Raw genomic sequence first — 966,980 nt, forward strand, 5'->3', positions numbered from 1 at the left:
GGTGGGCACAGTGGGAACCTGTGCCGTGGGCACTGAGCTGGGCTGAGCCATGCTGGGTTGAACCCAACCAAACCGAACGGTGCCATGCTGAGCTGAACCGAGCCAACTTGAACGAAGCGAATGGAACCAAACAGAACTGAACTGAGCTGAACTGACCAAACGGAGCAGAACCGAACCGAACCGTCTTGGAGCGAGCTGGAGTGCGTTGAACCGAACTGATCCGTGCCGAGCTGAACTGAGCTGAGCCCCGCGCGGTGCCGAACCGAGCTGAGCCGCTCCTACCCGCGCCGAACCCAACTGTGCCAAACTGAGCAGAACCGAACCGAGCCGTGCCGAGCCCGCTCCTCCCTCGCCGCCCCTCCCTCCGCTCCCCCCATTGGCCACCCCCCGCCCCTCCCTCCCCTCTCCTCCCGCCTCCCCCCGCTATAAGCTCCCCGCGGTGGCACCACGCGGCCGGTGCGGCGGGGCCGGGCCGGCGCGGAACGTCCCATCCCATCCTTTCCCATCGCATCACATGGAGCGAGCGGAGCGGTGGGCGTACGGAGCGCTGTGGGCGGCGCTGGGGGGCGGCTTAGCGCTGCGGGCGGCGCGGGGAGACGTGGTGCTGGGCCGGGCGCTGGCCGTGCCGCTGGCTTTGCTGGCCGCTGTGCAGAGCCTGTGCCGAGCCTGCCTGCCGCTGCCCCTCGGGCTCGCCCTGGCCGCCGCGTCCGCCTGCCTGCTGCTCCGCTGGGCGCCCGGCAGGAGGCTGCTGCCGGTGGAGGGCAGGGCGGTGCTGGTCACAGGTGAGCGCGGTGCGGTGCCGGGGTGCTCCGGGTGGTGCCGGGGATGCGCTCCGGGGATGCGCTGCTCGCCGGGGAGACGCGCGCGGACGTCGCCGGGGTCGCTCCTCTCGGAGCGGGGCTGCGCTTCCGTGGGGTGTCCCGGTGTGTGCGGGCGTCCCGCAGCCCGGGGTGGGTTCACAGAATCGTTTGGGTTGGAAGGGACCCGAAAGGCCGAACGGTCCCGCGGTGAGCAGGGACGCCCACAGCTCCATCAGTGCTCACAGCCCCGTTCCGTCACCTTGGCTGTGTGCAGGGATGGGGCACCACCAGCTCTCTGTGCAGCCTGTGCCACTGCCTCACCGCCCTGACTGCAAAGAACTTCTTCCTTAGCTCCAGTCTATATCTGCCCTCTTTTGGTTTGAATCTATTCCCCCTCGTCCTATCACAGCAGACCCTGCTAAAGAGTCTGTCCCCTTCTCTCTCGCAGCCCTGCGGAGGTACCTAGGGTTGCTGAGCTCTGGAGAAGGGCATCCCCAAGGAGGAGGGAATGGTTCGACCCTATGGTGGGGGCCGTGGGGCAGCCCAGTGCTACGGGGGTCACCCCATACGGCGCTGATATCGGCCATGCACAGGTGTGTACAGGTGCCTTCCTCCTGGCCATGGGGCTGCAGGGAGGGAGCTGTGGGCACCACTTGGTGCTGTCCTGAGGTCCCGTTGGGCTCTGGAGAGCTGATCCAAGGAATCACAGACTCATTAAAGCTGGAGAAGACCTCTCAGATCCCCAAGTCCAAACCCACTCTCACCACATCCCTCAGTGCCATATCTCTGCTGTTCTTGAACACCTCCAGGGACAGTGACTCCCCCACCTCCCTGTGCAGAAGCCTCACTGCTCCTTCAGTTTCTCCTAACATCCTACCAGCTCCAAAGAGAAGGGCAAGGCTGAGCCCAGCCATGGGGCAGGATGGTGCCATGGGGCAGGATGGTGCCACGGGGCTCAGCCAGCGTGGGGTTGGCATCAGCCACACGACGGTGACTCAGTGCTGGAACACGGTGTTCTCACCCCGTAGCACAGTGACACCTGCGGCCCCGCCGTGTTTGCTCTCGGCAGTAAATGCTTTGTGGTTGGGCAGGTTCAATTTGCGGGTGCTGAGGTGAAGCACCTCTGGGGGAGAAATGCAGTGCTGGAGGTGCCGGGCTGCACGTTTTGGTGCTTCGCATCAATTTAAGAGCACAGAGGGACGTTGCTGGGCCTCACGGTCCCCGTTTAGGGCCTGAAATGGGTCAGAGCTTAACACCATGCTCAAGGTTAGCAGCGGTTGTGCAGCCCCATCCTGTAGCCTTGCCAGATGTTGGAGCAGCTGCTGGCTGCGGGAGGCAGTGATTCCATCCAGATGTTGGGGCTGTGGAGGTGCAAATGCTTCCCTGTGAGCACAGCAGCATCATTTCTGTCCCAGCCTCGGGGCTCTGGTGCTGCCCCACACCTGATTGCTCAGTTTTGAGAGGTTTAGAGTGAGGATTTGGAGCCACTCAGTGATTTTTGCTTATGAATAACTGCTGGAGCTGGGCACGGTGGGGATTGTGTTCACTGGGTATCCAGGCTTGTGGGTTCTTCTTCCTCTGGAGCCACACCACAGAATGGTTTGGGTTGGAAGAGCCCCTAATAATGCCATCCTAAGGCCACTGTGACCTTTGGCTGCTCCCTTCCCTGTCTCTACTTCCAGGCTTGGTTGGGTGTCACACCTCTTCCCACACCAGCTGTGCCTGTCCTATGCAGGAGGTTGTGCGTAGGAGTTGGGCCCCATGACCATTATGGGTGCCCTCCAACTGTGATATGATGCTGCCCTACCGTTGTCCTTCAGTTCAGTGGGGCTACGTCCAACTGCTCTTGTGTGTTTCAGGGGCAGGTACCCCAAGATGGCCTTGTGAGTCACACAGCCCTGCACAGATTCAGCTGCACACAGTGTTGGCTTGGGGTGGCCATGAGGGGTGGCTCAAAGCCCACGGGTCCCAACAGCCCATGCTGTTCCAGAAGCTGGGCTTCCAAAAACACCTGAACTTCCCATGTTCTGCAAGAGAAAATGGGGTCAGCCTGATGGCAGCGTGAGGATGGGCAGGACATGTGATGGGCATTTGGTGTCACTCTCATGCCAATGGGACAAATGGGATGGTCCCTTATGCCCCATGTAGAATTTCACCACCAAGTTACCCCAGTGGGAAGGACCTTACAGCCCACCCGATCCCTCCATGGCGGGGGCACTTCCATAGACCTCAGCCCCATCCTGCCTGGCCCTGAGCATCTGTAGGGATGGGGCACCCACACTTCTCCAGCCAGCTGTGTTGGGGCCTCACTGCCCTCATAGTGAAGGATTCCTTCTGGCATCTAGCATCAGTCTCTCCCTTTTAGTTTGGAGTTTAGGTTTGCCATAGCCATGGCTTCCCTGGGGCCGCGTGTCCTTCCAGCGACAGCTCCTGCTGATGGATCACCATCGTGTTCCCGGCTCACCGTGTTCCCTCTGCCGGCCATTATTCACCCACTTATCGCCAAGGCTCTTCACAACAACTTCCTCTTTTGGGGGGACATAAATCCCACATTAGCTCTGATGAAAGGTACAGGCTGTGCCATTGCCCTCAGATCCTTGTCACTGCTTTGTCCCTGCCCCGAGCATCCCATCGCCGCCTCCAGCAGCAGCACGTGGGCACCGAGTACAGAAGATGCTCAGATGTCCCTTTTGGGAGCGTGACACCCCATGCAGAAAGCTCTGCTCCAGCACTGAAGTGCTGCTTCTAGGAAATTCCCTGTATGCTCTTTCTGCGAAGTGCTGACTTCGTAACAGCTCTGGCTTAGGGGAGCTGCTTCCTCCCCTGCGGTTGTTTCTGAGCCTCCCCGTGGCCCCAGTGGGACTCGCTCAGTGCTGTGTGTCCTGCTGCTCCCCTGCATGCCTGGGTGTCCTCAGCCCACAGTGTGTCCCATTGGGTTGGGACAAGTCTTGAAATGCCCTCAGCCCATCGTGTGATCAATTGGGTTGGGCAAACTCTTGAAATGCCTTTAACCCACAGTGTGCCCCATTGGGTTGGGCCAACTCTTGGGATGCCCGGCACCCCTCACTGCTGGCCCCATTGGAGCAGGGGTTGCTCCAATTGGAGGCTCTCAGTAGGCTGATGGTGACCTTGTCCTCAAGCATGGCATCAGCACTGCTTGGGCTCATGCGTGTCCTGGCTGCATGAAAGTAATTGCATTACCCCATAACTCCATTAGTGACCCCATTAGCAACCCACGGTGACTCAGCCATGCGTGTTGGGGTGCAGGAAGGCAGCTGGGTGGCCTTGGTGACAGTGACCAGCACACTGTGTCCCCACTGCTCTGGCAATGTTGGGGCCCCGATGCTGACGTACCACAGCCAGCACCTGCTCCTGCCAAATGGGCCTTAATTTGGGAGCCCTGCTCACATCCTCAGGGCTCTTCTCCGTCTTCGCTGCTGCCTCTGGTTGTCAAGGCAGGAAATCAGATTTTCCCCCGCTTCTCTCAGGTTTGTTAAGTGAAACATATCCTCCCAGGCAGAGGTTATGGCACATAATGCTCCGTAAGCGCTCGACTGATCCGTTGTAATTCATCCCATCTGGCTGCCACAGCCGGCCACCTCTTTCCCTGGCTCCTACTCAGGGATCGGGTCCCAAAGAGTCCCTGTAGGGTTTTGGTTCTTTCTCTTGTGGCTTTCTGGGCATGGGGTGACGTGCAGATGGTGCATCCTATGGACGATGTGTCTCATAGCCGGTGTATCCTGTGCTGTGCGCTCCGTGGATGGAGCATCCCACAGCTGGTGTGATCCATGTGTGGTGTGTCCCATGGGTGCTGAGTCCTGTGGGTTGTCTGTCCCATGGATGGTGCACTCCATGGTTGGTGCATCTCATGGTTGCCATAACTCACTGCTGGTGTGTGCTGTACGTGGTGCGCCCCATAGTATGCCATAACCCGTGGTTGGTGCATTCCCATGGTTGATGTATCCCATGAATACTAAGAGCAGCCAACCAACAACATCCTTATCTTATAAGAGCTGGGACCGGCTCAAATGTGAGCCAGGGCCCGATTTCACATTAATCCTATTAAAAACCAGACATTTAACAAAAAGGAGCTGTGTGACCAAGCCTTAAAACCAACCGAGGGATGGGCTGCGCCTCCTGCCACCCGTGGGCACAGGGCAGCTCCCGGGGCGTGGGGAAGGGGACGGAGAGGCTGGGGCGGCTCAGCTGCTGTGGGCACAGGTGCCGTGCTGTCCCCTCCCTCGCCGCAGCCCTGCCAAGAATGTGTTCCCTCGGCGTGGGCTGACATCACCCGCAGAGCAGAGCGCTGCTCTCTCCAAGCGCGCCCGGCATCCGGGAGGTGTTGGCTGCGGGGCTGTGCTGTGCTCCACACACACACACACAGCCTTTTGTTCTGTGCCTCCTCCTGCCCACCCCATGCCTTTGGGGTGGTCCCCAGAAGGGCTGCGCAGATCCAACTTTGGCTCTGGCTTTGCCCCGTTTGGTGGCTCTTCCCCATCCTTTGGGGTCTGCTCTGTGCCTTAGTGTCCCCATATCCATTCAGGTGATGCACGCCAAACCCTTCCATCCCCACCGATGTCTGTGCTCTGCATCCTTCCAGCATCCCCTCCTGCTGTGCTCCCCTTATCTATGAGGTTTTTGGGGTGGCGCTGCTTGTGACTTCCTTCTGTCCCCATGAGTCCCTGCCTGGCCCTGGCAGAAGGGCTCATCTCAGAGCCAACCTCCGCCTGTTTGCCTTGGCATCCCGGGCAGGATTTGCACGTGAGCCCCTGGAGACAACAAGCAGCTCAGCTCTAATCCTCTTGGCTGCAGCGCCCGGCTCCCCTCGGGCTCACGGCCTTGGGGCTCACACCGTGCACGCTCTGTGGCTGCAGTGCTGGAGCTGCTGCTCTGCACTCCCCGGGTTGTTTCCAGCTTAGAGGAGCTCTGGGTGTTGCACGTCCTTGAGTGACTCCCAGAAACATGCTGGGAGAAAAGTAGGTGAGTGGTGATGGGTGTGCAAGAGGATGCGTGTGCCATGCAGCGAGTGGGCAAGGTGAGGAGTGCACAAGGTGATTGACCGTGCAATGCATTGCATGTGCAAAGTGATTGTGCAGTGCAACAGGCATGCAAGGTGGTGAGAGTGCAATGTAGTATGGGGATGCAAAACAATCGATGAGCATGCAGTGCGGTGAGCATGCAAGGTGAGGAGCAAGTGACCATGCAAAGGGACGGACACACAAGGTGATAAGCATGTAAAAAGATGACCATGCATTGTGGTGAATGTACCAGGTGGGCCTGCAGCGTGCTCAGCATGCCATGAAATGAGCATGCAACACCGTGAGCGTGTGACACTCATTTGCCTCGAGGTCTTTGCCGGCCCCAAAGCTGCTGCTTTGCTCCCTGTGCCCCACTGAACTTCAGGAGCCCTGCATGATGTGTGGGGCAGGCAGTCAGCCCCACTTTGCAGCCTGGTTTTGCAGGACAGGGTTTGAGGCTCCTGTTGGGTTTCGTAGGTGCTGCTGTGGTTTGAGGCTGGGACAGATTCTGTGCCCCAGTGCCCGCTCACGCTTTGTTTGCCAGCATTATCTTTATTGTGGTTTTCTCTTGCCCTATTGGGTAATGGGGTGACGCACCCCATCTTCTTTATGGCTTTATGGCACTGCAGTGAAGGACGTGGGGGCACGGCACTTATCGAGCTGTGGGCCCCAGGCACAGCATGTGGCCCTTTATGGGTCCGTGCTTTGGGTTTCTATGACTGAAAAGGGGAGCTGGGTGGGCTAACCCTACGTGGTTCACCCTGTGCAGAGTCCCCATGTCCTGCGTGGTGCGGCTGTCCCCAGGAGCACCCGTGGTGCCCAGGTAGGGTGCAGCTGGGGCCAACCCAGCAGCGTTCCCTGTTAATGGTTAATGGGGCCGCGCTATCGGCACTGCCATCAGCTGGGAACGCGCTGTTCCACACCGCCTGTTTGCTCTCAGCCCCATCTCCCGCAGGGCTCTCCCTTGGGCACAGGGCTGGCTTGGGTGCTGCCATGTGGGACATCCCTTGGGGTGCCCTGGGGCCTGGAAGGCAACAGGAGCACATGCAGTCCCCCTTTTTCCCCCCGTTATTCCCAACCCCCTGGGTAGTTTTGGCCATCTAACATCTCCCTGGCCTTGCAGTGGTGGAGGTGGGGACGCTGTGGGTCTCTGTGTGTCAGCGCAGGGCTCGGAGCCCATCCTGCCGTCGCCTCGTGGGTGCCCCCCTGCGCTCAGCCTTTTATCAGCTGTCAGCATCAGCAGGGCGATGGGTTTGCCGATAAGGAGTGTTTTCTTCCTCCTGTGTGAGAGAGGAAAAACAGCAGCGCCGTGACCTGCGGGTGCCCTGGGACAAGGTCATGTCCCCGTGGGGTCCCTGCGTGGCCATACCCGGCTCCTCACAGTGCAACCATTGGCTCTTGCAGGCTGCGACTCGGGCTTTGGGCAGGCGACAGCGCGGCACTTGGACTCCTTGGGCTTCCGTGTCTTCGCCAGCGTGCTGGATCCACGCGGCCCTGGAGCCCAGGAGCTGCAGAGGAGCTGCTCAGCCCGGCTCACGCTGCTGCGCATGGACCTCACCAAGCCCGAGGACATCCAGAGCGTCCTGCAGCACATCCAGGCCCACACCAATGGCACAGGTGGGAGCTCACAGCATCTACATACAGCTCCCCCGCTCCCCTATCCATGGATGCATCATGGAAAGCCCCTATAGTCCCACCCCCAGGACCTCCATTTGTGTCCCCATCCATGGATGCATCATGGAAACCCCATACGACACCCCAGGATCCTCACTTGTGTCCCCATCCACGGGTGCACAGTAGAAACACCATACAACCCCCCAGGACCCCCACTGGTGTCCCTATTCTTGGATTCATTTTGGAAACCCCATATACCACCCGCAGGATTCCCACTTGTATCCCTATCCATGGATGCATTGTGGAAACACCATTCAGCCCCCCCAGAACTCACACTCGTGTCCCCATCCAGGGATACATCCCTATGAGCCATCAAGTTGGCTACAGACGTGCCAAAGTTTGTCCCAACGCTATATAGGGCTGCCATGGTGGGGGAGCAGCTAGGGCCCCCCAGTATCTCCACTTGTGTGTCCCTATCCATGGTTACACCCCAGGAACTCCATGCAACCCCCAGGACCCCCCATCCATGGATGCATCCTGGGAACCCCATACAACCATCACATGTAGGTCCTCCACTTGTGTCCCAATTCATGGGTACCTTGCTATGGGCCACCATCTTGGCCAAAGGGTTTGTTTCAATGCTCCCTATATTGGGCTCCCATGAATGGGGGAACCATCTAAGCCCCCCAGCATGGTGCTATCCCATTTTTCAGAGCAGCCCCTCTCCCACAGGTCTCTGGGGCTTGGTGAACAACGCTGGCTTCAATGACATCATCGCCGACGCTGAGCTCTCGCCATTGGGCAACTTCCGCACCTGCATGGAGGTCAACTTCTTTGGCTCACTGGAGCTCACCAAGGGGCTGCTGCCCCTACTGCGCTCCGCTGGCGGCCGCATCGTCACCGTCAGCAGCCCAGCAGGTGAGCAGCCCTGTCGGACACAGGGATGTGGGGTTGGGAGCCCCACAGGGATGCGTGGCGGATTCAGGTGCACGGTGAGCATCGCTGCGTGGGTTTTTGGTACCTGTAGGCGTTGTGCAAAGAGTAGAGTTCAGCCATGAGGGTGTTTGCTGCACACGGGGCTGTGTGAGAGCTGTGGGCTTGTGCTTCTCCCCACAGGTGACCTGCCCTTCCCCTGCCTGGCAGCCTATGGGGCATCAAAGGCTGCACTCAGCCTGCTCATGGACACGTTCCGCAGTGAGCTGCAGCCCTGGGGTGTCAAAGTCAGCCTCATCCTGCCTGGGTACTTCAAAACAGGTGAGAGAGGCGGCCCCAGCCACTGCCCTGGGACTGTGGCTGGAATCACAGCATTATGGTTGGGAAAGAGCGCAGAGTCCAACCATCGACCCATCCCCACCACGTTTGGGCTCTCCCTTTTACAACAGCCGCTATCGCTCCCACCTCACAGTCAGTCTCCACTGGGGTTTTAGAGGGACCACCCCCACCACGTGCTCCCTTCTCTCCCCATGGGCATCCCTATGAGCGTGGGCCACCCAGGATGGGGTTTCTGGACCACGCGTGTCTCATGGGGTCCCCCCTTTGCAGCCACCTGCGACCCAGACTTCTGGAAGCTGCGGAAGGAGCAGCTGGTGGCCCGTCTGCCCCAGGAGCTGCTGCAGGCTTACGGCGAGGACTACGTGGAGGAGATCAACCGGCAGTTCATCCAGTTCATGAAGGTGGCTGTGGAGGACCTCAGTGCGGTGGTGAACAGCATCACGGACGGGCTGCTGGCCGCCAACCCCGCTGTGCGCTACTACCCAGGGCAGGGCCTTGGGCTCATGTATTTCATCCACCGCTACCTGCCCTACTTTGTCCGAGACTTGTTCCTCAAAGGATTATTCATCAACCCCAAGCTGCCCCGAGCGCTGCGGCCGGAACACAAGGACGCCAAGAAGCCCTGACCTTGGCCGCACGCGGGGCAGCCGTCAGCACTAGACCTCAAACCAAATTGCTTTTACCCAAAATCAGGCAGATGCAGATCTATTTTCTATCGTGCGAGAATCAACGTTTTTCTAGAGACTTTGGGTGTTTTTTTGTTTTGTATTATTATTATTATTGTATTATTATTATTTTTTCTAACCCCGCGTTCCCCCCCCCCCCCCCCCCCCACGCCTGACTCCGCGCGCTGGGCCGCACCTCGGGCATTTCTCAGCCAAGTGGCAGCTTGTTGAGCACTGCCAGAGCCCTGCAGCCAGGCCAGGCCAGCCCCTGCCTCCCCACCCCTCCCCATGCTCTTTGTGCCCCCGGCGCAGGCTGGGGCTGAGGCTGGGCTGTGGGTGCCGCAGAGCTCCGCACAGGATGAAATACGTGATTGTCACTTTTTCAATAAATCTGTTCTTGATAAGCCACTGGGCTCCGTGGGTCTCATTGGGTGATGTCCTGCCCTGGACCGAGGTACAGAAGCAGCCCCAGGGCAGCAGGCCGTGCAATAGGCAGATATTTATTGGTGTCGAGGTGGGAGGAGGGTCACAGAACAGACACTCAGAGGTGACCGCAGCACAAAGTCAGGATGGAGCTGCTGCTGCTGGGAGCGCCGGGCACATGTTCCCCACCAACACACACCCCCCGCCCAATGGGGTGAATAGGGCTCCAGCTCTGCCTTGGGACCTGGGCCGTAGGGCGATGCAGTGCACAGCACCATCCCAACAGCTGGGGAGCACAGGGAGCTCCAAGCCACAATGGAGGGAGAAAGGAGCTCAGCTGGCTTCCAGAGCCCTTCCAAGCTCCAGCAGCTGATAGAGGAGCTTTTGAGGACACCAGCACTGGTGTGAACACTGCTGGAGCTGGATGAGCGCTGCACACATGCTCTGGCTCTGCCCTGGTGTTCCCACAGGCTCCGTCCCAGCTCTGGCTGGGGCTGCTCGGTCTCTCCCACAACAGGGTTTGTTACAAGGGGATGCGAGGATTACACAGCAGCACTGGCTACGCTACAAGTCACATTCAAACTAAATCTCACAGGGACAACACGGAGGAGGAAGCGTGCTCAGAGCCCTGACAGCGAGGACTGCTGGCCATGGCAGAGCTGCTGTGCTCCTTGCACTGCTGGGAGGCAGTGAGCCCCTGGCTCTGCGAGGGGAAGTGCATACAGCAGATGAGTACAGTAACACGGGTACTATGGGTACACAACAGGAGGCGTCCCTCCCGCTGCACAGGGCCAAGCCTGTGCCACCGGCCCCTCTGGACCCCTCACTGCACACACAATCTAACTTCGGCTTGAGAATAATTTAACTAGCAACTGTACAGTTCCTTCCCCTGAGCCAGTTCAACACCCCTGGAGTCTGGGCAAGGGGTAACTCAGGGAGCACATGGAAAAGAGACAAGGGTCCCTCCCAGCTCCAGGGGTCGGACAGGAGCAGAGCAGGTTTAGAAGATGGGAATGTAGTTGTCAATCTTGGTCCTGTGCCTCTGGGCGATGCACTCCGCGATCCACACGATGTTGCGGCACTCCTGCTCCTTCAGCTTCACAAAGGCGTAGAAGACTCCGAAGTGGAATTGATTGAGGAATGCCAGCTTGTTCAGCTTCACCTGGGGAGGACACAGCACCTGTCCACCTCTGCTGGACCGTCCTCCGCCAGGAGCCAGCCCAGGGAAGGATGGAGCAGCACTGAGCTCCGGCGACTTCCCTAGAAGGCTCAGGGCTCAGACAGGAGGGGTCTGGCACTCAGAAGAGGAATTTACACCCTCACATGCTGTGAGAACCCTCCTTTCCCACATAATTACTCTCTGCTTTCACTCCTAGTGGACCTAACAGCAGCCCCAAATCTAACTCCCACACTGCCCTAAGCTTCTGAGTGACAATGGGGACTAAGCCCCATTCCCTCCTTGGAGCACCTCACTAGCATCCTCTTCTTTCCTCCAAACTCTATTCCTGCACAGCATTGACATTCTGGAGCTCTACCAACAGGGCAGCAGCCAAACCTGCTGCTTCCTCGAGCTTCTCAAAGGGCACAGGCAGACACACTTGCTGAGAAGTGTCTCGGGGCTCACTCACCTCATGCTCAAAGAACCTGTCTTCAAGGGTCTTGTCTCCAGGGTTGCTGCCAGCCCCTTCAAACAGCAGCTTGTACTCCTGAGGGAAGAAGATATACACACACTCTGGTACCCCCAAGCTCAGCAGCACTCCTGGGCTCTATGCACCACAGAAACAGTATCTACACCAGTTCAGCAAAGCGCCTGTCCTGTGCACACACACGAGCACTGGCACGTGCTGCTTTGGCACAGGGATGCTGAGCTCACTGACTCCAAGCAGCATAAGACAGGCAGTCCCCTCCCCATGCTGCCTATCCACGAGCTCCCCCAGCCCTGACACACATTGGATCCTGGCACCCCCCTCATGCCCTCACCCCAGAGCACTCACAGGGTAGTAGTCAGCGACATTTTTGACTTGTTCGTAGTCATCTGCTCTGGCCAACTGCGCCAGCCCCTCGGGGTAGAGCTTGCCACAGTGTGGGAACAGCTTTGCTCGGTCCTCCTTGGACAGCTCAGTGCCAAAGGAATTGATGGTGATGATGAAGGCCCTCCGGTCAGCTTCAAACTGTGGGAGAACAAGAGTTTCACCTCGGACTGCAGTGAGGTCAGCAGACACCGGTGTTGCTCTGAACAGAGCCACATCAGAGGGCAGCATGAGCAAGCCTGGCTCACTGCCTGGGATGCACAGCTCTACGTGTGTGGGCTCCTTGTATATCCACCAGCTGATGCCTGGGGACTGCTGGGCTGAGGAAATCCCTACCTCAGGAACAAGCCAAAGCACAGAGTGGAGCTCCAGGAGTGATTTTCTCCCAGCTATTGCACTCGGGCCCAGCACACCCACCAGCTGGCCTTGGGCACGCTGACCAGCCATGTGCAGATCAGTGCTGGTTGTTCTCCTGCTTGTTGGATGGAGGTTGCCATGATGGGTCAGCACATGGCCAAGATCAGGCAACCAAGCCTGCCCGAAGTCACGTGCAGACAACGTTCTCCTAGGTCAGGCTGCACTGGGATGCTGACGAGGATTGCCCTCAGTGCTGGCAGACAGGCTAAGCACAGCGTGATAGGTGACCCCGTGAGGGCTTCCAGACCTACCTCCAGGATGGGGCACATGGCATCTGCTGTGGTACCTCCCAGCGCCTTGCAGAACTTGTAGAAGGACTCCAGGTATGCCTGGAAGAGAGAGGAATGAGCACGTTTCCACACCGCTTCGTTTACCACTCACAGGGCCGTTCAGACAGCAAGCAGGGACACTCCCAGACACTTTATAACACAGCATAGGCATTCTCACCCCAAGTGAACTTGGATGCCAAGCCCACACAAGGGACAGTGCTTCCCCAGGAGCCAGAGACATGAAGAGCTGTGGTTTGCTTGGTTCAAGTGACTGGATGAGCTTACAGCAGGCAGAACACCAGGCACCAACATTCGAGCCTATTTTGCTCCTTCGAGTGGTCTAACTCCAAAGCATCCGCTCAAGTCTCACATGGTTTCCTGACCCCGCTCTGGCCTCTACAAACATGCCAAGCCACACAACCATAGCTGCAAGACCCAAGCTCAGAAAGGAGCGCTGTGTAAGCAGAGTTGAGAGATGAGACGGGACATCTGTGAAGGAAACCAGCCGTCCTCTGTAATTCTCTTCTCACACTGCAGCCGCCGGGTCTCCATCCCAACTGCAGCACTGCAGAAAGAATCAAGCTAGGCACAGCCATGCTGCCTCCAGGAAACGTAATCCTTTGTGGAGAGGTACCAGAATCCAGCTGGAGGATGACTGCATCTCCCAAGGGGAGCCGTGGATGCAGTGCAAGGCTAAAAGTGCTGTTCAGCAAAAAACTTGCTCAGAGGAAACCATCATGTGATAAAGAGCCTCCCCAGACACAGCGCTGCAGACAGAACAGTGTAAAAGGGATGGAAAAATAACGATGCTGAGACACCACAAATCTCTGCCTTGTCACAAGATGGACCACATCCTCGGCCTCTGCTCTAAGAAAGCACCTGGATGACTGCGTTCTGTAAGTACAGTGCAAAAGGACACTGCTGGGCCAGCACTGTGCATCAAAGAGACACCGTTGCCAGCAGGCCGGAAATCCTCTTTGCCACTGCTGAAGCACAGAGAAGTGCAGAGCATTGGCCTGAAAGAAAGAAAGGCACAGATATCAAACTCTGCTTGAGGCCGGGTGAGAGGCTCACTCACCAGTTCTGCCCTTCTCAGAGCTCACACACAAACCTCAGGCCCTGCAAATAGCGGAGGTGAGCTGAGATATCCAGCACTGAGTGAGGATCCAGCATCACGGACACAACACAGACTGCAGGACAGCCCTGCTGGGTGCCCTCCCCAGGGCCCCTCACAGATGACAGCAATTTACAGGAAGCTCTCCAGAGTCCCGAACCCTGTATCCCTGAAATGGTGGTGTGCTCACATTTAATAGTCCTTAATGGACTTTCACTTCCATGACGCAATTCAATTACCCTCTGCCTTCTGCTAGTCTTGTTTGTGTTTCACATCCAGGCTGATCCGTGGCCTGTCCATCCTTATTGTCTCGTTCAACATTACCATCACAATTCACTCCTCTTCCAGCTGAGGAATCCCAAGCCTTCTTTGTAGCTTCACACATGGAAGTACCCAAACCTTTACAGTGTCCTTCTCAGCAGCTTCTCCTGTTCTGCTGTTTGCATTCTGAGATGAGAGAGAGGAACTGGACCATGAAAAGGTGCAGTGTGCAGCACAAACACACTGCAGATGTAGGCAGCAGCACAGCCACGTTTGTGCAGTTCTCACTGTTAAGAATCAACTGCTCAGGTCGATCACAACCCAAGATTAATGTAGCAGTAGCAGCAGGGAACAAGGAGACCCTCATAAGGTCACCTCCTCGTGCCTCCCATGCATCACTCCCCATTTATCCACAGCAATTCCTCTGCTGTATTTTAGTGTCCAGCCACAAAGTTCCTCCAGCAGGTTCCTATAGGCAGACTGCCAGCAAAAGCCAGCAGCCAGCCAGCTGCATTCCAGCACATCCACTTAAAGATGGGAAAACATGGAAGTAGTAGTGAAGATGACGATGCCAGCATGCCCCAGCTTCTGACCTCTCCCTGCTCTAAGAGCTGACCATTAAACTTTCAACTTCTGCTCTCTGTCTTTAGGATATTTCCATTCAAGAACCTCCCGAGGGGTTGAATATCAGTGAGAGCCAGTCCCAGCACACTGAGATGCAGACATTCAGTTTGGGGGCAGCAAAAACAGAACGCAAAGGAGCAGCCAGCCTCAGCAAGGAAATGGGAAAGGTTATGGCAGCTGGGACCCAGGGTGAAGGCGCCCACCGAGCTGCCTGCTGCATGCTCACTCTGCTCCCTGCCTTCGCCCAGCTCCATACAGCGAGCTGCAAGATGCAAGGTGCAGGTATTTATGCGTGCCAGCATACCTCCCTCCATTACAACAAAAGATCAGTACATGCCAGAGGCCACACGCAGCTGGGCATGACTGCCGACGTGCAGCACCTTCTCCCCTCCCTTTGCCTTCTTCCCTTCATGCCTGACCTGCTCTCCACCTCTCCCAACGGGACAAGGCTTCCTTGGGAAGCAGAGGTCACACTGCCTGCTAGCTGGCCGTGACCAGTGTAAACAAGGCTGGCAGATACAATCTGCATCCCACCCTTAATCCAGAGAGCTGAGATGGAGCGATAGCCACAGCCTGCACATAAACACACGCTTTTATGCTGCCAGCTCAAACCAGACGGGGCCAGAAGAGGAGCCGACAGCTTCCCATGCAGGCCTGGGACAAGGAGCAGATTTATTTTTGTATCTACTCTAAGGGGGAAATACCTTCTTCCCTTTATTTGAAGAAAGGCAGCCTCTCGGTTGGAGCTCTTGGCCAGACAGAGCTGTAGGCACACTAGGAATGAATAGGGAAGTGAGCATCTCTTCCCCTTCCCAGAGTCTCGTTACCTTATACAGCGTGTTTCGAATGATTTCAATGTTCATTTCATCGAGGTCCTGTTCAGATATGCAGTCTTGGAAGAAAGCAGCTGAAAGAGAACCACAGACAGAATTGGCGCTGCCCTGACCAGACCCACATCCAGCACATCCCAGAGCAGGGCGAGCCCTTGACAACAGCAAGCAGAAGCACAGGTTGTGCTGAGCTGCTCTTGTCTTCAGTGCCTCCAAGCTGCCATAACTCAGGCTTCACCACGGCTCTCCAGGCCACAGCCTGGAGGCTGCATTGACCTCTCAAGTCCTGCCATGTTGGCAACAGCTCATTCTCAGCAGAAGTTCTCATCTCCAGCCCCCACCATCAGTGCCAGAGCAGCCCACATTTAAAAAAAGAAAAAACAGCAAACAAACCAACCCCAAACTGTTCCCAGATGCAGGCTCTCAGAATTGACAAGGTAGCTTCCAAATTGCCTGCTACAGCATGGCAGCAGCGAGACAGCAGTCCTGGTGTGCTTCTCCTTCCTCCTCCTGCACCTTATGTGGGTTAAAGAGATGTGGGGATCGACAGCTCCTACATCCTGCAAGCTTGGAGGGGGTTGAGTCCTGAGCAAAGGATGATTCCCACAAAGGCCTCTTTGCTGTGCCACAGCAGCATCAGAGGGCAATGCCACGTAGCTAGAGGAACGCTGCTCACCATGGCTGACAGAAATGAAACCAGAGTGTGCCAGGACTGGTTTTCACTGCAGGGCTCGCTGGCTAGCCTGAGAGCAGTGGCTACTTCAGAGTAGCAGAGGAATGAGAACACAGCTATTTCAGTTCTTGGCCCTCCAATATCCCAAATTAGGCTAACAGCAAGACTTATTTTGCCCTGCTAACCTATGAAATCCATTTGGGGTTAGGCATTCCTACCAAGCCACGTAGCTGCTCAGGCACTGTTAGGAGATAGAGCTGCTGTTTCTTCACGTGTGGTCACTGGAAGGAGCGCAAGTTAAACAACTGGAGCCTGCGTGCTTGCTTGTTTAGGCAACACTGCTACTCCCCACGTCCTCCTGCTGAAGAAATGCCACACTAGATGGTACACAGGCTCAAGGGCACAGCCAGGGCAAAGGTCTGAAGGACCTGGACCAGCCAGGAGGAGCGGGCAAAGCTCACAAGTGCATGAAGGCAAGAGGCAGAGACCCTCCTCTGCAACCACCTCACCAGTGAAACAACACAAAGCTTTTAGGTCTCTGGGAGCTAATAATACCTTTGAAACACTTGGTTCTATCTTATTCTTGAAGTGGGAAGGTTCACGCTTACACTTGAGGAGGATGCTCTTCCCACACACCACCCTTACAGCGGACTCGGCTCAGCTGCAGGCAGTCTCCTACCTGGCAAGCCAAGCACACCATGCTCAGCTGTACTGGCGCTGGCCTTACTGCAGCAGCTCCATCCTTCTCTGGACACTCAGAGGTGGCCAGACCCCTTTAGACACGTTCTTCCTTCTCTGTTGGGCTCTACGTGGCAAATCATTTTCCCATGACAACAACCTGATTCACCTCATTACTACAGCAAGCATTTCAGTTCCAAAAATGACGACTACCATCAAAGACAAAACGATGATTTAAGTGTTTTGTTCTTTCTAGCAACTCCAAAGAGTGATTAATCACTGACTCAGGCACAGCTCATTACCTTTGCCCACAGATACTAACTTAGAAGGTCTCCTGTGACTACCTCTCCTACTACCGCAGAGGCTCCCGTGTTTTCTCCACAATCACTTCCTACACCTTTTATCTTTAAAGACCAGATCTGCCTGCCTGGCTGTTCATAGAACTGTTTTTACAATGTCACATGCCTCCCGGTCAAGGCTTGTAGCCCTGTGACGGTGCCTTGGTGCAGGATCCTGCTATCCAAACAGCTCACAAAGCTTTGGGATGGGTTTTTTGTTGTTGTTGCTGCCTGCTTTTGGGAAGTTAACATACAGATGGTTATAGTTAGATAGTAGAGATAGTAGCTTAGGTAGTGCTACTAGTTAGTCAGATAGTATAGATAGTAGTACAGATAGATCAAAGCTTGATACAGAGCTAATTTTATCCGTCTCAGAATAAGATGGTTCACACGTCAATCTCTAACAGTTATCTCCAAATATTGCCTTCAAGAAATTGCCCAGTGGTCCAACTAATAGTGCTAGAAAAATTGGTACAGGACAGGCACAGACGTGAGCTCAAGCCCAGCCACCACAGGCAACACAGCCACAGCTGGGCATTACCCACTGCATGGTCCTCCAGGGAAAAGGGACTTGTGCTCACCCAGGGGAGTGTCCACCAGGATGGCATTGTAGAGCTCTGCCGGTGTCTGCGCAATGTTCACGGCTTCCATCTGCTCAAAACTTCCCAGCGGGTGGCACTTGGGCACCAGTTCAGAGATGGAACGCTGGTGCAGAGTGCCAGTGATCAGCAGGATGACGTTGTCAATCATGTAGCTGTACCTGCAGGGGTGAAAGAGGAAGCCTGTCACAACTAACACAACAGCAGCAACCAGCACCAGACCCTGTGAACATCTCCAGGAAGACGTACCCCTCCCATAAAGAACAAGTGAGACACTTCCTTAATGCATCTTACAGCCTCTCTGGGGTACTGCTCCATTGTGTCCAACCACGCTCACTACAAGAAGTCATTGCTTTTTATGATGGTATAAAGCATCAGTGGACAAGAGAAGAGTCACTGATGTCATCTATCTGGACTTCAGTAAGGCCTTAGGCATGATCCTTTTCTCCAGAGTGGAAAAATATGGTGAATGAGAAACTCTCACACCCGGAGAGCAGGCAACGTCCAGATGGAGATCAGTGCTGAGTGGTGTCCCTCAGGGGTCACATCTTCATCAATGACATCAACAGTGGAATCAAGTGCACCCTCAGCAAGTTTGTGGATGACCTCAAGCTGTGTGTCCAGAACTTCAGCAGATCCAACAGAGCCAAGTGCACAGCCTGCACCAGGGTCACAGCAACCTCTCCTATCAGTGCAAGCTGCGGGATGTAAGCATGGAGCACAGACCTGTTGAAAAGGACATGGGGGACTGGTGGGTGGCAGATGGACATCCAAAGCAGCACAGCCAGCAAGTCAGGGAGGGGATCTGCCCCTCTGCTCTGCACTGTGAGAGCTCACCTGGAGCGCTGCATTCAGATGTGGGGTCCTCAGTACAGGAGAGACACGGACACTGAAGGGGGCAGAGCTGCTCCTAGAGGGAAAGCTGTTCCCATTGCTCTCCCAGTATCACCTGCTCTGCAGAGATCAGGTCACCAAAGTGGCAAAGAACGAGAGCAAAGAAAGAGGAATCTGCTGATAACCTGCCTTGAGCTCAGCTTTGGTGCCAACAGCACTGCTCTAACTTCACCAAGACCACGGCTCACATTCCTGCAGTTCCACTCCCTTCTAAAAACAATGGGGCCGGCAGCTTTGGCACAACCTTTATTTATACCCTCCTAGAACTATACACAACTATTTCCACTCCTCAGCAGCAGAGTAGGGGCAAAGATGCTAAGAGAGCAGGTCATCTGGGGCTTCACGCTCCTGTGCTTGGACTCCTTGAACTCTAAAAGCTCAGCAGGAAGCAGGTGGGAAAAGTGCTGAAGAAGATTGCTCTGAAACGGAGAGGACTGGGCCTCAATTCCAATGTCAGAAGGGAGTGAGCGAGTTTGAAGCAGGTGGGTGCTGAAGCATCACAGCCAGTGGGGCAAGGCTGGCAGGACAGCGACACAGTCAGACATCACAGGGATGCTGCTGCTGCTTGTTGCATCTCTTAGCTAACAGCACACAGCTGCTTCCCTTGGAAGCCCAGGAAGGACAGGGGAGCAGAGCCATACAAAGGCAGATGGCCACAGTTTTACCAGACAGGCTTACAAGCTCTCAGATGCACGCCAGGGGAAGGCCCATGAACAAATCCACACCTTCCTTCCTCAAACAGGTGCTGCCCTTTTCTCCAGGTAGCAGGTAACACTCCTCCACCCACCAGCTCTGCAGAGCACCCTTCTGAGTGCAGGGATGTTCAGCCTGGAACTACAGCAACCACACAGCTGGCAGGGCATTGGGAAACCTCCTGCTGCCCTTCAGTCTGCTGGGTCATTACCTGCCCTTCTGTTTGTGCAGCTCTCACCATGGTTGCAATCTTCTGGCAGCAAGAAGGGCTCGTTGGTTCCCTGCAGCCCTCAGGCAAACACGAGCATCTTATTGTCTCATTGGATTCAGACTGGATTCAGAGAAGGAATCCCCTCTGCAAGAGACTCACCATGAGGGAAATTTCACTTTCCAGTTTCCACTGTGGCGGTGTTGCAAGAGCTGGAGCAGGACAAAGATCTCCCAGCGGCTGCAAGGGCAGGCAGACAGCAGCACACCCACATCACCCTTCCTGATAGAGATCTAAGGGTGAATCCCATTTCCTTCAAGAAAGCCCAGACCACACTTACTCAAATGCGGCCTCTGGTTCATCTCAGCCATTCTGGCTTAGTCAGTCACGGCGATGAGGCAAATCCTCCGGTGCCAGGGCAGCTGGAAAAGCCTCTCCCCATTTCTGGAAGGGGTAACACTTGCCAGTTTCCCAACAAAAACGCATCTGCTTTCAGTAGCACAGCTGTACTAAAACCAGAGGAGAGGTCCTGGCTACTCCAGCATTTCCGCCCAGGCCCAGAGGATTAGATTGATTACGGTGGCAGCAGTTTTCCTAGAACCTCCTCCAACTCCTTGTTTAATAGAGCAGCCTTTGTCATCGTTCTCCCCATCTCCTATCAGGTTCTTACCAGCTTCATTACGTTCCTGCCACGAGCTGTTATCTGCATCTACAAAGGCTGGACGATCAGCCAGAGCTCCACGTGTAGTCACATCCTGCCTCGCTCTGCCCTCCTCTCACTACACCGAGGTGTGGTGTTACACCAGAAACTCACATTCACAGAAACGCAGCGCTGGCCGATTCCTAGAAGCAGCGCTCGCATCTCACGCTACAGCAGAGTTTCTTATTTGGGGACAGGAAGGAGTCATCAAGTTCAGAAGTATTGCTCTCAGCAGGAGATGTTGGCTTGCAGCTTGGATGAGCTGCTAGTAGGACTGAGGAGGGCAGCACCCATATAGCTGCACACAGGGAACGTAACGATGCGTGCTGTCCTCCTTTTGGACTTCTTTCAGTACGATCACAGATTAGCAAGAGATACAGGAAAGACTGCGATGGCTTTCCACCAAAGGAGCACATAAAATATATGAAAGCTCCTCACGTGGGACACTGACAGCCTGAAGGCAGCAGGGCATGGCCCTGCAAGGCAGCAACCCCAAGGCACAGCTTTGCCCTCCCCCACTTCCTAATCTAATCATAAAGAGTCATTGTCCTACAGCAGATAGGTTGGTTTTTTATTGCTTTCTGCTCCAGGATACCAAAGAAGCCGTAAACAATACTGCAAGTGGTCACAAAGCATGACTAATGAACCCAACACTGCATGACCTGCGTTTCTCAGGGATCCTCCAAGAGCCCTGCCAAGCTGTGGTTTAACAGCTGCTCACCAAGGGGTCATGAGGACAGCCCTCCAGCACAGGAGGCAGCGGGCTGATAGTGGGGCAGGGCAGCTGGGGGGCTCTGCTCACACCAGTGTCCCCTGCCAGACCTCCTCCTCAAAGGAAGATCACAGAACCACAGAATGGCCTGGGTTGAAAAGGACCCCAGTGCTCATCTGCTTTCAACCCCCCTGCTGTGTGCAGGGTCACCAACCAGCAGCCCAGGCTGCCCAGAGCCACATCCTGCCTGGCCTTGAATGCCTGCAGGGATGGGGCATCCACAGCCTCCTTGGGCAACCTGTTCCAGTGCGTCACCACCCTCTGGGGGAAAAACTTTCTCCTAATACCCAACCTAAACCTCCCCTGTCTCGGTTTAAAACCTTTTCTCCTTGTCTTATCACTCTCCACCCTCATTAACAGACATACCCCCTCCTGTTTATACACTCCCTTCAAGTATCTGGAGGCCACAATGAGGTATCCCTGGAGCCTTCTCTTCTGGGAGAGATGTTGGGGATGCTGACCACAGACCTCATGAGCTCTCCCATATTCAGTAATCTGTGGCTGCAGATGCCGAGTGTTTGTTTTGAGATAAAAGTGGAAACTCCAGCAGGATCAGAGGTGTGCTCTGAGCCCCGTACAAATTCCAGAGACAGCCTTAAATGACAAATGAAGTGGCATTGGCTGTGGTCACTCTCATGCTTAGAGCGGCTCACCCAGCTCAGGCACTTAAGGCTGAAGATGTGAGCGAGGTGCTGGCATGTAGAGTACGGGGTTACCACTCTCTGAGCTCTGAAGGTGAGGAAAGGAATGCCTAGAGGAGCAGTAGCTGACATAGAGCAGTTGACAGCTGAGAGGCTGGCACCTGGAGCACATTGCTGCGATCTAACTGCCCTGCTGCAGAAAGGAAAAGGGACCTCACAAAGACCTCAGTGCCTCGCTGAGGCTCTACTGGACTAATAGACAGCAAATGAACAGAATTATATCCTCAGGTCCCATTTTCAGCTCAAAGACAAACCAGCCTGTGGGGCTGGAAGCGTTACCTGACGTGCTGCTGAACTCAGTGGGCAGTGCAGGGAGCAGGCAGTGTGCACACGAGCACTGCCTGAAGCATGCTGACCTCTCCCTGTCTTCCCTACCATCACACCAACAAAACCACACATAAGTGGTCGCTTCTCAGACCTGCCAAAGAGAAAGCTGAGAATATCATGGATGCCACCACAAAGAGGTAGCTCAGCCAGACAGTGGGATCTCTGCTAACATTAGATCAACGGGACCGTTTCACAGCAAAGAGGTATAACTTCACAGCACTACAGAGCCTTTCACATCCAAGCATCCAGGAATGCTCTCAGCATTAGTCTATATTTAGCTCCATGTGATCATTACCATCTCTTGGGACACTGAGTTCAGTTTCCTAGCGGTATCATGCAGCAACCTGTAAGCAATCATACAGCATAAGCCGCATTAAAGCCTAATGAGCAAAGAAAAAAACCCACCCCTTCAGAAGCACTCCAGTGTGGAGGTTTTACAAACGCACGTCGCACTCTAGATGAGTGCCACCCCCTTGAGACATCATGGATGTTTTGAATGCCAAGCAGCCTCATGCAAGCGGCTCTGGTTTCCTAAGTCTGATGCCTTAAGCTTGACCTCAGAACTTGAGAAACAACACTAGGCTGGTCTGCTGGGCTGAGCCCTGGCACCGCGCTGCGCTGAGGAGACTTTAGCACTAATTACAGTCTAAGTGTTGACCAGGGACATCTGATCATGCTGCTCACACATAAACTTTGCTAAAGCCAAACGGAAAACAAAGGCTGCTAACAGTGGAAGACCTTGAGACTGGTTTCAATGAAGGAGCAAAGCACATCACATGGATTCAGGAGCGCCCAGTGAACACTCATCCAATTAAAAGCACTGCACACATGCAAGCTGCCTTATGGAACAGCCACAGCCATGCCTAAATCCACCAGGGGAGCATGGGTAAGTGTAACATACTCCTTCCCCGCTCTGTTTTAATGCCCCTAGCAGACACGCTGCGCAGCTGCAGAGGGAGGGGTGGTGAGATGGAACACAAGGCAAGCACAAGAACAACCAGAGGGATTCAGCTGTAAGCCAAGCCAGTGAAGACAGTGCTAAGTCCATGCCTGCCCCTGGATGAAACAAACCAGTGTGGATGCAGTCACCCAGGCACAGCATGTTCCCCCCAATCAGCTCCAGTCTGCCTGCGAGGGCCATCCTCAGGGCCACAGAGCTTCAATAGGAAGAAACGTCCTTAATTACAACTGGAACTTAACACTACATTTTGCTGCCTCTGATGAGAACGCCTTGCTAGCATGTCGGATCAGAGGCGTGACTCAGCGTGCTTGCCTGGCACCGTGCAGACGCTTCCCAAGCCAAGAAGAGCACTGGTCAGTCGAAGCAGGGTTCCAGCTTAAAGGAACTGGTGAAAGGAAGCAGGGAATAAAGCACAGCGTGATGTGCAGCAAAATCGGCCTTCCAGGGAGTGCGCTGCCCTTCCCAAAGGGGACACCCGCGGTCACGCTGCTTTGAAAGATGACTCCTGCAGCCACCACCGAGGCACAGAACCCAGTTATCTTTGCAGACATTAGTTCTGGGAAACAGGCACGAGCTCCATATCCTTTGAGTAAGCATGGGAACAGATGCAGTTCCAGTGCCACCATCCAGAGGCCGCGAGCTTGTGATCATTTCCAGACCATTAGCTCCATGCCCTCTCATTTTGAATGTTGCACAATCCCTCCAAGAACTTGGCTTATCAGTTCAACTTTGCACTCTCTGCAAACAGGGAAGCTGTTTGTCAGGAACCTGAGCTTCTCTGCCAAAACCATCTCTGCCAGAAGAGGCTCATAAACCTTTTATTGCAGGATCTCCAGCTGCTACGGTAATTTTTGCTTCCCGATCTCACCATCACGAAGGTCTCAACAAATAAATAGCATCGTGCAGTTCTAACCACAGGAGCGCTGGGAAGAGAAGCTTCAGATTGCTGCATGCACCCCAACGGGCTGTCAGCACCTAATGTAAAGCTCCTGGAGTTCTTTCTTCTGTAAGAAAGGGCTTTGAAAGGACGTAGTCATATTTTGTAACCTCACACAACTATGCCAGGATGCACACTGTAGTGCATTTAGAACAAAGACAGGCAGCTTCCTACTCCAGAGGAGAGTAGGAAGACTTGAGTCTTCAGCTCAAGTAGCAAATGAAAGAGTTTGGCTCTAGAAAAGCGCTGCTGTTAAGATTAAGTTTCAACTTAAAGTTATGCAGCAGAAACTAGATCTATCCAGTGCAGGGAGAGGCAGAGCAGGAAAGGGTCACAGAGAAGGTACTAGAGGGAAGTGTCAGCTACAAAAAGGCATGTGCAAGTGGAAAAGGTACACGAAGCCTCGTCAAAAACAGGTCCTGTGACCGCAAAAACATACCGACAGCCAAGTTCCCAGGGACATCCTCAGGGCAACCATGTTCCCAAGGTCTAGCAGACTGGGGAGGTAAAGACAAATGATGTCTGAGTCCATCCTCTGCAGACAGGTGTGATCATAGACCCGGAAGACGTGTTCAGACCCAGCTCCACCCTGGGCCTCGCGCCTACGTGGGCTCAAAGCTGGCCACGAGGCAGAGCCCATCCCTGCCCAGCAGCTGCCAGAGCCCTCAGGTGAGGCTGCTGTGAAATCAGGCTTTCCCAAGCAGGGAAAAGACTGCAGTAGTAAGGGGGGAAAAAAGAAAACACTCCTCCCAACCCCACTGGGAAAACCCTACAGCTGACAATCCAATCAGGCTACAGCTGGCTAGAGCTCAGAGTAATAGCACAAAGGACAGACAGGAGTCCTATCTAAACTACATTAAGAAGCACTGGGAAGAAAGACAGCCAGGACATGGCACATGGCAGGCTGGCACAAAGAACAAAGTCTTTACAGAAAGGCAGGGCAGCACATCACTGAGAAGAACCTAAAACCCACTTCCATCCCACAAGTCAATATGTGCTTGTTGAAATCAGGAAGTGGGTTTTGCTGTTTCAAGTACACTTAATACCTGTTTGTTGCTGCCCTACAGCATGTCGCTCCGTTCCCTTGGCCAAACAGACAATTATTTGTGCTGGAGCAAAGAAACCAGCAGCCAGCTTGTGCCCATCAGTCAGACCTACTGCGGTCAGCTGAACAGCACAGGGAAGCAGCAGCTAGGAGTTGCACAGCAAGGCGTAGAGCTAGCAGGTGTTTCACAGGGACTGGGGCAGGCTCTGATTTCCCTCACCGTGATACACAGCGGCATGGGACGCTACCACTTGAACAAACAAAAGGGAAATCAGCCAAGTGACAATGTACCACTTGCCACAGAAGAGATCCTGGAGAGGAATGGAGCCAGGAAAGAGTCACAGTGGTGCCAGGAGAGGAGCACACCAAGACAGAAACCAGCAACGGCGAGCAGCCCCGTGAACGACGACCTTGCACTGCGGTTGCTGAGTAGCTGCGTTCTTGGCTCAGTGTGCTTTTAAACACTCTCACTTCCCCTAAGCTTTGCAGGGAGGTCAACTCTACCCACCCTGAGAGGCACCCCTTCTCAGCCCTGGCACTGCTGCAGGGGGCACAGGCAGCACAGGGCTGGAGTGCCACCTCCCGGCGAGCTGAAGGCAGCGTTTTCTATCCCAGTTCAGCCCGAGAGGTTTTAGCACACAGTCACATGAATTACACTGACTCCTCGCCCTGACCACCTCTTATCTTGCTGGCTCTGAGCTGTCTAGCAGGACCAGTCTCTGTCCAACACTTATTACCTACCCAGGAAAAAAGGAATGAGAAATAGTCCTGTTTAAAAGGCAAAAGATAAATCACCTTATTGTGTGCACCTGTGTGGTCAGCCGAAGCAGACTGAGTGACACTGGCTTGTCCTGGGGTCACCCAGGTCAGGTGGTGACAGAGCATCCCTGCCACATGCACGGGCACAATGTTCCCAGCACTGCCAACATCTGGCTCCATATTTTTATGATGTTACCCCCATAAACAAAGCAGTGTGAGAAAGAAAACAGTGGCATAAGGAGGCACTGCCTGCCTCTGAACCGAGTTCTGTGCTAACAGTGCTACAGCTCTGAAATTCCTGCCCCCTGCCTCAAAGCAACACTGTTTTACTCACTGAATATATCAGGATTATCAACAGAAGCTTGAAGACCTGCTGGGCAAAAACAGTAGCACAGAGTTTCCCTGTCCTCGTTCATCTATGGTTAGCTGTCTGCAGCATCGCTAGAAGCCACTGCAGTTCTGAGTATCTAATGGAGCTGTAAGAAGGGAGGGGACAAACTCTTTAGCACAGGACGTTCTGACAAGATAAGGGGAAATGGATTCAAACTGAAAGGGAGATTTAAATTGGAGCTAAGATAGAAGTTCTTTACACTCAGAGCAGTGAGGCAGTGGCACGGGCTGTACAGAGAGCTGGTGGTGCCCCATCCCTGCACACAGCCAAGGTGAGGGAATGGGGCTATGAGCACTGATGGAGCTGTGGGAGTCCCTGCTCAGTGCAGAGAGGCAAGCAGACGGCCTTTAGGATCCCTTCCAACTCAAACCTTTCTATGATTCTACAATTACTAGAGATTCTAAGAGACAGACAACCATGTTGGAGCAGCTGAAGCTGTCAGCGCTGCAGACCCACAGGAGCTCTCTCCATCATGGCGCACCAGAAATGTAACTGAGCGTTCAGGCTCCGAGCACAGAATGCACCCCAAGAGGGTGGAGATGCTTCCTGTAGGGAAAGGGCTGCATTCTGCTTCCCCCAGGCAGGGCTGAAGACAATGCCATTAAAATAAAAATTAAATAAATAAATAAATCTGTGAGTAAAAATGAGATGAGAGCGAAGACAATCTGAGGAAAAAACATTCTGTACCAAACGGGAGCAACGCATTTAAGAGGAGATTATGCAGTAGGTGAGACACATAGATATCATCTACACGGAGCTGTGTTTTGCTTTAGACAGCTCATCAAAACTGGGGAGACAGAAGCAGAACAAGATCAAACGTAAATCAAGCTGAGTGTGAACACCAGTTTTAAAGCTAAGTCATTAAAATGCTGCTAAGAACCAGCCCGTCACATTACACGTGGTGACCTACATAGTGCTTCCACCACTGCCAGTGATACTGCAAGGTGGGGCCTTCGCCATGTCTTGCTGATGTGCTGCTCTGTATCTGGAGCCAGTTTTAGAGCCAGGTGTGTAAGAAAAAGCTACATCTTAGAAACCACACGAGGCTTTAAAAGATGGGCAGCTTCAGCACAGTGACCCAGAAAATTACAGCCATGAGGCACTGGGTTAGACAAACGAGATAGTGGTACTGTCCAGCCATGGCAAGGATACAAGATTTACAAGGATGCTTTGCTGTTTTAAGCCTTTCCATCAGCTGACACAGCTGTGGGACCGCACACACAAGAGCCCACTGTCTTCTCATGTACCTACAAATGCTGCTGCAGCCCTGCTGCATGCTCCAGGCCCTCCCTTTCCTTAGTGACTGGATCCCACTGAGCTAACTGAGGAAACAGATCAGTAAAAGATTAACCCTAAATGAGAAAAATTGTTCCACTTTGGTCAGCTCATCTCCCTGAATCAGTTTCTGATGGCATCAGGCACAGGATTACGGCCAGCAGGGTGGGATGGCAGGATCCCTGCACCCTGATGAAGAGTTAGAACTAGCACACAGCTGCTGTCATGCATAGGCTGATGTTTTTGAAGAGAGTCGCATTGAAAATCCAGGAAAAATCAGCACTGGGGACAAGAGTAAACAGCAGAGCCACAGCCAGCTCAGCAGCAAAGGCAGGTAAACGTGCAGAAAGTAAGGCTGAGAGCTCCCAAGCTTGGAAGGACAAGGTTTTAAGCACTGCTCATGAACAGCTGTACTCACGTGATGAAGTCCAGGAAGCTTGCCAGGGGCTCATACGCGTGGTTCCTCATGTGACGGAACTCCACCACCATCTTCTCCTTCAGCTTGTCATCGATGACAGAGACAGTGAGAGGGGAGGCTTCGTTGGCCAGGAAGTTCCCATAGTCTGTGCTCTGAAGGTGCAGCTTCAAGTCTGGAAAAGAAAGCACAGTTCTACTCCAGAGGGTTTGTACTGGGGGCTCGTGGGCTTTGATGAGTGTACCTAAGGAAGATGACATTCAGTGCTTCTGTAGCCAAGAAGCCACCTGCACCAAACAAGCAGGGCTCCTCTGTTAAGCTGAATGGGAGGCAGGAGGCATCTGGAATGCTTTCAGAGCCAAAAAGAAGCAGGCAAAAACCTTGAGATCATAAAGCAGCCAGGTCACTGCATCATCAAGTGGATCTTACTAATTGCATGGGTGAAGATAAGTCAGGCATTAAGAGGTAGAGAGGGGCTGAAGATGAATCCCATTTAAACACACCCCATACAGCAGACACTCCCTGCCATGGATGGAGGGACAAGGCTAGGAACCTTCCCCTCCCTTTACAAGCTGAAGAAAGCCTTGTTCCCCCTGGTGCCCTCACTATAGGTCAGGTGCCCAACCATGCTGTGGTTCTGGACAAGCAACTACAACTTGCTGGGCTCTTTCAAGACAAAAAGCCATGTTTAGTTGCACTTGGCTCAACTAATCTCTGTGGAAAAACTGAATCCAGAGCTGAGGAACGTCTCACAATCCCATCTCTCACAGCATTACTAGCTGTGCTGGTACATGATGTTCATCTCCCTTCAGCTTCACCCCCAAGGGCCAACTAGGCAAAGCATCCTCCCTGTGTCTTGAGGCCTTTATGGGGAAAAGAGAAGAGCTGGAAGAGTTTAGCCAAATCAGATGTGAACGCACCGTCCAGAGAAAACAAACAGCAATCAGCAAGAAAAATAAATATAAATAAACCAAGGCACTTCTCCCTGCTTTCTCTGGTGCGAGTCCTCGGCACTGCATGGTGAGCAGGACACACCTTACATATGTGGCACACGCTAAAAGCTACGTACACATGATATGAGTCAAGCCTAGCTGGAGGACTCTGCTCTTTTGACACCACATCCAGCTACAGGCAGAAGTTGGACAGCATTCTGGGTGCTGAGCTCCAAGCTGAGCTGTACTGCACAGCGTGACACCGGCCTCATCCAGAGGGGCAGCAGGGTCAGACAGCCTTCAGGCAGCATTCCAATTCTTCGGGGTATTTCCAATGGGATCTAGCAAGACATTTCTGACCCAGTGCTTTTCAGCTAGGAGGACGTTATCACTGCTGAGTCTCACAGGAAACAGACTGTGGTTTATAGAGGGGGGGAAAGAAAGGCCAGGCACTTAATAGCACTCCGTCCTGTTGTGTTTCTCAGCCGTTTCCAGGAGAGTTTTGTACTCCATTTACTTTTAATAAGGAATCCTGGATGCAGCAGAGAGCTCCTTGCCCAACAACACGCACCACGGTTGAAGCAAAGCAGAAACTTCACCCAGGTCTCTGCTCTCCAGACACAGTTAACAGCTGTGCTTTATTCTACCAGACACTGAATTTCTGAGATGGGGAAAAACATGGTCTGCATAACTGTAACAGTGGAGTTTTCAATATGATCCCCATCGCAGAGTCAAACACCCTAAAACTGGATTCCACCCAAACTCAGAACGCCCTTCAGCTCAGTTTGGCACACGTGGAGCTGTTATTGATGATGATCAGTGGCACTTTAAGCTCCATCATTGCTCAGAGCCCCCATGAAAGCAGAGTCTGTGCAAATATCACGTGACTTTGTGTTGCATCTATTGGGGCACTTGGAGAGAAGGCAGCTACTACACATCCTATCAGTTCTTCATTCAGTGGAGACTCTTCCAAAGCGCTCAGCTCTGACATGCAGTGCCACCACCCACTGCAGCTCAGTTCCTACCTTCCACACTGCAAGAATCCACCTTGCTGTCTGCTTACCTGATTCCAGAGAGCCACCACCAGGGACTAATGGACTGAAAAGGGCAGCTTGATGCACACCAGGCTCTGCTTGGACAGCGCCACCACCCGCAGCTCAGAGCAGGCCCCCACCAACTGCTTTCTGTCTGCTCAGCAAGGGGCTGCCCCCACGCCACAGCACAAGAGCCAGCACGAAGCAATGTAACTGGAACAGGGGCCACGTTTATATAACACTTGGAAACAGCTCCTACAGAGAAGGCCAGCCACAAGCTACAGGAACTGACCTCCTCTGCATCTCTCAGCATCCAAGCGGACAGGACTCGTTTTCCAAAAACTGGACTGGATTTACAGACCCTGACTCAAAGCATCCCCCAGCACAAGGTTCAGCTCTCCCAAAGCTCAGCCCCCAGCACAGCTCAGACCTGGCAGCAGCAGCAGTAATTGCCTGAGATCCCCTCTGCTGTGTGTCGGCAGCCCAGGGCTTGCTGCCGTGAGGTATGTATGCCTGTTCCAGCATTTCTCCCAGTGGTTCATGCACTTTGAGAACAGACTGAACCAGCATTTGGCAAGAGAGCTCCTGAATTACCACGCTGCTTTTGTTCTCTCCCCCACCAGGCCGGGTAAACTATGGCCAGGTCACAGCTCCCAGAAAGCTGCTTCATGCAGCAGCACAATAGAACCTCATCCTCTTCTTGCTGAGCATTCATCGCAGTAGCGCTCAAGATGGCCATGCTGTGTAACTCCAGCAACCACCTCTCAGCTCAGGCACTCCCAAATTGATGCTGCATATATAGAAATTAAAACTTGCTTTGCCACCTCCCAGTCCTGAGGCAGCAAAGTAACAGACGGAGGGATTGTGCAGCAGGCTGCAGTGCAGTTCATCACCCACATCTCCTTCAGAAGGCCGCAGTTCTTGCTGTTCCCTTTGTTGCCTCCGTTTATAACCACCTCAGATGCTTCGGAAATGGATCCTCTGAAATCCGACTCAAGGAATGCCCAAAGACCATTCATTTCCTGCAGAATTTAAGACCTCTACTGTGGTTGCACCACACTGGTAGCAGTGAGGTGCCAACTCTCCTCAGCTGCCAGCCAGCAAATTATACCACACCAAAACTGGACGCAGGGCAGTGATTTCTGCAGCCCTTTCCCCACCGCTGCTCTATCTCTGTCTCTTCAGCTTCTGATGGAAAGGCCACCAGCACCAATGGACAGCTGGCACAGGCTGCACAGAGAGCCGGTGGTGCCCCATCCCTGCAGTCAGCCAAGGTCAGGCTGGATGGGGCTCTGAGCACTGACAGAGCTGTGTGCATCCCTGCTCAGTGCAGGGGGGTGGGACTAGATGACCTCTAAGGGTCCCTCCTGACTCAAATGACTCTGTGATTCCTACAGAGGCACGGCTGTCAAATGCTATCAACAAGTTTAATATTCTGCAAAGCACATACCAGACCTCTAAGAGGTTATGGCAGCTTCCAGCAGCTGGATTCAGCACAGTACCCTTCTGACTGCAGGAATCTAGGTGAGTCATAAGCTTGGTTAGCCAAGGCAAATTCTGCACCGCAGATCTGTGCTTGCACAAGGGAGGCAGAGGGAAACAGCTCTTAAGTCCTTCACTGACACCTTGTGTCAGAAGCAGGAACTGGCTGCAGCAAGCTCCAAGCATACCCAGCAGAGGTACCCAGCGCATAGAGACCTGTCTGAGGAACCACCAAAGCATCAAGGGCTTCTGCTGCTGAAAGAAAGGATTACACATACTCTTGATTTCCAGAGAAAGCTTAAGTCAAAACAGCTGCTATGCCCTCCCCTCTGATTCCAGTCGTGTCTCCCAGCTCAGGAGCCAGACTGATCACACTGAGCTATATGGCTCCCTCAGGCAGCAGCAAGCTGTCTCAGCAGGAAGCAAGAGTTTTAATCAGCTTACTTTGCTATTGGACAGGGAGAGCTACAAAGGATCAAGCAGAAAAGCATGATCTCTATCCAGCAGCATCAAGCTGTCAGCTTGAGTCCTAACACAGAGGAGTTGATCCTTCTCTAAGCAAGCACCAAGACAGCCTCAGCTCTTTAGGATTCCCCCACAGCAGAGCTGACCATTTGCTCCAGGGCTGGGAGGACAGTCTGCAGAGCTGGTGTCACACCAAGAGGCAGCAAAGGTAGAACAGGAAAGCAGATGAGAGTGCAGGAGTATTTTGTGCCTAACTACACATTTTGGCTACCAATAACCCGTCACTACATAGATTCAGTGCAGACAGAGAGAAATCACATTAAAACCTTCAGAACACAGAAAACTGGTAGTAAGACAGCAAAATCAGAACCACAGGGACAGAGGAGCTCTGTCTGACCACAGACCTACACGAGGGATCACGAGCAACATTCCTTGAAGGAAAAGCTCTCAGCAGGAACAGATCAGGAAGGAATACAGAAAGCAAAGCAGAAGAGGAGCAGGAAGAGCAGAGAGCTCAGAACAGCCCTTACGGTCTGTGCACAGCAGCAGCCATTACAGAGTCATCTGGAGGAGACAGTAGTGAAACCAGAGCAAATATGGGAAGGCCAAAATGACTCATTTCAAATGCAGAAAACAGCACTCCAAGGGAGAGCCGGGTTTGCACAACTTTGCAAAAAAGGGGGAAGGGGAATAAAGATAAAGAAGCTGTAAGCACAGAAAAAAAGACTCCAAAGAGGAAGAAGCCTGCAGTGATAAAGGTCAGGGTTTGCCAAGCCTGCTGATGAGCAGGACAGCAGGAACACCTCCCAGAACCCTCTTTCAGGCCCTGGGCAACCTGATCTGGTGGGGCAGGCAGCCCACAGTGGGGGCAGATTCTGATTATACTTCTATTGACCAAAAAGAAACACACACGTTCCAACCTTTCTCCACAACGAGCCGTTTTTGGCCCTCATGCTTTAGAAGTGGGTTGCTGACACCTATGAGTGACTAACATGAAATGGAGCAGCGGCACAGAGGAGCTGCTTGGCACAGACTGGTCAGGATGAGCCGACCAAGGGTGACAAGCAACACAAAACCACCCCAGCTTCGTACACACTGTTTCCTCTCCGAGTTTATCAGACTCTGCTGGTTTGCTTTGAACACAAGAAATGCCCCCTAAGCTGCCTGCTCCTGCCCGGAGCTCATTGCAGGCTTCAGGTACGGACCAGGCTGTGCCCGACACCTCATTTCTGGCCGCAAAGCGGTTCCTGGTCTGGGAACACACAGCAATGCCCCACACAACCCTACGGCCCCCTCGGCCCCCTCCCTCAGAGCAGGCCCTCCCCTCAGCCCTCGGCCGTGAAGGGGCTCCCCGCTCACCCTCGAGGCTCTCGCACTGCACCAGGTTGACGTAGTCGCCCTGCCGCAGCACGCCCGCCTTGAAGCCGCGCACCAAGCCCTCCAGGTAGCCGTTGTCCACATTGAAGTAGAGCTCCGGGAAGCACGACATGATGGCGGCGGCGGCTGCGGGACCGGCGACAGCGGCGGCGCCTCACGTGACGCGGCGCTCACGTGACGCAGCTGTCAGTGTCCCGCTTCCGCTTCCGGCGGGCTCTGCGAGGGCGGGAAGGCGTGAGGCGGAGCGTCGCCATCACCCCTCAGCGCGGGGTTGGCGCTATGGACGCCCCTCTCTGAGCCCCCAGCCGGGACTTTAAGGCTTTTCACGCTGTCGTGGCCCCCTCCCCAGCTGTGTTCGCTGCCATCTCGGAGTGTTTGAGCCGTTTGGGTGGGGTAATACACTATGGTGATGATGGGGAAAGGGCTACAGAGGAGGCCGCAAGGCCCAGAGGGCTGGAGCTGTGGAGAAAGACTGAGGGAGCTGGGCTTGTTCAGCCTGCGGAGGAGAAGGCCGTGAGGACACCACTGCGGCTCTCTGGTACTTGAGGGAGCTTAGAAGCAGGAGTGGGGCTGACTTCTATCAGTTCAATAGTGACAGGACAAGGGAAAATGGCTTTAAACTAATGGGGGAACTGTGAGGTGTGAGGGCGAAATCCTTCCCTCAGAGGGCAGTGAGGTGCTGCCACTGCTGCTGTGGGTGCCCCATCCCTGGGGGTGCCCCAGGCCACGGATGGGCCCTGAGCAGCCTGAGCTGTGGGGCAGGCAGCCCATGGCAGGGCTTGGGGCTGGGTGGGCTTTGAGGTCACTTCCAACCCAGCCATGCTGTGATTCTATGATGTGCTGAGCACAGCTCTAGGTGGCCCTGCGGAAGCCTGGTGGCACTCAGTGACCCCCATAGACCCAACCACACCGTGCTGTGTTCCCAAGAGCCCAGCGCCCAGCACAGCCCGCATCCCACGCTCAGCAACAGCAGTGCTATCTATCTGCTGCTTTATTGGAGCCGCAGAGGGAGAGACAGTGGGGACGAGCGGGCAGCCCTGCGGCACAGGCACTAGTTCTTGCCGCATGGGAAGGTGGTGCTGATCTTCCTGCAATAGCAGAAGGCGTTGAAGAACCGGCAGTAGCAGGTGGCACAGGGGTCACAGCAGGGGATCTGGTGGCCCAAGCAGGACTCCAGGAGGCGGACGCAGCGGCGTGGGGAGCTCCGCTCCTCCCTGCCTGCAGCTTGCAGGGCCGTGGACAGTGCCTACAGGGGAGAGGAGAGGAGGCTCATGATCCACCCTGCTGCCCAGGAACTGTGTTAGAGAGCCCAGAGCCTGAGGCACCTCCATCTCAAAGAGGAGGCTGAGATATCCAGAATTCAGCTTGCTCCTAGAAGATACTTGGGGCTTGGTGCTGGACCCTGCTGATGCCAGCTCCTCTTCATGCTTTGCTCGCTGAGCCCTGAGCACAGGGGACCTATGGCATCATCTGTGAAAGACCTGCTTGGGATTCTCAACCCTGACCTCTCCAGTCTCTCATCGTGGGATATTCCCCATGCCCTGCATCACTTCGGTGGCTCATCCATCCAACCCCTCGGGTCTCCATCTGCCCCTGGAGGTGGAAGTCTGGTCCTTTGCAGGGACAGCAGGAGCGGGTTGCTTACACCCTGTAAGAGGAAGGGAGGTCGGTGTTTCCTCCCAGAGGACCCTGCAACCCTTGATTCACTGTTCCTATTCCCTTTGGCTGGAAGTTTCCTCAAGGTCTCCTCTGATTTCTAACCAAACAATTGGTCTGGCTGGAGCAATCTCGAAAGAGGATGTTTCACACCCACTTGTCATTATGGAAACGTGCGGTGGGAAGGTTGGGTTCCCACAGGAAATGAAGCAGGGAAACCTTGCCTGCCTCCATCCCGCTCACTTCCCAGCCCCTGCAGCAGCGTCCCTGAAGGCCAACCCCAAACAGAGGGGCTTTCTTGACTCCCAGCACATCCACCCCTCTCAGCAGGCAGTGATGGGACGCTCCATTCCTGTACAGCATCCCATGAAGTGTTTGCTCCAAAGCACCCCGGGGCACAGAGAAGCCCGACGTGGCTCAAAGCAGCCCCGTTTGGGGTGTTCTTAGGAACACACCAGCTCTCGGCGTGTTACCTGTGGTTCCAGCACACCGCTTTTCTGCAGGTTACCGTCACCTTCTTGCACCTCCAGGGCCATCTGATCCAAACCTGGCCTGGAAAGAGCTGTGAAACAGAGAGAAGGTGGGCACTGCGGGCTGAGCAGGAGCTGCCTGCTTCAGCTGTGGGGAGCTGGCTGTGCCTGCAGGGCTGAGGGCCGCGGGACTCACCAGCAAGCTCTGCTGACACCTCCTTGGCCTTGCGCAGCAGGCTGGGGTAGCGGGCTCTGTCTGCCTCCTCCAGCCCAGTGCTCATCTTCTGCAGGGGGCTGTGGCTGAGGTCTGAGGTGAGGATGGCCTGGATGCCCTGCAGCAGCCCGTAGCACAGCAGCAGCGCGTTCAGCATGGTCCTGGGGCAACGTGCACAGGGGGCAAGTGGCCAGAGTCAGCCCGGCCCCTCTGCCAGCAGTGCCGCCAGCTCGGTGCCTTCCTGCACCCCAACTCTGGGCTGTCTTCTCCGCGGTGCTCCCTAGAGCTGTTTGGGAACCCGGAGCTTCTTGACCCCACAGTTCCACCCCACTCCATGCCATGGACACCCAGTGGGGTACCCCGAACGCTCCCCACACCCATCCCCGCTCCGCAGCCCCTTCCCTGCAGCCCCACTGACCTGTGGCTGGTGTAGGGCTGCAGGCACTGCTCTGCAGGGCTCGCTCAGAGTCGCTCTGCCTCGATGTCCTCCCTCCCCACATCTCGCCGGGAACTTATATCGGCTTCTGGTTAATGAAGTGCTTCGGCCACATGACCCTGCTAAGCGGCAGGTAGGTGGGCTCTGCTGCAGACGGGGCTTTGTCTGGATGGCGTGGGTGGGATGGAGTGCTGCCGTGCGGGGCTGCAGCCAGGAGCTGGTGCTCACTGGTCCCAAAATCCAAGCAAGCCTACGCAGCGATGCTGTCCCTGTGTTGGTACCCGGTGATGGACACACAGCTTCCTCCCGCGTCCTCCCACACCAGCGATGCATCATCGCCCGCTTCTGGCCCAACATCAGCCCCCATCCCCTTCCTCCACCTGCACAGCCCCTGCCCTGCGGCTTTGGGAAGCCTGCCCTGAGCACCCCGTGTGTCTGCAGCCTTCAGGAGCCAGCAAGGCCGCGACAAGGAGCAGCTCTGATGCCAAAGGAGCCTCCGAGTGCACCCAGCCGCACTCCCTCATCCCTCTCCATGCTTTGGAGAAAGCCCTGTCGCTCCTGACACCCACCCAGCCGCAGCACAGAGCCCATCACAGCCTCTGCTCCCACCGCTGCCCCACATCCTCCCGGTGCTGACTGTGCCTTCTTCACTCCTCCTTTCCAGTTCCTGCAGCCTCAGAGCGCTCAGCATCCCGGCCTCAGCTGCGCCCCAGCAGGAAGGATGAGCGCTGCGCCCCGCAGCTGCACGCAGATGTGGTTCCTTCGGCTACTCGGTGCTCCAGCATCACACCTAAACCCAAAGGACGCTGCAGTGAGCCTCACTGCCACGGGACCAGGTAGGGATGGAGGAGGCACCTCTGCATCCACCCTGCTCGCATCGGTCCTGCAGCCCCACACCCAGCTGTGATGCCCACACCTTGCAGCCATTGGGGATCCCCACGTTTAAACCCACATCGCTGCACCCAGCTGGGATCTCCGTCCCTCACACCCAGCTGGGCTGCCCGCATCACACCCCACTTGGGCTGCCCGTACCTCACACCCACTTGGGGTGCCCACCCCTTACAACCAGCTGGGTCCCCATGCACGACACCCAGTGGGGACCCCCAGCACAGCACCCTGCTGCCGCAGCAGCACGCAGACCCCATTCCTATGCCCCCAGCCCGCAGCAGTGACGCCAGCCCGGAGCGGGGCTCATTACGGACTGCGGGGCTTCTGGGAAGGCATTAACATCGCCGAGGCGGCCGAGCGCTGAGAGCTTTTTAATCTGCGGGAGCATCGCGTGCTCGGTGAGCGGCCCCGGGCAGGTAACGAGCTAAATGAGCAGCCCGCATCGCTTCCAGGAAAAGAGCGGCCGCAGCGAGACCATCCCGCACGTGTCCGCAGCCCCGCGGCCTCCATCAGCCTCACGTGGGATTCACCCCGGCGGGCGGCAGCGAGCTGGAGGCCGAGCTGGGTGCGATGAGCTGCGCCCGGCCTCAGCCCGGCTGCGGGGTGGGGGTGCGGGAGGGGACCGGGGCCCTTTAAGGCTGCGGCCCGGAGCACACTGACGTCAGCGGGGCGGGCGCACCGGGACGCCGCAGCCCCGCGGCCCCCAGCTCCGCCGTGCGGTGAGTGCGGGACCCCCGGGGGTACCTCGGGGGGGGCTGAGGGTTGGGGGGTGGGATGTGGGGGGAGTTGGGAGCGGGTGGGGGTATTTGGGGGTTTGGGGTGCGGGGGGGGAGGATGGGGTGCGTGGGGGGGTGGTGGGGTGGGAGGTTGGAGAGGTGCGGTGGTTGTGTTGGGGTGCTGGGAGTTGGGGTGCGCTGGGGATGCGGAGGTGGGGGGGGTTGGGACGCTGGGTGCTGTAGGTTGGGATCGCTGGGGTTGTTGTGGGGTGCTGGGAAGAGGAGGGTGATGTTTTGGGGTGCTGGATGGGGTTGGAGATTGGGGTGCTGGAGGGGGGGATAGCGGGGTGCCGGGGATCGAGGTTGGGGTATCGGAGCGCTGCTGGGGAGCTCAGGGTTGGTGGGTGCTGAGGACTGGAAGCGGGGCTGTAGGGGAGCTGAAGACCACAGCACTGTAGTGCCTGGGCTCGTGGGGTGCTGAGCTGCCCAGGATGCTGAGGACCCGGGGGGGGGATATCGGGGTCTGTTTGGGCCGCCGTGCAGCGGGACGATGGGCGCTGTGGTGCTCGGAGTCGGGGCACCCTCGGTCAGCACCCTGCGCCCCGCAGCGCCCGATGCCCGTCCCCAGCCGGCACCATGGCCGAGGGCAAGATCGCGGGGCTGTACGACCTGGAGCGCACGCTGGGCAAGGGCCACTTTGCCGTGGTGAAGCTGGCGAGGCACGTGTTCACCGGGCAGCGCGTGGCCGTCAAGGTGATCGACAAGAGCAAGCTGGCCGGCGAGGCGGCGGGGCAGCTGCTGCAGGAGGTGCGCTGCATGAAGCTGGTGCAGCACCCCAACGTGGTGCGTCTCTACGAGGTCATCGACACCCACGCCAAGCTCTACCTCATCCTGGAGCTGGGTGACGGCGGCGATATGTTCGACCACATCATGAGGCACGAGGGCGGCCTGGCCGAGCCCCGCGCCAAGCATTACTTCGCCCAGATCGTCCACGCCATCTCCTACTGCCACAAGCTGCACGTGGTGCACCGCGACCTCAAGCCCGAGAACGTGGTCTTCTTCCAGGAGCAGGGGCTGGTCAAGCTGACGGACTTTGGCTTCAGCAACCGCTTCCAGCCCGGCAAGATGCTGACCACCAGCTGTGGCTCGCTGGCCTACTCGGCACCAGAGATCCTGCTCGGGGATGAGTACGATGCTCCGGCCGTGGGTAAGGGCCTGCAGGTCTCCCATTGCGCTCCCGTTGATCACATTGGGATCCCGTTGGTGTGAACGCGGGTTTCTGTTTGGGTTTCCCGTGGTGTTCCGGGCATCCTCAGAGCCCTGTGGGACAAACCCTGCCCTGGGGATGCTCGGCTGAGCGCAGCCCGGCCCTGGTAGCAATTGGAGGTGGGAAGGAAACCCGCTTAGGGTGCAGCCGCCTCCAGCTCTCCGAGTTTCCTCCGGGCGCTTCCTGCCGCTGCTTTGAGCCACGGGAGGAAAAGGAGGGCTGGGAGCACAGCCAGCCCTGTGGGGAGCTGCAGCAGGAGGCTGGGCAGAGCACAGTGCTGGACTTAACGGCCCGCCTTCAACACGGGGTGAGGGGAAGGACTTGAAGCTGAGAGCTGCCAGGGCTCGGGGGGGTGTTGGGAACACAGATACGTGGCTCTGCAAGAGCAACTCAAGCAAGGAAACTGGCACGGATGAGAGATGTTAAAATGCGCAGGCACTTAAAAGGAGCTGAAGGTGTTCAGGGAGAGCCTGTGCTCAGCATCCTAAATGGAAGCGGTTCCGCAATAGGAACAAAATCAGTCTCTGGGCTGCCAGGCGGGGCGGGAGCTGCACGCGGGGCCGGCTCTGTGCTCACAAGGAGGCACGTGAAGATGAGTGCTGCTGCAGCGGGCACAGGGCTGGCCATATCGGGGGGTGCTTACACAGCCTGGGGCGGGGGGAGCTCTGGGGACCCCTTCCAGAGGGGCTGGCACTGAGCTGAGGGCTGCGGGTGCTTGCTGAGCCTCATCTCTATGGCACTCGGGCTCCAGATTTGGGGGCTCCCAGTGTGTGTGTGCAGCCATCGCTGTCTGTGCTGGGGAGGAGGCTGAAGCGCCGTGAGGGGCCACGTCCCATAGAGGGGCCCCGATCCCTGACAGCTGGGATCCTTCCCAACGGGGTGGCAGCATGTGACTGCAGCGCTCACGGTTTGGCTTCCTCAGGGACAAACTGAATCACGTCTTCCTCTTCCTCCTGCAGACATCTGGAGCCTGGGGGTCATCCTCTACATGCTGGTGTGCGGGCAGCCCCCCTTCCAGGAAGCCAACGACAGCGAGACGCTCACCATGATCATGGACTGCCGCTACACCGTGCCACCGCACGTCTCCGCACAGTGCGCAGAGTAGGCAGCTCTGTGTGCTGTGCCCGAACCCGTGGGAGCCCTGTGGGAGCCGGGGGGCTGCGGTTGGGGTTGGGGTTGGGGCTGGGGCTGGGGTTGCAGTTGGGGCTTGGGGAAGGTTCTGGCCGTGCTCATCCCAGTGTCCCTCTCTTCCCTGGGCAGCCTCATCTCCAGGATGCTGCAGCGGGACCCCCGTCAGAGAGCGTCCCTGGAGCAGATCGAGGGCCACGCGTGGCTGCAGGGGGTGGATCCGTCCCCCGCCAGCCGCTGCCTGCTGCCCCTCACCTCACACAAGCGAGTGTCCCAGGAGGAGCACGAGATCATCATCCAGGCCATGACCTGCGGCCACATCGCCGACCGCGACACCATCCAGGAGTGAGCAGCGGCCGGGAGGGGGGGGAGGGGTTGAGGGGCTGGCGGTGCCGATGGGAGCGCGGCCGTCGGGTGCTGATGCTGCCCGTCCTGCAGGGCGCTGGAGGCCGACCGCTACAACCACATCACGGCCACCTACTTCCTGCTGGCCGAGAGGATGCTGCGGGAGAAGCAGGAGGAGCAGAGCCGCCGCCAGAGCCTCCTCTACGACCTGGCCAAGCAGATGCAGAGCAGGTGAGCTCCGGCCGCCGCCCCCGGCCCCACGCCGCCCCTCGCAGCCGGGTGCTGACGCCTCTGCCCTTCCCCGCGGCACAGGACCGACCTCTCGGACGCGTTTGGCCCCGGGGGCGGCCCTGGGGGCTGTCAGCCCGCAGCCGAGGCTCCCGGCGGCTCCCAGCTCGGCGGCGGGGACGGCGGCCGCGTCCGTCAGAGCCCGCGGGTGCTGCTGAAGGCCCCCACCATCGATACGGCCATCACCAAGAGCACCCCGGCCCTGCAGCAGATCTGCGAGGAGGAGGAGGAGGAGGAAGAGGAGGAGTGCCGGCCCGGCGCCATGGAGAGGAAGAGCAGCTCCCTGAACCAGGAGCAGATGCGGGATTTCCTCCGCGCCGGGGCCCGCCGGCCGCCGTACCGCGGGGAGGTGCTGGGCTGGGGGGCCGAGCCGGGCGGCCGGGCGGGGGGGCGAAGTGCCGGCGGAGCCCGAGGAGCCCCGGAGCCGCGCGGGGACGGGAGGGGCGGAGCGGGGCCACCCGAGGGCAGGGAGAGCGCGGGGCGACCCGGGGAACGGGAAACAGACCCCGCGGCGTCCCCGGACCGAGGGGAGAAAAGGCCGGGAGCGACCAGCGGGAGGAGCGGGGGGGGGGCGGGGGGCGGCGAGGGGGAGGCGGAGAACGTGATAAAGCTGGACCCGGGTAAGGGCAAGAGCGGCGGCCTGAGGGAGCGGCTGATGCAGATCCCGCTGTGCGAGAAAGCGTTGGCGTTCAAGATCCACCCCGGCCCCAAGGAGAGCCTGCTGTCCATCGGGCAGTTCAACTGCTGCCACGTCATTTAGCCGGACGGGACGGTGTTTTTTAGCGACCAGAAAGGAGTTTTTTAAATAGTCTATTTTAATGTACCGACACGCGGACGGGCCGCAGCCCCCGCCCGAGCCGCGGCCACGCGTCCCCAGCCTGCACTGTAACCCGCCCCTGTGTCCCCCCGCGCGCTTCCTATTTATTACCTCTTTGTTTTCTTGCTGGCAAGAAATGAAGGCACGAGGCGGGGCCGCCCCGCACGGAGTGGACGGGAACCGCCGGGAAGGCGAAGTTGGTGGGTGCAATAAAAACGCGCTTTGGTTTGACGGCTCCGGCTGCGGCTGATCCGGGGCTGCGGGAGGGATGGGGGGCGGGACGGGGAACGGCGCCGGGCCGGGAAGGATAAAGGATAAAGGATAAGGATAGAGGATAAAGGAGCGCCTGAACAGGGGCTCGAACCCTGGACCCTCAGATTAAAAGTCTGATGCTCTCCCATCTGAGCTATCCAGGCTCTCGGGGCGGGGGGCGCCGCCGGCCGCCGCTCGTGGGTCCGTCCCGCCGCGGCCACCGTCCGCCGAGGGGGCGGGGCTTAGCGCCGTCCGGAAGTGCGCGCGGCCCACGTGCGGCCATGGCGGCCCCGGCCAAGCGGCGCAGGGCGGCAGGGCCGGACCCCACGGCGGCCTTCGTGGCGTGGTGCGAGGCGGCGGGCGTGGAGCTCAGCGCCAAGGTGAGCGGCCTCGGGCAGCGGGACCGAGCGGCCCCTCGGCGGGCGCGCGGCCGCGGTGCTGAGCGGGGTGCCGTCCCCGCAGGTGTCCATCAGCCGGCGGGGCACCGTGTCGGGATACGGGCTGCTGGCCGCCGCCGACCTGGAGCCGGGCGAGCTGCTGTTCTCCGTGCCGCGCGGCGCGCTGCTGTCCCAGCACACGTGCGCCATCCGAGCGCTGCTGCACGACGGTGAGCGCACAGCGCGGCCTCCGCCGCTCCGTTGCGTCTTGTGAGCGGGGTCGGGTGACCGCGCTGCATCCGGGTTCAATGCTTTGTATGTGAGCGGGGCTGCGGCAAAGGGCACGACCTGTGGTCCTGCCGGCCCGGGGCTCGTTTTAGTGCCGGGATGCAGCGGTTCAATACAGCCGTTCATACAGCCGTGCACGCAGCCGTGCATACGGCCGTTCATACAGCCGTGCATACAGCTCAGGTCAGCCTCGTGTGTGTGTTGATGTTTTCTGCCACCTCTAATTGTGCAGCCCAGGAGTCCCTGCAGAGCCAGTCCGGCTGGGTGCCGCTCCTGCTGGCCCTGCTGCACGAATACACGACGAGCACCTCCCGCTGGCGGCCCTACTTCTCCCTCTGGCAGGACTTCAGCGGCCTGGATCACCCCATGTTCTGGTAAGGTGAAAGCCAGCAGCTCTGCGGGGCGCTTCAGGGATGTGCTGGGTGACTGCAGCTGCTCTAAGCCCCGTGCTGTGAGGGGCAGCAGCCCGAGATCCCTGTGAGGCACCGCATGCAGTTGCAACTCACTGCAATAGAAAACGGAGCTCCACGGAGCACCAAGAAGCTGCAGGTTTGAAGGAGTTCAGACCCTTCTTCCCGGGGCGGATGGAGATGGAGCTGCTGGTTCTGTTTGCAACAGGTCAGAAGAAGAGCGAACGAGGCTCCTGCAGGGCACCGGCATCCCCGAGGCGGTGGACAAGGACCTGGCTAACATCCAGCTGGAGTACAGCTCCATCATCCTGCCCTTCATGAAGTCCCACCCCGACATCTTCGACCCTAAGCTGCACACGCTGGAGCTGTACAAGCAGCTGGTGGCGTTTGTCATGGCTTACAGGTGAGCAGCGAGGGTTTGCTCTGATGGAGGGGAGGGATGATGAGCAAAGGGAGAAGAGAGTGGTGAGGCTGCATGATTTAAGAGTGCAAGAATAAGGTGAAGCTCGCCCTGTATTGCAAGGTATAAAACAATATCGTCTTCACGTCCCTTGTTGTAGCTTTCAGGAGCCTTTGGAGGAGGAAGATGAAGACGAGAAGGGCCCCAATCCTCCCATGATGGTGCCTGTAGCTGATATTTTGAATCACGTGGCCAACCACAACGCCAGCCTGGAATACGCTCCCGTGAGTGCCGAGGTCCTGTGCCCCTTCCCTGCCTCTCTGAGGCCAGAGCAGCACTGCCAACCAACTGGGCCTGGATCTTAGTCACAGGAAGCTGTTCTGTGTGACACCCACAGCTCTCGGATCCTCTCCTCTCTCTGCTTGCAGAAGTGTTTACGGATGGTTACAACGCAGCCCATCAGCAAAGGGCAGGAGATCTTCAACACCTACGGGCAGATGGCCAACTGGCAGCTCCTGCACATGTACGGCTTTGCAGAGCCATATCCGGGCAACACCAACGACACGGCCGACATCCAGATGGTGACGGTGCGGAAGGCAGCGCTGCAGCGTGAGTGCCGTGCTGGGAAAGGATGGGGCAGGGGTGGCTCCTGTTAACAGCGATGTAATGAAATGGGGCTCAGGGTGAAGTGAGGCTGCTCCGTTGCGCTTTAAATGCTGGGGCTGTGCTACGGCTTTCTGCTTCCTGTTTCCCCTTCTGCCATCTGCAAACTGAGCTGGGTTTGCAGCTCTGCTGTCTTCAAAACAGGTGCCAAAAGCAAAGCGCAGCAGCAGCTGGTGGCAGAGCAGTGGGACTTCTTGTGCCAGCTGGAGATGGTGGGGGAGGAAGGTGCCTTCGTGCTGGGCTGGGATGAAGTGCTGACAGAGGAGGAGCTGTCTGTGACCCTGAAGGTGAGCAGTGCAAGTGGTGAGCTGCTGGTTAAAGAGCTGCTGGTTAAAGAGCTGCACAAAGGGCACAGGCCATACTGCAGCTGTTGGAACCATGCACAACAGTGAGACAGAGGCAGACAAGCACATGAACTCTTGGTGTGAGAAGTGCTCAGTGTGACCGCCCTCCTCTCCTGGCCTAACCCTTCTCCTACCCCTATTGCTAAGTTCTGTGGATGAGGTTTACTGTTAGGATGCTCTCCCACATCCCTTGGTATCCCTCTCTCACTGAGGCATAACTCACCTTCCCCATGCAGCCCAAAGGTTGTGCTGCTCTAGGGAAGGAAGCCCGAGGTCTCAGGCTGCCCCTGAGCTGTGTCTGGTTGGCTCGTTGCAGGTGCTGTGCATGTCAGAAGAAGAGTTCAAGGAGTACAAGGAACAAGACGGCTGGGAGGACGACAGTGAGGAAGAGGAAAGCTCAACCCTTTCTAATGCAGCTCTCTCCAGGCTGAAAGCCCCTTGTAAGATGCTCCTTTATGACAGCGTGCTGCTGACCTTGGAGTCGTACGGGTCAGACCTGAAAGCGGAGCAGGACTTGCTCAATAAGGAGGTTTATGAGAAACTGAGTCGAAGGGAGCAGCAAGCTTTGCACGTGCGCTACGGACAGAAAAGGATCCTGCATCAGCTGCTGCAGTTGGTACAATAAAAGCCTCACTGCCCCTGGAAACCAGCTGCCCAGAACCGTGCTCAGACAGGTCAGCCTTCAGCCGTCTCTTCTGCAGCAGCAGAGATGGGAGGCAGGATGGTCCCAGATGGCTGCTGGCTTCTCGGTTAGCTCTGCATAAAGAACAACTCTGCAGAGTACAGGAGTACTTCTAGGTGGCCTTACAGTAAGGGGGCTGGAGCACAACCGTCCCTTACACCTCGAGGACCTGGTCAAACCCAGGTTTCATCACAGTTGTTTAGGGAAGACCAACACACACCATCATCATATCAGAAGCAGGTTCCCTTGCTCAGCATCAGAGAAACTCAGGCACTACTACTGTCCATCACATAGAGCCTTATTTGTCCCTTGGCAGCTTTGTAAGGTAACAAGCTGCAGGTTTGCAGGCCAAGCTGTGTCAAATAAAGATGGAGTTTCTTACCCAGCCAAACGCCGTCTTACTTCAGCAGGATGCAAAACCCCCTCCAGAAGATCCCTGCAATAATTTAAGCTGCAGCAACAGCAAACATGAAGGTCAGCTGCAGCCCTTTGTGCACCGCTGGGGTCCGGAGTGGTTTAACATCACCTCAGCAATGCAGTGATGCAGTGGCTGTTCAGAGCCCAGTCTGCCTTCCTGGCTTGGCTCTACAGCAGGCTACATTTCCAACTAGGCACACAGCAGTGAATGGAAAGGTTATTCCTTCAACCAGAGGGCATTACACCCAGGGCCCCCTGCTGGCAAAGGATCCCCACAGAGGTGGCACCAGCACTGGTCTGACAGTGCCAGCTGTGGGTTCTTTCCCTCATTAGGAAGAAACACACCTGTACCCTCCTATCAGCCCATTAACTTCATGTAACACAGGCTGGGATTCTGGCAGAGTCCCCCCCTGACCTCTCACCCCCTCTTACAGCAGCATGACAGCTCCTAAGGCCTAAAGGGAACCAGATGTGTACAGCAGTATTAGTACAGAACCACAGAGACCTTTGAGCTTTAGCAGAGACAGCATTGGGAGCCAGTAGGTCAAGCCCACAAGCTCACATGCAGAGCTTGGCCTGCTCAAGTTAAATGGCAGAAAAACCCCTCCCAAATCTGGACTGGATGAAGCTAAGAGCTGTTTGTTAGTTCTTTGTATGCACTAGTGGAGGGAAGAGCAAGCTGGAGTTTCAGCTCCACAGCCAAAATGTTCCAACTTGCAGTGAATCCCATTTCCTATCACTTCTATGTTGTAAGGCTAGAGGAGCTTGCAGTGTTTATCCTACAGGTTAACCTAGGTAAACCAGCAAGCTCGTACAGACACTTGATGAAGAGAGTGTTATATCAGGGGTGTCATTAGAAATAAACCTGGTCTGCTGCCTGTGCTGTGTCCCTCCACTGCAGCCTCCTTTCTAGCACTCTGCTTGCCAACTAACAGCACTTCCATCTGCACGGAACTATTCTGTTGTTCCTCCTGGCACTAAGAATCGAGGCTCCATCTATCTGTGACAGGTCTTCCCTCTCAGCTCAGTGCTGGAAGCAAGCAACCTCATTAAGCAGCGGCCAAAATACACCAGAGAACTGCCAGTTTTGGGTGGCTGAAAAGAGATACTGAAAGACAGTGACTGGCCAGGTAGGATGGAACTGGAGAGAAGAAGCACAGTGGCACGGCTGCATGTCATGACTTTAATGTGTAACTACAGTATGCATACATACAAGAAGTGGGAGAACTAAAGCCCAAGGAACTAGAAAGGCTACAAAATACAACACGCGGACCAATACTTTTACAAAACATTCAAAATCCTTTTACAAAATGGGCTGTATTGGTCCTTATTTTTTTTTTTAATATATTTTTTTTGTTTTCTTTTCTTTTTTGTTGGTTTTTGTTGTGTTTTTTTTTTACAAACTTATACTGTCCCGGGGTAGGGAAAGGTCTGCATTCAGTCCCCCTCCCTCCCCCCCCCTTCTCCAAAATGTACACGTGTCAGGAGAGCTAACAGAAAGGAAAGGCCTGGTCTCTGGTTTCTTTACTAAAAACAGCTGACCCTCTCCCAAAGGGCCTGAGGTGTGTCTTCTCCTCCCAGCAGAAAGGAGGCGTTCTGACGGCCACACATGGCTGTCAGCACTGGGAGGAAAGGGGAAAACAACGCTGAATCTCAAAGCCTTCCCTCACCCCCCATCCCCAACCTCCCTCCATAGTATTCCCATATTCCAAACGTATCCACCTTCTTTTTCTGTAAAACAACTGAGTGATTTCAAGGTCCCCCATCCACATAAAGAAAAAAAAAAAAATAAGTTACATAATAATATAACTGGCTTTTTCAATATTCTTTGGGAGTCTGGCAATGTCAGGACAAGGAGGTCTGCCCCAGACAAGCACTTGGCATCAGCAGCTGCCCCTTTATTACAAGCTGGACAGGCACCAGTTACCCATTTGCCTTTTACACACTTTGCACAAACCCAGAAGTCCAGACAAACGTTTCTGTTCCTTGTATTTACACTAGTTCAAAATGATATTCACAGCATCTTCTGAATTTTGGCCAAAAGTCACAAATTCGTTGCAAACTTTGGAACGTGCCCATAGACTTTCACCCCAGGTCGGTTGCATGTACCCAATCGAGGGAGCTGGGAAGGTCAGGAGGAGCCTTACAGATTCTTCTGTCGGTCGATGGGACAGGGGCCTCCAGGCTGGCACATTTAGAACACAAGATGCAGCTCATCTAACTGGCACCAGTCCCCTCCATTACTTGCTGGGCTTGCTTCTGCCCCATGCAGCACTGTGCAACTGACTGGAACAACCTGAACACAGAAGCAGAGCAGTATTAGTTGTTAACTGTGCTCCCCACCTGGAACCCAATACGATGCATGATACCACAGGTGCAACCACTCCCAACTGCATGTGCATTAGCAAACGTGTGGGCAAAGGAGCCAGGTTCTGGTGGTCTGCAGTGCTACTACAACACAGAAATGCAGTATGCTCAGCTCAGTCCCCATAAGAACATAGAGCAGTGTTTGAACAGCACATGCACAGCGTAGCAGGCTGCTTTGAGCCCCCTGTACTGCACTGTACTCTCCGACGAAGAAAGGGTGAGGGAACTGGGCTTGCTTAGCTTGGAGAAAAGAAGGCTCCAGGGAGACTGCACTGTGGCCTTCCAGTACTTGAAGGGAGCATTTAAACAAGAGGAGGAACAGCTGTTTGTGAGTGGACAGCAATAGGACAAGGGGGGTGGCTTCAAACTGAGCCAGGGAAGGTTTAGGTTGGATATTAGGAGGAAGTTTTTCACCCAGAGGGTGCTGACGCACTGGAACAGGTTGCCCAAGGAGGCTGTGGATGCCCCATCCCTGCAGGCATTCAGGGCCAGGCTGGATGTGGCTCTGGGCAGCTGGTTGGTGACCCTGCACACAGCAGGGGTTGGAGCTGGATGAGCACTGCGGGCATTTGCAACCCAGGCCATTCTGTGATTCAATGATACTGATGGCAGCTCTGTTTCCAGCTCCACTACCTTTTTAGAAGATCTCCAGGATCTCCTCTGCAATGTGATGTGTGAAGAGGGCAGGGAAAAAGAAATAATCAGCATCTCTCATAGCAGCTTGCTATGATTTCCAGTAACCACTTTGCATTCTGCTCTCAGGTTTTGTTTCCTCCTCTTATGGCAGGAAATGCTGCTTCTGCTGTGAAACACCAACAGCTCAAGGTGTAACTCAGCACCAGCTTTAGTGATTCTGTTACTAAGTTATACTCACTTCTCAATTTCTGGAGCGCAGTGAACAAATTCGTGGTTCCAGAACTTAAATGCTGGGTTTTTTATCAGCTCGATGAAAGTAATGAGGAGACCCCAGGGATGAGGCCTATTTACAATCAGTCGTTCCAAGAGAACCCTGCAGTCCAAGAACAAGACAGTTAGAACAGAAAGGTCTGGAAAAGAAAACAAGGAAGGAAAGCAAGAAGCTGAATGCAGGCAAGTTAAATGTGTTCCCTCTCACCTCGTGATCTGCTCCTGGATAGCCTCAGTGTTGGCCTCTGCAAACAGGTAAAGCATGGTGCAGCTGAAGTAGTGGGTGTGACTGTTGGGGTATCGCAGCTGATTGGCAATTGCATTCAAGAAGAGGTACCGACCTGCAGAAGAAAAGTTGTGAGCACATATGGTGACCCCTGGTGCAAATGCAAGAGGGAAAAGGAACAAACAGTACTGCCAAAGTTAAGGTTTTTAAGTGCACCCCCATCCAGGTACAGGAAACAAAAACTGAAGCTCCAACTCTGGCTGGTGGGGCAGTAGTAATTCTTCTTTATTAAACCAATTTCCCATTCCCTTGAGCATTTGGTTTCAATATTGCTCCTATACTGAACGTAGCACTACTTGCAGTGAATTCACTAGCAGATCTGCATTTCTTGTAGCTCAATCTGCTCTAAGTTAGGTATGACAAACCAGCTCACCTTCGGTGTCCAGGTCCACTGCCAAATTCTGGAAGATGTCCATGTGTGCTGAGTGGGTAATGGTGCTCATGGAGGGTGTGCTGCCTTTGTTGTGGATGTGCGCAATAGCCTGAGTACCTACGTAGAGCACCAGGGCATTAATCAGCTGGATGTTGTAGCGGTTGCCAGGTTCATTTGATACCTAATAGGAAAGATATAAAAAGCATTAACGTTCTATGTTCCTTCAGTAATTTCAGGGACAGCATGTACAACAACAGCATCCAGATCTCCTTGTTTATACAGAAGGCAACATACTTAATGTCCACAAATGCTATTTGGCATTTACCCATTCATAATGCAATGGTTGCCCCATCCCTGGCGGTACTCAGGTCCAGGTTGGATGGGGCTATGGGCACCTGCTATGGTGGGAGATGTCCCTGTCATGGCAGGAGATGGAACCAGATGGTCCTTAAGGTCCCTTCCAATTCAAAGCATTCTGTATTCTACATAGCACCAGTAAAGTGCTGACAGACAAGAAGTACAACTATTGTACTCCCTGCTTGGAAGAAGAAAAGATCAGGTAAAGGCAATCCTTTGCACCAGCTGTGCCATGGGCTGCCTGAAGCAGCCAGCACTCGTGTGAAGGCTTATGTTGGAGCAATTCCCAGATGAAGGCCACTTTCAGTCCTGAATCCTGCTGTAAGCTCTACCATGTGATGTGCTCAATGAGTAGAGCTGGCTAACGGCTCAGAACTGGGCTTTGGGCTAATTGCCCTCCCCTCCCTGTGCACTTGTATAACATGCAGATCCACAGACTTCAAGAACTGCCAACTATAGACTCACTTGCAGTCAAAGTTTAGATTCTAAAAAACAAAAAAAACCACCTGCAATCAAGTTCAATCAACTTGAACTGATACTCAAAATGCTGAATATCAGAACAATGGCCTGGGCAAACAGTGCTGGAATCACATGATGGAAACCACAGAACTCTTTTATCTGGTAGGGGACAACAGTGAGCTTGACACCAGTCAGCTCTGATGACATTCTTTCTCTGTGGTCTAAAACAATGCACTAGAGACACACAAGCAGAAATGGCCGTGGTTTAGATACCCTTACTTCTCACTTAAAGCATCTGTCAGCTCAGGTAGATAAAATCAGCTGCTTTTAGATTAGATCAGCTCACAGTTGCTAAAAAAAACCTAGAAACCAACCAACCAACATTTCTGTTTCCATCTAAGTTCCTTCTTGATGGAAGTACAGGGGCTTTTCTACTGCCAGGAACACACAGTTGCTACACACAGAGATAATTCCTGCTAGGAAGGAAGGTAACTCAGCCAACAAGATCATTTGTCTCATAACACTTCTTAAATCCAACATCCTCAGAAACCACTCACTTGTAAGTTGCTGCGCAAGTCAGACAAAAAAGTGACTGGAGAACGGGTTTTGAGATAGGAATCCAAGTCTTTCTTGAACTGAGGTGGCATCACTCCAGTGAAGTTGGTGAGGATTCGCGGAGCAATGTTTATTTCACTCAACATGTCCACCTATTAAGAGAAAGCCCAGTCAGCTAAATCATAAGCAACTGGTCAAGGAACAAATCACAAAAGCAGATCAGTGTCACAGCAGTGTGAGAAAGTTCGTGCAGCCACAATCTTTCCATGGTTAGGAGACCAGTGTATGCCCAAGTATCTAATTAGATCACTAATTAGATCAACTCTTCTCAACATCTGTCCTCATTATGCAAGAGGCTGGCTTCAGAATGCTAATTTATCTCATTATGTTAAGAAAGGACAGTGTCCGTTTCTCATTAAGAACAATAACTGATTTAGGGCTTGGACATGCCAGCTCTGACAATTACATAACTGAACTCAAGGCCTCATGCATCCTGCAGAGCATGAAATGCTTGTACAGCTCAACATGTGCTGAACAAAATTCTAACACTTCTTAGCTGAACTTTCAAACAAAGCCACAAAAACTACTTCAGTATTCTGGCAGTGAGCTGTTAGTGCAGTGACAAAGATGTCCTTGCTCCTACACCATGGATCAGTTCTGCGACACCACAACATCAGTTTCCCTTCAGAAAAGCCCTCTGGCTTTCTATTCTAAAGGCAGGCTTTCACTGATGCAGTTCTCAAGTAATAAAAGTCTCAACATCTTGTCCTTACAGGTTGAATCTGCATCTGTTTTGCAGGCAAGGTAAAGATTTGTTGCTAGCAAAGCCAATCCAGAACACAGGTAAGTTTTGTGCTTTCAGCAGCAACAAGTCCTACCTTTAGATTGGGGGTGAAAGGGTCTGGAAGCCTCATGTTCCGTGGGAAGGCACTCAGGATCAGATTCCTTAGCTGAATACAGTTAGGTGGGATGACATCACAGAACCCATAATGGTAGTCACAAAGAAATTCTGGGAAATCATGCAACAAGACCAGCAACACACGCAGAGTGCCCTGCAAAACAAAACACGGCAGCTTTAGTATCAATATAAGAGGTCCCAAATAGCTGAAACTCCCCAAGAGTTGACAAAACCATCCTTCTACATCACTGTGGTTATTATTTATTAGCAGAAAGAAATCAATCTAGGAAGGTAGCCTCACCTGGTACGCGTCTAACTAAAAAACAAACCCTGACAGAACAGTAAATACCGTTTCCCTACCAGAATATATTTTTCTGCTCCAATTCTACTTTCAGAAGATTCTGGTTGGAAGCACCTATTGTGTATCTACACATATTTACCTTGTAAAGAATTTGCATAGGTTTGGTGAGTTCCACATTTCTGAGAAAAGGAGCCAAGTACTTGAAAAGATCGATCAGCAGCTGGGCATACATAGGCCAACCCTGCCAAGGAGAGAAACAGCAAGTGATAAGTGTCCAGTGAAGAGAGGCAAGCTTCAGTTCAAAGCCATAATTAGGTAGAACATTCATATAAACCTGGATCCCAACTTAAGTCCTCCTGCTAGCTCTAGCAGTGACAGCAGCACAGCTCATTTCAAGGAGCTTAGCCATGCATTGCAAATTATGGGTTTTTCCCTGAACACCCAATGCACCCTACTGAGATGACAGCGTTCAGTCTAAGCTACAGCTCTTCCAGACTTTGGCAGAGACGAGTTTGTTAAATTCCAACCACCCTATATTCAATAGCTTATCGACATCAAGCTTTTCCTCCATGCAGTTGTTACTGCAAATACAGAAGACAAAAACAGGACAGCCATGCTACTAGAGCACTTCAGGAGACGTGAAAGCATCACACCAGGCATCCTTCTGGGTGAGCTTTTTATTTCAGAGAAGATGAACTGCAGCCACACCTTCTGCTGTGGTGTATGTGCCAGCATTCTTGCAATAAATATCCGATGGGAGATCAGTTCCAGCCAGGCATAAACAAAACCTGGAGCTTTTGTAGGCCTCAGGATGTGAAATGTGTTACTGAAAGAAAAGTTAGAGCAGGTTAGAAGTGCACAGCAATAAGACTGCTTTTCATAACATTGAGCAAAAACATACACAGCCCTAAAAAGCAAGGTATTTCAGCTTCATTTTACCAGTGACCTTCCTTACAACAAGCAAGTGGACAGCCTAAGGAGAACCAGTTATTCTGAATGTGATTAAGCCACCACAAAGAACAGTCACATAAGCCTTTAGATGAAAAAAGATCTTAATCCTACAGGAAAGGATGAATACTGGGATCAAATACATACCAGAAAGCTGTGAGTGTCTGGAAGTTGATGGTCTCCAACACGTGCTCAGGAGCATTCAATTCCAACAGCAACATGATGAAAATGCGATGGTAAGGAAGCTGCTGAAACTCGCCCTGCCGAACCTCATGGTCTTGCAGAAGAACTCCCACCACAATACCAAGAACCTGAAGAGAGCAATGTAATTCAGTGATGACAGCAAGAATAACTGTGCAGGTCAGATAGAAATCTTTGAGAGAAAGCCACTTGGCATCCTGATATTCCACTCAATTTCTTGGTTCAGTGACCAACACCGTCAAATCCCCATCTGACAGTTTAGCAGTAACCCACATTAAGCTCAATGACTCTATGCCAGCCAAAGCACACACCATTATTCACGTTAGGTGCAAGGGCTACAAAGTCAGTTCACAACCTTGTTCAGAAGGTTGATCTTCGTAACGGTGTTGGTTGCTTCTCCAGAGTGCTTCACCAGCAGTGCAATAAGCCGCACGAAGGCATCCAGGTTGTGGTAGCACTTGGCTCGGATCATCGTGGGGTTGGCAGCAGGGTTGTGCTGTTGCTCAGCCTGAGCACGATAGCTGATTTCAACACACATTTCAGTGCAAAGCCGGAAAAAGCGGGTAATCAGGTCATCTGTTTTCAGGATCCCTTGCTGGTGCATCTGTCAGGGAAAGGAAAAACCCTCAGAGCTCCAAACACAAGAAATTCATCCGACAACTTATTTCAAACACTTTTAACAAGCATATTCTTTCCCAAGGTGAACGCTTTCAATGCACCTTGATGGTGGGACCATATTTTATCAAGGTCATTTGCTCCCAAATAGTCTTTGATCTTAAAAACATTTCAATCATCAGCAGAGCCGAGAAGCCTGTTTAGTATCAGTTCTGCTACCAGCACTCAACTTTACATCAAGGGCAGTAAAGGCAGCAGCAGTTTGGTCTGTTGGGTCATCATGAGCCCACATAGGGCAGCACAAGCTGTGGGAAGGGCAGAATTCAGCCACCAGCTCAGGAACCATCACTACTTTGTGGCAAAGCCCCGTACAGACAAACTGCATGTGCATAGTAAGCTTTCCTTACGGGAACACAGCATGCAGAGATAGGCTGGGTGTGAGTTTTTTCCCTCCTTTTGGGGAAATTATTTAATAACACACATATCAAGGGACCTCTTTGTTACCCACAGCATTATAGAAATCGAATTTAAACCAATGTTTAAGGGAATTTCTATGTTTACTTGAAAGCATCTTCTGAACTCCTGCTGCACAAAAAGAAAGCTATAAAAACAGCACAATCACAAACAGAACTGCTAATACTTCTGGAAAAGTTGTGGGGCTTTTTAAATAGAAAGTCACATCAAGTCATATCTGCCTTCACAGATGTACACTTCTTGCCTAATGCAAAGGAAGCCTCATCTCTCCAAGTAACCAGATGAAGGTAATTTAAATTAAACTTTGTTTAATACATTTATTACAAAATGCTTCTTTTAAAACCACAGCTGATGCCTGAAAGGAAAAAAATTAGGCATGAATATTCCAGTTCCACATATTTAAGTTGCTGTTTAATATCTGATCAAATACTGAAGAGGTAAGCGAACAAGAGTGGTCAAACAGTGAAGAATGGCAGAAGTGCACTGAGTATTAGGAGTATACTTATACACTATACAGTGTACTGTTATGGCATAAAATAGGGTCACATGAGATGGAGCTAAGAGGTAAAATCTCTTTAAAGAAGGCAGTTTAGCACAAAACACTCAGAGAAGGTGTTCTGCAGTATGAAACCAGAGTAACAAAGGCAGCTACAAGCCACGTAAGGCAACTAAGAAACGCTGCAGCAATAAAGGTCTTCATGCATGTTTCCAAGCTTGAAGTGCTAAAACTGGCAGCAAAAACTCATTTCTTTAATATTAGCACTGAATTTTAAAAATAAAATAATACCAACAAAACAAATCAGGGGCTTCCCTGCAGCTGCACTCATGCAATGACTAGGAATACAGTTTTAGGACAACAACTGCAGGTACACAGGGAGCTGCAGCCCCACATTTTGGTTTACTGAGTGCATCCTCTCTCAGTCATAACTGAATGGCAGATGCACAGCTCATCCTACCTGTCAGCATTTCCCCAGAGTGACCTGCTGGAGGGGCTGCATGTTTAGATTTAGATTCCACCTTAACTAATGAAGTTTCAAGTTTCTCCTCCCTAAGAATTCCAGTTAGAAAAGATGCCCTTGTTCACATGATCTGAAACAATTCAGCTGCATCTCTAAAGCAACCTAACCAAAACCCTGAGCCTGAGTGGACAGCTTAGCACTAGAATATCTAAATAACACCACCAGCCAAAGGGCAGAGATTTCTACTAAACTTCAAAGGAAGGCAGAACTTTGACAGTCAACTGTCATACACCTGCAAGTTTCAAAGAAGACGTCTAACATTAGTTATAACTGCTTTAAATTGCAGGGAATCACACCCTACTTATGTTGAATAAAAAGCACCTTTCTTTCCAAAAGCTCTACCTGTCCAACAAACGCAGAGAACGCTTTGGTACTGTCGCGGCCTGCTGCAGCCGAATGGTAGAGGTTCACCCACTCCCTCAGCAGGTATTCTGCCTTCTCCCTCAGACCTGGTGGATCATCATACTCAGAAGCTTGGGAAATTCCAGAATGCATCATGAAATTGGGACCTCCGTGAGCACGGTCAATCATTGCTTCGTAGTTTGATCGCACCACTTCCATCAGCTGAGGTAACCTAATGCGACAGATCAGAGCAAGAGCAGGGTTAGAATTCTTTTCCCCCCCATCCCAAGAAGGTATGCAAACTGGAAGCTCCACCAAATACAGATAAAGCAAAATCCACAGGCATATAACCCTTTTGTCTTCTTCACTAGCAGCACTAAGTCCTGAAAGCAGATGCATTTATGAGGAAAGGCAAAAAGCAAACTACAAGACTGACATCATGCAAGCTCTGAGGTTACACCAATCCATGAAATGATGTACTGCAGGGAAGCATCGCATGCAGTACAAACAGCTTCACTTTTGGGGACTTGGAAAGCCCTAAAGGGCTGAGATTCTGATATGCCAATGCTAAAGGGCCTGACTGGAGCACTGGAGTTAGTACAATTTGATTATTATCTCATGGTTAATACATAAGAATAAAATTCAAGGGCAACAACACTGCCTAGATTTGAGAAAGTAGGAATTTCAGGGGGTATCTCACAAGTCCCTTGGTACTTAGTAAGTAACAAAACATTTTAAACCAACATGGGATCACAGCCACAAAAGAAGTTTAAAGCTCTATGATTTACTGACACCAACTATGTGATATTTCCAATCATAAATGAGCACAACAGAAATAATGTATTGCATGGTATTTCAGGCTCACCCTTCTGGGGCATTCCCTCTGGAGTGAGCATTAATCCTCATGAGTGTCTCGATGGTGTGGAACAAATCTGCCTCCGTTACATGGGCGACACTTCTCTCATCCACAAGAAGGATCTTTACCAACTGCATGGCAAATGCCACAGCCATGTAGTTCAAGCCGTTCTCCATTGACTGCCAAAATGAAAAAGGCATTAGGATCATGAAGTTCAACCATTCACCTTATGGCTGACCACTGCTCTTAAGACTGACTTGTAAGGTTTCCCCTCCAAAAAAGCAGGCTCCCTTTACCTGTGCCAGGTGAAGATCGTACTGCTGCATGTTCACCAGGTGATTGCGGATTAGCAGCTCCACAGCTTCCACGTTGTACTTGTACTCATCTCTACATTCAATCAGGCACCTAAAAGAATTCCATTTCTTTTCGCAAGTGTACTTAAACTACATAATTTAAATGAAGCAAATCAAGTCTAACAAATATTTGAGAGTCTCTGCAACCCACTGCAACTCATCACTTGCTCCAGAAATCTCTTCTGGAGCATTCTGTGCTTTGGGTCAAGCATTTGTTGCCCTGCACTACTGGCCACAACAGCCCAGCAAGAGCTTCAGCTTATTCAACACGAAAAGCCCCTCTTGTGGGCACAAAGTGGCATAGCTGTTCAGCTGAAGCGCAAGTGCTTCTGCTGCAGGCATATGCTATGTCACATCATTTGTGACAGCATGTGGAGAATCTCCATGAGATGGGAAAAAGCAGAGCACCTCAAATGCTTCAATCCATGACTGATTTCTATTGCATTATAGGATGAATCTGTATTAATAGAAGCTCTAGTTACTTTTAACATTAAAAAGACTACTTTGTGTGCCCAAATTGAGGTGAATGAAAGCATTAACAAGCAAGCAATTCAGAATAACACAGTACCTCCCAAAAGATAGGAAAGGCTACATCATAGCTCTGCTGTGTCACAACTGACCTAGTAATCTGCTTGTTACACCATGGAGATCCATATGCACGGCCGTCCTGCAGAGCTTTCAGCACCAGCAGGTGACACTCGCGGTACCGAAGCAGGAGGTCAGCATCTGCCCCACTGGTGGCATCCAGTAAGCCTTCTACAGCCTAGAATAGATGCAACCTGTTAGCAGAGGAAAAAAGAAGTCCTCTTCCAAACCTTACATAAACCACATCAGCTGCAGTTACCACTCAGCAGATTCAGCAGTCATGCAAATAACTACTTTAGTCATTGTCAGTTTCTGCTACAGCTTCTGCACAAGTCAAAGCCTCCTAAGAAGCAATTCAGTGTATGCCTTATGGGAAACCACGTGAAGGAACATGTACAGAGCCTGACAGAGAACACCTTCCAGATTCTTTAGACAAGGAGCTGCTGCACTCTGATGAGTCTGTAGTAATCTGTATGAAATGAAGTTACTACACAGGCACTGATGCCAGTTCACGTCACAGAGCTCACCACAACACTCCCCATCTGGTATAGCTCCCTAAGTCTGGCTGCAGTGGGGTTAATCCTCTTCATAGCAGTCCATGTGGTGCTAAGTTTAAGATTTGCTGCTGAAACAGTGTTGACAACAATATCTGGGCAGCTGCTGAACAGTCTGTCCAATGCGTTATGGTTTTCTCCATCCCATTCTGCCACCCCCACAGTGAGAAGGCTGGTAGTACACAACAGACTGGGAGGGTGCAGGGCCAGCACAGCTGGCACAAAGTGATCACAGGAATATTCCATGCTGTGTGACATCATGCTCTGTGCTAAAAGCTTAGGGAAAGGATGATTAGGGGAAGGCAGTCACTGTGATGTTTGTCTTCCCAAGCAGCTGTTATGCTCGCTGAGGCTGATTTCCAGGAAGCAGCTCACCATCTGCCTGCTGATGGGATGCACTTCTATTTAGTTTCAGTTTTTTTCATTTCTGCTTTGTTTGTGCACACAGCTTTTCCTTCCCCTGTTAAGTTGTCATCATCGCTCTGCACAAGTCATATTTGCCTTCTATCTTCCCCCGTCCCACAGGAGAGGGGAGCGAATGGGCAGATGAGGACATACTTATCAGTTACCACTAAAAATGAAGCAAATCTGTGCAGCTGTAAATTCAGCACAAAGCCCAGTGCTACCCACTTACAAGGGCAGTTCAAACATCTTACTAGCCTCCAAACCATCTTCAAATCAACAACTACTCCCAGTTGCAACAGCTCTCTACTTCTCTATCCACTTCTTCCTGCAGCAGCCCAGCTACAGCATGCATCATACCAAGTGAATGGAGCCCTTTTCCAGCATTATCTACTAAATCTCCAAAGACAGCATTCGTTCAGTATCATTCACCAAGCAAGCTCCACAGGACGCATGAAGATACAAAGTCACCACAAGACAACTGACAAGCCTATCAATGAACTCGAGGCCAGCTGGGGCAGAATTGTTAACACCTTCTGCAGCAGTCCAAGTGCAGCGATGGCATCACGGGAGTTCCGAGCGACCACCACAGCCTCCAGGAGGCTGCGTAATGCTTGAGCTTGAGGATTCATGGCCAGAGTATGTGGAATGGACTGCAGGTGCTGCTCCAGTTCTGTCATGCATTTGTCATAGATTTGTGCTACATCATCTGTGGCCCAAGCTTGCTGCTTAAGAGAAAGTGGGAATTAGTCATTTTTCACAAGGATCACATCTGTGACATTCATATCGACTGGTTCTTCTGCTTCAGAACTCAGCACCCAGAACACAGTCCTCTACAGTACTTTCCTTAGTTTTAACTGCATTTAAAACACATACAATAAGCTGCAGAAATAACTAGCAAACAATTTTAGCAGTCCTTAAGGTCAAGAACACATTCAATAACCTGTTTATTATCGCAAAATAAGTGCTTGCTATATACAACCTTCCCCAAAAGTAACCTTTTCACTGCCACTAAAACTACAAGTAGTAATCCTAACTTGGACATCTGGTTCCAATCCATGCTACAAAAACCTCAAACTGCTTTTAAGAATAGCTTCATGTTGCCATCAATTTAAGATGAACAAACCTTTCAATCAGTATTCCCAAACAATACAAACATCTAATTCTTACTAGCCTTCCACCAAAGGACACAAGCACTGCAACACTCATCAAAAGGGCTACTTAAGACAATTAGAAATCTCTACCTTCATAGGCTGAGCCAAGAATCCTGTAGGCTGAGTTAAGTCATTGGTAGGCAAGAAGCCAGGGACATTACGTGCAAACTCTTCATAAACAGCCAGCTGTTTTGGGTCCACACCTCCAACCTTTGCAATAAAGAAGAAAACACATTAACACCTTTGCTAAACACCATGGCAGTAAGGAACGAGGGCAGTCTGTGTGACAGGTAACTGCTCACTCGCTTTCGTACACAGAATGACCTAAGTAAGACTCTGCTGCTCTGTGCTGAGGCCGTATCCTTCCTGCCAGACCTTCTAACAAGGATTTTGCTGGATCGTGGCAACTTGCTCCCAGAAACACAAAGAATTGAATATTGGCCCTGTGCTTCTCAAGAGGCACAAGAGAATGCCTTTGAAAGGGATGAATGGGAAACAACACAACTTTTTCTTTTAGCGAAAGGAAGAGCAGAGGAGAACAAGAAAAAGAACATAGATTTCTCAAGCAACTGAGGAAAATGGCATGAATACATTCTGAAACAACCTATTAATGTGATTCCGTTGCCAATCAAGCTAATAGCAGCTTCAGTGTTAGACATGACTAACAACATGCAGAACTGCTTATTTGAAGCAGTGTGGTTCTCACTTCATTATCAGAAGGGGAAGCACAGCATCAGAAAATAGCTCACTTAATATCCTCACCTTTAACCTGATCTGTTCTGGCATGCGTTCAGCTTGGTAAGTTAACACAACAGGGTCACAGTACCGACGACCCTCTTGTCTAGCATGTTTTCTGAGCTCAAATTCCTGTGAAGAGAGCCAAATACGTTGCACTTTAGATGTCGAGTCTGGATGTATGCAAGAACACAAACCTTTGAAAAGGCAGCAGTCCCACACTTACAGTTGCCAGCCTCTTGTCCATTTCAGGGCCTGCTTTTTCCACAGCTGTCTTCTGGATAAAGCAGCATGCCAGCTCACAGTTATCCTGCGCTAGCTGGGCAGCTGCTTGCTCCATCATGTCCCTCTGTTGTGGGGAGGCTGCCTATTGAAAACCAGGACAATCCATGAAGGCATTTTCCTTGAATACTCTTAACATCTGCACTGCAGTACTCAACACCAGCAATAATAAAGGAACCTTGTTAGGAATGTGCTGTCTTTGCATGGAATACACCATAATACATTTACTTTTTGCATAGCTTTGAATAAAACATAAGCAAGAAGACAGTAAAGACTTTCAACAAGGAACAGAACAGCAGGAGGTTTCCCTCCTTCCCCCCCAGCTTATCTCTAGAGCACAACTGAACTCACAAAAGATGCTAATGAAGGAAAAGAAACCCGTCTGTCATGGCTGGAGGGTTTTTCCACCACCTAGGCTGCAATCAGAAACAAGTGCCTCACTCAATGCAAAGCTGAGGTGCTAAGCATTTCTGCACTGGATTCCCTTTCTCATACAGTTCTTTTTCCCTTCCCTTGAGAGTTTTAAGAGCAAACCAAACAGAGGGACTTATATGCCAGGGTGTAAAGCAGCCTATTCCACTGGAATACACATATAAATGCAAACAGTCCGATCTCCCTGGGCTTCTTTGCCCATTAACTTCTACTTCTACTGCTGCTTCTTTCAGACAAAACAAACTCTTGCCTTTTTAACCCACTTCATTAAGTAAGCCAGATTTTTGAAACATCTTATGCAGCACCTTCTCCTGCAGCACAACATCATGTGCAATTATGCCATCAAAAAGCTTCCCTGGATAACAAATGAATCTCCATCAATAAATTCATGACATTTTGCCAATACAGAATACATTAGCACTAAATCTCCCATAAAGCATGAACTACTTCCTCCCACACATGTAGGAATCTGGCAGATACTCACAGCTGTAACACCACCGGCTTCCATTCACCCTGCCTCACCTCTGCCATCTCTGCCACCCAAGAGATAAGAAGCATTCCATCAGTTGCTGCCCTGTCTGAACTGCAGTCACATCCAATGAGTCACAGCAGAACTATGTCTCTTTCTTGACAGAGGTTTAGTGGGTTTTTTTGTTTCTTTGCTTTTTTATGGTTACTACCTTGACACCCAAGCTCTGAGGAATAATAAGCAAAAGGTGCTAATAGCAATCACGGGCTAAGTTCCCATGTTAACAAAGTAGTACTGTTTACTCTTATCCTTAACTAAGATTGATGGCACAGGACTCATACGTTTCTGCTAAACCATCTGTAAGCCCAGACTTGCTACTGCAGAGAAAGCAAGCAGCTTCTGATCTTGGCAATCAGGTTACTTGAAGTTCTGAACAGAAAGTCAACATGGCTTGAGGCACATAGGTTACATCACAAATCACTGAGCACATACCTGGGCATGGGAGCCTTACTAAGGCTTTGTACTCCCTTCAGACCTTTACAATCAGCCCCCTTAAGCAGAGAGCAACTGCATTGCAAAAGGGCCTTCACAGTGCCACTCCCTACCAGATGGGCAATAGCAACACACCCTCCCTTAAGAGGTAGGTAGCCTTTCAACTTTGCTAACCTTCTAGGTAATAAAAGGTCTCAATCTTTCCAAGATCTGCGCCTGTTGTGACACCAATGGCAAGCACAGCAAGTCTTCTGGGTAGCAGCTGCTGCCCTGGCTAGCAGTTCATGAACTGTATTACATTTAGCCAAGAGGGAAAAAGTAGGACTTCAGCGCAAACTTAGCTTGTTAGAAAAAAAAGACTTTAAAATAGCTTCTAAAGAAGGCAGTGAGTGGAAAAGCTGTTCAGAAGTCTTAACTAATTATCTGCTAACAGCAGGACTGAATTAAATCCGCCCAAAGCTTACATGCATACCGTGATAATCTATCACCAGAAAATCCCAGAACCAATTCAATCCCAACCACCCTTGCTTATCTACCTGAAAAGCCACAGAAAGATAAGCACTCCAAAGCTTCCGTGATGTGATCAAACTCGATAGCACACAGGGACAAACAGCTCAGGAAGCTCGAGTGCAATGTAGCCACATCTACCTTACGGGTTTAAAACTATACAGTGTGAGCTGTTATTTCAGCACAGTTCATCTCCACGCTGGATAAGCTGAGTAACCTGTGCAATCTTAATAAGGTCTACCGTGTAGAGAACAGAGTTGCTAATGCTGGGTATCTCTGAAGTTGGAAAGAAGTTTCTGGTGATGCAACACTTACCCTCAGTGCAGTGGCAAAACTGTTCTTCAAGTTGGTAGCTATGCTCATGAGCAAAGGTTCCCTGCAGGTGATCATGGCCATCCCAGCAGTCAGGTTCCGCATCATGTGGTGCGCAGCCACACGCATTCGTGACTCCTCCGAATCCAGTGCAAAGTCCTTCCTGACTATCTGCTCACAAGTAGTCATGGCAATCTTAATGGACCGATCAACCACGGGATGGACGAGCTCCTGCACTGCTCGCTCTATAGCCTGCCGCACGCACTGCTTCAGCTGGGGGTGGGCCTGAAACAGGGGGATCTGGAGGAACATTAGGAAAGTTGTGTTAGTATTCTGGCTTACTACTGGGTCCATCTATCCCAGGCATTCACATTTTCCAAATGTTTTTTTAAGTGCGCCCTCACAGCTTGCATACAGTATTTCTCATGCAGGTATTACAGCATCTATTTGATCACTCTGAAACAGATGCACGTGACAGGTTTTCTTCCAAAGTTGCAGCTAATCACAGAGCAAAGACTGAACTAAGAGCTAAGACACTGACTGGTCAGGAGGAAGAAAGCCCTGGCAACCGTCCTAGCTGACACCTACTGCCTGAATTAATGCAGTTATTAATGCATATGCTACAATGAAAGTTCATTTGAGAGCCTGTTAGCTACTGTAATCATTAGTAACAACTAAATTCTCCCTCTGGCTATTTATTAGCACTCACCATCCATGTTATTTTTGAGAAGCAAATCTCCAATTCTAAAATGCCAAACCCACTAGCTAAGATCTGTAGCAATGTCAGCAGTAGGAACACTTTTAGTAAATCAAATCAGCACTTACCGTTGGATTTAAGGTAATATGTGGAGCCAACCCTCCTAACGAATACACATTGATGTCATGATAACTGTACTGGGGCTGTGGAGGAACCGTGGCTGTACAAGTGGTGCTGGTAGCTGGAGTTGTAGAAGCAGCTGTAAGAACATAAAAATGTTTATTTTAACCATTACGGAAAAGTGATTATAATGGAAGCATGCACATCATTGAAACCAGTAAGTGAAGAAGTTCTGACCATAATGCTTCCTACAGGTATCCGGCATTTTTTCCCCACCTCCAGTGTTGAGCACCAGGTTAACTTCAGAGCATTTTGGCAGTTGTTTGTTACAGCAGGGTTTGAACCCTGCTACAATCTCATTAGTCTGTCTCCTAGCTTCACTCTCTTCTAAAGAGCAGTTACAGCACATGCAGAATTAGTCCTCAGGATTGTTTCCATTCCTCTCCCATCTCCAAATCCTGTTAGCATCCTTCTATTACAAAACTACTCCAGTCATTCTAAGCTTTCGGTAATGTTACAGCAGTGCAGATGGTTTCACATTCTTCTCTGCAAGCCTGTCTTGCTAAACTTCATACAGCACTGTTTTGAGTTTGATCTGAGGCATACTTACTGGTGGTTGTGATGGGTGGCAGCTCTTCTGGCTGCTTCACATCTTTCTTAGGAGCAGACAGCTGCTCATCCAGATTTTTCAGACGATCCTTATCTTTCAGGAGACTTCCAGGTTTCAGTTCATTGATGTCCAGTGCAAGATTCTTGCAGAGCACTTCGATCTCAAACTTCAGATTCAACTGCACAACAATTTTAGTTTAGGTTATGTCATAAGGAAAAAATCCCAAACATTTACTGGCTGCTCTAAACCCAAGCTTCGTGTTCCAACTTATGTTTTCTCTTCTTTTGTATAAGCAAATGATGGTTAGACAAACAACCTGCATATTAACCTCACAGAAATCAAGATTCACCCACATTCTTACTAAGTTAGCAATGCCCAGTTCCTCACACATGAAGTGAGAAGTGAAATTTGGTCCTTCACAACATCTTTCTGACTGGTATGTCAAGAAAACCTCAAGCTCAATAAGTACAGCAAAGCAGAAGATTTACTTTTAGATCATGTTCTTGATGCAGCTCAGCTAAAACATTCATAATGGCCATTGTCCATGGGTTTGGAGGCCTGAAGACCTGCAAGAGAAAATGGAGAGCAGCATTACACAGTGGTCTGGAATGGTTTAGTTTGCTTAAGACTAATACGTTTTGAAACTGAAACATACGTACATACAGACAGGGGAAACTGAAGTTTGCACAGCTGCAGGCAAAGCTGCTTTTAGCACTGAGAAGCAGATGAACAAGCAAGCTGAACGATTAACTGGAAGCACAATGACTAGGCCCTTCTGAGGGACCAGTTGCTTAGCCAAGCAAAATTAAAGAGAGCTCAGAGACAAAAGAGACACGTTGGGGGTGGAAGGAAATAAATCCACCCAAATAAGGAATAGATCCTAGAACCACTTCAGACAAGTACTTTATCTCGAAATTGAACTTACTTGAAGCCCCGATATCCCTTAACACCCCCAACTACACATGAAATTAATCGGGTTTAATGAGAAGCACTACTTAATTTCTGCAGTGTTTGTGTTGCCACTTGAGTGATAACACCCCCAGCATAAAGTCACTTACCACACTCCTGACACTGGATTCTAAGACTTTGGCAACAAAAGGTACGACATAAAGCAATTCCTGCTGTCCCTTAACGTATGCTTCCAGTAGTAGTGACTTCACATCCAAATCCTGAAAAACACCATCAACAATTACAAAGGGTAGGAAGGCAGAGAGAAGAGAACAAGACCACTGCAGAAATTCCATTGACATGTTATTTTCTTATAGGATACAGTGGCAAAATTGAGTCAATACATTCCTTGAGTTTTACAGAATGTTGAAGAGTGATCTTTCATTTGAACAAAGATTCACAGATGGATATTTTGACATAATATTACCCCCTTCATTTTGGTGATAGCATTTCCAAAACAGCCTATGCTGCTGATTAACACCACAGTAGTTTGCATCAAGCAAGTCCGTGAAGACAGAAGCTTACCGTGTGCAAGATGGGCTTATTTTTAGCCAGTGTAATCATTCCCAGCCAGTGACCAAGGTTCTTTAACAAGGAACGGTCAGAGAAGTTGGCTGCAGCCTTATCTGATGTCAGTAGCACCTAATGGAAAAAAAAACAACTCAAGCAACAACTGGAAGATAATCAGACACAATGCCAAATCAAACAGCTGCTCTGACCTGAAGCAGAATGCCAAGTTCTGAGCTCCAGTCCCATTACAGAGACAGTCGAGAGAAGCCTTTACCTCTAGGTAGCATCCAACCAATCTGCCTTGTAATGACTTCAAAATTCCTTTACTTGAAGAGGATCAGAAAGGATTATGCCTTCCCAGAGCTTTCCAGTTACTGATAAGGCCACTAGACTACCCAGCAAAATGTAACTTGGGAAGACAATGCTTCTTAACCCTTCATTGCAGACCAGAAGGCATTTTCTGGGAAACGATTTAATTCTTACTTCAAGACCTAAAGCATGCTCTAGCATTCTACTATTAGCTTTGTCCCTTAGCTTCAGAGCAGCATCAGCCAAACAGAAGGCCAACCACACTCTAAAGAGCCAGGAGATTCTTTTGCACTACAGCGTAACCCACGGTGGCCAGGAAAATCCACCAACAGGTTTAAAAATAGTGCTTTCTTGACAAATTTGATTCACTCACTCACCTCATCAGGGCTATTTCTTCTTGGCCTCTTCAACATGCACGTTAATTTAGTCCTCTAATGATTTTTAGTTGTTACACTTCTCTTTTCTCTAGCTCTCTATCCTCTCTATTCTTTGGCTAAAACAGCAGAATGTGGTTCTCATCCTGATACTCTCCCACACTAACTAGACCACAAAAAAATTTTCCCTGCTGCAATTTGCAGGCCTCATACAAATATGGACTTAAATGCTCTTAAACCTTTCTGACTGAAAACAGAACAATGCCAGTATTCATACAGTAAGCTGTTAGCTTAAGCTGAAGTAGACTTTCCCAAGATACTCCATTTCTGAAGATAAGCAGCACAGGAAGCAAATGGCCTGAGAACAGCATACCTCTAAATGCTGAAACGTACCCAAGTATTAGAACTCATGCTACTCACCTTGATATTTCTGTAAGTCTCATTCAGAACCATTTTATTAAATTCTGGATTCTTAAGAGTGTCAAGGAAGTTTGAATATAAGCTGTGAAAATTTGGCTCAATACTGACTCTCTTCATCACAAGATACTGTGATACCCAAGGCATGAACTCTTCTTTTACTGTTTCCTTCAGTTCTTCAACCTATCTCCATAGCAGAGAAAAAGCACACCACAAAAAGAGAACATGAGACGACAACCACAAACACAACTGCTTTTAGCACTACGGTTGGTGCTTTTGTTTTTAAATGGCTCTGAAATTAGTGGATTTCTTTATCTAAAGATCTGGTCAGCCAGTAAGGATTTAAATTGGCAAATGAGCAAGGCACAGCATTTTCTCTCTCCTCCACTTCTAAGCTTTCTAACATGTACCATCAAAATACCCACCTTGCAGTAAAGCAGTACATCCACAAGACAGAAATCTGCTATTTCCTTGGGGTATGTTTTTCTCTCCCTGTTTTTTATTTTACAGGTTAGCACTGTTTGTAGATACACCATCACTTACTGACTTAGAATGCAGTTTTAGATAATTAAAAACGACTTTATGGTGTTCTTTCATACTTGCCTTCTGTGTCATGTTTGACTGTGACAGATTATTGAAGATGAAAGCAATTTTTTCCTGGACATTTTCTGGAGGTTCCACAATTCTCTCAGTTTGATCTGTTGCTACTAACAGCGTATCGATGTTGGTAGTATTAATGGAAGGCTGTAGGGAGACCAAGAAGTTAAGAATAGATAATATACCTAAGGCCAATAACCAAATAAAGCTTTGCTTATTTTGTCAAGCCAAAAAGAATTGAGCTTTATGAGATCACAACCACTACTTCTAATGCACTTCTACCAGTGCTCAAGGGAAGAGATTTTACACTATAAACAATGGTCAATACCGAACAAAAGAATCCCACTGTACAGAAACCAACCCCTCACATTTGCATTCATACATCCATTAACTAACAGCTAGTATACAGCATTAGCCTAAATAAAGTAACAGTGAACAGTCCTTGGTACAACAGAAGGTCTCCAAAAGCACCTCAACACTGAACTGGGAGAGAGTTCCACAGCTTCATCTGAGACAAAGCATGCCAACAGAATAAGCCAGTGAAATGTGACCTGTGCCCCTACAGCTGAAGGTCTGTATTTAAGGGCTTTAGCATCTGGTATGCTGCAAGTGAGTCTGCTACAGTAATCATAATTCAAGTTTAGAATCAGATAACATGAATACTTAATTCTGTAATCGTCTTGACATTTAAAACCTAAAAGAAAGGTCTACCTATAACACCACAGCTTCATAACAAAAAAATGCATCTCTATGAAAGCTTCAGTCCTATGGAATAGATAAAAACATGAAACAATTGGGTTAGAGCTGAAAAATGGCAGTACACAAATTTAACAGGCCTCTATCCTCATGTTCTCAATCCATATCCAGTTTAACTCCTTCCCTTCTCCAGCAAGGACCCTGGGGTCACAGGATGCTTACCGGCACATCCTTCTTGAAGCTGACTCCAGTTGGCCGAGTGATAGTGATGGTTTTTGCAACAGTGGTGGTGGTCGAGGTGGTTACTATAGTGCTGACTTGGCCAGCAAGAGGAGCTTTTGCTGGAACCTGGGCCTGGGCCTGAGCCTGGGCAAGTGCAATACTTCCAGGGGTGGTGATTGAACCCTGCATTTTCACAGGAGGATCTCTAGACTGCTGGCCGTATTCTATGTACTAGAACAGAGCAAACAAGCACATACAGAAATTCATAGAAAGCAATGAAACTAGGGAATGACTTTTAGCACAAGCAGTATGAACAGTTACTGAGAATCTTTAATTCTTAACAATAAAGCCCTTTAGGGGATCTGCAAAATACAACCAAATGGCTTATTAAGCATATACCTCATCATCACATACCTCCCATCTTTCCAGAGGAGAGCCACCAGCTCTACCCCTAACCTCACAAGAAAATATTTAGTATCAACAGATTCAACATCTGTAAGAAGCTTTGCAGAGCCAGGAATTCCCATCCCTGTAGGTTGGGGTTAGCAGATCAAAAAAGGGGAGGGGGAAACACTGAAAAGCTTGCTCCAAAGCAGGGAAGAAGACCTACCCCCTAACCCCCCAAGGACTCCTACAGCTAAAAAACAGTGAAGTCTAAAGGACACAATGAATAAGCAAAAATCACAGTTTTGAAGTGTCCAGTTTTACATTTTTTACAACCTCTAAGGTAATATTGCAGGAGAACTTCTCATTTTAATACACTTAACCTAGATATTTTAACACCGGACAATGCACAGTCATTTAAGAGACAAAAAGTGAAATGCATCAGTGAATTAAGGCTGTGATTGGACTTCACAGCTCTGGGTAGATGAATTCTCAGTGCTAGAGCTGAATATTTTGCCTTATTCAGATTATGCTCTCAAGCTCTGCCACAGGGATCAACTTCTCTCCCCTACCAGCCTTTGAGACAGACACCTTATGATCAGCACTGCTTAACTACAGGGTATTTCCACCTTCAGGAAATAAGTTTTTCCTCACCTTTTTCTGGACTATGTTACTAAGTCTGAATATGCTACTCTATATACACAGCTGGACATCCTGTTCCCCAGTGAATGCCCAAATCCTTAAAAGACTGAAGTGTGATTCCTTGGGAGCACTTAAAAACCCACATGCATGGCTGTGTGCCCTGGTTGATCATGCAGGCAGCTACTTCACTGTGAGCAACCCAAACAGGTGTACAGGAACAGATTACCAACCACCTACATCCATTAGCTTTGTAAAACATCTAAGAAAGTACAAATCCAGGAAACCAAATGCTCTGGCTAAACATGAGACAGCTCAGACCATTTTCCCGGTAGAAAACAGCAAGCTGCTCAAAAGACTTTAAGAACCACAGAAAGCAAATGAACACACTCACCTCCTGCAAGTGATGAGGGAACTGTATAAAGTGACTAATAGAAGCCAAGTGCTGACAATACTGGGGATAGTCCTTCAATCTGTCAGGAAAAAAAAGCCAAAAACATGTTAGTCAGAAGCATAAGCCCAGATCAAAAACAGTATTAAAGAGCAATACAAATATAACACCAGTACGTCATCCACATACTACATCAGAATTACTGTCTTGCTCACAGCAGCTGTGCTGTCAACAAAACATTTTCTACAAAGCAGTTGTTGTAGTGAAAGCCATTCTAAATGAATTCATTCACGAGCAAAACACAAGGTTAATTCACAGCAACCCAGCTTATCGTAAATCTCTATACTTCTGACTGAACACACAGTCTCATTTCTATTCAGTGTTAACAATAAGATTATTGGAGAAGTGATTTGCAGAAGGGCACACCATCTTAAACAGCAAATCACAGTGCCCCTAATATTGAAAACACTACGGTAATATTCTTCATAACCATGCACAATGTTAAAGCAGAATATTCTGAGCAACAGGTGGTTCAGATACCATACTGGAGATTCAAATTCAAACCAAACTCATAGAACCTATGTTCCTGGCCAGGCTTTTATTACTGAGTAATGCAACTGGCACTTCAATAGAGTGCACATGATAAGGATAATTACATTCAGCACAAGAGGTTGACAACTTCAACCAACTCAACACTTCCCTGAATTATTTTTACACACAAAGGCCACCAAGTATTTTCAGCATCTCAGTTTGCCCCACATTTACAAAGGTACTGCAGTTCACACGTTGATTTCCCAAGTCACCCTTTTGCTAGAACATTAACACATCTTGTTTCAGTTCAGCATGCTTTAAAGTAACCCTAACACTGACATATGTAAATTTCTCACACATAAGTCATCATTTAACTGTGGAATTATAATTGCTTGAAGGTTAACAAGTCATTACATGCGCTGTTTATTACCAAAAAGACCACTCACCTATTTTTAAACCTATCTAGTGCGGCAATACCAAAATAGTACATTTTGGATGCAAAAGGCTTTCGTAAGGCTTCAAGAACGTAGCGAAGGGCCAGGCCCAAAGCCATGTAAGTAACCAGTCCTTTCTCTATTATCCCACCAAAGAGGCAGGCTGTTATGTGCAGCTCTTTGTCTGGGTACTGGGGAAAGAAACGGTATTCCTCAAATAAGTTCCTCAGCATACAGTTAAACACTTCTCGTTCCCGTTTAATGTTGGAGTCCTTAAACCTCTGCAGCATTTCCAAAACCTGCAAGCAAAGAAAGCAGAAACCTTTACCAACAGATGTTTATTCCAGCTCTTCTGCATCTATGAGTTTCAAGTACGCCTATAACTAAGGTAGGTGCCAGACTGCAGTCAGCATTTCCACAAAGGCACGTTTTAGCTAGTACACTACAACTAGCTTTCTATCTTCAGACTTGAATTCTCTCTCCTTTCTTTTAAGTAACAACCTTAATACTTCTTGCTACCTCCAAGCCCAGTGCTTCAAAACTACAAAAATTAATGCTCTGTGCCTCCCAGAGTTTATAAACACACAAATACATTAAACTAAATTAGTAGTACTTTGAAAAGCAAGTACATCACATACGTAGGATTACTCTGAATCTAACTAAAACAGGAGCATCAGTGCATACGTTTAGAAGTTGCAGTCATTTTCAGATACTCTAAAAACAAACGCATTCAAGATACAGTATAATTCAATAGATTGCTTGAAGGCACACTAGAACTTATTTTGAATATTCAGGCTTCTACTCCAGCTGAAGTCCTGCTGCTGTCTCTATCTCTAGGCAGGTAACAACTGTAACAGAAGGGAACTCACCTCATCTACAGACATGGTTGGATGTGGTGGATGGTTATAGATACGCTGGAAGTAGCTGTTTGCCTCATCATCTATTTCTTTGCTAAAGTTCTGATTAGCCTCTGGCCACACCTGAGATAAGTCAGCTGTTAAGAAAAGGTAAGAGGTTACCAGCAACTTCAGACAGTCAATATCTCTTCACCTCTTCAAAAATCTGTAAATAATCTGCTAGTTTATTTTAAAATAAATCAGGTTACTGAGTCTTCCCAGTAGCCAGGAATTCTTATTTAAACATATTTTCAATACATTTATACACAAGAACTGAATTCTAGGTAGGAATTAGTCTCTTAGTGCTTATATTCTTAGAACCCACTGCAACCCAAGCTAGCCTCAGGTGGCACCTAAACCAAATGAATGCAAACAAACTAGGATGAAGCATGCTACACAACACTAACATGCAGACAGACTTTCACACAGACTTTCAGGCCAGCCAGTGAGCTTCAAGCAGGTTTTTACTGAATGCTCAAGCCCCAAAAGAAAGAAAAACAAAACCAATGATCACTAAAGCTGCCTCTGCTGCCTACAGATACCTATAACCTTGATTTTTTACAGACAGGTAACAACAGTTACATGGAAGACTCAGTATATGAGCAGGCTTCCTAACAGCACTATTTGTTTGCTTAAACATGCGAGCCTACTTAGAGTTATAAAGGAACTGACAATAATGGCTCCATTTTGAGGACCAGATCATTATTTTGAGGGGAAAAAGAGCCCAGCACCTTCCCACCAACTCACATTAATTTGATTTCTTTTCCAGCACCGCAGGCTGCTTCACTGCTGTGCTGCAGCAGGACTTAACCAAGCTAGCTACGATTAGTCACCTTACAAACAAAACTACATCCCACCCTTTTACAATACAAACAACTCAATGAAGAGCAGGATAAGACTCCTGTTTAAAAGAGCACAATTAGAAATAAAGGACAGAGCATGCTGCTCATGCAGTTCCTTAATGGGTTGTATTTACTATTTTTTTTCCAATCCCACCCCCAGTTACTTGGCAAGCTGCTAGCATAGAAGTCGAAAAGCACCTTCTTCAGACTAACAGTATATTAGAAGAGCCACATTTCTATTACTTATCACCTCCAGAACAAAGCCATCCCTGAAGGAAATGCAGATTAACCACAGTCACACTTCACAGTCACAGACAACACTACCACTTACAAGGTTTCATCTTACTCTGCTGGAACGTAGGCTGGCTCAGTCCAGATGTGCTCAGCTTCCTTTGCACGAATGGGTCATTGTTCACTGCAGGAAGGCCCAGGGCTCCAGTACCTATGCCAGTCAGGCTACCCGTAGTAAGACCACCTACTGGAAAGTAAAGAAGGTATGTCATCTCAGCTGCACCCTTCATACTATGCATGCATCACTTGCACCACCTTACTGTTTCTAATAAATAATCAGAGCTACAGAGCTTCGTAACTTAGCAGTTCCTAATCCCTGTCCCAGCCTAAAATTATGCTGATTAAGTCTGTTAAAAACACTCAGCCTCTGGACTCTCACATGTCCTAACTACTACAGTTGCAAGATTTGAAAGCACTGTTATCAGCAGTGACCAAGGAACAAGGATAATTCCCTCCCACAACAGACAGCTATCTGCCCAGTGCTTCCGATCATGGTAAATAATGACAGTGTCTTAACTCTGATGCAACAAATATACAAAATTCTCCTGGCTAGATAGCAGTACCTGGAAGCTGTGAAGAGAGTCCTCCAATGCCACTGAAACCTGTTGTCTGGTTTTGGGTGGAAAGAGGGGGAAAAGCTTTTGCTGGTGACTGAGGAGTACTGAAGGCAGAGCCCAAGTTTGGAGGGAAGCCTTGCATGCTCTGGGTGTGAGGAGCAGCTGAGCCACCTAAACTCAGAGACGCCATTCCTGCAAGTGAGTCGATCTGAATGAAAAATAGAAGAAGATTATACACAGACAGCCACAGGTTGAAACCAAGCTCACTCTTGGTATGTTTCCTATGAAGACAGCTTCATACCAAAAAACATTCCTGAAAAGAGTCTGTCTGCATGGTCACTTTAAAGTCTGAAATCAGACTACCCCAAAAGAGCCATTTGCCTATAGAACGCTATGTTATCTACCCAAAAGATAACATGACTAAGGCTAATGTCAGCTGTTTCACTTCTTTACATCACTTATTTGCAGCAGGTTGCCATGGTATTTGGTACACAGGATAAACAACTTCAATAAAGTAACAATTTATAAGGACACTGAAAGTAACACTTTATAAGGACACTGCGCTCTGTGTTGAGTTTACATAGTTTGCTGATGCTTCAGACATTCTTCAGTGTTAAACTGCCACTATTTATGTGAAAAGGTTTTTACCATTTTAAAATCCACTGCTGAATGTAGTTGCTAGAAGCAAAGCATGTCTGCAATGCGTTGCTTCCAGAGGAGGAAGGGATGATGAGCAGCAGGGAGTAACTCAGATGTACCTTGTTTTTAAAAGAGCAGTTCAGTTGAGAGCTGAAGAGCCCCAGTTATAACAAGTCCTTATGCTCTAGCACTGCTGCTTGGCCCGTGAAGCTACAAACAAGACACACCAGGTTCAAAGGCAGTGCTTAGTTCTCAAGTGCTAAATAAAATTCACAGACATCTAAAAAACCCTCCATTATTTTAAACCAAACCAAACCTCTATCACTGTTTGGTATTCCCATCCTGCTACACTTTGGTTTCTTACAGACATCCATGAAGTGAGACAGTTCTGACCTACAACCCTCAACTTTCTTTTAACAGAAGAATGCCTATCTAGATATGCAAGAATAAAAACGAAAGGAGCCAGATGTTAATATATTTAGTCCCTCTGCAAAAGCTCAAGAAGCACACCAAAATTAATGCCAGCCAACTGCTTCCGAAGACGCAGCACCATCTTTACCTACCTGCACAGGAGAGATGGCATCCAAGCTGCTCGCACTGGGCGGGCGGCCTTTGGGCATGACTCCAGGTGGTGGCTGCCTGGCCTTGTTCATGACATTACTGCAGTTGGCTACCATGGTGAGGATGGTCTCCGACAGCTCCTGAGAAACACTCCTAGAGCAGAAGAGCATGACGGTGAGGCACGTAACAATCAGGAAATCCAGGCCTGTAACTGATGATTTCCCTTCAGAAGATGGGGCCACATTTCACACATATTAAGTGGCAAAACAAACCCAGGAGAAACTATATATGTATATTTTTTGAAGCAGTTGCATTAGGTTCCCCCCACCCCAACCCTCTTGAGAGAAATAGCTGTATATTAGATGAAGAATTTTAACTGCAGCTCTAAAAAATTCCACTTCCAATGCATTCCTCCATTTTTAAGAACTCAAATCCTGTGCTACGCAGTTTATCCCTGCAAGTAATGGCTTATGGAAAGACAGGATGTGTATCTGTCTGCGTGACTCCAACAGCCCTAAAAGCAGACAAAGAAGGCTGCAGATAAGGACTATGTACAGCATAGCTTCATGAATTCAGACAGCAGCTTATGCTGTAATCCCTTGGTCAAATCGGCTCCTAAGGGCTCCCCCCATCCTCAGGCTTTGTCACTCAATCATTGCCAGTTGAAATTTCTAAACAGAAGTGAACTCACCAACAGATACAACATGCCTAAAAAGGTTGGACTTAGAAACAAGCATACAGAAAGATGGAGTTAAGTAACCCCACACAATTCCCTTCTAATTTTTCAGTTTGTGAACTAACAGACAGGTTTCATTTAACCATTCATAAACGTTTAACACTGACAAGAACTCTCCAGCTATTCAAAGAACTTGTATCAAAACCCAACAGAAAACTCAAGCTTAGGCCTGAAGTCATTGCACAACCAAGGGCAGTCAGCTCCTTCTTCAAAGTATTCCAGGGTCTGGCTGCCAGGTTTCCAAAGACACACCTAACCACAAGCATGCTCGCACAACTCCAACATCTCACTCCAGAACACACAACCAACTATTTATGGCTTTCCTGACCTTTACTTCGACCTTTATATAGCATGTACAACTAAAGCAGCACATTCCTTCTTGCAATGATGCAACTATGTCAAATGCCTCCAGAGATTCCTTATTTTCAATAGATTTTCATGCAATTTCTACAGCGCAGATGTTGGGATGGGATTGTAAAGAATGAGGAACAACTGTGATAATAAGGCAGGAAAACAAAGTTTTAGTCTACTGAAGCCAGGCCAGCTTTCAGCTTTGTCAGCTGGCCCATTACAGACTAAGCAGGTCGTTCTCCAAAGCCAGTGCCCTACCGCAGCGTGGGGAAAATGCCATCCTGGCACAGATGGGATTTCTGTCCCTTTGTTTCGTTCAAGTGCAACCAGACCAGAAGGCAGAGCTCTGAGCACCGCATGGGCAGGCTCAGCACACATGGTATGAGTTTGCCTACCCCCCCAATTCCATAATACTACAAGTCTCTAAATTTACAGGCACTTACAACCAATTGAAGGTATTGAAGTAGAGTTTTCTTCATGCAGGGGATGTTTGTAGCCCTGTATGATCCTATTTAAGCAGGGAACAGGAGCAGGGCTGACAAGCTCAGGTCAACACAGTTACCACTCTCTGTTCTTTGCCCTGCTCTTTTTTATCATTTTTTGGCAGCAGCATGCCTGCAATGTTTCCACTTAAATATCACAGCGTGCTTTAGTAAAACAGATTCCAATCTGCTAGAGGCCACTGACCATATGGCAGCCCACAGTGCAGTTTAAGATGGGCTTACAATCCCAAGCTTGATTCCTATGGTGACCAGTTAAAGCCATTTGTGCCTTGGAACAAGTCACTAACTTCTTGTCCTGCAGAAGACTGCACAGACTGAAAATTAACACTTTTGAGTCAGATACCACTGCATATCAAGATAGATAACCACAATATCTTTTTTAATGGTACAAAACTGGGGATTTTCACAAAGCTGCATTTGAAGCAAGTTAATGTGAAGCAGTAAATAGGGAGACACGCTCCTCTATCAGAACAGATCCTAAAGTTCATGCTTTCAACCCTGCCCAAACCACTTGAGCTTCAATTGAAAATCAGTAAGTAATTAGTAGAAAAAAGCTATTTCCTTTTTGAAGCATCACTGCTACATGCCACAACAGCAGAGCTCAGAGTGACACAAGCTGCATAACAGAAAGGGTCTCAGATTAGTGGTTAAGAGAAGTATCTCCCCAGACAGAAAACCACAGAAGAGTTAACTACAGCTTAACTGATGAGACTGCTCCTAAATCAGTTACCCACAGTGGCAGACTTCAGGTGGCAAAGGGAATTGCCCTTCTGGACACATTTCATGTTTACTGTGATTTTAATACCCCAGTCTTTATGATGCTTGTTTCCATTTGTGATTGGAGAAATCAAAGCGATCCCTTCCTGAAAACAATCTTGGTGTTTTCTCTTTCACACTCAAAGAAAATAACTGAAGGAAAATGACTGCAAGTAGGTCACATTCCTGCATAGAAGGGAATGCAGGTTGCTATAAAAAGAAACCAAAAGCTGAGAGAATTGTGCCAGTAGAGAATGGGTAGCTTCTGGATTAACTGAATAAATAAAACTTGGTAACACATTAAAATTCAGGACACAGTGACATTAGATGCAAGTTAAATCTACAGTTAACTATTACATCCCTAGATCTGGACAGGGTAATAAGGCAAACGTTGGGCTGGAATGGAATATTACGGTCTTAAAAGATGATGCACCGAGTTGAGAAGTAACAGATATTCTTTCTGTCTAAAAGATGGACTAGAGATTAATGTTTCAGAAACAGCATATCAGTAGATTTTGAAGTTTAATTGCACAGGTCCCAACTGAAGACAGGAAAACCCTTTCTCCTGAGATTTTACCATGACCTCAGAAATCCCCTTGCAGTGCAAGCACTGACTGTGACAGTTCTGTGCTGGTATTTATTCCCTACTGTTTATTTGAGAGCTGGGAATGCTCTCTGACATCCATACAGATGTTTTCTGTATCTGTCAAGATAGCACCAGATGACAATACATCTACATCATGTAACAGACATCTGGTCATGCCAGCATCTTCAGATGTCAACATTTAACACCAAAGCCAGCTGCACTCCCAGTTTCCAGCCTTTCTGGCTCATGGGCCACAGGGGGCTACTCCTGGTTACCTGTGAAATACTGCTGCAGTCAAATACTACTCTAACCTGACAGTGTTAAGTGACCCCACCAATATTTTGTTATTTTTACCTAAAATTAACACAGTATTTAAAAGTTGTGCTCTCCTGTCCATTGTTTAATCTTTCTCAGCTCCAGGAGGGGTGTGTTACAACTCTCTAGGACCCACAGTTTCCTTCTACATTTTAGCTAAACTAACTCATGTGTAGAACAACTCAGCTATTTCCCATCCTTTGACTACTTCAGAGACAACAGAAGTTACATGTCAGGTTTCAGTTTTGTAACATTACAACCTCTATCCTTTATACTGTCATAGTTTTAAATGATGGTGCAACACTCTGCATTTATGATCCATGTTCTTCTGTCCAAATAACAGCACTGCATCTAGTCACTAACCCAGTACCTCACTAAGCAGCCACCCCACAATTACCAAGATCACCCACTGTCTGACTATGAGGACAAGATCAATTTCAGCTTCCTGTCGTGTAACCTACAAGGGAAGCTTCAGTGTCAGTGACAAACACACTACTGAAACTGGCCATACAACATTATACAGAGTTTCGAGAGGATGATGCATTCAGTGTAAGCAGTATAACCCTTACCCAGCACAAGCCTGCAGGCATGCCAACATAGTTGCCAAGGTTTCTGGAGGAAGCTGAGCACTTTTGGGTTGATCTTTTTCTGGAGCAAGGCCACCTAGGATAGATGGACATCTTCTCTTTAAGAAGGTCATGCAGGCTTGGATGAAGGGCTCCTGTGGAAAATAAAGTTATCTCAAACTCCCATCCACATCCAAGGCACTATTTCAAACTTGGCAATTGTATCATGGAAAGAATTACACAAAGTTATAAATTACAGCTCAATGAAAGCGTGGAACTATCAGACCACAGACACTTTCCCACAGCTTTAAATCTATTTATAAAGTGAAAGTGACTTAAGTTAGTCACTGATAGAATACAGAAACAAGAGAAGTCCTGCTTTACCCCATGCTCCCGAATTTTGTCTGTGAGCCATTTGTCAAGTTTGAGGTATTCTCGTCGAGAGGCAAGTGCAGCAAGGTCAATAACAAAGGCAAATGGAGTACCATTTAGCAGCATCGACAAGGCCTAGAGGGAAAAAAAATAAGACTAACAGTGAAGACATAAGGACACCCTTTCTCCTTTCTTTTCTTTCTAATCTCCACATACTTTGTAACAAAGTAATCTTCTTATCACAGGCTGCTGTGCTTTATTAGTCAACCATCTGCATCATATACATATTTTTGTGCTTGTGGCACAAATAAGCAAGAGCTCTTGAGAGTATGGTGCCACCTTCCTGAAGTGGCTTTCTGCTTTTTGAGTTAAATTCTTCTATATGAACCTCTACCAGTGGTCATCCCTGAACGCAAAAAGCAATAAAACAAAACTGACTTGAAGCTCTTGCACTTTGTGACACCCAATTATTTTGCACCTAGCTTTAGGAAGTGATAAAGGCCTTTAAGATATCAGGCAGCCTCCAGTCTTTCATGAACACGTAAACAGTAGCAAAGTAGTATTCTTAAAAAACCTCCATCCCATCAGTCTCAGAGGTGTCACCTTCAAACAAATGCCTGAAGGATATTTTCCACAATTCCCATTTCAGTGGTGTTCAAGGTTAAAACAGTTGAAGCTCTTCCTGGATTTACAGTACGTGCACGAAACAAGCAGCTCTATCATACTGCTTCTTAGCAATTTTTACTAAATGAGTCACATCTAAGTTAAGCTTAACCTTTGTTACAAGATGAGCAAGTCTGCATAAGACACCAGACAGAAAATAATGACGGTGCTTTGCAAAACTCACCTTCAAGTCTTGCGCCACATCAAGAATACGTGACAATTTTGCCTGGTCATACTGCTCCCCTCTCATGTACCATTCTGCCATTGCATGCATGATAAGCTGGCGAATCGAAGGAGACTGACCCTAAGAAGAATTAAATTAGGATTGTACTTCACGTCTGTAGGAAAAGGATCGACTATTTGAACATTTAGTAAGACACCTTACCTATAAAGCCTAACAAAAACACATTTACTACTCTGCTACAGATCATTCTTTCCTCAGCTGGACTCTTATCGTGAGGTAACAAAATTATCCAGGAGCTCAACTAAAAGATGTAGAATGGCTATGAATGATGAGAATGCACATCCTTTACAGGATTTGAGAAGCCTAATTCCCCCCACCCAGTTACACACATACAGCTTTTGGAATAGATAAACTGTTTATGAAAATGTTATGCCCAATGTTTTCCAAAGTGAAAAATGCAGTATACACCTGGACATGGAAAAATCAGTTTCTAGCTCTTGGCTCACACAGCAACAATCCTAAACTGCAACTCGTCCTGGCTTTTGCTGGCAGCGAGGGTTCTGCTTAAGGTCCCCTCATCTGTGGAAGACAAGTGTCCTAAAGCCGTGGAACAACACCCTGTCACAGGGCAGCTATCATTTTGTCCTTTATCCTGAAGCCTATCCTGTTGAAAAATTGCATCTTCCTGCTATTTAAGGACCATATACAAAAAGCATCACCTGTATCCTACTTCCTATTCTTCAATTCAAGGATATATACAAGAAAAAAATCCATTAAACATTCATGCTGCTGCAGGTAGGGAACAGTCCTGACTTTGCAGTGAATAGGGACTAAGACCACTAAGGTCAAGACTCTTATTGCTGACTACTATACTCTAAAGAATTAAACATTAAGACATAGGGACCTTCTGGGATGAGAGGAGAATCTGTTATTAAGTCCCTTCCTTTGATTTGCATTTACTAAGCTACCAGTAGGCACGGTAAGTAAACTCAAGATGAAAGGGAAATCCATAGAAAAAAGCTCATTCATTAGGAGCATGGAGTTTGTACGCATCTTTGCCCCCTCTCTGCATGGAAGTTCTCTTTGAAGGTCAGCCCTAACTTTCAGAAAACACTCTAAACATTCAACAGAAGTCACTGTCTATGCAGTTTCTTTCTACTTGGAATAGCCTCCACCTTTTACTCAAGCACACTGGTGGACACTATTTACTTTGAATTTCTTCCCCTTACTGCTTAGAATTTCTACATATTAAATGTGTGAGCTTCTCTCTCTCAAAAATAAATAAATCAAACTTGAGTTAAGATGTACAGATTTAGCAGCAGTGAAAGCACTTACCTGCCCATGCCATGCATAGTGCAAAATGATGGCAGAGTTGGGATGGTTGCCAAGGAAGATCGGCATGAGCGTGGAGATGAGTTCATGGCGCAAGGTATGCCAAGAAGTGTTGATCTGCAATAAGGCCAATACCAACATATCTGGGCAATGCTTGATGGGAAAACTGAAGAGCTGCTTAACCTGCTCATATTGTCCCACTTCTGCCAACCGTAACAGAGATTCAATCAAATCCAGGCTCTTCCTAACAAAAAGAAATAAAAGACAGACAAGCCCCCCACATAAGGTTACAAAGCAGTCTGCTTATAGTACCCTGCATTTAAGCTGTCTGTAGCATCAACTGCAAGACTACACCCAGTGCAAGCAACCTGAAACTGCAGCTCCTACTGAACATAATTAAGACTCCAGGAGCAGCCTTATCTATGAAAAACAGCAACAACAGACAAAATAAAGATAGATAAAAATAAACTGAAATGAACTTAAGAGCTCTTCTCAGCTAGATGTGGGTTACTGGAATGAGTGAACTTGGAATACACTTTCAGAAGTAAAATACACTTCTTTTGTGACACCTGAGATTCCACACGTGAAACCTATGGAAAACGTTTTACTTCTCTGTTTCACAGAGGAACTATATAGCCACCTTCTCTGACTTGAACCATCTTCCCCATCCTTCAGTTCCTTATTTCAGGCCACACATCAGAAATAGAAACAATCAGCACTGAAATCAGCCACACAGATATATTAAAAAAAAAATAGATCTGTAACTGTCAGCTCAGAGTCAAACAATTAAATTCTGTGCAAGAACTCAAGCCTAGAAACTCCAGTGGAGCTCTTGGAACAGCTCCAGAGGAGGCCACTAAGATGGTCAGAGGACTGGAGAACCTCTCCTATGAGGAAAGGTTGAGGGAACTGGGCTTGTTCAGCGTGGAAAAGAGAAGGCTCCAGGGAGACCTCACGGTGGCCTTCCAGCACTTGAAGGGAAGGTACAAACAGGAGGAGGAATGGCTTTTACAGGGGTGGACAGTGATAGGACAAGGGGGAATGGTTTGAAACTAAGCCAAGGGAGGTTTAGGTTGGATCTTAGGAGGAAGTTCTTCACCCAGAGGGTGGTGATGCTCTGGAACAGGTTGCCCAAGGAGGCTGTGGATGCCCCATCCCTGCAGGCATTCAAGGCCAGGCTGGATGTGGCTCTGGGCAGCCTGGTTGGCGACCCTGCACACAGCAGGGGGGTTGAAACCAGATGATCATTGTGGTCCTTTTCAATCCCATTCTATGATTCTATGAATAGCTCTCCAAATTAACTATTTAAATCCCAAGACCTATTTCAGGTGGAGCAAGCTTCTCCAATGTTATCTTATGAAAGGCAGATTTAAGATCCTAACTCCTCTATCACAACAACCTCCAGTCCTAAGATTCACCAAAATAAACTTGCAGGGATTCTCAAAACAATAAAAGCAACAACTACAATACATTCTCAGACGTTATGGAAATATACAGGAAGTTCAATACAAGGAACTTTTACCGATCAAACACAGGAAAATAGTCACAAGCTCATTTACTGGAATTTACACACAGCTATAGAGATATCATGCTGCATTAAGATTAAGTCAGATCTGAACAAGTCGTCTTACTCTAAATCTAGGTAAGAAAAGCAGTTTGGGGAGAGCAGGTTTACCATGTAGCAATTTCTCGGTTGTCATCTTCTGGTGGTGCTTTCAGGATGTCTGTAGTAACAGTATGACAAGGGTAGTCAGCAAAACAAAAGATGTCCGGGTTTATGAGGGAATGTTGGATGAAGGAGAGCTGGAAAGAGAAACCAAAAGCAGTTTAGGTTGCTGGAGTTGCATGTTCCTTCACAGCTTCATTTTGCAAAGCTCCAGCCTTTTTGTGCAACCAAGTAAACTAGGTGCTGGGCGCAGCTGCATGATGAGTCAGAACCCTGATAAAGACAAATGACATGACATGTGGAGCCAGTGACCATCTCCTTCCCTACAATGCAGACACAAGTTCTCAAACTTGACTTGTCTGAACATTCATATTACCAACCTACACCTGCCACTTGAGAAATTCAGAAGCTTCTTAAGTGATGTACATACAGACAAAATGTTGGTAAGCTTACCTGGCCCTCTGCATGCTTCCAAGGTCTGTATATGGCGTTAACTGGAAAAACTTCCATGCCTAGCCCTCTCTGGATGCCAAACACCACAATATGCAGGCCTTTGCTGTCACGAATCTGAAATCCTGGGTGGTCCAATTCATAGGTTACTACTTTGAAATCCAGGCTAGGATTCTGTATGCAAAAAACAGGAAAGCAGTCAGCCTTAAACATCACAGTCCTCACTGCTTGCTTCTAAGAACCCCACTCCCAGTTTGTGCTCTTTTAAAAACAAAGTTTAGATAGTTGTACAAACACGATGCAAGCCAGTGCTTAAAGCCAGTCCATGAGTTTGCACCTCCTCCAGCACTACAGCCAGTAGCTGACCTTCCTTCCAAAGATGAAATTAAAACCAAAACAACTAAAACAGCTCATTTCTTAGCACTCTAGCTCATTTCTTTTATAGACTTTCATACACTCTCCAGAAGGAGGCAGAAGGATCTGACCAGCTTCCGAGAGATTGAGATTCAAAGCCATTCAGGCTGCTAGGAGCTTGAAAAGCTTTGTATTCACAATGGGACATGCCCTTCTTTGAACTGCTCAGCAATGAAGATCAAGGCGCCCAGGAAAACTTACCAGCTCTTTAAGAACATCAATTAAGACCTCCACATTCCAGGTATGGGCTTGTGCTCCATCACTTTTATCTTTGCCATCACTCCAAATCCCACTGCCAGGAGCCGAAATAGACTGCAAGTTAAACATATCCAATCAAGTACTGGCTAGAAATAGAGAACTCTCTAAGCCTGCCAGCCACAGAACTTCTCACTACAAAGGAAAGCAGAGGTTCAGACCTGTAATAACACCACTTGCATGCTTCACTCAAGAAGGTATTACAGAGATTTATGACAGAACCTTTGGAAGTATAAATACTGACTAATAAAAGCTTACATTCTTAAGCTTTCATTTCCCAATTTCTGCTTATTAAAATACAAATAACCCATCCTGTACAGCACTCACTTGTAATGGAATACCATCCGTCAACCCCGAATGGGTTCGAGCCATCATCCCCAGAACCCTGGCAACCTGGGCAGCCGTCACCTCCCGAACTCCAAACTGCATGATTATGTTGCGACATTCTTCAACACTAAGGTGGAATAAAACAGACCTCAGTAATGCCCATCTTCCTTCAAACAACACAGGTTTAGTCCTCAATATGAGCCTAACCCAAAAGCAGCCACACATCTACAGGCTCCTGTTACCATGGTTAGGTATTACAAGCACTCTCCTTGAGCCCTAATAGCTGTACTATAATAATCCATTTATGGAAAGGTAACAGACACATAGCACAAAATAAACATAATATATTCAAAATAATTCCTCAGTAGAGGCATTCTAACTATCATCTAGTTTTTCTTCCTATATTTCTGGTAATTCTGACAATTCACACACATATATAAACAATCATTGGCGCACAGTATCTGTGCTAGGTGCAAAGATGTGTAGTCATGCTCACATCACTCTCAGCAAGCCTACACAGCTCTGTAAATGGCAGCCTGTTTCACACAGCACTAGCAACTCTAGCTAACAGAGATGCATATTTCGCATTTTAGAAAAGGGGAAGATAGCCAAGAGAATCTGGAACGCTCTGAATGAGAATGTGGGTTAAGTATGTACACAAATAAACTTGCCCTGGCTTTGTGAGTATAAGACAGCTGTATTTCTACCAAAATAAGCCTAAGCAGGCACAGGCTTTGAAGCAGCTGTCAAGACACTCTGTTTTATCACCAGCAATTCACTATCATAATTATATTCCACAGCTTCAAGTAATCTTAATTATGAAGTTTAAGCTTTGATAAGCGCGGTACAAACAAGAAGCTGCTATTGGGCAACTCCCTTGAAGAGACACAATTATCTTCAGCTCTTCTATAATTCACTTCATGTGGTCAGTGAGCTACCAGGAGTGCGCCATAAGAGCAGAATAGGATCTAGGTGGAACTCATGTTTACTAAACCATCTTGTTTTTAGGAATGTAACTATCCTCCTTGTTTGTAAAACCTTCCCAAGGAAGGCAAATATCTTTAGCTAACAGTTTTTACCATGATAACATCATAAACAGCTTCAACAGAAAAGCTACACACAACAGAAGAAAGCAAAGCAAAATAAGAATTAAACTATTACGAGTTTGTCTGTTTTAAGTTGTTCTTTTTCTTCACCTTGTGCATCTTGAGAAATGAAGAAAGCCACCAGCACCCAAAGTGCTTGATTCCATATAGAAAAAGTCTTTTCCTACAAACCTTGTACAAAAGCCATAGCCAACTTCTTGCATGAAGTCTGCCAGAGAACTCTCCATCATTGTTTTGGCTATCCCTCCAGAATCAGGCAGGATCCTGTCCATTAGAATGTCCCGTTTTTCAGGGTATAGAAGTGGTGCAAGCACCACAGGGCAACGCTCCTGGGGAAAATCTAAAGGCAAATGTAATGAAACAAAGTCATGTCAAAGACCCAGAACAATAGTTGTTATATGCAACTGGCTACTCAGAAACAGAATGCTGTACTAGAAATTTAGATGCTGCTCCAAGTATTCTTTCACCCCACCTAACAGTTCCCTGCTGGCTCTCGGATATTCTGAGCAAACAAGAATGTACAAGAGGCTACATCAACATTTTCACTGCAGCTGCCCAAGACGACTAGCAGCTGCAGTGGGAGCTTTGCAGCTACAGACTGCCACTAACAGCGGCCACCCAGAAAAAGCACAGAGCAAGAAGAAATAAAGCGGTAAAGAAGGCTCTCCCCATATTGGGAAGTATTAGGAAACAAAGGAGTTGCTATCAAGTCCTGCAGCCTAAGAAGACCATCTGTCAAACTGAGGCACTTGAGGATGGAAGGAAAATACTCTTCCTCTCAGGAAAATAAAGTTTAAGGAAGACACAGCACTGAGAAGATGAGAAGTATTGGTGCCAGTTCTATTTACAGCAAAATAGCAGAGTAAAGACAACTTACGGGCAGGCTTTCCTTACAAAGCACTGTCTTAAAGACAACACATAATACCTCCAATACCCTTTGGGGCCACTCAGAGAAGAGTTCTAAGTTTCCCAGATCAAAGTAAGGAAAATAACAGAAGCTAACACACTAATTAAAGCAAGCACGACCTAAGAAGTCACACCTAAACAAATGGTAGACACCTGCTCTCCTGTGCAAAGGATGCAATCCTCTGTATCTGCGTAGAACCAAGCAGTGGGTCGAGTTAAACACAGGTTTTGAGTCCAATTTCTCAACCTTCTCAGCACCCACTTTGGTTTTGGAAAGGGAAGGAATACTACTTCATATCTCACTGATATCATCCCCTGCCACCACACAAGGTGAATGGGAGATTCCAAGCATTTAATTAGTTTTACTTGAAACCACATCCCCACAGTCTGCTGGTATTTCATAGATCTGCACCCAATATAAAACACCCAGTGTTTACTTCTTCAAGTTAATGATTTTAAAGCTTTTCTTTTAAAAAAAAGCATGTTAAAGACTGTTCCTCACCCTATAGATGAGCTCAGGCTTTTCCAACTACAGTGCATTGTGATGTCTTAGTTAAAACTACGAGTGCCAACCCACACAAGCAAACAAGTGGACAAAAGTATCACCTTATTTACTTTGCTTATTTATCAGAAGTCTTTCAAGAAAAAATACACAACACCAAACAAAAGCCAAGCCTTGACATTGTCTCAAGCTATCGCATGCTGAAAGAGAAATACTATCCAGGCCAGAAGTCAGAGCAGTAGTACTTCTGTCAGTTCTGTTAGGAAAAATTACTGAGTGCTACCTCAGCCCCACCCCCATTCCAGCAGTCTGCACTGACAGCACATTTACAAATGCCCATCTCTAAATTTGCACTTAGTCTGCTCCCAGAAAAACACCACACTTACCTCTACGTAATGTTTTGAGGAAAGCGTCAATCTGTTCCTGTCCCACCCCAAAGGCTCCCTTCTGCCCAAAGAGGAGATGGGAGAGGAGAAGGTGCAGGACCTCTATTGCGATATCTTGGAAGCCACCTTCTTGATTTCCACTGACGTCCGCGTCAATGTAAGAGCGTAGAAGATCTGGGAGTTTCTGTTTGATAAACTGGGCAGCTGTTGAATGCAAAAGAGAACAGAGTCACAAGCTGAAATCTGTTTTCAATATAAGGATTTATTTTGCTTAAGTACCAATCTCTCACTCTGAGTTTGTTGAACACAAACTGCAACAGTTCAGATTTAAAGATAGACTTCATAATCCACACCTCTGAGCTTAACTCTTAGTGGACAACCAAAACAGTAAGACAGTACCTCAAGTTTGACTCATTACCTAGCAAGTCACTTATGGAAGGGACCTCTGACTTCACAGAAGACCAGGCAGCCTCGTTACCTCTTGCCCTCCCCAAAAAACGCTTTAAGACTTCAGCACCTTCACTGACTGCAATATCATACATGCAAATATCTACTTATTTAGAAAGCCCCCTGCTTTAATGGAAAACAATGTCTTTGCTGCAGCTTTTTGGAAGGTTCACTTACCAAAACCTCGTAGATCTGAGCTGAAAGAATTCAGTAAAGCGAGACCAAATATCACCTACAAACAAAGCCAAACACAGCAGTAAGGAGACATCGCCCTTTTCAACAAGCTCAGTCATAAAACACTAAAACAGTCTGAAAATAGAAGGTTCACCTACCTCTTGAACTTTACTTAATTTGATGACTTTACTCAATTGGGCAAATAAATGGGGTGAAGGCTTTAGACTCTGAAATTAGTGGGAAAAGAAAAGGTAAATGAAGCTTATTTTGTGATTAGTCTCACTTGTAACAGCAGGCAATTGAGATGCTTGTTTGCGTGTCTTGAATATTAGTTCTACCACAGGTTAACGCAGCTTACAGTGGAAAACTAAGAATCTCTAGAACTAATTTTGGATCTGTCTAAACCAAAAGTTTACTTTCTGTATCAATCTAACTTCACAATTAAATCCCCATCACGGCTTTTATACTGACAGAAACAGAAGCACTGATGATTTACTATGGTACCATCTGCCACACACAAGCCATTAGGTAACAGACATTAGATTAAGCTTTCATTTATTTCTTAAGAGTTATTCTCTGAGTAACTAGCTCAACAAAACACAACAGGCAAGTTCAACTTTACCACAACCAATTTTAGCCATTAAAAAAAAACCCCACAAAACAGGAAAAGCACAGAAAAAAAAAAACAGTAGGACCCTTTGCACAAACATACACACCTTCTGATAGTGCAATGGATTGTCAATGGCGTAGGACAGCGTCGAGATAAAGTTTGGTTTTGTAATCAACGACGCACACTCTTGGATCAGAAATTGAGTCTGGGAAGAGCAAAGCAACTTGAACATTCATATTGTTTTGACACAGGACAGTAAAACAAAGTTTCTACTTTTCACTACACACAGGAGAACTAAACATAAAGCACAGAAGTCTTACAAGTGCCTAAATTGTCATTTGCAGTCATTGAATTTGTTATTTTTTAGTCAAGTTTACTTCAAACTCTGTTTGGTTTTCCCTTTAAGAAAGAGAAAGTGACCAAACACTCTCCATTCAATGGTAAAGAAAACTTACTTGCAAATGTGAGATGCTTCCTTTTCTGTAAGCACCCTCACACACTGCAGTAGGCAATCTAAGAATAGTTAGTTCTTATTCGTGAGTTAACAAGTCTGCACTAACATTGCTGAAGGATGAAAAACATGAGCTAATACCAGAAGTGTCAGTGAACTGGGACAAAGCTTTTTGGGACAGAGGCTTTCAAGGAAAGCATTGTGTGTAGTGAAAAAAGCAATTGTACATAAGCTGTTTTCCCAGATCAAGGTACTTTAAGGGTCAGTTATCAGTAGTTCACAGTCTTCAGATTACAGGACAGTCAGAGAACGGCCCGGGTTGGAAGGGACCTCGAGGATCATGAAGCTCCAGTCCCCCTGCTGAATGCAGGGCCACCAACCTCCACATTGAATACCAGCCCAGGCTGCCCAGGGCTCCATCCAACCTGGCCCTGAACACATTCAGGGATGGACGGGTCATCCACAGCCTGTCTGGGCAGCTGTTCCAGCACCTCACCACTCTCATAGTAAAGAGCTTGACCCTGACATCCAACCTCAATCTTCCCACCTTCAACTTAAAACCACTTCCCCTTGTCCTGTTATTATCTACCCTTTCAGAGAGTTAAGAGTTGTCAAGAGATGTTTGCAATAGAAAAGCCACGTGCCATAGCAGTGGTTCACTTGCAGCTACCATCTTCAAACCCTGCATGCTCAGAAAGGATCACACCCTGTTACAGCTTTTGCACACGTAAACCCAACAAGCAACTGCCCGAGTGCAGACTTTACCTGATGGAAATCTTTGCCACTGCTTTTACCATCGCCACTGAAATCCACGTGCGAGAATAGACAGCGTAGTAAATGCCTGTCTGCCTCGGGACCGTGCCTGTTCACAATCTGGAAGAAAACATCCAAAATAGCATTGGTAGAAAACAGTAGTGATAAAGCATGATCCGGGACTAATGCCATGGACACAGCAGTACTTGTAGTGGTTCATTCACCTACAGCTTTAACACAAATGAGAACACTGTCCCTTTTAATCAGTAACCTAATCAGTAAGCTAAACAAAACCATGACAAAGACACGTCATTAAACCTATTTGTAGATTACAGATATAAAAGGTGACAGGAGAATCCAGACTCAAGTTATGGACACAAAAGCCATACACTTCACAAGTCTTATTGTTAAAGAAAAGGAAAGATAAGGGTGGGTTAAGTAATGAAAGAAAGACTTAAAGTTTCTCTGCCCTAAAGCAGCCCAGGACCCATGTGGTGCCACAGTCCCACTGCTCTGTATTTTTCTCCTACATTTTCTGCATCTCAGCCCAGAAGAGCACAGAGCCCTGGGACAGCATGCAGCTCTGCGAGACAAGGGATGCAGCCCAGACAGGCCACCGTACTGCAACTTCTACTTTGTCTCCTGCTCATGTCTGACTGCCATAATTACTTCAGGCTCTTTTAAAACATGAAGGGAACACTACACAGTGTTTTCTGCCTTCCAACTAAAAAAAACAAATAAACACAAACCATCTTTAACTTGCTCGCTGGCAAACTTTAAAAGCAAACAGCACATGCTGAACACCTGTGGCTGACTTCTCCCCTGTCATTAGAGCTCATTCAGCCCAATTCTATAGCTCAGCAATAAGTAGGTGATCCACATCTTTTCAGTGTTTACTCATTTCTTTAAATCTTTTCTAACTGCATGGCATCACTTGTTTTTTAATAGAATCCATACTGGCAGAGGCTTCCAGTTACTTAATCACCAGTAGCTTGCTTTATTTGTCCAAATAAAAGCAACAAACATCAAATCCAACCTTCATCTATCAGCGAGATGTTGCTATTGTTTCCACAAGACATGCAAGCATGCCCCAGCACCTCTGTCTGCACTCCAGCTCCTTCCATCAGGTTCAGTGCTTTGCCCTGCCACAAACCTCCCTGCTTGCTGATGGTTTCCTTGTGCAAAAAGACAAACGGCGCTGCTTCAGGCTGCAGCCACGTCAGCTCTGCTAACTGATGGCTTTCAGCTCAATTCCTCTATCGTTATCTGACCCTATGCTTCCCTCCCCTTTGCTTATCCCAGTGGCTGCCAAGCTTTGTTCTGCTGGAAAGGAACATCCGAGTCAGAACCAGACCTACATCCTGACTGGTGGTGAGAACATATGTGCCTGTGATACATCAGCCCAGAGCAGACAGCCCACTTCAACCATGCTAACAGTACTGCCTCCCAGGGCAGCCACCCGCTGTGACTTGTAGGAAGCTGCTCAGTCAACAAACTCTGAGTTAGTTCAGGCTTCAGAAAGGAGTCACAGTCAAATATGTAGGTTTAGACATGGCAACAAGGCTGGCATGAAGCTGGATCCACCTTCTACTGAGCTACAACCATGATCATAAAAGCAGATGGATGCTAAAGAGAACCATACACACTGAAGCTATTAGTACATCAAAATCAAAATTAGATTCCTTCCTTGTAACTTCAGAAGGTTATGCATTTGAAAACTAAACACGTGGTCGGGGGGAACAAAGGCTGGAAGTGCAGCACAGGCATTTCTCAGCTCTATTACACTGATATAGAAGTTTTTTTTCCTAGGAAATAGAGAAAGGGAGTTGCTAGCTTACCTGTATGAAACATGCCTGCTTCTAGCAGCCACTAAACTGAGCTTCCTTATAAGCTACAGATAGTAGAACTCCATGTATTTGGATTTATCACACAGACAAACTGGATTTTGCTCAGGCAAACACAGACTTAGCTCAGAAATAACTGCCTTCCAGCCCTGTCCATCAGAATGCAGAGAGCTCTGCCTTCGTAGAGGAGTCTGTTCTCAAAGCCCTTCTCTCCTCACCTCATTCAGGAAAAAGGAAACCACCAAACCCATTCTGAAGGAAGTCACTCCTGAATTCATCTTTCAGACAAAAATGCATAGAAGATATTTTTTCTTAAATATATGCTCAATTATTTTAAAGCAGTCTTAAAGCATCACCATCATTAGATGGTCACTGAAAGCACATTCAAGCAAAAAAATCAGCTCTGCCACCTTTACGTTCCCTAGTGATGCATTTAAAGTCTCTGGCATTTTGTTCAGAAGCGCAAAGTTGGAGAAAGCCAGCAGCTTAAGATCAGAGGCTATTTTCACTAATCATGTGTGAAAGGAACAGTTGCAAGTACGCTTTTCCACATACCCTGTATGCTTAGGCATGAGCTTGGTAAAACTGAGCTATGCCAAAAATTCACACCAAGCAGCATAAGCAAGGTGGAAACAGCTCAAGCATGCACATATCCCCTGTAACCACCTAAGGATAAACTGCATGAGATGACATAGAAGTAAAGTAATACCAGCAAGTTAAAGCAACAGGGGAGCGTGGAGATTTAAAGAACTGAGTATTGCATTCTGTGTTACAGCCACATATATTCAAATCAGCCATTTCCACTTGCAGTCTCTCAACACAAAAAAGGGGCCTGTGGTAAAGGATAAGGAAGAACCTGTTCCCATTTTAGAGATCTGTATTCCAGCTGAAAACTGATCACATATTCTCTCAAACCTCGACATTTATTACGCTGATGTCATTTTTCATGTTAAATCTGCAAGTCACACCTCAGTCACGCCTTGCTTCTGGAGCCACTCATCTGTTGAAACAGGCTGACTTAAGGACAGCAGGATTTCACACCCTTGCAAGTACTGAACTTGCAAAAACATGCAAACTTCACAGAAGTTCCAAAAGGAATGTTCCATTTCTCCAGTTTACGAGATGATTCTAAGCACCCAACATGGCAGAAGCTGCCCTCTGTCACCTCTGCAGAAGAAATGAGTGCACTTTTAAAGGAGCCCACCTTTACCCTTTGCCCTCATCATCAATGTGAGCACAAATGTTTAAATGGCCCAGCTATGTGCTGGAAACCCATTTAAACTAGTTTCCAAAACTCAGTAGCATTCACACTTAACTTTCCTCTGCTGACAGCTGTTTCCAGCCCATCATGCAAACAGCACTATATTTAAAAGGATCAGTCAAACCAGAATTGTTGCCCAGCCCTAAGGTTTTGCTGTTGTTTCAAGCTACAGCTACTCTGCCTATAAACCCAAGGCCACAGAAGCTCACTTGACTTACCAGCATGCTACACTCCATCAAATGAAACAAGGAACAAAATCCTTCCACCTGAAGTAGGTGAAGGTATTCAGATTAACCACATCTTCTCATTTTCAGTGGAACAGCTCTGACAAGGAAATACAGCTCCCTTCCTCTCCCACCTAATGCTCTTACAGAGCATCCAGAAGCTGAAGAAATGAACCTGAAAGAGTTTAGGCAAGCTCTGCATGCCATACTCCACCAACAGCAGCTGATCCTAATGCACAGCCACAGAGTCTCACTGCTTTCAGCTCTGAGGAGCAGCTGGTTGCTGTACTCCACCACCCAACAGATGAATCCAGCAGGAACACACGGGAGGCTGCAGCTCCCCATTCTGCTGCACAGAGCCGTGCACAGGAGAGCACTGTGGAGCGTAATTCAATCAAGGAGAGAAACTCCACCTGACACTCCCATTCCTTCTCTCCAAGACTTCCTCTGTCGCATTGCTGCTTTACTTACGTGCTGTATTTCCTGCTGGCTGGCTCGGTAGTTTTTCTTGGTTAAATTGTCCACCAGGTAGCTGATTTGAGACAAGGCCAGCGAGAGCGAGTCAAGATTCATTGCTGGTTGGGGCGGAAGCAGGCGGCCGAGCCCGGCGCAAAATCACCATTATTCCCCTTTAGTCACCTCAGAGACAGGTTAATTGTTTTTCCCCCAATTAGCCTGTATCTGGTTGTGTTACTTTCTTCAGCTCTTTCTCAGTTGCCTTCCTCTGTACAGAAACATGGCACCTGCAAGACAAAATTGCAGCAGGTTTGAGTTCCATAGCAACTTCACAGCTGTGTTCCAGGTACTGCTGTTACTGTAACTTGTAACATTCTATAACAAGTATTTTCCTGTTTGTTTGGATGAAAAACCTTAAAGTTGTTCATATAACATCAAAAGGTGGTTCCTCTGTACTTCACTCGCAACAGAACAGCCTCAGAGCTGCTTCTTTTTTCTTGCTCATAAGCTAAGCTGCAAACCAAGTCAAGTGAAGCTTAACAATGCTGATAGTATAGACACTTTTGAAGGCTTAACTTATGTAAAGCGTTTGATATTATGACATCCGCCAGGAAAGCAAAGCATTACGAAGTTTTTGCAACACAAGCTGAGTTGTTTTCACAGCACCCAACCATTTATTCCTTTCTGCACTTTGCCAGCTTGAAGGAGCCAGCAAACAGCTTGGCTGCAAGAATGACCTCCCTTTCAGCACTGTGAGAAAGAAGAAAACGAGATGCATAGTAAATGAGGCACCACACAGCAACAATCAGAGGTCACAATCACTCCAGGCATCAATCAGGAGATGACACGAGCTGTGCTCTTTGGCCATCCCTGTAACATTTTGCCTCACTGCTATCACATAGCATCGCGCTCCGGGCACGCAGCAAAACAAGTGGTTGTGAATGAGCAACACACACAAAGAGCTGCAATAAACTAACCCTAACATTTGGCTCCTAGAGAAACAGCTTTCCAGTGAGCGAGAACAGCAGAGCGTGCCAGCTTAATAGATTCCTATGACAACACAAATCTTGGCACTTGACATCTCATCTGTTAAATCACAGACTGCCAACACGATACGGTTGCATCCCAAAGCAAGTTCTGCACAACCAGCAGTCGCAGGAATCCTGGGGGAAGCGGCTCTGGGAAGCAGCCCTGTTGTTTCCTTTCCCAGGGGTGGAAGCACTGAAGCTGTAAGGAAAGGTGGGGGCACAGAGGTTATAGGGCTGCTCTGCAGCACGGTACCTGCCTGCCCTCTGTAAATGGTAACTGGATTTTAGATGGCATCAGCGGGCGCTGCAGGCACACACTTTTCAAGCAGTTCTCACCATGGCACACCAACCTAAAGATCTGGAAAAGTATTTGTGATCGACAGACCACTGTTGCCACAGTGATTATAGCTTGAAACCCCACAAGGGAACACCACTCCTGGTACAAACTCAGGAGCAGGACCCACAGCAGTACCCCGACCCCGTCATTCCTCAGCCAGTAAGTCACACTTCAGAGTTTCCCTCTCTGGCCGCTAGGAAGAGAAATGGCATTTCTTTGGATATCACTGCTCAGGCTGATACAAGCACAACAACACTCACCCCACTCCAAATCAGCCTCTGTATCCCAGGACTGCAGAGGTGGGCTGAGCCACAGGAGAGCACATGCCTACAACCTGACCCTCCATGCTGCTGCACTAAGCCCCGCAGAGCACAGACACAGCTCAGCTGCAGCATCACCGGAAAGCAGAGACCACCAACTCTGCGTGCACAACAACACAGCAGTCAAAGCAGGGCTTTCCTTTCCAAGGAAGCAGAACCAAAGCCTGATTCAAGGGCAGAACACAATAGCTGAAGGAAGCAGCTTCCTATCTACATTCTAAATATATGGCTGGTGTGGTATGTATCCTAGTACACAGCCACTTGCAGCTCCCACCAGCAGGAGACCGACACCACTTCAATAGCCCAACCAAACTGATTGCAGTACCCAAAATCCAGCACAGTCAGGAAAGCAGAAGGGCCCAGGTACCCCTCTGGCCATTGTATGCAAGACTGAACTTAATTTCTGCGGGACTGATTAAGGAAGCTATGAATGCTATGCAAGGCAGGCTTTATTTTTAGATGCGCATATTCTTAGTGGGAACCAATCTCCCCACCCTGGCCTCAAGAATTCAAGCAGCTTTAAGTCCCAAATCTGCCTCCTGGACAGGTTTGGAACAATCAGGCCTCGACCAGGAAGAGTTTACCAACACATTACATCTGTAACTGCTACTTGCAGTTACAGGGCCTACAATAGAGTAAGTGAACGAGCTCTCACAGGACTGGGCAGCTCATAGAGCACTGCCATTTTGGATCACGCAACAGGGCAAACTTTTAAGAGGCAGAAAACATTTGCTGAATCCAACAGCACTGTATTGCCTGAGCACTTCTTAAGGAAATGGAGGGGTCAGCAACCCAACATCTGGCAGGGGAGAAGCTTCAGCAAGATTTTCTTCAACAGCTGCAAAGTTCTGCTGGGTTACAATATAAGTGAGATACAATTGTAGGCTAGAATCCAAAGGCACAGGATAGAGAGGGCTAATATGTAACCAGTAGTCAGGTGTGGCCAAAACACTTCAACAAGTTCAAACACTCCCTACTAACCTGAAGCAGATGAGGAGGAGAAACAAACCCCAGTGCTGAGGATAACAAAAACAAATCCCAAGTACACATTTAGCAGCTACCTAACGAGAAAAATAACTCCAAAATGACTTTAAGCCAAACTTTGGGCTTTTGTTCTTAATATTTTTGTAGAGCTAAGGAACTACTCCCACCGAGTTTAAAGGGCTGCAAAGGCTTTAGGCCATGAGTACTGCACGTGGAGGATAAAACAGCTCAAGTGACAATACCAGCAGCACACAGTCACTGATGAGGTTCTCAACTCCTGCTAAAAAACACCATACAAATAAATCATACAAGTAAAACCAAGAGTGCTACATTAGATGGATAATCATGATGAGGTATTTCTCCAAAGAGGAGAGATATGGAGAAAGTGATTTTGTTGTGAGCCTGTCTTCAAGAAAGCAGGCCATCAGGATGAATGGCTAACACCAGAAAACAGCACACATAGGGAAGAACGCTCTAGAAAGAGTGTCACACAACACTACGTACTCACTACCAGCTAAGTGTGTTTCCTGTTTATGACAGTCACCTCACCCAGGCTTGACCCACCTATATATTTAGTCAGTGCCAATGTGGTTACCTTAGAAACAGGAAACACTCAAATGATGTGTGCTAGGAGTGACTTATCAGGGTCACACCTGTGTTGCTGCCTGCTTTAAAAGAGGGGAAAAAAAAGGCGAGTTCCATTGAGAGCAGATGGCACAGTTCCTTCTAAAAGGTCAGACCCACGAGCAGGTGTGAGTTGGAGATGTGTCTAAAAACTAATCACAGAACCACAAGGGATGGAATGGACCTCTGGGAATCCTCCAATCCAACCCTGTGTAAAGCAGCTTACACAGGAAAGTGGCCAGGGGGGTCTTGAGTAACTCCAGAGAAGGAGACTCCACAGCCTCCCTGGGCAACCTGCTCCAGAGCTCCATCGCTTTCAAGTGCCAGCCGTGTGTTGTTTCTTTTAGGGTTACCTCATTTCTGTTGTAAACACAGGCATAATTCAGCCCAAACAAGCCACTCGTGATCTGCTGATAGTCAGAAATCGGGCTGTTCAAAGAGGTCCGCTCAAAGACTCAGAACTATTCCAACCGGGACAGCACAGCCAACTGTTGCAGCCCCTCTGTCGGCAGCACAGCACCCTGCCCCGCGGCGGTGTGACCGCTCAGACTCTCTCCTTGTGCCCCCCGGGCCCACCGAGCCGGGCAGGAGCGCTTCCACAGCCAACCCCGCCGAGACGGGACGGCGCAGGGCACACGCGATGGGGCCTCTCCACAGGACCCCCCTTCGGCTCGGGGGGAGAGCGGGGAGGGGGAGGGGAAAGCAGCCCGAGTTCGGCCGGGCCGCCGCTCCGCTGTCTGAGCGCAGAACACCGCTGGGGGAGGCGGCAGGGCGCGCTAGGCCGCAGGCCCTCACGCAACGCCGCGGGCCCTCACAGGCCGCGCTGCTCCCGCCCGGCCCCGCACCTCCGCCGTACTCTTCACCCCCCTCCGACCGCTTCCCCCCCACCGCGGACGGCTCCGGTACCCCCAGCCCAGCCCGCAGCTTTCACCTCAGTGGCGGCGGGGCCGGAGCAAGGCGCCGGGCTGCGGCCGCTCGCTCTTTTCTCCTCTCGTCTCCGCCGTTGCGCTACAAAATGGCGGACAGGGTCGCGCGCTCACGTCGCGGCCTTTCCCCTCCCCCGTCCCCTCGCGGCACGCCAGCGGGGGGTGCAGGGGGAGGAACGCGCCGAGGGTCCCGCCCCTCTGCCCGGCTTTCCGCCAATCGGAGCGCACCGCTCCGTACAGCTCGACCAATCGGCGAGCCTCACCCTCGCAGAGCGTTCCGCCGTCCTCCCCCGGCCCTGAGCGCCGAGTGAGGAGAGATCGCTGATTGGTCGAAACAGGCCGGAATCCGTCCTAGAGCTCTGGCCAATGGGAGCCGGCGGGCGTCTGGGCCGGAGCATGCGCCTCGGCCATCAACAAGCGTTGGCCGCCCGGGAAGGCCAATCAGCGCGAGGCAGGAAGAGGAAGTAGCGGGGAGCGCCAAAGGGCGCCCGGAATCACGGGGAGGGGGGAGCAGCCCCCCGCCCAATGGTGCCCACTGCCTCCCCCTGCCCGCAGTGGTGTGGTCCTCCCAACCCCCCCCATTACACGCAGCGGTGGTACGGCCCGCACAACGCGCCCCCCAGCGTCGGACTGCGGTACTGCAGCGCCCCTTCCCCCCCCATCGCACGGCAGTGGTGCGGTCCGTGCCGTGCGCCCCCTCCCCCCGCAGCGGCGCAGTGGTGTGGCCCAGGGGGGCCGCCATTTTGTGCTGGCCCTGAGGTGACGGGCCGGGTGGGTTTGGGGGTCGGGGATGGCTTTCCTGACCTTAACGATGCCGTGATTCTGTGACATTAAGGCCCCCATCACCCTGGGCTGTGCCCCCACAGCCGGCCCTGATGGAGTTTTGAGGTCTTACCCACCATGAAGCAGCGCAGTCATGCAGAAACCACATTGGGCCTGCCTGAGGTAACGCACCACAACTTCACTTTTATTGAGTCAAGGTCATCCAGGGTTTTCGTTTTTTGGTTGGTTTTGTTTTGCACTTTAAAAAAAAAACAACATAATTACATAAAAAGTCTGTAAACAGCCACAGGAGTGATAAGGCAAACAGAGAAACAGCCCCATTGCCACATAACCCCACAGCCAGGGCACAGCCAGCCCCAGCTCCACACGCAGGGCCATAAGGAAGCTCAGCAGCCCCACAGTGCAGGGCTTCCATCCAGGCAGCAAAGTGAGCAGCATCTCTGGTTGCCTGCACTCCTGTGAGGACACAACACACATCCCACGGCCCGGCTCCAGTGCAGTCTTGGCTGAGCCTGGTTTGTACTCAAAAGACCCCACGAGTAACCTAGCTCTGCATGGCTGGGCTCTTCTTCCTGCTCAGAACCACGCTGCAGGTGCTGCAAACCCAGCGGTGATATCCAAGGTGCTTATCCGTGGATCTCTGCTTTTTTTTGGAAGGGGATGGGGAGAATGGAAAGGAAGGAGGGAAAGAAGGAAAGAAATGGGACAAAGCAAGCGAGCAGGATAGGGGAGAAGGGAGAGAGAAATGGAAGATCATGAAAGCAAGAAAGAAAAGGGGAAAAGAGAGAAGAAAGGAAGGGGGGGGGGACTTATAAAAGAGGGGAGATAGAGAAGGAGGGGGAAAAAGGGAAAGAAGGGAGAAAAAGGGAAAGGAGGAAAAGGGCAAGAAGGGATGGGAGGCAAAGAAAGAAAAAGGAAAATGTGATGTCCATGCTCCCACGTGCAACATGGGTGGACTGTGTTGAGACACAACGGCCATTAACCCCAGGCTCTGGCTCCTTCCATCTCTTGTGGGAAAGCACACTGTGTATGCAGGCACACACTGCATGCCCTGAAACACGGCCTGATTTCTGGAGAGCCCAGCACACTGACTGCACTCCTCTGTCCCCAGGTGATGCAAACAGGTTTGCTGGAGCCTTTTCATGTGAAAAGCAGAAGGCGCAGAGGCTGGAGCTACCCTGGAGGAGACTGGAGGGACACAACACTTCACAGAGTCCCCCAAAACAATTTATTTGGGATTTCCTGCTCATTCTCTGTCTGCATTTCCCCAGCTAACCTCAGAGAGATGGGGGGGGAGGTGGGGAGTATTCAAATGATAGAGCAGATTCTAGGAAGATATGTGCATTTTAGGTGAAAAGCCTTTTCCAGAGCTGTGCCAGCACTGCCTGGGAGCTGTGGTTTGTGATAGCCAGGCTGAAGCCACCCTTTGTCAGAGCACACCCATACAGCAGTGCAGGGAGAGGATGAATGCCACCAGCAAGCTGTACCTGCAGGCTGCCCTCCTACCCACTGCTGGTCGGTCACAGAAGGAAAGGAACGTGGCAAGGACTGCATCAACATGTCACTGTTCATCTTCCCACCGTCACAGGCTGGGCCACGTCCCATGTCTGCCAAGCACTGCGTCGAGACCAGACACAAACACCGATGTCTCCCTGCCAAGGGATTTAGAAGCCAAAGATCAAGGGACCTTAAAGTCTCAACAAGAGCGGTTGGCTGCTGGGATTTAAACGCCCCAAGCCTCACCTGCAGCTGTGGGAACCCCTATGCCCAAAGAAACAACCAAGAAACAGAAAAGAGACTATTGGGAAAGGCTAAGGAGGAACATCCAAGAGCAGCACCAGCCACAGCACAAATGAGCATGGGAACAATATGAATTGGGTTAATACTGACTGCTTTTATCCCCAGAGCATCCCTTAAAACCTACACCTGGCCCACTCCTCGGACACGCAGACCAGGAGACCAGGATTTGAAATTAAGAGCTTGGATCTAGCGTAGTGTTTCCAGTAGGCAGATGCAGTTCACAGCACCTTCTCCAGTGAGTCCACCAGCCCCAAGGCTGGGGCTGGCAATGTAAACATTGCTCCTGCGGTCCTCCCAGTCACCCTCCCTGACAAATGGCACATTAAAATTGGGCTCAGTGTTAAAATCAGGCTCAATGCAACATTCCCACTTCCTAACAGCAAGTGCAGCCTGGTCAGAGGAAAATGGAAGGGGAAACACCTGCTAGCACTGGGATAGGACAGCAGGCTGGCAGGATGAGCCACGGGAAAGCAAACTTAAAACCAAACACGGACAAAGAAGAGGACCATGGGGATGTCACTCTGTCTAAACTAATGAGTTCAAGGTGCTGGAGGAATTGCTGTGCTCATGCACAGTAAAACTCACTTTGAGGTGATGGGAATCAGCTGGGGCCCATTGCCCAGCGCTGCTCGGTGAGGCAGAGCTCCCTTTGCTTTCTCCCTTTCTACAGATGCACCATTTGTTTTATGTTCTGATCGCAGCACGCTCTCACCAACTATAAAGTAAAGCACGGTCCCTCGTTCCCTTTAAACAAGACACACTGCTTCCCTCCAATGCTGTGACTTTAAGCTGTGAAAGTGCTGGAAACAAGTTCCCCTGACACTGAGGGAAGCAGTGAGCTTTCCTGTGCAAACCCAGATGGGATCCCTTAGTGAAGCCTACCCCAGAGGGGCAGAAAGGATTTGACCTGGATGTCAGCACGGAGTGAGTGGGGTTCTCCTCCGTCACCAGGGAGTCAGGACTGAGAAGGCAAGCCTGACTGCCTGGTGTGTTAAGACAACAAGACACAAGTCCTTGCAGGGCTCTTCCAGCGAAGCCCTGCGTTTCAACACTCCTCTTGGACATTCCCAATACGCTAAAATGTTTTCTCCCCACCCCCCCTCAGTCTGATGGGAAATTACTTCCCCTCAGCAGCAGCAGGGTCCTGCCTGGAGGAGGGCTCAGGCTGCCAGATCCACGAAGATGGCATTGGCAGTGGTCTGTCCGAAGATGAAGGCTCCAAGGGTGACCATGAATACCCCGTAGCCAACCTGCGCCCACCAGCTGCGGATACACAAGGATGGGATGTGCTTAGAAGGGACCTTTATGCCCAAATCCCATAGGGAAAGCAGGGAGAGGGGAAGCATGTTACCTGACTGCTCTGGTTTCTTGGATCTCAGAGAGTTTGGCTTGTATCAGGCAGAGCCCTGAGAGGGACAGGAGGCACATTAAACCCAGAAAAGAACTGAACAGGCGCCCTGCAGACCAGGCAGCTGAACTGAGCTCCACTGAAGCAAGGGCAGGGTAGATGCATCCTCTCCTGTTTGTCTTTGCCCTCTTTCAGCCCACAGAGGATGAGCTACAGCCCAACCCCAACCACCTCCCAGCCTCCTCTGGGAAGGGGCAGAGCATGCTGCTGGTTGATGAGACAGTCTTCCTCCAGCCCGTTCTCACCTATCCCGCTGCTTCTCCAACACTCCCAGTTCTGGAGTAGAGACAGCAGTCAAAACCAGTTGGTCTTCCTTCTCTAAAGGTCTCCTAGCTCCTATGTCCCCATCACACCCCCTCCCTCTTTGCAATACAAGGCCAAGAGACCTCCCCCAACCACAGAGCATCCCAGGATGTACCTGGGAAGACAAAGATGAAGCAGGCGGCCAAGCCTCCAATGACAGAGATGACTTTGCCAATGTCAGGGATGAAGAGAGCCAGGAGGAGAGTCAGGAGGAACCAGCTAATGGTCTGCAGCAGGCGTCTCCTCCGCTCCCGAACCACGTCCTCCTCCACTGTCACTCCGGTGTAGCGGAGCCAGAGGCCTTCCAGAACAGCCCTGTGGGCACAGAGCCGTGGGAAGGAAGGAGGGTTCCCAGCAGTACCCCCCTGCCTGCGCCAGCCCCACTGCCCCTCCTCACTCACCGGCCGCAGAAGTGCAGGATGGGGTAGGACGTCAGCACGCACAGGATGATGAAAGCCCGAGCGAGGGCAACAGGGATGTCATTGGAGGGGTAGGAAAGCAACACATCCTGGTCCACACTGGCTCCAAAGGTCAGGAAGCCACAGACACCTGCCAGGGAACGGTGCATTCAGATGGGGCAGGGAAAGACCCTCCTGGATGTGTGTTCAAGTTACCTCTGCTGACCACAGCATCTGTCCCCAGGAGCTCACAGCTCCTCCAAGGACCACACAGGCCACCATGGGGTCCCCTCACTTACCAGTGCCAGTATAGACAAAGAGAGCGATCACCATGGCTGCTGTCACCACTGCTCCCCACGTCTTCACCTCTGGCTGCTTCATGCTGTTAAAGACGGGCACGCTGCTCACATGGCACTGCCAGAGACACAAAGAGAGTGAGGGGACACAATATGGGACGAGTCAGAGCAGCAGGGAGCTGCACGAGATCCCGTGTGCTGCATGAAGCTACCTGGAATCCAAAGCAGATGGTGGGCATGGCGTTGAACACGGCCATCCAGGTGGAGGGGCTGGGGAGAGAAACGGCCACCGATCAGAGCAGGGGCACATCCAAACTGTTTGGTCCTCTGCTGATCTGCCCCCAGCTCAGCCACCAGTTCCTCCCACCTGGACAGAGCTTTTGCATGGATAAAGGTTTTCCTTTGGGCAGTGACAAAAACTGGTCTTAACTCTGCTCTGCCCTAAAATTCCCTGACCACAGTGAGTCCAGAAAGTCCCACATGGTGAAGGAAAAGAAAGCCACAACAGCAAAGGAAATAACCAAAAATCACCCCAAAGGAGACCCCGACCTCTCCTTTCTGGGGTTTGATGCAGCTGTAGCAGAGCTAGAAGTGAATTGCTCTCCTCAAATCCCGTGCTGGAGCACTGGAAATCCAGATGAGACCATCAGCATTACGTCTCTTGCACGCACCTGGTAGGGATCTCCACAGGCACAAGCTCCTTGTCAGGCCAGATGTACTTGATGACGATGACTGCAGTGACGTACCACGTGCCAATCACACTCAGAGAGCTGCAGGAGGGGACAGCAAGCCGTCAGCATCCAGCTCCGAGGATGTCTGAGGGTCTCCCTGCCTGCACAGCCTGGGCCATCCCAACCTCCACAACCAGGATGATCCCTGCTCTTCTCTTCCCCCAAGGAAGACACCAGGTACTGTTGCTCCCTCTCCCCAGACCACCCCCCAGGCCTGCAGGGCTCTCCTTACCCACCTGGCGTATTTCTGGAAGCCAATCTCTTTGGGGATGGAGAGGGGGAGGATGAGGAGGAAGGCAGTGATGCTGATGGTGAACTTGCGGTCCGTGTACCAGCGGCTGCTCCCTGCTTCCTCAGGCTCTGTCACCAGAGCAGCAATGACTGTAGCAGAGATAGGTCAGAGAATCATTTAGGTTGGAAAAGACCACTAAGATCGCCGGGTCCAACCCCAATCCATTCCCCCCCCAAACTATATTGGTCAGCGCCACATCTACCCAAAGGGTCACATCCTTTCCCCCTTCCAGAGGGAGGGATGCAACCCAGCGCCCCTCGGGGCACTCACTCTTGTCTTCTTGGTCTCCGATGATGATGAGGAAAGCAATGCAGGTGCCAAAGGTGTACACGGCGATGGCCACCTCGCACAGCACACCTGGCACCTTCCCACACACCGCCCACACCACCTCTTGGTAGGTCCGTTCATTGCTGGCCTGCGAGCAGTACGCCAGGATGACCAGCCCTCCGATGATGAAGATCAGCATGCACTGTGAGAGGGAGAGACGGGGAGGGGACAAAGTGAGGCAGCAGCAACCAACAAAGCCACCCCAAAATGCAGACAGCATCACTACTGCCCCCCACAGGTCCCAACCTCTGCTTCACCCGGGGGGGATTCCACCCAACATCTCCTCCCCACAGCCCTGCAACCTCCCCAGCCCTGCAACCCCCCCAGTCCCTCCAGGCTCGGGACAAGGGCTGTCCCAGCCCAGCTCTCACCATCTGCAGGGCAATGCCCGCAGCCACGCCGCCAGCCATGTTGAAGGCAGCAGGGAAGTTGAGCAGCCCGGCCCCAAGAGCAGCATTCACCACGATGAACACCGCGCCCAGAGCCGACGTGGCCCCGGCGCCGTTCCCTTGGCTCTCCTCGCTCTTCGGCACCGCTTCCACGCTGGGGCTCTGCAGGAGCCTGGCTCGTTCCCCAGCATCGGCGCTCCACTCCCAGTCCCTGTAGTCAGTGTTGATGCTCCCAGCGGCCTGAGCCATCCTCCTGCCGGCAGCGCCCGCTCCTCCCAGCCGTGCGTCCCGCTAGCGCTCCTGCACCGGGGTCAGCAGAATGTTGTGGGGTAGCGTTGGCTCCATTGGGTTTGGCGACAGCAAACAGCCAGGCCGGCGCTGCTCTGCGACTCCTACGAAGGGCTGGAGGAGAACGCGAGGCTGCCGAGGATCCTCCAGTACCGCTACGGCCTCCGTTAGAGAGAGCCGGTGGGGAACGGCACAGGGACAGCGCCTGCCCCACGGATACTGCGGGGAAGCAGAGCTCACCTCCGCCTCGCCGGCCTCACGGGGACGCGCATTGCAGCGGGCACGAGCCCTGCTGGGCTTCGTCAATTCCGGCCCCAATTCCTGCAAGCTCTGCAGAAGCTGCTGCGCACGTGCTGCGGGGTAAAGGTCAGGGCCGGGCTCAGCGAGACCCGCAACGAGCACCGCAGCGCACGGCCGGCCCGGGGAACCCATCGCTGCGGGGAACAGCCGCGCCGTGCGCCGGGCAGCCGCCCCGTCCCCACGCACCGCCACGCAGCACGGAGGCCGGCGGGACTCGGGGTGGGGAGGAACCCGCACGGCCCAGCGGATCCTCCGTGCCTCCCGCCCGGGCCGCGTTCTGCCTTCGGGCTGTTTTTAACCCGGCGGCACGGCACGGCACGGCACGGCACGGCACGGCACGCGGCCCCCGCGCGCAGGCTGCACCCCGAGGGTACCCCCAGCCCCCCACGGGCCCAACGGGACCCCCCCGCTCACCCGGGCGGGGCGCCGTCTCTGCGGTCCGGAGCCGCCTCCCACCGCCGTGCCCACGCGCGTCCCTCCTCCCCGCCGGGGTCGCACCGCCCCGCACCGCCTTCTCCCCCTTCCCCCTTCCCGGCTCTCACCGCAACCGCGCCGGCGCCGCCCGCCCCCCGCCACGCCTCCCCGAGCGGCTGCGGTTGGGATTGGAGCTCGGAGCGGAGCAATGAGGGCTGCGAGCGCCGCTGGCCGAGCGTGGAGCCTGGACAGCCAGAGCTGAGGGCAGCCAGCCCGAGAGGATGGTTTTCGCACGGCCGACGCTCAGACCGCCCTTGGGATCCTTCCCTCCTGCATTTACCATCACCATTCCAAAGATGGAGTGGATGAGGAGGATGTCACAGCATCCCCGGGTCAGGTTGGCCACAGCCCAGCTCATCTGGGCTCCCAGGGCTGATGGGACGAGGCTGCAGGGGTTGGGGAGACACACAGAGCCACAGAGAGCAGTTGTCAGAGGAAGTTCTTATTGAGGGGCAAGAAATTGACCTCAGAGCATGGGAGCAGAGGTTGAGAGCAGTGACAGGAGCCTGCCACACACACACACCAATGCCACTGTGAATGACACCCGACAGAGTCCCAGATGGAAACAAAGCCCACAGCGGAGCACGTTTTAGTAGTGACAAGTCCTCAGAGCCTTTACAGTCCCTGTTGGATGGTAGCTTCAGCACTGCCCACCGCTGGGCTAAGCCAAGTCCAGCAGCAGAGGGTGGAGGAGCACAGAGCCTGCAGGCAGCAGGGACAGGCTGAGCCTGGCTCACCAGATGAACCCAAAGTACCCCCTCAGCCCACCCTGCTCCCTGCCTGCTGCTGTGAGGGTGAGCAGCCTGGTACAGCCCTCTCGTGGAGAAACAAGCACAGGGATGCCTTTGGTGTGTACGCCAGTAGGATGCAGAGCAGTAACCTCTTACTCCCTCCAGTGCAGATGGGTGTTGGGGATGATGGACAAGGGACAAGCAGCAGGAGAGAATGGCTATGGCGACAGGGAGCCAGCAATTATGTCCTTGCTCCACAACGCGGTGCAATTTGGACTAGAGGCTTCTACGACAACTCATCTACAAGATACATTCAGCAGCAGCATTAAGTGCTGTGGTTGGAAGTGTTCTCCTTCCTTCCTTTCCCTCCCCTTCTTTGACCCGTGGGGAAGGCCAGCAGCTCCAGAGCACGCCTTCGTCTTTACTTTGTGACTTGATGGATGGCGTGAGCCAGGTAGCCTACATTGCTGGATGCAACTCCTGCCACGGAGATTCGGCCATCCTTTGTCATGTAGATGGAGAACTCCTTCGTCAGCTGCTCCACCTGGGATGAAAGAGCAGAGATCAAATTGAAGCCCTCTATCTATTCTGTTGCTGGAGTGCAGATTGATACAGCCTGCTAGAACCAAACACAAGCTGGGTGCCAGCAGACACGTCATCCAACCACCTGCAGAGCTCTGGGAAAGCAAGAGCTGCTGCTCAGCTCTTGGGCAACATGCAAACCCTGCAGATGTTCAGCCAGGCGTCACCTCAGAGTGGCATTAAGTGACTGCCAGATAAGCAGGAGACATTTGCTTTCAACCTCCAGAAGAAGCTCAGGAAGCAGAGCAAGACATGGGTTGCCATGATACTCCAGTTCTGCAGGCTGGGAAGATATTCCTCCTTGAGAAGACCTGCCCCCCATGGGCTCATTCTGGCACCAGCACTCCGTATCTTTCTGACAAGTACCACAAACAACACCTCGAGACCAGAGGAACTGTGTTTACCTGCTCAGGCTTCAGCCCCGTGAAGCAAAACATGCCAATCTGGTCAGTGATGTGCTGCCAGTTGTGGGAAGATCCCTCTTTCTTGAGGTTGGACACCAGCTGATTCCTCATGCTGATGATCCGGTCGGCCATGCCCTTCACCTCCACCAGCCTGACAAGTCAACCCGGTTACTGCTCAGAGCTCAGCTGGCATGCACCAACACAACTCCCTTCCCAGCCACCCAGAAAGCAAACCACCTCCAACAGGGGAAGTTTTGCACCCCAAAAGCACCAAGTGTGCCATCAATCATAGACCACAGCCATCCCCATGGAACGGTCACACAACTGAGAGAAGCCCATGGACTGTGAAGCTGTTGCTTTGGCTGGACAACCTTAAATAAGCTGCTGCTTATTTGTTCCACTGCTGTTGGGCACTATTACCAGAGCCTCGACAGCTCTTGCTTCTTAAAGAGCTGGGGGTCATGGCAGCGCTGCCCAAGCCCACCATAAAATAGTACCTGAGGAACACAAAGGGCACCCCCAGTGCAGGCAGATGGCCTCTGATCCAAGGCAGCGCAGCCAGGAGACGTCTCTGCTGGATCATGCAAAGCATCAGCCTGCCAAAGCAGCGTGGCCACAACACACAGCCAGCCTTTGTTCTGCACAGCCAGCTGCTGGAGCAGCACAGGTTGGCACCAGAAAGCAGGCTTAGGGCACCAGGGTGACATTCCTGAGTTTTAATTCCCAAGGGGCTTAAGCTTCCACTTCCCCCTATGTGAAACACAGCCACGATGCCTCAGTTGGTTTTTTTGTACTCCCTAGACTAGCAGCTCCAGCAGCCTTCAGTCCTAGGGAAGCTTTACCTCCCCAGCCCCTCAAGTGTTTTCTGCTTCAGTAGTGCAAGGAAAACCCTTACATGCCAGGCCAGACTGATACTAGCTGATGCTAATCAGATCTGGGAGGGGATTTCCCTAGGGGAAAGCAGTAGCGTGCGGCTCTGGCTGTACCCTGAACTAAGAGCTGCTCACGATGCAGCAAGCACAACAAGGCTAAGACAGCCTCTGTGCCTTGCTGCTGTGAGCATTAGGAGTCCTCTCTTACCACTCCTTCCGTAGGTCAGGGGTGTTCAGGATGAGGGAGGCGATGCGGGCTCCGTTCATGGGTGGGTTGGAGTACATGGGACGGATGAGGATCTTCAGCTGCGACTCGACCCTCTTGGCCTCCTCTGCATCACGGCAGATCACCGTGAAGGCGCCCGCACGCTCTCCTGAAACGGAGACCATCAGGTCCCAGCCTCTGCCCAAGGATACCCAGGGCTGGGGCAGGACTCCTCCACGGAAAGACCTCCACCAGTTCCCAAGGGCTTCCTCCTGTGCTCTGTTCAATGCTACAGGCTGGGCACAGGCAGCAGTTGGAACTGGGAGGACGCACAGCATCTCCACCAGGACACCCACCGCTAATCCAGCCTGGATGAGATCTTCCACCCTACCCGCCCAACTCACCGTACAGCCCCATGTTCTTGGCATAGGACTGTGACAGCACGACGTCGATGCCCTGTTCGATGAAGTGCCGCAAAGCCCAGGCATCCCGGTTGATGTCCCCGCTGGCAAAGCCCTGGTAGGCCATGTCAAAGTATGCAAGGAGGTTCCGTTTCTGCCAGCAAAGAAGCAACAGTGTGACAGACAGCCCGATGAACTTTCTAGGGGACACCAGGCACGTGAAAGGGACACTCCCCTCAAACTCCAGCTTCTCATTCTCCCAGAGCTCCCTTCCCCACCTTCCCAAGAGGTGCCAGCAGAAAGCCTGCTGCTCAGACAGAAGCTTTATGGGTGCCTTTGTCTGGCTCCTACCCTTCAGCACAGCAGCTCCGGGGCAGGGAGCAGCCTATACCTTGCCAATGAGCAAATGTGACCCATGAAAGTACACAGCTGTGGATTTCCTATGAAACATACAGCATCCCTGGGACACCCTTGTACTCACCTTCACCACAGATGCCAACTCCTTCCATTGCTCCTGTCGAGGATCCACTCCAGTGGGGTTGTGAGCACACGCATGCAAGAGGATGATGCTCTTCTCTGGAATTTTCTAAGAAAGACATTATAATGAGCGATTAACAACATCTGAGCACTCTCCCCAGCTGCTGAGGTGAGACCATTGCCCCAGTATGGTTTAAATGAGCCCTGCAAAGCTTCTGGCCACAATTTGGTGTCATTGGGGCTCCTCACCACGTTTAGGTGAACATAAGAAGCTCACCCTTCTCCCCACATCACCTCCCTGCTTCCAGGCACGGAAAGCAACTCACAGAGATGTCCTCCATGGCACCGGTGAAGTCGAGGCTGCACGTTTTGGGGTCGTAGTAGCGGTAAGCCTGAAGCTGCAGGCCGGCATCGCGGAAGATGGGCGTGTGGTTGCCCCAGGATGGTTTGGGTAGATACACATCACGGCTGAACTTGAAGAACCGTTGCTGGTGAAGAAAAAGACACAGAGTTCAAACGGGCCGGACAGATTGAAGCAGACAGAGAAACCCAAAGATGAAGCTCTTGTCAAAGGACGTTCCTTTTTTCTCCACCCAGCCACTCACCAAAAAATTGGCTCCAATTCGCAGAGATCCAGTCCCAGAAATACCCTGCACGGTAACATACTGCAAGGGAAGAAGAATACAAGGCTCTGAGATGATGCAGTAAGGATCCAGGGAACAGCCCAACCATCACAGCAGCATTAGCAGCCACACACTCAAACAGGGACATGGGGCTGGAGGGGACAGGCATCAACAACTCCTTTTGCAGGGCAAGGAGTTGGACTCTTGGCAAGGTTCTGACCCCTCCTTGGGAAGAGCTGCTTGCTGAGGAGGCAGTTATCCTGGGGCGAGCCAGCCAGCAGCTCTGCTGGGATCCACACCAGCCCCTCTGCTCCTGCTGGGTGCCCCCACAGTGCACACACATCTCAGTGCTGCCCACCCACTGCTCCCCTGCCTGCTCCTCACCCGGCCGCTCTTGAAGGCCTCACTGTTTTCACCCAGTGCAAGTTCTGCTGATGCCCTGGTGAAATCCGCCAGCCCTGCAATGGGCAAGTACTCCTTGTCCATCTTCTTAGCTGCTATCATGGCCTCTGCCTGGAAAGGAGGACACACATTCAGCACAGGAAGCATTACCATGGTGAGGATGGTGGCCAGCTCCGTGTTGCTTCTCTTAACATTTGCTCACTCAAAAAGGAAAAAGCTTGGCTGACAGGAGCTTCCCTCCAGAAATCATAGCCCAGCAAAACCAGGGGGGCAGCAGCACACATCTGGTGACACTCAGCTTTCACCACAGGCACCAGATCCACAGGGGGTGTAAGCATCAGACTGGCAGAGCCAGGGAACTGGGTGCCACTTCTGGCCCACTGTGAGTTAATGCTGCTGCACAGGGACACGTGTTTCTTTGCCCAAGCTGGAATCATCCTGCCGGACTGGGAGACTCAAATATTATGGAGGAGCAGGAAAAAAATAGTCACGTCCATGTCTTCATAGGGAACCCTGCCTACACTTCTAGGGCAGCAGGACAGACACAGCAACAAAAAGCTCCTCCTGTGACACCACCCAGGCTGCCTGGCTGTGACACAGCTGCAGCATGTGCTGACCCAGGAAATGGAGGGCAAGGAATGGATTTGAATCTCAGGCCAAGAGAACCAAGGAAAACACATCCTCCCTATGCCAAGACCAGCCAGTCAATGCGCACTTCAGCTGGCAGCTATTTCTAACAGCCTCTTTCTACACATAGAGCCCTGAAGGGCTCCGTAATCCCCTCAAGGGCAGTGTGCACAGCCAGCTCCTTGGGCTGGAGTTCTAGGCTGGCTTAAGGACAAGCTGGCAACAAAGGCTCAGCAGAATTTTTAAGACTAATCCAGTAAGGGGACAACGTCAGCTCTTCCGTCCCATGGGGGCCAGCCCAGGGAACACCAGTTTATTCAAGAAACACCTTGAGAATCAGAGGACAGCTGGGTTCAAGGACTGTTGTCAGTCAGCAACAAGTTAGATATGGCGTTTATCCCCTACTGCTTCACAGCTGGCTGTATTGTGTCTCTAAAGCATTGCTAACAGAGATAGCCCTGCTCCGGGGCCAGGCTTACCTTGCGAACACAGTTCAGGACATACGGCTTCCCGTTGTCATCCCGGTACGCTCCCACACCCAGGTTCATCTTCTTGGAGTTGGTATCGCGCTTGAAAGCTTCGGTCACCCCCAGGATAGGGTCGGGGGGACCCATCTCCACGTGGGACCACCATGAGCTGGAGGGAAAGAAGTTCACAGTCAGGCTGGAGAAGTGGGGATGGTGCTGCACCCCGCGGCTCTCGGGTTTCTGGATCATTTGTGAAGGCGTGCATCACTATGGGGGCACAAGCAGGAGTGCTGTGGCTCTGGCCAGGCAGAGGGGACATGAGACCCATCCTCCCAGACGGACATGAAGAGCAACAACTTCATGTGCACCACAGCAGGACACGCAAATAGAGAGAAAGGGGAATCTCATCTTTAAGCCATGGCTTGTGAAGGATCATCCATATGAGCTGGCACTGCATTTCACGTGGCAGAATGGGCGAAGAGCCCCAGTACCCTGAGCCTGAAGACACCTGGCTGCCTCCAACCCAATCATAAGTAGGAGTTACCCTGCTTTCTCCATGTGCTGACAGCAGCATTGCAGCCCTAAACTGCTGCCAGCTTTTCACCACCCACAGGCTGCAGGTCAGTCCCACCCAGGGCACCTCAGCCAGATGCAGGTAATCACAGAATGGCCTGGGTTGAAAAGGCCCACAATGTTCATCTCGTTCCAACCCCCTGCTGTGTGCAGGTCACCAACCAGCAGCCCAGGCTGCCCAGAGCCACATCCAGCCTGGCCTTGAATGCCTGCAGGGATGGGGCATCCACAGCCTCCTTGGGCAACCTGTTCCAGTGCATCACTAATGGATATCTCCCTTCCCTGCCTCCCTTCAGGACAGCTGTTGGAGCCAAATGCTGTTTTCCTGCGAGTGGCACAGGATGCCATTTCCCCACACAAGGTCTAACAAGCTCCAATGCGAAGGTGTACTTCCTTGCAGCCAGACACAAGCCCTGCTTACGTCAGCAACAGTCCCATGAGCCACATGCCCTGCTGGCACAGCACCTTGAAGGCACAGAGCTTCTCTGAACATCAACAACAGCGCACCAGGCCGTGCTATAAAAAGAAATCTGTTACTTTTGGGCTGCGGTGTCTTCCCAGCCCCATGTTCACGCCTGTGCAGTGCACAAGGAGAGGTGGTTTTGCAGCAGTAAATGGGACTGCTAACTGTGGAATGCTTTGGGTTGGAAGGAAGGATGACTCCCTCCATGCAGCTCTGAGCCATCCTTACACACAGCATCATGCAGACTCTCTGCTTGGTGAGGCACACAGCACAGCTTGGCTTTTAGCTCTGCTAAAAGGCAGGATTCAGCCTTGAGAGCTAAAGGAGAAACACAGCAAGCCAGCTCCCATACCTAATAATGCCCCGTGACAGCTTCACAGAGCTTACCAGCCTGGAAAGGATAACGTTACATGGGAATGCTGCCCAGGTAGAAGCAGGCAGTTTGGGTGCCAGCGTGGCCAAAAGAACTCCCAAAGTCATTTCTTCCCCCACTCAGTCCATTTTAGGTCTGTCTGACCCAGTGCCATTACTACACCAACACGCTCACGCACACAGGCTGCTTCTCATCACAGCCCCAAAGCCCTGCCCTCCTCCTTCCCAGCATCACAGCACTTCCAAGCAAAACACCTCTGCTTCTATTCCTGACCAGCACTGTGGAGAAAAGGCAGTGAGCACATCCGAGGCAGAGACACCTCAGGAAGTTTAAAAATGGAAGATGCTAAGACAGCTAAGCAAAGAGGTAATTAAGACTCGTTAAGTACAGGAGGATGAGTCAGTGGTGCCACTGAGATGCTCGCCCTGCAGTGTGTGGTTGGGTATCAGGGCTGCCCTTCGGCCGGGCAGCTCACTGTGTTTGAGCTCCCAATCCTGCAAACACTTAAGCACGTCACTGGCTCCACCATGGACTGCTGCAATTACTGCTGATCCTGCTGGCATTTACCTAAGCTCCAGCACCCCAGAGTTAAGCGCTTTCATCCTGAGTCTTTCTATCAGCTTAAGGAAGGTTTAGGGCTGATTTTCCCCTTCTTGGCTTGAGGATTTTGGGGTGAAGGCAGCAAAATGGCTCCTCTGCTGCTTTTAGGCAGGGAAAAGGGGAAACAAGAGGAACAGCCCACACTGGGTTCTTCAAACACATCAGAACACTTAGGAGAGCAGAGCCAAAGCCTTCCCAAACCACAACACATCGCTACCACCATGTCCCCGTAACGTGCTGTCACTGCACTGCCTTGTACTCCATTTCTGGCAATTAAATGAGCCTGGTCTCAAATAAAGGTCAAAGTTATAAACTGCACAACCTTTGCTGCCCACACATCAGGACTGGAGGCACCTCAGTGCCGAAAGCCAAAGGAAAACAAGCTGAAACTGCAGCTTCACTACTCAAGGGGCATCCAATGTGAGCAAGGAGTGCGTCTCCATCCACCTCTGGACACAGGGGAGGCAGCGCTGGGATGCAAAGCTTCTCGTTCCAGAAGCCATCTGCTTCTTGGTTTGGTCAGGAACCTCATCGACCAGCAGCACCCATGAGGAGCGTGTGTGGAATGTGTGGCTCATGGGCTCAGGCAGGCACACAAAGCAGCTTTCCTCCGGGCAAGCAAGCACTCACAGGTTTCCTTCATTGGGGGCCCATCCCTACAGCAGATGGATCCCAAAGCATCAGCCAAATCCCTGCAGCAGCTCTGCAAGCCCAAGCAGGATGGAGAGGCCAAAGGCCAGAGCAAATATTTGCAAGGGAACAACACCTCCAGGCTGCAGCCCCAAAGGGCTTCTAGCTTAGAGGCATATCAAATAAAGGCATTTACAGCAGCCATCTGCTGGTCCAACAGAGCTGAGCATTACCCATCCCTGATGCACTTCCGTGTACCAAAGGAGTGCTTTAACTGCTTTGGATCTCACCTCCTCTGTCCTGATTTCAGGGTGCCTGCATCTGAGCACATTAAAGTGGAGTTAATGAAGATTAGCAATCAGAAAAGTGCTGATTATCCCTGTGCGCGACAAACATGGAACAGCTGGATCTGCACAACGGCTCCTCACCTACAGCAGAGCAGGCATAGCCTGCATTTGCTTTCAGGTGACCTAGATCCAATTTGCAGTTGTGTACTGAACCTGAGTGAAGGAAAGCTATGGCCAGGAGGCTGCTACACAGGATGGGCACAGGACCAAGGGGTCCAAGGGCACAACCCACCGACGCAATTGTAGGTTACTACAGAGCAAGCATGGGACCAAGAGGTCTAAGGGCACAACCCACAGATGCAATAGCTGCTGATAAGAGCCAGAATGCAGCGTCTGGAGCAGCTGGGATTGGAGGCATTCACCTCACCAGGCAGCAAGGAGCCGTGCTGGGCTGAATGGGGTAAATCAGCATCTAACTGTCTTCTGCATCTGCTGTAATGGGGAAACCTTGCTTTCTTTGGCTGGAAATGGCTCCCTGCAGCCCACCAAGGCCAGCACAGATCGGGAGGCTTTGTCCTGAACAGCAGCAAGGCTCAGATCCTCCAGCACATACTGCTTCTCAGCCACGGGACCAAGGGATCCAAGCACACAACCCATAGATGCAATACACACAGATGAAAGCCTGAGCACCACAGCAAGTGCAGCAGTGCATGCAGCTCCTCATAGGGCTCCAGCTGTGCCCTGCATCCTCGTGTCCACCCTCATCATGGTGTCCACCCCATGCCTGTGTCCATGTTCATCCCCAGCCTCTGGTCCCCATGTCCCTTGGCCCCATGTCCGTATATCAGGCCCCACGTCCCCAGCCTTGTGTTCCCATCCCAGTACCCATGTCCATATCCTAGTCCACGCCCCCTGTCCCGGTATCCATCCCTGTCCCTGTGCCCATCTCCCTGTCCCGGTGTCCCCAGCCCTCACACCCGTATCCGTGTCCCATCCCGGTGTCTCCATGCCTGCAGTCCGTTCCCATCCCACAACACAACCCAACCCAACACAACCACCCCCCTCGTTGCACGCCCCCCCCCACGCGCCCTCCACGGCGGCTCCTCAAGGGCAGCGGGGGGGGGGGGGAAGTGGTGGGGCGCCGGGCCGCAGCCAATCAGAACGCGTGCCCCCCGACTCGCTTCGCCCGCCCGCCAATCAGCGCGCCGTCTCCATGGCAACCCCTTTCCCGCCCCCGAGCCCCTCAGAAGCAGGACGGATCCCCCGGCCGCACGGACGCGCTTCCTCCCCCGGTAGGACCCTCTCGAGCCCCCCCTCCGTGCAGCCCGGCGGTGCGGAACGCGCTCCCGGGTCTCGAGCCGCCGTCAGCCTCACCTGGCGCGGGCGGTGGTGGCTGCGCGGCGCGGGGCGCAGAGAAGGAGGCGGCTCTGCAGCAGCGCCATGGCGGCAGCGTGCGGACGGCTCTGAGTGCGGCGCCGGCCTGGTTCGGCTCCGCCCCGCGCATGCGCCTCGCAGCTCGGTACGCCTGTGAGCGCCCCCTGGCGGCCGGGAGGGCTCCGTGCGTGGCGGCTCCCCGTGGGGAGGGGGCTGGGGGTGGGCGGGTATCTCGGGCTGTGCTGGGCTCTGTGCGCTGCCGTCGGCGTTGAGTTGCGTCGTGCCGGGCTGCACGAGATCGTACTGTGTCATACTGGGCCATGCTGGGATGGACTGGGCCATGCTGGGCTGTACAGGGACGTGCAGGGATGTATATGAATGCGCTGCAGCATACTGGGTTGTACTGGGCTGTATTCGTGTTATACTGGGCACGTGGGTTTGTGTTGCTCCATACGGGGTTATACTGGGCTGTACTGCACCATGGAGAGCAGTGGTCCGTGCAGGGTTGCACTAGTCCATATTGGGCTGTACTACACCATACTGAGCTGTACTGGTGCGTACAGGGCCATACTGGGCTGTACAGGGTTGTACTGGAACATACTGGTCTGTACTTGTCTCTACTGCCCTGTACAGGACTCTGCTGTGCTGTGCAGGACTGTGCGTACATGGGTTGTACCAGGCAGTACAGGGATATATGGGGTGTAAGGGGCTGAACTTCAGCACATTGGCCATATGGGGCTGCACTTGGGTTATACTGGGCCGTACGAGTTTGTACTACACCATAGAGGGCCATACTGGGCCATACTGGTCTCTACAGTGCCACGTACTGGGCCACGCAGAGCGCTGCTCCATGCAGGACCGCGTTGCTCCGTGTTGGGCTGTAGGGGGCTGCACTGCTCCATACAGAGCTGTACTGGAGTGCAGAGGGTCATACCGGGCAGTACAGGGCTGGCCTGGGTCGTACTGGTCTATTCTGGTCTGTACGGCACCATACAGGGCTCTACTGGTGAAAAACGCCCCGAGAACTGCCCTGCTGAGAAGGACCTGGGGGTGCTGCTGGGTGAGAAACAGAATGTGAGCCAGCAGTGTGCACTGCAGCCTGGAAGGCTGATGGCATCCTGGGCTACATCAACAGCGGGGTGATGGCAGGGGGAGGGAGGGGACTGTCCCCTTCTACTCTGCCCTCCCGAGGCCACATGTGGAGTATTGTGTCCAGGACAAATGGGAATGGCTTTGATCTAAGACATAGGTTAGATGTCAGGAGGAAATCCTTCCCTCTGAGGGCAGTGAGGTGCTGCCACTGCTGCCCGGAGCTGTGGGTGCCCCATCCCTGGAGATGCCCCAGGCCATGGATGGGCACTGGGCAGCCTGAGCTGTGGGGCACCAAGTCTATGGCAGGGATTGGGGCTGGGAGGGTTTTAAGGTCCATTCCAACCCAACCACACTGTGATTCCATGCTGCACTGCTCCACGTCGGGCTGCAGAGGGCTACGCTGTGCCATACAGGGCTGTACTGTGCCATACAGGGCTGTACTGTGCCATACAGGGCTATACTGTGCCATACAGGGCTGTAATGTACCATACAGGGCTGTAATGTGCCATACAGGGCTGTAATGTGCCATACAGGGCTATACTGTGCCATACAGGGCTATACTGTGCCATACAGGGCTGTAATGTACCATATAGGGCTGTAATGTGCCATACAGGGCTGTAATGTGCCATACAGGGCTATACTGTGCCATACAGGGCTATACTGTGCCATACAGGGCTGTAATGCACCATACAGGGCTGTAATGCACCATACAGGGCTATACTGTGCCATACAGGGCTGTAATGTACCATACAGGGCTATAATGTGCCATACAGGGCTGTAATGTACCATGCAGGGCTATACTGTGCCATACAGGGCTGTAATGTACCATACAGGGCTGTACTGTGCCATACAGGGCTGTACTGTGCCATACAGGGCTGTAATGTACCATGCAGGGCTATACTGTGCCATACAGGGCTATACTGTGCCATACAGGGCTATACTGTGCCATACAGGGCTGTAATGTACCATGCAGGGCTATACTGTGCCATATAGGGCTGTAATGTACCATACAGGGCTATACTGTGCCATACAGGGCTGTAATGTACCATACAGGGCTGTACTGTGCCATACAGGGCTGTACTGTGCCATACAGGCCTGTAATGTACCATGCAGGGCTATACTGTGCCATATAGGGCTGTAATGTACCATGCAGGGCTATACTGTGCCATACAGGGCCATGTAAGGCCATACAGGCCCATACTAACCCATACTGGTCTCCCCATAGGGTTGACATCCCGCCCTGCTCCAGCAGGCACAGAAACCCCCAACTTTCCCCCCCAAAAAAGCATCACAGAATAATAAAAACTAGAGACAGAAACGCCTCCAATGGTGCATCACCATATTTTTTCTCTTTTTTCCAACTTATTTTCCTTTTCTTTTTGCTCTAATTCTATTGGTTTTGCCCCACCGAGGCGGCCTGGCGGCTTTATTTGCAATTAACTCTTCTTTGGTAAAACGGATTAAAACCAAATAAATAGATAGAAGTCAATAACTCGAGAGCAAGAAAACCCACAAAGCGCTCCCAGCTCCAAATAAAGCCCGGATACCAGAAACAGAACCAACCAAAAACCAACCGGGCGGAGGGGATCGGAAAGAACAAACAAACATCACACCCAAAGCGGGGGTTTTAATGGGAAAACCGTGCCGTGGGGCCGGGCGAGGGGGGGGAAGCCTACAGGGGGGGTTCGCTGCACAGCACCACCTCCAGCTCCTTGCGGTACAGCTTGCCGCCGTCCGACAGGTTCATGATGCTCCGGCGGTAGTTGGTGAGCTGCTGGATGCTCATCTCCTGTGGGGAGAATTGGGGTGGTGGATGGGTTGTGGGGTGCCCCGGACCCCATAGGTTTGGTGCCGCCCCGCTCGTCCCTGCTTACTTTCTTGTTCTTCTCGTAGAGGTCTTTCAGCAAAGCGTCCAGTTCGTGCTCGTCGATGAAGCCGCTGCCGTCCTACCGGGGTGAGTGGGAATGGGGTGTGAGAATGGAACCTACCCGACGGCTCCCAAACCCATGGGGGGAACAGGAGGCGTCCCCAAGGAGGTGACAGCGTTCGCCATGACCTTCCCCCACAGAGATCCCAACCTTCACCTGATCCTTCCCAAGGGAGATCCCAAATCTTTCACCAGAACTTTCCCCAAACCTTCTCAACCCCATGGAGCGAGCACGGATCTCCCCAAGGAGACCCCATCCCAAAGCCTCTCGGCCCCATAGAGGAAACAAGAGATCTCCTCAAGGAGACCCCAACCTTTACCAGAACCTCCCATTCCCATGGAGGGAGCAGAGATGTCCCCTATGAGACTCCAAAGCCTTCACCAGAACCTTCCCCAAACCCATTTGGTCCCATGGATGGAGCAGAGATGTCCCCAAAGAGACACCAACCTTCACCCCAACCCTTCCCAAACCCTCCCAGCCCCAAGGAGGGAAGAGATCTCCCAATGGAGACACCACCCCAAACCCTCTCAACCCCATGCAGGGAGCAGAGATGTGCTCAGTGTGAACCCAGCCTTCACCCAGACCTCCCCAGAATCCCCCCCAGCCTCAGCCCAGTGACACAGGGCCGTCCCAAGCCGCCCTGTCCTCAGACCCCTACTCATATTGGGGTTCCCCATGTCCTCCTCTCCCACCAGCCCCCTACCTTGTCATAAAAAGCAAAAATGGCGTTGAACTCCTCCGAGGACAGCTTCATCCCCTGGGCAGCGAGAGATGGGGATGTGAAGAGGCACGTTGCAAGCAGGGGGTAGGAATAATAATTACAATAATAATAACTTGTTTTTACCTGAAACTTAAGAAGGAAATTTTCTTGCACAGGCAGCAGTCTGAAAAACAAGGGATGGATGGGGAGCAGTGAGCCGGGCTTCCCAAAAAACATCACATTGGCCAATGTGTGACCAATGCTGCCGGCCCACCCGCGTCTCTGTGCTAAGGAGGGACCCTGGTTTGGCCAAAATCACTCTTTTTCCCCCCCCACATTCTTTTCTTTTCCAGGGTTAGTTTGAACCTCAGGGCAGAGGGTGGGGGTCTCCAGGAATGGGAACCCAGAGGGGTCTGGGCAGAATGGATGGGAACCTGGAAGCAGCCTTTCTAGAATACAGATTTTGGGCTTTTTTCCTTAAAAAAAAACAAACAGGTTAGTGAGGCCAGACGGGTAGCAACCTGACCCTAAACACCTCCTGTGGGTGTCTTTGGGGTTTCCTCTTCCTCCCCACTGCTCGTAGCCTTACCGGGACATCTCGGAGAGGCCCAGTTTCCCGTCCCCGTTCATGTCAAACATCCGCAGCTGTTGGGACAAAAGTGGGACCGGGTCACCCCTCACCCCATCCCTCCCTCCTGCTGCCACTGTGGGACCATGGGAGTCCAGAAGGCCGTGTGGGGCCAAGCCCAATGTCCCCACTGGCTGCCACATACGATGGTCTGCGTGTACTCCTGCAGCTTGGCCTCGTCGTATGGCCGGTTCGCCTTCTTCAGCAGGTCCGACAAGAAACCCTACAGGACAGAGCCACAGCGTCCCTCCGGCTGTCACCTCAAGGGACAACAGGGATGACCCCGTGCAGGCAGCCCACCTTCAGCTCGTTGGCTTCGATGTAGCCACTGCGATCCGTGTCGTATCTCCTCCACGCCTGCGAAGGGGGACATCACCGTGAGTGGTGCCACATGGATCCCAATCCTGATGACGACTCCATAGCGTCCCAGTGGAGAGGGGACATCTCCCAACCGAATCATTATGGGGACACCCCACCCATGTCATCAGTCACCGCCTCATGCCAGCCGCTGTGCGCGGTCCTACTGTGGTGGGACACCCATGGGCTGGATGCTTCCCAACCCATCTTCAGATGCCACTGTCCTCACTACAACAGACCCTAAGTATTTAATTACCCTTCTCAACTAAACTCTGCTTCCAGATGTTGCCTCCAGCTTGGAGCCTGGGGTCAGCACCCAAGCAGAGCATCATGGCCACGCATCATCACTTCACGTCCCCAAATCCCAGCTGGCTTTTGGGTCCCCTACAGCAGCCCCAGCGCATCCCAGCACTCAGCATGGAGGCAGGGCGCTCAGTGTCCCCCAAACCCGCTGCCCGCCCTCCTCACCTCCATGAACTCTGAGCTGGAGCCCACATGCTGGCGGAAACACAGCAGGAAGTTCTCCTCCGTGGGCAGGATCTGGGCCAGCTGCAGGGACAGCCGTTTTCAGTGGGGCATTGCACACATCTCAGCTCTACCAGTCGTCATCCCCCACGACAGCGATGGCCCCACAGCCCCGTCCTCTTCCCGCATCCCTCACCTCTGCCATCTCGATTTTGCCGTCTGCATTTTTGTCGTACTTGTGCATGAATTCCTTCATCTTGTCTCCCAGGCTGTCCCTCTTGGAGTCCTGCCAGCAGCAAAAGGGGTCAGGAACATTTTCCCTATCCCATCCCATCCCATCCCAGTCCCTATTCCCATCTCTGTCCTCATCCCATCTTCATCATCATCCCCATCCAATCCCCACAACCATGCCCATCCCCACCTCCATCCCATCCCCGTTCTTGACCCCATCTCATCACCATCCCTGACCACATCCTCATCCACAGTCCCATCCTCATCCCCATCCCATCTCCATCCTACCCCACCCCATCCCAGTCCCTGTCCCATCCTCCATCCCCCTCTTCATCCTCATCCCATCTCCATTTTATCCCACCCCCACCTCATCCCTGTCCCATCCCAACCCCATCCCCATCCCATCCCCACCCCCATTCATGTCACCCTATAACATCCCATCCCCATGTTCCAGGACAGGGGACGCAGGACACATAGCCTTGCTGAGGTGGCACCAAACAGCCCAGGTGCCACAGCCACCACATCCCAGCATGACATCGGGATCTGATGGACGACCCGTGCCTCAGTTCCTGCCCCCAGCCCCTCTTCCAGAAGCCCCGCTGCTCCTCCATTGCTTTTAATTAGAGCTTCCTCATTAAGGCTGGACACCATCAGTGCAGCAGCACACGCATCCCACCCCAGTGTTCCCCCCCACCCGTGGGGCCGTATGGTGACCTTACCACCCCGGCGCCCTTCCTGGCACTTTCCAGCTCCTGGAAGAAGTTTTCCAGCTCCTTGCCTTCAATGTAGCCATTCCCTGGGGAGGGGGGAGAAAGGCAATGAACCCCCCGGGGGTTACAGAGCAGGGCTGGGACGGGGCGGGGGTGTCCGACGGCACCGGAGCCGCACGGCTGGGAGCTCAGCACAGCCCGTCCCCATCCCCAACCAGAACAGAGGGTCTCCCCAGAGCCCTACAGCCCAGGGGGGGGCACAGAGCCCCGGGGGGGGGCTGCAGGGTGCTGGGCAGGGCTGCGTTTCGCTCTGTCTGCATCCGTCGCTTTTTAGTTTTGCCTAACGTTATATCGTTGCTTCTCTTTCCCTTTTTATTTCTTCTTTCTTTTGCTTTGTTTTCCTTCTCTCCCTCTTTCACTTTGCTTTGCTTTTACCTTCACTCCCCTTTTCCCCCTTTTCTCCTTCTTTTTCCCCGTTCCCATCCCGCTCCGTCCCGCCGCACGGATCGCCCCGTTCCCGTCCCGGCTGTGCGCTCCGCTCCCATCGGCGGATCACAGCAGTGCCGCCTCCACGCCATCCACACGGCGGGACTTTCGGGACCCTCACCGAGCCCCTCGACGCCCCCCGGCTCTCCCCATTCCCGCACCGCTTGGAGCTCCCCCTCATCCCTGCCCTCCACTGACCGTCGGCGTCGAAGTGCCGCCACACGTCGAGGAACTGCGATGCGCTGAGCTCCGCCAGGTGCAGGTGCGGGGCGCGCTGCCCCGCCATCTCCCCGCCGCTGCCCGCCGCCCGCCGCCGCCCCCCGCTTATATACCTGGCCCGACCCGCGGCCGCCAGGGGGAGCGCGGCACCGCACCGCACCGCACCGCACCGCACCGCCGCCGGCCGGGAGGGATGCGCCGCGTCATTGCCCGGCTCCCGAGCCGCCCCTGCCCCGCGCCCACCGTCACCTCCCCCGCCCCGTGCTGAGGACTCTCACCCAGCGCCACCTGCCCGAGTCACCTTCCCTTGCCCCGCGTCACCTGCTCAATGCCGCCGACCCGTCCCGATTCCTAACCCGACCCCATCACCTGCCCCGCGGCACCTCTCCCTTCTCAGTGACATCTGCCCTTGTCCCGATGTCGACTCTTGTCCTCTGTCTCTCTCCCCCGTCCCGTGTCACCTACCCCCATCCTATACCAGCTGCTCCTATCCAGTGTCCTCTATCCCACACCGCTTACCCCTGCCCTCTGTCGCCTCTCTCTTTGACCCCTGCCATACACCCCACATCCCCCCGTCCTCCCATCCCTTTGTCCCTTCCTTGTATCACTGCATCCCTCCAGGCATTGTCACCCCTTGCCCATATCACTGTCCTGGTTCTGGGCCACCTTCCCCCCCCCAGGAGGACAATTTCTGCTCCCTCCCCCCAGCCTGCACAGGGACCATTCCCACGGCCCAGCACACAGCAGCCCAGGGCTTCGGGCACAGCTGTCCGGTGGGAAGCGTTGCTATGGCTACAGGGGTGGAAAAGGATAATTCACATCCAGAGCTCTCAGCTGATGGATGTGATTAATTAATGATGGGAACACAGGGACGCTCGGCACGGGGCAGGGATGCAGCCCTGGTGCTCATAGGATGCAAAGGAGAGTGAGGGGTTGAGGCTTTGGGGAGTGAGTCTGGGGGCTCAGAGGGATGGTTTGGCCCCATTGCTTTTCCTTCCCTCTCCCTTCAAAGTCTCATCCCTGACAGATGTGGCCAAGAGCAACAAATCCTCACAGTGCAGACCTGAAGCTCATGGGGAAAACCCAGAAAGCCCTGATTCAAAGGCAGAGATTTGGGATGAGCTCAGATAAATGGAGGGCAAAGCACAGGCTTTTTTGGCACCTGCCCATCCCAAAACAGACCCCATTCAGGCCCTGCTGGGTTCCTCGCTGACCCCCAGCATCAGAACAGCAAAGACAAAAACCCCATTTTCAGGACTGCGGCTTTATTTCCCCCCCCCTGGTGCCACCGTGCCTTTGGAAACCCATCAGCAGTAGAGCTGGTTGGGTTGAAAGCAGCCCAAAACCAGATGGACAGTACAGGTCAATGGGCAGAGACACAGCCACCTTTGGAGCCCACCACCTGCCCCTCAGGGAGGGCTGATGGTGCTGGAGGAACCCAGGCCCCCATCTCTCCAAGATGGGCTGTTTGGAGGCACACTGTAGCCCAGCCTGATGCTGCTTCATTAACGAGGCCACCTGAAATCCCAGCCTTAGCTACGGCCAACCGCACAGCTGCCTTCTGCGCGCACTCAAGAGGCTTTGTATTTACCAAGTATTAATTAGATGAATGTGAAGCACCATTTTCCAGGCAGGGGGATATTAGACGACCTCCCTCTGCCCTGTAGCAAAACAAGCACAGACTGGGATGGGGCTGAGAAGGGAGGAGAGAGAAAAGTTGGCTGCTCAGAGAGCTGGTGGTGCCCCATCCCTGCAGGCAGCCAAGGTCGGGGAATGGAGCTCTGAGCACTGATGGAGCCATGGGACTCCCTGCTCAGTGCAAGGAGGGCAAGCAGACGGCCTTTAACCCAACTCAAACCACCCTATGATGCTGCTGCTGTCAGCATCTGCATCACTCCCAACACAGCATCGTCCCTTGGCACCAACACAGAGGGGCTCCAAATTCCCACCCAGACAAACCCATTGAGCCACAGCAGCCTTCCACAGCCCAAGCCAAAGGATGTCACAGTGGGATGAAGCCCACACAGCGAGCTGGCACACAATTGATCCACTCAATTTAGGAAGGCAGATTGGAAGCTTTCTGTGAAGAGCTGGGTTCAGCCTGTGTCACTGGAGAGCACTCAGCTCTGACAGCAGTGGGTTCAATGGAGAGCTCCGAGATAAATGGATGTAAAAAGTCACCTGGTAATTACAGCTCCTGCTTCACACTCAGCCGCAGCCCGACCTTTGGGGAATAATGAATAATGCATTGATACAGGGAGTGGTTGCCCTTCGCTCGTAGCCCGTCAGCATGCTGGTAAAGAGAGCATGGTGGCTCCTGATGTGTCTTAGGCTCCATTTCTTCATGGAAAGCTCCATAGAAAGCTCAGTCTTTCCACAGGCCAGCTGAAGGCTTTCCTAGGCCTACAAGGGAGCTGGCTGCCAAAAAGGGGATCATTGTGACAAGATTCAAAGCAAACCTCAGCATCCACCTAGCTAAAGCACAGAGACAAAGCTCAACCATCTCCTCCCAGCTGGGACATCAGAGTGGGACCATTTCCAACCAGAAAGAGACACCAACAATCTGTTCCAAACCGGAACGCCAGAATGGGACCTTCTCAGCAAGGGCTCTCCCTTGACACACGTTAGCATCCACGTGCTGAGATCTGGATGTTAAATGGTTGAGGTCAGGGGGAGTTGGGGCCAAGCTTGCCGATGAGGTGCACAACCAACTTCTGCAGGGCTTTGGCCTGGCACGCTGAGACACGCAGTACGTCCTCATGGCTGGCCTTCTCCTGGCTGCCATAGCTCATCACTGCCGTGTTGGTGATGAGGGACAGCCCAAGGACACACAGGCCACAGTGCCGGGCCACGATCACTTCTGGCACGGTGCTCATGCCTGGGGGGGGGGAAGAGGAGCAGGATGAGTGGAGTTGGTCTGGATTCACAGCAAAAAGGCTCTCTGAAAAGAGGTTGTTCCAGGTGAGGTTGGATATTAGGAATGATTGCTCACAAAGACCTCACAAAGTGCCCCAGAGAGAAAAGGGAGTCACTGCGCATGGGGGTGTCCCATAGCTGTGGGGATGTGGCACTGAAGGACGTGGGCTGTGTTGGACTTTGGGATCTGAGAGGTACTGCAGTTGCCATCCCTAAACAGCCCGAACTCTTGTGGAGGTGTGCTTTGTAGGGGAGGGCACAGCAAAAAGAGCTCCAGAATGTTAAAGAGCCCTGAAAAGCACCATTACTTTCGATCAGGTCCCATTGAAGTGGAGCCACCTGGGCATGGGAAATGCTTGGCTCCTCATTCTTAGACAGCCAAAAGCACACAGACCCATTCTGCAGATCCATCCTAGAAGCCCAACAAGCTCAGCCTTGTGCAGGATGAGTTGTTTAACCCTCTGCTAAGCACCCAGTTAAACCCCACTAGCCTGGTCCGTGCAGCTCACCCACAGCATCCGCTCCCAGGGCCTGCAGCAGGCGGCACTCAGCAATGGTCTCGTAGCAGGGACCCCCCATCATGCAGTACACCCCATCTCGGGTGAAGCCCAGGAAGCCCAGCTCCTGTGCACTCTCCTTCGTCAGGCTGAGCAGATCTTGGTCATAGGCATCAGACATGCATGGGAACCTCACACCAAACCTGCAAGGCACAGAAAGGCACAGCCATGTTGACATTGCAGCGGCTGCTTCCATCAGAGCCCTGCAATGCTCAGCCTCTGGAGAAAGGGGGAATGGTGGGGATGCCAGGCTCTTCAGCACAAGCTTCTGTCCTGTCCTGCTAGACTGAATCCCTCAAAACCTTCTGCACAGAGAGATGACATCTGTCTGAAGGTTTAGCTCCTGTATTTGGTGTTATGGATGCGTTGTGCTTCAGGGCTGGGTCTCTTGCTTGTTTTGGGTCTTAAGACTCCAACCCAGTCCTGCTCCTGACTGAGCAAATCCTTCTACTGGCTCAAGGACAGCAGAAGGAGACTCCCCAGCTCAGCTCAGCGTGCTGGGCCAGGTCTCTCATTCAGGCTCTTAAAGCTCCTGAATGGCTTTCATGTTCCTCCTATTGAATGTTCAGAGCAGGAGCAGCTTAGTTTATGTTCATAAGCACTAAAACGTTACAAACAACTTCCCAGTCTGGTCTGAGGGAATAAGTATTCATCAGCACGAAAAATCACTTCTTTCCTGAAGGATGCCCAGCAACGCGTTCAGGCCAATCTCTAATTTATTAAATCAAATCTGCAGATTCTTGCCTATATTCCTTTTCCACATCACTTCACTGCCTCCAGATTTTAGACAAATCCTTCCCAGTGGCTGAGCGGGACTGGCTGTTAGAAAGAGTTTGCTCAGCTGAAACTCATATGAATCAGCATGCAAAGTCTTGTCAGACCTTCTGCCCACTTTCCTAAGTGATTCTGCAGGTCCAAAGAGCTTCTAACACTCCTCCGTGTGGCTTCTTTGCTTTTGGACCTCCTTTTCCAGCCACACCAGTACCCATGAAGGTTTGAAAGGCATCATCGACTAGAAGCCAGGCACACCATCATGCTTTCTGCCAGAGCTTTCTTTTTGGAAGGATCCCAAGTGTCTGCCCTGCAAATGTGTCCCTTTCAGCAAGCTGAAGGCCCCAAGCCACTAATACATTCAACACCCGTTAACTAAGCTTATGAGAGAGTTACCACCACCTTCACCACCTCCATTCCATCCTCTGTCCGTAGACCTCTGCCTGTCATCCAGCTTCTCTCCTGCCTGCTTGGTTAGGAGATCCTTCTTGTTGCTGTTATCTCCTTTTTGTCACAATCCGCCTTTCCCCTTCCTGCTCTGGACCTCTCCTACCTATTTTTGACTTCACTGACATCTCATGTTCCCTTCTGTGCTCAGCCCAAGTCCTCCATGGATGTGTCCATTGCAGCACTCCTGGATTCATAGAATCATTAAGATTGGAAAAGACCTCCCAGATCCCCAAGTCTGACCCAAGGCCAGGCTGGACAGAGCTCTGGGCAGCCTTTAAGTGGTTGGTAACCCTGCCCATGGCAGGGGATTGGATCTGGATGGATGATAGTTGAGGTTCCATCCAACACAAGCCATTCTACAGAGCTGTTTTAAGGCAGTAATAGTAAATCTGCATCAACCAACCATTCTTTTTAATGATTAATTTTTACACTGCCCATGGTAGGAAGGAGAAGCTGCCTTACCTTTCGTCATTGGGTCCACGCAGCGGGTTCTGCCCTCCCATGCCAAACATGCTGATGTGATCTCGAATGAGCATGATGTCCCCCACCTGGAAGTGGGGGTTCAGCCCCCCAGCAGCATTGGTGACAATCAAGATCTCCACCCCCAGGAGAAAGAAGACCCTGATGGGAAAGGTGACCTGCAGAAACCAAAGAGACACAACCAATGAGTGCCACAATCTCAGCTTAGATGTTGGGTGTTCCAGGCACGTCGTCTTGGCATAGGTGGTAAATTAAGATGCAAGAATGGAAAGAAAGACGAGATCACAGTGCACCAGCAGTGCAAACAGAGCTGAAGGAGGCATTACGTAGCTGGTCAATTGTCCCTGTTCAATTAAATATAACAGCAGCAGAAAAAAGATGTGATGACTGTGACTGAGAGCACTGGGAGTGCATGAAGGATGGGCAGCCAGCACAGAGGGTTTGGAGCAGCCTGCAGCAGCCTTCCTGGGGAGAAGGGGAGATCGTGGGCAGCTCGTGCTATGCACAGAAAGGCCTTTGGGAGCCTGCAAGCAGACAACACAACCTTTTTTCCCCCCCAATGTTGAATTCCTCATTTAAATAATTCCAATGTTTTTAAGCGTATTAAAAAAAAAAAAACACCCTAATTTTGAAAAGAGTTCCATTAAAATTCAAGCCCACATTTATTACGGTTGCACTAAGGTTAAGTAAATGCAGCACAAACAGAATATGCAGATCATTTTTTCTCCTCTCTGCCAAGGCCTTGCAGGGATGAAAGCACTGCGATGATTGGAGGGACTCCTTATGCACACAGACCTGGAGTTTAATTGAACCACGAGCTTCTTACAGCAACGATGCGTCCTGCAGAAGCACAGAGATTGCTTTCCTCATTTCAGTTCATTCGCATCAGTTTGGTTCAGCAACCTTGTCTGAAGTCAAGGAATTGGTGGGAACGGGGGAAGTAAAATGGAGAAAGCTCAACTTCTAGGAGTCAGGAAGGAAGTAGGATGGTAGATGGTACTCCTACAACACTGAACAGTGTAATCACTTGTATTTTCACATATGTGAGCTGGGAAAGTACATCAACTTATTCCAGCCATTGGAAAAAAAACACCCCGAAACTATACAAATACAAAAGAAGATTAAAATAGATTATTTCTATCACTCGTACTTTTGTGGTTGCAGATTCAAACCGTGATTAAAATGACTGAGCTAAACCATGAAAATAATCTGCCTTAGACAATATATGACTCTGCCCCAGGAGCGTGGCAGAGCTATCCACAAACTGACTGACTGCCTTTCCCTTTGCATTCCTAATTCTAATTCACTCTGGGGCAGGGAGGGGGATGAGGAGAAACCTATTTGTATGCTCAGTGCCACAGCTCAGGTGCCAAAGCACACGTTGCTTTCATCTCTTGGTAGAGACCTCTTTGGTGTGTGAGTGATCTTCAGAACTCACCGTGCTGATGGAGTATCCCTCGTAGAAGTGGAAGCGTCCCTGCATGCAGACACACGGCCGCCCGCTCAGCTCCCCAAACACCAGCCTGCCCACGTGCCCTGACACTGTAAGGGAACAGCAGCATCATCTGGGGCTCATTCATTTTAGAGGGATTTCCCAGCTGGCTGTACATCACACCTGAAATGTGCATTTCTGCTCACTGTCGGGTGGACCAAGAACACAGAGTTCCTCATTAGACCCTGAAGGGTCATGAGATGTGAAGAACAAGCAGCCAGAGATGAATTTGCACTGACAGCCTGCAGGGGAACATCAGTTCAGGATGTTACGATTTCTTGAGTTTCCTTCTGTCTAAGGCAGCTTTTCTTTTGTTTATAGAATCATCTAGGTTGGAAAGGGCCATCAAGATCACAAGCCCAACCATCCAGCAACCCAATCTGCAGGCCCCATCACTTAGCTGCATCCCTCAGTGCTACAACCACACCTCAGGGATGGGGAATCCACTACCCTCAGCAATCTGCTCCCCATGAACAAGTTCTCCCTAATGTCCCAAACCTCACCTGGCTCAGGGTGATGATGAATTCAACCTTATTGAGACATCAAGGCTTTAAGAGAAAGGAATGGAGCTGTGAGGGGTCTGAGCACAGTGCTGTGAGAGCGGCTGGGGGAACAGGGTGGGTCAGTGTGGAGGAGCTCATGGCTCTGCAACCCCTGAAAGAAGGTTGTGGGGAGGGGATATCAGCCTCTGCTGTCAGGTAACAGCAATAGGATGAGAGTGATAACCTCACCTGGAGGTTCAGGTTGGGTATTGGGAACAATTTCTTCCTCACAAGAGCGGTGATGCAGTGGTACAGCTGCCCAAGGACAGGGAGAAGCCCCCATCCCTGGAGGTGCCCCAGAGCCGTGGGGATGTGGCACTGAGGCACGCAGGCAGTGGGCACAGTGGGGTGAGCTGGGGTAGGATTTGGGGTTCTGAGGTCTTTCCAACCTTTATGATTCTGCAATGAATTCAAACTCTTCCCTGGTAACAGCAGAGTTGTTAGGTTACAGCTACCACACGGGTAGCACAATGTGTGGCGTGGATCTAAGCCCCATGGATGTCACTGAGATGCAGCCTTGTGAATGCACATTTTGCCATTGAAGGACCCTGTGCCCAAAGCCAGGGCAATCTTGGTGGGTGTTACACACATCCCTATCACTGCTGTGCTAACCTGTGCTCCGTGGGAAGTGGGGGATCTCCTCATAGGGAAGGACCGTCTTGTGCTCCAGCATATCTGCCAGGTCTCCCAGCCCAGATCCGCAGATGATGGCAATTTTTGGGCACTGAGCAGTGCGGGCACGCAACCAGTCCGCTGTTTCCTTGTACACCTCATAGCTGTTTCTGCAGGAGGAGAAGAGGTCAGTGAACCTGTAACCCCATCCAAAGAATAAACATCACAAGAGAACAGTCCTGAAAAGGCGCAGAGGAAAAAAGAAAGATTTATTAAGACTAAAACGGTAGGAACTTCACTGCTATTACAGAAGATGTTTCTCTATAGCAATCACTTCTAATCTCATTTTACCCCTGGCCACAGGCAAGTTATTTGAATCCTCTCTGCCAGACTTATTTTATAGTGGAAACTGGCTAATGATACCTATATCACCCAGATGTCACAAGGCATAACAGTTCATGCTTCTGATGTGCATGAGATGCGAAGGGATGGAAAAGCACAGTCAGTCTGAAAAACTGCAAGCCGTGTGTGTGAGGATATCAACCCGGGTTGGGGAAGAACAAAGGAGAAAGGTGCAGGGGCAAGCAGCATCAGCAGAGATGGGGAACCCAGCCTCATCAGCTCCCAGGGCTTCCTTCCAGAACCAGGAGCACCCCGCAGACATCCACACCTTGTGGTTTCGGTAGGGATGCTAAATGCGGATGCCTTGCTCTTCCTCTCCTCCCACACGTGGTGGGTAAGTGGGGTTACACTCACAGTCCAGTCCTGGGCAAGAGGTTCAATAACACTTCTATATGAAACTAGAAATTAAACCCGTGACTTTAGTTCCTTTTCTTTCTGTTTTAAACAGGTACGTTCTCTTACTCTGCCAAAAATAGATCTTATCCAATGCCCATATTACTTTGCCTGCTTTGAACTTGTCTTTTCAGAAGAGAGACAACTTCAACACTCAGGTCTGACAGTCCGGTATTCTTCAAACACGTTAATCACAGTTTTGAAACTCGATCAATAGAAGAAGAATCCCATAATCCTTCTTCCAATAGGACAACAGAGATGCTTTCTGAAAGTCAATACCAAGGTTGATTGGAGAGTCCCTTCAAACGCAAGGTTGCTGCTAGCATTTCCTGATAGCTATTTGGTCATTGCCACCAATGAGTGGGCAGTGCTGGCTGTGTACTTGGAGCTGGCATGAACCAACACGGCTGCGAGCAGCAGGCTGTGCACATAGAAAGCTGCTCTGTCTAGCAAGGGGAACGGGATCAGAAACACCCCAGTGTGTTACAGGTTTGTGACCCTATGGGAAGAAATGCCTTCCGCAGTCCAGAGTTCAAGTCATTTAGCTGAGACACTTTTCAAAGGAGAAGTCTGCAAACAAGACAGACTTCATTCACCATAACATGTTGAATTTTCCAAGCGCACCATAAACTGTTGAAATAAGCAGAAGGTTTGAAAATGAGGTTACTGAAGCCTACGCTTGACTGACAGTATTATTATCCCTTGCCCAACAACAGCTGTCCCAGGCAAAAAATCAAGAGTACTTTGCACATAAAATCCCCAAATATTCCTCTGTTGGGTAACTGAAACACTTAGCAAAACTGCTGAATAATTGAAAGCCTTATTTAGAGGGAACAAAGAGAACTTAAACACGACACCCAAATGGATGATGTACCTGCGGCAGGCATGAGAAAAAATAACGAGGTCACCAGCATCTGCTCTTTCATTCCACAGCCAGCCCAAATCCAAAGAAAATAACATTAAAATTCAGGCATTACCCCCTTAGGCTCCAGAAATTTGGGGATGGATTGAATCCAATTCATTGACTGCTGAAGACAGTGGGACTGACTAAACCATACAGAGTTTCAGAGGGACCTTTCCAAGCAGAGTGTTAGAACATTTCCTATCCATAGTGTTCTGAAGATGCAAAGCACCACGATACTCAGATTCATTTGCTGTGCCCACTGCAAGCTTCTACACAGTCCCCATCAATGTGACCCAGCAAACGCAGCCCTGGATGTGCATGAGATCTGGGCAAGCTCCTTGACAGCCTGAACTAGCACAAGCCCCCTATAGCTATTCCTTCTCACACAATGCCTGCCTAATAATAGTACTGGGTAGCATCGCTTTGGATTAAATCACAGGATCAGCTGAAAGCACAATCCCCTTCATTGTGAGGGCTGTCATCCACTAGAGGAACGCATCTGCTGCAGAGCGCAGGACTGACACTGATGACATCTTTTGTGGCATGAAAAGAGGTCCTCGTTCTACTTCTGGCCTGGTTGAAAGCAAATCCACATGAAACACGGACTTCTCACAACAAATAGATGGATTATGTTTCAGAGGGTCACACGTGTGTGTGCAGCTTACATCCATCTCCTGGCCCACAGCCTCCCCAAGGTCAGCTGCTTACTGCTGTATTTCAAAATAGCAGCACCTGATGCGGGCAGATGGCCAGGCCCCTCTTCACTAATAAGACATTTACTTGTGAGCAGCCTCTGCCTGACATTTATTGAGTACCCAGTAAAAGACAAGAAGAAAACACTGCACTGCATTTCCCCATTCCCTTCCATCTCTAACATTGGTTGTATTCCCTATTGCAAGCGCCTTACCTGTCCTCTTCTGCATAGGCCATCCTTCTCCTGCTCAGCCCAAGAAGGGGACGGCAGCTGGAAGTGGAGCCACAGGTCTTTTGGCCAGCCCAGGAGCAGAACCCAAGAGCAGGTAGGTGCCCACAGAGCTGCCGCCGGCCCCGGCTGGGCTCTGCTGTCCCTAATCCCTGGAGAGCAGGGGCACGTCGGGACAGCAGCTTTTCTGTTCTCACTCCACGACAAGGCAGCTCCAGAGCTGGGCGGAAAGCCCCACACATGCTTTTATCATGCAGATGGAGCCTATGGAAAGTTCACGTGTGACTTTTCAACAACCTCTCAGAGCAGCTGACAGCAAAGCTGCATCAACCAACATGCACGCGCTTGCGTCAACCTGCAGAGTCTGCAGGCCAACCCGTGCCACCCAGCCCTGCAACGAGATGCTTCCACGTCTCACGTCATCTTCCCATTCATTCATGCTTGCCCTGCTAGCTCCCTGCAGTTCTCCATTCATTTAATTGCTACCCTATACCGTGCCCAGAGAGGCCCTGAACCACTCACCATGCAGAATGGTGAGCCTGTATGCCCTGGTCACTGCCACCTGCCTGAAGCCTGCAGCCTCCTCCCTCTGATCTCAGTGCCCCCCGGAGCCCATGCTCCTCTCAGTGGCACTCAGCACATCCCTGAAAGCAGTTCTCTCTTCCTGCTAAACTAACAAGTAGAGCAAATCCGGGCCCTCAGCATTCGTTTTCCATACAGTTCTTCAGTATCAGAGTTGTGATGCCCCCCAGATACGTTCCCTTGTTTAGCCTTAATCTGATTACATTCATTAATCTGATCTTTTTGCAAAGCAGACAAGAGATCAGGCGGCCCGAAAGCTCTTCCCAATTTGTTCTTGTCTAGGACAATCTCCTCCCTAGTTCAGATTTACATGGAAAACAGGATTACCAGCCGGGACCATTTTATCTATCTTTCTGCAGCACCTGTTAGTTAATAAAAACGACTGAGGTTCACGTTGCAGTGGTGCATGGATTGGACAACTACAAGATAAAGGCTCGCCCTGCTAGAAAGGATTCATTTCAGCACTGAGGGCGTTCATTCCAGTAACACCCCAGAGAGGAATAAAACTAATTAAACTTGTGCTCCTATACAAATACTCCAAAGAAGATCCATCTGAAGTTAGTGAATAGCTTGTGTAGTTCTTAAGGAAGAGTATTTAAAGTCTTTCTTTCTGAATCTCAGCCCTCCATCACTCTATGTGTGTGTCTACAGAAAATCATATCTGCAATCCAGATCTGATTGACTTGGGTGCTATTCAAGCCTCATTTCTCTGCAGGCAGAGCTTCCACAGCTCCAGGATGCAGATACAATCACCTGCAATAACTTCCTAACAACGCTCTGCCTTCCTGCAGCAAATTTCTATCTGGAGAAGCGTTGTGAAGTGTTTCTCCAAGTGTTTCATCACAACATTTAATTAATGCTTTAGGGTACGTCTCCCACTTCCCCGCGCTACCACAGCATCACATTATCGTGCAGTCTTCTCACATGAGCTGCACATCGTGCTCCTGGGGAAAAGCTGAGCTGCACAGCCTGCAAACTCAGCTCAAGGATCAGTTAAGTGCCCTCCAAGAACTAACCAGGATTTTCACAGTAATTTGTCAACTCATTGCTTAGGAAACTCAGCTGTTTGTATGCTTGGCTATCCCAGATGGCCAGAAGGAAGGTAAACACAAGCAAATTATTTAGCAGGAAAGTTATTCCCCTTGAGATGGCTTTAATCTCTTGGAAGAGCCAGAACAGTGCATGTGCTCCTATCATATACCTATAGGAAGGAGATGATGGCAACTGATTACAAGAAAGGGGTGGCCAAGGGAACACGATACCAAGGAGCTAACAGAGCTCGTCACGGTTAGCTGAGCAAAACACAAACTGAGCAATGCCCTGATGGCAGCATGAAGATGTTGTCATGGAGGCAGGGGAGAGAAACTTCAGGCAGGCACCAGAGCACAGGGGAGACGTGTGTGCAATTGAGCTAGGCACTAGGAGGAAAAAAAGCTTCTAGGTACCCAAAACATGCAGCTCCAAGCAACCCCACTGCAAGGGCAGAGAAGGTAGAGAGAATCGTTAAGGTTAGAAAGGACCACTAAAATCATCTGGTCTAACTGTCAGTGCATCCCACTGTGCACACTAAGCCATGTCCCTCAGGAAGGTTTGTGTAAAGGCTTGCACAAGCTGCAATGCAGGCACACTATTCATGAACCACGTTAGTTCTAAGATGTCACCTCTTCTTCTTTTTGGAATTTAATAAGATTTTAGAGCTTGTCCCAAACTGTGAATAAAGTTCTTATCCTGGCATCACAGCCAGCTGTTGGCTCTGGGCACACTTCTCCGTGTTAAGAAAATGACTTCTCCACAGGTAAAACAAGGACACTTTTTCCTTTCATCATAACAGCAGTCTGACCAAAACTCATTTGACAAAGGAAGCAAAATGCAAACCTGCCTGGCTTCAGACTGTGAATCAGAAGAAGAACCTTTAAAGACCTGGCATCAAAGTCATAAGAAAGCACTGTGTTAAGGACAACCAGCCTTCCTAGCCAGCATGAACATGGTTCCATGCAGATCAGCTCAGCAATCACCCAGCACAGCATCATGGCCAACACCAGTGAAAGTCACAGCCGAGCACACCCAAAGCTCCCATGGTGGCTATATTCCACAAACAAGATAAAGATCATTATTTGCCAGCCTTCAAGAAAGCCACACTGCCTCCCCAAATGGTGAGCACCTTGCACATGCAAAGCGATAGCAAGACACATCGATCCACAAATACACATTCTGGGGTCTGACCTGATAGTTCTGCAGATGCAGGGCTGGCCCAGAACAAAAGTCCTGCATTCCTGCATGGAGCTTTTGACAAAAGAAGACTTCAAATAGTAAAAGAGAAGTGCTTACTTGAATTTCTACCTTAACTTGAAAGAATATAACAGGGCAAGCACAAAAAAAAACCCCAAACGCTTAAGATTGAGTTCACAGTGAAGTTGAGTTTACAGTGAGTTGTATTACTCACAACAGAGCTAACAGTTTAGTTACAGGGTCCAAAAAGCATCATACTTTTTTTTATTCATGCTACTCACCTGCACTGCCTTTAGCTAGATCTCAATGACACTGCATGCTTTGTCCCTTCCTGTAGAGCGAGACTTTCCCCTCCTCAGTTCAATAGATTACAGTACAAGTGTGCTACAAGCAGGGCAGAAGGGGTAGAAGTTCCCCTTCCACACAGAACCATATTCATTCTCTTTCTGGTATTTTCAGAACTTGAAAGTCAATACCATGTTAACAAAAGTAAGAAGTTAAGCATCTGAAGTAATGCCAACTCAAAAAAAATCAAGTGATATAAGAAACTAAACCACTACAACTCAATTAGAAAGGAAAAACAAAAGGAATACCAGAATACTACAGCATTGCCACGCTCGCATCAGAGAAAAAGTAGAAGTCAGAACATATCTTCAGTTCTTAACCATAAGCACAAAGAGAAAAAAAACAAAGCACTGGAAACTACAGCACACCTGCTGAGAGGCTCAGCAGCTCTAAGCTCTCTCAAATTAAAGCATGTTGTTACCGCCAGAGCATTCTCTACACAGCAAAACTTAACCAACTACAACAGGCCCTAAAGACCCAGCAACACCCCCTCCCTCACACCACTGTTCTGCCTTAACCTGCTTCTGCTTTCCCCTTCTTAAGTACCCAGACATGCTGCAGAGTGATTTTCAGCCAATTATACTGCCGTAGAGGCACTGCATCTGTGCACCTTCCATCCCCAGCTGTTGCTCTTTGTTACCTAAAGACCCCCCTCAAGAAGGCAGAAAACAGCCTATTTTTATTATGTGGCATTTACCACGTTGATTTTATCCACATGCATTAATTCCATCTGAAGAATGAATTCATTTCTAGGGATTTAAGAGAATGAAAAATTAAGGTGTGTTAATAAGTTGTATGTATATTTTTAATGCATACACTTACTGCTCTATTTCTCAGTAGCATTCCTTTGCTTTAGAAAGCAACTAGCTCTAAAGGGAGGTGGGAGGTTATATGTTTCATTGTGAGTTGAACTCGTAATTTCTCTGACTGCAATGCTTATAGTATATATTATTTATCACAGAGCAAGAGAAAAGATTAACCTGTATTTCACAGCTATATTCTTAACAACAACAAAGTGTTATTTATTTGTGGGTTTGCTGTTGCTGTTTTTGCCTAGTTTCTTTGCATTATACAAACTGTAGAATCCCTTGTACCTGTAGCACCGCCTTTTTGAGCTGAAGTGTGTTCTGGATTGGGGAGGATCCCACTTTATCAATGAGAAACACGTGAAAGCGGAGCAAACTTAACAGCAAAGCTTAAGAATTTTTGCTAACTCGCATTGTGCCATTGGCTGTTTGATCCCAAACCAACTAATAAGTGCTGCACTCCCTAACCTGTGTATAGCAGAGCTCCTTGCTATTTAACACACCGGGAGCAGCCTGCATGGAGTGCTCAGCACCTGAACTTTATAACTTTGATAAATACTTATCACTTCCTCCTATAACGAGATAGCCTTTGGAGCTGTGTTACAGCTGGGAGGTGGCTCTTCCCCTGAAGAAATGAGCCAGACATGAGTGAGGCTTTCTGCCCGAAAGCCTGCAGCCGCTCTCCCTACTCCGTGTGCTCGGCTCTCTCTCGCAATCCTCGCTAAAGATAAGGCGGAGAGGAGCCGCTCGGCTCAGCTGTGGGGCCGGGCGCTGGAGCGAGAGGGGCGGTGCGGTGCTCGCAGCCCGCCCAGCCGCCGGGCCTGCCTTCCTGCTGTGCCGCCGGGGTAAGAGCGGGGCCTGTGGTAGGCCGCGAGGAAGCCTCGGCCTCGCGTGGAGGCCTGCCCGCGCGGGATGCGACCTCGACGGGGGGTGCCTCTGCGAGAGGCCGGGGATGGGCGGGATGCGGCTAGGCCGCGCCGTGCGGGGGGAGGCGGTCCGTGAGCGAGCGGGGAGGGGAGAGCTGGCGTTCAGCTCTGGGATGTGGCTGCTTGGGAGAGGGAGGCTGCCCAAACGAGGAGCACCTGGATGCTGTCGCTGGGATGGGTGGCTTAGTGACTTTCCTAGCCCTGAGCTCTGCAGCAGGCTGGAATCAAGGCCAGGCTAGCTCAAGCAATGGCAGCTGGCCTCCTAGGGCCTTGCCAAGCTTGAGTTGGAATTTGATGGTTTCAGCCTTAATTAAAAGGTTATGACAACGTTTGTGGTAAAGATGGAGTGCAGCTAGTTTGGTGTGCAGTGCTTACCCATACTGAGGTCTGTAAAGCCTTCAGACTAGAAAGGATGAGATTTGAACTGGTTATAAGGAAAAAGCTTTTCACAATAAAGATGATGAAGCAGTGGCACAGCCTGTCCTGGGAGGTGGTGGTGCCCAGCCCCTGCAGGCACCCAAGGTTGGGCTGGATGATTCTCTGAGCACCTGGTGGTGCTGTAGGTGCCCCTGTTTGTTACAGGGAGTGGGGCCGGCTGGCCTTTAAGAGTGGTTTCTAACTCAGTTCCTTGATTCATATGACCTTTTCTCCCCAGCGTGCACTGTGGTGCTGCTGAAGATAAAACCAAAGCTTCATGAGCAAAAGTGAAACTAGGTGTGTTTTATGCCTATTGGAAAGCAACCGAGGTGGGGAAATGAGTGGAAACATTTCCTCAGTGCTTCACCACGTGCTGCCTATAGCAAGCTGATCATTATGATGTGCAGCTGGGTTGGCCTGTGGTGGTTATTTGGGTGGGAGTGGTTTTAGCTATTCTTCTTTCTGTTTGCTCTGTAAATTTGTTAGCCCTTTTAATTTTTATCTAGTATTTTTTCTTATTAAACTGTTTTGTGACTCTCTACCACTGTTTTTTGTTGTGTTTTGCTCCTGGGGTAATGAAGTGGATTTGAGGATGATTAAAATCATATGCTGTGGGATTTCCTGTGTCCTGTATTAATGCTGATTAATTGATGCTGCTTAAATGAGAAATCTTAGTTTTTAGACTGACTGGCTGATTTCTGGTTTATGAGCCCAAATTCTTCTTGCCTGCTTTGTTCTGTGTACTGGAGCAGATGGCAGAAGACTTGCTAGCTCTGTGCAAGTGTGCTCACGGAGCCTTGATCCATTTAGAGCACAACTTCGCACTGCTTTCTTCTTCAACATCAAGCACGAGTTAGCACTGACCACAGATGCAGGGGAATGTTTTCTCCCTTCAGATTGATCACACTCGTTCCAGTAGGGAAAGCACACTGTAAGAACTTGCAGGAGCCTGGTCAAAACAATGCAGGCTTGTAACAAAGAAAGTGCATTTCTCTTAGACCCTATTTGAGGGTTGACTGCTGCTGGGGAAGGGTCTCCTGGAGATCCTTCCCTGGTAGAGCAAACCTGGAATCTTCTGATATGGGTAAGCAATCTTTTTCCCTTCCTTTTGTAACACCTTTCTAATGTTCCAGTCCTTTGTCATAACACATCTGGTGAAACACCTTTTCCCATTACATTGTTCCATCCAATTGCTACTGTGGGTCCATCTGGTTAATTTGTATGGCTCTTGGCACGTTCTGTTTTGAGCCAGAGGTCTAAACTCTTAAATATAAATACCTGTGTAGTGAGTAGAGTATTCAGAGTTAGGTTAACCCACGACATCAGTGAAGAGCTCAAGTAGCAGCCAGCCCTTCTTCCTGTGTGAAGAGTAATGGAACTGATGAGCCTTTTCATTTACAGATGGCCTTATTCCGTATAGCCCTTGTTGGTTTTATTTTTCTCACTGATGTGTGCTTCTGTGAAGTATTTTCCTTTCCATTCCAGAATATTGAAGTCAAGCAAGAGTATCCTTTTTTTCCTAAAACAAACAAAAAACACTAAAAAAAACCCTTTGTTTATATGATTGGAATTGTTTCTCTTTTTCTGTCTTTCAGGTTGTCAATCAGTCCAAGAATGAGCACATGTAAGAAGCCTTATGCTGACCAGGCTGCAAATCTTGAGAAGTTCGACCCTGAAATTCTATCTGAAATTGAGAAGCTCTTTGCAAAGAAGTTTTCTTACACTAAGCCGCTTAATAATGAGTGGCAGCTCCCGGATCCCAGCGATGCCTTCACGTGTGACCACAAGGAATTCAACTCGCTCCTTGATCTGAAGAACTCGATGAACGAAGTGAAGAACCAGCTTAGTGATAAGAATCTTAGCGAATGGCATCAGCACACTTCGTTTACCAATAAAGCAGGGAAAATAATTCCTCATGTGAAGAGATCTGTGAATGCGGAGCTGTGCACCCAGGCTTGGTGCAAGTTTCATGAGATGCTGTGCAGTTTTCCTCTTCTCCCTGCAGAAGCTCTTCAGGAGGGACAGCTGAATTCTGTTCACCTCTGTGAAGCACCGGGAGCTTTTATAGCCAGCCTCAATCACTACTTGAAATCCCACCACATCCACTGTGACTGGAATTGGGTGGCTAATACTCTAAACCCATATCATGAAGCAAACGACACCCTGATGATGATTATGGATGATCGTCTTATAGCAAATACGCTGCCTTGGTGGCACTTTGGCCCAGACAATACCGGCGATGTGATGTCATTGAAACACCTGACAGGACTTAAGAGCTTTGTAAGTAATATGGCCACAGTTCACTTAGTAACTGCTGATGGCAGTTTTGATTGCCAAGGAAATCCAGGTGAACAGGAAGCTCTCGTCTCACCCCTCCATTACTGTGAAGCAGTCACTGCTTTAATGATCCTGGGTGTAGGAGGATCCTTTGTTTTGAAGATGTTTACCCTGTTTGAGCACTGTTCCACCAATCTTCTCTTTCTGCTCAACTGCTGTTTTGAGGAGGTCCATGTCTTCAAGCCAGCCACTAGCAAAGCTGGAAACTCAGAGGCCTATGTAATTTGTCTTCGTTACATGGGCAGAGAGAGCATTCATCTGCTGCTCTCTAAGATGATGCAGAACTTTGGGACAGATATGGTCAACAAAGCTCTTTTCCCCCAGCATGTGATCCCAGAATCTTTTCTTAAAGTACATGAAGAGTGTTGCATGTTCTTCCACAGGTGCCAGGTAGAGACTATCTGTGAGAACATCTATCTCTTTGAGCACATGCAGGAAGCGGAGCAGGTGAAACTGAACAAGTTAAGAGACTGTGCAGTGGAGTTCTTCATGCAAAGGTTTTGTATGAAACCCATTGCTAGAAATAGCTGGCTTGTCAAGAAGTCTCAGGCTGGTTGCAGCATGAATGCAAAGTGGTTTGGGCAAAGGAACAAATATTTTAGTACGTACAATGAAAGAAAGATGCTGGAAACCCTTACGTGGAATGATAAAGTGGCAAAGGGCTTTTTAGATCATGTGGCTGAAGAGCACAGTATAAATAACGCTGGCAAAACGTGTATTCTGGAAGGATTGTCTTCTAGCCTTAAGTGTAACTTGTGGTACGTTTTGGAAGGAAAGAGGCTACCAGCAGTGAAATGTTCTCCATTTTGTGATGCTCAAGTCTTGGAAAACCTTAATGAAGCTATGAATGAGCTGGTGGGGAGGCAAAAAAGCAAAGAGCTGCTGCAGCTTTGTCACTCCTGTGAGGTTCTTCCTGGGGAGCAGATACTGGCAGAAGTGTCTGATCTTTCCCAGTCTTATCGGGAGGTCCTGAATGGAAAATGTGGGGACAAATTCAAGTGCCTTGTGGTGGACTTCCCACCCCTTTATGATACTGAAAGCCAGCCCAGTATGGAAATAAAGTGCCTGAACTTGGCCACGCTGCTGACTTTTAGCTTCTCTTTGCTTTATGATGGAGAACCAAAATACCAACAGCAGCTTTTGGGGTGTGTTCTGCATTCCCTGGATCAGCTTACAATGGGAGATGCATTGATTCTGCCTATTCTTTCTTGTTTTACACGTTTCACAGCTGGCCTGGTGTTTGTACTGCACTGCTGTTTCAGGTGCATCACGTTTGCTTGTCCGACTTCCCACGAGCCTCTGAAGGCCTGTGCTGTTTTGCTGTGTGTTGGTTACCAGGGTGTCCCAAATCCTGTTATTGAGTACCTGCAGCATCTGCATAAGCTGATGAGTTCTTTGCTAGACTCGGATTCTCCCAAGCAAGTTTTGCAGTTTGTGCCTATGGAGAGTCTCCTCCAGGGCAAACTGTTGGAGTTCTTGTGGGATTTGAACACAGCCATTGCAAAGAGACAGCTCCACTTGCTCGTGCAAGCTAAGCAGCAGCAAATGACTGGCAATACTTCACTATAAAATAACCCTTGAATCGAGCAAATTGCTGCCATACCTTGTTTCTCAGGCAGGTAGAAGTTAAAAACGTTGTAATATTGATGCCATGCCTAAGTTTTACAGTCACAGCATCAGGAGGATGTTTTGAGCTGTCAACCCTAATTGTGGTGGACTGGCCTGTAGAAACCCCTGGCTTAATCTCAGCTGTGGGAAGCTGAGGCAGTGATTGGAGTGGACAAACTGTTTCTTCTGCCACAGTTATCTGCTCAGATTTCCTTGTGTACCACCTGGATCAGTGATGTTGCCTTCATGGTGATAGGTGGTGTGGTGCCTTACCTGTTTCTTTCAGCCAGACTGTGGTGGTCTTTGTTTTGTGACATTATCCTTCTTCTGCTGTGCTAAATGTAGGAGTTCTGACACCGCTGCCTTTTCTTATGGGGTTTGTGGGAGCCAAAAGTTGATGCTGGGGCCTGGCAGTATGCGAGCCTGGGATGCAACTGGAGGGATGAGTGTCTTGGGAATGGCCAACTGGCTTGCAGGGGCTGGGTTGAAAACAACTGCCTCTATGCAGTAGCAGAGGTGTCCTGGGAAAGATTCTCTTTAACTCAAAACGTGAATGCAAGGATCATGCTATATGACCTAGGACAGGTGATTGTATGGCTTTGTCTCCCTGTCCCATCAATGGATGGAGTGTTTTAACTTTATTGTTTTTTTTTTATGGGTATCTTCTCCTTAACCTGATTTGGGACTCCTTGATTGAATTGCTATTAAGGAGGAACTGCAAATATTCTTCAGGCTAAAAGCGTGGTCACGTAGGGCTCTGCGTTCCAAGAAGTGCTTAGGAGGAGTGCTAAGCAGAAGGAATGTGATACTTTCTTTGGGTTAAGATTTCATTTTCTTCTCCTCAGAGATAAAACCTGATGAAATTGCTGACTGACTGCTCCTTTAAGGGAGTCCAATTGTATTTTTCCATATTGCTCCTTTGAGAGCTGAATTTTTGAAGCCTAGCTCGTATATTAACATTTAGTTTTAAGTTTGTAGTTTACATGGGGAAAACTTGCTTGGAGGGAGAAATGATGTTTGGAAGGAAAAATGATTTACTGCTGATATGTGCAGGATCTCGTAGAAGAAAGTCGGAAATGTGGAGCCAGAAGGAAAATAGTCTCCTGATTAATTACCAGTCACCTTCTGGAAGCGCTTCTAATTATGTAATATAGGAGCTTGAAGGATAATTGATTACTGGTAAGGATTAAAAGTGCTGCTGAAAAACTGTTTTGTCTGGAGGTGTTGCACATTTAATAAGCTTTTTTTTTTTGCCGCGTTGATTGGGGCAGAATTTCATGCATTTACCAGTTCATTTTTTATTTAAGGGTTTGCCAGGTGAGTGAGTTGGTGGCTCAGCTCTGACGAACTGATAGCGTTTTCTAAAAGCCATGGGGTTCTTTTTTACAGCTGCATGTAGGTAGAAGCAGAGAAGCCATGCAAACAGAAGCTTCGGGGGTTGGTCATTGTCCCCTTTCATTTATTCAAATGAGCTTGCTCTGTCATGAGCTGAATCATTCTTCCTCCCTCGGACCAGGATTTGGGATCTCACTGAGAATGAGAGAGAAAAAAGCAGGAAAGAAACACTGTAGAAGAATGACTGACAAGATCCGCCTGTTACAGCCTCCCTTACCTGAGTCAAAGCAGAATAAAGGTATTGTCCACCAAAGACACCTTTGTGTCTCTGCTGCTGTTTCAGAGGTGATTTATGCATCTGAAACTTGCACTGAGCTGAAGCATATGAAAAGGTTTCTCTTAAAGCAGGGGCAAATGAGGTTTCGAGTGCACAGATGTTCTTGCATTGTGGTATTCTGCTGTGGAGGCCCAGGTAGAAGAAGCATCCCAACCAGCAGGTGAATTATGTGAGTTTTTCTCCTAACGTCAGTCTGATGTAAAGTAAAATCTGAGCTCTGCTTACGAGGTGTTTTTCAGGCTTGAAAATCCTTTCCTCATGGCATTCTGCCTCACGTCCTTCCTTAGTTTTTAAGACAAAGCATTTTGAATAACTACAGAATGAGAAGCCAGATCCCTAAAACGTAAGAAATCCAAATCATGCACATCCCAGTGCCCCATTTGCTCTGGACCTGTTCTGTTGGCAGCTGTCAGAAGGTGATGGGAGAAATCCTTTGGCAGCAGCTGCTCCTTCTGTTAAGGAAAAGATCTGATTTGGAAACTCTTCTTTTGTTGTTGTTGTCTCAATGGCAGCAGTTTCAAAGTTAGGAATGACGTTTGTCTTCTTAATTACGAGAGCCCCGCATTGTCCTGGCTGTCTCTAGACCAAAAATGTCTTTGAGAAGTGACACTTAATTTCACTTGTGACTTTTGGAACGTGTAAGAATGCATAGGAAGAATGCATTAACCTTTGAAGAGAGGGGCTGATGGCTTCCGCGTTGGTCAGTGCTGTCAGTCCCTTTGGCTGATTGGGTTTTGGGTGATGGCTGATGAAGCATCTCAATGTCCTGGCTGCCTTTATGCTGGCCTCTTTCTTTTTTAATTTGACCTGTTTGAGGATAAACTGGTTACCAGCTCTCTTCTGTAGGAGCCTCAATTTTCACACAGGGAAGATGGTGGGGGGAAGAAACATAGACTGGTAGATACGTAGAACGTAGATTCAATCAGTGCGCACAAAAACTTGAAGCAAGTTTAGTTTTGCAGCTCTGCTGCTGCTTGTTTCCAATGGAGACCCAATATCTATGTCCACTGATCAGCTGCGAGCTCCATTGTTTTGTTCTGAATGTCTGGATCTTCTGTTCTAAGCCAGCATTGCATGGAGGTTAAACAGATTGGATCCCTTACCAACCAAATGTGTTGGTTTTCCTTTTCAGTTGAGTTGCATTGAGGCTTGCCAGATATTTTCACTGATCTTATGTGGATTTATTTGGATGTGCACAGATTGTGTGTGTTTTTGCCACTGGCTTTCCAATTTAATTTCTGCAAAACGCAATGAGATTTATAGTATGAAATCCGATAGCTTATTAAAATGGTACTAATTGGTGTCTATTCATCTTAATTGAAGCTGATCTATCAAATTACTGCTGGTAAAAGTAGAATATTTAGCAGAATTATGGTTTATTAAAAGCACAACTTGGGATTTAACAAGGAGGGCTTCGTGTTCCTTATGTAGAAAGTGGGAAAAGTTAAGAAGAAACCCCACACCTTGATTTTGGAGCGCTGTAACTGGATGCTTTAGGATGCAATGAATGAAGGTTGACCAGCAAGCTGAAGCCTCAGAGCCTTACCGCCTCCTGTTACTGTTCCTAAAACCCATCTTTCAGCATGTTTAATTCACAGATGATTTTCAGCTGGTTAATTCTTAATGGTGAAGCGGAGGAAATCCTACGTTAACCTATCTTACCATTTTGGGTGGTATGAAATGCTTTTGTTTCTTAGTTTTAAGCAAGAGCTTCCATTTCAGCTGCAGCCTTTGAATATCTGTCTCTTATTTCTTTTAGTGCTTTGAAAACAGGGAGATTAAAATTTCCTCCCAGAAGCCTGGTAATGGTTTCTCCATCTCATTCGTGAAACCCTTTGCATGAATGCCATATGGATATCCTCAGCTCCAGTTGTTTGCCTTGCGTTCACCTGACAAAGATCAAGCGGGGCTGTTTATGCCAGCGATGCATTCAGCCTGTGGCTGCTCATTTCTTGCTCTTTGGGGAGTGATTTGGATTGCTGTTGAGCCCTCCTGTGCCGCTTGTGGGGGTCCAGAGCTGAATGCAAGTCTGAACAATGGAGTCTGCTGAAAGCATTAGCTGGTGGATATAGGGACTTAAATAAGAAGAACCTGCATGAGACATTTAAACGCAAGGCATTTTCCCCATCGGCAAGGAGAGGCCTTTCCTTGCTCTGAATTCTCTTTTAAAGAAGCTCTGAGGTGTAAGTATGTGTGCAAATAGGTTGCCAGTTGTGTGCTGCCTTTCTTGTACGCACACAGTACATTTTTGCTTGCGTGTATGCAAGCCCCCATGGTGATGATATGGCAAGGAAGATGTTTCTTTTGTTACTCATCAACGTGTGCTTTTGTTTTGAAGGGTGTGAATGTAAATGTAAATATTTTCTTCATGTACATTATGGGATATATTGGTTTATGTGGCTGTTGCATATTTGTTTGGCCCATGAATCTGTTGAAAGAGCTTATCTAAATGGAAGGAAAGCAAAATGTATGCGGAAAAAAAATAAACTATATTCTGTTTTAGTTCTTTCGCTGTTCGTTGCTCTACCTGAATGTGGAAGGCAATGACAAAGTGCAGGAGGGAGAACCTGCCTTGTGGACCTATCGTCAGTGAATGAAAGAGATGGAGGCCTGCTGAGCAAGGTGTGTCAGCTGCTCGCTTTCTTAACTCATTTCCTTTGCAGTTTGCTGTTTGAAAGAGACATCGGTGACAGAAGTTGTTTGTAGAGCTCCCTGGCCTTGTTGCCCATCTTGGCAGACAGGAACCTGCTTGCACAGCAAGGGCTGTCCAAAGGATCTTCAGTTCCTCCTGGCTGTGACAGCCCCTCCGGTAGGAAGCCACACTGCAGTTTAGACTGCAAAGTCTTTTATTAATCCTTATCCAAATGCTTTCATTCAAAGCGCTTGCCTTCAGTGACTGGTGTTATTAAACAAAGAAAAGCTGTGTGCCTTATTTCTCTGCTGCACTGACAAGGGTTCCAGCTGGTTGTCTTCAGCCTGGTTATCGGGTTTGTCGTGAGACTTTGTGCTAGCTGGTTCTGATTGCAGCTATGGATGCTGACGTTTCTCACTGCCTCCCTGCTTTGGAAGTAAGGGAGAACCCCAGGTGAGGGAGCTGGCCAATACTGCACCATATCCTAGAGGTAGGAGATGATACGAGATGTACTTCTCTGGTACCTTGATTTTCATACAGTTGGTAGATACTGGGGGACAGGGGCCATCTTTAAAGTAGAAATGCCTGCTGAAATGCAGGCCAGCATTGTCTCATTTGATTTGAGCTCTAGACTGAAGCGTTGGCTGCGAACATCAAGATGTGCTTCGGGAGATGTGAGTTTGGAAGCGAATGGCCATTAAAATGGGGGCTGCGTTGGAGGAGCCTGTCTGAAGGACTATGTCAGATTTGTTGGAGGCATGATTTAATGTGGCTGTACTGAATTACAGGGAAATGTAAATGCCTGTAATTGCATTTAAGCAGATCTTTGAAATATTTACTTTTCACAATATTGCAGTATAAAAACGTTGCTTGAAAGCACATGAGGTGGCAGATTAGAAATAGAAGGGAAAGCGTGGCTGCCCCTGTTTTCCTGTTGGAAACCTTAAGAACCGTGTGTGTGATTTCTTCAGTCTTTAAAGTCACTTTATACGCTCCATTATGTTGATTATAAATCTTATTTCAGTTTTGATGGATCTTATGCAAGCTTGCCTGCCAGCTCTGGAGTTCTAGGTGTTGTCAGAGCTGAGCTGAATCACTGAATGCAGAGCAGAGGAATGTTCTCGTTTAGGCTGAGCAGAGAGATGGAGCTAATTCTTCCACTGTGTTCTATCAGGTTCTTGGTATCTTCTGGCGAGGGGGGGGTTGTGGAATTTTACCTATAATACAATCCTATTTGAAGGCAACTGCTGCACCACACTTGGTGGTCCCTTTTAAAGGATGTTTTTTCTTCTGTAGGAAACCTGAACGCGTTTGTCAAAGTCATCTTCGGTGTTTTATTAAATGAAGATGACTGCTGCTTGTTAGCAAATTGATTTATCTAAATTGAGGGGGAGCAGGGAGAAGTGCCTGTCATTTGTTGGCAAATTGATTTATCTAAATTGGTGGGTACTGGGGGAGAAGTGAATCAATATTCCAAACTTATTTGTTGCTGAAGTCAGAGATCATTATCTGTACGGCTGAGAGATGCGGATGGATGAAGGCTGCCTGATACAAATGCAAGCTTGCGCTGCTGTACCCTGAGGTCTTAAGCTGTCAGGTACCTGTGCCTCAAAACAATGACCCGGTGGACAGGCAGTAATAAAACCTCAATTAGACAGAGGAACAAAGGGGCCGTGGTGGTGAAGTGTCTTAATTTAAGTCTCTAGAGGGTTAAGGTGATTAAATGCTTTCTTTATAATCAGTTGACTGCTCCGGGTTGCTGGCAGTGTACTCTATAGCTGTTGAGTTGAAATGTCATGAAGTCTATCTTGGGGTCACAATTAAACTTGGCTCTGAGGTGGCCTCCAATAATGATGCTCTTTAGCAGATGTGTTTGGTGGAGGAATGTGGGAGTGGGGCAGGAGCACTGCTACTGCTGGGGATGTCTGAATCAAAGGATCAATGTGGAAAGCTGGGTTCCCCGCCTTCCTTCCATACCACAGCTGTGCTGATGGAAGGTCCCAACTAACTACAGGAGCCTGAGAAATGCATGTTGCAAGGTGAGCTCAGAGCCCTACATGGAGTAGGTCCTGCTGGGAACAAGTCCCCCTGGGTTGGGATTCTTGCAGGATTCCTCCCAGGTAGCAATGCTGCTGCTCAGCACTGGGGGCTTGCTGTCACACAGCTCTTAGAGCTGGCTCTGAATGTGTTAGCGCAAGCTGGGAAGGGATCTGGGTTGGCTGATGCACAGAGTGTGAGAGAGCAGCTTGATCCCAGCCAGCTGGGAAGTTTGCCTAACCCTCAGTGACTGCAGACTCACACTTTCTGTGGAAGCGCTGGAGTAGCTGGGTGCTTAATAGCTGTCAGTGCTGTAACCTTAACTATAAATCACCGAGTAATTGATTTCAGGGTGTTAATGAAATGTAGATTTACAGAGAAGCACAATTGTGCCTAAGATGCACACTTAATAGCACTGGTGCTGAACAAGCCCTAAATTGGCTCTGTGCTTCCATTATGAAACAGGGTAGCGTAAGCCCATAAACTTCCGTAGATTGCTTTGCTCTTAATTACAGCACCAGCTTTACCGAAGTGAACGAGCCTGCATATTGAAATACAGGTTTTCAATCTGGAAACCTGCTCAGAGCTCTGGCTGTTGTCCAGCTGTTGTTCCCTCACCTCCTGCAGGGAGTGAGTGAGACCTCAGGCTGAAGGTGAGATATTTTATCTGATCCAGCCTCTATGGGAACTCTGCACAGGATTAGGTCCAAGTGTGAAGATTGGTCTGGCCAGTTTATCATTGGGTTACAGAGGGGATAGACCAGAAATGGTTCTTTAGGCTGGATGCTGGAGCTCAACCAGCATTCTATTGGCCTGTTTTCAGTCACCTTGTTACAGAGTCATTAAGGTTGGAATGACCTCTAGAATCATCTGGTCCAACCATCAACCAACCCATCATCACCAGTGTCATCCTCATAGTGTTTAGTGTGTGCAACCGCACGCAGGGCTGACCTGCACGTGGGGCTGGACCTGCACACATGCAGTGGTTGGGAACGCCTCCCTGCTTCTCACTACTTGAATCATCCCATCACTCTTAGCAGTTTGGAAGTGACCTGAACCATTTCCCAGAGGAAAAAGAGACAGCAGCGGTCTTGGGAGTGGAAGTAATGAAGCAGTAATTAGCAATTAATGAAATGTGGTGGAACTTACAGTTTTAATAACTGCGCTGGCCTAGAGGTTTGATGCTGAAATGTAGCAGTCTCTTGGAAATAAGCAACTCTGAAGCTTAATTATGATAATTTCCTTCAGACACCATCTGCTCTTAGAGCCAACTTGTGTGTTTATTCCTTCCCTTGAAGGCAGCTGAGGTTTTAAGGACTCCACTTCTGTGGCTTTTCACAGCAGAGAAGATTAGGAGAGCAGGGGTGGGTTTGGGCTGAGGTGCTCTTTGTGGCTTATCAGACAGAATCTAGGAAGGAAGGTTCTGTTACAGTAGGCAAAAAGGTGTTTGGATACGGAAGGAACTGGGGAAAATCATGGTCCAAAACCTCCTCTGTAGTTTGCAGAGAGTTCAGTCTTGTTTTCAGTGGGGGTACAGGTGGGCTGTGCTGCTTCTGTTCTCTTCTGAACCCCCTGAGCAATGTCTGGAAGACTGTAGTTCTTTACAAATGCTGTGATAGAATGAAAGGCAGTGATTGCAAGTCGCCCCTTACCTACAATTAGTATTGCAAACACCATGCAAACCCCAGGGCTGGGGCCAGTAACCCCATTCTGAGGAGGAGGAATGCAGTCCCATAGCAGTGGTGATGCATGTAGCAAAGCTGCTTGTGCCTCAAGTCAGTTGTCTTGCTTTGCTTTACCAGTCATATGCTGTTTTATGCCTTGCTGAGCGCTGTAAGGACAGCTGAGGTTAAAGCGACCTCGCTGCTCTTCTCTCTTAAGGGTGACCCTGGAAATTGGGCAGATCATGTAAAACAAGTCGCCAAACCTCCCTTGTCTTCCCCTGACTCCTCATGTAATCACCGATGGCAGGAGCGGAGTGAAGGGTTGGTCAGTCAGGAGCAGCGGATTGGGCTGAATCCTTCTTCCTTGTCTGCTGCAGAAATGCCTGGTGGACTTCAGCAGAGCAAAACACTTTTCAAGAAGCAAAGGTGAGAAAATGGCACATGGGGGAATTCTGAAAGATGCGAGTGCTGTTGTAGACGTCATCCCTTCCCACCGAAGGGCTGTGTTAAGGATTCAATTTTGTCTTGTGTAAATCAGTTTTAATTAATAGAGCAGATGTACCAACAATGCATCTGGAAATGAAATGGAGGGGAAAGAAAAGAGGCAGCTGGTGCTGGTAGATGTAAATATTTGCTGTTTTTGGAAGTGAAGCTCCTGCTTCTGAAACTTCAGAGACTCCATTTCGGTTTCAGGAGAATGCTTCTTTGCCTGTGCAGGTATATGGAGCAGAAAAAATCGGCTGAGCCGTAATGCTGTGTTTGATTCTCAGCGCGTGTGATGTAAGAAGCATAAGGCTTTGGAACAGGGCCAGCGCATGGAGTCTTGGTTCCTATTGAAATATTAAGGCTCAGCCCAATGTTGGTACAGGATGCAGTGATTTCAGAGGAGCTGGCTGGAACAAGAAGCTTTCCTCTGGCCTCTGTGTCACAGCCTGATAGTATAAAGCATGGACAAATGGAGATGCTGGCTTTGGCCCCCTGTTGCAGGGCAAGGGGCAATGGTGCAACTGAAAGAGGCAAGCCAAGTATGCTTGCATGTATCTGAAGGCCTCTGCTGGAGAGATCTGACAGGTATAGCTGTGGGCTCTGATCTTCACGTAGCATGGAGGGTTTCAGTAATAAAACAGGCAGTGTGTGAGTTAGGACTTGGCATGCTTTGGGGCCCTCTGCATTTCTGCTTGAGGTACTGAAGGGCCATGGCTGTTCAGGATGATTGCAAGGGTTTGTTATTGCCAGTGACTAAAAATTTGCAGACACAAGCCTGAAAGCAGAGAGTTCTGAAGCAAATAATGAATGGAAGCAGACAGAACCCCAAACAACTACAAAAACCCACAAAAAAGGGAGAAAGGGGAAATCAGTTTCACTCGTACCTGGAAAGCTGGAGGAGGCAGACAAGAAGGAAGGTTGACCTACAGCAAATATTTCTAGACCTGAAGTCACTTGCCCTGTGACTGTATTGTGTCTGCAATGTGAAACGCCTCATTATCTGTCATTTCTGTTTCTGCTGCCAGTTGTTTGATACCATACTCTGGTTGCTGTTGTCCTGTTTTCCATCCTTTGTTGATGCTGGGGAGCAGCAGGCATCCTGAAGGCGAGGGTGAGAGTGTAATGGATTGGAAGAGGCAGCAGGAGCACTTGCAGGGAGGGATTTCTCAGGTCCTCAGCACTGCAGGTGAAGCAGCTGAGATCTTTCACAATTACGATCTCCTCCAGGATGGCTCATGTAATTTCCAGGATGCTATGAAGCCTAATTCTACATTACGAATGGATCTGGAACTCTAATCCTCAGCAAGTAAGTAATTTCTTGCTGTTAGGACAAGTGCAGCCTCTGTTCTTCTGTTTGTCGTTACCATATGTTGGTTTGGCAGCAGCCAACCAGCAGCCTTACTTCTGATCCTGCATCCTCCAGGTCACGTATGCTATCCTGTGTGTTTAGGCTGTGTGTGTTTATGAACTTTCTGCACCCATTCTTCTTTGTCCCAGTAACTGATGTGGAAAACCTGAATTGCTAACAGTCAGTGTTTTCCAGATCACAACCTTAGCAGGTAACGGGATGTGCCTGAAACAGTAGCTCGATCGTATTGGGGAATTTCTGCAGAGCCACATCTTGAGGTTTAGAAGTCAGAACGTTTCAACAGCAGTGAGGTAGGAAAGCACAAAGAGGTTGCAGCTGCAGTCCTGTACATGCTGAGTGTGCACGTACTCCAATGCAGTGCTGTACTGCCCCAAACTGCAGCAGTGACTGTGAAGCAAAGCAGTGAAAGGCTGTGTCATTCTCTGAGGATTTCTGGAAACTAAATGAAAGCAGTGTTGTTGTTCCTGTCTTCTTATTCTCTCAGGTCCCAGTGTAGCCAGGCTCACTCTGTATCCTTAGGGTGTTCCTTTCTATTTCTGCTGTGCAAAGTTGGTCTGCTTGATGTTTGCGCTCCTTAATAAGATTATGGCAAAAACTAGGTGTCTGCATCCAAGATCACAAGGCTGTGCCTGAAGAAAGGAGCTCATGGCTTTCTTTTTAATGCAGTCCGGATCCTTTCTATTTAGCTTCAATGCACAAATGCCTAACCTAGCCAGATAACCACTCCTGGCCAAAAAACCTTGCTAGTTGTGTTCTTCCTCTTGAACACAATGGCATGGCGTGGCAGGTGAGTTCTGTGGTTGCAGGTTGTTCTTTGTCTTACCTGGGCTGGTACGTGTAAAATGCTGGGCAGCTTATCTTCAAACCTAACAAAGAACAGATTGTTTATGAAGAGCTTGAGCATTCAGCAGTGATGCTGAGCCCTTTGGAGAGGGGCCTGGTGTGCCTTCAATAAGTATCCTTCTTTTCAATAAGGGTAAATTGTCCAGGGTTTGCTCTGTACTTCAGCTGACTGTAAAGCAGCAGGCAAACCTGTTGTGTGATTCCTAAGTGCCTGGGCAGCCTGCCCTGCTTTATAGGGGAACTGGGAACCTTTGGGAGGCAGTTTGATAACAACCGCAGTGCTGTAAAGCAGTGAGAGGAAGCAGCTGGTTGAATTCTGCCATCAGACCCTGCAGGCCTTTGTTTGACAAAGGGGCTTGCAAGGATGCAGGGCAGAGGGCAAGAGAAGCTGTCCTAGGTGGACTGTTGGGGAAGAATGATGTTTTGTCAAGCCAGCTTCCTGCTGAGCTGTAAGATGCAGATCTCAAGGCTGGCTCAACTGAGATGGAGCTCTGCATCAGAGCTGCACTTCAGAACCTGATGGAGAAGGTCAGTGCAGGGGGGGGACTGTAATTGCCACATCTCGTGACCATAATGATATGGAGGAAAGAACAGGGGCAGCTGTAGGGAATAAAGTGAGGTGGTGTGTCTGATGACTCCTAGATCTGCCCAGGAAAGCAGGAGGAGGGAACCTGTGCACACCATCATTTCAGCCTGGCTCAGCACTTGTTAGAAAGCAGGATGGAGAAGGGAGGCCTTGGCTCTTAGCTAGCAGGGTGTAATTTCTGCTCTGGTTTTATAGAGGTAGAAGGTTGGGCTGGCTGAGCTTTGGGTGTAATTTCCTCTGTGGCTCTCCGGGCTGCTCTCCCCAGCTGCCCATCACCATTGCTCATGTTTTCACGTTTGCTCCAACAGTTGGGTTAAAGAAGGCCTTGGTTGTTTTCTTTCCTTTTCCCTCTTGGAGAAGTGTCTCATTTACTTTTTGCAGCTGTCCTGACTCTCTCCCACTATCATTACAGTGAAGCAATGTGGCAATTACAGGGCTGGCCACCCCCAGGGGGAGGGTGTGCTCCACTGGCAGCTCTGCACTTTGTGCTCATCTCCAAAGCTTTTCTCTTCTCCTGAAATGGGTTTTAATGCTCTGCCATTCCAAGCATGTGTGCAGACAGGAAATGTCTAGATAGTGGGTTGGCTTCAGGAATCTCCAATTCTTTAAGCCTCCTTTGGATGATACATTGCCCCACATACTTTCCCTTCCCTCTTCTTTCCCCTCAAAGGATGCTTTCTGAACTGAGCGTATCAGAGGTGGTGTGAAGGCATCGATTGCTTTGGCGTTGAAGTACTGAACAAAGACAGAGGAACAACTGGTGTTTTGTCTTGGAGATTTGACCCTATGGGGGGGGCTGCATCTTCAGTAGGCATGGTGGCATTGGGGTCTGAGTGCTGTCAGCCCTTGGTCACGTCCTGGGTTTGTCAGGCTGTGTCACAACTGACTTTCCTCCCTCCCAGCCAGACTCGAACTGGGTTGCTGCAGGACATCCAGCAGGGCCTGAGCTAACAAGGAACGAAGGGTTTGTGGTGCAGCTCTGATCCTGCTGAGGATGTTATGTTGCCAGTTCAAAACCCAACTCCAGTGCTGGGGCTGAATCAGACCTTCAGGCTTTCTCTGCAGAGAACGGGGTGTTTTACAAGCTAATGCCTAATCCTATGGGCAACCTCAGAGCCACTTCTTTGGTAACATGTAGGAAGTATTCTGTTTGGGGTTTTGTGTAAGGCAGGTCAAAGCAATCCTGTGCAGCTGGAGGCCGGAAGGAAAGGTGTTTGTGGGCTTTGAAGATCTCTGCTGCAGTGATGGCCGTCTTGCTGCCGTAGCAGTGGGTTCCATGTCTGCACTTTGTTTCAGAACACTTTAACAAAACCTCATATTTCCTTTCCTGGAAATGATCAGGGTGGAACCGAGGAGCATTTTCTCAGCCTTTTTCCCTGAACTGAATTGAGTGCAGCTTGAAGAACACGTGGCCCTGGGGGCACCAACACGGTGAGTCTGGGAGGAATCCTGGCACTGGGGCTGGGCTGCAATATGTACACTGAAGGGAGATGCTGTTTGTTGGGGTGGGCTGACCCCCTCCCCTTTTATTCCCCAATGGTTCTGTGCTCTGCATACCAACTAACGGGCTGTTTTCTGTTGGCGCAGCTGAGGACCCATCCAGCTGTGTTCTCAGATGAACCCATAGGAGCTCCTTGCTGTGGGCTGCACTGAGCTCTGCTGTATTTTGACAGCGTTTGACATTTCCCAGACAATTATTAAATCTGCCCATTGGCGATATTTAACGCTCTCCTTCCAGCAGTGCTGCCTAGAAACCTTGGTTTGCCCTTCAGAGAACTGTTAAGCTGAAGCTTCTGCATTTTGTCACTTGCCAAATGCCACCAGTGAAGCTCTGCTCTCGTTGCTTTGGGCATTTAATTAGGACATGTGTGCTTTCATGACCAGGGGCTGATTGGCAGCCAGGAGTCCAAGGTCCAGGAGAAAAGTAGATGCTGTACTGTATTATTTGTTATCATTGAAGGAATGGGGTTTGTTTTTAGCCCAACTGCCTTTTGGTACGCAGCCTTTGGGAGGGGAGGAAACAAGGCCTCGGAATCCAGCTTCCTTCACAGGTTTTTAATGCATGATCTCGTAAAGGTTAAAATACCTCTGGCGATATGGATCGATACGTGGGGATTTAAGAGTGCTCTAAATGAAGCAGACAAATGAGTTAAACTGCATTTATCTCATTCCCTGGCTGTGAATAACCCAGCCAATCCTGAGTCTCAGCTGGACGCATCTGAGGCTGTCTGGTATTTATAGCAGAGATCTCAGACTTCCTTGGATGTGGTTGGTTGGTGAGTGATGGCTTTACTGACCAGAAGGTAGGAGGCACTTTTAAGTGGCCTCTTTTAGTGCAGATCTGAGACTTTTGCTTTTGTCCTAGACTTCAGACAGTGGCTTTCACAGGGGTCCCATCTCAGGTCTGTTTTTTCTCCTTAGGGCACAGCTTTGTTTTGTCGAGGCTCTGTGAATTAGGACAGCCTCTAATGTAGATCTGTGGATGTATCCCTCTAGGAAGCTGTATTCTATGAGGATCCAGGGCAGCCTTAAAAATAGTTCAACCTCCCATTAATTACTCGGTAGGAAAGCAGCTGTGTGAATAGCTGAGCAGCAGCTCTGACTGGGTGCTGGCCCTGCAATGGATGCCTGTTGTTTAATCTGAGGGGCTGCTGTAGGGGAACCTCCCTGCAAGGAAAAATCTTCTGAGTGGCTGAGATCTACAGGTTCCTAATCAGAGGAAGGGCTGTCCCAGCCAAATCAGAGCTGGGCTCCTGATTGCATCCTGATAGGGAAGATTAGTCATCCAGTGCAAAAGAGCTACCACTTTATTGAGGGTTTTAGTATATGTTGGGTGAGCATCATGTGGCAATTAGTACTGCTTCAGTTCTGCTTTTCAGAGCCCATGTGGGCTGGGTTTGCCTGATTCCAAGGAACGTTACCTGCTTTCTAATGAGGCTGAACAAGGCCAAGTTCAATATAATCCCATGTATGTATACAGACTGATAGAGGAACTCACTGAGAACAGCCCTGTGGAGAAGCACTTGGGGTCCTGGTGGGTGAAAAGCTGGGCATGAGCCTGCAATGTGTGCTTGCAGCCTGGAAAGCCAACAGCATCGTGGACTACATCAGCAGGGGGGTGGCACTGGGCAGGGAGCAGACTGTCCCCTCTCACTCTGCCCTCACGAGACCCCCATCTGGAGTAGTATGTCCAAGCCTGGGACCTCCAGTGCAGGGGGGATGTGGAGCTGTTGGAGCAGGTCCAGAGAAGGCCACGCATAGGTTCATAGGGCTGGAGCACATCTCCTATGAAGAAAGGCTGAGGGGTTGGGCTTGTTTAGCTTGGAGAAGAGAAGGCTCTGGGAGACCTCACTGCTGCCTTCCTGTAGTTGATGGGAGCTTACAAGCAGAAGGGAGACTGACTTTTTACTCAGTCTAATAGTGATGGGACAAGGGGGAATGGCTTTAAACTAACAGGAGATTTAGGTTGGATGTCAGGAAGAAATCTTTTACTCTGAAAGCAGTGAGGCCCTGAAGCAACTGTCCAGAGAACTGGAGGTGCCCAAGGTTGTGGATGGGGCCATGGGCAGCTTGAGCTGGGGGGCATCCAGCCCATGGCAGGCGTTTGGAACTGGATTATCTTTAAGGTCCCCTCCAACCTAAGCCATTCTACGTTTTCTTCCCTTGTTTGGCTGAGGTGCTCCAGGAAGCCCTTACCTTTTTTCAGCCCTGTAAATACCTTCTGCTCCATCTCTGGGATGCTGTTCCATCCATGTCTGGGATACTGGCATCTATTGTTTCTTGGCTGAACCCCTCTGGTTTGTATCAGTAGCTGCCCTTTTGGATGCCCATCTCTCACTTTTCTGTTTGTTTCCTTATCTGTCAGCCGAACACAATTGGGGGGGGTGGGGGGACGCAGGAGGGATGTCAGTGCTACAGACAATCCCCTCCTGCCACTGCAAGGAGCAATGGGTGGTTTTGTGATGGTTGCTCTTCCATCCCAGCACCCAGCTTCTTTAACAGGTACATAACTGATGCCTTCTCTGCCCATCATCCAGCTGTGCTCTCTGAGGACAGACCTTAGTGCTGCTGGATTGCAAGGCTGTGAAGAAGAGGTACATATTCTATTCCATTGCAGGGCTGATGTAGCTTGCTCAGCAGTGGAGAAGCAATGAGAAAAATCCATTTGGACCATCCAGCCTTGGTCTGACTCACACCAGAGCTGCCCTGCATACTGTGGGCTTCAGATATTTACCTCCTGGCTGCAGGGCAGGATGTAGGTTCTCAAGCAGCTCCAGAAGGGCAGGGACAAAGCTGGTGCAGTACCCAGGGCTGGTGCTGCTGCCCCAGGTTTCAGCTGGTATCTGTGCTGTACCTGGAGTGAGACTCAGCCTCTGTGCTGCCCCAGCTTCCAAAAAGGCTCCTTTCCTCTTTCCTTGGGGCTATTGGTTCATTGCTCGCACACATGATGTGGATACCCTCAATGCCTTTCAGCTATGCATGGGCTTCCCTCTTCGGTATGAGGCAGCTGGCAATTTTGTCTTGGCTGATAGTTCAACAGATGGCTGCTTAAAAACAGAAAGCAATCAAAGCAGGAGACTCTTCTCTTCAGGGGCTGTGCTGAGGTCGGCTGCCACAACAATGCAGGACGTTTCAGCTATGGCACAGGGTCCCAAAGGACAAATGCATGTATCTGGGAATTTCAGAGGCAGATAGAGGCTTATGTGACCTGAAAGTTAGGGGAATTCCATCCTGGAAGATCTTTAAGGTCGTATGCAATCATGTCTGACTTTGAAATTGGCCCTTTTTCTTGTAGGGGATGGGTTGATTGAAAAGACCTCCTAAGTCCATCAACCTTAATGGTTCTCTTGAAGAGCAGCTGTTTCAGGCTCACCTGGATTATCACTGTAACAAGGGGGGGTTTCTTTTGGGAAAGCATCCCCAGGAGAGATTGCATTTGCTATCTGACCCTTGTTTGTGTTTTGTGCCAGCTGTTTGTGCCAGGAGCCTTGAAATCGTGCTGCGGGCTCAAAGGGACAGTTAAATCAAGGAGGGATGAGCATGGGATTAGTTCCCAGGGCGACAGGATGTGTGCAAGGATGTGTTATGTTCTCTCAGCTTTATTTCAGAAAACAAACGAGCTTTTTTGCGAGCCAAGAATAGCAGGGTGAGCGATGGATGCTTCTGGAAGGTGAGAGCCTTCAGAGCTCTCTGCAGATGCTGCCAGTTTGTCTCCTGCCTTGCAAACGCTGCTCGTTTGGAAGGAGCAATAGCGCTGTCCTGGAGGAATCCTCAGCACTGAGTGCCTTTCAGCTGGCTGTGCTGGTAGGGTAAAGGGGCAGCCCCAAGTGCAGGGTTTGTGGCTTGTAGGGAAGGGAAGCATGGTGTGGAAGGGCTGCTCTCTTCTGAGTTCAGGGCAGGGGTGGACAGTGTGTCCAATGAGGCAGAAAAGCTTCCTGTGCAGCGGAGAGGAGCAAAGCTCAGCCCAGGGACCACAGCTGCCATTCTAGATTGTGATGTCCTGTCTGCAAGGAGGCTTGTTATCTAATCCCTCTGTCTGGGAGGGAGGGCTTGCTTGCAGGCTAGTGGAGGAGGGAGCTAAGCTCTATGCACTGCTGGAGCCTTCCAGAGTCAGCCTGCAGAGCTGTCAGTGCTTCTGCTTGCAAGTGTTGCTTGCAGGCTGGCTCCTCGACCAGTCTCATCACTGTCCACATCTCCTGAAGGAGATCCATCAGCTATCCTTGTGAAGGTTTCATGTAACTAACTCGGTTAATTTCAGATGCCTCTTTAATGAGGTATTGTTAGTTAAAGGAGTTCTGATGAGACCAGCCAGCAAAAAGAAACATATGATTTCCAAACAGATTTAGAAGCTGCTTTCCGTAGGGGAATCAAACCATCTTTCTGTGAACAGCCCAGCAACGTGAACCTGGCTGGGAGACACTGGCGTCCAGATCCTAATTAAAGGGGCAACAGCAGCTGGGGATGGTTAGAGGAAGGCAGCTGTAGCACTCACACATAGTGAATGTGAGTTGTTCACTATCCCTTGTGACTTTGCCTTTTCTCTGATAACCGTTGCTGGGCTTGCCTCCGAAGGAAATTGAGTCCCTGTGAGATCAGTCAGGTTGCCTGGTCCCTGGCACAGCCATAATTAGATCAGAACAAGCTTCTGACATTTGCTGTCATCTTCGGTCCATCTTACACGCTGCACTGCCTTTGGCATGGGAGAGAGATTTTCTACTTGTAAAGAAAGCTTTTCCACTGAGTATGGAAATGGGTGTTTTTCCTGCTGTGGGAGTTAGGAGTGAAGACCCCCCTCCCCAGGTGAGGAGCTGCTGTTTGGGTTTGTTTTGGCTTTGTGCTGTGTGGGAGTGATTGGGATTCAACTTGTTACACCTGCTATAGGGCTGTTTAGTGCTGATGTGGTAGGCTTCCTAAAGGCCTTGCTGGAGTTCCCTGCTTGCACAGTGGGACTCTGCTCCTGGGTTTGCTGGTAGCTTGGAGGCAGAGGAGTGCTGGGAGGGCTTCAGGCATCACAGCTGTTTCAGCTGACCCTCTATTTCTTGTTGTTTGCAGGGGCAGAAACATTCTTGACTGTTCACAGTCCTCGTGCATCTTTCCTGATTGGAGATGAGTTTCTTCCTGACAAGAGGAGCTCTTATTTACCACGACTTCCTCTGCTCATTGCCCACCTGAAATCCTCTTTGTCTCCCGTTGTCCTTCGAGAGCAGGCAGTCACACTCCCACTGCAGCAGGAAGAGGGGCAGGGTCAGTGGCTAATAGCTGGCTGCTCCTTTTTGTGCTCCCATCTGTTCCCTCTTTTCCCTTCTAATGAGATCAGGTGCTGGAGCGCACTGGGAAGACTTTTCAGTGTGAGAGGAAGTCTCAAACGAGGTACTTAAGTCCTTGTTTTCATCTCTGCTGGTGTGAGAGGCTGCTCAAATCAAACCTGCATCCTCTTAAGCTGCTCCTAAAACAGATCCAGTAAAAAGAGAAGCAAAACCGTGTAGTGAGGCTGGCAGCCATGGATCAGGTAAGTTTGTATTGCAGTGCTGAGCCTCGTAGAGGTGCAAATCTGGCTGTTCTGAGACTTTAAAAATGATAACATTACTGCTTTATTTACATGGCTGCTGTTTTGTCTTCTGAAGACTCAGCTGATTCAAACAGTGTTATTCTCCACTCCTTGGGGTGCTGGTGCTTCCCATGTGGACCTATCAGCCTTACTTTTGTGTCAGGAGTGTGGCTCCACTCCTGTTTTGTTTTGAGGAGCTTTCCCCTCTGCTTTTGGGGACACGTGTTTGTGATGGTGCTGGTTTTCTATGCTTGGGAATGTTTCTGTCAAGGAGAAACTGGAGCAGCTGTTTGGGGCTGTCTTTGTTTTTTGGCTGCTTGATTTCATGGCTGTTTTGGGGGTAATGTTAAGGATGGGATGAGGCTCAGAGGAGAACTTTCTTAGTCAGTCTCTGGAGAGTGAAAGTTGCCCCTATGGCTCCCACTGCCAAAATGTACCCTCACAGTGTAGGGTAAAGGCTCTTTTTAGGGATGCAATAGCTGAATTACTCAAGAATTAGTAAGTGCTGGTTCAGATCCAGCCAAGAACAACCTCCCTGTAGCTGCTCATCAACAAAGCTCCCAGTTCATGTGGCAGAAGGCTGGCAGCTCTTGTGGTCAACGTGGTGCTTGCAGGCTGCCCCAGCATCTCTCAGCACTGAGCTGTGCTGCAGGGAGCTGCACCAGCTGGCCTGACAGCAGCGAGGAAACCAGCTCTTCCCTTCAGTGCTTCACAAGTGATAAGGAAAACAAGCTACTCCCTTCACAAGCATTGCTTCTGGTGCTTTGTAGCTGCTCTAATTGCTGTAATGGTGCCAGGTGCTCTTAAGGGCTCAGGATGGCTTTTGTCCTTTCCATGTGTCCCACTTATAACTGTTTGGTTTTCTTTCTCCTTGCTTCAAATAACAAAACCAGATGTTGGTGCTTGAAAATGCTCTGCAGCAGTGAGAGGAACCAGGCCTGGTGGTGAGAGATGACAGACTTGCTGCAGAGCCAAGGAGACCTTTTGCATGGACTTGGGACAAATCCTACCACAAATAGGGCTGCCAAGTGATGCTGGAAATGGCAAGTGCTGAGCAAGATGGTATAGACCAGGTTAGGCAAGGGATGGCTTCTTTCTTTGCTTGGTGAAGCTGGATGAAGGAGTGCTTGTGGCATCCAGTGTGGTCCTTGGAGCTGATGATGGGAGCATCCTAATGGGGGATGGGGGTGCCCAGGGTATTACTGTGGAGAGGATGCCAAGTTCCCAGTGGCCAGTTTCCATGTGGAGTTACTGCCTGCATCTCTTGATGCCCAATCCTTGTTTAAGGAACAGTGCTGCTTGAAGCATCTCCTCCAGCTGTGAGGACAGGGTCAGGGGACAGGGCTGATGTCCTCTTCCCATCCCTATGCCTGGTACTGCTGTTTCTACCCTCCAGCAGAGCAGTGCAGGACTGATGCTCTGTGCATCAGGGAGAAGACCTGGTACTCCCCAACCTGTAGTGTAGCACAGGATGGGGGTGAGGAACCTCCTGGCAAGGCCCTGTCAGCTGCTGGGAAGAGCCACACATGAGGGAGGTGAGGGGTCTCCTCAATGGCCAGAAAAGACCACTGATGCATCAGAAACTCCTCTTAAACAGTGAATAACTTACTAGGTAGTGTGTATATTTTCTTGTGCCTTTACCCACTGAGACAGCTGGCTGGATTAAGCGGTGCCACAGTATAAAAGCAAACCTTAGAGGATGCTGCACTTGCAGGGGCTGTGGTCTTTGCTTTGTTTTGAAGGGCTTTGCAGAGAAAACAATTTACTCTCTTCAAATTTGATGGCTGCACAGGCAATGTCAGGGTCTCCAAAGCGTATGTGTTTGAAATACTGCCTTGACTTCAGCAGACAGGGAGAAAAGAGTGCAGGGTTTGGAAATGAGATGGAAAAATAAGCAAAAAAGGGAGGAAAGGGATTGTTGATTGCTGTGATGGGAATCGGAGGGGAGAAAAAGCAAACCCAGGGCTGTGCGCCAAGGTATTTACTACCAATAAAATCAATGCTTTCTCCTGCAACGTGGGATTGCATTGCTCAGAGGAAAGCAGGGGGAAATGTGGTTGAAAGGAACCAAGTTAATTTCCCTTCTTTCTCTGAGGGGGGCGGGAGGGCAATATGAATCCTGCTTGATCTGAAGAGGATTATTTGTGACTTCATGAAGTTGCAGTTGGGTGAGTGATCACGGTGCAGTTATTATTCAGTAGGAAATGTTCTGGTGGCATGGGATGCTGCTGATGCTGTGGGTTTGGTGTGGTTAGTACAGGATTGATACCAGGGAAGGTGGGCTGGTTCTGAGATGCCTGGTGCAAACCTACCTGGAAACTGGTGGGCTCTTGAGAGCAGCGAGATGGGATGGTGGTGGAAGGTGGAGCAAGGAGGGTGTGCACAGCCAGCGTTTCTCCCTTGTCCCTGGCCTGCTCACCACTGTGATATTTGTCCCTGTTGCAGGTGGGTCCCACCCAGATCATTGCAGCCTCAGTGCACCACCTCTGAGCCCTCCCATGAACCAACTGTGAATGCAGGGGGGAAGATTTGTATCTCACGTGTTGAGGTCTTGGATCTGAAACTGGCTTGAGAAACTGCTTTGCTACCTTGAGCACTGAGCTTAGGAGCCTGGGGGTTGGGCTCAGCTCCTCCTAACTTGCTGTGTGCTCCCAAACAGCTCTTTGTCTGCTTTCACATCCGTATCTGGGCAGCACGATCTGAAGGGATGCTCTTAATTAAGACATAGAAGTTCCAAGCATGGCGAAGCCTGGGGCTCAGGGCAGAGAGGAGTGTCTGCAGAGTCCTTTGCATCCTACAGAGTGTCTTAAACCCGTGTGTGTTTGTGCAAAGTGTGGCTTTAATTTCAGGTTCACAGCAGGGTTTCCTGTCTGCAGAACCACGGCTGTGGTGAAGGAGCTACAGGAGGAGCTGGCTGTGGCCTCCCTTTGCTCTGCTGTGAAAGGCAGCCTTGCTGCTGGTGTGCAAGTATAGCGGCGCTTCCCTGCTGTCCACTGGGCTGTCTGTTGGGGATGCAGTGTATTCATTTCCTTCCAAGTCCCTGCTAGCTAGGAAAAGTAATAATCTGCAGTGTTTACCTTCCCTGTCCTCAGAAATTAAGCAGCTTTGGCAGAACACATGTGTTTTGCAAAACGCTGGAGCCCCCCGAGGGTTTTGTGTGCAAAAGCTGGGAGAGTTGAATAAAGCAGTGCTTTGCACAGGGAGCACACGCTCCTTCTGCTCCATCACCACGCTCCCTGCAGCAGCCCTGCTGCATCAGCTGTCCTGTTTCCTGCTAAGGTTCGGGGTGCTCCTCCTGTGCTGTTAATGCTGTTGACTCTTTGCAGATAACTTGTCTAGGAAGGAAAAACAACTGCTTCAGCTTTGTGCAACAAGCCTTAATCTAATATGGAGAAAAGGAAAAGTGAAATAACCAGACTATTGCAGAATGGTTTGAGTTAGAAAGGACCCTTAAAGGCCGTCTGCTCAAACTCCCTGCACTGAGCAGGGACACCCACAGCTCCATCAGTGCTTGGAGCCCCATCCAGCCTGACCTTGGCTGTGTGCAGGGATGGGGCAGCACCAGCTCTCTGTGCAGCTGTGGTATCCTTCGCACAGTGTCTGTCTGGATAAGTGTGCTGATGGTAAACAAACTAACCCTCACCTGCTGCCCTGAGATTAGAGGGGAAGCAGTGGCTGGGAAAAGCTGCAGATCACATCTTCCTTTGGTTCCCTGACCTCAGAACCCTGCTGTTCGCTGTCTGTTTATGCCTTGCTCATCCCTGTAGCAGTATGAGGGAAAGATGGGTCACCTGTAGTTAATGCTCTGTGGTCAGAGCATGGTGGGACAGTGTTTGCTTGTGATGTACTGCACAGCAGGGGTGATTATTGCAAGGATGTGAATCTTGGCACGATCCATTGAGGAGGCTTTACATGGAGAATGAGCTGTTCCACATATGTGGAGTTTATTAGTTATTACTGCACAGGTTTGTGCTCATCTGTGATGAGTTGCAACCTTCAGAAATGAAACCTCTGTGCCTTTGCATGAAGGAACCCTGTGAATTCACTGTACTCCCCCGTGCAGCCCCTGGGCTGTGATGCAGGAGCAGGATATGCACAGGCTCCCAGGTGAAATGCATTAATGGCTGCAGTTCCAGCTACTTAAGCAGAAGCGTTTTCATCTGAGAGTGTTTGGGGAAGATGAAGCGATGACATGCTATTTTAGGTAATTATTTCACACTTTTCCACACTCTGGCATTTGCCCAAGGCTCAGTCTGAGGTGTGGGGGACTGATTCTTAATGAAATAAGCTCACGCTCGCTACAAAGGACAAATTAATCTCTGGATGTCTGATATGGAGATGCTCTTATTTGCCATCTTGTGTGAGTTCGGTTTGCCACTGCGGTCTTGTCAGCCAGAGAATCAGTTCTGCTTCTTCAGTCGCAGAAGCATCTATGGCTTGAAATGAGGAATTCAAGCAAAATTTGGCAAGCTCTAAGCTCACTGGAGCCTTGTGTTTGAACCCTGTGCAAGCACATGGAGCAGAGGCACTCGGGTGAAGTGCATCTGTTAGAGTGGACTGTGGGGATATGGAGCTCAGAGCCACCTGGAGCTCCTCGGTGATGGCATCTGGGATCCTCTGGGTTCAGTGACACGTTGGCAGCTGTTAGGCTGTGCTGATGGGAGGGGGCTGTGTGGTAGCTGTGGAATATCCCCAGCTGGAAGGGACCTGTGGGGACCATCGAGTCTGACCCCTGGCTGTGTGTAGACCAGACCTGTGTACTGTCCAAAGCTGCTTCTCTTACATCTGGCCCAAGTGATGGAGCTGAGAGGAATACTTTGCATTCTGCCACGTGTTTCCCTAAGTGCAGCTCTGCCTTAGGATAAACCCAGGGGTGTGCTGTGTTGGGGGGGGGGGATGTTTCCCTGCCTGCTGCTTGCTGTGCTCGTGGTCTGCTTTCATTGAGCCTTTGCTATTACTTTGAGAGGTGCTGCTGCTCGGCAGCTGTCTCTACTGTCTGCGCCTTCATTTTGTTATGAATAAAATAGGAATAAAGGGGGAAGGGTTGTTGAGCAGTGGGATGGTGAGCCCTGAGCATCCCATGGCCGCTTCCTCCCTGGCAGCGTCCCCAGGGCAGTGACGTGGGCCCAGCTGGGCGGTCCCGTTGCTTTGGGAACAAGAATGGCAACAGCCCGGCAGTGCTGAGTTTGGGACTGGAGTGTGAGTGTATCCATGGGGTGAGGAAAGTGGTCCTGGGGGGCTGTGAGCACATTGCAGTGACCTCCATCCCCATAGAGGGGGGTGCTGGGTGAAATAGAGGACAGCTTTCGGTGCTGGGGGTTGAGGGGGATGGATCTCTGTGGGGAGGGAGGTTAACCCTGTGTGGCTGCCCAGATTGGTGCTTGGAGAGGAGTCTGGGCCACCAAACAGCTGAGAGATGAAGTTTAGTTGAATGGGAGGCAGAATAGCAGCCTGCTATTAATGATCTCGGTTGTGGTGGAGCTTTTGTGATACACTGAAGGGTGGCAGCACTTAAGTGATAAAATATGGAGGGAGTGGAATGTGAAGGTGGCAGGTGAGGCTTCCTGGGTAGTGTGACTTGATTTAGGAAGCACTCAGCCACTTAGCAATGGGCTGGAGGAGCAGGAGATTAGTCCTGGAAGCTCTGCTTCCCCTTTCTTGGCTTTCCTGAGGTGCTGTTTATATGGTAATTATGGCTAAGCAGGTGATTTCTAGGCAAGAAATGTGATCTTGCTACTTAAGCCTGAATGGGGCAAGGTGATTGAGGCGAACAAAATTGTTCAATAGCATCGGTTTTAACGGATCTCCTGTCTTGCTCTTCCAGCAAAGCATAATAGAAAGGCCAATTATCCAATTACTCCAGAGAGATGCTTTGTCTTTGCAGAAGGAAGGAGAAAGAAGATTTACAGTGCGGATACTGAAGGAGAATTCAGCCACAGATGGGTCTGTGCTACAAGAAGAGCTGGGTTCCACATAGCGCAGTGCAGAGTGTGCTGATGAGCAGGGAAGGGCAATTGGCTTGCAGTCACTGCATGGACAGACAGGAAGCTGCCTTCATCCCAACCCCTCTGTTTTTTCCTTAATGTCTAAGGAAATGTGGTATTTATTTCTCACTCGATTTGACTTCACATGCTGGACATGCAGCACCTACAGATCTGTGTGGTTAGTTTGGCTGTGTGACCCCAGCCTGGGTTATGAGCCAAGCACCGGTCAGGGGTTGACATTGGTGCTTTTATTGACCACTCATGCAGCTCGTGACCATGAAGGCTCACCTGGGAGCAGGGAGATGCTCTGCAGACCTTTCTTGCAAGCATTCACTGCAGCAGCTGTGAGCCCATGTCATGCAACAAACCCTTTTCCTTCCCTCTGAAGGTGATCCTGGTCTTTGATAGTGAGGAAATAGGCATCCAAGAAGAAAATTGTCTCCTGAATCCAGAGCTCAGCTCCTGGTTGATGCTCTGTACTTTTAATGAGGGCAGTTCTTTCTTTCTCTTTTCACACTGTGGCTGTTTCAGTGACCGTGTTTGCCATTGTCCAGAACTTGAGAGTGAAGAACCCCATGCAGTGCAGGGCTGTGTAGCAGCTGCTGGATGCTAACTCAAGCTCTTACCTGGCAGCTCTGAGGAATTCAGCTTCCTGGTGCAGCAGGAAGGTTTGGGCTGGAAAAGGAGAAACAGGTGGCGAGTTCAATAGCAGCAAAACCAAGCGTGGGGCTGGGTCACTGAGGTCAATGACAGCTGATGGAGCATGAAGGCTGGCTCCAGGTGTGCCATCTGCCTGCAATAGGCAGGAATCACATCTGTGCTGGGCAGGGGAGGCTCTAATGTTGCTTTGGGAGGTGCTTGGGAGTGCATCTCCGGCCAGCTGTGAGAGGTTTGATGGCTTCCACCGTGACATCTCTGACATCTCTTTAAGTTCTGCCTCCCGAGATGAAACCATAAGCATGGGTGGTGATCCCCCTGGCCTTACAGCACATCTGTTGGGGCCTTGAGCACATGAAGCTGTCACATCTGGGGCTCCTTTACCCTGGCTCTTGGATTCCTGCTTGGGTTTGTGGCTGGGCTCCCTGGAGCTGAGGTGCTCCTATAAGATGAGTGGTCTTGGCTGGTGCACCTGTAGCTGCTGTTAATTAGAACAAGCTCATCAGAGAGGTGTTCAGCAGCTGCAGCAGGAGAGGACAGAGCTTTGCCTTCCCTCTTAAAGAAATGATTCCCTTGTCTGTGGCATCCGAATTCATTTATCTGCTGTTCCAGCAGTGTTAACAAATGCTACTCGAAGGCGTGCTTTCTGACACTGCCACAATCATTCACTGCCGAGTGAGATGTCTAAGAAATAGATGGGCTGTGGTGATTTGCAAGGGCTGTAATTTTCATTTGGGTGACACTGCAAACCACGCAGCCCAAGTCACCCCATTGGGGACTCAGAGAAAATCCAAGGAGAAAGGCAATCTCTGCTCCAACCTGGAGCTGAAGCAATCCCAAAGCCATAGATGTTAAGCACACATTTGTGTTTGTGGGATGGGACTGGTGAAGGCAAAACCCCCTCTTGTTGTCTGGGGTTGCTGTGCCCTTCCTGGTATTTTACTCCTATGGTGCTGAGTGTGGTTTTGTTGCTATATGTCCTCATCCTTCGTGGTGTTTTCTGCTTTGGGGAGCTGGTGGAGCTCCCAGGAGGAGGGCTGGGTTGTAGCTGTGGGGAGGCAGCACCCAGGCAACCCAACGTCTAAGCCTTGTCAGTTGCCCTCTAGGTTCCGTTGGGCTCCCTGTTATCCCAACGGCTCTCTGCCCTGCTCCTGTCCTGCTGGCTCATCCAGAGCCTCTGGGGCTGTTTGTGCAGCAGTACTGGGTGCTGCACACAGTGAATCCTGCCAGAGGAGAACTAGTTACCTGTCCTAAGGTAAGGTCTGACTACAGGGTGGAGGTGAGGAGTTCTGTTGGCTGGAGGACTGACAGCTGTGTGATGCTCAGTAGGAGTGAACTGAGCTAGGAGCACATCAGGGGGAGATGGAAGGCTGTCCGGGAGTTATGAAGTTGCTGTGCAGCTTGCAGTGGTGGCAGAGACTTCTGGCCTGGCTGTGGGTTAAAAGAAACCAAGGGAGAAAGTGAAGGCTGTGTGTCCTTAGTGACCTTCAGTTTAGCTTTTTCTACACTGGTATATGGGATTTTGGGGGATGTGTCAGGAGCTTCCACCCAATACCTGCTCAGAGTTCTGGACTGATGCCTGGCTCAGGGGGCAGCTGCATTCAACCCAAAACTGAGGTGCTGGGAGCCAGAGGCATCACCATTAATAGCCCTGTGGTCCAACAGACCTGCAGCAGGGAAGGATTGCAGTCCTCATGTTTCTGGCTGCTTGCAGCCCCCAGCAAAGCTCAGTGGGGCCATAGCTTCTTTCTGTCCAGTGGAGCTGGCTTCTTTCATTCTGCTTGTCCCTTCCTAATGCTGGAGCTCAGCAAGACCCTGGGCTGCAGCTGTGCCCTGCTGGAGGTGGGGGTAATGGGATGGGGGATGGAAATAGACGTCGTGGGCATGATGAACAGGATTAATTTTGGGCAAAGTTAAATTACAGCTAGAAAATCGTAACAAATAATCCAGTTATTCTCAAGACCCGGTAATAAAGCGCAGAAATCCAGATTAATGTTATATCATCCCCATTACATTTCTCTTGGAAAAAAGAATAGTTATTTCCAGCTCAAAATCCCATCTCTCGCTGTAGCGTGTCTGCGTGACTGGGCTTTGCTCCCTTGTTTCTCCCATAAGAGCTGGGGGAAACAGCCACCATGTAAGCCTGTGTCTTTTGGGTTGAGGTCTCCCCTTTATTTCTGTGCTTGTCCTTTCCTAGCACTGCACGAAGAGTCAGATCCTACAGATGTGTGCAGCACGGCTTGGGGTGTGGAGGAATGAAGTGATGAACTTCCTGGGGATGCTTATGGGGGACTTGTCAGCGACCCTGCTTTCACGTGTTGTGTTTGCTTGTGTTCTTTAAAGGGTTCCATGCTCTCACTGCTGTTGCAGCCTCTATGATGCCTGAAGGGGGCTTTGAGTTTGGGTGTTAATAAAGGGAAATTAGGGCCCTTCTTCTCCACGGAGAGATGCTCCAGAGCACCAGGATAATTTCATGCCTGGAAGGAATCGTATTTGCTGGGTAATTTTTGTAACTTAAACCAACCAAATTAGCTTTGAGAAATGATAGCTCCTCATCAGAGTGTTGAACTCAGCGCTCTGTTCATTAGAAGGCTCCCAGCACAAAGGGTAGAGACTTGGCTGGCAAGGCAGGAAAGTGGTGTGCTGTTATTGATGCTCAGAGCATCATGAGCCCATGGGCTTTTGTTGGTAATGCTGTGAGCACAAAGTTGGCACAGGAAGAAGCAACACAGCAGTGCCAACCTGGTACAAGTGTATGGGTGTGCTCCTGTCCAGGCATCCAGCTATAGCCTGGGTGCCAATCCTGGTGTGTCAGTGCTGGCACTGAGACCTTACGGTTTGATTTCTCTTCTGGATTTTAAAAGTCCCATTGCTGCTTCTTGCAGGTCAGCTGAAACATGGCTACCAACAACCTCCACCAGTCAGTGGGATCCTCCAAAAGCTCCGATGGGTTCCAGAACGAAGTGGTGGCACCTTACAACCCAAAGCTGGTCACCGAGGAGGAGGAGCCTGTAACAGTAAGTACCAACTGTGGCCAGGTGGGAGCTGTTAAGGTGGGAAACTTTCTGGGTCCTTACTCTGTTTCTCCTCCTTGCTGCCATGCTTCTCTGTTGGAGATGGCTGTTGCGGTGCCTTGGGGACAGGCTGTGTGCTGCTTTAGGTGTAGTCCATGCTCTTCCCTGTGTGCACTGGAGCTGAACCTATGAGGTTCTGCACAAGGACAGCTGGAGCTCCAACACATGCTCTTTGCTGTTGTCCCCATGGTGTGAGGCAGGGACACCTCTAGCCACAGGCTGCGATGGTACCTGCGACTGCTGAACTGCAAACACTTTGCCTGAGGGCTTGGCAGGACATGGCCAAGAAAAAGCTCCAAAACAGTTCTCATCCTAGTTTTGAGCACACTACAATGGAGTGAGGCCAGTCTTTTCTTTCTCATCCCCAAATGTCCCCTCTGCTGACCGGAGCTGACCTGTTGTTGAGCCTCTTTTGAGGAGACATCTATGCAGACCTCTGCGTAGGGCCTGCAAGGTCAACCTGGAGAAAACAAGCAGTTAGAACAAGGTAAATGAGGGCTCAGACCCCAAACTTGGTCCTGGCACGGTGCTGTTCTCTTGTGACTTGCCCAGCAGTGACATCTCCATATGCAGACACATCATGTGGAGCTGGGGGCCTGGGACGGGCTCCTTCCTGCTCTTCTCAAAGGTCACCGGCTCCGTGCAGCAAAACTAGAGAGGAAACAAATGCCCAAAGAGCAGAAATCCCCAAACATGTCACTTCAAATCACGGAGGAGAGGCTAATGGGACAGAGCTGCTCTGTTGGAGCATGTGTATTCCGCTCTATATAATTAATTTACTGGCCATGAATATTTCAGCAGGTAACTTACGGGACTTCCAGGACTGTCCTAGTGGCTGCAGGCATAAAAGATTCATTGGTGGGGCTTGAACAAGAAAAGCCTTTCAGGAGGAAGGCCTTTCTGCAGCCCTGGCTGTGTTTTGCCTTGCAGCTGACTCCTTCTGCCTTCCTGAAGGAGATGTCCCTCACCACGGAGCAGAGGTTGGCCAGCACCCACAGCACTCGACGGCCCCGCATCGTTCAGCTCCTGGACATGAGTGACACCTCCCATCAAAAGGTACCGTTTTCCTGCCCTTTTCTTTGCTGTTTAATGTGACATTTCAGGAGCAGGTGTGTCAGGCTTGCCCCCAGCTTCTTTCAGTTGCAGGGTGAGAAGGTCCTGCTGCCCTCTGCAAGTGCTGATGGTGCTGGAGGAAGGGCAAAATGTTTTTGCATTGCTGGGATGTTTTTAATGCTGAAGCCAATGGAAATAAACTGCTGAAGTCAGTGCTGGAGTTCAGCTACCTTTGCTAAAGCACAGTACGGGGAAAGGATGGAACAGGGAAACAAGCTGCCCTCTTCCTTCCTTGCCCACTAATAAGGATTAAGGCCACAGCTCCATTGCTGGTGGCAGCGTGGGCCCTTGAAAGCTGGGTGCCCTACGGCACCATGGATTCATGCCTCCACATGAAGCTCATGGGAGGTGGAGATGCCAGGTCCAGTCTTGCTCAAGTTGTACAGTAACGCTTGGCAAGAGGTGAACTTTAGCACCATCCAGCGCTCACCCCACTTGCCTTTGTTCAACTGCATTGCTTTCTTTTTGGCCTTCCCTCCTTTGGCACCGCTCTGTGCTTGTTGGTTTCTATGCTCCATGTCCAAATGAGGTATCTGGGGACCTGTGGGACTCTGTCTCAGAGCAGAGCTCATCCCAAGAGCTCTTGGAACCTGACACAAACTCTTGAGCTTCAGCTCCTCCCTGAATGCTTATGGCTCTTTTGATGAGTCCTCTGGGACTGTGTGACCACATTGGCTTTTCTCACTGCTGTCTCATATCTCCAGTTCTCCTCAGTTGACCTGGATCAGACCTTGTTCCAGCCTTTCCCACCCGAGGTGGTGTTTCAGAGCTACGTCCCCTGCGAGGTCTATGAGGTCCCCCTGGTTCTGAGGAACAACGACAGGGTAAGTGCTGGGCTGTGTGGCTTTAACAGTGTGTTGGGAGAGGAGAGTGGTGTAGCGTGTGTGAAACGCAACGTGCCAAATCCAGAACGAAGTGTCTCACATTCTTCCTGTTACAAAGACGTGGAGATGTTCCTGTGATATGAGGGTTTTTATCACCAGTTTTGACCATGCTTGGGTGGTTTCTAACCAAAAGGAGCTTTTTGGGACAACATCCTCTTGAAAGCTCTGGACAGTTGGGCTTGTTGAGGGCTGTATGTTTCTTATCTTCTTCCTTGATTGTGCTTCACCTCCAGAGCTGCATTTTTTTAGGCTTAATTTAGCTTAATTTGGTTCTGCTCAGGCTTTTCTAAGATAATGTGGCTTTCTGCTTTCCCTTTGGAGAACCGCAGCACACCCGGAGTAATGGGCTTTTGAAGGTCTCTGCCTTTACTTGGAATAATCTCATGAGTGTTTTGAGATTTCACAAGCGAGTCGAGAAGGGAAAAAGCTGAAAAATGTCAGCAATTTTACTTCCACTTTAAAGAGGGAAAATTGAGACCTTTTCAGTTTCAGCAGGGGAAACGTTTGCTCAAATGAGGCATGTGCCAAAGTGCGAGCTGTTGGGAGCAGACAGGAGGGAGGAAAGGAGCTGAGCTGGGAAGTGCTCTGGGGGAGAGCATTGTGCATGCAGGGGTTTCTCTTGGCACATAGGAATAAGCATGTTTGGAAGCGGAGGAAGGTCAGGAAAAGACATGATCAGAGATACAGCACAGAGGCACGTAGAGTCATGGAAGGATTAAGGTTAGAAAAGACCTCTCGGATCCCCAAGTCCAACCCCAACCTGCTCCACCACATCCCTCAGTGCTCCATCCCAATGGTTCTTGACCACCTCGAGGGATCCCCCACCTCCCTATGCAGCCTGTGCCACTGCCTCACTGCTCTTTGGGGGAAGAGATTGTTCCTAACATCCAACCTTCCATGGCACATCTTGAGGCCATTCCCTCTCATCATATACAAGCAGCGGGATGTATGTATAGGGGGAGGAAAGCGGGTGTGTGGAGCCCTCTTTACCTGCTGGGTGTATGCAGGTGGACAAAAAGCTCTTGGAGTGTGTAGTAGGTGGAGGAGCAGCAAGAAGGAGCCAAGTATGTCCTGAGACAACAGGTTGGTAATGGAAGACCCTGTGTCAAGATGGATGTTGTGCAGTGTGTCAGTTATTCCTAGGGAGTTGTTTTCCTAGTCTAGCATTTAGCTTGGGAATATTAGAAAGAAGCAGCAGCAGCACCCAAGGAACGACACTTGTGCAGCCTGCATGGACCCTTTACTGTAAGAATTTCCTTTTCTGTTTAAGAGCTGCCTCAGTTTCTCTTCTGCTACAGCTTCCTTTCCATCAAGTCTTTTGGCTTCAGCTGCTCCGTTATCCACATGGCACTCCATCATGTTTGCCTTTGCCAGGTGCCAGCCAACAGGCAAGCAGTTCATTTGCTCTATTCACGCTTCCTCAAGTGGAAAAGAACATCTGCATCAACATCTCTGCTGTTCCCAGTAAAAAATAATAAACTTGTACAGCTGCACCCTGGGATTTGTATGCCCAACAAGGGGGAGGCAATGTGTGAATTGTTAGGGCTTTTTTTCCCCCTCCCCCCAAAATGAATTAGTTTTTGAAGCTAGTAAGACCTCAACTATTGGACAGCACTGATGTACAAGTAAGATCCACTCTGAGGAAAACCCTTGGCATATTTTAGTGTATGGAGATTACAATCCCAAGAGGGGTTGTTATATTCTAATTTAGTTGGCTTCTGGTTGTTTGCTCTCATAAAGTTTCCTCCCAGATCCCTCTGAATCATACTGACTTATATTGCACAGTAGCTTGAGGTTGTCTGCTCCATAAAATCCCATGAAGTATATTGCAGATAGAGGCTCTGTGATGATTCAGACACAGAAGGGCTTTGATGTACGTACTGCTCGTGTCTCTTGTGAAGTTGCTTTTCTGCCTTCAGGCTGCTCCCTTCTCCCCTCTGAGGTGTTGGGGGTGGCTTTTGCTGAAGGTGCTTGTCTTCAAGGGGACTCAGCAACCAAAGCAGCCATGTGCACGTGTTGGGTTCGTTGGCTGCTGAAATGGCCTGTTGGAGGCTTTCAGATGAGACTTGGAGCTCTGGGGTTGGTATCTGGGCACCTAGAAACACCAGCTTGCTTGTCTAGGGCTGAGACTGGCTTTTAATGACCAACCCACACAGCAGGTTAAGTGCTGGTCACCTATCTTAAGGCAGAAAATGCCTTTGAAGCCTGGAGTTGGTATGCACAGCCTATAGCCTAGGGGGTAGAAGGCAATGGTAGTGCAGCTCTTCATCATCTTGGCAAGTTGGCTGCTCTCATTTTCTAGACCAGCTTTCCCCCGTGCTCCCTTGCTTTTTCACAGCAACCCTTTATAACAGCTCTCAGCTGCATCCCTTTTCTCCCGTGGTTGTCTCTGTCTTCCTATGTTCCTCCCTTTGCTCTTGCTTGTACTCCCATTGCATTGTATGTGTGTATCTCCGGGGCTAAAAATGCTTTGCAAAGGCAGTTGAGGGAGGATGTAACCTGTGCAGGGTCATGTCTTTGCAACCTAGGTAGAAATAGAGGAAAAATCCAATACCTTCATGTCTTTCCTGCAGGTTCCTCGGCTGGTGAAGGTTGTCTTGGAGAGCTCGCCTTACTTCAAGCTGATCAGCCCTGGTGACGTGTGCCGTAAGGTAGCACCTGGCATGCCTTCCACTTTCCGCATCCTTTTCAGCCCTGAGGAGAACAAGGTGAGTCTGGAGGTGGCAGGAGGTTGGTCTTTGATTGGCCTCGAATTCCAGTCCCTCCAGCCCCCGAGAGTGAGCTGTGGCTTTTGGGGGAACAGCCCTGATTTCAGTAGGGTTGCTGAACTCTTCAGCCAGGGCAAAGATTGTGCCTTCATAGGCTGAGAGCTCTTGTTTCAGACTTGGATCCTTAACACACTTCCTAAAATCATCTGTCATAGAGGCACGTAGAATCATTAAGGTTGGAAAAGACATCTAAGATCCCCAAGTCCAGCTCCAGGCCACCCCCACCATTCTCACTGACCACACCAGTGTCACATCTCATGGATCCTTGAATACAACCAGGTATGCTGACACCACACCTACCCAGGCAGCCTGTGGCAGTGCCTCACCACTCCTTTGGAGAATAAATTGTTCCTGATATCCAACCTGGGTGTCTAACATAATGTCTGGTTGGGTTCAGGGGTGGGGAACTCCACTTTTTATGGTAGGGAGACCTCCTGGGGAAGATGCACGCAAGAGTAGGAAAACAAAGAAAATGGTAGGGGGGGGAGTGTTGATTAAGTCACTTTTCTCTCTTATGATAAGGGTTTAATATGGAAAAGGCTACAGGAATTAATAGATCCAGAAAGAATTCCTCTCTCTCATCTGGCAGCCACTTTCCTGCCTCACCCAGGGCTGGACTGAAGATGATGCTCATTCATCCCTTCTGCTACCCAGCCTTGCAGCTGTGCCATCCCCAGGGATGCTTGGCCACAGTCTGTGGCCTAGGTGGGAGGAATCTCTGCATGTGGCTGAGCCAGTCTGGCACAGGCTGTAGACATTCCTCACCCAGCAGGAGGTTGGTGTGATGCAAAGGACAAAGCGTGGGTAGGAATGAATAGGCAGACTCCATCTGCCCTGTTCTCCCATGTAGAGATGTCCCAAACTTGTGATCTTGGTGTGGTTGTGTCCTTGTGCACAGGGCTCCCATTCCATGTCACCGTGTGCATTTCTGCACCAGGGCAGAGGTACGGTATCTCTTTAGAAGTAGTCGTCTTCTTTTATTCACTTGATTCTGATTTACTGTCACGCTTGGTCCCTTTCTCTAACAGCAGGTAGAGGAAAAGTAAAGAGGAAATGCCCTGTGGTCCCCTTCCCAAGCCAGGAGAATAATCTGTTCCTTTGGAGTGTCTGAGAAATCATTTAACATCATTAATATTTAGGGTAAAAATTAGCTTGGCCTAGGGCAGTTTTCCAAACTACCCGAGAGCTTAATCTCAGTGACGTAAGCTTTGCAAAAGTGACTTTAAAATGTGATTTATCTTTACTAATTACTGAGCATCCATTTCTTGGTGGGGGGTTTGAAGAGGAAAACTGGTGCCCACAGAGAGCAGAGCACTGTTCTTCAAGCTTAGGGAGACAGCAGGACAATATGGGGCCATCACCAGAAGCAGAGGGAAAATTCAGAGAGCACAAAGGACCAACGCTTTGGGGATGCATCAGTAGTGTGGTGAGGAGGTCTTCCCTCTGGATGTGGCCCTACTGGAGAAGGGTGGCACTTGGTGACCCTAGGGGTGCCTAGCAATCGCAGGCACTCCAACTGTGTGCCTCTGCTGCCTCTCGAGTGCTCCATGACCCCATGGATGGTGCAGAGGATTGGGATGTGAGCACCAACACTGCTGACTGTAGGATCGGTTGAGGGTTTGCATTGCTAATTCATGGGAGTGAAGCACGGAGCTGGGCTGTGCTGAGCCCTCAATAACTGGAGCATGCAAGTGGTTTGTGGCCAGAATGCCACGTGCCTCGTAAGCCCTCTCTGGGAAATGAGCAGCTTCTCACTGCCTCGCAACCATCTGGTAGCGTGCCACATGGCTGGGCTGTCACAGCCAGCATGCAGCCGACACATCTTGTGTATTGGCACCCATGTTAGAAATACAAATGGATAATTCTTCTGTTGGGCAACATTTGCAATTAGTTACTCTCGCCGCCTCTGATTTCTGTATCTCTGCATTCTGGCTCCACAATGTGTCCTGCCAGTACGGGCTGCAGAGCAAACAAGCAGGGATATGCATCGTGTCCTTCAGCTTTTGTCATAGATGATCTGGAAGGAAGGAGGTGAGAAGTGCCCAGAAACACAGCACAGCTTAATCTGTTTTGCTTTTATTTTCCCTTGCTCTTTTTTTGCTGTAGCAATACAGCATTTGCAGGCAACGTGAGTCGAGTCTCGGGTTTGCAAGATTCATTCCTGATGCTCAGTGGAGACTGCGTTAATGCTCGCTGATCATATGAAATATGACAGGATGTTGAGTTATTGTGTTACTGGAATTAATTCTCTGTAAATTCAGGCCGGTTCTGCTAGAGGTGTTTTGGTGTTCTGCTGTTCCAAGTGCACTCCTGCGAAGGCTTGTAGGGTGGAGAGCAGGGGGCAGAAGATTGAGGCAGTGAACCTGGGACAGAAGGACCCCATGGGGGAGCATCCTGTGAGCTGGTGGCTGAGGAAAGGGAAGGGGAAGCCATCCTCATGTGGTGTTGTCATCACCCTTCAGCCTCTCATTTATGGTACCGTGGTTCCAGCAGGGAGCTTCTCCTTTAGACTTCCCATATAATCCCACCCTGCAGGACTTTTTGGCTCTCCAGTTGCCTGCTGCAAGGAATTCAGCAGCGTATTTACCAGTTATGCAGCTCAGCTGACACCTGAGTTTGCTGGTTTATCGGGCAGTTAATTACTGTCGTGCTGACATCAACTTTAATGTGAGTGTGAGTTTGCAGAGAGCCTGGAATGACAAGTCTGATACAAGCAGTCGCTTTAATTTCAGTGGGCACTAATGCAAATGCCAGCAGTCATATTTTAAAGGCTGGAGCTTGTAACTTATTGCTTGTCCAAGGTGAGTAAAGGAAGAGGCTGCATTGTGCAGTGATTTCTATTTTCCCTGGAACAGAGGAGTCATATAAAGGATGAGGTCATATTTTTGTGAAAATCTATAGCCTAAAGCTAACTCTAAACAACCTTCAAAGCATGTAAGCGATGCGAACCCTTCCTCTCCCAAGCATATTTGTTTAGGAGACTGCTTTTCAAACAGTCTGCTGGGGGTCTGCAGTTGCAAAGGTTGGTTTTGGCGATACCCCTTGGACTGTAACTGAGTGCGTAGCTGAGCTGCTGTCCTGGCAACACGGCAGAGGATTGCAGCTGTCATCTCCCTGTCTTTGCAGCAGACCCTGTGCTGTGTGAGCAGCCCCAGTGCTTGTGCACGGTACCCTGTGCTTGCTTTGGGATTTCAGCTGGGGCAGGTATTAATTTCTTGGCTGCTGATCTGCTCCCTCCTTCGCAGTAACGACTTGAAAATGAGTTCCCGTTATTTCCCTCCAGTAGCTCCAGTTGTTGAAGTTTCTTTCCTCCTTATCCTGCAGCTGATCTGAACTCACTGCGTCCTCCTCTGTCTACCTGGCATCTGCAGGGTGGAGATAAGGAAAGATGTCGTGCCAAGGCTTAAAGAGGCACGAGGCTTTCAGCCAGACTCACAATGCCCGCGCTACAGTAGGGTGGCCAAAACAACAACAACAAGAAGTAAATTGCTTTTTATTTCTCATTTCTGAATGTGGTTTCTGATGATCTGAATGGTCAGAACATGAAATACCCAGATAACAGGTGCTTTGAATTCACAGAAGCTGCCCTTCTCTTTTATTTTAGAGGACTTAGGCTGCGAGATTGAGACCCAAATTGCTAATTCAGAAAGACTCACCGAAGATGAAACTCTCTTGAAAGGCGATATTCAGTTCTATAGGCATTGCTGCAGTTTCCTTCCTGGCCTTTTACCTTCTAAAGATGAGAAACCAAAACCCTCCTGCGGTTTCCAATGCGAATTTGAGACGCATCTAGAAAACAAGACCTTTCTTTATTCTTTTTTTAAGTCTTGGATGCGATGGCATCTGTTACTGCAACCCTAACCGCAGTGGAGCAGGTGGTGAGCGTGCTGAGACAGTGGGTGCTGCTGGGACCTGGCCCAACACAGTCCTGGACCTGTGTGCCCTGTCAGGCTCAGGGCAGGCAAAGGAGCTTGGGCACAATGGGGTTTGGATGGGTTCTGGCTAAGGAAGCTGGATGCTAAGCTCAGCTCCTACTGCAGTTTTGTATTATTGTGCCCTTGGAGCAGCAAGAAAATGAGTTCAAAAGGAAAAGGACTGCAGCAGCAAAAGAGGGATGTGAGGCAAAGCTTTTATTGACCTGGCTGTAACCCATGGCTGGTTGCAGTGGGGCAAGGCAGTGCCTCCAGTTGCTGCTGTCATTGGTGCTGCCCTGCTGTGCTCATGGAGATCCATCTGCTCGGCCCTGTGACGATGTGGTTGGATTCTTCTTCCCACTACTGAATGGATGGCAGCTGGGAGGAGGACTCAGGCTTCCAATTGAACTGAAGGTTTGAGGTGCTGGCTTTAGTAGAGATGGGTGTTCACACTGCCACAGGTAGGCATGCCAAGAGGACACGGAGGCACTTATTCCAGAGGAGCTACATGAGGGATGTAATTGGGGCATCAGCCACACCAGAATATGCAGCAGAGAGGAAGCAGAGCTGTCTTTGCATCCTCTGAGGCTAGGATGAGATGCGAAGTGAAACAGAGATCAGACACGAAGAGAACTTTGTAAGGCTGGAATATGATGCAACCAGCGGGTTGCTGGGAGTGGGTGCGAATTGTTGGTGCTAAAAGTGCTGTCGTTCTCAGGGACAGTTTGGGTATAGGGCTGAGCCATGGGAAGATGGATGAGATGGGCTTTTAAGGGGGTGTCCCCAGCTTTGTCATTGGTAGCACTGTTAGGGTGGTGGTAGGGAACAAGCACCCCACTCACCAACCTGCCACTGATATAGGTGTTGTTGTGTCTTTCATTCCAATCTGGCTGTTAATTGTGTGTGTGACCAGGTCCTTTAGAAGATGCACCTGAGCAGCCCTTGCCAAGCCGCAAGGAGCCACATCACTGCATGGCTGGGCTTAGCAGCGTGTAATTGGGTTACCTGCTGTGCTTTGGTGCTCAGAGCGGGTTCTTGTTCGTGCTCTAATCCCTCCTGTGAAATCCTTGCATTGGTCATTCAGAACCCAGCTATCAGGTAGTTTTGTCCTCCTGTGGTATGGAGCTGGCTGTCAGCTCGCTGGGAAAGCACTTGAAGCAATGGAGCTGTTTCCTCTTGGCGAGCCAACAAGCCTCTACCAGTCATTCTACTGGAATTAAAAGTCATTAAATAACAAGTACTGCTGCATTATTGAATGAACGCATAGCAAACAGTGACCTTCCTTCTGCAATGGCACTAAATGCTTTCCTGATGATCCCACTTCCTTCCCACAGGACTACTTCCACCAACTCACCTGCATCACAGAGAGGGAGAAGTTTGTGGTACCCATCCGAGCCATAGGAGCCCGAGCTATCCTGGACTTCCCCGACCAGCTCAACTTCTCAGTCTGCCCAGTCAAACACAGCACCCAGAGAACTCTGCTGGTTTGCAACGTTGGCAACCGTGAGGCCCGTTACCACATCAGCACCCACAGGTAAAGGCTGCCAGGTTGTGCCTTCAAGGTGCTGGAGCCCTGAGAACAGCACTGTGTGCTGGCAAGCTTTGGGTTTAGTCTGACCCCCATGACCCAATGTTAGGTGGAACAAGCTCTGAAGTGGAGTTGAGCAGACCCTGACTTCAGAGCTCCTCTGTGGCTCCAACCAATGGTGATGGATGCCAGTGGGGGCAGGAGGTGCCCCAGTTAACCCAAGAGGAGCCCAATTTAACTCATAGGAGCCCAAGAGGAGCCCCTATGAAGCCTGGGGAGACCAGGTGAGCAGAGGTCTGGGATTTGCTTCTCCTCCTCTGCTGTCTTCCTAAGGATGGACCAGGAAGTAGAATGGGAAAGAGCATGACATCCTGCAAGGGGGAACGGGATACTTCCTACTAAAAATCCCCTTTGCTGAAGCTTTGCATCAGGGGGAAAAAAGGATGGAAATGCACAGACAGAGAAACCAATAAACAACTGAGTGAGTTCAAGGGTTGTGCTCTGCATTGAAGGAAGGAAGCCTTTACATTGTGGAAAATGCGTAGGTAGGAACTTCTAAGTCACTGCAGTTTTCCTCTGGGATTTCTAGGTCAAGCTGTCAGAATCTAAATAGGGACTGACTGAGTGTTTAGCATTTTTCAATACACTTATCAGTTGATAGAATAGTTGCTACAGCATATATTGAGTTCTGCTTGCTATGGATATTAAAAGTTGAAGTTTGGCAATCAAACCCTTCAGCCTCGATTTGCCATAAAGGGATGGGAAATGTTAGAAAAGCTTCATCTCAAACTGTACAAAAAAAGCAGAGCTCTGGATAACTGGATTGTGTGCATTAAATGATCAAAAGCTGATATGATTTCTCTTGCCCCATTGAGGGCGTCTGTCATCTCTTCCATTTCATTATGAACTTTTGAAGACCAGCTCGAAATTTCAAGCAGATGATTTAAATCTTTGAATATAGGAAGCATTTAATTCTAATTAAGAGTGGCACTTGCTTTCCTTCGGATTCTTTCTTAACTACTCAGAAATTTCTGTGTTCCCGTCTTCTTTCTTTTGTTGCTTTTTCTTCAGTGAAATGTCATAAGGAATACTTCAGTGGGATCCCCTCAAAAGGCTGAGTTCCTCTAATGCCTGTCTGTCTGCATCGTGCCCTTGCGTATATGCAGAGATGAATAGGAAAACTGAGAAGTTTGGGGAGTATGTGAAATGGAAATGGGATGGTTTCGAATCGTCATGTAGAATGACAAGAATTCAGGCTGGAAGGGACCTCTTGGAGATCAGCAAACACCTTGCTTGGAAGAAAACCAGCTCCAGAGTTTGATCAGGTCTGCAAGTAGCACTAAAGGCCTTTTTCTTGTAGAGCTTTGAATGCTTTCAACATTGAAGGTTCCATTAGCTTCCGTAGCTTCTTGTGCCCATGTGCTGGGCATGGTTAGCAGGAAAGCAACGGCCTCTGGGCTGACACACCAAGGAGATGTGAGAGTCGGCTGCTCTGCAGGCTAATAGATTGTTAGCTGACAATTGTCTTTGAACAAATATATTTACACAGCCTTTCACGGAAAGAGGCCATTCTCCTGCTAATGTTGGAGGATTAATTTCCCTGTTAGGGAGGGTAGAACAAAGGCTGCATCGTTATTAGAGAAGATTTAGTTGAATGTGTCGCTTGTTCTCCTGAATAACTTCCATAACAACTTGATGATTAATTATCATCGCAGAGCGTTTAGGGTTGTGCCAGGAGCTTTGGAAATGGATGACTTATGTTCCCTGTCCTGGAGAGCTCAGTATAAATGTAAGATGCAGTAATCAAGAGTTATGGTGTAGGTGCTCTGGGAGAGGAGTGCCAACCTTACCGGCTAAAATGCGGGGCAATTTCAGTCTGTTCTTATTTGGAGGAGAATTTAAGCTGCTTAAGTTGAACGTGTTTAATTCTTACTGAGTAAAGGAAGTGAATCTGTGGAGCTAATTCAGCATCCTTCAGCTGCTCCCTGCTCAGAGGTCTCTCTCTTTCTATGGCATCTATCAATACGGTCACATTTGGACCACTGGCGGACAAAGCACTCTCTTTGTGCTGGCTGGCGCTGTCTTGCCTGTGTTCCCTCTTCTTACAAAGCTTGATAATAAATAATAACAGTGTAAGTGTTGAAAGTTACCCTCTCCTCATCATTAAGGCACGATAATGAGTTTCTTCTCTGACACACAGGAATATAAATGTCGTTCCTCTACATTTGAGTTGAAAATGGTGCTTGGAAGCAGATTGTAGGCCATGCATGTATACATACGTGTATAGACGTATAGGATGGGCTATGAAGGCCATGAAAGGATGTGAACATGGAGGGCAGAAGCAGCGAAAGAGCAGAAAGATGGAGCTGTGAGCTGCTGAGCCTGCACAAGACTTCTCAGCACTGAGAAATTGTCTTTTCAAGCCTTGGATGCCTCCAAGATCCAACAGGCTCAGCTTGCTGGAACAGCTACAAGCTTGACTTTGGCTGCTGTACAATTACTAAAGTTGAGATGAGCCGATCTTTGTGTTTTTCTTGCAAAGGGTCTTAATGGGCAGATGAGGCAATTCAACCACCTGTAGATTTGACAGCAGCCAGCAGTCAAACAGAAGGCTGGAAATTGATAGGTTTTGTTTTTATCCTGTGTCTGATGGTTCTTAAAATTAAGGAAATCTTAAAAGAGGAAATCTGTTTGGTTGTAGGAGAGCTGTGTGCTGTGGGACTTGAAGAAGGAGCTCTTTGCACACTGCCTGATTGTAGGAGAAAAGGGGATGTGAAAACCTGAGGCACACAGCTGACAACAGCTTTTCTCTAGCATCAGTCCCTTTCCAAAGGGCAGTAATAGATGTAATAGAGCTGAGTGGATACCAGTGAGAAGGCCTCTTCCAAGTTGGTGTGGCTGAATAACGTGAGCTGGGGGATCTGGCTGTGCTTGCAAGGCACCATTGGGATATTAAAGAGCAGGACCTGCAGAAGTTTTGATGTTGTACACCAAAGCAAACATCCAAACGGGCATCGTTTTAAAAACCATGTCAGAGGGAAAGGAGCTATTATAAAAAGAAACCACAGAGCTTATCTTCTGAAAGATTTCCCGTCTTTTGGGAGCGGTGGTGATTCATTAGGAGGGCAGATCTAGCAGGGCCAGAATTATCTTTAAAGAACAGCTCACAATTAAATGACAATTAATGGATAAAAGGCCAAGGTTTAGGCTGCCAGCTTCCGTTCTTGGCAGTAGTTTTCACTTGGCTATTAGAATGCATCAGGGATGTCTCTTAGCATTTCTTATCTGGGGGCTGCAGAGAGTGGCTTAACTGCTTTGACAGAAGTTTGGGGGGAGCTGAGTTTAGCTGTAGGGCTTTTGCATCTTTGTGTCCTGACAAAGTGAGGGATGGTGGGAGGATTTGGGGTAGGATGTGGGAGGTGTGGGGTTGCTCCATCCCAGCCAATGGTGAAGAGGAGTGGGGAGATAGAGCAGGAACTGGTACTGAAATGTGGGGGATCCCCTTCATTAGCAGCCCTTCTGAGCTCCTTTTGCTACTCTAAATGTCACACCCAAGCACCAGTTCTGCCCCAGGCGGCCCAGAGGTTGTTTTGGACCCGTGGAGAAGTGGCACTGAGGGATGTGGGCATGGTGAATGTGGGCTGGGGTTGGACGTGGGGATCTGAAAGGTCCTTTCCAGCTTTAATGATCCTATAATTGTATGACTTCTCAGCCATGCTGGTCACTAAATCCCTTCCCTAGCAGGCAGCTGCCATTAACAGGGCTTGATGAATGTTCTCTGATGGGAGGAACAAACTGTGTCCTTGAGGAGCCCTTTGGTGTGGCTGGGAACACATTACTGGACATACGTGAGAACCCCCTGCTCAGCTGCAATGGAGCAAGCTCTGCCCTGGGAAGAGGCTGAGGTCTCCTCCTGTCAGTGTGCAAATGCTACAGGCTCACTGCTGCTCCTTCTAGAGCCAGCAGCAATGCTACAAGCATAATGGGAACAGGTCAGACCACTAATTGCTGCTATATCTCATTAATGAGCAAAAACTCCAGCAATTTTATCAGCTGTCGCTACTCAGATGAACAAAGTTCAGTTTGTGCGTGTCTCCAGTTCTCATTATTTTTGTGTGCATTGCCTTTCTCTAATCATGGTTAAAGCTCCACAGAGCAAGTTTTGGAGGTGAGAATTTGATGACCAGCAAAGTGCTGAACACAAAACTTCTGTCTTTTGAGCAAGAACTGCGAAGCCAAGTTGCCATGCTTCATCTGGCTTCTCCCTTAGTGTGAAGGTAGAGTTCTACAGCTGGCAGCCAAGGGAGGTGGGGAAGTCACCATCCCTGGAGATGGCCAAGAACCACGGCAGTGTGACACTGAGGGATGTGGTCAGTGGGCATGGGGAGGGTGGGTTGGTTCAGACTTGGTGATCCAAGAACTCTTTTCCAACCTTAATGATTCTGTGGATCTATGAATTTGTCTGGTGGGCCAAGCAAATGGTTATCAAGCTTGGATTGCAGCCCAGAGTCGCAGACTCTACATGGCTTTGTGAATGCATCAAATTAACCCCCTTTGTCATGCTGCTGTTAGTGATGCTTGGTGGGATCCTTCAGGCTGAAAATGGGACAATCCTTTTGCTGCTGTCTTGTTTCTGTGGCTTCGCTCTAATCTACGTTTGCGCACGTACTTTCCTGGTTGTTCCTTTTCTTAGAGCAGCTTTCATTGAGTGGCTGATATAATGTGCCCTTCCTTAGGTTAAAACAGGTTACTTTCAAAGTAAAAAGGCTGAATTCTGCAAATTAATACATAATTGTTCTCTGGTCTTCTAGGAAGACTTATTCCTCTGATTCTTGGCTGTAATCTCCTTGGCACAGGCCTTGCTTTGACATTTGCCTCTCTTGAGGTGAGGTTTGAAGGTGGCTGGGTAAGATAGACTTGAGGAAATTGGGGTCAGCTTTGCATGCAAATAGCAATTTTGGCCTCTGCTGTTCAAAAACAGTTCTCTGATTGAGTTGCTAGCAGTCTGACTCCTGAGATGCTGCATAGAGGAAGAGCTGGATGTATAATATGGGGGAGAAGAGGTTACTTTGCATCACGTGCTCTTCTGAGGGCTGAATCTCTTCAGAAGTGGGAGAAAGGAGCTGTGTGTCTGATCCTATGTCTTCTGTTCTTACTCTGCTGATGTGTTTTATCTGCTCAGTGTAGTGAAGTGGAATAGCCTCAGGCCCTGGAAGGGGTTATGATTTCCAAATCTCCTGTGATGCCTCTGATGCCTGTCTTTGCATTGCAGCCCTTTCTCTGTCGATCCCTCCGTTGGGACCCTTAAGATTGGTGACACCATGCAAGTAACAGTGGAGTTCCACCCACTGAAGACTGGAGACCACTGCGGGTCCCTGGTGGTTCACTATGACACAGGTGAGTGCTGGGCAACGTGCAGTGCACACCTTCTGCTGCCTTCCAAACAGAACGATGGGAAGTTTTCCCTGCAAGCAACTTCAGAGCCCTTTTCTCTGCAATATCTGGATGTTTCAGTTTCTGGAGATGTTCAAGGTCAGGCTGGACTGGGCTCTGGGTGCCTGATGGAGCTGTTGGTGTTTCTGTTTGTTGCAGAGCAGTTTGACTAGATGACGTTTACGAGTCCTTTCCAACTCACAATGATTTCATTCTATGAAGTAATGACATGGGCTGAGTCTGTCCTTCTGTGTGTCCGATGTCACTGTGTCCTGGTGCATCCATGGGAGACCCTGGTGTCAGCACGTTCCCTACATACCACAGTGATTCCATCATTCCTTTTCAGCCTAGCAGCTCACTTTCCTCTCCAGGTGGAGAGAAAGACAAAGATTTTCTTGGTCTGCTCTGAAAACCTGAGTTTTCTTCTTATGTTGGCCCTGAAGTGGTTGGGTTGACCTGTCCCAAAGTGTTTGACCTGTGTGTATCTGCTGCTGTGGGGTGGGTGACATTCCAGGGCCACATGCCACCTACCTGGGGATGAGCCCATGATCTCCCTCCTGCCTCTCAGCACGACTCTACAGTTATTTTTAAGTAAATTACAGATCGGGGAGGCAAGCAGAGGAATAATAAAGAGATTATCTGCCTAGCTTGGCAGCATACAAACAAGTAGAATGCTGCAGAGTTGAATTGTTGAAGTGAAACTGAAACGTTTAATCAGTCATTCTCCAAAGCTGCTTATTGCAGGGGTGGTGCAGAGCTCCAGCCTCGCGGTGGGGCTGGGTTGATTTGGCCAGCAGCAGGACCTGCATACAGAAAGCAGCCGTGCTGCTCCTGCAGAGCTGCCACCAGACTCAGTTATGAAACAAGCACTAAGAGCAAAATAGCAGCTTAGGATGCTGGGAGGCACTTTGCTGGTGTGGCTTTGTCTGTATTGACTTGCTGGCTTGTGACTGGCTGTGGTTCTCCGTGGGTCAGTTGGTTGATCTGTAGCACTGGGTGCCTGCTGTGTGGTTTTTGCAGAGCTTGGGTAATGATTTTATTGTAGGCTTTTCAGATGAGTGCAAAGGGAATGTATAGGAAGTGAAAACCTGGCCTTGATGCTCTGCATGTCTGTACTGCTCCATGTCCCCTGTGTATCTGTATGCACAGAGGTCCAGCCTGCCCTGAAACACCTTGAGGTGTTCTGGGCTGCAGCGTGTCCCTGTTTGTCACCTTGACAGCAGGTGGTGGTGTGAGAAAGAGCTTATGAACCCAGCCTGGTAAGCCTTCCTAATGGGAAAGGACCTGCATGTGGCACCACAAAACATCTGATTGGTGCCTTGGGTGCTCCTGGATGAGTCCCAGCCCACACCATGAGGAGATGGGCAAATTAAAATAGGTAGATTTGAAACCAGACACAACCAAGCTCTTATCTGTAAAGCTAAGCTATTCTTTTAGCTCTCGAGAAGTTCTCAAGTGAGATGCCCAGGATGCACATGAACAGCGTAGGGTAGGATCAGTGAGAGGATGCTCAGGCTATGGAGATGCACGATGGGTTCCCGGAGCTGTGACAGAGGTAGAAAACTGATTCACCAGTCCCATGGCACCAAGGAATGACGTCTGTGTCAGATGCTTTAATGCAGTGATCAGAGATGGGCTGGCTGTGGAAAGGAGGTGCTGGAGAAGCACTGGGAAGTGTGGAAGGATTCTCTGCTCCCTACAATCCTGCCTTCCCTTGGACTCCAAGAAGCAATGCATTATGATACAAGGGGCGATCTCTGAGCTGTGGGACCCCATTCAGGGCTTCTACACGGCTGCTTGTAGCACCTGTGGGCCTTTAGAGGACTTGTACAGCTCTCAAATGGCTCTGTGCAACTTTGTTTTAATTTTCCCATTGGCCACAGCATCCCTTGGGATCCTTTTGTCAGCGCAGGAAGCTTCAGTAATTAGCAAAGCCCCACTGAGCTTGTGCAGAGCTGACAGACACTACATACCGAGATGCTTTTATTGCTGCCAGTGATAAAAGTAATTTGCAGATCGTTTTTCCTTCCTCTGTGACTGCGATGCAGATGCAGAAGCCTGGGGGCAGGATGTTGGAGGGGAGAGATCAGAGGTGGTGAATTTTAGGAGATGTATCCAAGCAGAGCCAGCCCTCAAGCAAGAAACGTCTGCTCTGTTATTGTCCCTCCTGCTCTTGGTGCAGAGCTCCAGCAAGCAGCTCCCTGGGATGAGGTGCAGGCTGGCAGTCCCTGAACAAAGCCCCATCCTATAGCAAATCTCAGCTTGTTTGCTGCAGGCCAGACCCGGGCTCACCGTGCTCCTTGGGTTCTGTGTGCTCAGAGCAAGGAAGGGAGAGCTCAGCTCCTTGAGTAATTGCAACGAGGGCAGGTGGAAGGTGCCAGCAGCATCTGCCTGCAGCTCTGCAGTTGTCAACCAGATTGGGTGAGTTTTTGCTGTGTTGGGTTGTTGTAGCCTGTGGGTTTTCCCCATTGCAAGTGGATGAATTGGCACGTGGACGGGCCTCTGGAGCCCCACGTCCTAACTGCCAGCATGTGGAAAAATGGGCGTTTCATCTCAAATGGGAAAAATGGGGCATGAGATCAGAGGGAAACAAAAGGCACGTGTTTAACCATAACTAATTAAGGAGCTGACGTGGAGCTCTTCAGTCACTCATAGCAGCGAGTTGGGCACGGTGTGATGGAGACATTGGGGTCTGGTGGGGATGATGGGTGACTACAGAGAGCAGTGGCAGTGAGGAAGCAAAGTGTGCATCAGTGGTGTTGTGGAGGCCATGTCCCATCACTGATGGGCAAAGAGGAGCAGTCAGCTGCAGCTGTAATAGTTCTGCTCCTGGACAGGCAGGGTTTATGAGCCAGGAATGCCATCACGTTGGGAAGCTGAATCCCTTTGTCCAGTACCATTTTTACCTGTGCTGGTAAATGTACAGTGAGGCCATCCATGCAAGGGCTGGGTGGTGTGTTGGTGATGGCTGTACCTGTGCAGGAAACGCATTGAATCCCAGCATGCTTTCTTTTAATTGCTGCTTGAGGCTCAACAAAGGAATGGGTCTGCCAGCACCACCTGAATCACCACTGCCAACAAGGATAAAGCATCTGATAACAGCACTGCCCTGCTGTGATCTCCACCTGTGCTCATGTAGGCTTCGGAGGGATCAACTGCCTCTATACAGCTGTTTTCTTTCCTTAAGAACACTGTTTCCACCAAGGGTCTTGTCATCCACCTTGGAGTCACAATCAGTGGCTTCCTGGAACTTGTTTGAGAATGAAATGAAAATCCTATTGATTCAGTCTGTAGAGCAAACCTTTCCCTTTCTCTTTTTCTTCTCATCCTCTGATGGATGTGAACGGGCAGTAGGGTTTAGCTGGGGCTCAACCCTCACTGCGCTTCATGTTCCTGACATCACTCAAGGCAGAACACTCTCATTTGTCCTAACTGCAACCAGGCTGGAGCAGGATTGCTTCTTCCCTGCTCAAACTGCCTCTTGCAAGAGTTTATTTGTGGTCCCTTGAAAGGTTCCTTTGTCCTCAGAAGGGGTTGGGATCCATCCAGCATTGAGGTAGCCATAAAGATTCATGCAGACCATGAGTTGTGATCATCTTGGGTAACCCATCTGGGGACTGTTGGCTGCTGGGTGGAAAATGGTGGTGCATGGCGTGCTTTCCTTCCTCTGCCACCGAGCATTTCCAGCACCTTGCCTGGTTTCTGCCTGATTTATAGCCTTGCCTGCCTGCCTCACGGCGGCTGGGAGGTAGGTGAGCGGAGGGAGGCCAATTTTTGCAAGCAAATGAGGTGTGAAGTTAACGCAGCTCTGTGTTGATAGTGGCAGCGCTGCACCAAACTGAGGGCTGGTAACTAATACCCCATACAGCTGCACGGTTATAGGCTTTTATAGCCCAGATCAATGAGAGTGAGGGGATCTAATTGCTCCCCAGAGCTCTTATTTATGTTGAAACAGCTAGCAAGCAGTTCCTGCCGTCGTTCCCCTTTTCTAGAACTGCTCTCAGTAATGGCTTCTTTTATACTGATTCAGATAAGGGCATCCTACCTCTTGCAAACCTTTGCCCTTCTTGAGGGCCTTGTGAGTGGGGACAGATGGTCCCTCGCTTGGCAGGAGAAGGGCTGCTAACATTTATGCTGCATCTGTACTCAAACACCCCCTAACAAATCCCTGCTAGTGCAGCCACAGCATTGTTCAAGGCAAGCACAGATTCCATTCCTAGGCTTGGTGCAGGGAGCTGGTTTAGGATACGTCCTCAAGTTGCTCCAGAAGAGTTTCAGTTTGGATATCAGGAGCAATTTCTACTCCCAAAGAGCAGTGAGGCAGTGGTGCAGCTGCCCAGGGATGGCCAGGAGTCCCTGGAGGTGTCCCAGAGCTGTGGGGATGGCACTGAGGAATATGGGCATGGGGAGAGGGGCTGCTGGGGTTGGATTTGATGGTCTTAGAGGTCTTTTCTAACTCTGATGCAAGAAGAGCCTGTTTTGCTCAATGGAGAGGTCACAACCTGCCATGTTGACCATTGCCAAGCAGTCATAGCTGTCTGTCTGCCCCCTTTTCTGTCTCAGGGCTGCTTGCATTTGGGGCAGGACTCTCTTGTTGCCGTAGGCTGGCTGGAAGGAGCAGCAATATGCCGTCCATGTGACAGCAGCAGGAGAATTATTTATCCCAGCTCAATCCTGAGCTACCATAACACCTTCTGAGCAAAGAGCTCAGCTTTATTTTTCTTGTGTTCCCAGAGATATATTGGCAGGATCCGTCTCCTTGGCTGTGTTTATAGCAGAGATGAGAGCAAGACAACCTATCTGACAAGCTGAGTGAATGAAAATAAAGTTGCTTTCTGTGCTACCCAGATATTCCAGGGTTGGCTGCGGGCTCTCCTAGAAGAGGTGAGGAGACACAGCAGAATATTTGTCTTGTTTCCAGCTTCCTTAATAGAGTAGCGATCAATGAAGGGGAAAGTGCCAGCTGTTGATCGGTAGGAAAGCATTCTTCATAAGACCCTAGATTTGTTTTGAAGTCTTGTTTAAGAATTCCCTCGTCCATTCATTGAGATGTACTTCCAGGCTAAACAAAACTTGCCCTTCTATTTCAGAGCAATTTGTGCTTCTCTGGATGCTGTTCCCTGTGTTTCTGCTGTTTCAGAGTGCCCGTTTCAGCAGCGCACAACCCAAAGCATCTGCTGTAAGGGTGTATCAACTCTGCTCTCTATTTCCTTTTCAGGCATTGCTTTGTTGAGGTCGCTGGATGAGAGCTGTCTTGTTCTTTCTGTTGGGTGTATCCAAAGCATGCAAGGAGGAGGGAGCTGACAGCCTGGAATAAGGCAGTGTTCTGTAAATAATGGTAGGGCCAGTAAGTCTGGGTCCAGGGAATATTACAGTAGAGCAGGAGTGGCTTGTCCCCAAGAGCAGCAGCAGGGGATGCTGAGCAGAGCATGCAAGTGTACATATGCTATGTTTGTGTTCCCCCATGGGCCCTGGGGCTGGCAGTTCTCAGGCCTGGAGGCTTTGGTCTCATCTTTGTTTAATAGCTGCTGATGGTTTTGTCTCCTGAGGACGTGTCCAGGTGCTCTCTGCATGTGGAACTGTGAACCTCTGTCCTATGGCAACGTGTTCCAAGTGAATGAGCATTCCTTGAAGAGAGCACTGCTGTTTGTTCAGTGTAACTTCTGGGAACGTAATGGAAAATGGTACCATTCTATGATTCCTTGGCTCTGGGTCCCTCTGGTTGACTTTGTGCCATGTACTCATTGAAGAGGAAGGGCAATGAACACTGACTCTACCAGACTTTGTTTTTATGTGATAAACCATTCATTATAGAATCCCTTATACAAAAAGCATTGTTCCCTCCTTGGAAAAATTGCTGGTTCTCTTGCAATGTAAACTTGACTTGAACGCCCACCACTGTGACTCTCTTAAAGGACACGAAGGCTGAATTCCTCACGTGTGGGGAGGAATGGATGGAATGACTGCAGAGGTTTGCTATTCTAAGGATGAATCTGGCTTCATTCCCACAAAAGAAGGGGCAACCAATACCATTCTGCTGCATTGAGGCTGGATGTGTGGTGGGCAATTGCTGTTGTGGTAGGATTTAGCGAGGCCATCCAGCACGTGCCCGCTCTGTCCTTGTGTTGCTGCATGGCAGCCTTTAAGACGTCTTCACCAAACACGAGGGTGGGCTGTAGGCTGTCACTTCACTTGTTCCTCTGGCCATCCCCTTGGCCCCCATGCATCTTTCTTGTTAGCAAGAAGGGACCGAGAACTGTCAATCCAGTTTAAAAGCTGTCGCTAAGTGTTGTTAGCTGTGCTTTGCTCTGTTGCTTGTGCTTCCACCAGCAAATGAGCTGAGTGAAGGCTCTCTTTTTGCTTTACTCCAGGTGAAGATGTTCTCACAAGCCTGTATGGAGCGGCGGTGGATGTCAACATCAGGCTGGACAGGAACTCTTTGATGATTGCAAAGACTTACCTCACAATGGCAAACCACAGATCCGTAGTCATCCACAACCGGAGCGAGATCATAGCCCACTTCCAGTGGAAGGCTTTTGTTACTCAGGAAGAGGAGGATCAGCAGAAGCTGAGGTTGGTGTGATAGATTCATTTCAGGGTGATGCTCTGCCGGGGGTACAGCCTGTGTGTGGCTTCAAGTGGCACTAATGGTTTTGAACGTCCTAGCATGAGTTAAACCATCAAAAGCATCCAGATGTGTGAGCTTCAGGGTAATGCAGCAGCTCTGCTTTTCTTGTTCCATTTTTGCCTTTATTCCATCTGGAGAGGAAATATTGATCGCAGTGACTGCAGTTATTCACATTGCAGATCCATGGTCTATGGGAGCACAAACCTATGGGATCTCAGGATCCTGGGGATACAGAGGGTCCACAAGGCTGAGGACTGCACTGAGAAGCAGCATGCAGCAATGTTGTTGTAAACCCACTGCAGTGCCTTCACTACAGCTTTGATAGGGAGGTGTTGGAGAGCCCGGAAGGTTCCTGCTGTGGGGCATCATGTAGCTTTGCCCTTCCCAGGTTTCCAGCACAACAAGATTCTTCTGCCTGTCTTTAGAGGCTGGAGGGAGCTCAGGGGAGGAGGGAAGGTGGGGCTTGGAAGTGCCTTTGGGTTCAGGCTCTGTGTGTCTTTGTGGCAGTGTGAGGCAGGGCAGGTAGTGATGATGGTGCTGGAGGGGCCAAGGGTAGGACACCTCCTTCAAGGAGAGTCTTTGGTGAAGCTGTGAGATTTCAGTTTCAGGCAGCAAAGGAACACAGCCTGGGGGGCGGTGCACTGGAAATTACACTTAAAAGCTTGTGTGATTTAGGGAATGGTGTGACTTTTCAGACTTGGATGGCTGTAGGTATATCAGAGTTATTCTGAACCCGTAGCTGCTGATCAGGAAACTACCTTAAACTGGAGCACTTTTTAAGGGCTTCTGAGCAAATAAAGTTCAACATAATTAGGTCAGAAATGCCTTGAAGGCCAAAGCTAGTTTTCCACTGTTCTCTATTTTTAATTACACAGCGTGTGACTTCCATGCAAGCTCAATGTGTTAAAAGAAACCTCGTGACCTTCTCTTGGTGCTTCCCCGAACGATTCCTACAGCTTCTCTTCCCACCTGTCTGTCTCACATTGAACCCCGAGTCATCCAAAGCAACCAGGTTTCCTCACAGTTAACTTCCACCTCGTTCTTTTTTCCCCCCAGTTACATCTGTTGTCATGCCAGTTTGTGTTCTGGGCTTTGGCCAGAGCGTTCTGGTCTTCCTTGCTGCAGGCCTTAGGAAGCATTCTAGCTCCAGTGCTAGAGCCCTGCTGTCACCCTCCTGATGGACACAGTGCCATTATCTTCCTGCTTGCTGGGGCTGCCCATCCTGGGAGGTGAATCTGAACTCTCCATGATGCACAGAGCTCTGTACTTCTGTGCAGGAATTGGTCGCCTTCATCCACAAGGAGCATGCTTGGTTCCTTGGGGCAGCAGCATCTATGCAGAACTGTTGAGCTTTGCACAGGAAGCTCCAGAATTGAACCTGCAAATCCAGAGCACAACAGTGCTGGGTTTAGGGCTAGTGTGACCTTCTGTTCGAATGAGCTTGAAATGATGGGAAGCCAGTAACTCTGCTGCATCTTTGTGCCCTGTGTGCCCATATCTGCTGCTTTGCCTTGCAGCTAGCACAGGGTGGGGATCCTACAAAAGGTGCCTTCGTGGTCTCTGGGTAAATAGACAGATAAAGGAACCCCTGTAATAAACATGAATGCACTTGGATTGTGCATGCATGCTCGGATGACCCAAGATGTTCAATGTGGAGCCCACACTGGGTAAGTCTGTGTTTTGCACTGTTCCCCTGCAGTCAAGGAAGAGACAACCCAACGGAAGAGAAGCCTTTGATGTCTCAGAACAATTCTTCAAGGGGAAAAGCAGTGCAGGATCCCCTGCTTGAATGTGACCCTAAATGGTGTGGAGCATTAGGAATGTCAGGGTTCTGCTCTGTCCCCCTCTTGGAGAACTTCCCGGGATCCCGTGGTGGAGTCACTGCCCATGGATGGAGGCTGGATTCAGGCTTGCTCACCTCGGTGCCCTCTCCTAATCCACAGCTCTGTAGGTCAGCCATGGAGAAAGATTTCCTATTACACTATGGGGAGCTAGCCAAAGCAAGTATTTTTGGCACTGGTGACAGCATTTGCCCGAGGCTCTGTCTGTGTGCAGCTAGTAACGGCTTGTGACTGTATTTCCTTTCTAATTGCATTTGAATTTAGCTGTCTGATGACTGCTATCCTTTTTCTTCTACGTCACCTCGCTTTGCTGCATATGGAGCCTTCCACCCACTCCTCTGGAGCTGTCACTGGCTGGGTCTTTGTGGATGAGGACTGGAGTGTGAAGGGGGGACAGCAATACACCGAGCCACGGTGCTCTTTTCTCATCTCTTGGTTGTGATCTTTGAGCACTGGAATGATTTCTGCTGTGTCTACCGGTGTGGGGAGACAGAACTGGGTTGGGCTCTGCTGAAAGAGCCCAGGAGAAGGGAGAAAATGAGGCTGTTCAAGTAGACTCGAGGGTCTGAATTCAGAGGTACTGGTTCTGGCTTATTTATTGGGGACGCTCAATGAAGTCTCTCACACTCTGTTTTTGCGGGTATAAAACCTCCAGTTTCGCTGAGGTGATGTGATGTCTGAGTTTGAGTTTGCTTTTAAAGTGGAGAGGGACCTATCATGGAAGGACCTACAGGGAACAGAAACAGATAGAGAAAGAAAAAGGCTGACGCTGGGGAAACGCAGCTGAGATCCAACCTCTTCCCACTCCCCAGCCTTATCCAGAGGAAAGCACTGCAGTGGTTGCCCCTTGGTGTTTCTGTTCTCTGCCTCTCCTTGAGCAGCTCTGTGGGTAGGAGAAGCCATCTGAGGTGATGAGTGGATGCTCCATCAGTTGGCAGCTTTGGGCCGGGAGCTCTTTGAGGGGCGCTAGCTTTCAAAAACACATTGTTAGCTTGTAAGCAGGGAGCAAAGCACCCTGCCATGCTGGTGAATGGGTAGAGATGACATGATCCGTGTGGGACCCCAGGCTCAGGGCAAGCCCCTTGCTGTGCTGCAGCTGCTGCTCCTCGCTGTGCACGTTGCTGGCCCTCCTTTTACAAGGCAGCCTCTGCAAATGTGTTGCTTATCCAATTATCCGCTTGGTTTGTCTCTCCCCGTGGCTCCAGGCTGTGTCACAGGCTGCGGAGGCAGGAGGAGGATGAGATGGATCGCTTTATTGATGAGTGCATGGTGGACCCCTCTCTGCAGGAACGCCTCTCCATTCTCTCTCGTGTCTTCCAGAACCACCGTGCAAAAGTGCAAGGAGACTCCATGCTCTTCTCCGATGACATCTTCACCATCGAGCCAGTGGTAAGCAACAGCTGACACCTCCCTCCACCTCCTTCTCCAATTCAGGCTGCATTGCCCCATGGGCGCCACTTGGCTTTCCCTACTGGGAAATGGGGATGGGAGTGACCCCACTCAGCTCTGTGATGAGGACTCTCTGATAGCGTGTGGACCACATGTGATCAGCTGCTGTTTGCTGAGTGTGAGATCCTCTCCTCTGTGCACCTGTCTGAAACGTGCGTGGAGCTTGCAGTGCTCAGAGGTATCAGTTTGGGCACACCTTACATATATCGTGGGGGTTAAGAAAGGATGTTGGAGTGCTGTCAGTTCACGCATTAACCCTGCCTCCAAAGAAACAAAAGGAGGCCAAACTCAGGTTTAATCACAGATAACCCAATCCCTTCCTACAGCACCATGTCTGTCTCCTATGTGAAGTCACCTGTGAGCTGGACACAAGACTGGCAGGTTGAAATAGGCTTTTTATTGCACATAGGTACGGAAATACTTTTGCTTTGATAGATGCCCTTTGTGCTCTGTCATTGTAAATTCCACCCAAAGGTGGGACCTTGGTGCCTTGGCTGACCTTCTGGCCATCAATAGTGACTGCTCCCCTTCCTCCCAGACATCACCTGCGTGGTGGAAATGCTCTGACCTTTGTGGCAAGGGGCTGGTTGGTGGATGGATTTGTGTTCATCACCCTTGGACTGTCTGCAGAGGTCAGGAAGCTGTTGGTGCCATAGCAGCCTCATGAGCTTTCTGGGCAGGATGGCTTTGCAGACCTTGCTGCTTTCAGCTGTCAGTATTTTCAGGTATTGCAGCAGATCACTTCGGTCCACACAGGGTTAACTTGCTGATGAAAAATAATAACAGAAGAGAAAAGCAGTGATTTTGGAGCTGCCACGTGACCGTAAACATTTTGAGCAGCCGTCCAAGCCTGTGGGAAACAAGCTGTTATGCAACTCTGACTTTCTAAGCGCATCTCCAAGTCAGTTTAATTTATTTTTGCACATGCACAGGGTCTGTCAGCAGAAGCAGCTGTGCTGGAAGCCCAGGTGGCTACCACAGGACACAGCCCTTGCTTTTTGCTGCATCCTCTCCATCACAGCCGAGCTGTAAACACGTGGGAGCTGACTCTTTGGAAATGGAAACCGACGGACGGGGAGGCTGCAGATTTGTTACTGTCCCACTGCCCTTGACAAGTCATTCCTGTCCTGTCCTCGGGAGTGATCCTGTGGTGTTGCATGTGAGCTCTGAGATGTGTGAGATCCCCAGCTCACGGAGCTGTGGGTGTTGGGATCCTCCTGCAGCTGGGAATCATTCACAGCAGAACTCACTGCACAGCGCTCCAAGTTTTGGCAGAAGGCACCATCCCAGCTGGCAGCACCGGTCCATCCTGCAGCTCAGCATGGGTTTGGTTATTTATGGCCAGAGACAGATGTGAGTGATGGAACTGCTGCTCCTAACAGTGCCCTGAACGACCATGGGCATCGTTTCACTAGCAGTCCAGCAAGAGGTGACGGCCTTCAGTTGCACTGGGGGGGGATGGTCAGGTTGGATAATGGGAAAAATTTTTCTCTAGAAGAGCGGTGGGGCACCAACACTGTCCTTCAGAATGATCTAGAACCATAGGGAGGTGGCACTGAGGGACATAAAGCTCTCACAGACATGGGTGGATGTTTGGACCAGGTGGTCTTTCCAACCTCAACTATTCTATGATCCAGTGCCACTGTTTCCATGGTCTTTGGTTCAATGTCCATTGCATCTTTTGTGCTGTACCACCCCCCCCTCCTTGCAGCCTGTCCAGGGCTGACGTAATGCCAGCAGCGCTGCAGTATCACATTCCTAGCACCCTGTGTTGGGTTTCTATCCTGGAGAGCATCCATGGAAGTTCTCCCTGCCCTGTCTCAGTGGCTGCTCGCTGCTGGGGGCTCAAGTCTCACACACCAACCTCAAAGGGCAGGTAATGAAGCATATCCTTTTAACCAGCAGCCATTCTTCTCCTCTGGGGTAGCAGGAACGTGGTGAGGAACCTCTTCCACAGCCTACTTTAATTTCCCAGGAGAAATAACTCATAATATTTTCTAGCTTTATAGTCTGACATACAGCAGTAATGAAGGGAGAAATGACCAGAATTTCCCAGAATAGTTGTGCCTATCTTAAAGGGATTTGTTTTAGTCATGGAACAGCAGAGTAAAATGTAACTGGTAATTTCTTGCCCTCCAGTCTTTGAATCCAGCTGCCCAGTTGACAGGCTGCTGAAAGTTTTCCATCCACATGCATGGAATCCTGCAGAGGAGTGACTTCACATCAGCTCGGGAGACTGAACCTATTAACAGCTGCCCTACAGAAGCCCCACGTTGCTTCTAGGATGACTTTTAGGAAGTTCCCACTGTTGTAGATGCAATGGCTCCCAGCAGCAATGCAGGAGTAAGGGAGTTTCCTTCTCTGGCATGGCTCCTACCCACCCCACGAGGTGTATTCTTTCTTCCATTCAGGGCAAGAGAAAATGAGCCCTGAGAACCAAGTAAGTGTGGGCATTGATGCTTCAACTCCATGGGCAGGTCTGTCTGAAGTTGCAAAGATCCATAAAGATTCCTCTGAGGGGCACTGAGCTGAGTGTCTGCAGGGAGCACCTCTGTGAGCACACCTCATGGCTAAGGGATGCACCTGTGCTTTCTGGGGCCAGCACTCCTCTGGTGTATTGCAGGGACCTCAAAGTGAGGGAAGGGCTTAGTCCTTATTGTCTGCCTTCGTCACAAAAGTTAGTGTTAGTGGAGAGCACTGGATGGATGGTAGCCCGAAGATTCCTATAGGTTATTCTATGTTGTGTTTGGTGGGCATGGTGGATGGGCACTTCTGCATGCTGCAAAGCAGGGAGCTGGGATTTGCTGAAATACATCCATTACGAAGCTCTCCAAGCTCCCAGCACTGAGATTTGCCCAACTCCTGTTCCTACTTGCTGGCCCTGCACTCAGGTTCTCCTGCACTGCCATGCTCTCCCTGCTGCTGCCTCTGTGCGGTGTTGCTGGGGCCGTGCTCCAGCCTGGTGCCAGCTCTATTTCTATCACAGATGTACTCGCAGTAGAGTTCCTCAAATCCCAAAGTCAGCTAAACTTGCTCAGCTAGAAAACTGCACCGTTGGTAGCAGATACATATTCATCAGGCCAATGGCTTTTTAATTTTCTTCCTTTCCTGCTTAGGTTCATTTTTTTTGCTTATGAATTGTATTGTGCTTGCTTCCATTAACGGGAGATGTATTGCCTCTGTCAACCCTTGAGTAATAATCCAACTGCCCCCAGGTGTCCACAGGGCCAGTAAGTCTGGCTGTGGTACATAGAGCAGTCCGGTTAGTACCATCAAGAAGCCACCTGCTGCCTTATACTGGGAGAACCTTGGCTGGTCTGGGTGGAAGGAGAGATGCACTCTGACCTTCCCAGGCAGGGCTGGGCTCAGTGAGGGCTTGTTCTACCCAGCTGTAAGTAATACAACCAGTAAATGATGACAAACTTTGATGTCATTGGCTATCAAATCTTACTTGGCTTTTCCAAATATGTTTAATGCTGGGGAAGGCACTGTAGTAGAGTGGCTTGGCTGTCATCTTCATAGAATAGCTGGGGTTGGAAAGGACCATCCCCACAGCCATGGGGATGCGGCACCGAGGGATGCGATCTGGAGTGTCACAGGCAGGGGCTGATGGTTGGACTGGATGGTCGTAGTGGTCTTTCCAACCTTAATGATTCTAAGAGGTGGCACTTTGTTCTCATTCTTCAAGAAGACTCTACATCCTTCTCATCTTCCACTCTTTTCTCATGGTGATGGGGAGGACTTCTTGGTGTTGGAAGCGATCCCCTCTGCTCTGCTGTCCCTGGGCAGGCAGCGTGCAGAGGAGCTGCTCGGAGCTGCAGCCCAATAACTCACCACGTCTCCTTAATCTCCGTGGGATCTGTCCTCTGAGCTGTAAGCACCGAGCTGATGGGAAGTGTTACAGTCATTTAATATTTATGCCTTAGGAGCGCCGGAGGCTCCCATCAGTTTGAGGCTCGTCTGGACAAAGCACTGAGGATGCCCAGCAGCCAGCAGAATCACAGCCCCGCTTTGTTGATAGAAAATAACTCTGCTCTCCGTCTCCTTCTATAAAGCTGCGTTTGTCATTCCTTGCAGGGTATCACTACAGCTAACAAAACGCCTCTGTCAGGTGCCACTAAAGCTATGGGGCTGGGGACAGTTGGTTTTTTTTACAGCTGACCCCAAACTCTCATCAATCCTGTTGGTGAGTGTTCACTTTGCTCCCTGCTCTTTGCAGGTGCCCATGTACGGCTCACAGTGGTTGAAACCAGGTAACGTGGTGTTTGGAGGTAAACAGCTCACTGTCTGCTTCTGTTCTAGGAGGGAGACGTCTGGCCAAATTCTTCAGCTGAAATTAATGTGATCTTTAAACCCCGAGAAGCCAGGCTCTATCAGCAGACCGTCTACTGCAACATCTCAGGTGGGGCTCCCCGCCCCCAGTGTTGGGGGGGGCACCAGCACTCTGTGCCAACCTGCTTCTGGTGCTCTGGGAGGGTGATAATGATATCAAGCCATGGGTTTCCCCTGACGCTGTCCTTACAAGGACAAAGAACCAGGACAGCTTCAGGAGGCAGGCACTGTGAACGTCTAGGTGCTGGGAGCAGGTGTGCCCAGCCCAGCTCACCCTCCTTGCCCTTGCAGAGGTGGCAGCTTTGCTGTGCTAGCATAGGCAGGGAGTGCTTGCAGCAAGCTGCGTGGTTCAGGTTACCTTGCCCATCCTCCAGGGCTCTGCATGGTGGTGGTCAAGATGTTTTCCAAGAGCGAAAAGGGAACATTGGGTTTTTCTCCATCCAAGAGGAAGAGATGGGAGGTAATGGTCCTCCAGTTCTAGAGGATGCAGCCACCGGCACAGCTGCTTTATGCCTTTCCTCTCCTTGGCCCTCTGAGCTGGCAGATACAAATGTCATGAAGCAGATTTTATTTATACAGTAATTGCACAGGGTTTGCTTGGCAAATGCCACCTCCAGTAATTACACAGGGCTTGTGTTAACAAACCATCTTCCTGCCTGCCAGCTGTGGTTGTTAGAGATGTGGAAGGGAAGGATTTACTTATAACATTGCTCCCCAGGGATGCTTCTGGCTCTGGGATCGGTGCTCTGGTGTCCATTGCTTTGCTGCAGCATCCTCAGAGGGAAGTTCCCCCCAGGGGGGCTGATCTGTGGCTGAGAGGTGGGCAAGCTGCTTCTGTGTGCTCCTGGATCAAGCCAGGTGTTACGGGAACAGAGCTGGGCAGAGGGTTCTGCCCTTGGAACAAGGGTCTGGCTCCTTGGAGCCCCTGGAGGGCCCATGGGAGAGCTCAGCTCTTCCACTGGCTCCCTGAAGGAGGACCTGAGGGTCATTTAAATTATGTGCCTACACACCTTCCTCCTAAAACAGAGCACTGTCAAGACAAACTGGCAGAATCAAGGTCTCTTGCTGCAGAGGGAATCTGAAGAAGCAACAGCGATGCTCAATGGGGGAGTCGATTAATTTTGCTTCTTGTTTCCTCTAAGAAGCGTGACTGTTGTGTATGCATTTGCATGCCATCACAAGTCCCCTCGGAGCGTGGTGTGCAGGTGGTTGATGTGTCCTTTGCTGGGAATATCTGGGAGCTTGGCCCCATTGCAGCCCTATGCAAGGCACAGCTCAATCTCACGTGCCTCTGTGGGTTGTAGAGCAAGCAGCGGTGGGTCAGGAGATTTGCAGAACCCATCAGCACCACACAGCCTGCAAATCTGGCAGCATAGGAGTGGTTTGAAATTTGCTCTAGGCAAATATTTAAGCTGAGAATGAACTTTTAGTTGTTCGTGCAAATAAAACTGTGGCTCTGGAGCTGCTGGAAGGAAGCACACAGAAGGGGAGGTGGTGCTCGGACACACACGTTTTGGATTAATTTACACTCAGAAGCATATTGTGTTTCAACTGATTTGTGCCAAAAGCTCCAAGCCTTTCACAGACCCAGGCTGTGATAGTTGGAGGAGCCAAGTCCACAATGGTGGATGCTCCCTTGCCTTGTGGTGGAGCTGTCCTACTAAGATCTGGGCTCTCATTGCACAATATTGGGTATGGATTTGGGACTGAGGTCAGAAAGGAGGTGCAGCTTCTCCATGCTCTTGGTACCACCTGTGTGCTCCAGGACATGTTTTATGTGGTGGGGGAACCTCATGGCATATGTGGGCTGAGTGGAGCTAGAAAGGTTTCCATGAGCCTTCAGGAGAGGATGGGGGCAGTCTGCAGGAGGAGAAGGATCACCATTGCTTGCGGTGCCCGTGGGGTACATCTCTTGGGTGCATGAAGAGAAGCTTTACAGCTTCATGGATAAAAGCTCATTGCTTGAACATATTTGCTGTTTCCAAAGAGCTTTGGTGGGCTCAGATCTAGAGGTTTTAATGAAGGTGAAGCCACACATGATGCCAGATGGATAAATCTCTTGGCAGCAAACACCCAGTGCTGTGTCTTTCACAATGTCTGTGAAACAGGAATCCACAGCCCTCCAATTAACATCTGAGCTGCAAAACGTAGCTCTTGTCTCTACCATCAGCTGGCCTTTGGCTGTAGCCATTTGAAAGACATTGAATTCAACAAAGCTCCATAGCTCTTTGCTTTTACCCAGCATGCTCATCTCATGGCTGTGAGATCAGAAAGTCAGTTGTCACTCAAAATGCTGTTCCAGGAGAGTTTTCAACTTGCAGTGTAGTCACTGCGTTGTCACATCTGGGCTCATCTTTCCCACTGGAAATCAGCTAGCATGTTGTGAATAACTATATAAGTTGGTGAGGTGCTGGCACTGCTGCCCAGAGCTGTGTGTGCCCCAGGACATGGGTGGCCCTGAACTGGTGGGGGCAGCCAGCCCAGGGCAGGGGTTGGGGCTGGATGGGCTTTAAGGTCCATTCTAACCCAACCATCCTGTGACCCTATGACTGTGTGGTTGCACAAGGAACTTGAAGGAAAGGAATCCTTTAGTATGGACTTTCTCTTCCTCCTTGTGCACCTCACCATCCATACAGAGCAGAACGGGATGGCAGGGAGCCCCAAGCCAGCACGGGGATGGGGACTGGAATTGAGGTATTGGAGCAATAAAGGGAATCATTGCACTGAGATGGAAATTATTCCTCCTCCAGGCCGTGAGACCAGGCTGCCCCTGCGCATCAGAGGGGAAGGCGAAGGGCCACGGCTGCGCTTCAGCTTTGACCAGCTGGACATTGGGAAGGTGTTTGTGGGCTCGGCCCACAGCTACGAGGTGAGTGGGGGAAACCCACCTGAGATCCCTGCAGAGAAGCTGGGAATGCTTAGTGCTGCTCACCGTGCTTCGCTTGGTGCTCCGCTGGTTGCACAAACAGCAGAGCATTTCTGCAAATGAGGCCGAGGAACTTTTCCATGTATTTGGCATCCAGGCTCTTGCAAAAAAGAAATAAAGCAGAGCAACCAAAGGGAGGTAGTAAATGAGGCAATGCATCATGCCAGACGTTTTGAAAAGCGTCACTGTGGCAGGGAAGGACACACTGAGGTGTTTTCTTACCAAAATATTTTGCTCTCTGTGCATTTTTAATGCTGATACTTTATTGCTTCTTGCTATATTAATTTATAATTTCCATTACTTGAGAGGAGATGAATAAGTCAATGATGCTGTTAGTCAGCGCTGTCCTAAGCAGCTGGACTGAAGATAAAGCTCAGCTCAGGGCAGGCTTGCTAAGAGTTCAGTTTACCATTGTGCAATCTGAATACCTGAATATTTCCAGCAGCAGCTGCAAAATTAAATAGCAAAGGGCATTTCTGTCTCAGTTCTCCTGGCATATTTTGCAAGGGCAGGAGGTAGGGAAAATAAATGCAAAAGGCTTAGATAAGGCCCTGGAAATGGAGGGTTTCTCCCAGCAGCAATTGATAGCTTAATTTGCTGCAGGTGGGTTTGGTGGTGGAGCGCTGCAGCCCACAGGCGCACGTGGGCATTTTGTGACCGGCCGTAACAAAGCTGGGGCTCAACAGGCTTTTTAGTTATTGTTTTTTACCTTAATGGTAAGCTCTTAGATGGTGGCTGTGGCTGTTCGTAAAGAGGAATTCTTGAGAATGAGTGAAGTTGTTCCGCACCTCGCTCCCATCCCTTCCTGGCATTGCTGGCTGGGCCAAGCGCGAGGGACTGACAGGCTGAAAAAGAGATAAAGAGAGCGGTTCTGTGCTTCTCTATGGGACCATCACTGCTTTGCACGAGGAAACCCAAAGGTGCAATTTGTTGTGGTGTGTTTCCATAGGCTTCCACTGGGCAGCAGCACGCGGCATCTTCTGCCTCTTAGCGATGCTAATTGTTGAATTAGGAAACAAGTCGTCCTTTTGCAGGAAGATTCCTCATGCATTTCTTTTTTCCCTCTCTGCTGCAGGCGATCCTGTTTAACAAAGGAGCCATCGATGCTCTCTTCCACATGGTGCCTCCAAGCACAGCTCTGGGCTCCTGCTTTGCCTTTGTTCCCCGTGAGGGCCTGGTCCCACCGGGCGGCCTGCAGCACATCCGCATCTCCTTCTGCTCCACCATCCTGGGGCAGTTCACAGAGCAGTTTGGGGTCAACGTGCACGGCTGCCCTCAGCCCGTCACCTTGACTGTCAGGTGAGGTGGGGACTTGATGCCTTGGGGTGATCCCAGCGTTCCTGGAGGTGTTAAGGAACCTTGGTGTCGTGGTAGGTGGCTGGTTGGGCTGGATGATCCGAGAGGTCATTTCCAACCTTAAGTATTCTATGATTCTCAGAACCTGAGTGCTATATGAGCTTGTCCCAGGTGGTCCCTCCCATCGGCTGGTGGGATGTGGTGTTGCAGGCTGGATTGTTGATGCTTGCTGTTGAAGAGCTTTGGGTGGCTGTATCTCCTCAACAGCTCTTGGGAGGTACCATGCCAACCACTAGGCCAGGTAGTGAAGGGATGAAAGGAATCTGCAGCTGATTTATCAATAAGGTAGGGGGAAATTGATTAAAAAGGAAAAAAGAAGAGCAAGGTTATTACTTTGTGAGAGTGGTGAGTGGGTTCTGTTGACCTCCGGTAGGGAAACAATTACGTTGACTTTGTCTTTGGAGGGAAAGTGCTGCTTTTTTTGGAAATCAAGAGGGAACATTTTACAATCAAATAATTTATTCTCCTCTGTCCCTCCCCCCCCAGGATTGGTCATGGGATGTTGTTGCATAAGCAGTTTTCTCCTTGAGCAAGGGCAGGCTTTGCTTGGATAGATGTGCTTATCGCAGGTAGAATACAAGTTTATTGTCTCGTGCCCACTGCCCTGCCATGACCATGTTCCTCGAGAAGCTGTCCACGGGTTTCATTGCCTCCAACAGAAAGGCATTTCATTTCCCCAACCAGATGAAATGGTTCTGGATTCTCCGCTGGCACCCAGAACTTTACTCTCAGTGCAGCTCTTTGTGGTCCCTCCCTCATCTCAGTGCAGGTCTTGTTTCTCCATCAAACAGGGTCACTCTTCCTGTTTTTGATGCATCCCCATCCCTGAACTCTTGATTCCTGGATGACGGCTCCTTTGCAGCCCATCTGACCTTACATCCCTATCTGCTCTATAATTCCCAATGCAGTCTACTCCTTGGAGATGGCATTTGCCTCCTTGATTCCCTTTATTTCAGAGTTCCCTCTCCAGTCCTTATCTTTCATCCTCCAGTCTCCTTTGAGGTGCCAGCTCAAGGTGCACATCTGCTTCAGGGGGATTTGTGGCCTGGATTTAGTCCTCCGTGGAGAGAATTCTCAGTTCTTGGAGGAGATCTGCCTGGTGGGACACAGGGCTGCTAAGGAAGGAACAGGGATGAGAGCTCTTGCTCTGCAGTGACCCTGCTCTTCCTATGCACGTGCATTAAATAATGCTACTGTAAGACAAAATGTGGCCAAAACCACTGCCTCCCTCTATTTCCTGAAAGCCGTACTGTTATCAGCTGTTGCCCAAGTTGCTTGGGGTTGGCTGCTTGCCTGAGCCTTCCGGGCAGCTGCTCAGGTTTAGCTTGAGCACAGGCACAGCTCACTCAGCAGGAATGGAAGCCTGGCAAGGCTCAGTCCCTGGCAGCTCCCAGCATCATCCCCAGCTGTGCCTGGCTTGGAGGTAGTTTTCCATCGTCTCCTGGCATGGGCTGCGATGAGAAGCTTGTCTGTTCCAAGTAAGCTGGGCTGGCTTGAGAGGTTAGGGCTGATTATGTGAGGTACTTGGGGAGGGTTCTTCAGAAGCAGCAGGGGTTTGGACCTGGAATATTCTCAGGATCTAACTCATTTCCAAGAAATCAAGAGTTAGCCTTGGGTTGAAGTGCCTGAAAGTCCATTCTTTTTGATTACCTGATCAGAAGGTGCCAAAGCCACAGGAGACTCTTATTTGGATGCCAACCTGAACACTTGTTTCTTTGGTATTTAGAAAGGGTTGGGGAGAATGGGGGTCTGGGGATGGAGGCAGGTCCCTCCATTGGGCTCATGTGCAACAGAGGCACAATGGCAGTCCTGTGGATAAAACTAGAAGGCACCTTTCACTATGATTTCATTAAAAGACAGCAGGTATTGATTGGCTCCAGCCATGACAACGTAAATGAATGGATGTGGTGCAGCTCCAGATGCTGGTTTTGAGGAAAGGATGTTCATCTATCTAGTCCATGGAAACACCAGTTCCAGTGAGAAGTAGGAAGAAGGTGGGAAGTCAGGTTACAGTAGTGATTCCACGTCATTAGTGTGGACACCTCTGAGCTCTTGTGGTATGGATGGAGGAAACAGAGGCACAGAGCCATCACTTGTTCAGGGTCCTTACCAGGCCAGATGATGGCTCTTCTTTGGCTGCCTCCCATCCACCCAGGTCATGGAATCATAGAATGATTTGGGTTGGAAGGGACCCTTAAAGGCCATCTGGGCCCACTCCCTGCAGCAAACAGGGACACCCACAGCTCCACCAGCTGCTTGGAGCCCTGTCCAGCTTCACCTTGGGTGTCTGCGGGGATGGGGCTCCCACCACAGATGCCATACCAAACACAGGGGTGATGAGAACCAAACCCCTTGCCCTTCTCTTTAACCAACCAATGCTCTCTGCCTGTTCATCCCCACAGAGGCTGCGTCATCGGACCGACCTTCCACTTTGATGTACCTTCCCTCCATTTTGGTGACGTCCCCTTCGGTGAGTGCACCCTGGGTTTCGTTTGCCAGCCTGCATGTTGCAAGCTAACACAAGCGTTGTGCTGTTAATGTTACACACGTGGTCATTGGGAAAAGCTTCTGAGAGGAAGCATGGATGCACTGTTGTGTTTTAACCCAAAGCTCCCAGTCTTGAGCAGCAGAATGAACACAAAGGTCTGTGTGCTGGGATTACCCAGGACGTGGGAGCTGGGACCTTGTGACGGCTCTTCTCTGTCACTATCATGGGAGAAATCAGTGTGTTGTGGGGGCACCCCGCTGTCCTTGTGGTCCCACATCACCCAGCATTCCCACAGATGGGGCTCCTGCCTCTCTGCTGGCACAGCCCTGCCTGAGCATCCGCAGCTCCCATTGAAATGCAGATTCTGACTCTGCGGCTCAACCTCACAGAAGGCTTTTTACGGAGAGGATCTGAAGTTTAAATGTGAAATCAATTGTGCATTGATTGAAGGGCCATTATCATTCTGTGCCCAGGATGCCACTGTTTGGTTTTTTGGGTAGTTGTTTTATTTTTTTTCATGCACTCTTTAAGGAAACTCATTACGTTTTCTGAGCTGCTTCCTCCTCTCCCTACATCACCATCTCTCACTTTATTTCCTTTGGAGCAAATAAAGCAAGAAACGCACCCGGCAGAAATATGGTTATGTAATACAGGGTTCATCCTATGTAATCGGAGTTTATTAATGCGGTGTTTCCAGATGAAGAAGGCAGCATTTCTGTTCCTTGCTGCTTCTAACCGCACTGCGTCTAATGGCTTTGGGTCCTGGGCAGTCTGTGTTTGTCCCTTTTGCACCCCTCCTTGCTGGTGGAGGTGGGCAGTGCTGATGATAGGCACTCACTCTGCTCTCCCTCCTTTTGCTCTTTCTTCCCTGCCTGGACTCTGCTCCATTGTGGACAGGCAGCGCTAAGCTGCTGATGTAAACCTTCACAGGTTGCAATCAAAGCCTGCGTGGATGCCGTGTCCTCATTTGTTAGCTGAGACAAAACGAACTTCCTGCTCAGTCTTTAAGCATCAGGCTTGAAAGCAGGCTGAGAGTTGTCATGTGTTCATTCTGCTTGCCCCAAAATAGGAGGTGCTTTCATAGGAGCTCCTGCTCCAGATGCATGCAGGTGTCCTGGAAGACCTGCACTGCCTTTTCCAGCCCTGTATGAATGCAGCTCAGCCCAAAGTTGCTGCTGGCAGGTGCTGAACCTGCTCTCCGGGGGCTGATCTTAGTCCATATAGATAATCCAGTTGCAATGGGATCAGCAGTAGAAACAAAAGGTCTGATGATGCAGCTGAGCTAGCACGCCTAGCTGCTGTGCCAACTGCCACCAACCTCAGCTGCTAACAGAAAGGGAACACTGCAGGAGTGTTGGCATTTGCAGTGATTAGCTACAGGAACCTTGCTTCTGTCCTTGAGACTGCAGAGCGCAGCCCATGCACTGAGCGCATTATAAATGCAGGAGCTGCAATAGGTGGCAGTGTGACAGCACGGGCACAACCACGTGGAGGAAGGCATAGTTTGCAGTGGGAAGCTGGAATGCTGCTTTGCAGAGTGCTGTGGTTCCCAGTTTAATCCTTTATTTCCCTTTACATGTGTTTTCTTTATTCTTGCTGCGGATGCTCCTCAATGGCAGCGTTGCTGCTTTGATGGGTTGGAGGTGGTGGGGTGTTTGCATGGGTTGAAGGTAATGTTCAGCCTGAGATGTGGAATCTCATTGCTTGACTTTGCAGAATAAATAACTCGGTCTATGTGGATGCACACATAAATGAGAAGCAATGGGCACTGCTTAAGGGTAGGGGTAGGGCTCCTTGCTGTTAGAGAAGGAGAAGCCTGTGGTGATGGGCAGCGTGATTTCAAGCCCAGGCTTTTCTAACAGGAATCCCAGCAGGAATCGAGATGTAACTGAGCATAAATTCATACTTTCATAGGCTTTCCTCGCACCTTGTCGTGCCGCCTCAGTAACACCTCCTTGGTGCCCATGACGTTCAGCCTCCGTGTTCCTGGGGACGGCTCTGGAGCCCCCAGCGTGAGCAGCTCTACCCAGGTGTTGGACAACACTCTTCTCTCCTGGAGGATGGGGTTTCCAGCTCACCCCAAGCCCACTGAATTCACTGTGATGCCCTGCAGAGGGACCATCCGTGCCCAGGGGACGCAGGATGTGCAGGTGTGGAGCATGCTAGCATGAGAGGGTTTAGCACAGCTATTGGTAGAATTATGGGGTGGCCATGGTTGGAAGAGACCTCAAAGCCCACCCAGCTCAGGCTGCCCAGGGCCCCATCAGTGGCCTTGGGAAACCTCCAGGGATGGGGTACAGACAGCTCTCTGAGCTACCTGGAAGGCAACAGTGAGGTCTTCCTCTTCTCCAGACTCAACAAGCACAACTCCTTCGGCCTGTCTTCACTGCAGAAGTCCTCCAGCCTCTGAGCATTTCCTTAGCCATCATCAGGGCCCAGCCCAACAGCTCCTTCTTGAGAGCTCCTTAGGACCATTTCTTTGATTTACGCTGGCTGTTTACGATGGCTGTTAGAGAGATGTCATTGCATAAAAGTTTGCTGTTCTTCTTAGCGTTGTTTCTAATCCCCTGCCAAGCAGGAGCTGCACTGACTGCAGCGATCTCTAATGGGGACAGGAAGAGCTGGGGCAGCCACAGACTGTGCAGCACCTGCTGGGTCATACTTTGCCCTTGTAAAGCTGCACTCCCATCTGTTCAAGCCAGCAGATTTCCCCTGGATTTTTTTTCTATGGTAGACAAGGTTTAAAATTAAAGGTCTGATTTTTGTACAGTATTGTACTGGAAATAGTCCATTTGTGCTTTAACTTGGTTTGCACAAGCCTTGATAGCTTTGAGGTGCGTTTGACAACTTGGCCATCATCATCAGATTTGTGTTAGTCTTCTGTACGTGGATCAGCATAAAATTATGCCCAAATCCTCCCTTTCCTTACAATGGGATGGAGGACCCTGTGCCCAATGGCGTATCTCGCTCTCTGAGCCTGTCTGGGGTTAGTTGTCCTGTGTGTTATTCCTGACTGTCTCTCCTGACCTGTGGGTTGCTAAAACATGGGTCACCTTAAAGAGAATTCCTTGGGACTGGACCTTTGTTGTCCTCAGATTCTGGTCCCTTGCCCATTTGGTCCCCAGTGGGACATTCCTGGATAGGGAGCATCCACAGCTCCTTATGAGTTTTGACATCTGAGGCTGGCAGAGCATCCATCAGCAAGGTTCTGTCCCACCCATGGATCCCAGGTGGTACAGCTTGTATCACACACTGACAGTGGGAGTGATGAAGTGTTTGATGTTGTGAATGCTTTGTCCCTGGAGGTGTTCAAGACCAGGTTGGGTTGGATGGGGCCCTGGGCAGCCTGGTCTAGTGCCTGATCTGGAGGTGGGTGTTCCTGCCTCTGTAGCAAGGGGGCTGGAACTTGATGGTCCTTGGGGTCCTTTCCAACCCAAGCCGTGATATGATTCTGTGTTAATCCCTTCTGCCAGGTCACCCTGTGCTCCAACACGGTGAAACAGTACGAGATGGCGCTGGTGGTGGATGTGGACGGTGTTGGCACTGAGGTGCTGGCACTTCTCCTTACAGCCAGGTATCAGGACTTCCCTTGCAGCTCATCTTCTGTCCTGGGGTTTCTACTACCAGCGCACTGTTGGGTCGAGCTCCAAACAAGAAGCAAAAGTTAATGAGCTTGTTCTGCCCAGCTGGAGCTAAATCAGCTGTGAGAACAGCAGGCTTTCAAAGCATTTTGTATGGAAAAGCACCTGTGCTCAACAGACAGTGCCCTGAGTGTTTCTCTAAGGGAAACAGTAATTATAGTCATGATTGCCTTGGTCTGTGGCTCATTGAGGAGTGTTTCCAAAGAGTCATCTTCCTGCAAGGGGAGGGTGGGCTTGTGCTGAGTGGTGTCCTATAGGCATCGCTTGGGACCTGCTGGTGTCTGCTCCAGGTCACGAAGCTGGGGAAGGGCACAAAGTGGGATGGCTCCTGCCTTTGGTGGCCATGACAGGCAGACAAATTTGGGTTCAAGGGAGACCGTGGTATGGAAGGAGAGGGAGTTGTTTTTCACCCAAGTGCATGGGGGTGTTATGTGCCACACGTCATCGTCAGCCCCCTGAGCAGGGGGTGCCCCCAAGGACTCAGTGAATAAACCATTGTGTCCCTAACTCCCCTCTGTCCATCTCTGTCCTAGGTGTGTGGTTCCCCAGCTGCGGGTGCTGAACCCTGTGGTGCCCTTTGGGTACTGCTTTCTCCAGCACCCCTACCAGCGGGCACTGACCCTGGTGAACGACAGTGATGTTCCCGGCTGTTATGGGCTTCTGCCCCAGGTCTGTTTCTGCTCCTCCTTCCCAAACCTTCCTGAGGGGGCTCCAATCTCTTGCTTTGTCCCTTTCTGCTTTCTCCTTTGGGGGTTCTTTAAGCTCCTTGGCTCAATGACCCAAGCACGTCAGGGTGGAAGCTGGATGTGGCTCTGGGCAGCCTGGGCTGCTGGTTGGTGATCCTGCACATATCAGGGGGTTGGGACTGGGTGAGCATTGTGGGTTGAAATGGCCATTCTGTGGTTCTGTGACTCTATGAAATATCCCACCAAGATGGTTAGAATCCATTTGTCCCACCTTAGGAGCACCAGGAGGGTGCTGCCATGCAGTACTCCAGCCCTGCGCCGTGCGGGATCATCCAGCCCCACAGCTCAGTGGAGCTGCCAGTGACACTGCAGGCCCAGGTGACGGGCCAGCGGCTGACGGTGGCTTTGGTTGCGGTGTTTGGGAGAGCGGATTCCCCGCTGGTGAGTCCCAGAAGTTCCCTTTGCGTGGCTCACTTTGGTGGGGTGGGCTGAGGATTTCCATGAGTGAATGAGCGATGATGGCTGGGGTGACAAGGAGCCCAAATCTTGCTTCTCTGTGTGCTCGTTGGCTGCGTGCGGTGTTGAAATCAGCGCAGCAGTCTGGGATGGGGTGAGTGTGGGCATGGGCTGGATGCTGCCATATGTCTGGAAGTGTTTGTTTGTCCTGGGAGCTGTAGGAGGTGACAGGAGCTCCGCAGTGCACCACGCTGTGTCCCCAGAGATGGTGCATTTACTGGAAGCAATGCAGGAAAAGTGAGATGGATGTGCTTGTGTGCCTTCTGCTGTAGCTCAGGCCCAAAGGAGCACAGGAATGATGCAGCCAGTTTCCCAAGCAAAGGGACAGCATTGATGTGGTCCCAAGTGTTTCTGATGACCCTCCTCCACCTTTCCACCATGAAAGTTATTGCTCCAGACTCAAATGTGGGCAGGTTTTGCCACATAGAACTGATGGTGAGCATGGAATGAAGGGTTCATGGTATTGCTCATGGCATTAGCAATCCTCACACTGAGGGGCATTTTCCTACCAAGCTTGGGAATGGATGAGGCAAATTATTCCTGGACTAAAACCTCCTAAAATCTGTTGCTTGTATCCACATGTACACAAGAGCAGTAACAAAATACAGGCAAAAAAAAGCCTTGCATAGTGTCCTGGCTTCATCTAGCTGAGATCTAGAACAAATTTAGCTAATTAAACTTTAATTTAAAGCGATATTAACTTTGAAGCAGCTACGCTAAAATGTCTTGTCATCCCTCTGAGCATGAAGTAGGATGTCAGAGGGTTGCTGGGAACCTTAAGCTTTCTGTAACGTGAAGGAAGGTTGACATTTTGAAAGCTGTTCGAGGGATTTAAGCTCTCATTAAAATGAATGGAAGTGATGCTGCTAAATCCCCTGTATGCCACTGAGCGTCTCAACCCGGGCATTTGTGGCTCTGAGTGTAAACCAGTCAACAGGAAGGCCAGGCAGTGCAGGAAGGCAGGTTTTGCAGCGAAACCTGACATTTGGCAGAACGTTTTCTTGTAAATATAAGGCACTCTTCCCTAAAAGATGAGAGTTTCTCCCCGTTAGAACAGCCCGGTGGTTCCGCTGTTAGCTTGCTTTTTAACTGCGGTGTTCTTGCAGAGCTTTTACCCTCGGGTTAACAGTTTGTTTCAGCCCTTCATTGTTAAATCCCTTGTTTGGAGATGGATTTGTTGTTCTTTTGCCAAAACGGTGAGGATTTCAGCTGGAGAACCTTCACTGACCCTAAAGCAATGGTTGGCACAACTCTGAACTCGTGTGCCCATTACGTCAGTATTGTGCAGCATTTACACTCCAGTTGTTGAATAAGAGGTGGATTTCTTGCCATCAGGCTGGGTTCTCGCGTTTTCTGTTCGACTGCCCTACAGTGTGAGTGTTGATTCAACATTCCATACTGTGACTCGGGCTGGAAGGGATCTTGAAGATCACCAGGTTCCATTTCTCTGCATACGTGCTGCACTGGTGGCCTATCCCAGCCCATTGGACCGTATGATACAAGTCTGACCTCAGTAGAGCAACCGCCGCGTGCTCCCACAAAACCAAATAGGAACTTGCTGTTGTCATCTTGAGTCATGCCTTCTGCTGTTGGTATCAGGTCTTTATAGCCTTAAGAGGAACCTCAGGCAGCTCCCTCTGCTTGTGACATGGGTGCTTCCAACTCTACTGAACTGGGATTTTCTTGCCTCTTCCAAGAAGTCTATGGATGAAGGGGTTTATTAATGCTGAGCCTCCTGTTGGTGAGGATGTATCATGACTGCACACACTCTAATTGGAGCTAAACAGGTTTCCAGCTCCTCCTTCCTCAAGCAGCCCCTGGTTTTGAGGTGCAGCCTCCGTGCATGATTTCTGATTCTTATTGCACACAGTCACGTCCTATCAATAGGAGAGCACTGGCTGAGGTGCAGGAGTGGTTCTGACAGCTGTCAATGCCATTTTCCTCTGTCAGACATCATTAAAGGTTTTACGTTATGGGGTTTTTTATCTGTGGCTGAATTCCTCTGTGTGCCTTCTGGTGAATCACACAGCATCTTGTCAGAGTGGGAGCTTTGTGTGTTCGAGTCTTGTTGGGGTCTTTGGGATGGGTAAAAGTCAGCAAGACTGGGTAAATTCTCATTGTTTTAATGATGTGAGAAGGCAGACCGGTAAAGGGATCTGCAGCCTGTACCAGCTCTGCAAGAACAAAACTGTCAGGTGACAGACTGGCAAAGGAGAGAAATGCTGAATGATGTAACTGATAATTAACGGCTGCTATTCCCACAGCACCAGGAGTAAACATTAATACAGTTCAAAGGCCAGTGTGAACAAGTTGAGAGAAGCTGGGCTGCTTCTCCCCAGTAAAGGTCTCTTCTGTCTTTCAGTTGGGACCACCCCAAATCCTACACTTGCTCCAGGTCTTTTGTGTTGTTACTACACTAAAAGCTTCAAGCAGCCATAACACTCCCTCAGTCTAGGAGCACTCTAAGCACTGTCTCATCTTTTTAACCTTTCTTTCTCTGTTGGGGTCTTTTCTACATGCTTTCTGGAGCAGGAAATCCATTTAGAGAGCACTGGACAAGGCCCAGTTGTCTACGTGCAACCAAGTAAGCTAAATTTCGGTCGGATCCCAGTTCTGCAAGATGCTTCCCGAACTCTGCACCTCTACAACCAGGCTGTCATCCCTGCAGCATTCTGGACAGAGATGGTAAGTGTTTGCGGGGCTGTTTTCCAGCCTATCGTGACTGATCTATAGCAGCCTGGGACTTGGTCTTACATACGGTATTTCCATGTCATCATCTCAAAGAGCAAACGAAGCATTCTGTGACCTCAGATGGCTGGTGCTGCTTTATAAATGGTTTTTTGGAGGGTTTTGCCTGCTGTTTTGTTATAGCTTGCACCTGTGGCTGAGATCCCATTGCAATTCCTTCCTTCCTTGTGCAGCCGTACCCTGTGGGGTTTGCAGGGGGTATCAGGGGGTATTTCACATCAGTGTTACAGGACTGGCAGCTTAAGAAACAGTGAGATTAAATCAAGGGAAAGCAACAGGGAAGGCATAAGGCAAGTGTCTTGTTCAGAATAGAAGAGGGAAGTGCTGTAATGGAGATGGCCATGTTGCCCACTTGGTGGTACCCATTGTGTGCAAATCAGTGTTCCTGTCAAGTCATGCTTTCTTCTTGACTTATGGGTGAAAAGAGCAAAGCTGAGATGCAGATGAGCTACGTCCCTGCTTTGAGGTCTGCTTTGGAGTCAGCCAGGAGAGAGGCAAGCCAGGCTGGAACTGGAAGAAAGGTCTCCAAAGTTGTTCATCGAGGTGGAGAATTCTGTTGGCTTTCTATCTTAATTTCAGCAGGGATGGAGTTATTTTCTTGAGAGTGTTTGGTGTGATGCCGTGTTTTGGGTCTAGGGGAAGAACAATGTTGATAATACGATGTTGAATGTTTCTGGTTGCTGCTAAGCAGTGCTGTACAGAGCCAAGGCCGATCACAGCGAAGGGCCCAAGGAGCTCTGAGAGAGATAGGACAGTTGACTTAAACTGGCCAAAGGGATATTCCATACCATATGGCATTGTGCAGAAGGAGCTTTGAAGAGGGTGGGAGTTCATCTCTTTCTTTTGCTGCACAGGAGGCTTAGCTAGGCACTGGGGCTTGGATTTTGGCCTTAGCAAAGCTGGGGGGACCATCTCCATGTAACAGACTGTGCCTCAAAATGTGGCATCAGCCACAAACATGAGCTATGGCCAGGAATTTTCAGCCTTGTGCTGGCAGTGGGTTGCACCAAGGTCTCCTAAAGATGGCAGAAAAGCTGTGTCCTCCCCAGGGTGTGGGTTGCATGTGGCTTTGAGAGGGGGCAGGAGAGGTTTGGAGGAGACTTTGGGAAAGGCATCTGAAGCCTGGCCATAGGGAAGAGTGTTTACTGCATCAGTATCTTACACGAATTCATGCCCTCTCAAAATTGCTGTATTTCGGTAAACAAAGAAACTGCCGTTCTATTCATCTAGGGCAACTTAACTCACAGTATTCTGCTGCACTCATTGGCCAACCAAATTAAAGAAGTGGAGAAGTCTTCAAGGCAATTACTCTCCTGCAAGCAAGAGTGACTCAGCTGCATGATTTTCCCAGAGGACAATGAAAGGGGTTGGTTATTAAATGTTCTGCTTGGCAGCCAGCAGCCAGGCTGCGGCTGTGTCCTGCCTGGTGAGCCCCAAGGCTGAGTGCTGGTGGGGCGAGCTGGGACAGGGGAGGCAGATGGAGGCAGGCAGCTGAACCAACTGTGACAAATGAGGCTCCGTTGTCAGTGGCAGCGAGTCCCACACATCAGTTTTGATTACTCTTTTAAGTTTATTGTGGAATATCCCCTTGGTGCTGCATTGGGTCTGAAGCTGGACCCAAGCAGTCCCGCCTGCCATCTCTTTGCTGCCCTTTGTGGAGTTGGTGCAAAGCTAGAGGATTTCTGGCTGCTGAGGGTTTTTCCTGGTGCTTCTGCTGGGAAGGTGGTGTTGCTGTGGTGCCAGGAGCCTGGCTGTCCATGGGAATTGGCTGCCCCATCAGTTCCTGGACATCTCCAAGCAGTCAGAACCCACATAGAATCAGAGTCATAAGGCTGGAAAAGGCCACTCAGGCCACCAGGTCCAAGCCAAGCCCAGCCCACTCCCATCATGCCCACTAACCGTGACCCTCAGTGCCACATCTCTGTGGTTCTTGGGCACCTCCAGGGATGGGCACTCCACCACTTCCCTGTTCCAGTGCCTGACCAGATCTTTGCAGTCAACAGTGACTGTTCTGCAGCATCGCTACTCTGCCTGGCAGAGATCCCAGGTAAAAGCATCAGCCTGTCCCTGCTCATTTGATTTGCCTTAGAGAAATGCTGCTTGGGAAGGAGGTCAGCTGCATTCTGACTATTGAGTTCTGCTTCCCCTTGGACCTGTGCATGGCCAGAAGGACCAGAACCCTTAATTAACTGGCTGTGATTAGTGTGGTGGCTCCCCTGTTGTTCCTTGAGAGCTGCCATCCATCTCCCATACTTGCTGGTGCTCATTACAGACAGGTTTTGGCAGCTCTTACTCTCAATGGAAGTCTGTCCTGTGAGGAGCTAATGATCTCAATGCTAAGCTTCTTGATTAAATGATTGATCCCAACCCTTGCTTAGCATTCAGGAACTCTGATGTCCAATAATGCAAGCTCCTACAGGGACAAAAATAGCCACTGTCCTTGTCTATTCAGTGCATTACAGCAATTGCATCGTTTCCCAGAGCACTTAGGGAAAAGCAAGAAGCAGGGATGTTCTCAGAAGTCAGATCTTAAACTGGGGAGTTTGTATAGATGGAATAGATGGGATCACTCACTTCCAGCTCCTAGAGATTTAGAACTCCAAGGGATTCTGCTCCATGGGGGAAATTTGGATGGTGCAGGCAGGAGCTGTCCTACAAACCCGCATGGAGGTGTCCCAGCACAACCTGTTGGGCCTGGTGGGTCTCCTGCTGGGTGCTGCCCCTCACATCCAATCTCTAATGCAGGAACAAAGGCATCCTGCAAATCCTCCTCCCCCTGAGGAGCACAGTGGGTTTGCACTGGGAATTCGGAGCCTGTCTCCATCCAGGCAGCCGATCACTGTTTCTCAGCAAGAGTTTCTTGGGTGCAATTTGCTGCCCGACTTGCTGCCAGGCTTTGATGAATGAGCTTTGTCATGTAGCAAACTTGCAGATTCACCTCTGGAGCAGAGCTATCAGGTCTCCTTTTCAAGCTAGCTACCCTATGTCAGCACAAATCAGAGGAAAAGCTGTACTTTAATGTCAGTGAAAATCTCACACCCGCTGGTTGGTTTGGACGTGTTCTCTGGATGGTGGAAGCACAGTAGCAAGGGGGGTGGGGGCAGGAAGGGGGTTTGTGGTGTCACCCACATGAGGATGAAACAGGTTGCCCAGAGAAGCTATGGGTGCCCCATCCCTGGAGACATTCAAGGCCAGATTGTTTGGCATCCCTTGGATTGTTCATAACTGGGTCAATCAAGGGAATCCTCTACCAGAGAGGTAAAATACAAGTTGCACAAACCCCTGCATAATTGGTGTTTCTAGACAGCATAGCTTAGATTTTATGAAATTCACTGTGTCTTTTACCCCTGTACCTTCAGCCTTCCCTTTCCCTGCACTCACAAATCTCCGTTGCTCCCACCCTGAGCTGATCCTGCTCCTCTTGCAGGATGGCAAAGGTTCATGCTGGAGGGTTGAACCTGATCAAGGCATCATCCCCCCCGAGACCGAAGTGTCGCTGGCTGTCATAGCCAACCTGGATGACACCATGAAATTCCAGGACAATGTGAACCTCTTCATAGAGAACAGCAGCACCCACGTGATCCCCACCCAGGCTGTCGGCATCGGCACCACCATCGTCACCGATAAACCCTTTGCACCAGAGCTCAATCTGGGGCCACACTTCAGGTAGGGGCTCAGGGATGTGTTGTGGTACTTCAGGTCAGTCCTTCCTCTTAAGGTCCCAGCAATGTTACACTGATAGGAATTCCTTTAGAAATGCCTTTTAGTCATTTGAAAGGCATTAAGCACTCACCCTCAGAAGCAAACCAGTTGCTAACTTGTTGCTGAATTGCCCTTAGTTATACTGCATTTATTTCCTCACTTTGTCAAATAGAGATCTGGAGCAAAACAGCAGGTCCCGGAAGCCTCTGGCTGAAAAACGCTACATTACCAATATAAACATATTTCCCTTTGCAATAACGTTGCTTGCTTTTTCACTCGGTATGGAGTATTGGTTCACGACAGAGTAAAACCTGGTGGTAGCTTGTTAACAACTCCTTGATGAAATTAATGATGCTGTTTTATTTCTCCTCTGCCTGGTGGTACTGGAGGAGCAGTAGAATTTCTTTGCCCTTGATCAGCTCACTTGTCTTTCCCTGCTGAGCTTCTCATTATTAGGTGTAGTTTTCCCTTGTTTCTCCTGTCTGAATTTTTGTATTTGTTGTTATTTTTCCTGCCATCTTTTCCATCACAGCTGTGGAATCCCAGGGCGTGGGATGGTGGCTGGGGACAGGTATGTCCCATGGGCATGGGGGCCACATTCTATAAACAACCCTGAAAGTGAGAGGAGGAAAAGCCTGCTGATATTAGGCAGGATAAAATAATTGTTAATTGAGAGGGCTCGTCTCGAAGCAGGGGGGTTCCATGTCTTACGAGCAGGAGAGGAAGGCAGGTCCTTACAAAGAGCCCAGGCACCAGCTGAGCTTCTCAGGGCTGTGGTCCTGCATCTGGCATGGCTGCTCTAAGTTTTCCACGAGACACAGCGTCTCATGCTGAGTTCTTACACAGCAAACACTTCTACAGTCTGTTTCAAACACTCGTTGCTTCTGTGTTTGTATTTAGCTCCTTACGGTGGACACGTGCTTTGTGCTGGTTTTGAACTCTCCCTGGAACTGTTCATTCCCTGGGCAAAATGAGATTTATAATGGGTAAAATAAAGGGTAAAAGAGTTACTCCAGCCTTGCCCGAAGTTAGTATTTCTTTACATGAAAGAATCAATTTCCATTGAATGCTCTTTTAGGTTTATGTCTCGCTCTAGTTAGTTACCCCCTGCTGGTCCCCTCTGCAAACAGACTGGCTCTTGCTGCTGTCCTCATACCAGGAGAACTTCTATTGACCCCATGTACTCATGTCCCATTTATCATCCCAAAACACAGCACCAGGGCACAGGATGGTGATCTGCTGGGGGCAGCGAGGGTTGCTGGGGGAAGTACCTTGGAAAAATACAGTGAGTGTGGAGCCCCAAAATTAGTGGGCATGGTAGTGATGGGTCAGCAGTTGAACTGGATGAGCTTAGTGGTCTTTTCCTTAATTATTCCATGAAAACTATTCCTTTCACACAGACCAAATGTTGCACACTGTTAAATATGGGACAACCAGTAGAGTACTGAAGCTGGGTGGCTACTGGGCAATCCCAGCTTCCCTGGCACTTTTCCGTCTCTGTTTCTCTTCCAGCCGGAGTCCCTGCTTTTATCACTTCAATATCACAAACAAGGGAAGGCGCACCCACCAGCTCTTCTGGACCACAGAAGGCTTCGCCCCGTTCCGCCAGCGCGATCGCCTCCCAGCCCTGGGTAGCACCAAGGACAGCTCCCCCCAGGGCCCCGTGTTCAGACTTCGGCCGCTGAGGATGGAGCTGATACCGGGCAGTACGATGGAGATGATTCTGGAAGGCTTCTCCAGCACCCCAAGGGTGAGGTTGGGTTTGGGACTGAACCCTTCCCATCGGGTTACATTCCATGACCTCAGCACCCCTTGGCTCTTAGTGGAGAAAATGAGCATTTTTCTTCAAGAAGTGTTTAAATGCCACAAGTTACCATGGCAGCATCAGTTGCTTTCCTTGCTGGCCACCATCAGTTGCTAAGGCTTTTCTTGTTTCTATAGCTACCATAAAGCAATCTTGCTGATATCAAAATACGAGCTACTTTAGGGGGTAAATGGCAGGTGATAAGGTGATAAGCCATCCCATGCTGAGGCAGAAGGGAAGGGCAGAGAAAAGAAGTAAGCTCAGAGAGATTAGTAAGTAAGTAAATAATAATGAAACACAGAAAAGGCAAGGTGATACATCGGGGAGAAGCATCCCTGACACCTGCAGAGGGGGCAGTGTCTGGGAGCAGCAGCGTTTTTCCTCTGTGCACAAACACGGGCAGAGGGCTTGTCTGGCACCGAGCTGCAGAGGAGAAAAATGAACAAGGCGTGTGTCAGCCCTGGTGATCACAGGAGGACGTTCTCCACATGGGGAACTGCTCCCAGGGATCGTTACCATTGACAGCTGGGGCTTGTGTCAATATTTCCACACCAGCCCCGCTGTCCCTAGGGCAGTTGGTCTGCCAGTAGGGCTGTGCACCCGTGAGCTGCAGTTTGAGGTGTTAATGGGATCACTGCATGGGCCTCTTTTACAAGGGGAAGCCCAATTCAGAAGACTGCAGAATGGCTTGGGTTGGAAGGGAGTTGTGCGGGGAAGCAGCATCCAGTGGTGAATGCGCACCGTGCCCACAGTGACAGCGGTTTTGAAAGGTGTTTTGAGTGTAGTAGTGGAGGAAGATGTGGTAACTCACGTGGTAGGACTCTCCAGGCATATCGCTTTACAGTTCTGAACTGCTGGAGAGAGAGAGAAAAGAAAACAGAGAGGAGATACATAGACCAGGTCACTGGAGAAAGAGGGTGTTGTGCTGGTCCAATGGTTGGCAGCCCTGCAGGTGGCAGGGGGTTTGAAACTAGATGATTGTTATGGTCCTTCTCAACCCAGGCCACTTTATGATTCTTTGAAAGCTGAACAGGGATCCGTGAGTTGGCCGTGAGCAATACCACAAGAGGAACCAGAAGTTGGAGTGTAAGGGCACTTAGCTTGGGCAGAGGGCTGCAACCTGAGATGCCTTGTTACATGGGTTTCTCCTTCATATCCTTTCCTCTAAGCTTCCAAGGGAAGGCCTGTTGGTTTGGGGCCCTCTTCTCCCTTAGTGCAGTTATTTTTTGTAGTGATGTCCTACTGCTTTCTGTAAGGGTTATGGTCAGCAATGGGGCACATGGGGCACTGTGGCATTGCAGGTGGTGACAGAACGGCTGCTGTGCCACGCCATCATAGGCAGCAGGATGGTGAAGACTCAGATCATGCAGGTGGATGTCACGTGCGAGTTCATTGCCCCTGTCCTGCAGCTCTCCTCCAGGGAAATCACTTTCCGGGTGCTGAAGGTAAGTGTCTGGGTTGTGTCCTCATGCTCAATGGTAGGGCTGCTGACCTAAAGCCTTCAGAGTGTGTGAATATGTTAACATAAAGTTAAGTCTTCTCCAGGTCCATGGAGCTTTGGTTATTGATTTGAACAGGACCATCCCTTGCTTCCTCACCCACGTAATGCTGGGATTACAGCTCCCCAGCAGTGTCGTATTGGGGCTGCTTGTTGAGAGGCATTGTTGTTTCTGTACTCACTTTAAAGGAGGGTTCTGTAGATCCCTGTGGCACACCAAAGTCTGGACGCCGGTCCTGTAGGGTGGCTGAGAAAACTGAGAGTGCTGTCAGCAGCTCAGATTGACAAGGAAAAACTGTCATGGTCTCTTGTCTCTCTGCCACTCTCTCTGCTGTTGGTAGAGATGTTGGCTCTTTGCATTTCCCTCATTTTCCTTCAGAGAAGCCGCAGACGTCCCTCAGTTGCACTGACGATAACAGCAACACAAAGCAGGTGCCCTTTGGTCTCTTAACTCCTGCCTCCTGCATCATCCTTCCCTCTCCCACAAGGTGTCTGAAAAAGAGAAAATAGTTCATTATTTAGTGTCAGTGTTTCCAGGTCTCTGTTCCAGCTCCCTGGCTCTCAGTATAGCTCACAATCCTGCGGGCAGCTCAGATTTAATGAGAAGCTTTTCGCTCTTCCCTGGTGCCCACACTCTGTTCAATGTGTGCTCACCATTTACCGAGCACAATGGCATGGCAGATGGCTGAGAGCAATGCGTGTAGAGCTCATTTCCCAAACACTGACTTACACAAGTGGAAATGAGCCTTGCACCTCTCAGCCCAAAGCTGGAGTTGTATGATGTGGATTGGCTTTGTAGAAGCAGCTGCCTCCTCTTGGGTCCTGTTGCTTTCCTCTGTAAGAGACTGATGTCTCCAGTCCCCTGCAGGATGCTGTGGCTTCTGAAAAGGAAAAATGTTTGATAAACTTTGAGAAAATCTTTCCAAAAGAGTGAAAAGCAATTAGAGTGGTCAATAGAGAGACCTGCAATTCAGAGGTTGAAAAACGTGCGATGCAGCAGAAAGGGAAAGGGGCCCATGGCCACTCCTCCTCCATTTGTTGTCTCTGTAGCAACCCAGTGATGTCCTAACTACTCAGCACCAAACCCTGGACTTGAAGAACATCTCCTCCCTGCCGCTCAGTGTGGTGCTGCGCGTGGAGCAGCCCTTCTCGCTCTGCGATGCAGCACAGCAGCCTCTCTCTGTGGACTCCCAGGTGAGCAGCCTGGGCTTTGTGGTGCAGCTTCAGCAGTTGGAGATGTTTGGTCTTTGGGTCAGCAGCAGCCTGGCCTGAGCAAAACCGCATTTGAATTGAGCTGTTGAAAGAAACGTGCTGCCTTTCTTATGAGTAAATTTGGATTTTCCCTCACTGCTGCAAGCCTGAGGCTGCAGTGCCACTGCTTGTGTCCTGAGTATAAGGATGAAGGAGCACTTCAGGAGCCAGTAGTTACCATAGCGCCCATGTGGTTTTAGTTTTGGCGTGTAGCTTTCTCAAGTCCAGGGCTCAGCAGACCAGTACTCGCTTTTCTCTTGTGTAGAGCCAGAGGTGTAAGCCTGATGTGGTCCCATGTGGGTGTTTGGGGTGCTTGCGAGCAGACACACACCATATAGGAAATGAGGGATGAACTGAGAAGCTCACATTGGCATCCCACCTGGCACACTGTGCACTTACTTCATGCCACCAGATGTGGAACTTCATCACACTGCTGATTTACACAGAATCATAGAATGGCTTGGGTTGGAAGGGACCACAAAGACCACTTGGTTCCAACTCCTGCTGTGGGCAGGGTTGCTGACAGGATTAAGCGCTAGGTTGGGTTGGCCAAGGCCCCATTGAGCTTGGCCTTAATATCTCATCTCCTTGCAGCCACTAAAGCTGGAGACTGGGGAGAAACATCACCTCACCATCAGATTTAACCCCGCCTACGAAGAGGGTTTGAACATCCGGGTAGCAGAGCGGGTTCTGACTATACGATTTCTTGAGCACCCTCTTGAGGAGCACGTTGCCATTCGGGGGGAAGTCTACTTCCCAAACCTCCACATGGACACCACGACCGTGGACTTTGGCTGCATCTTGAACGACACCGAGGACGTGCGTTACGTTGAGATGACCAACTGCAGCCCGCTGTTCGTGCGGTACCGCTGGTCGTTCCTGACAGACAGCCATGTGAGCCAGATGAGGTACGTGCCTTGCCCTTTTCTCCTTACTCCTGTCCTGTCTGTAATTTGCAGAGCCCAAGTCTGTCTGCTTGCCATCTGATAAATTGCTTTCAGCTCTCCCGTCTGGAAATGTCACCTACTGGCTGCGGTCAGGGTGAGTGCTCAGGGAGGAGGTGACCTGCACCAGTCTGAGGCTGGGAGGGACATGACCTGTCCTACAGCAGCAACTGGAGACTGTAGGAGCCTACAATACTTCAACCTTAATCCACATCCCAGAATCTCACTTTCTTACCTCGTAAAGTCATTAAGGTTGGAAAAAGACCAACATCAAGTTGAACTGTTCTTCCAGGCTGGATGTGGCTCTGGGCAGCCTGGTCTGGTGGTTGTCGACCCTGCACATAGCAGGGGGGTAGGAACCAGATGATCATTATGTTCTTTTTCATCCCAGGCCATTTCATGATTCTATGACCTACCACCTATGTTGCCCACTGAACCAGTGTCCCCAGGGAGCAGGGCTGCCCTATGGATTCCCAGCCCAAGAGCCATCTTGCAGTCAGGCTGGAGCACATCTATAAGCACATTTCCAGCCGTTCTTCCTGCTGTGGCCTCTCCGTGTAGTACAAAAGTCTAGTCTGGATGGTTTTAATTACAGCAGCAAATGGTTTTTCCATAATGCCCTAGGAAAGTTAACCACTGTGCATTGAAGTGTTGCTCTTCTAAATAATACAGATCATCAATAAGCAGCTTTGTTTGGAGAATTGGATCTGGTTCACAGCAGGAGACCTGCTGGGGACTGGAAATGAGCTGTGGCTGTGTGGAGGGCTCAGGGGAGGATTTGGGCTCTGAGCAGCCTGTTCTCAGCTGGGTCTGACCAAGTAACATTAGACCTTGATGCATGGCACCTTTAGGAGTGAACCCTAAAGGTTTCCAGTCACACAGAGTGAGGTAGGCAGGCAGGAGGGGAGCGGGGCTGTAATCGTTGCTTGGAGGCCGCTGTCATCTCCTGGCAAATTAGATTAGGGTTTAATTACAAGCTAAAGGGAGAATCTAATTTTGATGATAGAACAATGCTTATATTTTATAATAACAGAGAAACAAGCACATTACACCAAAGCCTGTGTGGAATTAATTTCCTCTGGGGCCACTTGTTGGCCGGTTGCCTGTTTATCTTTACTCTTATTATTTAGAACCCCTTCGAGTTTTTGGAAATGTGAGAGCTGAGTTGTTTTTTTTTCTGGCTTTTAATCACCCTGTCCCCACCTAAATTGGCTTTGCTGGACCTGAGCCTGCGGGCAGTGGCTCTTGCAGGGGATGCTGAGTCACCCGGCTCCATTGGCCAAGCAGCATCAAGGAGTTCCAGCACTGGGCAGCATGGCAGCCCATGCTCCATTGGTCTCAGGCGTTAGACCCTTTGCTGTCTTGTTAGTGAGGAGGACGTTACGACAGCTCCCATTTCTGCTCTGCATCTTAATTAAGCATTAATATACTCTCCCTGGGTCCCTCAGCAGACACCATGTGATTCTCCGTGGCAGAGCTGGAAATGAAGACAGTCTCCAAGCTATTAACACCTCAAATTGCTCATTAAGAGCCCAGCAGAAGGGCAGCATGTCAGATATTATTTCTAGTCCATATTAAGCACCGTTGGTCTTCTAAATTATCAGATCAAACTAACTCAGCCTGGCATGAGGAGAATCAAACATCAGGTCCCATGATTGATGGAATTTAACCATCCATACATCTTACCTTGCTGGAGCCCATCGTCAGAGGCTCCCAGCATCAATCAGACACACATGCTTATTTTGACCAGGAGATAAAAATGTTGTTTCTCTGTCTGGACAAGACTGTGCCTAGATTATTATTTTTCTTCTAACTGTTGAAAGCATTATTGTTTTTCCTCCTCTGTACTCTTAAGTTCCTCAAGCGGAGCTATCTCATCACCCAGCCCAAGCATTGCTGTGGTTGGGTGTGCCCAGGTCATGCCAACCGTGCCTCTTTTCCAACACTGCTGAGCCATGAATCTCTCATGATTCCTCTTCCCCTACAGTACAGAGCAGGGACAGGCTGAGGTCACTTTCTCCCCTTCCCTTGCACCTTTGATAGCTCCAAGCTGAGTTAAGCACTGCACTGCTATGTTGTCTGCTGTTTTGGGATCAATTTCCACCCAGCAAGGGGCAGAGCCAAATTCAAGCACCTCATTTCTTATCTTTAAGGTTTCTTCCATGGGGACTGACTTGTGCTCCTTTCCAAGGGAAGTACATAGCTCCTCAGTCAAAAAGGAAAGCATTGCATCCATGGGTTGTGCAAGGCATCTGCAGTATAACCAGAGACATCCATGACCGATGCCTTCTAACTGCTACTGCCAAAGGCTCAGCACTATGCTCAGCTGTTGTCCAAAGTTTTCTTCTTTATGGGAGTAAGCAACAACGCATGGCTCCTTCTGAGCACTGCTGTTCCTGCACGACCCCTGTTTGAGACCCAGGGACACAAACCTTCCTGGGAAGCAGCTACACGCTCCATGTAGTCTGTGCTCCAGCACAAACCATCCGCACAGCTGTGGCACCTATCAGACCTGCTGTCTGCCTTGATCTGATGCCTCTGCAGTGGGAACATCGTGCCTACGAACCCAGAGCAATGCATTGCCAGCAAATCCTTTATGGCAAGGGTTTGTTGAGTTCGGAAGTGTCTCCCTCTTTTCTACCTAGGATTTTGTCTGCCAATTTACTTCGAACAAATGAGGAGCCTTTCTCCTCCCAAGTGGGTCTTCTGTGGCATTAATAATTTCTCGTTTCTCTGCCCTCCCTCCTGCCGTGTCCCCCCCAGCAGGCTGCACTGCAGGGACCCTGCCAGCCAGGTTCCTGCCTCGTTACTGACAAAAACAATCTCTTGTGCTTGATGGGGCCTTTGTTTGGTGGTGGTTTTATAACAAGGAAGAAATGGAAAATGGAGACAGTGAAAAACAGTGCAAGGCAAAAATCTGACAGCGGTGCTCTGTCAGCTGCCAGAGGAGAGAGGAAGCAAAAAGTTGTGTCTGAAATGCACGTGTTTGCCATGTCCTGGTGCTGGGGAGGCTCACATGAGCGTGTACCCCTTCCTCCCCAGTGTTGTCATGGGCCTGCTGTGTCTCAGAGAGATTAAAAGCTCCCCAGGGCAGCACATCTGGGGCTTTAGGAGCTCCAGAGGGATGAGGGGTAGAGGGATGTGGTCAGTGGACATGGGGTGGGCTGGGGTTGGGCTTTGGGATCTGAGGGGTCCTGCCCAACCTTAACGATTCTATGATTCCTTTACCCAAGGGTGACCAACCCAAGTGCTTCCATTCCCCATGATGGTCTGGAGAGCAGTGCCATGGCACTGGGGAACACACTGGGGTAGGGCAAGTGAAGGCTGTTTGCTCTGCCAGCAGTGCTCCATGTCACACAGGACTGTGCTCATGTGCACATTTCCTACATGTCTTTCTTGGCAGGACAGTGCAGGCACCTGGAACTGAAAGGGGAGCGGTGCTGTATGGGTTGAACTCCTCCAAAAACATCTTCCACATCTCTCTATGCCCGTGGGCAGGGTGAGAAGTGCAGGTGCCTTTGTTGGCTGGGGAGTTGCAGTGCCAGGTCCCATGGAAATGCTCTGAGAGAGGCGGAAGCTGCAGCAAGAGCAGCTTTGAAGATCCTCTGGTGATTTTTCTGATGGAAAGTGATGGGTCAGTCGAGGTTTCAAGTGATTGCATGTGCAGGAGGTGAACGTGGGAGCATCATCCTGCAGTCTCTGGGACTTGGGGTCTCCTGTCTTGCTGCTCCAGTGCCCTGTGAGGAGGAGGAATGCTCATTCTCAAAGCAGAGACTGCTTGCATCCAGCCAGCTGCAGTGGCAAGATGAAGTTTGAGTGACTGTCCTGGTGCTGATGGCTCTTGCTCAGCCTGCATCATCACATCAGGCTGGCAGCAGCAGTGTGATTTCTAGCTCCTCTATTTTGGGAGGAGGGTGTGGAAAGCGGTGTGAAGCTGTGTCCCCAGCAGGCTCACAGGCAGGCTTATTTCTGGCATCTCAGAGGCAGGGTCTCCTCCCTCCCTCCCCAGTGGCCATCCAACCACGCTCCCATCCCCACTCTTCACTCTGGGGAGGTCTGAGCTGCAACCTGTGCACACACGGAGACCCTGAATGGTGAAGGGCAACTGGGGATGGGGCAAGATGGACCCCGAGATCTCCTCCCCCTTCCTTCTGCTTTCCTGAGACCTCACCTTGGGAAGATTTCCTGTCCCAGCAAGCAGAAGCACAGCAGCTCTCACTGACCTGTTGGCTTGTTGCGATCCTTCCCTTTTGTCTTGTACTTACTGCTCCCATTTCCAGGCTTTCCCCCTGGAAGGTGGTCCCTGGCTGCTTTGCAGCTGTACTCAATGATCACATCACCTTCTGGAGTCCCAGAGAGCTTCTACTTCAGCATGAGAAATATTGCTGTTGTCGAGGCACTGCGGTGCCACGAAGTTGCCTCAAAGCATTCTGTAGAACCAGGGGTAGTTTAATAAATGGTTATGGATTTTCCATCTCAGGGCTTTACCTCTCCTCAGGAGTTATTAACCCCGTAGTATTTATCTCAAGCAGCTCCAAGCTGTGGTTATTCTCCCTCGCTAAAGTGGATGTTGGCTGGAGAGCTTGGTGAGCCATGAGTATCCACTGCAGAGTGTATTGTTAATGGAGGGTTCCAAATTCCCAGCTAGCAGTGAAGCACCCAAGGCTGCTGCAAAAGCCCGTGCTTGGCCCTTGGTTAAAAACAGCCAAGACCTCCTTCCCCCAAAGTACTTAGCACTGCTGTTTGGCTCCATCCTCGTTCCAGGCACAGAGATGAGCCTATCCCCAGTGGCTCCCATCAGCCTCATCCTGCTGAGGGACCACAGAGCTCATCCATCCCATGCAGGATTCCTGTTGCAGGTCCCTGTTCTGATGTATTCTCTGTTCTAGATTCAGTCCTCCAGTACCTAAATATTTCATCAAACCCCAACCAAAGAAAGAAGAGGGAGACCCGATGGAGTCCTTGGCATCAGCAGACAGCAGCAGCCATGATATGGATGTGAAGGAGCCAGCCCAAGTGGTGGGAGCAGCAGGAGAACCTGCCCCAGAGCCAGCAGATACAGATGGACCCCCGGAGACTCAGGTAGAATCTCCCATAGACTTCCTGCTTGGATGTTGCATTGGCAGCCACGGAGCAGATGGGTGCTTTCCCAAAACAAGAGGTGGCAGACAGTCTGCTGTCATCCGGCTTTGGGAATGGCTTTGCTGACTGTTGATGTGCTTTGGAGGCTGATCCCAGTGGTGGTGGGGTCAGGAAATGCCAAAATGAGTGTGAAGTTCAAGGAGAAGGGCTGTGCCTGCTTACATCCTAATAGCAGCTGTGTTAACATTGTGAGTCCACATGTTTTTCCTTAGCCAGAAGTAATGCTACCCTGTGGCTGCACAGAACAGCGTGGCTAAATGCCGAGTTAGAAGCATGCAGTCTTTTTGATTTCCAGCTTTGCTGTCACGTATTCACAAGAAAACCAGGGAAATCCAAGTGGATGTGCCTAAGCAGGATCCAAAACTGCCTCAGATCTGTACTGCAGTTTGATCTTCTGCTCGTCTTGCTGTATTTAGGCAATATCTGTATAGCCTTTCCGGGGAGAGGGGAGGTTGTAAGCTTAGAAGAGCCTGACTAACGTCTTTTGGAATGCATGGTGTTGAAACCAGGAGGTGTATGTGTAGTGCAGAAGGACTTTGATTGAGGATGGTGGGTTTGGAGAGGGGGGCTGGAAGGAAAGTAATCCCCTTGGAGCTCCTTCTGTAGGCTAGGAAGGAGGACGGGGAGCTGTGCTCAGAGTCCCGCATTGCTGAAGTGAGCAGCAGTGGTCGTTAGCTGAAAGATCTGCAACTGCTTGTTGACCAAAGAATAAGCTGCATGAGGGCAAAAAGCTTTTTTGCAGAGGGCTGAAGATGGCCAAGTTTTGCCATTTCTTCCTGAGAAGAAAAGGGAATGTGAGAACACTCAGCCCTCCTCTGTGTTTTATCTGTTGGGGGAGATGGAGCCTCTAATTGGGTCTAAGGATGTCCCCTAAATACTCTTGCAGCTTCTACTGAAGTCAAGACTGCAGCACAAAACACTTCTTCTAATTAAGAAGAAGTGCATATTCCTCAACTCCAAGACCAATTACAAAGCCTTTCTCTATAAACAGGGATCAGAACCCAAGGACAAGTTCTCTTTGTTTGAGGGCACTTTTGAGGTTCAGTACCACTGAAGCAGCATCTCAGCTGCCTCGGCCTGGAGGGGGCCATTCAAAAAGATCACCCCAGTGGAGATCTTCAGCTCTCTGGCACTGGGGAGCAGATGAGACGAAACCCAAGCAGCACCTGAAGGTCTGTCAGTGACTTCCCAAGGTCCTTATTTTTCAGTTTTTGATATTCTTTTCTTGCAGCTGGGTCCCTTTTTCAGTCACAGAGAACCTCACCTGTCCAGGTTTGGGGCATCAGTTGTGGATGGGCTCAGACCCAAACTGAGCTGACAGTAGGGACAGCCCATGTTTGATTGGTGCCTGGGTTCTGTCTCAGCTGTGTCTGGCTTGATTGAGGTTCTTCCTTATCCATTGAGATGATCATAGGAGGCTTTCATTGTTGGTTCATAGAATATCCCAGGTTGAAAGGGACCCAGAAGCATCATCGAGTCCAACTCCCGGCTCCATGATCTTTGTGGATCCCTTCCAACTCGGGATATTCTATGATTCTCCAAACCAATAGAGAAGAGCCCGCATAGATTGGATGAGAATGTGGATGTGGCAGCACACAGAATCATGGAGTAATAGAATATCCCAAGTTGGAAGGGACCCACAAGAATCATCAAGTCCAACTCCTGCAACTGGTCTCCCCCTGAGCAGCCAGCTCCTGCTGCAGCTCCTGGTGCTCTTTTTCCAGCTGCTACCACCTGCTGTCAAGGAGCTGCAGAGTGCTGCAGAGACTCAGAGCCTGGTGGAGGAACCAATGCAGTTTGTGGAGAACGAGCCCCTTGCTTTGGGTGTGGAGGAGGTAAGAGCTGTCTCCTTGGTCTGGCTTCCACGTTCCAGTGTGGCAAGCAGGCCTTGCATCCCTCTGAGCACAGCATCGTGCAGTGCTGATGAAGCAACCAGCCCTGGGAGAGGCCATGCAGGATGTGTTGTAGGGCTGAGCAAGGACCCCACCTGTGGGCATTAATTCACCTTGTTAGCATTAATCGAGTGGGTATCATTCATCCTCTTGGCATGAATCAAGTAGACTGTAGGAAGTTTTTGTGGTGAATTTTGCTGCAGCATTTTAAGAGGGGGCAGCGTGTTAGTGCCTAGGAGTGAAAAGGAGCCATGTGGGCTGAGCTGGATCCCTCCCCCAGCTGCAGGACTCTCATCTCCCAGTCTCACGGTTCTCCAAAGGCAGTTAAAGCTTCTAAAGGCATGATCTGCTGCGGAGAGAATGCATTGCTTCCAAGAGACCTCCCAAATTATGCTAATGGAATGTATTAATGAAAGCATTAATTAGTGAGCATGGGAGAAGATTTCCCTGTGGTCCCTCTGCTGAAAAGCGGGATGGCTGCAGAAGAGGTCAGGATGATGTTGTGTATCTGAGTGCACCTGCAATCATGTTCCTTCACCCCAAGCCAGAGCTCCAGCCTCACCCTGGGGCTTGGTGGCTCTTCTTCATTAACCTTGATGCTCCCTACCTCAACCTTCCCTTCCTCCAGGTTTTTGACATCTTGCCACTATATGGTGAGCTGCAGCCAGGCGAGAGCCAGCAGGTCACCTTCACCTTCTTTGGCCATGCCAACCTGGTGGTCCACATCACAGCTCTGTGTGAGGTGGAGGGGGGTCCGACCTACGAGGTGATGCTCAGCGGGGAGGCCTCAGTCATCAGCTACCGCCTCGATGTCACAGAGATCGACTGCGGGCTGCAGGTACCACAGCTCCTCTTGGGGCTGCTCCTCATCTTACAACAAGGCCTAAGGACTCTTCCCAGCAGCTGTGTTGGGTGGACAGCTTTCCCCACCCCTCTTCCAACATCTGTGTAACACATCTTGCATCCCGGCTGTTGTTCTTATGGCCATTCCAGTCTCCTGAGCTGGGAGTTCCTCCTCCTCAAGGTTTCTAGCATTGCTTCCCTGGGCAGAAAAGGGATGGTCTGCCGAGGAACATGTCCTTAGGACATCCAGCTCCTGCAGGCTGAGACCCAAGGAGATGCTCTTTACTACTGCTTTTGGTTAAGCCACAAAACAAACCAGGGGAGAAGCTGAATGGGGCTTCCCAGTCAGTAGGTGGAGAGTATTTCCCCATAATAATCCCTACTTTCCCTGTTCTCAACTAAAAGCCGTTCAGATATTTCTAACTGTGTACAGCACCATCGCCCTTTTTGCTTCTGGCTCCATCAGTGCTTGCAGACAGATGCCCATCCAGCTATTGCAATACGCATGCTGCTTTGCAAGGATAAATGATGAGTCGTGGGATGATGACCCAGAAGTGGCCTCTAGACTTTGACACTGCACAACAGGGCAGCTCTCCTGGTTTATCTTTGATTTTTGGTGGTTTTTGGACCTCTTTACATGGCTGGATTTGCACCTTTGCAAGCCAGCCCAGATACCTGTTCTTATGCCCTGCAGCTGTAGCTTCCCCACATTCACACCATCCCACCTTAGGAGGCTCAGTGCCCATCTTGTGTCCCTCCACAGCTGTTTAATGAATTTGCTGAAGCAGAGCTCACCCTACAGAACAGTGGCAAGGTGGGATTCCAGTACCGGGTGCTGAGCCCCAGCGACAGCTCTCTGCCCGGCGTGCTCCTGGTGCTGCCCAGCACGGTGAGTACAGGGAAGCATGAGCAATGTCTCTGGCCCTGTGGGGCAGAGAAGGGCTGCTCTTGCTTTCTAGCTAGGGCATGAAGCTCCTTTGCTAGAAGTGGGCAGCCCTTGCTCCTGAAGAGCTCTGTGGGGCAAGGAGGAAAGGAGTGCTGGGCATCCTACAAGGATGACACGCTGATGCCCTCTTGCTGTGAGCTTCCGAAGTCGCAGCTGAGACTTATAACAGCATCAGCCCTGGCACTTCTGCTTTCCCCTCTCTGCTCCTGTATGTCACTATCTGTCTTTGGTGCCTTCCCTGTTCCTTCTCCCACTCTCTGCAGGGTTATGTTGGACCTAGCCAGGAGCAGGTGATGAACGTCTCCTACTTACCAGGAGTGCCTGGAGCCTTCTGCAGGACTTTCCAGATCCAAGTGGGGCACCTGGAGCCAGAAACCATCACTCTGAAAGGGGAAGGGAGCTTTCCCAGGATCTGCTTGGATCTGCCCAGGAATATCAGAGGTGAGCTCTGTCTCTCTGTCCCCAGGAAGGTCCCCTGGTTTTCTCCTGTCTATACACCCACAGGGTGGCTGTCACCCACCCGGAGGCTCGAGGGCTGTCACACCCAAACACCCAGCCCTCCAGCAGCTTTTTGAGTCCCCAGTAAGGGAACCCATGTGGGCTTTGCCCCAGGAGAGGCTTGCCATTGCAGCTGGAATGATGATGGTCTACATGACCAGCAGGGCACTTGGCAAGGACAGATTTGCATCACGCTGCAGGAGATGAAGAGTTCCTCTGCATGGTGGAAGTGAGCATCCTGATTCAGAGGAAAAGCAGCACCTGTTGCCATAGACTGCCTGTAGAGTGTTGCTGGGAGAGGACGAGGTTGGGGGAGGGGGACTTCTCAGCTAACTTGGGATTGGTGCTGCGCTCCCACTTCTATGTTTGGATATTTTTCTTCCTCCAGGAAATGAAAAATATGAAAAGATCCTCCAGGAGGCAAGAGAGAAGGTGGAGAAAGAGAACCAGAGAGATGAGGCTGTTGTTCCTGGGGAGGTCACAGCCACTGAGACACCCGTGGATGACACGGATACAATGGTGAGAACGTGGTTCTGCATGTGCCACCCTACTGCAGTGGGGCTGGGTGTGCCATGCTGTCACTTGGGACCTCCTGCCTGTGATCATCCCTCCTCTCTGCATCATCTTTGAGTTTGTGGTACTTTGTGATGGAGATGCAGGGCATCACTGAGGTACTTGCTCACAAATTCTGCCATGTTTATGAAACTTAATAGCTGAACGTGGGTGCCCCATCCCTTGAGGTGCCCGAGGTTGGGTTGAATGGAGCCCTGGGCAACCTGATCTGTTAGATGGCAACCAGACCATTGACTTTGCTCTCCACAGTTGGACATTCGGCTGCAGATGCAAATGGAAGAGATGCTGGTAGAGGAACACGCTTTGGAGCAGCAGAAGCTCCTGGTCTCCTGTCCCCCAGAGGACTCTGTCTTTGACAAGCGAGCTCGTCAGAGGCTTCTCAGGTTGGTGGGGACTCCCTGCTTCCAGGTGCCCCAAGGATAACAGCCAGCACCGCTGCTCCTGAGAGCTCCTGCAGGGCTGGGCCTGGTCAGGGACTTGGGAAAGGACCTGATCCAGAGGGACATGCCATGCTGTCTGTGAGCAGTGGGATGCCCTCCTTTCTGCAGGGCCACCCACAAGCTTTGGGGGTGCCCATCTCCGCAGCTGCTCCATTCCAATGCAGACCACGACGCCCATCCATCACCATGGATCCCTTCTAACTAGCTCTGAAAGAGGCAACTCACAGCTGGCCTCTTTTGTTCCAACAAATGACTGAGGAAGAAGGCGACACTCTGCAAAATGCGTAGTTTGTGTTTTGCTGAGTGGGATTCCTGTGGAAAAAACCTTCCGTGAATCTCATGGGTGTTGGTTACTGCCTTTACTAGTGCTCTTTTGGGGCTGGATCAAGACCATTGGAGATCCAGTGGACTACAATGGCTTTTCATAGCAGGGGAGCTTGGATCCATGGACTCTACTATTCATGGACCAGTATCCATGCACTTACACCATTTAAAACTAACCCGCTTTTCATTAAGGTCTCACTGCTAGCTGAGAAATGCTTTAAAGACTCTCCTTATTCCCACTTTCAGGGTGCAGCTGCCTGAGTACATCCTGGACTTTGGCTATGTCATTCTTGGTAACATCCAAACACACATTGTAAAGATCACCAACACTGGGCAGCTGCCCGTGTCCTTCTGTGCAGATGGACGTGTCCTGCGTGACACAGGTAAGTGGGATGAAGGTGCATCTCACCATTTCTGTTGATGTGTGTCCCTGGACACGTGGAGGGCTTTGAGTGCTTTTTTTGTACTGTTTGCTCCTTCTCAGGACCCCCTACTCAGTGCTGTAGAGCCTGAGTTCTTCTGGACAGAGTCCTGGCCCCACTCGTGGCTGCCCAAATGCTTGGCTGCAGGGTTGAGCTGGTCCAGTCACCTGGGAGACCCCTCAGCATCTCCTGCTGAGGTTTTGTGCACTCTGTGGGCTTGCATTGCAAAAAGAGGGTACCATGTGTGGTTGAGGAGTGCTTTGGTTCAGAGTGTCATAACATTTCTGTTTGACCTTCGTGAGGAAAGAGCTTGTGAGGTCTTCCTTCGTATCAAAATAGGCTTTCAAAACAGGCTTTGAAATAAGGCTTGTCATCTCCCATGCTATGAGTTGCCATGTTGAGTCACCATGAGAGGGGTGGATGCCTCCTTCAAGTTCTTGTTCCTCTATTGAATAGGGGAGCTTTAGCTGGATGTCCCTTTTGGGGAGGTCCCCAACCATCCTTGGGGTGCCTGGCGAAGAATTCCTTCTAACACAGGACAGCAGGTCTTCTCTGGAGGTGAAAGGGACTCCTTCACATAGCAGCCACACCTGTATGACTGTTTGGTGTGTTGGTTGCTCATCTCAGCTGCTCTGTTGTCATCCTTGAAGGTTTCACTGTGGAACTGGACCGTGTGACAAACCTGCCATACTGTGAGACCCAGACCTTCGAGGTGCGCTTTGACCCGCAGGGTGCCAACATGCCACTGGGAGAAACAGATGTGCTGCTGCCCATCAAGGTACCACCTTTTGTCACCCGTGTCAGGCAGGACATAGAAGCAGGACCCATTTGTGCTCTCAGCTGAGCACTCTGCTCTTCACTAGGTCACAGGAGGCCCCACGTTTCACCTCTGCCTTCGTGCCTGGGTGACCATGCCGTCCCTCTGCATCTCCAGGGACAGCCTGGAGTTCTCCGCTGTCCAGTGTGGGCAATGTAAGGAGGAAACCATCCAGCTCTACAATCAGTTCCAGGTGCCCTGTAAATGGTTCGTTACCTTGAAGGAGCCTGTTAAGAAGGTAATGTTTAGTGGACATGGAGGGATGGGTTGATGGTTAGACTAGATGTTTGTGGAGGTCTTTTCCAAACTTAGTGATTCTATGGGTTAGTGGGCATGGTGGTGATGGGTTGATGGACTGGATGATCATAGAGGTCTTAATGATCCTATGAGTCAATGATTCTATAAAGCAAGGACAGCATGTAGCTTATCAGTTGGGTTTCCTTGGTCTCTTTTTTGCCCCTATCGGTGCCTGAGCACTTAGGCCACTAGTCATGAAGCCTTTGCAGGGTACAGGGCAAGGCTGGTTCATCTGGGCCTGTTTCCTATCTGGTGCTCCTCTTGTCTTCCATCTGCACCTGTGCCTCTCTCTATCCCCAGCACTGAGATCTGCAGGAACAGAGGGTCTATCATTGCAGGCCAGAGAAGTCTCACAGGTTGGTTTCTGTGCCCAGGTGGATAAATATTTGCCAGCAAGCGTGCGACGGAAGCTGCTGCAGGAGCTGAAGGCCAAGCCCTGTGTCTTCGAGGTGCTGCCCTTGGCTGGGGACCTCACCCCAGGGCAGCGATGCAACATGAGGGTCAGGTTTACACCCACTGAAGAGGTGAGATGGGTAGAGCTATAACAAGAGCACAGGGAGAAGGAATGCACTGCAGGCTGAGCCTTGGAAGGGCTGCTCTGGGCTGATCCTGCCAGTACAGCAGACTGAGCACTGGTCTGATGCATTCCTGGGCATGGCAGCACAGACACCCACACCACTGTGATGCCAGTGATCCCTGTCACGTGGCCCAGGCACACAGCCAGGAAACCTCCCCAAATCTTATGTTACGTCTCACTTGGAGCCTGCCAACATGTGGCAGTATGGGCACGGGTGATTATGTGCCTGGAGTGCTCCCAGCAATGTCTGAATTGCTAACTGAGATGTAACCATCTTGTCTGTGGCTTTGACCAGGGCAGAGATGTTTCTAACCAGTGAAAGCTTGTCTGCCTCTACCTGACTCTGCTGCTTGATACAGCAGTGCCAGGGCTGTGTCTGAGCAACATAACCCTCTTTTCAGACATCCTACAGATGCGAGCTGAAGATTAACATTTGCCAGAGCAGCCAACCCCTCCAGCTGCAAGTCTCAGGGCATGGGCTGGAGCCACAACTGGAGTTCGACCCCCCAGTGCTTGAGCTGGGACCTCTGCTGCCATACAGCGATGGGGCAGCAGGAACAGTGGTGGTGAAGAACCCATGCGAGTTCCCCATTGAGTTTTACTCGCTGGAGTTTGACCCTCAGTACCTTGCTGAGGAGCAGGTGAGGAGGTCTGGTCCCCATGCTGTGGCTTCATGGTACTTCAGCTCCCTGAGGAAATGTATGAAGTCCCCAAAGCAAGGTCTGGTGGCCTTTTGTGGTCAAGTCTTCTCTTCTTCACACGTTGCTTGGTTTCTCTTCCTTATGCATGCAGATCCTGCGGATGCTGAAGGACTACGATTGCCGCAATACCCTATTGCTGCCCCCACGTGCTCCAGGTGAGAACCTGCCCCCAGAGGTGCTGGAGTACTACCAGGACCACCAGAAGAGGCTGCAGGATGAGCAGACCAAGTCCAGGACTGGGGATCCAGCAGGCCAGGACAATGGTGAGGCTGTCCTCAGCGTGTCTCACCCACAAAGATTGAGTGAGCCCTTCAGTCAGTAGAACCAGGTCCACCATCACCAGTATTTTAAATTTTCTCCTTCCAAACAACAAAAGCGCAAACTTAAACTTCCCCCAAGGCAGAGACAGGTTTCTGAATGCCTTGGTTATCTTGCTTTATGGGGAGTTCTCCATCCTTTTTCATATGGCCACATAAAGTGGCAAATGGCAAAGAGCAGATTGCCTGGCCATGTTCATCATTATCAGCCCTCCCCTTGTCCTTCTTCCTCAGCAAGTGGTGAAGATGTCCAGTCTCTCTTGGATCAAGAAGGAGAGCACTCTGCTGGGATCAGTCACTCCCTCTCATCTCATTACTCAGTCATTCCCCTCTCCACTTCTGATGAAAGCCAGTCCAATAAGGTGGACACTAAATCTGAAAAGGGGGAAGAAGAGGAGGAGAATCTTGAGAAGAGACATGGAGCAGGTCAGAGCCTTATGATTATTGCCTCTTCTCTGTCCACTATGGCAGAAGGGCCTTTATGCATCACTGGGTGCCTGTGCTTTCCCCTTTCTGCCACTCCATCTGCTGAATGGGACCCATCAGCAGCAACTTAAGGCAGACCCTAAATGCAAGAAGAGCATGGGGAAGCCCCAGGTTTGATACTGGAGTCAGCAGGGTCTCCTCTCCTAGCATCTGAGGGGATGGGGAATAAGCTGAGTATCACTGGTGTGCAGGAGGCTGATATCTTTTGTACCATGTTCTGCCCAGCAGAGCATCAGCAGAGCACCAGTGGCAGCAAGGAGGATGCAGGAGAACTGGATGACAGCCCTGTCCTCAGAGCCATCGCCCGCCACCTGGGCATCGATATCTCTCCTGAAAGCCGTGCGGCCCAAAACCGCCGAGGGATCGCCATCATCATCCACGGGGCACCCCTGACGGGTTTGTGTGCCACACAGGGGACAGAGGAGCAGGGCAAGAGGCATCCTGGCGGGCCACCACCTGAAGTCAGGTGTCCATGGATCTGTGAGGCTGCACCAGGCCTTCCCCTAACTGGTGGAAGTGGCTCATCTTGTGTCTGTACAGATGGGCTTGTGTCGCACCAAACTAGGTGGACTTAGTCATGTTGCCTCATTGGAGCATGTTGGCTTGTGGGGGTCAGAAGGCCTGACCCCCACAAACATGCCTTAGTGTTACATGAAGGGCCCTCTGAGACAGTAATGGTGGTGGGACAGGGCTCAAGCATTGAGGCAACCACATGGGGCAAAGCCCTTGGGTGACAGTGAGCTGGAGATGGTCTCCTCCTCTCTAGAACGGCATCACCATGTAGGCCTTCCTCTCCCTCAAGGAAAGACATCGGCCGCGGTCGCCCTCTCCAGACACTACGGCACGGCCTGCTTGTCCATTGACTCGCTGGTGATGGAGGCCATCTCCGACAGGAGCAGCTCAGCTGGGCTCCAAGCACGGGAGCTGTGCCTCAGGGCTGCCATAGAGCAGAGCCACAAGGAGGCAGAGGATGCTGGTATGTCCAGACACGTGGCCAGAGCTATCCCAAGCACCGTGTCTACTTAATTTCTCCATGTTAGCTGCTGCCCAGAGAGTTAGGATGTGCCCATTGCCACAGATGGGGCTTTGGGCAGCCTGATGTACAGACTGGCAACCCTACCCCCTTTGGGTGGTTGGAACTAGGTGATCTCTCCAACCTAAGCCATTCTGCAGTTCTGTGGCTCTGTTAGTTGTCTGTCTGTAGTAGTGCAAAGCCAGCTCACCAGCCTTCGCCAGTTGTTTGAAATCTCTTCGTTTTTGAGGGCTCACACAGGGATGCTACCTGCTGCCTGCAGGCTGCTCAGCACATGTTCCTATTCCTGAGAGTGGTGAAGCACACCTGCCTATTTCTCGGGGTTTTTATTGTTTCCTCAAAGCTGAATTCAGCTAGCTCTCCGTGGCCATCAGGCAGAACTGCTGCCCGTTTCAATGAGGAGAAAGCCCTGTGAAGTGGCTCATTAAGCAGTAGGTGCCTGGCTTGGAGAGTGATTTCACAAACATGAGAGAAAGGGAAGAGCAGCCTCCCCGAGGAGCTTCAGATGAGAAACTGACTCTTTTCTCCAGAGAATTTTCCTATATATGCCATCAGGTCGCACAGCTCGTGGATGTTATTTTGTTCCCCACATGAGACCAGCAACTTTTCAGGTGTTTTGTTGGACAGCTGGTGCTCCTAGCAGTGCAGACATCACCTTTAAAGAGAACTTTTGCATTGCCAAGCCTTGAGTTGGGTTGGGTTGGGAGAAGATGGGGTGGGTTGGGATATCCAGCATGGAAAACGTAGCTCCAGTGGAGACTGATGATGGCAGCTGGGACAAGGCTGAGCATTAGAGCATCTGTAGGAGAATACAGGGTGTGGAAACAATGGTCCCAAAGAGTGAACCCTTGGCTTGATCTCTAGGGGATGTACCATGCAGCTTTTTTTTAGTGATAGTATTGCTGGTAGGTGGATGGTTGGACTTAGATGATCTTAAAGGTCTTTTCCAACCTTAATCTTATGATTTTATGACTAACTGGTGCTGCCCATGTGTTAGGAAGGACATGGTGTTGTATGTCAAATGGCTCAAAAACCCAATGCTCATCACCAGGCCCTGCTGAGCTTCTGCCCCCTCTGCAGGTCAAAGCACAGACCCGTCCGCCCCTCGGCTCAGCACTGAGCCCAGGCACAGCCTGGAAACAAACCAGTCCAACTCTGGGGACAAGACCAGCGTCCACTCCACCAGCTCCCGCAGCCGGGTGAGTGCAGGGATCAGCAGGAGGAAATCGGATATCCATGCATCTCAGTCCCACAAACTGCATCACACGGACCCGACAGGCTCACAGGTGAAGACTGATTGCACTGTGTGGTTCATGTGACCTTTCAAGTGTCTTTGTTCTGCCTCAGACCTTATCTCCAAGCGCTTGGAGTTGCCTGGAGTTCTTCCAAGGGGTTTAATTTGTCTCGTGGTGTCCAACTCTGCAGGGCTCCTCCAGTTCTCATCACCTTCCCTGCGTTCCTGCACAGCAGTGGCTGAGCATCGAGAGCAGTGCAGCGGGAGAGACAGGCTTGTTGAGCTGCATGCTGCCCGATGATGTGCTGGGAGCCATCCTCTCTGAGAGGCTGCAGGTATGGCACATCCTCTGCTTTGGGGGTCAGGAGGGTGGGAGGCACTGGGAGGTGTGAGGGGACAGCTGGAGGGAGTCCTGAACTGCCAGCATCTTGGTGAAGATGCAGATGCCATCAGTTGGCAGAGTGTAGGAGCTCATCTGGGCTGAAGTATCTTTGAAAGAGTAGAGAGGTGCTCACACAGCTGCCCAGGGAGATGGGAGAGTCACCATCCCTGGAGATGTTCAAGAAAAGGGTGGATGTGGCACAGAGGGACCTGGTCTAGAGCAGTTACAGGCATGGGAGGATGGCTGGACTAGGTGATCTTAGTAGTCTTTCCAACCTTTATGATCTGTGATTTGGATTACCAGCTCCAAGCTGATGGGCAGCAAGATGGCTCGTATCCTTGGGCATCTGCATTTATTGCCAAGCTCAGAGCCTAGTGTATGCTGTTGCTGACTCTCTCTCTTCCTTATTCCCAGCTGAGTGACTGCTACCAGGGAGTAGTGTTTGATGGCCTGGAGACTCTCTTTGCACGCAGCATGGCAACTGCTCTCCTCTGCCTGCTCAAAGCTTTCAACAACCGACCTTACATCTATTTTGTGAACCTGTTCCAGGACTTTGCCTCTTGGAGAGCCAAAGAGATGTCCGCAAAAGAGCAGGAAGGTGAGAATCATCTCTGTACCTCTCAAACGTCCTCTCAAGCTGTCAGCCTTACCATTGTGTCCATCTGGACATAACCAGCAGAACTTGGAAGAAATGGGGTATTTTTAATCCTTCCGCCTTAGTATCATAGAACCATAGAATCACTGATGTTGGAAAAGACCTCTAAGATCATCTAGTCCCAATCACCCACCTACCACCAACATTGCCCGCTGCCCACGTCCCTCAGTGCTACATCCCCATTGGCCCTTAAACACCCCCAGAGACGGTGACTCCCCCACCTCCCTGGGCAGTTGTGCCAGTGCCCAAATGCTCTTTCAGAGAAGTTTTTCCTAATATCCAACCTTCTGCCTCAGCGTAGCCAGCACTCACTTCACGGTTGCTTAAAGTATAGCTCCATGGTATGCAGAACACCTACCTTACAGTCTGTCTTTGAAGCTTAGACACAAGCAAGACTCTCATGGCATGGTACCTATCCTCCATGCTTCCTGCGTGGTGGGACATGGTTCTTGCAAAGCAGCACTTATGGGCATTATCAATTAGGGTTTGGGGTTGGGGCTCACCACTGTCAGCATATCCTGGAGGATCTGGGCAGGTTTGTGTGCTCACCCCCAGAAGCAAGCTCTGCATGTATCTGCTAATGATTTCTCATGTGTGCATGGGAAGAACGGGAGCAGGAAGAAGCTGCCAGGAGGGAGAAAGCACGCCTTCAGGAGATGGATGAGGAGGAGTACGATGCCCTCACTGAGGAGCAGAAAGCTCAATTTGATGACAGTATACTACAAATCCAGCGTGAGAGGAGGAGGTCTGTAAGCTTTGCATGGGCAGCTCTCCAGTATGACGTCCCCGAAGGGTTCCCCTGTTCCCATCTCCCATGGGGCTCCTGAGCACCCACCTGTTGCCCTCTTCCCTTCCCCATGCTGGGTGCAGGCAGGCTGCTGGAGATTTGGTTGAGTGACACCAGAGCAAGTCTCAGCACTTTGTTCTGTCAAGGCTGAAGCTTGTTTCCCCAGAGGGAGATGACTAGGGCTGCTTCAGATGGCTCTGATTTCCAGAACAGACAGCACAAGTTTCCTAGGGCAATAGCTAGGTAAAGTGTAGTTGCTCAGAGCCTGTTTTGCAGGAGGAGAATTACTGCAGCTTTTGCTTTCTGGTCTAATGGTTGTCCTGTTGCTAGGCACCACTGAAAAGAGCCCGGCCCCATCCAGCCGGAGCTCTCAGCTTTTCCTCATCCAGGCAATGCTCCAGAGCCCGACCATCTCTGCAGCCCTCTGCTGGGCTCTCTCCAGCAGTTCCTTGTCTGCCTTGAACTGGGCAGCCCAAAACTGGGCCCAGTGGCCCTATGGCTATGGCCCTGTCAGGGAGAGAGCACAGGGAAAGAGAACCTGTAGAGCTCCTTTCCAGGTGGGCCGCCTTATCAGAGGAGGTGCACAAATTAGAATCACAGAGTCATTAAAGTTGGAAAGGACCTCTCAGATCCCCAAGTCCAACCCCAACCCACCCCCACATCCATCAGTGCCACATCCCCATGGTTCTGGAATGTCTCCAGGGGTGGTGACAGCCTGTGCAAGTGCCCCACCAATCATTTGGAGAATGAATTCTTCCTAATACCCAACGTGAACCTCCCCTGGTGCAATTTGAGGCCACCACCTCTAATCCTACTGCTATTACCTGGGAGATGAGACCAATCACCAGCAGGTCCTGAGTTTGGCCATGGGCAGGCATGGTCCGTCTCATTCTGTGACGACTCTCAGGAATGTTTTCTGTCTGACTTGCTGAAGGAGGATGGAGCAGCTGGCTCGAGAGCTTGAGGAAAAGCAGAGGCAGGAACTAGAGCGCTTGAGGGAGGAAGAAGAGCTGAAGAAGAAGTCTAAGAGGGGAAGGAAAGAGCTTGGAAAAGAAAAAGACAGTGTCCTGGGGAAGAAAAGCCAGTCTGGAGTCAAACAGGTGGGTGGTTGTGCTATTGCAGTGATCATCAACATCCCACAAGAACCAGTTTGGTGCTTTGAAACACTCACTTCTTTTCCCCACTCCTGCCCAGAATGCCACCACGTCCGCCAGCAACACCAATGCGTCCACCGGCAATCGCTCAGACACCAGCGATGGGGTGGACAAAAAAGGGTCTACAAAGGAGCACTCAGACTCTGTTGTAGGTGACAAGGATGAGAAGAAAAAGAGCAGCAAGGTTCCCCCAGCAAATGCCAGCCCAGCTGTGCCCGTCCAACCCACCTCCACAGAGCAGGAGGAAGCCAAGGAGATAATATTGAGCGACAGCGAGAAGATGATGGCCATGAGGTTTAAGATCTATGAGGCATCACAGAAAGATATCGCCCATATTTTATCAAACTGGGACAGGGTTCAGGGCGTTCTGGTGTCCCCTTGGAGCCAGGAGGAGGCTTGGCAGAAGGCAGAAGAGCAGAACGCGCATGTATCCAGCCGCAAGAGCAGGAGGGACAGGGAGAAGGAGCGCCTGGAGAAGGAACGTCAGGAGAGGGAGAGGCAGGAAAAACTGAAGGCTCTCGAGGAATCCCAAGCACAGGCAGGGGAGGGTGCAGAAGGCCAGCTTGTCGGGGTGCCTTGCTTGGATATCCAGGTACTGGATGCAGAAGATGCTATTGGGAAGATCCTGGAGAGTGGCAAGCTGCCCCCAGCAGAGCAGGTAAAGCCCTGTGGGGCTCAAATGCTGAGGTCCAAGGCCTGATGCTTTGTGTCCTGACAAGTGACAGTGGCACAGAGCCTTGTCCCATGCTGTGCTGTTGTTCCACTGCAGCTCCATGGCAGCTATGGGGTTGGGAAGGTTCTTCTCATATGGTGGAAAGAGGGAGTGCCATTTTGGCACTGCTCTGGAGCCCATCCACCCCACTGAGCATAAAAAAGCACAGGACTCCATGTAAAAACATTGCCAAACTCAATGACTGGAAGAGTGTGAGGGCAAATGTGACTAAGAACTAATGGAGCTTTCTCTGATCTCTTAGATCCTGGATAGCCTTGGTCTGGGGCCCTCAGGGCCTCCCATTCCTCCTACTGCATTTTACTCTGTGATCCGCTACCCAGAGAAGCGAGTGGCCCCAACAGGAGAAGCCCTCGAGCACTTCGTCTTCATAATGCCAGACAGTGCAACAGCAGAAGAGAAGAAGGAATCCAAAAGCCTTGTGGATGCCCCCATCACGCCCACCACGAAGGTGCCAGAGCAAAGGGATGGGGTGGGGGAGATGGAAAAGAGCTGCTGTAGAAGAGCAGTGATGGGCCCCATTTCTGCAGGAGCCCACAGCCACATCCCTGGCCTGATTCAGCTGAACAAAAAACCCTGTTTGAGGGAAGGATGGAGGATTTAGTGTAATCAGATAAGAGGTTTCATGGGTAGAACAAAGCCCAGCAAAGGGGAGCAAGGCAGTGGGCAGATGTGAAACCATTAGAAACTGGACATTTATTTATTCTCTTGTGTGTCTGTCTACAAACCTGCAGCTTTCTTTCTGGGGCAGGGATGAATTAGGGCATGTCTCACCTTACTCTGCCTCTTCTTCTTCACCTGGTGCTCAGGTGTCAGAGGAGCAGCTCACCCCCCCCAAAGGGAAAGCGAGGAAGGAAAAAACTGAGGGCAGCAAGGAGGTCAAGAAAGAGAAGCGGAGCTCAGCCCGCAAGAAAAGTTTCCATGGGACAGGCATGGGAATATCAACACATCCTGCTGATGTGGAGCAAAGCAGTGTGGACGTGGCCCCCTCTCCAGGGAAGCCCATCAGGTGAGAGAGGAAGGGGAGCCATCTCACCAAATGGATGGCCATTCCCTTCCCTTGGGCTGCTGGGTGGTGAGTCCCCAGCTCTTCTCCTCCTCACCTCATTGGCATGTTCCCAGCATCTGAAGTGTCCTCTGTAACTGCCAGGCTGAGCAGCTACCGGTGGATCGTTCCTGCCCGTGGCCAGGTTGAGCTGAAGGTACAATTCACCTCCTCGGTGTTGGGCCAGTTTGACCAGACAATGAATTTTGAGGTGCTGGGGACAAAGCGACTGTACCAGCTGCACTGCAGGGGCATTTGTGTGTATCCCACCATCAGCCAGGACCCACGGTAAGGCTGCTCCATCGCTGCCTGCTGCTCTGCTTCCCTCTGTACTTGGAGCAGGGGCTGCCCATTGTACCCCGATGACTAATTCCCACCACCTTACATCACTTTTGACACGAGCCTACCTGAGCACTCCAGTGTCTTACCCATGCTTGGAGCTGGGAACCTCTGCTGCTGAGGGTTATGGCTTCCAGTCCAGGTTGGCGCATCTCATAGCTCCTCATTCCCCATTTTTCTCCCTCTTAGGGTGGTGTTTCCTCACCGAAGGAAGAGCAAAGCAGACAATGACATCGTCTTCAAGCAGTATGTCATGAGCACGGGTGTGTTCCACTTTGGGCCACTGCTCTGTGGGAAGTCCAGAGACTGGTATGTACTGGTGGGCAGCTGGCGCCATGGCTGCTCCTGGGTAGACATCCCAATGACCCGAGGTGACTTTGGGCAACTCATGTCCTCCGTCCACATACTGAATGTAATGGTGCTATTTTAAGTGCTTTGAGCTGCATGGGCAGACTGACCAAGCAATTATTCTGCCCGTGGCCTTATAAAATGTTGATTAATCTGTTCTATTAGGCAGACTTTATGATTTGGCCTGCCAGCATGTATGTGTGACCCACAGAGGAATAACAGTGGGATTTATGATCCTGACTACTGGGTGATGTCTGCCTTAGAAGCTGTCACTGTCACTGCTGCCATGGTTCTGTTTTTCACTTTGCTCTTTTTTTTCTTAATATAAGAAATGAAGCCCTTGCCTTCATGGGAGCCCTGGAGATCCGGTGATATTTTACAACCCTGGGAAACGAAATAAAAACCCTTTAAAAACAAAAGGGCGTTTTCAGACAGCCTGATGAATGGACTCGGGTCTTGGTTTCCTTTGTAACCTTCTCTTTGCAAAAGCCTTTCTTTACACCCTGCAGGGAAAGGACCAGAGATGCAGGAAGGACCTGCGTGCCAGATCACTTTTATTCTTGCAAGGACCCTTGATTTTTTTTGTATTGCAAAATGTTCCTTCTTTAAATGCTTGTGCCTTGTCATGCTGATGGGGCACCAGGTGAAGGCACAGATGTAGAGGTAAAGGAAGGCTGAACACACTTGTGTGTTGGTTCTCCTTTTTCCTGCCCTGCTTGTTAGACCATGGTGAGAGCAACCTCTTGCTGCCAGCATGCAGAGCTTGCCTCAATGGGTGAGAAACACAGCGGTCCCAGCATTGCTGAAGCCTTCTCTCTTTGTGGATAGGTACAAGGCGCTGCCCTTCCCCAGCAACTGTGAGAAGATAACCATCCTCAACATCACCCCCTTGGAAGCAGAGGTGCACTTCTTCTTTGAGCAAGATCTCAAAGCAGACACGTTCATTTTCAACCCTCCCAGCATGACGCTGAAACCCAATGAGAAGCAGGTAGGAGGCAGGTGTGCAGCAGAGCAGCACCCAGGAGCTGCTCTTCCTGCTCACCAAACCTCTTCTCTGTCTCTTTTTGGGGCTAGGAACTGAGCATTTGGGCATACCCCACCTCGGCTGGCCTCGTGGAAGACAAGCTTGTGTGCTGCATTAAGGACAACCCGGAGCCGGTGGTCTTTCACCTGTGCTGCCAAGGGGTGCGGGTGGAGCTGGGGGTCAGCTCCAAGCAAGTGCACTTTGGGAAGCTGCTGCTGCACAGGTCAGTCCCCAGCTGCTCTGCTGGCAGCAGGAGCCATCAGCCAGGTTCCCTTCAGCTTCTTTGGGTTATAGGGTCATAGATTCATTACGGTTGGAAGGACCTCTAAAATCATCACACCCAACCATCAACCCATCACCACCAATGTTCACTCAGAGTCATGCAGTCACAGAATCACTGAGATTGGAATACAATCTCAGATCCCCATGTCCAACCCCAGCCCACCTCTCCTGTGCCCACTGCCCACGTCCCTCAGTGCCACATCCCCACAGCTCTGGGACACCTCCAGGGACGGGGACTCCCTGGGCAGCCTGTGTCACTGCATCACCACTCTTCCAGAGATTTTTCCTAATACCCAACTCGACCCCCTTTGACCCAACTTAAGGCCGTTTCCTCTCGTCCTTTCATTCTTTACACATATAAGTTGTTCTCTGTAGTGAAGGAGACCAATCTTTCAAAGGGGCCGCTGGCCAGATGGGAAGGATAGGCTTGCTCCAATGTGCAAAGCTCACGCCAGTGCTGAGCATCTCGGTGTGCCTGCAGGAGGGAGAGCAAGCAGCTGGTGCTGCGCAACCCCACCTTGCTGCCTGCAGCCTGGAGGTTCAGTGGGCTGGAGAACCTCGGTGAGGATTTCTCCGTGTCGCAAAGTGAGGGCACAGTGGAACCCCGTGCAGAACTGGAGATCTATGTGTATTTCAAAGCCACGAAGGCTCTCAGCATTAAGAAGACCATCCGACTGGAGGTGAGGGGATGTTGCTGTCCTGGGTGGAGCAGGACAAGGCAACCAAGGGTCTTGGTGATGGAGGTTGTGTTGGAAGGGTTACCTGCAAGGAGGGCAGAGGGCTGAGTGTCTGTAAACTTCCTTTCTTCTTATGGACCCTTAGCAACAAGGAAGGATGGCTTTGTGGCTTCTGGGATTTAGTCCTCTGTGATTTAAATCACTGGTAGCCCACCAAGTAAGGGATGCCGTGGTGGAACCAGCCAGCTATCTTCATCCACCAATAGATTTGAGCAGAATTGTCCCTGCACTATTTATTTCTTGATGCCTCAGGTCTCAGATGCAGAAAACATCCTGGGGATTGTTCAGATAGAAAATATCCAGATCCAAGCAGAAGCCTATGATGTTTCTTTGAGCATCTCCATTTCCAAAGGTCAGTGGATGCTCCAAAACAAAGCAATCCAGATGCATTGCGATGTGTGCAACCAAAACACCTGGGAGGGGTCGGGGTGGAATCATAGACTCATTAAGGTTTGAAAAGACCTTTTTAGGGTCATCTAGTCCAATCATCCACCAATACTGCCTACCAACCACGTCCCTCAGTGCCATGGTTCTTGAACACCTCCAGGATGATGACTTCACCACCTCCTCAGGCACCTTGTTCTGATGCCTCACCACACTTTCAGATAACTTTTTCCTAGCCCAGGCATGTGATCGTGGCCATAAGGCACATGTCCTTCAAGCTGTGTGGCATGAAGCACCGTCAGGGCAGAGAGAGCCTTGAGCCTCTTGTGTCCCAGCTTTGAAGTGTGTCACTTCCCATGCAGATTGATTTGGGTTTGCTGAAATGACAGCAATGTGAAAAAAGCAGTTGGCAGCTCCTGAAGGCCCAGCAGAGCACATGGAGTAGTTGGATCTGTGCTTGGAAGCGAGGAGATGGAAACTGGGCTCCTTGTCTACTAAATCCTGCAAGAGAAAGGGCAGCAGAGCAGTTAAACTTCCAGGCTGGGAAGGGTGATAAGGATTTTGTGCCACTTGAGAGCCTGAGATAGGCATCTTATCCACTTGGAGTTGTCCACAGCAGCTCAGATATTGACCATCTCTTACCTCTCGTGGGATTACTGCAGGTATGGATGGCAACGTGGATTTTGGAGTCCTCAAAGTACAGGATGATGCAAAGCAAGTGTTAACCCTGAAGAACAAAGGGAAGTATGAGATTGCATATAGGTGAGTGACTGCTTCAGCCGCCTCACCTGTCCTTACTTTTAGGGTGTGTTCATTTCTCTTTATGAAACTCTTTAAATGAGGGAATGAGAAAACTTGTGTGGAATTGAGGTTGCAGCACTTTTGTCTTCAGTCTGTGCCAAAATGTGGAGATTCCCAAGCAGAGATGGACTCTCTCCCTCTCTATTTAAGGTCCTGGCTGTGTTGCTGCTACGCAGTACCTGTAACCACAGAGGTCTTTGTCTCTTCCCTTTGTCCCCAGCTTCACTTTGGAAAACGCAGATACCAACATTCCAAACTTGGCATCCCACTTTGCCATCCAGCCACAGATGGGAATGCTGGCTGCCTCTGAGCGCCCTGTGCACGTCCATCTGATCTTCCACCCCAGAGCAGAAATAGATATCCAGGAGAAACCCATCCTGAAGTGCCAGGTGAGCTGCCTCAGACAGGTGGGTATCACCCTGGGTGTTAGCAGGATGCGTGTCTTCTGGAAGGAGAGGTTTAGCTGGGAAATCCTCTCTTAGATATGTACAACAATCCTTTAGGAGGTGTTGGTGATGCTTTCCAAGCAAAGCTGAAAGTCTGGCTCTGGAGGAAGCATTGAGACAGGGCTAATAGGCTGAAGGTGATGTGAGATGACAGTAGGGAGACATGGAGCTCCTCTCTGTATTTCCAAACCCTCCTCTGGCTGCAGGTGATTGAGCCCAGCCTCTGCGAAGGAGGGGAGGCCATCGCCATCATCCCGATGAAGGTGTCTGCCAAGGCCTTGTACAGCAAATACAGCATCACCCCAGCCTCGCTCATTGACTTTGGGACTGTGGTGACTGGCACCAAGAAAACCTGCAGCTTCATCCTGGAGAACAGAGGCAGCCTTGACTTCAAATATGTGATCAGCAAAGCAGAGCAGGAGGCATCTGGGCCAAGAAGGAAAAGGTGGGTGAAGCTCTGCAGTGCCTGTCCTAGCCGTGAGAGTGTGGCTGGTGACCCAAGGGGACCCAAAAATGCCTCAGCTGCCCCATGAGTAAGACAAAGTTGGTGATAGAGCTGATCAGTCCATGACCGTCACCAGGCAACCTTTGTGGATCCATCAGGCAACCTTTGTGGATCCATCAGGAACATGAGTGTAGGAAGGATTCCCTCCATGGGGAGAAGGGTTCTGGCCTTGGAGGGTGGCAAGGAGTTCAGCACAATGGATAATTCTGCTTTCTCCTCTCAGTGTCAGTCACGAGATATCCGACCGCTCTCATGAGAGTGAAAGCATCGACAAAGTGCCCAACTCTGGGAAGCAAAACAAGCAGCCCCTGCAGAAGAACACAAGCCCCTTAATGCAGGTGTGTGGCCATAGGATGGGATACGGTCATGTAGTAGGGCTGACTCTGGGCCATGGGTCACCCCTCACTGACTGGAGGCCAGGGGGTGGCATTCTCCTTGCTGGGGACTGCCAAGGCAAGGCTGCGAGTCATCAGCCTCTATTGGGCTCTGTCTGCAGGCACGCTTCACACTCGGCATGTTCACGGTGTACCCTGGCTTTGGCTCCATCCATCCTGGGGACCAGCAGACCATCACGGTGGATTGCCAGGCAGAGCCAGTGGGGACCTGCGAGGAGCACCTATCAATCGATATCAGTGACAGAGACCCCGAGGACAATCCCCTTGGCATCCCCTATACCCTGCTGGCTGAGTCCTGCCTTCCAGGTATACACTACCTCCAGGTTGCTATAGCCAAGTCCAACAGTAGGAAGAAGGCAGGAGGGAATACGTGGAAGGGCAAGTAGAAAGTAATGTCCTTTAACAGTGATGGTGCCTGGGCTCCCAGGCTGAGTCCTACAGCCTTCTGGGTCCATATAACTTCAGCAGGAAGGTTTCTCAGCCCTCTTTTCTTCTCACAGCGTTTGTGGTTGACGACATAAATTCCATCTTTGAGGAGCATCGTATCTGCAGCAACGCCAACCTCTGCCAGATCCTGCAGACCATGCAGGACAAAGGTGTGTTCATCACAGATGAGAACAAGTTCATCTTCACCAATGTTCTGGTTGGGCACCGGGCCACAGCCCGCTTCAAGATCCGCAATGTGGGCAAAGTCCCCTGCGATGTGGTCCTCTCCATCAAGCCCATCTCCACTAAGGTAAGAAAAGGGTGAGGTGGTTGCTGCTCTTTTAAGGCAGGAGCCTGCCTTGCTCTCTAGATTCATCTTGACTGCTCTAGTCCAGCTCAGTGCAGGCAAAGTTACAGGGGAGAGCAGCAGCCCCTGGGTTGTGTTCAGCACATCTCAAGGTTTTGGCTCATTCCTCTGGGTCTGTGGAGGGAGAGCTGAACCCTTCTGGACCTCCCTCTGAGGCACATCAAAGGATCTTTTCTACTGGGGCCAAAGTGTCTGGGCTCCAAGGGGGCCATTTCATCAGGCTCCTTGTTTTTCTTCTCTTTAAAAGTCAATTCTATATTATTTGCAGGGTGTTCCATGCACTTCCTGCTCTCCTGGGCTTTGTGTCAGCTCCCTGCCTTTAAGGCCAGCATTACTTTGGTGTCTTCCCATGAGATGGAGGTGTCCTGTCCTCTGCTCCCGGATGCACGTGTGACTTGGGCTGCACTGCATGGAAGGTTTTATGTCCTAACACCAATCCGTGTGCTTCCCTCCAGCAGAACAGCCGCATCAGTGACATCTTTGAGGTGGATCCCACTCAGATGTGTGTGCCCAGCCACTCTCATGCCTTTGCTACAGTGACCTTCACTCCGCAAACAATGCAGAGCTACCAGTGCACTTTTGAGGCTTGCCTTGAAACCCAGGCAAGGTAACACACCCTGTGAGATGGTAGGGGAATGTCTGTGATAGCTGTGATCCTCTGGGAGGATGCAGACCTGTCATAGAACCACACAATGATTCAGGTTGGGAAGGACCTCTTAGATCACCAAGTCCAACCCCAGCCCATCCCCACCATGCCCACTAGTCTTGTCCCTAATGCAGAGATGTGCAGAAAACAAAGAGGCTGATGAAGTGGTTTCTGTGCCATGTTATTTCCTCCTGGATCCCGTGCTAAGGATGTGGGAGGAGAGGGACAAGGGGGCCATATGTTGGGGTGAGGAGTGTATGGGAATGTATGGGAGTGTACTGGGAATGCAGTGGGTAGCACCACTTCAGTGCTTAGCAAGTGGGAAATGAGTAAATACGAGGCAATGATTTCTCCTCTTCCCCTCCCGCAGCCCAGTGGCAATTAAAACACAAAGCCTGACATTTGATATCAGTGGGGAGGGGAACCTGCCTCGGGTGACGATCCTGCGCCCAGTGCTTCGCAACAAGAGGGGGAACCCTCTGCTCCTCTTCAAGAAACTACTGCTTGGTGATTCAGAAAAGCTCCCTCTGGTCCTTCAGAATGGTGGCATCATACCTGTCCAGGTGAGGGGCTGCTGGGGGGATGCATCAGCTACTCTGGGAGCAAGTTCTTGTCCCATGGAGGAGAAAGCACGGCACGGACTTGCTGCTACACTGTGCATCCCCTCTCCATTCTCCTCCTATCTCATATGTGGAAATGTATGACGTCCTACTTATGTTGTATTCTATTTGATCACATCTTACTGCAGTTGAATTGAACTTGACCGTAGTTTAATTCCAATCTGCTCATTATTTACCCTTTCCCAGAGGGGGCCCAGCAGCAGCTCAGTGTTGGTCCTTGGGCTGCCCTGCACCCTCACTGGTGTGGCAGTGCTCTGTGCTCCCTTTCCTCAGCTGCTGATAGATCTGTTGGATGAAGCAGGAGTTTTCTTCTTGAAAGCCAGGCCCACCACACATTGCATCTACCAGACTGCAGATACAAAGGAGAATTCTTCTGGAGAAGGTAAATGCATTGGCCATGAAGTGTGGGCATCCACACAGGTTGGATATTAGAGCAGTGGGCACACTGGGGGTGGGCTTGGGCTTGGGGATCTGAGAGGTCTTTTCCACCCAACTGTGATGATTTTGTTATTATAAGTGTGTGCCCTGCTCAAGGTTTGCCAAGCAGCAGCTGAGTGTTAGGCACTGACTGCAGTAGGTTTGGGAGCCAAGTGTTAACCAGAAGTTGAGACACTTAAAAGCTGTGTGTGCTGTTGTCATAGCCTTGTGAGCATAAAAGGAGCATGCAGAGCCATAGGTGGGAGCATCTGTGCTTAAAGACAGCTGGGTTTCAACCACTTCTTCCTATTATATCCCAAGGAAGAATTTCATCTGAACAGATCTATCACTGTCTCTAATTTCATTGGTGCAGGGAGAAAGCTCCACACTGCTTCCTTGGTCCTACATCATGGAGAATCAGCAGAGTTCGACGTGCTTTTCAAACCCAACCTGCCCCAGCGTGTGGAAGGGCAGATCCACCTGGCTGTGGTGGACAACCCCTATGAGGACACCTACGTCCAGCTGGTGGGTGAGGGCTACGAGGATGATTTCACACTAGATAACATCCACGGACTTGTGGCTGACAGCTTTGAGAACACTGAAGGCAATCTGGAGGAGGATGTCATTGAAGGTAAGAGAATTCAAGTGGAATTCTCTGGCAGGGCCACAAGAGGCATGTCTGCATGTGATACTCTATGGAGGTGAAGGCCATGTCCAAGCATATGTTCTCTATATAAGCAATCCTGGGCCGTCACCACCAGACCTGATGGTCTGTGAGCATACCTGCCGTGTATGTGCTGTAATACATGTCCACCTGTACCCAGACTGACACAGTTAGGGACTTGTCAGGGTGCATCTCTGAAGGACAGCAGTAGAATGGGGAATTGCATCTCCCAGAGGTAGGAAGGCTTGGAGCAAGGCGAGGAATCAGATGGGGTGGATGGACCTAACTGCACACTGACATCTCTTGCTCTCCTCCTTAACAGCTGCCAGAGTGGATCACATCCAGTTTGGGGACTGTCACGTTGGGAAGCCCTACCAGGTGACCTTCACAGTCACCAACCGCAGCCGGGCAGAGGCAATGCGGTTCGAGTGGCTGGTGGGCACCCCCTTCCACTTCTCACCCCAGGTGAGTGCTGGCAGCTCTGCCTTTCCCACTGCCCAAGTAGATTTCGGGGAGCTACCAGAGACTTTCCACCTACTGGTGCTGCTTTTCAGTGCCAGGAGGTGCAAGCCAGCACCGCTGAACACAAAGCTTAGTTGGGGCTCCTTGTTGTAGGAGATGATGTTTTCTCTTTGCATCCCAACCCCTTTGCTGATGGTCCTGTTCTTGCCACTGATTCCATTTGGGTCTTGGCTCCCATCCTCCCTAGGTGGGACACCTCCATGCTGGCTGTGCTAAGGACATCACAGTGACCTTGAAGTCGGATGTTGCAGTCACCTGCCAAGCACAGCCTGTGAAATGTAAGGTGGCCAGGATCTCCTTCCAGCTGCCAGCAGAGCAGGTCACCGACTGGGACGACCGCCTGCACACTGTCAAATGGGTGGATGCCACCATGGGGGAGGCGGCTATGTGGCCAGTCAAGAAGAAGGTAAGAAACACAGAAGCAAAAGCCAACCCATATAAACAGATGCTTATAGCAGCGGACCACCAGTTCTGCTGGCTCAGCAGCTCCGGAGCATCAGCAGTCAGTGCATGGTGGTCATACAGGAGTCCAGAGAACTACCACCTCCAGAAGCTCTTGGTCAAGCACCAAGTAATATTAGAGCTTTCCAGTTTGCTAAATGTACAGTAACTGTCTTTACTGAAGGAAAATCAAGTCTGAGAAGGATGACACACAGTCAGTAGTTCCATGCCTTTGGGAATGGAGGAATGTAGCTAAATCGTGCAGCCTCCAGCCCTAGGAGGGGCTCCTCACAGAACCAAGTTTGTTGTCTCTTCTTCATGGTTTCCAGCGCCATCTGGGGTGTCTGGGGAACACCTGCCCCCAGCTGAGCTCCTGCTATCAATTAGCTTTCAAACCTGATCATGGCATGTGCCCACGGCAAGAAGTTGGAAGTAGACGATCTTTAAGGTCCCTTCCAACCCAAGCTGTTCTATGATTCTGTACCCTCTTACCTTTTGTGGTGGTTCTTCCCTGGTTCCTGAACCATTATAAGACCTCTAAACTATTTCTTTTTCTCCATCAGGGCATCAGCAGCCAGAGATTTCCCTAACAATCTCATTCCCTTCCCTACATGTCTGTGTGGCTGTTGTCCCACACGTAGAAGGCACTTCCAAGTAGAAGTGGGGTCCACAGAGCTCCAACAGAGAAGCTCAATCCTAATATAGAGACCTGTCAGATTTATTGGGGGCCAGGACAAATGTCAGACATTCTACAAGATTTAAGCATGGGGGCTGATACCTGGTCATAGTCCACATGGGCATATTCACAGCCAAGGTGGTGGCTGCTTCGAGCAGCGTTATTTAGCATTTATCTATCTAAATGGGAGTGGTCCTTCCTAGCTCCCATACGTAGCTGATTTTGGAGTCTTGGATGCTCTCTTCTCAGTCTGGGCTCTGCTCAGTGATTCTTCCCTGTTCTCTTTGGAGGTGATTGAGACGGACCCAGAACCAGCTCACACTGTCCTGGAGAAGAGCAGCCGTGAAGTGGAGCTTCGCCTGAGCGCTGTCGTTGATTATGCTGACTTCAAGCTGGATGTGGACACAATTCAGTTCAAGGAGACCTTGCTGTTCCAGACGAGGACATTCCCGTGAGTGGTGGAGGTGGAGCAGGGGCTGCTCCAAAGGCAGCTGCCCATTTGAGATGCAAGGCTGGAATAACCCCCTCGGATTAAATCTCTCAGGCACCATATCTGCACTTTCCTCTTGAACTTCCAGTCTTGTGAACATTTCATCCCTGACTGCCTTCGTTGGTTGTTACATTTTTTTCCCTCCTTGCTTTTCAGTTTCTGCATGTCCAATACAGGGAACGTGGCCCTGGAGTACACCTGGATGGCAGATGTGGTGGATGAAAGAGCAGCGAGCCCAGCTGGGGAGCTGCTCCCAGCTGGGCTGGAAGGTATGGCATGGGCTCTGCTGGCAGCTTGGTGTGCCTGGCATCCACTGAATGTGCTCCCCTCCCTCCCTGTGTGTCCAGATGTTGGTTCCTTCCCAGCACACTTGTGCTGAAGCTGATTCATTGGGCTGTGCCATCAGTTGTCTTGGGCACTGGTTATAGAAGTCAGAGAATCATACTATCATTGCGGTTGGAAGAGACCACTGGGATCATCTAGCCTAACCATCGATGCTGTCCCTAAGGGATGAGGCTGTCCAACATAACACAGTGCTCAGAAATGTTCCCAGCTGGTCTCTACCGTAAGTTGGCACAGGTTTGACCTGATCACTCAGTAGTTCCTGGACATGTATAGGGGTGAACACTGGCCAGAAGCCATTCCACGGGAGGAGTTTGCCTTTAGCAACTCAGTTCTGGAGATGAAGAGAGTTTGATGGGATTTCCTTCCCAAAAGCAAATGTCCTGCTAAGCTCTTCCTTCCCACAGGACGTTGCCTCTCCTCCTTGTCTGTTGCCTCTGTGAAGCTCCCATTCAGCTGGCTGGGCCATGCTCTGGAGCACACCTCATCCTCCCTGAGCTCACCCACGAGCCTTGGCCATGCCACCTCACTATTCTCTGTCGAGCCCACCAGCGGCACCATCCCTGCTGGCCAGGAGCAGCTCTTCCAGATGAAGTTCTCTCCGGTGTGCGTGGGGAATTTTAAGAGCTGCATGGTCTGCAGGTAGGGAACATCCAGGGCTGGTAACTCTTTAACTCGTGCTGCTTTGCCTCCGGTGAGGGGTGGGAATGCAGACCTGGGAACAGCCAGTTCCAGGGGGGCAGAAGGAATAACCAGCACTTTGCAGGAATGAGCAAAGGTGATTATCTGGCCTTGATGGAAGAAGATATGGAGACAGTGGGAAGATACGTGTTATAAAATATGGAGCTCCTCTTGTGTTGTAGCATTTGGAACAGGAGATCCAGAAAGGCTGCCTAGGGGCCAGCTGTAGCTAAATAGCCTTCTTTATCAGACAAGCACGGCTTTCCTAAGCAGAAACTTGTGTTCTTCTCTAGACACACAGCTGTTCCCATTTCTATCATCTCAGCTCTGCATTTCTGTTGGAATTTCTTGCACTGAGAAAGAATGCAACACAAGCAGCCGGCTGTCTGGAAACAATCTTCTGATATCATTCCCTTTCTTTCTAGCATTCCTAACCTGAAGCCAAATGAGAAGGCCCCAGTAGTGGTTGTGAAGGGGAAAAGCCAGATGCCACATTGCCACTTTGAACTGGAGGATTCTGACTACATCACTGCAAACAGGCGCAAACCGGAGCTGCCGGAGCCCAGAGGGGCAGTTCTTGATCTGAACACCAGAGTAATTGAGTTTGCAGCAGCTGGGGTGGGCGGCAGGAACAGCAGGTAGGTGTGGGCATGGCTTCTGTTAATGCTCTCATCACCTTCCTTAAGCTTCCTTAAGCTAAGGAAGCCTTCCTCCAGCCTTGTGGCACATCTGTACCATGTCTGTGTTCTGCTGACACGTGGCTGCCAGTCTGCTCTGGGGCTGAAACAGGCTGGTGAAGAACAAGTGGCCAGTTTTTCCTTCTCTTTGCCCTTTACTTCAATGAGCACAGCTGGTAGTGTGTGCTCAGCTCCTCAGCTGACGTGGCATCTAGTGTGTGCTATGAGGCAGTACAACACTGGTCCCTGTTCTTTGGGACATTCTTGCTCCTTTGACAAACCAGCCAGACAGGACCATTGAAGGCTGTGACCCCAACAGACAGTATCATCTTCCAAAGGAATCTTATTGGTCCTGATTTCACCACTTTTAAGAGTTTGGCTGTATCCTTGCTGTAATTTCTTTCTTGGTAGCTGGCGTTATTTCCACCTAGGAGACCAACATTGCTTGCAGAAAGCAGGTGAAATGTTCACACTCCCAGCATTGTCCACCTGCACCCAACATCTGGATGATGTCCAGACTGGCAGTGCTTGATGTCTGCTGCAGGATGGGATTACTAACGTTCTGCTGCCACCTTAGCAGTCTTTCTCACTTGGTGTGCCCAGGACCTTCAAGGTGATGAACCCAACCAGTTCCGCATACTCCTTTCACTGGACATGCCAGGACCCTGAAGCCCCACCAGGACAGAAAGCTTTCTTCTGCCTCACAGAAAGAGGGCAGATCCAGCCTGGGAAGAAAGCAGAGGTGGGTACAGAAAAGGAAGAAGGTTGGTGGTCCATTACATATGTATGCCAGTTTGATACCAGCTGCGTCTACACTCTGGGGGGGTGATCTCTCTGTGAGCTTGCATTAGGCAAAGTCACAAGGAAACCATTGCCTAATGTTGGCAGAAAACCTGTTCTTACACTGCCAGCTTCAGGCTGTGAGTGTCACAGTGTCCTGCCTCTGAGCTGGGAGCTTTCTGGGATTGCTCTATAGTACAGCCTGCACCATGACAAAACCGTGACACCTCCCCTGCCAAGGGCAGCAACATTCCTTCATTTGCCTCTTTCTCCCCAGATCAAGTTTGAATTCATTCCCCGACATCTGGATGTCACCGAGTCCTTCTGGGTCTTTACAATACCTGAGAAGAGCATTTCAGTCCTGTTCCTGCTGGTGGGACACAGCACTGAACCGCTAGTGACTCTGGACAGGTCCCACTTGAACCTCCAATTGCAGTTAGTTGGTGAGCACATGGTTATGCCTGTTGTTCAAGCCAAGCTCCCAAAAGGAAGCTGGAAATGGGAGCTGGCACTTGTGAGCAGGTCAGCCAGCTTCTGGACCTGACTGCAGGAGGAAGAGAGAGGGGAAGGGAGAATGACATTGGTGTTGGGGGCACAGTGTGTGGCTGAGGCTTCCAGGAGAGGGTTTGGGAGTGATACCAGGAAGACCAGGGAGTCAGAAGCTGATTGCCATGCTCTCATCCTGATACTCTCATCCTGCTGGGCTCAGCATGTGGGCAGGAGCACACTGCGCCATGGTGGCCCTGCTGCCAGAGGAATTAGGGGATTTCAGGGACTAATCTGTTCCTTTTCCAGGGCACAAAGTACACCAGACCATCTATATGATCAACAGTGAGAAAGAGGCTTTCGCCTTTGCTTTCAGAGGAAGCTCGCTCTTCTCAGAGGGATGCAGCACCTCAGTGAAAGTAGAGCCCATGGAAGGCTCCATCTCTCCCCTTTCGAGGTAATGAGGCAGTGTGGTGAGCTACCAGGCTGGATTCCCTCTCCCACCAGCTAAATGTTGCACAGTCACTTTGCTTTGGAGGTATTCTCCCCTCTGCAGTCACCAGGTGACACTCAGCAGTGGCACGTATCCAACCTTTGTTCATTTCTTCCCCATGAGAACGCCAGGAACCTGCAGGTTTTCCTGCCCACAGTGGCTGTTTGGGTTACCTTGGTCTTATGGGCCCCCTTCCCAGAGAATTTCAGACTTGGATATTCCAGTTTTGATGACAAAATTGTGTTTTGAGGCTTTAACCAGGCAGTACCACAGGCCACCAGCTGATCCACCAGGGGTGTCCTTTTGCCTACTCACAGCCTGCCCAGGTGTCAGGAGAATGCATTAACTCCAGGCAGTTTTGCTGTGGTTTTAAAGATGCTGAGCTTTGCCACAGAGCACTCTGCACAGCTGCTGGCTTCTTCCAGGCCTTGCTGCAGCCAGTGCACACTGCTCCCCCATGGACCATGCAGTGCAGGGCCAAGAAAGTGAGTGAACAGAGCCAAAAATGGGTTTTCTCTCCCCAGATTTCCCATTACAGTTGCCTTCACGCCAACACTGGAAGGAGAGGTGGTCTTCAACCTCAAGTGCGATGTCAAGAGGAAGACAGAGCCCCTCTCCCTGAATATCAAGGCCACTGGCTACACCATGAGCGTGTCCGTCAGGTGTGAGGACAGCGATGGTGGTGTAACTGAGCTCAGTGCACAGGAGGTCAACATCATTGACTTCAAGGAGGTGAGCAGCTCCTCTTGCTCCACACAAGATGAAATACCTCAACCAGGAGCTTTGCAGATATGTTTGAACAAGATAGAAGATGCTTCATGGAGTCACTGAGGTTGGAAAAGACCACTAAGATCATTGAGTCCAACCATCAGCCCACCCCCACCGTGCCCCCTGCCCATGTCCCTCAGTGCCACATCCCCGTGGGTCTTGGACTCCTCCAGGGATGGTGACTCCCCCACCTCCCTGGGTGGTTGTGCCACTGCATCACTGCTCTTTAGGAGCAGAAATGGTTCCTAATGTCCAACCCAAACCTTTTTCTGGCACAACCTGAGGCCATTAGCACTCAAGCTGTTCTCTAGAGAGAGGGAGATTGATCTTTCATGGTGGTCATCTATCAAATGGGAAGGATCCAGGAGCATGTGAGGAAGGAGCCCTTGCTGTGGCTGTAGGCATTTTGCAGGCACCACAACCCCTCATCCTTGCCACTTTCTCCCCACAGGTGCAGCTGAATGAGAGGACCCGGCACACCTTCAGCATCCTCAACAACGGCAAGTTCAGCTTTGCCTTCTCATGGGAGCTGAGCGGCCCCACGTCCCGGGTGCAGCTCCTGTCCCTCAGCCCCATGACGGGCAGCGTGCAGGCAGAGGGCAAGGTGGACACCCAGCTGGTTTTTCACCCACGGAAAATATGCTCACTAAAGGATGTAGAGCTGACACTGAAGGTGAGGCAGCTGTGTGTAATAGGGGAGCTTTGCCTTTCCTACATGCTAGCTGGGCAGCAGGAGCCCAGAGCTGGGAGTGAGCTCCAGCTTTGAAGATCCTGAGTGGGACAGAGAGGTTTCTACTGCCAAACTGGAGAGCCTGACAGCTTCTGAACCCTTTGTGTTCACCCATGGCCCTCCAGAAACCATCATCCCCTCCTCTTTCTGTTGTCCTTTGGCATCGGGTTTTCCTTGTTGTCACTGCAGCCAGCTGTCCCCATGCTCTTCCTCACCCATCTCTGGTGTTTGTGGCTGCAGTTCCCATATCTTGAACTGGCTTATGATGTCTTTTCTCCCCACCAGATCAGCAAGGGCCCTATGTTTATCTGCGTGTTCCTGGCCACCGTGGTAGTGCCCACTGTCCACTTCTCAACCACCAGACTCAACTTCGGATCCTGCTTCATCTACCAGGCCGGGATGCCACCTGCCCGGCAGACCCTTGCCATCACAAACAAAGCAGACAAGGATGTCAGGTTAGACTTCACATGCTCCTTCTCTCCTCACCTATACTGTGCCAGATCCAGCAACCTCCTTTGTGCCCCAGTTGTTCTGGCCATGGGGTTTCACACAGCATTTCCCCTGGCTGATCAGAGTCTTTGCCTGTATGCAATTCTCTTTGAGGTGCCAGTCACACAAGAAACCACTTCAGACCATTTCCCTCTATTAAGTGCACTATGACCTGCTGCTAAGATAAGCACACCCCAGGACGTAGCCATTGTGCCCTAATAACACAGCAGGCCTGATGTTGTCTCCCAAGCACCACATGCAACACCTCTGCTTCTCTTTGCTGTGCTTTTTGCCAGTCTGAGCTGCTTGTTCACCAACACCATGAACCTGGAGGTGGATTTCCCGGGCTACATCCTTCGCCCAGGAGGGACGGTGGAGGTGCCCATCACTTTCTATCCCAGAGAAGTTGCATCTTACCATGAGCTCATCCCTTTTGAAATCAATGGTCTTTATCAACGGACTGTTGAGGTCCAAGGAAAGGGTGCGGAAATGAAGGTGAGAGGAAATCCAAACCCTAAAACTCCATCCAGCCAGCATGGATTTCCTCATCTCTCTTCCCCAGCCTGCCATGATTTGTTTTTCCTCCTTTCCTTTTGTTTCACGCTGATCCCTCCTGTCTCAGGTGGACATTGTGGAACCCCCAAGGAAGGTGGTGAAGCTGGGAGCCCTCTCTGTGGGACAGACGGTGAAGAAGGTCGTTACCATAGCAAACAATAGTGTTGCCCCTCTCACTTTTAAGCTCTGTTTCATGCCCACCACTCCAGAACTGCAAGAAGATGGGGTAAGGCCACTTCTTTCTCTAGAGAACTCTTAGGGCGGCCTACAGGAATACCTGCAGTTACCCATGAGCTGCTTGGGATGGGAGCTAGCATTAGTTACAAATGTATTTTGTCCTCTCATTTCTTTGCACAGGTTCTCTGCTTCCACCCCAGCAGTGAACTAAGTTTGAAGCCCAAAGGAGGTACCAGTAAAGTGGAGGTGATCTTCTCCCCAAAGCGCCGCATTCAGCCGTTCACTGAAGAAGTGATGCTGGAGAGCAGCGGGCTGCTGCGCTCCCTGTTCATGGTGCAGGGCTCCTGCCAGGGGATCTGTGTCAGCTTGGACCAGGAGCACCTCAGCTTTGGAGCAGTGATGCAGCAGAGCTGCACATCCCAGCGCATCACCATGCAGAACACGGGTGACATCGGAGTGAAGTAATGTAAAACCATGCCTTATCGGTGTGCTGAGAGCTGGGCTGGGGCTTGGATGGTGCCCTGGTCCCTTTCTGCTTTTCCATCCCACTGGAGCCGTGCAGTGGGGCTCTGGCAGTTATCAGGGATACACCCAAAGGCACCAGGGTGCAAGCTGAGTCCTGCCCAGCTTAACCCTAACCCTAAACCTCACCACATGTGAGATTCTGTGGAGAAGAGTACAGTAGGTGTGGAAACAGCATGTTGAATTCACAGCCTCGCTGCTGCTAATCCTTTCTGTCCTTGTGCTCTCCTTTCCAAGGTTTAAGTGGGATGTCAAGAGCTTCAAGCCCGATTTCTCCATCAGCCCCACAAAGGGTTACATCTCCCCAGGGATGGATGTCCCCTTCATGGTGAGCTTCCACCCGTCGAAGCTGAGCCTTGCTCTCCGGTATGAGGGGCTGCAGTGCTTCATCCAGGGCAGTGAGCCGCTCCGCCTTACGCTGGCAGGGTGCTGCATGGACACCCCCATCGTCAGAGAGGTAACAGCAGCAGTGCTGGGCTTGGGGTCCTTCTTATTTCTCAGACTTCTGCCTCTTCCTTTGATCTCTCTGCAAGTGGGTGAGCAGGTGCCAGCCCTGTGGAAAGAAACCTCTATCCAACCAAGCATGATGTGTGCTCCTCCATTGCAGACATTGACTTTTTCATGCAATGTGCGTGAGAAGGACAGCCAGACCATCCTCCTGTCCAACCCAAGCAATGAGCCCTGGACTGTGAAGCCTGTCATCGAGGGTGATCACTGGAAAGGGCCTGAGTGCGTCCATCTAGAGGGGAATCAACAAGACAAGCCGTACACAATTACCTATGAGCCCCTAACCATGAGCTCTGAGGAACAGAATCATCAGGTATGTGAGCTGATCCAGTATACTGACCCTTCTGGCACAGCCTTCATAGCTCACCCTGTTTGGGGCAGGATGTTAGACCAGATGATCTCCTTTAAACGTGAATTATCCTAAATCCTATGTTGGACACCTGCTCATTGCCCTGCTCCTTATGACCTTGCAGCAAGCCAGAACTGAAGCCCAGAGCAAGAACAGAGGCCAGAGATCTCCTGGGTCAGTTTCTGGGGCACTGAGCACATCTGTACCCTATTGGGATTGTGTGTGATTGGTACCTCCTTGATGTATGATATTCATATTTAAAGCCTTACATTAAGAGTCCTGCAGTTTTCAGTTCTTCTGGAGGCAGAGATGCCACAGAGGGCGTTTGGTGTTGGCACCTGAGATGAGTACTGTGCACAAAAGAGCCAGTTACTGCTCTGGGCTGAAAGCAGGAGAGCTCACCAGCCCCATTCCTTGTCTCTAGGGCTCCATCTTCTTCCCATTGCCAGATGGCACAGGCTTGTACTACCTCCTGCAAGGGACTGCTGAGAACCCAAAGTGCTCAGGGACCATCGTGCGGGAGGTGCCATGCAGAACTCCCTATACTGAGCTCCTCCCTGTCTCCAACTGGCTGAACAAACCACAGAGGTGAGTTGGGCCCAGGAAGTCTTTTCCTATTAGCAAATCCTGCAGCAGCGCAAGGAAGGGCTTCCTGCTGAATGGGATTCCTTCCAGCAAGGTCTGCACTGTTCTTGGCCTCTTTCTGGCCATGGATGCCTGTGGTCACACTGCCCATGTTCAGACCCACCCTGAAGCACTTTTCTTTAGGCTAAATGGGTACTGGCTTCCTCTGCCCAAGGCAGTGAGGAGGACCAGGGGCTGTGGTGTACCTCCAGGGGATGGGGTTCCTTCCTTCCAGCCCTCACTGCCTTTTCCTCACCCACAGGTTCCTTGTGGTAACAGATATACTCAAACCAGAGGACCTGGAGAGTAGTTCTGTGCTGCATGGACTGGAATACATTGATGTGCCTGGCTCTGGGAAGAAGGACTACAAGCTCACATTCCTCTCCTACAAGGAAGAAGTCTTTAGTGCGATGGTAAGAGTAGACACTGGGCTGCAGGGTCCTTCCGGGAGCTGTTTGCTGTCTGAAAAGCCACATGCCTCTTTTCATACCTCCACATGCCTAGTCTGTAGGTCCTAAGCAGACAGCAGGCACCTACACATGCACACCTTGTGCTGTCAGTCTTGGCAGCCCTTGAGGGCTGCAGAACACAAGCTGATTAGGACATAGGTGATGTGGAATCATTTTGGAGAATACAAACGGGAATATCTTTCTTTTTTTTCTGTGATTCAGGTGACCTTTGTCAATGAGGTGACCGAGGAATACTTGTTTTACATGGTCACTTTCAAGGCCATTGCTTCAGGACCCATTGGCACTGTTGAAGTGAGCGCCGCTGTCCGGCAGAGCGTGTCTTCCACCATCAAGGTGGACAACCCTCTTGCTGCCCCTGTGGTGTTTGACATCGATTGCAGAGTGCCTGACATCACCGTTCCCCCCCATTTTGCTGTTCCTGCTCAGTCAGAGGTAGGTGCAGAGCTCACCCAGGTGCTCTCCCAGTTCTCTCCTCAGCCTCTCTGGGAGCAGGTGTAATTTGAAGGTGATGCCCTATGTTGGCCAGTATGGGGCTGCTCTCCAAGGGTAACAGCTCCCACCTGCTAATAACAACAAGGGGAGGGAGTGAATGAGAATATCTCCAGTGGGTGTTGCCCTGTTCTGATGTCTGTTGCCTCCTGTGATGTGCAAACCCAGCGTCCCACTGGCCATCATGCACGTGTGACTGTCCTGCATCTTTATTCCATGATTGCTCTTCTTTGGGCCAGGTCCCTGTGTCAGTTGGGTCTCCTGTGTTCTTACTAGCAGTGTGCATTGTAAAGACAAAGTTATTACTCTAGTAGCACTGCAACAGAAGCATTTTGTGGGGGTTTAATCCTTGTTTCCCAAGAAAGCAGGGGTGTGCAGGGAGGGGAGGTACATGCCAGCCAGTCCTTTCTAACTCAAATTTGATAACGTTTGAGCAGAGTGAGGGCAGAGCTGCTAGAGCTTGCTAAAGCAGGGATGATGGGTGAAGGGCTGGTATTCAGGCTCCTTTGGGTTGTGTCTAGAGCAGGCAGGCTCCTGCCTAGCACTGTGTGAGCACACATGGGGCTGATTTCCACCATCCTCTTCCTGACCTTGTGGCTTTTGCCTCCATCCTTCCCAGGCCAATCTTGTCTTTGAGTACCAGCCTTTGAAGGTAGGTGAGAGCACTGGGCGCCTGATCCTCCACAGCAGTAATTTGGGCTCGTGCTACTATGAGCTGATCCTGAAAGCCACAATTAGCAAGCCAGAGAAGCCACTGTACTTCTGCACTATGCTGGGCTCTAACCAGACCATCACCACCAAAATCATGAATTACAACCGCCAGAAGACAGAGTACATCCTCCAGGTGAGTGTGCTGTACTCTTGCAGGAGGAAGGGAGCCCAGCTATACAGAAAGGCTGGGAGGCAGCACCTCTGGATGGAGGCAGCACCTCTGGATGGTGCCAGCCCTCTTTGTGGATGGGTCCTGATCCTACAGCTTTGCCTGGCATAGCTGGGGTGGCCATGGGAGCCTGGTAGGTCTTCCCACCAAAGCTGGACCTGTTCCCATCTGTGTCCCCACTCACAGACCCTCTCCGCTGCCCTTGCTGTAACTGCTCTTGCAGATCCCATAGTACCTGGACTTGCATGTTGCTGCCAGAGCTGGGACTTTGGATGTCCCAGGTCTCAGGTGCAGGACTGTTCCTGCTGGGAAGATTTAGGCAGTCCCTGTGGACCAGCATGAAGGGAGGGTAGGGAGGGGAGTTGGGAAGGGCAAATGTGATAGGCAAGAGAAAGTATGGGGGGAAATACTTGGAGGGAGGGAGGGGATGTGGGAATGTGCCTCTCTGCTCTGCACTGTGAGACCTCACCTGGAGCACTGCATCCAGATATGGAGTCCTCAGTACAGGAGAGACTTAGACCTGTTGAGATGTGTTCAGAAGAGAGCCACAGAAATGGCCTAAGGGATGGAACACCTCCCTATGGACACAGGCTGAGAGCTGGGGCTGTGCAATATGGAGAAGGAATGGCTCCAGGGAGACCTGAGGGCAGCCTTCAGTATCTAAAAGGGCTGTAAGAAGGAAGGGGGCAGGCTCTTAAGCAGGGTCTGTTGTGAGATGGCAAGGGGGAATGGTTTCAAACTAAAAGAGGGGGAGATTTAGATTGGATATAAAGAAGAACTGGCACAGGCTGAGCAGTGAGGTAGCGGCCGCTCTGTCCCTGCAGACAGCCAAGGTCAGGATGGACAGTGCTCTGAGCACTGATGGAGCTGTGGGTGTCCTTGTTAGTTGCAGGGGAGCTGGACTAGATGACCTTCAAGGGTTTCTTCCTACTAAAACGATGCTACGATGCAGGGGGAGCCTTGCTTTCTTCCCTTCTGCTCCCATTCTTACCCTCCGAGTTGTGCTTTTGTGACACCCCGCTGCTTGTCCCTCCTGTCCCGTACAGACCGACTGTGCTGATTTCCAGACAGAGAAGACCATCACCATGCCTCCTGCCGGCCTGGGGGGCTCGGAGGTGAGCGTGGAGGTGATCTACGAGCCCTGCCAGCTGGGCGAATCCCGGGCCACATTGCAGCTCCTGGGCCCTCCAGGCGGGGAATACAGCATCCCGCTCTTTGGCCTTGCCCTGCCACCCAAGCCGCAGGGCCCCTTCCTCATCAAGGCCGGTGGCAGCACCACCATCCCCTTCAAGAACATCTTCCCCCAGCCCACGGCCTTCAGGTACATCGTGGAGAACCCGGCCTTCACCGTGCGGGCCACTGAGAACCTGCGCCCCAAGAAGACCGTCTTCATGGCCGTCTCCTTTGAGGGCAGCCCGGACGGCACCAAGACCCCCGTCAGCAGCCGGCTGGTGGTCTCCTGTGCCCGAGCAGATGGCCTGGGAGCGGGCATCTCCTGGGTGTTCTACCTGCGGGGGCTGCCCCTGGAGAAGTGATGGGGGTGGAGGTGGCCTCCATGGGCACAGAGCTGGCCGAGGGGGCTCGTGGTGCTACCGTGGGGTCTGTGTGGTGGTTTGGAATAAAGCACAGGCAGCGCAGAGTGCTGTGGGGGGATGTGGTTATTGGAGAAGGACTTTTGGGGGGGTCCTGGTGGGTGAGAGGCTGGATGTCAGCCACCTGTGTGCACTTGCCACCTGGAAGGCCAATGCTGGGCTGCATTGAAAAGGGGTGTCCAGCAGGGAGGGGGAGGTGACTGTCCCCCTCCGCAGCGCTGCATCCGGACCTGGGACCCCCCAGTACAGCAAGGACTCCTCCGCGCCGCATGGGGGCGCCCTGCGGTGGGCGTGGTCATGTGAGGCGGGAGGGGAGATCACGTGATGCGGTCGGGCCGGCCGTGGCGGCGGGGTCGGGCGGTGATGGTGGAGGCGGTGCCGGCGGGGCCATGAACGCGGAGCGGGACCTGGCGCCGTTGGCGCCCAGCGTGGTGCGAGCGTTGAACGACAAGCTGTACGAGAAGAGGAAAGTGGCGGCCCTCGAGATCGAGAAGTGAGAGAGCGATGGGGGGAAAGCCGGGGGGTGAACGGGTAGGGCTGAGGGCCCGGAGCTGTGAGGGGGGCTGTGGGGAGGCCGCAGGCCCGGGAGGAACCGGCCTTCAAGTCGTCCGTCCCCGCAGCAGCCATGTGAAGGGCTGCGGGGCTGCGCTGCCGTGTCCCCGTCGGTTGTCTCAGTGCACCTTCCCATGTGTCTAACTCCCGTGCTGTCGCTGCGGGCACTCGGTGCCGCTCTGCTCGGTGCCGCTCTGCTCGGTGCCGCTCTGCTCGGTGCCGCTCTGCTCGGTGCCGCTCTGCTCGGTGCCGCTCTGCTCGGTGCCGCTCTGCTCGGTGCCGCTCTGCTCGGTGCCGCTCTGCTCGGTGCCGCTCTGCTCGGTGCCGTTGCATGGGAAGGACCTGCCCCCTTCCAGCACTGCCACACAGCTCAGCAGAACATCCCCATGGGGACAGCTCAGGAACTGAGTGTCCTGGTGGGCAGCAGGTTGACCGCGAGCCAGCAGTGAGCCCTTATGGACAGGAAGGCCAATGGTGCCCCAGGGTTGCAATGCACAGACCGTGGCCGGTAGGTGATGAGCTGCTCCTCCTTTCTTCTCTGCACTGGGAAGGGCACATCTGGAGCTCTGGGTCCAGTTCTGGGCTCCTCCGTTCAAGGCAGACAGGGAACTGCTGGAGGGAGTCCAGTGGGTGTCTGAAGAGATGATCAGGGCCTGGAGCATCTCCTATGTGAGGAAAGGCTGTTCAGCCTGGAGTGGAGATCTTATCAGTGCTTCTAAGTCTCTGAAGTGTTGAGACTGTAGTGGATGGGGCCAGGCTCTTCCCAGCAGAACAAGGAGCAACAATGGGCACAAACTAAGAACACAGTTCCTTGGAACATGAAGAACATCTTTGCTGTGAAGGTGAGGAGCACTGGAACAGACTGCCCAGAGAGGTGATGGAATCTTCTTCTCTGGAGATACTCAAGGCCTGTCTGGATGCTTTCCTCTGTAACCCACTGTAAGGAACCTGCTTTATCAGTGGGTTGGACTGGGGGATCTCCAGAGTTCCCTTCCAGTCCCTATGGTTCTGTGATTCTGTGAATCTGACCTGTTTTTCCCCAGTACTGTGTCTTCGTGGTTGGTTTATACCAACCAAAATCAGATTTGGGATCTGCTGATGGAGCTGGACACCCAAACTGGGAAGGCTATCAGAAGGACGAAGACAAAGCCCAACCCTTCCTACTGACACGTGGATTTAGCTTAACCTAAACTAGTCACAGAACAGCACTGTACACGTCATTGTTATGCCTACAGCATCCTGTGAGGAGGAACTTGCTCCCTCAGTGCAGGTACCTCCCAGCTCTCTGCCCCATAATGAGCAGCAGCTCCTGCTGTGTGCAGACTCCCTCACGCTGTGTACGTTGCTGTTCAGTGCCTCTTGCTTCCTTAGTTCACCCCGGAGCCCCTTAAACTCAGAGGGGTCATAAAGTCATAGAATGGCTGTGGGCACAGTTGCCAACCACTATATCAGACTGCCCACAGCCCCTGGCAGCCTGGCCTTAAATGCCTCCAGGGATGGGGCACCCACAGCTCTCTGGGCAGCCTGTTCCAGTGCATCTGAGTGAAAAACTTTCTCCTAATATCTGAATCTAACACCTGAATCTCCCCTGTCTCAGTTTAAAACCACTCCCCCTTGTCCTATCACTATCCACCTGCATAGAAAACCCCCTTCTGACTCCTGGGATATCAGGATTATTTTAACTTCAATCCAAAACCCCACTCTGTTCATTAAATCCGAGCTGGAAAGAGATTCCCTCTGTGCTCGCAGGGCTCAGTGCATGCTCCTGATGGTGCTGGGGTGGGACTGGGGGGCAGAGATGTGGCCTAGGATCAGCATTTTGTGAGAGTGGCTGTTAACAAATTCAGCTTCAGGTTGGAGAAGATTAGGGGGGCTTTGTGATGCCTCCAAGGAGAAAGAGGGCAGCAGCTCTGTTCACAGCAGGGTGAGAGGAGGCTGACACTCCTCACGTGGTGCCAATATCTCCTGTAATGATTTTGCCTCCGCTACACAGTAGGTGATGGGAGAGTGATGGCCAGCATGAGGTTTCCAAGCCCCTCGGTGCCTTCCTGGCTTCACGCAGCTGGGGCAGGGTTAATGCAGAGCTGAGGCTTGAAAGGGGGGCTGAGAGTAAGATACTGAGCATTGAGGTTGGCTAGGTTTGGTACAGCAGCAATAAAAAAGCAGATAGAGTTTGGTGCTGGAAATTTTTATGCCTTCATCACGGGTTGAAGTAAACAATCATTATTTAGGCTGAGATACTGAGGCTGCTGTCCTCATCCTGTATACAGAAACCAAGAGGGAAAAGAAAAATTGTTCTGCTGCATTGGCCGGGAATCGAACCCGGGCCTCCCGCGTGGCAGGCGAGAATTCTACCACTGAACCACCAATGCTCCAGCTGTGTACAGCTGCCTACACAGCTGTGTCATGGTTGCTTCTTTTGCCTCTCAGTCCCTTGGGAATGGAAGGAATCATCCTTGTGGCCTGGTTTCACTTACTCCTTTGTAGAAGCTGCTTTCTGGCAGCCACAGTGAGCTGAGCCCCCAGCCACTTGCATGAGGCAAAATCTGTGGCTTCCCTTGTGCTTTCCTCTTCTCTCCCCAGGCTGGTGCGAGAGTTTGTGGCTCAGAACAACACATCTCAAATCAAGCATGTGATCCTAATCCTGTCGCAGGAGTTTGCGCTCTCCCAACACCCCCACAGCCGGAAAGGGGGACTCATCGGCCTGGCTGCTTGCTCCATTGCCCTGGGCAAGGTAAGTGTGAGTGTTTTTTGGCTCCTTGTAGTGAGAGGAACTATGCTCCACGTGGGTCAGCGTTCCAGGGAAAGACTGGGGCTGGCTGCTCCTCAACTGAGTGGCTTCCCACGTTGCAGTGTGACACCAGGTTGTGAATGAGATTCCCTGGTGGACCCAGCCATGTGCTGTGAGCACTGGTGTGCTTTCTGGCCTGGGTCAAACCTTGGCAGCTCCCCAGCCTTGGTGTCAGTGCATCTGTGTTTCCAGCTGATGTGTTTTGACTGGGTGTTGCTGCTGAACTGAAAATAGGGCTGGGCTCAGCAGGTTGCAGCTGAGGTCTGGTCCTGTTTAAGAATCAGCCAAAGCCAGACTTTTCTGAAGTGCAGAAGCAGAATATACTGTCTGCTGACGGCTGGTGACATTGTCTCCATTTCTGTATGTGCAGCTGGTTACCCAGATGGCAGAAATTACGTTTGAGTTGGTATTAATGGAACTCACAAGAAGCTTAGGCCTTCCTTCCGAAGTTCACCACGCTCCAGCAGCACAGGCAGGGAAGTGTGGTTAAATTTCAGACAAAATCATGCCAGAGCTGTGGTCAAAGCAAGCAGACAGTGTGAGCTGTAAGGCTGTATTAGCCTAAGTTATAACTTCTTATCGATTTGGTAGAAGTTTTCCTTGCTGAAAGCATTAATCATTCAGTCCAGCTCTGGAGGTGTTACATGGATGCCCTTTGTGCTCCTTCTGCCGAAAGCTGACTGATTTCCATCCCAATTAAGGGCTTCCTCTCTTGCATACCTCTCATTAAAAGGAATAAGCTCAGTAAGTTACCTCTGGGGTTAGGCCAGAGCACACAGATCTCTGCTGAGGAGAGCAGGGACTCTGTGGACTCAGAGCTCCATTGGGCTTTTCAGTTAAACCACATGGGGTTCGTTTTGGAAAGTGCCTACAAGGGAAGGAGTCATTTGGGTTTGTAGTAGGGTGTATGTAAAGAAAGCACAGGGCTCAGGAAGAGCAGACTGTCTCTGTTAGAAGCACTGCAAGGTGTATTTTAATTTGGTTGATCTGCTTGTAATGAAAGTCACAACCAGTTGAAACGGACACTCTGAAGCCTGAAGTCTTTTAGATTAGCAGCCTTTAAGCTGATGGCCACATGCTCCTGAGCAATGCTTCTGAGCAATGCTCCTTTCGTCATCCTATTGTAAAAGTGCAGAGTCTCTTTGCACATCACCCCTCTCTTGGGTCAGCAGCGCTCTATTCTGCTGTCAGCCTATAAAGGGTCCCAGAGGTGTAGCTGGGAAGCTTTACCCTGCTTTGCCTTCTGGACATCGCTGGGGCAGTGCAGCTTGTGCTCTGGCGGATGGAGGAGTTGTGTTTGGTGGCCCTGAAGGACTCTGATAAAACTTAGAGCTAAACTCCTTAGTCTGCTGGTCTGCACGTTGTTGATTTTCTTGCCGTCTCCTTTGCTAGATGCTTGAGAAATGGCTGTCTGTTTGCCCTGTGTTTTGCCTTGCATGGCTCTTTCAGGAGGACAGACTTCAGCATGTAAAAGCATCAAGCATGCTCTCTGTAAGAGTGGAGCTTGACTGTCTGCTCTTGCCTGGAAATCATAGCTTCAGCTGTGTCCAGCTGAGCTCTATGAGCTGTAGCACCTGTGTTTAAGCAGCTGCACACACTAATGCTGCCTGTTTTCTGGTAGCCCAGGCCTTGGTGGAGTTGGTCTTTCTGGAGGTGATTTGGTGAGTGCTGGTTTTCTTTGTGAAGCCTCTGTTACCACATCCTTCCTGCTGCCCAGCTCCAGATGGTACAAAGAATAACCCAACAGATGTGGCTCTACTGAGTTGCTCCTCCTTCTGGGAGCTGTGTTGCTTTGCTCAGTTGTGAGGTTGTGGGTAGGGTTGGTCTGTTGCTCTCTGGTATTTGGGGTGTCCTGGAAACCTCAATGGCTTTGCACAGTAACCAGCACCTACAGCAGAGAGACGGTAGCAGCAAATAAAAATGGTAGTGATACTGGGCCAAGCATAGGCCATCATGGGCCTGAATTCTTGCACCGTGCCCTTGTGCTTTATTTCAGGACCAATGGCAGTGCCACCTCTGTCCTCTCCCCATGGTTCTCAACTCACCAGTCTCCTTCTGTCCATCAGGACTCTGGGCTCTACCTGAAGGAGCTGATTGAACCAGTGCTGACGTGTTTCAATGATGCTGATAGTCGACTGCGGTACTATGCTTGTGAGGCCCTCTATAACATTGTGAAGGTGGCCAGAGGCTCTGTCCTCCCGCACTTCAATGTGCTCTTTGATGGCCTCAGCAAGGTAAGAAGCTTCCTCTAAGACCCTGGGGTTTTTTCCTTTCCTTCACTGGAATGGTACATCTTGTTCCCTAGCACACTTCTTTCCAGGATCAAACAAACCAAATTGTCTGATACCATCTTTTTAAGGAAACTGGTCTGCTTTGGCCAGGCTTGTCTGAAGGACTACATAAAAATGTTTCTGCAGCAGCATGCAAGCCGTTGGTGTTGGGGATGCCAGAGTTCCCTGTAAGGTACCTTGTTCTTGGTTTCCACCTCCAAGATGCATATTTCTGCTCCTTATTCCGTGATGTAAGACACTGCAGAGTGGCTCTGCAGCACCACAGCTTTTTAGAGTCATGTAGGGTCAAAACCACATCTACATACACTTGTCTGTGCAGCTTATCACTGCAAACTCATTTTTGTCTGCCACGATGTGGGCGCTGACACATGGAAACCTTCCTGGCGTGGGAAGGTGATAGGTGCTTGATATCCCTCTAAGGAAGTCTCTCTGGAGAACTTGTTGGAGCCTAATGATGAGTCAGGGATTAAGAGTTCTCTGTGCGCATCCTATGAACATCCTGGGAGCTCCACTGCAGAGGTGGGAAAAGGCTTGGGACCTGCTGTTATAATGGCTTTTGTTTCTGTTCTTTACAGCTGGCTGCTGATCCTGACCCAAATGTCAAAAGTGGCTCGGAGCTCCTAGATCGACTTCTCAAGGTGTGTTTCCCCTTCTAGCTGAGAATCCTTGGTGCAGGAGGCAAGAGTGGTAGGCAGCTTTAACATGCCTTCGTGCTGCCTGACTTGTCATGGAGACATGCTGGTCTAGCAGGCTGCACCTGCTAAAACCATCCCAATTGTGATCCTGAGGCTTCTGCCAAAGTCGTTATTTCTGACACTGGTTGTAGCTTGATAAACTGAGAATCTGGTAGCTGGTTTGAGGAGCTTGTAGATTCCTGCAATGCAAAATGAATGTTTAGTTCTTGGGAGCCATGTCTCTGGGGAAGCAAGGATTTAGTCTGAGGGAAGTTGCACCTCTGTCCTGGACAGCAGGAGGGCTGCTCGTCTAATTTTCTTCCTTTCTCCTGTGCCTAAATGAGGAACAAAGAGAGATGAAGATCAGAGCTGCTGCTCCCAGGGCAGGGGCACTTGGTTCCTCTTCCTGTTCTGTCTGCTGGGGAGCTTTTACTTCTGCAGACTACACAGTTCCACTTGGAGTGAAGTAGCTCCCTGCCAGGTCATGCTCCCTCTCCTCATTAGCACACCAGTTAGTGCAGTCTCTATATTCCCTGTTTTAGTCCTTCCTGCTGGGAGCCTGCAGTGCAGAGGGGATCTGCTCCACTGCTTCGGTATAAGGGACTTTGTTGTGCAGCAAAATCTGTCAAGCATATAGGAAGAGCTCTAAGAGAAAGGCAGGGTACTCTCCAGTCACTGACACATATGATTACATCAAAGTTGCTCGCTCATGTGTGCGATGCACCAATGAGGCATGAATCAGAGAAGATCCCACCCTCCCCCTGTTCAGCCAGGCAGTAGGAGCCTTCCTCGGTGCATCCAGCACACAGTTATTTACTGACCCAGGGGGAATTCCTGCCTCATCACCCGAACAAACCATACGATTCTTTCTCCCAGGAGGCAGGAGAACTCACTGCTCTCTGACAGAGCCGCTTGTCAGTATCTTGTGATCCTTATCCTGTCATGTGCCTTAAAAAGGACTGGGTGGGGGCAGAATGTGCTGGGCGCTGGGCTTACCTTCTGACACACTCTGCTTGGGTTGTACAGGACATCGTGACAGAGAGTAACCAGTTTGACTTGGTAGGCTTCATCCCACTGCTGCGCGAGAGGATTTACTCCAACAACCAATATGCCCGTCAGTTTATCATATCCTGGGTAGGTACACATGGAACCACTGCTGCTTGTCGGCATCCCATGCCTGGGCAAACAGCAGATGTCCACAGTGATGTGTGAACCCAGGGACCTGAGTTTGCTCAGGCTTTATTTTAAGTCAGCAACTTCTGCTTCCTTAAAATGCCAGCTCCCAGTCACGTCACTGTTGCAGTCACACATACATACGTGGTGGTGCACTTCTGCCACTGTGGTTCACAGCTTTGCACAGCAAGTTAGAAAATACAGTCCAAGCATTGCTTGTATGAATAAATGGATCATGAGCTAGAGGTTACAATCTCCCAAGGGACAACAGCTTACTGTTTGCTTTCCAAATGCAAGTTTAAGGGACCCCTGCAAACCCAGAAGTGATGGAGAGATGTTGCTGGCCAGGAAGCAAGTGATCTCAATTCACTTTCTGATTTCTGTGCAAGGCAGAAGCTGTTAATATCTGACCAGGGCCTTGAGGGGGAGGATGGGGAGATGTGCCTCAGGACTCTCTATTTCAGCCATGCTGTTTGTCGTTGCACATCTGCTTGCTGGCATTTTGGCAGTTGTTTGTGATCCCTGCTTTTAGGGAGCTGTGATTGGAAATGCAGCAGTGCTGCAGTCTGATCCCTTGCCTCCTTTGCTAGCCCAGCTTTCTGAGATGGGCAGCTCCATCCTATCCTCTTGTCCTTCCCTCCCTGTCTCACACAGGCAGCAATTCTCCCCTCCTTCCTGTAGCTCAGCATCCCTCAGTACTGCACCAGATTTGTGCCGGTGATGTTAGATGGCTTCTCCAAAACTCACCCGTCTTCTTTCTTGTACCTTCCCCGAGCTAGATCCTGGTCTTAGAGTCTGTGCCCGACATCAACCTTTTGGATTACCTGCCAGAAATCCTGGATGGTCTCTTCCAGATCCTGGGAGACAACAGTAAAGAGATACGGAAAATGTGAGTGTGGAGGCTGGCTGGGGGCCAGGTCTGTGCTTTGCTCTGGAGCCGGCACGTTTCCCTGCAACAGGCTCATGCATTGTGTTAGTCACCCACTTCATTTGTTTGCAGTTCTACATAACTGTAGTTAAACGACACGTTCACAGCGCGAGATGAGCAACCTTAGCTGGCTTATTTGGTGGATCAAAGTGTCCTTGGCCAAGGCCTCCCTTCCCCAGGTTGTTGTGGCTGCAGTGGCTGCGGGGGACATTGTGATGTGTTTGTGCTGTGGTACAAACTGTTCTTGCTCAGCGCATCCGTTACCTCCTCAGCCTCTGTGCATGGCGTCTTAAAAGGGATGCTCATTTGTGCTTCTAGGGTAGGAGATTTGCAAGAAGCCTCTCAGTGAGGTTCAGCACCAACCCCAAGTCTCCTGGGTGCAGAGAGTAAGCAAGCACTGAGAGCTGGCCTTTCAGATCCATTGCTAAGACTCAGGTTGGAGAAGCATTTTGAAACAGAGGAGTGGCTGGATGTTCTCAGTGAGTTCAGAGGATCTTAGCTCTTGCAATTAAAGCAAGTGACTGGACCTGTTTGATATGGCATAAGTAAGTGCTGAGACAAGCCTGGCTCTTTCCCACTGCCAGGCCCTATCATACTTTGTTTCCCAGGGCATACATATTGAGGAACAAGTACTGAAAGCTTTGAGGATCTGCCCTTCCATCTCACCCTTACCCTTGTTCCCCTTTGTGCTCCCCATCCCAAACATGTGCTCATTTTCAGAAGGGAAGATATGTAGGTCTTCCATTGCCTCCATCTTCCTTGGTGTGTGTGTGTATGTGGTAGGGTAAATTTGGACCCAAAACAGAGTGGGTGCACAGGGGTCTGTGCCCCATATCTTGATTTTACTCCACAGTCTGTCCCTGGAGCAGATAAGAGAGCTTGTCTGTTACCTTGGGATGGGTTTGTATTTGTTGTGGGTGCCAACGTGCCATATTGGAGTCTGCAGCCTTTGATGTGGGGCTGAGTAGATGTATATAAGTGCCATGCCATGCATGTTCTCACTGTGTGAGTGCAGGAGGCTGTTCACTGACTTGTTTGGTGGCAGAAGAGTGTTTACCTGTCTGTCTGCCTTCAGGTGTGAGGTGGCTCTTGGGGAGTTTCTCAAGGAGATCAAGAAGAATCCCTCTAGTGTCAAGTTTGCAGAAATGGCCAATATCCTGGTGATCCACTGCCAGGCTGCAGGTGAGTGTTCAGTGCTAAGCTGGCAAGAGCTGGAGCTTAGCTTTGGGTCTGCAGTGCCAACCCATTGATTCAAGCTCAGGGTGTTCCTGTTTACCAGCCATATTATACCACCTCACACCCTTGCCCTTTCTTTGCTATTGTGCATGAAAAGCCTGCTAAAAAAAGGGTGAGCAGGTAGCTCTCTCAGGAGATCTGTCTTTGTGTGATGCTTTGGAGCAGTTCTCCCATGGCTTGCACTACCACTTTTTCTACCTCAAATATAGAACAGGTGTCATCACAAGTGTACAGTAGTGGTGGTGCCTGAAAGTTAAATAACGGGCTGTGGGTGACACCTGTGGTTATCCGGTACATCTGGAAAGGTTTTCATGGGGACTTGTTTTGAGAAAGATCCTGAGGTGGTACTTGTTACATTGACAGGACAGCTTGATGAGCCTGACACTTTGTGTCAGTGCTGCACCATAGGGTCTGCTGTGTATGCAGTGATACAACTGCATACAGCTGCAGTTGATTGTCCTTTCCGAGAAGGATATCTTGCTTGTCCAGCAGCTTGGCAAGCTCCTGTGTGATCCCATACTAGAGTCTGTCCAGATTAGAGACTCTGGTTGAAGAAGAGGCCCTTCCCTTTGAGCCCTGCTGAAGTCCAATCAGCTCTGTGGTTGCAAGCAGTTCTTATCCTGTAGAGTTTACTGTCACTGCCCTCACCTCTGCTCATCCCGTGTCCTCCAGACGACCTGATCCAGCTGACTGCCATGTGCTGGATGAGGGAGTTCATCCAGCTGGCTGGCCGAGTGATGCTGCCTTACTCCTCTGGGATCCTGACTGCTGTCCTGCCGTGTCTCTCCTACGATGATCGCAAGAAGAGTATCCTTGTAACTGAGCTGCTCCCAGAGAAGGCCGGGGGAGTCCTGTCCCCTGAGTGCTAAAAGCCACCCCAGCCATTTGGATATGAAGGGAGCCGAGGCAGCTGTGGTTGGGCTGTGATGGCTTCTCTGTGGCTGGCCAGGTATGGCACCTAGCATGCATGAGACTGCGTGTTCCTTACACTGCCTCCACTCAGACATCAAAGAGGTGGCAAACGTGTGCAACCAGAGTCTGATGAAGCTTGTCATCCCAGAGGACGACGAGATGGATGAGGCCAAGCAGTCAATAACCCTGTCTGCAGAACCCAACCCGGAGGAGCCCATCACCAAGCCAGAGGCAGCGTCCAGTGGTGAGTCCCTGCTGGCCTGGGTCATGGAGAGATAGTGAAGGTTGGGGAAAGGTCTTGAGAAGGTCTTAAGTTGGTTTGGTTGCCTGTGGCAGAGAACCTCTGCACTTTCCATGAGCCCTGGAGTTCTGTTTCACAGCTGATCCTCTGCTGAGACACACACACACTTGGTGCCGCCTGCAGAGTGGGACCCTGATCCAACCTGCAGCCCAGGCAGTGCTGCATGGTCTGGTGAACATCCCAGCACATTTCACATCACCATGGTCATTAGGTTGTGATGGGGGCTTGGAAGAGTAGTCAAGTGGGAAGAAACAAGACAGATAAGGTTTTGGGGGTACTGATAAGGTTTTGGGGGTACTGATACCCACAGACAGCAGTGCCTTTAACCTTCCAGCATCCTCTCAACAGATGCCATTGTCCCTGGATGACTAAAGCTACCTCTGACACAACTGTGTTAGCCGGGCACATGAAATACATGTAACGTGGGCTTATTCTTCTTCTGGGGTCGCATGTTCAGCCCAGTGCTTCCCTGTAGCATTGCCCACAAACACCGCTTGAAAAATCCTGCTGGAGGAGGGAACTGAGAGGGTGAAAATGAAAAGGCAGAAGGGTTTTCTTGTGCAGCAGCAGCCAGGTGGGAGGTGAGGAGGCGTGCAGCAGCCTGGGGCAGCAGGGCTGCACCGTCAGCACACACAGCTGGGATGAGCAGCACAGCCAGCAGGCGCAGGGAGCAACCAGTGCAGCATTGGTGGTTCAGTGGTAGAATTCTCGCCTGCCACGCGGGAGGCCCGGGTTCGATTCCCGGCCAATGCAGCAGCTTTTTGGAAGGGATGGAGGGGAAAAATGTAATGCCTTGTTGGAGCAGCAAAACTATTTTCCTTTTCTTCCCCGATTATCATAAGATAATTTTTGGTTAAAATGTCAATTAAAAGTGTGGTTGCTTTAATACTTACCCCTTTGTGTAGATGATAGCGCACCTACGAGCAGGCAGGATCAGGGTGATGCTTTTACTGCTGAAAGTCTCTTCTTTGCTCCCTTTGTGCTGATGTGGCAGTTCTGCTGTGTGCAAGTAGAGGCAGCTGGCAATAGGGGGCATAAGGAGCCAACTTCATCTTTTTATGCTTTGCCACTGTGCTTGTGAGACCCAGGTTCAAACTGTGTCCAGCACGGGCTCCTTGACTTGCTCAGCAGTCCTGCACAGCTTGAGCTCTCTAAAAATCTCAGCAGCCCTTTGCTGTAAGATTGCTTCAGTGGGGCTCAGCCAAGCTGTGCACTTGATTTAAAGCGGCTCTGCAGGGACCTGTCTGGTATGGAGCAGAGGCTGGAAAGCTGCTTGAGTTTATTGCTTTCCATATGGAGCCACAGCATGGGACAGCTGGCCAGGTGAGGATGGCCCAGTGCTCAGCCCTTCCTGTGCTGATGTGCTGTCCTGTGGCCATTGAAATCTGGACTTCGGGAGGCAGCTCTCGCTTGTTACAATTATATGTGTGTCTTGTAATTTGAGCAGCATAGCACAGAGTTCCTGGCTGTCTGAGCACATTGGGGGGTCCTCCACCAATTAGGAAGAGGGAGGCCCAGAGGCACAGGTCTGAAGATATGCAGCCTGCGTTTTACCTGGTGGTGGTTGTACCGTACTAGCTTTGTGCACAAGCTTAATGATGAGTGTGAAGTGCTCGCTGCAGGGAAAAGGGATCCTCAGGGCCCTGAAACAATGACAGGAGGTGCCTGCAGAAGGCCATGCCACTCCTGCTGTCTGCCTTCCCTGTCATCCCACTCACCGTGTCTCCTTTCTGTCTTCCTGCAGGCTCTCTGGAAGCATCTGGTGACTCCAACGTGAGTAACGCCAGTGTCTGCACAGTAACCAGGTAGGGGCTGGTTGTTGCAAACTGTGAGTGATGGATGCTGGCAAAGCTGTGGGAAGCGTGATGTGGGTTGGAAACCAAATGGGGTCTCAGATTGCAGTGGGATGCATGACAGAGGGTGCATTTGCACCTCAGTGCCTTGTCTCAGTGATAAATTCATGGGATTGTTTGATTTGGAAGGGACCTTCAAAGGCCATCTGGTCTGACTCCTCTGCAGTGAGCAGAGGCACCTACAGCTCCATCAGGTACTTAGAGCCCCATCCAGCCTGACCTTGAATAGTTTTAGAGATGAGGCATCCACCGCTTCTCTGGGTAACCTGTTTCAGTACTTCGGTCCTCTCAAAGGAAGGTATTGCCCCCTCAAGAGACATTGCAGAGCTCTTGGGAAGGCAGTGAGTTTCTGTGCACTCAGGGTTCTGCACCTCTTCTGTATTCAAGCCACTCTAGCTGGAGATCCCCACTAAAAGAAGGGTTAAGGAAGGGAGAATGTGGGTGTTGGTTTTGGTTAGTGGCTTTTCTAGCTTGACCGCAGTAGCAGACACTTGGTTCCCTCCTGCCTATGCAAGGAGCTAATCTCATGTGAAGGCATCAATCTCACGTGAAGAAAAGGGACACAAACCATCTGGAGCCAGTGGAAGAGCTTAAAATTCAGCTTCGTGCTTCTGCAGCACTGCAGTCCTGGCAGCCCACCACAGTACGGTGCTGTAGGGCAGGCATTGAGGCATGGCTCAGGGCTTGCTGCCCAGCTCCAGCTGCCTGAGGGATGAGGTGTCCTTGCAGCCCCTGCCACCAGTCTGTCCCCCTGCCAGCCTTGTGTGGCATCCATCAGGCCCACGTCTGCAGATTGCTGCTTCATACCCAGCATGATCGCTCCCAAAATCTCATCTAAATCATCTCCCTTGCAAATACCTTTCTTTCCATCCAGCTGCCAGGGGATTTAGTAGCAAACCCATCTGCTTTTAGAACCATCTTTCTTTTCCTCCTGCTGCCTGCAGTACCCTTCCAAAGAGATCATTATTTGCCATGCTTCTATTGTGCTCACGCATATATTTATACCTCGTTGTGATCCTCAAAATAGCATTCATTACCCTGGCTGCATCCTGCCAGCAGCCTGACATGTGATACCCATCGTAACATCCCTGAGCACTGTCAGCTTTTCAGACTTGATTTTCTGTATCTCTCCATTCCCTTTTTGCACTCCTGCAAAGCCCATCTACTCCCTCTCCTTAATGACGCCCTTGGTTGTTTTCCTCCTACCAAAGCATAGATTGTTTCCATTTGTCTCTAGATTTCATTCTATGGCTCTTCAGTGATTTCCCCCCCACTTCCCTGTGCTGGCTGCATCCTGGCCCTGCTCTTTGCCAGCCTCCCACACGCATGGCTGCAGACTCAGCCCGTAAAGTTTAGCAGGTGCTGGAGTGGGTGTACGTCAGGCTGAAGCTGGAAAGAGAGGAGAGAAAATGAGGCACTAAGTCAAAGGGATACGTGATAACTGCATCTCTGTCCTGAAGAGCTTGCATCTTGGGGGGGGGGAAGAGAGTGAAGGCAGCGAGACTGAGCTCAGTGGGATGTGTTGGGGATGCTGTTGTCTCTACATCCCACACTTGGTGGTGCATGTCCATTGGTCCTGCCAGCTGCCCCATGCAACAATGAGAGCTCACTTTGGAGCACTGTAGACAAGAGAGTGTGGAGGCCTGGGTTTGCAGAGAAATTTCTTGAGGTCTCTCAGGCCCTTTGGAATGGGAGGTGCCAGGTTTTGTTGTGGAGTTTACCTGCCTGGCTGACCATTTCCCCATGCTGTGTGATCACCACGCTGGCTGCCATCAGGACCTGAAGCATTTTCCCCATGGCTCTCATTATGGGGTGCTGGTATAGAGCTGGGTGGGCTGTTTGTGGCCGTGCCCATCATTCTGCATATCCACTTGGGTGGCTGCAATGCAGGAGTTCTGTTCTGCTGGAAAATTGTCTCTTAAGAACATAGACAGCTGAATTGCACCTCTGATGCTGGCAGAGCACAGTAGCTGGCATAGCAGCAGCACAGACCTCTGCACCATGAGATGCCGTGCTGGGAGGGCAGCAGGAGGCAGCTGCAGCCATAACTCCCACTGGGGAGCAGGCAGCTGCCTGCACACCGAGTGCCCACTGGGTGTCAAGGCAGGACTGCAGGAAACCATTCCGTTGCCATTTAAAGCTGGGAAACCTGCGGACAGAGGAAGTTGCAGCTGCCTTTTAAGATGAAATCACTCTGTGCTTGTGTTTTTGTTCATTCCCTCTGCTTCCCCCGATCTCCCCCTGAGAGCAAGGGATGAAGCAAGATCCTGCGCCAGCACCCGGCTCTCACGCCCCTTCCCCTGCCCTCCCCATGCAGACGCCTGCAAAAGGATAACACTGCAGCAGCAGTGAGAGGAGGAGGACCTCGTTCAGCAGGGGCAGAGAAGAGGGGAACACTGAAGGCATTGCGTGAAGACGCAGTCCAAGCAGATGACGAGGTCTGAATGCTCCATAGATGGATTCTGGGCACGTTCCTGGGGCCACAAAGTGACCACCCCCCCTCCTAAAATGTGCTGAAGGCAGTCCAAAATGCTTCCATGGCAATCACCGGCTTCACTTGGAACTTGCAGAGAGCATTTACTTGGAAGTAAGGACCGTGTCTGTTCTGAGACAGGGACTGCAGGGACCTCGGGACTCCCCAGGAAAGCAGAACTCCTGCGTTCAGCTTCTACAGAAGAGATGACACAAAGTTTCAGAGATACTGAAGCCTTTCCATGGCCCAGCTGACGCTGCTGCCCCTGCCGTTGTGAATTTGAGCCGAGATCATGAAGGAGAAGTAGAATTGTGACTGCTGGAGCGGAGCCCTGATTTCCCTCCTGGAGTGTGAGCTGCTGAAAGAGAAGCAGACATCTGTCCTGCATCTCTGGACCAGCGTGGCTGGAAGGCATTTTCTAGGCTCTTGGAGATGCCTAACTGCATCAACAAGGCTTGAAGGCTTGAGAACACCTCCCAGCCATCCTGCTGGGCTGTCGGTTAAGTCTCAGCAGGGTTAGTTACACAGGTATTAAGCTGGTGCCAGGACACCAAACTATTGGTCAGGAAGGGTTGCTTCCTTCTCAATCTTCCAGGCCTGGTGACCTCGGGACGCTGTTCCAGATTGCCTCTGGCAGCCCATGGCCGTGGTGTGACGTCCCTCATGGGCAGGGCTGGCAGTCCTGAGCCATGAGGACAATCATTGTGGCCCCAGGGACAGGAGCACTGTCTTCTCCAGTACAACCAGATGTCATTCATCCTCTGCAGAGAGGGCACACTGCTGCCACGTGGCTCAGCTGTGTTTATATCAGGCAACTGGAAGAATGGTTGTTAGGGCTTAGTAGGAAGCTGAAATTGCAGCATTTGGCTCCAAAGTGCCTTGTTGGGGAGGTTCCTCCTGAGCTTCCTCTGCGGTTTGGAGCAGGAGATGGTGCAGGATGGCTGCCCTGCTCCTGCGTGTCGTGGAGGGATGAGGTGGGCTGTGCTCTGCCCTTTGCTGACCAGGGGACCTCGAGCATGCTACCTCATCCTCTGCCCTGGTGCCTGCAGCTCATTGCACTGGGTTGCTCTGCTAAATTCAAGCCTTGTAGCTGGGAGAGCAGTTTGTGCTCCTCCAGCACTCGGAGATCACAGCAAGCAGGAGGAAGCCAAGAGCATCCGAATAGGAGTGATAGAGGATGAACAAGCGACAGCTTGTGGGACAGAGAGCAGAAAGGAGCTATTTACCTCCTGGCCACTAGCTTAGGCCAGTTCAGCAGCACAGCTGCCAGCCCATATGGGATATGCCCTTGTGACCTGGACCACAATGAAAGAACCTGGATATTTCCACCCTTGGCAATGCAGCTTGCTGAGCCCGCTTAAAGGCTAGAGCCTGGCCTGGACCTTAACCTTGTCTGAAAATGGGGTCAGGAAAGCAGCTGGGCTGGGCAAGAGGCCAGGAGGGAGATGACAGCTCAGAGATTGGCAGTGAAAAGGAACGACTGAGGAGAAAGATGGCAGAAGCCCATGAAGAAAAGGAAGAACTGAGAAAATGAGTCGATAAGGGAAATGGGGTGAAAAGCATTGAATGCACTTGGAAAGTGGGAAGCATTCCCATGCTGGAGGATGCCTTGTGAAATGGCAAGATCACGTGCTGGGGGGGAGGTTCAGCTTCCTCGGCCACTGTTTAGCTTCAGCAAAAGGTCCCAGTATCCAGAGGCAAGAGCCTGGTGCAGCTCCCACCATTGCTCAATCCTCCAGAAAAACTGCTTGCTGCAGCACATGGACCGTGGAGGAGGTGCCAGGGCTGCACAGTGGAGAAGAATCTAGGGTAGTGGGTTAGATGGAAGCAATCACATCTGACATCTGCCCTGGCACAGCTGTCGACACTGGGAGCCTGCATATCAGCCCGAGAGGATCGCATTAAAGCAATGCCATTACCCTCGCTCCCAAGCTCCTGCTCTGGGCTGCCTGGGGATTAGGGAGAGCTGGGATGCACAGCGAGCTGTGAGCATGCTTCAGAGCAGCAGCAATGCTCACTGTGTGTAAGCAGTGCCCTCCTTCCTTGAAATGCAGCGGTGTAGAAATCTGCTGCTGCTCCAGCCTGGAGGAGCGTGGTCAATGGGGCCACTGCACCCCCCATCCTCTATCACTGGGTAATGGGTTTTGATAAGCTCTTTTTGCATGAACAGATCTGAAGTGGCTTTGTTGCTGTGCTGGCTCCTTCCTCCATAGCACAGCATCCCCCATGTCTGCCTCAGAGCAGCATCGGGGCCACTTCCAGCCCAGCCCCTCTGTCAGCCTCTGCAAATACCAGGCACGTTTTTCACATTACCTGGAGCTTTTTCCATCCTGTGCAGGCACACGGTGTATTTTGGCGTAGAGATGTAATCAGGTCAAGGATTCGTGCTGCTCTGCAATCAGGAGCCTTGTGGTGGCAGGTGGAGCACGGGCTGTGTACCAGGGCTGGCTCCTTGGGAAAAGCAGGAAGAGGATGGGAGAGCAGCTTCATCCGAGCTGTTCACGTGCCTCTTAGAAGTGGGGAGCAGGAACAGGGGGCCAGGGCAGGGGGAGAAAGGTGCAGCTCCGCTCATGAGCAGCTCTTCAGGTTCAGAGGGGCTTAAACCCACTGGGATGCTGTTCTCCTTGGGCATATTGAGGCCTCTAAGAAGAAGCCACCCAGCGGCCTGAACCCATCTCTGCTTCTCTCCACTCTGAACATTTGATTGTTTGGCCCTTGGCTGTTGTTTGCGACATCAAAGCACAACTTAGTCCAACTCGAAATGCAATTTGCAGGCCCGATCATCTGTTCAGTGACGCAGATGAAGCAGTCGGATATTTGCAGGGCTGTGAGGGGGCTGCAGCCTCCTTGCCTTGCCCTTCCAACATGTGTCCTGGGGAAGATCAAATCCTATTAAGCCCGCCGTTCTACTTGCAAATTATACCATGAGATATCTGCCCCTTAGGATTTCTTATCAAACACGATGCAGAGGAGCTCTGAGCACGCCAGAAAAACCTGCAGGAGCTCAGCCCAGCCTTGAATAATTCAGTAGCTCAAGCAGGGAAGGAGTGACTTAGCTCTTAAGGCAGCCCTGTAGCAGAGAGCTGCATCCCAAAAACCACTGCACCATCTACAGTCCGTGGTGCAAACCTGCTGGGTTAGTGGGGGCTGAGTACCCTCAGCTGGTGGAGTGGTCCCAGTGGGTACAGACTGAGGACATTTGGTTGGATGTTTTCTGGAGGTGTCTGAACCAACCAAGCTTGACTTGGGTCCCGAGTGCACGTTATGTATCTTTAGCTTCCGTACCCCAAACATGATAACTGCCCTATAGACCAGATCCTGAATGTAGCTGTGCTGCAGGATTCTTCTAGCGTGGTGTTTTGACATGTGTAGCCACCAGCTGTTTGGGGAAAGCGGTAAAGCTCGTAGCCTGGAAAATTTCTTTCTTTTCCAAGGCAAGTATTTGATGTGCTGCTGTGTCTCTCACTGTGCTTCCCATTCTTGTCATGCCAATCAGAAGCTAACCTACACCATATGGGCACATGTGTGCTCTTTGGACCCATCGTGTTTGCTGCTCCCTTTCAGAGCAGATGTGGAGGCTTGAGGAAAGCAGCAGCGGTGGTGGCAAGCCAGCATGGGTGAGGCTGTGCGGTTGGAGCAGGCAGCCAAGCCAGTGCTATTTGGGTGTTGCTGATCTTCCCTTCTCAGGCTGCATTTATTCCCTGCATGCATGCAGCACATGCCTGGCCTGCATTGCTATGACCTCTTGCAAGCGCTGAGCTTGCTTCCTGGCTTTTCTAGCAGGCCATAGGGATGATTTAGATTTCTTAGGTTTTGAGCTGAGGTGTTGGATGCAGACTCTGGTGCATTATAGACCTCTCCACCACGGGGGGACTGCATTGGGCATCTCAGTGCTGAACCAGCTCTTCTCCTTTCTGTGCAGCTCTGAGAGAATCCAGGTGACGCTCAACCTGGATGGAATAGTTCAGGTGCTGGATTGCCACCTTCACGATACATCCATTGGGATGATGACCAGAATTGCAGTCCTGAAATGGCTCTATCACCTGTACATCAAGACTCCTCGTAAGGTAGGTGTGGGACTCAGCGCATGAACCTGTTGCTTCCTCCATGGGACTGAGTTTGTTGGAAAGGGGCACCCGAGCTTTAACCTTTGTTCCTTAATCTGCTGGGACCTGGATCAGCTAGAGGTGCTACAGAAAGCCTAAGTACAACACTGACTTGCCATGGGGCTGACACTGCTGCAGTGCCAAGAGGCTTAGGAGTAAAACTGTGGGATCAACAAGCCTCTAGGCTGAAGTTGGTCAGTGGGAATGGTTATGTGATTTGGTCTTGGGCCTTCATAGCATGTGTAGTGGCTGTGCTGTGCTGCCCCAGATGTAGGTCTGCCTGCAGACTGCTTTGTAACCAAGTGTCTGCCTGCATTTTTCATGAGGGGGGTTTGGCTGCTGCTGCCCTGGTTGCTTAAGGGAGATGCTTCCAGGTGAGATGGAAAATGCTGGTGAAGCTTTTGGCAGCCTCACAGGGAGTGCTTGAGGTCCTTTGGGTGTTGATCTGTCCTGTGGGACTGATGCCATTCACCTCCCTGGTTCTAGATGTTCCGACACACCGACAGCCTCTTCCCCATCTTGCTGCGGACCCTCTCAGACGAGTCAGATGAGGTAAGTGCTGCAGCCCCTGCAGAAGTCTTTCTGGAAACCCACCATCCCCACATCCAACTAAGATTTGCAGAAGCTTTGTCTGGTATGGTTGGGTCAAACAAAGGGATTTCAAGGCCTTGGCCAGCTTTGGCACTGGGGTGTTCGTTCAGCCCTGTTGGCTAAACAAGGACCAGTGCAGTGAGCCCACAGAGCTGCACTCTTGCACAGCTGAAATCCCTTCTGCCTCAGTTAGACTGGTTTCTTTTGCAACCTCAGGGATTCAAGTCCCACCCTGGGAGTCAGGACCCCAGTGCCATGCCTAGGAATGGGTCTTGACCAGGTCCTCAGTGAGTGGGAATTCAGACACTGTGTGGTAGCTGTGAACACAGGAAGGGAATTGTTTCCTGCAGATGCTGGGAAATTTTAGAGACAAGCCCTTTCAAAATGGTTTAGCAGCAGCCACCACTAGCATCATCTTTGCCTGGTAGATCTATGCTCAGTGCCCCAGAGCCTCTTCTTGTTTTTCCCAGAGCCACCCCAGCACATATACATTCCCCCCACCGACATGCCATCCCAGTCTGCGGGGAAGGCTTCTTTCTTTCTCCACTTCCCATGTCCTTTGAATCAGAAGTCAGACACTACCTCATAGTCTGTGTCAACATGCCTTTGAGACATCCTCTGAGCAACCACACTGGGCCCGGCCGGTGAGCAGCAGTGCTGGGGAGAATCAGAGAATCAAGTTGGAAGGGGACAGATAAAGGCCATCTATTCCAACTCCCCTGCAATGAGCAGGGGCACCTACAGCTCCATCAGTTTGCTTAGAGGGCTCAGCCAGCAGGCTTGTCGCCTTGGCCTGACATGCTGGGCTTAGGGACAGAGCTGAAGACTAAGCCCATCTGCCCCAAGCTGTGCTTTTGGAGTTAGCTTTCTGGCTGCAGCTTGCCACCTTGTTGTTAGATCTGCAACAGCATTGGGCTGGCTCACAGTGAGCAAAATGAATCCAGCAGCCACAAGGGAGCCAGCTTGCTCTGGGCTCACTCTCTGTGCCTTCCTGCCTGCTCTTTGGCTCCTCAATACAAAACTCTCCAACTCCAAGCTTGCTCCTTTGCTTTTTTCCCAGTCTGGTCTCCTCAGTATTGGCACCCTTCACTTTTTCTTGCCCCTGCATTGCACTTTGGAGCTCTTGTGATGTTGGGGTGGGATGCTGGCAGCTTTGGCTCGCTTGGCTCAGGCCCTGGTAGCACCTCTGCCTTCAGCTGCCCTGGGTTTGGATGCATCCTGCACAGAGCTGCCAGAGATCCTCAGCGTTTCCCACGCCAGACCTTCCTCGTGGAATAGAAATCACGCGCTCTCTGCACCAGATTATATGCTCAGGGCACCCAACCCCACAATAAATCCCTTGTGCGAGGGGGCTGTGAAGAGAGGAGGGAAGGGAATGAGCAAGCAAGGGAATGACTTGCACTTGCAAAGGCAAGCGGCTGCCTGGCCATTTTCCATACCCTGCTGCTTACAACGCAGACCTCTCCAAAAGAGTCCCCAAGCACACATCTGCCTTTGCAATGCTCCAGAAAGCCTGCATCTCGCAGATAGGCTCTCCAGCTTGGCAGGAGACTGCTGTGAGTCATGTTGCAATTACACTGCTTATTAATATTTGAAAAAAGCAGTGAAGAAAGGACCCTGGTGATGCATTTCCTCCATGTGACATAACTGGGAATGGCTCAAAAGTAATTTTAAGCTGATTTATTTAATCCTGTCTTCTATTTATTTAAATGTTGGGGAGGGGGGGGGGGGTGTTGAGGAAATCCACCGACAAGTCAATCCATTAAACATCAGCATTCAGCTGGCTGCCAACCAGCTTTGCTGAGAAGATAGAAATGGCCACAGTAGTGGGGGGTGGGGGGGTGTAACAAGCTAGGCATCTTTGAGCAGGCTGAGGACAAATTGGGATGGCTGACCTGGAATGTGGGTGTCCAGATTTTGCCAAGAGATCCAGTTGGGATCCACAGATGCAACGAAGAGAAGCTGGAGCAAAGCTGGAGCCAGCAGTTCCCTTTGATATGTAGACGAGTCAGGATGTGAGGCTCCTGGCTGTCAGGTTGTGCGTGGCTGCACTGCGTCACCGTGCTCTGATTCGCACGCTTGCCCATCCACGTGTGTTTGCGAGCTGGTTTTGAAGGCAACCTTAAAAAGCTGTAGTTAAAATTTGATGTGGTTAAAAACTTCCTTACAGCTCTGAGATAGCTGGGGAGTGTTTTTCTCTGCACAAGCTGCTGCTTTCATCTTTCTAAGCTCTGCTACCTGCTGGTGTGAGGCTGAGAGCTGATGTCAGAGGTGGTGAAGAGCAGAAGCCCCAATCCATTGCCCTTTGCGTTGTAGTGTGCTGGGCTGTGCCATGCTCAAGTTAAATGCAGCACTGCTGCGGAGGGCAGGACCTGCTCTTTGGGTTATCAACCTTTGCACGCTGTTGCAGAGGCAGCCCCTAACTGCACAGCTCATCCCAGCCTGGAGTCCAGGTGCTGTAATTTAGGTGAATGCAGCAGAGAAAAATGTGAAGTTATGAGCCCATTTATTTTCTTTGTTTGGCTTTGTTTTCCTTTCCCCAGCTCCAACACGGAGTTCCATACATGCTCCTTCATGCTGATCTGCTGCTGTTGGTCTTGTGGGCTGGGACTTCTGCCTGACTCAGCGGGGCTGGTGAATGAATCATAGAATCACAAAACCATTAAGTTTGGAAAAGACCTCTCAGATCCCCAAGTCCACCCCCACCGTGCCCACTGCCCACGTCCCTCAGTGCCACATCCCCACGGCTCTGGGACACCTCCAGGGATAGGGACTCCCCCACCTCCCTGGGCAGCTGCACCACTGCATCACTCCTTTGGAGCAGATACTGCTCCTAATATCCAACCTGAGTCCCCCCTGGTGCAACTTGAGCCCATCCCCTCTCGTCCTATCGCTGCTACCTGGGAGCAGTGGCCAAGGTGGGATTGGTGTCTGATCTGAAGCAGGATAGAGCCCAGCTCCCTCTACTCTACTAGAGGAAAACCCACCTGCCTTAATGCAGGCTTAGGAATCGGCAAGAAAATCCCAGTGATCTCTTAGCTTGCATCCTTTGGAAGTCTGCTTCTGCACCTGACAAGCAATGGGGAGCTGGGGCCCTGTCCTGAGCCCAGGACTTTGTCATTCACAAGTATATTTGACTCCCTGGTGACAAAAGCGTGGTGGCTCTGAGCTTTGGGCTGCTTTCTGGCAGCTCTCTGAGCTGTGCCGTCCTATTAAATCCCAGCAAATTTCTCCCGTTGAGCCCGATCCCCAGCACAATGAAGCCTAACAAAAGCTTGTGCCAGAGCGAATCGCCGTCTTCGTGAGGGTTTGGTTTTCAGTTGTGCTCTGTTGATTTTTAGGTCCATTGTGTTCCAGCTCCCCAGCCTTTTAATTCGCCGCCGCTAAAATATTGTGATCCCGTGCAAAGCAGAGAGCATGGAGAGTGCGCAGGGAGGAGAGCGCTGAGCCTGCCTGCCTTTTGTTTTCATCGTTTTTATAAATATTTGGATATTTATGGGGTAAATATTTTCCAGGGAGAGACTCCAGGCGCTTGGATACCAAAGCAGGGAGGTTACCCGTTCTCAAGAGGGGAAGTTGCGCTTGAGGGTGTACTTTAGGGCTTTAATGGTGGGGTGTAGGGAGAGGTATATAATTTAAGTTGGATCATGGAAAATGCGGTCAGCCCAACCTTCTGTCCATGCAAGCAGCCCGCGAGCAGCAATCACACTGCCTGGTGCAGCGGGGTGGAATGATGCTCTCTGTGTGCCATAAGGACTCAAGGGAAAGCAAGGGCACTGGGTTGAAGGCTGCTCTGTGCTCCACGTCGTGCAAGGCTGGCAGGTTTCTCAGGAGGAGGCTGCTCCATGGGGAGCAGCTTGGATCAGCACCAGCGTAGGGCTGTAATTACGTGGTTAGGGACTGAAGGGTAAGGGCTGCAGTACGTGTATGTAGTTTGTTGTAGAATTGTCTGAGTTGGATGGGACCTTGCAGGCTCTGCTCGCCCTCCCCACACTGTGCAGGGACGCCCACAGCTCCATCAGTGCTCACAGCCCCGTTCCCTGACCTTGGCTGTGTGCAGGGATGGGGCACCACCAGCTCCCTGTGCAGCCTGTGCCACTGCCTCACCGCCCTGACTGGAAAGAACTTCTAACTTCGGTCCGGTCTGAAGCTCCCCTCTTTTAGTTTGAAGCCATTTCCCCCTGTCCTGTCACATCAGCCTCTGCTAAAGAGTCTGTCCCCTTCTTTCTTACAGCCCCTTTCGATACTGAAAGGCTGCTATTGGGTCTGGCCTTGCTGCTTTGGATGCAACCCAGGGTACAGTTGGCTTTCTGGGCTGCGAAGGCACACTGCCGAGCTGCCAGCCACTAGTACCCTCAGGTCCTTTTCAGCAGGGCTGTGCTTTCATCCCTCAGCTTGGCAGTGAGAGTTGCTATGAACCAGGTGCAGCCCTTGCACTTAGCTTTGGTGAACCACCTCCCCCCTTCCTGCTGTGTTTGCTGATGCCATGAAGGTGTGCTTGCTTGCCCTGGGAGGATTTTCCTGTGACAGACAGAGGAAGGAAGCCTTCATTCTGCTCTGCCAGCTGAAGCAAATGCCACAGAGATGTGAGGAGTGCTGCTCCGTCCCCTCCCAGCAGTGGGCTGAAACCCAGCGGTTGTGAAAGAAGAGAAAGAAAAGGGCTTGGCAGGATCAGAGGAGAGAAGTCACTGTGCTGGGGGCCTGAAAAGAGCCCTGGTTACACTGCTGTGGGAAGATTAATGGTGGGCTTCTCTTTCTTCTTTTTAAAGCCACGGAGGGGGGGATTTGAGTTTGCTTTTCGCACCTTGCATGCTTGGGACGCAGCAAATGCTGCTGGTTGCACTCCTGGCTCTGGGACGGCTCATTCCTCCCTTCCTGGTTACAACTGAAAGCTTTAGAGCAAGAAAAGAACCAGCAAAGCAGTATAAATGCTGCTCTGGGTGACTTTGAGGAGCCTCGGTGCAGCGAGGGGCTGCCAGGAGTGGCAGAGCAGAGCAAGGACCAGTGTGGCAGTGCTGCTCCTGCATCTCAGTCCCTTTTGAAGAAGTGCTTCTACAGCCCTTCCTCTTCTCTACCCCGGGGTCATCACACTCCAGCTGGGCTTCCATCTTCTGCTCTGCTTGGCTGTTCATGGTGTCACGCGTCCCTATCATTGCCCAGGGACATACAGGGCTGTGCTTAGTGTAGGCATGCTTTAATCTTCTCTTTTTTTAGGCTTTTCCTTAAATAGCAGCACCTTCAGGAGCTCAGTCCATGCCCTTATCACGTGCAGCTGATGCAGCACCCTGGCTCTACCCATTCGTGGGTGCACCAGGAGCATCCAGGTGATGCCACACGTGGGAAGGCACCCAAGGAAGCACAAGGGCATCCATCCACCTGCCCCTACGTGAGCCAGCACGCATGATGGCAGTGCTGCTACAGGCTCGACTCAACCAGAACAAGAGACAAATGAACCTGACCTACATCTAAGAGACCCACGGCTCTCTGCTCTGTGTGCCCTCAAAATCCATGCTCTGGAGGCAATGTGGAGAGCAGTTTTGCTGCTGCTTATTTAGAACAGCCATCCCGTAACCCATTCCTGGCTGTGAGGTTTGCTCTGACCCATAGCCTGACCCCCCTGTTTGCAGCACTGTGTGTCCTGCAATGTCACCCCCCTTTAGGGGCTAGTTCCTGCTCTTTGGCCCCAAAGAGAAATGTGTTGCACTGAATCTCATCTCTCCTACAGCCCCCAGGGAAATCACACTTAGAGACTCTGGGCATGTGTCATTGCATGTGTCCTCACCAGGGTATGGAAGGGGCTCTTTGGGATCTATGCAAGGTCTGGGGTCTCCCACCCTCTTTACATCCTTGCTGTAGGGCTACTACACCCCTAAAAATCCCCCAGGGCATACCTGCAGTGCCCAGCGCTCAGCTCCCATTTGCTCTCTCATTGCCTGACCCATCCCTTGCCCAGGAGCTGGGAATGGTTCCGTCCCTTTTGCAGAGGGATGGGACCAGCTCTGCTGGCGCAGCCGGCCCGTTGCCATGGCAGTGGCAGCCCCGTGCTCCTGCAGGATATTGCTTTCTTCCAGCTTCCATCGCAGGGATGTGCAGCGCATACCAAGCGCTCTGGCTCTGCTCCGTCCCACCAGGGCTGGGAACTGCTTTGCAGCACACAGGGAGGAGGTTGGGCTCCCTGCCTCGTTCCCACGGCTGGAGAACCCCAGCTCTTCATATCCACTGCTCCTCAGCCTCTGGGTCTTTATGCGCCATCCCTCCTGGTTCTTATTTCCTCCATGTTTTTGCAATTAGGAAATCCAGGTCCGTGCAGACAAAGGGGTAAATTGTGGGATTTAAGGCTTTTGGAGGCAACAAGGGTGATTTCAATTGTGGCCCTGTTGTTGAAGCTACTGGTGTCATCCACACTGGGATATCCAAGCTGATAGCTGTGAAGGTGGGCATTGTCACAGACCGTGTCATAGAACCACAGAATCATTAAGCTTGGAAGAATACATCACTAAGATCACAGTCCAACCCCCAACCCAGCCCCTGTGCCCACTGACCATGTCCTGCAGTGCCACATCCTGCTCCATCCCTGCTCCTGACTTACCATCAGCTTCCTTTATCTCAGCAACAAAGGCTTGAAATCCCTGCAAAACCAGGAGGGAGAGGGGAATGTATTCTCTCTATGGGGAACCATAGGCTCCCTTCCCTGTAGGAGGATGAGAGCTGATGACGTTGGTGACATCCCACGATGGCAACAAGGTCCCATCCGTGACAGCATTGCGGAGCAGCCATAGGTTGGGCTACATTCTTCTGTCCTCAGGGATGATTCCTCATTGCCAAAGCTGCTGTTGTCATCTTTTCTCCTCCCCTCAGTTGCCCCGTGCTGGGATTTCATTGTGTTTATGCCCATGGGGTCCTCCCAAGCATGGTTACCACTTGCAGTGCTTCTGCACCTTCCCGTGGCCAGCCCTGAGAACCACCTGCTCAGGCTAATGGGGCCTAAAAATCAGCTGTAATTACACTAAATAGCTTTAGCTATCCGTGCAACATGTTATCGGGGGTTCCATTTTCAACTTGTGCACATAGATGTCATTGTTTTTTGTTTGTTTGGGGGTGAGGATTTTCTTGGTAGCTTAAATTCCCATCTCGTGCATCTCATGCCCATGGCCTTGGGGAACGCATGAGGAGTCCTCAGCACTGCACTTGGATGCCCTGTGCTGGGTGCAGCCGTGCAATGAGGCCTTTCTGGCAGCTCTGGTACACTCAGAGCATCAGGGAAGAGTGATGAGATGTCTGGGCCCAAGGACATCAGGTCGGAGAGGGACCCAAAATAGCTCGAGACATGAGAAGAGTTGAGGGGGGGGGAGAAAAAAAGCACCAACCTGTAATAACTTCTCCAGAAGTGCTATATATAGTTACACAGGCTGAGCAGATTGCTGGAAAGAGGGAGCAGCTCTTGGGCACTGAGCAGGAGCAAACCCAGACCTCCCTGAACTGGGAGGAGCAGGCCGAGCTCCCAGCTGCACAGCGTGGCTTAGTTTCCCCTGCTTCCTTGGGACCTGCAGAATAGAAGCCGTTTGGATTTTCCCCTTGGGCAGGAAAGTGAAAAGATCACTAAGATCAACAAACCCAACCCCAGCCCACCCCCACCGTGCCCACTGCCCGTGTCCCTCCATGCCACATCCCCACAGCTCTGGGACACCACCAGGGATGGGGCCTCCACCGCTGCCTCTCCTGCCCCAGCTCCTGGGCAATCATTTGAAATCTTCACTTTGAACTTGATAGGTAGCCCTGTCATCTGTACATCATTTGTGTCCCGTAGTGATTTGATGCTCTGACAGTGATTTTGAAAGGCAGAGCTCAACTTCAGCTGCTCTGTGCCTGCTCACCGATGCTCTCCATCTCCTCACAGGTTATCCTCAAGGACCTGGAAGTGCTAGCTGAGATTGCCTCTTCTCCAGCAGGGCAGACAGAGGGATATGGCCCCTCTGAGGCTGCAGAGCAACGACCCGGCCAGGTGGAGCTCCATGTCCCCATCCGGAACAGCCAGCTGAGCTCCTCAGGTACGTACCCTGTGCTTCACTCTGAGGCTGAATGGTAGGCCAGGGCTGTCTGTGTTACTTTGCTCTTTCTCCTGGCTCGTCTTCTGGGGTAAGAACCCAATTAGCAGCCAGGTCATAGAATCGTTATGATTGAAAAATGCCTCTCAGATCCCCAAGCCCAACCCAGCCCAGCTTGCCCACTGCCCACCTCCCTCAGTGCCACATCCCTACAGCTCTGGGATACCCCCAGGGACAGTGACTCCCTGGGCAGATGCTGCAGAGCCCGGTGCAGAAGGACATCATTATTGCCATTCTTTATGGGACTCCGGGTGCCAGCCTGTCTTGTCCGAGCCCCTAGAAGCAGTTCAGGCCAGGTGCTTGCTGTAAGTCCAAGTGCCCAGCATACACAGCTCTTCTATGCCCATGATGCAGCACGTTGCTGGCTTGTGGCTGCGTGTGCTGAATGCGAACTGTGGCGTTGCTGTGAGCGCTGCGGAGACCTCGGAGGAGATGCAGAAGGACAGTCCTGTTGTTTGGACAGTGGGGGAGAAAGCCCTTCATTAATCATCCCAGCGCATTGGGCAGCTTTTTCCACCTCCCCCCCCCCAAGCCTGTGGCTCATCCTCCACTATTCCTTGGCTGCCCCTTCTCCTCGGCTGCTGCTGCTGCTATTTCGGAGCCTCCCCATTGTGCTCCCCACGCCAGGTCTGCCTGGCCAAAGGCACATTTCATGTCAGCTGTGGATTGTAAACTCAGAGCAGAGCCAAGGCAGCCTCTCCCTGCACGTCAGAACCAGCGCCGCAGCTGTGCGTTCCGCTCCCTGCATTTGTTTGCTTTGAAGAACACCGATTATTTCTCCCCCTCCTCGGACTGCAGCAGACAGCAGCCAGGTTTTGGCAATCCCGCAGCTGCCCAGGCTGGGTTTTCCTGCAGCTCTGCCTGGTGCACGCAGGATAGAGGGAGGGGAGACACCTGGTGAGCTGCCACCGATGTGCCACTGCCGCGGGTGAGCCCGGCATGGGTGGAGCGGCCCCACGGTGCTGCCAAAGGGCTGCAGTTCAGCTCACACCGATGGCTGTCTGAGGTTTCCTTCCTTGTGGATTATCTAAAAATAGCAGGCTGCATGGCGTGCGGCCGAACGGCTGCCGTGGCCCCTCGGCTCTCTGGAAGAGCAACTTGGCTTTGGTTATGTGAGTGGAACGCTGAAAAGGAGTCTGGTGCTGCTCTCTGTGTTCAACAGAGCTGCTGCAGCTGGAGCTCCAGCTCTGAGAAGACACACTGGTTGCAGCATGTTCTGCTTTGGTCACCTGGTTTGCTCTGTTTTTCTTTAGGAAGGTACCCAGGGCTGAGCTTTGCACACGCATTGGCTTTTACTCAAAGGTGGATGCTCCCCAGTTCTGCAGATGGGATGTGGGCTGTGTGAGGATCACAGCAGGGCTGGGAGCCTCCTGCGTCATGGTGGGAAAGTGGGAGCTCTTTGAAACAGCTCTTTTTGCTGTTTTGGTTGTTTTGATGGGGGTGTTCTGGGGGTTGGAACAAAACCAGTACAAATCTCTACACCTTAAAGTGGCACTGGTGTGATGGTGTGCGATTAGAGGGAGCAAAGGCAAAGAGGCACTGAGGAGCTGGGTGTGACTGTGTGACTGCGCCAGTGGGCCGGGTGCTGTTTTGTACTGGAGTGGACAGGAGCAGACCTCCCCGTGCAGTTCTGTGTCATGCTTTGGCATGGAGCTCTCTCTGGGAGCAAGATGCCATCACACTACTGACACTGGGTGGGAGGTTGCAGAGTTCTGGTGCTTCCCCCTGCAGTCACCTCATTGCCTTCATGCCCTTACTGGGAGGAGGACTGAGTAACCCAAGGTCTGCTTCTGTCCTGCATCCCAGCACGCAGCTCTGCAGGTAGGTGAGCGTGGCCATCTGCAGCCCTTGGCTGGGCAGCAGCTCTCTGTGCCACCCTCCCCATGCAGGCAGCAGGGAAGGCAGAAGGGGCCCATGCCATGCTGCGGGCTTCCCCCACTTCCTCTCTCACCCTTTCTTCCCTCGGGATGTGTTTATGCAGTTGTTTCCCTGCCATTCACTCGGGTTTCCTTCAGATGCTGGGTGATTAGTCAGGAAAACGGTGTCCCACTTCCGCAGCCCGTTCCCAGCTCGGGGTTTTATTTAGCTGCTTTGTTCTCCCGTTACATAAGGTCAGCTGCCCTCCAACAGCTTCTCCTGGCACAATGAGGTGAGAAGGGGTGTGTGGGAGCCCCGGCCTCCTGCCTGCGTTGGGCAGCTGAGCCTTCTGCAGTCCCTCTGTTACTTTCTGCCTTCCCCTGTGCCTGCTTTTGCCAGGGCTCCATTGAGGTGTAGCTGGAGAAAACCAGAGGGGAAGCCATGCATTTTCTCATTGCCACATCTTGCGTTTGCCATCTCAAGTGGGCCAAGTGCTGCTGTAGCATCCCTGATGTGGAGGCAGATGGTGAGCCGTGCATCAGGTGCCCTGTTTTGGTGACCCTGGGTGGCAGATCCCAATGACAGGAGCTGCAGGAGCAAGTCTGGGGGCTGGCACCTCTTCAGGGTGACAGTCCAAGCACCTGCCTCTCTTCCAGTAGCTTTACCTCAGGGGAGTTCTATCAACCACACCTAAGTCAGGTACAAGCAGCAGATGGCCCGTGAGTGGTTGCCACCACGGCTAGCACTGGTGCAAGCCCTCCGGCCTGCTTCTCCAGCTCAGTTCTGCACAGTCGAAGGGCAGCCCCTCCAAAAGGCTGTCAGCCCCAGCAGCTCCGTGCAGCACATCCCTTCCTGTCTGCACCGAGCAGCACCAAGACCTTTGTTCTTCAGGAGGCACCTTCCTCTCCCTGCAGTCCCTCCTGCCTGGCTTCCTGCCGGAGGTTGGTGGGGCCACCGACGTGCCCTCGAGGCACATCACACCAGAGGATGTTTACAGGGAGGCTGACTTCATACGTGGGTGTGCTGACACGCTTGAGGTCATTAGTTTCAACCGGTGGCGCTCAGGATTCTGTGGATTACTCCTGAGCAGCCTGCTAACAATCCCTGAGAAACGTGGTCTGCTTTGTTCAGACACTGATGGGAAGCGCTGTGCCACCACCTGGGCTTCTCTCTGTCCCCCTTGCTCACTGCAAAGCAAAATTCTTCCATGTTTATCCTCTACTAAAGGCAAGGATGCAGCAGATGCCACCAAATGAAGCACTTGCTCTCAAAGGAGCGGATTTGCAGGCAGGTTTCAAGGGATCAGGAGCGTGAAAGCAGGGAGTAAAGGAGGGATCTGAGCACTCTCAGCTCAGCACCCTGAAAAAGATGAGGGTCCCCTAATGACAGCCTGAAAGACAGCAGGAAAAGCCTCATTGGGCATCCAGATGTGCTTCCTCCCCTGCCCATCAGCCATGGGGTGATGCCAGCTGTCTGCCATGCCTGCAGCAGGGCATGGACAGGGCACTGCTGTCCCATATCAGGGACCTCTTAGTGCTGAGCCATGTGCTGAGGTCTCCCAAATGGCAAAGAGGACAATGGTGGCCGCATGGGGAGCAGGCAGAGCTCAGCCAGGGCCACGTACCGTCAGTACTTTCGGGATGTTCCTTTCCTCAGCAGCATCCTGTGCTTTGGAGAGGGCTGAGCTGATGTTTCTCAGAGCCCAGCTGAGCTGCCGACACGCTCGCATCTGTTTCCAGCTACGCCCCATGCTGGGTTTTGCAGGGGGAGTCTGCCTTTATTTCATTTATTTTTTTACAGCTCTATTTTTATCCTGCTCTGCAAGGCTTTGCTCCGATTGAAAACATCCTAGGGAAGGGAAGGAAGGGAAGAAGGCTGCTGGGGGAGGCACAGAACAGATTCCCACGTCTCTACATGGGGCTGTGCTGAGCTCCATGGGGCCGGGGCCAGGCTGGGGCCAGCTGCATGCAGGGGTAGCCAAGGGAGGTCAGTGCTGGAAGCGTGAGCTCCAAGGGAATGGGAGGGATGCTGGACTCCTGCAGCCCCATCCACACACAGAGCAAGGCAGTGGGATGCGAGAGCTGCTCTGTCTGGATGCTGGAAATCTTGCTGCAGGCAACGCTTCCTCCCAGACCCTTGATGGTACAAAGCAGTTTGTGAGCGAGGAAGCAGCCTCCAATTACCCTTTCTATAGGAATGAAGACACAGCACCCACTGTGCAGTGCTCCTTGCCAGCTCCCAGCCACTCCCCCTCATCTCCCAGTCTGGATCTGCACTGAAATTGCCTCAATTACAACGTGAAGTCAATCACTGCAGCTAAACCAGTACCAGCGTCCTGGTGGGTGCTCATTAAACAGCTTATGCTGCTTCAGAAAGGAATCAGTTCTGGTCAAATCACACTTAAATTTGGTTTCAGTGGAGTTGAGCAAGTCCACACTGGTTTTAATTAAGCCCAGTTTGAAACCAATTATGGAGAATAAGCGGAACTTGTGACGGTGAAGTTTGGTGCTTAGATGTAGGCAAATCCAGTGCCTGAGCATTTGAGGATGTTTTGGCACTGCAGGTTTGGAGCCTGCTCCATTCGCCAGGCAGCCAGGTGGCTTGAAAGAGCCGGGCTGCATGACAATATATATTTATAAGGCCCTTAATATGGATTCCTAATTGCCTGTCTCTTTTGATTTATAACACAGCTGCGGGAGCACACCGGCAGTGTGATGAGCACAGGGATGCCGGCCTGGGTGCTGCAGGAGCCCACTGCCAGGCTGGGAGCTTCCCTTGGGTGAGATTTGCTGCTTTCCAGCCCAGGGAGGTGCTGGGGGACTTTCCTTCTACCCGAGGTTCTTTGTGTAGTAGCATCAGTGGATACTTTGAGGGGAGGAAAATTGCTCTGGGTGTCACTCTGAGCATCAAAACTCAGCTGAGAGGAGTTGGGAGCATTCAGTGCATCGTAGGATCATTAAGGTTGGGAAAGACCTCGGATCCCCAGGTCCAACCCCAGCCCACCCCCACCGTGCCCACTGTCCACGTCCCTCAGTGCCACATCCCCACAGCTCTGGGACACCTCCAGGGATGGGAACTCCCTTCCTCCTGGGCAGCTGTGCCACTGCAGCACCGCTCTTTTGGAGCAGAAATCATTGCTAATATCCCACCTGCAGATCCAACCAGTGCCCGTGTTCAGTTCTGTTGCAGACAAAAAGAAACCTAAACCCTTTTGTTCCTATTACAGCTGATCCCAGGCTGAGTTCTGTCATTCCTCTGAGCAGGGATCTTCCTCCCGCTCCTCCTCAGTACCAGTCCAACCTCTGGCAGCCCTGCTCATGGTGCGTTTGCAGCCGATCTGTCAGGTTACAAATCTGCAAAGTCTGGCTCTAGGGGAAGGGGGAGAGGTGCAAGCTTCAGTGAACCGAGCCACAGTTTTCATCACACCTCTCTGCTCGTCTCTCGTGCTGCATGGAAACACTGAAAGCTGCTCACACAGATCTCCCACGCAGGATCTCAGTGTGCTGAGCCATAACCCATGGGGCCACACACTGAGATTAAAGAGCTGTGGGGATGTGGCACTGAGGGACGTGCTCAGCGGGCATGGTGGGGGTGGGCTGGGGTTGGACTTGGGGGTCTGAGAGGTCTTTTCCCACCCGAATGGCTCTGTGATTCTAAGATGCGTTGTGTTATTGGCTTCCAGGTGGAAGTCATGAAACAAAGCGGTAAGACTGAAAGATGCAGAAGGGATGATGGCAGATCCAGGGTGAGCGCTGTGCTGCTGCCCATGCACCGTGGTGTGGCAGAGACGTAATAGGGGAGTCCTGAGGATGGTGGGACTCGCAGGGACAAAGCTTCCCCTGGATGGGTCCCAGCTTCAGTGCATTGGGTTGGGTGCAGGACTGCCCCATGCACGGCTGTTCCCATTTACAAGTGCTGGTGAGAAGTGCTAACAGCTGTAGCAGTGACACGCCGGGCACGGCTGTGGTTTCACTCTGGGTGATCCGTGCCTGAGAACAACCACACCTTTGTTTCAGAGCACATTGTCTCAGCAGTGTAATATTTTTGCCCGGATCAGCTTACCTGCAGCTGAGGGGAAACACGATGCTGTGGCTCACACTTGTGCTCGGGGAGGTGCCTGCTTCAAAGCACAGCTCAGGGCTTCAGCTGCACTGAGAAAGGGGATCCCATGGGAAGGAGGCACCCGTTCCTCTGCAGCAGGTTTTGCTCCATCCTTTTGGATGCCTGCATCCGAACCTCCCTGTATCGCTGCCATCAGTGCAATAGGAATCAGCCCAGCGACTTTTCCATCAGCTCAGGCTTCAGCTGCCTGATTGCCTTTTTAATTGGCTGCTCCTTGCTCTGCTGAATCCCGATAGAAGCAGACACCACTCATAAATCAAACTGTGCACGTCTCCACCGATGCCTGATGGGAGCCCTGACCATGCCGGGCTGTGCACAACCTCACTGCTCCTCACCCCAATGTTGTAGGGGACATTAAGGGAGAGCCCTACAAACAGCCACAGTGGTGCTGCTCACCCAGCACGTTGTGACCCCTTGTGATCCCATTGCCATGCTAATCCTCCAGCTCTGATCCAGGTGTGTAAGGAGGAAGCATGACGGAGCCTTCCAATCCATAAGCTGGGCTCCCTGCTGCATTGTGACTGCGTTTCTATGCCCTTCCAGCCAGCCCTGGGACACAGGGAGGTGACACACCAAACGAGTCTGTGTTACCTGCAGCAACACGGTGATCCAGGGCTGAATGTGTGGCATCTCTGGCACATGGGGGCTGCCTGCTTTGTGGCATGGCTTTACAGGTGTTACCTGCTAGAACTGGTGGGATCTGTGTCCGTCTCTCACAAAGGCCATTTCAGCCCTGTGTGCGTGCTCAGGGCTGGAAATATGTCAGGATACTTCCCCTGGGATGGAGAATGCTGGCTCTGCTCAGACTGAGCCTTGGAACTCCTGTTTCCGTGAGTGCCCTGACATATTTTAGGTATCTGTGCACTGATCGAGACTGCTTTTCCAACGTGTCCCATCTCTCATTTCCTCCCCAGGACCAAAAGGCTTGGAGTGCTCTCCCTCCACCCCCACCATGAACTCCTACTTCTACAAGTTCATGATCAACCTGCTCAGGAGGTTCAGCAGCGAGAGGAAACTCCTGGAGATGAGAGGAGCCTTCATCATCAGGTCAGAGCTCTACAGCCCCCAGCACTGCATGGGCAGGGTGGGCTGGGGGAAGGGTCCAAGCTCTGCACCCTCCCACATCACCAGCAGCCAGAATTGGTTTCCACAAGCCTTCCTTACTTGCTGGTAGTCAGTGCTGACGTTTCTAGAGCAAACAGACTTGTCTTTCGCATGTTGAGGCACCACCATATTTCTTGCTCCCAGCCCCCGAGGCAAAGTATCTCCCTATTAAATAGTGTTGTCAGATCCCGTTTGTGCTGAGAAGTGAGCAGAGCAGCAGGAGTAAGAGGGCAGGCTGTGGCTCAGGGTGCCAAATGGACCGAATTCTTCCACCTGGCTCATCTCAGAGCACTGCAGATCAGTGTGGTTTCATTGTGCTTGCCTGGTGGAAGCTTCATTCCCAACACGGGTGGGTTTTGCTTCCACTATTCAGGAGCTGCAGTTAGGCGCTGAGGCTGGAAAACCGAGTGTTGTGACAGCTGGCAGAGCGTCATCTTGAATGCAATGAAATCTGGGGCAAGGGAGACAAATTCCTCATCTCGCTTCAAAATAATGGACTTAGCAGGCAAGGCAAGGCAAGGTCGAGGCAAAATCAGGCAGGATGTTGGTGGGAGGGGGCAGGACTGGGGTTCCCTCCTCCCTTGGTTTTGGTGTGGTGGCATCAGGATATTCCCAGGCACACCCTAGTGGGAGAAGGGAGCTGCTTCTCCAAACTGTGTGAGCTTCGCCACTGCAAGCTGTGATCAGAAAACAAAGCATGTAGAGCTCCCGGTCTGCTAAGCCAGGCTGGGTCATGAGATGGAACTGCTGGGCATGAGCACAGCATCCTGTATCAGGCATGAATGCAGCATGAATGAGTGGGGAAAGTTGCTACATGTCCCCTGGTTGGGCGGTGGTACATGCAAAAGCTCTCTCATACGATGGCCACTTCCAGTTCCCCCCTGGTTGCCATGCTGGAGGTACACTGGGTGCCCCACTTGAGCTGATGCTACTTACAGTGACTCACACCCCAGGGTTTGGTTGTGCAAAAAAATCTGCATCAGTGCAAAAAAAGTCACATTGTGGCTCACGTGTGCCCTGGGCTGGGGCCAAAGCAGCACTTCTGGGAAGGGCGAGCCCCCAGGCATTGCTGAGTAACTCTGAATCCTCCTGACGACAGCGCAAGTGCTGGCTTAACTGCATCAGGGTGAAGAAGATGGGAACAGAGCAGGAGAAGTTTTCCAGGACTCTCTGGAAAAGATTGATCTGCTGCCAGAGGGACCCACCAAAGGCAGAGCCTCACACTGCTATTTTTAGCTGCTTCCCAAATGAAAGCCATATGCATCCTCCCGCGTTGCTTCCCTCAGCTGTTGGGCACAGCGGGTGAGAAGCTGACCCCATGCTTCCACTTGGGAGACGTGGGGAGATCTCATCCCCTGCTCACCCTCTGCTGCCGTGATGGAGCTGGGGCTGGGGCAGCAGGGAAGGGGATAAACCTGTTAGCTGAGGTAATGATTGCCAACCCAAGGATTAGTGCTCGATGGAAAGGGAAACGTTGCACAGGGTTTACAGCCCACGCAGCATTTTTCCCCGTCACGTTGGCAGTGCTGGGCAAGCTGAGGTCTGTGAGGTCAAGCAGAGGGGCTGTGGTAAGGCAGTTTGTTTTCCAGCCCAGCTCAGGCTTGGGCATGCCTGGCTGCTGACTCCAGGAGGACTTTGGTCCCTGTACTGATGAGCATTGGAGGCAGAGGTCGTGGGACACCGTGTGCCCAAGGAGCTGGCATGTGGGATCCTTGCTCTTCAGGGACATGGCGTCTGTGGGTGCGCAGAGAAGCACCTGTGCCCTGCTCACCCTGCCACCTGCCCTGATGGCATCCAGCACTACATGTATGGCATGATGCACACTGGCATGCAGAGCAAGCATGCGTCTGCAGCAGAACCTGAGACAGGAGGAAAGGCAAAGGGAAGCACCCAGGAAGGAGCCCTCTGGGGTTGCTCGGTGCACACGTGATTGCAGTGCCCCCTGACCACCTGGCTTTAAAGGGGATGCACCAAGGGAGCCACTCTGCTGCCAATGGGTCCCGCAGAGCAAGTGGAGGTGCTCATCTCCAGAGCTGAAAACCATCTTGCCTTCAGAACTGGCTGCCCAGCCTCTTTTCTACCAAAAGTATCTCCAGAGTCATCGTTGGAGGCAGACTGTGATTACCTTCAGTGTTACCTCTCTGCTCAGTGCACAGAGCTGAGCCCTTCCTGCTAGCACAGAGCTATCTGCCCCAGCTGACATACGGCACTGAAAGAGTCCTGGCCTCAGCAGAGCCCTTAAGCAAGAGGAAAACATCCCCATTCAGCCACTGGCCTCCTGATGCTGGTCTGGAACAGCAGAAAAATGCAGAGGAGCTTCCAAAGCATCACATGCCTTTTGGAGCCACATGGCCAGCCTCAAAGCAGAGGAACAGCCGCTGTGCTTGGGCTTGTCTGGGCAGCCAGCACAGAGGTTTCCAGGCTGCATTTAATGCTTGCCTGTTGGTGGGATGCAGGGATGAAGCAAAAAGCTGAGCCCTGTCCCACAGCACTGGGTTTGCTGCTGAGAGCACAGGGCCAGTGACCCAGCAGCATGCTGCTGGTGGCTAGACAAGAGAACCCATGGTCTATGCAGTGGGCTGGAGATGCCCATGTGCAGGGTGTGCTGTGGGGCAGGGCTTGTCCTTGGTGCCCTTTCTGGGAGCACCAGAGGCTGCCTGAGTCAGCAGTGTGCTCCGACCAAGGCACAGGCACTGCCCAAGCTTGTCTTACGGAGCTGGGGAGTGAAATCCACGTGGTGCAGTAGCCTCCTCCTATGGGGTGCACTCAGTGGGGTGGCCATTGGACTGAGATCCATCTCCTCGGGTTTCCCTGATTTTACCCTGGGGGACATTGGAACCCCACAGGGTCACAAGCTGATCCACTCTGCTGGAGCAGATGAGATTATTTGGCCAGTGTAGGGCATTAATCGGTGAGCTGGAAAGTCCCAGGATCTCAAAGTCCCACTGTGATGTGTGCATCCCTGCTTTGCTGAGCATGGGGATGCTTGGTTGCAAAGGAGGCAGAGGAAGGGACAGCCATGGGTGCTCATGGTTTAGAGACAGTCTCCTCCTTTGGAGCCGGGAGGGACTTCTGCCTCCACCCACCAACACAGAGAGGATGGAGATGTTGGGAACCCCATATGGATCTACACAGTGGTAAGAGAATGTTGAAACCACTGGGGATCTGTGTTAGGGTTAGGGTTAGGGTTAGGGTTAGGGTTAGGGTTAGGGTTAGAGTTAGGGTTAGGGTCCTGCTGTGCTGCCACCATCCGCTGGTGATGCACTGCTCCATCCTTACCATGAGCCCACTGGTGCTGGATGTTCCCATGCCCAGAAAATCCCTCTGTTCCCCCCCGCTCCAGCATCAATGGCACGCACAGAACAAAACCCGTGTTTGTCTCCTCCTGACCCATTCAGCTTGTCCTCAGCAAAGCGCAGGAAAAAATAGAAAGAGGAAAAAAAAAAATGCAGCCCCTTTGATAAACTGTGATATGAACTCGGGTAAAATCCAAACAGCTGTGATCACTACAAGGGGAGCTTCTGTGTCGGGAGGCAGCGAGGCTGCGAAAACGCATCGCACTGCCTGCCAGGATGCTCTCTGGCCGCCTGCCCTTTTGCTTTAATGAACTTTCCCCCTCCCTCCCTGTTGCCTCACAGAAAGGAATAACTGGAGAAAGCTGTTTAGGTTTGTTTTTTTCCCTCCAGTTTGCACAACTGAGAGCAGTGATTCCCAACTCCAGGCTTGGAGAGCAGCACCGGGATGGGGCTGAGGGCTCAAGATGTGGGTTGTCCCCATCACAGCGGGAAGGTCCCCAGGTGCCAGCCACCAGCCCCCGTATGTGGGTCAGCCCCCACCCTGCCACCAGCTTTACATAAGAGCCATTAGCATGCTGGCGGCTTGCACACTTCCCAGCCCGTGGGGGCTGTTGGGAGCGATCCGCGCTGCACCCCTTGGCTCTGCTTTCATTGCCCTGCAAGAGGAACCCGCTTCTCACGCACTAATTGGGGCAGGCCGGAGCTTTGCCATCAGTGTGCTGTCCCCGCTTCATCCCTGCAGGCTAACGGGTTTGATTGATCCTGATTTTCCTCCCTTGGGCTCATTGCCTTGCACATCCCTGCCCATTCCCCAAAACCTCCTCCCCGCAGCTTGACATCCAAGAGCAGCCGTGGGAAGCCCTACTGGCAGCAATGGGAATCCCAAGCAGCAGTGATGGAATGCCCTATCGGCAGTGATGGAATGCCCTACCAGTAGGGATGGAATGCTCTACCAGCAGTGATAGGAAGCCCTACTGGTAGCATTTGGAAGCCCTACTGGCACCTCACATACAGAGCATTGCTGGAAGCCCTGCCAGCAGTGATGGGACTCTCAACCAGCAGTGATGAAATGCCCCACTGGCAGTAATGGGAATCCCAAATAGCAGTGATGGGAAGCCCTACTAGCAGCAATGGGAAGCTCTACTGGTAGCAATGGGAAGCCCTACTGACACCAGTGGGAAGCCCTACCAGTGGCTCAGGCTTTGAGGTGGAAGAGATGGAGAATGGATTGAAAGGAGGTGGGACATCCCTGTCCTGGAGTTGGGCTTCTGTGGCAGAGCATCCCGGTGGCTCAGGAAATGGGCTTTAAGCATCCTTCACTCCAAAGCTGCTTTGGGACCTGAGGAGCTGATGTGTTTTCCTGTAGAAAAATGGAAAACACATGTGAGCAGCAGTGCCGAGTGGGCTGGGACTCGTCAGGGTCAGCGAGAGTGTGGAGGGGAGGAAGGGGAAGTGTGCACAGGGGAGGAAAATCCTTACAAAACAGCCAAGTTCCTTCCAGGGGCAGCTCCTGGGGCTTTCAGGTTCTCCCCGTCTCAGTGCTTTCCCTGCAATCCCAGATTGGTGCAGGGAACGTGGCGCACAGTGTGACTCCTCAGCCAGCACGGGGTGCACTTAGGGGGCACCACAGGGACATGGGAAGCATCCGACTGCTCTCGTCTCACGTGGACCCTCCGTACAAAGCTGGTGGAGCACCTGGGGCTCCTAAACCAGCACGTAGCTGTGGATGTGGTGCCTTCAGCTGATGTTCCATACTGCGGAGCACCCTCCGAATTGCCTCGTTGGGATGGTGAGGGATCCTCCGGAGCTGCCAGCTCCTCGAGTTAATTCAGTGCGTGGGAAGGAAGCGCTTCCCTTCCTCCGAATGTGGGAGTGCTGGTGGTGATTGAATGAACAATACAACAGCCAGGGAAATTCCCATTTTGTTGGAGAGGGGACTGGAAGGAGCTGCAGGCAGCTCCCAGCCTGCCTGGGTCCTCATCGCGTTGCCTCTAGGGCAGCAATTCGCTCCTTGGTCGCAGTTCCACGGGAAGGAATCAGAGTGCTTTTATTTCTCCTTCTATGAGAAAAGGAATGCAGGAGGTGAGCGCAGCCCCAGCTCCCACCCCAGCAATGTGTGCACACCCCAAAGTGGAGCATCCCCCATCCCCAGCTCCCGGCGCAGCGTTGCGCCCGCTCCTTTAACCTATTTTATTGGCGGCGGCATGAAATTATAGGGGTAGAAATAAGGCTCTTGTCAGTTTTCATGAAAATTAGGCCACAGCTGTCAGCCTGAAAGGGAAGCACACATCTCAAAGGGAAGATCTTCGGAGATGCGCCTTACGCATCTCCCACCCCCTGCCCTTCCTCCCTCCAAACCCTTCCCTGGAAGAGGAAGGAGGTGAAAACCTCCTTCTCATCGTGGCTGTGTGTGTGCATGCCCTGGGGGTCAGCAGCTGCTGGGGCTGAGTCACTGCTCTCCCCAGCACTCTGCAGCACACACTGCAGCCAGGGTTTCTGCCCTGGCGGGCACGTTGTAGCTAGAGCCAAGGTTTCAGCCCTGCCAGGCATGTGCTGTAGGAGCCCTACAAACACATGGTTGGGATCGTGCTGCCAGGCCCTGCTGGTTTTACCGTCAGCGGGTTCACAAATGGGAAGGGATGCTGCAGGCTTCGTGGGGTGTTCTGCTTTCCTGCAGGCTCTTCTGGGGGGAGAGCCTCCTAGAGGTGCTCAGCTCAGCACTCAGCTCTGCAGCCTGGCTAACGTCATCTGTGGGTCACTGGGGGGTTCCTTGGGTGTGAGCTGGTGGGCATGTGCCCAGCGACCTTCACCTGTGGCTGTCACGTGCATGTAAAGGCTAAAGGCTCTGTGATGCCTTGGGCTGAGCAGCCCATTAACTTCCCAAATTCAGTTATTTTTAGCTGCCAGCCCATCCTGGGGGACATCAACAGTCGATCACCTTCCGTGTGAACTCTTCTTTCTCCACGGTGCAGCACTGTTCCTCCCTTCCAGATGGAGCTGTGGTTATCACAGGTCAAATGAGCAGCTGGAGGGCTGGAGATCTGCTTTGCAAACCGCAGGTGACCTCTTCCAAGGGCACCATTGTGTTGGAGCACATCAAGGCATCGCACTGCCCGTGTTTGAGCATGGACTGCTCCTTGCCAAATCCTTCCACAAGGACTGCAGGCTGGTGCTTGCCTTTACCTCGCTCGGTGCCTGCTGTTCCTTGGCTCTTCCAGTCCCAGGGGCTTCCCAAGTGGTGTGGCACCAAAGAGGAACATCACGGGGAGCAAAGGGTTGAGGCTCCATGCTTTGCTTTCCAGACCCAGCAAATGCAAGTGGAGAGGCTGTTAGGGGAGGAACTCCAGAGATGCTCTGCTCCCCCGTGAGCAGAGGATCTCTCTGGATCCATTCCCATTGTAACCTCAGTCCTGAGCTTGGGAACAGCGAGCAGCTCCATGTGCACGGAGCAGGCTGGATTTCACCTGCTGTTCCCAGGAAGTGGGGATTGTGCAGTCACACAATGTGGTGTTACGGAGGCTCAGAGCAGAGCTGGCACGGCGGCGTGCAGCAGTTGTTGCCCTAACGGCAGCAGGAGCACCGTGGGAGGGTTTTCTTGTTTGCAGTGAAACACTGAGTGCCTCTTCCTGGCTGATCCTGCAGCTGAGCGTGCCGGGTGCTCCTCGTGCCATGTTAGTGCCACGGGAGGAGGAAGGTACCCAGAGGAATGGGGCATCAGAGATGTAGCAATCCGGGAACATCTCGTGGTGATGGGGCACCAGCTGGGAAAAAAACACAAGGCTTTCCAGGTCTCTCCAAAATGCACTCGCAGCCTTTGATCTCACGCTCTTACTCCTGGTTGACCTGACATCTTGCAAAGCAAGCCTCGATGCCCAGGGGCCTCCACTGCGAGACATCAAGGGAGAGTCCAAAAGCCACATGAAAACACAGGCAGCTGGCACCAGCTCTGCTTGCTGCTCTCGCTGCCTTCCTGGCTCCAGCAAGCTCTGTGGCCATCCTGAGCATGCTGGGATGGCTCCCATCTCCGCACTCATCCCCAGCCGTGCTTTAGGATGTCCAGCAGATGCTTCCAAATCACCCAGGAATCTTCTACGTGAAGCACGATGAATTTTTTAAAGCATGAGCCCGTCGTTGCAGTTGCCATGGTTTCCATTGCCCTGCGGCCGGATTCGGCAAAGGGGGAGTGGGGAAGGGGGGAGAATAGAGAGCTGAGATTTCCATCTGGATAAATGGAGAGCCACGATTTCCATCTGGATAAATGGAGAGCCACGATTTCCATCTGGATAACTGGAGAGCAGTGATTTCCATTTGGATAACTGGAGAGCCGTGATTTCCACCCAGAAAAATGGTGATTTCCATCTGCACCATCACAGCGAGGGAAGGGAGATCCGGGAAACCATATCTTCACGACTTCCCCGTGTTCTCCTCCCTCTCCTCTCCCCATCCCATTTCAATCTGTGCCCCAAAGGCTGCTCCCTCTGGGACCCTAAGGGATCCTAAAGGATCCCAGCTGTGGAGCTGCCTGGGACGCAGCTTTTCCTGGCAGGGATAGGATGAGGATGGGAGGAAGGGTGGCAAGGAGTCTTTGGAGGGGGAAGGGAGCGCAGGAAGAGGAGGGTGGGGGACGGAGGGGTACTGCCTTGCTCTGGCATGGGCAGAGCTGACAGGTGGTCCCAAAGGGCTCCCCATCACCTTGGATGAGCCCGACTTCCAGATGTTGTGCTGGCCCTACTCTGATCCCAGAAGCAGAAGCACTAGATTCCAGGGCTGCCCCACACCTTGCTTTTCTTCCTCTGGGGACAAGGTGGTGGCATTCATGGGGGTGACATTTCAGGGCAATGAGCCACGTCCTTCCATCATCACAGCAATGCACAGGCAGCATCCCATTTAGCAGCAGGGGGATGGATGGGTGAGCTGCAGGTAGCGTGGTCACCACCCAAGTTTTTAAGCTGTAGAGATGCTGAAGAAAAGCAAATCACACCTGGTTGTGTCTGCAGGAAAAGTGACTGCCCGGGAAGTCAGAGGGAATCAGAGCCAAAGGTGATGGGGTGACCCATAGGAGGCGAAGCTGAGGAGGGAGCAGAGCTGCAGGTGCTGCTTGGTGCTCCCACAGCTGGGAGAGCAGGGCTCTGTGTCATCCTCTGGGGCATATATACGTGGCTATATATATCTGGGCTATATTTATCCAGGCTGTGTATATTTGGGAATGGCTTGCAAGGGCTGGGAATGGCACTGGGGCTCCCAGCTCTGCCTGCAGCCCCATCCCATCCTCAGCACCCCCCGGCATCTCAGGCACCTGTCCCAGCCCTGCCCTCCTCCAGGCACCGCGTTCCCCTCGCGCCGCTGGGATCCTGCTGGGGCCGTTCCTGTGCCACTCACCAGCTCTCAGCCTCAGCTGTCACAGCAGCTGTGGGGCCGGGCAGTTGTTCTCACCAAGCCCCAGGGCCGGGGAGCAGTTTGGGGCAGGGATGTGGGGCCGTGGGGACAGCACAGCCCCGGCAGCAGTGGGGTTTGCTGCAAAACCAGCTTGGGGTCGGACCACAGTGCCACATGGGTACGAACAATCCGGATCAGCTTCTCCCTTTCTTGCTAATCAAAACCAGAAACCTCCCACTTCTATTTGTGGAAGGCGATCCCTCAGCTGCCCTACAATGCTGGGACCAGGGGTGGCACTTTGGGGTCGGTTGGCAAAGGGAGAAAACAGCAGCAGCTCACAGCAGTGCGGTTGTTGCATTGAATGGAGCCACGGGGTGTTCTTGGGATGGGTTAACACATTGTATTTTGGGGCACTGCTTTGGCATGTATGGTCCAAGGGCATCAGTGGAGCAGCAGGCGCCCCATAGCCGGAGCAGCTCCCGCTTTGGCTGCAGGCACTGCAGGGCATGGGCTGCTCCCCCTTTCCCCACCGTGATCCAGGGGCTCCTGTTGGCCGCAGGGAGGATGCTGAGCACATCTCCGGGGCTGCTCACCCATCCCCATCCCTCCCTCACTGCCTCTCTCCCTCCTCACGCAGTCCCGTGCCCAGGCGGTGAGAACGCTTCATCCCATGAATGCAGCCCGGTTACGTAAGAATAATTGGGATAAATGAGCTTATTTATCACTGCCCGCTCCATTCTAACGCAGGCCAGGGTGAAGGCTGCATTTGGTTACGTAAACCCTGCACAGAGCATCCCATTGTGAGGGCTGGGTGAGGAGCTCAACAGGACCCAGAGCTGGGAGCACCCCTCTTTGGGGACAGAAACCCCCATTTATGCCCCGTTTGGTTTGGGTGTCCTCATGGCTGTTGGTTTGGGTGTCCTCATGGTTGTTGGTTTGGGTGTCCTCATGGCTGTTGGTTTGGGTGTCCTCATGCAAACCGCCCAGGAACGCGGGAGCTCAGAGCCACACCAGAGAAAAACAGGAAATCCTAAAATCCAAACAAAGGAGGAAGAAAAAAAAATAATAATAGTAATAATGTGGGATTTCAAGTTTTGGCTCTCCTCAGGAATTCTGTTTATGGAGCAGAACATCCTTGCTGTAGGGGCACAGCCACACTCCGGGCACCACACTGGGCTCTGCTCCAACCTCAGTTTCCCCAGTGTCCTGGGAGCCGAAGCGTGGAGCTCAGAGAGCAGTAGGGCAGCTTATGGGGTGGTAGAGCTTTGTCCATGGACTTTGGGGTTGGTGGCCAACTACAAGGTCCTGTTGGTTGTGCCCTCTCCCTACACGTCCCCCACTGTCAGATGCAGCCCCAAAAGCTGGGCCAGCTCCGGGTGACCCCACATGTCACCCCTGCAGGAAGGATGTGATGTGATCCTTCCCTTCCTCTTTTTTCTCTCCCCTCTATGTGACACACAGGCAACTCTGTCTGCTTCTGAATGCGGAGAACATCTTCCACTCCATGGCGGACATCCTGCTGCGGGAGGAGGACCTCAAGTTTGCCTCCACCATGGTGCACACACTGAACACCATCCTGCTCACCTCCTCCGAGCTCTTCCAGCTCAGGAACCAGCTGAAGGACCTGAGGACACCGGTACGGGTACTGGGTGTCCCACTGGGGGGTGACAAGGGTGACAGGGAGCTGACAGAGCCCAGGGCTGGAGCTGCGGGGACCAAATTGCTCTATTATACAGATGGGGAAACTGAGGCAGAGCACAGTATGCAGGTCCTGGTCCCCATGGGGCGTAGTGACTGGATGGAGGATGTGCCCACCTCCTGCTGTTTCCCTTCCCACAACAGGCTGTCCCCAGCTTGTAAGCTGATCACAGCCCCTGAGCCCCCAGCAGCTGCCAGCTCCCTGCCTGCATGCTCTCATGGGTGACAGCGAGTGGGTGTCCCACCACTCTGCAGCTGTTCCTCCATGCAAAACACCACAGTACCCAGAGCAGCTGCAGCTCACCAGTAGTGGCAGTGTCCAAGGGAGGACTCCAGAGTTCCATCTTCCACCCCGAAGCCATCTCCTGTGGGCGCTGAGCAGCACTGGTGCTGGGCAGTGGGGAAATGGCCCTTTGTGGTGGAGCTGGGCCCAGCACTTGCAGGGCTGGGTGTAGTGGGCGCTGGGGACATGGGGTGCTCCGTGCCAGGTCCCCATTGCACTTCATCACCCCCATTCCAGCATGGTTTCCTCTTTCCCCAGGAGAGCCGCAACCTCTTCTGCTGCCTGTACCGCTCCTGGTGCCACAACCCAGTGACCACCGTGTCCCTCTGCTTCCTCACCCAGAACTACAAGCACGCCTATGACCTCATCCAGAAGTTGTATCCTTTGGGCTTTTATTGGCTGGAATGTTGGGGGGTTCAGGGCAGCAGCTGGGGACCCTCACCTCACCAGGGGCTGTGTCCCCATGCCAGCCACGTGGCAATGTGGTGACAGGACAGGGCAGTTTGCAGGGAGCCTGCCACCTCCCTTTCCTTTTTTTTTGTTGTGGAGTGAGGAAAGGAAGGCAGTGGTGGCTGAGTGCTGACCCTGATCTGCTATAGAGCAGGGGAGGCTCCCACACCTCCTTCCTCCCAGGAAGACGGGGCTGTGGCCTCCAGGACTGATGTCCAGCAACACCAGCGGTGCGGATGGTTTCTTCTCCTTTTCCAGCTGTAGAACCCAGGGAAAGCCAAGCCCAGAGCATCCCAGAGGGATGCAGTGCTGCCAGCTCACCTCCATTTGCTGCACACTGATGTCTCTGCCCGTGTGTCCCTCCTAAGGGTGGCAGCCCCTTGGAGCCGCCACTTGGCTCACTGCAAACGTGCTGCAGGAAGGAGAGGTGCGGCCCAGGCCACCTCCCTTCCCCAAAATCCTGGCTCCTGCCCCACTGGCAGGGCTGCAGCTCTGTCAGTGCTGCATGGGGCATTGCGGGCCCTTCCCTGAGCTCACAGCCCTGTCCTTGTTCTGCAGACATTGTGGTGGAATCACAGAATCATTAAGGCTTGGAAAGACCCAAGTCCAAAGACCCCAAACCCAACCCCAGCCCACCCCCACCATGCCCACTGACCATGCCCCTCAGTGCCACATCCACACAGTTCTTGGACACCCCCAGGGATGCTGACTCCCCCTCTCCCTGGGCAGTTGTGCCACTGCCTCACTGCTCTTTTGGAGCAGATGTTCCTCATATCCACCCTGAACCTGCTCTGGCACAACTCAAGGACGTTACCTCTTGTAAACATGGCACAGGTTGAGTCGTGGAATCATCTGAGCTGGAAAAGACCTTCAGAACGAAGTCCAACCATCAGTCTGACTTCCTGAGTCCTGTCCCCAAACCACGTCCCATAGTGACACATATGCACGTCCCCTGGATGATTCCAGGGTTAGGGTCTCTTACAGGAGTCACAGTGAGTCCCTGCACAGTTGGGTCTGTGTGTAGCTTAGGCACGATGCAGGAGGCAAACATTCCCATCCTTTCACAGCATCTAAAGGGGCTGTAACAGACATGGAACAAACTCGTTATCAGGATCTGTTGTGATGGGACGAGGGGAAATGGTTTCAAACTAAAGTGAGATTTAGGCTGGAGCTAAGTTAGAGGTTCTTTCCAGTCAGGGCGGTGAGGCAGTGGCACAGGCTGCACAGGGAGCTGGTGATGCCCCATCCCTGCACACAGCCAAGGTCAGGGAACGGGGCTGTGAGCACTGATGGAGCTGTGGGTGTCCCTGCTCAGTGCGGGGAGGGAGAGCAGACGGCCTGCAAGGTCCCATCCAACTCAACCTGTTCTTTGATTTGGAATCCCTCTGCCCCACACATCGCTCTGCTGCTGGGCCACCTTCTGCTGTGCAGCATCCTTAACAGCCACGCTCAGTGGGGACCTGGAGGTCACAGTGGATTTCCTCACCGAGGTGGACAAGCTGGTGCAGCTCATCGAGTGCCCCATATTCACATGTAAGGCTCAGCCCCTTCCTTCCTCTCGGGTTAGTGCTGTGTGTGGGGCACTCGCTCTGCCATCCCTTCCATCCCCTCCCCGTGCTTCCCAGCAGCACTGCGTGAGGAAATAGAGCAGAAGTTATCAGACTTCTCGCTGCTCAGCCCTCAGCTAGAGCTGCCTGATGTGGGTTATCAGAGCAAGTGGCCCTACAGAGGGATGGGGAGGGATTGGGGGGACCTCGGCCCATGGCATGGACCTGTCACAGCCCAGGGACACTGGTCCCCAAGATCACACCTCATTTTTCCCCCATGTCTGTTGGTAGATATGCACAGCCCTGAGTTGTTCCTTGAGGGTTCCCCACCTGCTCATCTTAGCCTCTAAGCTGTGGGTTTGGGGGTAGATGGGCATGGGGAGAAACCAGAGTGGTGGTGGCAGATGGGAGGTGACGTGAGGGTCAGGCTCATGATGTTGGTTGGGGTCATCTACATCAGGAGCTGGACAAGGTGGTCGTTATGAGTCCCTTTCAACTTGGAGTATTCTTTGATCTCATGGCACGATCCCAAAGGATGTGGGGGGTGACAGGTCCCCATGTTGCCAGGTGGAGCCCTGCTGGGGACAGAGCACAGGGAGCAGAACGTTGGGCTGGGAGGTGCCATGGGGGAGGGATGCTGGGACCCCAGGAGATGCTCTTGGGGACACGTGGAGGAGTTATTGCAATGGGATTGCTGGGGCAACACCCCCCAGAATCACAGCCATCCCAGCAGGTTGGGAGCAACCTTGGACAGGACGGTGGGGGATGGGAGCAAAGTGCTTCACTATCCCCTTCCTTTCCTCTTGCAGACCTGCGCCTGCAGCTGCTGGACGTAAAGAACAACCCCTACCTGATCAAGGCACTCTACGGGCTGCTGATGTTGCTGCCCCAGAGCAGTGCCTTCCAGCTGCTGTCCCACCGCTTGCAGTGCGTCCCTAACCCCGAGCTCATGCAGAGCGCGTAAGTGCGGCAGGGATGCGCCCGGCGGCTCTCGCTTGGGGTTTTTTTGTCTATATTTGGTAACCCTGGGAGGGCTGCGCCTCATCCGCAGGCATTTGGCATCAGGGATGGAAAATTTCACTTTGTGGGGTCGCTATGGAAACAGGCAGAGCCACAGAGGACGGAGCGAGGAGGCAGCTCCAAACGCATCCCCCCGCGTCTGGGCACCCAAAGGCACGGTGACGCCGTGCCAGCGGGGATGGCTGCGCAGCCCAGGGGCACCTCTGCGGTGCTGGTGATGGGGACGGCCCCCCAGCCTCCCTGTGCTGCAGGATCGGGGCTGCCACCCCCTAAGCCGCTCCTTTTGGCACACTGGGGCTCCACTGCTGGGCTTTGGCCATCCAGCCCTGGCTGACCAGCAGAGCCGTGAGCTCACCGCCATGAAAGCTCCGGAATAAAGGAGCGCTCCCGAGCTGCACGGCTGTATGAATCCGACCCCCACCAGCTCCACTGCTCTGTTCTCAGCTCATCCCCCAGGCTGGCTTTTATCCCTACCGCTGCGGGGCTGGAGCTGGTGCCCACCGCCCAGCTCCTAATTGGTGGGGCAAGGAGGGGGGGGCCCTGTGTAGCTCCCCCCCCCCGCCCCCATTACCCCCCCCCCGCTCGGTCTCCTCCCTCAGCAGCCGGGTTTTCAGAGCGATCGGAGCTGTCAGCCAGCTCGAGCATCTGATTAACGCTGACCTACATTCCTCTAAACACCGGAGGCTGCTTTCATAACGGCGAGCCCGGGGCAGCTGAGTGTGGTGGGGATGCCCCTTATCCCACCTGCCCACCAAAACAGCAGAGAATTCGGGTTACTTTCTCCCAAAACCAAAGAGGGGAATGGAGGCCAGACGGGGCTCTCCTATCCTGGGGCTCCAGATGTGTGTGTCATTTATCCCATCCTTCCCCTGCTCATCATAGAGTCACTAAGGTTGGACGAGACCCCTCAGACAGCCAAGTCTGATCCCAGCCCACCCCCTCCGTGCCCACTGACCGCATCCCCACAGCTCTGGGACACCCCCAGGGACAGTGACCCCCTCCCCCCCCCAATCCCTGGGCAGCCGTGCTGCTGCCTCACTGCTTTTAGGTAGGAAAACCTTCCCAACACCCAGCCCTCTGGAGCTGCATCTCCTGCCTCTACAGGAGGGAACCACTTCTCTTAGAGGCTGAGCCTGTTGACTCAGCACCGTGTGTTGGATGCAGCACCGTGTGTTGGATGCAGCACCCTGTATTGGATGCAGCACCCTGTGTTGGATGCAGCACCCTGTATTGGATGCAGCACCCTGTATTGGATGCAGCACCCTGTGTTGGATGCAGCACCCTGTATTGGATGCAGCACCCTATATTGGATGCAGCACCCTGTATTGGATGCAGCACCCTGTATTGGATGCAGCACCCTGTATTGGATGCAGCACCGTGTATTGGATGCAGCACCCTGTATTGGATGCAGCACCCTGTATTGGATGCAGCACCCTGTGTTGGATGCCCACATCCCTTCTCTCCCCGCAGGGACGGCAGCAGGGCGAGCTCGAGCTCCCGCAGGCCGGCATCCTCCACCATCGACTACACGGAGCTGCTGCAGCACTTCGACAAGGTGCAGAGCAAGCACCTGGAAGTGCGGCACCAGCGAGCGGGGCGGGCAGAGCAGCCGGAGCGACGAGTGGTGCTCTGAGCACGGGGACGAGGGGACACGGACCAGGGCACGGGGACAGCGGAGACGCCGGTGCTTTTAGGGCAGAGGGGGCGGGGTTTTCCCCTCTGTGTCTGTACGGGGGACCCCAGGCTGTGCCCGGCGTCGTGCTTGAAAGCTGCGGGAGAAGAGGGAGCAGGGAAGGCACGGTGAGCAGATAGGGTGAGCAGACTTTGCTTCGCTAATGCCTTCCCCGTGACCGTCAGCTGAGTGCCCGGCCTCCTGCCAGAGGGACCGGAGGGGAAGAAAGGCACGGGGAAGGGAAGGAGGGAGCAAAGTGGGTCCTCCCCACTGGGAAGGGAGCAGGGCAGCATCCCAGCACCCCGAGCCCCCCTTCCTTAGCCAGAGGCTCAGCCTCGTCCCGGTGCCGGGCGGAGGAGAGCCCTCGCTGCACACATCCCTTTGTTCCTATCCTAAGCTCCCTGCCATCAAATAAAAAGAACGATGCAGAGCAGCCCCAGTGTTGTGCTTAACCCCACGCTGCTCCATCCTTGTAGGGTTGGGGCTCCCAACCAGACCCACTCAGGCCCAGAAGCCAGAATCCTGCCCAGACTCCATATGGGGTCCCTGCTGCGGCCCTGCCACGCTGGCCCTTAGGCTGGACCCTTCCCAATATTTCTCCACCCCAAGTGGGAAAAAGCTGCAGGAATTCTTCCCGGCCTCACTCATGGAACCGCAGCACAGTGACAGGCATTTTCCTGGCCCCAAAACAGCCGGGGTGAAGCCAGCACCCAGAGACCATGCAGCAGGTGGCTGCGTTTTGGGGTCTTATCTGCATTCCCATCCCTCCCGCCCCCCTCAACCCGGAGCGTTTTGGGCCCTCACCTGATCTCAGGGAGGGGGACTGGAGGAATGCAGAGGGCTTTTATGGCCCCCAGCCTGTTTATGGCTCTGGCAGCAGGTTCTCCAGGCAGCCCCGCTCTGAGCTGCTTTGGATGGGATCACAACATTCCTGGCATTCCCGGGAAAGGGCTTTCCAAACCCGGTCATGGCGGGTTAACTTAAAACGCCTTCCCTCCGGGATGGGGCAGCGGGATTCCTCCAGCTCTCTGTCTCTGCTTGGGGTGTGGAGGGGACATTGGGATGCTGCCGTGTGTCCCCTGCCACCACCACCCCCAAAGGGGCAGTTCTACAGGGAGAAATTCCAGCCCTAATGGTTTCCTCATGGGTGGCTCTTGCCCAGGAGCGGCCAGAGCCACTGGGACATTGGGGTGGTGGCTTTGTGGCAATAGGATCAGTGGCTGCATGCTGTGACCAGGTTGCAGCTCAGGAGACCCCCAGATCCCAGCTAGGGTTGGGGACTGCCCCACGGAGCCCCAACAACCCCCCTAGCATCCCCAAAGCACCCCTTGGGTTCCAATGCTTCTGCCCCAGAGTAGGTAGCTGTGTACCCCTGTACCTTCCACCCTCAGCATCCTTTTCAGTCCCAGTGCTGCACCCAAAGCAGTCCCACAGCTGCTTCCCGGGGTCTCCATGCAGTGCAGCACAGCCCTCGGAGCATCCCAGAGCAACCCCTTGTACCCCCACCCTTGGCATCCCCCAAGCATCCCTGTGAGACCCAGCTCTGCACCCCCAGAGCTGCATCCCCAGCCCCCCCACCCGCCACAGCAGCTCAGGGTGCCACCCCCAGAGCACCCCCCGTACCCCCCACCCTTGATACCCCCCAAGCATCGCCATCCCCATCTCCCCCCCATCCTTGGCTTCAGATGCTGCATCCCCACAGCTGCTTTACAGGGCTGCTCCATACCCCGCTGCACTGCCTTTGGGACACCCCCGTGTCTCCCCCCATACCTTCACCCCCGAGCATCCCTCGGGAACGTATTCCCTAAGCAACCAACCCCACTCGCTGCCCAAGACCCCCCGCATCCCTCGGGTTCACCGTCTGCCACCCTCCTCTCCTCTCCCCCCTCCTTCCCCAAACCCTCAGCATCCCCAAACCCACCCCACCCCCCTTCCCCCAGACCCCGGGCAGCGCATGTGCCGCCGCAGATCCCGCCCCTCTCCGCCCCGCTCCGCCGCCGCCCCGGGCTCCGAGCTCAGCTCTCCGCTCTCCCCTCCGTTCCTCTCCGTTCCTCCGCCGTCGGGGCCCGCTGAGCCCGGCGGGTGTCCCCGGAGGCGATGCCCATCCCGGCCCCTCCACGCCGCCGCCGCCGCCCCGACCCCCCCGCCGCCCCCCGCCGCTGAGCCTGGCCCCGACGAGGCCTCCCCCGGCGGCGCCGCCCGCCCCGGGGCTGCCGCAGCGATGGAGACGGCGGAGAAGGAGTGCGGAGCCCTCGGTGGGCTCTTCCAGGCCATCATTAACGACATGAAGGTAGGGCCCCCCACCCCCCCATTCCGCATCCGACGGTCCCCGGGCAGCGCTTCCCGTCCTTACCGGGGGGCGGCGGGCACGGGGAGAGCACCGGGAGTCGCGATCCGGCACCGGGCGGCAGCCTGAGCCCAGACATCAGCGCCGGATCGGTACCGGAACCCCAGACCGGATTACCGGAGCTCTAAACCGAGAACCGGAGCTCCGTTATCAGCCCCGGATCGGTTACCGGAGCTCCATACCGGGCACCCGGAGCCCCAAACCGGTCATCCAAAGCTCCGAACCGGGCACCGGAGCCCTGACATCAGCCCCAGATCGGTACCGGAGTCCCAAACCGAGCACTCGGAGCCCCGACATCAGCCCTGGATCGGTACCGGAGCTCCATAGCGGCACCCGGAGCCCCAAACCGGGCTAACGAAGCTCTAAGTCGGGCACCTGGAGCTCCGAACCGGGAACGCGGATCCCGACATCAGCCCCGGATCTATTACCGGAGCTCCATTCCGGGCACCCGGACTCCGACATCAGCCCCGGATCGGTTACCGGAGCCCCGCAGCCCCCCACGGCGTTCACCGCACCCAGGGGAGCACAAAGGTTCACCCCCCCCTCTCTCCCCTCCGTTTCCCCATTCCCGTTTTACTGCTGGGCGTGGGGGGGGGGGGCGGGGGGGGGAAGAGAGAGGGGAATGAGGGGGGAAAAAGGGTTATTTTTCTATATTTTTATTTATCTTTTCCGAATATTTTTGGCCACAGGCTCCATTTGAGGGGGGGACGGTGGGGCTTCTCCCAAGGGCTGAGCTGAGCGGGTCCAGAGGTGCCCCCCACGTTGGGCTGCAGCTCCCGGAGGCAGAGCCGCTGCGTCCTCCTCCTCCTCCTCCTCCTCTTCCTCCCGCTCAGCTCCTCGCTGCAGCCCGGACAGACAATGCTGTCATTGCCAGAGCAGGGGAGGGGGGGGATAGAAATAAATAAATAAATAAAAGCTTCACCGAGAAAGGGATTAACCCTTCAGGGGCCGGTTGTGGCTGGGGAGGGGGGAGGTGGGAGAGGTAGCTCCTGAGGGAGAAAATCCCATTAGTATTATTATTATTATTCAAAGGGTGATGGGGTGATCCTTATGGGGCTGAGAGGTGTTTGGAGTCCCTGGCTCAGCCTGAGCATGGAGGTAGGAGCGCCCCGTGCCTCAGTTTCCCCATTCTATTCATGGGCTTAACCAGCCTGCAGCTGCCATCCCTGTGCTGGTGACAGTAGGGACCCCAGCCCCATGAGGATGAAGCCAGGAGCCCTTCACCGTGACAGTGAGCTGGATTCATCCCTAGGATGGATGATTGTTTTTCCTTTTGGTGGAAAAGGCTGAAAAAAAGGAAGGAAACAAAAAAGACAACGTGGTACGGCATCAGCTCTGCTCACGCCATAGGGCCCTATGGGTGCTGCACCCCCGTCCCCAGCATTGTCACCACCTGGGGTCCTGGTAGCCACAGGATGGGGATGGATAATTGCGGCTGGCATTTGAACACAGTGATGCTCCCACATGGGGCCAAGGCAAAGGGATCTCGTCTTGGTGGCACTGGGGACATCAGTGGCTTTTTGGCACCCGTTGGTGGCTTCAGGGAGGAGGACGGTGGAGCCACGTGATGGTCTCTGGGTTTCTCCCCCGGTGTGCAGCGTCCCCAGGTGACCTTGGCGCGTCCTTGTCCCCAATGTTGTCCTCGTCTCTATCATCCTCACTCCTGTCCTGGTGTCACTGAGAGGTGGCGGTGTGCCTGGTGGATGAGGCACAAAGGTGGCCCTGGGACGTGGGCATGGGGATGTGGTCCCCAGCCATGATGGCTGTCCCCGTGGGCCTACTAGAAGCAGCCGGAGAGATGTCGCACACCAAGCTGGCTTCCTTACGGACGTGGGACTTTTGTAGCCTCCAAAACACTGCTGGATCATCTCTGCTCCCCACCCACAATAACCGTCCCCAATGGAGACAGAGGTGGCACCAAGACTCACCTCCAGGGTCTTTGCAAGCCCCAACGCTGCCATCAGGTGGTGGCAGTGGGACGGCCTCACCAGGACAGTGGGATGGCTTTGCCTGGATGGCGACACTGGGACCGGCCTCGCTGAGATGGTGGCACCAGGATGGCCTCGCTGGGGTGGTGCCATTGGGCTGGCACCGGGACTTGCTGCATGGCACTGGGATGGTCTCACCAAGGTGGCATCAGGATTGACCTCACCAGGAGGACACTGGGACTGGCTTCTGTAGATGTTGGCACTGGGATGGCCTCGACGTGTGATGGCACCGGGATTAGCCTTGCTGGGATGGCACTGGGATGGCCTTACTGGGACCAATATGGGACCCCACCGGGACTGCTCCTCCTCGTGACAGTGGCACTGGGATGGCCTCACCAAGAGGATGTTGGGACTGGTTTTGCTGGGATGGCGCTGGGATGATTCCCCAGCACCAGCAACCTGTCCCTGTTCCTTCTGCTTCCTCCATTCCTGAAATGAAGACATCACTGAGACTGGAACGGGGCAAACCAGGAGGGATGAGGGTGGTGGAGGGAAGGGGCCGTGCTCAGCCTTTATGAGCCATCAGAGATGCCACCCCATGGGGGCAGCATGGGGGCTGTGCCCGAGGCTCGGGGTCTCACCACTGCCTTCCCCTCTTGCAGAGTTCCTACCCCATCTGGGAGGACTTCAACTCGAAGGCCACCAAGCTGCACTCCCAGCTCAGGTGAGCAGCCAGGACGATGCCACCGGCACCCTGCTGGCACTGTCCCCATAGCCACGGGGTGACAGCAGTGCTGAGCTCGGTGTCCCTCTCCCTGCAGGACCACGGTGCTGGCTGCGGTCGCCTTCCTGGATGCCTTCCAGAAAGTGGCCGACATGGCCACCAACACCCGAGGTAGGGTGGCCAGCGTCCCCTGCATAGGATGTCCCCACGTAGGATGTCCCCATGCTGTGGAGCACCTCCCAGTGTGACAAAGTGTGCATCCCCCCTCCCTGTGAGATGTGGGGTCGTGGTGTCCCCCCGAGCAGTGTGTCCCTGTGCAGGCGCCGCGTGTCACCGCTTGGCTGTGCCAAGCAGATGGTCCGGGGCTGTTTTGCAGACTGGCGGCATCCAGGGCCATCTGGAGCCGTGCGGGAAGAGGAGGAGGAGGAGGAGGAGAAGGAGGAAGGCAGCAGCTTGAGCCACAAGCAGATTTGTCTCCAAACCCAGTGGCCCACTGCACTGGGGGGATTAGGACACTGGGGGGTGGCAGGGAGACACCTGGCTCTGGGCAGGAGACGGGGTTTGGGTCAATCCCGCTGCGGTGGGATGAAGGTCTGTAATGCCCCACTGGTGGCTGAGGACGTGGGGCTGGAGGTTGTCCCTTCCCGTGGGGGTGTGGAATCGGATTAGAGACAGGAGGAGCGCCGGGAGGAGGATTAAGGGATGCCCTGCGTGTGGGGGCTGAGGGCTGTGCCGGGGGCTCTGCGGAACCCCTGGCTGCCCTGGGGGGCACCGCCTGGGGCTTTGGGGGCAGAGACTCCCCGGCCTGCGGGTTGGGATCGCTGCTGGCCACCGGGTCCCGGGGTTTGCAGCAGTGCCACCGCGTGGCCGTCCTTAGGCTTCAGAGTGAACGCGTCCCACCCATCAGCCCGGGGACAAATTAGGGGCGAGTTCTCAGAGCCGCCGCAGAGACGCCCGTTGCTGAGTTAATTATCGAGGGGCCGTCCATCCATTCACTTAGCGGGTTTAGCCTGGGAAAACGCCGCCCACCCCCAGCCTGTCCCCTCCCCGGCGCCCAAACGGGGCCGTCCCCATCCCTGCGCTCTCCCCCAGGGGCCACGAGGGACATCGGCTCCGCGCTGACCCGCATGTGCATGCGGCACCGCAGCATCGAGGCCAAGCTCCGGCAGTTCACCAAGTAGGTGCCGGCATTGGGGACACCAGGCGGCCGGGCTCAGCCCTCGCCCTGCTCCCCTCCCACTCCATCTCCTGTTTTTTCTTGTTTCCCCCCCCGTCCCAGTGCCCTGATGGAGAGCCTGATCAACCCTTTGCAGGACAGGATCGAGGACTGGAAGAAAACTGCCAACCAGTTGGACAAGGACCACGCGAAAGGTTGGGATGGGATGGGATGGCATGGGATGGCATGGGATGGGATGAGACAAGAGCTGTGGATGAGTTAGGATGGGACAGAATGGAACAGGATGGCATGGGATGGAACAGAATGGGATGAAATGGGACATGGTGGGATGGGAAGAAAATGGAATGGAATAGAGTGGGACACAATGGGAGGGAATGGTATAGGATGGAGTGGAATGGGATGTGGTGGAATGGAAGGGACATGATGGGGTAGGATGGAGTGGAATGGGATATGATGGGAGGGGACAGTATAGGATGAAATGGAATGGGAAGTAACGGCATGGGATTGGATGGAATGGAATGGAATGAAATGAAATGGACATGATGGGATGGGATAGGATGGAAGGGAATGAGACATGGTGGGTTGGGATGGAATGAGATGGGAAGGAATGGGACATGATGGGGGGGAATGGGACAAGATGGGATGGAATAGAATGGAATGGGACATGATGAGATGAGATGGGATAGGATTAAATGGAATGAAATGGGCTGGGAGAGGATAGAATGGAATAGAATGGACATAATGGGATGGAATGAAAAGAGACAGGAAGGGATGGGACAGAATGGGATTGGATGGGACTGGATAGGACAGATTTGTGCCAGGAGAGGTGCTTGGGTCCCACCCCATCACAAGTGCCCTGTACCCACAGAGTACAAGCGAGCCCGCCACGAGATCAAGAAGAAATCCTCTGACACACTCAAGCTGCAGAAGAAGGCTCGTAAGGGTCAGCTGGGTGAGGGTTTGGGATGGAGGTGTGGGGGGACCTTGGCTGTCGTTTCACACATTCTCTCTCTGTCTCCTTCTCTTTTCTTCCCCTCCACATCCTTCCCGCAGAGCTGCTGGGTAAGTGAAGCGCTGCCCCCGCCCCGGCCCCTCTCTGCTTCCTTATCTGTGTCTCCCCTTGGGACTGGGTGAAGCCAAACCCTACCCCATTCCCAGGTTTCCCCCTTTGCTGAGGGCTGTCCGTCTGTCTGTCTGTCTGTCCAGCCCCGCTTTAGCCTAGCTCAGCTCACAGCCCCTCGGTGACATCCCCATCCATGGGGACAACACCCCATCCATTCGCAGCTCAATAGGGGCTTATCCATGGAGATATGGGGCTGATATCACCACATCCTCTGCAGGGAAAGGGGACCTGCAGCCCCAGCTGGACAACGCGCTGCAGGACGTCAATGACATGTACCTGTTGCTGGAGGAGACGGAGAAGCAGGCGGTGCGCAAGGCGCTCATTGAGGAGCGGGGCCGCTTCTGCACCTTCATCACCTTCCTGCAGCCTGTGGTGGTGAGTCCGGGGGTCCCGCAGGGGTCCTGGGGTCCCCATGTCACTTGGGGGGGCTAACGCCGTCTCACTTGTCTGGCTGCAGAATGGGGAGCTCACCATGCTGGGGGAGATCACTCACCTGCAGGGCATCATCGACGACCTGGTGGTGCTCACTGCCGAGCCTCACAAGCTGCCTCCTGCCAGCGAGCAGGTCAGTGTGTGAGGTCCTTGGGGTTATGGGGGGCGAATGCAACTTGGGGGGCTCCAACCCCTCCTTGCCACAGGTAATCAAGGACCTGAAGGGCTCTGACTACAGTTGGTCCTACCAGACCCCTCCATCATCGCCCAGCAGCTCCAGCTCCCGCAAATCGAGCATGTGCAGGTGCGTCCTTCACCCTGGAGACAAATGGTGGCCCTCGGGTCCACCGGTAGCACAGAGGAACTGGGCTTGGGGCAGGGAGAAGAATGGGGATGGGGCAGTAACAGTGGGCGATATGGGGATGGGTTGGGTGGCCAAGTGCATGCCCCCTCCCTGGGTTTTGGGGCAGATGTGTGGTGCATGGGGCTCACCAGCATGTCCCCTGTCCCCATCCCTGGGGTGACACCCTCGTTCCTCATTTCCCCAGCCATGCTCTGTCCTTGACTGGGATGTTGGGGATGCGTTGCCTGCGCTGTTCCCACGGACACACGTGCCAAACCTGTGTCTCAAACTGTCCTTTCCTTCCTTTGTCCTCCTGCTGCCCCTCACCCCGCGCCCCGCGTGCCCCCCCAGCAGCGTCAGCAGTGCCAAGGGTGGACTCCCATGGCCCGGGGGGGCTCAGACCTGCTCACCCAGCTCCACCTATCGCTACCGCAGCCTGGCCCAGCCGGCCAGCGCCGGCACGCGCCTCTCCAGCGTCTCCTCGCACGACTCCGGCTTCATCTCCCAGGATGCTGCCTACTCCAAACCACCCTCCCCGATGCCCTCAGATATCACCAGCCAGGTACAGTGGGCACGCAGGGGGATGATGATCCTGGGCCTCAGTTTTCCCTTCGGTAGAATGGGCACAATCCACCAGTTCTCAGCCCCGTGTCGAGAAAACAGACTGTTTCCAAATTGCCCCAACTTTTTAATGAGCCAATTGGTAGCATCCCCAGAAAAGTGCTTTCCCCTCACCCTGCAACCTCCCTGCTACCAAGCATGCTCCAGGGCCCCAACGTGGTGTATGGCACCAGCTCACCAGCTCTGTTCTTTCCTCCTGCACTCTGATGTTCCTGGACTGTGGGGCACGGCAGAAGTCCTCCAGCTCAGCATCCTCAGAGGCCTCAGAGACGTGCCAGTCGGTCAGCGAGTGCAGCTCCCCCACCTCGGTGAGTCCTCACTTTCCCAGAGCAAAATGGTGGAGACTTCATTATTCCCCTCTTCCTCTCCTCCTCAAGAGGAGTTCCCCCATGGGGCACAGCATCCCGGGCTGGTGCCGACCCCAGATTGAAGGATGAAGTGCCAAAAGGTTCCCCAACTTAGGCCTTCCTATTCCCCACACCCCATTTTCCCCCAAATCACTGCTGTTGCCTTGTTGCTTGCAGGATTGGTCCAAGGCCAGCCCCTATGACCAGCCCGTGGTCAGCACCCTACAGCGGCGAAAGGACCGCGTGGAGCACCTGCGGGAAGCCGAGATGGGCTCAGCCAGCAGCGTGTACCCAGCCATGGGCAGCGAAGATGCTCCCAGGCCCCGAATGTCACCGGCCACCATTGCAGCCAAGGTAGCAGTCATGGGGATGGGTGGTGGGGTCCAAGGGATGCCTCAGGGTGCTGACAACCCTTATCCCCACAGCACGGTGAGGAGGTGTCCCCCGCCGCCAGCGACCTGGCCATGGTGCTGACACGGGGGCTGAGCCTGGAGCACCAGAAGAGCAGCCGGGACTCACTGCAGTACTCCAGTGGCTACAGCACGCAGACCACCACCCCATCCTGCTCTGAGGACACCATCCCTTCCCAAGGTACTCAATGGGGCATCCCACAGAGGGTGGGGGGGGGCAGGGACAGCTTTCCATGGCACTGTTGACTCCCATGGGCACTGAGCTGATGCCTGCTCCACGTTTTATATGCCCACAGCAGTAGCCCTGCTCCCACCCAGTCATTTCACTCCCCATTGCAAAGCATTTCACATTTCCCAAGTGAGCGTGTGTGAGTCCCACTGGCCGTGCATGGGACGGGGTGTTTTGGTTGTGTTGAAGGGTTGGGGTGCATTTCATTGTCATTGGGATTACAGCCTGGAGTGGGACGGCTGTGGGCTGGTGGCCACAATGGAGAACTGCTGGTGTAGGATCAAGCTGTGGCTGTGGGTTTAGGGCTGGTGCTGGGCAAACAGGGATGTGCGTGTTGGGATCTCGGTGTGCAAAGTGTCATGGCACGCGGTAAAGGAAGCAACAGATTGCATTGAGCATAGTGTGGGGGTGATGGTTTGGTGTAATGGTGGTGATGATGGCCAGTGGTTGGGATGGCACGAAGTGGTGTGGAGGGAGGCCAGGGAACCACTGAGACAGTTGGGGTTGGGTTGACTGTGAGTGTGTTGTGATGACAGTGGTTGGGGTGGCTGTGATTGTATTGCAGTGGGGATACTTGGGTTTAGCTTTGACTGTGGGATGGTTGAACCCAATTGTGGTTGTCACAACTGAGTTTGTAATCACATTTTTGTGGAGGTGGTTTGCCCTGGTTGTGATGGTTGAGTTTGCAGTTATAGGATGGCAATGGCTAGGGCTGGTTGGGGATTTCAGGGGGTGGTGAGGCATTGGCACAGGCTGTCCAGAGAAGCTGTGGGTGCCCCATTCCTAGGGGTACTCAGGGCCAGGTTGGATGGGGCTTTGGACATCTGATCCATGGGAGATGTCCCTGCTCATGGCATGGGGATCAGATTGGGTTGGAAGAGACCTTAAAGACCACCCAAACCATTCTGTGATGCTGTGAGAACTCTGACTGTGGTCACCTTGCCGCTGGGGTTGGTTGGGTTTGCTTTTTCTCATGTGGTGGCATCAGCACATGGGGCAGGCTGTGGTCATATCATGATGATGTTGGACTTGATGATCTTCAAGGTCTTTTCCAACCTGAGTAATTCTATGATGATCATTAGGGTTGGTTGTGATGGTGTAAGGCTGGTGGTGACTGCTCTGCAGTGGTCATGGTTGGCTTCGAATGCTGTTATGTTGTGATGGTATTGATTGGGGCTGGCCCTGCAGTGGTGCTAGTTGGATTTGGCAGTGACCACACTGTGACATCAGTGCTTGGGACTGGCCACAGTGGTGTTTCAAGGCTGCAATCAGGCTTGACAGCTTTGTCAGGCCTCCCATCACCTTCTTGGCTAACCCTGCCTCATCCCCAGGTTCTGACTACGACTGCTACTCAGTGAACGGCGACGTGGAGTGCGACCCTCAGAGCGACTTCGACAAATCCTCAACCATCCCTCGCAACAGCAACATTGCCCAGAACTACCGTCGTATGATCCAGACCAAGCGGCCCGCCTCCACCGCCGGGCTGCCCAGCGGCACCAACCTGCCAGCTGGCAGCACCCCGGGGGTGGCCACCATCCGCCGCACGCCTTCCACCAAACCCTCAGTCCGCCGTACCCTCTCCAACGCTGGCCCCATCCCCATCCGCCCACCCATTGTCCCCGTCAAGACCCCAACGGTGCCCGATTCACCCGTCTATGCCGGTCCGGCACGGGTGGGCAGCGAGGAGTGCGTGTTTTACGCCGAGGATGCCTCACCCAACCCAATGGATTTTGCCAAAGCGTCACCCAAACGCTTGAGCCTCCCCAACGCTGCCTGGGGCGGCGGCGTGGCCGAGATCTCCGTCTACGCCGGCGCGGCGCATCCAATGGCCGCCGATGAAGAGGAGGACCAGCAGTTGGCCGCCAACCGGCACAGCTTGGTGGAGAAGATCGGCGAGCTGGTGGCCGGTGCCCACGCTCTGGGAGAAGGCCAATTCCCCTTCCCCACTGCGCTGGAGGAGACCCCCGTGCCGCCCCCCACACCTGCCATGGACCCCCCGGCCGAAGACATGCTGGTGGCCATCCGGCGCGGCGTGCGCCTGCGCAGGACCGTCACCAACGACAGGTCGGCCCCGCGGATATTGTGATGATGCCCACAGGGACACGGGGATGACGGACGACAGGGCAGGCAATGCCAGGACCCCAGGGTGCACGGGAACCCTGGCTGCAGCAGGCACAGCCCCCTTGTGTCCTCACACTCGTGATCGCTTTCTGTTCTTTCTTCTCTTCTGCTTCCCTTCCTCCCTTTTTTGATTTCTTCCATTTGTTCAGTTGTGCGCCCTTTTCTCACACACTTTACCTGTGCTCTCTCCATTCCCTTCTGGCTCTCTTCTCTCCATCCTTCTCTCTCCACTGTCTCAAAGCTCTCTGCTCTATCCATCCTGGAGCTCTCTCTCTGTCATCCCTCACCTTATTTTACTCATTCCTTCTTGCTCTCTTTCTCTCCCTCCTCTTCCTCTTTAACTTTCTCCTTCCCTTCTCCTCCTCTTTTCCATCTTTCTCATTTTCACTTTTTCTCCATTTCTTTCTTTTTCTCCTTTTTTTCTCCATTTCTTTTTCTCATTTATTCCCCCCTTTTCTCTTTCTCCTGCTTTTCTTCTCTTTCTTCCTTCCCTTCCTTCCTTCCTTTTTCTCCATTTCTTTCCCCCTCTTTCTTTCTCTTTTTTTCTCCTTTTTTCCTCTTTCTCATTTTTTTCTCAATCTCCCTTTCTCCTTTTTTCCTTTTTCCCCCCATTTCTTCCCCCATTTCCCTCTCCTTTTCCCTTTCTGCTTTCTTGTTTTCTCCCTTCCTTCTCCCCCCACCCCTTTCCCCATCTCTCCCATCTCCCATTTCCACCATTCCCTTTTCCCCCCACCCTTTACCTCCCAGCACAGGACCCCGTCCATCCCCATTGTGGCCGGGACCAAGGCAGGAGCAGCGCCAGGAGCAGGGTCCCCCCGCTGTCCCCATGTCCCCATCCCGCACACCTCATTTTGGGGCTGGGGCAGCAGGGGGAGCACAGCCCGTCCTGTCCCCCCCACTGTACATAGCTCACCTGTGTGTCGCATCGCCCGCCCCCGCCATAGGAATAACGTAGTCCTCCCCAGCCCCTTATTGTGACCAGAGATACTGATGATGACAAGTGACAAATGGTTGGGGTTGGGGGGTGGGGGTGGAAGAGGTTGGGTGTAGGGAGGGGAAGAGGTGGGGGGGGGGGGGGGGGGGGTCTCTTTCACATTTTGTACAGAGAACAAAAATCCCTCGGGGGGGAAAAAAAAAAGAGAGAAAAAAGAAATAATTGTCTTTTGACCGAAGTCACTTTTCTGGTGCTGTTGTTCATTCGTTCCTTTCTTTATGCTTTTTTATTTATTTCCCCCCCCCACCTCCCCCACCTCCCTTCCTTTCCCCCACCGTGCTCCCACCTCTGCCGCTGCTTCCCCCGGCCCTCAACCACCTTTCTTTCTTTTATCCCCCTCCCAACCTCCCTTTTTTTTGTTAATTTTTAATTATTTTTTTGGTGGTAATTCCTCCCTCCTTTCTCCCCCCCCCCCCCAATCTCGTTTCCCACCCGGCCCTTGATTTCAATAGTCACCGCTACAAGTAACGAATGCACTGTGAAGATTCCAGTATTAATAAAGGTTGTACTGTAATTAATAGCCTCACCTGTGGTGGTCTATGAGGAGTGGAGCGTCGTGGTCTCCCTATGGTTGAACTCAATGGTGTTGTTGGGCGGTTCCACCAAGAGGAACCATGGGTGGTGGGATCCCATTGCAACGTGACGCATCTCTGCTCCCTCCCCGGGGGGTGTTGACAGCGTCACCCGCACCGCCCCAATAATTGCAAGGTGATTTCCCAATGGTGTGGGGGTGGCCGCCCTACCCAACCCATTGCAGCATGGAGGGGCCGAGCGCCCGCAGCGTGCTGGTGACGGGCTGCGATGGGGGCATGGGGCTGGGGCTGCTCAAACGCTTCCTGGAGCTCCCCAACCCCCCTCAGTACCTCTTTGCAGCCTGCACTGACCCCGATGGAAAGGTGAGGACAAGGGGGGGTCCCTGAGCTGGGGTTAAAGTGCTGCTGCCCTGTGACATGGGTTTGGGTGGGGTTGGGAAAGGGAATATGCTTTGTGTGTGTACAGTGGAGCGGGTGGATATATGGGTTTGGGGGTTTTCTTGCACCTTTAGGTATAGAGAATCTTAAGTTTGGTGTCCTGGGTGGGTTCTGGTCACCCCTGTGATGGTGGTATCATCCATGGTGGCTCCGAGGATGGTGGTTCTGGAGGTGGTTCTGGTCTTTAGGGTTGGTGACTTTGGAGGTGGTGGCTTTATAAGTGGGACCTGCTGGGCACAGAGCAGCAGGGACTGACCCCCTGATATCTCCCTTGGTCTCATTGGGTTGTGTCACCCACCTGTTGTACAGGCATGACCCTCCTTTTCCTCCCTACAGGCTGTCAACGAGATGGCTTTGGGCAGCCCCAACGTCGTGATCCTGCCTCTAGGTAGGTGCAGCCAAGGGTGGTCACATGCAGAAAGTGTGACTCAGTCAAGAGCATCCCTTCCTTTGGGACCAGATGGATGAATACTCCAAAGCATCCAGCATCGGGCACAGCCCCCAGCATGTCCCCATGTCCCACACAGATGTGACGGACCCCAGCAGCATCCAGGCCGCGGTGGGCAGGGTGCAAGAGGAGCTGCATGGTGCTGGGCTCAACCTTCTGATCAACAGCGCGGGGGCCAGGCGCCACAGCACGCTGGCCACTGAGACCGCTGAGAACATGGCCCTCCTCTACGCCACCAACACCATCGGGCCCCTGCAGACCAGCCAGGTAGGGCCATGTGCAACCCCCACCCCAGAGGATGGGGACGGGATGGGGTGGTGATGTCCGTACCCCACAGGCATTCATGCCCCTGCTGAAGGAGGCTGCAGAGGCACACAGAGGGCAGGGGCTGAGCTGTGGCAGAGCGGCCATCATCAACATCTCCAGTGTCCTGGGCTCCATCGAGGTGGCAGATGCCTGGGATGAGAGGCAGGACGTGTCCTACCGCTGCAGCAAGGTATGTCCGGGGTGAGGTTTGGGGGTCACCCTCTTTGGAGTCCCACCTTTGGCCACAGTGGGGCCATCCTGTGATAGTGATGGTGGTGTCCCCTCAGGCTGCTCTCAACATGCTCACCAAGTGCCTGGCCCTGGAGTACGGTGACAGTGGGATCCTCTGCGTGTCCGTGGATCCTGGCTGCGTGGTACCGCCACCAGGAGGAGGGATGGTGAGTGATGGGGCAGATGTGGAGGCCACCACCATCTTGATTTGATAATGTCTCCTTGGGCATCCCATCCCCATTGACATTCTACCCATTGATGTCCATGGACATCCCTCCCCAGTGGGCATCTGCACCCCTGGGCAGTCTACTCACAGAAATGGATATTCTACCTGTTGGTGTCTCTTCCCACAGACATCCAACTCAAAGATATCCCTCCCCATGGACATCCTAGCCCTTTCTATCTCTCTCCATGGACAACATACCCATAGATATCCCTCTCCATATACATCCCTCCCTGTGGATATACCTCCCTAGGGACAACCTTACCCATAGAAATCCCTCCCGTGGATCTCTCTCCCCATGGACATCCATTCCCCATGGACATTCCACCCATGGACACACCTCTCCATGGAAATCCTTCCCTTAAATACTCCTCTCATGGGCAAATTTTCCCCTTGAACACCACTTCTCTATGGACATACCTCCCTGCGGACACCCTTCCCCACAGATGTTTCTCTTGTGGGTCACTCTTCCCCATGGCCACCCATCGCCAGAGACATCCCACAGGACCCTCCTGGTTCACATGGGTGCTGTGCCACAGTTCTCAGCTCTGCCACCAAACCCTCCAGTTTCTGGCATTATTTTCCCATTTCCATCAGAGCTTGCATGTCAGCAGAGGGCACCCCGGCCCCATGCTCAGCACTGCATCACAGACACAAGGGAAAGCAGTACCGTATGGCTTCCCCACCTCACATATGGCTTCCCCACCTCACGGCTGTGCCCAGCGCTGATGAGGACTGAGACCCAGTGTGTGGGGGGGACTGACGGATTATTAATTATGCACCATTAATTGAATTTTCCAATAAAAGTCAGTCAGGAGTGAGAGTCCTTTCTCATGTGCCTGAGGGCTCACCCCATATCCTTGACCTCACAGGGACCGGTGACGTTGGAAGAGAGCACCCAAGGCGTCCTGCAAGTCCTCGCCAACCTCTCCACCACCAGCAATGGCACCTTCTGGGACTGGATGGGACGGAGGCTGCCGTGGTGACCACAGCATCCATGTCCCCAGCTGCCGAGCTCAATAAAGGTTGCTGATGACCACAGATGGGCTTGTTTGATGGAGTTGGGAAGCCCTATATGATGGGGTCACTAAGCTAGCAAAGGGTTGGATCTGGAAAAGGATGTCTGTGGGGATGGATGTCCACAGGGAGGGATGTATAAGGTGAGCGGTGTCCATGGGGTAGGATGTCCATGAGTAGGATGTCCAGGGATGTCCATGGGGAGGTGTATATGGGGAGAGATATTCATGGGGTTGGTTGTCCAGCGTAAGGCATGTCCATGGAGATGGATATATATGGTGAGAAGGATGGATATGGGGATGGGTCTCCATGGAGAGAGTTATCCAGAGGAAGGGGTGTATGCTAGGATGGATAAATATGGCAAAGGATGTCCATGGGGATGAGTGTCCATAGGAAAGGATTGTATACGGGGAGGGATGGCCATAAGTAGGACTGCCACAGGGAGTGAAGTCCATGAGGAGAGATGCTACAGCTTATTCTATAGGGCAAATACAGACACGAGGGCTGGATGCAGTCACCCTCAGCTCTGAGCAGGAGCCCTGAAACCACGGCCCTCGGGCATCCCACAGCCCTCACCCACTGAGCCCAGCTGCCTTGAAATCAGCCATCCCGCCTGCCTGGCGCTGATGATGGTTTGTTTTCTGCAGCTCCCACCAGCAAACATTCTTCCCACTCCAGCATCTGTGAGGTTGCTTTATTTTCAGCAGTCCCAGCTCGGGGGCACGTGAGCATCCTCCCATAGCAAGTCAGGAGACACAGAGGCATCTCAAGAGGGTTCTCGGAGAATCGTGAGGCCAACTATTTGCCACTGGGATGCTCTGGGAAAGCTGGGGTCATGGTGAGACACAGAGATAGCCAACATCTGGTCCATGTGGAGTTATATATCCATGTTTCCTTCGGAAAGCCAAAGGGAGGGGAATCGCTCCCCAGATGATGCGGCAGGCATGACGGCTCTGCTTCTCTTTATTGCAGTTAAGATTCGAGCGCTACGACATTACTTGGTGCTTAATGGAAGCCGAGGGAGTGGGAATTAAAAAGTGGTACAAAAGAAAAGGGAGCAGGCACCGCCATCGCCCCCCAAGTGTGCCCTCCTCCTCTTCCTCCTCAATGGGTCAGCCTTAAGCGGAGTCCCACCGACCTGGGCAGAAGAGATGGGGGTCACAAGGGGAAAGGGACCACAATGAGCCCCATCCCTGCTGTCCCCCCCAGCACTCACAGTGTGCCCCGAAGAGCATCCTCAGGACCTTGAGGCAGTTGTCCAGCAGCGCTTTGGGGCGCACGGCCTTCTGCCGGCTATCGCTGCTGTGCAGCTGCTTCACCAGGTCGGCCACCACCGTGTCCACGTCGCTCTGCGGGCACAGGGGACACGTCACTGCCATGTCATCCATGGGGGTAAAGAGTTTGGGGTGCTGCATTGGTCGGGAGTTGAACCCTCATGGTGGAGGAGGATTCTAGCACTGAATAAGCAATGCCAGATGTGGGGCTCCCACCCATCAGGCCCATAGGATCACCACAGGTGGAAAAGACCTCCAAGATCATCCAACCATCCACCACCAAACCATGTACCACCACCCGGCCAGGGGAACTGCAGCACACACAGCTCCCATTCCATGCTCCCTATACATCACAGCACATATCTCCCTCCACCTGAGACACCACCTTGGCTAACAGGCTGTCATTAGGCTTCAGAGTTAACAAGGTCAGTACGAGCTCACCGTCCCTGTGTGGTATAGGGCTTAAGGGGGCAAAAAAATCTCCTTTCCTCTGCATTGGCCGGGAATCGAACCCGGGCCTCCCGCGTGGCAGGCGAGAATTCTACCACTGAACCACCAATGCCAGATGTTGTGTGCCCTGCAGTGCTCACCCATGGCTTTTGTTGCACTGCAGCCCCCGGTGTGGGGCCAGGATGGGATGGCAGCAGTGCTGGGAGCCCACAGGAGGAGACCCCATGGCCCCACCATGCAGCAGCATCCCTGCCTCCGTGGCTAAGCAGCTGCTGTCATTAGCCTACAGAGTTAACACAAAAAGCTGGGGCATCTCCATCATATGGGGCAGGGATAAAGAGGGGCAAAGAGGATGGTTCCCACGGCCCACTGCCACAGAACGAGGGGGATGCGGACCAAGAAAGAAGGGTGCAAAAGGTTTACAGCACTGCATTGGCCGGGAATCGAACCCGGGCCTCCCGCGTGGCAGGCGAGAATTCTACCACTGAACCACCAATGCCAGATGTGGAGTCCTTCCCCAGCGCCGCCCCACGGCTCCACATCTGGATCCAGCCCCACCGCAGGGCTGTGTGGGGTCAGGCCGACCCGCAGCCCCCTGCCCTCAGCCCTCTGCATCTCCTGACTTGCTATGGGAGGATGCCCACCCACCCACCCACCGTGGGGCAGCTCTACCTGCTGGTACCCGCTGTACTCTGCGCCCAGGTCATCCAAAAGCTGGCTCAGCTCCTGTGTGTACCCACGGGACGGGTGCTTCTCCGGCAGCACCTCCAGGATGTGCAGCACGGCCTGGGAGCAGACGTGGAACCACAGGTAGCGCAGAGACACCTCCGACACCTTTCCATCACGCTGTGGGAGAAGGGGGGGGGGTGGTGGTGGTGGGTGAGACCTCGGTGGCCGGAGACCCCCACATCCCCTCCCTGCCCCCCACTGTCACTGAGTGACCCCCGATGCGAGCTCACCAGGCGGGTGATGTTGGCCGTCCGCAGCACCTCCTCGTGCTGCACCCGGAGAGTGTAGTCGATGGGGAAGTTGTGCTTCTGGAGAGGTGGAGAAGAGGGTGAGCGCCACCAGCATCCCCAGGGCTGTGCCACCAGTGTCCCACCAGCTGTGCCATCAGGGTCCCACCAGCTGTATTACCAGGGTCTCCATATCTGTGCCACCAGGTTCCTACCAACTTTGTCGCCAGTGTCCCCATATCTGTGCCACCAGTGTCCCCAAATCTGTGCTACTGGTGTCCAACCAGCAGTACCTCCAGCATCCCCATATCTGTGCCACCAGGGTCTCCTTATCTGTGCCAACAGAATCCCTGTATCCACACCACCAGGGTCCCCACACCTGTGCTAATAGAGTCCCCACACCTGTGCCACCAGAGCCCCACTAACTGTGCCAACACGCTCCCACCAGCTGGGCCACCGTTGTCCCACCAGCTGTGCTAACAAGGTCCCCACATCTATGCCACCAGGGTCCTCATATTTGTGCCGTCAGTGTCCCACCAACTGTGCCATCGGGTTCCCCTAGCTGTGCCCACTGTCCCCACGGGGGGGCACCGCTTTGGGGGCTGCTCCATCGGACCACAAGAGAGTAGCTCTGATTGCACACCCAGTTCTGGGCATGGGGAGCCCGGGGACACATGGCAGGGTGTCAGGGCAGGGCACAGATCCATACCATGTACTGCAGGCGCATCTCATACCGCAGCTTGTCCTGCAGCAGTCGGGCGAGCTCACATTCCCCCAGCGCAGCCACCTCCAGCCCCAGCACGGCCAGGACACCTGCAGAGCAGCATCACCCCATGGGGACATCCCATCCCCTCTAGGGGTGTCCCCCCCCACCACCTCCCAATGATGTGTTACTCACAGAGGACAGCCGTGCAGCCCTGGTGCATGGTGACCAGCGGTGGAGCCTACATGGTGGATGGGTGCTGGTGGCTTCCTGGGTGCTTGGGATGGGCTGACAAGGGATGGTGCTCTGCGGTGGCCCCCGACGGCTGTCCCCTGCCATAGGGGGGGGTCAGGCCCCCTCCCCGGCCGCCACAGCTGGGTTGTCCTGTGGGGAGTTGGCGCGTCCTTGGGATAGCACAGGGAGTGGGACAGTCCCCTATAAAGTCCCCTGGGTGTGAGCTGGGGGGGGAAGAACCCCGGCTGCAGCCCCCGGGTCCCCAGGCAGGGGGCACACGGTGGTAGCACTACACGGTGTCCCTCACAAATGGAGGGGTGGTGTCCCCATGGTCAGACAAAGGGGGACTCACCATGTCCCCAAGCAAAAGGAGCACACAGCATCCCCATCCAAAGGGGGGGGAAGGGGGGCACATCCTCACATCGCATCCCACCCAGATGGGGCCAGGCTGTGTCCCAAGCAGTGCCCTCTGCCAGGTCCCCATGTGTCACATCCCTGGGCCATGTCCCCAAGCAGAAATCACACCGTGTTCCTATACAGTGTCCCTGTGCAGTACCCTGTGCCATGTCCCCGTGTCCTGTGTCAGGTTCCCATGCAGGGCCCATGCCTTGCCCCCACGCAGTGTCCCCATTCACACTGTCCCCACGCAGTGTCCCCATGTCGGGGCTGTGCCATGTCCCCATGCCGTCTCCCTGTGATCCCAGCGTCACACCACGCAGTGTTTGGTGCCATACCCCCCCACGGGCACAGCCCCAGCATCCCCCCACGCAGCGCACTCCACCAAGTGGCCGCCGTCCCCCCGCATCATGCCGTGCCTTTATGTCACGCGGGGGGCTGCGCCGTGTCCCCACTCGGTGTCACATTCCCAGGTGAGGGCTGTGTCCCCGTGCCATGTCCCCATGCAGGAGCTGTGCCATGTCCCCGCGTGGGGGCTACACCGTATTATCCCTAGACGTCGTGCCCACGCAATGCCCCGTCCCCACGCGCCGTCCCCACGCGGCGGCCGTTCCGTCTCCGTGCGGAATGTCCCCACGCAGCTCCCCGTCCCCACGTGGGGGCCGCGCCGTGTCTCCGCTCCGCGACCCCACGCGGGACCTCGCTCCCCCCGCCCTCCCCCCGTCTCCCGCTGCCCCACTCGCGGCGCCCCTCGGACCCACCTGGCGCTCCGCTCGGGGCCGTCTCCCCGCGGGCGGCGGCGGCGGCGGCGGGTCCGGGAGGCGGGCGGGGGGCGGGCGGGGCGGCGGCGGGGCCGGGCCGGGAGCGGGGAGCGGCGGCGGGGGCGTGTTGGGTTGGGCTGGGGGTGGGGGCACGGAGCGAGCCGCCGGGTGCCCTCTGCCCGCGGGGTGAGCGCGGAAACCAACGGTGCCGCCCAACCCACGCTCCCGGCCCGGGGATGCTCGGCCACGGCCCGGCTGGGCGGCACCGGTTGGCTCGGATGGATGGCGCGGCCCCACGTAGGATGCCCAGGTCTCCCCGTCCCGAGAGCCCGAAGGGATCCCCTCCGCCGGGTGATTGGGCGCACGCTGATCCGATCCCAGCCGCCCACCCCGGTGGCTTTAGGACAGTTTGCGCAGGGCCGCCCGGGGGGGGGAAAGGAAGGAGGGACCGAGCTCAGGTCAGCGCTCCCAGGGAAAGGCGTGGGAAGGAATGCGCGGCCGCCTGCGAGCAGCGCTGGGATTCCCCTGGCACCACGACAGGGCCACGGCGGATCCGCTGCCAAGCAGCTCCGGGCACAGCCCGCGCGTCCCCTCCCGGCACCACCAGCTGGGCTGCAGGAGGAAGGCGCCAGTCCGGGATCCAGAGGGATTTTAGCAGCAGGAGCTCGGAATCTGCCGCGGGGAGCTCGGTTGAAAGCCGTCCGAGCGCGTTCCCTGCCCGCCGCTGCTGCTGCCCCAAGGCAAAGTGCCTGCAGCCCCGCGCAGCGCTGCCCGGCACCGACAGCAGCATCCCTGGGAGCACAACAGACACAAACCACCATCCAGGAAACACTGTCTGCCTCCAGGCCCCAGGCAGGGTAAGCAGAGGCTCTGCAGGGTGCTGGGGGTGAAGGGTGCAGCCCTGCGTCAGCCCACGGCCTCCATCCTTTAAGCAGGAGGTGGAGAAGGGCACAAAGGATGGGGGCAAGGAAGTCCCCACCCGGCCTGCAGCCCCCAGGTCAGCACAGCCTTGTGGAGGAGCTGAGCCCCAGAGCCAGACTAGTTAAAAAACAGGCTTTTATTCTTCATGTGCTACTCGGTCACAGCTTGGAGACACTGCTCTTGCCAAAGTTATTATGAAACAAATCAAGTCCCAGACTCAGGCCTTGCTCTTCCCCGCCCCCAAGAGACAACATCGTACAAAACTCTTATTTACAGAGAAAACAGTCAAAAAACAGTGAATTCAAAACTCCCCTGCCGTTCAGAGGGCAACGCAGGGGACATGCAAGGCAGTGCAGCCCCCCCCATCCCCCTCCCCAGCCTGACCTCCCCCAGGCTGCTCCCAGGGCTGGTGGGACCCTGCACCTCTCTCCCCACTCACTACTGAAAGGAACCCAGATCTCCATCAGGCCAATGCTGTTTCCTTTACCAAAAAGATGCTAAGAACCCATCTGGTCCTACAGCAGCTCAGCCCAACCCGCCCGCTTGTGCTTCCTGCACGGCCAGGACTTCACCCTTGGCCTCCCTCAGCCTTAAGGGTGAAGGACACAGAGGAGCTGATCCAGGGATGGGGCCGAGGGTCAGACCACATCCTTCCTTGGGCAATTCCCAACAGAGATTCTCTCTGGCTGGATCCCAGGTTAGCACGAGCCTTCACGTAAGCGGTGGGACGCGTTGGGAGACCTGCTGTCTGATAGCGGTACTTTGACACATAAACCAAGAGGAGCAAATCGGTATTTAGAAAAAGGGAAATAAAACACACATTCCTCCTTCCAACTGTGCTTGGAAGAGCGTCCATAGGAGCCCAGCAAGAAGCTTTGCTCCTGCCAGCTGCTGCTCAGAAAGCATAGCGTGTGCGAATGTCTTCCAGCTTCTTGGACACCTCGGGTGGGGTCCGGTCCAGCTCTTCGGCCACGTTCTTTTGTTTGTTGGGCTCCATGGAGTTGAACTGCTCACACAGGTCCCCATCGATCACATTCTGAAGGAGCAAGGAGGAGAGCACTGCAGTGACACAGCACAGAGGCACTGAACCCTGCCTAAACGGGGGAAAACGGCACCAAACAGTTTGTTCCCAGGAGATTCTTAATCCCGTCCTGGAAACAAGAGCGTGCTCAGTGACCTCATCTGCTGAATAGCAGCAGTTAGCATCAAACTAATTACTGGCCAGCCTGATTAATGAAGGAGAAACCCAGAAAGCTTTGGCTCAGCTGAAGAATCACACAAGGGAAGATAGATGCGATGGGGCAGTGAGCCTCAGCTTGCAGAGGGTGCAGGCACAGCACAGGGAAGGCTGGAGGCTGCACAAGGTGAGCAAAAAGCAAGCACCTTCTTCAGTGCAACGTCAGAGATCTCAGAGCCCACAGAGCTCACCAAGCACAAGCACACCCCCTCTGCCTGGACAGAGAGCAGCAGTAGCTTCCATTACTGCCAGGCACTATTAGCAGGCTTTCCCACTGAGCAGCAACCACAACCTGCTTGTACAAAGCCTCTGAGGCTCTGCATCCCGCAGCACAGCTCGTGTGAGCAGCTGATCCCAACCACTCGGACCTACCTTCACTGGGAAGTAGTAGGAGCGGAAACTAAGATGGTCTCGCCCACAGAGAGGAGGATGCTCAGATCTTAAGTGCATTTCCACATGCTGGAAGAAGTCGTGATCCTAAGGAGGTAAGGAGAGGTAGGAGAACAGCTCGTTACCAGGCAAATCAGCCAGGCACCGCTGCCCCTAACAACAGCTGAGATTGGTGGTTGTTATCCCCTCCCCAGTTCCACGCTGCGTGCACCTGCAGCAGTAACTACAGCAACCGTGCCACCTGGGCCAGGATCAGCCCCAGGAAGTGAGGCACGCAGCAGCCAGGCAGCACAGAGGTGCAGCTCTTGATGTGCACTGATCCAGGAGGTGAAGCAGACAGAGCAGAGAACGCTATCTTTGTGGCTGGAAGCATTCAGTGCCTGAGGAACAGGGCTGACAGGCTACACACTCCTGCACAAAGCAGCCTTCATGATCTCACTGATCATTCCAAGTCCCCCCAGAGCTACTTTTCCAAAACGTGAGCAGATTTACAGCAGCAGAGCTATGGGAAAAGCTCATCAACTCCTGCACTGGTTTTGTGAAGAGTTAAAAGCTCCTTTTTCTCTCTTCTTTGCATCTGAGCCTGCCACAGGCTTTCCTGCAGCCCTGGTTTTCAGACTGCAGGGCCCTACAGCCCCCCCCCAAGGGATGCAGCAAATTAACACACTGGTTGGGGACAGAAAAGCAGCAGCTCTGCAGTGTTAAGATGGGGCTCGCTTACCTCATGGGAAGTAAAAGGAACTAAGATTCCTATTCCCCCTGATAAGGTGGTATAGACAAGAGATTCAGAGCCTCCCGGGATCAGCGTGGTCTTCTGTAATGAAAGCACTGTCTCTCCCACGTGGTAATTCATTATCACTTCAGCCTGAAAGTCAAACCACAGAAGCGAGTGTTTTCTTCAGCTCATATAAAAGCATTGGGAAGCTCGACGGAGGAGCAGCAGAATGAATTCCGCCACCTGCTAGTTCTGAGACTGCTTTCTAAAGAGGAAGAGCCTTCCACCTGTGACCAGATGGCAGAGCTCAGCACGCCGCTGAATAACCCTCTTGAGCTGGACAAACAGATGCACATAACGAGAGAAAGTAGGAAAAGAAAATGAGCATGCTGCTTCAATCAAACCTCACTCAATAGGCATCGCTTGTGCTTTCAGAAACAGAACTTGGCTCCCAATGACAGCCCATCACCCACTGCACACTTAGATGTGTAGGAGCACAACTGCTAGATGATCTCAGGGACAGCACTGCAGAGGATTTCACATGAAGGCAGCGTGTTCTTTTCCTGCAATAACCACGTGCACCCCACAAAAGGTGGGTTACCTTCTGCGATGCTCCATTAAGAAGCCCTCTGTCCCAGAGAGCTTTGTTGCCAGTGGGATCCTCGTCTACCTCGTCATTGGTGTTGGGAGGCAACCTCACCTGTGTTGAAAGAGCAGGAAGAAGTCAAAAAGCTGCAGAGCAGCTGCATGTTATCACCTCTGAAGAATCTTTTTGGCCTCTCTGGGCTCGAGAAGAATCATTTCATGCTTATTAAACCACTCATTTACCTCCCCAGTGAGGGCTTTGGTGTTAAATAACTGCATTGTCAAGACTGATGGCTCGAAAATGCAGACAGGAGCTCACATCTCTGCCTGGGGTCTGCAGGTCAGACTGGCAGGAGGTAGAGTCACACAGCACTGTTCTGAAGGTGCAGTGCCACTAATGGAACGGTGGAAGGGTATGAATTGAGGAAACCAAGGAGGACTGATCTGTATGTGTTGGTCAAACCCTGCAGGGCGTAACGTCTGCCAATGGCTGAACTCTGCACTCAAAAGCACCCGAGCACGCTTCGGAAAAAGATGAAAGTCCTGGCACAATGACCATCTATTCTTTCCTCGCCTGCTGAAAGCCAGCCAAGTGGGAAGTGTCAGCAATGACAAAGCCAGCTTTCACAAGGAAGTGTCAGAGCAAGTTAAATGCCAGTGCTGAGGGTTAGCCAGGGAAAGTAAGAGCGATAACCTGGTGAGAGCTCTCACGGGCCCCTCTGACAGTCAGGAGTTTTGTTTCAAGGCCTACTCACAGCAAGTCAAGGGACAACTCTAATGCAAGTTATGGAATGCTTCAGAAATGCAATGTTTTTTGACTTGTTTACTTCAGCTGAATTGATAAACTGCAGCCATCCACTATGACCACAGCTAGTCACCAAGCAAAAAACAAGTGAATGGTACAGGGCGTTGTCTTGAGCTACGCACTGATTCTCATTCTTTTTAGACAAATCATGGGTGTTTTAAGGAAAAATACATCATGTCCAAAACGTCCCAACTCCTTCAAGGCACACTCACCACGCAGATGTTGCCAAACTTGTCTGCTCCGGCCACGGTGTCATAATCCAGGAGAGTTGCTGTGGTGACCCAGCGGGGATAAGTGTCATCAGCAAAGATGATGAGCTGGTTCTCGTTCCTTTTGTAGCGCACCCAGATGAAACTCTCCTGAACATCTGAAACAATCACTCTGTGCCCAATGGTCTGAATCCCACAGATGTAGTTGGCAATGTGCTTTTGAGAGAGAGAAAGGGCAAAACTTGAGTGCTTCCAACAGGGAAGTGTAACCCAATGAGGTGCCACTACCCACCCTAACTCCACCCTTCACCTGAAACAATATTTACTTCTGGGAACTACCTGGCTCCCTGTTTCCCATCATTCCCTCCAATATCACCCATCATTTATGGTATACCACAGCCCCAGGTTAAACAGATGGACAATAAAGGGCCCTTGCAACATAACATCCAGTGCACAGCGTTCACAGCCTGTTAACACCAACATCCACAACACAAGTGCTTCTGGCAAATCAGATGTCAGCAGCACTGACTGCTTCAGTCTCTCCTCGCCACTTTTATCACAAAGGACCCAAGAATCACAGCATCACAGGATGGCTCAGGTTAGAAGGGACCTTAACGATCACCTTGCTCCAACACCCTGCTGTGGGCAGGGTTGCCCAACATCAGGTACTACATCAGATAAGCTTTAATTTCTCATGTAAGCACGTTTCTCATTTTAAGCAAAAAAAACCCAACAAAAACAAAGAAACAACTGAAAAAGTCATTCTACTGCAAGTTCCCAGTCTGCCCATGAGCTTGCTGGAGTTCTGCTCTGCAGTACTGAGTAAATGGCACGGGCTCTGCAACCTGCGTGAGAAGGAGGAGCGGGCAATTAGGAGTCAGAAAACCATGCTCTAATACTTCTTAAAGTATCACAGCTGCTGATCAAGAAGAAAATGTAGTTTTGGGGTTTTTAAGTAAGTCCAATAAAGACTTTAAGAGAAAAATCCCATTTTCAGGACTCCAACCATCTTAAGAGGTGCTCATTTGCGTCATCCAGCTTCTGTCCCCAGCCTGCTGACCACTTAACTTAAGAAAACATTTCCAGCAGTTGTTATTGTATATCTGGATGAGACCTCCCACATCTGCAGCAGATGGCCACTGCATGGCCAGTTTCAGGCTTTTCCAACTCCTGCCCATGTCCACTTAGGGCCTGCACTGAGCTGGTGCAGAAAGGAAAATGCAACACTACAATTTGAAGGGTGAGAGGAAATCAGCAGTCCAGCCAGAGCTGCTAATACTGCTGTGTGTGGACACAGGCGGTACGCTCCTGCAAGACACAGGTGCAGCACTAAAGCCCAAGTGCACCCATCTGGGTTGGAGCAGCAGCTAAACCCTTGCTTCACTCATGCTGCATGGCACCACTCACTCCAAGTTAGCAGCAATGGTAAGGAACAGAAGTCAGTACCTTGTTCTCACACTTCCGAAGCAGCTTCTTCTTGCCCAAGTCATACACACGCAGGAGCTTTCCAACTCCAATTAGGACTCTACCTTGGAAAGGGGCGATGGCTGCAGGAACCTCCTCCACGGGGGTCTAGAGAGAATTGGAAGACTGTGAGACACCATTAACAGAGCTAATCTCACACCAAGCTTCACAAAAGATTCAAGCTAATGGCTTGCCTGAAGCTGGTTGGCCTGTGCCAAAGCTGTCCATGGCTAATCATGATCCTTTTCTACAGATGGGGCAAAAGGTCATTCCTCTGTAGGCCTTTCAACACCAGCACAAACCACACGTGGTTCTAACGGAGCTCTGAGAAGTACAGTGTGCTTCTGGCAGCGCACCTCAATGGAAGTGTCAGACAGCCGCACGAACACTGCCTGGGGCAGGCAGCAAAGGAAAACAGAGGCCTTGCTGCCTCTGTTCTTTGTTTCACTTTATCCCCTATAGGAAGATTTTATACTTTGCCTAAATCCATTCAGATGCCTTTCAAAACAGCCACGTCTCTAGCTCATCTGCCACAGAAGCTCTGAAGCTGTCAGTGAATCAACTTCAGTGCGCCTCAGTTCCAGTAACTCAGGGCTGAAAAGTCTCCCACCAGTACTACATAATCAGTCCAAAAGGATCAGCTTCAGCAGAGAAAGTGAATGGGCAGAGCTTGGAGTGATCCCAGGTTGGCTGTGCTGGTTAAGAGAAGTTACTTCACTCAGTCAGCTGTCACCTCCAATGTGGGAGTTGACTGGCAGTAGAAAGGGCCCTAGGCCAGGACAGAACCCACTCACTGCACCAGCACTGTAGGAAGTGAAGGAAACCACAACATTCCTTTCCATGTGCTCATCTGTTCATACCTCGACCATGCTGGAAACACATGGGAAGAAGAACAGAATTTTGTTTAAACACAGTTCTGCTGAAACCTTTGATAAAGCTCCAGGGACCTCCAGACCAAGTTGGTCACAGGCCACCAATGCTTCCTACACAAAGCAGAATCAGAGGAAAGACGACAGCTTCATGTGGCCAACACAGGACTGAGCCTCAGCACCAGGGCTCAAGCGATCCAAACTACTTTGCGAACTACTGCTCAGAGCAGCTCTCCTAACTTGTATTCCAAAGTGAAAACAGAGCTTTTTCTTTCCCCTCCTTAATGAAGTTGTGAAAAACACTGCTCCTTTCCCATTTACCAGTTAGACAGACAAGATACAGCTACTACAAAGAACTGTGACTCTTGGGAAATCTGTTCAATTCTCAGCTGAAGATGGTCCAGGTTATTTTGGGGAAGTCAGCTTATTTTCTTTCATACTGTTTCCTGTGTTTAACATGTGCACGATCATCTTGCTGAGGACTGAGTACCGCAATGTTACCATAGCATGCAAGATGAACTAACAGTTATTCCAACTCAGCCATCCCAAAAGGCCTTTCCCCGCCCCCTCCCCCCTCACCTTGTGCAGAAACTCCAGCTTCTCACCACCATTCACCAGCTTGTAGGTGTAGACAAAGCCCCCAGCAACAGAGCGCGGGTTCAGAATCAAATCTTTGGCAACTCCCACCAGCACATACCAGTCCTCACCAGTGTTGGAGAAGCGGCACACGGCCACGCTGGGGATGAGAAGACACAGCAGGAGACCAGCGTGACCATGACAGAAACCAGTTCAGCACACAGACCATTCCCTGGCAGCACAGCTTGCACCTACACAGGCACAGATTTAGAAGCCCAGCCTTCCAGCACTGAAATGACTTTCAGAAATCATTTTTCCTCCCTGCAGTAATGTTTAAAGCAGGTACCTTCATTCTTCCACACTCCACAAGTAAGATGTGCTCCAGCTGTCACATATGTCTAAAACATTACTTCTTTGCTCTGCTAAGCAGAGTCCAACAAGTCAATGTGCAAAGCTCCACTCAAAGCTGTTTTTCAAAGACTGTTCCTATCTGGACTGTCCATCTAACTTTCCCCATCTCCCACTGTTATTTCCTGACTGGTGTCTAGCTCTGCCACGTTGGGAATCCTGGACAAAACAGGAAAGATTCAACCTTTTGGGCTACAGTGAGTGGCCTAACTCCACCCCACTTGTTATTCTTCAGTTATTGCGCTGGCCTTCCCCCACGGCTCCTCTAACACTTCCTTTCTACTAAGCCTATGCTCAGTTTATCCAGAAGGGAAAGTGAGAGAGAGCAAAACATTGTCATGTTCCCAGATCTCTTATCTCTCACTCATATCCCAGCGTTGCCTTCTAAGCAGAAACATTTGGAGAGATACACCAAATTTTAAGAGTCACATGCAAACAGATCAGGACAGGATGGGAAGGAAAGGCAAGACAAAAGCTTGAAGCCACGTGGCATTCAGTTCTGGGATTTAACCTGGCCTCCTAATAACACGATGCATCTGGATTTCAACCCTCAGTAACAGTCAAAGAAAACAAGAAGATTAAAGAAAAACCACCACCACGAACCTCAGACTCATCAACAGCAGAGTTTTTTTGCTGTGTCTGGCACTACTTCTTACCTGAAGGCAGCTTCATTCTGCTCTAGCTGGACCAGATCTAATGTATTTCCCTGGATGGGGTTCATCACCCTGATAACAGAGGCCCACTGCCCATTCCCTGCCTTTGGAGCACCGAAGATGGATTCAGGGAGATTCTCGTTCAGAAAGGCTGCAGCCATCTCCGCAGCCAGCTCCCTCTCATCTTCGCCTGCAGCCTCCACCATTTCCTACGGCACATTAAAGGACTGGAGTGAAAAAACAGCTCAGAGCATTTCCTTTCCAGCAGTGCCAACGCTCTGCTCTAAGTACAGGTATTCCAGAGCATGGCTTGTGAAGACATAAAAACCAGAAAGCTTTCATCTGCCCTGAGCTTATTCCCCCAGTAAATCTCTGTAGCTCAGAGCACTGCACTGTCAGCTCTTCTCTGCCCAAGAGGCAGTTGTCTGGAGAGCTATTTCTCCAAAGCAAGAACTGTGGAAACAGCATTGAGCAAACTGAAGATAATAACCCACTGAAATCCAAACATCCTCAAACAGTCAGAGAAAACCCAGAGGATGGTGTTACGCAAGCAGGACCAATCCCTGATAGGCAAGATTTTAAAGCCTGCTGTAACAACACCCAAAGAAAAGAACATCAGAAGTATTGCATTCTTCTGAAATTCATGTGTTGAGGCAGATTTCCATCCATTTCAGTTCCTGCATTTGGAGCACTAAAGCTGTCAGGCAATGGCAGCTGGGAACTAGTGAGCAAGTTACAATTTCCAGCAATTTAAGTCACCCCTGGAGAACAGATCTGCGTACCTATCCCCCATCCCAATTACCTCAGCCATTTGTTGCTTCCTCTGCGCTTTGGTGGCCTCAGTGTAAGCATTGTGGTCGGTCTCAATGATAATCAGGTTGTTGCTCTCAGGGTGAATGACGAATTTTCGAGGTGTGTACTGCAATGGGAAGGCAACCTGGTTGAAGACTGCCCCCAGCTTCTCCAGTGCCAAAATCCTGGGGGACAAAGTTGGTACAAACATTCAGCATAGTCCAGAAGCAACCACGCGGAAGAAAAAGGACAGAGTTAAGCTTTATTTCTGTGAAACTGGCTAGCACTGAAACCAGCAGTGCTGCCTTTCTCAGGCCAGGCAGCCACTAACAAATTGCTCCACGGAGAAGGGCAAGACTCAGGGCTTCAGTGAGTCTGTGCCAGTGTGCTCTGCAGCAGGGGGTTCTTGACTCCAGGGCCTTCACTGTCCCATGGTGCACTCTGAACAATGGTCCCTTTTGGACACACTTGTGATGCCGAAGCAAGTATACCCCAAAATGAACAACGTGCACGTTAGGTGAACACGTCACCTGAACCTAAATGTGACAGAAACTTTGTCTGATATGTTATCAAGCACTCCTCAGAGACACTTCAGTTACAACAGCATGAAAAATGCCAGTGCTTGACTGGCCAGTATTCTGTGCCTGCCAGCTGACATGCCAGCTCTTCTGGCATTTTCTGACTAAAACCCACAAGTTTCTCTAGGAAGAATGACTCCTTTAAAAGCAATGAATGCTGAAATACTTCAGTGAGGACAGATATGAAAAAGCGCCTGTTCAAATGCATAAAGCAAAGTTCTTGCATTTGTGTTCCCTCATTATTTTCATTTATCCTTTCCTGTGTCTATTTAAGCTGTAATTTAAAAAACACAACAAATAAATCCCTGTCATGCCTCTAATTTCTTAGATCACGTGCCCTGTTTTCTGCGAAGTAGCCATTCACATCACAGACTTTCCTAATACACCACATGTTTACAGTGTTTAACAACTTCCCTCCCTAAGGATAAGATAACTTAAGGGTTAATTGGAGTACATTTGTTATTTTAACAGGCTACAAAATGCAAATCACAGAAGTGCACCACACCATTTCTTTGTGACAGCCACAATGCAACAACAAAAACCCACCACTCTCAATTCTTAGATAAGTCACTTTACCTCTTTCTTACTGAATGTCTCACCCTCTCCCCTGCCTGGTAACCTGGCCCAGCAGTGCTGGTGCTCCCCATCACTCCTTACCTCAGAGTGTTTGTGGAGATGGCAACAATGCCCTCAGGGCACTGCTCAGATGCAAAACCAGACGCAAACTCCAGAGTCTCATAAGACAGGGGAGTCAGGTGGAAACGTGACTGATAGGAGTAACTGAGCCAGGAACGGCTTGACATGGCCAGCACCTGGGAAAGACACAGCACAGCAAGGTTAGCATGTCTGGGGGCGGGGGCAAGTTCACTCTGTGCAATGGATGAATGGATGCACATGAACAAACAGTGCAGCAACTGGATTCCTTTCCTGCTACAAAAAGGAAATTCTTGAGGCTGGACTCGATCCAGCTCAGAGCACACCTTCAAGAAATACTGCCTGCTTTCAAGGGAAAATTCCATTTGGAAATGGTGCACAAAGAGGAACTTTAAAGCACTACCAAGACAATGGACACAAACTGAGGTACAGTAAGAACTATTTTATCTGGAAAAGCCCACATAGCAACCTATAAAGGGAGCAGGTTTTATAAAACAAAGGTTTACTGCTTCATTGCAATCTAAGGGCCGTAGCACTCTGCTGTAGAGCTTAAGGAAAATTTATATCAAACGTATCAATAGCCTATTTTCAACCAATTAAGTGAAACAAAGCAGACTGACTTCCAATGCTTCAGGTTCACACATTTGTCTAACTTAACTTCAGTGCAACTTTATTTTCTGCTGGCAAAAGCTGGAATGATACTGAAACCCTCCCAAGGCTACTCCAAGCCAAACATCGACTGGCCACAAGCAATGTTTTTTTTCTCCCCACACTGTCAGACAAGGAATTAAGGCTGATCTCAGTGCAGAAAAGCACTCAGCTGTTCCACAGGCATATATTCTCCTAGTGCTGCAAAGCATCTCATCTCCAACTTAGAGCTGGCAGGCTGGCAGTAACAAGTCAGAGATTCATTCAGCTTACCAAACATTAAAGCAGAGCTCAGACTGCCAGCTCCAGCCCCCTGTGCTGTCAACATTTCTCAACCCTGAAGGTGTTATCCAAAGATGAGTCAAGCAGGGGGTGGCTGATCTCCCCAGTGTCACATCAGAACAGCTAATAAATGGCACTTCCGATGAAACATGTTCTCCCCTCTATGCCAAATCCTACAAATATTTTCCTTGAACCATGCAAGATAACTCTGTTGACCCTGGCTAGAAAAGAGATGGCCATGAACTGCATCAAGTGGTCAAGAAGTACAGGGCTCCTTCAGTCTGTTAATTGTAGCAGCCAAGGTGAGTTTCTTCACTGTCTCTGTGCAAAAGAATCTGCGCAGAGCTTTTTCAGATAAACTGAAAATACAGTCTCCAGGACAGATGACTCCAGGTCAGAGGAGACAGGGCAGCACTGCACATTACTTCCTCAGAAGTACGGGGAATACCAACAAGAACGGGGCTGTTTGTGAAACAGCAGGCTGCGAGGCAGGCGGCTCCATAATTAAGTCATTCTCTTTCCCACCCTTACCCAGAGCTGCACTGTGAGGACACTTCCCCACCCTGCCCGACAATACAGAAAAGCAGGATGCTGCACCTGGGGACTGGATCCATACCCCTCCGACAGCTGGCCTCACTCACCGCTTCTTGGCCTTGCATTCGAACTCGGAAGAGCTTCACAGGCCGTGAGCCCAGGTACCTGGTCCTGGTGTCAGAAAGATCACCCGTAACCGGATCCAGGACAGTTCGCAGCAGCACACCATTCTTGACATCAGTAAATCAGAAAGTTGGATCACAATTACGGATAAGAAATAACTAAACACAGCTTACACGCTACTCAAAACAGAAGAGACAGTTTCTGAAAAATGACGCTTTTGTTTGCCTGGCTTCTGATATGATTCCCTCCTACAATTACTTTCTATCTAAATAGGCTCTTAATATTACAAACCATAGCTCCTGTGCACTCCCCAGGGGGCAGAGAGGAATTAGTTTTAAAAATACAAGATAAAATAAAGGGAAACTGGCAAGTTGGGCACATCACAAAAGCCACAGAAATAACTCCAGGACTGACTCCATTTCCTAATCCCTCTTGTTACAAAGCATCTATCCAAAGAAAAAAAACCAACCCAACCATGCTGCTTAAGTGTGTATTCTGACATGAAACTTGAGACCGTTCCCATTATTTTTACCACATGTTGAATTGTCAAAACAACATTTTTGGTTAAGGATCACAGAGTCTGCACTGTACGCAATACAAACCATGCAGCAACAGATTTATTAGAGCAGAGCCTGCGGTTGAGGGCAATCACTCCTTTGATTCTCTGCCCTACAGGCAGTTCATTTCACCCAAAAATGTTTAGAATTTGTCTTCCTTCTGGAAGAGGAAAACACTACCTTGTCCTACGTGATGTCTGAGAGAATATGCTGTCTTTTGACTAGTGTTCAGCCTAGGAACGTACAGTGAAACTTGCAGTTCTGCTAAGTCATAAGGTGAATTCCCCAGTTACAGTTGTTAAGCATGTTGTAACACGGAGGGAACAATCAGGCTTAGTGCTGCACTGTATGATGGCACAGCTACCCGAGCAATCTGCCTTTCCAACAAAAGCTCACCAATGCACGCCTGCCAGAGCTAAGCAGACACCTCTCACCTGCAGTCCAATGTTCAGGTAGAGAAAGCCAATGGAGCCTCTCTCCCCCAGCTCATCCTGTTTCTCGGTGCCACCCATCTCCACGATACACAGTGACTCAGGCTGTGCAGGAAGGGCCTGCATACTCAGTGGCTGCAAGCAGTCCTGTGAGAGACAGAAGTATTCCTTACAGAAAGAAGGGTAAAAAAAAGTCACAATAGATGCTGGCTGCATGGATTTTGGCAAGGAAGGGATGGTAACAACCCTGGATCTGTGGAAAACAAGCTGGATCCTTTCAAACTGTCCTGGAATCGTTTGTTCAGGTTTCTCCATGCTAAATAACTGCAAAGTCTGCAATACTTCAGTCATCCATTGAACACTGATATGATGCAGACAGAGAAATGATAAGGCTGTTTTGCTGCTAACTTGCTTGGGTTCACTTTTACTAAAGGTAGAAACAGTGAGATAAGGGGAAAAAACCAAAAAGCGGAAAATGCTTTTATATCTTATCATCTAAACTCCCAGACATGAGTAAGACTAGATAAAACTAGAGAATCTGTTTCTGGATAGGATCAAGGGCCACAGTTCCTCTCAGCTCTGCAGAGGAGAAAAGTCATACAAGCTATTCCTTCCCGGTCACCCGCTTGAACACAGAAAGACAGCACACAAAGCTCAGCTCTGGAGCACTCTTCTGAACATTCCAAGTCAGAAGAAGAGGCAAAACCAGAATGGCTACTCACCGAAGGGTCAAGGGAAATAATCCTGACAGTGTTGTCCACCAGCCCAACAGCAAGGAAGCGGGAGCGCTGCTCCCCAGGTGGAACATTGGCCAAACTCATGCAAACTACATCGGCTGACATCTCCTTTCTTTCAGTGTACTCATTCAGCTGTCCTGACTGAGATAGAAAAACACAAGAGACTCATTAATTAGGTAACTGAGCACACCAGCACCAAAATGTCTCTCTGAACATCTTTTGTATATTAATTTTTAAGATAGTATTTTGGATTTTATTTATAGCTACAGTTCAAATAATAACAATAGTAGCAGGGAAGTTTATGACTTCCAGCCTCAGTTACGAACATCAGAGGCTGTAATTAGCCATTAAGTCATCTAATGCAGACACAGTCCAGATTTGATTGACTCATTCCAGAAGGACTCTTCACAACAAAATCCTTTCCTGCAGGTTTGATGGAGGATCAGTATCTGCCAGGCCCCATAATCTGCACTGTTCTTCTAAACTCTTTCACAACACTAATGCACGTACCGGGTCCATCTCAAAATAAACCAGCTCTCCTCCAGTCAGTGCTATCACTACTTGTCTCTGGTTCACAGCACATTTCACAATGGTTTTCTTCCCTGGTGTTTTCCATTCGTTTACCCTCTTATCTGCTCGGATGTGCCGGATGCCATCAGGGTACACCTGCAGGAAAAAAGGTCACATTCATTCCTGTATTTACCATCCCTTCCCAACTTCCACTTCAGTTCTGATTCTGATACAAAAGCCAAAAGAGAGCATCACTTCTGGCAGCACCGACCTATTAGCAATGCAATAGAATGACTAGGACAAAGCCACTTGCCAGCTGGAAGCGTTTTGTCTTTGAACTACAGTGAAGAACTACTGAGCACATTCTGAGGGAGCTCAGAGCATTTTCAGCTGGTCCAGTTTAACTAACAGGATAGAAAAGGGCGAGACCGAGTGTCTTTCTCTTCCAATCCACACCTTTTGACACGACGTGTGATGTACTACTGTAGAAACCACAGCTGTGCAGCAAGCAGCCACTGGCAAATGTATGTGGACACGTCAGAAGCAGCTTTCCATTACCTGTACCAAGGCATCATCCCCCAGAAGAGAGCAGGACAAGGTGGGTGTAGTACCCAGGAATCCAGAATCAGTCACTTCTTCTACAGTCTCTCCGATAGACAGCACCAGTGTGGCATTTACGAAGGACACGATGATATAGGCATCAAACTCATCTGGCCAAGGGAGAAAAGGGGAAAAAATAAATAAGTAAATAAAAAAGGCTGATGATTAAAGAAATGCAAGGCCTCCCGCTGAAATTAACAGCCTGATGAATGTCTAGCAGCTGCTCTTCAGCAGAATTCCTGTGATAATTACATCTGCTGGCAATATTGTGCAAGTTCGTCCTAGGACACCCTGTGCAAAAGTCATCCAGTGCTCAACACCAAACAACGCAAGACTGAGCTGGGGGAATCGAACGATGATACAGAGTCAATTCATGATCTGGAATCTGGCAAGCAACCTCCTGCCTACTCTCCCTTTCTCTCAAGGACAGCACAGGGTCTAAAAGCCTTTAAGACACTTGCCCCACCTCACACGAGGAAACGAATCCAGATTTAACAGCCAGCGAAGTCGAATGAAACACTCGACTCTAGTAAAGCAAAACACATGGAATCTATTTGCAGAAACTGCAGCATGGATTCTATGAACAGGACTTTGCAAGACCACATCTCTTGTTTGTATCCACATAAGAAAAGGCTGAAGACAGCTGGAGCAGAGGAGCTCAGGGTTAGCCTGCTCTACCCTCATCCAGAAGTTCAACTAGCTTTCATTCACACAGCATCCATATGGATTCCCAGGATGAGAAGCAATTACATTTAAGATAGAGGAAGTGATGACCTTCACTTCTCACTGGAATACATGGCAGCGTTGGAGCTACTATCTCCAGTGCTGGGTTCTCTCAAAGGAGACAGCTTGGGAGAGTCCAGTAGCTTGGATGTGGAAGAGCTCTGCTATTAAAAATAGATATAATTGCTCACATGGAAGTAAGGAAATTGTGGGAAACGAGAGTAGGACAGGGTAAAGGGTAAAGGAAATGCTCTGGTCCACTACTGTAATTTGCATTCTACCAAAAATGAGAGGCATTAAAGAGAGTAGAGCCTCATTAAAACAGAATGAAAGTAACAGGAACAATGAAGTCTGCTGGGAAACGCAGCCAGGAGTCTCAACAGAGAAATAGAATTGTCTCAAAGCAGCTACTTCACTTCTGATGCTGTTGCCATGCAAGTGCTATTTCTTCTAAAGGAGAAATTACCCACTTCAACCCAAATCAGAGCTCAAACTTATGCACCACAACACTAGAGAATAAGCAAAGGTGAGGCTACGAGAGAGTTGCCCAGGTCTGGCCCTTCAGCAGCATCACCGTGATTAGCCCACAGGCAGGGGAGACAAGGAGAAATGGTAAACGAACCTCCAAGTACATAAAGCAAACAGGGAGCTCTCGCTGGGATGAATATAGAATGCCAGCAACTAACACATATCACCTTATAACAATCAGTCCAGTTAGGTTAACTGAAACAAGCGCTCCAGGAATAGATTGTTTTCTTACCCATCCTGCTTAGAGGAAGGTGTTGCCAAATCTGCTGTGTCATATTTATAACAGAGCTCTTACATACAGCTGAAAATATGCAAGTAAAAAAACCATCATTTGTCTCTCCAACATCTGGCCTACAGGCCACAGCTCTGGTCAAACTGAGGAGTTTTGTGTAGTTAAAGCAATTCCAGTACTGCCCTGTGGCATGAACTCCATCACTACCCTATTAAGCAATCACAACCCAAAAAATACAAGCATCAACAGGAGCAGGTCTGTGTCAGGAAATCAGGGAGACCTGAACCTGTACACAGAAACTGGTTAGTAAGGCCAACTATTTAAACACTTGGCTTAACAGAAGAATTCCTCTAACATTAACAGCAGGTGGTAAGAGTTCAGTAAGATGCACGCTGCTACACAGCTTTTTTCTCCACACTAAATAAGACCTTCTCTTAAACCTAGCATGCATTTTTTCAACACCAGAAGTCTACAAGAATTCCTTGACTGCTTTAACTAGATTCTAGCAGTTCACTGACCTTTAATTCATAAATATCTCGTAGACAGGATGTGCTAAAAATTCCATTTCAAAGTCCATCATCACTTTCCCAACTCCTTGAGAGCGGTTCCTTTTTTCCCTGGAGGCTGTCATTCCCATGATAAACCACCATGTCCCAGTTGGAGGCTCAACCATGTGATTTGGAGCAGGACAAAGAGCTCCCATTTGAAAGCGAAACAGATTCCCTTAGTCCTACTCCAAACGAAACTCATTCTTACCTCTTAAGACTTCTAGCTCTTTCTTTTCACTGGTTTGGTTACATTAGAGCATGTCTTTAATTCTGTGTCAGTAATAGTGACAAGTGCATTTTTGCTCGAAGTCCAGTAGTGTTGCTTAATGCCTCTCTGCTGGAGCTTTTGAAATAAAGGGTTTGATTTACCAGAATGAAGTCAGTGAATAAGACGCATTCATCCAGATACAAACAATGCAATTTTGCTTTAGAAAAACTGCCGAGTTGAAATTAAGAAGACTAAATCCCCGGGGCACACTCAGTATTCTCGTCAGAAAGAGAACCATCTATTTTAATATGAAAAGATATCTACTTAGCTCTCTGCAATCCCAAGCACAACATCAGGCTGCCCAGAGTTCTGAACAGATAACGCATTATTTTGCGTGCAGACACAGACTTCAAGGATGTTCATTACTGTTCTAATTGCTCCAGTTAGCTCCCTTTCAGCAAGCAACAGAGTCATTTTAATGACTCTGAAGAACCACAGCTGGACTCATTCTCCTGTGCCTTCATTACAAGTTTTCTGCAGCTTCGTGCACACGTCAGGATCAGTTATATAAACATCACATTTCAGCCCACGAACGTTACACTACCATCCTTTTTGCTACTTGTCATGAATTCAGTTTGAGTCGGTCCAAGAAAATTACACTGTGAGAAGCCAGTCCACACCCAAGAAACAGGTTTCTCATGCTCTGCAGCACATGAATTTGCACTGATGCAAATACAGCCTCCACTAGTTAAGACAGGTTCAGGGGACAAATAGATGAGCAGTGACAAAGTTCAGGATTATTCTCACTCCAAAGACATTGATGGCATGACAGCACATCTCCCTAGGCTTCTGTTTACTACTGCATGGAGACTCTGCAGCTGTGACTCACTGCACATCATTTCTTGTGTGAGAAGTGACTACAGACTGCTGGGACTCAGCTGACATCCCTCTCTGCTGCAAAGCACACAGCCCTCTAGCATGCAGTCCTCCATATCCAACTGCAAAAGAAAGACCTGGCCCAAATTCCACATGCTCCTCTGTTTCTTGGGCAGCCATACACCAGCAACCATGCCAGCAATACCTGCAGGTACTTCAGGCACACTTATGAGGCGATAAAACCCAATTACGTGGCTGGGAGCCAATCCTCAGTCCAGAAGGGGAGCTGAAAGTACCCTTGAAATGTGCACCCCTGACTTCAGCGAGAACTGAGCATTCTGTAGAGATACAGAGCCAATTATTTTGCACTTTGGAGATCCTGAAATGGAATGGAAGTTGCTTTGTACTCCTTAGCTCCTGAAGTACAAACACAACCACTTCCAACTACAGGACAGCTTCCAGAATTCATTTACTGAGAAGCTTAGCATAGAATTAGCCCCGTGATTTTGGGATTCTCTGTGGTTAACCTGTGGGACAGCTCAGTAACCCCTAGCAGTATGTACACACCTGTGGTGATCAGCACCTCCACCACCAGCCACCTGCGGAAGAAAAAAAGAGGCTTGGTATTGGTAGTGTGTATCACTACGTACCAGCCAGGGTTAGTATTTGCTCTGAAGGCTGCAAGCTTGTGTGTGTCTTACAGAGGCCTCACAGCATGAGCACACTGTGGCATTGAGAGAGAGCCAGGCAACTCGATGCTGAGAACTGAACATTCCAAAGAATAGCACTTGTGCAGTTTCAGAGTTAGATAGTCGTCTGAAGGCATCCTGCAGTCTTTCTAATTACAAAACACTGGCTGTGAATTCAAAGAGCTGTAACCTGGTGATTGGCCTTAAGGATGTTTATATACACAAAGTACTAGGGGTCACAACAGCAACAGACTCCAGTCCTTCTGAAATCACTGAGATCCTTGTGCCGAAACTCTAAGGATCTGGTGGAGGAAAAAAGAGGAGGTAGTGAGGTTAGCAATGGTCCTCCATCTCCTGAGAGTCAGTCATCCTCTGCAACTCCAACAGAAGAGGTCTTAGAATTCTAAAATGTTGTTAGAAGGCTCAATTTTTTAAAGGAAAAGAAAGTTACCTACTTCTTTACCAGGACTGGAGCATGGATTTGCCTCTAACAAAGTGGAATGCTTCTTCTAAAGAAAAACACATGGTTTGGATAGGAACTGTGGAAATATTTTCCTTCTGCTCCTTTTTAGTTCTGGGGAATATGCGGGAACTTCCCGCTCAGAGTTCTTTCCACGCTGCTCAAGCAGTACTTGAGTCTCAGAGCATCAGTACAGAAATCAAAGGCAGGTCTCAAATGACAAAGGTAAATCCTACAGCACTGTTTGAAATCTCCACAGGGCTACAGGTTCCCTGGAAGACACGCTACTCTAAGACTGCTTAAAAATAAGAAACCATACCAACACAGAAGGCTGAGCTCTCCACTATAACAATCCGGCATTTCTATACCCGATGCATAAAACTACAGCAAGTCTTTGCAAGATCTGCACTGCCTCAGAAGTAATTATGGAGACTTATCTATGGAGATTTATCAGTACTTAGATAGTTTTGTATCAGGCTTTTTAGATGTTTCTGAGGACTTGTTCTCACCTCCAGCAGAAAGGCAGGACAAGGGAGTCCATTTCCTCTCATCTTTCACAAAGCAAACTCATTATCTGAGATCAGGAAAAAAAAACAAAAAAACCCTACAACCCCTTTTGCAAATTTCAATAACATCCTGGAGGGAGCAGCACCCAAACCCTGCCGGGTTTTTTCAACAGGCAGTGTGTCCCACTCCAAACAGAATGTTTTCTTTAAAGATATGCACGGAGGGAAGCAATAAAACAGATACTGCTGCTGATTTATCTGGGGTTTTTTTCCATAATTTCTGTCCCACTCGCTCACAAAGAGTTGATTATTGCAGTTGTCAACACATATGAAGAATAGCAAGTATGCTCCAATAAAAAGCATAATCACTGCCTATGAATGTCAGAGCAAAACCTTACGGGAACTGGGAAATGAGAAGTTCAGCAGCTTCGGTCTGTAAATGCACAGCTGATGCGGCACACTGTGCGATGGATGCAGCTGTGAGCAGTTTCTTTGTCAAACGGAAGCATGACAATTCTAGGGGACCAGAGGGTGGCTTCAAAGTACAAACAGGTGGCTGCAGAACACCCAGTTCCTTGAGCTTAAGGAAAATACTGCATACCTTCAACGTGTCTCCTCACAGTCCATACAGCATTGGGGTTACCGGGCAGCTCTGAGACGGCCATTTCAGATACCTAAGAAAAAACAGGAACCAGGTTCTTTTGACAACAGATGTTCAGGCTTGCTTCAGTCCTACTGTAATGAACAATCAGCAGTTTTTAAGCTTTCCCACAACTGGACAGGAAAGCTAGCAAATTCCCTATTCTGATGCTCTCCCCCCAGTACCAGATGTGCAAGGGGATAGAATATATTCAGCAGTGAGATTGCAACATTATAGCTCCAGAGGAACAGCTTTAAAGCAAAGTCATCCACCCCCAGCAAACAGATAGCAGCAGCAGCTGGCAAAGACACTGGGAGAGTTCCAGTTCAATACATTCAAGCATTAGAGACAAAATGCAGGTGGTTTAGAGCCAATAAAACAGAAAGCCTTTGAGCTTGTAAAAGTAAACAGCACAGTCTTTCTGTTTCCAAGGCACAAACCTACAAAGTTACTCTCCCTCCAGACTATAGCAAAAAGAACAATCCCTTCATTAGAGCACCCTTATTGCTTGGACTGTCTCTCACATTCCTTACCCCTCAAGCTGTTTTTCTAATGTGCTGGAAGGTTTACCTCAAGTCCATGTCTTAGAACCCTCAGAGATGACCGTGGCCCCCGACCACAGGCTACATACAGCTGGGGTGTGTCCTCATTGGCCAGATCTGCTATCTGTGTGGAAGGAGATAAAATAAAACTGAGCCACAGGAAGTGAACAGATCAGTAACAGTCTTAAGCAGGTGGCTGAGAATTCAGCAGAACAGCTTTTCTATTAGCATTCAGTACAGTGCAGTCTTTCTGGAAACATAGGATAACACATCTTTGCTGACTCTGCAGGTAAGCACGGAAAAACAGTCATGCATCTATAATCATTTCCTCTAAGCGAGAGGGCCCTACAAACAGAAGGGAGCTTGCTGATAGCAACCTACCTGACAGCACAGAATAGGAGACAAACTGTCCAATTCATCCACCAGCACCAGGTTTTTGAGAGGTCGTGGCTGAAAGAAGAATGTGTCTCCTTCCTCAAGAGGCATGGCAGATGAGAACTCTGGTTCCTCATCATCATCACCCAAGTGGGCTATCTGGTACAGATAACTTGAGACAGAAAGTGAAAAAATCAGCCATGTTCAGTGTGGAGTGCACGCAGTCTTCTCTAATACAGCTTAGCCAAATATTCAGCAAAATTTAGGGAAATCCTTCTCTGTATTATATAACTATTAAAATTTAGCCCTAGGGTATATTTTCATCATGAAAAGGAAGTGTTATAAGGGAATCAGATGCTCAATAAATAAAATAAATAACGAAAATCAAGGTCTCATTTGTAGCTGTCATTGGCAAAGTATTGCAGAGTTTTGCGCCTTCTGTTTACCCGAGCCTTTGAGACATTTTAGTGTTAAAGCCAAAGCACTGACAGCTGAGGCCACAAGCAAGGCCAAGGACCAAAGCCACAAATCCAGTTATGTATTTTATTGGCATATTCTCACCTCATTATTCTTAGCCCCACTCCCCATTCCATTTTACTACCCTAAATAGCACAACAACCACATTGAACTTCAGAGGAAAAACAGAAATCCAGAAAGATAAACCAATTTATTTGTTGTTTTTAATAACGCTGAAATTAACACGTCTTTCTCAAAAAGACTGCTTTATACAGTGCAATTCAGATTCACACTGGTAAACTGGTTGGAACTCCCCCATGTGGCTGACTCTGCAGATGCAGGCAGAAGAGAATTAATCTCCATTCCTGTAAATGCACAGCTGTAAAGCCAAGTTCAAAGGCACAGGAAGACTTTTCAGAATCTTTGGAGTATTCTACACCCCTGAGTAGGAAAAGAGAAGGTCCTCCACAATGCTTCTACTAAGAAAAGGACCGTATGGCTACTGATAAAAAACCTTACTAGCTCCCGAGTCTGCAGTTACATTGTGAGAGATGGTGTAGTACACACACACATCCAATGAAAATCAATCAAATTAACCATCAGGATGTGACTGATGTACATAAAATGGAATGCCCAGTTCTCCCAACTGCAAAAACACACCATCTTTTGTTTTCTACACTACAATATTATATCTGGGATCAGCAAAAAGAAAATTCCCCTCTTCAGTCACGCCATGTGAACAAAGAATTAATCCACCCATTAAAACTGAGATGTTGTCTTTTCACATTCACTGAAGTCAAGGGTCAGACTGCAGTCACCAACAGAATTAGCCTGTTTCAGGGGAAAACCACTGGTGTGAAATTGTTTACTTACTGGTTTCCAAATTCAGATGCCACAAAGAGAAATCCTGTCTTCAGCACACACATGGCAGCGGCTACGGGAACGGTGTCAAAGTACTTCAGTCGAATCTCAGTTACCTGAAAGCAGAAATCTTTTTGTTGCCTAATACTAATACTAGGGTAAGCAGCAGCAAGCCACTGCAGTCGAAGTTAAGTATTTCAATTCACAGACCAGCTGGGTCTGCCAAGCTAGTTCCCTCAACTTGCAACAAGATCGATTACAGCACACAAACAAGAACTCTGTGCACCCTGCACTGTCACTATGAGGAACAGCAGTTAATAGTTGTGAGCATAACAGTATTACCAAAAAACGTAGAATACATGCCATCACACAGCAAAACCCGAAATAGCACATATTTATCACTTCAGAGAAACAAGCAAAACTATGAACTAAGAGTTCCTCTAAATGAGTGTTTCTTGTTGTTCTTCAAATACAGCTTACCATGTCTTCATCAGTCTCCAGGGTGATTTTGAAGATGTCTCCCTGCTCTGTCTGGGCCAGGAAGAAGAACATGGACTTGGTCTTGTGTGTAGCAGAGCAGACAAATATCATACCTCTCTCTGGGTCATCCAAGTCATTCTATCAAGAAAGAAAGCAGAAATGATTGGTGGAAAGGACCGGTACAGATGTGGTTTCACTGACTGAAGTACTTCCATTTCACAGGTGTCTGAGAACTGACAGCGCACAAAAAAGTTTTCAGTATAAAGCACATCCACTCCGTTACAGCTTGCACATCTCTCCCCCAAAAGGAAATACATTTCTAAGACACCATGCCTAAGCTTTCCCCCTCCCATCCTTTCTGCCCTTCTCTCAGACAACCCCAAAACATCAAAACCAAACACAGCAGTAACACAACCAGGTGTTTTTCAGCACCTGAGCTTCTATAGGTATTGAAAGCTCTGCCAGAGAACACAATGATCTGCAGTAGTGAAGGAAGAGAACTAAGCCTTACATGCAATAAAGCAGCCATCGAATTCACCTGTATGCACAAGGGCAACCACGACCCAACACCTCAAGTCATCCTACCTTACACTGACAGCACTGCCACAAGCACCTGATCAGAGTCTTAGGAGTATCTTCAGCATCAATTTCAGAGAAGAGACATGAAACAAACTCATCACATCAGGCCATGCATCATCTTCCCTCATGGATTAGGAGTGCAGCCATCAAGGCAGATGACAGGCTAGCAAGACTCTTAATCCTGTTTTCATCACTCCCCGATACTGGCAAACTCACTCAGCAATAACAAAGAACATCTTATAAAAAGGTAAAGGAGGAATCCCAGAATTCTCACCCGTCTCCTGGGAATTGGGCATCTGATATCCGGCTGGTCACCGAAGTTTTTGTAAGTGATATAGTTTTCTGAACAGATCAGTACCCCACTAGGTCCATCAGAACCACCAGGAACTGAAATACAACAAGGAAACATCACCACAAGAAGAATTCTTACCACAGATCTGAACTACTACTTATAAAGGATTGATTTTGTTGGGTTTTTTTTGGAACAGCATAGCTCTGCATCACCCTGAATATATGAATTTTTCTAGGGAGAAAGATCAACACTGATTACAGCTTTCTGTGTGGGCATAAAAACAGGGCAGAATGAACTGACAGACAAGGAAAAATAAAAGATACATCTCCAAGTAAATTCCTTGTTTCATCCTTTATTTCTCATTCTCATCTAGAAAGCCTCACTGGGCCCAGAATACTACATCAGCAACTTGTCAGTGACTGGCATGTTTGCTTGCTGTCACAGTATCAGATGCTTTTCTGACAGATCTTTCATCTAAAAATGTTTATTAAAATGGTTCTACTGGGAGCCCAGCGTAACAGAAGACACTACTGAAGGGCAGCAGCAAGCAGATCAGCCCAGTATTTGCTTACGACTGCAACAGCAGGGTAAGCATACCTAGCTCTCAGATTCTTTCCACGTGGAGATGCCTGCAGTTCAGCACTTCCTCAGATTGAAAGTGTTTGCTTTGCATCAAACCCTGGTAGAAGGGTCTTTAGTGTATGGTTATGTACTGGCTTTTTTGCATGCACACTAGCCACTCAAATCCCATTCAAAAGAGTAGAACAGCAGTGCTGTTGCATTATGTATGCATAACTTCAAATTACATTCTTTTGCATCTGTCACCAGCTAGTTTTGTTTAATATCTAACTTCTGAACAACAAGAATCAGTGTAGATATAAGAGAACTATAGAGCAGTCTTCAAACCTCAGCTGTATCTGCACATTTTCTGCACATTTCCACATGTGAGCCATTACTCATGACCTGTCTCATCAATGACTTAATACTAATGGCTCAGACTACCACCCAAACAACTCCAAGCACCTGAAGCATAGTGACATTGCTCCCTTCAGAAAAGGAACCAAACAGATTCACAGTAAAGTGTCTCAGCAGCCAGGTGGGCAGTACCTGTTATAAGGAAGTTGCCGTGCTCTTCCAAAGGCTCACTGTATTTCCTAACAACATGGTTCAAACCCAAGTCCAGCTCATAAAATGTCAAGGTCTGTTGTGTGTTGGCTGCTGCTTCTCCTGTTGGATCGTTGTCTGCTTCCTAAAACGCAAAACATGAACACTTCATTCAAGCCACCAATGGTATGTGTGTGAAAATATTCTAAGAGCTGAAATAGCATGAGTGAAAAGCAGCAATTTATACACATTCAGAGATCATTCTTTCACTGAAGTCTACAGCAGCAGTGGGAACTTCACATCCCCAGGAACGTCTACACACATCAGCTCAAGCCTGTTACCACACAGTAACCATGTCTGCCATCAGAGCCTGAGCAGACTTGCTGCAATACATAACAGTAAAAGCTCCTGTGGTTTTACTTAGAAACCTCTAGACAACAATCATACCTCCACCCTCTCTGACACACAAAAGACTTCAGGGCGCATATAAATTACAGTACTAAGACTTGCCCTCAAGTACAGCTTTAACCTCTAGAACAACAGAGCAGTCGCTTTTCTTTAGGTGCTTATTCAGACAGCTAATAGGTACACTGTCCAAAGGAAACAACTTGGTCAAAATTCAGGCAATATTTTAACAGCAAAAGGTTTGTTCTTGATGTGCTACCTGCTGACAGCACCAGAACAAGATGTCTTTCAAGAAAGGAGGAGCAAAACTAATGTACCACAAAAGAGTTTTAAACAACATTAGGATAAAGCCCAAAAGACTTGGCAGAAGATGCTCAAAAAAAGGTTCACAGAACGAAAACACGCATGTGTGCAGTTCAACAGCAACAAGAATTACCAAAACAAAACAGACCTTCCAATTCTGTCCAAAGGTAAGGCAGGTAAGCTTGAGACAAATAAAAGTTATCTCAGACAGTAAAGGCAGACAACGTGCCTTGGCTTCACAGGCAGGTGAAGCAGGACAGAAGAGAAATAACAAAGCCACCAAAGTCTTCTCACCTCATAATCCATTTCCAGACAAGCAAACATTGGGTTTTCAAATCCCACATCGACTCCCACCACGTGGTAGACCAAGGTATTGGCCTTGTGGGCTTCCAGTGGGGAGGAAATGGTGAGCCGAGCTGCAGCATCTCTGTTTAAGATGTACACCAGCTTCTGCTTTTCAATAGCACCTGCAAGAAAAGGGCAGCAATGCCTGGTGATGACATCTGTCTTACCCCCACCCCGATAGAAAACTTCACAACAAAACGTCGGCATGATTTTGCTGCTGAAATCTGCTATTGGTACTCATCTCTGTGCCACCAATTATCTTCAAATAGCTCATTTTTAACATCTCAGACTACAAGCAACAAATCCAGCTCTAAAGCTTAATTCTGACTCTTTGGGTAAGGTATAACTAGCCCAGTACTCAGCTCCTAATAGCTACAGGCAGATCTACTCACATTCCACCACACAAAACATGATGGACTGCATGGAAATAAGAACAAGTTAAAAAAAACCTGCTTTGGCAAACTATGGAGGTTCATGCACTAGTAGTGTTTACTCTCACTCTACAAGCTTGTCATCCTGTTGGCTGTAAAAGCACAATTGTTAGCAATGCTGGTCGGCCAACCAAGTAACTAAGGTTACTAACACTAATGCTTAGCTATGAAGCCTGATCAGAAATTCTTCTAGTTGTCTCCACAATAAACCTCAGAGAAGAGACATGAATTCAGATCATCACTTCAGGCTGGAGAAGCTGACCACAGCACAGCAGGGGTGGCTGCAGCACTAACTTTTCTCCCAGACATCACATATCAGGGTCCTGCCCGCTCACCACAAACCTGGCTGGCTTCTTTTCCTTCTTTCTATTAACTCCAAGAAAAGAATAAAAACCAAGAAAAAAAACCAACAAGTCTCTAGATTGACTTACTGATCATGACAGCACGGCCCTTCGGGTCTACGGCCAAGTACTGGCCTGGAACGATCCTACGACATCCGCTCTTGCCAAAGGTTTCCTGATGAATCTTCTCAAACACGTTTTTGGAGGGCTGGTACTCCAGGATAACAATGCGCCCCGAGTCGCTGCCCACAACTATGTAATCTTTGGTCCCTCCTGTCAGCCGAAAGGCCATGAGGGAGCGGATAACCCCAAACACTTCCACGGTCAGCAAGGTGTGAACCTTCCCTGTGTTAGGGTCCGGGCGGAGCAGCTCCAAGATCTTGCCCCGGGAAACAACAATTTCTTGTTGTTTGGTTCCTAAGGAATAAGCAACAATGCAGCAGAACTCAATGCAACTTAGTCACCAAGCAAGGTGCCCTGCAGTTTGAGCATCTTTTAATAGATTGTGAATATAAAACACTAAATTAAATCCGCATTTAAGCCAAACTTCCTCTCTTTCCACACGATCCAATAGCTCAAGTTGCACCATTTGGATCAAATGATAGAACGCCTCCAGAAAAAAAGACTCAACTATGCTGATACGGATTAGCTTCAGCAACCAAACAGTGCAGAAGCTCCTTTTATTCCCCTACTGTCTGAAATAGCCTAAGGCAATCAACATTACAGGACGGAAAGTTACCTGAGAAGTTGCCATGGATGGCATAGCTGATGCCTGTGGCACGCTGTAACGTGAGGTTGTACAGGAACATGCTGACAATGGGTTCGCTTCACTTTCTCGTAGCTCCAGTGAATGTGCAACAGGTATTTGTGCAGCCAAAACCATTCACGGGATACAACAGCAGAACTGACGTTCTCTCATTTGCCTGCAGATCGAACTTCAATCTTTCTCAGCAGATTTAGAGCTTACAGCTGCTGCTGACCAGCTCAGTGACAGGCTGGCGGGGGACTATTTTAAATTAAAAGAGAGGAAATGTAGATTAGGTGTTGGGCGACAACTTTCAACGAGAGGCCCCGCCACAGCCGCCCAGAGAAGTTGTGGACACCCCATTCCCGGAGGTGCTCAAGACCAGGTTGGATGAGCCCAAACCACACAGGAACCTCCGTCGTTCAGGCCCCGGAGCGATGGAACCTGCCTTCGGTTCCCGAACCGCTTTCCCCCACACCCGGCCCCAGGACCTGCCTGACGCTCAGGCCCAGCCCAGCCGCCCCTCATCGCTCGGGCCCCGTGGGGCCTACGGCCGCTCCCACCCCACAAATGGCGGCTTACAACGCACTGCCTCAGCCGAGAGGCCGCCGCCGGACAGGCACAGCACGGCGGGAGCGTCCCTACCGTGCGGATGGCGGCGGATGCTGCTCCGGCCTAGGCGGGCGCCCCACCGACCCGCTCCGCCATCAGCCCCGCGCCTGCGTGTTGCACTCCCGCGCTTCCTTGCCGGGGCCTTCCTCGAAGCCCGACGCGCGCGCTGTGAGAGGATGTGGCTGTCCGCGGCAGTGCCTGAATAACCACGGACCAACATCAGCGCTCCATCACTCTGAGAGCCTCCACAAAATTCCCCCAACACCTCAAAGCTCAGAGAATCGAGATGGAGTCACCATTCCGTTCTTCCAGGCGGAACGGAGCGGGTGGAAGCTTTCGGGCACTGAGCGGGCAGCCCCACTAGACCTGAGGGCGGCTTCAGCCGCGTCCCGAGATGGCGGCGGTTGGCGATGGCGGCGCGGTTGGCTGCGGGCTGTCCATGGAGCGAGTCCGCTCCCTCACCGAGCTGTCCGACCTGGAGGCCGCCTACAGCCGGCTGTGCGAGGAGGAGGTGCGGGCCCAGCCGGGCCGTGGCATGGCGGGCCGGAGGGACGTGTAAAGCGTAGAGATGGCACCCTGCCGGGTGACAGCAGCCTGGAGCTGGTTGTGGGTCTGGGCCCGTGTGTGGGAAAGGCCGAGGCGCAGAGGGGAGTTGGGTGATCTCAGCTTAAAGCTTCCCGGCCTATCAACGGGAAGCGCCACTCAGCCGTGTCAGCACGAGAGTAGGGCCGATGTCAGTGTTAGCCAGCCCTGAGGGCAGCTGTGCCTCTGCCGTTGTGTTTCAGAGCGCCGTGCAGCAGGAGCTGGACGCCCTCCTGGAGCAGCAGGGCACCATCGAGAGCAAAATGGTGGCCTTGCAGCGTATGGGGTGAGTGGCACACGCTGCTGTGCTGGACGGACGTGAAAACTGAACCCCTATGGCTGAAATGGTGTCCCAGTGCTTCCTGAGCTCCGGAAGCTTGCAGCTGTGCCCACTGGGAGAGCTGTGCCATGCCCATCATCCTCTGGGCAGAGCCTTTCCCTTACTCACACCTGACCCTCTCCTGACACAGCTCCACACTGTCCCCTTGCACCTTGTTGCTGTCACAGAGAGCAGAGCTCAGCACTGCCTCTCCTCTCCCTTTGAGGAGCTGTAAGTCACCATAGGCTATAAGGGGCTGTAGGCCATAAGGGGCTGCAGCTGCCTTGAGGCCCCTTCTCTGCTCTGGGCCAAGCAGACCCAGAACCCTCAGCAACCCCTCACACACCATGCCCTCCAGACCCTTCTCCATCTCATAGCCCTTTTCTGGATGTTCTTTAATAGCTTTATATATATATCCTCCATACGTCATGGTGCCCAAACCACACAGAATGTTTGAGGTGTGGCAGCACCAACACAGAGCATAGTCTCTGTCAGTACACTGTGGGAAATAACTGTGGGATGGTTCCTTCTATAACCACATACCTGTTTTTCTCATGTTCACTCTGCATGTATTTTCTTTGTCCAGCCCCAACCTGCAGCTCATTGAGGGGGATGCCCAGCAACTGGCAGGGATGATCACCTTCACATGTAACCTGGCTGAGAATGTCAGCAGCAAAGTCCGGCAGCTGGATCTGGCCAAGGTACCTGCACCACTCTTCTTCATTGTAGTGTTACCTGGTTTTGTTAAGTTATAGGATATTGCTGAGTTCCTGAGTATTGCAGGTTACAAGAGCAAGGTTAGGATTTCACATATAGCAGCTGCTTCTTCAACATATTCTTGCAGATTATGGTGAATAAGTTGAGTTTAGTCTCTGTTAGCACTATGTTGTTAGCTCTTGCAGTGCTGAGGACAGTGGAGGTGGTTGTTGTCACCTGAGATTGGGCAGGAATCCAGGCTGTCTTACTCTTTCTGTACAGATAAGCTCAAAGTCTTCAGATTCCTGCACAACCGTGACTGTGCCTCTTGTCTTTGCCTGTTAAAGTGGAGTCTGCTCTGTGAGCTCTGTCTGAGTTTGGGTGGGCTAATGCTTCTTTTCTTTCAAATTCACTGGATCTACAACCCTTTTGGGGTTTCTGCTTATGTGGCTGCTCATTGTGTAGAGAAGCATCACTTTGGTCTGTTTCTTCAGTCTTTTTCCTCCAGGTGCTATCTTCTGTCTTTTCCTAGTTTTCTTTCCCTTGTCCAGCCTGCAGCAGCAAGCCTTACCAGTTGTCTTTCTTGCAGAATCGACTCTATCAGGCCATTCAGAGAGCCGATGACATTCTAGACCTAAAGTTCTGCATGGATGGAGTTCAAACAGCCCTGCGAAATGAAGATTATGAACAAGCAGCAGCTCATATCCATCGCTATCTGTCTCTGGACAAGTCAGTGATTGAGCTCAGTCGTCAAGGCAAGGAAGGTAAGGACTGTTCATGAGGAGAACCGGATAAGGCATCTCTCAGTTAAATAACTAGAGGCTATGTGATTCTTTATGACAGATAGTCGCAGCCCAGTGGACAAAGCAGAACACTGAACGTTTGTCAAAAATTTTAGTGTGTGATACAGAAATGAACATCAAAGTCTTTGAAATATAATCATGTTTGAATTATCATTAATTGAAGAAGCATTCCTGGCACAAAGTTTTCATAGCTGGCTGGGTAAAGGACAAAACGTACAGGGCAGAAGAGGTGAGGGAGAAGACTGTCAGGGGGAACACTTGCAGTATTGCAGTGTGATACTAAGTGAAACAAGTGGACACAAAGGAATGAATTGCCCAATCCCTAAAATGAATTTCCAGTTCATTTGTTTACATCCTCCATGTGAAACAGTGACCATCCCTGTTAGTTGGGTGTACTTCAGACTTATCTCTGTGGCCCACAGAGGGATGCTGATGTTCCTTCTCACCTTTGAGCTGCACAGCCTTCGTCTCTCTGTCAGGGGAATAAATAGTCCTTTGTGAGGTGCAAATAGTGTGATATTAATTCTCCCTTTCTTCTCTTGCCTTTGAACAGGGGGCATAATTGATGCCAACCTGAAGCTCCTGCAGGAATCAGAGCAGCGCCTGAAAACAATTGTCACAGAGAAATTTGACACAGCTATGAAGCAGGGAGACCTGCCCCAGGTGGAACGATTCTTCAAGATCTTTCCCCTGCTAGGCTTACACGAAGAGGGGCTGAGCAAGTTCTCAGAGTACCTCTGCAAGCAGGTAACACATTCTGTGAAACATACTGTGCTGGGGGAGAGCAAAATCCAGTCTGTAGGGTCCTGTCTCTGGCATGCTAGTTTTTGAAATCAGTATTGGCCCTCAGTTCAGCTCTTTCACTGCTTTTTGCACCTTGGCACAGGCTTTCTGGTGTTTGAATACATAGCCCACTAGTTGTCTTGTTTCTCCTTTCGTGTCTTGTTCTTTGTATTTGCTGAAAGCTCATACAGCAGAACCTGGAAAGAGAAGATCAAGTTTCTGCCTCTCCTTGATCCTTGAGTTTTCCACCAGAGAGGAAAGCAATCTGGGGGAACAGCAGCACCAGGAACTCTTGCAATAGGACTGCTAGCAGAAGCACTGCACCTGACAGTGCAGGGAACAAGGGGGTCCAGGCTATGGGATGAGCAATATCTTTGAGTGCTGTCTGGACCTGGTGTCATGCAGGTGGCCAAGAAAGCAGAGGAGAACCTGCAGTTGGTGATGGGGACAGACATGAGTGACCGTCGAGCTGCTGTCATCTTTGCCGATACCTTGACACTGCTCTTTGAAGGTAGTCTTCTCCCTCTTCTCTTTGCCAATGGATTAAAAATAGTTTATTATGAGATTGTTTGTCAATTCAGATGTTCTTTAATTCTAGATCCAGGCCATAAAGTGCCCTTTGAGCTATGGGAGCATCATGCTAGAGGGATGCAGACACAGAGAGCAGACTTTTTTCCAGCCAGGAGAGAGCATTAGAATAAGCAAGCTTTCCCCTTTACAGCTCGTGCAGGCACTGTGGAATTGCAAAGGATTTTTTTTGCTTCCTCCAGGAATCAGACTCTTTCTGTTCTCTGCACCCTCAAAACAAATGGGTGTTCCTTAAAGGATTTTTCAGGCACATAGCTCTCCAGGCAAACAAATCAGATCACTTAACGTTGAGCATCTCTCGATGCCTCCAGGCCTGGCTCTTCAAGAAGGACCATGACAGCTTGAAGGGAGAGAGAAGAATATTAATGTTCTGTGGGGATGTCGCCAAAGACAGTAATTGAGATCTCATGGTGATTAACCCGCCTTCTCTATTATATCTGCTCAAATTCCAGGCTGAAGCACTGCCAAGTCACTCTCAGCCTGGCACCTGTGCTGCTATTGAAGGCCCTTAGAGCTACTGGGCTTTCTTGGCAGTTGTGATAGAAGAGGAGGAGTGTTGCTATCTCTTGGAGCAGAGAGCTTGTGAGAAGAAAGCGGTCTTAGAGAGATACCTTCTTGGTGATGAGCTTTTTCTCCAAAGAGCTCCTGCCTTCACTGACGTTCTCCCTCTTGCTCAACTTGATAAAAAAGAGCACAGCTTTCTGTAGGCTCATTTTCTTAGCGTTGTTCTCCCATAACCTGGTGCTGAAAGCTGGGATTGTGTATGGATGATCACTCCAGGATTAGCCTGCATGGCTTCCTTCTGGAAAGCTTCATTCTTTTGTTACTTGCATCTTTCTGAATTGGAGAGCAGCTGACCCACTGCAGGAGCTCTTCAGGAGAGATGGCTTCCACCCCCAGGAAACTTAGACCATAGCCCTGTGATTAACAGGAAAGAAACCAGACAGTGTTGCAGGCAGAGAGAAGGTTCAAGGGATGGTGATGACAGGCCTCTAGCGGACAGTACTACTGTGGACAGTAAGCCACTAGAGAGTGGCTGAACAGTCTGGCCTGTTTATTTGGAGAGTGAATGATCCCCTGTCTGAGGACCTGAATAGCTTTGGATCTAAGCTGGATGAGAGCTCCTTGTGGCTCTCTCTTGCTCCTGGGAGAACATAATCCATCTTGTTGCTTCCTCTCTGCCTGCAGGGATTGCTCGTGTTGTGGAGACCCACCAGCCCATTGTGGAAACATACTATGGGCCAGGGAGGCTGTACACCCTCATCAAGCACCTGCAAGGAGAGTGCGATCAGCAGGTGGAGAAAGTGGTGGAGAAGTTTGTCAAAGAGAGGGACTATCACAGACAGGTAAGGGGGGTGTGATTCTGTCTGACACAGCCAGACACAGCTTCCGTCCAGCTCTGCAGGGGTACAAGTGCCACAGAAGTGGCAAAGTTTGATCTTGTGTGTTGAAAGGAACTGCTTTACTCCATACTGCGGGTCTATAGGATGCTGTCAGTACACCCTCCCCAATGTCTTATTCCTGCTCCTGTCTGTTTGACGGAGGTCTGCTATGATCATCCCATGGTTGCACACCGTGGTGCCTCTATTGGAGTTCCCATCCCATAAGCTCTTCTGGCAAGCTGAGCTCTGTCTCAGAGGAAGAGGTGAATTGATGCATTTCCCAGAGTGCTTCCTGCAGAGCAGTTGTGTTGCCCTCCTTGGGCAAGCAGCTCCTTAGGCCGTAGCATGAGAAGGAAGCAGAAATGTTGGATGACTCTCCCATTTTTGTGATTGCAGTTCCAGCAAGTTCAGAACAGCATGATGAGAAGTTCTTCTGCAGAGAAGATTGAACCAAGGTACAAACAAAACCTCTTTTTACCCTCTGATCTTCCAGTCTTGATCTGTCATTAACACTGCTTAGCATTTAGATAGCAGTTCCAGAGGCTTTGCACCTACTAAAGCTTAGCATCCAATTGTTAGGTGCTCTTCACTGCCCTTCTTAAGAGACAGCTTCTATGGTGGTGCTTTACTTTGCTTTCTCTTTATAATAAATCTTGGCCTTGCATGTTGCTGGAGAGCTGGCAGTGCCACTGCTCACGAAGGACAGAGGCTTTATTTGGCTCTCCTCATAGCTTTTTTACGGTGAGAGCGTCGTCCTTGGAGCCCATGAAATGGAGCAGTTCCCTGGGCAGATAATTTGTGTCAGGTTCCTGAATAAATCTTTGGATCCTATTAATTCTGTACTGCTGCTGCAGTGTCTGCAATGCTAGTGTCTTGTTAATAGACTGAAGTGCTCTCAATCTGTGCCCTTTTCTGTCTTGAGTAGTCCTTAAATAAGGCCATTTGAAAGCACGTACCATCCATCTGCTACTGCATGATTTCTAACCATGCCTTGAAAGAAAAGCAGTGTTTGTTGAACAAGGTATGTCTGTGAGCCTACAAGACCACTCATTTCAGTGATTATTTAGTGGTCTGCTCCCTGTTTGAGTAAATGTGGACACATCCCCTTCCTGAGCTTTTGTTTTTCATCCATAAAATAAGCATGATGGTTTCTTGTCCCACTCGTTAGTTGGGAGGCTTTGAGCTGTATGTGCAAAGCGCTTTTGTGCACATTAGTGAAAAAAAAGCTGCTGATGTGACAGTATTTTTTTCATAGCTCTCAGACCTGAACACCACATTCTGCATTGTCATGTGCTTTTTTGATTCCATGTTTGCTGGGCTATTCAGCCTGAACAGATCTTTCAGCATTTTCAGAGAAGCACGTGAATCTGGAGATGACAGGGACCGGGCTTTTCTAACAGTTCTCACAGCACCGCTCACAGAATCATAGCAAAACTGAAGCAGGAAGGGACTGATAAAAGTCTCAGTTCTGATCTCCCACTCAAAACAGGGCTGATTTTGAAGTTGTATCAGGTTGCTCAGAGCCTTGCTGTGATTTTAATCTGCTTGCTTTCATATCCATGAGAGAAACAAAGATTGTTCTCTAATGATTTTCTCAGGACATTTTGATCGTCACACAAGATGGCAGCATGCAGTCTGCTTTAAAGTGGTCAGCAGATGTGAACGTAATGCCTACATGAAGCTGGGCACAGAGCAGGGAAATGCTGCTGCTGCTGCTAGGGCAGACTCAGCCTGGGAACCTGCTGTAAGGACAGCTGCTGTTGGCCTTCTTTGCTGCAGGGTGACTGACAAGATGAGCTGCTGAGCCATTCCAACTTGGCAGAACTTGTCTGCTTCCCAGCATAACCTGTCTCCATTTAATTCAGCTGAGGTAGTGAGTTGTCAGGGCAAGAAGCACCCCTTCACGCAAACAAGCTCCCCAAATGTATTTCAAAGCAGGGTTGGTATTATTTGCATGCAGCAGTTATTCTGCTTGGCTCTGCTGCTCGATAGCACAAATGGAAATTGGCAGTATTGATTTTGTAGTAAAACAGCAGAGAACTCACTGCTTAACTGAGCTAAATGAGTGTCCCTCCTTTTGTAGACCCGCTGCTTTGACTCTTGACTCTTGGTATGTCCCTCACAGGGAACTTGACCCAATTTTAACAGAGGTCACCCTGATGAATGCCCGCAGTGAGCTCTACTTGAGGTTCATCAAGAGACGAATAGTAGCTGATTTTGAGGTGGGAGACTCCATGGCCTCTGAGGAAGTAAAGCAAGGTAATATCTTGAATACCAATGTTTGCAAGTTTTCTGTTCCTCACAGCTGTCCAGAGGGGAGATGTATCCAAGTTAGTGTCAGAGTGCTGACACCAGCTCTGCAAAGGTACTTTGAGAGCGCTCTGTAGAAGATAAACAAGCATTAGGAATGCCTGCAGAGCATAATAAATGAGGTTTCCAAAGAAAGGGAGAGCCCATTGGTCACTGAAGGCACAAACCCTAAGATGGCGTCCACAGGGAGAACAGGCCTAGGGTTTTGGTATGCAGAGAGCTCTGAAAGTCACATAAATCACCTGCAAAAGTCAGCTCAGCTCTTTTGGCTTCACAGTTGAGGCCTGTGGTTTATTCCAGGTTGAGCTTTGCAGGTATATGCCTACAAGACAGGCAGCAAGGGGATAAGGTGGAACTGCTTTCTGTCTGATGGTTCTCTTCTGTGTTCTGTAGAGCACCAAAAATACCTGGACAAACTCCTCAACAACTGTCTGCTGAGCTGCACCATGCAAGAACTCATTGGCTACTACATCACCATGGAGCAATATTTCATGAGGGAGACTGTCAACAAGGTAGAGCTCAGACTTCTGCTGCCATAGCCATGCCACTGGCTGAGACTTATGTGCATGCTCCACAGTCTTCTGCTGAATGCTCCTAGAGAGGGAGATTGGTACACAGCAGGACTGCGGTGTTTGAGAAGGTCTCTTGTTTCCGATGGCCTTGAAAAGCTCCAGACATACCCCTGTGCATGGGAAGTGTCTGGATCTGTGCTTTGGCAGGGCTGGCATCCATTCCCACCTTCTGGATGTTCTCTTGGCCAAATGTAGCTGCTGAGTCTGGTCACATTTGTCCGTTAGCCTCACACTGCTCCTCTTATTCCCTCTGCTCACAGAGCAGTAGTGGCTGCAGAGGCAAAGCTGTATCAGGAAGATATGAAGCAACTGCTCTAAACATAGGTTGTGAGATAGGTTTGTGTTGAAGGTCGTGCTGGCAATGAAAAGTGCGTTGTTTCTGTCTGCCACTTCTTTGAGCCTGCAGATCCATATTTCCCATAGCTGATGCTTAATTATTGACTTTGAAGAGCAAATTCTGTTCCATGGGGTAACTTTTCAGACAAGGTATGGAGGTGAGGGGCTCAGGAAATCAGATCTTCCAAGTTTATGGGCTAGTGAAAACTAAAATGAGTGATGCCAGCCCGCACATTGCTCAGTTCAGCTCAAGGTGAAAGGGGAAGGCTGGCAGCATTCCATAGTTTGGTCTCACAGCACTGCTCTGAGAGGACACAACTTTGCTTAGGGCACTGAGACAGCTTTCTTTGCAGGCTGTTGCCATGGACAGCTATGAGAAGGGCCAGCTCACCTCCAGCATGGTGGATGATGTGTTTTATATAGTGAAGAAGTGCATTGGGCGTGCTTTATCCAGTTCCAACATAGACTGTCTCTGTGCCATGATCAACCACTCCACCACTGAACTGGAGTCTGACTTCAGGTAATGAAAATACACCAGATTCATCATACCTTACTTTCCCCTCATGTTCTGCAAACAGTGTTTGCTGGCAGATGGTCTTCCTTGTGTTTAAACCTTTGATCCTTTGGTTTATCATCTCTGTGAAGATGTAGTAGGAGGCAGCATCAGGTACATTTTCTCACAGTAGTAGCTGCAGGATAATCATACAAGAGAAACAGGAATCTCGTGGCCCAAAATCCCTGCGAAATTGTGTGGTAGTACTGGAGTGCACAGCTGTTCTCTGGGTTGCCTACAAGCCGCCCTAGTTCTGTTGTGACTTGAACAACTGGCCTGTGGACTTCAGCATGATGCTGCAGAAATTGACCTACTGCTGTTTCTCTTCCCAGTGTGGGAGTGAAGAACTGTGGCTGAAGACAGCAGACAACTGCAGGCAGGATTCTGGGGAAGGCTCAGAAGCTTTTGTTTGTTTGTTTTGTAGATTTCAGCCTCACATCTCATATTCTGGCAGGAGATACCTGTTGCCCTGTGTTGTCCCTATGAAATTTTACTCCTTCAGGCTGCAGCTCAGCCAGAGTGATGCCCCTTGACACAGTGCACAGCTCTGTTGTTTTCTTGCAGTATTTGCTGAGTATGTTCCGCTTTCCCCATAGGGAGGTTCTGTGCAACAAGCTGAAGCAGGGCTTTCCAGCAACGACCTTCCAGGACTTCCAAAGAGGTGTGACCAGTGCTGTGAACATCATGCACAGCAGCCTGCAGCAGGGCAAGTTTGATACAAAGGGCATTGAAAGCACCGATGAGGCCAAGCAGTCCTTTCTGGTGAGTTTGGTGGCTGTCCTGCCATTGGAGTTGGGGTAAGGGTGAAGACAGTGGGGAACTCTCAGGAACGGGACTGGTGCAACGATCTGTAGATAGCTCTGCCTGGATCTGCTTTCTCCTTTCAGCCAGTCCTCCAAAGACAGCAGGAGAGACCGAATGCTTTCATTTCATTAAACTCTTGGTTACAGGTTTCTCGACGCAAAGTGCTTCAAATGTCAGTTCTCCCACCAGAACTCCTCCTTCACCTGTCAGCTTGCTTCATTTCCCTGCCTGCACAAACAGATAGTTCTGACAGTTAGCTTGGCTTCAGCAGGTAGAGAACAGCCTGTTCAGTGAAGAACAGACATTCTTCTGGCAGGAGGGGCGCTGATTTCTCCTGCCTACATACAGACTCCTTTCCTGTTTGCCTGAATGTACTGTGTATAAACTGTCACCTTCAGCTGCTCACGGATGGTGGTTCTTTGTGACAGTCACAGAAAGGAGTAAAGCAGCTTTCTTTAATGCATTCTTCCATCACATTTGAGGTTTTGCTGCAACATCACAGACAGAACAAGGAGAAACAGAAGTGGACTAAAGTGATTCAAACTTTCTACCAGCAGTGAGAAATTCCAATGAATTCCATTTGCATTTTTTTTCCCCCAGGTAACTCTAAACAACGTGGAAGTCTGCAGCGAAAACATCATGACCCTGAAGAAGACTTTAGAGGTATGCTCTACATTATTTACTGTTTTTTCCCCACAATCAAACATGTAATATCCTCCCCATGGGGTCAAAGAAGTCCTCTGGACTTTGCTTTGCCCGAATTCCTGACATCTGCCCTCCAGCCTTAGGAGAACGATTTAGAGCTCTTGGAGCTCAGTAGCATCTGTGGTGTACCTTGGTCTAACTGGAAATACCAGTTCCTTCAGGTTAACCAGTAAAATAAAACCATTTGATTGTGGTTCTCTGGTTCTGGATAATATCGCCTCTGTCTTCCTTTCTTGCTGTTCTCTCCCTTGCTGGAGTCAGCAGCTTCAGCATGGGCAAGAGTTGGGTGGCTGTCCTTACCTGCAAGCATGCTGGTGGGCAGCCTGAGCTTGACAGCGCACAGGGATGGAGGCAGCCTGGGTTATTAAGTTGCAATGTGCTTCTGGATCTCTTCCCTGCAGAGCGACTGTGCCAAACTGCTTAGCCAAGGTTTCGGGGGTGAACAAGCGCAAGCCAAGATTGATAGCTGCCTCTCTGACATGGCTGATGTCTCAAACAAGTTCCGTGACCTCCTGCAGGTGAGCATCATGCTGTGTTACTGCTGGCTCCCAGCACTGGGGGAATCATTTCAGCCCAAGGCCTGGACCTTGTCAGGCTCTGAGGGTGCTGGATAAGGTGTATGGAAGGAACCAAACAATCAGTTTTGAAGCATGCAAACAGATCCAGCCCATTCACACAGCTGTGCCAGCTGGGAGCTGTATAAAAAATTACTGGGAGCAGCTGCAGAGCCAGAAGGAACGTCACTCCTTTTGTCTTCACTCAACACGAGTTAGTTGGTCCAGAATTTTCAGGAGAAGGAATATTAATAGCATTTCCCTCTCCTCCATTCTCCTTTGTGGCCCAGCTTGTTATCCTGTTAGCCAGAGCCCCACCAAGTAGTGCTGAAGGAGGAGTTTTGGTCGAGAGGCAGCTGCACTTCTCCCAGGTTTCTCCTCCTCTCCATCCCCAGCATGGGCAGAAGGCTCTCTGGCTAAGCCAGTGTGTCCTGGGTCACGCTGGGGCCTACTGTCTCAGAGTTTCATAGTGGCCTCTGACAGGGAGGGGAGCAGAAAAGCCTGATGCCTCCACAATGAAGAGGCCAAGAAAAAGAGACTATTTTTTACCAGGTTTGCCGCTGACTTTGTACTTCACAGCAGGGCCAGGCCATTTCTTATTTGGCTCTGTAGTTCACTGTAGGCCTTCAAATCAGTATTGCAAGTGAATTTTCATGAGGCTTGTGGTCAGCACTGAAAGCAAACAGCTCACAAGTAAGGAGTAAAACTCTCCATTTTAGTGGTAGTGCAGCACTAACACTGCAGAACCAAGAGACTGAGCAGCAAGCTCCTGCACTGAGTCACACGCATTGAATTTGCCTTGGAAAAGGGCACTTGCCAGCAGGGCCTGCTCACAAATGGCAATTTAAGTTAAAAACCTTAATCAAATGCCAGGTAGGATTGGTACCCAAGTAGTTTCATGCTGGGTGAGCTTTCTTGACATCTTGCTGAGCCCAATGGGGGTGTCTGGCAGGAGGGGGCTTTCAGAGAACTGTAGCATCAGAGTGGACAGAGCAGCCTTTGCTAACAGCCTGCTGCTCAGGGGAGATGGCATATGCTGGGACTATGATTAATTCAGGGAACTAGCTGTGGTTATAGCTTTTATCCTCCTTTTAGCTCCTCTTACTGAGCTAAGCTGCGCTGTAGGTGGGAGGCAGCAGTTGAGTCCGACAGCAGTGTCCTCTAGGCTGGAACTGCATGGAAAGCTGGTGTTTGCCTCCTCCCCTGCCCTGGTGGGATGGGAACCAAACAACTCTCCCCTGCCAGGGCACTTCTGTAGCAGTGTGGGCAGGGCTGAGGCAGCACAAGCCGTTCAGACCAGGCTGCATGTCAGCATAGTGCCAGCTTCTGGGCCAGTATTCTTCCCCTTCTTGTCACTGTGGTGTCCTTGTAGATTTGGCACCAAAAGGGCCGGGGTCCAGCTTTAGGACTTCTTGGTTTAGTTACACTGTGGAAGGCTGGAGGATGAAAACAGCAACAAGGCAGATGTGCTGTAGAGGTTATGTATTGTTGGACTTAATGGTGCTCAACTGCCCTCCTGTCCTCTTCTTGTCCTCCTCAGGAAGGTGTCAACGACCTGAACAACACAGCCATCAAACCCCAGGTGAAGCCATGGATCAACCTATTCCTCTCCATCTCCCACAGCATAGAGGAGGTAAGGCTCATTATTGTCTGCTTCTAGTTGTGCTTCTACACTCTCATTCCTCTCAGTTCTCTGCTGTTTTCTCAGCACAGAGAAACACTGAAATAGCCAAAAGATGATCAGCATCACAGCCTGAAAAGCGGGATTTGGCTTGAGAGGAGTTTGAGAAAATGAAAGGGATGTAGTGCTGCTCTGGAAGGGACTGACCTCCCTCCCTCTGCATCTTTACAGCAGGCCACGTAAAATACCTTTTTTCCTGTTTCAATGTCAGGAAGAATTCAGTGATTATGAAGCTAATGATCCCTGGGTCCAGCAGTTCATTGTCCACCTGGAACAGCAGATGACAGAGTTCAAGGTGAGAGAAATGATGTGGCAGTCTGCCAGGCTTCAGCCAGACCTCAGTGAGGCACCTTCCAACCCTTGCCCTGCTCAGTGGAACAGAGGGCAGACATTATCTTCACGTTGCTTCCAGGGCAGTTAGAGACTCCCATCTTCTGTGGCATTCAGAGGCTGTTTGTAGGCCCTGCATCCCTGGGTCACTTTTGCTGGTGCCGTCCACTTACTGAGAGCGTAAATAACAATGATTTTTTATGTGAGAGCTGTCCTATGCTGGGGTTACACAGACTGCTGCTGAATTGTTCTTGATGAGAGTGACACAGCTTTCTGCTTCCAGGCTGGACTGTCACCAGCAATTTACGATAACCTTACCGGCCTCATGACCAGCCTCATAGCCACGGAACTGGAGAAGGTGCTTCTCAAATCCAGCTTTAACAGGGTGAGTAAAACACTGCTCCCTTCCCCATGGCACAGTTAGCCATGGCTGCTCCATAATCCTTGTTATCCTTGAAGGAATGAGGCAGGGCAGAGGCAGGCATTACCTTCAAGAAAGCTCTGCCACTGCCAATGGCCAGCTCAGGGAGACCTTGCATTGGTGCACACAGGAGAAAAGCATATTGAGAATGTAACATTGCTTCCTTGCTCCCCACAGCTTGGTGGTCTGCAGTTTGACAAGGAGCTGAGGTCTCTCATCGCCTACCTCACCACAGTCACCACCTGGACCATCCGTGACAAGTTTGCACGTCTTTCCCAAATAGCCACCATCCTCAATCTGGAAAGGGTAAGTCACACAGACCTTTAGAGTTACACTGAGCTCATCTAAACATTGTCACAGATGTGGACAGAAACTGGAAAACATGCCTGTAATGCTATGATTCTATGAAAACACAGCAGTAATAATGGGGTAGTAGAGTAGAGTAGTAGAGTAGGCTGCAGCAAGTGAGGACAAGCCCAAGTGCAACAGTGCAGTGGATGCAAAAACAAAGGAAAATAGCTACTTACATTTAGAAGGCCTCAGGTTGGCAGAGATCTCCAGCAAAATACCTCTGCTTCTACTGCCAACCCTTAAATGAGGTCTGGAGGGGGTAGATCCTGGCTCCACCCCTTCCAGTCACACAGGTGTCTTGGTTGCCCCTGAGCTCCTCTGGGTTGCCCTGCCTTCCACCAGGTGCTCCATCACTGCTTCAGGCTGTGACTCAGCATTTCTGCTATGCTGCCCCATACCTGCTGGGTGTTTCCCTGCAGGTGTAGGTATCAGGAAATCCTGCCTGTCCTTAGCACATGTATGACTGCAGCCAGAGTTTGAGCTCACCCTGAGGGCGGCTGGTGCCGTTTCCTGTAGCTTTCCTCTTTCTGCAGGTGACAGAGATCCTGGATTACTGGGGCCCCAACTCAGGCCCGCTCACCTGGCGCCTCACTCCGGCAGAGGTCCGGCGGGTCTTGGCTCTCCGAAAGGATTTCCGTGATGAGGACATCAAGCGGCTGCGCCTGTAGTTCTCTGCTTGCTTTGACACGTGAGCACCCTGAAGGAGGTAACAGCAGGAGCATTGCAGCCCTGGTGCTGGCTTAAATCCCCCCTGGAGCTATAGCTGGCTGTTGGATCGTGTGGGTGTCTGATGATGGTTGCCCTTCTCCTCAGGGCAAGAGGCCTTCCAGGGCAGGGGAAGAAGAGCCTCTGTCCTTCGGAGGGACCAGAAATAAGGCAGCAGAGGACTCTCACATTGAGAGCAGTGTGACTGGGTTGTGCTAGCACATCTCCTTCCATTCTGTTTCCCTGTGCGAAGCCACAGAAGATCCAAGAAATTGGGAGTTGTTGTGGGATGTTTTCATTATGGGTCTGCACAGATGGCTCTGCGTGTGCCCCCGTGTTGGTGCTTGCCCTGCTTACTGCAGGGAGGCTGCAGCCACGTTCCTTCTGTGCCGCTCGTTTGTGGGTCAGCTCTCCCTTGTGGTGGTGGGGACTGTGCAGTAGCAGAGGCAGCCTGCTGCGAGGCAGGGATGCTGGTGGGGGCGGGGTGCTTGGAAAATCACCAGCAGGCCTCTCTAGGAAGGAGGGTCGTGGCCCTGCTGGCTCTGTACAGACACACTATAAATAAATCGTGCCTGGCTGAGCAGCGACCTTGGGCTGTGTGTGCGTGCCTGGAGGGAGCCAGAGCAATGGGAGATGAGCTGCTCACCATGCCATCATCTCTTCTGCACTGTGCCATGGCAGCAAGATGCTCTTGCTGGCAGCAGCACAGCACAAACACCCATGTGCCAGTACCTGGTGTCAAACTCCACGCTCGGCTGCATCCAGCAGTAGCACTGTGACGCTGGGAAACCACAGAGCAATGTGCGTTATGCCCTGCCTCCCCTGGGAGGCTCACAGCGAAGGAGAAGCGGGCCAGAGAACAAAGGCATGCTGGGAACAAGCTCTTTTATTCAAAGAGCCCGCAGGGACTGGTAACTCACTGCAGAAATAACCTCTCAGCACAGGAGGGGGAGGCGATTCCACATCCAGGGATGGAACATTGCACGCTGAAGGGCAGCACAGGCCACTGCTATTGCAAGAGCAGCAAGGCTTAGCAGCATCACAAATGTTATTTTTTTCCCTTCAGAGAACCATGAGAACAGGGTCAAATCACACAGCCCTGCCTGCAGGCCAGCTGCTCCCCTATAGTAGCCTGTCCTTCCAGTACATTCATGGGCCTGCCCAACTCAGCACAGCTCCTCCGGCCTGTGTGGGTTTTGGGCCCAGCAACAGCATACAAAGGCCACATCAAGACATAAGGCACTTGCTGAAGCCAGCTGCCAGGGTCCACGAGTGGTATATCCCCAGTTCTGCTGGGACCTGGCTGTGTTCTGCAGCACTGGACCAAGCATGTTGTTGGGGCTGAGGCACCCAGCAAGAATCCATGACCAGCCCTGGCTGCAGCAGCAGGGAGCTGAAACACTGGGATGGTCCTGGTTTTGGTGGCAGTCATCTCTGTCCCAGATGTCCCCCGGCAGTGGCTGAGGGCTAAAGGCCTTCACGTGGCCACATCCTCTCCAGGCTGAGCGCTGCTGTTAGGATCACATCCCACCACCTCCATGGAGAAACCTCCTGTGTCCACTTCAATGCTGTGAATGCTAAAGTTACCCAGGCCCTGTGAAAAAGAGTTAACGGGGCAGTAGTCAGCAAGGGACTCACACTAAACATGCTTGTCCTACTTTTGGCTGGGGGGCAGGGATGCTTCTAGTGCTTGCACTGCATGAAGCAGGCTTCTGCAAACCACCTGTAACGCTGGGTTTTGCAAGCAGCTTTAGGCCAATGTACCAGCTGGAGGCACATCTCTCACCTCCATTTTTGCTAGGATTTGGTGCAAAGTCTCTTTTTGCTGAGGGACTTTGGTTAAGACGTAAAGGAAGCCACCACCACCAGCCCCAGCCAAGCACTGCCCGTAGACATAAGGCTGCAGAGCATCCATCATGCGCCCGACGGCCAGCGGCTCACAGCCTGGGGCCATACATTTCTTCTGCTGCCAGTAGACATCCAGGCACTTGCCAATGAGCTGCAGGTTTCCTGCAGGACAGAGGAGGAAAGATTTGTTTGCAGTTCTCTCTTAAAGGGCAGAAACCTGGTCCTGCCTCGTGCTCAGCCTGAGCTCATTCCTGCCTTCTCATCTACCCCAAAATCCTCCGCCCGCTGAGCAAGACATCCCCGCTGTTGCTTTGCTGTTCATTTTTAATCCTCCACAGGGTGAGACTTCGCTTGCTTTCATGCTCCAGCTTCCCCTCCTCTGCATCCCATCCCAAATGAATCCACTTATAGGCTAGCTGTGGCCCCCACCCCCACTCCCACCAACTCAAGAAAATCAGACAGACTCAGTGTGCCCCACAGGAGCCTCCTCCAGCCCCCCCCATCTCAAGATCTTAGTTTAAGCCTCCATTTTGGGGCACTGCCTATAAAATGCAGGTAAGCCTAAGGTTGCTCCAGCTGTTGGACCCTGCATTGCCCTAGTGTTTGTCCCCATAGACTCCCTGGGGGATTTTGTGCTGCTTCAGTTGTTAGAAAGGACAGCCTGGTGCAGGGAGGGGAGCTCACACCTTGCCTCAAGGCCCGGGCGCACTCCTCGGCGTTATTCACCAGAGCATCAGCATTTTGTACAATGGAAGGCAGCCTGGCGTACCAGTTCCTCACCACATCCTGCAAGAAGCCAGGCTGCTGGGGACAGGCACCTCGGCCACATGTGTCCCCATCACCACCTTGCTGGCTTCAATGCCAGCTCCCATTGAGGTGGCACAGCTTTGCCCCAGGGGGACACGCACTGAAGGGGAGTGGAGGCCAGAGCCTGTGTGTTACCTGGAGCAGGTTGCGAGCCAGGCGAGTCTTCCCCGTGTACACCAGCAGCAAGTGGTCACTGAGGATCCGCGCAAAGCCTTCAGGCACCAGGATCTCCTCCACCTCCACCCTGAGTGGCAGCCGGGCCTCCGACCTCCCGATCTTGATGCCAGGCACCAGCCCACCCACCTGGTCCTGCCAACCGCCACCTGCAGCGCGCAGGATCCTCAGGCAGTGCCTGGACCCCCGCCCCATCACAGCTACTTTCTGCAGCTGCTACCTGTCGTGAGCCTCTGCTCCAGATGCAGCACGGCGTGGATGAGGGACTCTGTGCCAGCAAGCTTCCCAGCTGCCCGATACAGCGCTGCCATCACTGCTCCGGCAAGGATGCTGCTGGTGCCTGCAGGGAGCACAGGGGCAGGGCAGCAACAGGGATGCTGCATCCCAGCGCTTGGAGAAGGACACACATCCCACCCCCTCCCTTCCCTGGAGACAGACCGAGGCCAGACCCGTGGGGCAGCCTGGACCAGGTGTGCACCTCAAAGCCACCTCCAAAGTTCTCCATCAGCTGATCCCGCAAGGGCTTCTGTGAAGGGAACTGCACGATCTGCGTGCATATGAAGGCAGCTTTGAGCAAGGCTCCTAGAAACAGAAAGAAAAAGCAAAGCCGTGCCTGCTGCACTACCTGCTCCCTCACCCAGCAATGAGGACGCACAGGATCAGAGTGGATCACTCTTGGAGTGACATGGACCCAGCGCCCACCATGAGCTCAGGATACCAAGGGCACAAAGCCAGGCTGTGCAGCCACTGACCCCTCACCTGGTGCATGTGGCTGGCAGTAGTTCCCCAAGTCCCCCAGCTCGTGGCACACCAGCTCCACCGCCGCCTCTCCCCACGGTGTCCCACCAAGGCTGGCCAGGCGCAGCTCCGGCTCACTGATGCGCCGCACCCGGGCACCAATGGGTCGGCACCCATCCACCAGCACCGCCACGTCCACCACGGCCCCGCCGTGCTCATACGTGATGGGAGGAGTGTCGCTCCAGCCCCCTGCCAAGGAACACCATCAGCCCTCCAGCTCATTTCTCCTTAGTGCCCCAGCTGTCATCATCCATCCCACCAGCTCTGAGCCCACCTTGGGATGGCAAAGCTCACCGGAGAGGTCCAGGCGGGCTGGACATGCCACCTGCACCCAGTGCCCCAGGGGCGGCAGTTCCACCGGGCACACGGTGACAAACTGGCACGAGGACATCACCGCCTGCCGGATGAGGATCTGCTCGGCCCCTTCGTAGTGCCGCGCTGCTCTCACCAGCAGGGCTGGACTGTGAAAAGAGGGATGCTGAGCCTGCTGCCGTGGCCCCCCAGGTGTGCCAATGGCCAGAACAGGACAGCAGCAGTTTGCCTTGCCATGCCTCACCTGCTCATCCACTTCTGCCGCTCGGCTGCCAGCTCTCGCACCCCACCAGCAATGTCACCGCTCTCCAGGCGCCCAAAAGCTGAAGCCCACTCCCTGTTGGCAGCAGGTCCGCTCCTCAAGCCCCCTTCCCCATGTGCCATGCAGCCCAGGACATCAGCAATGCAGGCGAGTGCCCGGGCTGCAATGCCCGCGTCGTCAGCTGTAGAGGCAACTAGAAAATTAAAGGAAGGCTGTGAGTGGCCCAAAGCAGCCCACCTCTGCAAGAACTTGGCTCCAGGGGAGAAAGATGTGCACAACCTGCATCTGCCCTGGAAGGTCTCGAGTTCTTGCCAGGCTCAGTGGTGCTGAAGGGGACAGAAAGCAAAAAAAAAGCCCAGAAATGTAAGACTTGTCCAGCTTACCCTCATCCAGTGTGCCCAGCAAGGCCTCCTGGTAACCCTCATGGACGGCGCTGCGGATGAGCGGCAGGAGGCTGCCGTCCTGGCGGCCCAGCAGCACGCACTGCACCTTGTGCCAGCCCTGCAGGAAGAAGAGGTCCCGGCGGGCGCCCAGCTCAGCTGCCTTGTCCAGGCAGGGCAGCAGCTCCTGCCATGACATGCGCCAGGCTGCTCGCCAACGCGCCAGCCGCTCGCCCGACGCTGCTGGGGCCAGCAACCACAGCACGTCCTCCAGCCCCAGCGCCTCGGAAGCGTGCAGCACTGGGAAGAGCCGGGCAGTCAGCAGGCAGCGGTCTTTCTGTGGCATCTCAGCTTCCCAGAGGTCCCCTTTGCTGGTGGAGGGAGAGTCCATCAGCACCACCCCAGGGACTGAGGGAAGGTGGGATGCCGGAAGGGAAGGGTGGTCACCGTGGCTCTCACTGTAGACTCTGAGGTCTGGGCTGCTGTGGGTACCCCCAGTGGAGCCGGGTCCCCTGTTCCATTCAGGCACGTTAGTACCTACCGTATGCCTGTCCGATGAAAAAACTCTGCCCAGGGGATGTTCAAGTAGGTGGCCTCTTCAGCAGGACTCTGGGGGGGGACACAAGGGGAGCAGTTACAGCCCAGCTTTGCAGAGTCCCGTGCCACCCTGCTGTCCCCGCACCTGCCAGTTGTCGAGGCGGCCGGTGAGTGTGAAGACGCGGCAGGGCAGGTCACACAGACGGACATGGTGGCCCTGCAGGACCACATCACGCAGGGGACAGCCCTGCAGCACCGGTGAGGAGTCTATGGTGAGGCCCGTGAGGAGGCAGCCGGGACCGATCTCCAGGGGGCCCTGCAGAGGAAGCAGTGGGATCCTGTGGGACACAGCTGGCCTCACATCAGAGCCAGGCCAGGAGACACGCTGCGGCCAGCAAATCTCCAGTCCCCAGGAAGTGACACTCCAGCAGTGACAGCAGGGAAGGTAACAGCCAGCAGTGTCTCCAGCAGCAGCCGAAGGGCAGCACTGAGTCTCTCCATAAGCACCAGGCTCCAGGTCCCACATACCTGGAGGTGACAGTGCTGGATGACGCTGCCGGCCGCCAGCCGCACGGCTCCTTCCAGCAGGCAGTTGGTGACTGAGGAGCCGTCCTCCAGGAGCAAGGGCTGCTGCTTGGGGGGATGGGCACGTGGAGTCAGCTCCCAAAAAACACGTGCATCTGAGCAAATCTGGGGCTGGAGAGACCTACGTCCACATGGGAATGGGCAGTTTTGCAGAAGCGAAGGTGGCTGGTGGAGCTGGGCAAGAGTGTCAGGCTACGGATGTGGTCACTTGCAGCTGTGGTCAAGTAGTCGTAGGACGCATCAGGAATGCAGGCTGCGGGGAGGCAGGAAAGCAACACTGACCACAGTCTCAGGGCAAGGAGGTGCTCCCAGCCTCCCCAGCACCTCCCTCCTCGCTCCCCTGAGAGGCAGCTGGCAACCATGGCTCCCACATTTCTCCCCACAGAGGAAGCTGAAAATCAGGGACAGATCACATGCAGGTGCCCACCACAGCATCGCTCACCCATGCTCAGAGGAAAGGCACGGAGAGCTGTCCAGAGCACAGAGCGGGCACTCCTCACGCTGGCATCACCACCACCCCTCACAAATTCCTCCTCTGTCACCCCCCCCGCCATGCTCAGCACGATGTCAAAGAAAAGGGAGAGCTGGGGACAGAAGGGACACCCTGGGTGCTGCCGGGCCACCTGGCACAGCCGCCCCGACTCCCTCCCCACTGCTGGGTGCTGCCCTCCTGCATCCAAATCTGACAGCACAGGGACAAAGAGGCGCACCCAGCACCCACAGGACGAGGGATCCCATCACCCCAGAGGGGGTGTCACCTGGATGGGTGGTGCCCCAGAGTCCAGCCCCATGTAGGTGCAGGCATCCAGGGGAGGGATGACATGGGTGGCCAGAAGCTGCTCGGCGGCGCTCGAGGAGAAGAAAACCACCCCACAGACCTGCGAGGGCACAGCGGGGCTGAGGCTGTGCTGTCCCATCCCTCGGTGGGGTGAGCGGTCCCAGCCACGGTGACAGAAGGGATGGAGCAGGCAGAGCTGTGGGTAGTGACATACCAGCGGGACGGTGCCGTCGGGCCCTGCGCACTGCTGGATCTGAGCCTCTGTGCCTTTGTAAATGATGTCACGTACCAGGCCCTGGGAGCAAGAAGATTCCAATGAGCTCTTTGAGCTGCCCCAAGCCAAGCAGCCACAGCAGAGAATCTTGGACCCACAGGACTGTAGGGGCAGGGACCCAGGGACAGCAGAACGGACTGCAAACACAACAGACTGCAGACCCCCTGCTCATCCAACGGGGCATCCAGGCTGGTGTCACTGCTTGGATGTGGGAGCTGTTACTGACCTGCTCATCAGCAAGGTACACGCCGTGGTTCCTCGCGTACGCCTGGCTGCCGGGCACCGCAATCACTCGGACCCCTTGGAAGCCATCCCAGTCAATCCCTGGAGACAGGGACAGGGATCAGTGCTCTGAGCTCCACACACTGCAGCAGCACTCAGCCTGCGCCGCTGGAACAGGTTGCCCAAGGAGGCTGTGGATGCCCCATCCCTGCAGGCATTCAAGGCCAGGCTGGATGTGGCTCAGGGCAGCCTGGGCTGCTGGTTGGTGACCCTGCACACAGCAGGGGGTTGGGACTGGGTGATCATTATAGTCCTTTTCAACCCAGGCCGTTCTGTGGTTCTATTATTCATTGAAGCTACATACACTGAGCATCCACGTGCCCTCCCAGTGGGTAGCTCAGAAGCTCTCGGTTGGCTCGTGCACCCACAGCCACAAGGGGACGCGGCCAAGGCTGAGCCCTCACCTGGCACGGAGGGCACGCCGAGCAGCATGTCGGTGCTGCAGACCCACACGCCGGGCGGGGATCCAACACAGAGCTGCGGACAGAAGGGCCGTGAGGAGGAGGGGCCGGGCGTCAACCGCTCGGTGTCGGTGCCCGGAGGGGTCCCGCCGCTCGCCCACCCGCCGCGTGACGGTGCCCAGCAGGCCGTCCAGGTTGCACACCAGCGCCTCGGCCGCGGCGCGGGGCTGCTTGGCGGGCAGGCAGGTGAAGGCCCGGCCGCAGTCGTCGAAGGAGAACTCGCGGCCCTGCGGGGACAGGCGGGGTGAGGCGGCGCCGGGCGCGGAGCCGCGCTGAGGGCCGGCAGGGCGCCGCGGGCCGCACCGTGTGCAGGATGAGGATGCGGGCGTCCTTCAGCACGTCGGCGCTCACCACCTGCGGGGCACGAGCGGGTCAGCGGGGCCGGGGGGCGGCGGGGCGGGTCGCGTGGGGACCCTCCGGGCCCGGCCCTCACCGTGCGGCCCGCGCGGGCGCTGAGGTGCTCGGCCGCCACCAGCACGGCGTTCAGCGTGGCCCCGCCGCTCCCCACGCCGGCCCAGGGATCCTCCAGCGCCAGGACGAGGACGGGCCGCCGGCCCAGCGCGCCCCGCCGCCGCCGCAGCTCCAGCTCTGCGAACGAGAAGGGCGGATGATGGCCGGGCTCGCTCGGCCCCGCCGTCCCGCAGCCGGCCCCGCCGCTCGCCTCGCTGCAGAGCCGCCACGCCGCCGCCGCGCCGGCAGGTGAGGACGATCGCCGTCCACTCTACGCACGCCGCCATGATGGCGGCGCCGCGGGGACTGACGGGAGTCGTAGTGCGGCGCCGCGCCGCCCGCCGGCTGGAAGCGCGGGGCGCCGGACTACAGATCCCAGCGTGCACCGCGGCAGGGCGCCTTAAAGGCGCAGCGCCCCGTAACTGTGCGCCGCCTCGAGAGGGGCTCGGGGTGGGGGGTTGGGGGGGGGGGCGGTTCTGGCGCTCGTGGCTCCCGGACACCCCGCGGTGCGGCCGCCGAGATTGGCCCCAGGGGTTGCGCTGTGCCGGACGGACGGGGGGCGGCGGGACACCGGGATGGGAAGGGGAGTGTGAGGATGGGCGCGAGGCAGCGGGATGGGCGTGGGGATGGGTACAGGGACGGGCAGCGATAAGGGCGGCGGGGCGGTCACAGAGCTGAGCGCCGGGATGGAGGTGGGCGTGGGTAGCAGAGCGGGCATGGGGCTGCGCGTCGGGATGGGCGCGGCCATGGGCACGAGAAGATGGGTACGGGAATGGGCATGGAGACAGGCAACGGGATAGCCACCGGGATGGGTACCAGCCCATGGGTACCGCGGGCACCGGGATGGGTACAGGGATGGGCACGGGGCCGTGGAGCGGTGAAGGCTCGGGGATGGGCACCTGGCCCCGCAGCTCCCGGCCCCGCCGTGCTGCCCCCGCGGCGGCCCTGCTCTCCTCCTACAAGTCCCACAACCCCGCACGGACTACATCTCCCAGCCTCCCGAGCCCACCCCCCCGCACGGCGCGGCACGGCCCGGCCCCGCACGGCGCGGAGCGGAGGGCGCGGCGCGGTGCGGGGGGCGGCGGCGGCGGCAGAGGGGCCCGGAGGCTCCCGGCGGCGGGGCCGGGCCGGAGCGGAACGAGGTGCGGTGGAGGCGGCGGGTACGGCTCCGAAAGGGGGGGAGGGAGCGTCGGCTGCAGGGTGGGGTGTGCGGGATAGCGGGGGGACGCGGGGCGCCGGGAGGATGCGGTGATAGCGGGGGTGGGCGCGTGGACGCGCACCGAACCCCGGGGGTGCGGGATGGGGGTGTCCGGGGGGAGCCCCGGGGGTGCGTGGGTTTGGGGCAGCGGGGGGACGCGCGGGTGGCGGTGCTTCGTGTCCCCGATGGGGTGGTGGGATTGGGGTGGGGTGCGGGCAGGGAGCGGTGGCGCGGGGACGGCGGTGTCACCCGGCGGTGCCCTCTCGGTCTGTGAGCCACAGGGCAAGCGGTGGCCGTGGAGCGCGGGGCCTGGCCTCTCTGGGTGACCCCAGCCAGGGGACGTCGGGGTAGAGAGACGGGAAACTCTGTTTTTCGCACTGGGTTGGCTGACGGGGGAACGGGGCTTCACGGCGAGCCCCAAACCCGCTCGGAACGCAGCACGCGCTGCCAGGACAGCATTGATCCGGGTGGCCCCAGCGAGGAGCTGAGCTCACGGCGCTAATCTGGCTAATCAACAACACGCAAACCCTCCCGGAGCGGCCGAGCAGCCCAAAATGGGGCCGGCGGTGGCGGCGTCGGACGGGGCCGTTCCGCACGTACCGCGCCGGGAAGGCGGCAGGGCGGTCCGCTCGGCTGCTTGGAGCGGAATGTTGGCGGCCAGCAGAGCTCCGACAGCCCGAATTCCTGCCTGTCTGGAGGAGGCTCCCAGCCCCAGAGCCGGACGGCGGGGCCAGCGGGGCGGCAGGAAACCCCACGGAAAATGGGGCCCGGACCCATTTCCGCACCCCGGAGCAAACCTTCTGCTCCACAGCCGTGCCAGCTTTGCTCCCCGTGTGCGTCTCCACCCCCGCCGTGCTCCCCCAGGCTGGGTGCTGGCGTGCCCGTCCCTGTCCTCCTGCACATAGTTTCCCAGTGAGGTATCCGGTGCGGATGGAACAGGAGCGGACTTGCCATCGGGGAGCTGGGCACAGGGATGGCAGCCTGGGAGGGTGAGATGGAAGGGAGGCCAGGAGGAGGTGGAGGGGAGGAGATGGAGGTGCTGAGCCCCAGCTTGGCTGCAGGGATGTGGTTTGGTGAGCCCCAGTGGTGCCCAAACTGGTGGCTCGGTGAGACCAAAACTGGTCAGACCCAACCTGGTGGTACCTGACCTGGTGACTCGGTAGAACCCAGCCCCGTGGTATCCAGTTTTGTGGCTCGGTGGAACCTGACCCTCTCTTGAGGGAGCTGGTGAGCACCTGGAGGTGCTCAGGATCCTTGCTGGACAGGGCTGTGTGTCTATGGGTGTCCCCTCCATGCAGGGCTTGGGGCTGGTTGGTCTCTTCTGACCCCAAACCATTGCAACCTCCTCTGTGAGGACACGTGCCCTCGCCATGCAGGCATCCTGACCCCCCCGCAGCTCCAAGCTGGGAACTGCTGGCTGGCCAAGCAGGGCAGGCAGGATGTGCCCCGTGTTCTGGTTTCCTTCCTCTTGCCACACGGATGAATACGTGTCGGTTGGTGACTAACTGGGGCAGGATACCACCAAAACACTACCAGCTTTCCTAAGGTTTCGAGCTGCGGGGCGGTTGTTGCCCTTGAAGGTTTTTGGGGGGAGCAGCCCAGGGGGTGATGGGGTTTTGGGGCAGGATCCCGGTAGCTCTTTGCTTTCACCGTCCCTTAACCGCCATCCCCTCCTTTCCTCTCCAGGCTGTTGCCACCGACGTGTCCCTGGTGCAGGATGATGAGTGCCACGGTAGCCTGGGACCAGCTGGGGTTGGCTCCCCGAGCCCACGGGGCCACCGCGACGCGGAGCTACGGCTGAGCCCGGCGTGCCGAGCCGCGCCGAGCCAGGCGGATGGAAAGCTGCAGCCCGGCAGGTAGGGATGCTCCAACCCACCTCCCTGCCAACACGGCATCACGTGGGGCTGCACACTGTGCTGACCGGAGGCTCTGCGCCCCACAGGGAGCCCCGCGCCCACCCCGCGCCCCAGCCCTATGCCCGGGGAGCGGCGCCGAGCCTGCCGGCCTGCCCACCATGAAGTGCTCGCTGCGCGTCTGCTTCCTCTCGACCGCCTTCCTCCTCATCTTCGTCATGTCGGTGCTCTTCACCTACTCCCACCACAGCATCGCCTACCTGGATCCCGGCGGGCTGGGCGGCATCCACCGGGTGAAGCTGGTGCCCGGTTACGCCGGCGTGCGGCGGCTGAGCCACGGCGTGCCGTACCCCAGGGGCTGTGCGTGCCGCCGCTGCCCCGAGGATGCTGCCGCCGCCGCTGCCGCTTGGTTTGACAGCCGCTATGATGGCGGCGTGTCCCCGGTGTGGACCAAGGAGAACATGGAGCTGCCGCCGGATGTGCAGCGGTGGTGGATGGTGAGCGATGGGGGATGCTGCGGTACCTCTGGCATGCCATGGCCCCGCTGAGCCCATGCTGCTGCTGGGGAGCCACGGTTCACCCTCCTAACCCTGGGACCCCACACAGGAGGATGTTCTGGGGCGCTGTCGGTGCCGTACACTCAACTAGGTCCCGCACCACCCTCCTTCTCACCTTGCAGATGCTGCAGCCGCAATTCAAGTCCCACAACACGCAGGAGGTGCTGAGCAAGCTCTTCCAGATTGTGCCAGGGGAGAACCCTTACCGCTGGCGTGACCCGCGCCGCTGCCGGCGCTGCGCTGTGGTTGGCAACTCAGGCAACCTGCGTGGCTCTGGCTACGGGCACGAGATCGATGAGCACGACTTCATCATGAGGTGAGAGCGAGGAACCCTGCCAGAAGTGCTGCGTCAGCACCCGGCCAGGGGGGCTGCGTGTCCCCTCTGTGTGCCCAGCCCTGCCAGAGGGTGGTGACGCACTGGGACAGGTTGCCCAAGGAGGCTGCGGATGCCCCATCCCTGCAGGCATTCAAGGCCAGGCTGGATGTGGCTCTGGGCAGCCTGGGCTGCTGGTTGCTGACCCTGCACACAGCAGGGTTGATTGTTGTGGTCCTTTTCAACCCATTCTATGGTTCTGTGACTCTCTGTCCCCAGGATGAACCAGGCACCCACAGTGGGCTTCGAGGGGGACGTGGGCAGCCGCACCACACACCACTTCATGTACCCCGAGAGCGCCAAGAACCTGCCTGCCAACGTCAGCTTCGTGCTGGTGCCCTTCAAGACTTTGGACCTGCTCTGGATTGCCAGCGCCCTCTCCACTGGCCAGATCAGGTTGTAAGTACCCGGTGGCCATGCATAGAGGTGCCATCGCCCTGGGGACTGTTCTGGAAGAGGTGAAGTCACAGCCGTAGCTTGGTGGCTTTCTCCCCCTCTCCACTCTCCCTGGGTTCATGTACCCCGGCCATGAGTGCCCACCCCCCCTCTGCTTCCTTCCTCCAGCACCTACGCGCCCGTGAAGCCTTTTCTGCGGGTGGACAAGGAGAAGGTGAGAGCAGCGCTGTGCTCCTCAGCACGCACCCCCACACCTCTCCTGGCACTGTTGGGCGTGCAGCCCTGGGGAGGTGCAGCTCTCAGCATCCCTCTGTCCACCCCCCGGCTCCAGGTGCAGATCTACAACCCTGCCTTCTTCAAGTACATCCACGACCGCTGGACGGAGCACCACGGGCGCTACCCCTCCACTGGCATGCTGGTGCTCTTCTTCGCCCTCCACGTCTGCGACGAGGTAGGTGGCAACTTGGGGACGCAGCACCCGGCCCCGTATCACACAGGGGCTGGCAGTGATCGCGGTGCCGACCCCACAGGTGAACGTCTTTGGGTTCGGCGCCGACAGCCGGGGCAATTGGCACCACTACTGGGAGAACAACCGCTATGCCGGCGAGTTCCGCAAGACCGGGGTGCACGACGCCGACTTCGAGGCGCACATCATCGACATGCTGGCCAAAACCAGCAGGATCGAGGTCTACCGGGGCAATTAACCAAGGGCCGGGCGGCCGCGTGTCCTCCAGCTCCTAACCCTGACACTGCCAGAGCTGCCCCGGCTGCTGTTGGGTGCCGGCAGCCGATGGGGTTCTGAGCTCTTGGCAGACTTGGTGTGGTTTGGGGAGCTTTGACTTGATGTTGGTAGTATTCAGGAACCCGCTTCAGCCAAGCGAGGATTTGTTAGACGCCGCCAGCGACCAGCCGGCCGGGGGAGCGCCCGACTCGCATCTCTTACAGTCAAACCAAATGCTGCTCTTTTTAAAACAAGGACAAAACAACAACAAAATCCTATATGAAAGCCCCCAAACCTGGTGACTGTGGGGAGCACTCGAGCCCGGGATGAGGGCAGGGTGACAATCAGCAGCGGGCCGGGCCAGCTCCCCAACAGCAGGACACAAAGCAGCCGCTGCTCTGGCCTTCCGTCGGAGGTTTTTTCCCCCTTTGCTTCTCCTGTGGCTCTTGGGAAGGGGTCTGGACTCTCATGGTCCCCTCGGTCAGGTTCTCCCCACGTTGTGTTGAGGAGTGGGATAGGAGGGCTTTGCAGGGACAGGGAGAGGGGTTGCAAAAGGCAGCTGAGAAACCCGAGCGCCTGGTGGAGATGACAGTGCAGTGGGGCACAGACTGCGTGTGCCCATCCCTCACTGTCTGGGCTCCCCTTTGCCTTGGGGACAGGAGCAGGTTAGGATAGCTTTAGCAGGTGAGTGAAACACATCATTTCTTATTTCCCTTTTGCTGCACACAGACAGCTCTGGCCAGAAGCTGCAATCCCAAAGCTCGTGGTGTTGGACAGTGGCTCAGTGGGGGGATGGAAGGTGCTGGAGGCTGCAGCGGTGACCGATGGACGATGGCGCAGGGCTTGGGGGCAAACTTCCCTTTTTCTATTCGGCTTCTCTCTACGTTTCTCTGCTTTGGGAGTGTTTTCCTTTCTGAGGTTTCTCTCTGCGGTCACAAGGTGCCGGGTCTGTGCTGTGCCTGCTGCTGGGAGGGCAGCCCCCGAGGCAGCGTTGTGACCACAAGCCCCAGCACACACCTTCCCAGCACCTCGGGTCGGCGTTGCCTTCTTCTGGGGGAAGAAAACCACAAAAATCACACAACCACGAGCAACAACGAGTGCCTTGACTATCCGCCGCCGGCTGCGCTGCCCTGCGAGCACAGGGCTCGGGATGCACACAGCAGCATTCTCAGCCCCCTTCCTTCTGGGGGGGGGTCAGCATCACCCGGGCACCCCTGGCACTGGGCTGTGCCCACATCCCTCCCACTCTGGCTCAGACAATCCCGAGCCCACCGGCAGCACCCGATAACGATTTTACAGCTGATTTCCTTCCCCTCCCACCTCCCCCAACTCTTTTTATTATTATTATTATTGTTATTATTTAAACTGTCCCCAACACGAGGACTCACGACCACTCGTTTCTCCGCAGAGCGGCCGGCGAGCGCACGCACGAGCATGCTGCACGGCCCGCGGGCACTGCGCCTACGAGCACCACTGTACTGTACATAGAGGAGACGTAGGCAGAGGCTGTGGGCACTGGGGGGGGAGGGTTGGGGGGAGGGTTGGTTTTGGGGAGAAACCGAGGTTTTGGGTAATCCCCATCACAGGGCAAAGCGGCCCCGCAGCCTCTGCGGATGTGGGCTCTCCTGCACACGACTGTCTTAAAACAATTCGGTTGGGTTTGTTGGGTGTTTTGGTTGTTTATTTTTTAAGTCAATAAAAACCGTGCATCTGGACGGCTCTGTGTTCTGCCATCCCCACCCAAGGACAGCTGTGGGGTGCAGGCAGTGGCAGGGATGCACCTGCAGTCCCATCCCCACCTGCAGCCCCATCCCCACCTGCAGCCCCATCCCCACCTGCACCACGGTACTTTGCAAGAGCATCCTCATGGGAAGCCAAGCTGTCATGGAGGAGGAGGGATCCTCCTGGAGGGGCACCCAAGGCTCTGGCACAACAAACTGCCCGATTCAGGAGTAGTTAAAACACCTCTTTATTAATATACAAACCTAGCAACATTCAAGCCAACCAAAATGTGAAATGATGTAGAGCGCGGCATAAATACAGCATATAGAACGGCCCCAGCAGAGAGCAGCCAGCTCAGCCCAGTCTGTGTGCTTGGGAGCAATCTGTGCCTTCCACGGCCAGGCAGGAGCAGTGCTGCATCTCCTCAGCCCCTCTGAGCTTGAAGGAGCTGCCTGCATCCTCCCGCAGAGACCCTGTGTGGGCACAGTGAGATGCTCTGCCCACCTCCACCCCTTCCACCTTGTAAGGCACTAAGGAACGCTTTCACTCGTTCCTAACGTTTCTGCCATAGAACCCTCTTGGAAGTCGTTGCAGCTCTTGAAAATAGCTTGAGAGACTGCAAGATGTGAGAGGGGCTTTGGGCAAGCAGGCTGAAGGTGCACGCAAAGAGGGAGCGCCTACCAACAGCGCCTGCAGAGCGCAGTCACCCTGCCCAGGAGGAGCTGAGCAACGCCTGCAGGCTCTGTTTCCTGCCCCCAAACACACCGGGCTGCTCCTGCTGAGGGCTCTGAGCAGCTACAGCCATCGTGGTTAAAGTGCAAAGAGAAGCGCTGCCTGCTCTGCCTGCATGTCTGGTGGCTCCCTGCTCCCCCGCATCCTGTTTCCAGTTGGAGCAGGGAGGTAAAATAAGCCAGCCCCAGCCCTGGCAGCCACTTAAGGAAGTTTAAAGCAGGACATGCCTTAAACTTGCTGACACGGGCAAGAATCGAGTTGCCCAAACGTCCCAGTGAAACCAGTGGGGAAGACAAATCCAAAGGCGATGATGGTTTTGCTGGGCTTTACCAGCAGCCACGTGTTCTGCTCTAAGAATCCTGCCCTCGTAACCAATGGGCTTCCTTTGCAAATGTGGAGAGCAGTTGTTTGTCGTAGATTCTTTTTTCCTCCTCAAATGTAAGAGTTTTGGTCTCTGCATTTCCCCCCTGACATCCCATGGAAGCACAGGACTTCAGGCCGAGGAAGCCCCGTGCCAGGGGATGGGAGCAGGCACAGCAACAGGAGGAGGCATCCAGGCCAACAACAGGAGCAGAGATGCAGGGGATGTATTGCACGGCCCCTCCTCCTCACCAAGGAACAGGACGAGGAATCGCAGCAGCAGGGAACGGCAAATCCGGACAGAGACACGAGGGAGAAATGAAGTCTGGCAAAGACAGAAAATCACTGCAACACACCGTCCTGAAATAGAAACCACCACTTCCAAACAGCTTCCTCTTATCCCCAGGTCATTCAGCGTCAACAACAAAGTCCTTTCTTCAGTATAGGTTGCTTCAGCAGCCTCTCAAAGGCCAGCAAGGCATGAGAGGTCAGGCAAGGCCATGGAGACGGGCAGAATACAGCTCCAGATCCAAAGGAAGGATCAGGACTTGCAGGAGGGAAGGCAGGAGCAGGTGCCAAACCACCCAGCCCTCAGCCTCAACCCTGGCACAGCGCTCCTCCATCTACCCGTGTGACGTAGGGCTGTTCTCACTCTATTTCTGGTACTGAAGAGTCAACACAAAGTTCCACTTCTAAGTTTCACAGCTTCCAGACCTCCCTGAACGGGGAACTCGCTCTGGCAACCTGCTTTTAAGGCAAGAAGGGTTTTCCCTTCCACCTTTGTTGTCTCAGGTCCATCCAACTCCTTCTGTACGTCGAGAACATCTCAATCACAAACTGGCCGACCAAAGGCTCAACTGAAGTAGCAGGAAACAAAGCAGGAGCTTGCCAAGGCTTGGAGCTCCTATTTACGCTTGTGATGTTCACCGCTTCACTGGAAAATGCCCCCAGAAGGTTCCGAATTACAAAGTGTTCGTTGTGGCTGCATCAGTGCAAGGCTGTGTTTAAACTCCACGGTGAACAGGAGGGTGCCAGGGGGAACCCAACCACCTCCTTCCAGGAAACAAAGAGAAGCTTTGCTCCTGGTTGTTCTCATAATGAGGAGAAAGATACCAACTCATGCGACACAACTGGGCACCACCTGCCTTCCTTATGCTCCCCAAACACGAGCCTGTAAGAAACTTGTGTTCACTGCATGAACCTTGCCAGATGGCCAGATAAATGAGGGTAAGTGAGAGACTGCTCCCAAAGGGACTGCACACTGTGGGGCTGAAACAGGAGTGGTGTTTCAACAGTGCTGTCAGCATGAGACGCCAACATCCGCCCTTGTTTTCTGTTAGCAGAAATACTGATGTCTAACAATCAACCCCATTCCTTTACAGGATTAAAGCACATGTTGGTCTTCAATTATAAAGACCAACATACAGACAGTATGTACCATCTACCTACACAGAGTTCCTATAAATACAACCAAAGACCAACATCTGTGTCAGCCTTTTGACTTCAGAGCCCACACAAAGAAATCCAATCCAAACAACGACGACAGCAGACTTACCAGCATCACCTCCATGATGCGATGGTTAAACCTACTGGGCTCCCTGCTAGGGAGAAAGGTAGCCCAGTGCTGGGCAGGCTGGGACACACCAACACGTGCCTGCTGGCAGCTGCTCACCCAATGCTCTGTGCTGTGCTGGTGAGGTAGCTGGTCGCTCTATTGCTGTGTGCACTGATGCACCGACCCCTCTGCAAAGTGGTCCGTCACCTGCCAAGGTGACAGCAGAGCGGAGCCAACACCTGCTGTCTTGTGCCTTATATTAGAGGAGAGAGAAAGGCTGTAGTCCTCAGGAGCTCCCCCGAGCCCTTCCCATCACCTCAGGGTATGGAGATGTTTCCTCCTATCCAGGCTTCCCACTAAAACACCCCCATGGGTGCACATTCAGCACTGTGCTTTGAGACACGGGGGAGCCCGGCAAGAAAAGGGCCAAGGGAGGGAGGACAGACAGGGTTCAGAAAGCTGGAGGATTGAAGTTCTAAAACATACAAAATGGAACACGCTGGAAAAAAAGGGTCTAAAAGTTGCAAGACAGGAAAGGAAAAAGAAAGAAACGTGTGGGGCACGGAGAGAGCACGGGAAGATGGCAGCTGAAGACTCCGGCTTGGGAAAAGGAGTGGGGCTCCAGCCAGCACTACTCCCTCTGGTAGCCACTCAGTTCCACCTCATCCTTGCGGCGACGCTGAGCAAAGAGGGAGCTGAAGGGGTAGAGTTTGGCTTTGGCCTGGAAGCGCTGCCCGGCGATGTCGATCTCGTACTCGCCCTGGTTGATGAAGTCAGTCGTCACCACCAGCTCCTCCCCTGTCTTCTCATCGAAGTGCTGCACGAAGCCAAGGCAGACGTGGCGCTCCAGAGTGTAGCTGTAGGCACTGCTGGTGGTTTTGCCCACGTAGCGGCCGTTGCGGAAGATGGGTTCGCCCCACCAGGGCCAGAGGTCCATATCTGTGTCATGGTCCTCCAGAATGAACATGGTGAAGCGTTTGTATACCCCGTTCTGCTTCTGCTCCAGCAGAGCTTCCTGGCCGACAAACTCCATCCCCTGGGGGAAAACAAAGGAAAGCCTTGGAAGGAATGGGAAATGTGGCACTGCTGAGTTTTAACAGACCAGCAATGTGAGCTCAGCTTGGGCCTGGAAGGCAAGATCCAGCAGAATGAGTGGGTCCTGCACCCAGCTCTGACAGAAGCTGTCACCTTCACCGTTTCAGATGCTGAAGGTATGAAATACAAAAACATTCACGAAGTGTGTCCTTAAAACACTCACTGCAGTTTTCACTACAGTGAAAGGCACTTCGCAACTCCAGTTTCCATCATTGTTCTGCTCTCAGTTTACTGTGTTTGAAACTGAGCCAGGGGAGGTTTGGGTTGGGTATTAGGAGGAAGTTTTTCACCCAGGGGGTGGTGACGCACTGGAACAGGTTGCCCAAGGAGTCTGTGGATGCCCCATCCCTGCAGGCATTCAAGGCCAGGCTGGATGTGGCTCTGGGCAGCTTGGGCTGCTGGTTGGTGACCCTGCACACAGCAGGAGGTTGGAACTGGATGAGCACTGTGGGCCTTTGCAACTCAGGCCATTCTGTGATATCCCATGATTTTACAAGCTGGAAGGAAACCATCCAAAATTTGATACAAGCATTTGTTTTGGCTCATGCAAACATGTGAGAATGATGAAAACAAGCAAGTGATAGAGATGGCACCTGTCTGCACAGTGGGCTACAACTCCACACTGGTTTATGTTTCAGTAAAAATAGAAAGCTCGTGTCCCCAGTGCCTATCCTGGTGTGCTTTCAGTTTCATGATAAAGCCACATGAGGCATGGGCTAACTTCTGCTTCATCAGACCAGGGAAGGAGCTGGGAGAAACACAAGCGCTGTAAGGTACGCAGCTCCCTCCACTACACTGAACTACACAGGATGCTACCCAGATCACTGGGAAGGCTGCCCAGGAAAGAGGAAGATGGAATACTTATTCTCTTGTTAGCACCTTTACGAAGCAGAAAAACACGGGTTATTGTCAGCCTTTACAGCTCCATCAAAAAATGACCCTCTTGGGTGGCGTCACCGCAATGCTGGGCTCTGCCATAATTCCACTTTTCCACCATACCTTTTCCAGCTTGACCTGGAACTCACGGCCACACTCCATAGGAGTGGTAAAGGCATCCAGATCCTGGCCCCAGAAGGCAAAAAACTTCTCGATCCTCAGGCTGCGGAGCGCGTAATAACCGGCGTTCCGGATCCCATATTTCTGCCCCATGTTCATGACCTCATTGTACACATGGAGGGCGTACTGCAAAGGAAGGGGGAAGCACAGAGCTGCAAACACACACCAGGAAAGAGGTACAGCATCTGACACATCACCACCAGTGTTAGTGCCCTGCCTGGCTGCTGGGATGCAACACAAAGCAGGGGAACTCCCCTTGTGCCCTGCAGGCACCTTTCTTCCTCATTACCCTGAGTCAACATGGAAAATCCATTACTAATTATGCATGCAAGCAACTGTTTTAATTAGCTGAGGCCACAGCACACTCTTACCTCGATGGGAATATAAAGCATGAATCCAGGTTCTCCTGTGTGAGTGATACTCATCACACGGATGCCGTTAGCGTAGCCCACGCTCATCTCCTGCAGAATCAGAGGGGGTGAAAACATCCAAAGTGGAACACAGCACAGAGATCCGGAATGAACACATCAATGCACAACGCACACCACGTGGGACAAACCTTCTGCCACCAGCACGTACTTCTGAAGGACTGAATCTAAAAGTCCAGACAGCAGCTACCCAAATATTCCCCAGATTTCTGAATCCCTTCATGGAAGCCTTGGAACTGGATCAGGACAAAGCCTTGTGCTTCATGCTCTGGAGGAGTTAACAGCAGCGACCTGCTCAGCCCTTTAACGTGACCATGACTCCAGAGCCACCAACCCCAGCTGCCCCTGACTGATGGTTTTGGAACAGGTTATGTGATACAAACCATGTCACCACGTGGCACCAAGCCGACAGCGAGTGGGATACTGGGAAAAAAAATCATATTCACCTGCAGATTCAGCAATCCAAATAAAGCAAGTTAGCAAAGTGAGCCTAATGAGGACGTGACCTGCATAGCACAACTACTGCAAGATCTGTAGGTGAATCCAAATTCCCCTCTAACTACTGAAAGCACAGTCCTTCCCTTCTAGCACGCTAGGAAACCTAGTGGGGTGAAGAGAAGGAAGCACAGTCACTCACCTTGCAAAAGAAAGAAGGAAAGTGTTCTGGGGTCATTGGGGCATAGGACAACTCTGACAAGACATCCACAGCACGGGGGCCTATCAGGTTGAGAGCTAAAGAGAGGAAGATAAATCATTAGGATAAGACTGAAGAGGTCTTACTTAACGCTGCAGACACGCAGGCACCAATCCTCATTTCCCTTTGGGAAGTTGTGCAGTTCACACCATGGAGGGTTGTGAAGTTTACGTAAGAATACGGACATCATCAGCCTCTCCTGACAGCACACAGGAGAGGAAATCTGCCTCCCAGCTCCCAGTTTGACAGGAGGAAGAACCTGATCGTTGGTTTCTCCCATCCACTTGGAAAAGAGACCAGCCACAGCTCCACAGACACCATAACAAACACAAGACACCATCTGTGACTTGAGGCTGTGCAATAAGGTTTGCTTTCAGTGGTGCATTACCTGTGTACTTCCAGGTCACATCTTCTATGGTCAAGTTGCTATCTTCAGGCAAACGGTTCTTCAGCCAGGTCCAGCAATGGACTTGTTGGTCAGTAGGGGAAATCATAAAGAAGCTGGAAAAGAAAAAGTGCAAGCAAGAAACAATGAATCTTGACAGCCACGAGATGACTCGGTACATTCTGGGTCCAACAACCACTGGAGACACTCAGCAGCTTCCAAGATAACACAAGATCCAATATGCTGGTTTGGGAAAACCACAACTAATGGATCAACGCCATCACATCTGTTACGACAGGAAAGCTCTGCCTGCAAGCAGCAACAGCACCCTGGTGACAAGAAGGCAGCAGAAGCTCTAGAAATGGAATACAGGCAGGTCTACAGCAAGCCTGCATTGCAGCTCCAAAGGCATTTTGCAGACGGTATCTGCAGCTCTGGAAGAGCAGTGATTCCCTGTACTCTGACAGCAGAAGAGTGCTCCATTCTCAAAGCAACTCCCTGTTTCAGCAAGTCTCCCCTGACACAATGGTGTTATTATTAACAGTGTCTGTATACAGAACTCTATTCGATATGTGGAAACAAGCTGGCCTCTTTCATACAGACTGAGAGCTGGAGCACTTTATTGACAGAGATAATATCTGCAAACGTGGCTAACAAGGAGGAAAGCTACCAGTTTCACGCAGAGGCAGACAATGCTTCTAACAATACATGAATGCAAATAGAGGAAGAGGGGAAAAAAGCAGCTTCTAATTAGAAGAGCAGCAGAGAAGACTGCTTTCACACCGACACAATGGGAGCACACACAGAAAATGGCGCAGGGAAATAAAACTGATGCTCAGCTGAGACATACCCATTACAAAGTTTTTAACCATCAGAAGGGTGGGTTTTTTTTAATTAAATGCCAAAGAGAGCTGAAGTTGCTGCGTTTAAGGATGAGATGCTGGGATCGTGTCAGTTTGCAGCAGAGAGCAAAAGAAAAAAGCTACATGAGGGCACACTGTGCTGGGAATGAGAGCAACCACACAGCAACGCAAGCGGAAATCATCACCAAGGAGTCACCTCAGCAGGGAGTCCCAGTGAGAAGACTGCTCAGGAGTCAATGAGCAAACTCTGTTAGTCTGAATGCTTAAGCAATAAGCTAACAACTGGAACCAGCGTGCTGAAAACAAAGCTGTCTTTCAATGAGAAAGCAGACACCTGAAGCCCAACACTGGGTTGAAATCTGTCCTTATCCGCAGTCACCACAAGGGCCTATTTCTCCCACTAGAGCCATGCTCTCATTTGGGGTACAGCATTAGGAAGGACTGCAGCACAGAGACTTCCTGTTTCTTTATGAGGAGTGGGAGTGGAGTTGACAGTCTTTGCTAAGAGGCTCCCACCAGATGCAGGAGGTGTAGACGTGAACCTACCTGCGTTTGCTCAGACGTGCTATGCTGCAGTCGTTCTCATAGCCTCCGTTCTCATTCAGCATGCCAGTATGCACAACGTGCCCCACCGGCACATCCAGGTCATTGGAAAAGAGATACTGCAGGCTCTGCAGCGCCTGATCTCCTGTGGACTACAGGAAATGAGAGTCAGTTAAGTCAGGCGAGCTGTGAGAGCAACACTAATTCACTGGGACAGCTGAAGAGTGCATCAGTGTTCTGGCCCAAATTCTTTCAATTGTGAATCTGGCCATCCTCCCTCCAGCTATCCCCAGGAGCCAGCAGGCTGCCCCCACCAGGCTGTGCCATCACTCCACGGCTACTTACACTTATCTCAAACTTGGTAAAAGACGACATGTCGATCACGCAGACTGCTTCCTTGCAGCACTTGACTTCAGAACCCACAATATCAAACCAGTCCGGTTTGTAGAAGGTTTTACTCTGATCCAAATCCAGCAAATCTAGCGTCAAGAAGAATCAAAGCCACAGTTCATAAATGGAACAAATTAAGATCAAACATAGACTAACACAGCCGCACCAGGCAGAGGAAAACACCATCTCACCTTTCCCAGGTGGGACGAAGTATTTGACCCTCTCAAAGCCGTGCTTCTCCATCCATCTGGCCCCCTGGGCATCCAGGCGGTCGTACAGCGGGGAGGTGCGCAGCTGCCTGCCCGTCTGGAAGTCCCAGCGGGGAACTTTCAGGTCACATATGAGAGCTGCAAAGGTCACAGAGAGCCAGCATTAGGTCAAACGGTGACTTGTAGCTAGGATTTTCTCCCAGATGACTGACGGGCACAATTCTTATACCCGAACCATCAAGGAAATTCTCCCAAAACAGTTCTGACTTTCCTCTTCCATTTTCGGACATTGGCAGATCTGTTCTGATCCATTTGTAGCTATGCTCATCATAACCATATGTGCACAGAATGCATTTGTAGACACCTGCAGCTGCACGACATACACACAGAACACTGAGATCTGCAGATAGCCGTGGCCTCACAACTGCACTGTTGATACACCTGAACAAAAACTCTCCTTCCTGTGAAGCTGCACTGACATCAGTGATGCACGATTCCTCCCTGACAGAACACTTTATCACACACTCCTCGTTCTGACAACACTAACAGTGGGGTAATCATCCAATTCACCTTTCTCAAATATCAGCAGCTCAGCCTTTTCTAATCGCTGAAGCTTTTCCAAACGTCTCCCACACTTTCTCAGCCAGTATCTAATGTCCTTCTTAAGAACAAGCATCCTTGGGGATAACCCTCCCTGGAAGCACTCAAGGCCAGGCTGGATGGGGCTGTGAGCAACCTGCTCTAGAGGGAGGTGTCTGGAGGGTTGGAATGAGATGATCTCAAAGGTCTCTTCCAACCCAAACCATTCTATGATCCTCCCTCATTACCAGCAGGGAGTATAAGTGAAGGACATCTGAATGTTTCCTCATTAATGTTAAGTTCCTCCTTAGGTCATAAAGTACTTCAAATTGAAGCTGAAGTACTACTATTTCCAACACAGACCTTGGTGCTGTTTTATTAGGCTGGAATCCTACACAGATAAGCACAAGCTTCCCCAGAGCAGAGGCAAAGCACAGAACAAGCACTCTACCAACAGCATCTCCTCCAGGAAGGCTAATGAGAACGCCTCTAACGCAGAGCAACCACCATCCCCCTTCCTCTGGGAAATGCATCCCTGCATCTGTCCCAGGGGAAGACAGCAGGAAGGAAAACTGTTCTTGGAGCAGTGACAGCTGAGAGAGGGCAGGCAGTGTACAAAGAGCAAATGGTTGCATGTCCTGGCAAGCTGTGAAGGCAGAGACCTCACTTACGCATTACTTCCATCACACGGTGACGGAGGAAGGTGCGGCTGCTCTGAAGAGTCCCAAAACGCTTCACATCCAAAGGCCAGACGTTTTCTGATGGATAGCCATTTACCATCCACTCTGCCAGGTACCTGATGGAGGCAGGAAAGAAAAACCAAGAGATTAATTAGCGGAAAAAGAGCCCGGCTTGAAAGTTAGAAGCAAGGCAATTTGCACATGTGGATATCTGGCAGCTGGCAGAGGACAGAACTAAAATGGTATCCTGAACCTGGAAGACATCCCCTTTATAAACGCCATCCATCAGCTCTCCACCTTATTAATTTCCCACTAGGATGAATAATATGGAGCAGCAGGAAGTTAAGGACACGTGCTAAACAAAGCCAGACTGGACAGGCAGCTGGGCTGACGGTGCCAAGCCCTCATGCTGCACTACTGCATTAAGGAGTATTGGGTACACTCAGGCTGGAATCTGCAGGCTGACGGCTCTGTCATTTTTCAGCACCTTGTGTAGGCTCAGCCACAAAGCATCAGTGACAGCATTCAGTGCAGCACCAGGTACCAGCCAAGTTATGTTTTGTTACGCTCCTAGCAGTGAGGGAGGACGGCGTGCTCCAGAGCTAAGGGACAAAGGCAGCTCAGATAAAAGCAGAGCTGGAGGACCTGTATGCATCCAGTAAACAGGAAAACAAAGGGTTTGAGGCTGATAACTCGAAGTTACACTAGCTAATCTCCTTCACTTCAGGCTGTAGCAGCAAATGGAAAACTGGTTTTTAGCTTCAGAAGCGATTCTGACTCTTAGAGAACCTCACTGCAAAGATTCTCAGTATTACGCTATGGCAACAAAACGTGATGATTTCCTTCCTTTGGTGAGTTAAACTAATAGACAATGGAGAGAAACCAGAGGAAAAAAATGCAGATATTAGCACTAGCCAAGCAGCTTGTTAAGAAGGTTGTACAGCAGAAGGGATGCTGGGCTGCCAAACCCAAATGGCAACCAGAGGAAGTGCTGATCATTTCGCAAGCAACTTTGCTGCTGGTTTCACAGTTATATGCCTGTCAAAGTATTTGCATTAACACAGGAACTGGAGTGTACTGGGAAATGATTGCATCTCTAGCTCGCTGGCAGAGAGGAGTCTCTAGTTGTATTGGCCGCACCTGGCATCACATCTGGATGCTCCGTCTGCTTTAGATTCACAGTTTTGAGAGAAATTAACCATGGTGTCAACCTGAAAACGCAAATGGTTTCAGCCAAATAATAAGCTGAAGGGTACATGGAGTACAGAAGATGAAGCAATAAGCTTTGCTGAGCTTTTATCTCTTCCTGGGAGACAAAAGTTGGGACTGGTTAGCTCAGGAAGCTCGCCTGATCCCCTGCAGGCTGCTGATCACTGGAATGCGGTGCCTGGAGAGATGTGCAGGATAGGGGAGGCCAGCACAGACTGGGAACATTGCTGGAATGCAGCTCTGCTCTTCTCCATCCCTCAAGCTGGAGACAAAAGCGTCCTCTTTCGGCAGCAGAAGGAATGTGACAGATACTGACATTCAAGCAGACTTTTTTCTCAGTTCAAACCTTACTTACAACACATAATAGTGAGAAACCACTTACTTGCCTGCTCCCCCACCACATGAGATCCCAGCTGAGTTCATTCCAGCCAGAACGAAGTATCCCCGCACAGTGGGCGACTCGCCCATGATGCACCGCATGTCTGGCGTGAAGGACTCCGGGCAATTCACCAACTGCATGATCTGCAGAGCCTCCAAGTTGGGCATCCTGCGCAGCAGGGAGCTCAGAAGCGGTTCTAGGAGCCAACACAAACAAGAAGACAAGAAGTCACATCACGGAGCCCTTCAGCTGCTTCACTGTCAGACTGGCCAGCACGCTGCTACCTGAACACAGCTCTCATTTCTGCACACAAGCAGCCATCCTGATTCAAACCAAGAGGTCAGTGCTGTTTTCCACAGCAGAAATCTGTTCAGTTTTGTTAGGGAAAGTAATGGATACTTCAAGAGCAACAAGAAGAGTCAAGCCTGTGTGACATCTGCATCACACGTCCTGTCAGCCTACACTTACCTGCAGCATTTCCTAAAAGCCTGGTAAGCTTTCCCTTCACCCTAAATGGCATTTACTAAATACAAAGACAATATTTACTGAATGCTAAGCACTATTTACTAAACAAAACTAATATTGACCGTCAGGTAAGTGATATTTACTAAACAGCAACCTTTAATTGAACTCTTCTTTTTTGACCGTTTCCCCACAACTTCTGAGAACACCCAGCATGTGCTGCCATACCATACATGCATGGTATGAGGAATCACCTCCTCTTGTTTCAAAACTCACGCTCAGTTACCTTTGATGATGCCTTCAGCTGCCACTGCAGAAGAGAGAGTGTACATGAGACCCTCCCTTAGCCTCTCCACCCCATCCAGGCTTCCCTGGACCTCTGTTCATCCCCCTTTGGTCCTCTCTCTTTTCCTTACCCGTTCAGTCACTCCCCTGGCAGCTGCTCCAACCCGTGTTCAGCCCCTGGCCCTCCTCCCACCAATTCCTCTCCAGTAACACGACGCTCTCTGGAGACAGGGAGCCCAGAACAACACCTCTTATCTGGCAAGCCAAGGATTTAGGGCCGCATACCAACTTTGCTCCATGCCTAACAATTCCTATCTTTTGCTTTGACTGCTGATGCCTGCACAGAACCAACACAATAATGAGTTCAAAGCCCATCAGCTTTGTACGGTGAAATGAAGTCCTCAGAATTGAGCGCCACAGACACCCCTCAGCTTTTCAGACACCAACACACTCAGACTTCACATTGCCTAAGAAATCACAGACAAGAAACAGTCTTTGTGACCTGCTCCTTTTCTTCCCTCTCTCACACACTGCAGTTCCAGAGGGAGAGCCTGTCATTACAGACCCTTTTATTCTTATGGATAAAAAGAGGGATCCGTTTTGGATTTGTACTTACAGCCAACATTTAAGCAGCTGTACAGAGCATTTGAAAAATCAAAAGGTGTTCCAAGCAAAGAGATCAAAGCAGGAAAGCAAGAGCTCAAACCGCAGGAACTGCTGCCCTAAGGAAAGGATCAAATATTGGCTGAGTAAGCTCTGACTCTATTCAAGTGCTCGGTAGTTTGAACTGATGAAAGGGTCACGCTGAAACGTGGCATGCAGTTGCTTCCAAAACTCAGACAATTTGTGGGTGCCAGCAAGCAATGCTTTCTCATTTTAGCAGTATCTAGAAAGCCAAAGAGGAAGTGGGTGCAGAACTTGCGCAGCTCATTAGTGAAGCTAACACTTCAAGCAAGTCTGCAGCCACCTGCAGGTCTCTAAACTGCAGACAACCCTGGCTCTAAAGCACCACCCTGGAATTTGGATGGCTTGAGGTATCATCGCTGCCTCAGACACAAAACTAGAAGGAATCAGTGGGGAGTAGCTGGAAGAACACACCAGCACTGCAGGGAGGCACCAGTGAAAGTCTAGCTGTGTCTAGAGTCACAGGTAGAAGCATCCACAGGGAAGCAAAGAGCTCTGACAAAGGGCAGAATTGGTTCCCCAAGACAAAAAGGAAACCGGAGGTGGCACACACAAAGTTATGAGGCATAAAAGCTGGGAAATAAAGAGGCTCCTAGACCACACTGTATTCCTTCCCACACAGAGAACCATCTGAGTCAGAAGTACATCAAAACACAAATGCAAAGCAATATGAGAGGAGAATGACAGCATATGTGGAAAGCAATAAACCACAACACTGTCAGGGTGGAATGAAGTCTGGAAAGCAGCAATACCAGGTTCTGTTCACAAAGCAAACTTCCTGCACTGGAAATACACTTGGCAGTCAGCGCTGCCAAGTCTGCCTTCTGCCGAAGCCACGTGCTGTGCTGCTGCAGGACTCTGTCCCCCACCACGTACCAAAGTGATCCCAGTCTTCCTGAAGGTTATGGATCTCCAGCTGGTTCCGTCCCTCCGTGAAAAGAGGTTTGGGGTTTTTCTCAAAGCCCCCCGAGAGGATTCCGCCCTGCCAGTTGCGGATGTAGATCCTGCCATCAGGGTCCACAACAGCTGCAGAGGAAAGAAAAAGAGGTGTGAAGGGGGGTGAGAGGAGGGAAAGCTACCTCTACCGATCCATGGCAAACACCACCAACAGGGTCTGGCGATGGGCTGGGCCAAGCTAGCAGCCCACAGACAGGTGAACAAACAGTTTTAGTCTCTCTCCATTTCTACACCACTTATGGTTCTCACATGACCACTCATCATCACTCATTCCCACCATGACACTCAGGTTAACTTCTGGGCAGGACAACAAACAACTGAATCTAAAGAGCACCAAAGCCAGTAGAAGGACAGCGTAACGCTTCCCTTGTGGTAAGGGGTTACAAACTCTTACACTGACCCAGCTCCACTGAAACTGCACCCAGGACCAGACACACCACTAGGAAAAGTCCTGCCCTCCCCCTCGTTTTCCTGGTGTATTAGCTACAGTTATTTTTAATGCATACAGGTCACCGATCCACTTGGCTGCAGGCCACTGGCATAAAGAAGGTGGGCAGCGAGGGGGTGAGAGCAGGCAATCAGGTCGGGATGGTTTCCCTTAGTGGCAGCATCCACTTGAAGCACTTAGGAAACTCCACCTGACAAGTCCCATAGCAACTTTCTTTTTCCCCACTCAGAAAGAAGCTGTGAATATATAACTGTAATTACTCTAGGGAGTCTGGTCAGAGAGTTGAATTCCTTGGGGATAACAGGTATTACTCACTTGAAGCAGGAATTACTAAAGACCGAGAGTAAATAAGCAAGGCTTTCTACTCCCCAGCCTTTCAAACACAAGGGCTTTTATTTAAGAAATCCAAAAGCCAGAATGTGGGGGAGGAGCAATTACCTCAAGCGCTTGGGTTGCCCCTACAGCTCATAGACATGTAAATGCCATTGCAAAGCCTTAGCTTCAGTTGGAGGAAAGGAATAGATGGGCCATTTGGGCACAGCAGCCTGCAAGGAAAACATAGCGCCAGGGCTAGCACCCTCTCCAGCACACAAATGCAGCAATCCACCTCTCTTTAGACACACCAGCCAGGCAAGCCAGACCTGAGGTCATTTGTCTGCTCAGCTGACAAACTCCACAAATCAGTTTCTGCTGCAAAAGCTTTCCAACAGCCTTTTCCACCTTCCAACCCAGGTGACTCCATGATATACATTACCACTAAATTGGATATTCAGAGCAATATGGCCAGGAAGTGCGTCCCACTTCCAGCTGAGTTGAGAACTGACAGTCCACAGTTTGTCATAATTACACCATCTGAGGAAGGCAGATGTGATTCTCTGATACAGGGAAGAACCCTTACTCGGGACATTGCTTGCCAGAGGTTCCGTCAAAGGATGTGTCAGGAGGTAGAAGTGCTCGCAGGCATGGAGTGGGATGTTGACTGGCTCCTCCCCAGAGTGGCCCAACTCATAGGCCCACTGAAAATTGGATGAAAAAGAAGTGCACGTTAGAATGCAGAAGAAAACAACCTCTAATAAAAAAGGCACGTGCAAACAGATAACCCCTGTGAGCTGGCTTTCATAAAAGGCCAAATAAGACGCGTTTCTCAGTGCCTAAGCCTTAAACAAATACATTTTTTTCCTGTTTTCTTGGGATCTAAACCATCCAGGCCAAAGACTGTATTTGTGTTTCTGACGTAACATTTAGAAAAGCCAGACCTTGACGAGGACAGGTCAACTTAAAACACCAAAGCAAAATAAGATTTGTACAGCCCAGCCAACACTGGGCTCTGCTTCTAGAAGCAAACAACACCATTTGCGTGCTGGTACTGTGAGGGCAACAGCAATTTAATAACCCAACCTGGCCAGCACAGTTGACGAAGAACTGGCATTTAATGTGTCCTCTGTCGGTCTCGACTCCGGTCACACGACCCTTTTGCACTGACACATGGCTGACACTCGTCCGCTCGTGGATCTGGACACCTGCAGAGGACATGAGAAGGTCAGTCCACCGCCAGCCCTTGTGCCCTAGTGTCAGGCTGCTCGCACTAAGCTCTTTTCTTCTTTAAGACAAAACACCTGTGCTCAGCCCAAGTGAAATCCTGCTATTTGTAGAACAGCACGCATATAATTTCATTGCTGCGTTGACGACTTCTTTGCCATGTGACAACCTGACCCTCGTATCAGCAGCGTGAAAGAAGAGCCCAACTACAGACTGCTTTCAGTTACGGTTCTGTATGCAACAAAGCCCGATGCTTTGGATGCAAGACTGCTTCTTTTATGGAAAATCAGTTCTGTTATGGAAAATCAGTCTGCAGAACAGAGCGAGGCTAAAAGAAACTGAGAGGTGCCTTCCAAAATCTCTTCTCCCACCCTGAGGGACTTGAACCCTCAGTGAGCCTCAGCTCTGTCACCCAGCCTAACCTCTGCCCCACCTTCACACTGCTCCGAGTTTGCCACAGTGCCAACAGCGTTTCCCACTTCACTTCCAAACCTCTTGCCAAAGCAACGTGCTCGATCATAGAATGGCCTGGGTTGAAAAAGACCACAATGGTCATTGAGTTTCAACCCCCCTGCTGTGTGCAGAGTTACCAACCAGCAGCCCAGGCTGCCCAGAGCCACATCCAGCCTGGCCTTGAATGCCTCCACACTGAGATGCATCTACTTTTGCATTTCAGATTGTTCAAACTCCTCCCACATTTTGATTCGGGTCCGTATTTCTGATAAAACACTGTGACAAAACATTCAGCCGGGCAGAATAAACTGCTTTGAAGGAACAGGAAGAACCTTGTAGAAACAACCAACTTTTGGTTTTCAGTGCTTATGGGAACGCCCGGATGTGGAATATCATTTTCTTTTCTGAATGAAAGGAACTGAGACGCACCGTTCCGCGAGGCGGCCGTGGCCAGAGCCAGGCTGACGTTGGCAGACAGCACGAGCGCATCCTCAGGCACATACATGGCCCCCACGAGGTCATGGATGTTGATGAGCGGGTGGAGCTGTGCCACTTGCTTCGGGCTGATGATTTCGCAGGGGATCCCCGATACGCTGCCACAGAACACAGGGAAAAGGCTGCCATCAGGCTCAGGGCAGAACAGATACATGCGTGAAATCAGATGCGTTTCCTGCTTATACATACTTGAGAGATGAAGCAATGCGTTTCAGAGAGATCAGCCGATCCTGAGTCTGAGCCAGAGAAACAGAGCCTGTCTTCACATACCCTACGACAATCACCAAAGTCGAGTCAGATTTGGGCAGGGTCTCAAATTCCTTTGCATTTCAGACCCGCTGCTTCCACTACTTGAGAGCCAGAAGGCCCCAGGCCCTACGTAAGCTGAAGCACTCCTCAGCTAGCAACCACAGATGGCAATAAAGAAAAACAAGAAGTGCTTTAGTTCTGAGCTGTGTTCTAACTCTCCTTCGTTCCGCATATACTCATGCTTACAAAAGGGTAAAGCTCCACACACATGGAACCTATTAAAAGAGAAGAGGGGTTACTGCCAAGAATGTGAGCACGTCATCTGATCGCTACGCAGAGCAACAAAACCTCACCAAGCAGAAGCAGATGTTTTGGGATTCCACCACCTGCAGCAGCTTAATACCAACCTTAATCACAGACATGGCTATGGACACGTGTCCAGTATGACATGTATCACAGGTCCCTGTCAGCAAAGTGCTTTCAGTTCTTCACACCAGACACGTGCCCCAGCATTTTGGAAGGAGAGGGAGGATTTCAGCATATTTCCATGGTGAGACTGGACTAAACCATCTTGCTTTGCTTGCACTTTGGGGCTCGTTAACCTTTCTGCCTTTCTGAGAGGTGAACTGCTGCAGAATACAGCTCGTTTGCCCTGATCTCTTTTTAGTGTCCTTGGGAGAATTCAGCTGTGTTTGTCCAGGTTAGAGATGAGAGGAAGAACACCTGCACTCTGCAGGCAGCCTGCCTTCAGCCTGCCCATCTGACACCCTCCTCCCATTCTTCTGATCGCATTATTTTTGCATCCATCTCAGCCTCTGAACAGCAACCACCACCAATTAAGACACGGGAGCATTACGTCACTGATCCAACCTCCCAGAGCTTACTCAGTCACTCAATGCTTACACTTTTGGTACCTGTTTGCACTCCAGTCTCTTGCTCCAGCTGCTGGTACAGCTTGTTGGAGTAGGCTGCCATCTTCAGCTCGATGGACACAGGCCGGGCCGTGCTCACGATGCCTGCACAGAAGCGTGTGGTACCTGCAGCCAATCTGCAAGAGAAGCCACAGGACAGACTCATCCAGCTAATGGGCCAGGAGAGAGGCGAGTGTGTGTCCCAGAAAGGCTCCCCAAGCACACCAGACCAAGAGCATCCCCTCCTTGGTGACCTTGCATCACAAACAGGAACCAGCAGCTGTTTTTCCCCTCGGGACAACCCAAAAGCTGTAAGGTGGTGTTTTGCTTTACCCCACTTTTGAAAATGCTTTTCTGTTCCAAATTAATTTCCCTTTAACTTGTCCTGAATGTTGGCACTTCTCAAAGAAATCACATGAAAAACACCACCTTGCTCTCAATCAACCTGCCTGCCTGATGGGGTTACCTCCAAAGCAGGACTTCCCTTGGATGAAAGTTAACTTGGATTTCTCAGTCTTTCAGCTTACAGGAAGAATTACACCCTGTCAGTGTGCAGCAGCTGCCAGAGACAGAAGCACGTGGCTCTTTGCCCTTCTTAAGCCTGTCCTTAAACCACTGCCCATCTAGATACTTGGTCAAGTGCTTGCATAGAAGGAAGATCTGTTAACACTCTCTGCAGCACAGACAGGCAAAGACACATTTAAGCATTTATTATGTCATTTACTTCCTTGATTTCAGGTCACCTTTCCTGCTATCAATGCAGCCCTGCTTTGGACAAGACCGCTTTCAGCTTAGCATACCCATCTTCTTACAGAAGTTCAAGACAAGATCAGCTGTGGAAGGCATTCTTTTTGCTACATCCCTCCTCAGACACAAAGAGCCAGCACACAGATGCTAGCTGTGCCTGCCATAATGTTAACTGTAAGGTATTCTTACTAATGCAGCAGTTCTTCTGTTTTATCTCGAGCTCACTCATGGCCTGAGCTCCTAAATGCCTGAATTTCTTCTCTTTGGAAAAGCAGCTGACGCTGACAGCAGCCCAGGCACACAAAGTCAGGGAGTCACAGCCACGCTCTTGAAGGCAGCATCAAGTGAGCAGCTCTGAGCTGAAGGGAAGACTCTTCTTCAAGTCCCAAACGCCTCAGCACATTATCTCACACACAGAGCCCTCAGATTGCCTCATGGAAACACCAGGAGTCAACAGGGGCCAACGGTAAACTTCCAACAGGATCTATTGTGCCCTGCCATGTGCTTCAGACTGAGCTCACCAAGGAGTTCACAAAGTGTGTGAAACACTAAACCCTGTGACAGAAAGAAGCAGACAACCCCAAGCCCTTCACCAGCTCACAGGGCAGCAGCTTGGCCATGTCTACCTACAACCTCCACATCTCCTGTGACCTCTTTTGAGCTGTGGCGGTGGTGCAATACTTTATGGTATGCACCACTTCCTGCTTCTGGAGGTGGTCAATAGGGGTGAGATGACCTAAATGGATATTTAGATAAGTTAAAACGGTCCATCTTCCCAAGCCATGCTGTGTTTCGCTGGATTACCTGCAAGTAAACACAGACAGACCTGCTGTGATCTACTGGTTTAGTTTAGTTGCAGCTCTTGGGTCACCTCTAATGGCAGCATGTTCCTTACAGAGCAACAGCGTCTGACTTCTGCAGCTTGGATCTGCACAGATAGGCAGGAGGTAAACCCAAATCTCCTCTGAATACATGTGTTTATGGACAAAAAAATGCAAGCAACTTTGCTGAGCCCATCATCTCCCAGGCCCACATGCAAGTACCTTTAATACTCACTGCTGGGAGTCTGCAAATGAAGAAAATACAACTTAGATCTTCAGGGGTCAGCTGAGAAATTAACATCATCACAACACCACTGAACAAACGCTCACTGTGAGTGAGAATGCGTGGATTTCAGGCCTGCAGTTTGTGACCTCTGCTTTTGGACAGAGACTTCATCTCTGCAGGAAATGCAGGCAGCCAGGATTTGAGACAGGAGGCTGCAGGGACAGACCTTGGGAGAGAAACCCAGGGCTGCCCTATGGAGCAGCCAGCTCTCAGACACACTGCAAGGCACGGCTGAGCCCGCCAGCGACATCGGTGGTGCCTCTATGAGAACACATTTACGGGTGAAAATCACCAGTGTGTTTTCCTGAAGGGCTGCAGCCCCTGGGAAGCATCCACATTGCAACAGGATGCAAATGTAAGAGGGAAGGCGTGACAGAGAGAAACCATCCAGCACTCACTGCTCAGCCTCTGCTCCTGGAAAGAGGGCGGGAGCCAAACTGAAGGCAGAACAGGGAGAAGTGAAAGAGGAGGGAACGGGAAGGGATTCTTGTGCTCGTGAAGCAGCAATTAAGTGTCGTTATTAAATATCAGCCTGCTGCATGGCTTCAGCACCGAGCGATGCAGAAACTGCACATCACTGTATGTGCTGCAGTACACAAAGTTCTGCCTTGTCAGTCCCGTTACCAAAAGTCCTTACCTGCCCTGCTCAAGCAAGACGACATCCTTCCAACCCAGCTTGGCAAGGTGATAGGCCACCGAGGTGCCCGTGATTCCACCCCCGCAGATGACCACCTGGGCCTGTGCCGGCAGGGGGACCTGGTGGGGTTCGGCCGTTCCGGACACGCTCCGGCAGCAGGCCGCGCTCCTCCACTTGGGGTCAGCCCCGCGCCACCGCACGTCGGCCAGCAGCCGCAGGAACATCCCGGCCGCTCCGTGCCAGCACCGAGCAGACGCCGCTCCGAGCAGACACCGCTCCGAGCAGACACCGCTCCTTCTGCGCACGGAGGGACGCGGCCCGGCCCCGCGCTGCAGCGGGCAGCCCCGCACCTGAGGGAGGAACTGCGGGCGGCACAGGCCGCGCCGGCACCGCCTGAGGCCGCTGCCCGCAGCTTATCCGCCAATCCCCAGAGGCGACACGGAGCGGGCGGGCCTGGAGGACGAGGGGACGGTGAGACGGCCGGCTGCGGCCGCTCCGGGGCGGGGGGAAAGCGGGGCAGGGCCGGGGGAGCCGGGACGGACAGCGGCTCACCTGGCGGCGGGAGGCCGGACTGACCTTCCGCGCTTTACGGCAGGCGGGCGGCAGCGCGACAGGCCGCTCTGCGCGCCGCATGGCAGCCAATCGCAGAACAGCACAGAGCAAGGGGGCGTGGTTAGCGTTAGCCACGCCCACATGGGGATTCCCTTAAAGGGGACGCGTCCGTGGGGGAGTGAGAGCATCGACGGGGCGGCTGGGAGGCAAGAATCAAAAATAAATGTGAACACAACAAGTAAAAACCTGCAGACTCTTTTTATTAAATTCTCCCATTTCATCTGTACAGAAAAAAAAAAAAATGCACATTATGTTCAGAATCTCAGTAACATCTCAAAATTACACAGCATGAACATGTAAAAAATAAACCCAAACAAACGAGGAACGGGCAGGATTTTATACACGGAAAGGAAAAAAAAAACAATTTACAAAGAGAAAGAGAAAAAAAAAAACAACAAAGTCTCGTTAATGTCACATTGAAAACAAAAAAAAGAAGCGTTAAGTTCAACCAGCCTTCGCTGCACAATGAGGAGCCGGGTCTGTGTCACGCTGCTGGGGGTGGGGGGGAACACCCCTCTTTGCCAATGAAACGCTGAGTTGTGTTTGAATTGAAGCCACAGTCCCTCCTGGAGCACAATCCTCCTCCACAACCAGACACAAGGCAGCTCTGCCTTTCTGCCCTTCTCCTCCCCCTTGATACCCTTCTGTGCTTAGAGACTGAAGGGCTTGCCCCATCCCATCTCCCCTCTATCGCTGCCCCCCGTGGGTTCTTTTGTTCGGGCTTCCCCGGCTCTCTCCGGTGAGGCAGATCCAGCCAGGCATCACTGCAAGCACCAGAAACACCGGCCATAGCCACGCTAGTCATGCAACAGCCTGAAGGACAGGAGGAAGCTATGCTGGAACTCAGCAAAAGGACTTGGTTAGACCCACTAGGCGAGCAATAAATAAGGTTATTTCTTAAGGTCAGCAAGAACGAATGCTAAGAGGCATAGCTGGAGCTGCCCACGTCCTCCCAACACGCCATCAGGAGACACAACCTGCTAACTACAAAGAGCTGCACGCCTTGCTCGCTACCAGTCCCATCTCCTGCCTGTAACCTTCCTAGCAGCAGGAGCATCCCCACATAAGAGCAGGCTCTATACGTGGTTTTGCAATGAGGACAAAGGCTCCCCCAGCATCCTGCAGAACGCAGCCTTCCCCAGTGACACTATTTGGGCTGATGACAGTACCAGCACTTCCCACCAAATCACAACAGGCTTCCTTGATTTCAAGGCAGCAGCAGAGGTCCTTACCATCATTTATCCTGCAATGGAAAAGCCTGCGGGCAGGGTGTTGGTGCTGGCAACAGGGCAAAGCAGGTTATTTTTGGCAGAGTGCTTTCAGGGCTTTCTGTGCTTTTGAACTCTTTTAGGTATAGACAAGGAGGAGGAGAGCATCTCAAGGTTGGGGCTGGGTACACGTCTAGTAAAGGAAAAAATAAGCACAACTGGTCATCAGCAACGTCAGGAAGTCTGATTTTAAAACACGAGTGTGATGCTCACTGATACAAAGGCCTGAACCCTCTGCCCAGCATCACACCTTTACAAACGTACAGTGACAAAGAACGTGGGAAGGCAACACGCAGAGCTGCAGTCGGTATCTGCCTCTGCCCCCAGCACTGTGGGCTCTCATGATTCTCAGTGTCACATCGGAATCTATCAGCGCGCCATCTCCAAAGGCAGTGAGGATGCAGGAAGCTCGGATCATCCCCTGCATCAGCCCTCTCCACATCACAAAGCAACAACAAAACCCAACCCAGAACGTACAGAAGTGACCTTCACAGTGGAACATGGTTTACATTCAGAGCTATAGCTACAAACCTACAACTTTCACCGCAACACCGTCCGTTTGGAATTCAGTGGAAGATGCTACTTCTAGACAACAAACCACTTTCATTCGGCTTTTCAATCTAACCAGGTTACAAAATGCCTTTTCAGAAGTCACAAGAGGTTAAAGAAGCCCCAGCAGCATTTCCTTATGCCTGAGAGATGTTGGAGAAGCAGGGCTTGTGCCACGCAGGCAAGGCTGCACAGGATGCCCCTTCTCTCCCACCTCTGCCGCAGTAATGGTAGCTCCCAAACTGTCACACCAAACTATCTATAATTGCCAAATTAACATCTGAGGCGTCATACACCCGTGCTGCCCCAAGAGATGTGACAGAGCATTCCTTCTCTGTTCCAGTTCATGTTTACAGAGGACTATTCTAGATCCATCAGCACTGGGGAAAAGAGGGGAAGAAACGCAGGTTTGGTTTCTGTTCTACCTAACAGCCTCACCAGTACCAGCACACACCAGTTCTCCATTGAATCCTCATTGCTCAGACACTTCCTTTACCACCCAGCCTTGCGTTCAGAATACTCAGAGACAGAAGGGCTTGCCAGCAAGAGCAAGGATCACCTGCATTGCCAACCACTTGCTGTCCATCCTCAGAGCGGGATGAAGGAACATTTGCAAGAAGCTTCACGTGGTACAGCTTTCTAGCACTTCACAGAGGCAGCAAAAGCCATTGCAGTATTTTGCATCTGCCTTTCTGTACATGCAGCATCGTGGGAGTCTGCTGCTCCGTGTTCCAGGATGTCTCAAAGCCGTCTCCCTCATTATCACAGAGAATAACGCAGAGAACTGGGAACGTCAGATCTTACCTAGCAGCGTGCTAAGAGGGAAAATAACATCATGGTTTCAGCATCAGCCTAAGCTAGACAGGGTCAGGCACATGATTTTTACTGCAGCACAGGCAGGAGAGCACATCAAGGAGGCTGACAAAGCACACCCTACTGCACACACTACGCTGGCTCTCGTGCAGTCACTTCCAGGTGAAGAGTGCTGGGGAACCCTATCAGCTCAGGTTCTGACCGCAGCATGTGGCTTCCCACTTCTCCTTCCAGCACTCACAGAACAAAGAGGATGGCCACAGCTTTTCCAGAACACCTTCTTCCAGAGCACCGATGCGCACACACTGACATTCTGCCTTCCATGCAATACCAGTCCTCTTCCCCTCCCCTCCTACCAGGCTTTCAAGACCAGCACCCTCACCCTGCATCCCAGAGACCAGCTGCCATCCGCACTGACTGCAGCCGTGACAAAGCTAAAAACAGTGCTACAATTCCAAAGATGGAGGCCATCTTTGTGCTAGCCCACATGCAGCTGACAGAGCAGCCAGATCAAGTGTTCGGTAGCATCCTGCATCGCTGACAAAGCACCACACTACCAGGGTGTCAGATACCACCTGTAGGAAGTTGACTGGGAAGGGTAACAGCTTAGCAGCAGTAACGTGAAAGAAAAGGAGTGTTAAAATGCCACTGCATCATCGCTAATAAAAACGCTGACCAAGGAATCGATCCGGGCACCTCCTGCCCGCTGACAGCAGCACTGCACACTATGGACAGGCTCTACAGCCTCGTGTCCACGCCGTGTCTTCAATCTACTGAAGTTGTACAGCTCACACGAGTACTTAATCCTGGTGGGTACTTGATTCTATCTTGAGCGGCAGAAGAAGAAAGGGAGGGCATCTTTTCAGCCAAAACAATCCACAGTAACAAAAGCAGGATATTCACTAGCAGAGGACACCGGTGCCGGCATCCATAGGTTGTCCCAGACTGTGCTCAGAAGATGCTTTACAGATGAGCAAGATGTCCAAAACAAGGCCAACTGTGGTGTGAGATGCAATTTACCCTTTACCTTCCTGCCTCCATTTCACCCAGCCACACGGGAGGACTATATTTCAGTACGAACCGTTACCTAAATCATAGAGTTGGTATGCAGATATATGTCTTCCTTTAAAAATTTACTTAAAAACTGCTTGAGCTGCAGGTCGTATCAGTCTGATTTGGAGAGTGAAGGCAGTTCCAACAGTACAACAGAGACTTGTCTACAGGCAGGTAAACGAGAGTCTGCTAACAAAGGGATAACAAAAGCTGCCGGCTGGGCTGCCAATGTTGCACATAAACTTTCATAGGATGAAGATGCTGTGGATGAGATCCAGGATGGGAAAACTGAGCCAACACCTGCTGCTGTTCTAACTCTTTTTTTTTTTTTCTTTTTATTCTCCTCTCTCACAAGAGGGGTTGGGTAGACTATACAGAGGAGGGCTGTACAAAACTGGGCACTGGGCAGGCATTTCTCCAGCAGGCAATCCAGGCTCTACCTGTCCTTGAGCTCTCTTGTCACCCGCTTGGTGATGCGTCCACACATCAGGCCGATCAGGAAGAGTACACAGATGCCAACCGTGATCACAGACAGTATGTAGTTCTTGGACGGAGAGGTCATAACTTGCATGGCAAGGTCAGAGAAGCCTTCCGCTGGGGCAACCTAGGGGAGAAAGGGAATCAATGAGCCAAGCCGTGCTTTCCATGCGATTCAGCCTGCTTATTTTGTAAGGGCTGGCATCCGTTGCAACCACTACAAGTTAAATAGAAAATCCCATTTCAATTTCTTCCTCATCTAAAACCTCAAAATACTGAACATTGTAGCAAGACAAGAACGTTCCTACAGCTCAGGCTTTCAGTAGAACACCCTGCAACAGAAAGATCCAATGCAAAAACAAACAAGCGAGGTCCTTAAATCTGTACCATATTCACCTTTGCAGCATAGCTCCACATTTCAATACGATCATTAAGGCGTTTCTTGCACTCAGGCTGCAGCCTCACACGCTTGTCTTCCAAGGCTTCCATTAAGCACGACATTTCTGTGACGGATAGAAGACGGTGTTACAAAATAAAAACAGTGCCTTCAACAGTGTGCTGGGGAAAGGCTGCTGGAAAAGGGGTATTTCAGTTCCATGTAAGGCTGATGGTTGCTCAGCTTTCTAAACAGACCAGCCAGGCTGCTGAACTGCAGACAAAACCCTGTCCTCCCTTTGAAGGGAATTAATTTTACCTGTCAAACGGACCGAAGCAAAAAGCCAACCATGGGCAAATACTGACAGGAACAAAGGAGGATCAGAGGGATTGGCTGAGAGTAAATCTCGTGAAACTAAAGTGATTTGCTTCTGTAAGAGAAGCAGCTTAGTTCCAGGGAAGCTTTTGGTACAGCCTACTATAGCACAGCCATAAGCTGGAGAGCCGCACAAAGCTGATAGACAGTGAAGATACATATCACTGCAAAATTGAGTCCACTCACACATTCTGAACAGGATTTACCTGAGCAGGGATTTCACAGAAGGGCTACGGGCCAGGCATCATGCTTTGTTTGTAATCACATGAATTGGGCTCCAGGGAGGCCTCACTGTGGCCTTCTAATATTTAAGGGAGCATATAAACAGGAGGGGGAACAGCTGCTCATGAGGGTGGGCAGTGACAGGACAAGGGGAAATGGTTTTAAATTGAGCCAGGGGAGGTTTTGGTTGAGTATTAGGAGGAAGTTTTTCACCCAGAGGGTGGTGACGCACTGAACAGGTTGCCCAAGGAGGCTGTGGATGCCCCATCCCTGCAGGCATTCAAGGCCAGGCTGGATGTGGCTCTGGGCAGCCTGGGCTGCTGGTTGGTGACCCTGCACACAGCAGGGGGTTGGGACTGGATGAGCACTGTGGGCCTTTTCAACCCAGGCCATTCTGTGATTAACAACAGAACGTAATGTACTCTGTTTAAAAATGGCAGATAGGCTGCAAGGATATGACATCAGGAAGGAAGGACTGAACACTCCTTGATACACCCCTTATCCAGCAGCACCGACCACCTTTGCAGCAGTTCCAGCCCATTACCCACAGTAAAAGAGCAGAAATATCTGGTACTTAAGATAATGCTGGTTTGAAAACACAGCTTAAGGCCATCAGGACTCAGAGGTTGCATGAGGAAAGCACAAGCACTTACGGCGTCCTCTCCCTGGAGGAATAGCAGCACAGTGGTGTTTAATGTCTAGGGCACAGGCTGTGTGCAGCACTGGGTCCACAAAGATATCTGCTTTGCTCTCCTTCAGCATGTTGAGCACTTCCTGGGGTGGGAAGAAATTGCAAGCACACCTTAAACAACAACAGAAATAGGAGAGAAGCAAACAGCACAGATCCTGCTGCTCCGTGCTTCGGAAAGGTGCACCACCTTCAACAACCCAGCATCATGCCAAACAACGCTGTCACTGGACAAAGGTACAAATGCTGTTTTAGGCTGGACTGAACATTCTGCTTTGCAAGGGTAAGCACAGTTATTACCTTCACTGAAATAACACCACTGGTCTAAAATGCAAAGTCAGTACACACTTGCTCCATGCTGGCTGTAACAGGGCAAGGGTTGGAATCTACAACAGTACTTAAGAACCCCAACCAGTGCAGGGATGAGATACCTTCCAGAGCTCATCCAACACATCTCCTTTACCTTCTTGCACATTTCGGTCTTTATTTTCAGCAGGTTCACTTTCAGGCATTCTTCCACCTGCCCAGTCTGCTCCTGAGCTGCTGCTTCTTCAGCACACAAGCTGGAAATCTATTGCAAAGAAAGTATTTGAAGGAATCAGCAATGACAATCACTGTGCCTTTGATACATTAGTTCATGAGAAGGTACAGCCAGAGAACACGAGTTACTCTCCCACCCAGAAATCTGAGCCAAATGTGACGCACTCGATAATGCGTAACCTTCAGAACCCAACAGCAAGAGGTCCATGTTGCTATACTGGGAGGAAGGCAGGGAGGAAAGTAGCACAGAAACACAAGCAACACTTGAGGAGCGGCTTGTTTAGGCTGTTAAAAGTGAAAGCTCAAACCTGGTTGTATTTCAGTTAAGCTTGACAAGACCAAAAGGAAAAAAAAGCAAGAGGTATTTCTCTCACAGTCATAAGCACTGATTGAGAAGGGAAATCATGAGACATGAATGTGGTTTTGATCCTGAATAAGCAAGTGCAGGGCTGCTTCTCCTACCTCTTCAGAGCAGTGCATCTGAAGCTGGGGATCCAGCCGATAATCAAGAGCTGATTCTTGGATTATCACTCGAATTTGGTCCTCGCAGTCTGGAGAGAGACGCTATTGAGCGGAGAAAGTCATTAACCCACTTTCAATCACCTTCATTCTCATTAATCCATCACCTTGCATTTTAACCCGTGTATTCCCTACCTGCTGCGCAGGAGCATAAACCCCCATTTCTGTGTATCTATTACGTGTACTTAAGACACTGAGTGCAGATAAATTTGTTGTTCAGTGAGAGCTGCTCAGCACAGCCCAGCATGGCCTCAGCTCTGCTCACCTGGTCTGCATATTTGAGCTTCAAGCAGGAGATGACTTGTCCCTCCAACTCCGTATCATCCTTGGCTCTATTCAGAATATTCTGGCAGAATTTTGGTATATCTGCTTTGCAGGCCTTCCTCAGCACCGGATTTAGGCGGTAATCTAACCAGGAGAGATCACAGCACGCCATTAGAGCACACATCTCACATTGCAGGCCGTAACACTCCAAGAGATCTGAGAGATGTTTCCCAACTTACACTGTTTTTCCCCACGCATTTAATTACGGGTATAAGAGTTTTCCACTAACCAACTATAACTAGCGAGGTAAGTGGTGCTCTGGGAGTAAAGCAGCCCCATGTGTTGGCCCTCAGGATCTTGGCAGAAGAAAGTTAAGTGTGTGCACTGACAGCTGTGTAAGAAACCAGGTCAGTATTGGCTCAGCCACACAGATCATTCAGCTCAAGCAGACAGTTAAGGTCTTTATTCAGGAAGGAATACCTGTGTTCTGCGTGATCTGGCGTTTTGTTATCATTTGCTTGCACTTCGGATCCATCACTTCACTGTTCTTGTTTTGTTTCAAACACTGCAACATGTTTTTTGAGTCCGCTTCTGGACAAAAACGCTGTGGAAACAAATAAGTGCACGTTTTTTCACTAGACACATGAAAGCATGGACATTTGTGAAGGAAAATAACCACACACCCAGCTCAGAGGCATAGAGAACTCCCACCATCCCTTATTAAGAACACTGCCAGCCTCCCAGCTGCCCATGGGCACAAATACCTGCACTTATGGGGTGAGCACCAGGCTGTATACTGACTTGTTTCCAGCCTGCAGCTCGCATTGGTAGCACTAAGAGACTTCTGCTTTTATTTTCTTTCACAAGTGACAGCATCTATTTGCAAGATGGTACGCCTTTAAGGCAGCATTTCTGGTTTTAAGCAAGCAGGTTTCTGCTCAATTTTTGCCTGTTTATCAGGCTGATCAAAGTCTATGTGCACCAACAGCGAGCTGAAGATGCTGCTTCTCTCTGTGACCACAGCTTCTCCACCTTGCTTAAAAGACAATGCAATACACAGCAAGGAGAGCGACTGTATGAGCCCTATGGGAAGCCTCAGCACAGACTTCCTCCTCTGTTCTGCTGGCACTTGAAGACAAATCTACCAGTGTGCAGGCTTTGACCTGATATTCAGAGCAAGTTAAAAGGGAAGAACCCTGAAGAAACCTGATTCCCAGCTGAGAATCTGATCACCTGCATGAAAGCAGTCACACTTTGAAACAACACAGACATTTTCTAAGAAGCCTGTGGGGAGCTCAAAACTGGTTCAAGGCACTTCCATATCCCGGCCTCACCCCCTGGAGTCAGCAAACACCCGTCACCTTGATCATCTGCTTGCAGACTCTCATCAGCGTATAGTCCAGCTCTGGATCCATCATCTCAGTCTCCTGCAGCTTGAACACCTTCTGGTGGCACCGGGTACTCAACTGCTTCTTGATTTCTTTCAGGCATTCTATGATCTACAAGACAATTACAACCAGGACAGGCGTGCTTTTTGGCATCATTCTACCTTATGCTGCTCCAACCCACCTACGTGCCCCCGCTGGCCCACTATCTTCACCCATCAGTGCAATTACGTTTATGGTGCCTAGATTTTATCAGACAAATGGTTACCAGCGCTGATTTCCACCACTTGCTTCAAGCTCATCTTTTCTCACAAACAAATGTAATGCAACAAAGGTGACCTGGACCTGCTCCAAAACCCCAAACCTCATCCTGCAGATCACACCTACAAAACCTTCAGCAGCATCTGCAGTCACCAGCAGCCAATAGCCTTAAATTAATGTGATTGTGCTAATTTCGCGTGCTCACAGCAATGCATTCACTCAGCATTAAACACTTCGGACCTGGCAGAAAACAATATAATGCTCCAAAATAGCAACAGAAGATTTCAGTACTATCAAAATGAAAACCTAAACCTGCAGGGAGAGGCAAAAATCATCTAAAACCAAAAAAGTTTCTGAAGCTGAAATGCAAAAACGAAATAGTAAATGATTCAGGTGACCCATTACCTGAGCATTGCCATAGGGAACGTTTTGGCAGTAATTCTTGATGTCACTTTTACAAGCCTCGTAGAGCTCTGGTTCAAGTCTGATATCCTCAGTCTGCAGGAGAGATTACAGAACAAACTTTTAACTGGGACTAAACAGTTTAAACAGAGCCATCTGCTTACAAAGGGAGGTCAGCAGCTTTGATTTAAAGAGGTCCTGAGGGTAAGAAACGTCAATAGGAACTCAGCTTTGACTCAGTTTTGTATGGAGGCTGTGGGTTTTTTTGTTTAAAACACAATGCTAGAGGAAAGAAACAACTATAGGGTTCTATAGGGTTCCTCCTATAGAAGGGTGTTGACACAAAGGGCTGAGCTAAAAGCTCAGGTGAAAGCTGAGGACCACTCCACAGCCATCCATCTGCTGGGTGATCTAAAGGATGCAAATGGAGCTTCCTGCTTTTAGCAATGCCTGAACAAAGAGCTTGTTGCTGTCAGTACTGCAGCAGAAGGTTGAGAGGTGGCTTTGCATGCTACTCCTTGTTATACACACAGCAGCTTAGAGCAGCTGGATTCAAGGCAGCTCATCTGTTCTCCTCCCCTCAGTCTGTAAAATGAAGCTCATACTCGCTTCAAGAGGACTTGTAAGGACGCAGACACGTGCAGCATGCTGCTGCTGAACACTCAGCATCATCACTTCACACTGGAATTCCAATGACCACTTAGTTTTCCCAGCCTTCACCAGCCTACAGTGAAGGCACTGAGGCAGACAGTCGTTACTTTTCACTGCCAAGGCCAACTGAGCTCAGTGTTGTAAGAACAGAGGAAACAATAAATGAGATACACTGTACAAACGAGCTCCATTTTTTTCCTCCTCCAGGGTGGGCAAAGCAGGAAGCTGGGACTGAAAGGCCTTCCTAGAAAAGCAAGCAGGGCACGAGTTTCACATGTTTACCATTTCTAGCTCCTCCACACGCAGCTGCTTGCGGCACTTCAGAGATACCCTGTGCTCCTTGGCGTCCTGCAGAGTGTCATTGCGCACCGTTGTGCTCAGACAGATCACTACGTCCACCCTGCAGAAAAGAAGAAAGGTTTTTAACCCACATATTCTCCACTTTGATCAGCCACAACTGAGAAACGGACCCCAAGGATCTACATATAACAGGATCCTGAAGAGTCTATTGGGACTCTGTGTGGAGTAATGGGATCGCAATTAAAGCCCTGAAATCTGATGGTATCTAAATGGCAGACTGACCAACAGATACAGTAATATACTGAACATCCCAACAAAGCTCCTGGCCAGCAAGACCTGTGCTCTTCAAGTCACTGAGCATCTCAGAAAAGCCAAACTATAACCATTAACCTCAGAAATACACAAAGGTAGATATATCTATCTATATGATGATCAGAGGGCTGGAGCACCTCTACTACGAGGAAAGGTTGAGGGAACTGGGCTTGTTTAGCTTGGAGAAGAGAAGGCTGCAGGGAGACCTCATTGTGGGCATCCAGCACTTGAAGGGAGAGTATAAACAAAAGGGGGAACATGAGGGTGGGCAGTGATAGGACAAGGAGGAATGGTTTGAAACTGAGACAGGGAAGGTCTGGGTTGGGTATTAGGAGGAAGTTTTTCATGCAGAGGGTGGTGACGCACTGGAACAGGTTGCCCAAGGAGGCTGTGGATGCCCCATCCCTGCAGGCATTCAAGGCCAGGCTGGATGTGGCTCTGGGCAGCCTGGGCTGCTGGTTGGTGACCCTGCACACAGCAGGGAGTTGGGACTGGGTGAGCACTGTGGGCCTTTTCAACCCAGGCCATTCTATGATTCTATGATCTACGCAGCACTGCAAGCAGCACTTTCATATCAAAAGAAGGACATTTATATCATAAACTGCAAGTTTATGTTTTAAGTCTTGCCACCCATTAACAGGATTAACTTTATGTGTAATTTAGGCCTTGCATCATTGGAGAATGATACTAAAAGCTTCCCACTGAAATGAACAAACCAGCAGCAACACAGAGTGTTCAGCCTTCAGAAGAAGCCTGTGCTGTCTGTCCTGCCCTGAAAAACCTTTGCACACAACTTTCTGCCACATCCACACAGTTAAGCTGCTGCCTGCTGCGGCGCTACGTACTTTTTTTTGATGTTGGGGCAAAGTTTCAGCACATCCTCCTTGCAAGCCATTTTGAACTTGTAGGAGAACCTGAAGTCTTTCATTTGAACCTGCAAGGAACGAAAAGAATTGAGAGATGTTGGTCACCTGGAGAACAATTGTGCACGTCGCCTGAAAGAACACTCAAGTGAAGCAATTAGCAAACACTTCTGGACACAACTTATTCTCATGGATGTCACAGGGATGCTGAAGAAACCCACTGAAGAAACAAGGACCTCCCCTCCCACCCCACCCCCACATGCCAGGGGGGGGAGGTCTGGAGAAGAAACCATTCCAGAAGTGACCGCCTATGCCCAGGCACACAAGCACAACCTGAATTCACAAAGGCAAACCTCAGTATTGTTGGAAAGCAATCTCAAAAAAAGGAAAGGGTTTCCTAATTAGCTCATTCCTGCCAACGCCCTCAAATGCAACCAGTTTCCACCGATAGCATAGAAAAGCACTGCTTACCAGCTGGAAGTGAGTAACTCCGATTGCACATTTTTCATTCATTTCCTTCTGGTGTTTGTTCTGTATCAAACACTCCATCAGGTCCCCAGAATCAATCTGGTTATCTGCAACCTCCTGCAGGACAGACAAAAGGCTTAGAAATGAGCTACCCTTACAAGACGGGGTTTTCATGCTCTTTTAGCCCAGTGCACACAGAAGTAACTGAGAGCAAGGGGGTTCACACATCCCTTTTGTGAGCACATTCTCCCCACACACCGACCATGTGAGCGTTAAGAGATACAGCTCAGAGAAGAAACATCCCAGACATACGCACGCTCTGAATTCTCATAATGCAGAGCTGCAATGATCACATGAGTTACTAAGCCAGGTGCTCTCACTGCTCGTTAATTACTCAGTCCTAGAGCAATGGAGGAAGCTATTTCAGCATGGCGAGCAGCTGCACGCAGAGGAATGGCTCAGCTCACTGCTTGAGGCAGGAGGGAAGAAGAAAGTTTAATTTCCAAGCAATTGTGAAAAGTAACTCCCAATTACACGGCAATATCTTCAAACTCCAGCTTCTGTGCTACAGCAAAAGCACTACACGGAGCTACAAAGCCTTGTTGGAGGGTCGATGGTTTTTTTTCCCACTGAGCACTTCTGCAACTGCTTATTTCTGCTTTTCCCTTTGAAATGCAGAAAGCACAGCAAGAATACCTAAAGATCTAACCTTTCCCACAGCGCTCCTTCCCAAGGATGCTGGTACTGAGTACTCACGTGGCAGAAGGTCTGGATAATGGGCTCGCACGCTCTCATCAGCAAGGCTTCGATTTGAATGTCCTGCAGAAAACACACCACGTTTCACTTTCACAGCATATAGCCCAGGAAAAAACAGCTCTGAGAAAAACTGCTATGGGTTCAACTTGGAACAATTGAGAAGGCTTTGTTCAGATGCAGTCCAGACAGCCTCACTATGGGAAGGCCTACGGTCCCAACCATGCAGTAGATGCAAGACAAGCCTTCCAGCTTAAGAGAACAGCCTGGCTTCCACACGTAACAACTCACTGCTTGGATAATCCAGCCTGCTTCCTCCAAATTGGAAACTCCAGTACTAGAAAGCATCCTACACTTAGGCAGGAATTAAAGACTAATGCTAGTTCTGAGCAAACCATTTTGTAACCACTGGAAGGAGGCATACCCTGCATACCCTGGGGCTTAACTTTGACTAAGAGGTACAGGAAGCAGTTTGGGGCAAGATATTCAAACATGCAGCTTCATGAAATAAGCAGAGCTGCTGCTATCAATGGAAAACTGGATGTGCTCTGTGGCAGTTATTGCTTGCAAATATGTGGGGCCCAGAGGGAAGCTGCAATATGGTACTCAAAATCACTTGCAAGCAAAACAAAAAACCAAAGTCCCTGAACATATTTTGACTTGTACTAAAGGTGAGCTACCTATACAAAGCCTCTTTACCATAAGCCCTTTTGGGCTGCTAATGGTATTTCTCCTGCTTGCAGCCATTACCTCTTGCTCAGTTCTGTTCCTCAAGGGCTCCCCGTGAAAACCAACAACATACGGGGTAAAAAGGAGAGCAGTGTTTGTCTATGCTCAGCCCCAGACTTCTGCACTCCTGCAGCCACCCTTTTATTTTTTAAGTACTGTCAAAATGGCACATTTAACCCCACTGCTCTTCCCTTCATCCCTGGCTGGGAACTGCTCACCTCAGACTCCAGCTCAGTCAGGTTTCCCACTATGTCTCTGCAATCAGACACCAAGTCATCAAGATGGTCCTGAAGACATTCCAGTTCCTATCAAAATAGGTATTTCAACATAAGGTCTCAGTATCCAAGATCACAATCCAGGCCTGAGATACTGCAACACACAGGAAGCTGCCCTCCTTGGGGTAGCCATGAAGCTCCTTTAATGCCTTTTGAGTTGGTTTTGCTTGTTCTCAAAAGCTGTGTGATGCACTTTCACTTCTGGAATATCACATTTCAAGTGCCCTTAGGATAACCTCATTGAGGGGTTAATTACCCATCTGTGGCAGAAAGACAAAGGCCTGTGCTCTAGGGCATCTGCTGCTGAATGGCTCCTGCCCTCCAGCCATGAGGGCAGAACAATTTAACATGAAAGTATTTGTTGAAACTTTGTTAAAGAGCAGCAGATGTTAGCTGTGCTCAGTATAAACACAGGAAGTATGTCAGTATTTGCCAGATGGGAATAGGATAAAGTCTATGTGGGAAATGTCAAGCTTGTAACAGAATATTACAAATAAGAGTCAGGGTGGGGTTGCTTCTATAAAGTTCTTCTTGTTAACTATCCCCTTTCCTCATCTTGTTCCCCTCACGTTTAAACCTACTGAAGTCATACTGCTGGTGCAAAGCTTCTTCATAGGACTCAGCCCCAGTCCAGGGTAGATTCCATTTCAAACTGCATGTATATTTCATATACCCTTGGCTCTAAAGACATTACCAGCCACACAAAGTTCCTGCATTTCCCCCCTCTTGCGCCCTTCCCACCCTTCCAGCTTTGCAAAGAGAGCAGCGGTTGCTCTGTGCACAGTACCTGCCCCGTCTCTGTTTTCTCACTGCACCACTTCCCCAGGTCGATCATGCACTTGTCCTGCAGGGCCGGGTCCAGCTTCACATCCATGGCACGCTGGTGGAGGATTCGCTGCACCTCCGCTCTGCACTCCCTTGATAGCTGCAAAGTGGGCAAAGAGCACTTAGCACACATGTTGGCCCTCTGGACTATGTGTTGCATCACTCCCTTCATTCCAATCCCGCCGAAAAGAAAGAATGGCTCAAACCCAAAACCAGAAGCCCAGAACAAGGCAACACAACCCAACTACAAATTCTTTCCAGCAGTGCCCACTGCAGCTCAGCAGAGCTGACATTCATGAGACTGAGGAAGAGACCAAGTGTAGGAAACCAAGGGGGATTAGTAACAGTGCTTGGCACAACAGTGCACTGTTTGAAGCTTAAAACTTCATGCGCTTCACTCCCAGCGTGTCCCTACCCAGCGCTGCAAAAACGTAGAGATGCAACCTCTGCTAAGTCTGCATTTAAACATTAACTTTCAAAATGACAGCTGTTCCCCTGGCCCATCTTCTAATGAATAAATAAACAGTTAAAAGCCTTCTCTCTCTTTGATATTAGTGCCAGAGCAGCTATTGATTTTTTTTTTGGCCAGCTCTAATATAAAAATGGAATTAGAAAGTCTCCACTCAGCACAGTAAGCAATGGCACTAAAAAAGATATTCGTAAGAGATAGATGACACCAATAGCTGACCTCTGCCACAACAGACCTTGTACATCCAACTGCATCCTATAGCCAACCCGCTGTGTAATCCCACCAGCTCAGGGGGGCTGCGTACAGCGCAGCAGCAGAAGAATGGGATGCGAGTACCCAGCTGACATGGAAGGAACACCTCGACAGAGGCACAAGAGGGCAGCAAAATTGAAGAGAGCGCCTCTGAACTCAACAGATGTGATTGTGGCGGATCTTCAGACTGCAGGGCAGCAAGTCAAATCCCTACCGCCTTCTCTAAAGGCAACATAAGCACGTTGACCAGCAGAGCACGCTCCAAAGAACCAAAAGCATGTTTTACACCAATAGGAAGAATTTAAGAGACTATAATCTGAAGCTGCGTTCAATTCAAAATCCAATTAGAAACAGCCTAAGACAGCGAGGCTCAGAAAGCCCTTCAGCATGAAAGCAATTCTGTAGTTATGCTAAGGAATCACATTACACTTTGCAAAGAGCAGAAGGAGGACTTTGCCCTGCATCTGCATGGATGCACACAAGGAGCTGTCAGCACAGTGGGCAATTGTCACACCTCAATATGGTTATTCTGTCATAGAACAGCAATGCAGCCCTGCAGGGCATGCTCAAGGAGCTGGACATCTCACCTAGCACAACACCTAAGGTAAATGCTCCCAGCACGGATCTCTTGCAGCACATCACAGAACGGAACAACAGTAAGCAGCACTCCAGCACTCACCCTCCGCCCTTGCTCCTCTGTGCGGTAGGCATGGCGGTACAGGCAGGAGAACACAGCCCCCGGGGGCATCAGCTCGCTGGTCTCATTCCAGCCGTGGGTATGGCAGAGGCGGGAGGCATCGCCCTGGCACTTCCTGTACAGGACCACATCCAACCTGCAGACAGAGAAAGCATTTCTCACGTTGCTATTTCCTCCACACTCAGACCTGTGGTGCTGCATTCTGAAATGCTTTTGAGGGGAAAAAAATCCCATTACAAGTTTCAAACGCTGGCACTTTGCTGTCTGAATGGCAGAACGCCTGTCACCGCGCTTAGAATCAATTCCCTAATCCTGCAGAAAGACCTTTAATTACAGATCAAACCCTCAGTGCTCCTTGAAGCGCCTCCCATTCTCTCCTACAGCACGCCAGCCAAAGACACAACTGCCTTGTTGTGTCCTCCATGTGCTACAGCAGCACAAAAGCAGGTACAGACTCTGTCTTACACATGTTTCATACTGAATCACAGAATGGCTGTGTTGAAAGGGACCCCAAGGATCACCAAGTTCCAACCTGCTGCCACAGGCACGGCCACCAAGCCCCAAACCAGGCCCCAAACCAGGCTGCTCAGGGCCCCATCGAAGCCATCCCAATTTCAAAGCTAGTTCCATAAACACCTGAGTGTGGTTTATTGTTTGCTGCGGACCTGAGTGAACCAAAGACTCAGCATCCCCTACTTTTGCACATGAGAAGACAGCGTGAGCAGATTTCTGAAGACAGTGTCTGATGACATTAAGGAAGAGCCCAGCTTTCCAAGAGGAGAGCTCCAGATTTCTCCAGCACTTCAGAAGGCAAACATCAAGTTACATCACTGGACCAAATGGCACAAAGCAATAAAGCAGAATAAGAACATCATGGTCTTCTTACTGTACATCTATGCAAGGCATTGAATAAAACAGTTTATCTGAGCCAGCTTCAGGGAACAGTGAGTGAATGAGAAAGTGGAGCCAATGATGCTCTGCCTACAAGAGGAATTAGAATTATCTTTACTCCCAGCAAAATGCAAATACTCCCTTTTCCTTCTTTCAGTCACCAGGTTTGGCTTATTAATTACCTGTTGGAAACGTGGCAGAAGCAAAAGAACCAGCAATGATGGAAAAACAGGGAAAAATTAGGTATTCTTATCTATCTATGCAGGCAGCCATCGAGCCATAAATTCTGTGGTCCACAAAGCCTTGTGCCTTTTGGATGGAGAAAGTTCACAGTGCATATCAGCTCTTAACTGCACAGGTACAGCTGGGAGTCAGATGTTCTTAATGTCCCATCTCAATACCTTTTGCAGCAATGGAGGCCCATTTCTTGCAGCAGCTCCACCTGGCATATTCTGACTTCTTTACCTCTCAATCAAGGAAAGCCAAGCATTTATTCTTTCCTCATTCCTTGTGTTTAACAAACACATACCTCACCACCTTAGCCTTAATGTACACCTCACTCCCAGTCACCTCAACCCATACAGGCAAAACAGGCCCTGCAGACGTTTCAAACAAAGCACTGCCATGTTTTCATGAAGAAACTGGTAAAGCTGTGCTCCAGAGGGAATTACATCACTCCACAGGCAGCCATCACACCTACAGGACCCAAAGCAAGGCAGAAAGAAGAGCAGGGAACCTCCCACCACAGCAGCTGTTTGTTGATCCTAACGCTTGGTTCTCCTAACTCCCTTTTTGTAGCGCTCACAGCAGATAAAACTGGCTGCCACCTACACAGAAAGTGACCTTCAGCTACACTGTGGCCAAAGTAAGTTCTTTAAATACACACTGAATTTCAGAGCTCAAACCTGCAGAAACCTCTTAGGGTTGCATCATTTCTTTTATACCTAATTTAAGTCAAAAAACAATAAACTGCTGTTCTAACCAGCTGCTGCTTCTCCTGTTCTAGATGTGTTTAGCAGTTCTCTCTCCTCTGCACAAGGCTACACAGTGCTGTTTTGCAAGGAGTCACTAATGCATACAGACACTAAATAAAAGCATCAGGTGAGGCTAAGCCTTGTTTTACAGTACTCACTTCCAGTCACGGGATATGAAATACTGGAGCTCCAGGAGCCGATGCTCACAGTCCTCCACCATCTTTTCTGTATACAGGTGCTCCATCAGGCAGGACAGAATCCTGAAACCAGGAGGAGAAAAGGTAAGCATAAAGCTATAATGGGATGATAACAGCAGAGTGGCAAAGTCTTTGGTTACAGCAGTGTAAGAATGAGCCCAAATGCAGCAGCCATGGATGCAGACAGGAAGGAAAAGAGCTGCTTACCTTTGGAAGGCCTCAGGCAGGCAGGGATCTCCAGCAAGAGATGCCCTCACCTCCACTGCCAACCCTTAAATGAGGGCTGGGACAGGGTGGATCCTGGCTCTACCCTTTCCAGTCACTCAGGTGCACTGCTTGCACCTCAGATCCCCTGGGTTGGCCCTGCCTTCCCACCAGGTGCTCCATCACTGCTTCAAGCCATGAGTTAACATTTCCATTAGACTAAAGAGACTGAGCCTCCCTGTAATAGTCAGTGCTGCCAAATCATGCTTCCCAACAAACTGTATGTAAGCCATTGTAACACAGCAAAGATGATCTTTCTCCTCTTTCACACAGAGGACAAACATCAACACGCTGTGTTTATACCCTCCAATTCCACCCTTTCAGTTATCTCAGCCAATCTGAGACGTGACAAAATCAGAAGGAATATTTGATGCAAATCCTAGCTCAGGAGACACTACCATCACACCTGAAGACACAGGAGATGTTGGTCTGTGCAGCATGGGCTTGCTTGGTTAAGCAGCCCTTTCAAGGTTCGCTGTAACCCAGCTGTAAGTGAGAGGCACTTACATGGGATCCCCGGACCGTATGTGCTTGCAGGCAGTCTGTATGACAGATTCACAGGCCTCGTTCAGGGCTCGGTCGATGCGATAATCCGCACCGGGGTCCGTTTCTTGGATCAGTGTTTGGAGCTGGAAGAAAGAAATCAGAGAGAGGAAAACTGAATATATATATACATATATATATACACATGTACGGAGAAGATCCGAGAGCCCCACTGAAACATGAGATAAAGCATCGTCATCTGCTGCAGCCCTTCCACAGGGGTCCTTCCCAGGCCTTCAAACATGGATTTGGGAGGCATTTGCTGGAGGGAGAGATGGAAACTCAAATGCACTCCATCCACTGGTAGTGGGGAAGAGGCAGTTTTCCACTCTCTACGTCATACTTAGCCCCACGTGTTTCACATCAGAGACTCAACAGCCCCAGAGCAGCCTTACGTTGCTGTTCTACAGGAAAACATTTGTAGCTGACAAACTGGGAGCAAAAAAAGGGAGCTTGCTTAGAATGCAACTGCACACCAACATCAAACGGGCTGCGCTGCTACCACCTTGACACTTACTTAATGACTTCTTGTCACCAGCCCTCAGCCCTGCTGAATCAAAAGTGCACTCACAATTTCATCCTCCATCCTTCACAGTTCACGCCTAAACACCAGCCTGCAAACTTTCAGGGGCACAGCCCTTGCTTCACAAAGCACAGAGGGAGAAAAAGCATGAGAGAACCAGAGAAAACGAAAGCTAGGGCTATTTATCCAGTAGGAAGCTTGTAATCAAGAAGACAGTGCCTGGGAGGAACACGGCATTCCCTGGGCTGAAGATAATTATGCCCAGCCCCTTGCACAAGAGCTGCTGCAAAGGGCAGGCTGAGGAGCCCCCACCCCTACAGGTGTCCATGACCCATGGGTAAGCAGCACTGAAGGGTACGGTCAATGGGCAAAGTAGGTTGAGCAGGGGTTGGCCTTGGCAATTGGTCTTTCCAACCCCAATGGTTCTATGAAAGAATCAAATTGCATTATCAGTGTTCAAAATGATGCTACTGAAAGCACCGGGACAAGGTTTTCACTCTGCCAGTGCCTAGAGACAGGCCCAGGACTGCTTTCTCTTCCTTACAAGATTAACCAGAAAAAAAAAGTAAAAGCAGAAAGCTCATTTCAACGCAATAAATCAAAACCAAATCGTATTTTATAAAGTCAGCATTCAATTTGCTCATGTTGTCATTGTCAGAGACCAGAACACATCACTGAACATCAGGGGGAGTCACTACCAAGCCCTGCTGCTGCATTAGCTTACTGGAAAGAAATAAGAGTCATGGTCTAACTTTAAGAGAACTGGGGGAAAAGAATATATATCTTTAAGAGATTTTCATAAGCATTCCTTTTCCCCCAAAGACATGGAAAGCTCATATCATTCTGTGACAACACACACAAACTGGCAACGTCCTGACCTCAGGCTTTAAACTACATTTACAATGAAAACAGACTATAGTGGCTCCATGTACTGCAGGAGGTCAGTTTACAGCTCAGGATTGCAGAGACAGAAGAGCATCTCACCGCCTGCTGGCAGTTCAGCCCCACGTTGCCCTTCTCTCCACGCACGACTTTCATCAGGCAGTGCAGCGTGCGGCCTTTGCGGTGCAGCCCGGAGCAGTGATGTTCAATCTCCCCACGGCAGCTCAGGATGATTTCTGGGCTCAGGGAGAAGTCTTCCATGAGCATGCGGCGGTAGTCCAGCATCTCCCCCTGGCACTCGCTGCTCACCTGCCGACCTAGGACAAGAGGAGACGGTGGTTCAGTGCTAATTTTTCTTGGCCAGGATTCCTGATTTGAGTTGGAAAGAATAGGGACCAGCTGCAGCATAGAAATCTATCTTCGAAGATGCTTACATCTGCTACGAGCTCTACTGTAATCCCACGCAGATGGATTGTTTGGGAGTCAAAAGGAACACGATGGATTTTGTTCTGTGGCCCCCAAACCTATCCATCCACCTGCAATGGAGGTCCTATGCTGAAACACTGGCTCACAGGCCAGTGAGTACAAGTACATGGAGGTATGTGCAATAGTGAGTTCCTGAGCCATGCTGCAGAACCTGTCTGCTGTGAAAGCAGAAGTCAATAACCCAAGAGCAGTAATTCAGGAAAGCAACCACCCTATTGCAGAGTAAGGAAGAAAACTCTTCCCACAACAGCACACATTTCCACATCCATCAGAACTGACGAGCGATTCCAACTCACAAGCACACAGATTGCTTGCAGCCTTACACCAGCTCTTCCCTCTGTGCCAGAGGCACTGCAGCATGCAGACCTGCTGCTGAATCATAAGCCACCAGCTGCACCAAGGGAAAAAGCAGTTCCCCAGAGCAGACCTAGAGCACACAGCATGCCCACTTGATGCATCAGAGCAGTTTCACAGGGAACCTTTAACACGGTCCTGCTGCTCTCTTACACCTGTGGTGGAATCAGTGGTGTTAAGACCTCTCCAGCTCATGCTGACACAGAAAGAACATTCTCACACTTACCTTCATTCTAGACAGCTTCTGCACCTATTGCTTAGCTTTTGCTAAGGCATTTACCCCAGTTACTGGAGCAGAGAGAAAACGTGTAACTTACAATAGGCTTAGGAATGAGCAAACACCTCCATCTTTCCCTGAGAAAATAAACAAGTTGCCTGTTCTGTGTTTTAAACTAGCAGCATAGTTAGTGCTTACTACTAAGGAGGATAAAAAGCCGTTTGGATAACAGTGAATAGCAGGATTTGTATTTACACATCATCGGTCCAAGCGGGATTTGCTATTTTGCATTCTGAACTCCTTGCCCAAACAACAGCCAGTGTTAGAGTTGTCTCAGCTGTTCTGATCTTCAAAACACCACCGACAGACAGAGGCATCACAAAGAAGAAAGCTGCCTTTGAAATGAAGTCACACAGAAGGCAGTCTGGAAAAGGTGATCATAAATACGCTCTGCCTCAAATGTCCAACAGAAACTAAAAGCCAACAGCTTAACAAGCTGTACCACCTGAGTCAAACCCACGTACCTCTGTGCACAGCAGACTCCAGGCACATCAGCAGGTAGGAGAGCCTGGCTTCCCGGGAGCGGGGCAGGTTCTCCACGTTGCAGCGGTACTTCTTCAGGTCACTCTTACAGGACTTGGCCAGTGAGTAGCTGACTTTGTAGTCCTGGGCAATCAGCTTCTGGCGCGTCGTCAGCGCATCACGGCACTGCAGGAGACACCAGGATGGCAATTACTTTCCGTGTGCTTGTGGCAGAGAGCTGGATCTGTTGTTAGATGTGTTTTAAAAGAAGCCCGAGGCTCTGAAATTCATGCTCTCGAGTTGGACAGCGGTTAAATTTGGCTCTTCCTACAGAAGTGACACAGCTAACAATCCACATTGAGGTCAACAGGTCAAAGGTTTCACAGGCAGATCGTTGAGAACTGCGCATTCATCAGCTTCTGTGGAGGGTGATGGCTGAGCATGACTCATTTTTAGGGCCAAAGATGAGCTGCTGACATTTATCCCAGTGCTGGGGCACGCTCACCCCATGCCCTCAATAAGCATCTCCTCCCTGTCACATCTGCAGACAGTGTATGCTGTGGGTTTGTTCTGCAGCACAGCAACCAGCTGGCAGCACAGGTACACATCCTGTTCCCTGGGGGTGCCTTCCAAATGGGGCTCTTTTGTTGCATCACTATTTACTTGCCTTTTTTTCCCCCCTTCCCTCCCATACCTATTCCAGAACCTAGAAGTCCCACTGTGAGATTACCCTGTTCTCTCCTCCACGCTCCATGCCAAGCCCAAGGTCTTGGGAGCAGAAAGACTTGAAGCTGTGGATGCACAGAGGTGTGAAACCCTCATCCCCAAAGGACTGGAGGGCTGCTGCTCTGTCAATTGCACCTTCAGCACATCTCTACCCAAGCTGTGGCTTTGTCTGACCTCTCAACACCTTGTATTTGTACCCAACCAGGGTCAGGCAGCTTACCAGACCCTGCAAAAACAGCGCTGTCTCCGTACAGCCAAAATCAGGCTAAGCAAAGATAGCAGTCCATGTCAGCAGCATGTACATACAAAATGAAACTTCGTTTTGAACCCTCAGGGACAACTGACTCAGTTCTGAGTTCACTAATTGGAGCTAAGCTTTCATACAGCTAATGCATTGTAAGGAAAGGAAATGAGTCTGATCCCTCCAGGCCTCAGCACCGGGCTCCTCCAGCACAGCTTCTGGAGACGGCATCACAGACACCCATCTCTGATCCCTTTTAGACAGCTGATATCATCCCATTTAATTCTAACTACTACACCAATGTTCCTCAAGTCACTGAAAGCATCATCACCTACGGAGGCACATGTAAAATAAAGATAAGGAGACTGGTGGTAACCAACATGGCTTCATCAAGGACAAGTCATGCCTGGCAAAACTTGATGGCCTTTAATGATGGAGTTACAGCATCAGTGGATGAAGGAAGAGCAACTGATGTCATCTACAAGGACAGGCTGAAAGAGCTGGGGCTTTTCAGTCTGGAGAAGGAACAAAAGGCTCCAGGGGGACCTTACAGTGGCCTTCTGGTACCTGAAAGGACCTATATTAAAGCTGGGGAAGGACTTCATATAAGGGCATGTAGGGAGAGGACAAAGGGAAATGGTTTTAAACTGGAAGAGGGTAGATGTAGACCTCACATTAGTGAGAAATTCTTTACTGTGAGGGTGGTGAGACGCTGGAACAGGCTGCCCGGTGATGTTGTGGATGCCCCCTCCCTGGAAGCATTCAAGGTCAGACTGGATGCGGCTGTGAGCAACTTGGTCTAGAGGGAGGTGTCCCTGCCTATAGCAGGGGGCTTGGAAGAGATGGTCTTAAAGGTCCCTTCCAACCCAAACCATTCTATGACATACCCAAGCTGACACCCAGCATGAGGCCACTTTTACTTGCACCACAGTCACAACGCTACCTCCTGAGCTCCAAGCCTGCCTTCCCAAATTACCCACCCAAAAGCTCTGACTTATTTAAAACCTTCAACTTCAAAGGCTGTTTCTTGAATGCAATTAATTCAAGCTACCAGCACATAGCTGGAAACACAGGCAAATCTGTTACAGCAGTCAGCTATCTGACCACGTAGATGACAGATTTTCCTCAGTGCTGGAAAAGAATGAGGCAGTTTGAACTGATGAACAACCCCGTGACTTCTGCATTAAGGATTCCTCTCAGCGAGGCAGATACCCACCTTCTCACTCATTGATTCTTCAAACTTGTGATTAAAGAGGCACTTGTAAACTCGGCCTTCCCCAGCCTGAGTCTGTGAAGCAGAACAGCAACATTTGCCATTACAGATAAGATGCCTAATGCTTAGCAAGCAGGCTAAACTACCCCAGAAGGGATTTCATTTTTAAACTAGAAATATATTAAAGTTAATATTTCAAACAACAGCGATTGCTTCTGTACCACAGTTTGTATTTTCTAAATCTGGTCACATTCAGCAAGTGGCCCATCAGCAGATAAGAGCCAATACAAACTGAACACGCTTACTTTGCAGCCTCCTCTCCATTTGAGTGGCTTCGCTCTCTTTCACACCAGCTGATACCCACTCAACCACGTAAGCCCATTCAGTCCATTAACCCACTAGGAATGATACTTTTTTTGTTGGGTGACCAATTTTAATTCCATATTTATTGGGAAGCGACAGCTACAAGGTGCCCGTTCTCAGTATTACAGTTCGGGGCTCCACTTTACCACCCCATTCCCGTCCCCAGTGTGCTTTTGTATTTTTTAAATGGATGACTATAGGCAGAAAGGCAAGAAAACAACTCACGTTCTCACAGAATCGCTCCCTGTCGTCTCGGCATGCGAAGTAGAGATGGCGGTCCAAGTGGAAATCATCCGAAGAGAGCTCGGCCACGCGAAGGATCGCCTTCTTACACTGATCAGAAACCTGAACACGAGGATCGTTCTCCTCTGCCTCTTTAACCAGGCCCTTTTCCAGGCATGCCACCACCTCTCCTTGGGAGTGGGCGTCCTGCATGGAAAGAGCAAGAGAGCCATTTGTGTCACAGCACTTCCAGGAGGAAGCAGCCCCTGGTTCTGTGGAATCCAACAACAAAATCACGTACAGGCAGACTCCAGACACTCAGTATTACCCACACTGACACGAGGCATCAGTTAGTTAACACCTGTGCTGTCACACGCCTTACACGTTACCACCCTGATGGTCACCTTGCTGCTAACCCCTCTGGCGCTCCGGGTTTGTTTTAATGTGCCCTAATGAGATTATCACTACTTAAGTCACGCTGCTCGGAGCAGTTTACCCAAACAGCCAAATTATTTTTCACCCAACATAGCTCTCTTCACACCATGGCAACGGCAAGCAGCGGCATCACGCTAAGAACATACTTGAAGCAGAGAAAGACCCAAGTTTCTCCATGCTGAGACAAGCCTTCACTTTGGGTGGTGATCATTAGCCATGCTAAACAGGCCACAAAGGAACTCTCACCAAATGTAGGCTTCTCTGAGCTAATCCCTCTGCAAAGGGAATTAAAATCTTGAACGTGCTCAGCAGCAGATGAAGTCTGAGACAAAGCAGCCCCAGCCCAGCACTGCACCCCCCTCCCACAAGCCCAATGGGGCCTGGGGCTGCAGGTGGTGACTGCAAATAGAGGGCTGTGCTTTGTGTGAGGGCCCGGGAGAGGCAGGACAGAGCTGACTAAAGCTCCATCCCCCTTTTGCTATATTCTCTGTGTGTTTAAGAAAGAGAATCCCACTCTTACACTTTCACGGCAGGTCCAGTTCCTCTAGAAACAAGAATGATTCTTGAGCTGATCTCTCCAGGCCTCCTACCAACCAAGCTCCTTAACATAAGCTGGTCTCCATAAGCACAACCAGGACTACCCAAAGCCACACTGCTTTCTGCACTGACATTCCTGGTTTAGTTCTGCCACATGATCTAACCATTAAAAGCCATAAACAAAACCCAAATGTAGCATCAGTTTAAGAGGGTTAATAGTAGCTTTCTCCTTAAAAAGCAGGAAACCTCCAAACCACACTGTGTACGCCCTGGTGTTTGTTTGCTTTCTCCTCCGAGTGGGAAGTGGCCAAGCTCCATCCCGGCCAGGTGATGGCACCTCTCAAGGAATCTGCTTCTCAGCAGCTACTGTAGGACTGACCTAACAGGGACCAGAGGAATATTAGTGATAGGGTACATCTGCCACCTTCCTTAAGATTGCCATTTAGCCGTAACCACACTGAACACCAACCCTATTCCCCAAACCTCTGCGGTCAGACAGGGACAGTAATTACAAACAGGCATGGGGAAATGATGGCAAACAGCCATTGGAAGCTGCTCTGGCTGTGCTGCACTCAGCTGGGAGGTGCAGCAGGCCGCTGTGCCCCCTGCTCACCTGCAGCATCGCACAGCCAGCAGCAGGAGGGCACAAGGCAAACTGCTCATTTTAAAAACACAAGGAAGCAAGTTGATTGTCAAAGCTTGATTAGGGTTAATGCTAAATCGCAGCCCAACTGGTCATAGTCAAGCACAGAGCATGGGGAAGGACTGCCAGCATACCGCACCTCTGCCGTGAATCCTTAAGGCATAAGAAAAACCCAAGCAGGATCCATGTTTGTCACCTCACTGAAATGTGCTACAGCTTCTCTAGTTTTACAAGGCTTTAATTATTGGCCAACACGGACTGTAACTGACGCTGCATCACCTGCCAAACACACAGCAATCATCTCACCTGGGGTGTCTCGTATCACCTTATGAAAGGTGCACTTAGACCCACAGAGGATGCAAGCAACTTCCCGACACTGCACCAAAGCCAACTTCAGCACCGTGCTTTGAGACTCTTCAGACCAAGATTCAACCTCTGCGTGCACATCTTTGTGCCAAGACAGAACCTAAAAACCCCCATTTCTTACCAGTCGCTTTCTGACTTCCCCACCCCCCAATCTAGCTCAGGCACTGCCATTCCTGTTTGCTTGACTGTCATTTCCAGAAGCTTCTCCAGACAGACTTCACTCCACCTGGGATGGATCACACAGCTTACACTGATGTCACCATCATTACAGCTAATAATCAGTTCCATCTGGGACATCTTGGCTAAACCCAAAGCAGCTCTAGCGCAGCAATCCACCACCCATCCATCTGCTGTAAGTGCACCTATTACTGGGACCAGGAAAGCAGGGAGCCCATTCTAACAGGCAGGTCAGGAAGAAAAGCTCAGTAACAATTACTGATTTCAATTTCAAATTAGATCTCTTATTGCACGAAGACAATGCAAGCTTTAAACACCAGGAGACCACAGTCACCATAGAGCACAACAGCCAACTGGAGAGGTGACTGAAACTGCTACAAACATTTCTCCTCCTCTAACTGGAGGGAAGGAAACACAAAAGAGCCACACTACAAAACTTAACGCTTCCAAATGGCACATCCACCACCTTCCTGCTCTATGCAGATTGAGACTTCCAAGCTGCCCTTTCTTGCTCTTGCAGCAGAGAAAGACAATGAGAAATGTGGAAGAGAAAGCCCAGAAAGCATTGCATCATAACAGCAAAACCAGCAGGAACAGAATTCAACAAGGAAGTAAAAAGAGAACTAAAACAAAGAAAGAAGGCATGGGAAAGGCAAACTCTTAGCTGGCAGGAGGCACTGCAATTCCCCAATACCTACAAGTGCCTTTTACAGGTCGAGAAGGCAGTTTATCCCCCCATTTCCACGATGAAGCTAACAGAGACAGCACTGCAACCTGCCAGCAGCCTGCTGTGGGTGCAGCAGTGGTCAGCAGCGCTCCTCTCCATGAAGGAGATGTATCTGTGCCCCATCTCCTGCTCAGGCTCCAGCCCCTATTTATCGCACTCACAGCTCCGCTCAGCCACACAAAAGGCCAATGATTATTTCTCTACAGGCAGCTCTCAGAAACTGCAGCGTGGAAGCAAAACCTGAACTGGCATCTGATGGGCGCATATGAGATGAGATTTCTTCAAAGCAGAAATGGGATGGAACGGAACATCAACAAAAGAAACACTTGCATCGCCATTTATAGCTGTTCTCAGAGCAGCGCAAAAGACTTCAATTGCTCTGAGTGCCAAAGATGACAGCATAACAAAAGAAATTATATGACAGACTGCCGCGCTTTCACAAACCAAGGCATAAATTCTGGGTTGGGTACCAAGGAAGTGAGGAACATGCATAGAAGTGTCCCCTCACCAGCTGCCTTTGCCCACGGCCACCCAGGAGCTGGCTCTGCTCTGGGCAGAGAAAATAGTGCAACCTGTCGGTGCCCTGAGAGCCGGGATCAGAAAAGGGACAGCAGTCCCCATGGGGCTGCCAAGTTACACACACAGGAGCCTAGCAGCACTGCCTGCGCTTTTAAAGCGCAATCTGGCACGCTCAGGAAACCCTGATGGGTTTCTCTTCCTCAGGTTGATGAGGAAGAGATGAGGTTCTCTTCCTCAGTCAGATGCCTCCAACCATGGCTATTTTAATTGGAGCTGATTTTAATCTGGTCATGCCACGGCTAACAGGCAGACCTGGCAGCCAGGACTCCTGTATGACATGCCTCACTCCACACAGCCTGCTAAAGGCAGCATCCCATTTCACCAGACCCTCAAGCTGAGGATGAGAAGGCAGCCCTTATTTCATGGACAGAACCAGTTTCTCAGCTGATACCAGGCTGACCCCACAGTGCCTGCAAGTTCCCCCCACTTCTAGGGCTGCCTTCTTGAAAACTAGCACTGAATTTTGTGCTTTCTGCTGCTGGAATACAGAAGGACTTCAGTTAATACTCTATGAACCCAAAGCAAACAGCCAAGAAAGACTTCGTACAACTGAGCATCTGATTGTCTTCTTATTCTTGGTGCTCATTCTTTGCTTTTAAAGAGAAAAGTGTATTTACTGCAACACATTTTTACATCCTCATGAATAGTCACAGGGTAATTTTATCCCTAAAGGTAGAAGTTTACCATAAAACAAGGCACTCCCTCATGCAGCACTACAAATTTGCTGCCTGCAATACTAACTAATGTAGGGAGGGAGAGACAGCACAGAGGTGATAAACTCACACCTAGTGACCACAAACTGCTCCCAAGCTCTGCTCCAGTTCTATATGGCAAAAGCCAGCACAGTGTTAGTCAGTACGAGTACCCAGGGTCACGCTGTAGCAAGGACCATTCTCTTTTGGGGTGGACAGAGGAAAGAAAGAGTGAGCCAAGAGTAAGCCCTGATCCCCTCTATCTGCATCTCTGGATACCTTTTCCCCAGGTCGAATGCTGCCGCATTTCAGGAGGTTGATGTCAGCCTTGCAGTCGTCCATGAAGCCACAGATCAGGCGGTAATCGCTGAAGATAATGGCTGTCATCTTCGTGATGTACTGATGGCACTGGTACTCCGTGATGTTGCCTCTGTGATCCACCAAACACGACACCAGGAAGCCTTTGCCAACCGGTTCATCTGCACACTCCTTGATCTGATCAAATAAAAACACGTCATTGAAATACAGTGGCTGAGGCATCTGGAGAAAGCAAAGGCAGTGACCTTGAGGACTGGAAGCTCTCTTGCTCAAGAACCATCTTCCATAATAACCCCGCTGAATCCCTGCAATCAAGAGCATTTGTATGAAAAATTACAGCTTGACAACCTTTATTTAGAAAACAGAGCATATTACAGCACCACTAAATCAGCCTTGGACCCACGTGAACCACTCGACCCCTTGTACAACACAGCATTCCGGCTGGAAGCAAGACAGATCCAGAAGCTAACACAATATTTATGGAAGCGTTTATAACTTGCTGGAAGCTGCACATATCACTGCAGAGGAAAACTCTCACCAAACTGGCTTTTAATCAGGCCCACCAGCATCCTTTATGCTGAGCTTTAGTGTGGGCAGGGAGCAAGCAAGTCTGCTTCCAGAGCTTCATCTTTGGTTTGGGAGCCACGAGCCAAACCAGTGCACAGCCCTGGCTCGTATTACTGTTTAATAAAGCAATATGAGGAATCACAGCTCAGCCACACAACAAGAACACACCTACCTGTCAGTGAGAGCAAAATGGGCTCACACTATGCTAGCGGTCTATGCCAACTGTACGCATTGGGCTTCTGTAGAAACACCATTAAAACTAGTGGAATTGCTTACGTACCCGCCTCAGTATCAGACAGCAAGAGACCATGAAGATTATTGCTATTCACCCGGCTCGTTTCTGTCTTTAAATGAAAACCACTCGCCAAATGGTGAAATAGCAGCAATTCATGCCGCTCACCACAACTCCAGCACAAGGCTGGCGGGGACGCTTTTAGCACAGCTCAAGTTCTGTGCTTTCCCTGCTGCTTTTAGACATCACGTCCCAGATTTAGAGGGCATCATTTGCAACAACACCAGATTGTCACTGTACAGAAGCGGTAATTACACAGACTGTTAAAAGAGCATTTACAAGAACGCCTTGGTAAGAATCCTGCAGCAGCCACGTGATATAAAACGGGGTGGGAGGGAAAATATCCTTCCATGACTGCAAGTGGAATTCAATAGCTTTGGCAGTGTTTGCTTTTGGGAGCTACCAAACTCCAAACAATGCAAACCTTCAAGACAAGCTGCTTTCCTTCCACTCCCCACCTCCCAGCCTTCTTTTACTAGCCACGTTCCTTCATCCCTCCCTACACTGAGTAATGCTTTCCCACTGGTGTTATTCTTACCCAGCTCAGCTCATGCTAAGAGAAGGAGCAGAAGCTCAACAGCCTGCAAAGGGACAGCAATTGAGCATCCTTCACTCACACCACTAAGTCCCCAAGTTCTGAGGCCAGGCTCCTGCTGACAGCCTCTGTTCCTCAGATCTTTGTGTGCTCCTCTTTAACTAACTTTGTAAAGCAAGGGGAACGATGCAGGTGAGTACAGGAGACAATGGGAACCACCGCATAGCTGCTCAGCACTGAACACGAACAGACCCGCACCACCTGCACCACAAACAGGTGGACAAAAAGTCCATCCTACAGAAAATAAACATACAAACCAGGGTTGCAGACAATCTGCTGTTCATGCAGCTGGCTTCAGGGAAACCTATGTTAAAGGCCACAAAGGAGCCACTATCTAGAGCAAACGGAATGTTTAAGAGTGCATTTGGCAGAGGGCGGGCTGTTACTCTCACTGCAGAGGAGCCTGCAGCTGCAGGGCTTACCCAGAGCATTGCTGGCACACGGTTCTCAACTGTAAGGACATAAGAGATTCTCCAGCAGTGTGTGGCGCCTTACCTCTGCAATGGTGGATTTGCAGACTTCTCTGGCCACGGACTCGAACTTGGGATCTGTAGTCAGGTTCAGCTTGTAGTTCCACAGGAGCTAGAGAGAGCATTTGCAGAAAGAGGGTTTAAGAGCTTCCCATGGAGGAACTGCTGCTTTGCTTCGGGAAATAATCAGACATCAACATTCCAGATCGGTATCATCATCCTTCTACAGCACAACAATCAATGCAAAGTCTCCTTGACAACAACTTTGTCTCCTCTTTTCTGCAGCACATTTCTTATCTTGAACAAATTCAGCCTGCCAGAAATCTCTCTGTAAGGTCACGGGCTGACTCACTGGAAGGAAATACAGCTAATGAAGACATCCACGCAACCAAAAGGGAAAAAACAACGGGAGCTGTAAGATGCTACCTGCTGCCTAGTTAGCTATGTTTTCAGTCCCCCACATCTCTGCACCGTGGCTCATCTGCCTGACACAAGCCATTTAACAAAGTCCCCAACGCAAGCAGATTTGATGCTGAACACCTAACTAAATCCTTGCAAAGGAGGGACAGAGATTGCACCCAGGCCCTGACTCACTGCCCTTTGTGAAGGGCTGAGCCCAGACAACTCTGGACGCAAACGCCCTTCAGACCCACAGGTTCTCTTTTACTAAGCAGATTCATCCATCAGAGACAGGGCTGCAAAACACCACAGTCAGGGTGGTAGAAGCCAGAGATGAGCTCATGCAGGAGCCCGGATGCATTGGGTCACCCTGCAAGGATCAACCTGGGGCAAGTTACGCTCTGCAGACAGATCCACTCCTCTGCTTTCCTCCCGAGGCACCACAAAGTGAAAACAAAGGGGAAGAAAGCAAAACCTCAGCAAATTAATAGCCAGAGATGCTGCCCGAGAGCAGCGCTATCAGCTCATCTGTTTTCCTCCAGAAATTTATGTTGTGTTTAAACAGAGATTAAGCAGCTTGAAGAACTCATTTCTAATGCTCTGCCTTCACAGTGGAAGCCAAATGAATATCAAAACGCTCGAGTTGTGTCAAACTTCTATTCTGAAGTCTCAGTTGTACGCCAGGCGCTGAGAAAGCAGGAAAATGTGTTCAGACAGAAGGAGAGCAGCTCCGCACCATCTCTGAGACGGCGGAAGCGCATGCGGAACTAAAACCGTTCCACTTTCACACCTCCCAGCACGGCTCCGTAGTGTTGAGAAGCTAAATAAAGAGATCCCCATGTATTTTGGAGGGCAGCCGTTGTAAACATCCAAGTTGAGTAAACAAAGAGAACGAGCAGGGAGATTGTCCCTGCAAAAAGCATCGCCCAGCCAGGATCACAAGGACAAGAATGAGATGTGAGAGCATCAAAATGCACTTGCAAACCTCAGAGGGCCTTGGCATGAGATCCCTCTGAGGAAACCGTCCCAGAGACGTTACGTTTGTGGCTTAAAACACACAGATTTTGAACCTCAACAACATTTTCCCAGATCAGCAGCTGTAAAACCAAAGCTACAAACTCTGCTGGAAACACCAGCATGGCCAGGGTTTGTTTTGGCATGTATCACTAATAAACCAAACTACTGCTTCTCAAAAAGCCCCTGCCTTTTTATTTTACCCCCCTACACAGAAGTCAGCTTGACAGCCTGAAACCTGGCTAACAGTTTGCTCAGTTAAACACAGCACTGCGAGTAAATCTGTTCCCAAAGTAGCCAAGCAGTTCAAGCTGCCTCGAAATCTCACACCCCGATGGCATCCTGCAAGCGAGTCGAAGAATTTAGCAGCTGTGAAAGCAACACAGAAGGCTTCAACAGCTGAAATGAAGAGTTTAAATTCAGTACTGCTCACGTCTCTCCAGAAGGAGCAAAAAGCATCTTGCTCTCAGTAAGGCACAGGAACAGGAGCCACCCCCCAAGTGCAAACCAGGAGAGAGATCTGCTGTGTTCCTCTGACACAGAAGTTTACAGTGCTCCCTTCTGAAGCTCCCTGTAAGCTGCTCTTGGTCAGAGGAGTCACACTGTGCTCTTCCTCCATAGTCCAGCAACTCAAGTGCATCCTAATTAACGCTTCCTGCAAACCCCATGCAAAGCACTTCAGGCTGACAGGGATGGGAGCTGCAAAGGGCCCCGTGGGAGGCAGAAGGAAACAAAGCAATACTTACGTGGTTGCAGTCTGAAGAGATTTCGTTGTCTGGCTGAAAGGAGATCAGAAAAAAAAGAAGCGTCAGTTCATGAACGTATTTAACACACAGAAATCAGCCATAGAAGTGAACACACTTGTTTTTTTTCACGACAAAAATGAGACAACATGATAGAAGTGTTAAAAGCTGCACAGTGAGGTGATGGCATCCAAGCATCCAGAAGGCAGCAGGTGGTCCAGACACTCCATGGGATGGAAGTGGCACAAGGGCAGCACTGAGGGAAGTGCCACAAAACCATGGATGGGCACTTTATGTCTGGCCCAACTGTCCCAACCAATAAAGCCAAACAGCACCTGTGGGAAACAACTGCAACTAAAGGGATTTAAAGGAACAGCAGCTCCATCACAAAAAGCACCGACCAACAAGCAACCCTGACTCAGCCCAGCCACCCAGAGCCGGGGCGCCTGCACCATCAGCACCAACAGGTCTATGGGAAGAAAAGGAGCCAGGGAAAGGCTTCCAAGTCTGTAATTACAGCCATTACCAACCAACGCACTGCTGTTCTGAATAGCAGGAAGTGGCAGAAATTACCTTCCAAACACAGAGCCTACCTGAAGGCTCACAGCCATTCCCTACAGCTCGAGCAGATCGCCCCCTAAAACCGCCCCTCTGACGCAATCATCAGTTTGTAAATCAGCCTTTAAAAAGCTCGATATCCTACCAAATGCCCGTTCAGGATCCGTGACAAAATGCAGGCTGCACCACCTGGCAGCAGCAGCTCTCGCTTTCTGCACCCACCTTAACCACACAGCAACAGGGAAGCTTCAAACTACAGCCAACCTCAGAAGCAAACACCCCCAGCAAATGGTGCTGCTTCAGTCTATCGGTTTCTTTGCAACGTTATATGAATTAGCACTATGATTACCCCATGGGGGAGGTATTATCCAATAAACAACCAGCAGGAGAACCCAGAAGGGCCGGGGAGCACTACCCACAGCACCCCACTTACTCGGGCATCCCACAACCTCATTAGCTTCGCTTCACCTCCATCAAAGATTAACACTCGGCGTGGTTTTTATGGAGAGATGAGCCCAAGCAGATAACAGACTGGTTTGCACCGGCTTGGGAAGTTCAGGCAAGCTTTTCTGGAAAGACGGGACGTTCGAATGCCACGCATTAAAATACAAGGCTGAGAAATGAAGCCTTGTTCCCTCTGAGAAAGGCCATGAAGTTACATGGGAAATAAGGCGGCTTTGGCACTGCGTACATTCACAGCTCAGCAGCTAAGCTGAAGTGAGGGATGCAGCCAGCAATGCTTGATACACAACAAGATGACCCCTGATCAGCTCAGCTGCTCCTCACCTCCCACCACGAGTGCACAAGGGGCAGCACCAACTGCATCTCCACACCAAAAAGGAGCAAAAGGGAGACGAGAAGTACTTTCACCTTTTGCATCCCATTCACTGAAGGGCTGAGCTTTTGAAGAAGGGGAAGTCTCTGCGATAGCAGTGCCTTTCTGAGGAGGCTGCACCCACCCAATTCACCCCCAAAAGCAGTTTCAGAGCAACACGCCTCTGTAGGAAGTACATGGAAGAAAACGGAAAGCTGAGTCTTGAACTACCACTAGGAAAAGCTGAGGAGCAAGAAGAGCTGCTCTGTGCCATTGCCAGGCTGCAAACCTGATAAACAGTGAACACACGGCATGGGGCAGTGGGAACACCTGGCACCACACAACTGTCAGGCCCCAGGAAATGGAGGACACTGCGCCAACTGGGGACTGAGAGCTTCTCCTACAGCCATCCCCAAGGATCGGGATCAAGGATCTAAACCCAATTCACACCACAGGATTTTGGTGAGCGAGGTAAGAATCCCAGCAGGATGAAGGCTCTCACCCCCCAGTCTGTTCGTACAGCCAGGGCTGCCCCTTTCCCTGTGCAGAATCCAGCACTTGTTAAATCCTTGTGGTAGGTGATTACCCAGCTCTCTGGTTTGCATGGATCTCTCTGCAAAGCCTCTCCACCCTCAGCAGAGTCAAGCAGCTCCTTCCAATTGAGCATCACCAGTGATGGACAGTTATCAGCTGCAGGCAGCCTTCAGGCACTGGGGACAACCTGGGACCGGCCCAAGCAGAGCCAACAAGAACCAGTATGCAGTGAAGCAATAAAACAAAGAGGCGATTTGCTTGCAATGGGTGTTCTCTGCTTAAGCTCTTGTGCAAAGATCAGGAGGTCCATTAGGAAAGGATGCCAGTTAGAGCAGCCACGTCCCCATGACAGCAGGCAGGTCAGGCCAGGCTGGGGGCCCAGCTCAGAGCACTGCCATGTGCACACCTACAGCAAAGCACGGTGCATGTGTCTGCAGCACAAGGCAGGGCTCAGTTTCTTCACTTTGACCTCAAACAAACAAACATTTATCACCATCACGCACAGAGGTAAGGCAGATAACCCAGGAGCTGCTAAACAAGGAGGCTATCAGGCTGCTAAAGGGAAAACCACTTGGGAGCAGCGTCCTTCCTGCAGGTAACAGCGGTGCCTTTGTCCCAGCAGTGCACGGCTACAAGGAGGCAATTCAGAGCTCAGGTGTCAGGCAGCCAGCCTTGCACTGCCACAGCAAGGCAGGGAGCAAGAACCAGGGAGCGTAAACCAGCTCAGCGAGCCCCAGCAGCTCCTGCAGGCCTTCCCTCCCCACTGCCAGCCCAGGATGGCCCACAGCACTCCATGGAACACAGGCAGACACAGCAGCCCAGGCAGGAATAGTTCTGGAATGAGAGAAATGTGCTCATGCCTCAAAGCTGTTGGAACATCCCATGTAGTGTATGGCTGCAGCAAGCCACCTTTGCACATCCTGAGCTTCTGCAAGCATCACGTGGGATTAAAAAAATAAGGTAAACTGGTGATAATTCAAGTCCAAAATAGATGAGAAGAGTTTGTGATTTACTTCCATGGTTAGTAAACATACCAGTATACCCTTTCTCTGCACTGACAGAAAATGCTCTGGTCCAGCTTTGCATGCACTCCATCTGACCGCAGATCACAGTGCAGCTGTAGAGCAGACACCAATTTTGACAGCCCAACATCCCTGCATGTGTTTTACAGCCAGCTGGGTGCCAGCAGCCCCATCCTGCAGCCCCTCTTGCTTCTGTCCCTGTGCTGGGCCCCCTGAGCCCAGCAGCTCCCTTTGCAGCGACCTTCCTCATTTCAACACCTGCCCCCATGCATCACAGGCTGTTCTAACGCTCAGCACCATCAAAGCAAACTCATCCCAGATGTCTGCTTTTGCTCTTCCCTGGCTGCTCCTCTCCATCCTCCTGGAGGTTTTCCAGCCCGTCCCAATGCGCTGCAGTGCAAGACGAGCCCCAGAGTTATCTATTCAGCACAGCAGTTGGGGCAGCACTCCCCAAAGCACCTTCCTGAGCGAGTGCTGCTTGCTCATCCTCTGCTCCCACAGCTAACAGAATGCTGTGCTGCACAGCAAAGCAAAGCAAAGCAAAGCAATGCAGCTCCAGCTGCATCCATCTCCATCACCCAGCTGTAGTGCTCTGCCAGGGTGCCCTGCACAGAGCTATGTTCGGCACCACCAGAGAACAATACTCCCAGCATCCAAGCAGCCAATATTCATGTATTTGCTTTGTTACTCAAAGTGTGGGCTCATTACTCCTATTTTCCATGCTCCGAGCCATACACTCTTCCCCCAGGAGTGCTCTCCTCCCTTCTTTCAGTGGGGCACAGCTGTCCCATCCATCAGGGGCCTTGTCCCCAAGGAGCACACCCATTGCCCAGGGCAGGAGCAGCACAACTCTCACCCCTATGACTTAAACCCACACGTTCCACCCGGAACCAAAATAAGCCCAAAATAAGCCGGCACCCAAGCAGGTGGGAGGCAGACTCAGCTAATTTTAACTCCTGCCAGCTCTTCTCCTCAGAGCCGATGGAAACCAAACACCCCAAAGCAGCTCAACCACAAACCACAGGAAGAGCAGCGTTGCTCGGAAGCCTTCCTTCCCCCAGGACAGAGCCCTGCTCTCACCCAGCACCCTAAGGTTGGAGACAAAGAACCACGAAGGCAGGAAGGGTGCTCAGACCCCCCAGCCCACCCCCACCGTGCCCACTGACCACCTCCCTCCCTCACACACTTTAATTAAATCTCTGCTTGCACCCAGAAGCAGCCTGATGAATGGCAAAGTAATTTGGCAGATAACGTCTCGCTGTTCTTAAGCGTTATTAAAAAGATAGAAACATTAAGATGCAAGCATTTAAATCATTACTGAGCAGATCTATTTAGTCAAGAAAAACAGCGAGCTTAGCAATAAAGGCTAAAATTAGCTGCAAAATAATACAGCCAGACTAGAAAACTCCAGAAAACTTATTACTCGAGCAAGATTCCTCCAATCCACGCTTTGAGCTTACTCATATTTGCCTGGGATGCTGATCCCCCAGCACCTGGCCCTCCTGTCATTAAGGCTACCAAGAGATTAATGAAGAGACCAGAGAGTCAAGGTGAGGCCAGTTGACCCCACCGTCCCTAGGCACCCGGTACAGCACAGAGACTGGAATCCTTCCTCCTGGAGGTGGATGCAATACAGCACAGGCAGCACACTTAGCTGTCCCGCATGCAGATGGTAAGTTTGCAGCAAACCCACCGTGTCAGCACCTGCACTTTGGGTGGCTGGAGCTGCTGGCATTGGGCCTTCTGCAGCCTGCCCAAAGGTTGAGTGCTCCATCCCAAAGCCTCTCCAAAAAGCACAAAATACTGCATTAAATAAACACTCGGAACGTAGCAAACTAATGGTGCTGGGATAAATGATGGCTTGGTTTTAAGCCCAACAGCAGGAAGGAGGTGAAAACAGCAAAGGCAGCCACCTCCACGCCACATCCTCCGCTATGAACCAACCACGCTCAGCACTTGGGCTTCAGGAGCGCCTGTGCACACTGGATGGAAGCTTCTCATGAGGAACCGCATTTCATATGGCAGGAGTTATCCAGCAAAGGTTTATTGGAGCCATCTGCACCAATAAGGAAGTGAGTCAGCAGCCGCCGGCAGCCCTGATTCATCACCCAGTGCTTGTGCTATTTAGGAATCCGCGTACAGCACGCAGGGCAGAGGCGAGCAACAAGCCGTTCTATGGGATGTAAAACACAACCCAATTTACATGCATTTGTTTTTGCTTTGCTCGGGCACCGTTTCTCCAGCAGCACAGGCGCTGCGCAGCAGAACTCCAGCCTGGATGAATCATAATGTTGTCTTTATATTGCTGGAAGAAAAGCAAATTCTGTTTATTTTAACCCCAGATAAAATCACTTGGAGTTTCTCCAGCAAAACTCGATGTGAGTAAGTCCTCAGGGACACCAAGGAAGCAAGGTTTCCATGGGATTGGTAACAAGCTAGCAAATGAGAACCCCATTTGCCTTCAGACCTGGCAAACAAAAGCCCTGTAACAGCACCAAACCAAGTACCTTTCCTCAGTTTCTCCCTTCCAGGAGCCTTCCCACAATGTTATGGAAGCTCTGCACCTCCCCATGAGGGCTGTGTGCTCCCATGGAGCTGGTTGCCAGCAGGTCAGCATCTCAGAGGGTGCTGACGCGCTGGAAGACGTTGCCCAAGGAGGCTGTGGATGCCCCATCCCTGCAGGCATTCAAGGCCAGGCTGGATGTGGCTCTGGGCAGCCTGGGCTGCTGGTGACCCTGCACACAGCAGGGGGTTGGGACTGGATGAGCACTGTGGGCCTTTGCAACCCAGGCAGTGCTGTGATTCTATGATCTTCACCACCACGGTGCATTCCGCGCCTCTAAGAGCTCCTCTCCAAAGAGCAGTGGGGTTTTCAGCCTGAGCTCTCCCTCTCCATACCTACACAGGGCCATTCAGCCACACACTCAGCTTGGAAATCCTGGATGCGGTGGTAATTCAGAGGATTTACAACGATGCCGCGGTAAGCAGCCAGATCAGCTTCCCTCAGGCCAAGGGAAGAAATGATAGCTGGCCAGCTTTACACAGATGAGCAAGTTTGAAAGAAAAAATAAAGACGTATTTGATGCTGGATGTTAAAAGAGAGCTCAAGGAGCTTTCTGGAAAGCAGCGTTAGTAGAAAGATGTCTTACCGGTATGCGACCAGCCAGACACCTGCACACAAATCCTTCCAATTACTGTTTCCATAACTCCTACTTAAAAAGCTATGAATAAAGACAAGCTGCAATTAAAGAGACTGAGCACACCTCCGGTTTCTCTGCTAATAGCTGTGGAGTGGAAATAACGGGGGAGGAAGGGGCAGGGGAGGAAAAGGAAAGCCCAGCTGCTGCCCGGCCGCTCAGCCACAGCAGCACCACTGTGCCACTGCCACCATTGGAACACCAGGGCTCAACCAGCAGTCCCAGTGCTTTGAAGCGGCCTCTTCCTCCCACTCGTGCTTGATTCTGTTGTTAGCCAGCCAGAAGGCTGGGATGGCAGCCCCAGATCCTGCCTGACTTGCACAGGGCAGGCTGGAAGGACTGGAATGTAACTAGAGAGAGGATGGGGGAGGCAATGGCCTCAAGTTGTGCCACATTCAAGCTGGATATTAGGAACAATTTCTGCTTCAGAAGAGCAGAGATGCAGTGGCACAGTTGCAAGGGAGGAGAGGACTTACCATGCCTGGAGGTGTCCCAGAGCCGTGGGGATGTGGCACTGAGGGACGTGGTGGGGTGGTCTGGGTTTGGGGATCTGAGAGGTCTCCTCCAACCTTAAAGGTTCCATGACAAGCACGTGAGCAACACTGCGCCTTCTCCCTGAATTTTTCCATTTCAGCTACAAGAGAACCTGAGAGGAGAAGCACGTAGTGGGTAGCAGCTCTCACTTGATAGAAAACACCATGCTCCAATCAATGGCGGTGATGTGTTACACTGCTGACCTGTTTAAGTTATGCAATGTTCTCCTACCATCTCAAGGCCAGCTGGGCTAGAGGAATAAACAGTAAATTATAAACCCCAGCGTCTGCAGGCATGGAAATCCACAGCAGGCAACACCTGCTTTTCAGGAGCACTGCCATGATGCTGATGGCAACACCCAGGCAGTCCTTGCTGAGGAACCTGGTGGCATTTTGTCCCACCCTCTAAGCAGAATAAAGATGCTTTCCTCAGCAGACAGCGCTTGGAACAGTACTAAGGGGTTTGTTAAAGTCCTAAAGTAGACCAAAGTTCCTACAACAACCACCACACTCCCTGCTTTCCCCTCACTACGCTGACTCCCATCCGCTCTCATTGGTAGATGCCCTCACGCAGACACGTTGTTTTGCCCGCTGTGAACATTCAAGCCCTTTGCATGCAGATTATCTGGATGATAAGAAATAAAAAATGCTGGCGTAGCCCAACTTTCACAACAACAAGGTGAGATCTGAAAGCATCAGGAACAGGTTAACCCTGCTGGAAAACAAACCGGGACTTTGGACTCCTGTGATCTCCATGCCTGGCTTTGGAGAGGTCTTTATACCAGAATTAGAGGATACCAGGTAGCCTCCAAACAGAAGAGCAAGGAGGCTTAGGAGCTCACCCACAAATCAGCCAGCCATTGTTTGTAAGGACACCGATAAAAAGCAGGAAAGAGGCTGGGATCACCGTTTTCCCAAGGACTGCTTAAGGCAAGATAAAACACGGAACAGAAGCATTAGATGCTTCAACGTGTGCAGAAAGAAGTCAGACAGTCCCAAATGAAGCTCTACAAGGTACAAGCATCTCCAGTAAGCGTGCACGTGGCACAACATGCAACTGATCCCCCCATTGTAGGGCACCGTGCACTCTTCTTAATGAATTTAACACAACATGCACTGACAACCAGCACCTACAGCTCCTCCAGCATTAATTGGGTAAGAGCCCAATCACGGCATGACAAGAGCTGGAGGCATCCAAAAACCAAAAGCACGGACAGAGAAGGAACTCAAGCGTTGTCCCCCAAATCAGGCACTCAGATGCGATTCTCAGGGCTTCCCCCACCCACATTTAATGCAAAGTGCTCATCCACAGCTTTCCATCCACTTCAGATGGTGATCAGGAAGAGATGCTGCCTTGTGTAGAGAGTTCTGCACAGCTCACAGGGTGTCCCAACGCAGGGCATGGCAATGCCTTCCATCCCCACTGCCTTGGGTACAAGAAGCAAGGACAGAAAAGCCTTAAAGCAAGCTAAGGGCTGCCAGCTTCAGACAGTTTTCACTTTATCACACACGGACCAAGCGTTCCAAAAGCAGCATTTTCAGGCTCTCTGAAGCCTGCAAAATTGAAGATAGTAAATTCAGGTTTCCATTCATAGCTGTACCAGAGCACTTAATGCGCTAACCTGAGGCAACCAGATTAGTATGGATATTTTTATAATGGATAATCTAGGAAATTACCAAACAAGCCTTGACGTTGAAGTCAAGAAGAGACAACGCTGTGGAGTAACTCTGAACTACTCCTACACAAGGAAATAGCTTTTTAGCTCGTCCTCTTCCCAAAACAGGCCCTACAACAATCAGCTCCAGCACAAACCCCATGGAGGAGCCACATAAGAGAATCTGCCCAAACCCACATCACCGCCCTCCCTGCTTCTCCTCAATAACTGTCACAGAGAACTTCTGCTCATTTGCTGCTTTCTGCTGCTCTGCAGCCACTCACAGCAGCCTCAACAGCTGCCAATGTGGGCAATGGATGGCTCAGGGCAACTGGAGAGTGGTGAAGCTGAGCTGCTGCAGACCCACACCCTCCAAGTCAACCCCAGTGCTCAGGGATAGGCCAGAAGCCAGCAAAAGAATCTGTGTTCTTTTCTCAGCAGGACGAGTGAGATCATCCAGCCAAATGGCCACGTGCCGGGAACCTCAGAGACCAAAGACGGGCACAAACCTGCGGGGAAGCCACACTCACATGCTGACTTTTCTGAGCACGCAAACAGGATGATAAGAGGCAGCGAGTTGCAGATAGGTATCTGTAACCCTACCATGCTGCATGCATCTCCCTGTGCTAGATGCACTGTGCTTCTCAAAACAAGAAAAGCTGATCTGTTCCTTATCAGTGATAGTGGTTATTATGTTAAGAGCCCGCAGCTTGCAAACACAGCACTCTGCAGGCAAGCACCACATTGCTAGAGATGTGCAGCAACCCCAGGAGAGCTGTGACATCAAAGCCACCCAGATGCACAGTTGCTCTGACCCAGCTCCCAGGCTTGTTATCACAAGCATTAGTGCTGCTGCTTCCCGCGGGTTCACGTGTTTGCAAGTAATAATTTCAGACAGAGAAGGCTCCTGCCATTTGAACTTGCAAAGCTGCTCCTCAGAGTGCACGCGCTGCTGTGTCAGCCCTGCATCCTCAAGTGGGCACCTTCAGACAAGTGACAGCCCTCAGAAACCCGAGCGCTTCCACTCGTCCTCACAATGCACACCTGCAAAGCAAGCATGTTATCCAACAATATGCTCTTCCCTCGTGCATTTTGGTGAACCAGCCTTACTAATTCCCATTGCTAGAGTCAGACGAGGATCGCTTGCTGTATGCAGCATCCCCAGAGCTCTGCGGTACATAAATAAAGCTTGCTTCTGCAAACCCAGACTCGCTGCAGTTTGCTCTTATGGAACAGGGTAGTGGGCATGAGGTGCTTTCCCTGCCCAAAGGCATCCAACACCAGCTCTGCAGCTCACCACAACCATCGGGACCCACTCCAGAATTGGGGGGAGCAACTCTCCAGCACAGCACAGGTCACTGGAACAGCACATTTCTCTACATACCATTTGAAAAGCAGAGCAGACAATCATACAGATTTGATTCCTGATAAGCGCCAAGCTCGCTGACCTCCTGCACCCTGGAGCTCATCCTTGTCTTTGTTTGGCACACCAGGGCGCACATTTCTGGCTGGCTGCCTCCCAGAGCAGCTCCATCATAAAAGAAGCCTTGCTGGAACAGGAGAGGTCCTACTGGCACAGGTGGGGCTCACAGCCAGCTCACTGCCCTTCCAGATAAGGAAAAGGGAGTTAATCCATCAATTATTTGAACCAAAGGCTTGATCCTTCTTCCCCATCTTCTATTTAAAGTTGCAGTGGGAGTAGGATTAGCAGAGTGAGGCTTTATACTACCAAGGCAGGAAAGGCGTGCAGCATTCAGGCTTCACACAGCAGCATCACAGCACACCCCAGACAAACATCTGAACTGATGGCATTTTGTTGACAGTCTGACGTTACATCATTTTTCACCTGGGAAGCCGAGTTTCAGAGGTGGGGGCAGAACAGGGTTTTGAGCACTTCCCTGCCTCGTTCTTATCATTCCAAATCTGCTCATTTTGCATTACGGACCTTCCTTAATTGCCAGCACTGGGAACAAGCTGCGAGCCAAAAGTTGAGTAGGTTTTAATGTACCTTGAACAGCAAGACAGCACCAAATCAGCTGTTACAGACCTGGGCAGCAGGAGATGCTCGAAATGAGCAGGTTCTTGAGGGCAGAGGCACAGCCCCACTCCGTGATCACTGTAAAGCCTCCTGAGGAGCACCGGGCAACCCATCCTGTCCACTTTCTTGGCAGGCATCTGCAGCGAGCCAGCATCCAACTGACAGAGCTACAAACCACTGTTTGAAGGGAGGCAGAGGAGCCATTTGGCAGTAGGGGGATTGCTGTGCCTTGGTGGGGGCTGCAGCAAAGTGAAGGCGGTGTTGGAGCTGAACAGATGCTGGGGATTTCCCTGCCTAATGCACATTAGCACTTAGTATTTGCAATCTCAGTCCCCAGCACCAAGCAGTTAATTTGCATGTTAATTAGAAGCAGGTCACCAGAAAATTACACCAGGCAGCCTTTCGGAGCTGACTGGAAGGGGCAGGGAAGCTTTCTTCCCCTGAATGCCCACATCTCTGCAGGCACATCTCCTGTGGCCAGCAAGCTGCCCTGAGCCCTCACCTCAAGCCCAAGCCCATCCAGCCCCCCCAACCCACACCACAAACTGCTCTGAGCCCAGACACCTGAGGCTTGCAGAGCAAATAAGCACATCTGAGGAACAGAAGAGATAACAGGAAACAATTCTAACCAGAAAGCCTCCTGCTTTCACACAGTGAACTACACCTGAAAGAGAAGCGTGAGCTGTGCAGGAGAGGCGTGCAAGCTGGTCCCACTCCAGCAGCTATGCCTTGCACACTCACCCCATCCTGCTTGCTGCTCACACCCCTGAACAGGGTTAAGAAGGGACAGCAGAGAGAAAAGGATGAGAGATGGGCACAGCCATCCCTTTGCTGATGCCAGCACGCTGAGTGCCACAGTTATCACTGCTGTGTGAGGAGCCGCAATGCTGAGCCAGGCTGAGCCTCCCAAAGTTAATGGTTGGTCAAACGTGTGGGTTCAGTCAGTGGCTCAGCTCACAGCTTGGCCCTGCCAGCAAGCAGCAGGTGTAACCGAGCACACAGCAACAAGGAGTGGCACACAGGACTCCTCTGAACCCAGCAAAGAAAGCATTTCATGTACATATATCACAATGCAACGAATGAAACCACCTGTGGTTTGGCCAGTTCTCTTGCAGGAGAATGTAAAGCTGCTGCAAACCAAGGAAAGTACTGTGTCAGCTCAGCCAGCTGCAAAGCTCTCTTTGATTTTAACCAGCAGCAGCATTTGAACTGCTTGCACCCAGCCTGCAAGGGAGCCTGCACAGCAACACATCAGATTTTAACACCTAATTAAGCAGGTTTCTGAGCGTGGCAGGCCGAGCTGGGGACCGCCAGCCATGCTGCCTCGTTAAGAATGCTTACTGCAAGGAACACAGCGCTGACCCACCAAGAAACAACCTGCTTTTGTTTCAACTACCTAAGAGGAAAGCTAAAAATTCAATTAAGTTATTAGCGAGGGAATTAGACAAAATTAAGCGGTAAATGATGAAAATCCTGTAATATCAAGTGCATAAACTCATTGTGTGAAGTCTTGAAGGGCTGCGGGCCTTTTCTCTCTGCTGCTGCTGGAAATCCAAGCGGAGCATGCAGGTTCTGTGCTGGGAGTTCATGGCAATAGGACAGAGTGGGTTTAGCTGTTCTCAGAACACTTCTCTAGCACTGCTGAAGTCTCCAACATCTCCACTGCCAAACAGGTGTTTCTTCCTGCAGCAGAGGCCCTAAGTAAAAGGGTCTGAAGGAGAAAACACGAAGCACCAGCACTGCGATGGAACTGCTCCCACCGGACTGAATCATAGGATCACTTGAGTTGGAAGAGAGCTTCAAAGGCCGTCTGCTCACTCTCCCCGCACTGAGCAGGGACACCCAGAGCTCCATTAGTGCTCACAGCCCCGCTCCCTGACCTTGGCTGTCTGCAGGGATGAAGCACCACCACCCCTCCAGGCATCTCAGCACTCCTTTACTGCAACAGTGGAGCAGCAGCCATGCAACCAGAGCACAAGGCAGGGCAGCCACGCCTCCTGCAAGCACAAAAGCACTGAAGGATGGTAAGTGCAGAACAGTTATTTATTAGGCTTTCATTCGAAGCAAATAACCCCACTGAGGCTGGCTCCTGTCCCTTCAGACCCAAGTCACAGTCCAGCTGACATCCCCTGGCCGCTCCTATCTGTTCATATCACTGCCTGAGCTCACATTCAGCCCAGGAAAACAAGCCATCACATCAAGCCACTCCTCAGAGCACACAGCGCTGTGACCTGCCAGTTAATTTTATCTCCAGTCATGCTTGAACAACCCCTCGATAACAGAACAGGGACTTTTTCCTTTCAACAAGAGCTGTATCAACGAGGAAACAAAGCAGACGAGTTAAGCACAAAAGCACCACCACCAATGGAAGATAAGAGAACACAGAATGCGTGCTCCACAATTACACTAAGGCATGAAATCCCAGCTTTCCGAGGGAGCAGAGAACAAAGTCTGAACGCTGCTGTTCTGTCTTTTCATCTAGAAGCCTCAAGGAGGAGGTTCTCCTCCTAGTGCTGCTGCAGGACTGCACCGAAGGCCGCCCAGCGGTCCCACATCACCTCCCACCCATCCACCAACCCCACCAAGGCCTGAGCTGCCCTGGGTTGAGCACACACGGACAGGAGCCACAAACCTGCTGTTTCTCAGGGAGTAAGAATTCATGCAGCAAAACCCTGAGCAAAGCAAGCTGACTGCTGACTTACCGCTCCCAAAGCGCACTGATACATCCCTTCTTCCTTGGTGCACAGCCGTGGTGATGTATTGCTATGAGCGCGTCATACATGGGCTGGCTAATTAGCTGGATGAGAAGAGACTTCACGTTCCCCAGTTTCCTTAATATAACCAATTTAAACACAGTACTTTATCCCTTAAGGGTAAGGCCGCCTGCCTGACATTATTTAACACCGAGTCCACTGCAATTTGCACACACACAAATGTATCAGACATGGTTTGCTCCCTTCAGAGACAGCTCTGTGCAGGTCACACCATGGCTGTACACAGACAAATATTGACAGGAACTCCTCTTGTAGGGCACCATTCCCACACATCTGCCTTGTCAGCCTCACCACGCACACGGCACAGCTCCCAGCCTAAAGCACAAGGCAGATCTCATTAGGGAGCTCCAACTAATAGGCCCGCACGCTTTAATACAACAAAGTATTAAGAAGAAAAACTCATGTTCATTCCTACCATCAGCCCTCAGAGCGTTTCTTCACTTACATTTCCCACCAATAACTCAATGCTTGCAGAAGAGCTCAGCCTGCAGCATTCAGTGCCCTGGTGAGCCAGCACTACAGCCCAAGTGCCTCCAGTTGCTTCGATTAGATGCAAAAGGCTTAAAGAGAGAGGGCAGCTTTAAAAAATAAATACAACTATCTGCAAGTAGTTTTAAGTCCCCAGCGCATTGATCAAGAACTTAATGGAGTAATTAGCCAGGGTTCATTAAAACACGCTTTCCATTAGGTATCTAATCTGACTTCATTTACACAGCCACATACCACAGGTGCAGAATTTTAACCCCTTTGAACCCAGCAAACACCCACCAGACAATAACCAGCAGCTCCAGGAACAGACGAGCTCTTCGGGGCAGCAACACAGCAATATTATATATACCACACCTCTCTCTGAGTGCAGCCCCAGGCATGGGCCCAGTCCCTCTGGACTGACACCAGCAGCAGATCTGCTACTGGAGGATGAAGAAACACTTGGATCCCACTGAGAGGCTGCAGACAAAGGAACTCCAACACGCTCTTCACAAAGCACTTTCTATGGATTAGAGTTTGCAACAGACAGTAGGAAAGAATGCAAACACCAAGTAGCTCCCATCACACGTCTCCTGACACAGCACATCTTGCCTGTAAGTACACGAAACATTGGCACTTTTTGGTATGGAAACCAACACGGCTACATCTCCCTCAGTCCCGAGATTAAGAAACAGCCTGCAGTTGTCTCAGCACTACAAGCTGCCATCCAACCCCAGCACCACGCGGGCAAACCTCAGCTGCTATGGAACCTGCAACGCCGACAAGGGAAAACAAAAACAAACCTCACCTCCGCTGGCAGCACCACGCAGACTCGCTGCTGTGCCCACGCTCACCACCTGCATCCCGCTCTGCTGTTGCTGAGGATACCAAAGCAGTGTTGTTATAACCAGAAACTCGAGTTCCTTGAGCAATGCGGGACCACGAGACGGGTTTTCATCCACATCCGGTCCAAAGAAGCGCCGTGAGCCTCCGGTACCTGGCACACGTGCTGTAGTTTGGTGGCTGCCAACAACCACTGCTGCCTGAACACTATGACAAACCTCCCCAGCATACGGCTCAACCAATGGAACTAATTAGAGGTTCAACTAATTGTGCGTCTCTTCCAGGGACTGAGAGCATCCTACCATTATATCATCCCAAGGAAAACAGGGAAACCGAAGGTAGATACTTCCACAGCCAAAATCCCAGCAACACACCGTGCGATCCAAGAAGCAAGAGGTTCTAATAGAACTGCTCCTCTAGGAAACCAACCCAGCTGCTACGTTCAGTGAAACTGCTTTGGGAAGAGCAGATACACAAAGAGTTATTCAAATGCCACCCACCCTCTCCCAAACACAACAAGTTTAGACAATGGTTTTCTACAGCAGGACACCGCAAGAGCTCACAAACGCCCGCAGGGGGGGTGGGAAGCAGAGCCCTGCAGTTTGTGGCTTGCTGTATCTTTCCACGTAGGTCTCACCTCGCAGAACCAAAGCCAACGTTGCCTTGGAGGCTGTGAAACAGGTATGATGCAAAGAGTCTGAAGCCTTGTTGCTAAGTCCTACCTGAGCTGCAACAAACTGTGTTTTATCGGGAACACCTCCCTGCCCACTGCTGCTATCACTGCAGTCAGATGGGAGCATTTTCAGCGATGATCTGTTGCATGTAGGACAGGAGAGATTCATAAAGAACGCAACACGCTGCACGTATGACTGTGCTCCACGTATGACTGTGCTCCACAAGGTAGATGTAAAATCCCACCCCTCCTACGATTAGTCTTCCACAGCTACACTTCCAATTAAGGCTGTTAACCATTAGAAGGAGCACACACCTCCAGAGCCGTGGTTGAGTTGAGGGAAAAGCTGTTTCCTGCTGATGCTGGTTGATGCCACACACAGCTGCTGGGATGCCCCGAGCCAGGCCAAGCGCTCACTGTTTGAGCCCCAGCCCAACCCAGCACTCACACTGGGAAGTCAGCATTTCAGCTTTTTTTTTGCTTTCAAAAGCAATGACTCCATACAACTAAATAGAAACAACACAAGTGAAGATGGCTGCTGCTTTCTGCTGAGAAGCAAACCCTGCTGCTACACTCACAACATCCTCAGTCTCCTGCTGCAGACATTGACACCAACAGCTCTGCTTTCCAACCACAACTGCTGCCAGGTATTTTCCAACCTGTATGTCTGGTAAGCGGTGACCTGAAATCCTGCTGGATCCCTGTCTGAAAAGCTGGCAGCTGCAGAAAATTCATGTTTTAAGCAGAAAAAATGGATTATTAAGGTTGCCACAAGAAATCTCCCATTCAAGCAGCACTTCACAGCGCACTGCGCTCCTCCAGTTCCACGGTGCCTAAGAAGATTTCCCTGCATGTTGCTCTACGCTACTCATTAAGAATGCAGTTCTGGTTGCCAACCACGAAATGCAGCTCAGACTTCTCCACGCTCCGTTAACAACGGCTGCCACAGCGCTCTGAGAGCTGCACAGCACACCTAGCCCTTAGCCAGGCATCTCCAGCGAGGCTCCTGTCAGCTCCAGCAACACAAGGCAGCTGCCATCGTGTGTTACGGGGACAGATCCGGCCACTCACCCATCACTGCCTCGAACACCAGAACACAGCAGCAGCGACTCAGAACCAGCAGACACCAAAAGCAATAGGGTCACCACCGTGACCACATGAACAGCCACATCATACACCCAGCAAACAGTCCTTGAACACAACAGCCCTCCGCTTGCACTTCTTCAGGCCACTGTACCAACAGGCAGCAGGCTGCAGCCAGCCTGTCTGAGTGCTACAATAAGAGGATTACATGAACACTGACTTGTTTAGGTCCTCGTGAATGCAGCCTTGTGTACAACTCACACTGCACGTCGTGACACTGCATTGCTGCACTGCCGTCAGGTGAAGGCGGTTTGCTGCACTGACTTTATGACACACGTGGAAAGAGAAGGCACGGAGATAGAAATCAATTTGGTAACAAGGAGTCACTGTGAGCTGCTTCCAGACCGTACTTCAGCTCAGCTGCAGAGCAGTGCAGTGGAAGTTGACTGGGCTCAAAGCAAGCCTGGATGGCTGCGGGATGCCTATAAGCCAAGCAGAATTAAAGGAATTAAACAACAACTTGCAAAACTTCTCTGTAAGGCAATTGGTGCATCATTTAGAAGGCACAGTCAGCTGGGTGCGCTCCACAGCTCACTTGGGGGAAAGCACTGAACAGACTGGAAGAAAACGTCTCCACGACCAAACTGCTGAGCATGGGGAAGGCAGGGATGTCCTGACCAGGATGCAATGGGCTGGGGCTGACGGCTGATCTTGGTGGTCTTCTCCCACCAAAATGACTCTAAAATGCAGAGATAGCCAAGTCGCCACTGAATGACAGGCACGTGTTTGGGGTAAACCCGGTGCTATTCTGTAAACAAAAGATAGCACGTTTGCCTGGCTGGCTGTGTGCATCAGGGCTGCTGAAGCGCTGGTTTTAACTACCCACCCCACTACGTACAGGGCAGTGCTTCACTACAATACTGTGCAATACTGTGCTTCACTACATCGATAGAACCAGCTGCCTGCTCAGGGAGGGACTCCGGGCTCCCAAAAATCAGAGAAGGGTTTCACAGAACACGCAGCCACAATGAAGAGATCTGAGGTACAGCTCAAGTGAAGACCAACTTGACACAAGCTTTAATAGGAGCACCTGAAACCAAGTGCTATAACGCTAAAGCCACAAGGAAAGCAGAGCCCTGTTGTCCAAGGGAAGCTGTGCAGCTCTGACCCAGCACAGCGCAATGCCTGTTCAGTGCCTGCCCCAACACAGACGGAACCTGGGGAAGGAGGACCCACCCCCCGCAACTCCCAGCACCAGCCACCACCCCTGAAACAAAAGCATCCCGTGATGGCAGAGAGCGATCCGCTGGCAGAACTGAGTTCTTGGGTTGTTTGAATGCCATGGCAACCAACTTCACACAGCTCGAAACAGAATGAGATGGAAGATGGAACAAAAAAGAAAACAACCCCACTATTTCAAGGCAGGATTTCAACCAGAAAGCCAATTCCCCAGACCTGCCATCCATCCGGCTGGGGGACGCCTTCTGGTTTTTGTCATTAGCAAGAATAACTGTAAGGCTTTTCCAAAAGTCATTGTGCAGGAGCAGAACAACCCAAGAACACTGCTCACCTGCAGGCAACAGAGCACCGAGCCAGCAGCTCGGTAGCAGCAAACAGAGGCAGCACAGCATCTGCCTGCAACACCTCCTTCAAAGCAGCCCAGTTTGGGCTCACCAAGCTGCCCGTTGGTTCTCCTCTTCTCCCTGCGTCCCTGGAGGAGGCAGGCTTGGAAGATAATCCCCTTTTTATTAAACCAAACATCCCAAACCAGTGTTTGCACCAGCTAATGGGAGTGCCGGCGTGCCAAGAAAAGCACAGAGCTGGCTCTGGGGGTTGCACCTCGCATTGTGCACATCTCAGAGGAGGAGGCACTGTTCTGAGTGTCCCACGTAGCCACCACAAATCCTTCATCATGTTCAGCATGAGGCAGGGCGCAAGCAGGGGAGTCCCGATACAGACACACGCTGAGCCCAGCACCCAGTACAGCCCGATGGTTAATTCATCCCCTTAAAACCGTAACCCTTTAAGTCAGCTGTACTTCAGCTGCTGGAACTGCCCTTTTCTTCCCTAAGGATGTAAGAGCTCCCATAGCAAGTGCAGGCAGCTTTGAGTCATCACCAGGTCAACAGTCCTTAGAAGAAAGGCACAGCGTAAGCACAGCCCCTGGCAAGGCTTAAGGTACGTTTCCCAGGTTTCTGATCATTGCCTTGAAAAAAAAGGAATCCCTTTGTGTGTCGCTGTCTGAACCCAACAGTAACGCTGCAGGCACAAAGAGCCTGCCCTGCATGCCAACCACCAGCAACAGGAAGCAGAGCAGCCTGCTGCCCTGCCATGTGCTCACCTGAAGGCACCGGCAGGTCCTGGTGCCATAAGCACTGAGAAGGATGGATGTGTAGCAACCTGCTGCTCTTCTCTGCCTGCCTGCCCTCCAAACCCAGATGCGTGCAGCGTGTCCTCCATTCCTTGCAGCTCCAGGTAGGAATTCCACCCTGGTGCTTTCGATGCTGTAAGAGCCCAAAGTGACGCCGCTATGTGCTCACACATGAGCTCATGCAGCAGGCTGACTCAAAACATCCTCCGTTTGACTCAGCGCATCATTGAGGTTAAACAAACAAATGAAGCTCATCATGCAGCACGACCACAAGTTGCAGGCAGGTCTCTGAGCTCCAGCTCCTGGCCAGGAGAGCGGAACAACAGAGACGCAGAGGGCACGAGCACACAGTGCCTTACTTACAGCCACAGCACCACCCAGAGAGGTGAAGGCTGTGAGTGAGCACTGCTGCTTGGCCTCCCCATCTCAGGGAGCAGGTGATGCAGCTGAGAGCATCCAGCTCTGTCCACGTGTGGACTCACACGGAGAGGAAGGTTTGCACAGTGCACGCTGCCACGTCCCCAACTGATGCATTTCTCCTCTGCTTAAACCAACCCTCAGCATGCAGACAGAGGGGCTTCCCCCAGAATGCTACCCCTGCACAACAGACCCCCATGCCAAGAGTGTGCAGCCAAAGCCTCCATCTCCAACCCCAACCCAACAGCTGCTGTCTGAGCTCTAGGAAAGCTCCGCAGCCTTCTCCCACACTGCCATCACACCTATAGGTGCTGCAAAGTATCGCTCACAAAACGGCTTTAAACAAATCCCAGCATCGAGTTAGGTCTGCTTAATCAGTGCATTAAGATACGTTTTAACTGCAGAAATACATCTGCCAACAAACCAGCACAGCTCCCGTTCCTGGTTAAGGTATTTCCATACCTACCTCAAAAAGCAACAACTCTGCCATGCTTTAAATGCAAAGCCATCACCAACCATGCAGGGCATCTACCCAACAAATACGTTATTGTTTCCTGCCATTATTTGTATTATAACCACGGGGTTCAGTGGGCAGCCCGCAGCAGGGCTCTGCAGAGTGGCCGGCCGAGCAGAAGGGCTCCACAAAACCCTCTCCAAACATCAGTGGGGAACACGAGCGCTCTGCCCTCCTCCTGCCTTCAGAAAATTCAGATGAAAAAACCCAAACCAACCCTGATGACAAACCTTGATGAGCTCCAATAAGGAACACGGCCAGGGCACAAATAACTTCCACTAGATGAGAATGAATGCATTTGGAACACCGTGATCACAGCGCATTCACGCTGCTTACGCCATCCTTCACCTACACCTCATGATCATAAAGCTTCAAGGAGCTCCTTCCTGATTATTCTGATTTAAGAGCATCTCAGCATCGCACCACGAAGGAAAAATAGAATCAACAGAGCTCTTAATCTCGCTCCCAGCCTCCAACTGAAAGCTCCTCTGCTTTTGAGGAACTCCTCTTTCGAGGAGAAGATCATGGTGAGCACAGGGCGGAAGCAGCCAAACCACAACCCAAACCCTCACCTGCAGCAAAGCAGCACCCCAACGCTGCTCTCCCCCAGCACCATCCCCACAGCGCTCTGTACACACTGGCACTTGGTTCTCCCCTGTATTAGAATGGGGCTGCTACTTTTTGGGTACCCTCTAAGCAAGGTGAGAGATGTGCTGGGGTAGGAGTTACAGGCTGCGTTGTTACTCACTGCTCCTCTTCAGAGCCCAAACAGCAACACTCAGATGGCATAAGTTACCAGCTGTTCAGCTGTCCTGCAGCCCTCAGGCTGGGATGCAGCCCCTTGGAGCAGCTGACAGCAGGGCAGCTGCTGAGCTCCAACATGGAAATCCCAATTCAAAGTGACCCCACGGTGTCCCAGTGCTAACCAGGAGAGAATCCATCTTCAGCACTGGGTATTACAACCAGCCAAGAGTACAGCCAGCAAACCCCAGCCATAGAGGCAGGCTTTGAGATGGAAGCCACAAGCAGACATCACGTTCTGAAGAGCGGGGCACTCATAAGGTGTGCACAACCAACGCGTGGGGTGGAATCGGCTGCAAACAACACGACGCCGAGCACCCCCCTGCCTCTCTCCATGCATCCCTGAGCCCATTCAACTCCATAAACAAGAACCAGCCCAGCACAGAGCAGAGGAACCGCTCCACCCGAAGGTCCAGCGTGCTAAAATGGCTGAAAACCAATAAACATTGCAAGGGGAGGGGGGGGAAAGAAGGGAGGAGCCACACAACTGTGAAGAGAGGCACAACCGAGCTGCATGGAGGGCAGCTGCGAGCCCCGCAGAGGGGTCCAAAGGGCCCGGCGGTGCGAGCAGCGGGACGGGTGAGTTACACGTACAGAGAACACCGCGGTGCTTGTAGCCGGCCGGGCCGAACCGCCTACCGAAACCACAGCGAGAAGTTGGACAACAAGAGCGAGTCTCGGCGGGCGGCAGGCCGGGAAGGGACCCCCGGCTGCGGGCTGCCCTGAGGAGCAGCAGCCCGGGCTGAGCGCCGGCGGGGAGCAAACGCAGCTTCTCCGAGCTCCGGACGCAGCGCCGAACGCGGCCCGGCCCCGCACAGCCCCGCAGCTCCTCACGGCGCAGCGCGGGGACGCGGCCCGGCAGGCCGCACGGCCGGCAGTTCGCCTCCCTGCAGAGGAGCGCCCCGCCGAGCCCGGAGCCCCGCACCGCCCCGCGGCGAGGCCGCCGTTCCCAGCGCCGAGGGCGGCCCCGGCCCCGCTCTTTGTTCGCCGCCGGGCCTCGCCCTCACCTCGCGGACGTCCTGCAGGCACTCGAGCACGGCCAGGTTGTTGGCCCAGCTGTGCTTGGAGCACAGCCGCACCACGTCCTCGCGGCACACCGCCTCCTCCGACAGCTTCCACCCGCCGCCGGAGCCGCCTCCGCCGACTCGGGCTCCCCGCGGGCCCGCGGCACCGGGCGCGGCTCCCTGCGCGGGCTGCCCCGCCGCGTTCAAGCCGGGTCCGGCCTGCAGGGCGGCGGCGGGAGGCCCGGAGAGCGCCGGCCGAGCCGCCAGCGCCAGCAGCAGGAGGAGCGCGGGGCCCGGGCAGCGGCTCCGGACACGTCCGCACGGCGCCATCTTGGATCCCCCACCTCCGGCGCGCCCGCCCCGCCGCACGCACGCCGTGTGCAAAGCAGCGCGCCGCCTGACGTCACCGCGGAGAGCCACGCCCCTCGGCGCCGGCAGGTAGGCGTGGCGATCGGAAGCCCCGCCCCCTCACCTATCCGGCGCCTCCGTTCAGCCACGCCCCCTCGCGACCACCCCTGACGGCCCGGCTGCCATTTTGGGTCCGGGTCCCGTTGAGGCGCCTTCCAACAGGGGCGTCGTGACAGCCGCCATCGCAGCCCCGGGCACCTCCACAGCACCATCCCCTACCACGGGGCCCACAGAGCAGCCCGCACGGAGCTGCCTCACGTCAGACACCCAAAATTCATCCCGATCTTTGCTTTAAGGCCTTTGTGCATCAATTCCCGGCTGGGGAATGGGGACAACAGCGCCTCCCCTTAGAGCAGCACAGCCGAGACTTACTGAAGTGGGAGAGGCTGCTGGCCGTGCAGCTGGACAATATAGGAAGCCTAAGGGACAGTGAATGACTTGGTGCTGGTAGCAGCAGGTGGGATGTGTGCAGCGTGGAAAACTTGAGGCCAAAGAATGAAGAATGAATGAATGAACTCAAACCATCCAAGGACCGAGCACTGAACGTCACACAGCCACCCAGGGTGCTCAGTGCACGAGGGCTCACAGCACCTTGCATTAGGGTGACAGCCCAGCGCTCTGCCTTGCACTGTGCTGCCTTGTTCTCATGGCTGTGTTGCTGGGACTCCATCCAGGCTTCCTTCATGGGGATGGATGGAAACCGGCACTCGTGGAAGAGCTGCCACCCACCCACCTCCAGCAGGAGAGATGTGCCAAGCTCTGTAAACCCTTCTGGGTGTGACAGCAGAGTGAGATGTGCTGCACAGCCCAGCAGTGAAAGACACACAAAGCGAGCAGCTCCAGCCCCACCGCACATGGTGGGTCAAGCAAAGGAGGTCAGGTGAGAAGAGTCATAAAGCATACAGACAGACAGCAGCCATGTCCTCACCGATGGGAGAAGGAAAGAAAGAGCTGCACAATGCAATTAAATGGGGTCAGAAAGGAGAGATTACAGGGAAAACACTTTTTGCTCTGTGAGCTCATAGAAGAGCCAGGCAGGTTTCTGCCTCACAGCCTCCTTGGGAGCCAGCCCTCAGCATCTCACACTGCAGGAAACCTGTCCAGTTTGAGTCATACAGCTTCACCAAAGCCCACATCTCACCCTGAGCGCTGCACCCGCACAGGGTGTCCTCCTGGAGAGTGCAAGCAGACCTGCAGCAGCCACACCTGGTTGTGCATCCAGGCAGAGGCCACGGCATGAAGGGAGATGGGCGAGCTGGCAAAGTCCCCGCGCTTCTTGTGCTGGCTGCCGGGAAAGCAGTGCTTGGGAGCACTGTGCTCGCTTCGTGCTGGCACCCAGCAGCTGCACAGCTGGAAACACTTAGAGACAAAAGCCAGCAAAATCCACCCAGTGCTTGGCAGCAGATCTGGCTTATGGGAAGCAATTGGAAAAGCTTGTCCAGCGTGAGAGCTGGCTCTGCTCCTCCTCCTCCAGCAGGACCAGCAGGAGAGGAGCAGCAGAGGCAGTGCGCAGCTTCCAGCTCCTTCCCCAACCTCAGCTGCCCTCCAGCCACTCTTCCAGGAGCAGCAGCCAACTTCTGCTAAGCTTCTGTGGCTCCTGGCAACCCCCCGCTCCAACCTGGGGCTGCGCAGTCCCGCACAGTCCATCCATAAACACATTTCATAAAGAAGAGCCCCGCGCTCTGTGTCCACACTGCAGGTTCAACAAGGAAGAGAGATTTCTTTGTGCACAGCGACATCTCTGCCTGGGCAGTAACCCCAGCAGCTCAGCACAATGCAGCATCCTCACCCCGTGGCTCATCACATGATGGGGAAGAACGCTTGTTCCGTGCAGGGCAGCTGCTCCAGGTTCTAACTGGACACAGACTGCTCGCTCCCATGTGGCCTGGAGGCATGGAGCTGAATGTTGGCTCAGCCATCAAGCAGTGCTGAGGCCCCGTTCCCTTGCACACCCCAGGACTGCAGCACTGCCTCTATAGTTGGTGCCCATCTCCGTGATGAAGGCTGCTGCTTCACTTCCCCTTTGTCTCCGCTTATCTCCTGGGTCACAGCCTTGCATCGCCGCTTATCTGTGCGTGGAAATAAGCAGAGCATGGCAGCACTCAGATTCCAAGGAGGCTGGGGACAGAGGAGACAGCGTCAGGGTCAGGGTGAGCCTCGTGCCTCCCACACTCGCTTACAGAAAAGGAAAAAGCAAAAGGCAATTTCCCCCTGATGAGCCCCAGTTCTTCCCCAGCTTTCTGCTGCCTCTCCCTGAGCACTGCTGCTCCCAGCTGGATCCATCCCAAGCAGGGTGGGCAGACTCCCCCTCCGCTGCGGGCGGAAGCAAAACCAAACCCTGGGGACCCTCCGATTAATTACGCTTCAGCAGGTGGGATAATCACCGAGATGAAGCTGAAGCACTTCCCCTCCTGCCCAGCACAGCCCAGGCGCTGCCTGTTACCTGCTGGGTTCATCCCGAGGTCACTGTGAGCACTAGATAAGTGTGTCAGGGCACAGATCCCCACCTCCTCTATTTTCCACTACTCAGAGGCACTGCTTACCAAGAAATGGGACAGCAGCGCTGCCCCACATCCCCCCCTCAGTGCTCCCCAGCGCTGCTGCAGCTCCAAGATCTCATCAAGCAATGCTCTGTGCACAGGTTTCCTGCAGCCACAACCCAGCAGAATCTGAGCCCACAGCTCACGGCCATCCAAACACAGCTGGGCTATTTCTCTTGATGGGTAAACTGAACACGAGGCATCTGTCTCTTCGGTATTCGTCCCTAAATATCTTTATCTCAAAAGGAGATAAGAATTAAAATGAGGAGCGGTGCTCCCCCACAGCAGCCTGCAGAACAGAAACAGTGCATGCAGCCAACAGGAAGGCCTCGTGTGCAGAGAGCAGAGCTCACCTATCGCCTCCCATCACATTTACTCCAGGAGCTGCCACGGGGCTGCTCCAAATCTTCCCAGAGACAGCAGCAGAAATAGCCACGCAGCAGCTCCCTGCCTCCACCCCAATGACAGCTGCCCTGCATACTGCAGACATCGCTTTTTCTTCTCCCTATCCCAGAATCTTCCCCCTATTCCTGCCCTTTTGGGGGGAGCATGGAGGGTTCTCCATCCACTGAAAGCCAATGCTTCAGTCCAAACCCCAGTGCCAAACTTGAGAAAGCTCACAAGCAAACAGGGCCGCTCACTCACACCCAAAAGACAAGTGGCGTGTCCTGCTGAGCTGCTCCTATGGCACAGCAGCACCGACTCCATGTCAGAACTATCAACACTTTATTTTTACAGCATAGAAAAATAAAATAATAGACACCAATTTACAAAGTTAAGCAGAGATCTCAGCAGACTCAAACAGGTCCTACCTCGCACGTCCCAGGAAACAAAACTGTTCTGGTAGCGAGCTCCACACACCCCGGACAGATGCTGCTACCACAGTGCTGTGACATGGTGCCAACACAGGGACAGGGGCTTCTCTAACATCCTCACAGCTTTGCTTTTGATAAACAGAAGGAAACTAAAGTCCTGTTCTGTGATCTGATTTGGAAACGGGCATTCTCACCCAGCAGCATATTCACAGTATAGATGCCAAGAATCAACTGCACCAGCCAAGGCTGATCCCCGTGGGCAGCCCCGCTGAAGCACTACAGAAGAGCCAGCATTCTCCTCCATTGTACGGGCCGTTGCAGTACATCAGTGCTTAAAGGAAGGACACTCAGACTGCAGCAGCCAGCAGTACAAGTATCTGCTCCTCCCCCCACCCCAGCCCTTTAACTTTATACGAGTTTCCATTTTCCACAACCACGCTGCCCAAGTTTGCTTAGATGTTGGTGACAGGTGAAGGAGGAAGAGGGAGGGAGGTGGGGCCAGGGTTAGGCAACTACAGTGCAAAACATATATGTGCTCACAGGGAGAGAAAACAAAGACCTGCAGATTTTCCAAGCCTGCTCTCTTCATGGCCACAACAGGGTCTCTCCTCCCCAGGAACCGCTAACTGCTTTTGCCCTCTGCCTTCAAGGAAGGAACATGGGGATACGTGCCCTGAAGTAGTGACCCTGCTTTTAACGCCAAGCATCAGCGACGCTGGGGAGGTGCCAGCATTGCCAGCTTTCCATCAGCCAGTAATCACAGCAAGGCTCCATGTGAGAGTACAGTGGGAGTCGCGGGTCTTCAAGTTCCTTTGATTCTGTTGATTCGTAGAAGAGATCTGCAGATCCCTCTAATATATTCACACTGGAAAAAGTGCAGCAACACACACTGGAGACGGGCCAAGAATTGTTGCTGTGCTGAGGCAGCCTGCTGAGCTTGACTGTAGAAAATTGACCAATGGAGAAATAATGACAGACCTGGAAAAGGAGGATGGAGGATGCCAGGAAGCACCCCAGGCACCTCTACGTCCCAGTTCCTGACTGCTGCCAGAAAGATGCTGCTGCAGCTCCTGCAAACAGTATGTGCAGGACACCAAGTGTGGGACTGTGCTGTCGCTGTAGGGTCCATCAGCAGCACACACGGGAAGCCTCCAGGGCAGGCACCGCAGGGACTCGCTCACTGCCACTTGTAGAGCTTCACTGCCTTCTCTGTCAGAGTAGCCAGCAGGTGGGTTTGGTTCACCTCCATGGGGCAGATGTCCAGCACGGGCAGGTCAGCCTGCAATTTCTGCAGCAAGGAGCCGCTGCCAGCATCCCAGAGCTGTGGGACAGAAAACATGACTGCAGGGTTCTCCTCCCCCATCCAAAATGGAGCTTCTCTCCAAAGAAAATAACTGTCCTCCCCGCAGCACTCAGTCCACAGCAGCAAATGCTGCCTCCAGCCCCCCTGGGAGACCTGTAAGCAAAGGGCTGCTAACCCACACCTGGCTCTGGCAGACAGAACCAATACAGGTCAGTCGTGCTCAACCAACCTGCCTGCTATCAGGAAATGTCCACATCTGTAGACAAGGGGCACGCAGTGGCTGTAACCTACCTTGATTGCAGTGAGGGTTTTGACACAGTCTAGCATTCCTGTACCCAAGCTGAGATGTTATAGCCTAGACAGCCGGATCCTTGTGCTCTAAAGGTGCTTTGCAACTCACCTGGAGGCACTTTTAGCACTGAGGTTCAGTTGCAAGCTCCTCCTTTTTTCAAGTCATTCTCCTGATCTGTCTATGTTATTTCTTGTTTGCTGAGCAGACCTGAGGAAGCATCATCTTATCTGACACCTCTGTTCAGCTGTTGCTCCTGATGCACTCCAGAAACATTCTGGGTTGCCTGCAACTCATTGTTGTGCCCTTGCACTGTCAGTGAAGTTCACACCTCCCTAAAACCAGGGTCTGGAGACTTTCCTCAGTCTGCCTCAAGAAGCCCTTTGTCTGCTTCCACAGCCTGCTTGGGTAACAGTCTCTCACCACACCTCCCTTATGCCCCTCCTTTGATCCAGGCTCATCAGCTCTCACATTACTGTCCATCCTCTGCACCTCAGCTGCTTCTCCACAAGAAGGAGCTTCACTCACCTTCCCTCCTCCCTGATGAGCCCATGTCCACCCCTCACAGCACTCAGCACATTAGCTACCCCACCAGAGCTCAGTTACTACAATCACATTACACTGCTCAGTTGCAACAAGCCCAACTACATTCCTCTGGCAGACAACAGGGCTCACTGCCTACATTCCCTTCCATGGATGCAGAGCACAGGCTGATATTGGCCAATATCCCACGTTATCAGTACCATCTGCTACAGGAAAGCACAGAGTAGTGCTTGTGACAAGGTAATTCCCACCAGAACACATCAATGCTGTGACCCATAACACTTCTCTCCCAAAGAATATCAATCAAATCCCCCACACTGAAAAGAACAGGATATACCATGGCAGAATTAGATGCCTCATCACCAGCACACACAAAGATGCTGCCATCCTCCTCTGGGCTCTGGAAAATGGCATTCTTGGTCAGCAGCTTGCAGGTGGGTCCAGCACTGAAAGTCTGAACAGGGTTAGAAGAGCACACCACATCTTCAGAGGCCTCTGTCAATGGGCTGCAGGTCAGCTCCATTAGGACACAACGCACACATGGGTTACTTTTACCTGTGTGGCAAAAGTAAAAAGGCAGCCCTTGAAAAATTTAACTGTGGACAAGCATAACTATAGGAAGACAAGCAAAGCCACCCTGCAGCTACCTCCTCCTCTCGCCCTCACCTGTTTCGTATCTAATGTGCAAACACCCATTACTTTGGTCAAGGCAGATACCATGCCTTCGGGTAGGTGCTCAGCTCCAAAGTTGCTGATGAACCAACAGATATAGCTGGACAAAGCATCAGCAAAAAACACACTGCAGAGGCACACTGTTACTTACTGGGCCTGTATGTGGCAAGGCAGTGCCGCGTGGTGGTCTCTGTTTGAATATCGATGCATCCGCCCGGCTCCAGCAGCAGGTGATGAGGCCGGTAGGAGTTTCCAGCTTTCCGTTCCCAGAAACAGGCTCCTTCCAAGGTCCCAGCCAGTATGCCACCATAGGGCAAAGAGGCTGAGGCCATTTGAGGCAGATAAGACAGCGATACCATGGGACACCTGAAAATACGATTGACAAGAGTCAGCACTGCCAGCTGCAGTCAAGCTGGCATTCTGCTTCACCATTCCAGGGCTCCCACAAAGAAAAAACGCAAGGCAGGCTATGAAACCACCCTTCAGGGGAGGAACCCCAGTGGGTTTGACGTGGATAAACGAAATTCAGCAAGATTACTGCTTTAAATAGACATCACACAGCATACACCAGATGTGGTGCAACCCACAGCTGCTTTAACACTCCAAACAGGGACAACAGGCTTCAGCAGTCATCAGTAGAGAACTTAGTTGTGAGTCCCTTCGTTCACTGAAGGGGCAGGCCAAGTGACAAAAGCAACACGTTCAGATTGTTTAAACAGCAGCTTGACATAGGTGGGCCCCATCTCAGCCTGCCTTGCATTAGATCTTGGTTAAAGAATTAAAGCTTGTGATTGTCTTGGGCAGTGTGAAGACCAGAACAGCCTGACCGGCCGAGTCCACACAGCTTACAGGAGATCCCCTGAGATATCCTCTTAAATCAACATTTGATTCTGAGTAGAAGAAATGGAAGCATCAGTGTCCTGTACCTCTCTGTAATTTGTCCTTTCCAAGGGAAACACCAAGCCCAGCTCCAAAACCCAGCTGGTTCTGCTGCTCAGCTGTCCAGCTGCTGGGCCCACTTCAGATGGCTGTATGCCTTAACAAGATGCACTGGCCAAGTACCCATACTAATTACACATGTACTCTGAAACCTTAGAAAACACCCCCTCACATTTTGTGAATTCTGAGATTCCGAACAACAGATTCATGTAAAAACAATTCAGACGATTACAATTGCTGTATGATTTATGGAGGGAGCTATGCTCAACTTAACATATACCAGTAAAGCAGAAAGAAGTGACAAGCCATACCTGGACTTCTGAGGGACTAGTTCCTGGACATGGCAGTTGGTGTCTCTCAGATCATATATCATGATGGAGCCATTGACCAACCCAGCATAGACATAATTTGTGTCATCGAGACACCAGCAGCAGCTCCAGACAGGGCGGCCTGTGTTGTATGTCTGTACCACAGTGTTTGTTGCCAAGCTGCAGGAAAAAAAACAAACTGTTGGTCCCTTGCACAACACCCATTGGCAAGAAAGTAATGCAACCACAGGAAGCAAATCAGGCTTCTTCCTACGGACTTAAAAGCTAATCTCCTTAGATTGAACTCTAAATTACTAATCCTATACTCTTTGCACAACTCTGGATAATCCAGATAGAATAAGCTCTTTCATACTGTTTGTGAAGGGGGTCATAATTCTTTCAGAGTGATGCTTCCTTTTCTAGACCAATTTTCAGAAACTGGGAATGGAAATCTCAGAGCAAGATCTCAGCTGCCTTATGGGAAAGAAATATAAGTCACTTCCTGGAAACAATCAGGAGAAACACTCTACAGCAATCTCTTAGCACTGCTTAGTCCTAAAATCACAAGGCTTGCATCCTCAGATTACATCTTGTTATGTCTCTCTTTCATGAAAGGGACAGTACTTATACCTCAAAAGAAATCAGTTTATACAGGAAAGAAACACTTTTGTAGTGTTAATTCTTTGGGAATTTAACGTGTGGAAGGCTGAAGAGGGGATGACATGGAAGGGCACAGCCCAGAAGAACAGCTGTTATAGAACGTACCCTTTGCCAAGGGTGGCACTGCCAATATAGGCTTGGTACACTCTAGTGAGACAGAAGAAAACACAACAAAATAACTCCTTTACAACTCATGGGGTTCACTCAGAGGAAGGCAATTAAGTGCAGAAGTCCACAGAAGTAATTGCTCCCAGGGAACAACTATAAAGAGAGAACTGTCAGGGAGTTCTGTATCAGAATAGAGACCAGTTAAAAGCAAGGGGAAAGAAAACAAAGCTTTTGTGCTATTTTAAACACTTGTAAACATGAATGGGAGGGACTTAACATCTTGGATAATTCCTTTTTTAGGATGACTAGAACAGTAACTGGGAAGGTGACCAAGGGGGGACTCTTCTTCCTACAAGACGCTGCTAAAGCAAGCACTGCACTCCAGCATCTTGGGATCAAACACAAATGCAGAAGTTCTGATGAAGTTCACAAGTTCTGATGCAGTCTGTGAGGTGAAATAATACAAAAGATGGTAATAATACAAGGCTCACCTGGTGAGTTTGAGAGTGTTGTCCAGCGCAGCAGACAGCAGCAAGCCATCTGCACGACTGCCAAAAGCCAGCCCCCGGATCTGTTTGCTGTGGATGGGGATGTACTGACTGCTCTTCAGGTTGGCCACGCTCATCATCTTCACACCACAGCCTAACGAGAAGAATAAGGCAGGTTACTGCAAAGCAGCCTGTGTGCGAGGCAGGACACCTACCAGCAACTGCTGAGGAACCTAGAACTAGCAATTCTGTGTCCCATCTACCATCTCCACATTAAAACCTGTGGTGGGGTGAACACATCCAATTTATTTACTGTTCTCAGTGAGAACTGACATAAATCATTATTAAGTTCAATCAGCAACAGTGTAAAATCTCAAAGTATTCAAGCCAGCAAGAGCAATCCCAGTGTTAGTTACAGTTCTCATTACACGAGCTGCTGCTTTTTAGACAGTTTCTCCTAAATATGCGCAGTGCGATTACTTGGCAATTTGAAAGAAGTGTCGCAGCTTAAAATGCTTACAGGTGAACTTCACCTGTGTGCCACAAAGCCTCCATTGAGAGATTCACTCCAAGGCTCCAGAGAATAAGGCAAATTGAATACAGTGAATGGAATTTCCTTATGTTGAGATAAGGCACATTATTTGGTTAATGGTTTGAAGATTAAAACAAGCTTCACCATTCAGAAAGCACGAAAGTGCTTTGCAAATAAAGGCTCTCAGACTCATAACACTCCATCTATCTCACCAGGACGGGAAGCTGGAACAAAGCCAGGTGTCAGTTCACTTGCCCCAGCCATAACAACCAGACAGAAACAGCACTGCCCAGGCTTCTTGGCCTCCTGTTCCCACACTGGGAGACAGTGCTGCTACCTTTCATACTAAAAGTCTGTTTTCTTTTTAAAAAGGAGTTAGTTGACAGCATGCAGCCCGATCCACCTGTGACACAAGGAACATTTCTTGCTCATGGAACAGGAGCGACCCTGCCTGTCTTTGTGTGGTGACCTCTTATTCTTTGACCTTCCTGAGGATGTGGCACTTGAAAAGAGGCAGGGATTCCCTGCTAGGATCCCACTGCAGAAGCAAGGGGGGAGATAAGTCATCCCTCTGAGCAGAGGTCACCAAAGCAGAAGCACGGACCAGAGGTAGACTTGCGAGTGCTTCCCATATGGGAGCATATAAAGGTAAAGCCAGAGAGAGAGAGGGCACTGGGAGCAAGTAAAACATTTAACTTCTGTAAATCAGTACCGCCTACAAACCCCCAGATCTCAACTGCTCATTTACCAGGAATAAAAGTGGACTGTGGAGAAGGCTGTGATACCACGAGACAGCTCAGCGAGTCACAGTAGGCCATCACTCTGCAGTTCCCAGCCTGAGACACCACAAAAACCTTCTCCAAGTGGTACTTGCGCTGGCTCTGGCTGGAGGGGAGGCCGCCTGGGAAGCAGGTGCGGGAGCTGCCAGGTTGTTTAGAAGCACTGACGTTGTGCTGAGCCACCAGAGCCTTCAGCTCCTGCAAAGGAAAGAGAGCTCAGTTTTAATGCTCTGCTGGAGATGCGGTACCCTGTGCTACCTGATCCACGTACTTCAGGTGTTCCCATTCTCAGAGAAGGAGAAATAATTTGGACTGCTCTGTCCCCACGCTCTTCTCTGAAACACTGCATTTCCCTGTCCACTGACTGCAAGAGCAACAAAAGCATTCAAAGGTTCTGCAGGCTCTGGTTGAATCTACTCAGTCTGTTATTATACGTATCAGAAGAGAGGGCTCTGGGACAACACAGAAAAGCCAATGACAATTATTACCAGATCAATGCTGTTTAGAGGAGAATGAACTGCCAAGTATTACATGCAGCTCAGCCACAAGAGACAGTCAATTAGAACCATTTTCCAGAATTTCCAGAATATCCCATAAAGGAAAAAAACAAAAAAAAAAACCCTCCAGGTTCAACACTGACTGACTTGTTTCCTGCAACACCCTCTATTTAATGAAGACAGCCCCGTTCCTGTAAATCCTGGGCAGCAAATTCCAGGAATGACAACTCTCTGGAGCTCCTGCCTTGTTTTCTGCTTCATCCCCGCCTCCCTTCACCTCAACTGATGCTCAAGGATGCAGAGCCCTCACCAAGGACACCTTCCATCACAGCACCAGCCACAAACAAGATATTCCCCAACTCCTCTTCCCACAGAGAGCACCGGGGGGTGGTGGTGGTGATGTGAGGAGTGGCACTGCTATATTTGCATCACTTGTAAATGATCACAACACATTCTGGGAACAACTCACTGTGATCCAAGGGCAAAACCAGGCAGAGCAGTACCCCATTGATATTAGAGAGAGGATATTCATGTTAAGAAAGTTGTTTTCTGTTGTCTGAGCAACTTGGGTTATGCTTCAAATACTGCACAATTTTTAAACAGTTGAGGGCCACAAGAGATATTATGATTATATTAGTAGATTGCAAGCTAGCCTCGATACTGAGACAGCCAATATCACCTAACTCATGTGCAAGTATAGGCAAAGAGTTCTCAAAGAGGCAAGACCAAATACGAAGCTCTACATTAACAGCTGTCACCAAGCCCTATAAGCTTTTGGAGACTGCTCAAGAGGACAGCAGCTCTGGTGTCTTCCAGAGGTCTGATTGGTTTTGCATCAAACTAATTCTGCATTCCAAGTTCCCTGTAAGACTAAAAAAAAATGGAGCCTGAAGACTCAAAATGAGCAAAGACAAAGATCTGGAGAGAACAGGGGATGTAAGGGGTGCCAGGATGCTGATAATCAGAAACTATAGCTTCAGGCTTGGAGCAAGCAGTCAGTATGTACACAGGTAACATAGAAGAGAGCAGCTTTTCATCAAAGATTTAATAAGCCCTATTTCTGAAAGGCAGAAAGATGCCACCACCACTGAGAAGGAGATTAAAAATATTTGTTGCTCTGGGGAATTTATAAAACTCTTCTTTCCACCTGCACTCAACGTTTCAATTTTATGCAAGATCTTCATTAAAAAGAAAAGCAGGCAATTAAAAACACCAAGACCATCAATATGATGTCTGCATTTACAGTCAAATGATGAACCCAGCAGAAGCAGGAAGTGGGGACATTACCAAGGCAACTACAAACACTGCACCAAAGAACCAACCCCACTAACTGTGCCCAAGAAGGACACTTATAGTAGGAAAAGCTGATGGCTTTCCTGATATGCTGTGCAGTCTGCCTGGCTCCTGCTAGGACAAAGGGAGAGTTAGAGAAAGAGTCAAAGAATGGCTTGGGTTGGAAGGGACCTTTAAGGATCATCTCGTTCCAACCCCCCCTGCTATAGGCAGGGACATCTCCCTCTGGACCAGGTTGCTCGCAGCCCCATCCAGCCTGGCCTCCAGTGCTTCCAGGGAGGGGGGCATCCACAACCTCACTGCGCAACCTGTTCCAGAAGAGGATATCCAGCAAAAATCTAGAGGAATATGCATGAAAAGCTGAAATAGGAGAGAACAATGAGTAAGAAAGGAAAACAACCAGCTACAACAGATCCAAGCCAGTTTTCTTCTGAGTATTAGGTTAAGGGTTGTAATAGCTGATACAAAGCTTTAAAGACAAAAGCAGTTATCAGATGACAGCCACTCTTTGGCTGTGCTCCCACAGACCTCTTAGAGAAGTCATGCCCACTATCTGGCTCTACATGGCCTAAGATTTGCACTTAACAGAGATAAATGCATGACCCTATAACTGCAGTGCAGCACTAGAGGCATCGAACCTGAGCCGAGGAGCCTGGAAACACAGCATTTTTAATACACACTACCATAGGAGAGCTGAAGCAAGCTCATCTTTGTGTAAGAAAAGCATACAAACACGAAAAAGGGTCATAAGCAGTATGACACAGTGCATAGTTCTCATGCACACTAACAACAAAGAAGGGTGCATACAAGGGCTATGGGGGAAACTGATGGCATATGCTTTTATGCTTTCTCTAAGTCTTAAGTCTGCGCAACCAGTGAGCACAGCTCTTCCAATGAAGTCATGTGCAACTGGACTTTTTCACTTTGAAAGTCCCTCTGAATGTCTGGGTATTTCACAAATTTGTAATCCCAAAGCAGCGCTTTCGGTGGTGATTTCCACCTTTGTACATCAATTAAACGCATTTTCTTGTACACTCACTGAAAGGACAAGGGCAGCAAACGTCAGAAACAACAAGGTCAATTCTCAGTGAGAACAGTCTAAGAGTGCATTGTCCACAGAGGTTTCATAGTCTGCTTCCATCAGCTGACACGCTGATGCCCCAAGCAACCCAATCCAACACTGAAGTTACCCAGCTAGGGTTGGGGCTGGAAGCCTCTGTGGGTCCCTTCCTATTTAAGTGACTCTATGTAAGTAGTTGCTTTACTAGATGACCTCCCATAACATAAGGAATTAGTTAAGCATATAATCCAACAGTTTAGCAGCTTATTCTATGTTTCCTGCTGATATATGGCTCCCCAGCAAATTGTTTCTTACTTCCAGTTCATTCACAGTATAAACAAGTACCTTCAAATTGCTTCTAGCATTCATATCAAGTGAGGCAGGACAGTGATGAATGCAGTATAAATACTGAAATGGAGCTTAAGGACACAGGGTACTTAATCTTTATAACATGCGACTTCAACTCAGTTAGACTGGATACTCTATCATTTAACACCTAAAGAATTGCAGGAAGATGTATGTTATGGACCTGCAGTTTTATCTTATTCCTGTTGTTCTTAAGCCAAAGTTTATAGCAGACCAGACCAGTTCTCACACACCCTGACGAGCATTCAGCCTCACAAAGGAATTTAGGAAGCAATCTATAAAGTCCTGTGTTACATCACTTGGAAAAACTTTGGCAAAAAAGGATGTTGCTTAATGTACAGACATAAATAGCCAAAGCTCTAAAAGATCCGGAAGTAGAGAAAAGCTTAAAGCTGAGCAAGTTACTAGACAGGAGAGATTAGGCAAGTTATGACTTCATGCAACAAAAACATCGCAAACCGGCTGCAAAACCCAGTGCTGATGCAACACATCAGGTAACTCACAGCAGAAACTTCCAGCAAGGCCCACAACTTCAACTTCACAGAAATCCTGTGGAAGCAGCTGTACCAGGTTACAAAATACTACACGTTGCACAAGCCAGGAAGAAAGTTGCTATTTAGCAACCAGTCGTTTCTTTTCAGTGTATTCTGAAGGGACAGAGGTGCTTCTCAGCAGCTGTAGAATCCCAGCTGACCCCAGTGACAGGCTTTTGGTGCCGGAAGTGCTTAGCTCAAATCTTCATTGACCTTTGCAATACATTTAGAGGTTGGGTTGCTTTGTTGGTTTTTATGTTTGTGAATGGCCACAAGCATGCTTTCCTCACCAACTATTTACTAAAAACCTTCCATTATATCACAGGTGTTCAATGTTTATTTTGGTGCAGTTAGAGGAAAAATGAGGGGGGGCAAATTCGGCACTGCATTACCAGACCTTGCCAGCAGCCACCACAAGACCCGAGGAGCAACCTGCAACCTCAGCAGCCAAGAGCACCTCCTGTTACACTGCACTTGTGACTTTAAATCTTCAAAACAAAAATGAAGTCGGCACTAAGTAGTGTGCATAACTACACTAGCCTAGGACATTGAGAATGATTGACCAATTGAGTTTCCTAAATCCTACTAGATCCGGAGGCCTTGTAAGGAAGCAAGCAAGAGACAGGCTGGGGAAAAAGGGAGTCCTCTGTGCATCAGGAGAGTCAGACTCACCTGGACTTGCTTACGGAGTTTGCTGCATTCATCTGTCAGAACCTGCAGCTGGAGCCGGCTCTGTGCAGATTCCAGCTCCGCCTGCCTCCGCAACTTCTGCTCCTTTTCTAAAGAGCTGGATGAGAGAGACAGAAAAAAAGCAAACCTTAGGGCTAGGTATTTCTGGGATGCTCCTCTACTGACTGCTGTCCCTGAACTTTGTTCCAACACAGGTTCCACTTGGGTAAATTCAGAAAGAACAGGGTACCTGGCGCTATAGTCAGCCAGTACGTTCACCTTAGTGGTACAGCATGACTCAATTATTGTTACACAGAAATAAGTGCCTACTTCCTCTGCCTCTGGAGTCCAAACACAATCACTTGGAAAAAGAGCGGCTCTAATAGGCCCATATAAAAATTCTACTTACCACCTCATCTTGAGCCTAAAAGTGCATATAAACAATTTAGCAGCAGCTGTTTTGAAAACATGCTTAAATTTTGCTTTCATAAGTACTTTACATATGAAGAAATGGTTGAAAGGGGGGAAGAAACACCATTACTCCTTAAAAATATCTGCATGTTGGGTCTATGTTGACGCTGCATCCTGTGTTCCAAAAGCTGCAGTACTCTGGTTATTTCAGCAGTTCACAAGCAGGAGATCTAGCTTGCCTAAGCACCTTTAAAATACACAGACCTAGCCTTGCACATTTATCAAGCACAGAGTTCTGTCATTTCTGTGTAGCTTCACCGTGTTATTCCTTGGTTGCATAAGAAACAGATGAAGCTCTGCATTGAACCATTGCAGACAAGCATCCAGAATCAGCAGGGTAGCTCTTCTGAATTGCAAGAGTCAAAAACATAAGCTCATACCTAACTCAAGGCTATGCGCAAACAATATTGATGTATCAGTGTCCACATTTGTCCTCTGCTGGTGGCTATGTGCCACAAAATAGCCACTGCTACTGAGTGAGTGAGACTGACAGGTAGTCATTGCTGTCTGTCTCCCAACCAACAGCAGCCAGGGGACGGATGGGATAGAAAGTGGGAAGAGCTGCTGTAGGAACCTGAGACACATGCAGCAGTTAGTCGCCTCTACCTGAGGAACAAGATTTAAGCAACCAAAAGCCTTCTGAGGATGTGAAAACAAGTTTTACTGTGCTTTGTTTTGCTGTATCTGTGCAGCCTAAAGGCACATGATGCTGCCCGACGGTGTTTGAACTGTATCCCCTTGTGATAGTTATTCCTCAAACATCTCTAATTAATAATCGCTAGGATGGGGAGGTTTCTGTTAGTGTTGAAAGACCAGCTTTATGCTCAGCAACATGCTACAGCAGACCCAATTAAATTCTATTTACTACAAGATTCAAGGGAACTCAGTCTGCAGCCTTGCAATTTCAAAATAGTATCTGTGACAGCATCTTAATATATGCCCATTTTTCACTATTCCTTTTCTCAGAGGAACAAAGTCTACATTGAAGTTGGAAGAGGGGGTAGAATCACAGCAATGCTTGCTGACCTTTGAAAGTAAAGCTACACGAAGAGTTTGACAAAGCAAGATGGAAAGTGATTCATAGGAGAGATTACTCTGTTTAATGCATGCAGAAAAGATGACAGAAAAGGTCAGTTACTCACCCTCCTTGCATTTCTAATTATGCCTTGCTTTTCTCATCTAATGATGAATTAGCAACATACAGCTTTTGGCAACAAGCCTACATGTTCTCCTGCCACGACATTTCAGGATCCAGCACAAGATACCTTTCGCAACGCGAGTGCCACAAAGTGCAAACTCAAGTGTTCCCATTCCCAAAGAAACTTCTCCTTACAAGTAAGGCACAGATAACACAGCAAGATCTACAACAGCCACACTCACGATAACCCCCAAGGGAATGCACAAAATGGATTAGGTAATACAGGAAATTAAAGAATAAAGTAAAAGCCAGGCTGCTGCTTTCCATGACATGTCAGGGACACTCCGTACCTCTTCATGCGTTCCTGCTCACTGGTATCCAGTGCCTTCAGAGTCCGAGCATACAGGACCACGATGTCAGAACGTTTTGCTTTCTTATTGCACTGAAAGAAAAAGACACCATCAGTTCATTACACGAACGCCACTAATTGTGCTACTCATCCCTACAAATTGCTAGGTTACTATTCTGAATATTCCTTACAAGTTCTGAAGGGAAGCACTGTCCCCTTAATGTCACAGCATGTTTGTAAGACACCCCATCCTACAGGCACTGCAGCTCTGCTGGGTGTCTGCAGTGGCAGATCAGACCTTGCATTACTGAAGGTGCAATAGAATCTGCCTGTTTTCCTCTATATTTATTTTGCTGAAGCACCAGAATGGCAGCACGGTCAGAAAACCCACAGAAAGGAGGAGAAATGACCTAAAGCAGCATGACAGCCAAGCCTTGGAAAACATCAAGATTGGCTACTTCAAGAGCAGAACCCAGGCACTCAAGCTTACTCCCAACTTTAATTTACATTTCGTACTCCTTTCATCAAACCCTGCAGGCCCAAATCCACACAAGCATTCCTGTAACAGTGTCAAACTCTGGCATTCCACTGATTTCAGTGATACAAGCAGAGTCAGATGCTTCAATCACTTTGTGCACCTTGCCATGACCAGTTCATACTTCAGAAAAAAGGAACAACACCTCCCTGAGTTGGGACCTGTAAGAAATTACAGCATCTGAAATCTTCCCGTGCTGCAAACATACCTGGCTGATCAGAAAAGAGACAGAGAGTGTTGAGGTAAGTAAACTCAACGGAGAGCTAAATTGTTACGTGTGCTTAAACTGCAGAGTTCTCTATTATTTAGCAGCATGAAGAAACCAAGGGTGACAGTTTCAGACCAGACAACTCCCCCCACACCTCAGAAAACTGCTTTGCAGAGCAGCGAGTGGCAAAGGCAGCTTTTCTGGCAGCCAACAGCTGTCACCAACAGGATCTGGAATGCTGCAATTTCACAGTAACTGCGCTCAAGCCACTTAGTATACAGAGCAGCACACACAGCAACTTGGTGCTATTCATTTAGAGAACACTCAGCCGCAAAGGACAGCGAATGAAAATGAAGGCAGATGATGTAGCTACAAGGTTGTCTCCAGAACAGGGACTTCTCACAGGGAATTTTCAGTAATCACATAAAAAACAAATAAATAAACAAAAAAAAAAAAAAAAACATTAAATCAGGAAGTACCTCTCAGCCCTGTTAAGGTTCAAGAAGAAAGCAAAGTGCCAAAGAGCAAAGAAGAGGAGTTTTGCCTGGGCACAGAGCAGACAAAAAGCTTACATACAGTTGTCAGAGATGAGACATGTTAGGTCTGGGCCTTTACTGTTCTAACAGCAGGTCTTTAGGCTAAATCTGAGTGCACAGCAACAGGAAGCTTCTTGTGCTAGGAGGGAATCCTACAGAGAGTCAAGCAAGACCATGGAAACTCACAAAATGAGAAAGCCAAAGAAATGCTGACCTTCCAGACACTGCCTTGGAAAGCAGGAGAACTGAACTTCCATCTATGTGGTACTCACTGACATTTTTGTCATCATAGACCTAATCAAAATGAAACCAGTATGGAAACAAAACAAAAACATGGAAAGAAAAGCAGAAAGAAGCACCTTAAGAAGCAGATCTACCAATTGCAACTGCACAGTAAAGGACGTGGCTTGTTTCTCAGCTCACTTTCTGAAACCTACCTGAACAGCCTGATCTTTAGGCTGCAAAAGCAGATGCGGTCCAAAAATAGCAGATAAACCTACTGAAAATGGTTCTCAGACAGATTTCTAGTCCAATGGTGCAATTCTTTATGCTTAATTGCTTCTAGGAATCTGTCTGCCATTCCCACACTCCAGGAACAGTGCGGTGCTCTGAAACCAATTACAGGTTGAGTTCAAACTAGCAGGCTTCTGAGCCTGCCAGTCACAAACACTCTACTTCAGGGGAGAAAATCCACGACAGAATCTTTCCCTTCAAGCACTGCTAGCTGCGCCTGCACCAGATGCATCAAAATAATTGTGATTTTTGTTATTTCTGACAGCAGGCATAGGTGGCTTCTTTGTAGAGCAAGTAACTGTAACAGTTATGGTGACCATGCCTGCAGCACAAGTCACCCAAGAGCAAGTCCTTCCCAGTGCACAGAAATGCTCACTTTACCTGGGGGCACTTCCCTGCCTGCCCCTTGAGCCACCTGTCAATGCAAGTGTAACCAAAGAGGTGCCCACAACGCAGGGCTGACAGACGGTGGTCCCCAGCATTGGTCCATGGCTCAAAACAGATGGCACAGGTGTCCCCCTCCTCCTCCTCCAGTGCTGCAGCAGGAATTGGTGGCTCCTGTTTCTTCAGTGGAGTTCTCTAAGGTTTAAAAAACAAACTCTCTGTAGGCAAATGCGTTTTCTTACCACACGTAGTTTGTCTCCAAAAGCATTTAGGTCACCTCACCTGCTTTTGCTGGGCTTCAAGTTCTTCATCTTCACGATTTCCATGTTCTGCAGGAGCTTGAGGCAGAGTTTGAGACAGAGTTTGAGGCAGCTCTGCTTGATCCTGACTGGAAACTAAAGAAAGCATTGTTTAAATAAACTGACATCTATGGGGGAAGAGGGGTTCTCCTTGACTTGATCCATAATGATCACAGCATCAATATAAGCAGTGTGACAACGGCTCAGGTTACACACTGAACCTCAGATCAACATCCTTGGGTTAGGCAGTTGACGTGTAAGCCCTTCTGTTCAACAACTGTAGTACTGAAGAACTTTCTCCTATCTTTTATAGAAAGATCCAGAATTCCAGCACATTCTGTGACAAAGGAGAGCTTTAGAAGACAGGCATTGTTATAAGGGCTTTTTTGACTTGCTAGGAACAAATACAGCTACATGCAGATCTACAGTTAGGCTAAAGTAAGGTTACAGACCTGCACCACTGTGCTCAGAGAAAGACAGATATCAACATGGAGAAGTTACTTTGCCAAGGGATCTACGTATGAATATTCTACGTGCCAAGGAGGCATCTACCATATGCGGTCTGTCCAACTCACCCTGACTTAAGCAGTTTTCCTGCTCATGGTTATCTGAACTATTGGTTCTGCTGTACCATATGTCTTTGTGGTGTGCCTGTTAGCCCTTCTGTTGAAGCACAGGCACACAGCAGAGCTCTGTTTGGATTACCACCCCTAGCATACTAAAAAGAAGCAAAAAGCACTATCTCCCTCAGCCTCCTGACAAAACAAAAGAGTTATTAGCCACAATTAGTACCTGAAGCAGATATTCTCAATGCAGTGAAGAAGTATCAGCTAACACTGCCTTGTGCTAATAATAATTTCAGTCCCTAAAGCTCTGGGATGAGAGGAATCAGCAGCTTACATAAGCAAGAAAAGACAAGGGGATTCCAGAAAACCCAACAGAGAGCATATGTTCACACAATATTAGGCAGCACTTAACAGCTTGAGCGCCAGTCACGTGTAAGACTAGCTAAAAGCAAGTGGAATTAATCTGATCAAAGTGGCCTCATAGATGTACCCCAAAAAACCATCAAGATAGGCTGGCTAATGAAAAACAAAACAAAAACAGACTGAAGCATAAGGATGTTCCTTAGAGACTGGAGTCTCTAAGAAACTGAGAAATGAGAAATATGTTTCTTATATTTGTTAGTCATCAATAACCTCTGAACACTGAATTCACTATTTGTCACTCTTATATAAAATATGTATGTTCACCACAAGCCAAGTCACTGAAGTGCAGACAGCCTGTGAATCCAAGTTTGAATCGAGGAAGAAAAAGCTGAGGAGAAAAAAAAACAAGACCAAGCTGTTGTACCTCTATCTCCTAAGCTAAGTGTCACAGAAAGTTACAGGAATTAAAATTGGATTTTTTCTTTCTACTTCGGCTTAAAGTAAAATATCCTGAATCTGACCCTCCTCTGAAAAGCGAAAGCATTGATGGCCTCCAAATGGAGATGCAACCTGACGTCTTCAATCCCTCCTCAGCAGCAGGTAACAGATGAAATGTTCTAAGTAATAACCTCAGATTTTCAAGTTGTTTTGAACGCTTCCAGGATTATTTATAAGCAGCAGCCTGCAAATAGCAAAAAGATTGTATTTAAGATGACAGTGACAATCACTCACTGCCGTTACTGTTCTTAGGAACCGCTTGCCAGAAAGCCTTGTGGTAGCAACCTGCTTCCATCAGCTGTGGGCATAATGATCTCTTAGCACCAGCTGTTGTGAAGCTCCAGAGTATTTCCCTGATGAGTTCTGAAGCAGCACGATAAGTTTCTGAAATCTAATACCCAAAAAGCACAAACGAAGCACAAACCTGGGCTAGCTGCTGCAGGTGTCTGCTGGGCTGCTGGAGGTAGCGGTGCTGCAGCCTCCACCTCTTCCTCCTCCTCAGAAGTGCTGCTGTCGGAGCCACTTGATTGCAATTCTGTGATTTGTGATCTGTGTTCTTGGCTGCTCCTCACAGTATGCAAGGGCTCCAGATGTGAACCCGTTATTGTAGCTGGCTCCTGTGTCCTGCTGATCTGAAAGTAACTGTCCAACGCTGCCCTGTATCCAGAGAAGGAAGAAATAAACATCAGTTATTTCAGGTAAACTGAAGGCTTGGTATGCTGCCCAAACCTGCTTGTAGAAAATCTCACCAGCCCTAGTGGCAAACAGGGAAGTATCAAATTTTACCAGACCAGGTCTGCCTTAATAAGAGGCAATACTATGCAATTGCCCGCTTTATGGACAGTCAGCAATATCACACAGCAACATCTTCACACAGCCTCATCTTGCCTGCTCCAGAAAATGCCATTACTACACATGACTTTATTGTGGCAAAGGGTATTGGTGGGGCTGGAGAGAAAATAAGCAAAGACTTCAGTACTACACACTGGCAGCCCATGGAACTCCTACAGTGTAATTACAATCACAACACAGACCTGGTTCCCATCCCACCAGAAAATATTAGATACCTAATTTAGATACATCAGGCTTGTATCAGAGCCTCATTCCACTGACTGAGCAGTGCCTAGTCAGTCCACCTTCCCCCTTTCCTGTCAACAGGAACTTTATCCCTGGAAAGCAACATCCTCCCTCTTCCCACATCAACCCAGCTATCATCTCAATTATCCTTCACATTCCAAGCAGTTTTTGCTAGGCTGCTTCTAGCCCGGAGAACTACAGTGACCTTCACAAGCAATCTACAGGCAAACAGTACAGCAATGTCCAATCATTGGGGAGTAGAAGAGATCTCAGTCTCACTGAATTTCAAGCCAGCACTCCAGTTAATTATAACTTCACCCTTGGCATTTGCAAAAGACGAGACAGAAACCAAACAAACCAGAAATAGGAATTTCTTTCTAGTTGGGAAGCCTGCCCACTTATCACCTTTTAAACGCATCACTAACAGCCCTAAACATAGAATTTTCACTTTGCTTGGAGATTATAAAAATCTACAGAGAAAAAGAAATAATAATAATAAATGCCAGCTTGCATTGCTTTACAAGAGTTTCTGCAGCAATTGTCACCTAATTAGGCAGTCCTCAAATCAAAGGTGAAAAGCAGAAGAGAGCATAAGCTCCACTGAGCTAAACGCTGGCTGGGACTACTGAGAGTCAGATCTGCTGCAGGAAGCACCAACAGGAATCTGGCAGAGCAAGGTAATGTGCTCCAGAACAACACTGCCAACAGAAGAACTGAGAAGGGCGGGTTCATTTAACAAAAAGCAAAGACACCATCAGATGAAATCAAAGAGTCATTAGTGAGCTTAAGAGGTTTTTGAGGTGCTCAGAATTTGGCCACAGTCACACATCTGGACCAAGCCAAGTTCTACAAGCCAGGAATTGGCCTCAAACCAATATGAGAACTGGCAAGGGCACAGCTCAAACACAGCTTCACTACCGCTTTACCTGGCACTGACTGTCCTCTGGGAACCACCTACTCTTGGCTGCCTGCGAGCCCTTCGAACCCGTGGACGCGGCACAATCTGTGGCCCAGGCAGCAGCTGGTGCTGGTCAGACGCCCCCTGCAGCCTCAGCAGTCCGATGAGAGCTGAGGGACGATTTGCCGGCTGGTCAGGATCAGCAGCTGCTTCCCTTGCGGCATCAGCAGTCGATACGGTAACAACTTCATCGTCCGAAAGAACGATAGGGCTGTCTCCTCCGCTGCTGGGCACTGCAGCCTGGGAGGACAGCGCCGTGTGAGCAGCGGGCTCTGCAGGAAGCGTCCCCTGGTTCTCTAGGGAGTAGTTCACCACTGGTTGGAGATCAACTTCCATCTCTTCCTGAGCCATTTCTGTCAAAAACAAAAGAAAGCTATGAGCCCCACTAGTGGCCTGATGGCAGCAGAAACTGGCTGCAGCACTCAAAAGCCTTCAAATTTCAGACTAGAGACAAGTTACCCTTTTGCCTTTGACATACAGCACAGAGAGTCTGTCTCAAGTAGATACATGTATGTGAGCTGGCATAGACAGCAGCACCTTCCTGAGTTCTTTATCTGAAGCCTTTTGCTCAGCAGTAGCTGGCACCAAAGGCACGCTGCAAATCCTGTTAGTAAACCTTTGGATGAGCATGGAAAGTTCAGCATTTCTTGTACTATTACTTCCCAGTAAACGCCTTAGGATCTTGGAGGAAAGAGTTTGAAGATATCTTAGAGATTCTCCATGGCAAAACCACTGCAGAAACAGTGACAAATACAGGCAGCAATGAGCTCTGTAGAGCATCCAGTCCTTTGCAGGCAGGCAGTCTTGCAACACAGAAAAGCTCAAATTATTTCATGAACTAAACAAATAAAAGCAAATATTCTGAGGGAGGAGAAAGTAAATTAAGTTCTGCAATCTGCTGATGGCCATTTGCCTCCCACGTGTTTTGGCAATCACAAATCTGAAAGGCTTTGGGGACAGCAGACCTTTAACATTATTGAGAGCCCAAAGTGCACACCAAAACTTCTCAAGGTAGGTACTGCGCAAACAGAGAAGAACTACAAAGAACAACTAGAGAACATACACAAGAACTACAAGAGGTGGCTATGCTAACAACTTTTGATAAATCTTTTAACAAACTCTTACTAACCAATCACTTTATAACACCACTTTAATTACCATTAGAATCATTAAAGTTGGAACAGACTTCTCAGACACCCAAGTCCCACTGCACCCCCACTAAGCCCACATCCCTCAGTGCCACAACCCCACAGCCCCGCGACACCTCCAGAGGGTGATTTCCCCCCTCTCTTGGCAGTTGTGCCACTGCCTCACTGCTCCTTGGGAAAAGAGGTTTTTCCTGATAACCAATATTTCAGCTTAAACTAGGCCAGCAAGGACACCAAGCCCCATCTCCCATCTGACCAGTCACAGATTAAGGCGGTCCTGCTTCCCTAGCATCAAACTCAATTTCGTGTTAAGGCTGCCACATGTAAACCTTATTTTTCTCACGGTGGAAGCCATAAAGCACTGCACAGGGTTAGCTAACACCAAGGATTTCTTAGGGAAGATGTTAATGTTGGCATTTCCACCGTGAAACTTCGGGGCCTTCCTGGAAGGGCAAAAGTCAGCGCCGCCCCGCGAGAGCGGCCCGCACGGCACCGGCTGTCTGTGCCCGTGGGAGGCGGGCAAAAGCTCCTCGGGGGCAGGTCAGAGGGATGGGGGCAGGTCAGCGGGATGGGGGCAGCACCGCCGCCGGAGCAGCAGCTTCCCCTGGCGGACGGACAGGCCTGCGAGAGCGCAACGCCGCACCTCCATCCGCCTGCTGCGCCTGTTTGGAGACGGGGGGACCAACGGAACCCAAAGAACCCATCGGTACGTGGCACAACTCGGAGCGTGCCGCGTAAGCACAGCCCTGTTTGTGGGCCGCGGCGGTTTTCTCCCACAGGGATCCAGCGCGGCCCGCATTGCTCTGCTCAGACGGGCCTTCCCGGCACAGCCCCAGGCCGAGCCCCGGGGAACCGTTCCGCGCTCCACCCGCTGCCTCACGGCCCGCCACCCCCCGGCCTCCCCCCGCAGCTCCCACAGCCCGTCCCGGCAGCTCCCGCAGGGTTCAGTACTGGCGGCAGCTCCGCCGCGGCCAACCGAACCACGAGAAGGGAAGAGAGACACGAGAACCGACCGGACCCGGCTCGGCTGGGCCCACCTCACCGCGGCCCCCGGCTGCCGCCCGCCCGCGCCGCTCGAGCAGCGCGCCGCCCCACCCCCCCAGCCCTATTGGCCCGACGCTCCCCCTGCCGCCGCTTCTATTGGGCGAGCCGAAAGCTATGAGGATTTTCATTGGTCGAGCGCTCAGTCAGTCTGCCTCAGAGAACGGACTGTGGAGGAGGAGAGCAGAGTGAAGTGAGGCGTGTTCTGATTGGTCGGTCGAGGTAGAGCTGCCCGGCTGATTGGACGGTGAGATCCTCGAGGGACGGAAAGGGCGGGGACCAAGAGACAGGAAGCGCGTTTTGATTGGGGGAGGCGCCGCCGGGACGCAATAAGCGGGAGCGGGAGGGGATTCAAATCGCGGTTGCTGTGGCGGCGGGGCTGGGCGGTCTTCAGGCCCATCCGCGGGCTGAGGAGGACGCGAAGTAACACTCGGAGATCTTCCAGTCTTAGTTAAACAAATAAACATATATTGACACTGAGATTATTGCAGGCACAGGGATGAAGGCAGGGAGGCCGGTCTGGGCGGCCTGCTCAGGCTCTCTGCTGCTAGCTGCCCTCCTCCAGGTCACCTCCTCTTCTCCAGGTCAGCCAGCAAGTCCACGATCTCTGTGGAAGACAAGGCCGGCGTCAGCCCGAGCAGAGGAATGTGCGCTGGGCCCCACCAGGCCTATGCTGAGCCCAAGGATGCACCTTCCCCACAGCACAGCTTTGAGTTTGCAATGAGCTGCCTTTGTGCTGTGCCAGGTGAGCAGAGCAGGCCGTGCGTGGTGTGGAGAAACTGTTGTGTGAACAGTCTCATGGGCACGCCGGCTACAGAAGGAAACCTGCTCTTAGGAGGCCTGGCGGCGTCAGCAGGACAAGGGGGGGATCTCAAGAGACAAAACTGGGCAAAATGTGATGGCAAACAAGTGCGGGTTCACCACGGAGGTGTCTGACTGAGGGATGCGTGGGGAATGTCTTCAGGACACTCACGCTCAGCAGACGGGCGCTGGAACGGATCGAAGGCCCGACACTGGCTGATGATTTTCTCCAGCTCTTCAGGACAATCTTCCCCCACTGGGTCCCGGTACTGCTGGTCGCAGATTTTGTCCCTGATCTCCTGGAGAGAGCAGCCTAAATGAAACAGGGACGTTAGGAGATATGGAGGCCCACCAATGCCATCCCACAGCCTCCTCCATGGGGAAGCCAGCAAAGGGGCCACCCAAAGTATGTCTGCAATGAACTGCCCCATCTTTGTCGTGACACCGCTGGGCCCCATCGAAACAGGATGCCTTAATGCTTCACCGCATAGGAACAACAAATAGAGACAACCTTTCTTGCATTCTTGTGGTTTAACCATGTGCAGAAGCCGTGAAGACATCATGCAGACCCAGGTGCTGGGACCCACACGCTATGGGATGCTGAGTTTTTTACACAGGGCCGTAGACAAAATCTGTCTCACCTTCAAATGGGATTTTGGAGGTTGCAATCTCCCACAACACAATCCCGAAGCTGGAAAAAGACAAACAAGAGTTTCTCAGTGTTCATCCCACCACATCATACTCCTTTCTAATGGAGAGGGCTGGGGGCTACACCTGATAATAATCTCTGATTAAACCCGGCCTCCATGCACAGCTTGACATCTGTCCACTGGCATCACACCCAGGAGGGCTTGTGGGGCGGACATACCTGTATATCTCACAGGACCTCTTGTAGGGATAATAGACGTCTATCAGGTTCTCAGGGGCAACGTAAGCCAACATACTGACTTGGTTCAAGTTCTTCTTATTGACTTTTCTCTTGATGGAAGACTCTGTTTCACACAGCTCAAATCCTGACAGCTGTTTGCGAAAGTTAGATTGAGAAAGGGAGAGCTATTAGAAATGTGAAGCTGGTCAGCAGTTCTCAGCTCAACTTTTGTGGCCGCATCTCCTCTCCCTTTTCCAACATGCATGGTTAACAGCTAAATGCAACCTCACCAACCCCTGCTCCTACCTCTAGAGCTTCTCCAGGCACGGTCCTTACCTTCACACAGTAATCTCCAGCCACCAGGAACTTGCTGCTGCAGATGCAGCCGTGCAGTCGGGACTTCTCCTCTGTCTGATGCAATCTGCAGCCAGCCAGAAACAAGAGCAATGTGTGCTGTGTTGGACCCACCTCCGCCTTGGGGTACAGCAAGGCGTGCAGGTGGCCCCCCAGGTGGCCTGTCACCAACTTGGAACTCACCTGTAAAGGCCCCTTGCAGCTCCCAGGGCCATCCGAATGCGGACTTCCCAGGAGAGATGCTGTTGCTTGGTCAGCACCTCCCGCAGCGTCCCGTGCTTGCAATACTCCATGACGATGGAGAAGCAGGGGATCCCATCTGATGCAGGAAGATGCATGCTGAGGGTGCAGCTGGCCCAGGACAGCCACAGCCCAGCTCATGTCAGGACAGCTCCCAGGGTCTACATCAACCACGGTGAGCCAGTGCTGGCTCTTCTGGGTAGAACTGAACTGGACTAGACTGGGTGTCTCTGACTTTATGGGATCTGATGTAATGCTGTAGTACTTTACAGCACAGACCTGCCTCATCTCTGCAAGAGCCTCAGCAGAGATGGGGGAAGCAGCCCCTCAAGCATGTCCCCTTGTGTCACCTCAAGCTGCCTGCCAGCAGCTAGCACTAGGGACAGGCAGCAAGTAAGAGGAAGCCCAAAATGCCGCACCCCATACCTTTCTCCTCAATGCAGATCCCATACATGCGCAGGATGTTGGGAGACTCGAACTTCTTCAGGGTCTGAATCTCCTTCTCAAAGATGTCTCTCACCTTCCTGCAGAAAGGGACATCACAGTGAGGAAATGGAGACACAGAAAGATTTGAGTTGGAAGGGGCCCCAAACTCCACTCCCCCACTCCCCACACTGAGCAGGGACACCCACAGCTCCATCAGTGCTCACAGCCCCGTTCCCTGACCTTGGCTGTGTGCAGGGATGGGGCACCACCAGCTCCCTGTGCAGCCTGTGCCACTGCCTCACCGCCCTGACTGTAAAGAACCTCTAACTTAACTCCGGTCTGAAGCTCCCCTCTGTTAGTTTGATGCCATTTCCCCCTTTCCTGTCACAACAGACCCCACTAAACAGTCTGACCCCTTCTTTCTTCCAACCCCTTTAGATACTGAAAGGTCCCAAGGGCAAGATATGTTGCGTCCTTCTCCCAGTCCCACTGCCCTGTGCTGTTCCAGCTCAGGACAACTCACACTGTGTCGGTGGTCAGCGGCCTCTTGAAGGTTTTGATGGCAACCGGGTACTTGAGATATTCTCCCTCATAGAGGTCGTAGCGCTCGGTGTCCTGCAGGTGCCTGCGGAAGGTGAGCTGGCTCCGCTCGATCTCTGTGATGGCTTCCCTTTTACCAACATTGACCTTCTTCAAGCCTGTTCACACCACGCCAGGAGGAATGAGGCACAGATTAGGTAGGGCTGGGGGAAAGCCAGTGGCTCTCTGGCTTAGCAAAGCACTTTACAAGAGTGTTTATCCTTCCTAAAAGGGGAAGGGACACAGAGAGCAAGGGCAGAACTTTTTGTGGCACCAACTTACTGTCCATCACATGCACGATTTTGTTCAGCTCGCCTTGCATCCAGTCTACCTTGCTCTCCATGCACTGACTGCCCATCTGGATCTCCCAGCCCTTTTCTTCAGGCTCTTTGGTACCTGGGGTAAGACAGACAGGCATGGAGATGGGCTGGGTGAATGTGCACTGTCAGTTTTTCTGGTACCTTTGGCTTTCCCCAACCATTCACATTATGTCAAAGCTGGGGTGGGCTGCCAGCTCCCAGCCAACCTCCAGTCCTGGGGAGGGGATGCTAAATGGGCTCTTACTTGCGATCACCTGGTCCAGGAAAGCCTTGTCATCCCTCAGATCCTCAGCATCTTGCCTGCGACAGATCTTTGTCTGGAAGGCCTCCAGCAATGCCTGCTTCTGCTCTGCTTGTAGCAGCAGCGAGAGCCCTTGGGCGATGTCCTCCAGGCTCCTGTTCACCCAAACAAACTCCTCTCCGCTGCTACGGGCACTCAGGAACTTCTGGATCCAGCTGGTCTGGCTGTATTTCGTCACCAGCTTCTGCGCCTCCCCCAGTGCCTGGAGCAGCTTGGTCAGCATTTGCTCTTCATGCTGGGAGATCTGCCACGACGGCTGAGCCTGCAGGACCCGCACAGGCTCCAGCAGGATGTGGATGCGCTCCACGAGACGCTGGCACTGGTGCTTGCAGCACTTGACGTGCTCGAACTGGCTGTGGATGGCATGGGCGATGGAGAAGACCTTCTCTATGATGTCCATGCTTTCAGCAAAGGGTTTGGCTGATGGGGACGTGGGACAGAGGTGTCTGCTGGAGGTGTTCGCTGGGCAGTGCTCACAGATACAGTATGGATCCTCAGCACCTTAGCTGTTAAGGAACAGCCTTAACATGGCACACAACACCCCACAGCCCTCCCCTCTCCCATGGCTGCTCTGCTTCCTGGCATTTGTGTAGACCAGAGTGGACACGTGTGAACAAAGACATTGATAGCAGCGGTACCATCACAGGAACCATCACAAAATATCCCAAGATGGGAGGGTTGATGGGTCCAACTCCTGTGGGATTTGGGCTTCTTTTACATGAATTAAAGCAGAAGAAGCCCAAGCAGGATGGGTGATCTCCCAGTAGCATCCCCCAGCTGCGCTCCCCAGCATTACCACCCAGCTAATAACAGCTTTCCCGCATTCAGGCAGCCTCAGTCTCTTCATGTCACCTCCTCTCCCCTCAGAGAACCTTTGCTAACTGAGATCAAACAGCGCAGCTTACCTGGCCCCGTGCTGCTCGCCTCCTCCTCCAGCTGCCTCTGCAGACTGGAGAGGAACCGGTGATGTGTGGGTTTATAGGGTGCTTTCCTGGCAGCGGAAGAAGTGTTGTGCAACGTGGAATCGCCGTCACAGGAAAGACACTCCAGCTGATGGAGGATGGTGCAGACACGCAGTGCCCCCCTCTATCCCCTCCATGCAGGACCGGGGTGCTGGAAGGAGGAACCACCCATGGGAAGCTGCCATTCCAACCCCTTTTGCCACGCAGCTTTACAAGGGCGCTGCTTGGTGCCAGCTCCAGAGCATCGCAGCCCTGCAGGGGGGCAGTGGGGCAGGGAGCAGCCCCCAGCCCCAATTCCAGCCTGACCACCAAGCCCTCCCAATCTCTGCCCATTCACCGTCAGAGGAAGTGCGTTGCAGGTGAGGAAGGCAATGCCTGACCCCTACCCGGAGAGCAGGAAACTTTGCAGGTCAATTTTGGGAAGCAGGGGGCCACACGTGACACTGACACCCATTGCCCAACGCCGGGGAAGTGGCCCCGGGGCCTTTCCAACCACAGAGGGCTGGCTGTCACACAGCTGATGGGCAGCGAGCAGCTCCCTCGCTGCTAGAGCTCTGCTTTTCTCAGCGCCACAACACCAATCAGCACAGGGAGGTGGGAAAGGTGACAGCAAGGGATGGTGACCTCAGGAGCAACCCCAGAGCCAGGCCCTGGGGAAAGGTTTTATTTCTCAAAATATACAGTTTATTTACAATTGTCACGTCTACAGTCGTACATAATAGCTTCATTCAGAACCTTTAAATATCTGCGGTAAACATTAGAAATAAAAATAATAATAATAATCACAAGATCAGCCAAAAAAAAAGAAAAAAACTAAACAAACAAACAAAAAAAAAAAGGCATTTCCTTTTTAGCAATTCCATTCATTGGAGTTGTAGTTTCAAGTAGCCGAGGACTACAAACAACTGGGAAGTCAACAAATGTGGCAGGGGGACGGGGAGCGCTGGTTAGAGACAGGCCGAGCCCAGCCCTGCCAGATGCCTACCTGGCACCACAGAGCAAGGAAACCCCATTGCACGAGCAGGCAGTGCTGGTTTGGTTTTGTTTCCCTTGTTTAATTGTCCCCCTCCCCAGGTAACCCAAGAGACAGGAGCCCCTGGGTAGGAGTTGGGTGCAGTGCATCGGGCGGCTCAGGGAGGTACGCTGAGAGGGTGGGGGTATGGGGTGCAGGAGGGGGGGCTTGAGGCACCCGGCACTTCATCCTTCAGGCACAGAGGTGCCCATTCATCAGTGCCCGCAATGGGAAGAGCTGGAGCCCCAGCTGCCTCCTCTGGTCCCCTCCCCACATCCCTCCCCTCCTGGCCCCACTGTGGCACCGTGGGGATGGAGCAGCTCCATGGGCAGCAGAGAAGGAGAGGAGGGACAGTGCAGACCCTCAGCAGCACAATATTCTCCCCCGCGGCCCTGGCAGCTCTGAGCACAGACGGCTGAGTGCTGTGGGGCCATCAGTCCTCTTTCTCAAAGGTCTCTTCAGGGATGAGCGTCCGGAAGGGGTGATCCCAGAAGCGGGTGGTGATGCCGAAGCCTACGAGGGAGGCAAGAGAGCACTCAGTGCATGGCACTGCTGGAAGGCTGGGGACAACGCTAACCAGGCCTGTGCCACCGGGACAGAGGGAGCCACGACAGAGAGCAGCGACACCCCAGGTTCTGCAGGAGCCCACCACGTGGCTGGGAGGGACAGAAGCATCACCCAGCTCGGTGATGACACTGAAGCAGGGCGGCCCTCCTACAGGACTGACGGTGTTTCAGGGAGGATGGCTCGTCACCCAGCCCCAGGGCAACAAGCAAGGGCGAGGAGGAAGAGCAGAGGGAACGAGAGGAGCCGGCTGGGATGATAGCTTATCTGGACAGGGTGCTTTCTCCTAGGAAACCGGGCAAAGGGCAGGTTGAGCAAGGGAAAGGCGTGGGGCAGAGCAAGGGAAGCCCTGGGCCTCACCCTGCGCCCGCCAATGGTGCCGCAAGGAAGGGCTGGGCATGGCGTCCCATTGTCTGATGGCAAGATGGGCACGTAGCAGGGATCCCACAGAGGGGCACTTCGTCTGTCATTGACACCCCCTGCCCCATGCTGTGCCCAACCTCCGTGCCCATTCCCAAGTCAGCAAGGCACATGCACAGGAACGCGGCGCTACCTGATTTTTGGTGCTCAAAGTGGTGCTTGACGTGGTACGCCTTCAGCCCGTACAGGTAGGTGCCTTCCTTTGGCGAGCCGTAGTGCAGGTAGTAGTGCATCATGTCGTACACCACGTAGCCACACAGCCCCCCAACGAAGAGAGAGAGCCCCAGCACCTCGGGCAGCAGCAGCTGCAGCACGTTGTAGAAGAAGGCGATCACCAGAGAGGCCGGCACCGGGGGGAAGACCAGGCGGGAGCTGTCAAAGGGGGACTGGAAGCAGAGAGACGATGGGACGGCGAGCTCCTCACTTACCCCAAAGCCACCAAAGAGCTGGGAGCACCCATCCCACAGGGCAACACCATCCCTGTGCCCACGCATGGCAAAGCACACCCCCAGGATCCCTCCCACCCTGAGATGCGTCGTGAGCAAGGTGGTGGCTCCAGCTCGCAGGCACCGTCATATCATACCCCCAGCGAAGCTAGAGGGAGCCCACTGCTTTCCAAGTCCTGCACTCAGGGCTCCTGGTTTAACTCCAGCTGCTCCAAGCTCATCCTCCAGCATTAGCAAAGGGCAAGGATACCCCGAGTGCAGCAGAAGCATTGCAGCTCACCTTGTGGTGCTGCCCGTGCAGCAAGAAATGCAGGGTGATGAGATAGTAGTTACTAGCGGGTGGCTTCATGTGGAAGACAAAGCGATGGATGAGGTACTCTAGCAGGGACCACAGGAACATCCCCAGGAGGAAGATGAAGGGGAAGTAGTATTTGTGCACGGGGATGGAGTACTCTACACAATGAGACATGCAGCAGTCAGCGGGGCTGGTGGGATGCACGTGCTTCTATCCATTGCCATCCTGATGTCAGCCGCTGGGTGAAGCTCGCCTCTCCCCACACTTCTGTTTGGTTCCCCCTTAATTTGTGCTATTTGGGGGAGTAGCTGATGCCAGCTGGGGCTGCAAGTATGTCCCTACGGAGCAGCTTTTCCCACCCAAACAAGCAATGCGACCCAACAGACACAGGCAGCGCTTGTGGCAGCAGAACAGAGTCGCCGCTGTGTTGTTGTTTGGCAGAGCACACAGCTGTCAGGCACTTTCCCCCCCGCAGCGCATTTTTCCACCACCTCCTCCTTTTGGTGCCAGCAAACCCTGCATCCTCCCTCACAAAATTCCCCCAAACCGAAGCACTGTGGCAACGGGGAAGAAAACACCCTCAGGGCAGCAGGGTGCCCGGTGTGCAGCACGTCACCCTGCACGGGGAGCCAGGAAGCAGGTTTTGGAATGCCAGAAAGATGGAAAAAGAATGCGGAGGAACAAAAGGATGGATTTATTCTAGCTGGAAGGGAGGCAGGGAACCCAGAACATCAAAACCTGCTCTGATTTTGGGCCGAGCGGCGCAGCTGGCACAGGGTGGCACCCGCAGCAGGGCCAACAACAAAGCTGTCACCCAGCCGCCCGCTGCCCGCTGCCGGGGCTGCACACAGTGGTGGATTCAGGGGGGGGTGCTGGGTGAACAAGCCGTGCTCTGTGCGAGGCTGGTGGTGTGAGAGCAGTGTTTGTTCAGCCATCCCCAGTGTCAGGGCAGTGGGTGGCAGCGCAAAGGGACGTGGCCATTGGTGAGCAGCAGGGCTTAGTTTTGGGTATGGAGGAAGGGAGGCAGCTCGGGGCTGTGCCTGCTGCCCTGGGCTGTGCCTGCTGCCCTGGGCTGTGCCTGCTGCCCTGGGCTGCCTGTTCTGTGCCCTCCACCCTCTGGGGCAGCAGCTCTCCCTAGGAACAAACCCACCATCCTCCCCCAAAGACAGGCAGGGGAGCGAGGCAAGCTCAGCCCTCAGCCAGCACGGGTGGCTTCATGCAGGGGACATGCTGGGGGCTGTGGGGGCTGGGGACTGCCTGTGCTCATGCAGGTGCCCGCTGAAGGCCGGGGATGGGTCGTACCTGTGGTGAAGGAGGAGAAGAGCCTGGTGTTGCCCTGCGCCAGGGTCGTGTAGCTGACCCAGCTGAGGTAGAGCACCACGGGGGTCCACACCAGGAACACCACGTACCTACAGAGAGAGGGGATGGGTCAGGGGGGCAGACGCACGCATCTACAAGCCCACCCCCCCATGCCCCAGGACGCTCACCATGCCGTCTTGGAGAGGGCCTCAAAAAAATCCGAGTGGAAGAGGCGGATGGGCCGATCCACAGGCTGGTGCACCCACTCGTCGTACTTCTCCCCCAGGTAGCCCACCTGCCACAGCAAGGGCTTCCGCCAGTCCACCAGGTCCTGGGGGCACAGGGCTGTTCGTTAGGTCCCTCAGGGTCAGCCCGTCCCCATCCCACAGTACCCACAATCCAGGGGGATGCATGGGATCATTAAGGCTGGGAAAGGACTCAGGTCCCCAACCCCAGCCCACCCCACCGTGCCCACTGCCTGCATCCCTCTGTGCCACATCCCCACGGCTCTGGGACACCTCCAGGGATGGAGACTCCCCCACCTCTCTGGGCAGCTGTGCCACTGCCTGTGGGGTCTGGGTAGGGATGGATGTGGTCACCCAGCAGGGTAACAACCCCAGCATGCACGGGAATGAATACAGATGTCCCACACCAACGGGACCTGAGGACAAAATGTCATTTTGGGATGCAACCAAAGGAAAGATCCTCTCTTAAAGGCAATCGGTGGCAAAATAGTCATAGGGAACGAAGAGTTTCCTGTTGGTCAGATAAAGTCCCTTGGCAAGATAAAGGCTGGTGCTCCCCAAAGAGCACTTAGCACAGCAGCCAAGTGGTGCAATGAGAGGCACCCAAAGGCATCTTGGGGACAGGGAGAAACAGTGGGACGTGGAGCTCAGCCTGCCCGGCAGGACATCCCTTATAGCTCAGCCAAAGGGAAAAAGCAAATCAGAAACGAATAGAAATAAAGAAATAAAGGGCGTGAGGTGTGACTTAGCAGCACGTCCTGCTTCTAAGGGCAAAGCTGCTGTCAAAGGAAGGCATCAGCACCACACAAGAGCCTCCCAGAGCGGCTGCTCCTGGGCCATAAAGGCATCACTGTGCCATCTGCGCGGGGCGAAGGGCAGAGCGCGGCCTCACCGTGCCCACGTCCACCGGCTTGCAGCGGGGATCCAGCCGCGGGGCCGCAGCGTCCAATGGCTTCTCCACCTTGGGGCAGCTCTGCAACAAGAAGGAATGAAGGTTTGGGAGTGCTGAGGAACCACAAGATGATCACAATTGATAAAGATCACCAAGATGGTCTTGTCCAACCGCTCATCTACCACCAACAGCGCCTGCTAATCACGTCCCTGTGAACCACATCCACGTGTTTCTTGAATGCAGAGTTCCCGCAGGGACTCGTGCTGTGGCTGGAGGGCACCGTGATGTTTGTGACAGCGAGATACGGAGGGACCACGTCACAAGGATGGAGAAAAAGAAGGAATCTCCTCCACGTGGCCTCACCCACCAGCAGAGACGCGGCGGCGCCTCCATCCCTCCGCACCCCCCGGTGCCAGCGCGCCTTTCCCCTGCCTCGTCACCTCAGTTACCCATTAACCAGCCGTAGGTTTTCCCCGGGCGGTTGGGACACGTGGGACGGCCCCACACAGCTCCACGGGGAGCTGACACGGCCCCAGCGTTACCTCGGCGTGCAGCCAGGGCTTTATGGGGCACTCGTGATGCTGACGCGGGGACGTCGGCCGACCCCGGGCACCGCCGGTGGGACAAGGTGACACGCGGGCTGGGCAACAGAACCGACGGCGAACGGGGAGACTCGAGAAACCTAAAGCTGACGGTTGACGCGGGCTCCGAAGGGGGAAATAGCGGGATCGAAACCCCCCACGGCAGCCGGAGAAGAGGCGGCCGCAGGGCTGTGTCCGTGGGCGATGCAGCCGCTGCCTGCGACGCGTCGCAGGGAGAACAGGTCCTGCCGGAGCCGTGATGTAAGGCAGGGAAAGCCGCTCCCACGGAGCGCCGCCGCCCTACACCTCGCCCCGGCCGCGGGCAGCCGTGCTGGGAAGCGAAGGAAGGCTGCGGTGCGGCTCCACCGCGCGGCACCACGACCCCCATCGGCCTGCGGGGTTCGGGCACCCCGAGTTCACCCCCACCGTGCCCGCGTCACCGCCCCGCCTCCTTCATCCCGTGAATCACGGGGCGATGAGAAGTAGGTGCGAGGTGAGGCGATCCGCAAAACGTGGGCAAAATAATCATAGAAAAGGGCCTTTTTTATGACCACACCTCCCTACAGGTGAGCGCCTACGTACCGCTGAGCTCACACGGCGCCGGGAGATGCGCGGTGACTCACGGCAGCGTCGCGCAGCCCCGCGGAGCTCTGATGAAAGCCCCACTCTCAAATTGCCGGCTAATTACACGAGCCGGTTCCCCCCCGGAGAAGCTGTTAAACCCCGCCGTCTCGCTGAGCTAATTGCCGCTCCTCGTCTCCCTTGCGCTCCGTGCGCGCCGTTCGGCCATGGAAATGGAAATGGGGGTGGGTGATTCAGCCCCGATAGCCGCCTGCCTGCTGGGGCTGCCCCCGGACCCACACGCTCCGTAATTAAGCCGGGCTCGCGTTTAATTAAACTCTCATTCCTATGGGGCAGCACCTCCTCCAAACCCCCACCGGGGCCGCGTCCGCCCCGAGCATCACCAAGGGCGCACGCCGGCCCCAGCGGGGCTGCTCTCACCCCGGTGCCACTGCGAGCCGGGACGCGTTATCCCGTGCCAGGCAGCGCGCGATCCCCTCGCTCCGGTGTTATCGCACCGGTATTTGCCTTCGTGCAGCTGCACGGAGCCCGTTTGGCCGGTGCCAGCGCTCGACCGAACCCGTCGGGCTTGTCGTGGCGGCGGCGTCCCAATAAAGGCGCTGCCAACGCCGGGGTTTGGGGGCTGGAAGAGTCGAGCGCCGAACGGCTACGTCCGTGCGGGGCCAGCGAGCAAACAGCGCCGGGACGCACCGCCGGTCAACGACCCCGCGGCACCGGGCGCTCGGTCAACGCACAGCGCTCCGCTGCTGCACCCCGCAGCCCCGCTCCGTACAGCCCAACAGCCCGGCTGCGGTTCCGGCACCCAACCCCGGATCGCAGCCCGTGGGTCCCAGCCCCGCCGCCACCCGCAGACCTCCCCCGGAACCTGGGTGTGCCCCGGACCTTTGCACCACACGCGCTGGGCGCTCCACGCGCACCCTGCCCCACGTCCCAACCCCTGCAGGCCCCGAACGGCCACGGCCCTGAGCGCCCCACGAAGCTCAGCCCCATAAACAGGAACAAGGGGCACCCCGCAGACACTGCGCAGCCCTCGGGGCGCCCTGCAGGCACCGTGCAGCTCCGTCCCATGCTCCCATGGGAGCCGGGTGCCCCGCAGACCCCACACTGCTCGCTCCAACTCCGGGGCACCCTATCGGCCCCACGCACATCAACTCACTCCCCCAGCACACCCTATGGATCCCACACCTCCTCCCCGACTCTCGAGGCAACCTACAGACCCCCAAACCTGCTACGCCACCCCCATGACACCCTACAACCCCTATGCTGCCAAACCCCACTCTGGGACAACCTACGGATCCCATACAGCCCCCCCCCACCCCTAGAACACACTATAGACACCTCACCCCACCCCAGTACGCCCCACTGACCCCAGACTTGCCGTGCATTCCCAGCTTGCCCTATTAGATCCCATACTTCCTACCCAACTTCTGCTCTATCCTACAGCCGCTGCAGTGCCCAGCTCGACTCCGGGGCACCCTACAGACTCCATATACGTCCCAGCTCACCCTTAAGGCACCATACAGACCCCAAACCTCCCATAGCGCTTCAGATCCAACCGCAGACCCCACTGTGCCCAGCCCAACCCCGGATCACCCTGAGGCCTCCGCGCGTCCCAACCCTCACCCAGCACCTCCCGCAGACCCCAAACTTCCTGCGCCGCTTCCAGGGCGCCGTACGGATCCCAGCAGCGCCCAGCCCAGCTCCGAGGCGCCCTACGGACCCCGCTCCGCTCCCCCCATCCCCGGGACATCCCGCACACCCCACAACCTCCGAGGCCGCTCCCAACGGTGCCCCGCACCGCCCCGCTACCTGCTCGTCCCGCAGCTCTCCCACGTAGTACTGCTCGAGCCAGCGCCGGGCGTTGGCCGAGTGTCGGTGCGGGGGCCCGTCCAGCGCGGCGCTCACGTCGGTGCCCGCGCGGCTCCGCAGCAGCCGCTCCCCGCCGGGATGGAGCCGCACGAAGCCGCTCAGGTCGTACAGGCGGCGGCGGCACCGCACCAGGCACTCGCCCCGCGCGCAGCGATCCCGCACCTCCGCGGCGCTGAAGGAGCGCGGCGCCGCCATGGCCCCCCGCCCGGCCCCGGCCCCGCCGCGCTCTGCCGCCACCTGCGCGCCCGCGCCTCTCATTATGCGGAGAAGCCCCGCCCCCTCCGTGCGCCCATTGGGCGGAGGGAGGAAAAGGGGGAGGGGCTCGAGGAGGGTGGCCACGCCCACCCGGCAGGTGCGGGAATACGGGGTGAGGGGACGCGGGGCTGGGGGCGATGCGGGGATGGGGGCGATGCGGGAACCCCGGAGGAACGGCGGAAATGCGGGACCCCCCGGGGCGATGGAGGTGTGCGAGTACCCAGGAGGATGGGGTGATGCTGGGGGACCCCGTGGCTACGGGCAGCCCTGGGAGCAATGGGGGCGCAGGTCCTGTTCCCCTGCCCCCATAGCGAAGCCCCGCGGCTCGTTGTGGGTTTATTCGTCACCGATGCAACGAACCCGATGGGTCCCGGCTGGAAGGGCAGGACCGAGCGCCCCCGAGACGCCCTCCGGGAGCGCAGCAAAAGGGAGATAAAGAAATCACTGCGGGCAGCCGCGCTTCTCCTTCCCATTATCCCCCAGCCCCTCCCTACCCGCCGCGGCTTCCGCCCCCGTGGGTGTGCGGCTGCCCCGGGGGACACCCCTACCCACAGCGCAGCCACGGGTGCACCCTGCACAGGAACGCAGCCCCCAGTGCCTTGCAGCACCCCGGGCCCGGCTGCGGAGCAAAGCCTTTAATCGGGGCAGGTTCCACAGCAGCCAGCCGTGCCCCCGTGTGGCACCTTCCGCCCAGCAGCAGCTCAAAGCCGTCCTCATTTTGAGGTTCCCAAGTCTCGGGGCAAGGCAGGGTTTCCATTTGGGGATGAGGGTGGAAGAGGAACTGGACGACCCCCAGCCCTGGGGTGCGCCTGGAGTGCAGCACCCAAAGCAGGGAGCACCCAAAGCAGGGAGCACCCTGCATCCCTCACGTCCCCATGGAGCCACAGGGACGGGCAGCACCCTGCAAGTGTGCATTCAGATGCAGAGGGACTCCAGCCCCCAGCGTGACCACGGGCACTTCCGATGCTGGCAGCCCTCAAACTGGTTTACCTGCCCACTGGATGCAGGAATGTGCCCACAGTGTTTGTGCAGGATGAGGCGCCCCGCAGCCCTGACGCGGGCTTAATGCGGATGTGGCTGCACAGGAAGCAGCTCATGCAGATGTGGCACCGCGGGGACGGGGGGTCCCTTGGCAGCTTTCTGCTCAGGCCAGTGGGAATCAGCCCTTCCTGCCTCCTCCCAGTCGCTGCATTGAGCAAGAGCGTTCCCAAGGCGCGCACCGCGCTGCTGCAGGGTGTGAGAGCGTCCGGGAAGAAGTTCCTCCTCCCTCAGCAGGGTTGCACAAACCCCGCGAGGTTTTCCACCACACCGCGAAGCATCAGCCGCCCTCCACCTGCGAGGCATCCAGATACTAAGGAGATAGCCTGTAATGATCTGTAATAACGTGCAAATACCACGCTCTGTCAGCCTGTCATTTTTAAATAACAAGTCTATCTTCCCTCCCAGCCCAGACGTGCACTCCCGAGCATGGAAATGAAGGCACAGCAGGGATGGAGGGCTGTCACGTAGGGAGCTGTGGGGTGGCCATGTCACTCCCAGGGTGACATGGAGGGGAAGCGGGTGTGGGTGTGAGGAATGGGACCCCCAGCACAGGGCTGCCTGAGGATGCACAGCAAGAGCAGTGTAATGACACGGGGAGGGAGGGCTGCCCCGGCACAGCAACCACAGCTCTGCCAGAACACGCTTCAAAAAATAACTTTAATGTTTAAGAGACACCTTCTGCTCGTTCCACAGCAGGAACCCACAGCCTGAGTTACACAGGCACAGCCCCAGAGAGGGGGACCCACCCAGGCCATTCTCAAACGGAAGGCACAAACCTGTTGCCTGTTATCCCCACCACTTTTCCGAGCCCCTTTTTCCCCTTGAAATCACCCCAAGTTACTCATCAGTTTCCCCCCGCACGGAGCAAACATTCTCCTCGTGTCTTCCCAAGAAGGAAGCCGAGGCTTTCTGCATTGCCCCCCGCAGACAAGGGGAGACCTGCAGTCCTCGAAACCTGCCGTGGATCCCAAACAGAAAGGCGGCCACCTCTCCCAGCCCTGGGGACGAGCTGCCAGCAAGGCAGGGATAGGCGAGTTAAAGTGCACTGAATCACCCGGAGCAGAGCGCAGAGACACTTACTGAATAGCAATAAACTCCTGGAAGAAAGAAACTAATCCTAGTGGCTGTGGTTGCGTGGCTGGGCTTCTCACATCAGGCGCTGGTACGGAGCAGAGGGAGGAAGCTATTTAGGAAATAATGCTGAAAACGTCATTTCAGCCTTCCTTTATGGGATAACCTCAGCAGTGTAAACAGCAGTTCACAAATAAGGAACTTGTTGGTTCAGAAAGTGACTTGGAGCACAGCCACTCGTTGAGCATAGATGACAGTGAGCCTGCAGAGCTCTCTGCTGCCTGCACATTATTGTGTGAAGAAGGCTCTGCCCAGCTCACCCCGGGGCCCACCTGGAGGCACCTGGAAAGACACGACACACACAACTGGGGCAAAGCCTGGCTCTGCCACTCCAGCGCTTTCCAAAGGAACTCCGAAGCCCTTCCTCAGCCTGGCAGAGACCAGCCAATATTTACACTCCTCCTGTAGGACAAGCACGAGCTTTGTGGTGTGGCATCCATCGCCAGCAATGGACACATTGGAGTTTGGTCCAAGTGGTCTGAAAACAACCTGGGAAGCACAGGGACACTGGAAGCACTCAGAATGCCGGCACACCACCACAAGTCCCGCACCGGCTCCCCGCACAGCTCCTCCAGATGCTGCAGAGTTGAGTCAACGTGGCTTGGGAATCCCATCCCGAATCCCATTCCTGGCATGCTCTGCTCTCATGCTGTTCAGAAGGTGCTCTCCAGCAGGCAGTGGCACCCGCAGCCCGTGGGGCACACCTCCTGTGTGCGAAACCACTCCATCATGTGGCTGGTGTGGCCACCGTGCCCACACGTCAGGCAGAAGTTGGAGGAGCCCCGCACGGCCACGTGGCAGATGGCACACTGGAAGGTGAAGCCCTTGCAGATGGCGCACTGGGTGCCCCGCGCCTCGCTGCGGCAGTGGCTGCAGTACACACCGAACTCTGGTGGGAGGGAAGAAATGGAGAGCGAGATGATCAGTGCTGCTGGAAACCACTGAATCACTGAAGTTGGGAGAGACCTCTCAGGTCCCCGAGTCACAACCCAGCCCCCTCCCACCGTGCCCACTGACCACAGCCTCAGTGCCACGTCCCCATAGTTCTGGAACACCTCCAGGGATGGGGACTCCCCCCTTTTTGGGAGAAGAAACTGCTCCTAACATCCCACCCGAACCTCCCTTGGTGCAACATGAGACCATCAGCTGTTGCTCACATCAGAGCAGGAGGGATCCTCCTTCACAGTGGGACAACAATCTGTGTTTCACAGACCTCAGTTTGTCTTCAAAAAGGGCCAAGACTTGTCAGCACTGACAGGCAGTCAGTGCTGGGACACAGGCTGGCCCACTGATGGCTAAACAGCTGTTGGATGGAACACGTGCCATTTCTAGACTGAGACACGCTGCAGAGTGGAAGGCTTCCTGCTGCTCTCATCTGCCTCACATCTCTCTAAGTGTAGCTAGGAACAAACAGGAACAGCCTTGTTTTCCCACCATAGAGAGCACATTGGATATCAGCGATATTGATGCCTTGGCTGCTCACCGTGAAGGAGATACCACAATGAAGTCACCAACCTTCACCGCACAGGAGTCGTGACCCTGCCTGGACAACCAGAGGAGACTGAAGCAGGTTCTCACCAATTCCTTTGTGGGGATCAGGAGGACTGGAGACAAACTTGAGGACCTCAGCTCTCTTCTCTCGCAGACCCCAGCGATAGAGGATTTCACCATAGCACTTCTTAAAGTCATCAAACTGCTGTGTGTTGGCAGGATCCAGGAGCCTTGAGGAGAAAACAAATTGTGCTCTATCCACCTGATGTGCTCTCAGTCTGGCTGCGGTCCCATTCCTAGTGATGGGAACCAGCTCACATTGTGGAAGCACAACAGATCACTTCCCACATGATGCTGAATTGCATCTACCAGTCTGCCCCTGGCTGGTTCTGTCTAACGGGAGGGCCCCAAGGAGCCCCCACGTACCACATGGAAACCCAGCAGAGTTGATCTGCAGTACCCAGCTTCCCCAAGTTACCACCTGAAGGTGGAGGAGCAGCCTTGCTACTTCCCTTCTGGTTTCAAAGCACCAGCAGAGACCAGGCTTCAGAGCTCAGGCTGCCATACCCGGAACGCACCAAGGCGGGCTCTACAACCCACCTTTTGTTCTTCTCATGCTGGTCCTTCTCGCGCTCCCGATGGTCGGGATACATCAGGTTGCTGTAGCGGAACTCATCCGGAGAAGACTCACACCAGGGAGTGGAGGCCTGCTCGGTGTCCTTGTTTGCTGCAGGCATCAGAAGAGCGTTGTGAGCACATCTCAGAAAGCGCAGCCCTCACCAGCACGAGATGCACATAACATGGCCACATCACCGCCCTCAGAGCTCCCCCAGATGCAGCTCTGGTGCAGAAAACCAATGGCAACCCCTGTGCTTCTGGTGACGGCACGGGGAGGCAGAGATGTGAAATGCAGGAATCCCTTTTGCCTCCTGCCCTCTTTTAAAAAACATTCAGGCAATTCCTTGGGAACGTTAACCCTGGAAGGCCTGGGTTCCTCTTTCTTGGGCAGGCAGGATTCCCACCACCAGAGCTGCAGTTACATCAGGGGGCCTCTGTATGCAGTGTCCTGCAGGCAGTACTGCTAACTGCTACAAGACAACATCAGCTCCTTTAACAGCCATTGCCCCACCATTTCCCATGTCAAAGATAAGACACTGACAGGCTACAGCTTCACTGCCAGCAGGGCTGATGCTGCCCCAAGCCATGCTTCAACTCTGTAGCCCTTAAGAGTGACTTGTTTCTGACACCTTCAGATTAGCAGGAAATGTCATCAGAGCAGCAGCTATTCAGGCCACCAAGAACCCAGCCTTCCCAGCTGCTGCTCTTCCAGGGACAGGAAAAAGCACAGTGTTAATCTTCTTTCCCCCTCCAATCCTGTGCAATTATCTGGCTGATAACATTGCAAAGCCACACTCAATAATAGCTGAATGACTGTGGCAAGTGGTAGAGGTGCCTGAAGTCTGGAGGAAGGCAAATATCACTCAGAATATCTTCAAAATAAACAACAGCAAGAATGGCCTGGGGACCCACACAGCAGTCTGCCTTCTTAGAGACTGCAGTGAGGTTATGGAGCACTTAATCTTGGGAACCATCTCTAGGCATGCAAAGGAGAAAATCATCAGCATGGACCAGCCATGTGGAAGTCATGTTTGACCAACCTGATAACCTTTTGCGACTAAACGGCTGGCTTTCTAGAGAGCAATGGCCATTGCCTGCTTCCTTTTCACTTCAGTAAGGCTCCTGTCCCTGTCTCCCATACGATACACACAGAGAAGCCGATGGAACATGGGGTGAATGAGCAGGCAGTGGGGGATTAAAGAACTGGACAAGCAGCTGGGCCCACAAGGTGGTGATCAGTGGAAGGAAGTTTACTTTGAGGCCAGTAAATAGCTTTGTGCCCCAGGGGTCAACACTGGGTCCAGGCCTGTCTAACATCTTCAATTAATGGTCTGCACAATGTGGCAGAGAGTTTACTAATGACACGAAACTGTGAGGAGTAGCTGATACGCCAGAGGGTTGTGCTGCCATTCAGAGGCATCAGCAGGCTGGGGAAGCGGGCCAACAGGAACCTCATGAAGTTCTACAGGGAGAAATGCCAAGTCCTGCACCTGGGGAGGAACCACCCCAGGCACTGGTGAGGCTCTGTAGTTTGTTGGAGATGCTCAAAAGCTGCCTGGACATGGTCCTGGGCAGCCTGTCTTAGGCAGCTGTTTGTAGCAACCTCCTCTAAGTACCCTGTATGAGCAGGAAGGTGGATTGCATGACCCCCAGAGGACCCTTCCAACCCCAAGCATCCTCTGAAACAAAAGACACGAAGGTCCTTTCAGTAGCACTGCCTGTTGAAGACTCCAGCCTCAGCGCACAGAGATAACAACCTCAAACAGTACAAAGTACCAGCATTACAGAATGCTTTCATCACCAGACAGCAAAGAGGCAGCTGCCACGAGCAGCTAAAGCCCGGCTGGAAGCAAAATGACACAACCTGGCCTCTCTTCACTTGCTCCAGCAGTGGAAGCACTTGGCCCCAGATTAACCTGTGATCCCTGGCATGTCTAGAAAGTTTGTAGCAGTTTCTGCAAAGCCCGGGAGGCAGAAGGAGCAGAACTGTGGGACCATGGGCACGGTTACCATAAGCCATGCTAACTTCCAGCCAAAGAGCTGCTTGCCCCCATGGGCCAAGGCACAGAAAGCTGCTCTGGCAGGATACACCTGCAGTCAGCCAGTGCTAGCTCCCTGCCTTTCCCATCACATGAGCCATCTAAGAACTAGTCCGGAAGGGAGGCGGATTTCTCTATCTGCTCCCCAGGTCTCAGTACCTATGCTCCAGCCCCCAGTGCCAAGTCCAGGATCTGACATGCTGGAACAGGAACCAGAGGAAGTAAAGCTGGGCTGTTGAAGGGAAAAAAAGAAATCACGTCATCTACAGGAGATATGTTCAAAGGCAGCCGAGGCAAGCAGGAAAGAAATGGCTGTCATACGTATCGGCTGTGGGAGGCCAGGTTGGAGGCACGCTGAGGAAAGGGGCAATAGGAGTTTGGGCACCCCTGTAACCTGGACTGGGCTTCAAACACGCTGCACAGCATGGCCAGGGTCTGCACGTCATGGAGCTGCGAGTAATGAGCCAGCCTAGGAAATGAAAAACACCAAGTATGAGATTGGACACGGTTCAATGGCAAAAGCACTGAGATTCCAAGGCAAATAATTTCAAGCCTGCTGTACAAATCAATTCAGGACACATTTCTGCCCACGGGAAGCATTCTGCTGTCTTTTCTATCGTGCCTTTCAGGAACCAGGCCCTCCTCCTGGAAACACCCTTGGCCTAACAGGTAGGAGAAGGATGGGGAGGAACTGTGAGAATCCAGCAGCGCTCGTGGCCTCGCTATCCCAGCTCCGTGCAGCTTCAGGAACAAGGCCCACAGAACTTGTGGATATAAAGCTGGAGCCACTAAACTCATCCGCCACTCGTACTGCTTTTTCTCTTTCTTTTAATGAGGCCCTCTGTATGCAATCATCCTGCGTCAAGATCACAAGGCAAATCTCCACTGCAGGTCCCCTGGATTGCTATGAAGTTCCTGAAGACCGGGAGCAATAAAAAACTCCCCCTGCTACCCTCCTGCTGCTGCTGCACTGCAGGAAAGAGCTACGTCAAGCAACTGCATACAACGAACAACACACGGACTACACAGTTCCAAATGGACAGATCAACAGATAATGTCAATTACTCATCATTCTCCCTTCTGAACAGGTTCACTGGCAGGAGGATTTTTGTGGCTAACACTTGGCTTCGAGACCAGTAAATTAATTCCCACTAATGCTGCGTGGCAACAGTGGGTTTGAATCAGGAAGCTGCACCCACACAACCATTTGGGAGGCGGGGAGCAGAAAATCAGAATCTTTACTCATAAGTCAGGCACTGTGGGCACATGGGAAAGCACAGCTCCAACTGCACCTGAGCTAAAGCTTGCTGTCAGCCCTGGGACTCCCAGGTGCCTGATGGGAGGCCAAATGCTGCCCCCTACGTGTCATAAACACACTTGCATAAAGATGCCGTATAATACAGTCAGGAAAGGCTCCCCTTGCTTCAGCAACCACTCCCACCTCTCCCCTGCATTCAGCGACCTACAAGGACTCCAGTAATTGACGTCCAAATGGATGCTGTGCCCAAGGTATCTCCAAATCTGGATCAGACTTCGGCCCAAGACAAAGATCGGTGGCTACCATGGCCAGTGACCAAACCTGGCAGACAGGAAGGAAAAGCATCAAAGTTACAATTAGGCAGAGGCAGGCTGGCAGGGGACAGGTGTGCACAGATACACTCACATATATATAATAATGGACTGCAATCAAACCAAACAGAAATACCAAGAGGGAGCAGTTCCAGCCTCAGTGTGACAAAGTGTATGCAGAGCAAAAAGCGGATGCTTCTGTCATTACACGTGCTCTGGGGTCAGGTTAAACCATAGCTTATTCTTCAAAGTTCAACAGGAGAGTTTAAACAGATCTGTTAGCTCATCTGCATTAACAAACCTCAGATGGGCTTCATTTTGACACCGATTTCTTGCGTTCAGAGACATCTGGTGGCAGAAAGTTTAACAGTGAAGCTTTATTTGCATGAAACGCATCCTCCGATGAGCTGCCATTCCTACTCCAATGGGTTCCCCCTTTCACGTGCCACCTTTCACCTTCATTTATCTCCCTTTCCTCCAAACATGGCTCCATCCTTTCAGTCTGCATCCCACTGATTGGGCACAACTGAATCAACCCCAGGACTGTTTTTTTCTGCTGCACGTTTTTAAAACGGAGCAATGAAAACCTGATATTCCAGGGAATATTTGGTGCACACACACATAAAAGAGCAGAAGGGGAAAGTGAGCACCATGCTGGAAAGACACCAGAAAGCAGAGAGGGGACAACAATAGCTGCAAATACAGAGAAGCTGGGGAGAAAACACGAGTGCTGCAAGTCCCTGGAGGAACAACCAGGAATGATAACCCCACAGCTTACAATAGTTGCAATGAGCAACAAACAGAGATATCAGAAGGATCCTGCCAAACTTATCCTATCCAACCTCTTGTATTCCAGGTAAACCAGTCCGTACAATGAGGCACAGAGGGAAATGAGACCTACCTTCTTCCTGTGGGTGTGGTAGAACCTACCACGAAGCTAACAGCCTAAGACAACAGCTTGAGGTGGCTCCTGCGATTCAGTAAGCCCATGGCTGCTCCCTGCACAGTGCTAGGGGGAGCCAAATGCTCAGCAGAGGGGCGCAGGCTCCTCTGGCAGTGCCAGCCTGCTCCTGAGTCCTGGCAGATGTTCTGCCTGTTGCTATGGACTAATTGCACGGCAAGGCACAAGCCAAAGCCAAAGCTCCTTCCCTTGCTACCAGCTGAACACAGGTGGATAGCCCCATTCCAGGGCTGGGTCTCCAGATGCAGACTTTTCTTGGGGAGACCTGGATGTAGTTATCACACAGCAGAAGAGCAGATTAATGTTGAGCTAATTACAACAGGAGGCATTACACAAGACTAACACATCAATCAGCTGCTAACAGTGCTTGGCAACTTTGTGCACAGTTACTTCCTCTGAATGCAGATTGCATTCCTAGCTCTGCCTGCAGGAATTGTCTGAAAAACGTGCTTCCTTCTGTTTGGCAACAGGCATACAACCCCTGCCTGCAGCCCTGTGAGGGGACCTCTCACTGCCAAAACCAAGGAGGTACAGAGCACCTCTGGAGCTGTCTCATACCCTTCAGTTCATCAGTCATTTCGGACACACTGGAACAACTGTTGAGGTCAGCTGGCTGTCCGGGTATCAAGGCAGCAGCACAAGTCATTTAAGGGTAGTGCAGTGTGCTGAGAAAGAGGTCTGATTCAATGTAGTACCTGTACAAGATCCCTCCGTCCAACAGCCATGGCTGAGGCAGCATTCTTCTGGCAAGTCTCCTGGATATTATTCACGTTCAATCTGAAAAGAAGAAAGATCAGCTTTCTGACTGGCATGATACTTGAGAAGGCAGGGAGGAATGGTGAGAACGTGGTTACTGATTATAGTAAGTAGCCCAGAACTTGCTGATCACTATGAGCCTACAAGCACAGCCAGGATCTCATCAAGCCCCCCTGTTTAGTCAGGAATCACTGCCATCCTTTTGGCAACTCCTGTTATTCATCTTCCTTAACACGCTGCTTATTGCATCAAGTCCAGCTCCAAACTGGCTTAGTCCTAAGACGCACCACTTCCATGGGGACGTTGAGTCCAACTTGTGCCAGAACACCACCAAGTCAAGAATCATTCCTGCCCCTACGATCCATCAGTGACGTGGTTCTGTTCCCATCCAGCCTCTTGATCTCTTCTACCTGACTGGAAGAAATCAGCCTTACCCGCAGACAAGCAAGTTTCTGAGCTTGGTAACACCTTGCAGAGTCTCTGAGTGCCCAACAAGGGGCAGGGGGAGCCTGAAGAAACCCAAGTGGGGTTTCCTATTCATCATCAAGTTCTTCAGACGCTTGACGTTTTTTACAAGTGAGATACCCAGAGAAGAAAGATCCATTAGGTCTTATCAATAGCTCAGAGAAGAGAGAAGAAGACTTCCTCGCTATTCCTTAAGAAGGCAGTCTGCTCCTTCCCTGCATGTCCCTGAATTTCTACCACCAACTTCTCCCTCCGGCTGACAAAAGCCTGAGCCCATAAGACTCACAGTGATGGTACTGGAGGCCAGTTCACTCTGCATACAACTACACCATCGCAAATTTCTTCCATTGCTTTTCAGATTTCTGGAGGACAAGTCACCTCTCACAGGCAGAACGATACCATAAAAAGGAAGTAAGGCAAGAGAGAAGAAAGAAGGTGCAGCAATATTCAAATATTTGAAGGATGAAAGCACAGCAGTGCCAATGACAGCTGCTGCTGGGTGCCAGCCTGTACTCACATGTAGAGCTCTCCCAGCAGCTTGTGCACAGGCAGCAAGCAGGAAATATCTTGTATAATAACTTTCCCAGCAGCTTTGATGGGTCGGTTGTTGGCATCTGTCCCCTCCCGTTTGCTTTTCCACCTCCTTGATTTCTGCAGAACAAATGGCAGCGTGTTACTTGGGGGCAGGACAGCAGCCTTCATAGGCCAGGGAACAAAGCACTAGGGTCAGGAATAATGCAAGCAGCACCCAAACCCGCCTTTCAGAAGGCTCTGTGTCCCCCTGGAAAACATCCATGACATGCCCAGGAGAACAAGCATCTCCATCTGTAGGAAGTGAAAAGCAGGTCAAGGCAACGAGCTCAAGGTCAAACTCACTCAAAAAGTATTTTGTGAGCTCCCCTGTGAAAGCCAATAAGAGAACAAATCAGCATTGGGATGCCAATCAGACCCGGGGAGGTTTGGCAGGATATGGTTCAAAATTAGCTCTCTCATCAGAGGTCTGGTCTGGGAAGCCTTGCACACAGACCACCGCTGGCTTCAGCTCAGCATAGAGACAAGCAGGAGCCAGCTTCTGTTTGCCCTTGGCTTCAGGGAGGACCAACAGTTCCAGACTCTCCTTTGGTCTCCTCTGAGAACACCTCTCCTGCTTTATCAAGAGCTTCAAACAAATGGCAGATGATAAAGCAGGGCCCACATTTTCCTAGCAAGGATCCTCAGCTACCATGCTCACAGCTGGCTCAGGGCATACAGCTGGGGGGAATAGGAAGGAGAGGAACTGACACAAGGAAAAAAAACAGGGAGCCAAAATCCCAGATACTCCCCATAACAATGCAGAGACCATCTTTGTGCCAAGCTGCGTAACGCTGCCTCGGCCACACGACAGCCTGTGGAGTATTGGGCAGCTTCTTGCTGCAGGAGGGTGGTGAGGAAGGCTGAGGACGTGCAGCACAGGGAAGTAAAGGCTGTACAGGACCTCTAGGAGGGAAGTGCTGGCTGCTACGAGCAGCAGTGGATGCTTTGCAGTGCTGTGAGCTCCCTCACTGACATGCTCCAATCCAGAAGTGTTCCCACGTCACGCTGAGCTGCAGAAGCTCTGCTGAGTGTACCCAGAGCTAACAGTCCCTCTGTCCTGCTGTACTGATGGCTCTGCAAGGCAGGCAGAGCTCACCCAGGCACATCAGAGCTCCTAAAGAATAGGCTGGGCTATGGGAAGGGCAGGACCAGGGCCTTCTTCACTGCCTGTGCTCCCATAGGGCAGGTGGCTGAGGCCCAGAGGCTCGAGCACAGGCTTGGCAGTAAGAGAAGGAGGTAATTCAGACTTGAAGGAAGAGAAGATGGACCTTCCTGCCCTTGTGATAGAGCCTCACCAGCTCTCCTGGCCTTCCACTGCTCCCCAGAGTAAAGAGGAACAAGCACATACTGCCCAACATACAGAGGTGCCAAATGGAAACGGGGCTATCAGCATTCAGTGCTTTGGGAACTGGACAGCTAGGGCTAATTCTGCTCCCAGCTACAGCCCTTCAAGCTCTAATCCAACCAAACAATTTGCTTTCAGTTTTTACCTCATCTATTGCTCAAATTGAGAGCTTCGCAGCAGAAGGTAGCAGCAGAATGGGAGATCATCCTCTCCTCAGTCCATCAGCTCCCAGACAAGACCCTGCCTGGACCAGCTCTGGCTCCCACCATTGGGCACAGTACTACTTCTGATAACACCTAAAACATGGCTACCCTTTCTGTGCTGAAAAACATGGACTGTATAATGACAGGGTTCTCAAATCACTGTGGTGCCTGTCCCTACTTCCTCGTCTGCAGGACGAGGTGCAGCAAGGAGTTGCTGATGCTGCCAAAACCAACAGTGGAGCGAATCTTGGGAGCCCCAGAGCGAGGATGTGCCACTGGGGCAGGAGTGCAGGCAGTACTCATCAAAAGCAGTCTCCTGTGCCACATCTGAATGCAGACTTGCAGGCACAGAGCCACACTCCGCAGGTCCAGAGCTCAGCAGGAAAGTCAGGGAGCAGCTTGCCACCTCCCGAGCACCTGCAAGGCAGCTGAACCCAGCACTCACAGCTGATGGAGCGTTCCCCCTCTGCTGTTACTGAAAACAGCCCAACCTGCTCCTGCCCCCTGCACAAACCAGCTGAAGCAGCCTCCCACCAGGTATTGCAAAGCCCAGAAACATGGACGACACACACCACTTCCCACAGGCAACCCAGTCACTGTTTTGTTTCTGAGAATGACAACAAATGAGGATGAGCATGGAAAAGAGATCCCATGAATGGCTTCCACTGCTTGCTGTTAGCATACCACCAGACAAATGAAGACACTAAATGCATCAGAGCCCCACGAAAGCCTGAACTCACAAAGTCCTCCTGCTTTTTTTCCTCCTAGCTCTGCCTGGTTACTGGCCGACAGGGCAGCCCTAATCCTCTACGGGTGCAGCTCCAGCAGCAGCATTGGCCTGTGATCGCACACCCTGCCAGCACCGCTGCTTCCTGCCCTTTGAACTGTGATAAAAGAAAACCATAAACTTAAGGGTACGGCCAGTTTTACGTGTCACGTTTTTTCAAAATTCAGGTAAGCCTCTGCAGCAAGGGGTTCAAAGGCGAGGAGAGCTCTAGCTCTGGGATCTGGCTGGCCAAGGTCCACCACAAGGTTCCTCTCTTCCTTCTATTCAAGCCTGCTCCAGTGAGGATCTTCCACTGTGGTGTTAGTCAAGGCTCACAGGCATCAGGGTGGAACAGGAGGCATGTCTCTTCCCGGGGGCTGGAGCACAGGTGACAGAGGGGAACAGGGAACACAGCGGTTGGAGCAGAAGCAAATCAGCATGCACATACCGAGCTAACTAGGGGCACAGACACAGGCCTTCTGCACTTCCCCAGCACTCCTATCTGCAACCTAGAGTCCAGGCCAGGGTGAACTGCATCTACCTACCTGCTCCTGAGAGCTTAAGGAAAGGAAGGAAAGAAAGAAAATAGCTGTGGCAATAGCAAATTAAGGTTCATCAGCTCCTCTGAGCACCAGAAGGAAAGAAACCAGAGCATTTACAACAATCATGGGATTGGAGGTGACAGCGGGGAACAGCACTGAATGATGACTAAAAAAGCCAGCCTGCACCTGCACTACCATACCCAAGGCTGTAATTTGCTGTAGTCTGAGGTGATAACGATGGCAGTAAATGGGTTACACGTAGAAACAGACAGCCCAAGAATAAGCCACCAACTGCTTCGTAGCAACCACCATCACTGCATACTCAGCAGAAGTAGGTACAAAGTGCTGCGTGCCTGCTTGGAAAGGATGCTGGGCTGCGGGCTGTGTGCGCCTTCCGGCCCTGCTGAGGCAGGCAGCGCTGGAAGTTAACTTTGTGAAATACAGAGTGCCTGGATCACATCAGCGTAGGCAAAACCTCCGTCTGTAGTATATGCTGGTGTTAGCAGGGCAAAGGGAAAGGCTGCGGACCAAAGGGAAGAGGTTCAGCGCCAAAGAGTGAGCTGCATTAAGGCGTTTACAAAACAAAGAGTTAAACAAGTTCAAAGCCAGGCTCAAGCTGCTTCTAAGAACTGACTGATTTAAATAAAATGTTAACATTGCTGCTCCCCTGCAGGTTCCTTCATTCTGAACAACTGCCTGCAGATTAACTCCCTGGGCAGGCCGTGCAGCGCTGTCTGGATTCTGTCTCAAAAGAATCCACATTTATGGCTCACAGCATCTCCTGCAGCACCAGGCATGTCCCCAAAGAGGCCACAACTCAACGTCCCACAGCAGGAGTGTTTCTTTTTCTTCCACGTATCTTTATGTTGGGCACCACTGCCCACTCAGGGGAGCATGATGAAGTTTTTCCAACAGTTATCCACTAACGCAATCAGTATGTCAAGGCTTTACGTATCCCGCATACCTTAGAAATAAGCACAAAAAGATAACTTCATCACGTCAGCACTGCTCTTCCTTCCAAGTCGGTGGTAAGCAAATTCAGCTGAGGTCATCTGTGGACCACGATTTCTTGCATCAAAATCTGGCAAGCTCTTGCCTGGCTTTCTCCCATTCAGTCTGTTTGGTTAGGAACCCAGCGCAGAGCCTCATGTCTTGCCTCCACCACTCACATTTCGTTAGCTCTTCACAAAAAGCCTCCAAGTCAAGTACATTTCTTCTGGTTTCTCTTACCTATTATTTTTCAGCATAGACTCAGTGTTGTTGTAATTAGGAAGCCTTGATCCTATTATACCAAGTTAAATTAGGTGTTACGGGATTCTATTTTATTCCCTGCTGTCTTGAAGAGATAGCATGAAGGCAAACAGCTGTGAAAAACAGTTGTTCACACAGACCTAAAGAAATCATCTTTAAAGTGAGCTGGAGTCTTCTAGGCTTTGCCCATGCTTGGCAGATAAGTGATGAAATAGTAATTGCCCAAATTCACAGCGCAGCTTGAGCAATGCTGATATTATCAAGACGCTCACATAAATGATACTAAAGCCTTAAAGAAAAGCAGACTAAAGGAAAACGATTCATCAAAGCACTCTGGGAAGGGCAGGTGCCAGGAGGAGGGAGCACCAGCCAGTGTTGCACCTCAACTGAATGCAGAGTGGTGCAATTTTAAGTGCTGGAGAATGTCACAAAATTAAGGACAAATCTTACTCACTGCTCCAGGAAATAAGGCATTTCTGGTGCAATGCACACACTCGTTTTAATGAGATGACAGATCATTATCAGCAGCTCAACAGGTTTGCTTCTTCCACGGCTCTTAAGCAATGCCATGCCAGCAGCTTGCCGCTCTTTGATATTGTTTTCCAGCAACTCCTCCCTCTCCAGAAGGGCCTCATCTTTTCCAGAGATGAGGTGTTCTCATGTCAGCCTCATCAGTTGGCTGATGACGCATAATAATAATCACTCAACTCCTCCGCAGTGCACGCTTCTTAGAGGTTGATCCTTTCTTAAACTTTAAATTACCCCTTGGCATCCTTTCCTGACTGCAAGGCCAGGTGACACAGGCATGTTGTATATATGGCAGTGTTTGTACCTTTGGAGTTCATGTCTGCCAACTTACAGATGCACTTACTGCTCCTGAAGCCCTAGGCCCCATGTGGAGCACAGGTCCCCCACCTCTGTGCAGGTTACTCAAAGGCAGGCAGGTGGCATTTTATTCTTGGGCCCTTGGGCAGAAGACAGGGTTGTACCAAGGACAGTATTAGCACAGCACACAGTACCGGGAAGTCGTTAATTGCTTGTATGGACCAACGTCGCCGGGCAGAGCGAGGAGACATCTGCATGTGAAAACGTTATACCCAGGAAAAGGGAAGAAAGACACCAAGAAAATTAAAGACAAAGGTAAATAAACCAAAATGAAAAGTGCTCTGAACCAGCAGAGTAAAAGACACTGTTCCCCACGGTTCTGTTACACAATGGCAGTTGCAAAACAAGATCTCCACTTTCATCCACGCACGATTGTGCTGCACGTTACCTACAGACCTGGCAAAGCGTGGGCTGCTCTATGGAAGGACTGCAGCGACTTCGAATCTGAGCAATCTTCCAATGGAACTGTACTGCTGCAACAAGCAACATGGCCTTGTTCATACCATGCATTGACAGCAGGGGACAGAACAACCCCATGGTGCCCCACATGACAGGCTCCTGCTCTAACCAGTTTTCCTCCCTCTTAGATAAAGAAGAAGACAGCTAAATGCTGCCTCAGCTGCATTTAACATTTCTAACACAGCTGCCTGGCACAGAAATCTGCAGCAAGCTCAATAAAGACTCCTGTTTACTCAGACATCCCTTTAACATCCAGCATCCTCCAGGACTCCTTCCACCAGAACCTACTGCAACCACTCACTTTCATTTTGAAAGCAATAAAAGGCAAATGTCAGGATATTAAAGGGATGTAGACACCCTGCTGCCTGGCAGGGCAACGTGAAAATTGCTATTATGGGCCAAAGAATTCATTCAGATTGAGCGAGCAATCGAGTTCACTGATTGACTATGCAGAGCAGCTCCAAAGCAGGCTTTCATTACGAACCTGCCGGCATTTCATTAAGTACTCTGCACAGTACTGTAACAATAAACTGAATCTCTCCAAGCATATTATTCTGCACTCACTTGGAAAAAAATATTTCCGTCATATCTCTGTGAGAGTCAGCACAATAATAAAGGGAAGAAGAGGGCTGTTTGTGTTGTGTGCAAGATACTTCGCATTCATTTGCAGTTGCTAATAGGCAGTCAGCATCACCAGGCATGCCCAGGCCTCTGCCTTCCCTTGTAGCTCACCACTGGGAGAAGCCTGCAGCCAAAGCACTGCTGATGGACTGCTGCTTTATGATGATTTTTTGGAGGAGTGTGCATGGGTGAATAAAAAAGGTGAGAAAGATATGCTTGTGTACAGACACACATCTTTAAAGGAGCACAGGGAGTCTCAGTGCCTGGCGTATCTGTGCTGCTTTACTAAGGAGATCTCTGCTGTGCTCAGCATCTCCTCTGCCCTTACGGGAACATGACACATTCCCCACTTAGCGATGCACAAATTCCATTTAGTTGTTAATGGCAGCAATGCTTGTGCATGGTTACATGGGATTTAAGTTCAAATACTTGGTCATTTCTGAGCAATTCATTTCTGGGGATGAAGTTACAGAACTTCTGATTTGGTTTACCAATTTTTTATTAAATGGAAATATAAGATTCAAGCTTCAGAGCAAGGAGCTAATGAGATTTAGACCCTGGGGTTTTTATGCCTTAAAATCCTCAGTTAAACTGTTCAGCAGTGATCTACAAAGGCTGGGACATCAGCTCCTGAAGAGCCAGAGAACCTTTGCTGAAAGGAGATGGAGGCTTCTTAGAACTATCTCATTTGCAGAACACTTTTGCTAACTCCCTTCTAAGGTTCTTACACTTCTTCCAACCCAGGATGCAAGGACAGAGCTTAGCACGGGGTTGAAGAACAGGCACTTATTTCTCTGGGTTTTGGGGGACATGCCTACACACACACTTTGTTCTCTATATTTTCTCCCCACCCTCACAAAAATCTTGTCACCGTTGCCACACGGACTGGGGAGATGGGTCACATGAAATTGCACCAAGCTGCTTCCATGTTATTTTTAGCCTTGTCTGTCATCTTAGAGAGCCGTGTGTCAGAGACGAGCACACTGCAGAGGACAGAGGTAGCTCTTTAAATAAACTCCCTTGCACAGATCAGGATGAGCTCCTGTATCAGGCAGTGCCGTTTTCTCTTCTCGTCAAAAGAAGTTTGTGTGAAGGAAAAAAAATAACCATGTGGATGCCAAGAGTATCCTGGGGTCTGTATGGAAGCAAAACCTGCAGTGGGGACAGGAGCTCTCCCCGTGGCTGGCAGGTGTAACCACTAACTGGCTTCACATGACACAGGACACTAATCCAGAAGGCTTGGCTGTCACGTTTAGGACTACTGGAAAAATCAGGACTTCTTGCAGCACCAAGAAAAGATGAGAGGTCAAGGCTCTGATTCTCCCTCTTTTCTTGGGACAGAAGCTCCTGAGTTCCAGTGCAGCAGAGTACTGTGGAGCACTTGGCTTTCTCGGGGGTACCTGGAAGTTCTACTTCACTGCAGCAGACACGTGCCCACAAAGCAGGCAGTGACAAACTGCTTGAATGCCCTGAATTCTCAGGCTTTCAGTGAAAGCTTACCATATTTTTGTAAGCCATTCCTCTCCACAGTGAAACACGGGGAGTTTGTTTCAGAGCACACTGCATAATGATTACTTCTACAACATCTGCCCTTCTGCCCGATGTGCTCATGGCACATTAGGCAATCTACTGTTTCAGAACTACCCTACAGTTTCCAACTGCTCTTCTGTACCCCGTGTGCTCTGGTAGGAAACAATCCCACTCTTCCCCAAAGCCTTGCTTGTGAACAGCAGTGATAACAAGGCCTATGTCTAAAGCAGAGATACATGTATTAGAAGATCTTTGGAGAATCATGAAGGGACTTTTTTTGTTGTTTAAAATATTCCAAAGGGGCACATATCCCTGAAAGAAACACCTGTAACAGAAATAACTCAAATATACCCCATAATCCAGGAGAGACTGTCAGTAAGCTTTGCAAATCCCCAGTTCTTTGCAGCTATACACACTGGGAGTGCAGAGAAAAGCAGAGTGGCCTACAATGTACTTAGATGGAGACTAAAGTTTCTCAAGTGTGAGATTTTAACCCCACATAATGCAAAGGGAGGCAAGTGTACTGAAGGAAGCTGCAATGGTCAGTCTTGAGAGATATCAAAATAAGCAAGTCAAATGCTAGAGGATCAGCAAAGAAGTTACTAACAGTATATAAATCCATGCGACATTTTTACAGAGCTGCTTGTAAAAAGATGCTTTCCTAAGAGGAATGAAGCTTCTGTTACCAGCAATACTCATAGCCGTAAGAAAAGAATACGAATCAAAAGCTGAAGTACTGGGAAAGGCTTTTTGGCACAGTACTTACCCTCTCTTTGTAGTAAAAGGAGCTAATGGAGACCTGCTCCTTCTCACTGCGTGTAGGACTCCCGCTGTACAAACGCAGATTGCCTGGAGTCTCTGTACGGATCTTCATTGGAGTAATGAGGCCACTATGGTATGCTGATAAAGCTGATAGGGACCTAGGAACAAGAGAACACACTTTCAGGAGCTTACATCCATCAAAACATCTTGAAGGTTCAAACAAACAACTCCCCTAACCCAAGTTATGAGAATGGTTTTAGGTGTGTTGAGGGAAAGGATCTGGGACCTCTGGGACCAGGCTGTGTGACACAGGCACAGCTAACAGTACTTTCTGAGGGCCAGCGGCTCCAGCACAGGATCTGCCTCTCTGCCCACGTGGCAGTGTAACACCTTAAAAGTAATACATGGGCAGTGTAACACCTTAAAAGTGATGCAGGGAACTCACCGGGGTGTGGGCTCCGTTGGGGACACTGCACGGTGCATCGTCATGGGTCTTGTGAAATACACCAGGTACCCTGCAGAGACAGGACACAGAATAAAGATCCTCCTACGAGGGACAGACTGCCCAGAGGTGAAATTAAGGGGCTAGAGGCCTATCCATTACCCTGAATGCTTCTAGATTGAATTTTCTCAACCCAAATCCACCTCTTTCAAGTGCTTTAAAGAACAGGTTTTGTTGAGTGACTGCCTTAAAAACATCAACACAAGTGGCTCCCAGGTGTTGGAGAAAAGGTAGTAGAAGGAGCTGAGACATACTTTTATGCTTTACCTCTTCACCAGGACTGTCAAGCATTCTGATACTCCAGGTGTAAGTGAGGCCATTAACAGCTGTGCAAAGAACTCACAAGAGCTGCTAAATCTCTTTAAAAGGACAACCCAAGCCTCTGACACTACCTCCAAAGTGTTCTCACAAGCTTTACACCATCTGATAGCATTTCAAGTGTCCTCAGCCACACACCCTAGTGCAAGTTTTGAAACTGAGCAGGCTTTGCTCAGCCTACTCAATGCAGCATCACTGCTTTACTTACGCTAGGAATTCAGTGAAATGTGAATGAAAAGAGGCTTTCAAAACATGCTCAAATTGAGAGTGGTCAGTAACAAGAATAATGTTTAATTAAGGGGTAAATTCAACCCAAAATTACAGGAATTTTGTGAAGACCCAAGAGCCAGAGCACATCCAGCAATTTGATGTGGGAACTATGGAAGGGTAAAAGCTACTCCCAGTCTTCCAGAAAAAAAAGAGATGCATCATTGCTTTGGCATGCCTTGTTCCAGTGGCCATCTCTTTAATCAGTCCTGGATTTCCAGATCTGTATCCTAAAATCCCACCCGCAACACTAACTGCAAGCAGTCGCTAACGAGGCCCATTATCTGTAAATTTATCACAGCATAGCTGCATTAGAAGCATTTAATACTCCTTGTATGGCAGCAACCAAAGCCTTGTCTTGTTCAGATGCAATTGTTCCCTCAAGATGTTAAAAGTACCCTTTTCCTGATGGCTGTCATTGTATCAGCTATGAGGCTAACCTGCACCACAGAACCGGGCTCCAGAGGTCCGTGGAAATGGGATGTTAGAGTCCTGGTAGGAGCCATAAGCATTGGAGACCCGGGCAAAGGTAGGTAGGGGGGTCGTCACGGAGTTGGACAGAGCATAGGGGTTGCTGGACGTGCTGTCCTCTTGGTTCTGAAACAGAAGTTAGCCAAGGTCATGCTCCTGCTGCCACAGGGAGGAAACCCAGCTGGAGCACTGGGAATCCTTGTGCCAAGCAGATGTCACTCCTTTGAGTCAAAGCGGATCAAGAACAGAGCACGGCTACCACTCTGGCTCTGAAAGCATTTGCAAGCATGTGTAGCTTTGAGCCATGTGCTCCTCTGCACTGCTGTTTGTCTGGAGAGCTCTCCCCCACCACAGCTGTGTTGAAATACAGAGCTCAACTAGGGTGGAAACAGTGGTCTCGAGGGAAAATGATATAGAAAACCTGACCTTCAGATGTGACTCCCAACAACAAAACACAAAGCTGAGAAAAACCCGGTAGCTCAATGATGCCAGTAAGACAAAGCCTCCTTAAAGATGACTATCTTGACACCCCGCGCAAACGTGGGGTTATCAAATGCAAGTTGGGCATCTTGAAGTGAGGAAGGCAGGTTGTGTGAGCCAGGAACGAAAGTCTGGGAGATCCCAGGTCTGCCCAGAAAAATTTTGGCAGAAATTTGCATTCAATTGGAAAAGATACAGCTCAGGTCTAAAGGAATCCTATGAAGGCACAGCACTTGGCTCAAGCTTTCCACACAAGGGTGAAAGCTCTCACAACAGCACTGCTGAAACCGAATAGAAATAAGCTTCCAATGTAGAGAAAATGTTAAAAATTAAACCAAAAACCACCAGCACCAAAAAAGATCCTTTATTCATGATGAACAAACAAAACCCCATGAAAAAGAAACCTGAGGAGACTCTCATCTTTTTCTGAATGCTAAAAACACACATTCCATTACACTGCACCCACTCACAGACCTATTACCTGACACCAGGATGCTGAGTAGGTATCACAGATCTCTCAGCTAAGGGCAGAGTGGGACTTGCATTTATTTGCGGTACCAACCCTACATAATCTTCACACAAGGCTTTAGAAAAAACAGACTTTCACAGCTTTGTTCAAAAGAAGAAAACAAAGGCCCTCTGGTTGGCAGGATCTTTGAACAGAACCAAGAAGGAAAGTAAAGACATCTGCCACTGCCTTTCAGACAAGAATGAATTCATCACTTCCCTGAAGTCTTTTATTTTCTACAGCTGCTACCCATGCCCTGCAGGTCAGTGAGATCTGCTCAGAGCTGGAAAGCTACCATGCATCACTGTGATGCTGCAACCAACAGTAACCCCTGCTAACCTAAGTATCAGTGAGCACGCCTACAACAGCAAACCTTCAGGGCCTGATCATCCAACTCAGTTTTCTTCAGCATTAACCACAAGCACTTACACAAATCTATCAGCTAGTCACAGGGGTCTATTTACGTGTCTAATGAGGCCAGACTCGGTGCAGAGTCAGAACTATGGGATGTCGGAGAAGACAACAAAGTAGGGCAGAAAGCCCTTGGAATTCTCCATACCACGACAGACTCCAGCCAGGAGACGAGCTGACGCAGGCAGGGCTCCAGGCAGCTCTGGTTCCGTTTCACTTTCTGCAGAGAAGTGTCTTTCAGTATCTGGAATACATGCAAGATGCAGCTTGAGTCATGGTTACATCCACACCTTCCCACATCCTTTTTTGTCTGCAGAGCAGCAAAGTCGCCAGGCTCATGAGATTGCAGGGCCAGAGACATCCCAGAACACCCACTGGAGCCACATCTGCCCACTGATGTGCTGTCTGCTTCAAGGAAAGAATGACTGAGCTTTGACCGGTGCACCGAGGGTTCACCTAGGTTCAGCACACTCTGACCCAGGATTTGGGCTTCTGTACTACTGTAGCCCATGACATTCCATACCAGTTTGTCAAACTGGATTCACCTTTTTCAAGAAGGAACCCAAACAGACCCATGTGCCTGATGGACAAACTTAGGCCTAAGCCTGAGGCTACTTTGCTCCAAGGCAGCCATTTCAGCTTTAACACATAATACCTTGAGACTCAGGAGGACCAAAGCATTGAAGACTAAGGAATTCATACACTTTGAAATCTCTGGTTCTTGTCTCCCTCCCTTAAAGAGCAACTTCTCAGCATTCCCTTCCATTCAAACACAAACCATTCCCAATGGTCTGTAAATTAAATAATAAGTGAAAAAAAATAAAAAATCTCCAAGGAAGACACAAATTATCTGTGATCCTCCACTCTGCTCTGAGCAGAACACAAGATGATGCAGGGAAAATGAGCCTAAAGCCAGCAATGCTTTATGTCACTACCTCTATCTGCTTTACACTAGGAAATGAGCTAGCACTTAATCCTTCCTTTGTGGTCCAAAGGTAAAATAAGCCTGCTTTCCTAGTGCTCTTACAGGAATGGCAAGGGAGTGCAGCCCTTGCTGCTAGAGAAGGGATTCCAACAGCAATAGGACTTCCTGCATCAATTCATCAAACACTCGATCTAGAATTAGTGGGCTCTCCGCAAAAAACTTAAAACAGTTCGTAGAGTCGAGCAGGAAGCAACATGCCAGCTCAGAAATACTGCCTTTCTGCAAATGGATGCTTTGCTGGTCATTTTGTCCATTATGAGGCTTGGGGCAGATGTTGTAGAAAGATGTTAGGGATCCTCAGGCAATACACATGACACTCACACCAAGTTGCAGGGAAAAACAAGTTCAGAAAGCATCAGTGGGGAAAAGGAAGTACTGGGCTGCAAGGCCAACAAAGACCACATCCAAAGGCCTCCAAAATACATTAGTCCAAACAGCAGTCTGTGGTATATCTTCAGTAAGGTCTGACTGTGTCAGAAGTCTAGACACCAGGTGTTGAGCACGTGTCTAGTTGTAGGACCACGTACCTTCAGCAGCTTGGCCTTCATGGAGGCAGTGATGGAGGTAGGGTTGATGAACTGGAAGGATGGTGCAGCATTATTGGGATACTGGACAGGGAACATCACCAGCATCCTGACTCGGTGGTTGCCGCAGTGCACTGACACTGTGCAGCTACGATTCACAGCATCCATCTGTGTGAGGAAAAGCAATTGAATTCAGATCTCCAAGGACCTTTAAACTTGCAGTGGCTTCAATTCATGCTGAGGGGCTGATTCCCCTGCACACCCATAAGACGAAGTCGTGCTGTTGTCAAGGGCAATGAACACAGAGACAGCAAAAAAAAACCCAGGGAACAGCTTTCACCAGCAGACTGCCAAGTCCAGCAGCATCTGGAAACTACAGCCAGCATGGGCTGCAGCAGGAATTGGGCAGTTCCCAACAGCTGCTGCACCCACCCCCCTGCCCTTGGCCACAGAGCACTTAAGGCTTGTTGCAGCAGTAAAAGGCACCATCTAAGATCATACAGGACTCTCAGGAAGGTATCTGAGAATGTGAAACCACAGTGGCAGGGAAAGATGACAGGCAACAGCCCCAAGCCTGCCATTCCAGCACTGCACTGGGCCTCCAGTCAGTTTCCATGCACAGAAGAGGCTCTGCTGTGTGAGGGAGATGCCAAAACTGAAGGCTGGAGTGTGGGACAGTGAGGGCTGGCTGATCTGAGTTCAGAAATGGTTGAAATGAGATCAGCTGCACACACTGGAACTAGGCACTTCACAGTTTTGGCAGAAGAAAAACACAGTCCAGCCTCCTTGGGGCCAGTGCCAGCATAGTTACTATGCTGAAATATCTCCCTCACTCCCAGCATTTGCGATTATCCTCTTTTCTACTACCCGTGGCCAAAAGGATCTCTACAGCTCAAAATAAACCTCGCTTACGGGCAGCAGTCACTGCAGCAGGAGATGTCCCTTCAGAAGGCCCTGATGAGCCAGACTGCCCATATCCCCTTCTAGCCAAGTAGAGAAAGGAAACTACCTCCACATTGACATTTCGGATCTGCACGTTGATCAGTGAGAACTCCTGCTGCAGTGTTTGAGGCAGCCCCAGTTGGTCCGTTTTCTTTCCCACCAGGAGGTCATTCAGGAAGTCTTCTTTTAAGGCTGACAGAAAAGATGCGGTACAGGCTAAGGCAAGTTAGAGTAGAGGTTTGGCATGCAATGCCACGAGGCAGTCAGGAGAACAGGCTGCTTTTTGATATATGAAAGCACAAGTTCTACCTGGCAAAGCCCTGTAAGCTGGAGGCTATTGTTTAAAGGAAGACTTCAGAGCCTTGTTCACAAAACAAACAATCTGTCTGCACAATGGTTTCCCAAGGAGGTTACAGAAGCCACCTGTACTCTATACAGCCCTAAAACGGTCTGGTCTCTACTCACTCGAGACCACCTTCTCATCCCTACACAGTACTGCCAGACATGAACAGATGAACTGGAGTCTCTTGGTCCAGCAGGAAAGAACTACTGCCAAAACAGTCTCCAGGAGGAGCTCTGGTCTTTGGGATTCACACTCCACTGCTCTTGGCTTTCAGGGAATGCATCCAAAGCAATCTGATGAATAAGGCTTTGGGAGGGAGGAGAGGGTATTTCTGGCCTTAGGAGAGGTTTAATTAATTTGAAGCAGCAGCATCCATTTAATGTTGAAAAGCATTCTAGTGAACAGTCCTTAAAGACCCATTTAAGCGCTGGATCTAGCTGTCCTCTTCCACTATCAATGTTTTTCAGTAGGACAATAACCCCCCAAACACGGAATGTATTTAAAGAGCCAGGCAAGTGCTGCTGAGTACAAGGTTAGTTATGGTTAAGAGCCATATATGGCCAATTTGACTGAGTTTCAAAAGTATTGGTCACTGCCTGCTGTGCCTGGCTGGCTCTTGCCTTGACCTTTGCTACATGCCTCCATTAGGACAGGTGAAGCTCCTATTCAAAGGGGTTTTGTTGTGGCAACCCTTCCTAAGAAGGCCAAACATGTCCTTGGAAACATCATCAAAAGATACAAGGGATGTCCCATTTACTCAGCAGTCATTCTCACCTTGATCTCACACAGACTATTCTTAGTGAGAAAACAAAGAAAAAGAAATGCAAAAAGCTATCCTTGTACAGGGGTTTGCCTGAAAGTCACTGCCTTTGCTGCTGGGACAAATATCCAGCTTTACTGCTGCCCAGCTGGTTGCTGAATGTGGATAGGTAGGATGCTTAGCTACTCATTCCTACTTGTGATTTTACTATAGTGCTTACATACACTTCACAACAGGGAGTTGAAAAAATGATTAAAGGAAGATCCGTGGCTTTCAGGGAAGATAATTATTTCTAGCTCAGACACCACCATAGCTTAACTAAAAAGCCACCTCTGAGGTTCCTAAAATGGGCACTGCCTTCCCTTCGTCTTCTCCCCTTCTTCCCTTCCAATTAGCTTCTAATCTCCAAAAGCCCACGTATCTCTCCAGATTCCTAATGATCTTTTATAGGCAACAGCCAGTGAGAAGAGCTGTACACTGAAGACACAGCTGGTGTGCTTTCCAGTTTATCGGTAGAGCACCGTTCCCTTCAAAGAGCCCCCAAAGTGCTTTATTAATCTAACATGAAGACTTTGCAGTGGAAATTAAGCCACTTCCAGGGTGGCTCACATCAACAGTCCACAATTGCTTGTGGACTAGAAAGAACTGAAATTCCTACCTAGAGACTTGCTTGTGCATCGATTGTGAAGTCATGCTATTTGCAGCAACATCTACCCTGCTACAGAAAAGTCATTTTAATTCCCTTTGAAACAAAGGAAGCCTTACCAGGCCTGAACCAAAACCAGACCCACAGAGAAACCACACCATGAATGTGACCTCGTCAGGGACAGTGAAAGACCCTCTCCCTTGGAAAGATTAAGTAGCCAGAATGACAACCCTTCTCTTAAGGCTCCCAGCTAGAGCAAGAGAGGCTATGCTTCTTCATACGGGATTGCTCATGGTGAGCACAGATAGCCAGAACTCTTGGAATCATATTATAAAATCCTCATGTAGACAGGGGTGCTGGCAGCCTCCAGAAACTTGTTCTGTGTCCATCCAGGGAAGTTACAAAGGAACTTCACTGGGCAGGAATCTTCAGTGTCAGGAAGAGCTTCCCTACGGGACCTCAGAGTTGTCTCTATGATTCAGAGGACAATCATTAGACCATTTTCCTCACCTTCTCTACACTCGATCTGGGTTTGCTGGCAACCCAAAAAGAGAATCAAATTGCTTTCCTATAAACCTGCCACATGGGGATCCATTGTAGCAGCCTGCTTTGGTACAGAAAGGAACTGTGAATTTAAACCCAATCTGACAGAGAGGAGCACCAAATATTCTTCCTCTTCTTCCTTTAGAAACAGAAACCTCTTTAGATGGCTTTTTCATGTGCACATCACTACCTTGGGTCTCAGCTGCTGCAGCCTCTTCTGTTTTACTCTAATCTCTTCAAACACTATTACCCAAAATGTTTAATCTGGCCAGAGCCTTAACCACACAAATCCTGCTCCACATTCCTGCCTTTGTTTGCCTTCTCTTCCATAAAGCCAAATCAGTGATCACTGAGAAGCTCTGTATAACTGTCCAGCACTCACACGGTAGAGTTAACAGCCCTCTCCTGCTGCTAGCCTTCAATCACCTGTTCTCAGCATGTGGGAAGAAGACAGCAGCTCTCTCCATAATACTTTGGAAGATGGAATAGGTCAATGTCCTTCTCAGGTTGGTTCACACAGTGACTCTAGCAGAAGGATTTAGGCAAGCAGTTTGTGTCACAGCACTTTATCCTTTTCCATGGATCTCATTCATCTCTCAGTTTAAACTGAAACACATTCTTAAGAATCAGAACTGATTTTCTCATTACCTTATTTCTGGCAGGAAGCCACAAAGATGACCTAAAGGCAGTGCTATTAAGTGCTATTAGTGACAAGGAAGAGATTTGTTTTACAACTAAAATGACATCACTGTGCTAGAGGAGAAAAAAATTGGTGCTATTTTCTTAGGTTGTGATTCACCTTCTTCCTAAAAGAAAGAGATCTGGGGCTTGATTTCCCCAACTCATCACTTGCCTCACCTTCCTCATCCCCATGTCCAGAGCTATGCTGGGGCTCAGAGTCCTGGGGTTGAAGGGTCTTGTCTGGCTCAGGCAGAAGAGAAATCCCATCGATGAGGTCATCAACTCCATCCAGGATATCATTAGCACACAGCTGAAAAGAACAAGCATACCAATTAGGCTGCACAACAGAAAACAAAGAAAAGCCAGCACTAAACAACTAATTTCTGGATTTGCAAGGTGAGTCTGTGCTCCCTACAGTCACAGACCTTGGCACTGTTTCTTTGACAAGACAGGCTGTTTTTCCTCTTTCCAACATTGTCCCCTTTCTCACTTCTGAGTGCCTTGCTTGCACACAAAGTCATTTAATTGATATAACCAGTCTAAGTAACGAAGGTTTCACTTTAAACTAAAACCAATATGCCCTTAACACTTTAATTAAATGTGCTCACATGTCATAAGTCCCTCAATTTTTAGATCAGATGTGACAGCAGCATGCTTTCTGCTTTTGATATTCAGACTTCAGAATTTAGAGGCCCAGGTAAATATTACAGGCCGTAGTGCTTTAAATCCTGTACCAAAAAAGAGACCATGAAAACATAAAACACAAATTTAGCGCACAAAAACAGGAGATGAAGAGAAGAACCACAAGGAGAAGAAAGAATAAGGTTATGACGTAGCAAATTGCATACTGGTCAACAGCAACATGCCATTGGGTGTAGCCTGATAAAGACCAAAAAGAAGAGAGGAGCAGGAGCCAGCAGAGGATGAGTGAAGTCTCTGATACAGACGAACAATTGGTTTAAAGGCAGGACAGAAATAAACTATTCACAGCTATATCAGGTTGGCATAGATGGTCACTTTTCACAGAGAAGGTTTGTTACAGACCTGCAGGACTCCTGCAGGATCTGTGCTGGGACACACGCTTCTCAACATATTCATAACAAACCTAGAATAGGAGGTGAATAGTGACATGACCACGTTTGCTGATGTCACCAGGTTATTCAGGGTAGTAACATTGCAGCCGACTACCAACAGTCACAGAAGAATCTTGCAGGAAAGATGAACTTCGGTTCAAATAAATATAAAGCATATAGGCAAAAAATGACAAGATCAAGCTGACTGAAGGAGCAAGACGGAGAGAACAGACTAAGCTGATGTTTTCATGGAATTATGCACAACATTTTAAAAGCAAATGAAGTATTGGGAAATCTTCGCTAAGAACAACATTCTGATCCCCATCCCAAAAAATTAGTAGTAGAGCTGAAAAAGGGCCATGAATTAAAAAGGATGACCAAAATTCTCATACGGAGGATGAAGAAAATCAGGATGCTTTGACTAGACAAAGGAGGCAGCTGAGATCAACAGCCAATAGGTCTGGATGACAGAAATCTACAGACAAGATGGTGTAGCGTTGGTTGCTCATTTCATCTTCAGTGTTAAGAGAAAGTACATATCAGGAAAAAAACCAAAAACAAAACAACTAGTAGGTAGCAAAATCAATGAAAGGACGTTGAGTAGGTAGCAAAATCAACGAAGGAGCTGTTTTCCCATACAGAATGCAGAAAAATCATGCAACTCCTTGCTCACAGCATGTTTAGGATGACAAACATAGGCGAGTCCGGGTCAAAACAAATCTATAAAAGCAAAGCCTATAGAGCTACACCAAATACAAAGATGCCAGGCTTGGTAGGCCTCTAAGCTGTAAACTACAGGAGGATGGAAGCGCATTTGAGAGAAATGTCACTCCATACTTGCTTCATTCTTACCCTCTTCCAAGACACCCACAGCTGAAGATGAGACAAGCAGGACAATGTGGCTAAACCTGCCCATACTGCCCTCTGCTCTGGCCCAGCAGAGCTGACCTAGCTTGCTTTAGCACTTTGTAACTGCTACCAGAGAGCAGATCACTGGAATTCCTCCTGCCTGCACCAGGCCAAAAGTCAATGGAAACACGAGATGAAGCAGAGGGTGCAATTCCTGCATTTACCTGATACCTAGAATGCCAAGAATAGTCTGGCAGCTGCAGAGGTAGCATCATCAGAGGCAGTCAGGCAGTAACTGATCTCCACCTTCAACAAAGCCTTGCATGCTTACTGCTACATGACAAAGTGCCTTTGCACAGACACAGAGAGGCCCCAGGAACAGGCCTCCCTGGGGATGTTTCTCATCACATCTGGGTTGGAGCTGAAGGAAGAACTGAAGTAGCAGCTTGTTGCTCTGTATGGGCAGCTCTAAGATACCAGAAGAATGACTGGGAGCGCAAGGGAAGGGAGGTGAATCCAGCATGTAAGAACACTGCCTACAGTTTAGGAGTACTTACGTACCCTCTGCAGCTGAGAGTCAATCCGCCACATCCGCAGAGTCTGATCACGGGACCACGTAACCAGCTGGTAGTCTTTAGAACCTAAAAAGGACAGAAACTTATAGACCCAACTGAAAACTGAGACTGCATCTCAGCGCTGCTTTTAGCGCAAACAGAAGCAAGCAAGCTGGCAGGGAAGCCATGTGGATAAGGCACTATGCTGAAAGGCAGAACTCATGAATCCTATGATTCCTACCTGCTTTGAACTGCCAGGCCTTCACCCCTCCCCCTGCACAACAGTTACCATGCCTCTAAATAGGGTATGATTTACAGATGAAAGATGCAAAATAAATATAATCAATGTGATACAGGTTTTCAAACAAGGAGTGACCAAAATTGCCCATAAAGTTTATTTAAGCAGAAGAAGTGATGCAGTTGAGAAATAGATTCATTTTTACATTACTGTGAAGTTGAAACAGGTGATGAACTGAAAGACATTTTAAGATGCAAACAATTCTACACTACGGTAGCTGGCCCTAGGCATCCTTTTCCTTCTGAAAGAGCTGCTGATGCCAAGACAAGTTCAGGTTGTAACCGAATACATCTACACACACACTATCAAGCAGCAGATAAAGGTACCAGGCTATTTATGTCCACTTGTAGGCCTTGTGATACAGCTTAAATTTCCTTTGTTAAACAGCTGTTGCTGTTTAGGAATTTGCTGCTGCACAACTGCTTTTGACGCCCCTCTGCTGAGGCACAGTGGCTGTCTAAATTTAGCACTGCAGATTTTGTGCAAGGAGATTTGTGCTATCTTGAGGTATCTTGGCTGTCTTTGCATTGAAGTGGACTGGGAACGCTTGTATGATTAATGTTGCTTGAGAAACGCGTGACTTCCAGCCTTGGTATGTATACATGAATTCAACTGAGACAGCACAATTGTGGTTCAGGTCTGCTCGAACGTTCACACACAAGCTTTCTCAAACCGCACCTCCAGATGCTAACACAGTTCTCTATATTGCTCACCTCTTTTTCAAAGAAATGCAAGAAACAGAGGGAAAAAAAAGGTGATTTAATTGAATTGCAACACTGACTGGTGGCAGAATTGGATCAGAAATCAGGTCTCCTAAATCCCAGTCCAGTGCTCCATCAACTTCACCACCAGCAACTGGTGGATGCCCAGGCTCCAAGGTCAGAGATTACAGAACTGAACATCCCTGCGAATGAGAGCAGGAGTCCCACAACAACCCTGAGAACCAGCACAGGACTCCCATTCACTCATGACAGCTATGCAGTGCAGAGATGAAACTGACTCTCAGCTCAACTGTGCGCCAGTAACGCCTCCAATCTGGAGTCTCCCATCAGCTCTATGTGCTTTCACACTGCAAAGCAGTACCATCAAAGCCAGGCACGTTCATTCTGTCGATGGTAGCTGAGGTTCTGGAATTTCCTATATTTAGCTGCCTACGCTGGAAAATGAAGTCAGGACTGAACTCTGTCAGCAGCCTCCCCATCCCACACTCTCCCTCTTCTGCCTTTGCCAGCATATGGATAAGGAGGGAACATTGGTTCTGCACTCATGCTGGAGGCTGCAATCCAGGCAGCAATGCGAGGGGTTAACTGGTTAGCCTGCAGCTCTGAGCAGGGGGAGGGCGCCTGCACTCATACACCCATCTAATAGTTTGTACAATTTATTCTGAAAGATACATTTAAAAATAGACTCACAGGGGAGAGGAAACAATTAGAGTCACCACTGACCCACTCAGCATTCACTGGATTTGCTTTGTTAGCATGGAAACAACAGGGCAGCGCTTCTGAGGCCACTGCTATATAAAATGAGCGGAAAACAGCTGTAGCTTGGGGGGGGGAACAGCAGCAGACAGATGCAGGAAAGCAAGCTGGAGCTGCTCCAAGGAAAGTTAAGAGTCAGAGGGTGACAGCATGAGCATTGCAGCCAGGAGCCACAGAAAGCTGATGGCAGCAGGATAGAAGAGAGAACACTAAGCCCAGCCCTGATCTCACCTTCTTTCTGTTTCCTCCACTGAAATTCCAGCACCACGTCATCATGTCCCACAAAAGTATGAACAGGTGTGTTCAAGTCAAAGACATTCCAGAGAAGTAGGCTGTTCTCTCGTCGGAGCTGCGGAACCATCACTGTCACCAGCCCATTGCTGAAAGGCTTGAGAGAGAAACACCTTTTGGTTAAGGTACGCTACCCTGCTGTTAGCATGCTCTGTAGTTCTTGCCTACTGCCATCCATAAGAACATGCTGATTTTAAATGAACTCAGCACTAATCAGAACCAGGCCTAAAGCAGGAGAAGTGAGAAGGCAACTGCTGTGTAAAACTGGCATCTTAAGAGGGAAGAGAGATTCAGAGCAGCTCACTTCAGGTCAGCCACTTCTTCCTGCTTCTCCCTCACTTTTCAGCTGTGAGGCTGAAGTGGTTGCAGCATTGACTTTTCACATGGGATCCTTACTGCAGTTTGCCATGCGCTGTAAGAACTGCTTCCTAGGGACTGAGCCCTGGCAGCTGCTCACAGTCGCGACTCTCAGAAGAGCACTATAACCCATTCTTACAGTCCCACAAAGGGATGTGGAAAAGGGACCAAAGCCCCAAGAGAAGTACTCACTTCAGGACATATTCAGATGTCCAGAGAAGAGAACAGGTATGACTAATGTTAAAAGCCTTAGCTTCACATAGCTGTGCATTTGTTCTATCAAAAAGCACTACTTCTTGGATATGACATGCTATGCTATAAGAGCCTCATTTGCCACAGCTGGAGATTTGGGGAGCAGAGGAAGCCCTCAGACAGGGCAAACATCTGTGCTACGTGTACCAGTGCTGGACATGAGTGAAAAAATAGGACAGCAAGAGCAGCAGCTGCTTTCCAAGCCTCCTGCTCCCAGAGCCAATCACTCACACCTGAGTTTCATCCCCAACAGGATGATGCCAAAGACTGTGATCTCACACTGCCAGTGATTTCTTCTCCTGAATGCCCAGACTGTAGGCATGACTTTTCCATAAGGGACTTTAAAATCAATTTAACACCAAGTGGAAACGTCAAGAAGCACTGCAGCAGTTCTTTATTTAACATGCCTTCATGAATTTGCTCTCACAGCACAAGTGGGGCTGGTGGGTGTTTCTCACTCACCGTGTATCTCGCCTTCCAGACAGGAACCTGGCAGGGAAGGATATTGAGGTATTTCCGAGGCTGACGGTAATCCCAGAACTTTAAAAGGAAAACAAAACAAAAAAAAGCCCAAGCCAGACAACAAAACCATAAAACAAAGGCACAAGGTAGCTGACCATACTTTTAAGCTGCAGCTTTCTATACTGCCGAAGATATAACATATAACAGGGTGAGAAATATGCCAGGGTGCACACAGCATCATTAGTAACCCCATTCATTAACAACAGAGATGGCCCCAAAGGATGAATACCAAGTGATCAGCACCTGGCAGCAGCTCTTAGAAAACAAGTGACTTGGGGTCATGTCCACAGTGATCACAGCTTGAGTAATTAGAGCATGGAGACAGGAAGGCTGCTTGGGCTTTCAGAGCTGCAAGGTACCCTGCAGGTCTGGACTAACCCACGTGCCAGTCCAGACTGGAGGCAGGCCCACCTTGCTGCTACTGCCAATTCTGTAATGAAGAATCTAACCTTTTGCTTTGATATAATTAGAAATTAGAAATAGAAATTGCATCAATTGCATTCACCTCAGACCTGAGCTAATCATGAATAAATCTCATTTGGCTGACATACCAAGCCCACTATTCTCCCCCAAGTAAGGCTCTGCACAGCAACGCTTGCAGACAAACTGAAAACCCAATTTGACATGAGTTTGAGAACCCCGGGGGCTGGAGGATGTCTCCCACCAAGTTGCCGTAATCAACTTGAGGCTGGCAACTCCACATTTTGGGAAGGAGGCACCGCTGGCAAGCAACAGGCAGAGGCAGCTGTTTTCAGTTTCAAATCACTGCAGCTATGTTAACTATGGCAAGCACACGTGCACCCATCCTGCAACCACTTCTCTGCATCTACTCTGTACACACACCCTTGCTTCAATACAAACAGGCTGCCAAAAACAGACATAAGGATCCAGATCTTGCCAATGGCAAGTGCTGCCCAGTGCATCAGCAGAAGGAAATCTGCTCTGCCAACCTGATGCCTCCCAGGCAAAAGTCCCAGAAGCAATACTTACTCTGACAGAGTTGTCCTGGCTGGAAGTGGCCAGCGTGTACTCGTTGTCAGGATGCCAATCCAGACCATGGATTTTAGAGAGATGAGCTGCTAAGTATTCTACTGCAGTGCTGGGTTTCTGGAAGGAGAGACATTTTCCTTCTCAGCAAAGGACTTCTGAAATTTGGTCTAACTCTTTGGCATAAAAAGCAACACTTTAACAAGGGCAAGAGGTAGAACACCCTCCTGCCAGGGGAAGACATTAGCTCAGTAAAATAGCTGAAGGGGCTCTGAAAGGTGCGGTGAATTCCACAGTCACCAAGTGCAGCCCAGCACCACAGTTCAGTAACATAGTTAAGTACTTTGAGATCAGCAGCAAAGCGTAAACGGGCATAATTAATGATCAGAGGGAAGGAGCACCTCTCCTACTAAAGAAAGGTTGAGGAAACTGAGCTTGCTCAGCCTGGAGAAGAGAAGGTTGCAGAGAGACTTCATGGCAACCTTCCAGTTCTTAAAAGGAACTTTAAGCAGGAGGGAAAATAACTTTTTACATGGGCAGTTAGTGATGGGACTAGAGGGAATGTTTTTAAACTAAGAGAGGGGAGATTTAGGTCAGATGTTATGGAGTAATTCTTTCCCAGCAGCTAGTGAGACCCAGACACAAGCTGCCCAGAGAAGCAGTGGATGCTCCATCCCTGAAGGCATTCAAGGCCAAGTTGGATAGGATCCTGGGCCTTGATCTGGTGGGTGGCAACCTGCTCATAGCAGGAGGTTGGAATTGGATGAGCTTTAAAGTCCCTTCAGTCCAAACCTCTCTATGATTCTAGGATAATTTCCGGGGAGGGATGTTATCAACATGTTCTCTTCTGTCTCCTGGTTTCTAGACTCCCTTGTTTAAATTCACCCCACACAAGAGACTGCAGATAAAGCAGTAATTTTTTCCCCAGTGTTTATCTGTGACCAGAGGGAAGTCTGCATAAGGGAAGCAGGAATCTGCACATTCACTTCAAGAGACCATCAACTCACCCTTTTGTCCCATATTCTGACATCTCCATCATGGCTTGTTGCTAAACAGTTGGCGTTCTTCTTGTTCCATTTGACCTGGGAAGCTCCAGCTGCAGTACAAACAAAGCAGGTCAAAATGATCAATTAAAAAGTGACACAGCACACTTCTTACCCATTCTTAGAGCTGCTCCTAGCACAAGGCAGTTCAGAGGAAAGGTATCCCAGAAGCCAGCACGAAGAGTAGCGTGAAAATGAATAACTTCTCATTTCTGACCTTTGTGTTTGTGCACTGAAGACACCGATGCAAGTGTGTTCCAATTGCATGCTTACTGTACCACGGGCTGCACTTGATTAAGACACTTGTGCCCATTAGGTCATATGGAGCAACTTCCAGATGAGAACTGCACATTCATTACTCCTCTCCTCAGACCCTCCCACTTTTATTTAGGCTATCTCCCAATTCTCAGAGCTGGGATTCATCTGACTTGTCAACACCCTCTGTACGACCAGATGCCACACAGGGCATTGGTAAAATTTATCTATTATTAGAGATGTGGGAAAGACTGCAGTGCACCCACGCTGGGTGGACCAGAAGGCCAACCTAAGAAACTGTAAAAAATGCACCACAAATCAAAGACATAACACAGTAAAGAAACTGTGGGATGGTCCAGGAATTATGAGGGACTCAGTCAAAGACCTAAAATCAGAAGCTGGTTGTAAATTTCCTATACCAAACTTTGGTCAATGTGGATTGCTCAGACACTGTAAGAAAAATACACGTTCTGTTCATCCTTATTCTGCCAACATTTTCCAAATACTTTAAGCCATCAGAAAGGTGAGGTTCAATGAGAAATCTGAATGGATCTCCTAGCCTGCTGCTATGCCTTCATGACCTACCTCCTGCTGCACAGTGAGCAGATTCATCCTGTCAGTCTGACTAAAAGCTAGTCCAAGGGTAAAGAGCTGCCAAGAAGCTGCCAGTTGATTGAGCTGATCCACTCACTGAAGGGTACACAAATGTCTGGACTAGCACTAAACAAAATCAGGCATGGGAGGAAGGAGGCTAGGTACTGAGCTGGCTCAGCTGACCTATGAAATCTCACCCCAGGCACCAGAACAGAGTGCTGCCTGCCACTGATTCAGTGTGATTTTAGCTGCTTTTCTCCAATCCAGGAAGGTTTCTGCACTGCTGTGGTTGAGAGGTTTATCAGCTGGGAGGGATAGGGGAGTCACTGCAGGTGTGCAGCCAAAGGAGATCTAAGCTGTAGAACACAAGATGCATGTTATGAGGACTACTGCAGCACCGGGAACACTAACTCATGGAAAAAAAAACAAGTTTTGTTTGTCATCCATACCTTGCTCCACTCCAACAGGCTGCTGGTCAGAATGGACACAGCACTTGCCAGCAGGCAGCATCACAGGTGGCTAAACTGGACACTGCCAGCATCCACAACTGCCTCTCCAGAGCAACTACAGCTCATAGAAAGCATCTTCACGTCATTGCTGCAGCTCCCAGCACAATGAACACGCTCCAGCAAAGCACCTAGCCAGGGGGTAGGCTGGGCAGATGGTAGCATTCAATACCACTGCCTGGAGCATGATTTAGGTTCTCAATTCAATCAAACATAAAAGGAAGGGAGAAATTGCAGGCAAGCAACACAGAGAAGACAAGCAGTGTGGTTAAGCAGGGTAGAAGCTAATCACGTTTAGAAGGTACACGTGCAGTTTGACTGCCCTGCTGAAGGTTGCAGGTACTTAATTTCATCAATCTTTCACTGATGAAAGTCTTTCCAGCTTTTAAACAACCCCAATGTGAGTTCATTTTTCCTTCCGTTTCCATGCCACAAACCCCGCAACTCCAGCTAGCTGGCCAGCAGGCAGCAAAGAAATGCAGAACCACCTTCCATCCACCCCTAAAAAGCAGCAGCACAAGGAAATTTCTGCACTTCACCCTCATCTCACATCCCTTCTGCATTCTGCTCCTCTAGCAGGAGCTGTGAACTGAAGCCTCTCAGGCTGCTCCTACATAGGACAACCACATATGGTGGCACTTCCAGTATGTTGGGCCACAGAGCATGGAAAAAGGGAGAAATAATAGTAGAGGCATACAACACTGAATTAAGCATGTCTGTATCATACATACACGGCATACTTACCCACTGCAGAGAGCGAGACTGTGGGCTTCCTGGTATCTCTGAAATACAACATGGATAAAGTGAGTACCATGGCACAGACAAGAAGTCCAGCCTCCCCAGTGAGTTCCTCACTGTTCCAGGACTAATTTTATTGTAGCCTCTTGGGGGTTAATGCTCCTTCTGCTTACTTAAGTGATAAATCTAGAGCTGAAATATGCCCCATTAAGTGGAATAAACAAAGAGGTAACCAGCTGAAGGACAACAGTCATTATTGCCACCAACCACAGCAGCACAGTCAGGCCTTAGGAGGGAGATGTAGGGGACATGAAGGAAGAGAAACACATGTACAGGGTGGCATGCTGCTATTGGGCAGGCAAAGGGAACACTGGGCTCACTGAAGTGTTGCCACAGGAGGCAACAAAACAGCCTTTCCCAGAAAGACTAAAAGGAACAAACAGAGCAGCTGGAAAACTCAGCAAAAGCTACTGCTGTGTTTGTCAGGCCCCAGTACATCTTGAATCAAGGCAGATGGAGCAGAGACTTCAGAGTAAAGGCTTCATGTCTGTGATACAATAACAAAACTAATAGGAAATAAAGCCAGCTGCACAGACAGATCAATTTCTGTGGCGGTATAAACCAGCGTGGCACCACAACAACATGCAGCAGCTGGAACATGAATCTAGGCAATAATTCAGCTCTTGATGTTGCTTATCAGGAAGTTACCTGCCCCTTCATGAAAAATACCACTGGAAACAAGGAATGTTGCCTTCGACTTGCTAGGCTTCTGAACAGCAGAATGTTTTCTGAAATGAACTGCACCTCTTCCACTAAGAATTTCTGTCTAATCTGAAAGTTTTTTTGCCCAAAAAAATTATGTGGGGAACTTCAGCTACCCTTCCTGCAGGGTTATCTCCCTGGAGCTTCATCAGAAACAGCTGCTTCACCAGGATGTTCCTTTGCTGGAGGCCAGAAGCCCTTGGATCTCATTGCCCTCAGGAAGCTGAGACATTATTAGCACACGTGGGATGTAGAGGTTAGTCAGAAATCATCTGAGCAGGCATTTTTGGACAAGTGATACAAGTAAAGACAAACTGCTGGAAGGGCACAATAGAGTTAAATCAGGGCTTCCGATAACAGCCTTAAGAGACTTCTTTTTTTTTCTTGATACTAAGATAATATGGCAGGAAAAACACAACTACCAGTTATTGTCTCGCTCTGTCTTTTAATTACACATTAATAATATATTGCCACTCTCAAGCACCATTTAACCAAGGATGTAGGCGCTTCAGAGGAGCTAAGCAAGCCTCAGGGTATCCTGGTGCAGTGGGGTTATGTAATTATCCTTCTATTATAACTGAGCAAGGAAGGCAGAGAAGAACAAAGTGACTTGCCAGGGGTCATAAAGCACTGCTGTATGGTCAGCAAGGCAATTCAGGAGTATCAGTGCCAACTCCTTATTTCTCAGGTTTAGAACGTGAGGTTTTAACATTGGTGGCTTTGGACAGATCTGTTACTGTAAAATTACTCGGGATAGAAAGCACCAGGAATCCAGGGAAGTCACAAACAAGAAAAGGTTCCCGACTGCTGCTCCCACAGCTGAGGGAGTGTCAGCCACAGTCACTGCATTCAGAGGAAAACAACTTTAGAATATTGAAATGATGTTTATTCACCCAGCTCAAGAGGGAAAAAAAACGTTGAGGAAAATGCCTGAGTTCCAAGAAAAGCTTCCAAGGAAAGATCTGTAGTAGTTAAGGAGATAAACCAGTTGGTATTGCTGCCAATCAGAACACCTGTTGCTTAACCATGCCTATCTGCTTCCCTTCATTGTCTCTAAGCTGGCCTTAAAGCAGTTGCTCTTTGAGACTATGGAAGTACACGTAGACCCTGAAAGCATGGCCAAAAGCAGAGCCCCTCAGCACGTGCAAGCTGCAAATTATGGAAACAGGCCCAGTGATCTCCCTGCAGTGCAGAATCATCCTGATTCTTACTTGATGTCCCAGATGTAGATGTATGTGTCAACAGAACTGGTGACCAGCAGGTCTGGTTCAAACACTGACCAGTCCAAGTCACTGCAAATACAAAGAAATAGTAGGTCAACAGAGAAGAGCATCATTAGCAGCTATGTCTTGCAGGCTCCAGCACATTTATTTGACAAATTCACAGCTACTCCATGACTTCCACTCAAACTTTTCAAGTAAAAAGCAAGATCTTAATCATTTCTCTAGGTAAATTCCAAGAAGCGCTGAAACTCTTCTAAGTAAATTCCAGTGAAACATCATCCTAGCCCTGAACTTTATAGCTATCCTGTGTGTTCTCTTTCCTCCACAGGAAAAGGCAACTCTCAGTGAGTTCCCAGTTATCATACATTGGTGGCACCAACCCTTCATTCTGGAATGCGAATGAGCTGGGCTCACCTGGGACATAAACAGCCTCCAGGCAGCCCAAACAACTGCCATTTCAATCTACTGCCATTACTGCCTGAAGTCAGGAGCTGGAGTATGACAATGCTACTAAAGTGTACCCTTAGAACTACAAGCAGAGATCTCTCAAGCACCTCTAACTCACTGAGAACTTCATCTTTGGGGTTATTTGCTTTAATTCAGCTGCTACCACACAGAAATATGGCTGGAATTCAATTTAATAAACATTCTGCTGTTTCCCCAATGATGGTTGCTGTTCATTGCAAGGACAGTTGCCTAAGGCGATGACACAGGAGCTATCGAAGGCTAAACTAATATACTGGGGAGAGCCAATTCACATCTGCCAGTTTCTCCAAATGGGAAAGATGGGGCAGGAGGGACGGTGAATAAAAGGAAGCTCAGAGTAGAGCCTGAGTAGAGCCAGGACTGAACCACTCATCTGCTATGAAACTGCCCAGTTTTCCACCCAGCAGTTCACAGCACCACTTGCTCCTCACCTGATTACACGTGTGTGTCCCTGCAATGACGTGCAAACTTCCCCATTACCTTCCTTCCACTTATACAGGTCAACTCGCTGGTTGCTCTGAAATACAAAGGAAAAAGTGAGACCATGCCAGACAAACAAGGCAGGACACAGGACCGGAATCCTCATGTCATGACCAGGATCCCTTCCTTTTGAATACCCTGCTAGCAATCAGTCCCACTCTGAATAACAAAGCTTGACCAAAAGCAGAACAAAGATGAACACACAGGTTGCAAGGCCCCTCAAGAGCCTACACTCCAAACATACCCACTCAAAATTGGAGATAAACAAGAACAGGAAAAAAACACATTGCAAAACAATTCCATAAACTGATGTTCTCAGAACTTTTATTTCTTAACAACAAGCTGTAACTGCGGGCAACAGGCAGGCATATTTTCTCTGCAGGAACAGCCTGGCAGCCTGTTCATGTTCACAACCAGTTTTCAGCAAAGGGAATGATGGATCACTGCTGGTCCTCCTCAGCTCTTCCTCGATTCCCTTCTGCAATAATCAGGGCCGCTGCCAAATGAGAACAGCACAGTCTAATGGTTTCAGGGTCACCTCCTCAAGGGTACTTCCATTTTGCCAGTTCAGGAAAGACTAGAAGATGTAAGCATTTATCACTAGCTGCAAACCACAGGAGCAAACCGAATAAATCAGTGACAACATTATTCAGGGTTTCTTCATTCATTCCAGGAATAAATTCCCCCCCAGCCACAGCCACACCATTACTTGAAACTAACCATTGTATTTTCAGTCCATGTTCTGCCCTACTGAAAATTCACCTCAGCTCAGGTCAACGCTCACCTTTCTGAGACAGAAATCGCCTTTTTGGGTGCCTACATAGTACCAAGCCCAGCAGGCCTTGAGCTGTGACTGGAAATTCACAAACAAAAGCCAAAACAGAATCTCAGAATATCCCCAGTCAGAAATGACCCATAAGGACCACTGAGTCCAACTCCTGACTCCACACAGAACCAAATAACAGGACTTTAAAATTTCATTTGTGTTAGTCCCTCACTTCCAAGTACACAAGCAGACAGAGGTAAATAGATAACAGCCAAATCTTACATTTTGTGGCTTTTTTTTTTCCTACCCCAAAGTTGCTGCTTAAGAGTCTGAACTAGCAGATAAAACACCCCAGCCTTCCCTGAAATGGGAGGTCTCCTCCCAGCTCATCAATAATATAACTGCATTTCTCTAATAGCTCACAGAAGGGCTGCAGAAGAGCTTGGGGCAAGGAAAACTGCTTACATGTTTCTCATTGAAAGAAAGACTGAAAGGGATAGAGTGAAATTACCCAATGGAATTTGTCCAGGACTCCAGAGCTGATGCTACACGATAAGAATGTCCAGAAGTTTCATAGGCTCTTAGCGGAAAGTACTGCCTGTAGTGCAGGCGTGGTGGGATGACAGCTCCTTCCACCAGCAGCACTTCTAGAAAAGTGCTTTCAAAAATTGCTTCTCCTGATAAGAATCAGCATATTCCTCCAACCATTTAATTGCCCTCCTGTTCAAGCACTTTTGACCACACAAAAGGGGTAACAAGGATCTAGAATGGAAAACAACAGCATTTCTGAAACAATGACTTAGGAGTCCCCAGAAATGACCCAGAAGGCAGACACAGCCAAGCACAGCAAGAGGACCTGTTTCAGTTCTTCTGGAAATAAGCCAAAGAAGAGAAGCCCTTATCCAAGCACAAGGACAGGCTTCCCCTCTGACTGCACCACCTCCAACTAACTGCACTGCAGAGTGTAGCTTTCTTCAAGCAGAAGGGAAGCCTTTTGCACTCCCTTTCCATCCACAGTGATACAGAGGTACACTACATGATACACCAGAGATGGCTCCATACAACAGCCTCCGCAGAGGACTCACAGAGGACTGAAGGCCAGAAGCAGCAGCATACTGCACCTCCACAGAACTGAATCCAAGCTAAGTTGCCTTCCCAATATAACTTTACCCCCATAGGTACAGCCTTACATAAACACATAGACACTGCCTCTAGACCTGGCACCTTCCACATATAAACAAGACTAAATTCTAGTCCTGGGACAAGGCCAAACTACATCAGGACCAAAAAGCCAGCTAACTGCAAGATGGTTAAGGAAGTGATCCTGATCCAAAACAGAAAGTTGTCTGATGTTGTCTTGAGGATTTGCTATCTGATGTGCATCTGTTCCCACTTGCAGGAAGGTCCTGCTCAGACTGGACATAACCAATCACTGAATATTGCATTCACAGGGTGTTTGAAAAGAAGCTTTCCTGCTCTACTCACAACCTGCACAGAGCATTCCCTATTTGCTTTTCATATGCCATATTCAGAAGTGGCACCAAAGGACACCATCTGGCAAGGTTTGCTAGCCCTCCACTTAGAAGATGACAGCTGCTGAAGGCACCTGAAAGATGTCAGTCTGATACCAGAGCTAGGAGGAGAAAGACTAGGGTCCAGAAAATATCAAAAGACAAACCGATAAAGGCTGCTAACTTGCAACATTGATCCACTTTAAAGACCATTTTTAATTTCAATAATAGTTCCAGAAAGAAAAGGAACAAAAATCATCTTCAACTGAGTTTTCACAAAATAACTGAAGAAACCTTCACATCTTACTTTTTTCAGGACTCGTCTATAAAAACAGAAGCAACTCAGCAAACACCGTGACAACAGGCTGCACCCAGCTAGTGCCAGTAGCTATCAGCCCCAGGGCTGCAGCTGGCAGCTGAGCACGCTGTGTGAACAAGCTACATAGCGCCACAGACAGAGACCAGAGCTAAAACTGCACTCAAGTCTCAGATGGCCATTAGATCAGCACTGTTTAAACATGGTTTGCACTGGTGCTTCTTCACACCAGCTCATTTACTTCTCCACACATTCTACAAAAAGCCCTTGCTGACCCAGTCCCTGTCTTACAAGCTCAGATTGTTACAGTGGTGAACCAGTATTGACTTGTGCTATTTACAGACTGCCTGGTGTACCACAGCCCACCAGGAAGGCAGGGAGGTGAAAACAAAACAGCACAGAGCAAGAAATTGAATAAGTGCACAAATCTCATAACAGAATGGAGGTTAGAAACAGAACAACCCCTCCCCCTTCCTTCCTTCCAGAAGAGGTCTATATGGATGCCTGATTTATCTGGCAAGGTGCTTTATAAAACGCAAGGAAGCGAAACTAGATTCAGCACTTGCTGACCAATCACTGAAAACCAGCAAGCCAAGTACCTCACCAGCAGTAAATCAGAATTAGGCCTTCATCTTGCTACAAGAATTGCAGAGGCATCCAACGCCAGCCCCACACAGCCTTCCAAGTGTGCACAATTCCACCCATAAAAATCAGGGGAGCTTTACAGCTTTTAAAACAAGTGAACTCACCGAAGCTGCAAAATAGTACGAGTAGTTGTCGTGGGGGTTCCACTGCACCGCCCCAATGTCCCACTTGCTCTGTCGGGAGATCTTTCGATGGCCCTCGTTTGGTGCATCCAGATTGACTATGTAGAGGAAGCGGCGGCTGCAAGGTACAGACACAAAGAGGTTGCACTGCACGGGGCTGATCTCAAAAGCCCAGGCTCACATGGAGCTTACAAGGAAGCTGAGGAGTGCCAAGGGAAGAGTTTCACACGACACATGAGAGCACCTTCCTGAGAATGCTACTTCTGGCAACAATTCCAAACAGACAACATTTAGAAACAAATAAAACAAAAGCACTGGAAATCTGTAAATGCAACGGGCAGCTCAGACTACAGAAAACTTCAGATAAGCAGGACACAAAAGCAAGCACTGGGAAACAGTGCAAAGACATACAGACACACTTTGCTGGACTAGTGCAGTAGCAGAGAAGAGGTGGCTGAGGCTGGGAGCACAGAGTGCTGGCTGCACAGGAGCCAGCTTCCCCCTGCAGAGGCTGATCTGAGCAATTCAGCAGGCCCTAACAAACACAGCTGAGGGTTTTCACAACGTGACGTCTGGAGGCTTCTTCAGGAAGTTCAAGCAGAACCACACAGATCTAGCTCACCTGTATGAATGTGGGTGGACACAGCACTGCACTGACTTGGTTATACTGTTGACCTGAGCCAACTCTATATGCAGAAGAGAAGTGTCTGCATGCTGCTGAACCTGGGCTCTGTTCCCTGCTGGACATGGCCAACTCCCCATAAGCTGGGTGAGATATTCCCTCCATGGTGTGATTCATTTCTCAAACAAGATAAAGCTCCCAGAAATTACTGCGAGCTCACTGAACTCTAATGGAAGGCCAGTACCAAAACATATGGAACTGTATATAATTAACCACATCAGCATCACGTGTGTCAGCTGTGCAGCAAGCATACAGCTGCTCTGAGCATTGAATTCTCCCAAGAGAAAGAACACAGAGGAGACCTCTGTTGCCCTTCCAGAACTAAGTCCCCAGGACAGGGCTCCCTGCTCTGAACAGTGAAGATGCTGAGGCCTCTGAGGTTCCTAAGCAGCTTTAAAAGAAAGGTGGCAAATCCTGAACAACTACTAGAGAATTCTGAAAAACAGCTGGTCCTAACAACGAATAGCAGACTGCCCTCAGAGCACTGCTGGCCCAGATAAACTTGAAACTGGGTGGCTGTGAGGAAAAGATATGAAGTTAGACCCAAACTAGCTGCTCAGCTGCTGCTCCTGTGCATGCATAGCTGCTGCATGAAGGACCAGGGCTCTGCGTGGTGTGGAGCTTCTGTTAGCAGAACCACACACGCCCTCAGTAGCAAGCCACAACCAATGCAAAGCAAGCACAGTCCCTTGGTGTCCCCCTTGTATCCCACTGCAAGTCCTACAGCTGATTTATCAAAGGCAGAGAGACATAAGGCAAAGAGACTAGCATGCACAGGAATGCATTACTGTCAGATCAGCTCTGCTAAGTCCTCATGAATGGAGGGGACAACCATGAATTATGTAAAGGGAAATGGGAAAGCAGAAGTTAGAAAATAAGCCTGAGAAAACCAAGGCAGGGGGTGTTTGGCTCTTCACGAGCATCACCCGGCACTGAATCTATAAAGTAAAGGTTGGTGACAGAGAGGAGCTTGGCTCCTCTCACCAAGCACACCACGGGGGTCTTTGGGGCAAACTTCATCTTAAGCAAATGACAATCTTTATTTCAAGCAGAACTCAAGCAGTGCTTTCTGATACTTCACCTCCCACAGCAGGTTTGGGAAAGCATACATCAATAAAGTCACAGCAGCATTTTATTTTGTTGTTGTTATTGGCTTTAAACTCTGCATCCCACTGGAAACGTTCCCCAGAATCCTCTTTGTGAAGCCTTGAACAGAATTCAGCTGCACCTTTCCAAAACAATTCATCAGCCCTTCAGCTGAGGTCAGCCTGAAGGTTGCTGATTTGGCTTGTGGAAGTGACTGTCATACATTTCTAATGGGGATTGTCACACTCACCCTGAGAGTACTGCATGCTGTCCCAGGCAGTCCACTGACATAGCAGTTGCCTGTTAAAGACAAACAGAGAACAAGACTAAATTATACCTGTCAGGTCAGCTTCTTAGTCAAACACACAGCTTTGGGGAGGAGCTCAGGAAAACCTGCAGGCTTCTCTTCAAGGCATACATTGCCCTAAGAGTCAAAACTGATATCTCTCAGAGGTGGCAGGAATAACATCCCTTAAAGGATCGTGGATGGGTGACAGCACACAGCAGTCAATTTTGGAATGCAGGACAGCACAGAAAAAAATACTCTTTTTTAGAACAGATGTTAGACAAGATGTGGCAAACACCATTTCGGGCACTCGCTTTGCTCTCTCTGCTCTGGCAATCACTGCTGCTGCCTTTCAATCAGCAATCTCATATAATCCTTATTAATCAACCTCTATCCTGCTCAGGGACTTTTTCAGCCTCTCTCCTGTTGCAGGGCCAGATTTAATTACATATGTACAGGGAGATAAAAGTGCAGCCATTTGCGTGTGGCTGGTCTCCAAACAAGGGATGGCTGAGAGGCATCTGAATTTACTCCTTGTGTAGGAGGCTAAGAGAGAACTTAAGCACCATGAGGAAAAAAAGCCCAAAAACACAACCACCAAAAAAAAAATGTTTTGAATGCCGTCACCCTCTCTCTGTTCAGGATGGAATTGGATGATGATCTCATTTACTTGCCAACAGAATAAAGGAAAATATGACTTGAAAAGCCAAGCAGTTCGTCCCATAAACATAGATACATCTTCAAAGCAGTTCTAAGCATTCACAGTGCAAAAACAGAACATGCCCCACATTCTTCAAACTCACTGCTGTAATCTTCAAAGCTAACTCTGAAGGCTGAGCACGCCTCTGCTGCTGTTGGCGGCTCTGCCAAGTACACTGAGCATGGATTCAACAAGACTTTGGGATGTCCCACAGCTGCTACTTACAAGTAGCACTTAAATCAGACAATATGACGATCCTGTTCCATTTCAATCACAGCTGCCAGAAGATTAACCATCATAAAACCTGGTTTCTCCAACCATTCTGAAAGCTGCCTGCCCAGCACAGGAGGAAGGCTGTATCATTTGCTTGCAAGTGCCTCAGCTGAGGTAGAGACAGCTGCATCAGGGATTGTTCTTCACCAGAGAGCAGAGGACCACAAAGAGAAGAGCTGTATCTACACCCCACCAGGCAAAGCTTCACTGCCTCTGCTACCTTCCTAGGTAGCAAATCTAGTTCTCCAGCAACGTTTTCCCCATCCTAAAGCTAAGACTCTAAATAAGCAGCTGGTTTCTAAATCTCTAAATGGTAACAAGAGAATTCCAGCTCCCTAAATTTCCCTCGCAAAACAATGTGGGTTATTAAATTTATTAAGAAATCACTCAGGACAAGGAATTTTGCCCAGATGATGCATATTTCTCTTGTGATGACTTAGAACGAGGATTACTGATACCATTACTGGAACCAGAGCTTTCTCACGTGACAAAGTGCTCGTCAACTGCCATGTTTCACACAGATTTGGCCATCTTTCCCCAAAATGGAATGACACTAATCAATTTAAAGTGATTGACCACTTTGTGTACAAGTTTATTTCTCTAGCATTGGCACCAGAATCTCATAAATCCTTACAAATAGTTTTTAATAACGAACACTGGTAAACTGTTTTTTCAGGCTCCAAATGTCATAAGATATAACGAGTAATTAGAATGAAGTAAAAACCTTCACATGCCTGGTTGCAAATATTTGGGCCACAAATAAAGTCATTTTAAGGCAAGATCTTCCCTACAATATTACAGTCTCTTATCCAGGCAACAGGAAAAAAAAAACCCAAGCAGCTGTCAGACGCGTGCGATGTGCTTTGCATAATGACACGTCAGACTTCACAGCACAACTTTCCAGACAGGGGAAGCTGAAATGGAACCAACCTGAAACTGCTGCTTTATCCTCAAACAACAATTGAATTAGCTAGAATTACAGTGTATGAGTACCAGTCCCCTGAATAAGCACATCTGAAAAACAACTCTGAGCCTACAGGGCAAGCAGCATCTCAGCATCTCACCTTTTCATACGTGATCTTACATACATTTTGAATCTAGCCTCGTTATCCTTCTTCACCTGAAATACAACAGACCAACCTGTTTTGTCAAGGCTTTCAAGAGTGGCAAACTCTCAGCAAGACAAACCTGTGTAGCTGACCTCACTTCTCACAATGAATTGCTACGAGTGGTTTGCAGCTGGATGGTGGTAAGCTGTATGCTCCTGCTAATAGCACAGACAGCCTGAGGAGAGCCCACATGTCACACATCAGAAAAACATCAACTACTGCCTCTGTCAGTTTGTAAAGAAAAATGTCACCTGTGGGCAATACTGGCCCCAAGCTACCCTACCATTTTCAGCCAAAAGTGTTGCTGGTTGGGTGCTGTAGTTTTCACACAACAATTTGATGTGGAAAATAAAGGTCACTTCTTGCAGACACGTCACACCTTTGACTCTCTGGAGTTGTGTCTGTTGTGTGGTAGGGATGTTGGAGACAGCACGGCCACCAGGCAGAGCTCTAGGTCTGTACAGGAGGCAACAGCTGAGATGTTTCAATTTCTCAAGCTCATGTTTCCTATCTGCAAGCTTCTGGAAAAAAAAACAACAAACACTCAAATCCAAATACGTAAATAAGTTCATCCTGGAGCCAGCAGCCCTGGATACTGCAACTCTCTGGTTTCACATGAGAGAACAGGTGGGTCAGAAAGATCACACCAGCATTAACCACAGTGACCAAATTACCAGCAGTTAGCCTCCCTGCTAGTCATAGGCCTGGATTGAAAAGAACCACAATGCTCATCCACTTCCAGCCCCCTGCTATGCATAGGGTTGCCAAACAATAACACCATGCTGCCCAGAGCCACATCCTGCCTGGCCTTGAATGCCTGCAGGGATGGGGCATCCACAGCCTCCTTGGGCAACCTGTTCCAGTGCGTCACCACCCTCTGGGTGAAAAACCTCTTCCTTATATCTAACCAAAACCTCCCCTGTCTCAGTTTAAAATCATCCCCCCTTGTCCTATCACTAAGGTATGCACCAGCACCACAGCAAGACTGCAACCAACTGCTGCAGAGGGTTCAAATACCTGTTCCTCCCCACTCCGCTTCCACACGCAACTCATTATGAATAAGCAATCAAACCACAAGGCACATATCTCCTGAGCCAAACATACTTTGAATCTCCTGTCTGGGAGCAAGTACCTTCATATCTCAGCTTCCTGAGAGCAAACCCTCACCAAACGAAAGGACAACCTTACACATTTCATCCAGGAGGAAAGCAAAACCAACATCAAGCTTCTCAGTGCAGAGCTGACAAGCTCTGTTGTCTTACAGAGGGTAGGCTGGGTACAGTATGCAGGATGTAGGGGCCTGGCTGGGAATGGTGAGCACAGAGCTGACACTGATCTAGGATGCAAGGATGAACTGCAGACCTGTTTTTTGTTTTCTGGGTTCACCCACCAGCCTCAGCTCCATGAGGGAAACGGCAACACCACAACAAAACACTTTTCTGCAGAACAGTTTCTAAGAGAGCACACAAGCAGAGCCTGAAGGGAGCTCTGCTACAACCAGCAACCACAAAGCAAGAGCTGAACCCTCTGCAGTTTCAACCCTAACCTGCTATTCCTGCTGACTACGCTGCACCCAGCAACTCTACTGCAGCCAGCAAATAACCTGCGACAAAACGAAGAGAGGGTTGAGGGAAGTGGCAGTGTCTCTTATGGGGCCTGTCAACAGAGATGGGTAAAACGGACGCGTTTAGAATCAACACTGGAAATAAATCGCCTCGTGAACTAACGCGTTTCCCCGTGAACCGACGACAGAAACACCGCAAATCCCACGAGGCCGTTCGCTATCCCAGCACCCCGGGCCGGAGCCCTGCCTCTGCGTTCTCGGAGAGGGGCACGGCAAGCAGGCCCAGACCGGACCCTCCTCGGCAACCCCGCGCCCGCAGCCCTTCAGCCCGGCTCCGGCCCCACAGCCGCCAGAGGCGGACCGCAAGGCACGGCCCTACGGCTCGGCGGGGCGGGAGCTCGCACCGCTCCTCAGGGCCCGACCTGGGCGTCTCGGAACTCCACCACCACATTCTCGCTGCTCCAGCGCGCCGCCATCTTAAGCCGCCCCAGCAACGCCCCGACGCCGGCCTCGGCGGGGCGGGGCCAGCGGGACGCGCACGCGCGCTGCGCGCGGCCGCCTGGCGCGGGAGCCGCTGGGATTTGTAGTCATTCGGCGCCCCGCTCCCCGCCTCAGCGCCCGGCCCGGCGCCGCAGGGACATGGCGGGGCGCTCCGCGTGTAGGCCGCGGCGTGCGGCACGGCCAGCCCGGGGTGTGCGGGGTGCGGGGCAGCGCCGCGTGAAGCGGCCGGGCCTTATTAGGGCTCGAAGGGACGGGAAGGCCGCGCGGGACCCCGCGGCTCCACGCGGGATCGGCGGCCGCGCCGTGCGGGCTGAGGACCCGCTGCCGAATGTGCCGGCAGCAGCGCAGGGGTTAAGGGCGGCGGGACGGGGGGGGGGGTGGGATGCTGGGGGCGGGAGCATGCGTGCTGCCGGCCTCCATTGTCTCCGGCGCGGCGCCCAGCAGCCAGGCGGCGGCCGGCAGCGAGGCCGGGCCCGGCGCAGCCCCGCAGCCGCCGAGCCCCGCGGGAGGAGGTCCGCCCGCCCGCCGCCCCCATGGGCCGCAGCTGATCGCCCGGCACGAGGGAGCCCCCCGCCCTTCGTCTCGGCCCCCCCCGGCTTCGGCGGTCTCGGCGGGCCCGGCGGGGGGGAAGGATGCCCGGGGCGGGGATGGGTTTTCGCCCGTAGCTCCCCTCGCCCTCCCCACCCCCTCCCCCCCATCCCCCCCCTTTCCCCTCCCCGTCCCTTCCCCCGCTTCCTTCCGCCGCCTCTCGCCGCCCGGCGCGGGCCCTCGTTCCCCGCGGGGGGGGCGGGGGGGGTGCTGCGGCTCGGCTCCCTCCGGCCCCGCGCTGCCCATGGGGGGCAAGCAGAGCACGGCCGCCCGCTCGCGGGGCCCTTTCCCGGGGGTGTCGACGGATGACAGCGCCGTGCCGCCGCCGGGGGGGCCGCCCCCCTTCGGCCATTACCGGGCGGGCGGCGGCGGCGCCATGGGGCTGCGCAGCCGCTCCGTCAGCTCGGTGGCCGGCATGGGCATGGACCCCGCGGCCGCCGGAGCCGTCCCCTTCGGGCTGTACGGCCGCGCGGCGGGGGAGGCCGAGCGGGCCCCGGGCGGCGGAGGGCCGGGGACCGACTCCACGTACGCCCATGGCAACGGTTACCAGGAGACGGGAGGCGGTCACCATAGAGACGGGATGCTCTACCTGGGCGCCCGGGCCTCGCTGGCCGATGCGCTGCCCCTGCACATCGCGCCGCGCTGGTTCAGCTCGCACAGCGGTGAGTGCCGGAGCCCCGGCCCCTAACCCTGCCGACCCGCGATTCTTCCTGGCTCCCCCTTTCCCTCATATCGCTCGGCCCCTTATGCGGGTTCCCACCTGCCCCGGATCCCCCCGGCTCTGTCTTGCCCCGTTTCCTACTAGCCCCAGTTTTCCCTGGCTTTCCGCAGCCCTCGTTCCCTCCTTTCCCCTGATCCCTACAGCTCCGGCTTCCTCTTGTTCTCCACTTTCCCTCTCTTCCTCCAGCTGCTGCTTCATTTTATCCCCAGCTTCCCCCATTTTCCCCTGGCCCTATCCCCTGTCTTCTCCCAATTCCCCCCCCCCCAAACCGATTCTCCCCAGCTTGCCCCTGTCCCAGTTACCCCCAGCCTTGGCTTCCCCCACTTCCTACTAACCCCGATTCTCTTTTCCCAGCTCTGGTTTCCTCCATTTTTCCCTCACATCTTCCCCTGATGCCCCCAATTTCCTTAGTTTCTCCTTGCCCATTTTCCCCATCTCCCCCCATCTTCTGGTTCCTCAAAGCCTCAGCTTTCCAGCTTTCTCCATTTTCTCTTGGCCCCTTCCCCTGGTTCCCACTAGTCTGCCCTTCCCCCCATTTTCCCCTGTCTCCTTCCCCTCACTCCCCCCAGCCCCAGCCTTCTCCCAGTTTCCCTTGGCCCCTTTTTCTCGCTTCTCCCAGCTCCTGGTTGTCCCCAGCTTCCCTACTTGTGACCCTGCTGCCCAGTAAAGAAAGTGGGAAGGAGAGCTGCCCTGCTTTGCTCAACCCTAAATGACTCCCCCTCTGCTCCTGGGGTTGGGGTTGGTACTGTCCGGTTGTGTCAAGGTCAAGGCAGAAATTAGTGGTGTGAGGAGGAGGCTTACTGCAGGGGAGATGTTCTGGCCCTAGAGATGTGCCATCTTCCCCGGACTTGAAGGGTTAAACAGCCTTGAGGTTGGTGTGAGGATGCTGGGGCTCGAACCCTGGGTCTTGAAGACTGGCTGGAGCTCCTCATGCAGCTTTTGGAGCTGTGTGTAGGGATGTCAGGGAGGGACAGCAGTTCTCATGCCTCAGGTACTGGGACAAGGCACTCCAAAATAAGATGTAGGAATGTTTGTCCTTTGTTTCACATGGTAAAGGGCCAGGGAGAGGCTGGAGCGGGTTTCCTTGTTCTAGCCAGTTGGCACTGTTGTGATACCAAGGAGGAAGCAGAGGAGGAACTACCTGCCTCGTGGGGCTGGGGAGCCAGCTGGGTGCTCCCACAGGAAACGTGTGGGGCTGAGGGAGGGCTGGGATTGCCCCCGTTAGCCCCCAGGGCTTGGACTGTGGTGCCTGGGAAGAGCTGTGTGTGAGCAGCAGGGCTGTGTCACTGACCCAGTTCTGGCTGGGCACAGTGAGCAAGGTGGGAGGTCCTCCCCTCCCTCCTGGCTGGAGGGAAGTCATTTCAGGGATGTCTCCTCGCGTTTCCTGGAACAGTGTGGGATTTCTCTCCCTTTACTGCCTTTTCAAGTGTTCTCGACACATGACGTGGTCTGGGAATTTCATAATATGTCTTGGGACAGTGCCTCATTTTCAGGAAGGCCTGAAGCTGAACTAGCGGACAAGAGCAAAGTGCCAAGCAAGGCTCACGGGGCCTGTTTTCCTACATCCATCTTGGGCTTTTTCCCCTTGCCCGGGCTCTGGGGGCTGCCTTTCTCCGAGCTGTGTGGAGCAGGATGCCCCAGGCCCTGTTGATCCAGAGAAGCTGACAGCATGCAGCAGGGCCTGAGCGCTCCTGCAGACTTCCCACTACTGTGACCTTGTGCTGCTGTGCAGCATCCTTTGGGTATTCTGAGTGAGGAGAGGGGCTCTGTTCCCTCTAGCCAGGCTTTGGGTCAGCCTTGTGCTGCTATATGGAGGTTGCACTGCAGGAACGCCTCATAACAGAGCTGAGTGTAGAGATGGTTGCTCACAGGCTATGACATTTCGGTGGTACTTCTCAAACTGCAATGCCAAGAGGCAAAAAGCTGATTGTGAAAATAAGCTGACTGCAAAATGGAGTGAGCTGTTTGCAGCCGCTGATGTGAATTGGTGCGATGCTGCTCAGTGGAGCCCACTGCCCTTGGAGAATCACAGTGCGGGCGGTAGGAGCTGCTGCAAGAGCCGTGGGTTTCTCTGATGCCTCTTTTGGGGCCCTCTGAGAGTGTTTTGTCTGCACTGAAGCGTGCACAGGTGGCGGTGAGAGCCGTTCAGTCCGTGCCAAAGCCTCTCCTGGTGGTGTTTCTTCCCTTTTGCTAATTAATAGCAAAAGGATGCTAACAACTTCTTGTTGGAAAACTTGGGGTTTGTGAAGCTTCTGTGCTCTTCTGCGTAGTGTAAGAGGTTAATGGATCATCTGGAGATGGTATGGAGAGGGGAAGGGGAAGGAGGCCAGCTTAGGATAGCAGGAATGTTAACAAACCTCCCGTGATTGCAGCAGGGCAGGCTGGCAGCATGCGCTCCTTTCTTCTTCCATCGACCTGCTCCACTCCATCAGCCCCAGCAGTGTGCCGGTAAATGGAGAGGAGCTTTGATGTTGCTGCGCGTGACTCTCCCTGCTCAATCCAAAGGATGTCTTGAGGGCGGGGATGAGGAGACCCGTGGGCATGGCAAGCTGAAGCAGGAGGACATGTGCCTGGGGAGTGTCTGCGCAGCCCATTACGCGGTACAGGTCTGGAGAGCAACTCCTGGCCCTGCTGCCTTCTGCCTCTGCACAGGGAGGGGGTAACAGGGCTGCAGACCTGGCTGCTGCCTGTGTCAGCACATGGGAAAGGCTCCCTCTTGGGCTTGTTCTTCCAGCACTTTGGGGGAAGCGCATCCTTTGTGTCTCAGCAGGACAACGAGAAGCTGCTGGGGGTAAGGCGCTGTTGCTGCAGCACAGTGCCTGCAACAGTGGATGCGTGTGTGGGTTGGCACCTCATTTCTCTCCTTAGCTGTGCTGCTGGGTCTGTGTCCCTCTGTCCCCCTCTCTGTAGTGACTGCACCTCCCTGGGTGAGCGGATCCCATTTCCTGATGAGGATTTTCCTAGGTGTGTCTACCATTCCAGTGAGCTGCTCCATTTCCACCTGAAACTGCTCTGGGGTTTCTGTGTCTGTGTGGGCGTTTGTACCTTGCCTTGCTGGGAGATGGCAAAGCAGCTTGTGCAACTCTGGAGCTCTCTCTTGGTTCCTGACCACCCTGCCCCTGCAGCTTTGTGATGGGGAGACCTTGGCAAAGCCCACGCTGGGAGGAAGAATGCAGAAAAAAGAGACATGCAGCTCAACACCACGTGTCTCCTGGGTTATGTCGTTCTCTTAGTACTGCTCTTGTTACTCAGCTTCATCAGAGGATCTCAGGGAGTTTGCAGAGGCTGTTAGTAGCTTAAAGTTTGTCTGGAAGTCCCTCTCATTGCCCAAAGCTCTTGAGTGTTTGAAGCTCCAGCAAATCCGTATCTCGCTGTCAGCCAGCTAGCCCAGCAAAGGGCCTGGCTCACCTTTCTGTGCAGTGCCATCAGGGGTAGCACACCAACAAAGTAAGCTGTTTGTCCTGGATGTTGGGAGCAGCAAGGAGGTGAGGTCTCCTCTGCTCGGTGGGATGTTGCCTTCCAGCTGCTTTGCATCCTTTGCTGGGCAGGCCTGCAGCTGTGAAAAGAAGCGTTAAGCAGTGTTGGATTCAGCCCTGGGGAAAGGACTCCCTTGCTGGAGGAAGAGCTGAAGATGGATGGATGGATGTCCTGGCATGGGGCACACCTGTGGTGCGTCCATGCTGGTTGTCTCTCCGGTGCTAAATGACCCTAGCTCAGGGGCTTTCTACATCACAAAAGGAAAGCTTTGTTCTAGCTCGCTCATCAGTGAGCTGCTGGAGGGAGGCTGTGCTCAGCTATGGCTTTCCTGCCACCATCTCCTCAAGAAGTGAGCATCATGCGTGCTGCCCCTCACATCTGCAGAAACCTGCTGTGGCAAACATGGTTTTGCCAGTGGAAATTTCCAGAGGAGGTGCTCCTCAGACTGTCTTCATGTTGGTTTGGTGCTGGTGTCTGTGGGGGAAGCAGTACAGGAGCAGTCCTGACAGCCCCCCAGGCCAGCAGTATTCAGCAGGGGAGCGCTGGGGACAGGACAGCTCTGCTGGAAGAAAGAAGCCCGGAATACCAGAAGGCAGGAAATTCAGGCATGGCTTTAATGCACACTAGCAGCCTGGAGATGAAGATAAGTGTGTCACTGTTGGCATGGTGCGTGAGCAGCCGGCAGCGGTTGTTATCCCCCAGCTCCACAATGAGAGCCCTGTGGAGTCCCTTGGCTGCTGTGCCCAGGCGCTGCTTACCATACTGCTAGCAGGCTTGGCTGGGTTCGTTCCCCTCTAACCCTGCATGTAAACCAGAGCAGGAGAGCTGCATGCCCTCCCTGCTGTGTGAGTATGCTCCAGAGATGCGGGAGCGATGCTCTCGTGCTCCTGGGCTGACCCACTTCCAGCCAGGATTGTCTTCCTGGCCTGTGGCATAACTTTGTCCCGTGCTGGTTTGTTTTGCTGACATGTTTGTTCCAGCAAACAACCATAAAGGCTTCTCTTAGTCATTAATGCTCTATTGGGGTGCCGATAAATTAACGTGGACATCTCTGGTAGAGGAGTGGGCCTGGGGCTGACAGCTGGCCAGCAGAGCTCTGAGAATCACAGGAGGATGCTGTTAAATGCCGGAGAAAAACCATTTGGAGAGGGGCAAAAAAACAAGTATTTTCCTTTCCAATTTGATCTGCTGCGTGCCAAATCAGACGGCACAACTCAGCATCTGAATGAGCTCCCTGCACCGGGGCACCCACTGCTGCTGGGGCACCCACTGCTGCTGGGGCACCCACTGCTGCTGGGTGTCTGCAGTGCACCTCGCCCTGCTGCTGTGCTGAAAGCCCAGATGTGCCGAAACCCACGTCTGAATGAACGCAGGCTTTCTCCTGGTTCTCTCCTGGCAATCCAGGAGTACCCGTGAGCGACTCACAGGAGCGGTTCTGCAGGCAGCACCCGAGGAGGCCCTGTGCGCTGCCCTGTGCGCTGCGGAAGCCCCGCGGAGCCGCAGCTGCAGGAAGCTGTGCCTGGGGCCTCTCCTCGTGCTGCTGCGCGGCGTTTCCGTGGGCAGAGCCCAGCCACCCGCGTTTCCTGCCTGCGGGGAGGGGAGCTTTTCTCTTGCTGCACTTCAGCCCTGGGCTGGGAGAAAATCTGAGAGGTGGCGTCGCCTGCTGAGGCTTCTGCAGGGGCTGGGGCTTGGGGCTGGATCGCTGCTCCTTCCCTTCCTGCCCCTGGTGCTGTTGGGGTGGCTGTGGAGCAGGACCAGAGGGGGAGTTCCAGCCTGCTCACGCCGCTGTGGGCCTCTCGCTCACGGCAGAGGAGTGAGACCACGTGCTCTGAGCCGCGGCCTTGCAGGGGAGCAGTGGAAAGATTGACCCTTCTGCTGATTTTAGCAGGAATTTCCAAGGAATTTCCCGTCCAGCTTGCTGAGGCCATGCTGGTGACAGAGGGACTATCCCCCTACCAGGCAGAACAGTAGAACTGGGCCGTGCCCTGCCAAGGCTCCGCAGCACGAGGAAATGAACCGAAGCGGCTCAGCACCATTTCTATCCCTGGCAGGAAGGCCGACGTGACAACAGCGGTATTTTTAGAGTCCCAGCTGCCTGCAAGGCACGAGGAGGAACGCGGCAGCAGGGGATTTGTAAGGGCTTCTGCCTGTGCCTCCAGCCTGCCCCTCTCCCTGGGGTCTGATACCTCCTCCCATGCAACCCCAAGCGCTCAGCTGGTAGCAGCCATTTGCTCAGGGTTGGTTTGGATGAGTTTTGGGCCCCACAGGTTGGTGGGGAGCCGGGAGCAGCTCTCTGGGGGCTCAGGTTTGATGCATGGGGGCTGGGAGGCAGTGAGGAAGTCCCACGGCTGTGTTTCTGGCAGTTCTGTGGCTTAAAGCCTAGAGAATTACATTAGAGCCTGGTACAGTAGGGCTTTGGGGTGGGTTTTTGGAGAAGGCTATTGAGGGAAGACCTGTGTTTCTTGTGATGGAGTAATTCATTTGGGAGCCTGGCTGTGCTAGTCACAGAATCACAGAATCACAGAATTATAGGGGTTGGAAGGGACCTCTAGAGATCATCGAGTCCAACCCCCCTGCCAAAGCAGGCTCCCTACACCACGTCGCACAGGTAGGCGTCCAGGCGGGTCTTGAATATCTCCAGAGAAGGAGACTCCACCACCTCCCTGGGCAGCCTGTTCCAGTGCTCCGTCACCCTCACCGTAAAGAAGTTCTTGCGCACATTCGTGCGGAACTTCCTATGCTGGAGTTTCAGCCCATTGCCCCTAGTCCTGTCCCCACGCACTACTGAAAAGAGACCAGCCTCGCCACTATAGCTCCCACACCTCAGGTATTTATAAACCTGGATCAAGTCCCCTCTCAGCCTTCTTTTCTCAAGGCTAAACAGACACAGTTCCCTAAGTCTCTCCTCGTAGGGGAGATGGTCCAGGCCCTTCACCATCTTTGTGGCCCTCCGCTGGACTCTTTCCAAGAGATCCCTGTCTTTTTTGTACTGGGGAGCCCAGAACTGGACACAGTATTCCAGATGAGGCCTCACCAGGGCAGAGTAGAGGGGGAGGATCACCTCCCTTGACCTGCTGGCTACGCTCTTTTTAATGCACCCCAGAATGCCATTGGCCTTTTTGGCTACAAGGGCACACTGCTGGCTCATGGCCAACCTGTCGTCCACCAGGACGCCCAGGTCCCTCTCAGCAGAGCTCCTCTCCAGCAGGTCTTCCCCCAACCTGTACTGGTGTATGCAATTATTTCTACCAAGATGCAAGACTCTACACTTGCTTATGTTAAACCTCATCCGGTTTCTTACTGCCCAGCTCTCCAGCCTGTCCAGGTCTCTCTGAATGGCCGCACAGCCTTCAGGCGTGTCAGCCAATCCTCCCAGCTTCGTGTCATCAGCAAACTTGCTGAGGGTGGCCACTATCCCCTCATCAAGGTCGTTGATGAAGATGTTGAACAAGACTGGACCCAGCACAGACCCCTGGGGGACACCACTAGTCACAGGCCTCCAGCCAGACACCGCACCGCCAACGACAACCCTCTGCACTCTGCCAGTCAGCCAAGTGATGGAGTTGCTTTTTGTCCGAAGTGCTGCAGAGGAATGAGAGCCACCATTCAGACCATCCATCGCAGGGAGCTGTAACTGGGAGGATGAGGGAAGGCTGTCCCTGTCCATGCGGCTTAAATTTGCATCTGGGGGGAGGTGGAGCTGCTCTTGTGCCTTGGGTGCTGTGGGGGGAGCATTCCATGGGGCACAGAAGTGGTGTCCTGGGTGCTGCATGGCAGCTTGAGCCCATCGCAGCCTCCCAAGGTGATGCCTTGCTGGTGGTGCTCACAGGCAGCTTCACATGCGAAATATTCTGGAGGCAAAAGGCAGTCTCACGAACTGGCCCTTTGGATGCAGGACTCCTCTGCTTCGCGTTGCCATTCTGGGGAATGCTAAAATTAGCTGTGTGCTATTCCTTAGGCAGCCCGTTCCCTGCACTGGGGGTGTTCCTGTGGTAGCACAGGGCTGGCAGGGGGACCAGAGCACAGCGTAGGGAGATACCACCTGTGACATCAGGACCTGTGTTTGGCAAGTGTAACTGCGGCCACAGAAGGGCTTCTGTGTGCGCTGCCTCCACCCCCCAGGAAGGTGGGATGCTTCCTTCCCACCCTGGCCCTGCCCTTCTGGCTTTCTGCACCTCCCTGCAGCTATGAATCAGGAGGAAGGATGCCTGTGTGGCCTTAGGAACAAGGCCGGAGTGCTCGGCTCCTTCCTGCCTACGTGTCTCTCCTTGCGTGCACCCCATGCTGCCACCCACACCTCCATGGCAGTGTGGGCACGTGGCACCCCGTGTCCTGCAGGACTGTGCTGGGTGCGCACCGAATCAGGGGCTTCTTTGGCCACCTATCAAAGTGGTTTTCAAAGTGGCATTCACTCGTTAGGCAGGAGCTGAACCAAGAGTGCTTTTCAGCTCTTTGGCTGTTCCCGTGTCACTTGGGAAGCTGTGGCCGGGTGTTACACACCAGCCTGAAGGCCAGAGGCTGGGAGGTGTCACATCTCCAGTGGGACCCAATAGTTCTCTCCTTTCTCCTGCCTGGCCACATCCTCACCTGATGCGGGGCAGCTCACTTTGATTGAAAATGTGCCTTTGCCCTCCCAGAGCCCCAGGATGGTGTGGTGGTGCTTTTGGCCCCATCAGTGTTAACCATGGGGCTTTTTCAGAGCTTTTAGGACCTGCTGGAGGCTTCAGAGGTTCCCAGCTCTGCTCTGCTTGGGTCTCTAAAATTAACCGTGTAACCTTCCTAAAAATACTCTGAGGGCACCAGCCCCTGGAGGGCCACGAGCGCTGCTTGCTCATGGTTTCTAGAGCGAGCCATCGGAGAGATGAGGTCACCCAGCAACGTGTGCTTCACAGCCCTGGAAAGCCCTTGTCTTCCTCAAAGCCTCCTGCCAGGTTGCCTTGTCCTCAGAGCGCATGCTGATGGGGTGCAGTGGGGTCCCATGCCATCCAGGCCAGGGTTGTTGCTGAGAGCCCATCCTACATCACAGGGGCCTCCCCTGAGCATCATGGTGGGAGGAATAGCTGAGCCCTTCCCCTCCTTCTCTTTTTTGAGGTGTGTGGGAGGAGGATGGGAAGGGCTATAGGAGGAGGAGGGAGGGAAGGAGCTGAATTTTCCATGAGCAGCTGTCTGAACGTTATCTCCTGTGTTTCTTGGGCTGGTGGCTTCAGCAGGATTAATTAAGGAAGGTTTTGGGGAAGGCAGTAAATACCAGGGCCCTGCAGGGGAGCCAGCTCCGAGCCCCAGCATCCATCTCAGCACCTGGAATGCAGGTGGATGCTCCAGAGCAGTGACCCACACAGAAATGGCCCCGATGGCTCCATCCACCTGCTCTCCAAGATGTCACCTGGCAGTGGGGTGAAGCCCTTCCCCTGTGGGTCACTGTGTCTGCAGCCCGGCCCCTCACGGTGCCCCTCGCCCACGTTTGGGGCCAGCTGTCCACCTCGGGGACCCCCAGCAGCATCGCCTCTGCCAGCTGCTCTCGCCATGCCGAGCATTTGTGCAGACAGCTGGGGTGCAGCGCAGCCCCCGCCCTGCAGCCTAATTGTGCTCCTTGCTCTGCTCTGGACCGGGGGGATTCATGCCTTTTCCTGATGCTTTTTGTGTTGTTTTTCCCCCCATCTCATAAAATGTAGAGCTAGGAAAGTCCTTGGCCCAGCTCAGCACCACTCGGGGCCTCTCCCCAGGGGTATGCCCTACATTTGTGCGGCACCCCGTGTCCTTGCTGTGGGGTCACAGAGGGAGGGCTGCATGCCTCTCTTTGCCCTCCTCGCGTGTCTCAGAGGGTGCTGCTGGATCTGGAGCAGCCGTTGAAAATAGCACATCAGCACGGAACAAAAGGGGGACCGCAGTTTTATCGGCACTAGTGCTGGAGAAAACGAGGTCTGATGGAGACGTGGCCCTTCCTGGCAGCTTGCTCCAGTTCAGGAGCTGCTGAGCGGAGCTGCCCAGTAACGTCACGGCTGACGATGGGGCTGGTGCAGGAGGGACGGGGCTGGCAGTGCTCAGTTCAGCCGGGGACGGGAGTGCGTCCCACACAGGGAGCGGGCTGGGAGGCTATCTGAGCCCTTGCTATAAATACACCGGCAGGGTAAACACTCAGGAGAGGAAAAAATGCTATTTAAGCCAACGGGTGCTGCTGCCACGAGATATGAATTGGTCAGGGGTAAATTTAGGCTGGCGATGAGATGGCAGATTGTGATGGGCCCATCCAGCTCCAGCCTGGGATCCTTTGGGGAGTGGGGTGCAGTCCTGGTTACCTCTGCCACTAGTGAGTGCTGAAATGTGGGGCAGTTCTCTGCCCTTCTCAGCTCCCTCCATTCCAAGGACCCTGAAACCCCCCAGCCCCATCTGCTCGGTGGCAAACAAGAACTCAGTTCATCCTCATTTGTGTACGTTCTCTTTCTTTCCCGAACAGGCTTTGCATATATATGAAAAAAAGCTCTTAAGCGGCACTGCAGTCAAACCTGATCTGCTTTTAGAAGCCGGGTCCTTATGTTACCCTCTCCATCTCTGCAGGCAGGGATTGCTCGGCATTCTGGTGCAAACCCACGGCAACGGCTGCATGCCCTGGGCTACATCTGCTCAAGCTCAGGGCTGAGCATGGAGCGCAGGAGCCCCAGGAACCTGCGACTCTGTTGGGGTTCTGCTCCCGGTCATCCCCGTGTTGCTCCCAGCAGCATGTGTGTGTGCTGTAGGGCTGAGTGCCCACGGGGTGCTGAGCTGGAGCCCCGTGTTAGGAAGTGACTCTGAGGAGCTGGAAGGATGCAAAACCATCAGGTTAATGCGCTTCACAAATGGCTTGTAGCTGCTTTCAGTGAGCAGAGAAAGGGGACAGGGCTGGAGTGGGCTTAGAGTGATGGGGGAGAGGGGTGAGCCAAGCTGTGGTTGAAACTAGAGCCCAGAGGACCTGGTGGAGCTCGGGGTGGTGCTGGGGGCCTTCGGGATGTGAAATGGCTTCAGGCACCTCCTGGGTGGACAGAGCTGGCTGTCATGGAGGGGGGGACACATCCCTGGGTGCTGCGTGCTCCTCGCCCTTTAACGCCTGGGAGCAGCTGGGGCCACGTGTGCCGCACCCTGGCTGGCTCCCCTGCCCTCTGCGCAGGGCTGGGGGACGAGTGGCACGCCGGCTGGGTGGCTGTCCCTGTGCTGCCTCTGCGGAGCACCCGGCGCAGGATGAGCGTGCAGCCGGCAGGCGCAGCGTGGGGGCAGTGGCACCATGCAGGTGGGGGACCCTCCGTGCTCCCTGTGACGCAGTTGGGCTCTCCTTCCTCCCCCCCTGCTCAGGAGCTCTTCCCTCCGCTCTCCTTCCAGGTTTCAAGTGCCCCATTTGCTCCAAATCCGTGGCTTCTGACGAGATGGAAATGCACTTTATCATGTGTCTGAGCAAACCTCGCCTCTCCTACAACGGTAAGGGCTGGGGGGGGGCACGGCGTCCTGCCGGCACGGGGACACTGTGAGCGGGCAGGAGGTACAGGGTGCAGTGTGCCAAGAGGGCTGCGCTCCAGCTGCTCGCTGTCCCCGCTTGCTTTTCCTTGGGACCCTTCGTGGCACAGACCTGCGTTGCTCACCAAGGTGTGCTGTGCCCAGCAGGGCTGTATCCTGTCCTGCAGGGGTGAGGGCAGGTGGGGCAAAGCCCAGCTCAGTGAGGAATGTGGGGATGAGCCTCTCCCCGGGCAGGGACACAACACCCGTGTCTCACCGGTGCCCTCCTCCCCTCCAGACGACGTGCTGACCAAGGACGCTGGCGAGTGCGTGATCTGCCTGGAGGAGCTGCTGCAGGGGGACACGATAGCCAGGCTGCCCTGCCTCTGCATCTATCACAAAAGGTAGGCAGGCGCAGGGAGCTCTGGTGGCCGGGTGGCAGGGGTGACCCGGGGTTTGGCACGGCATGGTGCTGACCCGCTGTCCTCCCCGCAGCTGTATAGATTCCTGGTTTGAAGTGAACAGATCTTGCCCAGAGCATCCTTCTGACTGACCTGTTGGGCGTGCTTGCTGACTTCTCTCTAAGGTGAGTCCATGGTGGGGTGGGGAGTGGGGGGTGAGGAGGGGTCCAGGTGTGTGAGCCGGCCACGCTGCTGTGCGCGCAGTGCTGATGTGGCCTCGTCTCTCGGCAGGGCACCTTGCTACCTGCTGTACCTCCTCTCCCCGTCCCTCCCACCCGCCTGGACTTTTGGGCTGACGTTCAATTCCTCACAGACAGCGAAAACTCAAGAAAAGATCCAACCAACCAGAAACTTGAACCCACTCGGGACAAGGGCGAATCTTGTATTTTATTTCAATATTTTTATTTTCCGTCTGGTTTTTGGGGGGAGTTTTTTTGTTTGTTTGTTTTTTGGGTGGTTTTTTTTTTAATTTAAAGATTAGGAAAAACAAAACAAAACAAAACAAAACCCCACAAAACAATCGGCCGACCGCAACACCAAACCGTGGGACAGCCAGGAGAGACGGAGTGAGAAGAGCAGAGCCACCAGCTCTCCCTGCAGCCACGAGGAGGGATCCAGCGCCAAGGGAGCCGCCGTTCTCAGCCCAACGCTGCCATGATGTTTGGCTTTTCTCGGCCCAACGCTGCCATGATGTTTGGCTTTTCTCCCCGCGTGGAGCGGAGCTGTTGGGGACAGCGGCCAAACGGAGCACGCGGCAACTTCTCACCGGGCTCGCCTGGCGCCCGCGGGCTGCGCTCGGTTTTTGCACTGACTACACGGGAATTTCCTCCTCTCTCCCATCTCCCTTTTGGAGATCTCCAGCCCGGCCCCAGCAGCGCGTGATGGGGACTCTGCCCCACGCCGGGAGCGGGGCCACCGCTCTGCCCCATAGCGGGGTTTGTCTTTCAAGTGTTTACAATGAGAAAAAAAAGGAAAAAAAGAAAAAAAAAAAAAAAAAGAAACAAAAAAACAAAAAACAACCAAGAAAAAAAAAAAAAAAACAAAAAAACAACCAACCGAGATATTAAATGAAGCTTCGTGTTGACTGGCGTGTTCTTCAATTTGAGCTTCCCTGCCCCGGTGATGTTTACAGACTGGTCACTCTTTAACTCAGCTATAACCACTCAGAGACTGGACAGCCGCAGCATCCCTCCCCCTCCCCCCGCCGTTGCCAAAACCTCCCCTCCTTCCCATCGAACCCTTTGGGGAGGGGACCTGGGGGTCCTCGTTGGGCCTCGCCAGCGGCCGGCAGGTGAGGGCTCCCTGTTTTATGGCCGCACCCCCATTCCGGTCCCCTCCTGGCGCAGCGGGCACGTTGTCATTGGTGAGACCTCCCCTGGCGGTGGCCGTGCCCCCGCACGAAACGTTTCTGTATTTATATATATAAAAAAAGGGAGGGTTGGGGGGGAAATGAGTTCAGAGCTTGGGGGAGCTTCCTTCATTAGTCAAGGTGTTTTGATATGGTATTAAAACAATGTTCAATAAAATATTCACTGTTATTTTATTTCACTGGCGTTCTTGGTGAAGCGGGGGACCGCTGAGGGGGTACCGGAGCCCCCCAAGGTCTCCAAAAAGCAGGAGGGCGGGTGGATGCGCCGTGCCTTGCTGTGGGTCAGGGCGCTCACAGCACCTTGCCGGGGTTCATCAGATGGAGGGGGTCCAGTGCGTCCTTGATGCGGCGCATGGCCGCCAGCCCCACAGCACCCCGCTCCTCGCGCAGCAGCGCCCGCTTGCCCAGCCCCACGCCGTGCTCCCCGGTGCAGGTGCCGCCCGCAGCCAGCGCCCTCCTGAGGACGGGGACAAGGCAAGGTGTCAGTGGAGGGGCCGTCGAGGGAGCCCCGCACCCACCCAGTGCTGCAGCCCCACCTCCCCAAGCGCTCAGTGAAGTCGTGCACGCGCTGCGCCTCATCCGGGTCGTCGGCGTGGAAGACGAGGATGCAGTGGAAGTTACCATCGCCCACGTGTCCCACCATGGGGCCTGCGGGGATGGGGCTGAGCGGGGCTTGGGGCACGGTGCCCAGCACGGGGTGGTGGTGGCATCACTCACCGGTGAGGCCAGAGTCCCGCAGGTCCCGCTGGGTGTCCAGCACGACGTCGGGCAGGCGGGAGATGGGCACGCAGACGTCGGTGGAGTATCCCTGGGTGGGCAGGGCAGGGCATGGCGCTGGGCACAGGGATGGGGACAAAGAGGGATGCAGTGCTGCCAGACCTCACCTGGCAGCCAGGCCGCAGGGCCAGGGCGGCAAACCAGGCGCTGTGCCGCGCAGCCCAGAGCTGCTCACGTTCCTCCGGTGCCTGCGCCCAGGACAGGACAGAGCCACCGTGCAGCTGCACCAGCTCCTCTGTGGCGGTGGGAGATGGTGCCAGAGCGGCAGGGACCACGGCAGCTGCCAGTCACCATCCTGCACCAGGACCCCATTGTGCCCCCCCCACGGGCACCCCTCTCCAACCCGAATCGCCCCCCTCTCCCCCTCCCTGTCCCTACCTGCCTGCTGCTGCTGCTCTGCCAGGCTGCGCTGGGAGCCGTGCAGCTCCAGGAAGAGCATGGCCACCTCCGGCAGCTCCAGCCGGCTGTAGCGGCTGCAGGCGCCTGCCATCACCTCATCCAGGAGCTCTGTTGGGAGGAGACAGCTGGGAACACTGCTGAGGTGTTCCTCAATCCCTCCCTGTCTTCATCCCCATCCCATCTCCACACTCCTTCCCATCCATGTACCATCCCCATCCCATTGCTGCCAGTGTAACCATCCTCATCCTGTACCTGTCCCGTTCACATCCCTGCCATCTTCTTGTCCTGCAAATCTCACCCATGTCCACATCCCTTTTCACCTCCCAGTCCCATGCCTATCCCCACTGCATAGAATCATAGAATCGTTTGTGTATGAAGGGACCTTGCAGGCTCTGCTCGCCCTCCTGCGCTGAGCAGGGACACCCACAGCTCCATCAGTGCTCACAGCCCCGTTCCCTGACCTTGGCTGTGTGCAGGGATGGGGCACCACCAGCTCCCTGTGCAGCCTGTGCCACTGCCTCACCGCCCTGACTGGAAAGAACTTCTAACTTAGCTCCGGTCCGAAGCTCCCCTCTGTTAGTTTGACGCCATTTCCCCCTGTCCGGTCACAACAGACCCCACTAAACAGTCTGTCCCTTTCTTTCTTCCAGCCCCTTTGGATCCTGAATGGCTGCTATCAGGTCTCCCCATCCCCATTCCCGTTCTCAATCCCATCCAGTCCCCATCCTACCCCCATCTTCCCAGCAGCACCCACCAATGCGTGCCACGGGCACGGCTGCCTGCAGCACCTGCACGGTGCAGCCCACAGCATCCCGCACGCTGGGGAAGGTGCAGGCAGCAGAGACCACAGCCTCAGGCAGGGGGTGCAGGCGCAGCGTTGCCTGCGTCAGGAAGCCCAGGGTGCCCTCAGATCCCACGAACAGGGAGGTCAGGTCGTAGCCAGCCGCGCTCTTCCTGCGCAGAGAGAGCTGGGCGGGTGCTGGGCGGCCCGACCCACGGCCCCATTCCATCACCCCATACCTGGCGCTGCGCCCCGGCCCGGCGGTGTGCAGCAGGCTGCCGTCCGGCAGCACCACGCGCAGGTTGAGCACATTGGGCCGCATGGTTCCATAGCGCACAGCGTTGGTGCCCGAGGCACCCGTGGCCGCCATGCCACAGAGCGAGGCGTCCGCCCCGGGGTCTGCAGTGGGGCCAGAGGACCCGGTGTGCCCAGGGGTCAGCAGCACCACCAGCACGTGGCACCCCTGGGGCCGGAAACCCCTGGGACCCCACCACCCCCAGCCCTTGGGCACCCCCATCCCACGCCTGCCTCTATTGCACCAAGCATTCCCCACATCACCCAGCTCTGGAAGCATCCCTGCCAGCCCAGAGCTGCCCAGCCCTGCCAGCATGCCTTGTCTCCTGGTACCCCTGGCCCCGTGGCACCTCCATCCACCCCAGTGCTCCCAGCACCCTTGACCCTATGGAATATCCCAATGTTCCCAGTATTCCAAGTTCTCCCTGGACACCCCAGTGCCCCCAGCACCCTCGGCCACACAGACAGCCCCAGTGCTCCCAGTGCTCCAAGTTCTCTGCAGCCATCCCCAGCCCTCCCAGTGTTCCCAGTACCACAGTCCCCATGGCATCACAGTACACCCAGCGCTCCCCGCACCCTTGGCCACGTGGACAACTGCAGCGCTTCCAGTTCTGCCCACCATCCCATTGCACCCAGCATTCCCAGTGCTCCCAGTGCCCCAAACCCCTCAGCCTGACCCTGAGTGTCACCCTACGAGTGTCACCCCACGAGTGTCACCCTACGAGTGTCACCCCACGCTGCCCAGCACCCCCAGTACCAACGGGGAACCAGAGCCCGGTGCCACGGAGATGGGCATTGAGGGCCTTGCGGGTGACGCCGGGCTCCACCGCCACCGAGAAGTCCTCGACGCTCAGCTCCGAGATGGCGGCCATGTGGCTCAGGTTGAAGCAGACGCCGCCCTGGCACAGCACGGCATGGCACAGGCAGGAGCGGGCGGTGGGGGGCGGTGGGGGGGCTGGGGGCCGCATACCTGCACGGCGTTGACGCCGCCCTCCAGGCCGGTTCCGGTGCCAAAGGGCACCATGGGCACGCGGTGCCGGTGGCACAGGGCCGCCATCTCCTGCAGCTGCTCCACGTCTCGGGGCCACACCACGGCGTCGGGCGGCGCGCACCTGGAGCGGAGCGCAGCGCTCATCGCCGGCCCCAAGGCGCGGCCCCGCGGATCCGCGCCCGGCCCCACCTGTGCATGGACTCGTCGTGCCCGTGCTGCCGCCGCACCGACTCCGCCACCGAAACGCCGGGATCCCCCGCCACGGAGCGCAGGGCCCGCAGCAGGTCGGGGGGCAGCGGGGGCTGCGGGAGGGGGGGCTGCTCAGCGCGCGGTCAGGTCGGCACGTGAGGAGCCCCCCCAACAGCCCCCGTCCCAACGCACCCGGCTGCAGCACCCGCGCCGCCCCACGGCTCCCACCAGCCGCAGCGCGTGCCGCAGGGCCATGTTGGCCTGGAGCTGTGCCCGGGGCTGCGCGTGGTCCCGCGTTCCCAGTCCCCTCCCGCCGGCCTTAAGGTGGCTCCGGGCGCTGCACGGCGTCCTCTGACCGCAGCCGCACAGCCCTGCACGGCGTGGGGTCAGAGTGCAGCACTCCGCAGCATTGCAGCCAGGAGGCGGCACTTCATGGCAGCGTCCGAGTCCAAACAGTCCAAGTTCCCCTGCACAACCCGGTGTCCCTTGCCCAGCTGGATGCAGCCCCACCGCTACCCAGGTAGCACACACCTCCCCACAGCTCCGTTGGTGTCTCCATGTCCACCCACACGCCCTGCTCGCAGCCAGCCATGCCCAGCCCAGGGCTGCACCAAGAGCACAAGAACATGTTCTGGGAGTGGATCTTTATTTGGGCCCTCAGTTGGCCTCCAGCACAGAGTTGATCCATTCGCGGAGCTCGGTGACACGAGCGTAGACACCCGGTGTAGAGGTGGAGCAGGTGCTGCTGCCCCACGAGACGATGCCCACCAGCGTCCAGGCACCGTCCTTCTGGCACACCAGCGGGCCCCCGGAGTCACCCTGCGGGCAGAGGGGTGAGGATGTGGGTGAGGATGTGGGGATGGAGCCGGGGGGCTGCGGGCATGGGGAGCCGGGGAACCGGGGGCCACGCGTTGGGGCACGGGGCACCCACCATGCAGGAGGAGCTGCCATCAGCCCCAGCGCACACCATCACGTCGTAGATGCGGAAGCCCCAGTACTGCTTGCACTGCGCGTTGGTGAGCAGGGGAAGGGCCGCTTGCTGCAGGATGGCCGGCGTGTTCTCATCTGTCAGGGAGCAGGAGGCAGCCATCAGTGCCGGCTCAGCCCGGGGCTGGGGGTAAGGAAGGACGGGGATGGGGCCGCGGTGTGCTACCTTTGGAGTTGAGGAGCCCCCAGCCCGTGGTGACGCAGGTCATGCCGCCGGGGAAGTCATCGGTGGGCTGGGGCAGGCAGACGGGCGCCACGCGGGCGTTCAGTTGTGCCGGGGTGGCCAGCTTGATCAGCGTGATGTCATTGCGGATGGTCAGCGCGCTGTACTTGGGGTTCTGGAAGACCTGCGGCAGGAGCAGCAGCACTGACAGCGCCAGCAACCTGACTGGGGCACTATGTGCTGGGGGGTGCATGGGGACACGTGGGGCAGGAGCCACCCTCGGGACCGGCCATGCTCAGAGCTGCCCCAAGGTGGGGTGGAGGGACCACAAAGCCAGCACCGGTGGGGACCCCAGGACCCAGGCAGGGATCCCACCAGCACAGGGACTGGTGGGGCCCAGTGGGCAGAGCTCCATCCCTGGGGCACCGGCACACAAACACAAGCACTACCAAGGGACCAGAGGGACCCGGCACCACAAAGAAGGACTCCGTGGGGATGCGAGCCCTGATACAAAGGGCACCGAGGACCACGAGGGGACCCGACCCCGCGGATGTGGGGCACCCATCCCTGCGGTGCTGCCGGCACTCAGCACGGCACCCGCAGACACGCAGCCCCGTGCCGGCCGTACCTTGGCGATGCCCAACCTCTGCACGTCACCGGAGTCCGTCTCCTGGTCGTACTCGCCCAGCACCACGGTGTCGGAGGTCCTGGGCAGGGCAGGCGCTGAGCCCCAGGCACACGGACAGCCCCGGTACCGCGTCCGCCCCGCGGCTGCCTTGCACTTACTTGACCCCGCAGTGGGCAGCAGTGACCACCCATTGCTCGCTGATCAGCGACCCGCCGCAGAAGTGGAAGTTGCCGTAGCGCTGCCGGCGAGAGTGACTGTCAGCCCCGCAGCTGCGTGGCCTCGTCCCCATCCCCGTCCCTGTCCCCGTTCCCGTCCCCGTCCCCATGGTGCGTGCTCACCTGCAGGGACACCTGCCATGGCCAGGACCCAGGCACCGCCGGCTCCCCGTTGACAATGCGGTTGTAGCCACGGATGACGGGCGTGATGGCGGGCACACCGCAGCCTGTGGGACGGGGACAACCGTGGGACCTCGGCCACCTCAGCCCCGCGCCCCAAGCCCAGCCCCGCGCCCCCCCCGGCTCCCTGCCCTGCCCCACGCACTCGGCAAAGCGGCACGGGCAGAGCCCGCCAGCGCCAGGCAGCCCAGCAGCCACAGCAGAGCCATTGCCACTCGCAGGGGACAGGCTGGGCACGAGGCACAGCGCTTCTTATGGCCGTGGCTCCACGCTGACCTTGCGCCGCGACCTCCGGAGATAGGCGGCACCGTGTGGGGCCGGCACCTGGCACCACGGCCATCATCAGCCCTGGGAACTGCGGCCTGGGGACCAGCCGCTGCCAGCCGGCCTTCCTGGAAACGTCCCTGACGGGCGCTGTGCCTGTGTGCACCCACTGCCTGCTGGGCCAGCCTGGCAGCATGCTGCCCCTGATGGAGGTGATTGCAGAGGCTGGCCATAGCTGAAGTACTGTTGTTGTAGGGCTGGGACCCTGCAGGCTGCTTTGGCCGACCGAGGAGCTCAGCCTGGTGCGTTTTGTTCCCATATTCAGGTCCCTGTTGTGTCACTGTTCCCTCATGCAATGGGGATCACATTGCCACGGAGTTCTCGGTCCTCTTCATCCTTGGTTTTGGGTCTCTGTAGTGTCCCCAGCACCCCGATGACTCGATGGAATCCCAAAGCTGCCTCTGCTACCCCATGCCCAGGTGTAGGGCAGTCCTGCAGAGCCCTGAGCACCATCCCAAGATGGAGGCCAGCAGCTGCTGCAGGGGAACATCAGCCCTGGTGTCCCCACGGTCTCTGCTCCCAGCACTGTGCTGGCTACCTGTGCCCTCACTCCCATTCACACCATGCAGAAGTGCTTCCCAACTTGCAGAGGGAGCCCAGTACTCAGTGTCCTAGACAGCAGTTTATTCCTTGGAACCATGCTCAGGTCCTGGCTCTGTCTGCATTAACACCAGAGACACCATTCCCACTGTGCTGGCAGGGAACGCAGCCAACTGGTGACCAGCAGCACAGCGCCCATCAGCTATGGCCAACCTCAGCACGGAGGCAGGACCTCCTCCATCAGGGGCAGCATGCTGCCAGGCTGGCCCAGCAGGCAGTGGGTGCACACAGGCACAGCGCCCATCAGGGACGTTTCCAGGAAGGCCGGCTGGCAGCGGCTGGTCCCCAGGCCGCAGTTCCCAGGGCTGATGATGGCCGTGGTGCCAGGTGCCGGCCCCACACGGTGCCGCCTATCTCCGGAGGTCGCGACGCAAGGTCAGCGTGGAGCCACGGCCATAAGAAGCGCTGTGCCTCGTGCCCAGCCTGTCCCCTGCGAGTGGCAATGGCTCTGCTGTGGCTGCTGGGCTGCCTGGCGCTGGCGGGCTCTGCCCGTGCCGCTTTGCCGAGTGCGTGGGGCAGGGCAGGGAGCCGGGGGGGCGCGGGGCTGGGCTTGGGGCGCGGGGCTGAGGTGGCCGAGGTCCCACGGTTGTCCCCGTCCCACAGGCTGCGGTGTGCCCGCCATCACGCCCGTCATCCGTGGCTACAACCGCATTGTCAACGGGGAGCCGGCGGTGCCTGGGTCCTGGCCATGGCAGGTGTCCCTGCAGGTGAGCACGCACCATGGGGATGGGGATGGGAACGGGGACAGGGACGGGGATGGGGACGAGGCCACGCAGCTGCGGGGCTGACAGTCACTCTCGCCGGCAGCGCTACGGCAACTTCCACTTCTGCGGCGGGTCGCTGATCAGCGAGCAATGGGTGGTCACTGCTGCCCACTGCGGGGTCAAGTAAGTGCAAGGCAGCCGCGGGGCGGACGCGGTACCGGGGCTGTCCGTGTGCCTGGGGCTCAGCGCCTGCCCTGCCCAGGACCTCCGACACCGTGGTGCTGGGCGAGTACGACCAGGAGACGGACTCCGGTGACGTGCAGAGGTTGGGCATCGCCAAGGTACGGCCGGCACGGGGCTGCGTGTCTGCGGGTGCCGTGCTGAGTGCCGGCAGCACCGCAGGGATGGGTGCCCCACATCCGCGGGGTCGGGTCCCCTCGTGGTCCTCGGTGCCCTTTGTATCAGGGCTCGCATCCCCACGGAGTCCTTCTTTGTGGTCCCTCGGGTCCCTCTGGTCCCTTGGTAATGCTTGTATTTGTGTGCCGGTGCCCCAGGGATGGAGCTCTGCCCACTGGGCCCCACCAGTCCCTGTGCTGGTGGGATCCCTGCCTGGGTCCTGGGGTCCCCACCGGTGCTGGCTTTGTGGCCCCCCCATCCCACTCTGGGGTGCGGGCGCTGTCAGTGCTGCTGCTCCTGCCGCAGGTCTTCCAGAACCCCAAGTACAGCGCGCTGACCATCCGCAATGACATCACGCTGATCAAGCTGGCCACCCCGGCACAACTGAACGCCCGCGTGGCGCCCGTCTGCCTGCCCCAGCCCACCGACGACTTCCCCGGCGGCATGACCTGCGTCACCACGGGCTGGGGGCTCCTCAACTCCAAAGGTAGCACACCGCGGCCCCATCCCCGTCCTTCCTTACCCCCAGCCCTGGGCTGAGCCGGCACTGATGGCTGCCTCCTGCTCCCTGACAGATGAGAACACGCCGGCCATCCTGCAGCAAGCGGCCCTTCCCCTGCTCACCAACGCGCAGTGCAAGCAGTACTGGGGCTTCCGCATCTACGACGTGATGGTGTGCGCTGGGGCTGATGGCAGCTCCTCCTGCATGGTGGGTGCCCCGTGCCCCAACGCGTGGCCCCCGGTTCCCCGGCTCCCCATGCCCGCAGCCCCCCGGCTCCATCCCCACATCCTCACCCACATCCTCACCCCTCTGCCCGCAGGGTGACTCCGGGGGCCCGCTGGTGTGCCAGAAGGACGGCGCCTGGACGCTGGTGGGCATCGTCTCGTGGGGCAGCAGCACCTGCTCCACCTCCGTGCCCACTGTCTACACTCGTGTCACCGAGCTCCGCGAATGGATCAACTCCGTGGTGGAGGCCAACTGAGGCCCCAAATAAAGCTTCATTTCTCTGACATGTCGCTTTTTGTGCCACCAGGAATTAGTGCTGTACCTGAGCCCTACGGGCAGGGCAGGGCTACTGAGCACACGGTGGTGCTGGTGGTACAGGGACACACATGCAGCACAGCGTGGCAGGCAGAGCAGCACAGTGCTGTGCGTGGAGCCACCTTAACGCACAGCAGGATGGGACAGCAGGGACACAGAGCCAGGCCCACAGCAGCTCCTGGCCCCACTACTGTGTGTGCTGGGGCTGACTGAGAATGTCAGGCTGCAGCCAGAGAGGGTGGGACTGGGGGGGCTCAAAGCTCCTATGAAGGGCCCAGAGGGGTCGGTGAGGGGTCCCAGGGGTTACCAGCCCCAGGGCTGCCATGTGCTGGCAGTGCTGCTGACTCTGGGGCATATCAGGTCTCCTCACCCCATTGCAGACCCCAGGCGGATGCCCCACTGCAGCATGGCAGCCATGGGAACCTCTGGAATCATACAGGGTTAGATGGGATGCATGGAATAGGAATGAGATCAGGATGGGGATGGTTACACAGAGAGGGCCTGGGTGGAAATGGGACAGGGATGGGAGGGCTGGTGGGATAGGTCTAAGCAAAAGATGAGCAAGGATTGGGTAGTGTGGGATGTGGGATGTGGGCACACAGGTGCTGTGGTCCCTATGGTGCAGGACACAGTGGTGTCTTGGCTGAGGATGGTGACCAGCACTTGGGCACACAAGAAGGGGCTGGGGAATCACCGTGGGAGCCGAGGCAGGGCACACAGGAATAGGGCAGGGGGTAGGTGCACAGGGTCAGGGCTGTCCCGAGCACCAGATACATGCTGGGGCACTGCGTCAAGCCCTGTGAGCCCACACCTGGGCTCTGGGTGCCCGTGGCCCAGGGCTACCATGGCACCTGCTGCCCTGGCACTGCCTCTGCCTGCACAGCAGTTGCACTGCAGCCCAGGTGCAGGTGTGAGGAGCACAGCAAAGTGTGGGTGGCTGTGGGCTGTGCAGCACCGCACCTTCACTGCTGCTTGTGCCCACAGCCAGTGCCACATCCTGTTCCACATCAAGATGCTATGAGCAAGTCCATGTTATCGCTTTGCCATAAAGCACGTGGCACCCCAGCCATGCTCCAGCACAGCTGCTTTTTGGGGACAGGACACCCCAGTTGCTCCCACAGGGTGCCCGCTCCCAGCACTGCACACACACAGCCAGGTGCCAGGGGAATTTCTAGGCAAATCTTTATGCTGCTGTGGGACCAGGGGGTTGAGTTTTGGGGGCGGCTGCAGCTCCATGGCTCTGGGAACCGTGAGGAAGGAGGAAACTTCCCCAGTGTTCAGAAGGCACCAATGTCGGTTTGCATTTCAATTACAGTCGGTACAGCAAAACCAAGACTTGAAATGCAAAGGTTCGAGACCCTCCTCCCCCTCGGCTGCCCCTCACCCCTTCCTTCCCCTGTCGCTCAGGACAGCATTCTTCATCTCCCTGCCGCTGCTGCTTGCCTCGCTCTGTCTGTGCCACAACACTACGACAGCTGGCTGATGTGCCGATGGAGCCCACAGCATCACCCCAGGACACTGGAGCAGCCCCACTGCCTGCCCCACTTCAACTGGAGCAGAGGACGAGCACAGAAGGGAGAGATTGCACCCCTGGGCACTGCGGGCATGGCTCTGAAACCAATGTCGAGAGGATGAGAGGGGAGGGGGATGACAGCTGAGGCCCCTCACCCCTGTGTGAGTCTCTATGTACAGGTCTGTTATGCCGAGCAGAGAGCCACGGGAGGGGGAACGGCACAGGGCCATCACATGGCAGCCAGCTGGCCCAGCACCATCCTGAACTGCTGCGTGCTGTTGGCGAGGTCCTTGACGCGCTCCACCATGTCCTTGGAGGCGGCGGGCGACGGGTAGTGCAGCGCGGCCGCTTTGGTGCTCACCACGATCTCCTTGAGCATCTCACACAGGAGGTTGCTGTAATGTGTCACCTTGTGCCGCACGTCCTGCGCCTTGGCCTGGCGGGACAGCGTGTCGCCGATGAAGACGAGCTTGTGGGCGCTGAGGATGATGAACTTGCTGTGGGCCACGAAGATTTTTGGGGGCTGGTTGGTGCTGACGGCAGTGAAGAAGGCGTCGATGGCGTTGGTGAGCGTGGTGAGGTTGGCCTCACACTGCTCCAGGTAGAAGAGGAGCAGCTGGTGGTCGGCGGCACACAGGGCACCACCGCCCCGCACAGGGCCGTAGTGCTGGGGAGGGCTCCAGTTGGACAGGTCGTTGTCAATGGGGCGCGTCACCTCCTGCTCCAGCCGCTCAAACTGCTTCAGCTGTGGGGAGAGATGGGTGTGAGGACAGGCAGGGTGGCCACCGAGCCCCACAGCGATGGCTGCACCCCAGGGGATGCTGTGTGGGACAGTGCCCCGATCCTATCTGGATCAGAGAAGAGCCAGACAGAGCCATGGGGGGCTCACGGCTGTGGGCACGGGGAGCAGGAGCCAAACCCTACTGCCCTCCCCACCCTGGGGTCCCCACTGAGCCATGCTTATCCCCCAGCCCCATTACCTGCTGGTGCTCCAGCTGGTCCTTGCTCTGCCGGATAATGTTGCCTTTCTCCAGCAGCTCCTTCTGCGTCTTCTCAAACTCCTCCTTGCCCTGAAAGAAAGGAAGGAGGGTGAGAAGGGGGAAAACCACGAGCCCTGTCAGGATCGAGCCCCCAGCCCTGCACCAGGACGCCCTCAGTTCCCACAGCCGCAACAGGAGGGGAAAAACAAGACCCAGGGGAGGAGACACAAAGCCCACCTCGTCACCCAGCGCCACAGGGTGCCCCCAGCCCGCACACACCTGGAGGTGCACGTAGTCGTAGTCCTCCATCCAGCCGCTCTCGTGGTTCTCGTAGGGGCCCTCGGGGGACTCCTGTGCCAGCAGCTTGGGCGGGGAGGGCAGGGGCCGTGACTGGATGCTGCTGGCCTTGTCAGAGGGGTGTGTGGGCCCGTGGCCATTGCCTTCGGGCGCCGGCTTTGTCCGTTTGAAGAGCAGAGAAGCGTTGCCGTGCAGGAAGGAGGCAAGCTGCTTGGTGTCATCGGGCACGCCACGCGAGTACATGACGAACAGCTCCAAGTCGTCCGTGCCCGGTTTGCCAGCCACCAAGGCGCTGGGAGCCCAGTGGCACGCATCCAGCGCTTGGCTGTGCCGCCCCAGGGCCTGGTAGACCTCCTCCATCTTCTGCAGCTGCTTGCTGAGCTTGGCGTACAGCGAGCGGTCCGAGGCCTGGGCAGCATTGCTCACCGCCCCCCGGGCAAACTCCAGCAGCTCCCGGAGGGCCGTCTGCACGCCCTCAGCCGCCAGGCGGATGCCGGCAGCGTTGGTCTCCATGTGCTCGGGGCTGCGCCAGTTGGTGCTGATGAAGGACATGAGGCAGGAGACGGCACCGCTGACGCCGAGCTGGAGCTTGGCCAGCATCTCCATGGCAGCATCCAAGTCCAGGGAAAACTCCCTGCCGGCCCCTTTGGCCGGCTCCTTTACGGGCACAGTGTCCAGCGAGGAGGTGGAGATGTTGCTGCGGGTGCTGCCCGTGCTGGAGGCCGAGAGACGCTTGGTGTCAGCCGCCTTGGCCTCGCGGTCCACCTGCGGTGGGACATCGTAGATGTACTCACCCTCCGTGTCCATTGAGCCCTTGCCGGGGGCGTGCAGGTCCCGCGGCACGTCGTACACCTCCTGCAAGGGGAAGGCTGACCCCCCCAGCTTCTTGAGGCTGGGAGGCACGTCGTAGATCTCGTGGGACAGCGAGGGCTCGGGGGCGGCTTTCCCGGCCGCCGGCGGCACGTCATAGACATCCTCCGGCAGGTAGGGCTCCTGCTGGGTGAGCACCGGGGGGTGGCGGGAGGGCTCAAAGGCTTTCTGCTTGGCGAAGGCGGGGGGCACGTCGTACGTCTCCTCCCGCACGGGGCCGTCTGGCACGTCCTTGCTGACGGAGGGCGGCACGTCATATACCTGCAAGGGCACCGCCACGCAGCGTCAGCACAGCTGGAGCCACACAGGCACACCAGCCCCCTCCCACATGCACACTCCCCCGTGCCCGCTGCGTGGCAGGGTCTGGCTGCAGCCCGGTGCCCATAAGCAATGGCTCTGGGCGTGTCGTGGGCACGTGGAAGGAGAGGTGCGCAGCGCGACCCAGCAGCACCCCAACCCTCACGTGTCTCTTTTGGTGCACGAGTTTTCCCTGCGGCACTTACGGTTTGGTGCAGGTTCTTCTCCACGCTGGGGGGCACGTCGTAGATCTCCTGCCCTGGGTCCTGCCCATTGGGACCCTTGACTGCCATGGGGGGAGTGTCATAGACCTGCTGGGAAGAGACAGGACGGCGTGTGAGGGGCAGGAGAGCAGCTCCAGCACACACACAGCGGGGACCGCGGCTCAGCCCAGCACTGGGTGCCACATCCCCGCAGCCCGTCACCCCGCTGCCAGCCCGCAGCCCCACAGGCAGCCCCACAGGCAGCCCCACAAGCAGCCCCAGCTCCCGGCTGACCTGGCTGGGTAGCGCACCGCGCGCGGGCGGCACATCGTAGATCTCCTGGGAGCCCGAGGAGAGCAGGTGGCGGGGAAAATCGTATTCATCCTGCTCACCCTTGGGGGCGTCATAGACGTACGCCTGCCCCACGCGGGTGGGCAGCAGCACCTAGGAGAGACGGGAAGGGCTGAGCCTGGCACACCCCCCGCTCCTGCCCTCTCCGAGCCCACCCGGGTGCCGGATGCGGAGCAACGAGACCACCGTGCGGTGGGTGCCCACACGAGGGCGCTCCCCGGCCGGCCTGCCGCTGTCACCGCTCCGTGCAGTGACGCCGGAGGGACGGAGATGAGATCACCGGTTATTTATAGCAGCGAGCCTCGGCTAGAGACAAAGCCCAGCCGCACGGCCGCCCTGCGCGAATGAGAACGGAGACCTGGAGATTAATCGGGGCGCCGAGGGACCCGCCGATGCCTGGAGGGCGAGCCCAGATCCCCGCCTGCATCTCGGTGCGATGTGGCGCGTGGCAGCCATAGGAGGCTGTGGGATGCTCGCAAGCAATGGGGTGCCCCGGCCACGAGGCACGGCGCTCGGTGGCCCCTTTTGCCCAATGGATCTTCCATGGAAACGCAGCTCATCACAGCCAAAAAAGCCCTTCACTCCCCCCCTCCTCCATCACCCCACACCACAGACCGGAGCCCGAGCAAATCCCAGCCCCGCGGCATCAACCGCCACCGTAACCAGACCCCCGTCCTACCTTTCCAGAGGGCTTGGGCCCTTCCCAGCTCCTCGCATCCAAAGACGGGGGCACTTGGTAGATGTCTTGAGCCTGAGCCACCGAGGGAGGAACCTGGTATATCTCCTGGGGGGGGCTGGCCGAGCTCACAGGGTACGCGTCCGCCGCCTGGCTCAGGGACGGCGGCACCTGGTAGATCTCCTGCCCGGCGCTGGGGAAGGCGTGGGGCGGCGTTTGCTTCGGGAAGGCTGGAGGCTGCTTGGCCGGAGCCGGGGGAAACTGTCCAGCGGGTGCAGAGCCTGAATACAGGCCCTGCTGGCCCTTGCCGGGAACCGGCATCAAGTAGACGTTGTCCCCTTGGGGCACGTAGGAGGGGTGCATGGCGGTGTACTGCGAGGCGGGCGACAGCGGGCTGTACCCCCCTTGGTGGTGGTACGGCAACGTGGGCTGCGGCACTGGCGGTGCCTGGCCCTGCCCCGGCCCGGCCGCCTGCTGCTGCTGCTGCTGCTGCTGCTTCTTGTCGTACATCCCCACCAGGATCTTGAGGCGGTTCCCCGGCACGATGCCCTGCCGGCCGTGCAGCGAGCAGAGCCACCAGCCGTCCAGGCCCTGCGTGTTGCGCTCCAGCACCGTCATGATGTCGCCTTTGCGGAAGGAGAGCTCGTCCGGAGACTCGGCCACATTGTCGTACAGCGCTTTGGCCAGCACGTTCTGCAAGACAGCCCCGCGCCGGGACGGGTCGGGGGTCATCCCGGATCGCCGCGCCGCCCCTCGGGAGCGCGAAGGCCGCCCGGCACCCGACGCGGCCCCGGCGCTCTTCCTCCTCGGCCCGGCTCAACCCGGAGGTGGTGCCGGGAAGGGGCCGGACCCCCCGCGCCTCCCGGTTTCGGGGACCTTCTCCGCCTTTCCCTCCCCTTCCCGCCGGGGAGGAAGTGCCATGGAGGTGACTCAGCCCGCACAGAGAATTCCCCCGGCCGCCGGGCGGGCATTGGGGCACGCGTGTGTGCGTGTGTGTCCGTGTCCGTGCGTGTGTCCGTGTGTGTGTGTGTGTCCGTGTGTCCGTGCCCGCTGCCGGCCCCCTCCCTCCGGGGACGCCGCGGTGCCCCGTGCGGTCACTCCCGCCCTCCCTCGTTGTCCTCCTGCCGCCGTGCTCAGGCCGAGCCCGCGGTGCCGGCATCGCTCCGCAGCCCCGCAACGGGAGCGTCCCCCGCTGCCCGCACCCCGCGGGACGAGCCGTGCCCGGAGCCGGACGGGCACCGCCGCCCGCCATCAGCGGCGCCCCGCGACACGCCGCCCCCGGGACCGGAGGGGGGGGGTGGTGAAGGGGGGAGTCGGTGACGGCCGCGATCCGCTCCCGGAGGCCCCGTCCGGCTCTTCCCCACCCGACGGGCCCCGCTCCCGGCGCTCGGGGCCCGGCCGCGCCGTTGAACACGGAGCCGCGCCGACCGCCGCGCCCGGTCCGTCCCCCGCCGCCCGGCCTCCCCCCGGCCCCGCCGCCCGCCCCGCAAGGTGACCCCGCTCACCAGGTAGTTCATCTTCGCCCGGCGGTTCGGCACCGCGCAGCGAGCGGCCCTACAGCGAGGCGGACAGCCGCGACCTGCGGCGGGCGGCCGGCCGGGATGGCGGTGGCGGCGGCGGCGGCCGCGCCGGAGGGATCATTCCAGCGCCGTGCCAGCCCGGGCCCGCCGGCCCCGCCCCGCCCATGGGCTGCGCCGCACCGACGGGAGGCGGCGCTGCGGCGGGAGGGAGCGGGGCCTCGCTGGGGGCCGGCGGGGGAGGGGAGGGAAGAGAACGGGGAGGGGGGAAGGGCTCGGGGCCGGGGCCGGCAGTCCTATCGCCGTCCGTCGGGGCTTCCCTGCCCTTTTAGGGCTTTTCCTGCCCGTGGGAGGCACGAGGCCGGCTGGGCGCTGCCCGTCGAGGCCGCGATGCCGCCCCGCAGCCGTCCGTCCCCTCGGGGGCGGCGGAGTTGCGGTCGCGTCCGCAGACCGCAGGCGGAACTCGGCGGCTTCCGCTCGGCGGTGACGGAGCGGGGCCGACCCCGGGCGCTGCGCGGCTCCGGGCGGCCTCGACGAGCGGCCGTCACAGCCGGGAACCAACGCGGCCCACCCCGCGGGGAGCGCCCCGTGCTGCTCCCAACCCCAGCCGAGTTCGGTGCCGAAAGGGAAACCAAGGGGAAATGCCGCGCGGTCCGGGCGCAGGGAGGTGCTGCGGGGCCCCAGAGTTGTGCGCCCTGCGTATGAGGACGGGATCACCACTGACGGCACAAGGAATGGCTTCAAACTAACAGAGGGGAGCTCCGGACCGGAGCTAAGTTAGAGGTTCTTTACAGTCAGGGCGGTGAGGCAGTGGCACAGGCTGCACAAAGAGCTGGTGGTGCCCCATCCCTGCACACAGCCAAGGTCAGGGAACGGGGCTGTGAGCACTGATGGAGCTGTGGGTGTCCCTGCTCAGTGCAGGAGGGCGAGCAGAGCCTTTAGGATCCGTTCGCACTCAAACCGTTCTGTGATTCGATGATCCCATGACATGTCGGTGAGCCCAGCCCGGCACCCGGTGGGGGCACAGCAATGTGGGACCGTCACGTGTGGTTGGGGCGGCACTAGGCCCTGCGTGGGGCTGGCACTGCCCGGTGGGCGCAGAGTCCCTGCGTGGAGCTGCCCGGCTTTTGGCTTCTGGCTGTTGGCTGCGTCCTCGCGGCTCCATCCTGCGGAAAGCTGCCTCCTGCCTCCCGGAGCAGCAATAGGAGCAGCAATAGGAGCAGCAATAGGATTACACGGACTGAGTCTCCTAGCAATGAACGGATAAATAAATCCTGTAAGGCAGCCGGGGATTTATTAGACTTCAATATCGGGGAAATAATGAGGACATTCCCGTTGGCTTGTAATATCACGGGACCCAACAGGATCACAACGGGGCTTTATCCCCACGCCTTCCCAGGGGCAGAGATGTTTTGTCAGGCTGCAGATGCAACCCACGGGGCTGCCCTGGCACAACCCACAGCTTGTCCTGGGAGAAAACAGCCACGTTCCCGTTCTCTGCAGCCCGCGCAATGGGGAGGACGGGATGGATCCCACACGGGACCCCACAGCGGAGCCACGGGGCGGGCACACACAATGGCAGCCTTGTCTGGGGCCGAGCACAAGGGGCCGTTCAGCAGTGCCCAAACTGCTCCCAGCCCACGGGGACACGGCGGCCATTCAAGGGGAGCGCAGTTGGGGGCGCTGGGCCAGGCCCTCTGCGGGCAGGCAGGTGGTGCAATCAGCCAACAGAGTGCTTTGCTCTTACATTTTATCCCTTTTTTCCCCCGTTTTTCTCCCCCAGTTCCTAAGCAGCCAAGCTGTGTTTTCTGGAGCCCTGTAAATCACTCCTCATCTTCAGGAAAGGGAGGCAAGAAACACATGATCCAAGCGAGGAAACACGCAGGACGCCGGGAGAGCTGGCAGAGGACAGCGGAGCTGAGTCCTGTGCTGGATCTGGAGCTGCCACCACCCGCTGTCCTCCACCCTGCCCGGAGCACAGCGGGGCTGGACAGCGTGGGGTGGGCTGGGATAGGCGGCAGGGGCGCAGCCATGCCCTGCTGCTATGAAGCCACTGGCCTGGAAGTGTCGGGAGGTGCAGCCGTCTGTCCCAGCAGCCCCACTTTGGTGCCTTCCCATTTCAGGCCCACAGAAGCAGGTTGATAAGGGCTTACCCTGTGTGTAACACGGCCAAGGGCTGCGGCTCCCTGAGCACGTGGTGTTTTGTTCGTGTCCATCCCCAGCGCATCCCCAGCACAAGGGCTGACTCAGCAGCCCACATGTGAGCCCGCAGCTCAGCCCAGGCTCAGGGCTGAGGCACGGGGCCAACGCCGGCAGCAAGGACGGGGCCGGTGCTGGCGTGGAACAGTGCAGGAGATGGCTGTGGCTGCCCCTGCCCTGCAGCATCCCGGGGGGACAGCCGGGAGGACGGTGGGCACGCAGGAACCACGCAGCGATTTCCACAATCACGGTCACACGTTTGTAACAGCGACCCTCACTTTCTCTGCCCCTCTGCTTCCCAGAGCAGCCAGGCTGTGAGCACACAGAGCACCAGGATGGAATACTTTATTCACGTGAACAGACCCTAGGCTGGCCTGCCTGCTGCAGCTGCTCTCAGCTCCTCGACGGAGCAAACAAGGGAGGATTTCTTCATCTGCTTGCTTCAAAACCCCCAGCACCGTCAGACCCCGCAGACAAGTGCAGACAGTTCAGCTTTGTCTGGGCAAGAGTGAGGAGGGGCAGGGGAGGCTGCAGGGCTGGCAGAGCGGGGAGCAGGGCTCCAGCCCCACAGCCCGTGCACGTGCAGCAGCCACAAAGGCTTCCTGCAGCCCCTCTCACCACCACACACGTCAGCAGAGCTGGATTCTGGTTAGCAGGGAAGCACGGCAGCACCCAGTGGTGGCAAAGGATCGGCACCACGGGGTTGCTCCCGTGAGCTGCCAGGTGATGGGACCCTCGCAGCACACCCTGCCCACTGACAAGCACCCTCCCCAAACATGACAGTAAAAGGAAAAACCTGCCAGGATGCGCAGGCTTGGGTAGAGAATATTTTCTGTGCCCAGCAGCCAGGCAGGGGGGGCTGGCGTCCCCCAGCTGGGGCACAGGGCCAGTGGGACCCCACGGCCATCCCTGGCCCTCAGGGCTTCATCCTGCTCAGTCTGATGTCACGCTCAATCTCGAACTGCCTGTGGTCCACGCGCTCCAGGAACGCCTTCCTCTCGATGTACCTGTGGGGAGCAGAGGCAGAGCTGGTGTTAGCAGCACCTATGGCCGGGACAAGGGGACCTAAAGGGACGGGCAGAGGGAAGGGGTGGCTGCCTCCGCCCTCCCGCTCCGTGCACCAGGCATCTGCAAATGCTAAGCACTGCAAGGACGGAAACGAGCACAAAAAGCACCTTGCTGCTTGTTTATGCCGTGCAGCTGAATTTTAATGCACTTTGCTGCAAACCCTTGCCACGGACAGCCCGGGGCTGTGCTACTAATTAACCTACAGAGGGAGCGAAATTGCAATTCAAAACAGGAGCGGTAATTGAATCATCACAATTGTTTCGTATTTGTTCTGCAGTGGCAAACACTGGGCTGTCACCACAAGGTCATTGTGCTCAGGCCCAGCTCAGCACAAGGCACGCGAGCTGCTGTGTCCGGCTCGTTCCTGCCTGCAAGCAGGACCCTGAGGAAGGATCAGCATTGCCGTGCCCTGCCATTACTTCATCCCAATTTGTGTCAGCAGCTGAGCTCCCTGCGTCGGTCCCCGGCAGCAACCCTGTTCACATCTCAGCCCTCCTTGTGCTGACAGAAGTGGGTCAGCTCCTTGCTGCCATGCCCAGCTCGGTGTCAGCACTCGGTGCCACCAGGATGATGCACTGCCCTTGGAGGAGGCTCTGGCCACCTGGCCCAGGTGAGGCGAGTGGAACGCGTGCTGAGACCCCTGCAGCACACCGGCTCAGGAAAGGCATTGGGGGAGAGCTGCTTCCTGTTGTCCCCAAGAGTGACCTGTGCCTGGGGGCAGGACAGGAGAGGCCAAGGGAAGGAAGCCGGAGGGGTGTGGAGGGGGGAGGATTCCATTGCATATCACAGTGTCACAGTGCCTGGGCATGCTCGTTTTTTCTTCCCCCTCCTCAGCTCAGCACAGACCGCAGGCACCGTCCATGGGGCAGCTGAGAGCAGAGCCCTCTCAGCAGGAGACAGTCCCTGGGCAGAGGCTCACTCCAGGGCACTGATGCCGATCACAGGCCAGGAGCAGCCAGAGCAGGAACCTCAACGTCACCCCATGGCCAGAGAAAAGCGCTGTGGGGGACACAGCAGAGTAAATCATCGGCAGGCACGGAAGGGGGCAGCTGTGATGAACTGCGGGCAGAGGGGGTGCACCTTCCGGGAGAAGAGGCTGCCCCTGCTAACAAGGGCGCTGTGAGGCTTCCCCGGGTGCCTGCTGTCCCCTGCCACTCTCCATCCATCACCAGGGTGAGCCCTCAGGCGCTGCCTGCTGGACCTGCCCTACAAAGCTGGCCCCATTTGGAGGCTGCTGTACATTTCCATTTATTAAAGACATCAGAGAGACAGAGTGAGACCGCTGCATCCCTCCCCAGCTCCAGTCCCTCCCTGCAGAACCAGGACAAGTCCCTGAGGTCTGACACAGCCTGGGTCCTGCTGCAGAGGAGAACAGGTCTGGGACAGAAGATACGAGGGGTGGGAAAGCAGAGACGAGGGCAGGTGGGTGCAGGTGGGGGGCAGCAGGTGTCCCCCCACACCTCGGGCACCATCAGCAGAAAGAAGGGGTGGTGGTGGTGCCATGCAGTGGGGACACGTGGTGTTTCAGCAGGGACACAGTGCAGATGTGCCCGTCTGCAAGGCAAGGCGGGGAGCAGAGGTCCGTAACGCCCGCAGTGCTGCAGTGAGGTGGTGCCCTGCTGGGTTGAAGGGTCAGAACCGTTCCCTGCGGTATTCACAGATGTGTCAATGATTGCTCAACTGATCGCTGAAGGAGCAGAGGCTCTCAGCCTGCCTAAGAAAGCAGCCGTTATAAAACACCCATCTGAAACTGCAACCCAAAGCTGTCAGAATGCAGCTCTGAGTTTTTCTTTCAGACAGAATAAAAGCACAGCTAGATAAGAATACACTTTTGCAAGCTGTCCACTAAAGCAGTTACATATTCCCAAGCTTAGCAAAGCACTTGCAGTGGAAATGCCACTTCTGATTTTACTGTCCTTCCCCGCAGTGCATGTTATTAGCTTTCTGCTTTATTTACAGCATCATCATTTGCTTTTATGACGCTTCCATTAACTTCACTGGCGTGAGCACTGCTTGGTGCACACATCCGATGCCCAGAGCTGCCATGATCTGTAACGCACCTTGCCAGCTGCTCTGGGTTTGCATACATTTAAGTGCAGGGGGACGGCAGGAAGATGCAGCTGGAGCATGCCATTGGAGGAGCAGGATGAAGCCATTCCTCCCTATTGGAGACTTGTTTCTTTTTAAACAAAACTGGGCAAAGGCAATCATGTTTCCTTGTGGAGCACTGCGTTAGACCGGTTCGGGCCAACAGCAGGTGAGATAAGGAGCAGGCAGGCTGTACGTCAGCTGGGCTCGGGGTCACGAGGCTGTTAGCAGAGCGAGAGGAGTCTGCCTGTACCTGCCGCAGGCCTCACCTGTCCTCCTGTAATGCCTAAAGCAGCTTTCCGTACCCTTAGAATAAATTCTTAAGAAATCCCACGTTTCCTGGACTCTCAGTGGCACGCAATGGGCTCCTATGCACGTAGGAGTGGTGGGAAATGTGGCTCTGCGGTCAGATCCAGCCCCTCTTACCCGTCTTTCCCTCGGTTGTGGATCGCCAGCTCCTCCACAATGCCCTCCTCCTCCTTGAAGTTCTCCCAGTCCAGCTTGGACTTCTCCAGTGTGCTCATCTTCTGCTTTTTGGAGCCGATCTTCCCCAGGAGGCCGCTGATACCGCTCGGCCTCTTCACCCTGCAGGAGACAAGGAGCAAACCGTGCTTCAATACAGGGGGCCAGCGATGAGCAGCAGGGCTGAGACACGCCATGTGTGCACACGGTGGCCTGGCTGGTGGTGAGCAGATGGGCAGCAGCCCCAGCAGCTCCAGGCAGGGTCTGTCTGCCCGCAGAGCCCGCTTGGCCGCTGCCCTGGAAGCGCCGAGTTCATTACACGCACATCTCGAGTGCTGGCTTTTTTGTGAAAGGGCTTTTTCATTTATCTTCTTAAGAGAACAGAGAGCTTTCAGGCCAAGAGAGATCATTAAATCATCCAGCTTGACCCCTTGTATACACCAGGCCAAGCCATTCCACTGATCACCTCCGTGCTAAGCCCAGCTCTTTGTCTTCGGGTTAAAGTGTTGTTTTCTGGAAGGGATCCAGCCTCAGTGCGTCACCAGTGCTGACAGCACATCCAGGAATTAACCATTTCGGCGTTACGTTCCAACTCAACCTCAGCTAGCTGTAGATTCTGGCTGCTGCCACTCGCTCTGAGCCCAGACACCCTTTGGATCCCAGGCTGCTCTCATTAGTTGTGCACTCAACACACCTACATCTGAATTTCGCTGTGTTTTTGACAGACAGCTGGAGCTCTTGGTACCCCACTGAGACACACGCTGTCCCAGCCCCTGCACCACTTCTAAGCTTCTGTCCCCCTGCTTAACGTTCCAACCTCCTGTAAGACAGGAGGCACCAGAACCCACCACTGGGAACAGTCCTCTGCATGCAAACCTGCTCCTGGCCCATCTCACAGAATCACAGAACGGTTGGGTTGGAAGGGACCTCCAAGGCCCTCAGTTTCCAATGCCCTGCTGCGGGCTGGCTGTCCCTGCCAGCTCAGGCAGTCCAGGGCCTCAGGCAGCTCCATGGATGGGGCACCCCCAGCTCTCTGGGCAGCAGTGCCAGCACCTCGCTGCCCTCTCATTGAGAAATGTTCCCATACAGCCTACATCCCACGGGCAGCCCCATCCCGTGACACACCAGCTCGCCATGCACTGGGATCCCACACCGCTCCCAGCTCCCAGGACCACCTTTGTCCTTCCTCTCCTTGTTCACAGAGGGCTGAAATCCCACCCCGCATGCCTGGGCCCCAAAGCTCGGCTTTCTGCTGGGAAAGGCACACAGAGGATTGGGGTCAGCAGGTCGCTACCAGGGGAAGACAATTCTCAAAGCTTGGAAGCAGCAAAGCAAACTCGCATTAACCCCTTCTTAAACCAGCCTGGGAGAGGAGGGGGGGGAACAACATCCGTCAGCTCCCTGTTTACACACATTCCAGAGATAGCTCCACGTCTGCAAGGCCCTGCCTCTGCAAAAAGCCGGAGAGGAAATGATTCTCGTTCCAGAGAGATGGAGGAATGTGGGGAGGGGGCCCCAGGTGAGCGGCAGGCTGCTCCCCATGCAGCAGCAGGCACGTCCTGCCCCCGCACAGCCGCTCTGTGCAGCACACCCAGAGCTGTCCTTATCGCATCATTAGTGTGGTTTATGCTTCCATCATATGCAGCCCTCCAGAGCTAAATAATTCCACAGTTTACATGGAATTAAATCAAAGAAAATGACATCCTTGTGAGCTTCAGCCAGAAGATTCACAGTGCAAGAATGGCTGGCTGCGGTCACTTGGGGCTGCAGCTTCCTGATGTAGGTATATATGGGGGACAAGACCCTGAGTTAAGGGAATCTCAGTAAGCTCTGGGTCTGTGGGAAGAGGAGCAGGAGTATCCCAGGGCCTGGCCCTCTGATTTATTCTAGGCTGCACCCTGCAGGGGAGTGTGCCCGCAGCCTACAGGGAATGGGGCACACTGGGGGCTCTCCTGTTCACCTTTCTCCATGAATGCCCCATTGAAATGTCCACACCACCATCAAGCAGTAACAGAATCATGGGACTGTAGGATGGTTTAGGTCGGAAGGAACCTCAAAGCCTACCCAGTTCTGTGGGCTGGGTGCCTCCCAGCTCAGGCTGCACAGGGCCCCATCCATGGCCTTGGGCACCTCCAGGGATGGGGCACCCACAACATCTTTGGGCAGCACCTGTCTGGGGCAACACAGCTTCATCCTCACTCAGCCCCTATCTTCCCTTACTCTGTAGAGCACGACAGCTCCAAGGATCCTTATCTACAGGTCACTGGGGGAAGAAAAATGGTGCAAGAGGCCCTGGTGCTGTGAACAGGATAAAAATGGAGAGATTTGGTCCCTGCAGCTGGGACTGCACGCGAGCCTTGCACAACTACCAGCCCTACTATCAGATGAGCACTCAGGTTGTGAGCAGAGGAGGTATGACAAACAAGCAAGACCAAACAAACATTGGGCAAGCGTGCCCTGAGGCGCTGCCTGTGGCCGGCCAGGCAGTGTTTATGTGCAGCAGCTCACTGTGCCCTGGGCCAGGAGCTGGCGGACAGACAGAGGTTATTTGAAGAGAATCCAAGGGGTGGAAGACAAACGCCTGCCACACTTTGATACCTCAGATTGTTTCCAATATGTTACAGAGGCACCGATTTGTGCAAATAATTGGCGCTGTGTGCAAGGCAGCCATGGAGAGATGCAGGAACTGCCATGGGGCTGTGGGCTTCAGCAAGTGGCTTAAGGATGCCCTGAGACAGATCCAGGGAAGCACTACAACCTATCCAACCTGCAGTCTGGGCTGGCGGGCAGGAGCTCTGTAACATGAGGTATTCCATAATGTGTTTCTCAGGGCAGACCTAACTTCTCACCTTGATGCCCTTGGAGTGGGAGAAGTGAGGATGCAGAAATAGGGGCTATGCCCTCGGCCACCTCCAAAATGGGTGGGAGCCTCTGCAAAGCACAGTATGCACTGGGACAGCATCTGGATTCCTCTGGGGTGTTGAGGTGCAGGATGCAAAGCCACTGCCTGCTCCTGAAACGCTGCAAGCTGCCGTCAGCACTGGGATGAGCTGCTTTTTCCCTGCAGCATGGCTGGGCCAGCATGGCCTGAAGCACGTCTGCTGCAGATTCCTCGCTCAGCACTGAGCCTTTCATCACCCCGAATAAACCCAGCAGCGAACCTGGGGGTGGGAATTCCTACACCCGTGCCAACATGAAGTAAATGAGAGACATTAAAGTCCAATTAAAAACTTGCTTGGCCTTAAATGCCTCATCTGTTTAAAAATCAAGTAACGGGGCCTGATTAATTGCATTCATTGCCAGCACGAGGAATTATTACCCTTTTTGCACTCATTAAGGGTATCTGCTGTGGCATCTTTAATCACCAAGGCATTTAAAAGAGAGAAAGTAATTTGCTAAGACATACTGGATCCCAGGGATGGGAACCAGGACAATCGCCTATTGAGGACACGGAGCCACGCTCTCAATTTCCACAATTAAAAAGTCCCCGAGCAATAACAGAATGGGAGAATGCGGTCCCTGCAAAGTAAGATGGGCTGCTCTCCTCTCCGGATGCTCTGAGGCCAATCCCACCCATACTGCAGATTTTGGGACTCCATTGGCCTCCCACTTGTGTGAGTTTTCTTGTTATCATTTTCCAGTAGCTACCCAGAACAGCTCATTCCCTCACTTTCTGCAGCAGCCTTTTATGTCTTTGAAAGGGTTTCACGCCTGCCTCGCTCAGCCTGCTCTTTCCTAGACTAAACAACCCCTGTTCTTCCAAGCTTTCCTCATTCCTCACCACTTCCAGCCCTCTGACCGCACTTGCTGCAGCGAGAAACGCAGCGTCCAAACCAGGGATGGGCTCCAGCTGCAGGGCTGCTGGCAGCAGCACCAGGAGGAACGCCTCGCATGCCTTGCACTGCATGCAGCTCCTCGCCCAGCCTGTGATGTACACTCTGAGAACAGCTCTGTGACACCATTGACTCACGTCAAGGCAGTGATTCAGGGAGATTAGTGCATGCACTGCTGCCACCAAGGTTGTTACTTCCTTCCTTGATGCATGGGGAGGATGCCTGCTGCCCGAAGGCAGAGCTTTGCACTGCTCCTGTGCTGTTCCTCCCACATGCCTGCATGCTTGGGACCACCTGGGCTGGAAAAGACCTTCCAGATACTGAAGGTTAGTCCAATATCAACGTGACTCTTCTTTGTAAAGTCTTCAAAAGGGCTGATAATACCAGGACAAGGGGAAGTGGATTTAATTTGAAAGAGGGTAGATTTAGGTTGGATGTCAGGGGGAAGTTCTTTACTAGGAGAGTGGTGAGGTCCTGGAACAGGCTGCCCAGGGAGGCTGTGGATGCCCCGTCCTTGGAGGTGTTCAAGGCCAGGTTGGATGGGGCCCTGGGCAACCTGATCTAGTAAACATGGAAGTTTGGTGGCCCTGCCAGGCAGGGGGGTTGGAATTTCATGATCCTTGAGGTCCCTTCCAACCTGGGTAATTCTGTGATTCTGTTACCTACCGCACCCCATTACAAAACCATGTCCCTTAGTGCTATGACCACATGTCTCTTAAACACCTCCAGGGCTTCCAATGCCTGACTCGTATCCTTCGACAGCCTATCGCAGCCATCTCTGCATATTGGCCTCTGCTGCTCACAATGCCCATCCCACAGCTACTGAGGAGTAACACCTGGAAAAGGATGTCCCCTCTTTGTGAAATATATGTCTTTAGGGAAGTGTTCCAAGCCAGGCTGGATGGGGAGCTGGGCAACCTGATCTAGTGCCTGATGTAGGGGTCAGCAACCCTGCCCGGGGCAGGGATTGGAACTAGATGATCTTTGGGGTCCCTTCCAACCCAAGCCATTCCACCAGCCTATGAAGCACTTCTGGGGAACAGACAGCAGCTGAGCAAGCACCAGTCAACCAAGCAAGAGTGAGCCAGCGCCAAAAGAAAGCAGGCAGAGGGACCAGTGACACTTCACATTGTCCATCACCGTGGAATGATGGGTGCTCTACTAAAGGAGCCAGGAGCATTCCCTGCTCCCCTTTTTGGAATCACAAGCCCTCTACTCTTTGTTTCTGATGGTTCCCTGGGAGTATGCAGACTGCAAACCCTGCTGCTGCTTGGATCCTTCTGTGGACAGCAGCTTCTCTAGCAGAAAGGTCTTAATACATAAGAAGCAAACACTGAACACAAAATAGGTTGGTACTGATGTTTAGCCGACAGCCTTCTTCTTAAGGAACATTTATGGGAGATAGTGAAAGCAAACACATCTAAGAGCACAGTTGCTGATGCAAGCAAGCCATAAGAGCAATGCTCAGCAAGCTCTCCAGGTTGTCATCACCAGCTGTGAGCTGTGTCTGTGGCTGGAGGTCACCCCAAAAGCTCTGAGGGGGGGATGTAGGTGAGAGACTCACCCAGCAGAGAGAAGAGCACAGAGGTTTGAAGATATCTGTTCTGCCACGAATGGCTGTGAAGCTAAACAGTATCCCTTAACAGCAGGAAATGGTTTTCATACAAACTAACCACAGCTGGGCAACTGATGCAGCCAAGAAATACCTTCATTTTAAGAAGTGGAAGATTCCTACCCACTGCAGCATGGACTGCCTGTCCCACTGTCCTCCCTTCAAACCAAACCGTGCATCCTGTGAGCAGAGTGCTCACTGAGTACTGCCAGCAAGGACGCACTGACAGCTCTGCAAATTAAAGCACAGCCAAGAAGACATGGTTGCCACTGGCATGCAGAAGCCACAGTGATGTAACAGACTAAGTGCATGCTGGATGCTGTCTTGGTGAGGTGGCTGCAGGCACACTTGATGCTGGTGGTATGTGCAGCCAAAGAGAAATCAGTGGGGAACGGATGGTGTCACGTGGCAGTCCCACCTCCCAGCAGCAGAGAGCTGAAGGCCCGTCCAAGGGCAATGCTCTGGTATGCTGACAATGGGTTTATTGCTGGATTTATTATTAATCCAGCGTGGTGAATTTATGTGAAACTTCACAAACAGCACAAAATTGCTTTGCTAAAGCAGACTGCACCTCACCTGCATGAAGGAAATGTGTTTCAACATCAGCTTGCGACCAGCAGAACCAAATGGGTCTCCATGCACACCAAGATCAGAAGGCTGATGGATGCTGTGCCCCTCCATGGGCACCCAAATCAGCATAGCACCTCTCTAGCAGATGCTGGGGCTGAAGGCTCCTTCCACGGTCTGTGGAGTTCATGTTCTCCCCCATGCCGGCACCCAGGAGCTCGCTGGCTCAGCCAGCCCCTGCCCTGCAGGTCCCCGTATCAGCAGGAAGACCTCATTAGGGAAGGGACTGAGGCTTCCTGCTGGGGCCCACAGCCTTTGTGGCGCTCGTGGCGCTGAGGCCACAGAGCTGGAGGAAGCACGGCGTTTTCCTTGGGCCTTTCAGACAGAGTTGCTACGAGGTTGTTGTCAACAAAACAGGGCTGTGCTGACGGGGCCGGGCAGCACGGGCTGCGCACAGGCTGTCACCGCAGGACAGGGCACAGCAGCACAAGGCCCCTCTGTACCAGTGTCCCCGCAGCTGCCCCAAGCGGTATGGGCAGAGCAGAACCAAAACCCAGTGCCCTCCTCATCAGGGTGATGCTGGGGAGCCTGGAGCTGGCTCCTGTCCAGCACAGATGAAGGCTGTTCCAGCAGCACGCTCCTGCAAGGCACTGCAGCAGGGCCAGCCAACGACGTTACAGTATCAGCGGATGGAGCTCAACAGGAGCCTAATTGAAAGAGCTGCAGCGTTCAGCTGACTCCTGATGCTATGAAGACGTTAACGGCTCCAAGCCAGTGCTAAGCAGCCCTGTCTGACTGTCTGACAGCTCCAGCACTCAGCTGACGGATGGGAACCCTCCCCTCAGGACTTGGTGGGCAGCCAGAGCAACGGCCCCGTCAGCACCATCACCAAGGCCAAGTGCTGGACAAGCTGTCCCTCCCAGCTGGAGGCTGCAGCTTCCACCAGGGAGGTTCAGCAACTCGCAGGGTGATACAGAGCAGAGCTGCTCCTGCCGTTGGAGGAAGGGACCTGGTTTGTCTGCACGGTGATGGGCTGTGAGCACTGACCTGACCATGCACTGGACATGTGGAGACTGCAAACCCACCAACACACACCTACCTGTGCCTTGCCCTGTGGGGATGCACCGTCTGCATGCTGACTGCTCCCTGAGTGCATTCTCCACGTGTTTCAAAGACTCACATTTACTGCCTAGTGCAAAACCACGGTGAAGCTGAGCTGCTCAGCTTATGGTAGCCAAGTGGGGGAAGTGAAAGCTAAAAACACTCGTTAAAATCTTTTTAGCTAAAGCATCAGAACTCCCCAAACTGTTCTCACGTGGATCCATTTGATCCTGCAAAGCACATCGGTGCCCATATTTAGGCACAGCAATAAGAGTGAATGAACGACTCCCAGCACCCGCAGCTCCCACGACTGCGCTGAGCTCAGCGTGGAGGTTTCAAATAAAACAACCATGGCCACAGAGCTGGGCTGGGACTGAGCACATACGGCTTTTTATCTTAGAAGGCATTTGTTTGAGAACATTCGGAGCTGCTGGAACCGCTGGCCCTGACATGATTTCACCGTGAGACCTTAAAAACGTTGACATCTTCAAATGCAAAAGGACCCGCAGTCACAAAACCAGCCCTTAAAAAAGAACAGCCAGAAAATAACCACTGGTGATGGGAGGAGGAATTCTGCCTCCCTTCAGAGGCCGGCTCCTTCCCCTTTGTCTAACAGCAAACCTTTTGTTCGGGCTCTCTCGGTACGCAGGGAATGTCTCACTGCGTGGACCTGGCTTTGATCGGCGCAGGGGCTGCTGCAGACCGTGTGGAGCAGTGCAGCTAATGGAATTGTTCCAGCACTAACGGGATTTCACTGAATGCGTGGGGACAGCCGGGGCTGCTGGCATGCTGGCAGATTGCTCTTTACAGTGCCAGGCACTCCAATAGCCTGAGAAAACTGCCCCTCCATCAACACCGGACCCCCAGGGTTCCGCACTCAGCCCCATCAGCTTCCCACAGCAGCAGGCTTTGATCAAAACTGGGTGAGAAAGCCAGACAAGAGCAAGGAGGGTCTCCCCCTCCCCCAGCAATTAATCCAACAGCTTTAAGCAAAGTCCCGATGAAAACAAATAGACCGCCTTCCACACGCAAATGTTTGCAAAGCTCGGCAGCCTGGGACAGGGGAAAGTTCCCAGGAAATTAAAGCAGGGTGAGCAAGCATCCGGGCATTCTGGCACAAACGTATCGCTGTAATGAGTAACCAGCCTGAGCCACCCAGGGCAGCGGCTGCTTTGCAGTGTCATGCAAGGAAATAAATAGCATGACTATCATATATTAACTTCCAGTGGGAAGGCTGTCCTGGCAGCACATGGGCCTACAGGGAACCATAAACATTTGGGCACCGATACGAGTAGCCATAAAACAAGAAATAAAACTCGATGACATTTAATTGCTTCAGAGAAGGGCAGCATCAACGGTGCGTCCATCAGTTACCTCCCCCTTCACTGTGCTGCCCCATCACAGACCAAGAGCTGGCCAAAGGAGCCCATCAGGGTGGGCACTGCAGGGGCAAAGTCTGCCCTCAAAGGCTTTTGCTGTGTAGAAGCTCAAGTCCAGCCTGCTGAAAGCAATGGGAAGTTAACTGATGAAAGGATGCACTTTGATTTTGAATACAGCTGATGGCCGCAGCAGTGACTCAGTAACAAACCAAGAGACAAAAGCAGAGAGCCTGAAGTGTAGAGAATATGAGAAAATAAGATTCTCTTGTGGGTTCTTTCTCCAGGGCTTGGCTGAAGTGCTTTGAATGCCACTTCTGAGCCTTTAAGCTTCGGCAGCCGCACTTGGAAGCACTGCCTTGCTCTTCCCAAGGATGCACCTGGCTGGAAACAGACTGCCAGTCCCCAGAGGGACCCAGCTGTCACCTCGCTCTGTTGTGCCCTTCTGGCTGGAGGGCAAAGAGAATGGCCGGGCATCTCCTGCACAGAGCAGCAGGTCTCATGGTCACCATCCACCCACCAAAAGCTGCTTGAGAAGTGGAATGGGGACACCGAGAGCCCAGCCAGGTTCTTGGTGACACAGTGTCTCTGGAATTCATTGGTGGGCATCCCACAGCCTCTGCATGGGAGGATTTCCCAAATCCTGAGCGACCCATCAGCTGCTGAGGGCAAAGCAGATGTGCATGTACCATCCACCCAGGACCAGAGCTGCTGAATGAAAACCAAATCAACTCCCATCCATGTTCACAGCCATAGGGAGCAGCTCTGGGTCCCCAGCTCTAGGATAGGTCACCCAGCCCTTCTGTAGCAAGGCTTCTGTCCCAGGGCCACAGTGCAGCGCAGCAGCACTGAGTAAGGCAGGCAAGCTGCCAGCAGAGGCTTCGATCTCCTTCAGGGAGCTGAAATAGTTACATGGTAAATGCATGAACCATGGGAACAGCTTCCCAAAGGATGTGGTGGATCCCAAATTGTAAATCTTTCCATTGTGAGTGGATGCCTCCTTGGAAAATGCAGGCTGCAGCTTGACCACAAGTGTGCAGGGAAATGCTGTGACCCCAGCATGGGCACCCAGCAAGGACAGTGTGCATCCCAGCTGGGACACAGCCAGCCCAGGGCACACCATACCTCCTCCTCTTACCTCATGGCTTTCAAATGCCTCGCTCTCTTCAGGTCTGCTGCTAGAGATTTGAGGAGTCATTACCAAATCAAACCTCAGCCATTCCTTCTAGGAAGCCCCTGCCACAGCAAATCATTACGGTCAGAAATGACCCCTAAGACCATCTAGTCCAACTGCCCTTCTCTTCCCAACCCAAAACCCTTCTGTGAGCACAAAACCCAAGCAGGGTAAAAACCTTGCCAAGGGAAGAAACTGTCACGTCATTCACATCTGAGAAAGCAGCACAAAGGAAAGGCACCAGTAAAGATGGTCACATCTCTGGGTCAGGAGGAGCTGGGAAAGGAGCACAGAGCGCCAGTGCTGCTTTTTTCTTTCTTTCTTTTAACTTAGCCAGCAGTTGCAGAATTTGGGCTTTGTTTAAAGCCTTTTGCCCTCGCAAAGGAAACCTCCTCCCCTCCTCCTTCCCCCTCCCAAAGAAAAGGCCACTGAAGTCTGTGGGCAGACATCCTGTAATGTCACCTTACCAAGAGGTGGCAACCTGACTCAGCTCAGCCAGCAGCTCCGCTTCCATGTGGGGCTGCAACTGCGGCATGTGGCCCCAGGTTGATCCCTGGCTCAGGTCACACCACCAGCAGCACAGCCCAGGGGCTCTGCAGCAGCACAGTGGGGGGAGCAGGGAAAAGAGGAGCTGGATGCTGGGGGTTAGGCAGATCTCATTACTCCTTCTTACTTCATGTGCACATTGCTGCATGCAGAAACCTTCTCTCTGCAGATGCACGTTGCACCCAGACCACTTTTCAATGCTCTCCCTGTGACATGATTTGATACAAGGCACTGCATTATCTGCCTGGTCAGAACAACCAGAGGCAGACAGCACTGAGCATGAGGCACCATGCACTAAATGCTGCTTTCTGATGGCTTTTCTACACCCACCTCAATTTATAGATTAATCTGCTGCACCAGTAATTGAAGCCATTGGATGGGTAGCATGTAAAAGCACCATTAGAGGGAAGGCTGGAAACCTGCTTGTGATTTACCAAATCACTACTAGGTCTCTATAGGCTTGGGCACTTGTGAGGGGCAGGTGCTGTACATCAGCTGCATTCTCTCTTTGCCTTCATCCAGGTTTAATATCAGCAATAAAACACCCCCTGCATTAGCTCTAATGTAGCAGAGCACACACCACTCTCCTTCTCATTTCTCCCCTGCTGTGTGGTATCATGGCTTTGGGATGCTATGCATCAGCCAGTTGAGATGGGGACAGGCACCTAAGCAGTGTGAGCCCTCTCCATGCCCCACAACAAGCAGGCTGCTGGGGCTGAGCCATGCATAGCACAGCAGGATTTGCAGAGGAAGGAACGTGCCTGCCTCTGCTCCGAGAGCCCCTCCTTCCACATCGCCCTTCCTGACCCCAAATCAAAGCACCAGCAGCAGCCTTCCCACCACCCCAGCACAGAGCGTGGCAGCTCCCAGACCCCCCCTGAAAGTACGGCTTGGCGAGCACGGAACATTTCTTCAGCTGGCTCTCAGCTTAGTCTGCTTCACAACAAAAGGAAGCTGCAGTCCCTCAGGGCTCAGATTTTTCCAAATGGAGTAAACATACACAAACACAATATTTGTATGTGCAGTAATTGGGCCAAAGGATGCACAGGCAAGTGGGTGGCTCACCGGTGGTCCCGACATGTGATAACACGCGTGTAACCCTGGAAACCTCCAGCTAAGAGCCATAGCTCCAACCTGACTGCGCTGCCTTTGAGATTAAAAAGCAGCCTTTGTTGTCTGCAAGATTAGCATTTCAGAAAAAAGCACATTCCCAGCCCAAGGGGCTGCTCCTTAACCCAAAACCTTGGCTCCCTAACGGCTGAATGATGCTCTGAGCCCCACATTCATTAGGCAGATTGTATTTGAGCGCCCTACGTGCAGCTGATCAGAGCATTATTCCTTAAGGGCTTCATGTGGCAAGAGTGCCTCGCAGAGAGCAATCTCGTTTAACAGCCAATTAGCAGAGATGTGCTCTTCCGAGCTAAAAAAGAAGAAGAAAAAAAGGCTGTGTCCTCAGCTTTCTTCTGCCTTGGCTGTTAAACCGAGGCAGCAGATCACTCCTGCAGCCCATCGCTTCTGGGACACGTGTACAACTTACCCTACGGCTTCATCCCAACCTTGTGTAAGACCCAGGACAGCGATATTGATGATAAGTACATTTCTTTAGGCTAGAAAGGGACTGGGTAGACTCAGGAGACAAAAGGGGAAAAACCCCAACTATTTCCATACAAAGCACTGCCTCTGAATGTGAAATCAGAACACTGCAAACTACAATCCCCCAGTAAATTTCCCTGGAGGATTCGGATACCCAGACCCCATCTGTGAGCATCTGAATCTCACCCTGAGGGCCCTGATGGAATCTCCTGCCTCACAGTGAGGAGAATGGAGCTGCCCAAAGTCCAGTGGGCAGCATGGTGACAACATGCAGGTAAGAATCAGAGCTTCCTATCTGTGCTATTGCTACACTAACTCCAGACAGAAGCAGCATCAGCAAAATAATAAATTCTGCTGCAAGAAAAACTGACAGCTCTCACCAGTTAAATACATGCCCGCAGGCACAGCTTAGATGCAGGATTCTTACGTTAAGAACAAAAATCCCCTTCACTTTTTTTCTCCTTTGTAGTGGAATCCTCCAGGAGCACCTCCAAGGTGGGGTGTGCACCTGAGCAGAGCTCAGCTATCGCAGAAGAGCAAAGCCTGCATCTGTAATGTCCCAAGGAGCCACTTCAGAGGACAACTGTTGGTTTAACCTGGCTCTCTCGCTTTACCGGGCTGAGGCAGACCTTCCCCTGCTGGCATCCTGACCTTGCACATCTGGGTGAGCTGTGTGATGCACTGAGCACTCCTTTCAGAGCTCAGGGGAGCAAAGGATGGCCAGAGCACAAACACGTGAGCAGAGGGACCAAAAGTGCAGGCAGTACCAGGAAAGGTGACCTAAAGGCATTAGCTCTCAGGGTTCAACCACTGCAATGAGCTCTTTTCCATCCCAGGAGTCACTCGAGAGAGCAAGGACACAACCCTGGGATACAAAGAGATGAAGCAGCAGGCTGGGAGGCACCTGGTGCACCTGGCTCCCAGCTACACCTCCCCAGCAGGATGACTTCCTCCTCACCTTGCACCTCTTGCCATCAGGCCTGGCCCTAAGGCTGTAACAACTGGATAAGCCTAAAAAGCAAAGGAATGAAAGCACAGCAGAGAAAATCCCTGGCCTGGATGAGGCGTGCAGCTGAGCTACTGGTACTTCCACAGCACCCCAAGGCTTTCTCAGCCAGGCACAAATACAGGCAGGGTTCAGTGCAGTGAAACATCAGACAAGGAATGCTTCTGTAGCTGCTGGACATCTTCAGGACTTTCACCCTCACTGTGCCTGGAGCTGCAGAAGAACACAGGCAGCTCAGTTTGGTGGCATTGAGCACATGGGGACTGCTGTACCCTGCTCCACCTCACCCCAAGGCTGCCTCTCAAACAGCCATCCACATCCCATCCTTCAGCTCACAGCAAAGCAAGCATCCCAAGGCACCAGTGAAGGCTGTTATGCCATACACAACAGCTCACCACCAACCTGAACTCCCTTGAAGTAGCTCCACTGCTTGCTGTGACCTGTTGGCGTGGCGTGGGGCTGGCTGCTGCTTTGGGCTGTGTGGGAGCTGCTCACACCCTTCTGAACAGGGGCAGAAGCTTTACCTCACACTGGTTTCTATGATCACCATGACTGCAATCTTATTTCTAAGATTGCACAGCTACTACAAGGAGAGTAGCTCTGTTCCTGCAATACCCGGCTGCCTTTGAGGGGACACGAGAGCTGCCGGCTTTGTTTTACACCAGGTCCCAGCAGCACGAGGCTAACTATGTCCTTTCCCAAAAGGGTTTGTCAGCCAGTGGAGACGGCAAGAGCAAACGACTACCGGGATTTTTCAAAGCTTCTCGCATTACAGGCACTGAGAAGAGATGATCCTTCCCTTTGTTGCTCATATTTAAAGCGTGCAAAGCCCCACGTATTTAATTCCCACGTACATCGTTCAGTCTCTTGCATTGCAAGCAAGGCTATGTCATGAGAACTCCAACACGACACATCCTTACCCATCAATTTTGGGAAGTGGGGCAGGGCTGTGGTAAGCAGGAGCCCAAGAGGGCCATGGTTTTACTCCCTGTGGGATCTCCCTACCCCCAGCCCACACAGAGGAGGCAGCAGGGAAGAGAGGAGCGTGCTGCTGGATGCTTCAGCCCCTCCTCTTTTTCCTAGCTGCAAAGACAAGTTTCTTATTAAAAGATAAAGAAAAACCCTTTCATCCTCTACGCCCAGACCTAAATCTTTAAATACCTAGTGAAATATAAGTAATTGAGATGTGCTGTTAGCAGCTGTGGGTTCAGTCATCCCTTTCATGTTTGCAGACAGAAGCTGAGTAGGACTAAGGGTTACTTAACTTAAAAATGACAAAGTTTGATCGCTGTGCCTGGCAATGAATATTAAAAGCAATGACAAGATTGACATTATCTAGCTGCATTGTAGCTCCTATTTTTTTTCCCATTTAAATGCTCCATTCCTCACTTCTTACTGCAAAGATTCACGGCAGGCATACACAGCTCAGGCTGACCTGCGTTGAAGCCCAGTGTTCTGGGTACTAAAGACAATTAAAAGGGCTCAGCTAGCAAAGCTGCACAACGACCTGAGAACAAACGTGAACACAAGCCTTCCTTGTGTGTCATGTGCTGCACACACATCCCAGGCTTCACAGAGGACCTGCTTGACTTGGGAAATGTGAGACAATGCTGCTAAGCCACCTCCTCCACCTTTTGCAGCCTGTCCTCTTCTCTTGGAAGCAATAGTATGGCTGCAGAATGAAAATGGAGCTCTCTGCATGCTCCATGAACAGCATTCACTGCAGGTTCTGCTCAGAAGGATGACAGATGTTTCCCTGAATGCACAGAATCCATTTTTCCCTACAGCTAAGCTACTACAGCAGCTAAGCAGCCCTAACTGAATGAGTGGTGGTTAAAAACAAGGGCATGCAACCAAAGAAGCGAGCTGCCAAGATGCTTTCACCCTTTACGCAGAAGGAGAAAGCACTGCTGCCTGCACAGACTTGCTCCAGTGCCCAAATTACTCTCCCAGCAAAACACACACGTTATTTCCAGCTTGAGCGCTTTCAATCACTGCTCACAGCTGCTCTGCTGTGGGCTGGGCTGTGCACCTCCCTCCTCCAAGAATGACATTCTCCCGCAGAACACTGCAGGCTAAGGTCAAGTCCTATCTTACACCATGCTCTCTAATCCAAAAGCTGTACTCCAGCTCCCACGTTCATTAGAGCAATGGCCCGGCCATGTGACCTTATGACAACTGGTGCTGGCTGGTGCTGGAGTAACAGGGCAAAAGCCTTGGGCTACTCAAGGCCAAGAGGATACCTCCAGCACGGAATGAGCTCAGGCACTTGTGCAGCTGCTGCCCTGAGCTCTGCAGGGAGCATGGAGTCTCTCAGGGGGTTCCCCTGTAGGCTAACCCTGGGCTAGCTGCAGAGCAAACCCACACAGAGCACATATAGGCTAGCAGCCCCATCTGCAAGGACATAGCTGCACTGCTCACCCCTCTAAAGCAGGGGTGCTCTTGCAGTGCCCTGGGCTCCGCTGCTCTGCTCCATCCTGCAGGGATGCAGGAGAACCATGGGCTGGTGCCACCAGACCCCAGTGTGTCTCTGAACTCACCTCTGTGTAGTGCCTCAGGGAAGGGATGTGATCATTGCAACTCTGGCCACCGCTTGCTACTTTTTTCCCCCCTTGTCCTTTGAAGAAAAGGGACATTTGCTACCAGTCAACCAAGAGGAAAGTGTTTTCACCAGCAGGTGCTCTCCTTGGGCGTCTTGCCATCAAGCACAAATTGAGGTGCTTGCTCAAAGCAGACAGTCGGGCATTCAGAGCAGAACAGAGCTGGGCCTGGCTGCTCTGCATGAGGATATTGTTTTATTGTATGTGAAAAAAGGTAATAAAGTCCAGCACTGGGCATAAACAAGCTGACTGTACATAATGGACATTGTTAGGTGCCTGAATAGGTCACTGACTCAAAGGAAAGTTCAGCTCCACAATGCAGGTCTTGGGCTCTGCCCCTCTGAATACCCAGCTGAAAGCATCCCCACACACACACATCCCATGCATTCGGTACAGCTGGATCTTTTTGTATTTCTCACTGTCCATTTCCTCCTGAATTTCGCTAGTTTCCTTCCATTCGTATTATGAGCCTTTGTTCTTTCTCTGCCCTCTTCCTCCTACTATTTAGAAACATACAGATGCAGACTAAGGGCAAGGAAGCAAGCAGAGTCACAGCACATTAGAAAAACAACTTTCATAGCTTGCACCTACCCATTCTAAAAACACGTTACAGCAGCATTAGTTCTGCATGGAAGCAGTGATCCCCCCGTGTGTGCATGAAGTAGGACCCTGGCAAACTTCAACGACAGCCACAAAGGTTTGTCTATCACACACTCAAGTTAAAACAGGTCCCTTCATGGAATTAATTTCATCTTAGTATCCGGTAGTTAGAATCGTATCATAGAATAGCTTGGGCTGGAAGGGACCTCAAACATCTTCTAGTTCCTGTTGTCAAAACCCTGTCCTCCAAGGCCCCACCATAGTGGAATATTCCTCCTTCTATCAACAGATGTCAAAGCACAGTTGCACCCTGTTTGGTACTTATCCCAACCTGTAACACAGTGTAACTGGGACGTGTCCCAAGCAACCAGTCTGAGCATCCCCACAGCCTTCCAGCAGAGAAGACAAGTATTCATGCCTTGGGGTTAGGTCTGACGCTGACCGCTTTGTCCTTCCAGCTTGGATAAAAGAAAAATCATCCACTAATAAGAAGAATTTTGTAAGCAAAATGTAAAAAGGCAACCCAGAAGCCGGGGCTGGTGGGAAACCTTAGCTGGGAGGGCTGGGAGAAGGGCAGGCAGATGGAGCTGGTGATGCACCAGATGATGCTGGTGATGGTCACTGCGTCTGGGTTTCACTGACCTTGCTTTGCTCCAGAACTCCCAACCTGCCGTACACCCCATGAAGTCAAAGCCCTCCCCTTCTGCCAGCACCCGGACAAGTGCAGGTGCTGCCCTGGACAGACACGCTTCATGTTGTACCAGTTTCCTACCTTGCTTTCCAAGTATTCAGAGGCAACCTGTGTGCACTGTAACTAGCATAAGGACTTTGGCAGCACTTGAGACTACCAGAGCTGTCAGCTCCTTCAGCACTAATAATCACCTGTCAAAAACGCAGAGCAGACTGGGGAAGAAATAAAAGAGGAAATGATTAAGCACCTCAAGCTGTAGCCAAGGCAATCAAGAAACTGAATTCAGCTGCTTTAATAAGTACCTTTTAATGCAACATGTCCCTCCTCCTGCGCAGGAGTCCTACGGTGGCTCCACAATAGCTGTGCCTGTGGCTTTAAATTTGCTAACAAACAGCCTAAGCACTCATGCACAAGATGGATGCCGGGGAGGGAGAAAAGAGAAAGACTTCAGATTACAACCAGAACAGCATTTGTCACTTGCTGTAGATGGTGTGAGAGGCAGTTTCCAGGCTCTTGGACTCGTGAAGAATATTTTCTGTTCCATTCCTGATGTGCTTGGCTGCTTTCTGCCAAAACCTGTTTTAAATCCATTCACGAAACCAGGCCGAGCCAGCATAACTTTTAATTCTCCTGGTGGAAAAATGGCACTGAGTGTATTTCTGGGAATGACAGACAGCCGCCGTTCCCAGCGCTGCCACGTGAAACACTGCTCCCTGGCCACCGCCCTCCTCAAAAGCCACTTTCTCCTTGGCACATCACCTAGATCATCACTTCTTGCTCTACGGAGAACATAGAAACTCGATGAGATTCCTTTTCCTCTTCACATTAGCAGCACTTGGCCAACCCAGCCAGTCCTTCATTGCTGCCGTGCCTGCAGCTGGTTTCATGGGGATTGGCAAGATCTGGTTTAGGCACAACAATGAGCCCTGGATAACCCAGGCTCCAGCGTTGCTCTGAACAGCAGGGGCAGTGGGAAGGGAAACGAAGACTCACCCACCACCATTTTCATCCCCTGTTCTCAGCAGATGAAGCACAGCAAGGCAGTGATGCATTCATGCAGCATGGAAGAACAGTGGAGATGCTCCTACCAGGAGCTGGGTGCAACGGCTCCAGAGCTGGGACGGTCTGAGCAAAAAGTGGAAGGCTCTTTGCAGATCCCAGAGGGATCTGGGGAAGTCCCATTGTAAGGCAGGACCCCATCCAGAAAGACCATGCATGGACCCAAACCTGCAACCAGCCACACACTGCTACTCGGGTCCATCAGTCACCCCGCAGCAGATCCCAAGACTCCAGTTCACATGAGTTTAATCCTTTAAGGGCAGGGGCCACTGTGCTACACAAGCCATGTGAAGGACATAGCATTTCTCCAGAGATCTGGGGAGGAAATCCCAAACACTTCTCATGGAAAAATCAGAATTATTCCAGCATGTGACAGGAAACCCCTCTTTCCCAGTGTTTAAGTTAAGGCTGTAGTGGGCTGCAATTTTTTATGAAGCTTAAGTTAAAGGACGCAGTGACTGCTAATGAAATGGGCACCAATTCTGTTACAGCAGCGACATTTTTTGGCAGAAGCATTTTAAACCTACCCTCCTGTTCCACAACCAGCAGCGGCCGAAATGGAAGGACTGCTGAGTCAGCTCCTGCTTTGGGCCTCACAATGTACTCTGTGTTTTCCAGCAGGCTATAATCTACCGGGGAAAACTGTAGTGGCAGGGAGGGGTGAAAATAAAAGCTTTAAAGAAATCTGGAAAGAAATGCGTGAAACTGAAGCTTCCATTTAATTTAAGATAAAAATGAAGATATCACAAAGTAGTAGTGGGTGAGCTATGACTGCAAGGACTACCAGCACTAGCAGCTGCATGTAGAGATGCACTCTGATGACACAAAGGCTCAGCTCTAAGCCACAAATGATGCTGCCCCCAGAGTCTCCACGATAGATCTCTATGCGAAGCAGCTCTGGGAGCAGCAGACACTGCAAGTCACCCAATGCCCAAAGTGCCCAGCTATCCCAGGCCCTTGACTCCAGCACCGCCCAAGGGCATGCTTGTAGGGGGAACCTCTCGACATGGCTTATTGAGACAGCACTGAGACACAGAAAACACCCTGCAGCCAGCTCTCCATCTTCAAAGGGGGCTTCAAAATGTGGAAGCAGTGCTGGAACCTGTGTGCCCCAGCAGGTGTGGCTCAGCAAATCTGGTTGCAGGACAGCATGTCAGACCCAGCACAGCAAGGCTTGGAGCCAGCGAGGATTTGGAAGCGGCACGCTCAGTCTGCACAAAGCCATGCCTTTGCTCATAAGCCCTCTGAACAGCAGCAGGTATGCACAAGCCACAACATGGGTCCTGTGTCGGAGAAGGGGCAACAAACCCCAAGATTAACTGCCTGTGGCTCCGAGTCCTAAAATAATTTAGAGATGAGAATAATGCTGAAAGCTGCTTTGAAATTCCCAGCCCTTATCATCCCTTCTGGATGTCTGTTGGACTTGATCAGCTGACAAAGCAAACTAAGCAGCCATCTCCAAAGAGAGGTGCTGGCCATTACAGCAACCTACCACATCCAGCTCACTATATGCCCGAGCATTTCCAAGGAACGGGGTCTTCACCTTTTCCTCTGCAACAATCAATCAATAGGCGCCTGGATTTCTGGGCAGCTGCTTTCTTTTCAGTTACATCACAAATCAAAGTAAATAAAATGCTCTCAGCCAGGGCCTCTCCCCAGACTCATTCCTTTCTGTATTTTCCCATTCCCATCCTCAGCCCTGCAAGTCCACAGCCTGCACACCCAAGAGGACCTCCACCATTATTCCTGCATCTGAAGCACGTTAGCACTTCACAAAGCCCTTTCTTTTACTTCACACAGTGCTGGGATCCCCGTGGCATTCAGCACAATCTCTGAGCTAATGCTTTGAGGCTTCCCACACTCACAACCCCAGCTCTGCTATACTGGTATCGATATTTAACATCAACAGGCCCCTTTCCTTCCAATACAAGCTGTGTTTTCAGCTTTATCAGCAACAGTAAAAAAAAACATATGTGTGTAATCCAGGCTCAAGGTGCACATATAATAATGGAAAGGCTGATGCACCAGCCAGGTGGCAGACACCCAGCCTGACATTTATCTGTTCTCACGTATGAGGAAGAAAGATGGATCACTCACAGCTAAGTGGCTCTGGAGTTTGCCCTTGGTCAAGCTGGGAAGCGTCACAAATCAGCCACCATGCATCCACAGAGACAGGTAGACCTGGAGAGTGCTGGAGAGCAAGAGGGACAGCGGCATGCTGCTGATTAAACAGCTCCAAACACAACCACATCCTGATGACTGCCCATGAGAGCAGAGCACAAGCAATTCGCTGGCTTCTGGAAAGTCCTGGTGTGTTTTCACCTGGTTCAAACAATTTGCTCAAAAATCAGTTCATCTCCAAGAAAGAGAAGGGTTCTTTATTTCTTGAGGTTTCCTGGTCAAAGCCCTCTCCTAAAGCGAAGCTCACTGGTTTGGCACAGAGGTGACCATGCAGAAACGTGCCATGCAGAACTCAGGATCATCTCCTGCCTTCACCCCTACAAGAAGTCTTAGCTTAAAGCAGTTGGGTAAAGGAGCTCTGCAGTCTGCCATGTTGGGTTTGGCCAAATGGGAAGCTCCAGATCAGGCTCTTATCTGAGGAATCTGTTCTGCCAGAGGTGCTGGGTAACCCTGGGCACAGCAGCCTGCAGGTGCCCTCACTTCTGCCTTTAACACCCAAGCTGCAGATATTAACCAAACCTCAGCAACACTATGCAAAGGCACCTCCAGAGGGTACGCACATGGGACACTCAGTCCCAAGGACTTTCACCTACTTGAGTAACCATCAGCATACATCAACAATGCACTGCTTTGGCTCAAATTGCCTAAGAGAATGATGCACTGATCGCATGGGCACTCTCAAGCCTTCACATCCACCTGGGTTTGTTGGATGGCTGTGCCCCATGGCAGTCACAGCTGGCACAGCCTAGGGTTTATCAATCAGCCATCAGCACTGCAACACATCACAGGCAGCACAGAACTGGGAGGAAAAGCACAGCAACTCAGTACAACCACACATTTTGCTCTGAGAAGCCTACCCAGAGCATCACTTGGGAGTTCCCAGGACCATCCTGGGATTCTTTTGTTGGAAGTCTGTTACAGAAAGCAGAGGCTCCCTAGTTGTGTGGCTGCTGTCCAGCTGCTCCCCTGCAGCTCAGCGCACAGCAAACAAAGCAGCAGCTCTGGCACTGAGATGCACGTGTGGAGGTAACGTGCCAACTTTTGCCTGGGTTTCCAGCCCCAGGATGCCTCACTCCAGGTTTATCACAACCCAGGGCAGAGCTGATATGGATTCACGTTCTGAGTCCTGCCAATGTGATCTCACCACCTCCTAAAGGAATAGCATGGCCAGAAATCCCATGGTCAAGGACAACACTCATGCACGTTTACAAGTGTCAGACCTGACCCTCACTGAAGGTGACGTTAGCAGCCAAGGACAAGGCGGCATGGACACCTGCAAGCCCAGTACAATGCCAACACTGCAGCCCATGGAGCAGGGAGGTATCAAAGCTCTCCAAAGGCCGCACTGCCCCAGGACACCACGCAAGGCCAGGAAAGTGCTCCTTGTGACTGTATTGCTATCTGCTTCCCACCCAGCTCGCCTGCTGCTACAGGAAGGAGACAGGAAACTCTTTTTTTTCCCCCCAAGAGGAATCTGTAATAAAGAAAATCGAGGAGAGTCCACATCCCTCAACAGCTATGACAAACAACCTCTTATCTACTATCACTTTTCCTCCTGAAGGATTTGGAGAAAAGCTAAGTGGAAAACCCCTATTCATTTGGTGGCCCTGCAACCAAAGCACTGACCAGTGGAAAGGTGCGAGGTATCCTGTTTGTGCCACATTACTTCAAAGGTTTAGGTGTTTAAAAAAAGAACCCTTGTTAAATACATTGGACATGAAATCATAAAGCAAGGAAGGAGACAGCTATCTCATATAAGCTCCAGAGTCAGCCCAAAGCACACGACCTGTTTTGTACTGATCTGTTTGCAGAGGCCATGTAATCCCCTAGAAGTGGTTTTGTTTCCAAAACAAATGCTACACACTCTTCTTTGAGAAAGAAGGGAAAAAACTCCCTCCAATGCAAAGAGCCCAGCACTGCCGGCAAGGCACTCCAGTGCACACATGTGAGCAGGAAAGGAAGCAGAGAGCCCTTCCAGCTTTCCAAAGGGTTACTGCTAACAGCAGGGAGGGAGAAGGGATTTTACACATTAGGAAAAACGTCACAATGGTGCTGTGCTTAAAGCAAATACTGCACCAGAGGCTCTGGGCTGCACTGTCTGTCTCACACTTCTCTACTGCAAAGTGTGGTTACAGGGCAGGATGAAGGCTCTGGCAGCAGGGTCAGCACTGCAGGAGTCTTGGCAGCAAGGAGCAGTGTGCCAGGTGCTGCACAAACAAGTTTCCTCCTCTGGGAACTGGCATGCTCCAGTTGCGTGGCAGCACGCTGGCTGTACCTCCAACATCTCACTTCAAATAGCACAGGTCCAGGGGGTAGATCCACACCAAAGTGCCTGAACCTTCCTGAGATCTAAGTAAATAACAGGATTAAGAGTCTAAATACCTTTTTGGGCTCTGGCCTAAGCAACTTGCTGTGCATTATGCAGGGGGCATGGCAAAGCAAAGGACATCCCCATATATCCATCTCCAGAGGGCTGCAGATACTGCGTACACCAGCTGCATTACCAGGCTTCCTGCAAGGAGAAATCTACAGGTCCCAAGTGAGGAGAGAGGCATGCTACATACCAGCCATCCTGGAAGGAAACAACAAGAGCATGCCAGAAAATTACTCTTTCAGTGCTCTCCCAAGAAAGTCTAATAATCTCATCTTTCATGCGCTTACGCCTCTGCTTTCTGCAAGGCCTCGCTGTGCGCTGGCAGGCGGCTCCCTGGGAGCCAGGAAGGTCAGTGTGCCTCCAGCAGGGGAAGGGGCAGGGGGAGAGGAGCACTGGGCCGGGTTCCCACCAGCTTTGCATTATGAAAGCCAGGAGCTGCAGTCAGCCAGCCTGTGCGGGTTTGCTTTAACCCCCTCGGTGCTGCTGAATGAGCATTTGCACCCACCTCCTAATGCCACACAGCCATATGTACACTTACAGGTCATGAGTGTAACAGGCAAGCACCTCAAGAAAAGACTTTGCTCCCTTTTCTGTGCTTTGCAGCTATCAGAAAGGTACAAATTTCCTCTTGGTTTGCATTCATGGGTGCTCCAACCCGGCCTGCTGCTTCCTGCTGCTTAGTGAAAAAAAAAACCCAGTGCTGCAGTCCAACACTGCACATGCCCAGGACTTGTTACTTCAAGAAATACCATCATTGTTCTCAACACCGTCAGCTCAGCAACGAACAGACATCTGCATTGTCCCTCGGCTGCCTGGAGGCTGACAGCAACGGCACTGAAGCACAGGTCCCAGAAGGATATCAGAGCTGCTGCACAAGAGCAGGTCAGAAAGTCCTTTATCTACCTTTGTTGATAACCAGCAGTAGATGCAATGACAACACTGAGAAAAGAGGGCACAAAGGTGTCTTTCTCTGGGATTCCTAGAAAATAGAGCAGTTGCCAACAGAAATGTTAAATAATCCAGCTCCCTGACACAGAGGGTACCAGATCATCACGCACGCTTCCACACGTACTGCAGAGCAATGGCTGCAGTGCCACTGCCAGCAGTGCTGTTATCTGCACAGGCAGAGGGTCCTTCAGAACAGAGCAGTCCCAGAGCTGTGCTTGCTCTAAGAGTGTGATGTTGAGGGCAGTGGCCCAATACATCAGGAAGGCTTTGAACCTGAGCATGGGGAAATGAAGCACTCCATGGCTTGGCAGAGTAGATTAGCACACTCTGGAGAGCTCAAGACAGCCTGGAGCTCGTTCAAGGTGCCCTTTCTGCTCAATCTGTAGGGTAGATCCTCAAGGCTCTGGGGTTTGGATGGGAAAAAAAAACAGAAGGGAAGGAACTGGGGGTTCCTCACCCCCACACCAGGGCAGCAAGAGGTGAGGTGGAACCCAGCCTCACTGAGCACCCTCATGGCAAGAACCGGGTAGAAAACAGCACCAAGGCTGGGACACACACTTGCTTGGGGCCTTCTCTGCAAACAAAAGAGCAGTTGCAGGCTGATGCCAATGGGGGAGGTTATCGCTGCCCTCAAGAGCTCAGTTTCATGCCAACAACTCCTTTAAGAAAAGAAAGCCAGCATTTTAGTGAGTAACTTTCCCATTTAACCCTAATTGCTTGATTTCAACTTCTAAATATCCAGCCTGGGCTTGCCTGATTTCTAAGCCCAGTCCTCCTGTGCAAGGCTGACAGCCTAGCGAGCAGATCAAAGATCTGGCAAACAAGCATGCTGGAAAATATTGCTGTGCTGATTTTCCAAGAATGAAGCCACCAGTACGTGAGGAGCCTGGGGCAATAGCAATGAAAGCAGGGAGCATCACTGAGGCTGTCACTCCAGTCTCACTGTGCTGGTTCGTATTTACGAAGAATGATCCAGCTGAACTTTTTTCTTGACGTGAGAAAAAATGAGGAAGGCGAGTGTGGGAAAGCAAGGCGATGTAACACAAGCATCTGGTGTGGGGAGATGCTCAAGGGACACGGTGCAGCTCAGTTAATATGCAGGGAGGCACTGTAAAAACAAAATAAGGCAGGAGTGGAAACAATCTTCTCAACAGACACCCCCAAGCCATGGCACAGCTGGGAACTGGAGCTCTGTGGAGCTCTTTGCATTTCCATGCTGTAACCTTAACACAAGGCTTCCCTTCTCACCTCTCCTTCCAGCTAACACGGGAAGATGCAGGGGCTTCCCTCTGCCACCTTGCTAGGGGTCTGGAATACAAATACAGCTGGCTTCGGTTCCCATTAGAAGTTAATTTCCTCAATCATTTTCAGAGAGAGAGAAGGAGAAATGCTCGTGATCTAAGAGATGAAAGCAAATGAAAAAAAGCCTCATAAAACCTGCAGCGCCCTAAGGGAAAACTGCCCTGCAACTTTCATTGGGGAATTATCAAAGGCCCTGGGCTGGTGGGGGGTTGTTTGTATTTTATAAGACAGATGCTTTAGAGAATATAAGTTCTCAAATAGCTGAGATTCCATTCTGCTGAACCTCCAGCAAGACTAGAAAAAGAAACAGCTGATCCCAGTTAGTCCAGCCCAGGATTCAGCTTAGCCACATCAAGACAGGGCTGAAGCGCGGCACAGAGCCATGCAGGCACCGCTGGACATTTCCAACACGATGCCCTTGCCCCAGGCAAAGGCAGCTGCACACATGCTAGCAGAGCTGCAGGACAGCACGAGCGGAGCTAGAGATCTCATTCATTGCTACTGTAAAACAGAGGCTAGGGTGAAAGCACTGAGTCATTACGCCTGAGAACAAGAACGCATGGCTCCTGGGAAACTATTTCAAAAGGACATGCAGTGCACACATTGCTTCCAGGCTGGGACACGAGGCACAACATTTCCCAAATGAGATCCCAGAGGGTAAGGGGGTTTGGCACATGTTACATACAAGTGAGCAGCAATCAGCATCTTCTTGTGATGGCTGAAGACCTTTCTCTCCTGTACTGACCCGGCCGTCCCACTCCGAATGACAAATCTTCCTTTCCCTGCCAACCCCGGTGGGGTAATTCACCTCAGCCCACTTCACAAACAAACTAAGGTGCTCCCAAAAAAGGCACCCAGCCTTGTTACCACGTTGACTCAAAGGGTGGGTAAGCACAAAGCAGCAGACAGACGCTAATGAGGAACAATTACAACAAAAATAAAAACAACAACAAATTTAAGACCTGAAGAGAAATTACTCAGTGGTGCAGCTACTGTCACATTTCAGCTCTCACAACCAAAGCGTATGAATAGGAAATAAGTAAAACTAGCTGTAGGGCCCATGAATATTGTCCAGAGCTGGTTCCTCTTCCTGTGCACACAGCAACATGCCCTGCACACTCACATCCAGCCCTTTGGCCCTGGTGCAAGTGGCTGGGACTTCTCCATCCAGGGGAACAGCACTCTCTGGAGCACAGTCAGGGAAGTACAGGAGAAAGCTGACAGCTCTTGAAATACCAAGCAAGTACACAGCTATTCAATTGCCTACCTGAAATCCCACCTCCAGCTATGCAGAAAGTCTTCATTATTTGCTTTATTTGCATCTTCATTCTGCCAGTACCTGCTAAACGCACATGTTTTAGCTGAATAACCGCATGCAGTTGGTACTGAGTTGGAAATGGAATGTAAATTCCTGCTGTCTGAGAAAAGGCCTGAGGGGCTGCTGTGAAATGAAGCTGCTCCCTGGAGGCATGCGAGTGCTGCTGCAGGCTCAGAATCACCCCAGGCTCACAGACCGGAGGTGACTGTCACAATCCCATGGAACGTGTGTTAGTCATAATAGCAAAGGGATCCAATTAGCTTCAGCCAGGTCATACAGAAAGAGCATCTTCTGCAAGAAGAGCTTTGGATACAAAGCAGACTCGGGGAAATTCAGCTTTCAAATGGCATTAGCAAGTCAGGATGCTGCAAACACACTCAAGGTCCTTCAAGGATAGAGTAAGGAGCTCGCCCTCCATATCCTCTCACCTCAACTGCCACCGTTTCTCCTCTGCACACTGAAGGTGGGAGAGAAGCCACACACAGACGTCTTCTCGCTGAAACCCTTCTGCTCCACCAGTAGCACACTGCAGAGCAACAACTTAAATCACTTAGTAAGTCTATGTGAGTTGCTCTATTGCAGACCAGCGGAGAGAAGCATGCAGGGTGAACAGGCTGGAGGTTATCATGCTCTCTGTGCTCGCAGCAGGCATTTGTCTCTGAAGCTGAGCTCTCCTACAGCTCTTCCTCCTGTCAGGCTCCACACTAAAGTCCAAACCCTCATGGACCAACCTCAACCTGGGATCAGTGTGCACCATGCCTACCGACCCCGCTTACTTCAAAGGCAGGTTTCACCCTGCATTTCTGCCAGCCTACAAGGCAAGGAAAGGCCTGGGAGGTCACGCAGCCATCGCTGTAATTTCAGGCAGGATCAAACAGAAAAGCAACAGCTGGGCTGAGTGAGCACGTCCACGTTTAATTACGAATGGTTTTGGTTAATAAGCAAACGCAAGAACAAAGCAAGTGTGAAACCTCCCTTTTTTGCCACGGCTCCTGCTCAGGCTGTGCAGAAACAGCTGCCTTGAGGGGGATCTCAAAATCCACCAACTACGTTTTTTCTTTCATCTTGCACATTTTCATAACTGCTGCAGATACACCACTCTGTGCAACACCACCATGCTCTGACCATGCTCTGACAAGCAGCAAGGACTGCACAGAGGGACATAAGCCTCTGTATCACAGAATAGAACCATCTGCATTGGAAGCGACTCTTAATGGCCATCTAGTCTGACTTCCCTGCGACGAACAGCTCCATCAGGTGCTCACAATCCTGTCCAGCCAGACTTTGGGTGTCTCCAAGGGCAAGATACACAGAGGGCAGTCCTCATCAGTCCTAGCAGACATCTCCAACAGCACCACTAGCAGGCTTACACAACCTAACCATACTACAGAGACACCCCTGGAACAAAGCAGTAGCCCCAGGACAGCCTACCAAAGCAATATCAGCCGCTGATGTACCATTGCCAGCTGTGCATATGATGCGCCAGGAGCTGGGTACCACGGGAGGACATGATAGGAATCAAGAATCATCGAGAGGCTGAGAAACCACCACAGCCCTGGGAACTGAGGGCTGCTGACCTTCCTAGCACAGCCTGCTGAGAGAACCGGGTGGGCTGTTTTGTACTCCTGGCTTTAATTACAGCCAAGTGTTTAACTTACTCCCCTCCAACCACCCCCGTGTCCCTTACAAGCACAACTCCAGCTTTTTATAGCATATCCGGTATGGACATTAAGCGCATTCAGGAAATGCTCTTTCAGCCCCAAACATCCCTTCCCCTGGACCAGTAAGCTACAGGGTTTGCAGTGCAGAGATGCAGGACCGGATGTTTGGTTTTGTGACTGCTGCTTTCCTGGATTACTTCTGTCTGTTTAGAGAAAGGAAATTAAATAAATACAGGGCAGGCTGGCTGCATCCAGAAATAATTCAGGCTGCTTGCAAGGTAAAGAAAGAAAAGCCAAATGGAAAGGCCACTCCGAGCTGCTCATACACCCTGCACACAGACTTATTTACTTTTGTTATAGCAGGTATAAAGTTCCTGGAGGCTGACAATGGCTCACTGAACAATGGGTGTCCAGAGGCACATCTAGGATCCCAAATTACATGCATTTCAGTGCCTTCTAGCAATACCGACCCCAACTAGATGCCTAATTCAATGTGCAAGTGAGAAATGAACTCAAAACTTAGCCAAAGGGCACCAGCAAAGAGCCATCAGACCACACCAGGCTCCATCTTTCCCCCAGCAATGCCCTAGCATGTCACCAGAGCTCTTGTGGCTCTGTTCTCCAGAGGAGCGAACTCAGGGTTTGGATAGGAACAAGAGTGCTGGTTAGTTCCTCACACCGAGCAAAACAGCAAAGCTGTGTCTCTGCATAACATGCGGGGAACTCTGCAGCAGGCTGTGAAAAGGAAGTGCAGTTGCTGCCCTGAAGGAAGGCAAGATGCACAAGCCCTGGGTAAGCCACAATACCTCACATTTGGGGCAAGCAACAGTCACTGCAACATCACATGCTGGCAAGCTGAATGATGACCTAATTAAGCCTCATAATGACTCTCCTAGTCAGCTACAGAGCCAGCCTGCATTCAGAGCAGTAGGGATTTTGCTGGGGGTGAGAGGTGGGTTGGGAGAGACAGGAGGGCCAGCGTTTGTCTGGAGGACAATTAGCTGCCACCTGAACCCTCTCTGTGGTCAGCCAAGATGAAGAAAGAGTGCCAACCCAACACAAAGGTTTTGCAGCACAAAATTCCCTATAAAACACTGATGGTAAAACTGGTGATCCCTGCAGGAACAAACTGTTGTGTGGCATGAACAACAGTAACTATGCTCATTTACTTGTTCATTCATCTCAGCAGCTGTTAAAGCACACGTGCTGCATACTGTGCCCTCACTACCCTGATCCAACCACAAGCTATGCAGCACTTAGCTGGAAACACATGTGACAACCCAGCTGCAGCCACTGAATCCCACTCTATCTCAGGAAAAGGCAGCCTTAACTCATGCTGGAGAGTTGCTCCACAGCAGATGGGAAGGAGAATGCACTTATTTGATAGGTCCTGTTTCTGTGTGACCAAATTGTACCCAGCTAATGCCTTACAAATATAAATGCCTTACAAATATAAATGCAAATGACCAACAATAAAAATCAGTGTTGGGAGAGAAGCATCTCCTGTGCTCCCCAGAAATGAGTGCTCTCCAAGGCTCATTGAGAACTGCACAGTTATGTCAGATGCCCAGGGGTCCTGACCCCATCATCTCTTTGACAGCATTATGATAATCTCTGCATTACATGCTAGAGCTTGAAAAAGAAGCATCAAATCCACAGTGAAATGGTATTAGAGAACATCAGAGAGGCTGAAACATGCCTCATAAAATTATTCCCCTGAAGTTTATAAGTCATAGTCCAGCCCATCATGGGTTCTTATGGTTGAGGAAAGCACCTTCCAAAGGAACTGCGGGCAGTTTCAGGCATGTTCCTGAGTTACCTCCAGTTTCATCATGTCACTCAGGATGATCAAAACAGTATTTCCTTACCAGGACGAATGATTTACGAGGATTGAGAAATTCAAGTGTTCTCCTATGCAGTGAGTCACCATGAACTACAGCTCACTCCCCCTGCTTCCCTCCCCACAGAACAACATTCCTTCCCAGCCTGGTTTTGTTCCCACCAAAATCTTGCAGAAAACAATCACCCACCAACCTCTATACCACAGGGCAAAACCTGCTACATCAACACGAGCACCATCTCTCTCTTGACCGTGCAGGGCAGAGAAACCACAGACTCACCCAGAGACAGTTGGGAGGGAACCAGGAGCTGATGACTGCCACTTCTCCTGCTGCTTCAGAAAAGATTTTGCTTCTTTTGAGGTTGAATCCACTTCTTTAGTCACTCTGTTGGAGAGAAAAGAGACAAACCAGAGGGTAAGAAGACAAAAAAACAAAGATCCAGCAATGAAACACAGAAAGCAGGTACAAAAGCTGGTCTGCTGGGCTCACCACTGCACAAAGACCACCTCTATCAGCTGTGCACCAAAGAACTTGCATCTTTGATTTCACTGCAATTACTCTCTGTTCACAGAAGAAAAAAGGAGTAGCTAATCAGAGCGGGGGGAGCAGGAGGATTTTTTCCAAATGAACGGGAATGCTTATTTGTTCAAACAGGCCACTCAAAGCCACCGAGCTCTGCTCAGGTCACCAAGCTGGCACTCCAGCTGCAGTGCCACCAACCGCACAGGCCTGGCCTTGTCCGCAGCCCAGGCTGAGCAGGGAGCCTGGTGTGGGGCACAAAGCTCCAATGAGGCAGGGTGGCTGGGATGCACTCTCATTTTCCAGTTAATTTTTGTTTGGGCCCCAAGGGCAAAATATATCGAACGTCAAAAAAGTTATAAATCAATACAGCATCTAACTGTCGTGAATGAATTACAAACATGAAAAAGAATCTCTGGAAAACCACTCAATAATTAATTGCTAGAAAGCCCATCCACTTTATCCCCTCATTTGCAATGACCTGCCTCCAGCAACATGCTTTTCACGCTTTCAGCAGCTCTTAATGAGGTTGCCAAGCTAACAATTTTGCTCCCTTCAAAAGGAAATCCGTAAGCTCTTCCCAGGCCCTGGGGCTCTATCTGCAGAGAGCACAGACCCGACCGAGGCAGCCTGACTTGCAGTTCAGCCAGCCCAGTATCATGTCCTTTGCTGACAGTCTCCTCAGTTGCAGGATCTGTCCTGTTAAAACTCAGGCTGAATGCTGCTTGCCTCCTACCCTGGCAAGCCAACAGCTCCTGCAGAGCAAGCCAGGCACCAGAGCTTGCAGCTGGGGCAGCAGCACGTGAGCAGCCTCAGTACCTCCCTCATAGAGCTGGCTGCAGGATTCCTGCTGGACCTGGAGAAACCCACGCACGTGCAGAGCCAGCTGGACTGCTGCTCCAAAGCCTGGCAGCGAGGGAAGCACAGCACAGTTATTTGTTAAGCCCAGAGGCACCAGTGCCCTGAAATCCCTCTCATACAGAACCACTGCTGACAATGAATCAGTGTCCAGCATGGAAGGGAAACTGTCCTAGCAAATACAGTGGAAAACGCAAGTTCAGAAATAATCAATTCTTGTGCTAAACACGTCCTGCTCAGCCCTGTGCTGCCAGTGCAGAACACATTAACCCCATTTCATCCCCTTTAAAACGGGTGGTAGTCACGTGAATGGAGGCAAATCCCAAGTTGTGAGTACTCGGAAGCCTTTGCTGGATCAGGCTGGAAAGGAGTGGGTAGAAAAAACAGTCCAGGAAGAAAGGAAAGCCTTGCTACAGCATCATCGCAACTTCAGACATCCCAAACACACCACCCACTCGTAGCCCTCTAGTAGTAGTTGCACCATGCAGTGATCGCACTCCAAAGCTTACTCTGTGTAATGTGAATTTCCATCAGCAGAATCAATTGTGTCTCCAGGCAGCAATTAGCTGGAATTCCCCAGAGCCCCCCTCCAAGGCCAAGATGACTACAACCAGCCTATTTGTACGTGAGAATCACCATGGGCCAGTCTGGCTGCTCCTCAAGACACCATGAGGAACATCGGGGTCATGGGCATGGGTCCTTCAGTCATCATGGGTCACAGAATCATTAAGGTTGGAAAAGATCACCTAGACCAACCCCAGCCCAACCCAACTGTGCCCACTGCCCACGTCCCTCAGTGCCACATCCCCACAGCTCTGGGTGTCCCCCAGGGACAGTGACTCCCCCACTCCCTGGGCAGCTGTGCCACTGCATCACTGCTCTTTGGGAGAAGAAATTGTTCCTAATATCCAACCTTTGAGCTTGTGGGCCTTGAATAGAGCTGTCCAGGAAAAGCAGATGACATTAACAAAATACACGATATCCCATTTTGCGCTAGAAGGTGACAGCTCAGCTCCTTAGAGGGCTGCATGCTCAACTTCCACAAACCCAAGAGAAATCTGCAATTAAACAGCAATTAAATTGAGGTGCATGATGGAAAGCAGCTCCGTAAACCCTGTAGCACTGGAGGATTCTGAGCATAGGGCCCCTGGTCTCAACATCACGATGCCTCCTGCTGCTCCAACCCAAAACTGACCAACTTCCCTCCTAATGGCTGAGGCAGAGCACAAAGCTAAGATGAGAAACATCTCCAGGGGTCTGCCAGCCTGCAGCCTGCCATAGTGTCTGCTGGACCAGCAAAAGTGTCATAGCTTCCAAAGCAGGAAAGTAGCCAATCAAAAAAACACACGGTTGGAGAGGAGACGCTTGTGCACCTGTACCTGCTGAACCCCCCCAGCATCATGCACAGGAGAGCTCTGGCACAGTGACAACAGTGGCAAAGAAATCACTCTGCTACCTAGGGCAGAAGGGATGGCCTGTGCTTTGATAGCTGCCTGCTCCAGCACCTCAGGGTACCAGCAGCAATGGCTGGGCACAGAATAAAACATTTTGTTCTTATTTTCCCCCACTCTGGCCTGTCAGCAGCTGCCCAGAGTGTGTATTTGAAACTGTTCATCACAGCAATGGAGCAGCAAAGCTGTGGGCAACCTGTTCCAGCTGGACTGCCCAGCTGGGGACAGAGGAATGTGTCAGGAATGTAATTAAAACTGACCTTTGTAGACGATGCCATCACAAGACCCCCTGATTGCCTCATAAAACAAAACAGCAGCTCCAAGGCAGGCTGTCGCTGGGCTAGTGCCAGCAGCACTCCTGTACCACTCCATAGGAGTGACAAAGGCAGGAATATTAAGGGGCTTCACAGTGTATTAACTCAGGTTTTGCACATTTCATCCTTCCTCAGATCTCAGGCCAGGGAGGAGAAAATATTCCTCTGATCTACATTATTACAGGAGACAATGACTCCCCACGTAGAAACCAAAACATTTCTTGCTCTTCGTGGGTAGAAGCAAGAGCCATTAATGCAGCTGGAAGAAATCACAGTCATTACTAAGGAAAATTACAAGACCTTTCACTTGTAAATACTTGATAAATAATTATTTGCCTGAATGTTTACTGGGATACTATTCACACACTGCAACCCAGGAGTAAACATGAAAACAAGTGTACTGTCAGCAGCAGAACAAGCAGCTAGCATCATGCCCACTGTCAGGCCCTGGAATTCATACACAAAACCACTCACTCTCATCACATCTCCGTAAAGATTTCATTACTCTGCTATGCTGTTAAATTGCATAATAAAACTTCCAAAACATAGAGAGTTATTAATTTTTTGGACTCTGCTGGAGTCCAGTAGCACAGAGACTTCTACTGGACAAGGTACTGTGCAAACAGAACAGAAAGGTCTTCTTTCAAATCGTTTTAATCGAATCAAGCCAGAAACTAGATGGCTGAGCACCTCTAATATTAACAGGTGTCATCTTTAGGACCTGTTGGTGATAGTCTGCTGGGCAACCACAGCCTTGTGCAACACAAGGGCCCAAATCCCCCCAACTTAACCCCAAGTGTCTTAATTGCATTCTTCTAACCAAAACACTTGGCGAGCATCAGGTGAGAAAGCACCTGCTGCTATTTGGGTATGTGGGGGCTGGGAGCTGAGAGGACTGCTAAGATCCCCCAGTAGCAGCAGCATAAACGTGCCATCTCCCTGACCTCCTTAAAGAGCAGGTCTGGAAAATGCCAGCTCTTCATCACTCGCACTCAGTCCTCACTTGGGAAACCTGTTCTAGTTTAGACCTGACACAATTACAGAACCTTCCACATTATCTTAACACTGCTAGCTCTGAGGAATCACAGAGAGAGAAAGGCGGAAAAATGAGGCTAATTATCCTTTTTTCAATATTCCCCATCCATGTCTAACCTCATTAAGTTGCCTTCTGGAATGATCACTTGAAGAACAAGCAATATTTTATCTACAAGGTATTGTAAAACAAACTAACAAAACCCTACAAAAAACAAACAAAGCCTTTCTGAGCCAGGAAGAACATTCTCTTTAAATCCACTTGGATGTGGTTCTGGGGGGAAACTCATACTTGAGGTGCCTTCCTCCACCAGATGCAGCTGGCTGATGCAGGCATGGACACATCCAGCATCTTCCAGGAGAGCAGAGTCCACATGGAACTCCAGGCACATCCAACTGCACACTGGGTAAGAATTTACTGTATACTGGATTACCTGCTGAAAGCAAACAGAAGTAAATGAACAGGTCTACAATGCTAAAATTTAAAGAAAAATGTTGGCTTTCTCCCTATCAGAAAAAGAACATCCTCTAAACTGTGCTCTTAAATCAGGTGGGAGAAGCTATTTGACACTGTATAGCCTTTGATGCTATCCCCCACAACATCCTCGTGGCTGCCCACAGTTTGTATGGGTTTGCACCCCTCTGGGTGAAGCACTGGCTAGATGGCCAGGCCCAAAGAGTTGTGGTCAATGGTGTTAAATCCAGTTGGCGGCCAGTCACGAGCGGTGTCCTCCAGGCCTTGGTAGTGGGGCCACTTCTATTTAACATCATTATTAACGATCTTAATGGGGATATTGAGCACGCCCTCAGTAAGTTTGCAGACACACCAAGTTGGGAGGGAGAGCCTGAGGGGAGAAGGGCACTACAGAGGGACCTGGATAGACCGGATCGATGGGCCAAGGCAAACTGTATGCTTTTCAATAGGACCAAGTGTCGGGTCCTGCATTTTGGTCACAACAACCCCATGCAACCCTACAGGCTTGGGGAGGAGCAGCTGGAAAGCTGCCTGATGGAAAGGGACCTTGGTGTGCTGATGGACAGTAGGCTGAATATGAGCCAGCAGTGTGCCCAGGCAGCCAAGAAGGCCAATGGCATCCTGGCTTGTATCAGGAATGGTGTGGTGAGCTGGACTAGGGAAGTCATCCTGCCCCTGTACTCAGCATTGGTGAGGCCTCACCTTGAGTGCTGTGTTCAGTTTGGGGCACCTCAATACAGAAGGGACAAGGAGAAGCTGGAGCAGGTCCAGAGAAGGGCAGCAACTCTTGTGGAGGGCTTGGAGAATATGGCCTATGAGGAGTGACTGAAGGAACTGGGGCTGTTTAGTGTGGGGAAAAGGAGGCTGAGGAGAGACCTTATTGCTCTCTTCCAATATGTGAAAGGTGCTTACAGCAAGAGTGGGGTTGGTCTCTTCTCACTGGTGACAGGATGAGGGGAAATGGCCTCAAGTTTAGGTTGGATATCAGGAAATAATTCTTTAGAGAAAAGGTTGTTAAGCACTGGAATGGGCTGCCCAGGGAGGTGGTTGAGTCAGCATCCCTGGATGCATTTAAAAACTGTTTGGATGTGGTGCTCATGGACACAATTTAGCGGAGGGTTGTTAGTTAGGGTAGGATGGTTGGTCTGTGGTTGGACTCAATGATCTTAAGGTCTTTTCCAGCCTGAGCAATTCTATGTTTGATTCTATTCCCTGGGAGATGGAGCCTGTTCCCTGAGGCAATAAAGACAAGACCAGGCTGGAACAACTGATAATTTTGCAGGCTGCCTATCTGCAGGGAAGCTGCTGGCTGGTTTTTAACAAGACACAAATCTGATGGGAGCTCTCCCCAGTCAGGCAATGGCCAAGCTGCCCGCCCAGTGCTGTTCCTGGCAGCAGGTTGCATTGCTACTGCAGCAATGAGCCAGGCTGCACCTCGAACCAATTCAACTGAAAGTAAGCAGAGGTGAATGGTGCTTTAGCAGAAATAATGCTGAAGTGCTTATTGAAATCCATGAAGAAAAGGACTGATTTTCCATCAGCTCCTGTGTGACAGGGACCTGATGACAGATGAGATATGGTTTAGTGGTTTTCTGTAGGTATGGTAAAGGGAGGACAGTTGGACTAGATGATCTTGTAGGTCCTTTCCAACCCTGTGATTCTATGATGATTCTATGATGATGACAGATGTGAAGGAAACAAGGGCAGCACTGCTGCTGCAGATGTTGTCCAAGCTTTTGGGCTTTCTTTGAGCCTCCACTTGCTACCTCTCCAAATCCAAATGGAAGCAGTACTCCACCTACTGAGCTCCCACTGAGACCTGCAAAAAGTACAGCATAGGAAACAGGGCTCTTTGAGGTCTCTGCTCACTGTCTCGCAACATTTTATTTGCAGCTCCCAAAAGGGTTACCTGCAAATTACAGAGCACATCTCTAAGCTGAGCAATCCAGGTGGACGGATGGCTGCTGCTGCTCTGCATGCAGTGTGACTGGCACCATGAGGTGCAAGTATACTGTAGGCGAAGCAGATTCCTGTAACTCCTCAGCTCCTGCAAAGCAGCACAACTTCCCTGTTGCAGGTCTTCTTTCTTGCCCAAGGGAGGAATACAGTACATTCCATAAGTCAGGGTTCAAAATTCACTTACAGTTGCAAACACTGGACACAAACGCTACAGGATCACAGCAGGAGCCAACACACACCACAAAACCAGAGCATCCCCATGGGGAAAAGGCTAAGCTTGACTCCATTTGTAATGTGTTAATGAGATGGTGAGGCAGAGAACAGCTTTGCCTTCCCTTCAGGCTAACAGAGAAACCTTTTTGGTTCAGAATCTCTGTGTTACAAGAGAAAAACAACCATCTGGCAAGCCATGCTTTCCATTAGGGGAAACCCCCAAGCCTGTGGGCTGCAGAGCCAGCTCTGCCAGCATCTCAGCAGACATCAAAGCCCCGACTGAGCCTGGAGCTGTCAGGAAGGAGACAGCAGTGTGGAAGCAAGGGAAACACAGCAAGCAGCAAGGCGCTGGGACTGAATCTGAGGCCCTGTGCAAAGGCACCAGAGGGACCACAGAGCCCCCGACTGCCCAACAGCAGAAGCGCAGCTGTGCAACCTGAACAGGTAACTGAGCACCTTTTGTTCACAGATTTTTAAAAGCCAGGAAATTGCTTCAAAGCCAGAAATAACGTCTCCTCCATTACACACAGGAGAGGGGAGGGATTTGTTTCTTAAGCTTCTCACCCACTAAGTATTTCCACACTAACTACACACACCACAGGAAGAAAATCCTTGAAGGAACCCACAGATGGGAGAAGCAGATGTAGTGCCCAAATAAACCCAAGTCTACCTGGAGGTCAAGCCATCTTTTTAAGAGATACTTTGAGACACTTTTTACCTTCAGAGGCCTCAGCTGAGCCGCCTTTTCCATCACACTGATTTCCAGAGAAAAATAACAAACAAGCATGCACAGATAAAACCAGCTTAAAAGAATCAAACCTTTTTAAAAGCACAAGTCAAATGTCAGCTGGATGTCTGCTCAGACACTGGGATTTTCAAAAGCAAAGTAACAAAGAAGAAAGCCAGAAGTCAGCATGTTCTCCGACACTAAATAACACATTGGACATTGCTCTCTGATACTTTCCACACAGAACTCTGTCCTCCCACTTCCCCAGCTAAGCAGAAGCCCTATCAGGACATCCATTAATGAAAATCCTGGATTGGAGCCGCTCATTAGGCCTTCCCCCTTCTCAAAGCATATTAAGCAGACTGTGATTTACTTCAGAAGCCACACTTCAAGCTCGGGATGGATTTGTCACTATGATTTCTGTGGCAAATGCCTATGTGAGTGAGCCAGCATGCCATCTTACTCCTGCTCACACTTAATGACCCCACCTCCAGCCCACCCTTGTGCCAATCAGCGTTTCACAACATAAGCATTTCCCCAGTTGTGATCCCTGGGGACTGATGCACACAGAGGGAAGGTTATCAAAACGCGCTCCAGAAACATTCTCACGCTGAAGCATTTTTTTGTAAGGTAGCCTATTTCCATTTACTGGCTTCCAAAAAAAATCAATAGCTGTTTTTGAAATTGGAAAAAGCCAATATAAACTGTGGATAGCCAAAGCAAGCTCTGACCTCTAGGAAAAACAAGCCAGTAAGGACAGGAGCAGGGAGGCAGCTTCCTTCACTCCTTTACGCCAAGATCAGCACTTTGGTGCTTTGTGGAGAAAAGCTGCCAGTCCCATTTTAGGCTGCTGCCTCTGAACAGCACCCACACTGAAATGCCGTGTAACTCTGGGCGGTTTGACTCTGCCTTCAGGTCCCGCAGCAACATCCCCAGCCTCCTCCTATGCTGGGAAAGGCAGGTTTTCACACTGTGTGAGCCTCATGGAAGTGGTAAGGGACTGGAAGTAGCCAAAGACAAACTTCTATAAACATGAATTATCATCATCACTACAAACCAGAAGATCTATTAATCCTCAAATAGATGAGGACACTTTGGAATGGCTTTTCAAAGGGCTACTGACATTATTTATCATCCTTAATTTTCCTAATGTTTCCTTGCTACTGCCACCAGAGCCATCCTGGAAATGACACGGAGGGGATTTCTTCCTCTGCCCCAATTAACTCAGTTCACTTTGCTCTGTATTTAAAAAGAAAAAGAGCTCAGATTCTGGTAATGCCCAGGTGCCTTCTCACTCACATATAAGCAATACATAAGCACATAGGAACACATCACACACACATCAGCCTTCAGCTGTTAAGCAGCCCACTACCTACATCAGTAAAGGGAAGGTGTACACCCCAACTACCAATCCTTCTCCTGATTTTAAAAGCAACCTTCCACTAAGCACTGCACAAAAATCCATGAGCACAAAACAAATGACCAAGATTCACACCCAGCAAGAAGTGTGAGCGTGCTGCCAACTTCATGAGCATCACCTGATCTTCCTGAGAAGCAGCACAAGGTAAAGCGAGAGTTAATGGCATTACATGTTCCCTCGGAGTTAATTAGCCTAACACATCTGGCTGAGCCATGCTGAGGCCACAGAGCAAGAACACAGATGGACAATTACACAATCTTAAAACTGCTCTCCATGCCAGCTCTAAATCCTGAGTCTCACAGGAACAAATTCCCCGCACTCTTTGTCCCTTTGAAATGAATTAATTTCATCCCTCTCAGCAGTCTCCCCACTCTGGCTATTGCTCAGACAGCTACCTTACTCATTTTCCAAGCAAAGCAGCAAAACAGGAGATCACCTCCAAGGCTGCTTGGCTTCCATTCCCTTTATTTCCCATTTGGCCTCAGTTGTCACCTGAGGACAGAGGGGACCTCACAGCTACTGAGAAGGAAACTAGAAGCTGAGCTTTTGGAAAGCTCCGGCTGTTCTCACAAATCTGAATACTTTTCCTGCAGCTGTTCCCACCTTCTCTCTCCTGAAAAGAACCAGGGATTGCAGGTGTGAAGCTCTGGAAGGGGACAACAGATCTGACCAGAAACAGGAGAGCAGTCCTCTGTTTCTGCCCTGACAGGCAGTGTTCCTCTATTCAACAAGCACACAGGCTAAGACTGAAAAAAAGAAAAACAGCATAAAGAAATCTCTGAGAAAAAACAGCACCCTGTGACTGCAGAGAACTGAATTCAAGTTTCAGCTCTGTTGTGCACAGGTCAACACTTCTTGCCTTGAAGGAATAAATCAGGACCAAAGCACCACTCTCCTGAGCAACAGACTGTGTTCAGGGCCCAGAGGAAGTTCCATATCTTAGAGAGCCATTAAGGTTGGAAAAGACCACCAATATCATCCATAGTCCAATCACCAACCCACCACTACCATACCCACTAAGGTCCTCAGTGCCATGGTCTGGGCTCAGGCCTTCCCACCCCGCTCCACCAGACCTGTCCCTGGATATGATGACCCCTAGGATTCCACAGGGCAGCCAAAAAAGAAACCGTGGACACTGCTTGCACACTTCCCACCATCAACAGCATTCCTGTACAAAGGGGAGATGTGCTATCAGCTGATAAAAGGCTCAATCAGCACAGGCAAGCCTCCAAAAGGTCCAACCTGCCCTCCACCACACCACCTCACTTCTACTGGTCAAAAAGTTATGAATCCCACCACCAAAATCTACTGATCCAACATCAGGTCCATCTGTCCACCTTAAGGTCCATTGGAATAATGTGATTTTTTTTTTTTTTCCTGAATCCTTAAGGTAAGCTGAAAGCCTACAAAGCAGCACAAACTGAGGAACAAGTCTGTTCACAGGAATACCTTAGAAGATACACGCAAGAAGTATCAGATATTAAAATCAACTTCTACACTATGGCAGGTAAGATACCAACTTAGGACAGTCTAAGTCCCAGAAATCACTACAATCACTGAAGTTTGTAACCACTTGGTTACTTATCAGATGCTATATGTACATCTTTACGTCTGTCACTTGCTTCAATATGCAACAGCCCCACTGCTGGATGCCAAGCCCTTCCTGGCCCTTCCCAGATGTTTTGGTACAAGCAGTGCTTGGGGGAACTCAGGTCCCCTGTATCTCAGCAGAGGAGCACCAGGGAATCGGGGCATCACCAACTCCGGCATGCCCCAGCTTTTGTTTTTCTAAATGGGCAACATCACCCCATAAAAGCACTTTGTGAGATGTGTGGATAGAAAGCTCTGTAGAAAAGCAAAGGATTTTCTCCCTCTATATCTTAAAGCTTTCAAGTACTTCAGACACACATTGGAGCCTTCCGTTCCTTTGTATATACCTCTGCACTGAATACCTTCTTAAAACCCACTTAAAAGCAATCTATAAAAGCAAGTAATATCCATGGAATTGGGTCATCAACCACCCCTCAGGGTAGGAAAAACCCACTGTAAATTAGGTGGGTCTCGAGGCTGTGAGTTCAGCCTTAAGGGTGTCCCAATGAGCACTGTACCCCACAAAACGGTAAGCTTTAATCAGGCGAACACTGAGGAATACTTTCAGAAGCAGCCTGAATAAATCAGGAAAGGGGCACTTAAGAAGCAGATAAAGATCACGAAGATGAACCTGAAAAGATGAGCTTCATTCAAACCCAGCAAATCTCAACCATCGGCTCAGCTTTCAAATATGGCAGTACCTGAAGACAGACATTTAGCCATTATGCAAGGTCCACTGAACAACCCCCCAGTTCTCTGGCTGTAACGCTTCTGGTTCAGGGCCCCATGGGCTGCAGTTCAGACACAGCAGTAAGTACAGTGCCTTCAGCATCCAGCAGCAGGACAGGGAGCAAGCAGGAAAGAACTGTTCGGATGTTTGCACCCTCTTATCTCAGTATCTAGACAGCAGTAGAGAGTTCATGCTCTCACAAGGAGATAATAAGATCTTGAAACCTCTTCCTGAATGGTTTCTACACAGATTCAGACCCAACACACTGCCAGCAGCCACATGTGCAGCTTGCAACTCTGCCCCAGAGGTGGCAAGAAGCCAGGAATTACTTACAGCACAGGAACACCTGCCAGACACCTGAGAGTGCTAAAAGAAATGGTTCCGAGCATGCAAGCACAGCAAAGATGCTCGAGAAAAGGCTCAAGGGTTAATACAAATTCTGGTTTGCAAGTCCTCCAGCAGTCAGCAGCAACTGCCTCTGAGATGCTGGCTGGTTACAAAGAGCAGGCTACCTACCAGCAGTGAGGTGTGGGGAGGAAAGAACCAGAGAGCAGAGGTCTGGAAGCTTCCTCTGTGAGGGGTTCTTCTGGGCAATGATTGCTGGGCAAAACTCCCTCTCCTGAGTCAGCACCTCAGCCACATACCCTTGCTCCTCTCAGTTGAGTTCTGCACCCGTGCAAGTCAAATGAAGACATGCAGAAGATGTTTCAAACTAAAACCTCCTGCTGCTGACGTTCAGCAGCCTGACTTCATTCTTTCTTTTTATGTTACTGGCTGACTGATACCCAGGGGCTGGGCCAGCTCCATTCACATGAGTTGCCTTTTGTGCCATCCTGGACAGACACAAAGCTGACTCACAAAAGGAGTGCAGAACTGTTTTGATATCCTGAGCACGGCAGCAATTGATAAAGTAAGCTATGGGACAAAGTATTTAAGATCGTCAGCCTCATCATACAGCAATTACATTTTTTCAACAGATAAAACTTGGCACCGAAGATACAATTCCTTATTAACGCGATCACAAGTCCTTCAGCACGAGGAAAGTTCATAAACCAGAGGCTTCAAAGGGACTTAAATCTCCCCTGGCAGCAAGAAATTATTTGGAATTTCTATTTAGATAGTGAAATACCTTTGCAAATTGCTTCCACTGCCCCATTACAGCCATCTGGGTGACAGTCACCCACTGCTCCTTATCTATGTAACACAAGGGGGAATGGTTTTAAACTGAGACAGGGGAGTTTTAGTAGGATATTAGAAGGAAGTTCTTCACCCTCTGGGTGGTGATGCACTGGAACAGGTTGCCCAGGGAGGCTGTGGATGCCCCATCCCTGCAGACATTCAAGGCCAAGCTGGATGTGGCTCTGGTCAGCCTGTCCTGGTGGTTGGTGACCCTGCACACAGCAGGAGGATGGAACTGGATGAGCACTGTGGGCCTTTTCAATCCAGGCTATTCTATGATTCTATGAAAAGAGAAACGGGCTACAAAGATGAATCCTGGAAACCAGGATTAAACAGCTTTGGTTTCACAAGACATTACTGAACCACACATTTTGTAAAATTAGAAGCCAAGAAATTCATTTATTTGTTTGGTCATCCGTAATTTGCAACACTCTGAATCCAAAGCTCAGCATTAGTCCAAGCTTTTAGCAGTTGCTAATTAAAACAGGCACCATCAAGTGCAACAATAATATATAGAGGAGCTGACAGTTTAAAAAAGAGAAGGTCATGAGCTAGTGCAAGTGCAACCCTGTAGCTGGAGATTTCTTTCAAGATACTTCTACTACTCCAATCATGCAAGAGAGATCTTTTACATCTTCTTAGAGGGGAAAATAAACTGTTCTGCAAAGTAAGATCAGGGCTAAATGATCTTCTGTTAAAGGCTTCAATGAGCAGACTGTTGAAATTTGTGCCCTGAATCTCTCAGTGCCTAAATTCTGATCTAAATTCTTCTCAAGCTTTCAGAAGAGTAACACTCTCTAAAGCAGCCTCAAGTCATTTAGAAAGGAAAGCAACAGAGACAGCTCTCATGGCAGCTCTTTCAGTCCAAAAACAAACACAACTACCGTGTGCCGTCTTTTGTAAGCACCAACTAGCCAGCTGCTTCCCCAGGCAAGGAAGTCAGCATTTGGCATTCAGAGCATTTGTAGCCATTAGGGTCAAAGACGACCTCCTGCTATTCAAAAGAAAAAGCCCTCTGGCCCTCACCTACTGCAACTAAAAAGCAGCAGCAGCTGAAAGCAGGGATGGCTCTGTATATCCTACACACAGCAACCTACATCAGACACTTTGAGGTGCAAGGTGTAGCAAATGCCACAGAAGCTTCAGCTTTGAATGCTACTTGTCAGCCATAAAAAAATCAAAAGGATGAAAAACACGGAAGGATTTTTCTGCTATCAAGAAGCTAAAGAAAGCAGTGTGCTAGAACTCTAGCAGCAGCAGAGACCAGTCAGTCCTCCAGATCTCACTGCAGCTTTCTGTTGCTGGCTCTTTAAGTTGTTGATACAAAGGCTGCTGTAAATAAGTACTTTAGCAGTGGCTTGCAGGTTTACAGTCTCATTGTAGCCCAAGTTCCAGCTTTCACCTAATTGATCAGCATTTAGTAGGAACTTGCATCCTATCTGCATCCTTTGCAGATCCCCAGGGGAAATAATCAGAACTGAGTAGAAGACACTAGAAAAGCCAACTGTGCAGAAAAGCACTCCTCTCTAACTTAGAAAGTCTTTACTACAGCTATTAAAAAATGAGAGAGAAAACAGTGCACAAACGTAGCATCTAAAGAGTCCTGACCAAGTTCTGTTCACATGAGTACACTGCTTCTGGAAGGACAGAAAGCTTCCCTGAGCCCGCCAACTAAAACAAAACAAAAGCAGCAGTGGTGCCGTTAATCTGTAATCTGCAGCCACCACACAAAATTCAGACCAACATCTGAGTGATTCTGGCACTCTCTATAGAAACAACAATTATCTGAGACTTCTTTTGACAGACACAGGTAAAGCAGAAGCTGCGAGGCAGACATTTTACAAGCTTTAAGCAGTTCAACTTCAAAGCTCTGGTGCAGGCAAAATTCCTTTCTGCAAGTGCTCTGAAGTAAGCCTACATGGCGGGTTTTCCTGTAAACCAGTGCCTTCCCTTTATACTCACATTGGAATACCACACAGATGGATGTGCCCAGACTTCAAACAAGACTGCACTCCTGATTGCATGCAACACCAGAGCACCAGGAGCACAGTTCTGCCATGTGCCATCTGATGATGCAGCACAACCCAGTGAGGCTTTTGTGTGAGCCTGCAGCTCTAGAGGCTTCCCCTGTTCTCACCCGGTGGGACAATGAATTTGAACCAACCCCTTTCACTGCACAACTCAGAAGAAGTGGGGACAAACAACAAGCTGGATGCTGAGGACTGTGCACCAGAACATAACATTCTTGTTTGTAATTCTACCACAAGTTGATATCCGTCCATGATAAAAAAGCTTCGTCTCTCCCTTGCAAAAAGGGGATGGCAGATTCTCTCTGAAGAGAAGTGGTGGTACGGTTCTTTGCCATCTTATCATGATCTGTGCAGTATTCATACAGTCCAGACTGTGTAGGGAAAGCCTCTACTACGACTCATGGTTCTCCCCACATTTTTCAGGCAGCAGCACTGGCATGAAAAGCAAGAGCAATGCAAGCCCCAGCTCCTGGTTTCCTCCTGCAGATTTGGGCAGTTCAGGTGTTACTGCTGGGAACTGCTGCCCTCTGCTGTCAGAGGAAACAGACAAAGCTTATCAGATTCCAAATGGGCTCACCCAGGCCCTCTTCAGTTCCAGTCTTACAACTTTATAACATACCTGTCCCTTTCTGCAGCTCATCTCAAGGGGACTTTTGCAAGCCAAACAGCCTGCAGGGTGATTCAACTTAGCCCATCACCTTCACTGCAGCTGTTAGAGTAGGAGGTGATTGACCATTAGTCCAGTGAAATACCTCTTACAATATGCACATCCCTGTACAGGATTGTAAACCTCAGTTGGGAAAGTGCCAGCAGATATCCTGCCACCAGCACACAACTTGGACCACACTGGAAGAATAAAATGCATGACTGTAATTGCTAAGTGGTGATATTAGTTCTCTCTTTACCTCAGCCCTGGCAGGGCCATCATTTCACACGTTATCAAGCTCAGGAAGCTTAAGTGAATTTACAGGAATATTCTGAAGGTGATCAAAGGCTGGGCTCTGCATGTAAGGATACTCTGTAGCCCTCAGCAAAAAATCTGCACCTCATTTTCCTTGAGGTCTGTCTGTGCTCATGATTAAAAGTGTAAAGGAACAAACAAGAACATACACCCTGCTTTACACGCTTCAGCCTGTCAGCAGCAGGACAGCACGTGCTCTGCACAGAGCCTGCAGCAGAAGCCTCTGAACTGCCAACTCACCTGACTTCCTCACCAGCAAAGTCAAACACTTTGGTGATTGTGACTTTTCCTGAATCTTTTGGCTTCTCAGACTCCTTTGGTTTCTCCTGAAGCTTCTTCACACTCTTCTCTTCTCCAGCCTGTGGAAATTATGAAGGAGAAAGCAAAACAATGCATTTCTACACTCAAACCAAATTCCAATTCTGAATGGCCAAGGACCCAACACAAACTTCAGGTATTGCTGTAATTGAGTCCTGTTGGTCAAAGCACAGAACCCCGCATCTCATTCTCAACTTCTCATTTAAGTCACAGTTCAGAGCCAAAACAAGAAGAGAAACTGTAGTTAAATGTAGGACCTAGCAAGGATATCATGCTGTGGTTCAGAGATCAAGCAAAAACCTGAAGTCTGCTTGATTTGAGAAAACTGACAGCCAAAGCAATAAAACTGTCAGAGAGGATTAAACAGAAATACATCTATTTTTGCCCAGGAAGATATAAAAACACAATCCACCAGTAGAAAAATATGGCTGATCTTCAGACAGAACTGGAAAGGCACTAAGTTCTTTGTCAACAATGGGTCTTAATTTGAGAGGGAAATGGTTTTCTTAAGTTATTTGTTAGCAGTGTCTATTTACCAGGAACAACTACACTGCAGTTACTATGGTTTTTAACAGCAGACACAAATCCCAGACCCCATTCCACAATTAAAGCAAAAACTTGCTCCAAATCAAACCCACACTACAGAGATCTTCAAAAAACACCCCGAACTTTAAATGTTCCCACGAAGAGCTGAGGAGCTGCATTCCTGCAAGTTGCTCCAGTTTACAGAAGAACTTTTAAAGACAGCCACATTCTAGCAACCTGTGTTGCCCAGAAGACAACTTTTCCTTCTCTCCTTTCTGATCTACCTACAACCACTCAGCCATTCTCCCAGTAGGACCTCAGATGGGGAGAAGCACAAGGCTTCAGATGAAAGGATGCTCCTTCTAAAAGCTGCAAGCAAAGACTGCGCAGCTATATTCACCCAGCTTTCCAGTTGTAGAGGAAAGCAAGGAGAATTGCAGTTGTATGTTACCAGTTCAAGAGTCAAGACTTCTGTTACCTCAAGATTATTTTGGTTGATTTGTTGGGAAACAAAAATTAATTACAGTAAGAAAGAAACAGCTGTGGCACCTCTCTGCTGTTTCCACACTTATACACACAGACTCCATATTACTGGAGCAGCAACACAGGCCCAAGAAGTGTTATGGAAAAGCTATGCCCACGAATATAACTCAGCCCAAGCCTCACTTCTAGTATGCATTTTACAAGGTGAATTCAAGACCAGGAAGAGACACTGCCAGTTGCTGATGGGACAACACAGGACGCTGACAAGCAGCTCCAGGAATCAGCCCTGTTGGACTGCAGACCTCCCCAGTGGGAAGGCAGTCGGCTGCCTGGCCCATAGAGGGACTCCAGGCTTACAGAATGGATGGGGCATGAGTGAATGTAGCCTCTCCATAGCTGTGCTGCATCTGCCACCCACACAATCCAGCTTCAGCCAGCCCACATCCATTAGTGAAGGCCCTGGTACCTTGTCGGCATGCACTGCCTGAGTGGCTGCTGCTCTGGGCTTCTGTCCCACATCACTGAGGAAACTGGCCCAAAGCGCATCCTCTTTCTTTTTTTCTTCTTCTTCGTGGTCTCTTTCTGACTGCTTTAAGTCATCCTCCTCTTCTTTATTTTCCTGAGCTTTTCCTTCCTCTCTCTCATCGACCTCAAGCATGAGGCCTCTCCTCTTCTTCTTCCTGCAAGTAGACAGCAAGAAATCACACAGAGTTGTGTAAGGAACAGGGCTGATAGGTGAATGTGGAGGATCACCCAGCACTTCCTCCCTGACTCCCCACTACTGAAGGCTTCAGGCACGGCACAGCTCAGGGCAGAGGCTCTCGGCCTCTTAAACCCCAATTGGAAGCCGAGAAGGGCAAGGAAACGGGGCGCCCCCTCAGGCGGGCTTCCTACCTGCGTGCGGCCCGCCGGGGGCTGCTCCTGCTGCGGGTGGGCCTCGGGCCGGCCGCCTCCTCCTCATCCTCCCTCAGCAGCTCACGCTCATCCTCCTCGCTGTACTCCGCACCTGCAAGCACAGCCACTCAGCCCCGCGCGCTCCAGCCAGCCCCAGTTCCAGCCCCGGCGCATCCCCCCGGTCCGGCCCGCTCACCCGAGGGCACGTAGTCCTCGTCCTCGGCCGAGCTGTAGCTGTCCCCCGCCTCCTCCTCACAGCCCGACATACCGCCGCCCCTCGCACGCGCGGCCGCCACCAGAGCGCCGCCTCCTCCGGAGCAGAGCGCCCCCTAGCGGGGAGGACCAAGACCTGCGCCGTTAGCTGAGGTGGAAGCAACGACAAGAAGGCGGTGTCGTGGCTAGAGCGTCCCACTGCTGCAGGCCAATATCCTCCTCGCTCCCGGCGCGCTTTGCGGCCGGCAGCCGTTCCCATGGCATCCTGCTGCTGGTTGGCGGACGGAACTGCCTGTCAGCGAGCGGCGCTTTCTATTGGTTGAAGTGGCGGGGGGGGCCGGCCGGCAGGCAGCCGAGGGAATGGAGGGCGGCGAGGCGGGCGGCGGCGGCCTGCTGCAGCAGATCCTCAGCCTCCGCCTGGTGCCCCGCGTCGGAAATGGCACCACCACCTACTCCAGCCCGCTGTCCACCTTCCCAGGTACGGCCTCTCCGCCCCGAGCCCCGCCTGCCCTTCCCGGGCTCCTCTCGTTGGGCTCTGGGCCCGGGCTGACCCTGAGCGCCTCTCTCCCGCAGAGATGTGGTACGGCGTCTTCCTGTGGGCGCTCGTCTCCTCGCTGTCCTTCCACGTCCCCGCCGCCCTGCTCGCTCTCTTCACCCTCCGGCACCACAAGTACGGCAGGTTCATGTCCGTCAGCCTGCTGCTCATGGGCATCGTGGGACCCATCACCGCCGGCATCCTGACAAGTAGGGGCGGCCGGGGGGCGGTATTTGGGGGGGCAGCCCTTGAGGAGCGGGGCAACTCGGGGGGCTGCGGCCAGGCCCCGGCAGAGCTTTCCCAGCAGCTGGCCCGGTGGGATGGATGGGCTGAGGCCAATTGTGCGGGATTCGGCAGGACCGAGTGCTGCGTTCCGTGCTCGGGTCACAGTGTGACCAACGACCCCGTGCGGTGCTGCAGGGTTGGAGCAGAGCGCCTGGAAAGCTGCACAGAGGAAAAAGGTCTGAGGGTGTGAGCTGACAGCTGCCGGACTGAGCCGGCTGTGTGCCCAGGTGGGCACGGAGCCCTGCAGCATCCTGGTTTGTGACAGCAGCAGCGCAGGCTGCAGGAGCCGGAGGGGATTGTCTTTCTATATGGCACTGCTGAGGGCACACCTCAGTGCTGCGCACGGCGCCGGGCCCCTCAGTGCAAGAAAGACAGGGAGGACCTGGAGTGCGTCCAGGGAAGGGAGCGGAACTGTGAGGGGTCTGAGCACAGCGCTGTGGGAGCGGCTGAAGGAATGGAATGGGTCAGTGTGGAGAAGGACTCAGGGGAGAGCTCATGGTTCTGCAACCCCTGACAGGGCTGTGGGGAGAGGGGAGGGATGGGGGGGGGGGGCGGGTCAGCCTCTGCTCCCAGGTAAACAGCCATAGAGTGAGAGGTGGTGGCCTCAAGTTGTGCCAGAGGAAGTTCAGGTTGTATATCAGAAACGGTTACTTCTCCAAAGGAGAAATGAGCTGCCCAGGGAGATGGTGTTCCTGGAGGTATTCAAGAACCATGGAGTTACGGCACTGAGAGACATAGTCCATGAGCATGATGAGGCTGGGGAAGGTTGGACTAGATGATCTTAGGGTTCTTTTCCAACCTTAATAATTCTATGATCTGTGTTGTGATCTGCATGTGTTGCTTCCAGGTGGAGGTTTCTTGTGGGTCTGCCTCTACCCACCCGTCTGCAAAGGCTTCTCCCTCAGAGCCCTGCATTCCCTCCAGTTAAATCACTCCCTTTATTCCTGCAGCACAGCAGCACAGCTCTCACTGCCATCACATAGTAATATTTCTGTTTTTCCTCTTCTCCACAGGTGCAGCTATTGCTGGAGTTTACAGAGCCGCTGGGAAAAAAATGATTCCTTTTGAAGCCCTCATTTTTGGAGTGGGTCAGACATTCTGTGTGGTGGTGGTTTCATTCCTACGGATTTTGGCCACTCTCTAGCTTTCCTTCAGATGCTGGTGATTGAAAATGGAAGGGAAGCAAAGCATCTGCAGCATGCCTGGTGTCTGAAGCCAGTAACGAGGGAGCACAACTTGGACGGTGCCTCGATGTGTGTTTCCTCCCCAGTACAAAGCTGCACGAAGGCTGCTCCTGCCTCAGGCCAGTGGCAGGTCTCCCTGACTGTGGTAGGCAGGATTCTCCTTGCAGAGCCTGGCTTGAAGGGCTGTGTGCCACAGACACGGTGGAGAACATCCTTTCTGTAACTTCTCTTGCTCATGTATTAACCATAACATCCAGGTTTGTTCTCCTCCAGCACTGCTGAAGCTGTGTCACCAGCCCTGAGTGAGCACTAGCAGCCAGGCTCTGGTGCTGGCTGCTTGCTGGCCACGGCATGCCACTAAATGGGGCTGCAGTCTGCTTCAGAAACTGAGATGAAAATCATTAATTTCGTTACGTTTTTGTAACGCTAAGTGCCAAGTGAAACTTGTTTTCCTGGAGGATAGGAAGGCGGCTCTGGCAGAGACTTGCCGACCTCTTGCAGGTGACAAATTGTAGCAGCAGAGTAAGGGAACTGCTGGGGGGTGAGAACATGGCTGTATGCCCTGTGATGTGTTCAGAGCTCGCTGAAGTCTTTGACCTCTTCCTGCTTGCAGCGAACCCAAGGCTGTTTTAATGTGATTCCTTTTTTTCTTTTTCTTTTAATGAGAGAATTCCTTTATTGTTTTCTGTCCCTGTCTTCCTCATGCCAGGCCATGGTCATAGTGAGACCGGGGAGCAGCAAAAGGAAAAACCATTTTAAATGGATGAAAGTGCAGAATTGTGGCTGAGAGCTGTGATTATGAATGATGAGGCGTGGGACATCATCAGCATAAAAGTGATTGTGGTCTTTATGAATTTCATTGCAGTGAAACTCTTCCAGAGCTGTACTTCCTGCTCAGGAGCTGCACCCCACTGCTCACAGCAGAACTCTTGGGGTGCATGAGTGTGTGCATTTGCTTTGAAAGAATTCAACGTGGTGTTGAGCTCCTTGCTCTCCTTTCACCTGTTGAATGTTGGTGTGCAACGGAGCACCCTTTGCAGGTAAATAGCACAGTTAGCATATGTAGAACTCGGCACTCTGCCCCGGTGACCATGTGGTCACCATGTGAACCTGGTGGCTTTTTGAGGCACTGGGGCAATGTGTTGTGTTTTGAACACCCGGCCCATGGCATCGGAGAGATTCCCAGCTGTCAGCACTGAGCTGTGCAAAAATAACCCCAGACCAATTCCTTCTGGCCACACTACAGTCTCTCCTAATGCATTGGTTTGGTTTAAATGATATTTAACTAATTCTGAGCTCTGCTCTCTCTTCCAGAGGTGTGCTGTGCAGTCAGGGCTCTCAGGTTTGCTTTCTGGACTGGGTCTTGGGGCCCACAGGGAAGCTGGTTCTGAATGCAGAGGATTTTGCTGGGTGGCACAGCACGTCTGTTAGTGGCTGACGGTCCTCTGGAGGAAGGCACCATCCGTGTCCAACCTGCAGGCCATGTTTCCCACCTGTGTGGTGACAGAAATCCTTTGCTTTCCAGACCAGCTCACCTTTTGTATCAGATTTGTGTAAGGCCACAGACATGGTGGCCGCTGTGCTGAAACAACCCCAATCAAGGTTCTGTGCTGATCATGAAAGCAATTCTCTGATTGCACTATGATGTCTCTTGAGCGGTCCTTTGCCAGCAGATGGAGAGAGTTGTTTTTAAGGAGTTTTTAATGAAATTGCTGCAAAATGCAGCCCATTTTAATCCAGGGAATAAAACTGTGAGTTTTAGTTTAATGTGAATCTTTCTCCTTAGGTGGGCAAGATTCAAACTGTTAGTAAACATCACTTTAAGATGCCTGATGGGTGCTGAACATGAGGCTTTCTGTGTGCACTGTGCTGCGCTGCTTGTGGAGGACCAGTTTGGGAGAAGGTTGGGCCTTTCCCTCTGCAGCTTTCCCCCTCCCCAAACCTAAATCAGGAGTAATGATCTGTTTAGATACAGGATGTTCCCTTTATCTCCATCTGGAGTGAGGCGAGCAGAGGAATCCCTGGAGTTCTCAGCAGGCGTCTGCTGGCTTTGCTTGGACAGAAGGATTTAGGAAGGCTGGAACTCAGAAACACTGAGAGCTGTTGCAACAGGCTGGAAATAAACTCTGGGACTGCCTGGGAGAAGAGCAGTTCCTGCTGTACTGCAGTGTAATCTTGTCAGAAGCTGTGAGCAACTTCCAAAGATGGAAATGCTGAGGTGTCCTGGGTGGGCAGAGCTGTGAGCCCCATCCAGACAGCTCTTCTGGCCTACAAACATTGCTGCTTGAGCAGGACTCACCTCCCAGCTTCCTGTGTGCTGCTCTGCTCGGGTACAGCCCTGACTTTGCGTCTTGTTAGCAAGTGCAGCTGTCACGAACAAATCTTTGTATGATAGAAAGCTGTGTACATTTTATTTTTCTACTGACACTTCTAATCCTGGTGGCGATGATCACTAAATGCTGTCGTGATTGAGATGAATAGAGTTGCATGTTTCTCCTGGGGTGGGAATGTGGGGCAACAGGGATACCCGTGTGGGGCTTTTGGAAACCATGCTCATTTTTGCTGTGTGCAGGGCAGGTTTTGCCTTGATGCCCTCTGACCCCACAATGCCCCTGTTGTGCCAGGTTATGTGGTCTCTAGGCCTGCAGCCCCATGGCAGGGCTGGTTCTGGGCTGTTGAATGTAGTATTGCCCAAGGCTGTCCCCTGGGCTCCCTGAGGATGGGGCACAGCTCAGCCTGTGAGCCCCCGACTAGCCCTAGAGGCAGCACTGGTGTTGTTTTGCATCTGTAATAACCTCCCAGGACCAAGATAGCCAAACAAGCTCTTCTGACAGCACAGCAGCTGTGTGCTGAGGGCATTGCCGTGAACCCCACACATTTGGTGCTGCCACAAACCTTTGAATCACTCAAATGCAGCCTGAAAAAAAAAATCATGTGGCAGGGGTGCGGGAGGCTTTATTGGCAGTAAAAGGTCAGAACGTTCTCCTGGTTTCCTCTGATCAGGATGACTGGGGGCCGCAGGTCCTGTGAGAGGGTCTCGAGCCAGGCCATGTAGAGGGAGCTGGGGCAGCGCCCCTTCCTGCCGATGGGCAGCGTGCTGCGGCCACCAGACAGGGCTGTGTCAGGAAGCAGCTCCTGGCACCAGCTCACAGGGAACCGCCATGTCCTCCCCTGGGGCCGGACCCCTGCCTTGGTGCCTTCCCCCTGGGTGCAGCCGTGGGGTGTCCAGAACCCAAAGGGACCATTCCTACCCTACAAGGAGCAGGGCTGGGGGTGCTGACACCTACATGGCGATGAGTGCCGCATCCCGCGAGTAATCCAGCAGAATCTCATTGAGCCTCACTTGTCGGAGCGACTGCGGGATGGGTGGGGAAGGTTTAGGAGACCAAAAATACACGTTCCTGACTTAAAAGCAGGAGGTTCCCTGCAGGCCGCCCTGCCACTACCTTGGCTCTGTGCCTGTGCACCTCCTCGTCAGAGATCTTCCAGGGACAGCCGTGCCGCAGCTCGTTCACCGCCGCCTCGTCCTTGAAGCCATCGTTCAGCCGGAAGGGCGCAATCAGCTCGTTGAATCTCCTGACGCTGCAAGGCAAAGGACACCGCGCTGGGACGGGGCACGGCCTGCTCCACATCCTGCTGCAAGGGACTGGGAGCTGCCGGGCCAGAAGCGGGGATCCGTGCTGTGCACGTTGCTGTGGCTCAGGCAGGACTGTGGGGACACAGGGCTGTGTTTACTGCTCTGGCCGGGGCTGCTGGTTGATGTCAGGCAGGACGTGGACCTCATGGAAGCCCAGGCGGAATTTGCTCAGCAGGGACACGATCCTGCCGCAGAGAGAGGTGCAGTTCAGAGCTCAGTGACCAGCTGCTGAGCCGGGACACCCGTGCACGTTTTGCACTGGCACGTACGCCTTCCTCTCCTCGTCCATCCTGTTGATCTGCCCACCAACAAACACCCGGATCTTGCATTTTCCCCACCGCTTCTTGCGCCCGAGGAGGTATGGGATGAGCAGTGTGAGCCCTGTAGGATGCAGCCACAGGGCACTGTTAGTGTTCTCCCATCCTCCTGTGCTGTGTGATGCTGCGGCACAAGGCAGGGCCCACCTCCATCATCAAAGAGCCAGTAAATGTCGATGGTTTTCTTGCCCTGTTGGCTCTGGAAGATGGTGCTCGCCTGCTGCTCGGGGTCTGCTGTGAAGGAAACGTGGACATCAGCACAGCACCATCCCCCAGCACCACTGTTACAGTGGCAAACAGAACCATCTCATTCCCAAGCTGAACTCCCAACCCCTGCATCCGTGGTGCCCCGTGCATAAACCCAGCTCCACAGAGTGGATCCCGAGGCTGCAGGAGGCTCTGGGCATCCCCAATGAGCACTGACCAATGCCTGTGCTGGGCGCTGCTCTGCCACCGGTGCCGTTCCCATCAGGATGCTCTGCTGCCCCAAATGCCGGGTTAACTGCAGAGGGAGAGGAACATGGGCACATCCTGCCCTGGTTCCAGGGTACCGGTCCCCATCCCAAGGATGGTCCCCATCACTGCATGTCCGCAGCACTTACTGTGAGCTTGTGGAACACGGGAAACATTCAGCCCTTCCCGCAGCCGCAGCAGGCACACACCGTGCTTGAAATCAAAGGCATCGCTGGAAGGAGGGAGGAGGCAGCTGATGGCAGTGGTCCTTCCCCCCCCTCCCCCAGGCCCTCTGAGGTGGGAACACAGCAGCATGGCACCACTGCCTGGCTCAGAGAGGCACACGGAGCCACCAGGTGCCGGTGCAGCGCGTACTGCAGGATGCCCACGTAATCCTCCAGGCTCTGTGGTGCGGCTGCCTGCCAGTCCCTCTTGTAGCCCAGTGCGACAATGTTGGGTCTCATCTTCCCCAGGCCAGCAGCCTTCAGGAAAAGCAATGGGAGCAATGGATTCCCGCATGAGGCATTGACCTGGCTGGCACCATGTGCCCCAAGCAGGGGCTGCAACGGTCAGCTTAGCCCCACCTGCAGCAGCATCTGGACGCCGCTCCTCAGGTCTTCAGCGAGCACGTTAGTGTAGAAGGCCTTGATCTTCCTCTTGAGGAGCCACCTGGTGTGGCCATCCGATGCCTGCTGGGCCTCAGGCACCTTCTGCTTGTGGGGGCCCTGGGAGAGCAGGGAGGGGACACGGCCCATTGGCTGGGTGGCCACTGTCCCCATCCCGGCGCTCTGGGCACAAAGAACTCCAGCTCCCCTCGCCCAGCTATTGGCAGAACCTGGATTTAAGCACGGCACGCGTGGGGAGTTGCTGTTGCACCAAAAAAATGGCAGATTCTGGTTTATCAGCCCCAGCTCCACTGGTTTCCCAGTGACACTGGTGCTCTACCACCTGCAGACTACCGGTTACCCAAGATAGGGAACTGCAGGAACAGAATCCAGCTGCAGGAGCAGGATCCAGCTGCAGGGCACCCTGCGGTGCACTCACGATCAGCACGTTGCCGCAGATCATCAGGCTGAGGTTCTTGGTGAAGGTGCCCACGAAGTCCACCAGCGCTGGGCGGAAGTTGGGCGGCCCGGTCAGGACCAGGCACTGCGGCCTGATGGGAAGGAGAGGACAGAGCCTGAGGGGCGGCCTTGCCACGCGGCAGAGAGGAGGTGGGGTTTGGGTGCAGCTCATCTCCTTGATTGATCAGCGCTGAGGCCGTGGCCATGGGCACAATCCCGTCTTGGTTTTGTGGGGGACCAGCTCTGTTTCCCTCCCTCTCAGCTCCAATCTGAGCCTCCTTGCCTGTAGTTCTTGATGTGCTCATCCACCTCGCTGAGCCCTACCGAGTAGCTCAGAGCCAGGTTGTAGGAGCTGGCTTGCATGGAGGAGCCCCAGTTGACGTCTGTGTGGATGGGATGGATTGGCAATGGGCACAAACAGCTCAGGGGGATGTGGGGCCCTCTCCAGAGCCACCACCCACCTGGTTTCTTGTAGAGGACATAGCCCAGGAGGAAGACGACGATGCCGAGGGCGATGAGGGCTGCCCACCAGGTCAGCAGGAACATGATGACCACCGAGATTGCGGCACCGAAGAGCGCAGCCCACTTGCTGTAATACCGAAAGGAGGGTCGCCAGCCTGCACACAAACAGACAGTGGCTGCCGCAAGCTCCCCTCACACCACAGCCAGGATGGGGCTGGGGCTGGCACCCACCTGGGGAGTTGGTGATGGAAGCGTGGAAGCAGCTGAAGTTGATGAGTGCATAGGAGCAGAGGAAGAAGTTGGAGATGATGGGGGCAATGGCATTGAGCTCGGCTGCAGGAGGAGGACAGGGCAGAGCGTCAGCGGTGCACCGGGACCGAGCCATCCAGGCACGGCTGGAGACACCCACCAATAAGGATGAAGCCAATGGCTATCACATAGGTGAGCATGTAGCCACGGATAGGCTCACTGTTCTTCCCATAGCCCTTCCCAAAGAAGCCTATGAGAGGGTAGAGCTGGTCCTTGCAGAGGCACTGTAGGAGTAAAGGGGTGAGAAGTGCAGGATGTCCCATTGTGTCACCTGGGGACAGAGACAGGGAGAGGGACAGGGACCAGCACTCACCTGGAAGACCTTGGGGGCCGAGACAAGGCAGGCCAGCGCTGAGGAGAGGGTGGCACCAAAGATCCCAGCCGTGATGAGGGGGCCGAATCCCGACACCATGCTCATGCTCTGCCCGGAAACCCAGAAGTCAGGACGCTTCGTGCTGCCAGCACATCACCTTACCCTAAAGGATTTCCAACCCCCATCCCACCGCCCTCGGTGCTTCCATTAACATTATCCAGGTGGTGACATTCAGCCACATCTGAAAGCCCAAGCAGAAGGAGCTCTCCTGACACATCCCCGTTGCAGAGTCTGGATCCCCAGGCGCACCTGGTAGTAGTTGCTGAGCCCATAGCGGCAGCTCTGCTGCTGGGTGCAGTCGGTGAAGTTCCAGCCATAGCTGCAGCCCAGTCCCTCGCAGCCCGGTGAGCCCACCGCCACGCTGTCATTCAGGCTGCCCGAGGCGTCCCGAAGCACGCAGGCACCTGTGGGGCACAGCTATGTGCACACTTTGCTCCCGCACCAGCCACAAGGACATGGGCACTGCTCCTGCTGCCCACTGCCCCACTGCACAGGGGTGGCTCAGCCCGCCGTGCTCACCTATGGTAGCCGACAGCACCAGGTAGGACACTGTGGTCCAGAAGATGGCCATCAAGGTGCCCTTGGGGATGGCCACGGCAGGGTCCTGTCCGAGGGGGTCGCAGGGAGATGCACAGCTGCTTTCCAGGGGCCCCCAGCGATGGTTTTGTGCCATCTGAGTTTCGTGGGCCCCCACCTTCCCATCCTGAGAAGCAACAGCTCAGGGAGGGCTGGTGAAAACCTACCTTCAGGTCACCAGAGATATTGGCTCCGGCCAAGATGCCAGTTGCCGATGGAAAGAAAATGGAGAACAAACCAAAGAAGGAACCCTCGGGTCCGCGCCAGTCGGGCACAAAGTTCTGGGCAAAAATGTCAGCTGGGGAGGAAGCAGAGAAGCATCCCCATCCACCCGCTGCTCCCAGCACCTCTTCCAGCTCTGACATCACAGCGCTGGATGGAGGCAAACCACTGCAGAACACAATCCCAGCTCTCATCATCTTCACTTAGTCACGGCCCATCCCATGGTGAACCCACCTCTGTAGCTGAAGAAGCCCTTTGCTTGTTTCTCAGCGCTGGCCGGGATCACTGTCCCCACCAGGTAGTTTATGAAGGACACCAGGATGACCAAGAAGAACAGGATCTGGGCCTGGGGAGGGCAGAGAAGGGAAAGTGTCCTGGCCAGGCTGCAGGCCGGGTTGCCGTGGGAGGGTGCGGTACCTTGGCCTCCCACTCCATGCCGGCCAGCGAGATGCCCAGCAGCACGGTGACGGTGAGCACCCCGATGATGCGGATGTCGTTGGTGGGGTCCACGATCAGGGAGTCGTGCTCCTGGGGAAGGGGCACCGTCACACACAGAGAAACTGAATTCCCTCAGCTGACCGCCGCCACGTCCGCGAGTTGGAGGAGCTGGCGGCTGATTATTGGCGGTGCGGCGTTAACGCAGGGATCGATAATGAACTCTGCTTGGGCAGGAGGGGGTGCAGATGGGTTTGGGGACGGGAGCTGCAGGGCCACGTCCTCACCTGCAGCAGATCCCGCACGGTTTCAGCAAAGCCCACTGTGTGCATGGCCACGGCCACCGCGTTGGCAAAGGCGAAGATGAGGCCGATGGAGCCACCCAGCTCCGGCCCCAGGCTCCTCGAGATGAGGAAGTAGGTGCCCCCTGTGGCACAGAAACCCCATGGAGAAGGTTTGGGGGCAGATTCCCCAGGAGTGCTGCGAGGGATCTGGCAGGGAAACACTACCTGACTTCACTTTGCCATTGGTAGAAATGGCAGAGATGGACAGGCCGGTGATGGTGGTCACGGTCACGGACATCAGGATGATGAGCCACGTCAGGGCTGTGGGAGAGGATGGATTGAAGCCACCGTGCTGGGCACTGCTGGCAGCCCCCACAGCCTCCTCCCCATGTCCTACATGGGCACCCACCGATTCCAGCCTGGGCTGTGATCCAGGGCAGGCGCAGGTAGAGAATCACACCCCAGATGTTCAGCATGCAGCGGATCTGCAGGGCAATGGGAACATGGCCGTGAGTGCAGGCAGGGCCATGCTGGGCCTGCTGGCCTCCAGCTAACAACAGGGCACCAGGAAGGGACAGGGAACAGCTCCAATGGGCAGAGACATTGAAAACAGAACCACAGGTGCTGGAAAGCACCTCTGTGGTCATCCAGTCCGACTGTCAACCCATAAATGCTAAGCCAAAGAATCACAGAGCCATTAAGGCTGGGAAAGACTTCCCCAACCCACAAGTCCAACCCCACCCCCACCATGCCCACATCCCCCAGTGCCACATCCCTGCAGCTCTGGGACACCTCCAGGAAAGGGGCTCCCCCACCTCCCTGGGCAGCTGTCAGTGCCTCACTGCTCTCCAGGAGAAGAAACTGTTGCCATTATCCCACCTGAACCTCCCCTGGCACAACATGAGGCCATCACGTCTCATCTCATAGATACGCTGAGCTGAACGTAATGATGTTACGATTGGCCGTTGGACGTGGAGCACTCACCATCACACCCTTCACCCACCCGAAGCGGACAGGCTCTGGTGCAGGGGCACTGCTTGGCTCACCAGCACCCTCCTCGGTGTCGGGGAGGCCGTTGCTGCGCTGGGGGTCAGGCAGTGGCACGCGGAGATGGCCGGGGTCGGGCTGCAGAAGGGAGGGATGGGGCTGAGCGCGGAGCCATCCCAGCACAAAAGTGGCCAGCAGCCCCCGCAGCAAAGCCTTACCTTGAGGATGGAGTGGAGGTCTGCCAGCGATGGCCTTCCCTGCCTGGCCTCACCCACCCCCCTGCTGTTGGCGTAGTGCTCATAGGCGGGCACCACATCCACCGTGTTGTAGCCGAAGGTCCTGGTGCACAACGAGCTGCCCGAGAGCTGCGTGCCCTCACAGCCCACCACCTCCTCGGGGCCCAGCAGCGTGCTGATGGTGAAGCGGCCGCTGCAGCGCGGCAGGGGCTCAGCACACGGCAGCTCAGCCATGGCGGCTGCACGGGTCCCACCTGTAGCGCTGGGGTCAGGGATTTATACCCGGCAGAGCCAAGCACGGCCCCAAGGCACCTGGGGGCATCCGAGTGGCTGGAACCACCCCGAGCTGGTCAGGGGGAAAAAATAGCTGGAGGGGGTATCAAAACTGCTGTTATCAGCATCAGCGGCTGCCTGTGCCCGATCCCGGCACTGATAACGGATTTGAGATTAAGTCCCAAGGACAGAGCGGCAGAGAAACGCAGCAGTTTTCCATAACAAAGCTGGGTGGGAACTGAATGTTCCCAGGTGGGGGCCGGAGGTGAGCTCAGCTGTGCTCCTCTGAACACAGCACCTCTTCCCCGCAGCACTGCCCCAGCGGATCCCACAGAGCAAGGCTGCACTGTGACCGGAGGAGCTGAACCCACAGGAGAGGGGAACTGGGAGCCCGGGGGTGGAGAAGACCCCCACCCCAAACAGAGGGATGGGTGTCTTTCACACAGCACTCAAATGTCACACGTACTTAAATGCACAAAGGTAACATCGTGGAAGACAGCTAACAGGGCAGGTAATACAATTTGAGGGCGACGCTGCAGCCCATTGCAAATTCAGCACGCTCACTTTGCGACTTAATGGCAAATTTGGGCTGTCCACCCACTGCCTCCTCACCCACACAAACAGCTCATCCAGCTCTGCAAGGACTCGCTCCGCTCCCCATGCACTGCGCACACACACCGTCCTCAGTCCCACCTCACCCATTCCTCCGACATGGCCATCAGCTTCCACCAACACCAACAGCACTGCATCAATGCCTCCAAGCAGCACCTTTATTTCAGAACCTCATTATCCCATCAGAAAACACCGACTTGCCCCAGACGGCACAAATCAGAGCCTCCCAGAGGCCAGGCGCAGAAGCAAGATGCTCTGGGAGAGGCACGGAGGCTCCAGGAGGCGAGTGAAGGAAGTGGTATGATGCAACCCTGGTGTAGTGAAATAGCCGGATAGTAGGAAGCGCTTGCCGTCGGCCTGATTCACAACACCAGCTGCAGCAACAATACCCGGCCATCCCAGCATCGCAGGGGCTGCAGGCGGATGAGGAACGCTTCACACCTGTTGTGGCCATTAAGCCTGTCAAACCAACCTTAATCCAGTAGATGGAGAACAGCTCAGTACTCCACAGCGAGATTCTGCTAAAGTCTGTGGAAGCAGAGATCCCTGCAGGCCTTCAGGGAAGCTTTAACAGCCCTGTTTCCCCCCTCAGAGGGAGCCCAGCACCCCAGCATGGTGCTGCCCAGAGCGGGAATGGAATGAGCACTGCAGGGCAGGACTGAGCCCTCACCTGCAAAGAGAAGAGAGATGGTTATCACCGCTCCCACCTTGCTGCAGCCCGTCCCCCCATCTGACCTCCATCCCACAAAGGATGGGTGCCAGAACACAGACAGAGCTGCAGGGTTTGCAGGCAAAGCACTGTGCTTGCTGCTGGCACGTTCAGTTTCTGCAGAAGGAAATCAGCAAATGATCCTAAATTCACTTTATACAAAAAAAAGAGCAAAGTCAAACCTCATCATAGCGGGCTGGGAATCAGCAGCCACCAGCACTGCCCACTGTGAGGTGGCCAAGCAGCTGCTCACACCAAGGAACCCGAGGAGCCGGAACCCACCATGGTGAAGAGATCCCCCAGCAGCAGAGCAGCCTGTGCTCCCAGACATTGCCCAGCCCCACTGGGACATGGATGAGAGCAGCTTGGGAGAAAACATGAGGAAATGCTGCTCACAGTAACTGCATGTAGGAAATGGAGGCTGCTCTCAGTGGCCTGGTGATACAAAGGGAGCTCTCCTCCTGTCCGAATGGTCACTGACAATGCCTTCCAACAGGCTGCTCCAAACAACGCATCAGTTCATAACATCCCCCAAAACCCTCCGGGCAGGTGACACAGAAAGCCAAGGTGGAGGCTGCCCACTAACAAGGTCAGGGCAGGAAGGCACTGAGGTTACCAACCCTGCAGCAGAAAGCCTGGTGGTCGGACACAGGAGGAGGCAGGAGCAGGCTGTTCTTTCCAGAAGAACAAGTCCTGTAAGCACAAAGCTGGAAGGCGTGGGCTGGGGAGAAACAGTGGCATATGGAAGACCACAAGGTGCCATCTGCAGCAAAGCAGTGTGCGTGCGTCAGCAGTGAGTCCAGTGTGCAGAGGAGAGCCAGGGGGCTGCAGCCAGGCTGGGATGCAGAGCCAGAGCATCGGAGGACGGTGTGCTGCAAGTCACCACCTGCACAGACATAAGAAAGCACAGGGCAATCAGTAGCTAAATACTCCAGTTACCCACAGGACCTCTGCTCATCCCTCAGCACCTTGAGTCTTGCTCAGAGCAGTGCTGGGCTTTAACTTACAGCATGGGTCCCAAGACTTTGGCTCCCTGTGGCTGGCTTCCTGGGGCAGCACAGCACACAGGGGTCTTCCTGGCCTACAGAACAAAGCACGGAACACTTCAGCAGCTGCTCAGCCTGGAAGAGCCAGCAGGACCGGCATCACAGCCTTCCTCAAAGGTCATTAGGTGTGAGGCTGGAAATGAGCACATCAGCGAGCAGCACAGCAGAGCATGGGACAACGACAGCCCTTCCAGAACGGGGCCAAGCAGTGCTGCCCCTCCGCTCAGGTCAGAGGCTGCCTGAGGACACACAGCCTGCCAGGAGAAAGGACGCACTGCACAACATGCTCCTGAGTCTGTCTGGCTTCAGGGCTCTCCAGGTCACCATCCTCCAGCTGCTCCAACCTCCACTATGCTGCAGGAGAGCCTGGTGCCACATGCAGACCCCAGCAGAGCTGCCAGGACCCCCAGCAGCCCCCAGCAGCCCAAACATGCCCTTGGGGTTTGGCAAATTGCTCTTTGCTTCCTGTCCAGAAATTCATCTAAATTCACACCACAATAGTTTTGGTAGCAAGATAATTAGGAGGTCAGTCAAACATCCCCTAATAGTGCAGGTTACGCTTACAGCCATACTGAAAGAAAAGAAACAAAGACCTGCATCGGCCCCACAGTAATGCAAAGGTTGGAAGCTGCTCCCCTGTTTTGTTGCCTGCCCTGTGAGCAGAAGTGCAGGTGCTCTCATATCCCAGCAACACCAACCAAGTGAGGGCAGGACAGCAGTGCAGGGGCTGCAGAACTGGCTTTTCTCTATGCTCACTCTCTGAGAACCATTTTCTAAATATAAACTAATTCAAAAAAAAAAAAAGAAAAAAAAAAGAAACAAACACATCAAAACACAAAGGAAAATGAAAATATCAAAAAAAAACAAATAGAAATCAAAGGAATTTATTTCCATCAACAAAAATACAGAATACAAATTGGAACTGGTCCCAGCCCCCACTGTGCTCCTGGCAGGCCCAGCTGCTGAGCCCCGAGCCAGAGCTCCTCTGCTAATTCATAAGGACCTCCATCTGCACCAGTCTTGCGTTCGTGTCTCCAGATGTTCTGTAAGGGATCATCCCAGCAAACGTTATCAGGGCACGAGCTTGAGATCGCAGCTGCTGCAAGACACAAAAATACAGAAGTTCAGTATCTAAAAGTGCCACAGCCCAATGAAGGGGAGGTAGGAATCCTCTCTCTTTGACTCTCATTCATCCGGTCAAGGGAGGACAAATACCTGCAGCTGCAAACTGAGGCTGACCCAATGGCTGAAGGTGTCCAGCACAGGTTACAGAACCGAGTTACCAACTCAGTTAGCGCAAACAGACTGCCCAGCTCACAAGGCTGCTTAGAAATCTCTCTTTTAGTCTCAGTGATGGTCAACACTTCTCTGCTGTCATATCCAAGTCTGCTCACAGAGGCTGTTTCACCCACTTCTAACCTGCTGCTTTCCAGAGGACATCAAAATAAGTTGTAGATGAAGACAGCACAGCAAGTTGTCTGATTCCTGATTAAATACTAAGAGGCCAAAACTGTGACTGTGACTGACAGGGCTTAGGAGCAGCATGAGTTACAGCTCTCTTTGCCTTTCTGGTAGCAATGATATTGGAGTCAATCTGCTTTTAAAAATCAAAGCACCATGATGAGTTGCAAGCTGCAGCACTTGGGGAAGAAAGAACCGAGGTTTGCAGAGGTTAAGAGCGGCCTGGAGGTCTGGGTGTTCTATTGGCTGTAATCAGTTAACGAATGTGAAAGTCACTTGTGATTTAAAATCACTACAAATAAATGAATTCCATTCCTTTCATGACCTAATTTTGCCACCCAGACAATGCCCTTGGGCTGCCCTGGAGGAGATGCTCACCCAATGCGGTTGGGGTGCAGAGCACTCAGGTGCCGCTGTCATGCCCTGCATACCAGCACCGCAGCCTGGGCTTCCTGCAACCTGTACCAGAGATCTGACAACACACATCAGGCCAAGAGGGACGGGGCCTTGCTTTCTCATTCCCAAAGCCAATTAGTGCATGCATGTAAATATATACATAATCAAAAGACTCAAAACAGCCTATGTAATTTCTCTGCAAAACAAAGAAAATGCATACAAACCCAGCTCTGACTCCAAACCCAACAGTTTCTAAGTACAGTGCATTTCATCTCTGAGATGGAATAGGAAATGTTTTCACAGAGGGGCTCTGGACGTGCCATTCCTTTTCACATTTAAATGTCCTCATTTCTTCCCACCTCCAAAACCCCCAAGCTGCTTCCTGGGCAGGGGGAACTGGGCCAACTTAGACTCCTTACTCTTGTGTTGTCAGAGGGGATTCCACGGGGTAAGAAACCAAGGGAACATGCTTTACTTCCTACCCTACCTTCTGTGTTCCCTTCTGGCACGACAATCACCCCTCTGAGCACAGGAGGCCAGGCTGGATGTGGCTCTGGGCATCCTGGTCTGGTGGGTTGGTGACCCTGCCTGTGGCACTGGAACCAGAGGATCTTTAGGGTCCTTTTCAACCCAGGCCATTCTATGATTCACAGAGGCAGCTTGACCTGTGTACCCCTGAGTTAACCTCACAAGATGAGCCCTGTGCCCTCTGCTCCCCCATACCCTGCAGCTGGGAGGTTCCACCACCAGGCCAGCAGCATTGAGAAATGCTACTTTCAGTCATATTGAAACATACAAATTAAAGGCACTTCTGCAGATGACTAGCCAGAAACATAGCTGGCTGAGGCCCTGGTATCATCATCAAACCAGAGCTGAGATTCATTTCCTCACCTTAGGTCAGGATGAGTGCTTTGGCTTTGGTTTTCAAGCACCTGTGGCAGCTCTAAGGCAGTAAGAACTGCAAGACCAGAACCCACAACAGCTACACTGAGCATACTTCTGCTTAACAGAGTGCTGAGAGTGCCCACAAACTTGTCTGCATCCTGTAAGTGACATTGTAAGAGATCCCCTTTTGTGCCTCCCATCAGCAGGTGGGGGAAATACATCAGCACCAAGTGTAGCAGTTAAGCCAAACCCACCTTGGTCAGCCACACTTAAGTCAGGCAGCCAGACCAAGCACCACAGCACCCAAAAGCTGTCTGGCTCTGTCTGCCCGTGTCACTACAGAAGCCAGCCAAGCAGAGGAATTAAGTGCCTTTCCCAAGAAATAATTTCTGCACAAAGAAGAGGGCACAAATGAAAGAGGTGGAAATCAGGTTTTTAACAATAGGCCAGTTGTTAGGGCAAAAACATCAGCCATCCTAGAGACACAGTGCTGCTAACAACTGAAGAGCCCACTAGGAAGGTGACTGCTTATTTCTTCTTGCTAGGAGGTGGAAGCATATTGTAATATATTTTCAAGACATTTACAACAAAACCCCTTCCTTCCACATAGGTGAAGTTACAAGAGACTTGTCCCAGGGTAAGTAACTAAAAAGGCCCTTCATTTGAGAGCAAAGACTAACAGAGACATCCAGTCAAAGCCCAATCCTTTGAAACAGTGGAAAAGGAACTGGGAAAGCTTGCTGGACAGCAAGGGTTGCGTGTTATCTTACCGAATCTCTGTCTTCTATTACCCGCTGGGGTCTGGCAGGAGTGGCAGGGCTTGTGCCTTTCATCCGCTTGTACTGGGTAAATAAAATATTCATGGTTGCAAGCAGTACCTCAGATAGATTGTGCCTGATCTGCCAATGGAGGGAAAAAGAGAAGATGTGTTGCAAAAAGAAAAAAAATAGCAGGTTAACAGAATCATTAGCTTTGCTCACTGACATCAGGAAACCAAGAGAGCTATGACTGATACCCAGCCCAATAACGGCCATATATGAATGGCTACCCCTGCCATGGCAGCATGGTCTTGGGACACAGACAAAACAGCTGCATCTTCATGTTTAAAGCAGCAGCCCAGATGGAACCTGGAGCACCCAAATACACACAAAACATCCCAGAACATCCAAATATAAACAAATGTCATCTAAAAGAAGGGCTGCCTTCCAGTAAAAACAGTCCACAAGCAGTAATGGACTTCCACTCTGGTGATAAATAAGCACTCAGAAAGGTGAAAGGCTTTGACTTCTAGCAAATAATCAAGGAAATGTAACGTTGAGGAAAAAAAAAACCCAAACGATGCCATCAGCAGTCCTAAGATAATTCCCCAAGGTTTCCAGCAGCTCAGGGGGCAACTGAAGGACTGCAGCGAGTCCCTGGTGACTCATCAGTCACCAGTACTGCACTCATTGCTACACACAAGCAAAGCAAAAGAACTGACAGCAAGTCTTTACTTTGCACAGTTGCTCTATCTTAGGCTGCTGCTGATTGGCCTTACACTCTCCAATCCATTTCCCAGATAAGAGCAGCTTGTAGAAGGGCTTCTCTCAATTTAGCATGGTGCACAATAAGTCAGATTTGGAGACAGGGGCAGTCATCAGCATCAGAACCCAGCTGCTGCACAACAGAGGTGAATCTAACTCAGCAAGTTCAGAACAAGTCAGATCTGCATGCTCCTTCTGCAGAGTGGAGATAAGATTTCTGAGCACAGCCCAGAGTGCTCCAAAGAGCAGCATTATGAGGAAAGAGCTGTAAGCCAAGAGCCTACTTGCACGAATGCAAAACAATTCCATCCTATTTCCCTTTGAAGAATTACGAGATTATGAGGTTTTAAGATATTTTCAACAAGGGAAAAGTGTTCTGGGAGCTAAAAAACCAAGAGGCACTACTTACTTCATCACTGAAATTCCTGAAGGCAGCAACTCTCTCCTCCACGCAGTCCTGGCTAAGAGGCACAAGCTTCAGGCGCTCAATGATCTTCAAAAGGAGAAGCACAAATCAGGGCAGGTAATCAATGTTCTATACGCTGCATTATTGAAGTACTCTTTTGAAGTGTCAGCGCAAGCTCCCCACTCCATTCAAGACTAATCATTTCATTGTTACTTATTGGTTTCTCTCTCCACCTGGCTCACTGGGAGAAATCATTTATTCAAGGACTACAAAATACCTCCAGAAAGATGTCCCTGGTCGTTAAACAACAAGAAATACATGTTTAAATTCCTACAGCATTGCAGCACCTTCTAACTCATTAAATGTAAGTTTTATTTTAAGTGACGTTAGGAGACATCCTGGGCTTTCAAGGGAATTAGTAAGGCTGCACTTCAAACAGAACCCTTTAAACTTACATCAAAGGCCCTGTCAATGTGACCGGCGTGATACTCATCAAAAAACGTGATTAAGTCGAGCAGAAGGTAGAACGTGGAGTCAATGGATTTCTTTGCACTTATCCCCTGAGCTTTGTATCTGAAAGAAACCATTTCACAATTTTATTGAGCAAAAAGGCAACCATGTGGAAGCACGCACTGGTAACTCTTGGAAGTGGAGACATCAAGCACAAGGACAGAAGGCATCTAACAAAGGGCAGCTTCAGCTTTCCTTAACCAAGAGGCAGAACTTTCACAGGTTGTGGCTTTTCTTAGAAATCATTTCATCCACGCTCAAATTTCTGTCAAATCCTGAATTTGTTTCCTTATGAATGCGTGCACTTTTCATACCCATGCAGAAAACTGCGACACCGACTGGAGGCAAATGCAGTACAAGGCAGTCTAACAGTGTTTCACAGCAAACATTTCCCTAGCACAACTGCCTGCTCCAGGCAAGAAGTTAAGGAATGGATTGAATGCTGTGTGCTCTCCCTAGTTTACACTTGCCAAGAGGCAACTTAAAGCTCAAACTCAAACCACAGGTTTGATTTTCCTTCATGTCTGCTGGGAATGAGGCTCTCACTAAGGCAAAGTGGCAGCAATCTCTCTGTTTCCACCTCCCTCAATGAAGGGCTGGCAGGAAGGACTGGCAAATGTCACCTGTCAGAAGAAGAAAGGCACGGGCCTCTGACTGAAATCAATTCCTTCTCTCATATCCACCTGCCCAGCCTGGGAGCTGCAAGCTTGCCTGGTTTATTTTAATTCATCAGAACATTTCAGGAAACGCAGCCAGACATTTCTCCCAGGTACCCAGGCTTTGCCCTAGTAAAACACGAGAATTGTCCACTGCAATCACCGTGACAAAAGCCATCAAAAAGAAGATGATTAAACAAGTCCCAAAGCTATTTTGCAATTTCTACCTCTCAGAGCAGCTTATTATTCCTACCTTCTGGCTGCTAATGAATCTTGAGCACTGCCACCTCTCAGGCATGTGCCCCAATTAACACACTGACACTGCAGACGATATTCCTTTTGGTCTTCCACACCTCTTTCTTTTTTAAGCACCTTGCTTCCCAACCTATGTAACAGCATGTGGAAACATAACCCATTTTATTCAGTGCTCCTTAATAGACTGCCTCCCGGCTGGTAATCCTGCAAATCTCTTTTCCTGATCTACCTACAGGAAAAAGCTTCTTGCCACATTTACCTGGCGTGCCACTTAAGATAACCTTTCTGGCTTCAGCACTTCAAGCACTGACCTTTCTTCTGTCTTCCAAGATCAGGCTGGATGGTTTCCTGAGCAGCCTGGCCTGGTGGGAGGCACCCAGCCCATGGCTGGAACTGAGTGATCTTCAAGGTCCCTTGCAGCCTCAGCCGTCCTATGATTCTACAATTCCTGAATACACTGTTGTAGATGCAATGGCTCAGCGGCAGAAACAAAACCAGATGCTAACACTTGCTGAGCTGATGGAGCTGTCAGCTGACCCAGGCCAGGTCCTGCCCTACATCTTACCTCTCAGCAATGGAATGGGCCATGTTCTTCAGCCGCTCCTTGTTGGACTGGGGAGCGCTGATCTGGGGCACAACGGGACTGAGAAGTTTGTTCATCAGCTCTAAGACTTTGTCAGGGTTCTGTTGATATAAGGTTATATACAAAGAAAAGCATCATGACAAGACTTCAAAGTCACAGTAAAAGCAGGAAGGTTTTACCCAATGACACCCAGTGCAACCTCAGAGATGCCTCCCTCCCCCAGACAGTCAGCATCACCTCGGCTGTAAGCAACATAATGCTGATAGCTCGTGTGAAAGAGTGCTGAAGAAAAGGATTAGGCAGCACTTCATTTTTATCTAAGACACTGGCCACTGCTGTAATCCCCTTGTCTCAGATATATTTCAAAAGGAAACGAGTACTCATTGTAAAGCCCAACTGTGCGGTGACCTCACTGCAGCCTTCCAGTTCCTAAAGGGAGCCTACAAACAGGAGGGGAATCAACTCTTTGAAACGGTAGATAATAGCAGGACAAGGGGAAATGGTTTGAAGTCGAAGAAGGGAAGATTCAGGTGGGATGTCAGGGGGAAGTTCTTTACTATGAGAGTGGTGAGGTGCTGGAACAGCTGCCCAGACAGGCTGTGGATGCCCTGTCCAGCCCTGGAGGTATTCAAGGCCAGTTTGGATGGGGCCCTGGGCAGCCTGCTGGTATTAAATGTGGAGGTTGGTGGCCTGTGGCAGGGGGTTGGAGATTCATGACCTTTGAGGTCCCTTTCACCCTAAGCTATTCTATGATTCTATTTCAGAGGTTAGTTCAGTATTAGTTACACTGAGAAAGCACATGCCAGGTAAGTAACATCACTGGCCAGGATAACATCACACATGGGGCAATCTCCTCAGAAGCTGACACTGATCAGGAGCCTGGGATGTCTCAGTTCAGAACTAAATGGACAGCAATCTGTCCAGGTTAACTCACTGATACCCTTTACAAGTAGCCAAAGCCTCTGCTGTAGCAAACTGCAGAAATTATCTACTGGAATAAAGAAAATCACTAAGATTCTACCTAATCACAAGGAACACAGTTAAAAAACCATGGGGAACCAGGTACTTATTTAACGCAACACACCGGAAATATTTACCTTTGCAAGGTCGTATAGTTTTGCTGCTTCTTCAAACAATCCTTTATTTTCTGCTGTAGAAGCCACTTTGTTAATAATAGGCTTTGTGTCACTATTAAACTTGTCTATCACTCCAGGCTACAGAGACGAGACAAAATAAAACAAAAGTAGAGAAATCAGAGCACTTAATGTTCCTTAACGTTCAGTCAAGGCAATGAATATTTTATATGTTGGATTATGATAAGCATGGCCTACACATCTCCATGGGAACACACAAAAGAGCCATGTTAAGAGTACAAAGAGCTCTTGAGAGAGAGACTTCCTCTAGAATGGAATCAGCACTGATACATCTGCAGCTCCTAATTCATCCTTGCTTATGTAATCTGCTTTAAAACTACGACTGCTAAGGTCTGGTTTTACACCAAAAAAACCCACAAGAACACAGTTATACCTAAAAAAAAATGGTTATTCAGGCTAACATCATTAATCCAAAAAACTATATCTTGCAAAGAACATGAAAAAGAACTGATGGAGATTACTGAGTTACCCTGCTCCCCTGTGTGCAGTGCCACTGCTTTGAGACTGACAGGAAACTTCACTGGAGTTACCCAATGAGATTTGTGTCTATAGTTACAGCCTCAGCCCACAGGGATGCAGCTCGTGCTCCCTGACCTGCAACCCGCAGGATCTGATACTTGAAAAAACAGCATTTATTCCAACACAGCAATAACGCGGGCTGATGAAAAACGAAGAAAAGCTAGGTAATCTCAGCGCTACTTGATACTCCATGCAATCTGTAGCTGTTAGTATGAAAGCAATTATCAACTCACCTTCCGACTGCCATCGTTTTCCAGCTTCCCGAGAATCATATCAAACTACATCCGGGTCAAGTAGGAAAAAAGGAAATGAGAACAGACAAATTGAACATATTTCACAACACATTTACTAAGTACAAAGGTGCAGTCATGGGAGAATGAAAAACAAAAATTGATGCCAAAATTACTATTTGTATCTAAGCAATGCAGAAAAAGACCCCATTAAATACTTTTAATGTACTACCATGGGGAGGAAAGCACAAACGTACCTCTCTGCTTTCAATTACTAGCTCACTAACACAGCGAAAGAACATATTCTCTCCTTGGCTGTCCTTCTCATTCCTACAAAAGAAGAGGGAGGAGGAGGAGAAGGGCTCTGCTCACAAGGACTTCCCAGGTAACAGCGATGCAGTAAAACATTCGGAGAGACACACGGGCTCCTACCTGAGAAAGTAAAAATACTGCAGAGCTTCTCTTGGATCCGTGGATTCAAATTTACGGGTGTAGAGCATCAAAAGACGCACGAAGTTCAGACGCCTCACGCCAGGGGGGTCACCAACCTCATGGCTCACTGCAATGTCAGAAGCAATGCTATTGGAGTAATTAATGCCGGGAGATGTTGCACTGAATTTCTTCTCAAATTAGTCAGGATCACAGTCCAGAGCTCTAACACAATGTAGGACGCTGTGCTGGTAAATGTTGCTTGTTTGGCCACTTACATAGAGCTGCATGGTACTACTGGGACTCAGAAATATTCCCTCAATATAAATGTGCAGGACTTACACAGCTGTGCACTTTGCCCAGAAGATTTCAGGAGCAACTTCAACTCAAACAGGACCAGAGCAACATGAACAGCATGACAACGCAGGCGCTCTGTTCGAAACAGGAAAGCAATTGCAGCTTCAAACTGTGCCGTCAAGAACAATACTTGGAAGTAGAGGAAAGGCTGCTGGTTCACTGCAAAATGGGATTCACCTGGGAAAACAAACACACACACTCAGAGCTGGTGAAAACAACTTCGCACCCAGAGGTCACTGACTGCACACCTCGATGCACGTGTATTCAGTGCCAAAGGAAATAAATACATGAGGCAAAACTGAATACCTAACCACACATCAGTAGTTTGTTTGTAACTGTTTGGCTGCAAATACACCCTGAAAGATCACACTTGTGGTATATTGAGGCATATTCAGGAAGTGAAAGAGCAGCTACTCAAAAAAGTTCCCGTGCTCTTTTCAGACATCCACCAACCCCGACTGCAATAGATTCTCTATGGCCACAGCTTTCACCTACACTTACGTGTATGCCAAGTGTCCAAATAACATTATAAACCTGGGTTTTCCTACTCACCAATATTAGCTTATTATGTTTATTTTCTTCTCAGTTGCACCTGGGCATAAGTCATGCTGTAACCACAGAGCTGTAGAGAATCACTTTCTGCATGTGTCTTTGACGGTCAAACTGACCTGATCAACTGAAAGATGACGGACAACAATAACCTCTTGGGCCATGGGTGTACCTAAAACTTCCCAAAATGTAACCAACTGTGACTTGGGCCCACTGCAAATTACAATCATTTAAAGGAAACAATGAATGTAAGAGAAAAGCTTGGAAATGCATGCCCCCATTTAGGGCATACTTCCCTATTCTGTACTCCAAAACTTGAAAGCCTCACTAGAAAGACCTCAAAACACATATGGTGAACAAAAACAACCCATCATGTATAATGGACACAGTCCAAATGACACTAGTATTGTTCATCTATGAATAGTCACTCTCTGGACTGCTGAGCACACACGGAATTCATCCACCATGATTTGCTACAGGCTTTATGTGGAGCCCATTACTGGCAAGTGCCCTCCACAGCAAAGCAGAACCCCAGCAACCTCTCTTAGTGGCTTCTTACCATAGTCCTCCAGCAGCTGCTTCTGGAACTGTGATAATGTCAATCGGTCTTGTGAAGAGCTGGCACCATCATCATCAAAACACACTTGGCTCAGCTAAAAACACGTTAAGAAAAAAAACAATGCAGATATTTTGACTTGCCTTTGCACAAGGGATGTGCTCAGAAGATATTCATTCCATCTGAAGCAGTGTTAAGCTCTGACCAACTAACAAACTACAACTCACAACAGTTGGTTCACCCACTGCTAGAAAGGAAAGACCTCCAACACACTGGCAGCAGAAACACATGTAGGACTCAATGGTCCTTCTGCACCAAATCACTGGGGCTCAGAACACCCACTAGGTGATAAATATGATTAAGACTTTAAACTTTTTACCAGTCTTAAATATACCATTTTATTCCCTCTGTTTGACAGGTACTGACCAGCACCTATCAAGCATCTGAAGCTGTAAAAACTGTCTGCTGGAGACATTGACTTCTTCCTGTCAGCTGACACCAACATTTGAGCCTTAATCCATCCAGAAAGAAAAACACACAAAGGATTCTTGCTGTAACAAGCTAAAACTTCCAGTAAAAACAGCCAACAAAGATCGATGCGAAGCAAAGAACATGACCCTGCCACAAAAGCCATGTCCCCAAACGCACACCCAATAGGGCAGAGGGTAAGAGGAACCCAGGAACCCATTTCCCAGCCCTTCACAATCTGCAAGGCCAAGCCATGTGCATCGCTGCAATGCATGGCTGCACTGCTGCAGAACACCGCCGCTGGTGGTCGGGAGCTTAGCAGAGCTGAGACCTGATACCATTCAGACTCGTTCTTAAAGCAAACAAACCCAAACAAGCCAAACAACCCCAACACTCACTTTCAGCCAAAGATAATCCTCTGTCTTATCAGCAACTTCACTCTGGTTATCTGTAATATCGCAACGGCCAATAATGCAATAAACAGCCCTCTTGTATGGGTCAGTGTTGTTCCTCAGAGCCCGTCTGTAATGGAGACGAAGCTTATTTTCTGTGGCAGTGGATAACCTAAGGGAAAAAAAACGAAGGAAAAATGTCAGGGATTCAGGAACAGATATGAGCCCATCATCATATGAGGAAACAGAAGTCAACATACAGTGGTGCATATCCACAGCAAAGGCATACCTGAAGATGTTCCTTGCATTATTATAATTACACGTTAATTTAAAAGTATAATTAAAACTATGAGGATCATCTTCAAATGCCCACTGCTGCAGGAAAAGTCAGAGGATAACCTCTTCTGCAGGGCGTTAATATCGTGGTAGGTGAGATACTGCAGGACACTCTGTAATGTCATTATTTCAGAGAGCACCGGGCCTTTGGAACTCTTTGGGTTAATACAGACCACTCAAACGAGCAGCCTGTTGTGCCAGAAGCCCTTTATGAGAGAGACTTCAGCATTAAGTACTGTCATCTTGTTCTCTGCCCTGCTATTTTCTGTATCCTCTCATAGTGGATCTTACAGAATTAAGTCAACAAAGTGCTTTCTAGATGACAATGTCTGTCAAATCTGTGGGCAGATTATGTTTTCACAGCCGTAACAAGAACAAAATAAATCAATTATGGTGCATCTCATTAAAGCGTCTGCAATGAAAACAACGACACTGCCTTCACTGAGGTTGCTCAGACATATGGCGAGCACTCCCCAGTGCTCACTAGGAACCACATTAATTTATGCACCAACATCTACACCACTCACTGAACGCCTTTCTTTTTCCCTTCAGTTATGCTTTGAGATGCACAAACTGGAATGCTCGTGTCCACATTCCCATTCCTGAAAACCCTAACGCATTCAAAACACCGCAGGATTAAGAACTTTCTACACGCAAGGGCACGTATCAGAAGCTGAGGAAGGATCACAGCTCTTGTCCTGGCACCCCACAGGGCAGCCTGATTTCCCCACTTCAGTCAGTGCCTCAGAACACACCACCCCCTGAATGCTGTGCAGCCACTGCCTTCTGGTGCACGTGGGCTGCAAGTGCCACAGGGCATCACTGCTCTGCAACAGACCACACTCATTGCAGGGCAGTAGGACTAAATGACCTTTAAAAGTCCCTTCCAACTCAAATGGTTCTATGATTTTATGTGTTTACTTGAAATGCTTTGCAACTGGAAAGATAAATGAGATATAACCTAAGATGCCACAGCAGAGTTCGGAGCACATCTTAAGATGCATTAACCCAACAGCTTGCAACCAAATGAGTATTTTGGCCAGTGGACTCTGCCAAATGCAGGAAAAGCTGCAAGAGGAGAACATGTAGAAGAAGGATCTGAGTGTGAGTGCTGGTAAAACAACTGAAACAAATGCTACTTGTTTTTATTGCGTGGCATTCTTATGTCTCATAACAGGTACAAGAGGAGGTGCTCCCCAAAGGAAATTCAGCTAAGAAGAGCAGTAGGGGACACAGGATTCATGGCATCAGACCAATCCTGACCTATAGAACACAGTACCCTATCGTTGTACAAGGCAAATCCAATGGTTAAAAAAAATAAAAAAATAAAAAAAAAACAAACAAAAAGCCTCAAAACCCCAAAGCTACAGCACACTATTAATTCTGAAACATACACTTTGCATTATTTTCAAATAATTCTTTCTCTGCGGACACTTCCAGACTTCAAAGACAAAAAGTAAAATATATAAACTTCTTACATGTAATTTAGCTGACTAATGTTTGTATTTTCTGCCTATCACCAGCAGAAGAAATGTCTGTATTTCTATCAACCCACAGTCAATTTCACCCCTCCTACAGCAATTTCTACCCTTCACAGCTCCTGCCTGGTTCCCAATTACCTTCTGTCTTTGCTGTTCATGTATTCCTGAAACCAGGTTTTAAACTCTCCCAGCTGATGCTGTGCCCGTTTCACCACGTGCATGGCTGCAGTCAGATCTCCGCAGCGCATGCAGTAGTAAATCAGTGCCCAGACAGGGTGTCCTTCCACCTCACCATCCTGAAAACATAAGATAAATTGTTTACATATCATAACAACAGCAGCACATTTGAATTACTTTTCTTTATGATTTGCCCTGACATCCAAACACCGATTTTAGTATAAATTCTGTTTGAGGGTATGGGAATCAGAGATCAGGAGGATTAAGCTCTCTGGTAGCTGTTCACACTCCAGCAGCCAAGGATGGGATTTGCTTCTGCTTGCCCAGATTTCAGTTTGCCAGGCAATCTGGCAATCCCACAACTAGTATTCAGATACGCTGCCCATTCAGGAAGGGCGTTTAGATCAAGCCGCTGAGGTGTTCATAACATTTGTGCTGAGATGAAGGCACCAGACTAATTGTGTCTATCAGCACGTGCGCAAAGGACAGCAGACTCTACTATGTTCTTTCTCATGTTTCACATGTACTATTTCATGGAACTTTTACTCTTTTAACCCAGCCTGCTTGGTGTGCCCCCGTCACTTTGTACTTGTGTACTTTCTGCTCTGTTAATGCCATTTTATTCAGGTACCTAAACAGAAAGTTCAGGTCACAATTCAGGCTATTTCATTCTGTATTTTGTAATCAGCAACTGCTAAAATAAATAAAGAAATAAAAGTTCAACACCTGCTCATTTCTCTTTAAAAAGACTGCCAGAAGTGACCACAACTCCTAGAACCCAGAATTTTCACATTACTGAAGCACCCCCACACTTTGGGACTAGCTCTGATCACAGTGAAACTGATTTTGTGCATCTTCCATTTTCCTAATGGAAATTCTAGCAAAGGAGTGCGCTGCCTTAAAAGCCCCATTCAAACAGAAGACCACCAGAGACAGCACCTGGAGCACAGGGACTTGTGATTTTAGCTCAGGCAGTGAAGGTGAGGACAAACCTGGAGACCAGGGACAGGTGCAGGCAGCTTGATGTTCAAGTAACTGCGGACCAGTTGGTAGGTGCCTGGAACTCCTCCCAGCTGAGCCTGGTGCAGGTTTCCAAAGACCGTCACAAAGGTGTAATTTTTGTAACTGAAAAGAAAAACAAAGATGTGAACCGACTGAAATGCACTTGGTATAAAAGCATCCAGCGATTATCAGACCCACCAGAATCTAGCCATTTAAAGCAAACTGCCTTGATGTTCAAGCATTACCATTACAAGAGTCAAAAACCCATCAATTAAGGAAGACACGCATATTCTACTGTCTCTAGAGAAACCATATTTGGAGTCTGTGGCAGACTGCTCCAAGTTCAGCTCCTTATTACGAGGTTCCTCTCATTAGGTTCTCACAGCAATACGTTAAACTCAATTACTTTGCTGGCAATGGCCTTTCCAAACTACTGCTTTAACTCCCAGTGCTGTCACAAAAGAACACAAACACCGCAGATGTGCTTCTCCTCCTCCCTGCTCTGTGGACAGATGCAAACCTTCGGGCCGTGGATTTCTCAGAAGGAAATCACTGAGGAGAATTTAAGAGAAAAACACCTGGTAAAAGCAGCTTTGAAAAGACCTTCTAGAAGAAGTCAGAGCTTTTAATCAATGCAGATCAGTTTAACAAATATCCATGTTTGGAAGCAGGAGCCTAAAACATCTGTATGCTGATGGAGTACACATGTAAGTTGCAGCAATTCAGTTGAAGCTGATTTCTTTTTCCTCTGCTGCATGTTCCTACTCTGGCTCCTCCTAGCTGCAGACCTCGAGACTGTTAGGCTAAAAAAAGCTATGCTGAACATGAGCAAGCATCAGTATACCTTGACAACTCATACTAAGGCTGAGCTTCTCAGGGTTTAACATCACACCTGCTTCAAAGCAACTGATGCAAGAACAGCTGTGAGAAGTTACATATCCTCCCTTGGCAGTCATGGGGTTGCAGAGGCTTCCAAATACCCTGATATTAGGGGTCTGCTTTGCAAGTCCTCCAACTCCCACTAGGAAATACAAAGCTACGAGGCACATCTGAAACAAGATCAAGTTTGAAGGGCCCGATTTCTACTCCAGGTTGGACTTGGAGAGGGGGCCAACAGCTGGGGCAAAGGGGCTGTGCCGGGAGGTGGAAACATCTCTCCCCGTCGTGCTGTATCAGTGCTCAGATGGCAGAACTATCTGTAACAAATGCCCACACGCTACACTGCAGCTATTGTTTGCTTCTAAACCATCCTGCTAACATCATGTTGGCAGCTCTTCGATGAGAGACTGTGCTGTCCAGGACTGTGGGCACACACACAAAGAACGACTGTTACTGCCAGCTGGGGATTCAGCCTTGGGCTCTCTCTCTACAGCCTTTCTGCCTGCTCCACAACCTGCAACTCTGCAAATGGTTTCCTGGTCAAGGAGCTTAGGTCCCAATAACATTTGCTGATAGAGCCAGTAAGCCACTTTCCAGGGTCTGAAAATCATTGCTAAGTGTCACAACTTCAGCCTCCTGGGATTGTACGGAAAAAACCTTCAGTGTAGAAATGGCACAATCAGAACCTGACTCACAGCACTGGAATTAATCCCAGCGCTGTCCTCATTTCCAGCCAGCACACCAACAGGTAATCAGCATTCATAAAAGGAGTATGGAAATGCAGGGTTTTTTTTTTGGTGAGGGGAAAACAGGCCTCTTTCCACAAGTGAAAAATCTTCACATATCGCCATAGCAGATATAAAGTATTTAAAGGCACAGAAGAAGAATAAAAGATCTTTTTTGTCTTCTGAACAACCTCCCTATGGGTCCAAGGCCTTTTTTGTTAAAACGGTTTTTGACTAAAACAGTTTTATACTCAAGTGGCCGCTCTAAGCCCCTTAGAAGGGAAAAAGACGCCTCTTGTGAACAGTACGAAGCAAGTGACTTGTTAAAACATCCACGTGTGCTACAAAGTCACTGTGGCTCGATAATTTGTCAGACTGCGTAATCCAAAGCATTCACCTTACCTTTGTTCGAGGTAGCGCAGCGCCTGCCTCACAAACTCCATACGCACCTCCAGGTTGGTCCGGACATTCAGGACATCACTAGCAGAAACCAGGCGAACGCTGGTCATTTGTTTCACCATGGCCCACATCTCAGAGATGTTCTGTCAACAAGTCCACACAACAGCAATTAGTAGAGGTGAAGAAGCACCCCTGTTACGTGGTGTTTTGATTCTTAAGCAAAGAAAAAAGGGGTGGGTATAACTTCAGTCGGTTTAGATTTGTGATGGATACACTGGATGCAAGGTAAGACCCTCCGTCCTGCAGAATACAGACTTCTCTGCATAATGCCTGTGTCAGGAGGTGGCTCTAAACGCTTTACGTGACGTGGTGCTCAGACTGCTCCCCATTTCTGGTTTATATATCCCACTTTAAAAAATGCCACAACATCAGCTTTCCACAAGAATAATTGTTCTGGTTGCCATTGGAAAGTTGTGCAATCAGCTGTGATGAGAAATTTCTAAAGGACTCACACAGAGACTCAGTTACAAAAAAGAAGCTGAAAACCATCCAGGTTTGCTCATTCATAAGGACAAGATCGTATCTACAGGACTAAAATATCCCCACTGACACAGCAAAACGCTGCGGAGTAACGGCACTGTTAGCTTCAGCAAGGGCAGCTGTTGGATCTCAGAGCTTCCAAGCAGCAAGAATGTTGAAACTCGGCCTGGTGTCCCTAGCACAGTGACAGAGCTGCTCAGAGCAAGGATGCACATCTGTAATTCTGATTTGATACAAGCATTTGCCACACAGCTTCCGCACAGCTTTCTGCTCTCCCTGTCTGCAAAGTGCTTTGATGACTCAGCCATCCTGCAGTACTGCCCTCCAAGCATTTCTCAAAGATAGCCAAGTTCGAACATTTGTTTTATGGGGCGGATCAAGGCAGCACAATTAAAGGAATGGGGAAAGAAAAGGAAAAGCAGACAGACCATTCCTTTACAGTCGAGCTTACAGACTTTGGCTGGCTTTATGCTTTGCTGTGGGAGCCTGCTTCAGCTCTAGCAGCTGCTGATTGAACACCCTTTGCCTACGGTTGTTTGCACTCAAAGCCACACTTTGAAAACAAAATGGGAAGCTTTTTTTATTTATTCCCCCAACAGTTCATCAATCACGACAGCACTCCACAACGAAATCAGGTTCTTCCCTTCCTCATTTTGTTGAGACATTCACCATGACCAGTCTCGTCACAGGTGGGCACTGCTGTGCTAGAGAAGATTGCAGTCCTGGCTCTGTTTGCTGTGCAGAGCCATGCAATGTTTTTTGGGGGCAGCAGTATCAGTACTTTTCCACCAATTTCAGCAGGCTGTTACTCACAGCTGAAAACAGATAGAATACGTTTCCTTACGTTAACTTATCGGCAGTACCTTATCATCCAGTTCTGCCACAGCAGCACAAAGGTCCACCAGGTTAGGCTGCAGATGTCTATTCACTATCTTCTCATTATAAATATAAATCTGAAACATATTGAAAAGAAGCAAATTTAACAAAACATTTTTACTCTCCTTCCCCCTCCCCAGACACAGCAGTAGAATCCAAACCAGGCTGCAGGAAGTGTCCCCAGCAAGCTCCTTCTGTACCCTCCCTTTGCCACTCGTCATTTGGTACAGAAGAGGAAGGGCCAACTGCACAGACTTCCACACTGCTCTGAAGCACCAGGCCTGCCTGAAGGCCAGCAGCAACCCACCTGTGTGGGGCTTCTGCACAGCAAAGCACTGCACTGAATGCCACAATACAGTAATTGCAGCTGATTGCTGGAGGACAAAGATTCAGAAGAGATCTGACAAGGAACTGATAAGGCAGTGATAATCCCCTCTGCCACAGCCTCCTACCTGCTGGTACAGGAGAAGCAGAACTTTACTGTTCTATGGCAGAAGTATTCAGGCAACTGTAACATGGGGAAACCAGAACGGAAAGTTTGTCCCTAAACACACACTCCCATCCTTCTCATGTAAATCTTTGTCTAATTTTGTCTACTTCAGCTACTGTCTATTCTACCATCAGACCTTCCAGCTCCCTTTGGAAGTAATCATTCCCAACCCTGAAAAGTCACTACTGTCATTCTTAAAGTGTACTTCGTTGCTTCCAGCATGTAAACAAGATGCTGAGCTCAGGACTGTGAGCAGAACCGGGCATCAGTAAAACCACACACAGTTTTCACTGAGTCCCTGTGATACAGTTTGAGCTGTCCGTGAAGGATAAATTTCAGCACAATTAAAACATGTCTCCTGGCTTCTGATGAGCTTTCTGACAGAATGAAACCCTGCGTCTCTCAGCTCCCTGCTGGAACCTACAGCAGCCCCATCCAGGAGCAGCTCCGAAGCCCAGATGTTCTTACACTTAAGCAGGGAGCCAAGAAGAGCTCAATTGAGGCTGCTTCTCCAAGGGGCTTGCTGGGGGCACACAGCAGTGCTGGAATTGCACTGTTGGCAGAAGCCTGACCACCAATGTTGTGCTTCCATAGCACTCTACCAGCAACCTGCACACAGCTGGTAGTGCTACAGCACACCTACAGGGGGGAGACTGCAACCCCACGGCCACCCCAGCACTGGCACTGCTGAAAGGCTGAGCGTCCTACATTTGCAAAGCATCCGGGAGCAATGCTGACAGCCTGAAAGCATGGATGTAATTATACCACACGAAGACCCTTAATGCAGGATTATGGTAGAGATGGAACAAATTAATGCACTAATAATAACCACTAAATCAAATATACACTTTATCAGCACTACCGTGCACCTTATTTTGTGATTCATTTCCTCAAACAGTTGCCATGACCAAAGGCAGACAGAGAAGCAGATGCACAAGCTGCTATCTGGCTCAGCACAGCCTGAGCCAAAGCGCACAATGACATTAATTGTGTGCAAATCAGGCAGCTCTGTCTGTGCACTTTGGCACACTCCAATTTGAAAAATCAAGCCCTTCCCTTTCATTTTGCTTCTCTCACTGCTGGTGAACAGATTGTCTCAACTAACAAAAGTTACGGCTCGGTTACGTAAAGGTTTATCAGCTTTCCCTGTAAGTTTCAGCAGGAGCCTAATGCCACCAGCTATCAGCTTGCTGCTGAGGCTCTGCAGCCTCTCATTGGTGATCCTGTTCAAAGGGGATGCAACATGACAACTGTCAGAACTAAGACTTCAGCACTCTTTCCCCCTCACACAGGCACCAGGAAGCTGATCCTCCACTTGTGACAAGGAAGGGAAGGTGAACTATTCAATTACATAACACTGCACTTTGTCACAAACCCTAAGAAACACTTTTTGTAAGGTTAAAAGCTTCCATTTCCTATACAAACCGAAATGGCTTTGGCAGTCACTTATGTCGTTCCATATCTCCTCTGGACACAAATACTGTTGAGGACAGATGAGTACATCCTCAACAACATCAGAACAACCTTCTGCATGCTCTGACTGCACTAGAATCCGGGGCAGACATCCCCACATTGTACCTTCCATACCATTTGGACACCCAGTGCTCACAGACATGTCCCCTCCCACCCCCAGCACACCCACCTGACGGGCATACGCCATCTCCACGCTGTCCAAAGAGCTGCGGCCTGGAGGCCCCGACTCACGGAAGTAGCTGGGCTGTGGAACAGCAAACAGAAAGGTGGTCACACAACTGGTGGCTTCTCCTTCCCCGGTGCTGTCAAACTTCTTGGTCTGCACCTGCACCCCCCACGTCAGCTTTCTGAGTGTTTTATATGCAGAAGGGATAAGGCTACCGCAGTGTTCTTAACCATTTGTCTACTCCCAAAGGAAAGCAAAGAAAAACAAAGCCCCAGAGAACCCACGTTCCTGGTAACGAAGCAGGTTTTGAAGCTTTCTATGGAGTAGAAAGCATACCATTACTGCCCGTTATCTTCCTAACACTACCTGATACCAACTATTATCTTCCCAGCATAACTTCAACTTTCTGAGGTGGGAGGAATCCTGCTTACTCAGAGCTCAAACCAACCACCAGCTCTCTTGAACAAGAACATCAGTGTATCTTGTTAGCGTTTTATAATTGCAATTCTTCGTTTTTGCTTCCTGCAAGGTTGCTTGCTGTCATAGAGCTGACCTCCAGGATTGAAATGCTTCAGTTATAGAGCTGGAGGACAGGTAAGTCAGAGCAGGGAAAATCTGCCCTCTTCCCTAGAACTCAGAAGATGATACCGCCATAATATTCCAACACCACACCAAGCTACCCCTGTAAACATTCCCACCAGTCACATGTGTGTCTTCAGTACAGCACCACTACACACAAACACTCAGCTGCTGGAGGGAGGGAAGAAAACTCTCATATATGCAATGCTCTCCAATGTTCCCAGCCATCCCCACGTGGAATTATTCTAGTATTTCAAGTCTAGGTTTTGAAAAATAAAGCGCAATCATTTTGAAGACAGATCCCTTTGAGGAGAACACTCCTTTAATATCAGCTGCTTTTCAGGTAGTGCTAGAGCCACGACGGTCTAAAGATAAAAGCAAGCCAGATACAGAAGTATCATATTCATTATGAAGCCAGATGAAATAGCTGGAGCAAGGGAAGAGGAACAGACAAGCTTTTAGGAAAACAAGCCAGCATTCAGGGCTGAGAGCAAAGCTGGCTGAGGCTTGCTGCTGCCATAGTGCACCCTACCAGCACTGCAGCTTTGCTTTCCTTACGCCAGCAATCTGGGACTTCAATACCTGAGCACACAGACATGATCACTGCCAGGTACTGCCCGAGGACATGTCCCAGTGCTTCCTGGAAGAGCTCTGCTCAATAAAACTGACTCACCTCCCCTACGAAGAAAAAGCATAATGATTGAGTGCAGCAGAACTGCTGTTTGCAGCCTTATGGCGCTGTGCTGCAGCAGGGGGACCAACACTCACCAATTGACACGGATTTCAGGAGAAGGACCAGTGCTTCCTCGTGACCTACCTGGCCCAGACTTCAGGAGAAGATCTGAGAAAGGGAAACCTGCCTCGTAACATTAACAATTTCTTGTTTCAAACAGGACGAGCTGCAGGTACAGCCTTCAAAAGAAACTGTCTGTATCCCAGCTTTGAAAAGAAACAACACAGACCTAGGAACTTGCTCTGTGCAGTGATGCGCCTGGGAAGCTTCCCTGTAGTAACTGGTATTTTCTATTGGGTACCACTGCCTTTACACTGCTGAGTTTGCTCCTGCAAACTGCCTTAACCCAGAGTCCTGAAGTGGCAAATGTTATCAATTTAACAGCTAATGACAAATGAAGTCCCATGACTGTGAAAGCCGTTCCGAGCTAGCAGGGCATTTATACGTAAAGGTAAGAGTAATGACCTTTGTTCATAAATAAACACATAAGAAATGTGTGTCATTTGTGCTTTTGCACTGTTGACTGAAAAAAAAAAAAAAAAGCTTTTTATTATTATCCCTGAAAAGAGATAAGTGAAGGCACAAGAGATGAACACAGGGCAGCCTTCAAATTACCAGGCTTCATTTAGCGCTGCATTCATCTCTCAGTAGCAGCACAATGCAAACGATGTCCATCAGACAATGAAACCAGATGCATTCAGACCTTAGGCAGCACAACCAAAATGCCTTACAAGAAAATAAACCCCACTTTCCTTTTGAGGTTAAGCTCCTACTAAAAATATTCCTCAGAGTCATTCCTAACAGGTCCCATACTCAGAAGAACTTGCACCTCAGTGCCAGCTCATCTGACACAAATTCCTTTAAACCCACCTAAAAAACAACTCATTCTTTGTTCTACAGAACAAAGAGGCCAGGCTTTTAAAGCAGGTTTCCTGGGAAACAGACATGATGGCAGAAATACTTCCAAGCCTTTCCTACGCTGTGTGAGACAAATTGCAGAGTTATTTAAAGTAACACTAAATTATGGATGCCGTCATTAAATACTGATGAGGTTTCATCTCCTACACCAAGGGAAGAAGGGTCCGTTTTGACTCGGTGTCACCTTTCAACCAGCGTTCTGACATCAACAGCTGGGGTTTATTTGGTGACTTGGAATCCTTTCCCTCCTGCTGTAGCGCATCTGCATGGCTGCCCTTCCAGTGAGAGCTGTGTGACTGACATGCCACAACCCACAGGTGAGGATCTGAATTCAGAAGTGCGACCTGCAGCTAAATAACAAGCTCTGGGGTTTTCTGCTTTTGTTGGTTTCCCTCCCTTCCTTCCCCTCCAGTCACAGCTTTACCCCTGCTGCTATGCTTTGAGCATCACCTACTAACAATCTGCCCCACCTGAGAACTGAAGCCCTGTAAGCGAACTCTTGATTTCCCACTGCCAAGCTCGGCCCTTTAGCAGGAAAAGAAAAATCAGGAAAAGCAGAACTTGCCTTGCTTTCTTTATGCTTTTCTTTCCTGTAGCTACAGGCTAGATAATTTCATCAGGTTTTTCCATCTCGTATTTTAGCTTTCTCTGCAGTTGGCAACCCCTGTCTGAAGAGGCAAACCCCACAGCTTAGGAGATCTGGGGAAGGGGGAAAACATCCTTTGGCAGCAAGTGAAAGCTTATTAAGTTCTCGAGCAAGGAAAAGATTATGAAAGCTGCGTCGAGAACAGCAGCCAGGAGCATACTTGAAGAATCGTGTTTTAGGTCAGCTTCTTGAGTAGAACTGGAGCAGCAAATGCAAACAAAGCAAAGCGAGTAGCGCACAGAGGGCTGCAGAGGCGCTCACGTCTCCACACTCTGATGTTTCTTCCACGGCTTGTGCTGCTCCTGTCAATCCCATTTGCTTGCCTTGAATTTAGGTCTTTCCAAAAGATTCCTCAGAGCTGTGGCCTTTATTCTATTCTATATTTGCAAAAACTGCAATCAGACTACACTGCCACCACCTTCTTATCTTTAAATTCATTTAGCCTAACCACATCGCTTTTCAAAGGAGCCCTCCTTTATCTGCACTCAGCTTCACTTGTGCAAGCACAGAAAGCTGCATTATTCATCACCCTCATCTGCATATGCACATTCCTCAGCAGAAGGCTGGGCAGACATTTTGTCAGCACTCCAAGCGCCTTGGCCACTAGATGCAGCGCAGAGCCATGCGGGAGCCTGAGCTCGAGGAACAGCACTTAGCTGCTGAATGCTTAGCCAGGAGTTCCCCCCTCTTCCCCAGAAGCACCTCGTTATTAGTCCTGTTTCCCCCATACAGGAACAGGGCCAGGCTGGAGGACAAGGCGGAGCACAAAGTCCTAATGGCAAGTCCTGTGCTAGCTTCTTCAAAACACGAGCTTTGCCTGTTAATTGGTCTGATTTCCATGAATAATGTGTTGGTATTTCGCTCTGCCCAAATGAGCCTGCCCAAAGCTTGAGAATTGGCTTGCAGGCAGGCCGGCCCCCCGCTGCGCTTGGATCTGTGCCTTTTCAGTTGATTCTCCATCTCCAGAGGACATCAATTAAACCTCTACTATATTCCACAGGCTGTGTCTGTTTGTGACACACAGACAAAAAACTTATTTGACTGGAACAAGGCTTTAGAAGAACAACCTGCTGTGGGGAGGCTACGTAACAGGCTTTTAACACAGTAGATGCACTTCAAACCTCTCAGACCTTTGACTTCTTGAGGCTAAGACTGGAATACATCAAGGATTTTAAATGCTCTTGAAATGACACACCAATGCCACGAGTGCTTTGAAAGGGAGAATGGAGCATTACTGAGTGACAGCGTACACCGAGCCTTTAAACTCATTCATGGAAACTATGAGGGTTTTCTTCCTCCCACCAACTTGGCACTTTGGCATCTCATGTGTTAGAACCCATTTCGATGCTGAGACATCAGAAAAGGGGTCTGGGGCTTTGCAGAGCAGGTTGCTATACTGCTTCTCCTAGCAGCCAATATCCATTCTTACAAAGAAAAACCCCACGCCAATAACTGACACAAAACCAAAAGGTGTTAGAAGCTGTTAGAATAGCTGCCAAGGCTTCAGACTCGCATCCTAAAATAATAGGATGGCTGTTCCTAGTTTGAGATTAATTCAGCCTGCATTATTCAACATTTCTAATATTGGAATGGCAGACAGCCTTCTGAGAAGTCACAGTGAAATGTCAGTAAAATACATTCTGGAGAAGATAGATAGCTTCTATAAAGAGATATATAATAACTGGGATTAACCTATATTTAAAAGAACAGTAATCAGAAAGGGACACTTCATTAATAACTTTAATTATTTCCAAATCCCTATACAGGTCATAGCCCATTAACACCAAGGGCTTTCATTTCATATTAATGCGGTTTGCAGCTCTGTAAGTCACCCCAACGAAGAAGAACTTATTGAAAAAAAGTGGAAGGGTGAGGGGGAAGATGGCTATAAAAAACCTGGGTCTGTCTCCTGGCCTGAAAGCACAGCAACACGCTTCTCCTTATTATTCCTCTCAAGGTGACAGATTTCACAGAGCAGCGTACTGGGGCTGTGATCCAACTCTGTGCTCCAGGGATCCCAGCTGATGCCTGACGGCCCTGGCTCCAAATGGTGGGATTCCCACAGCTCTGCACAGAGCCAGGCCTTCTGCTCGCAGCACTTTCTTCAAGAAAGATTAAGTTTGCAATTGTAACACAGCATAAGGAATGTTTTAAGCTGCTAGTCTACACTACCTCATATCAAATAAGGTCTGTCTCATTCAAAGGATCTGGCCACTACTGGATTAACCTTGAACAGCTGGATGCCAGCAGTCTTAGTGGAACAAAGCATCCAGCTGCACTCAGTGAGAGATCAAGGTAAAAGGAAAGCGTGCTCCCTCTGGTTTTGAATATCTTGAAACCCAAGAGAGTTCCACACTCTTCTGCAAAAGGTGTAAGTCCTAGCTAGGAAACAGCAATAATAGAAAGACATAGTACGACCTGTGTGTGAGCACCGTCACACCTGAGAAACTGCCTGGTTTCATTAGTGCTGCAAAGCCTTCCTGAAGGAGAAGTTCACCCCAACATGTTTTCTGTCTCTGAGTGTATTGATCTGATATGCATTAGCGTGAGTAAGCTTCTACCTTGCACATAAAACATTGCTTCAGCAATAGCAGCTCTGTTGCCTGTGCCAAGCAGTCAATAAGAACAAAGGTTTGATACTTGAGCAGACAGTGCGCTCTACGAGTCACAGTCATTTTGAAATTAAAGAGTTTTGATGTTGCTCACCGACAACAGAAATGAACCACAGAATAACCCAGAGGTGCTTTCAGCATTGGAGTGACAGTTGCATGCAGTGCACAGTGTTTAGAAAGACAGTCACCTCATTTTCCTGGGTGAAATCAAGAGCATCTTCTCCAGATGCAAGCAATGTATGAAGAATCCTCTGTTTCACCTGCTCCCATTCAACCAGCATTGATTCTCGGTGATACTCCTCTGCCATAGCAAAAGTCTGTTGGATAAGATATTGCATTAGAATACAGAAGATGCTTCTCTGGCATTCCTGTCATCACTGGTGTGATGCTAGCTAGCAGCCTCAGGTATCCATCAAATATAAAACCATTTTCTGTTTTCATAATGGAACGTAGGTCTTCTCTACTCCTATAATCATTTCAACAGGGTTTTAAATATGCTTCAGTAATTAGAGTGTAATTATATGTAATTAAAATAATTTAATAATGCAGGAGTACTGTTCCTTATAATTAAGAAAACAAAAATATAAACAAGAGACTCAGTTCTAAAACTGATGCCCCAAGAGCACACGTAGGGAAACAACGTAACCTCAGCTCTGGGAATGCAATGACACTTCCAAGCAGCAGCCTTGAGACAAACAACAGGAAGCATTTTTCCACACTGCATAATTCAGAAGGGAAAAAATCACTGCCCTGAATACAACATACCAAAAGCCTGAAGAGATTCACAAACTCTATCAAATGAATTTTGCATCCGACAGCTTCTATCTCAGAACATCCTCAGAACAATGAGATGCTCAGAGCAGAGGACAAAGCAGGGAAAGCCCATTCTATATCATTTTCCCATCTAGATGGCTTAAGCATCGGTCCCTTACCCTCTTCCTTGACTCTTCGATGGCTGACAGCAACGCATTGTCCTTCTCGTTCTTCAGGAATCCCTGCAAAAAAAGAGAAGCAGAGCATCAGCCAGAAGGTATTCCTCTGCTAACATCAGACCTGCACTGCGCCACACAGCTCGCCCAGCAGCCATCCCCAGTCCACTCCTGAGAAGTTTACAGGTCACTTTACTTCACTGCAGATACAGCAAGATGGCCATACAGAGCAATGGGAAAATGAAAATGCATTAATCCTGTTTTAATATGCATTAAATCCTAGTGAAATGTCCTGCTTCCATTCCCTTTTATCTCTGTGTCCCAGCAAGCGCCTCCTCTTGCTCTCCATTTGAGGGAGCTGGGATGAAAGCTAGGTAGGAGTGATAAGCCAAGATAAGACTGCTGGACTTGAGTAGGGTAAAAAGGAAGAAGAAAGGCTTTGACTCGGCAGCTTCAGGCAGGAGTGGAGCTCTGGGAGGCCCAACAGGAACTGTGAAAAAGCTTTGAAAGTAATCAGTTGAAAAACGATGGAAATAACTAAGCAGCTGGAGAGCACACAGAAGTTTATGGCATTGCCTCTTTCCTTACATACAGCCAGAGTGGTTAAATATTATTTACACTTTTAATCTGCCAGTGCATCTCAAAGCAGGTCAGATGGACACTAATAGATTGGCCCCAGCAAGCTGTTTTCTTATCCTCTATATTGCTTTTGTGACCCATAGCAGCAAGCTCAAGATACCCTGAGTTCAGAGCACATAGCTGTGGGGTAAACTGCAGGAATACATGACAACAGATGGGAAACATTACAACCTGATTTAAACAGCTTTATTTTATACTTCCACCAATTAAACAAAGCTAGATGGTTTACACTCCCAGATTTCTCTTTAAATGGTATTTGAAACAGGAAAATGAAAGAAAAAAGAAAAAAGCCTTTGCCTCCCCCTGAAGTAACCAGCTGTGAGTAACATCACCTCCACCACGCGCTAATATCTTCACAGCCTGTATTCCTGCTCCAGAGATCTAAGAGAGACCACTGACAACAGAAGGGAGCAGGAATCCAATGTGCTGTGCTTTTACACTGGGCATTCACAGCGCAGCCTGCCACTGTGAATCTTGAGAACAGCCCTGCAGCTGCATTAAACACAGCCACGGATATCAGCTTGCTGCTTACCTCGGTCTGAGAGGTGAGGAAGGTTTGAAGTTCCTCAGAAATGAAGAAATCACAGTCCCAGCCTGAAAGGGGGAAGCTAAACACAGATCCTTACATGTGCCTGAGCACCAGGAACGGCAGCAGCTGTGACCGAGCCGGGCCAGCCGCTGAGCTGCAGGTGAGGAAGGGAGGGATGGGACTTGCCTTCCCTACCTTTGGTCACACAGGTGGGAGGTGTCTGGGAGAGAAACGACTGTGGGTGTTTTTTGTGCGTTTTGTCTTGTCCCATCCCCACACCTGTGAGCTTCCAGATTTCACCAGGTCCATTTAAGGGATGTTATTATGCTGAATACCAGCAAGGGAATGAGCATGGTCCTCCGCAATCCCAACACTGCACTGAGCAAACAAAGATCTTCGCACATCTCAAATATTACCTACAGTGTCTCACGGACAGAAGGCATGCTCAACAAGGCTGCCCTACACCCAGTGCTGCGCATGGCCATAGGATGGCAACTCCTGCTTTGGTTGCTTGCAGGCTGACTGCTACACCTCAAAACAAGGACTTTCCACACCTGGAGCTGGACTTCCTGACAGTGCTTCTGCTGAGGCCAAACACCAGCTCCCACAGTGTCACTAGAGGTGTTAGTAACCATAATTTCACACTCAAAAGTAAGTGTCCAGCTGCTGTGCCAGTACTGATTCCTCGGGCTTCCCACATTGCCACCTAGCAGTGTGCTGTGCTTCCATCACAGGACATTTAAGCTTTGCTTCTACGTATAAACACACGTACACCCACATGCTTTAAGAAGCAGAGCTCCCTGGAACATGGGTGGCAGGAATACAAAAGAAGTGTGCTTCATATTCTGGCCCCCAGAATCCCAGGCCAAAGAACAGCATTGAGGGTTTTCAGTTCCCTGGAGAGCACTGGGTTGTATTTGCAGAGCACACCTGCCCTACAAGCTCTCTGCAGCCCCAAAGGCAGTGGTGACCTTACCACCAACTGCAGCAAGGAGGGAGAAGCACGCAGCACAGGGGTCCGAGGCAGCACACAGCCCACACCGCAGGAGCTGCCCCCTCCAGGGAGGTGCTGGTGACTGCACAAGGAGCACTGGGGCTGCTCTGTATCCAGTAGCCAAAAACAGTAGAACAGATACCGTTAGGATACAAAAGCCATTTCACAGCAGCAGACAGCAAGGCAGGGACGGCCAACACAAGATCCACTCAAACCTCCTGGGTGAAATACTCACCTTGCAGCTCTCACACACAGGTTCTGTCACAGCAGAGATGAAAATGAAACCATATCTTAATTCCCTGAGGCAGGTTTCCACAGGAAGCCCTAACGCCACACACCCCCCTCTCCTGCTCCAAGCAGTGAGTGGCTGCCTGGTATTGAATTTTCCTCCGAGTTCCTGCAGTACACCCACATGCTCTCCCTGCACCTTGCTGGGAAAGGAAGTGGCACATCTCTCTTCCATCACAGGCTCTGCAACGCCTGCTGCTGTATCCTAAGCTCAGTTTGTACAGTATCTGCTAGGAAGATGTTTGCAAAACAGCAACATGGATGTGGAAATACACCCACTCTCCCACCTCCAGCTTCCCACTTGCCAGCTAGTCTCATGCTCGATCCCCATTTACTCCTGCAGATCTACCAGCACTCAGCATCCCTCCCCAGCACATTACAGCTCCTCTTGGATCTCTCCTGTGGATTCCAGCTTTATCTCTTCACCACCTCCCTCCCTCCCACAGCCCAGACTTGCCATGCCAAGCCCCAGCCTCCCCCTGCTACGCACACACTCCTCACTCTCAGCAAGCCTTGCTTTCCACTCCTTCCTCCCACCTACTGCACCCAATCTCCAAGAGAGGACTTCCTGCTGCTGAGCTCCAGGAGCTGTGACCATAGAGCCAACACAGGTGCATGCAGAGGACACTCTATGCAGCTCCCTATGGTCCTTGGCCAGCCCAGTGCAATTGCATGGAGAATGTGGCAGTGGGGCAGGCCTCCAAAGAGCATCAGTAAGTGCTTTGTGCAGCAGAAAGGGTTACAGCAGCGGCTGCATGTGACACACATTTTCAGATTTTCATCTACAAGGCTTCCTTACCTTCAGCTTCATCTGAAAATCAGCTTGGGTGAGGAGGATGTGGTGAGGGTAAAGGCAGAGCACCGCAACTGCACTGCCTGGGGAAACACCACTGCCTGAGGAAACACCACTGCCTGAAAGCAGCACTCTCCAACACACAAAGCAGTTGCTCACCCAGGAAGATGAGCTGAGTGGTGCCAAGGAACAAACACCTGCCTCACACCAGCCCAAATTCCACAGGAAAACATTTCAGGAACTAACTCATTATCGGTACAAAAGGGCACGCACACACCGATAGGCTCTTTTTGACAGGAGATTGAATGCATCTCCCATTTACTGCAGTAAATGAGGTTAGTAAACTCTCTTCTGGCTGATAGAAGTCTCTTAATTACTTCCATCAGCGAGGCCATACTTTCAATACTTGATCTTTGTATTCAAGCTGTCAAGAGAAGGCAAATGTTGCCAAATAGCATGCTGAAGCCGAGGATGTTGACAGCGATGCTTACTTTCCACTGGCAGGGGAAGAAAGGAGAAAATGAAATTAACAATCTGGGACCATTTCAAGTCAATTGCTCTTTGAAGAAAACATTTTCAAGGGCTGGATTTCCAGCAGATCCAGTGAATCCTTCAAAGGATCCGCAGGGATGATGATTACAGCACTAACAAACATCATTCTTGAGCAGTGGGAACAGCAGCTCCAGCTGAAGGCTCTGATGCAATTATCTCTGCCAGTACGTTGTTGTTTTGGGTTTTGTTGGTGCTGGTTCTTTTGTTGTTGTTTTCTTTTTAAAGGAAGGGCTGAGTAGCTCACAGCTGCATATAAATCAATGCCTTCAATCCAGTCTGTGTAACAAATCAACACCTTGAAGAAATGGGATGGAGCCTGAGGAAGGAATCCCCATTTCACAGCACATTCTCATCCCAGCAGTATGGGGAAACACACCTTTCCCCATCTCATGTAGAAGTGTAAATGGTAGAGCTCACGTCTGAGCTCTCTACAAGCACTCAGTTGCAGGGTCTAGTCACAGGAAAGTCCTCTGAGTCTAATAAAGCTGATATTAGTAGGCATTTGCTACCAAATTAATTCACTGTTGACTTAGTAGGAGAAAAAACAGGGAAAACCAAAAGGGCATCTAGTTTGCTAAGGCCCAAGAGCCAGACATTGCATTAGAGTTTCAAAGGAACAGCTATGCTGGAGGGAAAGCTACGAGAACTGCTAGCCAGCAGATAGTGCAATCAGCCACTGGGTTTGGGGGAGGCTCGCTGTTGTGCCACCTGCCTTCCCAGCAGACCTGAACCCTGTCCATGCTGTGTGCTGTGCTCACAGCCAGCACTCCACTCCCATTTAACTCGCACAGGCAGGAGAGCTTTTCCTTGCCCAGCAAGCAGACAGCAGTTCAGTGGCAGTAAGTCACAAAAACATACAAACCTGGCCCAAACGCTGCCCCGCTAGCAATGGTTTTAAAGATCACTACAATCCAAAGCAGCTGACTTTCTGCTCCAGAAAGACCAAATTCTGCAAAGCTGCAGCAGGCCCAGCAGGAGCAGCAGTGCAGTCCTTCCTCCTGCAGCAGGGAGTCACTGCCCGCACCACTGCAAAGGATGCAACACGAACACAGGAAAAACACCTTGCAGGAGACAGAGCACCGCCAGCAGCCTGGTAAGCTTCCTTAGTGCCTCTCTGTGCAAGGGGAAAATGCACAGCATGAATCCTGGCATGGAGACAAGCCCCCATCACTGGCATGGCAGCAATGTGACACTCAGAACTGAATGGTTCCTTTAATCTGCACTGTGTGGTGAGCCTTAGGCAAATATGCATAAGCAAAGGGCTTGCTGCCCTAGACTAACACCAGCAGTACAAGAACCTCATACGTTTTTGTGTTATTTTAGCAGTTTAGACAGTTTGATTTGCAAAACTCAAGCAGTTTTCACAGTAATCTTCATACCGTATTCAGGAACGCTGGATTTTGTTGCATTGGATAAATATCATCATTCCTTCTGGCCAAGATGGCAAAACTCCAGCTGCCAAAGCAGCGCTCCTCATGAAGGCAGTGTGCTCCAGCAGGAGCAGAGCACAGGGTGTGCTCTCTCCAACCATCTCCAGCTGGGAAGGTGCTCAGTGAAGGCAGAACCACACACAGCACTCAGCTCCTGCTGCAGCCAGGAGGGGCCAAACACAACCAACAACATATATATGTATGCATGCATATGTTGGGTTTAAGTTCATCAGCCACCATACCTACTATGAATGTATCTGCTTATTACAGTATTTGTAAATGTTTATTCCACGCATTATGTCTATCCCCTCCATCACACCCAGCTGCTACCACAGCACTCTTTCCATCCCAGGCTCTGGAGGCCTCTGCTGTATCACGTTGAGATGCACAGGGGAATGCTGGTAGAACTGGTTTTAATGGGGACTTTCCAAAGTCATCAACACTTTAATGGCAAAACATTTACATAACACTTTTTTTTTTTTTTTTTTTTTTTTCCCCAACATAGAATTTTAAAATAAAGGAACTAAAAGTGAGGTTCTACTCTATGTACAATTATCATCCTTCACAGCACGGATCAGCTGAGGCAGTAATTGCCAATGCAGCATGAGAACAGCAGGAAGAACTGCACTGCCTTTCCACTGCCTCTCTCCTCCTCCCCATGCACTGTGCTCCTGCCTCCCTGTGATGCCCTGGGGAGCTATGGGTCCACCAGCAGCATGCCTGGCACTGGTGCTCTGCCATTGGGCCCAGGAGCATGGGGCTGCATCAGCACAGGAGCTGAGCTCCTCCAGCAGGTTCCCAAATGCTCAGTGAATCACTCTGGGATGCAGAGCAATGGCCTCAGCCTACCATGTGCAGCTGCAGTTTGCCCTTGCACTACAAGCATGAAGCCCGATTAAAAAGCACAAACAGCAATGCTTTTCTGCCATCTTCCCCAAACCAGCACCATAAAATCATGTTCCGTTTGGACCGCATTTTCTGAACTGTCTGAAATAGATGATGGATCTCCAGCCCTTCGGACCTGACTCACAATAGAACCTCGCATTAAAATATTTACAGAATGCCAACAAGGAATTTCTGACTATCTGCTGGAGCACATTATTGCAGCTGCCCCACCAGCAGCAGGCTTCTAAAGGAACTCTGAGAAAATACACAGACCTCGGTTGTTGCACAGCCAAGCCTGCCGTGCAATACCCCTCGGTGAGAACCTCCCTGCATCAAGCAGAGCAACACCTTGCATCAAGCCATCAACATTAACTTCACTGGTGACGCCATCTTCTCATTTCCTTTGGTGCCATTTTAGCACAGTGATCGCTCTGTGCTCTCAGGCAGTGGTGACAGCTGGGTGCCCCCCAGAGCAGCCCTACATCCAGCACCCAGCAGCGCACCCTGACTGGGGGCAGAGGGAGCGGTCTGGGAGGCTGCAGGAGAGACACGGTGCAGAACATGCCTTGGGGAGCACCGACAAGAAGGGCCAGCTGTGGCACAGCCATTAGCTGGTATCAGCCTGCCTCCCCAAGCCCAACAATCCAGATTTTAGAGCAAACCTTCAGCCTGCCCCGTTCCTATCAGTGTGTTCTCCTTTGGCTCACCTGATCTGGGGCACATAACCTTGATGTGCTGAGAAACGGGAAACATCAAGCTTTTTGGGGAGAGAAACAAAGCATGTTATTATTATTTGTGCATCTCTTCTTTCACAATCTCAGACATGAAAGAAATTAAGCACCTTTTAGGTGGCACAGAACCCTGAAGACGCAAGGGGTGCCTCCCAGCACTGCAGGAGGACAGAGCCAAGCAAAAGCACCAGCCTGTCCCGTGAGCCTGCAGCAGGCTGCGACCTCCTGGAAAAACCCAAGTGAGGAAGGAAAGCTTTCTGAAGTTAAAAAACAACAACAAAAAACATAGCCCAAGTCAACCCCTCCTTCTGAAGGATTCTGCATCATTAAAATGATAATAGAAAAAGCTATGTCTGGAATATGCCAGTTACAGCCACCCCATTTCTACCTCCTGGACACCTTAGTGCTCAGACAGCAGAGCATTCACGACAACCCTCTGCTGCAACACCCGACCCGTGACGCCGAGCAACCTTTCCTTTTCTCAGCATCTCCCCCATTGTGCTACAAACCTGCACTTCCGACTTCCCGCTGCTGAGGGGGCACCGCAGACAAAAGGTTTCCCCACCCCACAGAAACACACACACACACACACACACACCCCATGCCCACCCACAGCACTCATGGGGAATGAGGCACCAGCCCCAGGTGCTGCCCACAGTGAGCAGGAATCCCACTGTCACAGAGCCACAGCTGGGTATTCATTGCTAGGACTCGTGCAACATATGCTCATTTAAGGAGCTCGGGTGAACTCTGCCTCCCACTCATTTCAGACAAAGAAAAATAATTTGCACCAGCACAACAACAGCGTACGGAGCTGCCTCCCACACAGGGACGGCTCCCTCCAGCTCCCCACACATTGCAGCCTTTTGCTCAAGGAACTGATGTGTTGCTGAGCTGCTGCTATAGCAGGACCCTTACAGCACAAGCATCCTCCTTTACAACAGGCAACTTGCAGGCATGCTGTGCAGCAATCCCATTTAGAACGGCTAGGGCACAGATAACAATAGGAGAGCATAGGTGGCACACGGGCACCCCGGCACTGTGCTACAGGGCCTGTGCTGTCCCCAGTGGGAGGAAAAAGCAACTCATGCTGTGGCCCTGTCCCCAGGGAGGTGCTGGGGAGGCAGAGCCCAGGAGGCAAGCGGAGCTGGGGGGAAGGCAGACCTGCTGTGTGCTGCAGACCCCCACCCTGCCACAGCCACTCACTCCCTGCTGTTCCCTCCTCCAGGATGGCTCCTGGCTTTCCCTTCACATCCTATTAACTTGAAGGAGAGGTTGAGTCTGGGCTGCAGACTCAGGTTGACTTAAAATAACACACCGTCTCATCCAAGAAACCAGCAAAGAAAAGGGGGAGAAAAAAATTAAAAAAAAAGGCAATCCCTGGTACCTTTGTTGCTCTGATGAGTGGAAATATTTTCCAGCAAGGACTGTTCTTATCTCTCATTTTCATCCCACGTTTGATATCCTCACTTCCAAATAAAATTCAAGAAAGTTCAGGGTGCCTCCTATATAAGGAGCATCTGCAGGATGCTTATATAGGCATGCTTATAGGCAATGCTATATAAGCATTGCTCCTGAGTGCATCTGCAGGAGCAAACGGTGTACCAACATCTCTGCGGCACAATGAAAGCCAAGACAATTGCATCTCAAAGCAGCGTCCTTATTTCCATCCAGAACGCTCCCGTGGACGTTCCACAGCCTAGGGAAGAGACCACGGGGATGAGGACGCTCAAAGTTACACAGCTGTATTTGCCCTTATCAGAGAGCAGTGATGTCGGAGGGTCTCTGCAGCACAGCCCTGTGCCGGCTGCCCCACCCAGCAGCTGCTCACAGCTCAGGGGTACGGCACAGCCCACAGAATGCAGGGTCTGCTCCGAGCCACCCACCTGTTCTCCTCCATCACCCACCTCCCACTTCAAACAGCCCGCAGCAGCAGCACAAAGGAAAAGCAGAATGAAAGACACCTGAAGGAAAAGGCTCGCTCCTACCCAAGCAAGCTTTTCACCTTTGTCGTATACATTGTGAAACGCACCCGTTCCTACCTGCAGATCTCAGTGCCCAGCAGCTACAAACCTGTCAGTGCCGGCTGCCCGCGCTCACTCTGCTGTCTCTCTGCATTAACGCTCAAGTTTTTTGCATCTTTAAAATAAAAGAAAACCTGCCAGTCCTGCCAGGTTGGGACCAGGCGTCCTGCACTGCCACAGGAGCGCAGCTGCTCCCCATGGCTCAGCACTGCAGCGCATCTCCGCTTCCTCCAGTGGTGCTCCACTCAAACGCTGGGGAGCACCAGCCTGAAACCAGTAACTGCTGGGAGTAACAGTCATAGGTTACAGAAGGATATTTTATTGTTAGCGGGCTGTACCATGTAGCAGTCAGGAGGGGGTGAGGCAGACACAAGGCGATTTTTTTCCCCCAAGCCACCGCAATTACTCTGATGTGAATTTTTGATGACTTCCGACATATTGCACGGTTAATCATCGCTTTGGCTGTCACGTTGGGTTAACGTGCAGAATGCATTTGCTGCATTGTGATGCAGCGGCGCAGCCACGGCTCGTGGCGCTGGGTGTGAAGCTATTCCCTTTGCTGAGCTGCATGAATTTGCACATAGCGCGAGGGGCTGAAATAAATGGCAGTTTGATTTTGTAGAGCCTAAGAAACCTTCTGCCATTTTAGACCTGCAGCAGTAGAACAACTTGTAGAGGCTGAGCATTCTGCTGCATATTAATTGGTGCCGGTGCTGTTTGCAGAGAGCTGCGACTCCCTTTGTTCTGCTGCGTTCAGCTACTCAGTGGTTAAAAGCTGTAGGTGCTATTTACCTTAAACGTTGATCTCTTTGGTAGCTTTGCCCACAGCACCGAATTGTGAGCACACACCTCGGGCACTGCCATGCAGCCCTGACTGATACGTGCTCAGCCCTACTGCAACCTCCTCCAATGTGATACAGAAAGTACACTCATGGTTAATCAACGCACACAAAGTGTAAAAACACGCTGCTTAAAAACTACAGAGGGTTTATTTGCCAAGCACCACTTCTTCCCAAGTGCTTTAAGCATCAAACGAAAAGCATAAGGTTATGCAAAACGCTAACGTGTGCTTTCCATTGTCACCAATAGCAAAACAATACTGCAAGCAACCGTGCAATTACAAGCGGGGATGTAAAACAGCAGAGATGAAGCCATGCTAAGAGCCAGTCACCCGATGATTAAAGTCAGGCCAGTGTATTCCAGCAGTCAGGTGATGGTGCCATCATTACAGTGCAGAAAGCCAGAGAAAAATCGAGAAATGGACCACCCCCATCTTAAAGGAAAAAAATTACAAGCACCAAAGACATCAGGAATGCATCTGCTAATGTAGAACACACAGCCATGAAGAAGGAATGCACAGAACAGGGGCTGAGTGCCCTCAAAGCCTTACCCCCGTGGTGCCAGCCCTGAGAACACACACACAGCCCAATGTCCTGCTTGGGGATGGCTGCCTTGGCGCCTACTGGAGCACGGTGAGCTCCCTGCTGCACACACTGTACATCACCACGGTACCCAGCCAATTCATTACTTCCATTTCTGTTTTAATTCTAACAACACCACAGGGGTGCAGGCTGCACACAAAGCACCAGTAAAAATGGCACAGAATATTTCATATAGAGAAAAGCCAGGCTCTGAATTCACATCCTGCTTTCTGATTTGGGAGCAATTCCGTTTCTCAGCAGCAGGCTTTTAGGAGGTGCCCTGAGAACAGGGTTTACCCACCCCAAGGCACCACCGGGCACCTTACATAGTACTAACGCAGCACACTGGGGCTTGGAAAGCAGCAGACCCGATCCTCAGGGCTCCTGCAAGGAGTGAGCTCTCCCTGCTTCGACCCAATAAGCACTGGACAGAACGCCTGAATCTTTGTACCAGGAGTCTCCAGAATGAAAACAGTCCAAACCCACCAATGTTCTTAAAGGAAAACCACTGATTACCGCCTGCTACCTCCCAGAAAGCAAGGGAGATCCATTCTGAGGGAGAACAGGCATTTGTGCAGGAGCCACCTGAGTCAGGCAGCCTTCCCCTTCTGCCACACGCAGCACTCCGACTTTGGGCAGCTTGTCACTCACACACCTCCCATTGGCAAATGCTCCAGCAGCACACAGACACCAGAACAGGGATGCACGGAGCTCTTGCTCTCTAGCCAAACTTTCAAACAGGTAAAGGGTTAGGGCTACCTGGTGGGACAGCCTGCTCTACGGACTGACTGCAGCCTTACTCAGGGCTTTCTGAAGCAGCACAGAGCTGGAGCTGTTGCTCTAAAGATGCTATGTTATGAACAGAGGTTCCCTGTTTTTTTTCCAGCCATGTAATGTACTGCAGGAGCTACTCTCAGCTCCAAAACTATGCATTACAGATAGCAGAGTTTACGTTTTTGTTTTATACTTTGCATTTTCAGCTCAGTGCTGCAGAGAAAGCTTTCCTGTGCAGTTCAACACACACTGCCTTCCCTTACCTGGCAGTTCCTTAAATTAACAGCTTTGAGAAATGAGAACAGGAATTATTCACCCAAATGGTAGTTAACATGGCTGACAGGAAGCAGTAAGCACACTGAGATGCAGAACTGCCCCTATTTCAGGGCCACCAATGCAGCAGAGTGCTAAGCCTGCACACATGCCCATCACATCTGCACTCAGATCTTACTCTGGGAGGAAAAGAGAGAAAACTACTGCTCAGGGTTAGTGGGCCACAGCTGAAGGAAGCCATAAAGGCTTCTGAGTAGGAAGTGTAATATCCCAAAGACAAAGGTGAAGCAAAGACTGAGCATCAGCCACATGAACTGCGTTAATGCTTTTAGTTGTGACACTTGCATTGGAATTGCCTGGACAACCCGCATCTCTAACTGCGTGGTTTTAAGCAGGAGCACTTCACAGCGTCAGTAGATCAACCATAAAAGGTACGTTGGATTTTGCAGTTTTTGTTGTTCTCAAAACCAAAACTCAAAGGCAAGAGGTGCCCTGAGAGGCGAGCAGAGCCCTTGGTCCCTATCAGCACACAGGTGTCCTGTGCCCAGAACGCAGCCCCTGTGGGTGCCCAGTTAAGGAGCTCCTTCCCTCCTCACTGCCACTGCCCCTCTGGGGTAAAGAAGTCCTTCACCATTGCTGCAGAACACAGAAAACCTTGAGTTGGACTCTGACTCTTGTTGGGTCCTTCCCAACTCCATACTATCACCCCTACCTTAAAGCTAAACAAAACCTCACCCCTAGAACAGCCAGTATACAGGTTCTGAAATGTATTAAGACTCATAGAATCACTAAGATCTTGTAGGAAAAAGCCCACAGGATCGCACAGCCCAACCGTCCACCCATCACCAATAGTTCTCACTAAACCATGTCCCTCAACACAATGTCCATCAGCTTCTCTCTTTCTTCTCACCCAGGCAGGGTGAGAGGACGAATACAAAAGGCACTGTTGGGTCTGATCCTGCATCAGCTCCTTCCTGAAGTCCTGCAGCTGGGATGCCCACTGAGACACTGACCAGTGCTAGCCAGCAAACACCAACAGAGATATCACTGGCAGAGAGTTAAGCAGCAGCAGGCAGAGCCTTCCCATGTCTTTTTCTTTGCTGCTTCATCCCATGCTGCAGTAGCAGCAAATAGTGCACTGTCATAGCAGGGCCAGTGGGTGTCTTGCAGCACCTCTCCCTCTCTGCAGGAGGCTGTCAGGGCTGCCCAGCACTGAGGGTCCCTGGGCAGAAGGCAGCAGCACTGCCAGATCTGCGCACATCCTCTCCTCCAGAGGGAGGCAGAAAGGAGACAGGGGCATAGGAGTCCAACTTAGGTAGTCAGGAGTGAAGGAAACCCAGGCGAACCCCTGCTTTCATGGCAATGCTGCTGTATTGCCTTCAAACAGTGCAAGAAGTCAGCTGGGCTGAACACACTGGAATGCTACTGATCCATATGTAGGCAGTTTGGACTTTGTGGCAAAGGGCTGTCTCGTACGGACTGGGAGTGTATGTTATCCAGAACTGAGGCTAAAGTGAGAAGTGGGAAGAAATCAGCCTCCAACAATTCCCAGAGCCCTCGGAGAGAATCTTCCTCCTGCACGAGAAAGTCCCCAGATTCCAGCAGACTGGAGCAAAAGCCTCATCATTATACACAGCCCAAAGGAAACGCAAGTTCCAGCACAGCTTTCTGGGGCTTAACATACCCCAAACAAAGCAATCCAAAGTCCCCAGGCATGGGGAAGGCACAGCAGAGGGGACTGCCACATAACCCTGCAGTGCCGTTCCACCATCCATTCCCCACGTTCCCGTAAGCAGTGTCAGTTACCGGATGAATAGGGGAACTGCTCTCCAGCTGTCTGACTGTCACCGAGCTAACTCCAGCCAGATTTATCCGAGAGGCAAGAGCAGGAACCAGCTTTAATTAGAGCCCTTCTAACAAAGAACTGACAGTATTACCCATGCTCTCCCCATCAAGTGCTAATTGAGAAGGAAAGGTTTAAACAAAGCGCAACAAGTGTCCATTTACCCCAGCTACAGCTAAATATCTACTTGTTGTAATGTGCCATGAATATTCAAACCGTTTTCTTTCTTCAGTATTAAAAAGAATAATCACCTTAAAAAAAACAACTACAAGCAACTGGAAGCCAAACAGCTATTCTACAGCAGAATTGGAGGAGTGTTTTCAACACATCAGTGCTGACATACAGGGGAATGGAGAGACGGGTTCAGCTTCTGGAGCAGTGAGCTCTGCCTGGAGAGTCTCTTACACAGCATTAGTGCAGGCTGCAGGCCTGGAATTACACAAGGAACATGTTCACTTTTAATTCAGGACAATGACTTCTTTTTCCTGTGCAAACACTGAATGCCAGTGCCTCCCACAGATAACTGCAATCTACTGCCTTAGCATCACAGCAGGGAAAACCCTTGCATCCCCAAGGCCTATTCAACTGGAGCCACACTGTCACCGATATTCGCACCTTCATTTCTATGCTCATCTTCCCAGCTACTGAATTTCTTACAGCCTTTCCTTCCCAAGCTGAATTCCCACATTTTTGCACCCTCCCATGGGACAAGTTAATCTAACGCTGGCCAGAGGCTCAGCCCACACGGACAACTGTTATACACCAAGTCCATAGAGCCACAGAACCCATCCTTCACCTCTTCCAACCAATGCCTCCACGTTACCACAGGGGGAGTTGACAGAAGAGCACCCTTTGACACAGGCCAGCAATGAACTATTAACTCCAGCGGAAGTTGCAGAACATCAGCTCAGAGCAATCGCACGCCTTCTCCCACGATTAAACCAGAACACAATTATCAGTGCTCCTGCTCCCCACAAAACGCCTCTGAATTCTCCATCACACAAAGCCCAGAAGGCACCACACACACATCCACGCTCAGATGTGGGAACAGCAACAATTCTGTGCTTTTACATTTCTTTCTTCAGAGCTATGTTATCAATTGTGAATGGCCTAAGAGAGCTCTGCCACTCCCCACACCGCAGCAATTATACGTTCCAGTATCACAGCAAAAGGTACCAGGAGGGAAAAGACAGCACAGCGGATTTAGCAGGTGCTCTAACACAGTGTGCATGTGGATGTTTGCTTGGGTTGGGATGCCACACAGTCCCACACATAGCACAGAGGCAGGGTGAAAATGGCATTTTAGATTTTCAGTAGCAAATTACAGCTGCCAGCTCTGCAGAAAGCAGCACTGGAACTACTGCCCTGCAAGGACAGTGAAACACCCACGTACACAAGGGCTGAAACCAACCACAGCAGCACACGCCTGCTCTGTCTCACTAGCTGTGCTTTTCTCATAGCGCAAGCACAACTGCTATCAGTGCTGGCATCTCAGTGGGCTTAATTAGAAGTCAGGCTGACTCTATTCAGGCCTTTCTGCTGCACTCATTGCATTAACATCCAAGTGCCTTCCAGTCCTGCAGTAGCAACACAACTAACACCTGTCACATGTTGTTTGTTCCCTTCTCCCTCTCCTGGGGGAGTAGAAATGGCACCCACAGGGGTGGTGGAACAGCTAACAACTGGGAAGGGAAATCCCCAGCCCTGGCACAGCCTCCCCATAATGAGCCTGTGCTGGCCAGGCCTGCTTGGTTCATGTTTCAAGACGATCATCATTACCATAGTGATTAAGCTGTACGCATTAAGAGGTAGCTTAGCACCAGCTCTTCTCCAAAGTAACATTTCCACGCATGATTGACAGAACCTGAAAACAAATGAAAGCCTGGCCCCTTGGCTGAGCAAATCAAGTTGTCTGGAAGGTTTTATCACTCACAGGACACGCTCATTCCTTCACCCGGCAATCCTTGTCTTATCAGCACAGTGTACAGAACACTGAGGATATATTTTCCTGCACAGGAACTAAGGGTCCACGTCTAGAGTATAACAGAAGTGGAAGAAGAAGGGATGAACGGCTTAACTTGCCCTTACATCTCCTCCTAAACACGCCACACATCTTACAGCTACGGAGGTTCCATTTGGAATTTTACAACTAGGAGACAGCAGCTAGTGATAATATTCCTTCTGCACTCACAGCCTTTCACCTTGCCCCATGACCCCCCCTTTGTACATCTCTTCCCTTTTTATGCTGGAAATGGGCAACAACAGGGAAGAGCCACTCCCTGCTACACCCCACCGTCACTTTTCTCTCCGTGGTCCACCCAAACCCTGCAGGGCTGAAGGTAATAGAAGCCCACTGAAAACTGAGTCACAAACTCTCTCATTGGAAGAGAAGGCAAGGACTCGGGATGAAAGAGGGGAATACCCACTGCTTTCATTCAACACCATGGTAGGGCCATACAAAACAGGGATTAGTCTTTCACAGAAAAAAGAGCAAGGTTCTTAAGAGTACAGATCAGGAGGCTATCAGGAAGGACAGATGCTGACTCGGAAAACCATTAAAAGGACAAAGTGACTTTCAGATGGAGGTCACCAAATTAAACGTGAACTAGGTCAGCACAGCCACAACTGAAGCATTTAAAGACTGACAACTGGTTTAAGCAGAAGTCTCGTTAAGCTTCCCTCGGCTGCTGCGTGGCAGAAAGGAGCACAGAGCTTCCCTTCTGTATGAGCCCTGCAGAACAGCCAGAGCTGCAGCAGGTGCCCGGGCAGCAAGAGTTGCCCGCTGCAGGAGCAGAAGCTTGAGATGTGCACTGTCCTGCCTGCTGGAAATGGATAAATTGTTTCCTTCAGTTGAGACTTGCTACCTCAGTGCGCTCATGGATTTGCTGCTGAACACACACAGTCAAACCGGGATATCCGCCTGGCATCTATAAACAAGCAGAAAGACCACACTGCAGGTTTCAGGCGGATTATTTCCTTAATGCATTTTCATGTAAAACTTCACACAACTTACTCAGGAAAAAACAGACCCACTAAATATCGTGTATCCCTTCCCTCAGCAGCTCAGAAAAGACTCTGACCACCACCAGAAATGTTGCACAGGCTCCTTATGAGAACTCTTACTGCAAAAAGGCCTTGCAGAAAAAGCCCAAAGAAGACAGTTTCCTGCTTTGCATTAGCAGGCTGTGTCCTGGAATGCAAGGTGTTCAGCACTCAGGAGCTACACCCAGCAGTGTAACAGATAAACCTCTGGTTATAAAGCACAACTTGAGCACTTTCTATACATGTTCAATGTTAACTAGCAAGTCCACCACTGGACCCTGCTGCAAACAGGACCACCTCAAGCCCAAAGTCTGACAGCAGTGTCCCAACAGTCCCTGACCTCCAGCAGCCCAGAGCTCTGCCTGCTTCCCTGGGGGGCTGTGCCATGCCCACCACCCTCTGGGCACAGCCTTTCCCTATCCCCACCTGACACTCCTGAGACACAGCTCTGTGCCATTCCCTCAGGCCCAATCGCTGTCCCCAGAGAGCAGAGCTCAGCACTGCCCCTCAGGAGGAGAGATGGAAGGACACGCTAGGAGGCAGAGAAAAAGAACACTTGAATTCATTTCTAAAGGAACATTTACTGATGTTTGCTCCAAACGAGACCTTCCAGCTGCTGAAGCTTAATGCTACCCAAAACACCAGTTCCCCAGAGTCCTCCATTATCAGCAAGGGCCTTTCTTCTGTATTGACATGTTCTTTCTACAGGTTCTCTTAGCTGTCCAATTTGAGCTCCTTACGTGTTAAGCATTCGAGGAATGCCATCCAACCCTGCCCCTTGCAGGCCCACTGGGACACCTATTAATTCACCCTCCTGGAGAGAAAGTTTATCATCTCCTGCAATTGCCAGTACCTAAAAAAGTAGAACAGAGCAATTTAAATTGGCATTGCAATTATTAAAGATCTATAAATAGTCACTGCCACAGTGTGAATTAAATCGCTATATACTAATGTCCTCTCTTTTCTACCTTTTAATACTAAACACTGATTAAATCAGGTAAGCAGGGACCATGCCACGCAAGTCAATGGGATGGGAACACAAGTGCTTTGGAATTGGGTTGTATGTCACACAAAGTCAAGCCAAGAATCCAAAGCAGTTAATCACATTCTCTCCTTCGCATTCAGTACAAAAAACAGCAGTGAGACTTGTTTCCACAGCACTCAGTTTGTACCCACATACAAGTTACTGAAGAGCCATCATAAAATCCTGCAGATGAACCTCAGCAATGGGTGAGAAACACACAAGAAAAGAAAATCCCAGACCTGTTTTTCCAGCATCTGCGTGGCTATCAGAAAGCCAGCTGAGCAGCAGGGTGCTGCCCTGCACAGCACCGCCAGATTTAGCAGAAAGAAGAAAACAAGGAAGGTCAGATGGGTGGGGGAAGAAACAGAATCCATAGTCTTCCATTGCAGAAAGACTAGTTTAACACAGATGCCAGCTTAAGTTTCACTTGGGTAACAGCACCACTCACACCGGCACGCATGCTGGAGATGGAGCAACTCTACCAGCTCACAGAGGGAACTACTCATTTGCTCACATCATATTTATTTGCTTTGAAAAGGCAGAATCTAACAAGTAATAACCCTGCTTCAGAGGATCTTGTTATTTAATGGAAAGCTGAAGTGACAGGAAGGCGACCGCAGCAAGTCTTGGCTACAAGTCTGAGAAGAATTAAATAACATTCAGGCCAGCAGCCAGAGGGCAAACTCTTGGCTCCTCACCCTTTGGGAAGCATCCCCTGCACATTTGGTTGAGCAGAAAGCTGTGTCAGCCTCCTTTAATTTCCAGTGCATATTTCTAGCCTGGTTTAACTATGGTTCATCATACAGGTTGGCACAGACAGCAAGACCACCTTACAGAACCAGAGCACAGAAGCAACGTCATTTCCTACCAAAAGCATGTCCTCACCACCCAGAGACATGCAGAAAGCAAAGTAAGCTTGACCCTGTGCTACCATAAGAGGGAGACTGAGAAAGCAGAGCAGCGTAAGATGTAACCTGAAGGAACATTGGGCACTTGTTCAGAGAGCAGTTAGGAAAGAAGGGCACTGGGGCAACTGCTGATTGACTGCAATTGAAATTCGTAACAATTCTATGTTTACCATTCCTACCATATCCACACAAAAAAAGTCACTGCAATCGGAAAAGCTGCTTTGTGCAAAGTCTGCTCCTGTACAACAGCAACAGGCCTTCCATACCTATAGTCCCAATCACTGCAGCCCTTCCTGCGAGCTAGAGTACTGCCCCATCAGTAGTGCAGCCCTGAGACAAGCCAAAGGGACCAAGCGGATGGAACATATCCCAGCAACCAGCATGGGTGAGCACAGCCCATCCATAGTGCTGCAGGGAAGAGACAGAGCCATATCCCACTATCCCACATCTGAGAAGAATCACAAGATGATAACAGTGATGTTCCTGTGGGTGATGCTACTAACCTGTGACAGAAAGCTTTTCTCTAGGAAAAAAATAAAATAAACAATGGCTAGTTTTAAACCAATAAATTAAGATGATCCAAAGGCTGAGGCACCCCTCCTACAAAGACAGGCTGAAGCAGCTGAGCTCGCTCAGCCTGCAAAAGAGAAAGTGGTAGGGAGATCTCATTACTGCTTTCCAGTACTTCATGAAAGTTTATAAACATGACAGAAATCACCTTTCCACAGACAGATAGCAAGAGAGGACAAGGGGGAATGGTTTTAAACCAAAGGAAGGGAGATTTAGATTGGATGTTGGAGAAGTTTTTCACTAACATGGTGGTGAGGCAGTGGAACAGCTGCCCAGAGAGGCTGGGGATACTCCATCCCCTGAGGTGTTCAAGGCCAGGTTGGATGGGGCCCTGGGCAGCCTGGTCTTGTACCTGATCTAGTTGGCAGCCCTGTCTTCTTGAGTGAGGTTGGAACCCGATGATCCTTAAGGTCCCTTACCTTCCACAAGCCATTCTATGATTGAGTCAATAAGAATGCTCTGCATCCCCAAATCTCCATGAACAGTTCATCAACGCTGGATATCTTCAAAAATAAAAGTCGAAAAATGTCAAAGGCACAAACCTCCAAACATCAGGACTCCTGCCTCCATCCCTGGCTTCTCAGGGCCTCCATCAGAGATCCATTGTAGTGTGTAAAGGTTAACAAGTACAAAAAACAAACAAGGAAACCCGACTTGCCTTTAATTTTTTTTAAATTCAAACCACATTAGTACTTTTAGATAGCCAGATCACATTATAAAGTGCAGGATTTCAACATTCTGGCACCAAGTCAGCACTTTAATGGATGTTCAAACACTAACTAAGGAAATGGTTGTGCATTAAGCCACCAATAAGTCAACAATCAATATGCCAGTATTACAGTAAAAATACAGTGCACTCTTTATAACTGCTTCTGGCCTCATCCTTCTTTGTCAAGCTCAGCTCCTAATACAAAATAAGGAGTCCTGAAGAAGAAACATATTTCACTGCTACCAAATATTTCTCTTGAAGCCCAGATCTAATTGATCCTGGGGATTGTGCAGATTTTTTTGTTCATTTGTTGACTCAAGAAAGCAGAAAAGCCAGGAGTAAAAAGTACAGAACTACAGAAACAAAATTAATCAAGCTAATCAATAGGTATGAGCAACAAAATAAAGAAGCCGCAAACAGCAAAGCCTCAAGCAGCTGCTTCCAACTTTATCTCCAAAGAGCATCCAAATCAGAACAAAACAAAAAAGAATTGCATTAAAGCATACTAAGATTCGGGGCTTAATCCAATTCATAGATTTTAATTGCCTGCACAGCATCAATGCTTTATGTCCTCGCTCAACATATTTTATCAGCTTGATCATATGAAGCCAAAGGCAAGCTCTGCAGAGTACAAGATTTGGACCTCCTCTGGAAAGCACGAGCATCAGGCAGAATTGCTCTGCAATGGAACAAATGCTCTAAATTGACTTAGCTCTGGCTTCCCATTCTGAGCCACAGTCATAATGCTGAACCACTGCTCTATTTCTGAACTGCAAAAGGAACAGTGGTTTCTGGAGAGCTGGAGAAGCTGCCTGCGCCCAAAGAAAGGTCTGGGGTGAGTCTGTTTCTCAGGGAGAAATGGTAGCAGCCATTGATCCTATACTGTGAAATCCACGAAAACAGGAGGACAAAAATTAAATTGATTATTTTTATCTTCACAGCCTAGTGGGATCAGTACTGAAATGGAACTTCATCATGGAACGGTTAAGCCAGCATAATAGTTTAGGTAAACAAGGCAGCTGAATTCTCCATTTTCTTCCCAGAGCCTGCAAACACACAGAGGGAAACAGAGAATGATTGCTTCAGAAATCCTCCCACAGATCCTCTACATCTATTTGCTCAAACTATCTTACGTCCCTGGGGTTCCCACCAGAAACACGCACAGGGCAAGGCTGCGGATCAGGAAGGACTTTTTGCTGATGCTTGGAAGCCTGCACCTACAGGTTACACTCTGCACCTTGAGGTGAAGTTCTGCACAAGGACCCAACACAGCCAGCCCAGCTGCCAAAGACCAGGGACACGCAGAGGAATCCAAGAGTGAACAATCCCAGCTCAGCATCAGGTTTTGTCACTCCATCTCACCCTGCAAACACATGCATCCTAAATAATCCATGTGAAGTGAGAGGATTCTATAAAATACCACTGCATCAAGTGATAGTTATTGACTTGAGTCTCCTTAGACTATGACTCTCATCAACTGCCAGTTTAATTGAAGGGTTTTGCACTGCCACAGTTTCAGCTAAGAGGATGAATAGCAGCCTTAGCACAGTTTCAGCTTGGAGAAGCAAATGTCCAGCTCAGACTGCTGATAACCCCTGCAAATGCTGCTGAAATAAAAAGGAGGGGTTCAGCACGGCTGCTGTAGCATGGCTTCAATTCCTTGCTTCAGCAGGGGAAAGGAGCTCTGCTGATAGTCACTGGAGCACAGGGGCAACGAGGGCTCTGCTGCTTCTCAACAGTGCTGAGCCAGAAAAATGCTGCTGAACACTCTCACCCTCCCCATGGTCTGGTGTTGGAGGGAGAGAAAGCAGCACCCAGTTAAATGCTGAGCAGGAGCACAACCAGCATAGAGGTCTGAGGTAATAATAGGAAGGAAAGCATCTATATAAGCTTTTGTTACAGACTCTTACAACCTCATGAGGGCCAATGGCAAATGCAGCCTCTACTTCCCAGGTGAGGAAACTGATGCATAAAAAAGCTTTTTTTTTTTTTTAAAAAAAAAAACAAACTCAATGTCAAGCATGGAAATAGCAACAAAAAAAAATATGGATCTAGCTTTTCTGAGTCCCTGTGCTAAAAACAGTTGCTGCAGAAGGCTCTTTTAAAGTAAATATACCTGCTGTGGGGTGCCAGTCAGGCAAGAATCCAGAAATTCAAGGGTCAGATGGCATTCAATATTTGAATCAGTGCACTAAGACAACCACATAGATATTTACAATGACATTCCTGCTCCAAAATGCTCTTGGAACATATTTCTTGCTTTCAAAGTTGGTAACTCTTATTCCCTTCGTTTTTCTGTCCTGAGGGATGTCTGAAAAAAAGAAACAAACATTTCCTGCTTGTCCAGAGCACCTGGAATCATAGAATCATCTGACAGCAGTTTATGTTTGTTTTGAACATGCTGCCTTCAGTGAAAGAATAAATGGATAAGCATGAAGTGCTGAAACCCTACATCCTTGGCTCCCCATGACGGCCTTGTTCTAAATTCCCTGAACTAAACCGTACCTACAGATCACACTTATTTTAATAGTTATCTTAGAACCTCCAGCATCAGAAGTCAAACATTTGGGCTCCAATTAATGTCCAATATAAAATAATGTACAGAGAATTAGAGAATGTAGAGAATACAGCAGTTGCTTAGGCCTGAATACAAATAAAGAAGTCAAAGCATCATGACAAAAAGCGTTCTGATTTTCCATACGCAACTGAATCTCTTAATTATTCCAGCTCGATATTGGAAATACAAGGATAGCCATTAATATAAGTTATGGTTTGAGACTTTAAGGCAACATTTTTTCTTTCAGTAGTCACAACGCGTGCTTCCCTGCCCACCACCCTGCTTTCCAAATATAACATTCAATAAGAGATAAGTTGCTGTAAATAGAGGTAGAAGCAATGCAGACATGCATAGTTAATGCCCTGCCTGTCCACTGCTGCAATTCAACCCACTGAACTGCAGCACTGCTGGATATTCCAGTCCTGTAGCTCCCAAAGTCCCCAATGTACTATTCAGTACTGATTTACAGAATCTGCTCCTATTTCAGCCTTCATTTCTCCATGCATCTATAATCCTGGGCCTGCCAGTGCAATTGTGCTCCAAACCAGACGTATACCAAAAAGCACTGCTTTTGTACAGATGCTTTGAAGAGTAGCACTGCACTTCAGTTATTTCTACTGACAACGGACCTAGAAAACAAGAACAGCAGCCCAAAGCAATTGGCTGTAAAACTGCCACTTTGAGTAAACAACGTTTAGACTGTGAAGCCATCCCCATTGACAAAAGCTAAATCAATCAGTACTCAGTACTACTATCACCGTATGTATTAATATTTAGATTAGTGCTACTTCTACAAGTAAGCCTGCAGTGCCACCAGCCTTGCATGAAGCCACATTACTGTGTGACCACATGGAGGTCTCAGCAGAAGAGGCAGCCACTACTGATGGTGATATGGTACGAATCTGACTTGCTCTAGAAGCTGTGAACAAGTTTAAGTTAACTACTCAATACTTTGCAGCAAGGCCAAAGATCTGGCGCAATAAACGCTGGTTGTCCTGAGACAGAAAAATAGGAGTAGAATAGATAAATAAGCTTGGGAGTTGATAGTAAACTCAGGAGCTTACCTCGCCTGCTCAAGAACAAAAGGCTCCATGAATTCACACACTTAACAGAACTCAGCTTCACAAGGAAGTGCAGTAACTACATATTCAGCTCATAAAAACAAACTGCAACACTTGCTGAAAAATAAATGGTGAAAGAAACAAAAAGCCCTTTTCTTTGGTCACATGTGACAGCAATTCAATTTCACCGTCTACTGCATGCATTTTCTATAAGGCAGATAGGTACACGATCCTCGCCATGATGGTTTTCAATTTATCACTTTGGGAACTTCAGTCAGAATAAAAGACGGAATCAAGCAATCAATTACCTTTGACACCAGTGACAGGGCCTCAGTGAGGTGAAAGCACAGCCTGCGTGGCCATCAATGCTCTTCAGCAGCACATACAACCAGATTACAACCCTCCTGTCACATACAGTAATCTGCCTGTTCAGCAGGTTAAAGTCAGTTAATCAGAATACAAAAGCGTGTTAGGAACACCCACTTCCATTATAAAAGGTGGCTATTCTTCTGCTTCAGCATCTAATTTCAAAGCTTCCAAGGCAAGGTTCATAGAAAGCATCAGAGAAATGCTGTCCCAGGAAGCCTGCAAACAGAGATATACGTAGCCCTGGATCAAGCAGAGAACACTGTCTGCACAGTATAAGAAAGGAGAGGCAAACAGTTCGGTAAGAGATGCCATCACCGTTTGCATATCCCAGCAGAGGTACACTGCTCCCTGGGGTGCTAAAGGCAAGAGGAGGCCTGCGTAAGATCTGTGGTTTAGAAACACCACCAGGCTGCAAGATGAACCTCCTCTGGATCCATTTAGGTATTTCCAACACACATCATGTTCGCAGTGACCCTCTGAATTCTGCTTCCCACCTCCCCTTCAGAATATGTGGTTTCAAGCAGCACTCACTGCCAGGATGCATTGCCAATACATAATATACTGACTGGAAATTAGGACTTCATCTCAGAAAAAAACCGTTAGAGGCATTTCTCAAGGGGCAAGGAATGCAGAAGGGTTTGAGAAAGAAAGGTTGTGAACAACAATATAACAACATAACCAGGATAAGATGGATCTGTTGAGACAAACAGCTAAACCCTGCCCTTTAAGGCAGCCTGCAGTTTCAATCCCCTGATGCCAGTTTTACTGCAGGAAAGAGATCTGTTACAGCACTCCGCTGCAAAAGGCTGTTATTTCTACACAGAATGAAGCTGTTGATATCAGTGGTAGGGATCACTTCTGACTGAAAGCAGAACTCTTTCTTCCCGATGATGCTCTGCAAAAGGCCGCTCCTGCCAGCTGTGGGACTCGGCCAGAGATGTAGACAATAACTGAGGACAACCCCTTCCCAGTTCCCCCAGCACGACACAGGCAGCATTCTTTTTGAGGACTTATTTTCATAATTCACTAAATCATAAGTTCATTAAAAACAAAAGCTCTCACAAAGACACAAAGCCTTTCCTCAGAACAAAAAAGCCAGAGGATATTAGGAAAGGTAGGAAACAAAGCATCTTCTAAGGGTACAAAACAAACCACAGACAAACAGCAAAACATTTAGCACAGCACGTTACCTAATTATCACTGGCAAATACAGTGACAAGTATTAACCTTAGATCAAACTACGAAACAAAATGAGAGACGCGATATTGATTCACAGTACTTGTTGGGCAATCAAGCCTCTTACCATTAGAGATGAACTGCAAATTTTCAGGGTAAGCCATCTTTAACCTTGGAAAAATTAAACCAAGCTAGGCAGGAACCGAGAAATACAGCAGGGCAAGCTCAATGGCAAGGAGTATAGAGCCCAAAAGTGCAAGAGCTCTGCCTAGGAGCACAGGATGGGGATGCTCCCTTTCAGTCAGGACAGTGGCCAGGCCCTGTGACTTTCATGAGTGCTAATTTCAGGTTCATTACAGCCTTTATGTATTTGTATCTGCTTAACTGACAGTAAGCTGATTTAAACACACCATTTTCTGTTACCAGCCTCAGGGCAGCGGAGGATAGAAAGAATCAATGTTTCATCATAGATACTATATGGTAACCATAGCAGGCAAAATCAATTACTGCTGAAAGGATCTGCGGATAAACACGCAGGCTCCCACTCATGTGTCTGAAATGCCTTTTCCCCATTCCCTCCCCCATTTCTCAAGTTCCTGCTCTCACACATCAGAATTTGACATAAAGAATCCTGCCGACTCGCAGACACAGAAGAGGGTTTGTCACCATACCATGCACTGTCCTCACCTGCACGCCCCCACTTACCTGCAATCAGAAGCAAACCTCTCACACAGTGCAGCTTCAGCCACTGCCTCCAAGTGTGGCTCTGCTCAGTCCGATGACTGGGAAGCCAAACAACACCACAGCTTTAGCAAGAGCAAGGCAAGCTGGACAGCCAGTGTCTAAAGGAATGGCAGAACAGACCCAAGGAACTGGCAGGTGCACCCTGCCATACAATGTGAGTGGCACAGTCTGGGGATGGATGACATTAGAAAGGGACCACACAAGAAAAGCTGCACCAGAAATCTGAAACAGAGGCTCTAGAAATGGTAGATCCAGAACTCCAGCTCACACGGCTCCAAACAACGAGGAAAGGATGTCTGCTGAAAGTTGTGATGCCAAGCTCAAAACAAGTAAGAGGAAATAAATTTTAACACAATCTGTAATTAAATTGTGGAACTAAGTGCCACAGGAAGACAGCGAGGCCAAAAACATAATGGGATTAAAAAACTGACTCAGTATATATATGGATATTGACGATACTTAGGACTGTGCTTAATAATACAATTGTGGAAAGAATTATACTTCAGTGGTTCTGAGATCCAAGCAAGGTCTAACCCTTAGTGAGCAGCAAAGCTAATAAAGCAACCGGATAACCCCATGAACATCAGGCAGTGCTTCTCCTCTGGCTTACCCTGTGCTGCTCATAAGGACATGGAAGCAACTGACATCTCACACCAAGTATAAATTAGTGCTTTAACGGGACGACCCAGAGACCTGCACTGCTGTCAAAAAGAATCAGGCAACATGCTAATTTAATGAATATTAATGAATAATTTAATTTGATGAATAGTCTTGCTGGATAAAGTGCCCATGATCTTCTGCTGTGTGTGACCTCAGGAGTTTAATGAGTTGCTGTGGCCTGCTCACACTACAAACTTTTCTTGGCTTCCTTCAGCTCTCAGCACTACAAGGAACAGCTGCGAAGAGTATTTAAGGTAATACTAAAGAAACGAGGATAGCAGCAAACAAACCATGCAGTTCAGGAGAAAAGCAAAGCACCTCTTTTTGTATAGGCCAGCTCCAAACCTCCACCCCAGATCAGAGAAGTTTGCTGAAAATGAGAATTCTTTTTCGACTGCACTTAAAGAAAATTCCTCTTCCAGAAGGAAAGAGCCACAGCTGGCTTAAAGGCAAATCTCCGTTTTTCAAACCCAGACCTCTTCAATTACAGCTGAAATCCACTGACTCACTGCAACACCAGGACTAAAAGCTGCGAGAAGTCCCAGTGCTGAGACAAAGCTGTGCCAACTTACCACTCCTTTTCACTTCTTTTCTTAAAGGTAACAAAGCAGAATCAGACATACTTCTGCTTATAACCAGATGCTCTATGAACAGACCTGCAGGACTGTGCTGGAATTCATTACAGAGCAATAACTACAGGAGAGGATTCCCAGCACCTTAAAATCTACGTGTGGACTTCAAAACTGATGGGAATATCAATACTTTACAAAAGAAAATGGAGTGATGCTTTGCAAAAGCTACAACTCTTTAGCCTCAGTCACTGCTCTATTGAGTGATAAATGGAGACAGATGGACAGGCTGAAGGAATTCATCTCTCAGCACTGTGTCTTCACTACTGTTTGTATCACTACGGAGACTACTCTATGAAATATTTCCAGTACCACAAGAACATTAATTCCTGTAGTTAGTCTGCACATGCTGAGCACATACTGTCTAGGTGAGCAGTCAAAACAATATCTCAGTATTCACAAAGTGACATGAAGAGCTGCTGTGCAGCCTGAAGTTCCATCCTCCTGGTAAGGTGCAACGCTGAACCTAAAAATTATTACTGATCCCACAGAACAACCTGTAATAGTAACACTGCTCCACCTCGGTGCCTCGGGAAATTCCCACTCAGATGATCAGGCTTCACCTGCCAGGATCCAGCAGGACTGAGATGAACAGAGGCACCCACAGCTCAGCACACAAAAGGCTGCACAGCCTGAGCTGGGAGCTGCAATCTCCAAAGAGTCTCTGTAGCAAGAGGTATATTTGCCCTTCCACAGGAGTACAGCTTTGCATTCAATTAGGGATTGGAACAATTTTGCTGCATAGCTCTGCTCTTTGATGAATAACAATGTCAGAAGGGAAAAAAAAAAAAAAGGGGGGGGGGAATGAAGCCAAGTGTTATGACTCAAAATCTGGTCTCCATTTTAAGATGTTTATGACTGATACTTCAAAGGTGTTTATTAAAAGTCAACAGTCGTACTTATTTGAGATGCAAAGAACATACCTGGATTAAACAGACAGGAAATATAAAATGTGCCAGAACAGAGCAGAATTTAAATAGATCAATAAACATAGCTACTAGAACAAGAGTCCTCAATTCCTCCAGCTCATGACCTTGCATTAGTGGAACATTTGGAAATGCCCCTCTCATATTCTCTCACTGTCTTCTTATCCATACAGGAAGAGGAAGGGAGGCAGGTCACGTCTCTCCCCCACTCCTAACCTTTGGGATTCACAATCAAAATCACACTGAACTGGAAGATCCTCACATAAAGACTCCAGCTGGCACACAACCAAGAGAACACCAAAACACAAATAGTTCAACCGCACTGTCCACCGAGTGAGGGTGATCTGGATAACTAATCAAATACTGGAGAGAAATGCCAGAAAGTATTTTACCCCTTGAGTGTGCTGCGGTGTTCCTCACAGGTGCCAGGGTAATTTAAAACTGCAATACTGATTTGTGCTATTAAACCAGTGATGAGAAGCAGAAGAAATCGCTGCTTAGATGTAAACTGAGAACACAAAGCAAAAGATGATGTGCAGAAAGCTCTCAGAAAAACATAAATGAATACCAATGTCTGTGGCTTTTCCTCCCCCCTCTTTTTATACAATATTATTTACTCACCTTTCAGTGGTAGAGGAGCTGCCTACTGTGCATTCTTTTACCAGCCAGCTACAAACCAGAGAACCCTGCACCTGCACTCTTTGATGCCATGGACTGGACACACCTCAGCATCTCACAGGGCACTCTCCCATCGGCTCGGAGCATCAGGGCCAACCTGCTCACCTGAAGCAGCCCTGGGGTGAAGGAGGTGGCAGATGAGCCACCCAGCCCTTGGCAGCCCCACAAAGACTGCCTGCTGCAAAAGGCTCTGCACAACTCAGCACTCCAACAACCCACAGGCAGGCTGTCCTCCTTCAGAGCTTTATGTATGTTCAGAGCTGTTACGTGTTGCAGAAGATTCCTCATCTCACTCTGATGGGTTCAACACTTCTCCCTTCTTTGCAGTGATTTATATTGCTTAGATCCAGGTCTCTTAGCACAGCACTCCATTTGCTGCACGTCAAAACACTCATTCCACACTTTCTTCAATTGTGTTTAAAGTGTCTCTGGACACATCTAATTACCAGGATATTTATATTCATGATTCACATGCCTAAATGCATACATTAAGGTCTAATTCCGGATTAGATCAACAAGAGATACCCAAAGGTTAGTGGGCCTTGATCTTAGCACAGACCTCTAATGGGAAGAAAAAAAAAGTGACTTGGAAGTGTGTGGATGGAGAACTTCTTTGGGAGCACAAGACTCCCACAGCTTTTGAGGAATCCACAACTATGACCACAGATGAAGTTCTGCAGTAGAAATGCAGCAACGCACAAAAAAAACCATCAGCAGCTAACAACTGACCCTCAACCAATCAAACAGGGTAGAAGATGATCCACTTGTGCTCAGTGCCCTGGCTCTGCAATGGTTAAAAGGCCCCCGTGATGTGCTGGCATCATCGATTAGTTTGAACAAGGAGGCGACAGAAAAATAAAGCCACCTTAATTTCAAGCTCCATTAGAACTGAAGGACTTGGGGGGTAGAAATCAATGTTTGGCAAATGAGAATGGACAAAATCTGCAAAAGGAAAAATGCATTTTCAGGCTAAGTTAACGCAAACAATGGAGGGTGAACTTGAGGTTGCCCCTTTAAGGTTGTGTCAGCATTTCCATTTATAATCTCTGATTTTAGTTACACTCTAGTAGATTACCACAGGCTTAGGTATGATCTAGTGGATGTCACAGAACATACCACAAATGACAAGATAAAATAGCAGCCCAGGCTGGGCGGCTGAATAACGCACCCCTCCAGCACCTGATGTCAGAATTGAGTACTCTCAAAGGGAGAGCAGCATGCACACACACAGCCAGAACACACTCAGCTGAGGTGTGCATCTCAGGACCTCATCACACCTCAGAAGTAACATCAGAACAAAAAGCCAGAGCTGCTTCTGGTACAAAGTCTGCTTACAGCAGGCTGCAAAATGTGAATAAATCACAGACTATTTCAGTCTGCATCAGAAGCTGCCTGGAAGGACCTGAGTTTAACCTCCTGCCCTCACTTAGAAGAAAGCTCTTATTTCTGTACATGGACCTCTAAAGAGCTACTCAGACAATAAACATCCATGCCCAGAAAACAAGAAGAAACCTTGGTATGCAGCCTTTAATTTCAGTTGTGCCTGAAGTTGTGCAGGTGAAATTGTTATACGGGGGGAAGCAGCCTCACTGAAGGCCAACATCATTTCCCTTGGGCTTCCTAAGCAGGTAAAACGGCATAAGCAAGGAGAGCTGTGTCTATTTCTAGGATCCATTTCAAGGAGCTGCAGAGCTTCTAGACCAAGCCTTAATAGAGCAATGCCGTTTCTTAAAATCACCCCCGTGACTTTGGACTTAAGGCATTTTAAAACTTACACAAGAAGACAAATATATCACCAAAACACCGCATACAGAGCACACAGAACAGCATGACAGGTCCTGGCCCTGCAGCTAACCCTACCATGTACCCTAAACAGTACTCAAACTCCAAGATCCACAGATCAAATAAATGCACAAGCCAGATCTTATGCTTTACAACTGTGCAGCTTTTCAATGCACTGGTAACAGTTCCTCCTCTTGCTGCCATTCCCAGGGCCAGAGAGGTCTGCTACAACTGCTCTCAGTACAACATCATACTTCACCTCTACGGAATGGAGAAGATCAGTATCATGTTTACATACATACACCTCATCTTTGCAGAGATCAGCTCACATCATCCGCTCTTACACAAATAGAAACAAAAGAAGGAGAAACGTGCACGTATCTGTTAAGCATTGCTCTATTAAGTACTGCATCAGGACCACCAATAATCACTTGGCCAGCATTTTCAGCTTGGAAGAGATTTTGTCAAACAAGGGCTTACTGACAAAAAAACCTGGGTCTTCATAAACTCGAGGCGATGCAATGGCTTTGCTATGAGAAGTGTTTGTTGTGATGTAAGGTTTAAAAACATCCTTTGAAAGGAAAGAGGAAAAATACAAATCCCTATAATTCAGTGGCACATACAGAATCTCTTTCATAATCTTCCTGGCCTACTGCTCTAGTGGGAGACATTTCCTGGACTCACAACCCTTTTATGTACAAGCAATTTACATTTTACAACTGATAAATAATTCAGATAATTAATTGAGCTGCAATTTGGTGCACTTCTTTTTAGTCAGCACTATGGAGTACAGTTTAAAAGAAGTTCTGTACAGAAAGTCCCTCTTTTCTGTTAATCCAACCTGAGGCATCTATTAAGGTGAAGTCCTAGATGCTTTCTTAATGCTTTCTGGATGCCTCACAACATCAGTGTCGAGGAACATCATGCCCTAGTGTGCTCCTCTCTGACTTTCATGCTGTATCCTACTCTCTCAGGAAGAAGCAAGGTATTTCCTGGAATTCTCCTTCTGCAGTGCTGATATTCCAGCAGATCTCCCTATGCTGCCCGCATACAGGCTGCTGGAATAGATGGCAATATGAGAAGGAACAGAGTCAGTAAGTAAATACTTTCAGCAAGAACGATGGAGAAGCTCAAGCAGACTGTCAGGGAATTCAGCAAGTTCTTCTTTCTCTGCTATTACCATGGATGCAATTACCATGACGTGGGAGAGCATGGCAGGAAGTCCAAAGAGTATTTTTATGCTCCACAGCTTTGATAGAATTTCAGTCAGTAACAACGTAAAATTCATACAATAAATATTTAATACATGTAACCCTTGCTCAAGTGAAGTTACCAGCAAAGTCTACACACAAGATCTGTGCCTCTGGCACCAGTGCCACATCCACCTCCAGGCACACCACCTGCCCCTGCAGCGTGGCACAGGTAGGCTGTACCAGCACAGTCACACTGCAGCTTTACAAGAAGGAAGAGTGCATTTGCAGCTTCAGGTTTTACCTGAAAAAAGAAGTTGCAGCCTCAGAATGAAATGATGCTGTGAAGTACCTACAAAGGGATAACAATAATTGCACAAATTTAAGCTTGAGGGACGCTACACATCCACCAGCAGCTTAAGCGCTGATGGGTCTACAGGTGATATAAGCAAGCTTCAGACAGGATTTAAAGCTGAACAAACTTGCTGCAAACCATACCAGCCTGCAAGTATAAACGTTGAGCGTCAAGAAAACATAGATAAAGATAAAGCAGTTCAATCTATGATACAGATAAGCTTTTAGTGAAGCTTATTTTTGTTGATTAAAAAACTAGAAGTGGCAGAGTTAGAGCCAGCTGCAGGCTTGATGCAGGGCAGAACTGCTCCGCCAGAACTAAAACCTGACAGTATGTCTGTGTAAATACCGAGTAACAGCAGAGGAACAGTCAAACCCTGGAGCAGACCCCCCTCCTTGTATCACCCTTCACACTGCTCTCCATTGAAAGAAGCTACGGAAAAAACGTTCCACACAGCACAGAGACAGTTGTATCTGACCCCAAATAAACACACTGAATCCAAAGGAGCCTGAGGAAAGCAATTAGTTAAGGAGAATGAAAACCTATCCCAGCATAACCACAAGAAAAAGTAACATAGGTAGCTTTTGTACTATCAAAAGCATCACATAACTTTAAGACCTACCTGGCTGACAGAACTAAACGAAGGGTAACATACAGCACAAAGGCCCTCTTAAATCACTGACAAGAAGTTACCAAAAACCACTCAGGAAGGACAAATCCTGCTGTCGACAACTGGGTACCAGAACTTACAGACAAGTATGGAGACTTGTCCAAATTCTAAGCAAGTATTTCCAGACAACAAACCACTGTCAACATCAGCCAGACAGCTTGAGATGCAACTGCAAACATCCCCAGGCAAAGGAAAGGACGATGCAAAGCAGCAGAAAGGAAATCTCACAGTTGTTAGCTGCCAGAATACGCAGGGACAAAACGTTTCACAATCACGTGTGTTACATGAGCCCATAGAACCACCTGAAGCAGAGCACCTCACCACGCTCCCCTCAGCAAATCACTTGTAGCTAACTTACTATGAGTGTTTTCCACACATGGACTGCAAAAAAACCTTGCAGGTTCAAAGCACATGTGCATTAGGCATCAGACATGGATAGGTTTAAATTAAAGTGATCACTAATCAAATCAACAGCATGCATTAACTGTGACTTAAAATGGCAAGCAGTGAAATCTGATTTAAATCATCGACATTAATCCTGCTTTTTATTTGTACTTTTTAGCTGTTTTCCTAAAGGAAAGGCTGAGTCTCATTGGCTGATTTGGCCATTTAAACACATTGATTCTCAATTCGTTCCTGCTTCTGATGTTCAATTTGAAACAATCATCCTGTTTAGGAAGTGTATCTATACTCACTGTATTAAGCTTATGTAAAAAGCGCATTTGCCATGAATCTTAAAGTGAAAAATAGTAAGATATTTCTTATTTACCACATTCCAACCATATGCATACACACATACAAGTTCTTTGCATCAAGTTCTACTATGCTGAAAACCAAAAATCAGTGAGAAATAAGCCAGAAAAAAAGTTCAGCCAATTAAATTCATTCAAGGGAAAAAGAAAAAGGGCTCAGTTTGTATTTCAAAATGTTTCCCTTTCAAAATGTCTCAAAGATCAAAAAACCTTACTTTTGGTAGCAAAAAGTGGACTAAAAACAATGGCTAGCATAGCAATTGGACAGATCAGTACAATGAGAAAGGCATTACAATAAAAGTGCAATGACAGAAGGACTGGCACAATAGAAAGGTGCTATAAAGAAAGAAGACTGCTCACCCGTATCAGCAGATTCCAGGTTCACAGGAAGAAGCTTCACCAAGGAGGGATCTCCAGAAAGAAATCCCTCCCCAGTGGCAGTCAGCCCTTAAGTGAGACCTAAAAGAGGTGCAGCCAGGCTTCACCCCTTCCTGTCACACAGCTGAACTGCCTTCACCTGTGCTCCCAGGGCTGACCCGGTCCTTTCCCAGGTGCTCAATCAGTGGTTCAGGCCATGACTCAACAGTTACCATACAGCTAGAAACAGAAGCATTTTAGCACCTGAAAATGCAAATGGACCAGTTTTAAAGAATCACAGAAAAGTGAGTTGGAAGGGACCTTAAAGATCCATCTGCTCCCACTTGCTGCAATGAGCAGGGACATCCACAGCTCCATTAGTGCTCAGAGCCCCATACAGCCTGACCTTGGATGACCAGTCTGCAGGGATGAGGCACCACCACCCCACTGGGCAGCCTGTGCCAGTGCTTCTCAATCCTTATGATACAAAAAAACCTATTTTCTTATACCCTGTCTACATCTCCCTTCTCTTGTTTTGAATCATTTCCCCTTGTCCTATGACAACAGAGCCCACTAAAGAGTAATCTTCTATCTTTAGCCCCTTTAGATACTGACAGGCTGCTCTGCAGCCTTCCCTTCTCCATGCTGCACAGCCCCAGCTATCAGCCTGTCACTGTAGGGAGGTGTTCTGTCCTGCAGGTCATTTTTGTGGCCCTCCTCTGGATGCAACCCAACATCTCTCCTGTACTGAGCACTCCCCATCTGAACACAGTGCTCCAGGTGAGGTCTCAATGCAGAGCAGAGGGGCACATCCCCTCCCTCCCCTGCTGGCTGCTCTGCTTTGGATGCAGCCCAGGGTACAGCTGGCTTTCTGAGTGTGAGGGCACACTGGTGCCTCATGTCTAGCTGCCACCCACTAGTACCCCCAGGTCCTTTTCAGCAGGGCAGTGCTCCATCATTTTGCCCCCCAGCTTGTATTGCTATTGAGGGTGCTATGAAGCAGCTGCAGACCTCACACTTGTTGAGCTTCATGAGGTTCTCTTGAGCCCACTGCTCAGCCTCTCTGGATCTCCCTGGATAGCATCCCGTCCCTCAGGCACACCAGCCTAACCACACAGCTTGGCGTCATCCACCAACAAGCTGAAGGTGCACTCAACTGTTGATATTATTGATGAAGATATTAAAGGAAACCAGTCCCAGTACTGACCCCTGAGCAACATCATTTGGCTCAGTGTCTGGATGGAAATCATGGCTCTTTGTACAATTACACAACCAGTTCCTCATCTATAGAGCAGTCCTCCTGTAAAATCCATATCTGGATTTTACAAAGAAGGATACTGTGGGAGACAGCAATAAAGGCCTTACTAAACTCCAGATAGATGACATCAGAAGGCCTTCCCTTGCCCACTGAAGCCTTGTATCACCTCATTCTCTCCCACGTGCATTAACACAGCTTCCAGGAGGATCTGTTCCATGATCTTCCCCAGCACAGAGGTAAAGGCGCTTGCACAAGAACAAAGGCAGCCCCAGTACAGAGAGGCACTGCAAGGAAATACCCCCCCTCTTTGGGACCCAAGGCACACACTACTACTACTACTACTACTGAAGACTGTGGTCCTGGGAGCACGGCAGATTAAGTAAATCCACCTGAAGGCAGGAGTCCACAAAACTCCTAACATCTGAACGAAACCAAACTAAGGGCCTGTCCACACAACACAAACAGCATCACTCAGATGGATGATAGATATACAAGACAAAGTCTCTTTACTTTCCCTCCTCACAGAGAATTCTCTTCTGAAGGGAGGATGTATAAGAGCATCTTTCTTCTGTGAAAAATAAGAGCTTACAACTCTTTTCACCTTCTTAACTCTGCCATCTATCAGCAAAGAGTGATAACATAAGTTTCCAAATGGCTAACCAATAATTCAGACTATTGTTGATTGTGGAAACAACCCACAGCATCAATTACATAACTAGCACTTAAGTGAGTAACGAATACTGCGGAATTCTTCTTCAAGAAAAGCAGTAGACAGAAACATTCTACAAGGTCAGGCAACTCCCATAAAGCAAAATAGATGGGTCACAATTCTTAAGACACTTGGAGATGCTCAAGAGAAAATCTTGTAAACTTTCTGTACAGCGACAACAATGAAAAGAAGGCAGTAAATACCTAAAAGGTGATTTACAGGAAAAACTCACCCATATCGAAGCCTTTGGTCTGCTGGGAACCACTGAGGCAATCCCCACTGAGGAGCAATCTCCAGGAGATGCTGCCTTAATGGTGGTCAGCCCTTAAATGAGGTCTAGAGGAGGTGGAGTCAAGCTCCACCCTTTCTGGGAGCACAGCTACATTACTCTCACCTGTGCTCCCACAGCTGACCCAACACTTGCCTCAGCTGATTAATCAGAGGTTCAGGCTGTGATTACCAATCTCCCATACACTTTCCCACAGATTAACACCAGTAAAGATCAGGAAACGTGGCAAAGTCGATCTACCATCTGGACAAGGTTAGCTGAGGTGCACCAAAAAAAAGGCCATATTTATCTCCTTTGCAAATGGAACGCTATAACAGAATGGAAAGTATCAGAATAATTGCAGAGTAGCAAAGTCTGTCTACAGCAAATGAGAACAAGCCCAAGTGCAGCAGCAATGGACACAGAAATGAAGGAAAAAAGCTGCTTACCTTTGGAAGGCCTCAGGTAGGCAGAGATCTCCGGCAAGAGATGCCCTCACCCCCACTGCCAACCCTTAAATGAGGTCTGGGAGGGAGCAGATCCTGTCTCCAGCCCTTCCAGTCATTCAGATGCCCTGCTTGCACCTGAGCTCCTCTGGGCTGGCCCTGACTTTCTACCAGATGCTCCATTACTGCTTCAGGCCATGACTTAGCATTTCCACTGCAGCATATTAACTGCCCCCTAATCCAACACCTGGAAATTTCCAAGTGGTTCTGCATTTGTTCTTTCAATCATGTATTTTAAAAGGCCTCTGCATTATGAGAGGCGTTCCTCCACATTTTTTCTGGTAAAGCCAACAGACAGGTCTGCAAAGGCTGTAAGCACCTTTTTTCTATTGACTTCAGTGAAAGTTTGGAATTCAAAATGTTTCCGCAGAGTTGCTACTCAGTGGTGCTTCTAACAGCTAGCTTTTTTCTTCACTGAAAGCAGCATTCCTCCTCTGTACTACCTGTATCCAGAGGATTGAGCAAAACTAATTCCACAGGAGCTTCAGAAGTGCTTTGAATCACAGCACAGGAATAGCAGTTACAAGGGGAGTATGATTTCCACATCAGAATTGCACCTACCTGGATGTCAGTGTCCTTCACAGGTTCAAGAGGCTCAAATGTAGTGGCTGCACTTAGACTCTCTAACCGCTGTGAGATATGAGATATATCAAGCCCTCTGGACCCAAGAAGAACAGACCTGTAAGGAAGAAGTTGTACACATATGAGATCAGCACAGAACAGACAGGGCTACTAGTAAGAACTCTAACCCCAGCGTGCTGCTCATATTTAGGCCAGCAGTTAGTCACGTACAACGTTTCCAATTACTATGAAAGATGTACAAAACCAAACCCTGAACAGCTATACGTATGTATCTAACAACCTCAGCCTCGTCAAACACTTTCTGCTGTTCCACTGCAGTACCGCACATCTGCCAAATCCTGCCTGATAGAAAAATTCTATAGCATGTTGCTAATTGTCTTCAGCAGCAGCCAGAACGAAGTACTGCACTTTTTGGCTTTAGTACCAGGGAATGGTAGCTTCTCAGTTAAAACCTTCTGTTACTATTCTTTTTTTTTTTCCCTTTTGTAAGCAAGAAGGAGTGGGCAAGCAAACAGCTTTGCAGTAATTCTGTTTCTCCTGGGTACATTCTCCTGGCAAGGCTCCCCACACATTAGAAACGAAACCTGCAAACAGTCTGTACCCTCTGCATTCCATCTCCAGCGCCGGTGCTCAGTACTTACGCCTTAACATCTGCAGTCTCCTGGGAAGTGCGGGTCAGGGTGCAGGAACGCAGGCGCTCCCCAACCTGCTGGATCTCTGGCAGGTTGCGTTCCACATGAGGGAGCTCAGAGATGCCCTCAGTCTCAGCTGCAAGCTGTTCTGCCTGCTGGAGAAGCTCTTCAAAGCCTTCAGTGTCCATTTCTGCTGCAGTCTTTATCCACGATGCTCAGAAGCCTTCAGAGAAAAAGAGAAAATTTGAGAGAATTCTTCAGCTATAAACAGCTTCTACACCTACAGGCACTCAGAGAGACCAGCAAGAGCTGCTCTTCTAGAATCCATCCTCCCCAAGCACCATCAACTATAACAAAGCATTTAAACAGTATAATTTTGTATTCCTGATATTCCACCATTCCTAAATCCCCTTGAGGAGGATGGGTAGAGACACCTAAACATCAAGGAAATACTTTCAGGTGCTCTCAGAGCACTTTGCCTAGCAGGATGATGTTCTGAATGAAGATCTATGGTCTGTCAAAAAGGCAATGCAGGTACTACGTGACTATGGGACAGTTCAAAAGGGGAAGAACAGGAAGTGGAGAAATCCATGTGAAAGATTTGGTATTAATTCAGCTATAAAGCATTTGTATATACATGTTTTTATATATATGTACATGTAAGGAGCTAGGAGATATGGTTTAGTGGTGTTATGCAGGTATGGTAAAGGGAGGACAGTTGGACTAGATGATCTTATAGGTCCTTTCCAGCCTTGTGATTCTACGATTCTATGGTATACTTACATATATATAAAATAAAAGGAGATTTGTGGATAAATGTGTACATATACACATACACATAGAGGCAGAAAATATATGTCACTTAACCAAGACATTAAATAAACAGAAAAGGCAAACACAGATTTGTACAGGGACAGCCACAAGTCATCTACTAAGATGTGTTAATCCATGTCATTAATGCTCAACAAAAATCAGAAGAAATGTACACGTAGCTGCAATGCAAAAGTTGCTTGCATAGGACCAAGATAGGGAGCAGACAGAGAAACAATAAAGCCAAAGGCAAGGGCAGTAACAGATGACATCATTAGTGCACCACACAGATCCACATTCAGAATGGAGCAGATTATTTTCATAGAGCAGACAAGAAGACGTGCTCAGGATCAACACAGGAAAAACATGTTGTAGCAATAGCATCTAGATTATTGAAACACAGAAACCAAACTCCCAGCTTTAAGCATCAAATCCATGATTTGTGGCCAGACCTGCACTTTGTCATCCCCCCTGAGGTGCACAACCACTGAAAGCCAGCCTTGCTGCACAATGCTATGAGAATCTCTGCTACAGACTCACTTGCATCTTTTCTACCCTAACTCAGAGTTCCTCAGATGAAATAAGACTAACTAGGCCCCAAGCACCAACTCTGGCTCTTTAACTTAAAAATAAAATCAAGAGGAACTGGTTCAAGTGAGCCCTTGAATAAAAAAGAAAACGGTGCATGTTTACAAACCAAAACTCACCTGCAATTCGAAAGTATTTCTTGGCTTCCCCTTTGAACTACATTAAAGCAGTTTTAACAGTACTATTTTATATTCCTGATATTCCACCGTCCCTAAGTACAACTTCAAGAGGGAAGAGCACTGTTCTGTGCCTGGACAAGAAGTGACTTCTAAGCACTATGTGATGATTCACTTGGACACATGCAATCAGGGACAGAACCCGAGCCCTGCCTATGGCACATGGAGATCACTGGGTGTCAGGATGAGCTCCACAGCCTCCATCCAGGCACAGAGAATTCCACAACCATCCCTCATCTACTTCTGGAAAACCAGGAGCTGCTGGGGGAGGTAGCAACCCCATGCGCACTGACCTATTATTCACGAGAGACAGCAGGGTCTGGATTTGTTTGAACAGACTGGCATACCACCGAGATGGCTGGGAAGAGAGAGGGGCGTGGTGGAAAGCAGCAGTTCCATGCTCTGCAATGCAGTACAGAGCATCTTCCCAGTGTTTACTTGTGATAACTCAGTGTGCCCCAGCAGAAGCTGCCTGCATTGGCAGAGGCTGACCACAACAGCCATGCTCCCGTACCGTTAGAAAGCAGCAAGCAGTGACTGCAGGAGCTGCACAGACTTCGGCTTGATTTGATTCAATCCAGTCTGCTTCCTCTTCTCATTAAGAACAAGAGGAAAAGCCAGGAGTGTGAGAAGGCACTGACTTCTCAGAGCTCTAAAACCAAAAGCACAGAGAGTCAGGGGACTACAAATAGCTCCGCAGACTGCACTTGTCAAGCACGGATCCCACATCAATTCCATATACAGGCTGTCCTGCAAATCTGCCAAGGCAGGACAACCGTAATGACTCTGGAAAACAGAAACTGAATTCAGCAAATATAGAATAAACTCGTTATTTTGAAGCAAGTCCAACTACCTTTGATTATAACCAAACACTGGGAATGAGAACTCAAACAGCAGCCTTTTCCAAGGGACAGACTTCAAACATCCAGACCGGGTAACAGCATGAACCACTTAGTCTCCATGCTGTCAGAATTTACTGCATTCAGGAGACTGCAGTCTGACTCTAAATGCCGCTGTGCAAGATGGAAAACTGCTGCCACAGGAACGAGCATGCGACAGCAGACTGTCGTGTCTGGCTGCAGAATGTGCAACAACTGACACCTAAGGGAAAGAAAATACACCAGAAATTAAACTAACTTCGGTGAAACTGGATCGACCTCAGGCTAGAAGCCAGGGCTGAAAAAGCCCTTCTGTAAAACAACTTTGATGACTTATCAATAGAAGCTGCTGCGTTAGTCTACTACTGTGTGTCCAATAAAAGCCCCATTTAATGTTTTCCCAACATTTAAAACCACATATAGATGTTACAGACTGGACAAGCTGGCTGGATTTCAGCCAAAATTAAATCAGAAAAGATGATGACAGGTTTTTAATTCTGCTCAGACTGACCGTAAATGCCGGCTGATGGTGGAAAGCCAAGCCCTGCAGTGCTAGCAGATGAAGAATGCTGTCCTACTCCAAATACGGCCATGTTGAACATTTCACCATATGAGCTTCAGAAAGACTTCAAGCTGAAACGCTCCCGTGTGCGAGCGAGTGTCTGCTGTACTTCATACACTGACAGCCTGTGTGCCACCTAGCTAACTCATTTAAAGAGACTGACTAAAAATCCAGAGGAAAGCCTCACCCACTGCAATCAGAAGAGCTGATAAAGCAGTACAATCCAACCAGGGGCAAAAAGATTCTTCCCAAGACAAAACAAAGAGGAAGAAATCCAGCGTTACCCTCTCAGAGTGCTCCAGAGAGCCCATGTGACAAAGTCAGCATCCACTCGTTTTGGAAGGAAGAGAGGAAAAGCACACAGCCGAGATCTCAGATGAGAGTGAGGATGTGCTTTTCTGACAGGTCCCCAGCTCAGGCACTTTGCAGACAGAATGGCAGTTTCTGCCTGCCAAGCTGAGCAGGCACCAGCAATAGGCCCACTCTGCAGGCCTCAAACTCTGCAGGAGCAACAGCAGTAACACCCAGCTCCGCTGCAGCACTCAGCACAAGCACAGAACTTTCAGAGAGGAAGTCAGCAGCACTGCTCCCACATTACAGACGTGGGAAGCGACTGAGTACAAAAGCAAAGAGCAGGTGGCCAAATACATATATCTTGAATGAAAAATGCCAGTTCTGTGATATTACACACTGATATTAAGCTCCCTTCTAAGAATGCAGGAACTGTCAGTGGAGCACTTTAAACAGACCACGCACAGGGCAGGAATGGTACAGACAACTGAGCCCCACCAGCAGCACACCCGGTCCTGCTCCCAAGGTCTATCCCTGACTCATTTTCAACGTCCATAAGGGAAAAGGACCAATTGCAAACCACACATCCATTATATGTTTTCAGCAAACTGCCCCCTGCTACACAACACTTAATCAAACCTAGCAAAGGGAGCCATACCACCTCCTGGTTATGCTAAAAGCACAAGCCAGACTGAAAACAAATACCTAAGGGCTTCACACTACATGTGGTGCTCCACCTGGTACAATGCCCTGCAGCAAAAGGCTGATGTAGGACAGTCCTGAACAGACCACACAGCTACAAACTCCTCAACTCAGTGTTTCTTCCACCACCCACAGATTAAATCAGCTGCCATCTCTGCATTTCCCAGTCCTGTACACTTTGTTCTTCAGCTATCGGCAGGTGTGTAAGTGACCAATCCTTTCATCATGGCTACCAAGCTCTGGTCTCACAGGGCTTTTACAGCGCGTACTGAATAAAAACAGGTGTTGCTGAGGTCTTAAATGCACCGACATTCAGTTATTTTTCTGGCATTCTGAGAAAGGATGAACAAGGGGCAGCACTCTCCTCTTTGCTGCTCATTACTTCCCGTGGAGCTGAGCAACATGCATTTCAATTGATTTCTTCCAACAGATACCAGCACACATTTGTCAGTGCTGACCTTTACCTGCCAGCTGACTTTGAGGCTCCTCGCGTTGCTGAGTCCCCATTGCCCAGAATAACGGACCCAGCCGGCAGATCAGCCATCTCACCGCCCTCCCCTTCCCCACACAGCCCTCACTGCCCGTTCACACCTGGCTCCCACCCACCTCAGCAGCCTGCTGACTTCCACAGGGCGGCAAACGCCGCTCACTAAACACAGCGTTTCATTCAATGCTTCACGCTCCTCAGGTGCGGTTCAGATCCTCTCCCCCCACTCTGAGCTTCCTTTGCTATCTCCACCACAGGAACAAGAAGGAACCAGGTGAGCTGGGGAACGGTGGAAGGAGCGGCGGCCATTCTCAGTCAGGTCTATGTGGAAGGTCCGCTCGTGCCGGCACTACAACTCTGGCAGCGCCCCGCGCGGCTCCCCCCGCCGCCAGCCCTCACAGACCCCGGGCCGAACCCGAGACCTTGCCTCAGCCCCGAGGGCATCCGCCCACAGGAGGCCCCGCGCCTCAGCGCCTGCTCAGGGGAGGGAGCGCCGAGCTCGGGACCCGAGGAGGAGAACGGAGGGAGAAGGATGTGAGGATGGAGACCGGCCCGAACCGGCACGGCGCCCGCCCGCAGCGGGAACCCCGCCGCGCCCACGGCCCCTCACCTGCCCGCCGCTCCGGCCGCCGCGCCTGCACGCCCGCGCCGCGCGCCACCATTGGCCACGCTCTCACCCTTCCCCGCCAGCCCATTGGTCGAGTCGGCGCGCTTCCTGACGCTACGCACTTCCATTGGTTGGCGAGCTAGGTCCCGCCCCTCCAGCTCGTCTCGCGACAAGAACTTGATTGAGGCGCTGGGAGGCGGGTGCGGACAGCGCGTGGTACGGCGGGGAGGGGCAGGTCTGTCGGGAGAGCCGCGGGTTCGAGGCTGTCCGCCGCCTCTTCCGAGTGAGGAACGGCCCGAGCGCCGCGGGGGTCGGAGGTCAGTGACGAAAACACTACAGGCAAAAAGCGGAACGCCTGCGAACTCCCATGAGTTTGGCTGTTTGCGGCCCTGAAGCCCCCCACGCCCACCTGTGCCCAATTCCCCACTCGTGTCTGTTGTGCCACACGTAGGATGTGGGGCTCATTCACTCATAACGAAAAATTGGACTTCGATTAAAAAAACGGCCCTGCAGGAACCCCGGCCATACAGCGCCCTCATCCCGCACAGCCCCAGCTCCCCTGAGCAGACATTGCCCACAGCCGCACCTCACACCTTCCCACAGTGCTTATGTTTGAAGGCACGGCCCCCAAAGCACGTCCCAGCAGCTGCTCCAGCCCAGGGCACAGCTGGTAAGGAGCCCAGGCACTGATTTACAAGGCAAATACCTGCTGAGCGGGGCAGCACCTTTCCCATCCCCAGCACCACCCCAGCGAGGGGCCCGGGGACTCAGGGCCACCCACCCCACACGGCTCCCAGGCCCCATTGGAGGGTCTGAGCCGTCCCCACCCGCAGAGGATGGGAGGAAGGCGGCAGGGCCGTGAGCAGAGCAGACGTGTGTGGGCAGGCCGTGCCCTGCGGTGCAGGTAGGGCCAACTTTCGCTTGGCAGGTGTTTTCGGAAGGAAAAGAGCAGCCAGGCGCCTTCCCACGCCCCCACCCCCCTCCTTGTCTGCCTCCCCAGGGCAGGAGCCAGCCGGGCTGTGCTCACACCTGCCCCGATGTGGCACCCTGAGCCCCTCGCTCACCAGGGGCTGTGAAACAGCACTCGGAGCGCCCCAACTGCCCCCGTGACGCCACTCTGTCCCCTCCGCTGCCCACAGGGGGGTTGGTGTAACCCCCAGCACCGGTGCTCCCACACAGGTGTCACAAGCAGCATCAGGGCTCAGCCAAACTCATTTATTTCCTCCATCGGTACGGAAGGTACAAAACATGTAAAAATAAGCTTTTTTTTTGTGGCCCCCATCACCCCCCACCCTGTCCCCAAAGCATGGCAGCTATTTACAGGCGAGGCGGGCTGCTCAGTGGCAGCAGCTGCACTTGCTGCTGGCTGGCTCCTTGCAGACACAGCCCTTGGCACAGTTGTTGCAGCCGGCGGGGCAGCAGGAGCAGCAGCCTGAGGGGGAGAAAGGAGAGTTAGGAGTGGGAAGGATGGGACAGGAGATGTGGTATATGGGGAAGGATCAGGGAACAACGTGGAAATGGGCATCCCCACGGAGCAGGGCTGTGGTTCCAATGGGTGGGGAGGGTCCATAGGGGTCCTGTGTGTTGGAGATTCTCCCCTTCTCACTCTATAGGGGAGAAGTGAGGGGGGGCTTCCAGGAAGAAGGTAGGAATCAACTTGGGGGCTCTATGGTGCACATGGAGGAGTTCCACAGGATAGACACCTCCAGGGACAGTGGGGGCTTTATCCATAGGGGGTCCTACAAGAGCAAGTGGACGGGGGAGATGGGGGCTGTCCATAACTGAACCCACAGAGCAAGTCAGGGGCAGGAAGGTGTACATAGGGAGTCCTACAGGAGCTAGTCGGGGGGGGGGCTATCCATAGGAGGTCTGAAAGGAGCAAGTTGAGGGCAGTTGTCCATGGGCAGGGAGGGGGTGTCTACTGGGGTCCTACAGGAGCAATTGGGGTGCAGGGATAGGCTGTCCATAGGGGTGCTGCAAGAGCAGGTGGAATCTGGGGAGCTATCCATAGGAGGACCTACAGGAGCAAGTTGGGAGGTGGGGATTGGGGAGGGGGGGTAATGTCCATAGGGGGTGCAACTGGAGTAATCTGGGGCCAGGGGGGTGTCCATAGGAGTGTCCTACCAGAGTAAGTCAGGGGCCAGGAGGGGGTATGCAAAGGAACAGGTGGAGAGCAAGGAGGGGGTTCTACAGGAACAAGTGGATGTGGGGGGGCTGTCCATAGGGGGTCCTATAGGAGCACATCAGAGGTGGCGAGCGGGTGTCCAGAGGGGTTCCTACAGGAGCAAGTGGAGGGGGTCCAACAGGAGCAGGGGGAAGGGCGTTTCCCACGAGAAGGAGGGAGGAAAGTCTTCAGGAGAGGCCAACAGGGGAAGGACGGAGGACCACAGGGCAGGGACCCCCAAAGCACCCCTGGGTCAGGGACCCTCACAGCCCCCAACTCACTCTTGCGGCAGCTCCGGCAGCGGCAGTTCTTGCACTTGCACGACCCAGCGCAGGAGCAGGAGTCACCTGGGACAGGAAAGAAGCCGTCAGCGACACGAGCCGGGCCGAACCGAGCCAGACCGAGTGCTGTTGAGTCCACTTACCAGCAGCACAAGTGCAGTCCTGAGGGTCCATGGTTCGGTTCGGTTCGCCTCGGCTCAGCTCAGGCAGGCTCGACTCGGGTGGGCTCGCAGCAGTCCCGATCCCCGCCGCCCGCCCTATATTTATAGTGCCGGGGTGGTGCAGGGCGCAGCGCACGGCGGGGCGGTGCCGATCCGTGCCGTGCTGAGCGCCGTGCCGTGCTGAGCCGTGCTCGGGGGGCCGTGCCGGGCCGTGCCGTGCTCAGCGGGGCGGAGCAGCGCCGTGCCGTGCTCAGAGAGGTCACGGCCGTGCCCCCTCCCCCCCCCCCCCCCCGCCTAGGGGAGCCCCCCTCACCGCGGGGCAGCCCTGGCTGTTGGGGTCCCCCAAAAGCAGGGGGATACAGCTGTGGGATGGCCATGGGTGCACACAGATTTAGGGTCTTTTGCCCTCAGCCCTCCCTTTCCTTTCTTTCTCCCCCCCCCCCCCCAACACGGCACTTTGCCAAAGCACAGCACGGCCCCACGTGCCGGCTGCCCTCCTCACTCCCCCTTCCCGCTTTTGCTGCCGAAAGGGCGAATCTGGGTTGGGGGGGGGGAGGGAATTTCCCGGCCACGCGCTCTGCGCTCGGTTGCGGGAATGTGAACCGGAGGGACCGTTGCGCCACTGCTGCCGCCCCCAACCCCCGCCCCGAGCCGGGCTGCCCGGCGGTGCGCACGGCGTGGTGCCGGGCTGAGAGCCGGGAGCCGCGTGGCTGCAGCAAAAAGGCCGTGGGGGGCTGCACTGGGGGAACGTTAGGAGCCAGAAAGGCACCGCACCCCACCGACCCCACTGTGTGCGATGCACAGCGTTGTAGACCCAACATTGAGTCCCATCGGCGGCATCGCGCCCACTGTGGACACCACATCCCACTATAGTGGGTATAGTATCCCACTATATTGGTATAGTATGCCATCGTGAGCGTCCCGTGGGTTGTTATGAGCACCACATCCTGTTCTGGGCATCGCACCCCACCGTGGGCTGCAGCACCTCCCCTACCACCACAGGCTGAGGGAGCTGGGCTTGTTCAGCCTGGAGAAGAGAAGGCTGCGGGGTGACCTCATTGCAGCCTTTCAGTACTGGAAGGGAGTCTACAGACAGGAGGGGAATCAACTCCTCAAAGGGTAGGAAACAGCAGGACAGAGGGAATGGTTTGAAGTTGAGTGAGGGGGGATTCGGGTGGGATGTCAGGGGTAAATCCTTTACTCTGAGAGTGGTGAGGTGCTGGAACAGCTGCCCAGACAGGCTGTGGGTGCCCTGTCCATCCCTGGAGGTGTTCAAGGCCAGGTTGGACGGGGTCCTGGGCAGCCTGGGCTGGTACTAAATGTGGAGGTTGGTGGCCCTGCCTTTGGTGGGGGGTTGGAGCTTCGCGATCCCTGAGGTCCCTTCCAACCCAGCCCATTGTGACCCCTTTATAGACGCTGCACCCCCACTACAGGTTTCCCAACCTATTACAGGCATTACATCCCATTCTGGGCATGATGCCTGTCATCAGCTATGATGTCTATGTCAAGGTGCAATGACCATGGCAGGCTGGGATTCCTATGATGAGATGCAGTGCCCTCAGCAGGATGTCGTGCCCAGAATGGACCATTGCACCCCAACACGGGCACTGCAGTCCATGCAGCCACCCCATCCCCTGCAGGCTGGCGGCTCTGCCAGTCCCACCCCGCTGCCAGGAGGAAAACAAACTGGTTCTCTGGTGCCCCACCTGCTGCCTGAACGTTACCGCTGGAAATGGGCACAGCCTTTATTACCATGATGTTGACAAATGCTCATAATAACGAGCTGCTCATTAGCCCTGAGGATTTCTGGTGGAGGAGAGAACCTGGGATTTGCCCTTGGGTATCAATTGGGTAGGGACAAAAAATCCTCGAGAATTACCTTGTGAAGGGAAAGTGTTAAAGCAGGAGAGCTGGGGAGGCTGGAAGGAAGGAGCTCAGTCAGCCCTGTGATGGGTGCCAGCACAGGGTGTTCCCCCGGCACTGTGCCACGGCCCCCCAAACTCAGTGCCCCCCGACCCCAGGGACCAGAGGCGCAGTTATATACACACAGCTTTATTGAGGCAGCTCATGGCACAGCACATGGCAAACACTGACAATATCTGAACAGACATATTAAAAATACACATACAATAAGGTTAGTTTTCCTCACTGCCCCCAATCAGCGCGGTGGGAGGAGAGAGGGGGGCTGCTACTTGCAGCAGCTGCACTTGGCAGATGGGGGTCCTTTGCAGACGCAGCCCTGTGCACACTTGGCACATCCTGCAGGGCAGCAGGAGCAGCAGCCTGGGGGGGAAAAGAGACACATTCTGGGGATGAGGGCATGCTCTGGGTTGCAGGGTTCCCATCACCCCCCTCCCTGCATTGATAGTAATGGCCGGGCATCACCCCCAGCCTCATTTGGCAGTGTCTCCTCCCTCCTTGGGTAACTCTCCCAGGCACCATTACCCATGCAGACCCCCCAGCACCCTCTTGCCCACCCTTAGTGTGTCTGGAGCAGACAGAGGGCAAGCAGAGTGCATCCCAATTCTGGTTTCTCCCTGCATGGCATCACCAAGTGCTGAGCCCTGGGAGCATGTGGATGTGGGGTTATGCTTATCAGGGTTATGCTTATCACATATGGGAAGAGTCACCCTCCCATCCTCTGAGAACCAAAAAAGAATAAGAGAAAGAAGAGGATGAGCGAAGTGATATCAGGGAAAGGGACTCCTGAGCCTGATTTGATGTGATGCGAGTGGAGACGTGGAGTGGAAAGAAAAACACAGAGTGTTTCTGAGCTCCGAGGGGGATGGGGGCCGCCTTACCTTTTTTGCACGACGTGCATTTGCAGTTTTTACACTTGCAGTTGTCCCCGCACGTGCAGGTGCCGCCTGAAAGACAGAGAACGTGAAGATAAAAAGGGGAAAAGGGCCGAGCTCCCCCACCCCGGGCGTCCCCATCCCAGGCGTCCCCGCTGCAGCAGCAGCCCGCAGCCCGCCCCCTCACGCCGGCAGCCCCACAGGGATGCTGCAGCCCCGGCAGGGCTTACCGGTGGCGCAAGGGCAGTCCTGGGAGTCCATGCTGCGGCCGCGGGACGTCAGGGCTGGGGCTGGAGTTTCACGCCGGCCGCGCCGCCGCAGCCGCTATTTATCCACGGCGGCAGAGAGGAGTGCAAAACCTCCGCCCCCCGCTCGCAGCCTGCGCACGGCTCTGCCCGCTGCCGCCCCGGGCGCTGCTGATTCACCGCTCCCCTCCCCGGTGCGTGACGGCGCGTTGGGTCACCGCCGCCCCGGGACGGATGGACGGACGGATGGACGGATACGCGCGCATCGGCGTGCTTGCAGAGAACGGGCAGCTCATCGCACCTCCGTCCCGCCCCCGTCCTGAATCTCCTATGCTACAACCGCGGGGCGTCTAGAGGGAGGACGTGAGCCAGGCACAGCGGCACGGCGGCGCAGCTCCCTCCCCGCTTGGCTGCAGTGCGGTGACGGCCCCCCGCCCCAAGTCCCCACCGCCCTCACTGCCAGCGGCCGCACCGACGGACCCAACCGGCCCGGCCGGAGCCCGCAGCCCTCCGGCACCCCGCCGTCATGTCCCCTCCTTCCCTACTGCGATTAATTTCCGCACACAATTAGCAGGGAGGAGGGAGGAGGGTGGCGGGGAGCCGCGGCGCTGCCGTCGGTTTGGCCAACTTTGCCGGCAGCTCCGCTCGCCCACTCGAAAGAGCCGCGGGGACGCGGGGCGGGAGGTGCCGAGGGATGATGTGTGTTTGCTGTTTTCTTTGTGAAACAAAAGCAGTTTGGCGTGCAGGGAGGTACTGCCTCGTGGCCAGAAGGCTGTGCCAGCCACGCAGCATCCTCCCACACACACCACGGATTCCCTGTGCTGCCTGCAGCCTCTTTTTGCCCCCATCCCTCAAAGTCCCTAGAGCTGCTCCAGGCCCTGGTGCTTCCCCTCCAAGCATCCCAGTTCCCTAGAGCACTCCTAATGCACATCCCCGAGATCACCACACATAGCAACAGCACCCAGCATCGCCCACACTTTGAGCTCACACGTATGATCCACAGGGCTGAGGATGAGATCGTCCCACAGCCCTCAGTGGCCATGCTGGGAACCTGCTGTGCTTTGGGGTTTTAACTAGGCTCAGCTCTTGGCTGCAGAACCTTGCTGCTGCATTGGAGGCCATGCTAATCCAGCCAAACCACAAGGCCAGGAGTGTTTTACCACCCATCTGTCTGGGCACGTTGGGAGCTGGTTGGGTGACCCAGCAGGGAATGGTGCCAGTAGCTGAGCCGGGCACTGGTGGGAAACGTGCAGAAAGCTGATGGGAGGCAGAGCCCACAGGTTTGCTCTTCATCCCAGTCACCTAGCTGTGCACCAAGGCTGCGCAGATGCTCATCCCCATGTGACGAGACAGTGAGGTGCCCACCCACAGCGCAAAGTTGGGACTCATGTACCAAGGCTACCTGTGTGGGATGCTTGGGTGCAGCCCCAGCTCTGCCCTGAGCAGCTCCTGGGGGAGCAGTGCTGGAGTAGCCCCAGGCAATGCTCTCCAGCTGTCACAGGAGTGTCACGCTGCTGGGTGTCACTGCAGTCAGGCCTTGTGTCCTGCAGGGTGATCACAATCACTTGGGAAATCACAGCCATGCCCAGGGACACATGCACGGCTGGCACTCATCACCTGCGTCACCCCAAGTGCCAGGGCTGTCAGCACCTGCCTGCTGTGCAGGGATGTCACTGGGAGGCTCAGCGAGCTGGTGGCATCTCCTCGAGGAGTGCGGAGGTGGGAGCCAGCGTGTGACTCAGTTTCTTCCTGTCTGCTCCCAGCTTGGCCATGGGCCCCATCCCTGTTTTGCATGAGGGAAGGGAGGGAGAATCCCAGTCCCAGGGAGTGGCGGCAGGAGCTGTGCAGGTGCTCTGCAAACTGGTGTCACTGTCCCTATGATGTGAGCCTGTGTCACCTGGCAGCAGGTGGCTGAGACTGGTGGGAAGGTGACACAGTGGGCAGGTGACCATCCAGCAACAGGTGATGTTCTGAAACGCACTGCAGGTGACAACTACTGTGTGCCAGGTCCTGTTGGAGGTCTTTTCTGTGTCACATGGTGTCACATGGAACAGTGACACCAGCACTCCTCTAGCTGAGTGTCACAGCTCAGAACGGCAGGGACTGTTGGCTGGGCACCCACCCAATCCCATACTGGGGTGGGTTTGGCACGGAGGACCATCCCCTGGGAGCATCCCGGTGCTCAAAGGAACCAAGGAGCACGAGCACCCCTAGCTGACAGACCCTAACCACCAAATGCAGCGTGGAATGGTTGTGCAGACCTGCTTTGTGCAGGGATCACATCGCTGTTTGGAGGTGATAAACTGCCGTTCTGAGCATGAGAAATAAGCGCTGACGCCGTGCTGTGCTGTTGGTGCATGCCAAGAGGAGGCAGGGGGTGAATCCGCCCGTGCTGAGCCTCGGAGGCCGACTGCAGCGACGTGAGATGGCATCGCGCAACGCGGACGCCCCATCCGTGCCGCACTGCATGGGGGCGCAGTGCGGGCTGTGCCTTCCTTCCTGCGGGGAGCGCAGCCCTCGGGGGGCTCTGCGGGGCTCCCAGCCGCTGCCCACGGGGCGACTCTGTGCGGGTTTTATTAAGGACGAATTTCACGACGTGCAGGAACGTGACGCTTTCCCAACTCCGCAGCGGGCTTTGATGTGGGCTGCTGCGATCCGCGTTGCAACGCGCGGGGCCGTGACTCAAAGCGCCCGATGGCTCCGCGCCTTTCCACTCACAGCCCGTTTGTTATCTGCGGGAGCTCTCCCTCGGAAGGAAAAACAAGCAGGGCGGGCAGCGATTTGCTAACGAGTTGTTGATAGCGAAGGAACAGAGCTGTACCACGCGCCGGTGGAGCCCCGCACCCCCCCCCCCGTGTGCCCCGAGGGCCGCCCCCGGCGCTCCGGTGGGTTTCGGGGCGGGCGGTGTCCGCTCGGGAGCGCCAAAAGATGAAAGGGCCGCTTCGTCTGATCCCGAAACTCTCATAACTGTGAATGGAGATTACTGCAGGGTGTAACCGGGGCAGAATTGCGGCCCCGCAGGGCAGCGGGGGGCGAGGACTGGGAAATAAAGGGACCCGTGAGAGCCGAGCTGGGCGCTCGCGCGGTGCTGCGGGCCGGCCCGTGGTGCGCCCTGCTCCGTTCGGCGTCTTTGCGAATCTCAGCAGCACCTCCGCTCGCTGCCGTGCTGGTAGCACTGCGATGTCCTGCCTGCGTACAGCCCGGAGTTTTCTTTTTTCCCTTCCTTTCATGTCTTTCGGGTTCCCACAGACTTCAAACTCACCTGCACTAACAGCGAGCCACCTCCCCAGCTGGAACGTGACCTGAAGTTTCCAAGTATCGTTACCTTGGGCACATTTCATTTATTTATTTTGATTTTTCCCTTTCCCACTTGCTAATTTTCAGGATTAGAAGCCAAGGCCGAGCAGTGAGCAGCGCCGCGGGACACTGAGCAGACACTTGTCTGAGCTTGCACAACACCAGCTCCTCAGTGTGAGCGCAGGGAATAAGAGGATGCAATGCTCTTCTCAGTGTCTTCACAGCCAGAAACCGTACAAGCAGTGCTCCTGGTCCAGTGGCTGCAGAAACAACTCACATGGCTGCTGCACTTGGGGAGTTAGTGGCTGTCCCATCCCCGATCCCCCATCTCTATTCCCAATCCCTGTGCCCAATCCTTATCCCCACCCCCTACCCCTATTCCCATCACCATCCCTATTTGTTATCCCCATTCCCACCCCCATCCCCCATCTCCCTTGTACAACTTCTGATGCTGATTTTTTGCCAGCATCTCCCCCGGTCACCCACTGCTCACTATCTGAGCAGGGTTTAACACATTGCCAGGGCACATCAGGCAGGAGGCTTCGGTCAGATAGGGACATGGTGGATTTTGAGCTATTTTTGAAGCCTTTGCCAGCAGTCAGCTCCTGGGTGGGCAGCGATGCTTGCCATGCCGCTGCGTCTGGCTCCTTGTGCTGCCTTTACCTACTGAGCCTGCAAACCACAGCAGCAGTGCTTTGGGCAGGCTGAGCTCCCCCAGGAGAGCTGGATCCCTGGAGCTGATGGGTGGTGGCTGAGAGTGCAGCACGGGAGGCTCATCTCCGTACAACTCACCAAGGTTTTGTTATCAATAAGAGCTGTATGTTTTCAAGGGACTGCCTTGCTGTCTGTAACCGTGCTTTGTAAACGAAGGGAAAAGAATGCTGACATGGCCCACGTGGCACTGTGCTCGCAGCAGTTCTGTCACCAGGCCCTTCCTGGCATCAGGAAGGATGGATGCGATGCAGGCTAAGGCACAGCCCAACACAGCAGGGAGGCAGCAAGGCTACGGGTGGCCCTTCCCATCCAGCTGTAAGGCACACACACATCCTCAGCTTTCCTCCCTCATGTCTTGGCCGAAGAGCTGGGCCTACTGCTGCTCCTTGTGTCAGAGCTGTTCCTTACAGGGAGCTCAGTGGGAAGCAGATGACTGCCCCCCACATCCCCTAACTACCTCCAAATCACCAACCGTTTCCCCAGCTGCCCCCCAAGCCCCCAATTACCCCAACAGCCACCCACATCCCCTGACCCCCTAGGTACTCCCCAAACCCTTAATTGACACCCCAGCTGCTCTCCAAGCTCTAATTGTCCCCCATGTCCCCTAATTGATCCCCAAGTTCAACTGCCATCCCCCCCAACTCGCTAATAAACCTCTCCCAACTGCTCCCCATGTCCCCCAACTGCCCCCCAGACCCAGCATTAACCCCTCCTAACTGCCCCCACATTCCCTGACCCCCTAGCTGCCCCCCAGGCCCTTAACTGCCTCCCCAGCTACCCTCACATCCCCAACCCCCAACTCCCAAACTGCTCCCCCACAACCCCTTACTACCCCCATCATTGCCCCTCTCGTCCCCTGATCCCCAAATACGTAACTGACCCCCTAGCTGCCCCCTAAGCCCCTAATTACCCCCAGCTGCTTCCCTAACTGACCTCCTAGCTTCTCCCCAAACCCCTAAATACTCCCCAGTTACCTTCCAACAGCCCCCATATCCCCTAACCGACCCACGAACCCCTAATTAACCCCTCCTAACTACCCTACCCCCTATGTCCCCTAACTGACACCATCACTATCCCCTCAGCCCCTAATTAACCCCTCAGCTGCTCGCTAAGACACCCGACCCCAAACCCCTAACTGCTCCCCTAGCTGCCCCTAAACCCCAGTTACCCCATCTACCCCCCAACTGCCTCTCATGTCCACTAACCGACCTCCAAACCCCTAATTACCCCCTACCTGCCCCCCCACATCCCCGAACTGATCTCCAAGCCTCTAACTGCTCCTCAGCCGCCCCCTAAGCCACTAATTAAGCCCCTAATTAACTCCCTAATTACTCTCCTAATCACCCCCCCAACTACCCGCTCGCAGCTGCCCCCCGCACCCCCCGCCCGCCCCCAAAGCATCTCTCTGCCCCCCCTATCCGGTTCCCGGCCCCGCCCCGTGACGCGGTGCCGCTGCGGGCGGTTCCGCCGGGTTCCCGTTGCCGCCATGCTGGTGCCGGTGTTCACGCTGAAGCTGAGCCACAAGCTGCAGCCCCGCACGGTGGCGCTGGGCCGGTTCGACGGCGCGCACCCGTGTCTGGCGGCCGCCACGCAGGCGGGGAAGGTAACGGCGCGGCGCGGGATCCCCGCACGGCCCGGCTCGGCCCGGCAGCCCCCGTGTGACTTGCCGCCCGTGTCCCGCAGGTCCTGGTTCACAGCCCTCACGCCCCCGGCCCGAGGACGGGCGGCAGCCGCGCCGCTCCCAGCAGCCAGGACGCGCACGTGTCCCTGCTCAGCATCAACCAGGCCGTGACGTGCCTGGCGGCCGGGCCGCTCCGAGCCGCGCTGCGCCGCGACTGCCTGCTGGTGGGCACCCGCACGCACCTGCTGGCCTACGACGTGCACCTCAACTCAGACCTGTTCTACCGAGAGGCGAGTGGCGCTGCTGGGGAGGGCTTGGTTAGCGCGTCCCGACGACGTGGTGGAGCGGCGAGGGGTCTGAGCACGGCGCCGTGGGAGCGGGATGGGGCCGGGTGGGGAACAGCAGCACAGGGGAGAGAGAGCTCGTGGCTCTGCGACCCCCGACAGCAGGTTGTGGGGAGGGGGTTCAGCCTCTGCTCCAGGTAACAGCGATAGGGCGAGAGTGGTGGCCTCGTGTAGAGGGTCGGGTTGGGTACTGTGACCAAATCCTGCCCCTAGAGAGTGGTGTGGTGCTGGCACAGCAAGGAGGGGAGTCCCCATCCCTGGAGGTGTTCCAGAAGCACACGGCTGTGGCACCTGGGGCCGCAGTTAGCGGGCACCGTTGGAGCTGGGCTGATGGTTGGACTTGGGCATCTCAGACGCCTTTCCAACCTCAGTGACTTCATGGTGCAGAAGTTAAAAGCGTAGGATGTGCAGCTGTGTGTGTGTGAGCAGGCTGGTCCTCACCATGTGTACTGCGGGACAGAGTCTGGGTGTTCTAATGGTTGTTTTGAGCTCAGCTCAGCGGGTGGGACTGTTTCGGTGTAACCTGTCCATGTCCTGCAGAGCAGTGGGCGTTATGGGATGGCAGAGAGCAGTGGGAGCCGCCAAGGAGTCAGAGACTGCTAGGAGAAACTTGAAGAGGCCTTCAAGGCAACAGTATGACTTCTCCATTAGAGCATCCCTCTGCTGTCAGTGTGCACGTGTCCAACAGCTCAGCTCTCCCAGTTAGAGCCTCCGCCCTGGTTAAGCTGTGGGCTGAACTTCACACGTTGTATGGTCATTCAGTTATTGTTACCGTTAGCCCCTTCCCCAACTGATGCTTGCCCGCTGTGTCCTTGTGCTGCCTCTGCTGTAAGCAGCTCCGTGCAGCGGGAGGGCTGTGTGCATGGAGCTGTCGTTGTGCATCCCCAGGGAGCACGGTGATGTCAGGAGCTCTTTTATTTGTGTGCTCTGATGCCTCACGCTTTGCTTTACTCCTTCAATGTCCCTCCGTAGGTTTCAGATGGAGCCAATGCAATTGTGCTTGGAACGCTGGGGGACATCCCATCGCCTCTTGCTATTATTGGTGGCAACTGTGCCCTGCAAGGCTTTGACTATGAAGGAAATGAGCTTTTTTGGACGGTAGGTGCACACAGCGCCTTGGCTCTATTGCAAGACTCTTCTGATGGCATGAATTTCCATGGTTTGTTTTCTAATATGATAATTAACAATTAGGTTATTGAGCAGCTTTTGTGTTTCATTTCAGAGCTCAGTCTGTGTTTTCATCTGTGTTCATTGCACTCAGATGTTGACAGTAATAACAGTGCTTCACCCTCTGGCCACTCCCCTCAGTAGTGAAGGCAGCCTTTCTCATTTCAGGTTACAGGAGACAACGTTCGGTCCCTGGCACTGTGTGACTTTGACGGCGATGGCAAAACTGAGGTTTGTTTGTAGCCATTTATTTGTGAATTCAGCAGATTTGGTGGTGTTGTAGTGGAGATTAGTGAGGGCATCTGCCTTAGGTGATCAGCAGAGGGATCCTGGTGAGGAAGCTGTCCGTTTTTCAGGCTGCAGCCGGGCAGAAACAAGCACATAGTGGCTCAGTCCACATTTGTAGTGCTCTGGCACTACTTAGAATGAGGGAAATGAGACTTCTTTGGGTCCTGGCAGTGTTAGTGCCTTGCTTTGGTGAATGAGTGGCCAGCTGTCATGGAACCTTCTCTTATGCCCGTGTACCACACCAGAAATACAGGAGAAATATCAGTCTGAATATCTGACATATCCTGTCATTGCTCACCTGTTTCGTGATAGGGACTGAGAAGACAGAAGATCTGATAAAGAGCCATTGTCTTCTTTGCATGCCCATTTTGGGCTCTAACTGAATGTAACCCATGGGATGGGTCCAGAGGAGGGACTCTGAGATGGTCAGAGGGCTGGAGCACCTCTCCTATAAAGAAAGGTTTAGGGAACTGGGCTTCTTTAGCTTGGAGAAGGCTGCAGGGAGACATCACTGTGGGCATCCAGTACTTGAAAGGAGCATAATGCAAGAGGGAATGGTCTTAAACTGAGACAGGGGAGGTTTAGGTTGGGTATTAGGAGGAAGTTTTTCACCCAGGGGGTGGTGACGCACTGGAACAGGTTGCCCAAGGAGGCTGTGGATGCCCCATCCCTGCAGGCATTCAAGGCCAGGCTGGATGTGGCTCTGGGCAGCCTGGGCTGCTGGTTGGTGACCCTGCACACAGCAGGGGGTTGGAGCTGGATGAGCACTGTGGGCCTTTGCAACCCAGGCTGTTCTGTGGTTCTGTGATTTTGCCCTTGCCCTGCAGTAGTGCAGCCACCGCTTTGATTCAGTGGTTTTGAGATTCTCTGTTATTTTTGCAGCTTCTCGTTGGCTCTGAAGATTTTGATATCCGGGTATTTAAAGAAGATGAGATTGTGGCAGAAATGTCTGAAACAGAGGTAAATTACTTCTAGCTGATGTTTACTGTGATGGGGGGTGGAACTGAAAACACGGCGTAAAGCAGCTGTGGTTGCTCTGGTCTAAATGCATTGTGTGGGCAAATAGCTGACTACTTGGCACCGTGTCTGTCCTTCTGGAGTTGCAAAAGTCAATGTTTAACAACGCCTTTAATAACACTTGCACGAGGTTTCTGATGTGTTTGTTTACAAACCTTTAACCAGGCTGAGGGAATGACTGACCTGCCTGGAAATCAGGGCCCTGGCCAAAGGGCTGTGTGTTCCTGGAAGGGCCCCAGGCCAACACACTCTGTGCCTTCTGAGCTACAGAACGTCCTCTGCTGCAGTTCTCAAATCCATTGTCGCTGTGATGAAGTCACTTGTCCCACATGTGTCCACATGGGGAGCCAGCAGGGTGAAGGGATCTGTGTTGTGTGCAGGCTGTATAAACAGGGCCGTGCCTTTTTAGTACCTGCATTAAGAGCTTTGTCCTTGAAAAACTGAGTTCTCCCTGCTGCCCAAGTTAGGACTGGAAGGCTTAGTTAGCTATTAAACTGCTTACAAAGAGCTCTTAAGGAGCAGAGCAGGCAGCGTTCCAGGAGAGGAAGCTGTTGCTGCGGGTGGGATTGGAGCCAGGCATTATAAATGGTACATTCCACTCTCTGATAACCAATCCAGGGTCGTGTTGTGATTTCTGGTTCAGGGGCAGGGAGCAGGTTGTGGCTCTCACGTGCTGTTTGTTTCCAGTTCTGTGGTCAAATTGCTTTGAGCCTTAAGACCTACTACAGTCTTTCTGCTCTAGTTTGGAAGGACACAGCTTCACCTAAGCCTAAAAGCAGGGGGCAATGGCCACGTGCATCGTGCTCCTTTTAGAAGACTTGAGTAGTTTGCCTTCTCGGTGCTTATTTCCGATGGAACAGATTACAAAGTTTGTTGTGATTTGTGAACTTAGTGATAAATGGATGCTTTGGGTGGATGGGGAGTTTTGCTATGTGGGTGAGATCTGCTCTGTCTGGGATCTCTGTCCTCCCGGGACCCTGGGGATTTGGAGGGTGGTGTTACATGGGAAAGGCTTTGGAGAGGAGGGGCAAAGGGTTTGGCAACAGTGTTCTGAAATAAAGAGCTGAAATAAATTTGGCTTACCTGTGTCCTTCATGGCTGTCTGCAGATAACGTCCTGCAGCACTGAGTTACAGGCAAAGGACTCCAATGAGGGATGCCGTGTGTGCCTTAAACCGTGTACGTGGTGGTGATGGGTGGTTCCTTCCCAGTAGACTGGGGTGGATTCACTGGGAATCTTCACAGTGGAAAGGTCTGGTGTCTGTGGGAAGGATTTAACTGAAGGACTGAGCTGCCCTGTACAGAAGAGCGGGTTGCTGCTCGGGTCTGTTCCTCCAGCACTGCAGTCTGCGGTGTTTGTGCATGGAGAAGGGCCACGTTCCAAGCATGCAGAGGCCTTGCTTAGTGAGGAGCTGTGGGGTAAAAGGTCTTAGAAGAAGTGAGAAGCAATCTGGGCTGTGACTCTCAGGTCTTTCCCCGAAGCTGTAGCTGAGGTAATATCTGGCCTGCTGTTCTGATTGTCTTCCAGAGGAAGCCCAACCGTGGGAGCCGTTAATTTTTATCATGTTGATCTCAGGCAAAGATTTTCTCCCAATAATATCTCTCGGGTTTTCCCAGCCCGGGTAACGTTGAGCTCCTTGGCATCCTCAGGTCCCGAAGCTCCATGGAGCGCTGTGTGTGGGGAGCAGCTTCTGGGTGTTAGCACCAGAGACCGCAGGGATCCTGTGAGCTGCTGTGCTGCTGTTTGTGGTTATAAACATTTGGTTGGAGAACACGGTTCGAGGGCAATCTGTATTGGATCGTGTGCTAACACCAGCAACGCAGCTTGTGCGAGGAAACCCTGCCAGGCCTTTGGTTGGGTGAAACTGAGTTTTAAAAGCAGTTGCTTCGGTGTTTTGTGCTCCACACAGTGGTGTTAATTACAGTTAAATTCCAGTGGAGTGCAGTTCTGGTGGGGGAGACTGTGTAGTCTTGGGGGTGCAGAATTTGGTGTGTTCTCACTGCTGTGTTCTCTCTGTCCCTCCCTTTCCTCCTACAAGACTGTGACTGCTCTCAGCCCCATGTATGGCAGTCGCTTTGGCTATGCTCTTTCCAATGGCACAGTGGGAGTGTATGACAGGATGTCCCGCTACTGGAGGATTAAGGTCAGTCCTGCCTTGCACTATCAGCACTGAGAGCTTGAAGCCCCTGGGGGGTTGGTAGCTAATCTCTGCTTGTTGATGCTGCCCAAACTCCACAGATGGTCTGACGTTTTCTACTGAGCATAGTTTGTATGTCGTGCAATTATGTAATTGATGTAATTATCGTGTTACGGAACGTATCCCTTTTTATATAGCAAAATCAACAGTACGTCAGTTCCTTCAGTTCTTTTGGGACGGTTGGTGATGAGTTAACACTGCTAAAACTGTACATGTAGTGTTGCTCCAGCTTGTGGGGTCGCCGAGCAACCAGAGATGCAGCAGAGAAGTGCGAGTTCATTGCTGGAAAATGTCTCTGTCTGTGCTGTGAACTCAGTACATTGTTTTCCAGACACTGAAACGTGTCTTACGCTGTGTGTGTTCAGAGCTCGGTTTTCCTTTCCGTGGACTCATTCCCCAGAGTCTCGCATGTGTCAGGTTAGAAGGCGCACCCGAGCATAGTTTGTGCTGTTTTCTGTCCTCAGTCTAAGAACCACGCCATGAGCATCCACGCGTTTGACCTGAACTCTGATGGTGTGTGTGAGCTGATCACCGGCTGGTCCAATGGGAAGGTGGGTCTGCAGGCTGTGTTCCTGAGCAGAACAGACAACATATTAAAAAGACTGCTGAGGAGCTGTCACAGTCAACATAATTTGTCTGGGGACTCCTTGCCAAATGCAAGATCAGCCAGAGAAAACCTTCCTGTGCTTGCTTCAGCGTGAATTGCTAAGGTGTGGTAAGCTGTCTCTATGGTAGCAGAGATCATGTGCAACATCCTAGAGCTCTCCCGTGTCTCTGTTCAGCTTTGTCTTGAGCGCATGCTAATCATCTGCTGCATTTCCTTACTGTTCTCCTGCTACTGGGGACAGGTGGTTATGTGAGAGGGGAGTGGTGGCAGTTCTGGCTGTGGCAGGATTAGTGTAAATCCATCAAAGTGTTGTTTAATCTGATGTCGAGGCGTTCCACGCAGCTCAGCTCAGTCCAGGCTCTTAAGCCTGCTGCTTAGTGTTCCCCTTTGCCAAAAATGGCTCTTCTGGTTGCCAGTTTTTTTCTTTTTTTGGTAAATCTCCTTTCATAGCAGCTCTCATTACTCTCATTAGCCTAGGGGAATTTAATTAACTTCGTATCAAGCTGGCAGCCTGGAGCCCAGATATGTTGTAACTTCTGTTGGATTAGGTGTGTAACATTGTTCCAGTCAGCACCCCTCCTGGCTGTACCCCTTTTTTAGCTGCAGGCCCTACCCCACCTGTTGGCCTGAAGCAGCCCCAGCTCTTGGAAACGGCGCTGCTGGGTCCTGTGCATCAGCACAGATGTACTGCACAGAGCTGAGCCCCCCGCTCTGTCCTCCTCCCTTCAAAGAGAATTGAAAGTTGTCCATCAGTCAGGATGGCGGCTCAGCCAAAAAGCTGTACGTGCTGCATTAAGGCTGTGTCCAGCCTGCTTCCATCATCACTGCATCCACATGTGCACAACCTTCCCTGCGTAGGCTTGCAATCACCTTTTCTTCCTTCCTGCTGTTTGTAACTGAGGGAGGCATCTCTGAAGAGCAGTTCCTGTTGGCTGAGCCTGTTGAGAGGCGGCTTCCTGATAACGTGTCTTCTGTCTGTAGTTCTGTGCTTGGCAGAACCGCAGCTCCACGAGTGGCGACCAGCACCACGGTGTGTGCTTCGGAGCTGGCTGTTCTGTTCATGCCTTGTCCCTCATCTCTGTGCTGTTCCAGGTTGATGCACGCAGTGACCGAACGGGGGAGGTCATCTTTAAGGACAACTTTGCTTCTTCGATTGCAGGAGTGGTGGAGGGGGATTACAGGATGGATGGGAGCACGCAGTTAATCTGCTGTTCAGTTGATGGTGAAGGTAGGAGGGCTGTTCAAGACACCAATTCAGCACACAGCGGTGTCAGGTGTATCCCGTCACCTCAGATGATCTAACCTCTGATCCTGTTCTGTAGGCGTTTTTGTGTGCCAAATTCCCTTAGCGTTATGAGAAGCGAAGGGGATTTTGTGTTAGGCTATCTACAAACAGGATGTCAAATATTGCCTTCTGTGTGGTAACCAATGTGTATGTCACTATGATCCAAGCTGCCATCAAAATCCATTTGCCTAAGTGAAAAAGTCCCATCCTAAGAATACTAAGAGAAATATACTCAGTAAAAACTGTGAAGGATGAATATATGGGAGGTCTTTTTTCCTGTGCTGTTCTTTGGCTGCTTAGCAGTGCATTTTGGACGTGTGCATTTTGGTTTTGTGAGTAGTTACTGTATTAGAAACGTTGGGTGTTAACAGCCCTTTGTTTCTTGAAAAAATGCTCTTCAGAGGCTGCAGAACTGCTGGTTTTATCCCACCGCGCTTTCAAAAAGTGGCACCTCGCTGCTGTGAATGGCAGCAGATATGACCATAGGTATTTAGGTGAGCTCAGTTTGGATTTATGGGGTGATGTGATGGCTCCAGGAGAGATTATCCAGCTGCTTGGCTTCAGAGGCCTGAGACAAACAGATCCAGCAAAACCTATTTGGAACAGAAGCCTGTCCTGTGAAATAGCACAGTGTTTTGCTGTCTGTCTTAATCTCAGGCTGCTGGGAATTGCACCACTTGGGATTCAGCACATAACCCCCATCCCAAGCCTGCCCACGAGGCTGTGTGCAGTTGTGAAGGTCTCTTGTCCTTGTTGGCCAGCGTGTTCTTTATGTAGGTGTCAGATCTGTGTGTGTGTTTGTTTCCGTGCAGTGCGGGGTTATCTGCCAGGAGGTGAGGAGATGAAGGGAAACCTGATGGATACGTGTGCTGAGCAGGACATGATCCGAGAACTTAGTCAAAAGAAACAAAACCTGCTGCTGGAATTAAGAAACTATGAGGAAAACACGAAGGTACCACTTAACCAGTGTGTGGGGCCAAGCCCTGGGTTCCCATTGCTATAAAGGTGGGCGGAGGTCGTGAGGCAGTCTGGACAAGTCAGAGCTGTAACCTGTAATCAGCAGTGAGACTGTCTGCTTGGGATTCCTGCTGCTGCCTTGTGCAAGTGCAGAGTGTGCTTTTCTTACTTTAAGAAGTCACGTTCTCCTTGCCCTGTCAGCCTGCTGGAGCAGCTCAATAGAACTGGCTTTAGTTCAGCATCGAATTACGTCTGAAAATTGTAATTTTCAAAGCCTGAGCCAACCTGGGAGTCAGAGGAGCTGCATGGGAGCACTGCCAGGGTGTTGGTGTGCTGGTGGCTCCACGGGGAAGGTGCAGAATTGGAGGGTTTTGCAAAACAGTCTGAGCAACAAACAGGCTTGTGCTGAAAGAGTAAATGAGAACGGTAGCAAAACATGGAATTGTGCTTACCACTGAAATCTTTTAGCTTGATAGGGTGAAAATGGGGATTGTGATTCTGAAGGGCTTTGTGCTTTGGAACAGGCTGAGCTGAGCCCTCAGCTGAAGGACGCTGATGGGCAGAGAGGTGAGATTCCAGCCAACACCCAGCTGCAGACCTCCCTGTCGGTCAACCTGGGCTCTGACAGCCAGTCTGCTCACGTGGAGCTGTGCATCTCCACCACCAACGGTGAGCCGCAGTCTGCAACCTCCACTGCTTATCTGTGTAAATTCATGCAAACATTCAGTTATATTTAGCTGATGATTTGCCTGTCTCCCCTTCACTGTCTGTAATTTCCTCTTTGTGGCTGCTTTCCTTCCGTGGTTTTGAGCTGTGCTCCTTTGATGGGCTTTGGGAGAGAGGAGTTGGGTGGGATTTGTTTCTCATTGTGTTTTGTTTTCCAATGCAATTAACACTTTGCTTGGGTGAAATGAGTGTTGGGGATCTCTGCAGCACTCCTCGTGTTGACTGTAAACATTAATGAGAGCGCTGCCATTCCCCAGTGAAAGCAAAGTGCTCCCCGCTGAGTGCAGCGGTCTGTAGAAGGGGATAAGCATCCATAACAGCATTTTTGTTATGGAAAGCAAACAAACCCAACCCGCCAAGGCAACAGCAGAACATCTGTCCCAGAAATTTATGGCCAGTCTTGCTTGCCCATGGGTGGGTTATGCAGTATGCAGGTAAACAGGGTATGGAATGTGGGGACTGCCGCAGCCTGGAGCTCTGGTTGCGTTTGGTGTCTGCACACCGTGTTGGTGCAGGCATTGTGTGCATGCAGCTGGGCCTCAGCTTGGGGCAGGAACCAAGCCAAGTCAGTAAAGTCACTCAGCACCAGGTGTGCTGAGGATGCAGGCAGTTCCAGGTGTAGTGCTGCTCATCTGGAGCACGTTCGCAGTTCAGGAGAGCTGCTTGTGCTTAATTCTGAGGAGCATGGTGGCTTGATGCAGCAGGACAGCTGCTAATGGAGAAACTGTTTTTTCTCCTTGTTGCTAAGACACAATCATCCGTGCTGTGCTGATCTTTGCTGAGGGCATATTTGAAGGAGAGAGCCACGTGGTACACCCCGGTCTCCAGAACCTCTCGGGTTGTGTTCGGGTTCCCCTCACTCCACCCAAAGACGTCCCTGTGGATTTGCACATCAAAGCCTTTGTGGGTTACAGGAACAGGTGAGGTTTGTGCTGTGAGCTCTCTTGGTCTCCAGAGATAACAAGTGCATGACAGCCAACAGTGACGGTGTGGCTTCATACTTGTCCCACCGGAACTGTACTGTGAATTCCCTGATGCCTCAGTTGTCCCAATGCTGGATGGAGAGCTGAAATATTTCCTTGAACAGACTTGTTATCCTGTGCTGCTGGGCTCTTCTTCAGGCACTCATAAGGTCCTGCATAAGGTCCTCCAGCTTTGCCTTTAAGGGAGCAGTGAGTGGTTCTTGGCCAGGACATGCCTTGCTGTTGCTCTGCTTCTTCAGGGCCTAGATACTGGTAGCTCTGGCCATAGCACATGAGCAAACCACAGAGCGCCCCTGAGCCTGTCTGACTTTGGGCCTAGGAGGATTTGCCTGTTTTCAAGACAATACTTTTCCAGTTTCCTCTTCAGATACATTTGTCTTTCTCCCTGCTCACGTCTGCCGCATCTGGCAGTGTCCCAGGAGGCAGCACCTGAACAGGGAGCTGTGTTCTGAGCATGAGCCAACCGCTGCAGAAAGAACGTATGGAACTCAATTCCCCTTTTGCTTCCTTTGTTCTTCGTTACGGCTTTTAGTAGGACTTTGCCAAAACTGTTAATAAATTATCCAGTTATGTAATAGAATCTTAAATGTAAGCTTATGTTCTGTTGGAAGGATTATGGAAAATGTAGGCAATGGGGAGGAATCATTCAGCCTCATACAGGGATGTGATAAGCCTGGGATTTCCAATTCCCACAGCTTCCAGCTGTTTTCCAGTTGTGAGCAGTTGATTCCATCACTGGGAGCTGCTGATGTTAAATACTCAGCTATAACAGACCCAGCAGGCCTCATAGGACGTGAGTCACTGCGATGTTAGTAACCATCCTCCTTCCTTCTGGATTCTTCCAGCACACAGTTCTATGTGTTTGAGCTGACCAGGCAGCTCCCCCGCTTCTCAATGTATGCCCTGAGCAGCCCGGACTCGGCCACGGAGCCACTGAGCTTTGTGAGCTGTGCAACGAATGAGAGGCCACAAAGGGTGAGTGTTTGCTCTGCTGCCTGCTTCCTGGTCCTACTGATAGTGCTCTTCATAGCACACGGAGGGACTGCAGTTAGCTTGAGATTTCCAAGAGCAAATATTGTTCTGCACTTCTGGCCTTTGGAGTTCTGCAGAGAGCAGGATAGAGGCAATGCAGTGCCCAGAGGATGGCTCAGGTACCTGGCAGGTGAGCAGTGGAGCTGTAGTGCTGGTTCTGGAAGATCTGAAATTGATAGCAGTGATGAGCGCCCATCTGTTCCCACATAACCATGGGACTCTGTTATACTTGTATGACTTTTCCCATATTAAGTGGTCAAGGCAAAAAAAAAACAAAACCAACCAACCAAGATTGAGGAAAACTTTCCTTTAAATTCTTATAGTGGAAGGCGGCTTTGCTTCCTGGCTTTCTCCTGTTTCTGGGACTGGTCTTACTTTTTGTCCTTTGACTGTGGTCTCCTATTGCCAGATTTGATTTTCTTGCAAATATTCTCTTTCAGAGCAGGGGTCCAACTGCTCCCATCCTGACGAGTTCCTGACATTCATTTAAGAGATGAATTGGAGTAAATGGAGCTCCCAAGATAACCCAAATGGAGCCCTGGTGTCATGTGCACATGTAGGGCCACTGCACGGCTCTCCAGACTTCATGCACAGCTGATGCTCTTTGTTTTCTTTTTTGCAAGATTGTTATGTGGCTGAATCAGAGCTTCTTGCTACCAGAGGATGCAGAGTTTCAGAGTGCTCCCTTTCAGGTTTGCTTCACTTCCCTTCGTAATGCAGGCCAGCTCCTCATCAAAATCAAGCATGGTGGAGAGGTGAGTAACTTCACAGGCAAGGGGAGTGCCCATGTAGTTATGCACTACTGAATCTTAAGGGTGGTTCCAACATGGGGATGTGAAAACGGAGGAGGACTAAACAGGCAGAGGAAATACTCAGGTTATGGGGATGTCTTTTGGCACTGCTGAGTGGGTGAAATCCCACTGCCAGTCTGCGAAGCGAACTGTTCATCCTACAGATCAGTAGGAAGGCCTTTGTTCCACATGGAGTGGTTTCGGGGTGCTGCAGTTTGAGACATGGAGGCTGCCCACAACTTCAGTGCTGTCCTCGTATGCACAAATTCCCCTTTACCCCACACCTGAGTGTAAGAATCCCCTTTGAAATCAGTGTCTCCTTGTCTCCAGTAAGCCTTGGAGCTTGTCCTCGCAGCAGTCTTGTCCCTTAGAATGAACTTCTTCGAACCTAAGCAGCTGTTCTTCAGGCAGCCCTGCTGAGTAGTTTTGGGTGATACTTTGGCATGGAAGAGCATGTAAGTCCTTTCTTGTCCTTTCTGACAGATCTCTATCTGCACGGATGATATTGATTTAGCTGGTGACATCATCCAGTCCATGGCCTCCTTTCTGGCCATTGAAGATCTGCAGGTGGAAGCAGATTTCCCTGCGTACTTTGAGGAGCTACGGAAAGTGCTGGTAAAGGTGAGAAGGAACTGGGGGTGTCAGTATGAGAGGAGAAAACAAAGGATCTCCAAAACTGCTTTTTCCTTGTGTAAATCAGCCAGCAGTGACTTGCTAAATATTCTGTGCAAAGGATGAGGGGTACCCCCAATGTTCTGCATGTTATATGGAGCAGGGTCTTGGTCCCCAGCAGCTGCTTGTTTAGAACAATGTAAATATGTTGTGTGGGAGACGGAGCTGTGGATTTGGGCCAGGGTGTAAGGTGTGCATCTCATCCTGAGCACCATTTTGTAGGGTAAAAGGTGCTGATCCAGCAGCTGGAGGTTGAGGGAAAGGAGGATGGTCCTGGGTTGGTTAAGGTGGGATGTTATTTCCTATTACACAGGGATGAGGTGTAGCTTAAACAATTCCCTTTGTGCCCAAAGTGCCTGAAGGCTTTTTCTCATGTGTGTTTGCCTTGGCCAGGTGGATGAGCACCACTCGGTGAATCAGCGGCTCACTGCTGACATGGCCGACCACTCCAACCTCATCCGTGTCATGCTGGTTCAGGCAGAAGATGCTCGGCTTCTGGGAGACATGTGAGCAGTTGCCACCTTGTATGTTTTGGGTGTAGAACAGCCAGTCTCTGCTTCTCAAGCAGGAAAAGCATTTGTGTAGTGGGAGGGATGCCCAATTACAGTTCTTTGAGCAGAGCTGGTACCTTGGCTGGTCCCACCATGAGTTGTCATTGAGCCGTAACCTGTTTTTTAGGGGAAAGCTGGTCTGGGAGAGGCAGGAAGGCAGGTTTTGGCCTTGAACTGGCCTTGAGAAGGTAATACTTTAGAAAGGATGCACTAAAGGGAGGAGGAACCGAAAGCTGTCTCTGGTGTGTGTACCTTTCAGAATGCCGAGACTGAAATGTTCAGTTCCAGCCCTTTGCTGTGCCATCCTGTGCTCTGCTCATTTCCTGCCCTGGCTGTCAAGGGCAGCAGTAAAGAGGTCTGAATCTGGCCAGGTGGTTTTACTTTCACTGGAGAAAGCAGCATCTGGATAAAGAGTCTACCGAAATAGGCCTCCCTTTCTTTTTCCCTGTTCAGTAATGAGGTGAACCAACACGTCTAGGTGGGTCTGTGGTGCTGTAGCTGCAGACATGCAGGTAAACATGGCAGCCATCACACCTGTGCATTGCTGCACCTTGCTATGGACAGGCCAGGAGTTACTCTCTTGTCCCCAGAGATTCAGCTCACTGTGCTGATTGTCCCCCCAGGAAAAACATGAAGACACGGTACGTCGAGCTGTATGATCTGAACAGGGATTTGATAAATCAATACAAAATTCGTTGCAACAATCACACAGAGCTGTTGAGCAACCTGAAAGCAGTGAATCAAGCAATCCAGAGGGCCGGGCGGTTACGTGGTAAGTGTGTGCGTAGGGGGGATGGGAGTCTCGGGTCCCACTGAGTCTGATAAAGTATCTCAGATCACCTGGATTGATTAAGTGGTAGAAGTGGCCTTTGGTTGCCCAGACGCAGCCAGTTGCCTGTGATGGGGAACGTGATTGGTGCCTTGGGAAGGAAACTGAGGGAGGCTTTCTGTTTTTGTGTGGTACAGAACTCAATGGCTTTGGTTCAGTTCTTCATTATAGCTAGCTCAGTTTAAGAAAATAATAAAAGAGGAGCTATTAACATAAGCAAAGCCGGCTGTCTTTATTGTACTGGTCCTGTCAGCCTTTGGTGAAGGATATATTTTGTTGTATATTCGTAGCTTTCCCCTTCCAGTGAGTCCCTCAAACTGCCTTGTAACAGAGCTATGGAAAATGCTTTCAGGGAAGGGCTTTATTGTAAGAAAAAGGCAAGGTGGCACTTCAGTGTTTGCTTAGAAGTGTTCTGAGAGACCCTGCACTGTGAGCCTCGTTTGTATTTCCAGCATTTTTTTTCTCCTTCTAATTGATTTTCTTTCTGTTTCTTTCACTTCGCAGTTGGCAAACCTAAGGCACAGGTGATCGCTGCTTGCCGGGATGCAATAAGAAGCAACAACTTCAACACGCTGTTCAGGATAATGCGTTCGGGGGTGGCGTCTTCTTAAAACAACCAGAGGGAGGAACAGCAGTTGTGTAGTGCTGGTGTTTCCAGGCTGTAGGACCAAAACCAACAAGCATCTCATTCCTTCATTCCTTCCCTGCTCTGTTGCAGAGTGAGGTAATAGCGAAGGTTGGATGTGAGTTAAAGCGTCAGTCCAGAAATGCTATTTCTGCAGGCCAGAGGACAGAAGGCTTCGTGAACAGTGCATCAGATTTAAGTGCAAGTGTAGTATTTATGTAAGGCAGAGTATATCTGTGTAGCATTTATTTTTCGTACAGTAACTTATTTGTGTGTTTTAATATATTCTGTAGTTGGGCATCAGATTTTTTCCCATTAAAACGTAGACTGGTTTGGCTGCTTTTGTTTTGATTTAGTTGGGATGATGCATACGGTTATTTGCTGAAAGATGAAATGCTTCATTAGCTCTGCTGCATAACCAAACTGATCTGATGCTGTGTTGAGGGGTATGTCTGTCGCTGGGTTTACATTGGAACATTGGAACCTGGAGCCAACTTAAACACAGGGCCACGAGTCTGCTAACTTCAGAATCGTGTTTCTGGAACTTGCCTCCAACTTCTGTTGTCAGCTTGTGCTCCCCACTGCACTTATCCTGCATCAGAGGACCCCTGGTTTCGGTGCAGGGATGTGCTGCTTCCCTGGTACACTGCAGTCCACTGCACCGGGAGCATCAAAGGGAAACAACTTCTGGCTTTGCAGCCAAGTGGTTGAAAGCTGCTGTGTGCCCGGATAGGAAGGTAGGACGCTGTTGGTTTCACACCTACCTGACACTCCCCACACTGCAGGAAGCTTTGTGTTCAGCTGCTTGTTGATGGTGCTGCTGGGTAAAGCTGCAGGTGCCGGGGTGGGCAAGGGTGTATTTCAGGAATGAGGAAAATGAAGTACACAGCCAGGCTAGTGTAGAAAAGAGCTATCAGTATGTAATGGGATCAGGAGCAGGTCTTGATAAATCTCTTGTCCCCTGGCTCAAAACTGTTTATTAGTTGTGGGATCTTTCAAATTGGATTTATATATCACAGTAAAGCTGTAGGTCAGATGTGAAGATAGTGCAGAACCTTTGCCAAAACAAATTTCTCCTAGAAGCTAAAAATAGCCTGACCAGGACGAGGCTGCGTGCCAGAGCTCCCGCTCCTGCCCCTTCGTCCTGTCTGCGCTGTGCTGCGAGGAGGAGGCAGCCCATCCCCCATCACCTGTCAGAGGGGTTCTTGGGCAGCTTCTCAGTGCTGAAGTGCTCTGTCTCTTATGTGCTAACTCTGAATTAAAAGCAGCAGCCCGCCTCATCCTACAGCCACTGGCAACAAGTTGAATGGGAAAACTAATTCTTGCACTGTGTTTTAATCTCCAAAACAGTCTCTTGTCAGGGCTTCGGCCTTTCAAGATGGAGAATTGAGCTGCCAAATGCACGGATCTCCGTCACTTCAAATCAGCAGCAGGAGCTCATTTGAATTCTTTAGGAACGTGGTTGTTAGTCAAATCCAGCTTCTTGGTGAGAAGGGTGGTGAGCCACCCATGCTGTTCTAAGCGAGCAAACTGTAAGACTTGATTATGGAACAGTCTCCTGGCACAAGTCTCAGGCTTTCTGCCACTTGCTCTACTTGTTCCCACTGTTTCCAGCTCTTCTTTTGCTCTTCATGTTCAAAATCCTAGTGCTTGCTTAGTAGCATTTCTGCAGTCAATGCAGTGATCAGAGAGTGCCTGTGATCAGAAAGCAGCTTTCCCATCAGCCTGATCTCCTGGGCTGCTCACCAGGCACTTCCAGTCCCGGCTTTGTTTTGCTCTTGGCAGCCTATCTGCCAGTGCTTGTCAGTCCGTGGGTCGCAGTCCAGGCCTTGGCTGCGGCTCATTTCCTCCAACAACAAACTTGTCATTTATTTTCCGGTAAAAGCAGCTTTTGTCTTTGCCAAACGTGAAATCTGCATCCAGGAAGCTGAAGTGATACACCAAGGTTTGCAGTTGCGTGTTGACATAGAGCAGCCGTTGGCTGGCACACGGCAGCAAGTTGACCTAAGCACAGTGTCCAGCTGAACCTGCACCAAGAAATGATTGGCCAACAGTCTGTGCTGGGAAGGGTCAGTCCTCCAGGGCTGTTGTGCAGTATCCAGTTCTCATGGGGGGGGTGTTTATGGCCGTTAAACCACTGCTCGAGCACAGAACAACCTCTGAAATCACAGGAGTAGAGCTGTATGTTTGTTCAAGGAAAGGCTGCTTGGAGGATGCTGCACTGGGAGCTGGGTTTGCTCCACGGAGCTCTGCGACATTCAGCACCTGTCTGGAATTCTGCCCTGCACTGAAGCTGCTGAAGGCATTGGGTTTCCCCACAGGGTCCATTTGCTGCCCGAGCAGTGTGCTGCAGCAGCGCTGTGCTGGATCCCTGCCCTCTCGCCAGGGAGCTGAGAACCAGGGATTTTCCATGACCTAATTTAGGTTCCGGTTTGGAGCTGAAGAACAAACAAAGCAATGGGAACTGACAGCTGGCAACAGGTTACCTCATGTTAGACACACTTTCTCCAAGTCCCAGGGATTGCTGTTCACCCTTGGCTAATCCTAATGCATGGCATCCCTGGTGTCAGCACTTATTTCTGCATTTATGACTGCAGGAATCACTCCCTCAGCCTGCTCTCTGGTTCATCTGCATTGAATTGCTTCTGTTTCCCGTCCTGTTAACAACCAGATCCTGAGAAACATATTGTGAAGCACTGGAGTAACGCAGCGCTTGGGTAACAGAAGCTGCTGTACCCTGCATAGAACAGCAGGCTTCCTGCTGCAGCCATGCATGCATCCTTGCAGGGTTGAGCTGGTAAGTGATGCAGGAGGCTGTTTGACACAAAGCTGCTCACGCTGTGCCATGTTAATCCCTTACCTGCTCCATTTTGTTGGGGTTCTTGTTTTTTTCAGTGCTAACTGCAAATTTAGCTTTGTAAGTGGCTTCATCTCAGCCTCCTGCGGCAGAAGGGTGTTTCCCTGGGCTCAATAACTGCCTTGCTCGAGTAGGGGCTGGCATGCCCTCTAGTGTATAATCTATTATTAAAAAGAGAGCTTCAAAAGGCACAGTCTTCTGGTAGGCTGTTCCAAGACCAAACACAGTCTTAGGCTGACATTGCAGACGATTATGCTGTTTCTTTTTGTTAATTAACTTACTCCTAGCTTTGCCTAAGTGACTTTCAGTGAGCGGCTGTGGTATCAGATCTGTAACCCAGTTTGAAACTACCCAAACGTTTCTGGTTTTTCTTTGGTAACTCCCATGACTTGTCTTTTTCTGCTGCAGCTGCTCACAGTAAAAGGGCTTTTGTCCCCATAAAAGCTGTTGCTCAGAAAGGTAGCAGAGTGCTTCAGAAATGAACCTAAATTAGCAATGCACTAAGAGCTCTATGCTCTCTGCAGCATGTTTCTAGGTTCAGCCCCTTGTCTTTGTAAGCAGTTTAGAACAGCAAAGGAATGTTAAAAGAGTGCAGCACTCACAGAAGCCAGCTTAGGGAAACAAGTCAGAGACTGAAGAAGGTCACGTAGAGCTCCCAAGCCTACGTGTTTCCTAATCCATTTCAGAAGGCAGTCATGAAGTCAGGCCCCAGGTACTTGCTGCCTGTGCCAACACAACTTGCCTCACTTGAAGCTTGCTGGTGCCCTGCTGCTAGCTGTGGTCTTACACCACCTTTGTTGGCATGGTGGCATTACGCCTGGAACCAGAGCGATAGGCTCCAAGCAGCTCACCCTCTCCAGATCAAAAAGAAGCAGGAGGAAATAAAAGTGCATGCACTTCCCAGCTTGTTGCAAGCCCAAGGCCTCTGTTGGCTGGCTTGGGTGATCTGAAAGTACACCTGCGTTTCTCCTGAGTGCAGCAAAGTTTTAGGCAAGCACATGCATGCCAGGGCCAAGCCTACAACATGGTGCTTGCTGTCCAGCTGACTGCCCTCCTTTGATACCTGCTACCTGGAAGGATCCGAGCAGCCTACTTCCAGTGACAGAAGCCAGGCTGGAGTCTAGCAGACTGCAGGAATTGGACAAGACAGCTGGAACTGGACAAGAGGATGCACCGTTGGCAATCCTCCTGCTGTGGATGATGAGCCAAAAGAGGTGAGTTGGCAAGTTGGCAGTTCTTGCTACCAGCCCAGCCTCTCCTGCTCCGAGACTGCAGCCACAGCTCCTTCAGACCTGAAGCATGTAGCTGTTCAAGTATAGGCACAGGCAAAGAACGTAGGAGCAGGTCTCTTCTTTCATTTACTGCTTAACTTGTAAACTCACAGGAGTAGGGTCTCCATCTGGGTCTGTCTGCACAGCATTTAGCATAATGAAGCTGTGCTCCTGTTACAGTGCCAAGGCCAGGCTGCCGCTGCCAGCAGCTTTACAGCCTCACTTTCTTCCTTCATGATTCCACAGAGCTGTACACTTCTCATTTCCCTGGGCAGCTCCTTTATTTCTGCCACTACAAAAGGAGAACGCAGTTAAATTCCAGAAAATGTCCGGGGTATTTTATAACAGAACTTACTGAACTACAGTAGTAAGCATTTAACTGACGTGTTTGTTTAAAAACAACAAAAGTCATTAACTTGGGGCCACGTGTGCTTCTAGTTTTCACCCTGCCAGAGGAGACTCATCCCACACATCTCATTTCCACAAGAGAAGGGCTGGGAAGCCATCAGTCGCACACAAATGGCACCCTCCATGTACCATTAAAAGCAGCTAAGAGTGCAACCAAGTCAGGAGGAGACATGATTTCCACTTACAGTTAATAACAAAAGTCACCTAGACCCCCTAAGTAGGATATAGTTCATGTAGAGCACGATCAAGTTAGCATCAGGAAGGTCGGCTGGGCTCAGGCAGGCCCAGCTGAATGCTTGGATGCAGCCCTGCCCCAAAGCCAGCACCACCATTTTCTGTGTATGATGGTCATCGTGCCATCACTCATAATAAACAAATGAGAAATCCCAAAATGCTCTTCTGCTCGGGTGCTTTTTCAGGCGTGCCAAGCTGCGATGATTGATGTATTTCACAAACTTCATAGTTTCTTTGTCTCTGTACACCAGGGCCAAGCAGTTGTCCTCTGGATTCACAGTCAACAGCTGGGAGAGGTGAGAGTAAGGGAGGAAATTAGTTTCAAAAATGTGTCCTTGGTGGCGCTAAGAGCCACCAAGTAAAACAGCTTAAAAACTAGGCAGAAGAAAGGGCTGCTAAGAAAAAGCGATATATATATTTATATACAACCAGAAGCATTTATTAGATAGCAGGGTTCGTTTGAAGAGATTCTGGACTTATTGGTGTGAGTGTTCATCAGCCTCGTTGGTGCTCAGCGGGATGTGACTTTTCCTTGGAAAAGCACGATCTCTGCTACAGCCTCGTGCCCACAGGAGTCACTGACCGCTTGAAGCCAAATCCAAGGCTGTGCCCCCAAGAGCTACAGCTCAGGCAGAAAGCCGAAGGGTAGGCACAAGGCTCCGGTGCAACAGTTTCATCTTGAGATCGTGTTAGCATTGTGATAAAGTGTAATCATGCCACTCCACCCTAAATAATTAATTTTTATCTAATTTACAGTTAGCAGCCAAGCTCCTTACCTCTTCATCTTCACCTTTAGCAATGTAGGAAGTAAAGCCACCATACGCTGGATCCCAATCTTAAAAGAGAAAAAGATTCTTAGAAAGTTGAGCACTGTCCAGACTCCACACAGCCCTCCTGTGTGAGACACAGCTTTTATCTTCCACCCTGCACAGTGACTGGAAGCAGGATTGTCCCCAGTTTACCTCCTGCCGGTCTATCTTTTTCCCTTTACATTCAGAACTGACTTAAATTGAATGTACCAGGTTTGCCTCTTACCACAGACAGGCCATTTAAGGTAGCTTGGCTTTCTGCTGCCCACAGTTTTGCCTTAGCAGATAGCAGACTTCCAGTCTAATTACAATCACGTGCCAGGTGGTTTCACCTATGCATTCTCAGCTAATCTAATAAAAAAATGCACGTGTTTATATTTTTGTTTTCACCATTAACTAACTAGCGATCAATCTGAAATGCCTTGACACACCTCATGTGATTTAACAAAAAGAAACAGGCTTTGTGAACTGAGGGCAGTGAAAGTTTTGATGAGAAAGGAGGCAAAATGCAATGCTTTCAGCAGGAATTCTGGCCACCCGCCCTTCCACTGTGCTCAGAGCCATCGCCCAGCAGAGCAAAGACATCGGGCCCACATCCTTTCCCTCTGCCCCAGTGAACCCACACGCCACCTCCTGGCTGCAACACAGGCAGCTCAGGCAAAGACACAATCCCAAATCTTTGTGTAAGGAACACAGGAGTGAAGATGAGGATGTTGTCTGTTGTCTGCTTACCTTCACAGCCACAGTAGAAGAGCAGGTCAAGAGCAAACTCAGTTGCTTGACTGTCGTGGACTAGAGTATAGTGCCCATTGGTCCAGCGCCGCAGCTCCCCTGCACACATCGGGGTACTCGAACCTATGGGAGGGCGCAGATTATCTCAGCATCCAGGCAAAGCCATGAGGATGTGCTGTAGCTGACTCCTGCAAAGCTCAAGGCGTGTGAGGGGAAGCCCCCATACTGTCTTTGCTGGCCCCAGCAAAGTGCAAAGGAAGAACAAGTCAAACAGATCTCATGTTAACATCTTTTCTGGAGGGGGCTCTAAGTTATGTCCTTTGAACAGCGTGGGGCAGAGATGGACAGATGCAAGATTTGCTTCCTGACAGCTCCCAGAAGCAATGTGCTTTGATTCAACCAGTTCTTCCTTCTGTTTTGTTCCCCCTCCTTTGGGGTTTACACTAGAGCTCTAACCTTCAAAAGCCAGTAACCTGCCTGCTATGAAAGCACACAAACACCAAACACTGCAGGGAGGAAAGCAGCACTCTGAACTTTCAGGAAGGTACATCAGAATTTGGGAAAGTCTTTATGTTCTCATGGTTCTGGTCAGATTTCAGTCCATGCAGCCTCAAACTATGACCTCCTCCTATGGGAGTTTACAATTACACAGGAAGAATATGGCAACAAAAGAGGCAAAATGATAAGCCGGGGAAATAGAAACAACAGCAACGAAGTCTTTGTACAAAGTAAGTCTTGGGTTTTAATTCCTTTTTCTTCTAACGTCTAATCACTTGTAAAATCAGCATTTAAAAAAAATCTGATACATTTGTACCTGGCGCTCACTGCAGCACAAGGTGAAATCCTAGTTCCATGAAAATCTCTGGGTCTGCTGCCAACAACCTTAATGTCAGGATCCTGCTCAAGTCCTTTCACTTTGCTGCTGCCCTACTTACCATTCTGTGTCTCACTGTCTTGTGCCTCAGAGATGTAGTCAGGCTGGTCTGGCTGACTGGTACTGCTGTCAGCGTGCTGTTCAGTCTTTTCCTCCTCACTTTTGGAACTGCTGTGCCCAGCACTGTCTGCTGCTCTTTCCTCCCCAGCATCCTCATCTGAGGGGGCCAGGAAGTGCAGCTTTAGACCAGTGAAGTTGGAAAGCAGTAAAAACAGGGCCTCCGAGCGCAAGAACTGCAGGAAGTCCTTCAGGATGTTAGGGAGGCTGTCTTCCTCTGCTGTCTCATAGAGCCTGGAAGACAGCAGATAGCAGCAGCAGAGAACCAATGAGAGCCACATCCATGGCAGCAGCACTAGTCAGCGCAGCCTCGTGGCAGCTCCTGCTTGGTGTGATCAATGGAACAGCATTGTCATTTCCTACCTTTTATTCGGAGGCCCCCGACTACTCCAGTGGATGTCTTTGTTCTCCAGAGCTTCGCACAGAAGTTGAAATTTCTCTTTCTAGGAGAGAAAGAGTTCTGAAACATTAACACTTAGCCCCCAGGTCTCCCTCAGTGTACTGCAAGCAGCCATCCTGCACTCTCACGTAAGGCATTCTCAACGTTTTCTTTACCTTGCCTGTCTCCTAGTGACTGCAGAAAAGAAGAACATAGCCTGGGTGGGCACTGTGAATTTTTAATGGCCATGACCTGGTAGGTATGAAATGCTACTTAACTGTTGGCTGGGTGAGAATGCAATTTCACTGAGATATGGATGCTCAGCAAACCAGGGGTAAATCAGCCTTGAGAAACACAGCCATTCAAGTAAGCCAAAATCACTGCAAGTCATTTGTTTCATGTACAGATGAGTTCCCCTAAGCTGCAAGAGCTTAAGGGACAGATAAGAATACTCTGGTCATCACGGGAAGGATGATGTGATTCCATCCTTCTGCTTTGTTTCCAGCAGGAAACGAGAATGCTGAAGCAAAGCTTATAGGTTCTGATGTATCCCTGCACAGCAGTGTACAGGCAGGCAGTGGTTATCCACCCACAGAAACACAGAACGGCTGAGGCTGGAAGGGACTTCGGGAGGTCATGCATAACAGCAGGACACTACCAGCCCTGTGACCACATCGCATGGAAGCACAAAGCTCACCTTAAGAAAATCCTTCAGGAGAATTTCTGATCGCTCCTCAAATTCCTCCTGGATCTGAGCTTGGGAGTCCATGTCCAAATAAACTAGGTTGACCCACTCATACAAGATTTCATGCTGGAAAGGAAATGGATGTGAACAACAGATTTGCAGAAGTAAAAACAATTCCCCAATTTCTCTTTGCCCAGCAGCCAATAGTACTAGATTCCACCCACCCACTCCATTGCTGACCTCTCTATACTACTGTTTTGTCACGCACAGGGGACAGAGTAAAATATATAGAGAGAGATATAGGAGGGAAATTACAAATTTATGGACAGGAATCAAAAAGGAGACTTGGATAAGCTAATGTTTAAAGCTTCTCCAACCACTGATGTGTCCTGAACAGGCATTTGAGGGACATGAAAGAAGTGTAAATGCAGTTCAGTAGACACTGGCTACTCACATCGTAGGGGATGTGTGGGTTTCTAGGCAAGGGAGGTTCAATGTAGCGTGCAGGCCGCTCTACTGGGGGGCCATGAAACCAGCCGCTCACTGACATGCGGCACTTCTCCTCCGAAAGAATCTCTGATACCTGGAACAACATCAGCAGCACGTCAATTTAGAATACATAACATGTAAGGAGTAGCTGTAATTGGTTACACAGACTCATCCCTCATGAGAACCTACTGCTCACAGAGAGGAGGCAGCCAAGGGCTACAAGAAGCGGGATTAGTCTCTGTTCATAGAGAGCTAAAACAAATGTTGACGCTCAAGTCCCTTGCAGATATCCAAAATCCCAGTCTGACCTTTTATTCTATGCTCCCAGCAAAATCCACTCCCTGTCTCCGAGAGCTTGAGCAAAGGTTGAGTTGTTTTGTCACAGAAATAACATTCAATTTTCTACCACTTGTTCTGTTAAGAACTGGCATGTACAAGTTGCAAAAATGAGCTGGCACAGGTTCACCTGGAAATGCAGAAAAGGTTATGAGCGTGTAGGCCAGAGCAGGCTGAACCGGTCTAACTTTTGCCTTTTACTTTTTTAAGATTTCATTAAATTGTGCACTGACGTTAATTGGGCTGCCCTGAACCATTTCAGATTGCAAGGTGCTGCACTGTAATGATAGCGCAAAGGGAGAGCTACCCCCTTATGACTGGTTGATGGCCACTGACTGCTGTGAAGTTTTGAAGCACATGAAGACATTGCAGTTTTTATCTCCTTGAACTGCCTGAAAGGACAGGAGGAAGAGTGATGTGAAGGTTGGGGATGTCTTGGGCAGAGCGACCATGAAATGGTAGAATTCTCTGTTCTTGGAGATGTCATGGGAGCTGTCATTGGGAGCTCATGGATGTGCTCTGCTCAGTGAACATCCAAAGCTTTATTTGGGATCTGCTGAAGATGTGTACACCACAAAGGCCAACACCTGAAGATGTGCTAGGAAGTAACGATAGGACTTTCTTTCCCCCCAAGATGATAGAGTTAGGCTGACAACTTAAAGTTGGCTTTGCCAGCTCCTGTCCTCCCTAAAGTTATAAGCTTTTAATGCACAGCACCTAGCATAAGTATCTATTCTGACTGCCCACGCTTCTCCCTTCCCCTTTTCTCCTTCCAGCCAGGGCTGTAACAGCACACAGAACAAAAAGCCACAACGACAAGAATAAAAACATGAAAAAAAGGCAGCTCCTTGCCTGGTGGAAAGAGACTGGAGACACTTCAAAGAAAACAAGCGTGTTCCATGAAGGCATCAATGACTTCATGATTTGCTGTGGCTGAAAGTGTTCTGAGGAGGAAGAAAACATACTCTGGTTAAGATACTGAACTTACTAGCAGCTGATGGTTCTGACTTCACGGCACTAACTGGTGGGACACTTCAGCAGAAGGGATGGAGCTCGGGGCTTGATGAGAAATCAGTGGACTTATGTTGTTGGAAAGGGAATTAATTAAGTCCCAAGCACAGTTATTGGCATCACTTCTATCCTGCCTTCTTGGAAAAAAAAAGATTCCCCTCTTTGTTGCCCTCTGCTATCACCCACTGGCTTTGTGGCTTTGTCTACAAAGACTTACAACCCCCCCTGCAAGGTGCAAATTTTATCTACACATCAGCTTCTCTGAATGAAGGAAATATTCTTCATAGAATTGCTGCAAGGGGTAGGTGCACAAAAGTCATCTCTTTCAGCCAATAACGCTGAGCTCTTACCATCTGTGCTGAACAGGTCCAGCGTCCCCCCATCACTTTTCTCCCAGGGTGGCACGAGGTAGAGGATGAAAGCAATTCTCCGGCCTTCCAGCTCATCGTCATGGCACAGCAGTACATCTGCAAGCACACACATTTTGCTACAGTAAAGCTGTGCTGAGTATACCTATGATTAATTTCAGTGGTTGCTTCTCAGCTTTCTCCCTGCAACTGTACAAGGAAGAACGTACTGAGAGGTGAAAATGCAGTTCTTGGGAAGGGCAGCACTGACACCGCAAGGTTAATTTCTGTGGGATTTTACTGTAATTAGCCTACTCTGAAGACATGGAATTACAATTCCTGTCACCCACCACAGTGGCTGTCACTGGGTACAGCGGACCTTCCTGGATTAACCAAGGTCTGGTTTTTGATACACAGCTGCCCTGCAAGATGTTTGTGCTGTAGTGGATGGAAAGGGAATCCCTGAGCACAGAGCATTTGGTTGCATGGAAGACTTACAAGCAGCAGGAATGTTCCTTGCCTGCCATGGCAACGTGCATGCAAGGGGTGCGACAGCCTGGATGGAGCACCCCACACCAGCCCTGGACCCTGCTGCAGCTGCAGGCAGCATGACCACAGTGATGGGGAAGGGTCAGGAGGGGTTAGGGACAGGTTGTGGTTTAATGGGTGGTGGGCACGGCAGTCCCACAGGGCAGTGGGCTCAGCCCCAAGCTCCAGAGCTGAGGGAGCGCGGGGGCGCTGCTCTCAGACTTTGGGTTTGGGTGGTGCCGTGTGGAGCCAGGAGGCTGGTGGGCAGACTGACCTGTGCTCTCGTACTTGGCGCAGGAGATGTCGATGGAGGGCTCCAGCTCAATGTGGGTAACAGCCTCCAGCCACGCTCGCAGGGTCCCGCTCAGCGCCCGCCTGGGGAGCAAAGCACAGGGTGAGGCAGGCCCAGGGCGTGCTGCCCCGAGGACCCTGCTGCCTTACCTCAGTGCGCTGACGTGGGGCTCCGGCCTGGCCCCCAGCTCCTCAGACTGCGGTAGCATGGGGAGAGATGGAGAAAAGCATTGAAGGAGGTGCTGAAGGAGACCTCATGGCTCTGCAACCCCTAAAAGGAGGTTGTGGTGAGGATGGGGTTGGCCTCTACTCCCAGGAGACGGTGATAAGGAGAGAGCGACGGCCTCACGTTCTGTCAGGGAGGGTCAGGTTGGCCATTGGGGAACATCTCTGCTCTGAAAGAGCCATGAGGGAACGGCACGGCGGCCCGGGGAGGTGGGGGGGGGAAGGGGGAGAGGGGGCCAACCATCCCCGGAGATGTCCCAGAGCCGCGGGCTGTGGCCCTGCGGGATGCGGGCGGTGCGCACGGTGGGCTGCAGCCGGAGGTCGCGCCCCGAGAGGTTTGTTTCCCCCTGGCGCTCGGTAGCTCCGCGGCACTCAGCCCCGCTCCCGGCCCGACCCACCTGCCGCAGGGACAGCAGGTCGTTCCGCCGCTCTCGGAATCCCAGGCACAGCAGCTCGTCGCCCAACGCCGCCGCGAAGGCCGGGCTGGCCAAGAGGCCGCGCATCACGCCGTGCCGGAACGGAGCCCGCTCCACCGCTACGGCCTCTGCGGGGACAAAGCCGGCGGTCGGCAGGCGGCGCGGCACCGGGCCGAGAGCCGCCAGACCCCCCCCCGGGCCCCGGACCGTACCGTGCCGGAGCGGCTCCCCGCCGGCCCAAGCCGCCGCCGCCCGCTCCCGGAGATCCGCGTCTCCGATGGCGGCGCACAGCTCGGCCGCCTCCTCCCGCCGCACGCGCTTCTCCCCGCCGCGGCCGCCCGCCGCCCCGCGCCGCTTGGCGCCCATGCCGCCGCTCCCCACCGGACTACGGATCCCAGCGGCCCCCGCGCGTGCCGAGCCAATCGGAGAGCGGGGGGGGCGGGGCGAGGGGTAAGGGCGCCCCGCGATTGGTCAGGCGGGACGATTCCGCGACGGGCGCCGTCGGAAGCGGGAGGCGGGCGCTTCCGGCAGAGCGGCGGCAGCGCGGCCCGCCGGGAGTTGTATGGCGGATCGCGTTCCCGCCGCCTCCCGCCATGTCCGTGGTGCCGCCCAACCGCTCGCAGACCGGCTGGCCCCGCGGGGTGAACCAGTTCGGGAACAAATACATCCAGCAGACCAAGCCGCTGACGTTGGAGAGGACCATCAACCTGTGAGGGCCGCGGCGGGCGGCGGGGCTGCGGCCGGCCGAGGGGGGCCGGGAGGCACCGGCTGGAGCGGCGCGCGGTGGTCGGAGCCCGCGGGGAGCGGGGCGGTTCGCGACGCGTGATAGATAGGCCTGAACGGCGGGGCTGGAAGCGGCCTCGCAGCCCCCCGGACGCGCTCCCTGCCCTGGGGACACCCGTGGCCGCCATCCAGGGCTGTCCGGGCCACCATCCGTTGCCTCGGACGCCATCGGGGATGGAGCCCCCCCAGCTCTGGGGGCAGCGCTAGGGCCTCTGAGTAAAGGATTCGCCCTCTTTTAGTCTTAAATCTCTTCATCTTATCGCTGTCTGTGTAAAAAATTCACTCTCCCTATGGAGCCACTACGACAGCTCCATACCCTTCCTATGCTGGGGGCCCCAGGCCTGGGCACAAATACTCCAGTTGGGTTCTCGTGAGGACAGAGTAGAAGGGGACAGTCCCTTTTCTCTTCGTGTTGCCATCCCTCAGTTGATGCAGCCAAGAACTCCGTTGCCTTTCCAGGCTTCAAGCACACTGGCTCATGTCTCATTTTTCATCCATCAGAACCCCCAGGACCTCTGCAGGGCTGCTCTCGGTGAAGGCTTAAAGGGACAAGAGAAAGCTGGCACGCTGCAACTGGGTTGCAACTACCTGCTCCCTAAAGTCCCACCCAGTGCACTGTCTGACTCTGTGGCTCAGTGGTGCACAACACCTGATGAGGGAGTGTGAACTCCAAGCACCACGATTACTGAGTAGTAGTAGGGTTTGGACTAATGGGTGCTTCTCTGTGAGCATCTCCTGTCTGCTGCAGGGGGAACAGGCTTCTGTTGGCTTGGAGCACTCTTTGTGTGGCCAGCAGCACGTGGATAGGTGTGCCTGCTGCCTGCTGAGTGTGCAGTACACTTCTCTTAGTTGAAATTCACAGCAGCTACTACCAGAGAACACTTGTTTCCTGCTGTAGATTAAAAGCTGTAGCTGTAAATATTTTGTATGAGAAAGTATGTAGTTCTGCTTCTGTTCCTGAGTGAACTCCTGTCAATGTATTTGATAAATATGTCTGTTGAGCTACAGAAGCAGCGGATGCAACTGCAGCATTCAATATTCCATTGGTATTCAGAAGTACCTACTGTTTGGCGTAACTAAGTTGGTTCACAGTTAAGATTCCTATTGTGGAAGTTTAATTGTCAGCTTCAGGGACTGGAATATTTCTGCAGTGTTCCTGAAGAGGAAAATCAACAGCAAGCTGAGTTATCAGCACTTTTTATTACTGTTTTTTAAAGGTAGGCTAATGGCTTGGATGTGCAGACTGATGCACCCACAGCAGCACAGTGCGATGGATTGTTAGTATGACTATCTGGGAATCGAAAAATGGGAATGAGTGGCAATGTAGGTGCTCTTAAGCTTTAAGTGTAAGGAGACAGGTTTGCTTAGAATGGTACTGCAGTTAGGAAACTTGTGGCTCACTTGTGTGCATGGGAATTGGCTTTGACAAGGAAGTGACTTGTGACTTCCGTGCTGTCAGGTCTTTGTTAGTTGCATTTGCCTGTTGCCCTGTGTTCTCTGTAGGATTGAATTGCCTGATTTCTTCCTTAAGTTTTCCTTTTTTTCTTATTTTTATCTCTCCACTCCATCCCTGTTGCCTGGAGAAATCCCTTGAGCGCACACTGCCTCGGCTCTGGGGATGGAGGTCCAGGACTTGAGCCAACAGGGGGATCTCCAAGCAATTCCTGCCCCAGTCTTCCAGCCCTGTACATGGACACTCAACATCTCCTTCTAGTAGCCTGGTTCTCAGGTTCCTCATTTCTCCTGCAGAAACAAATACTGTCCTGCACAGCCTCCTTCCTTCCCAGCAGAGCTTTCTCTCCCTTTTCTCCAGGCTGTGGAGCCAAAGCAGGTGGCTGCAGAGTAGCTGCAGGTGCTTCTGGGTGTTTTTGCCTATTTCTGGGTTGGCATCACGACAGCGTGTCCCACCAGCATGACTTCCTACCCTCATGTGCCATCATGCAGCCCTTGGCATGGCATGGGGTGTGCAGCACAGCATGTAACCCAGACCTTGTAGTCCTTTGCGATGAGTGACTTTCTGCTCCCTCGAGCACGGAAGGCTCAACTGCAGGGTGAACACTGCGTGCTAGAGATGTAAATTTAGCTTTCTTGTTATGTAGTAATATTTTCTTTCCCTTTAGCTATCCCCTCACCAATTACACATTTGGCACAAAGGAACCCCTTTATGAGAAGGACAGTTCAGTGGCTGCTCGGTTCCAGCGCATGAGAGAAGAGTTCGACAAAATCGGCATGAGGCGGACGGTGGAAGGGGTTCTGATAGTGCACGAGCACCGGCTGCCCCATGTGTTATTACTGCAGCTGGGGACGACTTTCTTCAAGCTGTAAGTGCCTGCTTCCTGAAAGCACCTCCTTAGTCCAACCAGAAAAATCACAGACCTCTCAAAATGTGCATATCGCAAAGTAAGATGTGGCCAACTCTGCTTTGGTGTTTTTAATGAGATTCATTTGTTCCAAGCGCATGGTTTGTGAGAACTGTTTTTAAATTGATGAAATTTCCCTCTAAGATGTATTTATCTGACTCTACTCATGGGTAGTGGAGAGTTGCCTTGGTTCTAAAGTTGCTGGAAATCTTTGTTGCACCCTGGTAGGTTCCTGTTGGAAGCCCTTCTGGTAGTCAGGGTTTGGTCTTACACTGTGCAAGCTGTTACACTTAAATACACTTATGCTACAGCTGCAAAAACGGCAAACCCTGGGAAATGCATAGTGGGAATGAATTTACAAACTGCCAGGTCAGCTGGGTTAATAAGACGGCCAGGCATCTCAATTTGTGAGGGAAGCGCTTCAGTTATTCCAGTATTATCACAACTGGAAGTTTTGGTCATATGACTATAGTGATGGTCAGGCTTGTTTTCTTATTTTAAAATGGTTAGGCTTGAGACAGGTGATTCTCCTTGTACTCTTGGTTTTATGTTTTTAACATTTGGTCTCAGGTGAGGAGAAAAATTATCTCTATATCCAGATTCTTTTTTGATATGGGGCACATATGTGGACGAAATAGGCACGTTGTTTGCCTTTGCAAACAACTGTGGCAAGAATGTATCTTCATTTTTTTCATTATTCTTGCATGAAATGCAGGATGGTTCCCCACTTGAGCTTTATGCTTCCTGTACACGTCACTAAGTACTGCTTTTGAGATTAGAACAAGCACAGCTGGTGTTTACAACCCCTTCTTGAACTTCAGTGCTTTTCTATTGTTAAAACTTTACCTTTTAAGTGTCTCTGTCATTATTACGTATATTGTTATACTTCATCCCACTGAAGTTATTTATTATTGTTGGCCTGTTTTGCTTTGTTTTGTTTTTTAAGGGACACATAGCAGCCATTTGAGATGGTCTTGGTGAAAGTTACCCTATTGTCTTCAGATTTGGCAAGGTTAGATTTGGAACCTCAGATGCAAGAACCTTGAGTGAATTTGTAGCTCCACGTGTGGAAACGTGTCCTAACTTACCTGTGAAAGTCTGCGAATACTGTAAAACATAACTCTAGCTTTAATCATTGATTATTTTAACAGACCTGGTGGTGAACTCAATCCAGGAGAAGATGAGGTAGAAGGGCTCAAACGCTTAATGACAGAGGTCTGTTTTCTTTTGTTATGTTGCAATACTAGAATGTTGTGGAATGTTGAATGATGTTAGAGTTAGTAGAATAGCCAAAGAACTGCAGCAGTCTCCTCATCACTTGTCATTTTGATGCTTTTGTGTTTGACTGTAAAATGTTCTCAGGTCACTAACAACAAAGTATTACAGTAAGCTCTCACGTATCCTCCTCATGAGAGTGTAACCCAGTGGTCTGTCTTCCCCCGAGTCCTGTGTTCACATGCAACTTGTGTTTTTGGGCTGGCATCAGATGTGCAGCAGGATATGGTGCTGAGCACAGTGTGAGGATGACGACTTGTTTTTGAGCCAGTTTTCCCCACATACCTAACAACTATATCGAAACGATTGCTGTCAGGTAGTGTCACTGCATTTCGTTCCTCCCATTGGTCATATGGCACTCAGTTTGTCTGAATGTAGTGTGCAATTCAGAATGTCCTGTCGGGTGAGGATTTCATGAAAACAAAAAAAGCCACGTTGTAAAACCAACCAAACATTAAAAACTATTCCAGAATAGCTCTGGACTACATCGTACCCTTATTACATACAGCAGGTCTTCATGCTGCCAGAGTGCATTTTGTACAGTTTAGCTTGGAGTATTTAGTGTTTTGACTGTAGCTGTATTTGATAGATCCTGGGCCGTCAGGATGGGGTCCAACAGGACTGGGTGATTGATGACTGCATTGGTAACTGGTGGAGGCCAAACTTTGAACCTCCACAGGTGAGTATTTATGTTGGCTTCCATTTTCTTAAATACAGCTTGTTTTTCCAAAAGCCTCAAAGGAGCCACTTGGGCTTTTGGAGTGTCTGCTGCATGAGCCATTAGTTCTTGGGGGTTTTTGTTAAGCTATTTAGTCTTCTTTCTTTGGCTGAGGACAAACTATTAAGTTTTTCTTCTGGAAACTCCCTCTGCCTCCTTACACCTATCTACCCTGCCCCGTGCTGAGCTAGGCACTTCATTTAAGTTCCTGTTTTAGCCACAGTGGTCACTTATGCAGCAGTATGCCTAGCTCATGCCCTGTGAGTAGTCACCCCTATTGCTAAATGATAAATGAGAACACTTGCTCAGTTTGCTGTTATGCATTTCTGTCTTGTCAGGCTGGTTTAGCTGAGAATAAGCATTGGTGCCTACAGTATTTTCAAAGCTCTGTTCAAGCATCTTTTTTTTCTTCCAGTACCCCTACATCCCGGCTCACATTACTAAACCAAAAGAACACAAGAAGCTTTTCTTAGTCCAGCTTCAAGAAAAGGGTAAGTGTTTGTTTGCAACAGGATTTTATTTATCAAACTATCAGTGCATTTATTTCATGCAAGGCAATGTGGCTACATTTCATATTCTTGTGGTTCATTTGCTTACAGTTAATCATTAAAAAAATCAATGTTGGTATCAGTTTTGAAGCCGGATGGTTGTTTGAACACAGATTCCCAGTAAAGTCCCATTCCTGCTCCTACATCATGTGCACAGCCCTGCAATTAAGCTTGAAAGGAATAAACCTACTTTGGTAGTCTAGAGCTACATGATCTTGCTTTGAGATCTGTTGGGAGCACCTTGGCTGAATGCTTGGTGATATTTTTCATTTAATACTAACCAACTTGTATTTATTGGTAGCTTTGTTTGCAGTCCCCAAAAATTACAAGCTGGTAGCTGCACCGTTGTTTGAGCTCTATGACAATGCACCGGGATATGGACCCATTATTTCCAGCCTTCCTCAGCTTTTGAGCAGGTATGTTGTGTTTGCTTGCACGGTGGTTCTGGGAGCCTGGGCGTTAAGGCAAGGGCTGGGTGCTGCTTAAACCAACTGTGACAGTCGTGCAGCTGTCCCAAAGAGCTTACAGTCCACCTCAGATAAGATGTGATGGATGCATCGTGTCAGGAGACGTGCAGAGGGACACGAGGACTCCTTAGATGGTGTGAACAGTTCCTCTTCACCCTGCTCTGCCTAAAGGCAGCAGATAAGTTCTCCTGACTACCTGTAAAACACTGGCTGTTACGCAGCCAAATGGTGGCAGTGCAAAGGAAGGGGATCGGGGAGGTGAGATGGATGCGTACTTCTTTTGTGGGAATATGTGTGCAGTGAAATGCAGATGACCAGAACTGGCTCGTCAGTTAAACATGTCCATCTAGTACCCTTAGAGTGCATCAGGTTGGCTCTGATACCAGAAATGCTCTAAGAGTTGCTGGTGGGTTACGTAAATCTCACTGGTAGGTTCACCAGAGATGAGGGTCTCTTATGAGGTTGTCGATTCTTTTGCAGCCTTGAGAGACTAATGTGCAATGCTAGTGTAGTGTTAGCTGTCCGAAAGTACTGCTGCTTGTTACACTAAATCTGTCTTTTGAAAGGAAATAAATCGCTTTTGCTGTGTCAGGTGGAGGCTTCTCAGGAATAAAAACATTTGCTTGTCCACATTCCAGAATGTCAGTTAACAGAATAGAAGTCTCTCACTTGGTATAACTCTTCCAATTTTAGGTTCAACTTTATTTACAACTGAGTTCCTGTACAACACCTGAGGAGTCTGATCGAAGAAGCCGTCTCTGTGAGCACAGCTTTATGATGTAGAAAAAAGAACATGTTGACTCGAGGATTTCATTTTTGTTCTTTTCCTGAAGGCCACTAAGATTCTATTGTATGAATAGAGAAGTGAATCTCAGCTGTTTAGGTAGCAGGATGGCAGCGTGATGTCAGAGATTTGATCACTTTCCATTGTAATACTCACCAGTTTTTTTTGTACAACATTAAACGAGATGGAACCGACTGCTTGTCTTTTGTGGATTTTGTTTTTCCTTTAGTTGTCTTCTAGTTTGAAGAACATGATTTAAACTTCTTTCCTTCGGAAGTACACAAAAGATGCTGAAAGCAGGATGTGAGTTCCTGGGGGAGGTGGTGCAGTCAGTTGTGCCTGGAGGTGCTGGAGAGGAGCGGCACGGAGGGAAGTGGCAGGTGGATGGTTGGGCTCGGTGATCTCAGAGGTCTATTCCAACCTCGTGATGCTGTATGTGTACACTTCATGTAGCTACGGGACTGAGGCCGAGGCGCTATAGCCGTGCGGTGTGCAGGCAGCAGCTCCAGGCGCGGTGCCTCTCCGCTCCCCGGGCAGCCGTGCGAGCACCTCGCTCTTAGAGAAGCGTTCGCTACAGCTAAGCTGGCCCTCGGCGCGCGCCCAGCGCTCCGTTCCCCCGCCGTTACCCGGGAGCGGAGCGGCCGCAACCCCGCCCAGGGCCGCAGGGCCGCGCCGCTCCTCTCGGGGCCGGAGGAGCGCGGGCCGCGCGCTGCCGGAGTCCCGCCCGGTGACTCAGCGCGGGGCGGTGCGGGCGGAGGGGCGGTGCCGGCGGGCGGGCGGAAGGCCGCAGGAAGCGGGGCCGAGAGGCGGCGGCGGCGGCCGCGGGGCTCCGCGATGCCGCTCCTGTTTCTGGAGCGCTTCCCCTGGCCCAGCCTGCGCACGTACGCGGCGCTCAGCGGCCTGGCCCTGCTGGCCGCCGCCTTCAGCGCCCAGCGCGCCCTCAGCGCGGCCGGCGAGCAGCGGGCGGGCGGGCCGCGGGCCCTGGACGTCGCTTACTACCTGCTGTCCGACAGCCTCTGCGTCTGGGTGAGCCGGGGCGGCGGGCGGGGGCCGCCGGGGGCTGCAGTCGTGCTCCGCGTGCCGACGTCGAGGCCCTTAGCGCTAGAACGGGCCGGGCCGGGCGAGCGGCTCCTCGCCGAGCGGCAGCTTTGTTTGCCGGGCGCTCTGCCGGGCGGGGGTTCGCGTTTCTAGAAAGAAGCGAGGTGAGCGATCGGCCCCGTGTCGTACAGAGGGCAGGGTTACGGCGCACAAAGGCCGGCTCTGTTCGGCTCCTGCCTCCCCTCCCTCGCGGAGCGGGGCAGAAGGATCCGTCGCTGACTGCTTTGTTTCCGTGCAGGTGCTGGTGAACACGGCGTGCTGTGTCCTGATGCTGGTCGCTAAGCTGATCCAACGCGTGGTGTTCGGCCCGCTGCGCGTCAGCGAGAGGCAGGTAAGGCAGCACAGCACACTGCTGTGTTTCCTACGTGGAATTGCTGAATACACGGTATAAGTCAGCTTTAAAACAAATTTCAGCCCTACCTCTGAGTTCTCGGTGCTGAGCGTGCTGTCCAATAGCACCGTGTAGAAAATGATCTCCCCAGGAAACCCTTTGCTGTTAGCTGCTGTATCTGCGGTTAGAGGCTACCAGTTTTTTTCTGGAGGGAACTTCTCTGTTGTTTAATGGTATTTTATGAGCCCGGGGTCAACTTGCAAACCCTTTGCCAGATTTCTTACAAGCCCATCTCAGTTCAGGATATTCATGACATCTGTTTTCTTCCCTGTTTTGCTTATATATGGTGACATTTCTCCACTGCATTTCACAGATAGGGAAGTGCCAGTGCTGCTAACTCACATGCCTTGCTCTGCACCCTGAGTGCTGCACAAGTATGGGTGCTCTCCAGCTTCAGACATGGAGGCGATGGCATGCATGTGGCCAGGACGGAAGGCTCATGCTGCTCATTCCCGACATATCATGGGAGAGAAGGTCTGTCAGAGCACAGCTAGAGGACCGTTACAGCTCAGGCTTTTTAAAAGCAGGATCCTGCAAAAGATAAACGCAGCAGCAGTGGTTGGGATAGTAGGCATCTTATAAATAAGCGTGTAAACATAGTTCTCTAGGAAAAATCAGGCTGTGATTCGGCACGTGGAGCACATGAGGCTTTGTGAATAGCCACAGGTCCCTCAAAGCCTGTTGTATCTGTGATTCACTCCCTCAGAGCCTTTGAGTGAAGTATATAACAAGCAGGCCATTCGGTCACACTTGTTTTTTGGTCATACATGTTGACAGTGAGGATGTGGAATTTTAACCGGTGATAATTCCCAGGGTTTCTCCTCTCTTTAAAAACTGAAGTGAGAGGCAGTGACTGGATTCATTCGTTTTTGGATAGTGAGAGTGTGCTCCAGGGGCAGGCTGGTTATTGTCGCTGGTGAACCAACACTGTCAGCATCGGGAAGGAATTCTGGGCATGTCTTAACTGACCTTCTGGTGGTTTCATTGTGTTCTTTAACAAAACGTGTGGATTGTCAGTGCTCTCTCCATAGTAACTGAGTGCCTCTTTTCAGCATCTCAAGGATAAGTTCTGGAATTTCATCTTCTACAAGTTCATCTTCATTTTTGGTGTGCTGAATGTTCAGACAGTGGAAGAAGTGGTCATGTGGTGCCTCTGGTTCTCCGGGCTTGTGTTTCTTCATCTCATGGTCCAGCTCTGTAAGGATCGCTTTGAATACGTAAGTTTTGATTTAAGGGCTCTCTTTTGGGGTTTACAAATTTAGAGGCACTGGGTTAGGATAGGTTGCAAGCAGATCATTTAGGCCTCTTCCCCACCTGAGGTGTAGAGCGAATGCACCTTCTGCTAGCTTCAAATGATTGCTTTGGAATGCCGTGTCAATCTTACTCCTTCAGTTTTCTCATCAGATAAGTAGAGCTGAAGATATTTATTCTCTTTAATGAATTGTTCCATATACGTGCCCCATAATTACTGCTGCATAGCTTTGTGTCCTCTCTTCATTGCTCTTAGTGGAGAAATCTGGAGAGCAGAACTTCCCTTAGAATGGTGCCCTTTGCGACTAATCTGTCGCTCACTTACATCTACCCAGTGCCGAGTCCCAAAGCCTTTACGACACACAGCACAACTTTCTTCATAAGCTGTGTGCAATTTCTGTAAATTTGGTAGGGAGACCAGGAAGTGAAAGCCAGGCAAGGAGGATGGAATAGGAAATTGGACAGTAAGTCTTGTTCTTTAAGCATCAACAATGCATGCGTGTTTTCCTCAGCTCCTCCATCCTGGAATAAGAAAGTTTGAACTAATCTGGATCCATGAATTTCCTCCTGGTAGTTCTGTAATTCCTTTATTTTGTTATTAATATCCAGTAATGCCTGTCACCTCACAAGGAGCTGAGCACCAAACTTGAGATGAGATGGGCTGGGGCTAGGGAAATTGAGAATGGAATGAACCAGGCGGTCATTGGGTAGTCCTGGGCTTGTTCAGAGAGTTGTAAGAGAACAAAGTTCATGTGGGGAGAAATCCTTATTATTATCCTCTTCTTCCTTCAAAGCATGTATCACAGTTCTTTGTTTGGACAAATTACACTAGTGTTATATGCCTTGTAGACTCAGCTGGATGAGAAACTGAACTGAATGTAAACAGGGAAGAAGGAATTGGTTTTAGAGGAAAACATGGGAGTCGATTTTAATCAGAGTGGGGTGAAGCCTTGGGCAACTCCTTTCCTTATCTTGTTCTTCCTGCCCTGAAAATACGGACATGGACCCCTCTTTAGTAACTTTTGACTTGATCTAGGTGTAGCGTACTGTCAAGGTAGCTTAGATGATGAATATATTATATATGTTGTTGAATGAGACCATTTTCAGTGGGCTCTGTTCAACAGTCTGTAGCTGCAGGTGTTTTTGGAGGGTGGTGTCTCATTCTTTTGGTGTTGAGCTCATCCTAAGCAGATACTGTGGATTTGATGCAGAAACTATTGGGTGAGAAAAAGCCTGTGGTTTTATCACACAAGTGACCTAATCATTAGATCAAATAATCAAAATGATCCTTTCTGACTTCAGAAAACCCTGTGAATGTAAATGAGAGGGAGGTGAGTGATGCCTTGTGGTGGTGTGTCCCTTTAGCTTTATTCCACAGCGAGTATTACTATGATGTGTGGTTGAGGTCGTGAAACTGATTTTCTTCTGGAAACAAAAGAAGGAAAAATTGTCTGGGGAAGTGAACATGAAGGGTAGGGAGGATGAAGTGCTAATTCAAACCTGTTATGTACTTATGTGTTTGTGCTGCAGCTGTCCTTCTCTCCGACAACACCCATGAGCAGCCACATCAGAGTCCTGACCCTGCTTGTCGCCATGCTGCTGTCCTGCTGTGGGCTGGCAGTTGTCTGCGGTGTTATTGGCTACACCCATGGGATGCACACCCTGGCTTTCATGGCAGCAGAGGTGAGACTGCTTTCATAATGGTGTTGTTTCTGCTCTGCTTTTCACTCCTCAGCTGGGGCTGTGTGACATTCCGTGGCTCATGGTGGGTTTTCTTTTTGTTTCCCTCAGTAAGTAGTTCTGAAGATGCACCCGAGCCCCTCTCCTGTTTTAGGATAGTTGTCAGATGCTTATTCTTTCTCTGTTCAGAGATTAAGCCTGCAGATACTCTTTGTCTGAAGAAGGGAATGAGAAGATAAATCTGTAAGATGATGCTGAAATCAGATGGCAGTGTATGAAAAAATAATGGCTGTGCTTTGTGAGCATTGCGAGAAGGCTTAGTTGAAATGGCAGTTAGGGAGAGGGACAGAGTGTACACATAATGTGCGCTTCAGCTGTTCCCTTGAGGCTGTATTTTCTGTTTCATTTCTCCCTAAAAGGGTTGCAACTAACGTCCTTTCCCTAAGGCATGCCCATGGGATTTGTTTGTGTAGTTGCATCTCAGGTGAGGTGAGCAATCTGTGTTTGTGCACCTCTGTAAATGTCAGGCTGTTTGTGAAGTACACGTCCATGTGTTTGTGGGGTGAAGTCAACGTGCTTGTGATGTTCTGGTTGTTGCACTATGCCTGAGGAAGTGACAAGTGAAGGGGTGGTAACCACTGTCACTGCAACTGAGTCACGCTGGTGCATCCTTGGTTCAGGCAACAAATAACACCTAAGATCTGTTTTTCTTCTCTGCTACCTGGAATTTCTACTTGGAATTAGCAATCAGCTGATAGCAGGATGTACAGTTGTACAGTCAATAGGTAAGCAGAGGTTTGAACAGATGTTTCGTTAAGAAAGATTATCGTGATGGAAAGATAATCTGTAGTAAGTGGAAATGCTCACCGAAGTTGAAGGCTTGCAGTAAAACTCACAAAGGAGAAAGAGATCCTTCCTCAGTGTCAGTCAGCCCTTAAATGGGATCTAGGAGAGGTGCAGCCAGGCTGACTCATTGCTTGCCTCAGGTGGTCAGTCAGAGGTTCAGGCTGAGATCAGCAGCTTCCCATAAACAGGATGATATGATGCTCAGTTACTGGGCACAACTGTGTATTTTCTCTTAAATAGGAGAACACGCTGCAGGGCTGGATTTGTAGTTCTGGAAGATTTACTGCTCTCTCTAATAGGTGTTGTCTCGTTAATGCTGCATCTCGTATCTTGGCTCAGCAGAACGGTGTATCTGCCCTGTGCCTGCATGGGGGAGGTTTATCAGGAGTGTTTTGGTTTCCAAGAGTTGCCTGCCTGGTGCTGATGTATTCACTACAGCTGTTGTGTCTGTTTGTTGACAGTGGAGAGTGTTGGTGCATGGTCCTCAGCCGAGCCACAGTTCCATGCTGCCCTCTATGCTGTGGAGGATGTATAGGAATGGGTCTCCTGCCCTATCCTGCTTCTCTCAGAACACCGAGGGTGTGCAGCAGGCTGGGTTTGGTGGCTGTGGGTGGGCTCTGGGAGGTTGTCTGGTCGTTCATTGACCTAATTTATACTTTGGCCTGTGCAGAGTCCGAGTGCAATGAATTCCGTGCGCACATGAGCTCTTCCAGTTGCTGGGACTCACCAGCTGGTACTGTCCCTATTCCCTAGCTATTGTGTGATACATTGGTGATGAAAAATAGCAAAGAACTGTTCCCTGCTTACTCTTCTTCACATCACCCATAATTTTGCAGATCTTTTTCCTACTCCTTATGAGGAAAAGAATTCTTATCCATTTAATCCTTTCCATTTGGAACTGTCTAATCCTGTCCCTTCCTGCATCTCTTCAATATGCCCTCTGTGGGTGACTGTGGGGAGTTCCTTTGACTTCAGTAGCCAACACTCGTGGTGGTGGATTCAAACATTCAGGTTTCTTCCAGGAGCTGGTAGTGACACCTCGTGGTCCTCATGCTCTCGGTAAAAGAGCATTAAAGACTGAAGGCTGAAATGTGTTCCTGGTGGTGGCTTCCAGAGGGGCCCTGCCAAATGTATTCTGTTAGAGTGTATCTAATTACATTAAGCTGCAGTAAACGATTCATCTCTCCCCTGACTGCAAGTGCTCACTGTGCAGTGCCTCCCAGCAGTGCGTGTCAGCGTGCAGAGCAGAGCTGGCAGCTCTGGCCTGCCCTGTGCTGCATCCTCTGGGGAGCAGAGTGCAGCGTGGAGCAGTTTGCCCTGTGTGCCATCACTGACAGCTCCTCAGGCCGCCAAGCTGGGTCGCTGCTGGTGCAGTGCTGCGCTTTCTGTGCTGTTGCCTTGCTAACCAGCACCAAAATGTCTTGGCAGCAGAACGGTGGATTGGAGGGAAGAATTGGAATGCCAGATTCCAGATGCTGACTTAGGTTTTAACCTCTTCAAAGCTGTAAAAATCTTCAGATTTCCTGCTGTGAAACATCTTCCTTGCTGGAGACTTCCTGCCACGTGTCATGGTTCTGACATCACTCTGTGCTCTGTGCTGCATCCACCCACAGCTCAGGCTGTTGTTCCATTTCACTGCCTGTGTGGTGAGCACTGGGATGTGTTTGCTTTTCCTCTGTGGTTTCCTCAAAGCCAAAACCCTGAGAACAGAGCTGAGTCTCTTTCTCTGACCCACATTTGGAATGCGGGGGGGGGGAGGCAGAGGGGAGTCTGATAGCCCCATAGAGCAGCCTGAGTGCTGAGTTCTGTTTGGGGAAAGGTGTCTGTGCCGAGCAGCGCAGGGTCAGCTGCTGCTACATTTGTAGCTGTTTCTGTGCTGTTTGATTTGTGTGTCTTACTCTAAAGCCCTTCTTTGGACAGAGTGGAAAAACATTCCGAACACCTTCATTGCTACAGTGGCACATTAGTTTTTGTGAGGTTTTATTCCATTGCTGCCTTGAATGCCAGCACTGAAGCTGTGCCAGCAGGCAGCTCTGCAGGCAGGGTGTGCTGTCACTCCTTGTGAATCCCCTGTGCTGTGGCACCTCCTGACAGCTGCTAGCTGTGGGGGGCTGTGGGCAGGCTGGGAGTTCATCCTGCCCCTCTGCTCCTGTGGTGTGGCACAACAAAGGGCCCCACAGCTGAGAGGGGTGATGGGGCTGTGGTTCTTCCATGGCAAAGTGCATGGGTTGTCTAGAAATGCACCTTTCTGCTGGTTTGTCTTCAGACTACTGTTTTCCTGTGCTTTCTGGTGTGCTCACTTATGTTCTCTGTACTTAACCTACAGAGGTTGTGACAGGTATGTTGTGCACACAGCTGTTTCACAAGGTTTCATGCTGCTCTGAATGCACCGTGTGCTTCAGCACTCAGCACAGCTAACCAGGCCAGAACACTGCTAACATCTTTGTTTCCTCTTTTGCAGTCTCTGCTGGTGACAGTCAGAACTGCTCATGTGATTTTGCGGTGAGTACTGCTGTGGTGGTTGCTCAAGAAGTTTGTGCACATGGTGTGGATGTAAGAGCTGTATGCAGTCACCTTGCTGCATTGCAAATGTGTATTTGGGGACAGGCCCCTCCTGTTTTTGAAATGGAAGTTCTACAGTGCATGGATTGCTTTAGAGGCTGCTAATAGAGCAGTGCTTAAGACATGGATTAAAATGGATTGGCACTGCTGTTTGGGGGTTGATTTATGCTCCTTGATACCATCATACTGTGTTTCTTTTAAGATCCTGATCTTTCTAGCTTTTGCTCTAGAGAAGCAGCAAGCTCATGCATCTGCAAGGCGTATGTAGGGCATGACATAAGGAGCAAAAGCTCTTTGTCCAGGTCACCACCAGCCTTCTGGGTCTGTCATTAAGCTGTAATGCCTCACCTGAGACACACCTCAGAGGCTGAGCAATGTGGGTCTGCAGCATGCAGTACTGTCATCTCAAAAGGGGCTGTAAGAGAGCACAGGAGTTTAGTGAACACTGTTGTGCCTTGTGGTGGTATATGTAGTGCCAATGTGGGCCGAGCACTGGCTGCTTTTTTGCCTTTGTCAGATATTGCTGTTTGAAACCAGTAAAAGTAGAGAAAACAAAGAAAGTGCTGGGCCTACGAAGGGCAAAGAATCCAATCCAGAAGAATAAATAACTTAGAGATTTTAGCTAATGAAAACCAGCAAGTAAAGTTAGTGTCTGTGCTCTTGCAGATATGTAATTCATCTCTGGGATCTCAACCATGAAGGAACGTGGGAAGGTAAAGGCACATATGTGTACTACACGGATTTTGTCATGGAGCTGACCTTGCTTTCGCTGGACTTGATGCATCATATCCATATGCTGGTATGGAGCACTGCAGATAATGCTGAATACCTTGCCTTAAAACAGTGGGTGCTGGGTATTTCAAATATGCATTTTTGTTTTGCTTATTTCGTGTTGTAGAGAAGTTCAGTGAATGAAGAGGAAAGTGTAGTGTGGGGCTTCTGGCATTATTTCCTCCTGTGTAATTGCAGTCTTCATAAATAACTTTGTTATGGAGTATTAACTACTGTGTAATTACCTGTTTAATTGGCTTTACTATTGAGCAATCAGGTGGAATTATTTTCAGTGGCAGCAGGGGGCATTCAGACAAACAGGGTTTGAACACCATTTCTACTGGTTGTGAATGCTGTGCTTTTCAGGTGGTGGTTGAGGGGGTGAAGAGCAGCATTTCCTGTGAACAAGTGTGGTTAGTTTGGATGTTCTTAACAGAAGAACTGATTTCCTGGGTTCTTCTTTTAAGCACGGATACGGTTTCTTGTGACTGCCTCCCGGTTCCCACTTCTGATCCCTGCTGTTGTTTCCCTCTCCCCCCCCCCAAAGCTGTTTGGCAATATCTGGCTGTCGATGGCAAGCCTGGTGATCTTCATGCAGCTGCGCTACCTGTTCCACGAGGTCCAGAGAAGGATTCGGCGGCACAAGAACTACCTGCGTGTGGTTGGAAACATGGAGGCCCGGTGAGCTGACCTGCTTGCTCTAGGGTGTACATTGTGCTGTGGGGAGAAGAGCCCAGACAAGAAGTTGGGGGTTCTCTTATGTTCCTTTGATACACGATGGTATGTTGTGAGCTGGAGAGATGCTGTCTTCCAAAACCTGCTCTGAAATGTTCCTGCTCTAGACTGTGTGTTTTTACAGTCTTTGCTTCCGTTGTACTTGTGACAAGGGACTCTCTGTCTCGGTTTAACAGATACACAGGGCTGACTTTTACCAGACATCCTGCTTTTGTACAAGTAATGCTGATCACAAGTGAACTCTTCAGTCCAGAATTTCTTCTGTTTGCCCTTATGTACTGCCCTAGGTGGTAGGGGTGGTGTAAGGTCTGCAGAGCTCAGCCTGCTTCATGTATTGCCTTTGGCTCTGATGGAAATTAATGCTTCTAATTTCCTCAGGCCGTGTCGTTCAGTTACTGCCAGAAATTTAATCAAAATATTAATTAAAAAAAACAACCTGTTCATTAAACATGAGGCCAACTTCAAGCCAGCTTTGCACCTGGAGCAGAGCTGAGGGCCGTTCAGGATTACTTTAGGCCATCCCCCTGTACCAAGACAATGTAGAGAAGTGGAGAGGCCTGCTAAAAACTCCGAGTGTGCCACATGCTGCTCCATCTCTGATCCCTTGTTGCCATAGTTCAGCTGTATCCTCAGTAAAATGAAGAGCAACAGGGAGTTTTTCTGTATGTTGCTGTACCGTTTTCATTTTAAACTCTGGTGGACTTGACCAGCTCTGATGCCTGCTGTGCTCCAGGTAGATAGAACAGTCTTCCCTGGAGATTCACAGTGTTTTCTTTGCAAAAGGGCAGGTAGTGCTATCGTACCAGGTTAAGAGCCACATAGCCAAGTTCATCCACAGTACATTATTCCTTTCCAGTAGTGCAGCTGCTGAACCCTTTACGTTGATCTCAAAGCCATTTTGAGTTGTAAATATTTTGGGCATCTTGTCTGATGACTTAATGTGTTCTCATCAACCTGATTGTTTTGGAAAAACCATGTTCTGACTTCTTGATGAATCTGCCAGCAGACAAGCAAACTTTGTGTGTTTGTGTAGTTTGTTTTTGGGTGTATTGCACAGTGGCTGTACTGCAAAATGTTGAGCCACTCATCTCTGTACTGTCTGCACTGTTTGCCTTTGGGTACTGTGCAATAGATACTTGCACGGCACTGTAGATTAAACATATAATAATTCAAAGACAAGTAGAGGTTGGTGAAATCTGAGGGCAAAATTTGTCAAACCAGAAGTACTTAGGAAGACATTTTAATGGGTACAGCTATTAAAGCTCATTTAGAAAAATGACATAAGCCAAATCTATACAGGTTATAACTTGAGGTTCTCGACCTAATGATCATGCTCCTTGGAAGACAGTAAGTCAGAGCTATTTGAGCTTAGGGTGTATGCAAGATGTGCCAATAGAAACTGTAAGAAAGCATGGGAGGGATGTGTATGATAGTTTTCCTTTGCAGCATGAGTTCTGGTTATGGAAAAGGTAACAAACATCCTAGCACGCATCCCTCGAGGAAAAATGAATGTGAAGGGTAAGGTTTCCTCAGTGCAGAATTCTTTAGGCAGAAGGCCGTGCTGCGCTGGGGTAATCATTACTTCTGTCTCTTCCTTTTGTAGGTTTGCAGTTGCAACACCTGAGGAGCTGGCAGTCAATAATGACGACTGTGCCATCTGCTGGGACTCCATGCAATCCGCGCGCAAGCTCCCCTGCGGCCATCTCTTCCACAAGTGTGTTGCTGGGGCTGCAGGGCCTGGGGAGAGGGGTTATGTGGGGCAAGAGTGACACTTAGAGCAGGGTGACAAGCAGCCGACTGTCAGCCGAGCTGTGGTTGCTTACTGCCTGGGCCCTCTTGGTTTGCTTCTAATTACAGAGCAAAAGTAGCATTTGCTTCCATGTTGGAGCTGTTTCATTTGCTGCCTTCTTTCCTCTGAACTAAGAGTATATGTGTTGTCAGCTGCTACACAGGTAGTACTGAGCTATGGTATCTCAGTTGCAAGTCTGTGCCCTGCCTTGGCTGTGGAAATACTTGGTAAAATAGGCTTTCTTTTTTTCCCCTCTGTTGGTCTCAGGCTTTGCTTCTTCCATGAGTGTGTGTTGGTTTTCAGGCAGTGAAGGAAAATTGGAGTTAGATCCTTATATACTCATCAGTTGATAAACTTTAAGGAGAAAAACAGCAAATATTCTTTGTACAGCATGGCAGTGAGTGCTCCAGGACATTTGTGGAGTTTGTGTCTGATAAGGTGGTTTTGCTGGGGGCTGAGTCCCTCAGGGCTGTGTATGAAAGAGTTTAAACAAACAAACCAGCTGGGGAGGTCACCAGGCACTGCTAATTGGGGCTGGGAAGCTCTCACCGGAGGATGGTTCTCTGCCCTGTTTCTTGCACTCGGTTGGTAGTGAGTCACAATAGGTGCTTGTGGAGGTAGAGTGCTCCTTAGATGCACCTTACCTTAGATCTTTTGTAGCAGTGCATGGATTTTTACATTTATGTGTAAAGGTAAAAGGAAGGATGGGACTGAAGGTGGGAATTTCTGGAGTGCCATTTGGTTAACGTGCACGGTCAATTAAATTCTCCCTGTGAATCCGAGCAGGTTCTTTTCTTCAAACAGCTTCTTACTTTTCTGTCAGAGCAGAGGTTAGAATCCGTGTGCTAATTTGTTGTCATTTGTGACAACCTTGCCATAAATATTTATCTGTGTTCCAAGAAGTCTCTAATGAGATAATTTGCCTCAGTAGCAGAAACCTCTTCCAGAGCTGCTGAATCAATGAATATTTAATCACCCCCAGAGCACTTGAGAAGCACAGGGTCTCCTCATCAGAAATTTGTCTTCTCTGTATCTAAAATGACCCTTTTGTATTTTTTTTCTCTGAAGCTCAGTTACCTTCACCTCACTGGTGCTCTTAGGGAGGGAACGTATTACACCAGATGGCTTTGGATGGTATGTCAAAAATAGGTAACCACAGCACAGCTCTGAGTGCTTAAATCTGCATTTCAAACAGCTCTCTCTTTCTACAAGACAGCAAATGTTCAGAATCAGGTGATGCTGCAGTGGCAGATGCTGGATTGTATTAATCTATTGATAAAGCTCCAGAGCTGTACGCACTGTGATGGTTTGGCTGATGACTCTTTTCAGAAATACTTTGGAGCTTTGAAGGTTTCTGTCCTCATTGCTCTGGCAGAGCTGCTATGAAGGTTTATCTGTATCTTTTAAATATTTGCCCAGTTGCTGTTTGCCCTTTTTCAGCTCGAGATGGTGAGAGAAAGGGCACTTTGTTCCCTCTTTCCAGGCTGAACTTGCTTGTTTTGAGCCAGGCAGCCGTCATGCTTGCGCTGGTTGAGTTTGGGGGTAAATTTGCAAGCTTGTTTATAAAACCTGAACCACTTGAGTATTTTCAGCTGGAAGGAAAAGAAACACAGCCAGTCATTGGGAGATCATCAGGCGTACCTTGCAAATGATCTCTGAGCAGTCTGTGTGTACGTGTTAATGCTCTGTGCAGAATATGCTGCAGCTACTTGAAGTACTTGTGATAATGATGCGATGGAAAATTGCTGCAAACTTACCATAATGTTACTGTGTTCCTGTTAGCTCCTGCCTGCGGTCCTGGCTTGAACAAGACACATCTTGCCCAACGTGCAGAATGTCTCTTAATATCACTGACAGCCATCATGTGAGGGAGGATCACCAGAGGGAGAATCTGGATGAGAACCTGGTCCCAGTGGCAGTAGCAGAAGGCAGACCACGCTTGAACCAGCACAATCACTTCTTCCACTTTGATGGTGAGTTGAGCAGATCTGACAGCTGATGCTGCTGACCCAAAAAAGCAAAGGGAACAGCCTTCTGTAGGAGAACGTTCTTTTCTTTCTGTGGTGCAGGCCAGTTGGACCTGACCTGCTCTGGGATCAGTTGGTTAGAAACAGGCCTGTTTTTAGCAACATTGCTGGAGTTATTAGCATATTCCAGAACTGAATCTGGTTCTGGATTATTTTAATTTTCCCTCTACTGGGAACAAGAGAGTCTTGTTTTCATGATCCTCTGGCCCTCAGCTTGTTAAGCCTCTGTGACAGCATCTGCTAGGAGCAGTCACTGATTTGCTCCATCCACCCTTGGGGAAGACTGCAGTGAGAACTCCCTGTATGTGCCCTTTGGAAACATGATTACTTGCATTAAATACATGTAGTTGTACTTTGCCTGCTGAGAACCTCTTGTGCGTGTGCCTGACTTCCCTTGTGATTTCTTATCCTTAGGCTCTCGAATTGCCAGCTGGCTGCCGAGTTTTTCAGTAGAAGTGATGCATACTACCAACATCCTTGGTATCACACAAGCCAGCAACTCCCAGCTCAACGCTATGGTAAGGCTGCCTGGCTGGTTTGGACCTCAGTTTTCCTGTTTGTGCTGTTGGGGGAAAGGGGTGCATGTGGATAGAGAACAGAAGGGGAAGGAAGTCAGAGCAGTGCTTGGGTGTCACATGGAAGTTACCTTCTGAGTGAGAAGCTTCATTTCAACACTGTAGATTGTTTTGGATGTGCCAACACAAAGGGTAAGTAAGTGATGGAGAAAAATTGTATGTACTTTCTACAGGATGTAGGTGTAGATGGATGGACCTTTTCTTAGCTTGACTGATGTGACTTTAGCTTTCCTTTAGCACTCGGCTTCACTCACAACTTCTAGTAGCGAAGGGTCAGAGTAATCCAAAGATGTGGCTGTTGGTTGGTTATGTGGCTCACTGTAGCACAAGTGACTTACTGATTCATGACGATGATAGCAGTGCTGAGGATGAAGTCCCTGATTTGACCATGAATAAGCTCTCTAGTACAAGAAGAGAAGGAGGTGGCATTATGGAATTTCTTTAGTTAAGAACTGGCATTTCTTTTGAGTTCTTCAGGCTGCTGTGTGCTGTAAGTCAGTGAGTGCTCAGTGTGGTATCATGTGAAGGTGACAAAACTTTCACAGTGAGAGGCCTTTCCAAGCCTTCATGATTGTTGAAGCCTCAACAGCATAAGGCCACAATTATTTGGGGGTTGGGGTCAGGGGATGGGAAGGTGTTGGCAGATCTCAAGTGAAAATGCAGGGACTCCACCTAAAGTCAACTTAGGTTTTTTTACAGGACAGAATTGCACAAATGGGTTTTTGTTAAGGATAAGTAATGATTTAGCGCTGCATTATTTGAAGTAGCAAATTATATTGAAATGTCTGCTTTAAGGGAAAAGCAAAGTTAGCAAGCCACTGAAATGAAGCAAAGTTCTTTGTGTTACTGAATAAAAACCCCAGGGATGTATTTCATGGGAAAGACTGAGAGCTGGAATGCTGCATCAGTTGTTTTGGTCACAGATAGGTACAACAGAGTTTGCTGCTGTTGGTTGTGTTTCAGCACACTGTCAGCTGGTGCAGTTTTTTGCTTTGCTTTTCAGACACCCTGTACTCAGTTTTATTTGGTGTGCTCAGTTTTTTCCCATGTAACTTTCAGAGCTTTCAGACTGTATGAAAGCTGGTCTGTAAGGCAGGGTGGCAAGAGAGAGTATGAGATTAAAACCTCTTCCACAGGGCCTTACCATCTGGGGCAGAGAAAAACGATTTTATTTAGGTGTTGTTTTAAATGTTCATCTAACTTTCAGCAGTGCCTGAATTTTCAATAGATCTTTATTAAAGGTGCTGTTGCAAAATAATTGTTGGGAATCTTTTGAAGCCTTTATCTATCTATGTGCCTCAGGGAATAGGAACGTACACTTTCAGGACCATGTGGTGCCTCCGTAGAGGTTGTAGTTTTGCTGTTGGCTTCAGTGAAGTCAAAGTATTGCCCTGCAAATCACTGTCAGCGTGGGTTTTTTCCCCTTCATTTTTTCTCTTCCTGCACATGAGTTATTATAACCTCAATTTTGAGCAGTTCCTTTTCTTTCCCAGTTTCTAGTGAGACACTTACCAGCTAATTTTATGTATCCCTAGTACTGCCTGTACAAACCTTGCTTTCTCCAGGCCCACCAGATTCAAGAGATGTTCCCTCAAGTTCCTTATCACGTAGTTCTGCAGGATCTGCAGCTGACCCGTTCTGTGGAGATAACCACCGACAACATCTTGGAAGGGCGCGTCCAGGTGCCTTTCCCAACACAGGTAAGTCATGGGACTGTGCAGCTGAAATGTCTGTCTGACGTATGGACTGAGCTTGTAGGGGTGAGTGGCATCAGGTAAAAGCACAGTGAGCCCAGCTGAGCTCTGTGCGCTGTTACTCTTCGGATTTGACCTGTGTGAAGATGTTGCAGTTGGAAGATGCAGACCGGTTTTGGCTGTCTGGCATGTGTTGTATCTTCACATTGCAAAGTCTGACTTGATCAGAACGCTGAACCACACACTGTTGTGTATGGTTGAGGTACAGACATCTGTTCTTCGCCATAGCTCTTGGAAGGGCCCTTTTATGTATTAGGGTGGCTCTCAGCTGTGCTTTAGCATTGTCCAAGTTTAATGCAGGACACTTTCTTTAAGTGGAAGAGCCGGAAACTGTCACCAGGGGGCTGAGGGCTGTCCCTGGTGGTGCAATTGGACTGCAGGATGCATCGAGTGCTTTCCTGTGCAGTCACAGATGCATGATGCAGTGCTGAATGCTAGTGAGAAAACACCCTGGGGTTAATTTTTCCTCTGCCTGGAGCTCCATAAATGCAGTATATTCAGTCACATATCAAAAATATGTATTAAAAATGTCCTAAATGGAGACAAATATTTGTTCAGTGAAAGCAGCTCTTCTCCATTGCTCGTGTGCAGAAGCTTTAGAACATTTCCAGTTGATTTCTCTGCTGACGGATGATTGAACTGTACCATTTAGGAAGGTTTTCCACAAAGAAAGTAGATGGCAAAAGGATGCTTTGTTCTTAATTAGTGATAGCACATCTCAGTAAAGCAGACTGGGGACAATGGTTCTGCTAATAAGAATACTAAATTCTGGCTGCGTGCACATCTGATAGTGCTGTTATCTGGAGTGCAGGTTCAGCCTACGTGCGGGGAAGTAGAGAGAATTCTCTTTCAGCGCGGTGCTTTCAGTTCATTGCTAATGGATCTGTTTCTAAATGGAACGCAACACGCGATGCTGCAGAAGGCAGAGTTTGAATGTGTTCAGAGGGCTTGTTTTGGTTTTGTTATTTCACACGCTGCATTAAACCCGTGATGTTTGTGTTTCAGCGAGCAGAGGCTGTTAGACCTGCTTCAAACAGTTCTGTGGAGCGGCACAGCACTGACCAGGATGATACTAGGACAGTCACCCAGGTAATGTGGCATATCCTAGAAGGAGTCCAGCAGAGACACCATGATGGTGAAGGCCTGGAGCATCTCCTGTGTAAGGAAAGGCCAATACACCTTGCTTGGTTCAGCCTAGAGAAGACTGAGAGAGGATCTTACCAATGCTTATAAACGTGTAAAGTGTGGGAGGCAAGTGGATGAGGCCAGACTCTTTTCAGTGGTGTGTAGTGATAGGATGAGGGGCAGTGGCCAAAAAATGGAGCAGAGGAAGTTCCTCACAAATGTGTAGAAGAAATTCTTTCAGGGCTGACCGAGCCCTGGGACAGACTGCTTGGCGAGGTGGTAGAGCCTTCTTTGGAGACACTCAGGACCCGGCTGGACACCCACCTGTGCAGCCTGCTGTAGGGAGCTGCTTCAGTAGGGGGTTGGACTCAGTGAGCTTTAGAGGTCCCTTCCAGTCCGTGCAGTTCTGTGGTGGGGTGGGGACTCCTGTAGCTGCTCTCCTGCATGCAGGAATTTTACGTACACCCCAAACATAGTGCAGATGTCCTTGGCACAGAAATACTGCTCTGCTGCTGCTGACCCTGCCACAATGTTGGGAGGTCCTTATGTTTGAACACTGGCAGGGCAGCGGATGAGTGGTTTTCCAGGGATGCCAGGCCAAACCATGCACTCTGTGCATTCAGTTCAGCTGGTGTGGGTTGAGCTGAACACCCCTGTTACACAGCCACAGAGACAAACCTGGGAGACAGACCTGCTTAGCTCCCTTCTGTTGGTGCTTCTGTCGCTTGGGAGCTTAGGGGCATCCTCTGGGAAACTCCTGTCTATCATCTGTCTCTTCAGTTTTGATCTCAGTGTTTAACCAAACACTTGGTGTGTTGCAGATGTTCTCTTTCTTCTTGACAGGAGAATATATTGCTGTGGTCAGTCAGACTCTTGTCTGTTTGGAAAGGTCTAGCAACAAACAAGCTACCACAGCAGATTGCATGCAATTTTGTAGTGAGCTTTCTAAATGCAAAAGGGAAGGGATATCAGAAGGCCTCGTCATTGCCTGTTGGTGAGACTTGCATTTCCAAATAACACTGCTGATCGAGTTAGCTCTCTGGAATCTAGCTACATCAAGAGCAGTAATTATGAGTAATTAACGTTGGTGTCTCTGAGATCCCTTCCATGCATGGTGTGTGAGGCGCACGGAATACAGGCTCTTTGAACATGGTTTGGATGAGCTCTGTTCTGCATTTCAGCTGGGGTTTTCAAAGCAGCCCAGGGGATGGGCTGCAGCGAGAGCCTCATTTCTTTCATTGCCTCAGAAAGTGGCAGCTCTTTGCAGCTTGTTAGTTTGATGTGAAGAAGCCCTGGTGGCAAATTTTGCACAGACTTGAGATGTTTAACTGAATAAGAAAAATCCCTCTTTTCCTAACTTCCCCCTTTTTTCTCTTAGACCAAAAGAGTGCCACTGGAACTCAACTCAAGACTGGAAGAAATGGGAGAACTGAGCGAAGTGGAGGCAGAACCCAGTGAAGCAGAAGATTTTGAGGCCAGGGGAAGTCGCTTTTCCAAGTCGGCTGATGAGAGGCAGCGCATGCTGGTTCAGCGGAAGGAGGAATTGCTGCAGCAAGCTCGAAAGTATGTTCCTTCCTAAAGCTGCAGCCTGGCCACTCGGTTTTAATCTCCCAGAATGGCTGTTTCATGGATTACGGCTACTGAAAGACTGGGGTGGTGCAAAGAGTATTAGGAGGGATGAATACATTGCTGCAACACATTCAGGTGCTCTTTAAAACCCGTGCCTCTGATAAACCCAGTTCTGAAACAGCATCTTGTGTTGCAGCAAGCACACAGCCTCTCAATTGGTTGATCAAAGCTCATAGGGCGATTTCTCCAGCTTTAGTGAGCTTTAGATTCAGCTTCTAGTAAGTGAGGAAACACTGTTGTGCTGAGTCTCCTAGTACACTCCTAGCCAATCTGCCTGCCTGGGTATCAGCCTGTGCTGTGTGCTGTTGAAGCTGAGCTCACTGTTGGTCACCGCTTTCCAAATACAAAACAAGAGCAGGTATTGAGCTGTGTAGGGCTGACAGACCAGAAGAGCTTCTGATTAACAGGTCAGCACTGCCAAAGTGAGCGTGGCCAGCTGTTTTCTCCCAGTTCAACTAGTATTGCATGTGGAATCTTATCTTACGTGAGCTGTAGTCATGTTGGAGAACTTCACTAGAATCTTGTTGATGGATTAGAGAATAAAGAAAGGAAAAGAACTTTGGAGCTTTAGAATCATAGAACCACAGAATTGCTGAGGTTGGAACAGACCTTAAAGATCATCGAGTCCAATTAGCATTTGTAACCAGGGTCATCCATTTTTATCTCAGAGAGACTGTTGAAAAGGCCAGCAAAAATACACTGAAATGCCTTCATACGAATAAGTGGGGGATGTGGTGCCTTTGGGTGTTGGTAGGTAGGCTTGCTTTGAAAAGTGATGTGTAGTGAGATGGAAGCATTTTTGACTTTGTGGTTTTCTCGTTCCTTCCGTGCTCCAAGAGCTGTGGAATTGCCAACTGCTGTTTTGTCTCTGAGCACAGAAATGTATCGGGAGCTGCTTCCTTGCACTGCTGCATGATGTGGCACTTTGCAGCCCTAGTTCCCATCTGCCAGCACCTTCCCTGTCCTGAGGGAGCTGCAGGTTCTGCCTGCACTTCTGCGTGGTGCAGTGGTGGGACCCAGTCAGAAACTCACCTCAGGTCTCGGAGTCTGAGTGCATCATTAGTGTGTCCGTGCAAAGTATTTTCCAGCTTTGGGTGTGCTTCAGCTCCTGCCTTGTTTCCTGAAAGCACCGACTGTTTTCTGGAGCCAAGCTGAGGTTGGGCTGCTCTCACTCATCTCCCTTCCTTCCCTTGCAGGCGTTACTTGAACAAGACCTCAGATGAAGATCTGAGTGCAGAGAAGCCCTCAGTGCCCGAGGGAGCCTCTGCTGACCCGGTCACACTGCGCCGCAGGACGCTGGCAGCCGCCGCCGAGCGGAGACTGCAGATGCAGCAGAACTCATAGCGCTCACTGCTCCTCCTTCCTCCTCCTCGTGAGCAATGTTGAATAAAAGAAATGAAACACAAAAACCCCTGCGCTTTCTATACCAGCAGGAAAGTGTCACTTCAGAGTTCAGCTAGCTGTGCTGCTGAGTGAGCTGGCTGCCGCTCTGCTGTATAAAGCATGTGGTCTAATCATGTTTGGACAGCTGACAAATTAACCTTTTTTGTACTGTTTTCTATGTGACGTTGATCCCCTCCACAGACAAAAGCAACCTGTGAACCACCGGTGCGATTTCTCTTTGCTTGCGTGAGGCGTTGGCCTGACTGCACAGCAGAAGCTGAGGGAGATGAGTTGGAATTGAGCAGCCGCGGGTGCAGGTCGGAGGGCACGGCACGTTCATGGCTCAGGGAGAGCGGCTGCAAGAGGGGAAGGAAGCGCAGGGGTTGGCAGCAAACCCTGTGTGAGGGGAGCAGCTGCTCTCTGCTCACCTCCCGAGTGAAGGCAGGAGCTGCGTCGGTTGGCTGCGGTGCTGCTGGGAAGTCTGTTTGTAGGCGGGTGGAAGCTGTCTGGCAACGCAACATAGGAAAAAATGGAGTTGCTAATTGTGCAGTGATGCTCTGATTCACAGCGATGGCAGCGCACAGCACTTTGCTCACCGTTGCTGGGCTCTTGGCACTTGACAGGCCTGTAGATCTGCTCGCTCCCCAGAGCTGCGCTATCTTCCTTTTAGAGCCAGAAAGAAGTGAGAAGCGGGGAGGAGTGGAGTGGATAATTGGGGGGGGCGCAGGGGAGGCTGCAGCCCCTGGAATTCGGTGTTACCAAAAGCCGATGGAGTCCCGTTGAGGAACCCACCTGTTTTGGACTGTGGAGCAGCACAGACTTCAAGGTGGAGGCTGGAGATGGCTCTGATATCTGATATCACGCTTTCTATGTCATTTTTAACCCCACAGCTCTGCCGTGAGACAGAAGCACCGGGAGGGCAGATGGCCCTTGTGCATCGTGCAGCCCCATCTGCTCACCCAGGATCTTTCTAAGGGATTTCTGACCCCACGTCCACCCGGAACCAGCACTGCTAGCTTGCGGAGCGGGATTTTACACAGCTGTGACTTGTTTAATTCCTGATGAGTGAATCCTTGTACCGCCGCCCTTTAGAAGGAGCCCAGTATTATCTAGAATCGTCGGTATCTTTTTTTTACTGTCGGTCTTTAGGGAGGTTTGAAGGTGGGTTTAACGAAAGGCCTTGATGTTTAGGTGAAAGTCATTGAGTGCAGTGAGACTTTCTGGGAAGCCTTACCTTGCGATGCTGTTAGTGAACTGCCAGGGGTTTTTCTTTTGAGATGATGGGGTTTGCTCAGAACTGTTTGGTTTTATTGTTTAAAGAAGTGAAATAAAATCTTGATCAGTGTTGGAAATTGTTTGCTGAGTCCCGTGTGTTCCTGTGCGATGGGAATCCAAGCACGGTGTGAATGGGGAGATGGAAGAGAAGCAATGGGTGGGGGGACTGAAAATAAAATGGATCTGGGGCTGTGGGAGAGCCTGCTGGGGGGTGAAAGCTGTTGGGTGTGGAGCAGGCAGAGCTTGGCTGGGGGTGCAGAATCAGAATCACAGAACGGTTTGAGTGCGAACGGATCCTAAAGGCCGTCTGCTCGCACTCCTGCACTGAGCAGGGACACCCACAGCTCCATCAGTGCTCACAGCCCCGTTCCCTGACCTTGGCTGTGTGCAGGGATGGGGCACCACCAGCTCCCTGTGCAGCCTGTGCCACTGCCTCACCGCCCTGACTGGAAAGAACCTCTAACTTAGCTCCGGTCCGGAGCTCCCCTCTTTGATCATAGAATTATAGAATTACTCAGGTTGGAAAAGACCTTGAAGATCATCAAGTCCAACCGCAGCCCAACCAGTGGCCGATCTCTTAAACAACAACCACAAAACAACACCACAACAACAACCCTCTGCTAAATCATATCCCTGAGCACCACATCCAAACGGCTCTTAAACACATCAGGGATGGTGATTCAACCACCTCCTTGGGGAGCCCATTCCAGTCCCTAACCATGTGTATCCCATTCCAGTCCCTAACCACCCTTTCTGTAAAGAAGTTCTTCCTAATATCCAACCTGAACTTGCCCTGGCGCAACTTGAGGCCATTTCCCCTCGTCCTGTCACTTGTCACTAGTGAGAAGAGACCTGCCCCACTCTCACTGTAAGAACCTTTCAGGTACTGGCAGACGGCAATAAGGTCTCCCCTCAGCCTCCTCTTCCTCAGACTAAACAGCCCCAGCTTCCTTAGTCTCTCCTCGTAGGGCTGATTCTCCAAGCCCTTCACGAGCCTCGTTGCCCTTCTCTGGACCTGCTCCAGTACCTCCATGTCCTTCCTGTGCTGAGGTGCCCAAAACTGGACACAGTAAATTGATTTTGAACCATTTGAACACTTTGAACCAAGTGATTTTGAACCATTTCTCCTTGTCGTGTCACAACAGGGACAGGGGCTGCTATAGGGTCTGGCTGCTCTGCTTTGGATGCAGCCCTGGGTACAGTTGGCTTTCTGGGTGTGAGGGCACACTGCTGCCTCATGTGCAGCTGCCGCCCAGCGGTGCCCCCGGGTCCTTTTCAGCAGGGCTGTGCTCCATCCTTGTACTGACAGCGGGGGTCGCTTTGCCCCAGGTGCAGTCCTTGCACGTGGTTCTGTGGGCCCTCGTGCAGTCCTCCTGGGCGCACTGCTCAGCCTGTGTTACACCCAGATGTTCTTTCTCAGGACATTCCCGGCTGTGCTCAGACCAACACCCCCCTCCCCCCGCACATCCCCGTCCCGCCCGCCTCGCTCCCGCAGCGCAGCCGTTCCTGGGCCCTGAGCAGCCGCTGGGGGGCGGCCGTGCCCGCAGCTGGGCGCTCCCGCAGAGCCCGGCCTGGGAGCTCGCGTGGGCTGAATCCCACCCCGAGCGAATTATGTGGAGGTGATGGAGGTAGAAACGAGGCGGTGAGGTCCTGTAACGAGATAGTAATGGGGATGGGATGGAAATTAGGGAATAATAATCACAGAATGGCTTGGGTTAGACCTTGAAGCCCACCCTGCCGTGGGCTGAATGCCCCCTCAGCTCTGTCTGCCCAGAGCCCCATCCAGCCTGGTCCTGAGCACCTCCATGGATGGGGCACCCACTGCTCTGTGGGCAGCGGCACCAGAGCTTCACCACCCTCTGAGGGAAAGGATTTCCTCCTCACGTCTCACCTACATCTCCCCTCTGTTTGTTTAAAGTCATTCCCCCTTGTCCGATCACTACTAGACGGTGTAAAAGGTTGGTCTCCCTCCTGGAATGGGGATGAAATTGAGATTGGATGGGACTGAAATAGGGATGAGATGGGACTGAAAGGCTGGTGGGATGGAAATGGGGTGTGGATGGGATGGGATGGGATGAGCCAGTGGCTAGAGAAGAATGGGGCCTGGGGAGGAAGCCCAGATCCAAGGTCAGGTCCCAGCACTGCTCCTGATTCTTGGTTCCTGGCTGCAGGATATCCTGGAGCAGCTCCTGGCCCCACTGCAGTGAGGGTAAAGGGGCCACTGGCAGCCAGCAGGGTGGAAGGTCCTGGGGGTGTTCCCAAGGTCTGATGAGCCCTGGGGATGCTGTGGCCCCACTCCCTCAGCGCTGCTGATAAATAGGGCCCAGCAGTCACCCAGCAAGGCCAGCAGCCCCGGCACTGGGGGCACTGGTGTGTGTTAGCACTCCAAATGTGTGCACTGCAGGGCTGAGAGGGAGCAGAGAATGGGTTTCTGCAGGTGGGGATGCAAGAAAAACTGGGTTGTGCTGAGTACTGCTGGGCTGCTGTGGGACCCGAGCCATGGCTGGAGCTGCTCCTTGGTGGTATCAACTGCTCCTTGGCAGATTAACAGGGTGGGCTGATGGCTGCCAGAGGTAGGTTTTCATGATGGGGAGGAGCTGTGCCTTGGGGAGGCCTGTGGAAATGAAGTGAAAGTAAAAATGAATAAAAATAACCAAAATCAAAACAATAAAAATAAGTAACATAGACATGATGGGTCACACAGGCTGGACCCGGTGACATCCTGCTGCGGGGCCGAGCACTGAGCCCCCGCACTCTCTCCTATCTGCATGACGTGGGGGATGTGAAAAACGCCAACAGTGGCCTTGCAGATAAAAAAGGGCAAATTCCTGTGAGCAGGAGCGGGGCTCAGCCCCAAACTGTGGCCCTGAGCCGATGTGCTGCACGGCCCCATGGATGTGATTCTGCAGTATTGACTTTGGTGACCATGGAAGCGTGGCTGCAATCCGGCACCTTCCCCCGCAGCTCCTGCAGCGCTGTGAATCCCCCGTCTGACCTGCTGGTGTTTGGGGTCATCTGGGGATATCTGAGCTCAGACTGACCACTCGCTGCTGTCACCACCTGCTGAACTCAGGACGCTGAGCCACGCACAGCTTGGAGCCTTTTCAGCATCACCCGGAGGCTGATGAGTTTTGCACCACTGAAGAGCTGCACTGAAATACTAAATCACCTCCAGAAATGTTCACATCTGATTCTTTTCTGTCTTTCTTCTCCCGGGAATTACTGTTCTTCACTTCCACATGCACACACACAAAGTGTTGGAGCAATTCTCCTTCCACAATGCAACCAAGAAGACCTGGAGCAACGGGAATCGATGCTTCTCTTGTGAAATTAACCCACGTTCACTGCAGTGTTTCTTCCATTGGTAGAAAATAAGGAAGAATTCCTTCTCCCAGAGAGCGGTGAGGAGGTGGAACAGCTGCCCAGGGAGGGGTGTCACCATCCCTGGGGGCGTTCAAGGGAAGGGTGACTGCAGCCCTCATGGATGAGGGTTCAGGCAGCACTGGTGGTGCATGGCCAGTTGGGCTGAACCATCTTGGGGGTCTTTTCCAACCTCGGTGATTCTCTGGTTCTATCCTATGAAAACCCCAGCGGGTTCTGGTCAGATGTTTGGGATAACGTTGTTGGCTTGAGAACAACGCAAGCAAAGGCAAAATGCACTTTGACCTTTGTAATTTTAAGTTACAGTTTTGCATGCAAATGTCTATTTACACATTTGGAAGAGCAAAGACAGATGTCATTGGCCGGCTGTCATGGATAACAGACAGCAGAAATTAACAGCAGGGATATGGCTCTGCACTGAAGTGCATTACGTTGCTCAGAAAGGAGTGCAGGCCATGGGAACACCACAGCTTTGGGCTGATTTTCCTTCTGGGTGAGCAGATGGAGCAGGTGGACCTGACTGTGTGCAGAGGTGCAGGAGGACCCCATGCTCCAGATTGCTGAAATTTTCATTGCCAGCTCCTGCCCTGTGGCTTTGCACAGCAGAAAGGAGCACAGATCAGAACAACGCATCCCCCAGTGCAGCACCATCCCCTGCACCCCCCACCTGTAGGGTGGGACTCAGCGGGCATCTCAGGTACTAAACGTGGGCTGCGGGTCTTGTGCAAGGGACCGTGTGTTGCTGCAGCTCAGGGCACAATGCCCAAAGGATCCCAAAAGGCAAAAGTGAGAGTGAGCGGTGTTGCTAGGGAACCGCAGTGAGTCGGCTCCACTTCCCTGTAAATGAGTCCAGGAGAAAGCCTTGGATTTGGGGTCAGAAGAGGGCAGGGGTGGAGGATGCAGAGGGACGTGGTAGAGAGTGGAGGGGAACGTGATGGAGGCTGGAGTGAGTGGTATGGGGGATGGAGAAGGCAGGGATGGAGGGTGGAGGAGGAAATGATGGGGATGGAGAGGGAAGTGATGGAGACAGAGGATGCAAAATGGCAGTGGAGGGTGGAGGAGGAAATGGTGGGGAAAGAGGATGCAAAAGACAGCAATATAGGACAGAGGAGGAAATGATGGAGGATGGAGGGCGAGATGATGGAGGTGGAGAGGGAAAGAATGGGGATGGAGAGGGAAATGAAGGGATAGAGGATGCAAAAGGCAGCAATGGAAGATAGAGGGGGAAATTATGGAGGATGGAGAATGCAGAGGGCAGTGATGTGGAACGGGAGGACAGCAATGCAGGATGCAGTTTGCAGTTGAGGCCACTTGCTCGACACAGAAGGAAGTTCGTTAAGCTTTAATGCCGCTTTGCATCAGCAGACATTATTTATGAGCCTACAGCATTCCCGCATCATTAGCCTCGAAACAGGTATAAAATATGAATGACCTTAATGAGAAACACTCGGCTGATGGTGAGGAGCATCCTGGCACTGCCAGCACTTGGCTGCCCGTGCCACCACCCCACGCTCCGCTGCATGCCCCCAGCAGGGCCACCCTTCCCTTCTGTCGCTCTGCAGGCTGGCACCACCCTCATGGCTTCACTGGGCCATGCCCTGAGCCCTGCTGGATGCCTGCATGTGATGGTGGAGCTCAGAAATTATTTCCATGCTGTTTTCCAGCCTGAGGGCCGGCTGGCTTCTGCTACTAAACATAACTCTTCAGTTTTCCTTTTTTTTTTCTTCTAAAAATATTCCAAATATTTTCCAAAGCAGAGCCCAAAGGATGCTATTCTCATCTCCCTGGTGGGCTGAGGAGCTAGCTAGCTTTCTGCCAACTCAAAGAGCCATGATTTCACATTTCTCATTTCTTGTCAGGCTACTTCCATCTGGGAAGGCTGGTGCTGTCTGCACTAACACATCTGGTTACTGCAGCATTGCCTTTCATCAGCATCAGGTTTGGAAATGTAACATAAGGGGTGAGTCCTAACACCCCAGCCAGTTTCACATCTCTCCACAGCATAAACCGTGCCTGGGATGTAAAAGGGTATTCAGTTCCAGGTGCTTGGAGGACAAGGAATGCAACTCAGCACATTGAATTCTCACATCCCTACAGGAATTTGATGTACCCGCAGCCTCCAGCTACAGCAGATCCTCCTCCTCCTCCTGCTGCAGGCACTTCCCCTTGTGTCCACCTTTGTGCCCTCTCCAATTGCACTTCCCCATGCAATCCCTCTGTGCCAGTCACCTGCCTGCATGGGCACAGGCTGAGCCGTGCTGAAAGATTAGGATTACACACTGCAGACAAAAGCATGCCCGTGGAAGAAAGCACTTAGTGCTGTATTATTATTTTTTCTAAGTAGGTAAATATCTGTGTTGAATGAAATATGAATATCCATCTTCAGGGTCAGGATGGGATTTTGTGCTTACATCTCTCTGGTCCAGCTTATTCGTGTGGATTTAGCCTGGGGTGACCCAAAATGGAGCGTGGGCTTCATTGTTCAGTTGCAGACTGGGCCATACATACCATGGCATATCCATCCCACAACACATACAACCCATAGCACATCCGTCCCATAGCACATCCATCCCACAGCATGCTCATCCCACTGTGGATCCATCCCATCCATTCTGTTCATTCCAGGCCATGTTCATCCCATTAATCCTATCCATCTCATGGCACATCCATCCCACAGCAGGTCCATGCTATCTGTTCTGTCCATCCCATGACGTGTCCATCCCATGGCACATCCATCTCATGGCACATCCACCCCATCCATTGTGTCCATCCTAATTACATGTCCATCCCATGGCACATTCATTCCGTGGAACACTTATCCAGTCCATCACATAGCACAACCATCCTGTTGGCATATCCATCCCATTGCAAATTCATCACCTCACACCTCCGTCGCATCCATCTCATGGCACATCCACCCCATGGCACATCCGCCCCATGGCACATCCATCCCATCCATTGTGTCCATCCCATGACATGTCCATCCCATGGCAAATTCCATCTCCTCGCACCTCCATTGCATCCATCCCACGGCACATCCATCTCATGGCACACCCCTCCTGTCCATGCCCTGCCAGCACTGCTTTTATCCCTGCAGTAACTGGGATCCCATCAAAACAGCCATGCAAAGCGATTCCTGGGTGCTGAAATCTGTGTCTGACTAATGCTGCTGGTGGGAAGTGGCAGCGAGCCATACGCTTGACAGCAATGAAGGGAGACAGAAATAGCCGGTGTAGCACTGCTGCTATAATCAGTGCCAGCTACGTTTGCCATATTTGCATGGGAAAAACAAGCCTACCTGCATGGCAGGGCGCTCCAGAGGGCTGCACAGAGAAGCAGGACACCAGCATCCCCCAGGAGCCCCGGGCTGTGTCCAAGGACAAGTAAAATCTTTCACGAAGCCCTGTGGGTGAGTACAGTGCCTGGGAGGGACAGGGACCTGTGCACGTGCCTGTTATTGCCTTAATGTCACAAATACGCTCTTCAAATATTTGCTTTCTTTCACTGGCTGACATTTAATGATGAGAAGCTGGAATAAAAAGTTGGCTCAGGGTAAGTCAATGTGACTTTGTGCTTTCAGTGTTTCCACTGCTTTCCAAATAAAAATTAACCCCCCCCACACCTCCATGGGTAAAAGCAGACCATTTGCTCCATGGTCCGCATGCTAACTCCAACACAGAGGGCATTTTCTGCCAAATGAGGCCAAAAAATCCCACAACTCTGATCCAGCCGAGGTGACGTGAGCCCTGTGGTGCCACGCGCTGGGAGACGTCACTCCAAACCACGTGGGGAAGGCAATGCCAACGCCTGCACTCAGTGCAGCCCTGCTGCTGTAAAATACCCACTCTGAGGATGTCTCAAAGAGCTCAGGAGGTGACAGTCACCTCCCACCGCTGCCACTGCTGCTCCAGCAGCCTGTGGGACCCTTCCTCCCCTCCGGACAGGTACCAATGTGTGCCTAAATCCAAGGGTTTGCAGCTCTCCCTTGGATCTCAGTGCTGTCTGGCGGTGTCCCACACAGCTTGTCCTCCCTCTGCCCAGCACATTCTCCTTCCCAACGCGTATCCAGTTCCCTAAAGCACCACTCACCGGAAAAAAGAAAAAAAAAGAAGACATTTTAGAAGCAATTAATATCCAGGCAATATATATCTCTGCTTCCCATGCTTGTACACTGGTAACCTGAGTCTCACCATTCCCTTATTACCTCCCTTGCAATGCCCTTTGCCGGCAGCACTGCTGCCCCACGCCCTGCACATGTCCTTGTGCAGCCCCAGTCCCAGGAGATGGAGTTTTTTCATTACCCCATGGATGGGGTTTTGTTTGCACCTCAGAATGCACGCTGCATGCTGCTCCCCATGCTTGGAATGAGGGCTGAGAGGCAGCCAGAGCTCCCTGTGTTCTCCTCAGATGGAGAAATGAAGAAGTGCTGTGGAGCTGCAGAAACCATCCCTGTCCATCCAGAAATCACTGGGTGAGCACTCATTGACTTTACATAGATCTGCTGCACGCACAAGGTTTTTGAGGGGACATTGCCCACTTGTGCAGCAGGAGCCTGCCCATGTCGGCCAGCAGTGAGGGGAGCAGCCAGCAATCCTCTTTTGTGAGAAATGAGATTGGAACAATGGTAATCTGCTCGATGGGCAGACGGCAAGCAGAGCCGCTCGTTAATATGGTGATGGACTCCATGGGAGGAGTGTAATCCCAGCCCACGGCACCCAGCAGTGCGATGGGAGGAGGCTGAGGTCCTGCGGTGTCGCTGGGAAGCTCACCCAGCTCCCCACCTCCAGCCGGGGTGTCAGTGGGTGCGGTGGGGTTTGTCCGAATTAGGGACAAAAGACACATCTGGGATATTTTTGCTCTATGCTGAACTGTGTGGGGGAAAGGCCGCACAGAGCCTCCAGGCAGTGTGGCAATTAGTGACATGATAACGACGAGCCAGCAGCTCAGTAAAGCCACACAAACCCAAGGCAGCAGCCACAACTCCTAGTAGAACTAAAACAACAAGGAGCAGATGCAGTAACAATATACAGGGCAGAAATATGACAAAAGGGAGTTTAATTTCCAACTGACATTTCCTGCATATGCAGCACTCCAAGCACAAGTGAGAGGATTCGCCCTTATTCCTACCGTCTTCAAGGCCAGGTATAAAAGATGTCAAACTGCAGATAAAATTGAGCTTGTCAGAATAACGATAAGGTACAGACATGAAAGGGATGTCTCCTATGGCAAAACCTGTGAGTCAAAACCATGCGTTAGCTCTAAAAATAAATAAGAAAATCAGGTCCAAAAAACAGTATTGCTTTCTCCCCACTTTTCCCCTCTGATTTTGGTATCTGACCACAACAGCCCAGATTTTTGTCTCCTCAAAAGCCTTTCTTCTCTCCGTCTTTGTTACCAGATTTCAACTAAGCTGCAGTTGGAACACCAGCATTCTGCTTCTTCTCTAAGCACAGATGGAGGAGATGGGTGGATGGAAGGGCGGGTGAATGGATGGATGGATGGTGGGATGGATGGATGGATGGATGGATGGATGGATGGATGGTGGGATGGATGGATGGATGGATGGATGGATGGATGGATGGATGGATGGATGGATGGATGGATGGATGGATGGATGGATGGTGGGATGGATGGATAAATGGATGGATGGATGGATGGATGGTGGGATGGATGGATGGATGGATGGATGGATGGATGGATGGATGGATGGATGGATGGATGGATGGATGGTGGGATGGATGGATGGATGGATGGATGGATGGATGGATGGATGGATGGATGGATGGATGGATGGATGGATGGTGGGATGGATGGATAAATGGATGGATGGATGGATGGATGGATGGATGGATGGATGGATGGATGGATGGATGGATGGATGGTGGGATGGATGGATGGATGGAAGGGTGGGATGGATGGATGGATGGATGATGGGATGGATGGTTGGATTTGGGGATGGTGGGATGGATGGATAAATGGATGGATGGATGGTGGGATGGATTTGGGGATGCTGGGATGGTGAGATGGATAGAAGGGTGGTGGGATGGATGGGTGGATGGACGTACGAATGGTGGGTGGGTGGATGGCAGCTGCACCTACTGTGTGCTTCGTGCCCCAAAGAGGGACTGAGTGGTCCAATCAGAGCTGCTTTTCCCCAGTATTTACAGCCTCTGACACAAAAAATGTAAGGAAAATTTTGAGCTTCTCACAAAGAATAACAAAATATTTCACTTCTGAAGTGTTGCTCCAAGACTGCTTTCTGTAAATGTTGTTATCATTGGCTAGATCATAACATGACCCTTGGTCTGGGGAAGGGAGAGTTGAGTTTAGAGAAAAATACGGCATTTCCTGGGCATTTATTGAGGCAAAGAAAAATCCATGTTTTCCTCTGTAACAGGCAAACCCTTCCCCCCAAATATTTTCACCTAACAAAATCCCAACCCCACACCCAGCAGTGCTTGGGAGAACCAAGGAACCAGCAATGCTTTGTGCCGGGCACTTTATGCAAGATGAAAAGCAAACCGATGAACAAACCTCTGTAAGCCTGTTTTGTACATGCAGTGCAATTGATTTTGAGGCTTTTGCACAGATGCTGAATTCTTTTCTCTTGCCTTCGTGCAGATGCAGTGCTGCAAGGGAGGGTCTGTGCAGTCCTGCCTGGCCTGCGGATCTGAGCTCACATTGCTCTGCTGTCACATGAGACACAGGAATCAGCTCCTCTTCCACTAAAACACGACCCATTCTTGGGGAAAAACACCAATTTTAGGGCATTCTTGTTTTTGTGGGATGCTGGATAAAGCCTTGTTATATGCCCAATGCTTTGTGAAGCAAAGAGGTGAGGCTGTGCCTTGCAAATGAAAGATGAGATGGGAGCCAGTGGTAGGATGCATTAGACCAAACCTGCCAATTTAGATCTAGAAATACAGACTCGATTGCAGCTGGGAGCCAGACCACGGCCTTCTTGTGGCCAGCAATCACAGCATCATCTCGGTTGTAAAAGAGCTCTGAGATTAACAAGTCCAGCCCTACCCTGACCTACCCAGTCCCAACAGTAAGCCATGCCCAGTGCTCCCAGCTGGGAGCTCCATTCGTTGAGGATTTCAAACAGCTTTGCAACCAGCAGCAATAAGATGCTTCCAACACACAGTGTGGTTTCTAGGATAGATGCATAGTGAAGTCTTGTGTTTTACTTTCCTAAAAGAACATTCTCCCAGCCTGGAAAAGACAATGGAGCTCTCTGAGCTGCTCTGTGGCAAAGCTGCAGTGCAAGGAGAGGGGAAAAGAGTGGAAATGGAAAACAAAACAAGCCCAAGGCAAGATGGACAAAGTGTTTTTGTTTTTCCTTTTTATTAAAGAATACAATATTAAACACTGAAAAGCACAGCTGGAGTAACACTGTGTGCTCAGAGAGAACCCTCAGGGAGGAAGAATCTCCCAGTTCCTCTCTCAGTGGATCATGCCAACTTGCATTACCTGCTCACAGCCATGGGATGAGTGTGCAATATGGGCCATCCACCAGCCCAGGGGACTTCATCCAACACTGGGACAGGATTGTCATTGAACCATAGAGTCACAGAATAGCTTGAGTTGGAAGGGACCTCAAACAGCAGACAGGCTAGTCCCTCCCCACACCAGGCTGCCCAGGGTCCTGTTCAGCCTGGTCTTGAACACCTTTAGGGGTGTTCACAGTTTCACTGGGTAACCTGTTCCTGTGCCTCACCCTCACTGCTGTCTGAGTGAAATATTTCCCCCCAACATCTACCCTAAACCTCCCCTCCTTTAGTTTAAAATAGCCCCCTTGTTTTATCACTATCAGACTGAGTAAAGTTGGTCTTCTAATGGCCCGACCTCAGCCTTGTGCAGCTGACTTTACAACAAGCCCCCGTCCTGTGCAGGAAGATGCCTTCCCCCAAGGTGGGCACCACACCCCCCATGGCCCCATTGGGAGGAAGGAAGCGGGACCAAACAATAAGCTGCAGGATGCTTCAGGACACCATGCCTCCTGGGGTCCCAGTCCACACTGTGAATGGGGAAATGCCAAGTCCAGAGCTGTGGCTATGGCATCCATGTCCTGGTGCCCACAGGCAAGACCTTGTTTGGCTCCAAAGGGCAGGAATTGTATTTCTGTGCTCTGTGCTCCCAGCACATTCATCCAGCAGATTTCTCCCCTTTCCAGCCTGACAGAGGGATTTACATGAGGAAGGAAGACTTGTTCCTAGGGTGGATTAACAACTGTCTTACAAGCACAGCAACGAAGCCCTGCCCAGAGCATCGCCACATTCCCATCACCCATCCCAAGGACCGCTGTCCTCACCAGACCATTTCAGTCATCTATGCCAAAATCCATCCCATGCCTGGTTTCTGTTTTGGGCAGGAACATGTCTCAAAGCAAAGCCGTCCCCAAGGAGATGCCTTCATTACTGTCATAAATGAAATCTGTCCCCAGCATTGATGGACACCCGGCTGAAATCTGGCACTGATTCAAACACCGATTAGAGCTGTGGGTGATGGGGTCCAGAGTGGATGTTTCTTTATGGGGGATCTGAAAAGTGGAGGCAGCTCTTGGAGACAGGCTGAGGGAGTTGGGTTTGTTCAGCCTGGAGAAGAGAAGGTTGCGGGGTGACCTCATTGCAGCCTTTCAATACCTGAAGGGAACTTACTCCCAGGAGGGGAGCAAACTCTTCGAAAGGGCTGATAATAGCAGGACTAGGGGAAATGGTTTTAAGTTAAAAGAGGGAAGATTTAGGTTGGATGTTAGGGGGAAGTTCTTTACTAGGAGAGTGGTTAGGTCCTGGAACAGGCTGCCCAGGGAGGTTGTGGATGCCCCGTCCTTGGAGGTGTTCAAGACCAGGTTGGACGGGGCTCTGGGCAACCTGATCTAGTAAAGGCGTATGTTTGGTGGCCCTGCTAGGCAGGGGGGTTGGAACTACATGATCCTTGAGGTCCCTTCCAACCCGGGTGATTCTGTGATTCTGTGTGATTCTGTGAGACGTGGCTTAAGGGACCTGCAAGCAAAATACAGCTGCAGCTCAGAGTCTGCAAGAAGAAATGTAGAGCAATAAATGTATGGAGTGAAAGCACTTGAACATTGATCAAAAGTACAGAGAAAGCATAAGGGAGATGGAGAAATAACAGAAATGTTAATTCAGGATCCTACCTGCCAGTGCAATAAATATTAATGAAGTAAGCTGTAGAATGGGGAGGCTTCCTTAGAAAAGCAATAGCAAAAGCAATGAGATTGATTTCCCATCAAACAAAAGTTGACAAGCTAAAGCAACTAAGGGATGAGAAAAACAAACAAACAAACACAAAACACTTTTATGGGGGCAATCTGGGAGGGTGAACTGGTTTCCAAAGAACCAATAATCAAAGCTTTTGGGTTTACTCCAGGCACTCTGATGCTGGCCCAAACCAAAACACCCAGCAGCTCAATGGGCTGTGTTGCTTTGCACAGGGGGATGTTCCTGCCCCTAAAGCACCAACACAACATCTTCAGCTTTCAGCCCTTCCCCAGCTGTGAAACTTGGAGCCTTCTGCATAGTTTGACAGATGACAGTGTGTTCTGTGCAGGAACATCCCCCTCCCCCCACAACACACACCCTGGCATCAATAATGCTCTGTTCAACCAGCACCTCTTCTTCATCCAACACAGAGCAGAGCCAGGAGCTCATAAAGGCAGCCTCTTCCCTGTTCAAGTGATGTCTTGGATGTACAAAAACTTCCAGACAAATCTGCAAAATTAATTAAATAATTAAGCACCTCCTGACAATGAAGGAACTCAAAGAGTTAAACAGCATTGTGTCCCAGCAAGGGAAAAGCAACCTCCCTCCCCTCCTTCAGCACAGTTTTTCCAACAAGCTTATAAAATCCACTTAAAATATTAATACCGAGATGGTCAGGAGTGTACAGGCTAAAGGGCAATTGGAAAAGATTAATTCTCTATCACAACCCCAGCCTTGATTTCATAACCTTGGCAAGCAGGTTCCCGGGCTGTGGCACAGAATTCCTGGGATGTGCCCCAAATTCCTGGGACGTGAAGGTGCTGTGCACTCCTCGGGGTACGGCCTGCTACCTGATCTGCTCAGTCCTGGCTGGAAAATGCTTCATCCCAGCCACATGGGCAACCAGTGGGAGGGAGAAGGGCCGAATTCACGATTCCTTCTCTCTGTGTTCAGGAGCATTATGACAGTTAAACCCTGCCAAACCCACAGCCTCACACATGTTCACCCGCGCTTACATAAGGTGATCAGCAATAAACCGATGAACGATGTGGAGCGCGGATGGAGTTGGCCCAGCTCTGGGGGCAGCTGTGCTGCATGCCCAAATCCCAAGCACATCCCTCATGCAAAGAGCAGCACACGGTCTTCTCCTTGTCCTTCTATGGGAAGAAAACCCTCGGCTAACCTTGTGAACAATTCCTGTGTAGGTGGGAAGCATGTACAGTAATGTGTTTCTGTGTTGGCTGAGATGCACAGAGATGGAGTGCAGCAGCCAGAGCCCCATCTCCTGCCCTGCAGAGCTGCTGTCTGCCCCAACTACTGGCCTATGGGGTAACGGGACAAGATAACAAGCAGCTCGAAGCTGCAAAGTTGTGACTGCCTTGTTAATAATTAGCATCCATTGCACAGACATTTTATGGCGGGGAGGGAAGGAGAAGATTTGCTCTGCATCCTGGACGGCCGATGCCCCAGCAGCACCCATCAGGAGGATGCTCGCACCTGCGCCAGGTTTGCTCGGCAGTGTAATCCCGAACAGATGGTGGCTGCGGCCCCGCCGCCACAGAGCAGCACTTCCAAAAGTAAATAGCAACAAATGTTTTGGTGCGTAATGCCCTCAAATCTCAATCTCGCGCGGGGCTTTCTGTTTTCTCTCTCTCTTCCAGCAGTGGCGAACAGCTGAGGACAAATGCTACCAAAAAGGAGGAAGGAGGAAAAAAATCACAATCAATTAAATGCTTTGGAAAAAAATCAACACGAAGAATTCGCAAAAATCAATCCTAATTCAAGAGGATTGCACTGCTTTGTTCATCTCTCCCTCTCCCTGCCTGAGCAACCAAAGCAATAAAAATGATAGCTCCATCTCAGGCAAGGAAGCAATTGGAACTTCAAAAAGGTTTGACGTCGGCTGATGAAGCCTGAATGCAGCCTGCATGGTCTGAAAGCTCAACGTTCTGCAAGAGAAGCAATGTACTCAGAGGCTCGGGTAACTGCCGCCCCTCTGGCTTCCCTCCCCACAGGGGAAAATGGGGCCCTTGGTGCCAGCGATGGCAGTGCAAAGCTGCCCTGGCTGGAAAGGAAATTGCGGTGCCCCAGTGCTGTTCCATCCAGGGATGTCAGTGGGGCAAACTGCTCAGCAAGGAGACATAGGATGTGCAAAAAAATTTAAGCTGGAGGCATTTGGAAGATAAAAGCTTCCCAGATACAGCAAGGACACGCTCTGATAGCAGGGCTCCTGCTCACTGGTGGTTGCGGCACCCCATGCCATGCTGAAATTGGAGCTCACATTGAAATAGGAACTCACGTGGGGTTTCTTATCTGGGGGTCCCAGCCTGGTCCCAGCCTTGCACAGAAATGGTATGGGCTGCAAGCTCTGGCCCGACTGCTTTCCCTGTCTGCTCTCTGAAGGGGAGAAGGAATCCACAGCAGGAGCCAAACCTGGGGCACAGCACAGAGAAATGTGGAGGAGTGATTAGTGCGAAGGAAGCGGCTGGAGAAAGATGGAAGGGAGGAAAGAGGAAATACAAAACATGGCATGAAGAAGAATCTAAGGCAGCTGAGGTTGGCTCTGGTTTTCCTTGGCCTTTCCAGTCTTCACTGCAAAGCTATGGATTTGTTGGACTTCCTCTGCTCAGTGTAGCCATTGAAGGTTACTGAGAGACATCCAGCTCCCTGCGGGGCTAATGGGGAGGGCAGAGACTGAGCGGGGATCCAGAAGGCACATCACTGTCCTGCTGTGCTGAGACCCAACGGATTTAGATGTCCACTGGGTAACTCAGCACATATTTCAGATTTCAGCTGTGGGAATGCTGGGCATTTGGTAACCTTTTGTGGATGTTTTTTCCTGGACCCTTATCCTACCACTTTTTGAACCTGGATCAATTTTAGCATCCAGCCAATATTTTGGTATTAATGACATACACTGATACTCCAGACACGGGCTTTGTTTGAGGTACTGTTTCATCCTGACTTGAGATGCTATTTCCCCCAGTGTGACCTTCTCAGAATAACACCGCTTGTGCCTGTGCAGAACTTGTTCCCCCCTTTTCCTTCCCCGTCAAAGCAAGTCCTTGGCTAGGAGCACGGTGAGGGATGCTCATGAAGGTTAACTCCAGCCAAGGACAGCTGGTCTCTATAGGCTCCTTCCAGAATCAGAGGTGAGAGATGATTCCCATTACTCATTCTCCACTGGAGGAGTGTCTCTTTCTGTTCACTGATTATAGCCTCTGTCAGCCAAAGCTGGCCTTCGTGAATCACATCAGTGCTTACAATCAGGAAGCAGCGCATGACACTGGAATCACACTTGGTAAAGCAGATGCTTATTTCAAATATTGTAACATACAGTTCTAACAAAAGAACGTGACAAAAAACTCCAATAGGATTTTGCAGAGAAAAATGGTAGGAGCTGCATTTAACTGACGGCATATTTGCACTTAGAGTTCGCTGCTGAGAGCTATGAAGTATGTGCTCATATTTTTAGGGACAGAATTAGTGTTCCTCCATAAGATCCCTCATCAGGACTATTCGTGTGAATGAGAGCTGCAAGGTTTCTGGATAGCATTTATATAAAAACGGGAATGTTCCTGAAGTGCTGTAAATGGAGCCGCCTAAATTGTCTATCCAAATCCTGCATATGATGACAGTAGCTGGATTAAACAGCACTCATGGGCAATCAATTGCACGGCTGAACTTGAATGCTTAATGCAGAAGGTTGAACTTGGCTTCATTAAGACTGTGCAGAACGTTGAACTTGGTTTCACTGAGACCAAGCAATGATGGGTTTCTCTGCATAGAGGAACCAGGGCTGTCTCTCTAGCCCAGTTTCCTGGACTGTGGCAGATATTTTTCATTCCTGTGAAATCCTCATCCTTGACACTGAGGAAAGATGAATGGCAGAGGGCTGATGGGGCCCTTGCCCTCCCTAAGACCCAGCCAAGGTCAACCAGCCCGCCTCACTCTGGCACTATCTCACCCTGCCTGAAGGACAGCACTGCATAGCTGCAGTCTCACGGCTTTTCAAGGTTACTCGTGCACCTGCTGAACCAGGGATGCTCTCATATGCTCCGTACAGCAGAAAATAGATAGGAGTAAGTTTCTTCTCCACATTTAGTTCTGTTTCGTTTAGATTCTCACATCTCCGCCAAGGTACAGCTTATCCAGTGCCATACAGGCAGAAATCAGACAAGGCAAAAGGACAGAAAATAATGCATCTCTACGCAAACCTGTCCCCAAGAATGAGAAGACCCACAAGGGAATCCTTACTGATTTTCTCTCCAGTGATCAGCAGCAAAAGTTCATTACTCTGCTTCTGCTTGTTCGGTTTTTTAGGCCTACAAGCTTTTCTCTTTATCTGCCATGCGTCCCTGGGCCACCAGAAAATGGAAAACATTGATGCTAAAAAGCCTTCATAGGCCGAGAGTTTAAAGTTGCTGCAGGGAAGGGAGAGGAGCTCACACTGTTCTTCCTCACTTGGAAAGCTATATCATATCATATTACAGACTGGCCTGGGTTGAAAAGGACCACAAAGATCACCCAGATCCAACCCCCTGCTGTGTGCAGGGTCACCAACCAGCAGCCCAGGATGCCCAGAGCCTGCTTTAGTTGGAATGTCCCATCACTGACAATCCACATAAACGGCCATTCCCCTCCTGTTTATACTCTCCCTTCAGGTACCAGCATGAGGTCTCCCCTCAGCCTTCTCTTCTCCAAGCTAAACAAGCCCAGTTCCCTCCACTTTTCCTCATAGGAGAGCTGCTCCAGCCCTCTGACCATCTTAGTGATCTCCTCTGGACCCACTCTAAGAGCTCCACGTCCTTCCTGTACTGGGGGCCCCAGGTTTGGATGCAGCACTGCAGGTGGGGCCTTGGAGCTCTCTGCAGAATTAAGTAAGAAGCAGTAAAACCTTTTTCTTGCACTTTCCATGCATCAGACCCAACCATTCCTTGATCCTGGTCTCATAACTCTCTAAGTCATGAGTCAGATTCTGAGGCACCTCCTCATTCAATTTGAAGGACGAGAACGCATTTGTGGAGCATGGAGTGGGTAAGAACCAAGTAATGGTATTTGCAACTTGACCTAGTACGTGTGCATTTCATTAATCCTTCCTCCACCAACCACTTAACCTTTATGGGCATTCTTATTGTATCGATTTCAGTCCATTTCTTCAATTTAGTGAGATCATGCAGTATTTTAAACCTGCCTTCCACTGCATAACTAGGTTTAGCTGTGGGGTAATTGACATCAATTCAAAGAATGAAAAATTAGGCTGAATATCCGGGGAAAACTTCCTAATGGTGAGATGGCAGGAACACTTGGTGCATTTGGTGTGGGCTTTGTGACGCTCCACAGGGGCAAGTCAGGGCTCCATGAGCCTCAGTTCCAGGCACTCCTCCCAGCTTCCACCCCACGGCCCCATGCTCTTCATACAGCTGGAGCAGGACAGCTTCACTGCAGGACTGGCCAGAAAAACAAGAAGGGTTCTCAGCCCCACCTCTTTCAAAAAGGATTCTGTGATATTTAAGGACAAAACTCCCGTCTTTATTGCATTATTATTATTACTTTCTAAAGCTGGAACCAACCACTTTTTATTAGAAGACTTCGATCAGGTCCCGAAAAATGGAAGCATCATTTTCAGCAACAAAACTGTATACAGTTATCTCCAAGGCCAAGTAGGGCGGTACGTGATTTGATGATTCGGAGGGGGAGGTTGGGGCTTTTCAGGTTCTTGAAATTCATCTGCCATGGGAAAAACAGATTTGTCAAAAGATGAAAATTCCCACTACGAACATTACAAAGGAAGCATTTCCATCAGCTCTGCTCAGCCAGCAGCTGCACAGACACGGCTCAGAAGTGGCTCCACCTCACAGCTGCTGTCCTGAATCTCTTTGAGAGCACAAGGCGATGACGCCACCACTCCCAGTTCTCCTTCAGGAAAGAAATCAGTGGGTGCTCATGGAGGTGTCATGGAGGTACAGCGGACAGTGTGCCAAGCACAAACCCTGCACCTGGCAGGGAAAAGAGAAATTTCCTCAGTAGCAGGAGGTTCGGGCCACATAGGTTGCTCCAAAAGTAATGCCTTCTATTTATTTCCATGGGAACTACAGGAGCTACAAAGTGCATAACACCACCACCTGATAGAGCAAAACCTTAGCTACAGAACGTTATTATTATTATTATTTTAACACAGTCACTATTAGCTATGCATTTTCACTAGTAATGAACAGGAGCCTGCAAGTTATGGTCATAAAAATCTGCACCAGTGGGTCTCTTCTTGTGGGTAAATGGTGATAGGATGAGGGGAAATGGCCTCACGTTGCTCCAGGGGAGGTTCACGTTGCATATAGGGAAAAATTTCTTCACCAGAAAAGCAGCGATGCAGTGGCACAGCTGCCCAGGGAGGTGGGGAGGTCACCGTCCCTGGAGGTGTCCCAGAGCCATGGGGATGCGGCACTGAGGGCTGTAGGCAGTGGGCATGGTGGGGGTGGGGATGGACTTGAGGATCTTAGTGGTTTGTTCCACTCTTAACCATTCTGTGATCAGCTCCACACCTTTGCATCGTACGCACTTCCATGTCACATGCCATTCCGTCAGGCTGCCCCTCTACTGCTATCTGTCACACAGCAGCAAAATGTAATGGAATACTGGCAGGAAGGCTCAGCCTCTACTGCCATACCGCCAGCATCCGCCTCTGATGATGTGGGACAACATCATACAAAAGGAGGCTCTGCTTTCAGAGCAGCCCTCATACAAATTTGCCTGTTAACAAGTAGCCAGAGGCTGATACAAAAGACCAATTCTCTTAGAGAAATCCTTGGAGAGCATCCCAACAGCACTCCAAGGCTGGCAAGCTGCTGGGGAGATGGGCAGTAGATGCAGCCATCTCATGAGGACACGGTCTCTGGATTTCTGGATTGTGGTTTTCCTATTCTGCACTTTTCATAATGCCCTCCGGCTGGTACCATTGAAATGAAACCTATTGATTGAAATTCTGATCCTATTGATTTTACACAAGAGATCTGCTCAAGTATGAAAGAGCAGGAACTGCTCCGCAGCCACCCCCACCCCCACCCGCTCCCTGCCAAATACAGGCAGTAGGTTTGCTTTCCCACGCAGGCATACCCTTGGTCCCCTGGGCTCCCAGAAATAAATTACCCCAAATTCAGATATTCGGTGCCTATTAGCTCACAAATGTTCGGTAAATACCGCTGGCCCTTGAGTATGCTAACATTATTTATGAGCTCCCTTTTACTTCCCTTTGTCTGCTCTGCCTCACATCTCTACTTTACATTGTTAACCACATGCCACGCTTCTCCCCTTTGTTTCAGAGGTGTAGAAGGAAAATGGAAACAGTGCTTTATGGGAAGGAGGTCGTGTAAGGAGGTGATGTGTTCTAGAAAGAGAGAGCCAGGGAAGCTGTGCCTATAGAAATCATATTTCCACCCCTAAAGGAAGGGTGTGTGGCTATGGGAAGTGCAGAACACAGGAGAGCAGCCGTGAGAAGAGCCTGCAGGAGCCTTAGTGCAGCGCGAGCCTCCGGCCCAGGAAATGGCAGCCTGCGCCCAGGTGGGCCGGGTGTTTCATTATGGATGGGTCACAGCCGGCAGCGGACGCACAGCATCCTTCTGGTTCTGCTTTGCAGGGAGCCGGAGAGGGCTGTGGCAGCAACTCTGTTCCTTCAGCGAGCTCCTCGGCCGGGCTGCTCATGGCAGAGGGCAGCCTGTTCCCTACGGGCCTTCGTTTCGTGGAATCATTCAGAGCTCTCCCTTCCCCAGGTCCAGTCCCAGCCCAGCCCAGCAGGGACACCGCCCACGTCCCTCAGCGCCACATCGCACGGCTCGGGCGGCTGCAGGGATGGTGCCTCCCCCCCTTCCCTGTGCAGCTGTGCCGCCGCCTCACTCTTTCGGAGAAGGAATTGTTCCCGGTACCCAACCTGACCATCCCGCGGTGCAGCTTGAGGCCGCCACCTCTCACCCGACCGCTGTTACCTGGAGCAGAGGCCGACCCCCCTCCCCACAACCCGCTGTCAGGGGTCGCAGAGCCACGAGCTCCCCCCGAGCTCCTCTGCACACCGACCCGCCCCATTCCCTCCGCCGCTCCCACAGCTCAGACCCGTCTCAGTTCCGCTCCCTTCCCAGGACACGCTCCACGGCCTGCCTGTCTTTCTCGCACTGAGGCTCGCCCCAGCAGCACGGCACAGCGGGCCGAGCCGCTCCCGCCGGCCGCAGCGCCGCTGACACGAGGAGCCGCTGCTGGGGCGGCCCGTCACTCCGGAGAGCGGCGGCGCCGAGGCGGGGCGCTGGGAGCATGCGCGGGGCGCGCGCGTCACGGCAGCGGGCGAGGCCGGCGGAGCAGCGGCCCCCTCCCCCGGCACAGCCGGCACAGCCGCCGCAGCCCCGCGCCCCGCTAAGCGCGCAGCTCGGAGCGGCGCGGACCCACCCCCGCCGTCAGCCTTCCTCCTCCTCCTCCTTCTCCTCCTCCTCCTCCCCCCGCCGCTCCTCCTCCTCCTTCTGCTCCGCCCCGCCCCGCCCGCGGCCGCCCGCGCTGCCCGCAGCCCGTGGATGCGCTGAGCGCTCGGGCACGGAGCCGCCGGCCCCGCCGCTGCGGAGCCCGCAGGCCTTTGTTAATCCCCGCGGCTGTCGGCGTTGCGCTGCCCGCAGCTCGGTGCGCCCGGCCGGCGGGGGCTGCGCTTTTTTTTTTTTTTTATCCCCTCCCTTTTTTTTTTTTTCTTTTTCTTTTTTTCTTTTTTTAATTCCATTCGATCCCTTCTCGCCATGGGATGTACCCTGAGCGCCGAGGAGCGGGCCGCCCTGGAGCGCAGCAAGGCCATCGAGAAGAACCTGAAGGAGGACGGCATCAGCGCGGCCAAAGACGTGAAGCTGCTCCTGCTCGGTGAGCCCCGCTCCGCTCCGCGCCCCGCGCCGCCGCGCCCCGCGCTCACCGCTTGTCTCTCTCTGTCCCGCAGGGGCCGGCGAGTCGGGGAAGAGCACCATCGTCAAGCAGATGAAGTGAGTGCCGCGGGGCGCGGGGCGGCGCGGAGGGCCGCGGGCGCCATGTTGTACCCGAGGGCAGCGCCGGGCGGGAGGCGGCGGCCGCTGCTGTTCGGGGCCCCGTGGTGCTGAACGCCGGGATGAGGGCGGCGGCGGGAGGGGGGCGGCTGCGGCCGGGACCGGCGCTGGGGAGGAGGAGGAGGAGGAGGAGGAGGGGGAAAAAAAAGCACGAAATCCGCCCGTAATGCGGATTTAAAGCGAGGCTCGCTGCCACCTAAAGCCCCTTTTACCCGAGATTTGAGCCTTTTAATTAATGAGAGGCGAACTTGGCCGCCGGTCACCAATTACATTGAAAACGCGTTATTAAAAAGAGGAAAAGAAAAACAAACGACCCAACGCGCCCTGAAAAATCAGCCCTGCCCTCACGCAGCACCTCCCTGACGGCTGTGCCGGGCCCCAATGGGAGTGGGCTGAGATGGCTGCCCCACACCGTGCCCCCGGCACACAGTGATCCCAGCACGTGGCCAGGCGGTGCTTCCAGGGGGAGAGCCAGCGGGGCTATGGGAGAGCCTAATGAGGGGTGGGAGAGCCAACAGAGGTGTGGGAGAGCTTGTAGAGGTGTGGGAGAGCCAACAGAGGTGTAGGAGAGCCTATAGAGATTTGGGAGAGCCTGTAGAGATGTGGGAGAGCCAACAGAGGTGTGGGAGGGCCTTTAGAGATGTGGGAGAGCATATAGAGATGTGGGAGAGTCAGTGGTGGTGTGGGAGAGACAACAGAAGTACGGAAGAGCCACTGGAGATGTGAGAGAACCTATAGAGATGTAGGACATCATATAGAGGTGTGGGAGAGCGTACAGAAGTGTGGGAGAGTCAACGGAGGTGTGGGGAGCTTAATGGAGGCATGGGGATCCAACAGAGGCATGAGAGAGCCAGCAGAGGCACAGGGAGCTAATGGAGGTGCAGGGAAGCCAGTGAAGGTGCAGGAAACCAGCGGAGGTGTGGAGGTGCAGAATTACTCCATTCCCTTTTCTTCCTTTTAATTAAAGCCCATCCAGCCGCAGCCTCCCACTGGAACGAGCAGGCGCCATAGCTGTGCATTGGGGCCGGGTGTCACGGTGGTAGAGGCACGGAGCGGTTCTTGTTTCCCGATAGCGGTGGCTGGGAGGGGCCCTGTGGCCGCGGGGTGCGGGCGGGGCGGGCGGTGTGCCCGGTGTGCCCGTAGCCATCCGCAGTCCCTCCGCGCTGTCCCGCGGGCGCGGCGTGTCGCGGCTTTCAGGCGGTTCGCGTGGTGGACAGCGCCCAGCGGGGACTCGAACCGCGGGTAGCGCGGCGCTCGTCTCCTCCCTCGGCGCTCGGCTGCCTTCGGAGAGCGCTCGGAGGCGGTCGGGGGGGAGCCGAGTCCGCTCGGAAATAGCCGAAGGGGCTCGGGCGCCGCTCGCCAACCCGCGGGCGTGGGCTCGCCGCGGGCCCGCAGCCCGGCTCGGTGCCGTGAGTGTACAGGGGATGGCCCATGTCCTGTAGCGGGGGGTTCCCAGAGGACCGAACCACCATCCCCGCCCGAGGCAGCGTTCTTCCCATAGAGCTGCAGGGCTGTGGTAGCGAGCAGCCTCGCCCTCAGTGCCGTTCCATCCGCCTCTCCCGCTGCTATCGGTGTGCAGAGGCTCCGAGCCCCCTGCGAAAGGGCATTTGGGGCCGGCTTCGGGGATTTGGGGCCGGGAGGATAGGTTTGGTTTGCACTTGTTTGTATGTGAGAGGTGGATCGGGAGAGGAGCTGCTGCAGATGAACACCAATAAATTATTTAATCTCTAGGAATGGCTTCTGCAGGAGCGTGCTGGAATGGCGGGCGATGGTTTGGTGGAAGGAGAGGCTGTGGCTGCCACCGAAACAGCGACAGCGCTGCGGGTGAAGGGGCAGCTGTGGCCGTGGTGCCTTACACAACCGTGCACGGGCTCCTGTGCCGCGAGGACCGGAGCTCTTGTTGTTTAAACCGAACCGGTTCCAGATAAAAGCCATCTGGCTGGGCTACGTTAGTAGAGTGAGGGCTGAAAAACACCCTGTTGTACGTCTGTATCTTGAAGGGAGCAGCCCTAACGTGCCACACGGCAGCTTGCAGCCCTGCGCCTGAAGATGCAGAGCTGGCTGCCATGCTGGGAGCTCTGGGCGTGCAGCGGGGCTGCGCGCAGCTGGGCTGGGTGGGGACGCGGTGCTGCTGGGAGCGTGCGGCAGCAGCCGGGGGGAGCCGGCACCGCAGGGAGCCTCGGGGAAAACAACGCTTCTGAAAATTAATTTAAATATAATGCAGGCATTAGCATTTCACCTGGTCAAGCTCCATTACGTGGGGCTTGCTGAGAACCTAATGAATTCTTAATAAAGATGAAATTGCGCGTTCATTAGATTTTGATGAAAGAGACCGCTGTTTTATTTTTTGTAATGCTGTGTTATTGGTGCGCCTCCAGATAATAAATCTCATCCCCGTGAATGGCCACAGCAGTTTCACACTTGGCTGTCGCCTCGTGAAGGAGCACAGGAATGTGCGGACGGATGAGAAAACGCTCAGACAAAGGAGCGGAGAGCAAGCGTTGTTCAGAGCGCTGGGAGGTGGTGTGCTGCCCAGTTAGTGCGTGAGATATTGGGTAGGGGGAAGAACCGGCAGGTAGAAACTGCAGCACTTGGAGAGTTTAGGGAGCCTGGGGTTTGGGGCTGGTCAGCGCTTGGAGGTGCCTTTTAGTGGGTGGCGGGGAGTTACTTGTGAAGAAAGAAGGAGGTGTCGGTGGGTGCAGGCAGGTAGGCCTGCAGTGACAACATGGGCACAGGGGCACTTGCCTCAGCGCAGGGTGACGGTTCCCACAGCCCCCGTGCTTTGTCTGTGCCCAACTTGGCTGGTGATGTCTGCTTGGGATTCTTTCACATCCTCATCCATGTCTCAAGAGCAAGTGAAGGGCTGTGGGGTTTGGGGAGCACCCCGACAGGTACATGTGTTCCATGCAAGCCAGTGTGCTCAGAATCAGGCAGTGACCAGGCTGTTTTCTGCAGCTAAAAAGCAGTTTTTACCTGGCAAATCTGGGGCTCCTTTGAAGATCCCAGTCAGAGGGTGAGTGATTCCAGAGAAATTTGTCTTCCTCTCCCACCACCCGATCTCTGCAGGCTCGCTTTGATGTAGGACTGCAACGATTGTCAACATTTTTTAAGATCTTGTATCCTGAAATAAACATTGAGGACAGGCAGGATTTGGAATATGTGATTTCCTTTTCTGGATTATCTGGGTGGTAGCTTTGAGGCGAGACTTGTTGTTAGTGTATGGGACTCTGTAGGGAATTACAACTCCAGTGAATGTGCTAGTTCATCAAGCAGCCCCAGCCTAGGACAACACCAGCATCTCAGCCTGTTACTATTCAGCAGAATACTCAGATGAATGCAGTGTTCCAGTGGTGAGCAGGGAGGAACTATTCCCTGAACACTGGGGAATTCAGCGTTTAAATGCTAATGCACAGCAGCTGAGTTAGCTGGCATGGCTTCAGAACCAAGGTCCGGCCACTTGCTTACGCCAGCTGGTTGGTGAGCCAGGGCAGTATTCCTCCTTCCCAAACGAGAGGTTAGTGGTGGCTGCAGCACTCGGGAGGACTCAGAGCTTCATGTGTCTACAGCAAAAATCCTGGGTTTTTGGGGTATATGTATGTTTTTGTCTCTTGCTTCCAGCCCCCGACATCCTCCCCAACGGTCGCATCTCATTTCCCCAGCAGTGCTGGCAGTACCCCACTGATGGGCATCTTTGCAATTCCTTTCTTCTTGTTTGCATTTAAGTTGCACCAAAGATGGGAATATGTAATCAGGAGAAAATCAGACGAGGGTACAATGTTTCTCTTTATCTGCTATCTTCTTCCCAACAGCCATCAGTCCCAATAGCCTGCTGATATATTATTTTGACCTTTATCAAAGAGCCCCTCAAAACAGCTCCAGGCTCTACTTGCTCTCCATGTAACTGAATTGCTGGTAATCTAATGAACTTCTTCAGAGTGAGAAACAGTCCCCACCCACTGGTTTACAGCCCGTCTCAGCAATCTGATGGTAAATGCCATCAAAACCCAACGATGTGCTGTGAACACCCACTTGGGGCCTTGCTCTTTGCTGTGTGTCTGCGGCTCAACCCTCGGCAAATTCGTGCCTTCAGCCCCTTCCCAGATGCTTTTATCATCCCTGGGTGCTGTTGATATCGCTTCCTATGCCCTACAATGGTACAGCACCCTCTGAACTGGGCAGAAATAAGGTCTGGGGCAGAGGAAAGTGAGGCTATCTGTTTTGGTTTGTAGTTGCAAAGGATGAATTGTGTTTTCGGCACTTTTTCCTCTTCCCTTTGGATTATGGTGCTTATAAACCAAAAGGCTGGCAATCATAGTTCATTTCCTTGTACTTTAGGCTCTTGTTATTAGGCTGAGAAATTTCAGAGAAAAGCAGTAACTATATTAGCAGGCAAGACAGAATACATTTTAGGTTTGGGTTTTTTATTTCTCCTTGACAGTTCTTAATTTGTTTCTTGTATAAGAAACTCATAACAGTAAAAATATCTTTCAGTGGCAACAGTGAGCTGCATAGCTTCTCCTCTTTCAACCTACTTTCAAAGCCTGAAAAGAAATTTGCCTGTCATATTCTGACATGACACATCTAGTCCTGTTGGAAATGTTTTAGCAAGCTAACAAGATGAAAGCGGTTCTTTTAATGAACTCCAAAGAAAGAGACAAATCTGCACAAATGTAACGGGGGATGTCTTCTTTTATGTTTGGCTTGGCTAACCCAGAAGTTGTAAGAAACGTTAAGTTGTGTCATGGCAATTGGAAAATGGTGGTGCTTCTTCTCCTCAGTTCATTCTCTTCCATGCAGTCTGGCATGCAGCTTCACATCATAGAATCATAGAACCACACAATGGCCTGGGTTGAACAGGAGCATAGTGATCATTGAGTTTGAACCCCCCTGCTATGTGCAGGGTTGCCAACCAGCAGACCAGAGCCACATCTAGCCTGGCCTTGAATGCCTGCAGGGATGGGGCATCCACAGCCTCCTTGGGCCACATCTAACATGGGTTCTCTAGTGTGATTACCTTGGGAACATCACCAAAATGGGGGAGGAGAGGAGCAGAAAAGAGACAAATTGATGAAGGCAGAGGTGCTTTGTTGGCTATTCTGCTTGATCTGGTCAAGAGAAAGTGCGAAATGAAGAAAAGATTCACATTGGTCAAGTCAAGAGCAGGCTGTGGTCACCTGGAGAGTAAAAGCCAGGTAGTGAACGAAGTCTTATGGAATCATCAGGAGTTGCCCATGTGAGAGCTAGTTTTCTTCAGCCGTGCTGCAGAATCACATCCTACCCCAGGGAGCATTAAACTCCCCAGGTTTCTCCTGGGTTTGCAAGACAAGAAGTCCTCACTGACTGCTGAAGCTGGTGGGTCTGCCGCCAGAAAACCTGGTGCAGGGGCAGGGATCAGGGGATTTTCTGTAGAGCCTAAAATTGCTTCTGTGAGACCTGGACTCACATAGTGACCAAGTGATTCTGTTTCAGGGATTCTTTGCATTTCTCTTTGCTTTGTTTTTGAAAGAAAACTTCCAGCTCTTCTGGATTTAGAGACAAAAATAATTGTCCTTAGTTTAGCCTATGGATTCCAAATTGGGCACAATAAAAAATAGTCTAAAAGAAGACAAGGAAACCAAATGAATCTCAATTGCTGAGTTGTTTTTACAGCCTGATTCCTTTTCCTTTTTTAAAAAAAATCACATTATTATTATTATTATGCATTAGCAAGACTAAAACCAGCGATCTCAGTTATTTTAAGTCAACTTGAATGACCTTTCCCCCAAATCTCTTTGACCTCACTGGGCTTCCTAAAGTGACCACATTCTTCCTAAAGTGATGTCTGTCCAATGTCCAACTGCCAGGAGATTTCAAGTGTTTGCATGGCACTAGGTGGGATTCTAGAGATGACTAAGCTTCATTCACAGGAATGAAAACTGGAAACAAAAAGGTCTGGAAATTACATTTAAAAAAATATTGGCACTTTAAAACCCATAGTCATTTTTTTTTTTCACCTGATAAATTCTTTGGTTTCATCCATAGTGGGAAATACAAATGATATTTTGCCATGGTTTCCTGATGCTAAAGAAACGTTGTACCATATATAAAAATCACCTCAAACTGTTAATTGAATCATTCTCGTTTTATTTTCAAGGCCATTCATACGAATGACAGATGCAGGGAGGCTGGGGGATTACAGTCCTGATTATGGGATGCTGTTTGCATTCTGCCTAAAATCAGAAAATGCAAAAGGCTGAAAAATGCTTCTGGATAACACAAAGCAAAGGAATGGATTCGTTCCTAGATCTGAGCAAAAGGGAGAAAAAAGCCCTTTAATCCAAAGCTCAGTCGTTTTCTGTTTATAGTGATGATATAATAAAACTTTTGATGGAGGCATTTCTTAGCTTCCCAATAGAAATGCTGATCTCCCGCCGCTTTCAAGTTAATTGAGAAAACTGAGGAGCACGGGGAATTGTGTAGTAAGCTGACATCCCATCTGTTAGCAGACTGCTAATCAATAGCAGTTTTGACATTGAAAGAGAAGAGCTGTAAGTGCTTTGTTTTCCTTTATTCCGGGGCACGTCCTGCTCTGCTTGGTCACCAAAAATTGCATCAGTGCATCACAGAATCAGTAAGGTTGGAGAAAGACCTCTAAGATCATCTAGTCCACCCAGCACCCATATTGCCCACAGCCACATCTTTCAGTGCCATATCCACCCTTTTCTTGAACACCTCCAGGGACAGTGACTCACTGCCTCCCTGGGCAGCTATGCCAGTGTTCCACTGTTCTTTCTGAGGACAGGTTCTTCCTAATAATCAACCTAAGAGAGCAGAGCTTTCATCGAGATTAAAAAGCTTAAAGATCTGAAAAAAAAAAGCAGTTAGAGGAAGAAAAAACGTGCAAACAGAGGGTGCTGCCCAAACCTGGGAAGTCTGGCGGCTCTCAGTGGCTCCCCTTGTTGCAGAAATCCCGTTTGGTGGTTGTTGCAGGAGCTGCTTTTGGAGAAGGTTTGGGTGGCAGCCATCCCATAACTGCCTGGTGCTAGACTTGGAGGAGTCCATGAATAGTCACTGGAAGAGAATGGGTGGTATTGTGGAAAATATCACTTAAATAATAAAAACACGCCATGTTAGCAGAGGTTGGTGATTTGTCCTCCCTGTGCAAGAGGTGACTGGAGGTAGGAGCTCCACTTCCACAGCTCCTGGCTGCAGCGCACAGGAAGGGCTGCACACACAAAATGGCTGTTGGCTGTGATGATCCAGATGGCAAATAAGAGGTTTTGCTGCTGGACTTCTGTAGCTGCAGTGGGTGAGAGCATAGCATCATTGAATTGCTTAGGTTGGAGGGAACCTCAAAGACCATCCATTTTCACCCCCCTGCTTGTGGGCTGGTGGTCAGCCGCTCGATCAGGTTACACAGGAGATGTCCATTGTGTAGGGGCTCCTTTTCAGTGTCAGGTGAGAGGTCCTGTCTCATTGCTGACAAATTCCATAATAACAGCTGGAGCGCACTGCAGAGCCCTTGTCCTCACACTGTGAGCATCACTGGGATGGAAGGAAATCACCGTGATGAACGTACACCTCGCATCGTCACTATCACCCATCACCCATTGGTGATTAATTGTTTATCCAAATTGGACAAACTTTTCCACATGAATGAGGAGATATTTACTTAACAAAGCAGAAAGCTCCTAGTGGCATGATTTGTTTTCCTCAGTTTAGCTGCAGGATACTTTTTTATTTTCCCAGATTCCAGCTCAACAAAGTCTCCAAGTGCAGCATCCTCTTTTTGCCTCCAAGGTGGGTCCTGCCTCAGCTTACATTGGAAACCCAATGCTACTGTGCATGTCTGAGGTGTCCAAACAGAGCAGTGGGTATTTGGGATATTAGGAACAATTTCTTCTCCAGAAGAGCAGTGAGGCAGTGACAGCTGCCCAGAGAGGTGTGGGAGTCTCTGGAGGTAACCCAGAGTCATGGGGATGTGGCACTGAGGGATGCAGGCAGTGGTGGGTGGGCTGGGCTTGGGCTTGGGGATGTGAGAGGTCTTCTCCAACACTGATGGCTCTGTGACTCTATGAAATGCAAGCCTGAGAGTCAGCAATGCTTTCTGGTGGCATTGGCATCGTGTTGGCAAGGAGACAGGGACCTTCCAGGCCTGCAGCACACACGTGCTTGGTAGGAGTTCCTTGTGTTTGTGGGGCCTTGTCTTGCAGTGTTGGGCAGGAGGGATTAAGGCTGGTGCTGGCACTGGGGGATCTGGATGGAAGAAGTACTGGGAGGGAGGCCATACATGGGAAAGAATTAGTGGTAATTTTCATGCAGTTCAGTAAATAATTCAGAATCCGAGGTTAACTTATCTACTTTCTTGTTTATCTGCGTTTTCTGTTTTCAGATATTTTCAAGAAATGTTTGTTTCTCAATCATTCTTGCGTAAACAACAAATTATAATGTCTTTTCTACAAGACAGAGCATGAAAATTGATTATTACACTGGTACTTTTAGTTCTGATCGCAGAGATCAGATGGTTCTGTTTTTTCCCATCTGTGGTCAAACCCGCAGATATTCAGGATTAGCTTTACATTCAGTAAAGTACTCCTGCATAAGGCTTTCAAATAGCTTTTTGGAGTTGTAAAGTGTAGAAAAACCTTACAGAGTGCCCATAACAGCGGTACCAGCCCAGCCAGCCCAGTGTGCTGAAACTCCCTTACAATATAAATACACAGAAGCAACTGCTCGCTGCTGCTGACAGCGGGGCCACAGGACTTGTGGTGCTGCCAAATGAGAGCTGCTGCTAATCTGGAGATAGTTAGATGTAGCTCATGTTTCATTCACACTCAGGTCCCAAACCTCAGAACAATTGAGTTTTCTAACAATGTGCACATCAGCATCAATGGGCGTGAGCAGATCTGGGTTATTGCTCGCAGGCAGATGTGTGTGCACCTAGGTTTGCGGAGGGCTAAGCTCAGGTTCATCTCTGCTGGGCTGACTGCTGCCCAGTTTTAGTGCCCTCCTGTATGTGCAGTCTCTGTCCACATATTCATTCCTACACCTCTTGGAAAATACAGAGCAAAACGAAGCAATTCCTTTTGTCATGGCCTTCTCCATGCATCCTTTGTTTCCATCTTGACTCAAGTTCTCTCAGCTACCAGCTTTCAAATTTATTTCTGTTGCAGTTCTTTGCACTGTTACGCATATCAAGAGAAATCATACTGCCTGGTTCTAGGAGGTTCTCATAACTCAGCAGGACAAGGACCTGGGCAGCCTGTTCAAGCTGAGGCAGTAGCTCTGCTCTGGGCAGCATCCTCTTAAGTTTGACAAGAAAACCCCCATTAATCTCTTATTCAAGATTCCCAACTTCTGCTTAACTGAAGGACTGTGTCTCCATTTGGAAACCAGCTGAGGGCCAGTCATAAGCAATGCTAACCACAGATAGTCTTGAGGATACACAACAGGATAGGCCCAGCTGGATGGGAGGAATTGGTTTTTGGTTTCAATTTGCACTACTCTGGCTTGTTTCCTTGCTCCTAGTTGTTGCTGCCTTGGATTCTGAAATCCCAAGCAGGGATTTGATTAACATCTCTTTTTGCTAGTGACATAGGTTCAAGTCGTTTCTGCCTGTCCCTGCTTGTTCTGAACCCAGGGGCCATTTCTGTCATACAGTGGTGCAGCAAATCCAGCTCCAGCACTGGTCTGGGTTAACATAACATTAACCCAGGAGGCGGCAGCAGGACTTGTCCATCAAGCGCTCTCAGTAAGGCACTGCCACGCTGCACGCTGAGGTGTGAGATCACACTGTAAGATTCAGTCACTCTTGGCTGCTTCTCTGCATGGGGCTTCATTTTTTGAAGTTAAATCAGTCACTTTCAAAGACTTTGAGAAGTCGTTTTGAGGAGTCCTTTATCGTTAACCATTCCAGTGATTGGTTTTGTTTTTTTCCCCACAGCAGCCTTACGTTCTCCTGTTGGTTCCTGTAAACACAGTGCAGATCTTCCACTGGCTCTAAATTTCTGTGGGTTTTTTAAACAAACTTCCTGTGACTCTCCGTGCAGAGAAAAGCAAAGTACAGCAGTTTGTCACTGTGTCAGCGTGGCTGGACCTCCTCTTATGCTTGTGGAGGTCAAATCCATTTTATCTGGTTATGCTTTTTCAATTTACATTTCTAATGCAATGCTCAGGTTTACTTCACACTAGAATGAACTCTGTGGTTTCATAACAAGCCTTAGCTGTCCTGGGATTTGGAGACTTCTCTCTTTTATTTCTCCTCAGTCTTAGACAGAATCTTTGTAATTTGTAAGGTAAGTTTCCTCCACTGGACAGCCAAAACGCTGTGGAATCCTGTTATACAAGTGGCAAGCAATATTTTCAAGTTTTGTTTTACCAGGAGCAGATTTTAAAGCCTCCTGGTGTTTTGCAGGGACTCACCAGCTCACAGCTTCAGTGAGACACCTTTTGTGCTCTTCTCCGAAGTAAACCAGGCTGGAAAGTCCTTCTTGTGAAAGGTCTTTGTCATGTTTGTAGCTTTACAAGAGCTTCAGAGGGAATCTGCCACATGGCTGCGAGGTCAGCTTTCAGTGTAAGTCCTGCATTTCCTCTCTTCCTTAGAAGGGTCCTCTATTTCCCAGGAAGATGCTGTGTGTTAAGAAACTTAGCAAATACCAAATCCCACACCAGCCAGTTTCTGAAGCCCCAGCTGCCTTTGTATGTGAATGAACTACCTCTCCCATTGCCATTTACACCAGTGATCTCCATGCTCCAGCTAAAATCTTTCATTTTTTCCCTGGGAAAATTAAGGTCCCGAGTACTTGGTTTGTTGACCTGTACCATCACTTATAACCAAGCAGGAGAGAAGTGACCAGCTGGCACTGCCTGTGGCAGCAATATAGTGCTGACAGCAGAAAGCGCACCTGAGGCAGAAAGTGGCACAGCCTGAAATCAGGAGTCACAAAAGGAATCACGACAGAGCTCAGGCTCTGGGTAACAAAATGGGGTTGTTTCCTAAGCAGCAGAAGAGTGACAGCATCTTGGTACAGCAGTGCGCAGACTGGACACTGACACCTCCGTGTGAACCTTGCTTAGAGCAAGTACCAAGAATAAGTGGATCAGAGCTGTCAGAGCTGGTAAGAAGGGCAGAGGCTGGCAGGAGAAATGGTGACCCCCCATTCATGGTGTTAAATGTGCCTGCTAGGATTTGATAGTAAGGGAATGCCAACAAGATAGATTCTGATAAGCCTCCTTTTTGTGGGAAGTCTTGGAATCTAATTTCCTAACTGAAAGGACACAAAACTCTGCAAGCTAAAAGACAAAATGTTACCGTATGTCTTCCCTTTCCTAAAATATACCCTTCCATAAGCAGCACAAAAGCACAGAGTAAAGGGAAAGGAGTTGCCTCAATTCAGTTTCAGTTACAAGCGAGCCTTCTCTAACCTCTGATTTATTGTCTCCTAGAAGATCTCCTAAATATAAATTGTAATGGTCTGAACTGCAGTGAAGAGGCACCGGACCATTTGCACAAAGCTGATGCAGTAAATACCCAACTGCAGAGTATATAAAAATGTACACAGAAACAAAATCAGATCTTACATCCAGTAGCAAAATCACTCTTAATTTTAGTGGCCAAAATGCTGTACTTTTTCATTTAGTAGCGTAACACACCCTTGATGTCAGGTTATGTCAGGTTGATAGAGCATCACTGTCAAAGGAGGTGTCAAACTTTCCGTAATGGATCGAGTGCCATGTGTAGGAGCAAGGAAGGTGGGTATTCAAATGAGAATGTTTGTTTCTCCTGAATGCTCTTTGGACAAAGAGCCAGGAATTCCAGGTCCAAGAACTGATTGATGGAAGTTGATCTTGATGTGCACAAAATGGTAAATGGCTTCAGAATAATGAATTACAAGCAGAAATTGCACTAGTCAGTGATGGAGTAGATCAACAAAAGGTCATTTTATCCAGTTCTGTCCTAATGCAGAACTCTTCTTGCACTGCTTGTTTGAATACTTATATGTAAGCAAAGGTTGCTGTAGGTACCATGCAGCAGCAGTTCTGGTTTCAGGAAAAGACCCCCGCTTCCAGCTCCATCCTGATATCTATATCTAAATCTATAGAACTGACTGAGAATTCACCAGGAGCTGAAAGTGGACCTAAATGCCATCTCTTATAGCTGCCAAGCACATCGGCTGTCCTTTTTATTTTATGGCACTTGAGTTCTTGAGTAGAGCACTATTTCAAGATTCTTCTGTGTTTGCAGACTCTGAACATTTCAAAACTAGACTGTGAATTAATTATGACCATACGACTGCAGTTGTCATAGCAAGAAAATGGAGGTATGTTGTCAAAAAGCCTTCAAACAGCCAACTCAGACCTGGTAATTCCTTATTTCTAATCCTTGTACTCCACATGTAGACACTGTAGAGGAAGACTAGTGAAGAGCTCACAACATTTCATCACCTTCTCAACCACTTCTCTAAGTTTTCTATCACTGAGCTGCAGGATGCTATTCCTGTTTTCTTGCCAGCCTTCTCCAAGGTAGCATCAGCTAAGCTGACCATGTTGGCCTAGGAGTTGCGTGGTATTCACTTGGTAATATACCCTGTATCTGAATAGAATGACAGAATCTTCTCTCAGGTTCTCAGAAGTACCTGTGAAGCTTTTCTTGGGCTGAGGGCTCCCATCTGCCACAGCTCCTGTCTGCTTTCCGTGGTAACAAGGGACATGGTTTAGTGGGGAAATGTTGGCAGTAGATGGACGGTTGGACTGGATGATCCTGGAGGTATTTTCCGACCTTGGTGATTCCGTGGTTCTGTGACTCTTGCTCACGTATTTCTCAGTGCTTCATGTGATGTAAATAGACAGCACCAAGATTTTCACACTTGTACATCTGTCTCAACTGCAGTGTTTAGCACCTAATAGATTTCACATTGAATACCCTCATCTTGAATTTTTACTCTGACATTTCCTTTTGCTTCTTGTAATCGCTTCCCACCACAGAACTGCTAATAACAACATCAGCTGCTGGAGTAGGAATACAAACTCTGAGCTAACCTGTATCTTTCCAAGCTTTTTTGACCAAAGTTTGGAAGAGGAGCTGTGAGGTTTTCCTTTTCCCATCCTGAAGATTTCCAGTGGAAAAGAGGCTGTCCTTGGCCAGAAAGATTGCGGTGGTGGAAAATGAGACATAAATACACATCATGCGATGTTTTCCCATACAACAGAAAGCCCAGCAGAGGCTGGTCTTCCAACCTGAGCCCCAGAGAAGCTGTGTGAGTCCACGGTACAAAATTAACTTCACCCCAGAGCTGCTTCTTCCAGATGAGCATCTTTAAGAATGGGCAGCACCAGCAGGAGGAGGAAGGCTGTCTTTGTAGCTGGCTCCAAGTGATTATTTTTAAACAGCGCTTGTACCATTAATGCTATTTCAGAGTCCTGGCTGGCCAGGCTCAGCAAAAAAGACTGCATGCGGCTCTGTGTCCTCTATTGACAAGCGTGTAGCTCCGCAATCCTCTGAATCTTGCTGCAGGTTTCAGAGAGAGCAGTGCAGTTAATAAAGCGGCAGGTCTTTCTGAAAAGCTTCAAGCTTCACAGAACAAGCACTGGTGTTATTTGGCCTCTTGGTGGTATTCTAAAAGTAGAAGATGCCCAAGAACTCCCAGTATCTGCAGCTGGTGCTTGCCAGAAATGCTTGCTTGATATTTATGGATGAGTGGAGAGCAGGGGAGGGGAGGGGAAAGGCCTCGGAGGGGAAACAGCTGAGGAGATACAAATGAAAATTCAATTAAACAGAAGACATGGAAGATTCAAGCCGGCACTGACGCTGTGCTCAGGGCTGCTGATGAGGCTTGATATCAACACAAAATGTAACAAATGAAGAAGGCAACAGTGAAGAAAATAAACGACCACCCTGGAAGGAGCTTAATTACATGACCAGGAAGATAAAAGCATTCAAATAAGACACTTTTTTTTTTTATGATATGCCTGAGGCTTGTAAAAATGCATCCAGAATGTTAGATCTTGTGTTTGTAACCATTCCAAAACTTGTCTGGTGTGAGAGAATTTCTTTCCTAAAGGTCTGAGTTTGCCAACTGGAAGGCTTGAAATGGATGATTAATATGATCCCCTACTGCTTTCCACCCTGTGTAGCCATCAAAATGATGTTCAGTGGGTATACCAAAATCAGAATGGTGGCATTTTGCACTTGTTTCACCTTCTGCCTTCTGTAACACTGCAGTGTGGATTGTAGAAAATGGCCTGTCTTGGTTGTTCTGGTTGCTGCTGCTTTCATGTTGTGGGAGAGGTGAGCGAATGCGGGGTGTGATGAGCTGCCGTCGCTTCGAAGAAGTTGAGCGGTCTTCTCTTTTAAGATAAGCTGTTACTCCTCTAAAAAACAGTTGTCATCAATTTGTTGCAGCTTCGTTTTGCTATTTGCCAGCTGTGTGAGGATCTTGCTCAGCACATCTGGTCATTCCAATAGCTTGATTTGTCCCGTAAGTATTTTGCTTCCTTTGGGATGTCACTACAATCACCTTGAAAAGCCTGCTCATAGTAATTAAAAGCAATCTTAAGCTTGCAGATAGCACTGGGGATTGGATTTTATTTCTGTAAAACAGAAATCAAAGTTAGCTGTTACAGATGCCAGGAAGCCAAACAACAGCCAGGGTTACCACACTGTTGGAAACTCTTGGTGGTAGAGGAAACTCCAAGTGAGTCTTGATCCAAAGCCCCTTTAGATGATGTGAATCTTCCCAGTGACTTCAGTGACCTTTGTGATCAGTTCTGAATGCAAAGTACAACCAGCAGTGGCAGAAAGAGGTTAGGCACTAAGTACTCGAGGACTTTGCATTTGCAGGTGGATACCTGAGTCACCACCTGTGTCTGATGGATGGGGTGAAACCTACTGCAGAAAGTAGTGGGTGCTGCTGGGTTGGACTACCCGGAGCTGAGACTCGGTGATCTTTGAGACCGCTTGCAAATGGAAACCAGTTTTCTTGGAAGGGAGAAGTTTTCTGATGCCATCTATTCAGTTCCTAGTTATTTTAGCTGATACTGTCTATATGCTAAGTCAGTCACGATGAATGGCATTTAAAGCATTCAGACGTAAGTCATTACATTATCACATTCAGGCCAGGCTTTAAGTAAAAGAGATTTGGCTTGTTCTTTTAGTTGGCCCTTTCCCAAATGTTCTGTCATTATAATGGAGGATTATCTGTGCTGGAGGTTTTCTTCATTTCCATTAGACAAAATCTCCCTGGGCACAGCCAGGGCAGCTTGTGGTGGCAGGAGGAGCTTGTCCATGTGCGCTTTGTCATCTGGCAGAGCAGAGCCTGACACCCCCTGACACTGCGAGGCTGCCCAGGGGCTGTTGCTGTGTCAGTGTGTAGAACACATTGTTTTCCAGAGGGAGGAGAATTGGCCCTTTATTGACCAGGAGTTGCTGGGCAATGTGGACACTTGGTGATAGAGCTGGCTTTTCAGTGAGAGCCTTTGTGGGCTTATTTGTTTCTTTGGTCTGCATCTTTTGTAGGGGCTGAGGTGGGGTCCATCCTTCCCAACCCCTCTGCCTTTTCTAGCAAAAGCGCAGGGATGGAAACAAAGGGGCTCTTCATTTTCAGACCTGGGGATCTCCATAAGACCCCCTCGCTGGGGTGTATCACATACTTCTAGAAATGTACTCGTAATTCGGGGGTCTTCTTCAGTTGCTTTGCAGACCACAATCTGTCCCTGCTGCTCTCATGGGCAGGGTTGTGGGGTTGCACTGCCCTGCACAAACAGGGTGGGCTGCTGCCAGGTGTTTGCAGCACAGCTCAGTGGTCTCTTCCCCAGCTCATCTTGCAGTGAGGCTCCATGCAGGCAGTGCCACAGTCGGCCCTCAGGACCAAGCATTCTTTGCAGGCCATGTTTCAGAGTGAGGTTTAAATGCATGCATTGTTCATGTCTGAGACTAAATTCAGGTCGCTGTCTTCCTTGTGTGGGTGCTCAGGTGGTTCAGGTCTTTGGGTGCTCCCAGTTCATCGGCTAAGGAGCTCTGTAAATACATTTTTTGCATAGAGAGGGAAGACATAAGCATGCAAGTTGCTTTTACTTATCTTAGCCTGGAAGCATGTCAGCAGAGAAGCAGAAGAGGCAGAGTATTATGTCATGTGTCTGCATGGAATAGTAGTAAAATGCTGGTTGCTGGTCAGGATGAAGTGAGACTTCAGACCCCAGGTGAGTTTTCATGATCTGTAGTTTTGTCTTAAGATAACTGATTTGGAAGATGAGGAAGTTCTTCATCCAGAGGGTGGTGACGCACTGGAACAGGTTGCCCAAGGAGGCTGTGGATGCCTCATCCCTGGAGGTGTTCAAGGCCAGGCTGGATGTGGCTCTGGGCAGCCTGGGCTGCTGGTTGGTGACCCTGCACACAGCAGGGGGTAGGGGCTGGATGAGCACTGTGGTCTTTTTCAACCCTGGCCATTCTATGATTCTATGATTCTGTGATTCTATCATTCTATCATTTGATGTATGAAGTCTTTAGAAGCCTATTAGATAAATAAGCCATTCTACAGATACCTAGAAAAATTTCATTTGGCATTAAACTTTCCATCTCCAGTTGTTTTCTTACATCTTTTAAGCTAATCTGTCTGGGGTTACTGCACAGCATTGCATCACAGAATCATTGAGACTGGAAAAGACCACTAAGATAATCAATTCTGCCCATCAGCCCATCATGCCACAGGGAGACAGAGCTCTTATCACAGCCGGGGAAGGCTAACAAGCCATTTTTTGTGTCCGTATAGAAAAAATGAAGGCATCCAGGCTGGTGCATGCATGGAGAGATGGGAGAGGAATCCTATCCCCAGCAGCAGTGTGATGGTGCATGGTGGTTCTTGCAGGGTCTGCAACGATGGAGGTGTGCTGCACAGAGCTGCTCCAGCTCCAGCAAAGCCAGGCTGGGCCCCAGCACCTCGTTGGGTTCCTTAGGTATCAAGGAAGACTTGACCCGAAGGTGCTGCTGGATTACTTGCTGGCTTTGTTCTGATCAAATTTGCTTTGTTACCGTAAGGGTGAATGTGATACATATGAAACTCAGGGCCGTGAGCCAGTGTAAAGGGATAAGATAATGAACTTTGCTGGAGCCTTTTACTCTCTCTGTATTAGAGCAGTTATTGGAAGGCACTAATCCCTCTCTGCTGATTATTGACTTTTAAATGAATCCCCATACACCCTCCAACAGCAAAACTTGCGGATTTTCAAGGCTCAGTAGAACCAAGACCTTGCCATTTATTTCCACTGTTACTATTGTTTTTGGATTTCAAAGCAGAGTTTTCTACTACGAGTTCCCCACTGTTTGATCACAAAAGCAAGCCAGGGAAATTGTTATTTTTCATTCGGAGCCTTTTGTGCTTTTTATTTTTGTAATCCACGTGAGGCGACTTTGCTGGTCATTAGCTGACTTTGGGAAGCAAGCTGCCTTTGTTGGGCGATAGCAGGGAAACATCAAATGTCTGGTTCCATGGGAGCAATTTGCTCTTGAAATAAAGCAAGCGTTGATAAGTTGCAACCCTTAGCTATGTTTGTCCTAGTAAATAAACATCACCAGGGTCTGAGCACAAATACACGTTGTTTTGCCCCGTTTAGCTATTCTGAGATCGTGTCAGGCTAACAAAATTTCCTCCATATCGCATCTCCTCATTCTGTCGGTTGCTTGTGTTGCAGAAGATGTGTGTTCCTGCACACCTAGCTCAGAGTGGATGTTGTAGTTGTTGATCAGCATAGCAAATAGCCCTGGAAAGGCATCCTATTGCAACACAGATGTGTGTGCTTTTAATGGGTTTCTACCAGCGAATGATTTGCCTCTGTGGTGTGGAAGGGGAAATTTGCTTGGAGGTGACTGTGGTTTACCAGCACAAGGCACACAGGGGACATCGCATGCTCAGCACCAGCACTGTGTCCAGCTTAGGGACAGCCACTGGTATGGACTGGCTTAAGCAGACCAGAAAAAGCCCCCGAAGATCTGTTTGTGAAGATCTTTGAGGACGATTCAGTTTTTCAAGGCACCCATAAAAAACCTCATTAACCATTTAGCAACGGACTGCATAGCTCAGAAGGCAAATTCCCCAGTTGAGCCTCACTCACCAGGACTGTGCTTCCATCCTCACAGACTGCAGGAGCTGAAAGGAAACAAATTAGCAGCAGGAGACCCAGCCAAACATGATGGGGACATTTGTTCCACTTCAAGCAGGGGTGCACCACTAATTTGGGCGACATGGCAAGATTAGATGGTAGAATTAGACTATGGAAGTTCGTGGTGGTGGAGGGAGGCTGTCCTCCACACAAGACTGTCCTGTGGAAATTAGGAAGGGAGCAGGACAGCTCTTTTACTGTGATTAACTCGGGGTTTTGCTGGAACACACACAAGCTGCACATCAGTCAAGATCCCCTTGTGCCAGGAGCTGTACTTCTAGCACAGAAAGGTGGTCCCCGCTGCACAGAAGTGTATGTTCTGGCTGATGCTCCCATCTCTTTCTGAACAGCCAGATTAACAAACTCATGCCTTCAGCAGCAGAAACAGTGAGTTCCAGCTTCTGGTGGCTTTGTCTCATGGGTCAGCCCTGGTCTGGCTCCTCTGGTGTGTGGGAAGACTGCAAGGATCGTAGAATCATAAAATCACAGAATCATTTGACTTGGAAGGTACCTTTAAAGGTCATCTAGTCCAACTTGCTTGCAGCAAACAGGCACAGATAAAAAGAGGATCTCTCTTCTGTCGCTCCCTCATGGTTTCATGACACCTCCAGGAGTGCAGTGCTTTCAAGGCTTCAACTGTCTAAGAAACTGAAATATTTCTGCAGGTGGGGGAGCAGGACTGTGCTTACTGTCTGGGCTTATTGACCAGGTTCAATGGCTGGATTAACACTGATAAGCAGACACTGTTTTAATTGCCATCTATAGCGTAGCTGGAGAGGTGACAACACGAGCTGGGGCTCCAGACCCAGCTTTTGGTGCTTCCCCCTCCATTGTCACTGAAAAACAGCAACAAAGAGATCAGATCCCTGGCATGGACACCTGGCAGAGATCAGCTCAGTACAGCATCTTACCAGAGCTTCAGCATAAGGTTCTCTAATTTAGGCCAAATTCAGAAGCGACTCTGAAGATGGTTTAGATGCATTTCAGAAAGAAATTGGTCAGAAAATGGCTGTTGGGTGGGTGTGAATAACACGGCACAGCGTAACTTGCAACACTTCGGCGCTCAGTGGGAGAGTGAAATTGGTTTAAGTGAGAAAAGCTTACATGGATTTGGGGTGGGGGCGGATGTAGAAGTGCAGACTCTGAAAATGGTCTCTTTCTCAGAGGAAAAGGACAAAGCAGGAACAGAGGCTCCTAGGAACACAGCCCCCCCAGGAGCTCAGGGGGGGACTTTGAGATTAGCCCTGGGGCTGCAGTTAACTGGGGGAGGAAGCAGTGTGTAGTGCCTGTTGCATCGTGGTAGGGAAACAGAACTGCTGGAGTACCAAGAGAATGTGGAGCTCAGCTTTTGCGTGGACGTCTTATTAGGTCAGAGTCAGCTGAGACACTTTGATTTGTATTCCTGGTGATTGTGCACAGGCACTAATTGGCCCAAGAAGCAAGGGATCTTTGTTGCTCTTGTAGTTTAATGAGGAAAAATATTGTGTAATGTGATGATTATTTTCTAATAAAAAAAAACAACAACCAAACACCAGAGGAACGGAGTGTGAAAGGAAACCTGTGACTGAATAAGGACTGGATTTTTAATTAATATTTCCTTCTGTTACTCACTTGCTCTGGTCTATAACTAATTATTAACCCTAAACATGACCCTGATGTTATATAAATATTATTTAAATTAATGTTTCATCGTGGAATTATAGAACTGTTTTAGTTGGAAGAGATCTTTACAGGCCATGTAGTCTAACCTGCAGTGAACAGGGATGCCTACAGCTCCGTCAGGTGCTCAGGGCCTGCTCCAGCTCTGTGTCCCTATACTCCACTTTGTTTAAGATTGTCTATATATTTCCCTTAATATGCTAAGCCTTTTGTCCTAGCTTTATTTTTACTCACATTCACGGTCATGTTTAAACTGACAGGACTGATCAAAGACTAAAATGATTCATATTTGCAGGACTGGGGTCTTTAATGCCCTGTTATTGAGTACTGGCAAACCATTGCTTATGTGTATAATAATAGCAGTACAGCATCTGTGGGAGAGCTCATGTCAGCATTCTGGGCAGCAAGGCAGGGACCAGATCCTAACCACCAGTCCTTGTTTCCTAAAACAAGGTTGGATATTAGGTTGGATATTGGGAATAATAATAGTGGCACAGCTGCCCAGGGGATTGGGGGAGTCACCGTCCCTGGAGCTGTCCCAGAGCCGTGGGGATGTGGCACTGAGGGAGTGGGCAGTGGGCACGGTGGGGGGGGGTTGGACTTGGGGGTGTCAGAGGTCCTCTCCAACCTTACGTGTTCCTCTGTTCTTTTTCAGCAAGCATGAGGTTTGTGCTCACATCTTTGCCCAGTAGCAGCTCAGAGCTGCTAGGAGAGGGCTTTAAAGGTCTGAGTAGCTGTCACTTTTATAGACCTGTTTGCAAAGCTGAGCCTGAGAAACATGGAGTAGGATACCCAACACACTACTGCGTTTTAAACACATCAGAAGCAATAACGTGTCAGTGATCCCTGCAGTGGGAGATCAGGTTGATCTCTATCACAGACCTGATTGGAAGAACAGTTGGTGCTTCTCTGTTTGTCATGGCCACTTACTTTGTCGGGAAATACTCAGTGCGACTTTCTGCTGCCTTTGGGTCTTGGGGGCAATGAATGTGATTCACTGAGCTTTCACACTGCATACTGCTGTGGAGCTGTGGTTGGCTTGAGAACCCCTTAGCTGATTAGCTGCTGGATTTTAACTAACAAAAAAAAAAACCCTAATCCCTCTCTGAAGCATAATCTAAGCATACATTATTTGAAATGAAGAAGAAGCAGTGTTGCTGATCTTTAAAACAGATATAAGGTGTTTGGCATTTCAGTTTGATGACCGGAATTCAGTTAGTGAATGTAACTGGACCTTTACTTTAGAAAATAGTCGTGTATGTTAATCAATTCCAGCCTGGGTTCTTCTTTAAATAAAATAAGTGGTAGTGATAGGATTCTGTGTCTGTACTCTCCTAATTTTGGTACCTGCTGTGCTCAGAAGGCACTGCAGGGTGCTTGAGCCTGCTCTTCTTGCAGGGCTCTCCATGCCTCCTGGGCTGGCCTTAAAGCCCCTGCTGTCACAGGACTTTGTGAATCCTCGATTCCAGGGGTTGGAGGAAAAAAATCTCATCCTCTGTAGCAGCACAAAAAGTTGAAGGTAAATCCATAAACCGTAAAAATCCAAACATAATTTGAAAGAAGCGTGTGTTCATTATACTTTTAAAAAAGAGACTAAAAATGCAGTTCTTATATGCTTCGAGGCAGCAATTTCATACCTGTCAGACTCTTGAGCACATGAAAATCTTCAAAACATCTAATGGTCGGTATTCTTCTTTTCCCCATCTTTTGTACATAGCGTTGCCGTTGATTGCACTGCATGGTCGTTATGTGTCTCATCCCTCCCTGGAAGCCTTTGCCCTCAGCTGGCACAGGCCCCGGGGAAAAGGGCTCTGCTGGGTAATCCTGCTCAAGGCCAGAGGCTCTTTGCTGCCTTGATTTGAAGGTTGCAAAACTGGAGCTTTGGCCATAAAATCAGCAGACCGGAGCTGCATCCCCCCACTGGAGCAGAGCCATTGCATAAGCACGTAGCAGTTGTGAACAGGCATCGTTTGAGGTTGCTCTTTCAGAGGAGGATTTCTTCCCCGTAGCCTTTAAATTGCTAAAAAGGGGGTAGTGCCTGCCAACAAAATTGATTTAAGAAAGAAGGGAGGGGAAGGAGAAGAAACACCATCCCCTTTGCTGGCATTTCATACGGAGCTGCCTTTGAAGAGACAGAGCTGGGGACGGGGCTGTTACACTCACAGAATGGGCAATCTGACGCCCTACGTTCTTAGCAACAATATGGTATTTACCTTATAACATTGCAGAAGTGTTAATTACCCAGTTCCAGTGATAGAAATAGCTATTTACTGAGGCTCGTTGCTTTCCCAAAAGAACAGGGTCTGGATTCCCAGTGGAACCATTCATCTGCATGTGGACAGTGACACTCTGCTGCGGGGCTTTCAGAGCAGCAACAAAGATTTCTTCAGCTCTGTGCCACCGGAGCTGACTCCTGCTATGGTACAGATTTGACAAAGGGAAAAGGAAACAGAGTCAATTGCTAACACACATTTCTCTTTCTGTAGCATATTTCTTCCTCTGTACTTCTCACAGCACTACAAAAGAGGCAAGTGGCGTTGCCTGCATTTAACAGAGGGGGAAGCCGAGGTGTGGGAAGGGAAAGCGATGTGTGCAGACTTTGGTGGCTGCTGACAGTCGGAACAAGGAGCAGGAGCGCTGCCCAAGACATAATTCTCTGGAAAACCCATGTGTTCACCTGGCCATAGTGAGAGCCAGTGAGAGCATATTTCCATATGCTTGAGTTGTGGGTTGTAGCAGAGGGGAAAATACAGAGGGTAATGCAGAATTGTACACACCTATTTTTATACCCTCCCAGTATCTACTTTCTTCCTCCACTGCAATGTTGGGTACACTGGGGATAGGCTGCACACATGCTAATACACTGTACTTTGGGCTTCATGCATATTCATGCAAACCGGGAAGCAGTTTCACTTCATGTAGGCTTTTCTCTGAGCAATTTTTGCTGTTGTTGTGAAACATTTTAATTATCTGTAACCCTGCTGAACATGCCAGTGCAACAGCATGGACAGAAGGAGACAGTTTGCTCAGGTCAGAGCAGCTCACTAGGAGAGCAGGCAGTGTGGCATCTTGGTGTTGTGAGGAAGGATAGTGGCTCTTTCTTTAGGCTAAATGTTAGGAAGAAACTCTCCTCAGAGAACGGTGAGGCCCTGGCTCAGCTGCCCCTGGGAGATGTGGGTGCCCCATTCCTGGAGGTGCTCAGGGCCAGTCTGGATGGGGCTCTGCGCAGCCTGAGCTGATGCGGAAACCCAGCCTGCAGCAGGGGGCTGGAACTGGGTAGGCTGTAGGGTCTCTTCCAACCCAGCCGTTCCATGATTCAGTGATTGATCGGGTCAGGAAGCCCACTTGGAGGCTCAGGTGGTGACAGTGGGTTGGCATGCTGTTAACTGGGAAGCTGTGTCCTAGAAGTATTAAAATTACCTTTCCTAACTCTTCCTGCCTCAGACAATCTGCTCCACCACATCGCTTTACATGCTCTGTGTTTTTATGAAGCTGATCCTCGGGTCGTTTCTGGGTTGATTTCACTTGCAGTCAAGGAACGAGCAGGGCTGCCTGTTCCACCTTCGGCTAGGCCACACTTCATGGGGACACGCTGTGTGTTACAGCAGGTAGATGGCTGGCAGACCCCTCACAGCATGCCTAGAAAAGGAACAGGCTCCTTCTCATCTGACCACAGTGTGCAGGAAGCTGGGGCTCCTCTGGTAGGGAAGTGATTGAGGTTCGGTTGTGCAGTGGCAGAGGGCCTGGGGCAGCTCTCAGCACGCAAAATGAACTTTGTGAGTCTGACATTTCTTTTCTGCCCTCTCAATAAGTAGATGTGTTTTGGTGCGCAGGGTGGACAACTCTGCAGCACCGTGTGAATCATAGACTATGGAAATCTGTGAAAACCATTTATTTGAACACCTAAATATTTATAATCTTGTTGGGATATTTCCCCACGCTCCCTGCAGCGAAAGGTTTTGGGAAGGTTTGCATCTTGCAGATCTGCTGTCTCATGGCTGGTGTGGGCTGAAGGCCCATGAATGGAGCAAACGTGGTTTCAGCCCGAGGAGTTTGCAGTTGTACCCCTTCTCTTCCTGGATGGGTTTGATGTGCTGGATATATTGTTCATCCTAAAAACTCCTTTATGACAAAGCTGTGAGAGCTTTCAGAGCCTGTCTTCACAAATCAGCTTTGCTCCCCTGCTTTCTTCCAAGGACTAACACAGAGAGCAGAGCTGGGGGTTCTGCTCGCACCATTCCCTCCTGCCTTTTGTCACAGTTTCCATGTCCTGCAGATTATCTGTGCAGGGAAGGTCTCTGTGTGAGCTTGGGCTGTGCTCTGGATCCTGGCTGCCTTCTCCAGGCTCTGCGATGCAGACTTTGAGGCTTAGAAGGCAGAAGGTGTGAGATTCCAGCCCAGGGGATGGGTGAGAGGAGAGGAGCAGTTCTGTCTCAGGGCTCACTCTACAATGACTGCTCCCCTCTGTGCTCAGTGATGGTCCCTGGGGGCATGGCACACCAAGGCAGCTGAACCTGGGAGTTCTGAGGTCAATTTCAAGGGGAACAGAACCATTTCTGTGCACCGGGACTTTCTTCTTGCACTTATCAGTGTAAATGCACAGAGCACCACCAACCTCAGCAGTGTTTCTTTGGAGGGTGAAGCCGGGGATAGCCACACGCTGCAGCCTGGGGCTGAAGGTTTACGCAGTTTGATCTCCTTGCAAGGATCGCTGTAAGTGACTCAGCTCTCAATCTGTTTAGACCAACTTCATGGGCTGGAGTAGAAATTTATCCTGCGTAACTCTTCATCCCCCGGGTTATGCCTGGAAAGCAGCGCTGTCTGTGAACAGTTCATTGTCACCAGTGATAGTTTAACTGCAAAACCTCCTCAGCGCCACTCAGTTAAGCATTTCATCACTGAAGGCAAGGCTGTGCTCTGCAGGGTTTTCCTGCACTGCCATATTATTGCCCCGCTGCTGCAGACCACATTTTCCACACAGCACCCTTAACTGAGCTGCTTCCCAGCACAGCTCACAGGGCAGGAGCAACAGCTCTTCAACAGCAAAATGCTTTGCATGGGTAGGGAACACCAGCGCGAAATGTAGAGAGTGCCTGGAAGAAGAGTGGCAGCATTAGAAGCTGAGTCCCGTAGAGCTGAGTTGGGGGACAGGAGGCAGGGTGCTCTTGTACAGAATCTGTTACAGCTGCAGAGAAGGGAGACAGAAAGCTGCTTGGAATGGTGCGATCCGCAGAGGTTCTGTGCTGGCATGGGGAGATAGGGAGGATAAGCAGGAAATCCATTTCCCCATGGCCACCCCTGGTATCTGTGGGGGAGCAGGCTGGGAGGAATGCACCAGCCCTGTGTCTCTGGGTTCCTTAGGCACAGAGCCCTTTTTCTAAAGCTCTGCATGCAGAGCCACTGCAAGGGGAGTTCCCTGATTTCCCCAGCTCACATCACTGTGGGACTTTGCATTTGAGGTGTGATGAACGTGAGCTAGTCCCTGCAAGCCCCACGTCACAGAGGTGATGGTGGTAACTGCCCCCCAGGCATCCAGGGCAGCCCTGTGCTGGGTGTGACACTGAGTGGTGACAGCCGCTGTCCTGCACATCCATGCTGCTCACACTCTGCTCCTGCACTGCATGGAAAGTGAATCTTGGTATTTTCCTATGCTGACTCCTCTTTCTCTTCCATATAATCTCCACTTATTGTCTCCACTTAGATCATTTTCTCAGCCTGTTTTCTGTAAACAGCAATTCCCCCCCGCCTCTATTCTAGACTATTTTGTTCATTTAAATCCTACCTTCCATTGTTCCATGCATTTGGGATTTTTAGTATTTTTCCTCCTTAGCAGCCTTTTTCCCTGCTCTCCCCCTCCCCGTCTCCCTTAGCTCAGGTTCTGCCCCCATCTGTAGCTCCTCATCCTCCTGCAGCCTGCCTTCCAAATGTTGACAAGTGTTTTGGATGATGACTGACAGACAAACACCAGTCTCAAATAGCCTGAACACCACGTTACTAATAGCTTTATTCTTGTCCACACTGTTAGCAAAAGATCCCTCAAAAGGGATAGGCCATATTTTTAGCCAGTCTTTAACTCAGCTTCTAAAAAAGTGTTGTGCTCGTCTGTCTCATTCCCTGGATGCACTTTCCCAAAACAGCTTTTTAGGGGAGTGCTTTTAAGTTTGAACTGGTAGGAATGCACGGGAACAACCCTGGATGTGAGTTTCCTTCCAACACCTGGCAGTGCTGCATGGGGTGGCAGAAGGAGCTCCCCTGCAGCTTTGCAGCGTTTCTGTTCCTATGACTTGCACCAAAGGAACCAAATGGGGTGAAATTTGGACCCCACCTAAAATAATGACTTGGTGCACAGAGCCAGGACTTCATTGGCAGTCACAGGCAGCACCAAATTCCTGTCTTGATTATTTCAATATATCTCGAAGGAGATAAAATTTAGAACAGCTTAGGGAAGATAAATAAGGATGTTTCAGCTCCATGGTCGGGTGTGCATGACCTTGCCTTCCTCCTCTCCTATTGGTCTTACGACAAGCCAGATTAAGGGGTGATCTCTTCCAAACAGTCTTCAGTTTGTTAAGCTTGTAAAGAACAGCAAGGGAGGAAACCACTGCAGGATGGATAAAGCTTAGAAACTTGGTCTGGGTTTTCCCTCTGATGTGCCTGTGAGGAACACATGGCCGTTCATGGGGCCAATTCATCGTGCAGTGTTCCTCTCCAGCTTCTCTCTGCCGTCCCTCTGCCAGCCCAGTCACTCTGATCCATCCCCTGCTGCTCACCAAGGCCACCGCAGCCCCCAGACCCAGCCTGGGGTCCTGGTCATCCTGTGCTGCCTGCCTTGGGGCAGCCAGGCTCCAGCCAAGCCGATAGCATTTCACTCTGCCTTCTTACAGCACTTGGTGTCAACACATCCTCTGCCTGAGCAGCACGGGATGGCAGGCAGTGTGTTCAGCACGAGGCTGTGCTCGCTGCTCTTTAAGGCTGGAAGGAAGCCAGCATCATCAAGGGTGAGGGGCTGATGTGCTGTTGGCTTGGTCGGGATTTTTTTCCCTGCTTCCTTACCGGCAGCACAAACTAAAAAGACTTTTGCAGTGGCAGCATTAGAAGCTGCTGCGTTTGAAGTCCTCTCATTCATTTGTAAGGGAGGAGTTGTTTATGGCAAGGCAGTGCTGAAGCAATTATTACCATGCAAATGGAGATGTACACCTTCGTCTTTTATTGATTACCGGTGAAGATCAGCACAGAGGGAAAACAGTACAACCATTAGCTTAGAAAACAAAGGGTTTACAGAAGTGAACGTTGCTGTACCTTCACTTAGTAATGAGGGACGCCATCAACAATTTGCAAGTAACATTATGAACAATGCCATGTAAAACACAGCACAGCGAGCATGCGGTGGGCTCACACACCCCACTTCTTTTCACTGGTTTTCAGTCTGAGATGTTTTCCCTGACATGACCTGTGCTAAAAATACTGGGGAGGAGCCTCAGGGGCTGAGAAATACAGCATCCAAAGCAGCTCTACTGAGATAGCCAAGGAAAAAACGACAAGGTTCAAAAACAAATACAAAGGTGCTGCATCTGAGGAGAAGTTGGATTGTCCCAGAGCTGCAATTGTGTGTGTAAGCGTGTTAAGCCAGGTTCTTATTTAGGCAGGTACACTCTGTGCCACCAGGTATCCTGCAGAAACAGATGCAGCACTTTGGAGCCCTGAATCCTGACCTGAATGAACATAGCAAGGTTCTTCACACTCAGGGTGGTGAGGCAGTGGCACAGCCTGCACAGAGAGATGGTGCTGCCCTGTCTCTGCAGACAGCCAAGGTCAGGGAATGGGGCTCTGAGCACTGATGGAGCTGTGGGTGTCCCTGCTCAGTGCGGGGAGTTGGACTGGATGGTTTTGAAGGGTCCCTTCCAACTGAAACCGTTCTATGAAATGTAGGCCACAGGAGCTCTAGCTCCCATCACTGTGAAATACCTTCCATCCACTCTTGTGCACATGTGAAACAGAGCAGACATCCTTCCCGCATACAGTCTGCTTTGGGGTACACCTCCATAGTGGGGAGGGTGGTGAACTGTGACTGCTGGTTGCACAAACTGCTGGATGGGGTTTCCTCTCCACAACGAGGCGCCTTTTCTGCCACAACAGCTTTTTTTCTGTTCCTTTGGCAGTTCCAGCTGGGTGTGAAAAATCCAGATGCCCAGCTGCAGACTTTAAGACGTTGTTTTAGGACAAGACCTGTCAGGAGGAATGAGGCATTTGATGGCAACTCGCTTGTGCCGTGACTGTCACGTGTGCACACGAGAGGCTATGTTTGCCTTTGTGCACACTGTCCTTTCTGTATCTGGAAAAAGCAAGAGCCAGTGCAGTGCTTTCCTTTGGCCATTCAGCACCGAGTGTACCAATAATAGCACAGTCACACACACAGGGTTTAGGGGACAGGACTGCGTTCTTCTCAAGGGAAGAGGCCCCAGCACACTGGGGACAGCGCTGCTGCCCGCATGATAAACAGAAGAGTGATGGTTCTCAGCAAGATTCTCCTGCGGTACAGCATTCAGTTCGCTTGTGGTTTAAGTTCTGGCATTTTCCTGCCTCACAGGACGCTCGTCCTGTTTGCAGCACTCGCAGGAGGACAGGACACACAGCCCAGGCCAATTAAAAGGAAGCGAGCTAGGAGCACGGTAGGGCTAATGTCTTGCTAAAACATGACTGACGTCCATGCTGCATATCGGCTGCTCGGCGGAAGGACTGTCAGCGTTAGCAAGTGCACAGAACCAAGGGAGACTTGTGCAGGTGGTCCAGCAGGAGTCCTGTGAGACCACACAGTGCCACTTTACCCCACGGGAGGATTTTGCCACAATGTTTCTTCAGTGGATTTTCACCCACTGCAGTTCTTTCTCCATTTCCTTTTTTCTCTGCCCACTCCCTGGTTCCCATCCCCATTTAGATGCATTCTCCGTCTATTCTCTCCCCCTGTTGTTTTCCCAAGTGTTTTCTAAGCCCACTGCAAATCCACCAACACTCAAGTTCTCGTTGAACTCCTGAACCCGCCCTGTTGGAGTGGGTGCTAAATCAGGCAGGGCAAGCCAAGGCAACTCTAATTCAGCTGACGGCAATTGAGCTTTTGGAAAATAATGGACAAACATTCTGCATGTAGACAATGCTGCTGGAAGGGAGGCAGAACGCTCCCGCTCTGCGACCGGCCCACAGCGCGCCCGTATTCAAGTAGGACATTTTAATAACATCCTTCACGGACGAATGTTTTGCTTGGAACCCTTCTTTCCTCCCTGCACTCAGACAATTGTCAGCGAAGGGACTCGCGGGGAACAAAATGGAATTAAATCTATTTAGAAAATTAGAACATTCTGCCTTTCTTTCTTTCTTTCTGCGCTGGGTTCATTACTGGCGGGGATGTAATCTGAGCGTTTTTTTTTTTTGCCTGAAGCACCCTCCCACTCTTACCTCTTAACTGCAGTGCTGCCATTCTCACAGATAAACAGGGCCTCCCTGTATGGGCCGTAGCTCCCAGCTGAAGGCAGTGCTGCTGGCAGGGAAAACAAACACACGTGTCTCAGGCACTGGGTGCGCTGTGGGTGCCCAGGAGGAGGGCATGAAGCTGGTAGAGAGCATCCGAAGGAGGGCTGTGAGATGGGGAAGGCTCCGGGGTGTAGAGTCACAGAATAGCCCAATAGAAACATATAATTCCCCAACAGGATCTTGAATATCCCACTAGGATTATAGAATACCCCAAATTGGGTTATTATATGATTCTACAGTTTTATTTGTGTAGTCATAGAATTGTCATAGGATCACAGAACAGCCTGTGTTGAAAAGGCCCACAATGTTTATCCAGTCCCAACCCCCTGCTGTGTGCAGGGTCAGCAACCAGCAGCCCAGGCTGCCCAGAGCCACATCCATCCTGGCCTTGAATGCCTGCAGGGATGGGGCACCCACAGCCTCCTTGGGCAACCTGTTCCAGTGCTTCACCACCCTCTGGGTGAAAAACTTCCTTCTAATACCCAACCTAAACCTCCCCTGTCTCAGTTTAAATCCATTCCCCCTTGTCCTATCACTGTCCCCAAGATCACCGCAGAATTTCATTTATGTATGTTCTGGTTACCAGGGCTGTGCTGCCATTGCTCCCTCTGGACCCACTCTGGTTCATTCGCGTGGTGTGTTTATGTTCGTTTCAGTCCAGACATGTCTGCTTTCTGTGCTCTGTGATTCCTTCTGCAGCAGCAGGTTTGCAGGGGTTTATGAAGCAATGAATTCCTGTATGAACTAGGTGGAAGGATTCAGACTGCCCAAGACAGCGGGCAAAAGGAACAGGCTAGTGAGGGACACCAAGGAATAAGCCATGACAAACACTGATGTTCACATGGCAAGAATAAGGTAGTGAGTAAAATAAAAATGAAATTATGGGTGAGGGTACAGGAGAGGTGTGGGTTGTGTGATTGTGCTTTTAAAACAAAGAGGGGAGATGTACGTTAGATATAGTAAGAAATTCTTTACGCAGAGAGCAATGAGGCACTGGCACTGCTGCCCAGAGAAGGTCTGGGTGGTGATGCCCAGGACCAGGCTGGATGGGATCCTGGTCCCTGATCTGGTGGCTGGCAACCAGCCCATGGCAGGGTTTGGAACCAGATGGTCTTGAAAGTCCCTTCCAGCCTGAGCCCTTCTTTTATGAAGTGATGTTTCTGTGGAGGAAGGCTCTCTGAGATGGGGCTGTGCAGGCAGCTCAGGAGCTCTGCTTGGATGCACTGGTGCTGATAAATCTTTCCATCCCAACGGCTGTTTCTGTTTACTTCTCCCACTCAGGTCTTGCATGCTTCTGCGTCCTGGACCAAAGATTTCAGTGATTATAGGTTCACTATTGCTTTGAATTCAGAGGTCTTTTATCAGCACACCATTCCTGCAATCTACTGGGGTTAGAGTGGTAATGAGGATTTGGGTATGTCAGGAAACCCTAAAGTACACAACAGGCGGGAGTGTAACTCTGAGCCTTGGGCATTAGTGACTGCAAATGTGTGAGCAAGTGCTTAGCACAGGAAACAGAAACAGGAGAGACAAAAGCTGCACGTTTTCTTCCTGGACTGGCAAATGGTGTTTATCTTATTTGTTTGGATGACCGGAGGACACAGAGCTTTTCTTCCTTTCTGTTGCTCTGCATCTGTGCTGCCGCAGATCCTTAGCTGTGCACATGGTGTGGTAAGTCAGCAGTCCTCACCTGGCTGCTGTGGGACGGGCGGTGGCATGAGAAGTCCAGGAATGAAGGCATAAGTCCATTGCTCCATCACAGAAACCTAAAGAATGAAATGTCTCTTTTCCATCTTGCTGTGTTGAAAGAACCACTCATAAAAGCCAAGGGAGGGGGGAGGAGTTCTTTTAGATTTATGTTCTTTTTGGGTAAAAAATGCGAAGTGCTTCCTTGCCAGGGATGGTTTCTAGCAACTAACATCAGCTGCGGCCACAAAGAGCCCCAGCAGGGAATATGTGCCTGCTTAGTGTACGCAGTAGCATAACTGCATGATCAAGTGGGGCAGCAGTGTGTTGATTTGCTCCCTGATTTCATCGTGGTGCAAATTGGTCATAGCATTTTTGGCGCTTGCATCTATAATTTCAGAAGCCTCATTTCACAGAGGGGAAAAAAACCCACGCATCGGGCCTATTATTTCTGCTGACAATGCTGGTACTAAAAATAACGGCTCGGATGTCGTTAAGGAAGCTGCGTTTGAGTTTGTCGATAGACAGATTTTGACTGGACAGCAGGAAATATTTCTAATGATGAATTATGTTACCCTGGATTAGTGCTCCTGGAGAAGAGGTGAGAGCCTCACAGTCTGGGAGCTTTGCAGCAGAGGACTTAAGAATGAAGAGAACAATCTTGCATTATGGCCTGATATTGTGAGTGTTTGGGGATCTCTGAGAGATGTCTCTGAAGAACAGCCCCGGGAACCTCACTGCCATCAGCCAAACAAAGCAGTCACCACCTCCAGGCCTGGAGCTGGGCTGCTCCGGCGGTGGCATCACATGAGCTGCTGCAGAGCCCACAGGCGGTGCTGCTGGCTGCCCTGGAGCTGTGGGGGACACATGGGATGGCACCTCTGCGCTGTGAGATCCCACAAGGACTCTGGCTGCGTGGTGTGGGGCTGTGACCCCCATGATTCACATCTCACACCTTCAAGAGCTCCCTTAGCCTGAGGTTTGGTCCCGTGGGATCTCTCTGGAGTGGTTTCAGCACGTGTCACCTTGCCTTAGTCCCCAAGAGGCCAGGCCAGCAGCTGCGCCTGAGCCACACCTGGTCCTTGGAGAACATTCCTCCTCACTCCTTCCCATCTTCCCCCGCCATTCCCTTCCCTTTCTCAGTGTCTTGGTTAAGCATTAACTGGAAACAGAGTCTTGGGGATACAGGTAATTTCCAGCCCTCCAACTTGTTCTTGGAGCAGAGGGGGCTGTGGCAGCTCCAGGTTCCAGCTGGGATTCAGCCCTCCTGGCCCTTCATGCATTGTGCTAGGATGGCTGGGCAGCATTTAGCCTGAGTTATTCCATTTAACTTTATCGATTGATTGGCTAATGAGCCACTTGTTTGCCTCAGGTTACTCAGCACTACTGCCTCTGATTATAGATCAGGTCTTTTTTATCACACGTTTCCCCATATCCCATAAGTTATAAATCTATTATACAGATATTAGCAATTTACAGTCATCACTGTTCAGAGAGGAGACACCGACAGTGCTATTAAAAGCTAAATCAGAGCTCCCTTACTGATGCTTTCAAAGTCCAGATAATCTTTGCATTTGTTTTCTTTCCTCTCCTGCCATTCCCCAAGAGGCAGTCACCTCCCAGACCCCTTGGCCACTCAGCCTACAGGCTGCGCCCATTCCTGGAGGAGCAGCTGAGGGATGGAGCAGAACCTCTGAGATACAGGCAGGCGTAGCTCACTCATAGCTCATATAGAGCCACGAGTCTGTTATTTTGCTTCCCTCTCTGATGCCAGTGCAATGGGGGCTCTGCAGCATGCTTGGGCACAAGGCAGTGAGCGGAGACCTCTTTGCCCTCCCCTGCAGACTCATCCCCATCCAAACCCAGTGACTCATCACAAGCACTGTAGCCAGTCCGTCTGTTTCCCACTGTTGGCTGCCAACCCAGGGGATGGGGAAGGTTTGTGCTGCTTGAAACCTCATATGCTCTGAGGTCTCCAAACATTCCTGGATGCTTTCTGGAAAAATAAAAGCTTACCCCATCAAAAAGTTGCATCATGCAGATGCCAGCAGTGCACCAACTATGTGGGTGGGAAGACAGAGTCAGAGCAGCGTAAGCTAATTAAACATCAGCCTCTGAATCCAATCAAAGCTCTCCAGAAGGCAGGAATATTTTACACTAGAAATGTGCTTAAATTCTGACTATCAGATGTGGAGTGAATTTGTTATAAGGCAGATTTACCAGATCTAGCTGAATGCTTTATAATGTGGTTCAGACAGTCGCTTTGAATTGTGATGCATCTTGTTCTCAGATACTCTCAGGGAAGACTTAGAGGCATTTATAACTAAGTTCAATACGGAATTTCTCAATTGAAGGTTAGAACATGGTAGATGACAAAGACTGATGGAAGTAGTAGGAAGAACATGCTCATTTTTGTGGTGTTTGTCACTGTGATCACCTCCCAACTAAATGGGACAAGCCATTTACATATCAGTTGAAATGCAGAGCTGCCCTATGCTATAGCTGTATCCATCTTGTGAGCTGGAGGTGGCTTGCTGAACTGCAGCTGGAATGGACACCCAGTACAGCTGCCTGTGCTGTGATGTTTGCTGCTTCTGCCTGGCTCTGGCAGCCACCAAGCAGAGAAACAAGCTGGAGGAAGAGGTGCCAAGCACGTTCTCTGATGGCTGTCTGTAGGGGCTCGCTTCCCAGCAGTCCTGGGGTTATTTCTTGGTAGTGCAGAGCTCCTGGGACTGCCATTAACAGAACATGGGGCTTGCATAGAGAGCTTAAGTGCCAGGCAAGCTCTGCATCAGGCTTTCAGATGCTGCAGTGTTTGGCCCTAGGGTACCCCAGACACTCAGTTATTGATCTCTCTCCTTCACTGGCAGGAGCTGTCCTGTCGTGAGCCAGCATGGAGCTTGAGGAAGGCACGGTCAGGAGGCAGGTCAGGGGAGCTGCCCTGCTGCGTGCCAGTAACCAGTCCTTGGTCATCTGGAGTGCCGAAAGCGCAGCGCTGGGTGCTGGACATGCTGTGAGGCACCAAGGATGTCCGGTGTCTTCCAATACTTTTCCAAACAGTAGCTCATTGAAATAGCCTCAAAGCACTGGGGAAGCGCTGGGAAATTGCTCCTCTTGCTTCTTAGGGTAGGGCAGCTGGGAGGCATGCAGCAGAGGCAGAGCCTTCCATTGCCTGGACAAGTGCCTCTCTGCATACTTGTCCAGGTCTTGTCATCTCTGGTGTTTCCTAAGCACATGTGGAAAGTCCTAAAAGGTTAATGTTATTTACCTGGATGCTTGTGGCAGATGTCGGGGAGAAGCTGCGCATTTGTCTTCGCTTTAGATAACCTGTTCTCTGAGTACAAGTGTAGAAAGTTATAATTTCAATATATCCAAATGCATGTAATTAATCGCAAGCGCAACATACCTCCTTCCTGCTGCGAAACCTTATTAGCAGTGTGGGTGGAATCCTAAAGAGCCGTATGTGCCACGTTCAGCTCAAACCCTTCAGCTGGGGCAGTCTCAGCACACAGAGTGGCTGTGAGCAGCGCGGTGCAGGGGCTCAGAGCAGGGGCATGGGGCAGACTGGGACCCTCTGTGTCTGAGAGGCACTGCTGCTCCATCCAAGCTGTGCTTCGGCTATAAGCAGAGATTTCCAAGAAGCTCCAGCAAGCGCAGGCAGCAGAAGCCATGCACCCTCATTGCAAGAGAAACCACAATTACGCAGATGAGAAGTGACTTTATGCTGCCTGCAGCAGCAGCAGCAATAGAGGCCAAATTGCTTTTCCTCGCCCAGGACTTTTGTCACATCTATAGCACGGCTCTCCATTTTCACTGTAACATTTTCCAGTAGGATCCATTACAGTGTTTGGGGACTTTTTGCCATCATTCAGCTACTCTCCCTCAGACTGTGATCTGTGAGGTGCAGTGCTTGAGTGCATCCTCGAATGGAAAAGCAGCGCAATGCAGAACTGGGAGCACCACGGCTGGAAGGTCTCTGTGCTGAGATTAGTGGGGGTAAGGGCAGCTTGGCAGCATGCTGGGGGGCAGGCATTTGGAGATGGAGCCCCTGGGCTGTAATCGTGACAGCGAGGATGAACGGGAATAAGGAACAGTTTCAGAATCACTTTTGCCAGGATCAGTTCCTTCGCTGCTCAGCATGTTAAAACACCAGAAGCGCTTCATCTGCTAGCAGAGCTGATCAAACCCATCAGTTATTGCTTCAAAAAAGACAGCTGCTGCAAGATTTCATATCCCAAAAAGGCAAAGCTTTTCTAAAGCATGTTTTTATGTTAGCTTAGTGTTTTTGTGGCGGCACATGATTCCTGGTGAGTGACAGAACAGCTACTACACACACCCAGATACCCAGCTCTGCAGAGCTCAGCCCTGCACACGGCGGCTTGGAATCCCAGCAGATTTTGGGGGCCTTTGGAAAGCCGTGTGTGTTGCGTGAGGGAACATCGTACATCCCAGCAAAGCATTATTTTTTGCTGTGGGATTTGGTGGTGTTGCTTAATTGAGGATGAAATACATACGCAGATAAAGAGGCTGAGGACATCCCGTTTCCTCTATTGTCCATGGGATGTTTGCTTATGGAACCCAAAATCTGAGAAGGTTTTGAAAGGCAAAGTCACCTTCCAGCTATCAAAACACTTCAGATGAGGCAGATGGGAAAGCAGAAATATTATGTAGGTTCGGGCAGTAAAACTGACATTGAACCCATTTGCCTCATTTTTCAGGCTCTGATGATAGTTAATGACAGCTTACAGAAGTTGTAAGTGATCTAAAAAAGCCATAAAAAGCTGCTTTGTGTCCTTGCTCAGGGGATGAATTTAACAAAACCATTATGGGGCTTTAAAACACTGTTTTGACTTTCTAGAAGCAGCTGTGGGATGATCCAGCTGCGGTCGGAGCTCTCTTGCATCTAAGAGAACATTTAAGAGGATTAATCCCAATAATTTTAATTCAACAAAATGACCTTATGTAACATTACCGAGGAATTAATGAGAATTCTCGCATGTGGGTCATCACCAGCCCAGTGGATTTTTTCCCTGGAGGATCTCATTGCTCCCAGGCAGTGAGGACAAAGTAGATTGACAGCACAGGCCATTGCATGGGATCACAAAGTGAGGCAATGCGGGCGGGCACCCCTTTTCTTCTGCTGCATTAGTATTTGGGAACGCACAAAGGAGAGGAGCGCAGCTGTCAGCCTCCTCTGGTGCTACTTGAAACCCCTTTGGCCCCGAGGCTTTTTCCACAGGAAAATGCTATCTCATCTAATGCAGGCACTGCTGCAGGAGTATGTGCTGTCCGGCTGTCTTTTCTTATTCGAAAGAAATCCTGGTCTGATGGTTTTTGACTGAGTTTCTTTGCTGTTCTCACTGAGTGGAGCGGGATGCATATTAAAGCTAATTAGGTGCACGTAGGCTAGTCAGCATTTGATCCTAATATTAAAGGTCCCGGGAGAGGGCAGGTTATCAAAGTTACACAATTCCAAATTGCAGTAGAACCAAGCTGTGTCAGTGCCCTGGCGTTACATAAAGCCCCAGCCTGCCCCACTCTGGTGCTGTGAGTGATGGGGTGGTTGGGGACAGCCGGCCTGCAGCCCTCCTTGCTGCTTCTCCTTCCCGTTTGGGCAAAGCTCAGTTTTATTATTTTATTTTGGGAGCATAAGAAACTGATCTCAGGCAGAATGGAGGATCTTATGTTAGTTCAGTATTAGCATGCATGATGGACTTATTCTCTGGACGTGCTCTAGGGCTTTATGTCCTTCTTGCAGTGAGGGGCCCAAGGCTGAGCATAGCACTAAAGGGAGTTAGGCATGGCATGGTCTATGCTTGTTCTTCAGGGTATGCCACTGTGAGCTTAGTTTTCCTCACTGTTTTCTTAGGTGCCAAAGGGTGACCATGCTCCTGCCTAGTCTAACGTGCCAGCTGCTCTGCTCTGCCTTCTGCTGAAATAGCAGCAGTGTTGTCTTTCATTTATCAATAGCAATTAATTACCTTCAGGGTGTATTAGAGTCTTTATACTCTTATTTTGTATACACCCACTAAAAAGCATAGTATAGGAAGTAGAAGTACAACACATCTCACAGATCAAGCAAGGGAAGGAGTGTCGGTACATCCCAAAAGCACAGTGCAAGAAACAGCTCAGCCCAATAGACACAGAACAAGGAACAGAGAACACAGCCCAGAAAACCATCTTTTCTCACAACAGCGTACAGCTCAAGCTTGTATCACCCCTTGAGGTTGCCCAGAGCCAAGATGAAGCATTAAGAAAAGAATAACAGTAAAACTAAGAGCTGATTCAGACAAGCCACAGGACTGCAGGGACGCAGCACCGCGTTGGCAGTTTTCTCTGGTGTGCACCTTTCTGGTTCTTATCTGTTTTAAAAAGGAAATGAAGACTATTCTGTATATGTTTTATGCACATATTTGGTACAGAGGTTTGGAGGTAGATGCCGTATCAGGTCCCTCCATGCATAGAACGCAGTCACCAGCTCAGTGTCAGTTCACGCATAGGCAAAACTACTGAGGGAGCAACATTCATTCTGAGCAGACATGTGAAAGTTCCATGTAACGTCACTTGTGGCTTTTTGGCCAGCAGTCGAGGTACGGAAGCACGAGCCTGACTTTAACCAGACCTTGTGAAGGCATCAGTTCCTTACATGCATCCTTATAAGACACATATTTTGCCTTAGAAGAGCAAGAAGGCCTTCTGCCCTGCGTAGCTTCATGCAATTTTCGCAGTCCTTCTGAACAGGGATAAGCTTAAACATATCCAGGGCTGCAGTCTGTGGCGGCGTGTTTCAGTCTCCTCATTTGCTTATTTTTTAACGTGAACCAGCTGGTTGGTTACAGTATCATCTTTGCATGCAGGAAATACCTCGGTGGTAAGAATTTAGTTTTGAGTGACCAGAAGGTATTTCCTCCAGAAAGGAGATCATCCCCGTCTGGGATTTTATCGCAGAGCTCCAGCCATGTTTCTTGGGTGGGCATTAAGAGTCCAGATTGAAAAAGTTCAGCTTTCTCAAACGAGCTCTGCTTGCGACTTCACATGGCTCTGACGAAGGAGGTTGATGTACTTTTCAAAAGCGTGAATGGAGGTAAGCAGTCAACTTAACCTCCATCTCAGAGCTCTTCTTGCTGGAAAGGGATGTACAGCGTGTCATTCAAGCACAGCCAGAGTGGAAGAGGTATGGAAGTTGTGAGGGATTTGTGCCCAGCCATGGGGGTCTGAGCTGTGCCGTACAGCCTTTCCCACACAAGGTCATGGGCATCTGTGTTCATTTAGTTTAACATAATCCAGGAGTTTTTAATCGCATTTCAGGCTATTAAATGAGTGAGAACAAAATCACTGGAATTTAGCTTCATAACTCTCCTGTAAACAAACTTTCTTAACCTCATGTTAAGATAAAAATCAATTTAAGAAATAGCTGATGATGTCTAGCAGAAAATTTTCCATCAGGATTCGACCAGCTCTTTCCTTTCCCTGCGTATTAAAGTAAGGTGTCTGCATTCTTATTTTTCCCCATTTGCAAACAAGACTTACAGTTTGTTTCTTTTTTCCTTTGATTCAACCTCTGCCCACCCTCACCAGAACATGACACGAAACACAAAGGCAGGGCACCGCTAGCTGAACCTGCAGCCTCCTTCCAGCTACCTGCAGCCTTGGAGGCGCATCATCGCTATCCGAAAGCTGTGTGGTGACCTTTAACTGCCTTAATTTGTTCAGATGGAGGTGAAGAGCAAGAACTGATATTATAGGAACTGGACCGTTCATTTGCAAGGTGTTTGCTCGCAGTGCAGTTCTACTGTAATAATCTCCTGGTGATTTCTTGCCCAGTTTTATTCAAGCAAATCACTGTAGTTTTAGGGATGTGCACTGATACGGGGAAACTTCATTCAGCTGGAAACATCCTGCTGATGGAAAGTAACTCATCTTAGGCAGAACAGAAACAGTATGGGATTTATTTTCTCTGCTAGGTAATTGGAAGTCTCCACGTATGTCTTTTACAGTGATGCAGGCAGTTTGAAGCCACACAAGCAGGAAATTAGCAGGAAGCATTTCAGTGGCTTTTGCTTGAGGTTTTGGAGCAGTTACAAAGTCCAGGAGATGAGGCAGGGCTGTGTCAGGGGGAATGGCTTGCACACAAACCAGCCTGAAGGAGCTCCTTGCTCCATACCTGGCACAACCTTGGGTACATAACCACTTCTCCCTGAGAGCCCTTGGAGGATATGAGGCAGGAAAATATGTAAGCGTGGTGTCTGTCTTTATTAAATATAGAAGAAAGAAAGAGAAGTAATAGAAGTTAAAGATTGGTCAACTTCTGGAAGCTTTTAAGGGAGTTGAACTATCAACCAGTTTGTAAGCACCTACGAGATAAAAGGAGAGATGAGTGACATCCCACATGGATTGTTCAAAAATGAGGTGCGTTGAACTGATCTCATTTCCTATTTTGGTAGGAGGTAGGAGAGGAATAGTTAATGCCAGGTGTAGATTTTGGGAAGGATTTGATACAGTCCCACCTGACTTTCATGAAGTGTCCTGGAGTAACAGCCTGAGTAAAGGTCTCACATCTAGGCGGGTGGGTAGCGCAACCTGACAAGTTAGAGAAGTGAGGGCTGGAGACCCAGCTGGAGGTAAAGTCATTGCATCCATAAGATCTGACTTAGAGTGAAGGGGCTGGAAGGAAAGGAGCAGAGCAGCTTGTCTGGGTCTGGAGTGGGGAGTTTTTGAGGGCAGATATAGGATCACAGAATCTAATAGGTGAAAAGGCCCACAGTGCTCATCCAGTCCCAACCCCCTGCTGTGTGCAGGGTCACCAACCAGCAGCCCAGGCTGCCCAGAGCCACATCCAGCCTGGCCTTGAATGCCTGCAGGGATGGGGCATCCACAGCCTCCTTGGGCAACCTGTTCCAGTGCGTCACCACCCTCTGGGTGAAAAACTTCCTTCTAATACCCAGCCTAAACCTCCCCTGGCTCAGTTTAAATCCATTCCCCCTTGTCCTATCACTGCCCGCCCTTGTAAACAGCCGTTCCCCCTCCTGTTTATACGCTCCCCTCAAATATCAGAAGGCCGCAGTGAGGTCTCCCCAGTGCCTTCTCTTTTCCAAGCTAAACAAGCCCAGTTCCCTCAACCTTTCTTCATAGGAGAGGTGCTCCAGATGGACAAGTGTTCCCCCCTGGACTGACCTGGGTGAACTGAATTCTGGCTTGGATCATTCCTCAGCTTGAGATGCAGCCCTGCTGTGCTCCAGTGACTGTGTGCTGCATCCAGAGCTGCCCTTTCCCAGCTGCTGGGGCACCACATGTCAGCGGGGACATACAGCAAAGTGATCTAGGGTTTTGATTCTTTAATACATCCATTTTTTGGATGGAGGCTGAAGGCGTGTGAGTGCTTTGTTGAATGGAAGCCAAGGCGATTCTCTACACAAAATGCAACCTCTGTTTCCAAATATTTCATTTATCTTTGCAATTAAGCAATAATCACTGAGGCACTGGGCGCTTCTTCAGGATTAATGACTTGCTGGGGGGTGGCAGAAGATCTGCTCTGCAGTGGAGCCCTTCTCCCCAGCAAATACCTGTCTGTTAATGGCATCCTAAAATGAGTATGACAGTATAATGTGCAAACATATGGACTTTGTGTCAGTGGCTGATGGATAGGAAGTAGGCATTGATAGGTACATTAGGCAGGTTGATTCAGTTGTCTCGCACCATTCCATTCAGCGCATGCTGTTTCATTAATCACTTGGTGAATGAAATGGCTTTTTAATTGCTTAGAATCGCTTTCAAAAATTACATCATTGTCTCCCCCCCCCACTGCAGCCCCTGGGATCCTCTCAAATCCTTTCTCTTCCTCTGCCCTGGGAAGAACAGGCTCTCATGGCAGGAAGGGGCCTGCCTACAGCAGCTTCCTTTGTATTTCGGACACAGAAAAAATACTAGCCATTTAGAAAACAGGTGATTCACATTTTTAGTGCTGAAAACGCTCAGTTCCTGCAGATTTACAGGCTGCTTAAGGACTGGCCCACCCGTGTGACAGTCTTAATGCCCTGCTCATTTCTGTTAGTTCCTTCGCGTTTTTAGTGGTCACAGTATCCGAAACTCATTACTTCTTGCATGCTGAAGCACACAAGCTGGATTCATAGAACCATAGAATGGCCTGGGGTGAAAAGGCCCTCAATGCTCATCCAGTTCCAACCCCCTGCTGTGTGCATGGTCACCAACCAGCAGCCCAGGCTGCCCAGAGCCACATCCAGCCTGTTCTTGAATGCCTGCAGGGATGGGGCATCCACAGCCTCCTTGGGCAACCTGTTCCCGTGTGGATTAAGCCTCTCGCTAACAGTGTACCTCCCCAGAGCGCTCCCATAGGCAATAAAGCAGAGTTCTGCAGGCACGGAGAAAGGTAAATCCCAAACAGTTGAGTGGCAGCGAGAACATTCCCAAAGAACCATTGGAATAGCTGCCAGAGGAGCCCAGTGATCAACTCACTGAGGCAAGCAAGAAGAAAAACATTTGCTAAGAGCATATAGGACAATAAACCAGTTCACAGTGTCCTAGTAGTCTTTGGAACAGCACTAGTCAGTGGGGATTCACTCACTCCAACCTTAGGTAATGTGCTCACTGCATGATTGATTAATCCGTAGGTACTTCCTACAGCAGAACTTCAATACTGGCATCGGCTGTGCTGCTTTTAGTCGTCATGGCTGCCTTCCCAGAGAAATTTCACAGAGGAACAATCGGGTTTCTTTTTTTTCTCCATGTTCTTTTATGCCCCATTTCAAAGCAATGCTTTTATGTCCGTGCTTTGAATGATGTCAACACGTTGCCCCGTCAGCAGGATGTTCACTGAGGGATACCAGAGCTGTTCTGCACCACTTGGTTCTGCCTCCTGAAAGCAGGAAGCCCTGCCATGTGGCAGAGAATTGGGAAACATGGAGCACTTAGAAACACAGCGTGTTTAGGTGTGAAAATATTGGGCAGCAACTTTATGGCACGAGGCCTTCTCTGAGTTGCCCAGAGCCAACATTCAGCCCTCCGTACCCCAAAACCCCACCCCAAAACAGCCAAATACCAACAGGGTCCCTGCTCTGCAGAGCTCGTGGAGGAGCCAGTGCTCTACTGAACTCATGTGGGGATGGTGCAAACCCTGTGCTTTGTGCCAGTCAGAACTCTTTAGGCTTGACTGCAATGCAGGCATTCCCCAGAAGCTATTAGAGAGTGTCCAAAGGAGGGCAGTGAGATGGGGAAGGGTCCGGAGGGCATGGTGGGTGAGGAGAACTGAGGCCCTCAGTCTGTTGGGCTCAGTACCATTGTGGGAAAGCAGGGGGTTGGTCACCGGTCTTAGAAAGCCATTCTGTGGGGTTCACATTATGAGCGCTGTCACTGTGCTTGTATCAGTCTTGTTCTTCGTGTAGTCATCTGTTAATAACACAAGGCTGGCATCCAGCTCTGCTCTTCACTGCCATCCCAGCACTGTATCTATTGCACTCTTGTGTATGATCCTTGCTTGCTCTTCCTCTCCCTGGGGGAGATGCCAGCACTGGTCAAGACCTCGGCTTGTGTATGTGATCTGGAAAAAAAAGGAAGAAAGAAGGGTTGCATTATAGACAGGATGCTGGGTTCTATTAGAGAACATATCCATTACTGAAGGACTGTACACTGTCCAGTGAGATCTGGAGGCGAGTGAGGAAGAACTTCATTTTGGCTAAGCAGATCATCCTCTCTGCTAATATCTAAGAGACAGGATCATAACTTATGTCTTCACTGTGAAGAATTGCTGTCAAGCACAATTAGCTCTGTGAACTCGAGCTGTTCTCTGGGCACACCCTGACTTAGTCCTTGAGTTTTAGAGATGTAGGGTCAGTCTTCTTTCCTGCCCATGGCAATGTCATGCTACAAAATGCAATGATGTGTTTCCTGTGTCCTGCAGGCCAGCTGTGTGTCTACAGATAGGACCCAGGCTATAACGACGCAGGTCTCATAATCTCATTTCCTATTCATGCTTGCCTGGATCCAGGCAGCTGCTTATCACAGTTTGCTCAGGGGAAGTGATTTTGGCACCAGGTCCAGCCAGGCTGCAAGGACTCACCTCCCATCAGGTAGTTCTGACAGCACAGACTGATGGAGCATCCAGTGCTCAGAACTGCAGGACGCGGGCCTTGTTCCTGCAGTGCTTCCTGAGGGATACGTGACATGGCTGCAGGCAGCAGAGCTCCCAGCACTGCCTGGGAAGGAGGGAGGTGTGAAGGCTTGGGAACACATCAGGTGCTGCACTTATCCATGACTGTGGCCCTGTGCACAAAGTGGGATTTTGACTCGCTCCTTTTGGAAGGCACCCAGGAGTTACTGTGAAGAGGACTAGGGAAAGAATAGAACTTTCTCTCTCTTTTTCTTTTCCAGTTGTTAAGACCTGATCTGTTGGTTGTTGTAAGCAGGGAATATACTTCCATAGACCTTGTCAGGAAAGACAAGGTAGGACCTGGAAGCCTCCCTGTGCAAACCGAAGGTGATGTCCAGCACATACAGTACTGCTGGGCGCAGGGACTGCCGTCTTTGGCCCTACATGAGGCCTTGACAGAGAGCAGTAGGGATGCTAATTCCAGGCACTGGGCTCAGACGCATTAGTGGTGAGCAGCCAGAAGAGTTTGAAAGGAAATGCTGACTAAATTAAGCGAATCAAGCCGGCAGATGTGCTTTTCTGAGCAGCGTGGTTCTGTTCTCAGTGTCTCCTTCACTGAATGACATTCTCAATAGGTTTTTGTCCTTTGCTTTCTCTTCAGGATCATCCATGAGGATGGCTTCTCTGGAGAAGACGTGAAGCAGTACAAGCCAGTGGTCTACAGCAACACTATACAGTCGCTGGCAGCTATTGTACGTGCCATGGATACCTTGGGCATCGAATACGGTGACAAGGAAAGAAGGGTGAGTTGAAATCTCCACTTCTCAGTACAAAGAGTTGAGAACTGGGACACTCCTCAGCACAAGCAAAAGGTGTCTGCACAATCTGAATGTCTTGGAGGCAAAAGGAGGGAGGGGGAATATTTACAACACTGTTATATGCCCATTGCATGGAGATCTTTTAAGAAATAGGTGCAATTGCACATGATGGAACTGCTGAGGTAGGAAGTGTCACAACAACCAGAATCTCTCATGCCCTGACTGGTCAGGTCACGTGAAAAATAATGCTGTTCATCTAAGGATGGTGAAGTGAGAGGTACTGATAGATCCGAGGAAAGAGAGGGAAGATGTGTCCTGTCTGCTGTGTGAGCATGGGGTGCGTGTGGGAATGTCTCAGGGAGAAGTCTTGCTGCTCTTCAAATCCCTTCCACCAGCTGCTAATGTAGGAAGGCTTTTAGAATGAACTGCACTTTGCAGGGACTTGTTTGACTTTTACTTACATATCTGCCCAAACAGCAGTCTTGCTTGCAAACAGGAGGATCTGTTACTTCACTGAGGTTCTTACAGGCAGGGTCTTTGGTAGCAGTGTTAGTATATATCACAATAATCATTTGATGTCTGGCATGCTTGTGAAGCCAAACACCAAAGCTAGCCAGACCTTTCCCTGTTGCTCCTCTGTTGTTTCAACTAGCTCCCTATTTTTAAACACCATCTCCTTTACCAGCTGCCCGTGCTATCCTTTGCCCTTCCTTCTTGCATTTCTAGATCAAAGCAAACCCACGTGGAGAAACTCAGGGCACTAGAGAAGTCAAGATCACTCTTTTTGCAGGAAGCAACACTACTTGGTTTCACTGGAAATATAACCATTTCAGTTTCAAGACCTGTTAAGGGCAAAGTCCTGTATGCCACTGAGTTTATCATGGCTATTTTTAGGTAGCTATCAAATGACAGATGTATTACATACCCCAAACTCCTTATCTAAATGTTGATAATAAAAGCATTTGCTGGAAAGGATGCCAAAATCCTGCTGTGGTGTTGCTGTATAGAGGGGTACCTTATGGCTCCCAGTCACAAAGGGGTGTTTTGAATTCTTTGCATCGAGGGATCTTTCCCACAGGAACCCTAAATCCTGGAGACTCTTTCATCCCAAATGCAGCAATGATGCAATAATGGAGTTCTTGTGAGCTTGCTGAGAACTAATGCTGATGGCTTTCAAACTGACTACATTAATCTGTTGATTACTCAGTGACTCAGCTCTCAGCAAGGCAACGTATCTTGTCTCAGTAAAAACCTATGTCCAGGAAAACAGAAACAAATCATTCCCCATGTCTGATAAATAGTCCGTGGCAGACAGCTTTAAATGATAAATTCTCTTTTCCCTGTTTAATGCCTGAAATCCTAATTCTAGGAGAGGCACTCAGCACTGCCCAAGTGCCAGGCATACGAAACAGGGGGCATAGACGGGGAAAGCTGTTATCAGAACTGGCAGAATGAGGGGAAGGGCACTGTGCTGCATGGAATGTCACGTTCATTCGTGTTCCTATGGAAAAGATTTGGAGTATCTTTTCCCTTTGTAGACATAATTCAAAGGAGAGCAGAGAAGCCAAGCCTGGCTGCCACGGTCTTCCACTTGCTCCTTTCTTCTAGTCAACCTCCACAGAAAGTTGCTGGTATTAGCAGCAAATACTATTTATTTTAATCTCACAAAGAAGTGCATGGCTTCTGCTACCCTGCTTTTGTTATTAATACACAGCTGCTATAGAGGCCATTAAACAGGCGATTTGTTGAGCATTATGCTGCACAGTTCATCCCTTTTCAAGCAAAGCTTTTCTATTTTAAAAGTCATTCCACAGCCAAGGGTTTCTGATGCAGATCTTTTTGTGAGGGATTTTCCCTACTCATCACTTAAGCCTCCAGGAAAACAGACCTGGCCAAGGGGAGCAGGGGCTGGGGCTGCTCCCAGGTGACTCGGAGCAGGACGGCAGAGGACATGGGGCCGGGGTCTGCCTGACTCCCACAAAGTCCCCCAGACTTCATGGGAGAAGCATCCTCCCCTTATTCCTTCACAGTGTCACCCAGACTGTGCTCAGAGCAAGGTGAAAAACAGCCCTACTCTCCCCTCTGTAATAGATGTGAATTGGGTGGTCTGTGCTTTTGCTATTGAGGAAAAGTAACCAAACCCTCTCTTACCCATCTCCTTTTTCTGCTGCCCTTAATTATCCCTCTGGTATTTAGTCTAAAGGGAGTGCAAGGCTGGAGGAAGGTCTGGGCTAAGCCTCCTTGCTTCAGTCAGCCACACGGTGACCAAAATAGGAAACAGGAGCTGAAAAGACAAAACTAACCGCAAAAAACTCTTGCTGACCCACTCTGCCGATAAGGGCCTGCCTCCAGGTTGGAATCAGAGCTGTGTAGGATCTCACTGTTAGGCTGGTCCTTGTTTGCAGGAAGACACTCTCTTTCAGGTGGCTTGCAGGGCTGCCCTCCTCTCCCCTCTCTCATCACTGAGGATGCTGCGCAGCTGCTGCAGCCTCCCCATAGGTGCAAAGCAGTGTGTGGGAGAGACCCTCTTTCATAGGACCTGCTCCTCTTTCAGCCTTTCTCTCCTTGTCAGCTGCAAAGACCTGTCAGTCTCCCATTAAGAGCAGAGCCAGCTTTCTTGCCCTTCCCTGAGGCACACTGCAGTTACCATCATTCACGTTTTCGGGCAGGGGAGACGCACAAAGGCAGGGCAGTTCTCAAGAGGTGGGAAAAGCCAAGCAAAAAGGAAATCCCATGCTATTTCCACAGCCTGCCCTGTTGCCGGGGAGATGTTGGCTTGTTCAGAAAGGCGTGCTGTTGCCTGGAGTGGCCCATGTGCTGGAAAGTAAACGTGGGGGGAAAGAGAGAGCACAAGGAACTCAGGGAGCCCCACATGAGCTGTTTCTGAAAGCTCCATCTTCCATGTCCCATGAACATACTTTCCTCCTTCGTCGCCTTGCAGCCCCTTGAGCCCCTGAAGATACAAAATCTTGCCCTGGTCAGTGATCCCACTGAAATAACAGCAGAGAAGGACAAGAGCAATCACCCCAGAAGCAGGGGCTGTTTTCCTATAGTCATACTACTAATATAGGTAGCATTTAGGCTGGAGACAAAATAGCCTTCTATCAAGGCTATCACGGGTTGCTTCAGCAGAATTTGGCTTGGAAGAGCCTTCCATTTAAAAAAGGCTGCAGGGCTGGAGCTGCCAAGCCTCGTGTAGAGTTTACTCAGAATAAGTTTGTCGGTCTGTACTCCTTTCCAACCCGGGTAATTACTACAGAAAACTGGCAATTCGTTTAAGGTTAAAATGTGATCTGAGAGCTGGCATCATCTGTGATTTGGCTATTTATAGGGCAGCAGCAGTAGCTATAATTGATAGTCAGGATCCCAGTCTGCTACAGGCACATAACGTTGCTGGTAAGCAGGAGGAAGTCCTGGGTTTGTGATGGAGGGGGGTGATACCCACTCAGTGGAAAGAGGAGGGATGGGGACTCAGATAGAAATAGCCTAGAAAATGGAACAGCAGTGGAATGAGAGACTGATTGCACCGAATCCTCTGTACCCAGAGGCAGTACCAACCTGCCTTTCTTCCAGCAGAACCCTATCAACAACCATCTGAGCTCTAAGATCCAGAACTTCCTTCCCCCTTTCCTTCCCCAGAGTGGCCTAGCAAATATGTTTCTGGTTGAAATTCCTGTAAAAAGGCCCTTTTGCAATAGAGCTGAAAGGAGGCGGGGGACGGTGGGTGCTGAGTTGGGGCTGTGCCACCTTGCCAAGCACTCAGTGCTGATGTTTCACACACTGGTCCTGCTTTGGGATGAGAGCTGTTGTGTTGGCATCGCAGTGTGTTCTCCATCACTCAGAAGTGAGCACTCAAGCTGCTTCTTGGAGTCCCCGTGAAGCCGTGGGCCTGTACAGTGGTAGTGAGTGGCAGCAGCAGGGGGTGATGAATGGTCAGCCCCTCTGCCAAACACTGTACACTCAGAAACCAGAGCCCAAGTAACGCATTTCTTGAGGGAAAAGAAGAAGTTTTTGGATACCCTTCAGCATCATAAATGAGCCAGATGAGGAGGACTGGTGCAATCACATCTCAAAATGCCATTCGCATCTGCCTGTTGGTGAATGCTTGGCACCAGCCAGGCACAGAACATTGCTGACACTTCTGCCTCCTCAGTTCTGAGATCAGCCTTATAGCCCACTCAATGAACCAGTGACCAGAGTAGATGCCATCAATTAACATCAGTCTTTTATTTTTTTTTTGAGGAAAAAGATGGTAAGTGATGTCTCAGGGGAATGCTGATAGGAAGACCAGAGTCATCCAGCCCCAGCATCAAGATTTATATTGAATCTAATCACATCTTTCACCACCTAAAGAAGGTTTTTCAGAGGATGGTTCCGGAGTTGTCCCAGAGAGACACAGTGAGATACTGGGGGGACAGAGCAGTGGGCACAGATGTCAGGAAAAAGAGCTCTGATCAGACCAGGCTCAGATATAGAAAGATGTCCCACTCCTGTCTGTGCATTTAGAGAGGCTGGAGAACCTCTCCTGCAGGGCCACGCAGTCCTGGAGGAGTTAAAATGTGGGCACTGAAAATAGTGAGAGAAAAGTGGGGAGTGAAAATAGGAAATACCCAAATAGGTTTGTAAGTTATGGGCATTGCCATCAGGATGCACTTGGATACTCTGGGCTCCCTGTTTGATGTCTGTCTGGTGGCCAGCACTATCTTCAGGTGCTCACCCATCTTAAGAGCTGTTTTGTTTTTTTTTTTCTGGTCTTTCTGCTTTCAGTTGCTATTTTAGGCTTGATTTTGGGGTGACAAAGAACACCAGCTGTCCAGTGGACACGAGGTAATGGCCTCAAGTTGCACCAGGAGAGGTTCAGGGTGGATATTAGGAAATATTTCTTCTGCAGATGAGCGAGACACAGGCACAGCTGCCCAGGGAGGTGGGGGATTCACCATCCCTAGAGGTGTTCAAGAGCTGTGGAGATATGGCACTAAGGGACACAGCGGGGTGGGTTGGGGTTGGTGATCTTAGAGGCCTTTTCCAGCCTTAACAATTCTGTTTCTATGATCCCCACATCCCCAGCACTGTGAAACATCCTTGCCCACTGTGAAAATGCTGAATCTGTGCTGCAGGGAGGATTCTTCCCCCATCAACCCTCTGCATTTGATCCTGCTTTTTGGATGATGCAGGGAGTATTTTTAGTTTGAAAAGGAGAAAAAAAAAAACAACACAAAAAACCCACCACCTCTTCCTTTGGAAGGAGGGCTGCTTGTTATTCAAATGCAGCTGCAGCTAGTGCTGCCAATGGGACTACATGACAGGGAAGCAAGAGGGAGCGAGAGGCCATGGGCTGTGACACCAGTGATGCATTAATGAGCAGCGTAGTTCTGCTTCTGTGCCACATGGCACTGCTGGAAGGTGACTTCTGCAGGAGCTCCTGCAAAGGCCCTAATGGGACGGCACAAAACTGAGTCATTGAGAGAGCTCTGTCAGAGAAGCACAGTGGGAGCAGAGCTCAGAGAGGGAACACAGCCCTGCTGCCTGCCCAGCGGCTCCATGGGCTGAACGTAAACACACAGTGCAGCAGAAGCTCCAAAGATGCTTGTTCCCAGCTCTGCAGCTGGTGAAGCACTCACTGAACTGCTCCCAGAAAGCCCCCCCCCCAATGCATATGGCACAGGTGCTCTGCACAGGTACTTCTGCAAGTCATTTCTCCCAGCAGGGCTGCAGGTAGCGTCAAACGACTCAGCACATTTCCAATATATGTCAGTTATTAAGTGGATGTATTTCCATCTCTTTGGGGAAGCACTGGAAAGCGCTGCTGAGTCACACTGCTTACTCACTGCTTTTAGAGTACCATTTGAAATATTTGCTTTCCGAATGCCTTCCATGATGCTCCTATGATTTGAATGTCTCCAGATGTAAAAAGAAAACATTTATACAGGGCATTCCTGGCCTTTAACAGATCCCTGGTGTGTAACTCGGGAACAAGCATCAAACAAATGTCTTGGGAAAGGATTTCTCCTTAGGTTCTGCCATTGGGTGCTTATTTGGGATTGCAGCAAGGGACAGTGTGGGCTCTGCTGTGGAGCAGCCTGCAGCTTCCCAGCAGCACAGGGCTGGGAGGGAGGGAGAGAGGAGAGCCTGCAGCAGGGGTGGAGCAGCAGTGATGCCTCCTGCAGTCCTCCTGGGCGCCATGACCATCTGTCCCCTTCTGAGCTCCTGCTGAGCTCCCAGGGTCTCAATATGCCTGAGGAGTTAATGATCGCACATGGGATGTGTTGGGCTGTTAATCAGCGTTGTGTGCATGGGTAATAGCTGAGGACTCCCCATCCCTTAGTGACAGGGTCCCCATCCCACCCCAGCCCCACCGCTTGGGGTGATGCTGGCACTGCCTATGGACAGGGAAGACCATGCCTGCCAGCTCTGGGCAGGTTTCCTCCTTCCTGCTGCACTCGTCATTCCTCAGGGTGGTAGGGATCTCTGCTTCATAGAACTACAGAATCATTAAGGTTGGAAAAGACCTCTACGGCCCCCAAATCTGACCCCAGCCCACCCCCACCATGCCCACTGACTGTGGGCATCTGTGGCCACATCTCCACAGTCCTGGAACACCCCCAGGGATGGGGACTCCCCCACCTCCCTAGGCAGCTGTGCCACAGCCTCACTGCTCTTCTGGAGAAGGATTTGTCCTGTTATCCAACCTGAACCTTCCCTAGCGCAACTTGAGTCATTACCTTTCACCCTATCCCTGTTACCTGGGAGCTGAGACTGACCTTCACCTCTCTACAACCTCCTTTCAGGGAGCTGTAGAGAGCAGTAAGGTCTCCTCTGAGCCTCCTCTTCTCATTCCTGTTGGGTTTGGCTGCCCCAGCACAGCCCGGCCTCATGGCCATCCAAGCTTCACAGCCAGAGACAGCAGTGGGAAGCAGGGAGCATCTTCTGAGTCCAGGAGAATGCTCCGCTTGCCAGTTTTATTGAGTTTTTATTTGAAGTAATGAGAGCTTTTAAAGTCAGTAGAGGATACTGGTGACAGGTGACAGGACGAGGGGAAATGGCCTCAAGTTGCACCAGGGTAAGTTTAGTTTGGATATCAGGAAATAATTCTTTACAGGAAGGGTTGTTAAGCACTGGAATGGGCTGCCCAGGGAGGTGGTTGAGTCACCATCCCTGGATGTGTTTAAAAACTGTTTGGATGTGGTGCTCAGGGACACAATTTAGTGGAGGGTTGTTAGTTAGGGTAGGATGGTTGGGCTGTGGTTGGACTCCATGATCTTAAGGTCTTTCCCAACCCGAGTGATTCTGTGATTCTATGATTCTATATTCCAGGCACCAATTGAACATTCATTCTTAGCAGGAAGGGGTCTCTGTAGTCCAGCAAGTTTGATAACATCCTGTGAAGTTACGAATTGTTCTCTTCCAAGCGAGAACCAGCTTTCATCTCCATTCCTCCCTTTTTCCTTTCATCACATCTGTGTGTTTTTTTTCTTTTAGGCAGTGTAGGTTTTGGCAACACAACCTGCCTGGAGGCGCAGCCTGACATTTTTGTGGATGCCAGAACCAGGGGAATTTTAGACTAAGTTTTCCTCTCTGAATTTCAGTTCTAGTAATCACTGTTCATAGAGCAAAGTCTCCATTGGCATTGCTGGGTTACCATGTTCTGTGCTCTGGTCTCATCTTCAGCGTACAGTTGAATAGCAGCTACAAAGTATTCCTCCCCTTCTGGTGGCTGCTGCCCTTGCTTGAGCCCCTTAGATTTAAGAGATGACCCCCCCGGGGTCCACAGGTTTATCAGCAGGTCCCAGCTCTGCCTCTCGCTCTTGTTTTTTTGGGTGCCTTCCTTGCTGGCTCCTACCAGGGAGCACCTTTACCAGGGAACTGCAGTCTGCTGCCTGAAAGTGCTGCAATGACACGACTACAGGCTGCTTCATTTCACGTGCTCCAGAGGCAGAAGCTGTACCCAGACTCAAAAGACCACATTCACCATGACGGTGGGTCATGAGCCAAGTGCAGGCTGGTCTCGTGATGAGTGAGTGGGCAGAAATCCTCGTTTCCTCTGCTGCCACTCCAAGAACTAAACCTTGGGGAAGGCTGCAAGATGGCTCACAGCAGCACCCTGAGTTCTGCAGAGCTCCGTGGCTCAGTTCTTTGGGTCACTCTGGACCAAGAGAGGAGGATCTTGTATTCCTTGCTGGCTATCCAAGCAGAAAGCATGTTCACAGGACACCCCCAGCCTGCAGCCCCGAGCCATGTGCTGGCTGCTCACATCCTGTCTCCCAGCCCGAGCACTTCAGCATTGAGACCAAAAGCTGAGATGGGCTCTGGGCCATGAGGTTTCAGAAACCAAGAGGATCCAGGCCCAGAATACACTTCTGCTCATTTTGCAGCTGGGGGCTGCTGAAGGCACAGGCATTTTGCCACACTGAATAGCCTCTCCCTTGCATAGACCCCTTTTCTTCGCTCCCCTCTTCCCATTAGCAGAGATGTATGGTGCACCAGCCTGGCCCTGGTACATGAGCATCCCAGTTTGCAGCAGTCCATGCAGGCACAACTCCCTGCTCAAGCTGCTCAGCTGCAGTGCCCTAAGTTCTGGGCAGATGAGCCCCTGGCCCTGGGGCCCTGCTGCTTTCAGCACGCATTGCAGTTGCCTTTATTCCAGCGCATCCAAGGGCACAAAGGTCCGGAGTGGTGGACAGACTGCAGCACCATGCCCCTTTTCTCCTTTGCCATCAACTTTGTATTGGACAAGCAGGCAGCAAATAAACAGGGCTGGTGGAGAGGAGCAGCCTGTCACTGTGCGCTGTCATTGCCTTGAAATCCTCTGAGACACACTCAGGGATTTGTTCCAGTGCCAGTGAGCCTTCAGTGACCCTTGAGGAAGAGAACTGAGCTCAGGGCGGAGCTCAGCTCAGCGTGCTTGCTTTGCTTAAATTCCAGCTGTAGGCCGATGTGCTCCCCAGCAGCCCTTGAAAATCTGCTGTACAATCAGGCACACTGCCATCAGCCCCTTTTCTTTAGGAAGCTGTGGTGTGTTTGGGGATGGGAAGTGAGCCCATGGGCCTGCTGCGGGTCTGTCTCAGCAGATCTGGGTTTGAACCAGGAAAGAAAGGGGTGGCAACTTCTGGCCGAATGCTAAATGGGATATCAAGTAATGGCGTGATAAAAGTAGCATCTCTGCAACTGCAAAAGGTTGTTCTAAAGGTTAGGTCTGCCTGTACCCTTCTAGCTCTGTGAATAACTGTTGCTTTCATCTGCAAGTTGATAGGCCAAAATAAACAGGGCTAAAGCTGTCTGGTCCAGAAGGGTCTTATTGCCGATGGTGGCTTGTGTCCAGGAGCAGGTTCTGCCTCTGCAGACACGGCACGGTGCGGCAGGGAGCAGCCTATGGCTCACAGGGTCATCCTCACCACCAAGCTGCAGTGCTGCTACACAGAACCCACAGTGCCAGCACACCTGGGCACACAGCCCCTTCCCAGTGCTTCCTCTAAAACACAAACAGGAGTCAGAATTCCTCATCCAGCATGTGCTGCCCAAGGGTGTTTGTCTGCAGCAATGCTTCCTTTCCATGCCCTAAAGTGAGCTGCCACAAAGGAAACCCCAGCAACTCTTCTTGTCTCACACCAGGTAAATACAGAAGGCACGGATGGACAGATGGACAGAAGGGGCAGATGGACCCTGAATTTCTGTTGATCTCTCTCTTTTTCATCATTGAATTTCAAGAGGAATCCTTCCGTTAGTCTACCCAGCTGTCCTATTTATAACCAAAAGAAGTGTATAATTCACAGTGCTTTCTAATTAGATGGTGTAACTACAGTCCAATTTCTCTCCACTCTAATTTGCTCTATTGCAGGATCTTAATGTTTTGCATTACCTCTATCACACAAGGAGAGCTCCTTGAGCATTTGAAGCCAGCAATTACATGCAGCTTTCACTGGTCCTTGAAGCTGATGTGGGTTCATGTGGGAGCATCCCAACATGGCATTTGGAAACCTAGCATTAAAAGACACCATTAGAGCTCTGCCCAAAGCCAAGGGTCATTTCGCCCAAAGCGTGGCAACTCAGAACATGATTGCCAGGCTAGGAGGGGCCTTGCAATCCCAGTCACTTCAGACCTATCCAAAAGGCCTGAATTTTCAAGAGCCCATGTTTGGTAGATCTCCATAGTAATGTGCATCTAAGTTTGTGGCTGACATCCAGATCTCTAAAAATGGAAATGGGTCTTCACCACTTGAACTTGGAGATTATTCTTTGTAGAGGGAATGATCCTGGGGACAAATGCCCACCAGGTGAGCAGGGGCAGGACTGAACTTCCACCCAGTGCACATGTGCTCAATGTCAGAGGAGGCGTGGGTTGATTGCAATGGAGTTTGTGCATACAGATGCTCACCTTGTTTGTGTAGGTCACATATGTCCAGTTTGACTCATTAGAAGCCTAATACATGCAAACACTACCAAGTTGCTAAAATGTCCTGGCAAAATTAGCTGTAGAAAGTTTTGTCCCGTTTTAAGCCTGGAGCTGTTAGGTGTTTTGGACACTGTTTATTGTAAACAAAAACAAAACCACATTTCCTTGGCATTTGTTGAGGGGAAAACAACACAGTGGGACTACAGAGCCCACTGGTACTTGCACGGAGCTGCTCCCAGACCTCTGTCTGGATTCAGAGCTCCAGTGAGGGTAAAAAAGGCTTTGGGGACAGTGCTGTGTCCCCACCTTGCATGCTGCCCATTTGCAGTTCCACGCTGGTTGGAGGCAGCCCCAGGGCTTGTTTTGCTGCTTTACAACAGAACAAATAGAGCAACATTTCATAACATCCTAATAAGGAACACTGAAGAATGCCCAGGAGACAGAGACAATATCAGTGTTCCTTGGCACAGAGAGAAAATCAAAGGCGTTTGTTTGTAATCTGAAATGCCGATCTCTGCTCCTTTTGGAGGTGGGCAGGCATTTTTATAGTGCGTGTTCCTGGAAATGCTCAGATGTCACTGGTGGTGCCATCCAAGAACACTGTTTATTTTCAGATACACCTATAAAAACCTAGGCTGAAGCAAGGAAATACTCAAAGCCATAATGTGTTATTAAGTTCTAAGTGGTACTTTGCACTCTGAATGGCCCCAAAGGCCTGTAGACCCATTCTCCTTCCTGCTGAATGGGAAGGTATCCTTGGCTTGAGGAAGCCCAGACATAGGGGAATCTTTGCCCACTGGGCTGCGAATCACCAGGGGTGGTGTTTAGTGATGGTTTTCCTGAACGTCACTGCTAAAACACCAGCAAATGAAATAGCTCCCTGCCTCTCATCCATCATGCCCAAAGCCCAAAGTGTTTTGACCAGGTCAGGTGTGTTCACTGTTGTTTCTCTGGTTAAAAGTCTGTCACTGCAATCATCCATCCATTCGGACTGTGTCATCCTTCTCGCTGGTAAGAACCAGTTCTGTTGTTTGTGAGGACACACAGGCTGTTCCACGAGATCAGCTCATGCCCACAAGTTCAGAATGCCTCTGCAAGGGACTGGAAAAAAAAGGAAAAGAGTGGTTAAAAAAAGCAATTCAGACATTAACAGTGTCATGGCAACAGCAAATTAGTGTCTCAAAAGCAGAGCTCAGATCAGGAAAGGTTTTGGGAGTCACTGCTCTGCAGGACTGAATGAAATATTCAGCATGTAAAAGAAGTCCCCAAATGTTTTGTTATTTGTGATAATGACGCCAAGCAAACAGCTATTTGCATTCATTTTTTTGCCTAACCACGTGTTTTTTTATTTATTTATTTATTTTTCCTGCAAAAGGCTTTAAAATAGCATACTCATACTTGTCAGGTAAACGTGGCTCTGTTGTGATTCTTGGAGAACTTTGACATTTGCAAGAGTAATCAGAAGCATCGGATTTAGCTCATGGGGAAAGGGACCGCTGTAGCAAAAAACAATAGGAAAAGTAACTGTGGTGTGAAAAGGTACCAGGAAAGAGGTCCTGTGTGCTCAGTAAGGTGGCCTAATGTGAGGTGACAGCCTGTGCCATAACCACAGAGAGGGGGACCATCTTTTATGCATTGTGCGTAAGCAGGCAGCAAACTTCATTTGCTTGTCCTTCCCCTTCCCACCCTGTATTTATCCCAGTTTTCTCAGCCTTTTCCTTCGCAATGAAGTCAGCCATGTCATGCTGCCCAGCATCCAGTGGCCACTGCCATCCACTGTAATCTTTGCTTGCCTGGTATTTGTTTCAAGTTTCATTCTAGTGCTTAATCTCTTGATTATATTAGGTATCCATGGCTCATACCTGTAATACCCGATGGGATGGGTTTGGGAGAAAGGACTGCACTGCAAAAAAACAGTTTGAATTTGATTTTGTGCCAAACTGGCAGAGAGAAAAAAGCTCCAGCAGAATATGTTCCTTATAATGGAGAGGATTCAAAAGTGAGACAATATTCAACTCTTGTTTGCTGTGTTCTTGGATACATCCTTCTGTCTTTTGTCCTCCACAGCTCTCAATGTTTTCCCTTCCCCTTTTGCCTTAGCTATCATAGCTTAGGAATTGTTAGAGGTATTAGATACAGAGGCTGGTAGCCCTGCCTGCGGCAGGTTGGAGCTTGATGATCCTTGAGGTGTCTTCCAACCCGAGACATTCTATGATTCTGAGATTCTTGGAACATGTTTGGAAGACCAAAACCATGTGTGTGGTACTCCACACTCGTGGTCTACAGGGTTGCTGCTATCATTTTCGTGCTCATCTGCCTCATGTTGGAAGCTGAGGTCTCTGAGCATCCAGACCAAGAACTGGCAGGTCCAGCTCTGAGCATCAGGGTCTCTGAAGCATTTGCGATATCTGCATATTCAGTTGCTGCTACATAGAATCATAGAATGGCCTGTGCTGGAAAGGACCTTAATGATCATCTAGTTTCAACCCTCCTGCCACAGGCAGGGTAGGATTCTCCCCCTGTAAAGATGCTGTGTGACTTTTAGCCAAGACTCTACTTCTGTGTGCTCCTCTTCCAAGTCATTCCTCACAACACTGGACTCTTCTGTTTCTGAACTCAGCCTCAAAGTGGAATTTCATATAGTGCTTACACACACTGAGTTACAGAGTTTTGGTTTAGCTTGGGGCTGTGAACTTTCCCGGTGTTGAGAATAGGTTCTGCCTTCCAGTGGCTCAGTCCCAAGCCTTCGAGCCACCCCTTGCTGATGGACAAGCTTTATAAGCAGCCTATCGTAACTTGAAGAGTTACAGTCTTTTGTAGTTCCACAAATCCTGATACAGGGGCTTCAAACCCACCAACCTTTATAGCGCTGCACAATCTGGGAGGCACTTGGGCTGCAAATTGGTCAGTGCCAGAGCTGCCACTGAGCAAGTGTGGATGCTTTTGGTGTTCTGTGCAATTAAGCTTAAGTGAGACAAAAAGGGCTCTTACTCCGTAACAGTGCCTTGAGGTAGGGCACGGCAAAGCTGAATGTCTCCTGCCCCTTTCACAGTCTCCACAGCACCATCCTTGATGATTCTATGAAAGGAGCTCCCAAGGGCCCAGCCTGCTGAGTACTGTTTGCCATTTTCCTCTTCTTTATGAACCCAAGCAAATAAATAAATAAATATTAGGGCTTAGATTTCACACTTCCTGGATTCCCTCTTCTGCCCATCTGAGCTTGTGACTGCTCTCAGTTACAGGAGCCCTAACATCAGAAGTACCTCCTACACTGATGCAGCTCCCAGGCAGTGGAGCCAGAGGCAGCAAAAGCCTTTGTTGTGAAGGTGGTACAAATTGTTTCTTTCTCAAATTAAAGTGTTCAAGACTTAAAATTAGTTTAGTAGTTTCAAAGCCTCTTCTGCTATGAGAGAGGGCATGAAGTGCAGCACAGCTGATGGCTGCGGTGCTGGTTTTTGCTGATGCTGATGGTCTGATTTTTGGCTGGTGCTTTGTGGAGCCAGGAGTTGGACTTGTTGATCCTTATGGGTCCCTTCCAATTTGGGATATGCTGTGGAATGACTCGCACAGCTGGAGTGCGGTGATGGATGTCGACTAGCCTTTCAAAAGGGATAGGCAAGGCAGGAAGGGTGGTGGTGCAGCTCTCTTTGTTAAGAAAGAGTGTGAGTGGATGGAAGTTACTGATGACGATGATGAGGGGGAGAACTTACGGGTCAGAATAAAAGTGAAGGCCAATAAGACTGTTATTATTGTGGGAGTCTGCTACAGGCCACCCAGCCAGGATGAAGAGGTAAACGAGACGCTTTATAGACAGTTGGGTGAGGTCTCAAGGTCTCTCCCCCTTGTTCTTGTGGGGGACTCCAACTTCCCAGACATCTGCTGGATTTATAATAGGGCAGTGAGGGAACAGTCCCAGGGGTTCCTAGAGTGTGTGGGTTATAACTCCCTGACACAGCTGGTGAGGGAGCCAAAGAGGGGAAGCAAAATTGTGGACCTGCTGTTTGTTAATAGAGAAGGTCTGGTGGGGGATGTAAAGATTGGAGGCTGTCTGGGGCACAGTGATTGTGAGATGCTGGATTTCTCGATCCTTGTTGAACCACAGAGGAGAGTCAGCAGAACTGCCACCTTGGACTTCCAGAAGGCAGACTTTAACCTCTTTAGGACCATGGTTGGGAGGGTCCTTCAGGAGGTAGTTTTGGAGAGTGTGGGAGCTCAGGAAGGCTGAGAATACTTTAAGGAAGTCATTTTAAAGGTGCAGGAGCTGACCATCCCCAAGTCATGGAAGATGAGCCGACAAGCAAAGAAGCCAGAATGGCTGAAGATCTCAAGAACAAAAGGAAAGTTAATGGTCTCTGGAATAGTGGGCAAGCTACTTATGAGGATTACAGGTATGTAGTGAAGCTGTGCAAGGAAAAAATTAGAAAAGCCAAAGCCCATTTAGAACTGAATTTGGCCACTAAGGTAAAGGAAAACAATAAATATTTTTATAAGTACATCAACAGCAAGAGAAGGGCTGGGGAGAATCTCCATCCCTTGTTGGATGCCAAGGGCAAATTAGTGACCAAGGATCAGGGTAAGGCTGAGGTACTTATGCCTTCTTTGCCTCAATCTTTAATAATAAGACTTGTTACTCCCTGGGAACACAGCCCACTGTGCTGGTAGGTAGGGATGGGGAACAGAATAAGCCCTGCACGGTCTACGAGATGATTTTGGACCTGCTCTGGAAGCTGGATGCTCACAAGTCCACGGGGCCAGATGGATTGCACCCTATAGTGCTGAGGGCGTTGGCGGATGTGGTTTACAAGCCACTCCATCATCCTTTGGCAGTCCTGGCTAACTGGGCATGTCCCAGCAGACTGGAGACTGGCAGATGTGACACCAATCTTCAGAAAGGGCCGGAAAGATGATCCTGGCAGCTACAGACCTATCAGTCTCACCTCGGTGGTGACCGGGGAGGTTATGGAATGGATAATCTCGGGAGCCATCATGGAACAGTTAAAGGTCAATGAGGGGATCAGGCCCAGGCAGCATGGGCTTAGAAATGGTAGATCATGTTTGACAAACCTGATTTCATGCTGTAATAAGGTGACCCGCTTAGTGGATGAAGGTAAGGCTGTTGATGCAGTCTACCTGGACTTCAGTAAGGCTCCTAACACTGTCCCCCACAGCAACCTCGTGGACAACCTGGCTGCCCATGGTTTGGATGGGTATGCACCTCGCTGGGTGAAGCACTGGCTGGATGGCCGGGCCCAAAGAGTTGTGGTCAATGGAGTTAAATCCTATTCTTGGCCGGTCATGAGAGGTGTCCCCCAGAGCTTGGTACTGGACAGGTGACAAGATGAGGGGAAATGGCCTCAAGTTGCACCAGGGTAAGTTTAGGTTGGACAACAGGAGAAACTCCTTTACAGAAAGGGCTGTTAAGCACTGGAATGGGCTGCCCAGGGAGGTGGTTGAGTCACCATCCTGGATGTGTTTAAAAACTGTTTGGATGTGGTGCTCAGGGACATGATTTAGCAGAGGGTTGTTAGTTAGGGTAAGATGGTTGGGCTGTGGTTGGACTTGTTGATCTTTAAGGTCTTTTCCAACCTGAGTGATTCTGTGATTCTATGATTCTGTGATGCTGTAGGATGAGTCCCCAGCCCATGAGTTCTGCTGGGTGTTCACTTTTGTATTCCTGTGGCCATCAACAAGTAAAAAAAATTAGTGGCCACTCACACGTATAAACCATCCTCTACTTCCCAGAAAACAAATGCAGGTTTTCTCCTGGAGGGGAGGTCTGTCTCCTGCTCAGTTCCCTGCTGATGTGTGAGGTGGAGCAGTTGGAGCTGGCTTTGAGGCAAGCTGGTGTTGGCTGCCTCCAGGCAAACATCTGGCTGGAGGAGAGCAGTCCTTATGGAATGGGCATTATTCCTCACAAGATCTAAATAGATGATTACTTTGAGTAAGTGTGTTGCATGCAGACAGGGTCCAGGAGGGTTAAAAGAGAAAGAGAAAAGACTGAGAAAGAGAGAAGATTGTCCATTCCCTCCAACTTTTAGCTTGGTTGCATATCAGCAGCTCCATCTTAAAGAAAATAGCTGCTCTCTGGAGCTATTCTGAATGCCCTGCTGCATTCTGCTCATCTGCACTTACTGCTTGTCAGAAGCCTTTTAAAGCAGGGTATGGATTTTCTAACAGACACCCTAACTGCAGCATTTTATCAGGTCTTATTTTCTTGATCACACAAAGACAGAGAAAGGGGCGTAACCTGAGTTCCCCTACATCTGCTCAGCTCTGCAGCATCCGGCACCCCCAGGCCCCCGGAGCAAAAGCCCTTCTGGTGCAGCAGCATCTCTAACATCAGTGCAGGGGTGATGAGCAGATGAGCAGTGCTGGCTGTGCAATCACTTGAAGAAAAGCTCACTGGTAAGGCTGCACCTGGATATTTCACATCATCATTCAACAGGGACCAGCTGCAGCTATTCTGTGAGTCCAGGGCTACTTCCCAGCCTGTATGATGCTCACAGACCACATTCCCAAATCCCACCCTCTCTGGCCATCTTGCTTCTGCTGTCTGGTCAGAACTGGTACAGGAGACAGCTGTTCTGCCAACCATTGCTTTTTCCACCGCAAAAGTGTTCTATTCCTTCTCACAAGCTGAGAAGGTGATGGAAAGCAGGTTGGGAGTTGGTGCATGTATTTTCTCTGGAACAGGTTGCCCAAGGAGGCTGTGGATGTCCCATCCCTGCAGACATTCAAGGCCAGGCTAGATGTGGCTCTGGGCAGCCTGGTCTGGTGGTTGGCGACCCTGCACATAGCAGGGGGTTGGAACTGGATGAGCACTGTGGGCCTTTTCAACTCAGGCCATTCTATGATTCTATGATTCTCAAGTAGCCTTTTCTCCTTGGGGCAGCTGTGCCCCATGGTGATGCACCCCATGGTGTTTCCCAGGATATTGCTGCCTGGTAATTTAGGAGAGGTCATCGTTATCAGGCTCTGTGGGGATGTATGAGGAAAGGCTGTCACAGCGGTATGTTCCCCTGACATTTACTTGGAGAAGCATCAGTGCTGTGTGAGCTGCATGGGGGAGGAGCTGGCTCTGAGCACAGCTCTGTGCCTGGTGCAGCCTGGGTGTGATGTTATGCACATTGTTGGGAGCACCTCTTCCCTCCACTGCTCCTCCAGAATCTCCTCCAAGCCACCCACCTGCCAGCAACTTTCACAGCCCTGTTGGAACTTTCTCCTGGGCTTCATTTCCATCAGCACTTTTCACTCAAAGAAGCTGCCAAGCTTGCTGTGCCCCCATGGAGTGCTCAGTGCCACACAACCACCCCTTTGCTCTCCACAAGCCCAGTGTCGGCAGGGAGCAGGGTACCTGATCATCCCTAGAGCCCTCCTGGCTTTGCACCTCAGCCCTCTGGGTGAGCTGGGGGCTTCTGAACCATAGAGAGCCCTTTCATTTTGCCCGTTCCACGTTTGAAATGCTGGAGATGGGAAAGTATCGTGGTGATTCCTTTTCTCTTAAGTCCCTGACTGAGACGTGGTGAGTCTTTTTCTCTTGCTACGCAAACACATGCTGTCGAGCTAGAGTTGCCTTGTGGATCAATTAACTCATAATTTCTGGTTGTCTTAGCAGAAGGAGCTATTAATAAACAATAATCTATGGGAAACAAGGACATTTATGAATCTGATGATGAACACATCCCAGTATAACTAACCTTCAACCTTATTGAGCTGTCGTGCTGAGGGCAGCACCAAGCCCAGCCATGGCAAGGGGCACTGCAGCTGCAGGAGCTGCTTTGTGTTCTTCTGTCACTGTTCAGTGATAAACTTTCCCTCTTGTTGCAGTCTGACGTTAACTTGCTTTGAATGATGGGCAGGAAATTAACATTTTTGAAAGTGTTAATCATTAAGAGAAATCAGAGCCATTTTTTCCCCCCACACTCAAATGAATGAATTTAAAAGCAACTCCCTTTCCCCTAAGTGGAAGGAGCTAAGCTAACGCCAGCACGTGCGTTGTATCCAATTTTACTTATTTCCCTGGAAGTAATTTCCTTTCTAAAAATGCAGCTTTCTCAAAATCCCACAATTTACAGAGAAATGGAATCTGCTGGAATTCTTGGCGGTGAAAAGCTGAGCCGCACACTTTGAGTGCCTTCATTTTTTGCTGCATGGCAAGTAGCAATGCTAGCTGATGAGTGGATGCGAGAGGAGAATTAAAATGAAAGGAAGAAATTAAAGGAGAATATTTTGTCATTACCTTAATGAAAACATTTGATACCACATGTGACATAATTTGATACTGTCTAAATGAGACGTGCAGAGACCACCTGCCAAAATCTGTTGACACATTTGTTTTGCAAAAACTGCTGTGACTTCTGCTTGTCAAGCAATAGAGGAGAAACACAAGTATCTGGGTGGACACGGGGCTGGCAAAGATGGATGCTATCAGTTGGAAAAAAAGGGGAAAAGAAGCCTGAATTAACATGAAGATCATCTCTGCCTCTGCGCCTGAATACATGGGAAGGCTGAGCTCTCACCTCTGCAAGTGCTGGCTGCATCCTTGGAGGGGTTGGGTAGCAGCAGCAGGGTGGAAGTAGCCCCTACCCCTCCCCTCTGCATGTGATGCAGTCTCACTGCCTCTCTCTCCTCTGAGAGAGGAAGCAGGACCCGCTCAGTACTCTTTAGGGTTGGAGATGCTCAGCTTGGACTGGAGAGGCAAGAAAGGAAGGTAGAAAACATCAGTGGAGAGACAAGAAACACACTTGAGAGGAGAGAGAAAAATGGAGCAAAGAGCAAAACTAGGCATTTTTTGTGCATCTGGAAAGGTTTGTGAGCTTGAAGTCATCTGAAGTACAGGAAAACCTGAGTGCTGCTGCCGTAACCACAGGAGAGGCAGAGTCCTTAAAGGGTGCAAACTGCCGAGAAGCAGACACTTATGGCTGCAAGGCCTCTATTATATGTTTAATTAATAGAGTGTTTTGAATTTTTCCCACTTGCTGGAAGTCAGCTTCTGAGGATGACAAGATCTGGAGAAGAGCTCAGTGGGAAAACACTGAGGAGTCTGTGAAATGAAGCCCTCTGCGGGACACATGGGACAAGCAGTGCACAGCGGTACCTCAGCACGGTGGAGATGCACCTGCTGGAGTCTGAACCATCTCTGCAGCCCCAGCTCATCCCTCCTGTCTACCTGGGGGCTGGGAGATGCCCTGAGCATATCTTCCATCAGGGAGAAGCCTGACGTGTCTCTTCTGCATGGGATGCAGCCTGGTCTACTGGGACTGCAGCGCCGGCGCTGGGATGTCAGTAGCTTTCCGCTTCAGCTCCACGAACACAATGTCTGTGCACAACTGTCTGAGCATCTTTACTCTCCGAAGATCTCTGTGATTTCAGCCGCTTCCTTTGATGATATAAATAATACATTCTATTCTTAGCTCTACACCGATATATACTCAAATCTTTATCTAAATTCTGCAGAATTTTCCATTTCAGATGTTTGGGCATCCAGGAGCAGACCGCTCCCGTACATGACATTATTCCTTCGATACATGGTCTGAAATTCCCATTACCAGACCAATTACTGATTTTTCTGAAGTTTACCAGGAAAACATTAAAGTTTGATTAAGTCAGAATTCCCACTGGGCTGATCAGCGATGAGCCCAAAATTAAATTGGGTTTTTAAGAGCTTTACCCCATCGCAACATGTGAGAAATATCTGAATCTGAAAGCCTGTTGCTAGAAGTCAAAACTCTGCACGCTGAGCAGTGGAAGGCGTATTTCACTCATCACAAGAGTGAGCACAGACTGCTTTGCAAAGGCCAGGTGGAGTCAAAGGTGCCTCTCTGAGAGCAGCAGCTTGCATTGGGAGCAAGCATTCACATTAATTATACATACAGCTGAACTTAAGTGGAAACAAGACAGGACCTGACCCTTTGGTGTAAAAAGGGGCTGAGCAGCATCACAAAAGCAAAGCAACAAGAAAATCACTGCTTCCCTGGAGCTTGTCCTAAAGCAAAGTGATGTGGCATTGCCCTTCCTCAGAAACACTAGAGCTGTGCAGGCAAAGCACCCAGTGTTTCTTGCATCAGGCATGGCCGTGTATAAAACTACATAGGGCTGTCCTCTGTGGTCAGCCCAGGATGTTTGCAGACCAGACAGCTTTTCACCACTATGCATTTCTTGAGTTGTATTCCCCAGGAATCAGGGCTAGGAAGAGACCGGTTTAATTAATTTATTGATAACCTGGATGAGGAGATTGAGTGCATTGTTGGTAAGTTTGCAGAGGACGCCAAGTTGGGAGGAAATGTTGATCACCCAGAGGGTGGTGACGCACTGGAACAGGTTGCCCAAGGAGGCTGTGGATGCCCCATCCCTGCAGGCATTCAAGGCCAGGCTGGATGTGGCTCTGGGCAGCCTGGGCTGCTGGTTGGTGACCCTGCACATAGCAGGGGGTTGGTGAGCACTGTGGGCCTTTTCAACACAGGCCAGTCTATGGTTCTATGATTCTGTGATCTGCCTGAGGGTAGGAAGGCCTTAGAGAGAGACCTGGGCAGTCTGGATCAATGGGCTGAGGCCAATGGGATGAGGGTCAACAAGACTGAGCCCTACATTTTGGTCACAATAACCCCATGCATTGCTACAGCATTGGGACAGAATGGAAAGCTGTGTGGAGGAAAATGATCTGGAGGTGCTGACAGCAAGTTTGACATGAGCCAGCAGTGTGCCCAGGTGCCCAAGAAGGCCAATGGCATCCTGGCATATATCAGCAGTAGTGCGGCCAGCAGGAGCAGGATGAAACTGTGCTGCTCGTCTAGTTCTTTAGTGAGGCCACACCTCAGTGCTGTGTTCATTGTTGGGCCCCTCACTAAAAGAAAGATAATGAGGTACTGAAAGAGTGGTGAGGCTGCCCAGGAAGGTGGGGGAGTCACCGTCCTTGGAGGTGCTGAAGAGCTGTGGAGGTGTTGAAGAGCTGTGAAGGACGTGGTTAGAGGACATGGTGTGGATGGGTTGGGATTAGACTTGGGGATCTTAGGGGTGTTTTCCAACCTTAATAATTCTACAGTCCATACAGATTTGTATGCATGTGGTTTGACCTACACAGCTTTGCTTCCCAGGCTTGATTTCCTCTAACCCGGATGAGGATTGAGCCTCAAATGCACCTGCCCATCATGCTCACAGTCTCAGATGCATTGCTACAAAACTGAGGCAGCAGTGTCCATTGTCAGGGGGCTCCAAAATGCAAACTAGGTTCCTTATGGAAAGGTACGTGCATCCCATGGATACCTTTACAGTGTGCACAGGTTCACTGCAGTGTGAATCCAGCTCATCGGGGCAGATAAGCATCTGCCTAATTATGCTCTCTGAAAGATTGGGCTGACGTCTGAAAACACGGCACTTGAGCAGGCAGTTCATTTGCCTCTGCAATTTGCAGGTGTAAAAAAAACAAATTCAGTTTCACCATTTGCTTGGAGAACAGATGATTCAGTATAGAGTAAAGGAGAGACATGCAGATATATTCAGTTGCATCATCAATTAAATGACTGAAAACAGCTTAGAAACACAGAGCTCTGCGAGCTGCTGTTTCACAGTCTTAGTAAGGAGCTGAAGTTCCTGTGCAAGTCTCTTTTCACACCTTGTGCCTTCCCTGAAGTCCTTACAGTACCTAGAATTACATTACTTAACACTGAAGATGAGGATTCGAGTACTTTCATGTTCTGATGACACAGAACTGCTTAGAGACAGCAGGGAATTTGCAAAACAGGGGTTGAAATGCTTGAATTTGCTGAGGATGTTGGCACGTGATGTTTGAGCAGCTGTCGGGGGAGCACACATCCATCAGGAAACATGGCTCTACTCATTTGCACTGTGGCAGATAGTGTCTGGGAGCAGGAGCTCTCATTCCCCAACTTCCCCCACCTCCACAGCCTCTCTCCATCCTCCAGTGCGACGCAGAGGAGTACAGCAATGCACAGAAATGTCTCTTAACCTCCAGCCTCCATCAAGTCAGAATTTCCCGACGTGCCGATGCATAATGCATGAGTACTTGCTGTGCTGTGCTGCCTGGCTCGTCTTCCATTCAGGGGTTAACAAGGGAAACGAATGGGATCGTGGTGGGGCCAAGTTCTTTGCGAGGCTCTGCTCCCCTTCCAGAGCCTCTGGATTCATTTTTCTTAAATAAACACACTTCAGAAATCTTTCAGAGTGTAAATAAGTCAGGGCAGCAGCAAGGAAGCAATTGCCAGTGAATAATCTGTGGAGCTGCTTGTAGCTGGCGTGTCCTCCTGGGAGCCGACCTGCCGGCTGGCACTGCCCTGCTTGCACCTTGTTGATCTCAGTGTATCAGCTCCTTCATTTAGAGAGGTTTCCATCATCGCCACACATTTTTTCCTCCACCTCCTTCCACTTTTCTGCTCTGCAATAGCCGAGGCACCGCTGCCTGTGAGTTCTTGAAACAACCATCTTCTGAATGATTTAGCAGCGCCGCTCCTTCGCAAACAGATTCCTCTCGGATGAAATACGTTCACATTTATGTAGGACGGAGGTTTTGGAATGCTATTAAATTTACATGGTGAGCTGGCAGAGCAGCCATCTTCATCCACTACGCAGAAAGGGAAGAACGGGCTGCATGCAGGAGTGGGGAAATGTTTATAGACAGAACAATCCTGGCAGTGCTCATCGCCCCGCCTGGTAACATGAAAATGGGACAGTTTATTAAATCCTGAGTCCGACGGCGGCCGGGCAGTTTGCTGGGAGGCAGTTTGCTGGGTTTGGCTGCTTGAGGGTTTTTTTTGCAGCTGGTTGTTTGATAAGGCCCTGCTGTCTGAGGGGGGTTGTGCAGCTTCTTGCAGAAGTAAAGAGGGAAGAAGGGGAGAAAGAGGGAAGGCAAGACCAGATCTGGACAGTGAACAGAAGTGGGAATGACACAAAATGTCCTCCTGCAGGCCATGGCAGAACAGGGGCTGCAGGGGAAGGAGACAAGCTCATCTCTGGGGCTTCAGCACAGTGGTAGTTACAGATGCAGCCAGTTGCTTGCTGCTCCAGAGGGGAGGGGAAGGGAAGGGAAGGGAAGGGAAGGGAAGGGAAGGGAAGGGAAGGGAAGGGAAGGGAAGGGAAGGGAAGGGAAGGGAAGGGAAGGGAAGGGAAGGGAAGGGAAGGGAAGGGAAGAAGAGAAGGAAAGGAAGGAGGAGAGGATTTAGGGAACAGGTCAGCATGGGGCAGCATAACAGCCCAGTGTGGGGAGCTGGGGATCAGAGCTGTTCCTTTGGTATGAGAGAAGCAGCTGAGTGCCCACGACCTCAGAAAGGCCCATGGTACTTCCTTGCTAGAGCAGAGAAACGCTTATAGCAGAGCCCTGGCCCAAGTCCAAAGCATGCAAATTACTTTTTTTGCCTCTTTAAATACTCTTTGCAGTGTCTGCGAGCTCTGGAAATGCCAAAAGCACTGGAGCAAGGCCAGCTGAAAGAGATAACTTGGTGCTGTTCATTTGGCAGCACAGCTTTCTCACTTCTGGCCCTAACTGCGTGGTGTGGCATTGGTGCTGCTCAGTCCTGCCGTGCCCTGACCATTTCAGTGATGGCTCCGTGGCAAACAAGCACCTTGCACAAAGTTATTTGGGCTACAGAGCACTGTGGAAACACGAAGATCCCTTTAATAAACTCACTGGGCTGTAGGTGGCAAATAACTTTAGCAGTTCCCAAATGACCTCAAAATGTAGGGGCAGCAGAAAGGCAAATTACTCATTTTATGCTCTAAATACTTAGTGCCAGTGCTAAAAATGAAGAGGTGGAAGAATGTCCTGGAGAAGCAGATTGAGATGCAGCTGAAAACAATCCTCATCATTGGGTGTAAATCAGTGTCAGGCAGCAGCAGTCAATGCTGTGATGCTGTCTTATGCCAGCTGGGTGCCAGGTAGGGCAGTGCCTTTAACCCAGCACTTTCCCAGCTATGGAAAATGACCCATACAGTGCTTGAAATACTCAGCAGTGAGCCTCCCTCCTTTCCAGTCAAGTAGAGTGTAAAATGGGGGCAAAATAGACTTCAAATGTGCTGCCCAAAGGATGTGAAAGCCACAGCGTGAGGTTTTTCTATCCAATATGGGAAATAATGACGTGGAGTATTGCACTGGGAAAGATAGGAAGCTGGCACCACAGAAAGGGATTTTAAAAGGCATTGGACAGATGCAGGCTGTGGTGTGGATCAGTGTGCAGGGTGCCCACTGCACACCAGCCCAGGCAGCAGGGTGAGGATGAGCCCACACATCTCTGCAGCACAGCCCTGGTGCCTGGGTGGGAAGGGGCGAAGACAGAGCCAGCCAGGATTGCACCTGGTGGGCAGCAAGCTGAGGCTGGAGCCTGGCACCAAGCAAACGCCTTCCTTGTTCAATTACTGCTTCTCCTTTGGCAGCTGAAAGGGTGCTTGGCAGCACCAGGCTTTTTGCATCTTGTTGGGCTGAATAGGAGGAGCAGGGGTTTGGCAGGGACTAAAGAACATGCCACTGCTCCATCAGAGGCTTCATTACTAAACATCATGGCTCACCAGAAGTGGGGAAGAACTGTGGAGATGTTTATTCTGATAGGCACATGCCAGCTGGAAATGTATTTCCAGCTTGACCAGAAGATGTGAGCTAAAAAGGAGGCTGAGAATTTGACAACTTGTGTCTGTAGAGCATGTGTTGTGCAGGGCTGAAGCCCGGCTGTGTGTGCTTAGAGGGAGCAAGGAAGCTCAGGCAGCCAAAGCATAGGGCAGCGTGGAGAGCTGGGGACTGGGCAGGAGTCACTGTGCTCCAAGCTCAACACCATATTGTATTAAGGCCAGGGAACAGCTGTCTTGTCACCTGTTTGAAGAAATAAAGCAAGGTGAGAAATCAGCCAGCAAATACTGAGCAGGAAGCTGGTCACCTGGAGAGCTGCATTTTAGCTCTGACCACCCCTCAGTCACTCAGATTTGATGGCAAGCCTGTGCATGCAAATACCACAAAAGATCCAATCTGATCCTTTTTGAGTCCAGATGAGAATATTTAACAAACCAGACAAAATTTATCCTGAGAAGTCTGTTTTCTCAGTTATGGCCAAGCAATGGGATTTTCAGGAGCTTTCATTGTTCCATGTTGATAGCCATCTACAGTTGAGCTCAGTGAGAATCGAGTTAGGTCAATACTGAGTGCTTTGGAAAATCCCAGCTTTGTATTAATGTTATTAACTGTTCTGAGAGCTGGTTGTACAGAGAGTGGTTCAGGTATGAAATATGTGCCATCTGTAAGTGGGCTGTGAGCCCTAAGAGTGATCCTGGAGTATCTGCAGTAAAAACTAGACCTGATCTGCAAGAATCATCCCATATAGGAATGAAGTTCAGGCACAGTGATGGAAGTTGAGGCAGTGTAATGTGGGCCAGGAATGCTGCAGGGGAGTTTAAGGCAGAAGATTACTGAGTGTATAATACACCCAACTGGGGTGCTTATAAGAAGAAACAGTGGGAAAGGGTAAAATTCCTGTGCTGATGTTGATGCAAATGGTGTCAACCACAGATCTGATATCAGAGATGACACCAGGCAGTGACACCCTCCACTTTGTGCTTCCACGGCAGGAATCATATCAGGCCTCCATAGCAAGAAGCCATGCTAGCCCTGGCCATATTATGTTGTTATTTAGCACATCTTTTCTAGGCTGTTCCTTGGGATGATTATTTGATCCTCAAACATCAAGTCTTGTCCCTACCAGTCCAGCTCCGAGAGCTCTCATTTATTTGTCCAGACTTGCTCTCCACAGGGGCAATTCCAGAGGTGTTCCTTGGCATTAAGCTAAATTAAAATCATTCCAGGGAGAGAGATTGAGAAGCAAACCTCCCCAGTCTCCAAACTTGCTGAGATAAGAGCTCTGCATAGCATGCCACAATGAATAATGAATAGCAGTCATCCACTCATGCTCTGCCCACAGCAGAGTGCAGAAAAAGCACGAGGGGAGCATCTCCCATGTGGGACTGAGCCCACAGCTCTTCTTTCCCAAACCTGTGGCTCACATGGGAGGTTTGCTCCCTCTTACTGCTCCCTTTCCTGCACCAAGAGCCTGGGAAGCTCCTTGCTGGGTTGCATGGTGCACCCTGAGTTGCTCCCCATGTGCTCTGAGGCCTCAATGCTGCCTCCCAGGATTCAGAGGGAAAGATCTGACAGCTCAGTCCTAAGCTTTTAGGCATTCCCATGAGACTGGAGAGAAAGGAAAAGCAAGAGCAGGGCATCTGCAGGCAGACTGCTCGCCTCTCTTCCCAGTCTGACATAAATCCCATAAACGATCCCGGTGGCATTTTGTTGCTGCAGCCACTTACGTAAGGGCGACGTACACACGATGTGCACATGAAATAGCACCGCAGCAGAGCTGCAGGCGTGCCGGCATCCCCTTGTGCAGGAAGGTGCTATGGGACACCAGTGTCGTCGCTGGGCCCCCGAGGCCCGAAGCCGCCAGTGCTCTATGCGGACTGCTGGCTCGGAAGTCCCTGCAGAGGCTCAGCCCCATTAGGCGCAGCCTTAGCACAACCACCGCGTCGCTCGGATTCTCACGGCTATTCAGAGCGATGTGCCGCACGGCTCTGGAAGCCTTAAAAAGAGGTGAAAGCAGGTTCCCCTTTTGATGGGAAGGTCCGAGGGCTGCCCTGCGGGGCGGGGTCAGGAGGCAGCGGGGATCCGGTTAACATCAATAGCCGCGAAGCCCCTGGGACCGGGCAGGCTCAGCCGCGGACAATGGATTATTTTTAACTAGCTCCAATCTTCAAACACCGCAGCTTAAAAAAAAGGGGAAAAGAAAAGAATAGCCGATTTGTGCAAGCTCCCCTGCTCCCATTAAGGCGATGGAAGTGGTGCTATGCATTTCAATGGGAGCAGGACCGTGCTGCTGGGAGATAAATCGCACCCCGTCCCCTAGTGGCGTGATCCTTCCTGGCCCCCTTCAGCACACCCCTCTCCCCCCGACCCCGATAAGCTCCCCAGCAGATTTTTTTGTTGCTGTTGCCATTGAGCTATTCATTTTCCATAGGCTGCCTTCATTCCCGTGGCCTTTTGCAGCTAGGAGACAAGATGTTGCCTTGGAAACAAAGCCCCTTCGATGCTCGGAGTCTCTGGGATTGCTCTGTCTGCTCCTGAGTGCTTCTGGTTATTTTTACGAACTGCACAAAGATGCAGCAGGCTCGTAGCCAGCGCACAAAGTGGCCGGGGAGGAGAAGGGCAGGCGAGCGCCTCGCCGGCACCACTCGCTCCGCTGGGGATGTCGGTGCGATGCAGCATGCCTGCGAGAGGAACTGTGGCTCCAGAGTGTGCTCCTGGGGCTGGGGACGGTAGCAGAGCCAAACTCGGACTCGCAGCAAACTCCAAAAGTCGGTGCTCTGAGGTTTTCCTGCCGATTCTGCTCTGTGCCACGGGGTGAGCACAAAGAGGACTCCCCCGCCCCTAATCCCGGTCTGGTACTTGAAATATTTCCAAAAACATGGTGGAAAAATGTGAGTTTACTTTTGAGAAGTCCATAGGGAATTCAGCTCGCTCCTCCTATCTGCAATGGTGAGAGGGCTCCCAGCTGCTGCAGCTGCCTGCTGGCACAGCCAGGGGTGGCATGTAGCGGGGAAGGAGGAACCGCCTAACCACATGGCAGCAGGATGCTGTGAGCTGGGCACAGCCGGGTCACAGCCGCTGGGGTTTAATTGTGGGGTTGAGATGCTGCAGGTGTTACCCTTCCTGACTACCGTCACCATGTTCCTGTGCAGCCTGAGAAGCTCTGCAAGAGCAGAAAATGCTTTAGGGATCCACCTTGTGTTCCCCACATGGATCAAGGCGATGCACGAGGGAGGGCTTTTGCTTTTTCACACCTTTCTCCATCACTGCTGAGACTGCCAGGTGTCCAGGCTGGTGGGATGCTCACGCGTTTCTTTATCCATTTTGGTAAGCAAGGAATCTGCTTTACCCACCCTGGGTCAGCCATGAGGGGCTCCTCTTCGTGTTCTCCCAGAGTTTCCTGTCAATACTGCCTGGTGTTGTAGTTAGAGATACAGGACTAATCCAGCTACAACAGGTGATGGGCCTGTTGCTTTTGACATTTTTTGATGCTATATTTGTGCCAGCAGAATAAATAATAAATAACCACAACAGCATCAAAGATCTCTTCCAGGCCCCCAGCCTATTTCTGCCTCTTCTTGTTAAGCTATTATAAAGACATTTCTCCGCTATCGTGTCACTTTACAGACTAGCCTGTCATCTAATGCTGTACCTGGAGTCCCATTTATCCTCCCTCTCTGAAAATACAAGGAAGTTCTTGTCAGTAGCCCGGAGCACGGACCTCCTGCAATGGAAATGCTCACACCTGGAACCATAGAGCTGATCTGTTTTGCACTCAGCTTGGCAAATAAGAGAACCAAGCCTGGGACTGGGGACTGATAGGGAATGCTGCCATTTTCCTGGGGGCCCTCCTCCCAGAGTACTCCTTTAAACAAATGAGGGAAGCCACACTTGCAGCAGTGACTCAGTGCCCTCCCTGCTGTACGTGCTACATGCTTAGTTAATATTTAGCCCATTGCCAGGACAGCAAAGTGCCATTCTGTCCTCTTGCCCTGTGTACGTGCATCCCCACCAGAAATCCTCCTCAGAGTATTTTGCATCTTCTGTAAGTGAAGAGCCCATCTCTCCAGCATTACTCTCACCTCTCTATTTGCATGCTGCCCATGTCTGCATGTTCTTGCTGTTCTCTGGAGTCTGAGGAGGAAGGAGTTGCTTTGCTGTGGCCCTGCAGGTCTCCAAAGAGCTTCAAGCTCGAAGCAGTTCCCTTAGGTATTTTTGGCCTTGCGGGATTTCAGAAGCCATATTTGGCCCAATTTCCTGTGGCACGTAGATGTCGGACATCACAAACCTCGGTTGGCTCATGTAAAGCTCAAGTGAAATATGGGTAGCCCCTGGCCTGCACTCAGCAATGATCATCTTGTAGGGCATTTGATGAAGGAGTAACAAACCAAGAAGCAGAAAGTTGTGGCAAGAATCCAAATTAAAACTGTAAATAAGTGGTGAATGTAGGGCTGCTGATAAGCAGGGTCCTGTTGTGCTTATTGCTAGAGCTGGACAGGATTATTTGATGTACGGTGATTGTACTAAAAAAGCAGTCTAAAAGAAAACAAAAGCATCTGTTAGATCCATTCAAAATACGCAGGTAGTCACGGCCAAGGTGAAGTTCTTTGAAAGTTCAGAGAATCTTTCAAAAGGATTTTTCATTCCTGGAAGGCCAGAGTGATCAGTGCAGAGCAGATGGAAGTCCCTAGCCAGACAACCCCAAGAGCCAGTATGGGTTACAGGGAAGAAAAGAGGTAACTGAGGTGCCACAGGGAGCTGAAATCTAGCAGGATTATTGGGAGATTTTGTCATGCTCGCCTTGTCTTTTTTAACAGAAACCATCGAGTAAAACAGGGCCATCAAGTGAAGCAAGGCTCTTTCTGATTAGGAGACTAGTGCTTCCTTCGGGGACACAACTGCAACCAAGGACTCAGTCCTTCATTGTATGATACACTGATAAATCTGCTGGATTAATTGTAGAGTGGATATTAGCGCCCAGCATTCGGCATCAAGCTCTGAACGTTAAACTAATTACTGGGTTCCAGCACTGCATGGCTTCCCAGCAGGAAGGCTCTGCCCTATAAATCATCACACACCAGCAGCATTCAGCCAGCAGTGTTAAAGAAATCCTGCTTGGTGCTGAGAATACTCCCACAGTCAGGGTTGTTTAACCCTTAAGAAGACACTGCCCATCCCCATTTGTGGTAGGAAGGCTCTCAGGACAAAATCTTTGCCTTGCCACCTTTAAGTAGGAGGGATGCTGGTGTGGAAAATCTTAGAGACATTCTAAGTGTGGAAAATGTGCAGGCTAAAGCTATTCCTGAATCCAGCACAGGCTCTGTGGGACCCCAGCATTCCCAGTCCCTGTCGCTCCTGTCCAACTCACCTTCATCTGTTCACTTTGCATTGTCTACAAGGCAGTCATTTATTTTCCAAATTGTGGAAGCTGATGCATTTTCCCCACCTTCACCCTCACTGTGGGATATCAGGCATTTCTCTGCAGAATACTACAGAATAAGCACTCCACTGCTTTCAAATTTTGTGGCCTTTCCCCCAGCAGAGAGGAGAAGGAAGGAGCCAAAAGAGCAGCACACTGCAAGGATTTTGTTCATCCATTCTGCGCTTCCAGTCCCCTCCTCACCGGAGCACTTCCCTGCAGCGTATGAAGCCATGCGGCTAATGTCCCCATCTGTGGCTCTCCCTCTCTTCCTCTCCCTGGTGGGCAATGCTCTGTGCCTGAATGTCCTGGAAGCCATTTCTGTAAGCAGCGGATAACGTTCAGGCTGGCAGGTCCCTTCCCCGGGCCTTTTGCTCTGTGTCTGTAGGTCAGAGGACCCATTAAAGACAGCATCCTGTCCCTAGAGGGACACTGGTGGATCTCACAGTGGCTCTTGGTTTCTCAGCGATACTCTCCTTTGCCAGCTGTTTTTTGTTTGTGCCAGGATGGCATCACTTTGTCCTCACCTTTCACTGTAGCTAGTGATTCAGGACTTATTTTGAGGCTCACATAGTGGAGGTGGCCAACTGACTGCCCAGTTCCTTCATTCAGTCCATGCAAGGCTTTATTTTGGTCCCTGAATTGCCTGACAGTGATCAGGTCCAAGCAAATGGGGTGGGAAAAGAGGTTTGTACCCACAAAGGAGCTAGCCAGTTTTCCTGGACCTGCTGTGGTACCACACAGAATGGCTCGCAATGAAGGCAGTACCAAAGACAGAGCAACTGGCCTGCTTCAGAGCCGTAATTAGGTCTAATATCAGACCTGCTCAGTGTCTCTCTGAACAGGAAGAAGCAGACGGGAATCACAGCAGTAATGAGGTTTCAGGAACACAATCCTAGACAAAGCAGCAGACACATAGAAGCTGTTTGGCCTAGGCAACTGGAGGTGAGGGTGGCACCCTCTCGGCTCCAGAAGGCCATGCAACCCAGGGCTTCACTAATTGCTAGCCAGACAGCGCAACCTGAGGAGGAGAGCTCTGTGCGTCATTATGGCTGTCAGGTTATGTTTGCTGTGCAGAACAGTCTGCCATGAGCAGACAGACAGCAGCTCCTTGGCACCGTACCCATCACCCAGCCCTTCTGTGGGATGACTGGTGCAGCACTGCGGCCTGCTCCAAATGGTTACGTTTGAAGGCAGTGAAGGTTTTTAGAGCTTGGCACCTTGCAGGCTTTCTCAGACAGCGTGCCCAGCAAGCCGATGGCCAGGCAGAGGTGGGATGGGACACGGAGGTGGGTGGAAGGCAGAGGGAGCAGTGGGAAGGTTGTCATTACTGCAAAGCTCAGCGCATTTCCATGGATTCAGAGGTCAGCACTGAAGCACAGATGTGTGAGAAGGAGAGGCTGAGTGAGGGGGAGAACCGTACGCCTGACTATTTATTCCATGTCTGCAAAAACTTCTATGGCCTTGGAGCTGGGCCCTGAATGTCTTTGGAAGAGGCGTAGTCACCAGCTCTGCTTTATTTCCAGCATTCATTCAGGCTGTGAATGCTGTGAAAATAACCAGCTTCTGCTGTGATGCAGCCACACTTCAGCTGTGAAATATGGTCAGGGTTTCTGAGCCACTCTCTGAGGAGGAGGCTTTTGGTTTGTGAGCCACATTCTGCCCCCGAGTGACAGGACTGCATTTCTCTCCCCGTGTAGTTCTGTGCCAAAGGAGCTGGAACCCCAGGAAGGTCCCGTCCAGGAACACCCTTTGCATTCATCAACCTTGCTGGTAACCAGCATCACGTCTCTGCTTTTCCTTGCACTGCTAACAGCAGAATGTTCTTCTTCTCTCCTTCCCACACCGCACGGATTCTCTGAAACATTATGAATGCAGCTCCAAGTGCAGCCAGCCACCAGGGGAAACTGCCCCCGTGGTAACCTTTGAGTGACAAATATGATTAATCAGAGTAAATAACAGCAAAGAATAATATTTACTGGGACTTGGTTTGCCAAAAGGAAGGCGCTGTGCAATGTGACACAGTGGGTCAGCTCTCCTGTGGGTGGAAGTCAGTGCAGCTGTGTAGAGTTTAGTGGGTTTGTACCACATAGCTTCAAATAGGTCTCTGCCTTTTCCCTATAGTCTCCTCAGCCCAAAAGCTATTGCTTAATCCCCTGTTTAATGTACAGACAGCTTCAAAGTGTCATAGCTGAGATTTACCCTGGGATGGTCAGAGGGATGGGGCAGTGAGGCCATAAGCAACTCCACTGGTGGTCTGTGCAGGCACAAATCATAGCTGGTGGAAAGCAGCAAATAATTAGGACTGATCTATGTGTGTGTGATGAAAAATGCTAGTTTTCCCAGACAAATATGACTGTTGGTAATGTCTGAGTGCTGCGGGGAGCCCCTCTACCTCCCAGCAAGGTGATGAATCAGTTGGGAGTGAAGGCATTTGCTTGCTGAACATACCTTCTGTGCTTGGTGGTAATGACATATGGGAGGGAAATTAAAAAAACTGGTTACGCCCAGATTTGTGAGAAAGCAGCTCCTCGTATGAGCTGAATCCATACCACGTGTCCGATACAAAGATAGATGTGCTAGCACAGGGTGAAAAAGTGTCATATCCACTTCTGTGTGGCTCCACTTGCCACACTGCAGGCAGACACAATGGGGAGTGACACAGAGCTGAACAAATCCTGCTCTGGGTTATGAGTAACTTGAAGACATCAGCCCAGGGTTGGGGTTTGACCCACTATGAGGAGCACCAGGACTTTGGATGTAGCTGTGCGATGCATTGGGAAACACAAGGGACAGGTCACACTTCTACCAGACAATAACCAGCCCAAGGGAGCTGTGCACAGAGCCAGAAATGCAGCAACTCCATGTGAATTCATCCCAGGCCTTCCCATGGCACCCAGCTGCAGAACCATCCCAGTCATCCGGGATGCAGCTCAATGACCGAGACCTCCTAGAGGCATGTCATCTAATCATAGAATCATTAAGGTTGGAAAAGACCACTGAGATTATCGAGTCTGTTTGGAGATCATGGCACCCTTGCCTTGCTTGTTGATGTGATGGTGGATGCTACTTGCATGCTGTGCTGCTGCACAGCTTCTGCATCAGCCCCAAACCTTGGGCAGGGAAGTGCAGGGGCAAGTGATGGAAGAGGAAGCACCGCATCATTTTTTGTCTCCTTCCAGGCGTCCCGGGGCAGGCTGCTGCTTATTTTTAGCTCCTGTGCTAGCTGAAATACCACCGTGGTATTCATTAGCTGAATCCCCGTTGCATGGGAGCAGCGAGGCGGGCGCGGGGGTGACGCTTGGTCTGGTTTGTTGTGCTTGATTTAATTGCTCGCTTCAGTACAGACGCAGCGCGTGGCAGGAGGCTCAGTGCCTCTCACCTTGGGAAAGGGGGGAGTGCCAGGCTGGGGGAGATAGCGAGGGAAAAGTCAATCAGGCAGTATTTAAAAACTTACCTGCTGGGCCCAAGGGGGGGCTGGAGGTTTTAATGTCATTCCCAGCGTGAGATGCAGCCTGGAGAGTGAGAAGAGAAAGGGGTATCTTCTCTTCTTGGTATCTTCTCTTCTTGGATCCCTAATTGCTCGTTAAATCACCTAACAAATGTGTGGACCCGTGGGCAGCCCATGCTCCTTGGCAGAGGGGCTTTATCCTCAGGGGAGGGGAGAGGTATTTTAAAAACCACTCATTTCTCTGCTTTTCCTGGGTGTACAGAAGTGAGAGTCGGACTGTTGGCTCAGCAAAACAAAACCCAGCTGCCAGTGCTGTTAGTGCTAGCAGGGGCACTGTGCTTTCCATGCCCTGCGCACAGCTCTCGTGCTTTGGAAAGGAGCCTTTCCATTCCAAAATGAGACTCCCAGTGACCGCAGAGCTGCTGCAGGTGTTAGCCCCTCTGCTAGTCCACACAGACCTGGTGACCGTGGCCTCAATGCCTGTCCCTGCCAGCTCCCATTCTGTCATTGCCATCCATCAACATCCTCTGCTCAGAGCCTCTGAGTCTTACGCTGCAGGGGACTGCCACACATCCCCATAGAGGAAAAAGGGAGGCAGCTCTTTCCCAGCACACTGTGATGGCTGTGACGTTCCCTCTGATCTCAGAGCAAAGCAATCCCCAGTTAAGTCCACAAAGGGCAGAAGCAGCCCAGGTCCTGCCCTTTACAGCTGGAGAGCTTCAGATCTGCTTTGCCATCTCAGACGGATGAGCCGATCTGTGACTTACACCTGTAAATCCCCCCTGCTACATTCGAGGTAACAGGAGAGAACTCCTCCTTCCTTGAATGAAAGCAGCTTGCTGCAGCATGGTTTGGATACCTTGTGAAGCACGTAGTCCATCTGAAGGCAGTGGGGTGCCTGAACCAGCACACAGCACTGATCTGACCGGCCTTCATCAGGTTGAGTGCTGTTCAGAACCTCTGCAAGTAGAGGAATTGCAGCTGCAGCAGGGCAGAAAAGCTGTGCTGGTGGTTTATGAATATTCGCTGGGCTCACAAAGCACTCCGGGGCAGAAAATGAGCTTTGAAATTAACTGAACCCTTCAGGGCTCTTTGCTTGCCATGGCTTTGAGGTGTGAGTCACCACGACGGCTTCTTTAAAATGAGCTAAAATGAGCAGAGTCTTTATGGAGGGCTAGGAGGATTTCTGGGCAGGAAAATACAAAGTTAAGCGTTCTGTGAAAACATCTTTATGTTCATAAAGTCTTCAAAGCACAGACTCCACCCCATTAAGTTTTATGGGATGATGTCACCATACAGTACTGAGACTTCTGCAGCCTATAGGGACTTGATGTTCTGTGGACTTGAAGCTCTTCATCTGAGTATAGGACTCTCCAGCAGCTTCTGTCTCCATTGCTAGCAGCTCAGTGCCCTGCGATTTTTGAGCAGGTTCAATGAATAGAAGCTGCAGAAGAAGGGCTTTGACCCTGACCATGTTGTTTGTGTCATACCTGTTGCCTTCCGCATCCGAACACCTCAGCTGCTCACAGCTGCTAGGAGAGATGCTGGTCCCTTGGGAGCCCTACCGCTGCCCAAAGAGCTGGGTTGAGTGGGACGTAGGGCTGGGAACAGAAACAGGGAGCTGCCGATGGGACATAAGGAAAGGTAATGAGACAAGGAGGCTATCTTCATCAGTTTGCTGCAAGCACACAGTGCAGGATAAATTCTCTTCTTTGCCGATTAATTATAATGATAATAATAAGTTTCATTTCAGGTGGTGGAAAGATGAGAATTTTCCAATTTTATTATTATTTTTTTTTTCAGCTAACAAAGCAGTGAAAGAAAAACTCTGCAGGTCTGCCAGCATCGCTGGGGTTTGGGGAGTCTGGGGGGGTGGGTGGGCTACTCACTGCAAAGCAAACCTGTGGGTCAGGATTTGGGTGTCCTGCTTCACAAACAAGTGAAGCATCGGCCACTGTGGGCTCTTACAGCAGGGCAGCACTCAGCTGTTCCGAGGCTGTCTAGACATTCCCATCCTAAATCTGAGACACCCTCCAGACCCGAGTTGTGTCAGAGCAATATCCTCCAGGATAAAGTTGCTGTTCCGGTGAATCAGATTTTTCTCACCAGAGAAGATTCCATCTGAAAGCCACCAGCTGGCTCTGCCCTCCCTGCCATAGTCCTGAACCACAGGACATTCCTCTCCATGTGAGTCACAAAGCAGTGCAGACAGCCAAGGTGTTATGTGTTAGCATGAAGGAGCCCTGGAGCAGAGACGGGCACAGAGGGAAGAACAGGAATTGGGAAGAAGCAATAAGGCAGCATCTGAAAAGAACTGCTTCTGAAGCCTTTCTGCTGTCCTGTGTGATACAGATGGTCTCTGCTTCAGCAAGGTTACATGCTCAGTAAAATGGGATTCAGTACAGCATATGTATCGCTTCAGAACTGGTTTAGCATATGTACTTGTATATACGTGGATTTCCTTCTCTGTCTGCTAAATAGAAATTGGTGTTGACATGAAGTGGGCTGTACAAGCACCTGTTCTCTCATGGAGTGAGGTTTCCTTGCTCCATCCTCCTTTTGCCTTTCCTGCAGTGGGGTGGATCTTCAGCCCCATCCTGCTGTATGCAGCCTCCTGCTGCTGAATGCTGGACAAACTCTTTCTAAAATGGCTGGCTCCCAATCCAGCCTCCAGCATCTGTGTGACCGGTTGTTTCTTTCCTTTGCAGGCTGATGCCAAGATGGTCTGCGATGTTGTAAGTCGGATGGAGGACACAGAGCCCTTCTCTCCAGAGCTGCTGTCAGCTATGATGAGACTCTGGGCAGACTCTGGGATCCAGGAATGCTTCAACCGGTCCCGGGAATATCAACTCAATGACTCGGCCCAATAGTGAGTATCCCTTTTGATGGGCTTTAGTGTAATGAAGATACATTTGGGTTTGTTAAAGTTTTAACCTAAGTAGCCCCAGAGGCATCAGTTGCCTTACAGCAGTGGATCTGATCATGGCCGTGCCTACAAACTAACTAGAATACATACTGTGTCATGGGCTGCTGCAAAGTAAAAAGGATCAAGCGAGATGTTTGTGTTCCCCTCTGGCCATTCTGGGGTCTGGAACCCTGAGGCTGGGTTCCCAAACTGCTTTCGAACTGTTCAAGTTAGGTTCCTGCAAACCAAACCAATGATGTTGGCTAATCCATGGATAGCTTCTTCATGTCCAGTAGATAACAGAAGAGTGTGGACACCTGCTTTGCATGGCATTACAGCTCTTGGTTTCACCTTTCTGATAGTCATGCATGGTACTGATAGGCAGCTGGATTACAGCCAAGGGGTAGGGCAGATGAGGACAATGACGGAGCCTTTATTTGAGAAACAGGCACTATAGGAAAGGATATCAGAGGGAATTAACTCACTCCTCCTGGTAAGAGCTTGGAGAAAGGGATGAGCTGAGGAATGTGACCCTACCCTGTTCGTACAGTTGCTCCTCAGAAGAGAAAAGGGACAGGTGGAAGGGGGGAACCCACACAGATTCAGATTGCATGGAAGTAGGGTGGCTTCAGAGCCCCCTGCCACTCCAGGCATCCACACACTCTTGTAGCTCACTCATTGGCTCAGGCTGTGACCCTGGGATTCCACTACACAAGGGTAGGGGAATTATCTGCATTTACGGTAGCGTTACATTATTCTCATGATACAGTCAACGGCATCTGTACCATTAGGGACCACATCCAGATCTTTTTTTTCATGGCGATCGAGTCTATGACTTTGGTTCATCCCATTGCAAAAACAGGACAATTATCCATAAACTGCTGCTCTGGCTCTAAAGAAACACTGAGTGCTTCCTCAGTTTCATTTCAGGCCCATTTCTAATGGTAATTTCTCCAATCTGTTTGTCCCTACCCAGGCGAAAGCATTTTGAGCCACAGTTTCAATTACTGTGGCTGTTGCAGTCAGTCAAAATGTCCCCCTGGCCCTGTGCTGCATCTTAGTAGTCACTAAAATATGGTGTAGTATAGGGAACAAGCAAGCACAGGACAATCCTTTTCCCAGTTCTACCCCAGGAGATTATTTTGATAGTCAGAGAAAGAGAGGCTCCCCAGTGGTGAAAGGGGAATGCTGTATCCACTCTTTTGGCTTTATGGTATCCCATGTCATCAAGTCCACCAGCTGACTCATGCCCTTTGCGATTTCTTGCCTGTTTGCATTGCCTGGCACTTCTGCTTAGAGTTCCATCAAAGCACAGACCCACACACAGGGGTAGCTGATGGCTGTGTTCCATGTGGTGGCACTGACCATCAGCAGCCTGCTTCATCTCCTCCCATCCCAGCTGGCAGAGCAGTTTGGGAACACAGAATTACTTTGCTGTTGCGGCGCTGCAGCAGAGCGTGAGCGATGACACATCTCCTGGCATTGACCAAAAAGCAAATGGGAACTCTGCAGATGTGTGGTTGGTGTCACAGCATCCTACCCAACAATTTCGCACCGCAAACAACCACATCTAAGTGATGATTCCAAAATATGCTGACTTTTAATCACTGCTAGGAGGACATCCATGTATAATCAATATTTCTTTGCCTATAACAGCAAGATCTGCCTTTTCTTGCCATATTTTTTTCCCCCACAAAATAAGTGTGTGATGGCAAAAACGCATCATTAGAGATATAAATTATATAAAATGCCAGTCCTAATTGCGTTACAACCTTGTGGAAAATTCTTCAATTGTTTTAGAGCCAATTACCTTGAGGAAAGTATTTTGATTCTCCTTCCATGCAATATAGCAGTTGAAAACAATCAGCTTGCCCTCCCAGTGTGACCAGATGCTGGGTAATTCGTCAGCAGGAGCTCTGAAACCGCAAGCGGTTTCTACACATGAACTCAAGAGGCTCAGTGCTGCGGCAGTCACAGAGATGGCTACGTGCATTTGCAGCCCAACAAAATTGTTTCTGGTGTTGCTAACAAAGTGTCCTGTGCTGCATTGAAACTCTCAAACTGGTCAGCACAAAAAGAGAGGTGATGATAGAAGAAAGGATGGAAGGAGAGGAGAAGTTAAAGTTTGTCGGCTTATGCGTTGCTCCTTCTACAATCATTAGAATCATCCAGACTGGAGGAGACCTTCGGGTTCACAAAGTCCAACCATGGACATGACATGCTGCATTCCGTCATTAAACTGGGTCTCCTCCCTGGCGAAACACTGGCTCCATCTTTTGAGGGGGTAAAATGGTGGATTCCCCTGTCCCTGGGTGAGCACACAGACACACATACCCAGGGAGCTGGTGCCAAAGTGCTTTAACTGCTCACCTGCTCGCCCTGAGGATGCACCCAACAAGACAGACATCTGCCACATAAAGCAGGGAGAAAAAATAACTTTGGGCACATTTTCCATCTCCCAGAATTGGGGACCCAAAAAAAAATCACCCTTCAAGGCTGTGACAATGACACAAATCATTGGGAAGAAGAGGACACAGGCCTTTCCCTCAGGGAAACTCCCTTTCCCTAACCTTGGTTGCATGCACAGCCAGACGAGGGCTGTGATGACTCTGCTGCCCCGGGTTGTGCCTTTTCTTGTGGCAGGGCTCTCATTTCTGCACTAGGGCAGCGGGTGAAGCTGACGATAACAAAGTCCTTTACATGCCCATATCTGGAGCCCCTGATGTTTCTGTCATCAGGAGCAGAGATGCTGTCACAGGGCAGGGACTCCAGTGTGTCCCGCGGCAGCTCTGGGCCCTGGTGCATCGCACCAGATGGTGATGCAAGTGAGAGCTCAGTTGGCACTTATTCACGCCCAGTGGACACCTAGTGAAAAGAGGCATATTTTTCATTTAATCTTTCAGTGCTTCGAGGTTGTTTTCTTCTGCATGAGAGAAGAATTTGAGATAGTTTTCTATTTTTTTTCTCTCTCCTGGGAAAGGACTTGTCTTTATTGACACCAATATTGGCTTTAAAGCACTAGCAACTACAGAATAGGTTTTCATTAGGGTTAAGAAAAACAAATTCCGGACAAAAGCTGAATCTGAAATCCTCAGACAGGAAAAACAGAGATGGTGATTGCGAGTTGGGCTGCCAGCATACAGGCATCTCCCTTATTTTGGGCTTCTCTTGGTGCCAAGCATGGGAGCTGATGCTTGCTGGCAGGAGGGAAGATTACTGCTGGGGTCACAAAGCCTGAAGCAGTTGGAGACCTGCAGGGAAGCACAGGTGGAGCTGCTGGGGGCAGCTGGGGCACTGCCCTTCATCCCCACCATGTCACAAGCACCCTGAATGCACTGAAAGCTTTGCTGAAATCCCTATCTGCTGCCTGGGAGCCACTGCCTGGGCTTCTTCATATCACTAAATGCAAGGTCAGCCATTGGCATTTGCTTTATTTGATAGATAAAGGCACTGTGACTGTCGCGTGCATCCTGCAGCTTCTGACAAGGCAGAGCTGGCAGACGAAAGCAGCCCTGTGCTGTCACTAGGGCTCACTCCTGGCCAGTGCCCTGCTTGTCCTGAGCTGCACCCCCAGTGCTTTGCCTTGGTTTTTGAAATGGGAACAACAGACCTTCTGCGGTGTGCCCTGGGAGAGCAAACCTCAGGCTAATCAACAGCCTGTGAGAGCAGCAGGGCTCTTATTAGTCTATCATTAATTTCTCTGAAAATAGATTTAATATTTCTTATTAGCATAAACACAAACTCAGTAATAGCTCTTTTCTCCTGTCAGAGATGAGCAGGAGCACGTTGTTACCTGCTCTCCCTAACAGTCTGGACTTTCCTGCAAAGCTTTGTCTCTTTAGGCTCTAAATTCAGCCTCTTTTTAGCAGGGCTTTTATATCTACTGCAAAGAAAAAGTGGAAAATAGCACTCTTACAGAGAAAAAATGTGGCAGTGGAAGAGGGGAAGTTCTGCAAGGAGCCTCATGTCTTGTACAGCAAAAAGTAAAACAGCAAGGACAGCAAGAGAGGGAAAGAGAGTGAGAGGTAGCCATGGGTTTCATCATTTGTCATTACTGCACTTTTTATCATTCCCTCAGGCAAATTTATGGGTGGGTTGAGCTCCACATTCCTAATCTCCTGATTATGTTTTTATTCCTACTTTGTCTCCTCTTCCTTTCTTGTCTGTGTGCCTAGGAGCTAAATCTACCTCTGATGATCAAAAAGTCTGGGCATTGCTGATGCCTTTTCTTGTCCAGCCAATTTCTGTCTGTGGAAGCACATCTGTGACCCACATTTTGCTTTCAAAATCAGCAAAATAGAGGTTTCCAGCTGGTTTCCTTAATCTCATGCTTTTGTTCAGAGTTAAAAACTGTCTTGTGCTTCCTGTCCTCAAGCTCCTAATTAGCCTTGTCAGGGAGTGCAGTGTGGAGGGTAGGTCTGATGGTGAGCACCCAGGTTTGGGGACCTGCTTTGGACAGCCTCAGATATGAGGAGGGGAATGGAGCAGACGGAGCATCCACATGAACACCACTCCTTCATGCACGTATCCGTTCAGACAAGATGTGTGGGCAGAGGCAGTTTGCAAGTACACATATACACAGAGAAAGAAGAATCCATCTCAAGTTATTCTCTGGCTTCCAACTACACTGAAAGATCACTTGATAATGCCAGGGCTGTGAAACTACCATGAAACTGCAAAGTATTTTAGGTCTGCGTTCAACCCATCCATCTTCACACATCTGAGGTGTCGGGGCTTAGGAAACTTGCTGCCTTTGGCTCTTTATAGGGAGTGAAGGGAGGGAGAGCTGCTTCCAAAGGGGAACACAGACCTCAGTGCAGTGTGAAGAGGGAGAGGTGCAGTTGTGTCTGCTGTCCCAGTGTAGCTAACAACTTTGGTATCTGAAAACCACTGGACGCTGCTTCAGTCAGCCCATTTTCTGGAACTCCTTGGGCAGTGCCCTGAGGAAGTATTGCACTGAGCTCAGGTTAAAACAGTGATGCTTTCCCTCTCACACCTGCTCATGTGGGATTGCTTTCTGATCTCTTCTCCTTGCAAAGAAGTTGTCATTGCATGGCGGTATCACCTTCCTTGCCAATGCTTATTGCATCCCACATGGCAACACACATTAGTTGGAGCCAGACATTGTGGTGATGTAGGGAACTGTTTCTGGAGTGAGCCCCAGCGGAGCACCGTTGGAACAGGTTGCTGTAATATCTCCAGCCTTGGGAATACTCACAGCTGAGCCCCCTCAGTTGCAACCTGAGTTTAACTTTGAAGATGGCCCTGCCTTCCTCCCCATGGCAAGACTGAACCCTGCAGCACATTGGGCTCCTGCAGCTCCCCTCTTCACAGAACTTTGCACAACTTTGCCCAAGTAATTTCTGTTCCCACTTCCCCGATGGTTGCAGTCTCCTGCTTGCACCAGCTCATCAGCGTGGAGGTTAAGGGGGAAAGAGATGAATCCTGCTGCAGTCAGCAACGCTGCCTTGCTGGGTGCTCTGGAGAAGGCTACATGTGGGCAGGTAGTACTATCTGATCCCATTTAGCCCACCAGGCCTAACTTGGTACTTTTGCAAGTAGTAACTTCTGTAACTTGGGCTTCATTACCCCGTGCAAGTGCTCTGTGCTTCAGGACTGTGCAGCTCTGCAAAACGAATGTTGGCAGCAAGGTAGACATTCAGATCGTGGCACTTCAGGACGTGGGAATTACGCACAGCCATCAGGACACAGTCTGTTTTAATAAGCTGCCATTGTTGCTGGCTCTCTCAGGCTGAGGAAAGAAGAATTATAGGTCAAGGTTTTGCATTAATATTCTCATCAGGTGCCTGGATTTCATTTTCTTATCACAGCTTTTGCATTAGGATACGGTTTTCTGTCCTCCCTTCTTATTCGTGCCTGTCACTTGAGCTCATTTGTGTTTAATTGGAGGGAGTAGCAGCATAAATGGAACAATCCAATTAATTGGTATGACTGTGCTGCACTGTTTATTGAACAATCCACCTTTGTGTCTTGGAGCCCAGGCAGACAGGGAAAATACATCACAGGCAGAGATGTAGATACATTTGTCTGAATTTATGGTTTAATTTAACCCTGTAAGTAAATATGATGACCAACTTTGAATAATTAAGTTCCCCCTGTGATAAGCAAAACAAAACAGCTCATAAAGGGTAGAGTTGGTTGACTGAAATCACCAGCACTGCTGGATCCCCACCAATTCTCATTGCAAATGGCTTTCCGTGGTGTCTGGCTGTGCCAGGTCTGTAGTGGGGCCATTTCTGGGATGTGAAGCCTCTGTTACCCCAGTGTGGGGAGAAAGGGCCCAGCTGAATGGCAGCCTCCTAGAAACCAGCAAGGTGAGGGCTTGGTAGAGGTCCCAGGCTTTAATGTGTCATTCTCATAAATGAAGGGATTGATATTGTTACATGACCAAATCTAGGGAGGATTGTGAGCCAGAGGGAAGAGCAGCTCAGGAAAAATGTTATCTTTGAAATCAGCTTGATGTTTTCCAGTATTCCAACCTCAGGCTTCATTCATCCGGAGAGACAATTTCTCCCATATTAGTTGCAGTCTCTCCAGGGACTGCTGCTATTAACCCTAAGCAGGGTAGAGGCCATGTCACAGCATCTCAAGGGTGTTTGTTAAGCAGTGCTCCCCCCAGCCCCACCAGACTGTGCCAGGACATTGCAAGGACTGAGTTTGCTGGTGAGGTCACCGTCCTTAAGGTGTTCAGGAACCATGGAGGTGTGGCACTGGGAGATGTGGTCAGTGGGCATGGTGGGTGGGTTCAGGTTGGATTTTATGATCTTAGAGAACTTTTCCAGCCTTACTGATTCTGTAATTACTCATCAGCAGGCCTGGGCAGTTGGTGCTCTCCTCTCTGAAGGGCTGGTTGGTAGCAGAGCCTGGAAAGCAGTGGGAGAAGGGGAGCATTGCACCAGTGCCTTTATCAGAGCGGGAAATGGTCTGTCGCTAACAGAAAATGTGCTGGCATGATCTCTTTTCTCCTCCCCAAATCTGGGAAAATGATATCATGAAGCTTCTTGGGGTGCCATGGCTTGGCTGACTAACATTGGCAACCCAAGCTCATTTGTGCAGAAGTAAACTTGTGGCCTGGAAAGAAGACAACCTAAAAATCACGTGAAGCTGTCAGCCTGGAGAAACACATGGGCTGTAGACAGTGGCTTGTCCATAGTGAAAGCCTGCTGGAACGCAGCAGAAAACACAGAGCTGCTCTGCAGTTGCTTTGTCTGAAGGGGAGGAAAGTGCCAGAGTTTGGGAACAGCTTCTTCTCTTGTCAGGTTTTGTTTAGAGCATGAGAACTGCCAGCACCACCAATAAACACTCTCTGATTTACCCCCAGAGGAAACCTGTTGAACCGTAGTCCTGAACCCTGATGGACTGCTGCTCGTGGCTGAGCGGGGGCTCTGGGTGACAGACTCCGTGCAGGGAGATCGGACTTGTTCTTTGGCTGAGTATTTGTGTATTTTTAGGCTGCAGTGTCCTTATGAAACCAGCTGGAACTGGCAGGCTGCCACCGTGGCTTGGGGGGATTTTGTTGTTTTTTCATTCTGTTTGCTTTTTTGCTGGTACCCAGCCCTTGTTTCCCACTGGCTCTGCCTTTTGCTATTGCTCACATGGGGGTATCCTCCCTCAAGGATGCTCTCACAGCATCCCAACCTCTGTCCTCAGGGCCAGGCTGGGACCTGCCTGCTCCCAGCCCTCAGCTCTGTGCTGCATCAGCCCGGCATGCTGGGGCTCTTCTTCACACCCCTGGTGTCAGGTCTGGCACCGTCCATGAGAAGGGCCAGACTGAGAGGCACGCGTGCTTTCCGATGGATGCGCTGCTTGTTTGAAACCCTTAAATGGCAAAGAATGGCAGGAATGTGGGGGTTTCTTCGTAGCCAGGCTCTGGGATGGAGCAAAACATCTCCCACATGGGTTGCAGACACTGGAGGCGACAGAGTGATGGGGCGGCAGAGCAGGGCCGGGCAGATAGCCCCATGTACACAGGGTAGATTTATGTCCCTGTTTCCCTCCTCACAGCTCTCCTGCCAGCAGCCGGAGCTGGCACACGCTCACACAGTGCACTGGACCAAGGCAAGGAGCAGGGCATCACTGTGCTCAGGTGTCCGAGGTTATGAGCAAAATCCCAAACCAGTCATGAGCTTAGCTTAGAAAGCCCACATTTTTCAATATGTATTAAGTCAATCATTGGAAAATTGCTTTTATCTGCTGTTTCCTAAGCCGGGCTTACGCTTTAAAGCCTTTTGTCTTTGAACAGAAGGGCTGGAAATTCCTTTTTTTGTTTCTTTAAGCAAATTGTCCATCCAATATGCAGTCTTGAGAGGACAGGGCTTTAGAAGGGAGCGAAATGAAAGGAAAAAAAACTAAACAAACACTGCAACAGTTGCAGTGAAACCACAGGAACAGGTTGAGATGGGGATGCAGAGCCCAGACGCGCAAGGGATGCCAGGAGCAGCCCATCAGCTCAGTTCCCCACCTGCCATGAGCACCAGGAAATGGAAGTCTATGGTGCTGAGAGTGGCAAAGGCTGAAGCAAAGCAAAGCAAGGGCAGGGGTGGGGTTGGCCTTGGGTAGGTTTTGGTGCCCACCTTTGCAGCAGGGAGGGTCCCAGCACTTGGTCACAGCAATCCTGCTGGAATGGAGATGTGCCTCACAGAGCCCTGGGCAGTGATTGTTTCACAGACTGATTGATCTAATAGCTCTAATCAGCCCTGTAGCAAACACTGCTTTGTGTCTTGCTTACCCAATCAACCTGCACTGGTTGATTTCCAGCTGAGGTTTAAGTTCTGCTTTTCTAGGGACTGCCATGCCAGTGGCCATGGCTGGGACCAGGGTTCAATGAGACATGCATATGGTACAGGGCAGGCTGTCTGGTGAGGGTAGGGGATGGGCAGGAAGGGTTGTGCCTTCCCCCAACCCACAAGTCAGCAGGAGCGTGGTGATGGACACTGCCTGGACACAGCCTAGACCAGGTGCCTGCTGTGGACTTCCTGCCTCCTCCATCTCTTGGAGGTGTCAGAAAGGCTTCCTGGCTTTTTTTTTTTTCCCTGGAAGCCCAGGGATGCACACATGGATGGGACAATCACTGCTTTGGGCAGGGCAGTTGAACACGACACTGCTTTTACTAGCTTGCCTGCCATGTTCCTGTGCATGACTCCTGCCAGGCTGGATTGGCCTGATAGACTGCAAGCCTCAGATGCTGCAGATGTGTGACCTTTTCCTGTCACCAGAGACACCCAAACCCACACCTTCCATTCTCCCATATGTCTCTGCACTCCTGTCTCCTTGCAGAGCTGATCAGTTTGGTCATGATAGCGTGGTTCAGTGCAGATGGAGGCAGGAGCTCGAGCAGTTCAAGCACTGGTCCTTATGCCAAAATCCCCAAGCTGCATTTTCCCCACCTCCAGCACTCTTCAAGTGCTTCAGTACATGGAGGAAGCACCTCTGCAGAGGTCTGTGGGGATCTCTTCTGAGACTGAATTCATTGGGAAAGAAGGGCAGAAATGCTTCTGAGCCCAGATTTCAAGCAGAACCTCCTCTGTGCTGTTGGAAAGGGAGAGAAGAGTTACAGGGAAAAAGAAATCAGGCACAAACCGCACTGTGGAGCCCCGCCAGGGAAGCGTCAGCTCTGATTCTGGCATGGAGTCCAAGCCTCCCTCTTGCTGCGATTTATGATGCTCTCTGCCTCACTGTAACCCTTTCCCTACTGGGTTACACTGTCACCCAGGACAGAGCAGCAAATTTGCTGGGAGCTGGGCTTGAGAAGAAATTCATCACTTCGAAATCATAAGCCCAGATTACAAAACACCCCGTGAGACATCAGTGTGGCTCTGAAAGGAGCTCATAAACCAGCATTTCCCATTGCATCCCAGTATGGCTGTGGGTACCTGAGTTTTTAAATAGTTCTTAACCTACATCCTCATTCAGAAAACACGAGGCATTGCCCCCTACTGATCAGAGTTAAAGTCAGTTTAAATGTTTCCATTGAAGCATGTCCTCTGTCTTACAATGCACAACCATGAGAAACAGAGAACTGGGGGTGCGCTGAGCAGTGAGGACAAATCCCAGGTGTTCAGGAACAGCAGGAAGTCTGCAGCAATGTGATGCTGACACCAGCTAGCATCTCCTGAGAGCTGGGAATTGACAATGGAGTCCAGGTGAAAATCTTCACTCTTGCTAATGGCAACATCAACTTTACGATGAGAAATCCCTAGAAGATTATCTCATTGAACAAAAAGGCATTAACAGAGGAATGACACATATATAGAACCTCCAGATAAGATCAGGAAAAAAAGAAAAAAGATGAGCATGCTTCAGTGGCACTGCCCATCTTGAAAGGTGATGCTGACACCCTCCAGGCATACTCTGAGCAGCTTCTTCCCACCTGGGGCTATCCTCTGGGCAGGGCTGGATGGACTTTCCACTTGCCTGTGCTCGTCCGAGTTGGTAGAACTGGTTGTTTTCTTTGCACAGGCAGGGAAATGAGGCTTAGCTCTACTGCGTTTATTCAGACATCTGTGATCACTATGGGAGGCTTAAGAGCATATGCTTAAAATAGTCAGTAGTAAACAGAAAGTGTGGTGAATGCACAGAGGTCACCCTCATGACCTGCTTATCTTAGCAAGGGCTTCTCTAATGTTGGTGCCTGTTGATCTGCACGCACCTGAGAGCTCTCTGCCCTCTTTCCCAACTCTCCATTCCCAAGCACAGTGGGGGTATGAGTGCCCTGGCCATGGTGCTCAGCTGGCTGTGGGCTGGGAGCCCCTCAGGCTGCTGCTGCTGAACTTTGGGCTGCAGGCACCACATCTCAGGGAACATGCAGAACTCTGCTTCACCCACCTTGCTCCATTCATCCTTCTCCCTGCGTTCCTTTGCTCCTAGAACAGAAGTGCAATGGGAAGCCATAGGTTTTGCTTTGATCCTGCTTCCTCTGCTTGGTGTGTTACCACTTTCCATCAGCTTGAGAGGAGATCTGGCTGCAGAGCAAGCACCTGTCCAAGGTCCCAGCAAAGTGCATTGCAGTGTGGGACTGCCTGGTACACTGGGGAATAAGCTCCTTTGCTCTGCAGGAGGGAGGGCTCCTTTAAGGACATGTAGCCCGCGTCAAGAAGAAAAACACGAAGAAAAATTGGACAGACTCCATGATCTTCCTTTAAGCATGCTATCTCGCATCCTCTGCCTCGTGTCCCCATGACAACAGCCACGTTACGCACCTCTGTGCTTAGGCTGCAGTCCCCCAGCTGTTCCACTCACACCGCAGTGTGGCATGCAGGCTCACAGCACAGGCACACCAGAGACAGTCCTGGAGAGCTGCTTGTTGCCCTTCTTCCTTCACTCTGTTCATCTCCCTGCTTCTGCCTTAACTCTCATCAGTCCAGTCCCCAGCCCCGAGGTCATGCAGTGAGCACATGAAGACCCAACATGAATGATGTGTCAGGGTGCAAAGGCAGGGCTTGGTGGAAGCAGTGTCACGCAGATGTGGGTAGGAGGTGGCCCAGACCCATCCAGCAGCATTCCCTGTGTGGACACAAGGGGCCTCTCCTGGGATTCAAGGGTTATTTTTATTTTCACTTTGCAGTTGAAGCCAAAAGGCTCTTTATTTTGAGAAACCTCAAACATTGATTGGATACAACTGATCCTTCCATCAGCTGGTGCAGTGCCACCAGATAAATAAATCTTGCATGCATCTGTAATTACTGCTTAGCTTGTGTTTAAATGCAGCATCATTGATCTGCAGAACTCATCAAAACCCACAGAGGAATGCATGAAATTATATTGATTAGAGCAGCAAAGTACATGACTGCATCCATTTTCAGCCTTCTTCATTCACCAAAAAGAACCAAAAACCACCAAAAAAACCAAGTGCATTTATGTTATCTCTTTTCAAACTCTTGAGTTAACGCGAAATTTAGTAGCCAATTTTAACATCCATCTGGCAGTCTTCTGTGATCGAGTGACAGCATAGGCGGATAAAGGGAAGGCTACTGATGTCAACTGCCTGAACTTCTATAAGATGTTTTATGTAGTCCCCCACCACATCCTTATCTGTAAATCAGAGAGATATGGATTTGAAGGGTGGACTATTTAATGGATAAGGAATTGGTTGGAAGGTCACATCCAGAGGGTTGTGGTCAATAGCTCTATGTCCAGGTGGAGGCCAGTAATGAGCAGTGTTGCCCAGGGTCTTGGGTCCTGTACTCTTTAACATCTTTATCAGTGACATGGATGATGGGTTTGGAGGCACACTCAGCAAGTTTGCTGATAACACTGAACTGAGCAGTGCGGTTGATGTGACAGAAGGAAGAGATGCCATTCAGAGGGACCTTGGTCAACTCCAAAAATGTGTGAACCTAATGAGGTTCAAAAAAGTAAAGGGCAAGATTTTGTGTTTGGGTCGGGGTAATCTCAGTTATGTGCACAGACTGGGAAAAGAACTCCTTGAGAGCAGCCTTGCTGAGGAGGACTCAGGGGTCCTGGTATATTAAAAACAAAACATGAACCAGCAGTGTGTGCTTGCAGCCTGGAAGGCCAATGGTATCCTGGCTTCCATCAGAAAAGGAGGGGACAACAAGGTGAGGGAGTTGGTTGTCCCCATCTATTTTACCCTTGTGAGGCCCCAGCTGGGTTACTGTGTATAGGTCCAGAAAACAGCTTTTTACATGGATACAGAAAACAACTTTTTACATGGATAGACAGTTGCAGAAAAAGGGAGAATGATTTTAAACTAAAGTAGGGAAGATTTTGATTACGTGTCAAGGGGAATTTCTTCACTGAGAGTGTGGTGAGGTGCTGGAACAGCTGCCCAGAGAGGTGGTGGATGCCCCATTCCTGGAGGTGTTCAAGGCCAGGTTGGATGGGGCCCCGGGGCAGCCCGGTCTAGTACTTGATTTAGCAGTTTGCAACCCTGCCTGCTGGAGTGGGGTTGGTACCTAATGATCCTTAAGGTCCCTTACCTTCCACAAGCCATTCTATGATTCCGTGATTGTATGATTGTATGATTCTTTCCTATAATAGACCAGCAAATATCTACTGGCTCTGTAGTATGTGCTCCTACATGGGCAACGTCACAGTAAAAAGCACAGAAGGTCATCACTCATGTTACAAAACTCAGTGCAATAAGGTCTTGTGATTAAAGCTTCTGACTGTGATTTAGGAAACCCAAACCAACTTCCAAGTGCTGCCACAAACTTCCTGTTATGTCGTCAGTGAAGTCATCCATTCTCTTAATACTTGTATTCCTCATAAACCGAGTGTGATGAATAATACCTCCCTGCTCAGGCGGGAAGCTGGGATGCACTGATCATGCTTGGCAGAAATGGAGATGCAGTGAGTGTGGAATGCAGGCTGGGCTGGGGCGATGCTCTTGCTGATGGGCCATCTGCTCCCAATGCTCTCCTCCTCCTCTGCAGCCAAGAGGAAGCTCAACACCAGATTTTTATTGGCCATGGTGTCTGCACTGTCTGGAAGGATTCCTGATGTTTTCCAGCCCTCACACTGCTCAGAGCTCTCTCTGCGCTCCCAGGGGAAGCGAAGCACTCCTGGGTCAGCTCCCAAGTCTTGCAGCAAGCTGCACCATGCCCTCTGCCCAGGTCCCGCAGTGCCTCATCTCCATGATTCTCAGACACCTGCAGGGATGGTGAATCCCCCCCTCCTGGGCAGCTGTGTCAGTGCCTCACTGCTCCTTCAGAGAAAAAAACCTTACTAACACCCAACCTGTAGCTCTCATTTTGAGGCCATTAAGGCCATTGCCTCTCATCATTACAAGGCCTGCTGTAGGCAGGGAGGTATCCTCAGGGCACACAAGAAGGCCTCTGCACAGCCCCACAGCACCCCACTGGCTCGGCTGGGCCGTCCCATAATGGAATGCTCCAGACTGATGTTGTCACATCTTCACATTAATGTGAAGATGGGGTCAGCTTGCCCCCATGGAGGCCCGAGGGCGGCACAGAGCACTGCTGGGGGTCGGGGTGGCTGTGTGGTGGCTGGAGGCTGCAATAGTGGGTCGAACCGAGGCTGCTTGCTACTAGGAGAGGAAAGGAAAGGTGTTCAGTCAGCAACATGGCCCAGGTGACAGCACAGGAGGAACCAGCAAGCTGTTGCGAGACACACAGACAGGGATTTTCTCCTCACAGCTGCGTGTCTGAACACTGTCTAACAGGATGGGAAACTCCACAGATTTTCCTGACATGTATCTGCTTCTGGATCCAGCCTGGAGGGAAACCAACATGCCGCAGTCCCACAGGCAGAGCTGTTCTCAGGGGAGCCACAAGCTGACAGCTGCTGAGAAGCACCAGAAGGTCCCTGTGTAAAGCAGGGGTCTCACATGCTCAGAAGAACCCCTCTGTCTGGGGTAACGAAAACACCTCCAGTGCACAGCTGAGGGCAGACCCCTAAGTTTTCCCTGTTCACAGCACAGCACTGACTCATTGCAGTACCTGCAGTTCCTGGCAGGGAAGCTTCTTTGGGGTTTGAAAGGAGAAGTCCTATAACTTGCTACAGCATGAGGAAAAGCACAGGTGAGAGGATCTTCCAGCATGATTCCACCCCATCGCCAGCTTCCACCTTCCCCCAGATCACTGCGGATGTTTAAAGGAGACCCCTGACTGAAGGCAGCTTCATCCAGCGGAGCCCACCCCGCTGCATAATTATAGTCACCCCACTAGAGACATCCTCTGTCTGCTTGATACAGGAGCTCAGATCTCATTAACTAACGCTTCCCTTTGTGTTGAACCTAAATCCCTCACCAGGGCCATCCCCACCACAGGCACACACCTTGCACTGCAAAAATGCTACAGCTCTATTTTTTTCTTCCTGCTTAGAAATGAAGATGTTAATGTTGCTTTCCCTGTCGCCACAAGTTCAAATAGAAGTCTTGGGCCTTCCTTCACATCACGACAAATCTCTCTGGCCAGTGGCTGTTCAAAAGGGGAATGTCTGGTTTCATCTGTGCGCACAGCTGTTCACTTTCCAGTGATTAGCTTGTGAGGCTGCTGGGGGCTGGGGTAGTGAGGGCAGCGGTGAGCAAGCTGTTGTGGCTTTGTCCATTTGCTCATTCCAGGTACTCGGGCTTGTCCACGGGGCTGCATCATAATAAGGGACTGTAAAGCAGATGCTTACATATAGATCATGCAGTTGTGTTTTCATCTTTTTCCCATCTCAGACAGGGTGTAGGAGATCAGGAACCCTCCTCATGGTATGATGAGGTCTAGAAGGGATTTCCTGACTCTGGACAAGGAGCCTCTCCCAACCAGAGCAGGGGTGCTCAGCAGGGGATGCATCTACAGAAACAAGAGGAGAGGAGACAGACAACAGCTGTTCCTGTACAGTTGGTGTTAAACTCTGACACAGCAATTTAATAAAACAGAAGGAGGCAGTTTTGTACGTGCAGAGTAGCTGAGCTGTGAAATTCCTTGTTGCAGATGTGGCTGCTAGGAATTTATGTGGCTTTAAAAAGTGCTTAGAGAAATATCTGGCCAACAGGGTGAGGGAGGGGATTGTCCCTCTCTACTCTGCCCTCATGAGGTCCCATCTGGAGTATTGTGTCCAGGTCTGGGGCCCCAATACAGGAAAGATTTTGAGCCATCCATGATGGCTAATAAACACGAAGGTATAATAAACACCCTTCTCTTTAAAATTCCATTATCCATAAAGCACTGGAAGCTATGAGGAGTATGGCGCGCTTGCCCTGTCTTTGTGTTTTTCTCTCCACATCTGCTCTTGGACACAAGTTAAGGCAGGTAGAACTGTGATCTGATCCAGCATGCAGATGCTTTTTTACAAAGGCTCCAGTATGTTAAAAAAAAAAAAAAGATCATTGTCATTCCTACTCACATACCTTCCAATTTTTAAATGTCATGGCAGAAAGATGGGCCAGCATCTGCTTTCCCAGGGCTGCTCTAGAAATATTTCTGACACAACGCTAGGTCGTTCAAGTTGGCTTTTCCTCTGAAGCCCTTCACCCCAGCCAGTGCTCTCTGTGCATGAGCCCGAGTGGCCTTCATTCCAGAAGTGACAAGACCTTGCTGTATTGCTGGCCATCCAGCCCTAGTGAGGAAAGCCAGACAGCAGCTCATGCCTGGGGACCAGAGCTGCAGTTCCCTTCATGCCCCACATGCCTTTGTTAAACTATTTAGTGGCACCTCTCATCCACATGCAATGATAAAAATTATTCTAGGTCCAGTCGTACTATGGGAAACTGCAAGTCTGACTAGGACAGCTGATCTCCACCTTGCTTTTCCTCATTCCTCCTGTCTACCATTAGCTTAATATCAGTTTCCCAAGCTTAGCTTGGTACGAGCTCTATACAGCTGCCTGTACGACTCCTTTCCCCTTTTCATGGGTCCACCCTCACACCTGCAGCCAGCAAGCTCTGAACAAACACCCTGTGATCCAGACCAGCAGCAGCTTTCCACTTTAGTGTGGGTTAAAAAAAGGCATTGCAGCACAGCATCCCTCCTGTCAAGATTTGGCAACATCCTTTTAACAGCAGGGAACATCCTCCTCATTTCCCAAGGGGCTTTGGTGAGCACCTAGAGCTCATGCAGGAAAATACCCCACAGTGTCGTCCAGGTGACCATCACTGCTGCTGCCAGCAGCCAACCAACAGCACAGGTGAGGCCCTGGCACTGCTGCCCATAGAGCTGTGGGAGCCCCATTCTGGAGGTGCCCAAGGCCATGGATGGGGCCCTGGTAGCCTGAGCTGATGGGGGCAGCAAGCCCATGGCAGAAGGTTGAAACTGGGTGGGTTTTAAGGTCCTTTCCAACCCAAACCAAATTGTTTCCCCTCTGCAGCCCCTTACCCTGCCCACCTGGCTCCTCTGTCAGCACAGGCAAGCATTGCGCCTTGCCACATGCTGTTGCTTTCCCCAAGAGGACATCATATCTGCACACGTGTGAGCGCTGTGTTTCCTGCACTGAGGTGTTATTGATTGCTGAAGGGACACAATACAACTGCCTGGCTATGTTTCAAGCATTTCATAACGGATGGTTATTTAAGATGTGTTACATCAGCCCTGTGTGTGCTGCTGGGCTCTGACTGTGGGCTCTGGGGTTTTCTACCCTTGCTCCGCAGCAAGGGCCGGGCACGCTATCTGCAGGAGGAGCCCTGTGGTGCCTGGCCTGGGCAGCCATGCCTCCATATCACACCTTCTGGAAGCAGCACCCACACAAATTTCCTCTCCTGGAGGAAGATGCTACGAGTTTACTACACTGACACCCCCCAAGCCTGGTGCTGTTCATCTGGCTCCTTCCTCTGCAGTTACTAAATATTAAATGGTTCAATGCCAAATATACATTTTGTTGCTGGTTTGCCAGCACAGGAGGAAGAAGTTAGGTACAACCTAGTGCCAGAAGCAGATAACACACATTAGAAATGCCCTTTTCCATCCACGAGCACAACACAACCAGCTGGCTGGGCCTTCTTCCCAAGAGCATCCAGAGAGAGATGCAATGAGTCCTGCTCATGACAGGTTTAATCATTAACCTTGATTGAAAAGCCAGAGTTTGCCAGCAGCTACCAATCCACGTGTCAGAGCTCACCTTTGAGCACTTCTGTACGAGAAGCAGAAAATAACCCAGCAGTGACTCAGCTCTCTGACACATGGTGCTCTGCCTTTCTCTCCAGTGCAACCCAAGCCAATGCTGCAGTGCTTGGGTATATCCCACCCATAGCCCTTCACTCACAGTCCAACACCATGAAGGAAAATCTGATAAGGTACTGCCATTTCCAGGATTGCTCTTCTGCTTTTCCACCCCGGTGTCCCCACATCCACCCTTAGCAAGCACATCTAAATGAACAGAGCTTTAACTATTTTCTTGCCAGTGACCTTAACCCATCTGTGTAAGCCGTGCCACAGGCATCCAGCTGTGACCACAGTTGGGGACCTCAGCTGCACTTCTCCATCATGGACAGCAGCCAGCAGAGCTTCTGGCACAGAACTTGGGAGGGTTCTGTGGGCAGTGTGCATGGGGAGGGCCCCTGTCCCAGGGCTGTGTATGTGTGTTACCACCACTGTGTTCCCAGAGGGGGATTCCTGCAGCAACTTCTCTGGCACCAGCAGCACTGCAACCGTGTGCTATTGGAAACTTTATTTACTCTATTTTCAACAGTACCATGTGGGGAAAGTCAGCATCATCCTGGTCCTTGTAGAGCCTTTCATAGCGTCAGACTCACCTGTTTCTCTCCGTCTTTGGGAAATGCTGTTTCTTGTGCATTTTGTTTTGGCAGTGTAATGTTGTTGGGCTTCACCTCTCCAAGTCTGATAAACTGAGTGACTCACAAACTTGCAATCTGCTTCAAAACAAAACATTTCAGTTAAGAGATATAAGCAGTAATGGAACTGCTCAGCTCAGGAGCACAAGTGTTAAAGGGGGATTCATGTATGCAAAAGCCTCCTAACTTTTCTACAGTTTTCTTAACCCCTGCAAACTCTGGGCAACATGGGTGGCAAGTAGGAGCCAATGTGTCATTTCAGATACACTTCCACTCCAGTTTGCAGAACCTTCGAGCCTGGAAGCAGACGATGCTCTGATGCCAGCACAAAGCAACACAGATGATGTGAGGAGGGGAGAACAAAGCGCTCACTCCACAGCCTCCTAAGTGCTCTTATTTTTGCTAATTAAACACATGCTGCCTTCAGAGGGGATTATGTGTCATGAAGCCAGTCAGTTGTGACAACTAATTGTCTCCAGCAACAGTTATGCCTGAGATTGGCAGCTCAAGGGGCATTGCCACCCAATGCTGAGCAGCATGGGGAACACGGGTCTGGTGCTGGTGGAACCCAGCACAGCAGTCAAGTCTGGGGGAACAACGTGCTGCAGCCTGGGATGGGAGAGATGTGAGAGCACCCAGAAGAGTAAATAGTTTTGGAATGCAGCCTCAAAAACAGCGCTGAAAATATTATATAACCTCATATAAACTGATAGCTGATCTTCATCAGGACTACCAGGAGAGCTGCAGATCCAGGAAACTGAAATAATTGCAGTCACTGAAAAACAGAATGCTGGAAAAGACTAGAAATGAGGAAAGAGATGGAGAGGAGTTAATGAAAAAGGTGAGCAGAGAGTTGGGGGCAGGAGCCCAGGGATGGGTGTGTTTCATGTCAGTAACCCCATGCTGTCAGCCTCCAGCACTCAGCTCACCCACAGCCAGGTAGAATGAGGCCTGAGCAGTCTGAGTTCTCTGCTATTGCGCTGGGAAGCATCACTGTGCAGCCTGCACATGAGTGCTGCTCACTGGAAAGACTCTCCCAGCCCAGTTTCCCGTGGAGGTACCCCAGTCTGGGATGGGATGGATTCTTCCCAACTCTCCTCCCTCTACTGCAATTGTCCTTCCCCCTCTAGAGGCTGTATCCCATCCCACCAGCCCAGTTCCCCAGCACACAGTGGGTGGATGGAGGCACCTGAGGCTGTGTGGCTGCATGCACAAGGATGTGAAGGTGGGCAAGGAAAACCTCAGAGTTGGTTCATTCACTGCATCACAACCAAAGCATAGTCAGTGCTGAGGGGCCAGGCTGGCAGCTGCGTGTGTGCTGCTGTCCATGGCCACTGCTGTGGGGGCAGTGAGGGCCACCTGCAGCCCCATTGTGTAGCTTGAGGCCTGGGGGGACACGAGCAAATTGTCACATGTCATTACAGGAAAGAACCACTCAGCACTGCTGCAGTACTGAGCCCTTCGGCCAGCAGCAGCTCTTCATCCACTGCACTCTCAGCACAAAAGGAGTGTCTGAAAGGCAGGAATAATTAATAGGAAAAGCCTTAAAATGGAACTGATTCATAGGAAACCACAGAAAATGGAGATGGAGGAAGAGATCAAGGTCTGCAGGGCACCTGCAGGAGGAAACACCATCCCTACCCTCTTACAGCTCCTCTTTCTACTCCTTAGCATTTCAGATCTTGTTCTGGAGGACAGGGGAAGCTTGAGTCTCTGGATAACAGTGCTGCAGAGTTTCTGGGTCTGTGGGGATGCCTAAATGAATGCAGCTGTCTCTTAAATAACAGAAGCTGACAGCCAGCTGTGAGTAGATGAGTGATCATGGCCTTGGCCATCACAGCAAAGGAGCTCATTTCAGCAACAAGCCAATGAAGCCCCATTCATATATCCAGAGCCCATCACAAGACTGTTAAGAGAGCATCTGTCATGAAACCACAGTCTCTTTAAATGCTTGAATACTTTTCTTCGGGTGACTGCAAATCTTCAGCAAAAAAGAGCGATAAAACCTCCACTCCCTCTAAACTTATACTTAGCGGGTCTTCTTAATGCTGGGTAACACTCAGGCTGCCCAAAAACCAGAGATCCAAAAGGCTAATCTGCTCATGGGCAGACCTTGTATAGTCACAGTGCATCTCACAGACACAAGATGGCAGCTCCTGGAGGTGGAGGTAGGCAGCCAGGCTTTGTAATGCACACCTGTCCCCTTCTAGGAACCACAGAATCACAGAATCATGAGGTTTGGAAAGGACCACAGAGAGCATTTATTCTGACCATCATCCCATCACCACCATTGAGTGTCTGTGTTCAGCTCAACAGTGGTGGAAAACACTGCACTGCGTCATGCCGCTGGGTGCTTGTCATTCACATTGACTAGTGTTCCAAATCAAATTCCTTGCTTCCTTGTAAATTGTATTTCATTGTCTTGGGTTGTTTGGAAAAATCAGCCTGAATGTGGATGAAAAAATTAATGGTGCTCATATGGGCACATCTGTAGGGCACTGTCTACAGTATTCCACACCAAAAGATGGGACTTAATGCCCAAAGTTCCAGCATGGAACTTTTCCTCTGGGAATAAAACCAGCAAGTAATATTAAAACAATGTATTTTCACAGATCACAATCAGGGCTTACAGTGCACGAACACTTAATTTCCTGCTTTTGGTCTGCTATCAGATTCTGTAGTTGGGATTGTGGGTTTGGTTCATGTTGGGTTTTTTGTTTGTTTGTTTGGTGTTTTTTTTCCCTCAGAATAGGAGAGTTTTTCATCTTTAACCACAATACGTTCAGCCATGAGAATAAGATTGAAAACGATTAATAGGAAGCTGATGGATCTGAGATTGGCAAAGACTGATGGAGCCTTGTTCTTATCTGGTTGTTTTCTTTTCTCCCTCTCTTCCCCTTAGCTACCTAGACAGCTTAGATCGAATCGGAGCGGCAGACTACCAGCCCACGGAGCAGGACATCCTTCGAACCAGGGTCAAAACAACTGGCATTGTAGAAACCCACTTCACATTCAAAAACCTCCACTTCAGGTGAGTCTCAAGCTGTACACGCCAAGAAAGTAGGTGATGAGGCATTTCGGGGAGACAGCAGCACAATAGGTTTGTAAATCATCTCATACTTCCCGTTTGTATATCTCTCCTTTTAAGGCTGTGCTAACTTCTTCTAACACTACTGACACCTCTTTGCGAGGTGAGATTGGCCCCATGTCTCATAAACAGACAAATATTGGCCAAATCTTTTCTCCAGAATGAGTTGATCATATATGGTAAGCTCCATGTATTGGTGGTCATGACGACAGCCAGCAGAGAGACCAAGCCAGAGGTCATCAACCTCTTGCTCTGTGTTTGGAGCCTTCCAGTAACAGTTTGGCAGGAAAGCACCCAAACAGCTGAAGGTCCCCTCACCCCACAGCGAGCAAGCGCTGATGGCCCTGTCCTGTGCCACAGGCTCTTCGATGTCGGAGGGCAGCGGTCGGAACGCAAGAAGTGGATCCACTGCTTTGAGGACGTCACGGCGATCATTTTCTGCGTGGCGCTGAGTGGCTACGACCAGGTGCTCCATGAAGACGAAACCACGGTGAGTGTCAAGTGGGTCCCACAGAGCCCCGTGCTTCTTTACAGGATGCCGTGGAGCCAGCGCCGCTGGGAGATGGCCATATGCTGGCTGTGGGACTGCAGTTACGTGCTTCTGTGCGTCGCTGCCCCTTTGACATCCCGAGGAGGCTTGTCCTCCTCTGCACTCCCCAAAATCAAGTCCTGCATCCCAGGTAATGGTTGATGTGCTGGCAAAGTCACAGTGTTTTACTTCTTTTTTCTGGCTGATCTCTGTGTTTTCAAACTGTGCTAGCAGGATTCTGTGTCCAGAAACAGAGAGGCAGATGGGTGGGCTTTTCAAACAAATGGAAGGAAGAGGTCCCACAGTGGTGCAGAGGTGTGGGAGCAAGGCGCCCTACCAAGGCAGGCTCAGATGAGGAACAGAACCTATTTCTTTAGGCTACAGAAGCTCATTTTCATGAGTAAAAGTGGAACTGTTTGATTCCTTAGGTAATTTGCTTCAGGAGAATTTGTATAACTTCCCGCTGTGACATCAGGCTCAAAATACCATCTGGAAATAAAGTTAGTAGGGATCTGGCCTCTCTGATATTAGAAAGAGTGCTATTAATACAAATGAGTTAAATACACAAAAAAGATGTGAGAGGACTCATTGTTGTGTTCTAGCCATTCATTCAGTGTGATGTAGATGAAAGCTTTGGGTACTAACAAGTGCAGCAAGCACCCGGTTGCATTTGTCTAACGAAAAGGAGCCAAAAGCCATACTTCAACCTGGATAATTATTACATCTGTGCTCAGTCTCACACCTGCCAGCCCTGCCTGTCTGAGGGTCTTTATTTTCCTGCTTGTGAGATATCAGTCCTGCTGGTGAGGAGGAAATCGAGGAACATATGCTGCTTGTTACCACTTGTCTTTTCCCAAAAGACCGGAGGAGGCAGCCTTTTCCAAACTAGATATTTGAGTGCTGGAAAAATGTTGAATGAAATCACCTGAAGTTTGTGTAGGTGGTACCAGGTCCAGAATTCAGGGTGGTGTTCACATAACGATTATTTACCTCCAGGTAGCTAAGCAGACCGATGAAGATACCCGATGTCTCCTTGTGACTGCTCATTTACAACCCTTACTTTTTTACCTCCTTCTGTCCTTGTCCCTGGTGAGGGATGCACAGTTCTGTAGGATTCACTGGGAGGAACCATAATCTCCTGGTGAGATCCCAGGCACTAACTCAGTGCCGTGCAGCCCTGGGGCTGGGGGGGTGTGGGGGGCACATAATGGCATAATGGAGGTGGGACCAATATGCAGGGAAAGGACAGGTGTTCAGGGCAGGGAGCTGAGCTGTAGCCTGAGAGAAGAGTAAGATGTTCTGCTGGTTTGACTTTGGCTGTGACACCCAAACCATGATGCTGCTGCTGAAATCAAGATCTGCCCAGCTCTAGCTTTGCTTTTACATCAGTAAGGGTCCAGCACAGCACCAGCATTTGCTCACTGTTCCCTTCTGACAAAGACTTCCTGTGGATGCTGAGCAACAGGAGGGCAGAGGGAGCTGCTGTTCGTTTACACATTCACTGTAAGTGGGGAGAGTGCTCTTTTCCAGCACGATGGGACGCCTCTTCCTAACCCAAATAAACAACTGGAGTGTGGCCAGTGCAAAGTGGCAAAACAACAGCATGGCGTCTTGCCTGTACCGTGGACAGTGGGAAGTGCAGTCCTGCAGACACCCTGTCAGCATGGCCCAAGGCACTCACCATGTTCCCTGGTAGCGTGGTTCCTCTCCAAACAGGCAGCAGAATGCAGCATCTCTTCAGCCAGCTGATTTGCTGTCTGCCTGCATCTGTCACATCTGCTGGTTTTACTGACGTAAATCAGATTTTATTGCTTCTCACTTAGAAAACACGAAAGAGAGAGCAGCTAGAGGCTGGGTGCTGTTCCTTCGTCTTTATTTTCTGTAGAAATGTGTGCTGTGATGCAGGCGCTTCCAACTTAGTTAAGCCACTGAAGGTTTGGGGGCTGCACAGGTGTGAAGATGCCTGCAGAGCTTTTGGTGCTGGCAAGGGAAGGAAGGAGCCCTGATGCAAGCCAGGTGCTCTAAAACACTTGCAGAGCTGGTGCACAGATATATAGTATGTCAGTATCCTCTTGGCAGTAAGCACAGGGTTTCACAGTGGCTTGCAGTTCTTTCAAACAAGACTGAGCAAAGAGCCTGGTGAAATACCCACTGAGCTGCCCCATCCTGAAGCAGGTAGGGAAGGGTCCCTAAGGGCTGTCATGTTTTAGAAGGGACATGTTTTCTTCCCAGCTCCCTGCCACATAGAGCAACTCCATGGATGCCAAGGAAGGCAAGTGCTTCTCTGCATCCAGGACAGGAAGAAAACTTTCTGCGTCTGAGATGTCTTGTCCCATCTTCCCTGCAGATCATGCTTTGCAAAGGAATTCCCAGTCACTCACATTGCCCCACATACCATTGTATGCCACTTGTCCTGGAGCAGGCTGCAGGGCAGCATGCACAAGCAGTGAGGAGCAAACCTACAAGGAAATTCAGGCAGTGCTTGGTTTTGCATAACAGTGATATTTTGTCTCAGTTGTGAGACAAAGAGAGAGGAGACTATCAGATGCAAAGCCTCAACTCTGTGACTGGGAGGAGAGAGGGACAGCAGTTACATCCATCAGTGAAACTGGAGGAGATGATGAATGAAGGCAGGTTTGCGTTGTTCCTCCTCATGTTTTAAGACAGTGATGGTATGGGATGTGTTGTGGGAACCATATGTCCTCTGCTCCTTCAGCAAAGCAGCTGTCACAAGAGAGGAGGATGCTGCATATTGCTGCCTCTGGAATGACAATATTTAGGTCATCCATATTGAGCTAAGACATGAGAGTATTGTCTGTGTCCCCATTGCTATGTGTAATGGGTTGGAGGCACCGTGTGTGTGAGCCTGGGTGTGCATTAGTATTGGCCTGTTGGTTTGTATTTTGTTTCATGACCTGGTTAGCGTGCTCTGTGCTGTCATTGGACATGGAAAATTGAATTGCAGCACTCAGAAATTTCCTTAGCAAGCGGCAGCAGCCTGGGTGTCTTTGGAAATAAACCAGGAGGGGAATATGGGGTTTCTGTGCTTAGGATAATGGCCAATATCCTTATAATTTGCATGCTAGTTAGCACTTAGTTGCCAAGGAAAATACAAGAGAGGCCAGGTCAGGCAGCCCCGTGGGGATTCAGAATTGCCTCTGGAAGTAGAAAGGAACACAGAATTTTGCCCTAACCGTCATCCTTCCAGGAATACACTGATTGGTGCAATGTGTATGTTCTGGCTGAGACTGAGAGCCAGAGTTGCTTCTCCTTGGTAAGGCACTGTGGTGCCTGGCAGGAAGGGAGCAGAGGGGCTTCTGTGGGGCACTGGCAGAGCTGTGCTTCTGTGGGCCATGCGTGGTGTGCAGCACGGCATTGCTGGGCAGGGCGGTGAGGATGGCACAGTAAGTATGACGATGCCGTGGGACGCATTCCTGTGTTTCTCTCTGCTTTTGTTTTCAATCAGTACAGATGATAAAAATGCTTTCAAAATGTTCTGTGGGGGACCCTGCTGAGCAGCAGTTGAGTGTCTTTGCTCCTCATCCCCCTGACCACCCTTCGCTCTCCCTTCTCCTCCCAATGGGCTCTGGGTGCGGCCTATACCAAATGTTTACGGGTTTCCACGTGGGCACAATTCTGACACCAGGCGTAACGCAGCGAGCGAGCGGGAATTCAGTGCACAGACCTGGGATGACCCCAACATGCAGATTGCGGCTGGCAGCGCTAACTACGTGTATTTGTGTATTTGCACATTTGCACATGGTTACAACCTCCTGGTGTGCCATTGTGGAGGAGGGTGGTCCTGTCCTGCAGGGCTACATCCGTCAGCAGCTAACGTGCAGCAACGCAAAGGGGAGCGCTAATCAGCACCGCTCTGGGCTCAATAATGTGTGTGTGGATCAGAGTGGGATGGGGCAGGCGGTGCGCCGGGCTGCGTCCTGCCCTGCAGGATTGCCAAATAGCGGGGGGCTGCGCCGCTCTGCGCCAAAAACCATCGGCACTGCAACCGCGTGGCCGCGACATCTGCGAGTCCTGCGTGTGCCTCGGCGGCACCACGCTGTGCCATAACAGCGTCCTCAGCACGCCCGGCGGACGCGGGCACCAACGGCCAAGCAGCACCGAGCCTCGGCACCTCCACGACCCTGCCTAGCCAAACAAGGGCCCAAAAATGAACATTTGAGACACCAACCAAATTTGGCAGGTATGGAGCTTCTCTTGAACCCAGAAAAAAATAAACAAAAAAACAAAAACGCAATTGAGCTGGGAGTTGGAAGCAGCAGGGAAGATGGCGCTGGGCTGACTTTGCCATGAGCTCCTCGCGCTGCGCAGTGGGCTGTGCAGCTCTCTCACCAGTCTTTTTTCATTCCTTTTCTCTCTTTCCTCTGTGTTTTTTTGCATGACTTTAACCACAACACTGACTTCTTGACCTTGTGGCAAGCAGCTAACATTCTTCCCTGAGATGCGGGCTAACACTACTGGTAGCCGCCTGACCCATAGCTGGCTGATCTTAGATGCCCCTCTGTGTGTTTTTCTTAATACTTTTCCTCCTTTTCTCCTCTCTGCTGGACACTTTTTGTTCAAAGAAAACTAAAAGCAAATTTCCAAAATTCCAAGCCAAGCCCGATGACATGACAGTACTAAAACAAAATTACTGAACCGGGCAAGCGTCATGGCAAGGTCATCCCCAGCCTATGTCACCTGCAGGTCTGCTTCCAACTCAAGATTAATTCAAGGATCTACCAGTCCTTGGTTAATGTAAAGAGCCGACTGTGTGCCGCACACGCTCAAGAAAGTTTAAAAAGAAAAAGAAAAATAATATATATTGAGAAAATCTGCATGAGCTGCACCGACACATGAATCTGATCAAAGGGCAAACGTGACTCCCGGTCCATGCATGGTGCATGATGGTTTCTGTGAGCTGGGATCCTCTAAATTGTTTGCTATGCAAAATCAAAACAGCTTTGCATAGCTGACTGCCCTACAGTTACTAACTGTACGTCAGATGTTATAGGGACTGCATCTGTGTATGTATATGTGCACTGTTATAGGGACGGCGTATGTGTATGTTCAGCTGTATGTATATATACATTTATGATGTATATTGTAGTTGTTGTGGGGTTTTTTTGTTTGTTTTCCTCCTTAATTTAGTTGTTTTAGATTTCCTTACATGTTGAACAGCCCCGAGTCAGTGCCTTTGGCCTGATGTGTTCTTTCCATTGCAGAACCGCATGCATGAATCACTGAAACTGTTTGACAGCATCTGCAACAACAAGTGGTTCACAGATACGTCCATCATCCTCTTTCTAAACAAGAAGGACATATTTGAAGAGAAAATCAAGAAATCTCCACTGACTCTCTGCTTTCCTGAGTACACAGGTAATGAGAAAGCTCAGGTGTGGGGCTGCAGGGCAAAGGGATGGGAGGGCTGCACACAGTGTTCCCACTTAGGCAGGCAGTGAGCTGAAAGAGTTTCGGATGCACCACTGTGCTCCCATTGATTTCTCTGCAAAAGGCTGTTTTTTTTTTTCTTCACTAAATTCTCAGCCATCTCCAGAGGGTCACAGAAAGCACAGCAGTGACTCAGATCCAAGTTCTTAGACACTGAAGTGCTACCGCTGCTCATCGGGGCATTTGCACAGTCAGGCTGTTGGCACAGTGAGGGCATTTCTCAGGGAATTGCACAGTCCAGCTTCCTGCTGCCTGCCTGGTGCCTGACCTGCTCATGATGGGAATGCATCACCCATGCAGCTTTCTGCTGCAGCTCCCACAAACCCTCATTACCATTCCAAGAGAGCTTCATAAAAATAAACTTTTGTCATCATGAATTATTTAAGTTCACCAGAGACATCCAGATAATCAAACTGACAGACAAAGAAGTGAATCTCTTTGTCAGGAAACATAGCCGCTTCATTTTTTCCGTGAATAGGGAAGAGCGATCCACTCCTGCTCCTCTGGGCTGCATGGTGGATCATCAGCTCTGCCTGAGTTCTACGGAGCATCTGCAGGTTTCCTTTGCAGGGAAGGTCTGGGTGGTCACCACCATCACATCACAGCCATCCACTTGTTCCCTTGCTCCTGGCAGAACCACAGTTTTCCTGGCATGTTAGTCTAAAAGATCTGTACTTGAATCTATGCTGAAAGATCTAATAATTGAAGGAAGCATATGAACAGGAGGGGGAGCAACTGTTAACAAAGGTGGATAGTAATAGGACAAGGAGGAATGGCTTTAAACTGAGCCAGGGGAGGTTTAGGTTGGGTATTACAAGGAAGTTTGTCACCCAGAGAGAGATGACGCACTGGAACAGGTTGCCCAAGGAGGCTGTGGATGCCCCATCCCTGCAGGCATTCAAGGCCAGGCTGGATGTGGCTCTGGGCAGCCTGGGCTGCTGGTTGGCGACCCTGCACACAGCAGGGGGTTGGGACTGGATGAGCATTGCAGTCCTTTTCAACACAGGCCATTCTATGATATGATTCTATGATCTAATAATGGAAGTGGAACAGTCTTTGTGGCTGAATGCTCACAGTAATGCCAACCTCACATTTTTTGTGGTTGCAGATTGGGATGTTGCTTGCTCTCTTTTTGGATCACTATCTTCTTCCTCCTGGAAGATTTTTATCTTTCCCTCTTCCTCTGTGCAGCAAACCTGCACCTTTCATTCTTTTCTCATCACATTTTGTGCACCAAATTTAGTTAACCCTCCCTGAATTCTCCCAGTAATCCCATTCCCAAATAACACACGCACTCGCACTTCTGATGACAGAGGCTGGAGCAGCCAGGAAGTGTTAGATGCCACTTGTCCTCCCCAGGATGAGTTCTGTGCTGGGGGCAGCCCTCAGCTGCCATCTAACTGCTAGGAGGAAAACATGGTTTGCTCCTAGAACACCCCATCCCAGGCTGAGACATTGCAGCCCTTTCCAGCTCTCAGTATACCCCAGATTCCCTCAAGGTGCCATTCTAGAAGCCCAGCCCAGAAAGCCCATAGTGAAAGCCTTGTAGGATTGGGAAAAGCAACATGAAGTGGAAAGTTGCCCTGGAGTCAAAAAGAAATATTTGCTGAAAGCTTGTGAATCAGACAAGCGGGATTCTGACATCAAAAGTCGGTTACACAAAATGCTTTTAATGAAATGAAGTTTGTGATGTCCATTAGTTCTGCTGGCAGAGAATTATTAGAGGGCTGCATTCACAAATGTGCTAGCTGCATGCTAGAACACTGCCTGTTTTCATCCCCTTAATTCACCTGCGCTTTCAACTAATCCGCCGTGCTCAGCTGCACAGCAGCACAATCCGGGCTGTGCTCTGAGCTATGTTGGTGTTTGTGATTCCGGCCATCCAGGATCTAAATCCCATGGCCTTGAGTGACCAACATCCCTGCATCTCCCAGCATCCTGTCTGTGCTCAGCGCATGGACCTGGCCTGAACTCTGCACAGCTCTTCATTCAGCATCCTTCTCCTGGCACACAACCTTGTCAAACTTCCAGTCTTGTTGCCTCCATGTTTTCAGACAGTAGTGGGTGCACAGATAACAGCCACTCCTTGTTGCCTTAATAACGGTCCCAGGGAGAGCTTCTCAATCCTGTAACAGTGTCTCCCCAGGGGTTGGACCTGATGATCCTTATGGGTCCGTTCCAACTCCGGATATTTGGTGATTCTATCAAAACACCAACTGAGGGAGAAGGATCCAAGCGTGGATCCATGCAGGGGCTGGGGGAAGCTGAGCCTCCCAGATCTGTGCCAGGTGGAGATGTCAGCCAGGGCAGTGTCTGTCATCCAGGATGGCTGTTTTGATGCTGGGTGGCCACCCTTGAGCTTCTTACAACACTGCCCAAAGTGTAAAGGCCAAGGTTTGGCACAGAGACTTGTAACAAGGAACTTCCCATGGCGCAGTTTTGGCCATGCAATCTTAAGTCATCCAAAAGGCCCAGTGAGGCGATGGATGCTTCATCCCTGGAGTCATATGAGGTCAGGCTGGACGGGGCCCTTCTTTGATTCTGAGTGAGCACTGTTGTCTTTCAAAAGACAAACAGAACCACCAACACTTCTTTGTAGCGTGGTGCCCTGGGGTGCTGTGCTGCAGGTGCAGGTCTATGGGCACACCCTAACCAGCTCTTCCCCTTTGGGCTCATCTCTCTGCAGGCCCCAGCTCCTTCACTGAGGCAGTGGCGTACATCCAGGCGCAGTACGAGAGCAAGAACAAGTCTCCCAACAAGGAGATCTACACACACATCACCTGTGCCACCGACACCAACAACATCCAGTTCGTCTTCGACGCCGTCACAGACGTCATCATCGCCAACAACCTGCGGGGCTGCGGACTCTACTGAGGCCTCAGCAGACAGGTCCCCCTCCTGCTTCCCCTCCTTGGAGGGTGATGAGGAAGGAACACGTGAACCCTTCCCTCTGCCCAGAACTGCAGCGTTCCACCTTCCCCAGCCCCCTCCCGGCTTATTTGGGTTTCTTTTCAGTGAATTCCCCTTGCTGCCTCTTTCTGCTCCTCCGTTCCCATTCGCAGTGCTGTAGAAGAAGCTGATGCATTCCCCACAAAGTGCATTTAAACTGCCAAAAAACAGTAATACCTTGTTTAAAAAAAATAATAATCAAAGCCTTAAAATATTTGTCAGCAATGGCATAGTTTGGATCCAAACCCGTTTTTTGGTTTTTTCTCCTTGAAATTAAGTGATATTTGTAACTCTTGTTATTTATCTCTTCCAAAATTGCCATCTCCTGGGCAGCAGTGAATCATTTTGATCCCATGGCTCCAGCTCCTGCCCTAGGAGCCCCAGGAAGAGCCCCAGCAGCCCGGCTCTGTGCTCCCCTCTCTATCAGTGACGCAGCCACCAGAGCCCGAGTGAGACTGGCACAGATACAGCACCTCCTAAGTGTCGCCTAAAACTGTTGCAGATAACAGTTTTACCTCAATATTTTCAGAATTAATGTTAAGACCTGCCTGGTGCTCCCGTAAAATGGCTCCCACCCCCAGCCCTGCTGTGCTTTGCTGGGTCCTGTGTGGAATGGCTGTAGGGAAGTGCCCATGGTGGGGACTTCCCTGTGTGCCAAGGTAAGACGTGTGTGCCAGCCAGCTCTCTGTGCATGTCATGGTGGCCCTGGGGATGCTGGTGGCAACCCATAGACCTCTGCCCCTCAGTGCCCCAGTGGAGACAGCAGAGAGGTGTCCCAGAGCTGACTGCAGTGCTGATGTTCCTAACTTCAGCCCTGGAACACCAGAAATATTCATACTGATTTCCTGCAGCCAGGCTGTACCTGGAAGACAGGGAGGTGCTTTTGGAAGCCCCACCGGAAGCCAGCAGCAGCTGGTGGATTTGTTACCCATGCCCTTGCATCCTGGAGGGGTGGCTCCAGAGTTAGCATTCCCATCAGGTCACCTGCCAGCCAGCAGACGGGGAAGGTTGACCTGTCTGCTTCAAGGGAAGGGAGCTGAGCTGAGCCAAGTGATGGAGCAGGAAAAGTGCAAGGAGAGAGGAAGAAGGGAGAGCAGGGGACAGGTGAGTGAGAAGGGGCTGGGGAGCTCAGGTTGGAGACAGAAGTTGCAAAAGGACTGTAAGGGAGGTGGAAGCAACAGGAAGGAGGAGAGGCTGGAGGGCTGAATAGAGCTGTTAGTTCCACACCTTAATTGTATGAAACCGCCAGCTCCAGCACAGAGCACCTCATGTGCAGAGTGTCCCAGTGCCTTCACCAGCAGCAAGGCTTTATAAAACTCCATCAGCAGAATCCACTCAGCAGCACACGGGGTTTGGAGATGCGCTGTTTCCACACCTTACTGTGCCTGATATTTTCTCCAGTTCACCAAGTCACAGAGACTGTCTCCAGTGAAGGCAGCACCAAACCAAAGCCTCGGGAGGGTCCAGCACAGAGCATGCAGGGATATTTTCGGGGAAGAAAGTGTGAATTAACCCCAGATGTGGTTGTGTCACCACTCTCTGATGACTGTGTGCCCCGCTCTGGGTTGAACTGAAGCAGCCCAGGCAGTGTCCCCATGCTGGGGAGTGGGGGCAGGAAGCAGTGCTGCACATGGAGCCTTTCCTTTCCTTTGGCATTTTGTACATCTAAAGCTCCATTCCAGCTGCTGCTGCTGGTGTTCTATTCCCTCCTTCCCAACAGATGTGCCTTCTGGAGGCAATGCTCCTCTGTGGGGTACCACGTACAGAGCACACTGAGGGGTCCCAGCAGAAAGAGAGAACCTGGTGATGCTCTGTATGCAGTGAGAGGACCGGGTGCAGGGAGATGGCAAAACTCCATCTGCTCCCTTAGCTGAAGAGCAGTTCCAAAGATGCAGAACCCTGCAGGAGAAAAACCTTTCCAGGGGCTGATAGCAATAAGCACACACCCACAAGCACACCTGAATGCACAGCCACGTGCTCGAAAGGCCACATCTCCTGAGCCCCTAGGCAGCCCCTCAGAGAGAGCAGCACTGTGCAAATGACCCCGCAGAGACGGAGCTCTGGCAGCACCCAGCGCCCCGCAGTGCCTTCACTGTGACCAGAGCAGCCTCAGCCCTCCGCCTCGCACACAGAGTTGAAAGAGGAACCCCCTCCCTACTAAAACCCTGCTCCCAATGCAGCACCCTCTCCCCACTCCTCCTTTCCCCCTGCAGCTCGACACAGGAGCAGTGACCATCACTGTGGCTCTGGGTGCCGTCCTGTCCTCCCACCGGACCGTCGAGCCGCTCCACCCGCATGTCTGATGGCCCCAACTGCATTAACTGTAATTTTGTATGAAGAGTGACTGTCCATTGGTTTAATAGAATGGTAGCTATTGTAATAATTTATTGGCTGTCAGTAATGTATTTATTAGTTACAAAATGTTAATAAAGTGCCAGCTCTTTTCTAGTGTGAGAGGGTTTTATTGGGTCTCCCTTGGCATGTTCTGCTTCTTGGCCCCAGCATCGGCCATTCTTTTGCTCCGTGCACTCAGAGCAGCCGTCCATGTGCTGGGTCTCCTGCCCTGGCCTCACGTCTGGAAGAGCACTGACAAAATATGAATCCAGAAGGTGAGAGATCTTCATCCCAGCGTGGCTGTATCTGCACTGTGCATCGCCAGTGCAAGTGGCCAAATGCAACAATGCCAGGGTGAAGAAGACCCGGCCTTCTTCTGTGAGCCTTTCCCATTGCAAGCATCTGCATGAATGGCATCCAGACAAACCACGGTGATTTTGGCACCACGCATTGCAAAAGGCATCTTCTGCTTGCTGGCAGTATTGCCTGGAGCCTTCCTCCAGCGTTGTGGCTGCACACCCAGCACAAGCAGCGAGCGTTGCAATGTTTTACCTCTGTCAATCAGCGCCAGCACAGCGACAAAAGAGCTATTTCTGGTCCATTTCTGCAAATCGTGCTTCTCCCCCACCACGGTGACACAATACTTGGAGCACCTTTCGGTCCCCTCAAAATAACACTCGTGTCACTTTGTTCTTTTGTGTTTGATCCAAAGGGCTTCCATTACCAGAGGCAAGAAATAGAAAGCATGAATACCAGTTTGAAGAAAGGAATGGAAAATTTTCCATCAGCCTCAGCATAGGAAAATAAGCTGTCATTGCTGCTGCCTTCACTGTGTTCAGCATTGCGGCTTCGGCAGGACCTGGCCTCACAGCCCCATCCTGCAGAGCTAAGGGCCAACTCCGAGGAGCACCACTGGCTCAGGAAGAGGGGCTTTGCTTTGTGTATTTGACCTGGAGGTTTCCTGACATCTCCTCCAGGATGGTGTCCTGCGTGGGAGTCTGGAAGTCATCGGGGCTGTTCTCAATGCATTTGGGGCTTCCAACCCCCAGGCACAGCCTTTGTTTCCATCACTCCTTTATAATGTACGCATGGAACGAAGTGGGGTGAACAAGGAAATGAAGCCTGCCCCGCTGCCTGTGGGAAAACCTCCGGCTCTTTTGCAAAGGCTGCTTGGCCAAGGCGAGAAAAGCCGCATCCACTTGTGATGGTTTCTTTTCCAATCAATAGTAGTTTTTAATACACAAGTATTTTAAAAGTGTAAGGATCAGATGAGGTCCAGAAGCTCTGGAAAGCGGCTGCTTGGCATTCACAGCTCCATTTCGCCAAGGAAACGACAGCATAATCTCAAAGCCTTTCGAGATGAAATCAGACATCTGCTAAATTTTGCATGCAAAAGCTGCAGCTGAAGTGTAGCTAAGAAAATGACTCACTAATAAAACATTCATGGAAAACTCCAAAATGTGTAATTGGGTCATCATTTCATTAGGGAGCATCTGCGCGCTCCTGGATGGCGAAGGAGCACTACACCTCGACTGCCAGGCCCACAGCCCTGCAGCCCCTCGGCATCACCTCCTTCTGCTCTCCTGTCCCTCTGTCCTCTCTGCTAACAGCTCCCACAGCACAGGGAAGCAAGCCGGGTGTGGTTTGCTCACGCATGAAAGGACGACTAAACAACCCGGCTTTTAGCGGTTTCCTCTAAGTTCCTGCTCAAGCTCTCGCATGCTTTAAGCCTCCCTGGAGCAGCCCAGGAGGTGGGCTCAGCAGCTTCCTTTGTGCCCTGCATTTCTCAGCCAGGAGCTGTGGTTCCCAGAGGCTGAAGATGTGTCAGGGGGCTCCATGGGGCAGCAGCTGTACTGTGCCCTGTGCTGCGCCCCACTGTGATAGCACCGTGTGGCCCCACAGGTGGGTCACCTCAGAGCTCGCAGCCCCTTCCCCAGCTCTCTTTGGGCAGATGATGAACCAACAGCTCTTTCTCCACTGTTTCTTGTGACTCCGGCATCAGCCCTGCCAGGCAGGGGGCAGTGGAGGAGAGGCTGCAGTTCCTTTGCCCCACCTCATCCCCACCCGTCTGACTGCAGGGGTTCTGCTTCCTAACCATTTCAGTGTGGGAAAAACAGTTCTCCTCTCCTCTAACTCTCTCTCTTTGCCTTTCTCTCCTCCTCTCTGTGCTTCCTGTTGCAGAACCGCATGCACGAATCTCTCATGCTCTTCGACTCCATCTGTAACAACAAATTCTTCATTGATACCTCCATCATTCTCTTCCTCAACAAGAAAGACCTATTTGCCGAGAAGATCAAGAAGTCCCCCCTGACTATCTGCTTCCCCGAGTATGCAGGTAGGTGTGGGGCTGTAGCTCAGGGTCAGGGAGGGGCAAGGATGCTGAGGCAACTCTAGGGGTGCGCCAGCCCTGGGCATTCCTTGGGGTCTCGTTTATATTTGGTGAACTCCTGTGGTGAGCAATGAGGGGTCAGAGTGCTCCCGGTGCATCCCAAGTGCAGAAAGCTCCACTCTCTGAAGCGCTGTGAATGCCTTCACCAGCATCTCTGCTGCTTGCGGTAATGCGGTTCTCCTACTTCTGTCTATGGGGCTTGTGAGGTGCTCACTGGCCACGGGTCAGTTGTCCTCTCCCCATGCAACACCAGCCCCACGGTGAGGCCGCTGGGTTGTCTGTAGCCACCCAAGGCCACCATTGGCATGGAGAAGACCAGGGCAATGAGGCTGTGGTCAGCATGCTCCTGCACTTGGCCATGCTGATGGGACCCGAAGAGGAGTGGGGCTGCGAGTGCCCCAAGGCCGCAGCTCCCACCTCACCCTCTGTGAGATGCAAAGTGTGGTCTTGGGGGGAAGGAGTCTCTGCAGTGGAAATCTTTCACATCAGAGGAGATTCGTATGTTTTTTTAAAAAGAGCAACTGAAACCAACATGGGCTGGGGGGGGGGGAGGGAATCCAAGAAAACACCATAAAAAGATGTCTGCTCTGAATACTTTAATGGAAAGAAAATATCTCCTGCCTGAGGAGCTCCAGCAACTCCCATGAGGGCTTGGTGCCCCTGCCCTGGTGCACCCCTATGCCCCCATGGGCTCCCTGGGGCAATGCGGATGGGTCCTGACACAACATTCCTGGATCCCAGCACGGACACAACACCACTGGCACAGTCCTTTCTGGCCAGCCCCCAAAGCACATCAGCCCATTCTTCATCCCCAAGGCTGGAGGCAGCCCTACAACCACATCCTGTGCCTGGAAGGAGGGGAAGCGGTGCGCTTGAAAAGGAAACTAAATCTGCAGATAACAGAAACTCTCCCAAAGGCGATTTCAGGGGCATAATTCAGGCTTTGTGGCTCCCTGCGAGGAGCCTGGTGCAGCTGCTCTTATTGCTGTAAGCAGATTAATGCCATAATGCACATTTTTCGACCCGAACATCTGGCCCTCCTCCAGCCTGCAAAGCTCCCCAAAGCACCAAGCAAAGGGCATTGGTGCAGCATCGAGGGGCTCCCACCCACCACCGGGTGCCCCTGGCCCACCCCAAGCAAGTCCCTTGTCCCACTGTAAGGGTACCCATGGGTGATGGTCCAGGGGGCACCCAATGGACATCCCAATCCTTTCCACTGATGCTTGGCCCTGGGGCTGCCCAAGACTATGAGATGTGCCATGGGGACTCATTGGTGCTGCTGGGATGGGCATCCCTGGGGGTGAATGGATATCACTGAGGATGGATGGGCAACACGAGGATGGATGGACATCCTTGGGGATGGATTGGCACTGCTGGGGATGGGTGGGCATCCTTGGGGATGGTTGGGTGCCCTCCATCACAGACTCCATTTGCTTGGGGAAAAAGGGGGGGGGGAGGGGGGAGGGCACATTTTCGGCACCCAGGGAGGGAGGAGCCTGTGGCAGAACCCAACTGCTGGCAAAGAGGGAGGAAAGGGGTAAATGCTGGGGGAAAAAGGGAGGGGGCAAGGGGGGAGGGGGAAAGGGAGAAATTGGAGTGGGAAATCGGGGGGAAAGGGGAGATGGGGCAAAAGGGCCGTTCCTGCAAAGCCATCAGCCCCCCACGGTGCCAGGGCTGAGATCTGGGCTCCCATGGAAGAAAGTGAAATAGCTAAGAAAAATGGAAAAAAGAAAAAACACAGTTTGGGGCAGTTCTTCCCCAGCGAGCATCAGCTCAGTGGGGTCCAACCTGATGTCCCCTTGCTGTCCCCTGTGCCCGCAGGTCCCAACACTTACGAGGACGCGGCTGCCTACATCCAAGCACAATTCGAGAGCAAAAACCGCTCCCCCAACAAGGAGATTTACTGCCACATGACGTGCGCCACGGACACAAACAACATCCAGGTGGTGTTCGACGCCGTCACCGACATCATCATCGCCAACAACCTGCGGGGCTGCGGCTTGTACTGAGCCCTGCCATGGAGCGTGGCCCCGCACACCCACCCACACCGCACCACACACACCGAGCGCGACGGGAGAAACAGCGGGACGGAAACAAAGTCGTAACCATAATCATGAGAGTTGGTAAATAAAAAGGCGTAAGGAAATGATATATATACGTATATATATATATACAAACAAAACAACAAATCCACCACCACCTTTCTGTTGGTCTCAGAGCCGTGGGCAGGAGGGGGGATCCTTGCCACCCGCTCTGGGGTTCAGGCTTTTTGGTTTATTTTTTCTCTTTTTGTTTCTTTGTTTCTAATTTAATTTCTCTGCGGGGTGAACGGGTTTATTCCCTACTGAAGGGTGGTTTCTATTTTACTTTACTTTTATTTTATTTTATTTTATTTTAAAGAGGGAAATGGTAGCAATGGCAAAGCTCACTCCTCAGCATGCGCCCCGGCCAACAAGGAGCTGAGCTGAAGCCCCTCTCCTGTCCATCCCCCAGTGGTCGGGCAGGGCGCACAGCAGCACTCAGTGCATGCGGGGACGAGCTGCCACCCACTCTCCTCTTCTTGGTTTTTTTTCCTTTCATTCCTTTTTAATCTTTTTAATGTAAGTGACCCCCCCTCCCCGGTGGGAGCCAGGGGTGCAGGCCGTGCCGTTCTCCATTCCGGGGTCTTTTCCCCCAGTTTCCCCCATGCAGAAGCACAGCCCTCCAAGCTCCCATCACAACGGCGCTGCCTCTCTTGTCACCCGGGGTTGACGTGGGGGCTCCAGGCAGGGGGTGTCCATCTAAATACAGATTGGGGTTTTTCTTTCTTTTGCTTTTTTTTTTTTTTTTTTTTTTTCTTTTTTGTTCGTTTTGTTTCATTTAGGGTAATTTTTGGCTTTTTATTTTTCATTTTTAACTCTTTCCAGTGGATGCTTTTCTGTGCTGCTTTTTTCTTCACACTCCCCCCCCCAAACCCCTCCACTCCTCCCTTTTAGTGAATGGTGTTTTTTCTCTCATGTGGGGATGTTTGTGCTGCAAAGAAGAAAAAGAAAAAAAAAAAAGAAAAAAAAAGAAAAAAAATCTCAAAAAATAACCTTAAAAAAAAAAGATGAAAAAAATAATAATAATTAAAAAAAAAAAAAAGCAAGGAAAAATAATTTACAAATTTTAAATCCACACCAAACCACAAAAAAAAAAAAAAGCTAAAAAAAAAAAGGAATGTAGTGTTTACATTACAGCCACCGTTTTCATGAGCGACCCTTCGCCATTTCTACTTTGATGAGTACCGAGATGTCGTCACTGTTTCACTTTTAAGAGTTACCTTTGCTGAAGACGAGCAGTCACACCTGTTGAAAAGGAAACGAATAAATAAAGAGGAAACTACAAATATTATATATATATATATATATAAAGCGCCAGGTCTTTCTAAGCCTTTCTATTACCAATCAGTGAGGTTTCTGTGATATATTACACACTGCCAATCTCTTTCTCTGACTAATGGAAAATTCATGTGTAGCTCAATAAAGAGAATGTTTGTCTGTACTCTGGGCTCTCCCCTCTGTATCTTCGGCTGCTTCTTTCCATACTCCCTCTTCGCTTCTTCCACCAAGAGAAGGGGGAAAAAATGACAAAAATCACCTTTTTTTCACCCTGTTTTTTGTTGGTTTTGAGCACACAGAGCTGGCATCGGTGCAGCCCCAGAGCCCCACGCTGGGATCCAGGGCACCAGTGCTGCTCCAGCATGGTGTACCCCGCTGAACAGAGCTGAATCTACGGGAGGAGGGATCGAGTCGTTCAGACACGGAAGCACTGAGGCTGGAAAAGACCTCTCAGATCGTCAGTTCCAACCCCAGCCCACTGCCCATGTCCCTCAGTGCCACGTCCCACAGTTCTTGATCACATTCAGGGGTGGGGAATCCCCCCCCTCCCTGAGCAACCCCTGCCACGGCCTCACCGCTCTTCTGAAGAAGGAACTGTCCCTAATTCCCAACCTGAAGCTCCCTCTTGCCCTCAGTGCTCTAGGAGCAGCTCTGGCATGTCCCCCATTCACGGACCTGTCCCCTGTCCACGGCACCGAGCTCCTCCCCAAATCCCTGCCACATCGCTGGGCAAGGGATGGAGCAGCAGGATAAGGGCTGATGCCATAATTACACACATGGCTTTTTCCACACCTGAGCACACTTGATTCCTTTCTTTCTTACACGGAAATATAGTGCTGGAAATAGGTGGAGACGGGAGGTTTCTGCGGCTGGTTTTCCGGCGCACGCTGCCATCTGCAGCTCCACACGGGAGAAGGCATGACCGGGGAATCGACGTTATACAGAGCATCGCACCCACTAAGCAAGCACAATATCGGCTGGGAACAAGCCCTGCTGATGGCCGTACTTTGCGGCACAGTGCCCACTGCATCCTCAGTGTTGTCCTATGGGGTCCTGCAACTGCTTTTCTGTCTTGGAGGAAAAGTAATGAGGTCCTTGGATATCTGCTGCTCCACGAGAGATGGCTCCTAACACCACCGGGAACATCACTGAAACAATAGTAATTACAACCCAGGCAACAAACATCCCATCCCCATCCCATATCCATCCCCATCTCTAAGCCATCTCCACCTCTATCCCATTCCATCCCCACCCCTATCTCCACCCTATCCTCATCCCTATACCATCTCCACCCCTGCCTCTATCCCATGCTGATCTCTATTCCATCTCCACCTGTATTCCAACCCCAGCCCATCCCCAGCCCTATTTCCTTCCTATCTTTATTCCAACCAGCCCCCATCCAATTCCCATCCTATCCCCATCCCCATTCCATCTCATTCTCTTCCTCATCCCACTCTACCAACATCCCCATTCCCATCCCATCCCACTTCATTCTCAGACTGTCCCCATACTCATTCCACCCTATCCCCATCCCCACCCCATCTCATTCTCATCCCCATCCCCAGCCGAACCCTGTCCCCATCCCATCCTCATCCCTATCCTCATCCACATTCCCATCCCCGCCCCCTTCCCCATCCCCCTCCCATCCCCACCTTTGATCTATGACCATCTCTGACATGTCCCCTGTTCGTGCCCCCAGCTCCGCTATTTTTGGGGACCATTTCAATTTCCTATGGCATTACGTCACACCACAATGGTGACGTCACGATGGCGCAGCTTCATCTCACGGCCGGCAGGGGGCGCCATAGTGCTAAGGAAGGCTTTTATTTATTTATTTATTTATTTGTGGTTTTATAGCTTTTATTTCTCAGGTTTTGAAGATTTCAAATTCAGTCTGTCGTTTTATCCCTTTTTCCCTTTTTACTATTTCCTTTGTAGTGTTTTCCTTTCCAGTGTTTTCATTTTCTACTCCGCAGTTCTCAGTACTTTGTTTCTAGATTGTCAGCGCTTTCATAATTTTATTTTTAACCATTATTATTTTATTTTGCGGAGTTTTTATTTTCAAATCTTCTAATCTTTCTATCTTTCTAATCTTCTAAACTTCCTGTATTATGGCCGACTGCGCCATCGTCCGAAATAAAACCCCCTTCCATCACAGTTTTGGTTTTTGGAAAGGAAGCCCAGCCGAAGGAATAATTCACATCGACGGGAGCGCAAAATCCTCATGAATTCACCTTCTATTTAGTGCTCACAAACCGTGCGGAGCGTAACGAGAACCAGCCCCGCTACTGGGCTTCCCCCGCCCGGGGACGGCCCGGGACTGCCCGGGGGTGGCCCGGACCACACAAAGCGCCGTTCCCCCCGCCTCGGGGCGAGAAAAATGCTCGAAATCCTGAAATGTAACCGAGGTTCCGCGCTCCGCAAATTCCAGGGAGAGCTCCAAGAAATCCGCTGTAGGGCGGCGGAGGGACAAAACGTGTGGGGTGGGACCTCCGGGGAGCGGCGGGGGGGGGGGGGGGGGGAGAGTTCTGGCTTTCCCCTAACGCTGTGCGGAGGGGGAGCTGGAGGGGGCAAAGCAGAGCGGGGGGGGTCTCCTCATTTAACCTGGGCGGAGGTGGTCACCGAGCTGCATTAAAGGGACTGACGGGGCTGGGTTTCATGGAATCACAGAATCACTGAGGTTGGAAAAGAGCTGAGAGCTCCTCAGGTCCGGTCCCAGCCAGCCCCACTGTGCCCACTGCCCGCGTCCCTCAGTGCCACATCCCCGCGGCTCTGGGGCAGCTCCAGGGATGGTGACTCCCCTCCATCCTTGGGCAGTCGTGCCTCACTGCAGAAACTGGGAGCAGAAATTATTCCTAGTATCTGACCTGAATGTTCCCTAGTGCAACTGAAGGCTCTCCCAAATGATTCCCAGCCCCATTATTCTTCAAGAATAAAGGGAAAAGCCCACCCAGCCTCCTACTGACTCATGTGCTGGCAGCTGGGCAGTGCTGCATGGCAGCACACAATGCTGCACAGCCTTCGCTGCCAGCCCCACTCCCCTGGCCCCTCATTATATTCCATTTCAAGATTATTGTGGGATAATTGCATTATGGAGGACAGCTACAACCGCACATTACGAGTCCATCTCTGCCGAGGCAGGAGGTGGAGCTCCCTGCAGGCACTGGGGAGCAAGCTCCAGTCCTGCTGATGTCAAGTTCAGGATGGATCCCCCCCTGCCCCTGCCCTGCTCCCCAAGGCTGCAGCAAAACAGCCGCGTGGCACAGGGCAGCCATGGGATTTGCTCTTTTAGCTTTAAGATGCAGCAGCATGCTGCTGGCTGCACCCCAGGGCAGATTCTCCATTGCTCCCACCTGGCTCACTGTGTGCACATTGCAGCCTGCAGACCAAACCAGAACTCTACACGTGGTACAGCAAGGGGCACAGCTGCAGCAGCATGTGTGCAGATGTATCTGAGGATGTGCAGCAATGGCATGAAATGGAGTTGGGATTGAGACTCCAGGAGCTGCAGCAGGGAGCAGGGCAAGCCCAGGGCATGCACAGTCCCACCAACAGTAGTATCTGGGGGTCTTCCCTACTCCGAACGCTTGCTCACACTTTAGCTAATCTGTGTGCAGCAGTGCCTTGAGCTTCCCACAGGAACAACGCATGGATGGATGTGGGGGTCCAGCATTCCCACTTGGAGCTGGGTCTGTGAGAGATCTGGGCTTTGGGGGTGCTGTAGGTGTGGGAGCCACACAGCACCTGTCACTGTGAGTCCCAGTGGAGGAACCTGATGAGGTCTTGTGTCACTGCTGGCTTTGCAGATGAGGAATGGAGGCAGGGACTGAGACCAGATCACTGCTCCTGCTGCCTCTCACATCTTCAGCTCCACTGGAGCCACCCTGTACCACCAGGCCCTGCTCCAATCTGCAGTGCCAAGTGACAGTGATCTATCATCACTGCTATTATCATCACCATCTCCATCATAACCCCGCTACCCCCAACACACAGCCAACCCCTGTCAGAACATCAGTGCCCCCACGTAGCACACAGCTCGGTGCTGATGGTGTGGCTCCATTGGTGTGGGAATGGCTGTGGTCCCACCCCATGTCCCCCCATATGCTATAGGGGTGAAAGCAGCTCCCTCGTTTTCTCCCTGAGGGGAAGTGGCCACTAGGACCTATTCCTGTTGTGAAGGATGGGGGTGAAAAAACACCACCACAACACGGCCCTGGATAATTGAATGAAAATTTAATGAGTGTTTCCTAGAATGTGTTAGGAGAAATGGCAATCGATAGAAAGCTGATTTCCAGAGTTCGGCACAAACTGAACCCAGCATGTGCCAGTCAAAATGGGATGCGATGGGTCTGAAGTGGAACAGAATGGACTGGAGGTGGAGTGGGTGGATCTGAGGTGGGACAAGATGGATCTTGTAGGTTGGGATGGATTTCAGGTGTTCCCCAAAGCGCCCAGCCAGGCGCACTCCTGCCCCACCATTCCTTCTGCCTTGCATACAAAGAGCCCTTTTGTTACGGTTCACATCCTGGAAGCACTTAATGGCATTTTTATTTTTAATCCATCCCATGTGTTATGTTTGGATGGATCCGGCAGGGCTGCGCTCACAGCTTAACCTGCTGACAGCACAGGAGAGATGCACTCAGGATGCATTTGGGATGTGTTTGGAACGTGTCTGGGATGCATTCAGGATATGTTTGGGATGCATTTGGGATTTGCTCAGGATGCATTTGAGATATACATGGAGTGTTTCCCTCACTGATGAGCACTGAGGTAGCTTTGCAGCTCCTCATTGGCCTCACCCACGTGTCAGAACCATCAGCCCCATTGCCTCCCGGGGAGTCGGGTCGGGGCCATCATTGCTGTGCAGAGCAGCAGAGTGCTGCCTGCCTGTCCCAGGAGCCCGGGGTGGTGACACAGCAGTGAAGCGGTGCGGAGGAGCCAGAGAGCACATCTGGAGCCTCTGATAACTCAAGCCCCGGAGAACACATCGCTGACACCCACACAAAGCCTTTGTGCAAGCGCTCAGAAGTGCTTGGTTCCCAATCTGTGGGTTTCTGCTCTAACAAGCACCAGATTTTGTTTGGAACATCAGACAGGGCTTGTTTTGCTGCTCTGCAAAGCAGGAAGCAGGAGCTGAGGCTGCAGTGTGCATCACCAGGACAGCACAATCCAGGGTGGGTTCTGATGTGCTTTATAAAATGCAGTTCCTTGAGCAGAACTTCAACTTTCCTTCCCCTGGGAAATTACCAAACTCCCACTTTGTCAGAGATTTGCAATGAAGCCCCAGAGCAGAGGAAAATTCTGCCCTGGGTGGTTTCCAGCAGTGTGCAGAGTGCAGACGGTGCCCAAGCATTGCATTTGTTTTGTCACCGGGAACAGCATCCCTCAGAGCTGCCTCGGGCAGCGCCAGCCCCGGCCACTCCCTGAGAAAAAACCTCGCTGGATAAACTGTGAAGAGCCGGGAGACAAACATCCTATTCACCCGGCTCCTGGAAAACACCGCGGGATCAAAGCTGCTGCCAAACCTGCTGCAGGGCGGCCATCTCTCTCCTGTCGTGTCTGGGTGCTAACTTCGCACCAAGGGGGGCATGGGGATGTGCCACGGGGCCGGGGAAAAAAGGACAGGGGAGCTGGGAGGGTGAGCTGAGCTATCTTGGTGCAAGCTGATGGTGTAAGGAGAAATGGGAACGAAGAAGTTCCAGTGAGAAACAGAGGGGGAAATGAGGCTGCTTTGGGTCTGGGTGAGTTTCATTGGGGATGTGATGCTGTGCCTTGGAACTGGGGTTTGGGGACATGTGGGTGATGTGCAGAGATGAGCAGTGCTGAAGGACTACGGAACTGGGCCCTGGCTCAGTCCTGCTCCTGCCTGGCAAGAAGAACTGCCGGTGTGTGTGGGCTGCATGCATGGGCACCCCTCTGCCCACATGGTCTCCTACACCTGTGCACATCCCTGTGTTAGTGCACATCCCTACACACATACATGTTTCATCTCCTACATACACCCCTCCACCCACATGTACCCCTGCAGCCACGCACAGCACTGCAGCTATGCATTCTCCAGCTCTGACATACACCCTTGCACCCATGCAGCCCTGCCCCCAGGCGCATCCCTGCACCCTGCAGCCCCGCACCCAGCCCAGCCAGCACCCTTCCCCTCCCAACACGACAGCCCTGCGACCACCTTTATAGGGCAAGTTTCAGGTCTCTCCAAAGAGCTGCAGAGGAGACACTTCTTTCCCCGTGTGCTGACTCTGGGGGCAGCGCTACAGCAGTGCAGCCTGGGAGGGTGTGAGGGTGCAGGAAGGGAAGCAACAATTTTTGCAGGGCAGCGTGCTGGCAGGGATGCAGGTGCTTATCATGTATATAGAGCCTATCGTGTACACAACGCCGTAATGCAAATTATGCCTGTAATGCAAATAAAAGCCCTTTGCAAAGCACACCCCTTCTTCCCTCTGCTTGTTTTAAAGCTCTGCTATTGATTTTTGCAAGCAGAACACGGACACGCAGGGAATGCCTCCAGGGTGGGCTGGTGGTAGGGGTGACATTGGAGTCCCCATGCACCCACTGATGCCCCAGGGCACTGCTGAGCCCCGGGATGCGTTTGGTCCCTGCGGGCCCAGAGCCACCTCCCCCACCCCGGCTGGGCACTGGTCTGCCGAAATGGGCACATTCCCATGGTCGGGTGTGGGACGTGTATCAGAGCAGACCCACATGAGCATCCCGCAGGCAACCAGACAGTAAAGGGGCGAACGCCCGGTTAGAAAAAAAAGGTTAGGTTGTTTGGTTGCTGGTTCCTTTTGTTGGTGTTGTTGTTTTTCCCTGGGTCTGAAAGACGCGGCTGAGTCATCTCTCACCTTTCCCCAGCCAGATATCTGAAGAGCTTTTGAAAAAGCCAAGGCACGAACAAACCCGAGGAGCTCCGAACCTCCCGGTGCTCCCGCCGGTGCCGTTTCCCAGCGCAGAGCTTCCCGGGCCTCGCCCCCCCCGGCTCTGCCCCCGCCGGGGTCCTGCGGCCGCGCTCCGTAATGAGCCGCACCCGGCGGTGGAGCCGCGGCCCCCGCGCTGACCCCTCGCGGCTGTTTGCAGCACACAGGACTGCGGAGGCAATTAGTGGTGTTTAAGCAAAGAAATAAAGCAGCGACGCTGTACCTAGAGATTCTTCTGAGGGCCGGAGCCTCGACAGAAAGATCCATTGCCTCGGCGCTGCTGTCAGAATAAATGACCCTCCCGAGAGAAGTGTTTTTGAGGCTTTTTCTGCCCCACTGGACATAATTTAAGAAATGCATTACCACCAGAAATCACTAATTTTAGCCAACAGATAAGTTGAAAAGGGTCGTCTTTTTCCTTGTACACTCCAAGACAGAGGATATGTTATTAGAGAGCTGTAATGCAAACAGTTGTTCTGATGTGAGGAGACCGTCAGCAGCCCCAATTAGGCTCAGGCAGCGTGCTCCCCTATGCACAGAGGGGTTGTGAACCTCTGCCGTTGTGCTTGGAGCATCCATTCCCACTCCTACCAGCTTGGTCCCAAGGGTGAGGTCCTGCCTAGCTCTGGAGGGTGGGGGTCGGGGCTGACAGGGACTGTAGGAGGGCCCTCAAAGCACTTTCAGAACTTGAAATGCCATCCTAGCCTTGCATTCGAATGCTAGTGATGGTTGTTGTGCTCTTACAAACAGTTCTTCATAATGCAGTGGCACAGCAGCCCAGGGAGGGGGGTGTGGGGAGTCCCCATCCCTGGAGTTGTTCAAGAGCCGTGGGGGTGTGGCACTGAGGGATGGGGGCAATGAGAAGGTGGGGTGGGCTGGGGTTGGACTCGGGGATTTGAGAGATCTTTTCCAACCTGAATGGTTCTGTGATTCTACTCTACAATTCTATAAGCAGTTGGTAGCTGAAATTATGGCTGTATTTATTGAGGATAGTAAATATGCACTCCTGAGGCTGTATTTATTGGGTTGTGTGTGTTGAAAGGTTATTATTTAGATGAGGATATTTAACCTGGAAGAAGACAATGCCCTTTTTAATTAATGGAGGGTGAACCTGGCTGAAACATTTGCTGCCTGCAGTGCCGCCCATGATTCACATTCTCACTTAAATCCTGAAGATCCACAGCCCTGTTCCCCATGTAAATCTGTGTTCATGTGCATCTGTTATTTACTCTACCAGAGGGTCTGAGAGACCCATCCCAAACTTCCAGAGCTCTGCAACATGCAAATGCAGAGGGTTCTGGGTGCTGGCTGGAGCCCGGCCAGAGGTGGGGGATGTAGTGCCCAGCTCAGCAGGAATCCCCCAGCCCCAAAAAGCACTGCCACACACCCTCCCCTCTGCATGCAGCACCCGTGTGGGGCAGGAGCACTGTGTGCTCACGCTCTTCCAGCATTACACACGTGGCTCTGGTGCATCTTCATGGCAAAGAGCAGTGCAGGCAGAGAGCTGCATGACCACCAGCCATAGCTGCAGAGGACGACTGTCGCACTTGGCCATAAGCCTCTTCTTTTGCTTCTGTTCAGTTTTAGCCTAAGTATGGAGCAATTGCCTTTCCCCTCAGCTGGAGAGTTCCACCGTGAGCTGCACTGTGCAAAACCTTCTCAAGAGGGTAACAATGACCAAGGAAATGCACTCATGTTCCAGTGGCCACTTGATTTTTGCACAGAGGGTCTGATGTTGGCCCCTACAACTATTTTAAATAGAAATGCCCAGGGAACAGACCAGGGCTGGGACAGGGGGACAGCTTGGATAATAGCTCATCCTTTGGGTTGTGTTTTTTTGTTGTTTTCTTTCAGTCCTGAAGTTGATCAAAACAAGAGTCTTTGATTAAAACTCTTTGAATGCTTTCTTTGCTATACTTTTAAATGCCAAATAAATCAGTGACTCCAAGGAATTATTCAATTGACACAAATTTGTTCCACCTGAAATGAATAGCAAGCCTGAGAAGGCAATAGGAAATTGTTAATCCATCACTGCCTGACTTCCACCGGGGTATGTTTCTCCTAACTAAAATGCAACCTGATCCTTCATTCAAGGGAAAGATCTCAGAGTCTGCTGTGTGCCACAAGCTTCCAAAGCTTTGCTAAATCTGAGAGCAAGGAAACACCATCCATCTTAGTCACTAATATGTGCTGCAGGAAGATAAAGGGAGGGCTTGGTGCAAGCACAGGCAATGGCTTTCCCTTGGGGTTCCTGAGCTACTGGGACAGCAGTGTGAGATGTTCCCATATGCTCTACTACAGCTGTTGTGTTCAGTGTTTGAATGAATGGAAGAAATGCCTCAGTTCACAGGCTCAGGTTATGCCAGTGGAGGTTCAGGTTGGATATCAAGAACAATTCTTCTCCAAAAAGCGGTGAGGCAGTGGCACAGCTGCCTGGGGATGGGGGGAGGGGGGATCACCTTCCCTTGGGGTGTCCAAGAAGTGAGGGGATGTGGCACTGAGGGATGCGGGCAGTGGGCATGGCGGGGGTGGGCTGGGGTTGGACTTCAGAATCTGTGAGGTCTTTTCCGACCTTAAAATTTGGGGTTCCGAAAATAATGAGGAAGACAAAGTGCAGAATTTTCAGCCTCCCTTTAATCTCCCAGAGCAGTCACGTGCTCCCTGGCTGAATGTGTTTTCATAGTAAGAAAGGTGCGCTCTGCTTTGCATCCTGCATCGCCACGAGCACTTCCTCCTCAGTTCAAAGGCGGCTTGCAGGAACCGAGACCGAGAGACCCGTCCTCATGTCCATATTCATGCACACCTCTGCTCTGCGCTTTGAACGCAGCCTCTTGTGCTTAATGACTCGGGGTGGAGGATCCTGTTTTCTCACTTTTACAAGCGTTGCTTTCCTTAGAGAAGGGCCCTTGTCTGTCATTAAATACTGCTGTTTGAACAACAGAGCAGAGGAGGCTGCTGCTTTCACCCCATGAGTGGAGGTTCCTACAGCCTGCACTTGCTCTGGACGGCAGCTGCTCACTCAGAGTGCTTGATTGTGCCTATGTAAGCATAAAAAGGTGGATCACAGGTGGCTTTGGGGAGAGAACAACACAGACCTGCCGTGCAAAGAAAGCACTTTGCATGCTCTTTGCATGAAACGGTGTGCGGCCAGGAGAGAAGTGGTAAGCAAAAGCACTGCACGCTACTCCTGGGCTGTTTGTTGGCAGTGCTGCTGTTGCTAAATGTACTGTTAGTGATAAATGGTGGGAAACAGCCCCGCAGGAAGGTACTGCCAGGACCCTGCATTGCCCTGTGCCTAGGCGGGGAAGGCAGTGGCTTTGGCACTGAGATCTGTCCGCTGAAAGAGAAGGCTGTCTCTGCCAGCTTTGATTTCACCTGGCTCACAAGTGATCGTTTCAGGGGCTGTGATTAATTGACTTTAAAGTGATGAGGGATTTTTGTAGAGAACAGAAAGTGGACGCTTTTTCCAGCTTTGTGCTTTGGGGATGGAATTTGTTTCTGGGAGACACTTTCAGATATCTACAGCTTCTTCCATGAGGAAAAATCATCCAACTATGCATACATAAACTTGCTGAAATTCAGCCTTTCATTGACAAGATGTACAATGCAGTGGATAATGGCACACCTTGAAATAGAGAGTTGGGCTACAAAGCTCTGCTCTGAACTGCTCCATTGGCACCTCTGCTGAAAGTCAGAAATGCCTGACTTGATCTTTGCTAGGAGCAAGTTTGCTGGCTATGACCTCCCAATGAGCAGTGCCCAGGCTTTTGGTGCAGTGAAACAAGAGCTGAAAAGTAAGGGGTAGGTGAGCTTCTTTGCCTCCTTATATGGTTCTACAAACTTTATTTTGGAGATGATAAAGGGCTGCACTGCCCAAGACAGAGTTGGTACAAGGGCAATCTGGGAGCATGGCTTGTGCTTGGTCCCTGGAACAAGTACATCCAGGCTGGTTATTGTGGAAATCACACGTGGGAATCCCCTGAGTCTGTGCTTAGCTTTTCTTGTAGGCAGAAAGCCAAACTGAGTGGCCAAATGCAGCCCTTTTTGACCCTAAAGTGGTAGCGCACAAGACACACCTGGTTTTCATCCTGGGAAATGAGGGTTACTTCAGTTTCCTGCTAGATAAAAGCAATAAAAAGGGACAGAACTCAGAAATGGCAGCAGAAAAAGGCCATGAAGATGCCACAGTGGAAAATGAGTGTGTTGCCAAACCAAGTGAGACAAGAAATGTTGGGTCTGGAACCCAACACAGTGGGAAATCAGGAAAGTGCAAAAGGAGATGAGATCCTGAACGAATGGTGGCTGTTTCTCATCTAGAGGCAAACAAAATAAAAGCATGTGAACAGTGTGATACTGCTGAGGAAGTTAACCTTAAAAGGAAGACTAAAAGACAGTGAGGTGGAAGAAACTTCTGGATTGTGGAAGGTCTGTGGAGCTTAGAACTGGTGCTCATAGATTTGTTACTATGTAATGCCTTAGAGGAAACTGTTGTTAAAGCAGAAGAGGAGTGGTGAGTAGCAAAGCTGTTCCCCAGGCCACAAGATGCTCTCTGGGCACCCTAGGCTAGGCAGAAGCAGGATGTTCTCTGCTGGACCTTCTGGCACTCTCAGGTGGCTTCCATTTTTTTTTTTTTTTTTTTTTTTTTTTTTCAAATGATTTATCTTTGAGTTTCTGCAATTAAAGTGTGTCTGAGACAGGAGGAACAGGAGGGGAGAATAAAGAGGAATTCCTGTTTTAGAATGTTAGGCATCCAGTGAGGACCTGACAGATTGGAAGCAGAGGGAAGGAGCTGAAAGGTAGATGCTGAAAATGGGGAGGAAAACATCGATCCAGGATTTCTCCTCCGTAAGATGTAGAGCAGAATGCTAGATAAAAGGGATGTCTGCAGCTTGTGTCTGACAACAGAGTGGAAATCCCCTGGCCAGAGAAAAGAAGAAAGAGAGGATGAAGTGGCTGCAAGGAAGGGCACCAGGCTCACATGTACTTAAAGGCAGAAGCAGCAGCCAAATAAAAAAAGGAACTCCATCATCAATCAGTGGTTGCAAAAATGTGTGTGAACTTTTCTGAAATTCCCAGGGAGAAGAACCATTTGGGTCAAGAAGTGAATGGTGCAGAGCTCTAGATGCTTGTGCCATCAGCCTACGTGAACTGGCTTGTTGATGAGCACGGACAAGTCGCTCAGGCTCCATGTGCCTCTGTTTCATCAGGTCTTTTAGATGGGGTAGAAATATTGCCTCAGTTAAAACAGAGGCGAGGGCAATAGATTACTTCAGCAGTTATAAAGCCCTTCTATGAAGGAGAAGGCATTATTGGTCATGGCTAGCTTGCATGTAGAGAAGCCACAGAATATCTGGAGGTGTCATTGCTCACTTCTCAGCTCTCCTCGCCACAGCAGGGATGGTTCTGCTCTATCTTCTCCCAACAGCCTTCTGCATTGGAAGCTGGTGTCTCCCAGGGAATCTCTCCCAGGCCCCAAACATCTTTAGGGTTAGGTGTTCTCTTATCTACTCTTGATCTCATTGCTGCGATGAGTACCTGTTCGTTATGGCTCACCCTTATCTTCTGTGAGCTGTGGGTTTCTGCAGGGACAAGTGGTGTCTGCGTTCCTGTGAGTGGGGATGCACTGATCAACAGCGCTGGGTGGTTTTCATTCTACAAAGCAATCTGATTGCTTAAGACCTTGCCAAATCTATTTAGGCCAAAGCTTTTCCATGCCAGGCACTTCCCTCAAGCTGTTTTCCACCCCCTTCTTTCTTTGCCTTTTTGTTTTAAAATGCAGCCAAAAATCTCAGCTGTTTCTGAGCATGAGGTTAGGAAGCACTGCTGCTGTGTTACAGCTGAGAAGGAGAACCTTGATGATGGGGCTATTTTCAGAAGGCTACAGAGCTGAGGAAGAGGGATGTGAGCCGTGGGAGCAAACTGCGGCTCAGGCATCAGCCTGCCGGGTGCCAGCCCCACGGTGGCATCTCCCACTGTGGACACAGGCTGGTGATTATCAGTCTGACACCGAGGTGTTTCCCATGGGAGGTTCCAGGAATCATTCTCTGTGTCCTGAGAGGCCTTTCTGTGCTAAAAGTTTCACCCTGCTGTGGCTCGGTTTGATGCTGGCTTCAGAACAAAGCAAGGTGTGACAGATCACTATGTCTGCATGCTTTCCCCCCTCCCCTTTCCATCCACCTACACCACAAATTGCTGAATCTGCAGGTCAAGCTCCAGCAAAACTGAGGGTGAGGGGGAAGGAGGGCTTCAGAGAAATTCCTGTGAAAGGTTTAAACTGAGGTGGTATGGGTGAGAGGGGAAGACGAAGGTGCAAATCCAAAGGAAGCCAGCCCACCTTTGTTTCCAAGCTCCCCAGAGCAGCTTGTCTTTGTGTAAAATAATACTGTCATTTGTTAACGTTCCTGCCACAGGAGCTGACTGTACGTGAGCTGTATTTTTCCTCCTTCAGCTTTCAAGTTTTTTTCTTCCCCACCAGTTAAGACTGCTCCTGACCCAGGATCTCCAATGAAACCAGATCTGCCTTCGATGCACATTAATCATGTCTGGATTATGGGGTTTGAGCAGCCACTGGAATTTCTTTCTAGTGAAACTGTGGAAGTGACCTTTGCTTCTCCCCATGCTGTGGGTCAGTCTCAAGCTTCCCTGGACATCTACAAACACTGCAGCTGCTAACAGTGCATCACAGAGGTGATGGAGAGGTGAAGAACAGCCTCTTGCTGCTCTGTACCTGATTTTTTGTTTTGTTTTGGTTTGTTTTTTTCCTCTTTTCCTGCCGCTGTAGCATTGGTTTGTAGACATCTTGCTGCTCTCCTTCCTGGGCAGGGGGAGCAGGGCACAAAAGCACAGCAGAGAAATTAGAGTGCTAAAGATTTGGAGGGGAAAATCCACATCCAATAGAAAAATCCTTCAGTGGAGCATGCTGAGGAATCTGTCTTGAGCCGTAAGGAAGGCAGAGGGGGAACAGTAAATACACCCTCCACTCTGTAACGTGCAATCAAATCGCCATGGGGAAAATCTTGTGCCAAGGGAAGTTTGGGGCTTCGTTCTGGAGAACTCTGATCAAGTGGGGGGACTGGGGCCATCCTCATTCCCAGTCAGTAAAAACAAATAGCTGCAGCAACAGAGAAGAAGCATGAAAACAAAGTTACTATCAACACCCTGCCTCTTTGAAATCCCTTCCAAATTCTCAAAGGATAAGATCAATGGGAACAAAAACAGTAGCAGCACTGTACTAAAAGAAGGTGAAAAGGCAGCTCCCTCTGCAGCACACGCCCCAGGAATGGGCTTTGCTTTGCTTTCCCTGCTCTGGCATGAGGCAGATGGGGTTAGGTAGAGCCCCAGAGCAGAGCCAGGTATTTTATTTTTGTTAGCTTTCTTTGCAGACTCCATAATGAAAGCAGCGGTCTGCATCCCCCTGCGCCAGCGCGCTCCAAACCTGCCCGTGATGGAATGTGCTGATAAAGAGGAAAATTTCCTTGTGGACTTGGTTGGAGACATAAATTTAAATATTGCTAATTTTCTGTATTAGCCTCAATGAGAGAATCCGTGTCTCTCCAGGTTCCATCTGTACACGGCAGCAGCTCGCCCTGCTCTGATTAGGGTCTGGGTCTGATTTTGTCTCCCTTCTCTGCGCAGTGCTGAGAAAAGCGCAATTTAGGTAGTTGAGAATGCATGTTTCTGTGAAGAGTTCAGTGTGCAACAAGGCAACAGAACTCTGCTCAGTTCTGAAATGCAGCTTTCCCCTTGAAAATGAAACACATTCTTTAGGAAAAAGATTTTTGTAAGCACCTGGTGGTTTGCATGTTTATGTTTTGCTGCCTGTTACAAGGCAAATTTAGAGTTGGGCACATGTCATAAAGGCAGATAAAGTGTGAGTAAGAGGATTGAATGGGATAGAAAACTTTAACTTCTGCTGCCTTCAAAGGTAACTTCCTAAAAACAGAATAGGGGATTTAAACAGTCTTCTAATTAAGATTAAAGTGAAATGTTCCAATAAGTCCTCTGTAGTGGTGTCCAAATACTCTGAGCAAACATGGAGTTTTGGAAGGGGAGATTTTTGGAGCATAAACTTCTTTGTTTCTCACCAATAAAACATTTTCAACTAAGATACATCCGTGACAAACCTCCCCTACTGTGAAGTTTTAAGTCTGTGTTTCAGTAAGGCGAGGTCTTAAATTCTTGGATACTTCTAGAAGTTCATTTCTGTTTTGACTATAGAGAAGGCAGGAAACAAAATGAATAAATAAAAAAGCTTAGTGAACGCAATGGCTTCCTTCCACTGGATCTACAGGAGGAGACAAGGTTAGCTCAAAGCTTACAGGAATTCTCTTTCCAGTGTGAAGTGTCACTTGGATGTTATCTGTAACAAGCCTGAATCATCTCCAAGAGTTGTATTTAGTATAAATCATACATACTGCAGATTATAATGCTGAGCTCACTCAGTGATAAACATACACGTGTGAAGCAAGAATGAGGTTTGAGCCAGAGTTCAGTGTTCTCCCTCACTATCACCAGTGGAGCCCACAAATTACTATCCTTGTGAGGGCTTAGCTTCCATGCTTTGAACAAAACGTGTTCCACACTGCAGGACCAGGTGCTTATGCTGTCCTGCACGCATGCTGCTCAAGTGGAAGAAAACTTCATCTGTCCTGTGTGCAACTTCATATCCCCTCTGTGCTGCCAACTGTGCAGCAGTGTTGCACCAGGCCTTGGAACCAAGACTGTCTGCACTGTCCATCCTCATGCTGCTTTCTGAGGCCTAAATATCTGCAGGAACTTCAGGAAGAATTACAAGACCACGGAGCTTGTCCAATGTTTTATATCCTGACCTTAGCACTCTTGGAAATATCTGAAAGGCCCTCTGCTAGAGCATGACACTCCCAAAGCCAGACATGTGCTTCTGACAGAGTTTTGACCAGATTAAGAAATCCAGTGTGATGAGACACTGCTGCTGATAGCAGATCAGTGGATAATACACAGGAAAAACTCTGCCTGAACAACATATGATCAAGTGCTGTAAGCATGGCTTGTGTGGCCTTAGCAGCATCTTTAGAACTAAATTCACAAAGGCAGTTTTTAAACACATCCTTTTACGTACGTGGGCTTGAGTGAGTCATGTCTTATGCTCAGTTAAACTTTCTCCTCATTGCTCAACATCACAGATAATGACAGTGTCTGGCTATTTAAATAGAGATTTTGAGATCTTTGTCTGGGGATGACAAATTGTTTGATATGCGGTGGAACTGTGGAACAAGAGGCAAAGAGAGGTGCCCCAAGTCCTTTAGCAGACTAGGCCCTGCTCTCTGTTTCACCAGGCTACAGAGACTCTGACTTCACACAATACTTCTTTCCACCTTGTGCTACAACTGTTAAAATGGAAACGGGTTTCTAATCTGAAGGCTGCATGGTTCCACTGTCAAAACATACATAGATTTCAACAGAGTTCTAGAAAAATATACTTCCTTCACTCATCATCGCCGTTCCTAACAACTAGTAGAAAAGTCAAGCAGTCTTCTGGGATAATCTGTTTTAGTTCTCCAACTAATTGTGCAGTTCAGACCTCATAGCCTCATCAGAAGATTAATTGGTTCTGATGTTCTCAAGTTTCATCTTGTGTTGGTTTCTAGAAAAACATCTGTATTTCCCTGGTTAACTGAAAGAATTTAAAAAGATTTCCAGTTCATTCTGGCATCATGTTTTCCTTAGACAGTGCCAAGCTCAACAATCAGAGCCTGCCTTTGCTACATCATACTGGTGTACCTGGAGTTACACTCTACTTCTTCTGTCACAAATGTCCCCAATCTTTTTGTGATTATTTGTATGCAAATATTAGAAGAGTGTATTTGAGTGAATAGCACAGGGCCTCGAAAGTGTCCGGATCACCAGGATGGAAAAGATGCTTGCTTTTCTGGCCTCCCATGTAGGCTTGCCTGTGAAGACTTGCGGCTCATTCTGCACAGTGACAGTAACCCAGGTTGAAGCAGAAGTGTGAATGCAGCTACTGCTGCGTTGGGGTCGTGATGAAGGCACTTCAACATGGGAAGTTCTCCCACATCCTGGCTGAGTACTCCAAATGCCTGTGAACAGCAAGGGCGGGCAGGAGTTGTGCTTCCACAAGGGAAAGCCCATTCAGATGGTTCAAGTAACGTCAGCTGTCTTTTTCTCTTAGGAAAAGGTCTTCAGGTTTGGCTTCTGGAGTGGATAGATACATCTGCCTTGTAGTCTGGTTTAGAGAAAAGAGAGATCAGGTGCTGCTTCCTTGCTCATACCTGCCATGCTTAGCATTTTTTAACTGGTAGGCAGCTTCCCACTCAGTATGCAAAATTTTGTTTAGCTGTTGTGGTATGGCTCTTATCTCTCTTTGTGCGCTATGTAAGATCTTTAGGTATTAACTTTACCTTTAGGTATTAACTTTATTAACAAGTCCTGAAAAGCCGTATACTGTTGCATTTGGGGTACGTATATGCATCTCTGCCTAAAGTGCTTCCGCAGACATGAACTGACTTCAATGGCTTGTGGCCCCCTATGCTGCCCATATGCCTCATTAGGGTTAGTTTGGGAGTCAGGAGATAAGATAGACCCATGTGCTGATTTATGCAGGCTAGGCATGAAAAGCTGCTCTGTAGGTGAATTAGAACGTTTCGGGATTGATTCTGCTTGTGACTCTGCGCCCATGAGCTGATCGGGCCGCTGGTGGGAAGACTTCAGTGATGATATTCCAGTTAAGAGCATCAATTGTATTTGTAAGGAAATAAAAATCAGTCGGGGACCAATATCAGTTCATCAACTCTATTTCTCCTCTCTATGAATTCTGTAAAACTCATTAGCATAGACCTTGCGTAAGGGGATTGCATTTCACACTTAATGTGCATAATTATATCTTGCAAACAGTTTATTAATGGGTATATAATCATAGAGTAGCTTGTATATACATAACAGCGATGTTTGATTATGCTGCAGCTGCCATAGATCAATGGATACATAGGAGTCTCACTTATTATTGTCTCACATGCACAAAGTCTAGAGAACGATATAACATCTGTACCACACAGTTGTTCATCAAATACTGCTGCCTAGGGGAAACCAGAAATTTCAAAGAAGTGGTACAGAGGGGCTACGGTAAGAAAAGTGTACACAAGACTTTTCACTGGAAGAAAATTCCCCTTCCCAAAAACATCCACTCTGAAAATCTTCTACCTCAGTTCTCCACGCACTGTAAACACAGTAGATCTTATTTTGAAAAGAAATGGCAGCGTGCCTCCAAGTCTGACCATTTCTGTTTTCTGAAGATGACTCACCCAGAGTCCTGATGAACAGAAGAAGGGCTCAGCTCACGAATCAGAAGGACAAGGATCTGTAGACCAAGTTAATTCTGCTAACATTGGAGCAGCCTGAGCTGCACGGGAAGGGCTTGCAGAAACATCACTGAGGTTCCTTTAGGAAGAGCTTTTGCTTGGTAATGCACAAGCAAGATTTTAGCTTGTTTTGATGCATTGTTGGTACAGTACTAATAAGTAGAAGCAGAAAGATGTGTGGTAAGCTGCAGAATCCCCACAAGTTTGTAGCCCATTTCCAACATGATAACCTCAGCTTTCCCTCCCATGTTGCCCAGCTACCACCTGCAAAACTGCTTCTGACTGCCTGGCCAGGGGCCAGTCACTGCAGCCAAACTGGTTAAATACTTAATGGAATTATGCGCAGCCTTTCATGCAGCAAAGGTGTTAATTCTTGTGCCTCTCCTCTGTCTGGCTAGGAATAAAAAGGTAGGAACTCCTCTATCTTCAAGACCTGAATTCCCTTACTAAGGCACCGGGGCTGCACAGGGGTAGTGAGGAGAACATCTGGTCCAATGTTATATGCTTCCTGTGATGAGAAATCAAGTCAATATTATTTTTCTTCCCCAGTTGTATCTGTTACCATTTACAGGAATCAGATCCCTTCACCAGGGAGATATCCTTCAGAGCAGAAGTTCATTTTTTCAAAGTCAGCTCAGCCTAGAGAAACCGGATAAACCCAGAAGAATAACATGGTGCTGTGGGGCCATTTTCCATCTCATCCCTGCCTGCAGTTCTGTTTTAACGTGACAGGGAGGCAACAGGCAGAGGCAGGGACTGATCTGCTGCAGACTTCCCATTAGTGCTGACTCGCTTTATTTGAAAAGAAAACTTTGCAGTGAAGAGAGCTCCAGGATGACAAATACTAAACAAAGGGCTGTGGGGAGGAAAGCAGTCAGGGCTGCTGTTGTTTCCAAGTAAAGTCTTAAAAAATATGGGACAAGGACAAAAAGCACACAAACAACAACAACACAAACAAACAGCCCACAACTCGCTAGGTGATTATGGCTCCTGGCTCTTATTTCAGGGCTTCACAACCACTCACTTTTGAGCTCAGTACTTTATTTCCTCCTTTCCTTTTTATTTCTTTCCATTCTTTCCTCCTTTCCTTCTTATTTCTTTCCATTCTTTCCTCCTTTCCTTCTTATTTCTTTCCATTCTTTCCTCCTTCTTATTTCTTTCCATTCTTTCCTCCTTTCTTTCCTTCCTTCTCTCTCTTTTTCTCTCTTCCTCTCCTCTCCTCTCCTCTCCTCTCCTCTCCTCTCCTCTCCTCTCCTCTCCTCTCCTCTCCCAAATGTTGTTTGGAAAAAGGCCTGTTCCATTGGTGCTGGGGGAGGCAGGAGCTGGGCGATGTGCTCCGAGTGGTGACAGATTACTGGAGGTTAAGAAGGTGGATTTCTACCCGATGGACTTGGCAGCTCTCCTGCAGGTCTATGCACTCGGTATTGATCTTACTGCAAGATGAATTGTGATATGGATTTTTTTATTTTTTATTTTTAATTTCTTTTTTGGGCACCTCTAAATATGGCTGGCATTCACTGGAGTCCTGCCTAAGGGTTGGCATTAATCTAAACTTATCAAGATCATATATAACATTTCTATGTTTTGGATCTCAGCGCAGTTTTGTTTCAGATTTAGTTATTACCAAAGAAATGTTTTCAAACTTCTTTCAACTTCTGAACATATCCGTGCAGGACAGTAACACACTGAGAGTGGGAAGACACAGCTTGAACGCACCTGGAGTTATTGCCTAAATGCATTAAACTTCCCATACAACTATCTTCTACACGTGAACACAACATCAGCAGTTTTTTTATGAAGTCCGTACACAATTAAGGAACAGAGAAGCTTCCCTCGTTTTGATTAATTTGCTCGCACTTGATTCAGATCGTGCCTCCTGGCTAACCTCAGCATCGCCCTCTTTCAATTTGCATGCGAACGTGTAAAGTTAGGACTGTAACGCTGAGAGATTAGAAAGCCTCGATTCTTTATCGCAAGATCTAATACGCTCTGATGTTTTTACGCTGGCAATGGGCACTGCGCTACTCAAGCGCTTTTGGAGCGGGCACCTGTACCCTCCTGGCACACCCGGGCCGCGGAGGAGCAGCGGGGAAAGTTAGAGATCAAGGTGAGGGCGGAATAGGAGGGTTTGGGCCGGGCGGTGCGCGTCCCGCAGGGGCACGGCTCCTGGAGTCAGCGGCATTCGGGGCTGCGCTTTGGGCCTCGGAAGCGAGCCGGACGATGTTAAGGGAACTGAGGGAGTCGAAGAGACGAAAGGAGGCGGAGCGGACCGCGCTCACCGTGGGGCTGAAGAGACCGACGAGGACCGAAAGGACCGAGCCCACCACGGGCCCGAGCAGCACCGGGGCCGCTCCCCCCGCGGTAGGAAGCCGGAAACTACCGCGGGAGCCGCCCCGCCGGAGGGGCGCGGGGAGCCGCCGCTGCCCCAGCGCCGAGGGGGCGCCTGGCTGCCGCCGGAGGACACCGCCCGCTTCCCGCCTCGCCCCCCTTCCCGCCTGCGAGCCCCCGGGGCGCGGCGCGGCGCGGCGCATGCGCGGCGGCGGCGCGGAGTTGTGAATGGCGCGGCTGTTCGGCGGAGTTCGCGAGGCGGGGAGGAAGTCGGAGGGGAGGGAGGGAGAGCTGAGGGGGCGGCCGCACGGCTGTGCGCGCGCGGCGGGAGGAGCGGAGGAGAGGAGAGGGGAGAAGGGAGAGGGAGGAGGTAGCGGGAGGGGGGGGGGGCTACGGCGGGGGCTAACAAAGGGCGAGGCGAGCGGTGGGGCCGGGACAGCGCGGGGCGGGCGGAGGGCAGCGGCGGCCCGGCACCATGCCGCGGGTCGTCCCTGACCAGCGCAGCAAGTTCGAGAACGAGGAGTTCTTCAGGAAGCTGAGCCGCGAGTGCGAGGTGCGGCGGGCGGAAAGTTTGCGCGGAGGGCCCGGGGAGGGCGGGGAGCGCCCGCTGTGCGGGCTGCGCGCTGCGCTTATCGGCGCGGCTCTGATTGCGCCCTGTTCCCGCAGATCAAATACACCGGCTTCAGGGACCGGCCCCACGAAGAGAGGCAGGCCCGCTTCCAGAACGCCTGTCGTGACGGCCGCTCCGAGATCGTAAGTGCCGGCCGTGCCTCCCCCGAGCCCCGCCGTGCTGTCAGCCGGGCGGCTGCCGGGTCCCGTCCGCGCCTCGGGCCGCGCCGCCCGCAGCTCCCGGGGGCACGCGGCTCCCCGCCCGGCTCCCGGAGGGAACGGCGCGTTTCCGGGACGAGTAACGTTGTCCAGAAGGCGCTGGAGAAAAGTCCCGCCCGAGCCGGGTGATGCCGCCCGAGATAGATCGGACGCTTTGCAGACTCGGTGTTGGCAACTTTCCTCGCTCGCGCACCGGCCGGCAGGTTTGCGCTCCTCGGAGCTGCAGCCGAGCGCGGCGTGGCCGTGAGCGCGGCGAGGTGGCGGCTGTTTCCTGGTTGTGCCGCCGTGTCGCACCGCGCTGCTCTCAACTCGTAGCTGGGCGCACGCACGGGTCAGCCCTTCTCCATTTATGACAGAGCGAGGTGGGAGTTTCCTTCCCGCAGGCAGACCCCTGCGTTCCGCACGCTCGGTCTGGGACGGCTCGTTGGCTCTCTCAGCTCACGAAGACAGCCTGCCCGTACAGCCACGCTGCAGTGTAGCCGAGTGCTAATTGCCGCGACAGATCCCGGTCGTTGGTAGCTGTGAGTAGGATACGCTTTTACTGAGGAACTTCATTTCAACTAGACTTACCGACGCTCGTTACCTGTGGCTTCGGATCCTGTGCTGCTGTGTTTTTACATTCATTTCTCATTGTGTGTGTGTTTGCTGGCCTTAAAAAGTCGCCAGGGAAACAATGGGGAGGTGAGGGACGCGGGCTGCTGGCCTGTGGGACTCCTGAGCAGGTGAAAGTGTGGGATGCCTCAGTCCTTCCCTTCAAAAGGGAAAATAAGAGCAGACAAAAGGTGTTCCGCTGCTAAATGGCTTTTTAGTGCAGCATATGCAGTTATTCTTGTAAATGAGAAATCACTGTAGTTTCACCTCTGTGCTTCTAAGCGTGCTGTCTGTCTTTGCCAGAGCCCCATCCCTTGGAAGGGAAGCCACCAGCGATGTCTGTTCTACATATTTTTTCATCGACTTAATTATAAAACAGCCTCTACATTTCTTGATCTGAAACATCTGGTTTTGTTCTGCGAACAAGGCATAAGTAGTCGGGTTTATTTGGCGACGCAGTGTGCGTAATGACTGATGTTAAGAAGAGCTGGCCGTCTCTTTATTTTTATTCATCTTGAATGTTTTTCCAGACATCAAGGATTTTAGTCTTTTATCTCCAAAGGGAGCCTCAGCAAATGACCTTACATATTTTTTAAGCAGACAAAAAATGAAAGCAGAGAGCAGCCGAAGGCTCTAACGTAGAAGTGGCAGTAGGTTGTTGCTTCCTTTTATCAAATAACTCTTCACTGAGTAAGCAAAATAATTACTGATACTAATAGGAAAAGAACACGTGGAATACCGAATCAGGCTACTGCTGCACTGATATCAAACTGCTTTGATAACTTGAGACTAATGTTATGTGTATATTTTGTTTTTGGAGGCTTCTGAACTGTGCTTGGTTGGAAGATGTTTACATGCATTTATGCTGTCCGGATGTAAGTCTTGCCACCCTTGTGCTACCTGGTGGCCTCCTAGCACTTCAGACTGAGCTTTAAAAGGCTCTGCATAGCAAATACAGTGTACTCAATTTCAGTTTTATTACCACAGTGGTGGTCTGATTATTGTTCTTCTCGTATATTTATTTGTTTAGTAACAGCAACAGAAATGCTGGGTCCAGGGTAGTTCTGTGTGATTACTAGTGAGGCAGTTCTTGCATTTTTCAGTACCAGCCGACGGTTTTGAGGCAGGGTGTTTAAATTGGTCAGTTTTATCTGCACAAAGAGAAGAAACCGGCTTCAAAAATCGAGAGAGTGAGTTTGCCACACAGCTTCTGAGGCGCTTATGGTCTGCGTGTTGCCTGCACAACTCTGTGAGGATGTGAAAATTTGTGTACTTTCATTTTCTTTTTTTCTCTAACATTTTCCCATGCTTTTTCACAGTCCTGCAGCACAAGTTTAGGCACGGGATGCTTCTGCATCTTACTCAGTTTCCCAGGGAGTGAGTGCAGCTCTCCTGCCCGGTGCCCTCGGGGCCTGTGGGATCTGGAGCAGTCTGGAGCACTGCAGGCATCTGCTCTGCACTCCAGGATTTTGCTCCTTGACACTTGGTTTTAAATGCCTAAATTAAGGAGCACAAAAGGTGTATTTGCTGAAGGTGCTCGGAGATGGGAAAGTAGTTCTTAAGCAGGCAAAGTTGTGAGGGTGAGTCAAAAGTGTTCAGTTTTTGCCTTTTTTCTGTTTGTATGTAAGCAGTATTACTTGGAATAGTGAAGGGAGTAATGCAAGATAATCAAATGCTGATGGTCTGCAGCCGTCACAGCCTCTATTCTTCATATTTGTGCAAGCACAGCCTCGGTGAAGGTTCTGTTACACGAATTGAAATGTGCCTTTGGGTATCGTACAGCAAATACTAACGTTTAGTGCAACAGTAGTGTGAGTAGAACTGATGCTTCAGTTTTAATGGCATTGAGAATGGGTTGAACAGGAGATTAGATAAATAAAATTGAATAGAAAGGTCTCTTCAAAGTAGTCTGGAATGGGGTGTGATAGCAGAGTGTTAGTTTCCCTCACTGGGGGGGAAAAGTCGAGACAAAGCACTTCTATTTTCAAAACGGCAGATAATCGTGTGACAGCGTTGCAGTACATGACCGGAACTGTCTTAAATAACATGTAGAGCTATTGTGTCATCTATAGTAGCAAGTCATATTTATACCACCAAGTTGCTGAATTCTAGGCTGCTTGAAAGGAATCTGCTTGTCAGGAAAAGGCAGCTGTTAGGGCGGTGTTCTATGGCTTTCAAGAAAAATTGTATTCTGAGATAACGACCGCTTAAATCTAAGTGATCCTGGTAATCAATACAGTATTGTTGGACTGCAACAAAATATATTTGACCCTGAGATTTTGAGCGGAGTTGTATTCTGGCAATACCCTGCAGGACACATTGCAGCGTACCGCAGAAGGGAAATACCCTGAATCAGGTTTCCATTGGTGGGAAGAAAAAAATGCCTCCCCATGTAGAAGTTGGCATGCTGTGCACTCCGTGGGGCTGATAAGATGTGCAAATAAATGTGGAGAGTTTATAAAGAAAACAGAACCTTATTTTCATTTGAGGCTGTAGGAAACATTCACTTGGTAGCAGTATATACTTTTCCCAGTAATCCAGTCCCTTTAATGATTTTACAAAGGGCTGCTGCTGAGAATTCCTGCTCCAGTGTATTCTCTCTGACACAGCATCTTGGATTTCACTGGCTGAATGTGACAACACGACTTAGTCCTACAATGCTTAATAGAGCTGTATTGACTCTTACATGTCTGTGGACAGTACATGAGGAATATCTCTGTTTCAGTTCCGAGAACTGTACATCAGGTGCAAGTATATATTCTAAGAAACGTGTTCTTTTCTTTCAGCAAAGCTGTTCCTAGTAACAGGTCTCTGGAGTTCATTTTCCTTCAGAAGTACTTCTTTTTAGAGATATGCAAGCTCTTTAAAAAGCATGGGCAATTTTTAATGTTTCAGATCCTAAGTTGGTGTAGGGTATCCATACAGAACCGAAATGACAGATTCTAATGTCAGCAAAACTGATTTGAAAGGAGTATTGATTCCATGTTGTATTTTATATCCAAAGCAGCCAATGGCAAATATTGTCAAAATGGAATCAGATGTTTGTAACTTAATACTTAAGAAAAATGATGAGTGCATGTTTTTGACTTTAAGTATTCTCTATGCTGCCTAGCTTAAGACATAAACTGATGTAAAAATAAATGACTGCCTGCATAATTTATGTAATGTCTTGCTCCCTGATCCTGTTTGTATTGATTTTTCTAAAAGGCTTTTGTGGCCACGGGAACCAATCTGTCTCTCCAGTTTTTTCCGGCCAGCTGGCAGGGGGAGCAGCGGCAGACACCGACCCGGGAGTATGTCGACTTTGAGAGAGAAGGAGGCAAGGTAAGAAGGAAATTGCTACCACTGAAAGACATTTTTATACTGTGCTGATGGTCTTAGCATGGATTGCATGTATGATGCAGAATTACTTATAGCCCTCTTCTGGTTGCATGTAGTCATGTGAGTACAACTGCAAGCTGGCAGGATAAACTCTGATATCATTTAGTTTTAAAGCATGCTCACATTTTTGGAGGGAAACGTATGGCCGGTCCCAGTGGTGTTTGACTATTTTGAAGAACAGAGCTTTATTTCTGTGGCTGTGGTATGATAAAATTTTGGGGATCAGTTTAACTTGCGAATATGAAATAGGTGCTTCTAGAATGGTACAAAAGTTAGACCTCGGCCAGCAAGTTGGCATCAACGAACGTGGATTTGCATTCTGAGCAGGTTACTTCACTGGGTCTCAGTCTGCCAGTTGATACAGCAAGAATTCAGTGTGCTGTTCAGTGGAATCTTTTTTTTTTCCCCCCTCAGTTTCACCATGAGTGATAATACAGAATAAGATTTGCTTTCAAAGTTCATTTATGATTTTATTTTTCTTTTCTGCGGTGGTTTTCTGACAAACTGGTATTGAAAGCGCGAATTCCATAATGACAATGATGTTACTGTGAAACTATTAGATTTAAAGTCTGGCTGGAGTAAAATTATTGAAATCACTTATATCTGATTCTGTTTCTACAGGAAAAACATACCTTTAAGAATGTAGGTGCTCCTGTGTTACTATAGATTTAAAGGTGGCTGAAGTCCATAGGAGACTTTCTGCTGACCTTGTTGGGTTTGGACCAGCACTTGGGCCCCCTCAGCCTTAATTCAGTATAGGCTTTTGACTTCAAAGATTTCTAGAGACCGTAAAGTTCTTCCTTTTGTTTAAAAGTTTATGCCTGATCTTATAACAAGTAGCAGAAAATGCAACCAAATCTAACAGGCTGCTCAAAATATCTGAAGTGTATTCAGGTTTAGTGGCGTATTGGTTCTTTTTAAATGCTGCTAGGTGGAAGATAAATATTTCCGATACTGGGAAAACCTGGTTGAAAGAAAAATAAATAAAATTCCTGAGGGCGGATCTGGTATTTGGAATTCAAGTTAATGAGTTTTTTGGGGGGGGAAAAAAAAAACGGTTTTCCATTTAGTCCTGTGAGGCTTCCAGAAACTTGACAAACTGGGGGAGAAGGAGTGAAGTTGGCTGTGCTGGGTACCGGCTGCTTTGCTAAGGAAACTGAATTGAATCTGGCTCTTATTGAAAAATATTGATTCTGGCTCACAATTGAAGGAGGAATTTTTCTTGTGATGCGTAAGAAGACTGAAGTCTCTCTTCTTGCCAGTTGAAAAATAATTTTATTTACTTCTGCAATGTTTCTACCTTTTTTGTTTTCTCTGAATGGTTTCTTCAAGTACTGAGAAGTATTTCATCCATTTTCTTGTGTTGTCATAATTGGTGTAAGAACTGGGCAGACATGCTGCGTATTAAAATAGAACATGAGCCTAGTTAATGTGTGCCGCTCCCTGTTTTATGTCTGTTTACAGTAAATTCTAGAGTGCTTCACTAAATCGCACGCAGTATTTCATCTCCATCAGGCTGGAGGTGGACAAGCTGTTAAATGGGATTGGAGCGGTGCTCCAGGATGAACAAAGCGCAGATTCACCATTGTAATCAGACTTTACTAGTGTAAATCACATGTGAATGCAGGCTTGCTCTGCACAGAATTCAACTTGTCTGAAAGCCACTCCCATAACTTCAGAGAGAAGTAAGCAGAACGGCAGAGAGCTGCTTACACTATCAGCAGAGACACTTTAGTGTTTTATCATCTGAAGTGTCTGAGACTTTTCTTCTCCATAGATTCCTATAGCCTAGCTTTACTAAGAATTTCTTTCACAGGCTTCAGGAGTCTCCTAAAACCATGTGATTTTTTTGTAGCTCTGTGCAACATTGTTTTATGAGCTTTGATTCTTGAGGCAGTGCATAATGTGTGTTTGTTCATCACTGGACTTCAGCCAGCAGGGCATGTTTTTAATTATGTGAATAAAGAAGGCTATGGGGGGAGCTGTCAGTTAATTATTATTTTAGGCATTAGTCTGAGATCTAGCATGTAGATAAACTTACTGTGCTAGAATATTTCTATTCTGGAATTCTGGTTCAGTGCTTGGCCAAGCAAGTCATGGCCCAAAATAGTTTGTCCGGAGTTTGTGTGTTGCTGTTGTGCCTGAGCAGCTTTATACGCAAATTGACCAAGTCAGCAGTGCGGCATCTGCTAGAATTACCTCTTAAATGGTTGAGTTTCGGAAAGAGAGAGACCCTTGTGAATCCACCTGGAACTCAGGACTCTGAACGTCCAATTTCATTGGCCTGAGGTTTTTCAGTCTGGTATTTCCTCACTTGGGGGTTTTTCCTATGCTTAATTTGACTTCCAGTGTGATGTTTCTGATGTTTGCTATGGGTGGGAAGGCCTCTAGTGAGTACCTGATCTGCTCAAAAATAGAACAGCTAAGAGTTCTGGTCGTATTTCTGCTCATTTTAAACTCAAACGTCTTCCTTTTATTTGAAGTGACTTTAATGCCTTGTGCTCTCTTTGCCCTGTAGCAAAAGTAATTGTATTCCTTCGCTATGAGCAAAAATACACATAGCAGTAAAAATTGCTCCCTAGACCTCTTGACTGTGAGAATCATAGAACGCTGTTTTGTGACTGTCTTGTATGTGATGGGGAGGGTGTCAGACTGAATGCATGTCCTCTTTCTTGGATACCTTACTCATCAGAGGCTTCCTGGTCCTGTGTGTAGTCAACTAATGCCTATTTTTTCTTTCCTTCAAGAATGTGTGAATAGATGTTTTTAAGAAATTCAGACTCAAACAGTGTAGTAGCATCATCTGCTGCCTTTTGTAATTGAATCCTGGAGTGAAACAGAGCTTTATTTTCTCCCTGGTCCTTCAGTATTAGTAATTACTTAAACTAGTTCTCTTGTACTTCATGGAGTTTCGTTAATTTTTACTTCAGTCCTATATCAATCCCATATGAACTCAGTGTGTATGTGAGGGTGTCAGTCTTTTATTGAAGATCCCCTTGTTTTGTTATGAACTGAGGTGAGATTAGCTTTTTTTTTTTTTTTTTTTTTTTTTTCCCCCATAGTTTATTTTGAAAACATTTTTTGGTAAGATAAAACATTTGTATATTTTCTTTCTTAAACTTGAAGCCACATATATAGCCTGGTCTTTCTAGCCTCAGTGCATGTTAGCTCTCAGTGTTCCTTTTTGTTGTTTTGAGTGTCAGTTACCACACTGCAGAAGTGTGTGAAGTTGTTTTACTTCCCCTCCCCTTTCTAATACTATTCTCCATCTCGTTTCTAATGCAGCTTAACTTCCTGTCTGCTGTTCAGCAGCAGCTGCTCATAAACCAGAATCTTATTTTAGTGCAGTACACTATAAACCCCACGCTTCTGGAGGAAAGCACATCGGACAGGATTTGAATTGATCTGGGGTACCTGGCATGCCACATGTGCAGCGCAGCTAGGAGTTCTGCCTATCCACCATTAACCCTGTTCTAGCCATAAGTAAAGAACACTGGGCTGAAGGTGCTGAGTTTCTCCTCACGTGGTACTTTCGTCATTAACTAGGAAACTTATTTAGCTTTAAGTTGTTTCAGAGTACTTGGATGAATCCAGCGATTGTGCTGTGATCGCTATAGATGTGCAATGAGAAAGGGAGGAGGTGTATTTGAGTGAAAAATGTAATTAAATGGCATTGACACAGCCTGTTTTCCTCTTGACCTCCTTTCTTAGTGGAACATGTGGCTTGATATCTAGGAATTATCCCCAGATTAACTTTTTCTCATGTCAGCAATAAACTTTCACAGGTTATTGGAATGGTGTACTCACTGCTCTGTTTTTTGGGCAAATTTGATTTGCTGTCAAACATGGGATTGTAACGTGACTATCAGAATTAGCTTGGAAACTGAAGGCTTAACTTGGTCCACACCTATTTTTGAAGAATTCAGATGAAATGTTAATTTATTCAAATAAAATTGGAGTAGCAGCTTTTTATTCCTTGTTTGGGGTTGTTTTGGATAGCTGTTTTTTTTTTTTTTTTTTTGTATACTTTTGAACAAATTGGGGAAACTGATTGATAGTTTCAGCTTTCCTTTTTTGGTCCCATTGAGTTACCAGGTGGCTGTATTCCTGTATTTTCAGTTCACCAGCAGCTGAAACTTTTGCGTTGTCCCCACCTAAAACATTGCCGCTAGCAGTGGCATGGAGCAGTTATGTGTTCCCTTTACAACATTGAGTCCCTGGACAAAAGGGATTTTTGCTTTAACTTTTTCTGTGTGCCCATGCACTAAATGCTGGGATTTAGGAGGGGAAAAAAATGTGTTTTCAGGTCATATTAACCAATGTTCATATCATAGTGTGCCACCTTCACCATGAGATGCATGTGGCCATAGTAGTCATCGAGACTTAGTCATTGTTTGCCTGTAGTAATTCATTACTCCTCCAAATGATTGGGAAGGTGTCTGTTTAGGGCACCAAAGACAGTGCTACAGTCCTGAGGAGCTGGATGTCACCTAACAGAAGTTCTGGAGCCAGTTCTAATGGAGGGAGGCATACTTGGGAGCATGTGAGACATAACCTAGGTAAAAACATAGCAGATGTTGGTGTTGAAGCAGTAGTGTGCACATTGTAATGGATTATCTCTTAATATGTGAGGACTTCTTGTTTCTCAGAAGCCGTCCTGCTCATAAGCGGTTTCTCTACAGAATGGATCTGTTGCTTCACAGGTAAAAACTCAGGAGCTGAGGTTTCTTGCAGTCCTTGGCTGATTTTTAGGTTAGTCACTAACACAGTGGTGGATGAGGGTAGTGATATTTTAGAGTGAAGTGTTCAGCAATGTTCAGCAGCTGTTCTTTCCCTTTGTGCTAGCAGGATGATGGGGAATTCCTCTCCTGCCTTATTTTTAGTTTAGCACGGGAGCGTGGAGATGTAACTGGAGCCTGTCTTTGGTGCTGGTGCTTTCCCCAGCAGCCTTTCCTGGTCATCATATTGTTACCTCCGCTCCTGTATTGCTACGTCACTTTGACTTAACTGTTCCTTTTCTTTCTCAGCTCTCTCAGATGACCCCACAGCCCCAAAACGTAGTGGAGATGGGACAGTCGAAGGGATTTTTCTGTGAAATGAAGTGTGATGGTGGTGAAGGCATGTCAGCTGCCCAGCTCCTTTCAGGGCCTTGGTCCTGCCTCAGCTTGGAGAAGTTATTGCCCTTATGAAGCCCATGTTGCTGACATTCCTTTATGGCTTTTTTTAAGCTCGTTCTGTAAGCACTAATTGGAGTCAGCATGTATTTGGTCTGACAGCAGGTTGGATAGGTTTGCCTTTGTAACCAGTCATACTCAGCCTGGCAAAGCAGGTTTTTTTACTTAGTAGAGTTGTGTGGCAGAAGTCCTATAAGAAGAGGACTTTATTTAAGAGAAGAATCCACTTTCCTAGATGGTTCCCTTCACCAGTTTTCATTCATGATCACCTTTATGGTCTGAGTGAAGTGTCAGTTTTTTATAGGTGTTAGTGATTCTATACTTTGCTGTTGGGTTTGTGTTTCAGGATGTTCTTTTTAGCAGAGACTGCTCAGGTTCTTTTTTTTTCCTTCAGAAATATCATTTTCTTTGCTTATGCCTTTTTCTTTAATGGAGGAAAAACTTTTTTTTGTTATTCCTGGGTATTTTGACGTGGTATTTATTATGACCTACTGTTCAATAGAGGAGAGCTGCTTAATCAAAGCTCCTTTCTAAGCTGGGTAATCATAGCATATATCTTATTTCTTTTCCTTCAGAGCTGGGAGATGGCTGTGTCTGCATCCAGTTTGCACACTGTTCAAGGTTAGGAGCTTGTTTTTGGGGAAGGGGAATTTTTAGAGATTGTTAGGTACATATTGTCCTCTGCACGCAAGCAGTCATAGGCTGAGGTTTTGACAGTTGTTCCTGAAGACTGATTTATTGTAGGGTGCTCTCCTGCATTACAGCATGAGTCACAGCAGATGTCTCTCATGTGACAAGTATCCTCTGTCTTTTCCCCCTAATCCTTTTTCTCCCCCTGCCCTCCAAATACTTCTCGCTGCATGCAGCCTTGTTCATGTGTTATGGTACATACAGTGATTATGCCACTTTGAAACAATGCTTATGAAGAACTCTTAAAGCATGTTTGTGCGATTTGGGTTGCCTGCTTATCAACCCTTTTCTGTAGGTCCTAAGTACTTTCTGATCTGCCCCAGTCATGTTTTCGATACTATCTCAAGCTGAGTGTCTAAATGTAGTGGTCTAAATGCATCCATTAGAGTTCCGTAGACAAGGCTTCAAAATTAGTCATAGCATCCTCTTAAAATCTCCCAGAAGAGAAACAAAACCAGAGTAAATTGGTGAGCTAAATGTTGCATCTGAGAACCGGCGATACAGGACACATGAGCGTAGTGTGGATAAAAGCAGTACTTAGGATCTCCGCAGCAAAGATATTGGAGCAAATCCAGGCATTTGGATTATTGAATCCTCTTGTTTGCATATCAGTCCCCACTTACTAAACAAAGCTGTTAATGTTATGTTTCTCTACTCTTCTTATAAATGAATGAGAAAAGTAAAAGCATTGAAGATGTCTGTTCTTTGTGAAAAACCACTTCATGCTTCATATTCTAAAAAATACTCAGCAAAGTGATTAAAGGTTGGCTACAAGAAACTCATTTTTCTGGAAGTTACTGAAGTATTTCTTCAAGTTTGTTGTCCAAAGCACAAGTAACAAAATGAGCTAATTAGCTTGCATAATTGCATATTTGATGTTTAGCAAGTTAGGATGATGAAATATGTACTGTGACAATAATATGGGAAAAAACGAGGGCTTTTTTTTCGTGTAAGATTGCTGTTCTAAGCACATGTGACTACTAATGAAAGGATCGTCTTTTGGGGAATAGCTGATGCTGCAGACGTTTTGTCTGAGCAGACTGTCTGTGTATTTTGTGCCACGTTAATATCTAGGCTGTACTAGGATCCAAATTGTAGCTGTTTGAGAAGTCTGTGCAGAAATTCTGCATTCTCGCTGTATGCACTTACAGCTCTGGATCTTGGGACTTTGCAACTTGTTTCATCTGTTCACCTCATTTATATGCAGCAGGTAACTCATATTGAAGGAGTCAGAAAAAGTTCTTAAACCTGGCATAATTTTTGCAGTAAGGATGGTTAAACTTGAATTTTCTATTCAAACTGATTACTGTCAAAGTGTTGTTTGTCACAGGCTTCAAGTACCTTGACGTCTGAAATCTAGGGAAGGAAGCAGCTACATAACAGTTAATGGGAGCCCTCACGTCCTGGTGACATCTTTTGTTGATCACTGAGGAGGAGCAAACACTGACAAAAGGGATTGGAGGTGATGAGAAGACGTTGTAATTTTTTTTTTCAAGCAATGTATTCTCTTAAAATAGAAAACGAAGAAAAACGAGGAAGAAAAAAAGCCCACATTCTTTGGTAGAGACAATCTTGGTCTTTTTTTGTTTTCTTTTTGGAAAACAAACACAAGCCTGAAGAATGCTCAAGAATAGAAAAGCTAAGACAGGAAAGTGTCTAGACAAAATAAAACAACTGTAGTAGTGTATTTTTCTCATGCTGCTAAAGAGCGTTTGGGGATTTCTTCATAAAGCCTGCTTGCTTCCCAGTTTTGTTTTGGGTTAGTTTGTCTTTGGTTTTTGGATGCTGAGGACAAGCGTTTTCACTTGGCTATGGGCAGCAGGCAGGCATTCGATGTCCTGCTGTGTCCAGCATGGGGAAGTGCAGCACTCTGTGCTGTGACTATAAAACCTGCTAGCCTGGTGGGTTTTTCTGCAAGGAAAGCTTAGGACGTACTTGTAGCAGGCCAGGAAGATGGTATTCCTCACCACTTCTAAAGGTCTTGCAACAAACTGTTCATGCACAGGATGGTATTTTGTTGAGAAAACATTTAGAGAAGCACTGTTAATTTTTTTTATTTTTTTATTTTTTTTTAGCTCTATGCTGATATCTGGAACTTGAGGCTCAGGCTTTTGAGGAAGTACAACTTATGTCTGCTATGATTTTTATCATTATAATTTTATTTATTTTAGCTTTAAAATAATTAGTAGCTGGTCTACAGGGATTAAGAGATTGAGTCCATTCTCCAGTCCTGGAGACCACACAGTGTTGGTTCTGTTCTGTCCTTTCCTGGTCTTGTGCTGGGTGAATTCTAGCTGCCTTTTGGCTAACCCAAGCCAACTACTTACTATTTTCTGCAGGATAGATTTGACACAAAATTTTCAGGGTGAGAAGAGCTAAGAGGTTGTAATAGTGTGCAAAACACAAAAATGACTGCCTTGCATTATTATAAGGCTTGAAGCCATACTGCTTGTCAAGTGAATGCTCGTGTGTTAGTTCTTGACTGCACCTCTTAGTGTATGTGCTTCATTTCTGCAAAGGAATCTGATTGAGCTACGTTTGTGTTTAGGAAGATACTGCAAAACCAATAACGTGAAGATTTTCCACCTTATTTTTTGTAGTACCATGTTACTGTGCCTTGATTTTTTGGGCTGGTTTCAGCAAAAGAAGCCATAGATTTCAAGTGCCGTGAATGCTGCAGCTTCTTCAGGACAACTTTGAAGGATAATGACCAGATTGACAATAAACTCACTCAGTGCACGAGGTCTTATGTATTGTCTGTCAAATAGTCTGTCTCTTTCTCAGTTTGAGTGGTAGCTTTAGCTGAGAGGAATCAGAAGGCAATACTTACTGTGTCCTTATATGTGATGTGCCCATTCTTCTATTATTTAATTACTTAAAACGGGATGTTGGTCTGTTTTCGTGCTGCTTTTTTTTTTTTTTTCCTCCCTCTTTCTTTTGTAGGTTCTGGTTTAGTGCAGTTTATTTGCATAGCCTGTGGGGTTTCTTCACTTAAATTCTGCTTAGGGCAGACAGGGGAGGCTGTCAAAGTGCTAAACACTTCAGCTCAACCTGAGCCAGCAGTGTGCAGCTGCAGCCCTGAAGACCAACTGTGGCCTGGGCTGCATAAGCAGAGTGGTGGCAGCGGGCAGGGAGGGAGCTGTCCCCCCTATGCTCTGCCCCACCTGCAGTACTGCATTCAGGCCTGGGTCCAGAGAAGGCCATAAAGATGCTTAGAGGGCAGGAGCACCCCATGTATGGAGACTGGTTGAAGGAGCTGGGGGTGTTTAGCGTGGAGAAGAGAAGACTCTGGGCATGGGGGTGGGGGCAAGGGGGGGCTTTCAACCCAAACCATTCTGTGATTCTGTGAAGTGCTCAAGAACAGGATTAAGGTATGAGGGCAGAGGAGGCAAGTTTTCCTGCCTCTCTTGCTCAGGTCAGTGATGATTTCTGTTAGTTGCTTGCCTATATTGCCAAAGTCGGGTCTTTTCTGGCTAAGTACACTCACATTAGACATTTAAAAAGTGCGGGTTTAAGAGATTGTTTGTTTGTATACAAGTGGCATGGTATAAATAGTGTTAGATAAACCTTTCTTTCCAAACCCTCTTTGGGATTCCTAGTAATAACTGTTTCTTGTCATTCTGTTTTCTGAGAGCTGCTTAAGAGTGAATTTCCCAACCAATTTTGAAATTTGTGTCTGGAAAATGAATTTTGTCAAAGTGGCAGAAAACTGTACATGTCCCTGTGAGTTAACAGGCTTTATGAGCAGAAGCATTTCTCAGTTGCGTGCGTGAGTACTTATAGCAGCTGTCTCTTAGCATATTTTGCTGTAGCAATATTCTTTCCAAATACTGCAAGAAAAATTGGGTCTTTTTTAATGTATGGCATTTCAGGAAGAGAGATGTAAAATCCAGTTGCCTTTCTCATGTAGATACTACTGGTAAATATGACCTGATGAAAGACCCTGAACATTTTCACAGGGGAAAACCCCAGCAAGTATTTGCCTTTCAGATGATCCCTATATCCTATTCCTTGTGTTTTGCTAATTGAGTTCCAGCTGTGTGGTTGGCTTCCTTGGTGTGAAGGTGTATGGAAGGAGTATGAGCATGAGGCATAATGCTGGGAAACACGAGACTTCTTTTGTAGCAGTGTTGCAAAAAACAGCAAGCCACTTACATTTTGCTTTGTAGTGGGGTGACATTTTTGGATGTTGGTGGTCAGGTGTAGCCTATGATGCCTGCTTAGTGCAACAGTTACAATATTTAGGAAATATGAACTGTATCTGTAAATGCGTTTGGCACTAAACAACACTCATCGTTTCTTTGCAGCAGCGTTTTAGATTTTTCTGTGTTAACATTTGATCATAAATACTGACCAATGATTTTAATCCAGGAATAAATTGCTGCTTTCTCCACAGATTTTAATCACGTTTGTTCCGACATCGTTAATGATTCATACCTGTTTTAGGTTATAACTTGTTTTTAGTAAGCTGAAATAGTAAGCTGCATAATTTAATGAGATGTTGATCTGCTTTGGAGAAGGAGTCATGGTTCCATAGTTTGTCTACCTATGCAAAATAGACAAAAAACATTATATATGTCTAAAATTGCCTTGTGAAATAAGGCTGTCCAGTGAAGTGCAAAGCAGTGCTGGGAGAAAGTAACAATTATCACCGTAGTATTTCACTAATATGGAAGGTGTGTTGAGGGAGGCTTTGTCACTGCTTTGATGGTACTTAGCAAGATGCTTTCAGTGTGGGTCTGCAGCTGAGTTTGTTTGCTGTGCAGGCCTGTAAGAACGGATGGTGGTGCAGAACCGTACAGTAGAGTTGGCAGCAGCACGCAGTACTGGACAGTCAGGTTCTGCCGAGGAGCTGGCACTGCTGGCAGGTACTTTCTGGGCTGCTTTTGTTGTTTGAATCAGAGTATGTTCTTTTCGTGAAGAAATGCACTGTCAGAGTTACTGCTTTTTGTCCAAACCCTTCCTGCTGGAAGTGCTTCTGTTGTTCCTGAGTAGAACTTGGAGCAAAGGTTTCTCACGTACTTTTTTCTCAGGCTGTCTGGGAATGGCCTTTGACAAGGCAGTGTATGAGTAGGCATGTGTAAATTCATAAGTTTCAGTCTGGAACATGATGACCTATGTTGTTTTCAATATACAAGATCACCAAAACTGCCACCAACAAAACCTTGTTCCTCTTCCTGCGTTTAGCAGGTACGGTATTTCAGTAGTGATCAGACTACATTAAAGATCTTCTTGACCAAATCGCTTCATAGTTGCAACTCTTCTGGTACTCTTTAATCATGAAGTGTATCTGAGTTTCAATATGCAGGGGCAGAACAAACAAGAGATGTGGTGATGACAGGGAAAAGCAGGGATGTGTGGTATGAGATGGCACATCTAACTGCTTTACGCAGCGCAGCACTGCAAATAGTAGTTGTTAGTTAGCTCTGGGTGCAGCTATTACTTTTCTCTTGCTTCTATTACTATTCTGTTTGCAGTCAATGGGATAGTTCATATTGCAGCTAATTCTTCAGGATCATTTGTTTCTGACAGTCAGAGCACTTGCATTTCCACTGCTTTTGTGATCTTAAGGCAGTGTATCATAGAATTATTGTAGCTGCATTAGAAATGTATTTTATTTTTGAAGTGCAACAGTTTAGATCAGGACTCTTAGCAAGCAGAGTGCTTTCTTCATGTTATTTTGCTTGAGGAATTGACCTTTGTCATAGCTGATGAAATAGAGCAGCCCTATTTCATTTTTCAGGATAAACTTTCCGTAAGTTCTTCTTGTGGCCTATAAAAACTGACACCTGGCAACTTGCATTGTTTGTCTGCTGGAGGTAACTCAGGAAAATGAAGAAGTTGAGAAGGGCTGTTTCCGAACAATATCACACACTTTCTGACAGACCTCAACTTTCTCAGTCTTAAAGGCCTCTTAACAAACTGCTTGCAAAGATATTCCACTTGAAGCTCTGTGTGTGCCAAGTTTAGACTTCAATAAAACCTTGTGTTTGTGGAGGGGAAGCTGTTTCAAGATGCAGCTTTCAAAATAGCCTGAATGTTTGGTGTTTAAAGGCATGAGAATCAGATGCTTTGAGGCATGAGAGGTGTAAGGACTGGTCTATACTTGCTGACTTGTATGAGCTCTTTGAGTTTGTGGTGAGGTGGTGAACAAAAGGAAATCACCAGGAGTGTGACAGTCTAAGTGTGATTCTTTCCTCCTGCTTCTTACTCTTCCAGCCACAGTTAAAGTTGTGCTACAAGGCTTTAATTATTTCAGAATTGAATAGATAATTGTTCTGTATTAATATTTGTTTATTGAAATGACAGAACCTGATAACTCCATTCTTGACTTGGCTATTTTACAACAGTTTCTTTTTGATGCTGTAAGTTGTGTTTTAAGTGTTGTCTGAAGCCTCGTGTGGAGTTTTCAGCTCTCACTGTAACTTCAGTAGTTCTTAACTAATCTAGTTACTACTATAGTCATTAGAACTATTCTTCTTTTTCCCTAAGTAACTCAGGATTTTAGTGTATGTATTCTGTTGCTAGATTTCAGAGATTTTCTTTCTTTCCCTTTAATTTCATAGCATGCTTCTCCCCATGCTCTGCCCCCTGGCTGGGTCCAGCTTGGGGAAGCCTCCAGGGGGATGGTGGTGGTGGCTGAGGAGGGGTCTGCCAGGACTACAGCATTGTGTGTATGGCACTGTATACACACTCCTTTGAGACTT

At 50.7% G+C, this 966,980-nt stretch overlaps 45 protein-coding genes and 8 non-coding genes across 100 annotated transcripts in view; 21 read left to right on the plus strand and 32 right to left on the minus strand.

Moving 5' to 3' along the window:
* The first annotated feature begins 468 nt into the window (after positions 1–468).
* On the plus strand, positions 469–9,507 carry HSD11B2 (hydroxysteroid 11-beta dehydrogenase 2). Its single transcript, XM_072346397.1, has 5 exons — positions 469–782; positions 7,223–7,435; positions 8,165–8,350; positions 8,549–8,686; positions 8,975–9,507. Exons 1-5 carry the CDS (start codon positions 515–517, stop codon positions 9,328–9,330), a joined length of 1,161 nt encoding a protein of 386 aa, XP_072202498.1. The 5' UTR covers positions 469–514; the 3' UTR covers positions 9,331–9,507.
* A 342-nt stretch (positions 9,508–9,849) lies between these two features.
* On the minus strand, positions 9,850–33,191 carry ATP6V0D1 (ATPase H+ transporting V0 subunit d1). The gene is made up of 8 exons (XM_072346399.1): positions 32,976–33,191; positions 27,707–27,878; positions 17,608–17,786; positions 15,335–15,414; positions 12,491–12,568; positions 11,787–11,963; positions 11,421–11,498; positions 9,850–10,954 (listed from the first exon to the last, which is right to left on the minus strand). Exons 1-8 carry the CDS (start codon positions 33,103–33,105, stop codon positions 10,793–10,795), a joined length of 1,056 nt encoding a protein of 351 aa, XP_072202500.1. The 5' UTR covers positions 33,106–33,191; the 3' UTR covers positions 9,850–10,792.
* Positions 33,192–33,813: 622 nt separating this feature from the next.
* AGRP (agouti related neuropeptide) lies at positions 33,814–36,757 on the minus strand. 3 transcript variants are annotated; one of them, XM_072346711.1, is made up of 5 exons: positions 36,339–36,757; positions 35,752–36,019; positions 35,316–35,494; positions 35,123–35,211; positions 33,814–34,239 (listed from the first exon to the last, which is right to left on the minus strand). In XM_072346711.1, the coding sequence occupies exons 3-5, from the start codon at positions 35,488–35,490 to the stop codon at positions 34,045–34,047; spliced, it is 459 nt and encodes a 152-aa protein (XP_072202812.1). In that variant the 5' UTR covers positions 35,491–35,494; positions 35,752–36,019; positions 36,339–36,757; the 3' UTR covers positions 33,814–34,044. The 3 variants fall into 3 exon arrangements, with proteins under 3 accessions (XP_072202812.1, XP_072202813.1, XP_072202811.1); XM_072346712.1 differs by having other exon boundaries at positions 35,752–36,038; XM_072346710.1 differs by having other exon boundaries at positions 35,752–36,757.
* Positions 36,758–37,269: 512 nt separating this feature from the next.
* On the plus strand, positions 37,270–41,449 carry LOC140257422 (SNF-related serine/threonine-protein kinase-like). 2 transcript variants are annotated; one of them, XM_072346708.1, is made up of 6 exons: positions 37,270–37,376; positions 37,982–38,580; positions 39,600–39,741; positions 39,901–40,113; positions 40,207–40,344; positions 40,426–41,449. In XM_072346708.1, exons 2-6 carry the CDS (start codon positions 38,010–38,012, stop codon positions 41,159–41,161), a joined length of 1,800 nt encoding a protein of 599 aa, XP_072202809.1. In that variant the 5' UTR covers positions 37,270–37,376; positions 37,982–38,009; the 3' UTR covers positions 41,162–41,449. The 2 variants fall into 2 exon arrangements, with proteins under 2 accessions (XP_072202809.1, XP_072202810.1); XM_072346709.1 differs by having other exon boundaries at positions 37,273–37,376; positions 38,002–38,580.
* Positions 41,450–41,561: 112 nt separating this feature from the next.
* On the minus strand, positions 41,562–41,634 carry TRNAK-UUU (transfer RNA lysine (anticodon UUU)). The gene has a single exon. It is a non-coding gene; the product is annotated as a tRNA-Lys (tRNA).
* An 87-nt stretch (positions 41,635–41,721) lies between these two features.
* SETD6 (SET domain containing 6, protein lysine methyltransferase) lies at positions 41,722–45,804 on the plus strand. Its single transcript, XM_072346493.1, has 8 exons — positions 41,722–41,850; positions 41,933–42,077; positions 42,368–42,509; positions 42,754–42,948; positions 43,106–43,229; positions 43,374–43,554; positions 43,753–43,895; positions 44,269–45,804. The coding sequence occupies exons 1-8, from the start codon at positions 41,752–41,754 to the stop codon at positions 44,575–44,577; spliced, it is 1,338 nt and encodes a 445-aa protein (XP_072202594.1). The 5' UTR covers positions 41,722–41,751; the 3' UTR covers positions 44,578–45,804.
* A 408-nt stretch (positions 45,805–46,212) lies between these two features.
* Positions 46,213–96,964, minus strand: CNOT1 (CCR4-NOT transcription complex subunit 1). 8 transcript variants are annotated; one of them, XM_072346093.1, is made up of 49 exons: positions 96,771–96,964; positions 92,562–92,833; positions 88,774–88,881; positions 87,664–87,762; positions 87,106–87,174; positions 86,951–87,005; positions 86,327–86,530; positions 84,704–84,872; positions 83,427–83,553; positions 83,046–83,156; positions 82,434–82,604; positions 81,990–82,117; positions 80,318–80,558; positions 78,983–79,102; positions 78,148–78,270; positions 77,767–77,918; positions 73,953–74,103; positions 72,757–72,958; positions 72,234–72,380; positions 71,034–71,158; positions 70,177–70,463; positions 69,203–69,281; positions 67,786–68,016; positions 66,874–67,014; positions 66,274–66,453; positions 65,186–65,302; positions 64,771–64,881; positions 64,201–64,278; positions 63,713–63,890; positions 63,111–63,241; positions 62,289–62,585; positions 60,018–60,158; positions 59,819–59,923; positions 59,147–59,266; positions 58,436–58,627; positions 56,982–57,124; positions 56,305–56,413; positions 56,018–56,187; positions 55,153–55,384; positions 53,058–53,306; positions 52,649–52,812; positions 52,262–52,379; positions 51,693–51,794; positions 51,233–51,406; positions 50,357–50,506; positions 48,984–49,164; positions 48,533–48,665; positions 48,293–48,427; positions 46,213–47,347 (listed from the first exon to the last, which is right to left on the minus strand). In XM_072346093.1, exons 2-49 carry the CDS (start codon positions 92,661–92,663, stop codon positions 47,269–47,271), a joined length of 7,131 nt encoding a protein of 2,376 aa, XP_072202194.1. In that variant the 5' UTR covers positions 92,664–92,833; positions 96,771–96,964; the 3' UTR covers positions 46,213–47,268. The 8 variants fall into 8 exon arrangements, with proteins under 8 accessions (XP_072202194.1, XP_072202199.1, XP_072202201.1 ...); XM_072346098.1 differs by having other exon boundaries at positions 72,249–72,380; positions 96,771–96,907; XM_072346100.1 differs by having other exon boundaries at positions 72,249–72,377; positions 96,771–96,905.
* Positions 65,692–65,827, minus strand: LOC140257545 (small nucleolar RNA SNORA46). The gene has a single exon (XR_011905053.1). It is a non-coding gene; the product is annotated as a small nucleolar RNA SNORA46 (small nucleolar RNA).
* Positions 73,501–73,636, minus strand: LOC140257546 (small nucleolar RNA SNORA50). Its single transcript, XR_011905054.1, has one exon. It is a non-coding gene; the product is annotated as a small nucleolar RNA SNORA50 (small nucleolar RNA).
* A 741-nt stretch (positions 96,965–97,705) lies between the features above and the next one.
* On the minus strand, positions 97,706–104,630 carry SLC38A7 (solute carrier family 38 member 7). The gene is made up of 12 exons (XM_072346450.1): positions 104,495–104,630; positions 104,021–104,133; positions 103,475–103,894; positions 103,047–103,245; positions 102,721–102,865; positions 102,425–102,523; positions 101,966–102,023; positions 101,757–101,871; positions 101,461–101,608; positions 101,175–101,374; positions 100,700–100,754; positions 97,706–100,611 (listed from the first exon to the last, which is right to left on the minus strand). The coding sequence occupies exons 3-12, from the start codon at positions 103,739–103,741 to the stop codon at positions 100,509–100,511; spliced, it is 1,389 nt and encodes a 462-aa protein (XP_072202551.1). The 5' UTR covers positions 103,742–103,894; positions 104,021–104,133; positions 104,495–104,630; the 3' UTR covers positions 97,706–100,508.
* Positions 104,631–104,976: 346 nt separating this feature from the next.
* Positions 104,977–114,791, minus strand: GOT2 (glutamic-oxaloacetic transaminase 2). Its single transcript, XM_072346778.1, has 10 exons — positions 114,646–114,791; positions 110,358–110,514; positions 109,234–109,362; positions 108,832–108,891; positions 108,553–108,714; positions 108,231–108,335; positions 107,753–107,903; positions 107,352–107,517; positions 106,272–106,422; positions 104,977–105,829 (listed from the first exon to the last, which is right to left on the minus strand). The coding sequence occupies exons 1-10, from the start codon at positions 114,711–114,713 to the stop codon at positions 105,707–105,709; spliced, it is 1,272 nt and encodes a 423-aa protein (XP_072202879.1). The 5' UTR covers positions 114,714–114,791; the 3' UTR covers positions 104,977–105,706.
* A 2,256-nt stretch (positions 114,792–117,047) lies between these two features.
* Positions 117,048–121,585, minus strand: CALB2 (calbindin 2). The gene is made up of 11 exons (XM_072346604.1): positions 121,441–121,585; positions 120,766–120,842; positions 120,012–120,101; positions 119,819–119,899; positions 119,294–119,350; positions 119,139–119,216; positions 118,955–119,010; positions 118,510–118,549; positions 118,369–118,422; positions 117,612–117,683; positions 117,048–117,526 (listed from the first exon to the last, which is right to left on the minus strand). Exons 1-11 carry the CDS (start codon positions 121,526–121,528, stop codon positions 117,410–117,412), a joined length of 810 nt encoding a protein of 269 aa, XP_072202705.1. The 5' UTR covers positions 121,529–121,585; the 3' UTR covers positions 117,048–117,409.
* A 121-nt stretch (positions 121,586–121,706) lies between these two features.
* Positions 121,707–135,581, minus strand: PNP (purine nucleoside phosphorylase). 6 transcript variants are annotated; one of them, XM_072346599.1, is made up of 9 exons: positions 135,427–135,581; positions 134,995–135,097; positions 134,708–134,767; positions 131,888–132,166; positions 129,282–129,451; positions 128,074–128,177; positions 126,618–126,793; positions 124,887–125,077; positions 121,707–124,339 (listed from the first exon to the last, which is right to left on the minus strand). In XM_072346599.1, exons 3-9 carry the CDS (start codon positions 134,761–134,763, stop codon positions 124,128–124,130), a joined length of 1,188 nt encoding a protein of 395 aa, XP_072202700.1. In that variant the 5' UTR covers positions 134,764–134,767; positions 134,995–135,097; positions 135,427–135,581; the 3' UTR covers positions 121,707–124,127. The 6 variants fall into 6 exon arrangements, with proteins under 6 accessions (XP_072202700.1, XP_072202698.1, XP_072202703.1 ...); XM_072346597.1 differs by having other exon boundaries at positions 134,995–135,174; XM_072346602.1 differs by lacking the exon at positions 134,995–135,097.
* A 996-nt stretch (positions 135,582–136,577) lies between these two features.
* Positions 136,578–145,325, plus strand: CMTR2 (cap methyltransferase 2). Its single transcript, XM_072346811.1, has 2 exons — positions 136,578–136,709; positions 138,803–145,325. Exon 2 carries the CDS (start codon positions 138,822–138,824, stop codon positions 141,111–141,113), a length of 2,292 nt encoding a protein of 763 aa, XP_072202912.1. The 5' UTR covers positions 136,578–136,709; positions 138,803–138,821; the 3' UTR covers positions 141,114–145,325.
* Positions 145,326–159,288: 13,963 nt separating this feature from the next.
* Positions 159,289–217,125, plus strand: LOC140257425 (hydrocephalus-inducing protein homolog). The gene is made up of 19 exons (XM_072346713.1): positions 159,289–159,450; positions 169,016–169,147; positions 170,135–170,260; positions 171,022–171,141; positions 173,775–173,909; positions 179,218–179,417; positions 184,684–184,808; positions 191,216–191,417; positions 194,519–194,702; positions 199,065–199,164; positions 201,845–201,963; positions 203,096–203,319; positions 205,779–205,846; positions 207,779–208,014; positions 209,338–209,438; positions 210,039–210,174; positions 210,468–210,632; positions 213,240–213,392; positions 216,883–217,125. Exons 2-19 carry the CDS (start codon positions 169,028–169,030, stop codon positions 217,123–217,125), a joined length of 2,757 nt encoding a protein of 918 aa, XP_072202814.1. The 5' UTR covers positions 159,289–159,450; positions 169,016–169,027.
* Positions 217,126–217,711: 586 nt separating this feature from the next.
* Positions 217,712–241,060, plus strand: LOC140257508 (hydrocephalus-inducing protein homolog). Its single transcript, XM_072346846.1, has 25 exons — positions 217,712–217,728; positions 218,670–218,907; positions 220,263–220,406; positions 221,510–221,653; positions 222,305–222,618; positions 227,544–227,736; positions 229,521–229,631; positions 230,317–230,526; positions 231,295–231,420; positions 231,741–231,918; positions 232,364–232,494; positions 232,798–232,931; positions 233,559–233,695; positions 234,385–234,512; positions 234,598–234,789; positions 235,223–235,372; positions 235,827–236,066; positions 236,218–236,389; positions 236,678–236,869; positions 237,155–237,325; positions 237,732–237,905; positions 239,043–239,248; positions 239,388–239,531; positions 239,993–240,176; positions 240,840–241,060. Exons 1-25 carry the CDS (start codon positions 217,712–217,714, stop codon positions 241,058–241,060), a joined length of 4,251 nt encoding a protein of 1,416 aa, XP_072202947.1.
* An 898-nt stretch (positions 241,061–241,958) lies between these two features.
* Positions 241,959–266,136, plus strand: LOC140257510 (hydrocephalus-inducing protein homolog). The gene is made up of 42 exons (XM_072346847.1): positions 241,959–242,120; positions 242,215–242,832; positions 243,149–243,355; positions 243,714–243,913; positions 244,055–244,237; positions 244,478–244,597; positions 245,465–245,624; positions 245,711–245,883; positions 246,424–246,622; positions 246,932–247,031; positions 247,726–247,825; positions 248,085–248,253; positions 248,517–248,755; positions 249,039–249,153; positions 249,312–249,516; positions 249,711–249,946; positions 250,459–250,610; positions 251,020–251,212; positions 251,543–251,651; positions 252,060–252,317; positions 252,673–252,815; positions 253,060–253,278; positions 254,280–254,440; positions 254,636–254,748; positions 255,229–255,463; positions 255,928–256,140; positions 256,783–256,921; positions 257,237–257,402; positions 257,755–257,902; positions 258,463–258,670; positions 259,158–259,379; positions 259,722–259,891; positions 260,222–260,420; positions 260,548–260,706; positions 260,838–261,118; positions 261,417–261,636; positions 261,787–261,999; positions 262,460–262,623; positions 262,922–263,072; positions 263,331–263,561; positions 264,238–264,462; positions 265,545–266,136. The coding sequence occupies exons 1-42, from the start codon at positions 241,959–241,961 to the stop codon at positions 266,031–266,033; spliced, it is 8,367 nt and encodes a 2,788-aa protein (XP_072202948.1). The 3' UTR covers positions 266,034–266,136.
* Positions 266,137–266,405: 269 nt separating this feature from the next.
* Positions 266,406–316,934, plus strand: VAC14 (VAC14 component of PIKFYVE complex). Its single transcript, XM_072346812.1, has 19 exons — positions 266,406–266,583; positions 269,226–269,376; positions 271,500–271,667; positions 272,300–272,362; positions 273,425–273,532; positions 274,351–274,460; positions 275,575–275,681; positions 276,408–276,542; positions 276,739–276,891; positions 278,693–278,753; positions 285,197–285,341; positions 285,867–285,932; positions 293,869–294,019; positions 300,970–301,102; positions 311,293–311,467; positions 312,071–312,189; positions 313,716–313,795; positions 314,619–314,769; positions 316,300–316,934. Exons 1-19 carry the CDS (start codon positions 266,480–266,482, stop codon positions 316,460–316,462), a joined length of 2,343 nt encoding a protein of 780 aa, XP_072202913.1. The 5' UTR covers positions 266,406–266,479; the 3' UTR covers positions 316,463–316,934.
* TRNAG-GCC (transfer RNA glycine (anticodon GCC)) lies at positions 268,944–269,014 on the minus strand. Its single transcript has one exon. It is a non-coding gene; the product is annotated as a tRNA-Gly (tRNA).
* TRNAG-GCC (transfer RNA glycine (anticodon GCC)) lies at positions 277,631–277,701 on the plus strand. Its single transcript has one exon. It is a non-coding gene; the product is annotated as a tRNA-Gly (tRNA).
* A 1,544-nt stretch (positions 316,935–318,478) lies between the features above and the next one.
* On the plus strand, positions 318,479–329,811 carry MTSS2 (MTSS I-BAR domain containing 2). 7 transcript variants are annotated; one of them, XM_072346233.1, is made up of 15 exons: positions 318,612–318,791; positions 321,439–321,500; positions 321,598–321,671; positions 322,593–322,677; positions 322,780–322,871; positions 323,546–323,620; positions 323,731–323,739; positions 324,018–324,175; positions 324,258–324,365; positions 324,439–324,536; positions 324,927–325,137; positions 325,430–325,504; positions 325,721–325,897; positions 325,969–326,134; positions 327,514–329,811. In XM_072346233.1, the coding sequence occupies exons 1-15, from the start codon at positions 318,723–318,725 to the stop codon at positions 328,266–328,268; spliced, it is 2,214 nt and encodes a 737-aa protein (XP_072202334.1). In that variant the 5' UTR covers positions 318,612–318,722; the 3' UTR covers positions 328,269–329,811. The 7 variants fall into 7 exon arrangements, with proteins under 7 accessions (XP_072202340.1, XP_072202334.1, XP_072202335.1 ...); XM_072346239.1 differs by lacking the exon at positions 323,731–323,739 and having other exon boundaries at positions 318,479–318,791; positions 323,546–323,629; XM_072346234.1 differs by lacking the exon at positions 323,731–323,739 and having other exon boundaries at positions 323,546–323,629; positions 324,930–325,137.
* Positions 329,812–330,016: 205 nt separating this feature from the next.
* On the plus strand, positions 330,017–332,462 carry LOC140257266 (C-signal-like). The gene is made up of 6 exons (XM_072346457.1): positions 330,017–330,193; positions 330,605–330,656; positions 330,796–330,983; positions 331,054–331,212; positions 331,310–331,420; positions 332,349–332,462. The coding sequence occupies exons 1-6, from the start codon at positions 330,017–330,019 to the stop codon at positions 332,460–332,462; spliced, it is 801 nt and encodes a 266-aa protein (XP_072202558.1).
* IL34 (interleukin 34) lies at positions 332,230–337,349 on the minus strand. 3 transcript variants are annotated; one of them, XM_072346458.1, is made up of 7 exons: positions 337,268–337,349; positions 336,072–336,260; positions 335,883–335,986; positions 335,177–335,254; positions 334,890–335,063; positions 333,710–333,842; positions 332,230–333,631 (listed from the first exon to the last, which is right to left on the minus strand). In XM_072346458.1, the coding sequence occupies exons 2-7, from the start codon at positions 336,097–336,099 to the stop codon at positions 333,612–333,614; spliced, it is 537 nt and encodes a 178-aa protein (XP_072202559.1). In that variant the 5' UTR covers positions 336,100–336,260; positions 337,268–337,349; the 3' UTR covers positions 332,230–333,611. The 3 variants fall into 3 exon arrangements, with proteins under 3 accessions (XP_072202559.1, XP_072202560.1, XP_072202561.1); XM_072346459.1 differs by having other exon boundaries at positions 333,175–333,631; positions 336,072–336,311; positions 337,268–337,332; XM_072346460.1 differs by having other exon boundaries at positions 333,175–333,631; positions 336,072–336,280; positions 337,268–337,294.
* On the minus strand, positions 334,259–334,329 carry TRNAG-GCC (transfer RNA glycine (anticodon GCC)). Its single transcript has one exon. It is a non-coding gene; the product is annotated as a tRNA-Gly (tRNA).
* TRNAG-GCC (transfer RNA glycine (anticodon GCC)) lies at positions 334,646–334,716 on the minus strand. The gene has a single exon. It is a non-coding gene; the product is annotated as a tRNA-Gly (tRNA).
* A 956-nt stretch (positions 337,350–338,305) lies between the features above and the next one.
* Positions 338,306–365,990, minus strand: SF3B3 (splicing factor 3b subunit 3). The gene is made up of 26 exons (XM_072346396.1): positions 365,860–365,990; positions 365,209–365,475; positions 364,560–364,886; positions 363,647–363,819; positions 362,648–362,789; positions 361,523–361,635; positions 360,670–360,807; positions 360,202–360,305; positions 358,879–359,044; positions 358,526–358,621; positions 357,917–357,989; positions 352,504–352,655; positions 351,946–352,101; positions 351,421–351,576; positions 350,702–350,845; positions 349,695–349,817; positions 348,127–348,281; positions 346,902–347,076; positions 346,103–346,308; positions 345,042–345,198; positions 343,576–343,701; positions 342,133–342,345; positions 341,132–341,230; positions 340,537–340,680; positions 339,798–339,902; positions 338,306–339,224 (listed from the first exon to the last, which is right to left on the minus strand). The coding sequence occupies exons 2-26, from the start codon at positions 365,276–365,278 to the stop codon at positions 339,084–339,086; spliced, it is 3,654 nt and encodes a 1,217-aa protein (XP_072202497.1). The 5' UTR covers positions 365,279–365,475; positions 365,860–365,990; the 3' UTR covers positions 338,306–339,083.
* LOC140257543 (small nucleolar RNA SNORD111) lies at positions 364,298–364,379 on the minus strand. Its single transcript, XR_011905051.1, has one exon. It is a non-coding gene; the product is annotated as a small nucleolar RNA SNORD111 (small nucleolar RNA).
* A 210-nt stretch (positions 365,991–366,200) lies between the features above and the next one.
* On the plus strand, positions 366,201–380,888 carry COG4 (component of oligomeric golgi complex 4). Of its 2 annotated transcripts, XM_072346271.1 has the most exons (20): positions 366,201–366,337; positions 366,612–366,694; positions 367,314–367,428; positions 368,013–368,187; positions 368,780–368,973; positions 369,415–369,520; positions 370,786–370,943; positions 371,376–371,434; positions 373,105–373,238; positions 373,683–373,801; positions 374,551–374,717; positions 375,347–375,512; positions 376,155–376,217; positions 376,661–376,777; positions 378,354–378,446; positions 378,706–378,789; positions 379,108–379,209; positions 379,423–379,551; positions 380,130–380,302; positions 380,410–380,887. In XM_072346271.1, the coding sequence occupies exons 1-19, from the start codon at positions 366,221–366,223 to the stop codon at positions 380,262–380,264; spliced, it is 2,316 nt and encodes a 771-aa protein (XP_072202372.1). In that variant the 5' UTR covers positions 366,201–366,220; the 3' UTR covers positions 380,265–380,302; positions 380,410–380,887. The 2 variants fall into 2 exon arrangements, with proteins under 2 accessions (XP_072202372.1, XP_072202371.1); XM_072346270.1 differs by having other exon boundaries at positions 380,130–380,888.
* Positions 380,889–381,170: 282 nt separating this feature from the next.
* FCSK (fucose kinase) lies at positions 381,171–388,537 on the minus strand. Its single transcript, XM_072346810.1, has 23 exons — positions 388,461–388,537; positions 388,233–388,387; positions 388,103–388,153; positions 387,901–388,026; positions 387,743–387,815; positions 387,283–387,380; positions 386,997–387,077; positions 386,763–386,882; positions 386,447–386,588; positions 386,130–386,257; positions 385,948–386,049; positions 385,565–385,735; positions 385,424–385,491; positions 384,886–385,253; positions 384,485–384,695; positions 384,223–384,389; positions 383,890–384,117; positions 383,569–383,712; positions 383,351–383,470; positions 383,092–383,279; positions 382,836–382,935; positions 382,088–382,311; positions 381,171–381,895 (listed from the first exon to the last, which is right to left on the minus strand). Exons 1-23 carry the CDS (start codon positions 388,534–388,536, stop codon positions 381,779–381,781), a joined length of 3,258 nt encoding a protein of 1,085 aa, XP_072202911.1. The 5' UTR covers position 388,537; the 3' UTR covers positions 381,171–381,778.
* A 302-nt stretch (positions 388,538–388,839) lies between these two features.
* Positions 388,840–395,062, plus strand: ST3GAL2 (ST3 beta-galactoside alpha-2,3-sialyltransferase 2). Of its 3 annotated transcripts, none has more exons than XM_072346749.1 (8): positions 388,840–389,013; positions 391,134–391,303; positions 391,390–391,797; positions 391,980–392,173; positions 392,450–392,629; positions 392,795–392,840; positions 392,958–393,077; positions 393,157–395,062. In XM_072346749.1, exons 3-8 carry the CDS (start codon positions 391,462–391,464, stop codon positions 393,328–393,330), a joined length of 1,050 nt encoding a protein of 349 aa, XP_072202850.1. In that variant the 5' UTR covers positions 388,840–389,013; positions 391,134–391,303; positions 391,390–391,461; the 3' UTR covers positions 393,331–395,062. The 3 variants fall into 3 exon arrangements, with proteins under 3 accessions (XP_072202850.1, XP_072202849.1, XP_072202847.1); XM_072346748.1 differs by lacking the exon at positions 388,840–389,013 and adding an exon at positions 389,031–389,409; XM_072346746.1 differs by lacking the exon at positions 388,840–389,013 and adding an exon at positions 389,031–389,391.
* Positions 395,063–395,300: 238 nt separating this feature from the next.
* On the minus strand, positions 395,301–415,604 carry PDPR (pyruvate dehydrogenase phosphatase regulatory subunit). The gene is made up of 17 exons (XM_072346551.1): positions 415,201–415,604; positions 412,713–412,846; positions 411,739–411,820; positions 411,484–411,647; positions 410,461–410,582; positions 409,961–410,078; positions 408,534–408,683; positions 406,230–406,422; positions 404,630–404,754; positions 403,362–403,517; positions 403,126–403,259; positions 402,784–402,932; positions 401,378–401,490; positions 400,933–401,027; positions 400,239–400,328; positions 399,811–399,993; positions 395,301–398,752 (listed from the first exon to the last, which is right to left on the minus strand). The coding sequence occupies exons 1-17, from the start codon at positions 415,422–415,424 to the stop codon at positions 398,348–398,350; spliced, it is 2,637 nt and encodes an 878-aa protein (XP_072202652.1). The 5' UTR covers positions 415,425–415,604; the 3' UTR covers positions 395,301–398,347.
* A 387-nt stretch (positions 415,605–415,991) lies between these two features.
* Positions 415,992–470,428, minus strand: GLG1 (golgi glycoprotein 1). The gene is made up of 26 exons (XM_072346132.1): positions 470,073–470,428; positions 448,774–448,806; positions 446,640–446,726; positions 444,652–444,867; positions 440,220–440,423; positions 439,635–439,706; positions 437,454–437,637; positions 435,975–436,189; positions 434,432–434,553; positions 433,622–433,723; positions 431,581–431,734; positions 430,143–430,280; positions 429,299–429,385; positions 428,355–428,417; positions 427,602–427,715; positions 427,113–427,201; positions 425,938–426,055; positions 425,008–425,100; positions 424,318–424,455; positions 423,437–423,560; positions 422,958–423,100; positions 422,636–422,737; positions 422,097–422,204; positions 421,599–421,719; positions 420,369–420,475; positions 415,992–420,099 (listed from the first exon to the last, which is right to left on the minus strand). Exons 1-26 carry the CDS (start codon positions 470,397–470,399, stop codon positions 419,932–419,934), a joined length of 3,429 nt encoding a protein of 1,142 aa, XP_072202233.1. The 5' UTR covers positions 470,400–470,428; the 3' UTR covers positions 415,992–419,931.
* A 1,812-nt stretch (positions 470,429–472,240) lies between these two features.
* On the minus strand, positions 472,241–494,998 carry RFWD3 (ring finger and WD repeat domain 3). 5 transcript variants are annotated; one of them, XR_011905037.1, is made up of 14 exons: positions 494,952–494,998; positions 492,735–493,119; positions 491,156–491,388; positions 489,288–489,400; positions 489,003–489,200; positions 486,831–486,922; positions 484,875–484,989; positions 480,423–480,651; positions 479,146–479,296; positions 477,890–478,066; positions 476,791–477,005; positions 476,305–476,522; positions 473,830–475,153; positions 472,241–472,595 (listed from the first exon to the last, which is right to left on the minus strand). XR_011905037.1 is itself a non-coding variant. In XM_072346857.1 (13 exons), exons 2-13 carry the CDS (start codon positions 493,115–493,117, stop codon positions 475,010–475,012), a joined length of 2,268 nt encoding a protein of 755 aa, XP_072202958.1. In that variant the 5' UTR covers positions 493,118–493,119; positions 494,952–494,998; the 3' UTR covers positions 473,727–475,009. The 5 variants fall into 5 exon arrangements, 4 of the variants coding, with proteins under 4 accessions (XP_072202958.1, XP_072202959.1, XP_072202960.1 ...); XM_072346857.1 differs by lacking the exon at positions 472,241–472,595 and having other exon boundaries at positions 473,727–475,153; XM_072346858.1 differs by lacking the exon at positions 472,241–472,595 and having other exon boundaries at positions 473,727–475,153; positions 494,928–494,991.
* Positions 494,999–495,521: 523 nt separating this feature from the next.
* Positions 495,522–499,774, minus strand: MLKL (mixed lineage kinase domain like pseudokinase). Its single transcript, XM_072346848.1, has 11 exons — positions 499,750–499,774; positions 498,788–499,350; positions 498,506–498,619; positions 498,168–498,342; positions 497,645–497,742; positions 497,162–497,297; positions 496,961–497,045; positions 496,625–496,776; positions 496,398–496,447; positions 495,929–496,069; positions 495,522–495,562 (listed from the first exon to the last, which is right to left on the minus strand). The coding sequence occupies exons 2-11, from the start codon at positions 499,242–499,244 to the stop codon at positions 495,522–495,524; spliced, it is 1,449 nt and encodes a 482-aa protein (XP_072202949.1). The 5' UTR covers positions 499,245–499,350; positions 499,750–499,774.
* Positions 499,775–500,431: 657 nt separating this feature from the next.
* On the minus strand, positions 500,432–508,226 carry FA2H (fatty acid 2-hydroxylase). Its single transcript, XM_072346423.1, has 7 exons — positions 507,952–508,226; positions 504,980–505,060; positions 504,031–504,173; positions 503,846–503,952; positions 502,529–502,701; positions 501,936–502,188; positions 500,432–501,331 (listed from the first exon to the last, which is right to left on the minus strand). Exons 1-7 carry the CDS (start codon positions 508,204–508,206, stop codon positions 501,252–501,254), a joined length of 1,092 nt encoding a protein of 363 aa, XP_072202524.1. The 5' UTR covers positions 508,207–508,226; the 3' UTR covers positions 500,432–501,251.
* A 1,401-nt stretch (positions 508,227–509,627) lies between these two features.
* Positions 509,628–557,990, minus strand: WDR59 (WD repeat domain 59). Of its 3 annotated transcripts, none has more exons than XM_072346663.1 (27): positions 557,886–557,990; positions 553,782–553,831; positions 551,746–551,881; positions 548,355–548,440; positions 547,426–547,506; positions 545,459–545,496; positions 543,324–543,412; positions 542,320–542,436; positions 541,270–541,347; positions 540,139–540,295; positions 538,139–538,218; positions 535,833–535,965; positions 532,750–532,874; positions 531,744–531,908; positions 530,380–530,475; positions 528,802–528,958; positions 527,720–527,789; positions 527,279–527,432; positions 524,037–524,093; positions 518,855–518,988; positions 517,812–517,893; positions 516,053–516,165; positions 514,908–515,055; positions 514,746–514,818; positions 512,530–512,656; positions 512,017–512,159; positions 509,628–511,327 (listed from the first exon to the last, which is right to left on the minus strand). In XM_072346663.1, exons 1-27 carry the CDS (start codon positions 557,937–557,939, stop codon positions 511,092–511,094), a joined length of 2,979 nt encoding a protein of 992 aa, XP_072202764.1. In that variant the 5' UTR covers positions 557,940–557,990; the 3' UTR covers positions 509,628–511,091. The 3 variants fall into 3 exon arrangements, with proteins under 3 accessions (XP_072202764.1, XP_072202766.1, XP_072202765.1); XM_072346665.1 differs by lacking the exon at positions 557,886–557,990 and adding an exon at positions 557,627–557,845 and having other exon boundaries at positions 509,941–511,327; XM_072346664.1 differs by lacking the exon at positions 524,037–524,093 and having other exon boundaries at positions 509,941–511,327.
* Positions 557,991–558,375: 385 nt separating this feature from the next.
* ZNRF1 (zinc and ring finger 1) lies at positions 558,376–571,723 on the plus strand. The gene is made up of 5 exons (XM_072346668.1): positions 558,376–559,214; positions 570,101–570,196; positions 570,510–570,615; positions 570,707–570,797; positions 570,904–571,723. The coding sequence occupies exons 1-4, from the start codon at positions 558,797–558,799 to the stop codon at positions 570,762–570,764; spliced, it is 678 nt and encodes a 225-aa protein (XP_072202769.1). The 5' UTR covers positions 558,376–558,796; the 3' UTR covers positions 570,765–570,797; positions 570,904–571,723.
* A 478-nt stretch (positions 571,724–572,201) lies between these two features.
* On the minus strand, positions 572,202–575,830 carry LDHD (lactate dehydrogenase D). 2 transcript variants are annotated; one of them, XM_072346666.1, is made up of 11 exons: positions 575,665–575,830; positions 575,473–575,585; positions 575,263–575,404; positions 575,050–575,191; positions 574,238–574,397; positions 573,972–574,171; positions 573,197–573,325; positions 572,926–573,053; positions 572,759–572,849; positions 572,578–572,689; positions 572,202–572,498 (listed from the first exon to the last, which is right to left on the minus strand). In XM_072346666.1, exons 1-11 carry the CDS (start codon positions 575,725–575,727, stop codon positions 572,333–572,335), a joined length of 1,446 nt encoding a protein of 481 aa, XP_072202767.1. In that variant the 5' UTR covers positions 575,728–575,830; the 3' UTR covers positions 572,202–572,332. The 2 variants fall into 2 exon arrangements, with proteins under 2 accessions (XP_072202767.1, XP_072202768.1); XM_072346667.1 differs by having other exon boundaries at positions 573,972–574,397; positions 575,665–575,750.
* Positions 575,831–576,118: 288 nt separating this feature from the next.
* LOC140257302 (chymotrypsinogen 2-like) lies at positions 576,119–577,858 on the minus strand. The gene is made up of 7 exons (XM_072346515.1): positions 577,791–577,858; positions 577,589–577,692; positions 577,409–577,488; positions 577,251–577,329; positions 576,626–576,806; positions 576,404–576,537; positions 576,119–576,291 (listed from the first exon to the last, which is right to left on the minus strand). Exons 1-7 carry the CDS (start codon positions 577,852–577,854, stop codon positions 576,130–576,132), a joined length of 804 nt encoding a protein of 267 aa, XP_072202616.1. The 5' UTR covers positions 577,855–577,858; the 3' UTR covers positions 576,119–576,129.
* Positions 577,859–579,007: 1,149 nt separating this feature from the next.
* Positions 579,008–580,721, plus strand: LOC140257264 (chymotrypsinogen 2-like). Its single transcript, XM_072346455.1, has 7 exons — positions 579,008–579,075; positions 579,173–579,276; positions 579,377–579,456; positions 579,536–579,614; positions 579,976–580,156; positions 580,245–580,378; positions 580,491–580,721. Exons 1-7 carry the CDS (start codon positions 579,012–579,014, stop codon positions 580,650–580,652), a joined length of 804 nt encoding a protein of 267 aa, XP_072202556.1. The 5' UTR covers positions 579,008–579,011; the 3' UTR covers positions 580,653–580,721.
* On the minus strand, positions 580,640–587,589 carry BCAR1 (BCAR1 scaffold protein, Cas family member). Of its 3 annotated transcripts, none has more exons than XM_072346454.1 (7): positions 587,404–587,589; positions 585,902–586,591; positions 585,166–585,315; positions 584,875–584,979; positions 583,484–584,632; positions 583,205–583,294; positions 580,640–582,969 (listed from the first exon to the last, which is right to left on the minus strand). In XM_072346454.1, the coding sequence occupies exons 1-7, from the start codon at positions 587,413–587,415 to the stop codon at positions 582,454–582,456; spliced, it is 2,712 nt and encodes a 903-aa protein (XP_072202555.1). In that variant the 5' UTR covers positions 587,416–587,589; the 3' UTR covers positions 580,640–582,453. The 3 variants fall into 3 exon arrangements, with proteins under 3 accessions (XP_072202555.1, XP_072202553.1, XP_072202552.1); XM_072346452.1 differs by having other exon boundaries at positions 584,875–584,982; XM_072346451.1 differs by lacking the exon at positions 587,404–587,589 and having other exon boundaries at positions 584,875–584,982; positions 585,902–586,645.
* Positions 587,590–589,943: 2,354 nt separating this feature from the next.
* Positions 589,944–640,646, minus strand: CFDP1 (craniofacial development protein 1). The gene is made up of 7 exons (XM_072346841.1): positions 640,490–640,646; positions 640,294–640,405; positions 639,866–640,079; positions 638,314–638,432; positions 622,895–622,999; positions 593,197–593,355; positions 589,944–590,621 (listed from the first exon to the last, which is right to left on the minus strand). Exons 1-7 carry the CDS (start codon positions 640,557–640,559, stop codon positions 590,531–590,533), a joined length of 870 nt encoding a protein of 289 aa, XP_072202942.1. The 5' UTR covers positions 640,560–640,646; the 3' UTR covers positions 589,944–590,530.
* A 195-nt stretch (positions 640,647–640,841) lies between these two features.
* TMEM170A (transmembrane protein 170A) lies at positions 640,842–644,984 on the plus strand. The gene is made up of 3 exons (XM_072346887.1): positions 640,842–640,984; positions 641,080–641,250; positions 642,340–644,984. Exons 1-3 carry the CDS (start codon positions 640,867–640,869, stop codon positions 642,468–642,470), a joined length of 420 nt encoding a protein of 139 aa, XP_072202988.1. The 5' UTR covers positions 640,842–640,866; the 3' UTR covers positions 642,471–644,984.
* A 305-nt stretch (positions 644,985–645,289) lies between these two features.
* Positions 645,290–655,241, minus strand: SLC12A3 (solute carrier family 12 member 3). Its single transcript, XM_072346875.1, has 27 exons — positions 654,080–655,241; positions 651,848–653,420; positions 651,627–651,767; positions 651,052–651,127; positions 650,868–650,963; positions 650,646–650,785; positions 650,341–650,451; positions 650,158–650,269; positions 649,869–649,999; positions 649,645–649,729; positions 649,375–649,529; positions 649,066–649,173; positions 648,853–648,976; positions 648,675–648,776; positions 648,443–648,598; positions 648,265–648,364; positions 647,962–648,073; positions 647,502–647,642; positions 647,293–647,399; positions 647,067–647,149; positions 646,889–646,966; positions 646,612–646,698; positions 646,417–646,528; positions 646,246–646,332; positions 645,957–646,092; positions 645,798–645,865; positions 645,290–645,607 (listed from the first exon to the last, which is right to left on the minus strand). Exons 2-27 carry the CDS (start codon positions 652,097–652,099, stop codon positions 645,466–645,468), a joined length of 3,042 nt encoding a protein of 1,013 aa, XP_072202976.1. The 5' UTR covers positions 652,100–653,420; positions 654,080–655,241; the 3' UTR covers positions 645,290–645,465.
* Positions 655,242–655,373: 132 nt separating this feature from the next.
* On the minus strand, positions 655,374–723,265 carry NUP93 (nucleoporin 93). 10 transcript variants are annotated; one of them, XM_072346876.1, is made up of 22 exons: positions 723,190–723,265; positions 718,095–718,308; positions 717,433–717,550; positions 680,799–680,861; positions 680,055–680,183; positions 674,382–674,456; positions 672,237–672,326; positions 670,837–670,976; positions 668,821–668,953; positions 667,790–667,947; positions 665,841–666,006; positions 664,978–665,071; positions 663,855–664,046; positions 663,516–663,642; positions 663,341–663,413; positions 663,087–663,131; positions 662,278–662,394; positions 661,163–661,281; positions 659,632–659,749; positions 659,180–659,263; positions 658,018–658,146; positions 655,374–655,604 (listed from the first exon to the last, which is right to left on the minus strand). In XM_072346876.1, the coding sequence occupies exons 2-22, from the start codon at positions 718,271–718,273 to the stop codon at positions 655,494–655,496; spliced, it is 2,460 nt and encodes an 819-aa protein (XP_072202977.1). In that variant the 5' UTR covers positions 718,274–718,308; positions 723,190–723,265; the 3' UTR covers positions 655,374–655,493. The 10 variants fall into 10 exon arrangements, with proteins under 10 accessions (XP_072202977.1, XP_072202978.1, XP_072202980.1 ...); XM_072346877.1 differs by lacking the exon at positions 723,190–723,265 and adding an exon at positions 722,699–723,175; XM_072346879.1 differs by lacking the exons at positions 717,433–717,550; positions 718,095–718,308; positions 723,190–723,265 and adding exons at positions 689,024–689,335; positions 689,710–689,931.
* A 1,122-nt stretch (positions 723,266–724,387) lies between these two features.
* Positions 724,388–725,968, minus strand: LOC140257330 (metallothionein). Its single transcript, XM_072346560.1, has 3 exons — positions 725,775–725,968; positions 725,632–725,697; positions 724,388–724,618 (listed from the first exon to the last, which is right to left on the minus strand). Exons 1-3 carry the CDS (start codon positions 725,803–725,805, stop codon positions 724,524–724,526), a joined length of 192 nt encoding a protein of 63 aa, XP_072202661.1. The 5' UTR covers positions 725,806–725,968; the 3' UTR covers positions 724,388–724,523.
* A 1,860-nt stretch (positions 725,969–727,828) lies between these two features.
* Positions 727,829–729,164, minus strand: LOC140257338 (metallothionein-1). The gene is made up of 3 exons (XM_072346573.1): positions 728,818–729,164; positions 728,594–728,659; positions 727,829–728,075 (listed from the first exon to the last, which is right to left on the minus strand). The coding sequence occupies exons 1-3, from the start codon at positions 728,846–728,848 to the stop codon at positions 727,981–727,983; spliced, it is 192 nt and encodes a 63-aa protein (XP_072202674.1). The 5' UTR covers positions 728,849–729,164; the 3' UTR covers positions 727,829–727,980.
* Positions 729,165–734,259: 5,095 nt separating this feature from the next.
* BBS2 (Bardet-Biedl syndrome 2) lies at positions 734,260–748,867 on the plus strand. The gene is made up of 17 exons (XM_072346801.1): positions 734,260–734,446; positions 734,527–734,754; positions 735,781–735,906; positions 736,144–736,206; positions 737,146–737,223; positions 739,319–739,423; positions 739,942–740,028; positions 741,177–741,312; positions 742,182–742,321; positions 742,851–742,995; positions 743,801–743,972; positions 744,881–745,010; positions 745,691–745,822; positions 746,342–746,479; positions 746,924–747,036; positions 747,705–747,853; positions 748,415–748,867. The coding sequence occupies exons 1-17, from the start codon at positions 734,330–734,332 to the stop codon at positions 748,519–748,521; spliced, it is 2,166 nt and encodes a 721-aa protein (XP_072202902.1). The 5' UTR covers positions 734,260–734,329; the 3' UTR covers positions 748,522–748,867.
* A 4,055-nt stretch (positions 748,868–752,922) lies between these two features.
* OGFOD1 (2-oxoglutarate and iron dependent oxygenase domain containing 1) lies at positions 752,923–760,927 on the minus strand. Of its 2 annotated transcripts, XM_072346351.1 has the most exons (13): positions 760,757–760,927; positions 760,527–760,672; positions 760,054–760,100; positions 759,887–759,987; positions 759,088–759,204; positions 758,579–758,670; positions 757,356–757,484; positions 756,914–757,027; positions 756,201–756,280; positions 755,782–756,071; positions 754,847–754,969; positions 754,082–754,140; positions 752,923–753,592 (listed from the first exon to the last, which is right to left on the minus strand). In XM_072346351.1, exons 1-13 carry the CDS (start codon positions 760,908–760,910, stop codon positions 753,431–753,433), a joined length of 1,614 nt encoding a protein of 537 aa, XP_072202452.1. In that variant the 5' UTR covers positions 760,911–760,927; the 3' UTR covers positions 752,923–753,430. The 2 variants fall into 2 exon arrangements, with proteins under 2 accessions (XP_072202452.1, XP_072202453.1); XM_072346352.1 differs by lacking the exon at positions 760,757–760,927 and having other exon boundaries at positions 752,924–753,592; positions 760,054–760,174; positions 760,527–760,629.
* Positions 760,928–761,054: 127 nt separating this feature from the next.
* NUDT21 (nudix hydrolase 21) lies at positions 761,055–767,673 on the plus strand. The gene is made up of 7 exons (XM_072346347.1): positions 761,055–761,253; positions 763,448–763,648; positions 764,839–764,902; positions 765,552–765,641; positions 766,096–766,171; positions 766,530–766,644; positions 767,389–767,673. The coding sequence occupies exons 1-7, from the start codon at positions 761,138–761,140 to the stop codon at positions 767,408–767,410; spliced, it is 684 nt and encodes a 227-aa protein (XP_072202448.1). The 5' UTR covers positions 761,055–761,137; the 3' UTR covers positions 767,411–767,673.
* A 569-nt stretch (positions 767,674–768,242) lies between these two features.
* On the plus strand, positions 768,243–788,450 carry AMFR (autocrine motility factor receptor). Its single transcript, XM_072346688.1, has 14 exons — positions 768,243–768,505; positions 768,816–768,908; positions 770,021–770,185; positions 771,750–771,902; positions 775,207–775,247; positions 775,974–776,106; positions 776,626–776,759; positions 778,417–778,527; positions 780,385–780,575; positions 781,044–781,147; positions 782,770–782,904; positions 783,964–784,047; positions 785,462–785,646; positions 786,909–788,450. Exons 1-14 carry the CDS (start codon positions 768,314–768,316, stop codon positions 787,054–787,056), a joined length of 1,869 nt encoding a protein of 622 aa, XP_072202789.1. The 5' UTR covers positions 768,243–768,313; the 3' UTR covers positions 787,057–788,450.
* Positions 788,451–809,347: 20,897 nt separating this feature from the next.
* Positions 809,348–929,164, plus strand: GNAO1 (G protein subunit alpha o1). Of its 2 annotated transcripts, none has more exons than XM_072346809.1 (8): positions 809,348–809,855; positions 809,929–809,971; positions 853,798–853,939; positions 890,492–890,652; positions 911,808–911,936; positions 912,354–912,483; positions 917,745–917,898; positions 920,657–923,373. In XM_072346809.1, exons 1-8 carry the CDS (start codon positions 809,738–809,740, stop codon positions 920,842–920,844), a joined length of 1,065 nt encoding a protein of 354 aa, XP_072202910.1. In that variant the 5' UTR covers positions 809,348–809,737; the 3' UTR covers positions 920,845–923,373. The 2 variants fall into 2 exon arrangements, with proteins under 2 accessions (XP_072202910.1, XP_072202909.1); XM_072346808.1 differs by lacking the exons at positions 917,745–917,898; positions 920,657–923,373 and adding exons at positions 925,435–925,588; positions 927,464–929,164 and having other exon boundaries at positions 809,361–809,855.
* Positions 929,165–949,978: 20,814 nt separating this feature from the next.
* CBFB (core-binding factor subunit beta) overlaps positions 949,979–966,980 on the plus strand; it is a 41,690-nt gene continuing 24,688 nt past the window's right edge. For both annotated transcript variants that reach the window (XM_072346855.1, XM_072346854.1), the window contains exons 1-3: positions 949,979–950,162; positions 950,276–950,362; positions 954,236–954,352. In XM_072346855.1, coding sequence (XP_072202956.1) covers positions 950,085–950,162; positions 950,276–950,362; positions 954,236–954,352 — 282 coding nt within the window. In that variant the 5' untranslated portion in view covers positions 949,979–950,084. The remainder of the gene's footprint in view (positions 950,163–950,275; positions 950,363–954,235; positions 954,353–966,980) is intronic.

Source organism: Excalfactoria chinensis, chromosome 11, assembly GCF_039878825.1.
Source record: "Excalfactoria chinensis isolate bCotChi1 chromosome 11, bCotChi1.hap2, whole genome shotgun sequence".
Lineage (NCBI taxonomy): Eukaryota > Metazoa > Chordata > Aves > Galliformes > Phasianidae > Excalfactoria > Excalfactoria chinensis.

What these genes read in the sequence shown, in the direction of transcription:
- AMFR (XM_072346688.1), top strand. Translation starts at nt 768,314, where the DNA reads ATGCCGCTCCTGTTTCTGGAGCGCTTCCCCTGGCCCAGCCTGCGCACG. An exon ending in TGCATCATATCCATATGCTG is followed by an intron (nt 776,107 to 776,625) that starts GTATGGAGCACT and finishes CCCCCCCCAAAG; the next exon opens with CTGTTTGGCAATATCTGGCT. An exon ending in TGCGGCCATCTCTTCCACAA is followed by an intron (nt 778,528 to 780,384) that starts GTGTGTTGCTGG and finishes TGTTCCTGTTAG; the next exon opens with CTCCTGCCTGCGGTCCTGGC.
- LDHD (XM_072346667.1), bottom strand. Translation starts at nt 575,727, where the DNA reads ATGGCCCTGCGGCACGCGCTGCGGCTGGTGGGAGCCGTGGGGCGGCGC. An exon ending in CGGGCTCTGGTTCCCCGTTG is followed by an intron (nt 574,398 to 575,049) that starts GTACTGGGGGTG and finishes GCCCCACTGCAG; the next exon opens with ACCCCGGGGCGGACGCCTCG. An exon ending in GCGGGACTCTGGCCTCACCG is followed by an intron (nt 572,690 to 572,758) that starts GTGAGTGATGCC and finishes CCATCCCCGCAG; the next exon opens with GCCCCATGGTGGGACACGTG.
- BCAR1 (XM_072346451.1), bottom strand. Translation starts at nt 586,630, where the DNA reads ATGACCCCCGACCCGTCCCGGCGCGGGGCTGTCTTGCAGAACGTGCTG. An exon ending in GGCCCAAGCCCTCTGGAAAG is followed by an intron (nt 585,316 to 585,901) that starts GTAGGACGGGGG and finishes CGTCTCTCCTAG; the next exon opens with GTGCTGCTGCCCACCCGCGT. An exon ending in GCGGTGCGCTACCCAGCCAG is followed by an intron (nt 584,983 to 585,165) that starts GTCAGCCGGGAG and finishes GTCTCTTCCCAG; the next exon opens with CAGGTCTATGACACTCCCCC.
- LOC140257422 (XM_072346708.1), top strand. Translation starts at nt 38,010, where the DNA reads ATGGCCGAGGGCAAGATCGCGGGGCTGTACGACCTGGAGCGCACGCTG. An exon ending in GTACGATGCTCCGGCCGTGG is followed by an intron (nt 38,581 to 39,599) that starts GTAAGGGCCTGC and finishes TTCCTCCTGCAG; the next exon opens with ACATCTGGAGCCTGGGGGTC. An exon ending in GCCAAGCAGATGCAGAGCAG is followed by an intron (nt 40,345 to 40,425) that starts GTGAGCTCCGGC and finishes CCCGCGGCACAG; the next exon opens with GACCGACCTCTCGGACGCGT.
- PNP (XM_072346602.1), bottom strand. Translation starts at nt 134,763, where the DNA reads ATGCAGGAATGCAGGACTTTTGTTCTGGGCCAGCCCTGCATCTGCAGA. An exon ending in TGCATCTGCAGAACTATCAG is followed by an intron (nt 132,167 to 134,707) that starts GTCAGACCCCAG and finishes AACTTTCCATAG; the next exon opens with GCTCCATCTGCATGATAAAA. An exon ending in GCCTATGCAGAAGAGGACAG is followed by an intron (nt 129,452 to 131,887) that starts GTAAGGCGCTTG and finishes CTCCTCCTGCAG; the next exon opens with AAACAGCTATGAGGTGTACA.
- SF3B3 (XM_072346396.1), bottom strand. Translation starts at nt 365,278, where the DNA reads ATGTTCCTGTACAACCTCACGTTACAGCGTGCCACAGGCATCAGCTAT. An exon ending in GGGCCGTGCTGTCATGATCA is followed by an intron (nt 363,820 to 364,559) that starts GTAAGTCAATCT and finishes CTTTTCTTGCAG; the next exon opens with GTGCTATTGAAAAGCAGAAG. An exon ending in CTCCTATTCTGTGCTGTCAG is followed by an intron (nt 358,622 to 358,878) that starts GTAGGTTGCTAT and finishes CCTTCCACACAG; the next exon opens with ATAGCAGATCTGGCCAATGA.
- LOC140257338 (XM_072346573.1), bottom strand. Translation starts at nt 728,848, where the DNA reads ATGGACTCCCAGGACTGCCCTTGCGCCACCG. An exon ending in GGACTGCCCTTGCGCCACCG is followed by an intron (nt 728,660 to 728,817) that starts GTAAGCCCTGCC and finishes TCTGTCTTTCAG; the next exon opens with GCGGCACCTGCACGTGCGGG. An exon ending in ATGCACGTCGTGCAAAAAAG is followed by an intron (nt 728,076 to 728,593) that starts GTAAGGCGGCCC and finishes TTTCCCCCCCAG; the next exon opens with GCTGCTGCTCCTGCTGCCCT.
- OGFOD1 (XM_072346351.1), bottom strand. Translation starts at nt 760,910, where the DNA reads ATGGGCGCCAAGCGGCGCGGGGCGGCGGGCGGCCGCGGCGGGGAGAAG. An exon ending in CCCCACGTCAGCGCACTGAG is followed by an intron (nt 759,988 to 760,053) that starts GTAAGGCAGCAG and finishes TTTGCTCCCCAG; the next exon opens with GCGGGCGCTGAGCGGGACCC. An exon ending in CTAAAGGTGAAGATGAAGAG is followed by an intron (nt 753,593 to 754,081) that starts GTAAGGAGCTTG and finishes CACCTCTCCCAG; the next exon opens with CTGTTGACTGTGAATCCAGA.
- LOC140257508 (XM_072346846.1), top strand. An exon ending in CTCTCTCTGTGGACTCCCAG is followed by an intron (nt 221,654 to 222,304) that starts GTGAGCAGCCTG and finishes ATCTCCTTGCAG; the next exon opens with CCACTAAAGCTGGAGACTGG. An exon ending in GTCCGCAAAAGAGCAGGAAG is followed by an intron (nt 240,177 to 240,839) that starts GTGAGAATCATC and finishes GTGCATGGGAAG; the next exon opens with AACGGGAGCAGGAAGAAGCT.
- CMTR2 (XM_072346811.1), top strand. Translation starts at nt 138,822, where the DNA reads ATGAGCACATGTAAGAAGCCTTATGCTGACCAGGCTGCAAATCTTGAG.
- GOT2 (XM_072346778.1), bottom strand. Translation starts at nt 114,713, where the DNA reads ATGGCGCTGCTGCAGAGCCGCCTCCTTCTCTGCGCCCCGCGCCGCGCA. An exon ending in CAAGAACATGGGGCTGTACG is followed by an intron (nt 107,518 to 107,752) that starts GTGAGTTGGGCG and finishes TCTCCGTTTCAG; the next exon opens with GAGAGCGTGCGGGCGCCTTC. An exon ending in CGGGGCTGAAGCCTGAGCAG is followed by an intron (nt 105,830 to 106,271) that starts GTAAACACAGTT and finishes CTTTCATCCCAG; the next exon opens with GTGGAGCAGCTGACGAAGGA.
- ATP6V0D1 (XM_072346399.1), bottom strand. Translation starts at nt 33,105, where the DNA reads ATGTCGTGCTTCCCGGAGCTCTACTTCAATGTGGACAACGGCTACCTG. An exon ending in GCAGTGCGAGAGCCTCGAGG is followed by an intron (nt 27,879 to 32,975) that starts GTGAGCGGGGAG and finishes TTTCTTTTCCAG; the next exon opens with ACTTGAAGCTGCACCTTCAG. An exon ending in CCTGGTGGACACTCCCCTGG is followed by an intron (nt 15,415 to 17,607) that starts GTGAGCACAAGT and finishes GTTCTCTTTCAG; the next exon opens with CTGCTTTCTTCCAAGACTGC.
- SETD6 (XM_072346493.1), top strand. Translation starts at nt 41,752, where the DNA reads ATGGCGGCCCCGGCCAAGCGGCGCAGGGCGGCAGGGCCGGACCCCACG. An exon ending in GCGTGGAGCTCAGCGCCAAG is followed by an intron (nt 41,851 to 41,932) that starts GTGAGCGGCCTC and finishes CCGTCCCCGCAG; the next exon opens with GTGTCCATCAGCCGGCGGGG. An exon ending in CCGAGCGCTGCTGCACGACG is followed by an intron (nt 42,078 to 42,367) that starts GTGAGCGCACAG and finishes CTAATTGTGCAG; the next exon opens with CCCAGGAGTCCCTGCAGAGC.
- TMEM170A (XM_072346887.1), top strand. Translation starts at nt 640,867, where the DNA reads ATGGAGGGCGGCGAGGCGGGCGGCGGCGGCCTGCTGCAGCAGATCCTC. An exon ending in CCCGCTGTCCACCTTCCCAG is followed by an intron (nt 640,985 to 641,079) that starts GTACGGCCTCTC and finishes TCTCTCCCGCAG; the next exon opens with AGATGTGGTACGGCGTCTTC. An exon ending in CACCGCCGGCATCCTGACAA is followed by an intron (nt 641,251 to 642,339) that starts GTAGGGGCGGCC and finishes TCTTCTCCACAG; the next exon opens with GTGCAGCTATTGCTGGAGTT.
- ZNRF1 (XM_072346668.1), top strand. Translation starts at nt 558,797, where the DNA reads ATGGGGGGCAAGCAGAGCACGGCCGCCCGCTCGCGGGGCCCTTTCCCG. An exon ending in ACCTCGCCTCTCCTACAACG is followed by an intron (nt 570,197 to 570,509) that starts GTAAGGGCTGGG and finishes CCTCCCCTCCAG; the next exon opens with ACGACGTGCTGACCAAGGAC. An exon ending in CTCTGCATCTATCACAAAAG is followed by an intron (nt 570,616 to 570,706) that starts GTAGGCAGGCGC and finishes TCCTCCCCGCAG; the next exon opens with CTGTATAGATTCCTGGTTTG.
- CFDP1 (XM_072346841.1), bottom strand. Translation starts at nt 640,559, where the DNA reads ATGTCGGGCTGTGAGGAGGAGGCGGGGGACAGCTACAGCTCGGCCGAG. An exon ending in CGAGGACTACGTGCCCTCGG is followed by an intron (nt 640,406 to 640,489) that starts GTGAGCGGGCCG and finishes CTGTGCTTGCAG; the next exon opens with GTGCGGAGTACAGCGAGGAG. An exon ending in AGGCAGTGCATGCCGACAAG is followed by an intron (nt 638,433 to 639,865) that starts GTACCAGGGCCT and finishes TAATTTCCACAG; the next exon opens with GCTGGAGAAGAGAAGAGTGT.
- WDR59 (XM_072346663.1), bottom strand. Translation starts at nt 557,939, where the DNA reads ATGGCGGCGCGCTGGAGCAGCGAGAATGTGGTGGTGGAGTTCCGAGAC. An exon ending in CGTACTATTTTGCAGCTTCG is followed by an intron (nt 548,441 to 551,745) that starts GTGAGTTCACTT and finishes TTTGTATTTCAG; the next exon opens with AGCAACCAGCGAGTTGACCT. An exon ending in TCAGAATATGGGACAAAAGG is followed by an intron (nt 542,437 to 543,323) that starts GTGAGTTGATGG and finishes CTCTCCTTCCAG; the next exon opens with AAACCCAGCACTGCAGTAGA.
- FCSK (XM_072346810.1), bottom strand. Translation starts at nt 388,536, where the DNA reads ATGGCGGCGTGCGTAGAGTGGACGGCGATCGTCCTCACCTGCCGGCGC. An exon ending in CGTGGCGGCTCTGCAGCGAG is followed by an intron (nt 388,388 to 388,460) that starts GCGAGCGGCGGG and finishes TCTCGTTCGCAG; the next exon opens with AGCTGGAGCTGCGGCGGCGG. An exon ending in GCTGGGCACACTGGATGAGG is followed by an intron (nt 384,696 to 384,885) that starts GTAAGCTGGACA and finishes TTAATTTTCTAG; the next exon opens with TTGCCTCTACAGCTGACGAC.
- LOC140257266 (XM_072346457.1), top strand. Translation starts at nt 330,017, where the DNA reads ATGGTGTGGGGGTGGCCGCCCTACCCAACCCATTGCAGCATGGAGGGG. An exon ending in CGTCGTGATCCTGCCTCTAG is followed by an intron (nt 330,657 to 330,795) that starts GTAGGTGCAGCC and finishes TGTCCCACACAG; the next exon opens with ATGTGACGGACCCCAGCAGC. An exon ending in GGCCCCTGCAGACCAGCCAG is followed by an intron (nt 330,984 to 331,053) that starts GTAGGGCCATGT and finishes CGTACCCCACAG; the next exon opens with GCATTCATGCCCCTGCTGAA.
- PDPR (XM_072346551.1), bottom strand. Translation starts at nt 415,424, where the DNA reads ATGTTCCTGCGGCTGCTGGCCGACGTGCGGTGGCGCGGGGCTGACCCC. An exon ending in TGTGACCTGGAAGTACACAG is followed by an intron (nt 401,028 to 401,377) that starts GTAATGCACCAC and finishes TCCTCTCTTTAG; the next exon opens with CTCTCAACCTGATAGGCCCC. An exon ending in TGCTTTATATTCCCATCGAG is followed by an intron (nt 399,994 to 400,238) that starts GTAAGAGTGTGC and finishes CTTCCTTTGCAG; the next exon opens with TACGCCCTCCATGTGTACAA.
- MTSS2 (XM_072346239.1), top strand. Translation starts at nt 318,723, where the DNA reads ATGGAGACGGCGGAGAAGGAGTGCGGAGCCCTCGGTGGGCTCTTCCAG. An exon ending in CCATCATTAACGACATGAAG is followed by an intron (nt 318,792 to 321,438) that starts GTAGGGCCCCCC and finishes CCCCTCTTGCAG; the next exon opens with AGTTCCTACCCCATCTGGGA. An exon ending in CGGCCACCATTGCAGCCAAG is followed by an intron (nt 325,898 to 325,968) that starts GTAGCAGTCATG and finishes TTATCCCCACAG; the next exon opens with CACGGTGAGGAGGTGTCCCC.
- SLC38A7 (XM_072346450.1), bottom strand. Translation starts at nt 103,741, where the DNA reads ATGGCTCAGGCCGCTGGGAGCATCAACACTGACTACAGGGACTGGGAG. An exon ending in CGGGCATTGCCCTGCAGATG is followed by an intron (nt 103,246 to 103,474) that starts GTGAGAGCTGGG and finishes TCCCTCTCACAG; the next exon opens with TGCATGCTGATCTTCATCAT. An exon ending in CCTGTGGAGATCCCTACCAG is followed by an intron (nt 102,024 to 102,424) that starts GTGCGTGCAAGA and finishes TTCTCTCCCCAG; the next exon opens with CCCCTCCACCTGGATGGCCG.
- NUDT21 (XM_072346347.1), top strand. Translation starts at nt 761,138, where the DNA reads ATGTCCGTGGTGCCGCCCAACCGCTCGCAGACCGGCTGGCCCCGCGGG. An exon ending in TTGGAGAGGACCATCAACCT is followed by an intron (nt 761,254 to 763,447) that starts GTGAGGGCCGCG and finishes CTTTCCCTTTAG; the next exon opens with CTATCCCCTCACCAATTACA. An exon ending in TCAAACGCTTAATGACAGAG is followed by an intron (nt 764,903 to 765,551) that starts GTCTGTTTTCTT and finishes TGTATTTGATAG; the next exon opens with ATCCTGGGCCGTCAGGATGG.
- MLKL (XM_072346848.1), bottom strand. Translation starts at nt 499,244, where the DNA reads ATGGACATCATAGAGAAGGTCTTCTCCATCGCCCATGCCATCCACAGC. An exon ending in CCGCTGACCACCGACACAGT is followed by an intron (nt 497,743 to 498,167) that starts GTGAGTTGTCCT and finishes CCCTTTCTGCAG; the next exon opens with GAAGGTGAGAGACATCTTTG. An exon ending in GCTGCAAGGGGCCTTTACAG is followed by an intron (nt 497,046 to 497,161) that starts GTGAGTTCCAAG and finishes GGCTGGCTGCAG; the next exon opens with ATTGCATCAGACAGAGGAGA.
- CNOT1 (XM_072346092.1), bottom strand. Translation starts at nt 92,663, where the DNA reads ATGAATCTTGACTCGCTCTCGCTGGCCTTGTCTCAAATCAGCTACCTG. An exon ending in ATCCATTGCACTATCAGAAG is followed by an intron (nt 87,175 to 87,663) that starts GTGTGTATGTTT and finishes CACTAATTTCAG; the next exon opens with AGTCTAAAGCCTTCACCCCA. An exon ending in AGACTTACAGAAATATCAAG is followed by an intron (nt 65,303 to 66,273) that starts GTGAGTAGCATG and finishes TTTTTCCATTAG; the next exon opens with GTGCTACTGACATCAGATAA.
- GLG1 (XM_072346132.1), bottom strand. Translation starts at nt 470,399, where the DNA reads ATGGCGCCGTGCGGACGTGTCCGGAGCCGCTGCCCGGGCCCCGCGCTC. An exon ending in GCATTCGACCTGGGGAAAAG is followed by an intron (nt 440,424 to 444,651) that starts GTATCCAGAGAT and finishes CTTTCCATGCAG; the next exon opens with GACGCCCACTCCCAAGGAGA. An exon ending in GGCTGAACTGCCAGCAGGCG is followed by an intron (nt 434,554 to 435,974) that starts GTGAGATGCTCT and finishes TCTTTCTTCCAG; the next exon opens with CTCCAAACACTGATCCAAGA.
- FA2H (XM_072346423.1), bottom strand. Translation starts at nt 508,206, where the DNA reads ATGGCGGCGCCGCGCTCCTTCAGCGCCGCGGAGGTGCGGGATCGCTGC. An exon ending in TGCACGGGCAGCACCACAAG is followed by an intron (nt 502,189 to 502,528) that starts GTGAGCTGCAAT and finishes CTCTGCTTCCAG; the next exon opens with TCCCCCTTTGACAGCTCCCG. An exon ending in CTTTGAGCACCAAAAATCAG is followed by an intron (nt 501,332 to 501,935) that starts GTAGCGCCGCGT and finishes CCTCCCTCGTAG; the next exon opens with GCTTCGGCATCACCACCCGC.
- COG4 (XM_072346270.1), top strand. Translation starts at nt 366,221, where the DNA reads ATGGCGGCGGTTGGCGATGGCGGCGCGGTTGGCTGCGGGCTGTCCATG. An exon ending in GGCAGCTGGATCTGGCCAAG is followed by an intron (nt 367,429 to 368,012) that starts GTACCTGCACCA and finishes TCTTTCTTGCAG; the next exon opens with AATCGACTCTATCAGGCCAT. An exon ending in CCCTGAAGAAGACTTTAGAG is followed by an intron (nt 376,218 to 376,660) that starts GTATGCTCTACA and finishes TCTTCCCTGCAG; the next exon opens with AGCGACTGTGCCAAACTGCT.
- LOC140257425 (XM_072346713.1), top strand. Translation starts at nt 169,028, where the DNA reads ATGGCTACCAACAACCTCCACCAGTCAGTGGGATCCTCCAAAAGCTCC. An exon ending in GTGACACCTCCCATCAAAAG is followed by an intron (nt 170,261 to 171,021) that starts GTACCGTTTTCC and finishes TCATATCTCCAG; the next exon opens with TTCTCCTCAGTTGACCTGGA. An exon ending in CGTCTACTGCAACATCTCAG is followed by an intron (nt 199,165 to 201,844) that starts GTGGGGCTCCCC and finishes TTCCTCCTCCAG; the next exon opens with GCCGTGAGACCAGGCTGCCC.
- GNAO1 (XM_072346809.1), top strand. Translation starts at nt 809,738, where the DNA reads ATGGGATGTACCCTGAGCGCCGAGGAGCGGGCCGCCCTGGAGCGCAGC. An exon ending in ACCATCGTCAAGCAGATGAA is followed by an intron (nt 809,972 to 853,797) that starts GTGAGTGCCGCG and finishes CTTTCTCTTCAG; the next exon opens with GATCATCCATGAGGATGGCT. An exon ending in CTCAATGACTCGGCCCAATA is followed by an intron (nt 890,653 to 911,807) that starts GTGAGTATCCCT and finishes TCTTCCCCTTAG; the next exon opens with CTACCTAGACAGCTTAGATC.
- CALB2 (XM_072346604.1), bottom strand. Translation starts at nt 121,528, where the DNA reads ATGGCGGGGCAGCGCGCCCCGCACCTGCACCTGGCGGAGCTCAGCGCA. An exon ending in GCGGCACTTCGACGCCGACG is followed by an intron (nt 120,843 to 121,440) that starts GTCAGTGGAGGG and finishes CCCCCTCCCCAG; the next exon opens with GGAATGGCTACATTGAAGGC. An exon ending in TCGAAGCCAACGAGCTGAAG is followed by an intron (nt 119,217 to 119,293) that starts GTGGGCTGCCTG and finishes TCTGTCCTGTAG; the next exon opens with GGTTTCTTGTCGGACCTGCT.
- AGRP (XM_072346711.1), bottom strand. Translation starts at nt 35,490, where the DNA reads ATGCTGAACGCGCTGCTGCTGTGCTACGGGCTGCTGCAGGGCATCCAG. An exon ending in GGTGTCAGCAGAGCTTGCTG is followed by an intron (nt 35,212 to 35,315) that starts GTGAGTCCCGCG and finishes TCTGTTTCACAG; the next exon opens with CTCTTTCCAGGCCAGGTTTG. An exon ending in GCGGTGTGCTGGAACCACAG is followed by an intron (nt 34,240 to 35,122) that starts GTAACACGCCGA and finishes TCTCCCCTGTAG; the next exon opens with GCACTGTCCACGGCCCTGCA.
- LOC140257264 (XM_072346455.1), top strand. Translation starts at nt 579,012, where the DNA reads ATGGCTCTGCTGTGGCTGCTGGGCTGCCTGGCGCTGGCGGGCTCTGCC. An exon ending in TGCCCGTGCCGCTTTGCCGA is followed by an intron (nt 579,076 to 579,172) that starts GTGCGTGGGGCA and finishes CCCGTCCCACAG; the next exon opens with GCTGCGGTGTGCCCGCCATC. An exon ending in CATGGCAGGTGTCCCTGCAG is followed by an intron (nt 579,277 to 579,376) that starts GTGAGCACGCAC and finishes TCTCGCCGGCAG; the next exon opens with CGCTACGGCAACTTCCACTT.
- LOC140257330 (XM_072346560.1), bottom strand. Translation starts at nt 725,805, where the DNA reads ATGGACCCTCAGGACTGCACTTGTGCTGCTG. An exon ending in GGACTGCACTTGTGCTGCTG is followed by an intron (nt 725,698 to 725,774) that starts GTAAGTGGACTC and finishes TTCCTGTCCCAG; the next exon opens with GTGACTCCTGCTCCTGCGCT. An exon ending in CTGCCGGAGCTGCCGCAAGA is followed by an intron (nt 724,619 to 725,631) that starts GTGAGTTGGGGG and finishes TCTCCCCCTCAG; the next exon opens with GCTGCTGCTCCTGCTGCCCC.
- VAC14 (XM_072346812.1), top strand. Translation starts at nt 266,480, where the DNA reads ATGAACGCGGAGCGGGACCTGGCGCCGTTGGCGCCCAGCGTGGTGCGA. An exon ending in GATCCACTGCCAGGCTGCAG is followed by an intron (nt 275,682 to 276,407) that starts GTGAGTGTTCAG and finishes CGTGTCCTCCAG; the next exon opens with ACGACCTGATCCAGCTGACT. An exon ending in GCCAGAGGCAGCGTCCAGTG is followed by an intron (nt 276,892 to 278,692) that starts GTGAGTCCCTGC and finishes GTCTTCCTGCAG; the next exon opens with GCTCTCTGGAAGCATCTGGT.
- SLC12A3 (XM_072346875.1), bottom strand. Translation starts at nt 652,099, where the DNA reads ATGGCTGAGCTGCCGTGTGCTGAGCCCCTGCCGCGCTGCAGCGGCCGC. An exon ending in CAATGGCAAAGTGAAGTCAG is followed by an intron (nt 650,786 to 650,867) that starts GTAGTGTTTCCC and finishes TCTGTGCCACAG; the next exon opens with GGGGCACCTACTTCCTCATC. An exon ending in GATTACGTGGGCATCCTGCA is followed by an intron (nt 647,150 to 647,292) that starts GTACGCGCTGCA and finishes CCCTCCTTCCAG; the next exon opens with CGATGCCTTTGATTTCAAGC.
- ST3GAL2 (XM_072346749.1), top strand. Translation starts at nt 391,462, where the DNA reads ATGAAGTGCTCGCTGCGCGTCTGCTTCCTCTCGACCGCCTTCCTCCTC. An exon ending in TCCACTGGCCAGATCAGGTT is followed by an intron (nt 392,630 to 392,794) that starts GTAAGTACCCGG and finishes TCCTTCCTCCAG; the next exon opens with CACCTACGCGCCCGTGAAGC. An exon ending in CCCTCCACGTCTGCGACGAG is followed by an intron (nt 393,078 to 393,156) that starts GTAGGTGGCAAC and finishes CCGACCCCACAG; the next exon opens with GTGAACGTCTTTGGGTTCGG.
- NUP93 (XM_072346876.1), bottom strand. Translation starts at nt 718,273, where the DNA reads ATGGACACTGAAGGCTTTGAAGAGCTTCTCCAGCAGGCAGAACAGCTT. An exon ending in TCGAAGAGTCAAGGAAGAGG is followed by an intron (nt 680,184 to 680,798) that starts GTAAGGGACCGA and finishes CTTATCCAACAG; the next exon opens with ACTTTTGCTATGGCAGAGGA. An exon ending in TCAGGAATTTCAGTGATGAA is followed by an intron (nt 658,147 to 659,179) that starts GTAAGTAGTGCC and finishes CTCCATTGGCAG; the next exon opens with ATCAGGCACAATCTATCTGA.
- RFWD3 (XM_072346857.1), bottom strand. Translation starts at nt 493,117, where the DNA reads ATGGCTCAGGAAGAGATGGAAGTTGATCTCCAACCAGTGGTGAACTAC. An exon ending in ACAGTCCACTTTTATTCCTG is followed by an intron (nt 479,297 to 480,422) that starts GTAAATGAGCAG and finishes TCTTCTCGTTAG; the next exon opens with GCTGTGGTGTGAAGATGATG. An exon ending in AACACTCTCAAACTCACCAG is followed by an intron (nt 478,067 to 479,145) that starts GTGAGCCTTGTA and finishes TTTTTCCTGCAG; the next exon opens with CTTGGCAACAAACACTGTGG.
- HSD11B2 (XM_072346397.1), top strand. Translation starts at nt 515, where the DNA reads ATGGAGCGAGCGGAGCGGTGGGCGTACGGAGCGCTGTGGGCGGCGCTG. An exon ending in CAGGGCGGTGCTGGTCACAG is followed by an intron (nt 783 to 7,222) that starts GTGAGCGCGGTG and finishes TGGCTCTTGCAG; the next exon opens with GCTGCGACTCGGGCTTTGGG. An exon ending in GCCTGGGTACTTCAAAACAG is followed by an intron (nt 8,687 to 8,974) that starts GTGAGAGAGGCG and finishes CCCCCTTTGCAG; the next exon opens with CCACCTGCGACCCAGACTTC.
- LOC140257510 (XM_072346847.1), top strand. Translation starts at nt 241,959, where the DNA reads ATGGAGCAGCTGGCTCGAGAGCTTGAGGAAAAGCAGAGGCAGGAACTA. An exon ending in TGTGGCCAGTCAAGAAGAAG is followed by an intron (nt 253,279 to 254,279) that starts GTAAGAAACACA and finishes TTCTCTTTGGAG; the next exon opens with GTGATTGAGACGGACCCAGA. An exon ending in CAGAACTGCAAGAAGATGGG is followed by an intron (nt 260,707 to 260,837) that starts GTAAGGCCACTT and finishes TTCTTTGCACAG; the next exon opens with GTTCTCTGCTTCCACCCCAG.
- LOC140257302 (XM_072346515.1), bottom strand. Translation starts at nt 577,854, where the DNA reads ATGGCTCTGCTGTGGCTGCTGGGCTGCCTGGCGCTGGCGGGCTCTGCC. An exon ending in CATGGCAGGTGTCCCTGCAG is followed by an intron (nt 577,489 to 577,588) that starts GTGAGCACGCAC and finishes TCTCGCCGGCAG; the next exon opens with CGCTACGGCAACTTCCACTT. An exon ending in ATGGCAGCTCCTCCTGCATG is followed by an intron (nt 576,292 to 576,403) that starts GTGGGTGCCCCG and finishes CTCTGCCCGCAG; the next exon opens with GGTGACTCCGGGGGCCCGCT.
- IL34 (XM_072346458.1), bottom strand. Translation starts at nt 336,099, where the DNA reads ATGCACCAGGGCTGCACGGCTGTCCTCT. An exon ending in AGATGCGCCTGCAGTACATG is followed by an intron (nt 335,255 to 335,882) that starts GTATGGATCTGT and finishes CCACCTCTCCAG; the next exon opens with AAGCACAACTTCCCCATCGA. An exon ending in GATGCTCTTCGGGGCACACT is followed by an intron (nt 333,632 to 333,709) that starts GTGAGTGCTGGG and finishes TCTTCTGCCCAG; the next exon opens with GTCGGTGGGACTCCGCTTAA.
- BBS2 (XM_072346801.1), top strand. Translation starts at nt 734,330, where the DNA reads ATGCTGGTGCCGGTGTTCACGCTGAAGCTGAGCCACAAGCTGCAGCCC. An exon ending in CAGAAATGTCTGAAACAGAG is followed by an intron (nt 737,224 to 739,318) that starts GTAAATTACTTC and finishes TCCTCCTACAAG; the next exon opens with ACTGTGACTGCTCTCAGCCC. An exon ending in CTGTTCAGTTGATGGTGAAG is followed by an intron (nt 741,313 to 742,181) that starts GTAGGAGGGCTG and finishes GTTTCCGTGCAG; the next exon opens with TGCGGGGTTATCTGCCAGGA.